The sequence below is a fragment of the Pinus tabuliformis genome, chromosome J (genome assembly GCF_031772625.1).
Source record: "Pinus tabuliformis cultivar Carrire ecotype Pingquan chromosome J, CPIR1, whole genome shotgun sequence".
NCBI classification, from domain to species: domain Eukaryota; kingdom Viridiplantae; phylum Streptophyta; class Pinopsida; order Pinales; family Pinaceae; genus Pinus; species Pinus tabuliformis.
In genome coordinates, this window is record NC_142295.1 from 213,330,842 (window position 1) to 214,484,274 (window position 1,153,433).

General features: G+C 39.6%; 3 protein-coding genes and 1 pseudogene across 3 annotated transcripts; 1 reads left to right on the top strand and 3 right to left on the bottom strand.

Moving 5' to 3' along the window:
- Positions 1 to 139,759: 139,759 nt before the first annotated feature.
- On the bottom strand, positions 139,760 to 686,937 carry LOC149226455 (uncharacterized). The gene is made up of 16 exons (XM_089377496.1): positions 686,289 to 686,937; positions 651,773 to 651,948; positions 578,515 to 578,680; positions 578,235 to 578,287; positions 526,145 to 526,288; positions 480,078 to 480,182; positions 478,449 to 478,574; positions 409,683 to 409,880; positions 393,538 to 393,644; positions 392,990 to 393,152; positions 392,681 to 392,746; positions 359,324 to 359,417; positions 280,276 to 280,388; positions 279,834 to 279,910; positions 227,859 to 228,012; positions 139,760 to 140,656 (listed from the first exon to the last, which is right to left on the bottom strand). Exons 1-16 carry the CDS (start codon positions 686,623 to 686,625, stop codon positions 140,222 to 140,224), a joined length of 2,514 nt encoding a protein of 837 aa, XP_089233622.1. The 5' UTR covers positions 686,626 to 686,937; the 3' UTR covers positions 139,760 to 140,221.
- A 194,160-nt stretch (positions 686,938 to 881,097) lies between these two features.
- LOC149226456 (YTH domain-containing protein ECT4-like) lies at positions 881,098 to 925,640 on the bottom strand. Its single transcript, XM_089377497.1, has 9 exons — positions 925,035 to 925,640; positions 923,036 to 923,094; positions 884,134 to 884,644; positions 883,971 to 884,047; positions 883,230 to 883,778; positions 882,500 to 883,060; positions 882,137 to 882,349; positions 881,737 to 881,889; positions 881,098 to 881,651 (listed from the first exon to the last, which is right to left on the bottom strand). Exons 1-9 carry the CDS (start codon positions 925,099 to 925,101, stop codon positions 881,553 to 881,555), a joined length of 2,289 nt encoding a protein of 762 aa, XP_089233623.1. The 5' UTR covers positions 925,102 to 925,640; the 3' UTR covers positions 881,098 to 881,552.
- Positions 925,641 to 1,011,427: 85,787 nt separating this feature from the next.
- Positions 1,011,428 to 1,011,981, bottom strand: LOC149226457 (polypyrimidine tract-binding protein homolog 3 pseudogene; annotated as a pseudogene).
- Positions 1,011,982 to 1,012,790: 809 nt separating this feature from the next.
- Positions 1,012,791 to 1,013,246, top strand: LOC149226458 (uncharacterized). Its single transcript, XM_089380204.1, has one exon. The coding sequence runs from the start codon at positions 1,012,791 to 1,012,793 to the stop codon at positions 1,013,244 to 1,013,246; it is 456 nt and encodes a 151-aa protein (XP_089236330.1).
- The last annotated feature ends 140,187 nt before the right edge of the window (positions 1,013,247 to 1,153,433 follow it).

A 1,153,433-nucleotide genomic window follows, 5' to 3' on the forward strand; every position in this document is an offset into this window, starting at 1 on the left:
CCCAAGTGGCTATGGGGCACAATCAATGGTCTCATAGGTCTCCAAATAAATCAAACATGTCGATGCTCCATCAATAAGGGCTAGAATTATGACATATGCCCTCCAATGTCTCTTCGGATTAGAAAAAAAGCTTATATGGGCCCTGGATCAACTGCTAAGAATCATGTGCAAGAATGTGGCTGACTAGGCAATGTGATCCAAGTGCATCATCGCCTCTGCATAACTGGGGCACGAGAAAGAAATATGTGGTGCTAAAGAAGCCCATGGTGTGATAGTAAATTCTATGCTATAGTGAAGGCCCATGGTTCTCAACGCTCACCCTACAAGTGCCATTATGGCCATCTAGAGGGCTTAGACCCCGTATAGGGAGACCAAGTCCAAAAGGAGACCCACTTGAAATTCTATATAATCCAATGTGTCTCCTCACTTTGCAGTACAACAATCCATTAGTGAAATTGAGTAAATAAGGTTGCTAACCAGGGGAAAAGGTGGGCACTTCATAGTGCCATGCCCTTCCAAATGGGTTTTAGAGGATACACGTGTTTCCTTGTTCAACGCGAGAGGTTAATAAAGGACCATATTAGGTGGTTTCAGCCTCTAAGGGAGTAAAAAGTTCATGGTACATCTATCAAATGGCAGATTTCATGTGAAATGACGGTGGAACAGAGTGGGGCAACAGGGAAGGATCTAAACCACATGCCATGACACAAGGGTAGCAATAACAAGGAAAACCCACACATTAGGTATATGGATGTAGGAGGGAGAAATTGTGGTACTTGAGTTACCCCAACATTTATTTTCCCACCCTTATTCTTATTCCTTTTACCTTTTATTGATTTTTTTTCTTTTAACTGCTCAGGGCTTCAGGGTATAAGAGCATGATATGTATGATAAAGAAATGATTACCCCCTAAAGGTTGGGTTGTTCATCGCCCACCAGGGGTTGGGAAAATCATGGGTTCCTTAATGATGAGGGGGCACATATATGGGGCCCTAGGAACCAAGGTGATGACTGTAATGATAAGGGGTAGAGCTCATGTTTGGCTTTTTCCCATGCGGTAAATTCTTATGTCTCAGCCATCTTTTGCATCTTGTGGTACATTTCCTGTTGGAAGTGGCCAAATTATGCTTTTAAATTTATTTTTAGCTACATCAACCTCTAGGGCATTGTTCCAGGCCCGAACTAAAGTGTGGACAAGGGGAGGGGAAGGATAACACCTTGTGGACCCAATGAAAAACTATAGGCATGGATGGGAAAAGTGTGAAAAAGGGGTTATAATGTGCAAAGGGGAGTGAGATATATTGTGTTGGGAAGCAGGACCACATAACCAAAATTAAAGTTTCCGATGTAGTTCCATTCCTAAATCTAGTAGATAATAAAGGAGATCCCATGAGACTAGGATACAAGGTTAACCACCAAGTTGGGACAAGGGAACAAGAGTACAATCCACGCCCATTCTTTCTTCCGAGTCCCCCCACTAATCCATGTCCTATTGTGCTTAGGAAAAACAAGCATAAACATGCATTTACATAATGAAAATTCATACCTTTAGGGTTGGAAGGCCCACCTTCAAACATATGATCATAAGGGATGGGCGAGGGCACATAATGGTTGGATTAGGTGGAAGAGAATGGTGGCACATCGAACTATTTGGTGGCCACAAGGGGTTGCTGATTGCCGGTTGAAGACAAATATAGGAGAAATTTTCTCCTATAAGGGTCATCTACTGGTGGTGGGTAACAACTAGCTCCAATTGAGAGATGAGATTTCAGTAGAGTGCATAAACCATGTACTCGAACGGGGAGGTCATGAGAACACCAAAAATATCTTGGGATCGCAAATCTGTTACCTGCACATCAGGGATTAAGCAAACAGGGTAGCATGTTCTTAAAACATTCTTTGATCGCCCATGCTTTTGTTAGTTCGTAAATCAATAGGAAATAAAATTTAATTCTAAATGCATTTAATCTAGCATGATAACATAATATGGCATTAGTTCTAATGCAAAAATCAACATACAATGCATCCTACTCTAACATGCATATTAATCATAGACCCAATATAACCAACATATCATCTAGTCAATATGAGGATACCTGCCTCTATGCTTACCCATGCATTAAATCCAAAAGCAAAGATGAGAAGAATTATATGTAGGATTATGAAGGTGAGAGGTGGGAAAATAAGAGGTCCAAACATCGTAGAAATACATAATTCATGAAGATAAGGACACCGACTTGTATAAACATATCCTCTCTTACAAACACAGAATGAATGATTGAATAATCAATGTCATGAATTCCTATCAAGACCTTTTCTAGTGATGTCATGCTTTATAGGTATGGCAAGGTCATGACGGGGAGGAAAAGGGGGGGGATGACTACAACAAGATGGTTTCTTCATGTGATGGTCATAATGAAAAGGGGCAACAATTGTGTGCTCATCATCTTGAAAGTATGGTTAGGAAGAATTGACATATCTAGTGAACTTATTTTCCTCAAGACCATTCTCAAAAGGGGAAAAATGTTCATCATTATAAGTGGTAGTGCAAGAAAGGTTGAGGAAAGGGTCCACATGTGACTCAACTGCATTCCGAGGATCATGAAGAAAGACAAGTATCCTATTGATATCATCATTATCGTTGTCGTACACAGGGTCCTTATCAAAATGATGTCCATGAACTTCCCATTTCCCCTCTTCAATATGTAAGTAATCATTTATATCAAAGCCCAAATGGATAACAAGATTATTTTTCCCAAGATCTTCATGATGGTAAATGAAGGCTTCCTCTTAAATATCTAATGATTGGCATGCTTGAAAATGTTTAAGAAATCCATCAAAGAATGATTCAACATATGAGATGCTCCGAGGTTTGCAATTGTGTAGCCATGAATTATGACCTTGGAGGGATTTCATGAATAACAATATGAGGACATCTTGGTGAACCACTTCATTAGGGAACTTTTGAGGTCTAAAATGGGCCTCCTAAGGATATTATAAAATAATAGTCGAAATAATAAAATAAGATTAGATTACATCATCAATTTTTTTAGGGAGAAAGAAAAAACTATTTTTTCAACTTGTATTTTCAACTTATCTCCCAATGGGTTTACTCAAATTTCGAGTGGAAACACTCGTTGGATGCAGAATTTGATTCCTCATCCAAAGAGTACCCATGTTTCATACTTTCGATAGACCCCGCTACATGAAAAATGAGAAATAGAAGAAAAACGTGATTGCAAACATGTTGTTTCATGTATTTCTCATTTTTCATGTAGTAGGGCCCACCGAAACTATGAAACATGGGTAATCCTTGGATGAGGAATTAAAGTTTCATCCAATGAATACTCCCGCTTGAAATTTGAGTAAAAACTTAGGGAGATAAGTTGTTATGAAACCAGCTCAAGAAAAGATAGAAAAGAAAGATCAATGCCTTAGAATTCAGCCTCTTCGAGGGGGCAACCTCCTTTACATTACATAAATGAACAATTCTTGGATGATACAAATGACAAAACCTCCTTTCTATATATAGGAGTCTAAGGAGTCACAATATAATCTAGCCGACCTAACAATAATAATATAAAGCCACAAAAATAACAATAGAGGGATTCTATGGGGCACAGAAATAACAATATGGGGGTAATAGGGGCACAACAATATAAATAAGGGTTATAACTACAATAGTAATGGGGTAATCACTAGTATTATAGGGACCCAACATGCCCCTCTCCTTCAAAAAAGTGTTGTCCTCAACGCTTGAGCAGTTCTGGATACTTCTGCATAAAATTCTCATCCTCCCATGTGGAATCTTCAGCGGATAAGTTCTTCCACTTGATAAGATACTCTGAAATTGATCGATTTCGTAGCTGTCGAGTTCTTGTTTCTGTGACTGCTTCCGGTTCCAATATAATTTTTCCTTCCTCGTCAAGTTCTGGCAATATTGTTTGAACTGGGAGCTTGTCGCCTATAACCTTCTTTAAACATGAAACATGGAAAACTGGGTGCAATCGAGAAGCTGCAGGAAGCTCCAATTTGTATGCCATAGTACCAATCTTTTCCAACACCTTGTACGGATCATAATACTTTGGTGATAATTTATTATCCTTCTTAGCTTGCTTTAGGGACATTTGCTTATATGGTTGTAGCCGTAGGAATACCCAATCACCTACATCAAAACTTCTTTCACTGCGATGTTGATCTGCTTGTTGTTTCATTCTATTTTGTGCCAACACGAGGTTATCCTTTAAGAGTTGGAGGACTTGTTGTTGATGTTCGATGTGATGTTCCACTGCATGAACCTTAGAATTTTCTCTTAAATATGATGTGATTGATGGTGGTTGGTACCCATAAAGTGCCATAAATGAGGTCATTTTTGTTTCTGTATGGAAGGAAGTGTTATACCACCATTCAGCCAGAGGTAACCATTTGACCCATTGTGTCTGTTTATCAGATACAAAGCAACAGAGATATCCTTCCAAACATTTGTTTACTATCTCAGTTTGCCCATCAGATTGAGGATGATAAGATGAGCTATGAGCTAACTGAGTACCAAGACAAGAAAATAATTCTGTCCAAAAATTTCCAGTGAAAATGGGATCTCTGTCACTTACAATAATCTTTGGGTTTCCATGTAGCTTTTGAATTGTTTCCATAAATGCAGTAGAAACTGTACTGGCTTTAAATGGATGTGATAATGCACAAAAGTGTGCATACTTGGTAAGTCTGTCAACTACCACCATGATGACACTCTTTCCCTCAGACTTGGGTAAACCTGTGATAAAATCCATTGAAACCTCCTCCCAACGTTGGCTTGGAATGGATAAAGGTTGTAATAGACCGGTGTCTTAATTGTTTCAACTTTATTTTGTTGGCAAACCAAACATTCTGCCACAAACTTTTGAATATCTGATTTAAGGCCATCCCAAAAAAATTCCTTCTTAACCCTGTGGTAAGTTTTTAAAAATCCTGAGTGCCTTCCTAAGGGAGAAGTGTGCAATTCCATAAGAATCTTTTGTTTTAGCTGGGAATTCTTACAGAGGTATAAGCGATCTTTGTACCATAACGAATCATTTTTCCAGCTAAATGTATCAAAAGTACTGGAATCTTGTTGTAGCTTTCGAATAAGTGCCCACACTTCTTCGTCATTCTTCCATTCCTCCTTTGCTTCGTTTATCCAATCTGGTTGGATAATAGAAATGGCACACAACAATGCTTCCATATCCTCATCCTTTCTTGAGAGTGCATCTGCCACCACATTTTGCTTCCCTTTTTTGTAGATGATTTCAAAGTCATAACCCAACATCTTTGTGACCCACTTTTGTTGCTCTTCAGAGGATAATCTTTGTTCTAAAAAGTATTTAAGGCTATCATGATCCATTTTTACCTTGAAGTGTCTTCCCATTAGGTAGGGTCGCCATTTCTTAAGTGCATGGAGTATTGCCAACATTTCCTTCTCATAAATAGCTTTGCTTAAAAACTTTCCCTTGATTGGACGACTTTCAAAAGCAATGGGTCTTTCATCTTGCATTAGAACAACACCAATTCCATTTCCTGAAGCATCACATTCCACAATAAAGGTTTTTGTGAAGTCTGGTGTAGCTAAGACCGGTGCTTGGCACATTGCCTCTTTAAGATGTTCAAAGGCCTTTGTTGCTTCTGGAGTCCATGAAAATGAATCTTTCTTCAATAATGTTGTTAGAGGTGCTGCTATTCTCCCATAATTCTTAACGAACTTGCGATAATACCCTGTCAACCCAAGAAATCCTCGCAGATGCTTTATGGATGTGGGGATTTTCCATTCCTTAATGGCTTTAATTTTGCTAGGGTCTACCTTAACTCCTTCATGAGATACAATATGACCCAAATATTCCACCTCCTGGACTCCAAAGAAACATTTGGATCTTTTTGCATATAATTGTTTCTCCTCCAATAGTTGTAGCACCTTGTCAACATGTTCAACATGATCCTTCCAAGACTTGCTGTAGATTAGTATATCATCAAAAAATACTAACACAAATTTTCTAAGGAATGGTTTGAAAATTGAATTCATCAAACCTTGAAATGTTGAAGGTGCATTGGTAAGGCCAAAAGGCATGACCAAAAATTCATAATGACCCTCATGAGTTCTAAATGCCGTTTTCGGAATGTCTTCAATCTTCATTCTGATTTGATGATATCCCGAACGAAGATCCAACTTGGTGAAGTAAATTGATCCATGCAATTCATCCAGTAATTCATCAATGATAGGAATGGGGAACTTATCTTTAATAGTGAGCTTGTTGAGCTCCCTATAATCTGGACACATGCGCCATGATCCATCCTTCTTGTGCACCAATACTACTGGAGCTGAGAAAGAACTTTGACTCGGTTGAATTATACCAGCCTCTAGCATTTCTGCAACCATACGTTCAATTTCACTTTTTTGGACATATGGATATCTGTACGGCCTGATGTTTGGAGGAACACTTCCTGGAATCAGATGAATAGCATGATCATGATCACGCATAGGTGGGAGACCTTTGGGAGTCTCAAATACCTTGGAATGATTGTCCAGGACTTTTTGGAGATCTGGAGAAATAGATGATTCCAATGTGGAAACATCTAGCGAACATAATTGTGCAATTACACCTCTTTGCTCCTTTTTTAGAAGCTTTGTCATGCCATTAGAGCTGATTATCTTTCTTGGTTTCCCTGCAATACCCCTTAATTCAACTTCCTTTCCTTCCACAGAAAATTTCATGAAAAGTTCTTGAAAATTAAAAGCTATTGTACCCAAGGATTGTAGCCATTGGACTCCTAGTACAACATCAACACCTCCCATTGGAATGGAAAGCATTGGGCTAGTCAATACATATTCTCCCATGGATAGCTTGATATTATGGCACTTTCCAGAACAATTTATTGTTCCTCCATTTGCAATCATCACTTGACACTCTGGTGCTGGATATAGGAAGCAATTCAATTCTTTTGCTACCCTACAATGAATAAAATTGTGGGTGCTTCCTGAATCAATCAACACTATTACCTTTTTCTTCTTGATTTGTCCTTCTATCTTGATGGTTTGAGGAGTGGTAATTCCCGCCAATGCATTACAAGATATGGTTGGATTTATTTGTTCTTCATCTAGGCTTTGTTCCTGGAATATATCTTCTTCTTTTGACCTTTCTTGCTCCTTTTCTTCTTCCTCTTCACAATCTATGTAGAATAATTTCTTCTCAGCACACTTATGACCTTTTGTGTATTTGCTATCACAATTGTAACAAAGCCCTTTTGCTCTTTTTTCTTCCAATTGTTGTGGTGTCAACCTTGTAGGTTGTGGAAGACTATGGGCAACAACACTTCCGTCTTTATAGTTGTGAATGGTATGCTTCCTAGTTGCCATAATTTTGCTTTCCATTTTTCTTGCTAACCTGAATGCCTTCTCTAATGAATCAGGTTCCCAAAGGCGCACATCATGTTGGATATTATCCTTTAAAGACCCTATGAACACATCAATCCTATGCTCCTGGAATATCTTTTACCCTTATGTTCAATTTTTGGAACTCCTCAATGTGCTCCATTATTGAACCCTTTTGTTTGAGACTTATCAATTGGCTAAAAAAAGTGTTGCTTTTTGTATCCTCATAATGTGCTATCAATTCTTCCGTAAAAATTGCCCAAGTGATAAATTGTTTACGAGAACAAAGCCATTGATACCATACAAACTGATTTGGTTCCAAATATAAAGTTGCCATACGTACCTTTTGTGTGTTTTGCACATTATTGAGATCGAAGAATTGCTCCATCTGTAATATCCATGTGGCGGGATCCTTGCCATCAAACTTCCTCATATCGATTTTTGGAATATGGTGGGTCTTCGATCCAACATTAGAGTCTATGGAATCATGATTAACATTTCTTTTGTTCACATCATGAGTTTCCTTTACAACCTTTTCACCATTAGTAAGTATTTCTTGTAGAAAATTTGTCAAATCTGTCTTCAAATTTGCCATCTCTGTCTTCAAATCTGTCCTCAAATCTGTCTTCAGATCATCCATCTTAGCTTCATGCCCTTTATCTTAGATTCCACGCCATTTATCTTAGATTCCACACCCATTTATCTTAGCATCTGTTAGCTTTTGTGAGCGTGACATTTGTTGCACTTGTTCTTGTAATTTTGATATATCATGTAGCATTTCTTCCTCTTCTTCATGAGTCATGCTAGAGCTTTCAGGTTCCTTACTAGGTGTTTGCATTTTCTTTCCTCGGGGCATCAGTTACCGATAATAATGCTTTACTATGCCCTTTGAATTCCTTCAAACCAAGCTTATGCAAAAATTAAAAAAAAAACTACACACCTTTTTTTTACTTTGTAGAAGCCTGATATTGAATCTGATGTATCTCTGTAATTTCGAATCATCCAGTTCTGAAATTGTGACCTGTAGTAGCCTCGTATGTCCTCTTTCTAATGCCACTAGTCTGATCCAAATTGGATTCTCCAAGAAAGAGTTATGCACAATCTCCCGCAGTGACCTGATTATAGACTATTTCAGTAGAGCGAACTTGTATGAAGTGCCACGTGTCACTGCTTCAACCTTTGACTCTGAAAAATATATAAAAGAAAACTGCAGTCCGTCCTCTTTCTGTAACTTCTTACAAAATTTCAGTCCGATGATCAGAAAGAAGGTTATGACGATTTTCCCCAGGTCACCTATTTTGAGTGTAATTCAGGAGTCTGCAAAAAGACCAACTTCCTCAGATCATATCTCCGAAAATATCGCGCGAAAAGCTCTGAAATTCCGACCCAAGGTTCAGCGCGATTTCTTCTCAAATGGGTTTTTTTTGTGACTTCTGAAACATCACAGAAAAAAATTTATAGCGAAAATGCCACGATGACCTGTTTGGAGCAGCGAAACCCTAGAATCCAAAGCTCTGATACCAAATGTTATGAAACCAACTCAAGAAAAGATAGAAAAGAAAGATCAACTCCTTAGAATTCAGCCTCTTCGAGGGGGCAACCTCCTTTACATTACATAAAATGAACAATTCTTGGGTGATACAAATGACAAAACCTCCTTTCTATATATAGGAGTCTAAGGAGTCACAATATAATCCAGCCGACCTAACAATAATAATATAAAGCCACAAAAATAACAATAGAGGGATTCTATGGGGCACAGAAATAACAATATGGGGGTAATAGGGGCACAACAATATAAATAAGGGTTATAACTACAATAGTAATGGGGTAATCACTAGTATTATAGGGACCCAACATAAGTTGAAAATACGAGTTGAAAAAGTAGTTTTATTATTTTATTATTGTTTAATATTTTTACTCTTTTACTCCAAAAATGGTGAATCGTCCCCCATGGTTGACATCATCATTTTGAATCCTGTTGGTTCTTATAAAGTTAATTTTGGTTGTACATTTTTCGTAGGAGGCCCATTTTAGACCTCAAAATTCCCCTAATGGAACCTTTGAGGTATACGCAACAAACCTTGCTACATGATTAATTGCAGAAAGTGGATCACCATCGAACTTGGGCATCCCACGTATGATATTCCAGGTGACATGATTAGGATTCCTAGGGATGGAAGTAATGTAAAAATCAAAGAATTCATTGAAATAAGACTTCCTATTAGGTTTACACATATCAATTATGAAGGGGTCACCAGGGTGAAATTAGAGATGCCTAGAGAGATGCTTGCTTCACCCTACACGCATTTGACCTTAAATTTCAATGAAGAAATAGGGTTTCGTTCTTCCAATGGAGTCACTAAAAGGATACATCAATGATGTCGTAAGGGACTAAGACAAACGTCTTATGTCCCTAACAATGACGCCAAAAATGTTGTTGCAAAAATTAGTAGGCCTAGTTTGTAGGCTAAAGTTGGAAGGCACAACAACAATTTGGGACAAAGGCCCACTGTCACCACAACTTATGTCCCCTTCTCTTCTCAATTTTCACTGACGGGAGGAGTCCAAATATACCTCACTTGTTATTAATATGTATATGATAGGGTTCAAAGTGAGGCAAGGATGGCTCATTCAATGGAAAGGTTCAATTAAAGTGTGAGCTTTGGGAGAAGCTAGTAAGACTTTCCATGAAAAACCCTTGAAAGAAATGCTATATGAGACCTCAGGTTGAGAAATTTGGCAAGGTAAAAGTTCATCCAAGGTCAAGATAGTTAAGAGAAGTTTTTTCATATGATATAATTCAATAAGTAGTTACGTAGAAACCTTTAAGAAATCCCTAAGATGAAGGATTAACTTCTAGGGTTCCCACTTGGTGTGATAGCTAGGACATCAATTTATTTGAAATTCCACCATCAGGATTCGTTCAAAACTGGAGGATGCCTAGAGAAGACATGAATGAATAAATTTGTCTGGATAGAATCCCAAAATTCTTCCTCCCTAAAATTTCTCACCAATCCCTAGAAAACCTCCAAAGGGATGAATAAAAGAGAAAGAAAAGAGGTGAAAAGAATTATGTTTCGTTGTGTTAATGTGATCACCAAGGATCTAGGACTAGTGCCTAGCTATTGGGAAGATTGGAGTCAAAATGATCAGGATTCGGGATCTTCACTCTTCAAGGAGGCCTAAAAAAGCAACTTCACTAACCTTAAGGATGCAACTATATGACAAATTTAGCTTTTTATACTTTGATGGAAATTGTTATGGAGTTTCGAGGATGCAAAGAAAATAATCCTCTAGGAACATTAATTCATTCTTTGTCCAATGAGTATCACATGCAAAAATCTCCAATAGTTTTAATGATTCCACTAATTCACATTAATTAGGACACATTATTTCACCATAAGAAAATGATTCCATGCATTAGTCAGCCATTAAAACAGAAATATAGCATTATATTGTACTTACAAGACAAAGAAGAGTATATCCATCCAAAATCTCACCAACAAGAAGCTCCAAGAGAGATAACAATTTTTTTCCACACATCAAAATGCATTTATTCATCCAAATCATTCCACAATTGCAGGTTTGAATTCTTTAGAGAGAGATATCCCAAATCCAAGTGATGATGATTTACAAAATGAGGTGTTCCTTCTATTTATATGAGCCTCTCATAAGTTCGAATAGTTTAATTAGCTTAATGAAGTCCCTAAAAACGTTTTAATGTGCAAAATAATAACCTTATTGGTGACAAGCCCACCAAATAGCTCAAAAATATAAAATAAGTCTTCCTGATGAGGTTGAAATGATAAAATAAAGGTACAAAGGGCCATTGGAAGGCCAAGATAAGTCCTCCAAGTGCCATGATGAAGAGGAGGGTTCTTCAAATGATGACCAAGGGGGCGGCCCCTTGGTTTTCAATAAAAACATTTGTGGTCCTCCCAAGTGGTTGTGGGGCACAATCAATGGCCTCATGGGTCTCCAACTGGATCAAACATGTTGATGCTCCATCAATAAGGGTTATAATGATGACATATGCCCTCCAATGTCTCTTTGAATGAGACAAACCCCCATATGTGCCTTGGATAAATTTCCAAGTGTCATGTTCAAGTATGTGGACGACTTGGCAATGTGGTCTTAGTGCATCATCATATTTGTATAACTAGAGCACAAGCAAGAAATATGTGGTGTTGAAGAAGCCCATGGCATGAAAATCAATGCTCTATTGTAGTGGAGGCCCATGGCTCCGTCAAAGGTTCTAAACGTCTGCCTCAACATTCCGAGAATACCACTCGGTTGGGGCCTTAGAGAAGATCCTTTTCTGTTTGGAATGGTGGCTCCGATTGGGATTATGGGACCCATTTCCCTTTAAATAAAATTATAAGAAATGAATTGAGTAAAAGTATAAAGCTATGATATAGTTAAAATTGAAAATAAAGATTAGTTAAACTTAATATCTATCCCAAGAAAGTTATCTGTATATGTGATTTAAAAAGATTTCATAAGAAACATGAAAATATGGATTATCGTGTGATTATGAGGTTAAAACAAAGAACGACAACTAATTTAATTAAATTAGCTAATAAATTCGTCATATATATGAGATCTCATTGTTTAAACATATAACATTTAATTCCAATCAAACATATCAGTAGTGAAGATGTATGATTGCCATAACACATATATGATAAACAAAATTAGACTTCCATTCAACTCTTAAACAAAGAAATAATAAACAGATAATAGTACCCGATAAATTGTTACTCTACTCATGAGAAAAATGGTGTTGATTAAGCTACGTATTAAGAAAAACTGAAGTTACAATAGTGCAAGATTGAGTCTTCTTTCAAAAATTCAAAACCCTTTCTCATTACAAATTGAGGGGATTTATAGTTTCAAAATAAAATACAAATATAGAAAATAAAGTAACAACTTGAAGCGGTTAACAAACGAAGATAAAATAAACCAACAAAGACATATTTAGAATTTTTTGTAACAAATCATCTAGGCCTGTGAAGAAGATTGTTCTCCCATTTGCTGTTGTAGCTCATAAATATCTATCATATTATTTAATTCGGGTGGAGATTTCATTTGAATCCACATCTAACTTATAAATATTGTGTACCTTAATGATGACAACATGTGAATGGTGGTATTGGATAGACAACTAAGAATCAACCACTGGCTGTGTGGTTTGAATAAAAAATGCTAATGGATTTCCAAGTCAATTTTATATAGTTGATCTATTATTTCGGCTCGCCTTTTGGAGGACTCCTGCCAGATTTTAGTGAGTGGTTTAATATCTGACAATGCTCCCTCGGGGAAATTTGATATGAGATTTGCTTGGAATAATTTATCACTAATTGTCTTAATGAGATTATTAGAAATATCTCTTGCATTGAACATTGTTGCCTCTGCATGTTTAAGACAAATCTCCCATTCTCTAAAGACTATTTCCTTGTGTGACTCTTCAATTTTGGGGAGATTAGTTAATCTTCCATCAGTGCTATCCTACCACGTAAGGAAACCTGCAAATTTTTCTTCAATATCATCAAAATAAGTTCTAATATCTGATAACTGATCAACTAGGGAACTGGCTATATGGCACAAATCATGAATAATGGCCAACGTTTGACAAAATAAAACTTGTTGTTGAGCAAGGAGAGTATTTAACTCTCTTGCTTCCTTCTTGAACTCTGTCAATTCAGGATTAACACTTAGTTGTTCAATCCTGTTATGCAATTCATGTATTTTAATGTCTTGGGCCTACAAATCAGTGTCATATTGAACTTTGAGGGCATCAAAACTGTTTTGGAGTTCAGTAATTCTTCCTTGCCATTGATCGACATGTTTTTTTTTCGATCTCAAAAATCTATTCCAAATGCACAATTTCGTCTTCCTTTTCTTTCGACAACGGCTGCACTCCTATGGATTTATCCATGGTTGCTGAAGCATAGGCTCTCATGAATTGAGCGAGCCTTCCCAGCTCCTCTGTAGGAGTGAACAAAGAGCCTTTCCATACTACTTAAAAGAAGCATTTATAGGAACTAAAGCCTGGGACCGATCAATTTTCCTTTTCTTACTCTCTCTTTTGACAACATCTTTACGCTGAGGGCTATAAAATATATCAAGTGGAGGAATTTCTTCAACCCTTAATACAACCTCAGATATTGGGGAGGTTAGTATAAGTTCAATGTCTTCAGCCCCTAAAGGATTTTCATAGGCCTTTGCTGTGATCAGAGTTTGTTCCATGCTTTTAGAAGTATTTGGGACCTTCTCTTGTAAGGGAGTATTCAAAACTTGTGGTTCATTGGCCTTTAAAACCTGGTTATATTGTTCCCATATTTCCTCAAGCTTGGTATTAGGAAAAATACCTTTAGCCCAAGAAGAGGAGGAAGCACTTGTTTCTTTTGATTGAGGCACATCAATAGTTTGTGTGGAACCAACAACTATAACATCATCTTGAACCGTGCTTTCTTGAGGAAGCTTTAATGAATCCATAGGCAAATTAGCTAGCATTGCGGCTCTATATTGGGTGAATTGAATCATCTCTTGTGGGATCAACTATTCTGATGCCTGTCTCCTAACCATTGAATAAGTATAAGCTTTTTCAAATAGATCATCGAACTTGTCTGGTTCATGAGTAAACTTCTTGATGCTTGATTGTGCGGTAACCTTTTTGACAGTTTGATGGGGGTCATACTGTCTATTAGGAATGGTGGGGAAATTGAACTCTAGGATAACATTAATTTCAATGTCTGCATGCTTGAAATTATCCAAAGCATATATACTGCATTGAAGAGGAAAAATAGGCCACATTTTCTTATTAGAATCCTTTAAGACTTTTGAAATACCATTTCCTATGGTTTGGTATGCTATTTCTCAAGAAAGAAGCTTGTCAGGGACATATAGAGGCAAGACATGGGGGTTAGAAAGACTACCAAAGACTCAAACATAGGTAAATAACTCCTCACCGAACCAATTTCCAACCCGGAGCAAGTCAGTTTCAACTTCTGGGGAAATCCTAGGAGTTCTCTTATAAAAAATGATTTGGTAAATAGGTAGCATTACTCCATGACAAATTTTATAAAATGAGGCTGATACTTCGAGTCCCAAAGAATATCTTGATATATGTGTATAGGGGTCGAGTCTTCTAAGGTCCACTTCCACCCAATAGAGGTGAAGTCCATAGTGAAACACAAAGAATCCATTACGTAGGCACTCATGTAAAAGGGCACAATTATATTTTATGAAACCTTATGCTTACTCCTAAAATTCAGGATATGAGTGTAGGTTATCTGATAGTATATTTCCCCAATCAAAGATATAACCTTCTGAAGCTCCATCAATCAGTGGTGTCCATTGATCAGAAAACTTCTGTGTATTAGAGTAAGCAAAGAGTCTACACATCATAGCGACTATTTGGAAATAGGGACCAACAAGAGAGTCAACTGCATACATACAATTTTCCTCTCGCTTATGCTTGTTAGGATCTCTTCTCCATGCCCTAATAGGAGCTAACACATGGTATTGTTTACTCATGAATTTCTCCACAAACTATTTGTTATATTTACATTGAGGCTTTAGCAAATGGTACATTGTGCTCAAATCATTTTTGGTGAATGATCCAATGAATGTATGCTTCTGTGTCATGAACTTCCTTTTTGCAATGCTAAAGTTTTCAACAACCCATAGAACCATGTCCCTATAAGGAAGGATTTTGGACTGGGCCGCAATTTTATGCAAGAATGAATTGGCCACATCACTGTAAGTAGTATTAGAGACTGGGGTAGAATATTCGGCTGTAATTGTTCTTTGTGTGACCCTGGGTCCTTCATCCTCAAATAGTTTATAGATATATTCCCAAGAGGCACTTCCAACATATAGAGAACTGACTGTGTCAGAAAATAGTCTTGGTGTATCAGCGTTTTCAGTTGGATGAGTAGCATATTGTTGTTGAGCAACATGTTTCTTCTTTGCTTTTTTTGCTTTAGACATTTCTTCGGAGTTACGCTGGTCGGGATTAGCCTATAATGGAAAACACAAGTCTGAGCGATAACTTTTTCAGATGAAAGACTTAGCGCAAATAACGAATTTTACACAACAATATTCGTCTTTAAGAGCAAATTATGATAGAATCGAATTGCAATGAATGAGGATGTTTATAATCTCGAAAACTATAAATTCACCACTTTCAAATATTAAATGCCAAAACGTGAATTCATGTGGGTTTTCCCACATCAGCATATCGGAAGAAAAATATCGGAGGAACGAATTGGAGATGCATTAGAAAGTTACGATATTGGTAACTTTCGATAAAGGATATTTGAAGAAGTAACGGCTATAAGCAGAGGCGGGAAGTGATATTAGGATTTCTATATCAAAGGTGGCATATCAGAAGTTTAAAGAACAAGCCCTCGATATGAAAGTCTCGATAATAGATGTAAACGGGAATATCGAAGGTCTCGCATTATTAGATGAATATCAAAGGTGTTAGATATCGGAGGAGGAAGGTATCAGAGCTGGGAGATATTGGAAGTGATGAGTATCGTAAGTGGCACACTTAGAAAGTTACAATATTGCGAAGGGCTGATATGTCAAGTGGAAACTATGGGGCTGACGACTCTTATAATATTCATTTAAAAAGGGGGTGTGTGACTTATGTTAACCTTTTAGCAAAAATCCTTTTAATGAATAAACTAATCATGAGGAAAGCTTTATCAGGGAATGAATTTATCATAAGTTTCTTAAAAGGAAATTTACGATATAATAAGAGTCTAATGAAAACCTTTTGATAATGCATTGATTTTGTGAAAAGAGGGCCTATCGATATTTTGATTTATCGTAACATTATAATGGTTGAGCCTCCGATAAATGAGTTTCGATGAGGGAAACTTTCAAGCCTAAAAGATTTTACAACAAACTTTAAAATGTCCTATCTTTATCAAAAAGTAAAGTTTTTTTATTAAAATAAAAGAAGGGTCCCCATTATTTATTAATAACTAAAATAAAAATAAATGGGGGGTTGTTGAATACTACAACAATTGGCGACATACTGGGTGAAACAATTATCTCTGTTAAAATAAATGAAATTTTAATAACTAAGGAAAAATACTTAGAAATATGTAAATATTTGAAATTTAGATTGATTAAGATTACTCTGAATAAAAACAAATCATTATTTTGTAAATTTTCAAAACTTGTTATTGATAAAAATCTTGATTATCTTTGTCAGTAATTTAATCAATTGTAAAGATAAAATAGAGAACTATAGAAGCTTAGCGTTAAGATAGACTTATTTTTCACTGGTAGAGCCACTTCCCCCAGTAGGTGTCCATAGCCTTGACAGGGTTACGTTTTAACCAAATAATACAAGTATCCCATCCACTTATATTAATATTTTAGAGGTATTAATTTTATTTTAAACTTTTTCTTTTAGCTGCTTGAAAGCCATTGTCCTAGTTTGGTAGCCAATGGCAATGCCATTCACATGTTATAATGATACTGAACACGCTGGCTTGTGATGAGACCTATTCTCTTATAGTTATGTAGCCATAAGACATTATCCTGTCTTGGTGACCAGTCATGATAATGTCAACATCATTAGTTTCCCATGATCATGGTAAGTTGGCTCATGATGAGACCTCTTATCTTTCAAGTTTTTAAATATTTTTGAATTACACTCTAAAAAATGTAAAATTAGTGGATGGGGAGGTAAAATTACTCCTTAAGAGTTGTGGATGACAATTAAAGTCAAAAGATGCTAAAACTTCAAAATAGTCTTTATTTTTTAAAAGAAACTGTCCATGACTAATCAAAGGACAACAAGATCTTATAATGTTTCAAGTCATGAAATATTTACAAATTAATGGATATAAATATTTCAGAGATTATAATAGATGCAATACTAAACTTCAATGTTATAGTTTCTTTCTAATAACTTCTTCTTTAATTAATAAAACTTCATATTAATGATGAGAGACCCCAATATGAAGTCAACAGAGTATTACCCAACACCACTAAGCTAAAGACACCGATATGTACATATGATTATTTACATATTTATAGCAGGATAAGTATTTTCAAGAAAAATATTTTTTCAAAACTAGCCCATTAATGGGAAGAGCATCCCTCTTTCCCTATAAATCTTGAAGGATAAAGGTTGATGGGCCTAGTTTCTCAATGATATGAAATGGGCCGAGCCACAACTTTTGAAATTTTGTGTGTTTACCTTTTTCTTCATGGGCCTTATCCCATTTCAGAACTAAGTCACCAATTTCAAAAATTTTATCACTTATTGAACTTGCATCAAATGAAGACTTGACCAATTGTTGATGGTGAGCATGAGTTTGTTTGGATTTATCTCTTTCTTCCTCTAACTTTAGAATTTGAAACATTCTCAATTGTAAAGCAGAGCAAGGTTGTTCCTCTATATTTTTCACTAGGGTCAGTGAAGGAAGAGCTAGATTAGGAGGCAAGATTATTTGTTTTCCATGCACTACGTGATAGGAAGATATTCCTAGAGAGGTTTTATGAGTAATTCTGTCAGCCCATAGGGCAAAGAATAGAGTTTTATGCCAATTCTTTAGATTTTGGTCAACAGTTCGCTTAATGATCATTATGAGGTTTTTATTGGTGGATTCTACTAAGCCATTTCCACGAGGATAGTAGTTTGCAGAATATTTGAGTTTAAAATATATCTTGAGTGCAAATTCAGTAATGAAATTTCCAGAAAAGGATGCATTGTCAAACATATGGGAAAAAGGAAGGCCAAACCTGGTGATTTTAAATTGATCAATAAAATTGATTATAGTTTCAGAATTGACGACCATCAAGTGTATGGCTTCCACCCACTTGATGAAATAGTCCGTAACAATAAAAATGTACTTATGCTATTTAGAAGAGTGAGGAATGATGTCACCTATAATATCCGGTCCCCATTGCTCAAAGCGTTGCTCAATGTTAACTGGATACAAAGGCAAGGCTGGTTTCTTTTCCCCCCCTGAAGTAGTTTGGCAGACTTTGCATTTTCTGACATAAGCATGAGCATCTTTGAATAGATTCGGCCAATAGTAATGAACATGTAGGATCTTATGAGCAGTAGTGTCCCCGCTATAATGTCCACTAGCTGATCCATCATGTAGTTCCTGCAACAATTTTTCTGCTTCAAGTTTCTCTAGGCATCTTAGTAAAACATGTTAAATTTTCTTAGGGTGACATTGTTCTTTGCTATGATAGTTGCATTTCATCATTAATACATTAATTTCACCCCATATCATCATTGCATTATTTAGATCTACGCCATTATACATCAGCATATGTAATTACATAGAAATAAACAACATCACCAACATCATCAATGCAGCGAAACATAAAAGGAACAGTAGAATAAAGCATGCACACATATAGAGACACGAGGATTGGTCCAAGACCAGGGAAAAACCCATTATGGGGAAAACCCTTGCAAATCTTCTTCTTCTTAGATCATCATCAAATGATGCAGCAAGAGAGAGAATAATGATCCATAACTTTGTCTATGCAAAAAAATAATAATGATATCCATGAAACATATCTAATCATGCTAGGAATCAAAACCTCATACTAATGACTGTAATGTGCTGTCACAAACTGATGTCAATTGTTGTATACTTTTGTCACTGTGCTGAACACTGTTGAGTACTTTTGTCACTGTCTATGAGCACAATACATATGTTTGCAGCGGAAACTAACAAATCAGATCTACAGATCTGTAGATATTTAATATAGTAGAGAGAAACCAAGATCTACCAGATCACTGAGGTCAACTAAAGCCAGGATGTCAAACCCTAGATCTGAACTCTAGTGGCTCTCATCAAAACTATCTGTGTGCGATCGAAACTTCTTGGTCGCTTTATTGGTCACTGTATGCGAGCGACTGTGAAAGTAGGGTCACTCTCAGGAAGTATTTATGCGTGCGATTGTGGAACAATGCAGATAAAACCTAGAGTCACTCCCTTACTATTGTCGTGCAAGCGACTGAGATGTCCTAGTCACTCTTAGGACTACTCTGTGTGAGAGACCGAGGATCGATACCTCCATTTATGTCTTTGAAGCCATAGTCTCTCCCATAAGCCTCTGTGCCAACGTCCAAGGGTCTATAGTTTCTCTCATAGGCTTATGTGCCAGCGTCCAGGGACCAGAATGCCATGTTCTGTGCCAACGACTGAGATCTAAAAGACCCTAACCTAGAGTGAACCTTTCGACTATGATTTCAGACCCTTGAGCGAACCAAGACAAAAGAGAAGAGAAGACATGTCCAAATTATCTTGAGGTCTCTTCTATTTATATGTTTTCTTGAGGGTTCACTTGGGGTTAAGGCTGACCCAAGTAGTTACTCATGTGGTTAGAGATGATCCATTCCATGATACATGTATGAATAAAATAATACATAACTCAACTTCTTCTTAACCAAATAGGGTTATCTTTAGGTCAATTTTGGTCCTCTCGAAAAGAGGAATCTAATGCAATCATTATCCTAATCATTTGAGCTGACCAAGGTGGAATTTTACTACAGTTGCAAAAATTAACACTCCCTCTCAATTAGGGAGAATTCCACTTGTCAATATTTGTCCATCGACAATATGTCATTCTGGAATCTTCAAGTGTCATCATGTATCATCATGTATCATCATGGATCATATATGTCATGTAGTCATCGAGCCATGTCTATCTCAAGTGTCTCATCATCACAAATCATCATTGTACATCTTGGTCTATCCTTTGTGTATTCCTACTTATCTCGTGATTGTTCCTGCTCATATGCTGAACATTCTCGGATCTAGAAGAAGAAGAATTTGATATCGGAGGGGATGTCAAGCTACCACCCTCTATCCATCAGAATGCTATATGGAATCTTTTCCTGCGGGCTACTATCCGAATCATCATCAATCATCATCGGAGATCATATCATTAGGGAACACATCTCAACCTGGAATCAAAACGGGGAGAAATAGCTTCCACCCATGCCGAGCAATAGGATAAATCATCACATTGGGCAGTAGACCCTTGACCTTGGATCACACAAGGGATTGCACCCTCGACCCTAGAATTTCAACGGGGAGATTTAACCTCATCTCGAAATTTCATTGGGGAGATTTACCCTCAACCCTGAATCTTATTTCCTACCGATCTTCCCAACAATGGCTCTCAATAGTCATGTGATAGAACACCTGCATCATAATTTCCGTGGGTTGTACACTTCCAAGTACACCCTCAACTTGTTGGCCAAATGAGGAGTAATATTCCCAACAAGCCCTGCTTGTGGGTATGATGCCAACTCAGGTATACTCTACAAAGACCAGATAGGGGAGTAAAACCCTCAACCCTATGGCTAATAAATAGGGGAGTGCCCTATTGTCCAAGGTTCCCTCAACTCTAGGAGCCCTTATCCCTCAATTCCTCACCCTGGGAGCTCAAATAGGGGGAAAGAGTTGGTTCAGTGTCCTCGACCAGCGCTGCCCCTCATCTAGAGGGGATGCTCTTTGAAAACCAAGAACATTCTCTTTGATAATTCCTTTGTGAGAATATCTGCAATCTACTTGTCTCAATAGCAGTTGTTTCCTGTTCATACAAAACAACAAATTAAATATCATGTTAGATCATATATAGTCATATAAATCACAAAAGGATACCATAATCATCCTCCCTCTCAAGGAGGTGCCAACCACAAGCTTGATCTTGTTTCTAACAGTTGCACTGACTCAATAAATGAGAGTATCTCGATCCCAACTATAAATATATATGTATATATGTGATTCTCTGTCATCACAATGTATCCATGTCATATCCAGATCATGCTCAAACAACTCTCTAAGGAGCTTCTGTATCCTGCCTCACAGTTAGCCATGCTATCAACATCATGATCAACCTCAGTCATGCTATGGAACTCTCATCCAAGATATTATGGCATATCTTATATTAAAGCAACATCCAAATGTGCTTATCAACAACAATCTCAAATATCAACAATACATCTATGCAGACACATATCATAGGAGAGATATCTCATTCATAAAATAGAACACCTCATGCATATATTTCAAAGCATGCTCGGTGACAACTCTATGTGAGTGAAGAAACTCACTCATGAGTTCACTAAGGTTTTATGCACATCATACACATACAAATGGATGTTCAAAATGAAACATCAATGCTTAAAACAACTATTGGATGTCATGTCAATTTCAACAACATCTTGAACTACAAATCAAAGTATTCGAGGATTGGCATTTTCATTATTCAAAAACATTTTGCAATATGGAATTGCTTCAGAAATCGGTTCATCATGCCATGATACATCATTTCGGGCTTCACAAGCCATCTCCCTCTGGTTTAGATCATCAGAGGCTCATCACCTATCACAAGTAGATCATCATGATATAAAACCAAAACCATAATCAATATCAAAGCCATACCTTGGGAATCATCATCCTGACTTCATCAGATAACTGTCAGATTTAGACATGTCAGGATCGGGGAGATTGCTTCACGAAAATCTCTCTATAGGCACAATGCCTTGCTAGGCTAGCATAATCAACCTTATATAAATCATTGTTGTACCATCACATCAACAAAGTCAGCTCATCAGAGTTTAGAAGCCAAATTACGACCATAATAAAAGTCATCAATATCACATTATCAATTCTTTCAACTAGGAGACAGGTGGAGCTCATATCAAATCATGATTTTATCATGCCAACAAGTTGTCATCAACCATGCATTATCAATCCAAACTTGATTAAGTAATTCTCATAATCATAATACCAATCATTTCTGTCAATGGGTGCAAATGCATACACCAAGGATTAGTCATGCAAGTTCCACTTTCATGTTGAATCACAACTATCATTATTTCAACCACTATGCTAAGAATAAGGAGGCCAATCTCCTAATACCCACATAAGTCATCATACCCACATAGTATCAATATCATGGCAAATTAACAATTGTCAAATAAGATCACTAGACATCAGGTCAAGTCCAAATTGCTATCGTAGAGAGATCTATAGTCAAAGCACATCTCAATCATCAATTCAAAGTTATTGTCAAGCATCATGACAAAACACTTTTCATATGTACCAGTCATGCCAAATTATGCCAACCTCTTGTAGCATAAATATAGTGACATATCTATATGTATGTCCTAGTCACCTGTAAACACAAGTTTAGTTTGCATGTTCATGTTATGGAAAATATTCAAGATTTTCTTGCTAGTAGATCTTGTTGTTATCTGCAATACATCTATGGTACTGACATCTTCCATGTGACCATCTGATTTCATGCACAATACTTCATTATATGATCAACAATTTAACTCAACAATTTCAGAAACTAGTTAACAGTGGCAGAATATGTTAGAGACACTTTGATTCAGAATTCAAACAACTTCAGAAAGCTTCAGATGATGGTCAACAACAGTCAAACATCTAGTCGCTCCCTTCAAGTTAGCATGAGAGTGACTTTGGCTGCCTGGACGTTGTCTAAGCCTTAGCATGCGTGCGTCCAGGGATGTAATCTCCTAGATTTGTGACTGCGTCCAGAGAAAAAACCCTAATTTATGTAAGGGCTTCATATCTAAGACTCTGCTGCAGATCAATACTGTAAGATGCACATAAATCATACTTCAGCAACATAGAATACAAATAGTAATAACGATAAGAATCTCGAGAAGAGATTGTCCCTCTGACTTGGGATCTACATCATTCATCTTCATTCATGTAAGTAACCTGTCTCTAGTAGAGTCATGTAACAATAGATCTGTTAAATCATAAATATATGACTATCAACATCATGACATCAATCTTTTATCAAAGGTTAGACTCAAAGTAGCAGATAGATGCAGCATCATATCTCAAAGATTATGAACACAATAACATTTTTTGTCAAGTCATTCCATCAAGTTACTATATCTAGTTTAACCATATGCCATCAATATAAGACCACAAGCAGTAAGAGGTATAAAATATCAATCTTACACTTATACCTCTCACATCAAGATTATCAAGCTCTTCATGAAGACTGAGATTAAATTAGGTCATTCAATAAAGCATTATCAAAACAACAAGAGTCTCAATCACTCTTTCCATATGCTTTCATCATGTTTATCGCAAGCATTACCAATAGAATCATGTATAGGATTCAATGAACTATCCTTCTATATGAAATCCATCATGACAAGTATAAAGAGTATCATTATAATGACAAGTATCAAGAGTATCATTTTCTAGAGCCAAGGTTTTAGCCTTCTCTATAGGATCAAGATATCCGTCACATAGATCATAGATGTTAGCCAAACATAAGAAGTATCAATGTATCAACATTCGATAGCCTCATAGAATTCAAAAAGGTCAAAATGTTCAACACCAAATGCATAATTTCATCATAGGAAACATATATCCATGTCACTTTCATATGCATGTATGAGCCATTAAAGAAAGAGGCATTCTCGTCATACCTTAGGGCTTACCGAGCCAATTGCTGAAACACAACATACCATGCATACGTTGTGGTATTCAAATACCTTAGCACCTACTTATTAGACATAAGCCGCTTCAAGAACTTTGTCATCTTTTCATCAAGTACCTTTTTCTCTTTTTCCAGATCTACATATCAATATGATCCTCAAGTAGTATCTACTCATCACATGTCATCAAGGAGATTAGAAACATCCATATACTCAAATACATATGCAGGAAGTACAAGCAATAAATATAATCATCAGATTTATAAGTCTAACAAGTAAGAAGCATCATAAGTCAAGAAATACTTATCTTCAATGAGAGGTGATCCTCTCCCTCTTGAACCAATCTTCAAGAGCCATCAATGTCAATGGTCCATATAACAATGTTGCCTCAGGGCTTCACCAAATCTCCCATGAGTGCTTGAGCATCTTTACATAGATTGTGCTAGAGTTTCATACTTCAAATCTCAAGTCTTTGCCATAAACTAGAGTTTTCTCTCCAACCCTAATCCATCAAACCCTAATCATCAATATGCCTAGGGTTTTCTTCAAACCCTAGAATTATTTTAGGTCTCCACCATCCTCTTCATGCTTCCATAAAATGTGGCATCATCAAGGTGATAACCATGACTTTTATTCAGCCCAGCTCTAATCCCATGTTAAATTTTCTTAGGGCGACATTGTTCTTTGCTATGATAGTTGCATTTCATCATTAATACATTAAGTTCACCCCATATCATCATTGCATTATTCATATCTACACCATTATACATCATCATATGCAATTACATACAAAGAAACAACATCACAAACATCATCAATGTAGCAGAACATAAAAGGAACAGTAGAAGAAAGCATGCATGCACACATATAGAGACACGAGGATTGGTCCAAGACCAAGGCAAAACCCACTATGAGGAAAACCCTTGCAGATATTCTTCTTCTTAGATCGTCATCAAATGATGCAGCGAGAGACAGTACTATGATCCATAAATTTGTCTATGCAGCAAAAAAATAATGATATCCATGAAACATATCTAATCATGCTAGGAATCAAAACCCTCATACTGATGACTGTAATGTGTTGTCACGAAATGATGTTAATTGTTGTATATTGATGTCACTGTGCCGAACACTGTTGTCACTATCTATGAGCCTAATACATATGTTTGCAGCAGAAACTAACAAATTAGATCCACATATCTGTACATCCGTATAACAGTAGGGAGAAACCACGATCTACCAGATCACTGAAGTCAATTGAAGCCAAGATGTCAAACCCTAGATCTGAATTTTGGTCACTCTCACCAAAACTATTTGTGTGCGATCGAAACTTCTTGGTCACTATATGTGAGTGACTGTGAATGTAAGGTTGCTCTCAAGAAGTCTTTATGCGTGCCACTGTGGCACAATGCAGCTAAAACCCAAAGTCGCTCCCTTATTGTTGTTGTGCGAGCGACCAAGATGTCCTGGTCGCTCTCAGGACCACTCTGTGTGAGCGACCAGGGACCAATACCTCTAGATCTGTCTCTGAAGCCATAGTCACTCCCATAAGCCTCTATGCCAGCATCCAAGGGTCTATAGTCGCTCTCATAGGCTTATGTGCTAGGGACTAGAATGACTTGTTCTGTGCCAATGACTGAGATCCAGACGACCCTAACCCAGAGTGAACCTTTCTGCTATGATTTCGGACCCTTAAGCGAAATCCTTCCATTGAACCTGTGTGAACCAAGAAAAAAGAGAAGAGAAGATATGTCCAAATGATCTTGAGGTATCTTATTTTTATAGGTTTCCAGAGGGTTCACTTGGGGTTAATATTGAGCTAAGCAGTTACTCATGTGGTTAGAGCCGACCCATTCCATCAAACATGTATGAATAAAATAATTCATAACTCAACTTCCACTTAACCAAATTGGGTGATCGTTAGGTCGATTTTGGTCCTCTCGAAAAGATGAGTCTAATGAAATCATTATCTTGATAATTTGAGCTATCTAAGGTGGAATTTGACTACAGTTGCAAAAATTAAAAAAACATAATGATAATTTCTTCTAAACAAGATATCATTGACAAGTTGATACTGATTAGATTGTTTTTTGTAAATCAAGATTCTATTCATTCTTCCCAAAAAGAGTACATCAGTAGTAGAGCATAGGTAGTCTCAACCCAACCAGGTTCGTTGACTACCACTATCATCTTATGAAAAATAAACAGAGAAACATCAAGAGACATAGTCCGCAACTTGAGAGGCCATAAGTGCTACTAAACAAACAAAACAAGTAAAACACATGTAACTATGATAGTCATTAGAGGTAATGGAGGCTGGGTTTTCCGGCATTGTTCTTGGAGGAGGAGGAGAACTGAAGGAGCATTGAATGTTCTCTTCGAAATGGGCCATCCAAGCCTCCAACTTTTCTACTTTCTTGGATAACATGTTCTGGCCCCGCCAGACCATCACTACACACTCTCGGACATGACACTAAAAATAGTGCATTTGATTCAAAGTAGCCATCAACTCAGCGTGTTCCTCCTGCCTCACCTGCTCTGAGGTTTCCAGGCGTTCAAGAACTCATTGAATCAAATCCCGACAATGCTCAACACAACAGGTCTGCTACTGCCCACGTCCCACATGACGAGCCATCCCCTGTCTCCCCGAACCGCTGTGACGAGCTGACCCACCACGTTGTTGACCCTGTAGTGTGCAAACCCACATCCAGTTATCAAGCCACCCCAACTACTACCACCACAAAATTTAGAACCCACCTGACCAGAGCGACTCACCTTACCACCACCTCGACCACTAAGGACTGCCTTACCCGAGCGACCACCTCTGTTACCTCCTCGCCTGGAGCTATTGGGATGGGACGCCAATTCCAACGGTGAGAGACTCTCACCACCCACAAAGTTGCCTGAATTAGGCTTAATTTGGGACGAGGAGTGGGCCAAATGGGGAATTGGACACATGATGATCATCCCAACACCACAGGGATGAACAAAGGCTGACCAACGATGAGCTTTCCAAAACATAACTATCACTAAGGAAAAACACACCACCCCCATAGGTGTGACCACCGCCAGTCAATCCAGAATGAATGTAGAGGACCACAATTTTACCACAACCACGTGCAATTCACCGTCCCACTCCCTGAGAAGAACCCACATAGACCAGACCACCCAGAAACTAGTGTATCTACTCCACAAACACTGCCAAGCCTGAAAAGACCCCGAGAAAGGATCATTAGAGGCTACTTATCCAATTCCACTATAGCATGAAGGAGATAACACCATACCCCATCAGGACCAAAACAACACCACCAAAATCAAACAACCAGGTCTTTTCTTGTGCGCAAAAACCTTAAATCAAGAACCAAACTGGAAATTGACAAGAATGCACACCCGTAAGCGGAGAAGGGGGCATTGACGGCTCAGACGCCACCTCTCCCAAATAGGGTGCCCGCAGAAACAACCACTTCCTTACTCATAACTCACATTACCAATTCCATACCAAAACGAAACTTTGAATGTATGATAGCATACCGCGCCACCCTCCATAAATTTCCAATGGATGCCACCTCCTGCGAAATCCAAGACGGAATGAAATCTCACACAAGGTTAAATATACACTCCCATACACAAGGTGCATGGAGAGGATGTGGAGGCTGGTCCTCACACCCGTGCGATGCACCCCTCATGAATGCCCACACGTTCCTTCAAGAACAATATCCACTGGGTTCATCACTCCCATTGGGGAGATATTGATTATCTTTAAGCCTCAAAGCTCCTTTTATTTTGTAATTGAGTTCTACTAGAGCATAACCATTTTTCAAATAAAAAATTAAGTCATTATATTGAGATTCAGTGTCAACAGAACATACCTCTGAAATTTGCACGTTATTAATTGAACCTTCATCAGCTGAAGTGTCAAAAGCTCTAGTTATTAATCTATAAAACCTTGACTTCTTACTATTTTAGCTGGCTTTATCTCTAGGTCTTATTCTTGTAGGGAAGTAACCTAATTAACCCTCTTTTCCCCTAATTCTTTCTAGATAAGCAATTGTTTTACCACAGGGAAAGGTACAATTACTTTCATATGTGCTTTTAGGAGGAAAGGTCTAAAATGATTTATTGACTTAAAAACTGCAAAAGATTCTTTTCCACTTCTGAATAGTTTAGCTCAGCTCATAGATTGGAAATAGAGAAGGAAGTGGGAGCTTCAACTTGTTATTCATTGGATTGGGTCAACATTGCTGCGTAGGAATGTTTAGAAGAAAATGTGTATAAAACAAATACTTTAGAAAAATCGGGTGTTGATAATGAAGGAGAATCTATGATGGCTTGCTTTATCGATTCGAAATTCTTTCTTTTAGTTTGTCCCCATTTGTAGGCCGATTATCATGGTCTGTAAGGGCAAGACAATTTGTGAAAGATTCGATACAAATCATTTGACAAAATTTATCTATCTAAGAAGATTGCATGGACTTTTTGTTGTGAGGCAAGGGGATTTCCAATATTGCCTTAATTCTTTCAGGGTCTATGCAATTTTCCTCCTTGAAAATAATAAATCCTAGAAGATTACCTTCACTAAGAGAAAATAATGACTTCTTAGGGTTCAAGGAGATTCCAAATTTTCTGCACCTTTCAAAGATTTGTTTTAAGTCATGAAGATGATTACTCTTATTTTTTGAATAAATTGTAATGTCATCTAAGTATATAACAACTGATTTATTGATCAAACCTTTGAAGGAAATATCCATGGCTCTCTGGAATGTAGCTCCAACATTAATCAATCCAAAAGGCATCTTCTGATAAGCATATGTTCCCCATTTGGTTTTGAATGTGGTTTTTAGTCTATCTTCAGGATGGACAAGGATCTAATTATAACCTGAAAAACCATCTAAGAAAGACATCAGTTCAGAACCTGCAAAAAATTGAAAAATTTGTTCCATCGGAGGCAAAGGAAAGTTATCTTTTTCACATGCTTTATTTAAATTCCTAAAATCTATGCAAATTCAAATGTCTCCATTCTTTTTCCTAATTGGAACAAGTTTCAAAACCCACTTCGAATGTTTGATCGGGAAGATGATTTTGGATTTTAGTAGCTTATTTAACTCAGTCTTAATTTGAGCTTCTAGATTTGGGTGAATCTTCCTAAGTTTTTGTTGAATTGGTTTTACATATGGCAACATAGGTATGGTGTGTTGAATGATAGATATGTCATAGGTTTTAAGATCATCATAACTCCAAGCAAATAGAACCTTGTATATTTTCAACATATGTATGAAAGAAGATATTTCATCTGGTGTAAGTCTAAGGCATAAATTGATGTTTCGAGGTTTATGATCAGACCCTAGGTTAACCAATTCGAATCTTAAAGTAGAGCTTTGAAGTTTGCAATTGGTAACCTTTTTAAATCTATCTTTCAAATCATATAAGTCTTCCAATTTCACTATGGGCTTTGGCAAATAATTCTCTTCAGAAGACTTGTTTAGCTTCATATCATGTTCATATTCATCAATGATTTGATCAGAGTAAGACCCTTTGGAAGTTAAAAACTAAGGATGTCATTGTCATCATTAAATACACGTTAGTTGGTTATGTTATCTGGAATGGAGGGACGAAAAATTAACTCAATTGAAAATCTATCAGGACTAAAATCTTTAGGTGGAATGAGCTTTGAAAGACCAACACGAACATTCTGTAATCTTGGGATCAGAGCTATATTGAATGCAGTGAAATGAGAAGTTAGATCTTGGATCAAATATTGATAATGTTTGAGGTGATTAGAAACACAATGGATGTTGTTTCTGACTTGCTTTATGACAATCTCTGAATCACCAAAAACTTTAAGATACTTGACATCAAGACTAATGGCCTTCTGCAAGCCTTGTACCAACACTTCATATTCAACAATATTGTTAGTACAATCAAATTCCAATCTGCATGCAAGCATGGTATTTTCTCCATCAACGTTTACTAGGATGAAATCAACACCTGCACCATCATTAGATTTTGACTCATCGAAGTAAAGAGTCCAAAACAAATTGTCACACTTATTTACAAGATTTTCTACAATATTGATACATTTGGATGAATCTGTTTGAGAAATTTTTTCTATTTGAGATGAAAGAGAATCAAATGAAAATGGAGAGTTATGAGCTGGGAAATTGCCAAAGAAATATTCAAGAGAATAATTTCCAAGAATGTTGTTTGTAAATACTATTGGTTCATTCTCCTCATCTAAATCAGTCACAAAGTACTTCATATGATTTTCCCTATCAACACAAATTTGATTAGGTTTTCTGTTGTAGGGGAGACAAAGATGTGACCAATCAGTTGCAAAGTAACCATGCAGTTTCTCAGACGAGTCCCTGCTTAAAATAAGGCCATAGAATTCAGGGATGTCTGCGACCAAAATATCAATTATTTGACACAATTTCGGATTTGAAGACAGTCTAATCAATATAACATTCATCCATCCTAAGACTTTGACTTTTGTCTGGTCTAATTGAACAATCTGAAAAACAGATTTCTAAGGTGAAATATTCAATTTTAAACAAACTGAGTAAGGCATGGTATTGGATGATGCACCAGAATCTACTAAACAATACTGAACATTTTTATTAAAAGTTTCAAAAGTCAAGAGAAAAGGAGGAGTGTGAGAATTTGATCTATCTCCAATCAAAATAGCATTGGAAGAATCAATCTTATCTGTAGTGACATTTGGAGGTTTTCCTTTTCCTTTTGAGGCTTTCATAGTAACAACATTAGAAGGTAATGCAAATTTAGGGACTGCATTTAATTCATTGAGTAAAAATTTCTACTGTTGCTTTAATTTGCTGACCTCATATAAGGAAATGTTAGCTTTGATCTTCTTCATGTCTTCTACAATATTATATTCAATGCTATAAAAAACAATCAAAGTTTTAGATGATGAAGGAGATTTGGAAGTAGTTGGAGTAGAATCAGAAGATGGAGTAGAAGGCTTTTTTATCATACCTTTGTCCTTAGGAGGAGTGGGAAACTTTTGAGTTTTATTTGATGAAGTAGTATCAAATGGTCCCTTACTTCTAGTACTTACTAACAAAGCTTCTTCTTCTTCTTCTGAAGTGGTCAAGATGAAGTCATATAAACAATGATCTTCAACTATCTCCTCTTCTTGTGTTCCATCAATAGATAGAGATGTTTCTTCTTCTTCATCATCTTCATCAGATTCAACATTTGATATATTAGCAGGAGGTTGTGATGGCTGATTCCTTCTAAAAGGCTTTGAAGATTCCACAACTTGTTTCTTAATTTCAACCATTTCATTGGACATTGTTTTCAAAACCTTCTATAATCCTTCCAAATCATAAGGGTCTTTAGGAGCCTTTTTCTTGGATTCCTCTTTAAAAGTCACTTTCTTGGTCTACTTTCTTTCTTCAATGGCATATTTCTTGTCAAGAGATAGAACTCTCTTTTCGATAGATAAAGATTCTTTCATGTTGTCAAGTAATATTGTTTTATTAGCTCTATCTACGAACATAACAATATTTGAAGGAAGAGCACTAATGTACCATTCAATCTATACATCAATACCAGGTTTGGAAGTGTCTGGGATTTTATTTAGCAATTTGTTAAATCTTGAGTTAAAATCCTTGATTTTCTCATTTGGATTGGTTTTGAGGTTTGACAAATCATTAATTAAAGTAGCTGTTGTTTGGTCATCCCCAAATTTTAACAAAAAATGTTCTTCAAACATATCCAAATTTGTTATTGATCCAACAAGAAGGGAGAAATACCAAGACCCTGCAGATCCTTCAAATGTGTAAGGAAAAATTCTGCAAACACAATCCTCTTTTGTGACTCCATTGAGATTGATAGTCAAGATGAAATTGTGAAGGTGTTCCTCTACAGGGAAACTGTCATTGGGATTAAACTTGGGTAGCCATATCTCTGGATGTTTGGGAAGAGTATGTAATGGTGGTGTCATGTGAACTGCCCCTGGGTTGTTCCATGGTCTACTTGCCATTCTAGGAGTACTAGGAACATAGGATGTTGTAGATGATGTCGACGTTGCAGGAGATTGAACAGTTGAAGAGGTTGTCCCTGTAGCGCTACTGATTACAATAGCACCAGTTGATTGTGATTGAGGAATGTGAATGTAAAGAATCAAAGGATAATAAGAAGAAGATAAAGGTGTATGAGAAGAAGTGGGATCGATAGAAGAGTATGAGATTGAAAGGATGATGTAATCCCAATAGCTGAAGACTGAGTTTCTGGAGTACTTTTATTTTTCCGATGAGTGGGTAATGGAAATTCAAAAGGTTTGACTTCAAGTTTATCACTCTGAGATCTATTTAACACACCAAAACACTGTAGGGATGAAGTAATACTTCCTTCAGATAAATCAGAATGAGTAGGTTTTTCTCTAGAAATTGAAATTCCTTCCAATCTTCGAATCAAAGTTTGAACTTCAAGGGACTCTACAGGTGATTCTACAAAAGATTGACCAACTGAGTTTGGAAGTGTGCTAGGAGATTTAGTGGTTGTTTCAACAACATGAGATCTAGGATTAGGGGATTTGGAATGGGATCTTGAAGTTGGTGGTGACTTCGAGGGAGACTGACTCTTAGAATGACTTTTTGATTTGGGATTAGACCTTGTTTCCATTCCTAGTTTGATGACCCTCCTAATGCCAAAAATGTTGAAGGCTCGAAATGTCTGCCTCAAAATTGGGGGAAAACCACCTAGTCAAGACCTTAGAAAAGATCTTTTTCCATTTGGAATGGTGGCTCCGACTAGGATTATGGGACCAATTTCCCTTTAAATAAAATTATAAGAAATGAATTGAGTACAAGTATAAAGCTTTGATATAGTTAAAACTAAAAATAAAGATTACTTAAACTTAATATCTATCTTGGAAAAGCTATCTGTATATGTGATTTAAAAATATTTCATAAGCAACATCACAATATAGATTATCGTGTGATTATGATGTTAAAACAAAGAACACTAACTAACTTAGTTAAATAGCTAATTAAATTAGCTGATAAATTCGTCACATATATGATATCTCACTTTTTAAAAATATAACATATAATTCCAATCAAACAAGATGTATGATTGCCATAACACATATATGATAAACAAAATTAGACTTCCATTCAACTCTTAAACAAAGAAATAATAAACAGATAATAGTACCCGATAAATTGTTACTCTGCTCATGAGAAAAATGGCATTGGTTCAGCTATGTATTAAGAAAAACTGAAGTTACAGTAGTGCAAGCTTGAGTCTTCTTTCAAAAATTCAAAACCCTTTCTCATTACAAATGGAGGGGATTTATAGTTTCAAAATAAAATACAAATATAGAAAATAAAGTAACAACTTGAAGCGGTTTTAACAAACGAAGCTAAAATAAACCAAAAGAGACATATTTAGAATTTGTTGTAACAAATCATCTAGGCTTGTGAAGAGGACTGTTCTCCCATTCGTTGTTGTAGCTCACAGATATATATAATATTCTTTAAATTAGGTGGAGATTTCGATTGAATCCACATATGGCTGATAAATATTACATCCCTTAATGCTGGCAACATTTGAGTGGTGGTATTGGATAGGCACCTAAGCATCAACCACTCGCCGTGTCGTTTGACTAAAAACTACCAATGGACTTCCAAATCAATTTTAGATTGCTAATCTATTATTCCATCTCACATTTTGGATGACTCCTACCACATTTTAGTGAGCGGTTTAATATTTGGCAATGCTCCCTCGGGGCAATTTGATATGAGATTTGCTTGGAATAAGTTATCACTATTTGTCTTAATGAGATTATTAGGAATATATCTTGCATTGAACACTACTGCCTCTACAGGTTTAAGATAAATCTCTCATTCTCTAAAGACTATTTCCTTGTGTGACTCTTCAATTATGGGAAGATTAGCTAATTTTCCATCAGAGTTGTCATGCCACGTAAGGAAACCTACAATTTTTTCTTCAATATCATCAAAATAAGTTCTAATATCTGATATTTGATCAACTAGGGAACTAACTGTATGGCACAAATAATGAATACTGGCCATCATTCAACAAAGTAAAACTTGTTGTTGAGCAAGGAGAGTGTTCAACTCTCTTGATTCCTTCTTGAACTCTATCAATTCAGGATTAACACTTAGTTGTTCAATCCTATTATGCAATTCCTGTATTCTAATGTCTTGGGCCTGCAAATCAATGTCATATTGAACTTTGAGAGCATCAAAATTGTTCTAGAGTTCAGTAATTTGTCCTTGCCATTGATAAAAAATCTTTTGTTTTTCGATCTCAACACTCTGTTCCAAATGCACAATTTTTTCTTCCTTTCCTTTCAACAACTGTTGCACTTATGTGGCTTTATCCATGGTTGCTGGAGCATAGGCTCCCGTGAATTGAGTGAGCCTTCCCAACTCCTCTGTATGAGTGGACAAAGAGCCTTTCCATACTACTTCAAAAGAAGCATTTCTAGGAACTAAAGCCTGTGATTGATCAATTTTCCTTTTCTTCCTCTCTCTTTTGACAACAACTTTATGCTGAGGAATGTAAAATATATCAAGTGGAGGAATTTCTTCAACCCTTAATACAACCTCAGATGTTGGGAAGGCCAATATAATTTCAATGTCTTCAGCTCCTAAAGGCTTGTCAGAGGCCTTTGCTGTGATCGGGGTATGTTCCATGCTTTTAGAAGTATCTAGGACCTTCTCTTGTAAGGGAGTCTTTAAAACTTGTGGTTCATTAGCCTTCAAAACCAGGTTATATTGTTCCCATATTTCCTCAAGCTTGGTATTAGGCAAAAGACCTTCAGCCTGAGAAGAGGAGGAAGCACCTATTTCTTTTGATTGAGGCACATCAATAGTCTGTGTGGAACCAACAACTATAACATCATCCTGAACTGTGCTTTCTTGAAGAAGATTTAATGAATCCATAGGCAAATTTGCTAGCCTTACGACCCTATATTAGGTGAATTGAATCATCTCTTGTGGAGTCAACTGTTCTATTGCTTGTCTCATAACCATTGAATAAGTAGAATCCTTTTCAAATAGATCATCAAACTTGTCTGATTCATGAGTAAACTACCTGATGCTTGATTGTGCAGTAACCTTTTTAACAGTTTAATGGGGGTTATACTGTTTATTAGGAATTGTTAAATTGGAAACTAGGGCCAAACTCCATGTGGGTCGGCTTATTTATGACAACTGATATTTTTATTGGATCCCTCTCGTTGAGAGGTGTAGGATTGATCCAAAGTGTTAGAGTTGGTCTAGTAGCCCTCCATCAGCGATCAAAACTCTTTGCATTTGCATAAGTAGGTGTCTCATCAGTGTCATTTCATTGCATTCCATTAGGCATGCCATAACCCTGATGGAGGAGCTGGTGTCTTTATTCCCCTCTTGGCACTACTGGATCAAGTTGTTTCAGTCTATAAATTCTTTCAAGGTTCCTTGTCTTGTCAAAGTCCTAGGTCTAGGGTTTAGGTCCAATTTGTCTTTGAGGTTATGTCTTTAAAGGTCAATAAACGCCCAACAGGCTAGAGGGATGACTATCAAAGTTTTTCTTCAAAGATTTCTTCAAAGATTTCATCTTGTACAGTTAATTTTAAACCTTGGATTTAAAAACCTTGTTTTTAAAGACAAGGTCTTTTTCCTCATTTCTGTAAAAAATTGTAAAAATTCAAAAGTTTTCAAAAGACAGCATGCAGCCTTGGTCCCCTTTACCAAGATTCCTCAGAAGCTATCCCTACAAAAATTTTCAAGACAAAGCATCAGTTCAAACAATTTCAGGACAAAAGGAAACCATAAAGTCAGCAGCATTTAAATTTTGAAAAAGTGTCAAGTTAAAAACATTAGAAAGAGGGTTTGAGGAGAAATTAATTTAAATCAAGCCTATAAAGCCCTTCTCTCCTTCTATTTGAGCATCATTTGCCTCAAAGCAATAGTGAAGAGCGATTTGGGCGATTTGGAGAGAAATTGAGCAAAATTTGCAAGCAGAGCCTGCGCGCGACCTGTCAACACTTGCGCGCGACCTGTTGGGCTAGCGCGACCTATCAGGGGGGTTCATCCAGTTAAAAAAATACACTGGCGCGACCTGTTGAGCACGCGCGACCTATCAGCACCTGCGCGCGACTTGTTGGGAATTCATCTACAAAAATCGCCAGTAAACTCCCAAACGACCCCAAAATTCTTCAAGATTGTAGGTAGGCCTCTGATCATCAAAGTATTTTACTTGATAAAGAAAAACGAGCATGGGAAAGGTGTTTTAATGCCATCAAATTGAAATGAGAGGTTCATGTATATTTGCTTTAAAAATGTCAAAATGCTTGTAGAACTATGGTTTGTTTTGTTGTTTCAAGGTCATCCTTGTCACCCCACTTTTTCCCCACTTCTCTTTACTACCTCCTATATCATTTCTACCTAATCTCCCTACCAAAATATCAAAATCCCCTAAAACCCTACCCCTATTCCTAAAAATCAAGAATCAAACCCTAACCCTACTTCCCATAACATCCTTGCAAATGAAATTGTATGATGATATGTATGTCATGATTCTTCCCCTTAACTCCCTATTTCCCTATTTCATATATTTTTCCCAATTTCCCTTCAAAGTCTCCCTTCCCTACCATTTCCCTTGTGCTATTTGTCCCCTTGAAACAGCATTACAAACAGGGAAAAACAGCAGGTCATTTGAGCAAAAGCAGTAGTACATTTCAGCCACTTTGCTCCTGAAACCATGTCAGAAACCGAAACCGACTATGAGCAAAGTGATGACCATGAGTCAACACCAAAAATTGAGATACAAAGGAGGCCTCACAGGGGTGGTAAGAGTGGTCACCATAAGAGAGAGGAGCCCACCTCTTTGACCGATTTGCAGGCTTGTCCACTTGCGGTCACATGTTTCCGCTACCTCTCATGTTATGAATTTTGCGAGAGGATTTCTCAAATTCAACATCATAGGGAATTGGCTCGCTTATTTGTTTTGCATTTGCATAATGGGCATGTAAATCTTGCAGGGGTGGATTTTATATTGTCATCTGAAAGTATTGCTCAAGCAACAGGAATACCAAATGTGGGAGAAGAGTGGAACAAACGCAAAGTGTTGGACAGATTTCAGTATGAGCCCTTCGTTAAACCTGCCTACATGAGGTCCATAACTGGTATGTTTCCTTTCAGATTTTTGAGGGATGAGTATGCTCCCATGATGAGCTCATCATGCTCTATTTCACCTGTGCGGGCAGGTTTGCATATTTGTATTCGTACCATATTCGCTTGTTGATGCATTTCACACGGGTACGAATGATGAACATACCATGGTTCATGTGCCGGGATATTGAGAGGATGGTGCCCTTGGTGCAGAGAAGGAGCCCAGCACAGCAACACAGGAGCATTTATCATTATGGTTTGATCCAGCTTGTGGTCATGCATCAGTTGGCTCAGCAGGGTATCCCATGGGAGGATTTTATCTCTCGGGATTTTTTCACAGCATCAGCATCATCTCCCCCTGAGGTTGTTCATGAGGAGGGAGGGCCTTCACAGCAGCATGATAGTCCTGAGACCAGACATGTCAGCTCTCCTCCATTGGTCACTTATCAGAGAGGCCACAGAGCCTTATTTGCATCAGCTAGGCGAGTATTATCTCCACATCAGGTGGAAGGGGTCTCGCCTTCTTCATCAGCACCACGAGTGTTATCTCCACACCAGGTGGAAGGGGCCTCGTCGCCGACAACAGCACAGGTATCAGAGAGGGGCAAACAGCCCAGGATTGATGAGGGTCCATCAGGTGTTCCAGACATAGAGATTGTTGACCTTGATATCAGTTCTCCTAGCCTAGAGTCAAAAGAGATCATTCAACACCTAAGAGCTGAAAATGATTCATTGCAGCGAAGATTGGAAGGAGCACAATGGACGATCACATATTTAGAGCAGCGCAACAAGCAGTTGGAGGATGAGCACACTCTTGATGAGTTGCGGAGGATTCATGAGGACCGCAACTTGGCTCGAAAGAGACCCGGTGATTTGGTACCCATTGAGCGAGAGGCTATGCTTCTCTGGGTCAATGCTCATTTGGAGAGGCTGCTGGCTAAGGCCAACAAAGATAAGGACCTGCTCCGAAATATGAAAAACCACTATTGGTCCCGAATGCACGTATGCAAGGCGAAAATGAAGGTGATTCAAGGGCGGTTGGCCAAGGCACTAAAACGACGAAAAAGGCCTGATCCCCTTCAAATCTTGGCTGAGGCTTCCTTGAAGGAGCATGATATTAAATGACCTCACTACAACACAAATTTCAAAAAATTTTGAGCATTTTTGGTCACTTATGAATTTTTGGGCAAAAAACAGGTTTTTCTCCTTGATAGGTCGCGCGCCGCACGCGACCTATTCGATGGGCAACTTCATTTCGGGAAAACTCAACATTTCTGGATTTTTCATGCAAAGATACACCTTCTCAGAAATTACCAAGAGATTTCATCAAGTTTTGAGCCTCCAGAAGGTCAAAAAACATGCAAAAATTGACTTTCTGCCACCTTTTTGACAAACAGGGAGCAGTCTTGGGAGATTGCAATTTTGGAGGGGCAAATGGCCACCAAATTCAGAAATTCCAGTTGGGTTGGAAAGTAGACATCCAGACCTTTCCAAAAAGCCCACTTTTGCCTCATTTGGACACCTGGAAGTGCCTCAAACGGAGCTCCAAAGAAGCACAACCTATCAGGATTAGGGCGCGACCTATCAGGCAATTTTCATAATTTTTCACCTACAGCTCAGGAATTCGCCCAACTTTGGCCAGTTTTGACTTGGGATGGGATTTTTCACCCTCTTTGATGTAATTAATGTATTTTCATGTTGATATGACACTTATTTACCTATTCTAGAAGATTCATTCATGAAATAGCAAACATTTAATGAATGAATTGGTTTCCTAGCTTATAGAGGCAAGTTGTTTTGATTGCCTAGATTTTAGTGCTCAGTTTAGAATTGGTTGAAACAGCTCCTAGAAGGATGAGCTCGACCCCTAGAGGCAAGGAAAGATGTTAGATTTCCTATATTATGTACTTTCTTGGTCATTTTCATGTTTGGACTCTTGAGGGAGAAAGCTCTATTGTATTATTCATTGTATCTCTGCAATTTTGGCAAAGGAAGAAAGACCAGGGTTTTGCAGTCCTTTTTGGGATTCCTATGGTTACATGTATTGATGGTGTGCTTCTCTTTGTACTTGTAAGTGTGTTATGTGAAATCATCCTCTTTCTTTTTCTTCTGAAATTAGGCAAATGAAGTGTTAAAGTAGAATTCATGATTTCCATGCTCTGCTTTTAAATTTGCTTAATATCAATGTTTTCATCTGTTTAAGGAGAACTCAAGGTGACTGCTTGCTCTCCTTAGCTCCTCACCGATAATTCATACCCATTCACTTAATTTAAAGGCATCAATACAGTCTCCTACCTTGCCCCAAAGAACCCCCTGCAAAAATTGTGTCCAATCCCCGCACCCAAAATTGCCTTTCCCCGATTTTCCACCAAAATCCAAAAAATCCCAAATCAAACCTTTTTATCAGTTTATTAGCCTAAAATCAGTGTTCTTTATTGGTTATCTCTACCCGTTGAAGATCTTTGCCGAGATAGACCGGAGAGAGCCCTCTCCTGCCCCGTAGGGCTAGCTACGAGGCTAAGTGGTTTGATGTTGCCTTGAAGTTTGCCTTTCTCAGCCTGAGGTGAAATTTCAAGTGCTAACATATTGGCGACCATACTGGGGAGAAAAACTTGTCTGTTGATTGATGTGTTTGCTTCATAAGTCTTAGACGGAGCCTGAAGTTACGCCAGGTAGCCTTCGAAACGCTTTTGCTTTGCATAAGCGGAAGTAGATAAACACTGCTTCAGTCAATCTCCGTGAGCTTGTGAATACAGCACTTCAATTGCATTTTACCCCAGTTCATTTGTAAACTCTGAACTTTTGGATGATTAGTTAAGAGTTTTCACAAGCTGATTGGTTATTTGTTCCTTGATTTCCAAACTGGCTTCCAATTCTGGTCGTATATTCAAATTTCATTTATGTCCAACTATTTTTGAGTATCTTGAAGACATTGATTTTGACGAGAGTTTTGAGTTGTCCTTGTTCAAAACTAAATCTGAAAGTGCACTTGATTCTCTAGTTCCTAACCCTGATTTCGCAGCTGCTCTTGAAATTGAGAGACACAATAAATTGGTTGACAATTTCATCCTAAGATCTCTTCAGTCAGATATTCACGCTACCAATCTTGCCGAGTTCGTTGAAACTATATCTGGTCATATTGGATCTACTATCACGGCGCATGAGCAGTCCAATCCTCCTTTTATTTCTGTTTCTCCCATAATCACTTATCCCGCATCTACAATTGGTTCGCCTTCTACATCCCATACCACTTCTCCTCCTCATACACCTCATACTACAGCTACACCTACTCCACCTGCTACTCCTAGACCCAATCTACCTAAAGAAATGGCTGCCCGATTTGCTCCTCTTGCTCTTCCCCAAAATCTGCATGATATGCCAGCCGATTATCAGAGTAAAATTCCCATGTTTGATGGCACTCCACAAAGTATCTCTGCTCAACAACATATTGACAAAATGACGACTTTCTTTGATCTATATGAGATAGATGAAGAGGATGTAACTATGCATTTGTTTGCACAAACATTTGATGGCGAAGTAAGAAAATGGTTCAGAGGTTTGACAGCTAGAAGCATTCCCACCTTGGAAGCACTTCAGAGCCAGTTTCTAGATCGATGGGAAATCAGAAAGGATCCACTTCAGATCAATGTTGAGTACAACAATCTCAAACGTAATCATGGTGAGTCGGTCCAAGACTACATTATCAGGTTTAACACAGTTTACAATGCTATTCCAGATGATTTGAGGCCATCTAGAAAATCAGCACTTCTCAAATTCCCGGATGGTTTTGATCCGGAGATGGCTTATTCATTGCGAGATAGAGATCCGCCTACCTTGGAGGATATGCAGAAAATTGTTGTTAGTGTTGAAGCGAATTTGAATGATAAAAGAGCAAGGATGAAGGCAGAAAAGCGAGTCACAATCAAAGAGGAAGCTTCTACATCCGATCAGCTTCTTCGCAAGGTAGTAACGATGCTCGAAAATACTCATCTCAACAAGCCGGAACCGCAGATGCGTAATCCTAATTTCCGAGGTGCACAACAGCCACAATATAGAATCAAGCAGCGTGAAACAAAGGCACAAGAGGCAGCAGTTCAGCAGCAAATTAAACCTCCTTTTCAGCAGAATTTTGTTAGCCAAGAATCAGAGGATGAAGGTGATACGGTGGGAGAGGAAAACCACTTCTTCACTCCTGATGATCTGCCTACTTATGTTACAGAAGAAGAAGAGTTGGTAAGTCACTCCATCATCCCTCAGGATGAACACTATATCTTGTCAAATGATGCAGCACTTGAAGAAGAATCGGAAGAGTATCAAAGAGGGTACTTAAATGCTTTATCCGCTCAGCAGAGACAATTAAGAAACCGAGCTGTTCCCATAAATCCCATTCAGAAAAGGAAAGATACTTTAGCAAAGAATGATTCGGCTCCCCCACACACAAAAGGAAAAGACATAATTGATCCTTCAACAAGTCAATCATCATCAGCAAGCAAGATAGATCAGCCATCAAGCACACCGAAAGATAAAATTGACAAAAGAGAGGTTCCGGCTAAAGAAGGTGAGAAGATTTCAGTTTTTCAGTTTGGAGAATGAAATTTCAAAGTTGAAAGTGTCCATTCCTTTGACGGAAATCATGAAGAACAACACTTACCGCAGCCAAATTTCTAAGATGCTGAATTTTGATCCAATGCTAGACACGGTGAATGTAGAAGATGATCAGCCAGAATTGATTTTTGGGCCTGCTTTAAATGGTGAGTCTCCCGAAAGTGATGTTCCTCCATTCTATATCAGTCTACGATTGCATGAATATGTTTTACATAATGCCATGTTTGACTTGGGAGCTTCACATAATTTGATGCCGAAAGCAATTATGGAAAAGCTGGGACTAGACATCACAAGGAAATATCATGATTTGTATTCATTTGATTCCAGCTGGGTAAAATGTATTGGTTTGATCAAGGACTTGGTGGTGAGTTTAGATCAAATCCTAGCAAAGAATGTTTTGATGGATGTGGTGGTGGCGGATATTCCTGCGCGATTCGGGATGTTACTTTCTAGATCTTGGGGAGCGAAGCTCAAAGGTACACTTCAGCTCGATTTTTCTTATGCTACAATCCTGGTTTTTGGTCAGATGAGGAAGTTATATAGGGAGCAAAAGATGAAATACATGATCACTAGTAAAGAAAAGCCAGTTAATCATCCTGTAAATTATGTACATAAAGATTTAGAGTCATTTGTTTTGTTTGCGGAGAATTTTAATGAGATAGATAGTCAGTTAGTTCAAGCAGAAGATATACCAGACATTTCAGAAAATTTTAGAGAAATTTTGAGAAAGGAAAGTGAAGAAAGGTCCGCTGTCATGAAGCCAACAGCTGAGATCAATGGGCAGCAAACAGAAAATGCAGAGACATCACATTTTCAGCATTTAGAGGATGATGAGGATGGTCTTTGGACCATGGATTTTGATGGTGCTGTGGGCAGCGATGGTGCTGGTATAGGTGTGTGGATTCGAAGCCCATTTTCTGTCCGAAACAAAGTCCCAAGCAAGGTACGAGTATGCTCTTACAAATTGGCATTTGATTGTTCAAACAATGAGGCGGAATATGAGGCTCTCATTGCTGGTCTGAAGATCCTTCGGAAGTTGAAGGCAAAGAAGATAGCAGTATATGGCGACTCCGAGTTGGTTATAAAGCAAGTGAAAGGTGAGTTTCAAGCCAAGCATCCTCGTATGCGAGCATATCGAAATGCTGTCCTAGATATCTTAAAGCTGTTTTCTGAACATACTTTGACATGTGTGCCCCATATCCAAAATGGTGTTGCGGATGCATTGGCTAAGGCAGCAAGTAATCTAAAAATCCCCATGAATTCCAGCAATAAGTTTGAGATTTATGTGAAGCACCGTCCTACAGTCCCAGACAATCAAAGATGTTGGCAAGTTTTCCAAGATGATGAAGAAATCAAGGATTTTCTGCAAGTTGAAGGTGAGTTCAAAGACATTTCCATAGATACAGAACCTGAGGAAGTAAATCAAATGGATGTATTGCAGCTTAAGGATAATTTCATTCCTAAAGGATTAATTCCTTTGGAGGAGCTGTTTGATCAAGATGACGTGGCTCGCAAACCAACCTTGAGGCCAACGGAAGAAGGTGTCGAAGGAGTGAATCTTGGAACAGCTGAAAATCCAAAGATGGTGAAACTATCGAAAGCATTGTCGCCCAAGGTAAAGAAAGAATATATCAGATTGTTGTCTTCGTTTTCTAATGTTTTTGCATGGGATTATTCAGATTTGAAAACTTATGACACAAGTATCATTCAGCATACCATTCCCATAAAGCCAAATCAAAAGCCTTTCCGACAAAAGTTGAGAAGAATTAATCCTAAGCTGCTGCCATTGATTGAGAAGGAAGTCAACAGGTTGTACAAATCTGGAATTATAGTGCCAATCAGATTTTCCGACTGGATTTCCAACTTGGTGCCCGTGAGAAAGAAGACCGGTGAGATCCGCTTGTGTATAGACTTCAGAAATCTCAATAAGGTGTCGCTAAAGGACAATTATCCGCTGCCCAAGATGGATCATATATTGCAGCGGGTAGTTGGCGCATCAAGGATGTCTCTACTTGATGGTTATTCCGGGTACAATCAGATTTTGGTGCATGAGGATGACCGCGACAAGACTGCATTCACTACTCCATGGGGAACATTTCATTATGCTAAGATGCCATTTGGATTGAAGAACGCAGATGCTACCTTTCAGCGGGCGATGGACATGGCCTTTGCTAATGAAAAGGATGTCTTTTTGGTCGTTTATCTTGATGATTTAACTGTGTTTTCTAAATCTGATGAAGAGCATTTGTATCATTTGACAGTGGTGTTTGAAAAGTGTAGAAAATATGGTATCTCATTGAATCCGAAGAAGAGCCTTTTCGCCATGAGTGAAGGCAAGTTGTTGGGCCACATCATTTCCAAAGATGGCATTCGTATAGATCCTGCACGCGTGGAAGCAATTCAGCAATTAGAGCAACCCCGAAACAAGAAGGAGATTCAGTCCTTTAATGGCAAGTTGAATTTTCTGCGTAGCTTCATCCCGAATCTTGCCGAACACCTCAGAGAAATCACTAACATGCTCAAAAAGGACAGCCAGCTCAAGTGGACCGAAGAGGCGGTAAAATCTTTCAATTTGGTAAAATTAATTTTATCTTCAGCCCCAACTCTAATCAGCCCGGATTACACACAAGATTTTATTTTATTTTCATTTGCTTCTGAGCATACATTGGCAGCTGTGCTCATGCAAAAACGAGATGGAGTTGAGAAGACCATAGCTTTTTTCAGTCGTATTATAAGGGATGGAGCACTGACGTATAATATCATTGAAAAACAAGCATTGGTGCTGGTAAAAGCTTTGAAAGATTTCCGTGTGTACATATTGAATTCTCATATTTTGGCATATGTTCCTAATGCGGCTGTTAAAGATGTTTTGGTACAAGCGGAGCCGGAAGGAAAACGGGGTAAGTGGATTGCTGCACTGTTGGAGTATGATGTGGAAATCAAGCCTACTAAGCTGATCAAGGGCCAAGGTCTCGCTAAATTGATGGCTGAAACAAATCTCCATGTCCTAGACATTAATTTGATTGCTGCCTTGTCCGACGAAGATGAAGAAAATTCAGCGCTACAGGTCTCCGATATCTTTGTTTCCTCTCCTTGGTATGCTGATATTGTATATGTGCTTCAAAACTTGTCTTCACCTCCCGGAATGCCTCGAAACAAAGCAAGGACATTGAAGTTAAAGGCTGCCAAATTCTGCATCATCAAATCTGCACTATATTGGAAAGACCCCGGTGGCATATTGCTGAATTGTTTGGTCGAGGAAGAAGCTAAGAGAGCTGTTGAGGATTTCCACAAAGGTGACTGCGGGGGCCACTTGTTTTGGAAGACTACGGCAAACAAGATCCTAAGGGCAAGTTTCTATTAGCCTTCATTGTTTTCAGATGTATATAAAGCAGTCAAAAGTTGTCATGAATGTCAAATTTTTCAAGGAAAGCAGAAATTACAGCCTTTGCCTCTCAAGCCCATTGAAGTCAGCACACCATTTCAGCAGTGGGGCTTGGACTTCATCGGCGAAATTCATCCAGCATCTTCTGGACAACATCGATGGATATTGATAGCCACCGATTACTTCACAAAATGGATTGAATCCATTCCCACCCGGCAGGCCACGGACTTGGTAATTATTTCTTTCCTTGAAAATAACATATTGTCACGTTTCGGCTGTCCACATAAGTTGATTACAGATAATGCAGCAGCGTTTAAATCGAAGAAGATGATTGATTTTTGCTACAAATATAATATCAGTTTGGGGCATTCGTCTGCCTATCATCCGCAAGGAAATGGGCTGGCAGAATCTTCAAATAAATCCTTGGTAAACATCATAAAGAAATTGCTGGAAATCAACAAAAAGAGCTGGCACAAAAAGTTAGTAAATGCATTATGGGCTGATCGTGTAAGTCAGAAAAGGTCAATTGGGATGTCACCTTTTGAACTGGTTTACGGGACAGATGCACTGTTTCCTACTTCACTTAGTATTCCGGTAACAAAGTTGCTTCAAGAAATTGGTGGTGAGGAAGATTCAATGCAAAGGCGGATTAGTCAAATGGTTCATTTACAGCAGACACGGGAGGACGTTCTTCAGAATACTCTCAAGTTGCAAGAGCACATAAAGAAAATCTATGACAGAAAAGCAAAGCTGGACAACTTTCAGATAGATGATGTTGTTTTGAGGTGGGATGCCCGAAATGAAGACAAAGGGAAACATGGAAAGTTTGATAACTTATGGAAAGGTCCTTATAAAATTGTAGCATACCGTGGTCCAAATGCCTTTCTTCTCAAAGAAATGAATGGTGATGATTGTCTCGGAGGGTCGGTCAATGGCCGGCTGCTCAAAAGGTATCATGTTTGAGCATTTTCTGCTCTAGTCATTATCATTGTAATTACCATTTTGCTTTCATTCTGCTGCAAGTGTGAACTGATCTTTCATCTTTAGTCTGGGGCCCGCGGTGAAGGCTATAATTCTGGAGATGGAGATTAGTTGGTGTGAGGTTTTATGTTGTTTTTATCAGTCCATTTTTTGTCCAAAAGTTGAGTTAGTTTGGGTCAAAGTTAGTCCAATTTTCAGTCAGTTGTTAAAGTCAATAAAGCTGTCCCGTTTTGGGTCACATATGTAAATAATGACTCCATTGCCCAATGATCGAAAGGCACTGGTCTGCTCTCCCAGAGGTCTAAGGTTCTTGGTACCTCCAAGGAGCTACCATCCCCATTGGAGCCAATGTTAGAGTCGGTCTAGTAGCCCTCCATCAGCGATCAAAACTCTTTGCATTTGCATAAGTAGGTGTCTCATCAGTGTCATTTCATTGCATTCCATTAGGCATGCCATAACCCTGATGGAGGAGCTGGTGTCTTTATTCCCCTCTTGGCACTGCTGGATCAAGTTGTTTCAGTCTATAAATTCTTTCAAGGTTCCTTGTCTTGTCAAAGTCCTAGGTCTAGGGTTTAGGTCCAATTTGTCTTTGAGGTTATGTCTTTAAAGGTCAATAAACGCACAGCAGGCCAGAGGGATGACTATCAAATTTTTTCTTCAAAGATTTCTTCAAAGATTTCATCTTGTATAGTTAATTTTAAACCTTGGATTTAAAAACCTTGTTTTTAAAGACACGGTCTTTTTCCTCATTTCTGTAAAAAATTGTAAAAATTCAAAAGTTTTCAAAAGACAGCATGCAGCCCTGGTCCCCTTTGCCAAGATTCCTCAGAAGCTATCCCTACAAAAATTTTCAAGACAAAGCATCAGTTCAAACAATTTCAGGACAAAAGGAAACCATAAAGTCAGCAGCATTTAAATTTTGAAAAAGTGTCAAGTTAAAAACATTAGAAAGAGGGTTTGAGGAGAAATTAATTTAAATCAAGCCTATAAAGCCCTTCTCACCTTCTATTTGAGCATCATTTGCCTCAAAGCAATAGTGAAGAGCGATTTGGGCGATTTGGAGAGAAATTGAGCAAAATTTGCAAGCAGAGCCCGCGCGCGACCTGTCAACACTTGCGCGCGACCTGTTGGGCCAGCGCGACCTATCAGGGGGGCTCATCCAGTTAAAAAAATACACTGGCACGACCTGTTGAGCGCGCGCGACCTATCAGCACCTGCGCGCGACCTGTTGGGAATTCATCTACAAAAATCGCCAGTAAACTCCCAAACGACCCCAAAATTCTTCAAGATTGCAGTTAGGCCTCTGATCATCAAAGTATTTTACTTGATAAAGAAAAAGGAGCATGGGAAAGGTGTTTTAATGCCATCAAATTGAAATGAGAGGTTCATGTATATTTTCTTTAAAAATGTCAAAATGCTTGTAGAACTATGGTTTGTTTTGTTGTTTCAAGGTCATCCTTGTCACCCCACTTTTTCCCCACTTCTCTTTACTACCTCCTATATCATTTCTACCTAATCTCCCTACCAAAATATCAAAAGCCCCTAAAACCCTACCCCTATTCCTAAAAATCAAGAATCAAACCCTAACCCTACTTCCCATAACATCCTTGCAAATGAAATTGTATGATGATATGTATGTCATGATTCTTCCCCTTAACTCCCTATTTCCCTATTTCATATATTTTTCCCAATTTCCCTTCAAAGTCTCCCTTCCCTAACATTTCCCTTGTGCTATTTGTCCCCTTGAAACAACATTACAAACAGGGAAAAACAGCAGGTCATTTGAGCAAAAGCAGCAGTACATTTCAGCCACTTTGCTCCTGAAACCATGTCAGAAACCGAAACCGACTATGAGCAAAGTGATGACCATGAGTCAACACCAGAAATTGAGATACAAAGGAGGCCTCACAGGGGTGGTAAGAGTGGTAACCATAAGAGAGAGGAGCCCACCTCTTTGAATGATTTGCAGGCTTGTCCACTTGCGGTCACATGTTTCCGCTACCTCTCATGTTATGAATTTTGCGAGAGGATTTCTCAAATTCAACATCATAGGGAATTGGCTCGCTTGTTTGTTTTGCATTTGCATAATGGGCATGTAAATCTTGCAGGGGTGGATTTTATATTGTCATCTGAAAGTATTGCTCAAGCAACAGGAATACCAAATGTGGGAGAAGAGTGGAACAAACGCAAAGTGTTGGACAGATTTCAGTATGAGCCCTTCGTTAAACCTGCCTACATGAGGTCCATAACTGGTATGTTTCCTTTCAGATTTTTGAGGGATGAGTATGCTCCCATGATGAGGCTCATCATGCTCTATTTCACCTGTGAGGGCAGGTTTGCATATTTGTATTCGTACCATATTCGCTTGTTGATGCATTTCACACGGGTACGAATGATGAACATACCATGGTTCATGTGCCGGGATATTGAGAGGACAGTGCCCTTGGTGCAGAGAAGGAGCCCAGCACAGCAACACAGGAGCATTTATCATTATGGTTTGATCCAGCTTGTGGTCATGCATCAGTTGGCTCAGCAGGGTATCCCATGGGAGGATTTTATCTCTCGGGATTTTTTCACAGCATCAGCATCATCTCCCCCTGAGGTTGTTCATGAGGAGGGAGGGCCTTCACAGCAGCATGATAGTCCTGAGACCAGACATGTCAGCTCTCCTCCATTGGTCACTTATCAGAGAGGCCACAGAGCCTTATTTGCATGAGCTAGGTGAGTATTATCTCCACACCAGGTGGAATGGGCCTCGTCGCCGACAGCAGCACAGGTATCAGAGAGGGGCAAACAACCCAGGATTGATGAGGGGCCATCAGGTGTTCCAGACATAGAGATTGTTGACCTTGATATCAGTTCTCCTAGCCTAGAGTCAAAAGAGATCATTGAGCACCTAAGAGCTCAAAATGATTCATTGCAGTGAAGATTGGAAGGAGCACAATGGATGATCACATATTTAGAGCAGCGCAACAAGCAGTTGGAGGATGAGCACACTCTTGATGAGTTGCGGAGGATTCATGAAGACCGCAACTTGGCTCGAAAGAGACCCGGTGATTTGGTACCCGTTGAGTGAGAGGCTATGCTTCTCCGGGTCAATGCTCATTTGGAGAGGCTGCTGGCTAAGGCCAACAAAGATAAGGACCTGCTTCGAAATATGAAAAACCACTATTGGGCCCGAATGCACGTATGCAAGGCGAAAATGAAGGTGATTCAAGGGCGGTTGGCCAAGGCACTAAAATGACGAAAAAGGCCTGATCCCCTTCAAATCTTGGCTGAGGCTTCCTTGAAGGAGCATGATATTAAATGACCTCACTACAGCACAAATTTCAAAAAAATTTGAGCATTTTTGGTCACTTATGAATTTTTGGGCAAAAAACAGGTTTTTCTCCTTGATAGGTCGCGCGCCGCGCGCGACCTATTCCATGGGCAACTTCATTTTGGGAAAACTCAACATTTCTGGATTTTTCATGCAAAGATACACCTGCTCAGCAATTACCAAGAGATTTCATCAAGTTTTGAGCCTCCAGAAGGTCAAAAAACATGCAAAAATTGACTTTCTGCCACCTTTTTGACAAACAGGGAGCAGTCTTGGGAGATTGCAATTTTGGAGGGGCAAATGGCCACCAAATTCCGAAATTCCAATTGGGTTGGAAAGTAGACATCCAGACCTTTCCAACAAGCCCACTTTTGCCTCATTTGGACACCTGGAAGTGCCTCAAACGGAGCTCCAAAGAAGCGCGACCTATCAGGATTAGGGCGCGACCTATTAGGCAATTTTCATAATTTTTCACCTACAGCTCAGGAATTCGCCCAGCTTTGGCCAGTTTTGACTTGGGATGGGATTTTTCACCCTCTTTGATGTAATTAATGTATTTTCATGTTGATATGACACTTATTTAACTATTCTAGAAGATTCATTCATGAAATAGCAAACATTTAATGAATGAATTGGTTTCCTAGCTTATAGAGGCAAGTTGTTTTGACTGCCTAGATTTTAGTGCTCAGTTTAGAATTGGTTGAAACAGCTCCTAGAAGGATGAGCTCGACCCCTAGAGGCAAGGAAAGATGTTAGATTGCCTATATTATGTACTTTCTTGGTCATTTTCATGTTTGGACTCTTGAGGGAGAAAGCTCTATTGTATTATTCATTGTATCTCTGCAATTTTGGCAAAGGAAGAAAGACCAGGGTTTTGCAGTCCTTTTTGGGATTCCTGTGGTTACATGTATTGATGGTGTGCTTCTCTTTGTACTTGTAAGTGTGTTATGTGAAATCATCCTCTTTCTTTTTCTTCTGAAATTAGGCAAATGAAGTGTTAAAGTAGAATTCATGATTTCCATGCTCTGCTTTTAAATTTGCTTAATATCAATGTTTTCATATGTTTAAGGAGAACTCAAGGTGATTGCTTGCTCTCCTTAGCTCCTCACCGGTCATTCCTACTCATTCACTTAATTTAAAGGCATCAATACAGTCTCCTACCTTGCCCCAAAGAACCGCCTGCAAAAACTGTGTCCAATCCCCGCACCCAAAATTGCCTTTCCCCGATTTTCCACCAAAATCCAAAAAATCCAAAATCAAACCTTTTTATCAGTTTATTAGCCTAAAATCAGTGTTCTTTATTGGTTATCTCTGCCCGTTGAAGATCTTTGCCGAGATAGACCGGAGAGAGCCCTCTCCTGCCCCGTAGGGCTAGCTACGAGGCTAAGTGGTTTGATGTTGCCTTGAAGTTTGCCTTTCTCAGCCTGAGGTGAAATTTCAAGCGCTAACACAAAGATCATCCGATTCCGATAAGTATTTATGGAGATATGAATTTATTTCATTTATGTAATTATTATCAAGCTGACCAACTCTTATGTAGGCTCTAGAAGCCCCACCGACGTGTCTATTCAACCTCTACATTTCTAGTATAAACAAGAGAGGATTTGGAGTCATTAGAGATATCCCTCTTCATGTGTGATCTCCTCTCCACGTCTTGGGTTTTTGGAGAGAGACACCATGGGTGATACACTGGTCTTCAAAGTCACACATGCAAACCTATATATTGGCATACATTGTTCATAGTGGATATGCTGGTTTCATGCTGTCATGAGAGATATTCATGCGTCAATGATCATGCTATCCATAGTCAATGTTCACACTTATACGCAGCCCTAGCTTATATGTTGTAGTGGAGCCCAGCCGCAGTAAGGAAAGGAATAAACGCAGTCTCTATTGACAATGAAGACACATACGCAGGTCATAAAGATCCGCAGGCAAAGGAAGACAGGGATATTATACGCTGGAGATTATATATAGTTCTCACGCTGGAGATACGCTGGAGATTATATATAGTTCTCACGCTGGAAGTTACGCTGGAGATTATATATAGTTCTCACGCTGGAGATACGCTGGAGATTATATATATAGTTCTCACGCTGTCCATGATGGATTACACGTTGTACATGATGAGGTTATACGATGTCATAACGCAGTTATGGAAATTCAATGATGTCATGTATACACAGGGAAATTCAACGCTATCATGTATACAGTAATAACGCAGTCATGGAAATGTGTATGCAGGGAATACGTTGTTATGTATACGCAGACATTAACATAGGTTATGTATGTGCAGAGCATCATGGCATACGCAGACATTAACATATACGTTGTTATGTATATGCCGAGCATCATGGTATACGCCGACATTGACATATACGCTGTTATGTATATGTAGAGCATCATGAGCATCATGGTATACGCACAGCATGGATACTATACGCGCAGACATAAACACAATCCGTTGTCAAAGGTAAATGATATTTGCATCATGGATAGCACAATGTTGCATGAACCATGGACAACATCATGATGAATGTAGGCATGGGCAGCATGAAGCTTGATATAATGCATAGGCAGCATGGGCAGCATGAAGCTTGATATGATGCATAGGCAGCATGAAGCTTGATATGATGCATGGGTAGCATGAAGCATGATGAGATCATGTGTAGCATGGGCAGCATGAAGCATGATGATGGATAAGATCATGGACATGGGCAGCATGAAGCATGATGAGATCATGTGTAGCATGGGCAGCATGAAGCATGATGATGGATAAGATCATGGACACAGGCAGCATGATGATAATCATGATTAGTATAGCATGGTGCAGTGTGTAGTGGTGCAACTATAAGACCAAATGCAACACGATGATAGGTGAAGGAGTCACCTTGAGAATCAGTTGAAGCAGAATGTCTTCAACTGATCTCATCGTTATACGAAATGATCTATGCTAGATCTAGATAAGTCAAAGTGTTGACTTCTGTTGTAAATGTACTATCTCTCTCTCTCTCTCTCTCTCTCTGCTGAACTTTGAAGAACATAAAAGAAGAATTGATCAAGGGTTTCCCCACACATTGTGGGGTTTGTCCCTGGCTTGTGCCACATCTTGTGTCCTCTTGTCTTGGCTTGTCTTCTGCGTTTTATATTTATGTTCTATCTGCAGTTTATCGTAATGTTGATGTGATTGCTCACTGTGAAAATTTAAATAAATTGCTCTAGCATAGAACATACCTAAAATTAACATGGTATCAGAGCTGAGGTGAAGACAATGCCCAAGCAAGAGTGAAAAAGCAATCACCAAAGGTAGTTGGGACAAGACAGAAGGATCGATGGGTTCCTCATAATTCACCTAGGGTGAAGTCGAAGTAGAGAATGTTATCAGAATGGCACAGTGGAAGTTTCTGATGACCCATCTAAAGATCACTTCATTAGGAAGTTCAGATCTAAGGGTGGAAGGAAACGCAGATGCCTTGTTCGGCCGTTATGCAAAGGAGTGTTTGAATGGCAGAGACACATCGCTTGATGAAGATAACAATGATTCTTGGGACATCTTCCATAATCAAAGGAATGAATGGTAATGTAGGTCATCAAGGAAATGGTCGACTCTTCCATGAAAGCAAGAAACCCCTGAATCTCTTTTATGTCACTGATCGCAAGAAGAACCTGATGTCCATCTCGAAAATGGAAGTCAAAGGTTACAAGGTGGCACTTATTGATGGAAAGGTACGTGTTTGAAAATAGATCTTTTAAAGATGTTTTTGAGTTCAGGGTTGTATCAAGTTGTAGGAAGTCCACTAGGGACCATGTCCATTGACTTAGCGCCGGAGGTCTGTGAGTCAGATGGTGACTAGGATGCCTGAATTCAAAAAGAAGCATGAAGGTACATGTCTGAAATGTGCCGAAGGAAAATATTATAAGGGGACCATTCCCCTCATACAACATGTTCACAGGTTTGGAACAACCTGATGAGTTTGAGAATCATGATCAAGGAATCTCATGAATACAGGTGGAAGAAAGCCCTCTATGGCTTGAAGAAAAACACCTCGGGCATAGTATGAGAGGATTGATAGCTGTCTAATGTAGCTGAGATTAACTAGGAGTGAAACCAATCCAAACCATTACTCGAAGGTTGTGGATGATAAACCTCTCGTACTGGCACCTATGTCCGACAGGTGCAGACCCTCTCATTTATAGGAGACAGAGGGAGTTGGATTCTAAATGTGGGAAGATAAGCTGCAAGCTTGTGACTGCCTCAAGGATCTTGACTTTCAGAATTTATATGGTAATGATGTCGGACCAGATTTGGGAAATGCCTCTGAGTTTCATAAACTCATTCGCGTTGATGTTCTTGGAGAACCTCCGTCCGGACATCTGTGTTGCAGTTAGCATGGTGAGCTCATATTTGGTTGAGCCTCACTAGATTGGTGCCAAGAATCTTCTAAGATATCTTCAGGGCACAATCTCTCATGAATTGAGACACACTGCCAGAAATATGAAACCACATGATTATTCGAATGATGAGTGGGCAGGCAGTATGGAGGATCACTAGAGCACTTCTCAGTGCTGTTTCTCTTTGGAATCTGCCTCGATAGCCTGGATGAGCAAGAAGCAGAAGTTGGTGACTCTGAGCACCACCAAGGCAGAATACATTGCTGATAGTATGGCCTTCTGTGAGGTAGTCTGGTTGCTGAAGCTCTTCAGTGAGCTGTTTGTACACATGATGAATACCACTGTGATTCTCTGTGACAACCAGAGATGGGATTCGATTATTGAGGAATCTCGTATTTGACAATGCTCCAGTAGATAGACATCAAATACTACCTTATTTGGGATATGGCAAGTCGATGATCAAGGAGGCTCCATCAAAATGAGATGATGTACAGGACAGAGCCCTGAGGAAAGATCAAATTTGTGATTTTCCCAAAAGACTTGGAGTCATCGAGAGACCTTTGAAGAAGGGTCCTACATGTTGCATACATTGAGCTCTAGGAGCTCTGGGGGGCTTGCAGTTCTACTGGAGCAACATACGACCACAGGGTGACTCACCCTCCCCTAGTGGTGCGCACTGGAACAAGATGATTCGCTCTCTTGTGGGACAAGATGATTTGCTCTCTTGTGGAATAGGATGATTCGTTCTCCTGTGTAGCAGGATGATTAGTTCTCTTGTGAGGCCTGGATTGATGTATTCTCCATGGCAGCCTAAATTGATGTGTTCTCCATGGCGATTGTAGCAGGATTGATGTGTTCTCCTGTGAGGACAGGATTGATTAAGTTCTCCTGTCGAGGTATCCTACCCATGCAGTCTGGGACTCATGGGAAGTACCTCTCATCTGATCAATGAGTAGGGAAATGAAGTTAGGGACCATAGTAGTACCGATGGACGCATTGTTGTATCTACCGTACTCCCTACGCTAGGATGACCTCCATTGATCTGGGATCAATGATACTAGTTTGGGACCAGTGGTAGGAGTTGTACATACTATGACATTGACTTTGGGTCGGCTGAGACTGGTCTGGGACCAGTGGTACATACTCCGAGACTGACTTCGTGTCAGTGCAGGACTGGTCTGGGACCAGTGAGAGTCGTACATACTATGACGCTGACTTCGGGTCGGTTGAGACTGGTCTGGGACTAGTAGTACACTCTCTGAGCCTGTGATACTGGTCTGGGACCAGTGGTAGGAGTTGTACATGCTATGACACTGACTTTGGGTCGACTGAGATTGGTCTGGGACCAATGGTACATACTCCGAGACTGAATTCATGTCAGTGCAGTACTGGTCTAGGACCAGTGAGAGTGGTACATTCTATGATGCTGACTTCGGGTCCGCTGAGACTGGTCTGGGACCAATGGTACACTCTCTGAAACTGTGATACTGGTCTGGGACCAGTAGTAGGAGTGGTACCTACTATGACGCTGACTTTGGGTCGGTTGAGACTAGTCTGGGACCAGTGGTACGCACTCTGAGTCTGACTTTAGGTCAGTGGAGAATGGTATGAGACATTCTCGATCAATTCTTCTTCTTCATAGTTTAGCAGAGCAGAGCCAACAGCGCAGAGCAGAGCTAGCAGAGCCAACAGAGCTGAGTAGAGCCAGCAGAGCTGAGCAGAGCAGAGCTAGCAGAGCCAACAGAGCTGAGCAGAGCAGATCTAGCAGATCCAGCAGAGCTGAGCAGAGCAGAGCTAGCAGAGCCAGTAGAGCCAGTAGAGCTGAGCAGAGCTGAGTAGAGCTAGCAGAGCCGAGCAGAGCTAGCAGAGCCAGCAGCACAGAGTAGAGCTAGTAGAGCCAGCAGAGTTGAGTAGAGCAGAGCTAGCAGAGCCAACAGAGCTGAGCAGAGCCAGCAGAGCTGAGCAGAGTAGAGTAGAGCCAGCAGAGTTGAGCAGAGTTGGACAGAACAGTGCAGGGCATTGATGGCAGAGATAGTACTGTCGGACTTATGGATCAATGGATGGAGTTATCCCTAGTTGAGAGGGAGTGTTAAATTGGAAACTAGGGCCAAACTCCATGTGGGTCGGCTTATTTATGGCAGCTGATATTTTTATTGGATCCCTCTCATTGAGAGGTGTAGGATTGATCCAAAGATCATCCGATTCTGATAAGTATTTATGGAGATATGAATTTATTTTGTTTATGTAATTATTATCAAGCCGACCAGCTCTTATGTAGGCTCTAGAAGCCCCACCGACGTGTCTATTCAACCTCTACATTTCTAGTATAAATAAGAGAGGATTTGGAGTCATTAGAGATATCCCTCTTCATGTGTGATCTCCTCTCCACGTCTTGGGTTTTTGGAGAGAGACACCATGGGTGATACGCTGGTCTTCAAAGTGCTGCCCTAGCTGTTGTGCGTTGCCCTAGTTGCAAAGATCTGGCCACAGTAAAGGAGGCCTCATATGCAGCCAAAGGAAAGGCCCTAAATTACAGTCACGCATGCAAACCTATATGTTGGCATACATTGTTCATAGTGGATACGCTGGTTTCATGCTGTCATGAGAGATATTCACGCGTCAATGATCATGCTATCCATAGTCAATGTTCACACTTATACGCAGCCCTAGCTTATACGCTGTAGTGGAGCCTAGCCGCAGTAAGGAAAGGAATAAACGCAGTCTCTGCTGACAATGAAGACACATACGCAGGTCATAAAGATCCGCAGGCAAAGGAAGACAGGGATATTATACGCTGGGGATTATATATAGTTCTCACGCTAGAGATACGCTGGAGATTATATAGTTCTCACGCTCGAAGTTACGCTGGAGATTATATATAGTTCTCACGCTGGAGATACGCTGGAGATTATATATATAGTTCTCACACTGTCCACGATGGATTACACGTTGTACATGATGAGGTTATACGATGTCATAACGCAGTTATGGAAATTCAATGATGTCATGTATACACAGGGAAATTCAACGCTATCATGTATACAGTAATAACACAGTCATGGAAATGTGTATGCAGGGAATACGTTGTTATGTATACGCAGATGTTACACAGTAATTTGTCACCATTGGTCACCGTCCCTGTTACCCCTTTCCTGTACTTTGGAGGACTCATTCCGGGACCTGTGAGCAGTGACATAACCTAAAAACACTTGCATTATGTTCCCCTAAGTATGTACTTCATGTTCCCTGAAGACACCTCCTGCAAAATATCCCTGAAAAGTGCCCTTTTTCCATTAGCGCGGGTCCACAATGTACTACCCGCGCCAATCAATGAGATCCTCAAAAGAGGGTGCGACCATTGGCGCTCTGTCTTAGAACAACACCCGCGCCAACCAAGTTTGGTAAATATTTTTGACAAACGCGCGCCTAGATGTTTTTTCCCTTCAAGTCATGAAGTCTTTTGAGGATAAAGCTCATCTTCTAGATGTCGAGAGTCATCATCTATCCTTGACATCTATCCACAACGGCTTTTTGGAGATAATGCCAATCCATAATGGGTGTCCTGATGCATTGTATCTTCCTCCCCTTCTCCATCTATAAAATTATGTCCTCATGCATTTGACAAGCTAGTTTTTGAGTAATGCTAGTTGTGATAATGCTTGTCTTGAGTGATAATAAGAGTCTTGAAGCATAGGGAGGTCATGCTGCCGGAAGTCTGAGAGAGAGAAGGTCTATTGCAAGACATACATAGCTGCTCGCCCAGCCAGAGGAGAGGTTCAACGTCAGAACCTTGGTTGTATCTTTCTCTGTTGATTATTCATTAATAAACGACTATCATTATGGTTCCGATCTTACTGTTCATTATGATAATGTTTGATCTATTTCCTTTCTTACTGATATATAGTTGTATTTTAGTGGATTTTATGCTTGTATTCGCTTCGTTCTTTGCATGTGCAGGTATCCGTTCTTGGAGATCGTGAGGATTGTGACCTGCTGAAGCAAGGGAACGGGAGTATCAACTCTTCTACGACATTAGCGTTGGACTCCAGGTTGGTTCTCATAATCCACTTTCAATCTGCAACTAGGAACTTGCATGATAGCGTTAATTGATTGTTACTAGACCCATTTTGGGCTAGTGGGATCGCCTCTGTCCGCAGAGGGGATTTACCTCTCCAACAATTTGGCAACTCCACAGGGGAGGAGCTATTTGTTGTTTGATTCATAAACCTTGGACGGAGTCTGAAGCACGGCCAGGCAGCCTTCGAAACGCTATTGCTTTGCATTAGCGAAGTAGATCAACGCCACTTCAGTCAATCTCCGGTTTGGTTTACGAACCGAACAGCTTAGAGTTTGTCTTGTGTTTTGGTTTTCTCTTGCTTGCCTGTGCAAATGAGCTTTCTGGGTCAGTTTTAAAGTTGTTTCTTGCTGTTTGATCTGTCTGAATACTGTCAACCAGACCCTGGATTGCTTGATTTATTTTTTGGGCCAGCAAACTTTATTGGCGCGTTTTTCTCTCTGACAGTCGCGCCAGTTGGCGCATGTTGCACAAAAGCAACTCGCGCTAATTCCTTGATAGCGCAAGTTACAGGTTGACAGTCGCGCCAGTCCTGTGAACTGTGCCAGTTTGTTTGTTGGAAGCTTTTTAAACTCATATTTCTGTCTTTTTACATCATTTTCAGCTACTAGAGTGTATCAGAACTCTGTTTGACTGGTTTTTTACCTTTATCCTTCGGGTGTTTGCCTATTTCCATCGATTTTATATCGCAGCCCTAGAGCATCTAGTGGCTTTGTATGTCGAGCCTTCCGTGGGAGTTTTCGGTGCTTTGATTGTCCAGTCAAATTTTTGGTTGTTTTCTACACTTGTCTAGTGGTTGCCAAAACTTATTATTCTGTGCTTCGAGCAATTCACCTCTAGCTCGTTTGGATTTTGCTTGACTTCGTTTGAGCTTAGATCACATGGTTCATTGAGGTCTTTGTGATTTCCCTTGTTTTGACAGTTTATCTTGGTGTTTCAGACTTGGTTCTATTTGCATTGAGTGAAATTTGCCTGTTTACACTTGTTAATATCTCTCGAGATTTGTTTAAGTGCATTATGCCATTTTAAAGAAAAAAAAACAAATGATCTTTTTGCATTATATTAGTTAGCATTTATTGTTATTGGCAATTAGTCGCTTTTAAAAAGAAAAGAAAAAAAGTTTCATTTCTTGTTATTAGCTGCATTAGGATCTTTGTTGATTGTTTAGTGATCATTTTGTTTGTTTGAAAATCTCAACTCTCCTGTAGTTAGCCTTCATTGAACGGAATGATATATTTTGGCATGTAGTTTGCATTTAGGAAGTTTTGAGAGATCACATACGGTAAGACCTAAAAACTGAGACCTAATTGAAGATCAACTGTAAAATAAACAAAATGAATCTAACAACGCATTGGAACCTAACGCATACATTCTAGAGGTCTAGGCTAGAGAAGTGTTCCGGCGTCGTTAAACCTAGTCACTGTTGCTTCACATTACGGTTGGGTGATTCCTCCTCTTGTGACTCGATAGTGGTCTAGCACGGACTGAGCTCCCACGTACCGTCGCGTATATAAGGGAGACCCCACTAGGTTATCATCCTTTATCCACAGGAAGCCTTGTTTGCTGCCTTACAAGCCGTAATGCACTGAACACAACATTCGGGAAGATTGACTGCCGTACGGGAAGTCCTTGGTTTTCATCTGATTGCTAAGGTGTATAAGAAGTTTTACGGATTGTTTGGTAAACCCCTTGCCTAGAGTCTCCAGAGTAGTCACTTTTGATCCTTTTTGGACTCCTTAAAAGAAAAGGTGCCAGTGAGCGTCTTGTCACTTCGTGCTCATTAAACATTCGAAGGAGACTAGAGTCATCTTTTGTCCTTTTCTCGACTCTTAAAACATGAAAAGGTCAAGTTGTGTCTTTGCGTCTTAAAATTTATTCGGCCATGATACACATTTACCCGGTTAGATTTTGTTTGCGTTAGTTTGAGTAGGGTTTTGTCTCGTTAGATTCCCTAGGATTTTGTGAAATTTCATCCTGGCGGAATTACCAATTTCGTCTTCTTCCGAGATAACGGTTGTAAGTGAAATTCTTCCTGTTGTTCCGAGTATACAACCGATTAGTTCTCGTGCTCCAGGCGACGAGACTTACGAGTTTCATTGGAACCCTATTTGGGAACCTTCTGAGGACGGTGTCCCTTTTTGGGACTACACTTCTCCTCGTGTTTCAGTCCCACCTTTTTCCTCCGACATGGAGAATGTTTCCCCTACTTCGACTGAAGAATCCGTTGCGACGAGTGGTGAAATTCCTACCACAACGGAACCTACATTTGTTAGTAGCACTCCTACTACTGGGAACCTACCTCCAGGCTATAAATCGTTAAGGGATACTATACCTTCTGGAACTCCTTTCACGGGTTCTATTTGGTCGCAACTCGCTTTTCCCACCACGGAGCCTTTTACTCCACAAAGTCGCAGTACACCTGTTACCTCAATCACAACCACTCCAACGGTATGTGTAGCTTCTTCGACTCCTATTTTTGGTCGACCTTCGGCTTCTTTATTTGGAGTCTTTGATCCTACGTCAAACGTCCCAGCAGAGGGGCCATATGATTGATATTTTCCATCTCAACCGGTGGTTGAGGTTTCGATTCCATTGTCAATTGAATGGGGTTCCACCTCTTTTCATGGTGGCCAAGTATCGTCTGCGCAGTCTCCAAGACCACCTCATCAAGACCAACAAGGGCAATCCTTCCAGGGAAACCCTTTTGCTTCTGGTGGTCCGTTTTTCCCCTCTTATGTTCAACCTTCTGGTAACTCAAGTCAATCTTCTGTTCAACAAGCCCAACCTGGTATCCAGCAAGGTTATCCTACTAGACAAATTGGTCAATCATACGTTAACCCAAACCAACCCAATGTCTAGTATGGTCCAATATCTGGACAAGCTACTCAACCACATGGTCAGCCCACCGTCCAATATAGTCAACCTTCTGGGCAATTTGGTCAGCCTCAAATCCAATCAGGCCAACCAACTGCCCAGCCCACTCAGCCATCTGGTCCGTTAGGACAACCTTCAGCTGTACAACTCCACTCCCAGCAGGTACAACCTTCTGGGCAGGTAGGCCAACCTCAATCTCAACAAGGTTATCCTTCCGGCCAGATAGCCCAACCTACAGGACATCCTTCTGGCACTGCTCAACCTGGTTTTTTGCCCCAGGCTGGACCCCAGACCCCATCCGGTCTTCAAATGCAAGCTGGAGTTCAATCTCAACCAGTCTATCAAACTCAGCCTGTTTCTCAAACCCAGTTTGGAGTCCAGCCACCATATGGTTACCAGCAACCTCAAGGGCAACCTTTATTTGCCCCATATCAAAATTATCAACAACTGTAGGCGAATCCTTATCAGAATTATCCTCAACCATATGGTGCTCCTGTAGGACCATTTGGTAATCCATGGAACACTGGGGGGCAGAACCCAAATCCCTACGAACAAAACCCTATGGGGCCAAATCCTTCCGGACTAGGCCCTTGGGGGCAACTGCCAGTTGGTTGGAACTGGTGCTCCATCCCACCAGCAGCCCCAGATGTCCTTTAATCCTCAATTACCTTTCTTAGCAACTTTAGAATTACTGGATGTGTCCAAGTTGACCAATGATCCTATTCTCCATAATCCGTATTGGCCTCCGGTTCCAACGAAAATTCCCGGTGACTGTCCAAAGTTTGATGGTAAAGCTAATGAAGATCCACAAGCTCATGTCATGACTTATCACCTGTGGTGTTCATCCAATTCATGGCTTGATGATTCAATTCGGCTTCGCCTTTTTCAAAGGACTCTCACTGGCTCTGCAACTAAGTGGTATATTGAGCTCAATCGCGGATCCTTTCAGGATTTCAATTCCTTGGCTATGGCATTTCTCACTCATTTTCAGTTACCCATTCGATATGAAACGGGTACACACCTCCTCACATCCTTAAGACAGACAACGGCTACGCATATCTCTGATCATATCCATGAATGGAGACGGCGTAGACGTATGATCAAATTTTGGATTCCCGACCAACTTCTTACTGATTGGTTTACGACTTCGTTCGTTCCTCCAATAGCTCGGGACATTGCCATGGGGGCGTGTGTCACTGAAGAGCAAGCTATCGCGCGCGCTCAGTACCTTGACTTGGTTTATTCTCAGTCAGGTACACTGTATGATTATCTGCCTGACGCCCCGAGGCCAGGAACATCCAAAGCCCCGCCAACACCAACTGTTGACGGTATTATTGGTTCCGTTAATTCATCCTCGAAGAAAAATTCCGCGAACCCTGGGAAGCAAAAATCAACTGCTTCGAATGAATAGACTTCTCAGGTAACACCCACTTTGAATATTACTTCCGAGGTCAATGCCATCCAGTCTACCACGGCAGACAAAGCCTCGAAAGGAAAGAAGAAAGGGAAAGCGAAAAATAAGCCAGATCAACCTAAATAGGACTCCCCTAAACCTCCGCCCGAGGACGGTGCCAAGCGCAAACCCAAGTATCCTTGTCTTATCTGTGATGAAGATCACTATACCAAAGACTGCCCTAGGCGGTCCGAAGTTAGTCGTTTGTTGAAAGGCGCTCCCGGGACTCCTGCAGTACTCAAAGAACCCTTTCCCTCACAACAAACTCAAAAAACCCAAATGGTGGCTGACCCTTCTCAGCCTCCCTCTTCCTTTGGTTCTCAAGTGTTTATGGCTGGAACGATACCTGTCAATATCAGTACTCGAACAAAAGATTATCCGTCATCTGTCGGGAAAGAGCCTGAGGTCCCCTCTAGTGCTCCTCCGTTCAGTTCAGGCCCACTCCACATCGAGAGACCTACTACTGAGACGCCTCTTCGACCCCCTCCAAAAGGAGTACTCCGGAAATCTTCTTACAACCCAAACGCCCGTGCTGCACAGCACTACAATATCGTTGAGGACTTAGCTCAGACTCCATCAGCTATGTCTGCTTTAGAAGTTCTCCAGAGCTGCCCTTCTCAGAGGAAGTCCTTGCTATCCGCTATTGGTGGCATCGACCCGGCCGACTCGGACTTAATTACTTTTGACTTAGAACGCCATACGCAGAGACTGCCTCCCCAAATCGCATTCCTCATACAGGTTATTATTGATTCCAAAACGATTCATCGTACAGTCATTGATGAAGGTGCTTCTACTTGCATCATGTCTGTTGCCTGTTGGAAAGCTATTGGATCTCCAACGTTGAGCCAGTCTCCCACAACCTTGGAAGCCTTTGATGGAAGAGCATCCCATCCTTATGGTATACTCCAACGTTTGCCCATCTCTTTGGAAGGGAAGACGGTCGAAATGGAAGTTGAAGTTGTTGATGCTACTCTTACCTACAACCTCCTTCTCGGACGTAGCTGGATATACGCAATGAAAGCTGTAGCTTCATCTTTGTTTCGTATCATTCGTTTCCCTCATCAAGGGAAGATTGTTACCGTAGACCAGCTATCGTTCTTCGCTTCCTCTTCTGAAGGCAACATCCCTTTTGTGGAGCATACCTCGAAGTTATCTGAAAGTTTGGGAGCCGGACTTTTCAAAGATCCCGCCCTTATGGGTGTTTTTCCGCTCCCACCCCCTAACGTCACTTCTGTTAATATGATTACTACTTGTTCTGATCTGTGGATCATTCCTCCCACCGACCAAGTAGATTCTTGGGGCGACCAGATGCCGTTGAGTCCTGCCGAGCTCAACTATGTCGAAATCATTGCTGCATCGGCTCCCTCTTCTGAACTTGCTCCTTCGAGCAAGGTTCTCTACTCGTTCGCTCCATCCTCAGGGCTTGTAGATGCGACTTCTTCGGATCCTTTAAACGAAACTTTCCCTTCCGATGAAGCCATTATCGAGACTATGTCTCTCGAGGAACCTCCTTGGCATGATTCTCACCATCGTTCCTCGTTTCTCCCTGCCCCTCAGGATATGCTGACTTGCCTTGAGCGGTTTGCTCCTTGTCTCCCATTTCAAATCCTTCAAACACCTATCCAAGTTTATCAAGTGTCCTCTGAAGGAAATATGGCGAACATTACGCAAACCCAGCCCATCGACATCTCTGTAAAACCAGGGATTGTCGAACATCTTCACATTGGAGTCACTTGTACTCCGGAGGAGATTCAACTTTATTCCAATCTTTTTCGCGAATTTCGTGACGTCTTTGCATGGTCCTATGAAGAAATGCCCGGCATTGATCCTAGCATAGTGGTGCATGAGATAATCACGTACCCAGGTGCTAAGCCTGTTCGTCAACGTTTACGCCCTGTACATCCCCGAAAGGCTGCAGCTATTAAGGCTGAAGTCGAGAAGCTTCTTAAAGCTGGTTTTATTTATCCTATCCCACTCACAGATTGGGTTTCCAATATCGTACCTGTGAATAAAAAACAGGGTACAATCCGTGTTTGTGTCGATTATCGTGATATAAATCGAGCCTGTCCTAAAGATAATTTCCCCACACCATTCATTGATCAAATTATTGACGAGTGTGCTGGAAGTGAAATGTACTCTTTCATGGACGGTTTTTCTGGATATAACCAGATCAATATTGCTCCCGCTGATCAACACAAGACCGCCTTTATCTGTCCATGGGGCACTTTTGCCTATAAGAAGCTCCCTTTCGGTCTTAAAAATGCCAGTGCCACCTTCCAACGTGCGATGTCCTATGCGTTTCATGACATTCGACACATTGTACAGCCATACCTGGATGATCTTCCAGCTCATTCAGCCAAACGTCAGGACCACCCTACTCACCTTCGCGAGATCTTTCTTCGCTGTCGATACTACCGAATCCGACTTAATCCTCACAAATGTGTCTTCTGCGTTGAATCCGGCCGACTCCTCGGGTTTGTCGTCTCCCGAGAGGGCATCCGTTTGGATCCCCTTAAAGTCGAAGCTATCGTGAATCTTCCTCCCCCTGCTTCTTTACAGCAATTGCAGAGCTTGCAGGGTAAAGCAAATTTTCTACGACGTTTCGTTCCAAACTATGCCGAGGTGGCCAAAGGTTTTACACGATTACTAAAGCGCGATGTCCCTTTTCATTGGGATACCATTGCTCAGGAATCTTTTGAGCGTCTCAAGGGTCTCCTTGTTTCTGCTCCATTGCTCCGGCCTCCGAACTATTATCGTGACTACACTCTGTATTTGGCTGCCGCCGACACCACTATCGGCATGGTTCTTGTTCAAACTGATGATGATGACACTGAGCATGTTATCTATTATCTCAGCCGCAACCTTTTAGATACGGAAACTCGATATGCCTATGTTGAGAAGTTGGCTTTAGCCGTCGTTTGTGCTGTCCAACGCTTCCGTCACTACATTCTGCTGCGCACCACCACCGTGATTTCTGATTGCAACCCCATGACATATATTTTGTCACGCCAGTTGCTGGGGGGCAAGTACTCAAAGTGGATTGTTATCCTCCAAGAGTTCGACTTGGAATTTACCACTGCCAAGTCCAAGAAATCCCTTGTATTTGCTAAGTTAATTTGCTCTTTGCCATCTTCTTCCCCGACCTCTCACGTAGAGGATCAAATTCCGGATGAGACTTTATTTCTTATCAGCACCCTCGATTCCTGGTATGGAGATATCATTATATATCTGCAAATGTCCTCCTTTCGCCCTGGCATGTCCAAAGACGCTCGGCGAAGGATTCGTCATCAGTCTCAACCATACCGTATCATTGGGGATACACTATATCACCTCGGCGCTGACTCTGTTCTCCGCCGTTGTTTAACTCTCGAAGAAGTTGAGCGTGTCTTGAATGACTATCACTCTGGTGCCTGTGGTGGTCACATGTCTGGATATGCTACTGCCCAAAAAATCCTCCGTGCTGGCTACTTTTGTCCCTCTATCTTTAAGGATTGCATTCTTGTCATCCGCTCTTGTCATGAGTGCCAGATATACCAGCAGAAGATGCGAGCGCCTCCTGCTCCATTGCACCTTGTTGTCACCGTTGGCCCTTTTGCAAAATGGGGCATTGATTATATGACCTGTAACCCTCACTCGGCCGGGGGCATGGGTTTATTATTGTTGCCGTCGATTACTTTACTAAATGGGCCGAGGCGATGCCTACATTAACTGAAGACGGTCACACAGTGGCGCAATTTTTATTCAACCATGTTATCTCGCGGTTCGGCGTCCCTCAAGCCATCGTCACTGATCACGGGAAGCATTTCCGTAATCACATGATGGCGGAACTAACAACCCAGCTAGGCTTACAACACGACAGTTCGACTCCATACTACCCTCAGTCCAATGGCCAAGTTGAAGCTATCAATAAGATTTTGGTTACAGTGCTTCAACGTACCGTTGGCATACATAAGTCTAACTGGCATTTGATGTTGTTCCCTGCCTTGTGGGCCTACCGAACCTCCGTGAAGGATGCCACTGGTTTCACTTCATTTCAACTAGTTTATGGACTAGAGGCTACCCTTCCAATCGAATGTGAAATCCCTTCATTAAAATTGGCTGTCGAGCTACTTCCCAACACCACTCCGTTAGAAGAATGCCTTCTTTACTTGGAACGGCTAGATGAGACTCGTCGCCTGGCCTCTTTGGCCATTGAAACACAAAAGAAGCGAGTCAAGACTCACTTCGATCAGACCGTACGTCCACGTTCTTTTGTTGAGGGAGATTTAGTCCTACTCTACGATCAGGCAAAAGATAAGCTAGGAGAAGGAAAGCTCGAGTCTATGTGGCTAGGCCCTTACATTGTCAAGAAAGTTTTGCAAAAAGGGGCCTACGAGCTAATTGATTATGAAGGGAACCCTCTTGGGAAGCCCCGAAACGGGCTGTATTTGAAAAAGTACTATGCATGATGCTGGTACATTTTATTTTGTACATACATGTACTCTAGCAAGTGTGTTGTGTGTCAGTTTTAAAGACGTAGCTGCCACTTATTGTGTCTTTCGCTTCTTGTGCAGATGTCTGATACACCTTATGTTGGTTTCGCTGATGGTGCCTGCCGCAGTACTCGCAACTTGTCCTCTGCGGCGTGGGTGATCTATGATCCTCATGGCGAGCCGATAGATTTGCAAGGTGTGTGTTTGGGTCGTACCACTAACAATGTCGCTGAATATTGTGCTGTAATCGAGCTACTTGCTGAAGCAATTAATCTCGGCATTCGTGCATTGGTAGTGAACCTGGACTCTCAACTTGTCGTCCACCAGCTCAACGGACAATATTCCGTCAGAGACCATCGTATTCTAAGGTTGTATTTACGTGTGAGATTGTTAGAAAGGAATTTTGATTTTATCACATATCAGCATATTCCACGACAATTAAACACATTATCTGATGCATTGGCTAATCATGTATTAGATAGACATTTGCGTAATCTGTAACCAAAACATTATACAAGCAAGCACATGAAAGCACAATAATAAACCATAAGCATATGTATATATATACGTGTGTATCATAATGTTCGCGCTGTGCGCGTTACATAATCCAAAAAATAATACATGTCCAAATCTCCTATGGCCGCAGACAACATGTCTCTCAAAAATATACAAAAATGAAACCTAGGCGTCTAATCACGGTGATGCTCATGATAGCATGTCACCGCTCGCACCAAGCGTCTCAGTAGACGGTGGACGCGAGTCAGTACTCCCACTGTGTGCCTTTGGTACGCGAAGGGCACATCCGCCAATCTGGTATAGTCTGGAATCCCTCGAGTGAGTCCCTCAAGGTTCTGTACTAGCTCTTCACCCACACCACCCTCTACCTGAGGGTCGGCTGCGGGTTGTACCCTCCGTGCTATGTGAGACAGGCCAGCCGGTTGCTCTGTACCAACATCTGCATACATATATATAGCTATTGTCAGAGACATACATGTATTACAAAAATAATTAAATACGTAAAAAACATCAAAAACACAAAAAGTTCTTACCAAGCTCCTCATCCCAGTTTTCTCCCGCAGGCAATGGGAGATCTGGATCTCCAGTAAAATCGGTGCCCGCATAGGGCCAGTCCTCTATAACGATCATCTGGTGACGGAGCCATATGAAGAACTCGGGCCTCCAGGCCATCTGCTGGCCCCCTCCTCCTCTGGGCATGAGTGCTGCCCATCGAGTCAACCTCGGTTCCCGTGGCACTGGATCTGCCACTATCCCTCCCTGAATCCGAAAAATCGGCAGTCGCTCCAAGAAGAAGGATACCACAATGGATCCATACCCAAACTGTTTGTTGCCCCCGCGCTTACACTTCGTAAGCTGCCTCTTGATGTTTGTAGTCACTGCTGTGGCCCAGTCAAACAGAGTAGGGTTGAGACACTCGGTTGCCAGCAGTAAATGATTCTTGCTGGCCTCATGGGGCGCCTGTACCCCAGCCGTCCGTGTGATAGTGAATAGTATCACTCGTAGCACTAGGTCTGGAACTGTGACAATATCTACCTTGGCACTGTTTGATCCAAACTGTGCCCCAGGGCAAACCCGTTCCATCACCTCCCCCATCTTTTCCCCGGAAGGCCTACTTCCGGTCAAGATGGGTCGTGCACCTCTCCGCGATAATCCAGTGATAAAATAGACATCGGAAACATCCAGCTCCAATGTCTGATCTTTCAGGCGGAATACCTGATCCTCTGTGTCCCAAGCATCCACGATGAATCGTAGTAGCTCAGGTTGTGCACGCAAATAGGAGGTGAGGAAAAACTTCTTTAAGCCGCAGTCCCTCAAAGCATCCATGCAGGCTTCATCCTCTAATGCCATGGCATCTATGGCATCATGCTCTCTTTCTCTCCATTCTACAACCATTTTGATGAATCCCTGCAACCACAAAGTTGAAAACACCATCATTAGATCATTGGTGAAACCATAATTAAAAGAAAATTGCAAAATCAATGGTGAAATCCATGGGAAAATTAGGTCACGCGGTTGGCGCGACTGTTTTCAAAACAGTCGCGCCAATGTCGCGCCCCCTTTTGGAAAATAATACCATTGGCGCGATCCCGAGCGGGAAACCCGCGCCAATGGCGCAACCCTAAATTTTGCAAATCCCCTTGCATGGGATCCATCTGTGGATGAAAAACTGAAAAAATGGAATGAAAATGAAGCTAAGGACAAGACCTCTTACTTGCTCCTGACGGCAGCTCGATTGCTCTCCTGGATTGATCGCAATCAACGGTTGAAGTTCGCACCCAAAACCCTCCAATGGTAAACTCACAAGGTAAAAAGTGAAAAGTAAATTTGTTTTTTACCATTTCACTATTTTATAGCATTTTTGACCTAAAAATACATTAAAAATATTATTTTTTGGGGTATTTTTGAATATATTTGTGTCAAAATGGGTTTTACGCTGTTTTTGGTATGATGACAGGGATTGGTGCAACTCAAGCAACGAAACGAGCTCCTTTTTCTACTTTTTCAAGCTCGGTAAAACATGTGAAAAGGTTACTTTAAGGTCCGCTTTCAGCTCTTTTCTGACCATTTAAAGACGAAAAGATTGCCGAGTTACTCCTCTTGACTCGTTAAACGTTAATAAGGGGCGGTCGTTTTAAGTTCTTTTTGTCAACCGTTAAAACATAAAAAGATTACCGGGTTTTTGTCGTTTCAGACTCGTTAATGGTTACGAAACGACGTGGTTTTGATCGCTTTTTTTACTTTTTCAGGTCGAAATCACTATTTATGAAAAGTACTCCTTGATCGTAATGGTCGGGCGGTTCTTTCGAGCATTGTTTTATACTTTTTCGGGCTCGAGAGACACAACTTTACGAAAAAGGACACCCTTGGAGTTTCCTTTTCTGCTGTCTTTTCAAACTCTCTAAACATGAAAAGACGCCGAGTTCTTCCTTTGTCAGACTCGTTAAAACCTGATGACATCGGATTCTGTCGAAATGACGCACCACAAGCATATGCTATCCCCATCAAGCTTGTTAAAAATAATTGGGGTACTCGCCAGAAATGGCGGGGAAAAATGGAACCATAATTATTGTCGTGTCAGCAGTATGTCGCTCTTGAACATGGCACTTCTCTGCTTTCGTGTCTGGGTGGGGATATCTCATCTCATTTTTCACTTGCCTCCGTGGATTTGGGTAATCCTGTTTGACCTCTCATCTGCTCATTGCCTTGTTACCATGACCTCTGATCCATTGATGTCAAATACTGCCAATTCCACTATCATGCCGCCGATATGTTCAAGAGAAGTTGACCTCTGCAAAGAAACAACCTCCCCCTGATAGCTCACATAATCTTGATTCACAACATTATCTCTCTGTCTTGTGTCGATGATGTGGGAAACATTATGGCCCACCTTCGATCAAGGTCACTTCCTGTCGACTTCAGCTCATTATCCAGGAAGCTGATCTAGAGACTCCCTTCAGGTGCCTTGGAGCCTGCATGCCTTAATGGCAGGTTCTTCGTGTTCGACGTGAGGTTTTCATCATTGGCCTCTGATCGAATGATTCTACGGGTGTTCGACACCAGATCACTAATTCGCATGCCGTAGATTGTACCTATAGTACCTTGAGGGCCATTGTCATTATTGGTGGTACCTCTCGCGTCTGTTAACAGTTCTCATTATTGACTGGTAATCAGACGATGTTCATGCATGTTCGACTTCAGCTCATATATTCGCATGCTTGAACTTGTACTTTTGTTCGGGTCGAGATGGAGCGCAAGACCCTAGATTTTGTCTGTTGTAATCCAGGCGTAATTCTTGTTACATGACTCATTCACTGGATGGCTACGACCATACCTGAGTCAATTCATTGATCCTAACCAGATGGCTGCGCCCATACTATGGATCTAGATTACTATGTACTCTCTTATGGATGGCTGCGACCATACCACATATATCATGTACTTGAGCTATCAGTTGTATCTCTCGATGCAGATTCTCGGCGGCAGCTACATGTGTTCTTGTAAAGCATTTCACCCCTCTCTCTCTCTCGGGCCTCATGCTTTAGGGGGCATCTGTTACACAGTAATTTGTCACCATTGGTCACCGTCCCTGTTACCCCTTTCCCGTACTTTGGAGGACTCATTCCGGGACCTGTGAGCAGTGACATAACCTAAAAACACTTGCATTATGTTCCCCTAAGTATGTACTTCATGTTCCCTGAAGACACCTCCTACAAAATATCCCTGAAAAGTGCCCTTTTTCCATTAGCGCGGGTCCACAATGTACTACCCGCGCCAATCAATGAGATCCTCAAAAGTGGGTGCGACCATTGGCGCTCTGTCTTAGAACAACACCCGCGCCAACCAAGTTTGGTAAAGATTTTTGACAAACGCGCGCCCAGATGTTTCTTCCCTTCAAGTCATGAAGTCTTTTGAGGATAAAGCTCATCTTCTAGATGTCGAGAGTCATCATCTATCCTTGACATCTATCCACAACGGCTTTTTGGAGATAATGCCAATCCATAATGGGTGTCCTAATGCATTGTATCTTCCTCCCCTTCTCCATCTATAAAAGTCTGTCCTCATGCATTTGACCAGCTAGTTTTTGAGTAATGCTAGTTGTGATAATGCTTGCCTTGAGTGATAATAAGAGTCTTGAAGCATAGGGAGGTCATGCTGCCGGAAGTCTGAGAGAGAGAAGGTCTATTGCAAGACATACATAGCTGCTCGCCCAGTCAGAGGAGAGGTTCAACGTCAGAACCTTGGTTGTATCTTTCTCTGTTGATTATTCATTAATAAATGACTATCATTATGGTTCCGATCTTACTGTTCATTATGATAATGTTTGATCTATTTCCTTTCTGACTGATATATAGTTGTATTTTAGTGGATTTTATGCTTGTATTAGCTTCGTTCTTTGCATGTGCAGGTATCCGTTCGTGGAGATCGTGAGGATTGTGACCTGCCGAAGCAAGGGAACGGGAGTATCAACTCTTCTACGACATTAACGTTGGACTCCAGGTTGGTTCTCATAATCCACTTTCAATCTGCAACTAGGAACTTGCATGATAGCGTTAATTGATTGTTGCTAGACCCATTTTGGGCTAGTGGGATCGCCTCTGTCCGCAGAGGGGATTTACCTCTCCAACAACAGACATTAACATAGGTTATGTATGTGCAGAGCATCATGGCATACGCAGACATTAACATATATGTTGTTATGTATATGCCGAGCATCATGGTATACGCCGACATTGACATATACGCTGTTATGTATATGTAGAGCATCATGAGCGTCATGGTATACGCACAACATGGATACTATACGCGCAGACATAAACACAATCCGTTGTCAAAGGTAAATGATATTTGCATCATGGATAGCACAATGTTGCATGAACCATGGACAACATCATGATGAATGTAGGCATGGGCAGCATGAAGCTTGATATGATGCATAGGCAGCATGGGCAGCATGAAGCTTGATATGATGCATAGGCAGCATGGGTAGCATGAAGCTTGATATGATGCATGGGCAGCATGAAGCATGATGATGGATAAGATCATGGACATGGGCAACATGATGATAATCATGATTAGTATAGCATGGTGCAGTGTGCAGTGGTGCAACTATAAGACCAAATGCAACACAATGATAGGTGAAGGAGTCACCTTGAGAATTAGTTGAAGCAGAATGTCTTCAACTGATCTCATCGTTATACGAAATGATTTATGCTAGATCTAGATAAGTCAAAGTGTTGACTTTTGTTGTAAATGTACTATCTCTCTCTCTCTCTCTCTCTGCTGAACTTTGAAGAACATAAAAGAAGAATTGATCAAGGGTTTCCCCACACATTGTGGGGTTTGTCCCTGGCTTGCGCCACATCTTGTGTCCTCTTGTCTTGGCTTGTCTTCTGCGTTTTATATTTATGTTCTATCTGCAGTTTATCGTAATGTTGATGTGATTGCTCACTGTGAAAATTTAAATAAATTGCTCTAGCATAGAACATACCTAAAATTAACAGGAATGGTGGGGAAATTGAACTCTAGGATAGCATTAATTTCAACGGTTGCATGCTTGAAATTATCCAAAGCATATATACCGCACTGAAGAGGAAAAACATACCACATTTTCTTATTAGACTCCTTTAAGACTTTTGAAATACCATTCCCTATGGTCTGGTATGCTATTTCTCGGGAAAGAAGCTTGTCAGGGACATATAGAGGCAAGACATGGGGGTTAGCAAGACTACCAAAGACTTAGAAATAGGTAAATAACTCCTCACCGAACTAGTTTCCAACCCGGAGGAAGTTAGTTTCGTCAACTGGGAAATCCTAAGAGTTCTCTTATCAAAAATGATTTGGTAAATAGGCAACATTACTCCATGACAGATTTTATAAAAATGAGGCTGATACTTTGAGTCCCAAAGAATATCATGATATATGTGGATAGGGGTCGGGTCTTCTAAGGTCCACTTCCACCCCATAGAGGTGAAGTCCATAGTGAAACACAGGGCGTTGGCATTATGATACATATGTTGTACTTGATGGCAACCCACTCATCTCAGATAATAAATTATAGTGTAGAGAAAATTTAACGCACTTATATGCAGAGAAAAGTTTATTTCATGTAGAGAAAAGTTCACGCACTTTTATGCTGAGAAAAGTTTATTTCATGTAGAGAAAAGTTCACGCACTTTTATGTTGGAGAACTTACCTTTGGTCCATGGTAGTTAGTCCTTGGTATTTGAACCTATGGTTTTGGACCATGGTACGCACTTTCATGCAAGGAAAAGCGTGTATATGTTGGAGAACTTACCTTTGGTCCATGGTAGTTAGTCCTTGGTATTTGAACCTATGGTTTTGGACCATGGCACCTCGTCAAAAGTGTTGATCTCACGCAATTTCATGGTTGGTTCATGGTATTAGTCCGACAGTTTTTGATCCTATGGTTTTGGCCCGTGGTATTGCATCCAAAAGTGTTGATCTCACATACTTTCATGGTTGGTTCATGGTATTAGTCCAACAGTTTTTTTGATCCTATGGTTTTGGCCCGTAGTATTGTGAAAGGCCTAAGACTATAAAAGAGGAAGGAGATCATTTGGCAAAGCATCTTCTGAATTATCGAATATCTGATAAAGTGCTAGATCTGGAATATTGTGATTGGGTTTTGGTGCAGATCTGGATCTGAATGACGAAGGAACCTAAGTGTAAGGAGAAGGATAAGTTCTATTGATGGGTCAAAATCTTAAGGCTGGAATAGTGGTATCTCTATATGATTTTGATTTGTGATATGTGGCATACGCTTGATCTATAAATCTAATAATCTGGGTCTGAATTATTGATGCATGTTTTATTTTACACATGTTATGATCTGGGTATGTCTGATGTAACAACTGCAAAGTTATAAGGAAATATTTGCAGATCTGTATGCGGGTTGGCTTTGGTGAAATAAGAGATTGATGATGCAAGTGTAGTTGATGGGTTTTTGATGTTCTTGGATCCAGTTTGAAAATTTATGAAAAGTGGTCCTTGAAAGAAAAGAAGTAGGGGGTTGTATCTCCCTTCCAGGAGAGACTGGAAAACGAGAGAGAGTTGTAGCTCTCTGCAGGTTGCAGCCTGCGTACTGGTAAAGGACTGCACCAGTACAAAACCATTGTAAAAGGAGTTTCTAATTTGAAAGAAGATAGAGACATATTGCAGCAGGTGGTTTTCACCCACATTGGGTTTCCACCTTACATCTTGTGTTCTTTGGTGTGACTATCTGTTTTCTTTGTTCATGCTCATTATTTTATGGTACTGACATGAAAAAATAATTCAAAGAATAAATAAGGAAGATTTATTAAAAGAACTTGATAATACTGATTCACCCCCCCTCTCAGTATTATTTCCAACATTCCATTATGTAGGCACTCATGTAAAAGGAAGGAATTATATTTTTTGAAAACTTACACTTACTCCTAAAATTAAGGAGATGAGTAACTATGTTATCTGACAATATATTTACCCAATCAAAGATATAACCTTCTAAAGCTCCATCAATCAGTGGTGTCTATTGATCAGAAAAATTATGTGTATTAGAGTAAGCAAAGAGTCTACACATCATAGCGGCTATTTGGCAATAGGGACTAGCAAGAGAGTCAACTGCATACATACCCTTTTATTCTTGCTTATGCTTGTTAGGATCTCTTCTCCATGCCCTAATAGGCTCTGATGCATGGTCGTGTTCACTCATGAATTTCTCCACAAACTGTTTGTTATATTTGCACTGAGGCTTTGGAAAATGGTACATTGCACTCAAATCATTGCCGGTGAATGATCCAATGACTGTATGCTTCTATGTCATGAAATTCCTTTTTGCAATGCTCAAGTTGTCAACGACCCATCAAACCATGTTCGTATAAGGAAGGATTTTGGGCTGGGCTGCAATCCTATGCAAGAATGAATTGGCCACATCATTGTAAGTAGTATTGGAGACTAGGGTAGAATCCTCAGCTGTAATTGTTCTTTGTGTGACCCTGGGTCCTTCATCCTCAAATAGTTTATAGATAGATTCCCAAGAGGCACTTCCAAAATCTAGAGAACAAATTGCGTCAGAAAATAATTCGGGCATATCGGCATTTTCAGTTGGAGAAGCAGCAGATTACTGCTGAGTAGCAAGTTTCTTCTTTTCTTTTGCTACTTTAGACATTTCTTCAAAGTAACGCTGGTTATGATTAGCTTGTAATGGAAAACACAGTCCGAGCAATAACTTTTTCAGATGAAAGGCTTAACACAAATAACGAATTTTACACAACAATCTCCGTCTTTAAGAGCGAATTATGATAGAATCGAATTGCAATGAATGAGGATGTTTATAATCTCGAAAACTATAAATTCACCACTTTAAAATATTAAATGCTAAAATGTGAATTCACATGGGTTTGCCCACATCAGCATATCGGAAGAAAAATATGGGAGGAACTAAATAGAGATGCATTAAAAAGTTACAATATTGGTAACTTCTGATAAGGGATATTTGAAGAAGTAACAACTATAAGTAGAGGTGGGAAGTGATATTGGGATTTCTATATCGGAGGTGGCATATTGGAAGTTTAAAGAACAAGCCCCCGATTTGAAAGTCTCAATAATAGCTGTAGACGAGAATATCAGAGGTCTTGTGGTATGAGACGAATATCAGATATGTTAGATATCAGAGGATGAAGGTGTTAGTGTCAGTATCTTCATCCCTCCGTCAGAGATCAAATTCTCTTGTTGCATTGCATATTAGGTGTCTCGCTCAGTCAGCTGCATTCCATTAGGAGCATGGATCATCTGACGGTAGTGGCTTGTTGTACATTTTCCCTCATGTCCTTTACCTGCTGGCCCATTTCCATTCATCAAGATCATCTGCAGTCACTTTTTGTCTTTAAATTTGCAAGAGTCATTTCTAGGGTTTCAGTTTCATTAGGTCTAGGGTTTCATCAAAAATCTCTTCAAAATGTCAAATAATGATCAGCAGGTGCATGAGGAGGTTGAATAAAGTTCCAGTACCAATTTCATAATCACTTGCTCAGAAATGTATTTTTCCTCAAAACCCTATTTTGAGGAAAAACAGAGTATTTTAGGTTTTTATTGTATAAATTGGTGTAATTTCTGTTCTCTCATATGTAAAAAACTTTAGTGGCAACCCTGTTCACCTTGCCAAGCTTCAGCTGCTCCATCCCCTACAAGGCAAACAAAAAATCAAGTCATTCAGTTCATCAAAGGCACAAATAAAGTAAACTGCCCAAAAAACAGAGTTGAAAAAGTAAGTCACAATGCAAACATTACAAAAGTGGGTTTTATGAATGAAAAATCAAAATATCTTGTATATAAATCATTTTTCATGATTCAAAAAGCTCATTTGCATTCAAAGAAGAAATATTGAGCAAGAGAAGGCCGTGTTGAACAAAGGGAGAAAAATTGCAGCAAAACTGTGCAAGTTTGTGGGCGCGGTGCATTGGGTGAGAGGTGCGGCGCATAGAGAAGGCGCAGTGCATTGGGCCGCCTCCACAGTGTAAAAAATACATTGGCGCGATGCATATAAAGGGTGCGACGCGTTGGGTTTGTGGCGTGGCGCATAGAGCTGCAAGCCCTATTTCACCATAAACTCCCTCAAATTTCCAAAATTGCTCAATCCTATGGTGTGCAAGTAAGTCTAGAGTTCTTCCCTTGCTAGTGAAAGAGTTTTTCTTATAATTTATGGTGGTTTAGTGTGTAAAATATCAAACCCTACCTCTTTGCAATTTTTATCAAAAACAATTGCCTGGGGTTTGTATTTATGTTTTTGCTACAAAGTCTATTTCATCACTCCCTTACTCTTTGACTCCATTTATTTTTCAGTTTCATCCACTCATTCCCTAATCCCTATACTCCTAAAATCATTCACCCCTATCCCCAATTTCCATTTTCCCAAATCCTAACTACAACATCCCCAAACCCTAATTGTTGTCCCTAAGCTTACATACTATTCCCTAAACCCGCTATTTACCAAAAAACTTGTCATAATATTCTCCAAACCCCTCATACCCTCTCCCTCCACAGTCCCTCATACATTCTTACCCTTGGTGGCAGAAAACTAAAAACACCATAAATCTCTTCATACTCATCAAGAAAACTCACACATTAGCAAACATGGAATCTGATCCTTCATATGACAGAGATGAAGAGACACATAGTGACTCTCCTACAGAAATGCATGCACCAAGGAGACCTCACAAGGGTGGCAAACATATATGAGAGGAGCCTACTTCACTTGCCGAGCTGCAGGCCTGCACTCTTGCTATCACGTGCTTCCAACACCAATACTGTTATCAGTTCTGTGAGATGGTTGCTAGAGTCCAGTACCATCATGAGTTGGCCAGGTTGTTTGTGCTTCATCTACATAATGGCCAAGCCACTCTTGTTGGTGTGACATTCACCTTCACACCGAAATCTATTTCTCTAGCAACTAGCATTCCTAATGTCAGAGAGCAGTGGAATAAAAAGCAGCAAATTGGCAAGGAACATTATGAACCATACATCAATCCCGGTTATTTGAGACATCTCAGTAGAGTTTTTCCTTTCCAGTATCTGAAAGACTCATATGCTCCCTTGATGAAAGTCATAATTAAGTATTTCAGTTGTGAGGGCCGGTTTTCTTGCCTGTATTCCTATCATATCAAATTGTTGATACACTTTATCAAGGTGAGAATGATGAATCTCCCCTACTTCATGTGCCGAAATATTGAGAAGATGACCACCCTAGTGCAAAAGAAAACTTCTCAGCAGTAGTATAATAGTATATATCATTTCGCACTCATCAAAATTGTGGTCATGCATCAGCTTAGTTTGTAGGACATTTCATGGGAGGATTTCATTTCTCATGAGTTCTTCACGGCTCCTCCGGTACCTCTAGAAGATTTTCATGAGACATGTGGACTTTCACATCAACAGGAGGGTCATGAGACACAAACCGCTAGTGTGCCGGTGTTTGTCACCTATCAAAAGGGCACTAGAGGGTTGTTTGCAGTAGCAAAGCGAGTATTATCTCCACCCGAGGTGGAAGGGGTCTCGCTTCCTTCATTAGCACAACAGGTTCAGGACAAGGGCAAGAGGCCATTACATGATGAGGGGCCTTCAAGTGAGCAGGAGACCGATTTCATTCTCATTCAGGATGATGACACTGATTTGGGCCCACAAAGCTCAAAGCTCAAGGAGGTCATCCAAGAGCAATAGGCGGACATCAATGCTTTGTCCCTCAACTTAGAAAGAGCTAAGTGGATAATAAAGTACCTGGAGCAAAGAAACAAGCAGCTAGAGGATTAGCAAACCATTATGGAGTTGCAAAACATACGAGAAAACCGCCAAGCTGCCAAAAGGAGGAAGGTGAAGCTCACATCACTTGAACAAGAAATCAATGTTGATCATGAGTCTTGGCTTGAGAGAGCTAATATCCACTTGGAAAAGTTATTAGAGAAGGCCAACAGGGAGAAAACAATGTTGAGGCATATGGCCTATCATTACATGGCGAGAAATAAAAGTTACAAGGCAAGAATCAGAAGCTTGAAAGCAAAGTTGAAGAGGGCATCGAGGAGGAGAAAGGAGCAAGATAGAATTTAGATATTGGCTGAGGCTTCCTTGGCCCAACACAGCACTTGATGGAGAACAATCAGCCCAAATTTCAAAAAATTTGGGACACTTTTTGCATTTTTGAAATTTTTGGGCCAAAATACAGGTTTTTCTGCCCAATGCGCCGCGCCACCTTGTGCTCGCTTTTGATGGAGGCCTCCAAATGAGAAAACTTAGCATTTTTGGATTTGTCATGAAGAAATATGCATGCTCACCAATGGCCAAGAAATTTTGACAAGTTTTGAGCCCCCAAAAGGGTCAAAAACACCCCAAAAATGACCTTTCTGCCCCTATTTGGACACACAGGAAGTAGTGTTGGGAAAACTCAATTTTGGAGGGGCAAATGGAGGAAAAATTAAAAAATTCCACTTGTTCTGGAAAGTAGACAGGCATACCTTTCCAACAAGCACACTTGGAGCATATTTGGACACCAGGAAGGCCTCCAAAAGTGGCTACAAATAGGCGCTACACATAGGGAAATCAACGCGGCGCATTGGGGAAATTTTGCTCAGTTTGACCAAGAATACTCTGTTTTTTGCCTAAGTTTTAAACAGTTTGAATTTTCTCCTTCTTAATGTCAAACTTATGGTTTAATTTAATGTAAATTGATGGATCTTGATGTAATTATGTCAAATTTTCACTCATGGAGGTAGATTCATCTATCAAAAAGTAGCTTGCAACTGAATGAATCAATTCCCTAGTTTCTAGAGGCAAGCTGTTCCACTGCCTAATTTTTAGTTCTCAGTTTAGAATTAGTTGGAACAGATCCTAAAATTATGAGCTCGACCCCTAGAGGTTAGGATGAGTTATTGTTTGCCTATATCTTGTGATTTTTCAGTCATTAGCATGGTTGGAATTTTGGGAAAGCTTGGAGCTTCATTGTATACTCATCTCAACAGTTTTGGCTAAGGAATAGACCAGGGTTTGCAGCACTTTATGGGATTCATGTGGCATCTTGCTTTGGTATTGTGTTTCTTCCTGTAAATTGTAAGTTTATATGTGCTTATGTATGTCATTATCTTTCTTGCTTCTTCTTAACTAAAACAAACAAGGATAAAGGTAGAATCTAATGAAATTGCAGTGCTCTACCTAGGGTTTGCTTAGTTATTGATGTTTTCAGTTGTTTGAAGAGGATCCCTGAGGTTTTTTTGCCCTCTTCAACTCCTCACATATCTAAATCTCTCCATTTCATTCAATTTGAAGTGCCAAATCAGTTGCCTACCTTGCCCCATAGAGATCTTTGCAAAACTGAGCCTTATTTCCCAGACCCAAATCTGCCTTTCCATTTGAGCCAACAAAACATCATTATATTCAATCAAACTCTTTTGCAAACATGCTTAGCCTAAGATCAATATTCACATCAATCATCTCAAGCCCTCATTGATCATATTTTGTTGAGATTGACAAGGAGAGAACCCTCTCCCAACCTGGTAGGGCTAGCTACTAGGTTAAGCGTGGTATGATGTTACCCTAGATCCTACCTTTCTCAGCCTGAGGTAGATTTAGGCACTAACATAGTGGCAACCATAATGGGGAAAAAAGCTTGTTGTTTGCTTTATAAACCACAGACGGAGCCTGAAGTTACCCAGGTAGCCTTCGAAACGCTCTTGCTTTGCATTAGCAAAAGTAGATGAATGCTACTTCAGTCAATCTCTAGTCTAGTTTATGAACTGAACATCTGGTTTCGTCAGTAAAATGTAATCAAGTTCAGATCTGATTGTTGATGGTGGACAACGATCAGACACTGCAAGGTTGAAATCATTCACCTGGCGACTTCAGTGTCGAAAATTCCAAGGTTCAGACTTTTTATGGTGACTCTACTCTTCAAAAAACAGTAGCCTGAAGAATTTCTTGGTGAATTCATTGTTATCAAAATGGTTTCGTTGGATCGAAGGTATGCTCCCATGAGCCGAGATCACATTCCAGGTTTTCCAAATAAAATTCCGAAGGTAAATTGGCAAAGGAATTTTCCTATGTTTAAAGATGATGATAGGAATGATGCTGCTTTACATTTGGTTAGATTTCACATACATATTTGCAAGTTGAAGGTTGATATTCCTAAAGATTGCTTGATGAAGATATTCACGGCCACTCTGGAAGGTGAAGCCCGATCTTGGTATGAAAGTTTTTCGCCTGCTTGTATTTACTGTTTAAAGGATTTTCATGCCATGTTCTTTGCAAGGTATAAAGAATCTTATCCATCATTAAATTTAGTTCAGAACTGTTGCAAACATGTTTATAGTTTTATAGAAAGTCTTGAGAAAGTGTATGAAGATGATGATTTCATGGATGATGAGATTATGGAAGCCCTGTATGAAAATCCATTTCAGCAGCATAAAAAGGATACTTATCAAGATGCTCAGGAAAATTTGCAGCAGGATCAAGATCTTAGTACAATGGAAAATGATGAAAGAGAAGGTTTTATTTCAGATCTGTCCATAGAAGAAAACAGTATGCAGGAAAGTCAAGTTTCAATCTCAGATTGTGATAAAATCAGGTTGGCTATTTCAGATCTAGATTCAGATCGTGACGATGAAGACTACCTTGTTCTAAATCCCGTGAAGGAGAGCTCTACTGTTGAGATGAATGAAAAAGACAAAGTTATTGATCCAAGTGTTCTCATTTCATTAGAACAAAGCCTTCATGAGGAGGTAATCCAGTCATTTTATGAAAAACAAGATGAGCTCTTTGTTCAAGTAAGTGAAAAATCTTCTTTCAATAACTCAATGGTAAATGATAATTTGATTGCCATGTCATATGAAGATGATCTACAATGTTTTCAAAATTCAAAAGATCAGGGAATTGAGGACTGTCAGTCAAGTTTTTCATGTTTTGAAATGTTATTTCAAGAAGATAATGATCGCTTGAGCAAACGAAAACAAAAAGTATTATCTCCTCTATCTGAAGATGAGATAGATCAATTTCTGAAAGGTCAAGTTACAGCCCAAGCTAATGCATGTCTGTAGTGTGCACATGGTCGAGAAGGTGTTGGTGAAACTTCTTCCTCTTTCGAAAATGATGACAGTCTTGAAATTATATTTATAGATCAGCAAACAGATAATATTTCATTTCATGAAGATGATAAGGTTGTCATGTTTGATAATCTTGAAGATTGTTTTATGTTTAAGAATGACCTAGACCATGAAATTGAGGAATGTGAGCCTGAGAGACACAGTGTGCCAGAATTCGAGTCAGAGTTTCTCATGGTCAAGGAATTTACAACTAACACTTAGATGGCAGAAGCTTATACCTCTCTGTGCCTTCCTATCACTAAGCAACCAGTTGTTCTTTCAGATCAGAATGAAGGGAGTACTTGTATTTTTGTTACTGGATCTTAAGACAAGCTAGTGCTTCAGGATTTTCAAGATCCCTTCGGCATTCTTTTGCAAGCATTAGAGAAGATGAATGTTTCCTAGTTCATTAGCGCAAGCCTTGGTTTCAGTTGTTATTGTGAGTTTCCTACATGTACATCGCTCTACCCGCTCGGCGAAAGTGAGAGCAGAATTTCAGTGAGTAGCCATCTGTTGGATTGGTTACATTGGAAGGCCCACTTTAAATGATTGTACATATTTTATCAGTAGGCAGGTGGTTGTCATCATGATTTGAAGCCCTCAAATCTTGATGGTCTATTGCCATTAAAAAGCTTTGTAAGTACTTATTTCAGTTTAGTAAGTCTTGAGTCATTTTTTGTTTTAGTCAATTTCAAGATAGTTGCAAAGTCAGTGTGTACTGTCGTCATTCATTCAGTTTTGGGCCCGAGGTGAAGGCTATAAAACTTAGGTTTGATTTCAGTTTTGGTTTGGTTTGTTTGAGTCAGGTCTTTCGGTCAATTTCAGTCTTGAAATTGAGTCAGTTTTGAGTCAGATTTTAGTCTTGAAATTGAGTCAAGAGTCTGGTTTTGGTTTATCGAATTTATTGACTCCATAGCCCAATGGACGAAGGAACTACCTACTTTCCCAGAGATCTGTAGTTCTTGGCACCTCCAAGGAGCTACCATCCCCATTGGAGCCAATGTTAGTGTCGGTATCTTCATCCCTTCGTTAGAGATCAAATTCTCTTGTTGCATTGCATATTAGGTGTCTCGCTCAGTCAGCTGCATTCCATTAGGAGCATGGATCATCTGACGGTAGTGGCTTGTTGTACATTTTCCCTCATGTCCTTTACCTACTGGCCCATTTCCATTCATCAAGATCATCTGCAGTCACTTTTTGTCTTTAAATTTGCAAGAGTCATTTCTAGGGTTTCAGTTTCATTAGGTCTAGGGTTTCATCAAAAATCTCTTCAAAATGTCAAATAACGATCAACAGGCGCATGAGGAGGTTGAACAAAGTTCCAGTACCAATTTCATAATCACTTGCTCAGAAATGTATTTTTCCTCAAAACCCTATTTTGAGGAAAAACAGAGTATTTTAGGTTTTTATTGTATAAATTGGTGTAATTTCAGTTCTCTCATATGTAAAAAACTTCAGTGGCAACCCTGGTCACCTTGCCAAGCTTCAGCTACTCCATCCCCTGCAAGGCAAACAAAAAATCAAGTCATTCAGTTCATCAAAGGCACAAATAAAGTAAACTGCCCAAAAAACAGAGTTGAAAAAGTAAGTCACAATGCAAACATTACAAAAGTGGGTTTTATGAATGAAAAATCAAAAGCTCTTGTATATAAATCATTTTTCATGATTCAAAAAGCTCATTTGCATTCAAAGAAGAAAGATTGAGCAAGAGAAGGCCGTGTTGAACAAAGGGAGCAAAATTGCAGCAAAACTGTGCAAGTTCGTGGGCACGGCACATTGGGTGAGAGGCGCGGTGCATTGGGCCGCCCTCCACAATGTAAAAAATACACTGGTGCGGTGCATATAAAGGGTGCGATGTGTTGGGTTTGTGGTGTGGCGCATAGAGCTGCAAGCTCGATTTCACCATAAACTCCCTCAAATTTCCAAAATTGCTCAATCCTATGGTGTGCAAGTGAGTCTAGAGTTCTTCCCTTGCTAGTGAAAGAGTTTTTCTTATAATTTATGGTGGTTTAGTGTGTAAAATATCAAACCCTACCTCTTTTCAATTTTACTCAAAAACAATTGCCTGGGGTTTGTATTTATGTTTTTGCTACAAAGTCTATTTCATCACTCCCTTACTCTTTGACTCCTCCGTTTATTTTTCAGTTTCATCCACTCATTCCCTAATTCCTATATTCCTAAAATCATTCACCCCTATCCCCAATTTCCATTTTCCCAAATGCTAACTACAACATCCCCAAACCCTAATTTTTTCCCCTAAGCTTACATACTATTCCCTAAACCCCTTATTTCCCAAAAAACTTGTCATAATATTCCCCAAACCCCTCATACCCTCTCCCTCCACAGTCCCTCATACATTCTTACCCTTGGTGGCAGAAAACTAAAAACACCATAAATCTCTTCATACTCATCAAGAAAACTCACACATTAGCAAACATGGAATCTGATCCTTCATATGACCGAGATGAAGAGACACACAGTGACTCTCCTACAGAAATGCATGCACCAAGGAGACCTCACAAGGGTGGCAAACATATATGAGAGGAGCCTACTTCACTTGCCGAGCTGCAGGCCTGCTCTCATGCTATCACGTGCTTCCAACACCATCCTGTTATCAGTTCTGTGAGATGGTTGCTAGAGTCCAGTACCATCATGAGTTGGCCAGGTTGTTTGTGCTTCATCTACATAATGGCCAAGCCACTCTAGCTTGTGTGACATTCACCTTGACAACAGGATCTATTTCTCTAGCAACCAACATTCCTAATGTCGGAGAGCATTGGAATAAAAGGCAGCAAATTGACAGGGAACATTATGAACCATACATCAAGCCCGATTATTTGAGACATCTCAGCAGATTTTTTCCTTTCCAGTATCTGAAAGACTCATATGCTCCCTTGATGAAAGTCATAATTAAGTATTTTAGTTGTGAGGGCCGGTTTTCTTGCCTGTATGCCTATCATATTAGATTGTTGATGCACTTTACTAGGGTGAGAATGATGAATCTCCCCTACTTCATGTGCAAAAATATTGAGAAGATGACCACCCTAGTGCAAAAGAAAACTCCTCAGCAGTAGTATAACAGTATATATCATTTTGCACTCATCAAAATTGTGGTCATGCATCAGCTTGGTTTGCAGGACATTTCATGGGAGGATTTCATTTCTCATGAGTTCTTCACGGCTCCTCAGGTACCTCCAGAAGCTTTTCATGAGACAGGTGGACCTTCACATCAGTAGGAGGGTCATGAGACACAAACCGCTAGTGTGCCGGTGTTTGTCACCTATCAAAAGGGCACTAGAGGGTTGTTTGCAGTAGCAAAGCGAGTATTATCTCCACCCGGGGTGGAAGGGGTCTTGCTTCCTTCATCAGCACAATAGGTTTAGGACAAGGGCAAGAGGCCATTACATGATGAGGGGCCTTCAAGTGAGCAGGAGACCGATTTCATTCTCATTCAGGATGATGACACTGATTTGGGCCCACAAAGCTCAAAGCTCAAGGAGGTCATCCAAGAGCAACAGGCGGACATCAATGCTTTGTCCCTCAACTTAGAAAGAGATAAGTGGATAATAAAGTACTTGGAGCAAAGAAACAAGTAGCTACAGGATCAGCAAACCATTATGGAGTTGCAAAACATACGAGAAAACCGCCAAGCTGCCAAAAGGAGGAAGGTGAAGCTCACATCACTTGAACAAGAAATCAATGCTGATCATGAGTCTTGGCTTGAGAGAGCTAATATCCACTTGGAAAAGTTGTTAGAGAAGGCCAACAGGGAGAAAACAATGTTGAGGCATATGGCCTATCATTACATGGCGAGAAATAAAAGTTACAAGGCAAGAATCAGAAGCTTGAAAGCAAAGTTGAAGAGGGCATCGAGGAGGCGAAAGGAGCAAGATAGACTTCAGATATTGGCTGAGGCTTCCTTGGCCCAACACAGCACTTGATGGAGAACACTCAGCCCAAATTTCAAAAAATTTGGGACACTTTTTGCATTTTTGAAATTTTTGGGCCAAAACACAGGTTTTTCTGCCCAATGCGCCGCGCCACCTGGCGCTCGCTTTTGATGGAGGCCTCCAAATGAGGAAAACTCAGCATTTTTGGATTTTTCATGAAGAAATATGCATGCTCACCAATGGCCAAGAAATTTTGACAAGTTTTGAGCCCCCAAAAGGGTCAAAAACACCCAAAAATGACCTTTCTGCCTCTATTTGGACACACAGGAAGCAGTGTTGGGAAAACTCAGTTTTGGAGGGGCAAATGGAGGCCAAATTCAAAAATTCCACTTGTTTTAGAAAGTAGACAGGTAGAACTTTCCAACAAGCACACTTGGAGAAGATTTGGACACCGAGTAGGCCTCTAAAAGTGGCTGCAAACAGGCACTACACATAGGGAAATCAACGCGGCGCATTGGGGAAATTTTGCTCAGTTTGACCAAGAATACTCTGTTTTTCGCCTAAGTTTTAAACAGTTTGACTTTTTTCATTCTTAATGTCAAACTTATGATGTAATTTAATGTAAATTAATGGATCTTGATGTAGTTATGTCAAATTTTCACTCATGGAGGTAGATTCATCTATCAAAAAGTAGCTTGCAACTGAATGAATCAGTTCCCTAGTTTTTAGAGGCAAGTTGTTCCATTGCCTAATTTTTAGTTCTCAGTTTAGAATTAGTTGGAACAGATCCTAAACTTATGAGCTCGACCCCTAGAGGCTAGGATGAGTTATTGTTTGCCTATATCTTGCGATTTTTCAGTCATTAGCATAGTTGAACTTTTGGAAAATCTTGGAGCTTCATTGTATACTCATCTCAGCAGTTTTGGCTAAGGAATAGACCAGGGTTTGCAGCACTTTATGGGATTCATGTGGCATCTTGCTTTGGTATTGTGTTTCCCCCTGTAAATTGTAATTTTATATGTGTTTATGTATGCCATTATCTCTCGTGCTTCTTTTTAACTAAAACAAACAAGGATAAAGGTAGAATCCAATGAAATTGCAATGCTCTACCTAGGGTTTGTTTAGTTATTGATGTTTTCAGCTGTTTGAAGAGGATCCCTGAGGTTTTCTTGCCCTCTTCAACTCCTCACCTATCTAAATCTCTCCATTTCATTCAATTTGAAGTGCCAAATTAGCTGCCTACCTTGCCCCATAGTGATCTCTACAAAACTGAGCCTTATTTCCCAGACCCAAATCTTCCTTTCCATTTGAGCCAACAAAACATCATTATATTCAATCAAGCTCTTTTGCACACATACCTAGCCTAAGATCAGTATTCACATCAGTCATCGCAAGCCTTCATTGATCATATTTTGCTGAGATTGACGAGGAGAGAGCCCTCTCCCAACCTGGTAGGGCTAGCTACCAGGTTAAGCGTGGTATGATGTTACCCTCGATCCTACCTTTCTCAGCGTGAGGTAGATTTAGGCACTAACAGAAGGTATCAGAGTTCGTAGATATCTAAGGTGCTAAGTATCGTAAGTGGCACACTTAGGAAGTTATGATATTGCGAAGCGCAGATATGCCAAGTGGTAACTGTGGGGCTGACGACTCTTATAATATTCATTTAAAAAGGGGCGCGTGACTTATGTTAACCTTTTAGTAAAAAATCATTTTAATGAATAAACTAATTGTCAGGAAAGTTTTATCGGGGAATGTTAGGTCCCTATAATACTAGTGATTAGTCCATTACTATTGTAGTTATATCCCTTATTAATATTGTTGTGCCCCTATTGTCCCCATATTGTTATTACTGTGCCCCATAGAATCCCTCTATTGTTATTTTTATGCCTTTATGTTATTATTGTTAGGTCAGCTGGGTTATATTGTGACTCCTTAGACTCCTATATATAGAAAGGAGGTTGCCTCTCTCGAAGAGGCTGAATTCTAAGGCATTGATCTATCTTTTCTATCTTTTTGTGAGCTGGTTTCATAACATTTGGTATCAGAGCTCTGGATTCTAGGGTTTTGTTGCTCCAAATAGGTCATCGTGGAATTTTCACTATAACTTTTTTTTCTGCGATGTTTCAGAAGCGAAAAAAAAACCCATTTGAGACGAAATCGCATTGAACCTTGGTTCCGAATTTCAGAGCTTTTCACGCTTCATTTATGGAGATATGATTTGAGGAAGTTGGTCTTTTTGCAGACTCCTGAATTACATTCCAAACAAGTGACCTGGGGAAAATCATCCTAACTTTCTCTCTGAGCATCTGATTGAAGTTTCATAAGAAGGTAAAGAAAGAGAATGGACTGTAGTTTCTTGTATATATTTTTCAGAGCCAAAGGTCGAAACATGGACACGTGGCATGTCATACAAGTTCACTCTATTGAACTAGTCTATAATCAGGTCACTGTGGGAGATTTGGCATAACTCTTCCTTGGAGAATCCAATTTGGATCAGACTAGTGGCATTAGAAAGAGGAAACAGTGGGCTAATGTAGGTCACAATTTCAGAACTGGATGATCCGAAATTACAAAGATACATCAGAGGCAATATCGAGCTCCTACAAAGTGAAAAATTGTGTTTAGATTTTTTAAAATTTTTGCTTAAGCTTGGTTTGAAAAATTATTTTGAAGGAATTCAAAGGGCATAGTAGAGCATTATTATCGGTAACTGATGCCCTGAAGAAAGAAAATGCAAACACCTAGTAAGCAACCTGAAAGCTCTAGCATGACTCATGAAGACGAGAAAGAAATGCTACATGATATATCAAAATTACAAGACCAAATGCAACAAATGTCACTCTCACAAAAGCTAATAGAAGCTAAGATAAATGGTGTGGAATCTAAGATAAGGGCGTGGAAGCTAAGATGAATGGCGTGGAAGCTAAGATGGATGATTTGAAGATAGATTTGAAGACAGATTTGAAGAGAGACATGGCAGACTTGAAGACAGACATGGCCGATTTGAAGACAAATTTGACAAATTTTCTACAATAAATACTTACAAATGGTGAAAGGGTGTTAAAGGAAACTCATGATGCAAACAAAAGAAATGTTAATCATGATTTCATAGACTCTAATGTTGGTTCGAAGACCCACCATATTCCAAAAATCGATATGATGAAGTTTGATGGCAAGGATCTCGCAACATGGATATTACAGATGGAGCAATTTTTCGATCTCAATAATGTACAAAACACACAAAATCTATGTATTGCAACTTTATATTTGGAACCAAATCAGTTTGTATGGTATCAATGGCTTTGCTCTCGTAAACAAATTATCACTTGGGCAATTTTTATAGAACAATTGACAGCACATTATGAGGATACAAAAAGCAACACTTTTTTTAGCCAATTGATAAGTCTCAAACAAAAGGGTTCAATAATGGAGCACATTGAAGAGTTCCAAAAATTGAACATAAGGGTAAAAAATATTCCAGAAGAGCATAGGATTGATGTGTTCATAGGGACTTTAAAGGATAATATCCAACATGATGTTTTCCTTTAGGAACCTGATTCATTAGAGAAGACATTCAGGTTAGCAAGAAAAATGGAAAGAAAAATTATGGAAACCAGGAAGCATACCACTCACAACTATAAAGATGGAAGTGTTGTTGGCCCTAGTCTTCCACAACCTATAAGGTTGACACCACAAAAATTGGAAGAAAAAAGAGCAAAAGGGCTTTGTTACAATTGTGATAGCAAATACACTAAAGGTCATAAGTGTGCTGAGAAGAAATTATTCTACATAGATTGTGAAAAGGAAGAAGAAAAGGAGAAAGAAAGGTCAAAAGAAGAGGATATACTTCAGGAACAAAGCCTAGATAAAGAAGAAATGAATCCGACGATATCTTGTAATGCATTGGCGGGAATTACCACTCAAACCATCAAGATAGAAAGAAAAATAAAAAAGAGAAAGGTAATAGTGTTGATTGATTCAGGAAGTACCCACAATCTTATTCATTGTAAGGTAGCAAAAGAATTACTTCCTATATCCAGCACCAGAGTGTCAAGTGATGGTTGCAAATGGAGGAACAATAAATTGTTCTGGAAAGTGCCATAATGTCAAGCTATCCATGGGAGAATATGTATTGACTAGCCCAATGCTTTCCATTCCAATGGAAGGTGCTGATGTTGTATTAGGAGTCAAATGGCTACAATCCTTGGGTACAATAGCTTTTAATTTTCATGAAATTTTCTGTGGAAGGAAAGGAAGTTGAATTAAGGGGTATTGCAGGGAAACAAGGAAAGATAATCAGCTCTAATGGTATGACAAAGCTTGTAAAAAAGGAACAAAGAGGTGTAATTGCACAATTATGTTCGCTAGATGTTTCCACATCGAAATCATCTATTTCTTTAGATCTCTAAAAAGTCTTGGACAATCATTCCAAGGTATTTGAGACTCCCAAAGGTCTCCCACCTATTCGTGATCATGATCATGCTATTCATCTTATTCCAGGAAGTGTTCCTCCAAACATCAAACTGTACAGATATCCCTATGCCCAAAAGAGTGAAATTGAACATATGGTTGCAAAAATGCTAGAGGCTGGTATAATTAAACCTAGTCAAAGTTCTTTCTCTGCTCCAGTAGTATTGGTGCACAAGAAGGATGGATCATGGCGCATGTGTCCAGATTATAGGGAGTTCAACAAGCTCACTATTAAAGATAAGTTTCCCATTCCTGTCATTGATGAATTGCATGGATCAATTTATTTCACCAAGTTGGATCTTCGTTCATGATATCATCAAATCAGAATGAAGACTGAAGACATTCCGAAAACAACATTTAGAACTCATGAGGGTCATTATGAATTTTTGGTCATGCCTTTTGGCCTTACCAATGCACCTTCTACATTTCAAGGTTTGATGAATTCCATTTTCAAACCCTTCCTTAGTAAATTTGTGTTAGTATTTTTTGATGATATACTGATCTACAACAAGTCTTGGAAGGATCATGTTGAACATGTTGACAAGGTGCTACAACTATTGGAGGATAAACAATTATATGCAAAAAGATCCAAATGTTTCTTTGGAGTACAAGAGGTGGAATATCTGGGTCATATTGTATCTCATGAAGGAGTTAAATTAGACCCTAGCAAAATTAAAGCCATTAAGGAATGGAAAATCCCCACATCCATAAAGCATCTGCGAGGATTTCTCGAGTTGATAAGGTATTATCACAAGTTTGTTAAAAATTATGGGAGAATAGCAGCACCTCTAACAACATTATTGAAGAAAGATGCATTTTCATGGACTCCAGAAGCAACAAAGGCCTTCGAACATCTTAAAGAGGCAATGTGCCAAGCACCGACCTTAGCTACACCGGACTTCAAAAAAACCTTTATTGTGGAATGTGATGCTTCAGGAAATGGAATTGGTGCTATTTTAATGCAAGATGAAAGACCCATTGCTTTTGAAAGTCGTCCAATCAAGGGAAAGTTTTTACACAAAGCCATTTATGAGAAGGAAATGTTGACAATACTACATGCACTTAAGAAATGGTGACCCTACTTAATGGGAAGACACTTCAAGGTAGAAACGGATCATGATAGCCTTAAATACTTTTTAGAAGAAAGATTATCCTCTGAAGAGCAACAAAAGTGGGTCACAAAGATGTTGGGTTATGACTTTGAAATCATCTACAAAAAAGGGAAGCAAAATGTGGTGGCAAATACACTCTCAAGAAAGGATGAGGATGTGGAAGCATTGTTGTGCGCCATTTCTATTATCTAACCAGATTGGATAAATGAAGCAAGGCAGGAATGGAAGAATGATGAAGAAGTGTGGGCACTTATTTAAAAGTTACAACAAGATTCCAGTACATCTGATACATTTAGTTGGCGAAATGATTCGTTATGGTACAAAGATCGCTTATACCTCTGTAAGAATTCCCAACTCAAACAAAATATTCTTATGGAATTGCACACTTCTCCCTTAGGAGGGCACTCAAGATTTTTAAAAACTTACCACAGGGTTAAGAAGAATTTTTTTTGGGATGGCCTTAAATCAGATATTCAAAAGTTTGTGGCAGAATGTTTGGTTTGCCAACAAAATAAAGTTGAAACAATTAATACCTCGAGTCTATTACAACCTTTATCCATTCCAAGCCAATCTTGGGAGCAGGTTTCAATGGATTTTATCACAGGTTTACCCAAGTCTGAGGGAAAGAGTGTCATCATGGTGGTAGTTGACAGACTTACCAAGTATGCACACTTTTGTGCATTATCACATCCATTTAAAGCCAGTACAGTTTCTACTGCATTTATGGAAACAATTCAAAAGCTACATGGAAACCCAAAGATTATTGTAAGTGACAGAGATCCCATTTTCATTGGAAATTTTTGGACAGAATTATTTTCTTGTCTTGGTACTCAGTTAGCTCATAACTCATTTTATCATCCTCAATCTGATGGACAAACTAAGATAGTAAACAAATGTTTGGAAGGATATCTTCATTGCTTTGTATCTGATAAACAAACACAATGGGTTAAATGGTTGCCTCTGGCTGAATGGTGGTATAACACTTCCTTCCATACAGCAACAAAAATGACCCCATTTATGGCACTTTATGGATATCAGCCATTATCCATCACATCATATTTAAGAGAAAATTCTAAGGTTCAAGTAGTGGAACATCACATCGAGCATCAACAACAAGTCCTCCAACTCTTAAAGGATAACCTCGTGTTGGTGCAGAATAGAATGGAACAACAAGCAAATCAACATCGCAGCGAAAGAAGTTTTCATGTAGGTGATTGGGTATTCCTACGGCTACAACCATATAAACAAATGTACCTCGAGCAAGCTAAGAAGGATAATAAATTATCACCAAAGTATCACGGTCCATACAAGTTGTTGCAAAATATTGGTACTATGGCATACAAATTGGAGCTTCCTGCAGCTTCTCGAGTGCACCTGGTTTTCCACGTTTCATGTTTAAAGAAGGTTATATGCGACAAGCTCCTAGTTCAAACAATATTGCCAGAACTTGACAAGGAAGGAAAAATTATATTGGAACCGGAAATAGTCACAGAAACAAGAACTCGATAGCTATGAAATCGATCAATTTCGGAGTATCTCATCAAGTGAAAGAACTTATCTACTGAAGATTCCACATGGGAGGATGAGAATTTTATACAAAAGCATCTAGAATTACTCAAGCATTGAGGACAACACTTTTTTGAAAGAGAGAGGCATGTTAGGTCCCTATAATACTAGTGATTACCCCATTACTATTGTAGTTATATCTCTTATTAATATTGTTGTGCCCCTATTGTCCCCATATTGTTATTACTGTGCCCCATAGAATCCCTCTATTGTTATTTTTGTGCCTTTATATTATTATTGTTAGGTTGGCTGGGTTATATTGTGACTCCTTAGACTCCTATATATAGAAAAGAGGTTTTGTCATTTGAATCATCAAAGAATCATTCATTTGTGTAATGTAAAGGAGGTTGCCCCCTTGAAGAGGCTGAATTCTAAGGTGTTGATCTATCTTTTCTATCTTTTTGTGAGCTAGTTTCATAACAGGGAATGATTTTATCGTATATTTCTTAAAAAGAAATAATAAGAGTCCGATAAAAACCTTCCGATAATGCATCAATTTTGTGAAAAGAGGGCCTATTGATTTTGATTTACCATAACATTATAAGGGTTGAGCCTCCGATAAATGAGTTTTGATGAGGGAAACTTTCAAGCCTAAGAGATTTTACAACAAACTTAAAAATGTCCTATTTTTATTAAAAATTAAAGAGTTTTATTAAAATAAAAGAAGTGTCCCCATTATTTATTAATAACAAAAATAAAAATAAATGGGGGGTTGTTGAATACTACAACATGCTCTCAACGCTCACTCTACAAGTGCCATTATGGCCCTATGGAGGGCTTAGACCCTATATAGGGAGACCAATTCCAAAATGAGACCCACTTGAAATCCTGTATAATCCAATGCATCTCCTCACCTTCTAGTACAACAATCCATTAATGTAATTGAGTAAATAAGCTTGCTAACTAGGGTCAAAGGTGGACACTTCATAGTGGCATGCCCTTCCAAATGGGATTTAGAGAATACATGTGTTTCCTTGCTCAACAAGAGAGGTTAATAAAGGACCCTATTAGGTGGTTTCATCTTCCAAGGGAGTAATAGGTTCATGGTACATTCGTCAAGTCGTAGGTGTCATGTCAAATGATGGTGGAACAAAGTGGGGCAACAAGGAAGGCTCCAAGCCATATGACATGGCACAAGGGTATCCATAACAAGGGAAGCCCAAATATTGGGTATATGGATGTAGGAGGGAGATATTGTGGTACATGAGTTACCCAGACCTTTGTTTTTACACCCTTATTCATATGTCTTTCGCCTTTTATTGATTTTTACTTCTTTTAACTGCTCGGAGCTCTAGGGGATGAGAGCATGATGTGTGTGATAAAGTAGTGGTTACCCCCTAAAGGTTGGGAAATTCATTTCCCACCAAGGGTGGGAAAATCATGGGTTCCTTAATGATGCAGGGGGCACACATAAGGGCCCTATGAACCACGGTGATGGCCGTAATGATAAGGGGTAGAACTCATGTTTGACTTTTGCCCATGCAGTAAATTCTTATATCCTGACCATATTTTGCATTTGTGGTACATTTCCTATTGTAAGTGGCCAACTTATGTTTTTAACTTTCTTTTTAACTGCACCAACCTCCGAGGCATCATTCTAGGTCCGACCCAAAGTGTTGACAAGGGGAGGGGAAGACTAACACCTTGTGGACCCAATGGAAAAATGTGGGCCCGAATGAGAAAAGTCTGAAAAAGGAGCTATAATGTGCGGAGGGGAGTGAGATATATGGTGTCGAGAAGTGGGACCACACAACTAAAATTAGGGTTTCCCATGTGGTGCCATTCCTAAATCTAGTAGCTAATAAAGGAGATCCCAAACAAGGTTAACCACCAAGTTGAGACAAGGGAACAAGAGTACAACCCAAGCCCATTTTTTTCGCCCAATCGCCCCACTAATCCATGTCCAAATGTGCCCGATAAAAGCAAACATAAACACCCTATTACATAACAAAAAGTCATACCTTCAGGGTTGGAAGGCCCGCTTTCAAACATACGATCATAAAAAATCGACGAGGGCAAATAATGGCTGGCTCAAGTGGTGGAGAATGGTGGTACATCGAGCTATCGCGTGGTTGCAAGGGGATGCTGGCTACGGGTTGAAACAAATATAGGATAAATTTTCTTCAATAGGGGTCACCCACTAGTGGTGGGTAACAAACCCATTTTTCATTGAGACTTTTTGCTATCATTTTATGTTGAAAATGACAACAAGAAATGCTAAAAATAGAAGTGCTAAAAATGGCACTGCTATAAATAGCAGTTTGGGTACCAGTGCTGGATTGAGCAATACGGAATGAAAAATGAAAGTGCTAAAAATAGCATTCTATTTTTAGCAGTTCAAGATGGATTCCTATTTTAGTCAGTCCCTGGACTAAAAATAGGAAGTAAAATTCGAATTTGAACTTAACAGTTGTTTGAAAATAAATTAATTAATTCACCATGAGTTAATTAGTTGTGAAAAATCAAACATGAAGTCTATGTGGGGACATGCAATAGTTTCTCTATTAATTGAGGAATTTATCCATCAGTTAAAGAGATAAGGATGAGTTCTAATTTGAGTAGTAATTAGTTGGCTCAGTTAACTGATTCAAGTCCCGTTATAATTGATTTAAACAGTTTGTTTAAATTAAGTTCAGTTAGTTAATGCATGCTTGCATATAACTTTTGTTCTTCAGATAACTGAATATTCTCTCATGAATAACTCATGCACGTCAGTTCAGACAGAGACCCAGTTGAGATCAAAGAAGGGATAGTGTACTATCATTTGAATGAATATTTTTCCTATAAAGGAAGTTCATCCATGATGAGGATTTATCTCCTTCAGGGCTGCGTAGTTGGATCAGAGGTTAGTGAGTGTGTGAAGAGGCCAATTCACACAAGTGGCTGCACTTGACCCCAATCAAAATTGCGCAAAGAAATAGGAGGCTTAGAGGGCATACCAGAGGTTAGATAGAGGCCTTTGACTGTTTATGAGTAGCAGAGGTATTGCAAAGAGAGCAGGATAGCTTTTGAGTTGATTCTTTTTGTAATACTGGTTATATTTCCACTTGTATGATAATACAGAGATGGGGTTTTAAGCTGGTGCTTTCCCCTGGATATTTCTTCTGTGTCATGTGTGATTGCTTCTCATTCTCAGTTATATCTGTTCTTGGTTGATACTACTCATATGTGATTAGGCTTCCACAAAGTTTATGGTAGAAGTAGATCTTGTATTGTGTTTTAGTATATTGCATAATCTGTTAATCTACAATGGGAATTTCTTCATGGTATCAGAGCACATGTGATCAAGGAAGAACAATATACAAGAAGGGAGAAGTTGAAGTTTGTGATTCTTGAATATAGAAATCGAGTTCTTATCACATCTCTATTTCACCTATGGCGTTCTATGGTTTGAGACTCGAATATGCCCTTGATGGCAGTTCAAATTATATAGCCTGGAAGGATCGCATGGAAGTAGTACTAGAGGATAACGGTCTAAAGGACTTCATTGATCAAGAAGTCCTCAAGCCAACTGGTGCTGTTGAATTGGCTGAATGGAAGAAATGTGTGGCTAGAGCAAGGAGAATCCTTCTGGAGGGAGTTTGATATCACATAGTCTCGAGTCTCCATGGGAAGGAGACATTGTTTTCAATGTGGAAAACATTGAAAGATCTATATCAGAATAGCAGTGATTAGAGGAAGTTGGCACTGAAAGACAAGCTTCGAAAAATCAAGTGTGAAAAGGGCGACATGATCTCTATGTATTTGAATAAGCTCACCACATGCAGGGATGAGATTGGAAGTGTAGGGATCGCGATAGCTGATGATGACATGGTGAGTCTTGCACTCCTCGATCTTTCTAAGAGCTGGCATAGCTACTAGGACTCGGTTAATGGAAGAGAGTAACTGCCAGATTGGGAATGACTTTGGTTGGATTTGATGCAGGAGGAGATAAGAAGAAGCACCAGAGATGGTTCTTCATCCATGGAGGATGAAGAAAACTATGCCTTAGGGAGTAAGGCGAAGAAGGGGAAGGAGAAGGTTTCTCATTACGAATCTAGTTCTTCCCATGGTGGGAAGAAGCTTGACAAATCGAAAGTGCGATGCTCATTGTCATGAGGTGGGCCATTTTGCTACAAATTGTCCACAGAGGAAATCCAAGAAGGGATCCGTGGAAGGATAAGAAGGTGAGGCATTTGCTTCACAGTTCGAGTTGGATTTCACACTCTTCGCATGCATGGTTTCATCCATGATGGGAAGTGATTGGTTTCTTGACAGTGGAGCTTCTTTCCACATGACCGGCGACAAGAGTTTGTTCAGTACATTGGAGGAGAAAGATCTCCAGATACTCATAGTGATGGGTAATGATGAAAAGTATAGTGTCTCAGGTGTAGGCACGGTTGTTTTTCAGGGGGAGCATGGAGCTCGCCTTACCTTGACCGATGTCAAGTATGTACCAGGACTGAAGAGAAACTTGGTGTTGATCGCAATGCTAGAAGACAAAGGCTATGATGTAGTCTTCAGTAAGGAAAAGGTTTTCCTCAGAAACATCATCACTAGACAGGTGAAGCAGATCGGTTCACGGGTCAAGAACCTGTATGCACTTGAGGTTCAAGGTGCATGCAAAGCCTTGAGAAGCAAGGCAACTAATGGAGAGTTGGTGGTTGAGAGGGAGAGTACATTACCTCTCAACATGCAGTGCTAGAAGAAGTCTTAGATGACTGTGGAGGAGCCACGATTGGTGCAGCAACTTCAGGAGGTTGTGGAGTAGCCACAACTAGAGAAGCCAAGAGGAGATCGAGTAGAGATATATACTCATGCAGAGACCTCTAGTAGGTGAAACTTTGAGCTAGGTGGGCAGAGGGATCACATGCAGCCATACCTCCAGGTAGGAGGTGGGGCGATGTGGAGTGATCGTCCCAAAGAGGAGGGACAGGATCCTTGAGGTACCCAACCTCTTTGATTCGACTTTGCTACAGGAGCCTCGATGAGGAGTAGCAGGACTGACTGATTGGGTAGAGACAGATGCAGATGGAGTAGCAGAGAGAGCTACAGTGCAGGAGTCCCAGGACTGTGTAGAGCTAGGAGGCTGCAACGATGCGAGAGGCACATGAGTGTTGCACCAGTGCAGGATGGCACAGAGAGGTGTGCAATGGTGCAAGATGCATGGAGTGTTGCAGCAGCTCAGAGGTCAGAGAGGGAGCACTTGTCAACAACAAGTAGAGCTTCAACATCAGAGTATGTTTCTAGCCCAACAGAGAGGTCAGTGGGGAGTTTTTTTTGTTCCGAGAGTTGCTGGAGCAACCACACTTGGTAGAAGTGTTGCATGCAGAACATTACAAAGGTACATGATCAGGTTCAAGGTTGAAGCTTTTCTTGTTGAGAGAGAGTGTTGAAAATGGCAACAATAAATGCTAAAAATAGAAGTGCTAAAAATAGCACTGCTATAAATAACAGTTTGGGTACCAGTGCTGGATTGAGCAACAAGGAATGAAAAATGGAAGTGCTAAAAATAACATTCTATTTTTAGCAGTTTAGGATGGATTCCTATTTTAGTCAGTCCCTGGACTAAAAATAGGAAGTAAAATTCAAATTTGAACTTAACAGCTGTTTGAAAATAAATTAATTAATTCACCATGAGTTAATTAGTTGTGAAAAATCAAACATGAAGTCTATGTGGGGACATGCAACAATTTCTCTATTAATTGAGGAATTTATCCATCAGTTAAAGAGATAAGGATGAGTTCTAATTTGAGTAGTAATTAGTTGGCTCAGTTAACTGAGTCAAGTCCAGTTATAATTGATTTAAACAATTTGTTTAAATTAAGTAAGTTTAGTTAGTTAATATATGCTTGCATATCACTGTGTTCTTCAGATAACTGAATATTCTCTCATGAATAACTCATGCATGTCAGTTCAGACAGAGACCCAGTTGAGATCAGAGAAGGGACAGTGTACTATCAGTTGGATGAATGTTTTTCCTATAAAGGAAGCTCATTCGTGATGAGGATTTATCTCCTTCAGGACTACGTAGTTGGATCAGATGTTTGTGAGTGTGTGAAGAGGCCAATTCACACAAGTGGCTGCACTGGACCCCAATCAAAATTGGCAAAGAAATAGGAGGCTTGGAGGGCAGACCAGAGGTTAGATAGAGGCCTTTGATTGTCTAGGAGCAGCAAAGGTATTCGAGAGAAAGCAAGATAACTTTTGAGCTGATTCTTTTTGTAATACTGGTTATATTTCCACTTGTATGATAATACATAGATGGAGTTTTAGGCTGCTGCTTTCCCCTGCATATTTCTTCTGTGTTATGTGTGATTGCTTCTCATTCTCAGTTATATCTGTTCTTGGTTGATACTGTTCATATGTGATTAAGCTTCCGCAAAGTTTATGGTAGAAGTAGATCTTGTATTGTGTTTTAGTATACTGCATAATCTGTTGATCTACAGTGGAAATTTCTACATTTTAAACAAAATAATAATTTGCCTCTCTCAATAAAATATTGTTTTGCCGTCATTCTCCAATAAAATAATAATTTTCTTTCATTCTCCAATAAAATATTATTTTGCTGCCATTTTCCATTAAAATAATATTTTTCCTCCCTTTCTTCAATAAAATATTATGTTGCTGCCATTCCATTAAAATAACAATTTCTCCCTTCTCTAACAAAATAATATTTCCCTTTTTAGATACTTCCAATTTTTTTCAAAACTCCTAAATGATTTTTGCAAGCACAAAAATTGAGAACATCACATTCAACGTCTTCCGAATTGAAGGATTTTAATGTTTTAGATAAATCTTCTAAATGTGAAGAATTCTTCACCATAACTTCTCCATTCTTAAATGGTAGTAAAATAAATTATTTCTTCTTTTTCTTGTCATATAAAATTGACCAAGAACAATACTACTTACATAATTTTTGCAACAAAATGTATATCATGAATAAAAACAGAGTAACAAGGTTCTGTTTTGAAAATCATAAAACCTTATGCATGTATTATTGTCATAATGTATATACAATCCATTTCCCCTTGAGAACTCTTGTGCTTGTTGAGTCAACCTATGTGGTTTGAATTGAGCCAACATATATCTAATCTCTTTGAGAAATCTATCTTGGACAAAGGCAAAAATGAAGTGGCATCTTATGTCTCCATAAAATTGGACATCATAATTGTTCTGGTTCTGTTTAAGAATTCATGTTATTAAACATATTGTACTTGACTATCACTATCATCAAATAGACCATCATGAAAAATCTTTGAGTTTTCAAATAATTAGCTAATGAAAATAAATCTCATTAGAGATTACTTCAGTTCAGTTGAAAATTGTCTCCTTTCTGAAAGGAAGATACGATATATATAGGGTTTACCTCAGTATGTGAAATGTTGAATTGTTGATTTGGGGTAGCAACGGATGTGATCTAGCCATGAAATTTGGTGGAGAGGTTGGGGCATATGAGATCTCCAATATCCAAAAAGGGTTTGGGTAGATTCTAAATTGACCAGGAGATATTAAAATAATTAATATTTTTAATGGAGTCTCTAAGTCTAAACTTAGGGAAAATAAAATATTAATGTGTATTAATATGAATTTGTGTTAGAGTGGTCCAAAATACATGGATCAAGCCATATCCAATCTTAGCCATTGATTAGGGACTTAATCTTGGTCGTTGAGATGTCAATAAGAAAAGTATAAGAGAAGGCTTTAGGGTCACTTGTAGATAACACCAGAGTGATCAGTGATTCTATTCTCTAGAGCGGGGTTTGCTAAGAGAGATAGAATCAATGATCAGGAGAGCAGCTGAGGGGCATTGAGTACAGAGAAACAAAGAAGGCAGAGATTGTGCTAGGAGAGCAGCACGGAAACCAAGGAGAGTGACGCAGAGCCAGCAAGGGCTCATGCAGGGCCACGCAGAGGTAGCGAAGTGCTGCGTAGAGCACCAGAGAGGCCAACGTGTCTGATGCAGAGGCCCAGGAAGTTGACGTAGGGCCTCTTGGCGCTAACATAGGCCAAGAAAGGCTGATGTAGGACCAACGTGAGACAGAGAGGGACTGACGTAGTTCAGATTGGGCAGACGCTGGGGTTGCAGAGCAGTTTTGTGCTAAGGAGCTACTGGAAGGATTTTCCGGGTTTCAGCCGAGAGATTTCTCTCAAACTGTGAGGTATAGCTGCTAAGGAAATTTTCTGTTGAGTAGGCCAATTTCGGCACCCAAATTGTACTCTGATATTGCTTAATAAGAAAACCCTCAGATAGCTGCACCGGTTTTCCCGCATTGGGTTTTTCCGGGGACATTTGTCCAAAAATAATGGTGTCATGTGGTGTGTTTGTTCTTGTTTCTTTTAGTTGATGATTTGTAATATGTTGAGCATGCACTGGTGCTTATTTTCAGTATTTACTTTGTAAATAATTTGTTAAAGAAAAATTAACAAGTAGGTAGGAATAAATAAGAAAAAGTGCATGAAGGGTTTCTAAATTAAGTAAACTTAGAAACTTCAACATGGTATCAGAGGGTGATTGCAGATCACAGGAGGACTAAGAGACATCAGCCGAGTGGAGCAATAGCAGCAGAAATCAGCTGTCCCGAGGTAACATAAGATGTTTCTAGCAACACAGAAGCCAAGGAAGTGTGACGCAGAGCCAACCAGAGCCACACAGAAGAAGTCGAGAACAACATAGAGCCTCAGGGAGGCCAGCGTTGTTGATGCAGAGGACCAGAGGGCTGACGCAGACCAATCCAGGGTGACGCAGAGCCAGCATGAGGCAGATAAGGGTTGACGAGTTCACAAAAAGGTAGTTGCTGGGGTCTAGAAGGCTGCAAGGATATTGCAGAGTGGAGCTGGTGAGGTACTGTAGTCAGAACAATACCTGATAGAGCAGGGCCAGAGGAGTTGTTACCGAGGGTTTCTAGCCGAGGAACCTGGATTAGCAGTGCAGTTGCACAAGACGATCAGAGTAGGGGGCATCTCATCAAGCGACAGAAGGATTTCCAGGAGGGAAATCAAGACTCAAAGGGAGTCTAGAAGAGAACTTCCAGATGGGAAGTAGAGACTCAGAGGAGTCGAATAGAGAACTTCGAGGAGGGAAGTAGAGGAGCGTCATGGCACTTCATGGGATAAGAGACCAGGATAGACTAGACAAAGCATCAAACTTTGTAGTCTGGAAGGCCATAATCTTATTAGTGCTTGACAGGAATCGTGTCAAGAACTTCACCTTGAAGGTTATATGTTAAAATTGGCAACTAGGGCCAAAATCCATGTGGATCACCTTATTTATGGCTTTTGATATTTTCCCTAGATTCCTCTCATCGATAGGTGTAGGATTGATCTAAAGATCATCCGATTCCGATAAGTATTTATGGAGATATGAATTTATTTTGATTATGGACAAATTGTCAAGGTCGGCCAACAAACTTATGTAGGCTCAGAAGCCCAACAATCACGTCTATTCATCCTCAACGTTTGCATATATATACAAGGAGAATTCTCCTCATTTGGACAATTTAGTTCACTCATCTTCTCTCTTCCTCTCCTACGCTTAAAAGAAGCCTCTCTCTCTCTCTCACACATGTGGCTGAAAGGAAGACGTCCTAGGGCAAGGAAGACGCAGAAAGAAGGATGCTAGGGCAACATGTCATCTCTTTGATCAGCGTTGACCAAGAGTTGACCTTGCAGAAGTGTGGATTGGGTGTGGTTTCCTCTCCTAGGTAGGCCGCAATTTTTGGCATCAAAACTGAGGTGATTTGACCTCTGGTTTGACCGGTGTTGATTGCCCTAATTTAGGGCTGTAGTTGACTTCAGAAATATGTAAATTGACTGTACTTTTGGGGCTGTTCAAGGGTTGTTTCTTCAGGCTGTTCAAGGACAAGTTGACCAAGCATTTTAGAGGCCAATTTCAGCTAGTTTGACCAAGTTTGACTTTGCTGATCTAGGGTTTGCTACTGCTGATATATAATTATAGAATTCAGATTTTTTACTATTTCTCTCTACTCAACTATTGAAGATAAAAGAATATTTGATCAAAGGGTTTCCCCGCATTGGGGTTTGTCGCTGGCTAGCCGCCACATCTTGTGTCTCTTGTCTTGGCTTGTTTTCTGTTGATCATTTAATGTTCTATCTGCACTTTACTTAATGTATATGTGATTACTAATTTGTGGCTAATAAGAAGAAAAATAAGTAAACTGTTCTAGGCATAGAACATACCATAATTAAACACGTTATCGAAGCTGAGGTGAAGACAAAGCCCAAGTAAGAGCAAGAGCAAGAGCAATCACTGAAGAGAAGGTTGGCAAGGCTATCTTAAAGAAATCATGGGGTCCTTAATGCACTTCCCTGCTGAAGACAAACTCTGTGAGAAGTCTGACTATCACGGATGGAAGATGTCTATCGACCTAACATTAGAAGAGCAGGAAGTGTTGGACCATGTGAGAGGCAGGATTGTTGCGCCTCCATCAAATGCAACTGCTGCTGCTAGGAACAAATGGACCAAGGGAGAATTCAAAGCAAGGAAGATCATCCAGAACTCTATCGACAAGCACTTGGTCGCCTATGTTTCCAAGCTGAACACCTCCAAGGAAATCTACGATAGACTAGTGAGTTTATTTAAAGTTAATGATGCAAATCAAGCCTTGTTTCTTAGAAATAAGCTGAAGGAAATTAAGAAGGGCAAAGATGAGAGTATGCAAGCATATTTCTTAAGGATCACTGAGATCAAGAACAATCTCCTATCTATTGGGGAAGTAATTCCTGACAGGGAAATGACACTCGCAACTCTTGGAGGACTGCCATCTGAATGGTATATATTCAAGACTACCTTTCTCAACAATAATGTAATTTCTAGATTTGAGGAATTAATGGCTAGATGCATTCAAGAATAAACAAGGATGGAAGAGCAAGAAATTCCCATACTTAAAGGTCATCCCTCTGCCTTTTCTTCTCATACTAAAAGAAGAAATAATTCCGAGGCTAAATTCAAAGGAGAGGCTGGACCAAAGGGTGGAAGAAAAGGACGATGTTATAATTGCAATAAAACGGGTCACTATGCAAGGGAGTGCCCTGATAAAAGGGACTCACACTAGGACGATGGTCAAAATCCCTCTCAAGGAAATCAAAGGAATGGCAGGTCAAATGGCAGAGGTAAAAGAAGTGCCGAAAATCAAGGAAAAGGACAACCATTCAAGAAGGTAAGAAATTCCAGGTATGAATCTAACACTGTTAACAATAAGCAAGATGAATATTATATACCAGCAGCTCTATCTACTACTGCTCCTCCAGACTCGTTGGGAAATTGGCTTATTGATAGTGGTGCCTCAAGGCACTTCATTGGTTACAAAGAAGCTCTCTATAATGTGATAGAGAAGGAAACCAACTTGGAAATTGTTCTTGGAGATAATTCAAAATATCTTGTGAAAGGCGTAGGAAATGTCACTCTTCAATTGAATCACGGTAATACCATCCACTTACAAGATGTATTATATGTACCTGATCTCAAAAAGAACCTAGTGTCCATTTCGGCAATGGAAAACAAAGGCTACAAGGTGGCTTTTAGCGATGGAAAGGTACGTGTATGGAAAAAGAACTTTAAAGATGCTTTTACTCTTGGGTTTCGAGTTGATTCATTATATCAGGTCGGAGGAAGTCCGCTGGGTGTCATGTCTTGTGACACATCTCTTCAATCCGAACTATGGCATCGTAGGTTTGCTCACCTTCATTATAAAGGTCTACCCGATGTAAGAAAAATGGTGATTGGGATGCCCAAGTTCAGATTAGAGCAAGAAGGTGTATGTCTAGGATGTGCCAAAGGAAAGCTCAAAAGGGGACCATTCCCCTCAAACCAAAGCAAGACCTCCGATATATTGCAGTTGGTTCACTTAGACATATTCAGTATGATGCCTGTGAACTCCTTGGGAGTATATTTATATTACCTCACTTTTACAGCTTGGATATACTTCTTGAAAAAGAAGGATGAAATGTTCTCCTGGTTTCGACACTTCAAAGCCTTGATAGAGAATCAAACCGAAAAGAAGATCAAGACCTTAAGGACATATAATGGGACTGAATATGAATCCAATGAGTTTCATGACTTTTGCAAAGAGGCTGGCATTAAGAGGGAGACTACTACACCATATACTCCTGAGTAGAATGGTGTGGCGAAAAGGAAGAATCGTAGAATTGTGGAAGTTGTTTGTGCTATGCTCCATGATCAAAGACTTCTGAAGTTTCTATGGGCTGAAGCTACAAATACCACCGTATATGTACAAAACCGATGCCCTCATCAAGCATTGGGTTCCAAGACTCCCAAAGAAATGTTCACCGGTAAGAAACTTGACGTATCTCATTTTAGAATTTTTGGAAGCCCTATATATTTTCATGTGCCTAAAGAGAAAAGGAATAAATTGGGTGCATTTGGAAAGAAAGGAATCTTCGTGGGCTATAGCGAAAATACTAAGGGCTATAGAATCTATGTAGCTGGTCAAAGGGAAGTCGAGATTAGTCATGATGTCACCTTTGACGAAGATATGGCTCTTAGCAAAGTAGACAATCTTCCTACTTTAAGGGGATCTAAAGAAGCTGACACCGGGGAACCGAAGGAAAAGGAAGATGAGACGATGCCCGATGTGGAAGAACCTATGGATCCTATTGATCCTCCTCCGCAAGAGCTTTTCTCTTCTAGGAAGAGGCCTTCATGGCTTAGGCGGGTACTTGATGATGCTAAAGGACACATTGCACCCAGAGGAACCTTTCGTGAAAGTAAGAAGCTGAACAGGTATCAGGGATCCCTGATCATCATGAGCACGATCATCCAAAATGAGCCTTCGTCATTCACAGATGCTATCAAGCATCAAGTATGGAAGGATGCTATGACCGAGGAATATGAGTCCATTATGAAAAACGATGTTTGGGATGTGGTCCCCAGACCCCAGGACAAAGCAGTTGTCACTTCAAAATGGCTTTACAAGATAAAGCATGCAGTTGATGGAAGTACGGAAAAGTATAAGGCTCGTTTTGTTGCTCGTGGCTTCTCCCAGAAGGAAGGTATAGACTATGACGAGATATTTGCACCTGTTGCCCGATATACCACCATCTGCTTGATCATAGCCCTTGCTACTTCGCAAGGATGGAACCTACATCAGATGGATGTCAAGATTGTGTTCTTACATGGTTCGATCAAAGAGGAGGTCTATGTGGAGCAACCCGAAGGATTTGAGATTTATGATCGAGAATCTCATGTGTACAGGTTGAAGAAGGCCCTTTATGGGCTAAAGCAAGCACCCTGAGCATGGTATGAGAGGATCGATAGCTACTTGATGAAGCTGGGATTCACTAGGAGTGAAGCCAACCCTAACCTTTACTTTAATGTTATAGATGACAAGCCTCTCATACTGGTGCTATATGTTGATGACCTCTTTCTAACAGGTGCAGACCCTCTCATTCACGAATGTAAGAGGGAGCTGGCTTCTAAGTTCGAGATGAAAGACCTAGGACTTTTGCACTATTTCCTAGGACTGGAAGTCTAGCAGAAACCAGGGGAGATTTTCCTATCTCAAGGAAAATATGTGGTGAAGATATTGGAGAGATTCGGCATAGTGGACTGCAAGCCCATAACTACCGCGATGGAGCTTGACTTCAAAAAGTTAAGCGGTAGTGTTTCCGAACCTGTTTTACGAAATGATACCAAGTATCGTCAACTTGTCGGAGCATTAATGTTCTTGGTGAACTCCCGTCCGGATATATGCTTTGAAGTCAACACATTGAGTCAACATATGGTTGAGCCTCACCACGCACATTGGATTGGTGCCAAGAATCTGTTGAGATATCTTCGTGGCATAATCACTTATGGGTTGAGATACACTACCAAAGATGTGAGACTACTTCGGTATACTGATGTTGATTAGGTAAGTAGTGTGGTGGACCGAAAGAGCACTTCCGGGTGCTGTTTCTCTTTGGGATCTGCCTCGATATCCTAGATGAGCAGGAAGCAGAAGTTGGTGGCTTTGAGCACCGCCAAGGCAGAGTACATTGCTGCTAGCATGGCCTCCTGTGAGGCAGTCTAGTTGCGAAAGCTCTTCAGTGAGCTATTTGGATTTACATTGGATACCACTGTAATTCATGTGACAACCAGAGGGAGATCCATTTATTAGAGAATCCCGTATTTCATGATCGCTCCAAGCATATCAATATCAGGTACCACTATATTCGAGATATGGTGCAGCGAGGAGCAATAAGGCTCCAACATATTGGTACAGATGAACATGTCGCCGTCATTTTGATAAAGCCCCTAGGAAAGGTCAAATTCCTAACTTTCTGAGAATGACTTGGTGTCGTTCAAAGACCCTCTTATCAGGGTCGATTATGATGTATTGAGCTCTGGGAGCTCCAGGGGGGCGCGAGGTACTTCTTGGAGAGACATGTGACCACATCGCGACTCAGCATCCCTTGGTGGTGCACTATGTACAAGGTAAAGGTTCAACCTTCCCCTGTGAGACCTCGTGGTGACTATGGAATAGGATGATTAGTTCTCCTGTGGGCCAGGATGATTCGTTCTCCGTGGCGACTGTGGAACATGATGATTAGTTCTCTGTGGCATCCATTGGAGAGGATGATTCGTTCTCCTGTGGACAGGATGATTAGTTCTCCTGTCGAGGCATCCTATCCATGTAGTCTGGGACTCATGGGAAGTACCTCTCATTTGATCAATGAGCAGGGAAATGAGGATAGGGACCATAGTAGTACTATCGATGGATGCATCGTTGTACCTACTGTACTCCCTATGCTAGGATGACCTCCATTGATCTAGGATCATTGATACTGATCTGTGATCAGTGAGAGTGGTTCACACTCTGAGACTGACTTCGGGTCAGTGGAGGATGGTATGATACATCCTCGATCATTTCTTCTTCTTCATAGTTCGAGCAGTGCAGAGCAAAGTAAAGTAGAGCAGAGCAAAGCAAAGCAAAGTAGAGCAAAGCAGAGTGGGGTCAACCTGTACAGGATAGTGCATTTGATGGATGGATAGCAGCAACGACCTGACGGATTGCAAATGAAGTTCTCCCTAGTTGAGAGGGACTGTTAAAATTGGAAACTAGGGCCAAACTCCATGTGGATCACCTTATTTATGGCTTCTGATGTTTTTCCTAGATTCCTCTCATCGAAAGGTGTAGAATTGATCTAAATATAATCTGATTCCGATAAGTATTTATGGAGACATGAATTTATTTTGATTATGGACAAATTGTCAAGGTCGGCCAGCAAGATTATGTAGGCTCAGAAGCCCAACAGTCACATCCATTCATCCTCAACGTTTGCATATAAATACAAGGAGCATTCTCCTCATTTGGACAATTCAATTCACTCATCTTCTCTCTCTCTCTCTCCTACGCATAAAAGGAGCCTCTCTCTCTCTCTCACGCATGTGGCTGAAAGGAAGACGTCCTAGGGCAAGGAAGACGTAGAAAGAAGGACGCTAGGGCAGCAGGTCATCTCTTTGATCAGCGTTGACCAAGCGCTGACCTTGTAGAAGTGCGGATTGGGTGTGGTTTCCTCTCCTAGGCAGGCCACAATTTTTGGCACGAAAACCGAGGTGATTTGACCTCTAGTTTAGGGTTGCAGTTGACTTTAGAAATCTGCAAATTGACTGTACATTTGGGGCTGTTCAAGGGCTGTTTCTTCAGGCTGCTCGAGAACAAGTTGATCAGAAATTGACCAAGCATTTTAGAGGTCAATTTCAACTGGTTTGACCAAGTTTGACTTTGCTGATCTAGGGTTTGTTGCCACTGATATAAATTTACAGAATTCAGATTTTGTACTATTTCTCTTTGCTGAACTATTGAAGATAAAAGAAGATTTGATCAAAGGGTTTCCCCGCATTGGGGTTTGTCCCAGGCTAGCCGCCACATCTTATGTCTCTTGTCTTGGCTTGTTTTTTGTTGATCATTTAATGGTCTATCTGCACTTTACTTAATGTACATGTGATTGTTAATCTGTGGCTAATAAGAAAAAAAATAAGTAAACTTCTCTAAGCATAGAACATACCATAATTAAACATTATAGCTATCCCAGTCGACCCAAATGATAACGACAAGTACAAGGAGGCGATGGCAAGGGCCAAGTGCATTATCCTTGACGGGGTCAAGGATCATGTGATACCACATATAGCCGAGAAGAAAACGATAGTTGAGATGTGGGAGGCTCTCAAGAACCTGTACCATCATACTTCTGTGCAAATAAGAATGCTACTCGAGAACTAGATGAGGTCGTATCAGATGAAGAAGGGTCAATCGATTGAATCCTTCCTCGAAGGACTGAATGCTATAGGAGCGACACCAGATCAAGAGCTTATGGTGAGGACAACCTTGAATGCTGTCTCAGAAGAGTGGGAAGTGTTTGTCCAAAGCATCCTGGGGAGAGGCACTCTCCTACCTTGGGACGAGATATGGGCAGCTCTTTGCCAAGAAGAGATCAGACGGCAGTCAAAGACAGGTAGCAGCAGCAAAGGGATCAAAGTCAAGCAGGAGGAGGAGGATGTGGCCCTAGCATTTGAGGGAAAGCAGGATAAGCGGAAGAAGAAAGATATTTCCAAGATCAAGTGCTTCCACTCTGGGGAGATGGGTCATTATGCGACCCAGTGCCTAAGGAAGAAGAGTAAGGGAGAGTCTTCCGAGACTAAGGCAACACCAGCATGGGCATAGAAGGAAGCTTTGATAGACGATGACTGTGCCATGAATGCACACGCACCATTTGAGTGGAAGTGGGGAGACATCGAGCTATAGTCAGGTGGACTACAGGCGATGACGGGCAGGATCCTTGAGGTACCCAGCCTCTTGGATTAGACCTTGCTACGGGAGCCCCAACGAGGAGTAGCAGGACTTGTTAAGTGGGTAGAGACGGATGCGGATGGAGCGACAGAGAGAGCTACAGTACAGGAGTCCTGAGAAAGCACAGAGCTAGCAGGCTGCAACGGTGCGAGAGGCATAGTAGTGTTGCACCAGTGCAGGAAGGCACAACGAGGTGTGCAATAGTGCGAGATGCAAGGAGTTGTTGTAGCAGCGCAGAGGTCAGAGAGAGGGAGCACTTGTCAGCGACAAAGGGAGCTTCAGCATCAATGGATGTTTCTAGCCCAACAGGGAGGTCAGTTGGGAGATCAGTTACTTACTTCTCAGTAACTGAGTTGCAATGCAGCAGTGGACAGCACGATGCAACATGATGAGAGGAGGTGCAGTGCAGATGCAATGCTGGGAGGAAGGACCATCAACAACATGAATACAGAGGGAGTTGTCATAGAGATGCAGCAGTGGCACTAACAGTGGCAGAACCATGGGTAGCAGTACAAGATGCAGCAGTGCAGAGGATGTTGGGCAAAAAGGCCTAGCATCGGCACAGGTACCGATGCCGGATGATCAGAGTAATACTCAGTGAGGAGTATTGCTAGAGCACCTTCCTTGCTAAGAGGGAGTGTTGATTTGGGGTAGCATCAGATGTGCTCTAGCCATGAAATTTGGTGAAGAGGTTGGGGCACATGAGATCTCCAATACCCAGAAAGGGTTTGGGCAAATTCTAAACAGATTAGGAGATATTAAAATAATTAATATTTTTAATGGAGTCCCTAAATCTAAACTTAGGGAAAATGAAATATTAATGTGTATTAATATGAATCTCTGTTAGAGTGATCCAAAAGACATGGATCAAGCTATATCTAATCTTAGCAGTTGATTATGGATTTAATCTCGGCCATTGAGATGTCAACAGGAAATGTATAAGAGGAGGCTTGAGGGTCACTTGGAGAGAACACCAGAGTGATCAGTCACTCTATTCTCTAAAGCTGGGTTTGCTAAAAGAGATAGAATCAGTGATTGGGAGAGAAACTGAGGGGCATTCAGTACAGAGAAACAGAGGAGGCAGAGATTGTGCTGGGAGAGCAACGCAACATCCAAGGAGAGTGACGCAGAGCCAGCAAGGGCTCACGCAGGGCCACATAGAGGTAGCCAAGTGCTGCGTAGAGCACCAGAGAGGCCAACGTATCTGATGCAGAGGCCCAGGAAGCTAACGCAAGGCCTCCTAGGGCTGACGCAGGCCAAGAAAGGTTGACGCAAGGCTAACGTGAGATAAAGAGGGGCTGACGTAGTCTAGATTGGGCAGACGCTGGGGTTGCAAAGCAGTTTTGTGTTGAGGTGATCCAGATTTAAATAGGGACGCAGCAAATTACATAAATAACCATAAATACAGAGATGTAGCGGAAATAATACTTCATTTCATTAGTGTAAAATACTGAAATATGCTTACAAACAGAAATGGAACTAAACTAGCTAGGGTGATGGTAGCTTATCTCTGAGAAGATGGTGGCTACATGCCTCTGAACTGTCTTACAATGAGGCTCGAAGGCCTATTTATAGTTGAGAAACAATGGAAAACCCTAAACATCCAAAAACCTAACCCTAGAAGATGAAATGCCAAAGTATGGGCCCCGTTTGGGTAAATTGGCACATCAACTTTCTGGGGTCGTAACTTTGGCATACGATCTCCGTTTGACGCACACAATATCTCGTTAGAAATATCTATTCGAGAACTACAACTTTGGGAAGAGAAATATAGGTCCATTAACCCCTGGTGCTCCCAATTTTCCAAAAAAAAATGTTGTTTAGTGCCTCAAAACAGCTTCGGAAGTTCAGGACCCTAAAAACGGCTAAACATAGTAAACTGTGATACAATTAAGGAAACTGAAAAACTAAAAGAAACAGCTATGGGGGTCCAAGTAGGATAGGTGGGTGGCCACTAACATCCACCTGTATCATTCCTCCCCCCTTAGGAAGCAATGGTCCCCATTGTGTTGAGTTCCTCCCTCTGCTAAGCTGGGTCCCTAGTGAGCTGTTTTGCAATCTCTGACGTGTCCAGTAATGGTGGGAAGCATGGTCAAGGGTGTTCCATATTGAACACTTGGTGCAGGAAAAGGAATGAGGGAATGTTGTGCTCCAAAGCATTATTTCCCACAACCTTGTTAATGGTGTAAGGACCATGTCGGAGTGGTCTGGGCTTCTGATGGGTTCTTGTAAGGCGTTCTTTTTGTAGATGCAACCAGACTTTGTCGCCCACCTAAAACTTGTGTGGTACCCCCGTGGGTGAGGAGAAGCTGTTCCTATGTTCTTTCATGACTGTATCCCTCTTCTGTCGCTGCTGCGTGGAGGAACCCTACGCGGGGGTCATGGATGTGGCGACGATCTTCCCCTTACTTTGAGAGAAAACTAGACAGAAAATGAATTTCCTAATCTGGGAGATGAGCTCGCTGCCTTTCATAGCAGTGATCAAAGAGGTGGCGGTAAGTGGGGCTACCTCCGGTATCCTGGATAATGAATTACACAAAGAAATAATGACAACGTGAGGCCTTGACTCATACACAACATGTCGCCTCCACAAGTATGGTTGGCTTGATAATACATCACAAACATCCAGAGGTGCAACATCACACAATACCTCGTCTGTGAAGGGTTTGATGTTGTAGGGAAGGCGACACTGCTAGCAGACTCAGAGATCTTGTCCTTGGTGAAGCCACCTGATACTGTACAACTGTGGGTGTGGTGTAGTCGGTAAGCCCAACCGCTTCATGACCTCTGCTGAAATGAGGTTCTTTTGTTAAATTGGCAACTAGGTCCAAACTCCATGTGGGTCAGCTTATTTATGGTAGCTGATATTTTTGTTGGATCACTCTCGTCGAGAGGTGTAGGATTAATCTAAAGATAATTTGATTCCGATAAGTATTTATGGAGATATGAATTTATTTTGATTATGGATTTATTATCTAGCTGACCAACAACTTATGTGGGCTCAAGAAACCCAAACGTCATGTCTATTCAACCTATACGTTTTGGTATAAACAGAAGAGGATTTGAAATCATTTGGACACTCTTTATGTGATCTCTTCTCCACGTCTGGGTTTTTGGAGAAGGAGAAAATACTAAGAGTATTTGCTATGATGCCCTAGTCGCAGTAGCATAATGATCTAGATCTAAACACTGCTATGGAAGAAACCCTAGAAGCTGTCACTAAATACGCAGCAACAGGAAGGCTCAAGATCTCATAACGCAGTCCAAGAAGAAACCTACGTTGCCTTACAGATCTGGCAGCGTAGAACAACAGGCAGCGTGTAATCTGGGCAGCCATGGCATTATGGTGAAATGCAGTTATGGTGAACGCTGTGGCATTATGGTGAAACACAGTCCTGGCAATGTCTAGATTGAAGCAGTAGTCAACGTGATGAAAATGCCGCAGATAGCATAGGCCTGTTCATGGTGAGACCTATATGCTGTGCATGGAATCATATGTATGCAAATGTTGTTCATATATTAAATGTTGTTCATGTTATATATCCAATGTTGTTCATGTTATATATCAAACGTTGTTCATGTTATATATCTATAAGCTGTTCACGTTCATTTATACACAGTGATATGAATATGGAACCACGTTATATGAAACCATGTATATATACGCAATATGGAACCACGCTATACGCAGTCCATACAACACACAACACTACCACGCAATCCATACAATGCATTATGTATATACGCTGGAAATATATACGATGAATATATATGATGGGCATTCATATAATATACTACGCAGTCATACACAATCATGGGATCATACGCGGTATGGAACATAGTCATCTAGACACAGTGATATATACGCTTCATTGTGTCAGGTATATATAATCTGCTTCAGTCATAACTGCTGTTCAACATGGTTATGAAGAATGCTGAGATAGTGATAAGAAAATAATGGGACTGCGTGGAGGATAGCCTAGCTGCTTTGCTAGGCTGCAAGCCATAGCAAGCAGCTAAGGTTGATATACAGAAGGATAGTAAGGGCATCATGATGATATGAGCATTGGACAACAGAATGATGTAAGAGATCATGGGTAGTGTGGACAACATGATGATAATCATGATTAGTACAACATGGCACCATATGCAGTGGTGCAGCAAATGGACGAGATGTAGCACGATGATAGGTGAAGGAGTCACCTTGGAGAATCAGTTGAAGCAGAATGTCTTCAATTGATCTCATCATTATACAAAATGATCTATGCTAGATCTAGATAATTCAAAGTGTTGACTTTTGTTGTAAATGTACTATCTCTCTCTCTCTTTCTTTGCTGAACTTTGAAGAACATAAAAGAAGAATTGATCAAGGGTTTCCCCACACATTGTGGGGTTTGTCCTTGGCTAGCGCCACATCTTGTGTCCTCTTGTCTTGGCTTGTCTTTTGCGATTTATATTCATGTTCTATCTGGAGTTTACTTTATGCTGATGTGATTGCTAATATGAAAAAGAAATTAAATAAATTGCTCTAGCATAGAACATACCTAAAATTAACATGGTATCAGAGCTGAGGTGAAGACAATTTCCAAACAAGAGTGAAAGAGCAATCACCAAAGACACTTGGGACAAGACAGAAGGATCAATGAGTTCCTTATAATTCACATAGGGTGAAGACGAAGCAGAGCATATTAATAGAATGGCGCAACAGAACTTCTGATGGCCTACCTAAAGATCACTTCATTGGGAAGTTTAGATCTAAGGGTGGAAGGAAAGGCAGATGTATTGGTTATAAGTTCGGCCCTTATGCGAAGGAGTGTCTGAATGGAAGAGATGTAGGTCATCAAGGACACTGTCGACTCTTCAAGGAAGCAAGGAACCCCAAGAATGGAAGTCGAAGGTTTTAAGGTGGCATTTGTCGATGGAAAGGTACGTGTTTGAAAATAGAATTTTCAAAGATGCTTTTGAGATCAGGGTTGTATTAAGTTATAGGAAGTTCACTGGGGACCATGTCCATTGACACATAGCACTGGAGGTCTGTGAGTCAGATAGTGACAGGGAAGCTTGAATTCAAAAGGAGCATGAAGGTACATGTCTGAGATGTACCGAAGGAAAATCTTATAAGGGGACCATCCCCCTCATGCCACAGGTCCATAGGTTTGGAACAACCCGAGGAGTTTGATTCATGATCAGGAATCTCATGCATGCAGGTGATAGAAATCCCTCTATGGCTTGAAGAAAGACACCCTGGGCATAGTATGAGAGGATCAGCAGCTGTCTGATGAAGCTGAGATTCACTAGGAGTGAAATCGATCCAAACCATCCGAAGGTTGTGGATAAAAAACCTCTCGTACCGGCACCTATGTATGATAGGTGCAGACCCTCTCATTTGTAGAAGACAGAGGGAGTTGGATTCCGAATGTGGAAAGATAAATTGCAAGCCTGTGACTACCTCGAGGATCTTAACTTTCAAGAAGTTATATGGTAGTAATGTCGGACTAGGTTTGGGAAATGCCTCTAAGTTTCATAAAATCATTCGCATTGATGTTCTTGAAGAACCTCCATTTGGACATATGCGCTACAATTAGCATGGTGAGCTCATATTTGGTTGAGCCTCAGATGTCTTCAAGGCATAATCTCGCATGGATTAAGATACACTGCCGGAAATATGAAACTGCATGATTATTCGAATGTTGTCTGGGCAGGCAGTGTGGAGGATCACTGGAGCACTTCTTAGTGCTGTTTCTCTTTGGATTCTGCTTCAATATCATGGATGAGTAGGAAGCAGAAGTCGGTTGTCATAAGCACCGCCGAGATCGGATACATATCTACGAGTATGATCTCATATGAAGTTGCCTGGTTGGGGAAGCTCTTCAGTGAGCTGTTTGTACACATGATGAATACCACTGTGATTCTCTGTAACAACCAGAGGTGGGATTCGATTATTGAGGAATCTCGTATTCGATGATTTCTCCAACAGATAGACATTAGATACTACCTTATCTGGGATATGGTAAGTCAATGAGCAAGGAGGCTCCATTGCATTAAGATGATGTACAGGTCGATACACTTTGTCAAAGACCCGAGGAAAGATCAAATCTGTGGTTTTCCCAAATGACTTGGAGTTGTCAAGAAACCCTTGTACAAGGGTCCTGCATGTTGCATACATTGAGCTCTAGGAGCTCTGGGGCCTTGCGGTTCTTATTGGAGCAACATACGACCACAGGGTGACTCACCCTCTCCTTGGTGGTGCACACTGGAACAAGATGATTCACTCTCTTATGGGACAAGATGATTCGCTCTCTTGTGGAACAAGATGATTCGCTCTCCTATGTAGCAGGATGATTAGTTCTCCTGTGAGGTCTGGATGATGTGTTCTCCATGACAAATGTAGCAGGATGATTAGTTCTCCTGTGAGGCCTGGATGATGTGTTCTCCATGGCGATTGTAGCAGGATGATTAGTTCTCCTATGAAGATGGGATTGATTAAGTTCTCCTGTCGAGGCATCCTACCCATGCAGTTTGGGACTCATGGGAAGTACCACTCATCTGATCAATGAGCAGGGAAATGAGGATAGGGACCATAGTAGTACCGATGGACGCATCGCTGTATCTACCGTACTCCCTATGTTAGGATGATCTTCATTGATCTGGGATCAATGATACTGGTTTGGGACCAGTGGTAAGAGTTGTACCCCCTATGACACTGACTTCGAGTCAGTTGAGGACTGGTCTGGGATTAGTGGTACACACTCTGAGACTGACTTTGAGTCAGTGGATTGGTTGGGGACCAGTGGTAGGAGTTGTACCTACTATGACGCTGACTTTGGGTCGTTTGAGACTAGTCTAGGACCAGTGGTACATACTCTGAGATTGACTACGTGTCAGTGCAGGATTGGTTTGGGACCAGGGATAGTGGTATGTACTATGACGCTGGCTTCGGGTCGGTTGAGATTGGTCTGGGACCAGTGGTACACTCTCTTATACTACGGTATTGGTCTGTGACCAGTGGTAGGAGTGGTACCCACTATGATGCTGACTTTGGGTCGGTTGACACTGGTCTCAGACCAGTGGTACGCACTCTGAGATTGACTTCGAGTCAGTGGAGAATGGTATGAGACATTCTCAATAAATTCTTCTTCTTCATAATTCAGCAGAGCTAAGTTGAGCAGAGCCAACAGAGCTGAGCTGAGCAGAGCAGAGCCATCAGAGCTGAGCAGAGCAGAGCCAGAGACAACAAAGTTGAGCAGAGCCAGTAGAGTTGAGTAGAACAGAGCCAGCATAGCTGAGATGAGCAGAGCAGAGTAGAGCCAACAGAGCTGAGCTGAGCAGAGCAGAGCCAGCAGAGCTGAGCAGAGTATAGCAGAGCTAGCAGAGCCAGCAGAGCTGAGCAGAGCTGGGCAGAGCAGTGCAGGGCATTGATGGCAGAGATAATACAATCGGACTTATGGATCAATGGATGGAGTTCTCCCTAGTTGAGAGGGAGTGTTAAATTGGCAACTAGGGGCAAACTCCATGTGGGTCAACTTTTTTATGGCAGCTGATATTTTTATTGGATCCCTCTCGTCGAGAGGTGTATGATTGATCTAAAGATCATTCGATTCCAATAAGTATTTATGGAGATATGAATTTATTTTGATTATGGATTTATTATCTAGCCGACCAGCAACTTATGTAGGCTCAAGAAGCAAACGTCATGTCTATTCAACCTATACGTTTTGGAATAAATCTAAGTCACCTGACACAAGGATTCGGGATTTGTAGGATTTGGGATTCGTAGTATCGGATTCGGACACGTTGACCCCCCGGAACAGGACACGTAGGATTCGTTATATATTATTTTATATATATATATATATATATATATATATATATATATATATTAAAAATTAGATATTTCTTACACAAATTTTAATTAATGATACAAATTTATTGATTTCAAACATAGATCTTCATCTATAGCATGCATACTATAGACAAAATTCAAATACATGTCAGTGGTCACATAAATCATGATTCATAATTCATAACTGAAAGACAACTTACAACTACAAGATAGTAAGATAAACACACTGACAACTGTAGTTTTCTCATTAAGTCATCAAATCAAAATGTGTTACATAGGTAGTGTTGGTGCAATGCCAATGGCAAATAGAAATAGAAAATATAAAACAACTACAGGTATACAAGCCTCAAGGCATAAATCCTCATCATTAGCATTAGAATCAACATCAATGTCCTCATCATCATGGTCCCCACTGCTCTCCTCTGCATCCTCCTCCTCCCTTGTATCCATAGTCACCTCTGCATCTGCTGCTGTGGAGGATGACCCCTCTAGGTCATCAAATCTAACAGGATCTAGCACTGGATCATTGAGATCCATGTTGGCCAATGCCAACTCAACATTGGTGTCTAGACCCATATCATCAGGAAAGACATCCCACATCTTTGTCTTTCTTCTCAACCACTCTTCCCTCTGCCTATAAATAAGACGAAGGTTGGTGTGCACATACACCATTGTCTCTGCCCTGGACTGCTCAAGCCTGCTCTTCTTCACACTATACAAATTCCCATATGTGCTCCAATTCCTCTCGCAACAAGAGGATGAAGTCACCTGAGAGAGGAGCCTCATGGCTAACTGTGGAAGAGGAGGGCTTGTTGCCCCATGATTTGCCCACCAAGAATAGGGCTTCTTAGTCCCCTTGTCTCTAATCACATCATAACCTTCAAATCGACCACTGCTAGTGGAAAACTCTGCAAAGGCATCCTCCACCTCATTAAGCAATGAAATATCCTAAAAAATCCGCCTGAATGCCTCTTTCCTCCCTTGTGATATTTCACCATCCATGTGAGGAGGGAATCTGCGGGAAGGTCCACCATTTAGCCACTCATGGCTGTAGTATTTTGGATTCAATGAGTGAGCCAAACAATGTAAAGGTGTACAATTCTTGTCCCATCTGCTGACAAGAATATTCTGTATAGTATCACAAAAGGCCTCTGGTGATGTCTCATACTCGGGGCACTCACTCTGTAGAATAATGCTCCTCACAGACTCAATCATGGAATCCCATCCCTCATAAACCTCTCCTAGGATGGGTTTGTCTGTATCTGCAAATCGAAGCAAAGAAATGATAGGGTCCATGATCCGAATAATTAGATCTACCCTCTCCCACCACGCATCATCTAGCACTGTGTCCTTCACTCTTTTAGAGGCTACTTGATCTGTCTTTCTCCAAAAAGACCAAAACTTAGAAATAACCATGGACCCAAGAGCGGTCTTGACCACCCTCAACCTCTTCAACATCATGAATGAAGAGGAAAACCGTGTATCAGCAATATTCAACAATGATAGATTGGTGTACTCCTTGTAGATAGTGAGGGCATTTGTATGATTTTGCCCAAAGTTACGGATATGTCTTGCATCCTCAATAATGCTTCCAATCCAAAGCACATCAGAAGCAATGGATTTCAGTGCTAAGTTCAATGAATGAACAATGCAAGGTGTCCAAAACACTTGTGGATATTTAGCTTCCACAATCATGCCAGCATCCTTGCAAACGGGTGCATTATCTATAATGATTTTCACACAAGAATCAACACCTACATCTTCAATAACTTTAATAAATAACTCACCAATAAATTGTGCATCCTTGTATTCTCCAAGTGTATCCACTGCGTTCATGAAAACTGGACCAGTCAAGGAAGAAACCATGAAGTTGATGATTGGGTGTCGTGCTATATTTTTCCATCCATCAGGAACAATGCTAACCCCAGATGCTGGCCATGATGCTACAATAGGCTCAAGCATTTTTTGCACCTCTTTTTTTGCCTTCGTCAACAATGTGGTTCTCAGCTTCTCTGACCCAGGAGGAACATACCTTGTTGGAGCCCCTTGAGTTAGAGCTCGACACATCTCAATAAATAGAGGTGAGCGTGCAACATTAAATGATATGAAGTTTTGATAGAAGAAGAAGGCAATGGTGAGATCAAGCTCTTCCCGTCTCTCTTTTTGGAAAATCTTGTCCATTGGACCAAGTGTAATTGCTCTTCTTTTTGCTGCTTGTCCCCCACTAGAGGTAGAACTCTTAAATGGAAATTTGGTGGTGGCTTTCCTCAAAAATGGAAGGGGGTCTTCATTCTTGCGTTTTCTTGATTTTGAAGCCACATTTTCCATACCAACAGTGGACTCCTTTTCCAATTCTTTTCTCTTTTGTAAAGAAACAGCTTTACAAGCTCCAATCCCACAACCTTGTAAAGCCAACAAATGTGCTTTCACACAGAAATATGTGCTTTTGAAAGAAATGTGACAAAAGGTGCATCTCCATTGCACATTGCCTCCTCCCATCCTCTCTTGTGACATATTTCCACAATGGATATTTATCAATGTTGTCTCTAGGTCCTCCTCTTCCATCAACATTACTTGTATTAGACTCCGATGATATTGGGGGAGGAGGGGCATCTCCAATGGAGACATTCTTTCCTTTCCTTTTCCCCCTAAATTCTGCCTTTGATTGAGCCATGAATACTGTAAAAGAAATGAACAAAACATGCACAAATTTGTAAACAAAAAATCATATACAAACTGCTGTAATAGAATAAGAAATGCAAAAAAATGGAGCTGAAATGCACTTACCTGGTGCTTGAATCTCCTTGCCGAATGCTCTACTCCCTTAGCTCCTTGTTCCAAACCCTTCTCTCCTTGCAAACAGCTCAAACAATGCAGAAGAAATGATAAACAACGTGATTGAAATGAAGAAATGCGGCCTTTTTTAACCCGCGGGACATGCTTTTCTGGGATACGAATCTTGGAAATCGGGACATGGTGGAAAAATCAGGATTCGTTTAGGATTCGACAAATCCAATTTTAGGATTCGAATTTTGGCCGAATCGTACCGGACATGCAGGATTCCGGTTCGTCAGGGTATATGGACGAATCCGGTTACTTAGGGATAAATAGAAGAGGATTTGAAGTCATTTGGACACTCTTTATGTGATCTCTTCTCCACGTTTGGGTTTTTGGAGAAGGAGAAAATGTTAAGAGTATTTGTTATGATGCCCTAACCGCAGTAGCATAATGATCTAGATCTAAATATTGTTATGGAAGAAACCCTAAAAGCTGTCACTAAATACGAGCAATAGGAAGGCTCAAGATCTCATAACGCAGTCCAAGAAGAAACCTACGTTGCCTTACAGATTTGGAAGTGTAGAACAACAGGTAGCGTGTAATCTGGGCAGCGATGGAATTATGGTGAAACGCAGTTATGGTGAACGTTGTGGCATTATGGTGAAACACAGTCCTGGCAATGTCTAGATTGAAGCAGCAGTCAACGTGATGAAAATGCCGCAGATAGCGTAGGCCTGTTCATGGTGAGACCTATACGCTGTGCATGGAATCATATGTATGCAAACGTTGTTCATATATTAAATGTTGTTCATGTTATATATCCAACGTTGTTCATGTTATATATCAAACGCTGTTCATGTTATATATCTATAAGCTATTCACGTTCATTTATACACAGTGATATGAGTATGGAACCACGTTATATGAAACCACGTATATGTACGCAATATGGGACCATGCTATACACAGTCCATACAACGCACAGCACTACCACACAATCCATACAACACATTATGTATATACGCTGGAAATATATACGCAGTCATACACAATCATGGGATCATACGCAGTATGGAACACAGTCATATATACGCTTCATTGTGTCAGGTATATATAATATGCTTCAGTCATAACCGCTGTTCAACATGGTTATGAACAACGCTGAGACAGTGATAAGCAAATAATGGGACTGCGTGGAGGATAGCCTAGTTGCTTTGCTAGGCTGCAAGCCATAGCAAGCAGCTAAGGCTGATATATAGAAGGATAGTAAGGGCAGCATGATGATATGAGCATTGGACAACAGAATGATGTAAGAGATCATGGGTAGCGTGGACAACATGATGATAATCATGATTAGTACAGCATGGTGCCATATGCAGTGGTGCAACAAATGGACGAGATGCAGCATGATGATAGGTGAAGGAGTCACCTTGGAGAATCAGTTGAAGCATAATGTCTTCAACTGATCTCATTGTTATACGAAATGATCTATGCTAGATCTAGATAAGTCAAAGTGTTGACTTCTATTGTAAATGTACTATCTCTCTCTCTCTTTCTCTGCTAAACTTTGAAGAACATAAAAGAAGAATTGATCAAGGGTTTCCCCAAACATTGTGGGGTTTGTCCCTGGCTAGCGCCAAATTTTGTGTCCTCTTGTCTTGGCTTGTCTTCTGCGATTTATATTCATGTTTTATCTGCAGTTTAATTTATGCTGATGTGATTGTTAATATGAAAAAGAAATTAAATAAATTGCTCTAGCATAGAACATACCTAAAATTAGCATCTTTTGGCTCCCACTATCAACAATGAATTGCAACGGTGAACCCTTCACCCACATCTGTGAGTGGAAAATATGCTCCCCCTCCTCTGGATCTTCGGGCTCATTCTTGTGGATCTTGGTGGTGGCAACAGTGGCGCTAGGATCCGCATCAATGATTTGCTTCCTTTTGCCATTCCTCTTGTCGGGTTTTGACTCAGGGTCGAAACATGTGTTGATTTGGGGTAGCATCAGATGTGTTCTAGCCACGAAATTTGGTGGAGGTTGGGGTACATAATATCTCCAATACCCAGAAAGGGTTTGGGCAGATTCTAAACAGATCAGGAGATATTAAAATAATCAATATTTTTAATGGAGTCCCTAAGTATAAACTTAGGGAAAATAAAATATTAATGTGTATTAATATGAATTTGTGTTAGAATGGTCCAAAAAGACATGGATCAAGCCAGATCTAATCTTAGCCGTTGATTAGGGACTTAATATCGACTGTTGAGATGTCAACAGAAAAAGTATAAGAGGAGGCTTGAGGGGCACTTAGAGAACACATTGAGGGAGACCAGTCAGTTCAATTTCTGGAGTAGGGTTTGCTGAGAAATTGAACCAGCGGTCTAGAGAGCAGTCAGGAAGCAGCAAGTACGGAACAGAGATATGGCAGATCAACGCAGAAGAAGCAGACACAGAGCCAAAGGAAGCCACACAGAGGCAACAGAGACTGCAGAGAGCCAGAAGGGCCTGCGTCATCCACGCAGAGGCTGCAGGAGTGACGTAGAAGCCCAAAGAGGCTGCGTAGAGCCTCAGTAGGCTGATGTAGAGGGTTTCAGGCTGACGCAGAGGGTTTCAGGCAGTAGCAGAGGTCAGCAGGGCCTACGCTGGGTTTAGAAAATTGTTGGTAGTTTGTCTATCTATGGGTAAGCCAGTTTAGCACCCTGTTGTACAAGAAAATTGCTGAATAATAAAATCATCCCTTGGTGCACCGGTTTTCCCTCATTGGATTTTTCCGAGGACATTAGTCCAAAATAACTGTGTCAATGTGTGTATATGTTTGTTTCTGTATTACGGTGTGATATCTACAACAATATTTATTTTAATGTTTGTTGAAGTAATTTCATGAATAACTTATGATATAAGTAGGAAAAGTAAATCAGTAGCTGTAGTGATAGAATTATCACATGGTATCAGAGGAAGTAATCAGAGACAAAAAGGGAAAATCAGTTATGGGTTGAGACCACGATGTAGAGGCATCCGCCTCAGGGGACTCACACATATTTTCAGAAGATTGCACAAGAGAGAGAGATTTCAATTTCTCTATGTTAGCTTCCAGGTTGGAAGAAGAAGTGGCGTGCATGACTAGCGCTGCATCATCAGAAGTATGGTATATAGATAGTGGATCCTCATGGCATATGACAAGAATCAGGGAGTGTTTCTCAGAATATTGAGAAGAGAAGATGAACTTTCAGATCACCATGGGGAACAAGGCAAAGTGTACTCCAGTAGGAAAGGGTACCATAGTCTTTCAGACAGAATTGGGAGAGCAGTTCCGTGCCACAAATGTGCTGCATGTGCCAGGAATGGGGATGAACTTACTTTCCGTATCACAACTACAAGGCAAGGACTATGACGTCTACTTCATCAAGGAAAAGGTATACGTCAAACACCCGAGCTGGAAAAAGAAAGTGTAGATTGAGATCAAGAGGAATCGGTTGTACAAATTATAACTAGAATCTCCAATGGCACTAATAGGCAGTCATGGGGACAAAGACTTGAACAAAATATGGCATAGAAGGATGGGTCACTTGCACAATGGAGCTTTGAGAATTATCAGGAGCACTATAACAGGAGTTCCAGATCTGAGTACAGAACGAGATGATGTATGCAGGGGATGTGCTCTAGGAAGGTATGCCAAGGCGGAATTTCCTAGGAGCAACCATAGGGCCAAGAGTGTACTAGGATTGATACACAGATATTTGCGGACCTATGTCCGTCAAGGCTCTTAGCGGTACCGAGTATTTCCTTACCTTCATTGATGACCACTCGAGGAAAACTTGGATCTATTTTCTGAAAACCAAGGATGAAGTTTTCTGTCGATTCAAGGAGTTCAAGGCTCTAGTGGAGAATATAACAGGTAAGAAAATAAAAGACTTGTGCTCAGATAATGGTGGAGAATATGTCGATAAGGACTTCCCTGATTATTGCATTAAGGAGGGCATAAAAAGAGAGTGGACAACTCCCTACAATCTGGAGCAGAATGGGGTGGAAGAAAGGAAAAACAAGACTATTGTAGAAGCAGCTAGGGCCTTGTTGTATGATCGGGATATGCCAAAATTCCTGTGGGCAAAAGCATGCAACACAACTGTCTACGTTCAGAACAAGACTCCTCATCGGGCATTGGGCACGATTACTCCAGAGAAAGTCTTCACTAGGAAGACACCTGAAGTCAGTCATTTCAGGATATTTGGGAGTTTGGCATATTGTCGCATACCTGAAGAAAAGAGGAAGAAGCTGGATCAGACTGCAAAAAAGGGGTATCTGGCAGGATATAGCAAGAACGCTAAGGCATACAGAATCTATCTTCTAGGGAGCAGGAAGGTAGTAGTAGGATGAGATGTAAAGTTCATGGAGGACAGAGCTTTCAGAAGATCTCGCGAAATGCCTTCCAAGGAGTAGTCGAAAGAGGATTCGTTGGTCATGCCTCCTCAACCAACGGAACTGAAGAATCCTTCCTTAGATCAGGAAGATTCTCAGGATGAGGAAGAGAAGCGAACAAAATCACTGTTGACAGAGGAAGAACCAGCAGGGAAATTCGTCAGATTTTGCGTGATGCAAAGAAATTCATTGGAGAGCCAAGGAACAGTAAAAGGGAGTGAAAACAACCAAACATGTATCAGGCGTTAGTAGCTTAGGGTGGAGAGCCTGCCACCTTCAAGGAGGCAACTCAGCGTCAGGTTTGGCTAGATGCAATGGTGGAGGAGTATAACTCCATAATGGTAAACGATGTCTGGGAGGTGGTGTCAAGGCCTCAAGACAAATCTGTGGTAGGTTCAAGATGGATCTACAAGATCAAATATGCTGTGGATGGCAGTATGAAAAATACAAGGCCAGGTTTGTGGCTAAGGGGTATGCTCAAAAGGAAGGGATTGACTATGAGGAAACCTTCGCTCCAGTAGTCAGGTATACATCTATTAGGATCATGATATCTCTTGCAGCTCAGATGGGATGGGAGATCCATCAGATGGATGACAAAAGAACATTCCTAAATGGGGTAATAGAAGAAGAAGTATACATTGAACAACCAGAGGGCTTTGAAACTCATGAGAAGAAGTCTCATGTATGCAGAGTGAAGAAAGCCTAGTATGGGTTGAAACAGGCACCAAGAGCATGGTATGGTCGAATAGATGGCTACTTGCAGAAGATGGGGTTTGTCAACAGTGACGCAGATCCGAATCTCTACTATCTGGTCGTAGAGAGCGAGCCACTTATCTTAGTATTATATGCGGATGATCTCTTCCTGACAGGAGCATCCAAACTCATTGAAGACTGCAAGAAGAATCTAGCCACATAGTTCGATATGAAGGATCTAGGACGAATGCACTATTTCCTAGGGTTGGAAGTTTGGCAGCAGAAAGGAGAAATCTTCCTTGGGCAAGGAAGGTATGCTACAGAAATCCTGAAAAGGTTCGGGATGGGAGACTGTAGACCTATGGCTACGCCAATGATCACCAACTAGAAGAAGATTGATGCATCAAAAGACAAGGATGTCGATCCCACCCTATACTGACAACTCATAGAGTCCCTGATGTATCTAGTCAATACCAGGCCAGATATTTGCTACATTGTCAACACCCTCAATCAGTTCATGGTGGAACCAAAGAGGGCTCATTGGGCAGCAAGCAACCACGTTCTCAGGTATTTACAGGGAACAATTGATTATGGGCTCTTGTACAACAAGGGGAAGGAAATCAGGTTGAGTGGATTTACTGATGCAGATTGGGCAGGAAGTTTAGTGGATCGAAAAGGTACCTCTGGGTACTGTTTCAACATTAGATTAGGAATAACCTCCTGGTGTAGTAAGAAAAATAAGTCCGTGGCTCTGAGCTTGTCTGAGGTAGAATATATGGCAGCAAGCACAGCGTCGTGTGAGTCCATATGGCTCAAAAAATTGCTGGTAAACCTATTCAGAAGAAATATGGAGGCGACCAAGATCATGTGTGATAATCAGAGTTGCATCAAACTCTCTGAGAATCCAGTATTTCATGATAGGTCAAAGCATATTGATATCCGGTGTCACTTTGTCAAAGATTGTGTCCAATGAGGAGCTGTACAGTTGAGCTACACTCCTACAGGGGAACAAGTGGCAGATATCCTCACCAAGGCCCTTGGAAAGTCAAAATTTGACTACTTCAAGGAAAATATTGTTGAAAATAATACTGAGAGGGGGGGGGGGGGGTGAATCAGTATTATTAAATCAATAAAACTTTTTCATTTCCATACTTAGATACATATACGCTACTTCAGTTAATGGAACCTGCGTGTATACACAACTGTGTCTAATGCAACTAGCGTATATCCAGAATACTTATGATTCAGTTAATCCATTAAATGTTGACCTTTAGTTAGTGCATCAGAACTTCATTAACCATATGAACAGTAAGCAGGTGCAGTAAAACAGAACAGATCATCACACACAAGAAGCACACATGAACACCATGATATAAGGTGGAAACCCAATGTGGGTGAAAACCACCTGCTGCAAGTCATCTCTATCTTCCTTTGATAAGAAACTTCATTTTACAATATTTCTGTACTGGTGCAGTCTTATACCAGTACATAGGCTTCTACCTGCAGAAGGCTACAACCTTCTCTCGTTCTCCAGACTCTCCTGGATGGGAGCTACAACCCCCTTAGCTCTTGCACTAGCTGATCCATTTACTAGTACGTAGGTGCCTGCCTACTGAATGCTCCAATCTTCACTTGTTCTCTAGCTGCTACTGGAAGGGAGCTACCACCCCCTTTGCTCTTGTACTAGCTGATGTACTAGTACGTAGGCGCCAGCCTACAATCTCCTTTCATCCTCCAGGGACCACATTTCATACATTTTCAGACTGGATACTCCTGAAGCACAACACTATAATCTGAAGGCCACGTTTCATCCAATTTTCATACTGGATCCATCAATATCATTGAAGCACAAAACAATCAATACTAGCATCATGAATTTCTGAATCACTGAAACATTGAAACCCTGTCAACAACACAATCACCAGATCACAGAGCAGAACACTGAACTCTGCAACAATATTCAGAACCAACTGTATCATCAAAATCATGCATCAGAGTGCATATGCTAGTTGGAAGTGCTGAACTAGCGTGTATACGCAACTTCACCAAGGTGAACCAGCGTATATGTCATCAATTACTTATGTATAACTTGATGCACTTCCTGACTTCAGACATATTACATATACAAGGATAATATGTGTGTTAGCACCCAGATCTAGTCCATCAGATCACATAAATATGAGTCATTATGATCCTGATCCAATATTAGTTCTCATCCATTAATACTGAAGCTAAACACAGTCAATCAAATAGGATATGCATAATACTGACACCATTAAACTGTCATCAGAACTCATCAACAACCAGAACCACCTGTAACTTCAGACATCATAGCTCAAATGGTATACGCTACTACAATGAACCAAACCCGCATACATACGCGCTTACACCAAAGCCAACCCGCGTACAGATCTATAAATATTCAATCATGACTTGCAGCGATTTCAAACTTAAGTTATACCCAGTTCAGATCATTACATGCGTCAGTATACAGATCTAGAATAAACATAATCAATCATATAGAGATAGTTCATTTCAAACCATTTGATCTCGATCTATCCTTAGATCTTGTTCTCCATCAACCGGTGAGATCCCTCCTTAGCTCAAATCAAGCAATGCATCATCAACCCATAACCTGCATACTGGATCTCATCATTCATCAAATATTCAAGACTTTTTCAATGCCCTTGCCTAATGATCTTCTTCTCCTTTTATAGTCTTAGGACTTGCTCAATACCATGGTCCAAAACCATAACAAACCAATACCCTGGTCCCAATACTTGGGATCAACACATCTGACGAGATACTATGGTCCAAAACCATAGGTTCAAATACCAAGGACTAACTACCATGGACCAAAACTCAATGTACGCGCCTTCTCTTGCATGAAAGTGCGTGTATACGCATACGCGTCTTTTCAACGACTAACCCGCGTGTATACGCGGCTAGGTCACAATGAACCTGCGTATATATATTTTCTTCATTCTTTGTAATCTGATCATCAACTCTTTGCTACTGACCTGCTGCACTATTATCTGACATCTGTGTGAGTTTCCATCAAGGACAACACTTGAGCCATAATGCCAACAATCTCCCCCTTTGGACTTGATGGCAAAGCTAACTTGTCATACTAAGGACTTGTCATTTGATTCCTTTGAGTTGTCCTGCATCCCATGTATTATGTCACATCTGATATCTCTTCTGTAGATTCATCTGATTGTATATAAGTGAGATGTTCTTCTATGAGTGGGTTGCCATCAAGTACAACACATGCATCATAATGCCAACAATCTCCCCCTTTGGACTTGATGGCAACAACACCAACTCACTCTCCCCCTTTGACATCAAGGGCAAAGGGCGGACCAAGATATTCTCTTTCCTTGATAAACATTTTGCTGTCCATACTCCCCCTGAGTATCTGCTGAAATCTCTGAATGAGCTCCCCCTTTGTATATGCCAAGGTGTACTAATCTATCCATGCTCCCTTTGAGTACATGCTGAAGTCTTTGCTCTGCTGAAATGTGATGTTCATGCTCCCCCTGACTATAAGCAAGGTCTGCAAAAAGATGTTCTATAGGAAAGAACATGACTCTATCATAAAAGACCTTCCTATCACCAAAGACTCATACATACATCCATATCCCATCCTAGTGGGGATATACCAATATTAATTCATCCACCCAACCAAGTGGGGATACATCAAAAGTTTACACATGATAAAACAAAAACATTACATCATCCATCCTAGGCATAGTGGGGAAACCAACATAGGCCGTTACATGACCTTGATAATAAAAGAAATACATGATTGAAATATTTCATCATTACATCATGTTACCAGAAGAGATTTCATCAAGTGACTACAATAGATAGAGACACATTATTACATCATGAGTCTTGATATGACCTTTATATGAGACCAAACATCTAGATAAGACTATGATAGTCATTAGCAACCATCATACACAATTTATGATCTCTCCATAAGCATCTGTCAACAGCATCTAGACCAGCAATCATGTTCTCCCTCTGTACCTGTGCCAGATGGTTTTTGTCAGGCCCATATCAGACTCTTCTCATTCTGAGATTGGCCCACTGATTTCCTTCAAATTAAAATATACGCGACTGTATCCACAGAAACAAGCGTATATACGCGGATACTCCTTATGAAACTCGCGTACAACTATTTCCAAATCAGCAACCTGTAAATGTCTTACGACAAGGTATGTCCGCATATAGATATCAACTCATCATCATAAAATCATTCACATTATATCATATGCGTAAAACACCATAGCCATCTTATCAACACAATCATCCATGTATCATCACTTGGGAATATCTGCATCAATCAACATATGTAAGTATCATCCTATCAACATAGAGGTAAGAACTCATCATCATCATGTCTCCAACAATGCAACTTTGAGTAATCATTCATGTATCCAGCACTATGTATCTTGAGCTCAAGATATTTTGTCAATATCATCAACATCAACATCAACATCAACAATCTTCATCCACATGAGCACCAAGAACTATAGGAATCCTGCATCATAACTATATTAGATGATCTTTATGCACATGATGTCAGCAGCATATGAGAGACTCATCATCAAGTAATGAAGTTGTGTATTCAAGCTTTGTACTTTTCCTTATCCTTATGAAGATCACCATGTAAGCATCATATATGCACCATCTGAGAATCAATCCACAAATTTGATCTAAACATCAACTATGTAACCCCAAAAATCATTTGAGATTTTATCATGGACAACTCATAACCACATCATAGCAAGATATATCATTTAGCCATATAAGCATCATCACCAAGGACTATTAACCATAATGCCAACAATGCATTATTAAAGGCATATGCTCCCCCTCAACCTGTGCCATCTGCTTACTGTTAGATCTGATCATGCATATCTCAGCAATAAGTATCAAGACATCATCATCATCAAGTTAGGATCAAAACACTTCTAGACATCTTATAAGTAACAAGACATTTCCACACATCCTCAAAAGACTGTAACTATTTAACCAATAGAGCATATAATGGACTGAGTCATATTAGACCCTTTTTCTGAGCATGTCCCCACTGCTTTTCCTCAGACTGACATATACGCGACTTTGCAGTGTCTAACTCGCGTATATACGTGACTTCACTTTATGAAACTTGCATATGAGATTTAGGACACTGAAGTTTTACACTTTCAGCTCCCCTTGAGTCTGTTATGTCTGTGCTGTGCTGTGTCTGAGTATATTGTGCTGTGCCACATCTTTCTGACTGTACTTCCTTCTTCTTCCATATCTTCAAGTGTGATGATGTTTTCTCCTTTTGGTGTGGTGCCCGAACCTTCTTCCTGCATTCCTTTGCTATATGTCCAAGCTTGTTACATGCATAACATCTCATATGTTTCATATTCCTCCTGTAGCAATCAACAGCTTTGTGACCAAACATATTGCAAGAAAAACAATATCCCTGAAAGTACCTGGAATGTGATGATCTTTCTGTGTGATGATCTTGAACCATTCTTCTTCTACATCTAGCTGCAACATGTCCAAGATTATGACATACATAACATTCAACATTATGCATTGGAGGAGTAAAAGATTTCCTTTGAAGAATTTCTTTCCTTGGCTGTTGATGGGTTTTCTTCTCATCTCTTCGTTGTGCATTTCAGATTTCTCATTAGAGTTTCTTGCCTCTCCTTGTGAGCTAGATTCACTTTCAGTGGATTCATAAAAACCAAGACTAGTTTTGATAGCAGGAGACCTTTGACTACTAAGAATATCATCCAAGATCTTAGTACTATCTTGAAATCGTAAGAGCTTATCCTTTTCTTCTAATTTATCATTTAGAATATTTACCTCAACTTGAAGATGCTCTTCCTTTTCACGATAGTGCTTCTTCATGTCTTTTTCAGCTTTCCTTCCTTCTTCCAACTGATGCGTTAATTCAAGAACTTCGTTTTCTTGTTTTTCAAGAGCTTGGAGTAGATCTTTATTCTGCTTCTTTGATTCTTCAAGATCTTCCTTTAGCGAGCGGATCGTAGCTTCAAGTCTTTCATAATAACTGGATCTATCTCTGAGTTTTTTGATGATTGTGTTCCTTTCATTGACTTCGTTTCTTAATGATGTCACTTCATCCTACAACTTTTGACATTGATCTTCCTTGTTCTTGAATAACTTCCTTACCTTGTTTCCTTCCTCTAGTTGAGCTTTTAGTTTGGTATCTTCTTCTTTGAAAGCACATTCCTCTGTGTTCAATAGATCTTGCTGATCTCTGATTTTGACTGTAAGCCTTTTAATTCTGTCTCTATTTGATATCTTTCTTGCTCACCCATAAGTGCAAATTCAGTTGTTTCGCTATCACATTCGTCATCTTTAAGAGGATAAATAGATGTATCACCAAAGGATAACAAATTCATACCTGATAGATCTTGTTCATCTTCATTCTGAAGTGATTCTGAATCTGATGTGCACCTTCCACATATTCCCCAATCAATACACCCACTGTCATAGATCTTCTGAGATGTCTTCTTCTTCTTAGGTGCTTTCTTCTTAAGCTTCTTTCCCATAGTTCCACGGATCTCCTTCAAGCGATCAAGTTTCTACCAAAGGACCTGCTCTGGTTCCAATTGTTGAAAATAATACTGAGAGAGGGGGGGTTGAATCAGTATTATCAAATCAATAAAACTTTTTCATTTCCATACTTAGATACATATACTCTACTTCAGTTAATGGAACCCGTGTGTATACGCAACTGTGTCTAATGCAACTAGCGTATATCCAGAATACTTATTATTCAGTTAATCCATTAAATGTTGACCTTTAGTTAGTGGATCGGAACTTCATTAACCATATGAACAGTAAGCAGGTGCAGTAAAACAGAACAGATCATCACACACAAGAAGCACACATGAACACCATGATATAAGGTGGAAACCCAATGTGGGTAAAAACCACCTGCTGCAAGTCATCTCTATCTTCCTTTGATAAGAAACTTCATTTTACAATATTTCTGTATTGGTGCAGTCTTATACCAGTGCACAGGCTTCTACCTACAAAAGGCTACAACCTTCTCTCGTTCTCCAGACTCTCCTGGATGGGAGCTATAAGCCCCTTAGCTCTTGCACTAGCTGATCCATTTACTAGTACGTAGGTGCCTGCCTACTGAATGCTCCAATCTTCACTTGTTCTCTAGCTGCTATTGGAAGGGAGCTACAACCCCCTTTGCTATTGTACTAGCTGATGTACTAGTACATAGGCGCCGGCCTACAATCTCCTTTCATCTTCCAGGGACCACATTTCATACATTTTCAGAATGGATATTCCTGAAGCACAACACTATAATCTGAAGGCCACGTTTCATCCAATTTTCATACTGGACCCATCAATATCATTGAAGCACAAAACAATCAATACTAGCATCATCAATTTCTGAATCACTGAAACACTGAAACCCTGTCAACAACACAGTCACCAGAACACAGAGCAGAACACTGAACTCTGCAACAATATTCAAAACCAACTGTATCATCAAAATCATGCATCAGAGTGCATACGCTACTTGGAAGTGCTGAACCAGCGTGTATACGCAACTTCACCAAGGTGAACCAGCGTATATGTCATCAATTACTTACGTATAACTTGATGCACTTCCCGACTTATTACATATTACATATACAAGGATAATATGTGTGTTAGCACCCAGATCTAGTCCATCAGATCACATAAATATGAGTCATTATGATCTTGATCCAATATTAGTTCTCATCCATCAATACTGAAGCTAAACACAGTCAATCAAACAGCATATGCAGAACACTGACACCATTAAACTGTCATCAGAACTCATCAACAACCAGAACCACCTGTAACTTCAGACATCATAGCTCAAATGGTATACGCTACTACAATGAACCAAACCCGCGTACATACGCGCTTACACCAAAGCCAACCCGCGTACAGATCTATAAATATTCAATCATGACTTGCAGCGATTTCAAACTTAAGTTATACCCAGTTCAGATCATTACATGTGTCAGTATACAGATCTAGAATAAACATAATCAATCATATAGAGATAGTTCATTTCAAACCATTTGATCCCGATCTATCCTTAGATCTTGTTCTCCATCAACCGGTGAGATCCCTCCTTAGCTCAGATCAAGCAATGCATCATCAACCCATAACCTGCATACTGGATCTCATCATTCATCAGATATTCAAGACTTTTTCAATGCCCTTGCCTAATGATCTTCTTCTCCTTTTATAGTCTTAGGCCTTGCTCAATACCATGGTCCAAAACCATAACAAACCAATACCATGGACCCAATACTTGGGATCAACACATCTGACAAGATACTATGGTCCAAAACCATAGGTTCAAATACCAAGGACTAACTACCATGGACCAAAACTCAATGTACGCGCCTTCTCTTGCATGAAAGTGTGTGTATACACATACGCGTCTTTTCAATGACTAATCTGTGTGTATACGCGGCTAGGTCACAATGAACCTGCGTATATATATTTTCTTCATTCTTTGTAATTTGATCATCAACTCTTTGCTACTGACCTGCTGCACTATTATCTGACATCTGTGTGAGTTGCCATCAAGGACAACACTTGAGCCATAATTCCTACAAAGATGGGGATGGTAAAGAACCCCTTTCAGAAGTAGTGTGTTAGCAGCATGAACGAAGAGGGAGTTGTAGTGTAGATGTAGTGTTGGGAGAAAGGGCCAACAATAACACAAATGCAGAGGGAGTTGCAGTGTTGGGAGAAAGGACCAACAACAACATGGATGCGGAGAGAGTTGTACAGATGCAACAGTGGCAGTGGCAGAATCATGGGCAATAGTACATGAAGCAACAATGTAGAGGATGTTGGGTAGGAAGGCTTAGCATCAGCACAGGTACCGATGCCGGATGATCAGAGTAATACTCAGTGAGGAGTATTGCTAGAGCACAGTCCTCGCTAAGAAGGAGTGTTGATTTGGGGTAGCATCGGATGTGCTCTAGCCACGAAATTTGGTGGAGAGGTTGGGGCACATAAGATATCCAATACCCAGAAAGGGATTGGGTAGATTCTAAACAAATCCGGAGATATTAAAATAATTAATATTTTTAATGTGTATTAATATGAATTTGTGTTAGAATGGTCCATAAAGACATGGATCAGGCCAGATCTAATCTTAGCTGTTGATTAAGGACTTAATCTTGGTCATTGAGATGTCAACAGAAAAAATATAAGAGGAGGCTTGAGGGGCACTTGGAGAACACATTGAGGGAGACCAGTCAGTTCAATTTCTAGAGTAGGGTTCGCTGAGAAATTGAACCAGTGGTCTAGAGAACAGTCAGGAAGTAGCAAGTACGGAACAGAGAGACGACAGATCAAGGCAGAAGAAGCAGATGCAAAGCCAGAGGAAGGCACGCAGAGGCAATAGAGACTGCGTAGAGAGCCAGAAGGGCCTGCGTCATCCATGCAGAGGCTGCAGGAGTGATGTAGAAACCCAGAGAGGCTGCGCAGAGCCTCAGTAGGCTGACGCAAAGGGTTTCAGGATGACACAGAGGGTTTCAGGTTGACGCAAAGGGTTTCATGTAGTAACAAAGGTCAGTAGGGCCTACGCCGGGTTTAGAAAATTGCTGGTAGTTTGTCTATCTGTGGGTAAGCTAGTTTGGCACCTTGTTGTACAAGAAAATTGTTGAATAACAAAAACCTCCCTTGGTGCACTAGTTTTCCCACATTGGGTTTTTCCGGGGACATTAGTCCAAAATAATTGTGTCAATGTGTGCATATGTTTGTTTTTGTATTATGATGTGATATCTGTAGCATTATTTATTTTAATGTTTGTTGAAGTAATTTCATGAATAACTTATGATATAAGTAGGAAAAGTAATTCAGTTGCTGCATTGATAAAATTCTCACAACATGCATCTGATTCGGAAGCCTTCAACTCGGCCACTAGTGACTGCTTGGTCTGATACTCACTATCATTGTGAGTGGGGTTCTTATGGAACTCACACCACTTTCTTGTGTACTTTGACTTCGTGGTGTTGTTCTTTTCTTGCGGCTTCGACGGGTTGTCTTGGGTCACCTCGCCTTGGCTTTGTCATTTGTTCTTTGGATTCGCAGATCCAAAGTCTCGCTTCTTTTGTTTAAACTTCTGCTTGATTTTGACAACATATTGGTATGCCGTGCCGAGCGAGGAGATGTCCAAGAACTCCATCTCTTCTTGGATGTACCTATGTAGGCAGTCGCAGTATTTGAGTACCAATTGTAGCTCAGAATCCTTGATACCCAACTGTGTGCGAAGGGTATGAAAAATGTTTGTGAACTCCGGCACATCTTGGTCCCTTCCCTACCGCAACATGGTCCACTTTATGTATTTGTCCTCATAGCTTTTGATAGGGTAGTACTACTCCTTGATGGCATCCTGGAATGAATTCCAAGTGGGTGCGACTGAAAATAGTGAGCCCGTACTTTCATCCTTCTACTTGCAGTAGGTTTCCCACCAGTCCTTGACGTGGGGGGATGCTTTGAGAAGAGCGAAAATAATCTTTTCCCGACTGGAAAAATCATGAACAGAAAAATAACCCTCTAACAGATTTAACCATTTATCTACAACATCCACGTCTATCTGACCCTCGAACATGGTGATTTCAAAATTAACTTGTACCTTAAATGGTGTGGCGTTTCCAGAGTAGCTGTTGGAAGCCGATGCGTCACCTCTAGGTAGCTGTTGAAGGATCTGGGCAAAGCTGTCCATCATCATGTTCCTTTATCGCTCGAGGGCCTCTTCGAGTAAGATTTTGATAGGATCTCCTGCCCCTTCGTCTTTCTTTTCATCCGCCATGGGAGGCCGTCGGGGATTTACGAGGCTGGTCTTGCAAAGGTTCGACCAGTTCAAACCCTAACTCTTTATATCTCGACCTCGTTGGGGACATGCAAAGAAAGACAGAAAAAGAGCATACTGCTTTGATACTACTGATTCAGATTTAAACAGGGACGCAGCAAATCACAGAAATAACCATAAATACAGAGATGCAGCAGAAATAATACTTCATTTCATCACTGTAAAATACTGAAATATGCTTACAAACAAAAATAGAACTAAACTAGCTAGGGCGATGGTAGCTTATCTCTAAGAAGAGATGTGGCGGCTACATGCCTCTGAATTGTGTTACAATGAGGCTCGAAGGCCTATTTATTGTTAAGAAACAATAGAAAACCCTAAACATCCAAAAACCTAACCATAGAAGATGAAACGCCAAATCGTGGGCTCTGTTTGGGTAAATTGGTACATCAACTTCCCAGGGTTGTAACTTTGGCATACAATCTCCGTTTGATGTGCACAATATCTCGTTAGAAAGATCTATCCGAGAAATACAACTTTGGAAAGAGCAACATCAGTCCATAGACCCATGTTGCTACCAGTTTTCCCAAAAAACGTCGTTTAGGGCCTCAAAACAGCTCCAGAAGTTCAAGACCCGAAAAACTGCTAAAAATAGTAAACTGTGCTACAATTAAGGAAATTGAAAAATTGAAAGAGACAGTTGTGGGGGTCCAAGTAGGATAGGTGGGTGGCCACTAACATTTGCCTGGATCATGAGGAGCTGCTGGAAGGATTTTCCGGGGTTTCAGCCAGGAGATCTCTCAAACTGTGAGGTATAGCTGCTAAGGAAATTCTTTGTTGGGTAGGCCAGTTTTGGCACCCAGATTGTACTCTGATATTACTTAATAAGAAAACCCTCAAATAGCTGCACCGGTTTTCCCGCATTGGGTTTTTCTGGGGACATTGGTCAAAAAATAATGGTGTCATGTGGTGTGTTTGTTCTTGTTTCTTTTAGTTGTTGATCTGTAATATGTTGAGCATGCACTGGTGTTTGTTTTTAGTATTTACTTTGTAAATAACTTGTTAAAGAAAAATTAACAAGTAGGTAGGAATAAATAAGAAAAAGTGCATAAAGGGTTTCTAAATCAAGTAAAGTTAGAAACTTCAACATGAATCACATCCCATAATATAGGAAAACAACTAAGAAAAATAACTAAAGGGCTCTATTACCATTGATAAGTCAGTAAACAAAAGGTTGGTTGGCATATGCATTGATTGAACCATGAATTCTTGAAGAACATTCACTTCACCACCCTGAGAACTAAGGAAAGCATCAACCTTAAGTAGCTTAAGTTTACTGTTAAGGTCTAGTAGCTTCAACATCTTCTGGAAAGATTTCAGAGTTACAAGGACTGAATTCTTTCCTTGCAAAGAAACTTTGATAATCTTGGTTTTGGAATTAAATCAACAAGTGCACCAAGAAACAAGTTCTTTAAAATCAAAGATCATAGGAACACATCCAACATTAGCAAGGCTTGTAGTCCCAATTCTACTATTGAGCTTTTGCTTTGGCATTAAATTCAAATACCACGCTTATGTCATTGACCAATGAAATTTTTTATATTGTCAAGCGAGTGAATTGGTTGTATCCCCACAAAATGACTCCTTTCTTTTACTCACTATATTGCTTTATTATTCCAAGGCACCTTGATATACATGATAGATCAAGTGTTGTTTTATGGAGCTCTTAGTTATTTAAAAGATTGACTTATAGGTAAGATTTACTAATACATCCCTTCGTCATGTAGTGCCTTCATTGGAACATGCGAGAATCACAATAAGGGGTTAATAACCCATGACACATATTTCATGGAGTAATGAAAGATCTGATTTGCATAATGCCATATTGCCACCTTTATACCTTGAAGATCATGCTTTCGTAAATGAGCTTTGTATTATCCTCCAACGGAGAAAAATGAATATTTTCATGATTCTCACTAAGTATGGCTTGTAAGCAAAGAGACCACTTTCATAGGTTATATGATATATTGGTGTGGAACTTTGTATGTGTAGAGAAATATGATGTGCAAAAGAATGGTTGTGCTGGGAATGGGATGTGCAAAGATATGGTTGTGTGGAGTCTTCCGCACACTTGTGAAAACAGATAACTATATGAATAATGTGGATTGGTTGTGAGTGGGGCGGAAAGTGTGTGGAGTGCAAAGCTCTTGTTCAGGGTGAAAAGTTTTGCACAAAGCTTTGGAAATATAACTATGGGATTTCAAAAGAGAAACGAGAAGCATAAATGACGAGTAGGGAATGATGACGATTTAAATCAAGGTAATACATGAAAAGGGGTCAACACTTCTCTTTTATGTTCATTTATTGCTCTACTTAGGCCTTCAACTACTAGTAAAAAAAGAAATCATGACACGGAGACACGCTGTCATCACCCCTTTAAAGGAGTTAAAACCCTGGTTGCATGACCATCAATTAACATTGCAAATGACATTGATTACAATCCTTTATCCTATTTACCATATATAGAATCATTCCCATATGAATTAACATTAATTTTAGATACAACCAACTCACCCTACCATATGCCTTAGATATAGCCACCTTTAGAACCATGGAAAGCATCATTAGTATTTTTATTGCATGAATAACTTATTGAGCTACCTACATTACATCATGTATATGGCTTTCATGTTAAAATCCAAATTGTTTTGGAAATGGAGTCAAAGAAGACTTTGTTTTATTTGTGTGCTATAATTTTGGAAATTATTTTGCAAATTGCTCTACGTAAGGATATCGGCCTAAAGTTCTGAAATTTTTTAGGGCTATCCTTCGTTGCGATGAGGGTAATGAAGCTAGAGGAGATCGATCCTAGAACCTTTTGCAAAGACCTTGATTCTTCCATAGATCCTCCTTTATTAAATCCTCATGTCCTAAATAAAGCTCCACTGTCCACCCATTAGGCCCCAAGCCTTTTTATTTTTGAAAGGATTCTGACACTTAAGCTTCCTCTAGTTACTATTGTTGTTATGCCTTGATTCTATATGAAACTAAGAAAGTCGGAAGTCATTTCAATTATTTCTTCTATATTTTCCCTAGGAGGAGGCTGGGCATATAAAAAATAAGAGATTAGCTTGGCAAACCAATGGTAGTCAAGACGTTTGTTTGGTTATTGTCCTTTCTATGAATACATTCAACGTGTTAATCCAAGTATCACTCTTTGCTAGAGGCTGTTATTAATAATTAAGAAGGCAAACAAAGACATAGCGTCTCCCATTTTGTTTCCAATGTTAATCCAAAGTGGTAGAGATAGACTAGTTCCCTGAAGAACTAAGTTACATAATCCATAAATTTAGAAAATCAATAATGCATCAATGGCATTTTCTTTTGGACCTTAAATCAATTATGTCATAGCTCATCTCCGATATCTCAAGAGTCTCCCTTGAAATCAAGGACTAGTTACAAGTTTTAGGTAAAAGAAACCACATATTATACACTTGTTTTGGTTCAACCAAATAATCCACACAAGCTAATCCATAATTAAAATATTTTCGTCTTTTCTAAACAATTTTGCAACCATTTTTCCACACATATATTTGATGTTTCCCATGCACTTATAAAATAAAGCATCGCAAAAACCTGTCGTTTTACAAAATAATCTTGTCAAGCTCCAATCCTCTTACCTGTAATAATAGTTGTTATTTTCTGTCTGCTTGCCTCTGTCCAAAAGCATGTATCAAATAATGCTATTTGGTACAGAGAACTGAGAGATGTAGGAGATGTCTTTTGACACTGTATCAAAAGGTTTTACAATGGGAAGACTTATCAATAATATTCCCAATTTCAACACTATATTATGTTCACGTATCATGCAAAAGATCCATTCTTCAGATATAGCCCGCATACCAAAGGCATCAAATCCTAAGATATGCCCTTCTCCAGATATCATTATTGGTCTTTGTATGACTGGCAATGGAATCAATGTCGTGTTCGCACAATTCGCCGTGATGTATAATTTTTGCTAATGGCATTGAAAAGCAGGGTGCATCGTTACTTTTTAAGCCACACTTATATAAGAAAACCTTCTTTGTTTCACAACTAAAATGGGTTGTACATAAAACTTGCAGAATTCTACAAGCAACTGGTGAGAAGCTAATGCTGCAGCACAGAAGAATATTGAACTGAAGGTCCAACAGACTCTAAACATCAAGAAAGGAGTTCTTGTTAACCTTTTAAGTGCTGTGTAAAAAACTATCTTAACTCGGCGATCTCTCCATAAGTCTTCGTAGATTTGTAAGGACTTAGCTTCAGTGCCCTCCATCCTGTTTGTTTGACCGGTGTTTTCAGCAGTTTGGTGTAAGGAGGTATCTTTCTGTTCCCTGAGAATTTTTGTGCCCCATTCATACAGTACATCTCTGAAGCTGCTTACAAGATGCCTGTGAAATGTAGTGGCATCTCTGGAGACAAAAGTGCATGCCAACGATGAAGTATCCTGCAAATCAAAGGTGGTATGAGTTCTCTGTGAAATAAGCTAAAATTCTATATCCAATGGCAGAAGTTCTGTTCTGCAATTTTTTTGGCTAGTAGATTAAAATGATCATTAGTAATATTGTGCATAAACCCAATGTTTCTGTGTTACTGTTCATTGTTTGTATAATAAAAAGAAAACTCCTGTATTTAATATTGTATTCAATTTGTTAAAGTGCACTACAATATGATGATATGTACAAACTAAATGTATAAAAAAATTGACTCTAGACTTTTTTTTTACGGATATATTTTGTCATATTATTCTTGTTGTCCATAATTTTGTCGACAGTCCAAGGAAGCAGTGTGCAAGCAAGCTGATTTTTTTTTTTTCAAAGATCAAAGTCATCAGTCAGCATGAATATGTCATTGTAAACCCAATTTCTGCAAGTTTTTATTGTAAATGAGGCTAGTATGACCATTTAATTATGTAACAATACCTAGGTAAGACTCTGATTTTGGCAAAATATTTTATCCTAAGAAGTTTTTTAACCTCCCCAAATTATGTGTGTTTGTGAACACACACAGTCGGTAGAGTTTTTCTTCTAGCTTATATCCCAAAGCTAGGGTGGAATTAGTTGACAAGGTCTTAAGTGAGTCCTATTGTTTATCGAGTTTGATGTAAAAGTTTTTTAGGAATAATTTTAGTGCATGGTCTTTCGCAATCAGAAACCATGGCTAAATTATTTTATTATAAGCACACTTGGCTTCATACTAGATCATATTGTGTTGCCGAATTGGGTAAATTATTGAGAGTCTATGTCTAAAGGTGTTTCCCCTTCTAGGGGTTGATTTTTTAATTATTTGATGTAAAAATATTTTGGTGCATGGTCTCTCGCAATCAGAAACCATGGCTAAAATATTTTAGGGTGGAAAAAATTATTAATCCCCTCTATAGTCAATTAATTGATTTTTCTGGCTAAATTAAATAAAAAATTTTAAGCCAGAAAATTAATTAATTTTGAGTTAAAATAATTATAGGGAAATTAATCTCTCCAAGTGGAAAATAATCTAAAATTTGAAAGGTAAAAAAGAAGTCAAATTCTGGAGGTTTTCCACCAAGGGGAAAATGGATATTTTAAGAAAATTTAAGCCCTTGGACTTTGGTGGTTAAGTCAAAGTCAATTTTTTGAGGAAATTAATCCAAAATATTAATTTTTGGATTAATAAAACATGGTTTTTAAGAGAAATTCGAATTTTCCCTCAAAAAAAAAAATTCGACAGTGGAGATTAAAATATGATCAAGTTATTTTCGACGGTCGAGTTAATTGGACGAGGATCAAACCAACTAGCCATTATTTTCCACTTGTACGGGTGGGTTTTCTCTATACAAACAAGCTATTGAGCTTTTATTTCCCATCTTTGGATGAGATAATTTTGTAAAGCATGTACTAAGCTACTACTTTGCTGGAAACATTTTTCTCATAATAGAAAGACTTTGGGGTTCAATTCATGGTGTTCTTTTATCTGCTGATTTGTGGTATGTGTTGGCTATGTGTTTATCCTATATTCAATATTGTGCTGAATATTTTTTCACTGTCATTTCATTTGTCGGGGATAAGAATATTTTATTGGTACAAGCTATCTTAAGTGATCTGATTCACTATATGAATTAAGAGTTTATCTTGAGAATTTATAGAGATTTAAAGGTATGCTAGCCCTTGGGCTCCAAGTTCACAGACTGTGGGGAAGAGCCGACCTTGTTTGGGCCCTAAGCTTTCATTGTGGTGAATTATTTTGCAGAAGTGTTTTGGCTGGTCTATTTTTTGAAATTATTTATCCATGCAATTTGTCTAAAAAAAATTCAAAAAGTTTATTTGATCTTGGGCTACAAAGAATTTATTCGCTAATGAGAGCTGAATATTTTAATTTGTAAATATTGTAAGAATTTGTAAATTATTTTCTAACCCTTGTTTTATTTTGTAGCAGTTGGGGTTTTGAATTTTTTGTATATATTTGGGGTTTTGGAATTCTTTCATTCATTTTTGCAGGTGGATCCTCAAGCCTCAAAGGAAATCGAATTATTTTGTGGAGGATCAAGCCCTAAGGCTAGGTTTTGAAGGGTTTCCCTCCAAGTGGGTCGTCCAGCCTAATTGAGCATTTTCGCTGGGGTTTTGAGGCTGATCTAGGCCTAGGAAGGCAAGATATAGCCTCTGGCCTCCCTCCAAGCACAATGTCCAGCAAGGAAAGGAAGATGCTGGCCCTAAGGAAGCAAATTTTGGCATTTTTGTGGTAAATTTTTGTGATTGCAGGATTCTGAAATTTTTTAAGGCCTCTAAAGGCCTAGCTGTCCCCTCTTCTAGCCTCTCTTGGCCTATCGTTGCCCTTCCTTGGCCTTTCTAGCCTCATCATTGGCCTTGTTCTAGCCCTAGCCTCCATTTCTTTGCCCTCATTCAGCCATTCTTCAGTCGTTGAGTTAGTTTGCGTTGGCATTTTGTCTCTAACATCTTGTTTTGCAGCGATTTTGGAGCTAACTTAGTGGTTGCAGGTAGTCAAGTTCATTGGAAATCTAGTCACTCATCTACAAGGCCATTAGGCCCATTGGTTTTCCCTCTAATCCCTCCTTGTCATCACTGTTTATATTTAAAATTCTGAAGCATTTTATGACAAAAATGTATTATTCAGGGCCTAAAACCACTTAAAATAGTCTTAAATTCATTAACAATTCACTTGAGGCATTGAAAATCAATCTCATGGTTAAAATAATTAGATATGAGTGAAATTTGAAGGACTGTTGGGTAATTCCAAAATCTGATATGTTTGCTACAACCATCTAAAATCACCTACAACAGTGATAAATGTTAGCCTCTCTCACAAAACAATAATAAATCCAAAAATAAATAAATAAATTAAATATTCCAAGTTAGGAATTTGTGCCTAACTCTTGGGTTGTTCCTCTAAGATAGGAGTTAGTTTAGGTAACTCCTATATTGGTGTGTGTCTGGTGAGAAATTATCTCAACCAAAGGAGAAATTATCTCAACCAAAAGTGTCTAAGATAGCACGCACTATCTTGAGAACACTATCTCTCATCTATTTATTTGTAACACTATATTCAATTTTTTTAATGAATGAAAATGAGAGAAAATACCCGAAGAAGCCATGAGGCTGAAGCCTTTTTCCACCCATATTTTGTGTCTGGTTTTTATGTGTGTTTTTCTGTAATCTCTTTGAGTTAATTTCATTTTCAATATGTGGTATCAGAGTGCACGGTTCACTCTTTGGGATTAAGAGAGTGAGAAGCTTTATTTGCAGTTGTGTTGTTGATTGTAAGGAAGTGAATACCTGTACGTGTTCAAAACAATGAACCCAACGCAATGAAGGGAATGAAGATGTTCATTACTTTCTCGTGCGAGGGAATTGAGAATAGTAGGAGTTTGTGGATGATAATGCGCGGAGAATGATTTATTTTTTGAATGGACAAAGGAGACTGCAAATTGAATTAAGTGCACGGACTCCAAGGTTGTTGCAGATCAACAATTTGATCCTTTAATTGATTGTTGTCATTGGAGATTTTCCAATTTTTGTTTTCTGAAGAGGAGGTCGAAGCTGCTGACACTCAATTGCACCTTCGGTAGCTGTATTTGACTGCAATAAACTATTGGTTAATTCCATTGAAGCATGGTTTTTGGTATACATTAGAATCTAGTAGTTGATTTTCCGAATGCAATAAACTATTGGCCATTTTTTTTCTAATGTAGAGTGAGCATTTGTTTCTCGTGAGGCCAGCATATGAATAAGTGTGAAGTTCTTATGGATCTGCATAATTGATGCCCAGATTGTGTAATCTTGGGCAAGCATTGGAGTGATGCTCAAGAATGTTGGTAGTGCGACCAGCATAAGCAATTTTGGAGCAAACACGGCCTCATAATGAACTTGCAGAAGTGGTGAAGTGCATTTGATGTTTCTTTAAGCGTGGAGACCAGTGTTGTGGAGTTGCGTAAGAGAATTTGCGTTGAGAACATTTGTTGTTGTCAGCCTGTGCATGGGACATCATTGAGGGACCTGAAGAAAAGTCTAAGAATTATGAGCGTGGGTAAAGGAGCAATTGTGTTGCAGCCTCCGTTGCTTAGTGGAGCTGCTGTTGTCGGTGTTGGAGCACCATTTTTATGATTTTGCTGCATATGAAATAGATCTGGAATGGTGTGGTTGTGAGTGGGTAAACCAAAAGCAAGGAGCAGAACGACTGGACTGGTCGGATCTAAAATTAGAGGCTTTGGACGCATAAATAACTGTCAATTCTGGCACATGTATCATTTAAATGCATGGCATATCCTTTGCCTTACAGTAACTTTTAATTTTCCCATTGAGGTTCATCATATGTGCGTGTTCAGTTGCATTATTTTATTTGAAGTTTCAGATCCGATTGAAGGACGCTGAAAATTGTGAGGCAGCCAGAATCGAGGCCGAGTCAAGTCGAGGCGCTGGGTAATGCAAATCAGTTGCATTCTTTTCCAGCTAAGCTATACACTTCGTAATATCGTTGTGTTCGTCCCCATTTCTGTCTCAGCAAAGGAAGGGAGGAGGAGGAGCGCAAGTTTTGGGTTTTGGTGCGATTAAATTTTTTCAAGTGGTATCGAATTTTTGAATGCATATTATTTTTTCAAATGAACGTGAATTCAGTTTATTAAAAGAAAACATTAAATTTAACAGTGGCATAATAATTAACTTGCAAGCATATTTCATCATTGATAAATATTTGGCATTGGTTGGGCTTGCATTGTTTGGCATATCTTGTCATTTCTTGAAGGCTGTCATAAAAATCAGAGGTCTGATATACGCTGCATAAGGTCCGATATAACATAGCAGGGGTGTCAAAAGTGGTTGACAACCATCTCTTTTCATTTAGCATTTGTTCTTTGCATCCTTGTGCATCTTGAATAAGTGTTTTCTAGTGAAATTTGGTGTTTTCCTTATTGATGCAATCATTGGTCTCTTGGCTGCTCCATCTTGCATTTCATTGCATTTTTGCATCTCTTACATTAGCATATCATTGTTTGCATTTACATAAGTTCTCTAAAAGGATAATTGATTTGGCAATTGTTTGATAAGATTAGCCTAAAGAATCATATTGTGGATTAATGCTCTCTTTTTCTCATTGATAGCTAGCATTGTTGTATCTCTACTTGTCATTGCTATCACATTGCTAAGGAAGTAGATAATTGGATAACAAGTACATTGCTTCTTGTGGATTTACTAACTCATTGTGTTTTGCAAGTGAACTTCACATATCTCAATTTATAATCTTGCAAATCAATTCACTCTTGAAATCACTTGTCTAGTCATAATTATGATAAGAGAAATCTTGAAGTAATCTAATTGTGTTCATAAGAAATTCACCTTTTCTCTTTTGCATCTAATTAGCACATTTGCATTCTATTACAACCGAAGTAATTTTGAGAATTTTCTAACTGTGTTTAAAGATCATCATCTAATTGGCATTGTTGAAAGAAACATTGGATTTATGGTCATTTCATGAGCAATTGTCTATTGAGATCTTAACAACATTTTTTGGCGCTATCTATCTGTTTCATTGAACACTTTCTTTTGGTGAAGATTGGCCTTCTACATTGTTAAGTACTTCATTGTTCTAAATTGAATATCATTGTAATTTGTCTCTTCGTACTTAAAAGTTAAGATAACCACTCATATTTTGCACTTGCATTCTAGGAGTAGCCTTGCACTAATTAAAATTTACCTTCAAGCATAAGCTTGGTTGATAGAAAGATAGGACCACCTTTCTCACCCAGCTTGTGAAGCCTAGACCCTCTTTTCTAGTTAACATGGTGACCTTGTAGTCGTCAGAGCCACAATTTCTACAATGCTGGAGGCATTAGATGGTTAGAATTCTAGGGGAGGTATTGTTAATATAGCCTTTGCTATCTTCCCCTGGGTTTTTCTCTCACAACATACACTAGAGACTAGCTTCAACATAGTTGAGAGAAATGATTAATCCAATTAGGCCTCTAATTTAAAATAAACCAAAATCTTGCATTTCAGTTAGTTTTAGGTGTTGCATTTCATATAGGATAGTGAAGCATCCTAAATAAGTAGCTTTTCATCTGGTGGCTTGGTAGATAATTCACTTTAAGAGAGTAATTTGACTCCATTAAGACATTGGTCTTTCAAAGTAATCAAATCAAATCATTAAACTTGCTAAATTAAATAAGTTGCTAGGCCATTCAGTTGTGTCTCCTGGACTTGTCAGTTACCAATAGGTCTTTTGTCTTCACATCTCATAGGGACTACCCCCAATAGCCTAATGTCGGGAGACAACTAAAATGGAGGGGGGGGACCAGAGTAATAGTCCCTGTCCTGATTGTTGTCGCATATTGCCTGTACAATTTGAGTGATAACAAGTCCCTTTTTTGAATGTACCATGTATGACTCTACACTGATAGATAGTACACTTTGTAAAATCCCCGCAATATTCCATTTTAGGTATAAAATATCTTTCATTCAAGACAAATGAATACATAGGTCCTGTTGTCGCGCGGATTGACACGACAACCCTCAGACCGGGGGCTTGTCACTCTGATCCCCGATCTCTCCGTTTAAGTCTGTCTCCCGCGGCTAAGGGGGGTAGACCCTATGAGATAATGAAGACCAACTGCCAAACAGTTGGTTGGGAGACACAAGACACGATATGATAAGCACTAGATGGACTTGATTAATTTGGCAGACCAGTGCCTTAAGAGATTGTTATTTAAACGATTACTTGTTAGATGATATAGAAACATAAACCGTGAACAGCAATCATTTGTCATCAGCTAAATCACAATGCTCTTAGAATGACCAAGACAATATCTAGCAATTGAGTATTTTGAAGAGATGAATGCTTTATAAAGTTTAAACCACCACGAGAATCATAAATCATTAACCGGATATCATATTCGCGCCCAGACTTGAAAATTTAAATCTCAGCATAAAAGATATAACACGATAATTCCCGAGAAGAACTGGATCTGGCAAAAGGAAAATTTTCCAAATTTTTTTTTTTTTTTGATTTTTGATTTTCAGGACAAATTTAGACAAAAAAAAAAAAAAAAAAAAAAAAAAAAAAAAAAAAAAACTAAATGCAAAAATCTATTCTAATTTTATTTTATTTATATAAAAAATGAAAACTATATAAAAATGAAACTAAAGTCTAAAATTGAAATAACCCTAAAAATGAAATTTAAACTACATACATATAATAATAAAAGTTTATTTCTAAATGAAAATCTAAACGTATATCAAAAATAAAACTAAAAAGGGGAACTCTTAAATCTAATTTAAATCCTAAATGAATGCTATACTAAAACGCATAATCATTAAAATCTATACTAATAAAAGCTAAATAACCAAAAGATAAAAGAAATTCGATTTTTTAAAATTTATTTTCTATTAAATTCGAAACCTAAGGAAAACGACAATGAAAAGAATTTAACTTGATGATCAACGCAGTGTCATTCAGAAAATCAGAAAAACGATTTACGTTACCGCCTGTGTAATCTCACCAGAAATTTGACGGCGAACCAATGGAAATCCCGAGGGTTTTTCGACGGCCAGAAGGGGTACACACGATCTCTTGGACGGATTTTGTGCTTCTGCAACAACGTTTAGAAAGACAGGCTCACGCGGGATTTGCAACTGTTGCCTGTGCTGAACACAATCTACAGATTTACTGTGCGTAAGACATATGGTTCCTTCCACGTTTCTGAGAGATGATTTGCAGTAATCTCGTCCTCCGTCCCAAAAAAAACGAGTTGTTTCCCACGTATATTTATTCTCTGTGTTCCCGTCTGCGTTGAATGAAGAATGTGTATCAATGAAGTTTTGCTGAAGGCCCTTGCTTGTCTGACTAAACGGAGGTTTCGGCACGCTTCTTTTACGCAAGGTGCTTAGCTGAATCAGAGACAGGAGTATTGGCGTGTGATAGTCATTCTCGGTTGCCCCAGAAGTAAGCCGGTATCTGCAACAGGAATTCTGGCTGAGACAAGCACTTTTGGATACAGCACTGAGTAGCGTGATCAAACAGATCTGCAAAATAAATTTGTCCCTGTGGCAGATTTAAATACTGAGGAATGGTCAGAAGATTTATCAAACCCTTGAAATTCTCAAAGTAAATCATGCACTCTGTATCCTGCTGAAGCAAAAGAAAAGGCAAACCCCTGAATTATGTATGAACAAGAAATTTGAAACCCCCAAAATGCCTAATTTACAAATTTTGGCCCCTTAACAGCCAGATTCAGCAATAAGCACAGAAATATTTTAAAGAATAAAAACTTTAGATTTTCACTGTGGAGAACTTCAGAAAATCTCTCATGCAAATCAGAAAAATAAACTGAATGATAGACCCAAGATCAAATCCAACTGGGCTCAGCAGAAAATGCTTGCGGGAGTTGGTTGGTTCAGTCGAGAACTTCCCCTAACGCCCGGCAATCTTCTTCAGTAAAAGTTTTCCTGCACAACTCACTTCAACCATCAATAAAGAGGGCAAAAATGCTGCTAGATCTCAAAAAGTGATGGAGATACCTGCCATTACTTCAGAAACCGTAACACCACTCAAACCCTAGCAAGTGAACAAGATACCTATACTCACACTACTCTACAATAAGCTATTATTAATGGCTGAAAATAAAATATGCAGAAAAATAAACAATCTCACAGCATTTCAAGAGAGTAACACCAGCACGATATGGACCCCAAAGTCTTCTTTTATTAACCAGAAACAGATTTACAAGAGAGCTTCTTCAGTACCAGACTCACAGATCCTATCTGATCTCAACTGACCCCTAGCACCCTATTTAAAGGAAAAGATCCCAACGGCTAGTTCGAGTGATCCATGTTGAAATGATCTCGACCGTCGATGGAGATCAAGACATCTCTTAATCTCATCCGTCAAATTATTAAAAAATAATATTTTGCATGCATTCACTTAAAAAATTATTATTTTATTATTTTAGGGTTTTTGCTCTATTTTATGATTTTTTATTATTTTATTATTATTTTTTTAATTTTTTAATTTTTTTAATTTTTTAATTTTTATTATTTTATTATTTTATTATTTTATTAAATGGATCATCGAACTAAGCCTTCAGAAACATCACCTAGGACCTAGGACTTAGGACTCATGAGGGGATTTAAAACATTTTTCAACCCTCAAGACACATTACATCATGACTTTTACAATTTACATCTTAAGGGGACAAACCCACTTAACATAGACCCTCATAAACCACCCAGTTTCTGCGACACAACTATAATCTAGCAGATTAACACACTAGGATTCTCCTAAAATTCGAATGACAAAATCAATCTCGGCTTTGGGGTCAGGCTGAAGGAAAACTCTGCTGATCGTAGATCGGTGAGACGAAAAAGCTTCCGGGATGTAGATTATCATTAGAAAGTTAGGTCCACCTAGGCAATTTTACATACATGACTCTGATCTGCTAAGATTATTTACAATTCATACATGCAGACTGGGTTTACAATTAAAATGATCAAGCTGTTGATGACTGCAGGCTGGCACGGACACGTCGTTCAGGTGCTACCCCTTTCTGCCAAGAGAAAGGGAGTGTACTGCATGGGTAGTTGACCGGTAGAGGTCAACAGGTCCTATCTTCTTAGCAAAAGAAAATACAACCAAGACAGAATTATTTGTAGCATTCATACAGATTGGTCAATTAGAAAATGATGAAAATAATTTATATGATTTTATTAAGAATAAAACATGTGCTATGTGCATACATAGCCTCAGTGTATCTTCAATAACATTTATATCCATTAGAGACATCTGCATATTTATATAATAATCTGACTTTGTCACATGATATTTCTGGCTAACCTAAGTTAGATAAGATGAGATGATTTTATTAATGTCCACAAATGAACACAAAAGTAGGTCAATGGGATTAGGAAGCACAATTGGCTATCCTTTGATTTCATGAACCAATCTTGCTAATCTATGGAGTCTACCCATGACATCCAAGATTTGATCTTTTTATTTTGTTCGTTAGGTAAGTGTTAATTTTAGATAACAATGGTATGTTGTATGCTTAGCACAATTTACTTCAATGTTCTTTTAGCAGCCCAATGGCAATTTCCAATTATTTCCAGTAGAAATCACGTTAACTTAATCACATTGATAGTAGATGCAGATAGAACATAAAACATATGCAGAAAACAAGCCAAGACAAGAGGAAACCAGATTTGGTAGATGCCAGGGAAAAATCCCAATATGGGGAAAACCCTTTGATCAAATCTTCTGGTTATTATTCAATAGTTCAACAGAAAGAGAGTACAAAAATCAAATTAACTTGCCCAATACACAGTCAAATAAGCCCTGTCAAATTCTGCAGTTAAATGCAGTGAAATCATCCCTAACCAGAAAGTCAACATTGGTCAAAGTAGCAATAAAATGTCCTCAAAACAACTCGGTCTTCTCCAGTGAAACTCGGCTTGATCAGAAGGTCAAAATGACCCCAAAACAGTCCAGTCAAACTTGGTCAAAGGAGAGAGAAAACTGTTGTAATTTTCAGCGGTCAACCTGCAATTTGGTCTACAGTCAAAGTGCTAAGATAACCTCGGTTTATGTGCCAAACGCTATGGCTTGCTGAGAAATATTTCCCCAAAAGATTGAAGTCAAATGATGCCTAGAAGGTCTCGATCAATGCTGGTCAACAACCTAAAATTTCTGCAACTTCAACTTTGTGATTTAGCCAAGAGATTCTCAGTTTTTGTGCCCAGCTCGCTGTACAACCTGCAAAAATCAAACTTTTCCACCCAAAATCAAAGTCAAACTTGGTCAAGAACACCTTGGTCAACGCTGGTCAAACTGTCCGTGAATTCTGAAATTTTTGGGCTACAATCTGTCCCAAAAAACTCGTCCTCCAACAACACGTGCGAGACAGAGAGAAGCTGTCCAATAGTTGTATGACCCAATCAAAAGAAGAAAGAAAAGAACGTGTGAGTGAATGATGTCCGAATGACAAGAGAGGTCACTCCTATTTATACAATTTGTTGAGGGTGAAAGGACACATCCATTGGGCTTCTTGAGCCTACATTAAGTTGAGGCCGACCTTAACAATTTGTGCATGAGAGAGAATAAATTGAAATTTCCACTTCTGCTTGTCCAAATGAGATGATTTTTATATTAAATTTGGACCTCTCGAAAAGAGGAAACCAATGCAATAATCATCTCCATCATATGAGCTGTCCCAATGTGGAATTTGGTCCTAGTTTCCAATTTTAACACTCCCTCTCAACTAGGGAGAACTCCACTTGCCAATTCGTCTGTCATCATCATGTACCATCTTTGTCATCACTGCTCTGCTCTGCTTTGTTGAACCATGAAGTAATAATGAAAAAGTGATCGAGAGTGAGCCACAAGACCTTACCACTCTCTACTGACAAAAGTCAGTCCATGATCCCAGATCAAGTTGTTGAACACCACACATCCTAGTCATAGGGAGTACGGTAGTACATGACGTGTCTATTGGTAGTGCTATGGTCCCTAACCACTTTTCCCAACTCATTGGCCAGATGAGACGTACTTCCCATGAGTCTCAGACGCCATGGGTAGGATGTATGCTGGGGCATCGACAGGAGAAGGTGAACCACTCATCCTGCTCATATGCCATAGGAGAAGGTGAACCACTCATCCTATGCATATGTCAATCGTAGGGGAAGATGAACCACTCACCCTACACACATGTCAACCATCATGGGGTATCATAAGGGAAGGTGAACCACTCACCTTGTACATAGCGCACCACTTAAGGGAAGGTGAACCATTCACCCTATGGTCGCTCATAGCTCCAAGAAGTACCCCAAGCCCTTTGGAGCTCCTAGAGCTCAGTGTCCAACTCATACAGTGCCCTCATAGGAGGGTCTTTGCACAACTCCAAGTCTCTCTCGGAAGGTTAAGAACTTGACCTTCTCCAATGTTAGAAAATTAGAAAGGCAGTAAATATTTTCTTGATCTTGATAATTACTTGTGATGTTTCTTATTATTATGATTCTTTATATCTTCTTTCTTTAGTTCATCAAACAATTACAAAAACAACAACACATAAAACAATAGACACTAGATGTAGGCACATGCTAGGGCAAACCCCCCTCGAGGGGAAAACCTAGTCAAGATAATTCTTCCTTTCAATAGTTTTCTTTGAGACTCTTCACCCTAGACCAAGACCAAGCCTTCTCTCCACACCAAGTCAACCTCCCAGAATTTCGACCTCTTCCCAACAACTTTGACTATGCAACAACTTACGGCAACTGGAAGCTTCTAGAAACAGTGAAACTTGGAAGACTTCGATCTCCCAATCTAGGGCACGAAATAGAGAAAGAGAGACACCAAAATTTTGGTTTTCCTTGTCTCCTTAGACTTCCCCAAACTCACATTCACTTCGGCTTCCCGGCAACAAACTTCGCACCTTTTCCCAGCTACAAGAGAAGTTCGTACTTTTGCCCAACAACAAGAGATTTTCACACTTCTTCTCAACGACAAGAGAATTCAAACTTGATGAGAGAATGATGCTCCAAATGAATTCAATGACCTTCCTTTTATAGCCTTCTTGTGGGGTCGAATAGGGTCCTTAGGCCAACTTGATATTCTCTTAGGCCGACATGGTGTGGAGGTTACATAATTCATATTTGACTCAATACTTAACCTTTTTACATGATTCAAAAGTCCAAGAAGGGTCACTTTAAATGTACAATAACTCTATAGACTCAGAATAGATCCTACAAGTCCACAATGGGGATTTTGATCTAAAACATGGTGATCCAAGCATGAAACCCATGCTTTAATAAGTCACAATAATAATAATAAAAATTCTTTTCTTTATTCTTTTGACAAGTACATTATTGAAGACCGAACATAGTTACATTTTCCAACAACCAAGGGCTTCGTGAGAATGTTTGTGACCTGCTCATCCGTTCTAATGTGTTGGAGACTTATTGCTCCGTGTTGTACCATATCCCGAATAAAGTGGTACTTGATATCAATGTTGATTTTTTGTAACATCGGATGTGCTCTAGCCATGAAAATTGGTGGAGAGACTAAAGCACATGAGATCTCCAAGACCCAGAAATCGTTTTGAGAAATTCCACCCGGATGAGGAGTTATTAAAATAATTAATATTTTTAATGGGTTCCTAAGTCTAAACTTGGGAAAATAAAAATATTAATGGGCATTAATAAAGATAAGGGTGAGAAGCTTTTAAGAGACGGGATCAAGTCTGTTTTAATCTTAGCTGTTGTTTAGAGATTTAATCTCGGCTGTTGATTCATTAACTGGAAAAGTATAAGAGAAGACCTAAGGATCATTTGGAGACACACCGGCAGATACTCAGTATCTCAAGGAAAACCAATTCTCAAGAGAAGGAGATCGATTTCAGAGGGAGAGTTGCAAGGTGGAGGAAGAGGAGGGCATCAACAATAGGCTGTGTCTGAGGAGGAGGTGACGTAGGGACAGTGAGAGACAGCGCAAAGAGAGACGCAGTCCAGAGGAGAGACGTAGCCCTCATGCTGAGCCACGCAGAGTGACACAAATGTAACACAAGGGTGGGAGAAGGGTCTCCAAAGTGTCAGAAAATTGCAAAGGGAAGTCTCAGGTGTTTTCTTTCAGTTTCTCTGTAGAATCATTCCTTGTAAAAACGATTGCTATTGAAGATTAATAAAACCCTCATTTGCTGCACCGGTTTTCCCGCATTGGGTTTTTCTTGGGACAACTGTCCAAAAACCACTGTGTTGATGTGATTGGTTCTTGTGCATGTACTTTTCTCTTAGTAATTATGTGATAACTGCAGAAAATTTATTTTAATATTTGCTGAAGGGATTTCATAAATAACTTATTGTGAAAAATTAGTAGGTAACATAAATCAGTTGCTGTAGTAGAATTTCAATTGAATTTTTCACATGGTATCAGAGCAGAGATCCAGCAACAGGAGAGAAAAATCGACTATGGGTCAAGAGCATGATGCAGAGGCATCAACTCAAAGGGACTCGCAGAGATTTCCAGAAGAATGCACAAGGGACATGCATCACAATTTTCTATGTTAGCTTCCAAATTGGAAGAAGAAGTTGCTTGCCTAGCAAGCTCTGCCTCCTCGGAGGTTTGGTACATAGGTAGTGGAGCTTCCTGGCATATGACAAGAATTTGAGAATGTTTCTCAGATTATCAGGAAGAAAGAATGAATTTTCAAATCACCATGGGAAATAAGGCAAAGAGTACCCCAGTAGGAAGAGGTACTATAGTCTTTCAAACTGAATCAGGAGAGCGGCTTCGGGCAACCAATGTGTTGCATGTGCTAGGATTGGGGATGAACTTACTCTCCGTATTTCAACTTCAAAACAAGGACTATGGCGTTTTCTTCATTAAGGAGAAAGTATATGTCAAACACTTGAGTTGGAAAAGGAAGGCCCAGATTGGAATCAGAAGTAACAGTTGTACAAATTACAACTAGAATCACCAATGGCATTCATAGGTAGCAATGGAAACAAAGACTTGAATGACCTATGGCACAGGAGGATGGAAAACTTACACCATGGGGCTCTAAGAATTCTCAGGAAAACAGTAATAGGAGTTCCATAACTAAGTATCGAACGAGATGATGTATGCAGAGGGTGCGCTCGAGGCAGGTATGCCAAAGCAGTGTTTTCCAGAAGTAACAATAGAGCTAAGAGTGTGCTAGGATTGATACACTCAGACATATGTGGACCGATGTCCACAAAAAATCTTAGTGCTTCGTCACCTTCATTGATGACCATTCCAGAAAGACTTGGATCTACTTTCTGAAAACCAAGGATGAGGTTTTTGGTCGATTCAAAGAGTTCAAGGCTCTAGTGGAGAATATGACAGGAAAGAAGATAAAAGTGTTGCGCTCAAACAATGGTGGAGAGTATGTTGACAAGGACTTCACCGATTTTTACACTAAGGAAGGCATCAGAAGGGAGTGGACAACTCCCTACAATCTGGAGCAGAATGGGGTAGTAGAAAGAAAAAACATGACTATTGTGGAAGCAGCTAGGGCAATGTTGTATGATTAGGATATGCCCAAATTCTTGTGGGCAAAACCATGCAACACGACAATTTATGTACAGAATAGGACTCCACACAGGACATTGGGCAAAATCACTCCGGAAAGGGTCTTCATCGGGAAGACACCTAAAGTCAGTCATTTCAGGATATTTGGGAGTTTAGTGTATTGCTGTATACCCGAGGAAAAGAGAAAGAAATTAGATCAAACTGCTGAGAAAGGATATCTTGTGGGATATAGCGAGAATGCTAAGGCATATCGAATCTATCTTCTAGGGAGTAGGAAGGTAGTAGTTCGGTGGGATGTAAAGTTCATGGAGGATAGAGCATTCAGGAAATCCTGAGAAATGCCTTCTGAGGAGCAGTCGAAAGACGAGTTGTTCTTCCAACCACTTCGACTAGCAGAAACTAGTACCCGAAATTCTCCTGAAGACAAAGCTTCAGAATGGGATGAATCTCAGGAAGAGGAAAAGCTGATAGATGTGCCCACTACTAGTGGAAGAACGAGTTGGGAACTCCGACAAATTTTAAGGGATGTAGAGGACTTCATTGGTGCACCCAAGAATAATAAAAGGGAGCGAAGACAACCATATAGATACCAGGCCTTAGTAGCTCAAGTTAGGGAACCTTCTAGTTTTCAGGAGGCCGTTCAGCATCAAGTATGGGTAAGATGCTATGGTGGAGGAGTACAATTCTATAATTGTTAATGATGTCTGGGAAGTGGTACATAGGCCTCAGGACAGGTCAGTGGTAGGTTCAAGATGGATCTACAGAGTCAAATATGCTGTAGACGGCAGTGTGGAGAAATACAAAGCTAGGTTTGTGGCTAAGGGGTATGCTCAGAAGGAAGGAATAGACTACGAAGAAACCTTTGCCCTAGTAGCCAGGTATACTTCTATTAGAACCGTGATATCTATTGTAGCATAGTTGGGGTTGGAGATTCATTAGATGGATGTCAAGACGACATTCTTGAACGGGGTAATAGAAGAGGAAGTATACATTGAACAATCAGAGGGCTTTGAGACACATGAGAAGAAATCTCATGTATGCAGATTAAAGAAAGTCTTGTATGGGCTTAAACAGGCACCAAGAGCATGGTACGGTTGAATTGATGGCTACTTGCAGAAGATGGGGTTTGTCAAGAGTGCCGCAGACCCTAATATCTACTATCTTGTCATAGAGAATGAGCCTCTAATCCTAGTGTTGTATGTGGATGATATCTTCCTGACAGGATCATCCAGGCTCATCAAAGACTGTAAGAAGAACCTAGCCACAAAATTCGACATGAAGAATTTGGGACAGATGCAATATTTCCTGGGGTTGGATGTTTGGCAGTAGAAGGGTGAGATCTTCCTTGGACAAGTGAGATATGCTACAAAGATCTTGAAGAGATTCAGAATGCAAGACTGTAGTCCTATGGCTACTCCAATGATCACCAACTAGAAGAAGATTCTTGCATTAGAAGACAAAGACATTGATCCCACCTTGTACAGGCAGCTTGTAGGGTGCCTAATGTATCTGGTCAATACCAGGCCAGACATTTGTTACGCTGTCAACACCCTCAGTCAGTTCATGGTGGAACCCAAGAGTGTGCATTGGGCAGCAGCCAAACAGGTTCTTATGTATATACAAGGAACAGTCGAGCATGGAATATTGTACACCCAAGGCAATGACATTAGGTTGAGTGGGTTCACTGACGCAGATTGGGCTGGAAGTTCAGTAGATCGGAAAAGTACAATTGGGTACTATTTCAACATTGGATCAGGAATGACCTCCTGGTGTAGCAGGAAACATAAATCCGTGGCTCTGAGCTCATTTGAAGCAGAATATATGGCAGCTAGCACAGCTTTGTGCGAAGCCATATGGCTTAGGAAACTGCTTGTGAATCTATTCAGGAGAAGGATGGAAGCGACCGGGATCTTGTGTGATAATCAAAGTTGCATCAAGCTCTCTGAGAATCCAGTATTTCATGATCAGTCGAAGCACATTGATATTAGGTGTCACTTTGTCAGAGACTGTGTCCAACAAAGAGCAGTACAGTTGAGGTACACTCCTATAGCAGAATAGGTAGTAGGCATCCTCACCAAGGCTCTAGGAAGAACAAAGTTTGTTTATTTCAAAGAGAAGATGGGGATGGTGAAGAATCCATTTCAGTAGAAGAAATGGATAAGTGTTGGGAGTTGCAGTGCAGCAACCATTAATGGCAGGGCTATGGGCAGCATGTTGAGAGAGAGCTACAATACAGATGTGGCAGTGGCAGTGGTAGTGTCATGGGCAACAGTACAGGAAGTAGCAGTGCAAGGAATGTGAGGCAACATGCCAAACATCACCACAGGTACCGATGTGGAAGGTCAGTGTGATGATTCTATCGTGAAGCATTAATAGAGCACATTTCTTGCTAAGAGGGAGTGTTGATTTTTGGTAGCATCAGATGTGCTCTAGCCATGAAAATTGGTGGAGAGGCTAAGGCACATGAGATCTCCAAGACCTAGAAATCGTTTTGAGAAATTCCACCCAGATGAGGAGTTATTAAAATAATTAATATTTTTAATGGGTTCTTAAGTCTAAACTTAGGAAAATAAAAATATTAATGGGCATTAATAAAGATAAGGGTGAGAAGCTTCTAATAGATGAGGATCAAGTCTATTTTAATCTTAGCCGTTGGGCGTTGATTCATCAACAGGAAAAGTATAAGAGAAGACTTGAGGATCATTTGGAGACACACCAACAGATACTCAGTATCTCAAGGAAAATCGATTCTCAAGAGAAGGAGATCGATTTCAGAGGGAGAGTTGCAGCGTGGAGGAAGAGGAGGGCACCAACAGCAGGTTGTGTCTAAGGAGGAGGTGACGCAGGTACAATGAGAGACAACGCAGAGAGAGACGTGTTGACATAGATTGTCATTGACGTCAATATGGCAATATTCGAGGAGCCAGAGGAAGCAAACAGAGCTATCGGAGCAATGAAGGAAGCAAACAGAGCTATTAGAGAGCATATATGGATGCATTTACACTATCGGGAGCTATCGGAGGAGCAACGAGCAAAACAGAGCTATCGCAGGGCAAAACTCACATATATATGCATTTACACTATCGGAGGCAGAAGACTTGGTTGTATTGCAAATACACTATCGGAGGCGGAAATCATATGTGTATTGGAAATTAGTATAGGCGGAAGTTTTAACGCTATCGGGTCCATAGACCCATACAACATCACCCGTGTATTTACTTGTTGATCGCCGAATGCCATTTACACAGAGAAATCACGCTAAACACTTAGTGGATTCGGGAAAGCGGACTTGAAATTTTATGCACGGGAGTGTTGAGTCTTATCGGGTCCGGCACATATTATCGCATTGCTATAAGTGAGTGGTCTACGTTAAGGTCTAGATTTGAACCTTTGCGATTTGCGATCGCTAACATATATCGCATCGGCATTTCGGGAGCAGGAGTTATAAAGTGTTAAGCGGCCCATTGCAATCGCTAATAGCAATTAGCGATATCGCATTGGACTTCCGCCAAGGGCAAGCGCCGATTGCGATGAATGTTGCGGATCCGACGCAACATTACAATTGATTTAATGTTATATCGCATCCGCAGGAGGATCGGCTGTCAGCCATCGACGATGCTATGGGCTCGATGTATAAAGGACCCCCGGAAGCCTTGATTGCCAATTGCGATATATGTAGCGGACTCGATACAGTATAGATGCGGGTGTAATAATTCTTGAAGTCTGCCCTTTAACGTTTTCGCTTGTTTTTTCTCATATTTCCTGTGTATTTGAATATTTGCCTTGCGCGGGGTTTGGAGGGAAAAATACATTAAGGAATGCTTCCAATATTTCAGGAGGCTAAACTAAAGGTGATTGCGATTGCGATTGGGACATGACATGTCCGTTAAATAATGTCGTCTCTGTGTATGCCTTTTATCATGAAAAAAACGGGGCTCTGTTTTAATACACAGCGACCGAAAAGCCAGGAAGCTGAATGGAAAGTCAGCGCAGAAGAAACCGAAGAGCCAAATCAATGGAGAAGAGGGAAGTCAAAAGGACAAGCCAGCGCAGAGGAAGCTGAAGCAAGTGTGGAAGAAGCTGAAGAGCCAGTGGAAAGTGAAAAACGAACAGTCAGAGGCATTAGGAATACATAAAAACAGAAAAAATAAGGAGAGATGTGTTGTTATTGTGAATAATCAGTGTGAGAGGCAGCGGAAGCAGGAGAGGCAGGAGAGGCAGGAGAACAAGAGTGAAGGAGAAGCTCAGTAGAGAAGAGAACTACAACAAAACAGTCTATACTAGGTTTGGGTTGGAGCCCACGAGGTTGGAGCCTCAGAACTGAAAGCACTGGAATCTTTGGGAGTTGGTGCTCCTAAGTGCAGAACTATTGCCTTGGAAGAACAAAGTTGGTGCTCTAGAGGTTGGAGCCTCACAAAATTCCAAGTTGGTGCTTGGCTACTTATTGCAACTAGTTATATACTAACTAACCGAATTCGTTGAAAACCCCTGGTGAATTCGAATCCCGCGAATCGGATATGATTCGCTGGGAATTCAAATCCGAGAACAGGATTCAACGTGTCCGTACAGGATTCGTACGAATCCCGTACGGGCACATCGAATCTCGATTTTGGGATTCGTATCCCAAAAAAAATGACCTCCGCGGCTTTAAAACACGATGTTCCTTTATTCATTCACGATTTTTCTCAGTTCATTTTGCATTGTTTGAGCTGTGGGCAAGGAGCTAAGGGTTTGGAGCAAGGAGCTAAGGGAGTAGAGCGTTCGGCAAGGAGATTCAAGCACCACGTAAGTGCATTTCAACTCCATTTTTTTGCATTTCTTATTCTATTACAGCAGTTTGTATATGACTTTTGTTTACAAATTTGTGCATGTTTTGTTCATTTTTTCTTACAGTATTCATGGCTCAATCAAAGGCAGCGGTTAGGGGGCAAAGGAAGGGGAAGAATGTCTCCATTGGAGATGCCCCTCCTCCTCCAATATCATCAGAGTCTGCTGCAAGTAATGTTGAGGAAAGAGGAGGACCTAAAGACAACATTGAGAAATATCCCTTGTGGAAATATGTCACAAGAGAGGATGGGACAAGCACCAAGGGGAAGGGAGGAGGCAATGTGCAATGGAGATGCAACTTTTGTCACATTGCTTTCAAAAGCACATATTTATGTGTGAAAGGCCATTTGTTGGCTTTACCAGGTTGTGGAATTGGAGCTTGTAAAGCTGTTCCTTTACAAAAGAGGAAAGAAATAGACAAGGAGTCCAATGTTGGTATGGAAAATGTGGCTGAAAAATCAAGAAAAACCAAGAATGAAGACCCCCTTCCATTTTTGAGGAAAGGCACCACCAAATTTCCATTTGAGAGTTTTACTTCTGTTGAGGGACAAGCAGCAAAAAGAAGAGCAATTGCACTTGGTCCAATGGGCAAGATTTTCCAAAAAGAGAGACGGGAAGAGCTTGATCTCACCATTGCCTTCTTCTTCTATCGAAACTTCATATCATTTAATGTTGCACGCTCACCTCTATTTATTGAGATGTGTCGAACTCTAACTCAAGGGGCTCCATCAAGGTATGTGCTTCCTGGGTCAGAGAAGTTGAGAACCACATTGTTGACAAAGGCAAAAAAGGAGGTGCAAAAAATGCTTGAGCCTATTGTAGCATCATGGCCAACATCTGGGGTTAGCATTGTTTCTGATGGATGGACAGATCCAGCACAACACCCAATCATCAACTTCATGGTGTCTTCCTTGAATGGTCCAGTTTTCTTGAAAGCAGTGGATACACTTGGAGAATACAAGGATGCACAATTTATTGGTGAGTTATTTATTAAAGTTATTGAAGATGTAGGTGTTGATTTTTGTGTGCAAATCATTACAGATAATGCACCTGTTTGCAAGGCTATTGGCATGATTGTGGAAGCTAAATATTCACAAGTGTTTTGGACACCTTGCATTGTCCATTCATTGAACTTAGCACTAAAATCCATTGCTTCTGATGTGCTTTGGATTGGTAACATTATTGAGGGTGCACGACATATTTGTAACTTTGTGCAAAATCATACAAATTCCCTCACTATCTACAAGGAGTACACCAATCTATCATTGTTGAAGATTGTTGATACACGGTTTGCCTCTTTATTCATGATGTTGAAGAGGTTGAGGGAGGTCAAGACCACTCTTGGGTCCATGGTTATTTCTGAGTTTTGGTCTTTTTGGAGAAAGATAGATCAGGTAGCCTCTAAAAGAGTGAAGGACACAGTGCTAGATGATGTGTTAGGATATTCCGGCACATAGGAAATAGTTAAGTATAACTTGGTCTAGTGTAGAGTTAGGTAAAGTGTGTCTCTCTACTATGTACTTTTGTAACTTACAATCCGACGATCATGATATGTAGTGATCCGACGGTTCATTCTCTCCTCGGTATTACCGACACTTGATCCGTGGCTTAACACCCGATTGGTCCATGATCTCTATTTAAAGAGCATGGAGGGTCATTTGCAGGTTAACTGTTCATGAGAGAAGCTTATGTAAAATTTCATTCTTTTATTAATAAATTGCCTGAAATGGCTGCGTTGGCTCAGGCCGTGGACTGTTTCCCTCTTTGAGGGTTTTAACCACGTCAAAATACTGGTGTATTGATCTGTGATCTGTTTGTGAGCGGTGTCCTTTGGTGTTCTGTCTGAGGAACTTACCCTGTAAATCCCTACATGGTATCAGAGCTATTGAGGGCCGTGTCCATTGGTGATCCAAACCTGAAGCCGGTAGAACTGCATCCGACTGTCGTTTCCTAGATCTACTGTTTCTGACTACTTTCAGGCCGAGAGGACTGCTCTATTGTGTTAGGAGCATCTGTTCCAGTGAGGAACCCCTTTCGTTTCATGCGAAAAGGTTTCCGGTAGCCCTAGCTACGTCATTTTTAAGATCTGGAGGTATACAGTGTTTATTTGCAGTTACAGTTATTTTCTCTCTGATTATTTCGATTTATTTAGCTTTTTTTAATTACCGAATCTATACCTTTCATTTCTATGTATGCTCTTTGCCCCGCGACTCTGTGCGATCTGGGCAAATCAGAAACAGAAAGGAAGGATTTTTCTCATGTGTATGCTCTTTTCCACTGCGCCTTAGTGTGATCTCGGAAAATCAGAAACATAGAGGAAAATAATTAGTTTTCGGCGAAAGCTAACTTAGAGCCGTAAGGTTTGTTTTTTTGTATGTCCATGTTGGGTTTTGTGTTTTTTTGTTTTGTAGGGAAAAAAGAGCTTTCTCAAAGTAAGCACGCAGCCCAAAGCTTCAGCGACTAAAAAAAAAAAAAAACCCCCCTTCCTCTTTTCCAAAAATTACTAAATTTTTAGTTTAGCTCACCTGGTCCAAAGCTACTTTATGAGAGTAGAGGTCTTGAGTTCAAGTCTTCTTTTTGTTGAGCTAATTAGATTAAGTTTGGAAAGGGGGCTGATTTTTTTTTATAACATTATCATTCATTTCCGCACATTCCCGCACTTCGTCGGCATCTTCATCAAATTTTCTTCAAAAAGCCATAACTTCTTCATCCGGAAGCCGTTTTCAGAGCCGTTTTTTTGAACCAGCCTAATTTTTCGAGATCTTTCCATTGGAACACTTAGTTTCAGCATCTCTAACATTAGTTTCTGTTAAAATGGAAAGTCCATGTCAAGTTATTCTTGATAGCACCAACTACTTCCAATGGTGGTCCTACATTGTGGATTTACTTAGAAGTAAAGGTCTCTATAGAATAGCCTCAGGCCAAGAAACCAAACCGAAAGATGAAGATAAGGCAGCTAAATGGGAAAATAGGCAAGATCAAGCACGAGGGTTGATAGGGATGTCTATTTCTCCAGATCTTAGATTCCATATTGCAGAACTTGATACTCCTGATGAAGCAATGAAACAGATTACTAAAGTTTTTGGAATTAAAAATGAACTTAAAGCCCATCAACTTGAAAATGAGTTGCTTACATTGGACCCCAATAATTTTTCTTGCACTGAAGATTTTTTGTCCAAGTTCAAGACCCTTAGACTTCTCTTGGAAGGTGTTAAAGTTAAGAAAGAAGATAGTAACCTTATCTATTCCATTCTTACTAAGTTGGGACCAGCGTACTCTGTGTTTGTTTCCACCTTCCATTCTACAAGAGAAGCCTTCATTTCTCAAGGACAAGCCTACAAGTCCCCTTCCTTTGATTCCTTTTGTGATTCTTTAATAAGAGAACAAGAAAAACTCTTACACCTTGGTCTTCTTAATCTTCGAAACTCTTCTAAGAAAGTGTTAGCTGCCCAGCAACAACCAAATTCAAAGAATCCTAAGAAGTTGTATCCTAAAAGGAATGGTCCTAAACCAAACAAGGGTCCTAAGCACTTTCAGCCTCAAAATGAAAAATCATTTCAACAAAATGATAAGACAAATAAAAACAAAGGGAAGAAGACTGATAACATTGCAACTTTTGTAATCGAGATGGCCACTTAGAATCCAAATGCTTTAAGAAGATGGAAGTTTTGGAAGCAGCAATGAAGAAGCATAACATCCATTTGGAGCACTCTTCAACTTCAACTTCATCTTCAGGAATAGCACTTTCGGCATGTGGTTGTCAAGCATCTCGGTCTGGCTATGCACTAAATGTATCTTCTTCTTCTCATTCTCATGAGTGGCTCATTGATTCTGGAGCTTCTTATCACATGGCCAAAAACAAAGCCATGTTTTCTTCTTTAAATCATTGTAACACCAAAAATATATATGTTGGTGATGATAGATCTCTTAGTGTTGTAGGGACTGGAATTGTTCATATAGACAATGGTGAATTTAATGATGTATTATGTGTTCCAACCTTATCCTGCAACCTTCTATCTGTATATTAGATAACTCATTCAAGTGAAGGTAAAATCGTTGAATTTTCACCTCACGATGTTGTAATTAAGGACCTAAGAGATCCTAGATAGATTTTAGCTACTGGCATTCCTGATGATTCTACAAGGTTGTATAAGTTTCACAACTTTGGGTCATCAAATCTTCCCTCGGTATTTGTTGGTCATAACGATGAAGTGAGCAAACTTTGGCATGAGCGATTTGGTCACTTAAACTATCGCTCACTTCAGAATCTATGTAAAGAAAATATGGTGACAGGTCTTCCAATGGTATCTTGCAGAGATGGTGTTTGTTCCGGATGTGTACTCGGAAAACATCATCGGGATAGTTTTGAAAAACGTGCCTCTTGGCACGCCTCAGCCCCTTTACAGCTTGTGCATAGTGATTTATGTGGTCCACTTCCAGTTGTTTCATTCTCTGGCTACAAGTATTTCTTAACTTTCATTGATGATTTCTCCAGACGCACTTGGGTATACTTCTTAAAACTCAAGAGTGAAGTATTTAACATGTTCTTGGCCTTTAAAGCCTTTGTTGAAAAACAATCTGGACATCAAATTCTTAAGCTAAGATCTGATAATGGCGGAGAATATGTTAACAACAAATTCATCAACTTTTGCACTGAGAATGGAATTCAAATGCAACATACTGTTCATATACTCTACAACAAAATGGTGTAGCTGAAAAGAAGAATCGCACCTTAAAGAAAATGGCTAATTGTATGCTTCAATCTAAAGGACTTTGTCTTAATTTTTGGGCAGAAGCAATTAACTGTGCAAATTACATAATAAATCGCACTCCTTCTAAGGTTTTAAAGAATATCACTCCAGAAGAAGCATGGAGCTCAATTAAACCAGATGTAAGTCACTTTCGTGTTTTTGGAAGTGAAGCATGGGCCCATATTCCAGATGAGAAACATAAAGCTTTAGAACTTAAGAGTGAAAAATGTATTTTTGTTGGATATTCTAAAGATGTCAAAGGATATAGACTTATTCCACTTAAGTCCAAGAATATTATCATTAGAAGAGATGTAAAGTTTGCTGAAAATACATCGGCCTACAAGCCTAGTTTGGCGGATGTGCCACCTCTCCCTACCTCTTCTACTTTTGAAAATATTTCTTCTTCAGATGATGAAAGCGAGGATGAAAATCCTCCCCCACCTTCTCGGGATCCTCCTTCAGCTCCTCAGCTTCCAAAATGGGTCCGTGCTACTCGGGATGCAGCAGGTGATCTTGTCGGTGATCCTACAGATCAGCAATGTACACGTTCTCAGCTCGATAGAGCCTCTTCTTTACTGGCTCAAGCTTCAATGAATTATGATCCTGACACCTTTGCAGAAGCTTCAGGCCATCCAGATTGGGAAGCAGCTACAAATGAAGAATATCATTCATTATTGGCAAATGATACATGGGATCTTGTTCCTCTACCAAAGGGACAAAAACTTGTTAGATGCAAATGGGTTTACGGAACCAAGTATGGACCAGATGGGAAAGTTGATAAACATAAAGCTCGTCTTGTTGCTAAGGGTTTTTCACAAGTTGAAGGCATTGACTATACTGAAACCTTCTGCCCTGTTGCCAAAATGAACTCTATCCGCCTTGTTCTTTCCCTTGCTGCCTCCTTCAAATGGGAAGTCCATCAGATGGATGTTAAATCTGCCTTCTTGCATGGGGACTTGCATGAAGAAATCTATATGGAACAACCTATTGGCTTTATACAAACAGACTCCAGCCTTGTATGTCGGCTTAAGAAATCCCTTTATGGTCTCAAGCAAGCTCCTCGGGCTTGGTATGCCAAAATGGATAGCTTTCTTTTAGAATCTGGGTTTTCTAGGTGTCATTCTGACAATACTGTCTACATCAAGAAAGTGGGCAAGACTCTTATCATTCTTGTTCTTTATGTTGATGATCTTATCCTCACTGGTAGTGATCCCAACCTTATAAACCATGTGAAGTCTAGCCTTAAAAGGAAGTTTGAAATGACAGACTTAGGACACTTACATTATTTTCTTGGTCTTCAAGTCTTGCAATCCACGGAAGGTATTTCCCTTTCCCAGTCCAAGTATGCCTGTGATATTCTACGCCATTTTCACATGGAAGACTGTAAGCCAGCCCCTTCTCCCTTTCAGTCTGGAGTCAAACTTTCAGTCACTTGTACTTCTCCTGAAGTTGATGCTACCTTATACCGTCAACTTGTAGGAAAACTTTTGTATCTAACCCATACTCGTCCTGACCTTTCCTTTGTTGTTGGCCTTGTTGCTCGGTTTATGCAAAACCCACATGAAAGTCATTGGAAAGCAGCTAAAAGAATACTTCGTTATGTTCGAGGTATAGTTCATTTTGGGATTCATTACAGTGCCGAAGCAGCTCCTCTATTGGTTGGTTTCATTGATTCCGATTGGGCTGGTGACCCTGATGATTGGAAGTCTACCGCAGGTTATGTGTTCACTCTTGGTTCAGGACCTATTACATGGGCTTGCAAGAAACAAGGTGCCATTTCTCTTTCTTCAGCAGAAGCAGAGTATCGTGGTGCCATAGAAGCTAGTGAGGAAGCCTTGTGGCTTCGTCAGATCCTGTTAGAGTTTGGCTTTCAGCAGCAACATCCGACTACACTTTGGTGTGATAATCAAAGTGCCATTCAACTATGCAAAGATCCAGTCCAACATCAGCGTAGCAAACACATTGAAATGCACATGCACTTCATCAGAAAGCTCATTCACGACCATGTTCTTGAAGTGCAATATTGTTCAACCGATGATCAAGTTGCAGACATCTTCACAAAGGCCCTCACAGAGGCGAAGTTTACTAAACTTCGATTTATGGTTGGAGTTCAGGAAGTTGTCACTCAGGGGGGATAGGCTCTAGTGCCTCCTTCCTTCTCCTATTGTGTCATATTTGTAAATCCTTCAATCCTATCCCAAGTTGTTCTTAAGGGGGGATGTTAGGATATTCCGACACATAGGAAATAGTTGAGTATAACTTGGACTAGTGTAGAGTTAGGTAAAGTGTGTTTCTTTACTATGTACTTTTGTAACTTACAATCCAACGGTCACGATATGTAGTGATCTGATGGTTCATTCTCTCCTCGGCATTACCGACACTTAATCTGTGGCTTAACACCCGATTGGTCCATGATCTCTATTTAAAGAGCATGGAGGGTCATTTGCAGGTTAACTGTTCATGAGAGAAGCTTATGTAAAATTTCATTCTTTTATTAATAAATTCCCTGAAGTGGCCGCGTTGGCTCAGGCCGTGGACTGTTTCCCTCTTTGAGGGTTTTAACCACGTCAAAATACTGGTGTATTGATCTGTGATCTGTTTGTGAGCGGTGTCCTTTGGTGTTCTGTCTGAGGAACTTACCCTGTAAATTCCTACATGATGCTTGGTGGGAGAGGGTAGATCTAATTATTCGGATCATGGACCCTATCATTTCTTTGCTTCGATTTGCAAATACAGACAAACCCATCCTAGGAGAGGTTTATGAAGGATGGGATTCCATGATTGAGTCTGTGAGGAGCATTATTCTACAGAGTGAGTGCCCCGAGTATGAGACATCACCAGAGGCCTTCTGTGATACTATACAGGATATTCTTGTCAACAGATGGGACAAGAATTGTACACCTTTACATTGTTTGGCTCACTCATTGAACCCAAAATACTACAGCCATGAGTCGCTGAATGGTGGACCTTCCCGTAGATTCCCTCCTCACATGGATGGTGAAATCTCACAGGGGAGGAAAGATGCATTTAGGCGGGTTTTTCAGGATAGAGCATTGCTTGATGAGGTGGAGGATGCCTTTGCAGAGTTTTCCATTGGCATTGGTCGATTTGTAGGATATGATGTGATTAGCGATAGGGGGGCTAAGAAGCCCTATTCTTGGTGGGCAAATCATGGGGCAACAAGCCCTCCTCTTCAGCAGTTAGCCATGAGGCTCCTCTCTCAGGCGACTTCATCCTCTTGTTGCGAGAGGAATTGGAGCACATATGGGAATTTGTATAGTGTGAAGAAGCGTAGGCTTGAGCAATCCAGGGCAGAGACAATGGTGTATGTGCACACCAACCTTCGTCTTATTTACAGGCAGAGGGAAGAGTGGTTGAGGGGAAAGACAAAGATGTGGGTATGGACAGCAGTGTTGAGTTGGCATTGGCCAACATGGATCTCAATGATCCAGTGCTAGAGCCTGTTAGATTTGATGACATAGAGGGGTCATCCTCCACAGCAGCAGATGCAGAGACGACTATGGATACAGGGGAGGAGGAGGATGCAGAGGAGAGCAATGGTGACCATAATGATGAGGACATTGATGCTAATTCTCATGATGACTCTGAGGATTGATGATTACCTATTGCCTTGACTCTTGAGGCTTGTATACCTGTAGTTGTTTTATATTTTCTATTTCTATTTGCCATTGGCATTGCACCAGCACTACCTATGTAACACATTTTGATTTGATAACTTAATGAGAAAACCACAGTTGTCAGTGTCTTTATCTACTATCTTGTAGTTGTGTAAGTTGTCTTTCATTTATGAATTATGAATCATGATTTATGTGACCACTGACATGTATTTGAATTTTGTATGTACTATGCATGCTATAGATGAAGATCTATGTTTGAAATCAATGAATTTGTATCATTAATTAGAATTTGTGTAAGAAATATCTAATTTTTGATATATATATCTATATATATATATTTAATAAAATAATATATAACGAATCCTACGTGTCCTGTTCCACGGGGTCAACGTGTCCGAATCCAACACTCGAATCCCCGAATCCTACGAATCCCGAATCCCCATGTCAGGTGACTTAGGTTATACATTGTATTTATTTCATTGCACTGTTTGTGTTAATAAAAGCATTTATTTAAGCTATCCATTTCTGTGTTCCATATATATATCTATATATTTTTGGTGATAAAAGGAACAATTAAAAAGAAATACTGATTCACCCCCCTCTCAGTATTTCCAGCAATTGGTATCAGAGCGGGCTTCTTCATATTAGCCTAACACCTTGAAGAAGGATTCGTAGTCATGATGAGAAATCACAAAGCGTCAAGAAAACCTCCTCTATTTGACGACACTAACTTTGGTTTCTGGAAAAAGAGAATGACCTACTACTTAATGTCCCTTGGACCTAAAGTCTGGCATTTCGTTCTAGATGAGTACCAAATTCCTACCACTCTTCCAATAGATCAAGATGAGAGGAAAGCCTACATTGAAAATGCAAAAGCCTTGAACTCCATCACTAGTGGAATCACTGATTTCGAGTTTACAAAAGTCATGAATTGTAACTCTGCCAAAGAAATGTGGGATAAGCTAGTTGGCTTATATGATGGAGACTCAAAAGCCAAGAAGGCATAGCTTCAAACTTATAGAAGGCAATTTGAAATTTTGAAGATGGAAGATGAAGAAGATATTTCATCATACTTCCTCTGAGTAGCTGAAGTGGTCAATTCTCTTAAAGGATTGGATGAAAAAATTGAAGAAAGTACCGTTGTTCAAAAGGTCTTAAGATCTCTTCCAGACAGAATTGACTCCAAAATAAGAGCCATAGAAGAAGCAAAGGATCTAGATGCTCTCAAAATGGATGAACTCCACGGAATCCTCACTGCCTATGAGATGAGAAAAGGTGGCTCGAGCTCCAAAGATGCAGCATTCAAGGCCTCAAAATCAAAGAAGGGGAAAGAAAGGAATGACTGTAGCAATGACTCCGATGTGGAATCCGAATTGGCTCAATTTGTACGAAAGCTGAAGAAAGGATCTAAGCTAAAAGGTAAGTACCCTCTTATCTGTTTCAAATGTGGAAAAATAGGGCATTATGCTGCAAAATGTCCTCATAAACATGATAGTGATGATGAAGGAAATTCAAAAAGAAGGGTATACAAAAAGAAAGGGACTAATAAGAACTTCTTCTCTAAGCAAGATGAGTTTGATGAGGATGAATTTGTAGTCATCAAAAGGAAATCAGATGAGGAAAGTGACCATGATGAAAGCCAAGAAACATTATTCATGGCATTCACAAATGAAGATGACTCAAGACTAGAAGGAAATGTAGATGAACTATTAATAAGTGCCATTGAAGAAAATGAGAAATTACGAAATAAAATCATTTCTCTCAAGGTAGAAAACGAGGAAACAAGAAGAAGAGAAGATCTCTTGGAAACAAAGCTAAAAGAAAAAGAAGAGACTTGCGAAGAACTTGAAGCAGAAATAGTATCTCTGAGGAAGGAATTGGAGCAAGTTAAAAAGGGTTGGAAAAGCTCTCAAATCCTTGAGACTATCCTGAAAAGTCAAAAACCTCAACATGACAAGTCTGGAATAGGTTTTAAAGGAGAATCATCAAGCACTAAGAATAGTGTGAAAAGCTATGCCGATGCACTTTCCAACAACCCAAAAGAAGAAAAAGTATGTCATCAAAGGCGCATCCCAAATCCAAAGAATGAAGAGAGAATAACACCAGAGAAGAATGTGGATTCGAATCATGGATACTACAGCAAATACAAACCAATATTCCATCAAAGGCCCATCTCAAATCCAAAGAATGAAGCGGGAGTAATTCCAAGGAAATTGACTCAAACCGTGGCTACTACAACAGGTACAAAACTATCTTTCATGGACATTGTTTTCATTGTAAAAACTTTGGTCATCAAGCCAGACATTGCATGGCTCGCAAGAGTGAAACACCAAAGCTAAAGGATCAAATAATCAAACCATATGGCCCCAAAAGGAAGGGACAAATCAAAACCTTCAATTCATTGATCCCTTGACCAAATTTGCTCTGATTTGCTCATTATGCTACAATAATGGACACTATGAACAAAACTGCCCTCTCAAAAAGAGGAAAAGCAAGTAGTGAGAATCCCAACATGGATAAATGTGCCCTGGCTCTATATGCTCAAAATAATGAAAATCATTGGTTTGTGGATAGTGGGTGCTCTAGACACATGACAGGGGACAAAAGGAAGTTTGTCTCATTAAGCAAAAAGGAAGGAAATGTATCCTTTGGAAGTGGATCTGGCAGAATTGCAAGAAAATGAATTGTTACTCTCATCAATGGAAAAGGAAAATCTCAAGATGCTCTGCTAGTAGACAGGCTCAAACAAAACCTCTTGAGTGTCAGCCAAATTTGTGATCAAGGACATAATGTTGTCTTTAGCACCAAAGGCTGTGAAACAAGGAACTCTTCCTCAGGGGAACTTGTGGCAAAAGGGGTTAGAACACCAGACAACATTTACATTCTAAACAAGATTCAAGAAAATAAATGCTACCTGAGTCAGACAGATGAAAGTTGGTTGTGGCACAAGCGACTTGGACATACAAGCTTTGAAAATCTGATCAATATCGCAAGATTAAAGCTGTACAAGACATTCCAAGGCTATTCAAACCAAATCAAGGAGTATGTGGTCCTTGTCAACATGGAAAGCAAACCAAAACCAGCCACAAGATCAAGGAGCTCTCTAGATCAAAGCCCTTGGAGATCATCCATGCTGATTTATGTAGACCAACTAGAAATCAGGCACTCCAAGGAGAAAGGTACTTTGTTTTATTTGTTGATGACTATACTAGAATGATGTGGATATATTTTATAAAATATAAATCTGAAACATTTGATTGTTTTAAGAATCTAAAAGCACTGGTAGAAAATGAAGAGGACTCAAAAATTAAGCGCCTCAGAACAGATAGAGGGGGAGAATTCACATCAAAAGAGTTTAATGAGTTCTGTAACATACATGGAATTAAAAGAGAATTCTCTACTGCCAGAACACCCCAGCAAAATGGGGTAGTTGAAAGAAGAAACCAGACAGTTCAAGAAATGGCAAGAACAATGTTATTAGCAGCAGACTTGCAGCCAAAATTCTGGAGAGAAGCAGTCGGGACCGCTGTCTATACATTGAACGAACTCAATCAAGACCAAATTGTGAAAAAACTCCTTATGAATTATGGAAAGGAAGACTTGCTTCAGTAAAGTACTTCAAGATCTTTGGAAGCAAGTGTTTCATAAAAATCAATGATGGCTCACCAGGGAAGTTTGATTCTCGGGTTGATGAAGGGATATTCCTTGGGTACTCTACACGGAGCAAAGCCTACAAGTGCTACAATTTTCGACTAAAGAAAATAGTGGAAAGCATTGATGTAAAGATAGATGAAGACCTTCCAGAAAAAGAAATTGAAGAACATGAAGATGATCTTCTCATTGAAGAAGAAGAACCTAAAGAAGAAGCAATAGATTAGGAAGAAGAAGAGGAAAAAGAACCACCTCATACCCCCTCAAAGATGAAGTTTCTCCAGAAATATCATCCAGAAGAGCAAATTATTGGCAATAGAGATGAAGGGATGCAAACCCGAAGAAGGATAATAATTACACCAAAGAGAAACGTTATTGCTCTCCTATCCATGATAGAACCAGAAACATTTGCACAAGCAAGGACCCTCATTGGGTAAAAGCCATGGAAGAAGAAATGTCCCAAATTGAGAATAACGAGACATGGGAGTTGGTACCTTGTCCAAAGGACAAAAACATAATAGGAACCAAGTGGGTATTCAAAAATAAAATGAATGAAGAAGGACAAGTTATCAGAAACAAGGCAAGGCTTGTCTGCAAAGGCTATTCACAAATTGAAGGAATTGACTTTGAAGAGACATTTGCACTAGTAGCTCGTACGGAAGCTATCAGGATGTTCTTGGCATTTTCTTTCTCAAAATGATTCAAAATCTATCAAATGGACGTAAAATCAGCATTTCTGAATGGGGAACTTAAGGAAGAAGTCTACATGGAGCAACCAGAAGGGTTTGATCTAACAGAAGGAAAAGACTTAGTCTGTAAGTTGAAAAAAGAATTATATGGGTTGAAACAAGCTCCCAGAGCTTGGTATGCAAGATTGGATCACTATCTACAACAACAAGGCTTCAAGAAGGGAGTGGCAGAAAGTAATTTCTACATAAAGACGAATGAAGGTAAGCAATTAGTCACACTTGTTTATGTTGATGATCTGATTTTTGCTGCAATAACGATGAAATGAGCCAGGAATTTTCTGAAAACATGTCAAGAGAATTCGAGATGTCAATGATAGGAGAGTTATCTCACTTCCTTGGACTACAAGTATCTCAAACCAGAGCAGGATTGTTTATATCTCAAGCCAAATATCTTAAAGACATGCTTAAATGATATGGAATGGAAGACTGTGCACCCATGAGCACACCTATGACCACAAATTGCAAATTGAGCAAAGATGATGACTCCCCTCCAGCAAATGCAACTCATTACAGGTCAATAATTGGAGCCCTTATGTACTTAATTGTTACAAGACCCGACATAATGCAGGCAGTAAGAATGGTGGGAAGATTTCAATCTGCTCCTAAACAATCCCATTTGTTAGCTGTAAAAAGAATTCTCAAATATCTGAAAGGAACTCCTGATTTCGGTCTTTGGTACCTTAAGAGCTCAACACTGACTGTAACTGCATACACCGATGTTGATTGGGCTGGAAGTTTAGATGATCGGAAAAGTACTAGTGGAAATGAATTCTTCCTAGGAGACTATTTAGTATCTTGGATCACCAAAAAATAGACATCCATATCATTATCCATAGCCGAAGCCAAGTATATAGCTGCAACAGACTGTTGTACTCAAATACTATGGATGAAGGAAGCTCTAAAAGATGTCAACATAGGTACAGATCAACCAATTACCATCTATTGTGATAACACAAGTGCTATCAGTCTCAGCAAAAATCCAGTGATGCACTCAAAGACCAAACATATACCAATCAAGTATCATTTCCTTCATGAACAAGTAGCTGAACAAAACATCATTTTGGAATATATCAATACTAAGGAGCATCTTAGTTGATATCTTCACAAAATCTCTTTCTCGAGAAGCATTTGAACATCTTCGTCAAAAGATGGGGGTTCTCTCTTTAGCATCACTCAAGTTCATTTATAAAGATGTTGCAGGACAAGGGGAGCAGCTCTACAGGGGGAGCAGTTCGACAGGGGGAGTCCACATGCATTCCTTTGCCATTGATGTCAAAGGGGGAGAGCAGAAGAATATTGCCATCAATAACAAAGGGGGAGATTGTTGACATAGATTGTCATTGATGTCAATATGGCAATATTCGAGGAGCCAGAGGAAGCAAACAGAGCTATCGGAGCAATGGAGGAAGCAAACAGAGCTATCGGAGCAACGGAGGAAGCAACCATAGCTATCAGAGCAATGGACGAAGCAAACAGAGCTATTAGAGAGCATATATGGATGCATTTACACTATCGGGAGCTATCGGAGGAGCAAAGAGCAAACAGAGCTATCGCAGGCCAAAACTCACATATATATGCATTTACACTATCAGAGGCGGAAGAGTTGGTTGTATTGCAAATACACTATCGGAGATGGAAATCATAGGTGTAATGGAAATTAGTATAGGCGGAAGTTTTAACGCTGTCGGGTCCGTAGAACCCATATAGCATCACCCCTGTGTATTTACTTGTTGATTGCCGAATGCCATTTACACAAAGAAATCACACTAAACACTTAGCGGATTCGGGAAAGTGGACTTGAAAGTTTATGCACGGGAGTGTTGAGTCTTATCGAGTCTGGCACATATTATCGCATCACTATAAGTGAGTGGTCTACGTTAAGGTCTAGCCCTGAACCTTTGCGATTTGCGATTACAGACATATATCGCATCGGCATTTCGGGAGCAGGAGTTATAAAGTGTTAAGCGGCCCATTGCAATCGCCAATAGCGATTAGCGATATCGCATCAGACTTCTGCCAAGGGCAAGCGCCGATTGCGATGAATGTTGCGGACCTGACGCAACATTACAATTGATTTAATGTTATATCGCATCCGCAGGAGGATTGGCCGTCGGCCATCAGCGATGCCATGGGCTCGATGTATAAAGGACCCCGGAAGCCTTGATTGGCGATTGCGATATATGTAGCGGACCCGATACAGTATAGATGCGGGTGTAATAATTCTTGAAGTCCGCCCTTTAATGCTTTCGCCTGTTTTTTCTCATATTTCTTGTGTATTTGAATATTTGCCTTGCGCAGGGTTTGGAGGCAAAAATACATTAAGGAATGCTTCTGATAGCTCAGTAGGCTAAACTAAAGGCGATTGCTATTGCGATTGGGACGTGGCATGTCTGTTAAACAATGTCGTCTCCATGTATGCTTGTTATCATGAAAAAAACGGGGCTCTGTTTTAATACACAGCAACTGAAAAGCCAGGACGCTGAATGGAAAGGCAGCGCAAAAGAAACCGAAAAGCCAAATCAATGGAGAAGAGGGAAGCCAAAAGGACAAGCCAGCGCAGCAGAAGCTGAAGCAAGCGTGGAAGAAGCCGAAGAGCCAGTGGAAAGTGAAAAACGAACAGTCAGAGGCATCAGGAATACATAAAAACAAAAAAAACAAGGAGATATGTGGTGTTATTGTGAATAATCAGTGTGAGAGGCAGCAGAAGCAACAGAGGCAGCTGAGGCAAGAGAGGCAGGAGAAGCAGGAGAACAGGAGTGAAGGAGAAGCTCAACAAAACAGTCTATACCAGGTTTGGGTTGGAGCTCACGAGGTTGGAGCCTCAGAACTGAAAGGACTGGAATTTTTGGGAGTTGGTGCTCCTAAGTGCATAACTATTGCCTTGGAAGAACAAAGTTGGTGCTTTGGGGGTTGGAGCCTCACAAAAGTCCAAGTTGGTGCTTGGCAACTTGTTGCAACCAGTTATATATATTGTACTTATTTCATTGCACTGTTTGTGTTAATAAAAGCATTTATTTCAGCTATCCATTTCTGTGTTCCATATATCTATATATATATATATATATATATATAGATTTGGTAATAAAAAGAACAATTAAAAAGAAATACTGGTTCACCCCTCCTCTCAGTATTTCCAACAAGACGCAGTCCAGAGGAGAGACGTAGCTCTCATGCAGGCTGACGCAGAGGGACATAGAGCCATGCAAAGGTGACATAGGAGTGGGAGAAGGGTCTTCAAAGTGTCAGAAAATTGCAAAGGGAAGTCTCAGGTGTTTTCTTTCAGTTTCTCTGCGAAATCATTCCTTGTAAAAGCGATTGCTGCTTAAGATTAATAAAACCCTCATCTGTTGCACCAGTTTTCCAGCATTGGGTTTTTCCGGGGACAATTGTCCAAAAACAACCGTGTTGATGTGATTGGTTCTTGTGCATGTATTTTTCTCTGTGTAATTATGTGATAAATGTAGTAGAATTTATTTTAATATTTGCTAGAGGGATTTTGTAAATAACTTATTGTGGAGAATAAATAGGTAAAATAAATCAGTGGCTACAGTGGAATCTCAGTTTCGAAATTTTCACAATCAATGTGCTTGGAGCGGTTGTGGAACACGCAATTCTCTGAAAGGCGAATCCCACTCTGGTTGTTGTAGAAGATCACGGTGTTATCCATCATGTGCTCAAATAGCTCATTGAAGAACTTCCTCAACCAAACAACTTCACAACAGGCCATACTCGCAATAATGTATTCGGCCTCGACGGTGCTTAAAGCAACCGATTTCTGCTTCTTGCTCATCCAAGATATTGAAGTAAACCCCAAAAATAAGCAATACTCAGACGTACTCTTACGATCCACCACACTGCCAACCCAGTTAGCATCTGTATATCCATGTAGCCTCAAATTCCCGACAATGTATCTCAGTTCATAATGGATTGTGCCCCGATGATATCTCAAGAGATTCTTAGCAGCAATCCAATGAATGTGATGAGGCTCAACCATAAATTGACTGAACGTGTTCATAAGAAGCATATGTTAGGATGAGAGTTTACCAAGAACATCAGGGCCCCCACAAGTTGTTGATAATCGGAAGGCTTCGCTAATTCGGGCCAAGCAACACTTCTACATAGCTTCTTGAAGTTGAGTTCCATCGGAGTAGACACAGACTTGCAATCCACCATCCCATATCTCTAAAGCAACTTCACTATGTACTTTGCTTGAGAAAGGAAAATCTCATCTGGCTTTTGCTAGACCTCCACCCTAGGAAGTAGTGCATCAGTCCTGGGTCCTTCATCTCGAATTCGGAAGCCAACTTCCTCTTGCATTGGTGAATGAGAGGTTCATCACCTGTCAGAAAGAGATCATCCACATAAAGGACCAGAATGAGAGGCTTACCCCTTTTAACCTTGAAGTATAGGTTCGGGTCAGCTCCGATCCTTGTAAATCCTAGCTTCATAAGAAAGTTATCAATCCTTTCATACCAAGCCCTAAGGGCTTGCTTCAACCCATAGAGGGATTTTGGTTCATCTGACAAATATTCATACAACTTTCCGACATCATCATCATTGTACTTCCTAGGGATAGGAAGATCTCGGACTTTCCCAAGTGCAGAATCTTCATCGAAAGTGACACCATGACTTATTTCAACTTCTCTTTGACCAGGCACATAGATTCTATATGCCTTCGAAGTTTCACTATAACCCACAAACGTTCCTTTCTTCCCAGAAGCATCCAACTTATTTCTTTTTTCTTTCGGCATATGAAAATATATGGGACAACCAAAAATTCTAAAATGAGAAATATCAGGTTTCTTACCGGTGAAAACTTCTTTGGGTGTCTTGAAGTCCAATGCTTGATGCGGGCATCTATTTTGAACATACACAACGGTGTTGGCAGCTTTTCCCCATAAGAAATTTGGTAGTCCTCGGTCATGAAGCATGGCACAGGTGGCTTCTGTAATAGTTCGATTCTTCCTTTCGGCAACACCATTTTGCTCAAGAGTATATGCAGTAGTGGTCTCCCTATTAATGGCAGCTTCTTTACAATAGTCATTGAAATCATTTGACTCATATTCGGTTCCATTATCGGTCCTTAATATTTTGATCTTCTTCCCTGTTTGATTCTCGACCAAGGCTTTGAAAGAATGGAACCATTTGAACACTTCATCCTTCTTCTTTAAGAAATAAATCCATGTTTTGCGAGAGAAGTCATCCACAAAAATTGCATAGTACAAATATCCTCCCAAAGATATTACGGGCAACATATCTGATAGATTAGAATGGATCAATTGAAGAATATCGGTAGTTTGACTTCCTCTTGAGGGGAATTGTCCCCTTGTATGTTTTGCAGCTGCACAACCCTGGCAAAATCCTTCATGATCTAAGTTGAATTTAGGCATACCTGTGACCATCTTCCTTACATTAGGTAAGGTTTTGTAATAAAAGTGAGAAAATCTTCGGTGCCATAATTCGGATTGAAGAGAAGTATCGCCAGTCATAGCTCCCAAAGGACTTCCTCCAACTTGATAGAGACCTTTAACCCTAAATCCAAGTGTAAATGCATCTTTCGGGTGCCTTTGCCAAACATGAACCTTTCCATCAACAAATGTCACCTTGAAACCATTATCCTCCATCGTACAAATAGAGACCAGGTTCTTTTATACAACACTTCTTGTAAATGAAGGGTTTGACCTTGATTTAAGTGAAGAGTAATAGTCCCAATTCCTTTCATGGGATAAGTGGTATTATCCCCAAGCATAATCTCCATATTAGTCTTCTTTTCAATCAAGTTTGAGAGGGCCTCTTTGTACTCAGTGAAGTGCCTTGAGGCACCACTATGAATCAACCAATGATCTAATGTATCACGAGGAGAGGTGGTGGTGAGGGAAGAAATAAGATAAAATTCTTTTTGCTTTTCTACAACATCAACTTCTTCATGCCTGGAGTTTCTCGACTTCTTGAGAGGACTACCATTTCCATATCAAACAGTGGGAGCATTCCTCTTTCCTTTGTTGTTGAATCTATTGTTCCTTTGATTTCCATTGCCTTTGAAGTTGTTGTTATTGTTGTCATCATCTCTTGGAGTATCCTTCTTGTGAGGACACCCTCTAGAAAAGTGGGCAAACCTGTTGCAATTGAAGCATCTTCCTTTTTTTCCTTCTTTGAATCCTTGCTTGAATCCTTGATCTTGTCTTCTTAGACCAACATTGTTCTTTCTTTTAGCATGACCGAAGAAAGCGGTAGGATTATTTCCATTTGAGGGCTTGTCTCTTTCCATCATCCTTATTTCTTCTTGAGTGCATCTAGCCAATAATTCATCAAATCTCGAAATCCTATCATTATTAAGAATATTGGTGTCAAACACATCCCAAGCTCGGGGTGTGAAAATTTCATCTATTGCAATAATTGAAAAATATTCTTCTAAATATCAAATAAATTATGCAGTTTATTTGCCAAGGCAAATATCAAATAAGTTCACTACTGCAATTTTCACAATAAATTACTGCGGAAAATAAAATGTTGGAAATAGAGAAATTCTAGCACACACACAGAAAATATGAACACAATTATTTTTGGACAATTGTCCCCAGAAAAACCCAATGTGGGAAAATCGGTGCAGCAGATGAAGGTTTTCTTATTAATTTTCAGCAACAAATCTGAGTACAAGAATTCTGGCAATCTAGACAAAGAAAAATTTATAAGAAATTTCTCACTCTCCACAACAACTTCCTAACCAAGAGATGGACCCTCTGCCCATACGTTGGTGCCTCTACGTCACTCTCTACGCAGTGCTCTTGTGGAATACGCTCTCCCTCACGCCGCCTCTTCCTGCATTAAGAAATCTACCTTCTGTACTCTTGCTGCTACCTTCTCTCCCACCTGCTACCCACCCTTTGCCTCTATCTCCTTTGCTGAATCACAACCATTGAGAAAATCGATCGGCCTAGGCAACTGAGAAATTGCACTAGTGTGTTCTCCATCTACCCATCGACTTCTTCTTATATCTTCTGTTGGAGCACCAACGACCAAAATTAAAACATAATCGATGTCCCAGATTATTTTCCTGTCGATCCATGTGAGTTTCTAGAACATTCACACCATGACTTAATTAATTATGATTAATTAGTCATATTCTCTAAGTTTAGACTTAGTAAATATTTAAGAAACGACTCATAATCTAATTAAGTTGTCTCTAGTTGGAATTTCCATAAACGATTTCTGGGTTTTGGAGATCTCATGTATTCTAGCCTCTCAACAAAATTTTGTGGCGATAACACATCCGATGCTACAAAAACTAACACTCCATCTTAGCGAGGAATGTGTTCTAGTGCTGCTGCCCCCTGTAGCAGCACCCTGTCTCTACATCATCTCCTATCACGCTGCTGATGCTGGTTGTTGTTGGCCACCAACTACTGCATAACTTTGATATATGTTGCATATGTGCTACTGCTGACCTTGTTGAATTGCTGCCAACACTGCATCTGCACTACAACTCCCTCTCATCTGTTGTTGCTACTGCAACTGTAACATCTACAACTGAGAACCATTTGAGGTCCCCGGTATCTACTATTGAAACGGGTTCTCCACCATAGCCATCTGCTCCCTAAACTGGATGAACTTAGCTCTCCCTAGAGCCTTCGTGTGTATGTCTGCTACTTGATCTCTTGTGGGAACACACTGCAACTAGACTGCCCCACACTGTAAACAGTCTCTAATGAAATGACATGTGATATCTATGTGCTTCGACCTATCATGAAACCCTAGACTCTTAGAGAGTTTTATGCAACTCTGATTATCACAGTAGACACTGGTTGCTCCCATCCTCTGCCTGAATAGGCTCACGGGCAGCTTCCTAAGCTAAATAGCTTCGCACGTAGCTGTGTTGGCTGCCATATATTTTGCTTATGTTGAGCTCAGTGCTACTGACTTCTACTTCCCACTACACCAAGAAACCATCCCTGATCCAACGTTGAAGCAATACCAGAGGTACTTTTCCTGTCCACTGAATTGCCTGCCCAATCTGCATTTGTGAATCCACATAATGTGACATCATCTCCTTGAGTATATTTCAACCCATACCCAATTGTGCCGCGCACATACCTTAGAATGTGTCTTGCTGCTGCCCAATGTACCCTTTTCGGCTCAACCATGAACTGACTAAGGGTATTAACAGTGAAACAAATGTTTGGCTTAGTGTTGACCACATACATGAGATACCCAATGAGCTGTCTATACAAAGTGGGGTTGACTTCCTTGTCCCCTGATGCATCTATCTTCTTCCAATTGGTGATCATGGGCGTAGTCATGGGCCAACAATCCTACATCCTGAACCTCTTCAGAATATCTATAGCATATCTCTCTTGCCCAAGGAAGATTTCCCCATTCTTCTGCCAAACTTCCATCCTTAGAAAATAGTGCATCAACCCCATATCCTTCATGTCGAATTTTGCTGCAAGGTTCCTCTTGCGGTCTTTTATGAGCCCTGGTGACCCTGTCAAAAAGAGATCATCTACATACAAAACTAGAAAGAGTGGCTTGTCCTCTACCATCAAATAGTAGAGGTTGGGATTTGCATCACTCTTGATGAATCCCAACTGTTGCAAGTAACTGTCAATCCACCCATACCATGCCCTAGGTGCCTGCTTGAGCCCATATAGGGCTTTCTTCAACTTGCACACATGAGTGCACTTCTCATGAGTTTTGAAGCCTTCAGGTTGTTCTATATACACCTCTTCTTTTATCACCCCGTTCAAGAATGTTGTCTTGACGTCCATCTGGTGAATCTCCCATCCCATCTGAGCTGCTAGGGATATAACATATCTGATAGAAGCATATCTGGTGACTGGGGTGGAGGTCTCCTCGTAGTCTATTCCTTTTTTCTGTGCATACCCCTTTGCCACGAACCTAGCCTTGTACTTCTCTACACTGCCATTTGCAGCATACTTGATCTTGTAGATCCATTTGGAACCTACAACTGATCTATTTTCCGGCCTCGACACTACCTCCCAAACATCATTTGTCATGATAGAACTATACTCTTCTACCATGGCATCCACCCACACCTGATGTTGTGCGACTTCTTGAAAGTTGGAGGGTTTTGCAACCTGAGCTACCAAGGCTTGATATCTATCAGGTTGTCTGCGTTGTCTCTTGTCCGTCCTAGAAGTTCTGATAAACTCCTCTGCATCTCTCAATGTCTGACGAACTTCCCTGTTGGCTCTACCACTGGTGGTGGGAGGTTCAATCAGTTCCTCCTCCTGTTCCTGCTGCTCCGTTTGCTGAGAACTCCCCGGATCTCCTACCCTTGAGGAAATACTGGTACTAGTCACTGTACTTGATCCCTGTGACTGTCCTCCTGCTGGTCCCACTAGTTGTCCCTGTTGTTGGACTAACAGAACTTCTACTGATTGATTTTGATCACCTACAGGCATCTCTCGAGATCTCCTAAAAACTCTGTCCTCCATGAACTTTACATCTCGTCTCACTACAATCTTCCTACTACTAGGAATGTAGATCTTGTATGCCTTTGAGGTCTCGCTATAACCGATGAGGAACCCCTTCTTTGTAGTCTGATCCAATTTACTACGCTTTTTCGTTTGGCATGTGGCAGTGAGATGCACTCCCAAAAATCCTCAAGTGACTTACTTCAGGCTTCTTTCCTGTGAAGACTTCCTCTGGCGTTTTCTTCCTCAATGCTCTATGAGGAGTTTTGTTATGAATGTACACTGCTTTGTTACATGACTCTGCCCATAGAAATCTGGGAAGTTCCTTATCATATTGTTACCACTCAAACTAGCAGGGGACCTAGAAGGGGTTCCTAAGAGGGCAATTTCTAGGTTAAGGGCAACGACGGAGGCTTAGCCCACTGTCACCACAGCTAAGTCTCTCTTCTCTTTACGGACTTTCACCGATGGGAGGAGTCCCAGTAGCGTAGGGATCACTTGTAAAGTATATGTTAATGGATAAGTGGAAAGTGACCCTAAAAACCCTTTCCCAAGGATGGAGTGAAGAATGGGACTTGCTTGCTCTTTAAGCAAGGGACTTTGTCCTCCAACGGTAAGGGGTGAGGATTGGAGGGTTGAGGGAGAAGGAATAGGCTTATAGACGAGTTTCTCAATCTCTATGATCCTTGGGAAACTTGAATTCCCAAATGATCCTTGACAAACAATCTTTATTGAGAAGTGGGACCACACGAGGCCAAGTGGACCCAGTCCAGGTTCGGGGATGGAATGTAGCAACCAATGATGTTCCTATCCTATACAAGGTGAAAGGAAAGGATCAAACAAGAATATTTACTTCAAAAGGTTGAATTAATCCTAATGAGGTCTAGCCTTGGGGATGCCTAGGCAAAATTTCATCTTAGAGCTAGGGCTTGGGATTCCTGGAGATTCCACCGTTAGAATTGCCTCAAATTTGGAGGAGAGGGAGGGGACACACCAGTGCAGTAGCCTATAGGCAATCGAAGTTTTTCCTTGGGTCAATTCCTGAGAAATTGATGCCCTAGGTGACCTTTAAGGGCTAGAACTCGGAAAAAGTGGTAAAAGGTGAAGGAAATGACCACCCATTTTAGGGATCAATGCCTATTTCACTTGGGGATATGGAGTCAAAGATGATGATGAGTAAGAACTTGGTCTCTTGATCAAGGAGTCCCAAAAAGTCAACTTCATCCAATGTTGAGAGAAAGAAAAGAAAAGTGACCTTCAAGCATTTATGGTTCAAAGCAAATGTGCAAGCTTATTGAGACAAATAATCTCTAGGACATTTCATTCATATAACATTGGCCCATACATTAAATTAGCTAAAACATGCTCAATTCCACATTTCAATTATGTAGCAACTAGCCCTAATTTTAGCAGTATGCAACAAGAATAACAACGTTAAAATTTACTTACAACGTTATAGAGTATATCCAACCAGCATTTCGTTTGCAAGACAAAGCTCCAAGATAAGAAAACTAGCTCAAATTCATACATCGAAATTCATCCACCTCCAAAAATATCCTCCAAAGAAAAAATGCGAAGTTCTATATGATTAGAGAGATCCCAAGTCAAGTGATGATCCAAATGAATGTATCTAAGATCAATATATAGCCTCCTAAGGAGTTCGGATTAGCCTATGGGCCTATATTAGCCCCTAATGATAAAATAATGTGCAAATAAAACCCCTATTGGTGACAAGCCCACCATAATAGCTCACAAATGTAAAAATAAGGCTGGAAGGGGCCAAATAATAATATGTACATGTCGTGGTTCTCCAAAAAGCCTAATAATGTCCTGAAGTGCCATATTGAGGAATAAATTCCTCGAAATATGATGGACAAGGGGGTGGTCCCTTGTTCTCCAAATAGTAGACCTGTGGTGCTCCTAATGGGTTTGAGGGCACATAAATGACCCCACGGGTCTCCATATGAATCGAAGATGCATGTAGATCCTCTGTAAGGGTTCAAGTGGTGGAATGAATGTTGCCATGACATTGTACAAGTCTTGGGACACCTGCCAAGGGTGTGAGGCTCCTGTGGGGGCCTGCTGGGCATAATGTACCATATCACCATCATCCCAAAAGTGGACCAGTAGTAGTCTCTAAGCAACGATGAAGATCCGTGGAGTGATGTCTGCTGCTATGGAAGCCAATGGCTTTCTATACACACCCTATATGTGCCAATGTAGACCTCTGGGGGTTAGGATCCCGTATAGGGAGACCAAACCCAAATGGAAACCACCTATAATCCTGCATAAGGTCCAATGCGTCCCCTAGGCTTCTAGTACAATCAATCATTAAAATAATAGAGTAAATGAGTTTACAAATCGTGGATAAAAACTGGGCACTGCATATTGGCATGCCCTTCCGTAGTGGGCTTTGGCATGTACTAGTGTCTCCAAGCTCCAAAGGGGGTTAACCAAGTACCTTATTAGGTGGTTTCAACCCTTAAAGGGGATAGTATGTCCAAGGTACATCCCTCTAATGGGGGTGGCAAGTGACAAATAAGTGGAATGGAGTAGGGAATGAGAAGGGCAATCCTGGGCCACATATTGGTGCAAGGGTTAGCTAGATAAGGGGAAGCCCACACCTGGGTATGCAATGTGTATGAGGGATCAATAGTGGTACATGAGGTGCCCCGGCCTTGATTTTTCCACTCTCCTTTATATGCCTTTTGCCTTTTATGAATTTTCTTCAATTAACTATTTGGGGCTCAAAGGAAAAGAGCATGATGTGTAAGATATAGCAACAATTACCTCCTTTAAAGTAGGGCAGTTCATTGCCCTCTAGGGGTTGGGACAATCATGGGTTCCTAAATGATAAAGGAGGCTCATCTAGGGCCTATGGAACTAGGGTGATGACCATGGATTGGGGTAGAGCTCATGTATTGACTTTTGCCCACGTGCTAATTATTTTGTCCCAACCATCTTTTGCATTTTCTGGTACAATTTCATGTAAATGTGGCCAATTATGCCTTTTTCTTTTGTTTTAACTGCTTCAACCTCTGGGGCATCATTCCAGGCCTGACCCAAGGTGGGGGAAGGGGATAGGGAGGTTGGCCCTATGTGGACCCATGTAACGACCTATCTATAAAATAAATATAAAATAAATTATATTAATCAATTAATAAAATAATAAAATTAAATTAATGATGAAGTATTTTAATATAAGCCTAAACCTTCATATTAAAATCAAACAAAAGAATATTTAATAAAAAATCAATATACCTTTTAAAAGAAATATATATGACGTAACATGGGAAGGGTGTCACGAGGAGATGAAGCGGTGGGTAGTTGGAGGAAGGACGACCACCGCCAAGAAACAATTTATAAACCAGAGAGAACAGTTTTGGGGGGGGCATCGGGAAGAAGAAGAAAGAACGAAGGGGATATTGAAGAGGTACAAAACTTTAGAAACTTGAGTTACCAACAGAAGGAGAGCAGTTGTCCTAAGGTTTCTGGGCACGGGGGAACAATCTGCTTCAACTAAGAAGCTTACTGGATTGAGTAGCGAGGTTCTGCTCAGTTTGGCTAGGGGGTTTCAGTCTTTTGGTAAACGGGAGCGAACTAGAGAAGTTCTGAAACACCTTCATCTGCAGCAGACCAAGTAAGTACTTATCATCGAATCAATCAATTAGTTATACTAAGTTTTGTATAAATTTAGAACAATTTTTTTTTTAAAGGTTTCATACTCTGATCAGGATAGATAGCTCTATAAAACTCCTTTACAATATTTACAGTTTAGTCAATCTTTATAGTTTCAGAAATGGTTCTTTAAATTAGTTCAGTCCTTACAACCCAAGTGGGAGAAATGATAAATGGGGCATAGTGAGTGGAAAGGGAGTACTATATGTGGATAAGGGAGAGGGACCACACACCCAAAGTCGAGGTTTCTCTAGTACCACCCTAAAACCAAATGGTCAATAAAGGAGATACTGTGGGACTAAGATCCAAGGGTAACATCCAAAAAAAATAGAGGGGACAAGAGCACAAACTAAGTCCACCATTTCCGCCAAATCCCCCCATCAATCCATACACAAAAGTATCCATGATAAGTAAGCCCAATACTCAATTACCAAATGACAAGACATACCTTTAGATTCGAGAGGCCCACCTTCAAACATACGATCAATACAGGTGGGTGAGAGACCACATGTCTGGCTCAAGTGGTAGAGAAATGGCACAATGGGCTAGTAGGAGGCTACAAGGGGTTGCTACTTGCTGGCTGAGGCTCATCATGGAGAAAAATTTCTCTTGGGGATATCACCCACGAAGTGGTGGATAACATCTAGCTCTAATTGTGACGCGATCCCTCAAAGAAGTGGACGAAGCTGCTCAAATGGGAGGTCACGAGAACTCCAACAATATCTTCATCACCGTAGACCTATTATCTGCACATGTCAAAGATCAAAACCACAGGCAACATGTTTTTCACGGTGTCTTATGATCATGTTAGCCCATAAACCAACAAGGAATAAAATATGCAATTTTTTTACCTAAATGCAATCTAATCTTATCATGAGGAACATCATATGCAGATAGTTCTAATGCAAAAATCATCATGCAATGCATCCTACCCTAACATGCATGTGATTATGCTAATGCTAAGTGTAATCAGAAAGCCAATGCAACCAAGATATCATCGTATCAATATACATATGCCTGCCAGTATGACTACTTACGTAGCAAATCCCAAAGCGAATGCAAATCCAAACACATGGAGGATGTTGTGGGCGGGAGGTGCGAAAATATGATGCCCACACAGGGATGATTATGTGAGAAGAGGTGAGAAAAGGATGTAATCTAGTCCGTGAAATCTTCTCTTGCAACCTAAATATAGAAATGTCAAAAACCAAGCTAATAAACTTTTGATGGATGGCAACCTTTGGTATATCACTTCCACCATTGTCCTTATTATTTATGTCATGGCTTATGGCCTTCGTTGGGTTATGATCAGTGGGAAAGGGAGGCTGATGAGATGGAGAAACATAAGTAGGTTGCACATGATGATTACACTGGAGAGGGGGGACTATGGAGTGATCAAAATTCTGAAGGTGCGTCCAAGGAGGAAACATATAATCAATCAATGAAGGGCTTCTCCTTGACACTATATTCGGGAGGGGGGAAGGGCTCACAGTTACTTGCGATCATACTTGATGAAGACTCAAGATGATGAATAATAGGAAAAGAGGAGAAAGAAGTGTTGTATTCAACGGGTTATACTTTCCCAAAGTCATAATCTAAAGGCTCAAGTGATTTGAACATAGAATCATACTTAGGAGAAGTGGGATCCTTATCAATTTCCTTGGTATCAAAGATTGGGTCTCTCCTACAAGGAAAATTGATTACTTCTAAATGCCCCTCTAAAGGAAAATGAAGATTGTCCTTCCCAAGGGTATCAATGGGTATTTCATCATAAATAGCTCCTAAGGGGAAGGGAAGACCAATCTCATCCTCATCCTCCTTGTCAGTGTTGTAAATGGGAGCACCATCAAATTGAGGACCAACAATTTCCCATTTCTCCTTTTCAATGTGGAAATAATCTTCAATGTCATCTTTCAAGGGGGTAATGGGATCATCTCTCTCAAGGTTTTGAAAAGAGGATTCATCAGGAGTAATATCCTTGAGCAAGGTAGGGTTGGTCTCAATTTCACTTTCCATAAATTTATCCCTCCCAGCACATGTGTCCTCAAAGTCATCATTTTCATCATGTGGACCCTGTGAAAATTTCTAAATAGAAATCCAATTGCAGTGATTAATATTATTTCTTCTACTTATTAACTTAGAAATAGGTTATTCATAGTGTTCTACAACAAATATCAAAATAAATTCTACTGCAACGTTCACAATTAAAATACTGCGGAAAGTGAATGCAAAGAAAAGTACTAGCACAAGTATAACCATGATGGCATAGTTATTTTTGGACAATTTTCGCGGAAAGACCTAATGTGGGAAAATGGGTGCAGTAGATGAGGGTTTCTTTATTATTCTTCAACAAAAATCTCATGTACAAGATACAACCAACAAAATAGAAGAGGATTCTCTATGAGAAATTTTACAGACAATTCTCGACGAGTTTCTGATCCTAGAGAGGACCTGCTGTCCCCTCTGTGTCTCACTGCGTCAACGCCTGCGTGAGAACTGCGCAGTCCCAACGTCACACTGCCTCTGAGTTGTCCCTCCTCTGCGTCACAGCCTTTGCGTTGTCCTCCCTCTGGTCTGTGTCTTTTGCTCCTGACTGATGTTGATACCCTCTCTCTCTCATTCTCACTTGCAACTCTCCCTCTGCTTTGATTTTCTCTTACCGAACTTTGACCAGTAATAAAATCAATCTTACTCGGGTAATTGAGCATCTGCCTCTGGTGTGTTATCCAAATGCCCCTCGATGTCCTTCTTATAATCTTCCAGTTGAGAACCAACGACCCAGATTAGATTCTAATCAATGGCTCAGATAATTTGGAATCAATCTTTGTCTTCTTCTAGAAGTTACACCAACAGTTTAGATTCCATTAATTATTTTAATTTCCTAAGTTTAGACTTAGGGTTTCATTAAAAATAATTAATTATTTTAATAAAATTGTCTCTGGGTGGAATTTTCCAAAGATTTTTGGGTATTGTGGAATACAAATGACTAAGTCTCCCTACAAAATTTGAGACTTAGAGCACATCTGATGCTACCAGAAATCAACACTCCATCTTAGCAAGGAATGTGCTCTAGCAATGTGACCTATCGAAGCATCACCCTGTTCTATAAATTCTCCCTCTGCTACTCACGTCTAACATCACTGCCCACCAACTACTGCACAAATGTTGCATCTATACTGCTCTTGACCCTGCCACTGCCAACACTACATCTGTACTGCAACTCTCTCTCATTCCCTACCATTGTAACTGAGAAATTACCTGTTTCTACTACTCAAATGGATTCTCTACCATACCCATCTGCTCTCTGAATTGAATGATCTTAGCTCTTCCTAGAGCCTTTGTGAGTATGATTGCTACCTGACCTCCTGTGGGGACATATTGCAGCAATACTACCCCACGTTGAACACAGTCTCTAATAAAGTGACATCTGATATCAATGTGTTTCGACCGATCATGAAATACTGGATTCTCAGAGAGTTTGATGATTATCGCAGTAAATCTTGGTCGCTTCCATCCTTTTTCTGAACAAACTCACAAGCAGTTTTCTAAGCCATATAGCTTCGCACGTAGCTGTGCTAGCTGCCATATATTCAACTTCTGCTGAGCTCAGAGCTACCAACTTCTGCTTCCTATTGCACCAAGAGATCATTCCTGATCCAACACTGAAGCAGTACCCAGAGGTACTTTTCCGGTCTACTGAACTACCTGCCCAATCTACATCTGTGAATCCATTCAATCTGACGTCATCCCCTTGGGAGTATTTCAACCCATATCCAATTGTTCCATGCACATACCTCAGAATGTGCCTAGCTGCTGCCCAATGCACCCTTTTCAGTTCCACCATGAACTAACTAAGGGTGTTGACAGCGAAGCAAATGTCTAGCCTAGTGTTGACCAGATACATGAGCGACCCAATGAGCTGTCTGTACAAGGTGGGGTCCACCTCCTTGTCTCCTGATGCATCTATTTTCTTCTAGTTGGTGATCATGGGAGTAGCCATGGGTCGACAATCTTACATTCTAGATCTCTTCAGAATTTCTGTAGCATATCTTCCTTTCTCAAGGAAGATCTCCCCATGCTTCTGCCAAACTTCCAACCCTAGAAAATAATGCATCAACCCCATATTCTTCATGTCGAATTCTGCTTCATGATTCTTCTTGCAGTCCTCTATGAGTCTAGATGATCCTGTTAAAAACAAGTCATCCACATATAATACCAGAATAAGTGGCTCATTCTCTACCATTAAATAGTAGAGATTGGGATTAGCATCACTCTTGACAAATCCCAACTGCTACAAGTAACTAACAATCCGACCATACCATGCTCTGGGTGCCTACTTGAGCCCATACTAGCCTTTTTTTAATCTGCACACATGAGTTCTCTTTTCATGCGTTTCAGAGCCTTCAGGTTGTTCTATATATACCTCTTCTTCTATCACCCCGTTCAAAAATGTTGCCTTGACATCCATTTGGTGAATCTCCCATCCCATTTAAGCTGCTAGGGATATAACGGATCTGATAGAGGTATATCAGGCAATAGGCGCAAAGGTCTCTTCATAGTCTATGCGTACCCTTTTGCCACGAACCTAGCCTTGTACTTCTCTATACTGCCATCTACAACATACTTGATCTTATAGATCCACCTTGATCCTACAACTGATCTATCCTCTAGTCTTGGTACTACTTCCCAGACATCATTCATCATGATGAACTATACTCTTCTACCATGGCATCAATCCAAACTTGGTGTTGAACGACTTGTTGAAAGCTAGAGGGTTCTTCAAATTGTGCTACCAAAGCCTGGTATCTTTTAGGTTGTCTACACTGCCTCTTCTTGGTTCTAGAAGCTCCAACAACCTCCTCTGCGTCCCTCAATGTCTTCTGTACTTCCTTGTTGGTTCTACCACTAGTGGTGGGAGGCTCAATCAACTCCTCCTCCTGATCCTGTCGTTCCATCTGCTGAGAACTATCTGGATTTCCTTCTTCTGAGGAAATGCTGGTACTGGTCACTGTACTCGATCCAGGTGTTTGTCCTCCTGCCTGTCCTCCTTACTGCCCCTGTTGCTACTGGACTAATGGAACATCTACTAACTGACCTTCTGCTGGCATCTCTCAAGATTTCCTGAAAGCTCTATCCTCCATGAACTTCGCATCTCATCTCACTACAATCTTCCTGCTGCTAGGAATGTAGATTTTGTATGCCTTTGAGGTCTTTCTATGGTGCCTCTCGCTACTGGAGTACACTTTGTTTTGTTTCCCATAGTAATCTAGAAGTCCATTTGTTCTTCTTGATAGCTTGAGAAATATTCTCGTACTCCAATCATATGGGCTGAAGACCCGTTACAATGTACCAAACATCTGTTGATGCTGAACTTGCTAAGCATGTGAATTGTTCTTCTAATCTGGAAGATAAATTGGAAACATGTTGAGTTTCCCTCTTTGTGCTATTTTTCTAACGATCTCTGACACTACCCTGCCCCAACAACTACTGCAGGAAAAAATGTGTCTTCTCTTGAAGACTACTCTGCACTGCTACCTTCATCATTGGCAAACTTCAAATTTTGAAATCTTCCTCTTTGTCGACTCTCTCAGAGAGAGATTTTCTCATGAGAATTTTGCCCTCCTAGGCTGGACTGCGCAATTCTTCTGGGATTCGATTTTCTACCTATGCAGTAGTTTCAAACATCCTCCTTTTTAACGTTGGCTCTTCTAGTCTGCACTCTTACTTAACCTTACTCTAAAACCATGTGAAAATTTCTAAATAGAAATCCAACTGCAGTAATTAATATTATTTCTTCTACTTATTAACTCAGAAATTGTTAGGATATTTCGACACATAGGAAATAGTTAAGTACAACTTGGTCTAGTATAGAGTTAGGTATAGAGTTAGGTAAAGTGTGTTTCTTTACCTTGTACATTTTGTAACTTACAATCCGACGGTCACGATATGTAGTGATCCGACGGTTCATTCTCTCCTCAGTATTACTGACACTTAATCCGTGGCTTGACACCCGATTGGTCCATGATTTCTATTTAAAGTGCATGGAGGGTCATTTGTAGGGTAATCTGTCTATGAGGGAAGCTTATGTAAATTTTCATTATTTTATTAATAAATTGCCTGAAGTGGCCGTGTTGGCTCAGGCCGTGGGCTGTTTCCCTCTTTGAGGGTTTTAACCACGTCAAAAATACTGGTGTATTGATCTGCGATCTGGTTGTGAGCGGTGTCCTTTGGTGTTCTGTCTGAGGAACTTACCCTGTAAATTCCTACATGGTATCAGAGCTATTTGAGGCCCGCGTCCGTTGGTGATCCAAATCTGAAGCTGGTAGAACTGCATCCGACTGCCGTTTCCTAGATCTACTGTTTCTGACTGCTTTCGGGCCGAGAGGATTGCTCTGTTGTGTTGGGAGCATCTGTTCCAGTGAGGAACCCCTTTCGTTTCACGCGAAAAGGTTTCCGGTAGCCCTAGCTGCGTCATTTTTAAGATCTGGAGGGAAAAAGAGCTTTCTCAAAGCAAGCACGCAACCCAAAACACCCCCCCCCTCTTTCTCTCTCTCTCAAATTTTTTGTATAGCTCAATTGGTTCAAAGCCATTTTAAGAGAGTAGAGGTCTTGGGTTCAAATCTCCATTTTTTTGGGGGCGGATTTTTCATTTCCGCACATTCCCGCACTTTGTCGGCGACTTCATCAACTTTTTTTTCAAAAAGCCATAACTTCTTCATCCGGAAGCCGTTTTTTTTAAACCAACCTAATTTTTCGAGATCTATCCATTGGAACACTTAATTTCAACATCTTTAGCTTCAGTTTCCGTTGAAATGGAAAGTCAATACCAAGTTACCCTTGACAGCACCAACTACTTCCAATGGTTGTCCTACATTGAGGATTTACTTAGAAGTAAAGGTCTCTACAGAATAGCCTCAGGCCAAGAAAAGAAACCGAAGGATGAAGATAAGGCTGCTAAATGGGAAAATAGGCAAGATCAAGCACGTGGATTGATAGGGATGTCTATTTCTCCAGATCTTAGATTCCATATTGCAGAACTTGATACTCCTGATGAAGCAATGAAACAAATCAATAAAGTTTTTGGGATTAAAAATGAACTTAGAGCCCATCAACTTGAAAATGAGTTGCTTACATTGGACCCTAATAATTTTTCTTGCATTGAAGATTTCTTGTCCAAGTTCAAGACCCTTAGATATCTCTTGGAAGGTGTTAAGGTTAAGAAAGAAGATAGTAACCTTATCTATTCCATTCTTACTAAGTTGGGACCAGCCTACTCTGTGTTTGTTTCCACCTTCCATTCTACAAGAGAAGCCTTCATTTTTTAAGGAACAGACTACAAGTCCCCTTCCTTTGACTCTTTTTGTGATTCTTTAATAAGAGAACAAGAAAAACTCTTACACCTTGGTCTTCTTAATCTTGGAAACTCTTCCAAGAAAGCGTTAGCCGCCCAGCAGCTACCAAATTCAAAAAATCCTAAGAAATCATATCCTAAAAAGAATGGTCCTAAACCAAACAAGGGTCCCAGCCTCAAAATGAAAAATCATTTCAACAAAATGATAAGACAAATAAAAACAAATGGAAGAAGACTGATAGACATTGCAACTTTTGTAATCGAGATGGCCACTTAGAATCCAAATGCTTTAAGAAGATGGAAGCCTTGGAAGCAGCAATGAAGAAACATAACATCCATGTGGAGCATTCTTCAACTTCAACTTCATCTTCAGGAATGGCACTTTCTGCATGTGTTTGTCAATCATCTCGGTCTAGTTATGCATTAAATGTATCTTCTTCTTCTCATTCTCATGAGTGGCTCATTGATTCTAGAGCTTCTTATCACATGGCCAAAAACAAAGCCATGTTTTCTTCTTTAAATGATTGTAACACCAAAAATATATATGTTGGTGATGATAGATCTCTTAGTGTTGTAGGGACTGGAACAGTTCATCTAGACAATGGTCAGTTTAATGATGTATTATGTGTTCCAACCTTATCCTGCAACCTCCTATCTGTATATCAGATAACTCATTCAGGTGAAGGTAAAATCGTTGAATTTTCACCTCATGATGTTGTAATCAAGGACCTAAGAGATCCTAAACAGATTTTAGCTACTGGCATTGCTGATGATTCTACAAAGTTTTATAAGTTTCACAACTTTGGGTCATCAAATCTTCCCTTAGTATTTGTTGCTCATAACGATGAAGTGAGCAAACTTTGGCATGAGCGATTTGGTCACTTAAACTATCGCTCCCTTCAGCATCTATGTAAAGAAAATATGGTGACAGGTCTTCCTATGGTATCTTGCAGAGATGGTGTTTGTTCCGGATGTGTACTCGGAAAACATCATCGGGACAGTTTTGAAAAGCGTGCCTCTTGGCACGCCTCAGCCCCTTTACAGCTTGTGCATAGTGATTTATGTGGTCCACTTCCAGTTGTTTCATTCTTTGGCTGCTTGTATTTCTTAACTTTCATTGATGATTTCTCCAGACGCACTTGGGTATACTTCTTAAAACTCAAGAGTGAAGTATTTAACACATTTTTGGCCTTCAAGGCCTTTGTTGAAAAACAATCTGGACATCAAATTCTTAAGCTAAGATCTGATAATGGTGGAGAATATGTTAAAAACACATTCATCAACTTTTGCACTGAGAATGGAATTCAAATGCAACATACTGTTCCATATACTCCACAACAAAATGGTGTAGCTGAAAGGAAGAATCGCACCTTAAAGGAAATGGCTAAGTGTATGCTACAATCTAAAGGACTTGGTCTTAGTTTTTGGGCAGAAGCAATTAACTGTGCAAATTACATAATAAATCGCACTCCTACTAAGGCTTTAAAGAATATCACTCCAGAAGAAGCATGGAGCTCAATCAAACCAGATGTAAGTCACTTCCGTGTTTTTGGAAGTGAAGCGTGGGCCCATATTCCAGATGAAAAGCATAAAGCTTTAGAACCTAAGAGTGAAAAATGTACTTTTGTTGGATATTCTGAAGATGTCAAAGGCTATAGACTTATTCCATTTAAGTCCAAAAATGTTATCATTAGAAGAGATGTAAAATTTGATGAAAATATATCGGCCTGCGAGCCTAGTCCGGCGGATGTGCCACCTCTCCCTATCTCTTCTACTTTTGAAAACATTTCTTCTTCAGATGATGAAAGTGAGGATGACAATCCTCCCCCACCATCTCAGGATCCTCCTTCAGCTCCTCAGCTTCCAAAATGGGTTCGTGCTACTCGAGATGCAGCAGGTGATCTTGCCGGTGATCCTACAGATCAGCGACGCACACGTTCTCAGTTTGACAGAGCCTCTTCTTTACTGGCTCAAGCTCCAGTAAATTATGATCCTGACACCTTTGCAGAAGCTTCAGGCCATCCAGATTGGGAAGCAGCTATGAATGAAGAATATCATTCATTATTGACAAATGATACATGGGATCTTGTTCCTCTACCAAAGGGACGAAAAATTGTTAGATGCAAATGGGTTTACAGAACCAAGTATGGACCAGATGGGAAAGTTGGTAAACATAAAGCTCGTCTTGTTGCTAAAGGTTTTTCACAGGTTGAAGGCATTGACTACACTGAAACCTTCTCCCCTGTTGCCAAAATGAACTCTATCCGCCTTGTTCTTTCCCTTGCTGCCTCGTTCAAATGGGAAGTCCATCAGATGGATGTTAAATCTGCCTTCTTGCATGGGGACTTGCATAAAGAATTCTACATGGAACAACCCATTGGCTTCATAAAAACAGACTCCAGCCTTGTATGTCGGCTTAAGAAATCCCTTTATGGTCTCAAGCAAGCTCCTCGAGCTTGGTATGCCAAAATGGATAGCTTTCTTTTAGAATCTGGCTTTTCTAGGTGTCATTCTGACAATACTGTCTACACCAAGAAAGTGGGCAAGTCTCTTATCATTCTTGTTCTTTATGTTGATGATCTTATCCTTACCGGTAGTGATCCCAACCTTATAAACCATGTGAAGTCTAGCCTTAAAAGGAAGTTTGAAATGACAGACTTAGGACACTTACATTATTTTCTCGGTCTTCAAGTCTTGCAATCCAAGGAAGGTATTTCCCTTTCCCAATCCAAGTATGCCTGTGATATTCTACACCATTTTCACATGGAAGACTGTAAGCCAGCCCCTTCTCCCTTTCAGTCTGGAGTCAAACTTTCAGTCACTTGTACTTCTCCTGAAGTTGATGCTACCTTATACCGTCAACTTGTAGGAAAACTTTTATATCTAACCCATACTCGTCCTGACCTTTCCTTTGCCGTTGGCCTTGTTGCTTGGTTTATGCAAAACCCACGTGAAAGTCATTGGAAAGCAGCTAAAAGAATACTTCCTTATGTTCGAGGTACAGTTTAGTTTGGGATCCATTACAGTGCCGAAGCAGCTCCTCTATTGGTTGGTTTCACTGATTCTGATTGGGCTGGTGACCCTGATGATCGGAAGTCTACTGCCGGTTATGTGTTCACTCTTGGTTCAGGACCTATTACATGGGCTTGCAAGAAACAAGGTGCCATTTCTCTTTCTTCAGCAGAAGCAGAATATCGTGGTGCCGTAGAAGCTAGTAAGGAAGCCTTGTGGCTTCGTCAGATCCTGTCAGAGTTTGGCTTTCAGCAGCAGCATCCGACTACACTTTGGTGTGATAATCAAAGTGCCATTCAGCTATGCAAAGATCCAGTCCAACATCAGCGCAACAAACACATTGAACTGCACATGCACTTCATCAGAAAGCTCATTCATGACCATGTTCTTGAAGTGCAATATTGTTCAACAGATGATCAAGTTGCAGACATCTTTACAAAGGCTCTCACAGAGGCGAAGTTCACTAAACTTCGAATTATGGTTGGAGTTCAGGAAGTTGTCACTAAGGGGGGATAGGCTCTAGTGCCTCCTTCCTTCTCCTATTGTGTCATATTTGTAAATCCTTCAATCCTATCCCAAGTTGTTCTTAAGGGGGGATGTTAGGATATTCCGACACATAGGAAATAGTTAAGTACAACTTGGTCTAGTATAGAGTTAGGTATAGAATTAGGTAAAGTGTGTTTCTTTACCTTGTACATTTTGTAACTTACAATCCGACGGTCACGATATGTAGTGATCCGACGGTTCATTCTCTCCTCCGTATTATCGACACTTAATCCGTGGCTTGACACCCGATTGGTCCATGATTTCTATTTAAAGCGCATGGAGGGTCATTTGTAGGGTAATCCGTCTATGAGAGAAGCTTATGTAAATTTTCATTCTTTTATTAATAAATTGCCTGAAGTGGCCGCGTTGGCTTAGGCCATGGACTGTTTCCATCTTTGAGGGTTTTAACCACGTCAAAAATACTGGTGTATTGATCTGCGATCTGGTTGTGAGCGGTGTCCTTTGGTGTTATGTCTGAGGAACTTACCCTGTAAATTCCTACAAAAATAAGTTATTCACGGTGTTTCTACAACAAATATCATAATAAATTCTACTACAGCCTTCACAATTAAAACACTGCGGAAAGTGAATGAAAAGAAAAATACTAACATAAGTATAACCACGATGACACAATTATTTTTGGACAATTGTCTTTGAAAAAACCCAATGTGGGAAAACGGTGCAGCAGATGAGGGTTTCTTTATTATTCTTCAGCAAAAATCTCATGTACAAGATACAATCAGCAAAATAGAAGAGGATTCTCTGTGAGAAATTTTACAGACACATCTTGAGGAGTTTCTAATCCCAGAGAGGACCTGTTGCCCCCTCTGTGTCTCACTGCATCAGCCCCTGCGTGAGAATTGCGCAGTCCCAACGTCACACTGCCTCTGTGTTGTCTCTCCTCTATGTCACAGCCTCTGCAATGTCCTCCCTCTGCTCCACATCTTCTGTTCCTGACCTCCAGACTGATGTTGATACCCTCTCTCTCTCCTTGTCACCTGCAACTCTCCCTTTGCTTCGATTTTCTCTTGCCGAACTTCGACCAATGATAAAATCGATCTTACTCGGGTAACTGAGTATCTGCCTCTGGTGTGTTTTCCAAATGCCCCTTGATGTCCTTATAATCTTCCAATTGAGAACCAACGACCCAGATTAGATTCTAATCAATGGCTCAGATCATTTGATCTCGATCTTCGTCTTCTTCTAGAAGTTACACCCACAATTTAGATTAATACCCATTAATTATTTTAATTTCCTAAATTTAGACTTAGGGTCCCATTAAAAATAATTAATTATTTTAATAAAACTGTCTCCAGGTGGAATTTCCCAAAACAATTTATGGGTATTGTGGAATACATATGACTAAGCCTCCCTGCAAAATTTCAGACTTAGAGCACATCCAATGCTACCAGAAATCAATAGACCCAAGGAGGACTCGTCTTCTTATCATTACCTAGATTCTTAATGTCTTGATGATGCTCGACAAATGCTTCCTCTTTTATGCTTAATGAAGGCGGTACTTGAAAATGTCTAAGAAAGCCATCAATGAACTCTTCAAAAGATGAAATGTTCCTAGGTTCATGATCATAAGGAAAACTTGGTGGACCAACTTCTCCCTTGATGTATGTGCATTAAATCTTTCTATGTGGTCAATTGCAGAGAGTGGATCACCATCAAACACAGGCATCCTTCCCGTGACATGATAAGGATGTCCAGGGACGCTAGCAATGTCCAAAGCAGGAAATTTACGAAAGAATGACAACTTATTTGAGCTATACATGAAACATCTGTAGGAGTCGCCAAGGTGAAATTAAAGATGCCTATAAAAATGCTTGCTTCACCCTACAAGCATTGACCTTAAAATTCAATGAAGAACTAAGGCTTCATTCTTCCAATGGTGTCGCCAATAATGATATGTCAATATGTCATATGGGGAACAAACACACGTTTTGTGTCCCTGGCAACGGTGCCAGAAATGTTACCAATCAAACCAGCAGGGGACCTAAAAGGGGTTCCTAAGAGGGCAACGATGGAGGCTTAGCCCACTGTCACCACAACTAAGTCTCCCTGCTCTTTACGGACTTTCACCGATGGGAGGAGTCCCAGTAGTGTAGGGATCACTTGTAAAGTATATGTCAATGGATAGGTGGAAAGTGACCCTGGAAACCCTTTCCCAAGGATGGGGTGAAGAATGGGACTTGCTTGCTCTTTATGCAAGGGACTTGGTCCTCCGGGGGTAAGGGGTGAGGATTGGAGGGCTGAGGGAGAAGGAATAGGCTTATAGACAAGTTTCGCAATACCTATGATCCTTGGGAAACTTGGATTCCCAAATGGTCCTTGACAAACAATCTTTATTGAGAAGTGTGACCACACGGGGCCAAGTGGACCCAATCCAGGTTCAGAGATGGAATGTAGCAACCAATGATGTTCCTATCCTGGACAAGGTGAAAGAAAAGGACCAAACAAGAATATTTATTTCAGAAAGTTGAATTGATCATGCTGAGGTCCAACCTTGGGGATGCCTAGGCAAAATTTGATCCTAGAGCTAGGGCTTGGGATTCCTGGAGATTCCACCGTTAGAATTGCCTCAAATTTGGAGTACAAGGAGGCGACCCACCAACAAAGTAGCCTGTAGGAGATCAAAGTTTTTCCTTGGGTCAATTCTTGGGAAATTGATGCCCTAGGTGACCTTTAAGGGATAGACCTCGGAAAAAATGGTAAAAGGTGAAAAAGGTAAAGGAAATGACCACACTTTTTAGGGATCAGTTCCTAATTCACTTGGGGATATGGAGTCAAGAACGATGATAAGTAAGAACTTGGTCTCTTGATCAAGGAGGCCTGGAAAGTCAACATCATCCAATGTTGAGAGAAAGAAAAGAAAAGTGACCTTCAAGCATTTATACTTCAAAGCAAATGATGCAAGCTTTATCGAGACAAATATCTCTAGGACATTTCATTCATATAACATTGGCCCATAGATTAAATTAGCTAAAACATGCTCAATTCAACATTTCAATTATGCAACAACTAGCCCTAACTTTAGCAGTATGCAACAAAAGGAATAACAACGATAAAATTTACTTACAACGTTATAGAGTATATGAAACCAACATTTCATTTGCAAGACAAAGCTCCAAGACAAGAAAAATAACCCAAATCCATACATCAAAATTCATCCACCTCCAGAAATATCTTCCAAGGAAAAAATGCTAAGTTCTCTATGATAAGAGAGATCCCAAGTCAAGTGATGATCCAAATGAATGTATCTAACAACAATTTATAGCCTCCTAAGGAGTTCGAATTAGCCTATGGGCGTACATTAGCCCCTAATGATAAAATAATGTGTAAATAAAACCCCTATTGGTGACAAGCCCACCAAACTAGTTCACAAGTGTACAAATAAGCGGCAAGCCTAAGGGGCCAAATAATAATATGTACATGCCATGGGGCCCTCCAAAGGCTTAATAATGTCTTGAAGTGCCATACTAAGGAATAAATTCCTCGGAATATGATGGACAAGGGGGTGGCTGCTTGTTCTCGAAGTAGTAGACCTGTGGTGCTCCTAGTGGGTATGAGGGCACATAAATGAGCCCATGGGTCTCCATATGAATTGGAGATGCCTGTAAATCCTTTACAAGGGTTCGAGGCATGGAATGAATGTTGCCATGACATTGTACAAGTCTTGGGACACCTGCCAAGGGTGTGGGGCTCCTGTGGGGGCCTGCTGGGCATAATGTACCAAGCACATAACCATCATCCCAAAAGTGCATCGCTGGTAGTCTCTGAGCATTGATGAAAATCCATGGAGTGTTGTCTGCTATTGTGGAGGACAATGGATTTCTATGCACACCCTATATGTGCCAATATAGAACCTTGGGGGTTAGGATCCTGTATAGGAGACCAAACCTATTGAAATTTCTAAGTCTGACACATCAAAAACCCTACTGCATTATTTAGTTTATTATCTCCTACTTGTTCTTTCCATTAACAAGTTATTTATTAATATAAATACCGAAATAAACACAAATGCAACCTTCACACATATACAGATCAACAATTGAAATAACTGAGACAACACAAGGCCCACCGTTATTTTTGGACAACTGTCCCCAAAAAAACCTAATGCGGGAAAATCGGTGCAGTAGATATGAGGGTTTTATTATTATGCACTATTCTGAATACAACTAGGGTGCTAGAAATGGCTCACCCTTCAGAGATTTTCCTTGGCAGAAGTACCTCTCTTTGGAGACAGATATTCTAGCTGATCAGCAACCGAATGATGAGCCCCACAGTGACTTCAACTGTTCCTCAGTTGGACAACGAAAGTTGCTCCACGCTTCTCTCTGGAACTGCGTCACGCTATATGGCTCTGTGTCTACCTCTTAGCGCTCAGTCTGCCCCACAAAAATACCACAACGCAACTCTTTCTGCCCAGTGTCATCTCTGCTAGCCTCTGCGTCTGCCTGCGTTAGCTTCTCAGCCTCCTGCGTCCTCAACGCTGGCCCTCGAAGCCTATGCATCAACTCTGGTTGCCTCTGCGTTAGCCCAGGCTAACTCTGCACTGTCTCTTCGACACTCTCTCTGCCTCTCTGCTATGTATTCTTGGCCTTCTGCCGAATTGCCCCTCGCTGCAACAGATCACTAACTCGATTTCTCAGCAAACCCTACCCCAGAAAATCGATTTCACTGATCAATTTTGTGTATCTCCAACTGACCCTCAAGCCTCCTCTTATACCTTTCCTGTTAACGATTCAACAACCGAGATTAAGTCCCTAATCAACAGCCGAGATTAAGTCCCTAATCAACGGCTGAGATTAGATTTGGCTTGATCCTTGTCATTTAGAACTTTCTCACCCATTTTATATTAACACATTAATATTTTAATTTTCCTAAGTTTAGACTTAGGAACCCCATTACAAATATTAATTACTTTCCATCTGGGAGGAATTTCCCCAAACGATTTTTGGGTCTTGGTGATCTCATGTGCCTTAACCTCTCCACCAATTTTCATGGCTAGAGCACATCCGATGCTACCGAAAATCAACACTCCCTCTTAGCGAGGAATGTGCTCTAGTAATGTTTCACCATGGAAACATCACACTGATCATCTGCACCGATACCTGTGTTGATGCTGGGCCTGCTGCCCTACATCCATAACATTGTTGCTTCCTGTACTGCTGCCCATGACACTGCCACTGCCATTGCTACATCTGCATTGCAACTCGCTCTCAATATGTTTCCCATGTTGCCCCTAGCACTGCCACTACTAACTGTTGCACTAGAACTCAGTTACCGAGTAGATAACTGACTTCCCCAAAGTATTGACATCCGAGTCAGTCTGCAAGCATCATGATGCTGAAGTTGCTTCTGCTACCACTGCGTTGCTGCAAACACCTTTGTGCCTCCACTGCGCTGCCTCAGATTTCTACACTCAAGCACTACCTTGTTGCTCCACCCAACACTATCATCATGTTACTGTCGTTAAGGGCTCCCATAGCCGGATGTGATCCAAGAGTTTGGGCACCTCAAGGATCCTGCTGCTAGTATGTAGTCCTCCTGACTACAACTCGATGTCTCCCCACCTCTTCTCTAGAGGTGCATGAGCACTCATGGCATAGTCGTCATCAGTCTCGACCTCTTTCTCTACCTTAGCTGGAGCTGCCTTTGAATCGGAAGCCTCTCCCTTGTTTTTCTTCCTGGGACACTGGGATGCATAATGTCCCAGCTCCCCACAATGGAAGCACTTAACCTTGGAGATGTCCTTCTTCTTCCTCTTCCCTTGTTGTCCCGCAGATGCTAGAGCCGCATCCTCCTCCTCTTTCTTGACTCGAGCTCCCTTACCACTACTCCCCGCCTTGGTCATCCTCCTAATCTCCACATTTCTTCCCAACCGGGAAGAGTAGCCCTACCCAAAATACTTTGGAAAAATGTCTTCCACTCCTTGGAGACTGCATTCAAGGCAGTCCTGACCATAAACTCTGGATCTGGTGTAGACCCCACGAAAGTAAGCTGGTCGCGAATCCCCTGCAACCTAAGAAGGAATAGATCTATCTACTCTCCCTTATGCATCTGATATGACTGCAATTGATTCTCCAATAGCATCTTCCACTGCACGGAAGTGCCCTGATACAAGGTCGTCAAAGTGTCCCACATCTCCTTTGCTGTGTTCTTCTCAACAATATGTGGTATGACATGATCTTTGACCCCATCAAGGATCATGCACTTCGCCCTCACCATTGCATCCTCATACTTCTCGTTCTCAGCTGGGTCAGCTAGGATAACCATGGTTTTCAAGACAAAGTCCTTGATGCGATGTCAATCTAGGACTGCTAGGATCCTGGCCTTCCAGATGACAAAGTTGAAAGCCCTGTCCAACCTGTCATGATCCCTCAGTCTGTTCACTGCCATTTCAGCTCCTCTTCTGGACTCCCTCTAAGTCTCGACTGCCCTCCTAGAAATCTCCCTCTAAGTCCTGATTTCCCTCTTGGAAATCCTCTGGCCAGCTGTAAAACTACTCCTCTCCAATCCACCTTGCAACTGCAACTCGGATTTGGATTCCTTGGCTAGAAATCCGTCGAGGTAGTGATTCCCTCTACCTTGGTTCTGTCTCCTTAGATACTGTTTTATATCAACAACAACAATGCCCCACCAGGTCCTCAAATCACAATCTAACCATAGCTCCCCAAGCCCCGGAAACTGAAGAAACTGAGCCTTTTAGGCTCTGCACAATCCTGGCAAAGGCTAAATCTGCTCCTCTTGGCCACAGTGTCGATCCTCTTAGGTGAGAAAGATGACCGAGCACTGCGTAGGTCTGATCTACCCCTCTGCCTCTGCGCTGACCCTCCTCCTGGCTCGAAATGCTGATGCAGGCTCTACGTCACTTCTTCTCTAGATACTTCTACTCTGGAACAACGTTGTCTCTTGGGACAACTGCTACTGCTGCAAATTTCAGATTTCTATTGGTGCCTTTAGTCCTCCTGTGATCTGCAATGCTCTGATACCATGTGGAAATTTCTAAGTCTGACACATTAGAAATCCCTACTGCATTATCTGGTTTATTATCTCCTACTTGTTCTTTCCATTAACAAGTTATTTATTAATATAAATACCGAAATAAACACAAATGAAACCTTCACACATATACAGATCAACAACTGAAATAACTGAGACAACACAAGGGACACCATTATTTTTGGACAATCGTCCCCGGAAAAACCCAATGTGGGAAAACCAGTGCAACAGATATGAGGGTTTTATTATTATGCAGTTTTCTGAATACAACTAGGGTGCTAGAAATGGCTCACCCTTTAGAGATTTTCCTTGGCAGAAGTACCTCTCTTTGGAGACATATTCCGACTGATCAACAACCGGATGATGAGCCCCATAGTGACTTCGACTGTTCCTTAGTTCGACAGCAAAAGCTACTCCAAGCTTCTCTCTGGAACTGCGTCACCCTATATGGCTTTGCATTTGCCTCTCAGCTCTCAGTTTGCCCCACGAAAACACCACAGTGCAACTCTTTCTGCCCAACATCAGCTCTGCTAGCCTCTGCGTCTGCCTGCATCAGCTTCTCGGCCTCCTACGTCCTCAGCGCTGGTTGTCCAAGCCTCCGCATCAGCTCTGCCTGCCTCTGCGTTGTCTCTCCACCACTCTCTTTGCCTCTTTGCTATGTATTCTCGACCTTCTGCCAAACTACCCCTCACTGCAACAGATCACTAACTTGATTTCTCAACAAGCCCTACCCCAGAAAAGCAAATTGATTGATCAATTTTGTGTATCTCCAACAGACCCTCAAGCCTCCTCTTATACTTTTCCTATTGACAATTCAACAGCCGAGATTAAGTCCCTAATCAACGACTAAGATTAGATTTGGCTTGATCCTTGTCATTTAGAACTTTTTCACCCGTTTTATATTAATACACATTAATATTTTAATTTTCTTAAGTTTAGACTTAGGAACCCCATTAAAAATATTAATTATTTTAATATCTCTCCATTCGGGTGGCATATCCGCAAACGATTTCTAGGTCTTGGAGATCTCATGTGCCTTAGCCTCTCCACCAATTTCCATGGCTAGAGCACATACGATGCTACCAAAAATCAACAAAACCCAAATGGAAACCACCTGTAATCCTGCATAAGATCCAATGCATCCCCTAGGCTTCTAGTACAAACAATCATTAATATAATCGGGTAAATGAGTTTACAAATCATGCATAACCAAGTGGGCACTTCATAATGGCATGCCCTTCTGCAGTGAGCTTTGACATGTGCTAGTGTCTCCAAGCTCCAAAAGGGGTTAACCAAGTACCTTATTAGGTGGTTTCAGCCCTTAAAGGGGATAGTATGTCCAAGGTACATCCCTCTAATGGGGGTGGTAAGCGATAAATAAGTGGAATGGAGTAGGGAATGAGAAGGGCAATCCTGGACGACATATTGGGGCATAAGGGTAGCTAGATAAGGGGAAGCCAACCCCTGCGTATGCAATGTGTAGGAGGGAGCAATCGTGGTACATGAGTGCCCCGACCTTTATTTTTCCACCCTTCTTTATATGCATTTTTCCTTTTATAAATTTTCTTTAATTAATTGCTCGAGGCTCAAAGGACAAGAGCATGATGTGTAAGATATAATAGTGACTACCCCCTTTGAGGTAGGGCGATTCATTGCCCTCTAGGGGTTGGGACAATCATGGGTTCCTAAATGATAAAGGAGGCTCCATCTAGGGCCTATGGAACTAGAGTGATGACCATGGATTGGGGTAGAACTCATGTATTGGGTTTTGCCCACGTGTTAATTATTTTGTCCTGGCCATCTTTTGCATTTTGTGGTACAATTTGCTGTTCAATGTGGCCAATTATGCTTTTTTCTTTTGTTTTAACTGCTTCAACCTTCAGGACATCATTCCAAGCCTAACCCAAGGTGGGGGCAAGGGAATAGGGAAGCTGGCCCTATGTGGACCTAGGTGAGAGAAATGATGAATGGGGTATAATGAGTGGAAACAGAGTAATATATGCGAATAAAGGAGCAGGACCACGCACCCAAAGTCGAGGTTTCCCAAGTAGTACCACCCTAGAACCAAATGGTCAATAAAGGAGATCCCACGAGACTAAGATCCAAGGGTAACATCCAAAAGAGATCAAGGGGAGAAGAGCACAAACTAAGCCCACACTTTCCCCCAAATCCCCCCCATCAATCCATACGCAGAAGTATCCATGATAAGTAAGCCCAATACTCAATTACCAAATGACAAGACATACCTTTAGATCTGGGAGGCCCACCTTCAAACATACCATCAATACAGGTGGGTGAAGGACCACATGGTTGGCTCAGGTGGTAGAGAAATGGCACAATGAGCTAGGAGGCTGCAAGGGGCTGTTGGTTGAGGCTCATCATGGAGAAAAAATTCTCTTGGGGATATTACACACGAAGTGGTGGGTAACACATACAACATAGCCTTTGCAGCCCCAATTGTTGTTCTGTTTTTCCTCTTCGCTACTCCATTCTGTTGAGGGTTATATGGAGTTTTCCATTCTCTTTTGATGTCTTCCTTCATGCAGAAATCTATGAAATCTTTATCAATGTATTCTCCACCATTATCTGAGCGAAGCACCTTGATATTCTTCCTAGTCGCGTTCTTTACGAGTGCCTTAAACTCTTTGAGCCAATCAAAGACCTCATACTTGGTCTTTAAGAAATAGATCCAGGGCTTTCTGGAATGATCATTAATAAAGGTGACAAAGTATTCTCCACCACTAAGAGCTCTAGTGGACATAGGGCCACAAATATCTGAGTGTATCAATCCTAACACGCCATTTGCTTTTCTGTCACTTCTTGGGAATGCTGCCTTCGTGTACTTTCCAAATACGCGTCCTCTGCATATATCATCATGCTCCGTATTGAGAACTAGAACTCCTGTTACAGTTTCTCTGAGCATTTTGAGTGCTCCATGGTGTAAATGTCCCATCCTCTTGTTCCACAATTCGTTCAACTCCTTTCCACTACTACTGTCACTGCCTATTAATGCCATTGAAGAATTGAGCTGCAACCTGTATAACTTGTTGCTTCGAGCTCTAATTTGTTTCACCTTCTTCCAACTTGAGTGTTTGACTATAATATTCCTAATTAGCCATGGCTAATTGGAATATTCGATTTTGTTCAATTTTTTCCTTCTATAGTTATTTGTAAATAAAAAAAGAAAGTGAAGAAGGGGGACATAAATCACTTTTAGAATAAAAAGTCACTTCCTAGTAGCATAACGTTGTGACTTAAAGGGGGAGCCAAGGGGGACGCAGAAATGGAGCCCACGCAGACACATAGAGGAACTGCGCAGGAAGGAAAAACACGTGGCAAGAGGGGAATCACGCAAGAGGAGGTGAGCCTTGGGATTGAGAGAGGCAAGGGCTATAAAAGAGAGAGGAACCCCCTCATTTAGATCATTCAGTTATGAGCATTTGTGATAGTCATTTCGATTTAGAGCACGCTGGCTGTTTAGCTAGTCTGCAGCGCTGTTTAGTGCATTAAGTGTCTCCGTTCAGAGATCTCACCCTTAGCCCCAGGGGACTTCGAGTGCCTGCTCGGGCAAGGTATTTCCATTGGCATTTCAGTAGTAGATACATCAACATTTCAGCAGCAGTTTTATCAGCATTTTGGAGGACTGCGCAGCACTGAGAGAGGGACATAGTTCTGGAGGACTGCGCAGCATTGAGAGAGGGATGCAGTTCTGGTTTGAGGGTTTGCAGTAGGATTTGTGCTGAGAGGTAGAGCAGGGGATTAGCCCTTGCATCTGGAGAGTTTTTGGCAGGGGTTTCAGGCATATTTCTAGAGGGTTTCATTCAGTGGCAGCGCAAAGCACTGAGAGACTGCGCAGAACCCCAAGGGGGTGATTTTCGGGGGTCGGCCATTCCAAAAACGCTTTCTGGGCTTTTCTGGGTTTCTTGAGTAGAGCCCGATTCCAGAGTTTCAGCCATTTCCGAGGAGGGGAGCAGCCCCAAATCCTCATTTGATTTCTAGCAGCAGCAGCAACACAACAATTCTCCAGCAGCTGGGACGCAGTTCAGAGAGGGGCCATTCCTTTGCTATTCTGAGTGTATTTCTTCACTTGCCTTGTGCAAGTCGAGGTGCCATCTTCTTGATCACCTCCTGTACTCATTCTATTACTCAGTATAATAAAATGGCTTAGCATTCTCTCTGCATTTCTTGAGTATCTGCTTATGGTTTTATTGTTATACGTTGCATCATTATTATTTGTATCTCTTTGAGCATTCTTGGCTATTATACCACTTGGGTGTTTCTCTTATACTCTTAGACAGAGTCTGGAAAGGGCCAGGTAGCCTCCAGATCTCGTCCTCTTTTTAGAGGCGACATATCTGGTAAATGCCCTCCCAGTCCATCTCTAGTTGGAGTTTGCTTGAGTTTGGGGTATATTCCTGATAAGGGATATTACAGTGGTATCAGAGCATAGATCTGGCTCAGCCTGTGGAGCTAGCAATCTATGACACCGGGGAAAAAACCCTATATCTGTTATAGAGGTCGGAGATACAGAGACTCTAGGCGTAGGTTGCTGAACACTTACGGAGAGGGAGACTGTGTTTTGGTAGTGTATGCAGAGTAGACGGAGTCTATGGTGGACGCAGAGAAGGAGGCTCCAATGGCAGATGATGACGGGATGAGATTTGTGGATATGCTCCTCAAATCAGTGCAGGATCTGTCGAGGTAGATTGAGGTGATGGGGCAGAGATTCATGGTAGTAGAGGCCAGACAGCGTGAGAGCCCACAGGATTTCCAGGTTGGTGAGGGATCGGGCGCATCCCACCATTTGCCAGAGCAGCGTGATACTGCGCAGTAGGTGGCCTCATATGCCCCTACACGCTCTACCATGCCCACTTTCTTAGGAGCAGACACGGGGGCCGTAGCCCAGCTGGAGGCAAAGCCCGAACATATGGGCGATTATTTTGCAGAGTACAAGGCCTATGGGCAGGAGTTTAGGGAAGCCCTCTCATTCAGAGATTTTGTTCAGCTCTAGCAGGATAGCAGACCCCGCGACCATCACAGAGGGTACCGACATTACCATGATGGTGACACCCACTGTGTAGCGAGTAGATTCCACTTGCCTACGTTTGATAGTTCATCAAACAGTTCGGCAAAGTCTTGGGTGGAGAAGCTGGACATTTATTTCCAGCTTAACCAGATGTTGGAGACAGAGGCCATCAAGGTGGCAACATTGCATTTGGATGGTGAGGCCCAGGATTGGTGGTTTCATGGGATGGTTACACTTGGGCACTCTACAGTGACGACATATGCTAAGTTTACCAGGAGATTGATGGAGCGATTTGACTGGAGGGATCCAGAGCAGCATTTTGTTGACTTGACGAGGCTCAAACAGACAGGGAGCCCAGAGACCTACATTGCATATTTCTTGAGGGTCTCCGTGATGGCGCCAGACCTATCCATGGCGCGGAGGGTCTATATGTATGTTGAGGGGTTAGCAGAGCCACTTCGGGGTCTAGTTCGATCCACTAGACCAGCCACGCTCCAGGATGCTATCAGCAGGACTCGGGACTTACAGGATGTCTTACCCAGGAGCCGGACACCTTACCCCCAGAGACAGACTTTCCAGTCTAAGGGAAAGGATGTGAAGATTCCACCTCCAAAGGGGAATCCAGGACGAGTACAGCTTGATGATGATGCCAGGAGGGCGCTGAAGAAGAAGCGGTTGTGCTTCACATGTCAGGAGCCGTGGGCACCGAGACATAGATGTGTTGCTGGCAAAGCACATTTTATTGAGGTTTTCTCTGAGAGCAGTGGAGAAGAGGATGACGAGGATGATGGGGAGGTAGGTGATAGCCATGCTGTATAGGGACCTTTACCACCTCCACCACCAGTAACAGGAGGTGCATCATTTTCGCCCACCGGAGGGGCCCTTGCAGCATTGCGAGGAGTTCCCAAGTATCTAACGCTACGCGTACGAGGGATAGTACATGGCCAGCAGGTATCAGTTTTGGTTGACAGTGGGGCGACCCACAACTTCATCGATGCACAGATGGTTGAGTGGAGAGGTATACAGACAGAGAGCTTCGATGGGTTTTCAGTTTTTGTCCCAAGAGATCAAACCATGACGTGTGCTCGTTATGTTCTAGAGCTTTCAGTGACGATGGGCACCTACACTTTGACTGACCACTTTTTCGTGGTCAATATTCCGGACACCAACATGATATTGGGTGTTCAATGGCTTATCACTCTAGGGAAGGTCACGACAGATTGGAAGACCCTAAAGATGGAGTGGGATGATGAGAAGACAGGGAGGCATGAGAAGATACGGGGACAGCACACATATCCGCCTCAGACTGTTTCGACTCATCGGATGGAGGCAGTCTTTCGAAAGGGAGACATAGAGTGGGCAGTGGAGCTACGTGCATCAGAGGTAGGGTCTACAGGGCAGACGGTACATCCAGAGATATAGTCTATCCTTGATCGGTATGCCATAGTGTTTGGGGAGATTCCACCAGGGCAGCCACCAGATCGGGGGTTTGAGCACACCATCGAGCTTGAGCAGGGCATATAGGCAGTGATCACCACCCCCTATAGGCACCCCAAGGCCTATCGAGATGAGATTGAGAGGGCTATCCAGGAGTTGTTGGCTCTTGGGCACATTCGACCGAGCACGAGTCCTTTTGCTTCTTCTGTGGTGTTGGTGAAGAAGAAGGATGGTACGTTGAGGATGTGCATTGACTACAAGGCCCTGAACAAAAAGACCTTGAAGAATAGATACCCCATACCCAGGATTGATGAGTTGATGGACGAGTTGAGAGGGGCACGTTTCTTTTCAAAGATTGATTTGAGATTGGGGTACCATCAGATTTGCGTGAGGGAGCAGGACATTCCCAAAACCACCTTCAGGTGTCACTATGGGCACTTTGAGTTCTTGGTGATGCCTTTTGGGCTAACCAACGCCCCAGCTACATTTCAGTCCTGCATGAATCACATCTTCCGTAGTCACTTGAGAAAGTTTGTGTTGGTATTCTTCAATGATATTCTCATTTACAGCAGGACTTGGGAGGAGCATCTCCAGCACATTGAGACAGTATTGCGTATCTTACAGGAGCTGCAGTTCTATGCCAAACTCTCCAAGTGTGAGTTTGGGTTGACGAAGATGTTATATCTGGGACACATCATAGGGGTGGACGGAGTGAGGGTCCACGAGGAGAAGATCAGAGCCATCAGAGAATGGCTGGAGCCGAGAAACGTGACGGAACTTCGACGATTCATTGGCATTTGTACTTACTATCGAAAGTTCGTCAAAGGTTTCTCACAGCTTGCTGCACCCTGACAGATTTGACGAGGAAGGGGGCATTTAGTTGGTCGGACACAGCGCAACGAGCCTTTGACAGGCTCAAGGAGGTTATGAGCAGCTGCCCAGTGCTTGCATTGCCAGATTTTACATAGCCATTTGTTTTGGAGTGTGATGTGTCAGGAGAGGGGATCGGCGCAGTATTGATGCAGGGAGGTCACCCTATAGCCTTTGAGAGCCGGAAGCGCCTTTTGCACGAGAGGTTGTATTCTATATACGACAAGGAGATGCTGGCCATCATGTATGCACTGGCTAAGTACCGGCAGTATTTGGTGGGTAACAGGTTCAGGGTGAATACTGATCACAACAACCTTAAGTTCTTTTTGGAGCAGAAGTAGCTACAGGAGAGGCAACAGAAGTGGATCAGTGAGATCCAAGCATATGACTTTGACATTGAGTATGTTAAGGGTAAGAACAACATGGTAGCAAATGGCCTTTCTCGTAGACCAGCCACGTTGTCTCTTATGAGCTTGGATACAGACTGGAGGGCTCGACTCTTAGTAGAGTACTCTAAGGACAGGTTTGCATGTGAGGTTCTGGATGGGTAGGTGGCAGGTGGCAGATGACAGGTACAGGGTGGTCGATGAGATCATCTATTACAGGGACCGGATCTTCTTGACTGAGGGGTCTCAGCTCAAGAAGAAGATACTCCAGGCATCACATGATTCACCTTTGGCAAGACATCAGGGGTTTACCAAAACCTATAGGGCCATTAGAGAGAGGTTCTCATGGAAGGGCCTCAAGGAGGACATACTCCAGCACATCCGGGAGTGCCATGTTTTCCAGAGGAACAAGGAAGAGATGAGCCATCCCGCGGGTTTATTGCAGCCTCTTCCCATTCCGGAGGGGAAATGGGAGAGTATTTCGATGGACTTCATCACAGGATTGCCCATGGTACAGGGCAAGGATTGTATCTTTGTCGTCGTTGATCGACTGACAAAGTACGCACATTTTTTTGCCATATCTGCACACTATACAGCAGCACAGGTGGCCGAGCTGTTCTTCAGGGAGATCTTCAGGCTACATGGTCTTCCTAAGACTATCGTCAGTGATAGGGACAACCGTTTCATGGGCGGGTTTTGGCAGGAGCTTTTCCGGTTGGTGGGGACAGAGTTGACACCGAGTACCAGTTATCACCCACAGACAGATGGGCAGACAGAGATAGTTAACAAGTGGTTGGAGGGCTACTTGCGTAACTATGTCAGCGGGTAGCAGCGAGCATGGCTGAAGTGGCTGCATCTGGGGGAATACTACTACAATACTTCACATCACATGTCCATTGGTATGTCACCATTCTATGCCTTGTATGGGTATCATCCTTTATCTTTTGTCGACATGATGTTTGGTGATAGCAGGGCTTCTAGAGCCAAGATTTGGATCCAAGAGAGTCAGGGTATCCTCTGAGCTCTCAAGGATAACATGGCTACAGCGTAGAATCAACAGAAGCTGTATGCCGACAGGGGTCAGGTGGAGAGACAATTCGAGGTAGGGGACATGGTCTACTTACAATTACAGCCATACCGACAGTCGTCACTGAAGCAGAAGGGGGTTGAGAAGCTCAAGCCCCGCTTTTATGGGCCATACAGGGTGATACGTAGGATTGGACAGGTTGCATATGAGTTGGAGCTGCCCCACGGCAACAAGATTCATAACATTTTTCATGTATCATGTCTAAAAAAGGCATTGGGGTAGCAGGTGACGGTGACAGATGAGCTACCACCCATGGATGATGAGGGGCATTTGGTATTGCAGCCAGAGGTTATCATTGATACTAGGGAGAGGCAGCTGCGGAGCAGGACAGTCCGGGAATTCTTGGTGAGGTGGAAGAATTTGCCGGATGAGGATGCCACTTGGGAGAGTGAGAAGATCTTACAGCATCCATCACTTCAGTTGCTTGAGGACAAGCAACATTTTGCCAGGGGAGACTGTAATATTCCTAATTAGCTCTGGCTAATTGGAATATTTGATTTTGTTCAATTTTTTCCTTCTATAGTTATTTGTAAATAAAAAAAAAAAGTGAGGAAGGGGGACATAACTCACTTTTAGAATAAAAAGTCACTTCCTAGTAGCATAACGTTGTGACTTAAAGGGGGAGCCAAGGGGGCCAAAAGGGGATGCAGAAATGGAGCCCACGCAGACACATGGAGGAACTGCGCAGGAAGGGAAAAACACATGGCAAGAGGGGAATCACGCAGGACGAGGTGAGCCTTGGGATTGAGAGAGGCAAGGGCTATAAAAGAGAGAGGAACCCCCTCATTTGGATCATTCAGTTATGAGCATTTGTGATAGTCATTTTGACTTAGAGCACGCTGGCTGTTTAGCTAGTCTACAACACTGTTTAGTGCATTGAGTGTCTCCGTTCGGAGATCTCACCCTTAGCCCCGGGGGACTTCGAGTGCCTGCTCAGGCAAGGTACTTCCATTGACATTTTAGCAGTAGATACATCAACATTTCAACAGCAGTTTATCAGCATTTTGGAGGACTGCGCAGCATTGAGAGAGGGATGCAATTCTGGAGGACTGCGTAGCACTGAGAGAGGGACGTAGTTCTGGTTTGAGGGTTTGCAGTCGAATTTGTGCTGAGAGGTAGAGCAGGGGATCAGCCCTTGCATCTAGAGAGTTTTTGGCAGGGGTTTCAAGCATATTTCTGGAGGGTTTCATTCAGTGGCAGCACAGAGCACTGAGAGACTGCGCAGAACCCCAAGGGGGTGATTTTTGGGGGTCGGCCATTCCAGAAATGTTTTCTGGGCTTTGCTGGGTTTCTTGAGTAGAGCCCGATTCCAGAGTTTCAGCCATTTCCGAGGAGGGGAGCAGCCCCAAATCCTCATTTGATTTCTAGCAGCAGCAACTGCACAGCAGTTCTCCAGCAGCTGGGACGCAGTTCAGAGAGAGGCCATTCCTTTGCTATTCTGAGTGTATTTCTTCACTTGCCTTGTGCAAGTCGAGGTGCCATTTTCCTGATCACCTCCTGCACTCATTCTATTACTCAGTATAATAAAATGGCTTAGCATTCTCTCTACATTTCTTGAGTATCTGCTTATGGTTTTATTGTCATACGTTGCATCATTATCATTTGTATCTCTTTGAGCATTCTTGGCTATTATACCACTTGGGTGTTTCTCTTATACTCTTAGACAGAGTCTGGAAAGGGCAAGGTAGCCTCCAGACCTTGTCCTCTTTTCAGAGGCGACATATCTAGTAAATGCCCTCCCAGCCTATCTCTGGTCGGAGTTTGCTTGAGTTTGGGGTATATTCCTGAAAAAGGATATTACATTGACATACACTTCCTTCCCTACGAAGTGTACATCATACCCCTTGTCCTACAATTGGGACAGTGAAATTAGGTTCATACCCAATCCAGGCACATGCAATACATTAGTAGCACTGGTGCTCACTCTTGACTCCCTCTAAAACTCTATGGTGCCTCTCCCTACAGGAGTACATTTAGTTTTGTTGCCCATAGTGATATGGAAGTCCATCTACTCTTCTTGATAGCTAGAGAAATATTCTCCAACTCCTGTCATATGAGCTAAAGCTCCACTATCTATATACCATACACCGGGTGAAGTTGATCCTGATATGCAAGAAAATTCATCCTCCAACCTGGAAGATAAATTTGAATCGTCTTGATTGTTAATTCTATCCATAATTTTATGTGCTATTTCTCTTTCCCCCTGACATTGAATCTGCAAAGCAAACTGCTGCAAAAATTACTGCGTTTGGCTAGAGATCTATGTTGTAAAAAGTATGGGGCTTCTCCCTCTGACCCTAGACTCTCTTGATCTGGAGAAATCAAGTTTTTCTCTCTCTCTCTCTCTCAGAAAAACTGATTTTCCTCGAGAATTATGACTCCCTAGCCAAGAGACTACGCTGGTCTCTGGGGATTCGAATTGCTGCTCATGCTGAGCAGTGAACCTCTTCCTTTCTCTGCTACTGAGCTCTCTGGCTGATCATATCTGCTCTGATACCATGTGAAAATTTCATCTATTGCAATAATTGAAAAATATTCTTCTAATTGTCAAATAAAATAATGCAATTTATTTGCTACAACAAATATCGAATATGTTTACTACTGTAATTTTCACAATAAATTACTGAGGAAATAAAACGTTGGAAATAGAGAAATTCTAGCGCACACAAATAATATTTACCCAGTTATTTTTGGACAATTGCCCTCGGAAAAACCCAATCTGGGAAAAATGGTGCAGCAGATGAGGGTTTTCTTATTAATTTTCAGCAGCAAATCTGAGTACAAGAATTCTGGCAATCTAGACAGAGAAAGATATTAAGAGAAATTTTATAAGAAATTTCTCACTCTCCATATCAACTTCCTGACCAAGAGATGGACCCTCTGCCCATACGCTGGTGCCTCTACTTCACTTTTTGCATAGTGCTCTCGTGGAATATGCTCACCCTCAAGCTGCCTCTTCCTAAATTCAGAAATCTGCCTTCCGAACACCTACTACTACCCTCTCTCTCACCTACTATTCACCCTCTGGCTCTATCTCCTCTGCTGAATTTTCACATGGTATTGGAGCACAATTCATAAGTCGGAGAGCTCAGAGTAGAAAGGGAGAAGGAGGGTCAAATTTCTACGTAGGCAGCAATTCGAAACCCCAGTGGTAGCGTATTTCCTTGGCCAGGAGGGTTAGTTTTTCGTGGAAATTTTACTTCTCTGAGTGAGTCGACAGAGAATAAAATTTTCTAGATCGAAGAGTACTAGAAGCAAAGGGAGTAGCAACAATTTCCTTGCAGAACAGATCTTCAGCTAGGACACAGATTTTGCAAGCAATTTGCTAGTGAAAATAGTGTCAGGAGAAAGGAAGAGCACACACTGAGGGAATTCTTTCCTCAGAGGATTGACAAGAAGTTCGAATTTTCTTAGCACAGAAGTAGTAGTTGTGTGTAGAGTTTCTCACTCCAGAAGGAAGTGCAAATAGCTAGGCAATAGCTTAGCAGAGGAGAAGAGGAGGAATTCGACATTTTCAGAAAGATAGCATCAGCTAAGTTGGGAGATCAAGATCGGTTGGACAAAGCCTCCAACTACGTGATCTGGAAGGCTAGAATTCCCTACTTTCTAGATGAGCATGATCTCAAAACTTATATCGATAGTGTGGTAGTTGTACCCACAGATGTAGATCCGCTTAAGAAATACAAAAAGGAGATGGCGAAAGCTAAGAGGTTGATTCTTGATGGGGTTCAAGATCACGTGGTATTTCACATAGCTAACAAAGATATTGCTCGACAGATGTGGCAAGCACTAGCTACGTTGTACGAAGGTCTTCTGAGCAGTGGAAGATGTATGTTGAGGAGAAGCTGAGATGCACGAAGATGCAAAAAGGGGAGCGTATATACCCCTTCCTTAATAGGCTTCAGGATGTCCAAGATCATCTGTCTTCAGTAGGATCAGCACCCCAGCTTATAGAGTCTGTACGATTAGCTCTGAACAACATTTATGAAGAATGGCAAGTTTTCATCCAGAGCATCCTCGGCAGAGAAAAACTGCCAGATTGAGAACATGTGTGAGTTGCTCTGCAGCAGTAGGAGATGGGGCAGGTTTGGTGAAGAGCACCATGAGTGGTGGTAGCAGAAGTAGTGGGACAAAGCAAGTAAAGGAGGAGGAAGATGTGGCCCTCGCATCTCAGGGGCAGCATGAACAGCACAGGAGGAAGAAGGACGTTTCAAAGATCAAGTGCTTCAGATGTGGTGAGATTGGTCTCTACAACACTCAATGTCCTCTCAGAAACAAGTACAAGGAGGAGAAGCAGGATCAGCAAGCTGCATCTGCAGAGATCGACAGGCTGTCATCTAGACTAGAAGAAGAGTTTTCCATGATCACCAAGTTACCTCCATGGGTGAGGTGGGGTGATTTGGAGTTGTAGCCCCAAAGAGCTACAGGATGGGCAAGATTCTTGAGGTCCACCTCATGAATCAATACCTTGCTACGGGAGTCCAAAACAAGCAGCAGCAGGATGAATCAATGGTAGTTGATGCAGTTAGATGCCAGAGTGACAGAGTTGTAGCTAGTAGCAGGTCAGAGATTGAGTATTGCAGTGCAGAGTTGGCAGCAATTGAGATGGCACAGAGCAGAGTCAGCAGCAGCGCAGAGGCTTCAGTGACAGCGCAGAGTCTAGCAGCAGTCAAGACTCAGGTGACAGATGCATCATATTGACCATAGTTGGTTTAGTATTTTGGATACTTTTCTGTTGCAGTTGTTGTAGTTGCAACAACAGCAATTAGAGAGGGTTGCAATGCAGATGCAGTGTTGGCAGCAGTTCAACAGGGCCAACAACAGCAAGAATGCAACAATTAGAGTTGCGTAGTAATTGATGGGCAACAGAGCTAGACATCAGTAGCACAACAGGAGATGGTGTAGAGACAAAGTGATGCTTCAGTGGGTTGCAACACTAGAACACATTCCTCGCTAAGAAGGAGTGTTGATTTCTGTAGCATTGGATGTGCTCTAGCCTTGAAACTTTGTAGAGAAGCTAAGACACATGCATTCTCCAAGACCCAAAAATCGTTTGGGAAAATTCCACCTAGAGATGGTTTAATTAAAATAATTAATCATTTTTAATGTATTCCTAACTCTAAACTTAGGAAATGTTATTAATTAAATGGTATTAATTAAATCTGGTGGTTAATCTTACCCATTGATTATGTTTTATCTTGTGTGTTGGTGCTCCAATCGTTGATTTGGGGTAGCATTGGATGTTCTTTAGCCATGAAAATTGGTGGAGAGGCTAAAGCACATGAGATCTCCAAGACCCAGAAATGGTTTGGGCAGATTCTAACTAGTTTGGGAGATATTAAAATAATTAATATTTTTAATGGAGTTCCTAAGTCTAAACTTAGGAAAAATAAAATATTAATGGGTATTAATATAAAACTGGGTTAGAATGGTCCAAAAGTCATGGATCAAGCCAAATCTAATCTTAGCCATTGATTAGAGATTTAATCTCGGTCGTTGATGGACCAACGAGAAAAGTATAAGAGGAGGCTTAAGGGTCAGTTGGAGAACACACCAAGAGAGATCAAGAATTCGATTTTCTGGGGCAGGGTTTGTTGAGGAAATCGAGTGAGTGATCTGAGTTGCAACTGAGGGGTAGTGAATACATAGCAGAGAGGTAGAGTTGGTACCAGAGAGGCAACGCAGAGCCCAGTGAGGTTGATGTAGAAGCAGCTGGAGGCTAACCGCCACGCAGAGGCAGCCAGGAGCTACGTAGTGCCAAAGAGGCCAGCGTGTGAGACATAGAGGGTCTAGGGGCTGATGTAGAAGCTCCAGAAGCTGACGTAGAGGTTAGTAGAGCTGACGCATGGCCTAGAGGCAGCGCTGGAGGATTTCGTGGGACAGACTGGGAGATGGTGAACTAGATAGGGTGAAACAGTCCCTATGAGAGTGACACAGAGCAATAGAAGCTGCAAGTGTTGTTGTGGGATCATTCATCTAGTGATTATTTAGTTGGAATCAGTGTAGTGAAGCTCATCCAAAGCCCGGATCAGTGTCAGATCTCTAGTGACAGTGTGAGATAATTTCTCACTACCTATTTGCCAGTTTATTCTCTGTATCGAATAGTGAGTTTGGGCATCCAATGATTTGTACTCAGATTACTACTGCATAATAACCAAACCCTTAGCTGCTGCACCAATTTTCCCAAGTTGGGTTTTTCTGGGGACATTTGTCCAAAAGCAACAGTGTACTTGTGTGTGTGTTTGTTTCTCTCCTGTGTAGTATTTTGTTTCCGCAATATTTTATGTTTTGAAGGTTGCAGTAGATTTTATTTCGATGTTTACTGTGTAACACTGTAAATAAATTGATTCAAAAATTAGCAAGTAGGAGAAATTTAATCAGTTGCTACAGTAGGATTCGAGGTCACCGAATTTTCACAATAACTCATGACAGTGAGATTGTATGACATGTACACAACAATGACCTTGTGAGAAATAGTGACAACAACGAGTGATAGAAGTAGCAACTGAGGCAGTTGTGAGTGATAACAATAGTGCAACATAGGCAACAATAGACAGTGACAGGTAGTGGATAGTAGTGGAGCAGTGACCACAGTGGCAGCAATGTGTAGTAGTGCAATAAAGGTAGCAGTAGAAGAGGCAGTGGTAGACAATAGCAACAGTGGACAACAATGGTAGCAGCAGTGGCAAGTAGCAACAACAATGGTGGACAATAGTGGCAGTGAAGGGCAGCAACAGATGCTGCAACCAGGAATTTGTGGGAGCGCCCCCCTGTCGAATCCGCTCCTGAAGCATGCTCTAAGCGGGAGCGACACCGAGAGTGCACTCCCACAAAAACAAATTCACTCCCTAGCTTTCTTCGCAAATTATTTTTTGCAAAGACGTTCCAATTGCAAATTTTTTTCAAAGAAACAAGAATTTTTGAGTGGGGTAGCCTAATATTCAAGCCTATGGCCCTAGTGTTGATATGCAATTCATGGTAATGTCAAATTCTTAAAGTAAAAGTGACACTCTCCTTTATCTTTCATTTTCATCCTTTTACTTAGATTTTTAACTTTACCATGAAATGACTCGGGATGTTTGAGAATGGTTCCGACCTCATCGGATTTCTTATGGAGAAAGTAGAATTTTAGATCTCACTCAAAATCGAACAAACTTATCAATTTTTCAAGATTTTAGGATTGGGGAGATTGCAATGTTTCCATTGGATTTTGTCATGTACTAGGGTATGAAACTCATATTTAATCAAGAGCACTAAGCCCTCTATGTACCTGGATGTTAGTGACATTGGTTGTTGAACTCCTCTATCATGGCCCTACTAAAAATGTACCCATTACTCAAACAAAATCTTGACTTGACATGCTACGTTTTTCCTATCTTATGTTAATGCCTAGAGGGTGATATTAATGACATATATCCCAAGATAGGGAATGATTTTGATGATATGTAAGTATTTGATGTAGCATGATTTTTTTGGACGCTAGAGGCCATCTAGAGCCTATTTGTTGATGTATTTTCGATTCAAAGATGGATTTCACTAGATGTTATTTTGATTATGTGCACCCTTACATGCTATATAAAATGAGAATTTGTAATTTGTGGACCTGTGGTTGATGAAGATTATAACTACAAGATGAATGATGTTATATTGTTCAATCAATGTTATTATGTTTTTTATCACTAATTCATTGTTCTACATGCTTTTGTTGACATATATGCATCAAAATATATAAAAATATATATTATATAAAATTCGCTCCCAAAATTGCTCCTGACCAGGGAGCTTTTGAAAATGTCGCTCCCTGCTCCCGCTCTCACTTCCTGCTTTCACTCTTGCTCCCAAACAACCTTGGCTGCAACTTGATTAGGAGTTGAATGTAGTTGGGTGCCCAAACTCATTCAGAGAGCATTTGCTTCCTTCCAGCCTTGCTAGTAAAACCCTTGGGGAGTCTTGTACTTCCTTCCAGTTCAACTGGTCAATTTGTATGTAAACCATACATAACCAAAGATTTTTTGAGCAAATCTCTTGTTTATTGATGTGGTGATGTTTCATGTTTGTTTGATGCTCTAAATGTTTTAAAAGGATAAATTGTGAAAAGGAAGGGAAATATTGATTCAACACCCTCTCAATATTTCCAACATTGGCTTTGCTAGGAGTTAGCTTAGATGGAGGAGTTGAGAATTGAGTGATAGCTACTCAACTCGAGACTTGGCCCCAAGGTCACACCAAGTGGATTAAAGATTTATTCCATGTTAGCCCATGTGTCAATTAGGTGGCAACAAATTCTTTGCAGTGGTAATTAAGTTCAAATTTGAATTGTTGAAGCAATTCTGAAGATCCAGTAAAGAGCTATTTTTCAGAGTAGATTAAAGAGGTAGCAGAAGAGATCTTGTGAATGATCAAATTGGATTTGAGATCAAGAAGTCACTATAAGGAAGAATTAGAGAAGGTGCTTGTGTATCTAGTCTGCAAATGTGATGAAACAAAGATCTCGGAGGCAAAGTTGATTGGATCAGCAGATCCAAGGGAGATTAGTGTCTCCTCCAAGTTGTTGCTTGCAAACTCAGGGGTATTGGTGTCTCCAACAGTTTGGTACCTGCAAACTAGTGGGAATTGGTGTCTCCAGCGGGTTGTTGCCTACAAAGAAAGGATTGGTCTCTCCTTTATGTTGGTGCCTACAAAGATTGATGTAATTGAAGTTGGTGCTTGCAAATACATCTACTCAAGGAAGTTTTATGGTTTTCTCCCATATGAATTTCCACGTATATCCTGTGTTCAATGTTTGAGAGTGGTTTCAACCTCATTGGATTTCATATGGAGAAAGTAGACTTTTGGATCTCACTCAAATCCCAACAAACTTATCAGTTTTTCAAGATTTCAGGATTGAGGGGATTGCAATGTTTCCATTGAATTTTGTCATGTACTAGGGTATGAAACTCGTATTTAATCAAGAGCACTAAGCCCTCTATGTACCTTGATGTTAGCGACATTGGTTGTTGAACTCCTCTATCATGGCCCTACTAAAAATGTACCCATTACTCAAACAAAATCTTGACTTGACATGCTACGTTTTTTCTATCTTATGTTAATGCTTAGAGGGTGATATTAATGACCAATATCCCAAGATAGGGAATGATTTTGATGATATGTAAGTATTTGTTGTAGCATGATTTTTTTGGATGCTAGAGGCCATCTAGAGCCTATCTGTTGATGTATTTTCAGTTCAAAGATGGATTGCACTAGATGTTATTTTGATTATGGGCACCCTTACATGCTATATAAAATGAGAATTTGTAATTTGTGGACCTATGGTTGATGAATATTATAACTACAAGATGAATGATGTTATATGGTTAAATCCATGTTTTTTATCACTAATTCATTGTTCTACATGCTTTTCTTGACACTTATGCATCAATATATATATATATATATATATATATATATATATATATATATAAAATTCGCTCCCAAAATCGCTCCTGACCTGGGAACTTTTGAAAATGTCGCTCCCTGCTCCCGCTCCCTCTTCCCGCTTTCACTCCCGCTCCCATACAGCCTTGGCTACAACTTGATGAGGAGTTGATTGTAGTTGGGTGCCCAAACTCATTTAGAGAGCATTTGCTTCCTTCTAGCCTTGCTGGTAAAACCCTTGGGGCAATTCAAGTGGTAAATTTGTATGCAAACCATACATAGCCAAAGATTGTTGAGCAAATCTCTCATGTACTGATGTGGTGATGTTTCATGTTTGTTTGATGCTCTAAATGATTTAAAAGGATAAATTGTGAAAAATAAGGGAAATACTGATTCACTCGCCTCTCAGTATTTCCAACATTGGTTTCGCTAGGAGTTAGCCTAGATGGAGGAGTTGACAATTGAGTGATAGCTACTCAACTCGAGACTTGCACCCAAGGCCACACTAGGTGGATTAAATATTTATTCCATGTTAGCCCATATGTGGATTACGTGGAACCAAAGTCTTTGCAGTGGTAATTAAGTGCATATTTGAATTGTTGAAGCAATTCTGACTAGCCAATAAATAACTTTTTCTCAGAGTAGATTAAAGAGGTAGCAGAAGAGATCTTGTGAACGATCAAATTGGATCTGAGATGAAGAAGTCAGTATAAGGAAGAATTAGAGAAGGTCCCTGTGGATCTAGTATGCAAATGTGATGAAACAAAGATCTCAAAGGCAAAGTTGATTGGATCAATAGATCCAAGAGAGATTAGTGTCTCCCGCAAGCTGGTGTTTGCAAACTCACGGGGATTGTTGTCTCCAACATATTGGTGCCTGCAAACTAGTGGGAATTGGTGTCTCTAGCAGGTTGTTGCCTGCATAGAAAGGATTGGTCTCTCCTTTAGGTTGGTGCCTATAAACATTGATGTAATTGAAGTTGGTGCTTACAAATACATCTATTCAAGGAAGTTTTGTGGTTTTCTCCAATGTTTTAAAATTCGGCCGATTCGAAACGGAAATGGCCGAGTTGATCCGTTTCATTGCAAAAAAAATTGACTCGGTTGAAAAAACGGTACGGGAGGCTGAGTCATGGCTAACTCGGCCGAGTTATTGCATGACTCGACCCGAGTTAGCCATGACTCGGCCAACTCGGCTGTTTCCGCAATAACTCGGTCGAGTCATTACCTGCGGCCCGTAACCCCAATAAAACTGCGATTTGTCATATTTTTTTTTTAAATTTTCAAGTGTTTGCTGATTGGTGGGGACTCCAATGTGTTTTATGAATTAGTTAAATGCTATTTGGGGTCCATTTCCCCCTCCCAAACCCTATTTAACACACTCAAATGCTCTCATTCTCTCACAGCCATCTCATGCATTTGAGTGAGAACTTCATTGAGAGTTAGTGAGCAGTTCTTGAGTTTGTTTTTGGAGCAGCAGTGAGGAGTCTTGGGCAAGCATTGTAGCTGGAGTGAGGAGCTTCTTGGGCAGCCATTTGGAGCAGCATTGAGGAGTTGATTCTTGGAGCAAGCTTGAGGAGGCAGTTTGTGCCTAGAGGTATTTTTTTTCACTTCTACAAATCTGTTTTTGCTTATTAAATTTTAGGTGCATATCTAGAAAGCCTAGAGAGTGTTTTTTGTGAAAGAAATGAACATTGAATCAATGTTTTTTTTTTCATTTTCAGATTGTTTGCTTTCATTTCCTAGTCAAAAAATGGCACCTAGAGCGAGAGATCCTGCTTGGGCATATGTTGAAATGGTTGATAGTGAAATGCATTGCAAATTTTACCATAGGAAAATTAAGGAAGGTCTTGGGGTCATTAATTGGCTGAAACGACACTTGGCAAGGATTAGAGGCCAAATTACTCCATGTGCCTCACCAGAAATTGGGGAGATTAGGAAGCAATTATTAGCCAGCTTTGAGAAGTTTAAAGAAGATGAGACTAGGCAAAGAGAGTTAGAGGTTGAAATTGGGAGGAAGAGGGAGATACAAAAAATGATGGCTACCAACCCCCATTATGATTTTGAGGGTTCTTCCTCTATCCCTCATACTGATGCATCCAACCCTTTCTGATATGTTCCTCCCTCTTTTGGTTCTGTTCAAGATAATGGAAAGGGTAGAATGAAAAGAGGTGATATGACTATCAAAAGTTATTTCACTCCCTCCTCTCCATCAGATGCACATGGTCCTCAAGCTAGTAAAAGTCAAATGCAGCCCACTTTAGATGACCGTTGGAAGAAAGAATTGAGGGAGACTGCTTGTGACTCTGTGAGTACATAGCTAGATGGTGGTATGATGCTGATATCCCCTTCAATGCTTCCCGTTCACCATATTATGAGCCTATGTTTGATGCCATACATGCTGCTGGAAAAGGCTTCAAAGGCCCTACTATGCATGAGCTAAGGGGGTATCGTTTGCAGAAAGAAATTGACTCCATTAATGAGTATTTGAAAGATTTCAAGGACTCATGGGCAAGAACAGGATGTACCATCATGTCAGATGGATGGACTGATCAAAGAAACCATACCATCATAAACATTCTTATCTTCTGCCCACAGGGAACCATGTTTTTAAAATCAGTTGATGCATCTGTTAAGGTAAAATATGGGCAATTGTTGTTTTAGCTATTGGATCAGGTTGTTGAGTAGCTGGGGGTGGCTAATGTTATTCAAGTCATCACAGATAATGCCTCTAACTATGTTCTTGCTAGTAAATTGTTAGAGGAAAAACACAAGACCATCTTCTGGACCCCATGTGCTGCACATTGCATAGACCTCATGCTTGAGGATATTGGAAAAATAGATTGGTCAAAAACACTGTAGATCATGCCAAAAGCATAACAAAATTTATCTACAATCATTCATTGATTTTGAGCCTCATGAGGAAACACACACGGGGCAAGGGTATTATTAGGCCTGCCATCACTAGATTTGCTACTCATTTTTTGACATTGCAATCTATGCTTTCCCAACATAGAAACTTGCAAAAGATGTTTTCCAGTGATGAATGGAATCAAAGCAATTGGTCTAACAAACCGGAAGGCAAAGAATTGAAAAAGAAAGTCTATGAAGAAATTTTGTGGAGAAAGGCAGTAGAGATTGTGAAGCTTGTTGAGCCACCAGTTAAGGTGTTGCGGTTGGTGGATGGGGAAAGGTTGGCTATGGGATTCATTTATGAGGCTATGGATCAAGCAAAGGAGCAAATAAAGATGGCATACAAGGATAGAGTGGCAAAGTATGGGCCCATTTGGGCAATCATTGATGAAAGATGGAACAATCAACTCCATCGCCCTATACATGCAGCTGGGTATTTTTTGAACCCATGGTATCATTATAAAGCTAAGGAGTCAGGAGCTTTGAGGGGGGAGGTAAGAGATGGACTGATTGATTGCATTGATCGCATGATCCCATTGGAGTCTGATCAGCTGGAGATACACCGACAGGTACAAACCTTCAGCAATGCCTCGGGTACCTTTGGGAAGAACCTAGCAAAGATTGCAAGAGAAGCAGATGAGCCAAGTAAACAAAAATTTCAATTTTCAAATTCTTAATAGTTTTACTTTTTTTTAAAGTTTTTTAAATTGTTTATAATTTGAGAGTTGGATATAATTTGTAATTTTGTTGAGCTAACTCATTACACTCCTATGTTTTTTGCAGCACAATGGTGGGAGGCCTTTGGTGGCCATTGTCCTGAATTGCAGAAGTTTGCAATTCGTATTTTGAGTCAAACTTGCAGTGCTACTGGGTGTGAGCGCAATTGGTCTGTCTTTGAGAGGATTCACACAAAGAGGAGAAACCGTTTGGATCAAAAACGGTTAAATGATCTAGTCTATGTCTAATACAACCTCTAGCTCATACGAAACCAATTGCTGAACAAAAGACCTGATTCAGATCCCATTGTGTTGGAAGACATTGATCCAACATCAGATTGGGTAGTGGAGAGTCATCTAGCAGAGTTTGATCCTAATGAGGATCTTGATTTAGATTTAGATATCGAGGCATCAGTTGAACATGCTATTCAGTTGAATGCAGATCCCGATCCACCAACCTCAGTCTCACAACCAGCAAGGACTCCAGTTGCAGGCGCTTCCTTTGCTCAGCCATGACAGAAGCACAGCCGCATATCTACTCTATCTCAGCTTGCATCTGCTGCAGTTGCACAGCCTGCTAGTGGTACCACTTCTACAGTGGCAGTTGGAGATGATGATGGTGATGAGGAGCCATGGGGCCCCCTGTCTGACTCTGATGATGATCCAGAGATTGATCGACATGATCTTGGCTCCTCTGGCAGTAGCTACTAGCCAGTAGTACTAGAGTCTGGTCACAGTTTACTTTTGTTGTAGAGGCCATTTCTAGCCTCCTTGGTTATGTGTCTTTTGTTTTGACTCTTGAGTCTTTGATCATGTATGACAGTTGACTATGTATTGCCATTGGATAGTGCACTGGGTGCCATTTTGATATAATGGATTGGTTCTTGAGCCTACTTTGATCATATCTTGTCTTCCATCTATATTATAGTGCTGTGTGTTTGGAAACATGAATGAAAAGCTTTAAAATTATGTTTAAAATCTTTAAAATTATGTTTTTTTATAGAAAAATAAATATTTAATGTATTTTTACAACGACCGAGTCATTGAAATCGAGCCAGCCGAGTCGATACCGAGTTGGAGTTGGAGTCGGAGTTTTAAAACATTGGTTTTCTCCCATATGGGTTTCCACGTATATCCCGTGTTCAATGTTTGCGCATATTGACTAAAGAATAGTTGTGTTTAATAATCCTTTAAATTGCCAAAAAATGTATTATACTGATTCACACCCCCCTCTCAATATAATCTTAATTCCAACACTTCTATGCGCATTCTCCATGTCCCATTCTTCTTTAGAACAAGCACAATTGCTGATCCACTTGGCAAAGAGTTAGGGCAGATGTGCCCCTTATCCAACAACTCTTAAATTTACTTCTTTGTGTTCATTCTCAAGTAATGAGGTTCTGTACTTTGAAAGATCTTTTATACCCAAATTTATCTTACATAGCCAAAAGGTAAAAATAGAATAATGAGTCTATGTATTTGTTGTTATGCTACTGCTATGATCAACAACACAGATTAGTTTATCATTGCAATATTCTATATCACTTGAAAGAATGAATATTTCTGATAAATCCTTGGATGTGAAGATAAACAAACATGCATGAGAATGCATCTGGAGAAAAGAGAAATATTGCATACCGCAGTTACTAACAGCCTTCGTAGAACAGCACCATCTTTGGCTGACAAACGCTTTATAACTGTATTTGCCAGATCAGCATTTAAACCATTTGCATTTTTAGCTGAATCAGTTATAGCATGGTCTCCATGCCCACTCGTTAGAGCAGCCCTTTTCCTGTAACAAAAATATAAATAAATAATAGTAGAGTGTTAAAAGCTTCTTCCTTTGCCAATCTAGCTAGGATGATCATATACATCTAAAAAAAATTGCATGCACTAGACTGACCCAAAGATTCTGATTACAATGCTTATCAGATATATTCCCATGTAGGTCTATGAAAGTAAAGAAGTGATACAAACGGTAAACGGAAAACCCTCCTTTGTATGGCATGAAAGTGGAGAAGATAGATCGGCAATCAGGAAAATTAAAACCCTTTCTCAAAAGCAATAGATATATTAATTCATCTTGAGAAACATGGGTAAACATTTCAATGTGGCAGAAAAGAAAAACATTTTTAAAAACATGAAAACAACTTAATTCTCAAGTTAATTATGCTCGTGTGTTGCACAATAACATAGATTTGTAACATGAGTGATGGTTTACTAGAGTTCTCATAATAGTGTAAACACTCCTCTCATTCATTGGTCAAGAAGGTTAAGGGTTAGGATCTTTGGGTTTATTTAATCTAATATTACTATTATGATGATGATGTAATGTACTATAATCAATGTTACCAGACTCGGAATCGGCAATAAATCGGCGAGGCAAAAGAGCAAAGAGTTTTAATCGGATCGAGAAAAAATCGGGAAAAAATCGGCAAAAAATCGTTGAATTCATTAAATAAAAATATACACATATATTGAATTAAAAAAACCATTTTTCATTAATATTGGGTAAAGGCATCTCCAAAAAATGCATAATATCAATAGATGTCCAAAATATCATGAATAAATAAGTATCTCATATATGTTATGAGTCCAAACATGATCCAAAGCACTGAGTCTTGAGTCCTTAGAAGCATATGCTTCTAAAAGTTTACAAAAAACTGCATACTAATCAGAAAAAAATCAGCAACTAAGAGTCTAAGACTCTTAAGAGTGAGAACTAGAAGCGATTCCTTCCACTCCTTCGCTTGCTTGACTCTCAAAGTTCTCCAAGTCATGAAGGCTTAAAAGAGGAGGCTCATCTAATTGAACCCAGTCTGCCGCATTTGTAGCTTGCAAATCTATCTCTTCAAGGTCGATTGGTGAATGATCCATACCTGTCATTATCATGAGACATTGAAATGTGAATTAAAGTTTCACTTTGAAGTTTGAAGTTTGAACTTTAAAGTACCTTGGAAGTGGGTCCCTTGTCCCACAAGCAAGGAGTCTCATACACCAATGACTTGGCCCTCACCGTAAAATTGGATAATAATAATAATAATAATTAGTAGGTGCAAAATATGTATATTTATTAATTGGAATAAGTTATATATTTGGTATTTGGTGAATATTGGTTATTTTACGTATTTAAATTTTTTAAATTAATGAAAATTTTAAATTAAAATTAATAAAATAATTATTAATTTAAAATTATATAGTTACGTTATGTTTATAAAAGGAAAAACATATGATAACTGTTAAAAAATCTTTTATATATATATATATATATATATATATATATTAAAGCTTAAAACTTTTAAACAGATTCTTAAAATTTAAAACAAATTTAATTTAGAAGTTTTATGAATTTATTTTCTTAAAAATTCTCCATTTATGTTTTTTTATAAAAAAATTATATTTTATAAATTTATAATAAATTAATAAATTATTATTATTTAAATTAATAATATATTAAATAAATATTGTTTTTAATTAATGATATTAAAAAATTATATTATTAATATAGTTATATAGATTAAATGGTTCATAAAATTTTATAACCATGAAAATATTTATGTGCCATTTAATTTATAATTCATATAATACTCATAAGTTTTAAAACTAAAAAACCATAACAATTATAAACGATTATTAAATATTTTTAATTATTATATTCGGACTATCTATACAAGTTTATTTTTTAATTGCATTGTTTCGGTCCGTTACACTTGTTGCCTCATCGTTTTCAATAAAAGGAATTGCCTATACCCAAAAAACCCAAAAAGGAATTGCCTATACCCATCGTTGGTGCAGACCTGCGGCTGTCCTATAGTGGTAGATCTGAAGTCCGGCCTGACTTTGAAATTTTTTATTAAAATGTCCACAAACTAACCCAGAAGCAAATGAATTCGGCCAGCCTTTCTGTTCTACAGTTCGATCTTGCAAGGAAAAATTTTACCCATACAAACATTGCAGAAATTTCCTCAAAGCCTGCGGCTGCCCTTTTGGAAAATCTCGTCCCTACCTGAGAAGAGAGATACCTAAACCCAAAAATGACTCGGAAAAAAACGCAGAGTTCTCTTGCTATCCCGATTTGACTCGGAAGATTTGGTTCGGATCGTTTCGTGGACGAGCAGAGTGGGAATCGCGATTAATCGGAAAAATCGCCGATTCCTGTTTCACTGACTATAATTGTACAATGTTGAACGATTATAATCCTTGGGTTAATTTAATCTATTATTGTTATGTTTATCATGTAATGTATTATAATTTTATAATGTTGATGTATATATATTCCATAGCAAACACCTTTCCATGTCCAAACATGGAATTAGTATGATGAGTTGATAGTGGGACAAATAGATAGAGGGTGAACTAACAAATTTGTTGTCATTGATACCAAGACCTCTTAGAGGTAATGCGACACTTCTCTTGTTGGTTAATAAGAGTGGAAGGAAGGATGTAACTGATTTGGTAGATCTAGAGGAACAATGCAAAGTTCGTCATCTAAGATGAACTGTTTCTCTAAGAAACAAAGTCTAGCATCTCTAATTAGGGTAGTGTAACATGGTAGAGAGGGATCCCCTTGAAACTTTGTAAAGACAATGAAATCTCCTTCAGATCTCGTGATATAGTGGGCAATGAAAAAATAATATCCTACTCATCTTCAACATCCTATAAACGATAAAATCTACAAACCTTGTCTCCTCGACAGACGTGGTGATATGTCTTGATTTTTAGTTGGTGAGAGTACACTCTCAATTGCCCAAGGGGGATTTGAGGGCTGTGCAACTAGCACTAGAAATGGGAACCCGGAGGAACAATAAGATTGTTGATAATCTACAAGAAATGTTGTGCATAAAAGCCTAACATGGGGCTAAGAGGTTGAGAGGGAGAGACTTATTACCACAAAATCTAGCAAGCCTTGGAGAGGGAAACCCTACAAGACAAGAGCTAGACTAAGTGGTAACAATGGGGTAGAGGCCCAATGTCACCTTAGCCAAAACCCCTACGCTTTACGGACTTTCATCGATGGGAGGAGTCCTAGTAGGAAGGAGATCACTTAGAATAGATAGGCTAGGTATAGGGCATGAAGTGTGTGAAAATTTCAAATGTGAAATCCTATTGCAACAACTGGTATTATTTCTTCTAATTGTTAATTAAATTAACAGTTTATTGCTACGACAACAACGAAATAAACACACCGCAACCTTCACAAATAAAACTGTAGAAAATAATAGTGCTAGTAACCGAGAAGTAATCTAGCACACACACATAAAAATTGACACACTTACTTTTGTACTGAAGTCCCTGGCAAAACCCAACTTGGGAAAACCAGTGCAGCAGCTGAGGGTTTTTATTATTATGCAGCAGTGAAATTCTAAGTACAATCTGGATGCCTGAAAACTGGCAATCCACAGCAATAAAATCTGGCCAAAATGATCAAAGGGAATTTCCCTTCCTATACAAGCAACCTCGACACAACTTTGCCTCAGAAAACTAGTCCTCTTGGACCCTCTGCACAGGCTTTTGCGCAATGTTTGCGCAGACCTTTAGACATCTAGCCTAAAACTGCCTCTGATCAAGTCGTTATTCCTGTCTCTGCTGAGGAAAATGATTATCTAGCCTTTTGGAAGACTTCCCAGACCTCTAGAAGCTGAATCAATTTTTCGCACAACGAAATTGAATTGCCCTCTGAAGCTAACTGCGCAATCCTTTGCGTTACATCACTAGGAATAACTCGACCTCTTGCTGCTGCCTCTCCAGATCTGGAAAAATTCCTACAGATCACTGTCCTTGCCCCTCTCTATCTCTGCATCCCTACTGAAGCTCGAACTCTTCTAACACTGCTAGCTCTCTGAGAAAATCAAACTCTCTAAGGAAATCGAACTTTCTGTGGTTCTCACAAATGTGTTCTTCTACCCATCAACCTCTTCTTATAATCCTCTGTTGGACCTCCAATGACCAATTTTAAAACTTAATCAAGGGCCCAGATTATTTCCTAGTCGATCTGTGTGAGTTTCCATATGATTCACACCTTATCTCAATTAATTCTGATTAATTAACCCCTTTTCCTAAGTTTAGACATAGGAAATAATTAAAAATAGGCTAATAATCTAATTGAGACACTTCTAGGTGGAATTTCCAGAAACAATTTCTGGGTTATGGAGAACTCATGTGTTTTAGCCTCTCCATAAAGTTTTGAGACTAGAACACCTCCGATGTTACAAAAACTAACACTCCCTCTTAGCGAGGAAGGTGTTCTCTTTAGTGTTGCACATTCTATAACAACACCCTATCTCTGTACCACCTTCTATCACGTTGTTGATGTTTGGCTATTGCCCACCAATGACTGCGCAACTCTGATGCTGCATCTATGTTGTTGTTGACACTGATGTACTGTTTGCCAACTCCATATCTACACTGCAGCTCCCTCTCATCTGTTGTGGTTGCAACTGCAACAAATGCAACTAAGAAACATCCAAAATACTGAATCATGTGTATCTGTTGCATCTGCCTCTTAAGTCCTGACTATTAATAGCTACTGCACTGTCTACTGAAGAATCTGTTGGACATTGGATAAAACAACGCTCCCTGTGTGTTTCATGACATGGACTAACCGCCTCTCATGGATCCTTATCTCTGGCGATGTGATCATTGACTAACGCCTACGGGTTTCGGTCTAACGACAATCGCGACTCCCAACAAGTGGTATCAGAGCATAGGTCACGAGTTCAATACACACCCGACTTGCATTGGGGGGTAGATTGTTGGGCATTGGATAAAACGACGCTCCTGTGTGTTTCGTGACATGGAATAACTACCTCTTGTAGATGCTTATCTCTGGCAACGTGATTGTTGACTAACACCTGCGGGTTTTGGTCTAATGACAATTGTGATTCCCAACAGAATTTGCACTGTTGTTGACTTTGCACTGCTGCCAACACTGCACTACGCTCCTCAGTACCTGACTGCTACTAGCCTGCACTATCACTCTGGATCTGGCTGCATCACTGACACTAATCCATCCTGCTACTAAATATTGCGGGCCCCTATAGCAATGTATGTTGATTTTTGTAAGCATCGGATGTGTTCAAGCCATGAAAATTGGTGGAGAGGCTAAGGCACATGAGATCTCCAAGACTCAGAATCATTTGGAGAAATTCCACCCGGATGAAGAGATATTAAAATAATTAATATTTTTAATGGAGTTCCTAAGTCTAAACTTGGGAAAATTAAAATATTAATGTGTATTAATATAAAATTGGTGAAAAAGTTCTAAGAGACGAGGATCAAGCCAGATCTAATCTTACCTGTTGATTAGGGATTTAATCTCGGCCATTGAATCGTCAACAGGAAAAATATAAGAGGAGGCTTGAGGGTCAGTTGGAAACACACCAAGAGAGATCAAGAATTTGATTTTCTGGGGCTGGGTTTGCTAAGGAAATCGAGTTAGAGATCAGTTGCAGTGAGGGGCAGTTTAGTAAGGGATTTCGATCCAAGGCTGAAGAATACATATCAAAGAGCCAGCAAAGGGCCAAAAGAGGTAGCACAAAACCTAGGAGAGCTAACGCAAAGGATAAGGAGGCCAGCATAGAGGATGCAGAAGCCGTAGAGGCTAACGTAGAGGACGCAAAAAGCCACAGAGGTTGACACAAACAGCGCAGACCGCTGTAGAGGCTGACGTTGGGCTGAGGAGGCTGCACTGAGGAGGTTTTGTGGGGCAGACTGAGAGCAGATCAGCTGGGAGAGGGTGAAGCAGTTCCAGAGGAGTGCTTGGAGCAGCGTTCGTTGTGCAGCACAAGGAAAAGTCAGAGTCATTGTGGGATTGATCATCCGGTTGTTGATTTGCCGGAATATCTGTCTCGAGAGAGAGATACTACTGCTAAGGATATTCTTTGAAGGGTGAGCCATTTCTGGCGCCCTACTTGTATTCAAAAATCTGCTTAATAATAAAACCCTCATATATGTTGCACCGGTTTACCTGCATTGGGTTTTTCTGGGGACAATTGTCCAAAAATAACAGTGACCCTTGTGTTGTCTCAGTTTATTTCAGTTATTGATTTTTATATTTGTGAAGGCTACTATTGTGTTTACTTCGATGTTTTTGTTATTAAATAACTTGTTAATGTAAAGAACAAGTAGGAGATAGTAAACCAAAAATTGCAATAAGAGTCCCTGATGTGTTAGATTCAGAAATTTTTACAATGTAATGATCCATGAGGAGGACACCTCAAGGATCCTACCCATGTCTCCACTGCTTTGGGACTACAACTCTAGATCGCCCCACCTCTCTCCTCAAGGTATATATGCAAACATCGCGGAATCTTCCTCTAGCCTGGAGGACAACTTCTCTATCTCAACAGACGCTGTCACCAAGTGTTGCTTCTCTTGCTTGTCCTTCTTCCTGAGAGGACATTGAGTACTGTAGTGACCAAGCTCACCACATCTGAAGCATTTGACCTTTGACAGGTCCTCATTTTTCTTCTTCTGGTTTCCCTATCCCTGACTGGGACCCTTAGATGTTAGGGGCACATTTTTCTCTTCCTTCTAACTCTTCGTGGCCTTCATGCTGCTACCGTTGTGTGCAAATTTCTGAATCTAACATATCAGAAACCCCTACTGCAATATCTAGTTCTATCTCCTACTTGTTCTTTACATTAACAAGTTATTTAAATACATAAATATCGAAGTAAACACAAATGCAGCCTTCACAAATATATAGATCATGCACTAAAGTAAACAAAAACAATAACACAAGGGACACTGTTATTTTTGGACAATCGTTGCCGGAAAAAACCCAACTCGGTAAAACCGGTGCAGCATATAGAGGGTTTTATTATTTAGCAAATTTCTGAATACAACTAGGGTGCCATAAATGGCCCACCCTTCAGAGAATATCCTTGGCAGCAGTACCTTTATCCGGAGATAGATATTCCGGCTTGTTGTCGCGCGGATTGACACGACAACGCTCAGACCGGGGGCTGTCACTCTGATCCCCGATCCCTCCGTTTAAGCCTGTCTCCCGCGGCTAAGGGGGGTAGTCCCTGTGATATGATGAAGGCCAACTGCCAAACGGTTGGGCTAGGAGACGAGATGCACTAAAATGATTTTATTAATTTGGTAGACCAGTGCCTTATGAGATTGGTGCTTAAATGATTACTCGCTAAATGATATAAGAACATGAACCATAAACAACAATCATTTATCATCAAACAATGAGAACAATGCTTTAAATATCCAGTAAAACCACAAAGTTCCTCAAATAACGATATCCAGCAACTAAAAGAAATAAATGCTTTAATCAATCACACAGTTATTGACCGGATACCATATGCAGCTAACCCTTAAGATGTGCAGACTTTCTTAAATCTCAGCATGAAAATATAGTATAATGATTTCCCGAGAAAGGCAGCTGACACTTGTAAAGGGAAAATTTCCAAAATATTAAAAAAAAAAAAAAAAAAAAAAAAAAAAATGAAATTTAAAAAATTAATCTAAAACTCAAAAAATAAAACTAAGCCTAAAATCCTTTTTATTTTTTATATTTTTTTTTTATTTTCATAACAAAATTTAAAACTATGTTAAAATTGAAATAAAACCAAACTTAAACTAAAAATAAACAAATTAAAATCTAAAAAATAAAATCAAGTTAAATTCTAAAATCAAACAAAGCCTAAACAATGAAATGCCCTTTTTTATTCGATTTTTTATGAATTTTAATGCAACTATTTAAAAAGAATTAAAATCTAAATATTTAAATCTAAAAAGAACTAACATAAAATCTATGGAACGAAACTGTACAAAACCTATTAAATAAATTAAAACCTAAATAAAATCTATGCTAACCTACGACTATGCTGACGGAAATATATCAAACGTATATATAACAAAAATAAGAAAAACCTAATCTAACTGCCGACGCGTTTAAATTAGAGCTCACCCTAACCTGAATAAGCAACGTAGAACCGCAATACGTATTGCGTAACCAAGGCAAAACGAAGATCGACTTACCTGTTGCCGGCGTGAATGAAGTTCGATGCCTAGCTGAAATCGCTTTTCGTCGGTGTGAAGGGAGATTGGGCAGAATTCGCTCGTCAACCAAGAAAAATTTCAGCGGTGATTACAGGCCTACGAAGCTTTTACAGCGGCCATCATACGCTATGACCCCGTTTTTTGCTGCCCTGATGCCAAACGTAGATAACTATACCAGAACTGTGACAGTATATAAGTGGACAGAGAAACTTTCAAACAGATCAAACGTAACCCTTTTCTATTTTGCTTTACGTTGTGGGTGCATACGAATGGCCATTACAGTCAGACAAGCGACAGATTCAACAAATAGACTCGAAACTGGAAATGCTAATGGCGGCGGCAGAAACGATTTAAAGAATACCTGGAGATGATGATACGCAGAGATTACCTGGTCACTGAAGATTGAAGTGCAACCTCACCTGATGACAGATATCCTGTGTCTTTTAAATGTTTGCAAATGTTAAATCAGACTGCTTGATCTCTATTCTGGAACAGCGTTTCCTCCGAAGCTTAGTTAAAACCCTTTAACTGGACTATGTTCCTTTCAGTGCACGGTTTGTGGGACTCAATCCCTCAACAGCCAGCCCAGCAGATGGGCAGACAATCAACACAGTACCAGAGAAAACCCTTTTCCCGATTTTGTCTTAGTAATCCTGCAGGAAAAGAAATCTGGCAGATATACACAAAATTTTGCAATACACCCTTCAAAATTTGCCCAAAATCACAAAAATTTATAGCTCTGGCACAGCCAAATTTAACAATAATTGTAGTGATATTTTCGAAATATTGGAACTTAAATTTTGATGTGAACAGACTGAAGAAAATCTCTCATGTAAAACAAGAAAGAAATTTTAAATGATTAACCCAGGGCAAAATCAGCTGGGCTCTGCAAAGAAGAGCCTGTGGGAGTCGGCTGGTTCAGCCTAGAACTTCCCCAAACGCCCACCAATATTTTTTACTAAAAATTTTTCCTGCATATCTCAAACAACCATCAGCAAAGAGAGCAAGAATGCTGCTAGATCTCAGGAAATAATGGAGATACCTGCCATTATTTCAGAAACCCTAGCAACACTCAAACCCTAGCAAGTGAACAAGATACTTGTGCTCACAATACTCTAAAAACAAGCTATTATTAATGGCTGAAAACTGAAATATGCAGAAAATTAAAGATCTCACAGCAATTCCAGAGAGTAACACCAGCAAGATTTGGACCCCAAAGTCTTCTTTTATTAACTAGAAATCAGATTACAAGAGAGAGCTTTTTCAGTACAGACTCACAGATCGAATCCAAAAACTGTGAAATGACCCCCTAAGACCCTATATAAAGGAAATGATCCCAACGGCTAGTTTGAGTGATCCATGTTGAAGTGATCTCGACCGTCGATGAGGATCAAGACATCTCTTAATCTCATCCGTCGATTTTATTAAAAAATGATATTTTGCATGCATTCACAAAAAATATTATTATTTTATTATTTAGGGTTTTTGCTTTATTTTATGAACTTTTTATTATTTTTTATTTATTTCATTTTTTAATTTTTTAATTTTTATTTATTTTATTATTTTAGTATTTTATTTATTTTCTTAAATGGATCATTCGAACTAAGCCGTTGGAAACATCACCTAGGACCTAGGACTTAGGACTCATGAGGGGACTAAAACATTTTTCAACCCTCAAGACACATTACATCATGACTTTTACAATTTACATCTTAAGGGGACAAACCCACTTTAACATAGACCCTCATAAACCACCCAGTTCTGCGACACAACTATAATCTAGCAGATTAACACGCTAGGATTCTCCTAAAGTTCTAATAACAAAATGCATCCCGGCTTTGGGGTCAGGTTGAAGGAAAACTCTGCCGATCGTAGATCGGTGAGACGAAAAACCTCCCGGGACGCAGATCATCATTAGAAAGTTAGGTCCACCTAGGCAATTTTACATACATGACTCTGATCTGCTTAGATTATTTACAATTCATACATGCAGACTGGGTTTACAATTAAAATGATCAAGCTGTTGATGACTGTAGGCTGGCACAGACACGTCGTTCAGGTGCTACCCCTTTCTGCCAAGAGAAAGGGGGTGTACTGCATGGGTAGTTGACTGGTAGTGGTCAACATCTGGCTCTACTTGGGGACACGTTGCTGCACTGTAGGAATGTGAGAATCCAGAATCTGCATCCATACAACACACAAATAAAAATAAGTAGCGTCCATTCCAAAATCATCATATACATTAATTACAGGAAAGATAAAAGCTCTTCATTTATTGACTAACTAATAACATGAAAAGTAAATCTAATCCTAAAAACAGAAATGAAATGCTGAAAAGACAAGGAGTAGGGATAGAAATACAATACAGAAGATGCCCCATGGCATCAGATATCATCTCTGAAGAATAGCTTGAGCATTTGGCCGTTCACTGGTAGATCAAGTGGTTCGCCATCCAATCTGCTCAAGTAGAATGAGTTTGGCCCGGCTATATCTCTAATGATGTATGGTCCCAGCCACAAACTATCAAACTTCTTATGTTTTCCCGGCTTTTCATTTTTGCGATCCCAAAGTAAAACCATATCTCCAACCTGCAAAGATCTAGATCGAGAGCATTTATCAAAGCTTTTCTTAATATTAGATTGATTTTTACATATAGCCTCAAAAGCTGTCCGACGAGCCTCATCTAATTCCACAATCTGATCTATCCTATTCTGAACAACATCTTTATTAGTGGAAAAATTTTGGAGAAGCTGATAGGCTGGCAGTTTTAGGTGCACAGGTAAGGTAACATCCAAGTCATAAACTAATTCAAAGGGAGATTTACCAGTAGACTTCTTCTTAGTAATTCTGTCTGCCCACAAAGCATACTTGATTTTGCTGTCCCAAGACTTCTTGTTATCTCCTACTATCTTCTTGATAAGCAGTAGTCTATAACGCGACTTTTTGAAAGCCTTTCCGGCGGATTTTTCCGGTCGAAATCCGGCAGGAATTATTGGAATCGCAAGTTTGATAGCTAGTTTTTGCACAATGAAAGCCTCCCAGGGGTTTTTCAGGGTGCTGAATCCAAATATTCAGTTAAAAAACCATTTTAACTGCAATAAATCAAGATTTGACCTCAATTCTTCTGCCGGATTCCGTCACCGGAATCTTCAAAAAGTCGCATTATAGACAACTCCTCTTGATAATGGTTATGAGATTTTTATTACTTGATTCAGCCAAACCATTACCCTGAGGATAGTAATTCGACGAATGAGATAAGACAATGCCATATTTGAAACAAAAAGATGTAAACTCTGAAGAACTAAAAGCCTTGGCATTGTCCGTAGTGATCTTAGCGGGGACACCAAATCTAGTAATGATGTTATTCTCAATGAAATCCATAATCACCTTTTCAGTGGCATTCTTAGTAGGAATGGCTTCGACCCATTTAGTGAAATAATCTGTAGCAGTCAAAATCCATGAGTAGCCATTGCTAGAATTTTCATGGTCCATGGAACTTCCTTATGAAGTCCAGACCCCAATGCTGAAAAGGTGCCTCCACAATAACAGGTTGTAGAGGAAGGGCAGCAAGCTTCTGCTTCCCAGTGAACAGCTGACAGGCTTGACACGTTCTAACATACTTGTGCACATCAGAAAAAATCGAAGGCCAATAATAGCCAGCTCTCAGGATTTTGTGGGCGGTAGTTCTAGCGGCATAATGACCACCACAAAATCCTGAATGAAATTCGGAGATTAATCTTTTGGACTCAACATCGTCAACACACCTAAGCACTATGCCCTCGGGATTTCTCCATCCAAGGCCATCCTTCATAAGGCAATACTTAGTGGCCTTTAGTCTAAGAGCCCTTCTCTTATGAGCGACTAAATGGTTAGGACATGCAAGATTTGTCAAGTAGTAAACTATGTCCTTATACCATTCATGCTCTGCTAATCTTCTCAATTCTGGTGAAGATAGATCGTCAAGGCAAAACAAACCAAGAGTCTTTTCATTACTTTCTGTTAACATTTGAGCTAAACCTTGGCCTTTGATCAGCTTGGTGGGTCTAATTTCTAAATCATACTCCTATATCTTAGTAACCCACCTAGCACGAGTCCCTAAGCAATCAGTTTGAGTTAATATGTCCTTAACAGCAGAATGTGGGACGAAAGCAATGATCTTAGAATAACCCACATAAGTTTTAAAATGCTTGAGAGACTTGACCAGGGCATAGGCCTGCTTTTCCATGGTATTGTACTTCAACTCAGAGTTTTGAAGTGCTCTACTCATGAAAGCAATAGGCTGCTCGTGACCATCTCGATTCTTTTGAAGCAAGACACCGGCAATGGTATCTTCAGAAGCGAAAGAAAAAATCATGAAATTCTTGGAGTAATTAGGACTAACCAGGACAGGAGCTTTTGCAATAGCGGACTTGATTTCTTGGAAAGCCTTTTTGCCCTCTTCTTGCCAGACAAATTTTGCATCTTTCTTCAGAAGATTTTGAATGGGCTTAGCTATTTCTGCATAATTTGGGATGAATCTTCTAATAAAATTTATCTTTCCAAGGAAAGACTGAAGGGATTTAAGATTATGCGGGAGAGGAATCTTTTGAATTGCTTCAACTCGTTCGGGATCGATCTTGATTCCTTCCTTAGAAATGATATGACCGAGTAATTTCCCTTCTGTTACCCCAAAAACAGACTTAGCCGGATTCAAAGAAATTCCATATTCTCTACATCTATCGAAAACTTGCCTAAGATGATCTATATGACTGATACCATCTTTAGAGAAAACAGTAAGATCATCTTGATAGATTTCGATAATTTTCCCGATTAACCCTTTGAAGGCATAATCCATGGCCCTCTGGAAAGTAGCCCCAGCATTTGTTAACCCAAATGGCATTCTGATGTATTCAAAAGTACCCCATGGTGTTGTAAATGTGGTCTTGTGTCGATCTTCCTTTTTAACCCAAACTTGATTATACCCAGAAAAGCCATCTAGCAATGACATCATTCCAGACCCAGTTACTCTTTGCAACAAAGTTTCCATGTTTGGCAAAGGGTAATTATCCTTTTTGCATGCTAGATTAAGGTTTCTAAAATCGACACAAAGTCTTATTGTACCGTTCTTTTTCCTAACAATCACCAAATTCGAACACCATGTCGAATGCCTAGTTTGAGCGATGATCCCTGCTGAAAGCATCTTTGCAAGTTCTTTCTGGACCAAGGGGGCTAATTTCGAATTAATTTGCCTAAGTTTCTGCCGAAAGGGTTTAGCATTCTCGTCCTTTAAGGGAATAGTATGCTCCATAACATCTTCCCTATAGCCTTTTAATTCATCATAGGAAAAAGCTAAAACATCTCTATATTCATGAAGTAAATCAGTTAACTTTTTCCTTTCCTCCAAACTAGTACCTTTACCAATTTTAACTATTTTCGGATTTTCAGAAGTACCAATGTTGATTTCGAGGTACTCGCCTGGGTCCATCTTGTTTTCTTCTCTAAGCTTCGTGGCATCATGCCGATCAAAATGTTGCTCTAAGGCAACCACATTTCTAGGAGTAGGATTTATGATATGTTCATGATTTAAAGATCCATCCTCCTGAGAAATTATCCGAAAATCTTCAAACTCATCCAAACTATTGAGAAAACGAATGACTTGCTTTTCGTCGTTAAAAACTTGCCAATGCTCCGAGTTATCTGGGACAGATGGTCTAAATATTACTTCCATTTTGATTTTATCGTTAATTAACTCATCAGATAACTGGAAAGTTGTGGCAGCTACAGCAAGTTCATCCGCCAAACTATTTTGTTCTCGAGGGATTGCTTCAAGGTTAAGGGCATCGAAATGCTCCATAGTATCCCACACTGCGTTTCGATAATTTCTTAATCTTTGATTTCTACATGTGAATTTGTTCTTAAGCTGCATGACAACCAGATCGGAATCCCCCTTGATGCTAAGTAATTTAATCCTCAAAGCCTTGGCCAATTCAAGTCCCAATAATATAGCTTCGTACTCAGCAACATTGTTGGTTGCTTCGAATTCTAAACGATAGGCAAACTTGAAAATATGACCAAGGGGAGATTTAAGCACTATTCCAGCACCCTTACCATGACTAGAGGATGCACCATCGAAGTACATATACCAGACTTCATCTTTAAGATTTTTAATCTTATCATCGGGAGGAATTATGAAATTGGACATGATAGAGTAGTTCCCGATGTCAGATTGTTCTCTAATTATTTCGTTATGAGGCTTCTTAGGATCTTCAACATGAAATTTCCTCTCGGGCTCTCTATTTAGTCTAACGAAACCATCACCGCTAGGAGAAGGAATCATAGCATATGACCAATTCATCTGAATGCTTCCTCCTAGATCAGAGGCCCACTTTCTAGATAATAGCATACCCCAAGCATCAGGTACATCAACAACAACGATATCCATAACAACCATGATGTCTGGGTAAACTGAAAGATGAACTTGTAAATCTTTGATTAAACCATGTACTTCGATTTTCTTAGAATCCATGGCACATATATTATAGTAGGGTCTAGAAACTCTTAAGTTAAGTTGTTCCATGACCCTTTTAGTCATAACGCAAGCAGATGCGCCTGAATCCAACATGCAGTTATTCAATTTATACCCATTGACCAATAAGGTGATAAAGAAGGGTTGATGATCTTTGTTATCAGCATCTACGCTTTGCAGATAAATAGGAGCATCATGATAGTCAACCTCGCGAATCTTCTGCTGAGAAGTGTTGACTTGAGGACCCTGAATTGCTTTTAGTAACTTGTCTCTTTGGGAAGGGATCTTAGCGATCTCAGATACAGGAACCCAGATTTTAGCATTATTAAACCAACTTCCCAAATCGACATCTATTCCAGAGTTTATGCCAGGGCTTAAAGTTCGAGGGGGAATTTGATTCCCGCTCTGATCTTTATCCCTTCTTTGGTATGTCAAACCCTTATCTCTAGCAATTTCTAAAATTTTCTCAGGAGAGGGTTTCTCACCATATAACCTAGCCAAAATGTCATCTTCATTTTCAAGGTTATTAATACTAAAAGCAGATGAAGGATTCATAACATCATAGCTCCTTTCCTTAACCTCTATCCAATCATTCATGGGCAAAGGAAACTTGCTCCCTACTACGTTTATTTGCTCACCTGTCCCAAACATTCCATTATCCAAGAGTCTTCTGATAATGGGACAAGAGGACTCTTCGTGAAAAGCATCGCAAGCACGACAGTAAGGAGGAGCATTATCTACCAGATTAGTAAGCGGATTAGGGGGTCTCTGCTCACTAGATTGACCCCTTCTTTGCCAATTATTATTTCTGTTATTATTATTTCGAGGTTGAAAATTTTGCGATTGCGTTCTTTCCATTTGAATCAATCTATTCTGCAAAGTGTTTATCTCCTTATTATGATTAATTTCCATAGTTTCAATTTTTTGAAGCAATTTAAGAACAAGCTCACTTTCTGGCTCTTGGACTGCTTTTCCCTTAGGTTCCTTTAGTTTCGTAGCAGCCCTATCAAAACCTGGGATTTCAGACTTCCCAGAAGCTGCCTTGTCCTTTTCAAGTTCTATAGCTAAGGCTTGGCAATCTCTATAATCGTTAAGTTTAGCACGCCTTAACTCATAAGATGGTTCAGGACTAAAGGCATCAATGTAAAAGTCTTGGAGAGTTTTATCTGTAGGTTTATAGTCTTGAGGTAATTCTCTAATAATACCATTAAACCTTCTATTAAATTCTTCAACAGTTTCATCCTCTCTCTTTTTCATTAGAGTAAGAGCTTTTACAAGATGTCTTCCCTCTCTCTTATCTCCATATTTTTCTCTAAATGAATTAATGATTGATTGTAAAGAGTCAAATGAATTTGGAGGTTTTTCTGTAAACCAGTCATAAGCATCACCTCCTAGAGTCAAGATAAAAAGAGTCATCCTGACATCTTCATGATCAAAATCAGGAGATCTAGCATACTTAGCCATCCATATGTTGAAATCTCGCAAATGGGAATTAACAGTAATGGCATTATCTCCTTGAAAACTAGGCAATTTGTCTATCCCAACAGATGGAATATTATTGGGGTATCCAGGAATGTTAGAAAAATCACAAGGGGCATACAGACTCATGGTGCTGCGCCTAACTTGACCTTTAAAGAGCAAATGAATATCGGAAAGGGCTTCTTGTCCAAGATTTGCAAGGAGTGTACGAGAAGCGAGTTTGTGTGATCGCACCCTGTAAACCTTTTCAGGATCAGGAGTGGGGTTGCACAGACTGCTTGGATGTCTTCTAGTGTACACTCTTGCAGATAATATAGGAAGTGGAGTCGCCACTTGAACAAGAAGTTAAACACAGAAAAGCTTGAAATGTAAGAACCAAGGACAGAAAAACTCTATCCCCGGCAATGGCGCCAAAAAATGTTGTCGCGCGGATTGACACGACAACGCTCAGACCGGGGGCTGTCACTCTAATCCCCAATCCCTCCGTTTAAGCCTGTCTCCCGCGGCTAAGGGGGGTAGTCCCTGTGATATGATGAAGGCCAACTGCCAAACAGTTGGGCTGGGAGACGAGATGCACTAAAATGATTTTATTAATTTGGTAGACCAGTGCCTTATGAGATTGGTGCTTAAATGATTACTTGCTAGATGATATAAGAACATGAACCATAAACAGCAATCATTTATCATCAAATAATGAGAACAATGCTTTAAATATCCAGTAAAACCACAAAGTTCCTCAAATAACGATATCCAGCAACTAAAAGAAATAAATGCTTTAATCAATCACACAGTTATTGACCAGATACCATATGCAGCTAACCCTTAAGATGTGCAGACTTTCTTAAATCTCAGCATGAAAATATAGTATAATGATTTCCCGAGAAAGGCAGCTGACACTTGTAAAGAGAAAATTTCCAAATTTAAAAAAAAAAAAAAAAAAAAAAAAAAAAAATGAAATTTAAAAATTAATCTAAAACTCAAAAAATAAAACTAAGCCTAAAATCCTTTTTATTTTTTATATATATTTTTTTTATTTTCATAACAAAATTTAAAACTATGTTAAAATTGAAACAAAACCAAACTTAAACTAAAAATAAACAAATTAAAATCTAAAAAATAAAATCAAGTTAAATTCTAAAATCAAACAAAGCCTAAACAATGAAATGCCCTTTTTTATTCGATTTTTTATGAATTTTAATGCAACTATTTAAAAAGAATTAAAATCTAAATATTTAAATCTAAAAAGAACTAACATAAAATCTATGGAACGAAACTGTACAAAACCTATTAAATAAATTAAAACCTAAATAAAATCTATGCTAACCTACGACTATGCTGACGGAAATATATCAAACGCATATATAACAAAAATAAGAAAAACCTAATCTAACTGCCGATGCGTTTAAATTAGAACTCACCCTAACCTGAATAAGCAACGCAGAACCAAGTGCGTATTGCGTAACCAAGGCAAAACGAGGATAGACTTACCTGTTGCCGGCGTGAATGAAGCTCGATGCCCAGCTGAAATCGCTTTTCGTCGGTGTGAAGGGAGACTGGGCAGAATTCGCTCGTCAACCAAGAAAAATTTCAGCGGTGATTACAGGCCTACGAAGATTTTACAGCGGCCATCATACGCTATGACCTCGTTGTTTGCTGCCCTGATGCCAAACGTAGATAACTGTACCGGAACTATGACAAGATATAAATGGACAGAGAAACTTTTAAACAGATCAAACGTAACCCTTTTTCTATTTTGCTTTACGTTCTGGGTGCATACGAATGGCTATTACAGTCAGACAAGCGACAGATTCAACAAATAGACTCGAAACTGGAAATGCTAATGGCGGCGGCAGAAATGATTTAAAGAATACCTGGAGATGATGATACGCAGAGATTACCTGGTCACTGAAGATTGAACTGCAACCTCACCTGATGACAGATATCCTGTGTCTTTTAAATGTTTGCAAATGTTAAATCAGACTGCTTGATCTCTATTCTGGAACAGCGTTTCCTCCGAAGCTTAGTTAAAACCCTTTAACTGGACTATGTTCCTTTCAGTGCACGGTTTGTGGGACTCAATCCCTCAACAGCCAGCCCAGCAGATGGGCAGACAATCAACACAGTACCAGAGAAAACCCTTTTCCCGATTTTGTCTTAGTAATCCTGCAGGAAAAGAAATCTGGCAGATATACACAAAATTTTGCAATACACCCTTCAAAATTTGCCCAAAATCACAAAAATTTATAGCTCTGGCACAGCCAAATTTAACAATAATTGCAGTGATATTTTCGAAATATTGGAACTTAAATTTTGATGTGAACAGACTGAAGAAAATCTCTCATGTAAAACAGGAAAGAAATTTTAAATGATTAACCCAGGGCAAAATCAGCTGGGCTTTGCAAAGAAGAGCTTGTGGGAGTCGGCTGGTTCAGCCTAGAACTTCCCCAAACGCCCACCAATATTCTTTACTAAAATTTTTTCCTGCACATCTCAAGCAACCATCAGCAAAGAGAGCAAGAATGCTGCTAGATCTCAGGAAATAATGGAGATACCTGCCATTATTTCAAAAACCCTAGCAACACTCAAACCCTGGCAAGTGAACAAGATACCTGTGCTCACAATACTCTAAAAACAAGCTATTATTAATGGCTGAAAACTGAAATATGCAGAAAATTAAAGATCTCACAGCAATTCCAGAGAGTAACACCAGCAAGATTTGGACCCCAAAGTCTTCTTTTATTAACCAGAAATTAGATTACAAGAGAGAGCTTTTTCAGTACAGACTCACAGATCGAATCCAAAAACTGTGAAATGACCCCTAAGACCCTATATAAAGGAAATGATCCCAACGGCTAGTTTGAGTGATCCATGTTCAAGTGATCTCGACCGTCGATGAGGATCAAGACATCTCTTAATCTCATCCGTCGATTTTATTAAAAAATGATATTTTGCATGCATTCACAAAAAATATTATTATTTTATTATTTAGGGTTTTTGCTTTATTTTATGAACTTTTTATTATTTTTTATTTATTTCATTTTTTAATTTTTTAATTTTTTTAATTTTTATTTATTTTATTATTTTAGTATTTTATTTATTTTCTTAAATGGATCATTCGAACTAAGCCGTTGGAAACATCACCTAGGACCTAGGACCTAGGACTCATGAGGGGACTAAAACATTTTTCAACCCTCAAGACACATTACATCATTACTTTTACAATTTACATCTTAAGGGGACAAACCCACTTTAACATAGACCCTCATAAACCACCCAGTTCTGCGACACAACTATAATCTAGCAGATTAACACGCTAGGATTCTCCTAAAGTTCTAATAACAAAATGCATCCCGGCTTTGGGGTCAGGTTGAAGGAAAACTCTGCCGATCGTAGATCGGTGAGACGAAAAACCTCCCGGGACGCAGATCATCATTAGAAAGTTAGGTCCACCTAGGCAATTTTACATACATGACTCTGATCTGCTTAGATTATTTACAATTCATACATGCAGACTGGGTTTACAATTAAAATGATCAAGCTGTTGATGACTGTAGGCTGGCACGGACACGTCGTTCAGGTGCTACCCCTTTCTGCCAAGAGAAAGGGGGTGTACTGCATGGGTAGTTGACTGGTAGTGGTCAACATGGCTAATTAGCAACTAGATGAACAATCCCACAGTGACTCTCGCTGTTCCTCTTGTCTTGGCTTGTCTTCTACTGCTTATGTTTATGTTCTATCTGCACTTTACTATCATGCTGATGTGATTGCTTATCTGAATATTGTCATTGGGCTAATATGAAAAATTGAAGTAAATTGCTCTAAGCATAGAACATACCAAAATTTAACAAAAACTCAAGCGATGAGAGATATCCCCATAATTGCAAAACTTGAAAAGGCTATTTGTGCACCATGCCAACATGGAAAGCAAACAAGGACCAACTTCAAAACAAAGGAATGCTTGTCATCAAAGCCTCTAGAAATCATTCATGCAGATCTGTGTGGGCCAACTAGAACTGCAACTCTACAAGGAGAAAGGTACTTTATATTACTTATAGATGATTATACTAGAATAATGTGGGTATTTTTCATAAGATTTAAGTCAAAGCCACTAGAATGTTTTAAAACCTTCAAAGCAGTAGTTGAAAATGAAAGTGAGTCAAAGATGAAATGTTTAAGGACAGATAGAGGTAGAGAATATACCTCAAGGGAATTTAATGAGTTTTGTGAAAAACATGGAATCAAGAGGTAACTATCGGTTGCTAGGACTCCACAACAAAAAGGAGCGGTTGAAAGAAAGAATAGATCCATACAAGAGACTGCAAGAACAATGGTATTAGAAGCTGATTTACAACCTAAATTTTGGAGAGAAGTAGTTGGGGCTGCAATATATACTATGAACTTGGCACAACTTTGGGCGAATAGTGATAAAAATCCATATGAATTATGGAAAGGAAGACCTACTTCAATGAAATATTGCAAAATATTTGGAAGCAAGTATTTTAAGAAGATCAGTGATGATTCACTAGGCAAGTTCGATTATTGGGTTGACAAAGGAATGTTTCTTGGATACTCTACAAGAAGCAAGGCCTACAAATGCTATAACAGTTGGTTGTGAAAGGTATTTGAAAGTATTGATGTAAAGATTGATGAGGCTTTTCTTGAAAAAGAAATTGAAATCAATGAAGAAGATCCTATCCTTGGAGATCCAAAAGAAGATGTTGCAAAAGAAGAAAAGGAGTCGGAAAATCAAAAGGAACCATCTCAAACTCCATCAAAGGTAAAGTTTGTTCAAAAACATCATCCAAAAGATCAAATTATTGGTGATGTAGATGATGGAATACAAACTTGAAGAAATATGAAAAATACACCAAAAAGGAATGATATTGCCTTACTATCCACAATAGAACTAGAAAATTTCACTCAAGCAAGGATCCTCACTGGATAAAAGCAATGGAAGAAGAGATGTATCAAATTGAAAAGAATGGAACATGGGAGCTAGTACCTCGTCCAAAAGATAAGAATGTCATAGGAACCAAGTGGGTATATAAGAACAAAATGAATGAAGATATACAAATCATCAAAAATAAAGCAAAGTTGGTGTGCAAGGGGTACTCTCAAATTGAAGGAATTGATAGAAACATCCGCCCCTCTTGCCCAGATGGAAGATATAAAGATGTTTTTAGCATTTGCTTGTTTTAAAGGCTTCAAAGTTTATCAAATGGACGCAAAATCAACATTTCTAAATGGTAAACTAAAGTAAGAAGTATACCTAGAACAACCAAAAGGGTTTGCCTTAACAGAAGGAAAAGATTTTGTTCGCAAATTGAATAAGGCCCTATATGGATTAAAGCAAGCTCCAAGAGCATGGTACGCTAAACTTGATCACTATATTCAACAAGGATTCAAGAAAGGAGTTGTCGGAAGCAATCTTTAGATGAAGATGGACAAAGACAATCTGCTAATTGCACTAGTATATGTAGATGATCTGATCTTTGGGAGCGATAATGATGAAATGAGTCACAAATTTGCCCAAATCATGTCAAAAGAATTTAAAATGCCGATGATTGGTGCGATGTCTTACTTTCTTAAACTTCAAGTAACTCAAACCAAAGGAGGTATGTTCATATCACAAGCAAAATATCTTAGGGATATGCTTAAGCGATTTGGGATGGAAGAATGTGCTATTGTGAGGACACCTATGACTATAGGTTGCAAGCTAAGTACGGATAATGAATCTGCTATGGTGGATGGTACTATTTATAAATCAATGATTGGAGGTCTTTTATAGCTGATAACTTCATGACTAGACATAATGCAGGCAATAGGAATGGTGGCAAGATTCCAATTAGCCCCTAAGGAATCTCATGTTCTAGCTGTAAAGAGAATACTCAGATACCTAAAAGGATCTCTTGATTTTGGACTATGGCACCCTAAGAGCACAAATCTTACCTTGATAGCATATGCTGATGCAGATTGAGCAGGAAGCGTTGATGATCAAAAAAGTACTAGCGGGAATGCATTTTTGTTGGGAGATTGTCTTGAATCTTGGCTTAGCAAGAAACAATCATCCATCTCTCTCCACAACTGAAGTCGAATATATAGCAGCAACAGATTGTTGTACACAAATTCTATGGATGAAGGAAGCCTTGAAGGATGTCAACATAGAAACAAATCAGCCTATCACCATCTACTGTGACAATACCAATGCAATCAACCTCTCAAAGAATCCAGTCATGCATTCAAAGACAAAACATATCCCAATCAAGTATCACTTCCTCCGAGAACAAGTTGCAGAGCAGAACATCAAAATGGAGTATGTCAACACTAAGGAGCAAATTGCAGATATCTTCACAAAACCCTACCTCGAGAAGCATTTGAACATCTTCATCAAAATATGGGGGTCATCTCTCTTGCATCCCATTAAAGCATCCCTTTGCTATTGATTGTTGATTTGGGGTAGCATCGGATGTGCTCTAGCCTTGAAACTTGGTGGAGAGGCTAAGGCACACAAGAACTCCAATACCCAGAAATGGTTTGGGCAGATTCTAAACAGTTTCAGAGATATTAAAATAATTAATATTTTTAATGGAGTCCCTAAGTCTAAACTTAGGGAAAATAAAATATTAATGTGTATTAATATAAAACTGTGTTAGAATGGTCCAAAAGTCATGGATCAAGTGAGAATTAATCTTAGCCGTTGATTAGGGACTTAATCTCGGCTGTTGATTTGTCAACGAGAAAAGTATAAAAGGAGGCTTGAGGGTCACTTGGAGAACACACCGAGTTGATCAAGAATTTGATTTTCTGGGGCAGGGTTTGCTGAGAAAATCGAAGGAGTGATCAAAGTTGTAGCTGAGGGGCAGTGAATATAGACGCAGAGAGGCAAAGATAGTACCAAGAGGATCAGCGCAGAAGCTAGGAGAGAGGGATGCAAAGCCAGCTAGAGGATCACGCAGAGCCAGTCAGGGCCCACGCAGAGGTAGCCAGGAGTTACGTAGTGACTCAGAGAGCCAACGTGGGTGACACAGAGGCTCTAAGGGCTGACGCAGTGCCTCTAGAGGCTGACACAAGGCGAGCTAGGGTGACGCTGGGCAGACATTGGGCCAGAAAGGGCTGACGCTGGGGTTTTCGTGGGGCAGATTGGAACTAGGAGCTGTCAGAGTGTTTATCCGAGGTTTCAGCTGGAACATCTGTCTTCGACTGAGAGGTACTACTGCCGAGATTATTCTATGTTGGGTGAGCCATTTTGGCACACAGATTGTATTCTGAAACTGCTTAATAATTAAAACCCTCAGATAGCTGCACCGGTTTTCCCGCATTGGGTTTTTCCGGGGACATTGGTCCAAAAACAACGGTGTCACTTGTGTGCTTGTTTTGTTTCCTTCAGTTGATGATCTATAATGTGTTGAGCATGTACTTGCATTTATTTTCAGTATTTACATGGTAAATAACTTGTTAATTAATTAGAACAAGTAGGCAAAAATAAATCAGAAAAGTACATGAAGGGTTTCTAACAGTTAGACTTAGAAATTCCAACATGGTATCAAAGCGTGGTTGCAAATCACAGGAGAATTGAGGACATCAGGCGAGTAGATTACTGGTGTCGGGATTGCGCAGAGCCTAGACGCTCTAACCTTTAGTTTGTTGGGGCTTAGGAGGCTGTGGGTAAGTTGCAGAGTGAAGCTGGTGGGGTACTGTAGTCAGAACAGTACCTTATAGGGCAAGATCAAGGAGGAGGGAGTTGCTACCGAGGATTTCTAGCCAAAAAATCCGAATCAGTGGTGTAGCTGCACTAACTATCGAAGTGGGGGCATCTCGACATTGGCAGAAGGGTATCCAGGAGGGAAATCGAGACTCAAAGGTAGTCACACCAAGAACTTCCAGGAGGGAAGTAGAGGAGTAGCGAGATGGTAGTGAACGGGGTAAGAGGCCAGGACAGACTGGACGGAGCCTCAAACTTCATAGTCTGGAAGGCTAGAATCTTGTCTGTTCTAGACAGGAATCATGTCAATCAATTCATCTTGAGGACGATAGCAATCCCAATTGGCTCCACTGAGAACGACAAGTACAAGGAGACAATGGCGAGGGCCAAAAGCATCATCCTTGACGGGGTCAAGGACCATGTAGTACCACATATTACCGAAATGGACACGGCAAATGAGATGTGGGAGGCCCTAAAGAAATTGTACTAGCACACTTCTGTGTAGAGAAGGATGCTACTTGAAAATCAGTTGTAGTCATACCAAACGCAGAAAGGGGGATGGATCGACACTTTCCTTGGTCGATTGAAGGAGATTCGAGATCAGTTGACTTCCATAGGGGCCACACCAGATCAAGAATTGATGATGAAAACAACCCTGAACGCAGTCTCTAAAGACTAGGAGGTGTTTGTCCAGAGCATACTGGGCAGGGCAACCCTTCCAGATTGGGAGGAAATGTGGGCAGCTCATCGCCAAGAAGAGATCAGAAGGCTAAGCAAGGTGGGAAGCAACGACAAGGGATCAAAATCAAGAAGGAGGAAGAGGAGGACGCTGCCCTAGCATCTGAGGGAAAGCAGGAGAAATGGAAGAAGAAGGACCTCTCCAAGGTCAAATGCTTCAACTGTGGGGAACTGGGTCACTATGCAAGCCAGTGTGCAAGGAAGAAGAGCAAAGGAGAGGCTTCCGAGACCAAGGTTGCGCTAGCAAGGGCAGAGAAGGAAGTGGAGACAGATGATGACTGTGCCATGAGTGCTCATACGCCACTTGAGAGGAAGTGGGGAACATTGAGCTGTAGTCAGACAGACTACAAGCGATGAGGAGCAAGATCCTCGAGGTACCCAACCTTTTGGATTATACCTTGCTACAGGAGCCTCGAAGAGGAGTAGTAGTACTAGCGGATGTCAGTACAGACGAATGCAGATGGAGCGTCAGAGGGAGCTACAGTGCAGGATTCCTAGGATAGTGTGAGGCAGCAATGCGAGATGCATAGAGTTGTTGCAGCAGCGCAGAGGTCAGAGAGGGAGCACTTGTTAGCGACAGAGGGAGTTTCAGCATTGAGGGTGTCTCTAGCCTGACAAAGATGTCAGAGTTGGGAGATCAGTTACTTACTTCTCAGTAACTGAGTTGCAGTGCAATAGTTAACAGTGGCAGTGCTATGGGCAGCACGATTCAGCATGAAGAGAGGGATTGCAGTGCAGATGCAGCAGTGGCAGTGACAGAGCCATGGGTAGCAGCACAGATGTAGAGGGAGTTGTTGTACAGATGCAACAGTGGCAGTGGCAGGGCCATGGGTAGCAGTACATGATGCAGCAGCTTCAGAGGATGTTGGGCAGCAGGCCTAGCATCAGCATAAGGACCGATGTCGGATGATCAGGGTGATGCTCAATTAGGAGTATTACTAGAGCACAATCCTCGCTAAGAGGGAGTGTTGATTTGGGGTAGCATCAGATGTGCTCTAGCCTCAAAACATGGTGGAGAGGCTAAGGCACACGAGATCTCCAATACCCAGAAATAGTTTGGGCAGATTCTAAATAGTTTCAGAGATATTAAAATAATTAATATTTTTAATGGAGTCCCTAAGTCTAAACTTAGGGAAAATAAAATATTAATGTGTATTAATATAAAACTGTGTTAGAATGGTCTAAACGTCATGGATCACGCCAGAATTAATCTTAGCCGTTGATTAGGGACTTAATCTCGATTGTTGATTTGTCAACGAGAAAAGTATTAAAGAAGGCTTGAGGGTCACTTGGAGGACACACCGAGTTGATCAAGAATTCAATTTCTTGGGGCAGGGTTTGCTGAGGAAATCGAAGGAGTGATCAGAGTTCAAACTGAGGGGTAGTGAATACAGAAGCAGATAGGCATAGATAGTACCGAGAGGATCAGCGCATAAGCTAGGAGAGAGAGACGCAGAGCCAGCTAGAGGATCACGCAGAGCCAGTCAGGGCCCACGCAAAGGCAACCAGGAGCTACGCAATGCCTCATAGAGCCAGCGTGGGTAACACAGAGGCTCTAAGCCTTAAGGGCTGATGCAGTGCCTCCAGAGGCTGACGCAGGGCGAGCTAGGGTGACTTTGGGCAGATGCTGGCCAGAAAGGGTTGACGCAGTCCCTAGAGGCTGACACTAGGGTTTTCGTGGGGAAGATTAGAACTGGGAGTTGTCGGAGTGTTTATCCGGGGTTTCAGCTGGAACATCTGTCTCCGATTGAGAGGTACTACTACCGAGATTATTCTCAGTTGGGTGAGCCGGTTTTGGCACCCAGATTGTATTCTGAAACTGCTTAATAATTAAAACCCTCAGATAGCTACACCGGTTTTCCCGCATTGGCTTTTTCCAGGGACATTGGTCCAAAAACAATGGTGTCACTTGTGTGTTTGTTTTGTTTCGTTCAGTTGATGATCTGTAATGTGTTGAACATGTACTTATATTTATTTTCAGTATTTACATGGTAAATAACTTGTTAATTAATTAGAACAAGTAGGCAGAAATAAATCAGAAAAGTACATGAAGGGTTTCTAACAGTTAGACTTAGAAATTCCAACATTGATGTCAAAGGGGGAAATATGACAGGGAGAGTAGCATGATGACAGGGGGAGTAGCATATGACGAGATTGTTGCCATCAATAACAACAAAGGGGGAGATTGTTGGAATAATTCTTGTTATTGATGTCAAAGGAGACACCATCTCAAGAAGAAAATCACATAAGCTTGTAGAGGACTTCAAGCCCTTTCCAAAGAGTATTTACTCGCCTCCTAAATCCTCCTCGTTGGAGAGATATTCAATTTACAAGTTAGAGAATCATGTTTTTGAAGTCGGCCTACATGAGCCTACATGAACACAAGGCTACCCTCTCAAAAAGTTGTGTCTATTCTGTTAGCACTTGAAATTTCACCTCAGGCTGAAAAGGTAAATCTCAAAGCTACATCAAACCATTCAGCCTCGTAGCTAGCCCTACGGGGCAGGAGAAGGCTCTCTCCGGTCAATCTCGGTAAATTTTTCAATAGGAAGAGATGACCAATCAAGGTAACACTGATATTAGGCTAGTAAACTGATTTGAAGGTTGATTTGGGGGTTTTTTGGGGTTTTTGGTGGCAAATTGAGGAGCTGCAATTTAGGGTGCGGGGATTGGACACAGTTTCTGCAGAGGGGTCTTTGGGGCAAGGTAGGAACCTGTATTGATGTCTTTAGCTGAAGTGGATGATTAGGAAGAAAGTAAAGAAGGCTAAAGAGAGCAAACAATGGATTTGAATTCTCTTTAGACAGCAGAAAACATAGAAATTAAACAAATTTAAAAGTAGAGCATGGCAAGCATGAATTCTGACTTTATCACTTCATTTGTTTAATATGCAGCAGTATAGAAAGGAAATGAATCACATAACAAAGCTTACAATAACATGAAGAAACACACCATCAACACATGAGTCCACAAGAATCCCAAAGATGACTGCAAAACCCTGGTCTTCCTTAGCCAAAAATTGCAGAGATACAGTGAAAATATACAATGATAGCTTCTCCCTCAAGAGTCCAACCATGAAAATGAGCAAGAAAGTACATAATATAGATGATCTAACCTCTTTCCCTGCCTCCATGGGTCGAGCTCACTATCCTAGGAGCTGTTTGAACAACTTCTAAACTAAGCACTACAAAATAGGCAGTCAAAACAACTTGCCTCTATAAACTTGGAAACCAGTTCATACAGTCAATTTTTACCCTTTACATGAGAGAAACTTCTAGAAGAGTTAAACAAGAGTAAAAGTATCCAAAAAGTGTCATAATTACAGTCAAGAGGACCACCATCGACCTCAGAAAGTCAAACTGGAGCTAAACTGCAATTTTTGAGCTGAACTGGTCAAATCTGGCAAAGTTCCCTCAACGGGACGCGCACATCTTCCTCAACGGGTCGCGCACTTTGGAGCCCTGTTTGGAGGCCTTCTCGGTGTCAGAATGAGGTGCAGGATAGCTCGTTGGAAAGGTCTCTGAGTCTACTTTCCAACCCAACCGGAATTTTTGGATTTGGAGGTCATTTGCCCAGTCAAAAGTCAATTCTCCCAAGACTACTTCTGCAGCTCAAAAAAGGGGCAGAAAGTCAAAATTTGGCTGTATTTTGACCTTTTGGAGGCCCAAAACTCCATGAAAACTCAAGTCCATCCATAGGTACGTGTAACTTTGCATGACAAATCCAAAAATGTTGAGTTTTTGCAAAACGGAGCTACGATGACAAAGGGTCTCACCGGGGGTGAGACCCGTTGAGAAGCCAAAACCTGTAAATTTCCCAAAAATACCAAAATTACCCAAAATTCTCCAAAATTTTTGGGATTTGTGCTGTAGATGATGCTAGTGAGTGCCATGATCTTTGAGGGATGCCTCAGCCAAGATACGGAGTGGATTGGCTTCTTTCTCCGTTTTTGAACCTTGACCAACTGTACTGGAAACATGAGATTGCCATAGGATAAGCTTGTAAATCTGTCAAAGAGGTGGGCTCCTCTCTCTTATGATGTCCACCCTTACCACCCTTACGAGGCCTCCTCTGTTCCTCAACCTCTGTAGATGATGAACGGTCATCACTTTGCTCATAAGTTTCGGTTTCTGACATGGTTTTGGAGCAAATTGGACAAACTGAATTGCTGTCTCTGCCTGCAAAAAGTGCTGAAATCTATGCTGTTTCAAGGGGAACCAAACATGAGGGAAATGTTAGGGGAGGGAACTTCTTAACAAGGAATGGGAATATATGAAAATAACAGGGAATTTCAAGGGAAATTTTACAAATGATCATGCTTATAGGAACATGTATTTGAATTTAGGAAATCATTTGCAAAGATGTTTGTATATGGGACAAAAAACATGTGTGATAGTAAACATGGGAGGAGCATACATGTATCAATAGGGACATAGGGAAACCATACACCAAATTTACTTATAGGAGTTCATGTGTATCATAAGGCAAATTTTTTGATAAGGAGTACATGTACATTGTTTTAACATAGAGGGAAGGTTTTCATGTACAAGGGGATGTCAAGGGCATGTAGGGGTTATGTACATGACTTTAGATATACAGCAACATTTATTTTCACATGACTCTTTTCTTTATTTGTAAATGTATCTTTTCTTTTTGCTTTTATTTTTGCATGTGTATGGTAGAGGGAATTAGGGTTTTGTGTGCTTGTGAGAGGGGTAGAGTTTATTGTTTAGGGATGGGGAAAAAGTCTACATTTTATGTACAAATAATATGGGATAGAGATGAAAGCATGACTGTGAATGAAAGGGAAAAAGAGGGAAAGGACCAAATGGGACAAAATCACTTGAAACAGTCACAAAACCCTAGCATTTTACAAACATTAACAAGCAGCCATTTATGTCCTTTCATTCGCATAATGTGAGGTTAAAATCATAGCATACAACCTTATTTTCATCATCAACCTCCAAAACAATGAGTAAAGACCCTACCTCGAGCAATGTAGATGATTTGAAGAGAAATTAGGGAATTTCTTTGAGTTTTACAGGCCAGCGGCTCAACGGGTCGCGCAGGCCTCCCAACGGGTCGCGCACCGCCCAACGGGTCGCGCCCGTAGTAAATTTGCACTGCGGGAAGGGTCTGGACGGGTCGCGCACCGCCCAACGGGTCGCGCACCTCCTTAAACGGGTCACGCACCTCCAAACTGCCCGAAATCACTGTAATTTCGCCCTTTCTCCAATCACTCTCTCACAACTTCTCTTGCAAGCTTTGAAATGCACAATGAGAGTGAAAGGAGGGAATATGACCTTTTATAATCTTCATTTGAAAAAATTTCATCAATAAACCCACTTTATAAAGTCTATTTTGACACTTTTTTAAAACACTGATTTTTGGTTTCCTTTATCCCGAAGTTGACTTTTTGAGTGCTTTGACTTGATTCTTTTTGCAGGTAGATCATCTGAAGGACTGTGGCAAGGGGACCAGGGTTGTTGCTGCCTTTTTGAAGACTTTTTGGAAATTTATTCTTTTTACAAAATTTATCATGACCTTGGCTTTAAAAACAGAGTTTTTAAATCCAAGTTTAAAAATGAACTGTATATGATGAAAATATCAAAGGAACATGTTTACCATCCTCCCTCTGGCTTGTTGGGGACTCAAGGATTTTCAGAGACATGACCTTGCAGAGACAAATGACCAAAACCCTAGACCTAGGACTTTTGACCTTAAGACAAAACAAGACAAGCTTGAAAAGCTCAAAAACTGATATGACCTGATCCAGCAAAGCCAAGATGGGTATAAATAGACCAGCTCTTCCATCAGGATTATGGCATGCCTAACGGGATGCAAACTTTGACACTGATGAGACACCTACTAATGCAAATGCAAAGAGCTTTGATCACTAATGGAGGGCTTTCAAGACCGACACTAACATTGGCTCCAATGGGGATGGTAGCTCCTTGGAGGTACCAAGAACCTCAGACCTCTGGGAGAGCAGACCAGTGCTTTCAACCATTGGGCGATGGAGTCATTATTTACACATGTGACCCAAAACTTTGACACATTTATTGAATGAAAACTTGACTGAAAACTGACTGAAACTTAACTGAAGCTTGACTCAAACCGACTCGATGGCAAACTGAAATAACTTGACAAAACTCACTCAACAGACCAAACACAAATGACTCATGACCGACTTAAAACAAAACTTTACAAAGCTTTTGGAAAAACGGCAGCAGTCCATCAAGATTTGGAATCATGATGACAACCACCTGCATACTAATGAAATATGTACAATCATGTATAATGAGCTTTCCAATGTAACCAATCCAGCAGATGGCTACATACCAAATTTCTGCTCTTGCTTATCTCGAGCAGGCGAAACGATGAACCTGTAGGCAACTCAAAATAATCACTGAAACCAAAGCTTATGATAATGAACCAGGCAACATTTATCTTTTCTAATGCTTGCAGAAGAATGCCAAAGGGATCTTGATAATCCTGAAGCACTACCTTGTTTGGAGATCCAGCTGCAAAAATATAAGTACTCGCTTCATTCTGATCTGAAAGAACAGTGGGTTGCTGATTGATAGGAAGGCACAAAGAAGTATAAGCTTCTGCCATATGAGTGTTCGCTGTAAATTCCTTGACCGTGAGAAATTTTGACATATTGTCTCTCTCAAGCTTATATTCCTCAATTTCATGGTCTAGGTCATTCTTAAACAGAAAACAATCCTCAAGATCATCAAACATGACAGCCTCATCATCTTCATGAAAGAAAATATTATCTGTTTGCTGATCTATAAAACTAATTACAACACTGTCATCATTTTCAAAAGAGGAAGAAGTTTCACCAACACTTTCGTGACCATGTGCACACTGCCGATTTGCTTTAGCTTGGGTTGTAGCATGACCTTTCAAAAGCTGATCTATCTCCTCTTCAGACAAAGGAGATAAGACTTTCTGTTTCCCTTTGCTCAAACAAGTCTTGTCTTCTTGAAATAACATTTCAAAACATGAAAAATCTGAATGACAGTCCTGATCTTCTGAAACTTGGAAACATTGTTGATCATCTTCATATGACATGGCAATCAAACTATCCAAATTATGATTGAAAGAAGAGCTTTCACTTACTTGAACAAAGATCTCATCTTGATGTTCATGAGCTGGCTGAATTACCTCCTCATGCAGGCTCTGTTCTGATGGCATAAGGACATTTGGATCAAGAACTTTGTCCATGATCTCAACAACAAAACTCTCCTTTTCAGGATTCGGCACAAGGTATGCTTGGTCACCATGATCTGAATTTTGATCTGAAATAGCTGAGTTGACTGCATTACATTCTAAAATTGAATCTTGGCTATCTTGCACGCTGTCTTCTTCTGTAGGCAGATCTGAAACAAGCTCTTCTCTTTCATCAATTACAGCCATATGGAAATCTTCAGCCTGCTGATCTTGACAAGTATCCTCTAAGATTTCTATGTGCTGCTGAAACGGCTTTTCATACAGGGCTTCCATGATCTCTTCATCCATGAAATTATCATCTTCATAAAACTTCTCAAGGCTTTCAATAAAACTATAGGCATGCTTGCAACAGTCTTGAACTAAATTCAATGATGGATAAGAGTCCTTATATCATTCAATGAACATAGCTTGAAAATCCTTTAAACAGTAAATACAAGCAGGCGGCAAACTTTCATACCATGATTGGGCTTTACCTTCCAGAGTGGCCAAGAATATCTTCATCAAGCAATCTTCAGGAAAATCGACCTTGAATTTGCGAATATGCATGTGAAATCTAACTAGATGTAAAGCAGCATCCTTCTTACCATCATCGTCAAATATAGGTAGATTCCTTGACCAATCTACTTTCGGAATTTTATTTGGAAAACCTGGAATGTGATCTCGGCTCAAGGGAGCATATCTTCTTGCAATCCGATCCATCTTGAAAAGCTCAAAGCTACTGATCTCTCTGCAGTGAAGTCACCATGAAGCATTGATCTCTGGATTTTTCAGTGAAGGAGTCGCCAGTGAATGATTTCAGCCTTTCAAGTGTCTGATCGTTGTTCACCATCAACAATCAGATCTGAACTTGATACATGTACTGGGGTAAAGTGCAATCGAAGTGGCCGTATTCACAAGCTCACGGAGATTGACTGAAGCAGCGTTTATCTACTTGCGCTGATGCAAAGCAAGAGCGCTTTCGAAGGCTACCTGGCGTAACTTCAGGCTCCGTCTAAGACTTATGAAACAAACACATCAACCCACAAACAAGTTTGTTCTCCCCAGTATGGTCGCCAGTATGTTAGCACTTGAAATTTCACCTCAGGCTGAAAAGGTAAATCTCAAAGCTACATCAAACCATTCAGCCTCGTAGCTAGCCCTACGGGGCAGGAGAAGGCTCTCTCCGGTCAATCTCGGTAAATTTTTCAATAGGAAGAGATGACCAATCAAGGTAACACTGATATTAGGCTAGTAAACTGATTTGAAGGTTGATTTGGGGGTTTTTTGGGGTTTTTGGTGGCAAATTGAGGAGCTGCAATTTAGGGTGCGGGGATTGGACACAGTTTCTGCAGGGGGGTCTTTGGGGCAAGGTAGGAACCTGTATTGATGTCTTTAGCTGAAGTGGATGATTAGGAAGAAAGAAAAGAAGGCTAAAGAGAGCAAACAATGGATTTGAATTCTCTTTAGACAGCAGAAAACATAGAAATTAAACAAATTTAAAAGTAGAGCATGGCAAGCATGAATTCTGACTTTATCACTTCATTTGTTTAATATGCAGCAGTATAGAAAGGAAATGAATCACATAACAAAGCTTACAATAACATGAAGAAACACACCATCAACACATGAGTCCACAAGAATCCCAAAGATGACTGCAAAACCCTGGTCTTCCTTAGCAAAAAATTGCAGAGATACAGTGAAATTATACAATGATAGCTTCTCCCTCAAGAGTCCAACCATGAAAATGAGCAAGAAAGTACATAATATAGATGATCTAACCTCTTTCCCTGCCTCCATGGGTCGAGCTCACTATCCTAGGAGCTGTTTGAACAACTTCTAAACTAAGCACTACAAAATAGGCAGTCAAAACAACTTGCCTCTATAAACTTGGAAACCAGTTCATACAGTCAATTTTTACCCTTTACATGAGAGAAACTTCTAGAAGAGTTAAACAAGAGTAAAAGTATCCAAAAAGTGTCATAATTACAGTCAAGAGGACCACCATCGACCTCAGAAAGTCAAACTGGAGCTAAACTGCAATTTTTGAGCTGAACTGGTCAAATCTGGCAAAGTTCCCTCAACAGGTCGCGCACATCTTCCTCAACGGGTCGCGCACTTTGGAGCCCTGTTTAGAGGCCTTCCCGGTGTCAGAATGAGGTGCAGGATAGCTCGTTGGAAAGGTCTCTGAGTCTACTTTCCAACCCAACCGGAATTTTTGGATTTGGAGGTCATTTGCCCAGTCAAAAGTCAATTCTCCCAAGACTACTTCTGCAGCTCAAAAAAGGGGCTGAAAGTCAAAATTTGGCTGTATTTTGACCTTTTGGAGGCCCAAAACTCCATGAAAACTCAAGTCCATCCATAGGTATGTGTAACTTTGCATGACAAATCCAAAAATGTTGAGTTTTTGCAAAACGGAGCTACGATGACAAAGGGTCTCACCGGAGGTGAGACCCGTTGAGAAGCCAAAACCTGTAAATTTCCCAAAAATACCAAAATTACCCAAAATTCTCCAAAATTTTTGGGATTTGTGCTGTAGATGATGCTAGTGAGTGCCATGATCTTTGAGGGATGCCTCAGCCAAGATACGGAGTGGATTGGCTTCTTTCTCCGTTTTTGAACCTTGACCAACTGTACTGGAAACATGAGATTGCCATAGGATAAGCTTGTAAATCTGTCAAAGAGGTGGGTTCCTCTCTCTTATGATGTCCACCCTTACCACCCTTACGAGGCCTCCTCTGTTCCTCAACCTCTGTAGATGATGAACGGTCATCACTTTGCTCATAAGTTTCGGTTTCTGACATGGTTTTGGAGCAAAGTGGACAAACTGAACTGTTGTCTCTGCCTGCAAAAAGTGCTGAAATCTATGCTGTTTCAAGGGGAACCAAACATGAGGGAAATGTTAGGGGAGGGAACTTCTTAACAAGGAATGGGAATATATGAAAATAACAGGGAATTTCAAGGGAAATTTTACAAATGATCATGCTTATAGGAACATGTATTTGAATTTAGGAAATCATTTGCAAAGATGTTTGTATATGGGACAAAAAACATGTGTGATAGTAAACATGGGAGGAGCATACATGTATCAATAGGGACATAGGGAAACCATACACCAAATTTATTTATAGGAGTTCATGTGTATCATAAGGCAAATTTTTTGATAAGGAGTACATGTACATTGTTTTAACATAGAGGGAAGGTTTTCATGTACAAGGGGATGTCAAGGGCATGTAGGGGTTATGTACATGGCTTTAGATATACAGCAACATTTATTTTCACATGACTCTTTTCTTTATTTGCAAATGTATCTTTTCTCTTTGCTTTTATTTTTGCATGTGTATGGTAGAGGGAATTAGGGTTTTGTGTGCTTGTGAGAGGGGTAGAGTTTATAGTTTAGGGATGGGGAAAAAGTCTACATTTTATGTACAAATAATATGGGACAGAGATGAAAGCATGACTGTGAATGAAAGGGAAAAAGAGGGAAAGGACCAAATGGGACAAAATCACTTGAAACAGTCACAAAACCCTAGCATTTTACAAACATTAACAAGCAGCCATTTATGTCCTTTCATTCGCATAATGTGAGGTTAAAATCATAGCATACAACCTTATTTTCATCATCAACCTCCAAAATAATGAGTAAAGACCCTACCTCGAGCAATGTAGATGATTTGAAGAGAAATTAGGGAATTTCTTTGAGTTTTACAGGCCAGCGGCTCAACGGGTCGCGCAGGCCTCCCAACGGGTCGCGCACCGCCCAACGGGTCGCGCCCGTAGTAAATTTGCACTGCGGGAAGGGTCTGGACGGGTCGCGCACCGCCCAACGGGTCGCGCACCTCCTTGAACGGGTCGCGCACCTCCAAACTGCCCGAAATCACTGTAATTTCGCCCTTTCTCCAATCACTCTCTCACAACTTCTCTTGCAAGCTTTGAAATGCACAATGAGAGTGAAAGGAGGGAATATGACCTTTTATAATCTTCATTTGAAAAAATTTCATCAATAAACCCACTTTATAAAGTCTATTTTGACACTTTTTTAAAACACTGATTTTTGGTTTCCTTTATCCCGAAGTTGACTTTTTGAGTGCTTTGACTTGATTCTTTTTGCAGGTAGATCATCTGAAGGACTGTGGCAAGGGGACCAGGGTTGTTGCTGCCTTTTTGAAGACTTTTTGGAAATTTATTCTTTTTACAAAATTTATCATGACCTTGGCTTTAAAAACAGAGTTTTTAAATCCAAGTTTAAAAATGAACTGTATATGATGAAAATATCAAAGGAACATGTTTACCATCCTCCCTCTGGCTTGCTGGGGACTCAAGGATTTTCAGAGACATGACCTTGCAGAGACAAATGACCAAAACCCTAGACCTAGGACTTTTGACCTTAAGACAAAACAAGACAAGCTTGAAAAGCTCAAAAACTGATATGACCTGATCCAGCAAAGCCAAGAGGGGTATAAATAGACCAGCTCCTCCATCAGGGTTATGGCATGCCTAACGGGATGCAAACTTTGACACTGATGAGACACCTACTAATGCAAATGCAAAGAACTTTGATCACTGATGGAGGGCTTTCAAGACCGACACTAACATATTCAACCATGAACAAATTAGTATAAGTATGACCTTGTTCAACCTCATTTGAACATCCAACTCAACCAAGGCAAGGAACACAAAAGTTTGATCTGAAACAAGAATAGAAAAGGTTCACAACTCATAAGCAAAAGAGCAAATTAAGGAAGCAAGACGAGGGTTTCTCATTGGGTTTTCTAGTCATACTTTTTTGGGTTTTTTGTGGGTTCTTGGATTATCATTAGAGTAGAATTTCCACCCGTTTGGAGCATACCTCTATGTGCATTGGAGCAGACTTTTGGCCCTCCCGAGGAATGATTTCAGATCTGTGACAAAGAGTTTCGGCCCTATGGGAGGTGTTGACTACTACTTGTCAACTACCCATAGCAATGCACCTCCTTTTTTCGCAAAAGGGATAACGCTTGATCGACATGTCCGCGCCATTCGACTATCATCATCAACCTGATCGTGTTGTTTTGTAAACCCAGTCTGCATGTGTAAATTGTAAATAATCTTAGCAGATCTGTGTCATGTATGTATTTGCCTAGGTAAACCTAATCTTCTAGTGATAATCTACGTTCCGAAAGGTTTTTTGTCTCACCGATCCATGATTGGCAGAGTTTTCCTTCAGCCTAACCCCAAAGTCGGAATGGATTTTGTCATTAGAATCTTAGGGGAATCCTAGTGCGCTTCGAGTCTATGTAAAAGTAATTTGGAAATAAATCTAAGTTCTAACTATTCGGTTAGGTTATTACAAATTGCTTGATCTGCTAGATTATATTTATGTCGCAAGACTGGGTGGTCTATGAGGGTCTATGTCAAATGGGTTTTCCCCTTGAGATGTAAAATTGCAAAAGTCATGATGTAAAGTCTTGAGGGTTAGAAAATGTTTTAATCCCCTCATAAGTCCTAGGTCCTACGTGTTTTTTCTCAAAGGCTAAGTTCAAGGGTCCAATAAAAATAATAAAAGATATAAATCATAATAAAAATTTAAAAATAACTAAAAAATTAAAAATTAAATAAAATAAAATTCAAAAATAAATAAATAAAAATTTAAAAAATAAAATAAAATAATAAAATAATAATAAGTCAAAGTTTTGAGAAAATAAATGCAAAATTTTAATTTTTTAGTATAATAAAATGCATTTAAAATTTCGACAGATGAGATTAAAAGAGATTTTGATCCTCATCGATGATCGAGATCACTTTGACATGGATCACTTGAACTAGCCGTTGGGAAATTTTCCTTTAAATAGGGTGTCAGGGGTCATTTGAGATCATTGGATCTGAGAGTCGTGTGCTAAAGAAAGCTCTTTTGTAGTCACTTTTCATGTGCAATAAAGAAAGACTTTGGGGTTGAAATCTTGCTGGTGTTACTCTTCTGGAAATGCTGTAAGATGTTTTATTTTTCTGCATAAATTTATTTTCAGCCATTGATGATAGCTTAATGAAGAGTGATTTTAAACACAGGTATCTTGTTTAGTTGCTAGGGTTTGAATGGTAGTTAAATTTCTAAATATGATGGCGGGTATCTCCATTAGATCTGGATTTTAGTATCGTTTTCTCCCTCTTTGTTAATGGTTGAATTAAAGTGTACAGGAAATCTTTTCTTTTTTTTGAGATTATCGGGCGTTTGGGGAAGTTCTCGGCTAAACCAGCCAACTCCCGGATTGCATTTTCTGAAGAGCCCAGCTAGTTTTGACCCCAGGTTTATCATTTGAAATTTTCTGGTGAATGCATGAAGGGTTTTCTGAAGCACCTCATCTTAAATTCAAAATCTTTAAAAAATATTTTTGTGGCATACTAACAAATCTGGCTATTTAGAGCCTTTAAGTTGTGAATATTGTAACTATTTAGCTAGTTTTTGGGTTTCCTTTTAGGTTTAATCCTTGCATATATTATTTCTGGGTGTTTTGTTTTTGCCATTGCAGGTTGCAGGTCTGGGGAAAATTTTTTGTTTGAAAACAGATCTAGGCCCTGGAGGGTAAGATCTGGCCTCAAAACTAGTTTTTGCAGGTGCATTGTTTTGCAGTCCAGGGTTTCAGATCTTGTCCAAACCTAGAGAAATTTTTTGGGGTTTACTAATAAATCCTGAAGCAGAATATAACATCTTAATCTAGAAATTCCAAGGTTTTATTTGGCAGCGATTTTCCATTTTGTTTACGGTCCAGCAGAATTATTTTCATAATTCATTAAGGGTTTTGTTGTTGTCATACTTCTTCTCTCACCTGCATTCAAAATTTATTTTCCCCATCCACGCTTCATACGCTGCTTGTGGTTTTCATCTCTGTGGCCTTCTTCACTGAGCCCCTCATGCTACCTATCTGCATGTGCATCGAACCTCATACCCCTCGCTCGAGCTCCTTACGCCTTCTATCCGCTATCCAGGTTTCTGCATCTCTTTTCGACTTTATCTCTCCTCCATGCAGTCAATACTCAATCCCTCTCTGTGTATTCATTCCAACACCCTCGTCCTCCAGCCAGCTAGTAGCTCCTTCAATTTGCATCCAATTTGCCATCACGCTGCCTAGCTGCTCGTTTTCCCCTCAACCATCCTTTCATCAAAGCTGCCAGCAGATACATACAACTCTGCGTTTTCTTCTTCCTCACCCATCAGCTCTCCCTCCATCGATTTGCTGCTCTCCCATTCCTTGCCGTTCAACCCTCAAGCAGATCCTCATTCTCACGTAGCCCCTTCACCCTTCACGCTGCCACTTCCAGCGCCACGCTGCCCACGCCTTCACCTGCAAATCATTGTTCAGCCTTCTCCATATGCTGTTGCTCCTTGCTGTTGCCGTCCAACCTGCAATCAAACCCTACGCAGCCTCCATAACCATCCACATGCTGCTCGAGCTCCCTTCTTCAAACCTGCAAACACAAAATGTAGACAAGATTTCGATTTTTTTTTATGCGTGGGTGAAGCTTAGGGTTAATATGATTAGAACGTATTTGAGTATTTGATTTCTAAGTTAGCGTTTTCTCTTTTTGTTTGTTTAGATTAGATTTTAATTTTATTTAAGTTAGGTTTTAGAATTAGATACTTTTAAGTTTAGTTTTGTTTTACTTTTGATTTTAAAATAAATCATAAAAATAAAAAATAAAAAAAATAGAAAAATCGATTTTTATCTTTTGATATAGTTAATATAATTAGTTTTTTTTTTAGAATTAGATTTTTTTATTTTAGTTTTAGATTTCATTTTATTTGTATATATTTATTGTTTATTTTAAGTTTCATTTAGTTTAGAATTAGACATTGTTTTTTAGGTTTAGTTTTGTTTTATTCAAAAAATAACTCAAAAAAATATAAAAAATATTAAAAAGGCCATAAAAAAAGTTCTTTTTAGGTTTTAGATTAGACCTTAGTTTAGATTAGATTTTAATTCTATTTAGGACTTTAATTCTGTTCTATTTTGATTTTAAACTTAGAATTTAAAAAATCAAAAATTAAATATATATATATATATATATCATCCTAAAAAGCATAAAAAATTTAATCCTTAGGCTTTTATTAGGAATTTTGTTTTTATTGTATAGTTTAGATTTTTGTTTATTTCACTTTAGCAAATATATATATATATATATATATATATATATAAAATAATAATAATAATAATAATAATTTTAAAAAAATAAAAAAATTCTGAAAAAAAAGACTAATTAAAAATTGGAAATTCCTTTTAAAGTCTTTTTTCTGTTGTGGTATAGTTAAATGTGCTTAAATGTTTATATCTGGAGATTAACTATTTGAATCTGGTTAGCATTTAAAATTTCGTGGTTTCTTGAAGTATTTGATCTTTTGAAATTTATTTGCTAGAACATTGCGCATCTATTGAATATCTTGCGTCTGGTGAGATTAATTATTGCTTGATTATATAATGCTCGTCACATATTGGAAATTTTGTAAATATGTTCAAGCAATCATTAAATTACTTCATAAGCAGCAGCAGCTAATTAATTACATGATTTTCATTGACTCCATAAGGCACTAGTCTTAAGCATTTAAAGATCTAATCAACTTCTAAAATCGATCAAGTGCTTGTTTCCTCTTGCTGTGTCTCCCAACCCAACTGGTTCCCAGTTGGTCTTCCTTTTTTTCCATAGGGTCTACCCCCCTTAGCCTACTTCAGGGAGACGGCTTAAACGGAGAAATCGGGGATCAGGGCGACAGCCCCCGATCTGAGCGTCGTCGCGCTGCTTAGACAATCTGTGCGACAACATTTCTTGGCGCTGTTGCCAGGGACATTTTATTCTCGGTGTTTCAACGACATTTCATCTTCATTCTTCTTTCTCATCTGGAATTTGGAATCTTTTCATTTGAGCCGGCAAGGCCAACATTCTTTGGCGTCATTTGATCTTCTCATTGCCTTATCTTTCGTCATATCATCATAGCTTCAACTCCTACTCTTCAGTTTGTTTTTTGTTTGGGTGGCGGCTCCATTTCTTTTATTTTTCCCAGGCAAGAAGCCTCCGTCATATCTGCTTGTTTGTTGCTTTTTGGATCCTAGAATTAGATTCATTGTTCAAGTGACGACTCCACTTCTTTCATCTCTTGATTATCTTGAACCAGGATCTCTCTCTATCATCCATTTGGTCCCTCGTCATGGATTATTCGTTTAACCCATGTCATTTTGCTGATGTTCTCCATGATGTTCCGGAAGTGGCCATTTCTAAATTACCTTTGTTCTCAAATGGTGATTCAGTCGCTGTTAAAAAGCATCTAGGCAGGTTTACTCGTATAATGATCATGTATTGTAGATCTCCTCAATATAATCATGAAGATGTCAAAATGCATCTATTTGTCCTTTCTTTAGAGGATGATGCTTTGAATTGGTTTAATAATTGTCCTAAAGATTCTTTCACTTCTTTACAAGACATTGTCAATGCTTTCAAAGATAGATATGGTTATCAAGATACCTCGCCTTGTGCCCCTAAAATTGTGCAACAGAATGAAAGTAATCTTATGAAAGTTCCAGCTGTCGATTATTCATATCAGAATGTGCCATCCACCTGTATCATTGCAGATCAAATCCAGGATAGTGGAAAGCAGGGACAAATTGTGGAATCAATGAAAAGGAAAATCAAAAGTAAATTATAGAAGAACTAATGCGGTTGGTAAAGAATATGGAGATCAATCAAACTAATTACGCCAATGATATGAGAACTTTATGCACCCACCTAGAAAAACGTGAAAAGGAGATGGAAAGCATGAAAATTAAACACTCTAATCACGTAACCGACATGCAAAGACAGCATGCTAAGGAAATTGAGACCATGAAAGCTAATCATGACAGGGAAATTAATTTTATGCAAAGCAAGTTATCAGGCTTAGAGGAAAATATGAAGATCATGGAACTCAATCATTCAAATCAGGCGACTGCCATGAAAGCAAGTTATTAGGAGGAAATAAGTGTTATTCAGAACAAGTTGTCAACTGTGGATGATGAAATGACTATGATGACATTTGATCATAATAATCAGTTGGCTACCATGCAAGCAAATCATAGGAAAGAAATAAACTTTATACAACATTGCTGGATGACCATAAAAGCAAAGGACAACAAAGTAATAAAAGATATGGAAGACAGTCAAATATGTCTTCAGAATAAGTCACTGACCATGGAAGAAGACCATGCCAGGGAAATCAGTGCTATGAAGGTTGAACACTCTAGTCAGATGGATGCCATTAAAATACAGGTTCAAAAATTTCAAAAGCGGTCAGAGGATGAAAGAAACCAGGGAACGTCAATAGATCAGAAGCCTCATTATCTGCTGCAACAAGCTCCATCTTATTATGAGGTCCTTTGTTCCATTGAAAAGTGGATAAATGAAAGTGACCTGGATAAAAGGGAAATTAATAATCAGGTTGATGCTCACACGGTTAATCCACCAGTCATAGAAGATCAAGTTACAACTCATGACACTTGTGAGACTGATCCATCATCCTTGACAGAGCAAAAGCAGAATGAAGAAAGACATTTCACGCATATCTTACATACTTCATCTGAGAGCTTTGAAGCAGAAAGTTCCACATCATCAGTGATACAACCTGCCACAAAGAAAAAACGCAAAAGAAAGAGAACGAGAAGAAGATTTGATGCATTAGACGACCGCGAGCAACTTGATTTTCGAATAGGAAAAAGTCCTACCATATGCAGAATTGGACATGGCACATCCAAGAAGCAGCCAATAGATTTGCCTGAAAGTAGGCAAATGCTCAGTATACACTATATTGAACACATCTGATGCCATGGGGCATCCTTTGTATTTCTAACCCTACTCCTTGTTTTTTCAGCATTTTCATTTCTGTTTTAGGATTAGATTTACTTTTCATGTTACTAGATAGTTAATAAATGAAGAGCTTATATCTTTCCTGTGCTTAATGTTATATGATGATTTTTGGATGGACGCTACTTATGTTTTGTTGTGTGTTGCGTGGATGCAGATTCTGGATTCTCACATTCCTACAATGCAGCAACGTGTCCCCAAGTAGAGCCAGATGTTGACCACTACGTGTCAACTACCCATAGCAGTACACCCCCTTTTTTCACAAAAGGGATAGCGCTTGATCGACGTGTCCGTGCCATTCGACTATCATCATCAGCCTAATCGTGTTGTTTTGTAAACCCAATCTGCATGTGTAAATTGTAAATAATCTTAGCAGATCTGTGTCATGTATGTATTTTCCTAGGTAAACCTAATATTCTAGTGATGATCTACGTTCTTGAAGGTTTTTTGTCACACCGATCCATGATCGGCAGAGTTTTCCTTCAGCCTAACCCCAAAGCCGAAATGGATTTTGTCATTAGAATCTTAGGGGAATCCTAGTGCGCTTCGAGTCTATGTAAAAGTAATTTGGAATAAATTATAACTATTCGGTTAGATTATTACAAATTGCTTGATCTGCTAGATTATATTTGTGTCGCAAGAATGGGTGGTCTATAAGGGTCTATGTCAAATGGGTTTTCCCCTTGAAATGTAAAATTGCAAAAGTCATGATGTAAAGTGTCTTGAGGGTTAGAAAATGTTTTAATCTGCTCATAAGTCCTAGGTCCTAGGTGTTTTTTCCCAAAGGCTAAGTTCGAGGGTCCAATAAATATAATAAAAGATATAAATAATAATAAAAATTTAAAAATAACTAAAAGATAAAAAATAAAATAAAATAAATAAATAAATAAAAATTTAAAAAATAAAATAAAATAATAATAAGTCAAAGTTTTGAGAAAATAAATGCAAAATTTTAATTTTTTAATATATTAAAATGCATTTAAAATTTCGACGGATGAGATTAAAAGAGATTTTGATCCTCATCGACGGTCGAGATCACTTTGACATGGATCACTCGAACTAGCCGTCGGGAAATTTTCCTTTAAATAGGGTGTCAAGGGTCATTTGAGATCATTGGATCTGAGAGTTGTGTGCTAAAGAAAGCTCTTTTGTAGTCATTTTTCATGTGCAATAAAGAAAGACGTTGGGGTTGAAATCTTGTTGGTGTTACTCTTCTGGAAACGCTGTAAGATGTTTTATTTTTCTGCATAAATTTATTTTCAGCCATTGATGATAGCTTAATGAAAAGTGATGTTAAACACAAGTATCTTGTTTAGTCGCTAGGGTTTGAATGGTAGTTAAATTTCTGAATATGATGGCAGGTATCTCCATTAGATCTGGATTTTAGTATCGTTTTCTCCCTCTTTGTTAATGGTTGAATTACGCTGTGCAGGAAATCTTTTCTTTTTATTGAGATTACTGGGCGTTTGGGGAAGTTCTCGGCTGAACCAGCCAACTCCCGGAATGCATTTTCTGAAGAGCCCAGCGAGTTTTGACCCCAGGCTTATCATTTGAAATTTTCTGGTGAATGCATGAAGGGTTTTCTGAAGCACCTCATCTTAAATTCAAAATCTTTAAAAAATATTTTTGTGGCAAACTGATAGATCTGGCTATTTAGAGCCTTTAAGCTGTGAATATTGTAACTATTTAGCTGGTTTTTGGGTTTCCTTTTAGGTTTAATCCTTGCATATATTATTTATGGGTGTTCTTTTTTTGCCATTGCAGATTGCAGGTCTGAGGAAATTTTTTTGTTTGAAACCAGATCTAGGCCCTGGAGGGTAAGATCTGGCCTCAAAACTAGCTTTTGCAGGTGCATCGTTTTGCAGTCCAGGGTTTCAGATCTTGTCTAAATCTGGAGAAATTTTTTGGGGTTTACTAATAAATCCTGAAGCAGAATATAACATTTTAATTTGGAAATTCCAAGGTTTTATTTGGCAGCAATTTTCCATTTTGTTTACGGTCCAGCAGAATTATTTTCAAAATTCATTAAGGGTTTTACTGCTGTCATACTTCTTCTCTCACCTGCATTCAAAATTTCTTTTCCCCATCCACGCTTCATACGCTGCTTGTGGCTGTCGTCTCTGCAGGCTTCTTCACTAAGCCCCTCACGCTACCTATCTACGTGTGCATCGAACCTCATACCCCTCGCTCGAGCTCCTTACACCTTCTATCTGCCATCTAGGTTTCTACATATCTTTTCGACTTTATCTCTCCTCCACGCAGTCAATACTCAATCCCTCTCTGCGTATTCATTCCAGCACCCTCGTCCTCTAGCCAGCTAGCAGCTCCTTCAATTTGCGTCCAATCTGCCATCACGCTGCCCAGCTACTCGTTTTTCCCTCAACCGTCCTTTCATCAAAGCTGCCAGCAAATCCATACAACTCTGTGTTTTCTTCTTCCTCACCCATCAACTTTCCCTCCATCGATTTGCTACTCTCCCATTCCTCGCCGTCCAACCTGCAAGCAGATCCTCATTCTCATGCAGCCCCTTCACCCTTCACGTTGCCACTTCCAGCTCCATGCTGCCCACGCCTTCACCTGCAAATCGTTGTTCAGCCTCCTCCATATGTTGTTGCTCCTTGCTGCCGCCGTCCAACCTGCAATCAAACCCTACGCAACCTCCATAACCATCCACATGCTGCTCGAGCTCCCTTCTTCAAACCTGCAAACACCAATCGCAGACAAGATTTCGATTTCTTTTTATGCGTGGGTGAAGCTTAGGGTTAATATGATTAGAACATATTAGAGTATTTGATTTTGAAGTTAGCGTTTTCTCTTTTTGTTTGTTTAGATTAGATTTTAATTTTATTTAAGTTAGGTTTTAGAATTAGATACTTTTAAGTTTAGTTTTGTTTTACTTTTGATTTTAAAATAAATCATAAAAATCATAAAAATACAAAATAAAATAAAATAAAATAAAAATTTTGATTTTTATCCTTTGATATAGTTAATATAATTAGTTTTTTTTTTAGAATTAGAATTTTTTTTTTAGTTTTAGATTTCATTTTATTTGTATATATTTATTGCTTAATTTAAGTTTCATTTAGTTTAGAATTAGACATTTTTTTTTAGGTTTAGTTTTTTTTTTTTTTTTTATTTAAAAAATAACTCAAAAAAAATATAAAAAAGGCCATAAAAAAAGTTCCTTTTAGGTTTTAGACTAGACCTTAGTTTAGATTAGATTTTAATTCTATTTAGGACTTTAATTCTATTCTATTTTGATTTTGAACTTAGAATTTAAAAAATCAAAAATTAAATATATATATATATATATATATATATCTAATAAAATATAAAATATAAATCATCCTAAAAAGCATAAAAAATTTAATCCTTAGGCTTTTATTAGGAATTTTGTTTTTATTGTATAGTTTAGATTTTTGTTATCATTTAGATTTAGATTTTTGTTTATTTCACTTTAGCAAAAATCTCATAAAAAATAAAACTATAAAAAAAATATATTTAAAAATTAAAAAATTCTGAAAAAAGACTAATTAAAATTTCGAAATTCCTTTTAAAGTCTTTTTTTTCTGTTGTGGTATAGTTAAATGTGCTTAAATGTTTATATCTGGAGATTAACTATTTAAATCTGGTTAGCATTTAAAATTCTGTAGTTTCTTGAAGTATTTGGTCTTTTGAAATTTATTTGCTAGAAAATTGCGCATCTATTGAATATCTTGCATCTAGTGAGATTAATTATTGCTTGATTATATAATGCTCATCACATATTGGAAATTTTGTAAATATGTTCAAGCAATCATTAAATTACTTCATAAGCAACAGCAGCTAATTAATTACTTGATTTTCATTGACTCCATAGGGCACTGGTCTTAAGCATTTAAGGATCTAATCAATTCTAAAATCGATCAAGTGCTTGTTTCCTCCTGCTATGTCTCCCAACCCAATTGGTTCCCAGTTGGTCTTCCTTTTTTTCCATAGGGTCTACCCCTCTTAGCCTGCTTCAAGGAGACGGCTTAAACGGAGAGATCGGGGATCAGGGTGACAGCCCCTGGTCTGAGCGTCGTCGCGTTGCTTAGACAATCTATGCGACAACAGAAGGTCTATAGAAGACCTCTATAATTTCGACCTTGTGGAGACCTGTGATAAGGGGTTTCGACCCTATGGAAGGTTTGTAGCAGACCTCTATAATTTCAGCCCTGTAGAGACCTATGACAAAGAGTCTCATCCCTAGGAAACTTGTCACAGACTTGGACATTCGGATTTGTGAAAGATTCTAAATTTTGATATCTAGGAACAACCTTCTTCGAGCATGCTTTGAAGTTGTTGACCCTTGTGCATACTTGTTGGAGCAGCTTCTAGAAGAATTTTTGTGTAGACCTTGAAGCCTCTTTATAGTAGTGTTGAAGCCATCATTGGAGTAGTTGTTGAAGAGTTTCTTTTGCAAACTTAAAGACAAAATTGGAGCAGACTTGTTGATCCTTGTTGAAATAGCCTTATTGAAGATTTGTTGAGCTGATATAGGTCTCATGTTGGAGCAGACATCCTTGCCTATACTTGGAGCATTATTGAAGACATCCTTCAAGCATTGAAGACATTTTGAAGCATTTTTGAAGTAAGTATTTTTGTAAAGTTTTGGTTTGACCAAGTTGGAGCTTGGAGTTGTTGAGAAGATTGGAGTCCTCATTTTTTACTAAGTTGGAGCTTGGAGTTGTTGAGAGGATTGGAGTCCTCATTCTGACCAACACTGACCAACAAATAGGATCTTGGATTTGTTCAAGGTTGGAGCATTGAAAAAGTCATGGATCTTTTTGTACAAGTTAGAGCCTGAGATTGTTGTAAAAGAGGATTGGAGCCCTCACTATTTTTTATCAATAAAATTATTTGTGTTCTATCTCGTGTTCTAGTTTATTTTGTGATAAAATTCTTAACTGTCATAATATAACAATTGAAAGAAATAGTGATTCTGCCCCCCCTCTCAAAATTTCCAACAGATATGCCACATTTATCCGCCATTTGCATTAGTCATAAACTTCTCACCATCCAACATCCTCTTGAAGTTGGGTCACCACTCAAGAGATACTTTAACCATTTTGCAATCATGTGCTTTTACTTAATGTTTTGCGCATTTTAACATAGCAAAGGGTTAATCTAGATGATTGACTAATCTTGACTATAATATTGTTCTCTCACCTTACCAGAGTGGTTAGTCTTTGGCCCTAGTCCAACGTGATTTGTTAGAAAATGTAACTATGTTCGGTCTTCAATAATGTACTTGAGTCATTATGTAATGTACTTGTCAAAAGAATAAAGAAAATATTTTTTATTATTGTAACAATGACTTATTAAAGCATGGGTTTTATGCTTGGGCAATCATTATATTAGTCAAAATCCCCATTGTGGACTCCTAGGATTAATATTGAGTTTATAGAGGCATTGTATATTCGAAGAGACCCTTCTTGGGCTTTTGAATCATGTAAAAAGATCTTGTATCAAGTCAAATATGAATTATGTGTCTTCCACATCATGTCGGCCTAAGGACCCCCATTCAACCCACTAGAAGCCCATATATTGAAGGAGGTCGAAGTCATTTGCATCACTCTCTCTCTCAAGCAAGTTCGATATCTCAAGAAGAGTTCGAGAAGTGCAAAGTCTATTGTTGGGAGGACGAAAGAAGTGTGAGTTTGGGAGGGTCTCTAGAGAAGAAGAAAATCGAGCTTTTGGTGCCTCTCTCTCTCTGCTTTGTGGTCTAGGTTGGGAGATCGAAGTTTCCTAAGATTTCGTTGTTGTCGAAAGCTACATGTTGTTGGAAACTGTTGCTTAGTCAGAGTTATTGGAAGGGGTCGAAGATCTTGGAGGCTAACATGGTGTGGAGGGAAAGTCTGGTCTTGGTCTAGAGTAAAGATTCTCAAAGAATACTATTTAAAGGAAGATTTATCTTGACTAGGTTTTCCCCTCGAGGGGGGTTTTTCCCTGGCATGTGCCTATACCTTGTGTCTCTTGTTTTGCAATCTTCATATATGTATAATTGCTTGATGAAAGATAAGCTAATAAATAAGTAAAAGGAGCCAACACACTCACAAATAATTATCAAGAAAGGAGAATCAAACCCTAATATAATATCCTTGATTTTCCAATAGGATTAAGGCCTTAGGGTTATAGAGGGGGTTACTAAATGGACTGAAGTAGCGTGCCATAACCATTCCATACTTAACAACCTTCTTCATTCCCTTGATTTCACATCCATCCTTTGGGTTCACAGTCATTAGTTCATTGAGATTGGAACCCTTACATCCACATCTTTGAGTTAGGGTTGAAAAACTCTGCCCTAGAGGTTGATGTGGCTAAAAGAAAAGTAAAAGCATCAAATGGCCACAATAAAAGAAAAGGAAAAGTTAAAGTGCGAAAGATGGCCAAGACATTGATTAGCGCGTGGGCAAAAGCCTAGGATGAGCTCTACCCCCATCATTAACCATCACCTAGTTCCTAAGCAACTGATGCTCCATCACATAATAAAGGAACCCTTGCATGTCCATGTTGTTGCAAAATCTAGCAGGCCTTGGAGAGGGCCACCCTACAAAGTTAAAACAAGGAAAAGTGACAGCAATGGGGTGATAGCCCACTGTCACCATAGCCAAAACCCCTTGCTCTTTATGGATTTTCACCAATGGGAGGAGTCCCAATATGTGAGAAGGTCACCTAATGGATATTCTAAGGTTAGGGTACAAGGTGACACAATAAGGCTTTCTACAAGAAAGGCACAATTTAGGCTCAAGGCTCCAATAGGAGGCAATTCACTTTCTTTATAGAGACCTATAAGATGAGGCACTATACCTAGGGCTCGATTGGTAAGTTGAGTGTTGGGATGACCAAAGGTTAAGGCAAGGAGAAAGGGTTTCCAACAAATTAACAATGCTTATCAACAAGATCAAGGCACATGAAACCCTCAAACAAGCCCCTAAATTGAAGCAAGACTAGCCTAGGGTTTACCTTAGGGCAAACAACTAAGGCAAAGAAATTTATGGACAAGATTGAAGTGGATGCCCACCAAAGAAAGAGATTTTGTGGCAAATACCTTCCTCTTGATGTGTAGGCTCTTCAATGTCAAAAATATTCCTTGCCCGGGGTTTGATATTCTAGGTAAGTACACATAAACCCTTGCCCTTTTTTTTTCTTCCCTTTCTTTTTCTTCTTGGCATCAATTTATCATTGTTTTAAGTGAACAATAAATTTCCAGCTTGCTGGAAACTAAAATTTTGCATCAAATAAGATCTGGATTTTTTATCCCTTGTGGATTTAACCCCTTTTAGTGAGTAACATTTTCATATTTCAATATCTTTCAAATTACTCATTTATTCTTAGTGTTGGGCTATTTTATTGACATTCATTCATTGCCCAATCATTTTCATCCCTTAGATCTAACTTTAAAAAGAGTATTTATAGGCTAGTGGGTGACTCCAAAAAGGGTTTAGCTTGCTACTTTATGTGTTTTCTTTGCCGTTTTTCAGGTCTAAAGTTGCAGGACATAAAAAAAATTATTCATTTTCAGCCATTTACCAAGGTCTACAACAAGGCATTCATCTCAAACTTGGTAAGGGCTCCTAACACTCATTCTGTGCCATTTCAAGGCATATTTTCCATAACGAGAGTGATATTTTCTTGCTGGTCTGCATTTTCTACAATCCAATGTTCATCTTCATAACAACAAGATCTTTAAAATTAGCTCCTTGACTCCATCACCCTAGAAGTATTACAAGGCACTAATATACCAACATGTGGTGGAGGGTATTTACTATTTCCTAAAGACTGCAGACTTGTGCCTAGGTAACAACGGGCACTTGTCTTGCGTGCTGCCACCTTAGTGTCATGTGAAGACTTTAATGAGACCTACTAGTTTGGGGGGTAAAAAGACCAACATATACACTTGTGGTCAATTACTTCTACACAAACATGAACTTCAATATGCAAGGGTAAGACAATAAATGCAAGTTCTTGGGCTATACCATGGACTTGCCCTCTTTATGAATAGACACAAATATTTACACATTATATAACATGATTTTGAAACATTTTGAACTAGGATGAACACAGAGTATAGCCTTTCAAGTAGTTTCAACCAATGTTCCACAAAGTTTCCAGGATCGAGGAGCATGGGAGCAGGGAGACACACACAGGGATGTGTGGGAGAACCCCTAAATTTTGGGGAAATATAAGGGGGATGTCAGGGTTCCTAGCATAGGGTTACCCATCTGTAAACTTATTATCAAAATAAAAAAGAATAATGATAAAAATCCCAATAATAATAATTCATCACATGGAAATTCATCATTGTGTAATCCAATGGAAATGATGCAATCCTACCACTCTTAACATCTTGAAAACTGTTAAATTTGCTGAATTTTGAATGGAATATAAAATTCTACTTTCTCCAGAGGAAGTTTGATGAGGTTGCAACCACTATCAAACATCCTAAAACAATTAATGACAATGTTAAAAATTCAAGTAAAAATTGACAGTCTTTTATCTTGTCTGTCCTTTTACTTTAAGAATTTAATATCACCATTAATTACCAAGGTCAGAAGCTCCTCAAAGCTCTATATCCTATCTTTGTTTTGTCTAAAAGGGTTGTAGGACAAACAAATTGGGGGCAGTGAAGTGCCTAGGCATCCCCATTTTGAGGTGGGGTGGGAGGTACCTAGATGCTCCTCTTTTGGGGAAACACATTTATGTTTTCATTTTTACATTTATAGTGTATGCATGCTTCCTCGAAAGAATTTGTGAACATGGACATTTTCCTGAGTTTCTTCGAAAAAGGGGTGTGTGGAAACATCCCCCCCACAGCATGGAAAACGTGAGGGCTGCAGCCCCCACCATGGGAAACATGTCACTGTGCAATGCTTACTTCAAATAAGCATGCCAATGAAGAAAGGAAGTGATAATATAAGTTGATGACTACTTACTCTAGGCTGTCAAATGTGAAACCTAATGCTGGATATTTAATGTTGTTAAGAAGAATGGAAAATTCTACATTTCTAGAAGGTTTAACATGGAAACAAAAAAGAACTATGCACAAATATTATAACTGTAGCTATAGACTTACTTAACATGTTGCTCTCCTAGCTTTATAAACAAAGCAAGCCTAGACCACTGGAATTCCTTCCTTTCATTAAATACCAGCTGCAGTCAGTCACAAGAACAAAAGCTTAGTTAAATGAACATAATTAGCAAATGTCAAATATGTCTTAGGTGCATGTCATACTAGTGAACACTCGTTCAATGATTTTATAATGCCTGTCAATAATATGTAAACACATTAAATCTTAAAACAACGTATGCCATTCAGAGAATGCACATAATTATAGGAAGACCGTAAACAGAGCTAATGTAATGACTCCAAAATTTGTTTTGTCAAAATTTTCAGACATGACTGTCAACTCATAAAATGGTGCTTTCTCCAACTTCCAAAGTGAGTGCCAGTAAAATATGATACAACATCAAAGTAATAAAAAGAGACAACCCAGTCGAGGTGTGCAAGAACATACTGAGTGAAGTATCTTCCTCATAGGAGTTGAATTATCAATAAGGAGTCTGCGCACAACATACGGATAGGCTGCTTGAAATGTTTTGAAATTGGGATCTACTGTTAGTGCCAAACCTGTGGAACAACCAGCAAAATAGGAATGTTAGTGCCAAAAGATATCCATATTAGGTAATTTGAGTAATTTAACATACTCTTCCGGTGGCAATTACAAGAATAGATAACATATTTCGAAGAATCAAATCTTGCACATTACTAGAAAATCGGATGCTACCATGGACCTCATAATATTTCCATGAATAACATTAACCATACCAACTCAAAGTAACATTGACAATACATCAATAGATTATACTGATGAAAGAAAGTGGTTTCTTATTTCAGCACAAAGATCTACTAGGGATTTGAGATATAATATCTCAGAGGAAGCATGCATACATTGAACACGAGTTCATAGTTCACAAAACGGGACATGAAAGATATAACGTCATGAACAAATAGAACTCTGAAACGTCGTTAACCATAGTTTCTTTTGTGTTTTCTGAAAGTTAGAAATATTGATTTTTAACATGACCAGTTTCTTGAAAAATAATTTGTAAAGGTTAATTGGCCTGCAACTCATGATCAACAAAAACTCAAATATTGTCTCCGCATAGAGACACAAGCTATACAGAAGCATGTAAAATATACTCTAAATTTCTGTAACTTTTAGATAGTAGGACTGTTTGTATTATGCCCTAGAGGCAACAACTAGGTTACTGGAAAGATTTATACTTCTTTGATGCTGCAATTGATGACTTATGAAGGTGATTATGGACAATGATATACCCCTAGGATATTTATTCACTATATGTATTATTCCAAATTGAAAATTTACAGCAAATAACAGAAACATGTACAAGGAACAACAACCATAAACAGATACTGCACAAGCATATCAAAACACCTGGAAAATAAAGTAGAACCACTGAGCCATTTTATTAATCTTGAGAATGATGAGTACAAAGAGTAAGGAAAATGGAACTTGGGCCTGCTACTGCAAGCTATGCAAAACCCAAGTGAGACAACTCTGATCTGTAGGAAATACTGGTCCAAACTGGTACTACACACTACCAAGGAAATTATTGTTGTTGCTGTTAAAATGGGACTGAAGGATCTGCTCTGAAGAATGCCTGGATCACCCTGAAATTTCAGCCACGGGCTCCACTCCTCATACTCAAAAATACCCAGAAAGGGTTTGGCCCAACTCCAAACCAAAATTGAACTGACAAAGTGATGTAAATTTCCCAGCTAATCAACAATATGTCTTGCTATAAGAATGAGGATTTCGGGCACGAATATCACCTGCAAAATTCTATAAAATTAGTCAGAGACTCCTCTCAATAAACCCACAAAAACCTAGAAAGGGTTTGGATTGAATCCGCCAACCCCTGGTGACCCCCAACAAGTGTGAATTGCCCAATATGCCCAGAAAACTCCCCATAGATTTGATACTACTGAATTATGCCCAAATCTACCACAGGAAATTTCTTTCAACTCCGACTAAATTCACCACCTAAGAAATACCTCCTATCTCCAGCCCTTATCTCTCCCATCTCCACTTCTTTAAACCCATGCACAACACTTGGTCAAATAGCGTCTATGCCCCGGCCAAAAAATAGAAAAATCGACCCAAGTAATAGCCTCCAATATAGCTCGGCGAATTGTTGTCCAAACTCCAGTCTAACAATAAGAAAATTCCTTACAAAAGCTTGGAGCCTCAAACCTATGGGTGCTCCCATAATGTGCCCCACAAAAATACCTTTGTGCTCAAGAAATGTGCACTGTTGAATAAACTCTTGCAATGATGTCCAATGGAAGCTTTGAATTGAGCTCCCCAAATTGTCTCACTAGGGAGACTCGAAATTCTCTGAAATAAGGGTGGAATTCTTGCTCGGAAATTTCGTGCGCTGAAAAACACGGGTTGTCTTGTTCTAAGCAACTCAAAAGCACTGTTGATAATATCGGCGATATATCGGCGATATTCGAAAATATCGCGATATTTTCGGCAAAACGATATATCGCCGAGAAAATATCGCGATATTTTCTGTTTTGAAAATATCGCGATATTTTCTGTTTTGAAAATATCACGATATTTTCAAAATATCGGCAAATATCGGAAACTATCGGCAAAATATCGCGATATTTTGAAAATATCGGCAAAATATCGGCTATATTTAAAAATCTGAAAAAAATATTTTTTATGCTTGCCGATATTTGCCGATATTTTGCCGATATTTTAGCCGATATTGCCGATAAGATATTTTCTGGACCCTCGCCGATATTTTGCCGATACCGATATTTTCAACACTGCTCAAAAGAACTAGTGTTAAATTGTCAAATAATCAAAAGATACCAAATGGAGGCCTCCAATCTCTATTTATAATTGCTAGCCCTCTCCCTTGGTGGTCAAGGGTGGAATTCTTGCTCGGAAATCCCCTGTGTTGAACAACATGGGTTGTCTTGGCTAAGCACCTCAAGAGAACTAGTGTTAAATTGTCAAATAATCAAAAGATACCAAATGGATGCCTCCAATCTCTATTTATAGTTACCAGCCCTCTCCCTTGGTGGTCCCCACCTTCCACTAAATAAATATTACTTTGTTTTCATTCTTCATTAAAATAATAATTTCCAGTTTTCTCCCACAAAATAATATTTTCTCCTTTTTATTTAATATCACCAAAAATTGGCAAAACTCCTTAGTGAATTTTGCACTCACAAAAATTGGGAACATTACAGTCCTTCCCCCAAAAAAATTGCTTGTCCTCAAGCCATGTACCTTATTAAGTGGTTTCAGCCCTTAAAGGGAATAGTATGTCCAAGGTATATCCCTCTAATGGGGATGGCAAGTGACAAATTAGTGGAATGGAATAGGGAATGAGAGGAGCAATTTTGGGCCACATAGTAGGGCATAGGGGTAGCTAGATAAGGGGAAGCCCCCGCCTGGGTATGTAATGTATAGGAGGGAGTAATCGTGGTACATGAGGTGCCCCGGCCTTGATTTTTCCACCCTTCTTCATATACCTTTTGTCTTTTATTAATTTTCTTTAATTAACTTCTCGGGGCTCAAAGCACAAGAGCATGATTTGTAAGATATAGCAGTGATTACCCCCTTTTAGGTAGGGCAGTTCATTGCCTTCTAGCAATTGGGACAATCATGGGTTCCTGAATTATAAAGTGAGGCTCATCTAGGACCTATGGAACTAGGGTGATGGCCAATGATTGGGGTAGAGCTCATGTAATGGTTTTTTCCCAAGTGCTAATTATTTTTGTCCCGACCATTTTTTGCATTTTGTGGTACAATTTCCTATTAAATGTGGCCAATTATGCTTTTTCTTCTTCTTTTTATTGCTTCAACCTCTGGGGCATCATTCTAGACCTGACCCAAGGTGGGCACGCAAGCGAATAGGGAGGCTAGCCCTACGTGGACCCAGGTGAGAGAAATGATGAATGGGGTCTAGTGAGTGCAAAGGGAGTAATATATGCGGGTAAAGGAGCAGGACCACGCACCCAAAGTCGGGGTTTCTCAAGTAGTACCACCCTAGAACCAAATGGTCAATAAAAGAGATCCCACAGGATTAAGACCCAAGGGTAACAACCAAAAGAGATCAAGGAGACAAGAGTACAAACTAAGCCCACTCTTTTCGCCAAATCCCCCCATCAATCCATACCCAGAAGTATCCATGATAAGTAAACCCAATATTCAATTAACAAATGACAAGACATACCTTTAGCTTCAGGAGGCCCACCTTCAAACATACAATCAATACAGGTGGGTGAGGGACCACATGGCTGGCTCAGGTGGCAAAGAAATGGCACAACGAGTTAGTAGGAGGCATCAAGGGGTTGTTGGTTGTTGGCGGAGGCTCATCATGGAGAAAATATTTTTCCAGGGGGTATCACCCACAAAGTGGTGGGTAATAGTATGCATCAGCCTGCAACCTACCAGTATCGCCACCTCCACTGTCGCATTGTCGTACCCTCTAATGCATGGGCCTCACCTCCAAATCCTCCCTAAGAGACATGAGAGGCTAATCCCCCTATGTACAAGTGGCGATGCTACCATTGTGCTGCTCCTCAGTGACCACTAAGTCCCAACTAACTGCGGAGAGTCCTTGGCCCCAAACAAGGCACTATCTGGTGACCTGCCAATGCCACCTCCTCCGAAAAACTCTTTCCAGAGTATAGATCATCTTGTGATCCCATGTACAACCTGTTGTCGCACAGATTGTCACGACAACGCTCAAACCGGGGGCTGTCACCCTGATCCCTAATCTCTCCGTTTAAGCCTATCTCTCGCGGCTAAGGGGGGTAGACCCTATGGGAAAATGGATGACCAACTAAGGACCAGTTGGGTTGGGAGACATGAGGGGGAACAAGCACTTAATTGATTTTACTAAGTTAATAGACCAGTGCCTTATAGAGTTAATGACTGAATGATTATTTACCAAATGCTTGCAGAAATATGAGCTCATTAACAATCAAATAACTCAAACAAAAGTTAACCTTTTGCCAAATGCGAGTTAATCGATAAATGCTCAATGGCTCAACAATACTCTAGCAAATAAAATTCGAAAAATTAAGTGCTTTAAATAATCACGTAATTTTAAATGCTAACCAGAGATCACATTCATATAGCTAATCTTTAAATGATCATTCAAGCATATTTAACCACATGAAAATGATAAACATTAATCCCACATCAAAATTTTAGCCTCAGCAGGAAAGATATATTGCAATCATGACAAATCCCTGAGCCAAGACTGGATCTGGCAAAGAATTTCCAAAAATATTTTTATATTTTCAAATAAAATGAGACTAAGCTAACTAAAGTCTAAATGAAACTTTGAATCTAAAATTCGAATAAAATAAAAATCTAATCTAAGTTAAAAGAAAACTTTATTATTGTTATTTTTTATTATTATTATTTTTTTTAAATGATATTTTTTTTAAATTAAAAATTTAAACAAAACTAAATAAATTAAAATCTAATCTAAAAGAAAATAAACTCTTTATTGATAATTTTATATTTTTTATGATTTTAAAATTTTAAATTCAAAATGAAACAAAACTTAAAAAGAAAAAAAGAAAAAAAGAAAAAAAAAAATCTGGCCTAAAACTAACCTAATCTATAGAAACTAAAGGAACCTCATTTTTTATGTTTTTTATTATATTTTTTATTTTTTGGATTTATTTTAAATTCAAAATAAAAATGGAACAAAACTAAAACCGAAGTTAAATAAGTTCAAAATTAAATAATAGATAAAGAAAAGGTCTAACACCTAACCACTTATGAATTTTTTTATATTTTTTAATTTTTTATGATTTTAAAATTTTTTTAATTTAAAATGAAACTAAACTTAAAATCTTAAATAAAATCTAATCTAAAAAAAAAAACCTAGCAAAACTAAAAAGGAACCTTTTATCTTTTATGAAATTTTATGATTTTTTATTTATTTTAATTTATTTTATGAGATTTTTTATTTTTTTTTAATTCTAAATTTAAACAAAATTAAAACTAAATTTAGAAAAGTCTAAATCCTAAAAACCTAAACCAGAATCTAAATTATAAGAACCTTTTTTATTTTATTATTTTTCTCTGATTTAAAAAAGGAACTAAGCAAAAATAAAACTTGAAGATTATTAAAACTAAAGTAAACTAATGAAAGCAAAATATGATCTAAAAAAAAAGAAAAGAAAAGACTTTTAGTGATTTACTTTTTTACGTGAAGCTTAAGCCTGGAGATATATATACATATAGAACCTAAAATACAATGAAATCATAATGCATCTAAAACTTAGGCTATGCAGAATGAAAATCGAATTTTTTTTATTATTATTTTTTTAATTTTTATAAAGTTAAAATGAAATAAACTAAATTCAAATTAATCTAAGATCTAAAACTAACCAAAGCAAATAGAAAAAAGAACAAAGAAAATAAACTCACACTAACTTACCCATCCGCATATGATAGAAAATCGATTTTTGAGTTTTTTCTGTTTTTGTTTTGCTGTTGCGTGTGCAGACCTGAGCGTATGACAGCAGCGGAATGGAGGAACGCAGGACAGCGGAGAAATATATGCAGGATTGATTTATGCTCGATGGTTGAGGTAATGACTGCGCGCGGGAGGGACAAAGAATGGCAAGCGTAATACAATAGATGCAATTGCATGTGAAGGAGCTGAGTGATGGGAACAAGAGGGCAGAAGAATGGGGCCGCGGGGATATGGACAGCGCAGAGAAAAGCAAATGAGCAGGCAGAGGTGGACGATAGAGGAACGCTGGACAATGAGGAGTGAGTCAATGAGTGTAGAGAGAACACAAAAAAAAAAATCGGCTGAAGAACGGATGTGTGGACAGGTGGCTTGATGAGAGGCTTTCGAAACTGATAATAAGTCGTAGAAGTGAATGGCTAATGCAAGGAAGACCCAGACAGGCTAGCATGAGAGATGCCTAAGGGTCCTAAAAAGAAAAATATTGATTTTGCAACGAACCCAAATTCCAGGCAGCAGATTAAGGGCAATCAGACAAATGATAGCCAGGATATAGATTTGTCTAATTCTTTTGCTTCAAATTCATCGATCAAACCCTTATAAAATTCTCTAGATTTTTCAAACCCTTTAAGGCAGAAACATACACCTGCAGAAAAGTGAATTTTTGAGAGAAATATTCTTGCTAGAGCTGATCCTGAGGCCAGATCTTACCCTCCAGGGCCTAGATCTAGCTTCAGACAAATTGTTTTTTTCCAATCTGCAACCTGCAATAACAAAAACAAAACACCAAGTAAAATGTGCAAGAAACAAAAACTAAAAACCCTAAAACCAGTTAAAAATCTACAATATTTACAGGTTAAGGGCTCTAAATAGCCAGATTTGTTAATATGCCACAGAAGTATTTTCAGAATTTTAAATTTAATGTAAAGTGCTTCAGAAAACCCTGCATGCATTCATAAGAAATTTCAGATGATAAGCCCGGGATTAAAACTGGCTGGGCTCTTTCAGAAAACACAATCTAGGAGTTGGCTGGTTCAGCCGAGAACTTCCCCTAATGCCCGGTAAACTCAAAACTAAGATTTCCTGCACAGCTTAAAATCAACCATTAACATAGAGGGAGAAAACAATAGTAAAATCCAGATCAAATGGAGATACCTGCCATTATATTTCAGAACCTAAACTATCATTCAAACCCCAAAGATCAGACAAGATACCTGTGCCTAAATCAATCTTCATCAAGCTATTATCGATGACTGAAAATAAAACTATGCAGAAAAATAAAACAATCTTACAGTATTTCCAGAAGAGTAACACCAGCAAGATTTTTAACCCCAAAGTCTTTCTTTATTGCACAAAAAATGACTACAAGAGAGCTTTCTTCAGCACCAGACTCTCAAATCCAATCTGATCTCAAATGACCCCTAGCACCCTATTTAAAGGAAAAATTCTCAACGGCTAGTTCGAGTGATCCATGTCAAAATGATCTCGACCATCGATGAGGATCAAGATATCTCTTAATCTCATCCGTCGAATTTTTAATGCATAAAAAAATTGAAATTCTGCATTTATTTACTCAAAAATATTATTATTTTATTATTTTTAAGTTTTTATTTTATTTTATTATTTTATTATTTATTTTATTTTATTTTTTTTATTTATTATTATTATTATTATTTTTATTATTTTTATTTTTTATTTTTTATATCTTTATATATATATTCTTTTTATTGTTTTTTATCTTTTCAATTTTTTAATTTTTAATTTATTTTTAAATGGATCCTCGAACTTAGCCTTTGGAAAAATCACCTAGGATCTAGGATTTAGGACTTATGAGGGGATTAAAACATTTTCTAACCCTCAAGACACTTTACATCATGACTTTTACAACTTCACATCTCAAGGGGGAAACCCATTTGACATAGACCCTCATAAACCACCCAGTTCTGCGACACAACTATAATCTAGCAGATTAACACACTAGGATTCCTCTAAGATTCTAATGACAAAATTCATTCCGGCTTTGGGGTTAGGCTGAAGGAAAACTCTGCCGATCATGGATCGGTGAGACAAAAAACCTTCCGGAACGTAGATTATCACTAGAAAATTAGGTCCACCTAGGCAATTTACATACATGACTTATATCTGCTAAGATTATTTACAATTCACACATGCAGATTGGGTTTACAACATAATATGATCAAGTCGACGATGACTGTCGAATGGCATGGACATGTCAATCAAGCGTTATCCCTTTTGCGAATAAAAGGGGGTGTACTTGCTATGGGAAGTTGACACGTAGTGGTCAACATCTGGCTCTACTTGGGGACACGTTGCTGCACTGTAGGAATGTGAGAATCGAGAATCTGCATCCACACAACACACAACAAAAATAAGTAGTGTCCATTCAAAAATCATCATATAACAATAAGCTCTTCATTTATTAACTATCTAGAAAAGTAAATCTAATCCTAAAACAAAAATGAAAATGCTGAAAAAACAAAGAGTAGGGTTAGAAATACAGAGTATGCCCCATGGCATCAGATGTGTTCAATATAGTGTATACTGAGCATTTGCCTGCTTTCAGGCAAATCTGTCAGCTGCTTGTCGGATGTGCCATGTCCAATTCTGCATATGGTAGGACTCTTTCCTATCCAAAAATCAAGCTGCTCCCGGCCGTCTGATGCATCAAATCTTCTTCTCATTTTCTTCCTCTTGCGCCTTTTCTTCCTGGCAGGTTGTATCACTGATGACGTGGAACTTTCTGCTTCAAAGCTCTTAGATGAAGTATGTAAGATATGTGTGACATGTCTTTCTTCATTCTGCATCTGCCCTGTCAAGGATGATGGATCAATCTCACAGGTGCCATGAGTTATAACTTGATCTTCAATGGCTGGTGGATTAACCATGTGAGCATCAACCTGATTATTAATTTCCCTTTTATCCAGGTCACCTTCAATTATCCACTTTTCAATGGAACAAAGGACCTCATAGTATGATGGAGCTTGCTGTAACAGATAAGGCGGCTCCTGATCTATTGACATTCCCTCGTTTCTTTCATCCTCTGACCATTGTTGAATTTTCTGAACCTGTATTTTAATGGCATCTATCTGACTAGAGTGTTCAACCTTCATAGCACTAATTTCCCTGGCATGGTTTTCTTCCATATCTTTTATTACTTTATCATTCTTTTCCTTTATGGTCATCAAGCAATACTACATAGAGTTTATCTCTTCCTCATGATTTGCTTGCATGGCAACCAACTGATTATTATGATCGAACGTCATCATAGTCATTTCTTCATCCATAGTTAATAACTTGTTTTGCATAGAATTAATTTCCCTATCATGATTAGCTTTCATGGTCGTCATATTTTCCTCTAAGCCTGATAACTTGCTTTGCATAAAACTAATTTCTGTGTCATGATTAGTCTTTATGGCCTCAATTTCCTTAGCATGCTGATTTTGCATTATTTCCATCTCCCTATTACGTTTGTCCAGGTGGATGCATAAAGTTCTCACATCATTGGCGTAATTAGTTTGATTTATCTCCATATTTTTTACCAACAACATTAGTTCTTGTATAATTTGCCTTTGATCTTCCTTTTCATTGTCATTTGTCCCTGCGTTTCCACTATCATGGATTTGATCTGCAATGGTGCAGGTGGATGGCACATTCTGATATGAAGAATTGTCTTGGAATCTTTCACCGACAGCTGAACTTTTCATAAGATTACTTTCATTTTTTTGCACAATTTTAGGGGCACAAGACAAGCTATCTGGATTACCATATCTATCTTTAAAAGCATTGGCAATGTTTTGTAAAGAAGTGAAAGAATCCTCAGGACAATTGTTAAACCAATTCAAAGCATCACCCTCTAAAGAAAAGACAAAAAGACACATTTTGACATCTTCATGATTATACTGAGGGGGTCTACAATATATGATCATTATACGAGTAAACAAGCCTAGATGTCTTTCAACAGCAACTGAGTCACCACTTGAGAACAAAGGTAATTTAGAAATGGCCACTTCCAGAATATCATGGGGATCATCCGTAAAATGACATGGTTTAAACGAATAATCCATGATGAATAATGAGGGACCAATTGGATGATAGAAAGAGATCTCTGCTCAAGAAAATTAATAAATGAAAGAAGTGGAGTCGCCACTTGAACAATGAATCTAATTCTAGGATCCAAAAGAAACCAACAAGCAAATATGAGGGAGGCTTCTTGTCTAGGAAAAAATAAATGAGAAGAAATGGAGTCGCCACCCAAACAAGAAACGAACTAAAGAGAAGATGTTGATATGACGAAAGATAAGGTGATGAAAAAGATACAAATGATCCCAAAAATGTTGAATCTGCCAGCGCAAACGCGAGATGAGAAAGATGAAAGAATGATGAGAAATGAGAATATGAATGTCGTTGAAGCACCGAGAACAAAATATCCCCGGCAACGGCGCCAAAAAATGTTGTCGCACAGATTGTCACGACAACGCTCAGACCGGGGGCTGTCACCCTGATCCCCGATCTCTCCGTTTAAGCCCATCTCCCGCGGCCAAGGGGGTAGACCCTATGGGAAAATGGATGACCAACTAAGGACCAGTTGGGTTGGGAGACACGAGGGGGAACAAGCACTTAATTGATTTTACTAAGTTAATAGACCAGTGCCTTATAGAGTTAATGACTGAATGATTATTTACCAAATGCTTGCAGAAATATGAGCTCATTAACAATCAAATAACTCAAACAAAAGTTAACCTTTTGCCAAATGCGAGATAATCGATAAATGCTCAATGGCTCAACAATACTTTAGCAAATAAAATTCGAAAAATTAAGTGCTTTAAATAACCACGTAATTTTAAATGCTAACCAGAGATCACATTCATATAGCTAATCTTTAAATGATCATTCAAGCATATTTAACCACATGAAAATGATAAACATTAATCCCACATCAAAATTTTAGCCTCAGCAGGAAAGATATATTGCAATCATGACAAATCCCTGAGCCAAGACTGGAACTGGCAAAGAATTTCCAAAATATTTTTATATTTTCAAATAAAATGAGACTAAGCTAACTAAAGTCTAAATGAAACTTTAGATCTAAAATTCGAATAAAATAAAAATCTAATCTAAGTTAAAAGAAAACTTTATTATTATTTTTTTTATTTTTTATTTTTTAAATGATATTTTTTTTTAAATCAAAAATTTAAACAAAACTAAATAAATTAAAATCTAATCTAAAAGAAAATAAACTCTTTATTGATCATTTTTATCTTTTTTATGATTTTAAAATTTTAAATTCAAATGAAACAAAACTGAAAACAAAAAAAACAAAAATAAAATCTAGTCTAAAACTAACCTAATCTATAGAAACTAAAGGAACCTTTTTTTATGTTATTATATTTTTTATTTTTTGAATTTATTTTAAATTCAAAATAAAAAATGGAACAAAGCTAAAACCTACGTTAAATAAGCTCAAAATTAAATAATAGATAAAGAAAAGGTCTAACACCTAACCACTTATGAGTTTTTTTATATTTTTTTATGATTTTAAATTTTTTTTAATTTAAAATGAAACTAAACTTAAAATCTTAAATAAAATCTAATCTAAAAAAAAAATAGCAAAACTAAAAAAGGAACCTTTTATCTTTTATGAAATTTTATGATTTTTTTTATTTATTTTACTTTTTTTTTATGAGATTTTTGATTTTTTTTATAATTCTAACTTTAAACAAAATTAAAACTAAATTTAGAAAAGTCTAAATCCTAAAAGCCTAAACCAGAATCTAAATTATAAGAACCTTTTTTATTTTATTATCTTTTTTCTGATTTAAAATAAAACAAAAAAAGGAACTAAGCAAAAATAAAACTTGAAGATTATTAAAACTAAAGTAAACTAATGAAAGCAAAATGTGATCTAAAAAAAAGAAAAGAAAAGACTTCTAGTGATTTCCTTTTTTACGTGAAGCTTAAGCCTGGAGATATATATACATATAGAACCTAAAATACAATGAAATCATAATGCGTCTAAAACTTAGGCTATGCAGAATGAAAATCGAATTTTTTTTTTATTATTATTTTTTTTATTTTTATAAAGTTAAAATGAAATAAACTAAATTCAAATTAATCTAAGATCTAAAACTAACCAAAGCAAATAGAAAAAAGAACAAAGAAAATAAACTCACGCTAACTTACCCATCCGCATATGATAGAAAATCGATTTTTTTGAGTTTTTTGTGTTTTTGTTTTGTTGTTGCGTGTGCAGACCTGTGCGTATGACAGCAGCGGAATGGAGGAACGCAAGACAGCGGAGAAATATACGCAGGATTGATTTATGCTCGATGGTTGAGGTAATGACTATGCGTGGGAGGGACAAAGAATGGCAAGTGTAATACAATAGATGTGATTGCATGTGAAGGAGCTGAGTGATGGGAACAAGAGGGCGGAAGAATGGTGCCGCAGGGATATGGACAGCGCAGAGAAAGCAAATAAGCAGGCAGAGGTGGACGATAGAGGGAAAGGCTGGACAATGAGGAGTGAGTCAATGAGTGTAGAGAGAACACAAAAAAAAAAAAAATCGACTGAAGAACGGATGTGTGGACAGGCGGCTTGATGAGAGGCTTTCGAAACTGATAATAAGCCGTAGAAGTGAATGGCTACTACAAGGAAGACCCAGACAGGCCAGCGTGAGAGATGCCTGAGGGTCCTAAAAATAAAAATATTGATTTTGCAACGAACCCAAATTTCAGGCAGCAGATTAAGGGCAATCAGACAAATGATAGCCAAGATATAGATTTGTCTAATTCTTCTGCTTCAAATTCATTGATCAAACCCTTATAAAATTCTCCAGATTTTTCAAACCCTTTAAGGCAGAAACATACACCTGCAGAAAAGTTATTTTTTGAGAGAAATACTCTTGCTAGAGCTGATCTTGAGGCCAGATCTTACCCTCCAGGGCCTAGATCTGGCTTCGGACAAATTGTTTTCTTCCGATCTGCAACTTGCAATAACAAAAACAAAACACCAAGAAGTAAAATGTGCAAGAAACAAAACCTAAAAACCCTAAAACCAGCTAAAAATCTACAATATTTATAGGTTAAGGGCTCTAAATAGCCATATTTGTTAATATGCCACAGAAGTATTTTCAGAATTTTAAATTTAATGTAAAGTGCTTCAGAAAACCCTACATGCATTCATAAGAAATTTCAAATGATAAGCCCGGGATTAAAACTGGCTGGGCTCTTTCAGAAAACACAATCCAAGAGTTGGCTGGTTCAGCCGAGAACTTCCCCTAGCGCCCGGTAAACTCAAAACTAAGATTTCCTGCACAGCTTAAAATCAACCATTAACATAGAGGGAGAAAACAATAGTGAAATCCAGATCAAATGGAGAGACATTCCATTATATTTTAAAACCTAAACTATCATTCAAACTCTAGAGATCAAACAAGATCCTGTGCCTAAATCAATCTTCATCAAACTATTATCGATGACTGAAAATAAAACTATGCAGAAAAATAAAACAATCTTACAGTATTTCCAAAAGAGTAACACCAGCGAGATTTTTAACCCCAAAGTCTTTCTTTATTGCACAAAAAATGACTACAAGAGAGCTTTGTTCAGCACCAGATTCTCAGATCCAATCTGATCTCAAATGACCCCTAGCACCCTATTTAAAGGAAAAATTCCCAACGGCTAGTTTGAGTGATCCATGTCAAAATGATCTCGACTGTCAATGAGGATCAAGATATCTCTTAATCTCATCCGTCGAATTTTTAGTGCATAAAAAAATTGAAATTCTGCATTTATTTACTCAAAAATATTATTATTTTATTATTTTTAAGTTTTTATTTTATTTTATTATTTTTTATTTATTTTATTTTATTTTTATTTATTTATTTATTATTATTATTATTATTTTTATTATTTTTTTATATCTTTTATATATATATATATTCTTTTTTATTGTTTTTTATCTTTTCAATTTTTTAATTTTTTAATTTTTAATTTATTTTTAAATGGATCCTCGAACTTAGCCTTTGGAAAAATCACCTAGGACCTAGGACTTAGGACTTATGAGGGGATTAAAACATTTTCTAACCCTCAAGACACTTTACATCATGACTTTTACAATTTTACATCTCAAGGGGAAAACCCATTTGACATAGACCCTCATAAACCACCCAGTTCTGCGACACAACTATAATCTAGCAGATTAACACACTAGGATTCCTCTAAGATTCTAATGACAAAATTCATTCCGGCTTTGGGGTTAGGCTGAAGGAAAACTCTGCCGATCATGGATCGGTGAGACAAAAAACCTTCTGGAACGTAGATTATCACTAGAAAATTAGGTCCACCTAGGCAATTTACATACATGACTTATATCTGCTAAGATTATTTACAATTCACACATGCAGATTGGGTTTACAACATAATATGATCAAATCAACGATGACTGTCGAATGGCACAGACATGTCAATCAAGCGCTATCCCTTTTGCGAAGAAAAGGGGGTGTACTTGCTATGGGAAGTTGACACGTAGTGATCAACACAACCATCATACCACAACGAGCTAGGGAGTCTGTACATAAATTCACTAGCCACTGATGTTGACTAAAACTCCTCTAGTGAATGTGTGCGCTTTATCACTAGGTCAACTACACCACTAATGTCGTAGTCAACCAACATATTTGGTAAATGATAGGTAGTCCCACCTGGGTCCCAATGCCAACCTAGGCCTCCAGTATCCCCAATGCCTAAATGTGCTTGTTGACCCTCATTCTGGTCTATGATCAACTCCATATGTCTAACCCACCCCACCGGGTACCAATTTAGAATCTCTTGCCATCCAACCCCAAGGGAAGGATCGAAAGCACAAACTCCCATACACAGTGCTAGAGCCCCATCCTATGAATATTGTGTTGGAAAATCAGAAAGGCGGAATGATTTTCTTTATGTTGATAATTACTTGTGATATTCTTATGTTTGTCTATTTCTTTACTTCATTAAGCAATTACCAAAACAATAACATGAAGATCACAAACACCAGATGTAGGCGGAAAGCCAGGGCAAAACCCCTATCTAACGGAAAACCCATTCAATAACATTTCCTTTAATAGTTTCACAAGATGATTCAAGGCTCCTTGACCAAGGCACAGACTTCCTCCAATCACCAAGTCAACCCTTCCTTTCTTCTTTAGATGATAACCTTCCAGCAACAACTTCAACCTAGCACTTCGACTTGCAGCAGTAAAATTTTGACTTCCTCAACAACTGAACTTTGACCCAGTAGTAACCTTGACCTAGATGTAACTTCGACCCAATAGTAATTTCGACCCAGCAGAATCTAGAATTTCGACCCAGTAAATAGCCCAGTAAATCCACACTTGTGAGAGAGAGACAACTCAAAAAACTTTGATTTTCCTTTTCCAACAAATCTCCTCCTCCTTCTACAACTTTGCACTTTTTCTGCTTCTTCTTCCTGGATATCGAACTTTTGTGAGAGTGTGCTCAAATGAATCGAATTGCTTGTATATATACCCTTTTCTAGAGTTCGAATTACCTTCACATAGGCCAACTTGATCAAGTAAGGGCCAACTTGGTGTGGAGGTGACAAATGACTTATTTTCCTCAATATTAATTATTTTTACATGATTCAAAAGCCCAAGAAGGGTCTCTTTAAATGGACAATGACTCTAATGACTCAACACAAAACCTAGAAGTCCTCAGTGGGGACTTTGACCTAAAACATGATGACCCAAGCATGAAACCCATTCTTTAATTAGTCATAATAATAATAACAAAAAAAAAATATTTTTCTTTCGTTTGATAAATACATTTCATTATGACTCAAATACAATTATGAAGACTGAACCTAGTTACATTCTTCAACACTCCCTCTTAACTAGGGAGGTATTCATACATACAAGTACATGGAAGATCTCAAAACACATGAACCATGAAGAGTTTAGGCACTCACAGTGCCACAGACTAGATTCCTGACTAGGGCAATCTATCCGGTTGGGACTAAGATGGACTAAAGCTTTCAACCTCTCTAGGTACCATTAGGCTTACTTACTAACCATCAACCCAGGGAACTAAGTGCATAATACAAGGTCAGAGTTTTATGACCAATGCCACCCTCCCTACTTCGGGAACTAGACATCAACACACAGGCCGGCCAAATGTCCTCCCAGGCATACACCATGCCTCAACACATCAAACCTCTCCTGATCAAAAGGATGAGTAACATCAAGCACACTTTCAAAACTTCAAGAGATTTGTCTATGCAAACCCCAATCAGTAACAATGTTTCAAATACATAAGTAAACACAAACCTTTGGGGTCTTCCATATGTTGCCTTACACTTTATCACAATAGGACTTAGATAAAAGATTCCTCAATCATACAGCTTCCTTTCCTACATCATATGCAACAACATATTCTACAACCTGACCTTGCTTTCCTACTTTCAGCAACACCTCAATATACATTCTCCAATTTCTTCTTCAAGGTACTCATCATGACTATAATATGCCTTCCCTCTCAACTGGGGAGATATCCTTCATTCTTTTATCTAGGCTCCCTCTTAAATTAGGGAGATAAACTTCTTTCTATGACATCGGAGAATCTTTCATGGCTCCCATCCTTCTTATCAAAGTCATCTTGATCACCATCATTCATATAACTTCCTTTATCATGCTTATCAACCAAATCAACTTTAGTAACGAATATCTTCAGCGTCTTGAAGATTATGTATCTGCACAACTTAGATAGCAAGTACAATCAAAACACATATATAGAAGCATGGAGTTAACTATATCAGAATAATGGAAGCATTATACTTTAGACATCAAATACCTAAACTTACTTAGGCTCATAATAAGAGACACATACTTTTAAACTTCAACTTCTTGCTCGGGTTAGGTTATAACCCCTAGATCATATCAGTAACTCAATCAAGATATCAGTCTCATTATTTCTAGGGCCTCAATATTTCTTCCAAAGATATGACATACTCTACTATACTATATTTCAAACCTTAGAAACAATCCAAACAAGTATAGTTCTATAATGCATCCAACAACTTTAGAATTCATAAGTTAGACTTTTACTAGGATTTAATGCAAACCCTAGATTCCATACATGAGACACTAAGCCTTTAGATGTCAACAAATAAAACCAAGTAAAACACAATCTAAGGTTTCAACAATATGACCAGCTTCGACTAGGATTTGTTGTAAACCCTAGATTTTATCATCATAATGGAAACACTATCACCATATCCTAAAATATCAAGCTTTGACTAGGGCTTAGTTACAAACCCTAGAACTTATCATCAAATAGGTTAGCACATATACATATCTAGGATAATCATGCATAAGCATACCACAACATATATTGGACAAACCTAAGACACAAATATCAATACATTTAAAGTCAGACATATAATGATATTGATTAGGCTAGGGTTTTGATCAGACGGACAAACATACACCTAGGGTTTCATTTGCTAGGATCTTATCCTTGATACATAAGGATTTTACTCATAAACCCTAATTTACCAAAACCTCAAGGTCTAGGAATGCACGACCTTAAAGGAGTATGGTTTCCATAATAATACTATTCCAAAAACGACATTACCATCAAAACCCCAAACATCAAAAGAATAGTATTTTCTAGATTTCATCAATAACCCTAACTAGACTAGGGTTTTCACATTATCATTGACATACCCTTAGGTGAGAGTTTTATAGAGAACCTTTTAGGGTTCCATAGACATGATGATTTTAATGAGAGTAGATTGAATCTAGTGATTAATCACCCAAACAAGAATCTTTATGATTCAAAGGTCCTAGACATAACACTTGTTAGTAATCTAAAGCAGGTTTAAATGAATATACCTTGAAGAGAACAAAACTTATGATCTAAAACATACCTTTTGAGTTGTTTTCTAGACAAACTTTATAGGACATCAATTCCAATGCTTTGTCTTGTGAGATCTTCTCAATAGTCCTTGAGCATATCAGCAAGCTTTTCCTAAACAAGGAAAATATAAAAAGAAATGATATTAGCATCTAATACAAACACATTTAGATAAGAAAAGGAAAACCAAATATAAAAGATAATACAAGGAATAAGATACTTATCTTTGGAGAAATGGTGAGGGATCCCTCTTAATACAATTTCAAGGGATACCTATAACTTTAACATAACAATTCAAGAATATTTTTCCAAAGCATGTTAAACCTATAAGTACTAAAAATCAAAATACAAAACAATTCAAAAACTTTAGAGTGGAAGGATAGAGTCTCTAAGAGTCCCTAGAAAATAAATCTTTGACTTTGAATTCTTCCTTCTTGTTCTTCTTTGGTGGTCCTTCATCGGAAACATTTGCTTGATCCCTATTTCTCTTTCTATTCCTCGGATTCTCAGGACAATCGCTTCTATAGTGACCCATCTTGTGACAATTGTAACATTCAATTTTGGATAGGTCTATCTTCCTTTTAGCCTCCAGGCCCTTTAGACTTCTTGAAGGTTCCTTTGTTCTTGTGATGAGTGGAATAGGCATTTGAAACTTTCTCCTCATCATTCTCTCTATTGCTCACTAATGAAATTAGGACTTCTTCTTGACTACATGCATTCCATAATTGTTCGAATGTAGGAGTTTCCTTCCAACTATTGAGACCTGATGAAAAGGAACTCCAAGATGTTAGTCATCCTAGAAGTGTAGTGATTACAAACTCCTTTTCAGGTACTATCTCATCGATTGCTTGGAGTTCATCTTTGATTCTAGCTATTCTTACAAAGAAGGATGCCACATTGTGTTCCTTTGTCATATTTATTGTTCTCAGTTCATTTTTAAGACTTGCTATTTGACCAAGATTCTTGATTATGAATAATTTGGATAATGCCTCATACATCTCTTGAGCAGAATCTATGTTGGATATATATGGGATGAGGTTATCCTTTATTCCATCCACCATTAGTGTCATGGCCAATATCTTTGTTTCTCTAAACTTTTCCTTTTCTGCATCACTTGACTCATTTGTAGGCTTCTTTATTTTTCCTTTGACTAAATCCAAGACTTTATTCTTCTCGAGGATGAGATCTATCCTCTTTTTCCATGCCCTGTAATTGGATGCTCCTTCTAATTTGTTTTCTCCCTTCATTGAGTTAGACATTGTTCTTGAAGATGGTAGGCTTGACTTCTTATATGATCCTTTTCCTTGATGACCCTTTATTCAAACTTCTTAAAACTCCTTATTCTCCTACATGTAGAAAGATTTTCTTTATGTTGATAATTACTTGTGATATTCTTATGTTCTTATTAACTTTCTTATGTTCTTCTTTACTTTAGTTCATCAAGCAATTACCAAAACAATAACACGAAGATCACAGACACCAGATGTAGGCGGATAGCCAGGGCAAAACCCCTATCTAGGGGAAAACCTAGTCAACAACTCTTCCTTTCATAGTTTCACGAGACGATCCAAGATTCCTTGACCAAGACACAAGCTTCCTCCAATCACCAAGTTAGCCCTTCCTTTCTTCTTTAGATCATAACCTTCCAGCAAAAACTTCAACCTAGCACTTTGATCTTGCAGCAATAGATTCGACTTCCCCAGCAACTGAACATCGACCTAGCAATAACCTTGACCCAGCAGTAACTTCGACCCAGAAGAATCCATAATTTCGACCTTCCCAGTAGCAGAATTTTGACCTAGTAAATAGCCCAGTAAATCCACATGTGTGAGAGAGAGACAACCCAGAAAACATCAACTTTCCTTTTCTAGCAAATCTCCCCCTTTTGCAACTTCACACATTTTCCGCTTCTTCTTCTTGGATATTGAACTTGTGTAAGAGTGCGCTCCAAAGGAATCAAAATGCTTGTATATATACCATTTTCTGGAGTTCGAATTACCTTCATCTAGGCCGACTTGATCAAGTAAGGGCCAACTTGGTGTGGAGGTGACAAATGACTTATTTTACTCTATTAATTCTTTTTACATGATTCAAAAGCCCAAGAAGGGTCTCTTTAAATGGACAGTGACTCTGATGACTCAAGACAAAACCTAGAAGTACTCAATGGGGGCTTTGACCTAAAACATGATGACCCAAGCATGAAACCCATGCTTTAATAAGTCATAATAATAATAACAAAAAAAAAAAAATTCGTTCTTTTGATAAATACATTTCATTATGACTCAAATACAATTATGAAGATCGAACCTAGTTATATTCTTCAACATGTTGTCGCTTGCGTAGCTCATGTCGTCTCATCTCACTGATTTGGTCGTCACATAAAATCTGTTTAGGTGACGTGGCCTCTCTCTCACCAACGTGTAGAGGTAACCTACTAGTGCTACAAGTCACATCTATGTATGTTTGAGGAGGGTTGTATTGATGCTCCAATGTGCACTATAGTTCTACCATTAGGGAATCCAACCATTCCCCAACATGAGTCAGTTTGGTCGTTGACTCGACACAAACCACTCTCATGCCCTCCAGCTCCTCGTTCTACTGCAGAATGGCCTCTCGCACTTTCGTGGCCTTCCTTTTCAATGCTAGAACGTCAGTCACGAACTGATGAAACTGTTGTGGGCGGCCATTATCTAATACCATTGTATCTCCTGGCACCTCATCAATGGTGGATAACTTAGTGTCTCTTAGCAACTCATCAATGGTGGATACATCTGTGTCTCCTGGCACCCCATCAATGGATTACCCTATGAGTGGTATGCTCTACTCTCTCCCCCTAGGTGTTAGTCGGAGCTATCAAAGGAATCTCCAACAAGGGTGAATCCTGCATCACTCTAAGTATATCTACGTGTTCCTCACAACCCTGCGTGCCCTTAGCCTCATGCTCAACCTCCTTCTCAGGCCCCTGATACCTAAACCCGGGCCTCCACCAGCAAAAGTGCCTCCTACTCTCACCCTCTAACTGTCCTTGTCCTGCCTGCTCCTTTTGAGGAGACTGTTAATTTTTCTTAGGGCTATATTATTCTTTGCTTTGATAATTTCATTTCAACATTTGCATATTAATTTCACCCCATAGGATCATGTCATTATTCAGATTTACAACATTATTTAGCAACATATGCAATTATATAGAGAGAACAACATCATCATCAATGCAGCAGAACATAAAGGAACAATCGAAGAAAAGCATTCACACAGAGAGACACCAGGATTGGTCAGAGACCAGGGAAAAAGCCAATACGGGGGAAACCTTTTAAAATTCTTTTTCTTATTAGATTGTCATTGAATGATTCAATAAAGAGAGAGTACAATGACCCATAGTTTTCATCATAAACCTATCCAGCAAAATCAATTTGTCAATATCCATGAGATGAACCCAACCATGCCAATAATTGAAAACCCAAATTCAAAAACATGTGATCAACTGTTACTGATTAAGGTCAGCTCCCAAACTCTGCAGTCAACTAGCGAAATCTTCAGTCAACTTCAACTGAAAAATTCAACCTTTACGTCCCAGTCGCAAGGAAGATGTGTCATGCATGTGGCTGAAAGGCTTCAATCGAAATTTCTCCATGACATCCCTGCGACTGCAATCGAAATTTCTCCATGACATGCCTATGGCTGAGACGCAAAACCCTAAAAACAGAGATGTGAGCTTCACACCCTGCAATTTCGAACCTGTGCCAACCAATGTTTGCGAACTTGCCTAAAACGTATGTGAGCCAAGCCAAAGAAGAGAATAGAATAATGTCTCATGATCATGTCCAAATGAGGTTGAGGTCACTTTTATTTATAGCCTTCCAATGGTGTCCAATTTCCTTTAGGGCCGCCCTGATCAAATATGCACATGTGAGCTTTAATTCAAAAATACACTTTCCCTTCTCCAAATTGAGCACTTCAATAGGCAAAAGTTGTCTTCTAGAAAAGAGGAATCTCATCCCATGGTTGGAATTTGTCACTGAGCTGTCAACTTAACACTCTGTCTCAGCTAGTGAGAAATTCCAACTACATCATCTAATCATCGCAAGTATCCTGTCATCAAATCATATCCAATCTCAAGTATCTCATCAACAAATGTCGTCACTATTCATCTCGGTTTATCTCTGCTTCTTCATGCTTATCTCTTGATTGTCTCTACTCATATGTTGAACATTCTCGAATCTAAAAGAAGAACTTGATATCGGAGGGGAGCTTAAGCTACCACCCTCTATTTAACGGGAAGCCACTGCTACCACCCAGAATTACTAGGTGCGGGGAGCCCAATGCTACAACCCAGGAAACATCAGCGGTGAGACAAAACTACGACCCGCATCAACATCGGAGAGCCTAGCTCAATCTGTAACAACATCAGGGAACACATCTCAACCCAAAATCACATCAAGGAGCACATCTCAACCCAGAATCCCATGGGCGAGTAAAACATCTTCTACCCCATATCGAGCAATAGGGGATATTGGGGAGCACATCTCAACCCATCCTATTGCCCAATGATCTTCCCAACAATGACCCTCAATAGTCATATGGTAGAAAACTTGCATCATAATCCGAGCTTGGGTGAGATACCCGACTTACCAAAGGTAAGGATCACACACCCCCAAGCCTCCTCAACCCGTTGGCCAAACGAGGAGGGACAATCCTAACAAGCCCATCTTATGGGTATGATGCCAACTGGGGTATACTCTCCATAGACCAAGATAGGGGTAGATACCTGACTTGTCAAAACAAACAAGGATCACACACACCCTATGGGTGACAATAGGGGAGATACCCAACCCACTGCAAAAGTAGGGATCACGCACACCTATTGTCCAGAGTTCCCTCAACCCTAGTAGCCCTCCATCTCAATTCCTCACCCTGGGAGCTTAGACAGGGGGGAAGAGTTGGCTCAGTGTTCTCGATCAGTCCTGAACTCTGTAGATTAGAAACATATCATTGCGCTCATATCATCATGTCGCAAATAGCAACAGTCTCCTGTTCATGCAGGACATCAAATCAAATATTATATTAGAACAAAAATATATATCACAAAATGATACCTTATTCATCCTCCCTCTCACGGAGGCAACAACCACAAGTCTAAGCTTGTCTCGTACAGCAGCGCTGTCTCAATATATGAAGAGATCTCAGTGTCAGCTATATACGGGTTTCTCTGCCAATCTGATCCCACTCAACATTACGGCAATGTCTCCCTGTCATATCTAGAACCTCCTCAAACAACTCTCAAAGAACTTCTTCAACCTGTCTACAACTAGCCATGCCAACATCATAGTACTCAACCTCGGTCGTACTTAAAGCTACAAACTTCTCATCCAAAAATATCATGGCAGATCTCATATTAAGGCAGCACCCAGATGTGGTCATCTCATCAATAACAATCCAAACAACATCAATATATCTATGCAGTCACATATCACAGGAAGAATGCCTTAGGCCAAAATTCGATCATTCCATGCAAAAATGAAGTGTGCTCGGCGACATCTCAATGTGTATGAAGAGGCTCAATCATGAATTCACTCAAGTTGATCTATGCAAGACATATATATACGGACAGGTGTTCACACAAAACATCAATGCTTCAATCGACTGTTGGTTGCCAAGGCAGGTTCAACAATATCTCTTCATAACTTCTTGAAATTCAATCGGAGTGTCCAAGGATTTGCATTTCCACTTTTCAAAAACTCTTCAATAGCTTCACAATATAGATTTTCTTTTCCAAACTTCAAAAAGTGATTCATCATGCCATGATTCATTATTTCGAGCTTCAGAAGCCAACTCCCTCTTACTTTGATCATCAGAGGCTCATTACCTGTCAAGAGTAGATCATCAACATATAAAAGTAAAATCAAAGTCATACCTTGGACCCCTTTTGAATTAGATGTTGGGATCAACACATCGTCCTAGCTTCACCAAATAACTGTCAATGCGGACATACCAGGCTTGGAGAGGTTGCTTCATAGAATGGTTTTTGCGAACATAACACTTGACCAAACCAATATTGTGCAATCAAACCAACCAAGTCATCTTATCAAGCCTTAGATGACAGATCAAAACTAATATCAAAATCATAAAAGTTTCTGCCAATATCACTGTAATAAACTCTTTGGACCAGGTGATAGGTAGAGCTCATATCCAAATACCAAGTCATGACTTCATCTATTGTCATGTCAATAAATTTAAGCAATATCAAATTCCATTAGGCCATTCACATAATCATAATATGAATTATTTCTGTCACTAGATGTGAATGCATATACCAAGGATAAGTCACAATTGTTTATACTTCAACCAATGTGCCAAAGCCAATGAAATCAATACAAAATCAATTTCAACATCAATCATTGAAAGTCACTATGCCCACATAGCACTGTCATCAAGGCAAATCATCAGTCATCAAATATCAAATCACATCCAAAACTCTAACTTGTTATCACTGTGAATTCAAACAATCCATAAGCCAAAACATGTCTATGAAATATCAAGCATCACGTCAAATTTCTAAGGCATCATCAATTATCCAAGCCAACTAAGTTAAATCAATAAGCAAAATCTTGTCAAAACCTTGCAATTGTTATAAAATATTATCATTTACTAACTTCAATGATCAAATCAAAATAACCTACTAATATGCATATTCCGGTCCCCTGCAAACACAAGTTTAGTCAACATGTTTACCTTCTCTATAGTATGTCAAACATTCAAACTTCCCCGCTCATAGGACATTCTAAAGTCATCTCCATATCTATAGGACTGTCATACTTCTGGTGTATTCCTGATTTTATGCATAAAGCTTCAATTTTGTGACCTATTGTTGATTTTTGTAGCATAGGATCAGTTCTAGCCACAAAATTTGGTGGAGAGGGTAGAACACATGTATTCTCCAAAACCCAAAAATCGTTTCTGGAAATGCCACCGAGAGACGACTTAATTAAAATAATTAATCCTTTTTTAATGGTGCCTAAGTCTAAACTTAGGAAAACTGATTAATTAAAGGATATTAATTAAGTCATGGTGAAATCTTCTAGAAGAAGACATGGATTGAATTCTAGTTAATCTTAGCCATCGATTATGTTTTAATCTTGGTTGTTGAAGCCTCAACGAGAGATAATAAGAAGAAATTTGATGGGGGTTGGAGAACACACTTAAGAGCAAGGAATTTGATATTACTAGGAAATCGAACTCCAGAGTAGCAGTTGTGTGTTGTCGGAGCTCATTCAGTAGTTTCGACGCAGTGAGAGAGGGGCAAGGATAGTAAGGCCGGAAGGAAGTTTTTCCAGTCCGGTGAGTGCATAGCAGAGAGATAGTGTACTCCACAGAGAGGCTGATCAAGTGTAGAGAGGCAACGCAGAGATTCAGAGGGAGATCTGTATTTTGCTAAGGAGAAGTCGGATTCAGTGGCAGGAACCGTAGTGGGAGCCCGGAGGCCAGAAGATCGAGTTTCCAGAGCAACAGTTGATCAGTAGAGTGAGAGAGATGCTGGTTAAGCAAGGCTAACGTAGATTTGCGTAGTGTGACGCAGAGGCAACGCAGAGACAACAAGGAGCAGCCCATCTTGAGCTAAGGTCAGTGTCGGATCAACGATGGAAGTGAGATTTTTCTCACTAGACTTCTGTCAGTCATTTTCTCTGTATGGAAAGCTAGATTTGAGGTTCCATAGATTTGTACTCAAATTTACTACTGCATAATAATAAAACCCTCAGCTGCTGCACCGATTTTCCCAAGTTGGGTTTTTCCGAGGACATTGGTCCAAAACTAACTACTTACTTGTCTGTGTGTGCGCATCTATTCTTCGAGTATTATTTTCCTTACGCAGTATTGTATTTTTGAAGGTTGTAGTGTATTAGTTTTGATATTTACCGTAGGATGCAGTAAATATTTTGTTCAATTTGTTTAAAAAATAGAAGAAACTTAATCAGTTGTCGCAGCAAGATTCCGGGTTTCCGAATTTTCGCATGGTATTAGGGCCACGTTGTAAGCCGGAGAGTGCAGTGCAGAAGGAAGGAGTAGTTCGAATCTCTGTAGCCGCAGTTGTTTGAAACCCTCTAAGGTAGTGCAGTCCCTTGGGCCAAGAGGGTCAGTTTTTCAGGAAATTTATTTTTCTGAGAGAGTCGACAAAGAAACTAAATTTTCCAGATCGAAGATTGACAGAGGCAGAGGGAGTAGCAACAGTTTGCTAGTGAAAAATAGTGTCAAGAGGGAGGAAGAGCACACACTGAGGGAATTCTTTCCTCAGGGGACTTCTAGCCCAAAAGTTCGAATTTTCCTAGCAGAGCAAAAGTGGTTGTGTGCAGAGTTTCTCACTCCAGAAGGGAGTGTGAATAGTTGGGCAATAGCTGCACAGAGGAGAACAAGAGGAATTCGACATTTCTGAGAGATGGCATCAATAGGGTTGAGAGATCAACATCAGTTGGAGGGAGCCTCCAACTATGTGATCTGGAAGGCTAGAATTTTCTACCTTCTAGATGAACATGATCTCAAGACTTACATCGATAGTGTGGTAGATGTACCCGCAGATGCAAATCCACTTAAGAAGTACAAGAAGGAGATGGCAAAAGAAAAGAGGTTGATTCTCGATGGGGTTCGAGATCATGTGGTATCTCACATAGCTAGCAAATATACCACCCGAGAGTTGTGGGAGGCACTTGCTACATTGTACAAAGGATCTTCTAAGCAACTGAAGATGTATCTTGAGGAGAAGTTGAGATGCACGAGGATGCAGAAAGGGGAGTGTATAGACCCCTTCCTTACTAGGCTTCAGGATGTCCGGGACAAGCTGTTTTCAGTAGGGTCAGCACCCTAACCTACAAAATTGGTGCAATTAGCTCTAAATAGTGTCTCCAAAGAATGGAAAGTTTTCGTCCAGAGTATAATGGGCAAAGAAAAACTACTAGATTGGGATCGTATGTGGGTTGATCTACAGTAGGAGGAGATGAGGCAAGATTTGGTGAAGAGCACCATCAGTGGTAGCAGCGATAATGGGATGAAGCAAGCAAAGGAAGAGGAAGATGTGGCCCTCGCATCAAGGGCAACAGGAGCAGCGCAAGAGGAAGACGGGCGTTTCCAAGGTCAAGTGCTTCAGGTGTGGTGAGCTTGGCCATTACAAAATTCAATGTCCTCTCAAAAAGAAGGACAAAGAGGAGAAGCCAGATCAGTAGGCTGCATCCGCAGATATCAACAGGCTATCTTCTAGATTGGAGGAAGAGTTTGCCATGATCACTGAGATACCTCCAAGGGTGAGGTGGGGTGATTTGGCTTTGTAGCCCCAGAGAGCTACAGGATGGGTTGGATTCTTGAAAAGGTCCACCTTATGAATCAATACCTTGCTACGAGATCCCATAGCATGCAGTAGCAGGATGGACCAGTGGCAGTTGGTCTAGTCAGGTGCTAGAGTGACAGATGCAATAACTAGTAGCGATTAAATACTGAGCAGCGCATAACAGAGTCGGCAGTAGTGCAGTTGGCACGATGCAAAGTCAGCAGCAGCGCAAAGGCCTCAGTGACAATGCAGAGTCTAGCAGTAGTCAGGACTCGAGTGACAGATGCATCATACTAACCACAGTTGATTCAGTAATTTTAGATGCTTTTTTGTTGCAGTTGTTGCAGTTGCAGCAGTAGCAGATGGAGAATGGAGTTGCAGTGCAGATGCAGTGTTGGCAACAGTTCAGCAGGGCCAGTAGCAGCACGGATGAAATGTTTATCAAAGTTGCACAGCAATTAGTGGGAAGAAGCAGCCAAACATCAGCAGCATAACAAGAGGTGGTGCAAAGACAGAGTGTTGCTTCACTAGGTCGCAGCGCTAGAACACATTCCTCACTAAGAGGGAGTGTTGACTTTTTTAGCATCAGATGTGTTCTAGCCACGAAATTTGGTGGTGAGGCTAGAATACATGTATTCTCCAAAACCCAGAAATCATTTCTCGAAATTCCACCTAGAGATGACTTAATTAAAATAATTAATCTTTTTTTAATGGTGCCTAAGTCTAAACTTAGGAAAACTAATTAATTAAAGGATATTAATTAAATCATGGTGAAATCTTCTAGAAAAAGACATGGATCGAGTTCTAGTTAATCTTAGCCATCAATTATGTTTTAATTGTGGCCATTGAAGCCTCAAAAAGATATTATAAGAAGAAATTCGACGGGGGTTGGAGAACACACTTGAGAGCAACGAAATCGATATTACTGGGAAATCGGGCTCCAATGTAGCAATTGTGTGTTGCCGAAGGTTATTCAGTAGTTTCGAAGCAATGAGAGAGGGGCAAGGATAGTAAGGCTGGAAGGAAGTTTTTCTAGTCCGATGAGTGCATAGCAGAGAGACAGCGTACTCCACAGAGAGATTGACGTGGTGCAGAGAGGTAGCGCAGAGCTTTAGAGGGAGATTCGTATTTTGTTCATAAGTCATGATTCAGTTGCAGGGGCCGCAGTGGGGGCCCGAAGGCCAAAAGATCGAGTTTCCAGAGTAGCAACTGATCAACAGAGTGAGAGAGTCATTGGTCCAAGCAAGGCTGACACAGATCTGCGTAGTGTGACATAGAGGCAATAAGTTGCAGCTCATCTTGAGCTAAGGTTAGTGTCGAACCACTGGTGGAAGTGTGTTAAAATTGGCAACCAGGGCAAAACTTCATGTGGGTCATCTTATTCATGGCTAATAATATTTTTATTAGATTCCTCTCGTCGAGAGGTGTAGGATTGATATAAAGATCATCCAATTCCGATTAGTATTCATGGAGATATGAATTTATTTTGATTTTGGAATTATTATCAAGCCGACCTACAACTCATGTAGGCTCAGAAGCCCAACAGTCGCATCTATTCACCCACCAACGTTGTGTATAAATATAAGAGGACTTTTCCTCATTTGGACTCACTCATCTCATCACATCTCTCTCTCTCTACTGCGCAGATATGAGTCTCTTCTCTACTGCGCTGAAATGGGTCTCTCTCTCTCACACATGTGAAGCTGGAAACTGCTGAAACTGAAGCTGCAACTGCAGAAGTAAAGATTGACTTGTGTGGCCTAGAAGATCTCCTCTTTGGAACTGCGCTGTAGGTTCATCTGAACCTCCTTTGAAAGCCGCAACTTTTGGTGGTGGAATGAATTCAATCCGACTAACGGTTTGCAAGATATCGACTGCCCTAGTTTGAAGACGGAAACTGCTGAAACTGAAGCTGCAACTGCAGAAGTAAAGATTGACTTGCGTGGCCTAGAAAATCTCCTCATCTGAACTACGCTGTAGGTTCATCTGAACCTCCTCTGGAAGCCGAAACTTTTGGTGGTGGAATGAAGTCAATCCGACGGTCGGTTTGTGAGATATGCTCTGCCCTAGTTTGATAATGAAGCTGCTAATGCTGATGCTACTGATCTAGGGTTTGCTACTGCTGATATGAATCAGATTTATTGTACTATTTCTCTCTGCTGAATTATTGAAGATAAAAGAAGATTTGATCATAGGGTTTCCCCACACATTGTGGGGTTTGTCCCTGGCTAGCCGCCACATCTTGTGTCTCTTGTCTTGGCTTGTTTTTTGTCGATCGTTTAATGTTCTATCTGCACTTTACTTTATGTACATGTGACTGCTAATCGGTGGAATATAATAAGAAAAAGAAGTAAACTGTTATAAGCATAGAACATACCATAACTTAACATGGTATCAGAGCTGAGGTGAAGACAAAGCCCGAGCAAGAACAAGAGCAATCATCGAAGAGAATATTGGCAAGGCTATCCTAAAAGAACTATGGGGTCCTCAACACTCTTTCCTGCTGAAAGCTGACTATCACGGATGGAAGATGTCTATCGATCTAACCCTTGAGAATTAAGGAGTGTTGGATCATGTGAGAGGCAATATTGTTGAGCCTCCATCAAATGCATCCGCTGTTGCCTGGAACAAATGAAAAATGGAGAAGTCAAAACGATAGAAGATCATCCGGGACTCTATCGACAAGCACTTAGTGGCCTACATCTCTGAACTGGACACCTCCAAGGAAATCTACGATAGACTGGTGAGTTTATTTAAAGTTAATGATGCAAATCAAGTTTTGTTTCTTAGAAATAAGCTGAGGGAAATCAAGAAGGGTAAAGATGAAAGTATGCAAGCATACTTCTTAAGAATCACCGAGATCAAGAACGATCTCCTATCTATTGGGGAAACTATCACTGACAGAGAAATGGCACTCACAACTCTTGGAGGATTGCCATTTTAATGGTATGTGTTCAGGACTACTCTTTTGAACTATAATGTAATTCCTGGTTTCGAGGAATTAAAGGCTGGATTTAAGGGTGGAAGAAAATGACGATGTTACATTTGCGATAAAGCAAGTCACTATGTATGAGATCATGAGCATCATGATGAATGAGATCATGGACATAAAGGGCAACATGAGATCATGGACATATAGAATAGCATGATGATGATGCACACTAGTTTGAGCAGCATTATGATGGATAAAATCATGGACATGGGCAGCATGATGATAATCATGATTAGAGAAGCATGGTACAGTATGCAGTGGTGCAACTCGAAATCCCTCTGATGTCAATCAAAGGAATGACAAATTCAACAGCAACGGTAAGAGGAGAGTTGGGAATCAAGGAAGAGGACAAGCATTCAAGAAGGCTAGAAATTCTAGGATGTATTAAATGCACCTGACCTCAAAAGGAACCTAGTGTCCATCTCGGCAATGGAAGACAAAGGCTACAAGGTAACCTTCAGCGATGGCAAGGTATGTATATGGAAAAATAATGTTAAAGATGCCTTTACTCTTGGGTTTAGTGTTGATTCATTATATCAGGTCGATGGAAGTCCGCTAGGTGTCATGTCTTGTGACACAACTATTTAGTCCGAACTTTGGCATCGGAGGTTTGCCCACCTTCATTACAAAGCTCTACCCGATGTAAGACAGATGGTAACAGGGATGCCCGAATTCTGAGTAGAGAAAGAAGGTGTATGTCCAGGATGTGTCGAAGGAAAGCTCAAAAGGGGACCATTCCCCTCAAGCCAAAGCAAGACCTCCGATATATTACAATTGGTTCACTCGGACATACCTGAGGTTGGCATTAAGAGGGAGACTACTACACCACATACTCCTGAGCAGAATGGTGTGGTGAGAAGGAAGAATCGCACGATGATGGAAGCTGTCCGGGCCATGCTACATGATCAAAGACTTCCGAAGTTTCTATGGGCTGAAGCTGCAAACACTGCTGTATATGTACAGAATCGATGCCCTCATCAAGCATTGGGTTCCAAGACTCCTGAAGAAAAATTCACCGGTAAGAAACCTGATGTTTCTCATTTTAAAATTTTTGGAAGCCTTGTATACTTTCATGTGCCGAAAGAGAAAGGAAATAAATTGGGAGCATCTAGAAAGAAGGGAATTTTCGTCGGCTATGGTGAAAATACTAAAGGCTATAGAATCTATGTAGCCGGTCAAAGGGAAGTCATAATTAGTCATGATGTCACCTTTGACGAAGATATGGCTCTCAGCAAGGTGATCAATCTTCCGACTTTGAGGAGCTCTCAAGAAGCCGACACCAGGGAACCGAAAGAAAAGGATGATGAATCAATGCCTGATGTAGAAGAACCCATGGATCTGATTGATCCTCCTCCATATGAGCCTTCCTCTTCTAGGAAGAGGCCTTCATGGCTTAAGGGGTTACTTGATGATGCTGAAGGACATGCTGCACCCCGAGGAACCTTTCGTGAAAGTAAGAAACCCATAGGTATCAAGGATACCTGACCATCATGAGCACGATCATACAAAATGAGCCTTCGTCATTCTCAGATGTCGTCAAGCATCAAGTATGGAAGGATGCTATGACCGAAGAATATGAGTCTATCATAAAGAATGATGTTTGGGAAGTAGTTCCCAGACCCCAGGACAAGACTGTTGTTACTTCCAAATGGCTTTACAAGATAAAGCATGCAGCAGATGGAAGCACAGAAAAGTATAAGGCTCGTTTTGTTGCTCGAGGTTTCTCCCAAAAGGAAGGTATAGACTATGATGAGATATTTGCACCTGTTGCCAGATATACGACCATCCGCTCGATCATAGCCCTTGCCGCTTCACAAGGATGGAACCTACATCAGATGGATGTCAAGACTGCGTTCTTGCATGGCTCGATCAAAGAAGAGGTCTACGTGGAGCAACCCGAAGGATTTGAGATTTATGATCGAAAATCTCATGTATGCAGGTTGAAGAAAGCTCTCTATGGGCTGAAGCAAGCACCCCGAGCATGGTATGAGAGGACCGATAGCTACTTGATGAAGCTGGGATTCACTAGGAGTGAAGCTGATCCTAACCTTTACTTTAAGGTTGAAGATGACAAGCCTCTCATACTGGTGTTGTATGTGGATGACCTCCTTCTAACAAGTGCAAACCCTCTCATTCACAAATGTAAGAGGGAGATGGCTTCTGAATTTGAAATGAAGGACCAAGGACTTGAAGCGTGGCAGAAGCCAAGGGAAATTTTCCTATCTCAAGGAAAATATGTGGTAAATATATTGGAAATATTCGGTATAATGGACTGCAAGCCTGTGACTACCTCGAGGATCTTAACTTTTAGAAGTTATATGGTAGTGATGTCGGACCAGACTTGGGAAATGCCTCTGAGTTTCAAAAACTCATTCGCATTGATGTTCTTGGTGAACCTCCGTCCGAACATATGTTTTGCAGTTAGCATTGTGAGCTCATATTTGGTTGAGCCTCACTGGATTGGTGCCAAGAATCTGCTGAGATATCTTCGTGGCACTATCACTTATGGGTTAAGATACATTGCCAGAGATGTGAGACTATTTGGATACACAGATGCTGACTGGGCAGGCAATGTGGAGGACCGTAAGAGCACTTCCGAGTGTTGTTTCACCTTGGGATCTGCTTCGATATCCTGGATGAGCAGGAAACAAAAGTCGGTGGCTTTGAGCACCACCGAAGCAGGATATATTGTTGCTAGCATAACCTCGTGTGAGGCAGTCTAGTTGCGAAAGCTGTTTGGATTTACATTGGATACCATTGTGATTCTCTGTAACAACCAGAGGTGGGATTCAATTATTGAGGAATCCCGTATTCGTCAATTGCTCTAGCAGATAGACATCATCTGGGATATGGTAAGTCGATGAGCAAGGAAGCTCCATCACATTAAGATGATGTACAGGTTGATACACCTTGTCAAAGCCCCGAGGAAAGATCTAATCTGTGATTTTACCAAACGACTTGGAGTCGGCAAGAAACCCTTGTACAAGGGTCCTGCATGTTGCATACATTGAGCTTTGGGAGCTCTGAGGGCTTGCGGTTCCTACTGGAGCAACATATGACCACAGGGTGACTCACCCTCCCCTAGTGGTGCACGCTGGAACAAGATGATTCGCTCTCTTGTGGGACAAGATGATTCGCTCTCTTGTGGAACAGGATAATTCGCTCTCCTGTGTAGCAGGATTGATGTGTTCTCCTGTGAGGCCTGGATTGATGTGTTCTCCATGGCAGCCTGGATTGATGTGTTCTCCATGGCAATTGTAGCAGGATTGATGTGTTCTCCTGTGAGGACAGGATTGATTAGTTCTCCTGTCGAGGAATCCTACCCATGCAGTCTGGGACTCATGGGAAGTACCTCTCATCTGATCAATGAGCAGGGAAATGAAGTTAGGGACCATAGTAGTACCGATGGACGCATCGTTGTAACTACTGTACTCCCTACACTAGGATGACCTCCATTGATCTAGGATCAATGATACTGGTCTGGGACCAGTGGTAGGAGTTGTACCATACTATGACGCTGACTTCGGGTCGGTTGAGACTGGTCTGGGATCAGTGGTACATACTCTGAGTCTGACTTTGAGTCAGTGGAGGATGATATTGGTCTGGGACCATTGGAGTTGTACTCACTATGACGCTGACTTTGGGTTGGTTGAGACTGGTCTGGGACCAGTGGTACATACTCTGAGACTGACTTTGAGTCAGTATGATACATCCTCGATCATTTCTTCTTCTTCATAATTCGGACAAAAGTAGAGTAGAACAGAACAATGCAAGAGTAGAGCAGAACAGAACAAAACAGTACAGATCAGTGCAGGGCAGAACAAGACAAAGCAGAACAGGCAAAATAGAGCAGAGCAGGGCAAGGGTCAGGCTGTACAAGGCAGTGCATTTGATGGATGAATAGTAACGACTGATAGACAGATTGCAGATAAAGTTCTCCATGGTTGAGAGGGAGTGTTAAAATTGGCAACCAGGGCAAAACTTCATGTGGGTCATCTTATTCATGGCTAATAATATTTTTATTAGATTCCTCTCGTCGAGAGGTGTAGGATTGATATAAAGATCATCCAATTCCGATAAGTATTCATGGAGATATGAATTTATTTTGATTATGGAATTATTATCAAGCCGACCTACAACTCATGTAGGCTCAGAAGCCCAACAGTCGCATCTATTCACCCACCAACGTTGTGTATAAATATAAGAGGACTTTTCCTCATTTGGACTCACTCATCTCATCACATCTCTCTCTCTCTACTACGCAGATATGAATCTCTTCTCTACTGCGCTGAAATGGGTCTCTCTCTCTCACACATGTGAAGCCGGAAACTACTGAAACTGAAGCTGCAACTGCAGAAGTAAAGATTGACTTGCGTGGCCTAGAAGATCTCCTCTTTGGAACTGCGCTGTAGGTTCATCTGAACCTCCTTTGAAAGCTGCAACTTTTGGTGGTGGAATGAAGTCAATCCGACGAACGGTTTGTAAGATATCAACTGCCCTAGTTTGAAGACGGAAACCGCTGACACTGAAGCTGCAACTACAGAAGTAAAGATTGACTTGCGTGGCCTAGAAGATCTCCTCATCTGAACTGCGCTGTAGGTTCATCTGAACCTCCTCTGGAAGCCGAAACTTTTGGTGGTGGAATGAAGTCAATCCGACGGTCGGTTTGTGAGATATGGTCTGCCCTAGTTTGATAATGAAGCCGCTAACGCTGATGCTACTGATCTAGGGTTTGCTACTGCTGATATGAATCAGATTTATTGTACTATTTCTCTCTGTTGAATTATTGAAGATAAAAGAAGATTTGATCAAAGGGTTTCCCCACACATTGTGGGGTTTGTCCCTGGCTAGCCGCCACATCTTGTGTCTCTTGTCTTGGCTTGTTTTCTGTCGATCGTTTAATGTTCTATCTGCACTTTACTTTATGTACATGTGATTGCTAATCGGTGGAATATAATAGGAAAAAGAAGTAAATTGTTATAAGCATAGAACATACCATAACTTAACAAAGTGAGATTTTTGTCACTAGCCTTTTGTCAGTCATTTTCTTTGTATGGAAAGCTAGATTTGAGATTCCATAGATTTGTACTCAGATTTACTACTGCATAATAATAAAACCCTCAGTTGCTGCACCAGTTTTCCCAAGTTGGGTTTTTCTGGGACATTGGTCCAAAAATAATTGTGTACTTGTGTGTGTGTGCATCTATTCTTCCAACATTATTTTTCTTCCGCGGTATTGTATTTGTGAAGGCTGCAGTGTATTAGTTTTGATATTTACCATAGGATGTAGTAAATAATTTGTACAGTTTATTTAACAAATAGAAGAAACTTAATCAGTTGTTGCAATAAGATTCGGGGTTTCCGAATTTTCACACCTATAAGCATAGCTGCACCCATAGGCTTTCTTTCGTGCGGTTGAGAGGCTACAACCGCACTCTTAAGCTTTCTTTCGTGCGGTTGGGAGGCTACAACTGAACTCTTAAGCTTGCTTCCGAGCTTAGACTAAGGGAAACCCTCTCTTCTTACACCAGAACTTGCTGCAGACAAACAATGTCAGATATTTGTCTATTTATGTCCAGAAAACTTATTTCAACAGCAAAGAATCCATATATTTAATTCAAATGATAATAGGTGAAGAGATCTTATGAGGACTCTCCCTCTTAATGAGCAACCACTTTAGACTTCATCATTATCAACCTGTCTATCATAATACTATCATGCATCAACAAAACTGTTAGATCATGAAATCAAACTATATCAAGTTCCAAAACATATATCCATCATGGCCATAACATGTTAGCACCAACTATTTCATCATGACATCAAACTTTCATCAAAGATCATGAACACAATATCACTTACATAGCTTTATCAAGTCAAGGTATCCAGATTTACTATATTGTCAAAATTACTAAGCCAAGGTCAACAAGGGGATCTTGAGCAACAATCTTATTGTTACACTTCTATGAACATGGTTATAACATGGTTATCATGCTTGTCACAAGCATTAACAATAGTATCAAGTCATCATATCAAAAACAATGTATCTAGCTTGCTTCACAAAATCTAGAAATTCATCATGTAAGATACTTTGCCAAGTATATCAAAAATCAATGTTTATAAGTAGCTTTACCATGACTTAATAGAATGTAAGATACTTGTTCAATACCAAGTGCACCATCTCATCATAAGTACCATCAATCAAACCTACTTTCATATGCAATATGAGTCATTCATCATACCTTAGGGCTTACCTTGTCATCCAATATTTGCAGCTTAAACATAACATTGAAACAATACATCATATATACCTTGTAGTATTTCGATACCCGTGTGTAGTGACATTGGCAGCATGGAACACTTTGTCAACCTTTCATCAAGTGCCTCCTTCTCTTCCTGCACTAGCCATGATTCTCAAGAAGTATCCACTTATCTCATATCATCAAGGAGTTAGAAGTATCCAAGTACTCAAATATACATGCAAGAAGTATAATCAATGATCTAAACAAAAGTAAAGACATAAAGGAGTAACATAAATCGAGAAAGTACTTATCTTCAATGAGAGGTGATCATCTCCCTCTTGAACCAACATTCAAGAGACATGACTATCCATCATCCATATAACATTGTTGCCTTCAATATATTCATCAACTTCATCAATAACCAAGGCCTAATTGAGACTATCCCATCTAGGGCTTCATCAAATCTGTCACAAGTGCTTGAACATCTTTACATTGATCATGCTAGGGTTTCTAGATTGCATATCTCAAATCTTTGTCATAAACCAGGGTTTCTTCCAACCCCTAACCTCATAATATCCATCAAACCCTAATGCACAAATAGCCTAGGGTTACCTTCAAACCTTAACATTCTTTTAGGTCTCCACCATATTCTCTTGCTTCCATTAATGGTGTCTTCATAGGGGTGATCTTCAATGACTTTTCTTCAGCCCAACTTGATCCCATGTTAATTTTTCTTAGGGCTATATTGTTCTTTTCTTTGATAATTGCATTTCAACATTTGCATATTAAATTCACCCCATAAGATCATGTCATTATTCAGATTTACAACATTATTCAACAACATACGCAATTATATAGAAATAACATCATCATAAATGCAGCGGAACATAAAGGAACAATAGAAGAAAAACATTCACACATAAAGACACCAGGATTGGTCAGAGACCAAGTCAAAACCCACTAAGGGGAAAACCCTTTCGAATTCTTCTTCTTCATAGACTATCAATGAATGATTTAGCAAAGAGACAGTACAATGATCCATAATTTTCATCATAAACCTATCTAGCAAAATCAACTAGTCAATATCCATGAGGTGAACCCAACCATGCAGTCAATTGGCGAAATAAATTAAACGTTTAGATTCTAGTCACAGGGAAGATGTGTTGAGTGTTGACTTTTGGTAGCATCGAATGTGCTCTAGCCATGAAAATTGGTGGAGAGGCTAAGGCACATGAGATCTCCAAGACCCAGAAATAGTTTTGAGAAATTCCACCCGGATGAGAAGTTATTAAAATAATTAATATTTTTAATGGGATCCTAAGTCTAAACTTAGGAAAATAAAAATATTAATGGGCATTAATAAAGATAAGGGTGAGAAGCTTTTAAGAGACGAGGATCAAGTCGGTTTAATCTTAGTCGTTGATTAGAGACTTAATCTCGGTCGTTGATTCATCAACAAGAAAAGTATAAGAGAAGACTTAAGGATCATTTGGAGACACACCGGTAGATACTCAGTATCTCAATGAAAATCAATTCTCAAAAGAAGGAGATCGATTTCAGAGGGAGAGTTGCAGGGTGGAGGAAGAAGAGGGCATCAGCAGCAAGCTATGTCTGAGGAGGAGGTGACGCAGGGACAGTGAGAGACAGTGCATAGCGAGACGCAGTCCAGAGGAGAGACGGAGCCCTCACAAGGCTGACAGAGAGGGATGCAGAGCCACTCAGATCCACGTTGAGCCACGCAGAGTGACGCAGAGGAGACACAGGAGTGGGAGAAGGGTCTCCAAAGTGTTAGAGAATTGCAAGGGAAAGTGTCAAGTGTTTTCTTTCAGTTTCTCTGTAAAATCATTCCTTGTAAAAGCAATTGCTGCTGAAGATTAATAAAATCCTCATCTATTGCACCGGTTTTCCCGCATTGAGTTTTTCCAGGGACAATTGTCCAAAAACAACTGCGTTGATGTGATTGGTTCTTGTGCATGTATTTTTCTGTGTAATTGTGTGATAGCTACAGTAGAATTTATTTTAATATTTGTTGAAGGGATTTCATAAATAACTTATTATGAAGAATAAGTAGGTAAAATAAATAAGTTGCTGCAGTAGAATTTTAGTTTAGAAATTTTCACATGGTATCAGAGCAGAGATCCGGCAACAGGAGAGAAAAATCGACTATGGGCCAAGAGCATGATGCAGAGGCATCAACTCAAAGGGACTCGCGCAGATTTCCAGAAGAATGCACAAGGGACATGAATCATGATTTTTCTATGTTAACTTCCAAATTGAAAGAAGAAGTCGCTTGCCTAGCAAGCTCTGCCTCCTCAAAGGTTTGGTACATAGACAGTGGAGCTTCCTGGCATATGACAGGAATTCAAGAATGTTTTTCAAATTATCAAGAAGAAAGAATAAATTTTCAGATCACCATTGGAAATAAGGCAAAGTGTACCCCAGTAGGAATAGGTAATGTAGTCTTTCAAACTGAAGCAGGAGAGCGGCTTTAGGCAACCAATGTGTTGTATCTGCCAAGGTTGAGGATGGGCTTACTCTTTGTATCTCAACTTCAAAACAAGGGCTATGACGTTTTCTTCATTAAGGAGAAAGTATATGTCAAACACCTGAGTTGGAAAAGGAAGGCCCAGATTGGAATCAAAAGTAACAATAGTACAGATTACAGCTAGAATCACCAATGGCACTGATAGGCAGCAATGGAGACAAAGACTTGAATGAACTATGGCATAGGAGGATGGGACACTTACACCATGGGGTTCCAAGAATTCTCAGGAAAACAATATCAAGAGTTCCAAAACTAAGTACCGAACAAGATGATGAATGCAAAGGGTGCGCTCTGGGCAAGTATGCCGAAGCAGTGTTTTCGAGAAGTAACAATAGTGCTAAAGGTGTGCTAGGATTGATGCACTGAGACATCTGTGGACTGATGTCCACAAAAGCTCTTAGTTGGGTGTGCTAGGATTGATACACTGAGACATCTGCGTACCGATGTCCACAAAAGCTCTTAGTGGTGTCGAATACTTCGTCACCTTCATCGATGACCATTCCAGAAAGACTTGGATCTACTTTCTGAAAACTAAGGATGAGGTTTTTGGTCGATTCAAAGAGTTCAAGAGTCTAGTGGAGAATCTGACAGGAAAGAAGATAAGAGTGTTGCACTCAGATAATGGTGGAGAGTATGTTGACAAGGACTTCACTGATTTTTACGCTAAGGAAGGCATCAAAAGAGAGTGGACAGCTCCCTACAATCCAGAGTAGAATGGGCTAGCAGAAAGGAAAAAAAGGACTATTGTGGAAGCAGCTAGGGCAATGTTGTATGATCAGGATATGCCCAAAACCCTGTGGGCAGAAGCATGCAGCATGGCAGTTTATGTATAGAACAGGACTCCACACAAGGCATTGGGCAAAATCACTCTGGAAAGGGTCTTCACCAGGAAGACCCCTGAAGTTAGTCATTTCAGGAGTTTAGTGTATTGTCGTATACCCGAGGAAAAGAGAAAGAAATTAGATCAAACTGTTTAGAAAGGATATCTTGTGGCATATAGAGAGAATGCTAAGGCATATCGAATCTATCTTCCAGGGAGTAGGAAGGTAGTAGTTCGGCGGGATGTAAAGTTCATGGAGGACAGAGCTTTCAAGAAATCCCAAGAAATGCCTTCCGAGGAGCAGTCGAAAGACGAGCAGTTGGACCAACCACTTTGACTAGCAGAAGCTAGTACCAGAAATTTTCTTGAAGACAAAGCTTCAGAATAGGAGGAATCTCAAGAAGAGGAAGAGTTGATAGATGTGCCCACTACCAATGGAAGACCGAATCGGGAACTCTGACAGATTCTACAAGATGCAGAGGACTTCATTGGTGCACGCAGGAATAATAAAAGGGAGCAAAGACAGCCAGACAGATACCAAGCCTTAGTAGCTCAGGTTGGGGAACCTTCTAGTTTTCAGGAGACCATTCAGCATCAAGTATGGGTAGAGATGCTATGGTGGAGGAGTACAGCTCTATAATGGTCAATGATGTCTGGGAAGTGATACCTAGGCCTTAGGACAAGTCAGTGGTAGGTTCGAGATGGATCTACAAGGCCAAATATATTGCAAACAACAGTGTGGAGAAATACATACAAAGCCAGGTTTGTGGCTAAGGGGTATGCTCAGAAGGAAGGGATAGACTACGAAGAAACTTTCGCCCCAGTAGCCAGGTATACTTCTATTAGAACCGTGATATCTCTTGCAGCACAGATGGGGTGGGAGATTTATTAGATGGATGTCAAGACGGCATTCTTGAACAGGGTAATAGAAGAGGAAGTATACATTAAACAACCAAAGGGTTTTGAGACACATGAGAAGAAATCTCATGTATGCAGATTAAAGAAAGCCCTGTATGGGATTAAACAGGCACCTAGAGCATGGTACGGTCGAATTGATGGCTACTTGCAGAAGATGGGGTTCATGAAGAGTGACGCAAACCCTAATCTCTACTATCTTGTCGTAGAGAATGAGCCTCTAAGCCTAGTGTTATATGTGGATGATCTTTTCCTGACAAGATCATCCAAGCTCATCAAAGACTGCAAGAAGAACCTAGCCACAAAATTCGACATGAAGGATTTGGGACAAATGCATTATTTCCTGGGGCTGGAAGTTTGGCAGCAGAAGGGTGGATCTTCCTTGGACAAGGGAGATACGCTACAGAAATCTTGAAGAGATACAGGATGCAGGACTGAAGACCTACGGCTACTCCAATGATCACCAACTGGAAGAAGATTTATGCATCAAAAGATAAAGACGTTGATCCCACCTTGTATAGGCAGTTTATAGGGTCCCTGATGTATCTAGTCAATACCAGGCCAGACATTCATTACGTTTTCAACACCCTCAGTCAGTTCATGGTGGAACCCAAGAGGGCGCAATGGGCAACAGCCAAACATGTTCTCAAGTATATACAAGGAATAGTCAAGCATGGACTACTGTATACCCAAGGCAATGACATTAGGTTGGTTGGTTCACTGACGCAAATTAGGCTGGAATTTCAGTAGATCGGAAAAGTACAACTAGGTACTATTTCGACATTGGATCAGGAATGACCTCCTGGCATAGTAGGAAATAGAAACCCGTGGCTCTGAGCTCAGTTGAAGCAGAATATATGGCAGCTAGCAAAGCTTCATGCGAAGCCATATGGCTTAGGAAACTGCTTGTGAATCTATTCAGGAGAAGGATGGAAGCGACCAGGATCTTCTGTGATAATTAGAGTTGCATCAAGCTCTCTGAGAATCTAGTATTTCATGATCAGTCGAAGCACATTGATATTAAGTGTCACTTTGTCAAACACTGTGTCCAACGAGGAGCAGTACAGTTGAGGTACACTCCTACAGGAGAACAAGTAGCAGACATCCTCACCAAGGCTCTAGAAAGAACAAAGTTTGTTTATTTTAGAGAAAAGATGGGGATGGTGAAGAATCCATTTCAATAGCAGAAATGGATGAGTGTTGGGAGTTGCAGTGCAATAGTTAACACTAGTAGAGCTATGGGCAGCATGATGGAGCATGTTGAGAGGGAGCTGCAGTACAGATGTCGCAGTGGCAGTCGCAGTGTCATGGGCAGCAGTATAGGAAGCAACAGTGCAAGGGATGTGAGGCAAATGGCCAAGCATCAGCACAAGTACTGATACGAAAGATCAGTGTGACGTTTCTATGGTGAAGCATTACTAGAGCACATTCCTCGCTAAGATTGAGTGTTGATTTTTTGTAGAATCGGATGTGCTCTAGCCATGCAAAATGGTGGAGAGGCTAAGACACATGAGATCTCCAAGACCCAGAAATCATTTTGAGAAATTTCACCTCGATGAGAAGTTATTAAAATAATTAATATTTTTAATGGGTTCCTAAGTCTAAACTTAGGAAAATAAAAATATTAATGGGCATTAATAAAGATAAGGGTGAGAAGCTTCTAAGATATGAGGATCAAGTATGTTTTAATCTTAACCATTGATTAGAGACTTAATCTCGGTAGTTGATACATCAACAAGAAAAGTATAAGAGAAGACTTGAGGATCATTTAGAGACACACCGCAGATACTCAATATCTCAAGGAAAATCGATTCTCAAGAGAAGGAGATCGATTTCAGAGGGAGAGTTGCAAGGTGGAGGAAGAAGAGGGCATTAGCAGCAGGTTGTTTCTGAGGAGGTGATGCAGGGATAGTGAGAGGCAGTGCAGAGAGACACGCAGTCCAGAGGAGAAACGTAGCCCTCATGTAGGCTAACGCAAAGCCATGCTGACCCATGCAGAGTGATGCAGAGGTGACGTAGTTATGGGAAAAGGGTCTCCAAAGTGTCAGAAAATTGCAAGGGAAAGTCTCAGGTGTTTTCTTTCAGATTCTGTGTAAAATCATTCTTTGTAAAAGCGATTGTTGCTGAAGATTAATAAAACCCTCATCTATTGCACTGGTTTTCCCACATTGGGTTTTTCCGGGGACAATTGTCCAGAAACAACTATATTGATGTGATTGGTTCTTGTGCATGTATTTTTCTCTGTGTAATTGTGTGATAACTGTAGTAGAATTTATTTTAATATTTGCTGAAGGGATTTCGTAAATAACTTATTGTGAAGAATAAGTAGGTAAAATAAATCAGTTAATGCAGTAGAATTTCAGTTTAGAAAATTTCACATCAAGCATGCGACTGAAAGGCATCGGTCCAAATTTCGCCATGACATGCTTGCAGCTGAGACTTAAAACCCTAAAAACAGAGATGCGAGCTTTGGACCCTACAAGTTCGAACCTGTGCCAACCAATCTTCACGAACCTGCCTCAGATCTGTGCAAGCCAAACCAAAGAAGAGAATAGAAGAATGTCTCATGATCTTATCCAAATCGGGTTGAGGTCACTTGTATTTATAACCTTCCAAGGGTGTCTGATTTGCTTTAGTGTCGACCTGATTAAATATGCACATGTGGGCTTTAATTCAAAAACATGCTTTCCCTTGTCCAAATTGAGCACTTCAATAGTCAAAATTGGTCCTCTCGAAAAGAGGAATCTCATCCCATGGTTGGAATTTCTCACTGCACTGCCAACTTAATAGAGATATGGTTCCCTAATTCTATCAACTTTCCCCACATGGTGTAGATGGCTACACCCCCATGACCTGCACACCTCTAATGTGTCTGCTGTAAGGATAAGATGGATATGGTTCATCACCTTCCTCAACTAGGCCAACTTCTCATTGTTCCAATGGATCCCACCCTATAATTCTTGCATACTCAATCTTCTTTGAGCCATGGGTTCTCTATGGTTTCACCCATAACTATGCATACATGCCCAAATCTTCCATGATCTTTTTGGCTACCCCACAGCTAGCCAAGATCATGCTCTAATACCACTGTAACATTCCAAATTGAAAATTTGCAACAAATAACATAAACATGTACAAGGAACAACAACCATAAATAGATACCGCACATGCATATCAAAACACCAAAAAAATAAAGCAGAACAACTGAGCCATTTTATTAATCTCGAGAATGATGAGTACAATGAGTAAGGAAAATGGAACTTGGGCTTGCTATTGTAAGCTATGCAAAACCCAGGTGAGACAACTCTGATCTGGAGTAAATACTGGCCCAAACTATTATTGCACACTACACAGAAAATTACTATTGTTGCTTCTAGAATGGGACTGAAGATTTTGCTCTAAAATATGACTCGAACACCCTAAAATTGCAGCGACGGGCTCCACTCCTCATACCCAAAAATACCTAGAAAGGGTTTGGCCCAACTCCAAGCCAAAACTGAACCCACAAAGTGATGCAAATTTACCAGCTAATCAACAATACGCCCTCCTATAAGAATGAGGATTTCAGGCCTAAATATCACCTGGAAAATTCTGTAAAATTAGCTAGAGGCTCCTCTCAATAAACCCACAAAAGCATAGAAAGGGTTTGGGCTAAATCCACCGACCCTCGGCGACCCCTAACAAGTGTAAATTGCCCAATCTGTGGCCAGAAAACGCCCCACAAATTTGATATTATTGAATTATGCCCAAATCTACCACGAGAGATTTCTCCCAGCTCTGGCTAAATTCTCCACAAAGAAATACCTACTATGTCCAGCCCTTATCTATCCCAGCTCCACTTCTTTAAGCTCATGCACAACTCTTGGTCAAATAGCTTATATGCCCTTGCCAAAAGAAAGAAAAATCGACCCAAGTAATAGCCTCCAATCTAGCCCAATGAATTGTTGTCCAAACTCCAGTCTAACAATAAGAAAATTCCCTGCAAAAGCCCAGAGCATCTAACCCACGGTTGCTCCCACAATGTGCTCCACAAAAATACCTCTACGCTCAAGAAATGTGCACTAGTGAGTAAACTCCTGCAATGATGTCCAATGGAAGCTCTGAATTTAGCTCCCCAAATTACCTCACTAGGGAGAAACTCGAATTTCTCTGAAATGAGGGTGGAATTCACATTCGGAAATTCCTTGTACTGAACAACACGGGTTGTCTTGGTTAAGCAACTTAAGAGAACTAGTGTTAAATTGTCAAATAATCAAAAGATACCAAATGGAGGCCTCCAAGCTCTATTTATAATCGTTGGCTCTCTCCCTTGGTGCTCCCCACCTTCTACTAATAAAATATTACTTTGTCGTCATTCTTCATTAAAATAATAGTTTCCACTTCTCTCCCATAAAATAATATTTTCTCCTTTTTATTTAATATCACCAAAAATTGCCAGAAGTCCTTAATGTATTTTGCACGCACAAAAATTGGGAACATTGCACTATACTTTGCATAAAACATATGAAAAAGCCCTCACAAAGACAAGATCAACAAATTTGCATATCATTAATGCAGCTTCATGAGCGAAAATTTTCCATACACAATACAAGTGAAATACATAACAAATAAACCATGAAAAAGACACAAGTATAGGAAAAATCTTCCAATCATCAATAGGCAAAATTTTGAAGCTCCAAGATTAAAGACAAGCTCTTTCCAAACATCGAAATGCATCAAGATTCCAATTTGTCCATCAATAAGGCTAGTGAAATTCTCAAGAAGAGATACAAGTCCAAATCTAAGTGACAATCAAATGAAATGATCATCACATCAATATATATCCTCCCTAAGGGGTTCAATTTGCCTAATAAGGCCTAATAATGCCCCAACTAATAAAATAATGTGCCAAAATAGCATTTCTTAGTGTCAAGCCCACCAATATAGCTCCATAATACCAAAGAAGTCTCCCAAGAGGGAAAAGCAATAGATACAATAGGTCAAAGGGACATTGAAGAGGCTTAGTGCAGTCCAATTTCTGACAAGATGAGTGAATGAGCTCCAAATATAGTGATAAAGGGGTTGGCTCCTTGATATCTAAGCAAACGAGCTATGGTACCCCCAAGTGGTTGCTATGGGGGCACAAAACATCCTCATGGGTCTCCAAATGGATCGAAAAAGTCTATATCCCATCTGTAAGGGTTGGGAGAAGGATGCAAGCCCTCCCATTGTCTCTCATGGTGAGACACATCCTCATCTGGGCCCTGGATCAGCAACTAAGTGTGTGGTGCATTAGTGGGGTCAGCTGGGCAAGGTGCTCTAGGTGCATCATCAATGTCCAATAGGTGGAACACGAGCAAAGAATAAGAGGAATTGAAGGATACCATGAAGTGGCAATCAACCTTTGCTATGGTGGAGACCCGTGGCTCTCAACACTCACCCTACAAATGCCAATACGACCTGTTGTCGCACAGAGTGTCTAAGCACCGCGACAACGCTCAGACCAGGGGCTGTCACCCTGATCCCTGATCTCTCCGTTTAAGTTGTCTCCCTATAGCAAGCTAAGGGGGGTAGACCCTATGGGATAAAAGAGAACTAGCTGTGAATCAGTCGGTTCGGGAGACACAGCAAAGCAATCAAATACTTGATTAAGGCTTAGCGAGACTTAGAATTTGATTAAATTTTAAATGATTACAACTAGTGTCTTATGGAGTCAATGATCCAAGGTAATCAATTAGTTGCTGCTGCTTATGAAATAATTAATGATTGATTGAAAAATTTGCAAAATATCTAAATGTGACGAGCATTATATAATTCAAGCAATAACGAAAGATTTTGCTATAGAAGCACAATGTCTTAGCAATTAAATTTCAAGAGATGCAAATGCTTTAAATAACCATAAAATTTAAATGTTAATGCTAACAAGTTTTGATCTCAGAACTAAAAGATGTATGCTTGAAGAACCAAATCCAGGAAAATTTCACTACCTTCAATAGTTAATTTTCAAATATAAGACCTCGAGCACATTTTACTATGACAAATACCACAAAAATTCTCTTTTAGATTTTAGCCTTTACACAAGAAAGAAAAATTTAAATTTGACAACTTGATTATTCCTTTAAGTGAATTTCTTTTAAATGTGCTAAGCTAAAAAAAAATTAATATTTTTTTTTTATTTTTTTTATTTAATTTTAAAATCAAAAAATAAATCAAAACTAAACTTAAATATATCTAATTCTAAGACCAAAACCTAAGCTAAATTCATAAACCTAAAAAAATAAAACTTAACTAAAAAGAAAACAAAAATGAAAATCGATATGAGAAATATTTCTATCTTAGTCCTAATCATAAAATGGACCAACACCTAGTCAAATGAAAATCGAATAAATAAATAAAATAAATCTAAACCTAAACTATGCGAAGTAACATAAAAATGGAAATCGAATTGTTGCTTGTACTTAATGTATGCAGGTGAGAGAGCAGAGACGGCGGCAGAAAAAATCGAGCAAGGCAGAGGTTTGCTAGGCGGAGGGTCGACGGGAGGAGGAAGAGTGATAGGTAATGGAAGGGCTACGGGGGGGATGGTTGGATAGAAGAGTTGCGTGGGAGAGCAACGCGCTGGGAGAGGTATGAGGCTAGACGCGCAGGGAAGGAGGCAACGCACAGGGAGAATGGTGGTGACGTCTGCATGAAGGTTCAAGGCTGTAGCTACGAGCTTGTATAAAATAGTGAAGAGCGGATTGAACAGTTCTACGCTACAAATCGAGGAGCGGAAGGACTGCAACAGAAGATTTGACAGAATGGAGGATCATAAATTCTTTGCAGGTTTGCAGTGATAGATGGTAGGAAATATCGGCACCTCACATGGAGAAATCGACAGCAGATAGGAAGGGTCTTACGCAAATTTTGTAAAGAAAATCGAATCATTCAGCAAGGAGCCACGTAAGGAGGAGCAGCAATGAGGGTTTTAAAGAGATGCGTGAGAGGGATTGAAAACAGCAAGGAGGGTTAGAAGGTTTTCACGCAGGAGGCTGAGCGAGTGAGGTGTGGAGAGAATGGTGAGACAGCAATCCCACAACCTGCTTAAAAATTTCGAAAATTTTCCTGTAACACAATGAAACCCCAGGCAACAGCAGACAGATAGCCTGAACAAACCCTCGAATTTCTTTAGAAACCCCCGCAAGAGCTGATCTTGAGACCAGATCTTACCCTCTAGGACCTAGATCTGGCTTCAAACAAGCATTTTTCCTCAGATCTGCAACCTGTAATGGCAAAACAAAATGCCCAGAAACAATATATGCAAGGATGAAACTAAAAACCCCCAAAACTAGCTAAATAATTACAATATCCACAAGTTAAAGGCTTTAAGCAGCCAGATCTGTCATTATGCCACATATATATTTTTTAAAATTTTAAATTTAAGATGAGGTGCTTCAGAAAACCCTTCATGCATCCACAACAGAAGTTCTAATGATAAGCCCGGGATCAAAACCAGCTGGGCTCTTCAGAAAATGCTATTCGGGAGTTGGCTGGTCCAACTGAAAACTTCCCCGAACGCCCGATGACCTTAAAATCAAGAATTTCCTGCACAACTTAATTCAACCATTAACATAGAGAGAGAAAATGTAATATTCCTAACCCAGAATATTCCTCAAACCCCAGCGAAAACTCCAACCAAATATGTGCAAATGATATAATAACCCAGAAGTGATAAAATAACAGTGGAACGGCATATAATAATGTAAACCGGAAATATAAGCAGATACACAAGGAATGCAGCGATAAATGCTAAGCCATTTTATTATACTGAGCAATAAAATGAGTACAAGAGGTGATTAGACAGACGACACCTCGACTTGCACAAGGCAAGTGAAGAAATACTCTCAGAATGACAAGAATGGCCTCTCTACATGGATGTTGTTGTTGTACTGCTACTGCTGCGAGAAAACAACTGATGATTTGGGGCTGCTCCCCTCCTCGGAAAAAGCTGAAACTCTGGATTCGGGCTCTACTCAAGAAACCCAGAAAAAATCAGAAAACTTTCCTGGAATGGTAGACCCCCGAAAAACACCCTCTTGGGGTTCTGTGCAGTTTCTCAATCCCTACGCTCCCACTGAAGAAAATCCCTCTAAACTCCGCCTGAAACACTGCCTGAAACCCTGCCAAAAATCCTCTAATGAGACAAGCGCTCGACCCCTGCTCAATCTCCCAGCACAACACCTGCAAAACTCCAATCCAGCACTACAACTAAAAACAACTGCGTCCCTCTCCAAGTGTTGTGCAGTCCTCCAAAATGTTGACGAAACTGCTGCTGAAATGCTGATAAAACTACTGCTGAAATACCGATGGAAATACCTTGCCTGAGCAGGCACTCGAAGTCCCCCTCTGATACCAGAGCAGCCCCAAATCATCATTTGTTTTCTAGCAGCAACAACAACACAGTAGCAACATCCACGCAGAGACGCCATTCTTGTCATTCTGAGAGTATTTCTTCACTTTCCTTGTGCAATTCGAGGTGCCATCTGTCTAATCACCTCTTGTACACATTTTATTGCTCAGTATAATAAAATGGCTTAGCATTTCTCGTTGCATTCCTTGTGTATCTGTTTATATTTCCGGTTTACATTATTATATGTTGTTCCACTGTTATTTTATCACTTCTGGGTTATTATATCATTTGCACATATTTGGTTGGAGTTTTTGCTGGGGTTTGAGGAATATTCTGGGTTAGGAATATTACAGTGGTATCAGAGCATAGATCTAGCTCAGCCTGTGGAGCTAACAATCTATGACACCAGGGGAAAAACCCTACATTTGTTACAGAGGTAGGAGGTACAGAGACACTGGACATAGGTTGGAGAATACCTACGGGGAGGGAGACTATGTTCCTGTGGTGGACGCAGAACAGGTGGAGCCTGTGGTAGACGCAGAATAGAGAGAGCCAGTAGTGGACGCAGAACAGATGGCCGACGAGGACGGGAAGAGATTTGCGAATATGCTCCTCAAATCAGTGCAGGATTTGTCGAGGCAAATTGAGGTGATGGGACAGAGATTCACAGCAGTAGAGGCCAGACAGCGTGAGAGGCCACGAGTTTTTTAGATTGGTGAGGGATCAGGTGCATCCCATCACTTGCCAGAGCAGCGTGATACTACGCAACAAGTGGCCTCACATGCCCCTACACGCTCTACCATGCCCACTTTTTTAAGAGCAGGACACATAGGTGATTATTTTGCAGAGTACCAGGCCTATGGGCAAGAGTTCAGGGAAGCCCTCTCATTCCAGCAGGATAGTAGACCCCGTGACCATCACAAAGGGTACCGACATTATCATGATGGTGACACCCATCGTGCAGCGAGTAGATTCCACTTGCCTACGTATGATGGCTCATCAAATAGTTCGACAAGGTCTTGGGTGGAGAAGCTGGACATTTATTTCCAGCTTAACCAGATGTCGAAGACAGAGGCCATCAAAGTGGCGACATTGCATTTGGATGGTGAGGCCCAGGATTGGCGGTTTCATGGGATGGCTACACTAGGACACTCCATGGTGACGACATATGCTGAGTTCACTAGGAGATTGATGGAGCGATTTGATCGGAGGAATCTAGAGTAGCATTTTGTTGAGCTGACAAGGCTCAAACAGACAGTGAGCCCAGAGACCTACATTGCAAATTTCTTGAGGGTCTCAGTGATGGTGCGAGATCTATCCACGGCATGGAGGATCTATATGTATGTTGAGGGGTTAGCAGAGCCACTTCGGGGTCTACTCAGATCCGCTAGACCGACCACCCTTCAGGATGCTATTAGCAGGACTCGGGACCTACAGTATGTCTTACCCAAGACCCGGACACCTTACCCCCAGAGACAGACTTTCCAGTCTAAGGGGAAGGATGTGAGGATTCCACCTCCAAAGGGGAATCCAAGACGAGTGCAGATTGACTATGATGTCAAGAGGGAGCTGAAGAAGAAGCAGTTGTGCTTCACATGTCAGGAGCCATGGGCACCAGGACATAGATGTGCTGCTGGCAAGGCACATTTCACTGAGGTTTTCTCCGAAAGCAGTGGAGAAGAGGATGACGAGGATGGTGTGGAGGCAGGAGATAGCCATAATGGACAGGGACCTTTGCCACCTCCACCGCCAGCAGCAGGTGGTGCATCTTTTGCACCCACCGGAGGGGCCCTTGCCGCATTGCGAGGAGTTCCCAAGTATCTAACGCTACGTGTACGAGGGATGGTACGTGGCCAGTGAGTGTCAGTTTTGGTTGACAGTGGGGTGACCCACAACTTCATCGATGCACAGATGGTTGAGCGGAGAGGCATACAGACAGAGAGCTTCAATGGGTTTTCAATCTTGTTCCTAGGAGATCAGACCATGATGTGTGCTCGATATGTTGCAGAGCTTTCAGTGACGATGGGCACCTACACATTGACTGACCACTTTTTCGTGGTCGATATTCTGGACACCAACATGATACTGGGTGTTCAATGGCTCATCACTCTGGGGAAGGTCACAACGAATTGGAAGACCCTAGAGATGGAGTGGGATGATAAGAAGACAGGGAGGCATGAGAAGATACGGGGACAACATACGTATCAGCCTCAGACTGTTTCGGCTCATCGGATGGAGGCTGTCTTTCGGAAGGGAGACATAGAGTGGGCAGTAGAGCTGCATGCATCGGAGGCAAGGACTACAAGGTAGACAGTGCACCCGGAGATACAGTCCATCCTTGACCAGTATGCCATAGTATTTGGGGAGATTCCGCTAGGCCAACCACCGGACCGGGGTTTTCAGCACACTATTGAGCTTGAGCAGGGCATACAGCGAGTGATTACTACCCCCTATAGGCATCCCAAGGCCTATTGGGACAAGATAGAGCGGGCCATTCAGGAGTTGTTGGCTCTTGGGCACATCCGACCGAGCACGAGTCCTTTTGCTTCTTTTATGGTGTTGGTGAAGAAGAAGGACGGTACATTGAGGATGTGCATTGACTACAAGGCCCTGAACAAGAGGACACTGAAGACAGGTACCCCATACCCAGGATCGATGAGTTGATGGATGAGTTGAGAGGAGCATGGTTCTTCTCAAAGATTGACTTGAGATTAGGGTACCATCAGATTCGCGTGAGGGAGCAGGACATTCCCAAGACCGCCTTCAGATGTCACTATGGGCACTTTGAGTTTTTGGTGATGCCCTTCGGGCTAACCAACGCCCCAACTACATTTCAGTCTTGCATGAATCACATCTTCCGTAGTCACTTGAGGAAGTTTGTGTTGGTGTTCTTTGATGATATACTCATTTACAGTAGGACGTGGGAGGAGCATCTCCAACATATTGAGACAGTATTACGCATCTTGGAGGAGCAGCAGTTCTATGCCAAGCTCTCCAAATGTGAGTTCGGGTTGACAGAGATGTTATACTTGGGACACATCATTGGAGTGGACGGAGTGAGGGTCCACGAGGAGAAGATTAGGGCCATCAGAGATTAGCCGAAGCCGAGAAACGTGATGGAACTTCGAGGATTCATTGGCATTTGTACTTACTACCGGAAGTTCGTCAAAGATTTCTCACAACTTGCTGCACCCCTGACAGATTTGACGAGGAAGGGGGCATTCAGTTGGTCGGATACAACGCAGCGAGCCTTTGACAGGCTCAAGGAGGTTATGAGCAGTTGCCCAGTGCTTGCATTGCCAGATTTTACGCAACCATTTTTTTTGGAGTGTGATGCATCGGAAGAGGGGATTGGCGCAGTATTGATGTAGGGAGGTCACCCAATAGCCTTTGAGAGCCGGAAGTTCCTTCCACACAAGACGTTGTATTCTATATACGATAAGGAGATGTTGGCCATCATGCATGCATTGGCTAAGTACCGGCAGTATTTGGTGGGGAACAAGTTCAGGGTGAGGACTGATCACAACAGCCTCAAGTTCTTTTTGGAGTAGAAGCAGTTGCAGGAGAGGCAACAGAAGTGGATCAGTAAGATCCAAGCATATGACTTTGACATTGAGTATGTCAAGGGTAAGAACAACGTGGTAGCGGATGCCCTTTCAAGTAGATCAGCCACGTTGTCTCTTATGAGCTTGGATACAGACTGGAGGGCTCGACTCTTAGTAGAGTACTCCAAGGACAGGTTTGCATGTGAGATTCTGGACGGGCAGGTGGCAGATGACAGGTTCAGGGTGATCGACGAGATCATCTATTACAGGGATCGGATCTTCTTGACTGAGGGGTCTCAGCTCAAGCAGAAGATACTCCAGGCATCACATGATTCACCATTGGCAGGCCATCAAGGGTTTACCAAAACCTACAGGGCCATTAAAGAGAGGTTCTCCGGAAGGGCCTCAAGGAGGACGTACTCCGACATATCAGGGGGTGCGATTTTTGCCAGCGGAACAAGGGAGAAATGAGCCATCCCTCGGGTTTATTGCAGCCGGAGGCTATCATTGATACCAGGGAGAGGCAGCTGCGGAGCAGGACGGTCCAGGAATTCTTGGTGAGGTGGAAAAATTTGCCGGATGAGGATGCCACTTGGGAGAATGAGAAGATCTTACAGCATCCATCACTTCAGTTGCTTGAGGACAAGCAACATTTTGCCGGGGGAGACTGTAATATTCCTAATTAGCCCCAGCTAATTGAAATATTCGATTTTGCCAAATTTTGCCTTCTACAGTTGTTTTGTAAAAAAAAAGTGAGAAAGAGGGACATAACTCACTTTTAGAATAAAAGTCACTTCCTAGTAGCACAACGTTGTGACTTAAAGGGAGAGCCAAGGGGGCCAAAAGGGGGACGCAGAAATGGAGCCCACGCAGACACATGGAGGGACTGCGCAGGAGGGGAGGAACACGTGGCAAAAGGGGAATCATGCAGGAGAAGGTGAGCATTGGGATTGAGAGAGGCAGAAGCTATAAAAGAGAGAGGAGCCCCCTCATTTTGATCATTCAGTTATGTGCATTTTGAGCTAGTCGTTTCGACTTCTGAGCACGCTGGCTGTTTAGCTAATCTGCAGCATTATTTAGTGCATCGAGTGTCTCCGTTCGGAGATCTCACCCTTAGCCCTTGGGGACTTCGAGTGCCTACTCGGGTAAGGTATTTCCATCGGTATTTCAGCAGTAGTTTTATCAACATTTCAGCAGCAGTTTCGTCAGCATTTTGGAGGACTGCGCAGCACTTGGAGAGCGACGCAGTTCTTTTTAGTTGTAGTGCTGGATTGGGGTTTTGCAGGTGGAGTTATGCTGGGAGATTGAGCAGGGGTCCAGCGCTTGTCTCATTGGAGGATTTTTGGCAGGGTTTCAGGCAATGTTTCAGGCGGAGTTTAGAGGGATTTTCTTCAGTGGCAGCACAGGGCATTGAGAAACTGCGCAGAACCCCAAGAGGGTGTTTTTCGGGGGTCGGCCATTCTAGGAAAGCTTTCTGGGTTTTTCTGGGTTTCTTGAGTAGAGCCCAAATCCATAGTTTCAACCTTTTCTGAGGATTGGAGCAGCCCCATCCATAGTTTCAACCTTTTCTGAGGATTGGAGCAGCCCAAATCATCATTTATTTTCTAGCAGCAATAGCAGCACAGCAGCAACATCCATGCAGAGAGGCCATTCTTGTCATTCTGAATGTTTCTTCACTTGCCTTGTACAAGTCGAAGTGCCATCTGTCTAATCACCTCTTGTACTCATTTTATTGCTCAGTATAATAAAATGGCTTAGCATTTCTCGCTGCATTCCTTATGTATTTGCTTATATTTTCGGTTTACATTATTATATGTTGTTCCACTGTTATTTTATCACTTCTGGGTTATTATATCATTTGCACTTTGGTTGGAGTTTTTGCTGGGGTTTGAGGAATATTCTGGCTTAGAAATATTACAGCAAACGACAATAAAATTCATATCTAATGGAGATACCTGACATTATATTCAAAATTTAAACTACCATTCAAACCCCAGTGACCAAACAAGATACCTATGTTTAAATCACTCTTCATAAAGCTATCATCAATGGCTGAAATTAAATCTATGCCTGAAAATAAAACATCTTACAGCATTTTCACGAAGAATAACACCGGCAGAAATTAACCCCAAAGTCTTTCTTTATTGCACATGAAAAACGATTACAAGAGAGCTTTCCTTAGCACACGACTCAAAAATCGAATCATCTCAACTGACAACTAACCTCCTATTTAAAGAAAAATTTTCCAACAGCTAGTTCGAGTGATCCTTGTCAAAGTGATCTCAACCGTTGATGAGGATCAAAATTTCTTTTAATCTCAATGTCGAAAAATTAAAATATTGAGGAAATTCGAAATTATCAATTAAATGCAATTTAATTAATTCAAAAATTAAATTTTTGAATTAATTTTTAATTTTTGAATTAATTTCCTCAAAATTTTGACTGACTTAATCCTAGGGACCAAGGGCATAAAATTTTAGCAAAATAATCAATGAACCTTAAGTCCCTGAATCATTTAAAATTTACTTGTTTTAAAGGACCCTCGAATTTAGCCTTTGGAAAATTTAAAATTACCTAGGACCTACGACTTATGAGGGGATAAATTATTTTTCTAACCCTCAAGACATTTTACATCATGATTTTTACTTTTTTACATCTCAAAGGGGAAAACCCATTTGATATAGACTCTCATAGACCACCCAATTCTGCGACACAAACATAATCTAGCAGATCAAGCAATTTGTAATAAAATAACTTAACCAAATAGTTAGGATTATTCCCAAATCACTTTTAGCTAGACTCGATCTAACACACTATGACTCCCTAACATTCTGGTGACAAAATCCATTCCAACTTTGGGGTAAGGATGAAGAAAAACTCTACCGATCATGGATCGGTGAGACAAAAAACCTTCCAGAATGTAGATCATCACCAGAAAATTAGGTTTACCTAGGCAATTACATACACGACACGGATCTGCTAAGATTCTTTACAATTTACACATGCAGACTGGGTTTACAATATAACATGATCAGGCTGATGATGATAGTCGAACGGCATTGACGCATTGATCAAGCGCTATCCCTTTTCCGAAAAAGGGGGGTGCACTGCTATGGGTCGTTGACACGTAGTGGTCAACATCTGGCTCTACTTAGGGACACGTTGTTGCACTATAGGAATGTGAGAATCCAGAATCTACATCCACGCAACACACAACAAAACATAAGTAGCGTCCATCCAAAAATCATCATATAACATTAAGCACAAGAAAGATATAAGCTCTTCATTTATTAACTATCTAGTAACATAAAAAGTAAATCTAATCCTAAAACAGAGATGAAATGCTGAAATGACAAGGTGTAGGGTTAAAAATACAGAGGATGCCCCATGGCATCATATGCGTTCAATATAGTGTATACTGAGCATTTGCCTGCTTTCAGGCAAATCTGTCAGTTGTTTCTCGGATGTGCCATGTCCAATTCTGCATAAGGTAGGACTTTTTCCTATCCGAAAATCAAGCTGCTTACGGCTATCTGATGCATCAAATCGCTTTCTCGTTCTCTTTCTCTTGTGTTTTTTCTTTGTGGAACATTCTGCTTCAAAACTCTCAGATGAAGTATGTAAGATATGCGTGACATGTCTTTCTTCATCTTGCATCTGATCTTTATCGTTTTCAATTTTATCCGGGTCACCTTCAATTAACCACTTTTCAATGGAACAAATGACCTCCTTATAATAAGATGGAGCTTGTTGCAGCAAGTAAGAAGGCTTCTGATCTATTGACGTCTCCTTGTTTCTTTCATCCTCTAACTGCTATTGAAATTCCTACACCTGTATTGTAATGGCATCCATCTAGCTAGAGTGTTTTCGTAGCACTGACTTCCTTGGCATGGTCTTCCTCCATGCTCAATAACTTATTCTGAAGACATATTTGACTAGCTTCCATATCTTTTATTACTTTTTCGTTCTTTGCCTTTGTGGTCATCAAGCAATGTTGCATAGAGTTGATCTCTTTCTTATGATTTGCTTGCATGGTAGCCAACTGATTATTATAATCGAATGTCATGATAGTCATTTCTTCATCCATAGTTAACAACTTGTTTTACATCGAATTAATTTCCTTATCATAATTAGCTTTCATGGTTTCCATCTCCTTATCTCACTTTTCCAGGTGGGTGTACAAAGTTCTCATATCATTGACATAACGGTTACAAATTTTTCTTGATTAATCTCCATATTTTTTTACTAGCTACATTAGTTCCTCTATAATTTGCTTATGATTTTCCATTTCATTGTCGACACTGATTTGACAATTGTCCCTGCTTTTCCACTATTATGGATTTGATCTGCAACGGTACAGGTGGATGGCACATTCTGATATGGAGAATTGTCTTGAAATCTTTCATCCACAATTGAATCCTTCACAAAATCACTTTCATTCTGTTGCATAATTTTAGGGGCACAAGGCGGGCTATCTTGATAACCATATCTATCTTTAAAAGCATGAACGATGTCTTGTAAAGAAGTGAAAGAATCTTCAGGACAATTATTGAACCAATTCAAAGCATCACCCTTTAAGGAAAAGACAAATAGACGCATTTTGACATCTTCATGATCATACTGAGGAGAACTACAATATATGAGCATTATACGAGAAAACAGGCACAGATGCTTTCTAACAGCGACTGAATCACCACCCGAGAACAAAGACAATTTATGAATGGCCACTTCCGGAATATCCTGGAGAACATTAGTAAAATGACACGGGGTAAACGAATAATCCATGATGAATAATGAGGGACCAAATGGATGATAGAGAGAGACCTCTGCTCAAGAAAATCAAGAGATGAAAGAAATGGAGTCGCCACTTGAACATGAATCTAACTCTAGGATCCAAACAACCGGATATAAGGGAGGTCTTCTTGTCTGAGAAAAATAAATGAAAAGAAATGGAGTCGCCACCCAAACAAGAAACGAACCGAGACGTCCAGGTGCTAATTAACGAGATTTACGAAAGATAATGCGATGAAAAGATCAAATGATGCTAGGAAAAGTTGGCCGCTTGACAGGCAAATGAATGGCGGAAAAGATGAGATGTGCTAAAAAATGTTGACTAAGCCGGCTCAAATGAAAAGATGAGAGAGAAGAATGAAGATGAAATGTCGTTGAAACACTGAGAATAAAATATCCCCGACAACGGCACCAAAAAATATTGACTTTGCTGGCTTGAACGAGAGATGAGAAAGATGAAAGATCAATGATGAATGTCGAATAAACCAAGGACAGAAAAAACTCTATCCCCAACAACAACATCAGAAAATATTTTCGCACAAAGTGTCTAGGAACCGCGACAATGCTCAGACAGGGGGCTGTCACTCGGATCCTCGATCTCTCCATTTAAGTCGTCTCCCAATAGCAGGCTAAGGGGGGTAGACCCTATGGGATAAAAGAGAACCAGCGGTGAATCAGCCGGTTCGGGAGACATAACGAAGCAATCGAATACTTGATTAAGGCTTAGCAAGACTTAGAATTCGATTAAATTTTAATGATTACAACCAGTGCCTTATGGAGTCAATGATCCAAGGTAATCAATTAGTTGTTGCTGCTTATGAAATAATTAATGATTGCTTGAAAAATTTGCAAAATATCTAATATGTAACGAGCATTATATAATTCAAGCAATAACGAAAGATTTTCTATAGAAGCACAATGTCTTAGCAATTAAATTTCAAGAGATGCAAATGCTTTAAATAACCATAAAATTTAAATGCTAACCAGTTTTGATCCCAGAACTAAAAGATGTATGCTTAAAGAACCAAATCCAGGAAAATTTCACCACCTTCAATAGTTAATTTTCAAATATAAGAGCTCAGGCACATTTAACTATGACGAATACCACAAATATTCTCTTTTAGATTTTAGCCTTAACACAAGAAAAAAAATTTAAATTTGACAGCTTAATCATTCCTTTAAGTGAATTTCTTTTAAATTTGCTAAGCTAAAAAAATTATTTATTTATTTATTGATCTTTTATTTTTATTTTTTTTAAATCAAAAAATAAAACTAAACTAAACTTAAATATATCTAATTCTAAGACCAAAACCTAAGCTAAATTCATAAACCTAAAAAAAAAAACTTAACTAAAAAGAAAACAAAAATGAAATTTGATATGAGAAATATTTCTATCTTAGTCCTAATCATATAATGGACCAACGCCTAGTCAAATGAAAATCGAATAAATAAATAAATAAATAAATAATCTAAACCTAAACTATGCGAAGTAACATAAAAAGGGAAATCGAGTTGCTACTTGTGCTTAATGTATGCAGGTGAGAGAGCAGAGACGGCGGCAAAATATCAAGCAAGGCAGAGGTTTGCTGGGCGAAGGGTCGACGGGAGGAGGAAGAGTGATAGGTAATGGAAGGGCTACGGGGGGGATCGTTGGATAGAAGAGTTGTGTGGGAGAGCAACGCGCTTGGAGAGCTATGAGGTTGGACGCCCAGGGAAGGAGGCAACGCACAGGGACAATGGCGGTGACATCTGCGTGAAGGTTCAAGGCTGTAGCTACGAGCTTGTAGAAAACAGTGAAGAGCGGATTGAAGAGCTCTACGCTGCAAGTCGAGGAGCAGAAGGAATGCAACGGAAGATTTGACAGAATGGAGGAGCGTAAATTCTTTGCAGGTTTGCAGTGATAGACGGCAGGAAAGATCGGCACCTCACATGGAGAAATCGACAACAGATAGGAAGGGTCTTACGCAAATTTTGTAAAGTAAATCGAATCAGTCAGGAAGGAGCCACGTAAGGAAGAGCAGCAGTGAGGGTTTTAAAGAGATGAGTAAAAGGAATTGAAAACAACGAGGAGGGTTAGAAGGTTTTCACGTAGGAGGCTGAGCAAGTGAGGTGTGGAGAGAATGGTGAGACAGCAATCCCACAACCTGCTTAAAGAATTTCGAAAATTTTCCTGTAACACAATGGAACCCCAGTCAACAGCAGACAGATAGCCTGAACAAACCCGCGAATTTCTTTAGAAATCCCGCAAGAGCTGATCTTGAGGCCAGATCTTACCCTCCAGGGCCTAGATCTGGCTTCAAACAAGAATTTTTCCTCAGATCTGCAACCTGTAATGGCAAAACAAAATGCCCAGAAACAATATATGCAAGGAGGAAACTAAAAACCCCAAAAACTAGCTAAATAATTACAATATTCACAAGTTAAAGGCTCTAAGCAGCCAGATCTGTCATTATGCCACATATATATTTTTTTAAATTTTAAATTTAAGATGAGGTGCTTCAAAAAACCCTTCATGCATCCACAATAGAAGTTTTAATGATAAGCCCGGGATCAAAACCAGCTGTTTAGAAAATTCTATTCGGGAGTTGGCTGGTCCAACTGAAAACTTCCCCGAACACCCGATGATCTTAAAATCAAGAATTTCCTGCACAACTTAATTCAACCATTAACATAGAGAGAGAAAACGACAATAAAATTCAGATCTAATGGAGATACCTGCCATTATATTCAGAATTTAAACTACCATTCAAACCCCAGTGACCAAACAAGATACCTGTGTTTAAATCACTCTTCATAAAGCTATCATCAATGGCTGAAATTAAATCTATGCATGAAAATAAAACATCTTACAGCATTTCCACGAAGAGTAACACCAGCAGAAATTAACCCCAAAGTCTTTCTTTATTGCACATGAAAAACGATTACAAGAGAGCTTTCCTTAGCACACGACTCAAAAATCGAATCATCTCAACTGACAACTGACCTCCTATTTAAATAAAAAATTTCTAATGGCTAGTTCGAGTGATCCTTGTCAAAGTGATCTCGACCGTTGATGAGGATCAAAACTTCTTTTAATCTCATCCGTCGAAAAATTAAAATATTGAGGAAATTCGAAATTATCAATTAAATGCATTTTAATTAATTCAAAATTTTAATTTTTGAATTAATTTCCTCAAAATTTTTACTTTGACTTAACCCCAGGGACCAAGGGCATAAAATTTTAGCAAAATAATTGATTAACCTTAGTCCCTAGACCATTTAAATTTTTTTTTTTTTAAAGGACCCTCGAATTTAGCCTTTGGAAAACTTAAAATTACCTAGGACCTAGGACTTATGAGGAGATAAATTATTTTTCTAACCCTCAAGACATTTTACATCATGATTTTTACTTTTTTACATCTCAAGGGGGAAAACCCATTTGATATAGACCCTCATAGACTACCCAGTTTTGCGACACAAACATAATCTAGCAGATCAAGCAATTTGTAATAAAATAACTTAACCAAATAGTTAGGATTATTCCGAAATCACTTTTACATAGACTCGATCTAACACACTGACTCCCTAACATTCTGGTGACAAAATCCATTCCAGCTTTCGGGTAAGGATGAAGCAAAACTCTGTCGTTCATGGATCAGTGAGACAAAAAACCTTCCAGAATGTAGATCATCACCAGAAAATTAGGTTTACCTAGGCAATTACATACATGACACGGATCTGCTAAGATTCTTTAAATTTTACACATGCAGACTGGGTTTACAATATAACATGATCAGGCTGATGATGATAGTCGAACGGCACTGACACATTGATCAAGCACTATCCCTTTTGCGAGAAAAAGGGGGTGTACTGCTATGGGTCGTTAACACGTAGTGATCAACACAACCCCATGAAGGGCTTGGACCCCGTATAAGGAGACCAAACCCCAAATGAAGACCCACCTGCAATCCTGTATAAGATCCAATACGTCCCCTCACTTTCCAGTACAACCAAACATTAGTGCAATTGAGTAAATGATCTTACAAATCATAGAACCAAGTGGACACTTCAAACTGGCATGCCCTTCCATAATGGGCTTTAGAACGTACAAATGTCTCCAAGTTCAAGAAGAAGGTTAACCAAGGACCCTATTAGGTGATTTCAACCTCTGAGGGGGTGACATGTCCATGGCACATCCACCAAATGGTATATAGTATATGAAATAATGATGGAATGGAGTGGGGCATTAAATGAAAACTCCAAGCCACATGGCATAGTACAAGGGTAACTAAAATAAGGGGAGCCCACACTTGGCTATATGAATGTAGAAGGAAGAAATCATGGTACATAAGTTACCCTAGCCTTTTTTTTCCACCCTTCTTCATATGTTTTTTGCCTTTTATTGAATTTTCTTCTATAATTGCTCGGGACTCCAAGGGATTAGAGCATGATATGTAAGATATAGCATTGAATACCCCTTTAAGATGGGGCAATTCATTACCCACCAGGGGTTGGGACAATCATGGGTTCCTTAATAATGTAAGGAGCCAGTATGAGAGGCCCTAGGGACCAGGGTGATGGCCATGATGATAGGGGTAGAGCTCATGTTTGGCTTTTGACCACGTGCTAAATTTGTATGTCCCAGCCATTTTTTGCGTTTTATGGTACATAACCTGTTGGTAGTGGCCAAATTATGCTTTTAACTTTCTTTTTAGTTGCATCAACCTCTAGGGCATCGTTCCAGACCCTACCTAAAGTGTAGACAAGGGGAGGGGGAGGCTAACTCCTTGTGGACCCAATGGACAAATGTGGACCCAGATGGGAAATATTGTGAAAAGGGTTATAATGAGCAGAAAGGAGTGATGTATATGGTGTCAGAAAGCGGGACCATGCAACCAAAATCGAGGTTTCCCATGTAGTGCCACCCCTAAAGCCAGTAGCTAATAAAAGAAATCCCATAGGACTAGGACATAAGGTTAACAATCAAAAGGAATAGAGGAGACAAGAGTACAAATCAAGCCCACTCATTCCATCGAATCCCCCCACTAACCCATGCCCCAAAGTGTCCATGATAAGTAAACAAAAGTACCCAACTACATAATGAAAGCCATACCTTTAGGGTTGGAAGGCCCACCTTCAAACATACGATCATAATAGATGGACGAGGGGCATAATGTCTGGCTCAGGTGGCGGAGATGATGGCACACCAAGCTATCTGGTGGCTGCAAGGGTTTGTTGGCTGTCGACTAACGACCATCTAGGAGAAAAAAATTTCCCCTATGAATATCACCCACAAATGGTAGGTAACAGGCCTTGGGAGTTACAAGTTGGCCTAAAGGAGGAATTAGACCCCTTGGAAAGGCTATAAATAGAAGCTGATTCGACCTCATTTGACACTCACTCATACACAAGTTTAATTTCTCAAGAACAAGTTCGATCTAAAGCTAGAAGAAGCAAGAAAGGAAGAGTGAAGTTCTAGAAGGCAAGAAGAATCCAAGAAGAAGAAGGAAAGTTTGTTTTTGGGCTCCATCTCTGACGTGTGAAATCTATGGTTTTGCAGCTTCTAAGAAGGTCGAAATTGCAGGTCTGAATTGCAGGACATCAAGTTACTAGAAGAGAAAATACTCTAATTTGACTTTGGAACCTTGGAAAGTATTATCTTGCTCAAGGAAGGATCTTTTGAAGAATTGTACAAGAGTTTCTACAGCAGCTACAGGGTCAAAGTCGGGGATCGAAGTTGCAGTTAGAAGCTGGTTGATACAGGATTGAGCCATGTTGATATGATCCTATTGGAAAGGTTTCTTGAAGGGATGACTTGGTACTTGGAGGAAGGTCTTGGTCTAGGGTTTGGGTCTTGATTGTCTCATTTGAAGCAGATTCCATATGAGAAGAGACTTTTCTAGGTTTTCCCCTTGGAGGGGTTTTTCCCTAGCTTGGAGCCAAATTTCTATGTCCATTATTTTTACTAATTGTTCTTGATAGTTGTTTGATGAAAAGGGACTAATAAAGAAAACACAAAAAGATAAATAAAGTTCACAAGCAATTATTAAGGTTCAAGAAAATCTCAATTAATAGTTGCCATATTGCATTTTCCAACAACCCATACCCAGAATCCGCAACCTATTGAAGAAACTCAGTGCAAAATCATTTATTTTTTTGCTTGGGATCCTCAATAACCTCAGTTTTCTCCTCTTTCTCCCCTATACGATTGTTTTGTTCCTCCTTAGCTCTCTTGCCCTCTATTTGCAAAATGAAATGAAAAAACCAAGTCAAAACCTTTAACAAGTCATTGTTTCATGGGTGGACCATTTTTTTGGCAATTATAACGATTTAATCGTGATTTTTCCGTTTTGAAAAAATCACAGATTTTAATGACCGATAAAATCGCCACCACGATAAAATCATGATTCATCGATAAAATCATGATTGAACAACAATGTATATATATATATATATATAGAGAGAGAGAGAGAGACACACACACACACACACACACACGTCTTCAACTAAAAACTATTCCTTTTGCTTCTCTTCCACCCTTATAACTCCTTTCTATACTTTATAAAAAATTTATAATAATATTTTTTTTCCTTTCCTCTTAATTTCCTCTTTATTACTTAATTAGATTTTGAAAGGTTTTTTTATTTAACTTAAATTTAAAATTTCCCCTTTTATAACTGTGAACTCTCTTTTTTTTAATTACCTTTTATTGTAAAGATCTAACTTTTTTAAAGATTAAATATATTATTAAAAGTACAATTGTTTTTCCTTGAACTGTTTTCCAAATTCGATCTGTACAAATATGATGGTACAAACAAATATAATGATTAACCCCTTAAATGGTCATTGTTCCTTGCATGCCAATAAAAATGAAAATGTGATTTCCTTTGGTACAACAACAAATGAGAGAGAGAGAGAGAGACACACACACACACACGCGCGCGCCTTCAACTGAAAACTATTCCTTTTGCTTCTCTTCCACCCTTATAACTCCTTTCTATACTTTATAAAAAAATTATAATAATATTTTTTTTCCTTTCCTCTTAATTTCCTCTTTATTACTTAATTAGATTTTCAAAGGTTTTTTTATTTAACTTAAATTTAAAATTTCCCCTTTTATAACTGTGAACTCTCTTTTTTTTTAAATTACCTTTTATTGTAAAGATCTAGCTTTTTTAAAGATTAAATATATTATTAAAAGTACAATTGTTTTTCCTCGAACTGTTTTCCAAATTCGATCTGTACAAATATGATGGTACAAACAGATATAATGATTAACCCCTTAAATGGTCATTGTTCCTTGCGTGCCTATAAAAATGAAAATGTGATTTCCTTTGGTACAACAACAAATAAGTAAATAAAATGAAATGATATATTAACGTCCACTAGACTAAAAATTGTCTATGGGACCATTGTTAAGTTTTGGCAGCATCGGATGTGCTCTAAGCCTCAAAATTTGCAGGGAGGCTAGAACACATGTATTCCACAATACCCAGAAAGCGTTTTGGGGAATTCCACATGGAAGCAGTTTTATTAAAATAATTAATTATTTTTAATGGGTGCATGTTAAAATTAGCAACTAAGTCCAAACTCGATGTGGGTCATCTCATTCATGGCAGCTGATATTTTTATTGGATCCCTCTCATCGAGAGGTGTAGGATTGATCTAAAGATCATCTAATTCCGATAAGTATTTATGAAGTTATGAATTTATTTATGTTATAAGACAAATTGTCAAGTCGGCCAACAACTTGTGTAGCCTCAAAAGCCCAATAGTCGTCTCTATTCATCATCTACATTTTAGTATAAATATAGAGGACTTGAAATCATTTGTAAGACACATCCTCTTCATGTGTGGACTCCTCCTCTCCACGTCTTTGGGTTTTGGTGAAGGAGAGACAATGAAGATACGCTAGCCCAAAGTATGATGCCCTAGCCACAGTTCAGATGTGCCCTAGCCGCAGTCAAGGGAGCTCCTATACACATTCAACGTGATGCCCTTATCTACTGTCAAGTGGTGCCCTAATCCATGGTCCAAGGAGACTCTAATTAGTTGTTAACGAGAGGCCTAATCTATGCTGTCTAGGAGCTTCTATAATGCAGCCAGGAAAGGTTTTAACGCAGTCAAAGAAAGCCATAAAAGACTAACAGCAGGTCTAGAAGAGACCTTAACCGCAACATCAAGAGACCTAATTGGCAGCCACCATTCACACTCTTATTAGCTGTCATACGCAGCTCTATTAGCCGCAGAAGAAGAGGCCCTAATCAGCAGCATATAAAGACCTCAGACGCAGAAAGAAGAGTGGACTTATGCCACAACAAACGGTAGTATCTCAAGGTTAAAGTCACATACCTGTAGCTGACAGCGTGGACTGTTCTGGGCATGATCAAGCTATTCTTGAACTTGGTATGCTGGGCAGAAGAATCCGCAATAAGAAAGAGCTAGAGGCTATTGTGTAAGGGCTGATTGGATCACTGTTTCAAGGGACCCATGTTACAGTCAACTGCTGGGCTAGGCCACAGGCCATAGCCAGCAGTTGGAGGCCTTTGAGGAGCTGCATTCTGGAAGTTAGCAGCCCTATAAGGTAGAGTATGGTTGGATGGTCTGTTTGAAGGATTACATATGGCAACATAATGAAGCAACAGAAATATAGTGCAGCATAATGATGCATGATGATATGAACATGGGCAGCATGATGATAAATGAGATCATGGGCAGCATAATATATCATGGGCAGCATCATGATGAATGAGATCATGAGCATGGGCAGCATGATGATAAATAAGATCATGAGCATGGGTAGCATGATGATAAATGAGATCATGGGCAGCATCATGATGAATGAGATCATGAGCATGAGCAGCATAATGATGCATGATGATATGAGCATGGGCAACATGATGATGAATGAGATCATGAGCATGGGCAGCATAATATCATGGGTAGCATCATGATGAATGAGATCATGAGCATGAGCAGCATAATGATGCATGATGATATGAGCATGGGCAGCTTATTGATGAATAAGACCATGGAAGATGCAACATGATGAGCAACATGAAGATGAGAGCAGCTCAGTCATCAAGGTTCAACACATGTGACAGTACAGCAAGATGTCACACGATAATGTGCAGCAAATGAATGAGAGGCAGCACTATGATAGGTGAAGGAGTCACCTTAGAGAATTAGTTGAAGCAATATGTCTTCAACTGATCTCTGCAGATATCAAAAGTCAAAGTGTTGACTTCTATTGTAAATGTACTATCTCTCTCACTTTCTCTGCTGAACTTTGAAGAACATAAAAGAAGAAATGATCAAGGGTTTCTCCACATTGTGGGGTTTGTCCCTGGCTTGCACCACATCTTGTGTCCTCTTGTCTTGGCTTGTCTTCTGCAATTTATATTTATGTTTTATCTGTAGTTTACTTTATGCTGATGTGATTGCTAATCTGGAAAAGAAATTGAAATAAATTGCTCTAGCATAGAACATACCTAAAATTAACATGGTATTGGAGTTGAGGTGAAGACAATGCCCAAGCAAGAGTGAAAGAGAAATCACCAAAGACAGTTGGGACAGGACAAAAGGATCAATGGGTTCCTCATCCCTCTTCTAATTCACCAAGGGTGAAGTCAAAGCAAAGAATATTATCAGAATGGCGCAGCGGAAGTTTCTAATGGCCTACCTAAAGATCACTTCATTGGGAAGTTCGGATCTAAGGGTGGAAGGAAAGGCGGATGCCTTGGTTGCAATAAGTTCGGCCATTATGCGAAGGAGTGTCCAAATGGAAGGGACACATCACTTGATAAAGATAACAATCATTCCAGGGATGGAATGATAGGTAATGCAGGTCATCAAGGAAATGGCCGACTCTTCAAAGGAAGCAAGGAACCCCAGGTATGAAGAATCTAATGTTGTTTCTGATAAGATAAAGTAGCATTATCTTGTATTGGCCCGCTCCTTCAGATTCTTTGGGAATCCGGCTTATTGATTGTAGTGCTTCAAGGCACTTCATCAGATAGTAGGGTGCACTCTCTAATTTGGTAGAGATAGAAACAATCGTGGGATTATACTTGGAGCCGATGCCACCTATCCCGGAAAGGGTGTAGGGAATGTTACCCCTCAATTGGATGAGGGTAACTTGATTCATTTACAGAATCTCTTTTATGTACCTGATTGCAAGAAGAACCTGGTTTCCATTTCAGCAATGGAAGTCGAAGGTTACAGGGTGGCACTCATCGATGGGCAGGTCCACAGGTGTGGAACAACCCGAGGGGTTTGAGATTGATAATCAGGAATCTCACGTATGCAGGTGGAAGAAAGCCCTCTATGGCTTGAAGCAAAACACCCCGGGCGTAGTATGAGAGGATCAATAGTTGTCTGATGAAGCTGAGATTTACTAGGAGTGAAACCGATCCAAACCACCCAAAGGTTGTGGATAATAGACCTCTCATACCAGCACCTTATGAGGACGACCTATTTCTAACAGGTGCAGACCCTCTCATTTGCAGAAGTAAGAGGGAGTTGGATTCCGGATGTGGAATAATAAATTGCAAGCCTGTGACTACCTCGGGAATCTTAACTTTTAGAAGTTATATGGCAGTGATGTTGGACCAGATTTGGGAAATGCCTCTAAGTTTCATAAACTCATTCGCATTGATGTTCTTGGTAAACTTCCGTCTGGACATATGTATTACAGCTAGCATGATGAGCTCATATTTGGTTGAGCCTCACTAGATTGGTGCCAAGAATCTTCTGAGATATCTTCGAGGCACAATCTCTCATGGATTGAGATACATTGCTGAAAATATGAAACCACATGATTATTTGAATGTTGAGTGGGCAAGCAGTGTGGAGGATCACTAGAGCACTTCTCAGTGCTCATTCTCCTTGGCATCTGCTTCGATATCCTGGATGAACAGAACGCAGAAGTCGGTGGCTTTGAGCACCGCTGAGGCAGAGTATATTGTTGCTAGCATGGCCACCTATGAGGTCTGGATGATGTGTTCTCCATGACAATTATGTAGCATGATTAGTTCTCCTGAGAGGCCTGGATGATATGTTCTCCATGGCGATTTTGGAATAGGATGATCGCTCTCCTGTGGGCCAGGATGATTAGTTCTCTGTGGCATCCACTGGACAGGATGATTCGCTCTCCTGCGGACAGGGTGATTAGTTCCCCTGTCGAGGCATCCTACCCATGTAGTCTGGGACTCATGGGAAGTACCTCTCATCTGATCAATGAGCAAGGAAATGAGGATAGGGACCATAGGAGTACCGATGGATGCATCACTGTATCTACCATACTCCCTATCCTAGGATGACCTTCATTGATCTGGGATCAATGATACTGGTCTGGGACCAGTTGTAGGAGTTGTACCCACTATGACGCTGACTTTGGGTCAGTTGAGATTGGTCTGGGACCAGTGGTACATACTCTGAGACTGACTTCGGGTTAGTGGAGGACTGGTCTGGGACCAGTGAGAGTGGTACATACTATGACGCTGACTTCAGGTCAGTTGAGACTGGTCTGGGACCAGTGGTACACTCTCTGACACTGATAATACTGGTCTGGGACCAGTAGTAGGAGTGGTACCCACTATGACACTAACTTTGGGTCGGTTGACACTGGTTTGGGACCAGTGGTACACACTCTGAGACTGACTTCGGGTCAGTGAAGAATGGTATGAGACATTCTCGATCAATTCTTCTTCTTCATGGTTCAATAGAGCAGAGCCAGCAGAGCTGAGCAAAGCCAGCAGAGCTAAGCAGAGCAGACCAGAGCCAGTAAAAGCTGAGCTGAGCAGAACCAGCAGAGCTAACCAGAGCTGACTAGAGCTTACCAGAGCTAGTAGAGCTGAGCAGAGCAGTGCAGGGCACTGATGGCAGAGATAGTACAATCGAACATATGGATCAGTGGATGGAGTTCTCCCTAGTTGAGAGGGAGTGTTAAAATTGGCAACTAGGGCCAAACTCCATGTGGGTCATCTCATTCATGGCGGCTGATATTTTTATTGGATCCCTCTTATCGAGAGGTGTAGGATTGATCTAAAGATCATCCGATTTTGATAAGTATTTATGAAGTTATGAATTTATTTATGTTATAAGACAAATTGTCAAGTCGGCCAGCAACTTGTGTAGGCTCAGAAGCCCAATAGTCGTGTCTATTCATCATCTACATTTTAGTATGAATATAGAGGACTTGAAATCATTTGTAAGACACGTCCTCTTCATGTGTGGTCTCTTCCTCTCCACGTCTTTGGGTTTTGGTGAAGGAGAGACACAATGAAAATATGCTGGCCCAGAATATGATGCCCTAGCCGCAGTTCAAATGTGCCCTAGCTGCAGTCAAGGGAGCTCCCATACACAGTCAACGTGATGCCCTTATCTGCTGTCAAGTGGTGCCCTAATCCGTGGTCCAACGAGACTCTAATTAGTTGTTAAGGAGAGGCCTAATCTACGCTATCTAGGAGCTTCTATAACGCAGCCAAGAAAGGTTTTAACGCAGTCAAAGGAAGCCATAAAAGACTCTAAACGCAGGTCTAGAAGAGACCTTACTCGTAGCATCAAGAGAGCTAATTGGCAGCCACCATTCACACTCTTGTTAGCTGTCATACACAGCTCTATTAGCCGCAGAAGAAGAGGTCCTAATCCGCAGCATATAAAGACCTCAGACACAGAAAGAAGAGTGAGCTTATGCCACAGCAAACGGTAGTATCTCAGGGTTAAAGTCACATACCTGTAGCTGACAGCGTGGACTATTTTGGACATGATCAAGCTATTCTTGAACTCAGTATGTTGGGCAGAAGAATCCGCAATAAGAAAGAGCTAGAGGCTATTGTGTAAGGGCTGATTGGATCATTGTTTCAAGGGACCCATGTTACAGTCAACTGCTGGGCTAGGCCACAAGCCATAGCTAGCAGTTGGAGGCTTTTTAGGAGCTGCGTTCTGGAAGTTAGTAGCCCTATAAGGTAGAGTATGGTTGGATGGTCTATTTGAAGGATTACATATGGCAACATAATGAAGCAACAGAAATATAGTGCAGCATGATATGAGCTTGGGCAGCATGATGATATGAGCATGGGCAGCATGATGATAAATGAGATCATGGGCAACATCATGATGAATGAGATCATGAGCATGGACAGCATGATGATAAATGAGATCATGGGCAGCATCATGATGAATGAGATCATGAACATGAGCAGCATAATGATGAATGATGATATGAGCATGGGCAACACGAGGATGAATGAGATCATGAGCATGGGCAACATAATATCATGGGCAGCATCATGATGAATAAGATCATGAGCATGAGCAGCATAATGATGCATGATGATATGAGCATGGGTAGCTTGATGATGAATAAGACCATAGAAGATGCAACATGATGAGCAGCATGAAGATGAGAGCAGCTCAGTCATCAAGGTTCAACACATGTGACAGTACAGCAAGATGTCACACGGTAATGTGCAGCAAATGAATGAGAGACAGCACTATGATAGGTGAAGGAGTCACCTTAGAGAATCAGTTTAAGCAATATGCCTTCAACTGATCTCTGCAGATATCAAAAGTCAAAGTGTTGACTTCTATTGTAAATGTAATATCTCTCTCACTTTCTCTGCTGAACTTTGAAGAACATAAAAGAAGAATTGATCAAGGGTTTCCCCACATTGTGGGGTTTGTCCCTAGCTTGCGCTACATCTTGTGTCCTCTTGTCTTGGCTTGTCTTCTGCGATTTATATTTATGTTCTATCTACAGTTTACTTTATGCTAATGTGATTGCTAATCTGGAAAAGAAATTGAAATAAATTGCTCTAGCATAGAACATACCTAAAATTAACAGTGCCTAAGTCTAAACTTAGGAATTAAAATAATTAAAGGGTATTAATCAAACTTAGGGTGAAACTTCTAGAAGAAGACGGAGATCGAGTCCAAATGATTTGAGCCATTGATTAGAATACAATCTGGGTCGTTGATTACTCAACTGAAGGATTATAAGGAGGACTTCGATGGGCATTTGGAAGACACATTGGAGAGAGAGCAAGAGATCGAATTTCTCAGAGAAAGCAAGGCGTTAGTGGCTAGAGAGAACATTGAAGTGATTTCTTGTAGTGAGGGGTAGGGATAGTTCCGGTTGGAGAGTTTCTTGATCTGGGAATACATCATAGAGGAGGCAGAGAAAGATCTAGAAGAAGCAGCACAGAGGCCACGCTGGGCAGCGTAGGGCCACGTAGAGGCAGCGCAAACCTTCAGAGGGAGTCTAAAAATCAGCCGGGAAGTCGAGTTCCAGAGCCAGAAGTCGAGGTGTGAGTCCGGCGAGCCAGAGGAATGAAGCTCCAGACCGCAGGACATCCGAGAAGAGGTGACACAGATCCCCAAAGAGATTGATGTAGAACTGTGTAGGCTAACACAGTAGTTGCACAGAGCCAGCGTGGGGGCAGCCATCCATGGCCTGGATCAATGTCGGATCGCCAGTGATAATGTGAGGTATTTCTCACTAATCTTCTGCCAGTCAGATTCTTTGATTTGGATAGCCAGTAAGGCATCCAAATACTGCATTCAAAAAACAACTGCTTAATAATACAAACCCTTAGTTGTTGCACCGTTTTCCCGCATTGGGATTTTCCGGTGACGTTTGTTCAAAAATAACGGTGTCATGTGTTGTGTATTTCTTTCTTGCTCGGTTTCTTGTTTCCGCGTATTAATTTAATTAGTGGAGGCTACAGCGTATTGGTTTCGATATTTACCATAGAACACAGTAAATAATTTGTTCAGTAATTTAACAAATAGAAGAAGCTTAATCAGTTGTTGCAGTAGAAATTTGGGTCTTCCAAATTTTCACATGGTATCAAAGTTGCAGGTGAAGCAAGAGAGAAGAGTCAGAAGAGCCCAACGCTAAAGAGGAAGGAAGTCGAAATGCTACGTAGGCAGCAAATTGAATCTGCAGAGGGATTGCACAGTCCAGGCAAGGAGGGCAAAATTTTCGTGGGAAAATCTCCCTAAGTGAGTCGACAGAGAGAAAGATTTCCAGATCGAAGTTTGCCAGTGTCAGAGGGAGCAACGCAGAAGCATCAGCGCAGAGCAGTGTTCTAGTGAGACGCAGTTTTCTATAGCAGTTGTTGGGGCAGAAAAGCGTCAGAAGGAAGAAGGAAGAAGGAGACATTGTTGAGGGAATTTCTTCCTCGAAGAATTCCTAGCCAAGGAATTCGATTTGTCTATTGCTAAACAGCAGCAGAGAGGAGCAAATCTACTAACTCCAACAGGGAGTGCGTAGGTTAGCCTTGTACTGCGCGGAGGAGAGAGGAGGCAATTCGACATTTCGTTGGCAGAGACGGTAGCTAGTGGGTTATGAGATCAGGATTGGTTGGAAGGTGCATCCAACTATGTGATCTGGAAGGCAAGGATCTCATGCCTTCTGGACGAGCACAATCTCAAAACTATTGGAATTTCTAAGTCTAACTATTAGAAATCCTTCATGTACTTTCTGATTTATTTCTGCCTACTTGTTTTGTTTAATTAACAAGTTATTTACCATGTAAATACTGAAAATAAATACAAGTACATGCTCAACACATTACAGATCATCAACTGAAGGAAAAAGAAGCACACAAGTGACACTGTTGCTTTTGGACTGATGACCCCGGAAAAACCAAATGCAGGAAAACCGGTGCAGCTATCTGAGGGTTTTATTATTAAGAAGTTTTAGAATACAATCTGGGTCCCAAACTCGCTCACCCAACAGATAATGATCTCAGTAGTAGTACCTCTTAGTCAGAGACAGATATTTTGGCTAAAAACCCGAATGAACAATCCCACAGCTCCCAGCTCTAATCTGCCCCACGAAAATCCTAGTGTCTACCTCTAGGGACAGCGTCAACCCTTCCTGGCCCAGCGTCAACCCAATAACCCCTGCGTCAACCTCTGGAGGCACTGCGTCAACCTCTAGAGCCTATGCGTCATCCACGCTGGTTCTCTCAGGCACTGTGGAACTCCTAGCTACCTCTGCGTGGGCCTTAGCTGGCTCTGCGTCCCTCTCTCCTAGCTTCTGCGCTGATTCTCTTGCTACCCTCTCTGCCTCTCTGCTTTTGTATTCACTGCCCCTCAGCTGCAACTCTAATCACTCTTTCAACTTCCTCAGCAAACCCTTCCCTAGAAAATAGAAATCTTGATCAACTCGTTGTGTTCTCCAAGTGACCCTCAAGCCTCCTCTTATACTTTTCGCGTTGACAATTCAACGGCCAAGATTAAGTCCCTAATCAACGGATAAGATTAACTTTGGCTTGATCCATGACTTTTGGACCCTTCTAACACAGTTTAATATTAATTCACATTAATATTTTATTTTCCCTAAGTTTAGACTTGGGGACTCCATTCAAAATATTAATTATTTTAATATCTCCCAAACTGTTTAGAATTTGCCAAAACCATTTTTGGGTATTGGAGATCCCATGTGCTTTAGCCTCTCCACCAATTTTCATGGCTACAGCACATCTGATGCTGCCCCAAATCAACAAAAACCTATGTCGACAGTGTGGTAGTTGTACCCGTGGATCTAGTTCCGCTCAAAAAGTACAAGGCTGAAATGGTAAAGGCCGAGCGATTGATCCTCGATGAAGTGAGACATCACATACTGTCACATTTCCAGCAAGGATACTACCCGACAGATGTGGAAAGCATTGGCTACACTATATGAAGGATCTTCCAAGCAGCGGAAGATGTAGTTGGAGCAGAAGATGAGATCCACGCAGATGCAGAAGGGGGAACGCATTGATCCATTCCTAACGAAGCTTCGGAAAATCTGAGACTCGTTGGCAGCTATGGTGTCAACAACTCAACCTACCGAGATGGTGAGGCTAGCCCTGAATTCAGTCTCAGAAGAATGGCAAGTGTTTGTCCAAACTATCCTAGGCAGAGAGAGATTGTCGAATTGGGAAGGAATGTGGGCCGCTCTTCAGCAGGAAGAGATGAGGAGAGACTTAGTCAAGTTCAAACTTGATAGCAGCAGCAACAGTGGGACGAAGCCAAAGGAGGAGGAAGAGAATGTAGCCCTTGCATTAAAGGGGCAGCAGGAGCAGCGGAGAGAAAAGACAAACGTCTCGAAGATCAAGTGCTTCTAGTGTGGTGAATTTGCTCACTACGCTACACAGTGTCCTCTCAAGAAGAAGGACAAGGATGAGAAGCGTGATCCGAAGGCTGCATCCGCAAAGATCAAGGACGAGGAGTTTGCCATGATTGCCCAGATACCTCCAAGGAAGAGGTGGGGTGATATAGAACTGTAGTTTGAAAGAACTACAGATGAGCAAGATCCTTGAGGTGTCCACCTCTTGGATCAAAACCTTGCTACAGGAGCCCAGATCAGAAGTAGCAGGATGGACCAGTGTCAGTTAGTGCAGAGGAATGCCAGAGTGACAGTTGCAGTACCTAGGAGCACCAGAAACTGAGTAGCGCAAAGCAGAGTTGGCAGCAATGCAGTTGGCACAGTGTAGAGTCAACAACAACACAGAGGCTTCTGAGGGTCAGCGCAAAGACTTGCAGTAGTCAGAACTCCAACAACAAATGCATCATGCTTAACACCTGTTCAATAATTTTGGATGCAGTGATGGCAGTGGTAGTGCTAGCAACAGCACAAACGCAGAACTTCTAAGGGTTGCAGTACAGATGCAGTGTTGGGAGTGGTAGGGTCAGCAACAGTACAGATGCAGCACTTGCATAGTAGTTGGTGGGCAACGATGTCAGATATCAATAGCGCGGAGGGAGATGTTTCAGAGTCAGAGTGATGCTTCAACAGGTTGCATTACTAGAGCACATTCCTCACTAAAAGGTAGTGTTGATTTTTGGTAGCACCTGATGTGCTCTAAGCCTCAAAATTTGCAGGGAGGTTAGGACACATTTATTCCATAATACCCAGAAATCGTTATGGCAAATTCCACATGGAGACAGTATTATTAAAATAATTAATTATTTTTAATAGGTGCCTAAGTCTAAACTTAGGAAATTAAAATAATTAAAGGGTATTAATCAAACTAAGGGTGAAACTTCTAGAAGAAGACAGAGATCGAGTCCAAATGATCTGAGCCATTGATAAGAATATAATTTGGGTCATTGATTACTCAACTGGAGGATTATAAGAAGGACTTCAATGGGCATTTGGAAGACACATTGGAGAGAGATCAAGAGATTGAATTTCTCAGAGAGGGCAGCGCAGCAGTTGCTAGAGAGAAGATCGAAGTGATTTCTTGCAGTGACGAGCAGGGATAGTTCCGATTGGAGAGTTTCCTAATCCAGGAATACATCGTAGAGGAGGCAGAGATAGATCTAGAAGAAGCAGCACAGAGGCCATGTTGGGCAGTGTAGGGCCACGCAAAGGCAGCGCAGAGCTTCAGAGGGAGTCTAAAATTCAGCTGGGAAGTCGAGTTCCAGAGCCAAAAGTCGGGGTGTGAGACCGGAGAGCGAGAGGAACGAAGCTCCAGACAGCAGGAGATCCGGGAAGAGGTGACACAGATCCCTAGAGAGGTTGACAAAGAACTGCATAGGCTGATGCAATAGCTGCACAGAGCCAGCGTGGGGCCAGCCATCCAGGGCCTGGATCAGTGTTGGATCGCCAGTGATAGTGTGAGGTATTTCTCACTAATCTTCTACGAGTCAAATTCTTTGCATTGGATAGCCAGTAAGGCATCCAAATATTGTATTCAGAAAGCTACTGCTTAATAATAGAAACCCTCAACTGCTGCACCAGTTTTCCTGCATTGGGTTTTTCCAGGGACATTTGTCCAAAAATAATGGTGTCATGTGTTGTGTATTTCTTTCTTTCTCAGTTTCTTGTTTTCACATATTAATTTAATTAGTGGAGGCTACAATGTATTGGTTTCGATATTTACCGTAGAACACAGTAAATAATTTGTTTAGTAATTTAACAAATAGAAGCTTAATCAATTGCTGGAGTAGAAATTTGGGTCTTTCAAATTTTCACAACCATAGTTTTCCTACTTTTCGCATTTTGCAATTTAGTCCTTTTCTTATTCAAATTGATGATGAGCTAGCAGAACCTTCCAACAATACCTCACTAAAAAGACAATGCCAAGAAATCGATGCTAACATATTCCCATAACTTTCTCTAATGTCTTTGAATGCATCACATTCCAAAATGAAATGTTTTTTCGATTGCACTGCCCAGACGTGCAAAATATACACACTCGTTCTTCCCAAGCTTCTTTAGGCCTTTTCCACCATCCTGTTTCACACCGAATTTGATGCGAGTTGGTTCTTAATTGAGCAATAAGAACCTTTTCCCTCCACGGAATGCTAGCTCCAATGAACTCTTTTTGTTTTAGATCACACGTAGAGTTGAATTCCTCAATGTAGTACTTCTTCTTTCTACCCAACTCTTTTCCCCTTATCCGTTTACGAAACTTCTCCATAACAAAATTATTTAGCTCCTTGTTATTTGTGGGATAGATATTGAGGTAGATATTCTATTTTTGCATCCATGTGTGGTTTTGTCTCGTCCATGTTTTCATTCTTTCACTCATGTCTTCATTGAAGATAACATTAGGCCATCTATCTACTCCCATTTGCTCAATTCTTTTTAGATATCTTATAAATCGTACCATAGCAATTGCTTCGAAGGGAGTTGCCCCTGTTTCACTCAACATTATCTCATAAGGTACTGAACTTTTTATTTTGAACTTGCTCATGATCAAGAGTTTTAGGATTTTCTCAATTTGTTTCCATTTTGAGACGGGGGTGCGGCTAGCCCACAATTCACACCCATATAGCATCACTAGACAAACTAAGAGTCCAAAAAGTTATTTAAAGGTTTTCCAATCCCATAACTCTACCTCTCTACATCTGTTTTGAAGAGCATATAATGCTTTCCACCCTCCTAAAAGTCTCTTCTTTCTACAGTCCTCCCAATTAAGTTTGTTGTTGAAATCAATCCCAAGGTACTTGTACTCATTTACTTCTTCAAGAATGTTGCTTTTAAAGAAGAACGTATGTTGGCTCTGCTTCCTTTTATTAGAGAAAATCATTATTTGGTCTTTCTAGTATTGACTTGCATCCCCACTACTCTACAAAAATGCTCAAGGGTATATAGGTGCGTCTGCAATCCAAGGGCCGATTTAGAAATCAAAACAAGATCATCAGCATATAAAATAAGCTTTATCACAAACTCCCCCAACCGAAAACCATCTCCACCTTGTATAACATCTAAAAATGACACAGGTATGTGCAGTGGTGGTGTGGTATGACAACAACTGGCATATGGAGACTGCTTGCAAATAGTACACAAAGAAGCACGGGTGGGTACAACGCGCAATGGAAAAAAAACAGTTGATCATACAAACGGTACGATTGCAATTGGACAGAGCACATGGAGTTCTTGTATAAACAATAAACAATTAAATAACTTTGATTGTATGTTGTATGATGGACATGTCTCCCATTTCGTACGGAAAATTGTTGAATTGCTTGAATCGTATGGTTATAAGAGGCAGACCATACAAATTGATTTAAAAATGATTGTACAAAAATGTATTGTAGAGTGGTGGTTGGGATTTGTATAGGCGACTACAATTGGGATTTATATGATTTTTGGTACGCTATGAGAATGTGTTGCTACCTAAACCTTTTTTTTAATATTTAATGATAGGTTATTAAGTCGAACTCCCTACTAGTATGGATTGGAAGGGGACATCACAGAGAGTGGCTAAAAGCCTATATGGCCAATGATGGCCAAGGTCAAGAACAAGGCTCTAATACCATATGCGACAAACGAAGTTCGCTTACATGCAAATTATTCGTAATATAGGGAATATGAAGTTATCGATAAGGATAAATTAGTTATATAAGTTGAGTAAAAACTATATGATCGATTGTACAGTGAGGGCCCTATATATATATATATATATATATATATATATAGGAAGGATGCCCTTTCATAAATAGTCATGCCCCTTGAGACATGACTATTACTTATTAATTATATTAATTAATTATTTAATATAATGAACATAATTAGCTATACTTATTAATTATTATTATTATTATTTTTATTTATTTATTGATATATGTATGTTCATAACACTACCCCAAGCAAATGACTGCTAGAGAACAACCTCAGCTCCTGGCCCAATCTCATGCAGGCCTGTAATGTTTGCCTTCCATACTTCAAATATGAATATGGGTGGTGATGGGTTTTCTGCAGCACAACTTGAAAAAAGATTTTGTCATTAACAATATATCACTGCTCGAATAAACATGAAAACATATAAAGTACAAACACTAGATTTCTCTCCCCTTGATTCTCTTCTTTCATGCATAAGGAACAAGTCCTTAACAACACATAAATGGAAAAATAGCGTCAAAATTACAAAACAATGTAAACGAAGAGAGACTTGTAACCAAATTAGTAAAAGAAAATAATCTGATCCACTAAAAAGAATAGAAATATTTGGAAATCCTTTTTTTGCTTATAATTACTAGTGTCTAGTTAAACATGAATAGCTACTTGTAATCCATGAAAAGAAAAATAATACCAAGAATCCATTCCAAGGAATTGATGTCTAAACCACCTTACCTTCTAAAGAAGCCACAGAACGCAACACCAAAGTAAAGTATGGAGGCATCTTAAATTGGTAGTTCAGGGCTACTGACCAGATTTTTCCAAGAACCTACATATATAAGATTGCCAATCACCAACATTCAAATTAAAATCAATAGTGTCGAACTGATACACCAGAAGTTAGTAGCTTTTGTGTGTCTAAATCATGTGTCTTCCACTACAAATCAAAACGGCATCAATATCTTAGAGAGAGGATGATACTATTCATTTAACTGTTTTATGAACCTTCTATTATAGCAGTAACATCAAGACCTTAGAATGTTATGAGTCCAAATTTATTTCCTGCAACATATAGCAAAGTCACATGTTTTATACATAATCTAAGCTTCAACTATGACACTTTAAACTAGTAGCCTTTCTGCATCTAGATTAGTGGAAAACTCGACCACATAATTACTGATTTTAAAGTGCACAGAGAATCTCCATTCCTCGCCAACTCCTACATAGAATTTCGTCTACCATAGTATAATAAAGCTAGAGAAGGTATAAAACCTGCTACTGAAGGCGTAATACATTTAGAGTAGAAAATTGAAGCTATACTTAAGTTGGACATATCTTTCACGTGGAGATGCATATTTTACATTATGTTCTTTCAACAAAAAGATAAAATAGGCAATACGGTAAAACAATGTCTACAAAATTTTAAAAGATAAGTGTCTCAACAGAGAATGGGATAAATATCTATGTGCTACATAAAGAATAAGTAGGAAATACATAACTATATGCAAGAGATAAGTTGATAAATATCAAAAAAGTAATTATAAGTTAAGAACAAAGCATAAATAAATTAATAATATTAAAGAGACATAATCTTCCATGGAAAGGTATCAAGGCACCACTTTAAGAATATCTATATGGGGCCCCTTATTGTAAATAGATATCATTATTCGTCTTCTTATATATATTTTTATCATTTCTCATAAATTGAGTAGATCAGCAAAAGTTAGTTTTACACTCCATCAGTATTAGAGGAAGAAGACCACGGCCACCCAACAGCATTTGACATTCGAAAGATTAATAGGGGAGAGTTCCTAAAGTCTACATACGATAAGCAAATGCTTCCAATTATACATGCATTAGCAAAAAGGTGTCAATTTCTTCTAGGAAGCAAGTTCTTGATAAATACAAATCCCAAAAATCGGCTTTTTCCAGGGACAATTGTCCAAAAATAATTCTCAATTTGGGTGTGTGTGCTAGCATATTTCTAAGTTTCCAGCATTTATTTTCCGTAGTATTTTTATGGTGAAAAATTGCATTGTGATTTATTTGTTATTTGCCGTAGCAAATAAAATACATAATTAATTTACAGTTAGAGGAATAAATTTCCAGTTGCTCCAATTAGACTTGAAACTTTCACATTTCAAACCCACTTTGAGGCCCCACATGATGACTTACATGAAAAATTAGGGGCCATCCCCTAATTCATCTTTATTGGAGCCCTCTCTCTCATCATGGCACTTAGAGGACTCAACATGGCCCTCCAACGACCCTACATCATCATGACGTCATCAACTCGGCTTGCATATGGATGGCTAATTCATAACTTGTGATAACTACTTGGTCAGCTTGTGACCAAGACTTGTTTTTAGCACATTATTTTATAATTTTGGGGGCTCATTAGGCTAATTTGATTTAGAGAGACTCATATAAATAGAAGTGAGTCTCATTTGTGAGAACTCATCATCATCACTTGGATTCTTCTCTTGTAAAAGAACTCGCACTTTTTCTTTGGAAGCTATTGGAGTATCTTGGATGCACTATGATATTTGGAGCTGATTTTTTATCTTGTCTTGGAACTACTTCTTGAATATGGATGGATATATTGCATGATTATCTTGTAAGTTCTTTTGTTGATGAAATCTTTCTCTTGAAAAGGTCTAATGTATGTAATTGTTGAAACTAATGTAATGTTATTGTGACCTAATTTTGTTTAAGAATTTTTTTGGAAGCTATTTGGTTGGCTCTTGCATATGTTACTCATTATATAACATGCAATGAATGTTCGTAATGATGAAATGTTATTTTTCTTCATGAAACTCCATATTCTAATAGTAGGTAATCGTTGAAGGTTGGTAGCTAGGGCATCAACTTTTGACCCCCTTCATGTTGATTTTGGGTAGCATCGGATGTGTTCTAGCCTTGAAATTTATAGGAGAGGCTAAGGCACATGAAATCTCCAAGACCCAGAAATCATTTTAAGAAATTCCACACGGATGAGGAGTTATTAAAATAATTAATATTTTTAATGAGTTCCTAAGTCTTAACTTGGGAAAATAAAAATATTAATGAGTATTAATAAAGATAAGGGTGAGAAGCTTCTAAGAGACGAGGATCAAGTTAGTTTTAATCTTAGCCATTGATTAGAGACTTAATCTCAGTCGTTGATTAATCAATAGAAAAAGTATAAGAGAAGACTTGAGGATCATTTGGAGACACACCAGTAGATACTCAGTATCTCAAAGAAAATCGATTCTCAAGAGTGTTGGCATTATGGCACAGGGTTGGAGCTATGGCACAGGTGTTGTCCTTGATGGCAACTCTCTTTGGTAATAGATCTCAGTTCAGGCCTTTAGAATGAAGGAAAAGGCATATACGCAGGTTCATCTAGACGAAGACGCGTATACACGCGGGTTAGACGTTTCAAAGGCGCGTATGCTTATACACGCACTTTCATGCAAGGAAAAGCGCGTATATGTTGGAGAACTTACCCTTGGTCCGTGGTAGTTAGTCCTTGGTATTGGAACCTATGGTTTTGGACCATGGTACCTCGTCAGAAGTGTTGATCCCAAGTATTCCGTGGTATTGGTTTATTATGGTTTTGGACCATGGTATTGTGGAAGGCCTAAAACTATAAAAGAGGAAGGAGATCATGGCAAAGGATCATCTGAATTATGATCATCTGAATTATTATTGAATATCTGATAAAGTGCGAGATCTGAAATATTGGTGATTAGCGTTGTGGAGCAGATCTGGATCTGAATGAAGGAGGAACCTTAGCACAAAGAAGGATAAGTTCTATTGATGGGTCATAATCTCTTGGCTTGAATGATAATATCTTTGCATGATTTTGATCTGTTATATATGGCGCATGCGTGATCTATAAATCTGATAATCTGGGTTAATCAGTGCCTGAATATTTGAAAGAGTGAATTATCTTTTGTAGATCTGTACACAAGTTCAGTTCAGCTAAGGCGCGTATATACGCAGGTTCAGTGAAGGAAAACAGCGTATATGCAGGTTGTTCCATACTCAGAAGCGTATGCACGCAGGTTTCAGGCTATTAAAGTAGCGTATATATTTTGAGTTGTGATCTTGCTGCTTCTGTTTATTGCTGTAGTGTTCTGGGTTCAGATTTGATGTGTGGTTGTTGTTACTGTGATCTGGGTACAGTGGTCAGAGAAGTGTTTATTTTGATTCAGTTTTTGATTGGTGAGAAGGTGATTGGTTAATGCAGAAATTCTTGATGTTTGATTGATGTTACTTGTGGATCCAATCTAAAAATTTATGAAACGTGGTCCCTGAAAGAAAGAGAAGGTTGTAGCCTTCTGTAGGCCAGCACCTACGTACTAGTATCTTGGCTAGTGCAAGAAATAAGGGGGTTGTAGCTCCCTTCCAGGAGAAGCTAGAAAACGAGAGAGGGTTGTAGCTCTCTGCAAGTTGCAGCCTGCGTACTAGTAAAGGACTGCACCAGTACAATTGTAAAAAGAAGTTTCTAATTAAAGAGAAGATAGAGACAAATTGCAGTAGGTGGTTTTTACCCACATTGGGTTTCCACCTTATATCTTGTGTTCTTGTGTATGATTGTCTTCTGCTCTGTTTTTACTGTTCCTGGTTACTGGTTAATTGATTCTAATACACAGATTAACAATCAACATCTGACAGATAAAGTAAATTATAAGTTTGCATTGTATACGCGGTTTTATTTCGACATAGTTGCGTATATACACGGGCTTAATTAGTTGAAATAGCGTATATCATCTGAATTTAAAAAGGGGAATATTTGACTTGATAATACTGATTCACCCCCCCTCTTAGTATTATTTCCAACAATTGGTATCAGAGCAGGTCCTTCAGAAGAAGCTTGATCGCTTGAAGGAAGATCGTTCATCATGAGCAACTACGAGAGGGAAGCATCAATCAGGCCACCGATTTTTGATGGGACAAACTTCGTTTATTGGAAGGTAAGAATTACTGCCCATCTTCAATCTCTTGGTACAGAAGTCTGGGATATCATAGATACAGGGTATACTTTTCCATCAGCAACTCCTACAGATCCGGCTGAGAAGAAGAAATATGAAACAAATGCAAAGGCGGTCAATACTTTATTAGGATGCCTATCTCAATCAGAATTTGTCAAGGTAATGCAGTTTAAATCCGCAAAAGAGATATGGGACAAGATTGTTCTGAGCTATGAAGGAGATGATCAGGTAAAACGAGCAAAACTTCAAACCCTCAGGATTCAGTATGAAAATCTCAGGATGTATAATGATGAAAGTGTGGCTAACTATTTTCTTCGTGTAGATGAGATTGTTAATTGTATGAAAATTTTGGGTGAAGAAATAAAAGAGGCTGTTGTGGTTGAAAAAGTTCTAAGATCTTTGTCCCCTAGGTTTGAATCTAAAGTTTCTACAATAGAAGAAAAAGAGAATCTACAAAGCCTTAAAATGTCACAGCTGCACGGAATTCTAACTGCTTATGAAATGAGGAAAGGAGGTCCATCAGACAAGAGAGAAGTTGTCTTCAAGGCTTCAGGCAAAGGACAGTACTATGAGTCAGGACACGTGTCAGAAGAAGAAGAAGAATCAAATTTTGTCAGAAATCTTCAATGGGGTATTGGACGGTTCAAAGGTAAGTTACCTTTCAAATGCTTTGCTTGTGGAAGAGTCGGTCACTATGCTGCCAAATGTCCTCACAAGGATAAGATTGACAAAGGGAAGGAACCTGTTAGATGGAACAAGAAACAGAATGCAACTAAGAAAAGTTACTACACTCATGAAGACAGTGATGGCCTATCAAATAGTGACGAAGATGAACGAGGTAATGATTATAAACTTTTAATGGCCTTTGAAGATGATGATTACATGGACGTTATAGATGTAGATGGTTTTTATTAAGAGATTTCTCGACTCAAAATATGTTTAGAAGAAAAAGATATGATCATTGATACTCTGCAATTCCAAGTTCCAACTTAAATGAAAAAGAAAAATCTCTTGAGAAGTTAGAATGTGAAATTGTTGGCCTTAGAAAAAAAATTGAGAAAACAAAGGCTCTTAATCTTAAATTTGTTAAAGGATCTGAAACTCTGGATGAGATTATCAAAGTACAGCGTTCTCCACTAATCAAGACAGGTCTGGGTTATAATGGAGAAACATCTCAAGCATCCACCTCAAGGAGTTATCTTGAAGCAGCAAGGAGGAATGAGCAAAAGCCCAATGGAGATCACCAAGTAAAGCAGGGACGAATTACATCAAGAACAAACAAAGACTACCAGGTAAACCAGGGGCAATCCATCTTAAGGGTGAACAAAAGCTACAACCAACCACAGGTAAAAACTTCTCAATTTGCTTCAAGAATGGATGACAATAGAAATTACAAACATTTGGCTGGTAGATTTGATAATCGCAGAAGTTTCCTCAATGGCCAATGTTTCTCTTGCCATAACTTTGGTCACAAAGCAGCTCAATGTGTTGCTTATAAGACAATCATGATTAGAGAAGCTCAAAAACAAAGAAGTATGACTGGTATTACGAAAAGGACCTATAACAACTTTTCGGCCCTTGGAAAATGAAATTGAATGTTCTATTTGTAATAACTTCGGTCATGAAGATTCTAAATGCAGGAGCAGGTTTCGACAGACAAAGGAACAAGCCTCAAGCACCAGAACATGGAGAATAAAGGAACCAAAAACAGAAAGATGTAGGATAGCTTTTTATGCAGAAGGACAAGAAAATCTATGGTATATCGACAGCGGATGTTCGAAGCATATGACAGGTGATAAAGAAAAATTTGAATCATATACTGCTTTAGAAAAGGGAAAGAAAGTTTCTTTTGGAAATGATACCCCTGCAGCCATAAAAGGAAAAGGCACTGCTCGGTTGAAAGAAAAGGTCAAAGCTGGAAATGTTTTGTATGTTGATGGCTTGAAGCATAATCTACTAAGTGTCAGTCAGATGTGCAATCAAGGAACAGAGGTAATATTTCGATCAAATGGATGTAGTGTTCGTGATCTTGATACAGGAAAAACAGTGATCAAAGGCAGAAGAACTCCAAATAACCTATACATATTTGAAGAAGGACAACAACAATGCTATTTGAGCAAGGATGATGAACATTGGTTATGGCACCGGAGGTTGGGGCATCTAAGCTTTTCACAAATAAGGAAAGCATGCAAATACCAGGCAGTTTGTGGTCTTCCAGATATCAAAATTCCAGACAACACCATATGCAAATCATGTCAGTTTGGTAAGCAAATCAAAACTAACTTCCCTGAGAAGGAAGGATCAGCCAGCAGGCCTCTTGAACTAGTCCATATAGATGTATGTGGTCCATGTAGGACAAGGTCACCTCGAGAAGAAGAATACTTTATATTATTCATTGACGACTTCTCCAGGATGGTTTGGTTGGGACTTATGAAACACAAGGACGAAGCATTCGAAAAATTCAAATCTTTCAAAGCCTTGGCTGAAAACGAATCAGATCACAAAATTAAGTGCCTCAGGTCCGACAGGGGTGGGGAGTTTACCTCAAAAGATTTTTTCGATTTTTGTGAAGAACATGGAATAAAAAGGGAATTCTCTACAGCTAGGACTCCTCAGCAAAATGGAGTGGTGGAAAGGATGAACAGAACGGTCCAACAAATGGCTCGTGCTATGCTTGATGAGTCTGGGACTCCCGCAACCTTCTGGGGTGAAGCTGCATTTGCTGCAGTTGTTATTCTCAACAAAACAAATGTCCGAGTGAACAACACTCAAACTCCTCATGAGCTCTGGTATGGTGAGACTCCTTCGGTAAAACATTTCAAAATTTTTGGGAGCAAATGCTATATTAAGAATACTGATGAACAGCTTGGCAAACTTGAACCTAGAGCAGATGAAGGCATTCTCCTTGGTTATTCTCCCCACAGCAAAGCATATAAGTGTTACAATAAAAGACTTGGAAGAATTGTTGACAGCATTGATGTAGTGGTTGATGAAAAAGGATACATCCCTAGGCAAGTAAATCATGAAAATATCGAAGAGGATGAAGACTACTCTCCAAATCAGACAGATGATGAAGAAGAACCTCAAGAGGCACCTGAGGAGCAAATAAGGATAGAAGAGAAGACTCCATCCAGGTACGTTCAGAAGAATCATCCAGAATCTCAGATTTTGGGGCAGAAAGAAGCAGGTGTACAAACAAGAAGAACAATTGCAGAAGCCTCAAGCTATTTGGCATTGCTCTCCTCCACTGAACCACAAAATGTAAGAGAGGCATGCAAAGATGAATGTTGGGTCAAGGCAATGGATGAAGAACTTGAACAGATCGAAAAGAACAACACTTGGGAGTTGGTTCCTAGACCAAAAGATAAGAATGTCATAGGGACAAAATGGATCTTCAAAAATAAGTTGAATGAAAATGGGGAAGTAATTAGAAACAAGGCCAGACTTGTGTGTAATGGGTATGCTCAACAAGAAGGAATAGACTTTGAAAAAAATTTTGCTCCCGTTGCTAGACTTGAGGCCATCCAAATGTTCCTTGTTCTCTCAAGCTTTCAGAAGTTCAAAGTTTTTCAAATGGACGTGAAATCAGCCTTTCTGAATGGGGACTTAGAAGAAGAAGTGTACATTGAGCAACCAGATGGTTTTATCCTTGGGAATGATCCAAATCTTGTATGTAGACTAAAAAAGGCTCTCTATGGTCTTAAACAGGCTCCAAGGGCTTGGTACTACCATTTGAACAAATATCTTCATCAACAAGGTTTTTCAAAGGGATCAGCAGATAGCAATCTTTACATAAAAATTGAAAATGACAAATTGCTAATACTTGTTGTGTATGTAGATGATATTATCTTTGGCAGCAATGAAGAAGCTATGAGTCAAAGCTTTGCCTTGGTGATGCAGAAAGAATTCGAAATGTATTTGCTTGGAGAACTGACATATTTTCTTGGTTTGCAAATCCAACAAAATGAAGGCGGTATCTTCTTATCTCAAACCAAGTATCTCAAGCAAATTTTAAAGAAATATGGCATGGATGATGCAAAACCAGTATGTACCCCCATGGTCACAGGATGCAGCCTCAGTGCAAATGATGAATCAACAGCAGTGCATCAACCAACCTACAACTCTATGATTGGAAGTCTACTTTATTTGACAGGTACCCGACCAGACATCATGCATGCAGTGGGAATAGTTGGAAGATTTCAGGCAAATCCAAAGGAAACTCATCTTCAGGCAGTTAAGAGAATCTTCAAGTACCTTCAAGGAACTCAAAACTATGGCTTATGGTATCCTAGAGATACAGATCTCACACTTCATGCTTACACAGATGCAGATTGGGCCGGAAGCGTGGATGACAGGAAGAGCACAAGTGGTGGTGCATTCTTTATGGGTTCCAGATTAGTATCTTGGTTCAGCAAGAAACAGAGTTCGATTGCTTTATCTACAGCTGAAGCGGAATATGTGGCTACTGCATCTTGCTGCACTCAACTTCTTTGGATGATGCAGACCTTGCAGGATTTTCAAATCACTTGTACACCACCTATCTCCATCTTATGTGATAATACAAGTGCAATCAGCATTTCAAAGAACCCAGTCATGCATTCAAAGACCAAGCACATACCGATCAAGTATCACTTTCTCCGAGAACAAGTGTTGGAACAAAAGGTCAAATTGGAGTATGTTCCTTCTAAGGAACAAGTTGCTGATATTCTCACCAAACCACTGCCCAGGGAGACATTTGAATACCTCAGACAGAAGCTGGGAGTAGTTGATGCATCATCTTGCTGTTAAATCGTGTCTGTTTCAGAGAAAAATGGGTGTACGCGAGTTGAATGAGGAAGATCCGCGTACATACGCTGATTTATGCAGGTGCAGTCGCGTATATGGAGTTCTGAAGAAAATCAGCAAGGACAGACTCTGGTTGAAGAGAGTCTGATATGGGTCTGACAGAGACCATCTGGCACAGGTTCAGGGGGAGCAGATAATCTTCTAATAATGCATTGTTGGCATTATCTTAGAAGCTTTTGGTTCTAGTTCACAACTGTTGTTGGTTTTAGGTGGAACAGAGGCAGAGGGAGAACAGAAGGAAATCTTGGTTGCTGATCTGAATAATGATGGACAGATGCTGCTGCTATCAGTTATTTGTGACTTTCATAAGTCTTGTTCTAGATAATTCGTCTCTATGTCATGTATCTCTTTTTGTGGTATCTCTTTTATGGTGTCAAGGTCATGTAACGACCTATCTTGGTTTCCCCACTATGCCTGGGATGAACATGTAATGAACTTGGTTGTCATATGTAATTTTCTGATGTATCCCCACTTGGTTGGGTGATGGATGTATGTATTGAGTCTTTTGGTGATAGGAAGGTCTTTTATAATGTATAAGTCATGGTTCTTCTTGAAGAACATCTTTTGCAGATCTTGTCAGGGGGAGCATGGTCAACACAGCAGGGCAGAAATTTCAGCATGTACTCAGGGGGAGCACAACCCTTTGCCCTTGATGACAAAGGGGGAGAATGACTTGAGGATTTTGGGTTGCCATCAAGTCCAAAGGGGGAGATTGTTGGCATTATGGCACAGGGTTGGAGCTATGGCACAGGTGTTGTCCTTGATGGCAACTCTCTTTGGTAACAGATCTCAGTTCAGGCCTTCAGAATGAAGGAAAAAGCATATACGCAGGTTCATCTAAACGAAGATGCGTATACACGCGGGTTAGACGTTTCAAAGGTGCGTATGCGTATACACGCACTTTCATGCAAGGAAAAGCACGTATATGTTGGAGAACTTACCCTTGGTCCGTGGTAGTTAGTCCTTGGTATTAGAACCTATGGTTTTGGACCATGGTACCTCGTCAGAAGTGTTGATCCCAAGCATTGGGTCCGTGGTATTGGTTTATTATGGTTTTGGACCATGGTATTGTGGAAGGCCTACTACTATAAAAGAGGAAGGAGATCATGTGGCAAAGGATCATCTGAATTATTATTGAATATCTGATAAAGTGCGAGATCTGAAATATTGGTGATTAGCGTTGTGGAGCAGATCTGGATCTGAATGAAGGAGGAACCTTAACACAAAGAAGGATAAGTTCTATTGATGGGTCATAATCTCTTGGCTTGAATGATAATATCTTTGCATGATTTTGATCTGTTATATATGGCGCATGCGTGATCTATAAATCTGATAATCTGGGTTAATTAGTGCCTGAATATTTGAAAGAGTGAATTATCTTTTGTAGATCTGTACGCAGGTTCAGTTCAGCTAAGGCGCGTATATACGCAGGTTCAGTGAAGGAAAACAGCGTATATGCAGGTTGTTCCATACTCAGAAGTGTATGCACGCAGGTTTCAGGCTATTAAAGTAGCGTATATATTTTGAGTTGTGATCTTGCTGCTTCTGTTTATTGCTGTAGTGTTCTGGGTTCAGATTTGGTGTGTGGTTGTTGTTACTGTGATCTGGGTACAGTTGTCAGAGAAGTGTTTATTTTGATTCAGTTTTTGATTGGTGAGAAAGTGATTGGTTAATGCAGAAATTCTTGATGTTTGATTGATGTTACTTGTGGATCCAGTCTGAAATTTATGAAACGTGGTCCCTGAAAGAAAGAGAAGGTTGTAGCCTTTTGTAGGCCAGCACCTACGTACTAGTATCTTGGCTAGTGCAAGAGCTAAGGGGGTTGTAGCTCCCTTCCAAGAGAAGCTAGAAAACGAGAGAGGGTTGTAGCTCTCTGCAGGTTGCAGCCTGCGTACTGGTAAAGGACTGCACCAGTACAATTGTAAAAAGAAGTTTCTAATTAAAGAGAAGATAGAGACGAATTGCAGCAGGTGGTTTTCACCCACATTGGGTTTCCACTTTATATCTTGTGTTCTTGTGTATGATTGTCTTCTGCTCTATTTTTACTGTTCCTGGTTACTGGTTAATTGATTTTGATACACAGAGTAACAATCAACATCTGACAGATAAAGTAAATTATAAGTTTGCATTGTATACGCGGTTTTATTTCGACATAGTTGCGTATATACGCAGGCTTAATTAGTTGAAGTAGCGTATATCATCTGAATTTAAAAAGGGGAATATTTGACTTGATAATACTGATTCACCCCCCCTCTCAGTATTATTTCCAACAAAGAGAGGAGATCGATTTCAAAGGGAGAGTTGCAGGGTGGAGGAAGAGGGCATCAGCAACAGGCTGTGTTTGAGAAGGAGGTGATGCAGAGACCATGAGAGAGCGGAGAGAGAGACGCCGTCCAGAGGAGAGATGTAGCCCTCACGCAAGCTGACGCAGAGGGATGCAGAGTTGCTCTTAGCCACGCAAAGTGACGCAAAGGTGACGCAGGAGTGGGAGAAAGGTCTCCAGATTGTTAGAAAGTTGCAAAGGGAAAGTCTCAAGTGTTTTCTTTAAGTTTCTCTATAAAATCATTCTTTGTAAAAGCAATTGTTGTTGATTAATAAAACCCTCATCTGCTGCACCGGTTTTCCCGCATTGGGTTTTTCCGGGGACAATTGTCCAAAAACAACTGTGTTGATGTGATTGGTTCTTGTGTATGTATTTTTTCTTTGTGTAATTATGTGATAACTGCAGTAGAATTTATTTTAATATTTGTGATTTCGTAAATTAATTATTGAGAAGAATAAGTAGGTGAAATAAATTAGTTGTTGCAGCTGAATTTCAGTTTAGAAATTTTCACACTTCAGATTAGATATCACTATAATATCCGAGATATGGTGCAGAGAGGAGTTGTATGACTCCATCACATTTCAACTGAAGAGCAGATAACATACATTCTTACCAAGCATTCGCTGAAAGGGAAGTTCTTGGTCTTTAGAGAGCAGCTTGGACTAGTGGATGTGACTCTCCCAGGAAAGGGTCATGGCTAATCGAGAACACTGAGCTATGCTTTTCCCCCTATTTGAGCTCCCAGAGTGGGAATGGACTCGGAGAGCTCCTGGGGTTGAGAAAACTCTTGGACAATAAGATAGACTGTGATCATTTCCTCCCATGGTAAGTGGTATCCTACTTATTGTCACTGTAGGGTGTGTGTTATCCTTGTCGATTTATGGCAAGTCGGGTATCCTATATTAGTTTTTGTAGCATCATATGGTGTTCTAGTCTCAAAACTTTGTGGAGAGACTAAAACGCAAGTGTCCTCCAAAACCTAAAAATCGTTTCTGGAAATTCCACCTAGAGATGACTCAATTAAATTAATTGACCATAATATTTAAAAAAAATCCTAAGCCTAACTTAGGAAAAATGGTTAATTAAAAACAATTAATCAAGAAAGGTGAGAACTCTCTAGAAACTCACATGGATCGACTTGGATATGATCTCAACCATCGATTAAGTTTTAATCATAGCCATTGGAGTCCCAACTGGAGATTATAAGAAGAGGTCAATGGGTAGATGGAGAACACACTAGTCCAAATCATAGTTTTTAAAACCGGAACCGGTGACCGGACCGGTCCACCTAATGAACCGGTTTACCGACCGGAACCGGTCTAACCGGGACTGGTTTGGTCTAAACGAACCGGTTTTAGAAAAATACATTAAATAATTATTTTTTAATGAAAAAAACTATTTTTAAGATTTAAAACCATGATTCCAAGCCAATAGAGACAAAATATGCAAATATTGCTCATTGATATACCATGTAAAGCCTTAAAGGTGAATATATCAAAATGGCACCGAGTGCAATACATATCATCGACAAAATACATAAGCAATGAGGCTCTAAATGGCCACTAGAGTGCAAAAATAAAGCCTACAAACTATGGGGCCAGTGGCCTACTACAAGACTTCAGTCTAGACTCTACATATATGATAATAGTAATACTATAATAGTGATCAACATTATCACTTGAAGTTGAAACTTCTCATGAGTCTCAGTCATCATGATCAAACTCAGTTGGTTGAGTCTCGACTCCCAAACTGTGTAGCCACAAACTTCTCTATTGGTTCAGTGACTTGAGTCTCAAACTTCTGAAGGTATTCTGCCCTAATATGCCCTATTATTTCATTTGGTGCTCCACATGGCTTTACATGGCCTCCTATCCCAGCCAAGTGTTGCTTGAACCTGTTAATACCCCCTCCTTGAATGGATTTTTGGCAATATTTGCAGATCATTTTTCCATCAATCATATCACAATGAGCCCATGCAGTATCTTCGGCTTTTGGAGGCATGATGACTCCCTGGATAGTAGATCATAGAAGTGAGAAGTTTATAACACAAAAAAAAAATTCATGGACAGCAAACTCAAATGAGGAATTATCAAGTGCAAATCCTTACCTGGAAATGCAAACTAGCTCCCTTAGCCTCCTCTTGAAGATGGCAACTCCACTAACAGCTACACACTATCTCCAAAATAGCTCCAACTCCAACTCCAAGATGACTACTTCAGCAAAAACTCCACACTCTCCAAGCTCACAAACAAACTCACAAACACTCACAAACACTCCAAATCAGTTGTGTGAGACAAATGAGAGTGAGAGGGGTCTCTTATAGCTTGGAGAGGGTGTTTTTGGAGGGAAAATACCTTTACCTCCCCCCCAAAACCCCTAAACCACAAACCAGCCACGCCTTTTTCCAACATTCGATGGGCATGCCATAAACCGGCCGGTTTAGGACGGAACCGGCCGGTTTGATACAAATCGGCCGGTTCCGTCCTAAACCGGCCGGTTTTTACCGGTTAGGTCAAAAAATCGGGCAAGTGATGGGTTAAACCGGGTTTTTAGGCCGGTTCCGACCGGCCAGCTAGCTAACCGGCCGGTTTGACCAGTTACCGGTTTTTCAAAACGGTTTTTAAAACTATGGTCCAAATACTCTGTGATCTGGGCAGTTCAATTTTCCAATGCAAGTGATTCTATAAGAGAAATCAAGCCAATAGACAGAGCAGCAAGTGGCAAAGGGGCAACATAGCAGTATTCCGAAGGAGTTTCCAATTCCAAAGAGTCAGAAAGAGGAGGCCAAAATTTATCTCCAGGAGGCAGTGTAGGGTTTGCGCAAAGCCTCAAGTGAGCAATTCAATTTAGCTGAGGAGAAGCTCGTTTTCAATTCCAAACACCGGGAAGATTTTCCAAAGTACCGAAGAGATAGTTTCCCAGTCAACAGTAGGCAGGACAACTTGATTTGCATGAGTTCCAGGTTGAAAGTGAGAAGGCCTGCACTAGGGTGATGCAGGGCCTGTGTAGAGTAGGGTGGACGGCTTACTTTTCAAAGGCAATCAAGTGTCGGGATTGTTCGGAGAGAGGGTAAAATCCCTCTACATATTTTTGCCAGTATTTTTCTTGGAGAGAATCATCAATTTGGCGACTTTTTTATTGTACTTAGAAATTTTGTTGCTGCATAATAATCAAAACCCTCACTGTTGCACCAATTTTCCCACACTGGGTTTTTCTGGGGACTTTTGTCCAAAAATAATAGTGTCACAAATTTTGTGTGTGTGCTAGCGTTTCTCAGTTTCCGACATTTTTACTTCCGCAACATTTATTTTATTTTGTGATGAAATTGCAGTGTGACTATTCGATATTAATCAGTAAATTAATAAACTGAATAATCAGTTAGGAAAATTAATTTCAGTTGTTTCATTTCAAGGAATTTTAACATCCTCCTTTAACATCAAGTCTAGGCCCTGACAGAGTATACCCCAGCATCCATCCTACCCACAAGTTGGGCTTGTTGGGATTGCCATTCTTTTGGCCAATGGGTGAGGAGAGACTTGGGTGTGTGTGATCTTTACCACTGATAAGTTTGGTATCCTCCCCAAGTTAAAGGATGCAAGTGTTCTACCACTTGATTCTTGAGGATCAAGTTGGGAAGATCAGTGGACAATCGGATACACAGTGATCCTTACCTCTCATGGTAAGTAGTATCCTGCCTATTGTCATTAGATATTGAGTAGCAGATTGATCTCCCTTACGATGATACTTCTTTAGATGTAGAGTTTTCAACAGATGAGCAAAGACGAGATATGATATGATACAACGATGATGATGACGAGACATCTGAGATGATACATATGATGCAGTTGGAAATTCCTCCCTAGCTGAGAGGGAGTGTTGAAAATTGGAAGTTGAGGGAGCAATTCTCTCCTTGGAGAAGCCCTACATACCCCTCTAGCCCTTGGAAAATTTATTTTTTCTCATGGGAAAATATTATTTTTAATGCTTGTCCATGTTGTTGAAATTTCTAAGTTTACTTAATTTAGAAACCATTCATGCACTTTTTCTGATTTATTCCTACCTACTTGTTAATTTTTCTTTAACAAGTTATTTACAAAGTAAATACTGAAAATAAACACCAGTGCATGCTCAACATATTACAGATCAGCAACTAAAAGAAACAAGAACAAACACACCACATGACACTATTATTTTTGTACCAATGTCCCCGGAAAAACCCAATGCGGGAAAACCGGTGCAGCTATCTGAGGGTTTTCTTATTAAGCAATATCAGAGTACAATCTGGGTGTCATAACTGGCCTACCCAATAGAGAATTTCCTTAGTAGCTATACCTCACAGTTTGAGAGAAATCTCCTGGCTGAAACCCCAAAAAACCCTTCTGGCAGCTCCTCAGCACAAAACTGCTCCTGCAACCCCAGCGTCTGCCCAATCTAAACTGCGTCAGCCCCTCTCTATCGCACGTTGGCCCTGCGTCAGCATTTCTTGGCCTACGTCAGCTCCAGGAGGCCCTGCGTCAGCTCTGGGAGCCTCTGCGTCAGCTACACTGGCCCCTCTGGTGCTTTGTGCAGCACTTGGCTGCCTTTGTGTGGCCCTGCGTGAGCCCTTGCTGGCTCTGCGTCACCCTCCTTGGCTATTGCGCTACTCTCCCGGCACAATCTTTGCCTTCTCTGTACTTAATGCCCCTCAGCTACTCTCACGATCACTGATTCTATCTCTCTTAGCAAACCCCGCTCTAGAGAATAGAATGATTGATCATCTGGTGTAATCTCCAAGTGACCCTCAAGCCTCCTCTTATACTTTTCCTATTGACGATTCAACGGCCGAGATTAAGTCCCTAATCAATGGCTAAGATTAGATCTGGCTTGATCTATGTCTTTTGGACCACTCTAACATAGATTCATATTAATACACATTAATATTTTATTTTCCCTAAGTTTAAACTTAGGGACTCCATTAAAAATATTAATTATTTTAATATCTCCTGATTTGTTAGAATTTGCCCAAACCCTTTTTGGGTATTGGAGATCTCACGTGCCCCAAACTCTCCACCAAATTTCATGGCTAGAGCACATCCAATGCTACCCCAAATCAACATGTCACATCAAAATGTACAAGTCAACTTGGAAGAGGAGATTCGTCCACCAAAGCCACATATAAAAAAAGTAACTTGACATCACTTGGAGGCATCACATGACACATCATTTCTTCTTTGATTGGTTCGATCTAGTCTGAAATTGCAAGGTCCGAGTTCACTTGACTGAAGATGACTTAAATGGATTGCCATTCATAGGGAGAATTTCTCTATAAGATCTTTACTTCAATTACCATTTGCATTATATGTATATTCTTTACTATTGAAGTATGATTTATGGGCATGAATAGACAAATATCTGACATTGTTGATCTACAACAAAGTTCTGATCTAAGGAGAGAGAGTTTTCCCTTTCTCTAAGCCTCAGTCGCACAGAAGTAGGGTTACAAGTGCGACAGTAGCCTCTCAACTGCACGAAAGTAAGGTCAAGGGTGTGATTGTAGTCTCCCAAGAGGAAGCCCTATGGGTGCAACTATGCCCGTTGGTCACAAAATGAAGTTTTGTGCATGAAATCAAAAGTAAACCTGAAGGATGTTAGTTCTGTAGACATGAAACGGACAACAGAAAGTTCTATGAGCAAGGAAGTTTGAATAATATGAATATATAGACTGAACTTGTGTTTGCAAGTGACCAAGATATGCATATAGATATTTCAATATGATTGAAGTTTGTGCTGCAAAAGTTTGACATCATTTGGTTGATTGATCTAGATGACCAGTGATTGGAGTTTTGACATGACGCTTGATAATGACATAGAACTTTGACTTGATGTTGAGATATGTTTCGGACTATAGATCTCTCTATGATAACAAATTTGGGATTTGACCTAATGACTAATGATTTGATTTGACGACTGATGATTTGCCTTGATGAGAATGATATATGAACTTCCAATTACTAATATTGGTATTCGATAATGATTTTGTATTGGCCTCTGTGTTCTTAGCACAATAGTGAAGTATTGACAGTTTTAATTCAGTATGAAGTAGTCCCTCGATAAATGGATGGAACCTACATGACTTATCCTTGGTGTATGCATTTGCATCTAGTGACTTATATTATGACCAAGAGGATGACTTGATGAAGTTTGGTTTGATATTGCTTATGACAATTTGTTGGCATGACTTGATACTTGATATGAGCTCTACCTATCACTTGGTCTGTAATATTCCTAATTAGCCATGGCTAATTGGAATATTCGATTTTGTTCAATTTTTGCCTTCTATAGTTATTTGTAAATAAAAAATGTGAGGAAGGGGGACATAACTCACTTTTAGAATAAAAAGTCACTTCCTAGTAGCACAACGTTGTGACTTATAGGGGAGCCAAGGGGGCCAAAGGGGGACGCAGAAATGGAGCCCATGCAGACACATGGAGGAACTGCGCAGGAGGGAAATGAACACGTGGCAAGAGGGGAATCACGCAAGAGGAGGTGAGCCTTGGGATTGAGAGAGGCAAGGGCTATAAAAGAGAGAGGAACCCCCTCATTTGGATCATTCTGTTATGAGCATTTGTGATAGTCATTTCGACTTAGAGCACATTGGCTGTTTAGCTAGTCTGCAGCACTGTTTAGTGCATTGAGTGTCTCTGTTCGGAGATCTCACCCTTAGCCCCGGGGGACTTCGAGTGCCTGCTCGGGCAAGGTATTCCCATTGGCATTTCAGCAGTAGTTTCATCAGCCTTTTTGCAGCAGTAGTGGCAGCGTTTTGGAGGACTGCGCAGCACTGAGAGGAGGACGCAGTTCTTTCTGGCAGGAGTCTGGGTTGAGGATTTGCAGGAGGTTTTGTGCTGAGAGGTAGAGCAGGGGATCAGCCCTTGCATATTGGGGAGTTTTGGCAGGGGTTTCAGGCAAGTTTCTAGAGTATCTCATTCAGTGGTAGCGCAGAGCAGTGAGGAACTGCGCAAAACCCCAAGGGGGTGATTTTCGGGGGTCGGCCATTCCACGAGAGCTTTCTGGGTTTTTCTGGGTTTCTCGAGGAGAGTCCGATTCCAGAGTTTCGGCTTTTTCTGAGGAGGGGAGCAGCCCCAAATCATCGTTTGATTTCTAGCAGCACAACAGTTTCCCAGTAGCTTGGACGCAGATCAGAGAAGGGCCATTCCTTTGCTATTCTAAGCATATTTCTTCACTTGCCTTGTGCAAGTAGAGGTGCCATCTTCTTTATCACCTCCTGTATTCATTTTATTACTCAGTATAATAAAATGGCTTAGCATTCTCTCTGCATTTCTTGTGTATCTGCTTATGGTTTATTTGATATATATCGTATCACTGTTATTTGTATCTCTTTGAGCATTCTCGGCTATTATCCCACTTGTGTGTTTTTATTATACTCTTAGACAGAGTCTGGAAAGGGCCAGGTAGCCTCTGGATCTCGTCCTCTTTTTAGAGGCGACATATCTGGTAAATGCCCTCCCAGTCCATCTCTGGTTGGAGTTTGCTTGTGTTTGGGGTATATTCCTGATAAGGGATATTACAATGGTATCAAAGCATAGATCTGGCTCAACATGTGGAGCTAGCAATCTATGACACGAGGGGAAATACCCTATATCTGTTACAGAGGTCGGAGGTACAGAGACAATGGGCGTAGGTTGGAGAACACCTACGGAGAGGGAGACTGTGTTCCAGTGGTGGATGCAGAGCAGAAGGAGCCTGTGGTACATGCAGAACAGAGGGAGCCTGTGGTGGATGCAAAACGGGAGGCTCCGATGGCAGATGATGACGGGAAGAGATTTGCGGATATGCTCCTAAAATCAGTGCAGGATCTGTCGAGACAGATTGACGTGATGGGGCAGAGATTCACAGCAGTAGAGGCCAGACAGCGTGAGAGCCCACGGGTTTTCCAGGTTGGTGAGGGATCGGGTGCAATCCACCATTTTCCAGAGCAGCGTGAGACTGCGCAGCAGGTGGCCTCACATGCCCCTACACGCTCAACCATGCCCACTTTCTCATGAGCAGACAGGCGGTCATAGCCCAGCAGGAGGCAGAGCGCGGACATATGGGCGATTATTTTGTAGAGTACCAGGCCTATGGGCAGGAGTTCAGGGAAGCCCTCTCGTGTAGAGATTTTGTTAAGCTCCAGCGGGATAGTAGACCCCGCGACCATCACAGAGGATACCTTACCATGATGGTGACACCCACCGTGCAGCGAGTAGATTCCACTTGCCTACGTTTGATGGTTCATCAAACAGTTCGGCAAAATCCTGGGTGGAGAAGCTGGACATTTATTTCCAGCTTAACTAGATGTCGGAGACAGAGGCCAGGATTGGTGGTTTCATGGGATGGTTACACGCGGGCACTCTACAGTGACGACATATGCTCAGTTTACCAGGAGATTGATGGAGCGATTTGACCGGAGGGATCCAGAGCAGCATTTTGTTGAGCTGACGAGGCTCAAACAGACAGGGAGCCCAGAGACCTACATTGCAGATTTCTTGAGGGTCTCCGTGATGGTGCCAGACCTATCCATGGCGCGGAGGGTCTATATGTATGTTGAGGGGTTAGCAGAGCCACTTCGGGGTCTAGTCCGATCCACTAGACCAGCCACACTCCAGGACGCTATCAACAAGACCCGGGACTTACAGGATGTCTTACCCAAGACCCAGACACCTTACCCCCAGAGACAGACTTTCCAGTCTAAGGGGAAGGACGTGAGGATTCCACCTCCAAAGGGGAATCCAGGACGAGTACAGCTTGATGATGATGCCAGGAGGGAGCTGAAGAAGAAGCAGTTATGCTTCACATGTCAGGAGCCGTGGGCACCGGGACATAGATGTGTTGTTGGTAAAGCACATTTTATTGAGGTCTTCTCTGAGAGCAGTGGAGAAGAGGATGACGAGGATGATGGGGAGGCCGGAGATAGCCATGCCATACAGGGACCTTTACCACCTCCACCACCAGCGGCAGGAGGTGCATCATTTGCACCCACCGGAGAAGCCCTTGCAACATTGCGACGAGTTCCCAAGTATCTGACGCTACACATACGAGGGACAGTACACGGCCAGCAAGTATCAGTTTTGGTTGACAGTGGGGCAACCCACAACTTCATCGATGCACAGATGGTTGAGCGGAGAGGTATACAGACAGAGAGCTTTGATGGGTTTTCAGTCTTGGTCCCAGGAGATCAGACCATGACGTGTGCTCATTATGTTCCATAGCTTTCAGTAACGATGGGCATCTACACATTGACTGACCACTTTTTCATGGTCGATATTTCGACCACCAACATGATATTGGGTGTTCAATGGCTTATCACTCTAGGGAAGGTCACGACGGATTGGAAGACCCTAGAGATGTAGTGGGATGATGAGAAGACAAGGAGGTATGATAAGATACGGAGACAGCACACATATCTGCCTCAGACTGTTTCGGCTCATCGGATGGAGGCAGTCTTCCAGAAGGGAGACATAGAGTGGGCAGTGGAGCTGCATGCATCAGAGGCAGGGACTACAGGGCAGTCCGTACATCCAAAGATACAGTCCATCCTTGATCGGTATGCCATAGTGTTTGGGGAGATTCCACCAGGATAGCCATCGGATCAGGGGATTGAGCACACCATCGAGCTAGAGAAGGGCATACAGGCAGTGATCACCACCCCCTATAGGCACCCCAAGGCCTATCAGGATGAGATTGAGAGGGCTATCTAGGAGTTGCTGGCTCTTGGGCACATTTGACCGAGTACGAGTCCTTTTGCTTCTTCTGTGGTGTTGGTGAAGAAGAAGGACGGTACGCTAAGGATGTGCATTGACTACAGGGCCCTGAACAAGAAGACCCTGAAGAACAGGTACCCCATACCCAGGATCGATGAGTTGATGGACGAGTTGAGAGGGGCACGTTTCTTCTCAAAGATTGATTTGAGATCAGGGTACCATCATATTCGCATGAGGGAGCAGGACATTCCCAAGACCGCCTTCAGGTGTCACTATGCGCACTTTGAGTTCTTGGTGATGCCTTTTGGGTTAACCAACGCCCCAGCTACATTTCATTGCTGCATGAATCACATCTTCCGTAGTCACTTGAGGAAGTTTGTGTTGGTATTCTTCGATGATATTCTCATTTACAGCAGGACTTGGGAGGAGCATCTCCAACACATTGAGACAGTATTGCGTATCTTACAAGAGCAGCGGTTCTATGCCAAACTCTCTAAGTGTGAGTTTGGGTTGATGGAGATGTTATATCTGGGACGCATCATAGGGGTGGACGGAGTGAGAGTCCACGAGGAGAAGGTCAGGGCCATCAGAGAACGGCCGGAGCCAAGAAACGTGAGGGAACTTCAAGGATTCATTGGAATTTGTACGTACTACCGGAAGTTCGTCAAAGGTTTCTCACAGCTTGTTCCACCCCTGATAGACTTGACGAGGAAGGGGGCATTCAGTTGGTCGGATACAGCGCAGCGAGCCTTTGACAGGCTCAAGGAGGTTATGAGCAGCTGCCCAGTGCTTGCATTGCCAGATTTTACGCAGCCATTTGTTTTGGAGTGTGATGCGTCGGGAGAGGGGATCGACGCAGTGTTGATGCAAGGAAGTCAACCTATAGCCTTTGAAAGCTGAAAGCTCCTTCCACACGAGAGGTTGTATTCCATATACGACAAGGGATGCTGGCCATCATGCATGCATTGGCTAAGAATCGGCAGTATTTGGTGGGCAACAGGTTCAGGGTGAGGACTGATCACAACAGCCTCAAGTTCTTCTTGGAGCAGAAGCAGTTACAGGAGAGGCAGCAGAAGTGGATCAGTAAGATCCAAGCATATGAATTTGACATTGAATATGCCAAGGTAAGGACAACGTGGTAGCAGATGCCCTTTCACGTAGACCAGCCGCGTTGCCTCTTATGAGCTTGGATACAAACTGGAGTGCTCGACTCTTAGTAGAGTACTCCAAGGACAGGTTTGCATGTGAGATTCTGGACGGGCAGGTGGCAGATGACAGGTATAGGGTGATCGATGAGATCATCTATTACAGGGATCGAATCTTCTTGACTGAGGGGTCTCAGCTCAAGAAGAAGATACTCCAGGCATCACATGACTCACCATTGGCAGGCCATCAGGGGTTTACCAAAACCTATAGGGCCATTAGAGAGAGGTTCTCATGGAAGGGCCTCAAGGAGGACATACTCCAGCATATCAAGGAGTGCGATGTTTGCCACAGGAACAAGGGGGAGACGAGCCATCCCGCAAGATTATTATAGCCTCTTCCCATTCCGGAGGGGAAATGAGAGAGTATTTCGATGGACTTCATCACAGGGTTGCCCATGGTACAGGGCAAGGATTGTATCTTTGTCATCGTTGATCGGCTGACGAAGTACACACATTTCTTTGCCATATCCGCACATTATACAACAGCACAGGTGGTCGAGCTGTTCTTCAGGGAGATCTTCAGGCTACATGGTCTTCCTAAGGCCATCATCAGTGATAGGGACAACCGTTTTATGGGCGGGTTTTGGCAGGAGCTTTTCCGATTGGTGGGGACAGAGTTAACACCAAGTACCAGTTATCACCCACAGACGGATGGGCAGACAGAGATAGTTAACAAGCAGCTGGAGGGCTACTTGCATAACTATGTCAGCGGGAAATAGTGAGCATGGCTGAAGTGGCTGCATCTAGGGAGTACTGCTACAATACTTCACATCACATGTCCATTGGTATGTCACCATTCCATGCCTCGTATGGGTACCTTCCTTTATCTTTTGTTGACGTGATGTTTGGTGATAGCAGGGCTCCTAGAGCCAAGATTTGGATCCAAGAGAGTCAGTTTATCCTCCGAGCTCTCAAGGATATCATGGCTACAGCGCAGAATCAGCAGAAGTTGTATGCCGACAGGGGTTGAGTGGAGAGACAGTTCGAGGTAGGAGACATGGTCTACCTACGATTACAGCCATACCGACAGTCGTCACTGAAGCAGAAGGGGGCTAAGAAGCTCAAGCCCCGCTTTTATGGGCCATACAGGGTGATACGCAGGATCGGACAGGTTGCATATGAGTTGGAGTTCCCCCAAGGCAGTAAGATTCATAACATTTTTCATGTATCATGCCTGAAAAAGGCATTGGGGTAGGAGGTGACAGTGACAGATGAGCTACCACCCATGGATGATGAGGAGCATTTGGTATTGCAGCAGGAGGCTATCATTGATACTAGGGAGAGGCAGCTGCGGAGCAGGATGGTCCGGGAATTCTTGGTGAGGTGGAAGAATTTGTCGGATGAGGATGCCCCTTGGGAAAATGAGAAGATCTTACAGCATCCATCACTTCAGTTGCTTGAGGACAAGCAAAATTTTGCCGAGGGAGACTGTAATATTCCTAATTAGCCATGGCTAATTGGAATATTCGATTTTGTTCAATTTTTGCCTTCTATAGTTATTTGTAAATAAAAAAAGTGAGGAAGGGGGACATAACTCACTTTTAGAATAAAAAGTCACTTCCTAGTAGCACAACGTTGTGACTTAAAGGGGAGCCAAGGGGGCCAAAGGGGGACGCAGAAATGGAGCCCACGTAGACACATGGAGGAACTGCGCAGGAGGGAAAAGAACACGTGGCAAGAGGGGAATCACGCAGGAGGAGGTGAGCCTTGGGATTGAGAGAGGCAAGGGCTATAAAAGAGAGAGGAACCCCCTCATTTGGATCATTCTGTTATGAGCATTTGTGATAGTCATTTCGACTTAGAGCACGCTGGCTATTTAGCTAGTCTGCAGCACTGTTTAGTGCATTGAGTGTCTCCGTTCGGAGATCTCACCCTTAGCCCCAGGGACTTCGAGAGCCTGCTCGGGCAAGGTATTCCCATTGGCTTTTCAGCAGTAGTTTCATCAGCCTTTTTGCAGCAGTAATGGCAGCGTTTTGGAGGATTGCGCAACACTGAGAGGACGTAGTTCTTTCTGGCAAGAGTTTGGGTTGAGGATTTGCAGGAGGTTTTGTGCTGAGAGGTAGAGCAGGGGATCAGCCCTTGCATATTGGGGAGTTTTGGCAGGGGTTTCAGGCAGGTTTCTGGAGTATCTCATTCAGTGGCAGCACAAAGCAGTGAGGAACTACGCAGAACCCCAAGGGGGTGATTTTCGGGGGTCGGCCATTCCACGAGAGCTTTCTGGGTTTTTCTGGGTTTCTCGAGTAGAGTCCGATTCCAGAGTTTCAGCTTTTTCTGAGGAGGGGAGCAGCCCCAAATCCTCGTTTGATTTCTAGCAGCAACAGCAGCACAGCAGTTTCCCAGCAGCTTGGACGCAGATCAGAGAAGGGCCATTCCTTTGCTATTCTGAGTGTATTTCTTCACTTGCCTTGTGCAAGTAGAGGTGCCATCTTCCTGATCACCTCCTGTACTCATTTTATTACTTAGTATAATAAAATGGCTTAGCATTCTCTCTGCATTTCTTGTGTATCTGCTTATGGTTTATTTGATATATATCGTATCACTGTTATTTGTATCTCTTTGAGCATTCTCGGCTATTATACCACTTGTGTGTTTTTATTATACTCTTAGACAGACTCTGGAAAGGACCAGGTAGCCTCCGGATCTCGTCCTCTTTTTAGAGGCAACATATCTGGTAAATGCCCTCTCAGTCCATCTCTGGTTGGAGTTTGCTTGTGTTTGGGGTATATTCCTGATAAGGGATATTACATGGTCTAAAGAATTTGAAACAAATGATACTGATAAGTTTGATATTAGTTTTGATCTGACAGTAATGATTCATATAAGGCTAAGCATATTGCTTTAGTAAAGTGTTAAGTTTGCAGAAAGCTTTGTGTAAAGCAAGCTTCCCAATCCAGATATGTCCGCATTGATAGTTATTTGGTGAAGCCAAAAAAATGCATTGACCCAAACCCCTACTTCAAAAGTGTTCCAAGGTATGATTTTGATATTGAATTTGGTTTTATATGTTGATGGTTTACTCTTTACAGGAAATGAGCCTTTGATGATCGAAGTAAGAGGGAGATGGCTTCTGAAGCTCGAAATAACGAATCATGGCATGACGAATCGATTTTTGAAATTGGGAAAAGAAAATCTATATTGTGAAGCTATAGAAGAGGTATTAGAAAGTGGAAATGCAAATCCTTGGACACTCTGATTGAATTTCAAGAACTCGGCAACCAACAGTTGATTGAAGCATTGATGTTCTATTTTGAACACATGTCCGTATATATATAATATGTGCATAGAACCTAGGTCGATTCATGATTGAGCCGCTTCATACACATAAAGTTGCCAGCGAGCACCCTTCGAGATACTTGCATGGGACGATCTATTTTTGATCTGAGATATGTGACTACCTAGATGTACTGATGATGATTAGGATTGTTATTGAAGAGATGAGCACATTTGGATGCTGCCTTAGTATGAGATTTGACATGAATCATGATATATTGGATGAGAGGTATGTAGCACGACTGAGCTTGAGTATGATGTTGCTAGCATGGCTAGCTGTGAGGCACGATGAAGAAGTATCTCAAGAGTATGCTTCAATTTGGGATTTATTATGATATATTGGATGAGAAAGAAGCAGAGGTCGATCACACTCAGCACTGCGGAAGCAGAGTACATTGCAACCAATGAGGATTGTACCGAAGCAATAAGGCTTCGGAAGTTGTTCGTTGGATTGTTCGACCAAGAGTTGGAATCGACGGTGATATAGTGCGATAATCAAAGTGGTGTGAAGCTTTTAAAGAATTTTGTGTTCCATAATAGGTTGAAGTATATTGAGATCAAGTACCACTCAATGTTTTTAAAACTGGAACCGGTGACTGAACCGGTCCATCTAATGAACCGGTTTACCGACTGGAACCGATCAAACCGGGACTGGTTAGATCTAAATGAACCAGTTTTAGAAAAATAAATTAAATAATTAATTTTTAATGAAACAAAACTATTTTTAAGATTTAAAACCATGATTCCAAGCCAATAGAGACAAAATATCCAAAGTTTGCTCATTTATACATGTAAAGGTGAATATATCAAAATGGCACCGAGTGCAATACATATCATCGACAAAATAGTAAAATACACAAGCAATGAGGCTCTAAATGGCCTATAAAGTCCAAAAAAAATGTTGCGAGCTATGAGGCCATTGGCCTACTACAAGTCTACAGTGTACACATGATCAATCATCAAGTTCATCACCACTACTAGACATAGGATCATCATTAGGAGCTACATAGACATCATCTGGTTCAGAGTTTGAGGATGCCTTAGCCTGATCTGCAACTTGTGATGTGGCGCATCGCTATTGATCTGTCTTATGTGTCTTGTTGTGTGAGTTGAATCTTTCAGTGGTTACGATGTTTGCAACATGTTGCTTTCAATTACAACTTATCATGATAAGCCCTTTTCCTTGTTGCAATTTACTTGATATTGAAGTTCTACTTTCTTGTGAGGTTGAGATTTTTTGAAAGTTTAAGTAGCTTGCAAAATGCAACATTTGCAAATTCTTTTCCTTTTGCTCCCTATCATAAGGATTGGAGTTTTCAATCTCTCATTTACAAGTGATCTAATTTACATTATTGAAAGTTCCAAACTTGTTTCCTTTGCTTTGTGGCTCTTATGGTCTTATTGCACCTTTATTGATACCCAAAGGTACATCATTGTGCAACATGTTGTGGTAACTTTGTGCCATAGGTTGATACAAAAAATCAAAAGATAGAGGCAATTGATCAAATGACATAGGCTTGAAAGGTTCAAAGTATAGGAGATTTTCACCTTGTCGTAAGTATTAAAAAGTTAAAAGCTTCGATGATGCATGCCATATTACAAAGATGGAAGGTTGCCAAAAATTAGTGAATGTCACTGGGACTAGCAAGTTCTAAGTTTAAGTGACATGAAAAGTGTCACAATGAGAGTAACGTTCGAGGAGGTGTGTCAAAGCTTGAAAACTTCAACAAAAGACTTGAGGTGAAGATAAAAGAGGGACTAGTAGATGGAAAATTAAAGCTTAGCAACACTCCACAAATTTCATAATTCATAAGCTCAATGTCAAAAAGGCTTTAAACAACACAAGCTAAAGATCTAATGTGAAACAAGGAGCTTGTAGGTAAAATGTAGTTGTTTCAAGATGTAGGTGGACTTTAAGTGGCAATGGACGTTGATTCCAACTCAAGCTTGTTTCATTTGAGTCACAACCTCTACTAGCTGCACATCTTGAAGCTTAAAAAAATTCAGGAAGGGTATACAAGTTTTTCTTATCCTTTTGTACCAAAGGCACAACTTGGGGTAGTTGTTACTAGCTCAACAATTGCCCAGTGTTATATTTGGGAGAGGCACTTAGATTTAGATCTCATATCCATTGTCCCGACACTTCTTTTGGGCACTACTTAGAGGATTACATCTTTCTTCTCGATGATCCCAATGCATAGAGGCACAAAGAGGTGGATAGAGTGTAATGCCATTTCGATGCTCAAATTTGTCAAACATTAGGGGTGAGGACAACCCTTGGCAATGAGGCCTAGAAGGGGTGGTTGTACGTGATCTGGAGACAACTTACACATAACCAATAGGTGGCCACCTTTCACTAGCTTTTGGTAGAGGTCAACACTTCTAGATAGAGAGATATCCTCTAGGTTGAATCTAGTTTCTTTAGTTAGATTTCCATAGTGAGATTCTTTCCTTTGACCATGGATGGTAAGAGAGCTTCACATTTGACCTTGACCCTCTCTCCCCTTTATCTGACAATTTGACCTTGACATTCACATAAACATTATATAGTAACCAGTTGGTTTAGGACAGAACTAGCCGGTTTGACTACAAATCGGCCGGTTTCGTCCTAAACCGACCAGTTAGGACCGGTTATGGCTAAAAATTGGCCAAAGCACCTTCCTGATTGGGTTTGTCAGCCGATTCCAACCGGTGGCCTTGCTGACCGGCCAGTTTGACCGGTTACTAGTTAGGACCGATCGGTTTTAAAAACACCGATACCACTACATCCATGACATGGTACAAAGGAGAGCAATAAGGCTCGAGTACATCTCCACTGATGAGAAGATAACTGATGTTCTGACAGAGCCATTGTCAAGGGACAACTTTGTGTATTTCAGAGACAACTTGGGGCTTGTGGAGAACACCGCTCTTGTTGAGAGGGACTGCTAATATGTCTGCAGCACGAATGGACATTCTCCTGAAAGGGAGAATACCCAGAGGGCTCAATAAGCAGTGTTGAGTGAGTGTCTCTTGGAGGAGGACCCTAATCACACATCGGAAATGGTGCAATGAGGTCTTGGACCCTGATCACACACCAAGCATGGTGGAGTGAGGTCCTTCAACATCTGGACCCTGATCACACACCGAAAGGGTGGAGTGAGGTCCTGGACCCTGATCACACACCGGATAGGGTGGAGTGAGGTCTTGTTCAACATCTAGACCCGATCACCAACCAGGTAGGGGTTGAGTGAGGTCTTCGCCCAGAATGCTCACTAAGAAGGGTAAGTGAGTGCTTGCTAGTTGAGGGTCTCAACATTTTTGGCCTAGGTAGTGGCCATGGGGTTCGAGGACCGATCACTCTGAAGGGGTGAGTCCTGATATGCTGATGACATTGCCATGGGCTTAGTACCACCCTGAATATGGCCACTAGCAGATGTTGATAATAGATGATGATGCTGGTAATAATGGATAACCTTTTTCTTTAGAGAAATTTGTTCAATTTGAGAACATCTATGACGGTGATTATGAATACCTCCCTAGTTAAGAGGGAGTGTTGAATTTGTAACTATGGTCGAACTTCATAATGTACTTTTGGCCACTTGATGTAATTATATTTATCATTGTAAAGCATATTTATAAATGCTTGAGTCAAAGGAAAATTTATTTTGAGTCAAAGTCCCATTGCAACCTTTAAAAGATGTAAATTTGAATTTTTAAAATGAAATTATTGGCTCCAAAAAGTGACAAGTTGGCTTCCCTCCAAGTCAAGTCGACCCTGCCAAGAGAAGCGCCCATTCACCCTAGACATTCTACTACATAAACGCAACTCAAGCTCCTCATTTGGGAAATTTGCATTCCTCTCTCAAGACTGTTTTTGGGCAAGTGAGCAAAGGGCAAGAATGAAAAAGACGAACAAAGAAGAAGGCCAAATTTTCTCTCTCCTCTTTCTCTCTAGCAAATCACACGTGTCAAGGAATCTCTCTCTCTCTCTATGATTCATAGTTTCTGGGGCAACTGTTGCAAGGGCCCGAAATTTTCTAGATTACTAAGAAAACTGTTGCAAGGGGCCAAAATTTTATGGGTTATTGGGTCAATTGTTGCAGGGCTGAAATTCTGGGCAACTAATTATTTTAGGAGGGCCGAAATTCTAGAAGTGCAAGATCAAGAGCAAAGTGCAGGATCAGTTTGGGTGACTTGACTTGGAGGAGAAGACCAGGTTTGACCATAGGTCTAGGTGTGTCTCTCATTGAACAAGAAGAATTTCTCTATTGAAAAGTTTGTTGGGTTTTCCCCATAGTGGGTTTTCCCAGGGTCAATCATCTCTCTTTTGTTCATCGTGATCTGTATTGTTCTATTGTTCTTTATTGTTGAATTTTTTAAGTATAATTGTTAAATGATATATGGAATAAGTTAAAAGAAGATCTACATCAAAAGCAATTATCAGAGTTTCATAAATACTGTGCTAACCCTAAGTGCACTAGAAAATCAACATTTCAAAGTCTCTTAAGTGCCTCTTTGAATCAGTAGAGGCACTTCCATGAAAGAGTGGCAGCCACTTGTCAGTTTTAGGCATGGGATGAGGACACCATAGTATCCCTTTTAGATCAAGAGGAAACGCAGTGTCCTTCATCCAAGTCTTTATGGTCGCAGCCATGTTGAGTTTGCCAAGGACATAAACCTCAAGGAAAGTTTATGTTTGTCTTTGATATGTGACGACTAGATCAGGTTCCTCATGCTTCATGATTATGGAGTTACCAGATGAGTAGTTATATCATAGGCTTGGGATACTTTCATCAAAATTTGTTGAAGCATAAACTTCGAATTACAAGGAGGTTGACTCAACTCCTCCCAAGCAAAGACACCAAAGATGTTGCCACAAAATCTAGTAGGCCTGGTGCAAAGCCTCATCGGGCAAGGGGCCAGACCTTATGAAAATAATGAAGAAGGTTTTCCACTATCACCATAACAACCTTCCTCCTGCTCTTTAGTGGGATTTAAACCACAAGGAAGACTTCCCTAAGTCACCTACAAGGATCTTCTAATACTAGGGCTCAAGATGAATATTTTTTGAAGGTTGAAAGATGGTTAGAGTGCTTCGCAAGGACAAAGATGAGCTAGGTTTTCTATCGTAAGGTTCAAGCACTCTAAGGTTAGACCACTACATGGGTTGTTATAAGTTAGGATTTGGATGATATTCAATAATATGGCATTCAATGTCATATAGCAGCCATAGAAAAGGCCTTAGAATGATCTTCAAGAAGAATGAGACAAGGCCTTCAAATAGAGGTTAGTGTTAGACTAGGGTAAATTTCTTTAAGGTTGTTAGATATGCTTAAACAACAAGAATAAACGCTGACATCAACCCTTCTAGGGTATGTTAGGCTGTCTACTATGATAGATTTTGCTTCTAGAAAAGTTATAGAGGCTAATCCTAAACTATGAGCCACCCACATACAATAAAACAACACTTTCTGCATAAACCAGACCTAAAACCCTAGCAGTTGCCCTAGACGTATAGGAGAGAGAAAAAGAATTTAGTCGTGGAATAATTGAAACCCTACTTTGAACACTAACGCATGAAAAATACCAATGGGAAGATAGAGCATTGAAGATCAAGAGAAGTCTTAAATTTTTATGAATTTTTCCATATTTATAAGACTCACGAAGTTTGGTTAGACTTTCTAGGTCAAATCATACTTGCTAGTCTAATTGAAACATTACGCCTGTGAGTACTCATGGGTTAAACCAGTGTAGCATGACTCTTATAAGACCTACGAGTAGCCACGAGTCTTGACGGGTTTTATAGTGAGACGGGTCACTCGCATAAAACCTCTGGTTTCTACCAATACCTGCCAAAACCCGCATAAAACTCGTCTACCTGCATTGAACCCATGAAAATCTCCATATGACCCGCATAAGACCCGTGGAGACCCTCAAAAATTGATTTTTTATTTTTTTTAATTTTTTTGGAGATCATGTGGAGGGAAAAGGAAAATGGAGGGAAAATTTTGTCAAGTCTTATACGGGTCGTTCCCAAGTCTTATACGGGTCGCTGAGTCAATAGCCAGATGAGTCTTATACGACTACGAGTCATGCAACATTGGGTTAAACATCAAACTATTTTTCCAAGTAAGGCATTGAAGATAAACATAATCTTCAATTTTTATGACTTCAACCATAGTTATGAGACTCATTAGGTTTGGCCTAAACTCTCCATGTCAAATCTTGCTTGCCAACCAAATCGATCCATTACACTCATGAGTGCTTCCAGGTTAGACTAGGACTTGACAAGTAAGAACAAGTGGTTCCCACTTGGAGGTCACTACATCTCCATAAGCTATGTAGCCAACAGTTGTATAGAAGGAATACCTTGTCCCACAAACAAAGTGTCTCATATGTCAATTTAGCGTTTGGCTAGGTTGTAACCTTAAATTAGAATATTATTATAACAACACATAAGTTGCTCTTTCATCAATCATCAAATTCATTTTATGCTTAGCAACCTGCTGTAAATAGAGTTTTCCATCTGTGTGGAGTAGACAATGACACCCACCAACTAAAAGTCTAGAAAGGGAAAAATATGGCGAGTTTTAATCCTTTGTTTTCTAGAATGATTCTCAATCAAAGTACAACAAGTGACTTGCCCATTATGGGCAAGCTATGGTAAATGACTTACTTGATGTAGGAGGGTGAGGTATGGTAAGGGACTCGCCTGATAAAGGAGGGTGAGGTATGATAAGGAACTCGATTGACAAAGCAGGACAAGGTACAGTAAGCGACTTTCCTAACACAAGAGGGTGGCGCAATAAGCTACTCTGCCAATAAAGGAGGATCAGGTATGGTAAGTAACTCACTCATTCAACAAAAAATTTGTTTAAAAACCATAAAATCAGTGTTGTAGAAATGTTTCCAAAGCATTATAATTCTGAATGGTTCCAACCTCAAAAGTGAAAGCACACCATCCCCTTCAAAAGTTTCACTAATTTGGTTTACATTTTTATAATTAGAATTTAGTAGGTACAATGTGAACAAATGAACAAGCATTCCTGCATAATTGTAAACAACATGAGAAGAGTAGAACAAGACAACTAAATGCAATCTAAATCAACTGTTGTCAACAAAAAATTTATTCAATATGTTGAGATTGGTCAAAAGGTATTGACCAGGCAGCTAACAAACTAATCCTCATGACACTAGACCCAAAACCTTAAAATTTATTTCTTCAAATGCAAATCAAAATGAAGCAAGCTGCATTGCATTGCTTTCTTTTATTGAACATCAAGCACCAAAATTATCATGTATTGTGTTTTGTACATTATGAACATTTCCACCAATCATATTTACCATTGTACATTCAGATCCACTACATGAAACATAACATGTCCTTTGTGTAATAGCATGGACATAGTTCAAAGGGAATAGAATAGGGCTAGCCTGAAATTGTTTTCACAACTCCGAGTTCAGATAGTTTAAATAATGTCACCAGTTTGAATATGATAAAGCTATCTAAATGACTGGAATAGCATAGCCATACTTCAAAATATGTAGAATAGGATTCGGCCGAAGTTGTTTTCAAAATTCTGACTTTGGATATTTAAGAATGCCACCAGTTAGAATAATACAGAAATATCTTACTAGTATGGGTTCAACATCAAGGGCTCGAGAAAATACATAAATATACCACCACAAACCGTCATTTGAAAATAAGAATAGTAATATTTACTAAATAATTTCAATGTTTCAGAAATTACCTTACTGAACTTTATGTCAGGAATGCCATCCTTCATTGTTGCATCGCCTAAAGCAACTTGCAATTCCTAATACCAGGACAAATGCATGAGAAATTGGCATGCTTGAATGTTACTTGGTCAGAGAACAATACACTAATTTATCAATAATGATGGATCTTAAATAGTTTTACCCTCAAAGACAACAAAATGTACATTTGCAAATGAATTAATCTCACTGTGGCAGGAAAAGAAAGGGATTTAAGCATCCGCTATTTGAGAGGATTCTTTTTTAATATAGCTTGCACCCTGTATAGTGTGTAAAAAGAATACCATTTGCACTTGTCTGAGATCAGTTTCTGGTCTTATAATATCCATGTCAACCAAATCGATTACAAGAGAAGGCCAATCAGCATTAGCAATATGTACTATAGATGAAAGCATGGCAAGCTTATGTTTCTTCTCCATTCGACAAAGCAAACCAAAATCAAGGAACCTGCAGATGCATTAAACGTTAACTCAACCTCTAGACTCCAGATATTCCAACAGAAAGAGAAATATTTGACAATTACAAATGATAGTTCTGGACCTTTGACCAAAGAATATGTGCAGGAGATAAAAATCAAAAATAAGTTGATTTCCTCTTATTAAATGAGCACACTATTTTGGACGGGAATAAAGAAATATTATTGTACAAAAGTTATAACCAAAACCAAGTAATGGTACTGATAATTCACAATGATTAAGACTATTATAAACTTATTTCACATAAAATATAACAAGAACCAAAACAATTTGAATTTATCAACAGATTATTCGCCAATGCTTGAATGAAGAATCCACCTGGCATTGAACTAGAAAATATATATTGTCACCATTACCCTATCTGGCCTGTTGATGTGTAAACAAGATTCCCAGGATGTGGATCGGCATGTAGCAATCCTGTATCCAAGAGTTGGACTAAAAATGCTTCTACTCCCCTGTTAACCTTGAGCATATAACAACAAACCCATAGAGACAATTCTCATCAGATAGAGGAATATACGCTAATTAATCAAATAGATAGCAAATATTTCAATCAGGAAATACAGGTGTCCATTGACAAATAAAAAAAGATTACACTTTTAAGCTCATCCTCTTGTGAATAGTTCTAGGGAAATTTTCTGAGGCAAATTTTGCAATATGTATATACAATTTCTTCCTTCCAACATAAACCATAATCCCAAATGATATTTAGTTTACTTGGACCAATTCAAATTCAAATTCCACCTCCTGGCCATAATAAACGTATTGTAGATACCACAAACTATAGTCTAGAGGGGAAATAATATGTTCATTAAAGAATAATAACTGATATCGATTGTCTAAAAGAAAATAAATAAAAAGGAAATGGAAGGAAATATATTAGTGTACACAAACAACCATGATAGGTCACGGGGACTTGAAATACAAGTAATATTAGCATAGTAGCAAGTGCCTAGGGTTGTCAGTTAAAGGTCCTTGTGGAAGCTACTTCGCAAGTTGGCTGTCAGTTGTGGTTTTCCACCTCATTCTACCCTCAAACTGATTGACAGATTGATCCATTCAACGAGGCCTTAGTCAATGCTCTCTGCATCTATGATTAGCACAAGAAAAAGTGGAACAACTATTCAATTAATTCAAATTGCAGCGGGCATTGAGCATCCCCATTTTAGGTTTGTGAGGGCTTCCAGCCTCATGCCACTTATGAACTTCCAATCTCTCTTCCTTTACCAACAACATCCCACTAGCAGAAGATGTTGATTTTTGGTAGCATTAGATGTGTTGTAGGCTTGTAGCCATGAAAATTGGTGGAGGGGCCAAGGCACATGAGATCTCCAGGACCCCAAAATCGTTTGGATAAATTCCACCCGGATGAAGAGATATTAAAATAATTAATATTTTTAATGGGGTGCCTAAGTCTAAACTTAGGAAAAATAAAATATTAATGTCTATTAATATAATATGGATGAGAAAGTTCTAAATAACGAGGATCAAGCTAGATCTAATCTTAGTCGTTGATTAGGGACTTAATCTCGGCTGTTGAAAGGTCAACAGGAAAAATATAAGAGGAGGCTTGAGGGTCAGTTGGAGATACACCAAGTTGATCAGTCAATTCGATTTTCTAGGGCAGGGTTTGCTGAGAAATCGATTTAGTGATCTGTTGCAGTGAGGGGCAGTTTAGCAGAAGGCCAAGAATACATATCAGAGAGGCAGAGAGAGTGCCGGAGAGACAGTGCAGAGGCAGCCTGGGTTAACGCAGAGGCAGCCAGAGTTGATGCAGACCCTTGGAGGGCCAGCACTGAGGACGCAGAAGGCTGAGAAGCTGGCACAAGGAGACGCAGAGGCTAGCAGAGCTGAAGCTGGGCAGAAAGAGCTATGTTGTGGTGTTTTTGAGGGGCACATTAAGAGCTGAGAGGCAAACACAAAGCCATAGAGGGTGACGCAGTCCTTGGAGGGTCAAAGATCATGTCATACCACATATCACTGAGAAGAACACAGCAAAGGAGATGTGGGACACCCTGACCTCCTTATACCAGGGATCTTCCGTGCAGAGGAAGATGTTATTGGAGAACCAGCTGAGGGCATATCAAATTAATAAGGGAGAGTAAATAGATCCATTCCTTCTCAGGTTGCAAGAGATTCGCGACAAGCTCACTTCCATGGGGTCTACACCGGATCCAAAGTTCATGGTCAGGACTGCCCTGAATGCAATCTCCGAGGAGTGGGAGACATTTGTCCAAAGTATTTTGGGCAAGGCTACTCTTCCCGGTTGGGAGGAGATGTGGGCAGCTCTTTGACAGGAAGAGCTCAGGAGATTGACCAAGGCAAGGAGTAGTGGTAAGGGAGTCAGAGTCAAGAAGGAGGAGGAGGAGGATGCAGCTCTCGCATCTGCGAGACAGCAGGGGCTACAAAAGAGGAAGAAGAAGGACATCTCCACGGTTAAGTGCTTCCATTGTGGGGAGCTGAGACATTATGCATCCTAGTGTACCAGGAAAAAAAGCAAGAGAGAGGCTTCTGACTCAAAGGAAGTTTCAGCAAAGGCAGAGCAGGTTGTCGAGACTGATGATGATTGTGCCATGAGTGCTCATGCACCTCTAGAGAAGAGGTAGGGAGACATCAAGTTGTAGTCAGGAGAACTACATGCTAGGGGCAAGATCCTTGACATGCCCAAACTCTTGGATCACATCCAGCTACGGGAGCCCTTAACATGGTAGCATGCTGACAGGTACTGGGTGGAGCAAAGTGCGATGGAGCAGCAAGGCAGGTCTTGAGTGCAAAAATCTGAAGCAGTGCAGTGGAGGTTGCAGTAATGTGAGAGGCACAGAGGTGTTTGCAGCAGCGCAGTGGTAGCAAAGGGTGCACAGGATAACAGTAGAGGTAGCTTCAGCAACACGAGGCTTCCAGACTGACAAAGATGTCCGAGTTTGGGTGAGATCAGTTACTTATTTCTCGGTAACTGAGTTGTAGTGTAGCAGTTAGCAGTGGCAATGTTATGGGCAGCATGGGCAACATGTTGAGAGGGAGCTGTAGTACAAATGTAGAAGTGGCAGTGGTAGTGTCATGGGCAGTAGTACAAGAAGTAGCAGTGCAAGGGATGTGAGGCAGCAAGCCAAGCATCAACACAGGTATCGATGCGGAAGATCAGTGTGATGTATCTATTACAAAGCATTACTAGAGAACATTCTTCGCTAAGAGGGAATATTGATTTTTGGTAGCATCAAATGTGCTCTAGCCATGAAAATTGGTGGAGAGGCTAAGGCACATGAGATCTCCAAGACCTAGAAATCGTTTGGAGAAAATCCACCCGGATGAAGAGATATTAAAATAATTAATATTTTTAATGGGGTTCCTAAGTCTAAACTTTGAAAAATTTAAATATTAATGTGTATTAATATAATATGGGTGAGAAAGTTCTAAACAACGAGGATCAAGCCAAATCTAATCTTAGCCGTTGATTAGAGACTTAATCTCAGTCGTTGAAATGTCAACAGTAAAAGTAGAAGAGGAGGCTTGAGGGTCAGTTGAAGATACACCAAGTTGATCAGTCAATTCGATTTTCTGGGGCAGGGTTTGCTGAGAAATCGAGTTAGTGATCTGTTGCAGCGAGGGGCAGTTCAGGAGAAGGCCGAGAATACATAGCTGAGAGGCAAAGATAGTGCCGGAGAGACAGCGCAGAGGTAGCCTAGGCTGACGCAGAGGTAGCCTAGGCTGACGCAGAGGTAGCCAAAGCTAACGCAGAGGCTTGGAGGGCGAGTGTTGAGGACACAAGAGGATGAGAAGCTGACGTAGGAAGACACAGAGGTTAACAGAGCTGACACTGGGCAAAAAGAGCTACATTGTGGTGTTTTCGTGGGGTAGACTAAGAGCTGAGACGCTGATGCAAAGCCATAGAGGGTGACGCGGTCCCTGGAGGGTGACGTAGTTCCAGAGAGAAGCTTGGAGCGGCTTTCGCTGTCTAGCTGAGGAATAGTCGAAGTCACTGTGGGGCTCATCATCTGGTTGCTAATTAGCCGGGATATCTCTCACCAAAGAGAGGTACTACTGTTGAGGGCATTCTCTGTTGGGTGATCTATTTATGCCGCCCTAGTTGTATTCAGAAAACTGCATAATAATAAAACCCTCATCTGCTGCACTAGTTTTCCCGCATTGGGTTTTTCCGGGGACGATTGTCCAAAAATAACAGTGTCCCTTGTGTTGTCTCAGTTTATTTCAGTTGTTGATCTGTATATTTGTTAAGGCTACTATTGTGTTTATTTCGATGTTCAAACTTCATATGATTAAATAATTTGTTAATGTAAAGAACAAGTAGGAGATAATAAACCAGAAATAGCAATAGGGATTTATGATGTGTTAGATTCAGAAATTTCCACAGAAGAAGCAAGACAAGGCTTCTTTTGAGCTGAACTTGCCCAGGATTTGTGCTAGAGCACATCATACACTCCAACAACCCAAGCCAAGTATAAATCTTTTCATAGTTGGCATTGTTGTCGCTTGAATTAGCAAGCTTAACAAGGTCCAGAGAAGGTGCTAAACATAAGAATATAGGAGATGTAGCCACTGTCACCTTAGCGCATTCTCTTCTCACTTTTGGCTAACTCCTAGAATACAACCAGGGGTAACCCTACACAACACAACTTCACCAAAGACGTAAGAGAGACCAGTACCTATAAACACTTGAATGATGAAGGTTAAGAGTTAAATGAAACAAACAACATGATCTAATATAAGATACTCTATTGCAGAAAATACATACCAGCAAGAAAAAAACTCAAATATGTATAGATTCCACAGTGAAAATTGCACTAAATTTGAGGCACATACAAATTATGAAAGCAAGTGTCTTCAAGGGAGGAAATTCCATTGACTTTTAGAGCAATTTTAAGAGAGAACTTGTACCATCAACCAGTCCAACAAATTTTGTCCTCAACTAGATGACCATCCATGGTTCTTCCAGAACAAGTAACCCGTCGTCCATCAGTTCTTGAGCATGATTCAAATCATTAAAATGTGTATCTAAGATGTATTCTGCCTTAACAAGGATTTCAAGAGATTTGCTTCAGATATGAAAGCCAAGCTTCTAGCAAATGACTACCTTAACTTTAGGAAAGAACTTCCAAGATCAGTTTACCATACTTCTTTGTCATAATGCAAAAACAACTTTTGCGTACTTGACAGAGGTCATGCAAGATGGCATTCGAGATTTAGGTCTCTACAACTTCAAGGCAGGTTGTATATCAAAGGACCTACCTTACTAATTTCGAGTCATATTGATCTTCAAGAAGTTTGAATGTCCATTTCCCTTCCAAGGCTTATTGAGACATCAAGATGACTTTTAAGTTGCTCAGCACTGGATCTAGATTTCTTGGCAAGAAATCTTCTGGGGAACTGATTCCCTCTACTTTGCTTCCGCCCCACTAGGTATTGTTCTGCATCAACAAAATTAGCACCCCACCAACAACTCCAAATGAAATTTGTGTTGCACCTCTAGCCACAGCTACCGGAAAAATGAGACTCAACAGTCTCTGCGCTAGCCCAGTAATCACTGCGCTGCCCTCTGCAGCAACAACGTCACCCAATCAGGTTGACATAGGCTTTGTGTGAGCCTCCCTTGGTGACTGTGTCACCCCTCCTTTGCTCTCTCAGCCAAAAAACGGTGTTGTCTCTCAAGACAATTGTCTTCACACAGATTTTCCTTTGTCCTTTCGTCCACTGCTTCGGTCCTCCTTGATCTACAATTGCTCTGATACCATGTGAAAATTTCTGAATCTAACAAACCAGAAATCCTACTGCAGTAAACTGATTTGCATTACCTACTTGTGTTCTTCATTTTAACAAGTTATTTTCAAAAATATTCAGAAAATATTAATGCAAATACACTGCAGCCTACACCAATATACAGATCAAGTACTGAAAAATAAATGAGACAATCACACAAAGGACACTTTTTTTTGGTCTAAACGTCCCCGAAAAAAACCTGTGTGGGAAAATCGGTGCAACAAATATGAGGGTTTTATTATTAAGTAGATTTTTTAATACAACTAGGGTTCCAAATCTGACTCACCCAACAAAGAATAAACCCGACAGAAGTACCTCTATCCGGAGACAGATATTTTGGCCAATCCAGTAACTAGACGAACAAACCCCACAGGTGATTGCGTTGTCCCCAGTGTTGTGCAGCAATCGCTGCTCCCAGCTCTGCGTTGGAACTACGTCACCTCCTCTAGGAGCTACGTCACCCTCCCAATGAGCCTTCCTGGCTCAAAAATCAATCTCTTGAACTAATGCCTGATCTGCCTCATAGAAACCCCAACGCTACATCTAAGTGATTGCGTCAGCTCCTCTAGCCTCTGCGTCACCCTTCTGGAGTTGCACTGTCTCTCCCTGGTGTTGTGCTGCCTCTCTTCTATGTATTCTCAACCTTGGATGAAAGTTCCACTGCCAAACTGCCCCTCTCTACACTAGAAGCTCACTCCAAAATTCTCAGCAAACCACGCTCCAGAATTTCGATCTAGCTCAAGTGTTGTGTTGATTTGCGGTAGCATCGGATGTGCTCTAGCCATGAAATTTGGTGGAGAGGCTAAGGCACATGAGATCTCTAATACCCAGAAAGGGTTTGGGCAGATTCTAAACAATTTGGGAGATATTAAAATAATTAATATTTTTAATGGAGTCCCTAAGTCTAAACATAGGGAAATTAAAATATTAATGTGAATTAATATAAAATTGTGTTAGAATGTGTTAAAATTGGCAACTAGGGCCAAACTCCATGTGGGTCATCTTATTTATGGCAGCTGATATTTTTCTTGGATCCCTCTCGTCGAGAGGTGTAGGATTGATATAAAGATCATCCGATTCCAATAAGTATTCATGGAGATATGAATTTATTTGTGTTATGGGACAATTCGTCAAGGTCGGCCAGCAACCAAATTGCCCCCTCTCATCCTCAATGTAGCACTATAAATAAAGGAGACTCTCAAGTCATTTTACACACCTCTTGTGATCTCTTCCTCTCCACTTGTCTTTGGGTTTTGATGGGAGGATAGATCTCAAGATGATACACTACCCTAGAAGAAGCCCTAGACCCTAACGTTGTCATGGAGGAGACACAATTTCTCATACGTTGTCAAGGAGAAGCCCTAGACGTGGAGCTGTAAAGGTTTTCTAAGGAGACCTACGCTACCCTAAACTACAGCCCATAAAGCCAGCCTTAATGCTAATATGGAGAAGCCACTTGATGCCCTAATACGTTGTCTAATACGCAACAAGAAGAGACACTTAAACGCAGTCATGAACACAGCTAAATGGAGATCCACAAAAGCCCTAACTGCAGTCCTAGAACACAGCTCTAACGCTGCCCTAAAATGCGGTCATGGTCACAGCAAGGATTGGGCAAACATATTATGCCCTAGCCGCAGCAAAAGAGACAGCGTGAGGACAGCGTGGAGGGCCTAATTAGAGGTCGAGTTGTTGTGGGGATGCGGGTTGGTTTGAGGACTGTTTGAGGGTGAAAACAGGCCCAAGAACAGGGCTGTCTCAAAGGAACAAGGAGCTGGAGATTAGGCCGACTAAGGAGGCTCCTTGCAGGCCTACCTTGAAGGCAATTCAAGAGCACCAAGACGCTAGAGTAAAGACAGTTAGGGCACTTCTATTTCAGCTATAGAGAGAGGCTACTACTGTGTGGGAAAGAAGGCTGCGTAGGCACTGTGTGTAGGGTTGTTAGGCCAAGTATCTACAGGAGCCTAATCAAGGTTGTTTGGACAGCAATCAAGGTAAGGAGATCTGTTTTTGGGCGAGTTGTAGATGACAGATGAACTGTGGTAGGTAGCAGGTCAATCCGTTAGGACTATTGCAGCGATCCTAACTCAAACCACTTACATTGGCATTGCTAAGTGCTAGGCCGCAGGCCATAGCACCATAGCAAGCAACCTTGGTATCTTAGGATGAACGTTGTGATGCATAGAACAGCAATTTTGTGAGACTCAGTGAAGCTGCAACATGAAGGACAGCTGCAACCTTGGTGACACATAGGGACGGCTACAAGCATGAAGAATCATGGACAGCAGCAGCATGGTAAAGCATGGACAGCAGCAAGTACAATGGGATAGCAATAAGCATGGTGCAGCAGTGGCACTATGTACAGCAGTGCTAAACACTGGGACAGCAACAGCATGAGGTCCAGCATTATGATGATGGGTGCAGCATGGTGCAGCACGGTGAGGTGCAGCATGATGATGAGATGCAACACTATGATAGGTGAAGCAGTCACCTTGGAGAATCAGTTGAAGCAGCATGTCTTCAACTGATCTCATGTATCATCATCCTAGGAGATGATCTATGCTCTTATCTACATAAGTCAAAGTGTTGACTTCTGCTATAAATGTACTATCTCTATCTCTCTCTCTCTCTCTCTGCTGAACTATTGAAGATCATATAAGAAGAATTGACGAAGGGTTTCTCCACATTGGAGTTTGTCCCTGGCTAGCGCCACATCTTGTGTTCTCTTGTCTTGGCTTGTCTTCTGCAATTTATATTTATGTTCTATCTGCAGTTTACTTTAACGCTGATATGATTGCTAATCTGGAGAAGATATTAAGCTAACTGTGAAAATTGAAATAAATTGCTCTAGCATAGAACATACCTAAACTTAACATGGTATCGAAGCTAAGGTGAAGACAATGCCCAAGCCAGAGTGACAGAGCAATCACCAAAGACAATTGGGAAAGGACAAAAGGATCAATGGATTCCTCATCCCTCTTCAAATTCACCAAGGGTGAAATCGAAGTAGAGAACATTATCAGAATGGCGCTGAGGAAGCTTATGATGGCCTACCTAAAGATCACTTCATTGGAAAGTCCGGATCTAAGGTGGAGAGAAAGACAGATGACCTGTTCAGCCATTATGCGAAGGAGTGTCCGAATGGCAAGGACAAATCACTTGATGATGATAACAATCATTCCAAGGACATCTTCAATGATTAGAGGAATGACAGGTAATGCAAGTCATCAAGAAAATGGTCGACTCTTCAGAGAAAGCAAGGAACCCCAGGTATGAAGAATCAAACGTTGTTTCTGATAAGATAAAGAAGTGTTATCTTGTATTGGCCCTCTCCTTCAAATTCTTTGGGAATCTGGCTTATTGATTATAGTGCTTCAAGGCACTCCATCAAATAGAAGGGTGCTCTCTCTCTAATTTGGTAGAGATGGAAACATTCGTGGGATTATACTTGGAGCCGATGACACCTATCCCGAAAAGGGTGTTACCCCTCAATTGAATGAGGGTAACTCAATTCATTCACAGAATCTCTTTTATGTACCTGATCGCAAGAAGAACTTGGTGTCCATTTCGGCAATGAAAGTCAAAGGTTTGAGGGTGGCATTCATCGATGGAAAGGTACGTGTTTGAAAATAGAATTTTCAAAAGACGCTTTTTCTCATGGGTTCAAGGTTGGCAATTTGTATCAAGTTGCAGGATGGTCCATTGGGGATCATGTCAATTAACATATCTCATTTATAACACCGGAGGTCTACTTATGGGGCCCTACCCGATGTGAGTCAGATGGTGACAGGGATGCCTAAATTCAAGAAGAGCATGAAGGTACATGTCTGAGATGTACGGAAGGAAAATCCTACAAGGGGACCATTCCCCTCATGTAGCAGGTCCACAAGTTTGGAACAACCCGAGGAGTTTGAGATTCATGATCGGGAATCTCATGTATACATGTGGAAGAAAGCCCTCTGTGGCTTGAAGAAAAACACCCCGGGCATAGTATGAGAGGATTGATAGTTGTCAAATGAAGTTGAGATTCACTAAGAGTGAAGCTAATCCAAACCATTGTTTGAAGGTTGTGGATGACAGACCTCTCATACCGGCACCTTCTAAGAACAATCTATTTCTGATAGGTGTTGACCCTCTCACTTGTAGAAGTAAGAGGGAGTTGGATTCCGGATGTGGAATGGTAAACTGAAAGCCCATGACTACCTTCAGGATCTTAACTTTCAGAAGTTATATGGTGATGATGCCGGACCAGATTTTGGAAATGCCTCTGAGTTTCATAAACTCATTTGCATCAATGTTCTTGGTGAACTTTCGTCCGGATATATGTTTTGCAGTTAGCATGGTGAGCTCATATTTGGTTGAGCCTCACTGGATTGGTGCCAGGAATCTTCTGAGATATCTTTGAGGCACAATCTCTCATGGATTGAGATACACTGCCGGGAATATGAAGCTACATGATTATTCGAATGCTGACTGGGCAGGCAGTGTGGAGGATCACTAGAGCACTTCTTAGTGTTGGTTCTCTTTGGATTCTGCTTCAATATCATGGCTAAGCAAGAAGCAAAAGACGGTTGCCTTGAGCACCGCTAAGACCGAATACATAGCTATGAGTATGACCTCGTTTGAAGCTGGTTGGTTGTGGAAGCTCTTCAGTGAGTTGTTTGTACACATGATGAATACCACTGTGATTCTCTGTGACAACCAGGGGGGGATTCGATTGTTGAGGAATCCCGTATTCGATGATTGCTCCAGCAGATAGACATCAGATACTACCTTATCTGGGATATGGTAAGTCGATGAGCGAGAAGGCTCCAACATATCGGTACAAATGAGCAGGTCGCCGACATTTTTTACGAAGCCGCTGGGAAAGGTCAAATTCTTGACTTTCCTAGAACGACTTGGTGTCGTTCAAAGACCCTCTTATGAGGGGCATGTATGATGCACACATTGAGCTCTGGGAGCTCTAGGGAGCGCAGGGTACTTCTTGGAGCGACATACGACCACAGGGCGACTCACCTAGTGGTGCGCTATGTACAGGGTGACAGGTTCAATCTTCCCCTGTGATACCTGTGGCGACTGTGGAACAAGATGATTAGTTCTCCTGTGGGCCGGGATGATTAGCTCTCCCGTGGCAGCTGTGAAACAGGATGATAAGTTCTCTTGTGGGTTGGGATGATTAGTTCTCCCATGGCGACTGTGGGACAGGATGATTCGTTCTCCTATGGACAAGATGATTAGTTCTCCTGTCGAGGCATCCTACCCATGCAGTCTGGGACTCATGGGAAGTACCTCTCATCTGATCAATGAGCAGGGAAATGGGATTAGGGACCATAGTAGCACTATCAATGGACGCATCATTGTATCTACCGTACTCCCTATGCTAGGATGACCTCCATTGATCTGGGATCAATGAAACTAATATGGGATCAGTCTGAGTGGTTTGAGACACTCTCTTGTGATACTGATCTGGGATCAATAAAACTGACTTCGGGTCAGTAAGAGTGATATGACACACTCTCATATAGACTGACTTCGGGTCAGTAGAAAATGGCATGAGACATTCTCGATCAATTCTTCTTCTTCATGGTTCAGCAGAGCAGAGAAAAGCAGAGCAGTGCAGGGCACTGATGGCAAAGATAGTACAGTCAGACAGATGGATCAGCGGATGGAGTTCTCCCTAGTTGAGGGGGAGTGTTAAAATTGGCAACTAGGGCCAAAATCCATGTGGGTCATCTTATTTATGGCAGCTAATATTTTTCTTTGGATCCCTCTCGTCGAGAGGTGTAGGATTGATCTAAAGATCATCTGATTCCAATAAGTATTCATGGAGATATGAATTTATTTGTGTTATGGGACAATTCATCAAGGTCGACCAGCAACCAAATTGCCCCCTCTCATCCTCAATGTAGCACTATAAATAAAGGTGACTCTCAAGTCATTTTACACACCTCTTGTGATCTCTTCCTCTCCACTTGTCTTTGGGTTTTGGTGGGAGGAGAGATCTCAAGATGATACACTGCCCTAGAAGAAGCCCTAGACCCTAACGTTGTCATGGAGGAGACACAGTTTCTCATACGTTGTCAAGGAGAAGCCCTAGACGTGGAGCTGTAAAGGTTTTCTAAGGAGACCTACGTTGCCCTAAACTAAAGCCCATAAAGCCAGCCTTAACGCTGATATGGAGAAGCCACTTGATGCCCTAATACGCTCTCTAATATGCAGCAAGAAGAGACACTTAAGCGCAGTCATGAGCACAACTAAATGGAGATCCACAAAAGCCCTAACCACAGTCTTACAACATAGCTCTAACGCTGCCCTAAAATGCGGTCATGGTCACAGCATGGATTGGGAAAACATATTATGCCCTAGCCGTAGCAAAAGTGACAGCGTGAGGACAGCGTGGAGGACCTAATTAGAGGTCGAGTTGCTGTGGGGATGCGGGTTGGTTTGAGCGCTGTTTGAGGGTGCAAACAGGCCCAAGAACAGGGTTGTCTCAAAGGAACAAGGTGCTGGAGATTAGGCCGATTAAGTAGGCTCCTCGCAGGCCTACCTTGAGGGTAATTGAAGAGCACCGACATGTTGGAGTAAAGACAGTTAGGGCACTTCTATTTGAGCTGTAGAGAGAGGCTACTACTGCGTGGGAAAGGAGGTTGCGTAGGAGCTGTGTGTAGGGCTGTTAGGCCAAGTATCTATAGAAGCCTAATCAAGGTTGTTTGGACAGCAATCAAGGTAAGGAGATTTGTTTTTGGGCGAGCTGTAGATGACAGATGAACTGTGGTAGGTAGCGGGTCAATCCGTTAGGACTATTGCAGCGATCCTAACTCAAACCACTTACATTAGCATTGCTAAGTGCTAGGCCGCAAGCCATAGCACCATAGCAAGCAACCTTGGTATCTTAGGATGAACGTTGTGATGCATAGTACAGTAGTTCTGTGAGACTCAGTGAAGGTGCAGCATGAAGGACAGCTGCAAGCTTGGTGACACATAGGGATAGCTACAAGCATGAAGAATCATGGACAGCAGCAGCATGGTAAAGCACGGACAGCAGCAAGTACAATGGGACAGCAGCAGCATGATGACGAGATGCAGCACTATGATAGGTGAAGCAGTCACCTTGGAGAATCAGTTGAAGCAGCGTGTCTTCAACTGATCTCATGTATCATCATCCTAGGAGATGATCTATGCTCTTATCTAGATAAGTCAAAGTGTTGACTTCTACTGTAAATGTACTATCTCTATCTCTCTCTCTCTACTGAACTATTGAAGATCATATAAGAAGAATTGACGACGGGTTCCCCACATTGGGGTTTGTCCCTGGCTAGCACCACATCTTGTGTCCTCTTGTCTTGGCTTGTCTTCTGCAATTTATATTTATGTTCTATTTGCAGTTTACTTTAATGCTGATGTGATTGCTAATCTGGAAAAACTATTAAGCTAACTGTGAAAATTGAAATAAATTGCTCTAGCATAGAACATACCTAAACTTAATAGAATGGTCCAAAAGTCATGGATCAAGCCAGATCTAATCTTAGTTGTTGATTAGGGATTTAATCTTGGCCGTTGATCTGTCAACGAGAAAAGTATAAGAGGAGGCTTGAGGGTCACTTGAAGAATACACCAAGAGATCAAGATTTCGACTTTCTGGGGCTGGGTTTGCTGAGAAGGTTGAGAGAGTGATCTGGAGTTGCAGCTGAGGGGCAGTGAATACAGAAGCAGAGAGGTAGAGATAGTACCGGGAGGATCAGTGCAGCAACCGAGAATACAAAAGCAGAGAGGCAGAGATAGTGTCAGGAGGATCAGCGCAGCAGCCAAGAAGATGACGCAGAGGGCAGAAGCCGGAACTGCCGGGAACAATCGGGAACTGCCGAGGACTGTCGGGAACTGTCGGAACTGTCGGGAAAGCTAACGTAGAGGGCAGAAGCCAGCACTGCTGGGAATAGCCGGAACTGTTGGGAACTGCTGGAACTACCGGGAAAGATGATGCAAAGCGCAGAAGCCAGAACTGCCAGTAAAGATGATGCAGAGGGCAGAATTCGGAACTGCTGGGAACATCCAGAACTGTCGAGAAAGCTGACACAAAGGGCAGAAGCAAGAACTGCCAGGAACAATTGGAATTGCCAGGAATTGCCGGAACTGCCGGGAAAGCTGACGTCGAGGGCAGAAGAGGCTGACACAGTCCCTAGAGGCTGACGTTGGGGTTTTTCGTGGGGAAGATTGGAGCTGAGGAGCTGCCAGAGTGTTTATCCAGGGTTTCAGCGAGAGCATCTATCTCCATAGGAGAGGTACTATTACCGAGATTTTTCTCTGTTGGGTGAGCCGGATTTGGCACCCAGATTGTATTATGAAACTGCTTAATAAATCAAACCCTCAGATAGCTACACTGGTTTTCCCACATTGGGTTTTTCTGGGGACATTAGTCCAAAAATAACAGTGTCATTTGTGTGCTTGTTTCTGTTTCCTTCAGTTGATGATCTGTAATGTGTTGAGCATGTACTTGTGTTTATTTTCAGTATTTACATGGTAAATAACTTGTTAATTAATCAGAACAAGTAGGAAGGAATAAATCAGAAAGTACATGGAGGGTTTCTAACTGTTAGACTTAGAAATTTCAACATGTTGCTCTCGCTGTGTGTGTTCTCCAACTAACCCCAAGCCTTCCTTTATACTTTTCCTATTGAGAAATCAACGATCGTGATCTAATCTCTAATCAAAGGCTAAGATTAAATTAGACTTGATCCTCGTCACTTAGAAGCTTCTCACCTATATTTACATTAATTCACTTTAATTATTTTAATTTCCTAAGTTTTAACTTAGGCACCATTAAAAATAATTAATTATTTGAATAACATGCACTCTGGGTGGAATTTCTCCCAACGATTTCTGGGTCTTGGAGATCCCATGTGTTCTAACCCCTCCACAAAAGCTAGAGCACATCCGATCCTACCCAAAAATCAACAAATATTGCAGAGGTTTAATATGCAGGAATGTATGTCAGTAAAGGTTCCTATTCCTATAGTTGTAAAGTTATTTGCATATCAATGTCCAAAGACACTAGAAGATGAAGAGGACATATCCTATGTTTTATATGCTAGTGTAGTTGTTAGTTTGATGTATGCAATGGTCTATACTAGATTGGACATTGCACATGCAACGAAAGTATTCAGCAGATGTATGTCAAAACCAAGGGAGCATTGTGTAGCAGTATAGAGGGATTTTAGCTATTTGCGTGACATTACTAGGTATGGATTATGCTACCAAGGAAGACTAGGATTGGACAAAGCGTTGGATATACATGGATTTGTTGATGTGGACTGGGCTGGAGATATAGATCATAGCAAATGTACAAACGGATGTGTTTAACTTATTTGGAGGAACAATAAGTTGGATGAGCAAGATAAAGTCTATAGTGGCACTCTCAACTACATAAGTTGAACACATGACAACCACTCATGCACACAAGGAAGCAATATGGTTACAAAGATTAGGTTCAGGAATTGAGTTAGTACAAGAAGCAGTAAGGATAGATTGTGACAGTCAGAGTGTAATCTTCCTGCAAAGAACCCGTCTTATCATTCTAAAACAAATCTTATTGATGTTCAGTATCGCTTTGTGAGAAACATGGTTGAAGGAAGAAGGTGTTGCTCGTGAAGGTGAAGACGCTGAAAAATGTTGTAGATTCACTAATAAAGTCTGTGAACACCAAGAAGTTTTCTTGGTACAGAGAAACAATGAACATTGGTGCCCTAGATTCGGCCCCCTATATGCAAAGAAAATAACAAGTGAGATAATGTTAGGTGTGTGCTATATTCTTTGCATGACTAGCTCCACACGTGATTCACATGCAGTTTTCGACACATGGTTTTTTATTTTAGTGGTTTTGTGGTGCATGGTCATTCAATCCATGGTTTGTAATTTTGGTTAAGGAACTATAGTTGTACTCTAATCTAAGATTAATGGATTGATGGTTTATGGATGCCACTAGATATACATATTTTATTGTGACATTGTAAAGATCTAATATATACTAAAAAATCTGTCTGGTTTTCCCTGTTTGTACTTCATGGGTAAAATCTGTGTTAAATGTGTGTATGTATGCCATTGCATCTTTTCTGTTTTCATTAAGAATCTGTTTGTAGAAATTAAATTTATGTTGTTAAAACCAACAATATTTAGTTAATGACATCCTTCCTAAGGGTCATATGATTGACTATCCAGTTTTCCTTCTAATTTAATGATTGAAAAATATTTCCTTTGCATTTAGACAGTAAAGCTTATCTGTTTTTTGGTATTCGATTTCCTTGTATTACCTTTTTTAGAATGGTTATTTGGCTCTTGCAACACTGGTATACGTTTGTCCAGCTAACAAGAATCTATCGTACATGAACATTCATTCTTTACAAATACACATTATTAAATCAGGAGTTTCTCATGAGATATTAACTAGCTAGAACATACATTTAGTTTATTTTGTCATTCAGCCTTGTTCTCCTGTTTCAAAAAATCTTCAAATCCGAACCTTCGATGGAGAAAAGACATTCATATGTATAAAGACCAGATATTTTTAGGCTATAATCTATGCTTTACCTTCAAATCAATGCATATATTACACCAGGAGTTTCATACAGAAGCTTCTTCACAGCTTTATGTGAAAACGTACACAACAAGACAAAGCAAAATAATGTACCAACCAACATTAATGAAAATCTAGGGCCTAAGAATCAGACATACAAACCAGACTCAAAAGTCGATTCCTTGCCTCCAACCGCTGCTGGTCTGAGTAAATGTGGCCACCTGGATTCAATCCCTTCGATATGAAAAGTAATTCTTTTGGTTTATCACCAGTTATCCATTCCATTGTTAGTACTTTCCTTCCAGTCAGGTGCATAAATGCTTTTGGCACTGAAACATAAGGCAAATTTGAAAGTGATGCCTGCCAAAATAGACAGAAAAGTTTCATAATATTAATCAAACGCAGACTTTTGACCAAAGCTACGAGAGTTAGAAAGTGAAAACACAAGATTCAGTTTCTTTTGCCACAAGAAGCCATAACAGGAGCGAAAAAGAAAATATAATGCAGGAAAGCAAAAAAAAATAAAAAATAAAAAAGAATGCACACATAATTTGCATCTTTCTTACTAATGCACATATAACTTGCATATGTCTTGTATCCATGTTAGCTACAGTTTAATCCCTTCAAAAAACCAAGGTATATACTAAATAACCTGGTAAAGTATTATATTGATGAACTGTTTATGTGCTCCAGTCTCATACAAATTGTTATAGTACAAAAGTAGACATCCCAGATTGGGTAATTCCCCTGATTTGTATATCTAGAGTAACATTAGCAGAAGTTCAGAAAAAAATAGCAGAATAACGATAAGAATATTCATCTGTGTCCCTGGGCCCAAGTATTGAAAGCTGGAAATCTTATATGGCAAAAAATGCATTTCCAGAAATCGGATTAGCTCTATAACAGTTTCTAAAAATAACTGTTTTTGGTTCTAATTTTATTTTCTTTTATTGTATTTTTTAATGTAAGGAAAAAAATGTTGGAAACTGCTGGCAATTTCTGTCAGTTTCCAGAAATAGTTGGGAAACAGCACAAAATGTTTATGGAAACTGTTGAAAACCTCTCGACAGTTTTGAGCTTCCCGTAACAGTTTTGGGGATCTGGAAATATTTTGGAAATTAGAAACATGTTTCCATCCTTGTACTCAGAAATCGTAGATATAGATAATTACATACGATAAAATAGCATTATTAATGTCCACGAACAATCGCAAATATAGGTTAACGGGACCCCAAAAAAATTGACTGGTGATCCACTGTGGGTTTACGGAAGCAACTCATTGTCGCTGAAACATAAACCCAAATAAACTAAACAAATGAATATGAGAAATAGCCAAAGGCCTAAGCATATTATACAACATGATAAAGGGCAACTAATCTTCATTAGATGATGAAGCCCCCTATTACTGCAAAATCTAGCACCCTAGTGCAAAGTCTCACTTAGCAATCTAGATTGAGACCAAAAATGGGAGAGTTACGACATCTACTTGAGCAACTTCTCCCGTCATTTTTGTGGTTGGATACAATGCCCACAAGGGAGGCTTCCCCAAAACATCTTGGGGATTAGGTAACACAAATGGACTTACACTAAATTCACCCTAAGGGTTCTACCACAAGATTTAGCCAAATACAAGCATGCAATGATTGGAATTTCATGTGATTTAAGGCATAATTTCAAGAGAGCAAGTTCAAAGGATCCTATGGCTAAATCTAGAGGGTTTAGTATGACCTAAAGAGACCTAAATAGGTTCCCAAACTAATGCAATCACAAAATTACACTTTGCTATTATAAACAAGTGCTTCAATCAGCAATTTAAAGCATGCAAATATTTCATGACAGCAATGAGGAAAGCGCCCCAGAATCTATGATAAACAAGTGTAAAATTAGGGCTGATTAATGAGTAAACAAAATAATGAATTACAACACTTTTAAGTGGGCGAAATATACATACAACAACAAAATGAACCCTGTTACCCACCAAAAGTGGGTTACCCCATATGGAAATATTTTCTCTTACCATCTCTTCCAGCCAGCAGCCCCTAACAGCCACTAGTAGCCAATGATGATGTGCCATTCATATCTCCGCCACCTGCATTAGTCATATGTTTCCTCGCTCATTTAGCAAGAGTGCACGTTGGAAGGCGGGATGCCTACCAAAAGGTACTTTATCCATTTTGCAATCGAGTGCTTATGCTTATTTGTACTTTGGGCATTTGGTATGGATTATGGGGTAACCTAGAAGGAAAAAGGGCTTTGACCATCACCTTGGTCCCCCACCTTAAATGGGTAGGTTAATATTTCATCCTAGTCAAGTGGGACCTCCCCCAATGACCGAATGGGTATAGGAGGGTCACTACTTGGGAAACCCCGATTGAGATAGTGTTGTCCCATCTCTCCCTATTCCATATGTTAGGGCAAGTATTTTGGTAACTCCACGAATTGAAATCTCTATTAAGAATAACATTAATATATACACATAGAGGAGTGACTACTGGGATTCACATTCCAAGATCTCTTCAACTTCTTATTTTATATTTAAATATTTACAAGATATTTGCCCAATCCCAGATGATTAGGAGTCGCCATCCCCCCCTTTAATCTGAAGGGGTGTTTGTAAGTCCAAGCATCATTCTAAATCTTTCAAACTTTTCGCTTCCAAGCGCTTTGGACAAGATGTATGAAATCTTCTCATTTGTGGAACAATGGCATATGTGAATAGTCTTGGCTTCAACATGATGTCGAATCAAATGATACTTTGTATTGATATGCTTGGTTCGATCATGGAACTTTGGATTCTTGGCCAATTTTTTTGCAGATCTATTGTCAATTAAAAGAGGAGTAGAATCCACTTGTTTCTCCTGCGAATCTTCAAGAATTTTCCCCAGTGGCACAAGTTCCTTTGTTGCCTCTACAACTGCCACATATTCTGCCTCTATTGTTGGAATCTGTGGAATTTGTTGAATCTGATTTATACTTGTTCATGAAGACCCACTTGCAGCCAATCAACTTGCTTCCAAATGGAGGGTCCACCAGCGTCCAAGTTCCATTCTTTTAAGAGAACAATGCTCTTTCTGCACTGCTTGTTTCCATTCACCATAAGAAGCAGCTTCTTTAAAGGAAGTTGGCTCGAAACTAGTAGACAAATTTAATTCACAATCATAAGAAACATCCATGTCAATAGTTGAATCAGAATCATCTACATCACCTCCATTATGTCTAGTAGAACTTCTCGTTCCTGTCTTTCCAACCTCATCAAGATGAAAACTTTCAAGTGTGTTAGTGACCATTTTGGAGGACCTTTTTGAGATGGCCCAGGTTGTTCTGTTGACTGAGATGGGGCTAAATCAAGATTTAGTCTTCCAATTCTCTCAATCACATCACTCAAAGTGTCTTCTTGATCAGAAGTGGTTGGAGCTTCATGATGGGGAGAGAGTGCTTCAAAAGGAGATTCCACAAATTAATCCAGGATAGGGACCCCCCCTTCAAGATATGGAATTTCATTATCAAATTCCTGAAAAGATTTTGCATACCCAAATCTGTCCAAGCGATCAAGTTGTTGCTCAACAACATTGTCAATCTTGGAAGATTCAAGAAAAATCACATCTCTAGACAATATAAACTTCTTATTTAGTTCATCATAGAGACAATATGCTTTGGAGGTATCCAAGTGCCCCAAGTAGATACACATTTGACTCCTTGCACCAAGTTTGTTTCTTTGTTCCTTAGGATTCAATGCATAATAGGTGGAACCAAAAACCTTGATATGTCTTACCGAAAGAATGTGGCCATACCACATTTCATAAAGAGTCTTGTTTTTGAGAGCATGAGATGGACATCTGTTTTTTAATATAAACTATTAGCTTATGGTCGCATCGGACAGGTGTTATACTCTCAGATGATGCTGAGAGGCTAAGGAATGTGAAAATTCCACAACAAGAATCCCTACTGTAGCAAACTGACGTTACTTCTCCTACTTGTTAATCCATACAAGTTATTTATTGTGTTCTACGATAAATATCGAAATAAATACTACTGCAACCTTCACATAATTAAATTATAAGTGGAAACACGATACTGAGAAAGAAAGAAAATACAACACAATGGACATCATTATTTTTGGACAAATGTCCCCGAAAAACCCAATGCGGGAAAATCAGTGCAGCAGTTCTGAGGGTTTTCTATAATTAAGCAGTAGTTCTGAATACATATGTTGGTTGCCCTCTCGGTGAACCAGTGACAGAGAAATACAATGGCAGAAAGCCTGAGTGAGTTTTACATCACTTCACCCTGCAGAGTCTGGCTAATCCGGCAGCAAAACAGGTTGTCCCCGGCTATAACTGCGTTGCCCCTTCGAAGTAACTGTGTGGGCCTGCGTGGAGCTCTATGAGGCTCTGGGTCAGCTCTTCTGCCCATTGCGTTAGCTTTGTCGACTGTTCTCGTAGTTCCCGATAGTTCTGGCTCTCTGGCTGGAAGGCAGTCTTCTCCCTCTGCGGTGGCCCTCTGCGTCAAGGCCGTGTGGACCTAGACTGGCCCAACGTCAGCTCTCCTGGCTACTGCGCTGCCTCCACAAGCTTCTCTTCACTTCTCTGTCTGTATTCCCAAACTATCCCTGCCACTCAGCTACAAGATCTCCCCAATCGATTTTCCTCCTAAGAACATCTCACGTCAGAAAATCGATTTCTTCAATCTCTCTGTGCGTCTATCTAAATGAACCCCAAGCCTCCTTCTTATACTTTTCTCGTTGAGGCTTCAACGACCAAGATTAACTCTCTAATCAACGACTAAGATTAAAACTTGAATTGATCTGCTTTTTAGAACATTCTCGCCCATATTTTGATTAATATCCATTAATACTTTAATTTTCCTAAGTTTAGACTTAGGAACCCCATTAAAAATATTAATTATTTTAAAAAAATACAAACCGGGTGGAAATTCACCAAACGATTTTTGGATTCTTTAGAACTCATGTGCCTTAGCCTCTCTGCCAATTTTCATGGCTAGAGCACATTTGATGCTACCAAAAACTAACACTCCCTCTTAGCGAGGAATGTGCTCTAGCAACAAGTCCAACTACATGTTGCTTTCTCTTAAGCCTCTCCTTTCTACATTGTTGCTGCTACCAACACTATGTTGTTGTTGCTACTATATTGTTGCCCATGACACTACCACTGCCATTGTTGCATCTGTACTACAGCTCCCTCTGCATCTATTGCTAACACTGCCACTGCTAGCTCTGCACTACATCATTTTCCAATTGTTGTTGCTCAACAACGGAAAAGCATCCGAAATTTTTGAACTAATTGTGTCCAGTATAATACTACGTGAATGTTGGAATCTGACTACTACTAGTCTCTGACCCTCTGAATCTTCTGCATTACTGCTGACTTCTGCACTACTGCCAACCTTGCTCTGTGCTAATCAGTCTCTGGTCTCAGCTACAGCATCTATCTCTCCAACCAACCCACTGCATCATCTGACACTAAGTACATCTCGCTACTGTTGAATCTTGGGCTCCCGTAGCAAGGAATTGATCCAAGAGGTCGGTTCCTCAAGGATCCTGCCCACATGTAGTCCTCCCGACTACAGCTCAATATCGCCCCATTTCCCTCCTGGGGATGTGTGGGCACTCATGGAAAACTCATCTTCGTCAATTTTTGTTGGAGCAAACTTAGGATCATCTTTCTCATCCTTATCATTTTGCTTCAAAGGACACTGGGATGCAAAGTGGCCCAACTCACCACATTGGAAACATTTTACCTTCGAAATGTCTGCCTTCCGCTTCTACTTTTGTTGTCCCTTTGATGCTAGAGTTGCGTTCTCCTCCTCCTCGTTGGTCTTCATGCCACTCCCATTGTCGCCATTGAAGTTGACCTTAACTAGGTCCCTCCTTATTTCTTCCTGTTGAAGAGCTGCCCACATCTCCTCCCATGAAGGTAGACTTTCCCTGCCCAATATACTTTGGACGACGACTTGCCATTCATCCAAGACTCCATTCAAGGTCGTCCTTACCATCACGGTAGACTAAGGAGTAGACCCCACTACAGCAAGCTGGTCTCTAGTGTCCTGAAGACGTTAAAGATAGGAGTTAACCCCTTCTCCCTTCTGCATTAATGTCCGCTGCAACTTTTGTTCTAAGTACATCTTTCGTTGTTTGGAAGAACCTTCATACAGTGAAGACAAAGCTTCCCACATTTCTCGAGCTGTATCTTTGCCCTGCAAGTGTGAGACCACATGATCTCGAACTCCATCGAGTATGAACCTCTTCGCCTTCCCCTGCTCGGCCTTGTACTTCTTCTGATCATTATCGACGGGAACAACCACAATACTCTTGACGTATGTTTTAAGTGCATCTCATCTAGAAGGAAAGACATTCTAGCCTTCTAGATGACGTAGTTGGATTCACCGTCCAACCTGTCCTAATCCCTCAAGCCACTGGTTGCCATATCTGCCAAAAAGTGTCGAAAAGCCCCCCTCTACTTCTCATTGCTACTACTCAGCCAATGAGAAAACTAACTTCTCGGCGGGAAGTCTATTGAGGAAAAGTTCCCTCAAGGTGCTTCTCTTCTCTCTTCTGACGTTTTTCAGCCCAGCAAATGACCTGCTGAAAATCTGCGTCCCACCAGCTCTCTCACACCGAGGCTTCAACGCTGCTCCCTCTACCCTGTCAAAAATTTCAACTTGAAGTCCTTCTCTCCGTCAACTCACTCAAAGAGAGACTGCCTTGAAAATCTGCCCTCCCGGCTTGGAACTGTGTCAACCTTCTGGGTTTTCGAACTGCTGCCTCCAGCAGCTTTTTCGAACACCCTTCTTCTACTCAGCGCTGGATCTACCAGCTCTTCTCTTCTTGCTTCACCTGTACCTCTGATACCATGTGAAAATTCCACAACAAGAATCCCTACTACAGCAAACTGATGTTACTTTTCCTACTTGTTAATCCATACAAGTTATATATTGTGTTCTATGGTAAATATCGAAGTAAATACTACTGTAGCCTTCACTTAATTAAATTATAAGCGGAAACAAGATTCTAAGAAAGAAATAAAATACAACATAATGGACATCGTTATTTTTGGACAACTGTCCCCAAAAAAACCCAACGCGAAAAACTAGTGTAGCAGTTCTGAGGGATTTCTATTATTAAGCAGTGGTTTCGAATACAAATGTTGGTTTCCCTCCCAGCAAACTAGTGACAGAGAAATACAATGGCAAAAAACCTAAGTGAATTTTACGTCACTTCACCCTGTAGATTCCAGCTGATCTAGTAGCAAAACTGCCTGTCCTCGACTACAACTGTGTTTCCCCTTCGCAATAACTGCGTGGAGCTCTCTGAGGCTCTGCGTCAGCTCTTTTGCCCACTGCATCAGCTTTCCCGGCTATTTCGACAGTTCCGACTCTCTGCATGGAAGGCAACTTTCTCCCTCTGTGTTGGGCCTTCTAGCCCTACTTCAAGGCTACATGGGCCAAAATTGGCTCAACGTCAGCTCTCTTGGCTACTGCGTTGCCTCCACAAGCTTCTCTCCGCCTCTCTATTTGTGTTCCTGAACTATCCCTGCCCCTTTGCTACAAGATCTCCCTAATCGATTTTCCTCCTGCGAACTTTTCACCTCAGAAAATCAATTTCTTTAATCTCTCCATGTGTCTTTCTAAATAAACCCCAAGCCTCCTTCTTATACTTTTCTCATTGAGACTTCAACGGCTGAGATTAAGTCTCTAATCAACGGCTAAGATTAAAACTTGACTTGATCGGCTTTCTAGAACATTATCACCCATATTTCGATTAATACCCATTAATACTTTAATTTTCCTAAGTTTAGACTTAAGAACCCCATTAAAAATATTAATTATTTTAATAAAATACAATCCAGGTGGAATTTCTCCAAATGATTTCTGGGTTCTTTAGAACTCATGTGCCTTAGCCTCTCCACCAATTTTCATGGCTAGAACACATCTAATGCTACCAAAAACTAACAAGGAACAGATCTCCAAAACCTAGAAAAGCTTTCATGAGATAAGCTTGGGAAACACCTTAATTAAATTAATTTACCATAATAAAATTATTGTAAATTAAAGTTAATTAATTAAGGATCTTCGAGATTGCTATAGAGACTTCTATTGGTGAAGTCTAATTGGTCCTAGTCATTGATGGAGATTTAACCATTGTCGTCGAAGACTCAATAAGAGATTATAAGAGCAGCTCGAAGGGATGGAGAGAGACACGTCGAGCCTCAATTGCATTGAGGAAGATCGAGCTACCTAGTTCGCAGATTTTGTGAGGGCGCAATTTGAGCCGGAGGGAGAGCATTGGAGAGAGTGGGCAACAGATAATTTGGGAGGAGGTTTTCGGAGAGCTTCCCAATGATTTTCCAGTGCCGGAGAGGTAGGAAAAGGGAGGCTGAATACATCTCTGCAAAGGAGGTTGTACAAGCAATGCAAATTGCCAAAAACCCCAGTGCGAGTTGCCAGAAGAGCCACAAATCAACAGCTAGAGGTCAGATCTAGTTTCGGAAGGCAAAGTGAGCAGTTTCTAGTGGCAAAGGTAGGTAGGATGACTCAGCTAGAGCCAGTTTCCAGGCAGTGCGAGTTATTCAGAGCCAACAATGCAAGTTCCAAGTTGCAATGCAAGTAACTAGTGTGGGGTGCGAGCAGGCGAAGGGAGGCCGAGTTGATTAGCAAAGGAGATCTTTGATCTCCAAATTATTTTTTTAGTATATTTGACGGAGGATTGGCAGTTAGGCATCCGTATCGTAATATTTCTCAAATTGTTGCATAATAAAATAAACCCTCATCTATTCCACAAGTATTCCCTTCGGGGTTTTTCCAGGATGTTTAGTCTAAAATAACGGTGTCAATTTTATTGTGCGCATGGGCATCTATTTCTCAGTTCCTTATTTAACTTACGCAATGTAATTTTATTGTGAAGAATGCATCAATGATTTATTCATTATTTGTCATAAACAACTAAACTGCTAACCAATTAGAAGAATAAACTCCAAATGGTTCATTTAAGGAAATTTCACATTGTATTAGAGCATTATTGATCAAATCATAGGCTCAGAAGTGAGGGAACCATTTTCGTGCAGTTTCAGAGGTAGATCTAAAGCACCAGTCTCCATATCTACGCAAGCCAATCACGCAGTGCGAATTGCTGGGATAGAAAATCAATTTCCAGAACCAGAGAGCAGGAAAAGTTTGATTTGCTTAGTAGCAGTTCTAGTAGGCAGTAGATTTGTCGGAGAGGAGTTCAGGTGAGCAGATCAGTTGTTTTGCAGAGTAGATCTGGGTGCAGAGGTTTGCAGCAAGGGTTTGTAGTTGTAGATTTGCGCAGGGCAGGAAGAGAAAGGCACACGGAGAGGGAATTTCTAGAATTTTTAAGAGGGTTTCCAGTTTCTAGGAGGAGATTTGTAATTTCTAGTAGCAGAAGGCCCTAGCATAGACTTGTAAGTTCAGCCAGTGCGTGCTTTAAGAGCAACAGTACGTGTGCCAGAATCCGGAGGACTTCCAGAAGGTAGAGCGAGTTGCCCAAAGAGGAGCAACATGCAATGTGCGTGCCGGAGAAGGATTTTTGGATGCAGGTGAGAGCACATCTACACATTCTAAAGTGTTAATTTTATGTATGTTCTATGCTAGAGCAATTTATTTAAATTTTCACAGTTAGCAATCACATCAGCATTAAAGTAAACTGCAGATAGAACATAAATATAAATCGCAGAAAACAAGCCAAGACAAGAGGACACAGGATGTGGCACTAGCCAAGGACAAACCCCACAATGTGGGGAAACCCTTGATCAATTCTTCTTTTATGTTCTTCAAAGTTCAGCAGAGAAAGTGAGAGAGATAGTATATTTACAATACAAGTCAACACTTTGACTTTTGATATCTGCAGAGAACAGTTGAAGACATATTGCTTCAACTGATTCTCTAAGGTGACTCCTTCACCTATCATGGTGCTGCATCTCATCCATTTGTTGCACATAACCGTGTGACACCAAGCTCTACTGTCACATGTGTTGAACCATGATGACTGAGTTGCTCTCATCTTCATGCTGCTCATCATGCTGCATCTTCCATGGTCTTATTCATCATCGAGCTGCCCATACTCATGATCTCATTCATCATCCATTCTTGTCATGCCCACGGTGCTGCATCTTTCATCATCATGCTGCTTCATTCATCATCATTCATTACTGCTTTGATGAGAGGATTATACACCATGACTGTTCCTAGAGGCTGAGATGATCTTAGTACCTTCAGATCATAATTGCACCTTACTGTACTGTAAGATTATGATCCTGTCTCTTACCTTTTATGAGAATGACATTCTTTGCAGAAGTGATTACTATCGCTGCATATTGGTGCATCATTTAATGCTTTAAGTCACAGCTGTACAGGATGTATGTCACTGTGATCTATATACCGAGATCTTCTTTTCAACGTTTCATAGCACATCAAGACTGTTCTTAGATGTTCCCAGATTACATATCATGTACAGCATATATAGTTTTCATGATCTGCGTATAAAGTCCTTTATGATCTGCGTATGTGTCATCATGTACAGCATACATAAGTCTCCATGATCTGCTTATAAATGTCATCAATGATCTGCGTATAAATTCCTTTATGATCTGCGTATGTGTCATCATGTACAGCATACATAAGTCTCCATGATCTACTTATAAATGTCATTAATGATCTGTGTATAAAGTCCTTTATGAACAACGTATAAAGACCTTAATGAACAGCATATAAAGACCTTAATGAACAACATATAAAGAAGTCTCCATGATCTGTACATAAGTGTCTTTATGACCTGCGGCTAGGGCATGTTTGTACTGCTTCTTACATGTCTCTATAAGTGCGTTTTACATGTCAGCTTTGACTGCATTTGAGTGTCACCATTGACTACGTATGAGTCTTCATGACCTGCGTAGAATCTCCATGATCTGCGTATAAGTATCGTTATGTACAGCGTATATGAGTCTCCCTGATCTGTGTATTAGTGTCATCAATGACCAACGTTTTAAGCCTCTCCTTGTCAACGAATTAGGGCATCACTAGTAGGCCAGCGTATAACCCTTGGTGTCTCTCTCCTGCACGAAAAACCCAAGACGTGGAGAGGAGGAGGTCACACCAAGAATAGTTATCCAAATGACTTCAAGTCCTTACCAATTTATACTAAAATGTAGATGATGAAAAGGCATGACTATTGGGTTTCTGAGCCTACTCAAGTTACTAGTCGGCTTGATAATAATTTCATAATCAAAATAAATTCATATCTCCATAAATACTTATCGGAACCGGATGATCTTTAGATCAATCCTACACCTCTCGATGAGAGGGATCCAATAAAAATATCAGCTGCCATAAATAAACTGACCCACATGGATTTTGGCCCTAGTTGCCAATTTTAACATAAAGGGAGTGCAAGTAGCAAAAGGAAGGATGAAAAGGAAGGAGAAGGATATTTCCAACGCTACTCTCTAGTTTATTTGAGTTTCGTAGAGATGGCAATATGATATTGCTAGAATATGTTGTGCAAGTTAGCCAAAATGCAGATATGGGCAGAAGATCAATTTCCGGTTGCCCGAGACAAGTGTGGGAAGGAGTGTGAGTTGTCTAGTGAAAGTTGCAAAGTGAAGAAGGGTTCCAACCATGGACAATACTCGAAAGGAGATATAGCCGCACTAGACTCAAGAGAAGGAGTATGAGACTCCATTGTGTCAGATGGGCAGGATTCGTGGAAGGAGCAGCAAGGAGATCTAAATCTAGCCATGGAGGGCTTTATCAATAGATCAAATCCAATTGTTGTATATTCTTCACATAGATCAGTACCTTAGATACAAGAGCCCAAAGTATTAAGTAGCAGGAGATCAGTGTAGCAGGATGTCGTCAAATAGACAGTAGAAGAGCTAGTTGCAGTCAATACTCCAAAGACAATTGCAAAACTAGGTGCCATGACACAGCCAATGAGAATTGGCTAGTTGCAGAAACCAAGGCGCAGTTCCATAAAGAGAGGTTTCCAGTTTTCTGGAGGACAAACGGAGGTCAAGTTAATTCCAGCAGATGACGTCGCGGGAGGCAGTGCGAATTGGTCAGTTGCAGAAAGCAAGGCACAGTTCTAGCCAGAGACAGTCAGTTGGTTCGTGGTTCAAGGCTACAAATCGTGTATCAATGTCGAGAAGCAATCTTGTGCGAAGAGCGAGTAGCTTCAATGAGAAACATGAGGCAGAGTTACTACTGAAAAAGTATTCCAAGATTGAAGTTCCTGCACTAGAACTATACAGTCTTGTTCAGCATGCAGGAAGGAGTGCGAGTTATAAAGGAGAGGCTTTGTTGGAAGGAAAAGAGATTTCCCAATTCTGCTTGAGAGGAAGATCAAATGAGATCAAACTCACTATTGCAGTAGTTGCAGTGGTTGAGCAGTGCCAACAACAATGTGAGGTAGATCAACGTATGCATAGTAGCATGATGGACAATGTTTTCCAAACAGACTTTTTCACAGTGATTTCCAATGGCAGGGAGAAATCAGCGTGAGATGTGAAGAAAGGAGGTATAATAGACGCCAAGCATCAACAGCGTGGTCAATCCAACTACAGGATGTCGAGTATGATGGAGAGAACACCTTCCTCGCTAAGAAAGATTGTTAGTTTATGGTAGCATCATACAAGTGTTCTAGTCTCAGTTGATGCTAAGAGGCTAAGGAACACTAAATCTCCAAAACCCAAAAAAGGTCTCGCGAAATAAGCTTGTGAAACACCTTAATTAAATTAATTTTCCATAACTAAATTATTTCCTAAGTCTAACTTAAGAAAAATGGTAAATTAAAGTGAATTAATTAAGGATGTTTGAGATTGCTCTAGAGACTTCTATTGATGAAGTCTAATTGATCATGATTCATAGCCATTAATGGAGATTAATCATGGTTGTTGAAGACTCAACGAGCGATTATAAGAGCAGCTCGAAGAGATGGAGAGAGACACATCGAGCATCACTTGCGTTGAGGCAAATTGAGCCACCCAGTTCGTCGATTCAGTGAGAATGCAGTTTGAGCCAGAGGGAGAGCATCGGAGAAAGGGAGCAGCAAATAATTTGGGAGGAGGCTTCTGAAAACTCTCCCGGTGATTTTCGAGTATCAGAGAGGCAGGAAAAGGGAGGCTGAATTCATTTGCAAAGGAGGTCGTACAAGCAGTGCGAATTGCCAGAAACCCCAGTGTGAATAGTCAGAAGAGACACAAATAAGCAATTAGTGGTCAGATCTAGTTCCAGAAGGCAAAGCCAATGGTTTCTAGTGACAGCCAGTTTCTAAGAAGTGTGAGTTCCAGGTTGCAGTGCAAGTAGCCGGTGTGGGGTTCAAGCAGGACAGAGTAGGTCAAGTTGATTAGCAAAGGAGATCTTTGATCTCCATATTATTTTGCCAATATATTTGTCGGAGGATTGCTAGTTGGGCATCCAGATTGTAATATTTCTCAAGTTGTTACATAATAACATAAACCCTCATCTACTGCATTGGTTTTCCCTTCGGGGTTTTTCTAGAGATGTTTAGTCCAAAATAATAGTGTCATTTTTATTGTGTGTGTGCATCTATTTCTTAGTTCCTTATTTTACTTCTACAATGTATTTTTATTATGATGAATGCATTAGTAATTTATTCATTATTTGTTGTAAACAAATAAACTGCTAAGCAATTAGAAGAAGAAACTCTAGTTGGTGTGTTTAAGGAAATTTCACATAGAACTGCATCAGCGTAGAACATAAGCTTAGCATTCTTGAAAAACATCATTGAATGAACAATATTTAAGATTGTCTTGTTCATTCTTTCAACTACACCATTCTATTGAGGATTATAAGGCATTGTTATTTGATGTTAAATCCCATGCTAGTGAAGATAGTTTTAAAATTCATATGAAATATATTATTTTCCATTATCAATGCGAATAGAGCCTGTTGACCACTACGTGTCAACGATCCATAGCAGTGCCCCCTTTTTTTCGCAAAAGGGATAGCGCCTAATCGATGTGTTCTTGCCATCCAGCTATCATCATGAACCTGAGGATCATCTTATAATGTAAACCCAGTCTGCATCTGTACAATGTAAATAATCTCAGCAGATCCGTGTCATGTATGTAATCATCTAAGTAAACCTAATTTTCTGGTGACGATCTACATTCTAGGAGGTTTTTTGTCTCACCAATCCATTCTCGGATAGTCGGCAGAGTTTTCCTTCAGCCTTACCCCAAAGCTGGAATGGATATTGTCACTGGGATCTTAGAGGAGTCCTAGTGTCCTAGATCGAGTCTATGCAAAAGTGATTTGAGAATAATCCTAACTATTCGTTTAGGTTATTTTATTACAAATTGCTTGATCTGCTAGATTATATTTGTGTCGCAGAACTGGGTAGTCTGTGAGGGTCTTTTGCAAATGGGTTTTTCCCCTTGAGATGTAAAAAATGTAAAAATCATGATGTAAAGTGTCTTGAGGGTTAGAAAAATAATTTATTCCCTCAGGTTAATTAATTAAATTTTCTGGTCAAAATTAATTAAAATCATAAGCCAGAAATTTGATTAATTCTAGGTCCTACGTAAATTTAAATTCTCCGAAGGCAAAATTCGTTGGTCGTTAAAAATTAAATTTTAGGACGTCAAGAGACTAAGGTAAATTAATTATTTTGCTAAATTTTAAGCCTTTGGTCCCTGGGGTTAAGTTAAAGTCAAAATATTGAGGAAATTAATTCAAGATTTTAATTTTTGAATTAAGTAAAATGCATTTAATTGAAAAATTTGAATTTCCTCAATAATTTAAAATTTCGACGGCTGAGATTAAAAGAAATTTTAATCCTCATCAACAGTCGAGATTGCTTTGACAAGGATCACTCGAACTAGCCGTTGGAAGATTTATCTTTAAATAGGAGGTCATTTGTCAGTCAATTCATCCGATCTTTTGATCGTGTACTAAGCGAAAAGCTCTCTTGTAATATTTTTATGAGCAATAAAGAAAGACTTTGGGGTTAACTTATGTTGGTGTTACTCTTCGTGGAAATACCGTAAGATGTGTCATTTTCATGCATAGATTTCTTTTTAGCCATTGATGATAGTTTTCTCAAGAGTGATTTGAATACAAGTATCTTGCTCAATCGCTGGGGTTTGAATGATAATTTAAGTTTTGAATATAATAACATGTATCTCTATTTATCTGAATTTTATTATCGTTTTCTCGCTCTATGTTGATGGTTAAATTGAGTTTTGCAGGAAATCCTTGATTATTAGATCATCAGGCGTTCGGGGAAGTTCTCGGCTGAACCAGCCAACTCCCGATCCGTGTTTTTTGAAGAGCCCAGCTTAAATTTGATCCCGAGCTTATCATAAGATATTTTTTATGGGTGATGCATGAAGGGTTTTGAGCTCAGTACCTCCTTTAAAATTCAAAAAAAAAAAAAAATCTATGCTAAATCGTTAGATTTGGCTGTTGAGAGCCTCAGATCATTAGATTTGGATGCGGAGTCGGATTTACACTCCCAAGATCTGATAGATCTGCCATTTATGTACATAGAACTGTAATTTTCTTCAGTTTTCTAACTTGGGTTTTTTGGGTTTTAGTTTTTTGGGTCATTGTATATATCGTTTGGGTGTTTCTTGTTGTCCTGCAACTACAGATCTGAAGAAGAAAACTGTGTAGAGTCCAGATCTAGGCCCTGGAGGGTAAGATCTAGATCTCTGAGTTCATCAACATCATTTTGCAGGGATTTTATTCAAAATAATTTTCCAGTCCAGGGTTTTAAATTCTTTTCTTTAATTTGGAAATAATTTCACCAGGTTTTACTCCTAAATCTGAAGCATTAAAACACATTAATGTGAAATTCATTTTATGGGGTTTATCTTAAGTTTCTGGATGCAGTTCTTTTGCTGCCTAGGGTTTTCTGGAAAAATTTCGAATTTTTTTTTATCTGGATTGTAATTTCTTTTAGGATCTGAAAAATTTTGGGTTTCTACTTGAGTTCTTTTCTCTGTCTATCCTATACGCTGCCCTCAAACCCAGAAAAAAGGAAACCCGCAATCCATACACAGCCTTCTATCCCCACAGCTCTCCTCTCTACGCTCAAGCAGCTCCCATGCTGCTCTTCGAAACCCCTCCGCTTTTGTCGACCTGCTCCATTCCTCGCTCTGATCTGCGTCTAGCTTTCTCACGTTGCTGCCCTCTCCCATTCCTTACCTTCCATTCTGCCATTCCGCAACCTGACCCTCCAGCAAGGCCGCAATCCTTTTGTTGCCTCTCTTCCATTCCCTTGCTTTCCGTCTACTGCCCGTCAAGCAACCTGCTCTCTGCGTGAGCCCACTGCCTTCATCGTAGTCCACTCTCTCCCGTTGTTCTGTCCGCAGTCACACTCTTCTCCACGCATTGCTATCTTCCGCAGCTACCTAAACCCTCAGTTTCTGCCTTCGAGCTACGCTACAAAACCAATGATGCTACTTAAACTGAGAGATTGGGGATCACGGTGACAGCCCCTGATCTGAGCCGTTGTCACCTAGACATTCTGTGCAACAACATTTTTGGCACCGCTGCCGGGGATAGAGTTTTTCTGTCCTTGGTTTCTCGACATCATTTTAATCATCTCATATTTTCCGCCATTCATTAGCCAGTCAAGCGACACAACATTTCCTGGCGTCATTTGATCTTTTCATCACCCTATCTTTCATCATCTCATTAATCGTTTCATTTGCACCTTTAGCACCTGGACATTTCGGTTCGTTTCTTGTTTGGGTGGCGACTCCACTTCTTCCATTTATTATTTCTCAGACAAGAAGCCCTCCCTTATATCCGGTTGTTTGTTGCCTTTTGGATCCTAGAGTTAGATTCATGTTCAAGTGGCAACTCCACTGGTTTCATTTTTTACAAGAATTTCTACTAGAATTTCTTGATTTTCTTGAGTAGGGGTCTCTCTCTATCATCCATTTGGTCTCTCATTATTCCTTCAAGCAAGTCATCATGGATGATTCGTTTACCCCGTGTCATTTTACTGATTTTCTCCATGATATTCCAGAAGTGGCCATTCATAAATTGTCTTTGTTCTCGGGTGGTGATTCAGTCGCTATTAGAAAGCATCTATGCAGGTTTACTCATACAATGCTCATATATTGTAGTTCTCCCCATTATGATCATGAAGATGTCAAAATGCGTCTATTTTCCTTTTCTTTATAGGGTGATGCTTTGAATTGGTTTAATAATTGTCCTGAAGATTCTTTCGCTTCTTTACAAGACATCGCCAATGCTTTTAAAGATAGATATGGTTATCAAGGTAGCTCACCTTGTGCCCCTAAAATTATGCAACAGAATGAAAGTGATCTTATGAAGGATCGAGTGGTTGATGAAAGATTTCAAGTCAATCCTCCATATCAGAATGTGCCATCCACTTGTATCGTTGCAGATCAAATCCATGAGAGTGGAAAACAGGGACAAGTTGTCAAATTAGTGTCAACAATGAAAGGGAAAATGATAAGCAAATTATAGAAGAACTAAAGCAGTTGGTTAAAGACATGCAGTTCAAATTAATGCGGCTAGTAAAAAAATATGGAGCTTAATCAAGAAAAAATTGTAATTGATTACGTCAAGGATATGAAAAATTTATACACCCACCTGGAAAAACGTGATAAGGAGATGGAAATCATGAAAATTAAGCACTCTAATCACGTAATCGATATGCAGAGTCAACATGCTAAGGAAATGGGAACCATTAAAGCTAATCATGACAGGGAAATTAATTCTATGCAAAACAAGTTATTAGCCCTAGAGGAAAATATGACGATCATGGAATTCAATCATTCAAATCAAGTGACTTCCATGGAAACAAGTTATCAGGAAGAAATAAGTTCGATTCAGAACAAGTTGTCAACTATGGATGAAGAAATGACCATCATGAGATTCGATTATAATAATCAGCATGGAAATCATAAGAAAGAAATAAACTATATGCAAAATTGTTTCATGGGCATGAAAGCAAAGAATGATAAAATTATAATCAGCATGGAAATCATAAGAAAGAAATAAACTATATGCAAAATTGTTTCATGGGCATGAAAGCAAAGAATGATAAAATTATATAGGACATGGAAGTTGGTCAAATATCTTTACATAATACATTATTGGCCATAGAAGAAAAATAGGTACCATGTGTCATATATACAGATGGAATACGTATCATCGAGAATAGATTAAAATAATGGAAGTTAATCATTCTAATCAGATGTCCATTATTCAGAATCAAATAAAGGCTATGAAAGCTAATCATGTCACTCTGCAAGAAAGATTCATGAAAACTGAACTCAACCAACCAAAGTTAATAGTAAGACATGCCAGAGAAATAGGTTCATTACATAAAAGGCTGGAAGAGAGGAAATCACAGGTCCCGTCTTGTTGTGAATATCTCGAGAAAGAGGCTAACTCCATTAACGAATATTTAACTAAGAATGACATGATCGAAGAAGAAATAAAAAAGGGTCAAGTTATAACTCATGATCCCTGTGCGACTGATCCATCATTCTTTACAGAGCAGATGCTGAATGAAGAAAGACATGTCATGCATATCTTACATACTTCATCTGAGAGTTTTGAAGCAGAATGTTCCACGTCATCAATGATACAGCCTGCCACAAAAAAAAAACGCAAGAGAAAGAGAATGAGAAAGCGATTTGATGCATCAGATGGTCGCGAACAACGTGATTTTCAGATAGGAAAAAGTCCTACCATATGCAGAATTGGACATGGAACATCCGAGAAACAGCGGATAGATTTTCCTGAAAGCAGGCAAATGGTCAGTATGCACTATATTGAACACATCTTATGCCATGGGGCATCTTTGTATTGTATTTCTAATGTTATGCCCTGTTATTTCAGTATTTCATTTTGTACTTAGATTTGTGATTTTCATGTTGTTAGACTAGTTAATAAATGAGGAGCTTATATCTTTCTTGTGCTTAACATTATATGATGATTTTTGGATAAACGTTACTTATGTTATGTTGTATGTTGTGTGGATGTAGATTCTGGATTCTCACATTCCTCCAATGCAGCAACGTGTCCCCAAGTAGAGCCAAATGTTTACCACTACGTGTCAACGACCCATAGCAGAACCCCCCTTTTTTTCGCAAAAATGATAGCGCCTAATCGATGTGTTCCTACCATCCAACCATCATCATTAGCCTAAGAATCATCTTATAATGTAAACCTAGTCTGCATGTGTATAATGTAAATAATCTCAGCAAATGCGTGTCGTGTATGTAATCACCTAGGTAAACCTATTTTTCTGGTGACGATCTACATTCTGGGACGTTTTTTATCTCACCGATCCATTCTCGGATGGTCGACAGAGTTTTCCTTCAGCCTTACCCCAAAGCCGGAATGGATTTTGTCATCGGGATCTTAAGGGAGCCCTGGTGTTATAGATCGAGTCTATGTAAAAGTGATTTGGGAATAATCCTAACTATTTGGTTAAGTTATTTTATTACAAAGTTTGATTTGCTAGATTATATTTGTGTCGCAGAACTGGGTAGTCTGTGAGGATTTTTTGCAAATGCGTTTTTCTCCTTGAGATGTAAAAAATGTAAAAATCATGATGTAAAGTGTCTTGAGGGAGAAAAATAATTTATCCCTTCATAGGTTAATTAATTAAATTTTCTCGCCAAAATTAATTAAAATCCTAAGCCAAAAATTTGATTAATTCTAGGTCCTAAGTAAATTTAAATTCTCCGAAGGCAAAATTCATTGGTCCTTAAAAAAAAAAATTAAGAGGTCTAGGGACTAAGGTAAATTAATTATTTTGCTAAATTTTAAGCCTTTGGTCCCTGGGGTTAAGTCAAAGTCAAAATTTTGAGAAAATTAATTCAAAATTTAATTTTTTGAATTAAGTAAAATGCATTTAATTGAAAATTTTGAATTCCCTCAATAATTTAAAATTTCAACGGATAAGATTAAAATAAATTTTAATCCTCATCAACGGTCGAGATTGCTTTGACAAGGATTACTCGAACTAGCCGTTGGAGGATTTATCTTTAAATAGGAGGTCATTTGTCAGTCAGTTCATCCGATCTTTTGATCGTGTACTAAGCGAAAAGCTCTCTTGTAATATTTTTATGAGCAATAAAAAAAGACTTTGGGGTTAATTTTTGTTGGTGTTACTCTTCGTGAAAATACTGTAAGATGTGTCATTTTCATGCATAGATTTCTTTTTAGCCATTGATGATAGCTTTCTGAAGAGTGATTTGAGTACAGGTATCTTGCTCAGACACTGGAGTTTGAATGATAATTTAAGTTTTGAATATAACAGCAAGTATCTTTATTTATCTGAATTTTATTATCGTTTTCTCGCTCTATGTTGATGGTTAAATTGAGTTTTGTAGGAAATCCTTGATTATTAGATCAACGGGCGTTCGGGGAAGTTCTCGGATGAACCAGCCAACTCCCGATCCATGTTTTTTGAAGAGCCTGGCTTAAATTTGAACCCGGGCTTATCATAAGATATTTTTTATGGGTGATGCATGAAGGGTTTTGAGCTCAGTACCTCCTTTAAAATACAAAAAAAAAAAAAAAAAAAATTGTGCTAAATCTCTCTGTTGAAAGCTTCAGATCATCAGATCTAGGAGCGGAGTCGGATTCACACTCCCTAGATCTGATAGATCTGCCATTTATGTACATAGATCTAAAATTTTTTTTAGTTTTCTGACTTGGGTTTTCTGGGTTTTAGTTTTTTGGGTCATTGTATATATCGTTTGGGTGTTTCTTATTGTCCTGCAACTACAGATCTGAAGAAGAAAACTGCGTAGAGTCCATATCTAAGCCCTGGAGGGTAAGATCTAGATCTCTGGGGTTCATCAACATCATTTTGCAGGGATTTTATTCAAAAGAATTTTGCAATCCAGGGTTTTAAATTCTTTTCTTTAATCTGGAAATAATTTCATCGGGTTTTACTCATAAATCTGAAGCATTAAAACACATTAGTGTGAAATTCGTTTTCTTGGGTTTATCTTAAGTTTCTGGATGCAGTTCTTTTGCTGCCTAGGGTTTTCTGGAAAAATTTCAAAATTTTTTTATCTGGGTTTTAAATTTTTTTAGGATCTGAAAAATTTTGGGTTTCTACTTAAGTTGTTTTCTCTGTCTATCCTGTACGCTGCCCTCAAACCCAGAAAAAAGAAAACCTGCAGTCCATATGCAACCTTCTATCCTCGCAACTCTCCTCTCCATGCTCAAGCAGCTCCCACGCTGCTCTTCGAAACCCCCCCTCCGTTGTCGTCGACCTGCTCCATTCCTCGCTCTGATCTGCGTCCACCTTTCTCACGTTGTTGCCCTCTCCCATTCCTTTCCTTCCATTCTTCCATTCCGCAGCCTGACCCTCCAGCAAAGCCGCAATCCTTTCGTTGCCTCTCTTCCATTCCCCTGCTTTCCATCTGCTGCCCGTCAAGCAACTTGCTCTCTGCGTGAGCCCACTGCCTTCATCGCAGTCTGCTCTCTCGTTGCTCCGTCTGCAGTCACGCTCTTCTCCACGCATTTCTATCTTCCACAGTTGCCTAAACCCTCAGTTTTTGCCTTCAAGCTGCACTACAAACCCAATCACGCTGCTCCATCCTCCCCATCAACACACAGCGTCCTGCAAACCCTCATGCAGTCTCACTTTCATCTGCTGCCTTCTGCTCTTCGACTGGTCTCCTTCCTTCGAACCTGCAAGCAAAACACGTGATTTCACAAGACGTTCGACTTTTTTTTGTTTTGTGTTTGTATTTTAATGTTTATGCCAGCTTAGGGTTAGGCTTCATGTAAATAAAACTTAAGTCACATTCATTAAAATTTTAAAAAATTTCGATTCCATTTAGTTTTATTTTATTCAATTTTAATTTGATTTCCTTTTCTGATTTTTATTTTTTATTTTTTTACTTTTTGATTTTAAATTTCATTTCATTTCACCATTCGATTTTTTGTTTAGGCTTTTGCTTTTCGACTTTTTTCTTTTATTAATGATTTGACTTTGCTTTTGATTGTTGATTTTTATTTTCATTTAAATCCTAAAAATTCTAAAACTTAAAAATTAAAAATCTAAAAATTAAAAAATTCTAAAATTCTATAACTTAAAAAATAATCTAATAAATTTAAAAAAGAATCTTAAAAATCCTAAAAATTCTAAAACTTAAAAATTTAAAAATTTAAAAATCTAAAAAATTTAAAAATTTAAAATTCTTAAAATCTTAAAAAAAAAATCCAATATATTTAAAAAATTCATAAAAAAATTCTGAAAATTTTAAAATTTGTAATTAAGAATTTGAAATAAATTAAGGGGTTTCCGCTTAGATATTAAAATTTTTAATATGGCCTATGGCCCATTAAAATTTTCGATTTCGATTTTTTTTAACCCATTGATTTGTTTTACTTCATTGATGTTTTCGCCTAAGGAATAATTAAAAATTAAATTTGAAGTTCCTTAGTGTTATTAAATGCATGTTTTTCTATGGTCGAGGTGCAATAATTGTTTTAAATCATACTCACTGTTTGAAAAGGTTAATTAAATCTAGATTTGGGCAGTTAAGCATAATCATTTAAATTCTAGGATCGAATCTGGTTAGCATTTAAATTTCATGGTATTTGAATCTCTTGAAATTTGATTGCTAGAACATTGTGCATCTATTGAATATCTTGCATCTATTAAAATCCTTTGTCATTGTTTGAATTATTTAATGCTCATTACATGTTAGACATTTGGCAAATATTTTCAAGCATTTTTTAAAGATTTTTGTCGTGGAGTTACAATTGATTTTGCATCTTTGTCTCCTAAGCTAATCATATTTGTGAAAATATGTTGACATTGATATCGAATTGCAAAGTTGTTTTTGTTCTCTAAGCTAAATTGTATCAAGAAAATTTGAAATAAGCTGATGTTTTAATTATAATATCTTCAAGAATTTATTTTCCAAGTCTTCATCTAAAAAAAACGAGCATTTAATTTTGGTGATTGAAGGCTTTTGCGACACAAGTGTTTTCCCATCCTCGAGTCTAACTTCATCTCATCTTTTGGTGCATTTGCATATACGTTAACTTTGCATAGATAAAATTTACTTCCAAGCATAAGCTTGGTCGATAGACAGATAGATCTCCACCCATCTTTTCTTGAGAACCCTGTGTTAATAGTACTTAAAACGGTGACCTTGCAGTCAGAGCCACAGTTCTCTGCAACGCCGGAGGCACTGGGTATGTTAGAAGTTCAAGAGAGGTATCGTTAATCGCACCTTAGTGTGTTTCTCCTGATCTTCTCTCTGCCAATTACTACGAAATCAGGCTCAACACAGAAAGGGTTAAATGATTCACAATCTAAGTAGGCATTTAACTAAAATTAACCAAGATTCTTGCATCTCACATTAGTTTTAGGCTCTGCATTTCATATAAGATAGTCATTCATCTAAGTAGCAATTGCTAATCGATTACTTGGTCTTCATTTCCCTAGCAAGATCATTGACTTCATAAGGCACTGGTATCAATCGTTTAATATCTAATCAAATCCTAAGTCTTGCTAAATCTTAATCAAGTACTTGATTGCCTCACTGTGTCTCCTGAAACTGGTTGGTTCCTAACTAGTTCTTCATTCCATTTTTCCATAGGGTCTACCCCCCTTAGCCTGTTGTAGGGAGATAGCTTAAACGGAGAGATCGGGGATCAGGGTGACAATCCCCAATCTGAGTCGTTGTCGTGGTGCCTAAACATTCTGTGCGACAACAAAGCCAATATGAGATTGTGTATCATTTTCAACCCATGCATGAAAGTTTTTTAAAGTTTCAAAAGCTTCAGATTTGTTCTTCAACAAATATACCCAACACATTCTAGTGAAGTCATCAATAAAAGTCATCATGTATTTATTTCAATTTGCAAAAGGAATAGACATAGGGCCATACAAGTCATAATGAATCAGTTTAAACATTCTACATGCTCCGAAAAGAGAATCATGAAATGGTTGTTGGCTATGTTTTCCAATGATACAAGCATTACATTGCTTTAGTTTCCTAGGAATGGTTAGCAAACCAATAACACCATTTCTCTTTAATAAATGAAAATTGTCATAGTTCAGATGTCCAAATCTAGCATGCCATAAGAGACTAAATGGCAATGTACCTCCATTATACTAAGAACTGTATACATAGTTATGTGCACAAGCAAAGGTTCCTTGAAGCTTCAAGGGATTTTCTTCTTCTATACCTGTCATGACAAGTGAGTTGTCTGATGCATTTCCAACCTCAAGTTTTCCATCAAACATGTGAATCGAGTGTCCCTGCTAGCGGATGTGAACCAAGGACAGCAAGTTTCTCCACAACTCTGGGAGGTAGAGAACATTATGCAAAAGAAAGTCAAGGAGTCCACGCAGTTTGAGCCTGATGGTGCCAAGTCCGAATACCTTGAGTTTTGACTTGTCTCCGATTTAGACTGCTCCATCTACATTGCCTCTGAAATCTTCAAAAAAATCTTTCCAAAAGGTCATATGGCAGGTTGCACCTATGTCAAGCAACCATGCATCTTTCCACGAAGCAAATGAAGTATTAAACAAGTCTTCAGTTACTCCAATATTGCAATGTGCAACAATATAATGAGCAGATTCAGGTGCTTTACCTTTCCCTAGATCTAGTATTTTACCTTTCTCTTCATTTATTTCTTTCTTGATTCTGTCCCAAGAGAGCTTGCATGTGGATGCATCATGTCCATTTTTGTTGCAGTGTATACAATGAAGATCAGGTCTTCCTCCTTGGTAATGTTTACCCCCCTGCCTCTATTATTCTTCTTTCCACGTCCTCTTCAGCCACCTCTTCCTCTAGAAGAATCTTGTGTCAGATTCTCCTCTTTATGTGTAAGGCACACAACTTCTTCAGAAGATTGAGCAGTTTTCTTCCTCATCCCAAAAGCTTTCTCTCTTTCTGTAAACTTCTCCACAAGAAAGTCAAAAGTAATCTCTTTAAGTTGGCCACTTGCTTGTAATGATTCAAGATAGTGAGAATATGTGGGATACAGTGCCTTGGCAAAAGTTGTAAGAGGAACATCCATTTTAACATCGGTGGCTTCTAAAACATGCATAATAGCTCTGATTTCAAAGGCCAGGGCAAGGGGATCTATTAATTTTCCACTGTTCTATGTTTTTACAATTGCTTTAACACAATACTTTTCTTCAATTAGCAATCTTTCAAAACAATTTAATCTTTCAATGATCAATAGCAATTGCAGATAGAATAGTAAATGCGATAGACAATAGAAGATAATCAAGCGCAATAAGGGACATAAGGATTTGGTCAAAGACCAGGGAAAAACCCACAACGGGGAAAACCCTTACAAATTCTTCTTCTTAATAGATTGTCATAAAATGTTCAGCAAAGAGAGAGTACAATGTTCCAATTCACCAATCAAAAGACTATCCAGCAAAGCCAACCAACACAATATCAAGAGATGATCCCAACAGACAGATCTTATCCAAATCAAAATTTCCAAGACTGTTGTCAATGATCAAATCTAAGGGCAATAGTCAAAATATCTTAGGTCACAGTTGCAGGAAGCTAGTAACCATCAATGCGGTTGTAGCTCTCCAACCACAGGGATCACCTTGTCAAGCAAGCGGTTGTAGCAGAAAATTCCCTGTTCCAACCCTACAGCCCCAAACCAATTTCTTCTTTTCGCACGTGCGAGCTCAGATCCTGCAATTTTGAACCTGTACGAACCAATTTCAAAAATCAATTTCAATCCTGTATGAACCAATCAAAGAAGAGAGAAAAGGAGATGCTTGACGATGATCAAATCAGGTTGACTTTTCTTGTATTTATATGCTTCCAAGGGTGCCGGATTTTTCTTTAAAGTCGACTTGTACTTTTGTGCACGTGAGTTTTCACCTTAAAAATACATTTTTCCTTAACTGAATTAAATTCTTCCAGGGGCTAGGATGGGTCTTTCTTGATGAGGAAGGTTGTCCAAAGGAGGCAATTTGTCCTTGAACTTAAATTAAAACTCCCTCTCAACTATGGAGAAATTACCGATTGCAACATATATCCCATCTCAAATATCTAGTCATCACCAAATCGAATGTTGTCACTGCTCATCTCTATTGAACACTCTTGAATCTAAAAGAAGAATAATTTGACATTGTAGGGGAACTCAAGCTACCACCCTCTATCTATTGGCGAGCCTTTGCTACCACCCGCTATCCAAGGACAAAAGGTAGGATATGACTTACCATGGAAGGTAAGGATCACAACTATCCTATTCTCTATTGATCTTCCCATCAGTTCTCTAAAGAGTCAAGTGCTAGAACACTTGCATCCATTACCCTTGGAGGAGATACACACTTACCATGAATGGTAAGGATCACACACAACCCAAGGCACTTGGGACAGATAAACACTTACCCAGCAAGGTAAGGATCAGACATGCCCAAGTCATCTCTCAACGCATTGGCCAAATGAAGAGAAACAATCCAAACAAGCCCAACTTGTGGGTAGGATGCATACTAGGGTATACTGGGCAGCGGGAGATACACACTTACCATGAGGTAAGGATCAGACACACTTATCATCCACAAATTCTCTCAACCCTAGGAGCTCAGACAAGGGGAAAGAGCATAGCTCAGTGTCCTCGATCAGTCGGGACCCTTACCCGGGAGGGTCACATCTATCAGTCCAACCTACTCTATGAAGACCAAGAACTTCCCTTTCGGCAAAGCCTTGTTAGGAATCTTTGTTATCTGCTCATTGGTCAAAATGCGATGGAGTCTCACAGCTCCTCTTTGCACCATGTCTCGAATGTAGTGATACTTGATCTCAATATGCTTGCACTTATCATGAAATACGGCATTCTCTTCCAATCGGATCCCACTCTTGTTATCGCAATATATGACTGTCATGTCCAAGACCCAACTCAAATAGCTCTCCAAAGAGCTTCCTCGACCAAACTGCCTCGCAACTAGCCATGCCGACAGCAATTTACTCTGCCTTGCTCATGCCTAAAGCCATGGACTTATGTTTCTTGTTCATCCATGATATCATCGCAAACCCCAAACTAAAGCAACACCCTGAAGTGATTTTCCTGTCAATAACATTCCAACTCAGTCAGCATCTGCGTAAACATGAAGTTGTACATTACGAGCAAAATATCTCAGAACAAGGTTAAGCACCCCATGCAAATATCTCAATATGGGTTTGGCAGCAACCCAATGTGCATGAAGGCACGCAATCATGAATTGACTCAAAATGTTCACTACAAAGCATATATCTGGACAGGTGTTCAAAATAGATCAAGGGCTTACTACAAGTCAAGAATAGATCGTTAACATATAAAACCAAAATCAAAACCATACCTTGGACCACTTTGAAGTAGAGGTTCAAATCGACACTGCTCCTTGTGAATCCAAACTTCACCAGGTAACTGTCAATATGGGCATGCCAGGCTCTGGGAGCTTGCTTCAAACCATATAATGCAAACATGATTCTTCTTGTCCTTCACTTCAAATCCCTGAGGTTGCTAACCATATACTTCTTCCTGTATGTCATGAAGAAAGGTCGTCTTTACATCCATCTAGTGAATTGTCCATCCTTTACTAGCAGCAAGGGCAACAATTGATCTAATAGTGGTGTTGCAGGCAACAAGAGCAAATATATCGTCATAGTTTTCTCCCTCTTTCTAGGAGAAACCTCGAGCCACGAACCTTGCTTTGTACTTCTCAATTCTTCCATCAGCTCCATGCTTCATCTTATATAGCCATTTTGAAGATAGACTTTCCCTTAGGTCTTGGCACAACATCACATACATCATTTTTCATAATTGATCCATATTCTTCGGCCATAATATCCTTCCAAACCTATTCTTTCACAACATCTTCAAAAGTGGGAGGTTCGGCTTGGATCATAGTCCAAATAGCTACAACGTATTCCTGATATTGGCACGACTTCTTACTTTATCTAAAGGTCCTTTTGGCAGGAACATATCTCTCAGCATCCTGTAGTGTATCACGAAGCTATAATGGTCTCTTCCTAGCAGGGGGATCACTTGAAGGAGGATCCAAGGGGTCCATAGGTTCCATGGGATCATCAACTATGTCCTTCTCACATTCCGGCACAGAAGGACCTTCTAGTATGTCATCATCATCTTTCTTCTCAATCGAAGGAGGCGGAGGAAGGTCCCTTGCTTTTCCAAGGGCAGCATCTTCATCAAAAGTTACATCCCTGCTAAACTCGATCTTCCTTTGACCAGATATGTATATTCTAAATGCTTTAGAATTTTCATAGTATCCAACAAATGTACCTTTCTTTTTGGTGGCTTCCAATTTGTTCCTCTTATCCTTCGACACATGAAAGTATACGGGGCAACCAAATATCCTGAGATGTCCGATGTCGGGCTTCACACCTGTGAATACTTCTTTGGGAGTCTTGTTATCCAAAGCTTGAGGAGGAATCATGTTTTGTACATAGACCGTTGTATTTGTAGCTTCTTCCCAGAGGAACTTAGGCAACTTTTGATCATGGAGCATGGCTCGAGCAGCTTCTGCGATAGACCTATTCTTTCTTTCAGCCACTCCATTTTGCTCGGGATTGTAAGGTACAATGGTTCCCTTTTTCATACCTTCCTTCTTGCAAAAGTCAACGAACTCATTTGAAATGCACTCTCTACCATTGTCGGACCGGAAGACTTTGATTTTCTTCCCTATTTGATTTTCTATCAATGCTTTAAAGTTCTTGAACATATCGAAAGCCTCATCCTCATGCTTCAAATAATATATCCATGTCTTCCTAGAGAAGTCATCAATGAAGATTATGTAGTAGAGATGTCCACCAAAAGAGTGCACAGGGATAGGTCCACATAGGTCAGAATGAATAGGTTGAAGAATATCATCAACCTTGTTCCTGCTAGAGGGGAATGGTCCCCTTGTCTTGTTTCCACTGTCACACCCTAAACATACTCCATCATGACTAGCTTGAACATGAGACATCCCAGAGACTAACTTCTTCAATTTCAATAGGGCTTCATAATGTAGATGTGCCAATCTTCGATGCCATAGCTCACTTTGATGATTAGTGTCGTGGACCATTTCTAGTAGAGGTCTTCCATTGACTCTATAGAGTCCTTCAACTCTAGATCCCAAGGTAAAAGCATCCCTCATGCGAGATTCCATAGGCCATGCGAGGACTTTTCTTTTGATGAAAGCTACGCTCATACCCTTGTCTTCCAAAGCAGAAATAGATAACAAGTTCTTCCTTAAACCTAGAACGTACATCACATCAAGAAGAAGAACAGATTCACCCAAGTCCAAATCAAATTTGACAGATCCATAACCCTTCACAGGATGAGTAGAGTTGTCTCCTAGAACGATTTTCAAACTTGTCTCCCTCTGAACCAGGTTAGAGAGGACTTCCTTGTAATCAAGGAAATGTCCAAAAGCCCCACTATCTAGCAACCATCATACGAATCTAGAGGGAAGGAACTAAAAAGAACAAAAATAAGAATGTATCCAGATTGGCTAGCAGCTGCATTATTTTCATACCTAGAGTTTCTTGATCTCTTTTGAGGATGATGGCCTTCTTCATAGTCATTCAGAGTATCTCTTCTCCTTCTATCATTCGTTCTTCTTCTATCATCTCCTCTTCTTCTATCATCGCTTCTCCTATCATTGTACCTATTGTTGTAGCCTCGGTTGGATTTTGGAGCATCTCTCTTTCTTGGACAGTCTCAAGCATAGTGACCATACTTGTGGCAATTGAAGCATTCGAAGCATTCAACTTGAGGCCTATCTTTTGTAAACCTTCTCTTGGAATCCTTGGATTCAGGAGAAAACTTTTTCGGATTGGATGGTCTCCCTCTACCTCTCTTCTTCTTGTCTTGAGTAACAAATGCAAAGGGCTCTCCTTCTTCATGCTTTTGAATCCTTCCTCTGGCAATCATCCTGGCCTCTTCTTGAGTGCATTTACCAATGAGCTCATCAAATGATGGAAGAAAATTATTGTTTCTTAAAGTAGTAATGAAGGTTTCCCAAATAGGACGAAGATCTTGAAGAGTCACCTCCTTTGTTCACCAGCAGATTGCAATTGATCCCTTAGGCGGGATACTCTCATAATATAGGATTGTATAGATTCACCCTTGTTCATCTTCATCTCTTTGAGTTGATTTTTCAAGGAGAGTATGTGATTCAAGTTGTTGACTTCATACATCCCGACCAGCTTGTCATAAATATCCTTAGACTTCTTCAAGCTACCAACATAAACAAGTAAATGATCTTGCAAACCATCAATGATAATTTTCTTGGCTTTGAGCTCACCTTTCTTGTACTTGGATTTGACAACAACAGAAGCATTTGACGAAGGCTCGGGTACCTTTCCTTGCACATATTCCAAAACATCATTGTCATCTAATATAACTTCCAAGCAACAAAGTTACATGAATCACCAAGCTTCTCATTATCCTTAAAGTAAGAGGTAGACATCTTGATCAAATCAAATAGGCTCCTTCAGCTTCTTTCAAGAATGATTGCTCTTATCTCTTGTCTCCTTGGGCTTGTCTTCACCTTCCTAATGATACCATGTTAATTTTCCATTGTTCTATGTTGATACAATCACTTTAGCCCAATACTTTTCTTCAAATAGCAATCTTTCAAAACAATTTAATCTTCTAATGATCAATAACAATCGTAGATAGAACAGTAAATGCAATAAACAATAGAAGACAATCAAGAGCAATAAGAGACGCAAGGATTTGGTCAAGACCGCGGAAAAACCCTTTAAAATTCTTTTCTTATTAGATTGTCATAAAATGTTCAGCAAAGAGAGAGTACAATGTTCCAATTCGCCAATCAAAAGACTATCGAGCAAAGACAACCAAACAATTATTATCAAGAGACGAGCCCAATAGAAAGATCTGATCCAAATTAGAGTTTCAAAGCCTGTGGTCAACGATAAATAGTCAAAATATCTTAGGTCATAGAAGCACAGAGCTAGTAACCCCCAGTGTCTTCGTAGCTCTCTAGCCGCAGGGAGCACCCTGTCAAGCAAGCGGTTGTAGCCGAAAATTCCTTGTTCCAACCCTGCCGCCCCAAATCAATTTCTTCTTTTCACACACGCGAGCTCGGACCCTGCAATTTTGGACCTATATGAACCAATTTCATGAATCAATTTCAGACATGTACGAACCAATCAAAGAAGAGAGGGAAGAAAATGCTTGATGATTATCAAATGAGTTTGACTTGTCTTGTATTTATATTTTTCTAAAGGTGCCCAATTTTTCTTTAAAGTCGACCTGTACTTTTGTGCATATGTGGGTTTCCACCTTACAAAATCATTTTTCCTTAACCAAATTAAATTCTTCCAATGGCTAGGGAGGGGTCTTTCTTGATGAGGAAAGTTGTCCAAAGGAGGAACAAAGATGAGAAGCACAATCTGAAGGTTGCACCCGCGAAGATCGAGGAGGAGTTCGCCATGACAGCCAAGATACCTCCAGGAGGGAGGTGGGATGATTTGGAGTTGTAGTTCGAAAGAGCTACAGATGGGCAAGATCCTTGAGGAGCCCACCTCTCGGATCAATTCCTTGCTACGGGAGCCCAGATCAGGAGTAGCAGGATGGACGAAGTGTCAAATGGTGTAGAGGAGTGTTGGAGCGACAGATGCAATGGCTAGGACGCTAAGTCTGAGCAACGTAGAGCATAGTTGCAGCAGTGCAGGGAGGCACAGTGTAGTAGCAACAGCAACAGCACGGTGGCATTAGAGGGATAGCATGGGACTAGCAACAGTCAGATCTTTGGCATCGAGATGTATCTATGTTGAACACTTGTTCAGTAATTTGGGATGTTTTTCCATTGTCGATGCAGTAGCAGCAGTAGTTTGCAGTGCAGGGGCAGTTGGCAGTGGTAGTGTCAGCAGCAACATGGATGCAGAAATTCAGAGGGAGTTGTAGTATGGATGCAATGTTGACAGTGGCAGTGTTGGCAATAGTACAGTTGCTGCAGCAGCACAGTAGATCGTGGACAGCATGTCAGACATCAGCGGCGCAGAGGACGATGCTATGAAGTTAGTGTGATGCTTCAGTGAGAGGCATTGCTAGAGCACATTCCTAACTAAGAGGGAGTGTTAATTTCTGGTAGCACCAAATGTGCTCTAAGTCTCAAATTTTGCAGGGATAATTGGGCACATGTATTCCAAAGAACCCAGAAAGTGTTTTGGGAAATTCCACCTGGAGACAGTTTTATTAAAATAATTAATTATTTTTAATGGGGCCCTAAGTCTAAACTTAGGAAATTAAAATAATTAATGGGTATTAATCTAATTGTGGGTATAACTTCTAGAAGAAGATGAGGATCAAGCAAAAATGATCTTAGCCATTGATTAACTTCTAATCTGGGCCATTGAATGTCAACAAGGAGATTATTTAAGGAGGCTTGAGGGTCATTTGGAAAACACACACACATAGATCAACAAGATCGAATTTCTCAGAGAGGGCAGCGTAGAAATTGCGAGAAGAGTGATCGAAGAGATCTCTTGCAGTGAGGGGCAGAGATAGTATCCAGAAGAAGGAATTTTTCTTGGGTCGTAGAGTACAAGGCAGAGAGGGCAAAATGACGTCAAGAGAGAGGCCAACGCTGGCCCATGCAAAGCTGACACAGTGGCAGCATAGGCCTTAGAAGGAGATTGAATTCCTGACGAGGAAATCGATTTTTAGAAGCCGTGAATCGGGGTGTGAGACCAGGACGCAGAGATTCGGATTTTCCAACCAGCAGAGGGTCCGGAGAAGAAGCACCATGATACCCAGCAAGGTGATGCAGGGACTGCGTGGGGCTTACGCAGTTTTGCGCAAAGGCTCCAGTTCAACATGATCAGACTCGGATTCTCCCATTGACAGGGTGAAAGCATTTCACCATTCGTTTTGTCCAGTTTCTCTTTGTATAGGACTGCTAGTTGAGCATCCACGAAATTGTACTCATATTTACTACTGCATAATAATAAAACCCTCAAATCTACTACACCGGTTTTCTCGCATTGGGTTTTTCCGGGGACATTTGTCGAAAAATAATAGTTTTATTGTGTTGTATTTTCCTTCTTGTTCAGTCTCTTGTTTCCGCATATAAATTAATTAAGTGAACGCTGCAGTGTATGTATTTCAATATTTGTCGTAGGAAACTGTGAATAACTTGTTCATGTTAATCTAACAAGTAGGAGAAATATCACCAGTTCTGGCAATAGGGATTCCAGTTTAGGAACAAGGGGTTGGCCCCTTGAAATAACTTGTGGTGCTCCAAATGACATGTGGGGGCACACAAGTGTCCTCATGGGTCTCCAAACAAATCAAAGATGCTTGTAGGTTGCCCTCAAGGGTTAGGATGATAATGTAGGAGATGCCACATCATCGTAGTAGTCCTGGATCATCTGCCAAGTGTATGGTGTAGATCTGGGGCCAGTTGCGCATGATGGATCAAGGGCATCCTCCTCGTCCAATAAGTGAACCACGAGCAATCTCTGAATGGACGTGAGGATCCATTAAGTGCAATCTATTGTTGTGGAGGCCCATGGCTCTCAACGCTCACCCTATATGTGCCAATGTAGCCCTCTGGAGGATTAGGATCCCGTATAGGGAGACCAAACCCCAAATGGAAACCATCTACAATCCTACATAAGATCCAATGCGTCCCCTAGGCTTCCAGTACAACAAGTCATTAGAGAAATCAAGCAAATAAGCTAACCTAATCATGGAGCACAGGTGGGGACTTCAATGGTCTGCCCTTCCATAATGGGCTTCAGGATGTGCCAATGTCTCCTAAAGTCCCAATGGGGTTAACCAAGTACCCTATTAGGTGGTTTCTTCTTCTAAACGGGATATTATAGTCAAGGTACATCCGTCAAAGGTGGTGGTATGTGGCAAATAGGTGAATGACTTAGGGAATGAAAGGGGGAAACCCTATGTCACATGCTGGGGCACAAGGGTAGCTAATAAGAGGGAAGCCCACACTTGGGTTTATAAGGTGTAGGAGGGAGAAATCGTGGTACATGAGGTGCCCTGGCCTTGATTTTTCCACCCTTCTTTATATGCCTTTTGCCATTTTATGATTTTCTTTGATTAACTACTCGGGGCTCAAGGGGTTAGAGCATCATGTATAAGATGTAGCAGTGAATTTGTTAAAATTGGCAACTAGGGCCAAACTCCATGTGGATCACCTTATTTATGGCTTCTGATATTTTTCCTAGATTCCTCTCATCGAGAGGTGTAGGATTGATCTAAAGATCATCCGATTCCGATAAGTATTTATGGATATATGAATTTATTTTGATTATGGACAACTTGTCAAGGTCGGCCAGCAAACATATGTAGGCTCAGAAGCCCAACAGTCACGTCTATTCACCCTCAACGTTTGCATATAAATACAAGGAGCCTCTTCCTCATTTGAACAATTCATTCACCTCTCTCTCTCTCCTACACATAAAAGGAGACTCTCTCTCTCACACGTGTGGCTGAAAGGAAGACGTCCTAGTGCAAGGAAGACACAGAAAGGAGGACGCTACGGCAGCAAGTCATCTCTTTGACCAGCGTTGACCAAGCGTTGACCATCCAGAAGTGTGGATTGGGTGTGGTTACCTCTCCTATGCAGGCCGCAATTTTTAGCACAAAAACTGAGGTGATCTGACCTCTGGTTTGACCAGTATTGACTGCCCTAGTTTAGGGCTGCAAGTTGACTTTAGAAATCTACAAATTGACTATACTTTTGGGGCTGTTCAGGGGTTGTTTCTTTAGGTTGTTCGAGGACAAGTTGACCAGAAATTGACCAAGCATTTTACAGGTCAATTTCAACTAGTTTGACTTTGTTGATCTAGGGTTTGCCGCTGCTGATATAAAATTACAGAATTCAGATTTTGTACTATTTCTCTCTGCTGAACTATTGAAGATAAAAAAAAGATTTGATCAAAGGGTTTCCCCGCATTGGGGTTTGTCCCTGGCTAGCCGCCACATCTTGTGTCTCTTGTCTTGGCTTGTTTTCTGTTGATCATTTAATGTTCTATCTGCATTTTACTTAATGTATATGTGATTGCTACTCTGTGGGTAATAAGAAGAAAAATAAGTAAATTGCTCTAACCATAGAACATACAACAATTTAACATGGTATCAGAGCTGAGGTGAAGACAAAGCCCAGAGCAATAGCAAAAGCAATCACCGAAGAAAAGGTTGGCAAGGCTATCCTAAAGAAATCAAGGGGGTCCTCAACACACTTCCTTGCTGGAGACAAACTCCGTGAGAAGTCTGACTATCACAGATGGAAAATGTCTCTCGATCTAACATTAGAAGAACAGGAAGTGTTGGACCATGTGAGAGGCAAAATTGTTGAGCCTCCATGCTGCTAGGAACAAATGGACCAAGGGAGAAGTCAAAGCAAGGAAGATCATCTGGGACTCTATAGACAAGTGCTTGGTGGCCTATGTTTCCGAGCTGAACACCTCCAAGGAAATCTACGATAGACTGGTGAGTTTATTTAAAGTTAAAGATGCAAATCAAGTCTTGTTTCTTAGAAATAAGCTGAAGGAAATTAAGAAGGGCAAAGATGAGAGTATGCAAGCATATTTCTTAAGGATCACTGCGATCAAGAACGATCTCCTATCTATTGGGGAAGTAATTCTCAACAGGGAAATGACACTCACAACTCTTAGAGGACTACCATCTGAATGGTATATATTCAGGACTACTCTTCTCAACAATAACATAATTCCTGGATTTGAGGAATTAATGGCCAGATGCATTCAAGAAGAAACAAGGATCGAAGAGTAAGAAATGTCCATACTTAAAGGTCATCCCTCTGCTTTTTCTTCTCATACTAAAAGAAGAAACAATTTCGAGGCTAAATTCAAAGGAAAGTTTGGACCAAAGGGTGGAAGAAAAGGACGATGTTACAATTGCAATAAAACGGGTCACTATGAAAGGGAGTGCCCTGATAAAAGGGACTCACACCAGGACGATGATCAAAATCCCTCTCAAGGCAATCAAAGGAATTGCAGGTCAAATGGCAGAGGTAAAAGAAGTGTCAGAAATCAAGGAAGAGGACAACCTTTCAAGAAGGCAAGAAATTCCAGGTATGAATCTAACATTGTTAACAATAAGCAAGATGAATATTATCTACCAGCAGCTCTATCTACTACTGCTCCCCGGATTCGCTGGGAAATTGGCTTATTGATAGTGGTGCCTCAAGGCACTTCACTGGTTACAAAGAAGCTCTCTATAATCTGATAGAGAAGGAAACCAACCTGGAAATTGTTCTTGGAGATAATTCAAAATATCCTGTGAAAGGTGTAGGAAATGTCACTCTTCAATTGAATCAGGGTAATACCATCCACTTACAAGATGTATTATATGTACCTGATCTCAAAAAGAACCTGGTGTCCATTTCGGCAATGGAAGACAAAGGCTACAAGGTGGCCTTCAGCGATGGCAAGGTACATACATGGAAAAAAAACTTTAAAGATGCTTTTACTCTTGGGTTTCGAGTTGATTCATTATATCAAGTTGGAGAAGGTCCACTGGGTGTCATGTCTTGTGACACATCTCTTCAGTCCGAACTATGGCATCGAAGGTTTGCTCACCTTCATTATAAAGCTCTACCCAATGTAAGAAAAATGGTGACCGGGATGCCCGAGTTCAGATTAGAGCAAGAAGGTGTATGTCCAGGATGTGCCGAAGGAAAGCTCAAAAGGGGACCATTCCCCTCAAGCCAAAGCAAGACCTCTGATATATTGCAGTTGGTTCACTCAGACATATCCGATATGATGCTTGTGAACTCCTTGGGAGGATATTTATATTAACTCACTTTTATAGATGATTATTCTCGCAAGACTTGGATATACTTCTTGAAAAAGAAGGATGAAGTGTTCTCCTGGTTTTGGCACTTCAAAGCCTTGATCAAGAATCAAACTGAAAAGAAGATCAAGACCTTAAAGACTGATAATGGGACTGAAGATGAATCCAATGAGTTTCATGACTTTTTCAAAGAAGCTGGCATTAAGACGGAGACTACTACATCATATACTCCTGAGTAGAATGGTGTGGCGGAAAGGAAGAATCGTACAATTGTGGAATTCGTCCGTGCTGTGCTCCATGATCAAAGACTTCCAAAGTTTCTATGGGCCGAAGCTGCAAATACCGTTGTATATGTACAAAACTGATGCCCTCATCAAGCGTTGGGTTCCAAGACTCCCGAAGAAATGTTCATTGGTAAGAAACCTGACGTATCTCATTTTAGAATTTTTGGAAGCCCTGTATATTTTCATGTGCCTAAAGAGAAAAGGAATAAATTGGGTGCATCTGAAAAGAAAGGAATCTTCGTGGGCTATAGCAAAAATACTAAGGGCTATAGAATCTATGTAGCTGATCAAAGGGAAGTTGAGATTAGTCATGATGTCACCTTTGACGAAGATATGGCTCTTAGCAAAGTAGACAATCTTCCTACTTTAAGGGGATCTAAAGAAGCTGACACCAAGGAACCGAAGGAAAAGGAAGATGAGAGGATGCCCAATGTGGAAGAAAATATGGATCCTATTGATCCTCCTCCACAAGAGCCTTCCTCTTCTAGGAAGAGGCCTTCATGGCTTAGGGGGACACTTGATGATGTTGAAGGACATATTGCACCCAGAGGAACCTTCCGTGAAAGTAAGAAGCCGAACAGGTATCAGGGATACCTGACCATCATGAGCATGATCATTCAAAATGAGCCTTCGTCATTCACAGATGTTGTCAAGCATCAAGTATGGAAGGATGCTATGACCGAGGAATATGAGTCCATTATGAAAAACGATGTTTGGGATGTGATCCCCAGACCCCAGGACAAAGCAGTTGTCACTTCAAAATGGCTTTACAAGATAAAGCATGCAGTTGATGGAAGTGCAGAAAAGTATAAGGCTCGTTTTGTCGCTTGTAGCTTCTCCCAGAAGGAAGGTATAGACTATGACGATATATTTGCACCTGTTGCCCGATATACCACCATCCGCTCGATCATTTCCCTTGTTGCTTCGCAAGGATGGAACCTACATCAGATGGATGTCAAGACTGCGTTCTTACATGTTTCAATCAAAGAGGAGGTCTATGTGGAGCAACCCAAAGGATTTGAGATTTATGATCGAGAATCTCATGTGTGCACGTTGAAGAAGGCCCTCTATGGGCTAAAGCAAGCACTCCGAGCATGGTATGAGAGGATCGATAGCTACTTGATGAAGCTGGGATTTACTAGGAGTGAAGCCAACCCTAACCTTACTTTAAGGTTATAGATGACAAACCTCTCATACTGGTGCTATATGTTGATGACCTCTTTCTAACAGGTGCAAACCCTCTCATTCATGAATGTAAGAGGGAGCTGGCCTTCTGAGTTCAAGATGAAAGACCTAGGACTTATGCACTATTTCCTAGGACTAGAAGTCTGGCAAAAAGCAAGGGAGATTTTCCTATCTCAAGGAAAATATGTGGTGAAGATATTGGAGAGACTCGGCATGGTAGACTGCAAGCCCGTAACTACCCCGATGGAGCTTGACTTCAACAAGTTAAGAGGTAGTGCTACCGAACCTGTTTTACGAAATGCTACCGAGTATCGTCAGCTCGTCGGAGCATTAATGTTCTTGGTGAACTCCCGTCCGGATATATGCTTTGCAGTCAACACATGGTTGAGCCAAACCACTCACATTGGATTGGTGCCAAGAATCTGTTGAGATATCTTCGTGGCACAATCACTCATGGGTTGAGACTACTTGGGTATACTGATGTTGATTGGGCAGGCAGTGTGGTGGACCGAAAGAGCACTTTCGAGTGTTGTTTCTCTTTGGGATCTGCCTCGATATCCTGGATGAGCAGGAAGCAGAAGTCGGTGGCTTTGAGCACCACCGAGGCAGAGTACATTGCTGCTAGCATGGCCTCCTGTGAGGCAGTCTGGTTGCGAAAGCTCTTCAGTGAGTTGTTTGGATTTACATTGGATACCACTGTGATCCTGTGTGACAACCAGAGCAGGATCCGTTTATCAGAGAATCCTGTATTTCATGATCGCTCCAAGCATATCGATATCAGGTACCACTATATTCGAGATATGGTGCAGCGAGGAGCAATAAGGCTCCAACATATCGGTACAGATGAACAGGTCGCCAACATTTTGACAAAGCCCCTAGGAAAGGTCAAATTCCTGACTTTCCGAGAACGATTTGGTGTCGTTCAAAGACCCTCTTTAGAGGGTCAAGTATGATGTATTGAGCTCTAGGAGCTCCAGGGGGGCACGGGTACTTCTTGGAGCGACATGTGACCACAGGGCGACTCACCATCCCCTAGTGGTGCATTATGTACAGGGTAAAGTTTCAACTTTCCCCTGTGACACCCCGTGGCGACTGTGGAACAGGATGATTAGTTCTCCTGTAGGCCAGGATGATTAGTTCTCCGTGGCATCCACTGGACAGGATGATTCGTTCTCCTGTGGACAGGATGATTAGTTCTCCTGTCGAGGCATCCTACCCATGCAGTCTGGGACTCATGGGAAATACCTCTCATCTGATCAATGAGCAGGGAAATGAGGATAGGGACCATAGTAGTACTATCGATGGACGCATCGCTATATCTACCGTACTCCCTATGCTAGGATGACCTCCATTGATCTTGGATCAATGATACTGATCTGGGATCAGTGAGAGTGGTTCACACTCTGAGACTGACTTCGAGTCAGTGGAGGATGGTATGATACATCCTCGATCATTTCTTCTTCTTCATAGTTCGAGTAGAGCAGAACAAAGTAGGGTCAAGCTATACAAGACAGTGCATTTGATGGATGGATAGAAGCGACAGTCTGACAAATTGCAGATTAAGTTCTCCCTAGTTGAGAGGGAGTGTTAAAATTGGCAACTAGGGCCAAACTCCATGTGGATCACCTTATTTATGGCTTCTGATATTTTTCCTAAATTCCTCTCATCGAGAGGCGTAGGATTGATCTAAATATCATCCAATTTCAATAAATATTTATGGAGATATGAATTTATTTTGATTATGGACAAATTGTCAAGGTCGGCTAGCAAACTTATGTAGGCTCAGAAGCCCAACAGTCACGTCTATTCACCCTCAACGTTTGCATATAAATACAAGGAGCCTCCTCCTCATTTGAACAATTCATTCACTCATCTTCTCTCTCTCTCTCCTACACATAAAAGGAGCCTCTCTCTCTCTCACACTAGTGGTTGAAAGCAAGACGTCCTATGGCAAGGAAGACGCAGAAAGGAGGACGCTAGGGCAGCAGGTCATCTTTTTGACCAACGTTGACCAAGCGCTGACCATCCAGAAGTGTGGATTGGGTGTGGTTGCCTCTCCTAGGCAGGCCGCAATTTTTGGCACGTAAACCGTGGTGATCTGACCTCTGGTTTGACCAGTATTGACTGCCCTAGTTTAGGGCTGCAAGTTGACTTCATAAATCTACAAATTGACTATACGTTTGGGGCTGTTCAAGGGTTGTTTATTTAGGCTGTTCGAGGACAAGTTGACCGAAAATTGACCAAGCATTTTAGAAGTCAATTTCAACTAGTTTGACCAAGTTTGACTTTGCTGATCTAGGGTTTGCTGCTGCTGATATAAAATTACAGTATTCAGATTTGGTACTATTTCTCTCTGTTGAACTATTGAAGATAAAAGAAGATTTGATCAAAGGGTTCCCCTGCATTGGGGTTTGTCCTTGGCTAGCCGCCACATCTTGTGTTTCTTGTCTCGGCTGGCTTTCTGTTGATCATTTAATGTTCTACCTGCATTTTACTTGATGTAATGTGATTGCTAATCTGTGGGTAATAAGAAGAAAAATAAGTAAACTGCTCTAAGCATAGAACATACCATAATTTAACAGAATTTCCCCCTTTAAGATGCGGGGGTTCATTGCCCACCAGGGGTTGGGACAATCACGAGTTCCTATATGATGAGGAAGGCTCATAGAAACTGCTGGAACTAGGGTGATGGCCATGATGATGGGGTAGAGCTCATGTATTGGCTTTTGCCCACGTGCTAAATGTTTTTGTCCATGCCATCTTTTGCATTTTGTCGTACTTTTCCTGTTGAATGTGGCCATATATGCTTTTGCCTTTCTTTTGAGCTACATCAAACTCTCGGCTTCATTCCAAGCCATGACCCAAGGTGTGGGAAAGGGGAAGGGGTGCGCTGACCCTATGTGGACCCGATGGAGGAATGTTGACCCAAGTCGGAGAAATGATGGATGGGGTAATAATGAGTGGAAAGGGGGTGATATAAGCGGATAAGGAAGCGGGACCACACAACCAAAATCGGGGTTTTCCATGAAATACCATCCTTGAAACCAAGTGGTCAGTAAAAGAGATCCCATGGGGCTAGAATCCAAGGTTAAGTCCTAAAAGGGGTCTAGGGTACAAAAGCATAGACCAAGTCCATTCATTCCACCATATCCCCCCATTAATCCATGCCCAGAAGTGTCTATGATTAGCAAACTACAAAACTCAATTTCAAAATGACAAGGCATACCTTTAGCTTTGGGAGGCCCACCTTCAAACATACATTCATGGCAGATGGACGAGGAACCACATGGCTAGCTCGGGTGGCGGAGAAATGGCACAATGAGCTAGTTGATGGCTGCAAGGGGCTACTGGCTACCGACTAAGCACCATCTTGGAGAAAAATTTTCTCCTAGGGATATTACCCACAATATGGTGGGTAACAGGCAGCAGTACAGCAGTGTTGAAGAAAGTGTAACTCAGTGTTGATAATATCGGTATCGGGAAAATATCGGCGAGGGTCCAGAAAATATCTTATCGGCAATATCAGCGAAAATATCGGCAAAATATCGGCAAATATCGGCAAGCATAAAAAATGCATAATATATTCATTTTTTTTCAGATTTTAAACATATAAAGCAATAACAACATGAAATAAACACATTGGCACATAAATATGAAGAAAACACTAATATATATGATGTCAAATAGAAATGATACATCAAAGGCGATACCAAATCCTACTGATCCCTAATAATTGTCCATTCAAGGACTCAAATGTGGAGAACCAATACAAAATAACATCACATATATAAAAGTATCTCATCATCATGAGTTATATGTAGCATAACAAATAAAAATAGCAACTATCTATCTGAAATCACTGCCCTCTCCCCCTTTTATGGGAAAACATGATGGGTTGTTTGCCAGGCTTGCCCCTAGTAATAGGAGGCCCTGACCCTGCCTCTGCACCTAATGTCAAATAATGAGTGCTAGGTATGGGGCTATGCTCTCCTATATCTATAGCAGATGGTGTTGATGCCGATGCTCCCGTAGTGTCCTCCTCCTCCTCCTACTCCTCTGAGTGCTGTTGCTCCTCTGACTCCGAGTCCTCCTCTTGCTGCCCCTGCTCTAATGGATCAACTGCCACTGGCTCTAACCATGAAGGTGACTCCTCCAAGAGGGGCTCCTCAGACTCCACCCTCCATGGAGACAATACATCAATATTTTCTAAGCTAAGTCACATGACACGAGGACACGAGACACGGAGGACACGTAAATACGAGTATTCAATACGAAACACAACGACCTGGAAACAAGACACGGGGGACACATTTTATATATATATATATATATATATATACCGAAATATAGTTTTTTATCCATATTAAATTGCAGGTTGCAGCCTATCTAATCAAATTAAAATATAATTACTTCTCAAAGTTCATAGTTCACTTTAAAAAATAAATAGAATCAAAATTTACTATTTAGAAATTAGAATGTGATATGCTTGGTCTTGATTCTTGAATATTCAATGTTCATTGTTCATGTACAACTTACAAGCACATAAGAAAATAACTAAAGTCTAATCCTATTGATTTCCTCTACCCCTCTTGCGAGAAAATGCCACAGCTTTCCCTTTCCCTCTAGATGTAGATGTTGGTGTTGGTGGAGTTGGCAGTGGAGTTTGCTATGCTCTAGAAGCTGAAGAACTAGAAGTAGGAGCTACAGGAGGTAGACCACGTCCTCTACTGGTGGCAGGGGTAGCCTAGGCAAGTGGTGTCACTTGGAAACATTACAAACTCCCAATCCTGAAATCCTAAAAAATTGACAAGTCTGCTGCATTTTGAATGAAATCTAAAATTCTACTTTCCCCATATGAAATCCAATGAGGCCGGAACCACTCTCAAACATCCTGAGTCATTTCATGGTAATGTTAAAAATTTAAGTAAAAGGATGAAAATGAAGATTAAGGAGAATGTCACTTTTACTTTAAGAATTTAACATTACCATGAATACCATATCAATACTAGGGCCTAGAACGCTCAAACCCTCCTTGGTAGAAACCACATAGCTCTCCCCTTCCTTCTCCAGCAACAAAAAGTGAAAATGATATGGAAAAAACCAAAATCGGATTTTTATAGGCCATGCGGAAAAAATTTACAGTCACTGGGCGATATTTTCGATTATCGCGCGATATTTTCGGAAATATCGGCGATATTTCGGAAATATCGCGATATGAAATATCGCCGAAAATATCGCGATATTTTGTCGGCGATATTTCGGCTCGCCGAAAATATCGCGATATTTCCGAATATCGCCGATATTTCGGCGATATTATCAACACTGGTGTAACTAGTTCAAAATTTACAAATATTTGTACTTGTCAAGAAAAATAAATATTATTTTTTGTGAATTATAAGAATGAGTTTCTTGCTCATTTCTTAGGAAATTCAAACAGTCAATGTCATGCTCTTCTTGAGCTTATATATAATGTAAATGAGTCTTCCTAGTGTCTAGATCAAAGCCGTCCAAGACAAGCACCATCCCCTTGAAGAAGGCAGCAAGCAAAATGAATTAATAAGAATAGTCATGTCGGCCTGCAAATAAGTTAACAAGTACAGTCATGTCGGCTCAATAAAAGACAACCATTCACACTGTCATGTCGACTCAAATGCATAGGCTAACCACTATATATATGCAGCTAGGGTCTTTCCAAAAGTACAGGAGGAGAACTCGCATTCCTCTAAAGTTTCGGATGGAAGTTACAATTAGGGCTTCGTATGTCACGGGAACAAAACTCGGATTAATCTAAGATTTTTGGAAGATTGTCACAAGTGTTTTCGTATGGAATCCGCATTACAGGAGTTAAGATGCCTTTGCTATTTTCGGTGACAATTACAGTGGGATATACAAGTCTCATAACCTCGACTTCTTTATAGTGATCATAGTCTCGGCATAGATGCGAAGATGGAGGTCTCGATGCAGAACACACTATCTCAGCAAACAATAATCTTCACATTTTTTTACGTACTCAACACAGTCTTATTGCATAACAAGCATAGTTACATTCAAGTCATAAGTATGGTGATAAGGATCTCGATGATCCCACAGAGACACACTTTGTCTCATATTCTGGACGCAGTCATAATCTCGGCACAATGTTTAATGAAGATATAATGACGAAGTCATAATCATAATAAAAGATCTCGGTGCAGCTTCAGTATATAGAGTTCGTTGGTACAATAATGATCTCTGTAAATGGACAATGACTATCTCAGTGAATGCACAGTAATGATCTCGATGATGGTGCGACTATGATGATCTCAATGATGACATCAGTGAAGTAGCAATGACGATGATGATCTTAGCAGTGTCAAAGAAGAGGATTGGTGTCTTGGTTTTGGAGTGGCATCATAGGTCAAGGGTCATGGTCTTGGTGTTCGTCAATTGAATCTCCATAAGAAGAATTTCGCATGGGTTTTCCTCTCCAAGAGGGAGAGGTTTTGGCCCTGGGAGAAAGCCAAACATCTTGTGTTCTCGTCTCTTTGTTTTGGTAGCAGTTTGATGAAGCAAACACTCACACTAATAATAAGAAGAAGATCAAGCTAAGATAAATTGCAAAAGCACTTCACAAATTGTTATCAAGTCTAGAAGAATCACATTAATCCCATTTGCCCTAGATTCTTCAACAAGTAGCAACACAGATGCAGCGTATATCAAAGTTGTGCAATGGTTGGTGGGAAGTAGCAGCCAGACATCAGCAGCTTGACAGGAGATGATACAAAGACAAGGTGCATAAGAGCACTAAAACACATTCCTCACTAAGAGGGAGTCTTCGTTTTTCTAGCATCGGATGTGTTCTAACCACGAATATTTGTGGAGAGGCTAAAATATAGGAGATCTCCAAAACCCGAAATTGTTTCTGAAAATTCCACCTAGAAAAGACTTAATTAGATAATTAGCCACAATTTAAATATTTACTAAGTCTAAACTTAGGGAATATGGCTAATTAATCAGAATTTATTAAGTCATGGTGTGAATGTTCTAGAAACTCACACGGATCGACTTCAAGCTTAACCTAGCCATCGATTAAGATCTAATCTTGGCCATTCGAGTCCCAACAGATGATTATAAGAAGAAGTCGATGGGCACTTGGAGAAAACGCTTCATTAGTTTGATTTTTGAGCAGATCAATTTCCAGAGTAGCAGCAGTTAGTTGCCGAAGAGAGAGCCAATGAGATCAAAGTAGTGAGTGAGGGGCAGAGACACTGATCCGGAGGAAAGATTTTCCAAATTCGAAGAGGCAGCAGCAAGTGAGCCAAATTATCCCAGAGAGGCAGCACTGAGGGGCAACGCAGTTGCTTCAGTCAGGCAGTTCAATTTGGAGAGAAGATAAATCGTTCTCAGTTCCAGAGGCCGTGAAAGAGTCACAGAGAGACAAAGAGACGATTTTCTCAGCTTCCAGAGGCAGAATGACATCATCAAAGCTCAATCTGAAGTAATCCATCCAGCCAACTACACAGAGCAGCGCAGAGGTTGACGCAGAGCTCTAGGAGGCTGAGTATTGATAGGGAAAGTCAAGCCAGAGATTGCTTGTGGGAGAAGGGTAATTCCCTTCAGTATTTTGCTCATATTTTCTTGTTGTTTCGATTTCCAGTTGGGCTTCCATAGATGTACTCAAATTTCACTGCTACATAATAAATAAAACCCTCACTGCTGCACTGGTTTTCCCAAGTTGGGTTTTTCGAGGGACATTGGTCCAAAAATAATTGTGTTATTTTACGTGTGTGCTAGCATTTCTTCCACCGTTTATTCTCCCGCAGTTTTATTTGTGTAGGTTGCAAGTGTGAGTTATTCAGTATTTGTTGTAGGAAACAATAAATAAATTGTTAAATTTAATTAACAATTAAGAGAATAATTTCCAGTTGTTGCAATAGGATTCGGGATTCCGAATTTTCACATGGTATCAGAGCATAGATGATCAGCCAAAGAGATCAATAATGAAGGAAGGAGGAGTTTCATTGTTCAGTGTGGGCAACAGATCGAAACCCTAGAGCCAACGCAGTCACTTTGCCAAGAGGACGAGTTTCTTGAGGAGATTCAATTTTTTTGAAGTGAGGGACAAAAAAATTCAATCTCTCCAGATCGAGGGATTCCAGAGGAAGAGGGAGCAGCCCAGAATTTTCGCAGAGATCTCTAGCTGGACACAGTAATTTTGCAGCAGTTTGCTACAACAGAGCTAGCGTCGGGTGGAAGAAGAGCACACATTGAGGGAAAAATTTCTTCAGGGAACTTCTCGTCTCAAGAAGTTCAATTTCCCTTCTTGTGTTAAATTTTTTTATTGTTCTATGCTATATCAGTTACTTTAGCCCAGTTTATCTTTTCATTAACAATGAATCCAATTATTAGCAGTATAATCAATCATAAACGTAACTGACGAAAGAACAATATATGCAGTGATAGAGAAGACAACAAGACAATCATAAGAGGCAACAGATTGGTCCAAGACGAGGGAAAAACCCCACAAGGGGGAAACCCTTTCAAATCTTCTTCTTTAATAGATCGTCATAAAAAGATTTCAGCAATGAGTACAATAAGCCCAATACATATGATTTGCAGCGGATAATAATAAATTTGATCTACAGATCCGTTATAACAGTAGAGAGAAACCTAGATCTACCAGATCACTGAAGTCAACTAAATCCAAGAAGTCAAATCCTAGATCTAAACTTTGGTCGCCCTCATCACGACTCACTATGTTCGACTGACACTCCTTGGTCGCTCTCGATCACTATATGCAAGCAACTGTGACTGCAGGGTCATTCTCATAGGTCTAGATGCGAGCGACTATGGCACTGAAAAGCTAAAACCCAAAGTTGCTCCCTTACCGTTGTTATGTGAGTGACTGAGATGGCAGGGTCGCTCCCAAGGCTACCCTATCTGAGTGATTGGCGACCGGAACTTTCCGATCTGCCTCTGAACCCAAAGCTCTCACTGAACTGTCTCCGAGCGACCAGAGAGCCAGAGTAGCTCTCTTGCCTACTCTTTTCTTGCGACTGGGGACGAAAAAATTATGTTCTGTGTCAGCGACTGAGATCTAGAAAACCCTAACCCAGAGCGAACCTTTCGCCTGTAATTTCGGACCCTGTGCAAACTCCTTCTGACGAACCTGTGCGAGCCAAAACAAAATAGAAGAATAGAAACATGTCTTGATCAAGTGTGTTGAAATGAACTTGAGGTCGCTTCCTTTTATAGGCTTTCTTGAGGGTTTACTTGGGGTTGAGATTGACCCAAGCAGTTACCCAAGTGGTTAGGGCCGACCTACTCCATAATGAATGAATGAATAAAATAATTCAAAACTTAACTTCCGCTTAACCAAATTAGGTGATCTTTGGGTCGATTTTGGTCCTCTCGAAAAGAGGAATTTAATGCAAGCATCATCTTGGTCATTTGAGTTGTTTAATGTGGAATTTGACCCTAGTTGCAAAAATTAACACTCCCTCTCAACTAGGAAGAATTCCACCTGCCAATATCTGTCAGTTGATCTTCGCATTATCCTGAAATGATTTGACTCTCTGCTCAACTCTATCTGTTGAAACTTTCTCGAATCTAGAAGAAGAAGAATCGAGGAGCAATAGCTTCCACCCATACCAAGCAATAGGATTATATATCATACAAGGGAGCACATCTCCAACCCAATCCTATTGCCTACCGATCTTCCCAACAATGACCCTTAGTAGTCATGTGGTAGAACACCTACATCATAATCGACTTGGGTTGTACACCCCAAGTACACTCTCAACTCGTTGGCCAAAACAAGGAGCGGTATTCCCATCAAGTTGGCTTGCTTGAGGGTATGATGCCAACTAGGGTATACTCTACAAAGACCAAGAGGGGAGCAGCATTCTCCAACCCTATGAAGATAGGGGAGCAACATTCTTCTACCTTAGGTAACATATAGGGTAGCACCCTATTGTCCAGAGTTCCCTCAACCCCAGGAGCCCTCTATCTCAATTCCTCACCCTAGGAGCTCAAGCAGGGTGGGAAGAGTATGCTCAGTGTCCTCGATCAACTTTGCCCCTTATCCAGACGGGCTACTGTTAGTTTTTGGTACCATCAGAAGTGCTCTAGCCTTGAAAATTGGTGGAGAGGCTAAGGCACATGACTTCTAGAGAACCCAGAGACCGTTTGGTGAAATTCCACTCTAATTGTATTTTATTAAAATAATTAATATTTTTAATGGAGTTCCTAAGCATAAACTTAAGGAAATAAAATATTAATGGGATTAATCAAAATATGGGTGAGAATGATCTAGAAGGCGGATCAAATCATGTTTTAATCTTCGTCATTGATTAGAGACTTAATCTCGGTCATCGAAGACTCAATAGGAAAAGTATAAAATGGAGGCTTGGGGTTCATTTGGAAATACACACAGAGAGATTGTGGAAATCGATTTTCTGAGGTGAGAAGTTCTCAAGAGAAAAATCAATTGGGGAGATCTTGCAGCTGAGGGGCAAAGAGAATCCGGGAAAAGGACTTTACGGAGAATACCGACAGAGAGGCGAAGAGAGCTTGCAGAGAGGCAACGCAGTAGCCGAGAGAGCTAATGTTGGTCCAGTATGGGCCCACGCATTCGTGATGCACAGCCAGAAGGGCCAGGGCAGAGCTAAAAAGTTGTCTGCATGCAAAATCCAGAACTGTCGGGAACTGTCAGGAACTGTCGGAACTGCGAGGAGAGCTGACGCAAAGGGCAGAGAAGGTGACGCAAGGCTGACATAGAAGCCTACGCAGGGCCAACGCAAAAATAGTCAGGGTTAGCCAGTCTTGTGCCGAATCAGCCGAAATTCTGCTAGGTGAAGTGAGGTAAAACTCACTTAGATTTTACGCAAGTATTTTCTCTGTAAAGGATTGCAAGATGAGCATTCGAGATTTGAATTCATATATTTCTCCTGCATAATAATAAACCCTCAGAATTGTTGCACCAGTGTTCCCGCATTGAATTTTTCCAGGGACTATTGTATCCAAAAATAAGTGTGTCCAATGCATCTTGTTCTTTGCTCTGTTTTCTGTTTCATGAGATCAGATATTTAATTAGTGTAGGCTGCAGAAGTAATTTTTTTCAGTATTTAGAAGAATAACTTGATGAATGTAATTTAAAAATCAAGTAGGCGAAGTAGATTCAGATTTGCTGCAATAGGGGTTCCTTCGAGTCTAGGAATTTTCACATCCATCAGTCCAAGTTGTTCTCTGAAAATCGAGAACTTTCTCTTTGGTAATGCCTTGGTGAGAGTATTTGCAAAATGTTCATCTATCAATATGTGATGGAGCTTGATGTTGGAATTTCTAAGCCTAATTGTTAGAAATTCCAACATCAAGCTCCATGCATGGAGCTTGATGTTGGAATCCTGCATTATAGCTCCCTCTATCGCTCCATCCGCATCCGTCTCTACTAACATCCGCTTGTATTGCTACTCCGCTTCGGGGTTCCCGTAGCAACGTCTAATCCAAAAGGTTGGGTACCTCGAAGATCCTGCCCCTCATCGCCTGTAGTCCTTCTGACTACAGCTCGATGTCTCCCCACTTCCACTCAAGTGGTGTGTGTGTGCACTCATGGCACAATCATTGTCTGTCTCCACTTGTTTCTCTACCCTTGCTGGCGCAGCCTTGGTCTCGAAGGCCTCTCCCTTGCTCTTCCTCCTTGGACACTGAGTCGCATATTGATCCAATGCCCCACAGTGGAAGCATTTGACCTTAGAGAGGTCCTTCTTCTTTTGTTTCTCCTGCTTTCCCTCAAATGTTAGGGCAGCATCCACCTCCTCCTCCTTCTTGATTCTGATCCCCTTGCCACTGCTTCCCGCCTTGCTCAGCCTTCTAATCTCTTCTTAGCGAACAACGACCCACATTTCCTCCCAATCTAGAAGGGTCGCCCTACCCAGTATGCTCTGGACAAACACCTGCCAGTCTTTTGAGACTGCATTCAAGGTTGTTCTCACCATCAATTCTTGATCCGGCGTTGCCCCTATGGAATTCAATTGATCTTGGATCTCCTTCAATCGACCGAGGAAGGGGTCAATCTGTTCTCCCTTCTGCATCTAGTATGATTGCAGCTAATTTTCTAGTAACATCCTTCTCTGCACAGAATATGCTGGTACAATTTCTTTAGGGCCTCCCACATCTCATTTGTCGTTTCCTTTTCGGCAATATGTGGTACTACATGGTCCTTGACCCTGTCAAGGATGATGCTCTTAGCCCTCGCCATTGCCTCCTCGTACTTGTCGCTATCAGCTAGGTCAACTCGGATAGCTATCGTCCTCAAGGAGAAGTGCTTGACTCGATTCTTGTCTAGAATGGATAGGATTTTGGCCTTCCAGACTATGAAGTTTGAGGCTCCGTCCAGTCTGTCCTAGTCTCTTACCCCGTTCATTGCCATCTTGCTGCTCCTCTACTTCCCTCCTGGATGTTCTCGGTGTGACTCCCTCTGAGCATCGATTTCCCTCCTGGAAACCCTTCTACCAATATCAAGATGCCCCCACTCTGATCCTTAGTGCCGCTGCACCACTGATCCGGATTTCTTGGCTAGAAACCCTCGGTAGCAACTCCCTCCTCCTCGGTCTTGCCCTATTAGGTACTGTTCTGACTACAGCACCCCACCAGCTCCACTCTACAACTTGCCCACAGCCTCCTAACCCCAACAAACTAAAGGTTAGAGCTCCTAGGTTCTGCGCAGTCCCGGCACCAACAAATCAACCTCCTCAGCCAACTGCATCAGCCCTCCTGGCCTCTGCGTGAGCCTTTCTTTGCCTCCCTCAATCTCTGTGCTGCCTCTTCCTGCCTCAATCTTGATGACGCAGGCACTGCGTCACCCCTTCCTTGTTGCTACTCTGCTAGGAACAGCTTCTGTCACTCGGGGCTACAGTTTCTGTTGCCACTGCTCTGCTCGGTTGATGTCCTCAGTTCTCCTGTCATCTGCAACCACGTTCTAATACCATGTTGGAATTTGTAAGCCTAACTGTTAGAAACCCTTCATGTACTTTACTAATTTATTCCTACCTACTTGTTCAGATCTAAGAGTAGAAGGAAAGGCGGATGCCTTGGTTGCAATAAGTTCGACCATTATGCGAAGGAGTGTCCGAAGGTAATGCAAGTCATCAAGGAAATGGTCGACTCTTCAAAGAAAACAAAAAACCCCGAATCACTTTTATGTACCTGATCGCAAGAAGAACCTGGTGTCCATCTCGCAAATGGAAGTCAAAGGTTTTAGGGTGGCGCTCATCGATGGAAAGGTACGTGTTTGGAAATAGAATTTTCAAGATGTTTTTGAGTTGAGGGTTGTATCAAATTGCAGGAAGTCCACTGGGGACCATGTCCATTGTCACGTAGCACCGAAGGTCTGTGAGTCAGATGGTGACAGGGATGCCTGAATTCAACAAGAGCATGAAAATACATGTCTGAGATGTACCGAAGGAAAATCTTACAAGGGGACCATTCCCCTCATGTAGTAGGTCCACAGGTCTGGAACAACCCAAGGGGTCTAAGATTGATAATCAGGAATATCGCATATGCAGGTGGAAGAAAGCCCTATATGGCTTGAAGCAAAACACCCCGAGCATAGTATGAGAGGATCGATAGCTGTCTGATAAAGCTGAGATTCACTGGGAGAGAAACGGAACCAAACCATCCAAAGGTTGTGGATGATAGACCTCTCATACCAGCACCTTATGAGGACGACCTACTTCTAACAGGTGCAGACCCTCTCATTTGCAGAACTAAGAGGGAGTTGGATTCCGGATGTGGAATGGTGAACTGTAAGCCTGTGACTACCTCGAGGATCTTAACTTTCAGAAGTTATATGGTAGTGATGTCAGACCAGATTTGAGAAATGCCTCTGAATCTCATAAACTCATTTGCATTGATGTTCTTAGTGAACTTCCGTCTGGACATATGTTTTGCAGTTAGCATGGTGAGCTCATATTTGGTTGAACCTCACTGGATTGGTGCCAAGAATCTTCTGAGATGTCTTCGGGGCACAATCTCTCATGGATTGAGATACACTGCCGGAAATATGAAACTGCATGATTATTCGAATGTTGATTGGGCAGGCAATGTGGAGGATCACTAGAGCACTTCTTAGTGTTGTTTCTCTTTGGATTCTACTTTGATATCATGGATGAGCAGGAAGCAGAAGTCGGTTGTTATAAGCACCGCTGAGACCGGATACATATCTACGAGTATGATCTCGTATGAAGTTGCCTAGTTGGGGAAGCTCTTCAAGTGAGCTGTTTGTACCACTATGATTCTCTGTGACAACCAGAGGTGGGATTCGATTATTGAGGAATCTCGTATTCGACGATTGCTCCAGCAAATACACATCAGATACTACCTTATCTGGGATATGGTAAGACTATGAGCAAGGAAGCTCCATCGCTATGAGATGATGTACAGGTCGCTACACTTTGTCCAAGCCCCGAGGGAAAGATCAAATCTGTGATTTTTCCGAATGACTTAGAGTCGTCAAGAGACCTTTGCACAAGGGTCCTGCATGTTGTATACATTGAACTCTGGGAGCTCTGGGGGCTTGTGTTTCTTACTGGAGCAACATATGACCACAGGGTGACTCACCCTCCCTTGGTGGTGCGCACTGGGACAAGATGATTCGCTCTCCTATGGACATGATGATTCTCTCTCCTATGGGCAAGATGATTCGCTCTCCTATGGACAAGATGATTCCCTCTCCTGTGGGATAGGATCAATGTTGCACGAAGCGGAAGCGCGAAGCGCGGAGCGCGGAAGCGTCATTTTCCAAAAATCTAGGAAGTGAAGCGTCCGCGGAAGCGTCTGCTATATATATATATATATTTTTATATTTTTTTGCATTTATACTCAAAACAAACATCCCAAATACCAAATTAATTGTAGAAGACATGAAAACATGCATATTTTTGCATAAATCAAGATAGATATGGCATCCATGATTCCATTGTAGTTACTAGTATGTACAACAATCATCTATATTCTAGCTATTACAAACATACATCAAATTTTTAAGCATATTATAAAACATAAAACATTTAAGCATATTATAAAACATAAAACATAGAGCATATTATGATTTATCTAGCAAGTGAGCAACTGTCAACATTTGTCATGTCCAAAATTCAAATAATAATGTTTACAAAATATGTCACTTGGTCACCGCCAAGCCAAAAAGGTTCAAAATTCAAATTCACAAGTCTACAAGTCTAATGAGTAATCTATGACAAAAAGTAGTAGATTGTGAATATATCTACTAATCTCTCCTCCTTCCACCACGAATAGAACGTGATGGCGGGCCTCCACGTGGTGGCAATGAAGAAGATGGTGCCTGTGGAAGTCGTGGAACTGGAACTGATGAAGAAGAACCCCCTGCTGTTGGTGTTGAACCATGGAACCTAGGAACCAAGGGACCAGATGGGGGTGGTGGAATATCAACACGGTCATCATCATCCTAGAATCGCTCAAAAAATTCATGCAAAAAAAAAAACACTAGTTAACAAAAAAATTAAAAACATGAATTAGAGAAATGCTTTATAAGGGAAAATTGGAAAATTCATACCACAATGGACATACCTGGATAAGAGCATCCTCTAATTGCTCTAGTCGCAACACTCCATCCTCCAAATTGGGCTCCTCTGGATTCTTGTCCCAAATCAACAAGTCTTTATTAGACTTTGCATCTTCACAGTAATGGGACAACAATCGCAAGTTGTAATGAACATAAACCAAGCTCTCTGCCCGGTCTAAACTCAACCTGTTCCTTTTAACACTGTGGATGAAAGAATAAGAGCTCCAACACCTCTCTGCAGAAGAAGTGTTTACCACCTGTGATAGCACCCGCAATGCCAAACTCTGTAGAAGTGGAGTACCCCCTCCATGCATGTTCCACCACTCAAGAGCAGAAAAATGCTCTCGATCTTGAATTGCATGCATGCTCCCAAATGGACCAGTGTTGAGCGTATAGTTGCTCACCTGTCTCCGTACCAATGCAGCCTCCTCATCATCAGGGATTAATCTACTCAATGCAGCCATATATTTTTCGTGAACCTCTCTATCTTGGTGTGGTTTTTTCCTGCTTCCCCCCCCCAGGTGCTGGTTTTGAAAGCCATGATGGATGATAGTATTTAGGTGTCAAAACATATGCTAATGCATGCAATGGAATATTTAGCATTTCCCATCGGTTTTGCACCTCTACACGAATATAATTGTACAAGGTGGTATCTCTAGGCTCAACAATGTCTTTAATCTGCCCCAACATGCTATCCATTTGCTCATACACCTCCCCAATTACTGGTCGATCTGAATCTGCAAACTTGATCATGTAATAAATTGGTTTGGTGAATTGCAAAACATATTTAACCTGTGACCAAAAGTAAGTGTCAAGAACAGTGTCCTTGACTACATTAGCACCATCTGTGTCATTGTTAATTTCATCCCATGAATCAGCACACACTAGATTAGTTAAAGCTTGTCTCACCCTCACTAGCCGCCTAAAGGTGAGGTAATAACTAGCAAATCTTGTCTTTGCAATTTTAAGCAATTGCAACTTGGAGTAAGTGCCATAGAAGTAGTTTACCCTTGTATGCCCTGTGATGAATTTAATGAGCTGCTTCCCTTTCCTGTAAACATCAGCAATCCACCCACAATCTTTGTGTTTCACAATATCATGCATCAAAAGGTTCAATGTGTGAACCAGGCACCCAGACCAAAAGATGTGTGGATGAGTACGCTCAATAATTTTTCCTGTTGCCTTACAATTTGCTGCATTATCTGTGATCACTTGAACCACATTATTCGGACCAACATCTTTGATTGATTTCAATAGGAGATCTGCAATGTTTTGTGCAGTTGCACTGATGGAGGAGGAGTCATGACATGCAATAAATACTGCACCACTAGAAGAAACACCAAGAACATTTATCAAATGTTGGTTTCTAATATTTGTCCACCCATCTGATATAATGGATACCCCATAATCCACCCACTCATGTGTAAAACGTGTCAAAGCTCTTTGAACCTTAGATTTTTCTCTTTCTAATAACACTGTTCTAGCTTTCTCATAGTTGGGGGCCTTGTATCCTTTTGGGGCTTCATTGATGGCCTTTACCATTTCATGCCAATAGGGAGAGCGAAGCACATTGAATGGTACACCGCAAGCACAAAGAAAACGGACTATCTTTCCATCCACATCATCCCTCCCAGCAACATTAAGGAAATCCCCTATTGTTTTTCTACCTCCAGAGGTTGCAGAAGTACCATGAGGAGATGGGAAACTACCAAATTTAGAGGTTGCACTTGATTCAGAATGAGTTTTTTGTTTCTTGTTTTTTTGTTGTGCAGCCATCTCTATTTGGATGTATTTTCTTCTTTGTTCAGTTGAAATGTTTGGGCAAATTTGTACCCCCACAGAACCCTTTTTTTCATCACTGTCCAGCACCCCACAAAGATGCCTCCTCAGACGGGTATATGAACCCGTATATGGTTTTCCTCCATGACAACCATGAGGGCACACAAATTTGTAAGATCCACCACCCTTTCCCCCATCAAGTTTGGTCACATAGTTCCACAAGGGATTTGATGTACCTTTCCCATCTTGTGCTTCAGTGTCCCCTTCAAGTTCATCCCCTTCCTCTTCAAACCCTTCCTCCTCATCATACATTGGGTCACTACTATTAGGACCAAGTTCATCCCCTTCCTCTTCCCCTCTATTCCTCACCCTTGCCATCATTAAAACCAAGAGTGGAATGATACATAGAAGCCAAAAGAACACCATCTTGGAATATGGATATAGGTGGTGGACAACCTGTAAATAAAGGAGCAAGTAGAAACAATGGGAAAGAGTAGGAGAGGGAGGAGAAAAATACAATTTTTTTTTCAAAAAAACAAGGGAGTTTGGGCTTTGAACTTACCTCTTTAGCTCTTGTAGATGAAGTCCTCCAAGCTCTTGCTCCAAGCTCCTCCTCCTTCTCCTAGCTCCTCCTTCTTCACTCCTCCAAGCTCTCCTCTCTTCTCCTCTCCTTTCCTCTCTTCTCTTCTCCTCTCCTCTCTTCTCTTCTCTTCTCCAACTCTCATAAACTCAAAGTGAGAAAATGAGAAGAGAATGGGGGCTTTATTCTTTTCTAAAGTCACCCTAAACTCACCCTAAACTCACCCTAACCCACCCCCTCATGCTTAGTTAAGTTAAATTTTAAAAGAAATTAAAAAAAAATTATGTTTATTTTGCTGCCCCGCGGGTTGCGCCCGGGTTGCGTGCGGGTTGCGCCCGGGTGGCGTGCGGGTGGCGTGCGCTTCCGGGCAGGTTGCGTGGCGCAACCTCTTGCCCGAATCGCCTTCCGAAGCGCGATTCCGAGGGCAACGCAACCTAAATGGCAGGAATCGTTTTTAAAAATAGGAATCGCGCCACCTAAAATTCGGAATCGCGCTTCGCCTGGAGATTCCGGAACGATTCCGTACGGGTCGCGATTCCGGCTTAGGATCCGGGGGGGGGGGGGGCGCGATTCCTGCAACTCTGGATAGGATGATTCACTCTCCTGTGTAGCAGGATGATTAATTCTCCTGTGAGGTCTGGATGATGTGTTCTCCATGACGATTGTGTAGCAGTATGATTAATTCTCCTGTGTGGTCTGGATGATGTGTTCTCCATGACGATTGTGTGGCAGGATGATTAATTCTACTGTGAGGTCTGGATGATGTGTTCTCCATGATGACTGTGTAGCAGGATGATTAGTTCTCCTGTGAGGTCTGGATGATGTGTTCTCCATGACGATTGTGTAGCAGGATGATTAGTTCTCCTGTGAGGCCTGGATGATGTGTTCTCCATGGCGATTGTGTAGCAGGATGATTAGTTCTCCTGTGAGGACAGGATTGATTAAGTTCTCCTGTCAAGGCATCCTACCCATGTAGTCTGGGACTCATGGGAAGTACCTCTCATCTGATCAATGAGCAGGGAAATGAGGATAGGGACCATAGTAGTACCGATGGACGCATCGATGTATCTACCGTACTCCCTATGCTAGGATGACCTTCATTGATCTGGGATCAATGACAATGGTCTGGGACCAGTGGTAGGAGTTGTACCCACTATGACACTGACTTCAGGTCGGTTGAGGACTGGTCTAGGACCAGTGGTACATACTCTGAGACTGACTTCGAGTCAGTAGAGTACTGGTCTGGGACCAGTGGTAGGAGTTGTACCTACTATGACACTGACTTCGGGTCGGTTGAGGACTAGTTTGGGACCAGTGGTACACACTCTGAGACTGACTTCGGGTCAGTGGAGAATGGTATGACACATTCTCGATCAATTCTTCTTCTTCATGGTTCAGCAGAGCTAAGTTGAGCAGAGTAGAGCCAGCAGAGCTGAGCAGAGAAGAGCTGAGCAAAGCAGAGCAGAGCTAGCAGAACTAAGCAGAGCTAAGCAAAGCAATGCAGGGCACTGATAGCACAGATAGTACAGTTGGACATATGGATCAGTGGATGGAGTTCTCCCTAGTTGAGAGGGAGTGTTAAAATTGGAAACTAGGGCCAAACTCCATGTGGGTCATATTATTTATGGCAGCTGATATTTTTATTGGATCCCTCTCATTGAGAGGTGTAGGATTGATCTAAAGATCATCCGATTCCGATAAGTATTTATGAAGTTATGAATTTATTTATGTTATGGACAAATTGTTAAGTCGGCCAGCAACTTATGTAGGCTCAAAAGCCCAACAGTCATGTCTATTCAACCTCTACGTTTTAGTATAAATAGAAGAGGACTTCAAGTCATTTCTACACACACTTGGATCTCTTCCTCTCTCTACTTGTCTTTGGGTTTTAGTAGGAGGAGAGATCCTAAGGAAAAGCTGGAAAAGTCGGAAAAGCTGGAACTGCCGAAAAAGCCGAAACTGCTAAAACTGCCAGAAAAGCCGAAAAAGCCGGAACTGCAGGAAAAGCCAGAAAAGCCGAAACTACCGAAAAAGCCGGAATTGCCGAAAAATCCGGAAAAGAGGGAAAAGCCAGAAATACTGGAAAAGCCGAAAAAGCCGGAAAAGCCAGAACTGCCGGAAAAGCCAGAAACGCCAGAAAAGCCGGAAATACCGAAAAAGCCAAAAAAGCCGGAAAAGTCGAAACTGTCGGAACTTCCAGAAAAGCTGGAACTACCGGGAACTGCTGAAACAGCCAGAGCATCTGCCTCCGAAGGAAGGCAGCATGATGTATGAGATCATGGGCAGCATAATAAGCAGCATGATGATATGAGCATGGGCAGCGTAATGATGCATGATGATATGAGCATGGGCAGCATAATGATGAATGAGATCATGAGCATGGGCAGCTTGATGATGAATAAGACCATGGAAGATGCAGCATGATGAGCAGCATGAAGATGAGAGCAGCTCAGTCATCAAGGTTCAACACATGTGACAGTACAGCAAGGTGTCACACGGTAATGTGCAACAAATAGACGAGATGCAGCACTATGATAGGTGAACGAGTCACCTTAGAGAATCAATTGAAGCAATATGTCTTCAACTGATCTCATGCCGATATCAAAAGTCAAAGTGATTGACTTCTATTATAAATGTACTCTCCCTCACTTTCTCTGCTGAACTTTGAAGAACATAAAAGAAGAATTGATCAAGGGTTTCCCCACATTGGGGTTTGTCCCTGGCTAGCGCCACATCTTGTGTCCTCTTGTCTTGGCTTGTCTTTTGCGATTTATATTTATGTTCTATCTGCAGTTTACTTTATGCTGATGTGATTTGGAAAAGAAATTGAAATAAATTGCTCTAGCATAGAACATACCTAAAATTAACATAGTCATCTCAAGATATTCGGAAGCGTGGCTTATTGTCATATTCCAGACAAGAAGCGCAGTAAATTGGATCAGACTATAGAAAAAGGGTATCTCGTAGGATACAGTGAGATCTCAATGGCATACAGAATCTACATTCCTAGCAGCAGGAAGATTGTAGTGAGACGGGATGCAAAGTTCATCGAGGATAAAGCTTTCAGGAAATCTCGTGAGATGCCTCCAGAAGATCAGTAAGGAGATGTTCCATTAGTCCAGGAGCAGTAGGGGGAGCAAGGAGGACATGCAGGAGGACAGACCCCTGGACCGAGTATAATGACCAGTACCAGTATCTCCTCGGAAGGAGGAAATGCAGATAGTTCTTAGCAGATGGAACGACAAGACAGAGTGATGCTTCAGCAGGTTGCATTGCTAGAGCACATTCCTCGCTAAGAGGGAGTGTTGATTTCGAGTAGCATCGGATGTGCTCTAAGTCTCTAAATTTGCAAGGAGGCTTAGACACATGCATTATCCAATACCCAGAAATCGTTTTGGGAAATTCCACCTAGAGATAGTTTTATTAAAATAATTAATTATTTTTAATGGGACCCTAAGTCAAAACTTAGGAAATTAAAATAATTAATGGGTATTAATCTAAATTGTGGGTGAAACTTCTAAGAAAAGACAGAGATCAATTCAATATGATCATAGCCATTGATTAGAATCTAATCTGGGCTGTTGAGTGATCAAAGAGAGGATTATAAGAGGAGGCTTGATGTGCACTTGGAGAACACACCAGAGGCTACAAAGGTTAGAGCTTTGCTTCTATGAGAGGGAGCTTGCCTCACAAACCCTTTTGAAGATGATGACAATATTCTTCGATCTAGTCTTCTTTTGTCTTAGAAAATACTTCTACTTCTACTTCTTGGATGATGGTTGAGGGGCAGGTATAGCATCCGCGGAGAGAGAGATTTTCTCAGTCGGAGAATCTTCAGCAGAGAGAGAAAGAGAGAGATCCAGTAGCCCAGACGCAGGGGCTGACATAGGGCCACAAAGGGCCATGCAAAGGCAGCGCAGGGGGTGAGAGAGAGTCTGAGATTTTGCTGGGGAGAGTCAGTTTCAGAAGCCAAGAGCCAGGGTGTGAGACCGGGAGGCTGAGAGCAGAGACTCTAGGAAGCAAATCGATCAACACACTGGGTGACGCAGTGCCTAGAGAGGTTGGCGGAGGGGCTACGTAAGGACTGCGCAAAGGCAGCATAGGGCCTGTTAGAGGCACTTCATTCAGTATCTGAATCAGCCAGGATTTTCTCAATGATTGTGTGAGGTAATCTCACAAATCTTTCTGCCAGTATTTCTCTCTTTGTAACTCAGAGATGTACTCAGAATTTGCTACTGCTTAATAATAATAAACCTTCAGAACTGTTGCACCGGTTTTCCTGCATTGGGTTTTTCCAGGGACATTTGTCCAAAAACAATGGTGTCTATTGTGTTGTATTTTCTTTCTTGCTTAGTCTCTTGTTTCCGCATAATATTTAATTAAGTGAAGGCTGCAGTGTATGTATTACGATATTTGTCGTAGGAAACTGCAAGTAATTTCTTTAAAGGAATTTAACAAATAGGAGTAATATCATCAGTTGTCGCAGTAGAGGTTCTGATTGAGGAATTTTCACATGGTATCAGAATTGCAAGTGAAGCAAGAAGTGCACAACCGGTGGATCCGGCGCTGAGCAAAAGAGGGAGTACGAAAAATCTACAAGAGGCAGCAGTTCGAAACCACAAAGGGTTTGCGCAGTCCAAGCCGGGAGGGAAAATTTTCAAGGCAGTCACTCTCTGAGTGAGTCGAGGAGAGGACTTTCAGTTCGAATTTTTTCTCGGGCAAAGGGAGTAGCATTGAAGCCTCAGCGTGAGGAGAACTGGTGGCACACAGATTTTTTTGCAGGCAGTTTGTTGGGTGGAAGACTGTTAGAAGAAAGAGGAGAAGAACAGTTGAGGGAATTTCTTCCTCAGGAATTCGAATTCTCTAGAGCTGAGCAGCAGAGGGCAGCAGTTTTACTAGATCCAGCAGGAAGTGCATAAGCTTGTCCAGCAGCAGCACAGAAGAGAGAGGAGACTTTCAACATTTTTGGCAGATAAGGCAACCAGTGGCTTGAGGGATCAGGACAGGTTGGATGGAGCATGCAACTACGTCATCTGGAATGTTAGAATGTCATTCCTTCTAGATGAGCATGCCCTCAAGACATACGTCGACAACGTGGTGGCTGAACCAACAGATCTAGATTTGCTGAAGAAGTACAAAGCAGAGATGGCGAAGGCCAAGAAGATGATCGTGGATGGAGTCAAGGATCTTGTGGTGTGTCACGTTGCTAGTAGAGGGACTGCTAAGGAGATGTGGGATGCCTTGGCCAGGTTATATGAGGGATCTTCCGAGTAGCGAAAGATGTACTTGGAGAAGCAGCTGAGATCTGCTCAGAAGCAGAAGGCAGAGCGTGTGGATTTATTCCTCATGACGCTGAAGGAAACCCGTGATGAGTAGTCTGTTGTGGGGCATACACCTCAGGATTCAGAGTTGGTTAGACTGGCCCTCAATTCTGTCTCAGATGAGTAGCAAGTCTTTGTCTAGAGTATCCTGGGTAGAGAAGCATTATCGAATTGGGATGAGATGTGGGTAGCTCTAAAACAAGAGGAGCTGAGGAGAGACTTAGTCAAGCTCAAACTTGACGGAAGCAGCAGCAGCAGTGGGTCGAAGCCCAAGGAAGAGGAGGATAATGCAGCCCTTGCATCGAAGGGACAGCAAGAGTATCAAAGACGTAACAAGGACGTCTCGAAGATCAAGTGTTTCAAGTGTGATGAGATGGGTCACTACGCTACTCAGTGTCCTCTCAAGAAGAAGGACAAGGATGAGAAACACGATCTGAAGGTTGCCCTGCGAAGATCGAACAGGAGTTCACCATGACAGCCGAGATACCTCCAGGAGGGAGGTGGGCTGATTTGGAGTTGTAGTTTGAAAAAGCTACATATGGGAAGGATCGTTGACGAGTCCACCTCTTGGATCAATACCTTGCTACAGGAGCCTAGATCAGGAGTAGCGGGGTGGACTAGTGTCGATTGGTGCCAAGGAGTGTCAAGAAGACAGTTACAGTAGCTAGGAGCACCAAAGACTGAACAACGCAGAGCAGAGTTGGCAGCAGTGCAGATGGCACAGCGCAGAGGTCAGCAGCAACGTAGTATATTCAAAGGGTCAGTGCAAAGACTAGCAGCAGTCGGGCTACAACATTCACGTGGTATCATACTGAACACAGTTAGTTCAATAATTTTGGATGTTTTTATGTTGCTAATGGAGTAGCAGCAACAATTTGTAATGCAGTGGTAGTTGGCAGTGGCAGTGCTAATAGCAGCACAAATGCAGCACTTGAGAGGAAGTTGTAGTACGGATGCAGTGTTGGGAGTGGCAGTGTCAGCAACAGTACAGTGACATCAGCAACGCAGTAGTTGGTGGAAAGCATGTCAGACATCAGCAGCGCAAAGGACGATGCCTTAGAGTCAAAGCAATATGCAACAGCAGTATATTGCTAGAGCACATTCCTCGCTAAGAGGGAGTGTTGATTTGGGGTAGCATCGAATGTGCTCTATGTTGAAGAAAATGTAACTAGGTTCGGTTTCCATGACATTGTAATTATGATTTTTGTAAAACAAGAAAATAAATTTATTATTCCTTGCTGCATGGGTTTCATGAGCAAGAGGTTTTATAGATGGCTCCCATTGAGAGCCTTAGGATTTATATTTAAGGTCAGAGTCAAAGTCATGAATAAGGAGCTCTTCATGCGCCTATGTAAAATGTATACAAGCCTAGAGTAGCCCTCCAAGACCAAGCACAATCCTCCAAAACAAGCACAAAGAAGTTTGCAAGAAAAACGATAAGGAGAACATCATGTCGAACATCATAACTTAGCCTTTTTACAAAAATCGCATTATAGTAGAGGTTGTACCCACAGGGATGTCCCACATGCCAAGTGACGGCTTTAATCCCACAATCGCAACTTCACGAGAATCCCGTAATCGCAACATTCAATATCACCGATATTCACATATCACCGCGTAGCAGATGTGATATTTAATAAACTAGATATCATTTTTGGGATTCAACTGCGTTAAGTAAGTCATTCAAACGTATGACCATTTCCATGAGAGGTAGTCGTAACTGACTAATTTCTCATGATTTTTGAATAGTTCACTTAGCACTCATTGCATCGGGTGATGCTCACAGGGGTGAAGAAGTGGGATTGAAGCTAGTGAAATGTGGAGAACGAATCACATAGCATCAATCATCACTTCCGGGGCTTGCACCCGGTAACCAGGACTTCCCAGGAGGTCACCCATCCCAGAACTCCTCTGGCTCAAGCGCGCTTAACTGTGGAGTTTTTCCCACAATCAAGCCCACTTAGCTTGCTACCCCATTTGCAAAACCTTAGCAAGTATTGTGCCTCATGAACCATTCAAGTAGAGATCCCTTGACTCTTTTTGAATTTAAGTATGGGGGATTTACGCAGTGCATTATATTAGATATCATTTTTGGGATTCAACTGCGTTAAGTAAGTCATTCAAACGTCTGACCATTTCCATGAGAGGTAGTCGTAACTGACTAATTTCTCATGATTTTTGAATAGTTCACTTAGCACTCATTGCATCGGGTGATGCTCACAGGGGTGAAGAAGTGGGATTGAAACTAGTGAAATGTGGAGAACGAATCACATAGCATCAATCATCACTTCCGGGGCTTGCACCCAGTAACCAGGACTTCCCAGGAGGTCACCCATCCCAGAACTCCTCTGGCTCAAGCGCGCTTAACTGTGGAGTTTTTCCCACAATCAAGCCCACTTAGCTTGCTACCCCATTTGCAAAACCTTAGCAAGTATTGTGCCTCATGAACCATTCAAGTAGAGATCCCTTGACTCTTTTTGAATTTAAGTATGGGGGATTTACGCAGTGCATTATATTAGATATCATTTTTGGGATTCAACTGCGTTAAGTAAGTCATTCAAACGTATGACCATTTCCATGAGAGGTAGTCGTAACTGACTAATTTCTCATGATTTTTGAATAGTTCACTTAGCACTCATTAACCTGGGAAGTCCTGGTTACCGGGTGCAAGCCCCGGAAGTGATGATTGATGCAATGAGTGCTAAGTGCTAAGTGAACTATTCAAAAATCATGAGAAATTAGTCAGTTACGACTACCTCTCATGGAAATGGTCATACGTTTGAATGACTTACTTAACGCAGTTGAATCCCAAAAATGATATCTAATATAATGCACTGCGTAAATCCCCCATACTTAAATTCAAAAAGATTCAAGGGATCTCTACTTGAATGGTTCATGAGGCACAATACTTGCTAAGGTTTTGCAAATGGGGTAGCAAGCTAAGTGGGCTTGATTGTGGGAAAAACTCCACAGTTAAGCGCGCTTGAGCCAGAGGAGTTCTGGGATGGGTGACCTCCTGGGAAGTCCTGGTTACCGGGTGCAAGCCCCGGAAGTGATGATTGATGCTATGTGATTCGTTCTCCACATTTCACTAGTTTCAATCCCACTTCTTCACCCCTGTGAGCATCACCCGATGCAATGAGTGCTAAGTGAACTATTCAAAAATCATGAGAAATTAGTCAGTTACGACTACCTCTCATGGAAATGGTCATACGTTTGAATGACTTACTTAACGCAGTTGAATCCCAAAAATGATATCTAATATAATGCACTGCGTAAATCCCCCATACTTAAATTCAAAAAGAGTCAAGGGATCTCTACTTGAATGGTTCATGAGGCACAATACTTGCTAAGGTTTTGCAAATGGGGTAGCAAGCTAAGTGGGCTTGATTGTGGGAAAAACTCCACAGTTAAGCGCGCTTGAGCCAGAGGAGTTCTGGGATGGGTGACCTCCTGGGAAGTCCTGGTTACCGGGTGCAAGCCCCGGAAGTGATGATTGATGCTATGTGATTCGTTCTCCACATTTCACTAGTTTCAATCCCACTTCTTCACCCCTGTGAGCATCACCCGATGCAATGAGTGCTAAGTGAACTATTCAAAAATCATGAGAAATTAGTCAGTTACGACTACCTCTCATGGAAATGGTCATACGTTTGAATGACTTACTTAACGCAGTTGAATCCCAAAAATGATATCTAATATAATGCACTGCGTAAATCCCCCATACTTAAATTTAATAAACTATTTTTAATATGTCTGTCGGGTCCACAACTCTATCGCAATCGGTCGTTTGACATCCCTTTGAACTTTGTGATTACTGCGAAGGCGATATTTAATTAAGTCATGCTATAATGATGCAGCGGGTCCACAATGTTATCGCAATAGGCGGTTCGGGGGTTTATCGCAATCGGCGGTTTGGCTGTGTCAACCCTTAAGACTCGTGATATGACTCCCGATGAGGCGGACGCGATATAACATAACAATGTATTCATAACATGTTTCGGGTCCGCAGTGATATCGCAATCGCAGATTTTGGTGTGTCATACCTTTAAGACTTTGCGATACCTTCCGATGTGGCGGACGCGATATTTCATTAAGGAGTATTGTAATAGTCCAGTGGGTCCGCAATGCACATATCGCAATCGGGGGTTTTGAGCGGTGGCAAGGCTTTTAAAGTTCGTGATGCAACAGATGCGATATATTCCAAACAACAGTTAATAAATCTGTCGGGCGCACAGCTTCAAATCGTAATCGTAGGTTTTGTGCAGTGGCATATAATAAAGTTGCCGATAAAGTGCTGATATAAAGTCGTCGATGTGTTTTGTGGTCTTTACTGTTAACTCCTCTGTTATGGCTCCTCTTCCGATAGCTCTACTCCTCCGACGTAATGTTCCTCTTTGTTCTTCCGATAGCACTTACCCTTGGGCATATGCGATAACCTGCTTTGTCTTGGCTTGTCGCTCCTGTGGCTTCTCTTCACTCCTATGACTTTTGATAGCTCTTCTTTGATGGCTTCCGATAAATTTCCTCCTTGGGTCTACTACTTTTATTATGTTTGTATATATGTATTTAATCCACTTGGATCTTCCATCTCATCATTTATCAAACATTCATCACTATGAGCATTATGATCAATGGGCATCAATAGGCAACATCATGTATCAAAGAATTTGCCATCACAAACACTGTTATATTGACATCAATGACAACCTTGATGTCAACCTAGATTAACGAGAGTAAAACCTAGATTAACGAGAGTAAAAAATCTCTCCTATGAGTAAGATAGTATCCCTCGCAAAAGGGTCCTATCATAAGCTCCTAGATCTTGTGTTATAAGATATGACAATGATAATAAGATGCATCATGGCATCATGGAAGCATTAGAAGCAAGAGCTCGTGACATCACCATGGGAATCATGAAGGACAAAAGGGACAAAATCCATGGCAATCAAACATGAAGGATATAGCTCTTGGGAATCTCATTAAGCATTGAAGGAAAGACAGATGTCATCCAGGACAAGGCTCATCATACATCAAGGCAAAAAAGGAAACATCTGCCAGCTGGGGATATGCAAGATCCTCAAGGTTCTCTGATAGAATCCTCATTAGAGGGTTCACTAATCGAGAGAGTGTTAAATTTTAGGTATGTTCTATGCTAGAGCAATTTATTTAAATTTTCACAGTTAGCAATCACATCAGTATTAAAGTAAACTGCAGATAGAACATAAATATAAATTGCAGAAGACAAGAGGACACAGGATGTGGCACTAGCCAGGGACAAACCCCACAATGTGGGGAAACCCTTGATCAATTCTTCTTTTATGTTCTTCAAAGTTCAGCAGAGAAAGTGAGAGAGATAGTACATTGCAGACTTTGACTTTTGATATCTGCAGAGATCAGTTGAAGACATATTGCTTCAATTGATTCTCTAAGGTGACTCCTTCACCTATCTTAGTGCTGCATCCCGTCCCTTTGCTACACCTTACAGTGTAGCACCATCATGCTGCATCATGTTGTCTCATTCATCATCATGCTGCTCTTTACCAACATGCCTATGATGCTGCATCTTACATCATCATGATCCGAGACTGTTCATCCTTTGTTGTTCATGTGATAGGGTTTCTACAGATATGCTACCTACAGCTGTTCATTGCTGCTACAGGTATGCCACCAATCTATCACTGCTGTACTACTGCATCACTGATATTTTCAGTACTGCTACCATCATTGATAACATTATTGCTACACCATGACTGTCCCTTGAAATTACCACGGAGGCAATCTCTACATCTTCAACAAGATCATGATCTTACAAGAACTAGATCATGCCTTTGTCACAGATCATTCTTGACAGAGCTTCTTCTATTATGCTGAGAATGTAATTATCATTGTCGTTACTACAGCAGCACTGACATTGCTTGAAACCTTCGACATTGCTTCTCATTGTGCCCAGACTTCCAACGCTGAGACTGAGGTTGTATCTTAATGTATGATCTGCGGCTTAACCACAATTATGACTGCGGCTTCTTCCACTAAGTCACTGTTGTAATGACTGCGGTTCTGACTGCAGTTCTCCCATCCTTGACTGCATGAACAGGTGTCTTCATTAACTATGTTAGAGGACTGCGTTTAGATGACTGCATGGAAAGTGTATTCATGACAGTGTATCTCCATGCTATGCGTATATATATGGCCAGCGTATCTCCATGCTATGCGTATATATATGGCCAGCGTATCTCCATGTTATGCGTATATATATGGCTAGCGTATCTCCATGATATGCGTATATATATGGCTATGTATGAAGTGTTTCCATGAACGTGTATGACCCTCGAGACTGTTGCAGAGGTACCAAACAACAAATCAGTTCAATCACACCCAGAGCATCAAAGGGTTTAGTACCATACAGTTCCCGAACAAGGGCCCGCCGACCCGACGGGTCCCTCCCTAACCCCAGTGAAGCAGCTGAAGACTTATCCAAAGCTTCTTTCCTTTCGCCTTGAATGTTAGGGGTATCTCTCACTCCTGCATCCCCCCCAAGATCATGTAGCCAGACTCATCATTGGATCTCAAGGACTCTGATAGCGAGCCAGCGCCACTGCGACCCCCTTCTCCATCAGCTATCAGAATCTGTCACTCTTGACATCATCAACCTCCAGTCTTGGATTTATTCACTTAGCCTTCTACATGATCCGGTTATATACATGTTTATGAGGCGTTTCTATTATTGTATCCTTTATTACTTCATTTTATCCTAGATTTAGATTTGGCATTTTCTAGGAGTTGTGTTTGCACTCCCACATTGTACTTGTACTGGTTGTATCCTTCTGTCTCATTGACCTATTGATTGTATTTTGTTCGACATTAGTAAGATTATCTTAGCTTATCATTTGTTTTTCTAGCATTCTTGTTGGGCCTTCTTTTTCAATGGCATGAATGTATAGAACGTTAACTCTCAATCCTTACACTTTCCCTGCACTTACTTGCACCTTAGTTGTCCAACTTCCCTTCTGTCTTCCAGCCAAAATGTCATTCCTGAAAAATTTTATGCAGACTTTATTTTAAATTTCAAGCTGGTAGATAGACATGGAGTTGATGTCATACTTCAAATTGTGGCAAGGTTTCAAATTTTACATAATGCATTAATATTAGAAACAAAGAATACCATCAAAAGAACTTAAAAAATAAGGCTACATCAGTCACACCAGTCAACCAAATATCTGCACTAAAATGGGACAAAAGCTGTGAGAAATAGTGAGAATATCAAGAGATGAAAGCAATCAGATAATGTGATCTGAAACAGCACAAATGAACTTTGGTAATAAATCTCTGAGCTAAAAATTCATTCTATATTGAGCATAAAACGATAACAGATCTAGGCTTTCAATAATTCCTTACTTGAAATTCAGATGCCCGTTCAGCTTCACATGTGTAGTCAAGCTCCCCAAACAAACCATGTCCTATTTCATCAACATAGAGGCGAAGGTCACTTTTTCTTCCTGCCAACTTTCCCAATATTCCTAACTGCAAATGACAACATCAAGATCTAATCAGTTCAGCTCACAACTATGATTTTGACCTGAACATTTATAAAATCTTTATTTTCTATGCATATAGCCTACATGCATGGTGCCACATCGCCAATGCTGATATAATTGTCACAACACAACTCATATTGGTAGAACATCGTTTGTTGTTTTAATCATCTTGAATTGAATGCTAACATTTCAACAAGAGAATTCCTTTATCTCTTCACTGGGAGGAGGAAGAGCTGTGTTAATAGCCTTATTGATGTGCATTGTGCTTTTCATATAATGTGATGTTAAACATAGCAATATAATTAAATCTGTAGTTTTGTAAGATGCTGTTACATTTTTAGGAATGTTGGTATAGTTTTATGTAATGTTAGTCAGTAATACAAGTTTCTTGTAGGGTAACTGGAAGGTTTTGTATTGTAATCAAGGAACATATACTTCATAGAAGGAAGGTAATGCATGTATTGATTGGGAGATTGGGTAAGACTCGAGGCCCTTTGTGGGCAGATCTATTCTTTGAGCATGCTGTGGTGCTGCAAGAAAAGTTAGTTCTGCTAGTAACAAGGTATTTGTCTCAGTTATCGTCTCAATATTAATGTTATCTGGTTGAAGTGCATGTTTCCTTTTGCTGGTTACTTTTTGCCTCAGGTTCAATCACATGTTCATATGCTGTTGCAAATTTCTTAGTTTCCTGTTTTACACCATGGTATCAGAGCCAAGAGTTTTGGTTCTCGGAGATGCAAGGTATTTCATCTTGGGAGAGATGAGAGATGAGGACATTCCTTACATACTTTCCATACATTTAGGCAGCATGAGGTAGAAGACAAGTTCAGTCATTGAGTTTTGTGAATAACTCCAAATGAACAACATGGGATCAGTAGAGATGTTATTATCAACTCAGAAGATGGCCCATCATTACAAATGTTTGGAGGACTTATATTAAAAATGGTCCATTGGCCATCTTCGCCCACTAATGGAAATCAATATTTAGATTAAAAATTAAATACTGAATGGTGCAAACCAAAAACTTAATGCTGATGCTTTAATTATATGATCTTATACTAGAATTCTTGCAAAAATGCCATCCTTATTGTGGATTAAATTATCAAATTACATTCAGTGCAAACCATTTCACCAGGAAAAGCATAAACTTGAATTGAAAATGAACATGAGTTAAATAAAATTCTAGAGCTTTAGTACTCATCCAAGTTAGACCAACTTGAAGGATGGACATATCATGTGCAAATATAATGTTTATCATAGACCATAGGGCCTGACTTGATTAACAAATGACAACGAAAACATAAATATCAATTATCGTGTCTTAATTCTCTAATTTACTCCTCAAAGGATTTTTTGCAAAAGAGATCACATTTATGCAGGACTTGGCTACACTCACGCAAACCAATCTGTTAACCAGACCAGCTAGCACTTCAATACTAAAGAGAAAATAAATTTGTAAATTCTAAATCTTATAATATATCCAACTTACACCAAGTCGAAGAAGGTAGATATCGCGTGCAACACAATACAATGCATTGGGGCGCTGAACTTTAACTGCAACATCCTGGCCTTCTATAGTACGCCCTCGATATACCTGCAAGGCTAGAAAGTAACAACATAATCGTGAAATTCAAAAATGGGCATGACAATAATATTAAACCTAAATAAATATTTGTGTACTGATGAAGGCTTGAGGATGCTCTGCAGACATATAATGCACCCAATCATGAACCATGGCTTTGTCTCACGCTTTTAAAGGCCACTAAAGCATAGCATTTCCACCCTACTTTAATACAGTTGCAATTATTATGGGCGTTCCATGCACCCATGTCACAATATACACTGTACACTAGTGCCCTTATTTACTAGGGCCTTCATAGTGAAACATTTAAGAAACTCTAAACAGATTCTAAAAAAATCCTTCGTTAGATAAAGCTGCAACCGATAACAGTTTAATTCAGAATCCTAGCTAGCATAGATAATGTAGCTAACATAGATAACATAGATAGTCTGCACTTCTAAAGAAGGAGATTTGCGATGAATGATGATGATTAAGTGGGTGAGAATATGTTCTATTTATGAGGGTAACAAGTCTCACTTCACTAATTTTACAAGCAAAAGCCTTAAAAGAAGTTTACTTGAGTGTTCAACTAGGTCAAAGATCACAAGCCGACCTTGAGATAGCTCTAAAACATAATAAGATACCAAAAACAACTTACGAGTGTGTGAAAAAGTGATCTCCACCATGACGCCATCCTCCAAAATGGTCAATAATGTATAAAGCAAGTGAAGCAATGGTTTAAAAGTGCTCCTCACTCAAAGAAAACCTCAAACTGCAAGTGTACATCTCCAAAAGGCACCTCCTCCACCATGACGCCATCCAAAAGAGGCCTGCGTCACCCTTCCAAGGCATGTAGGGCTAACTTGGAACCATGTAGGGCAAGCATTTGTTAGTTTCTATAGCACTGGATGTGTTCTAGCCACAAAATTTGGTGGAGAGGCTAGAATACAAGAGATCTCCAAAACCTAGAAATCGTTTCTAGAAATTCCACCTAGAAATGATTTAATTAGATTATTAACAAATTTTTAAATGTTTCCTAAGTCTAAACTTAGGAAAACCGGTTAATTAATCAAAATTCATTTAAGTCAATGTGAGAATTCTCTAGAAACTCACACGGATCGATCCAGAAATGATCTGAGCCATCGATTAAGATTTAATCTTGGTCGTTGGAGTCCCAACAGGAAGATATAAGAAGGGATCGATGTGGTGATGGAGAATACACCAAAATCACTTGGAGAATCCGATTTTCTAGAGTAGCAGTAGTCAATTGCCAGAGAGTTCGAGCATCTGTGAGAAAGAAGAGACAGTGAGGGGCAGGGACAGTGGGGATGGAGGAAGATTTCCAGATCCAATGAGTGCATTTGAAGAGATATAGAAGAGCCACGTTGAGGCTAACGCACGAACTGCACAGTAGCCTCTAAAGGCAGTTCTATTTGTAGATTCGGGATTCGGGAAGTCGTTTCAGTATTCCGGTGGTAGAAGAATTTTGCAGAGGCTTGGAGAAGCATTTCTAGAGTCAGTGGAAAACAGAAGAAGCAAATCATATTGAGATCCAGGTTGTATGAATTAGAGCCTACGCAGAGCCCATGTAGAGGGCGACGCAGGGCAATTTGTAGAGGGGGTTTCAGAGGTCAGTCTTCAGATTTGCCTATGGGGTGAGGAAAAATCCTCACTAGATTTTTGCCAGTATTTTCTCTGCAGGATAACCAGATTTCAACATCCAAATTATTGTACTCAGAATTTCTCACTTTTACTTGATAATAAAACTCTTATCTGTAGCACCGGTTTTCCCAAGTTGGGTTTTTCCGAGGACAATTGTCCAAAAATAACGGTGTCATTTTTATTGTGTGTGTGCTAGTATTTCCTCAATTTCCAGCGCTATTTTTCTGCAGTTTTATTTGTGAAGGTCGCAGTGTGATTTATTCAATATTTGTCGTAGGAAATAAAATGTTAAAATTAAATTAACAATTAGGCGAATAATTTCCAATTACTGCAATAGGATTTCAGTCTTGAAATTTTCACACGGTATCAAAGCGTGAGTGATCAACCGGGAAGCTCAGAAGCAGAGGAAAGAATTTCGTTGCTCAGAGGGAGCAGCAAGTCGAAATTCTTCAAAGTAGCGCAGTGCTCAAGTAGGCAGGTCGAATTGTTGGGGCAAAAAATTCAATTTTCAGTTCAAAGGTTGCAGAAAAGTCAAATTGCCCGGGATTGTGATTCCAACAGTCAAAGGGAGCAGTTGCAACTTAGATTTTCGCTGAGCAGATTCCTTGGTTGGATGCAGAGGGTTTTGCAACAGCAGAATTAGCGTTGGGTGGAAGAGAAAACTACACACAGAGGGAAAACTTTACTCAGGGGATCTCGAGTTTTATAGATCTAATTTTTCTAGTTGCAGATTGGCAGTAATTGTGAGCAAATCTTCTCACTCTAGAAGGGAGTGCGGGTAGCAGACTCAACAGCCGAGCAATGGGAAAGAGGGAGATTTTCGAGTTTATTTTCTATGGTTTTGAGTTTCCAGATTTTGCAGCTCCACAGGGATGACTGTACGAAATTTCCAGAGGAGGTCGTACAAGTTAGCCAAAATGTAGATCTAGGCAGCAATTCGACTTCCAGTTGTCGGAAACAAGTGTCAGAGGAAGTGCGAGTTGTCTAGTGCAAGTTGCAAAGAAAGGAAGGGTTCCAACCAAGGACTAGGCTTGAAAGGAGATAGTGGGGCACCAAATCCAGGAGGAGTATAAGACTCCAATGTGCCAGATGGGCAGGGTCCAGCGTAGTTGCAACAAGGAGATCCATTATATCGGTTCCAAATTGTTGCAGCAGTACCATCACCTTTGCTATAGGAGCCCACATTATCATAGTAGTAGGTTCAGTGTCAGCAGACGCAGCCAGTCATTCAGATGATGGTTGCAAATCTAGTTGCAGTCAGTACATGTGAAACAGTTGCAAAGCGAGATGCAGTGACACAGACAGTGTGAGTTGCCCAATTGCAATATGTAGGTGCAGTTCCAACCAGAATATTCCTTGTGCATAGCTATGTAGTCTAGTTTCCAATGCAGGAGGACCGTGCAAGTTGACATAACAAAGCAGAGAGATTTCCCATTGGGAGATCGTGACTCAAAGGAGTCTAGTTTCAAAGCGAGCAGCCCTATGGAAGCTAGTACTTTGGCGTCTAGGGAGATCATACTCTGTTAAGTTATGGTATGTTCTATGCTTATAACGGTTTACTTCTTTTTCTTATTATATTCCACCGATTAGCAATCACATGTACATAAAGTAAAGTGCAGATAGAACATTAAACGATCGACTGAAAACAAGCCAAGACAAGAGACACAAGATGTGGTGGCTAGCCAGGGACAAACCCCACATGTGTGGGGAAACCCTTTGATCAAATCTTCTTTATCTTCAATAATTCAACAGAGAGAAATAGTACAATAAATCTGATTCATATCAGCAGTAGCAAACCCTAGATCAGTAGCATCAGCATTAGTGGCTTCATTATCAAACTAGGGCAGACCATATCTCACAAACCGACAGTCGGATTGACTTCATTCCACCACCAAAAGTTTCGGCTTTCAAAGGAGGTTCAGATGAACCTACAGCGCAGTTCCAAAGAGGAGATCTTCTAGGCCACACAAGTCAATCTTTACTTCTGCAGTTGCAGCTTCAAATTCAACAGCTTCCGGCTTCACATGTGTGAGAGAGAGAGACCCATTTCAGCGCAGTAGAGAAGAGACTCATATCTGCGCAGTAGAGAGAGAGAGATGTGATGAGATGAGTGAGTCCAAATGAGGAAAAGTCCTCTTATATTTATACACAACGTTGGTGGGTGAATAGATGCGACTGTTGGGCTTCTGAGCCTACATGAGTTGTAGGTCGGCTTGATAATAATTCCATAATCAAAACAAATTCATATCTTCATGAATACTTATCGGAATTGGATGATCTTTATATCAATCCTACACCTCTCGACGAGAGGAATCTAATAAAAATATTATTAGCCATGAATAAGATGACCCACATGAAGTTTTGCCCTGGTTGCCAATTTTAACACTCCCTCTCAACCATGGAGAGCTTCATCTGCAATCTGTCTATCGGTCGTTACTATTCATCCATCAAATGCACTGCCTTGTACAGCCTGACCCTTGCCCTGCTCTGCTCTATTTTGCCTGTTCTGCTTTGTCTTGTTCTGCCCTGCACTGAACTGTACTGTTTTGTTTTGTTCTGCTCTGCTCTTGCATTGTTCTGTTCTACTCTGCTTTTGTCCGAATTATGAAGAAGAAGAAATGATCGAGGATGTATCATACTGACTCAAAGTCAGTCTTAGAGTATGTACCACTAGTCCCAGACCAGTCTCAACCAACCCAAAGTCAGCGTCATAGTGAGTACAACTCCAATGGTCCCAGACCAATATCATCCTCCACTGACTCAAAGTCAGTCTCAGAGTATGTACCACTGATCCCAGACCAGTCTCAACCGACCCGAAGTCAGCGTCATAGTATGGTACAACTGCTACTACTGGTCCCAGACCAGTATCATTGATCCCAGATCAATGGAGGTCATCCTAGCGTAGGGAGTACGGTAGTTACAACGATGCATCCATCGGTACTGCTATGGTCCCTGACTTCATTTCCCTGCTCATTGATCAAATGAGAGGTACTTCCCATGAGTCCCAGACTGCATGGGTAGGATGCTTCGACAGGAGAACTAATCAATCCTGTCCTCACAGGAGAACACATCAATCCTGCTACAATCGCCATGGAGAACACATCAATCCAGGCCGCCATGGAGAACACATCAATCCAGGCCTCATAGGAGAACACATCAATCCTGCTACAATCGCCATGGAGAACACATCAATCCAGGCCTCACAGGAGAACTAATCATCCTGCTACACAGGAGAGCGAATCATCCTGTTCCACAAGAGAGCGAATCATCTTGTTCCAGTGCGCACCACCAGGGGAGGGTGAGTCACCCTGTGGTCGTATGTTGCTCCAGTAAGAACCACAAGCCCTCAGAGCTCCCAGAGCTCAATGTATGCAACATGCAGGACCCTTGTACAAGGGTTTCTTGATGACTCCAAGTCGTTTGGGAAAATCACAAATTAGATATTTCCTCAGGGCTTTGACAAGGTGTATCAACCTGTACATCATCTTAATGCGATGGAGCCTCCTTGCTCATCAACTTACCATATCCCAGATGATGTCTATCTGCTGGAGCAATCGACGAATACGGGATTCCTCAATAATCGAATCCCACCTCTGGTTGTTATAGAGAATCACAATGGTATCCAATGTAAATCCAAACAGCTCACTGAAGAGCTTTCGCAACCAGACTGCCTCACAGGAGGTCATGCTAGCAACAGTATATCCTGCTTCAGCGGTGCTCAAAGTCACCGACTTCTACTTCCTGCTCATCCAGGATATCGAAGCAGATCCCAAGGTGAAACAGCACTCGGAAGTGCTCTTACGGTCCACCACATTGCCTGCCCAATCAGCATCAGTATATCCAAGTAGTCTCACATCTTCGACAGTGTATCTTAACCCATTGTGCCACGAAGATATCTCAGAAGATTCTTGGCATCAATCCAATGAGGCTCAACCAAATATGAGCTCACAATGCTAACTGCAAAACATATGTTCGGATGGAGGTTCACCAAGAACATCAATGCGAATGAGTTTATGAAACTCAGAGGCATTTCCCAAATCTGGTCCGACATCACTACCATATAACTTTTAAAAGTTAAGATCCTCGAGGTAGTCACAGGCTTGCAGTCCATCATACCAAATCTTTCCAATATCTTTACCACATATTTTCCTTGAGATAGGAAAATTTCCCTTGGCTTCTGCCACACTTCAAGTCCTTGGTCTTTCATTTCAAATTCAGAAGCCATCTCCCTCTTACATTTGTGAATGAGAGGGTTTGCACCTGTAGAAAGAGGTCATCCACATGCAACACCAGTATGATAGGCTTTTCATCTTCAACCTTAAAGTAAAGGTTAGGATCGGCTTCACTCCTAGTGAATCCCAACTTCATCAAGTAGCTATCGATCCTCTCATACCATGCTCGGGGTGCTTGCTTCAGCCCATAGAGAGCCTTCTTCAACCTGCATACATGAGATTTTCAATCATAAATCTCAAATCCTTCGGGTTGCTCCACGTAGACCTCTTCTTTGATCGAGCCATGCAAGAATGCAGTCTTGACATCCATCTGATGTAGGTTCCATCCTTGTGAAGCGGCAAGGGCTATGATCGAGCGGATGGTCGTATATCTGGCAACAGGTGCAAATATCTCATCATAGTCTATACCTTCCTTTTGGGAGAAACCTCGAGCAACAAAACGAGCCTTATACTTTTCCGTGCTTCCATCTGCTGCATGCTTTATCTTGTAAAGCCATTTGGAAGTAACAACAGTCTTGTCCTGGGGTCTGGGAACTACTTCCCAAACATCATTCTTTATGATAGACTCATATTCTTTGGTCATAGCATCCTTCCATACTTGATGCTTGACGGCATCTGAGAATGACGAAGGCTCATTTTGTATGATTGTGCTAATGATGGTCAGGTATCCTTGATACCTATTAGGTTTCTTACTTTCACGAAAGGTTCCTCGGGGTGCAGCATGTCCTTCAGCATCATCAAGTAACCCCTTAAGCCATGAAGGCCTCTTCCTAGAAGAGAAAGGCTCATATGGACGAGGATCAATCGGATCCATGGGTTCTTCTACATCAGGCATTGATTCATCATCTTTTTCTTTCGGTTCCCTGGTGTCAGCTTCTTGAGAGCTCCTCAAAGTCGGAAGATTGATCACCTTGCTGAGAGCCATATCTTCGTCAAAGGTGACATCATGACTAATTATGACTTCCCTTTGACCGGCTACATAGATTCTATAGCCTTTAGTATTTTCACCATAGCCCACGAAAATTCCCTTCTTTCCAGATGCTCCCAATTTATTTCTTTTCTCTTTCGGCACATGAAAGTATACAGGGCTTCCAAAAATTTTAAAATGAGAAACATCGGGTTTCTTACTGGTGAATTTTTCTTCAGGAGTCTTGGAACCCAATTCTTGATGAGGGCATCAATTTTGTACATATACGGCGGTGATTGTAGTTTCAGCCCATAGAAACTTCAGAAGTCTTTGATCATGTAGCATGGCCCGGACAGCTTCCATCATCGTGCAGTTCTTCTTTCCCACCACACCATTCTGCTCAAAAGTATGTGGTGTAGTAGTCTCCCTCTTAATGCCAACCTTAGGTATGCCTGAGTGAACCAACAGTAATATATCGGAGGTCTTGCTTTGGCTTGAGGGGAATGGTTCCCTTTTGAGATTTCCTTTGGCACATCCCGGACATACACCTTCTTTCTCTACTTGGAATTCGGGCATCCCTGTTACCATCTGTCTTACATCGGGTAGAGCTTTGTAATGAATGTGCGAAAACCTCCGATGCCAAAGTTCGGACTAAAGAGTTGTGTCACAAGACATGACACCTAGCGGACTTCCATCGACCTGATATAATGAATCAACACTAAACCCAAGAGTAAAGGAATCTTTATCATTATTTTCCCATATACATACCTTGCCATTACTGAAGGTTACCTTGTAGCCTCTATCTTCCATTGCCAAGATGGACACTAGGTTCCTTTTGAGGTCAGGTGCATTTAATACATCCTGGACTTTCTAGCCTTCCTGAATAGTTGTCCTCTTCCTCGATCTCCAGCTCTCCTCTTACCTTTGCTGTTGAATTTGTCATTCCTTTGATTTGCCATCAGAGGGATTTTGATCATCATCCCGGTGTGAGTCCTTTCTTCTCTTTGCATGAGAAGAAAACGCAGAGGAGGACCTTTAGGCATGGGCATTTCTTGCACTTCTTCCCTTGTTTCTTCTTGAATGCATCTAGCCATTAATTCCTCGAAACCAGGAATTACATTATAGTTCAGAAGAGTAGTCTTGAACACGTACCATTCGGATGGTAATCCTCCAAGAGTTGTGAGTGCCATTTCTCTGTCAGTAATAGTTTCCCCAATAGATAGGAGATCGTTCTTGATCTCTGTGATTCTTAAGAAGTATGCTTGCATACTTTCATCCTTACTCTTCTTGATTTACCTCAGCTTATTTCTAAGAAACAAAACTTGATTTGCATCATTAACTTTAAATAAACTCACCAGTCTATTGTAGATTTCCTTGGAGGTGTCCAATTCAGAGATGTAGGACACCAAGTGCTTGTCGATAGAGTCCCGGATGATCTTCTATTTTGACTTCTCCATTTTTCCATTTGTTCCAGATAGCAGCGGATGCATTTGATGGAGGCTCAACAATATTGCCTCTTACATGGTCCAGCACTCCTTGATCTTCAAGGGTTAGATCGATAGACATCTTCCATCCGTGATAGTCAGCTTTCTCACGGAGCTTGTCTTCGGCAGGAAAGAGTGTTGAGGACCCCATAGTTCTTTTAGGATAGCCTTTCCAATCTTCTCTTCGATGATTGCTCTTGCTCTTGCTCGGGCTTTGTCTTCACCTCAGCTCTGATACCATGTTAAGTTATGGTATGTTCTATGCTTATAACAGTTTACTTCTTTTTCTTATTATATTCCACCGATTAGCAATCACATGTACATAAAGTAAAGTGCAGATAGAACATTAAATGATCGACAGAAAACAAGCCAAGACAAGAGACACAAGATGTGGCGGCTAGCCAGGGACAAACCCCACAATGTGTGGGGAAACCCTTTGATCAAATCTTCTTTTATCTTCAATAATTCAGCAGAGAGAAATAGTACAATAAATCTGATTCATATCAGCAGTAGCAAACCCTAGATCAGTAGCATCAGCATTAGCGACTTCATTATCAAACTAGGGCAGACCATATCTCACAAACCGACAGTCGGATTGACTTCATTCCACCACCAAAAGTTTCGGCTTTCAAAGGAGGTTCAGATGAACCTACAGCGCAGTTCCAAAGAGGAGATCTTCTAGGCCACGCAAGTCAATCTTTACTTCTGCAGTTGCAGCTTCAAATTCAACAGCTTCCGGCTTCACATGTGTGAGAGAGAGAGACCCATTTCAGCGCAGTAGAGAAGAGACTCATATCTGCGCAGTAGAGAGAGAGAGATGTGATGAGATGAGTGAGTCCAAATGAGGAAAAGTCCTCTTATATTTATACACAACGTTGCTGGGTGAATAGATGCGACTGTTGGGCTTCTGAGCCTACATGAGTTGTAGGTCGGCTTGATAATAATTCCATAATCAAAATAAATTCATATCTTCATGAATACTTATCGTAATTGGATGATCTTTATATCAATCCTACACTTCTCAACGAGAGGAATCTAATAAAAATATTATTAGCCATGAATAAGATGACCCACATGAAGTTTTGCCCTGGTTGCCAATTTTAACATACTCATTATTGTAGTAGTTAGCAACAGTATGAGTAGATCAGAGTTTGTTATGTTCGCAGATCTACCTCCAGGACTGAGGTGGGCTGACTTGGAGTTGTAGCCCTAGAGAGCTATAGAGATCGAGCAAGGTCCTTGAGGAGTCCACCTCATGGATCATTACCTAGCTATGGGGGCCCATAGTATTTAATTTAGTAGCACGATGGATCAGTGTCAATTGATGCAGTTAGTATTGTTGACCACTGGAATGGCACCTGAAGATTTCTCGAACACTATATGCCCAAGGATGTACCAAATGTTGCTTGTACCATCAGAGATCATCATATAACCAGATTTTTTCAACTCTACTTCTTATGTTTTTTTGTTGTACTCAAATTCCACAAGCCCTATGAGCACAATGTAAAATTGATACCAGTATGAGGAGTCGAGTCATGTAACAGGCCTGGGTGGCCTGGGATCTTGTCATAAAGTGAGTTTACTCTGGAAGGTTTTTTTCACTTGGTTAATTATCATTTTCCTCCAAGAATTTAATAATTAATTGAATTTTTTCCTCCAAGCATAACCCTAGAGTTGGAGTACGACTTAAAAGCAAGGCCTTGGGTGAGTCTTAGTGTCTAGAGTCATTGTATATTACCATACTAGATCACTTGTAAAATTTCGTGGAATTTTATTAGGTCTAGGAGGTCATTTTTTAATTATTAAAATTTCCCGCATGGCAAAAATTGGAAGAAAATTTATATATGAAATATAATAAATGATGTCTAGAGAAGTTGTATGGGGTATGAGTAATAAAAATTACACTTCTCGCCCTCAAATTTCTACTATAACACACTTTGAGGGGTTAAAAATGTGTTCTACACCCTCAAAACCCACTTTTCCTAAGTTTAGTAGGAAATCTAGCAATAAATTAAACCAGAAAAAAAAATGGAGAGAAATAAATTGCTCCATGTAACAAAATGACATGGAAATGACTTGGAAATTATCTCAAGTCAAAGGAGTGAGTCAAAAGACAAGTTGGAGGATGATTTTGCACCTTGCATCATAAATACATGGCCCACTCAAGGAAATTGAATTTCTTGACATAAATGTAGCAACTTTTGACTGGGAAATTCGAATTTGTTGTTGATTTGGAATAGCATCGGATGTGCTCTAGCCATGAAAATTGGTGGAGAGGCTAAAGCACATGAGATCTCCAAGAACCAGAAACGGTTTGGGCAGATTCTAAACGGTTTGGGAGATATTAAAATAATTAATATTTTAATGGAGTTCTTAAGTCTAAACTTAGAAAAAATAAAATATTAAAGGGTATTAATATAAAACTGGGTTAGAATGTTCCAAAACTCATGGATCAAGCCAAATCTAAACTTAGCCATTGATTAGAGATTTAATCTCGGTCGTTGATGGACCAACAAGAAAAGTATAAGAGAAGGCTTGAGGGTCAGTTGGAGGACACACCAAGAGAGATCAAGAATTTGATTTTCTGGGGCAAGGTTTGCTAAGGAAATCGAGTGAGTGATCTGAGTTGCCGCTAAGGGGCAATGAATACATAGCAGAGACGCAGAGTTGGTACCAAAGAGGCAGCACAAAGTCCAATGAGGTTGACGTAGGGGCAGTTGGAGGCTACGTAGAGGCAGTTGGAGGCTATGCAGAGCCAGAGAGGCCAACGTGTGAGATGCAGAGGGTCTAGGGGCTGACGCAGAGGCTCCAGAAGCTGACGCAAAGGCTAGCAGAGCTGACACGAGGCCTAGAGGCAGCGCTGGAGAATTTTGTGGGACAGACTGGGAGCTTGTGAGCTAGATAGGGTGACGCACTCCCTATCAGAGTGACGTAGAGCAGCAGAAGTTGCAAGTGTTGTTGTGGGATCGTTCATCCGATGATTAATCAACCGGAATATCTGCCTCCGAGGAGAGGTACTACTGCCGAGGGCATTCTCTGTTGGGTGATCCATAGCACCCTAGTTGTATTTTGAAAACTGCATAATAATAAAACCCTCTAAATAGTTGCACTGATTTTCCCGCATTGGGTTTTTCCGGGGACATTCGTCCAAAAATAACGGTGTCACTTGTATGCTTGTTTACTTTCAGTTGATGATTTGTAGATGTTGATACTGTACTTGTATTTATTTTCAATATTTACATAGTAAATAACTTGCTAAGTAATTGAACAAGTAGGAACCAATAAATCAGATAGTACAGGAAGAATTTCTAACGGGATATTTGTGGAGTTAATACACATTTGGGAAGATTTGGGTTATATTTCACAGAGATTTTTATGGAAAATTATCTTCACATTGTTTCTCACCCATATACACTTGTCATTTCATCATGGAATTAGATTTTGCTTGAAGGAGAATATTTGACAAAGATTTTTTATGGGAAATTATCCCCACATTGTTTCTCATCATGGAATTCTATTTTGCTTGAGGGATTCTTGATGCCACTTGGGAAATTCGAATTTGCATGAAGGTGCTTTGGGATTGTCACCCATTTGCTTGGGAATTGTCACCATTTGACTTGGGATTGGCTCTCAAGCTTTTCTATAATAAGAGCTTTGTGTTCTCACTTATGTATCCATTGTTTACTAGCTATTGTGCTTGCGGAAACGTTGCAACTTTGTATAATTTTCAAGAATATAAATAAAAAGACTTTGGGGGTCCTTCATGGGTGTTCTTCTTTTGGAGCATGGTGTATTGTGAGCTATTGGTATAATCTTTTATATGTTGATTTGGGGTAGCATCAGATGTGCTCTAGCCACGAAAATTGGTGGAGGGGCTAAAACACACGAGATTTTCAATACCCAAAAATGGTTTGGGCAGAGTCTAACTAGTTTGGAAGATATTAAAATAATTAATATTTTTTATGGTGTCACTAAATCTAAACTTAGGGAAAATAAAATATTAATGTGAATTAATATAAAACTAAGTTAGGATGGTCCAAAAGTCATGGATCAAGCCAGATCTAATCTTAACCGTTTATTAGGGACTTAATCTTGGCCGTTGATATGTCAATGAGAAAAGTATAACAGAAGGCTTGAGGGTCACTTGGAGAACACACCGAGTTGATCAAGAATTCGATTTTCTGGGGCAGGGCTTGCTAAGGAAATCAAAGGAGTGTTCAGAGTTGCAGCTGAGGGGCAATGAATACAGAAGCAGAGAGGCAGAGAGGGTACCAGGAGCATCAGCGCAGACATCAGGAGAGACGCAGGCAGAGCTAGCTAGAGGTCACGCAGAGCCAGTCAGGGCCCACGTAGAGGCAGCCAGGAGTTGTGCAGTGCCAGAGAGATTCGGCGTGGGTGACACAGAGGCTCTAGAGGCTAACGCTGTGCGAGTTGGGGTGACGCTGAGCCAGAGAGGCTGACGCAGTCCCTAGAGGCAGACGCTAGAGATTTCGCGGGGCAGATTGGAGCTGAGAGTTGTGGGATTGTTCATCCGGGGTTTTAGCTGGAATATCTGTCTACCACTGAGAGGTACTACTATCGAGATCATTCTCTGTTGGGTAAGCCGGTTTGGCACCCAAATTGTATTCTGAAACTGCTTAATAATAAAACCCTCAGATAGTTGCACCTGTTTTCTCGCATTGGGTTTCTCCGAGGACATTAGTCCAAAAACAACAGTGTCACTTGTGTGCTTGTTTTTCCTTCAGTTGAAGATCTGTAATGTGTTGAGCATGTACTTGTATTTATTTTCAGTATTTACGTGGTAAATAACTTGTTCGTTAAACAGAACAAGTAGGCAGAAATAAATCAGAGAGTACATGACGGATTTCTAACAGTTAGACTTAGAAATTCCAACATGGTATCGGAGCATGGTTACAAATCACAGGAGAACTGAGGGCATCAGCCTAGTAGAGCAGCAGCAGCAGAAACAACTGTCCCCAGTGACAGAAGATGTTCCTAGCAGAGAAGCAGCAAGGAAGGGGTGACGCAGTGCCTGCATCATCAAGTTTGAGCCGAGAGGAGGATCAACGTTGTGCTAGAAGGGAGCAGACCTGACCTACGCAGTGCCCGATCATCTTTCTCAGTCAGGAAGGATTGACCCCCGTGGCCAAGGGGTGTGGATTTTGCTGGTGCTGGGATTGCGTAGAGCCTAGAAGCTCTAACCTTCAATTTGCTGACGCATAGGAGGTCGTGGGTAAGTTGCGGAGTGAAGTTGGTGGGGTACTGTAGTCAGAACAGTACCTAACAGGGCAAGACCAAGGAGGAGGGAGTTGTTGCTGAGGATTTCTAGCCAAGAAATCCAAATCAGTGGTGCAGCTGCACTAACGATCGGAGTGGGGGCATCTCGACATTGGCAGAGAGGTTTCCAGGAGGGAAATCGAGGTTCAGAGGGAGTCACACCGAGAACTTCCAGGAGGGAAGTAGAGGAGTAGTGAAATGGCAGTGAATGGGGTAAGAGACCAGGACAGACGGGACTGAACCTCAAACTTCGTAGTCTGCAAGGCCAGAATCTTGTCTGTTCTAGACAGAAATCATCTCAAGCACTTCGCCTTGAAGACGATAGCGATCCCACTTGACTCAATTGAGAACGATAAGTACGAGGAGGCAATGGCAAGGGCCAAGAGCATCATCCTTGACAGGGTCAAGGACCATGTAGTACCACATATTGCCGAAAAGGACACGGCAAATGTGATGTGGGAGGCCCTGACAAAATTGTATCAACATACTTCCGTGCAGAGGAAGATGCTCCTAGAAAATCAGTTGTGGTCATACCAGATGCAGAAGGGAAAACAGATCGACACCTTCCTCAGTCGATTAAAGGAGATCCGGGATCAATTGACTTCCATAGGGGCCACGCCGGATCAAGAATTGATAGTGAGGACAGCCCTGAATGCAGTCTCAAAAGACTAGGAGGTGTTTGTCCAGAGCATACTGGGCAAGTCGACCCTTCTAGATTAGGAGGAACTGTGGGCGGCTCTTTGTCAAGAAGAAATGAGAAGGCTAACCAAGGCGGGAAGCAGCGGCAAGGGGGTCAGAATCAAGAAGGAGGAAGAGGAGGATGTTGACCTAGCATCTGAGGGAAAGCAAGGGAAACGAAAGAAGGACCTCTCCAAGGTCAAATGCTTCCACTATGGGGAACTGGGTCACTATGCGAACCCGTGTCCGAGGAAGAAGAGCAAGGGAGAGACTTCCGAGACCAAGGTTGCGCCAACAAGGGCGAAGAAAGAAGTGGAGACAGATGATGACTGTGCCACGAGTGCTCATGCACCTTGTGAGAGGAAGTGGGGAGACATCGAGTTGTAGTCAGACGGACTACAGGTGATAAGGGGCAGGATCCTCGAGGTACCCAACCTCTTGGATTATACCTTGCTACAGGAGCCCTGAAGAGGAGTAGCAGGACTGACGGATGTCAAAGTTGGGAGATCAGTTACTTACTTCTCAGTAACTAAGTTGCAGTGCAGCAGTTAGTAGTGGTAGTGCTATGGGTAGCATGATGAGAGGGGTGGCAGCACAGATGCAACAGTGGCAGTGTCAAGGCCATGGGTAGCAACACAAATGCAGAGGGAGCTGCCGTATAGATGCAGCAGTGGCAGTGGCAGGGCCATGGGTAGTAGTACATGATGCAGCAATGTAGATGATGGGCAGCAGGCCTAGCATCAGCACAGAGACCGATGTTGGATGATCAGAGTGATGCTTAGTAAGGAGTATTACTAGAGCACAATCCTCACTAAAAGGGAGTGTTGATTTCGGGTAACATCGGATGTGCTCTAGCCACGAAAATTGGTGAAGAGGCTAAAGCACATGAGATCTCCAATAACTAGAAATGGTTTGGGCAGAATCTAACCAGTTTGGAAGATATTAAAATAATTAATATTTTTAATGGAGTCCCTAAGTCTAAACTTAAGGAAAATAAAATATTAATGTGAATTAATATAAAACTGAGTTAAAATGGTCTAAATGTCATGGATCAAGCCAGATCTAATCTTAGTCATTGATTAGGGACTTAATCTCGGCCATTGATTTGTTAACAAGAAAAGTATAAGAAAAGGCTTGAGGGTCACTTGGAGAACACACCGAGTTGATCAAGAATTCGATTTTCTGGGGCAGGGCTTGCTGAGGAAATCTGAGTGATCAGAGTTGCAGCTGAGTGTAATATCCTTTATCAAATATATCTCTCAACACAAGCAAACTCCAACCAAAGAAATAACAGTAATGCAACATACAATAATGTATACATGGAATATAAGCAGATACTCAAGAAATGCAAAGAGAAATGCTAAGCCATTTTATTATACTGAGTAATGGAAAGAGTACAAGAGGTGATCAGACAGGAAGCACCTCAACCTGCACAAGGCAAGTGAAGAAATACACTCAGAATGGTAAGGAAATGGCCTCTCTCTGAACTGCATCCAAACTGCCAGAGAACTGTTGTGCTGCTGCTACTGCTGGAATCAAATGAGGATTTGGGGCTGTTCCCCTCCTCAAAAAATGCGGAAACTCTGGAATTAGCCTCTGCTCAATAAACCCAGAAAAGCCCAGAAAACTTTTCTAAAATAGCTGACCCCCGAAAATCACCCCTTTGGAGATCTACGCAATCCCTCAAGGCTCTGCTTTGCTCCTGAAGAGAATCCTCCAAAACTCTATCCGAAACTCTGCCAAAATCCTCCAATATGCAAGGGCTAATCCCTTGCTCAAATCCTCCACAAAATCCCAATCCGGAACTCCTACCCAAAGTAACTGCGTCCTCCCCTCTCAAGACTGTGCAATCATCAGATTGCTCAGCTCCTCCTCAACTCCATAAATCGCTCCTCCTGCAAAATACTGCTGAAACTACCTTGCCCGAGCAGGCACTCGAAGTCCCTCGGGGCTAAGGGTGAAATCTTCGAATGGAGACACTTGATGCACTAAACAGTGTTGTAGACAGGCTAAACAGCCAGCATGCTCTAAGTTGAAGTGACTAGCTCAAATGCAACATAATCCCCTCATCAAAATGAGGAGGCTCCTCTCTCCTTTATAACGTTGGCCTTTCTCAAAACCCTAAGGCCACCTCCTCCAACGTAGCTTCTCTCTTGCCATGTGTTCCTTCTCATCTGCACAATCCCTCCAAGTGTCTACGTGGGCCCCTTCTCTACGAGGTCCTTAGGCCCCCTTGGCTCCCCTTTTAAGTTAAAACGTTGTGCTACTAGGGAGTGACTTATTCATAAAGTGAGTTATGTCCCCCTTTCCTCACTTTTTTTATTTATTAATAACTATAGAAGGCAAAATTGAGCAAAATCGAATATTTCAATTAGCCAGGCTAATTAGGAATATTACACTGAGGGGCAATGAATACAGAAGCAGAGAAGCAGAGAGAGTGCCAAGAGCATTAGCGCAGAAGCCGTGAGAGAGGGACGCAAAGCCAGCGAGAGGTCACGCAGAGCCAGTCAGGGCCCACGCAGAGGCAGCCAGGAGCTGCGCAGTGCCAGAGAGAGCCAGTGTGGGTGACGCAGAGGCTCTAGAGGCTGACGCAGTGCATCCAGAGACTCACGCAGGGTGAGTTGGGGTGACGCTGGGCCAGAGAGGCTGACACAGTCCCTAGAGGCAGACGCTGGAGATTTCGTGGGGCAGATTGGATCTGAGAGTTGTGGGATTGTTCATCCAGGGTTTTAGCCGGAATATCTCTCTGACTGAGAGGTACTACTGTCGAGATCATTCTCTGTTGGGTGCGTCGGTTTGGCACCCAAATTGTATTCTGAAACTGCTCAATAATAAACCCTCAGATAGCTGCACTGGTTTTCCCGCATTGGGTTTTTCTGGAGACATTAGTCCAAAAACAACGATGTCACTTGTGTGCTTGTTTTTCCTTCATTTAATGATCTGTAATGTGTTGAGCTTGTACTTGTATTTGTTTTCAGTATTTACATGGTAAATAACATGTTAATTAAATAGAACAAGTAGGCAAAAATAAATCAAAAAGTACATGAAGGATTTCTAAGAGTTAGACTTAGAAATTCCAACAATATATACTTTGAGTTATTTCATTTTCCATATATTCTTGTAAACTTGCTAGTGCAAAGTTATCCTGTGTTAGCATTTGATTTGAATGTAAGCTCTAGATATTGGAAGTTCTAGTTTATTTTCAAATAAATTTTTAGAAGTTTCAATTCATTGTTTGTTTATCTAAATCTATATCGACTAAAGTGTGACTTGAGTATTGGAGAAGAATTCTTTTTTTTTAATCAAGCGTGACGGGAAGTCTAAGGGAGACCAACCCACTTTTAAAGCACCTTCAAGGGAACTCTCATTTGTTATTTGGATTTCCATAGTTTATCTTATGAAAAAAGTGTCTTGCAAGGATTCGTTTATACATAGTTTGTATGCATGCAATCAATTTAAAAAATGTAAATCTTTTAAATAGTGCTTCATTGATTCATATTAGCTATTTGAGAGTTTCTCCAAGCTAAACCAAGTGATGGGGTTCAATCTCATCACTTGATTTAGTTTCTTGTATATTATTTATATTTTATTTAGTTGTTTTCATATTCTCTCTACACTAATTTGTTTCTTGATCTTGCAGCCCGTAAGTAGAGTGTTGGTGATAAGAGCATCAAGGAAGGATCACGGAAACTCTAACAATTTCTTGTAGGACCTCTCAAACCCTTTCAAAGTCGAATTTTTGAGGAGGTCGTGGGCATGTGAGGAGGATTAGCCGCTTGTCTTGTGAGTTCTTTGGAGGCCAAGCCTTGGGGCATCAAGAAACACTTAACATCTTCAATCTTGAGAGTTTTTTCATTGTACTTACTTCATTTTCTGAATTTGACTTTCAAGGAGATCTAGAGCTTGAGAAGTCTTATACATTGTAAAGATTCATCTTGAAGTTTTACTTGAGACCTCTTGGAAGGTTCCTCATCTTGTAACATCTAATAAAAGTTTAGTTTTTCTTGTGTGAGTTTAGGTTTTCACCAAAGGCATCATTTTCTTCTTTTTTCAAAAGGAGAAACATGTGGGTGGTTTGATCTTCCACTTGTTTTCTTAATTTTCATCTTGCATACCTTAAAATTAACACAACCTCACTTTCACAATCCAATTTTTTGAATTTGTTTTTGCTACTTATTTCCATTTTATGGTTTGCCACTTCAAGTTTTGTTTTAAAGTACAATTTTGAATTTTACTTTTGGAGCAATTTATTTATTTTATGCAAGGCATCTCATTTCAGGTAGCAAAGTAGATTTAGTGAGTTTAACAATTTGCTTCATGTTAGCCTCACAATAGGCTCATTGTAGCAAAGTAGATTTAGTGAGTTTAACAATTTGCTTCGATCTTGAGAGTTTTCTCATTGTACTTACTTCAATTTCTAAATTTGACTTTCAAGAAGGAGATCTAGAGCTTGAGAAGTCTTATACATTGTAAAGATTATTTTTGACGTTTTACTTGAGACCTCTTGGAAGGTTCCTCATCTTGTAACATCTAATAAAAGTTTAGTTTTTCTTGTGGGAGCTTGGGTTTTCATCCAAGGCATCATTTTCTCATTTTTTCAAAATGAGGAACATGTGGGTGGTTTGATTTTGCACTTGTTTTCTTAATTTTCATCTTGCATGCCTTAAAATTAACACAACCTCACTTTCACAATCTAATTTTCTGAATTTGTTTTTGCTACTTATTTCCATTTTATGCTTTGTCACTTCAAGTTTTGCTTTAAAGTACAATTTTGAATTTTACTTTTGGAGCAATTTATTTATTTTATGCAAAGCATCTCATTTCAAGTAGCAAAGTTGATTTAGTTAGTTTAACATTTTGCTTCATGTTGGCCTCACAATAGGCTCACTGTTTACGTGTTCATTAATTTTAAGTTATTTGCTCATTTTGCAAGCATATAAATTTCAAGCTTCATTGTTTTAGTTTGTTATTGGTTTATCATTTGTCAAAGCAATTACTTTCAACTTACAATCTTATATGTTTATGAAGCTTATGTATCTTGCATTACTTTGAGCGAGTATCCAAGTTATCTTGTTGAGCATATTTACTTGAAGCATTTCCAATTTTTACAAAGCACTTGTAATCTTACTTGCATAGCATATTAGGCATTTTAATTTAGTTGCATTTTTTAATTAATTTACCTCCTCCAAGCATAAGCTTGGTGGAAGACATTTCTTAGGAACCCCTTTATTTCATCAACTTGAAGGACATAGACTCTCTTATGTGGTTAACACGATGACCTTGCAGTCGTCTGAGCCACAGTCTCTGCAACAACAGAAACAGATGTGTTGGGTAATCCAAGGAATGTAATGTTAATATAATTGTTGTGTTGGGTGTGGAGCCTGATTATCTTCTATATTCAAAGGTATCGCCACATAGGACCCCAGTTCGAAATGGGGGCGGCAACGCCGCCTGTAAAATATTCGCTGCAGGGGGGGTCCAGGGGGAGGCGGCTACGACCTTTGGGAGCCGTTTCGGGGGCAGCGCCCCCGAAGCTAAAAACAGTTGTAAAATTGCCTTGTAAAAGTATAGTAATTTCTAGTCAATTTGGGCCGTTCATTAGGCGGATGATCTGACGGTAGAACTTATGTTTAGTTTAGGGTTTTTTGCCCTAGAAGGCAACGCCTCTCTTTGTATGAGGGTATTGTATTTGAGACTGTGTGATAGATGTGTATTCTGTGAGCGATAAACAAAGAGGTGAGACTGTGAGAGAAAACAGAGGATATTACAGCGGATTTGTTGTAGGTTGTGTCTCTTCATTTTGTTGGATAATAGAAAAGAAGGACTGGCTGTTCGGGGTGGACGTAGCCCAAACTGGGTGAACCACGTATATCTGTGTCTCTCTTGTTTTGTGTGTTTTCTGTGTTTATATTTCTGCAATATTTTATGTGTTCCATTGCTCCATAATATATAATTTTCTAAAAACTGGTATCAAAGTCGAAGGTCTATTTGGCTGATAAACTCGCAGGAAAGAAGGGTTCCTGGTTCGAGCGGGAGCAATGGCGGAAGATGGTAAGTTTAGGGTCGAGAAATTTAACGGCAAAAACTTCTCGCTGTGGAAGATGCAGAAGGAAGATTATCTGTATCAGAAAGACCTATACCTACCATTGGGCGGAAAATCAAATATGCCGACGGGTATGACAGACGAAGAATGGAACCTTCTCGATAGAAAGGCACTCGGAACAATACGGTTGTGCCTTGCTGCGTCAGTCGCCTTCAACATTTTGAAGGAAACCACGACAGAGGGTTTGATTCAGACGCTGTCGAAACTATATGAAAAACGCTCGGCCTCAAACAAGGTATTTCTTATGAAACGGTTATTTAATATGAAGATGTTGGAAGGTGGATCTGTTGCAGCCCATTTAAATGATTTTAATACAGTCACAAGTCAGTTAAGTTCTGTAGGGGTAAACTTTGATGATGAAGTTAGAGCTCTGTTATTCTTGTGCTCATTACCAGAAAGTTGGAATGGTTTGGTAATGGCCATTAGTAACTCCGTTTCTGGATCTAGTACTTTAAAGTTTGATGATGTTGTCGGTGCTATCCTTAGCGAGGAAATACAACGGAAAAGCTCCAGTGAGACATCGGGAAATGCTTTGAGTGCAGAGTCTAGAGGAAGAAAAATGGAAAGAGGAAAGAGCTCAGGATATCGCAGCAAATCAAGGAAAGGCAGATCCAAGTCCAGATCGGGGATAGTGTGCTGGAAATGTGGAAAGAAAGGACACCTAAAGAAAGACTGTAGATCTCAGAAGGGAAAAGAAGGAGATGCACAGCAAGAAAACAATCATGAAGCAAATGTGACAGGTGAGGTGTTACTAGATGCTTTGATTCTTTCTTTCGAAAATATTATTGATTCCTGGGTGGTAGATTCAGGGGCTTCATTCCATGCCACACCTGATAAGAAATACTTTCATGACTATGTTCAAGGAGATTTTGGACAAGTTCGTCTGGGTGATGATAAACCCTGTAAAATCGTTGGAATGGGTAAGGTTCTTGTAAAACAGCAGAATGGAAACCAATGGCTATTAAAGGAGGTAAGGCATGTTCCAGATCTAAAGAAAAATCTGATTTCAACAGGGCAGTTAGGCGGTGAAGGTTGTGTGACAACTTTCACAGATAAAGCTTGGAAGGTCACCAAAGGAGCCCTGGTAATAGCAAAAGGCGAAAAGGTTGGTACATTGTATTTATGCAATGGTATTTCTAACTCTGTTAATGCTTTAACTTCCAAAGGAGCAGATGCAGCATTATGGCATCATAGGCTCGGACACATGAGTGAAAAGGGGATGAAGATTCTTCACTCAAGGAATTTGTTGCCAGGTTTGAAGAATGTTGATTTGGATTTCTATGAGAATTGCATTTATGGAAAACAGAAGAGAGTCAGATTTCTCAGAGTTGGGAAAGAAAAGAAGAATGAAAAATTAGAGCTTGTGCATACAGATGTATGGGGACCTGCTCAGGTATCATCTCTCGGTGGCTCTCGTTATTATGCTACTTTTATTGATGATGCAACTAGAAAAACTTGGATTTATTGTATTAAGAATAAATCTGATGTATTTGATACTTTCAAGAAATGGAAAGCTTTGGTTGAGATTGAGACAGGAAAGAAATTGAAGTGTCTTAGATCAGGCAATGGAGGTGAATATTGCAGCAAAGAGTTTGATAGGTACTGTTCAGAGCATGGAATTCGCAGAGAGAAGACAGTTCCAAGAACACCACAAGAAAATGGTGTGTCAGAAAGGATGAACAGAACAATCATGGAGCGTGCAAGGTGCATGAGATTGCATGCAGGATTGCCTTTACAGTTTTGGGCAGATGCTGTAGATACTGTTGTTTATCTAATAAACAAAGGGCCTTCAAGTTCCTTGGATGGTGGTGTTCCAGAGGAAGCATAGACAGGTAAAAAGGTAAACTACTCTATTTTAAAGCCTTTTGGTTGTGAGGCCTTTGTCCATATTGATAAAGAAAATAGAACAAAGCTTGAGGCAAAGTCAAAGAAATGTACCTTTATTGGATATGATGTTAATGATTTTGGTTATTGCTTATATGATTACGAAAATCACAAAATCATTAGGAGCAGAGATGTAATATTCAATGAAAAGGTCTTGTATAAGAATCAGTTGCAGGAAAAGAAATAGAAAAAGGAAAACAAGGAATACGCAGTTCTTGACGAAATCACTGAAAAAGTAAAGGTGCCTGAAAATAATAATAATCAACAACCACAACAACAGCAACCACCACAACAACAAGAGGCACCCCAAACACTTAAAAGTGGTGTTAGAAGATCTACCAGGATAAGTAGACCCCCTGAACGATACTCTCCTTCATTATATTATTTATTGTTGACTGATTCCGGTGAACCCGAATGTTATGAAGAAGCAATGCAGGTTGACAGCAGGAAGAAGTGGGAGGTAGCCATGGAAGAAGAGATGGACTCCTTAATGCATAACCATACTTGGGATTTAGTCAGGTTGCCTGTAGGAAAAACTACATTGAAGAATAAATGGGTTTACAGGCTGAAGGAAGAAGATGGAGGAAAAAACAGAGGTATAAAGCTAGACTTGTGGTGAAGGGTTTGCACAGAAGAAAGGTATTGATTTTGATGAAATATTTTCTGCTGTTGTTAAAATGACTTCAATCAGAACTATTTTAAGTCTTGTAGCAACTGAAGATTTGCATCTTGAGCAATTAGATGTAAAGACAGTCTTTCTCCATGGGGATTTGGAGGAAGAGATATATATGCAGCAGCCACAAGGATATGAGGTGAAAGGGAAGGGGAAACTAGTGTGCAGGTTGAAGAAGAGCTTGTATGGCTTAAAACAGGTTCCAAGGCAGTGGTATCTAAAATTTGACAAGTTTATGTCTGAACAAGGTTATACTAGATGTCACTCTGATCATTGTGTTTATTTGAAAAAGCAAAATGATGGCAGCTATATTATATTGTTATTGTACGTAGATGACATGCTTATCTAACATGCAGGAAATAAATGTGCTCAAAAGAAAATTGACAAATTCATTTGCAATGAAGGATTTGGGAGCTGCAAAACAAATCCTTGGTATGAGAATAACTAGAGACAGGAAAAATCATAAATTAACATTGTCTCAGAATGAGTACATACAAAAGGTGTTGAAAAGATTTAACATGCACAATGCAAAACCAGTTAGTACACCTTTTGCTAGCCATTTCAAACTTAGCAAGGAAATGTGCCCAAAGACCCAAGAAGACATGGATTATATGTCTAAAGTTCCATATGCATCAGCAGTTGGAAGCTTAATGTATGCAATGGTCTGCACAAGGCCTGATATTGCACATGCAATGGGAGTTGTAAGCAGGTACATGAACAATCTAGGAAAGGAACATTGGATGGCAGTGAAATGGATTCTCAGATATTTGAAAGGTACCACAAATCAAGCATTATGCTTTGGTGGTTCAAACATCTCCCTACAAGGATATGTTGATGCAGATATGGCAGGTGACAGAGATAACAGGAGGAGCACTACAGGATATGTATTTACTGTTGGAGGAACAGCTGTCAGTTGGGTTTCAAAAATCCAAAGTGTTGTTGCACTTTCAACAACAGAAGCAGAGTATGTTGCTGCTACAGAGGCTAGTAAAGAAATGATTTGGTTACAAAGGTTTATGGGTGAATTGGGTAAGGAGCATGATATGGGCACGTTATACAGTGATAGCCAGAGTGCCATTCATCTTGCAAAGAACTCAGCATTTCATTCCAGGACTAAACACATACAGCTCAAGTACCATTTCATACGATCAGTGTTGGAAGATGGAGAGTTGACGCTGGAAAAGATACACACTAGCCAGAATCCTGCAGATATGCTAACAAAAGTTGTAACCAGGGAGAAACTAAGAATATGCTCAGTTTCAGTTGGTCTTCAAGGATGGCGATGAAGATGAGAAACAGCCAGGTCCAAAGAGGAGTCATTGTCCAGCAAATGGAGCAGCGATGGAGTTGCTACAATCAGTCTCCAAGTGGGAGATTGTTGGGTGTGGAGCCTGATTATCTTCTATATTCAAAGGTATCGCCACATAGGACCCCAGTTCGAAATGGGGGCGGCAACGCCGCCCATAAAATATTCATTGCAGGGGGGGTCCAAGGGGGGCGGCTGCGACCTTTGGGAGCCCCCCCTTGGCGGGGGTTGCCCCCGAAGCTAAAAACAACTGTAAAATTGCCTTGTAAAAGTATAGTAATTTCTAGTCAATCTGGGCCGTTCATTAGGCGGATGATCTGACGATAGAACTTATGTTTAGTTTAGGGTTTTTTGCCCTAGAAGGCAACCCCTCTCTTTGTATGAGGGTATTGTATTTGAGGCTGTGTGATAGATGTGTATTCTGTGAGCGAGAAACAGAGGTGAGACTGTGAGAGAAAACAGAGGATATTACAGCGGATTTGCTGTAGGTTGTGTCTCTTCATTTTGCTGGATAATAGAAAGGAAGGATTGGTTGTTCGGGGTGGACGTAGCCCAAACTGGGTGAACCACGTATATCTGTGTCTCTCTTGTTTTGTGCGTTTTCTGTGTTTATATTTCTGCAATATTTTATGTGTTCCATTGCTCCGTAATATATAATTTTCTAACATGTTGTTGTCCTTCTCTTGGACCCCTTCCACAGCTTACATAAGAGACTTGTTTCAAAATAGTCGGAAGAAAGGTCACATCTAGACTAGGCATTTAGATTAAAAGTAACCAAAATATTTGCATCAAACTTTAGTTTATGTGCATTTCATGCTAATACATTTTTACTATTTTACTTGAAAATTATCCATTTACTTGTTAGGTTTTGAATTGAATACTTCATTTAGCCAAGTATCATCTCATTTATTTATTTTTGCAAGTAAAGTTCTAACGTGTTCCCTTTTCAAGGCATTTCCATATTGCTTCCTTGCATGCTTTGAATCTATCCATGATCATATATTTTAAAAATATTTCTTGAAAGCATATTTTATATCTTGCATTGGTATCATATCTTGCTAACATCTTTTGTTTGATTGACAGGATTGCTAGTGTTTCAATATGAAGCACATTCATTTTTTTTTGAGCAAGTATTATTTATTCTTAAAGCATTATTTGAGGCACTAGTTTTATATATGCTTATCATTATATCATGTGTTGATGGTTATTGAAGTTCATTTTATTTCATATTGCTCACATTATATTTTCTTATAATCTTAAAAGTAATCCATTTCACTCTAACATTTTCTACAAACCTTCTAAGATAGGTTTCCTTTAGGGACCACCCCCCTTAGCTAACCTAGGAGAGAGCTTAAACGGAGAGAATTGGGAATAGGTGACAACCCCATCTCTTTAATTTGCCACCAACCACATCTTGTCAGGTTAAGGGCTTTTTTCACTAACTGTTAGGTGTGCGCGGCAGGTGGCAACAACAAGTACCAGAGTGACAGTTGCAGACAAGTAACAGTCAGATGTTGAAGAGCGCAGTGAAGTGTTGACAGCAGAGCAGGGGGCTCATTGAAGAGTTAGCAACGGCGCAGATTCTTCAGTCACAATGCAGATGCTAGTTGCAGTCAAGACTCAGGATACAAATGCATCATATTGAACACAGATGATTCATTGTTTTGGATGCTTCTCAGTTGCAGTTGCAGCAGCAATAGATGAGAGGGAGTTGCAGTGCAGATGCAGTGTTGGTAGCAGTATAGCAGTGTCAGCAGCAGCACAGATGTAGCATTAGAGTTGCACAGTGATTGGTGGGTAGTATGGCCAGACATCAGCAGTGTGACAGGAGGTAATACACAGATAGGGTGTTGTGACAGGATGTGCAGCACTAGAGAGAAGACAATCCTCGCTATGAGGGAGTGTTAGTTTTTGTAACATCAGATGTGTTCTAGCCACGAAATTTCGTGGAAAGGCTAGAATACATGAGATCTCCAAAACCCAGAATAATTTCTAGAAATTCCACTTAGAAATGACTTAATTAGATTACTAACCAATTTTTTAATGTTTCCTAAGTCTAAACTTAGGAAAACTAGTTAATTAATCAGAATTAATAAAATCAAAGTGCGAATTCTCTAGAAACTCGCATGGATCGATCCAGAAATGATCTGGGCCATTGATTATGATTTAATCCTAGTTGTTGGAGTCCCAATAGGAAGATATAAGAAGGGATCGATGTGGCGATAGAGAATACACCAGAATCACTTGGAGAATTCGATTTTCCAGAGTAGCAGCAGAGACAGTGAGGGGCAGGGCCAGTGGGGCTAAAGGAATATTTCCAAATCCAATGAGTGCATTTGCAGAGAGGAAAAAAAGACACAGTGAGGTTGATGCAGGGACTGCGCAGTATCCTCTAAAGGCAATTAGATTTGCAGGTTCAGGTAGTCGTTTTAGAATTCTAGTGGTAGAAGAATTTTGCAAAGGTTGAGAGAAGCATTTCCAGAGTCAATGGCAAACAAAAGAAGCAGCTTAGATTGAGATCCAAGTTGTACGAATTAGAGCCCACGCAGAGGGTGACACAGGGCAATTCGAAGAGGGTTTCAAAGGTCAATCTTTGGAGCCGGATTTGTCTATGGCGTGAGGAAAAATCCGCACTAGATATTTGCCACTATTTTCTCTGCGGGATAGCCAGATTTCAGCATCCAAATTATTGTACTCAAAATTTTTCACTGCTGCTTAATAATAAAACCCTCATTTGCTACACCGGTTTTCCCAAGTTGGGTTTTTCTAGGGACAATTGTCCAAAAATAACAGTGCCATTTTTATTATGTTTGTGCTAGTATTTTCTCAGTTTCCAGTGTTGTTTTTCCGCAGTTTTATTTGTGAAGGTTGCAATGTGATTTATTAAATATTTGTCGTAGCAAATAAATTGTTAAAATTAAATTAACAATTAGTAGAAGAATTTCTAGTTGCTATAATAAAATTTCAGTCTTGAAATTTTGACAGCATTGGCATCAAGGAAAGATGTGCTAGCCCTCTCAAGTCATCTCAGTGACAACCATCCTCACATGGGCTCAAGAACAAGGCATTGTCCATCAAACGGGGTCAAGGTCAGCCTGAGGGAGTCTTGGATCCATCGAAGCACATAATCAAATGGTCCAATGCCTAAGTATTCAACCTTATTGTTTCAGCATCTGGAGGTACATCCAGAGGTGTAGAAGCATGTTGAAGCTACTCGAGGCCCAATTCTCATATCTAGAGGGGCAATGTTGTGGCCACAAGGTCATATCTGCTCTTTGAACGGGACAAAGTACCCCCTGGAAGGTGTTGGAGAGGAGTCAAGCTATCCTTTGTTAAAAAATGTGTAACTAGGTTCGGTCTTTATAAGTATGAAATGTATTCTTGTAAATTATAAAATGAAAAATAATAATTATTGGAGCATGGGTTTCATACTCAAGTTCTTTTATTTTATAGGTCAAGCACCCATTGAGTGCTTCTAGGGTTTGTCCTAGGTCCAAGAGTCATTGTCATATATTGAAGACCCCATTGGGCACATTGTATCTTGTAAAGAAAAATTAAAGTGTCAAAATGCTCTCCAAGGTAAAGTCGGCCTAGAAGCTATCAAGTCGGACTAAGTGAAGAGCCACGTCTACCCCTTGAAGAGGCCTATATAAAGAGAGGAACTCATCCTCCAAAAGACTCACTCACTCATCTCTTATTCTATGTGAAGAAGGGGTCGAAGGAGAGGACGAAGAAGAGGTCGAAGGAAGTCAAAGTGTTTGGGATAGTTCTCTCTCCCACGTAGAAGACGAAGCTAGGGTTTTTGCGCAAGGGTCATCTCTGGTTCGATCTTGGAAGGAAGAGAAGAAAGAAGTCAAGCGAAGGTCACTTAGGGTATCTCTCTAGCCCTAAGTCTTAAGGAACAGCAAGCGAAGGGAAGAGGAAGGCTTTAAGAAGATCGAAGTTCTCTAGTGTGGCAGCGGCAGGAGTCGGGGAGACAAAATTTTGGATCTGCAGTAGGAGGTCAAAGTTCTGGCAGCAGGAGGTCAAGTTAGTGGTTGATCTTGATCTTGGAGTGTATTTGTCTGAGTCACAAGATCTTGGTATTCGTCAATTAAAGGGTCTATAAGAAGAGAAAAGATTTAAGGGTTTTCCCCTCAAGAGGAGGGGTTTTGACCCTGGCTTGGCCCTCTGGCAGCATCGATGGAATGGAACATCCACCAAATGGATGTCAAGACTGCTTTTTTGAATGGCACAATAGATGAAGAAATCCATATAGAGAACCCTTGGATTCGAAGTTAAAGATAGGAAAGAATATGTTTGCAGATTGAAGAAATCATCACATGGCCTCAAGCAAGCACCAAGGGCATGGTATGCTAGAATGGATGCATACCTACAAAGAATAGGCTTAACAGAAAGTTTTGATGATCTGAACCTTTATATCAAGGTTGTAGATGGAGAACCTCCAATCATTCTTCTATATGTAGATGATCTTCTCTTGACAGGTGTAGAAGGTTGAATTGAAAAATGTACGAAGCAACTAGCAGCAGAATTTGACAGGAAGGATCTTGGGTTGATGCATTACTATTTGGGACTAGAAGTCTAGCAAGGACCTGATGAAGTTTATTTGGGTCAAGGAAAGTATGTGATCAAGACGCTGAATAATGGACTGCAAACCTATGACCACTCCGATGATCACAAACTTGAAGACACTAAGGAGTTCTTAATCAAGCCCTGTAGATCCTTCCAAGTATAGACAACTTATTGGCTCACTGATGTACTTGGTGAATACTCGACCAGACATATGCTTTGCAGTAAATGTTCTCAGTCAATTCCAAGTGGTGTCGAAGCATGATCATTGGATAGCAGTGAAACATATTGTTAAGAATTGGCAACTAGGGCCAAACTCCACATGGGTCATCTTATTTATGACAGCGTATATTTTTCTTGGATTCCTCTCTCCGAGAGGTTTAGGATTGATCTAAAGATCATCTAATTTTGACATGTACAATGAAGATATGATTTTATTTATATTATGGACAACTTTTCAAGGTCGGCCAACAAGCAAAATAGGGATTCAAACCCCCAACTCATCCTCAACGTTGCATATAAAAGGAGACCTCAAGTCATTTTCACCTTCATGGGAGGAGATGTGAGTGGCTCTTCAATAGGAGGAGTTAATGAGGGACCTAGTGAAGGTCAACCTCAGTGGCAGTAGTGGGGCTTAGACAAAGACAAAGGAGGAGGAGGAGAACGCGGCTCTGGCATCGAAGGGATAGCAGAAGCCGAAGCGAAAGGACATTTCGAAGGTGAAATGTTTCAGTTGTGGCGAGTTGGGCCACTATGCATCCCAGTGTCCTTTGAAGAAAAGGGACAAGGATGAGAAACATGATCCCAAGGCTGCTTCAACAAAGATTGACGAGGATGAGTTTGCCATGAGTGCCCACGCATCTCCAAAAAGGAGATGGGGCAATATTGAATTGTAGTCGGGAGGACTACATGTGGGCAGGATCCTTGACGAGTCCACCTCTTGGATCAATTCCTTGCTACGAGAGCCCAAGATTCAGCAGTAGCGAGACGGACTTAGTGTCAGATGATGCAGTGGAGTGTTTGGAGGACAGATGCAGTAGTTGGGGACCAGAAACTAATTAGCGTAGAGCAAGGTTGGCAGTCGTGCAGTTGGCACAGTGTAGGAGTCAGCGACAGAGCAGAAGATTCAGAGGGACAGAATCAGCAGCAGTCAGATTCCAACATTCATTGTATTATGTTGAACACAGTTAAGCTCAGCTAATTTTGGATGTTTTTCGGTTGCTTCTCTCAGCAACTCAGTTGCAATACGGATGCAGTGTTAGCAGTGGTAGTGCTAGCAGCATAGCAGATGTAGCGGTTGAGAGGGAGCTTTAGTACAGATGCAGCAATGGCAGTGGCAGTGTTATTGGAAGCAGTACAGTAGCAGCAGCAGCACAGTGTTGGTGGCAACAACAGTGCAAAAAGGAGGTGCTTCAGAAGCAGAGCAGCATGCAGTTGGACATTGTTGCTAGAGCACTTTTCTCGCTAAGAGGGAGTGTTAGTTTTTGGTACCATCGGAAGTGCTCTAGCCTTGAAAATTGGTGGAGAGGCTAAGCCACATGAGTTCTAAAGTACCCAGAAACTGTTTGGTGAAATTCAACCCGGATTGTATTTTATTAAAATAATTAATATTTTTAATGGAGTTCCTAAGTCTAAACTTAGGGAAATTAAAATATTAATGGGTATTAATCAAAATATGGGTGAGAATGATCTAGAAGGCGGATCAAGTCATGTTTTAATCTTAGTCGTTGATTAGAGACTTAAACTCAGTCATTGAAGACTCAACACGAAAAGTATAAAATGGAGGCTTCGAGTTCATTTGGAAAAATACACAGTGACAAAGAATTGATCTAGAGTTCGATTTCTAGGGCTACGAAGCTGAGAAATTCAAACTAAGTGATCATTCAGCAACAGAGGGGCAGTGAGAATCTGGAAGGTGGACTTTTTTCTAGGGCTACGAAGCTGAGAAATTCAAACTAAGTGATCATTCAGCAACAGAGGGGCAGTGAGAATTTGGAAGGTGGACTTTCCGAAGAATACTGACAGAGAGGCGGAGAGAGCTTGCAAAAAGGCAGCACAATCGCTGGGAGAGTTGACAATAGGCCAGTCTGGGCCCACACAGCCTTAACGCAGAGCCAGAAGGCCTGCGCAAAGCAGAAAAGCTACCTGGCATACAGAATCCAGAACTGTCGAGAACAGTCGGAACTACTGGGAACTGCCAAAACAACCGAGAATCTGAGATAGCTGACGCAGAGGGCAGAAGAGGTGACGCAGAGCCTAAAAGGCTGACGCAGAGCTAGTGCAAAATCAGTCGGTGTTTGCCAGTCTTGTGCCGGATCAGCCGGAATTCTATCGGGTGAAGTGAGGTAAAATTCACTCAGATTTTCCGCCAGTATTTTCTCTGTAAAGGATTGCTAGATGAGCATCTTAGATTTGTATTCAGATATTTCCCCTGCATAATAATAAACCCTCAAAACCGCTACACTGGTTTTCCCGCATTGGGTTTTTTCGGGGACTATTATGTCCAAAAATAAGTGTCCTATGTATCTTGTTCTTTGCTCTGATTTCTGTTTCATGAGATCAAATATTTAATTAGTGTAGGCTGCAGAAGTAATTTGCTTCATTATTCAAAAGAATAACGTGGTTAATGTATATTAAAAATCTAGTAGGTGAAGTAGATTCAGATTTTCTGCAGTAGGGGTTCCTTCGAGTCTAGGAATTTTCACACCAAAATGGGTAACCCCATAGGAGAAAACTCTTTCTACTATTCTGGATAGCTAGCCAAACAACAACTCTACACATTTGCTTGATGACGATGATATGCCAGCTCGTCCACCATCTACACCAGTCATTGCACCTCTCACAATCCAGCGTTCTGCTTGACTGACGGTGGATTTACACTCAACATGTACTTTAATCATTTGAAATTAGGTGCTTCTACTTAACGTTTTGGGCATTTAGTGAAGATAAAGGGGTGATCTGGATGATTAACCAATCTTGACTATAAATTAGTTCTCTCACCTTATCATGGGGGTTAATTATTAGCCCTAGTCCAACGAGACCTCCCCTAAGGCCTTAGGGTTACAGGAGGTGCACTACTTGGGAGAGTTGGATTAACGTAGCATGTTCGTTGTACCCTTACCATACTTAACATTTTCCATCTCACATTATTAGCCCTTGAAACCATCTTCATTCTTCAGGTTTAACTTTCATTAGTTCATTGGTACAAAGAATCACAATTCCAAAACAACTTGTAGACAATCTCAACATGCGAAAACAAGAAGATCAATTAGAGACTCTAACCAACAAATAATATCATGAAAATATCAACCAATGATGGATCAAATCTTTTACCATGTGGCAATTTTGCAAAAAGCTTCAAAGATCCTACCATCTCATTTCCTCAACTCCAAGGCACTATTGAAATTGTATCAATAAAGTACAAAGCTTAGCAAATAAGAATGCACATTGGAGAGCAATCAACATCAACACCTATTTGTCATGCTTTGAGGACAAAGCATAGGGGGGCTTGTAATATACCTCACTCTATATTGCCTTTATTTAATAACAATAATACTAGAACATTAGTGTCATAATGACATAAGTCACTAACATAAATTATTATAGTTCAGTAATGGAATTAATCACTGTTGAGAAATCTAAAGGGCAGAGATTGGAGTGATTTCTCTTTCTTTGATAACTGCTTGTGATGTCTTTTGACAAATCTTACTTATTAGCTTTACTTGTTATTATTATGTTTGTGTATCATCAAACAACTAGCAAAAACAAGAAGAACAAGAACACAGAATATAGGTTGCAAGCTAGGGCCAAAGCCTCTCCACTTGAGAGGAAAACCCACAAATCTCTTCTCTTCTTTATAGATTCTTCAATTGACGAATTCCAAGACCTTTAGACCAAGACCAATACCCTCTAAGACCAAGTCCAACCTTTCCGGATGATGTGCTTTCCTTGTCCAAGTCAAACCCAGTCAAATCTCTTCTAGTAGCACAACTTCGACCTCCAACTGCAAAATTTTGGCCTCCACTGCAGACCTGAAATTTTCAGCCCTCCTATAGTTGTTGTTGCCACACGTGTGAGCTTCTTTTAGACTCTCAAAACTTCCTTAGACCTTCGTTTGGCTTTCTCTGACTTCAGGAGCTTGAGGATGGCTTCTTGTGACCTTCACTTGACCTTCTTGCCTTCTCTTCTTCAAGATCAAACATGTAGAGTAAAACCCTAAATCTGTTGCAGAAGCCCTAGCCTTCCTTCGCACGTGTGAGAGAGAAATAGCCCAAAACCAAGTATTCTTCTTCATCTTCCTTTGTCGGTGCCTTCTTCCTCTTCTTCCTTCGCTTGAATGAGTGAGAGATGAATGTGCTCCAAGGAGGTCGAGTTTCCTCCTTTATATACGCTTCTCAAAGGTGGACGTGGCTCCTCAAATTAGGATGACTTGCCAGCTTCCAGACTAACTTGATCTTGGAGGGTATTTTGACATTTTTAAGGACAAAAAAAAAATTCTTTATAAATTACAATGTGCCCGAAGGGGTCTTTGGCTTATGACAATGACTCTTTTGACTTCTTGAACTAGGACAAACCCTAGAAGCACTCAATGGGTGCTTGACCTATAAAATAAAAGACCTTGAGCATGAAACCCATGCTCCAAAAATAATAATAATAATTTTCTTTCATTTTACAATTTACAAGAATCAAAAGTACATTTCATATTCATGAAGACCGAACCTAGGTACACATTTTTCAACAATCACCCACTTTCAAAAGAGGCATGAATTATCATCTCTCCTACATATTTATACATGCCATTATCATTGTATCAATTAACTATTAATTCATTAATTAAATATGAATATGCTTTCCATATATGTTGTTGGTGCTTTGTGTTGCTTAAAACCATGCCCTATGTGCGAGGAAAGTAATGAACCCTCTGGGTCCATTACATACCCTCTGCGTGTAACATCAAAAATGTCAAGTCATTATCCCCAAGTAGGTTGGTGTAAAGGACCACGAAAGGTCCTATTGCTATGTGGGATGAGGGTGCCAAAAAGGACCATGGAAGGTTCTATCGCTGTGAGAGGTGAGGTGATGGTGCTAGAGGATCTAAGCGGTCATTACCAATGCAAAGGACCCAAGACAAGCAGCACACACATGAAATAAGACCATGGACCAAGAGGCAGACCCATTAGTGTTTGTAGCATCGGATGTGTTCTAGCCACGAAATTTGGTGGAGAGGCTAGAATGCATGAGATTCTAAAACCCAAAAATTGCTTTTGGAAATTCCACCTATAAGTGTCTCAATTAGATTATTATCTGTTTTTAAAATATTTCTTAAGTCTAAATTTAGGAAATATGGTTAATTAATCAGTATTAATTGAGACATGGTGAGAATAATCTAGAAACTCACACAAATCGACTCCAATATGACCCTAGCCCTTGATTAAGTTTTAATCTTGGTCGTTAGTGCTCCAACAGTGGATTATAGCAGGAAGTCAATGAGCACTTGGAGAATACACACCAAAGAAGATAGAGCCAGAGGGTGGGTAGCAGGGGGTAATGGAGGCCAGCAGCATTTCAAGAGGAAGTGTTCTAGTTCCAGGAGAATCATTAAGAGGAAGGACGAAATTCCCAAAGGAACTGAGCAAGCACTGCGCCGGGGTTGACGTAGAAGGATTTGCGTGAGGCTAGGAAGGCAATTTCGAGGGTAGAAAATAGTTGTGGGTCAGAGAAATTTTCCACAATAATTTTCCACTATTTTTCCTCAAACTAACTTGCCAGCAGGGCATCTAAAATATTGTACTCAAAATTGTTGTTGAAAAATAAAAATAAAACCCTCACTGCTGCACCAGTTTTCCCAAGTTGGGTTTTTCTGGGGACAATTGTCCAAAAATAAATGTGTTAAAATTCTTGTGTGTGTGCTAGAATTTCTAAGTTTTTAGTATTTTATTTTCCATAGTATTTTTATGGTGAAAGTTGCAATTGTGATTTTATTCATTGTTTGTCATAGCCAATAAACTGCATAATTAAATTCACAGTTAGAAGAATAATTTTCAGTTGTTGCAATAGATGAAAGTTTCACATGGTATCAGAGCCAAGTTTAACGGATTGGTAGCTCAGATCGAAGAAGCAGGAATTTCATTGTTCAAAGGGAGATGCAATAGAAAATTCGCAGAGGCTGCATAGATTACCTAGCCAGGCAGTATGAATTGCTTGGGAAATTTGATTTTTTCAGTTGCAAGTGGCAAAAAAAGATTGAATTCCTGATATTAGTGATTCCAGCGGGTTGAGGGAGCAGCAACAGAGTTATTTTCAAGAGCAAATTACTAATTTGTGGCACAGAAGGTTTTGCAACAGTAGCAGAATCAATGTCCCGGGAAGAGGAATAGCACACAATATGACCATGGATTGATTTGATATTCAGGGAGCTTCAGAGTTGTCTTCCAGGTTGGAGGATGAATTTGCTTGCTTATCAAGCTCAACTTCACTGGGTGTCTGGTATATAGATAGTGGATCGTTAGCTCACATGACAGGGGTTAGAGAATATTTCTCTAGCTACAAGGAGGAGCAGATGGACTTCCAGATTACGATGGGAAACAGAACAAAGTGTACTCCAATAGGGAGAGGTACCATCAATTTTCAGAGAGAGTCAGGAGAAAGCACCAGCGCTACAAATGTACTGCATGTGCCAGGCTTGGGTATGAACCTGATTTCAGTATCCTAGTTACAGGATAAGGGATAAGGGATACGATATCCACTTCGTAGGGAAGAAAGTGTTTGTCAAACACTCTAGCTAGAAGCAGGTAAGATATATTGGAGTTCGAAGCAACAGATTGTATAGGTTGCAACTCGACTCTCCAATGGCACTGATAGGCAATAACAATAGCAGTGGGAAGGAACTGAATTAGTTATGGCATAGGAGAATGGGACATCTACACCATCAAGCACTCAATATGCTCAAGGAAACAGTAACAAGGGTTCCAGAAACTGGCACAGAACATGATGATGTGTGTAGAGGATGCATACTTGGGAAATATGCTAAGGCAACATTCCCAAGAAGTGACAATAGAGCAGATGGCGTGTTAGGACTTATACACTCAGATATTTGTGGCCCGATGTCCACTAGAGCTCTCAGTGGTGCTGAATACTTCGTCACCTTTATTGATGACCATTTCAGGAAAACCTAGATCTACTTCTTGAAGACCAAAGATGAGGTATTTGATCGTTTCAAAGAGTTTAAGGCTCTCGTGGAGAATACGATAGGGAAAAAGATCAAGGTGCTTCGCTTACATAATGGTGGAGAATATATTGATAAAGACTTAATATTTTTGCGCGAAGGAAGGCATCAAAGGAGAATGGAAAACTCCATATAATCCACAGCAGAATGGGGTAGCGGAGCAGAAAAACAGAACCATAGTTGGGGCTGCAAAAGCGATGTTGTATGACTAGGATTTGCCCAAGTTTTTATGGGAAGAGGCATGTAACACGGCAGTGTATATTCAGAACAAGACTCCTCATGGAGCATTAGGTAAGAAAATGCCAAAAGGTGTCTTCACAGGGAAGAAGCCAGAAGTTAGTCACTTCAGGATCTTTAGCAGCACTGCTTATTGACACGTGCCAGATGAAAAGCGTACCAAATTAGATCAGACTGCAGAGAAGGGGTTTCTCGTTGGGTATAGTGAAACCTCAAAGGCATACAGGATCTACATTCCTAGCAGTAGGAAGATTGTGGTGAGACGAGATGTGAAGTTTATGGAGGACCGAGCTTTTAGGAGATCTCATGAGATGCATGTAGGTGATCAAAATCAGTCAGCAGAAGCTCCTTTGGTCCAGTAGTAGGGGCAACAGCAAGGGCAGCCAATGGGACCGGCAGTAGGACAGTCACAAGGATCGAGTACAGTGACTAGCACTAGTGTTTGCTCAGGTGCAGGAGATTCGGGGAGTTCACAGCAGACGGAGCAACAGAGGCAGCATGAGGAGGAGTTGGTTGAGCCTCCCACCACTAATGGTCAAGCCAACAGAGAGGTTCGTCAGACATTGAGAAATGCAAAGGAGTTTACTGGAACTCCTAGGACGAACTAAAGACGATGTAGACAGCCTGACAGGTACCAATCATTGCTGGCTCAAGTTGCAGAACCTTCCAACTTTCAAGGGGCCGCACAGCGTCAGGTGTGGGTAGATGCCATGGTAGAAGAATATAGATCTATCATGATGAATGATGTTTGGGAGGTGGTGCCAAGGCCTAAAGACTGGTCAGTATGGAAAAGTACAAGGCTAGGTTTGTGGCAAACGGGTATGCACAGAAAGAAGGGATAGATTATGAGGAGACCTTCACCCCAGTTGCTAGGTACACCTTTATTTGGTCAGTTATATCCCTAGCAGCTCAGATGTGATGGCAAATTCACCTGATGGATGTTAGGACAACATTCTTGAACGGGGTGATAGAGAGGGAGGTGTACATAGAACAACCAGAGCACTTCGAGACACATGAGAGGCACACTCATGTGTGCAGACAAAAGAAATCTCTATACGGACTCAAGTAGGCTCCCAGGCATGGTATGGACGAACTGACAGCTACTTGCAGCAGATGGGATTCGTCAAGAGTGACGCAGATCCCAACCTTTACTATTTGATGGTAGAGGGTGAGCCACTCATCCTAGTATTGTATGTGGATGATCTCTTCTTGACAGGATCATCAGGGCTCATAAAAGACTGCAAGAGGAACCTGGCAACAAAGTTTGATATGAAGGATTTGGGGTTGATGCACTATTTCCTAGGATTGGAAGTGTGGCAGAAGGATGGGGAGATCTTCCTTGGGCAGGGAAGATATGCTACAGATATTTTGAAGAGGTTCAGAATGCAAGATTGTAGACCCATGTCTACGCCCATGATCACCAACTGGAAGAAGATAGATGCATCAGATGACAAGGATGTCGACCCCACCTTGTATAGACAGCTTATTGGGTCTCTCATGTATTTGGTCAACACTAGGCTAGATATTTGCTTCGCAGTCAATACCCTCAGTCAGTTTATGGTAGAGCCGAAGAGGGTACATTGTGCAGCAGCGAGGCATATTCTAAGGTATGTGTGTGGCACAGACGAGTATGGGTTGAGATATACTTGAGGGGATAACGTCAGACTATGGGGGTTCACAGATGCAGATTGGGCAAGTAGTTCAGTAGACATGAAAAGTACCTCCGGGTACTGCTTCAACATTGGATCAGGGATGGTTTCATGGTGCAGCAGGAAGCAAAAGTCAGTAGCACTAAGCTCTGGAGAAGTAGAGTACATGGCAGCAAGCACAGCAACATGCGAAGCTATATGCCTTCAGAAGCTGCTAGTAAGCTTGTTCAAGCAGAAGATCGAGGCGACCAGAGCCTACTGTGTGATTATTAGAGTTGCATTAAGCTCTTTGAGAATCCAGTGTTTCATGACAGGTTTATTACTGCTTAAACTACTAGGGGGTCCTAGAGGGACACTTGCTAGGTCAAGAGCAACAATGAAGCAAAAGCCCACTGGCACCACAACTAAAGCTTCCTACTCTTTACAGACTTTCACGGATGGGAGGACACCTGATATATAGAGAATCACTTATGAAGGATAGATCAACTAAGATGGATGTGAAGTGATCTCGGGGACCCTTTCCTAGGGGAGACTCAAGAATGGGACTTGCTTGCTTCTTAAGCAAGGTACAAAGTTTTCTAGCAAAAGGGGATGAGGATTTAAGGGCTAGATTTAAGGAGTGTGAATTGTAAAGGAGGTTCACAATCCCTAAAATCCTTACCGAACTTGGTTTCCCAAGTGATTTTTGAAGAATTAACTTTGATGAGGTATGGGATCACACATGCCCAAATGGACCCGGGTTAGGTCAAGAGGAGGGAGTTTAGCAACCAATGATGAGCTTGACCTAAACAAGGAGAACAAGGGGATTGAAGAAACGATTCACTTAAAGGTGCAGAATGATTCCAATGAGGAACTAGCCTAGGGAAACTTAGGGCAAAAACCAATCTTGAGGCTAGGGCCTGGGATATCCCACAACCCCACTGTCGGAATTTCCTCAAATTTGGAGGAGGCCTAGGAGACACACCAACGCAGTAGAGGCCAAAAGATCGGAGTTTTTCTATGGGTGGTTCGTCGGGAAAATGATGCCCTAGGAGTCCTAATGTGGCTAGACCTAGAATAAAGGAGAGGTGAAGAAAAATGATTCTTTAAGTGATCACCTTATGGTAGACCAGTGCCTAATCCTTTGGGGAGATTGGAGTCAAGAAGAATATGAGAATGGACTTCGTTTCTAAGTCAACGAGGCTTCAAGGACAACTTCACTTGTCATTAGGGCAAAGGAGAGTGACCTTAAAGCTTTTACACTTCGTTTTGCAAGGTAAGATGGCTTGTCAATATAAATTCAACAATAGATTATCCGTAGAAAAATTCGTTCAACCTACATGTCCCATACATAAAGAGATGCTATATAGAAACATAATTCCACAATTTCGCAGTAAATGCATGCAACAATGAGCCTAGTATAGCGAAAATTTCATCATCAATGCATGTGACAAAGTAAAAGAAGAAATAACATTAAATTTGTATTTACATGTAAGCGAATATATCCAACCATCAATAAACTTGCCAATAAAGAAGCTCCAAGATAAGAAAAGATAATCCAAACATCAAAATTCATCCATGCTACAAAATTTCGTCCACCAAGAAGGAATAGCGAAAATCTTTAAGAGATACAAGTCCAAACCAAGTGATGATGAGAAATGAACTCTCATCATTTGTATTTATATATTGCTAATGAGTTGACAAGAAAAGATAATCCAAACATCAAAATTCATCCATGCTCCAAAATTTCGTCCACCAAGAAGGAATAGCGAAATCTGTAAGAGATACAAGTCCAAACCAAGTAATGATGAGAAATGAACTCTCATCATTTGTATTTATACATTCTTATGAGTTCAATTTAGCTACTTGGCCCTACATTAGCCCCTAAAATAAAAATAATGTGCAAATAACTAACTTTTGGTGGCAAGCCCAACAAACTAGCTCATAAACAAAATAACAAACCTCTGAAAAGGTCAAATGATCAATAATACATGTCGTTGGGCAATCTAAGAAGCCTCATGAAATCCATAAGTCCCATAGTGATGAATAGGATGTCCAAAAGTAATGGACAAAGAGTTGGCCCCTTGTTCTCCACATAATAAACTTGTGGTGCTCCCAATGGGTGTGAGGGCACACAAGTGACTTCATGAGTCTCCAAGTAAGGCGAAGATGCTTGTAGACCATTTGTAAGGGCTTAGATGATGGTGTAAATGATGCCACATCAGTATACAAGTCCCGGGTAATCTGCCAAGTGCACAGTTCAACTGTGGGGCCGCCTGGGCAAAGGTGAACCAGGTGCATCTTCCTCATCCAATAGGTGAATCTCGAGCAATCTCTTAACATCTCTAGGGATCCATGGAGTGTTGTCTACTACTATGGAGGCCCATGGCTCTCAACACACACCCTACATGTGCCAATGTATCCCTTTGGAGGGTTAGGACCTCGTATAGGGAGACCAAACCCAAAATGTTGACCACCTACAATCCTGCATAAGGTCCAATGCCTCCCCTGGCCTTCCAATACAAGAAGTCATCAATGAAATCGAGTAAAAGAGCTTACAAACCATGGGCAACAGGTGGGTACTTCATAATGGCATGCCCTTCCATAGTGCACTTTGGCATGTGCTAATGTCTCCAAGCTCCAAATGGGGTTAACCAAGTATCCTATTAGGTGGCTTCTACTTGTAAAGGGGATAGTATGTCCAAGGTACATCCTCTAAAGGGTGGTGGCATGTGATAAAGAGATGAATGGAGTAGGAGTTGAAAAGGGGCAGCCCTAGGCCACATGCTGGGGTACAAGGGTAGCTAATAAAAGGGAAGCCCACACTTGGGTATATAATGTATAAGAGGGAGCAATAGTGGTATATGAGGTGCCTCGGCCTTGATTTTTCCATCCTTCTTTATATGTCCTTTGTCTTTTATGATTTTTCTTTAATTGACTACTTGGGGCTCAAGGGATAATAGCATGATGCATGAGATATAGCAGTGGATAGTTCCTTTAAGGTAGGACAGTTCATTGCCCACCAGAAGTTGGGACAATCATGGGTTCCTGAATGATAAAGGAGGCCCATCTAGGGCCTCTAGGAACCAAGGTGATGGCCATGATGATGGGGTAGAGCTCATGTATTGGCTTATGCTCACGTGCTAAATGTGTTTGTCCCTGTCATCGTTTGCATTTTGTGGTACATTTCCTGTTGAATGTGGCCAATTATGATTTTACTTTTCTTTTTAGCTGCATCAACCTCCGGGGATCATTCTAGGCCTGAACCAAGGTGTGGGCAAGGGGAAGGGGAAGGCTAACCCTAGTGGAGGAATGTGGACCCAGGTGGGAGAAATGATGAATGGGGTTATAATGAGTGGAAGGGGAGTAATATATGTGGATGAAGGAGCGGAACCACGCAACCAAAATCAAGGTTTCCCATGTAGTACCAACCCTAAAGCCCAAGGGTCAGTAAAAGAAATCCCACGGGACTAGGGTCCAAGGTTAACATGCAAAAGAGGTCTAGGGGACGAGAGCACAGACCTAGCTCACTCTTTCTGCTGAATCCCCCATTAATCCATGCCCAAAAATGTCCATGATAAGCAAACTACAACACTAAATTACCAAATGACAAGGCATACCTTTAGGTTCGGGAAGTCCACCTTTAAACATACAATCATAACAGATGGGTGAGGGACCACATGGTTGGCTCAAATGGCGGAAAAATGCCACAACGAGCTAGTTGGTGGTTGCAAGGGGATGTTGGTTGTCGGTTTAGGACCATATTGGTAAACAAAACAAAACAAAAAATCTCCTAAGGATAACAACAACAAAATGGTGGGTAACAAGGTCGAAACACATAGCTATTTTGTGTCATTTCATCAGAGATTGTGTACAACGTAGGGCGGTCCAACTACAGTATGTTCCCACAGAAGAGCAAGATGTAGATATACTCACAAAAAAACTAGGGAGAGCTAAGTTCGTCTATTTCAAAGAACATATAGGTATGGTGAAGAACCCGTTTCAGTAGCAAGTACAGAGTATTTTGGATGCTTTTCAGTTGCAGTTGTTGCAGTTGCAGCAGCAACAAATGAGAGGGAGTTGCAGTGCAAATGCAGAGTTGGCAGCAGTACAGTAGTGTCAACAACAACACAGATGCAGCACCAGAGTTGCGCAGTAGTTGGTGGGCAGCAGCAGCCAACACATCAACAGCATGACAGGAGATGATACAGAGACAGAGTGTTGTGGCAAGTTCTGCAGCAGTAGAACACATTCCTCGCTAAGATGGAGTGTTAGTTTTTGTAGCATTAGATGTGTTCTAACCACGAAATTTGGTGGAGAGGCTAGAATACATGAGATCTCCAAAACCCATAAATCGTTTCTGGAAATTCCACCTAGAAGTGTCTCAATTAGATTATTAGCCGTTTTTTAAATATTTCCAAAGTCTGAACTTAGGGATTATGGTTAATTAATTAGTATTAATTGAAATATGGTGAGAATAGTATAGAAACTCACACGGATAGACTCCAAGATGGTCCTAGCCCTTGATTAAGATTTAATCTTGGTCGTTGGTGCTCCAACAATGGATTATAAGAGGAAGTCAATGGGCACTTGGAGAATACACACCAGAGAAGATATTTAGTTGCCCAAGCAGTTTGATTTTCTCAGTAGCAGAGACTCAGTAGAGAAGATAAGCCAGAGGGTGAGTAGCAAGTGATAGAGGAGGTCAGCAACATTTCAGAAGGAAGTGTTCTAGTTCTAGGAGAAGCAGTAAGAGGAAGGTCGAAATTCCCAGAGGAATTGTGCAAGCACTACACAGGGGTTGACGCAAAAGGATTTGCGTGAGGTTAGGAAGGCAATTTCGGGGGAAGAAAATAGTTGTGGGGTCAAAGAAAATTTCCACAATAACTTTTCCCGTATTTTTCCTTAGATTAGATTGCCCTCAAAGCACCTAAAATATTGTATTCAAAATTGCAAATGAAGAATAATAATAAAACTCACTATTGCACCAGTTGTCCCAAGTTGGGTTTTCTGGGGAAAATTGTCCAAAAATAACTGTGTTAAAATTCTTGTGTGTGCTAGAATTTCTCAATTTTCAGTATTTTATTTTCCGTAGTATTTTTATGGTGAAAATTGCAGTTGTGATTTTATTCATTGTTTGTTGTAGCAAATACATTGCATAATTAAATTTACAGTTAGAAGAATAATTTTCAATTGCTGCAATAGATGAAACTTTCACAAACCCATTGACTAAAGTGGTTGTCGAAAAATGAAGGGATCATCCAGAACAATGAAAACTTGATGCTCATTTATGGCTCAAGCCCCCAAGAACAAAAGCCCCTTCATGAGGATGACACGCAAAGGTCAAGGGTGGCTTGCGTCTTGAAGAAAAAGGACCTACAAACACTAAAACATGGAGCATTATGAGTCAAATGACACCAAAAATGAACCACGCCAAAAATGCAAAAATGTTATGTGAAAACCAGGATCTCGTTAGAAAATAAACTAAACCAAAATGTGTGTCCCCAATTTTGATTTACTATATGAGGAGGCCACAAGGAGACTATGCGCACCAATGGAGAGAGAAGCGCAACTTTGGAAAGCAAGGTGGGGGCCACCTAGGAGGTAAGCCACACCAAGCGGAGGAAATCGAACTCCTAGTAGAATGTGGGGGCCACTAATGGAGGAAAACTGGGCCTCAAAAAAGTGGGGACGAGTTAGTGCATTGTGGGGGCCACCAAAAGGAGGCAAAGGGCCCATGGCTATATAAGGCAACAAGGAGGCATTTCTCCTCATCTTTTGACCATTACACTTAACAATTCATCTTCTCTTAAAGTTATTTAGCACAAGGGTTTCAAGCGAAACCCAAGCTAGTTTCGGAGCGACTTTGAGTGCCTCCCTAGCTATAGAATTTGTAGAGTCTACTTCAAAACTTCAAAGGAGCTTAATTGCTAGTCATTGAGACAGGGGTGTGCATTTTCTAGGCGCAAATGAGCAGCAAAGGAGGCCATTCGCAAGGCCTGGAGATGGGAGTTGGGGAGCAGCAAATTTTCGAGCTTATTCACCCTCCAGAGAAGGGAAAAATTCCATAGAGAAATTGCAAGAGGTTGGGCAGCTTTGGGAGTGCAGTAGCAGCACAAGTTTTTGGCTCTATGTGTAGGTGACTATGCAGTGCCTACGTAGGCATAGGAGCAGGAGGAGTGAGGGGGGTTGGAGCTAAAGAATTTTGGGCCCCATGAGGGAAATTAGCAATGGATTTTGAAGGAAACTTCAAGAGAAATTGGGAGCAGCCATAGAGGTGAGTCCTCTTCTAGGGGTACGCATTAGTAGCCAGTTTGGGCCACTCGCACTTGTCAGGGTTGATTTTCACTACCCGAACCAGTCCAAACTATTCTTGGGTTTTTGTGGGTTTGGTGAGAGGAGTCCGCGGTTAATTTTGCAAAAAAAAACTGTGTAACATTTCAGGTAGAAATCCTTAATCCATGCCCAGAAGTGTCCATGATAAGCAAACTACAATACTCAATTTCCAAACAACAAGGCATACCTTTAGGTTCGGGAAGCCCACCTTCAAACATATGATCATGGCAGATGGGTGAGGGACCACATGGATGGCTCAGTTGGCGGAGAAAAGGCATAATGAGCTAGCTGGTGGTTGCAAGGGGTTGCTAGCTGCCAGCGGAGGACCATCTCAGAGGAAAAATTTCTCCAAGGGATATCACCCACAAAATGGTGGGTAACAGGCCACTCGCACTTGTAGGGGTCGATTTTAACTACTCGGAACCAATCCAAATACTTTTGGCTTTTTGTGGGTTTGGTGAGAGGAGTTCGGGGTTAATTTTGCAGAATTTTCTGGGCAGTATTTCAAGCAAAATTCCTTGTTCCATCAGTCAACCAGTAGCAGTTTATTTCTAGGCAGTGTGCATTCCTTGTTCCGGGCAATTTACCATCTGGATCAGAGGCTTCTCATCTAGGTTTTGCTCAGTTTGCTTGGCAAGCCCAGGTTTTATCATTTCAGCTTATTTTATGTACCCAATTTCCAGTTAATAATAAAATGGCTCATAATACTTTGCTAGTGTCTACTGAGTACTGATCTGTGATTGTGTTTTTATTTATTTTGTTGTTCCTTGTTCATTGTTTTTTTTTGAATCCACTGTCATTTTCCATTAGGAATATTACACAAAACTTTAGCAAACAATGTTTTTTAACACCTTTTAACAATGGACGACCACAACCAATTAGAGGAAAATCTTTTAATTTCAAGCAAACAGAGGCTTCCCAAATGCAACAAAAGCTAAAACACCGTTGAAGCAAGTGCTCCAAAAGTAATGGAATAGTTCAATTTACCTTCAAATGTACGGATTTGGCTGAAACATAACAAAAAGCTTGGATCATCAAGTGCTAGTAACAAGAATTCTGCCATATGATTTCAGATTTCAGAGAATGAATCCAAAGCTCTTCACACAAAGAAGTAAGGAGCCAGCTCAATAGTGTAAATAAGAAACAGATCTTAAAAATTAATCAAAATATCATTGCAATCTACCTTGATGTCAAGCGAAACATGAATTTACCTTACAAGTTCTCTAATACCATGTTATAAATCATAGTGGGCAAATCACAGGGTTAAACACCAGAGCATATATGTCACAAAGATCAAATATCAAGACACCAAGATTTATGTGGTAAACCATAAAACCCTCAAAGAGGTAAACATCTACAGAGAAATAGAAAGATGTATTACTGCCGAAAAAAAGCTTACATCCAATGCATCACTATCTACATCTCTTAGTCATGGACAATTGACCCTCCATGATCTTTAAACAAAGATCATGGACCAATGATATAAAAGGACCTAGATCAAGTATTGATATAATTGGGAATAGAAAGACCGTTGAATTGCCTATACATGAGATAAAACAGAGATGGTTCAATCGCTAAAGTAAAAAACACGCATGACTAGCAAATTAGAGAAAGTTGGTCTTATGCAACCCTTTAATGTCTAATATCACAATACAATATATTTATATGCTGCTCGAAGCACCAACTACTTTTTTGAATTTCAACGAAGAAACACGATCTTCAATAGTTTTATCATAATGCACATGAATTTGATTCATTTAATTCATAGAATCGTCACTCAGAAAGCAGGTTTACCTGTCCAAAAGAAGCTGCTGCTACAGGTTCCTCAGAAAGTGAACTAAATACTTCATTTGCTGAGCAATGCAATTCTTCCTCAATAATCTGCATAGCTTCTGACTTTGGAAAAGGAGGCAATTGATCCTGCAACTCTGATAGGGCCTGAAATGGAAATGCCCATACAAAGTATATCAAACCAGCACTCAAAACTAAGGTGCATAAAGAACATTTGCTGAAATAAAATTCAAAACCTGATGGAAAATGAATGCCTCAGTACACTTGCAATATGTGTGGATGTCCCTATTGATGACATGAAAAAATGAAAATAAAGATTTCTTCAATCTTCCTGACAACGTATCATGCCTCAAAGATGCCACACTCGATAACATAAATAAAAGACTACACCAAGAGTTAGCAATATTTAGAACATTATCGAGTTCTAGTGGTAATTGAAGTAGAAGACAAAGAAGCCTGCTAGAAATTTATGTATAAAACAAATACGCAAGGAAACCAAAAAGTATATCTGAAATAATAAATTTTATGAGCAAACTGGATACATCCACATAAGACATTAATATACAAGCGAAATACAGAAACTATACTACTAGATAGAAAGAGAGCTCATACAAAACATAAGAAAATTTGTTTTTTTTGTTTCGAGTGAAGTGTCTCTTCATTCCCCTAAAGTGAGAACAAGACAAATGACATCCTCTATCTCATTCATTCCGACATATGTGGTCTAATGCCCGTGCATTCTATTGGTGGCCATCTCTACTACATCACCTCCATTGATGACTTCTCAAGAAAGACGTGGATATATTATTTGAAGCACAAGAATGAAGCCTTTGAAATGTTCAAGGAGTTCAAGCTTTGATGAAAAATATAACAAGGAAGAAAATCAAAATATCCAGGTCTGACAATGGTGGAGAATACATATCAAAGGAGTTCATTGATTTTTTGCAAAAAGTAAGGTATCAAGAAAGAGACAATTGTGCCCTATACTGCCGAACAAAATGGAGTGGTTGAAAGAAAGAACAGGTCCATTATAGAAGTTGCACGTGCCATGCTCCATGATCAAAAGTTGCCGAAGTTCCTTTGGGGAGAAGCAACAAATGCTGCTGTATACGTTCAAAATAGGATGCCTCATCAAGCATTGGACAACAAGACCCCCGAAGAAGTATTAACAAGTGTCAAGCCCAATGTTCTCCATCTTTGTATCTTTGGCTGCCCTGTATACTTTCATGTGTTTAAGGACAAACAAACAAGCTGGAAGCCACGGGAAGAAAAGGTACCTTTGTTGGATCTTGTGAAAATTCTAAAGCTTTTAGAATATATATTCCTGATCAAAGGAAAGTTGAGATTAGCAAGGATGTAACATTTGATGAAGATGTTGCCCTTAAGAAAGCAAGGGACCTTCCTCCGCCTCTTCCCCCTGAGAAGAAGAATGATGATATGGATATTTTAAATGGTCCTTCCATGCCTAAATCCGAGACCGACATTGTCTATGATCCCATGGAACCTATGGATCCCTTAGATCTTCCTCCATGTAATCTTCCTGCCAAGAAGGGGCCACTTTGGCTCCGTGACACATTACAGGGTGATGAGAGACGAGTTCCCATTCGAAGATCATTTAGAGAAAGGAAGAAGCCATGCAGATACCAGGGATATGTCGCAGCCATGAGCACTATGATACAACCCGAACCTCCCACTTTTGAAGAAGTCGTGAAAGAATAAATTTGAAAGGATGTTGTCGTTGAAGAATATGAATCAATCATGAAAAATGATGTATGGGATGTTGTGTGGAGACCAAAGGGGAAATTCGTGGTGACTTCAAAGTGGCTATTCAAGATTAAACATGGAGTTCATGGTAGCATTGAGAAATATAAAGCAAGGTTTGTGGCCCGAGGATTCTCCAAGAAAGAGGGAAAAGATTATGACGATATATTTGCACCTGTGGCTCAATATACAACCATTCGTTCAATATTTTCCCTTGCCGCAAGTCACAGATGGACGTAAAGACGACATTCCTCCATGGCATGCTGCAGGAAGAAGTGTATGTTGAGCAACCACAAGGATTTGAAGTAGAGGATCGAAAGACACATGTTTGCAAGTTGAAGAAGGCATTGTATGGTTTGAAGCAAGCCCCCAAAGCATGGTATGCCCGCATAGATAGTTATTTGGTGAACTTGGGATTCACAAGAAGCAATGTCGATCACAACCTCTACTTCATGATAGTCCAAGGTATGCTATTGATTTTGGTTTTATATGTTGACAATATATTCTTAACAGGTAGTGAGCCCCTGATGATCAAGTGTAAGAGGCAACTAGCCTCTGAATTCGTGATGAAGGACCTTGCACTCATGCACTACTTTCTAGGCCTTGAGGTATGGCAAAGGCCCCGTGAGATTTTCCTTTCATAAGAAAAATATGCTGTGAAGTTGTTGGAGAGATTTGGAATGAAAGAATGCAAGTCCCTACCCACTTCGATGGAAATGAATTTCAAAAAGTTCTATGGAGAAGCTGCAGGACCCGATTTGGCAAATCCATCGAGTATAGACAATTGATTGGGGCTCTGATGTTCCTAGTGAACACCTGTTCGGACATATGCTTTGCAGTGAATACGTTGGGTAAATTCATAACCAAGCCTCTCCATGCACATTGGATCGCTACCAAACACATTTTTAGATATTAGCATGGGACGATTGTGAAAATTTGGAGATCCAAATTTCTACTACAACAACTGATTACATTTCTTCTATTTGTTAAATAACTGAGAAAATTATTTACTGTGTTCTACTGTAAATATCGAAACCAATACACTGTAGCCTTCACTAATTAAATTATATGCGAAAACAAGAACTAAGCAAGAAGAAATACACAACATACAAGTGACACGGTTTTTTTTGGACAAATATCCCCGGAAAACCCAATGCGGGAAAACTGTTAAAATTGGCAACTAGGGCCAAACTCCACATGGGTCATCGTATTTATGACAGATGATATTTTTCATGGATTCCTCTCTCCGAGAGGTGTAGGATTGATCTAAAGATCATCGATTCTAACATGTACAAATGAAGTTATGAATTTACTATGATTATGGTCAAATTGTCAAGGTCAGCGAGCGAACTTATGTAGGCTCAGAAGCCCAACAATCACGTCTATTCATCCTCAACGTTGCATATAAATATTAGGTGACTTAGCCTCATTTGGACACACTCATCTTCACACTTCTCTCTCTCTCCCCTCATTGATTGGGTACAAATTTTTGGGCCTCTTGCTCTCCACACGTTCAAAATTTCAGGGGGCCGAAATTTTAGGGGGCGAAATTTCAGCAAAGCGAAATTTCAAGAGGCCGAAATTTAAGGAGAGCGAAATTTCAGGAGGCCGAAATTTCAGGAAACCAAATTTCTGGACAATTTGACCAAGCATTAACCAGCATGCGTTGACCTCCTTTGATTGCATTTTTGTGAGGGCTATCTCTGTTTGGGCAGGCCGCATTTTTGGGCACAGAAATCGAGGTTAAACATTGATTTTGACCAGCGTTGATTGCAGCTAGGGCTGACCGCAGGTGGGTTGTTTGTCCAGATTTTGACTAGGCTATTTTTGGGCTGTTTTGAGGGCTGATTCATCTTGTTGTTTAGAGGCCGAAGTTGACCAATTAGTTGAGGATCAAATTTTCCCTGTTGACAGCATTGACTTTTCTGGTTAAGGCTTTTTGCTACTGTCATAAATTATCAGATTTGTAAATTGTACTATCTCCCTCTGTTGAACTATTGAAGACTATAAGAAGAATTGATCAAGGGTTTCCCCACATTGGTGTTTGTCCCTAGCTGGTGCCACATCTTGTGTCCTCTTGTCTTGGTTTTTCTTCTACTGTTTATGTTTATGTTCTATCTGCATTTTACTATCATGTTACTGTGATTGCTAAACTAGGTATTGATATTGGGTTAATTAAGAAATTGAAGTAAATTGCTATAAAGCATAGAACATACCATTGTTGCATAAAATTAATAAAAACCAATGCAACAGCTAAGGGTTTTTATTATTATGCAGTAGTTTTCTGAATACAATTCTTTGGATGCCCAAACTGGCAATCCTATACAGAGATCTAACTGGGAAAAAGGTAGTGAAATGATCTCAACCTGTCACTGGAAGATCAGGCACTAGTCTGTGCTGGAGATGAGCCTTTGTGCTGCCTTTGGGCAATACTACGTCACACCCACATAATCACTATGTCACTGTTGTTGGGACTGCACTGCACCTCCTATTGATCCTCTGTTGGCTGGAAACTTTGGCCCTCTAACATCTTGGTCTCACACCCTAGCTTTGGCACTAGATCCAACTGTTCCTCAGCAGAATTTCAATCTCCCTCTAAAGCTCTGCGTTGCCACAGCGTGGTTCTACATCAGCTTCTCTGGACGTCTTTTTTCCCTCTCTGCCTTGTACTCTCTGAATCAGGAAAACTTCCTCCGAAAACTATCCCTGCCCCTCACTGCAAGAAATCACTTCTCCGACTACTATTGCGCTACTCTCTTGAGAAAATCGATCTTGGATCTCTCACTGGATGTGTCTTCCAAATGCACATTCAACCTCTTCATATAATCTTCTCGTTGAGTAACCAACGGCCCAAATTAGATTCTAATCAATGGCTCAGATCATTTTGGTTTAATCCTTGTCTTCTTCTAGAAGTTTCACCCTTAATTTAATTAATACCCTTTAATTATTTTAATTTCCTAAGTTTAGACTTAAGCATCCATTAAAAATAATTAATTATTTTAATAAAACCTTCTCTGGGTGGAATTTCCCAAAACGATTTCTAGGTATTCTGGAATACATGTGTCCTAGCCACCCTGCAAATTTTGAGGCTTAGAGCACATTCGATGCTAACAGAAATCAACAACAATCACACTTGGTCTGAGATATTTTGTCGGAGATGTTCAACTTCATGGATACATCGATGTTGACTGGGCAGGAAACGTTGTCGACAAGAAGAGTACATTTGGATATTATTTTAGCCTTCGATCTACCATGATATCTTGGATGAGCATGAAACAAAAGTATGTAGTATTGAGTACTGCCAAGGCAGAGTACATCATCACTAGCATGGCTAGCTGCAAAGCAGTTTGGTTGAGGAAGCTCTTTGGAGAGCGATTTGAGCAAGTCCTAAACACTATAGTGATATATTGTGACAATAAGAGTGGGATATGTTTGGCAGAGAATCCTGTATTTCATGACAAGTCCAAACACATAAAGAACTGATATCATTTCATTCAAGACATGATGCAGAGTGGAGCCGTTAGAATTCATCATATATTGACAGATGAGCAAATTGCAGATACTCTCATCAAGGCTTTACCAAAAGGGAAGCTTTTGGTCTTCAAAGAGCAGCTTGGACCGACAGATGTGACCCCTCCTAATAAGGGGCATCACTGATCGAGGACACTGAGCCAGTTCTTCCCCCCTATTTGAGCTCCCAGGGTGTGGAATTGAGATGGAGGGTTCCTGGGATTGAGGGATCTCCGAACAATAGGGTACCACCCCTATCTATTACACATAGGGTTGGAGATGTTGCTTCCCTATCTTGGTCTTTGCAGAGTATACCCCAATTCGCATCATACCCACAAGTCGGGCTTGTTGGGATTGTCCCTCCTCGTCTAGCCAACGGGTTGAGGAGGCTTGGGGGCATGTGATCCTTACCTTTTGGTAAGTCAGGTATCTTGCCCAAGCTCGGATTATGATGCAGGTGTTCTACCACATGACCCTTGAAGGTCATTGACGGGAAGATTGGTAGGCAATAGGATGGGTTGAGATGTGCTCCCTTATATCACCTATTGCTCGATATGGGGTCAAAGATGTTTAGCTCCCCCATGATATTTCGGGTTGAGATGTTCTCTCTGATGAATATTCATGTTGAGATGTGCTCCCTGATATTGTTTCGGATTGAGATGTGCTCTCTGACAATGTAGAGGGTGGTAGCTTTAGCTCCCCAATGATTCTTCTTCTTTAGATTCGAGAATGTTTCAGTAGATAGAGTTGAGCAAAGATGGGACATGATATGACAACAGGATACACATGGCATGATGGAGTTGGAATTTCTCCCTAGCTAAGAGGGAGTGTAAATTTGGCAGCTCAATGACAAATTCCAACCATGGGAATAAATTCCTCTTTTCGAGAGGACCAATTTTGACTATTGAAGCACTCAATTTGGATAAGGGAAAGTGTACTTATGAAGAAAAGCCCACATATGCAAATTTGGACAAGTTGACCCTAACAGGAAATTGGTCACCCTTGGAAGCCTATAAATACAACTGACCTCAAGCTCATTTGGACATCATCAAGCATCTTCTTCTTCTCTTCTTCATTGATTGGTTCGTACAAATCTAAAGCTGAGTCGAAGAAAAAAGTTTGCAAAGGTCTGAAATCACAAGGTTCGAAGCTGGCACGTGTTTCTAGGGTTTTGGGTTACAGTCATTGGCTTGAAAAAGGAAATCTTTGGTTGCAGTCATTGGCTTGCAAGCTCAAAGGAGCGACTAGAAGCTCTCAGTCGCTCACATACCTCCTCCTCCCTACAACTGGAAAGTAGAGCTAAAACTTGATAGTTGACCGCAGACAAGAAAAGTTGTCTATGATCTATATTGATGCTAGAAACATATTTTTGAACATTGTTGGGATAATTTTGTTGGATGATATTGTATTGGGTTCATTGTACTCTTTGTTGAACATTTTATGAGAATGTAATAAAAGAAGAATTTCAAAGGGTTTTCCCCCTTGTGGGGTTTTTCCCTGGTCTTTGACCAAATCTGGTGTCTTTTGTTGATGTGTTGATTCTCTCCTTTTTCATTTGCATTTATTGATTTATCTTCAATTACTGTTGATAATTGGAAAGATTAATTGGTATTGAAAAGATTGCTAATTGAAGTATCAAATTGGGCTAAAGTAAATGATACAGCATAGAACAATCTGAAAATTAACCACTTGGTCTATACTAGATCATATTGTGTCACAGAATTGGGTAATTATTTTGAGGGTCTATAATGAAAGTGTATTCCCCCTTTGAGGTTTGAATTATTTGTAATATCTGATGTAATTAGTGCGTGGTCCCTCATATTTAGACACTACGGGCCAAAGTATTTGAGGGTGGAAAAAATATTAATCCCCTCTTGTGTGAATTAATTAATTTTTCTGGGTAAATTAAAATTAAATCCTAAACCAGAAAATTAATTAATTTAGAATCAAAATTAATTGTAGAGAAATTAAATTTTCTCCAAGTGGAAAATAATCAAAAAATTCATGGGTCAAAGAAAAGTCAAATTTTGGAGGCCCCCCACCAACGGAAAAATTGAGCCCTTGGGCCTTGGTGGTTAAGTCAGAGTCAAATTTTTGAGGAAATTAATCCAAAATATTAATTTTTGGATTAATAAAAAATGGGTTTCAAGTAAAATTCGAAATTTTCCCCAAAATATAAATATTTTTTACAGCAAAGATTAAAAGATGATCAAATTATTACCACCGTCGAGATTATTTTGACAGGGATCAAGCCAACTAGACAGTATTTTCCACTTGGAATATTTCTCTATAAATAGAAGTCATTTTGCTTCTCAAATCAATCTGATCTTGGGCTATCTCTGGATGATGTAAAATTTGTAATGCCGGTATTGAGCCATTGCTCTGTTGGGAATGTTTTAATATCATAATAGAAAGATTTTGGTGTTCATTTCATGGTGTTCTTTTTCCATTGATCTGTGGTACGTGCTTGTTATGTGTTAATCCTATATTGTGCTACATGTAGTTTTTAACCCTATACAGAAGTTACTTGCAAATGAATTCTTAAAAGCTGAAAATATAAAAGGCGAGAACATAAAACAAATATACACAAAGATTTTCCCTTGGATCCCAAAACTGGGACTACCAAATTGATTTTTCAATATGTTCCTTTCAATGTTACAATACATATATATACATGTCGAAGCATTCATAAACCCCAATCCATTAACCCTGGATTAGAATATAATCGTAGTTCCCTTGATCGGATCTACAAAATCCCATGGGCATAAAATCATCATGCCTAACACCATGTGCAAAACCCATGCACAAAACCATGGGTAGGTCTGCCCACCATCTTTGGGTCTACCCACCTCCTTAGGTCCGCATATATATAGGAAGAAAAAAAATCTTGGGGCGCTACCCTAGACCCCGTGCAGGGGGGCTACCAGCCCCCATGACCCCCTTGTGCATGCGATTAGTCGTGCAAAGAATATAACACACACCCAACATTCTCCCACTTGTTTTCTTTTCCACACAGGGGGTCACAGGAGAAATTAGTCATTGTCCAGCCTTGTAACGCCCATTGTTTCTCTACACCAAGAAAACTTCTCAGTGTTCACAGACTTCATCAATGCATCTGCAACATTTTTCAAAGTGTCCACTTTTACCAGCAACATCTTTTTGTCCTCAACCACATCCCTTACAAAGTGATACTGAACATCAATGTGCTTCGTCTTTGAATGATAAACAGGGTTCTTTGCCAAAAAAATTGCACTTTGGCTATCACAGTCTATCCTTATAGCTCGTTGTGCTAACCCCATACTCGAACACAATCTCTGCAATCAAACAGCGTCTTTGCTTGCATAAGTGGTTGCCATGTATTCTACCTCTGTACTTGAAAGTTCCACTACAGGCTCTCTCTTGTTCATCCAACTTACTGCTCCTCCAAATAGGCTAAACACATACCCACTTGTAGATCTTCTCTGATCCAAATCTCCAACCCAGTCTCCATCAACAAAGCCACAGATGTCCAAAACTCTGCCCAATCTTGGTCTTCCTTGGTAAGTATAGACCATAATCACTGGTGCCACACAAATACCTGAAAACCCACTTCACTGTGTCCAATGCTCCTTCCCTGGTTTTAACATAAATCTGCTCAATACTCCCACTGCATGTGCAATGTCTAGTCTAGTACAGACCATTGCATACATCAAGCTACCGACTGCACTTGCATACGGAACACGGAACATGTCCTCTTTCTCTTCTTGTGTCTTGGGACACAGTTCAACAGATAACTTTACACCTACATGAATAGGAACCTTCATTGGTCTACCATCCTGCATATTAAACCTCTGCAGTATTGTCTCGACATACTTCCTCTGGTTTAACAAGAGCTTCCTCTTTGTCCGATCTCATTTAATTTCCATGCCCAAAATATAGTTTGCAACACCAAGATATTTCATGTCAAATTTGGAGGACAATTGGGTCTTCAAATCCCAGATTATTTCTTTGTCATTTCCAATCAACAACATATCATCCACATACAAAACCAAATAAATAACACGTCACCAATTAATTTAAAATACACACAGTGATCTTCTTTGCTTGTAGTGAAGCCAATCCCCCGTATATATGTATCAAATTTCTGATACGACATCCTTGGTGACTGTTTTAATCCATACAGAGACTTTTTTAACCTACATACCAGTTCTTTCTTACCCTTCACCGCAAAGCCTTCAGGCTGCTTCATGTAGATCTCTTCTTTCAGATCCCCGTGAAGAAATGTTGTCTTCACATCCATCTGTTCTACCTCAAAATCAAAAGCAGCAGCAATAGATAAAAGTAATCTAATAGAAGCTAACTTGGCAACAAAATAAAAAATATCACCAAAATCAATTCCTGACACCTAGGAATAACCTTTTGCTACCAACCGAGCTTTGTATTTCTCCACCTCAATGTTGCATGAAGCGAGGATGAAGTGGGGACGTTTTTTGGAAGCGGAGACGCGGAAGCGTCATTTTTCAAAAATCTAGGAAGCGAAGCGTCTGCGAAAGCGTTTGCTATATATATATATATATATATATTATATTTTTTGCATTTATACTCAAAACAAACATCCCACATACCAAATTAGTTGTAGAAGAGATGAAAACATGCATATTTTTGCATAAATCAAGATAGATATAACATCCATTGTACATTAATGATTAATTATTCGAACATCAACCATTTAGATGCATCAACCATCTAGAATCTAGATTCTTCTCCTCTTGTCTAGCCTTTGCCTCTACCTCGATCGTCTAGGGATATTAGTCAACATTGCCCAATTTTGATCAAACTACCTAATTCAAGACTTAAAATATGGTAGAAAAAGCTTAACATGCTTGATCGATGATTTTGACTTGATTGAAAGGTAATTTTTTGCTAAGGGTGTGCCGCGTGACAAAGGAGTTCAACAATTAACACCACCAACACTGGGGTACATATAGGGCTTCGTGCTCTTGATTAAATGCTAATCGCATACCTTCATACTTGATATAATCTAATGAAATGCCACAATCCCATTGATCCTGAATTCCTGAAAACTGTTAAGTCTACTGAATTTTGAATAGGATATGAAATTCTATTTTCTCCATATGAAGTCCAGTGAGGCTAGAACCTCTCAAACATCCTGAGTCATTTTATGGTAATGTTAAAAATTTAAGTAAAAGGATGAAAATGAAAAATAAAGGAGAATGTCACTTTTACTTTAAGAATTTAACATTACCATGAGGGAGCATCTGCTATATATATATATATATATATATATATATTTGCCTTCATTCCTCACCCTAACCCAAGGTGGACCCACCCCAACAAGCAAAATCACCTAAAATTAAAAAAAAAACGATTTTCTAAACAGCGCGGTGCTTTTTCGGAAGCGTACGCTTCACCCTCCGAAGCGCCACACTTCATACTGTCGAAGCGTCGTACGAAGCGCCCTTCAGAGATTCGGATGCGCACTTCGGAGGAAAGCTTCTGAAATTTCCAAGAAGTGTACAAAACAGGCGGAAGCGTGCTTCCGAATTTTGGAAGCGAGCTTCCAGGGACGCATCCGCACAGGACGCACTTCAGGCCTTGGAACTGGGGGGCGCTTCCTGCAACATTGCTCCACCTTGCTTTTGCATTCATCTTCTTCTAAAACATCCATTTGCTTCCAATGGGTTTCCTCCCAGTGGGCAACTCCACCAGATCCCAAGCCTTATTTTTGTCCAAAGATGTCATTTCATCAACCATGGCCTCTTTCTAGAGTTTGTCATCCTCTGAATCTACTGCATCCCTGACAGTTTCGGGATCATCATCAGTAATAGATAAAGCAAAATTGAACAGAAAGCAGATGGACTATACCTTTTTGGTTTCCTTCTCTCTCTTTGATCTTCTCAAAGCTGGAGTTTGTGGCTCTTTATCTTCTAATTCTTGTTCTGTTGTAGAGTCTGATTCTTCCTCCTTTAGCTCAAACTCTATCTTCTCATGTTCTTTTGGTAGGACTTCATGTTTAATAACATCTTTCACCTCTCTAAACACCACATTTTGGTTGTACACAACCTGCCTTATTTCTGGGTTCCAAAGCTTATAACCTTTTAAACCATCCTTATACCCAATAAAGCTACACCTTTTAGATTTACTATCCAACTTGATTCTTTTCTCCTTTGGAACATGTACATATGCATCACAGCCAAATACCCTCAGATGTGAAAGAGAGGGCTTTTTACCAATCCATAGCTCATGTGGAGTCTTATCCTCCAATGTTGATGAAGGTGATCTGTTAACCAGGCAACTTGCATTCCCCACTACCTCTACCTGGAATTCGTGTCCTAACCCGGCACCACTGAGCATGCTTCTTGCATTTTCCATCAATGTCCTGTTCATTCTTTCTAAAACTCCATTTTGTTGAGGTGTGTATGAAGTAGTCTTTTATTGTGCTATACCAAACTTCTTATAGAACTCTTCAAATTCCTTCTTGCAAAACTCTCCACCATTATCTATCCTCAACACCTTGATCCTCTTCTCTGTCTAATTTTCCACCAAAGCCTTAAATTCCTTAAACTTGTCAAAGACTTCAGATTTCTTCCTGAGCAAATATATCCATGTATTCCTTGAGAAGTCACTATAAAAGAGACATAGTACACAGAGTTACCCAGTGATGGAACCGACACAGGTCCAAACACATCACTGTGCACAAGCTCTAATATCCCTTTCGCGCTCTTACCACCAGAGGGGAAACTCACCTGATTATGCTTCCCATATACACAATGTTCACAGGAATCGAAATCCAGAGAGCAATTAGACATACCTTCTACAATACCATTACCATGTAGTATTCGAAAGCCCTTCTCTCCAATATGTTCAAGTCTGTGATGCCATAACATGGTCTTTTCTCCAAAGACCACTAGGATTTCTGCTCCACTTTCAAAAACCCAAAAGCTTGTACAAAGTTCCAATCTGAACTGCTCGCATCAATACCATTGCTCCCTGAACCATCTTGCAGGTATCTTTCTCGAACATTGTTTTTATACCTACATCATCCATCTTGCTTACAGAAATCAGATTTCTGGCCAATGCAGAAATATGCAGAACACCAAAAAGTGTTCTAATCCTACCACCTTGCAACTTCAGCATGACTTCTCCGCATCCGATGATTTTGGCCTACCTATCATCTCTTATGAAGACATCACCACCATCATATTTCTCATACTCGCAGAAACACTCCCTATAGGGAGTGAAGTGAAAGGATGCACCTGAGTCAATCAATCGTGCCTCATGATCTACACATGTGTACTTGAAGAAGAAGCCAACTACACATCCGCACCTTCATCGGAGGTGGTTTTCACCTTTGTAGAAGGAGCAACATCAGATCCCTTTCTTTTCTCAGGAGATTTCGATCTACAGTCATTTTTGTAGTGCCCTTCCTTTCCGCATTTCCAACATACCTTTACAGGTTTTCCTGGAGATTTAGATCTCCGTCTAGATTTAGATCTACCACTTCAGGACTTATTTTTGTTTATGTTCTGGGACCACCCTCGTACAGACAAGGCATCTCCATTCTGACTCTTCATGTTTTTGTTGTTTTGGGGTAGCATCAGATTTGCTCTAGCCACAAAATTTGGTGGAGAGGTTGGGGCACATGAGATCTCCAATACCTGGAAAGGGATTAGGCAGATTCTAAACAAATGAGGAGATATTAAAATAATTAATATTTTTAAAGGAGTTCCTAAGTCTAAACTTAGGGAAAATAAAATGTTAATGTATACTAATATGAAACTGTGTTAGAGTGGTCCAAAAGACATGGATCAAGCAAGATCTAATCTTAGCCGTTGATTAGGGACTTGATCCCGGCCGTTGACATGTCAACGAGAAAAGTATAAGAGGAGACTTGAGGGTCAGTTGGAGAGGACACCAGATGATCAGTCATTTTATTCTCTAGAGCGAGGTTTGCTAAGAGAGATAGAATCAGTGATCGGGAGAGCAACTGAGGGCATTGAGTACAGAGAAACAGAGAAGGCAGAGATTGTGTCGGAAGAGCAACGCAGCAGCCAAGGAGAGTGACACAAAGCCAGCAAGGGCTCACGCAGGGCCACACAGAGGCAGCCAAGTGCTGCGCAGAGCACTAGAGGGGCCAGTGCAGCTGACGCAGAGGCTCCCTTAGCTGACACTAGGCCTCTTGGGGCTGACGCAGGCCAAGAAAGGCAGATGCAGGGCCAACGTGGGACAGAGAGGGCTGACGCAGTCCAGATTGGGCAGACGCTGGGTTGCAGGAGCAGTTTTGTGCTGAGGAATTGCCGGAAGGATTTTCCAGGGTTTCAGCCAAGAGATTTCTCTCAAACAGTGAGGTATAGCTGCTAAGGAAATTCTCTGTTGGGTAGGCCAGTTCCGATACCCAGATTGTACTATGATATTGCTTAATAAAAAAAACCCTCATATAACTGCATCGGTTTTCTCGCATTGGGCTTTTCCGGGGACAATGGTCCAAAAATAATGGTGTCATGTGGTGTGTTTGTTCTTGTTTCTTTTAGTTGCTAATCTGTAATATGTTGAGCATGCATTGGTGTTTATTTTCAATATTTACTTTGTAAATAACTTGTTAAAGAAAAATAACAAGTAGGTAGGAATAAATCAGAAAAAATGCATGAAGGGTTTCTAAACTAAGTAAACTTAGAAACTTCAACAGTTTTTCTGTCTCATCTCCTCCGACAGCAAGGATGAGACTATTTCATCAAACTTTAAGGTAGTTGTATTGCTACCTATTGCAACAACCAAACTATCCCACGAATTTGGTAGAGAACACAATAAACTGATGCGCTTATCTTCGTTTGAAATTTTTATATCAACAGATAACAACTGGCTTATCACAATATTAAAGGCGTTCAGATGCTTTGTCACCGAGTTTCCATCCTTCATCCTCAGGTTATACAGCTTTTTCCGCAGGAACAATTTTTTCACCAGACTTAGATTGGTACAAAGTCCCTAACTTGACCCACAAATCTTTCGTCGTAGCTTCCCCTGATACATAAAACAATATTGAATCTGAGACACACAACTGTATTGTGCTCTTTGCCTTCCGATCCAACTTTTCCCAATCTTCTACTGACATTGCCATTGGTTGAGTACCCGGATTTACCACGATCCATTAATCTTTATCCACCAGCATATCCTCCATCTTGAGCTTCCACAACTCAAAACTCTAACCATTAAATTTCTCGATCTCTATCTTTCCATTGTTCGTCATCTTTCACCACAAGAATCGATCCCGCAAATCTCCCACTGAACAAGGCCTACCACAGGCCTTAGCAAAACCCCTCAGCAGCAAAGGCGTCCTCTTGAAGTCGAAACAGTGTAGTTTTTAACCCTGTACAGAAATTACCTACAAATGAATTCTTAAAAACGGAAAATATACAATGGCAAGGACATAAAACAAATATACACAGAGGTTTTCCCCTGGATCTCAAAACCGGGACTACCAGATTAATTTTCATTATGTTCCTTTCAATGTTACGATACATATATATACATGTCGAAACATTCATAAACCATAATCCATTAACCCTGGATTAGAACATAATCATAGTTCCCTTGCCAAGATCTATAAAATACCATGGGTAGAAAACCATCATACCCAAAACCATGTGAAAAACCCATGCATAAAACCATGGGTAGGTCTGCCCACCATCTTTGGGTTTGCCCCCCATCCTTGGGTCTGCATATATATAGGAAAAAAAAATCTCGATGGCCTACCCCAGATGGGCTTGAAGGGTTTCTCTCACCCAAGTGAGACGTCTAGCCCTTTGAAGGAAATCGTTGGGGTTTTGTGGCAGATCTAGGCCTAGGAAGGGAAGATCTAGCTTCCGGCTACCTTTCAAGCTCAACGCTCAAGCAAAAGAGGAAGCCGCTAACTCTTATAAGAGAATTCATGGCAACTTTCTGGCAATTTTTTGAAAATCAGAGTCAAAATTTAATTTCGTAGCAGTTCAAAATTTTCTTTTGGGGCCTCCTAAGCCTAGCGTAGCCCTCATATGCCCTTCTCGTGGCCTTTTCTTCCTCCCTTGGTGAGCCACTTACCTATCTTGCCCTCCATAACCTTGTCGTGCCCCCTTTACCCCTGTCGCAAGCCTTAAAGGGTTACTTCTCCTAACCGCAGGCCTTCCCAAGGCCTTAACCTTCTCCACTAGCCCTCTTCTCTTGCTTCGTTGGCCTCATCCTCCCTCTACGATCCTTCTTCTTCCCTCTGTGAGCTCCTAGCCCTCTGTCGCAAGCCATACGGCCTCTCTTTTCCCTCTCAGCAGCCTCCTAGCCCTTGACGGTAGGCCTATTGGCCTCTTTCCTAGTTGTTGTAGTCCTATTAGGCCTTGAACCCAAGCCACTACCCTCCTTTAGGCCTAGTGTTGGCCTATAGCCCTCATCTTTGCCTTCTTCCATCCCTCATTGCCTCATTTCAGTCATCATTTGGATTATCATTAAATTTTTGAGCTAATAATTGTGGTTGCAAGAGGTCAACTCATTGGAGGAGTTTTGGGCAAGCAAGCTAGTCATTTTCAAGGCATAAAGGCCTATTGGCTTGCCTCAAACCCTCATTTTCATCTTTGTTTTACTAACAATCTCTGATCATTTGCTTACATTGGTATAAAACTCACCTAAGTGGCATAAATCTAACTAATAAGTCACCTAAATACATTAACAAGTCATTGCATCAATTGGGTAATCATTGTTTAGCATATTTCATAAAAAAAAAAAAATGATTGTCACGTTGATTGGAAAGCATCATAAAGTCTGATCATACGTAATACTTATTGGTTTTTGTAGCATCGGATGTGTTCTAGCCACGAAATTTGGTGGAGAGGCTAGAATACATGAGATCTCCAAAACCAAGAAATTGTTTTTGGAAATTCCACCTAGAAGTGTCTCAATTAGATTATTAACCAATTTTTAAATATTCCCTAAGCCTAAACTTAGGGAATATGATTAATTAATCAGTGTTAATTGAGATAAGGCGAGAATGATCTAGAAACTCACACGAATTGATCCAAAGATGATCCTAGCCATCGATTATGTTTTAATCTTGGTCGTTGGTGCTCCAACAGTGGATTATAAGAGGAGGTCGATGTGGTGATGGAAAAGACACTTGAGCAATTTGATTTCTTGGCAGATCGATTTCCTAGGTAGCAGTAATCAGTTGTCGAAAAGAGCCAGAGATCGAAGCATTGAGTGAGGGGCAGGGATAGTGATCCGGAGGAGGATTTCCAGATCCGAAGAGGCAGCAGCAAGAGGGTCAAGTTATCCCATTGAGGCAGCGCAAAGCACTGCGCATTTGCTTCAGAGAAGGTAGTTCGATTTGCTAGAGAGAAAATCATTCTCAGTTCTAGAAGTCGAGCAGAGGTTCCAAAAGGCCGAAGAGACGATTTCTTCAACAGCTGGAGGCAGAACGACTTCATCAGAGACTAGTTGGAGGCTTGACGTCAAGCAGACTGCGCAGAACAGCGCAAAGGCTGATGCAAAAGATCAAAGGGCTGAGTTACTGAAGGCAAGTTGTGTCGGGATTGCTGGTGGAGGAAAGGTAAATTCCCTTCAATAATTTTGCCCAAAATTTCTTGTTGTGGATTGCCAGTTTCAAGTATCTAGATTGTACTCAGATTTTCACTGCTACATAATAATAAAAACCCTCATTGCTGCACCGATTTTCCCAAGTTGGGTTTTTTCGGGGACATTTGTCCAAAAATAATTGTCTCATATTTTATGTGTGTGTGTTAGCATTTCTAGTGTCCAGCACATTATTTTTCCGCAGTATTTTATTTATGAAGGTTGCAATATGTTTATTTTGATATTTGTCGTAGGCTCGTAGCAAATAAATTGTTAAATTAATTAACAATTAGAAGAAATAATACCAGTTGCTGCAATAGGATTCCAATTTGGAATTTTCACCATTGTGACACTGGAAAAGGATCCTAAACTCAAATAAGCATTTATCTCTTGGTTTCCTTTGCATCACTGTTTACAATCTTGTGTCAGCGAAGTAGTTTAAGAGGGATGCTTTCTAATTCTTTCCTTTGTTGCCTCATTTGCATTTTGCATGCATTTTCCTTTTGCACTCATAAGTATTTTATTTATTGCATTCTAAGTGCTCTCATTTAATTCAAGAAGTATTGGATTTAATTTGGCATATCTAGCTTACTATTATAATAGAATTTTAGCATAGGTTGCATAAAGGTTCCTTAATATTGGTCAATGCTCTATTGATAAGCATAACACATTGTGAAAAGGATTGTTTACATTGGTAACGTTGGATTGTTAAAGAAGTTGATAAATTGCTTATATTGCTTCCTAATAAGAACACTAACACATTGCTTTCTTGTGAGTTTCATAATCTAAGAGGTCATAATTTCACACTAAATAACTCACTCATGAAAGCACTTCACAAATCATTTTCAAAAGTTGAATATAGTTCTGAATGGTTGATATTGCTTAAGTTGGTAATTAAAAGGGATATTGGACTTGGGCATATTAATATTTGAATTGGAAATCTAATTGTTCTACGTAAAATTGGCATTGTGATAATTTGTTGTCAAAAATTCGAGTCACTAATTGTATTTAAAGAACACTAATCATCTAAATTGTCAATCTCTTGAGCAATTGTTTATAGGTACCCTTTTTATTCTTGTATGGTCTCTAAAGAACCTTGACTAATTGTTCCAAGTAATATCGTGGATAAGTGCTCTAATTTTTCTTATTCGTCATTATTGTTATGGAATTTATTGTTCATGGTTGATCTATTGTGATAATCTAATTCTATCTTTGACATATTGGTGAATTGTTATAAAGAGCATTAATCTTGTCTTTTATTTAGTACTTGAGCAATTATCTCTTGGTTACATTGGATATATCTTTTGGGCACTATTGAATTTAAGCACTTTCTCTTGTGGTTGAGATTATCATTTATTTATTATTAAGTACTTTGCTGTCATAGCTTAAGATCAATTGTAACTAAGTACTTAAGGAACATTAAGTAATCTCATCTTAAGAGCACTCATCATCTTGCATTTACATCCAAGGCCTAGTCCTACATTAATTAATTATCCTCCAAGCATAAGCTTGGTTGATAGAAAGATAGGGCCACCCTTCTTCTTGTAGCTTGTGAAGGATAGACCCTCTCTAGTGGTTAACACGGTGACCTTGTAGTCATCAGAGCCACAACCTCTGCAGCGCCGAAGGCACCAGGTAGTTAAATTTCAAAGGGAGGTATCGTTAACCAAGCCATTTCTTGCTTCGCCTTTACTTCTCGCTACAACTTAAATTAGAGACTAGCCTCAAAACAGCGAAGGATTAAGGTATACACCTAACTAGGCATTTAATTAAAATAAACCAAGACTTTGCATCTCATCTAGGTTGTAGGACTTGCATAACATATAGGTTAGCAAGGCATCTCCAAGCAGCAATTGTTCATCCAGTGATTTGGCGTATAATTGATATAAAGCAAGTATTTGATTCCATAAGGCACTAGTCTCGAATGATAATCTAATCTAATCTCTAAAACTTGCTAAATCAACCAAGTGGCTAGGCCATTCAGTTGTGTCTCCCGGATTTGTTGGTTGCCAACAGATCTCGAATTCTCATATTCCATAGGGACTATCCCCCATAGCATGTTGTTGGGAGAACTCTAAAACGGAGAGGGCAAGTATCAGAGTGACAACCCCTACCCTAAGTCGCTGTCACACATTGCCTCTACAACTTGAGCGACAACATTTTCGGCGTTGTTTCCAGGGTTAGGTTTATCTTTTTCTCGACACTTCAACGACATCTTCTTTATCTCTACATCTCTTCATCATCCTATCCTTAATTCTCTCACCAATCCTTTCATCATTTTTCTATCTGCACTTTTAGCAACTAGACGTTTTGGTTAGTTTCCTGTTTGGGTGGCGAGTCCATTGATTCATCCATTCACAAGAGCTTATACTAGAAGAAATCCTACTAGCTTGGTTAACCCCGCTCCTGATCTTGAAAAGGCTTCAAGAGCTCGATTAAACAAATTACATTCTAGCAAGCACTTAATCTTTATCAGACAGGAAGCCCTCTCTGAAATCCACTTGCTTTTCCCTGATCCCATCAGTCAAGACCTCATGGATTTCTAAAGGCCTTGCAACTTCACCAACATTCAGGGATACCCTCACAACCTTCCAGATGTCGATATAGACAAGATTCCACTTTTTCAAGGGAATAATGCGATCAATGCTGATGCTCACATCAAGAAGTTCACATCCTTCATATTAAGACATGCTCATGCAGCTCAATACAATCATGAGGATGTTAGAATGAAGCTCTTTGTCCTTTCTTTAGAAGATGATGCCTTGCAATGGTTTTTGGATAAGCCAGATGCTACTTTTGATTCTTTGCAAGCTATCCTCAATGCATTCAAATTTCAAAGATAAATATGGGGACAAAAGAGAAGGAAAATATTTATTCAAGAAATTTAACTCTATTAAAGAATTAACACAAATGATTAAGGAAATGAGAAATGAGTGCCATGCAGTCTAGGCTGATTCAGATGGAACGAAATCAAGCTCAGAATATGCAACCAAGAAATAATAATAATAATAATAATAGAGGTAACAATAATCCATGGCCCCCCGGATGCGGGTGACATATGAGACGGGACAGGAGTGGGCGGCTGGACACATGCCGCCCCTCAGCCATCACGTGGCACCCACTGTGAATATCTGGAAAGGTCAAGGGAGGTTTAAGGCGAGGGGACCTGGAGCAGTTAATGCCCGGAGAGCGCATTCGATCCAGCGTCAGGCAACAGTAATGGCGGATAGGACCCCGAGCAGGGTAGGTGAGGAAGCTGAGAATAAAACAGGGTTTGAGCAGGGAATGTTGGCAGTTATGCAGTTGGCTGGCCTTTCTGTCGCTGTTGAGATCCCTTCTCAGGTGGACGGGTTCATCACGCGGTCGGCTCTGGTTTCAGAAAGCCTGGTTCATCTTGTGGTTTGTTGGATTTCTCATCCCTCAATGGTGAGACCTCGACAGCATATGCTTAGCCGTCGAGGCTCGTCTAGAGGAGGGGGCTCACGCAGGCCTGAAGGGGACCGTGCTGGTCATTGTTGCCACTGCAATCTTGCCAGAACCATTGGAGCCACCCCCTTACATTCCAGTCAATTCTTGGATGCAGGGGCTTCAGGCTCGACCACCCTGCCAGCCTTTGGTTCCACCATCTTCAATTTTACCAGCTCGACAAACAACCCAAGGATTAGCGTGCATGTTTCTGTTCTGTTTATTGAGAATGATCCAGAGGATGACGACCCCATGAATGTTCAGGAGCAAAGGATGCAAGTAAATGCAGAGGAAGCAGAGCAGGCTCCGGAAGCTGATATGGAGCAGGAAGCAAAGGTTCCGGCTACCGACCCGGAAATTGCCAAGCATGCTCAGAATGTTCCAAAGGCGGGCATCGGGGAAGAGGCAGCGACCTCTCCAACTGACGCTGAGCCGGACTACTATGGGTGGTGCCCAATTGTGGAAGAGCAACCGGACGAATGATGGCGCTCGCGCTCAAGGTTTGCCTGGTCGCTCAAGTTGCAGTTATAGTCTTTGGCGTTTTCAGTTTTGTTATCTATGACATGTAATTTTTGTTAATGATATGGGCAAGAGCAGACTCCCCTGCGTGGGAGGTAATGGTTGGCACCTCCTTTTTTTGGGTCCGTTGCCCCTGCGAGGGCCTACGTCTATGGTCAGCGACAGTCAGTCTCAGTCTCGGTCTCAGTTGGGAGCCCCTGCGAGGGCGAAAGTATGTTTTGGTGTCTGATGCATTATCGGCTCATGGGTGTAATGCCCAGAGCCTGTCTCAAACTGGTATTGCCATGATGTATTTACGAACTCTGTATATATTTTAATAGATTAGTTTTTTCACCGAGAAAAAAAAAAACAATAATCCATGGCCAAAAAAGAATCCTCCTAATGACCAGAGACCTCCCACTCTGCTAGAGTCTGCCAATGTTGTTGATCAACCTATCCCATTTTGCAAACCTTGTGAAAGTTTCATTAGGAAAATTCATGTGCTCTTGCTAGAAAACTCCTAGAGGAAAGAACCAGTGAGCAGGTAAATAATGTTAATAAGGAAGGTCATTGCACACACATGATCCCTCCATCTTTCACCATCAATAACTTTAGTGATGAAAAGGGCCCTATCACACATATGTATGGTGAAACTCTGTCTCATGATCAGATTCTGGAAATTGCTAGACGTAAAGGTTATACATATCAAAAGAAGGGCAAGGAGCCAAATCAAAATACACAGGTTGCATCCAAGAGATATATATCAGGATTGAAAATCGATTGGGTTGCATGGATAAACAATATTAAGATGCTTGTCCCAATGCTTGAACTTCTAAAGATTCTTTCTCAAAGGGCAGCATTCTTCAAAGCTTTAAGCATGGCTCAACATGATAAGGTTGATACACATCCAAAGGACGAAGAGATTAATTTAAAGGATCTAAATTGTTACATGATCAATGAAGATAATCAGCCTTTCTTCCTTACTTTAGAAGTTAACGACAGCCTTCTTCATAATTTCATGTTGGATTCAAGGGCTTCAACCAATGTCATGACTAAGAAGGTTATGGACCAGTTAAATCAAAGAATCTCAAGGCCTTATCACAACATTTGCTCTATGGACTAGAAGAAAATTGAAGTCCTTGGTGTGGTTAAAGACTTACAAGTTGCCTTGGCTAACTATCCATACAAAATCATCACCATGAACATAGCAATTATTGATGTGTCATATGTATGGGGAATGCTTCTCGCAAAAAAGTTTGCCACTGACTTAGGTGCATGTACTCAAATGGACTTATCATACGCTACTATTCTTGCAACAGCAGGTGGTATGGTCAGGTTATACAGAGAAGTTGAAAGAAGATACCATGTTGAAAATCCAAAGAGGCCAGATGATGATCAGGAGATCGAGCCACAGGGTCATCCTTCAGAACATAATGCAATTGCGACCAAATTCTTCCAGCCTGTATATCATTTCTCTTCATCTCATCTTCCGAGCAATAAAAGAAGACAAATTGAATTTGACAAAGGTGTGCAACACAGTGATGAACATTTGCATCAACCAAAAAGGGTCAAGATTCAACAAGGGACATCTGACAAACAACCGATTGACTTACTCGGAAGCAAACAAGTGGTCTAGATTGTGCCACAGGGATAACATTTTATGCCATTGGGCATTCTTTGCATTGTATTTCTAACCCTGCACTCTTAGTTAGGGTTTTATTTATGTCATTAGTTAGTTTTCTTTCCTGCATTTAATTTTATGTCTTTCCATTTTAAATGTGTTAGAGTAGATTTTATTATTCCAACAGATGTTATATATATACATAATGATTTGGATTTTGAATGGATATCTATTTGATGGACTTTTGTTTTCTTGGACACAGGATTCTGGATTCTCACATTCCTTCGACGAAGCAACGTGTCCCCAAGTAGAGTGAGATGTTGACCACATTTTTTTCAATAGTCCAAGGAAGCAAGATCCAAAGACTTGAAGGAATTTTTCAAAATTCAGATTCATCAACCAACACATTGTATCATTGTAAACCTCATTTCTGCAAATTATAATTTAAATGATGTTAATATGACCGTTTAATTTTGTAACAACACCTAGGTAAGCCTTTGATTTTGGCAACGAATTTCATCTTAGGAGATTTTTTAACCTCAGCGAATTATGTGTGTTTCTAAACACAAATAATCGGCAGAGTTTTTACTCCAGCTTAAACCCCAAAGCTAGGATGGCATTCATTGACAAGGTCTTAGGTGAGTCCTAGTGTTATATCATGTCTTTGTAAAAGTGTTTTGGGAATAATTTAAGCTATTTGGCTAAATTATTTTATTACAGATCACTTGGTCTATACTAGATCACATTGTATCATGGAATTGAGTAATTATTTTGAGGGTCTATAATGAAAGTGTATTCCCCTTTTGAAGGTTGAATTATTTGTAATATATGATGTAAAAAATATTTTAGTGCATGGTCCTGTTGACCACTGGAGTGGCACCTGATGATTATATGAAGACTCCATGCCCAAAGATGGTCAGAAGGACACTTGTACCATCAAATATCGTCAGTCAACAGAGTTTTTTAACTCTACTTCTATTTTCTCGTCATCTTTCTTGTACCCAAATTCCACACCCTACGGGGAATTGTAATAAGTGATACTAGTAATGATGAGTTTTGAGTCTGTAACATGCCTAGGATGTTGGGACTCAATCAGCAAACGAGTACACCTTGGAGTGTTTTTTTTATCTAGTTAATTATCCCTTCTTTTTCAAAGGCGAATAATTTTTTGGGTTTTTTCACTCACATTTTACCCCAAAGCCAGGGTGACGGTTTGAAGATTGAGCCCCTGACAGATCTTAGTGTCTAAAGTCGATGTATATTACCATACTAGATCACACAAAAAATTTCGTGGAATTTGGTTAGGTCTAGGTAGTGATTATTTAATTTTTTAGATTTCTCGTAGGTCAAAAATTGCAAATAAAATTGTATTTAAATTGTAATAAGTGTAGTCTAGAGAAGTTGTATGGGGCATGAGTAATCAAAATTACACCTCACCCTCAACTTTCTAATATAACACACTTTGAGGGGTTAATAATGTGTTTTGGACCCTCAAAACCCACTTTTCCTAAGTTTAGTGGGAAATCTGGCAATTAATTAAACCAAAAATTAAATAGATGGAGAAAAATAAATATCCACACATGCTAAATGTTGTAGAAATGAGGTGAAAAATTATGGGGGAGTTAAAGTGAAGTCCCAAGGTGATGTGGACTTTTAAAATCAAGGAAAGAACATGTGCTCAAATAAAATTGAATTTCTAGCATTAAATGAAAAAGCTGCTTGGAAATTCGAATTTGTGAAGTTAATGCGCATTTGGGAGGATTTGGGAGAATATTTGGTGGAGATTTTTGTGGGAAATTGTCCTAGATGGGTTACCACCCATATACACTTGTCATTCTACGATAAAATTCGAATTTAGCACATAAGGGAAGAAGAAAATGATGTCCACTTGCCAGAATTCAATTTTTACACTTGGCATTGGAGCTCCATTCAACAAATTCGAATTTCTCTTTGGGATTGTCACCTCATGCCACTTTTTTAATCACTTCTCCATTGGGATTGGCTCCAATGTCATTTTTCATTGTCATTCTTCATTGGGATTTGCTCCCAACTCTCTATATAATAGAGCCATGGGCTCCTACATTGTATAATATTGTTACTAGCTATTGTGCTTGTGGAAGCACTGCTACCTTGTACATTTTCAGAAATATCAACAAAGACTTTGGAGTTTCATTCATGAGGTGTTCATCATTTTCGAGTGTGATGAATTGTTGAGCATTGGTATAATTCTTTTTACTCATGCTTTGATCTAATTTGCTTCCATATGCTCTTGTAGATTTGTTAATGTAGAGCTATCTTGCATTGACATTTGATTTAGAAGTCTGCTCTAGGTATAGAATGCTCTAGTTGATTTTAAATAAATCTCTAGAGTTTCTTATCATTGTTTATTACTAAATCTTTATGGAACTAATTCTTGATTGAAGTTGTGTAAAGGGAACATCTTGTTGGGATTATAGAATCAAGCGTGAGGGGAAGTCTTTGGAGAGACCAACCCACTCTTGATACATTCTTAAAGGAGCTCTCATTTGTTCTTTGAACTTTCATAGTCTTATCTTACAAAGTGGTTTTGCAGGGATTTCGGCACATAGCTTGTACACAAGCCAAAAGCTTCTAAATTTAAATCTCTTTTAAAAAAATATTGTACTTCATTTCTTTCATTTGCTATCTAAAAGCTTGAAGATGGCTAAGCAAAGACGAGAGTTTACTCTCACTCTTTAGCTTAGCCTTTTGTAAATTATAATTGTACATATACATTTTATCTTGCTGATTTTTCCATTAATACTTGATCCAAAATGGATTCAGCATAGCCTCCATATCAAAAGTCTTCAAATACAGGGGAAAGTGGAACCATGATGAAGTGCTCGTGAATACGAAGCCAATGGTGCAAACAGCATGAAAATCCGAGTTCGGATACGGAAATTGGAGCCAATTAAAGATTTAGGCCAAAAAGTCAATGCCTACGTCACCAGGACAGGTGGCAACCCGGGAAAGAGTCACAAGTTCTTGATGATGTCAGCATAGAAGGTGATGTGGCAATGTGCGATTAGTTCATACCGCAGGCGATGGGGATTAGCGATCAAGAGCGGGGATCAACGATGCAAGCAGGTTATCCTGGAAAACAGACGCGATAAAGTTATGCAAAAGAAGCTAAACTCCTTTGAGTTCCAACAAGGAAGCGGTAAATGGTTTATCGCGTGCCTTCAAGGCAGGAAGCGGTTTTCTACCAAGAGCACGCGATTCCACTCAGCGCTCAACACGTAGCATCCCGAAAACCACTTTCTTGCGTGCCTTTGGAGAATTAGCAGACATGCTAGTTGGGGCACGAGACAGCGCGACAACCGTCGGATCCCACAGGACAGATCAACGACGCAGGTTGTCCGGATTAGTTGATGAGCGAGACGCAAGAGCTGTCAGATTGGTTCTTCTCGAGATCAGCACCGGGGAAAGGCCGGACGGTCGGGGTCCACCCCACGCCCCCCAGTCCTTTGGTTAATACTCTATTTTTAATGTGACGTATTATTCCTTGATTAGCACAGTTTGTAACTGAACGTGTTATATAAAAACCATAACACAAAAAAGTTGACAGGGAAGTGTATTATGAACCATTCCAGGGGGTTTGGAGGTCAGAGTGACCAAGTACGGTCGAGTGTATACTCGTTTCGATTCGAGGAACCGAGCTGAACATAGCGGTGAGATCCATTTTCATGTTGAGACTCTGTTTTGAGCTCACACCAGGAGACGTAACCAGGAAGTCTGGTGAACTCCTTTATCAATTTTGGTTGTGTTGATGTGTTTTGATTGTGTTTTATAATTGTTTAAGTGTTTGTGTTATTCGCAATCTTTTCGATCCATTACACTAAGTAACATACGCAACTTCACACATAGTCTGTAATACCTTTTTCAATTTCGGATCAAGTGGTATCAGAGCTTAAGGTTTTTAAGGTTTGACAAGTTTGTGTGGAGATTTGAATGCTAACTAGGTTAAGGCTCAGACAAGGTGAAGGAGAACTTGTTGAAGCGAATCTAGAGATTGGAAGGGTCTTTCCACAAAGGATGGCAGATGAAGCTTCACTTGGGTTATAATCCCAGTTCTTGGATAGTTTCATGACAATATGTGCCATGGTGGAAGAAATGTATCATGAGTTTAAAAAGGGTAAAAGTGAAGGCACTGCATCACCTAGACCAGAAAAAGGAGCAAAGGAACCTTTTCCTTTTGTCCCTCCAGACAAAGATGATAAGGAAGATAAAGGAAAAGGAGGAATGTCTCCTCCACCATCTCCTCCATCATCACCATAATCGTCATCATCATCGTCGTCTTCTCAAAAAACTAGTTCTTCTAAGAAGAAGAAAAAGAAAACCTCTTTGATCAAATTAGATGTAAAATTTGATTTGCCAATTTATGATGGAGAACTTAATGCAAAAAAGCTTGATAATTGGATAAGGCAAATTGATGTATATTGCAGGGTGCAGAAAGTTGATTCAAAAAGAAAGAAGATCCAACTAGCTAGCCTTTGACTTGGAGGAACTGCACTTGTGTGGTGGGAAGACAAGACACAAGCAGATCTTCAAAAGCATAGTAAAATCATTTCAACTTGGAATGAATTTGTTTCTGCCATTAAAAAGCAATTTTATCCTTTGGCTTATATGCAGCAAGCAATGATGAGTTGGCAAACACTACGTCAATTGAAGGGTCAAAGTGTTCAGAGTTATACTTAGGAATTTCATAAGAGAGCTTTAACATTAGGCATATCATTGGACTCACCAGAGACATTGTTAAAATACATAGGTGGTCTTCATAGTTATTTGAGGCATACTATGCTTATGTTTAATCCCACTAGCTTAGATGATGTATCAGTCCACGCAACTCATCTAGAGGCTAGAGGTAAAAATGTAAACCCAGATGTTGGGAAATCATCCAAATCTATTGAAAACAAGAATAAACGAAAGAAGAAACTGAAATGGAAGGAGAGGAAAACAAACACTGTGAAGAAGGATAAACCTTCATGCACTCATTGTAATAAGGAAGGACACGATGAGGCACACCGCTAGTCTTTGCATCCAGAATTGAAACCTAAGAAATTCGGGGGTAAAGAGCGAAAGAATGTTGCTGCTATTCAAAAGAACTTGGGATCAGACTCAGGTGATGAAACAACAGTTACAACTACAGGTATTAAAGGTAACGATTCTAAAGCATCTACAAGTCATTCTTCACATTCTGTTGATAATGAAAGTAATGAGAGGAAAAGGAATGAGCTATTTCATATTAGAGTCATTTCCAAGCACACTAAAATTGATACTTTATTTGATAGTGGGTCACAAGTTAATTTGATTTCTGAAACAATTGTAAGGAAGTTGGATCTAGAAACAAAACCTCATAAAAAGCCATATCCATTAAGTTGGGTGTGTAATAAAACAAAGCAACAAGTTACGAAATAATGTAAACTTCGTTTTCCTATTGGGTCAACATTTGTAGATGAGGTTGAGTTAGACATAGTCCCATTGGACATATGTGGAATTGTATTAGGAAGTCCATACTTGTACGATAGAAAAGCTATCTTCTATCGAGCTGAAAACAAGTATCAACTAACTAAGGATGGAATTGAATATATTGTAAGGGCTCATAAACTCAAAGATAACTTCTCTCTCATAAATTCAAGACAGATCAGTGTTGCGGGGGAGCGCCCCCCCTCGATCCCGCACCCAATCCGCGTTCCGGGCGGGAGCGACTCAGGAGCGGGTCGAGAGCGCATTCCCTAGAAAAAATTTCGCTCCCTGCCTTTTCGGGAGCGTTTTGTCTTTTTTGCAATTTTTTTTTTGTAGTAATGTTCGAAATGCAATTTTTTTTAAAGAAACAAATAATTTTTGAGTGGGGCAGCGTAATGATCAAGTCTAGGCCCTAGTATTGATATGCTATTCATGGTAATGTTAAATTCTTAAAGTAAAAGTGACATTCTCCTTAAACTTCATTTTCATCCTTTTACTTAAATTTTTAACATTTCCATGAAATGACTTAAGATGTTTGAGAGTGGTTCCGGCCTCATTGGATTTCATATGGAGAAAGTAGAATTTTAGATTTCATTCAAAATCCAGCAGACTTATCAGTTTTTTAGGATTTCAGGATTGGGGGATTGCAATGTTTCCATTGAATTTTGTCATGTATTAGGGTATGGAACTCGTATTTAATCAAGAGCACCAATCCCTCTATGTACCTTGATGTTAGTGACATTGGTTGTCGAACTCCTCTATCATGACCCTCCTAAAAATGTATGCATCACTCAAAGAAAATATTGACTTGACATAGTATGCTTTTTCTATCTTATGTTAATGCTTAGAGGGTGATATTAATGACAAAAATCCCTATACAGATACAGCGGTAATGACAAAGATACCTCTAGATATTAATGCTTAGAGGGTGATATTAATGACAAAGATCCTGATTTTCCAACAAGACTAAAAAATTAGACATTTCTCGTGGTGGCAAGAGGCCCAAGCATAAGAAATAGATAACAGATTTACTTCTCTTTTCTAGTTTCTAGTAGCTTTTATAACTATTGACCCTTTCATATTTATTATGATATTTTTTTAAACAATATATGACAATTTAAGTTTGAAGTTGGCAATTATAACTCATTAGTAATGAATTATGAATATGAAGCTTCATGAAAGTTGAAAGTTGTTTCATTTCATTTCATTTTATAACATTTCATTTCATGTTATATATTATTTGTTGTAATGGTTACACTTAGCTTACAAGTACAACTTCGGTGATCAATGATGATAAATGTTATATATTGAATTTTGAAAGCTTGAAACTTTTGATATTTTTTTAAACAATATATGACAATTTAAGTTTGAAGTTGGCAATTATAACTCGTTAGTAATGAATTATGAATATGAAGCTTCATGAAAGTTGAAAGTTGTTTCATTTCATTTCATTTTATAACATTTCATTTCATGTTATATATTATTTGTTGTAATAGTTACACTTAGCTTACAAGTACAACTTTGGTGATCAATGATGATAAATGTTATATATTGAATTTTGAAAGCTTGAAACTTTAAGATTGATGAATCATGACACTCAATATGTTGTATGTTACTATGTTACTAACTTGTGGACGTGGTTGATGAAGATTATAACTTCTAGATGATTGTTGTTATATGGTTCAATCTATGTTTTTTTATGTTTTTTATATCTAATTCATTATTCTACATGTTTTTGTTGACATATATGTATCAAAATATAAAAAATATATATATTATATAAAAAACACTCCGAGATTCGCTCCCAAACCGAGAGCTTCTGAAAATGTCGCTCCCGCTCCCAAGTAACACTAAGACAGATGAAAAGAATTGTAAATTCAAGTAAGCAATTTTTACTAATGATTGTAAAAGAAAAGGATCTTGATGAATCCGATGCATTCCAAGGCTATAATCCTAAACAGAAAGCAGATTTAGTTAAAGTTGTTTCCGATTATGATATTCTGTTTCAAAAGCCTAAAGGGCTTCCACCCAAGCGAGAGATAGCACATGAAATTTATTTGCAGCAAGATGCTCCACTACCTAACATTGGAATGTACAGGTTATCAGTTCTAGAGAATGCAGAGATAAAGAAGCAGGTACAGGAGTTGCTCGATAAATGGTTTATTAGTCCAAGCACATCACCGTGCGGATCACCTATTGTGCTGGTGCGAAAGAAAGACGGATCGTGGAAAATGTGCATTGATTTTAGAGCACTAAATAAAATCACAATAAAGAATTGTTATCCTCTTCCTCGTACTGATGATTTATTAGATCATTTAAAAGATGCAGTTTACTTTTCTAAATTAGACTTGCGAAGCGGCTACCATTGGATCAGAGTTGCAGAATAGGATGTATGGGAAACTGCTTTCAAGACGAAGCAAGGACTTTATGAATGGTTGGTTATGCCTTTTGGATTAACTAACGCTCCTGCTACGTTTATGCGAGTCATGAATGATGTATTTAGACCATTTATTGACGATTTTGTAATAGTTTATTTAGATGATATTCTTGTTTTTAGTAAAACATGGCATGAACATGTAAAGCATGTAAAGCAGATTTTAGATGTTTTAAAAAGAGAAAATCTCTATGTGAAACTGTCAAAATGTGAATTTGGCAGGACATCTTTGAATTATTTGGGTTATATTGTAGGGGGTGGAATTGAAGATAGATCCCTCTAAGGTTGAAGTCATTGTAAACTGGCCTAAACCCAAATCTGCTACAAAAGTTAGAAGTTTCTTAAGGGCAGCGCAATATTGGAGAAAGTTTATTGCTAACTTTTCGTTGATTGCAGCTCCTTTACATGCTTTGACAAGTGTGAAACAGTTGTTTCAATGGGGAGGCAAACAGCAGAAAGCCTTCGACACCTTAAAAGAAAGGATCAGTACAGCACCAGTACTAGCACTCCTAGATCTTCAGCATCCATTTGAGATCGAGACAGATGCAAGTGACTATGCCATGGGGGCAGTGTTGATGCAGCACAGAAAGCCTATATGCTTTCATTCTAAGACATTTACATTTGCAGTAGTTAACTATCCTACATATGATAAAGAATTGTACGCATTAGTTCAAAGTGTTAAAAAGTGGAAGCATTACATAGTGGGTAAAGAAACAATCATACACACAGATCAACCATTTCAATATTTACACTCACAAACTAAATTGCAACAATCAAGACATTACAGTCGATGGGTTTTCTACAACAATTTCATCTTGTTATCAGATATAAGAAGGGCATACATAATAAGGTTGCAGACATGTTATCAAAAGAAATTATAAATGCATCCACAATACTTAAGCATAATTCAGTAATTCATGAAATTCACATTGAACAATATGCTCAAGACACAGATTTTAAGGATGTATATGCAACTTTAAGTCATGGAAAGCAGGTAGAAAAATTAGATTACTACATTAAGGACAAACTCTTATATCATTTGGGAAAGTTATGCATTCCACAAACTAAAAGAGTTAACATAATTCTAGAAGCACATACTTCTCCATATCAGGTCATTTTGGTGTAAGTAAAACAGTTGCACAATTGCAAAGGTTTTGTTATTGGCCACGAATGAATGACACGGTTTCTAAATATATCAAAGGATGTACTATGTGTGCTACAAGCAAGCCAAGTAATAAAAAATTAGGCTTGTATACTCCACTTCCAATTCCTTCTCGTCCTTGGGAAAATGTTTCCATGGATTTTGTTGGGGGATTGCCAAAGTCTAGAAAGGGTCATGATTATTTGTATGTAGTTGTGGATAGGTTCAGTAAGATGTGTATTTTGATACCATGTAATAAACAGGTCACAGCTGAACAAGCTGCAAAGTTGTTCTTTCAAAATGTATGGGTTCATTTTGGGTTACCCACTTCTATTGTGTCTGATCGAGATTCTCGATTTGTTGGGAAATTTTGGTCAAGTCTATGGGAGTTAATGGACACAAAGTTAAAAAAGAGCACAACATTTCATCCACAAACAGATGGTCAAACAGAAGTGGTTAACAGGACAGTGATACAGTTGCTTCGAGGATATTGCAGCAAGCATCCCAAACTTTGGAGTGAGCATTTGTGTTATGTGCAGCATGCTTACAACCGTGCAAAACATTCTTCTACTCAGAGATCTTCTTTTGAGACTTGTTTTGGTTTTATACCAAAGTCTCCCTTGGATTTTGTCTTTGGTAAAGACATAGCAGTTGATGGACACAGTGATGTGGACAAAGCAATCAAGTTCATTGAACAAATCCAGGAAATTCACCAAGCAGTACATGAACAGCTGGAAAGAAGCCAAGCAAAGTATAAGGCACGACATGACAAGCATCGAGTTGAGCATAGTTTTCAAGTTGGTGACCAAGTCTGGTTGTACATCAGCGAAGAAAGACTGCAAGGGGAAGGTAAAAATTTGAACCCAATTAGATATGGTCCTTTCAAAATACTTGATAAAATTGGTGAAAATGCTTTCCGCCTAGATCTACGAGCTTATATGCAAATCTATTCAGTCGATAATGTTGAAAACTTGAGGTTGTATGAACCTTCATTGATTGAAGATCCCGAAGAGCAAGGTCAGATACCTTCCATTGAGGATTTGTTGCCTGAGTATCTCAATGAATTACAAGAGGACACAGTTCTTGACAGGAGAACAAGGACTTCGTGACAAGGGAACGTTGAGTACCTTCGAGTTGGACTCAAAGGTACAAATCCAAGTAAATCACGATGGATAGAGATTGGAAAAGTGAAGGAACTTTATCCTCACTCGATAGCTAAAACCAACTTTTGGTGGACCAAAAGCTTCCAGTGGGGAGGACTGATCCAAAATGGATTCAGCATAGCCTCCAGATCAAAAGTCTTCAAATACAGGTGAAAGTGGAATCATGATGAAGTACTCGTGAATACAAAGCCAATGGTACAAACAACATGCAAATCCGAGTTCAGATACGGAAATTGGAGCCAATTAAAGATTTAGGCCAAAAAGTCAATGCCTACGTCAGCAGGACGGGTGGCAACCCAAGAAAGAGTCATGGGTTCTTAATGATGTCAGCGCAGAAGGTGATGTGGCAGTCTGCGATTGGTTCATACCACAGGCGATGGGGATCAGCGATCAAGAGCGGAGATTGTCTGATCAAAGGAGATCGACACATATCGCGTTGAAACATGCAAGCAGGTTATCCTGGAAAACGGACGCGATAAAGTTATGCAAAAGAAGCTAAAGTCCTTTGAGTTCCAACAGGGAAGCGGTAAATGGTTTATCGCATGCCTTCAAGGCAGAAAGCGGTTTTCTACCAAGAGCACATGATTCCACTCAGCGCTCGACACGTAGCATCCCGAAAACCACTTTCTTTCATGCCTTCGGAGAATTAGCAGACGTGCTAGTTGGGGCGCGAGAGCGCGCGACAGCCGTCGGATCCCACAGGACAGATCAACGGCGCAGGTCATCTGGATTAGTTGATGAGCGGGACGCGATAGCCGTCAAATTGGTTGTTCTCGAGATCAGTGTCGGGGAAAGGCCGGACGATCGGGGTCCACCCCACGCCTGCTGGTCCTTTGGTTAATACACTATTTTTAATGTAACGTATTATTCCTTGATTAGCACAATTTGTAATCGAACATGTTATATAAACACCATAACACAGAAAAGTTGACAGGGAAGTGTATTGTGAACCGTTCCAGAGGGTCTAGAGGTCAGAGTGACCAAGTACGGTCGAGTGTATACTCGTTTTGACTCAAGGATTCGAGCTGAACACAGCAGTGAGATCCATTTTCATGTTGAGACTCTGTTTTTGAGCTCACACCTGTAACAAACATTTGAAGACATAATATAAAGGTCAACACTGGAAGCTAAAGGATCAGAAGATGTAGCCAGGAAGTCTGGTGAACTCCTTTATCAATTTTGGTTGTGTTGATGTGTTTTGATTGTGTTTTATAATTGTTTAAGTGTCTGTGTTATTCGCAATATTTTCAATCCGTTGCACTAAGTAACATAGACAACTTCACACATAGTTTGTAATACTTTTTTCAATTTCGGATCAATACTTAACTTATTTTGCAGCCATTGTTTGGATTGTTTGCTAACTCTTGTGTGGCAGATTTTGAAGAGCAATTTCCCGCAACATCTAACAAGTGTTTGCAGGACCTTTGGCAAGTGTTGGGGGTTCGATTTCCAAGGATGTCGTGAGCCCTTTTGAGGTTTATTTTGGCCAAGTCGAGTTCACTAAAGGGCTGCCCATTTTCCTCTTTAAGCCGTGGGCATTTGGAGGAAACTCACACCTTGTTTCCCTTGCAAAAGTTTTGTGAGATCTTGTCACTACTTTCTCAAGAAAGGAATTCTAGTGTCCAAGTTTCAAGCAATTATTGTGAGGACTCTCCTTGAAGTATAGTTGAGAACTTTGAAGGCCCTCTTCTCATTGTAATATTAATAAAAGATCTAACTTTCTTGTGGGAGTTTGGGATTTCTCCCATGGTATCCTATCTCCCCATTTAGAGGGAGGCTCCTCTTGGGTGAATTAACATTTGCATGGTTTAAGCTTTCATACTTCATTCACTTGCATGCTTTAATTGGGAATTAACACAACCTCACTATCACATTTCATTAAGTTAAAAGTTTGTTACAATTTCATTTGAGCTTTGCATTTTCTTTCTCATTGTTGCTTGGAGCTACAAGCCTACACTTTACTTTGGGCAATTCATCCTTTACATGCAAACATTTTATATTCTTAACAAACTTTGATTCGTTTCCATTTACCTTGGTAAATTGTTTCATGAGCACTTGAATACATGCTTCAATTTTATGCCACATTGTTATCTTGAATATTGGAGCAATTTCTTGTCATTGTCTATTTGAAACAAATTTTACTTTCAAGCAAATTACTTGTATCATTTTAATTCATTGATGAAACACATGCAACACTTGTCAGCTAATTTTATTCCTCCAATTGAAGTTATAATTGCAACTTATGTTGAACACTATTTCATTTTCAAGCATTGCAAATCAATCTTTTTGAAGCATTTGCATGTATCATTATTTTAATTTGGGGAATTAACACAATTTGCATTTCATCTAAGCATTTTAGTGTAGGAAGGCCCCTAGCCTCATTAAAATTTTACCTCCAACATAAGTTGGTTGAAGTAGACATCTTAGGGATCCTCTACTCCTCTATTGACTCCTCACTGTGAGATCCATATCATTGGGCGAGGGTGAGGTCTAAGGATTGAAGAGTTAAATTGTAATCTTGTCGTAAAGCCAATTAATAAAATTAACCAAGAGCACTTTCCATTACATTTACTTTACATGTCTCTTGATGGTTTGAGTTTTCATATGCAAAGTGTATTCCAAAAGCAAGTATTATAATCATTTCAAACAAGTGTTTTCTTTTCATGTTTCAAGTCTAATTGCATATTGATGTCTTGGTTTAACACTTCCTTTCTTTTACATTTCCAAGTTAATTACTATTTTTTGGGTTTTGGCAAGAAATGTTTCACATGTTTTGAATTATAAAGTTGATTATCTCAAAAGAATTTTGTATCTTACATATCTTGTGCTAACCATTCTTATTTACATTTCAGCGTTACTTTGTTTTCTCTTTTGAGAACATTTCATTTTACTTTGAACAAATATATCTTTAAATTATCGAGCAAATTCCTTATAAAGCACTGGTTTTATGGTTTTTAATCATATTAATGATTGGCATTGTCATTTCAAGTTGCTCACTTCATATTTGCCCATAAATTCTTAAAAGTAATCCATTTTCACAATAACACTCTCCTAGAAACTCACATCTTTTAACTTAACTTTTCATTAGGGACCACCCCACTTAGCTAACCTAGCAAATAGCTCAAACGGAGAGAGTCGGGATTAGTGTGACAGCCTGTTCTCTGAGTTCCCTACCAACAACCACACCTTGTGGGGTTGAAGGCTTTTCTCACTGACTTATAGGTAGGTGTAGGCGGCAGGGTCAACAGATCCCTCATATTTAAACACCATGGCTAATGTATTTGAAGGTGGAAAAAATATTAATCCCCTCTTGTGTCAATTAATTAATTTTTCTGGCTAAATTAGAAATAAATCCTAAGCCAAAAAATTAATTAATTTAGAGTCAAAAATAATTATAAAGAAATTAAATTTTCTCCAAGTAGAAAATAATCAAAATATTTGTGGGTCAAAGAAAAGTCAAATTTGGAAGTCCTCAACCAATGGAAAAATGGATATTTTAAGAAAAATTGAGCCTTTGGACCTTGACGGTTAAGTCAAAGTCAATTTTTTGAGGAAATTAATCCAAAATATTAATTTTTGGATTAATAAAAAATGGGTTTTAAGTGAAATTTGAAATTTTCCTCAAAATAAAAATATTTTCGACGACAAAAATTAAAAGATGGTCAAATTATTATCAATGGGCGAGATTATTTTGATGGGGATCAAGCCAAAGCCGTTATTTTCCACTTGGAGGATTTCTCTATAAATAGAAGCCATTTTGCTTCTCAAGTCATTCTAATCTTGAACTATCTCTAGATGATGTAAAATTTGTAATGCTGGTATTAAGTCATTGCTCTGCTAGGAACGCTTTAACATCATAATAGAAAGACTTTAGGGTTTAGTTCATGGTGTTCTTGTTCCATTGATCTAAGGTACGTGTTAGTTATGTGCTAATCCTATATTGTGCTATACTGTTATATGAATTGTTATTTCATTTGTCAGTGATAAGACATTCTATTGGTAAAAATTAACTTTTATCTTAGGTGATCTGATTCACCATATGATCTAATGATTCCATTTGAGAAAAATTATAGAGATCTGCAGGTACACTGGCCCTTGGGCTCGATGTTCATAAATGTGGGAAAGAGCCGACTATGTTTGGGCTCTAGCAATTTTTATATGGTATTCTAACTTTGCAAAAGTGTGTGTGGTCAATATTCTAACTTTTCGAAAGATACATTCATCCATTGCCATTATTCATAGTTTATTTCTCAAAATTTAATAAAATTGTACATTTGTAAATAATTTTTGTAAAATAATTTTGCAAATTATTTCTAATCCTTGTTTGCAGCAGTTGGGGTTTTGGGTTTATTTTAAATTTTGTATATATATATATTGGGGTTTTGGGAAATTTCATTTCATTATTGGCCTTTAGAGGGCCCTACGACGTGCATACATCATTATTTGACCCCTTGTGAGGCTTGTTTTTACGTTATGTGCAAGTATGGTGGGCTTGTCACCATTGGGCATTATTATTTGCACACTATTTTATCTTTAGGGCCCCATAGGCTAATTCGAACTAATTAAGAAGTTATATATTGATGTTAGATACATTCATCTGTATCATCACTTGACTTGGGATCTCTCCAATCATAGAGAATTTTCGCACTTTTTCCTTGGAGGATATTTTTGGAGATGGATGAATTTTGATGTATAGATTTGGGTTATTTCTCTTAACTTGGAGCTTTATTGAGCAAACAAAATGTTGGTTGGATATATTCTATAATGTTGTAAGTAAATTTTGATGTTATTATTCTTGTCGCTGCATACTGCTAAAATGAGGGCTAGTTTTTGCATTATCAAAATGTGGAATTGAGCATGTTTTAGCTAATTTAATGTGTGGGCCAATGTTATATGAATGAAATGTCTTAGAGATTTATTTATATCGAGAAGCTTGCATTATTTGCTTTGCAGTATATATGATTGAAGGTCACTTTTCTTTTTCTTTCTCTCAACATTGGATGAAGTTGACTTTATGGACCTCCTTGATCAAGAAACCAAGTTCTTACTCATCTTTATCCTTGACTACATATCCCCAAGTGAACTAAGCATTGATCCCTCAAAAATGGTGAACATTTCAACCCTCTTTTAAACATTTTCCCCTTTTTCCCCAAGTCTAGCCCCATTAGGTCACCTAGGGCATCAATTTCCCAAGAATTGACCCAAGGAAAAAATTCGATCTCCTATAGGCTACTACGTTGGTGGTCCCCTCCCTCTCCTCCAAATTTGAGGCAATTCTGACGATGGAATCTCTGGGAATCTCAAGCCTAGCTCCAAGAACAAATTGTGCCTAGGCATCCCAAGGCTAGAACTCAATAGGATCAATTCAACCTTTTGAAGAAAGTATTCTTGTTTGGTCCTTTCCCCTCACCTTGTCCAGGATAGGAATGTAGGAATTTACAGGGTAAGTTCCTCAGACAGAACACCAAAGGAAACTGCTCACAAACAGATCACAGATCAATACACCAGTACTTTTGACGTGGTTAAAATCCTCAAAGAGGGAAACAGTCCACGGCCTGAGCCAACGCGGCCACTTCAGGCAATTTATTAATAAAAGAATGAAAATTTACATAAGCTTCTCTCATGGACGGTTAACCTACAAATGACCCTCCATGCTCTTTAAATAGAGATCATGGACCAATCGGGTATTAAGCCACGGATCAAGTGTCGGTAATACCGAGGAGAGAATGAACTGTCGGATCACTACATATCGTGACTGTCGGATTGTAAGTTACAAAATGTACATAGTAAAGAAACACACTTTACCTAACTCTATACTAGACCAAGTTATACTTAACTATTTCCTATGTGTCGGAATATCCTAACATCCCCCCTTAAGAACAACTTGGGATAGGATTGAAGGATTTACAAATATGACACAATAGGAGAAGGAAGGAGGCACTAGAGCCTATCCCCCCTTAGTGACAACTTCCTCAACTCCAACCATAAATCGAAGTTTAGTGAACTTCGCCTCTGTGAGAGCCTTTGTAAAGATGTCTGCAACTTGATCATCTGTTGAACAATATTGCACTTCAAGAACATGGTCGTGGATGAGCTTTTTGATGAAGTGCATGTGCAGTTCAATGTGTTTGCTGCGCTGATGTTGGACTGGATCTTTGCATAGTTGAATGGCACTTTGATTATCACACCAAAGTGTAGTCGGATGTTGCTACTGAAAGCCAAACTCTGACAGGATCTGACGAAGCCACAAGGCTTCCTTACTAGCTTCTACAGCACCACGATACTCTGCTTCTGCTGAAGAAAGAGAAATGGCACCTTGTTTCTTGCAAGCCCATGTAATAGGTCCTGAACCAAGAGTGAACACATAACCTCCAGTAGACTTCCGATCATCAGGGTCACCAGCCCAATCGGAATCAGTGAAACCAACCAATAGAGGAGTTGCTTCGGCACTGTAATGAATCCCAAACTGAACTGTACCTCGAACATAAAGAAGTATTCTTTCAGCTGCTTTCCAATGACTTTCATGTGGGTTTTGCATAAACCGAGCAACAAGGCCAACGGCAAAGGAAAGGTCAGGACGAGTATGGGTTAGATACAAAAGTTTTCCTACAAGTTGACGGTATAAGGTAGCATCAACTTCAGGAGAAGTACAAGTGACTGAAAGCTTGACTCCAGACTGAAAGGGAGAAGGGGCTAGCTTACAGTCTTCCATGTGAAAATGGCATAGAATATCACATGCATACTTGGACTGGGAAAGGGAAATACCTTCCTTGGGTTGCAAGACTTGATGACCAAGAAAATAATGTAAGTGTCCTAAGTCTGTCATTTCAAACTTCTTTTTAAGGTTGGACTTCACATGGTTGATAAGGTTGGGATCACTACCAGTGAGGATAAGATCATCAACATAAAGAACAAGAATGATAAGAGACTTGCCCACTTTTTTGGTGTAGACAGTATTGTCAGAATGACACCTAGAAAAGCCATTTTCTAAAAGAAAGTTATCCATTTTGGCATACCAAGCTCGAGGAGCTTGCTTGAGACCATAGAGGGATTTCTTAAGCCGACATACAAGGCTGGAGTCTGTTTGTATAAAGCCAATAGGTTGTTCCATATAGATTTCTTCATGCAAGTCCCCATGCAAAGAAGGCAGATTTAACATCCATCTGATGGACTTCCCATTTGAAAGAGGCAGCAAGGGAAAGAACAAGGCAGATAGAGTTCATTTTGGCAACAGGGGAGAAGGTTTCAGTGTAGTCGATGCCTTCAACTTGTGAAAAACCCTTAGCAACAAGACGAGCTTTATGTTTATCAACTTTCCCATCTGGTCCATACTTGGTTTTGTAAACCCATTTGCATCTAACAAGTTTTCGTCCCTTTGGTAGAGGAACAAGATCCCATGTATCATTTGCCAATAATGAATGATATTCTTCATTCATAGCTGCTTCCCAATCTGGATGGCCTGAAGCTTCTGCAAAGGTGTCAGGATCATAATTCACTGAAGCTTGAGCCAGTAAAGAAGAGGCTCTATCAAACTGAGAACGTGTACGTCGCTGATCTGTAGGATCACCGGCAAGATCACCTGCTGCATCCCGAGTAGCACGGACCCATTTTGGAAGCTGAGGAGCTGAAGGAAGATCCTGAGAAGGTGGGGGAGGATTTTCATCCTCGCTTTCATCATCTGAAGAAGAAATATTGTCAAAAGTAGAAGAGATAGGGAGAGGTAGCACATCCGCCGAACTAGGCTCGCAGGCCGATATATTTTCAGCAAACTTTACATCTCTTCTAATGATAACATTTTTGGACTTAAGTGGAATAAGTCTATATCCTTTGACATCTTCAGAATATCCAACAAAAATACATTTTTCACTCTTAGGTTAAAGCTTTATGTTTCTCATCTGGAATATGGGCCCATGCTTCACTTCCAAAAACACGAAAGTGACTTACATCTGGTTTGATTGAGCTCCATGCTTCTTCTGGAGTGATATTCTTTAAAACCTTAGTAGGAGTGCGATTTATTATGTAATTTGCACAGTTAATTGCTTCTACCCAATAATTAAGACTAAGTCCTTTAGGTTGAATCATAAAATTAGCCATTTCCTTTAAGGTGCGATTCTTCCTTTCAGCTACACCATTTTGTTGTGGAGTATATGGAACAGTATGTTGCATTTGAATTCCATTCTCAGTGCAAAAGTTGATGAATTTGTTGTTAACATATTCTCCGCCATTATCAGATCTTAGCTTAAGAATTTGATGTCCAGATTATTTTTCAACAAAGGCCTTAAAGGCCAAGAACATGTTAAATACTTCACTCTTGAGTTTTAAGAAGTATACCCAAGTGCGTCTAGAGAAATCATCAATGAAAGTGAAGAAATACTTGTAGCTAGAGAATGAAACAACTGGAAGTGGACCACATAAATCACTATGCACGAGTTGTAAAGGGGCTGAGGCGTGCCAAGAGGCATGTTTTTCAAAACTGTCCCGATGATGTTTTCCGAGTACACATCCGGAACAAACACCATCTCTGCAAGATACAATTGGAAGACCTGTCACCATATTTTCTTTACATAGATTCTGAAGAGAGCGATAGTTTAAGTGACCAAATCGCTCATGCCAAAGTTTGCTCACTTCATCATTATGAGCAACAAATATCGAGGGAAGATTTGATGACCCAAAGTTGTGAAACTTATACAACCTTGTAGAATCATCAGCAATGCCAGTAGCTAAAATCTGTCTAGGATCTCTTAGGTCCTTAATTACAATATCGTGAGGTGAAAATTCAACGATTTTACCTTCACCTGAATGAATTATCTGATATACAGATAGAAGGTTGCAGGATAAGGTTGGAACACATAATACATCATTAAACTGACCATTGTCTATATGAACAGTTCCAGTCCCTACAACACTAAGAGATCTATCATCACCAACATATATATTTTTGGTGTTACAATGATTTAAAGAAGAAAACATGGCTTTGTTTTTGGCCATGTGATAAGAAGCTCCATAATCAATGAGCCACTCATGAGAATGAGAAGAAGAAGATACATTTAGTGCATAGCCAGACCGAGATGCTTGACAACCACATGTAGAAAGTGCCATTCCTGAAGATGAAGTTGAAGTTGAAGAGTGCTCCAAATGGATGTTATGCTTCTTCATTGCTACTTCCAAGGCTTCCATCTTCTTAAAGCATTTGGATTCTAAGTGGCCATCTCGATTGCAAAAGTTGCAATGTCTATCAGTCTTCTTCCCTTTGTTTTTATTTGTCTTATCATTTTGTTGAAATGATTTTTCATTTTGAGGCTGAAATTGCTTAGGACCCTTGTTTGGTTTAGGACCATTCCTTTTAGGATACAACTTCTTAGGATTCTTTGGATTGGTTGCTGCTAAGCGGCTAACGCTTTCTTAGAAGAGTTTCCAAGATTAAGAAGACCAAGGTGTAAGAGTTTTTCTTGTTCTCTTATTAAAGAATCACAAAAAGAATCAAAGGAAGGGGACTTGTAGTCTTGTCCTTGAGAAATGAAGGCTTCTCTTGTAGAATGGAAGGTGGAAACAAACACAGAGTAGGCTGGTCCCAACTTAGTAAGAATGGAATAGATAAGGTTACTATCTTCTTTCTTAACCTTAACACCTTCCAAGAGAAGTCTAAGGGTCTTGAACTTGGACAAAAAATCTTCAATGCAAGAAAAATTATTGGGGTCCAATGTAAGCAACTCATTTTCAAGTTGATGGGCTCTAAGTTCATTTTTGATTCCAAAAACTTTAGTAATCTGTTTCAATGCTTCATCAGGAGTATCAAGTTCTGCAATATGGAATCTAAGATCTGGAGAAATAGACATCCCTATCAACCCACGTGCTTGATCTTGCCTATTTTCCCATTTAGCTGCCTTATCTTCATCTTTCGGTTTGGTTTCTTGGCCTGTGGCCATTCTATAGAGACCTTTACTTCTAAGTAAATCCACAATGTAGGACCACCATTGGAAGTAGTTGGTGCTGTCAAGAATAACTTGGCATGGACTTTCCATTTTAACAGAAACTGAAGCTATAGATGATGAAACTAAGTGTTCCAATGGAAAGATCTCGAAAAATTAGGCTGTTTCAAAAAAACGGTTCTGAAAATGGCTTCCGAATGAAGAAGTTATGGCTTTTTGAAGAAAATTTGATGAAGTCGCCGACGAAGTGCGGAAATGAAAAATCCGCCCCCACAAAAAAGAGACTTGAACTCAAGACCTCTACTCTCATAAATTAGCTTTGAACCAAGTGAGCTATACAAAAAGTTTGAGAGAGAGAGAGAGGGGGGTTGAAGCTTTGGGTTGCGTGCTTGCTTTGAGAAAGCTCTTTTTCCCTACAAAACAAAAAACACAAAACCCAACACGGACATACAAAAAAAAACGAACCTTACGGCTCGAAGTTAGCTTTAGCCGAAAACTAAATATTTTCCTCAATGTTTCTGATTTTCCGAGATCACACTAAGGCGCAGCGGAAAAGAGCATACGCATGAGAAAAATCCTTTCTTTTTGTTTCTGATTTGCCCAGATTGCACAGAGTCGCGGGGCAAAGAGCATACACAGAAATGAAAGGTTCAGATCCGGTAATAAAAAAAAGCTAAATAAACCAAAACCGAAATAAAATAACTGTAAACGGCAAATAAACACTGTATACCTCTAGATCTTAAAAATGACGCAGCTACGGCTACCAGAAACCTTTTCGCGTGAAACGAAAGGGGTTCCTCACTGGAACAGATGCTCCCAACACAATAGAGCAATCCTCTCGGCCCGAAAGCAGTCAGAAATAGTAGATCTAGGGAACAGTAGTCGGATGCAGTTCTACCGACTTCAGATTTGGATCACCAACGGACGCGGCCCTCAAATAGCTTTGATACCATGTAGGAATTTACAGGGTAAGTTCCTCAGACAGAACACCAAAGGACACCGCTCACAAACAGATCACAGATCAATACACCAGTACTTTTGACGTGGTTAAAACCCTCAAAGAGGGAAACAGTCCACGGCCTGAGCCAACGCGGCCACTTTAGGCAATTTATTAATAAAAGAATGAAAATTTACATAAGCTTCTCTCATGGACGGTTAACCTACAAATGACCCTCCATGCTCTTTAAATAGAGATCATGGACCAATCGGGTGTTAAGCCACGGATAAAGTGTCGGTAATACCAAGGAGAGAATGAACCGTCGGATCACTACATATCGTGACCGTCGGATTGTAAGTTACAAAATGTACATAGTAAAGAAACACACTTTACCTAACTCTATACTAGACCAAGTTATACTTAACTATTTCCTATGTGTCGGAATACCCTAACAAGGAACATCATTGGTTGCTACATTCCATCCCCAAACCTGGGCTGGGTCCACTTGCCCTGTGTGGTCCCACTTCTCAATAAAGACTATTTGTCAAGGACCATTTGGGAATCCAACTTTCCCAAGGATTATAGGGATTGAGAAACTTGTTATAAGCCTACCCTTTCTCCATCAACCTTCCAATCCTCACCCCTTATCCCTGGTGGACTAAGTCCCTTGCTTCAAGAGCAAGCAAGCTCCATTCTTCACTCCATCCTTGGGAAAGGGATTTCAAGGTCACTTCTCACCTATGAAACAAGATTCGCTCAAACTACCTGACGTGTTCAAATCCCGCGAATCGGAGACATTTCGTTGGAGATTCGAATCCCAAAATGGGACATGTCATGTCCTAACGGGACACGATCGAATCCCGGTCGTGTCCCGTTAGGACACAACGTGTCTCGATTTTGGGATTCGAATCCCAAAAAAGAGAAACCCGCGGGCATAAAAAAGTGTTGTTCTTTCACTCATTTACCATTTCTCTCATTCAGTTTTGCAAACATTGAGTTGTGGGCAAGGAGTTAAGGATTTGGAGCAAGGAGCTAAGGGTGTGGAGCAAGGAGCTAAGGGTGTGGAGCATTCGGCAAGGAGATTCAAGCACCAGGTAAGTGCATTTCATCTCTATTTTTTTTCATTTCTATTACAGCAGTTTGTATATGAATTTTTTTTACAAACTCGTGCATGTTTTGTTTTTTTTTTTTTTTTTTACAGTGATCATGGCTCAATCAAGGGCAGCAGTTAGGGGGCAAAGGAAGGGGAAGAATGTCTCCATTGGAGATGCCCCTCCTACCCCAATATCATAAGAGTCTGCTGCAAGTAGTGTTGAGGGAAGACTTCCTCCTAAAGACAACATTGAGAAATATCCCTTCTGGAAATATGTCACAAGAAAGGATGGGACAAGCACCAAGGGGAAGGGAGGAGGCAATGTGCAATGGAGATGCAACTTTTGCCACATTTCTTTCAAAAGCACATATTACCATGTGAAATGCCGTTTGTTGGCTTTACCAGGTTGTGGAATTGGAGCTTGTAAAGTTGTTCCTTTACAAAAGAGTAAAGAAATGGAAAAGGAGTTCACTGTTGGTATGGCAAATGTGGTTACAAAATCAAGAAAAACCAAGAATGAAGACCCCCTTCCATTTTTGAGGAAAGACACCATCAAATTTCCATTTGAGAGTTCTATTGGGGGACAAGCAGCGAAAAGAAGAGCAATTTCACTTGGTCCAATCAACAAGATTTTTCAAAAAGAGAAACGGGAAGATCTTGATCTCACCATTGCCTTCTTTTTCTATCAAAACTTCATATCATTTAATGTTGCACGCTCTCCTCTATTTATTGAGATGTGTCGATCTCTAACTCATGGGTCTCCATCATGGTATGTGCCTTCTAGTTCAGAGAAGCTTAGAACTAGATTGTTGACGAAGGCAAAAAAGAAAGGTGCAAAAAATGCTTGAGCCTATTAAAGCATCATGGCCAACATCTGGGGTTAACATTGTTTCTGATGGATGGACAGATCCAGCACGACACCCAATCATCAACTTCATGGTGTCTACCTTGAATGGTCCAATTTTCTTGAAAGCAGTGGATACACTTGGAGAATACAAGGATGCACAATTTATGGTTGAGTTATTTATTAAAGTTATTGAAGATGTAGGTGTTGATTCTTGTGTGCAAATCATTACAGATAATGCAACTGTTTGCAAGGCTGCTGGCATGATTGTGGACGCTAAATATCCACAAGTGTTTTGGACACCTTGCATTGTCCATTCATTGAACTTAGCACTGAAATCCATTGCTTCTGATGTGCTTTAGATTGGTAACATTATTGAGGATGCACGACATATCCGTAACTTAGTGCAAAATCATACAAAGGCCCTCACTATCTACAAGGAGTACAGCAATCTATCATTGTTGAAGATTGTTGATACACGGTTTGCCTCTTCATTCATCATGTTGAAGAAGTTGAGAGAGGTCAAGACCGGTCTTGAGGCCATGGTTATTTCTAAGTTTTGGTCTTTTTGGAGAAAGACGGATCAAGTAGCCTCTAAAAGAGTGAAGGACACAGTGCTAGATGATGCTTGGTGGGAGAGGGTAGATCTAATTATTCAGATCATGGACCCTATCATTTCTTTCCTTCGATTTGCAGATACAGACAAACCCATCCTAGGAGAGGTTTATGAGGGATGGGATTCCATGATTGAGTCCGTGAGGAGCATTATTCTACAGAGTGAGTGCCCCGAGTATGAGAGACATCACCAAAGGCCTTCTGTGGTACTATACAGGATATTCTTGTTAGCAGATGGGACAAGAATTGCACACCTTTACATTGTTTGGCTCACTCATTGAACCCAGAATACTATAGCCATGAGTGGCTAAATGGTGGACCTTCCCACACATCCCCTCCTCACATGGATGGTGAAATCTCACAAGGCAGGAAAGATGCATTCAGGCGGGTTTTCCAGGATAGAGCATCCCTTGATGAGGTGGAGGATGCCTTTGCGGAGTTTTCCACTGGCACTAGCCGATTTGCAAGATATGATGTGATTAGAGACAGGGGTGCTAAGAAGCCCTATTCTTGGTGGGCAAATCATGGGCCAACAAGCCCTCCTCTTCAACAGTTAGCCATGAGGCTCCTCTCTCAGGTGACTTCATCCTCTTGTTGCGAGAGGAATTGGAGCACATATGGGAATTTGTATAGTGTGAAGAAGAGCAGGCTTGAGCAGTCCAGGGCAGAGACAATGGTGTATGTGCACACCAACCTTCGTCTTATTTACAGGCAAAGGGAAGAGTGGTTGAGGGGAAAGACAAAGATGTGGGATGTCTTTCCTGATGATATGGGTCTGGACAGCAATGTTGAGTTGGCATTGGCCAACATGGATCTCAATGATCCAGTGCTAGAGCTTGTTAGATTTGATGACGGTGATATTTTAGAGGGGTCATCCTCCACACCAGCAAATGTAGAGGCGACTATGGATACAAGGGAGGAGGAGGATGCAGAGGAAAGCAGTGGTGACCATGATCATCAGGACATTGATGTTGATTCTGATGATGACTATGAGGATTGATAACTCATGAGTCATGGGATACCTATTGCCTTGAGGCTTGTATACCTGTAGTTGTTTTATATTTTCTACTTCTATTTTCCATTGGCATTGCACTACCTATGTAACACATTTTGATTTGATGACTTAATGAGAAAACTACAGTGGTCAGTGTCTTTATCTTACTATCTTGTAAGTTGTCTTTCATTTATGAATCATGATTTATGTGACATGTATTTGAATTTTGTATGTACTATGTATGCTATAATGTTACTAACTTACTTTGTAAGCAGTAAAACTAACATCTAGATGAAGTTCTATGTTTGAAATCAATGAATCTGTATCATTAATGAGAATTTGTTTAAGAAATATCTAATTTTTGATATATATATATATATATATATATACATAACGAATCCTACGTGTCCTGTTCCGGGGCGTCAACGTTTCCGAATCCGACTCTCGAATCCCCATATCCTACGAATCCCAAATCCCCGTGTTAGGTGACTTAGCTTCTCACGTATCCATTGACATATACTTTATCAACGAATCCCTACACTACCGAGACTCTTCCCATCAGTGAAAGTCCGTAAAGAGCAGGGAAACTTAGCTATGGTGATAGTGGGCTAAGCCTCCACAGTTTCCCTTGACCTAGCAGTTTCCCTGCTAGGAACGTCTTTACATCCCCTATTGGTTTGAGTGGTAACGGGCTCCATCCTTGAGAGGCAGCAAGAGCTATAAATGAACGGATAGAGGTATATCAGGCAACTGGAGCAAATATCTCATTGAGGGCTTAGAACCCAAGGGCTTAGAACCCAAGTATGGGGTTTTGGAACCCATCGAGATTTGGGGCAAAACGATGATGGATTTACCACATGTGATGAATGAGGGTGATAGTGCTCGAGGATAAGATTCCAACGCATCGAGAATCGTCTAAATCTGAGTTGTCGTTAGAGAGATATGAATTTTTGAAGTTGACTAGGTAATTATTGGTTGTCAAGTAGGCCGACGTGAGAGCCAATGGATGTGTCACTTCAAATGTGACGTTGAGCCTTCATATGTGTATAAATATGAAGTGATATGGAATCATTTGAAACATCCATCAAGGGCAATACATCCTCTGAAATTTCGGTGAAGAAGGAGACTTAAAGACAGTGTGGAGAAGCCCTAGGAGCAGTGTGAGGATTTCAAGTTTGTTGTAGGTGACAGCGTGGGAATCTAGGGTTGTTTGGGTTGTTGTTTGGGTGTTTTTCTTGGGTGCAACGCAAGGCTGAAAGAGAGCTTGAGAAACTCGGCATATCTTCCTTTGATTGGGCCGCAGATAGGAGACATTCCAGCATGAAAGTGTGGAGGGTTACTACTATTTGGACGTAGGAATAGAAGCAAACCAGCGAGGAGTTAAGGGACTGTTTGGGCATCCTTTTGTGACTGCATGGGGTTGTTTTCTTCTTGTAGGAGGGACGAGTTAGAGGAGCTAAGGAACAGGTTTGTTGGGGTATCGTTGGAGGACAAGGAACAAGGTTTATGCTGCTTGGAAGCTACAGGAAGACTGTGTGTTAGGCCATAGGCCATAACACCATAGTCAATGATTGCGTAGGGGTGTTTGAGGGCTTATATATGCCCAGATCAATAGCATAACCAAGGAGTTGTCCTGCGAGGTAATATCACAGAGATTAAAGGTTGTTTTGATGACTGTTGGAGGATTGTTACAGTAGTGTTTGGTGCCCTAACCAGTCATCATGATGACAACAGCAAAAAAAAACTTGTTGCAGCAGTTGAACTTGTGTTGGGTCATAGTTTGGTGACTAGAATTGGATCAGATGTTTGTGCAGCCTATTGGTGCCATGTAGATGACATTCCATGGTAGTGAAATGTCATCTTAGAAGCAGAAATCGACAGTGACGAGATTGGGTGTCATAGGATTGTTGGAGGGCAATGTGTTGGCTACCCAAAGTAGCCCAAGAGAAACAAACAAGAAGGACGTTGTTGGTGCGATATTGGGTGAAGTATTGCAGCCAAAGTGCAACACTTTGATGGACGAAAATTGTTGCTAGCGTAGCAGATTGGAGCTCAGGAATTGGGCCTACCCAGAGAGCAGTTGATGAGCCCATGTTCATTGCAGCAGATGTGACTTGCAGCAGTGATAGGAGACAGCCCTCTTGGAGTCTTGAAGTGTAGATGCCTTGATGGACTAAGGCACTACTAGTGAGCAATATGGAAGCGAAGGACCGACAGGACGAGATACGACATAGAAGTTGCAGCAAAGATTGTCATTGTATCTTGTAAACCATAGACTGTTGTATTACTCAGTTTGTTTAATATAACGAAGATTGGGATTGTACATATTGTACAATTTTGTTTAAAACTGTGTATATTGTGCATATGTGATTTATTGTTTTATATTTCTGCTGTGCAAAGTAGTTTATGGTTGAGATTCTTGGTTTGGTAGTGTCAGGGATTTTAAGACTCTAACCTAGACCCAAGGTCGTGGAAATTCAACAGTGAACATCTGGATGGGATATGTACCTTGGGAGGTAGTGTGGTGTCTCACATAAAGCCTCCCAACATTATGCTCTAATATAAATAGAGCTTGTCAAGGCCTTACTATGTTGACAATGTTGGTTATGATGTTGATGCTTAAACGTGGCTTACCAATCCGACACTTCTTATGAGAACTCTTTAGTTTGAGAATATCCATGTACCGGTTGTACAATTATGAATACCTCCCTACTTTCAGTCTTCATAATTGGCATTGTACTCATGACATTATGTATATCTTATGTTATAAGCAAAAGAAGAAAGAAAAATAATTATTATTTTCAAACATGGGTTTCATGCTTCTTTTGATTGGTCATCTAGGTTAAGCAGGTTGTTCATTCTTCTAAGGTCTGTCATGTCATAAAAATAAATGTCACGATTCAAGAGAGTCAATATCATTTGTATAAGCTCCCGATCGGGATGAGGAAGAGGGTAGGTAAGAACGACAGGAGTAATCATTGCAAAGGGAGGGTGGCCGGATGTGACAACAAGAAAGAGGCAGCCCTTCGAACAAAATCAATGAGTATTCGGACAGCTCAAGTTTCAAGAAACCGAAGTGGAGGTGGTGGAGCGCAAATGAGTAGCAGGAGTGGCGGCGATAGTGACAGAGCAAGGGAGGTAATGAAAAACCATTATATGAAGACGGTGGTGGGTAAAGGTAAGCTCATTCTGAACGGGGAGAAGGAGGAGCTGATCGGGCCACAGCCAGGAGAAACCATCAGGGTGGTCTGCATCTTCGGGTGAGGGCAGGAAAAGGGATGGCGCGACCGGGTCGGGGAAGAGGCCGTGGAGGCCGGGGCCGCCCAAGGCAGGGGAACCCGGGTGGCAGGTCAGCAGAAGCAGTAGATAACCAACGTAGAGGCAGAAGATCGACCCTGTCAGCGGTCCAGGAAGCGGCTCGTGCCTACCAGGAAGGCACAGATGAAGATATTCGAAGGATCATCCAAAATATGGAATCCAGCGTTTTAGAGGAATAGTCTGCTTCAGAGACAGAAGAATGGGCAGAAATGGTGATCGATCCAGGGAACACAAGAGGAAGGCTGACCCTGTACAGACAGTCTTTGCACATTTACTGGGTCCTAAAACGCCTTCTGGCAAAAGCTCTAGAACAGGTTGCAAAGGAAATGGCGGAAATCGCCAATGGGGTGCCAAACTTGCAGAAGGAAATGAAGAATTTCCAAGTCATCATGATCAACCAGAATAATAAGCTGGAAGAGATGTCTCAATTACTGTCAAGGATGGCAGGAAGCGGCCCTAGCCAGGAAGAACATATGAATATTCCTATGGATACGGACCAGCACATGGGAACCAGAAAGGAATGAGCTTCTTGTGGATTTGTTAGAGTTGTTTTGAATCCTTCCTTTTTACAGTTGCATGCGAACTAGTAGTTTAATAAGTAGTTTTTGTTGTATAGTGCACATAGCTAATATGGAAAGACTTGTAAAGTTTTGTTTTTGGAACGCGTATAGCAAATTAAGGTGGCCAACAGACCTGGTTTCCCTTCGGGGCAGGTTGAGGCCACCAGAACGATATACCTGGTTTCCTTGACAAGTATAAATAGAAAAGAATGGCACCACTTTTACTTACAAAAAAAAATATCATTTGTATAAGACCCATTTGGACAAGCTGTAACATGAAGAATAATTTAGTTTTGTGTCTAGAAAGTTAAAAATACCTCCAAGCACAAGTCGGCCTAGAGAGGCCTAATTTGACCTCATGAGAAGCATATATATAAGGAGACTTCGATTCATTTGGTGGCACACTTTTGCAGTTCGATTTCTTGAAGAAGGAGCGCAAATAAGCAAGAATGGCGAAGAAAGAAGTCAAGGTTAAGGGAGGAAGAAAGCGAAGTCCTAAGAGAAAGATATTTGTGCTAGAAAAGCTCACACGTGTGAAATTTCAGAATTACAGGGAGGCCAAAGTTACAGGTCTGTTGCAGGAGGCCAAGATTCTGATGCAGGGGTGCAAGATTCTGATGCAGGGGGCCAAAATCTGAGTTTGAAGCAGATTGGAAAGGCCTGACTTAAGTTGACTTTGACTCGTTGAAGAAGGAATCTTTGGAGGGCTGTCTTGGTGCTTGGAGGAGGTTTGACTTTGGTCTTTGAGTCTTGATTTTCTCATTTGATCAGATTCTATAAGAAGAGAAGATATTATTTTGGGTGTTCCCCTTGGAGGGGTTTTTCCCTGGCTTGGATCCTATATTTTGTGTCCTGTCTTTTATGATCTTTATGGTTTATGCTCTTGATAATTATTTGATGAAGAGAATTTAAATTATTAATAAAGAACACAAAGAATCTAACTAAAGTTCACAAGTAATTATTAAGGATATGGAGAATTGTTTGATTAGCTACCCTACTAGATTCTCCAACAATATGCACACCAAAAACAAATTGCTTCTGCTACAGAGAATTTCAATAGTTGTGTTTCTCAAATAAATTACAAAACATAGCTAATTAAAGGACGGATTCCTGTCCAACATAAAGTGAATAACATACCTTACAAATTTCCTGACCTATTAAATCTGGCCTTGTAGAAATAGACTGGCCAACTGCATTAACAGGTCAGTTATGAAGTTTTAGTTATATTATTATAGATCCTAGAGCTTCAAAGATAATATATGAAAATCATCAAGTAATGGCATATTATTGTGAAAAAATGAGATAATTTTAAATGTCAGTTAAAAAAAAGAGGTTTGAAATAACAGTGTGCATTCCAAAAGACAAACATTTATTCTACAGTATGTGTTTTTGAAAGAGGAAAAGGAAAATTACCCACCTTTTACAAAAGTTGGACCAAGATTTAGCATTGTTTCTTTAAGAATTTCTCCCATGACGTCCTCGGACTCAATTTCAGTGGTTTTCTTTCTCAAGCTATATCTATTTGATTTAACAGCGTTGTCAAATTTGGTTTTCATAACCACAGATGCAAATGCCACAGACACCTTTAAAAGACAGCAAAAGGTTAGCTACCATATTGAATTGAATTTTGCATACCTTAACATGTAGACTGTGAACTGCCAATTTAGACAAAAAATAAAAATTCTTACAAAGTACAAGCTAGCTAAAGACATAATACCTAGAGTATTACTACTTTCCCTTGATATTATTTTAAAAACAAATCATTTGTCTGCATTTCTCTTTTCAATTGCCAAATCATGGTCATGGGAAACAAGTTTGTTTAATACAAAGACTACGATTAATCTCAAGGCATATTACACAAAAATCATTATGTTGTAAAATAACACACATATATACGTTGCCCAATATTCATATAGTGCTCAGTTTAAAAATTGTGATGACCATAATACAATAATAGTAGATATTGTGGTCCAAGCATCTATCTCTTGTAAACTTTCTGATGAAATCAAAAAAGGGCTACTTAATGAAAAATAATTATTTAAGTTGCACATCAACACATACATAAAATATTTGCAGTGAGAGGAAAGAGAGATCATTCAAACATGTTTGAAAGTCAATACATAGAGATGTCTTCGGAGAGGGACAATATCGCTTACAACCACCTATTACTTATTTATGACATAACTTAGCCTAAGTAACACTTTATGCCTTAATCTTATTCATGGCATGTAACTTTATAAGTTTATTATACTTAAGTCACTTCATTATATAACACCAATGTTAACTACATTACAATATGTCACAAGGGGTTTGTCAAGTTGTTAAAAGAGTGATGTTAATGACCCCACTATGGTTCAAGTCCCCTAAAAAGTGACATGTTGCACGGTTCACCCACATGGGTCAAAGCAGCCATGCAAGGTATTATTGCACAAATTAGCAGCATTGGGAAGGTTCAACCAATACTGCTACACAATAAGCACTATTAGGAGTATGTCCAATGTCACCTCAATGTATTCCTCTCGCTTAAGGCCAACTCCACTAAATGCCACAGTCGGTATCTCTACACAGCAACTCAACAAAGAAATGATAGATCATTGCCTAAAGGAAATATATGGAAGAGGTAGGAATTAGTTAAATGACCAAAGTCTCATCTGATTTATGATGTAACAACAAATTAATATTGCAGCTCAGTGATAAGAAAATACTCAATATGCTAAGAAAATGAGCTTGAAAGTTGAAACACCACAAATTGAGTATAGTAGCCTCTTACCACAATAAAAAAATAAAATAGAGTTGTTACACCTGTTTTATATGGCTATAATAAGACAAAATGTTTGTTGTTCATACCCATAACTTTAATATTTCTTATGAGTGCAGCAGGCCAACATCCATAGGGCCACTTCAGGGGCCTAAAATAGTCCTTAGTGAACCCGAAACTCAAAGGACTTTATTGGAAATGTTAGTACTATCAAAGAGTTTTCCAATGAGCACATGAACACTAATCTTGGATAAATAGTATGAAAGATATTAAATATGCAATACAACTACCCAAAAATAAGCCCACCATTGAGGGTTGAAAATTGACCTGGCCAAAAACAATGATCAAATCTGCAAACCTTTTTGGAAAGCCAATATATGACCTAATAGTAACAATTAGTCAAAGAAAAACCTCTTTAGATCAATTTCAGTAGATACAAAAGATTTTATCTTGGTTTTCATGTATCCCAAGCAATGTTGCAGGAAGCGTCCCCCCTGATTCCAAGGCCCGAAGCGCATCCCGTGCAGATGCATCCAGAAAGCGTCCCCGGAAGCACACTTCCACCTGTTTTGGACGCTTCCTGGAAATTTCAGAAGCTTTCCTCCAAAGCACACTTCGTACGGCGCTTCGGCAGTACAAAGCGTGGCACTTCGGAGGGCAAAGCGTACGCTTCCGTACGATTCCGAAAAAGTGTCGTGCTGTTTAGAAAATCTTTTTTTTTATTTTAGGTGAGTTTGCTTGTAGGGGGTGGGTCCACCTTGGGTTAGGGTGAGGAATGAAGGCAAAAAAAAATATAAAAAAATATAAATATAGCAGATGGTCCCTCATGGTAATATTAAATTCTTAAAGTAAAAGTGACATTCTCCTTTATTTTTCATTTTCATCCTTTTACTTAAATTTTTAACACTACCTTGAAATGACTCAGGATGTTTGAGAGTGGTTCCAGCCTCATTGGACTTCATATGGAGAAAATAGAATTTCTTATCCTATTCAAAATTCAGCAGACTTAACAATTTTCAGGAATTCACGATCAATGGGATTGTGGCATTTCATTAGATTATATCAAGTATGAAGGTATGCGATTAGCATTTAATCAAGAGCACGAAGCCCTATATGTACCCTAGTGTTGGTGGTGTTAATTGTTGAACTCCTTTGTCGCGCGGCACGCCCTTAGCAAAAAATTACCTTTCAATCAAGTCAAAATCATCGATCAAGCATGTTAAGCTTTTTCTACCATATTTTAAGTCTTGAATTAGGTAGTTTGATCAAAATTGGGCAATGTTGACTAATATCCCTAGACAATCGAGGTAGAGGCAAAGGCTAGACAAGAGGAGAAGAATCTAGATTCTAGATGGTTGATGCATCTAAATGGTTGATGCTCGAATAATTAATCATTAATGTACAATGGATGTTATATCTATCTTGATTTATGCAAAAATATGCATGTTTTCATGTCTTCTACAACTAATTTGGTATTTGGGATGTTTGTTTTGAGTATAAATGCAAAAAAATAAAAAAAAAATAAAATATATATATATATATATAGCAGACGCTTCACTTCCTAGATTTTTGGAAAATGACGCTTCTGCGTCCCCACTTCCAAAAAACATCCCCTCTTCGTCCCCAGTTCGTGCAACATTAATCCCAAGGCAAGGGTTTGCCTCCAATCACTTCCAATTGTTGTGGATTATTTCCAAAACCTGTAATTAGCTTCAAAATACTTGGAAATGTAATAAGTAAAACAATATAAGGAAAATTAAAGGGAGACATACAACCTTAGGTCTTAGCACTTTCCAAAATTGCAAATTTTGTGGTGATTTTAGTATTTACCAATGATATAAAATTACAATCAATAAATGCAATGTACCCTGTAGGTTGTAACAATTGTGTATATATGTTAATGTGTTTTTTAGATGTACCTTTCAGTGTAGGTTGTAACAATTGTGTATATATGTCAATGTGTTTTTCAGATGTACCTTTCAGTGTAGGCTGTAACAACAAATAGATGTGTAAATATGTGTTTTTTAGCCTGCCATATGTGTTTAAACCTTAATTGAATTTTACTTTCCACACACACACACACACACTTATATATATTCAAATTTATATATGTTGAATTTTGTTGTCGCCCAATTTGTAGTTTGTACAAAAGAATGCGACAACGCTTAGGGCGGGGGTTGTCACTCTGATCTCAGCACTCGCCATTTAAGTTGTCTCCTAATTACAGACTAAGGGGGGCAGTCCCTGTGAATGAAGAGATAAACTACTTGTTGGAAACCAACAAGTAAAGGAGACAATTGAATGGCCAAGCAACTTGGTTAAAATTAATACGCAAGTATGATTATTAAACACCACTTGATATTTATTGACAATGATTTGGCAGGTGGAGTTCTTCCTAGTTGAGAGGGAGCGTTAAATTTCGCAACTAAGGCCAAACTCCACCTTGGACAGCTCATATGATGAAGCTGATATTTTTATTGATTTCCTCTTTCCGAGAGGTGTGGGATTGATCTAAAGATCATCTCATTCTAACATGTACAAATGGAATTATGAATTTATTTTGTTTATGGACAAATTGTCAAGGTCGGCCAGCAAACTAATGTAGGCTCAGAAGCACAAAAGACATGTCTTTTCATCCTCAACGTTGCATATAAATAGAAGGTGCATCTACCCCATTTGGACATCATTCATCACTCACATATCTCTCTCTCTCCTCATCTGATTGGGTGTATGGATTTCTAGGCAACCTCTGTCCTCCACATGTGCGAAGGACAAGTCTGTTATTTTCTGTTTTATGCATTGACCGAATTGCAGAAGGGTTGACCAGCGTTGACTGGGCAGCAGTTGACCTTGTTTGACTGCGATTTTCTTGGAGAAAATTTTGTTTGGGCAGGCCGCATTTCTAGGCATAGAAATCGAGGTATTTTGAGCTCTTTGACCAGCGTTGACCGTAGGTTTGACTCTATGTTGACTGAGTTTGACTAATATTTTCAAGACTGTTTTGGGTTGATTCAGACCATCCTTGGAGGCCGAATTGACTTTGTTTGACCGAGCTGATTTGGAGGTGTAATTCTGCCAAGTTGACCAACATTGACTTTTCGGTTAGGGCATCGTGTTGACTGCAGTTTGACTGGAGAGATTTGACTGTGATTGGGAAAGTGAATTTTGTATATTGTACTCTCTCTGCTGAAATTTTGAAGAATAATAAGAAAACTTGATCAAAGGGTTTCCCCACATTGGGGTTTTTCCCTGGCATCTGCCAAATATTGTGTCCTCTTGTCTTCGCTTGTCTTCTGCTTTTTATTTATGTTCTATCTGCATTTACTGTCATGTTAATGTGATTGATAATCTGGATATTGATATTGGGCTAATAAGAAAAATTGAAGTAAATTGCTCTTAAGCATAGAACATACCATTGTTATCTAAAATTAACATAATCACAATGCCCTTAGATCTAGCTCTCTTGATTATCTTCTCCTTCCTCCTTTCGGTTCTTCTTACGCATTGAGATCATTTCCTTTCTAAGTATAATATGATAGCAACAAACTGTTGACACACTTGAGATGGCACTATATTACTATCTTGACACCAAACTTTCCTTTCTGCAGCATTAGCAAGATGGCTTCTATACATCATCTAGCCGAAAGTATAGAGAGACATATCAGAACTTCTTTCACTGTGGACATCCGAGCTTTACCCTAACAAACCCTCATTATCACTTTTGTTTAGTTCGAATTGTATACTATGATATGACATCTGAAACTATCCATCAACACAGAGCACAAAGATCCAAACTGTTGTGTGACTAGGAGTCCAAATTCATCACTGTCCTCTCCAAGATGATGTAATCTTCAAGTTTAAAGCACTTCGAGCTACCTTGCGTTGTATATAACTTGATGAGGGTCTTTGTGGTCTTTTGATGATGACTATAGGATCCAAAACTTTTGCTATCGTACTCTGCCTCTTCGATCTAGGGTTTGATTCTTCAATGTAGATCTTGATCTTTTGCTTTGATAACCTTCGACTTCCTTTGATGCCTTTCTTGAAACTCGATCCTTGAGTGTTTCTTTGAATAGATGCCCTTCTTTTGACTTCAACACCTTAGCTCTAATACCATGTTGAGAAATCTAGGGTATTAGCATTAGGTGATTTCTCTTCGCTTAGTGATTGTTTATGAATGCTTTTTACTTGTTTAGATTAGGATCTTCATGTTAGATTATTAATGTTCTTCTTCATCAAAGCGTAACCAATGCATGAACATAAATAGACAAGAGATGCAGCATGTAGGTTATGACCCAGGGCCAAAACCTCACTCTTGAGAGGAAAACCCGCACAAATTCTTCTTATAGAGATTCCAATTGACGAATACCAAGACCAAGACCCTTGACCTATTAGCCACTCCAAGACCAAGACACTGATTCTCTTGACTGTCTTTTCTTCTTCTTGATTCTTCCTTCGCTTCGACCTTCTTTGCATCAAGACATTGTCTTCACATCACTATCTTATCAAGACCTTCTCATCACTGTCTTCAAGATCTTCTTCTCGCTGTCATGTCCTTCATAGCACCGAAATGTATGACTGTGATGCACTACGAACTGTCTCATCTTCTTCATTGCCACTGAAATACGAACTGTAGAGGGATCTGAATTCCCTAGTCACCCAAACTCTGCCTCTGTATCTTAGACCGAGTTTTGTTCTCACATCTGAATCACAAAGATGTCTGACTTCTGTTCACTGTTCATCATCACCGAAAACTTCAGAGGTATGTGAAGTCTGCACTGGAGATCCGAACCTTCTCTCTGTTTTTACCCATCCGAAAATTACAAAGAGAGATGCGAAATTTCTTGATTGTGGAATAGGCCGAGGTGGGTATATATAGTGGTTTGTCCGACCTATTCAGCCGACATGTACTTATGAAGAGATGTGTCTTTATATAAGTTGAGCCAGCATGATTTTCTTATGCATATTTAGGCCGACATCAAGAGGAGTATTGGTGCTTGTCATTGGAAGGCTTTCTAGACATATTATAGACTCAAATACATTCTTATATCCCCAAGAAGGGTTTTTCATACACGACATAGACTCTTTGACTTTTAATGACCAATCCTAGGGCTCTCAATGGGAGCCATCTAAAATAAAATCACTTGCTGATGAAACCCATGAAGCAAGGATTACAATAATAATTTTATTTTCTTCATTACATCATTTACAAAAGTCACAAATACATGTCATTATGAATACCGAACCTAGTTACACTTTTCAACATGCAGAGCAGTGTCGGGACCTAGTGAAGGATGGCGACAGACGATGGAGGGGAAACGATCAGTGTTTGGCACAGTGGCGTGGATTGGTCGGGGAATGAAAGACGAGAATGAGAATCGGCAATATAAGGTTGAGCTGGAGGTTGTTCTTGTTCAGTTGCGGCTCCAGCTCCAATTCCAATGTTGCTTTCCCTTCAAATTCTGGTTCTACTTCCCCTTCCAATTCCAACGCTTCTATGTCAGGTAAAGATGACGTTGGTTCCTTCAGATTCTAGTTCTGCTTCCCCTTCCAATTCCAACGCTTCTATGTCAGGTAAAGATGACGCTGGTTCTGATGTTGCTATTGCTTTGATCTTAATTTTGCGTTTCAAAATTTTCCATGAGTCGACTTTCTCTAGTTCCACCAGCAAGCGTTGGTCCATCTCCAGTTTCTCAAGATTAGGGAGTCGCTGTAATCCTGAGAGGCCACTATTCAGTTGGTTGCAATTTCTGATTATCAGTTGCTTTAACTTGGGCAATGCTTTATCTTCTATGGATGGAAAGGATTTCAAACCCTTAAAATTTTCTGTTTCGAGTTTTTTCAGTCGAGAAAATGCATTAGGTTGTCCCAATTCCCGTGGAATCTCTTCACAGCTTTCATTGTTTGACAAGCGTAGCATTTTCAGGTTAGGAATATTTTGGAGGGCTTTAAAATGATTTGCCCCAATGCTGTCATCTCCATCCAACACCAGCACCCTGAGTTTTCGAAGCTGAGAAATCCAATCACGTTCAGGTTCAGGTGACAGCAACCTACATCTACGTAACCAAAGGATTTCAAGATTTTCCATGTATTTCAGACACATGCCCTTTGGAATACTGCAGCACTAATCAGATGCAGATGAAGGAACATATTCCAAGGAGAGCGTCCTCATCTTTGTCAGGTCCCACCATATTTTTAACTCGGGGAAATATGTTGATATTGATTCCTGGTTAAATGCTAATGATAAGTGTTGCAGGGCAGTCAAATTTTTGACATCCGTGAGTTGAAATGCATTGCCTGTGTTTTTCCTTTTCACTGCAAAGTCTCCCAACTTCAACGTCCTTAAAGAGCGGAGTTCTGATATCCCAGCAGGCAACCACTCCAACCTTTTGCACCCCTTGGCATTGATATGTAGCATATTTTTATGGTCACATATCCCTGAATGCAACATTTCTAGATTCTCGCACTGACTAACATCCAGAAACTAGAGGTTTCGGAGACCACTCAAGGATCTAGGAAGCTTTTGTATCTTTGTTTTGGACAAATTCAGGAACTTTAAGCTCTTTAAATCCCCAATAGATTTGGGTAATGACCCGATGGCAGTTTCACTTAAATCTAAGACAACCAGATATCTCAACTTGTTAAAAAAGGATTCAGAAATTGATGTGATACCTTCATTCTTCCGCAGCAATAAAGTGCGTAGCCTTGGACATTGGATGGTCATGTCTTCACTGATTGTGCTCGACATCTTGTTCTGCATCAATGAAATCTTGTGTGCACGCCGGTAAGGAGAGACAATAGGAAAGAGCCCCCCAGTTTGCATAGACCTTCGTGAAGAAAAATCACAGAGTGGGAGGTTGTTGTATGTGTCCTTGCTTGCTTCTAATTTTTTATGATTTCATCATTACTGCCATACTCAGCATCCTTGGAATTTAAGTTTTCATTTAACCTTCTTGATTCTGCATCAAAAATTACTGGATCATCATCTTGATCTACATAATCCTCATCTACATCATCTTCATTTGGATCTTCATCTTGATCAACATAATCTTCATTGACATCATTTTCATATTCATCATTATCTATTGCATCTTCATTCTCATTATTATCATTCTGATCAAAATCTTCTTCCCTTGCTTCACTTTGTTTCGTTTCTCCATCACTATCATCTTCCTTATTATCAATTTCCTTTAGACGTGCTTTAACTTCTGCATATGATTTTTCCCATTGCTAATGTTTTTCTTGAATTTTACTAAATTTCTCAATGAATTCACGACATAAACGTAACGGCATATTGTGCGGTGAACAATGTTCAAGGACTCGCATGGTTATATTGTGCGGCGGATAATGTTCAAAGTCTTGCATGGCTCTGATACCACTGAAGCAACAAAACTTATAGCTTGTTGACTTTAATGTAAAAATACATAAGAGGTATTTGCAATAATAATTTATTATATAAAAAAATTTACAAGGATGTAAAATGTTACAATGAGGACCCACATATATACTAGGCAAGTGTTCCTTCACGATTGGGCATGTCTTTTAGACATGCCTATTCACTTAACTAATGAGTTCTTAACATAATCGTTACTTGATTATTTAGTGTTTACATTTATTTATATTTATTTAATTTTATATAATTTATATTCGTAACAGAGACCTAATTGGTTAAAGTCAACACTACTTGATGCAGAAGGTCATGGAGCAACTCAAGGCACATTTAGGGAAAGCAAAAAGCCCAAACGATATTCTGGTTATGTAGCCTGTTGTACACACTTTGTCAAACTTCCAAGGAAGCGGAAGTGCAAAACATTTTCAACAAGATAAGGTCATCTATCAACAGCCTACATGTCATTGTAAAGCCATTCTGCAAGTTATATAATGTAAATGATCTTAGTAAGACCTTGAGTATATGTAACAACCTAGGTAAGCCTATAATTTTGATGACGAATTTCATCCTAAGAGGTTTTTTAGCCTCGTCAATTACCTGTGTTTCTAGACACAACTAATCACAAGAGTTTTTTCCCTCGAGCTTAAAGCCCAAAGCTAAGGTGAAATTTATTATCGAAATCTTAGGTGAGTTCTAGTGTTTTTAGCCAAGTCTGATGTAAAAGTGATTTGGGAATAATTTAAACTAGTTAGCTTAATTATTTTATTACAAATCACTTGGTCTACTAGATCATATTGTGTCGCAAATGGGTTGTGTGTCTTGATGGTCTAGGCCAAATGTGTATCCCCCCTTAAAGGTTGTAAATGTAAAATCTTATGTATTAGAGTGTGGAAAAATAATTAAATCCCCTCGTGTAAATCATTTAATTTTTCTGGCAAAATAAAATTAAATCCTAAGCCATAAAATTAATTAATAGAGTCAAAATTAAATTGTTTTAGGAAAACTAATTCTCCAAGTGGAAAAATTCGTGGGTCCTAAAGGAATCAATTTTTAAATGTCTTTCGCCGAGGGAATATTGTATATTTCAAGAAAATTTGGACCTTTGGGCCTTGGTGGTTAAGTCAAAGTCAATTTTTTGAGGAAATTAGCTCAAAATAATTAAATTTGAGCTATAATAAAAATGGAATTAAATGATAAATTCTAAAATTTCTCAAAAATAAAAAATAAAAATCAAGGGTCAAGATTAAAAGATCTTGAAGTGTTTATCAATGGCCAAGATTATTTTGACAAGGATCAAAGAAACTAGCCATTATTTTTCCACTTGGAGGATAAATCTATAAATTAGAGTCATTTGAGTCTCTAGCATCTTGATCTCTGGCTAGAAAATTGTTGTTGAAGCAACTTTGTAACTATTGTCCCACTGGGAACTATTTTTTCAATCATAATAAAGACTTTGGGGTGCAATTCAAGGTGTTCTTGCTTATTGATTTGTGGTATGTGCTAACTACGAGCATCTCTATGTTGTGTTGAATATTGGTAAGATTTTTTTTCATTAGATGGAGATAAAACCATACTATTGATAGTTTTGGGCTAATCTTAGGTGGTTTGATTCCCCATGTGATCTAACAAATTATTTTTGAGATAAATTCATAGTGCTTGCAAGTACTTCAGTCCTTGGCCTTCAAATTCACAAACTTGGGCAAAAATCACTATTGTTTGGATTCCAAATATTTATATGGTGGATTAAATCTTCGCTAAAGCTATAATATACATTGGGGTTTCTAAAGTATTTTTAGTCATTCTTCAAAGGAAAAACTCACAAAAAATAAATTTCTCAAAAATTTTAAAATTTTCAAAATCCTTGTATATTTGTAAATCTTGTGAATAATTTTGTAGATATAATTTGTAAATTATTTTTTCTAACTTGGGTTTTGGGGTTTTAAGTATTTTTGTATATATTTAGGGTTTGGGTGTTGTATTTTCATTTTTGCAAGTTGGATCAAGGGATCAAGTTGAAGAAGAGCTAGATCTAGGCCCTTGAGGGTAAAATCTAGTCTTTTGAAATTTTTTGCAGGGCTATTCATTGAATATTTTGTAGCAAAATTCAGATCTAGAGGAGAAAAAAATCGAGACAAGGGTTTTCCTTTTTAGCCCTCCCAAGACCAGATCTGGCCCCTCCAAGGCCAACGTCAGCCTCTCTCCTCCCTGCATCACCTTCTAACCCCTGCGTCCAAGCTTTAAGCCTCTCTGAGGCTGGCCATGAGGCCTAGAGGCCTCAACCTCCTCCCTTCTCCCTTATGCAAAGGGTTTAAGCCCTTTTTAGGGCTAGTCGTGGCCTTTTTTGGCCTCGGCCTCCCTCTGGAAGGTTAGACGACAACCCTAGAGGGCTTTTCGTGGTTTTTTAGCCCCTCAAACCCTCAGCATCCTCCTTGTTGAGCCTCCTTTGCCCCAGCGTCAAGCCCTTGGGCCTCTTCCTCCTCTAGCATTGACCTTTTCTAGCCTTCTCTTGCCATTTCAGCCCCCTATCTATCATTCTGGCCTCCTTATTGTGAAAATTTGGATGCCCAAATTCCTATTTCAGCAACTAATTACGTTTCTCCTATTTGTTAATTACTGAACCAAATTATTTATTGTTTCCTACAGTAAACACTGAAACGAATACACTGCAGCCTTCACCATTTAAATAAAATGCGGAAATAAGAAACTGAACAAGGAAGAAATACAACACACATCTACATAGTTATTTTTGGACAAATGTCCCCGGAAAAAACCAATGTGGGAAAACTAGTGCAGCAATTGAGGGTTTGTATTATTAAGCAGTAGTAATTTCTGAATACAATCTTTGGATGCCTTCCCGACAATCCAGTTACAAAGAATATCACTAACAGAGAGATAAGTGAGGTTACCTCACACTATCATTGGAAATCCTAGTTGATCCAGCCACTGAATGAACTGCCCCTGGCTACCTCTGCGCAGTCACTGCGTCAGCCCAGCGCCACACCCTCTGAGGATGGCATCACCCCTTCAGATGATAGATTTGCTGTCCAGGAACTTTGATTTGCACCTCCTGGTCTCACACCCCGGCTTCCGGCTTCTACAATCGATTCCTTCAACAAATTTTCGGATTCCCTCTTGACTTTTACGTTGCCTCTGCGTGTCTCTGCGTCAGCCTCTCTGGCCCTCACTGCCTCTATTGGATCTCCCTTTGCCTTCTCTGCTGAGTATTCTCTGACCGGGAAAGAGTTCCCTTCGGATACTATCCCTACCCCTCACTGCAAAAGATCATTATCGAAAATCTATCTAACAATTGCTCTGCTTCAGAAAATTGAATTTCTGATCTCCCCTTTATGTGTGTTCTCCAAGTGCCCATCAATGTCCTTATAGTTCTCCAGTTGAGAACCAATGTCCCAAATTAGACTCTAAACAATGGCTTAGATCATTTGGACTCGATCTCCATCTTATTCTAAAAGTTTCACCCATAGTTTAGATTAATACCCATTAATTATTTTAATTTCCTAAGTTTAGACTTAGGGTCCCATTAAAAATAATTAATTATTTTAATAAAACTGTCTCCGAGTGGAATTTCCCAAAACGATTTCTGGGTATTGGAGAATGCATGTGTCTAAGCCTCCCTGCGAATTTTGAGACTTAGAGCACATCCGATGCTACCAGAAATCAACACCTATCCCCCAACGTTGGCCTTCCTTGGCCTAGCATTGCCCTTTCCTTGGCCTCTTTTGCCATAATCTATCCTAAAACTTTCATCTAAATTTTTTAAGACTAATTCTTTTGTGGTTTTGCAGCTGTAGGGTCTCCAAAATTCCGATTTTCAAGTGGCATCTTCATCTAAAAATTTTGGGCCACTTGGGCAAGTGCTTCTACAAAGCTTGAGGCCTAGGGTTTGACCTCTAAACCCTAGTTTTATCTCTTTTTTATTACAACAGTTAAATCAACAACAATTAAGCTCTAAAATCACATGCTACATGGTCAAAATTGTTTAAAATTGTAAAATTTTCATTTTCATGAATTTTGGCCACTTGGGCACCCTAGATATAGCCTAGATCTATTTTTATGCTTGCTGGAATTTACTGCATAACTGAAAATTTCAGATCTGAAATTTCTGAAGCATACACTTAAAAAGGGTCAAAAACTCAAAATTTTCAATTACAGTGAAATTTTCCTATTTTTTTGTTGTTCTAGGCATTGATTGTAGCTTCATTAGCTTGTTGATCTGTTAGTTATTCATTGCTGTAATAAATAGATCAGATCTAAAACTTTCTGAATCATACCCTCTAAAAGCCCTAAAATTTGATTTTTTCAAGTTTGTAAAATTTTTACTATTTTTGGGCATTTTGGGCATTGTCTTTGGCATTGCTAGCTTGTTGGTCTGTCATTTATTTATTGCTGAAATAAATATATCAGATCTGGAATATCTCTGAAAATACATCTTAAAGAGGCTAGTACATCTGATTTTTCAAGTTTGTCAAGTTATTTGGTGGTTGGGTTAATTTTTGTGACATTGAGCAAACATAAGCATTGATAAATTGATATTTACTTACTGCTGCTATAACTTGTTTAACTGTTATCCTAGCAGTCACTTGTTACTCATAAAAAGATCATTGAAACATAAAGTGCCTAACTAAGTCACATGACACGAGACATGGAGGACACGTAAATACGAGTATTCAATACGAAACGCAGCAACCCGGAAACAGGACACGAGGGACACGTTTTATATATATATATATATACCGAAATATAGTTTTTGATCCATATTAAATTGCAGGCTGCAGCTTATCTAATCAAATTAAAATATAATTACTTCAAAGTTCATAGTTCATTTTAAAAAAATAAATAGAATCAGAATTTACTATTTAGAAATTAGAATGTGATATGCTTGGTCTTGATTCTTGAATATTCAATGTTCATTGAGGAAGATTTGATGAATCTAGGAGAACTGGGAAGATGACTGCCGCCTTCAATGCCACTTTTATAGCCCGAATCTTAAATCTGATGATACACAAGTACACAAGTAGAAATTTGTTTTACTCGAATTATAGGTGAGAAAGTCAAGAAGTTTGCATTTTATGATATTATAATCATACATTACTCGCAAAATAAAATTACCATAGAAGTTCCCAAATCTTAAAAGATGACAAGATGGGCAACTACTTGAATTCACACTTCATACACGCTGCAAGCATTAGGAAAGAATTCTTCTTCTGTCCATTCTAAGATGTATTTTGTTTTACGACCGAGCAATTACAAAGTTATAATTACAAACCACATTTATGAATTGCCCATCTCGAAGAATAGTCTGATAGACTGACACAAGTTTTCGAAGTGCATTTCTTTAAGGCTTAAATGTCTTTTAGTGATAGCACATTCAATCCATTAGAAATAATAATCATTCACATTCACCAAAAAGATAGAGAAATAACTGAACCATCTAGAGTGATATCAAGCTACCTAAAAGAAAACCTGCGTGAGAGCCAGCGTCGCTTCTAAAGCAGCGAACACAATTTTTGTAAGCAAACACGTCACGATGAATATACAACGACGGACCACGGTTTACCTGAACGCTACAGCCTGCCAAGTTGTTAAACCTCACACACACTACAACCAAACAGCTCCACAAGTCCACGGAGATGACTCGGTCCACACTCGGCTCCACACGACGAATATACAGCGACGGCTGAGGAAAACAGCTGAGGAAAATAGAAAAAAAACTTGGAAAAAATAATTGTGTGGGCTTTAAACTAGTGATTTCGTGGGTTACGTATTCAACCAGAGAAAAAACGTTAGGGCAACGTATTCTAGACACCGAATACTCGTTTTCCAGGAGTAGGACACAACTAAAACGCCCATATCGTTTTACGTTTTATGGGACACAATAAAAAACGTTTTCGACACGTTTTAGGGCCGTTTTCGTGTCCGACGCGTTAAATACGGGACACGGGACCTTGGAGGACGTGTCCTGTGACTTAGGTGCCTAAGTATCTTCATATTTTGTTACTTGTTCCTAGCATTAATATTGTGAAAGTGGCTAACATTGTGTTGTTCACATCTAATAAGCTCACTCACATATAAGCACTTGATATCATAATTGTCTTCGCAGCAAGTCTCCTAGTCATATTGGTATCTTGCTGATGTGATTCAATTTGGGCTTTGAATTTTCCATTAAGATAATTTGGTTCATCTAAAGTATTGGATTTTTTTGAGAAGATTTTTTGGCGTAAATCACATTCGAATGCATTTGTCGAACATTAGCATCTTATAGTTTTGTAAAGTTTGCACTTGTACTTTTTTACCATTTATCTTGTTAAGATCGTTATCTCAATAATTGTTAAGTACTCTTTGTTTTAAGAAAATTCACAGTAAGTACTTAAGTATCTTAAACAATCCTAACTCAAGATAATTTCACTCATCATCGTTGTATAAGCATCCTAGATCTAGTTTTCATTAAAACTTACCTCCTAGCATAAGCTAGGTTGATAGAAATCGAGGGCAACCCTTCTCACCTAGCTTGAAGGGCTTGGCAACTCCTCGGTGGTTAACAGAATGACCGCGCAGTCGTCAAAGCCACAGTCTCCGCAGCACCGGAGGCATCAGGTGATAGGAGCACAACAGAAGGCATCGTTAATCAGGTCCTAGCCTGCTTCCTGTTGGCCTCCTTCCCACAACCTACCGTGGAGCCCAACTTCCAAATAGTTAAGAAAAGGCCATACTTAGGTTAGGCGTATAATTAAAATCAACCAAGATAACTACACCTCAAATAGGTCTTATGACTTGCATGTCATATAGTTTATTTAATCATTCAAGCAACGGGTGTCCATCCGGTCACTTGGCTTTTTTAATTTATCATAAGCAAGAATTGTGACTCCATTAAGGCACTGGTCTCATACTTAAAATCTAATTTAATCATTAATCTTGCTAAATTTAACCAAGTAACTAGGCCACTCATCCATGTCTCCCAAACAAGTTGGTTTCCAACTTGTTTTCCTTCACCTCATTCCATAGGGACTACCCCCCATAGCCTGTTGTTGGGAGACAGCTAGAACAGAGTGGGTGGGGATCAGAGTGACAGCCCCCGCCCATAGCAGTTGTCGCAGTGCCTATACAATCCGAACGACAACATTTTTGGCGTCGTTGTCGAGGACAGATTTTTCTATCCTTGGTCCTCACGACATCCTCTTTTATCATATCATCTTGTGATCCTTCATTCTTCATTCATTGTCCCATCAACGCCACACCTTTTGGCACCTTTCTCTCATCATTTTTCATTTTCTCATCACCTTATCATTTTTCCTCTCACTAATCCTCTCATCTTGTTCATTCTCACATTTAGCACTTGGACATTTAGGTTGGTTTCCTGTTTGGGTGGCGACTCCACTTATTCATCCATTCACAAGGACATACTCTAGAAGGAATCCTGGTAGTCTGGTTAACCTTGCTCCCAATCCTGAAAAGGTCTAAGAGCTCGGTTAAACAAGTTACATTCTAGAGATCGTTTAAATTTTCTTGGACAGGAAGCCCTCCTTGACCTCCATTTTCTTTTTATCAATCATCCTATAAATCTTGACATCATGGGTGACTTTTACAGGCCTTGCAACTTCACCAACATTCAGGGGTATCCACATGACTTGCCAAATGAATCTACCATGAGCAAGCTACCGCTCTTCCAAGGGAATAATGCCATCAATGTCGAAGCACATATAAAGAAATTCAATAGCTTCATCCACAGATTTGCTCATGCTACTGATTATAATCATGAAGATGTTTGAATGAAGTTATTTGTGCTTTCTCTAGAAGATGATGCTCTGGACTGGTTTCAAGATAGGGTTGATAATGCTTTTGATTCTTTGAAGACTCTCCTTGATGCTTTCAGAGATAAATATGGGGACAAAAGAGAAGGAAAATATTTGGTTAAAGAATTCAACACTATTAAGAAAAAAGAAAATGAAACGGTGGAAGAATTCAACCAAAGATTCAATAAGCTTCTAAGGGATATGACTCAGGATTACAAGCCTCCTGACAAGACTATTCTAGAACAATACCTTGAAGCTTATCCCGTGGAAACCCAATATGAAATCAGACATGCTCATCCCAATACTCTAGCAATTGCCCAAAGCACGGCTGAGGAATTGGAAAAAGATAAGAAAGCCTCTAGGAAATCAGAAATCCCTGGTTATGAAAGAGTCCAACTTAAGTCTAAGGGAAAAGAAGTTAAAGAGGAAGAATTTGAAACTATCAAGGAATTAACCCGATTGGTAAGAGAAATGAAGATTGAACATGCCAAACAAATAAATGAAATTCACAATCAATTAATACAGATAGAAAGAATGTGAATGCAGATTGTGCCACCCAAGAATAACAACAATAACAAGAGTAATAGTAATAATTCATGGCCAAGAAGGAATCCCCCGAGTGATCAGAGGCCCCCTACACCACTTGAGTCTGCCAACATGGTTGATGAGGTTGTCCCTTTCTGCAAACCTTGTGAGAGTTTCCATGAAGAAAGTACGTGTGCATTTGCTAGAAGAATCTTGGAAGAAAGTAAGAATCAACAGAATAACAAAGCAAATCAAGAAGACTCTAAGGAAGGCCGATGTGCAGACATGATTTCTTCATCCTTCGCCATTAATACTTTCGATGAAGAAAAGGACCCCATTACTCAGGCATATGGTGAAAAACCATCGCAGGAACAAATTTTAGAGCTTGCCAAAAGTAAAGGTTACACTTATCAAAGAAAAGGTAAAGGCCAAAGTCAAGATAAGCAAGTTCCTTCTGAAAGATATAAACCTGCTTTAAAAGTAGATTGGGCAGCATGGATAAATAACATCAAGATGTCGGTTCCAGTACTTGAACTGTTAAAAATTCCTTCTCAAAGGGCATCTTTCTTCAAGGCTTTGGGTATGCTTCAACAGAAAGATGATGGAAATAATCATCAGGACGAAGAAATTAAGTTAAAGGACATTAATTGTTATATGACTAATGAAAATCATCAGCCATTCTTTCTTACTTTGGACATAAATGACAGATTACTTCACAATTGCATGCTAGATTCTGGTGGATCTAAGAATGTTATGAAGAAGGTGAGAGCCAATTAGAGCACAATTATCTTGAAATGAGATTGCTAACAGTGATCTTCAAGGATAAAGGACACTAATGAAATGTAAGAGAAGCACTCTCCAATGATTCCTCTTTACCATTTTAAAAAATAAACAAGCTTCATAAAGCCAATCACTTCAACACTTTACCATTAACTTAGATAGAGAGAGATAATGTTCCCAAGACTTAGAGATGAGTTCTTATGACTGTTAAGACTTTGCAATATGTTTCCTTACCACTGTTACTTTATATATCAGACTTTTATATGCTCATATCAGACCTTACAAAAATTATATCAGACCTCAAGAAACACTTAGAATGTCATCAATAGAAAAGCATAAATGTTGTTTGGCTTATGAAATATCTTAGATGTAATTTAGGGTTTTTAAGAGGTGATCAAATTGAGCTTTTATACCACTGTTAAGAGCTACGTCATGGTCTGATTATGAAAACAGAGAGGAGAAGAAGGGAAAAGAGGCAAACCCTTAGGCCTAGAGGCCTTGTTGAATGGCTAGATGGACTTCCAATGTGCACTTGAACCCCTCCAAACACCTGCAACACCAATTTTAGTTTGATAGAAACCACCAAATGGTAGATCATCCCTCTTATGACTGTGGCTAGGGCTTCCAGGGCTAATTGATGGACTAGTGAGATTTCAAGCCCCTCAAATCCTTCCTCAAACCAATGGTAGGTCTGCAAAATAAAGTGTTAGCTTGAAATACAATAGATCAATGACAAAAATGATATGAAAATAAACTTCTTACCCTAAGCCTGAAAACACAAGAAAATAGTGCCAAAATCAATTGCAAAGCCAAATATGAGCCAGTAAGGGACTGCGCTAATGGGATTAGGACCAAATGAGGTTTGTGTTAGGCTTTGAGAGGGAGAAAAGGCCTGCAGCCTAGGGCTAGAATCCCTCTAAGGCCTACAGCTAAGAGGAACAACCCTCTAAAGGTCTGCGGCTAAGGGAAACAAACCCTATTAGGGTTGCGGCCACAAGGAAAAGCCCTCAAAAAGGTTGCAGATAGAGGAAGAAGCCTCGAAAGGCCTACGGCCAGCCTTCGAGAGGCTCCAAACTCACATGGCACCCATGCAAAACAAGATTAGCCCAAAAGTTTGATGAAAAATCACTTCCAGAAACCCTCCAAGGGTCGTGGCCTTCCTTTAATGGCTGAACGTTGAGCAAATAAGGCTTGGGAAGGTTAGATCTAGACCTCTAGACCTTGGATCACGCCTCCTTTCATGACCGGCTTGCTCACTTGGTCTAGACTAGTGTTCCACAAGGTTGTGTCCCCACACCTGGGGATCGAGTTTCCTAGCTCCCCCGTGCTCTGGGGACTTGGGGACGAGAGGGGGCCGTTTCCCCACGCTCCTGAAAAACCAGGTACGCAAGGAAACTTGTCAGGGGCCGTTTCCTCCATTTTTGGGGTCATTTCTGCAAAAGGGGGTCATCTAGGGTCGTAAGGGGTCGTTGGGGGTCGTTTCCATTAACCAATTTCGAATTTTTTTTAATGATTTTTTTTAAATTAATTTTAAATTTTTTTTAATTGTTTTGACTATTTCCAGACTCAAGGGTTTTATTTTTTCACTGTTGAAGACGGACGCCCATCACTCTAACTTTCTAACATCGCCATCGTTGTTGCCAGATGTCGACGCCATCGAAACGTGGACGCAAGACGCTTGACGCCATCGTTGCTGGACCTGGATGTTAGACATCGTTGAAACCTCCATCTCTACTGCACTCTGGCTACTTTATGCTTCGAAGGTCATAGGTCCAAATCATGCCAGCATAACAATATAATGACTGAATTTCGAGTTCCTATTTAAATGTGCTTGTGACACCTTAACTATACAACAGAGTTTGATTTTCCTTACCAGCGCTTCTACAATTGCAACAATGGTCAAAGCAAACCACTTGTTTCTGAAACATAAAAGCACATGACAAAACTTCATAATGAAGACAAATGTAAAGTAGAAAGCGTTTTTGGATGTCTATTGAGACAAGAACTTTTAATCAGTCAAAAAATTCTGGTGTTGTGCTACAACATTAAAGACACATGCTGGCACAAAATATGGAACACAGGCAGTTAGATTATTTTCATTTTATTTCCCTGATGTATGTGAATATGTACATCAATGAATTTTGGTCGATATTTTATTCGACCAATTGGAAGATTCATTCGTTAGAAGGCCAAATTCAACATCCCGGGAGCAACTCAAAGAATGGGAACAGAGGTTGACCTTCTCAACTAGAAAGAAGAACATCTACAAATATTACAACTCAAATTGCCTTCTCCATCATTCCTACAAAACTGTCGAGACTCAAGTAGAAGAACTTCGGATAACCTGTCTGCTAGTCACTGCAACTTCAAAGTCATTGAAGCATTATTACCAAAATAAGATTGAGCATTTACCACCATTTTATTGAGATCATGTCCAAAAGCCTCTACACTACGATAATAATAGTTCTACAACCTCCTTGTGATGATGTCGAGTGACAGTGGAAGAGGAATCCTGCCATGTAAACAGTTTTTTAGTATATTTCTAAACAGCAAGAAAATATAATTGTTTGAATGTACAAGATGGAAATTCAATGTGGAAAATGTGATTTACAGTCCGTTATGCAGCTTCTCATCGATTTATATTTTATATGATTCATGGATTTATATTTTATATTATAAGTTTTTAAGACCCCGACGTCCCCCCATGTTTCCTAAAAATTGGTGGGGAGCTTTTGCATAGGCAGCTCTTGCATATCCCCGCTCCCTCACCTCCTCATCCAGGAAACTTGGTGGAACATTGGTCTAGACAGCTCCTCTAGAGGCCTAATAACCTTGAAACCCTAGCCATTTAGGCTAGGTGAGGCTAGAGCTCTCCAAAGAATCAATTTCACTTTAATTGCCTGAGCTAGCACCTGCATAAATGAAAAATAGAAAACCCAAATATCCAATATAAATATAAATAATAATAATAATAATAAAATTGAAATAAACCCCCAAACTCACAATGTTATACAAAGGTTAGTATTAAAATACAAGGGTTAGAGAAAAAAAATATTTATAAATACTTACAATATTTACAAAAAAGAAAATGCTCTTATTAGCATATTAAATCCTTTATAGCACAAGTAAATAGATGAGAGAATTTTAATTAATTTTAAAATTTGGCAAAACCATCCTGCATCAAATATTCATTAGATCAAGACTTGAAGCCAAACGAAGTACAATCCCCTCACAATTTGTGAACTGTTGATTTATGGTAGCAATGGATGTGCTCTAAGCCTTAAAATTTGCAGGGAGGCTAGGAAACATGTATTCCACAATACCCATAAATCATTTTGGGAAATTCTACCCGGAGACAATTCTATTAAAATAATTAATTATTTTTAATGGGTGACAGTCTAAACTTATGAAATTAAAATAATTGAAGGGTATTAATTAAACTAAGGGTGAAACTTCTAGAAGAAGACGAGGATCAAGTCAATAAGATTCGAGCCATTGATTAGAATCTAATTTGGGTTGTCGATTACTCAAGTGGAGGATTATAAGAAGGACTTCGATTTCATTTGGAAAACACACCAGGTAGATACTCAGTTACCCAAGTAAGATCGATTTTCTCACTAGTCGAAGTTCGGCAAGAGGAAATCAAATCAGAGGGGGAGTTGCAAGTGAGAAGGAGAGAGGGCATCAGCATCAGTCGGGAATGCAGGATCAGAAAGAAGACGCATAGCAGAGGAGGTACAGCACAGAGGTTGTGACGTTGGGACTACGCAATCCCTACGCATAACCTAACGCAGTGAGACATGAAGGGGGCAGCAGGTTCACTCTGGAGTCAAAATCTCGCTAAGAAGAGTGAGAATATTGTTTGTAAAAATTCTCACAGAAATTCCTCTTCTATTCTGTTGGTTGTATCTTGTACATGAGATTTTTGTTGAAGATCAATAAAGAAACCCTCATCTGCCGCACCGGTTTTGCCACATTGGGTTTTTCCGGGGACAATTGTCCAATAATAATTGTGTCATTATGATTATACTTGTGCTAGTATTTTATCTTGCATTTACTTTCTGCAGTATTTTAATTGTGAAGGCTGCAGTAGAATTTCTTTCAATATTTGTTGTAGAAACACCATGAATAACCTGTTTCTAAATTAATAAGTAGAAGAAATATATCAATCACTGCAGTTGCATTTCTATTTAGAAATTTTCACATGGTATCAGAGGTGAGTTAAGCAGGAGTGCAGATTGGAAGAGCCAACGTTGAAGATGAGGGAATTTGAAATCACTGCATAGGCAGAAAATTGAATCCCCAAAACAATTGTGCAATCCAGACTAGGAGGGCAAAGTTTTCATAGGAAAATCTCTCTCTGAGAGAGTCGACAAAGAGGAAGATTTCCAAATTGAAGCTTTCCAATGACAGAGGCAGCAGTGCAAAAGCTTCAACACAAAGCAGTCTTCAGGTGAAGACGCAGTTTTTCTACAGCAGTTGTTGGGGCAGGAAACCATCAGAAATCGATAGGAAAAATAGCACAAAGAAGGATGGAAATCAAGATGTCTCTAAATTATCTTCTAGATTGGAAGAAGAATTTGCATGCTTGTCAAGTTCAGCGTCAGCAGATATTCGGTATATTGATAGCGAGGCTTCAGCCCATATGACTAGACTACGAGAATATATCTCGAGCTATCAAGAAGAGAAAATGGACTTCCATATTACTATGGGAAACAGAATGAAGTGTACTCCAGTAGGGAGAGGCACCATAGCATTTTAGATGGAAGCAAGAACCAGCATCCGAGCCACTAATGTTCTACATGTGCCCAGGTTAGAAATGAATCTGATTTCAGTGTCCCAGTTATAGGACAAGGGATACGATGTATACTTCATTGGAACAGGTACCAGGCCTTGGTAGCACAAGTTGAAGAACCCTCCAACTTTCAAGAAGTCATACAACACCAAGTTTGGGTGGATGTCATGGTAGAAGAGTATAGTTTTATCGTGACAAATGATGTCTAGGAAGTGGTACCTAAACCAGAGGATAGATCAGTTGTAGGATCAAGGTGGATCTACAAGATCAAGTATGCTGCAGATGGCAGTATAGAAAAGTACAAGGCTAGGTTCGTGGCAAAGGGGTACGCACAAAAAGAAGGAATAGACTATGAGGAGACCTTCGCCCTAGTAGCCAAATATACCTCTATCAGATCTATTATATCCCTAGCAGCTCAAATGGGATGGGAGATTCACCAAATGGTGTTGAAGTTTCTAAGTTTACTTAGTTTAGAAACCCTTCATGCACTTTTTCTAATTTATTCCTACCTACTTGTTATTTTTCTTTAACAAGTTATTTACAAAGTAAATACTGAAAATAAACATCAGTGCATGCTCAACATATTACAGATCAGCAACTAAAAGAAACAAGAACAAACACACCACATGACACCATTATTTTTGGACCAATGTCCCCAAAAAAACCCAATGCAGGAAAACCGGTGCAGCTATCTGAGGGTTTTCTTATTAAGCAATATCATAGTACAATCTGGGTGCCAAAACTGGCCTACCCAACAGAGAATTTCCTTAGCAGCTATACCTCATAGTTTGAGAGAAATCTCCTGGCTGAAACCCCAGAAAATCCTTCCGGCAGCTCCTCAGCACAAAATTGCTCTGCAACCCCAGCGTCTGCCCAATCTAGACTGCGTCAGCCCCTCTCTGTCTCACGCTGGCCTGCGTCAGCCCAAGGAGGCCGTGCGTCAGCTTCCTGGGCCTCTGCATCAAACACGTTGGCCTCTCTAGTGCTCTGTGCAACACTTGGCTGCCTCTGCGTGGCCCTGCGTGAGCCCTTGCTGGCTCTGCATCACTCTCCTTGGCTGCTGCACTGCTCTCCCGGCACAATCTTTGCCTTCTCTGTTTCTCCGTACTCAATGCCCCTCCATTGCTCTCCCGATCACTGATTCTATCTCTCTTAGCAAACCCCGCTCTAGAGAATAGAATGACTGATCACTCTGATGTACTCTCCAAGTGACCCTCAAGCCTCCTCTTATACTTTTCCTGTTGACATCTCCACAGCCGAAATTAAGTCCCTAATCAACGGCTAAGATTGGATCTGGCTTGATCCATGTCTTTTGGACCACTCTAACACAGATTCATATTAATACACATTAATATTTTATTTTCCCTAAATTTAGACTAAACTTAGGGACTTCATTAAAAATATTAATTATTTTAATATCTCCTGATCTGTTTAGAATCTGCCCAAACCATTTCTGGGTATTGGAGATCTCATGTGCCCCAACCTCTCCACCATATTTCGTGGCTAGAGCACATCTAATGCTACCCCAAATCAACACTCCCTCTTAGCGAGGACTATGCTCTAGCAATACTCACTGAGTATTACTCTGATCATCTGACATCGGTACCTGTGCTAATGCTAGGCCTTCCTGCCCAAAACCCTCTGCACTGTTGCATCCTGTACTACTGCCCATGGTTCTGTGACTGCCACTGTTGCATCTGTACGACATCTCCCTCTGCATCCGTGCTGCTACTGGTCCTTCCTCCCAGCACTGCATCTACACTACACCTCCTCTCATCATGTTGCATCGTGCTGCCCACTGCTGCACTGCAACTCAGTTACTGAGAAGTAAGTAACTGATCTCCCAACTGACCTCCCTGTTGGGCTAGAAACACCCACTGATGTTGAAGCTCCCTTTGCCGCTGACAAGTGCTCCCTCTCTCTAACCTCTGCGTTGCTGCAACAACTCCCTGCATCTCGCACCATTGCACACCTCGTTGTGCCTTCTTGCACTGGTGCAACACTCCTGTGCCTCTCGCACTGCTGCAGCCTGCTAGCTCTGCGTTGTCTCGGGACTCCTGCACTGTAACTCTCTCTGCCGCTCCATCTGCATCCGTCTCTACCCACTTAGTCAGTCCTGCTACTCCTCGTCGGGGCTCCCGTAGCAAGGTCTAATCCAAGAGGCTGGGTACCTCGAGGATCCTACCCCTCATCGCATGTAGTTTGCCTAACTACAACTCGATGTCTCCCCACTTCCGCTCAAGTGGTGCGTGTGCACTCATGGCACAATCATTGTCTGTCAAAACTTCCTTCTTTGCCCGCGTTGGCACTGCCTTAGTCTCGAAAGACTCTCCCTTACTTTTCTTCCTTAGGCACTGGGTCGCATAATGACCCATCTCCCCACAGTGGAAGCACTTGATCTTGGAGAGATCTTTCTTCTTCCGCTTCTCCTGCTTTCCCTCAGATGCTAGGACCACATCATCCTCCTCCTGCTTGACCTTGATCCCTTTGTTGTTGCTACCTATCTTTGACTGTCGTCTAATCTCTTCTTGGCGAAGAGCTGCCCACATCTCGTCCCAAGGTGGGAGAGTCCCTCTGCCCAGGATACTCTGGACAAACACTTCCCAATCTTCTAAGACAGCATTCAGGGCTATCCTCACCATAAGTTCCTGATCCGGTGTCACTCCTATAGCAGTCAACTAGGCTCGGATCTCATTCAGTCCTCCAAGGAAGGTGTCAATCGATTGACCCTTCTTCATCTGATACAACCTCATCTGGTTCTCGAGCAACATTCTTCTCTGCACAGAAGTATGCTGGTACAGGTTCTTGAGAGCCTCCCACATCTCAACTGTCATTTCCTTCTCGGCTATATGTGGTACCACATGATCCTTGACCCCATCAAGGATAATTCACTTGGCCCTCGCCACCGCCTCTTCGTACTTGTCGTTATCATTGGGGTCGACTGGGATAGCTATAACCTTCAAGGCAAAGTTCTTGACACGATTCCTGTCAAGCACTGATAAGATTCTGGCCTTCCAGACTACGAAGTTCAATGCTCCGTCCAGTCTATCCTGGTCTCTTACCCCGTGTAGTGCCATGACGCTCCTCTACTTCTCGTCTAGAAGTTCTCTATTTGACTCCTCTAAGTCTCTACTTCCCGTCTGGAAATTCTCTTCTGGACTCCCTCTGAGTCCTAATTTCCCTCCTGGAAATCCTTCTGCCGCTTGTCGAGATGCCCACTACTCTGATCGTCTTGTGCCATTGCACTACTGATCCAGGTTCCTCGGCTAGAAACCCTCGGTAACAACTCCTCTGGCCCTGCTCTGTCAGGTATTGTTCTAACTACAATACCTCACCATCTCCACTGCAATATTTCTGCAGCCTTCTAGACTCCAGCAACTGCCTCTTTGTGAACTGCGTCAGCCCCTCTCTGCCTCACGCTGGCTCTGCGTCACCCCAGATGGGTCTGCGTCAACCCTGGGATGCCCTGCGTCAGCCCTCTGGCCCTCTGCGTCAGCAACGCTGGCCTCTCTGAGGCTCTGCGCAGCTCCCGACTTCTTCTGCGTGGCTCTGGCTAGCTTTGCGTCACACTTATTGGCTTTTGCGCTGCTAGAAACAGCTTTTGTCACCTCAGCACAGCGGTTTCCTGCTGCTATTGCTCCGCTCGGCAAATGTCTTTTCGTCCTCCTGTGATCTGCAATCACGCTCTAATACCATGTTGAAGTTTCTAAGTTTACTTAGTTTAGAAACCCTTCATGCACATTTTCTGATTTATTCCTACCTAATTGTTATTTTTCTTTAACAAGTTATTTACAAAGTAAATGCTGAAAATAAACACTAGTGCATGCTCAACATATTACAAATCAGCAACTAAAAGAAACAAGAACAAACACAACACATGACACCATTATTTTTGGACCAATGTCCCTAGAAAAGCCCAATGCGGGGAAACCGATTGCGCTATCTGAGGGTTTTCTTAATAAGCAATATTAGAGTACAATCTAGGTGCCGAAACTGGCCTATCCAACGGAGAATTTCCTTAGCAGCTATACCTCACAGTTTGAGAGAAATCTTCTGGCTGAAACCCCAGAAAATCCTTTCGGCAGCTCCTCAGCACAAAACTGCTCTGCAACCCCAGCGTCTGCCCAATCTGAACTGTCAGCCCCTCTGTCTCACGCTGGCCCTGCATTAGCCTTTCTTGGCCTACGTCAGCCCCAGGAGGCCCTGCGTCAGCTTCCTGGGCCTCTGTGTCAGACACGTTGGCATCTCTGGTGCTCTGCGCAACACTTGGCTGCCTCTGCGTGGCCCTGCGTGAGCCCTTGCTGGCTCTGCGTCACTCTCCTTAGTTGTTGCGCTGCTCTCCCGACACAATCTCTACCTTCTCTGTTTCTCTGTACTCAATGCCCCTCAGTTGCTCTCCCGGTCACTGATTCTATCTCTCTTAGCAAACCCAGCTCTAGAGAATAGAATGACTGATCACTCTGGTGTATTCTCCAAGTGACCCTCAAGCCTCCTCTTATACTTTTCCTGTTGACATCACAACGGCCGAGATTAAGTACCTACTCAACGGCTAAGATTAGATCTAGCTTGATCCATGTCATTTGGACCACTCTAACACAGATTCATATTAATATAGATTAATATTTTGTTTTCCCTAAGTTTAGACTTAGGGACTTCATTAAAAATATTAATTATTTTAATATCTCCTGATCTGTTTAGAATCTGCCTAAACCCTTTCTGGGTATTGGAGATCTCATGTGCCCCAACCTCTCCACCAAATTTTGTGGCTAGAGCACGTCCGATGCTACCCCAAATCAACAGATGGATGTCAAGATAGCATTTTTGAACGGGGTGATAGAAGAAGAGGTGTATATAGAATAGTCCAAAGGCTTCAAAACTCATGAAAAAAGAACTCATGTATGCAGGTTAAAGAAAGCCTTGTATGGGCTCAACCAGACACCTAGAGCATGGTATGGTCGGATTGATAGTTACTTGTAGCAGTTGGGATTCATCAAGAGTGATGCTGATCCCAATCTCTACTATATAATGGTGGAGAATGAACCACTTATTCTGGTATTATATGTGGATGACTTGTTTCTAACAGGGTCATCTAGGCTCATAAAGGACTGCAAGAAGAATCTTGAAGCAGAATTCGACATGAAGGATATGGGGTTGATGCATTATTTTCTAGGGTTGGAAGTTTGGCAAAAGAATGGGGAGATCTTCCTTGGGCAAGGAAGATATGCTACAGAGATTCTGAAGAGATTTAGAATGCAGGATTGTCGACCCATGGCTACGCCCATGATCACCAACTGGAAGAAAATAGATGCATTAGGAGACAAGGAGGTGGACCCCACCTTGAACAGAAAGCTCATTGGATCGCTCATGTATTTAGTCAACACTAGGGCAGACATTTCTTTCACAGTCAACACCCTTGGTCAGTTCATGGTGGAACCGAAAAGGGTGCATTAGGCAGCAGCTAGGCACATTCTTATATATGTGCATGGAGCAATCGGATATGGGTTGAAATACACCCGAGGAGATGACATTAGATTGAATGGATTCACAAATGCAGATTGGGCAAGTAGTTCAGTAGACTGGAAGAGTACCTCTGGGTATTGCTTCGCAATTGGATCAGGAATGGTCTCTTGGTGCAGCAGGAAGCAGAAGTCGGTAGCTTTGAGCTTAGCAGAAGCAAAATATATGGCAGCCAGCACAGCTACGTGCGAAGCTATATGGCTTAGAAAACTACTTGTGAGTTTGTTCAGGAAGAGGATGGGAGCGACCAGTATTTTCTGCGATAATCAGAGTTGTATTAAACTCCTTCAGAATATAGTATTTCATGATCGGTTGAAACACATTGATATCAGATGTCACTTTATCAGAGACTGTGTTCAGCGTGGGGTAGTACAGTTGCAATATGTCTCCACAGAAAATCAGGTAGCAGGCGTACTCACAAAAGCTCCGGGAAGAACCAAGTTCATCCAATTTAGGGAGCAGATGGGTATGGTAGAGAATCCATTTCGGTATCAGAAACAAGTGGTTTCTTAGTTGCAGTGGCAGGAAATGAGAGGGAGTCGTAGTACAGATGCAGTGTTGGCAGTGGCAGGGCCAACAACAATACAGATGTAGCATTTGTGCACTAGTTGATGGACAGTGGTGTCAGACATCAGCAGCACATAGGAAGATGTCACAGAATCAAAGTGATGCTTCAGTAAGTTCCATTACTAGAGCACATTCCTCGCTAAAAGGGAGTGTTTATTTATGGTAGCATCGGATGTGCTCGAAGCCTCAAAATTTGCAAGGAGGCTAGGACACTTGTATTCCACAATACCAAAAAATCGTTTTAGGAAATTCCACCCGGAGACAGTTTTATTAAAATAATTAATTATTTTTAATGGGTGTCTTAGTCTAAACTTAGGAAATTAAAATAATTAAAGGGTATTAATTAAACTAAGGGTGAAACTTCTAGAAGAAGACAAGGATCAAGTCAATATGATCTGAGCCATTGATTAGAATCTAATCTAGGCCATTGATTACTCAACTAGAGGATTATAAGAAGGACTTCGATGGGCATTTGGAAAACACACCAGGCAAATACTCAGTTACCCAAGTAAGATCGATTTTCTCACTAGTCGAAGTTCGGCAAGAGGAAATCGAACCAGAGGGAGAGTTGCAAGTGAGAAGGAGAGAGGGCATCAGCATCAGCTGGGACGATTTCCCAACCTAGCCAATATAGATTTGAAGCTGAGTCATTCTCTGTTGGAGGACGATTTCCCTTACCGTTTCAGAGGTTTGGATTTATTATACCAAATTATCTATATATTTTTTGGAGGTCAAAATTCCACAATTCTATGGCAATCTGAGTCTATTTTATAATCATTTATGAAGGTCGATCATAATAGGTTGTTGAGAAAATTGGTGCATGGAGGAATTGAGTGTTGAGTAAACCTACGTGAGTGAAAAACTTTATGATTGCAGCTATTGATACGCTAAGCATAGTTTCGTAATGGGAAAATATCTCGCCTTGACTTTTGAGAGTAAAGAGGTTATCGAATGCAGGAGTAAAAGACGTCGTCATGAAAGATTGCAATCTAATATAAGGAAATCATGGAATGAACAAGCGACCCATTCAATCGTTGAGGAGAAAGACAACATCCCTTATTGTGACTGAGGAGTGAAATAAACCCGTTGCCTAAGGGCCAATTGAACAAGCTAACATTGAGGAGGTAATGAGTTGGGCTCAAAATTATGGATAGTGTAACATGGGTGGATTGAATGTAAGCAACCTTGTTTGTGTTGAAAAGTGTAACTAGGTTCAGTCTTTATAATGACATGTAATTGTGATTTTTGTAAGGAAGAAAAATAAAATTATTATTGTAATGCTTGCTTCATGGGTTTCATGAGCAACAGATTTTATTTTTAGATGGCTCCCATTGTGAGCCTTTAGGATTTGTCAAAAAGAGTCAATACCATGTATGAAGAACCCTTCTTGGGCATGTTACAAATGTATTTAAGTCTATAGCATGCTCTAGCCACGAAAATTGGTGGAGAGGCTAAGGCATATGAGATCTCCAATACCCAGAAAGGGTTTGGGCAGATTTTAAACAGTTTGGTAGATATTAAAATAATTAATATTTTTAATGGAACTTAAGGAAATTAAAATATTAATGTGAATTAATATAAAACTGCGTTAGAATGGTCCAAAAGTCATGGATCAAGCCAAATCTAATCTTAGTCGTTGATTAGGGACTTAATCTCGGTCGTTAATTTGTCAATGAGAAAAGTATAAGAGGAGGATTGAAGGTCACTTGGAGAACACACCATTAGATCAAGATTTCAACTTTCTGGGGCTGGGTTTGCTGAAAAAGTTGAGAGAGTGATCTAGAGTTGCAGCTGAGGGTGTTAAAATTGGCAACCAGGGCAAAACTTCATGTGGGTCATCTTATTCATGGCTGATAATATTTTTATTAGATTCCTCTCGTCGAGAGGTGTAGGATTGATATAAAGATCATCCAATTCCGATAAGTATTCATGGAGATATGAATTTATTTTGATTATGGAATTATTATCAAGCCGACCTACAACTCATGTAGGCTCAGAAGCCCAACAGTCGCATCTATTCACCCACCAACGTTGTGTATAAATATAAGAGGACTTTTCCTCATTTAGACTCACTCATCTCATCACATCTCTCTCTCTCTACTGCGCAGATATGAGTCTCTTCTCTACTGCGCTGAAATGGGTCTCTCTCTCTCACACCTAGTTTGAAGCCGGAAACTGCTGAAACTGAAGCTGCAACTGCAGAAGTAAAGATTGACTTACGTGGCCTAGAAGATCTCCTCTTTCGAACTACGCTGTAGGTTCATCTGAACCTCCTCTAAAAGCCGCAACTTTTGGTGGTGGAATGAAGTCAATCCGACGAACGGTTTGCAAGATATCGACTGCCCTAGTTTGAAGCCGGAAACCGCTGAAACTGAAGTTGCAACTGCAGAAGCAAAGATTGACTTGCGTGGCCTAGAAGATCTCCTCATCTGAACTGCGTTGTAGGTTCATCTAAACCTCCTCTGGAAGCCGAAACTTTTGGTGGTGGAATGAAGTCAATCCGACTGTCGGTTTGTGAGATATGGTCTGCCCTAGTTTGATAATGAAGCCGCTAATGCTGATGCTACTGATCTAGGGTTTGCTACTGCTGATATGAATCAGATTTATTGTACTATTTCTCTCTGCTGAATTATTGAAGATAAAAGAAGATTTGATCAAAGGGTTTCCCCACACATTGTGGTGTTTGTCCCTGGCTAGCCGCCACATCTTGTGTCTCTTGTCTTGGCTTGTTTTCTGTCGATCGTTTAATGTTCTATCTGCACTTTACTTTATGTACATGTGATTGCTAATCGGTGGAATATAATAAGAAAAAGAAGTAAACTGTTATAAGCATAGAACATACCATAACTTAACATGGTATCATAGCTGAGGTGAAGACAAAGCCCAAGCAAGAGCAAGAGCAATCATTGAAGAGAAGATTGGCAAGGCTATCCTAAAAGAACTATGGGGTCCTCAACACTCTTTCCTGCCGAAGACAAGCTCCGTGAGAAAGCTGACTATCACAGATGGAAGATGTCTATCGATCTAACCCTTGAAGATCAAGGAGTGCTGGACCATGTAAGAGGCAATATTGTTGAACCTTCATCAAATGCATCTGTTGCTGCCTGGAACAAATGGAAAAATGGAGAAGTCAAAACAAAGAAGATCATCCGGGACTCTATCGACAAGCGCTTGGTGGCCTACATCTCTGATCTAGACACCTCCAAGGAAATCTACGACAGACTAGTGAGTTTATTTAAAGTTAATGATGCAAATCAAGTTTTGTTTCTTAGAAATAAGTTGAGGGAAATCAAGAAGGGTAAAGATGAAAGTATGCAAGCATACTTCTTAAGAATCACCGAGATCAAGAACGATCTCCTATCTATTGGGGAAACCATTACTGATAGAGAAATGGCACTCACAACTCTCGGAGGATTACCATCCGAATGGTATGTGTTCAGGACTACTCTTCTGAACTATAATGTAATTCCTGGTTTCGAGGAATTAATGGCTAGATGCATTCAAGAAGAAACAAGGGAAGAAGTGCAAGAAATGCCCATGCCTAAAGGTCCTCCTGCAAAGAAAAGAAATAATTCCGGGACTAAATCAAAAGGAAAGGTTGGACCTAAGGCTAGAAGAAAAAGACGATGTTACATTTGCGATAAAGCAAGTCACTATGTATGAGATCATGAGCATCATGAGGCATGAAATCATGGACATGGGTAGCATGATGATAATCATGATTAGAGAAGCATGGTATAGTATACAGTGGTGCAACTCGAAATCCCTCTGATGGCAATCAAAGGAATGACAAATTCAACAGCAAAGGTAAGAGGAGAGCTGGGAATCAAGGAAGAGGACAAGCATTCAAGAAGGCTAGAAATTCTAGGATGTATTAAATGCACCTGACCTCAAAAGGAACCTAGTGTCCATCTTGGCAATGGCAGACAGAGGCTACAAGGTAACCTTCAGCAATGGCAAGGTATGTATATGGAAAAATAATGTTAAAGATGCCTTTACTCTTGGGTTTAGTGTTGATTCATTATATCAAGTCGATGGAAGTCCGCTAGGTGTCATGTCTTGTGACACAACTCTTTAGTCCGAAATTTGGCATCGGAGGTTTTCCCACCTTCATTACAAAGCTCTACTCGATGTAAGACAGATGGTAACAGGGATGCCCGAATTCCAAGTAGAGAAAGAAGGTGTATGTCTGGGATGTGCCAAAGGAAATCTCAAAAGGGGACCATTATCCTCAAGCCAAAGCAAGACCTCCGATATATTACAATTGGTTTACTCAGGCATACCTGAGGTTGGCATTAAGAGGGAGACTACTACACCACATACTCCTGAGCAGAATGGTGTGGTGGGAAGGAAGAACCACACGATGATGGAAGCTGTCCGGGCCATGCTACATGATCAAAGACTTCCAAAGTTTCTATGGGCTGAAACTACAATCACCGCCGTATATGTACAAAATTGATGCCCTCATCAAGCATTGGGTTCCTAAACTCTTGAAGAAATGTTCACCACCGGTCAAAGGGAAGTCGTGATTAGTCATGATGTCACCTTTGACAAAGATATGGCTCTCAGCAAGGTGGACAATCTACTGAATTTGAGTAGCTCTCTAGAAGCCGACACCAGGGAACCGAAAGAAAAGGATGATGAATCAATGCCTGATGTAGAAGAACCCATGGATCCGATTGATCCTCCTCCATATGAGCCTTCCTCTTCTAGGAAGAGGCCTTCATGGCTTAAGGGGTTACTTGATGATGCTGAAGGACATGCTGCACCCTGAGGAACCTTTCGTGAAAGTAAGAAACCTAATAGGTATCAAGGATACCTGACCATCATGAGCACGATCATACAAAATGAACCTTCATCATTCTCAGATGTCATCAAGCATTAACTATGGAAGGATGCCATGACCATAGAATATGAGTCTATTATGGAGAATGATGTTTGGAAAGTAGTTCCCGGACCCCAGGACAAGACTGTTGTTACTTCCAAATGGCTTTACAAGATAAAGCATGCAGCAGATGGAAGCACGGAAAAGTATAAGGCTCGTTTTGTTGCTCGAGGTTTCTCCCAAAAGGGAGGTATAGACTATGATGAGATATTTGCACCTGTTGCCAGATATACGATCATCCGCTTGATCATAGCCCTTGCCGCTTCACAAGGATGGAACCTACATCAGATGGATGTCAAGACTGCATTCTTGCATGGCTCGATCAAAGAAGAGGTCTACGTGGAGCAACCCGAAGGATTTGAGATTTATGATCGAAAATCTCATGTATGCAGGTTGAAGAAAGCTCTCTATGGGCTTAAGCAAGCACCCCGAGCATGGTATGAGAGGATCGATAGCTACTTGATGAAGCTGGGATTCACTAGGAGTGAAGCCGATCCTAACCTTTACTTTAAGGTTGAAGATGACAAGCCTCTCATACTGGTATTGTATGTGGATGACCTCTTTCTAACAGGTGCAAACCCTCTCATTCACAAATGTTAGAGGGAGATGGCTTTTGAATTTGAAATGAAGGACCAAGGACTTGAAGTGTGGTAGAAGCCAAGGGAAATTTTCCTATCTCAAGGAAAATATGTGGTAAATATATTGGAAAGATTCGGTATGATGGACTGCAAGCCTGTGACTACCTCGAGGATATTAACTTTTAGAAGTTATATGGTAGCGATGTCGGACCAGACTTGGGAAATGCCTCTGAGTTTCAAAAACTCATTCGCATTGATGTTCTTGGTGAACCTCCGTCCGAACATATGTTTTGCAGTTAGCATTGTGAGCTCATATTTGGTTGAGCCTCACTGGATTGATGCCAAGAATCTTCTGAGATGTCTTTAGGACACAATCTCTCATGGATTAAGATACACTGCCAGAGATGTGAGACTACTTGGATATACTGATGTTGATTGGGCAGGCAGTGTGGTGAACCGTAAGAGCACTTTCGGGTACTGTTTCACCTTGGGATCTTCTTCGATATCCTAGATGAGCAGGAAGCAGAAGTCGGTAGCTTTGAGCACTGCCGAAGTAGGATATATTGTTGCTAGCATAACCTCATGTGAGGCAGTCTGGTTGCGAAAGCTCTTCAGCGAGCTGTTTGGATTTACATTGGATACCACTGTGATTCTCTGTAACAACCAGAGGTGGGGTTCGATTATTGAGGAATCCCGTATTCGTCAATTGCTCTAGCAGATAGACATCATCTGGGATATGGTAAGTTGATGAGCAAGGAAGCTCCATCACATTAAGATGATGTACAGGTTGATACACCTTGTCAAAGCCCCGAGGAAAGATCTAATCTGTGATTTTCCAAAACGACTTGGAGTCGGTAAGAAACCCTTGTACAAGGGTCCTGCATGTTGCATACATTGAGCTCTGGGAGCTCTGAGGGCTTGCGGTTATTACTGGAGCAACATACGACCACAGGGTGACTCACCCTCCCCTGGTGGTGCACACTGGAACAAGATGATTCGCTCTCTTGTGGGACAAGATGATTCGCTCTCTTGTGGAACAGGATGATTCGCTCTCTTGTGTAGCAGGATGATTAGTTCTCCTGTGAGGCCTGGATTGATGTGTTCTCCATGGCGATTGTAGCAGGATTGATGTGTTCTCCTGTGAGGCCTGGATTGATGTGTTCTCCATGGCAATTGTAGCAGGATTGATGTGTTCTCCTGTGAGGACAGGATTGATTAGTTCTCCTGTCGAGGCATCCTACCCATGCAGTCTGGGACTCATGGGAAGTACCTCTCATCTGATCAATGAGCAGGGAAATGAAGTTAGGGACCATAGTAGTACTGATGGACGCATCGTTGTAACTACCATACTTCCTACGCTAGGATGACCTCCATTGATCTGGGATCAATGATACTGGTCTGGGACCAGTGGTAGGAGTTGTACCATACTATGACGTTGACTTTGGGTTGGTTGAGACTGGTCTGGGACCAGTGGTACATACTCTGAGACTGACTTTGAGTCAGTAGAGGATGATATTGGTCTGGGACCATTGGAGTTGTACTCACTATGACGCTGACTTTGGGTTGGTTGAGACTGGTCTGGGACCAGTGGTACATACTCTGAGACTGACTTTGAGTCAGTATGATACATCCTCGATCATTTCTTCTTCTTCGTAATTCGGACAAAAGCATAGTAGAACAGAACAATGCAAGAGCAGAGCAGAACAGAACAAAACAGTACAGATCAGTGCAGGGTAGAACAAGACAAAGCATATCAGGCAAAATAGAGCAGAGCAGGGCAAGGGTCAGGCTGTACAAGGCAGTGCATTTGATGGATGAATAGTAACGACCGATAGACAGATTGCAGATGAAGTTCTCCATGTTTGAGAGGGAGTGTTAAAATTGGCAACTAGGGCAAAACTTCATGTGGGTCATCTTATTCATGGCTGATAATATTTTTATTAGATTCCTCTCGTCGAGAGGTGTAGGATTGATATAAAGATCATCCAATTCCGATAAGTATTCATGGAGATATGAATTTATTTTGATTATGGAATTATTATCAAGCCGACCTACAACTCATGTAGGCTCAGAAGCCCAACAGTTGCATCTATTCACCCACCAACGTTGTGTATAAATATAAGAGGACTTTTCCTCATTTAGACTCACTCATCTCATCACATCTCTCTCTCTCTACTGCGCAGATATGAGTCTCTTCTCTACTGCGCTGAAATGGGTCTCTCTCTCTCACACCTAGTTTGAAGCCGAAAACTGCTGAAACTGAAGCTGCAACTGCAGAAGTAAAGATTGACTTGCATGGCCTAGAAGATCTCCTCTTTCGAACTGCGCTGTAGGTTCATCTGAACCTCCTCTGAAAGCTGCAACTTTTGGTGGTGGAATGAAGTCAATCCGACGAACGGTTTGCAAGATATCGACTGCACTAGTTTGAAGCCGAAAACTGCTGAAACTGAAGCTGCAACTGCAGAAGCAAAGATTGACTTGCGTGGCCTAGAAGACCTCCTCATCTGAACTGCGTTGTAGGTTCATCTGAACCTCCTCTGGAAGCCGAAACTTTTGGTGGTGGAATGAAGTCAATCCGACTGTCGGTTTGTGAGATATGGTCTGCCCTAGTTTGATAATGAAGCCGCTAATGCTGATGCTACTGATCTAGGGTTTGCTACTGCTGATATGAATCAGATTTATTGTACTATTTCTCTCTGCTGAATTATTGAAGATAAAAGAAGATTTGATCAAAGGGTTTCCCCACACATTGTGGGGTTTGTCCCTGGCTAGCCGCCACATCTTGTGTCTCTTGTCTTGGCTTGTTTTCTGTCGATCGTTTAATGTTCTATCTGCACTTTACTTTATGTACATGTGATTGCTAATCGGTGGAATATAATAAGAAAAATAAGTAAACTGTTATAAGCATAGAACATACCATAACTTAACAGAGGGGCAATGAATACAGAAGCAGAGAGACAGAGATAGTGCCGGGAGGATCAGTGGAACAACCGTGAAAGCTGACGTAGAGGGCAGAAGTCGAAACTGCCGAGAACTGCGGGGAAAGCTAACGTAGAGGGCTAAGGGAACTGTCAGGAACAACTGGAACTGTCGGGAACAGCCGGAACTGTCGGGAAGTGCCGGAACTGTCAGGAAAGCTGACACAGAGGGAAGAAGCAGGAACTGTCGGGAACAACGAGAACTGTTGGGAACTGCGGGGAAAGCTAACACAAAGGGCTGAAGACGCTGACGCTAGGGTTTTTCGTGGGGCAGATTGGAGCTGAGGAGTTACCAGAGTTTTTATCCGGGGTTTCAGCCGGAGCATCTGTCTCTGAAGGAGAGGTACTACTGCCGAGATTTTTCTCTGTTGGGTGAGCCGAATTTTGCACCCAGATTGTATTCTGAAACTACTTAATAAATCAAACCCTCAGATAGCTGCACCGGTTTTCCAGCATTGGGTTTTCCCGCATTGGGTTTTCCCGGCGACATTAGTCCAAAAATAATGGTGACATTTGTGTGCTTGTTTTTGTTTCCTTCATTTGATGATCTATAATGTGTTGAGCATGTACTTGTGTTTATTTTCAGTAGTTACGTAGTAAATAACTTGTTAATTAATCAGAACAAGTAGGAAGGAATAAATCAGAAAGTACATGGAGGGTTTCTAACTGTTAGACTTAGAAACTTCAACATGGTATCAGAGCGTTGTTGCAGATCACAGGAGAACTGAGGACATCAGCGAGCAGAGCAGCAGCAGCAAAAAACAGTTGTCCCGAGTGACAGAAGTTTTTCCTATTAACAAAACAAGGAAGGGGTGACGCAGTGCCTGCGTCATCAAGTTCGGGCCAAGAAGAGGCTAAGGGAGGCAAAGACAGGGTCACGCAGAGCCACACAAAGGCCAGAAGGGCTTACGCAGTTGGCTTAGGGAGCTAGTTTGCCGGTGTTGGGATTGCGCAGAGCCTAGGAGCTTTCACCTTCAGTTTTGTTGGGGTTTAGGAGGCTGTGGGTAAGTTTCAGAGTGGAGCTGGTGGGTTACTATAGTCAGAAAAGTACCTAACAGGGCAAGGCCAAGGTAGAGGGAGTTGTTGTCAAGGTGGATTTCTAGCCAAGGAATCCAGATCAGTGTTGCAGTTGCATAAACGATTGGAGAGGGGCATCTCAACATTGGCAGAAGAGTTTCCAGGAGGGAAATCGAGGCTCAAAGGAGTCATACCGAGACTTCCAAGAGGGAAGTAGAGGAGCAACGAAATGGCACTACACGGAGTAAGAGACCAGGACAGACTGGACAGAGCCTCAAACTTCGTAGTCTGGAAGGCCAGAATCTTATCCGTACTAGACAGGAATCGTGTCAAGCACTTCGCCTTGAGGACGATAGCTATCCCAGTTGACCCGGCTGATAATGACAGGTACGAGGATGCAATGGCAAGGGCTAAGAGTATCATCCTTGACGGGGTCAAGGATCATATAGTACCACATATTGCCGAGAAGAACACGGCACAAGAGATGTGGGAGGCCCTAACCAAGTTGTATCAGCATACTTCTGTGCAGAGGAAGATGCTACTAGAAAATCAGTTGCGATCATACCAGATGCAGAAGGGAGAACAAATCAACCCATTCCTCAGTCGATTGAAGGAGATCCGGGATCAGCTGACTTCCATAGGGGCAATGCCGGATCCAGAATTGATGGTGAGAACAACCCTGAACGCAGTCTCAGAAGACTGGGAGGTGTTTGTCCAGAGCATACTGGGCAGGGAGACCCTTCCAAATTGGGAGGAAATGTGGGTTGCTCTTCGCCAAGAAGAGATCAGAAGGTTGAGCAAGGCAAGAAGCAGCAGCAAGGGGATCAAAATCAAGAAGGAGGAGGAGGATGTTGCCCTAGCATCTGAGGAAAAGCAGGAAACACGGAAGAAGAAGAACCTCTCCAAGGTCAAATGCTTCCATTGTGGGGAGTTGGGTCATTATGCGACCAAGTGTCCAAGGAAGAAGAGTAAGGGAGAGACCTCCGAGACCAAAGCAGCGCCAGCAAGGGCAGAGAAGGAAGTGGAGACAGACAATGATTGTGCCATGAGTGTTTATGTGCCACTTCAGAAGAAGTGGGGAGACATCGAGCTATAGTCATACGGACCACAGGCGATGAGGGGCAATATCCTTGAGATACCAAACCTCTTGGATTATACCTTGTTGCGGGAGCCCCGAAAAGGGGTATAAGGACTGGCAGATGTCGGTAGAGACGGATGTGGATGAAGCGGCAGAGAGTCCTATAATGCAAGAGTCCCGGGATAGCACGAGGCTTGCAGGCTGCAACAGTGCGAGAGGCACGGGAGTGTTGCACTAGTGCAGGATGGCACAGAGAGGTGTGCAACAGTGCGAGATGCATGGAGTTGTTGCAGCAACGCAAAGGTCAGAGAGGGGGCATGTTAGTTTTCGATATGTTCTATGCTAGAGCAATTTATTTAAATTTTCATAGTTAGCTCAATATCTTTTCAAGATTAGCAATCACGTCAGCGTTAAAGTAAACTACAAATAGAACATAAATATAAATGTCAGAAGACAAGCCAAGACAAGAGGACACAAGATGTGGCGCCAACCAGGGACAAACCCCAATGTGGTGAAACCCTTGATCAGTTCTTTTTTTATGTTCTTCAAAGTTCAACAGAGAGAGAGATAGTACATTTACAATAGAAGTCAACATTTTGACTTTTGATATTTGCATGAGATCAGTTGAAGACATATTGCTTCAACTGATTCTCCAAGGTGACTGCTTCACCTATCGTAGTGTTGCATTTCGTCCATTTGTTGCACCTTACTGTGTAGCACCATGTTGTACCATCACAGTGCTGGACCTAGATGACTGAGCTGCTCTCATCTACTCTCATCATCATGCTGCTCTTTACTAACATGCCCATTATGCTGCATCTTCCTTCATCATGCAGCCCTATTCATCATCATGTTGCTTCTTACTTAACATGCCCATTATGCTGCATCATTCATCATCATGTTGTCTCATTCATCATCATCATATATATATATGATCATGATCTATAATTACTGTGATTGCAATTAAGTCAGGATCAAGACTACGATCCTTGTCACTGTTCTTCGAAACATGTTGAGACTGCCTTATTCTAGATCTGAATACTGTGATGATACGTATGCCAAGGATCTCTTCATTCGAACCCTTATCTCATCATCGAGTTATAGCAAGACTGTAATATATATAGAGGAGATAACATTTGGCATAATATTCATTGATCCGAGAGAATAGGTCTTTCTCTGTTGTCCAATGACAAGTCTGCTACAGGACTGCCACTGAAATCAAGACTGCTCCTTGTCATACCAAGATTGCCATGCCGAGAATGGATAGGCTTTAGTTCTACGGTTCCTTAACCCATCCAAGGAGACAACTGAACTCACTACGGCTCCATGACCTTGACTGCGACTCCACTTGACTGTGGCTTCACTTGACTGCGGCTTCATGCCTTGACTGCGGCTTCATGCCTGGGCCCAATACATAGATTACTGTTGCGTCCTCATCCTACTTCCGAAATCTGAACATGACTGCACCTAATACCCTAGCCGAGGTGCAGTCAGACCTTAATACGAACCTGCTCCTCCATGCGAGATTTCAAAGAGAGAAATATGCGCGTTCTGTGCTTCTTTGACTGCGTGAACATGTTTCCTTTGACTACGTGAACTGGTCTCTGCGTTTAGGGAAACAGGTTTCTGCGTGAACATGTTTCCTTCACCTTCTCTGCATTTAAGAGTCTTCAAGAACTACGTATAAGAAGTCTCCATGACTGTGTATGGATGTCTCCATGACCTGCGTATAAGTGTCTCCATGAACTGCGTATGGATGTCTCCATGACCTGCGTATATGAGTCTTCATAACTGCATATAGAGTCTTCATTGACTGCGTGTAAATAAGTCTTCATGACTGCGTTGGAAATAAGCCTTCATGATTGCGTTGGATCAGCTAGGGCATCATACTAGGCCAGCGTATACTCTTTAGTGTCTCTCCTTCACCAAAAACCCAAAGACGTGGAGAGGAGGAGATCACATGAAGAGTGTGTCAAAATGACTTCAAGTCCTCTTCTATTTATACTAAAACATAGATGATGAATAGACATGTCTATTGGGCTTCTGAGCCTACTCAAGTTGCTGGCCGACTTGACAATTTGTTTTATAACATAAATAAATTCATAACTTCATAAATACTTATCGGAATCGGATGATCTTTAGATCAATCCTACACCTCTCAATGAGAGGGATCCAATAAAAATATCAGCTACCATAAATAAGATGACCCACATGGAGTTTGGCCCTAGTTGCCAATTTTAACAGGGCACTTGTCAATGACAAAGGGAGCTTCAGCATCAGGAGTGTTTCTAACCTAACAGAGATGTCAGAGTTGAGAGATCAGTTACTTACTTCTCAGTAACTGAGTTGCAGAGCAGCAGTTAGCAGTGGTAGTGCTATGGGCAGCATGATGAGAGGGGTTGCAGTGACAGTGGAAGGGCCATGGGCAGCATCACGGACGCAAAGGGAGTTGTAGTACGGATGCAGCAGTGGCAGTGGCAGGGCCATGGGTAGCAGTATAGGATGCAGCAGTGCAAAGGATGGGCAGCAGGCCTAGCATCAGCACAGGGACCGATGCCGGCTGATCAGAGTGATTCTCAGTGAGGAGTATTACTAGAACATAGTCCTCACTAAGAGGGAGTGTTGATTTGGGGTAGCATCGAATGTGCTCTAGCCACAAAAATTGGTGGAGAGGCTAAGGCACATGAGATCTTCAATACCCAGAAAGGGTTTGGGCAGATTCTAAATAGTTTGGGAGATATTAAAATAAATAATATTTTTAATGGAGTCCCTAAGTCTAAACTTAGGGAAATTAAAATATTAATGTGAATTAATATAAAACTCTATTAGAATGGTCCAAAAGTCATGGATCAAGCCAAATCTAATCTTAGACGTTGATTAGGGACTTAATCTCAGCTGTTGATTTGTCAACGAGAAAAGCATAAGAGGAGGGTTGAGGGTCACTTAGAGAACACACCAAGAGATCAAGATTTCGACTTTCTGGGTTGGGTTTGCTAAGAAAGTTGAGAGAGTGATCTAAAGTTACAGCTGAGGGGCAGTGAATATAGAAGCAGAGAGGCAGAGATAGTGCCGGGAGGATCAGCGGAACAGTCGGGAAAGATGACGCAGAGGGCAAAAGTCGGAACTGCCAGGAACAGTCGACACTGCTGGGAACTGCCAGAACTGCCGGGAAAGCTGACGCAGAGGGCAGAGGGCTGAACTGTCGAGAAAGCTGACGCAGAGCGCAGAGGGCTGAACTGCCGGGAACAGCCGGAACTGCCAGGAAAGCTGACGTAGAGGGCAGAAGACGGAACTGTCGGGAACAGCCAGAACTGCCGAGAACAGCCGGAACTGCCGGAAAAACTAACACAAAGGGCAGAAGAGGCTGACGCAATCCCTAGAGACTGACACTGGGGTTTTTCATGGGGCAAATTGGAGCTAAGGAGTTGTCGGAGTGTTTATTCGAGGTTTCAGCCGGAGCATCTATCTCCGAAGGAGAGGTACTACTGTTGAGATTTTTCTCTGTTGGGTGAGCCAGATTTGGAACCCAGATTGTATTCTCAAACTGCTTAATAAATCAACCCTCAGATAGTTGCACCAGTTTTCCCGCATTGGGTTTTTTCGGGGACATTAGTCCAAAAATAACGGTGTCATTTGTGTGCTTGTTTCTGTTTCCTTCAGTTGATGATCTGTAATGTGTTGAGCATGTACTTGTGTTTATTTTCAGTATTTACATATTAAATAACTTGTTAATTAATCAGAACAAGTAGGAAGGAATAAATCAGAAAGTATATGAAGGGTCTCTAATTGTTAGACTTAGAAACTTCAACACGCTATTGTTTTCAAGGCGAAGTCCTTGATGTGATATCTGTCTAGAATGGACAAGACCCTGGCCTTCCAGAACACGAAGTTGGATGCTCCATCCAACCTATCTTCATCTCTCAATCCATTCACGGCCATTATGCTTCTCTTCTTTCGACTCCTCCGAGTCTCTCTACTTCCCTCCTGGAAGTCCTCTGTTCGACTCCTGCTGAGTCTCTCAACTTCCATCTGGAAGTTCTCGATTCAACTCCCTCTGAGTCTCGATTTCCCTTCTGGAAATCCCTCCTCCTTGGTCTTGCCCTGTTAGGTATTGTTCTGACCACAGTACCCCACCAGCTTTGCTCCGCAAATTACCCGCAGCCTCCTATACCCCAGCAACTGAAGGATTGAGCCACTTGGCTCTGCGCAATCCCGGCACCGGCAAATCAGCTCCCCTTCTCAACTGCGTTAGCCCTTCTGGCCTCTGCATGAGCCTGATTCTGCCTCCTTTAGCCTCTGTGTTGCCTTTCTCTAGCCCAAAATGATGACTCAGTCTCTCTGCGTCACTCCTTCCTCTGTCGCCTTCTGCACAGATCAGCGTTGTCACTCAAGACAGCTGAATCTGTTGCCACTGCTCTGCTAGCTGATGCCTTCAATTATCCTGTGATCTGAGACCACGCTCCGATACCATGTTGGAATTTCTAAGTTTAACCCGTTAGAAATTCTTCCTGTACTATCTAGTTTATTTCTTCCTACTTGTTTAATTACTTAACAAGTTATTTACCATGTAAATACTGAAAATAAGCACAAGTATAGTATCAACATCTATAGATCATCAACTGAAAGAAAACAAGCACACAAGTGACACCGTTATTTTTGGACCAATGTCCCTGGAAAAACCCAATGCGGGAAAACCGATGCAGCTATTCAAAGGGTTTTATTATTATGCAATTTTCATTATACAACTAAGGTGCCAGAAATGCCCACCCAACAGAGAATGCCCTCAGCAGTAGTACCTCTCCTCGGAGACAGATATTCTGGCTGATTAATCACCGAATGAACAATCCCACAGCAACAATTGCAGCTTCCACTGCTCTGCGTCACTCTGATAGGGACTATGTCACCCTTCCCGGCTCACCAGCACCCAGTCTGCCCCACGAAACTCCTCCCAACGTTGCCTCTTGGCCCTGTATCAGCTTTGCTAGCCTCTGCGCAGCTACTGAAGCCTCTCCTTCAGCCCTTAGACCCTCTACGTCACCCACGCTAGCCTCTCCTGGCTCTGCGCAACTCCCAGCTACCTCTGCGTAGCAGCCAGCTACCTCTCCGGGCTCTGCGTTGTCTTTCTAGTACTAACTCTGCCTCTCTGCTATGTATTCACTGCCCCTCACTACTGATCACTGATTCGATTTCTCTTAGCAAACCCCGCTCTAGAAAATCAAATGATTGATCACTCTAGTGTGTTCTCCAACTGACCCTCAAGCCTTCTCTTATACTTTTCTCGTTGATCCATCAACGGTCGAGATTAAATCTCTAATCAACAGCTAAGATTAGATTTGGCTTGATCCATGACTTTTGGAACCTTCTAACCCAATTTTATATTAATATCCATTAATATTTTATTTTTCTTAAGTTTATACTTAGGAACTCCATTAAAAATATTAATTATTTTAATATCTCCCAAACCAGTTAGAATCTGCCCAAACCATTTCTGGGTCTTGGAGATCTCATGTGCTTTAGCCTCTCCACCAATTTTCATGGCTAGAGCACATCCGATGCTACCCCAAATCAACACATGGGATAGTTAGTTAGTTGATAGTGGGGCCACTCATCACTTCTCTGGTTATAAGGAAGTTCTCTCTAATTTGGTGGAGAGGGAGTCAAATTTGAAAATCATTCTTGGAGACAACTCCACTCATCTCGTTAAAGGTTTTGTGTCCGTCAAATTTCATTTGAATTCGGGAGAATCCATTTTGCTCCATGATGTGATGTATGTGCCAGGGTTAAGGAAGAATTTGGTATCAATATCTGCTTTGGGAGACAAAGGGATGACGGTTGCCTTCATCAGGGGAAGGTTCGTACTTGGCCTATTGGATCATCTATGAGAGATGCATTCACATTGGGATCAAGATATGAAGGACTCTACAGGGTTACCAGAAGACCACTTCTAGCATTGGTCCATGATACTAATCATCTAAGCAAACTATGGCACTGAAGATTGGCCCATCTACATTATGATGCTCTTCCGAAATTGGAGACATTGGCCTTAGGGATTCCCAAGGTTCAGGCCCATCATCATGGAGTATGTCCCGGTTGTGCTGGTGGAAAAAAGACAAGGGTACCATTCCCCTCTAGCGAGAACAAGTCAAATGACATCCTCCATCTCATTCATTCTGATGTATGTGGTTTGATGCCCGTACATTCTATTAGTGGCCATCTCTACTATATTACCTTCATTGATGACCTCTCAAGGAAGACATGGATATATTACTTGAAGCACAAGGATGAAGCCTTCGAAATGTTCAAGGAGTTCAAAGCTTTGATCGAAAATCAAACAGGGAAGAAAATCAAAATATTCAGGTCCGACAATGGTGGAGAGTACACATCAAAGGAGTTCATTGATTTTTGCAAGAAGGAAGGTATCAAGAAATAAACAATTGTGCCCTATACTCCCGAACAAAATGGAGTGGTTGAAAGAAAGAACAAGTCCATTATATAAGTTGTTGCTCATGCCATGCTCCATGATCAAAAGTTGTTGAAGTTCCTTTGGGGAGAAGCAACAAATGTCACCGTATATGTTCAAAATAGGGTACCTCATCAAGCATTGGATAACAAGACCCCCGAAGAAGTGTTCACAGGTGTCAAGCCCGATGTTGGTCATCTCTATATCTTTCGCTGCCCCGTATACTTTCATGTGCCGAAGGACAAAAGGAACAAGTTGGAAGCCTCGGGAAGAAAATGTACGTTTGTTGGATATTGTGAAAATTCTAAAGCATTCGGAATATATATTCTTGGTCAAAGGAGGGTTGAAATTAGCAGGGATGTTACATTCGATGAAGATGTCGCCTTTGGAAAAGCAAGGGACCTTCCTCTGCCTCCTCTTGAGGAGAACAATGATAAGGATATTTTGCATGTCCTTTCGTGCCCGAATCTGAGATAGATATTGTTGATGATCCCATGGAGCCCATGGATCCCTTAGATCCTCCTCCATGTGATCCTCCCGCCAGGAAGAGGCCACTTTGGCTTCGTGATACTTTACAGGATGACGAGAGACGTGTTCTCGTTCAAAGATCATTTAGAGAAAGGAAGAAGCCATGCAGGTATGAGGGATATGTTGCAGCCATGAGCACTATGATTCAAGCCGAACCTCCCACATTCGAAGAAGTCGTAAAGGAACAAGTTTGGAAAGATGCTATGGCCAAAGAATATGAATCAATTATGAAGAATGACGTATGGGATGTTGTGCCAAGACCAAAAGGGAAATCCGTGGTGACTTCTAAGTGGCTATTCAAGATCAAGCATGGAGTTGATGGTAGCATTGAGAAATACAAGGCAAGGTTCATGGCTTGAGGATTCTCCCAAAAAGAGGGAGAAGATTATGATGATATATTTGCACCTGTGGCTCGATATACAACCATTCGTTCAATAGTTTCCCTTGTTGTAAGTCAAGGATGGACCCTTCATCAGATGGATGTGAAGACTGCATTCCTCCATGACATGTTACAAGAAGAAGTGTACGTTGAGAAGCCACAGGGATTTGGAGGATTGAAAGACACATGTTTGCAGGTTGAAGAAGGCATTGTATGGTTTGAAGCAAGCCCCCAGAGCATGGTATGCCCGCATAGACAGTTATTTGGTGAACTTGAGATTCACAAGAAGCAATGTCAATCACAACCTCTACTTTACAATAGTCCAAGGTATGCTATTGATTTTGGTTTTATATGTTGACGATATATTCTTAACAGGTAGTGAACCCCTGATGATCAAGTGTAAGAGGGAACTAGCCTCTGAATTCGTGATGAAGGACCTTGCACTCATGCACTACTTTCTAGGCCTTTAGGTATGGCAAAGGCTCGGAGAGATTTTCCTTTCACAAGGAAAATATGTTGTGAAGCTGTTGGAAAGATTTGGAATGACAAAATGCAAGTCCCTACCTGCACCTATGGAAATGAACTTCAAGAAGTTATGTGGAGAGGTTGCAGGACCCAATTTAGCAAATCCATCTAAGTATAAATAGTTGATTAGGGCTCTGATGTTCCTAATGAACACCCATTCGAACATATGCTATGCAGTGAACACATGAAGTCAATTTATGACCAAACCTCTCCATGCACACTAGATTGTTACCAAACACATTTTGAGATATTTGCATGGGACGATCACAGTTGGTCTTAGATATTCTACCACGAATGTTCGACTTCATGGATACACCGATGTTGACTAGGCAGGAAATGTTATCGATAGGAAGAGTACGTCTGGATGTTATTTTAGTCTTGGATCTGCCATGATATCTTGGATGAGCAGGAAGCAAAATTCCGTAGCATTGAGTACCGTCGAGGCAAAATATATTGCCGCTAGCATGGCTAGCTGCGAAGCAGTTTGGTTGAGGAAGCTCTTTGGAGAGTTATTTGAGCAGGTTCTAAACACTACAGTGATATATTGCGACAATAAGAGTGGGATCTGTCTAGCAGAGAATCCCATATTTCATGACAAGTCCAAGCACATAGAGATTCGATATCACTTCATTCGAGACATGGTGCAGAGAGGAGTCGTTAGACTCCATCACATATCGACAAATGAGTAGATTGCAGATATTCTCACCAAGGATTTATCGAAAGGGAAGTTCTTGGTCTTCATAGAGCAGCTTGGACTGATGGATGTGACCCCTCTTGATAAGGGGCATCGTTGGTTGAGGACACTGAGCTAGCTCTTCCCCTTTATTTGAGCTCCTAGGGTGTGGAATTGAGATAGAGGCTCTTGGGGTTGACGGATCTCTGGACAATAAGGTATCACCCCTATCTATTACCCATAGTGTTGGAGTAGTAGCTCCCCTATCTCGGTCTTTGCAGAGTATACCCCAGTTGGCATCATAACCACAAGTTGGGCTTGCTGGAATTGTCCTTCCCCATCTTGCCAATGGGTTGAGGCTTGGGGTCATGTGATCCTTACCTTTTGGTAAGTCGGGTATCTAACCCAAGCTCGGATTATGATGCATGTGTTCTACCACATGACTCTTGAGGGTCATTTTTGGGAAGATCGGTAGGAAATGGGATGGGTTGAGTAGTAGCTCCCTTATATCACCTATCGCTCGATATGGGGTCTGAGATATTTAGCTCCCCCATGAGATTCTAGGTTGAGATGTACTCCCTGATGTGGTTCAGATTGAGATATGCTCACTGATGAGATAGAGGGTGGTAGCTTTTGCTCCCCGATGATTCTTCTTCTTTAGATTCGAGAATGTTTCAGTAGATAGATTTGAGCAGAGATGGGACATATGATGACAGCATGACATGTTGATCGTGTGAAAATTTGGAAGCCCAAATTTCTACTGCAGCAACTGATTAAGTTCCTTCTATTTGTTAATTACTGAACAAATTATTTACTGCTTCCTACAGCAAATACCGAAACTAATACATTGCAGCCTTCACCAATTAAAATTATATGCAGAAACAAGAAACTGAGCAAGAAAGAAATACACAACACATTACACTGTTATTTTTGGACAAATGTCCCCGGAAAAACCCAATGCGGGAAAATCGGTGCAGCAGCTGAGGGTTTGTATTATTAAGCAGTAGTTTTCTGAATACAATCTTTGGATGCCTTGTTGGCTATCCAATACAGAGAATATGACTGATAGAGAGATGAGTGAGATATACCTCACACTATCACTGGTGATCCTGACTGATCCAGCCACAGAATGGCTAGTCCCTTGTTGCCTTTGCGCAACCTCTGCACAATCACTGCGTAGGCCCTACGTCACAGCTTCTAGGGACTGTGTCACTCCTTCTGCTGATCAATTTGCCTCTGAGACTTCGACTTTTGCCCTCCCGGTCTCACACCCTGGCTTCTGGCTCCAGAACTCGACTTCTCCAGCAAAATACGGATCTTCTCTCATGCTCTGTGCTGCTTCTATGTCAACCTACACTACCCAACATAGCCTCTACGCTACCTCTTCTTGATCTCTCTCTGCCTTCTCTGCGATGTATTCCTGGATCAAGAAACTCTCCAACCAGAACTATCCCTACCCGTCACTGCAAGAAATCACTTCAATCTTCTTCCAAGCAACTACTCCACTGCCCTCTCTGAGAAATTCAATTTCTTGATCTCTCTCTTATGTGTTTTCCAAATGCCCATCGAAGTCCTTATAATCCCTCCAGTTGAGTAATCAACGACCCAGATTAGATTCTAATCAATGGCTCAGATCATTTGGACTCGATCTTCGTCTTCTTTTAGGAGCTTCACCCTCAGTTTGATTAATACCCTTTAATTAATTTAATTTCCTAAGTTTAGACTTAGGCACCAATTAAAATAATTAATTATTTTAATAAAACTCTCTCTAGCTAGAATTTCCCAAAACGATTTCTAGGTATTATGGAATACATGTGTCCAAGCCTCCCTGCAAATTTTGAGGCTTAGAGCACATCCGATGCTACCAGAAATCAACACTCCCTCTTAGCAAGGAATGTGCTCTAGTAATGCAACCTGTTGAAGCATCACCCTTCTCTGTAACATCTCCCTCTGTGTTGTTGATGTCTAACATCGCTGCCCACCAACTACTGCGCAAATGTTGCATCTGTACTATTGTTGACCCTGCCACTACCAACATTGCATTTGTACTGCAACCCTCATAAGTTCTGCATCTGTGCTGCTACTAACACTGCCACTGCCAACACTGCATCTGCACTGCAACCTTCTCCAACTGTTGCTGCTACTACATCAGCAACAGAAAAGCATCCAAAATTACTGAACAGGTGTTCAGCATGATGCATCTGTTGTTGGAGTTCTGATTGTTGCTAGTCTCTGCGCTGACCCTCTGAAGCCTCTGCGCTACTACTGACTCTGCATTGTGTCAATTGCACTATTGTCAACTCTGCTTTGCGTTGCTTAGTCTCTGGTACTCCTAGCCAGTACAATTGTCACTCTGACACTCATCTGCACCAACTGACATTGTTCCATCCTGCTACTTCTGATCTGGGCTCCCGTAGCAAGGTATTGATCCAAGAGGTGGACTCCTCAAGGATCCTACCCATCTGCAGTTCTTTCGAACTACAGTTCTAGATCACCCCACCTCTCCCCTAGAGGTATCTGGGCAACCATGGCAAACTCTACTAGCAAACTCTACCTCCTCGATCTTTGCGGATGCAGCCTTCGGATGATGCTTCTTGTCTCTGTCCTTCTTCTTGAGAGGACAATGTGTAGCGTAGTGACCAAGTTCACCACACCGGAAGCACTTGATCTTGAAACATATTTCTTTTTCTTTCGTTGCTCCTGCTACCCCTTCGATGCAAGGGTTGCATTTTCTTCCTCCTCCTTTAGCTTTATCCCATTGTTGTTGTTGTTGTTGCTACTACTATCAAGTTTGCACTTGACTAAGTCTCTCTTCATCTCTTCCTGCTAAAGAGCGGCCCACATTCCTTCCCAATCTGATAATCTCTCTCTGCCCAGGATACTGTGGACAAACATTTGTCATTCTTCTGAAACAGAATTCAAGGCCAACCTCACCATCTCGGTAGGTTGAGGTGTTGATCCCACAGCTGCCAATGAGTCTCAGATCTCCTGAAGCTTTGTTAGGAACGGAGCAATGTGTTCCCCCTTCTGCATCTGTGTGGATCTCATCTTCTGCTCCAAGTACATCTTCCACCGCTCGGAAGATCCTTCGTATAACGTGGCCAATGCTTCCCACATCTATTGGGCAGTATCCTTGCCGACAATGTGGCACATTGCGTGATCTCTCACTCCGTCAAGGATCAATCGTTTGCCCTTTGCCATCTCACTCTTGTACTACTTCAGCGGATCTGGATCTGCAAGTACGGCTACCACATTGCCGACATAGGTTTTGAGATCGTGCTCATCCAGAAGGCATGAGATCCTTGCCTTCCAGATCACATAGTTGGATGCACCCCCCAACCAATCCTGATCTCGCAACCCATTAGTTGCCATCTCTGCCAACGAAATATTGAACTGCATCCTCTCTCCTTCGAGTTGTTGCTAGGCTGGCCTACGCACTCCCTGCTGGAGTTAGTAGATCTGCTACTCCCTGTTGTTGCTCAGCAAATGAGAATTCGAACATCTTGGCTGGAAGTCCACTAAGGAAGAATTCCCTCAACAGTGTCTCTCTTCTTCCTTCTGAAGTTTTTCTGCCCTAGCAACTGCCGCAGAAAAACGTGTCACACCAGAAACCTCCTCTTCGTTGAAGCTTCTGTGCTACTCCCACTGACACTGGCAAACTTCAATCTGGAAGTATTACCTCTGTCGACTCACTCAAAGAGAGACCTTCCTCAAAAATTTTGCCCTCCTGGCCTGGACTCCCTCTAGGGATTCGATTTGCTGCCTAGGCAACACTTCGACTTCCCTCCTCCTCTTCAACACTGGGTTCTTCTGGCTCTACTCTCTTGCTTCACCTACAGCTCTGATATCATGTGAAAATTTAGAAGCCCAAATTTCTACTGCAACAACTGATTAAGTTCCTTCTATTTGTTAATTACTAAACAAATTATTTACTGCTTCCTACAGCAAATACCGAAACTAATACACTGCAGCCTTCACCAATTAAAATTATATGCAGAAACAAGAAACTGAGCAAGAAAGAAATACACAACACATTACACCGTTATTTTTGGACAAATGTCCCCGGAAAAACCCAATGCGGGAAAACCGGTGCAGCAGCTGAGGGTTTGTATTATTAAGCAGTAGTTTTTTTAATACAATCTTTGGATGCCTTACTGGCTATCCAATACAAAGAATATGATTGACAGAGAGATGAGTGAGATATACCTCACACTATCACTGGTGATCCTGACTAATCCAGCCACAGAATGGCTAGTCCCTTGCTGCCTCTGCGCAATCACTGCGTAGGCCCTGCGTCACAGCTTCTGGGGACTGCATCACTCCTTCTGCTGATCGATTTGCCTCTGAGACTTCGACTTCTACCCTCCCGGTCTCACACCTTGGCTTCTGGCTTCAGAACTCGACTTCTCCAGCAAAATACAGATCTCCTCTTAGGCTCTGCGCTACTTTTGCGTCAGCCTACGCTGCCCAGCGTTGCCTCTTATGGATCTCTCTCTGTCTCCTCTACGATGTATTCCCGTATCAAGAAAATCTCCAACCAGAATTATCCCTGCCCCTCACTGCAAAAAATCAATTTGATCTTCTCTCTAGCAACTGTTGCGCTGCCCTCTCTGAGAAATTCGATCTCTTGATCTCTCTCTGATGTGTTTTCCAAATGCCCATCGAAGTCCTTATAATCCTCGAGTTGAGTAATCAACGATCCAAATTAGAATCTAATCAATGGATCGGATTGGATCATTTGGACTTGATCTTCGTCTTCTTCTAGAAGTTTCACCCTCAGTTTGATTAATACCCTTTAACTATTTTAATTTCCTAAGTTTAGACTTAGGCACCCATTAAAATAATTAATTATTTTAATAAAACCGTCTCCTGGTGGAATTTCCCAAAACGATTTATGGGTATTATGGAATACATGTGTCCAAACCTCCCTGCAAATTTTGAGGCTTAAAGCATATCTGATGCTACCAGAAATGAACAGATCGATGGACAGATATTGACAGGTGGAATTCTCCCTAGTTGAGAGGAACTATTAAAAATATGCAACTACGATTAAATTCCACTTTGGACAGTTCATTTGATGGAGATGACAATGGCATTGAATTCTTCTTTTCGAGAGGACCAAAATCGACCTAAAGATCACTCAAATTGGATAAGGGAAAGTGTACTTATGAAGGAAAGCCCACATATGCACATTTGATCAAGGTCAGCCCTAAAGCAAATTGGTCACCCTTGGAAGCCTATAAATACAAGTGACCTCAAGCTCATTTGGACATCACCAAGAATCTTCTTCTTCTCTTCTTCATTGATTGGCTCGCACAGGTCTGAGGTAGGGACGACAATAGAAGTTCACAAAGGTCCAAAATTATAGGGTCTGAGGCTCGCATCTGTTTTAGGGATTTTGGATTACAGTCGCAGGGACGTCACAGGGCAAATTTGACCACAGTCGTTGGCTTGCAAGGATCAAGGGTGCAACTGGAAGCGTCCAGTCGCTCACATAGCTCATCTTGCATGCAACCGAGAAGTTTGACTCAAATTTGACCAAAGACCGAAGTTAACCGTAGTTGACCCCAGAATGGAAAAGTTGTCTTTGATATATTCTAATGCTAGAAACTTATTTCCGAATGTTGTTGGGTTGTTTTGCTAATAATATTGTATTGTGCTAATTGTACTCTCCATTGAACATTTTATGATAATCTAATAGAAGAAGAATTTCAAAGCATTTTCCCCCTAGTGGGGGTTTTCCCTAGTGTTTGACCAAACCTAGTGTCTCTTGTTGATGTGTTGGTTGTCTACTTTGTCATTGTATTTATTGTTCTATCTTCAATTGTTGTTGATGAATGGAAAGGCTAATTGTAATTGGAAAGATTGCTAATTGAAGTACTGAATTGGACTAAAGTAATTGATACAACATAGAACAATTTGAAAATTTAACAGTGGAAGAGGATGAGTAGCCATCTTTTTGACCAAACATTGAAGAAGAGCAGACAAATGCACAGGTCGTTGGAAAAAATACAGTACTTTCAGGCAGTGGCCCTCTCCAGGAGTACATAGATAGGGCTTGTAGCAAGGTTTTCCCACTTTTCTCCATTAGAGAAAGAGGGGTAGGGCTTCCTAGACGGATTTTATTGATTGACCAGGCAGAGTTGCGTGATTTGGGCACGTTGCAGCGTAGTGGACTTGCTCCATATACAAGTGCCTATGCATCCAATCCTTCCCATGGGATGGTTTGGCAAGAGTTCACGAGTTGGTAATGTTGTTGCTCAAATTGTACACCAGAATGCGACAACACCCAAGGCAGGGGTTTTCACTCTGATCCCCGCCTTCTTCATTCTAGCTATCTCCTAGGCAAGCTAAGGGGGATAGTCCCTAAAGGAAAAGAGGATGAGGAACTTGTTGAGGATCAACAAGCTTAGGAGATACAGATGAATATCTTGGTGACTTGAATTTTAATTATAAGACAAGCGAAATTATTTGAGCATAATCCAATTAGATTAGATCAGATTCTTAAGATATGTTAAGTGAAGGACCAGTGCCTTAAACGCCCAAATAAGATTACACATTTGCATAACAAGGATTGATATATCAAGTCACTAGATAAACAAATGTTGCAAAGAGAAAATAGCACCAATGACAAGAGAGATAGATAATTGCAAGGACAATAAATGATGAGCAAATGAGAGATGCTTCAATGAGATTATGCAAAGTGCTCCAATAAGAACAATATGGAACCACTTGTAACCAAGACCAAGATATTACAAGATGTCAATGAATGAAACATTTTGATGTAATAATAATAGCAATACTTATCAAATACTAAAATGTGCTTATTAGGATTTCTCTCACTTATTAGGTATGGCAATTAGAACAAGAGGAATCTTAGATGAGATAGTTAGCAGTGAGGTGATATGCAATAAGAATGCAATGCAATCTCTAAGCAAGATGATCAAAAGATGAGTACAAGAGCAATACTGCAACTTTGCAAGTGAAATAAAGGTGTTCACAGTTTAATAATAAACCCACAATAGATGAAGATTGAATGCAACATCTGAGATGTGATAATGACAGTGCAAAGATCAATGCTTCAAACAACAAGATCAAGATCCACTTAGAGCACAAAGGACAAGCTTATGACAATAAGAGCATGAAGCATGAAAATGATACTCAATGAACCATTAAATGCCAAGACTGGATTACCATGTCTGGAACATTTTCAACTTGCCTTTAAACTATGATTTTCACTTATATGATATAACGAATAAGAGCAAGTGAAACTTTGAATTACAAACGTTGCAAGGCAAATGAGAGTACTAACAGTGATTGAAAAATACGATTAGGAAAGCAGTAAGATAAAAGCTTAGTATCTAACTTGATAAAATATGATTATCAATTTGCTATACAATGCAAATAAAATTCCTCAAGAAAATCAATGATCAATTTTAACGATAGAAAGAATGCTCTAGACCATATAAGAACCACTATCAAAGTGAGATGTGCCTACTGTAGCTTACAGACAAGTATGTTTCCAGATTAGTCCATAAAACTGTGAAAATTTATTAATCTAATAAACCAGAAATCCTACTGCAGTAAACTGATTTGCATTACCTACTTGTGTTCTTCATTTTAACAAGTTATTTTCAGAAATATTCAAAAAATATTAATGCAAATACACTGTAGCCTACACCAATATACAGATCAAGTACTGAAAAATAAATGAGACAATCACACAAAGGACACACTTATTTTTGGACTAAACGTCCCCGGAAAAACCCAATGTGGGAAAACCGATGCAGCAGATATGAGGGTTTTATTATTAAGCAGATTTCTGAATACAACTAGGGTGCCAAATCCGGCTCACCCAACAGAGAATAAACCTGGCAGAAGTACCTCTATCCAAAGATAGATATTTTGGCGAATCCAGCAACTGGATGAACAAACCCCACAGGTGACTGCGTTGTCCCCAGTGTTGTGCAGCGATGGCTGCTCCCAGCTCTGCGCTAGAACTGCGTCACCTCCTCTAGGAGCTGCATCACCCTCCCAGTGAGCCTTCCTAGCTCAGAAATCAATCTGCTGAACTGATGCTTGATCTACCTCACAAAAACCCCAACGTTGCCTCTAAGTGACTGCATCAGCTCCTCTAGCCTATGTGTCACCCTTCTGGATTTGCGTTCTCTCCCTAGTGTTGTGTTGGCTCTCTGTTATGTATTTTCGGCCTTGGAAGAAAGTCCCACTGGCGAACTGCCCCTCTCTGCACTAGAAGCTCACTCCGAAATTCTCAGTGAACCACGCCCCAAAATTTCGATCTAGCTCAAGTGTTGCTCTCATTATGTGTCCTCCAACTGACCCCAAGCCTTCCTTTATACTTTTCTTGTTGAGAAATCAACCGCTGTGATCTAATCTCTAATCAAAGGCTAAGATTAAATTAGACTTGATCCTCGTCTCTTACAAGCTTCTCACCCATATTTTCATTAATACCCATGAATATTTTAATTTTCCTAAGTTTAGACTTAGGAACCCCATTAAAAATATTAATTATTTTAATAAAATACAATCCGAGTGGAATTTCTGCAAACGATTTATGGGTCTTGGAGATCTCATGTGTTCTAGCCCCTCCACAAAATTTCAGAGCTAGAGCACATCCGATGCTACCCAAAAATCAACACTCCCTCTTAGCGAGGAATGTGCTCTAGCAATACTTCCCAGCAGAAGTATCACACTAATCCACGACATCGGTCCTCTGCGTTGTTGATGCTCGGTCTGCTGCCCTTCATCCACTGCGCTATTGCAATCTGTATTGTTGCCCATGACACTACCACTATCACTGTTGCATCTGTACTGCAACGCCCTCTCAATATGCTGCATCGTGCTGCGCATAGCACTGCCACTGCTAACTGTTGCACTGCAACTCAGTGGTTGAGAAGTAAGCAACTGAAAAGCAACCCAAAAGTTGACATGCTGGTAAGTCTGGATGCCCCTTGACGTTGAAGCTACCTCTGCTACTAATATGTGTTGACCCTCTGATGCTACTACGCTGCTATTGTATCTGCTCTGTGCCTTCCGCACTGCTATAACACTCCACTGCGCTGCTTCAGACTTTGGCACTCTAGCTCTACCACTATTGCTCCATCATCCCTTGTACCAACTGACTTTCGTCATTTTGCTACTGTCATTAAGGGCTCCCGTAGCTGTATGTGATCCAAGAGTTTGAGCACCTCAAGGATCCTACCCTTACTGTAGTTCTTTCGAACTACAGCTCTAAATCACCCCACCTCCTTCCTGGAGATGTGGCTACCATCTCTGCCAAATAAATGTCGAACTGGTTCTCTTCTCCCTCTTTTGTTGCTGCCCCAGCAAAACTCGGATCTGGATTTATTTGGCACTAGAAATCCTCTAAGTAACAAGCTCCCTCTGAATTTCGATTTCCTTCACAGAAATCCTTCTGCCAACCACTGCAAGCTGCCCCTCCCTGATCTCTCTTTGCTACTGCTCAACACTGGATCTAGATTTCTTGGCAAGAAATCTTCCGAGGCACTGATTACCTCTACTTTGCTTTTGCCCCACTAGGTATTGTTCTGCACCCACAGAATAAGCACCCCACCAGCAACTCCAGATGAAGTATGCGCTACACCTCTAGCCACGGCAACCGGAAAAACGAGACGCAACAGTCTTTGCGCTGGCCCAGTAACCACTGCGCTGCCCTTTGCAGCAACAATGTCACCCAATCAGGCTAACGCAGGCTCTGCGTGAACCTCCCTTGGTGACTGCGTCACCCCTCCTTTGCTCTCTTCGCCTGAAACTGTGTTGCCTCTCGGGACAGTTGTCTTCACGCATAGATTTTTTCTCTGTCCTTTCACTGATGGCTTCAGTCCTTCTTGGTCTGCAATCGCTCTGATACCACGTGAAAATTTCTGAATCTAATAAACCATAAATCCTACTGCAGTAAACTGATTTGCATTACCTACTTGTGTTCTTCATTTTAACAAGTTATTTTCATAAATATTCAGAAAATATTAATGCAAATACACTACAGCCTCCACCAATATACAGATCGAGTACTGAAAAATAAATGAGACAATCACACAAAGGACACACTTATTTTTGGACTAAACGTCCCTGGAAAAACCCAGTGTGGGAAAACTGGTGTAGCAGATATGAGGGTTTTATTATTAAGCAAATTTCTGAATACAACTAGGGTGCCAAATCCGGCTCATCCAACAGAGAATAAACCCGGCAGAAGTACCTCTATCCGGAGACATATTTTGGCGAATCCAGCAACTGGATGAACAAACCCCACAAGTGACTGCGTTGTCCCCAGAGCTGTGCAGCGATGACTGCTCCCAGCTCTACGTTGGAACTGCGTCACCCTCCCAATGAGCCTTCCTGGCTTAGAAATCGATCTGCTGAACTGATGCCCGATCTGCCTCACAAAAACCCCAGCGCTGCCTCTAAGTGACTGCGTCAGCTCCTCTAGCCTCTGTATCACCCTTCTAGATTTGCGATGTCTCTCCCTGGTGTTGTGTTGCCTCTCTACTATGTATTTTCAGCCTTGGAAGAAAGTCCCACTACCGAACTGCCCCTCTCTGCACTAGAAGCTCACTCCGAAATTCTCAACAAACCACACCCGAGAATTTCGATCTAGCTCAAGTGTTGTTCTCATTATTTGTCCTCCAACTAACCCCAAGCCTTCCTTTATACTTTTCCTATTGAGAAATCAACAGTCGTGATCTAATCTCTAATCAACGGCTAAGATTAAATTAGACTTGATCCTCGTCTTAGAAGCTTCTCACCCATATTTTCATTAATACCCATGAATATTTTAATTTTCCTAAGTTTAGACTTAGGAACCCCATTAAAAATATTAATTATTTTAATAAAATACAATCCGGGTGGAATTTCTCCAAACGATTTTTGGGTCTTGGAGATCTCATGTGTTCTAGCCCCTCCACAAAATTTCAAAGCTAGAGCACATCCGATGCTACCCAAAAATCAACAAAAACCACCAACAATCAAGATCAATAATTGATCAACAATTTTAATGTTAGAAGAAACGAAAAAATGCCATTGTTGGTTTACTGGAGAAAGAGATCAAATCTCTACAATTTCACATCATACCTCTTATTAGGCACTGCAACATGAAATTTCAGATGGATGAAACATACTCTCAAATAATGGAATAATATCCACTAAAGCCTGTCACCTCAAAATTTCTCACAACTCAACACAAGTCTTGCAAACACAATTAGTTAGTCTCAAAACCAAACTTGATCATTGGATCAGACCTTAAATGGCATGCGACCAACCCTAATAGGCCCCTTGATGTTTGCAGCCAGCCTAGATTGTGGCCTTAAGCCTAGCAGCTAGGGATATAAGGCCTTAGATGGCGTAGTAATGGGAGATCAGCCTTTGGAAACCCTCCTTTGAATGGATTATGACACTGCAAAACCAAAGATTAGCTACAGAAAAACACAATACTTTCAAGCCCTAAGAAATCACCAAATCATCGCTGCCAATCTGATGGGGAAGAATCACTTAGAAAATCCTTCAACAAATGGAGCAATATCCCTACAAAACCCTCAAATGTCAGTCTTCAAAAAAAAATGAGTGAGGAATCAGACCTAGAAGACCTAGCGGCTAAGGAAAAATTGGCCAAATCGGCCTGTGAGTAGGCTTAATGTGGCAAGAAAAGACAGTAGCCAAGCCTCCTAGTCTTGAAACCCTTGCGGTTGCCCTATTAGCCCTAGATGAGGTTGCAATCTAGACTTTTTCGGCCTCAGGAAATTCTTTCACTAGCCTACAATCACAAATTTGTTAAATTGATGCTAAATGAAATTATTTATAGCCCACCAAAAAAGTTTACAAATTCAGAATGGTAGGTCCTTGGCAAAATCGTGAATTCACAATGAAACTAGCCCTAATAGGGCTTGCAAGTCGTGACCTTCAAATCTGGCTGAGCGTTGAGCAAGAGAAGGCTAGGGTTGATGGATCAAGGCCCTAGAAGCTCACTAACTGCTTCTAGCCCCTGCAGCCTTGAGAGGAAGGCAAAAAATGGCTAGCAACTGCCTTGATGGGTAGAATTTTAGCCCTCAAACCCTAATCGAGGGATTGGCCCTCCAAAAACAATCTTATTTTAATATTGATAGGCCAAAAACAATGTTAGATTTGAAACACCTATTTCTCCAGTTTGGATCTGCAAAACGCAGATTAGAAAAACCCAATATATACCAAAAATTAAAGAAAATTATATATAAGGTTTAGTATTAGATATATACAAATGTATTTGTAAAATATACAACAAAAAATAATTACAAGGGTTATGGGGAACAATTTACAAAATATATTTTCAATAATCACTGATAAAATTACAAGCTCTAATTAGCAAATAAATTTGTTTATAGCCCAAGTAGATTTTTGAAAGTAAGAAAGAGAAATGTTTTTAATTTTAATGTATTGGCCAAAACCCTGCACCCAAAAATCATTAGATAAGCTCAGAGTCCAAACAAGTTGTGGTCACCTCAAAGTCCATATACTTGGGCAATTCCCAAGGGATGAATACTTGAAGATATATACACAAAAGATAGATTATTAGTTCCAGAGAGGTTTGATTCACACAAGAAAACTAGAGATCTAGAGATACCTACTAGATCTATTAGGTTCAATGTCTTTACTCTAGCCCAATACCTAAAGCAAGATACATGTGTTAATAGATAATCCAACCACTAGCTATGGAACAATAATACTCAATAATATACCAACAGAGCATAAAAAATTATTCAGAACATACCATGAATCATCAAGAGAGAAACACCTCGAATTGAAACCCCAATGACCTTTTTTTTTAAATATTCCAACAAAGCCTAGCTAAGTACATCGAATGATTTTCTGATGAGTACATGGTACAATGATGAGCTCAATAGCTTCCTTATATAGACAATGAGAGGATCAAAACCCTCCAAGTGGAAAATAAGGGCTAGTTTCCTTTATCCTTGTCTTAATCCTTGCCAAAATAATCCGATCCGTCAATCTAGAGGAGAAATTCGAATTTTCTAGTAAACCCTTTTTTCTCTTGGTCCAAAAATAATATTTTGAACTTTCAACCTCAAAAAATTCCCTTTGACTTAACCACCATGGTCCAAAGGGTAAATTTTTGTTAAAAAGTGATTTTTCCCTTGATGGATGACCCCAGAAAATTAACTTTTTTTGGACCCATGAATTTTTGAGGGATATTTTATAATTTTCCACTTGGAGAGAATCTAATTTATCTCAAGTTAATATTTTGACACAATTTAATTAATTTTCTAGCTAATTATTTTCTTTTATTTTTGCCAAAAAAATTAATTAAAAGACTCTAGAGGGGAATTACACATTTTCCACCCTCAAAGTGGGTCTAAAAAATATTTTGGTAATGGTGTTCTAATTATGAGGAACCATTCACCAAAAATATTTCCTAGACACATTTTTTACATCAATATTTTACAATATTCAACCCTTAGAAGGGGAAATTTACAAAAGACATTGACCCCTTAAGGCTCAACCAAATTTTGCGACTCAAGACACATGATCTAGTATGATAAAAACACATCGACTCGGCAACACTAGAACTCGCCTAAGACCTTATCAATGGGTTCCACCCTAGTTTCGCGGGTATATCTAGGAGAAAAACTCTGCCAATTATTCATGTTTACAAACACTAATAATTTGGTGAGGTTAAAAAACTCCCTAGAGTGAAACCCTTTGAGGAGAATCATAGGCTTACCTAGGCATTGTTACATGGCTTAATAATCATATAGAATCATGTTTACCAATACACAGCAGAATTTGGGATTACAATGATGAATTGGAAGCTTCATAATGATAATGACTTTGACAAAATTATCCCTCTAACAAGTATTCTGCTTCTTGGAACAATTGACACATGTGGTCAACAGGTGCCTTATTGATTGGGTGTCATTCTTAGTCTTAGGCATAGTACAATAGGGAACCTTAGATACTACATGTTCCAATTGGAAATTGAATGTGGACCAATAGCATCGACTTCATGGGATTTACCTTGGTCTATGCCAAGGATTGGACTAGAGAGAAGTTATGAGTTGTTATTTGATTGATGAGGCAACACCTTTAGCAAGAGACAAAACAGATTTAGAGCCATGGGATATGGGAAAAAATGATTGGCCATGGTGGCATTGGGATCTAGCAGATCTATTGGTAGTAGGGTGCGCCAAAGATTTGTTTGGGATCCAGGTATTATGGGATCCATGAATGATTGTGTTGACACCTAATCTTCATGATTGGGAATTTTATGTAAATAATAAAATTGGGAAGGTGAACAGTCATCGGGAGATGAACTGAACAATCACTCCCTTTTGTATATAACAATGAGTTACCTATGGAATAATACACCAATCAATTTTTCTGCCTTTGGAGAGTTACTGCCTGGCCTGACATGGTATCAGAGCCAGTTCTAAAAATAGTTGTAAGTCCCTTATCTCTGCCACTACCTCTGTCCTGAAATGCTCTGCCCCCATTGCATTGCATTCACCTGATTACTCTGTCCTGAGCGCTGCTCTGTCCTGAGAGCTGCTCTGCCTCCAGCTATCAATTGAGAGCTACATTGAGCGTCCACCGTGTTGCATTCTACGTGAAGGTGTTTGACCAGTACGCATTGTGATGGGCGTATGTATACCTTGAAGTGAAAACAGTGAACGGAGATTTGGAATGATGTATGCCTTGAAGTGAAAACAGTGAACGGAGATACCATTGCGCAGTGCATTAAAGCTGCACTACTGTCGCTCTGAATGCCAGCTCTTTTTTTCATGGGAATGTAATCTATTCCTTCTGATATGTTAGATTCGGCCACAAAACACTGTATGCTAAGGTCCAGAATACACAGCGTCTCATAAAATTTGCATAAACTCCTGCAGATGGGTAACAAACATATGTTTTTGTAGGATTCAAGCAGGGATAGCTTTTTTAACGGCAAGTTTTATCAGTTTTTTTTGCACTGCATTCCGTTTTTCGAATTTCGTTGTCACCAAATTTGAACATTAACATGAAGACGAATGGAGCCGAGAAAGAGCACTACTGTGCGTTTGCATTAACGCTTGAATATTAATGCGCAGTCGTATTAACGTTTGAGTGCAGACGGGCAAGTGGTATTATCGTTTTGATGTGTGAATGTGTTTGCATTAGTAACCCTTTTGAATTAACGCTGCCTGACATAGTATATGCCTTGGACGCTGTTCGCCTGGGTGTTTGTATAGGCCTGACATAGTATATGCCTTGGACGCTGTTCATTAAAGCTGCCTGACATAGTATATGCCTTGGACGTTGTTCGCCTGGGTGTTTGTATCAACGGTGTTTGTATAAGCTCCTGTGTGTCTGCCACCCGTCGCCATGGAAAAATTTGAAGAAAATGTAAGTAGCAGCATAAACGTCTAGAATAGAATAGAATAGCCGCCATGAAGAGAAACTCATTCGTGCTGACAGTGGAATGAAACTCCAGAATTTGTTTTTCTGTGTATAATTTTTATGAATTGAACCAGCTTACTTCTCAACGGTGATTCTATCATGGGCATTGACATTTTCCATAGGCGGTGAACAGCGCTTTGGTTCTAGTTGGAAACGTCTGGCTATTTATAATATAGCTAATAACATTGACCTTCTTGGTGGATCATGAATTTATCTGATGTAAGTAGCATTGAGGCTTTAATATGATCCCGTGGTGCCCTTTTTTAGCTTTTGTTTATGATTGGGTTTTGTAAATGTGGTACTGTTAAGGATTTAAACACATCATATTATATTGTAAGCAGAGAGGGAGGTTGTCTCATGAATAGATCATGACTGCATTAAAATAGCCTGTACATATGGAATATGGTGGATATATTATATGAGGATCCTTGAAGGGATTTGAAGAAACAGTACATAAAGAATTTGAAATCAGCAGAGTTGCCCTTTTGAGTACAACTTCATTGTATATCAACAGGAAGTTTTTTTATCAGCAAAAGTTTTTTTTATTAGCAGAAGTATTTTTTTTTTACAGAATGCATTCAATCATCTCTATGGTAGGAATAGTTCTCACTGGCAAGGAGAACTATCCTGAATGGTCCCGGATGATAAAACACACCCTCATCTTCAATGAGTTGTGGAAAGGAGTGTGTGTCGGAGAAGGAGACAATGACCCATTGCAGCCTACATCAGACAAAGAGCTCGTCATTTGGGAAAACAAGAACAACAAAGCCTATGCATTAATCGCAGCATCTGTAAATGAAGAAGTAAGTCGCCATATTTCATCATATTCAACTGCCTTTGAAGCTTTACAAAAGCTGAAAGAACTCTATGACTCACATTCTGCACTTGAAGTTGTTCAGCGCATGATTAAACTCTTCACTCTTCAATTGAAAAATAACGATCCTCTTGCTCTTGCATCTGAAGTAAAGTCTATAATGCATGATATTAAATCCACTAAGGTTGAGCTGGATATCCCTCTTATTGCTTTTCTCAAGGCACTCTATCCTACCTACTCCAATTATCTTGAGTCTTTACAAGCAAATGGAAATCTTAAAGATATAACCTTTGACTCTCTTGTGAAAAAGTTTGCTGAAAGAGAAAAAGCCTTTGGAAAGAAGACAGCTCCTAAATCTTCTGAAGAGACTGTGTGCCTTGCTCATAAAGAAAAGCATCCTACTCAAGATTCTACAAGAGGAAGAGGTGGACAAAGAGGAAGAGGAAGATACTTCAGAGGCAGGGGGGCAGACATTCTCAAGGAGAAAAGGCAGATCTGCATTGCATTCGCTGCAAACGAAATGGATCACATGATGCTTCTACATGCAAGCTACCATGGGACAAAATTGAGCAGAAAAGAAACCAGCAGAAAGGTAAAACTGATGATACAGACAAAGGTAAAGCACCTGAATCCGCTCACTATATTGAGGCACAATGTAACATTGGAGTAAATGAAGATTTGTTTAATGCTTCACTTGCTTCTTCGAAAAATGATTGGTTGCTTGATTCAGGAGCAACCTGTCATATGACTCCTAGGAAAGATTTTTTTGAAGATTTCACTGACAATGTTGATGGAGCAGTATACTTTGCAGATCAGTCAAAAATCAAGCCATCAGGGCTTGGCACAATCAGGCTTAAACTGCCTGGTCTTCCAGACTTTCTTCTGAATCATGTTCTATATCTCCCATAGCTCAAGAGAAACTTGTTGTCCTTGGTTCACATCCGCCAGCAAGGTCACTCCATTCATATGTTTGATGGCAAGCTTGAGGTAAGAAAAGCATCTGACCACTCACTTGTCATGAGGGGAATAGAAGAAGAAAGACTTCTCAAACTGCAAGGAACCTCTGCTCATGCACAACATTTCTCATATATTTCTCGTCATGAAGAAGGTACACTTCCATCAAGTTTATTATGGCATGCTAGATTTGGACATTTAAACTATTACAGTCTCCGCTTATTGAAGAAAAATGGTGTTGCTGGTTTGCCTACAATTCCTAGGAAACATAAGCAATGTGATGCTTGCATTCTAGGAAAGCATAGCAAACAGTCTTTTCATGATTCACATTCAAGAGCACATAGGAAGCTTGAACTCATTCATTCAGATTTATGTGGTCCAATGCCTGTTCCTTCTGCAAATGGAAATAAATATATCATAACATTTATTGATGATTACACCAGAATGTGTTGGGTTTATTTATTGAAGAACAAATCTGATGCTTTTCAAACATTCAAGAATTTTCATAAATGGATTGAAAATGATGCACAATCTCATATTGGGTCTATTCGCACTGATAATGGAAAAGAATATACATCAAATGAATTTGAACACTATCTTCGCCAACATGGGATCAAACATCAAACAACTATGCCTTATAATCCCCAACAGAATGGTGTAGCTGAAAGAATGAATAGAACAATCTTGAATATGGTACGATCCATGCTTTTCTTCAAAAATGTAAAGATAATGTTTTGGGCTGATGTTGTTCTATGTGCTGCATATATAAAGAATAGATGTCCATCTAATGCTATAAGAAACAAGACTCCTTATGAATTGTGGTATGGACATGTTCCTTCGGTAAAACATCTCAGGATCTTTGGTTCCACCTGTTATGCTTTGATACCAAAGGTACATAGAAACAAACTTGGTGCTAGAAGTCGTAAGTGTATCTTCCTGGGGTATTCAAACACCTCTAAAGCATACCGCCTCTATGATGAAGTAAATAAAAAGTTTGTTGTATCTAGAGATGTCATTTTTCTTGAATCATCCAAATCTGACAATGTTGTTGAGCGGCAACTTGATCGCTTGGATAGATTCACAAAAACGAAATCATTTCAAGAATTTGATAATCAGATTCCACATCTTGAAGGGGGGATTCCTATACTAGATCAACATGTGGAATCTTCTTCTGAAGAACAATCTCCCCTGCATGAAACTCCAACAACGGATGATGTTTTAAGTGATGTAATTGATAGAATTGGGAGACTCAATCTTGATCCAGTCCCAACTCAATCAACAGAGTAGCCTGGACCATCTCAGAAAGGTCCCCCAAAGTGGCTGACAAAGACACTTGAAAGTGTTCATGCTGATGAAATTGGAAAAACAGGAACCAGAAATTCAAACCGACAAAATGGAGGTGATGTAGATGACTCTAATTAACCTGTTGATATGGATGTTACTTATGATTGTGAATTGAACTTGTCTACAGATATTGAACCAACTTCCTTCAAAGAAGCTACTTCTCATGATGAATGGAAAGAAGCGATGCAAAAGGAGTATGATGCTCTCATAAAGAATGGCACTTGGAAGCTGGTTGATCCTCCATTTGGAACCAAACCAATTGGCTGCAAGTGGGTCTACAAGAACAAGTACAAAGCTGATGGCTCACTTGACAAGCACAAAGCTAGGCTTGTGGCAAAAGGTTTTGCACAGAAGGAAGGGGTCGATTATGAGGAAACTTTTGCCCCCACAGCAAAATGGGCCACCATCCGAACACTCTTTGCACTAGCAGCTCAGAACGGTTGGAAAGTCCATCAAATGGATGTAAAAACTGCCTTCTTGAATGGAGATCTAAAAGAGAATGTTTTTATGTCCCAGCCTGAAGGATTTGCTGTGAAAGGACATGAACATAAAGTATGCAAACTTGTGAAATCCTTGTATGGCCTCAAACAAGCACCGCGAGCCTGGTATGAAAAACTAACTGAGCATCTTCTGAAACTCAACTTCAATCATTTTGATCTTGATGATGCAACTTTATTTGTCAAGAAAGTTGGCAAAACAGTTGTGTATCTTGTGGTATATGTAGATGATCTTTTAATGACAAGGAACAACGAAAGCTACCTTGCATCCATAAAGAAGGAATTGGGGAAAAGTTTTGAAATGACTGATTTGGGCTATGTTCATTACTATCTTGGCATTGAAGTAACCCAACATCCAAAATCCATATTTCTTTCTCAAAAGAAATACATTGGAGATTTGTTAAACAGATTTGGCATGACAGAGTGCAATCCTCTTTCTACTCCAATGGAACAAAACTTAAAACTCACATCTATTGAAGGAAAGGAATTTGAGGATGCAACAAAGTATAGACAGCTTGTAGGAAGTCTCATCTACCTCACTACACCAGACATTTCATTTACTGTTGGAATCCTCTCCAGGTTCATGCAAAACCCTTGTGAGGGACATTGGTCTGCTGCAAAAAGAGTTCTAAGGTACTTGAAGGGAACTCAAGACCTTGGAATCAAGTATACACAGGTGGACGACTTCAGCTTGATTGGATACTCTGATTCAGACTTCGATGGAGACAAAGAAACTGGGGTATCTACCTCAGGATATGCTATGAGTCTTGGATCAGGAGCTGTCTCCTGGAGATCACACAAACAATCAGTTCCAGCAGATTCCACAACAGAAGCAGAATACGTGGCAGCAGCTGAAGCAACGAAAGAAATTGTGTGGCTCAGGAAAATTCTTGAAGATTTGCAGGTAAAACAAGTACAATCAACTCCACTCATGATTGATAACACCTCTGCAATAAAACTGGCCAAGAACCCAAAGTTCCATGATCGAACAAAGCATATCAATACTAAATATCATCTGATTCGACATCATGTTGAGGCCAAAACAATCCATCTCCGTCATTGTTCCACAAATGAGCAAATTGCAGACATCTTCACCAAAGCACTTGGAAGGAAAAGCTTGAACGATTCAGAATGATGCTTGGACTCACCAACATCCCTTCAGATTAAGGGGGGGAATGTTGACACCTAATCTTCATGATTGGGAATTTTATGTAAATAAATAAATTGGGAAGGTGAACAGTCATCGGGAGATGAACTAAACAATCACTCCCTATTGTATATAACAATGAGTTACCTATGGAATAATACACCAATCAGTTTTTCTGCCTTTGGAGAGTTACTGCCTGGCCTGACAGATTGGATGAGGCAGAGGCATGTGACACAATGGTTTGTATAGGATCCTGGTATCGATATACACTTGCCTCTGCAACGATCAGATACGGATTTCTTGAGGGCAAGCAATCTTGGGGCAAGAGGACTTGTAATGTCCCCATTTTCAATTTCCTCTGTAGTATAGTCATAATGAATTTCCAAGGTATGTGATGGCCAAGTCACAGGAGCAGGATTACATCAACAAGGGTTTTGAGGGATTTTTATGGGATCTAACAGCATTCGCTTGGCATATTCATCATCAGGAGTAGTTCCACACAGCTTGTTTTTAGTTTCGTTGCTTTCTAATAATACCTGTAAAATTGGGTTATTATTGAGTATAACTTAATTAATTACGCTTAAAGTGGCATTCCAGGAGGAATAATATTTGACGAAACACCTTAGTGTAATAGCTCATTGGAACTGAAACGAGAAGATCTACAAGATGAGATGTTGAGAAGCGACTTCTAGTGGCCAAAGAAAATATGGTGGGTTATTTACCATTTTCCCAGATTAAAAGTGACTTTAATTAGTCACTTAATTAAAAAGGGAACCCAGAACTGATACCCGCTGGCCACGTACTGTCCCTCGTACGCATAGCATCAGATACTTGGGAACTCCTCGCAATGCTGCAAGGGCCCTCCGGTGGGTGCAAAAGATGCACCTCCTGCTGCTGGTGGTGGAGGTGGTGAAGGTCCCTGTATGGCATGGCTATCTCCTGCCTCCCCATCATCCTCGTCATCCTCTCCTCCACTGCTCACAGAGAAGACCTCAATAAAATGTGCTTTACCAGCAGCACATCTATGTCCCGGTGCCCACGGCTCCCGACATGTGAAGCACAACCGCTTCTTCTTCAGCTCCCTCTTGGCATCATCGTCAAGCTGTACTCGTCCTGGATTCCCCTTTGGAGGTGGAATCCTCACGTCCTTCCCCTTAGACTGGAAAGTTTGTCTTTAGGGGTAAGGTGTCCAAGTCCAGGGTAAGACATCCTGTAAGTCCTGGGTCCTACTGATAGCGTCATGGAGTGTGGCTGGTCTAGTGGATCGGACTAGACCCCGAAGTGGCTCTGCTAACCCCTCAACATACATATAGACCCTCCGTGTCGTGGATAGGTCTGGCACCATCACAGAAACCCTCAAGAAATCTGCAATGTAGTTCTTTGAGCTCCCTGTCTGTTTGAGCCTTGTCAGCTCAACAAAATGCTGCTCTGGATCCCTCCAGTCAAATCGCTCCATCAATCTCCTGGTAAACTCAGCATATGTCGTCACTGTAGAGTGCCCGAGTGTAACCATCCCATGAAACCACCAATCCTGGGCCTCACCATCCAAATGCAATGTTGCCACCTTGATGGCCTCTGTCTCCGACATCTAGTTAAGCTGGAAGTAAATGTCCAGCTTCTCCACCCAAGACTTTTCCGAACTGTTTGATGAACCATCAAACGTAGGCAAATGGAATCTACTCGCTGCACGGTGGGTGTCACCATCATGGTAATGCCGATACCCTCTGTGATGGTCGCGGGGTCTACTATCCCGCTGGAGCTGAACAAAATCTCTGAATGAGAGGGCGTCCCTGAACTCCTGCCCATAGGCCTAGTACTCTGCAAAATAATCGCCCATATGTCCGGGCTCTGCCTCCTGCTGGGCTACGGCCCCCATGTCTACTGCCAAGAAAGTGGGCATGGTAGAGCGTGTAGGGGCATGTGAGGCCACCTGCTACGCAGTATCACGCTGCTCTAGCAAATGGTGGGATGCGCCCGATCCCTCACCAACCTGAAAAACCCGTGGACTCTCACGCTGTCTAGCCTCTACTGCCGTGAATCTCTGCCCCATCACCTCAATCTGTCTCGACAGATCCTGCACTGATTTGAGGAGCATATCCGCAAATCTCTTCCCGTCATCATCCGCCATCGGAGCCCCTTGCTCTGCGTCCACCACAGGCTCCCTCTGCTCTGCGTCTACTACAGGCTCCTCCTGTTCTGCGTCTACTACCAGAACACAGTCTCCCTCTCTGTAAGTGTTCTCTAACCTACGCTTAGAGTCCCTGTATCTCCATCCTATGTAACAGATATAGTGTTTTTCCCCCGGTGTCATAGATTACTAGCTCCACAGGCTGAGCCAGATCTATGCTCTGATACCATTGTAATATCCCTTATCAAGAATATACCTCAAACACAAGCAAACTCCAACCAGAGATGGACTGGGAGGGCATTTACCAGAGATGTCACCTCTAAAAAGAGGATGAGATCCGGAGGCTACCTGGCCCTTTCCAGACTCTGTCTAAGAGTATAATAGAAACACACAAATGGTATAATAGCCGAGAATGCTCAAGAGATACAAATAACAATGATACGATATATATCAAATAAACCATAAGCAGATACACAAGAAATGCAGAGAGAATGCTAAGCCATTTTATTATACTGAGTAATGAAATGAGTACAAGAAGTGATCAGGAAGATGGCACCTCTACTTGCACTAGGCAAGTGAATAAATACACTCAAAATAGCGAAAGAATGGCCCCTTTGATCTGTGTCCAAGCTGATGGGAAACTGCTATGTTGCGGCTGCTACTAGAAATCAAATGAAGATTTGGGACTCCTCCCCTCCTCAAAAAAGGCTGAAACTCTGGAATCGGACTCTACTCAAGAAACCCAGAAAGCTCTCGTGGAATGGCCGACCCCCGAAAATCACCCCCTTGGGGTTCTGCGCAGTTCCTCACTGCTCTGCGCTACCACTGAATGAGATGCTCCAGAAACCTGCCTAAAACCCCTGCCAAAACTCCCCAATATGCAAGGGCTGATCCCCTGCTCTATCTCTCAGCACCAAAGCTCCTGCAAACCCTCAACCCAGAACTGCGTCCCTCTCATAATATTGCGCAGTCCTTCAGAACTGTGTCCCTTTCCTAGTGTTGCGCAGTCCTCCAAAACGCTGCCACTACTGCTGCAAAAAGGCTGATGAAACTACTGCTGAAATGCCAATGGGAATACCTTGCCCGAGCAGGCACTCGAAGTCCCTCGGGGCTAAGGGTGAGATCTCCGAACGGAGACACTCAATGCACTAAACAGTGCTGCAGACTAGCTAAACAACCAGCGTGCTCCAAGTCGAAATGACTATCACAAATGCTCATAACAAAATGATCAAAATGAGGGGGCTCCTCTCTCATTTATAGCCTTTGCCTCTCTCAATCCCAAGGCTCACCTCCTCCTGCGTGATTCCCCTCTTGCCATGTGTGTCTTCCCTCCTGCGCAGTCCCTCCATGTGTCTGCATGGGCTCCATTTCTGCGTCCCCCTTTGGCCCCCTTGGCTCCCCTTTAAGTCACAACGTTGTGCTACTAGGAAGTGACTTTTTATTCTAAAAGTGAGTTATATCCTCCTTCCTCACTTTTTTATTTACAAATAACTATAGAAGGCAAAATTTGGACAAAATCGAATATTCCAATTAGCCATGGCTAATTAGGAATATTACAGAAAACAAAGTACAACAATTCATTGAGAGGGAAATATCAAAATCTTCAGATGTGGAAATTCAAGTTGAAAAAAAGGAAACAAATACAAATCCCATTAACCTCACATCAATCAAATCCAAATCCCATTGAAGTAAAGTCATACTCAAATGTTGCAGTTTGAACGACAGAAAATCCAAGAGAAGATCCAGTAATTAAACCAGTGACAACAATACACAAAGAAGATCATATGCCAAAAATAAGTAAAATGCTACAAGTACATTATAAGAGAATCATAACACAAGAACTCCTTATCAACACACAAATCATAAGAGCAGACATCTCAAGCAGTCAGGGAATCCATATCAATCAAGACAAAAACCATTGATTTATGTTCTGATTCCTGAAGAATATCGATGTCAACACAATTAAGCCTGATGATAACAATTCTTCTTTGGAAGCTTATAAGTGCAAAGTTCCACAAAAGATTGATTTGGGATCGATAGATCATTTCACAATGCGACAATTATATACCAAAATTAGAAGTTCATATCGTCTGGTATCATCAAAGATGATAATTCCAAGAATTGGGAAAGATGTGAAGACATTACAAGGCAGAAAAAGATATCAGGGCTTTCATCAATATGCTTTGAGGACAAAGAGTTTCTAAAGGGTAAGGCAACGTTATGAACATAATTATGTATAAGATAATATAAATAATAATGATTAACAGGTATAACTTATTGTGGAAGGGCATGTCCCAAAAGACATGACTCCTTATGAGAGGGCACTTCCTCCTAGCTGTATATAGAGTCCCTCCTTGTATTCAACCATATCATTCATTCATACACTTTATATATACATTATTACTCCTATAAATGGATTCTTTTACTATATTCCAAGTATTATGGATTATTTAACTATGTATGCACAATCTCTGTTCGTCACAGTATCTCTTGGTGGGATGCGCAGGAGACACCTTGGAAGACTGCTTTTGACTGCTTGCAATGACACATAAATAAAATCGTACAATTACTTACCTACAATCTGTTTAAGACAAAATAGATACTAAGCAGAAAAAATGAATCAAATGAAGAGTTCAAAACCAACCAAACTGACAAGCAGTAACATAGAAACTAGTTCAGACCTGGTTTTTATAGAAGCGACAACTTGCAAACTTTAACGACCGTTAAAAGATGGGTAAATTTATAGTGATACATGAGAGAGTAGAGAAAAAAGAAATCGCAAATTGGGAAAGAGGCAGGGTCAAAAAGATATTGAACAGGGGGGGAAGGCCAGAAAGGTTCTCCAGTTAGCATACAGACAAGAAAAGATATAAAGATTCATTCCGGGCTTCTGATGCACATTCAGCAGTTTGACCTGCTATTGTTTCAAATTTTTGAAGAATAAACAAATATTAAAGTTGAAGATATCATTATAGTTCCCATGCAAGCAGAAGTTACATTTGACATGCCAAAAACAAGATTGAAGTAAATAAATAGATCAATATTTATAATTTTGCATCTAACTACAATGATTAATAATGAAGGGTACCTCAAGTATCCGGAACACTAGGACATGGGGTCTGCAGTTGAAATAACTTGCTATCTGATCTGGGTCATAGGACTCCTGCAGTGGAATGCGCCAAACTTTGAACAAACCTCTTATATAAGTGGCATATTCGTTCAATGATTTTATGTCGGCTGCAAGCAAGTCTGTACCTGACAGTTCTGTAAAGAAAGATAGCAATGGATAATTCACACTTTAGAAATGGCATTATCTCTCCTTTTGGCACAGGAAAGAATGTATAGAACTAGATAAGAAAGAAAAATATCAACTCAATTTAGAAAAAAATCTGGCAAAGCTGCTGATATATTTACATCCTTGGCAGGTAGCACATCAGATAAGATTTTCTTATGTGAGATACTGGAAGCCAGCAAAGGTCAAAGCCCAAAGAAACCTAAAAGAGCATAACGTCAATTACTAAAGGGCTGGAGGTTTTTTCAACAGAACCTGTCAAGGAACTCCAGGTATGTATGGTGCAGGGGAGATTCGTTTTTTAGTAGAAAAACATTTTATTTCCCTGAAATATGCTGTAGAGCAGGGAACAAATAATAGAGACAAATTTTGTGATATATGGATTCTCATGAAATCTTCTGCAGATAGAGGAATTGACAAGTTATAAGTTCTGGAAAATTCCAAATTGCCAATTGATTGGGCAAATAGTAAATGTCAGATTCAGTATTTGGTTCTTACTCCAATCTGAACAGGCTTTTGGAGGTAATGAGAAAGTTTTCTGAAATTACTCTCTCACTTTATTTGACAATCCAAAACTCAAGCTGACTATCTCACTAAAGATGCCATTTCCTTGCAGGAAGGGGCACTTTCTGAACAGGTCATAGGAGATGAACTCGTTTCAGAATCTGCTCAGTCTTTATATTGACTTGCTGAATACTCCAGTTTATGATAGGCTTACTGGTCTAGGGATCAGGAAGATCGGCATATTGACTGAAAAGGCATTTTTGATCTACATATTTTTGAAGCTATGAAGCACTAATGGAGGCTTTATAATGCCTGGGATGACTGTAATAAGGATTGGACATCTCTGAAACTTTATCGTTCCTTCTTTGGGCCAAAAAGGCCCAAAAATGTATATTTGATTTCAATCTTTGAAATATCAAATATAAAGGTTTTTTCCCCTCGGGCAAAAAAGTTTCTAGCATTGTATCAAATTGCGCAGTATCAAATAATACATAAACAAAGCTGATTGGAAACATAAATACAGGTTCCTGAAATTTTCTAGCAAATACAACATTACATCACTATGCCCTATAATAAAAAGAATTATCAAGGTAAATCAGGAAAGTGAGCAGTTTAAAAACTGTGATGTGAGAGACTTGTCTTAATCGACGAATTTAGTTTTGAATTCAGTAGTCTGTAGTGTAACTTAAATCTGAAGATGCAACCACACATAGCCTATGTTGCATTAATTTTTGGGACGGGAGAATGGCAAGGACTGGTGTAGGCATCCTCAGGACAGAGAGAGCACAACCCCAAGGTTTTCAGGGGACAGCAGGTTGTGTACGGCAATTATATATATATTGTTATCCTCCATACCTAGTTTCAATTACTGCAAGTGACATGTTGAGCTCTTAACGAATATATTGTTGTAATGGCCTCAAGCCCTATGTTGACAAAGCTTCGAGCTTCTGCAGAATCCAGTTTACTCTAGGTACCATCCTTGGAATGAGAGGAAGTGCCCAAACAGTTTCCCTGAGATATGTTATTCATGAAAAAAATAAATATTAAAAATTTGGAATTCACCATAAACATTTGTAGCTGCTTATAAGCATAATAATATATGTTATATAGTATTATACACAGCCCTTACACTTTGCAGTTCTAAAAAAGCTTCGGCAATTGAGAAAAGGGCCAAGTGACAATCCATTATTGGCCCTTCGACATGAGCAAAAGCCAGTTTAGCCTTAGAGAACTTAAGTGCAATTATTTTCAATTAGCATTGAGGTCCATGAAGGGTCTATGAGGCAAATGACTCTCACTATAGCAGTTTTTCTTCCTCACATTTCTTGCTAATGATGATTATGTTAAATGGCTTTCCCTTCTAAACAGGTTCTGCAAATTTGTACAGTTGTACTAAAAAGTAAAACCACTACAAAGCACTTTGGGATATACATGCATGCATTTATAAAGAGAGTAGATTCATATTCCCAATTAAAAAGGTGACTGAATATGAGTTTATTCAAACATTTAGCATCCAATCCAAGTCACTGCTATCTGATTGTTTTCACAATGCTTGTGGTTGGGATGGTGGAAGAACTGAACTTGAATAACTCCTGGACACCCATGTACAATATGTAAAATATGAGAAATCCCCAAAATGACAAGAACAAGAGCAATAACCACAAGGGTCAGCCCATTGAGATGTTGCAGCACCTGGTTTTTTGACAGAGACTTTGCGTGTAATGTTGTTGCTGAAAAAATAATAGTTAAATCACCAAAAACCAAATTCAAAACCCATGAGACAAAACTCATGGTTTCAGCTGCAACATGTACAGATTCAGATTTATATCCAGTATAATACAAAAAAATGTATGGGAGCCCCCAGCGGTGCGGCTTGTTGGCCAGCGAACGTACTCCTAAGGCATTCATGCCACTGTGAAGGTCACATATTCAAACCTTGACTTACCCGTGCATCGTTCTTGGGGGCAGTGTGGTTGCACCTGGAGGTTATAGTGGCAGCCGTCGGGGATCGACCCTGTGTCACATGAATATGAGAGCCAATGCGTTACCGATTCCGCCAATCATTAAAAAAACAACAACAGAAGGATGGGAAAAAATATCATTGTCCAGTCATCAATGTCCATTGTCAAAACTAAATATTCATGCCCAAAATGTCCCCAAAATCTGCCTGGAACATCCCTGAAATCTGCTTGGAATATCACGGGAATGGTCAGCAAGTCCCCAAGTCCCCAACAGTTAGGGCACATTTCTTTGGGTTCCCTCAATCTCTAAAATGGTGGGTGCAGATTTTTTCTGTTTTTCTTTTTTCTAGGGGGGGAATGGTGTGGTTGGGGGTGGGGGATGGGTCCCTGTGCAACATAACACATAAGATATTGAATAATGAGCAAGAAATCTGTCAATACTTATTTATAAAAATACCCTTAAGGTAGGGCAATGCCTAACAAGATCCTTTTTACATAAGAATCAACTCCCATTCACTTGCCTCTTCAAGGGGGCAACCTCCCAATGAGATAAGCTCTCCAATAAAATAATATTATCATACCTGCTCAATAAGGACTCCATCCTTATCTATAGATACCAGAGGCTAACTACCTAGTGAGCCTTCTTTAACGAACCAGATTACATGCATTAATGCTAACTACCTAATGGGGCCTTGTTTAATAATAACTAACATTGTAGAACTAGTCCACATTATATTAAATGGCCACCATATTTATCCCACTCTTATATCTAGTGTGATTGTAGGCCCCTATTACACCTCTAGGAAGGATCACCAACAATCCATCCATGAGTCTTAGCACCTTGTGAAGCATTTGCACTAAGTTGTTAGATTATGTGATAACATTTTGGCGTTGTTACCTACTAAGCCTAAACTACATGAGTCAACTGCATGTCTGATTCATCTCTGAATGTCGCTTGACAACTCCATCACGTGCCAAGCTGCAAAAGGATCCATCTGTCCTTTGCTTGCAATCAGCATCCATTGTCCACTGACAAAATATAGAGAACGCCCACTCGCTGATGACATTGAAAAACAACTCACTGTTGCTTTTGCTGTGTTTGAAAACTGCTCACTGCTGACTTTGTTGTCGATCGCCCACTGGCGAATTTGTTGATGCTCACTCGCTGATGAAAATGCCCACTGGCTGCTTCGTTGATGTTGTCGAGACTTTCAGTCTGACAAACCACTGAAAATTTCATTGACATTTTCCCCCCTTTGTCAGCTGAAAGGAGAGACAATCTTCTTCAAATTATTTCTGAACACCCCCCCTTCAGGTGTAGGAGTGTACTCCCTCGTTCAACTGCACAAGAGTACCATCTTCATTTTTACTGTTGGCTGCAATATGTGTGAGTGAATTCGATTGTAAAACTTATACAATCTTCTCACTATGGATGACCATTCCCAGGGATCAATCCATGCATAATCAATCTTTAATCTGGTTGATTGTTGTTGTTTGCTACATTGTGTTGATGAATGATTTGACTTGCCACAATGGTGACAAGGATGGAGATCAAAACACTGATCTTCCAGATGACCGGTTCTTTGACAATGAAGGCATTTTGGTTTGACTGCAACTTCAGTTTGCATGTACTTCTGTTTGTCTACAACTGTCTCATGGCTTGTTGATGTTATTGGATCAAGAAATCCTGCACTGATGAACTTGATCGGCTTAGAATAATCAGGGATATGCAAGTTGTTTTCATCTTTGTCATATCCTAATCCTTGTCGATTTTTGTTACTTTGAAGTTCTTCCCATGGCTTGATGATTGGTTTGGAAGAAAGTTGAACTGGATCAAGGACCACTTCGACACTTGAAGTTGGTTGGATCAATGACTTGGAATCAACATCTTTATCTTCATCTATACGGATGAAAGACTTGGAAACATCACTCTTTTGTTGCAACTCATCTCTTTGTAGTTGCGACTCCACTTGAAGAAACTCAATCATTTCATGTGCATGTTGAAGATGCACTTGAATATCAAAAAGAGTTGATTTGTTGATTTGCACCATGTCTTCAACAGTTGAGAGGATCAAATTGTTAAGAATCTTTAATAACTGAATGCTTTTCGCCATGTGAACTTGTTGGAACTCACGCTTGCTTGCTTTTAATACTTGCTGGATTTTTAGAACTCGCTCGCTTGATGCTTGCTTCAACCAGTTTCAGGCTCACTTGATGTTGTGAAACTTGCACTTTCTTGAACTCACACTCTTGATTGATCAAAAGAAGGGTGTCGAACACTGTCGAAAATGCACCCAAGAGAAATGCTTACAATGATTTGAATGACTCAGTTAAAAACAATGGATTCACTGGGTTTAATTGATTCCCTATCAATTCAAAGCTCGGGTGTCGGTTTCAACCGAGAATGCACCCTTACAATTCAACTCAATTTGTCTTTGATTACAATCCAACTTACAAATTATGATTTGCAAGTTATAGTTTTGTATTGAGCTTATTAAAAAAAATGGTGCAAGTGAAATTTCCAAAAAATTGTTGTTGAATGGCTGCAAAAATTGTTGATGTAGAAATGTCTTTGACAACTTGATTATGTATTGTTGCTTCTTGATTGCCTGTAGTTTGCTTGATTACATAAGCTTGAATGAAATTGATTATGTGCATGCAATTCGCTAATTTGTTGTGTGTACCATATTAGAAAGATACCACAGGAAGGTTAGTGTCAAAACTAGACACAAAACAAAAACAATATCAAGAATCATGCGCCATCACAAACATACACATGGTGTACCTAAGATCCCCTTATTCAATTTCGGGTGGATCTAGGACACAATCACCACCAAAAAGATATGTTTTTATTTAAATATGGGAGTACATCAACCTTCACCTTCTCAAGCAATGAGAATGCCAAGCTAACAAATTCTTGAAGCAACTTGTCTTCAAAAATAAAAGGAACTTTTCAAACCACGAGTTACAACCTTATCACTCCAAAGATTTATAAGTCATACCTTATCGCTCCAAAGTTCAAAATACTTTCACCTTATCTCTCCAAAACTTATCACTCCATTACATAAAGAATTAGAAATACTCCTTATGTCTCCTTAAAATTCCATAAGGACTTTATAAACACTCTTTAAAAATGCCTTTACATACTTCCCATTAAAATAATTATTAAAACTTTATGAAATCACTTGAATTCACGTTTTTGGAAATGCACTTTTTCCCACACAAAACCTTTAAAATATTACTCCACTAAGAGTGCTTTAAAAAAGTTGACTTTGGCGATTTGATCTACGTGCAGGAGAAAGCTCGAATCATTTGAGGAGGGCACTGGAGGTTCTTTATGCAATAGGTGTCTTAGATGAAGACGGCAAGTTGACATCTCCAACTGGGTTTCAAGTTGCTGAAGTTCTCTGGAGCCTATGATTTCAAAGATGCTGCTCTCATCAAGCTCAATGGGCTGTTGTGAGGAAGTTCTTATTATTGCAGCAGTTTTATCAGTTCAGTCTAGCAAGGGAATTGAAAAGGCATTGGATAAAGTGAAGGACCGCTTTGCTGCTGCAGAGGGAGACCATATAACGCATCTCAATGTATATGAGGGCTTTTTACAGTCAAATTAGTCTTCTCAATGGTGCCACAAAAACTTAATAAACAATCGGGCTATGAAAAAGGTCGTAGAAATCAGAAAATCAACTCAGGAAATTGATTCACAGGCTATGTGTAAAGATAAATTCATGTGGAAGAAACACACAGGTAATCAGGAAGGCGGTTACTTCAGGATTCTTTATACATGCATGCCGATTAGAGATCTCAAGTGAAGCAGGAAAATATCGAACTATTAGAGGTGGTCAAGAAGTTTTTATTCATCCATCTTCAGTACTTTTCAGAGTAAATCCAAAGTGGTAAAAAGCAACATCAAACAAATGCTGAAGAATCATTACCAAGTAGAGAACCGGCAATAATATCAGTGGAAGGCAGGGCACAGGACGTGCAGATTTATTATCTTGAAAATGTTGTTCCAAATTACTTGCATGCTGCAGTATCAACTGTGTCATCAATTCATCATCAGGAACCTTATGGTGACATTTTGGCGATCGCCGGCAAAGTCAGAAAAATATGCAATCTCGGAAGGATATGAGAAAAATGCTAGTAACATAACAACTTCCAAATCATGTGATAAAGGGGGGCCCTGGTGGTGCACTACCGATCCATCAAAAGGAAAACCCGCAGACGAAAAGAATGCAGTGCCTCCAAACCCAGATCCAAACTGACGGGCAAATTCAAATTGCAGCAAAAAATTGCAACATGCCATACCAGTTTCTGCGAGCACTAAATCAAAGCAGAAAGAAGCGATGAAAAACACCGCCACGCCACTGCCATCGTCGCTAGTTCACAAGTTATTACTCACCCAGGTAGCAGAGTCTTGCAGACTTCACACACACCGATAAAAAATTTGCAGATCGCATTATGGCATCCATCTGAGATCAAAATCAAAAGTCATATTTGGCTCAATTTAGCTCCATAGTTGGTGGTGTTCCCGCAGGTCGCAATCTTGGCTACCCAAAAAGTGATTCTTACAGCAGACATCGCTCTTGCTCTATGCAACATCTATGCAATGCTCTTTAATCATCCTCCAGCGTCAATTTGGACCCATGATTCTTCTTACAGCCAAGCACTTCACCATAGAGATCGACTCATTAATTAAACACAACCTTTAATTAAACACAACCTAGTAATTTCTTTAGTCTCAGGACCCTTAGCTCTGATACCAATTGAAGTAAACTAACAAACTAAATAATACACATTCACTCATAAAATAAATATCAGAAATATAGAAAAACCAGACATGGTGGAAAAGGCATGAGAGACTTTCCTGTAGTCTCTCATTCTCATGAATTTCATTATTAAAATAATGTTTATGATACATATAAATACATGAAGAAGTTGTCTCAAGATAGTACGTCTATCTTGGACACTATGGTTGAGAAAATATCTTAACAACACACTAATCTAGGAGCCTAACTAGTTGGAGAGAATCTCTCAACCAACTAAATCTACACTGACTCCTAACCATGAGGAACAAACTCAATCTAGAAAGGTAGGATTAAATCCTAGCTTTCATGATTTTAATTAATTTAATTATTTGGACCTAGAATTGTTTTTAATGTGAGAGTGAGGCTAACATACCTAGCGGGAAATGAAGACTCCATGGCTCAATGGACAAGGCACCAGACAAATTTTTTCAATTGTAGAAGTCCAGCAGGGCAATTTTGCCCCCTCTTTCCTCTTTCTTCCTCTCTCTTCCCTCTTCTTCTATCTTCTTTCTCTATGCAAATTTTGTACCCCCATGAGGAAGTTCTAAAAAATGTCACTAGCATGATGAACTTATGTAAAAGGCTTAGACCCTTGGGACTTGGTTAATAAGAAAGTTGCTCCAAAGTGTTTTTTTTCACCTAATTAATTAATTTCTTTATTTAGTGATATATATTTAATTGAGTTTTTCCACTCACATCCTCCAAAGTTGGAGTGCATAATAATAACTGGGCTTTGAGTGTGTTTTGTAAGTCTAGGGTTTGTTACCGCTCAAACTAGCAGGGCTCCTAAAAGGGGATCCTTGAAGGGCTACCACTAGGTCAAGGGCAACAATGGAGCAATAGCCCATTGTCACCTCGGTTAAGGCTCCCTACTCTTTACGGAGTTTCACAGATGGGAGGAGACCCATTATAATAAGGATCACAAAATTGAATGGATCAGTGATAGGATGAGAAGTGATCCTAAAAGCCTATTCACAAGGGAGGCTCAGATATAAGGCTTTGTTGATTTGAGATAGCATCGGATGTGCTCTAGCCATGAAAATTGGTGGAGAGACTAAAGAGCATGAGATCTCCAAGACCCAAAAATCGTTTTGAAAAATTCCATCCCGATGAAAAGTTATTAAAATAGTTAATATTTTTAATGAGATCCTAAGTCTAAACATAGGAAAATAAAAATATTAATGGGTATTAATAAAGATAAGGATGACAAGCTTCTAAGAGACGAAGATCAAGTCTATTTTAATCTTAGTCGTTGATTTGGGACTTAATCTCGGCCGTTGATTCATCAACAAGAAAAGTATAAGAGAAGGCTTGAGGGTCAGTTGGAGATATACTGAGGGAGACCAGTGAATTCGATTTCTGGAGCGGGGTTTGCTGAGAAATTCGAACTAGAGGTCTGGATTGCAGCAAGAGGTAGAGAGTACGGAGCTGAGAGGCAGGGACAGTGCCAGAGGATCAGTGCAGAGGTCAGAAAGGCAAAAGCAAAGCCACTCAAGGAGACGCGGAGGCAGCAGCATTGCACCGTCACTGGAGGGCATGCGTGGGTGACGCAGAGAGACCCAGTGCTGACGCAGAGAGGCAAAGTGTTGACGCAGAGGGTCTGGGAGCTGCGCAAAGGCTAGTTGGTCTAACACTAAGCCTAGGAGAGGTGCTGGAGAATTTATCTTAGTTGGGTGAGCCAGGTTGGCACCCAGTGTACTCAAAAAAGCTGTCTAATAATAAAATCCTCCTCTGTTGCACTGGTTTTGCTGCATTGGGTTTTTCCGAGGACAATTTTCCAAAAATATCTGTGTTGATGTGTTTGATTCTTGTGCATGTATTTGTTTCTGTATTATGGTGTGATATCTACAGTAGAATTTTTTTTAATATTTACAGAAGGGTTTTTGTAAATAACTTATTGGAAAATAAATAGGTAAAACAAATCAATTGTTGCAGCAAGTAATCAGAGACAGGAAGGGAAAATCAATTATGGGTCAAGACCATGATGTAGAGGCATCTACATCAAGAGACTCGCACAGATTTTCAGAAAATTGCACAAGAGACAGTAATTTCGATTTCTCTATGTTGGCTTCTAGATTGGAAGAAGAAGTTGCTTGTGTGACAAGCTCTACATCATCAGAGGTATGGTATATAGACAGTGGAGCCTCCTGGCATATGACGAGAATCCAGGAATGTTTCTCAGATTATCAGGAGGAAAGGATGAATTTTCAGATCACCATGGGGAATAAGGCAAAGTGTACTCCAGTAGGGAAGGGTACCATAGTTTTTCAAACAGAAACGGGAGAGCAATTTCGTGCTACCAATGTACTGCATGTACCAGGACTGGGGATGAACTTACTTTTTGTATCGCAACTTCAAGGCAAGGGCTATGACATTTTCTTCATCAAGGAGAAAGTATATGTCAAACACCCGAGCTGGAAAAAGAAAGTGCAGATCGGGATCAGAAGTAACAGGTTGTACAGATTACAACTAGAATCACCAATGGCACTGATAGGCAATAATGGAGACAAGGATTTGAACGAACTATGGCACAGAAGAATGGGACATTTGCACCATGAGGCTCTAAGAATTCTCAGGAAAACTGTAACAAGAGTACCGGATCTTAGTACAGAACGAGGTGATGTATGCAAAGGATGTGCTCTGGGCAAGTATGCCAAAACGGCATTCCCTAGGAGTAAAAAGAGGGCCAAGAGTGTACTAGGATTGATACACTCAGATATTTGTGGACCTTTGTCCACTAAAGCTCTTAGTAGTGTCGAAATCTTTGTCACCTTCATTGATGACCACTCAAGGAAAACTTGGATTTATTTTCTGAAAACCAAGGACGAGGTTTTCTGTCGATTCAAAGTGTTCAAGGCTCTGGTGGAGAACCTAACAGGAAAGAAAATAAAAGGTTTGCGCTCAGATAATGGTGGAGAGTATGTCGATAAGGACTTCACTGATTTTTGCGCTAAGGAGCGCATCAGAAGAGAGTGGACAGCTCCTTACAATCCATAGCAGAATGGAGTAGAAAAAAGAAGGAACGGGATTATCGTGGAAGCAGTTAAGGCCATGATGTATGATCAGGATATGCCAAAATTCCTGTGGGCAGAAGCATGCAACACAACAGTTTATGTATAGAACAGAACTCCTCATAGGGCATTGGGCAAGATTACTCCAGAGAAAGTCTTCACCGAAAAGACTCCTGAAGTCAGTCATTTCAGGATATTTGGGAGCCTAGCATATTGTCGTATACCCGAGGAGAAAAGGAAGAAGTTAGATCAAACTGCAGAGAAAGGATATCTAGTGGGATATAGCGAGAACGTTAAGGCAAATAGAATCTATCTTCCAGGGAGCAGGAAGGTAATAGTTCGACGAGATGTGAAGTTCATGGAAGATAGGGCCTTCAGAAAATCTCGAGAAATGCCTTCCAAGGAGCAGTGAAAATATGAGTCGTTGGTCAAACCACTTCAACCAACGGAAGACAAGAATTCTTCCTCGGAATAGGAAGAATCACAAGAGGAAGAGGAGGAGCTAACAGAAGCACCTGCTACCAAAGAAAGAACGAGCAGGGAACTTCGTCAGATTCTGCAGATGTGGAGGATTTCATCGGTGCACCAAGAAATAATAAAAGGGACCGAAAACAGCCAGATAGATATCAAGCATTAGTAGCTCAGGATGGATGCGATGGTAGAGGAATACAACTCTATAATGGTGAACGATGTCTGGGAGGTAGTGTTGAGGCCTCAAGACAGATCGGTGGTAGGTTCGAGATGGATCTACAAGATTAAATACGCTGCAAACGGCAGTGTGGAAAAATACAAAGCTAGGTTTGTGGCTAAGGGGTATGCTCAGATGGAAGGAATTGACTACAAAGAGACCTTCACCCCAATAGCCAGGTATACATCTATTAGAACCGTGATATCTCTTGTAGCACAGATGGGATGAGAGATTCATAAGATGGATGTCAAAACAGCATTCCTGAACGGAGTGATAGAAGAAGAGGTATACATTGAACAGTCAGAAGGCTTTGAGACACATGAGAAGAAGTCTCATGTATGCAGATTGAAGAAAGCCTTATATGGGCTGAAGCAGGCACCTAAAGCATAGTATGGTCGAGTTGATGGCTACTTGCAGAAGATGGGATTTGTCAAGAGTGACGCAGATCCAAATCTCTACTATCTGGTTGTAGAGAATGAGCCTCTAATCCTAGTATTATATGTGGATGATCTCTTCCTGACAGGATCATCCAGGCTCATCGGGGACTGCAAGAAGAATCTAGCCACAGAATTCGACATGAAGGATTTGGGACAGATGCATTATTTCCTGGGGTTGGAAGTTTGGCAGCAAAAGGGGGAGATCTTCCTTGGACAAGGGAGATATGCTATAGAAATTCTGAAGAGATTCAGGATGCAGGATTGTAGACCCATGGCTACTCCAATGATCACCAACTGGAAGAAAATTGATGCATCAGAAGACAAAGATGTTGATCCCACCTTATACAGGCAGCTCATAGGGTCCCTAATGTATCTGGTCAATACCAAGCCAGAAATTTGTTACACTGTCAACACCCTCAGTCAGTTCATGGTGGAACCGAAGAGGGCGCACTGGGCAGCAGCCAAACATGTTCTCAGATATATACAGGGAACAGTCGATTATGGACTCTTGTACACCAAGAGTAAGGATATCAAATTGAGTGGATTTACTGATGCAGATTAGGCTAGAAGTTCAATGGATCGGAAAAGTACCTTTGGGTACTGTTTCAACATTGGATCAAGAATGACCTCTTGGTGCAGTAGGAAACAGAAATCCGTAGCTTTGAGCTCAGCTGAAGCAGAATATATGGTCACAAGCACAGCGTCGTGCGAAGCCATATGGCTTAGAAAACTGCTTGTGAACCTATTCAAAAGAAAGATGGAGGCAACCAGGATCATGTGTGATAATCAGAGTTGCATCAAGCTCTCTGAGAATCCAGTATTTCACGATCGGTCAAAGCACATTGATATTCGATGTCACTTTGTTAGACACTATGTCCAACGAGGAGTTGTACAGTTGAGCTACACTCCTACAGGAGAACAGGTGGCAGACATCCTCACCAAGGCCCTTGGAAGAACAAAGTTTGATTATTTCAGGGAGAAGATGGGGATGATAAAGAATCCATTTCAGTAGCAGAAATCATTGTTTTAAAAAACGGTCGTTTTGATACCGAAACGGCCGAGTTGATCCGAGCCGATACCCTCAGCCATGACTCGGCCTTTGAAACGGTACGTTTGGCCGAGTCAGCCATGACTCGGCCGAGTCAGAGTCATGGCTGACTCGGCCAACTCGTCCGTTTCTGTTATGACTCGGCCGAGTCACAAAAAGCCAGCCCAGAACACGTTAAACAGCAATTTAATATTTTTTTAATGGATTTTTAAGGTGATTTCTGATTGGTTGGACTCCAAGGTGTTATATGAATTTGCTAAATGTCATTTGGGGTCCATTCCCCCTCCCAAACCCTATTTAACACACTGAAATGCTCTCTACTATTGATATGCTATTCAAATTTCATGGTAATGTTAAATTCTTAAAGTAAAAGTGACATTCTCCTTAATCTTCATTTTCATCCTTTTACTTAAATTTTTAACATTACCATGAAATGACTCAGGATGTTTGAGAGTGGTTTCGGCCTCATTGGATTTCATATGGAGAAAGTAGAATTTTAGATTTCATTCAAAATCCAGCAGACTTATCAGTTTTTCAGGATTTCAAGATTGGAGGATTGCAATGTTTCCATTGAATTTTGTCATGTATTAGGGTATGGAACTCTTATTTAATCAAGAGCACCAATCCCTCTATGTACCTTGATGTTAGTGACATTGGTTGTCGAACTCCTCTGGGATTCGCTCCCAAACCAGGAGCTTCTGAAAATGTCGCTCCCGCTCCCATTTTCGCTCCTGCTCCCAAGTAACACAAAGAAGAGAAACCGTTTGGATCAAAAACGGTTAAATGATCTAGTTTATGTCCAATACAACCTCCGGCTCAGACGAAACCATTTGTTGAACAAAAGACCTGATTCAGATCCCATTGTGTTGGAAGACATTGATCCAACATGAGATTGGGTAGTGGAGAGTCGTCCAGCAGAGTTTGATCTTGATGAGGATCTTGATTTAGATTTAGATATCGAGACATCAATTGAACTTGAACATGTTGTTCAGTTGAATGCAGATCCCAATCCACCATCCTCAGTCTCACAGCCAACAAGGACTCCAGTTGTAGGTGTGTTTAGAAACATGAATGAAAATCTCTAAAATTATGTTTAAAATCTTTAAAATTATGTTTTTTTTATAAAAAAAATAAATATTTAATGTATTTTTTACAACGACCGAGTCATTGAAATCGAGCCGGCCGAGTCATTACCGTTTCGGAGTCGGAGTCGGAGTCGATCCTCGGCCGAGTCGGAGTCGGAGTCGGAGTCTTAAAACATTGGCAGAAATGGGTGATGTTGCAATGCAGTAGCAGTTAGCAGTAGCACGATGCAGCATGATGAGAAGGGGTTGCAGTGCGGATGCAGTGTTGGGAAGAAGGACTAGCAGCAGCACGGATGTAGAGGGAGCTGCAGTACAGATGCAGCAGTGGCAGTGGTAGAGACATGGGCAGCAGTACAAGATGCAGCAGTGCAGAGGATGTTGGGCGAGTAGGCCTAGCATTAGCGCAGGTACCGGTGCCGTATAATCGGAGTGATGGTCAGTGTGGAGTATTACTAGAACACATTCCTCGCTAAGAGGGAGTGTTGATTTGGGGCAGCATCAGATGTGCTCTAGCCATGAAAATTGGTGGAGAGACTAAAGAGCATGAGATCTCCAAGACCAAGAAATCGTTTTGGAAAATTCCATCCAGATGAAAAGTTATTAAAATAATAAATATTTTTAATGAGGTCCTACGTCTAAACTTAGGAAAATAAAAATATTATTGGGTATTAATAAAGATAAGGATGAGAAGCTTCTAAGAGACGAAGATCAAGTCTATTTTAATCTTAGTTGTTGATTAGGGACTTAATCTCAGTCGTTGATTCATCAACAGGAAAAGTATAAGAGAAGGCTCGAGGGTCAGTTGGACATACACTGAGGGAGACCAGTCAGTTCAATTTCTGGAGCGGGGTTTGCTGAGAAATTCAAACTAGAGGTCTGGATTGCAACAAAAGGTAGTGAGTACGGAGCTGAGAGGCAGGGACAATGCCAGAGGATCAGTGCAGAGGTCAGAAAGGCAGAAGCAAAGCCACTCAGGGAGACGCAGAGGCAGCAGGACTGCGCAGTCACTGGAGGGCCTGCGTGGGTGACGCAGAGAGGCCCAGTGCTGACATAGAGAGGCAAAGTGCTGACGCAGAGGGTCTAGGAGCTGCGCAGAGGCTAGCTGGTTTGACGCTAAGCCTAGGAGAGGTGCCGGAGAATTTATCTCAGTGGGGTGAGCCAATTTGGCACCCAGTGTACTCAGAAAAGTTGTTTAATAATAAAATCCTCCTCTGTTGCACCGGTTTTCCCGCATTGGGTTTTTCTGGGGACAATTGTCCAAAAGTATTTGTGTTGATGTGTTTGATTCTTGTGCATGTATTTGTTTTTGTATTGTGGTGTGATATCTATAGCAGAATTTATTTTAATATTTACTAAAGGGTTTTCGTAAATAACTTATTGGAAAATAAGTAGGTAAAAAAAATCAGTTGTTGCAGTGATAGACTTTTCATAGCTTGCATTGAAAGCAAGATGAAAGGCTCTCTAGGAAGGGCTTAAGGGAATTCTAGGAGCTAGGGTTTGAGTATATGACTTGTCAAGAAGATTCTTAGCTCCTAAAATCCTTGTAAGAAACTTGGCTTCCAAGTGGTCTTTGTAAAATTGGCTTCAATAAGTTGTGGGACCACACAGGACCAAGCGGACCCGAGGTTAGGTCAAGGGAATGGGGTTGAGCAACCAATGATGTGTTTGACCTAATCAAGGAGGAGAAGGGGATCAAGGGAGGAATTTTCAATGAAAGGTAATGCAATGATCCTAGTGAGGTTTCTAGCCAAGGGAAACCTAGGGAAAGGAACGGTCCCCGAGCTAGGGCTTGCAATATCTTGAGATCCCACCATCGGATTTGCTTGAAATTTGGAGGACCTCTAGAGCAAACTCCAACGCAGTTGTGGACCAAAAATCGAAGTATTTGGATGGCTAGATTGTGAGATAGTTGATGCCCTAGGTGACCTAGAGGATCAGACCTAGAGAAGAGGAGAGGGGAGAAGGAAAATAGGTTTAAACTTTAAGGTGATCACCTTTGGGTGGACCAGTGCCTAATCCTTTGGGGAGATTGGAGTCAAGTAGAATTATGACTATGAACCTTTGAATTTCCCAGGTAAAGGAGCCTCAAAGACAACTTCGTTTGGCACTAGGGCAACAGCAAACGCAGCTTCAAAGACTATACTTCGTTTTGCAAGATATATGGCTTATCGAGATGAATTTCAGTAATGAAACATCCCTAGGAACATTCATCATACATGGCCCATACATGAAGCATTCACTATCTAGAAACAAAATTTCCACAACTTCGCATAAGAGATGCAACAAATAAGCCCTAGTATAGTGAAATCCCAGCAACAATGTATGTGACAAAATTAGAAAGAAAGAATAGCATCAAAATGTACTTACATGTATAAGAATATATCCAACCATCCAAAAATTTGTCATCAAGAAGCTCCAAGGCATATGAAAATTATCCAAACATCAAAATTCATTCCATGCTCCAAAATTCGTCCTCTAAGAAGGATAGTGAAAATCTCTAAAGAGATACAAGTTCCAAATCCAAGTGATGATGCTAAAATAAATTTTCATCACTTCTATTTATACACTTCTAATGAATTCAATTTATCTGCTTGGGCCTACGTTAGCCCCTAGAATAAAATAATGTGCAAAATAACTAACTTTTGGTGACAAGCCCACCAAACTAGCTCAAAAACAAAATAATAAGCCTCTCAAGAGGTCGAATGATCAACAATACATGTCATTCGGTCTTCTAAGAAGCCTGATGAAGTCCATAAGTGCCACAATGATGAATAGAACTCCCAAAAGTAGTGGACAAGGGGTTGGCCCCTTGTTCTCCAAATAATAAACCTGTGGTGATCCCAATGGGTGTGAGGCCATACAAGTGACCTCATGGGCCTCCAAGTAAGTTGAAAATGCCTGTAGACCATCTGTAAGAGCTCAGATGATAGTGTAAGTGATGCCACATCAGCATACAAGTCCTGGGTCATCTGCTAAGTGTATCGTACAACTATGGGGCTAGTTGGGCATAGTGAACCAAGTGCATCTTCCTCGTCCAATAGATGAATCTCGAGCAATCTTTGAACATCTCTAGGGATCCATGGAGTGTTGTCTACTACTGTGGAGATCCATGGCTCTCAACACACAACCTACATGTGTTAATGTAGCCCTCAAAAGGGTTAGGACGCCGTATAGGGAGACCAAACCCAAAATGGAGACCATCCGTAATCCTGCATAAGATCCAATGCGTCCCCTAGCCTTCCAGGACAACAAGTCATCAAAGGAAATCGAATTAAAGAGTTTACAAACCATGGACAATAGGTGCGCATTTCACAATGGCATGCCCTTCCATAGTGGCCTTTGGCATGTGGTAATGTCTCCAAGCTCCAAATGGGTATAACCAAGTATCCTATTAGGTGGTTTCTACCTTTAAAGGGGATAGTATGTCCAATGTACATCCTTCAAAGGGTGGTGGCATGTGATAAAGAGATGAATGGAGTAGGGAATGAAAAGGGACAGCTCTAGGCCACATGTTGGGGTACTAGGGTAGCTAGCAAAAGGGAAGCCCGCACTTGGGTATGTAATGTATAGGAGGGAGCAATCGTGGTACATGAGGTGCCCTGACCTTGATTTTTCCACCCTTCTTTATATGTATTTTGCCTTTTATGATTTTTCTTTGATTAATTGCTCGGGGCTCAATGGATAAGAGCATGATGTGTAAGGTATAGCAGTGGATATCCCCCTTAAGGTAGGATGGTTCATTGCCCACCAGGGGTTGGGACAATCATGAGTCCCCGAATGATAAAGGAGGCTCATCTAAGACATATAGGAACCAGGGTGATGGCCATGATAATGGGGTAGAGCTCATGTATAGACTTTTGCCCACGTGCTAAATGTGTTTGCCCCGGCCATCTTTTGCATTTTGTGGTACATTTTCTTGTTGAATGTGGCCAATTATGCTTTTACTTTTCTTTTTCGCTGCATCAACCTCTGGGGCATCATTCCAGGCCCGACACAAGGTGTGCGCAAGGGGAAGGGGAAGGCTAACCCTATGTGGACCTAGTGGAGGAATGTGTACCCAGGTGGGAGGAATGATGAATGGAGTTATAATGAGCGGAAAATGAGTGATATATGTGGATGAGGGAGCAAGATCACGCAACCAAAATCAAGGTTTCCCATGAAGTACCATCCCTAAAGCCCAAAGGTCAGTAAAAGAGATCCCATGGGACTGGGGTCCAAGGTTAACATCCAAAAGAGATCTAGGGTTCAAGAGCACAGACCTAGCCCACTCTTTCCGCCGAATCCCCCCATTAATCCATGCCCAAAAGTTTCCGTGATAAGTAAACTAGAATACTCAATTACCAAATGACAAGGCATACCTTCAGGTTTGGGAGGTCCACCTTCAAACATACGACCATGACAAATGGGTGAGGGACCACATGGTTGGCTCAGGTGGCAGAGAAATGGCACAACGAGCTAGTTGGTAGTTGCAAGGGGTTGCTGGCTTCCGGTTGAGGACCATCTTCTAGAAAAAAAATCTAGGGATATCACCCACAAAATGGTGGGTAACATTTGGCTCCAACTAAAACGTGATGTATCAAACAATGGGCGAAGCTACACGAACAGGAGGTCACGAGAACACCAACAATCGCTTGCTACACCACAGACCCATTACTTGCATATAGATGAAAAACATGGGACAGCATGCTTTTGCGGCGTCTCATGATCGCGCATGCTTGGATTAGACCCATAAAATCAACTCATAAAAATAAACTTTCAAATGTAGTTTTAAATCTAAATGCAGTTAATCTATCATGAGAAATATCATATGACATTAGTTCTAATGCAAAAATCAATATGCAATGCATCCTACCCTAACATGCATATGGTACAAAACTAATACTAAGTGTAATCATAAAGCCAGTGCAACCAACATATCATCAAATCAATATAAATATGCCATCCTATATGATTACTCATGTAGCAAATGCCAAAGCAAATGTGGACAGAATCATATGGATGATAAGGCCGATGGGAGGTAGGAAAATAGAATGCCCACACATGGATGATCATGTGAGAAGAGGTAAGAAAAGGATGTAATCTAGTCCATGAGATCCTCTCTTCTAACCAAAATATAGAGATGTCAATGATTAGGCCCATAAACTCTTGATGGATGGAAACCTCAGGCATATGATGGTCCTTATTATTTATGTCATATTTTATGGCTTCTACAGGATTATGATTAGTAGGAACAGGAGACTGATGAGATGGAGAAACACAAGTAGGTTGCCTATGATGATCACACTGGAAAGGGGAGGTTATAGATTGATCATGATCCTAAGTGGGGGCCCAAGGAGATAAAGAATATTCAATGAGGGGTTCTTCCTTGACACTATACTCAGAAAGGGGAAAGGGATCAAGATCACTTGAGATCATATTAGAACGAGCGCGGGTATCACTCTCCAAATGATGAATAAGGAAAGAAGGCAAAGGGGAAGGTGGAGTGTTATATCCAATAGGTTTCTCTTCCCCAAAATAATAATCTAAAGGCTCAGATGATTTGAATATAGAATCATAAGGAGGAGCCTTATCAATTCCTTAGTATCATAGATTGGGCCTTTCCTAACAGGAAAATTGATAACTTCCAACTACCCCTCCTTATGCAAGGGAAAATAAAATTTCTCTTTCCCAAGGGCATGAATGGATATGTCATCATAAATAATACCCGAGATAAAGGGAGGACCAATTTCAGCCTCATCCTCCTTGCTGGTGTCGTAAATGGAAGCACAATCAAATTGAGGACAAACGATTTCCCATTTCTCCTTTTCAATATCGAAGTAATCTCCAATATCATCTTCTAAGGGGCAAATGGGATCACCTTCCTCAAGGTTCTCAAAAGGAGAGTCATCATGAGTAATATCCTCGAGAAAAGTAAGGCTAGTCTCAACTTCATCCTTCCCAACACGTGTTCTTAAAATCATCTTTTTCGTCATGTGGACCCGAGGAGGACTCATCTTCTTACTCATTACTTAGAATCTCAATGTCTTGATGATGGTCAATGAAGGTTTCCTCTTGGATGCTTAATGCGGAGCATACTTGAAAATGTCTAAGAAAGTCACCAATGAACTCCTCAATAGATGAAATACTCTTAGGTTCATGATCATGCACCATGAGTTATGACCACCAAGTGATCCCATGAACAACAACATAAGGACATCTTGGTGAACAACCTCCTCTCTTGAAGCATGTGCATTAAATCTTTCTACATGGTCAATTGCAGAGAGTGGATCACCATCAAACACGGGCACCCCACGTACCATCCTTCCCATGACATGATTAGGATGCCCAAGGATGCTAGCAATGTCCAAAGCGGGAAATTTATCAAAGAAAGACAACCTATTTGAGATATACATGAAAAATATGTAGGAGTCGCCAAGGTGAATTTAAAGATGCCTAGAAAAATGCTTGCTTCACCCTACAAGCATCGACCTTAAAGTTCAATGAAGAACTAGGGCTTCATTCTTCCAATGGAGTCGCCAATAATGTTATGTCAATATGTCGTATGGGGAACAAAACACACATTTCGTGTCCCCGACAACGGCGCCAAAATGTTACCGCTCAAACTAGCAAGGGTCCTAAAAGGGGATCCTTGAAGGGCTACCGCAACAATGGAGCAATAGCCCACTGACACCTCGGCTAAGGCTCCCTACTCTTTACGGATTTTCACCAATGGGAGGAGACCCGTTATAATAAGGATCACAAAATTGAATGGATCAATGATAGCGTGAAAGGTGATCCTAAAAGCCTATTCACAAGGGAAGCTCAGATATAAGGCTTGCTTGCATTGAAAGCAAGATGAAAGGCTCTCTAGGAAGGGCTTAAGGGAATTCTAGGAGATAGGGTTTGAGTATATGACTTGTCAAGAAGATTCTTAGCTCCTAAAATCCTTGTAAGAAACTTGGCTTCCAAGCGGTCTTTGTAAAATTGGCTTCAATAAGTTGTAGGGACCACAGGGGACCAAGCGTGTTGAAGAAAGTGTAACTAGGTTCAGTCTTCATGACACTGTGATTATGATTTTTGTAAAACAAGAAAATGAATTTATTATTATTCCTTGTTGCATGGGTTTCATGAGCAAGAGGTTTATTTATTAGTAGCTCCCATTGAAAGCCTTAGGATGTCAAAGAGTCAATGTCATGCTCTTCTTGAGCCTATGTGTAATGTATACAAGTCTATAGAAATGTCTAGAAGCCCTCCAAAGACAAGCACAATCCTCTTGAAGAAGGCACCAAGCTAAACGATGTATAACACTGTCATGTCGGCTTGCATCAATGGACACACCTCTTCACACTGTCATGTCGGCTCAATATGGAGGACGAATTACTATATACCTAACTAGGGTCTGCGCAAAACAAAGATACAAAACTCGAATTTGCCTGAAATTTTCGGATGTCTGTCACAGGATAATTTTCAGATGGGTACAGAGGTCTGCACTCCGCACTACAGGAGGACACAACTTCGGAGGTCTCTGAAACTTCATAGGCACAGTTACAGCCTCGGTGTAAACACAATCACTAACACTGTCTCGGCATACTCTGTAAGCACAGCTACAATCTCGACATACTAGTGATGAAGAAGATCTAGGTGGTATCTCTGTAACAGTCTCAGCATAATTATGATGGGAAGCATTTCAGTGATCCAACAATGACATAATCTGTCTCAGCTTGCATTCTGAATGCAGTCATGATCTCAGGATAGCAGCAGTCATGATCTCAGTCATGATCGTGATAAAGATGTAGCTTCAAGATCTTGATCTTAATCTTGGTGCAACTGTCATTTTATATAGACATATCTAAGTATAAATATCTCACTGTTTTGGTGAAGATCTCAGTGAGAAAGAAGTTGTGATCTCAGCGAAGGAGCAGCAAAGATCTCAGTAAAGGAGCAGTAATAATATCAGTGAAGATGCAACAATGATGGAGCTGGAATGACCTCTGTGGTGCATTAGTAATGACCTCCGTGTAGCTGCAATGATGATGATAAATTCAACAGTGACAAAGAAGAGGATTGGTGTCTTGGTCATGGAGTGGCTTAATTAGGTCAAGGGTCATGGTCTTGATATTCGTCAATTGGAATCTTCATAAGAAGTATTTTAAGTGGGTTTTCCTCTCCAAGAGGGAGAGGTTTTGGCCCTGGCAGAAAGCCAACATCTTGTGTTCTTGTCTCTTGTATTTTGGTAACTGTTTGATGAAGTAAGAAATACACACACTAATGATATCAAGAAAAGATTGTGCTAATAAGCAAAAGTTAAAATACCTCACAAATAGTTATCATGCTAAGAAGAATCACATTAACTCTAATTGCCCTAGATTCTTCAACATGGTGTCAGAGCTAAGGTGCTAAAGTCAAAGGAAGGGCAGCAAAAAGAGACGTTCAAGGATCAGCTTCAAGAAGGGGCATCAAAGCAAGTTGAAGGGCTTTGTCAAATTGAAGAATTGGTCTACAACAGCAAGGGTTTTTATCTATGCAATCAAGGAGACAGTTTACAACAACAAGAGCTTTCATGTCCATAGTCATCATCAAAAGGCCACCAAGACTCTCATCAAGATGTCTACAAAGCAATGAATCTCAAAGGACCTCAAAATCGAAGATCACATCATCTTGAAAAAGGTTGAAACCCTAGAAGCAGTCATGATCTACACTACAAAAGAAGGCAAAATATATTGAAGGCAATAAGGCATGGTCATCTTCAAGAAAGAATCATCTCCTTGCCCTAGAAGAAGATCGTTTGAGGAAGTAGCAAATGATCCTTTGTGCCCTAGCCGCAGCAAGAGAAAGAAGGAACAGCAAGTGTTTATGGGTTGTTTCAGGAGTCGTTTTTGAGGACATAATTGCTAATGGGAGGGTTGAGGCCCTGTTCTTGTAGGCCGCAGCCAAGGCAGGGACAGCGAGGCAGTTTGGAGGCTTGCTGGAGGGTGGATAGTCCTCCTAAGAGGCTGTCGCAGGCCTAGCTAGGGTCCTGTAGGGTGCCGCAACTGTCTTAGGGAGGCAAGTCTATGTATTGGGCTTGAAACTGCCTAAAGGAGCAGCGTGAAGGGCAACCTACTATTGGAGGACAACCGCAGCAATAAGAAGCAATTCTGGGCTAGTTTGTTGGGTAGTTAGGGACTGTGGTCAATTCCCTAACCAGTCCCAGAATTGCAGCATTGTAGCAAGTCAGAACAACAGTGTTTGGTATGTGTTGGGTCACAGTTTGTTGACCAGAATTGGATCAGATTTGTTGGTGACTATTGGAGCCAAGTAGAAGACATATTGTGGGGTGCAATTATCCTCTTAGGTGCAGATCCAACAGTGGTAGATTGGGAGTCATAGAGCTGGTGGAGGGCAGCGTGATTGACCACCCAAAGGAGCCCTTGACAAGCTATCTTGAAGGACAAAGAGCAATTGAAGGTTGGGTGAAGGACGGTGCCAAAGTGCAGCACTTTGATGGATGAAAGTTGTTGCTAGCCTGGCAGATTGGAGCTCGGGTATTGGCCAACCCAGAGGAGCAGATTGGATCAACCCAAGTACACCATGCAGAAGGACATGCAGCAGTGTTAGAGGGCAGCCCTCCTGAAGTCTCAATGTGTAGTGGCCTTGATGGACTAAGGCACTACTAGTGAGCAGAACGGGTGCAACGGACCGACAAGACAAGATATGACAAGAAGTGTTGCAGCCAAGTTTGTCATTGTATCTTGTAACCATAGACTGTTGTATTTATCAGTTTGGATTAATATAACGAAGATTGGTGATTGTACATTATTGTACAATTTTGTTTAAAACTGTGTATATTGTGCATGTATGATTTACTAATTTAGAATTTTCCGCTATGAAAAGTAGTTTATGGTTGAGACTCTTGGTTTGGTAGCATCAATGATTTAAGACTCCAACCTAGACCCAAGGTCACGGAATTTCAACACAATCCACTTTACCAGCCCATGGTTGATGTTATTGCTATTGTTGGCCCGGGGTACAATGCCCCTTCCTATGATGACTTGAGAGGGCATATTCTTCAAAAGGAGAAGGTTGATTGCACTACAAGATTGGAGGAGTTCAAGGCATCATAGGCACAGAACGAATGCTCTATGATGTCAGATGGTTGGACTGATCAAAAAGGTAGAACCCTTATTAACTTCTTGGTTAATTGTCCCAAGGGGACAATGTTTATGAAATTTGTTGATGCATTTACACATATCAAAGATGCACGATTATTATGTGATTTGTTGGATGTGTTCATTCAGAAGGTAGGTTCACAACATGTTGTCTAGCTCATAACGGATAATGTTGCAAATTATGTTGCTGCAACACGATGCTTATGGAGAGGAATCCTGACTTATTTTGGACACCTTGTGCTACACGCTGCATTGACTTGATGTTGGAGGACATAGGAAAAATTCCTTTTGTCAAGGATATTGCCATGGAATCCACCCCTGATTGGCTAGAGGAGGTAGTGGAGGGGGTAGCAGCTGCAGGGGAGGAGGAGGAGGAGGACGTAACACCACCTACCATGGTCACCAGTAGAAGACGTGGTCTACCTCCTCCTGCTCCTAGTTCTTCAGCTTCTAGAGGACATCAAAGTCCAATGCCAAAACCAGGACCTTCATCTAGAGGGGCAGAGGAAACCGTTAGTTACTTAGTGGCTTATTTCATTGTATATGACTCATGATATGAGATACATTGTTATATTTTCTATTGATATTTTGAGGCGAAGTCAGGACTCAGGGTTCATGACATGATTCATTATTGTGTGTGATGTAGCACTAGACATGTTAAACATCTTATATATTAGTTCTCTTTCCATATTTATGTGTCGATGCATTTATTTTATATTGTGGGTGCTTTTAGATACTAAAAAAATTGAAAAAATATGATTTTTTTGTATATTTTTAGTGTTGCTGATTTTTTACCAATTTTTACCAATTTTTACGATTTTTCCTTTTTATGGACCCTTGCCGATCTAATCCTAATCACGATTATCGCAACATTGCCTTGAAATAGAGTGTCATATCATTATCTTACGCCTGAATGCGAGTAATGATCTTGTTGACAGTAGTGATGGTAGAAACCTTTGCTAGTGCCCTTTGTTGAAAATTGTAACTAGGTTCGGTCTTCATAATGACCTAATTGTAATCATGACATTCTATATTCTTTATAAAGAAAGAAAAAGAAAGAAAGAGAAATTATATTTTTATTTTGGAGTATGGATTTCATACTCAAGTTTGAGTCAAAAAGCATGTTCTTTGTGCTTTTAGGTTTTCTAGGTCTTTCTAGGATAAAGAATATTATTGGTCATGTGTCATAGTCCCATTTGGACTCTTTGTAATAAAGAAAGATATTTATTTTATCAAGAAAAAACCATTTTGTATCCCAAGACCAAGTCGGCCCAAGAGCAAGATCAAGTTGGCCTAAAGGAGGGCTATTCGACCCCTCAAGGAGGCTATAAATACAAGGAGCTCGACCTCATTTGAGACACTCATCTAAGATAAGTTCGATCTACAGTAGCGAAGAAGAAGAAGAGCTAGAAGGACAAGGAAAGAAAGGAAGAATCGAAATTTCATAGGCTCTCTTTCTCTCCACACGTGCGAACTTAGGGTTTCTATGAAGCTGCAATTGCAGGAGGCTGAAATTGCAAGGCCAAAATCCTGAGGAGCAATTGTTGGGCCGAAATTTTGAGCCAAAGTTGCAGTAGGTTGAAGTTTGGACGCTGCCTTGGAGAAGATCTTGTTGGGGGCTAACTTGGTGCTTGGTAGGGTTGTTGGCTTTGGTCTTTGGGTCTTGGAAGTCTCTTTGTAAGCAGATTCTAAAGAAGAAGAGAAGCATTTTCCAGGTTTTCCCCTTGGAGGGGTTTTGCCCTAGCTTGGAGCCTATATCTTGTGTACTTTGTCTTGTTGTGATCTTCATTGTTTTGGTAATTGCTTAATGAACAAAGAACTAATAAAGTAATAAAAGGCCAACACATATCACAAGTAATTATCAAGTTAAGGAAAATCATCTATAATACATAAGTCTCTTGATTTTCCAACATGGAATTAAAGCTAAGGTGCAAGAAGGAGACTGAAGATCACATCTTAGTTGGCACTATGGCAAGGGTTATAAGGAAGGGTTTCAAGTTTCTTGGGAATCTCGCTACATCTATCAAGGATTACATATTGAAGATCATCTCCAAGATTGCGAAGGAAGTAATAGATGGAAGTTTGTTCTCCACTTTATCCAACACTTTCAAGGACGAGAATGTATGGGTTATTGACAGTGGTGCCTCCAAACATATGACGGGAGAATGCAATCAACTTCAAACCCTATCTAAGGGAAACTCATCTCATTCAATCGAACTTGGAGACAAGAAGAGTTATCCAGTGAAAGGGATTGGATCTACTTCATTGGAGCTTGAGTTTGGTGGACGTGTTCACCTCAACAATATTCTATATGTTCCAAGTTTGAGGAAAAACTTACTTTATATTTCTAGTCTAGAGGATAAGGGTGATAGAGTTGCTTTTGTTGATGGCAAGGTTTTGGTTTGGGGTAAAGGCTCGAGTATTGATGATGCTAGCGTGATTGCAATTCGTGAGGGACATCATATAGACCTTTTACACTTCTATCTCATGCTCTAGTCCACTTGGATGTGAGTCCTTCTGAACTATGGCATAGAAGGTATCGACACCTTCATTATAAGATTTTGCCATCTCTAAATCAAATGGTCAATGGCATCCCTGAATTAAAGGAAGAACATGAAGGGACCTGTAAGGGATGTGCTATAGGCAAGAACATGAAGAAGCCATTTGACAGAAGTGATACCAAATCTAAGGAAGTTTTAGATCTCATACATTCAGATATATGTGGACATATGGCAGAGTTGTTACCAAATCTAAGGAAGTTTTAGATCTCATACATTCAGATGTATGTGGACCTATGGCAGTTAAGTCTCTTGGTGGACATCAGTATTATGTAACCTTCATTGATGATTTCTCAAGGAAGACTTGGTTATACCTTCTCAAGAACAAGGACAAGGTATTCGAAAAGTTTCAAGAGTTCAAGAATGAAGTGGAGAACCTAACCGAGAGAAAGATCAAGACTCTAAGGTCAGACAATGGTGGAGAATACACCTCCAAAGAGTTGATAGCTTTCTGCAAGGAAGCAGGGATCAAGAGGGAGCTTATCGTTCCTTATAATCCTGAATAGAATGGTGTGGCTAAAAGGAAGAATAGAACTATTGAAGAATGTGTCAAGGCCATGCTACATGATCAAGATATCCCTCAATTCCTATGGGGAGAGACATGTATGACCAAGGTTACTTGGGAGCAGGAGCGACATTTTTAGAAGCTCCTGGTTTGGGAGCATTTCCAGGAGCGTTTTTTATATAATATATATTTTTTTATATTTTTTATATTTTGATGCGTATATGTCAACAAAAACATGTAGAATGGTGAATTAGATATAAAAAAACATAGATTGAACCATATAACAACAATCATCTAGAAGTTATAATCATCATCAACCACGTCCACAAGTTAGTAACATACAACATATTCAGTCTTGTGATTCATCAATCTTAAAGTTTCAAGCTTTCAAAATTCAATATATAACATTTATCATAATTGATCACCAAAGTTGTGCTTGTAAGCTAAGTGTAACCTTTACAACAAAGAATATCTAACATGAAATGAAATGAAATGAAACAACTTTCAACTTTCACGAAGCATCATATTCATAATTCATTACCAATGAGTTATAATTGCCAACTTCAAACTTCAAACATAAATTGTCATATATTGTTTATAAAAAATATCATAATAAATATGAAAGAGTCAATAGTTATTAAAACTACTAGAAACTAGAAAAGACAAGTAAATCTATTATCTACAGCTTCCTCTTGCCACGAGAAATTTCTAATTTTTGAGCAGGTTGTGGTGGTCTTCTAGGAATCTCCTCCCGCACAATCCCATGACCAGAACCAGAAGGCACATGCCCTCCATGTGAGGATGTACATGGAGGCGACGGCAGCAAAGGAATAAGACTTGGAACTCGAGCACTAGCACTGCTACTGGATGGTGGGGGTGGCATGGCTTCATCTTCATCTCTCATAAGTTCTACTTCCAGTTCTTCAAGATGTATAGTGCCATCCTCCAAATTAGCGTCCTCTAGGTGGTTGTCCCAAATTATATATGTTGGATCCACATAAGCTCGATCACAATAATAACTCAACAACCTCAAGTTGTAGTGCACATAAACAAAGCTTTCTGCCCGGTTTTCATTAAGTCTATTTCTTCTCACATTATGTATGACATTGTAGGTGCTCCAACACCTCTCTGCAGAAGAAGTATTTACAACCTGTGAGAGAACCTTTTTTGCCAATTTTGGCAAAAGTCCCATGCCGCCATATGCTTCCCACCATGTGAGAGCATCAAATCTGTCTCTATCTTCCATTGCATGCAAAGAACCAAACAAACTAGTGCAATTGAAGTATCTGCCTAATTCAGGACAAAGATTAGCACATTCCTCCCTGTCAAGTATCAACTTGTCTAATGCTTGCAAATAACCTGTAGATACCTCTTGATCTGTATGGGGTTTGACCCTAACCCGACCCCCAGGTGCAGGTTGGCCCAACCAAGATGGAGAGTAGTATTTTGGCGTAAGGATATACGCCAAGGCATGTAGTGGAACATTAAGTTTATTCCACCTTGTACACACACAATTGTGAATCAATGGATACAAGTTGGGATCATGTTTCTTGACAATATCTTTTATTTGCCCCAACATGGTATCCATCTGCTCATACACCTCCCCAACCACTCGTTTATCTATATCTGCAAAACGAATCATGTGATAAATGGGCTTGGTGAATTCCAATACTTGCCTCACACGTGCCCAAAACTAACCATCAAGAGCGGTCTCCTCCACCTGTTCAAAACCTTGCTTGTCAGCTGCATTTGTAGCCCTTTCCTTTAATACCTACCAGTGTGGACTTGATACCATGCTAGCCAATGACTCTCTTACCTTCAAAAGGCGCCTGAAGGTGAGGTAATAGCTAGCAAATCTAGTCTTCACAATCTTCAACAACTCCAATCTTGAGTGACTGCGGAAAAGCCCATGGGTATTGCTATGATTTGTAATAAATTTTATCATTTGTTTGCCTCTCTTGTACAAATCACCAATCCATTTGTATTGTTGGTTTTTGTTCTTAATAATATCATGCATCAAAAGGTTCATTGTGTGAACCAACACCCAGACCAAAATATGTTGAGGTATTTATCCTCAATAATTGCTCCCGCTACCTTACAATTAGCAGCATTATCAGTGATGACTTGGATGACATTGTATGGCCCAATACGTTCAATTGTTTCAAGTAATGGTTCTGCAATGTTGATGTCGGTCTTGAACTTCTCTGAGTAATCATATGCTGAAAGAAAGATGGCACCACTAACAGACACAGAAAGAAAACTTATCAATGGCTTGCCTTTTACATTTGTCCATCCATCAGATACAATGGACACCCCATGCTCAATCCAAGAATTTGTCATTTTACTCAAAGAATGTGATATTTTTGTTTTTCGTGATCAAGTCCAACGGTTCTAACCTTGTCATACCCAGGGCTCTTGTATCCTTTAGGGGCATCATTTATGGCAGAAACCATTTCATGCCAATAAGGTGAGCGAAGAACATTGAATGGTATCCCACATGCATAGAGAAACTGGTAAACTTTTGAACCACATCATTCCTACAGCCTTCATCAAGGAAATCTGATATGGTTCTACACCTTAAAGAGATGTTTGGTGACTCTGTGCCTCGATATCCACTGCCATGGGAGGATGATGAAGGAGTTCTTTGAGTTTGTGCATGTTGATGTGATTGTGAGCTTGGTTCAAAGAAACCCTTTGATTTTTTAGATTTGTATTGGGCTTCCTCCTCTTCCCTTATGTATTTGGCTCTATCTGTTGCTGACACACTTGCACAAGTTTTGATTCCTATTTTTTTATCTTCATCCCATGGCCTTTTCCCACAAAGGTGCCTTCTAGCACGGGTGTATGAACCTATGTAAGTTTTGTTGCAATGGGGGCAGTCAAATTTAGTAGTTCCACCCCCTTTCCCTGCTTCAAGCCTAGAAACATATTTCCACAATGGGGTTTGGTCTTGTTTAGTTTTTTGGGCTGAATCATGTTCACTCTCTTCCTCCTCACCAAGGTACTCCTCTTCGGGTTTTCATCAAATCCACTATAACCCACTTCTTCATCCTCTTCTTCATGATCAACCCTCCTTCTTCTACTCTCCAACACCATAATAACCAAAAAAGGAACCAAGAAGAAGAAAATGCCAAGCCATATAACCATGATGTTTGAAATTTGAAGTTTTGAATCTACAAAAAAATGGAGGAATGGGAATGGGAAATAGAGAAAAAAATTATTTATTTATTTAGCAATGAACATACAAAAAAAAAAAAAAAATGCTAGATTAGAGTGTAGATCCTACCTCTTTGGCCTTCAATCCCAAGCTCCAATCTCCCCTTGCAAGCTCCTCAAGCTCCTCCAAGCTCCTCTCTCCAAGCTTCAAACTCTCTCTTGCTCCAAACTCTCTTGCTCCTCTTGCTCTCAATGGATGAAGTGAATAATGGGAGGGGAGAGGGTCTATTTATTTTCCCCCTCCCCTTTCCCTCCCTTTCCTCTCTCCTCTCCCCTTTTCCCTCCCTCCTCTCTCCTCTCTGCCGTCGGCGTCGCCCTCCCTCTCGGTTGTGCGACCTTTTTTTTTTCCGTCAGCCAGGAGCATTTTTCAAAGAAGGAACGCTCGGGAGTGATCACTCCCCAAGCACTCCCCCTCTAAAAAAACACTCCCAAAGCGAACGGGAGCAGTCAAGGAGCGAATGCTCCCGACCGCTCCCTAAAACGCTCTGGCCAAAACCAGGGAGCGTAAATCGCTCCCACGCACTCCCGAAATCGCTCCCACGTGCTCCTGAAATCGCTCCCACACGCTCTCGAGTCGCTCCCGCTCGAAGCACGAATTAGGAGCGGGGACGGGGGGGGCGCTCCCTCACAACCCTGTGTATGACACATGTTTACTTACAGAACCGAAGTCCTCACAGGATCCTCAACGACATGACTCCAGAAAAAGCATTTACAAGAAAGAAGCCATGTGTGGATCACCTTCGAATATCTGGATGTCCTGTATATATTCATAAACCCAAGGACAAGAGAAAGAAGTTGGATCCTACCAGTGTAAAGGGCATCTTTGTTGGGTAGAGCGCTTCATCAAAGGCGTATAGAATCTATATTAAGGAGGATCATTAAATTGAAGTAAGCAAGCATGTCATCTTTGATGAGAGTATAGCTTACAAGAAATCAAAGGATGTTTCGGTTGACTCTTATGAAGAAGAGATACCTATCTTTAAGGATATCTCAAGGGACAATGATGGTCAAAATCCAACATCTGCTCAAGAAGATGTTGAAGGTCCTAGTGAGCCTATACAACAAGTGATTATTCCATAAAATCAAGATTTGAAAAATGCCTACTTGGATGAGAACCACTCTACAAGAAGCAGAAGGACATATGGCATCAGGGAACTTCAGGGAAAGTAAAATTCCAAAGAAGTATTCTAGGTATGCTGCATATATGACAAAGCTTATTGAAGCAGAACCTTCCTCCTATGAAGATGCAGCTAAACATCAAGAGTGGAGGAATGCAATGTAGGAAGAATACTAGTCCATAATGAAGAATGATGTCTAGGAGATTGTCCCTAGGCCAAGTGACAAATCTATAGTCACTTCAAAATGGATTTACAAGATAAAGCACATTGCAGATGGGAGCATTGATAAATACAAAGAAAGGTTTGTAGCAAGAGGCTTCTCACAAAAAGAAGGGATTGATTATGAGGAAACCTTTGCTCCCACAACTAGATATACAACAATAAGATCGCTTGTTTCATTGGCTGCTACTATGGGATGGAACATCCATCAAATGGATGTCAAGATAGCTTTCCTGAATGGGACCATTGATGAGGAGGTTTACATTGAGCAACCTCAAGGATTTGAAATAAATCAAAAGGAGACTTGTGTCTACAAGTTGAAGAAAGCTCTATATGGTTTAAAGCAAGCACCTAGAGCTCAGCATGCAAGAATGGATCCATACTGATTGAGACTTGGCTTTACCAAGAGTACTGCAGATCCTAACCTATATATCAAGGTGGTCCAGGGTGAACCAGTTATCATACTCTTGAATGTGGATGATCTACTAGTCATAGGTGTAGAGCATTGGATTAAGGAATGCAAGAAGCAGTTAGCAGCCGAGTTCGATATGAATGATCTTGGGATTATGCATTATTACTTGGGACTAGAAGTATGGCAGAAGCCAGGTGAGATATATCTTGGTCAAGGTAAATATGTGATCAAGATACTTTAGAAGTTTGGCATGATGGATAGCAAGCCTATGATGACTCTTATGATTACCAATTTAAAGAAGTTGAGGAGTTTAGAGTCTAGTCCAGTGGATCCTACTTGCTACAGACAGTTGATTAGGTCCTTAATGTATCTGGTAAATACGAAAATGGACATTTGTTTTGCAGTGAATGTCCTCAATCAATTTCAGATGGAGCCAAAACATGATCATTGGATTGCAGCCAAGCATATCCTAAGATATTTGTGTGGAACCATACATCACTGCCTCTGGTATACTGGTAATGAAATCCAACTCATGGGATATACAGATTCAGATTGGGGTGGCAGTGAGATAGACGAAAGAAGCACAACAAGTGGATGCTTCAGCTTAGGATCTTCCATGGTCTCATGGATGAGCAAAAAGAAGGATACCGTTGCTTTGAGTAGTCCTGAAGTTGAATATGTTGCTGCAAGTGAAGTATGTCAAGAAGCAGTTTGGCTCAGGAAGTTATTATCAGACTTGTTTGAAGGACCGCTTAGCCCTACACGATACATTGTGATAATGAAATTTGCATAAGATTAATGGAAGACCTGGTGTTTCATGCTAGGACAAAGCATATAAATAATAAGTACCACTATGTCAGAAGCTTGGTATGAGATGGGGTCATGGAGCTACACTATCTACCTACATATGAACAGGTAGCAGACATACTGACTAAAGCATTACCAAACAAGAAGCTTGAGTACCTGAGAGGTAAGCTTGGTTTGGTGGACATCTCCTCCCTAATTGAGAGGGAGTGATGTCGGATAGTTCTTGTCTTTATGGGTCATGCACTAGATCAGTACTAACAGCCATAAGTCCTAGTGAAGAACATAAAGAAAGAATGGAGTCTGGAGGATTGGATAAGCATCTTAGATTGGGACTTCTTATGGATTGTAGAATCCAGGAAAATAAGTTGTTGACCGATACTCTTTGAGGATGAGGTAGGGCATCCAAGATAAGAGTAGTTGAAGAGGATTGATATTCTTTGAGAATTCAGGTTTGAAAATCCAAGATAAGGTGCATCTTGGACCCATGTTGATAAAATTGCCAATTTTTCGGCGATGTGCCGACGAATAGCAAATTTTTTGGCCGGAAAAAATAGCGATTTATTTCTTTAGCGATTTTTCTCGGTTTTTCCCAATTTTGAAAAAATGAATATATAATGTATTTTTAATGTTTGCTGATTTTTTTGCCGATTTTTCCAAGATGATGTTTTCTAGACCCTTGTCGATTTTTTGCCAATGCCAATTTTTTCAACACTATCTAGGACGAGATATCCTAGAAATGATTATCAAAACATTGCCTCTCAAGAAGGCAAGGCAGTTGTATCCCTTGTTGAGTCAAGGTTAGAGGGCACCCTAGTTAGATTGAAGAGCATACTAGTCCTGTAGATCAATCAGTTATTGCTAACATTGCCGGGCATTTGGGTGCTTCTTTGCCAGCAGGTCGCCAATTAAAATCTCCCTAGGTTAGGGGAACTAGTCTACACTGACAGGTTTACTAGCACAAATGTGGGAACTATCCCTTGGGTTTCCCCATGAGGTTCTTCTTCCAAGAAAAACAATATCATCCCAGATTATTTGGGACCTTCCCCAACAAATACACACGTTTAAAATTGTACTGATTTATTTCAATTTTCTCAATGCCTTCAAGAGCTAGTTACCATCAGATGATAGCTTTGAGGATAAAACCATTTAAAGTTTTACTGATTTATATCATTTTTCTCCATAAACCCTTTATAGTTTTATTGATTATTTCAACTTTGTTGATGTCCTGGAAGACTAGATACCAGCAGATGATAAAGTTTTACTTATTTATATCAATTTTCTCAATGAATAACTTTTCCTGTTCAGTTGTGGGCTAACTTCAACTTGTAAATACCAAATAAAACCAATAGGTTTCTAATTCAACGGTGAAGGTAATGGCTTGTCAAGCTATCTAGCAGAGTTCAATTTCCTAGAGATACGAATAATCAGTTTAGACCAGGTTCAAGTCTTGTGTAATTTTGCCAGAAAACTAACCAACGGTTTGACCTGCCCTCACTCGTGAATGAAGATGGACCATCAAATACACGCCGCCTGTGTTGCCTGATGTATTCGGGCCAATTGTAATGATTCTGGAGTTTAAAAGAAGCAATTATTTTTAAAACTCAAAAAAATGCCATTGTAATCCAACTCATGAGAAAAGCAATCAGTATAAAACAGTATGCCTTTTCGGTTTCTTCAAAGCAAGTCTGTAAGAGCTAAAACTTCCTTTATTGCCCCTTGACCCATTCTACATAAAATGAGAATTGAACAAACCCCACGCACACAGCTCCAAAGGAATCAAAGCAAAACCTCGAGGACTGGCTCAGTACCTGGGTAATGGGGTTTAGGCCATGGAAAAGGAGAAGACTCCGCAGCTGCAGATGGATCTTCCAAAGTCCTGAACATAATCACATCTTCGGCCTTCTTAGCTAGTCCTGGAAAGCCGACATCCTTGGCCCAGTAAATCCCTTTCTGTATAAATTCCTTGTCCTTCTGTAAAATCTTCCAAAATGATGTCCTTGGCTGCTTTTTGGTTTTGCCCACAGAGGGGAAACTGATTGAGGGAAAAATGCTTTGTTTTCCGTTTGCGTGTGCTAAAACCGGATTGTGGGCTGATAAAGTGTTGCAGAGCAATCCGAAACTACCCCCTGACGACATTGTGTGCATTTGGGTATGATGCCTGCTACTATTGAGGTATCGTGGTGTAGAGAGAGATCATCTCCAGAGTTGGGGGTGGTGGAATGGAGTTGGGTTTGTGGACAGTTTTACAGAGGAGTTGGAATTTTGCACCTGGAAAATGGGAACTGCATTGGTTTTAAAAGAACATCTGGTGGATTTTGTGTTTGTGGTAGGGACGAGTCATCAAATTGTAAACGTGTGGCTGCTGAGGCTGCTGAGGCATTTAAAGGCTTTCTTGTCTTATGTCCTGTAGCCTGATACTGAGGCTGTCGATAACTGCCTCATGTTTGTTGAACTTTGAGTAGGAGTTTTCTAACATATTTAGACATTTGGTGTGTAGGTAGAAGGAAAACTAGCTTAAAATATTAATCCGACAGGGTGGAGAGATTTGACAACACTGGAAATAACCATGTAATTTTATTCTGTAAATAAACTAGTGTGTTTTTTTAAAATAAAATATTTGCAAAAAAATTATATAAATTTTCATAAGTAAAATTTGTATATATGGAAAAATTATTTAAATTAAAATTGATATTTTTTTCCAAATACTTATCTAAAATAAAATAATTTTTGTGATTATTATGTAACATAGTTTCTGTTATGTAGATTGAAAGGGAGTTATGTAGATTGAAAGGGAGTCAGAGTAATTTAGATTTTTTTAAATATTGATAAAATAGTAATTTCAGATCTTGATTGAGCACTCTGTTTATATGTTCTTTATACTTTTACTACATTGAATCTATCTATCTATCCTATAATTTGTATTTCTTGTGTTTTAATTGCACTGAATTTATCTATCTTATAATGTGTATGTTTGTTATTTAAAATTTACTATTTTATTATTTGTATGTTTGTTAGTCTAATAGATAGTTTGAAAATTTTACGTAGTTTATTGTGATTTTGGAATAAAGTAAACTAAAAATTTATACCACGATTGCAATTCTTATAATATTATATTTATAAAAATGTTTACATGAATATTTTTTATTTGAATATATATGTATTATAATAATTTTATTTATTTGTTTGTTTAAATTAGTTGGTGTGTGTGGTGTTTAATTTTTCAAGTGTTTTGTATTTAAATTTGTATAGGGAAGGATTAAGGATGAAAACTTGTTATGGAGATAAAAATTGCTTTATAAAGTTTTTAAGTTTGATCTAGCCTAGCATAATCTTGATGGCAGCGTTTTTTACTTGGACAGATGGTTCTTCCATCTAATGTTAAAAGTGACTTCAACCTAAACTCATTCAAAAATTAAAAATAAATAAAATAGAAATTCTATTTATTTAAATAATATTATTTTCCTTTTTTTATTTTAAAGAAAAATTAATATAAGAGCATTATTTTGCCCAAAAAAATCATCAAAAGTAGTTTATCACTGGACCCTTGTATTACACAAACATCTCAAACCCTCGTTGGGAGCAGTAAGTGTTAAGAGCAATGAGCCTTGGGAGCAGTGAATGTTGAGAGCATTGAGCAGCAAGAGCTGTGGGCAATGAGAGCAGCCAAACAAGAGCATTGAGAATAGCAATTGTGTTGAGAGCAGTGAGCAGTGTCAACCGAGTTTTCTATTTTGGAGCAAGGGAAGCAAACAAGCAAACAGACAGAAGCAGAGACAGGAACAAGACATCAAACAGCTAGTGGGACCAAAGAACCCTCAAAGGGACCCAGTCTTTGTAGGGGAGGTTTTCTCCTCTTTCTTTTCCCTTTCTTATGATTTAAGTTGTGTTTATCTCATTTAAACTGGCACAAATTAATTGTGATCAATATAAAACTAAAGCAAAACACAATAAAACAAATATGATGGTTAATCTGGAGGACCCAAAGGAAAGGTTGCCACTGTTGAGAGAGGAGTCCAACATAGAGGAGACACAAATACCACTCCTTAACATAGCAGGAAACAAATTTGCAAACTATTCGATTACTATGGAGGGGGTAGGGTACAGCGGTGGTTTGCAATCTCAAGTGAAGAGTTCACTGTCATTACTAAACCTTGTGCATCAAGTAGGTGGGAGCTCTTATTGGAAACCCCACCTTCAACTTGTTAATGGACCTTCATTTCCTCACCCTACCATAGATTCAACGGGATCATGGGCTTCTTCTATGGCAAATTTTCTTCAGAAGGGCACCTACAACGCAGACGAGAGATTGGTTTTTGTAAATGCAAAACATTATAAGGGGATTTTTAAGGCCTAGGCAGATCCGGAAACTAAGGCATACACTTAAGAAAAAAATTGCAATGATCCTGCCGAAAGTAAACAGCGTATCTAGCAAGGCCTCTCAAACCAGTGTAGGGCAAAGAGAAGCGAGTAAGGGTCTCAAATCAAGTATGAACAGAACAAAGGGTTTTGTAGCAAACAAAGAAGATAAAAAAACAAATAAGCATGACAACAAAGGCGTATATAGTCCCACATCAACACCATTAATGTGGTCATCAGGACTATATGTGGAAGAGCTCATGAGCATGAAAAGGAGACTCGAAATTTTAGAAGCGAAAAGGTGGTATGAAGGCAACAAAGTAAATGAAATTGTGAAGTTCAAGGGCAGATTAGAGAGGGAAAACAAAGCTTTTAAGGAACAAATCACAAACATGCAGGGTAAAATTGAAAAAGGGCAGCAAGAAGTGGCTGCCTTGAAACAAGAATTGGAGCATATAAGGTAACCAACCTTGAGAAGTCAGAATTGATAAAAGAAGAGGACACAACACAAATAAAGGAGATTCAATTAGCATTGGTCGAACTGGAAACTAAAGAAAATCAACTAAAAGATTGGATAAAAGAGGCTAAAAGATTGTCGCAAGTTGTAAGGGGGTCATCAAACAATAAAAAAGGAATCATTGAGAAGCAAATCAAAATTCAAATAAAAGAAGAACAAGACAAGCAAGGTAAGGCTACAAATATCATTATCAAAGGGTTGAGGGACTACAAGGAAAATGAAAGGACCGACATCTTAGCAAGGGACTTCCTTAAAGATCAATTGAAGTGGATAGGGTGTATTCATCAAACCAGCAGGATTAGAAAGGAGGTCGAAGGGTGAAGAGATAAACATGTAAGAGTTATCTTGAGGAATATAGAAGATAAGAATATGAGCCTTATAAATAGAGGATTACTTCGAGGCACATGCATCTACTTAGATGAGGACTTAACTCTTGCTCGACAAGATCAACAAAGAAAGGAGTGGAAAAAAGTGAAAGCAACAAGAAATGAGGGGAAATGGGCATGGTTTAAGAACAAGAAAGCTCAAATCAGTGATTGGTTCCCAAATAAGAAATAGGAAATAGGGGCCCCACTGGACTGCTTACAAGTAGTAAGTTGGAATTGCAGAGGTTATCCATGGAGAAGAGGTTTGCGGTTGGGGCCCATAGCAGAGGGGAAGGATATTATCATTCTTGTAGAAACACATGAACATGATGGATGCAAGGTTCCAGATTTTGAGGGTTACAAGAAGATTTCAGTTTGGAACAAAGGAAATGAGACAAGTAAAGGACACGGGGGAGTCACAGTGCTAATAAATGAAAAATGGGGTGGAATTGTAAAGGTAGAAAAAGAGGATCTAAATAAACAATACATTATACATTTGGCTACAAATAACAGAGAAGGAGATTACTTTTAGGTTGGCGGCTTGTTACTTTGCCCCCAAAAAACTCAAAGAGCTATAACAGAAGAAATTTAGACAATGAAGACTCATATGCCTCATTAAAGAGAGATATATATTTATTCGGACCTCTTGGGGAAATATTGTTAATAGGTGATCTTAACGCAAGGATAGTGAACAATTGATCCCTTCAGTTGAGCAATGAAGAAAGAGGAGAAAACAATCCCCTATGGTTGGAAGAGGGGGGTAGTCAACCTTAGGAAAGGGATTCGAAAGATGAAAATGGGGGTGTGATGCACTTTGGGGCAGAATTATTAGGGCTCTGTAGTTTGTTTGGCATGGTTATTTGCAATGGAATGAGAAGGTGGCTAGATTCATGAGGTATCACATGCAAAACTTACAATGGTCAAAGTGTGGTAGATTATTTAATATGCTCTCAAAGTTTCACCTCTAGACTACTGAAGTTCGATATTGGGGACTATCCTATCGAAATAAAATCTGACCATGCCCCTCTATTTGTTAAGATGGATTTTTCCCATAGTAGGCCACACAATAGACAAACTCTTGGAATACAAAAGAAATCTCTCTACAAAGGAAAAATCCTCATAAATCAGGAAAACAGGGAAAGGTTTAGTGTTTCTCTTAAGCAACAATTTCAGACTATAGAGCATGGAGTGGCATATAAGACAACCAATGAGGCGGGTTGTCATGTTCATTGCAGTTTGTTGATCCCAGCAATTCATAGGGCCTTAAATGCATGCAAAAGGTCTCGCCCCAAGAAGGGAATTGCAAGTACTTTTCCAACAAATCCATGATATTATGAAGAATGCAAGGCAGCTAGGAGGCCTCTAAAAAAAAGAAAGTGGAGCAAAGAAAACAAGAAGAAATATGAAAAATGAGTATAATAAAATATATATGTGTGTAAATGGAAGAAGAAAAGAGTTAATCTCTCTTGGAAAGCACAACCCCAAGGGATTTTGGAAAGAGCTACAACAAAGGAGAAATTAGACGGAAAACAATATTACAGGTGCCCAATGGTTGGAGTATGTGAGGCTCCTTTATGAGCGGGGGTACAAGAAAGATACTCCCCCAACAGTGAACACTTCAGTGGAACTATTCATAGAGGATGATATCAAGCAGGGAATAAAGAATTTAGAAAGCGATAAAGCAAAGGACATATACGGGCTTAAAGTTGAATTCCTAAAATGGGGAGTTGAGCTCCTTGCTCCTCATTTAAAAGGAATTTTCAATGAGATCATCGAGGATGACTTTACAGGAGAGTGGATTACTAGTGTGGTTATTCCTCTCTTTAAGAGTGGAGATATCAATAACCCCTCTAACTACCGCACTATTATGGGCAACCCCCTCATGGGCAAGCTTTTTGGGAGCATGATAAAGCGAAGAATCAATAGTTGGGTAGAAAGTAAGGGAAAAAGGGCAAAAGGACAAGCAAGCTTTAGACCCAGACACTTTACCATTGACCATTATGTCACCCTTAGACATTGATAGAGAGAGTTTGGGACAAGTAAGGTGAAACAACTTATTGTTGTTTTATGGACTTCAAGAAAGCCTTGACATGGTGCTTAGAGACAAACTATGGAACAGGATGGAAGAGTAGGGTATCCCAGATGAGTACAGTGCAACGATTCATAGACTTTATGAGAAGGTTAGAGCTAAAATTAGAACAAGAGAAGGAATGTCTGAATGTTTTGGTAGCAATATTGGTGTTAAACAAGGGTGTCCTTTATCCCCCACTTTATTCGGTTCATATATTGATAAGTTGGAAGCTTGGTTAAGCAAAACGGATGGAGAAGGGGTTCATCTAGTAAGCGATGTGGTAAAGTTGCTTCTTTACGCAGATGATCTTATCCTAATCTCAAAAAAAATGCATGGATTGAGAGAACACTTAAAGGCCTTAGAACACTTTAGTCGAGAGGTTGGGACACAAGTGAACACTAACAAGATCAAAATCATGATTTTCTCTTTAAGTAGAAAAGATAAACGAAACACTTTTTTCCGAAGGTAGTCCTTTGGAGATAGTCAAGGAATACAAATATCTTGGGATTGAATTCCACTAAAAGCTCAACTAGGAGACTTGTAGGATGAAAAGAATTCAGGGAGGATGGAGAGCCTTAGACTTACTCCAAAATAGGTGTAGAGAAGCTTAACTTTTGGATTGGAAAACCAAGAAAACCCTTTTTGTTTTGTTGGTTACGTTGATTGTTCTCTACGATTGTGAAGTCTGGGGAAGTAGCATGTCAACTTGCAACTGGAGGCAGATAGAAAGAATACAAAAACAACTAATTACTAGCAATCTCAAAGTTAAAGCCACAATCCCATACGAAATCCTTTTAGCTGAAGCTTTTCCATTGGATGCAATAGTGATAACCAAGTTAATAAGCTACTTAAATAAGACTAGACACATGGATAATCTGATCCAGGTGGATATTGGTGGCCACCTGCCAAGTCCACCTGGACCCCCACCATTGTCTTTCTCAGCATTTTCAGTTTCCTTAATTGTAGCACAACTTACTATTTTTAGCAGTTTTTTGGGTACTGAACTTCCGGAGCCGTTTTGAGGCCCTAAACGACGTTTTTTGGGGAATCCGGGGGCAACACGAGTCCATGGAATGGACTGGTGTTGCCTATTCCAACAATGATAGTGCTCGGATAGATCTTTCTAATGAGCTATTGTACGCGTCAAACGGAGATCATATGCCAAAGTTACGACCCCGGGAAGTTGATGTACCAACTTACCCCCAAACGGGGCCCACAGTTTGGCGTTTCATCTCCTAGGGTTAGGTTTTGGAATGTTAAGGGTTTTTCCATTGTTTCTCAACAATAAATAGGCCTTCGAGCCTCATTGTAACACAGTTCAGAGGCATGTAGCCATCACATCTCTTCTCAGAGATAAGCTACCATCGCCCTAGCTAGTTCATTTCCATTTCTGTTTGTAAGCATATTTCAGTATTTTCCATTAATGAAACGAAGTATTATTTCCGCTGCATCTTTGTGTATATGGTTATCTCTGTAATTTGTTGCGTTCCTGTTTAAATCCGGATCAGTGGTATCAGAGCGGTCTGCTTTTTCTCTGTTTTTCTTTGCATGTCCCCAACAAGGTCGGGATATAAGGAGTTAGGGCTTGAACTGGTTGAACCTTTGCAAGACCAGCCTCGCAAATCCCGATGGCCTCCCATGGCGGACGAGAAGAAAGACGAGGGGGCAGGAGATCCCATCAAAATCTTGCTCGAAGAAGCGCTCGAGCGACAACGGAACGCGATGATGGACAGCTTTGCGCAGATCCTTCAGCGGCTACCCAGAAGCGATGCATCGGCTTCCAGCAGCTCCTCTGGAAACGCCACACCCTTTAAGGTACAAGTTAATTTTGAAATCCCCATATTCGAGGGTCAGATAGACGCCGATGCCGTAGATAAATGGTTAAATCTGCTAGAGGGTTATTTTTCTGTTCATGAATTTTCGAGTCGGGAAAAGATTGTTTTTGCTCTTCTCAAAGCAGCCACCCACGTCAAGGACTGGTGGGAAACCTACTGCGAGCAGAAGGATGAAAGTACTGGCTCACTATTTTCAGCCGCACCCACCTGGGATTCGTTCCGGGATGCCATCAAGGAGCAGTACTACCCTGTCGGAAGCTATGAGGATGAATACATAAAGTGGACCACGCTGCGACAGGGAAGGGACCAAGACGTGCCGGAGTTCACCAATCTTTTCCATACCCTTCGCACAAAGTTGGGTATCAAGGATTCAGAGCAACATTTGATACTCAAATACTGTGGCTGCCTGCACAAGTACATCCAGGAAGAAATACAGTTCCTAAACATCCCCTCGCTCGGTGCAACATACCGGTATGCCGTCAAGGTCGAGCAGAAGTTTAAACAAAAGAAGCGAGACTTTGGATCTGCAAATCCAAAGCAGGGGAAAGGTGCCCCTAAACCACAGAACAAAGGACAAAGCCAAGGCGGGACAGCCCAAGACAACCAGTCGAAGCTGCAAGCAAAGAGCAACGCCGTGAAGCCGAGAAAGGACACTGGAAAATGGTGCGAGTTCCATAAGAGCTCCACTCACAACACAAGTGAGTGTCGGGCCAAGCAGTCACTGGTGGCTGAGCTAAAGGTTTCAGAATCAGATGCATGTTCCAACTCTGAGTCAGAACCTGATAAGGGGTATGAAAAAGGGAAGCAGATCATTGATGCGGATCCCAGCACCACTGTTGCTACCGCAAAGATCCAGAAAAATGAACCCGAAGATCCAGAGGAGGAGGAGCGTCTCTTCCACTCCCAGATGTGGGTAAAGGGCTCCCCGATACAGTTCATTGTTGATAGCGGGAGTCAAAAGAACCTCATTTCGGCAGAGGTCGTGAAGCGGTTGGGCTTACCGACCACAGCACATCCACAACCATACACCATTGGGTGGCTTCACCAAGGGCGAGATCTCCGCGTGAGCCAGCAGTGTCGCCTTCCATACAACATCAAGCCCTTCACGGATGAGGTATTGTGTGACATTGCTCCCCTTGAAGTTTGTGATGTATTACTAGGACAACCATACTTGTGGAAGCGACATGCTGTGTATGAATCAAGGCCCCGTGCTGTTATTATTACATTGGGAAATAAGTTGTTCAGGATACCAGAGGTAGCACCACCTGCCGCCATCTCTTTGATTACTGCAAAACAATGCAGTAAGATCATTTCCAAAACCAGGAAATTTGTTTTCCTGATGATACGCCCTCAAGGGAAGAAGAAGACAGTGGTCGCAGCTTTCTAGGTCTTGCCAACTTCTACCGCAGGTTTGTGTTGGGATTTTCTCATATTTCTTGGCCCTTGAGTCAAGTCACCAAGGGCGGGGCGAAAGCAAAATTATTTTGGTCTGAATCTCAACAGAAGGCATTCAGGGAGTTGAAGGATCGCCTCTGCACGACACCAGTGCTCGCGTTACCAGATTTACAACAACCATTTGAGGTCGAGACAGATGCCTCTGACTATGCTATTGGGGCAGTCCTTACTCAACATGGACATCCAGTGGCATATCACAGTGAAACACTTTCAGACACAGTCCGGAAGTACCCCACTTATGATAAAGAGATGTATTCCATTGTACAGGCCTGCCGACAATGGAAGCATTACATTTTGGGGAAGGAAACGGTCATCCACACAGACCACCGACCTCTGCAGTTCATACAGACCCAAGGGAAATTGCAGAATGATCGCCATCAGAAGTGGTCTACATACCTGCAACAGTTTCACTTGAATATCAAGTATAAAAAGGGCAGCACCAATAATGTTGCAGATTGCCTCAGTCGACCACCGATCATGGCGCTAACCACCGTGCTCAACTCTTGCGGGCACGAGACTTCTGATTGGCCACTTCTCTACAAAAGCGACCCAGAATTCGGCCACACATACCAGACACTCTTGGAGGGTCGGCAGGTTGCAGATTTTCACCTCCAGGATGCCCTATTATGCCACCTCGGTCACCTTTGTGTTCCTTCAAGCGAGCGTGCCAAGATGATTTGGGAAGCACACTACAGTCGGGCTGCTGGGCATTTCGGGGTCGAGAAAACAGTGGCAGTACTGCAAAACTATTTCTATTGGCTGAATCTTCGACAGGATGTTGGGAAGTACATCCGATCATGTACTGCCTGTGCCATTGCCAAACCGACCATTAAGAAGCAAGGCCTCTATACCCCGTTGCCTACCCCTAGTCGACCTTGGGAATCCATCTCCATGGATTACATGTCAGGCCTTCCTTCCACTAAGCATGGAAATGACTGTGTTTTTGTGGTCGTCGACAGGTTCTCAAAGATGGCCATTATGATGGCCTGCAAGAAGAATATCACAGCAGAAGCCACTGCTAAACTTTTCTTTGAACGAGTGTGGGTGCACTTTGGGATCCCACAGTCTATCATCTCAGATTGGGACAATCGGTTTCTCAGCACCTTTTGGTCCAGTCTCTGGTCAATGCTAGACACCAAACTCACGAAGTCCACAGCCTTCCATCCTCAAACTGATGGCCAGACAGAGGTTGTCAATAGGATGATTGTGCACATTCTGCGCATGTATAACTCAAAGCATCCACGCACATGGGACGAGAGCCTCCCCTACATTCAGCACAGCTACAACCGAGCTCTTCACAGCTCCACTGGCCATAGCCCTTTTCAGGTGGGTTTGGGATTCCAGCCACTATGCCCCATTGATGTGGCCATGCCACTTGCAGCTACTCACATGAATTCAGCTCATGTCCAGTCCGAAACAGATAAGGCCACCAGCTTCATTGAGCGCATCCAACATATTCGCCAGCAGGTCCATGACATTCTTGAGAAATCAAATGCCAAGTACAAGCAGCGACATGATCAACATCGGGTGCCACACAAGTTTCAGGTGGGCGACAAAGTCTGGTTGCATTTGCAAAAGGAACGCCTTACTGGAGCCTATCGGAAATTGAGACCACTCCGATATGGTCCTTACACCATTACTAAGGCTATGGGAGACAATGCATTTGAGCTCAGCATTCCCCCATTCCTTGGCCCGCACCCAGTATTCAATGTGGACCGCCTTCGGCCATACTTTCCACCATTGCTAGACACATCCGACATTGCAGAACAGCTCAAACCCACAGAATTAAATCCAGATTGCATGGAACAAGCTGCAACTGATCGGATCATGGACACACAGATCAAGAACACTTGCCAACAGAATATCCAACTGTATCGAGTTGTCAAAGCGGGCCAACTCCTTCAGCAGGGCAAGTGGCTCACTAGGGAACAAGTTCAGCAGAAGTTTCCTCATCTCATGGAGGAGCTCAACGCAATGGGGACCATTGCTTCCTAAGGGGGGAGGAATGATCCAAGTGGATATTGGTGGCCACCTGCCAAGTCCACCTGGACCCCCACCATTATCTTTCTCAGCATTTTCAGTTTCCTTAATTGTAGCACAACTTACTATTTTTAGCAGTTTTTTGGGTCCTGAACTTCCGGAGCCGTTTTGAGGCCCTAAACGACGTTTTTTGGGGAATCCGGGGGCAACACGAGTCCATGGAATGGACTGGTATAGTGCTCGGATAGATCTTTCTAATGAGCTATTGTACGCGTCAAACGGAGATCATATGCCAAAGTTACGACCCCGGGAAGTTGATGTACCAACTTACCCCCAAACGGGGCCCACAGTTTGGCGTTTCATCTCCTAGGGTTAGGTTTTGGAATGTTAAGGGTTTTTCCATTGTTTCTCAACAATAAATAGGCCTTCGAGCCTCATTGTAACACAGTTCAGAGGCATGTAGCCATCACATCTCTTCTCAGAGATAAGCTACCATCGCCCTAGCTAGTTCATTTCCATTTCTGTTTGTAAGCATATTTCAGTATTTTCCATTAATGAAACGAAGTATTATTTCCGCTGCATCTTTGTGTATATGGTTATCTCTGTAATTTGTTGCGTTCCTGTTTAAATCCGGATCATAATCAGTGTTGGCCCAATATAGTTATAGAAGAGGGATTAGATCGTAGGAATAAAACTTGGATGAAGCAAAACAAAAAGCGGTTGAGTAAGTGGAATATCAAGCTGCGTGAATTCCCTAGCACCAACAAAGAGAAAAAAAAAAAAAATTGTGATGGAAAAATTTAGGACTCCCATGTGGACCAATCACAATGGACATAAAAAAACATTTGACATCAAAGATTTCAATCCAACTTGTGGCCATGGTGAGAAAACATATTTAGGAGTAGTTATTAAAGGAAAAACAATGGTGCTAGTGGCACGGTTGAGGACATAGTCACATCACCTTAGATGTGAGATTGGTAGATGGAAGATCTCCAAGGAAGTTTGGAAGAGAGAACTTGCATTTTTTGCTATAAGGGTGTGGTGGAGACAGAATGACACTTTGTCATGGAGTGTGCAACATATAAGGATATTTGCATTCAATATGAAAACAATCTAAAGGTTGACAACATGCACCATCTATTTGACAAAGATAAGATCAATCATATTTCTACGCTTCTAGTCAAGATTCATAGCAGAAGATTTGACATTGAAAGGAATATGAAAATGAGTTAAGGTTGTTATTCTCTGGGTCCCTTAGGCTGCTCAGCCTCGTGGACGTCACTAAAACCACTCATTCATTAATTCATAGAGTTTCTTCTATCATCGTCGCTAAAACCTCGTCATGTATGTGTATTTCAAGTTTTACATCAAACTAAAGAGTTAAAAGCACGAATCAATTAGGACATAGCAGGCGAAAGGTGAGTCCATTTTTCATGGTTCATTTTAAACCAAGTATGATAAATATAGTTCATAATTAAAAAAAAAAAAAAAAAAAATAAATAAATAAATAAATAAATAAAATAAAATAAATAAATTTAATAATAAACAAATGATATTTTAAATTTTCATAAATGTTTATTAAATGAAATAATATTTTTGGGTTTGGAGTATGTTTTAAAATTGTTTTTGGTTGGTTAAGAGTTTTTTTTCTCGAACATGTTAACAACCCAAGACCTAGAGACATATGGGAAGAGTGAAAGCTTGCTACCTTACAGACAATTAGCTGGTAATTCCAAGTGGCGTGGTTTCTTTAAATAACAATGATGAATCAGTCAGCATTCATAGATAGGAGTCAGTAATCACTCTCCTCATTGTTGATTTGAAAACTGAATTATGATAAATTTACTATGGCAGCGTCTAACTTATAGACCAAATATCATTTTTCACCAGAATTCACCAAAATCAGACAATACAATTTCAAGATTTTTTGTTGTTTAAAATACATTTTTGAATGCATAAATGGATTCAACACCCTAAAAAACCTTAGGGCACTCAATTCACACAGATTAAACAATTTAAACTCAAGTTTTTAAAAACTTCTGTCAGATTTGGATTAAAATTAACCATAAAAAATGTTGTGAAAAAAGCCACTTCATCTATAAATTAGACTAAGCCAATTTACTATTGTTAAAACAAAAAACAAAAAAATCAAACAAACTTTATATATAAATATAAATTTGGAAAAATATATAACATAAAATTAATGCAGTTAAATTTTGAAACATACCTCTTATAATATAAACTTAAAATAATTAAAAGGCATAGCATGATCCTGATTTGGTTGTTGGTATACATTTTAACTCTTATTTGACTCTGTGGGTCTTATCGCTCCTTTCTAATAATAAAATTACAATTACAATTTTAAATATAAATATAAATTTCTAATTTATATTCATTTAAAAAATTTAAAAAAATTTACACGTATTATTTTTACATATATTAAGATATAGTTATCATAATATTTAATATTGTTAAATTTATATTTTTTATATAAAAATGCATATTAACGGTTTCTTTTTTCATAAATAAAGGTATTGAATCCTAATATGCTTATGGGTGATCGCATGGTGCATATGGAGGTTGTTACTCTTCGACAAAATCTTTCTCTAGGCAACCTTACTCAACAAGCACCTGCAAATTTGTCTCAATCTTGACATTGCATATGTTGTTGATAATGGTTATTTTTATTTGACGCTGGACAATTCATGTAATAACATGTCCTTGCTACTAGTATGTTTTGCTATTGTTATGTCATGGGATGTTATGCTTAGTTTTTGTATTTGGATTAACTATGGTGATGTACTTCCTGTTATAAGGATTGTCGAACTTGTTATTTGTTGCCTTTGGTCTAGTTTCCTACTAGGCAGGCCAAGACAAGACAAGTTTTTGATACCCTATATGCATTGTACTATTTTCAATATTAATATAGAACCTTGAGCTTACAAAAAACTTGAACCGTAATATATGAATCACAATAGAATCTCATCATATGAATCCCCAACTTGTGGATACGATGGATGATGTGTCTGTTCCAGGCAAGGGGGAAGCCAGAGCAAAACAATAGGTTAAAATGATTGGCAAGATAGGACTCAAGGGGCTTATTTCCATGCTTTAGGAATTTCGAATGAAGGCCTTCTTCGTCAACAACTCTGCTAGAGTTCAAAGCTCTGGCTCACTAGTGTAAAGCCATGGGTAAGCCATTTTAAAATCTTTGGTTGTCCATTTTATATCCATGTACCTACAAAAAGAAGGACAAAGTTGGAGCCCTCCATGTAATGTACCCACTTTTTGCATTACCTTGTGATGGAACTAGGAGAGATTTTCAGAGCTTATGTCAGTCAGGTCACATGAGTTGGATTGCATTATTGATGAGTTCAGAGGGTTTTGAGGAGTTTTGCAGGGTCCAACTGGGATCACTTGTCATTTTTCATTATCATGACCGATTCCGCATAGTTCAATCTTGCTTTTGTTGCATTCCAATGATTCCCATAAAATGAAGTTATTAGCATGCATATTTTAATTAATTACGCTTATGGTCTTATTTTAGGTTGATTACTTGGAGAAACACCTTAGTGTAATATCTCGTTGGAATCAGGACAAAAAGATCTACAAGACGGGATGATGAAAAGGGGTTTTGGGAGGCAAGTGTGATCATGGTGGTAGTTTAAGCATTTTGTAAAGATAGAAGTGACTTAATTAATAATAAAACAAATTACTTATTAAATAAAAGGAGAAAAACATTTTTTATCTAATGGATAAGCAAAAGAAACTAGAAGGAAAGGAGGAAAATACACCAAGTGGCTTAATAATAAAATAATAAAAGGGTACTTCTAGAAGATTGGACAAGATCGGGCACAAGCTTATAAAAGGAAAAGAAGAACATCTCTCATTTCTTGTGATTAGTTTGGAGCTCAGATGAGTTTCTTGTCGAGGGTTTCAAGCAAGACTCTCAAACTAGTTTTGGTAGACATCATTGCCACCCTAGCCGGTGAAACCAATTTTTATGGACATCAGTCCCACCCTAATCGGCATTAGAAAAATCACTCATATTTTTCGTTTGATTTTATTGCAGGTGACTTTCTAATTGATCCCAAGTGTTGAAGGAAAATATAATTGTCAAAGTTATTTTGTTTTTAAGTGATTAAAGGTTGTTTCTCCAGGTGCCAAAGATTATTATTTTGTTTGGGGTTTGAATTTCTATTTGTGGATATCAATGTATTAATCCAGAAGATGAGTTGTTGTCAAATAACTATTGCTAAGAGGGTTGAATTGCCTCTCTATGTAGAGGTCAATTTACCCCATCTAAGATAGTCTTGTGCTCAAAAATTAAGGCCAAGAGCATAAATTGGATGAGGTTAAATTTTGGGTTTATAATCAATATCTGAAGGGTGAAATTTCGAGTGCAAGAGGATTAATTTCTTCTTCAACGAAGGTTGTATTCAGTACTAATTTTTAGAGGGCCGAGAGCCTCCATTGTTACAATCTAAGAGTAAAATTCTTGAGGGTCAAGAGCCTCTTAATCACAGGTTAAGGGCATCATATCTTAGAGGCTAAGTATTAAGCATCATATTTATTGAAGATATGTTACAGGAGTCTTGATCAATATTTTGCTTGTATTATTTGGAGGTAGATCTGAAGATTGTCGTTTCCTAGAATCATTGCCAACTCAATAGATCAACCCATTATGCTCCAGGAGGCCAAGTTCTCTTTAGTTCTAGCTCCAAAATTGGAGGACATTGTTAGCTAATCCTTTGAGATTGTTATTGTACAATATATAATTAGTTTTACATTTTGTTTTTACAGTTAATAAGTTACCAAGAAACAATTGTCTCGTACCTAGATTGCACATGTATAAATAAGTAATTTTAACATTAATACGATGCTCTTGCATTGTGATCTTTCATTATGGAGTTTATTTGGGCTTGTACAATGGTATCAGAGCCCCGGTTGAGTTGTTTCTAAACTTCATGAGTTATACGTGAAGGCAGAGATGAGAAAGTTGAGATGGTGTTGAAGCTTTTGTGAATTTTTTGATGAGAATGTGTTGTTGAGGAGGTGACCAAGAGATAACCGAGATATTGGTTGAATTATGATTTGATCACTGTATAGAAGGTTGAGTGGATGTTTTTTGTGGAAAAGGTTGCAATCTGGATGTGATAAATTTCCCTGTTTGCAGTTGGTTGAATATTTGAAATCTGAAAGGGTCATTGCTTGGAATTTTCGCTGAAAGGATTTCACTGGAAGGATATTCGACTATTGTTGAAATAAATAAAGGTATGGGGCTGCTTGTTGCTCATAGCCTGCCTGATGTGTGGAGTTTTTTTTTTAATAAGCATCAAAGTATTTTATTTTAAGTTGAATCTCCTTGGTTGGTGTTGGGTGTGGTTTTTTACCTATTTTCTGCACATTCTTTCCCCAGTTTTGACCCTTCTGTCCTCCAGGCCTATGACTTTACATTATCAATTTCCATGTTTTCTCACCTTTATAACCTATTCTGTTGTCATTTTACTTTGCCGTATTTTACTGAGTAATACAATTCTTTATTCCTTTTTGTGGTTAACTGGGAGAGTATTGAAGAAGTATTCTGGGAAGCTCTTCTTCTTTTCAGGTGATGGCTCGCGAGAACAAAGCTATGAAGCAGACATGCAGCACATATTAATTATAGAGAAGGGTAAAAAAATTCGCTGTTACACATTGGATGTTGTTACAGGTTGCTGTGACACATCAGATGTTGTTACAGTCTTTTGTTACATATTGGATTCTGTTACAGGTTGATATTACACATCGGATGTTGTTACACTACGCGTTGATACAAGAATCCGTTGTTACACCAAAAGTGTTGTCGCCAGCGATGCCATGACATCCCGAACCATTATTCACTCGATGTTGTTGCACCGAAGCTGGAAAATGTGGGTACTATTCCACATAACAGCTGTCGACAGTAGGGATTGTTTATTTTGGAAGCAACAGACCCAAGCAGTTGCAATCCTAACTACTGTATATTTGTATTTAGAAATAGGTTGTAACTACTTTTATTTTTTATCAGCATGAGAATCATGAGATTCTCATGACTGATCTGTTTCTAATTTCAGGATGTAATAACTATAAAGGAACTCAATTTTTCATGTACAAGGACACGACATATAGAAAAGTATTGTTACTCTACTTCTGTAATTCTGAGTTTATTTTTAATATTAATCAGCACAGTGATGTTGTTACTACTCTTCAGCTGATTCGTTAATTACTTTTGTGTTACTCTTGTGCCCTACTGAGGAGGAAGGGCCCTCCTCTTTGGCAGGGATTGCAGTGATAGAGGTAGTGTACATTCTAGTTTAGCTAATTGATTTATGGTTTCTCATTGTTGCTATACAAATCGTGGATTACATTCGTTGTTGTTTCCATTTATATTATGTTGTTACACTAAGTTAATCAACAGAATGGTAGTAACCAGCTGGAGTAGATATTAGTTCCTGTGTGGCGTGCCTTTACTTTGATAGTTGCGAAGTGTGATTAATTATGTAGAGTGTTTTTGTGTCTACATGAATGGTTTGATTCAGTGATTTGGTTCAGCAACACATTTTTGTTTTCTACATTTTCTTATTCTTGGTTGTGGTGTATCAGCACAGACAGTGCAAACTCCATTGAAATAGCAAGACCTACCCTGGGTTGAAAATTAAATGTTGTAGTCTCAGTCAATTAGGATTGATTAAAACAACACTACATTTTGGCGCCATTTCCAGGGATGGCAGTTAACGATACAGTCAGCCAAGTTGTTTGTTTGATGTAGAGTGTTCCTAGTCCACATTTGCTGGGTGGTAAGACGAGAGATAAGAACTTGTGCATCGCTCTAACATACATGGGCGGGCTCACCATTGTGATCACTAGGGAACTTAGGGCATGTTGGTGTTTTTTTAGCGTGTTTTCAACTCTTCAGTCGTTGGATAGTAAGACGAGAGGTAAGAACCTACACATCGCTCTAACATACGTGGGCAGGCTCACCATTGTCGAAGACTGAAGCACTTAGGGCATGAGTTAATACATATAGGGTCCAAGTGTGCAACTGTAGAAATTATAGAGATACCAAAGCTACCCCCACTCTAATTAGTCACAGGAAAAACGGGTTGTAAAGAGGAAAGGAAGAGTGTAGATTTGGGAAGGAAAACAGTCATCGAGGAACTAAACTCTAAGGCGGAAAAAGAACAATCCATCTCTCAAAGGGATGCAAGGAAAACAGGGCCGCAGAAAGCTATTACTCCCATAGCAAAAGTAGAAACCTTTTATTCCTCTATCTCAGGACCATATCATTCTAAAGCTAGAACCCATACCCCCAAGACCAAGAATCTGATTCAAGGGCAGGAGGGGGAAGCTAGTAGCCAGAATGTGAGGACCGAGGGACAAGGGGAAACTGAGGGGGAACATTGAACACCTGTTGGTTTATCAATACCCAGATACAGGCAGTGCGGTAAAACAACCAGCCCCAAGAACATTTGAGCCACTAATGACATCTACGAGACCATCACAAGAACAGTTTGAAGGATCTCTGCTACAGCAAGGGTTAGAAGGACTAGTCATGGGGGACAAAAATGACAACAATGCTAAAACAAATGCTACTATCACCACCTTTGAGTTCCCAATCGGGGATATCAGAGGTGAAGCTCCTATGAAAAATATTCCTCTATCATCATTCTAGGGGATGACTGTGGAAGATCCAAACAACTTTTTATTTGAGTTCGATGTCTTATGTAGAAGTATGATTATACCTCAGATGCACATGAATTAAAATTATTTCCTACTACTTTAAAAGGGGTAGCCTTGAGATGGTTCATGGGATTGGGTTTCGCTTCTATTCGAACATGGAATGACATGAAGGAGACATTCTTATCAAATTGCCAAGACTATTGCAGAACCAGGGACTTAAGGGAGGAGATCTTTAGAATGACACATAAGGAGGATGAAAGCCTGGAAGATTATGTGGAGAGGTTCCACTATAATCTGCAGAGGTCTAAACATAGTGATCTAGACCAAGAGATCTTGAAGACTATATTTATCAGAGGAATGAGGGATGGATGCCTTGATACCTTGAACCTATTAGGGAATGAGGATATATCGCAAGAACTATTTGCTGAAATTGTAAAGCTGTGTCGAAGATGCTCTAGAGGATCGTCTAAGGGGAGGAGCGTAGTTCGATATGCCTCTGCCCGGATACAAAAATATGCAGGAGGGGGATTAACCAGAGTAGAAATCAGCAATTTGTTTGAAAATTTCAAGATTGATATCCTCAATACTCTCTCTGCCCAAATAACGATAGCGCAGATCAAGAAGACACAAGCAGAAGCTGACACACCTCTGGCTATGTTCTATCCAAATTGCCAGAAGAAACATTCTTTGAGGGAATGTGAATTGAATAACATCAGCTTGTGCAATATTTGTGAGCTGGAAAATTTGATAGGGCAATGTCCGGAGCGTCTTGGACTGAAGGTAGTACTCAGAGAGTCAAGCGAGGAAGTGCAGTCCTCTTATTTCATCGCACCAAGGAGACCTTGGCAACCACGACCTCCAGGTATGTCTCAAGATTTTTCCTCTTTCAATTCGTGGAACAATGCATATAATACTCAGCAATATCCGTGGAAATATCACACTCCTCCTTCAGCACATTTTCCTTCACCCTGGAAGCAATGGTATCCATCTCCCTCTGTCCAATATCCTCAACCTCAACCATATCCTTGGAACCAGAATTGGAGAGGAAATGCCCATAATTCAGCTCTGCCTAGATTACCCATGCAATAATTGTTGCAGTTACCTCCTTTCCAAACTCCTGCTCCTCCACCACCTGTGCGACCACAACTACCTGTGCAACCTAACCCAAACCAGAACAATAAAGCAGCTCAGGGCATAGAGGCTTCGACAACTTTCCAAACCTACCTTATTACGCCCGTGGGACTTAATGAAATACAATTGTGATCGGGTAAGGTAATTAAACCAAGTCACTCCCCTGTCATTACGGAGGAGGAATGTGAATCATTCGGAAGAGATGTTGGAGGTTCTGAGATGGCTACTACACCTACAACAACCGATATAGAGGAAGTTGTTACATCAGTAATAGCCAACTTGCGAAGGATTGTTACTGCTGTAACAACCAATTCGGGAAAGGCTGATACACTTGTAACAGCTGATTCGACTGTCATAACTTAGGACCCTCCATATCCTTAGAGATTCGCTGAACTTGGGATGACTTCACAACCCGAATGCGATTTCCTTCGGGAGTTACAAAATTTGCATGTATGAATTCCTCTGCTACAAGCCCTTAAGGAAGTACCTGTTTATGCTAAAAAAATGAGAGATTTGTGCATCAAGAAACCTAGGAAGAAGCCTAAAGACCCTGCCACCATACACGTGATGGGTAAATTATATGAATTAATGTCTGCTCAGCCTCTCCTAACTAAGTATAATGATACAGTAAATCCTACGGTCACTTTCTACATTAACGATCAGCCCATAGCCAACACATTGATCGATCTTGAGGCTGCCATTAATGTAATGACAAAGGACCTCTTTACCGCTCTCGGGCTATAGGGACTTAGACATACTCCTACTGTACTTGAATTGGCGGACAGGTCCCGTGTCAAACCCAAGGGGGTGTTGGAGGATATTGTGATTACAATAGCTTCCTGGAGGTATCTGGCTGACTTTCTTATCTTGCAGCCCAAATCCAATTTGGGGGGACATCCTTTGATCCTAGGGAGACCTTGGCTGGCCATTGCAGATGCATTTATAAGCTGCAGATCGGGATCTATGGTGATCTCGGATGACTAGGCAACAAAGAACCTTAGCCTTTACCCCGCAAAACCAAATATGGATGTATATAACCCTTGGTGGGATGAGTTTGAGCCTGATTCAAATCTTTCCCTGCCACTCCTCACTCTTGGGAAAGCCCAATATTTCAAGGATGAGACATAAGATGATTTCATCAATGGTTTTACTAGTAACTCACTTTTTGTCGCTTCTGCTGAGAATGTGAATGAGGAAGAAGAGGTGGAAGATATAGATTTTAAACAAACGAGAACGATTTTGAATATTGACAGCAGTCCAATTGAGATAGAATCTAGAAAGTTTTTGAATATTAACCCCAACTTGACTGCTCAGCAAAACCAACTGTTGTTACAACTGTTATAGAAATACAAAAAGGCATTGCGTGGGATTATACGGATATGAAAGGGATCCACCCTAACCTATGCACTCACCGTATTTATTTGAAGGATGGCTGCAAACAAGTCAGGCAACCGCAGCGTCGCATGAACCCTGCACTAAAGGAAGTGGTGAAGGAAGAATTACAAAAACTCCTGAGTGCCAATTTTATTTATCCAATATCTAACAGTCAGTGGGTGTCATCACTTGTCATCGTTCCTAAAAAGAATGGCAAGTGGAGAGTTTGTGTTGATTACAGAGAACTCAATAAGGCCACTTAGAAGGACCACTTTCCCTTACCATTTATAGATCAGGTCCTTGATACCCTCTCTGGAAAGAAGTTCTTTTCATTTTTGGACGGATTTAGTGGCTACAATCAGATACAGATTGCCTCGGAGGATCAGGATAAAACAACCTTTACTTGCCCTTGGGGAACCTATGCATACATAATACTTCCTTTTGGACTTTGTAATGCGCCATCAACCTTTCGAAGGGCAATACTGGGAATATTTTCTGATCTGTTGAATGACTGCTTGGAAATATTCATGGATGGTTTTACACCCTATGGAGATGCTTTTGAAACAACATTAGTCAATCTGGAAAAAGTGTTGGAACATTGTGTACAGACTAATGTTGCTTTGAGCACTGAAAAATGTCACATGATGATGATTGAAGGGATCGTGCTTAGACACTACATTTATGCTGAAGGAATCAAGGTAGACCCTGCAAAAATAGAGGTAATATTGAAAATCCCAACCCCCAAAACCAAAAAGAGGTACAAAGTTTTTGGGGGCATGCAGGGTATTACAGGAGATTTATAGAAAAAAATTCAAAAATTGCATCGCCATTATTTTCCTTGCTCATTAAGGATGTTAATTTTTTGTGGACATGGAAGTGTGAGCAGGCCTTTTTAAAGCTGAAATGTTGTGTATCAGCGGTTCTGGTCTTGCGAGGACCTAATTGGGAACTGTCGTTTCACATAGCTACAGATGCGTCTGATATTGCTATAGGTGTTGTTCTGGACCAATTGGAGGCTAAGAAACCTTATGCTATTTATTACATAAGAAAAAATCTAACCTCGACTGAGCTCAACTACATTGTGACTGAGAAGGAGTTCTTAGCAGTTGTGCATGCCTCAATAAATTTTGACATTATATCACCAGGTATCAAGTATTTGTGCACACTGACCATTCTGCCATTCGTTTTTTACTGAATAAGTCAATTACCAATGGTAGGATTACACGCTATTACAAGAATTTGATTTCACTATTGTCGATAAACCTGGAAAAGATAATGTAGTAGCTGACTTTCTTTCTAGGTTAACTATTGATGACAATTGCATTCCTACTGAGGATTCTTTCCCAGATGAATATCTTTTTTCTATTTCTACTTACTCACCTTGGTATGCAGATATAACCAATTATCTTGTTGCAGGGAAGTTTCCATAGTATTTGTCCTCCAAGGAGAAAAGAAAGATCATACAACAAAGTGCTACATATACATGGATAGATGGGAACCTCTATCACATTGGACCAGATTTCCAGATCAGACATTGTGTTAGAGAAGATGAGGTCTTTGACATCCTTAAAGTTTGTCACGAAGAACCTTGTGGAGGGCAGTTCGCAGACAAACGGACAGGATACAAAGTCCTTTCAACAGGGTGTTATTAGCCAACAATATTTTAGGATGCCAAGAAGTTTGTGAAGGGATGTGATAGTTGTCAAAGGATGGGCCAACCATTGCAATCAAATTAGATACCGTTACAACCCCAAATCGTCTTAGAACCTTTTGATAAGTGGGATCTAGATTTTGTGGAACCAATTAATCCCTCATTCAGACATAAATCTTACATCTTGGTCTGCACTGACTATGTCACAAAATGGGTTGAGGCAAAGGCACTAACCAAAGCCATGGAGCAGGTTGTCTCAGACTTTTTGTTTGAAGACATCTTTGTCTGGTTTGGCATACCTAGGGAGATAGTCACAGACGGAGGGCCCCAGTTCATATCTCATAAGATCCAGGAGTGGTTGAAAAATATAAAATCCATCATAGAAACACCTTGTCATCCACAAGCAAATGTCCAAGTGGAAAGCACTAGCAAAGTCATTGAGGGGATCCTTAATAAGATTGTGGCCAATCACCGAAGAAATTGGGCTGATAAACTTTGAGAAGTGTTGTGGGCATACAGGACTACATGGAGGAGTACCACTAGATTCTCACCATATGAACTTATGTATGGTAAAAACCCTTTATTCCCCATTGAATTTGAAATCAAGACACTAAGAACAACGTTGCAGGTCAACTTGGATTTGGCTACAACACAAAAGCAGAGATTGAATCAACTCAATGCATTGGAGGAGAAATGGTTAGCTGCTATCCAGTAAACATAGATTATCTAGCAGCAGAGAGCTAAGTGGCATGATAGATTCATCAAGAAAAATAAGTTCCAAAAAGGAGATTGGGCTCTCTTATACGACTCAAGATTTAAAGACTTCAAGGGTAAGCTCTGCACCAGATGGCTAGGTCCCTATGAGGTAGATGCAGTCTTTGACAATGGGATTGTAAATTTGGTGACCATTGATAGTGCGAGGACACCATTGCTTGCAAATGGGCACTGTCTTCGGTTATATCACAAACCTGCTTCAAGGGATTCATTTGTCAACATTGTCACAAATTTGGATCTATAGATTACAGGAATAGGGGAAAGCCCCCCTGTGATACAAAAATTCTAATTTTTCCAATAAGTGTAATAGCTAAAAATCAATTATGGTTGGAAGCTGTTACACCTTCAAACTACTAAAATAATAATAATAATAATAATAATAACAATCTGGCTGTGAGGAGAATAATCATCACCGTACAAAAGTGCCAAATGATAACTAAAACATTCAAGCCTTCATATATAAATAACTGAACATAAATATCAGGCCGAAAAAATATGGAAAAATGGCGGATCCGTGCGTTCTCCCCTCTGCTATTCCGCTTTCCGGAGCTGCGATTCACCCCTCAAAGAAGCTGCCCTGGCACTTCGTTCAGCCGACCAAGAGAACTAATGGCGGAAAGCATAGCAAGGTGGACGCGGGACATGCGAATGGTGGTGAAATCGCAGGCTGCCTTGGACGCAGCAGCCGAAAGGAGACGCCGGGCATCGAGCCACCCCTGAACGCTCTGCAACGCAACCGTGGCTTTGCCCGGAGGGAGGCCATGAGTAACAGGAACTCGAAGCTCCCTGAGCCTATCAATGTCCTTGTGGGTGAGCGTCTGAGCCTCCACAACCGCATCCAAACCCTAAGTAGGGCCGGAAAGCTCGAGGATGCCACGCTCGGCGTCAAGCACAGTCTTTGCTTCAGATCTGACAAAAACCAGCCAGATCCGGTCACCCAGAAGGCAGAACAACCCACGCTCGGGCCAGATCCAGAGACCGTTACACATCCTGGCCAAGATTTTGCAGGTCTGCTCCCCCGGATGGGAAATGGCAATGGCAGATCTGCGCTAGGAAGCTCAAAGCCCTCACTTGACTCCTTTCAGATCCAAATCTCTCAGCCTACAGGCAGAACCATCATGCAATGGGTTAGCCCTTCAGATCTGGTGCAGGAACTCAAACTGATTCTAGAGCGCCGAATGGGGATCCCTTCAAGCTTTCAGCGTCTCCTCTTTCAAGGTAAACAACTTGAAGACCCTTTTCCCCTCTCTGCTTATAGTATTTCCAGGAACAGCTCTGTGGTGGTAACCCTCCGTTTGAGAGGAGGTGCAGTGGGACAGTCTTCCTCTTCTCGGCCTTTCTCATACAAAGATGTTGTTCACTCTGAGATCCCCAAACCCCCGGAAGTCCTTAAATCTAAGGCCTTCTTGGTTGACAAGATTGAAGAAGTACCCTCTATTGAACTCATTCATGAAGATCTGGCTTCCCAGCTTCAAGAATTTGCAGAAAGAGCCATCATTTGCAGATTCAACGGATTATGGCCGTGATCTCAGGATCTCTATGCATGGGTACATGCAAACTGGACACATCATTGTAAGATCTTTTTTTGTTCGAAAGGTTATTTCATTGTTTTATTTGACAACAGTAAGCACTATGAAAAGGTCTTAGCAGAAGGCCCTTGGTTCATGGGAACTGCAGGACTATTCCTGACTCCTTGGTTCCCAGATTTTGATCCAGCTACTGCAGTCATTACTAAGACACCTGTATGGATCCGGCTTCCCAACTTACCTGCCCACCTATGGAGTACTCGTGTCTTCAGAGCCATAGGAGACACCTTGGGCAGCTTCATTCATGGTGATTTATGGCGGGAAGCCAAAGGTCTCTACTCATATGCAAGAGTATGTGTGGAATTAGATCTGAGCAAAGGACTTCCAGAACAAATCAATCTCAAGATTAACGACTTCGTCTGGACCCAGACACTGGATTACGAGAATACTGCTTTTCGGTGCCGCCATTGCCACCAATCTGGGCATTTGCAGAATACATGCCCATCTCGCCCAGCAAAAAAGAACAAGGCCAACGACTCCAAGCCCAAGGCTAAACGATGGGCTCCTTGTTCTCCTCCTCCTGTCGTGAATTCTGATTCCTCCAGCTCTGAAGATGAAGATAGTGATGAAGAATTGAATCAGCCGCCTCATTTCGTGGCCCCTCCCACAGATGGTCTGGCGCCTTCCACTGACTCAGCCATTGCTCAGAAACGTGTCCACTTGTCCTCCTCCTCTGATTCAGAAAAGGAGGGCTCTCCGGGGGAGGACCCCAATCTTCAAGTTGTTATTGCTCATCCACCCCAAAATGGTTGGGTTGAAGTCAAAAAAAGGAAAGGGAAAAAGCTTCGTGTTGATTCCTCTACCCTTTCAGGGTAGGAATCACTGCTTCTTTAGGTTACCAGTGACTTGTTGTAGCTCCTTGCTTGCTTAATTCCTTCTCCGGAACCGAGGTTGATAGTCTTATCATTTCCGGTTGCCGGTTTTCTGCCTCTCTGGAAGGTATCCTCTTGTACAATATTTTTTCTTAATAGAATTAGTCTTAATCGAGAAAAAAAAAACAATCTGGCTGTGAAAACATTTTCCGGGCACAGGCAGATATTTTTTGTAGCAGTTGAAAACCACCTCGTGGCAGTTGTTACACACTCTATAATAGCATATGTTATTTCAAAGCATACCTTATGATAAGTGTTATTACATGATCATTTCTTCTTTCTTTTCTAGTAGAAATCAAAATAATATATATATTAGTCGTCTTGGTTGTTACCCCTGTAACGGCCGACAACTGTTAAAAAAATGAATGAGATATTTTATTTGAAATAAATAACAGGCATCACCGTGATCCTCGTCATCAGAATTAAATTCGCGCATCTCGCTGCCGAAGCTTGGTTTGTGCGTCGCGCCACCCATGACTTCTCCCCACGTCACCCAGGTACGTCATCAAAAGGTAATATTGAATTCACTTTATTTGGTAATTATGGCAACTTAACATGATTTTTTACGGCCGTGGGCGGCTGTCACATTTAAGCTGGGGGGAGAAAATCATATTGCGACATGACCTCGCATGATTTTTGATTATTCAAAAAATCCTGCAATTAAGGCATGATGACCTGGTAGTTATTGTTACTTAATTCCGATTATACCAAAAAGGGGAAGTGTGCCTTCGATGAGACCTCCCATGATTTACCATTAATAAGGCAAATTTACCGTGCAATATGAATCATGAGTTCAAAATCCTCACCTGCGTCACCCTACCACCCTACCATTTACCCCCGCTGGAAGCACTGAATCCCCATTTAGAGTGCTCGGAGAAGTGGAAGATAATAGTGCAGGCTTAAACAACTAGGTTGTGTGTCGACGACCCTGAAACGTCAAGAGGAAGGGAGAAGGAGGTGAAACAACACTGAATTTGCATAAGTAATGGGTGGAGCAGCAATATGACATGATCTAGGGTCCACAAAAGCCTTGGAGGATTCCCTTGAAGCATGCCATATTTTCAAGGACGCAGGCTGGTTCGAATTCTTCCGCAGGTTGGAGGGATCAGATGGTGGTGTTGCCATGGAATTTGCAAAGAATTTGGAGAGAAACCAGATAGAGGTCAGAGGGTTAAATCTGGAGGTCACATAAGAGGTGATTGCTATAGTGATAGGATTACCAGTGGAAGGAAAGAGGTGGTTCAACAGGAAGGTCAATGAATCTTCCCTAAAAGGAGATTTCCTCCAAGAAAAAGAGTCGTTGGTAAAGAAAGGAAGGGGAATTGATAGATTGTCACTCCCCTAGCCATGGGCTGATGTTTCCCTCTACCTCATCAAGTACATTATTTGTGAGGGAAGGGCAACAATTGTGTTCAATTACCCATTTCCATTGCTAAACCACCTCCGACATCAGCAGTTGGTCAATCTTCCTTACTTCTTGCTGGGAAACATTAGGTATATGGCCGTGGCTGTTAAAACAGTTGCGCATCCAGAAATGTGTTTCACCAACCATGGCCTTATCAAGCTCATTGTGTTGGATGCCTTGAGCTGCCAGGGCATGAATTGGGAAGAATTCATGAGGAAGAAGGCTAAGACCACTCACAGGAGGCAAATCAGGACGACTGAGGAGGCTCCGACGATGACAAAGGAGCAACCCCAACCCTCGATAGTAAGGGTTGGTAAGAAGCCAATTGAAAAACCAATTGGTGACAGGCGACCGAAGGAGAGGATAAGGGTTAGTGGGCACCCAAAGTCGCCATCCATGTCAAGGAAGAACAAATAAGTAGCAGAGCAGAAGGACGAGGAGCAGGCTCATCCAGAGGAACCTTCTTCACTTGGTAAGAGCGAAACCCAATCCTGGCTGTTAAGAATTGAAAATTTAGAAATAAGAAAATAGAGAGTTAAGGGAACATCTAACAGAGGGAAAGGCAGAGCCAAGAGCTCCAAGGCTAGATACTTTGGCTGAGGCGTGGACAGGGCCAAAAAGGGAGATGTTTCAGGCACTGTGTGCGTAACTTGTGCTGAGAAGCTAGTGGTAGTAGGATTTAGACTCCATGTAGCAGACACCACCTCGAGGGAGACACAAACTAAAATATGGGAAGCTGATACACAATAACCTATTGAGGACGTTGCTATTACACAAGAACCAGCAACTGAGATGGCACAATCCACAGAAAGTAATCGGGTAATGGCTACACAGGAGCCCTTGGCTGAAACTGATGTCACCAGAACCAGCAGTGGAGGAGGAAGTCAGCCAAGGGAAGGAAGGAGAAGCTAACATCCATGAGCCTGCGGTTGACATTGCTGTTACACAAGAACCAACAGTGGAGGTAGAAGCCTACCTGGGAAAAATGATATACAAAAGTCTATGGATAACACTGCTATTACACAAGAACTAGCAATGGAAATGGAAACTGACCAGGAAGATAAGGAAACTATGACAAAATCCACTGACAAAGCTGTTGTTACATAAGAACCAGCAGTCAAAGTGGAACAGTTTCACCCTCAGGAGGTTGTTACACCTTCAATTGATAGTGCATGTGGGAGAACACTGGGTCCTGATGAAGGATGGTGTTTTGAGAAGATGTTATTATTACCAAAACAACAAAAATGGAAGCAACAGATGCTCTCTCTACAAGAGGGGGTGATCTCACTCCAAGCTCACAAGAAGATGATGGATTCCCTTAGAGAGAAATGGCTAAAGGAAGAATGGGAAAGAGAGTGGGAAGCATAGAGGCACAAGGAAGCTATAAAGAAGAAGGATGAACAGTTGTATCAGCTGAATTGACAGGTCTCAGACCTGATGAATGATAAGACTAAGCTCCGTGACCTTGCCCTAAACCTGCTAGCATGTAGGCGACCATCCCCGTCATATCTAGTGTTCCTCTGGGAACATTATTATTTATTTCAATTAAAAGTGGTTTTTGAGAATAGGTCCTATTTGGGTTCTTCAACCCGTACTTTTCTGGAGATTTTTCGCTCCTGCGACTTTGATGACCAGAGCTTGTTGTGTGAGCTGTTTTTACATAATATCATGTGTGAATATGTTAGCACGAAGATGGTAGCGAGTGTCTTCTCCTATATGGGAGATTTGCAGTTGCGGGACTTCCTTTCATTTATGTGGAATCAGATTGAGTGGCATCTGGCCATGAAATCAATAGAAGCTAACGAGGAGAGGACATCATTGTGGGTCAGAGTCGAACCAAGGGTGGTTTACGCACTCAGGCGTGAGTTTAAGCTATTCCTGAGCACTCTAGGAATCAGAGAACAGTCGACCGACTATAGGAAAAGGATTGTGAGGATCTGCCTCAACCTGTATGCCAATATGAAAAGCCGAGCGCTAGCAGGATGTCTTAAGCGCACTGAGGCCTATAGTATTGAGTTACAAGAAGGGGATCCTTTTGAGTACAAGAACTTTTTGGCTGTTGTTACATGGGTGCCTGAGTATGCTCTGATTGTGTAGACATTGGGTGCGTTCTGGATTGGCCTCAGATTCAAATTTCCATTGATTTGGTTGCCAGTAGAGGAGTATCAGCCGGACTGCCACCTATGTGACTATTGTTAGCCCTAAGATGCAGTGCTGACTTTGTGAAGGTTGAAGGAAAGGTTCGGTTTGCTCTGTTGTCCTTAAAAGGGTCCCACATGGGCCATTTTTCCTCTTCTTCCCTTAACCTGCTCCCACTTTACCTTTCTTCTTTCCTAACTTAACCTTCGCACCTTGAAAAATTCCCCTTTGGCCTTAGCCCCAAGTGCAATAGCCCAAAATCCCCATAAAGCCTCACCCATATGCCTTACACGCCTATAGCACGTTCCCTGAAGACATCTCGTACCTTCATCGCATCTCCGACGTTGATCTTTCCTGGCCAATCCAAAGGTCCACATTTTGTCCGATACGCCAACTTGCTCGACAGCTCTCGGCTGTTAGATCACCCCCGCCAGATCTAACGGCTATTGTCCATATCGGGTAGATAACAAGCGCGATAAGTACCCGCCCGATGAGGGCGGTTTTTCTTTTTCCCCGCCGCTACGTGTCATCTCATGAATGGCATCGGGCGAGTTCTGACACTTACTGCTTACCGCCCAATGCCCGTGCGATAAAAACCATTACCACTTAAATCAAACCACTCCACGCGTTATCGCCCGCACATCTCCACCCCCCCGATAACCATCCGATCTGCTCGCTTGGAGATCTAACGGACTGGACATGTTCCGCTCCCACCATGACTGCTAGCCTCCAAAAAATGATCTCCACCATACATATCCCTTGATCCGACGACCATCATTCACAATCACTCCCGATCGTCCATCCGCCCATGAACTCCGTACCCCACCTCCTGTCCGTTACACGAAGAAGAAGATGGCTGACTCTGTCAGTCTAGTGACAATCTGACCATGAAACTGAATTAAAAGAAGAGCATGGCCGGGGAAGAAAAAGACACAGCACGACTCAAAAACCGAATTAAGCAGTCATGGAGCTCCACTGCCATGTTCAATTCGACCACCTGAAGGACAACACGGTACCATAACTGAGCAGGTTTTCGTAGTGAAGAAAGCAACTACATTCAAAGATGCTATCAGATAGTTAATGGTAGTTGGTGGTCAATTAAGACCCCTCCATCCCTAAACGACTAAGAGCCATTGTAATGATAGATTATAATTAGCTAGGAGAAAGATGTAATCAGGGTTGGCAATTGCGTTTTGGTTCAACTTCTGGAGACTGTAGATATTCTGTAACTTGCAACGTCTCATCTTCATTTTCAGTAATGCAAGCTTCTTTTGCTATTAATTGCTCAATGCCCATTTCCTTTCTGTTCTAAACTTGTACCTGGAATGTTTTATTCATGATATCTTCTATGCCTAATGCTAGATATCTTTCATCTTATCTTTGTATTAGCAAATTGGATGTGTTGTTGAGTAGGTCACCCAGGTTTCTTCTGTATCTAACGCCAGATAACTATCATCTTATCTCTGTGTTGATAGATTAGATTTGCAAGTTTCTTTGCTAGTTGCAGCTGGCCATCATATATTCTATATGCATCTTCTGGTGTGGTTAGTATTCTTCATTCATTCACTTAATCTGCAAATTGTTGAGCATTGGTGGTCTAAAGCCTTGTAGTCTGAGGGTGTTCATGCATGTTTGGAGTGAAAAAAGAGTAGAAGTGGTTATCTGGCTTGAACCAAACCATCACCCGTCCCAATAAGTTCCTACAACCATATTGAAAATTATATGTTACCAGGCATCTCCGAGCTACGACCTAGGAGAGTTTCATGGAACCCCAACAACTATGAAGAGGAATCTTGGCCACGACAGTTGATGGCCATTCAAGGGTACAGATCTACGGGTGAAGACACTGCTGGTGCCTACAATTTCACAGACTTGCATTGAGGGTACAATAAGAGGCGCTGAGATTTTGCATGCGGACATGCAGTTGCTTCAGTTGGGGGGAGTTGTTGGGTGTGGTTTTTCACCTATTTTCTACACATTCTTTCCCCAGTTTTGACCCTTTTGTCCTCTAGGCCTATGACTTTACATGATCAATTTCCTTGTTTTCTCGCCTTTATAACCTATTCTATTGTCATGTTACTTTGCCATATTTTACGGAGTAATATGATGCTTTATTAATTTTTGTGGCTAACTCGGGGAGTGTTGAAGAATTATTTTGGGAAGCTCTTCTTCTTTTCAGGTGATGGCTCGCGAGAACAAAGCTATGAAGCAGATAGGCAGCGTGGATTAACTACAGAGAAGGGTAGAACAATTCGTTGTTACACATTGGATGTTGTTACAGTCTGCTGTTACATATTGGATGTTGTTACAGGTTGTTGTTACACATCAGATGTTGTTACAAGATGTTGCTGCACTACGCGTTGATACAAGAATCCGTTGTTATGCCAAAAGTGTTGTCGTCCGCGATGCCATGACATCCTGAACCGTTATTCACTCAATGCTATTGCGCCGAAGCTGGCAAATGTGGGTACTATTCCACATAACATCCGTCGGTAGTAGGGATTGTTTATTTTGGAAACAACAGACCCAAGCGGTTGCAATCCTAACTACTGTATATTTGTATTTAGAAATAGGTTGTAACTACTTTTATTTTTTATCAGCATGAGAATCATGAGATTCTTACGATTGATTTGTTTCTAATTTTGGGATGTAATGACTATAAAGGAACTCGATTTTTCATGTATAAGGACACGACATATAGAAAAGTATTGTTACTCTTCTTCTGTAATTCTGAGTTTATTTTTAATATTAATAAACACAGTGATGTTGTTATTTCTCTTCAACTGATTCATTAATTACTTTTTGCATTGCTCTTGCGCCCTGCTGAGGAGGAAGGGCCCTCCTATTTGGCAGGGATCACAGTGATAGAGGTAGTGTACATTCTAGTTTAGCTAATTGATTTATGGTTTCTCACTGTTGCTATACAAATTGTGGATTACATTCGCTGTTGTTTCCATTTATATTATGTTGTTACACTAATTTAATCAACAGAATGGTAGTAACCAGCTGGAGTAGATATTAGTTCCTATGTGGCGCGCCATTACTTTGATAGTTGTGAAGTGTGATTAATTATATAGAGTGTTTTTTTTGTCTACATGAATGGTTTGATTCAACAATTTGGTTCAGCGACACATTTTACTGTTTTCTGCATTTCCTTATTCTTGGTTGTGGTGTATCGGCACAGATAGTGCAAACTCCATTGAAACAACAAGACCTACCCTGGGTTGACAATTAAATGTTGCAGTCTCGGTTAATTAGGATTGATTAAAACAACACTACAGTTGGTACATTGGAAGAACAACATTTGACCTAACTTCCTTATATAAGAAAGGGCTTGTTTTTATTGTTGCCTCTGTAAACTTCATTTGGTCAGACATGAAAATTATGCCAAATTGCAATTTGGAATGGTGAATTTTTTTACTGTGGTTAAAAACATTAAAAAACAAAACGCAGAAGAAGAATAATCATTTTTTATCGTCTGTGAAATTTGAAGTTTAAAGCATGAAGAGTTTTATTTAAGTTTTTTATTAAAATTTTTCATAAAGTTTTTTTTTTTTTTTTTTTTTTTTTTTTTTTTTTTTAAATAGAAAGGAATTCTTGAAGTGAAAGGAGTGCGAATAAACGTGAAGGGGAAATTGATTTTGATCATAAAGTTTTTCAAAAAGGAATTCTTGAAGTTTTTAGCCATCAAGTGTTTTTCATAGGAGGAAATAACAAGATTTGAACCTAGTTCTCAACTAAGTTATTTTTGAAGCCTATCATCAAACCACAACAATTGCTTGTTTAGATAAAAGGATAAAGGGACTTATTTTTTACTTAAAGGGTATTGCACATACTTCAAAACTTGAAATGGATTTGAAGAATTTATTTGGCTTAAAAAACAATTATGACTTCAATAGTCTCCATAGTTGGAGTTATTCTTAATGGAAAGGAAAATGATCAAGAGTGGTTTAGAAAGCTTAAAAGTGCCCTTGTTTTTAACGATTTGTGGGAAGTTTGTGAAGGCAAGAAGGATAGTGACAGAAAATAAATTGCACGGAGCCACCTGATAATGAGAAACGATGTGGAATTTGGGAGAAAAAGGACAATAAGGCATATGCATTAATAACTGCATCAGTGACAAAAGAGGTAATTCGGTATATTGTTTCTTGTGATACTGCATTCAAATCTTTAAAGAAGTTGAAAGAACTATATGATTTGCACTCAGAACTTGAAATTATTTAGTTCTTGTTGAATTTGTTCAATTTGGAGATGAAATATAACGATCCATTGAAGAGTGCTTCTGAAATAAAAGTCATTTTTCATGATATAAAAGCCACTGGAATTGAAGTAGATTTACAACTTATAGATTTTATAAAAGTCCTTCACCATGTCTATTCACACTATTTGGAATCTCTCTAAGCTAGTGGGCAGTTAAAAGACATTACATTTGATAAACTTGTAAACAAAATAGCTGAGAGAGAAAAGGCCTTTGGGAAGAAAGAGGCCCCATCTAACTCTAATGTAGAAACTTTGTGCCTTGCACAAAAGGATCAAAAGTCTCATGTTGAAACTTCTAGAGGTGATAAAAGTAGTAGAGGTCATGGTAGAAGAAATTATAGAGGCAAGGAGGGGGACAATCAGGGAGATAGACAACAAAGAAATTTTAATGATAAACCAACTATCAAATGTTTTAGATGTGGTAAAATTGGTCATACTATTGCTAACTGTAAAATCCCTTGGGAGAAAGTCAGTGAAAGGAGAGAACAGTGGAATGAAAAGAAAGATCAACCACCACCAGATAAGGGAAAATCATCAGAGTCTGCACATTACATTGTTTCTCACTATAATTTTAATATTAATGATGTTTTCAACACTGCATTTTCTTCATGGTGAGATAGTTGGATTTTGGATTCAGGAGCCACTTTTCATATGACATTTAGGTGAGATTTTTTTGAAACTTTCAGTGATGATATTGGTGGTTTTATTTACTTTGTTGGCAAGTCTCAAATTAAACCACCTGACATTGGGTCTATTCGTTTGAAGATATTGAATCTTGCAAATTATGTTCTACATGATGTACTTTATATTCCACAGTTTCAACAAAATTTGAGGTCTCTTATCCATATTCGCCAGTAGGGGCATTCTATTCATATATTTGATGACATCATCGAGATAAGAAGAGCATATGATCATGCAGTTATTATTACCGGTGTGGAAGAAGGTACACATTTAAAGTTAAATGGTACTTCATCTACTAATTCTCGTGAAAGTTCTACTTTTTCGGCGCAGCAAAGTGATATCCTTTCTCCTAACTTGTTGTGGCTTGATCGATTTGGTCACATCAATTATAGCAACATCAAAATTATGAAAAAGCAAGGTATTAAAGGTCTTCCTATAGTTCCAAGAAAGATTACACCTTGTGATGCTTGTATTTTGGGAAAACATTGTAAACAACCTTTTCATAGTTCTTCTTTCAGATCTTCATGAAAATTAGGTCTCATACATTCATATTTATTTGGACTTATGCTTGTTGCAACTGAAAATGGAAATAAATATGTGTTGACATTTATTGATGATTACTCGAGAATGTGTTGGGTATATTTGTTGAAAGATAAGTCACAAGTGTTTGAAGTTTTTAAAACTTTTCATTTGATGATTAAAAATGAAACTCAACAGAATATAGGCATTCTCAGAACTGATAACAGTGTCGAGTATACTTATGGAATCAAACATCAAACTACTATACCTTATAATCCACAACAGAATGTCATTGCAGAATGTATGAATAAAACTTTGCTTAATATGATTAGATCTATGATGTTCTTTAAGAATGTGAAGTTAATGTTTTGGGGAGAAGCAATTCTTTGTGCAACTTATATTAGAAATTGTTGTCCTTCTTCTGTTATTAACAACATAACTCCTTATGAACTTTGGTATGATCGACTCCCAACTATTCAACATTTCAGATTTTTTGGATCAAAATGTTATGCTTTGATTCCTAAGCAACAACGAAATAAATTAGGAGCAAGAAGTCAAAAATGTATATTTTTGGGTTATTCTAATACTTCCAAAGCATACATGTTGTATGATGAAGAAAATAAGAAGTTCATTCTTTCCAGAGATGTTATTTTCCTTGAATCAGATAAAGATAATTCCACTGTTGATAGGAAACTGGCTCATTTGGAGGAATTTTCATCTAGGAAGTTTTATTTTGACTTTGATTATGATGTTCCACACACTAAAGGGGGTTTCCCATTTTGGATCAATCTGTGTTTTTCCATATTTGACTCATGAGGATGTTTCTACTGAAGAAAACTTGGAGGATAATGTTGTTTCTACAGGGTCAGAAAGTGTTCCTCAAGAACCTATACTTCATGATGAAAAACCATCACAACCACTTCAATGACCTTTACAAAGATCTACACATGCTCGAAAAGTTGCAAGCAATTATGATGATTTTGAAACATGAAACTTTTCTAAAGGTGATTCAGGTAATGTTTCTCATGACTGTGAATTCAATCATTGTACAATTAGAGAACCTAGTTGTTTTGAAGAATCTGCTAATTGTGATGAATGGAAGGATGCAATGAAAAAGGAATATGATGCACTTATTAAGAATGGAACTTGGAGGTTAGTGGATCCTCCTGCAGGCGTCAAACCCATTGGTTGCAAATGGGTGTATAAGATCAAATACAAAGTAGATGGTTCACTTGATAAATACAAGGCAAGGCTTGTAGCAAAAGGCTACGCTCAGAAGGAAGGTGTTGACTACACAGAGACATTTTCTCCTACAACAAAATGGGGCACGATTAGAACTTTGTTTTCTCTTGCAGCTCAGAATAACTGGAATATACACCATATGGATGTTAAAACAACCTTTTTGAATGGCATTTTTGAAGGAGGATGTTTATATGTTTCAGCCCAAAGGTTTTGCTGTTAAAGGCAATGAGCAAAAGGCATGTAAGTTTGTTAAGGCTTTGTATGGATTGAAACAAGCATCTCATGCATGGTATGAAAATCTAACTGAACACCTTCTCAAGTTGAATGATAAGTTATTTGATCTGGATGATTTGGAAAGTCGGTTGTATATTTGGTTGCATATGTAGATGATTTGATGATCACAAGAAACAATGATGACTATACAACGCACGTTAAAAGAGAATTATTGAAAGTTTTTGACATAACAAATTTGGGTTTATTACATAATTATTTAGGGATTGTAGTTGATCAGAAACCCAAATACATTTTCATTTCAGAAAAAAGCATATTGGACAACTATTGGACAGGTCTAGGATGCAGGATTGTAATCTTATCTCTAGTCCTATGGAGCATAATTTGAAGCTTACTTCCACTGAAGGAAGTATATTTGAAGATCCAACAAAGTACATACAACTTGTTGTAAGTTTCAATTTTCTAACTACTACTCGACCTGACATAGCTTTTGTTGTAGGGATACTTTCCAGGTTCATGCATCAACCATGTGAAGCTCATTGGAATGCAACAAAGCGAGTGCTCAAGTATTTGAAAGGCACTCGAACATATGGCATCAAATATTCCAAAGTTGTATATTTCCATCTCATTGGTTATTCAGATTTTTATTTTGATGGAGACAAGGAGAATGGAGTCTCTACTTCTGGCTATTTGATGAGTCTTAGATCAACATCTATCAGTTGGAGATCATGCAAGCAATCTGTTCCTACTGATTCTGCCACCAAATCTGAATATGTTGCAACAACTCAAGTTACAAAATAAATCATTTGGCTTAGCAAAATACTTGAAGATTTGCAGGAGAACAAAAGGCTTCAACTCCACTACTCGTTGACAACTATTTTTCATTTCAGTTGGCCAAGAATCCCAAGTTTCATGATCGAAGCAAGCATATTAACACCAAATATCACTTTATTCGACATTATGTAGAGGTTAAAGTTATTCATCTGACACATTGTCCTACTTCAGAGTAGATCACAAACATATTTACAAAGCCACTAAGACGTGAAAAGTTTGAAAAGTTTAGAACATTACTGAGCATGTCAGATGTCCCTTCAGATTAAGGGGGGAATGTTAACTAATCCTTCGGGATTGTTGCTGTAGAATATGTAATTAGTTTTACATTTTGTTTTGATAGTTAATAATTTACCAAGACACAACTGTCTCATACCTAGATTGCACATGTATGAATAAGTAATTTTATCATTAATACGATGCTCTTTCATTGTTGAGTTTATTTGGGCTTGTACATACAAGTGACTTATCCCATTGGCGGGTCGGATACCTCAAGTGGTCAAGTTTATATATCATACCATAAGGGTTAGATTTTCATATTAGCACAAGATATTATATCTCTCAAACGACCAAGTTGCTTCAGATCTGAGGGTCTTCCTGATTGTGTTCATCTTTAGCACTGGGAGGTCAAAGTTTATTGCCAATTGTGACCCTAATTTCATCATCATTAGGTTGAGTTTACTTGTTTGAATGGGTCGATTTCTCTCTCTCCCTGAAGCCAAGTTGAGTTTTTGTTCAAAGGAAATTTTTTATGGGTGATACAAATTAGACTTGGAGGGCAAGATAGTGTTGTTGTCATTTATGAAGAAATCCATTCTATTGTTGGAGTATTTCTGAGTTTATCCCTATGGAAAGCAGAGACCCCATGTTCCTCATTAATCTTGCAATGTAACAATGTGGCAATGTGTCTTTATTTAGCCTACAAATTGTTTGAAGAAAATTATTACACACCAACTATTTGTAAAAAGTTGTCAAAGGGAAAGTTTGAAATTTGCGAAGAAATATTTGTGCATTTTAGCTTTGGTACATTACACTCCAATAGGAAGGGTTTATTTATGGGTAACAATGAGACTTTAAAGGCCTACATCGTCTATATTGTAAAGTAGAGGAAGATAGTAGTAAGAAAGGATGTAAAGTTTGAGGAGTCTTTGCATCAATGGAATCACATGAGGCCATTCTAGTGTTTGAGAATGAATAACAAGAAGCCTTGAAGGTTGAGCCATGGTCACCAAAAACACAACAATTCTAGTTCAAGACAACAACCTTCATGTGAGGACGAGGATACCCCTTCTAATTTTGTCAGGGAAACCTTAATGGTTAACACAAACATTGATGGATTCTTAGGAGTATGTTGAGGCTCCTAAGAGCACATTTAGGGAGAGAAAACCTTAAAGAAAGCTTCCTACTTACATGGCATTGATTAGTGGCATCATTGATTTTGGGCCTTTCAAATTCAGGAGGTAGAAAACCAATTGATATGTTAGGATGCCATGGTGGAGGACTACACCTCCATCATGAAGAATGACGCTTCAGACATATTGCCAAGATTGGATGGGAAATCAGTTGTGAGTTCTAGGTGGCTCTACAAGATCCCGCTTGCTATAGATGGAGACATTGAGAAGTTCAAAGTGAGATTTGTAAAAGGATGGCTCTCTCAGAAAGAGGGAGTGGACTACGAGGAGAGTTTTTCTCTAGTCACCAGGTACGCTTCCATTAGATCAAGTATATGTATAGTTTCAATCATGGGATGGAGGATACATTGGATGAATGTAAAGACAACTTTCCTTAATTGGATCATTGAGAAATAAGTGTAAATAGAGAAATCTTAAGGCTTTAATGTAAACGAGAAGGAGTCCTACATTTGCAAGCTTAAAAAAATCTTGCATGGACTCAAGTAGGCACTAAGAGCACAATATTCTAGGATCAATAAATATTTGTTGTGTATGTGCTTCACCAAAAGTGAAGAAAATCCTAACTTATAGTATATATTTTTTCGAAGTGATATGCTTATTTTGGTTCCATATGTAAGCTTATTTCTAACAAGTGAAGAGAAGCTCGTTGCAGGGTACAAAGTAAATATGACAATTGAGTTCGAGATGAAATACATTGGCATGATACATTACTTCTTAGGCTTGGGTGTTTTGTAGAAACCTAAGGAGATATTCATTAGGCATGGCAAGTATGTAGTTGAGATCATAAGGATATTTTGAATGGATGACTACAAACCTATGGCCACACCCATGACCACCAATTTGAGGAAGGCAACAACTTTAAATTTAGAGTTAGCGGATTCTATGTTATATAGGTGTCTAAAAGGTTCGTTGATATATTTGGTCAACAATGGTCCAAATATATGTTTTGTAGTGAACATTTTGAATCAATTAATGGTGCAGTCAATGCAAAAGCATTAGTAGTAGAAAAACATGTGGTTGAGTATTTAAAGGGCACAATGGAGTATGGTCTGTGATATCTCGAAGGTGGTGACATGAAGTTATGGGGGCATACAAACTCATATTTGGTAGGCAATGCAACAAATAATAACACCTCGGGGTGTCGCTTTAGTTTTGTATTAAAAAATGATATCCTAGTTCAATAGGAAGAAGAGTTCCATGGCACTTAACTGAGCAGAGGTAGAGTATATGGAAACTAGAATAGTAAGTTGTGAGATCATTTGGCTTAGCAAACTACGTACAGGTTTATCTGAATAATAGTTGGATCCCACATTGATTTACTATGATAATAAGAGTTGTATCAAACTCTTTAAGAATCCAATATTTCATGACTGACCCAAGAACATTAAGATCATATATCTCTTCATACAAGACATGATTAAGAAGGGAGCATTGAAGCTTTTGTATATATCCACATATCAATAGGTTGCTAATTTTTTGGAGTGTCAAGAAATATAGCTTGAGCGGGAGCTTCTTACACAAATTAGGTGTGAACATGTCAGAAATGGTTCAAGACAAGTTCTAATGACTACTTACTAGAAACAAGAAAAAATAGCATCTTGTAATTTCACTTAAATAATGAAAAAATAAAGTTAAATTTCCTATGTTCTCCTATTTTTATAAATCTAAATGAAATATTCTAGAAATTATAAAATATTAGTGTTAGATTTGATCTTAATCTTGGCCATGCACCTTATTGTTGAGATAAGGAGGTTTTAAGGATTAAGGTGATTAATTGCAAAGATTTGAGAAATTAATTGTTAGGATTGAAGAGAAAAGCATAAATAGGACAAGATTGGAGAAGTTGTATACACACATCTATGATTAGTTGCAAAGATTTGAGAAATTCATTATCAGGATTGAAGAGATTAGTTACTAGATTGAAGAGAAAAGCATAAATAGGACAACATTGGAGAAGTTGTATACGTACATCTTGTACACTGATAACACTCAAGAGATCAAAGAGAGATCAATTGAGAAAATTCAAAGCATGTGAGAGGAGCCAAGGTTAGGAAACAAGCTAAAGGATATATTTGTATGGTCATATGTATACAGTCAAACAAAGTTATACAACAGTTTAGGCAAGTAGATTTTCGATTGTTCAACAAACAGATTTATCCCAATAAGCACAAGTTTGATTTTTTGTGTATATTGTGCAAGTGTTAGTTTGACAACTTGTATAGGTTTCCTTGTAAACTTGGAATATTTAAATGAAAAGTCAATTTGAAGGAGTAACTATTTGTGTATCATATTTATGTTTTCAATGCTCATTTTCTATCTATATGTGATTGTTGCGTGCCCATAAATATTTATTTATGTGGTTAAATAATTTAAAATGTGATTTATTTAATTAAGAGAAACATAAGATCATAGTAAAAAAACTTATTAATACTTCACTCAAATTCAAATATGTTCTTCGATGGACAACAGATTTTTGTATTTTAATATTGATTAGAAAAAATATTCTTTTATTAAAACAAAATATATTTGTTTATGCTTAAAAAATAATTTTGCACATAAACTTAATATTTTTTCTATAATACTAAAATAAACTAAAATATCAAAACCATGAATAATCATTATTGCGAAATAAACAAAACCTTCCAAAGTTCTCAATTTAATTTCTTTAAAGATTCCCCTCGAAAGTTAACCATTTTTTTATAAATTCAATTATGTTATTGAACATTTTGGTGACAATTATCCAAAGTAGCCATTGCTAAATTTATGCATGTTTTAAATAAATAAAAACAATACAAAGATTAAAAATACATTAATTACATCATTCTTTTATATAAAAAATACGAAAGTTAAAAAAAAAATCCTTGAAAAAAAATCCTTGAATATTCATATTGATTGCATTTTCCAATTCGAAAACAAAAATCATTAAAATTAATAACATATAATTTTAATAATTTATAATTCAACAAAAATCATTAAAATTAATAACACATAATTTTAATAATTTATAATTCACATGAACCCTTAGGGGTGTAGGTTGTTAGTTTATGTAGCCGATACATGTGCTCTAGTCTCACACTGTGTCTATGAGGTTAAGGAACACATTTTATCTAATACCTAGAAAATGTTTTGCAAGAAAAGGCCTTGATTAGAATTAATTAGTCAGTTAATTAATTTTCCTAAGCCTAACTTAGGGAAATGGCTTAATTAATCAATATTAATTGGGTAAATTGATTTTCCTTTATAGACTTCCGGAAAAGTCATGAGAAGGGGTCAAGATGATCTTAGCCGTTGATTGAGATTAGATCATGGTCGTTGATTCATTACTGAGAGATGATAAGAGGAAATCAATGAGCATTTGGAGAACATGCGTAGACACAAATTTGCAATGATAGCAAGGGCGTTGTTGTAACATGCATTTTTGTTGCTTGTAGTATTCATTTTTCATTCAAGAACTTGAAAATATTTCAAAAAAAGATAAAATCAAGAGGAAGAAGAGATAATGACATAGCGGAATTGCTAAAGGAACAAGTATAAAAGAATCGGTCCCAGTATACCCATGCGATCAAGTTAAATCATAATATAAATGGTTATACAGAGCCATAACTGATATATATATATATACTATGTTGTAAAGCCCAAGAATAATAATGAAGTGAGAATTCGCAGAAATCAAGCTTAGAGAGAGTTGAGCAGCGGGAAAATGAAAGGCCAAAACCTTGAAGAAAACCCCGGAACCACAAAATACTGAAGAAATGGCACAAAGTCAAAGTGAGTGGATAGATGAAGAATGAATGCATAGGAACTGTTGGATCTTGGAGATCAATGGATGAGGTCGAAGGAAATGAATGATCCAAACTAAATCATGTAGATTTGAATCAAGGAATGAACGACGGAGATTAACCAGAAGCGCTGGTGGAAGAGAAATCAGAACGAGCATTGCCGCGGTCGCTGGTCAAAGATCTACGGTCATCGGGCGCAAACAAGTCTAGGCGTTAACCAAGACGAAGGGCGGATTTAAAGCTATAAGCGGGATTTCGGGCGGATGCAAAATGGTAAATGGTATTTAGAGGAAAGCGTCCGATTCCATTCAATGGTTGACACGTATCAACTAGAGGAGAGAGAAAAACCGCTCATTTCGGGCGGGTAACTCTCGTGCAAGTAGTCCACCTGAAATTGATATTAGCTGTCGAATCCTAGGGTTGAAATCTACGGTGGAGAATGGGCTCGATATATATATGTGTGTGTGTGTGGGTGTGTGTTAGGGATGCGATTAAATCGCAATCACAAAATGCAGCGACACTTATATGAAATCACTGCGTCCATTATATCGCATATCGTTAAGTTTTGTATTGATATATCATTTGAAAGGGCCAATTGCGATTTGTGATACAAAGTCAATGGAGCATTGAACAGGCTGATCCGATGGATTTATGCAACCGATTTAATTCTTTTTGAGTTTCGTGATAAACCAAATATTAGCATTAATTTCGTTATATAAAGGGAAAATTAGTGTTAAAACCAAATCCGAAGAAAATGCAGTTGGGCATGTTTTCTTTGTATTTTGGCCAATCAAAACACCCGATATATACATAAGCCCATTTTTCGCACAAGTCAATGTCTAACGTAGTTAATTACTGTTAAAGCAGATTAAGAATTATTAAAGCATCCACATAGGAACTCAAGAGCTGATTAACAGAGCTGAAAAGCCAACAATTATCCTCATCTTCTAGTTCAGTTATTTCTTGTTATTGTATATTCTTTGAGGTGTCTTTTACCCTCTATAAAATTCTGTAATAATTTTTACTTCAGATAGTTAGAGAAGCAGTTAAGTAGTTTAATAGTTTCGGAGATCAGTAACTATTCCCAATGTATGAAAGAGGAAAAACTACAAAGAAAAGGGTTGTTGTTGGAATTTTGGAGAACCCAGAGACTAGGCCATTGTATTCCTGATATAACTGTTGATTTATGAAAGAATCAAAAGTTTCCATGAATTGTTGGGTATAATTTTGTAACTTCTCTGTCATGTGTCATCTTATATTTTCTTCTTTCAAGTACAGTAATGAAGTTGCAAGTCTTTATTTGCTTATGTAGATAAAGTTAAAATTCCTTAAAATAACGCTCTTATACTTGAAGTTTTCACCTTCCTTTAAAAGTTATAGATAATAGATTCTCTGCAAGGCAACATATTATCTTTAACTTCTCCAAGGGTCACAGATAGTAGTTTCTGTGCTAAGCAACATATTGTCTATGATTCAATTCTCATTTTCATAATTCTTCTAAGTTAAAGATAGTAGTTTCTGTGAAAGATTGGCATATTATCTTTAACTTTTCCAAGTGTCACAAATAATATATTCTGTGTAAAGCAACATATTGTCTCTGACTTCTTCCTTCTTAATTTATCATTTATATTCAACAAGTAAATGGCATTCTGAGATTTTTAGGTCACATATGTATTAATAGTTAAAAACTAAGTTTTCCAGGTCCTTCATTTGATAACACACCATATAATCAAGTGACAGTAATTACAATCATTAATGTCTTAAGCACAATTTCTACATAGCCAGGAAATTGGTTTCTTAAGGTACAACATTAATTGGCGCCGTTGTCGGGGAGAGAAGACAAGAACACTTTTCCCTAGGTTTTTCAATATTTTTCTCTAGTTGTTCAGTGAGGAGGAAATATTTGGCTGTTTTGAATCAAAGAAATAACTCTGGCTTTAAGGAGACCCCATACAAGATCAGACACTTCACAACAGAAGGTTCAAGCTCTTTCAGATCCTGAAAAGCTAGTTTCTAGGAGGGCTGGAAAGTCTAAGATCCCAATTACACCCATCCCTACATTGTCTGCATCAGGCAGTAACTTATTCGAACATTCATCTGATAAAGAGTCATCTTTATCATCATCTTCATTTCACGAACCTAACTATTAAGAGAAATCTTTAGAGTCCGTTACTTTTCATTTACCTGCTATAATTATTCAACTTGAACCAATATCAACATTACCACCTCTGCACACTCCATTTACTTCTAATTCAGGTTATGCTTTTGTTGGTAATCAAGGTTCAATAAACATGGCAGTACCTGCATTTTTGATGAATAGGTATGCACCTCTTCAATTGCCACAACCGTTAAGTCAAATGCCATAGGAATACCTCAAGATTATTCCTCGTTTTACAGGGGAAGAGGAACAAACTACAGAGAATCATGTGTCAGTATTTTGCAATTTTGTAGAAAACAAAAAAGTTGAACATGTAAATGTTGTTCTAAGACTTTTTGTTCAGTCCTTGGATGGAGAAGCAAGGAGATGGTTTAAAGGACTTCCCAATAATTCTATTTCTTCTTAGGAAGAGATGGAACGTTTATTCATTCAGAAATGGGGAGAAAAAAAAGACCATGGGTATTCATTAACAAAGTTTAATGCCATAAAGAAGAAGTCTGATGAAACTGTGGTCGACTTTGTCAGAAGATTTAACAAATTGTATAATAGTCTCCCAGTGGAGATTAAGCCTCCCCCTGCTGGTGCAAAAATAACTTTTGTAGGGGCCTTTGAATCAAATTTTTGATTCACATTAAGGGAAAGAAGATCTCCAACCCTTGATAAAATCCAAACAGTTGCATTAGAGATAGAAGCAAATCTGGTGGCTACAGGAAAAGCAGCAGAGACATAGCCTATCCAAGACAAGGGAAAGGCAAATATGGAATCCTCTCAAAGTTAAGAATTGGAGGATATGTGTAATGTAATTAAAACTTTGTCAGATAAGTTAAATAAATTAGAGTTAGAAAATAAGAATTTTCAGAAGCAAACACAGTATAATAAGAACTTTAATCCCCAATACAGAAGACAACCTTTGCAAATCTTGCAGAAGGAAAGAAAAGATCAAAATCAGATTCAAGCACCATTATATATAGAAGCAGATCCTGGTGAAGAACAGGAGCAACCTGAAGATAAAATTTCTACATTAGATGCAGTAGATGAAGATGAACTTGGTATTGAAGAAGAAGAGTATGAATATGATGAAACATATGCCATTCATGATGAAAATAAAATTGATGAATATTGGAAGCAATTCTCTGATTTTATGCAGGCTGAACTACATAAGAAATATGACTTGAGATCGAGGAAAAGATCAAGAAATTAAGAAAATGAAAGTGAGCAACAAGTTTCAACTTCCTCACCAAAGGTGACTCCATAAGAATCTTAGCCTGCAAAACAAGTGAATAAAGGAAAGCAACAACATAATGCAAATGGCAAGACACAAATACTTCAAGGTGAGTCTTCTAAAGATCAAGTTGAAAAAATTCCTTTGGAGAAACTTGTTTCAATTCGTCAAGTAATTCCAGTCATGAAAAAAGGTGAAGAGGAGAACGAAAGGACTACTAGATAGGGTCACTTGTTTGGTCTTACTAAGGAGTTGGAAAAGGTAAGAATTCAGGTTCCTCTTACAGAATTGACAAGAATACCTATTTATCAAAAGGAGATTGTTGAGTTTGTTAATTTGAAAGAAAATGAGATTATAAATGACACTGTAAATCTGCAGGAAGACAAACTAGTAGTGGTTTTTGGTCCACATGTTGAGGAAATAGACTCTTTAATACCGCCTTTTTATATTTCTTTATTGGTCCATGATTTCCTCTTACATAATTGTATGTTTGATTTGGGAGCTTCACACAATCTTATGCCTTTGTCAGTAATGAAGCAACTAAATCTACAAGTTACCAAGCCCTATAGGTACTTGTATTCTTTTGATTTGAACAAAGTCAAGTTTCTTGGGGTCATTAAGGATCTGGCAGTGTCGCTAGCTCAAATTCTAGCTAGAAGCTTGGTCATGGATGTAGTAGTAGTAGATATTCCTGCTAGATTTGGAATGCTTCTATCTAGGTCTTGGGGGGCTAAATTAGGTGGTGTTTTGAAGCTAGATTTTACGTATGTTGTTATACCAAATTTTGGTAGGGAAGAGAGGAGATTGTACAGGGAAACTAGATTTGTAAAAACAATTACAAAAAATGGAGCAGGTAATTCACTTGTATATAGCCAAGAGAAGGATGACTTTGCTTGTTTCATGCTGCATGATAATGTAGAGCTGGCTAAAGATAATCAGAAGCAGCTTGCTTTAGCCAATGTAATTACAAAGCTGCAAACTAAAGAAGTGTGGAAATGTTTCTTTGATGGAGCTTATTCCAAGGAAGGAACAGGTGCTGGTTTTCTTCTAATTGCACCTGGAGGTAATATGTTCCCTTTTTCCTTTAAATTAGAGTTTGAGGCAACAAACAATGTGGCAGAATATGAGTCCTTGATTATTGCTTTACAAACAACTAAACAGATGGGAGTTAAGTCAATTTTTGCTTTTGGAGATTCAGAGCTAATTATTAAGCAAATAAAAGATCACTGCCAAACAAAGCACCCTAGGCTTAGGGCATACATAAATGAGGTATGGGATTTGATTGAGAACTTTTTTGAAGATTTTAACATTCAATTCATTCCAAGAGATGAGAATAGATTAGCAGATTCACTGGTTGTGGCTGCTAGTACTTTCAAGCCTCCTATTAATCCAAGACTAAGATATGAGATAGAGATGAGACACAAATCCTCTATTCCAGATAATGTTAAGAATTGGCAAGTTTTTGAGGATGATCAACAGTTTAAGGAGTTTTTGACTATGGTTGAAGAGTTTCAGGGCACAGAAATTGATTAGGATGAAGAAGAAACAACAAAAGTTGCAGAAGTCAATGGTTTAAAAGATTCAATAGCTAATCAGAAAATCTTTTAATTGAACTATAATATTATGCCAAAGGGACTTGTTCCCCTTGAAAGACTTTTTAATCCCAATGATGTGGATGTTGACTTATGGAAAATTTCACGGGAGGAACACATTCAGGATCACAACCTTGGAACTCAGGAGAATCCCAGGTTAGTGAAATTATTCAGTGGAGTTCCACCTAAGTTTCAAGAAAGATATATTAAACTTTTTAAGAATTACGTTGATGTCTTCGCATGGTCTTATGAAGATCTCAAAACCTATGATGTAAATATTATTCAACATAAGATTCCCTTGCAGGAGGGAACTGAAACCTACAAACAGAAGCTTAGAAAGATAAGTCCTCTGCTTTTACCATCAATTGAAAAGGAGGTCAAGAAGTTGCTTGATGCCAAAATAATAGTTCCACTTAGGTATTCTGATTGGGCAGCTAATTTAGTGCCTGTGAGAAAGAAAAATGGAGAAATAAGGTTATGTGTGGATTTCAGAAATCTCAACAGGGCTTCTTTGAAAGATAACTATCCATTGTCTAAAATGGATCATGTGCTGCAAAAGGTAACGAGATCTTTTAGAATGTCAATGCTAGATGGATTTTCTAGTTATAACCAGGTGGTTGTGGATAAGGAGGATCGGAAGAAAATGATGTTCACAACTCCATGGGGAACCTTTATGTATGCTAGAATGCCTTTCGAATTGATGGATGCAGGTGCTACATTTGAAAGGGCTATGGATATTGCTTTTGTTGGAGATTAGTTTGTAGTAATATATTTGGATGATATTACTGTTTTCTCAAAGTCTGATGAAGAACATTTGGACCATTTGAAAAAGACTTTTGATAAATGTAGAAGATTTGGACTTTCCTTAAATCCCAAGAAATCCATTTTTGCTCTGGAAGAAGGAAAACTATTGGGGCACATTGTTTCCAGAGATGGAGTGAAGATAGATCCGGCTAGAGTACAAGCTGTGCAAAAAATACCATTGCCTAGGAGTAAAAGGGATATTCAAAAGTTTCTGAGAAAGATAAACTTCCTGAGAAGATTTGTATCCAACTATGCAAAAATTGTAAAAGAAATTACTAATATGCTAAAGAAGGAGAATGAAGTGAATTGGACCAAAGAAGCTAGAGAATCATTTCCAGGATTAGAGAGGCATTACAGGCAGCTCCAGTCTTAATCAGCCCTAATTACCGAAAGCCTTTCCAAGTTTTTTCATTCGCATCATCAAGTTCAATAGTTGTTGTCTTACTACAGAAGAATGATGAAGAGAAAGAGCAGCCAGTTGCATTCTTCAGTAAGATTATTAGGGATTCTGAGCTGAAATATAATATTCTTGAGAAAGAGGTGTATGCTTTGGTAAAAGCCCTGAAAGCTTTTAGAACTTATGTGTTGCAGTCACAAATCATTGCTTATGTGCCAAATGCTACAGTGAAAGATGTATTACTACAGGGAGATGTAGAAGGCAGAAGAGGAAAATGGATAGCCAAGATCCAAGAATATGTTTTGGACATAAAACCCACAAAGTTGGTGAAAGGACAAGGATTGGCAAAAATGTTGACATAATCAAACTTTCAGGCATTGGGAATCAACTTGCTGGCTCATGTGGATGAAAAAACAGCTTAAGAAAGTGAAGGAAAGCAAGATCCAGGTATGAAGATCAGGTATAAATTTTTGTGTTCAGAATGGTATAAGCATATAATTCATTATTTGTGTTTTCATTTTGTTGTGGCCAGCAACAACCCCCCTTCTTATTTGATGTTATTACTAATACTAAATAAGTGGGGACCCTTAGTCAAAAATTTAAAAATTAATTAGTGCTTGTATTTCCTTTTTAATAAAACTTACCATCATAAACTTAGGAAAATACCCTTGAAAAATCTAAAAAAGTTTAAGTTGCATGATAAGGTAAGACAAAATCTTTCCTTAAGAAAAATCGCATCACAAAAAGGATAACAAGATACCTCCTTGCAAGCCGAATTCTAAGATTGCAAGATCGCGATGTGAGACTACATATTAAAATATATATATATATATATATATATATATATATATATATATATATATATATATATATATATATATATATGTATGTATATGTATGTATATACATACATATATATACATACATACATATATATATATATATATATATATATGTATGTATGTATATATATGTATGTATATACATACATATACATACATATATATATATATACATATATATACATATATATACATACATATATATATACATACATACATATATATATATACATACATACATATATATACATATATATGTACATACATATATATATATATATATATATATATACATATATATGTACATACATATATATATATATATATATACACACATACATACATATATATATACATACATACATACATACATATACATATATATATACATATATATATATATATATATATATATATATATATATATATATATATATATATATATATATATATATATATATTGCATTGCATGCATCAAAGACCGCTTACGCTGAAAAATCTTAAATCACCGATATGCGATGGCATATATCGTAAAATCTCATTTCGCAGAAAACACTTTAACAAAAAATTGTCATATGCCACGCTCCTGTGATATTGCGATATTGCAACTTTGTGACAAAAGCGGCAAAGCGATATTACCGGTAAAGCGATAGAACGATATTGCAATATTGCGACACAACGATCTGCGATATTGCGAAGCAAATTGCAAAATCGCTTCGTCGCAAATCTTTAGGGCTCATTATTCGAGAAAACTGTTTCCATAAACCAAGACCTGGTTATGCGCGTTAATGCTAATTAATGAGTTAGTTGCTAGTTGTTAATGAAATATGGTTTTGTGCTTATCGAAAAGCCAGTTCACGTAAGGTGGTATATTTTATATGTCTTCAGCATTTAAAGCTTTCCCGTCACCTTTCCTTATCATTACTCTCACCTTACTTGTAAACTGCAGGAATGAAGAACAAAGAATTATACAAAGCAGTATACAGGATATTATGGGGAAGAAAGGCAAAGCTTCCGAGCTCTGATGACAAAGAAATGACGCCCCTATATACAGACACTGCCTGTAACAGAGACGTTGGTATTACTACTTGGGAAGGCATGTATAATCTACTTGAAGAAGAGAATCCCAAGGTGATGGAGGTTACGGCTACTGCAGGTTCACAAGGGTCTTCTGAGGCATCAGTTGCAGATTTAGCTTGTTCGTTTTTGCACCGGATAGCGGCGAGGCCCAAAATTCTCCCATACACAGACATGGTTAAATGGGTACTGGACAACGCTGACATAAAAAATAGACAATTTAAAACTCAGGGTCAAGGACTTATCGGCTCATTCACTTCACAAGATTTGAAGCTGATGTATCATTTACCAGAGCCACAGGCGACTTATAACAAACAGTTCATAGAGAAATTTTCCAAAGAGAATGAAGACCTAGCAGAATCCACCAAAGATTGGTCAAGGAGAGACGAACCGCTGAAAAGAGATAAACATGGTATGTATAGTACTGGTTCTCTCACTTCCCCATATTGCTTTGCTGCTGCTATGCTCTGTAGACTTTTCGGGAAGCCAGACATTAACAAATTCTCATCTGAATGGCTACCATTATTGGATGCTGCCGTTAATGCTACTGTCATAGATTGGGCTAAAATATTGTCTGACAATTTAGCTGCTACTATTTTAAATTACCGGTCTAAAAGAACTGCTTCCTAGAGAATTTATCCCCCTTTCTACTTATCAGCATATGTAATGGATGCAATTTGCTATGTTTCCAAGTTTCCTTTGATGGGATGGAAATGGACGACTCAAGACCCCTTACCCATTCATGTTTATCACAAAGAATTGTGGGATTCTAAGTTCACTCCATTCTTCTACAAGATTTGTCATGGAATCATGTTGCCCCTGTACAAAATGTTGTATGATAAAGATGCTCCAAGATGTTCTCCTGAAGCAGAGGTAGACATACTCCCTGTCGTGAGATGGTTCGGAGAAGAACTGTTTACATATGTCAGGGTATTCGGAAGTGCCGCTTCCCCTCACATCTTACCTTTGTATGTCCCTGATAAACTCATGGCACGAGAAATTGCTTATCAAACCTGCAGAGAAGGAGGTTTGACTAAAGATTTGAAGGACAAAAAGAAGGCTATTTGGCCACAATTTCCTGTAGCCTGTGGGGCCTTTTCACTATTTGATGTAGGCCATGCATTCAAGGAAGTAAACAACATAACGTGTCTACAATTATTCAAGTTTCTAGGAAGACCGTTCGACCCTCATGATATTGCTAAGAATTTCACTGTCGCAGTCAAAATAAAGGTGTTTTCTAAAGAAGAAGATCTTTTTGATGACATGTTCCTGGTAGAGTCGGTCCTTACAACCCTCCGTCAGAGATCTTTTCGCTTTTGCATATCATTCTTAGGTGTCTCGCTCGTTCCACTTCGTTGCATTTCGCTAGGGGCATGCCATTGACTGACGAGGGGGTCTGGTTGTCTTGTGTTTCCTCATGCTTGTACCTGCAGGGTTAGTCAAAATTCCTCAAAAATCACCGAAGTACATGATCATTGCATTCATCGTCATAAATGATTAGTTTCGTTAAAAAAGAGTCTTTAGTCCTAGAGTCTAGGGTTTTCAGTCCTTTGCATACATGTAATAAAAGCCTGCAGGCCATGAGGTTGGTTTCAAAAGATTCTCGTTTCACATTTTTTCTCAGAAAGCCTTTGAAGACATTTTTAGTCCAAAACTCTGTTTTGGAACTAGAAATTGTCAAACTTCATTTTTTGTAATAATTGTATTTGTTTCATCACAAGAAGTTTCAGAGCAAGCCTCTGATCTTTTCCGAAGCCAAATGCCGGATTCCTGCAAAAACAACCAAGTGTCGTCAGTTCAGGACTCAGAAATATAATAAAAAGCCAAAGAACAAATTTTATATTAAGTGATCAAAATGACAAAGTGCCAAACATTAGAAAAGTGGGTCATGAAGTAAATTTAAAATCAAATTTGATTTTATGAGATATTTTGCAACCCATATAAAGTATTGAAGACAATTCATTCCCACCAATTCTCAAAGCAGAGGTCAAAGGCGCTGATTACAAGAGCGAAAATGGAGCTGGAGTTGCGTGCTACCCATACAGGAGGCACGCTACCCATATAAGGGGCGCTACGCATATAGCTTCCCCTGCCTTTGCAAAATAACACAGGTGCTACGCATATGGTGCGCGCTACGCGTTGGGTAGGCACGCTACGCATACAGTCACAGAGCCAAAAAATTTCTGCTATTGCGTCTGGATCCATGCCAAATCGACTCCAACAGCTTGCAAGTAGGTTTTTAATGGCTGCTTAGTAAATTTTGAAAATGATTGTAGTGTGTTTAAAGTGGGGAAATTAATGTGTTGGGTGTAGAGAGGTGAAACCCTATGCTCATAGCAGATTCATTCCTTAGGGTTTTAAAAACATGTTGGTGGCTTTGTGAAGATTTTCCCAACTTGTATGGTTGATATATGTACCTACGCATCTATTGTCAAAGTGTCACTGCCCTCACGCTTTCAGTTTATCATTTTACCACTGCTGTCATTGCCATTGTATTACCACTGTCATTTCCATTGTTTTATTATGGTCATTATCACGTTGTTTTCCCATTCTCCATTGATAAAATACAGTCCCATACTCATTTTCCCCTTTGACAAATTTTAGCCAGCATTACAAAGGCTGCACATTACACTTTTTGCTCATTTGTCAAAATTCCCTTGTGATCAAAGTAGTGACTGTTTTATGCCAATCTACTTAAACAAAGCTATTACCATTGTGGCTTGTTTCCTATGATGCTTTGGTACATATGTAATATGTTTGGGTTTTGAGCATACATTGAACTTTTGATTTCACCACACCTATATCAACATACATATTGCAGACATCTTGTTTTTAAAGCCATGTCAGACACAGATTCAGTTTATGAGCAGGAGTATGACAGTGATTCCACAGCAGAGGGTAATGTGCCATGGAGGTCTCACAGAGGTGGCAAAGGTGGTAGGCATCTCAGGGAAGAGCCTACTTCTTTGGTTCAATTGCATGCTTGCCTGCTTGCAATGGATTGTTTTCGCTATCAATCATGCTACCACTATTGTGAGTTAATTTCACAAATCCAACATCATCGTGAACTAGCTCGTTTGTTTGTTCTACATTTACATGATGGCCGTGTAAACCTCGCCGGAGTAGATTTCATTCTGTCACCAGAAACTATTGCACAGGCCACTGGGATACCAAATATTGGAGAAAAATGGAACAAATGTCAGCAGTTAGAGAAATTCTACTTAAGCCCATCTCAACCGAAAAGCCTTTTCAGCAATGGGGTTTAGACTTCATTGGTGAAATCCATCCATCATCCTCTGGCCAGCATAAGTGGATTCTAACAGCCACAGATTACTTTACCAAGTGGATTGAAGCCATCCCATGTAGGCAAGCCAATGACTCCACCATTATCCAATTCCTTGAAACCAACATTCTGTCCAGATTCGGCTGCCCTGAAAAGATCATTACAGACAACGCTGCTGCCTTCAAATCCAAGAAAATGATCAGTTTTTGCCACAAATTCCACATTACCTTAGGTCACTCCACAGCCTATTACCCTCAAGGTAATGGCTTGGCCGAATCATCCAACAAGAGTCTGATTAACATCATTAAGAAAGTGCTGGAGGAAAACAAGAAGAACTGGCACAAAAAGCTTGTAAATGCCCTATGGGCAGACAGATTGTCAACCAAGAGATCCATTGGAATGAGCCCATATGAGCTAGTATATGGCATGGAGGCTAGATTTCCTTCATCTTTGGGCATTCCTATCATCAAGCTGCTGCAAGAGATTCAAGCTGAGCCTAATGATATCCAAAGAAGAATCAATCAAACCATCCATCTACAGCAAACAAGGGAGCAAGTGTATAATAGAAGTCAGATTTTGCAAGAGAAGCTGAAGAAAATATTTGATAGAAGAACCAAGGCCGAAGATTTTCTCATCGGCAACAAAGTTTTAAGATGGGATTCGAGAAGAGAGGACAAAGGAAAGCACGACAAATTCGACTCCCTGTGGAAAGGCCCCTTTATTATTTCAGCTGTGCAAGGCAATAATACATATTTTTTGAAAAGTTTGGATGGCACAGAAGCTGAAGAAGGCCCTGTCCCTGGCCGAATGCTTAAACACTATCAGGAGCCCTTTTGATGTACATAATGCATCTGTATATTATTTTTGTAAATTATTATTTGTATTTTCAGCATGTCTATTTATAGCAGTCCGATAAGGGAATAATGCAACAAATTTTGATGGAAGGATCAAAGCAAATGCACCATTTGATCTCTGTTTTGAATTGATTTCAAAAAGAAGTGCTCTGGAAGATTTGAATATGTTTACAAGCACCCAAAAGGCAAGAAGCAGAGCTGTAATTTTTCTGTAATTCAGCTCAAAAGGATATTGCATATCAACGTACAAGAATTCAGTCAAAAGCATCAAAGAAGAAGGAAGTTTTCAGATTACAACAATAATTGAAGACCAAGGCATTCTGACCTGTTGTTCTTGGCTTTTCACCTGGAAAAGCCATCCCCAAGTGGAGCCACTGTTAGCCTCCTATTGCAATAGGTGTTCATATTTCATGATTGACTGTTTTACATGCCAAATATGTCATCTTTTCATGCTGCAAAGTTCCATATTTCCATCAAATTCCATTTTTTAAGAATTATACCATTTTTGAAGAATTTCACAGTTAAGGGAAGGCCAAACAACTTAATCTTGGCTTCCCTAGGTTTAAATTTCTTGTTTTAGAATATAGAGAATAAATATCTGTCCAAACTGTTTAATCTTGGCAGATTTGTAGATAGGTAGAGAATCTTGGGTGCTCAACAGCTTAATCTGAGCCCCGAAGGATATAAGGGTCAATTTAGATAGGAGGATAGCCAAAAGAAAAGTTGAAAAGCTGGGTTTGCTAGTTCAAGTGCACCCAAACCAAAAAGAAGAGAAAATGCTAGGTAAGTAGGCTGGGTAAGTAGTTTTGTGGTTGCAGAATCAAGCTATGTGATCCATTTCATGTTTTCAAGTGTTATATCTATTCAGATCACAAGTATGAGGCAGTTTTCCATTTTGGTCAGCTCAAGCGAGGCATGTCTAACTTCCCCTTCTTCCTCTTCCCTAAATTACTCAATAATTCCCCTAAAGAGGTCAAGATCTGCTTGACATCTCTTAATTTCATCATTTCTCATATTATTTGCCTAAGTAAAGGTCTACTTTGCTTAGGAGTACTCTTATTCACTCTATGAGTCATTTTCCCCTTTAATAGCCTAAGATCTCTAAACTTAGCGCTTTCTGATCAACATTCATATTAACCTCTAACTCTAATATGTAAATCCCTTCTCATTTTCCCCTTCCCCTATAAAAGTATGTATAAAATCCCCCTATTTACATATCCCCTCCCCTGGTTGAAACATAACCATAAATATGCTTTGGAATTACTAAGTTTGCCTGAAACTTAGTAAGAACCCTCAGTTTTGCTTCATAAACCTTCTTCTAATGCATTTGGACTCCTTCCTATGCATAAAATCCCTCCTCCGATCTATAAAACCCTCCATTAGCCATGTTTTAACCTTTTCAAGGCTTAAAACCCTTCTCAAAACACATGAAATCCCTCTTTTAGGCTATCGGACCCCTTCCGAGGCCTCAACAATCCCTCATTTTGCTTAAAAAACCCTTCTCTGAATCAGTATAAACCCCTTCGATCTCATATTTCCTTCCCCCGATCGCAATAACTCTTTGCTGATGCTCTGACTTATTGGGAGCCGTTGGATTGGGCCCCCAGATAAACGGCCCAGATCAATTTGGCGATCACCTATGTGTGAACCCGCCGATAGCGAAACAACGATTTAATCGCAACTGTCCATCGTCCCCGCTCATCCAACGGCTCTGATCAATTCGGCGGTCGCCCATTTCGATGATCGCATATATGTAAACCCTCCGCCCCGACGATTGCCGAAATGCCGAGTTAATCGCAGCCGCCCATTCTGGGCCTGCAGATCAACGGCCCATGTTTAATCGCATCATTCCCATGTATTGCTTTGACTGGATGGAGCCGAAATATTATAAAGTGCAGTTTTGAAGGGAGATCGGGTCCGCTTATCATTTTTATTAAAATCCGCCGATTTGGGTTCGCCGACGGGCCGGACCCGATTTCAACAAAGAAGGAGCCTATAAGCATTTCGGGTCCGCGACATTTCAAAGGTTTTGTGTTTTGGATCCGCCAATCCGCCGATCACCGATTTAGCGCTAGCCGTTGGATCTACCTTCGTGCGATCCAACGGCCCAGATTCAATTTCCGCTATAGTGTCGCTCCCGCTCCATTTTTTTTTATCAATTTTCTTGTGTAAAGTCATTTTTTGCTTTATATGAAGAAAAAGGCATTTCTCCATGGTTTATGGTCGGCGCTTGCGCGCGCTCCATTTTCAAAGGGAAATATGGCCATTCCTCAGCTATTTTTGATCGCTTCAGCCCAGATTTGCTCCGGACAGCGAGCACGGCCTCAGTACAGTCCTGTTTTCACAAAATCTCCGCCATTTGTACAACATTTCTTCATTTTTGATAGAGTTTTGATCGGCCAGCGCCGAAACTCCTTCAAAGCCCGCAGAAAGCCACAGAAAGCGCAGCAGCAGTCAAATCTTACCATAAAGTGGTGGGCAAGGGCGATTTTTCAGCATTAAAGTGTATCAGTGGAAGGAAAGAGCCCCGATTCAGGTCAAAGAGTATCAGAGTAGCGGCAAAGAGTATCAGTTAAATATTTTTCAGTGAAAGATTTTAATTTCAAAGCAGATGAGCAATAAAGAAGACCCCAACAAGTCAAAGAGTATCAGTGTAGCAGTAAAAGCCATTAAAAGCTTATCAGATCGAGATTAATGAGAATCAATGCCACCTGAGAGGAGCGCTTCAAGTTCCAAAGCACAGTTATTGCAGAATGAACAGCACAGAGCTCAAAGGACACCTCAAAGCCTCATTTTTGATGCAGCTGCCTCCAGCGCAGCTGAGATAGATATTTCTTGCATTTATTTCAGTACAAATTAGGTTAAGACAGTTATTTCATGAGATCTGTCTCAGATCTGTTGTTTATAGATATTTTGCCTGAATAAACCACCCTGAGTATTGTTTAAAGGGTTGGTTGGTTGATAATCCTCTTTTTGGACTTGCGCTATATACTTCGAGAGATTTAATGAACATAGATTGCTGGAATGTTGGCTTATGGATTGTCTCTTTGTGGATTTGATGGCTAAAGATTTGATTGCAGAATTCTAATGATTTCTTCATGGAACAATAAATCTTTCTCCCTTGTTTTCTGTTTCTATGTATGCTATATCATCTATATGTCATGATCTAAATTGCAGGAAGAAAGAATAGTACAGATGTTGCTTATTTGTATTCTGTTCTCAATTCCTATTATTTCTCCATGTTTTCCTCTAAATTAGTCCTAAATATGAATACTTCTTTGCTCATATTTACACTAGTTCTTTCATATATGACTGTTATTTAGGAATCATTGATTGCTCCTATATAATTTTCACTCGCCTTCCCTCTGTTAGCATAATGAAAGCTGCTTAGCTATCTTTCATTCCCTGACATCCATTTCATCCTTATTCCAGCTTTGATATTGTTCCTTGTTTAAACTATTATGCTCTGTAGTTCATCTTGTGACCAAGAAAACGCACCAACATCCTTAATCCTTGACTCCATGCCCAATGGTCTAAACTTCTCCCACTATGCATCCCAACTCTGCTTGAAAACATCCTCCTTCCCACCAAAATAAAAAAAAAACCCATGTACACCATAACTAGCCTAAAATCAACCCAAAACAAAGCTAAATTTTAAAGAGAGAGCCCTCTCTGATTGCAGGTAGGCTAGGACCTGCAATCCAAAGATTGGTTTGTGGTTACCTCGGCCGTATCCCTTAAGGAGCCAAGGGACAACCTGAGTGATAACATGGTGGATGAACTAATTCATACGAGTGAATAGATAAAATTACATGGACTATTTATAAATAATAAACAGTAAAAGAGCACACATCTCTAGATGATGTCAAAATAAGATTTTATGATGAACTTCATGATAGATTTGTTTATATTGTACCAACCTTACTACACAAGTTCCTAATTAATAAGGGTGTTGGTCATATTGTTGAACCAAGACCTCCTCTAAGAACTCCAATCAATTCTGTTGGATGAAAAGACAAGATGAGTGGGAACAATTTTTGAACATTGATTGCAAGTATAATAAAAAATCATGGAAATGTTTTATGTAGAAATGAACATGGCCAACAGTGTTTCCATCATTGACCAAAAGTAAGAATGGGTTCGATGAAGAGGGTAACTGTTTGTGATATGCCTAAAATGGAGTAAAATCCCTAGATGGCCTATATAGAGGAATACATCACATTAATGCCAATAAAATGGAGGATATGGCCGAAAGACAAAGGGAATATGCATTGGATGAGGAAATAAATAAAAGGACTGCAAGGAGAATCTAGTTTTGTAAATCAACAAACGACTTGTAAAATGTTGAATGGGACAAAATAAATAAGAGATGAGATGAGGTATGTGATGTTGCAAGACTCATTGATCCAACAAAATGATTCCTTAGAATCAAGTTGTCACTAGAGTGTGTACCGATTGAGTTCGGTATTGACCAACTTAATGTGGTAGGGGAAGCATCCCTGATGGTTTCTAACTTAGGCAATGAACTATAATTAGTAAAGGCTAGCATTGAAACCCTTAAATTAGTAGAGAATAGTAAAAACATGGATGTAAACGAGTTGAGACCTGCATTGTGTAGATATCCAAACTCAACACAAACAAGTCTTAAAGTTAGAAATGTCTTATGATATTGCTTGCAAGTAGACTTCAAACTTTCTTTGGAGTGACATTGACTAGATGACCAACGAAAAGTCATTAACAAGATTTGGATTGAAATGTTAGGTCCCTTGATACCAGCTATAATACTTAAATACCAAATGTTATGGATAGTATATTCTGAAACCAAGATCTCAAACCACTGGTTGAGTTGATCGAGCTTTAAACTAGACTTTATGACTCAATTACCAAAACCTTTAGCAGAGAGCAATAAACCATAAATAAACAATGAAAAATACATAAATATATGAACAGAACATAAATATTTTGCCGTGAGAAACCTTAATCAGGAAAATCATCAAAACTTTGAGCTTGACCACTTTTTATATTATTCACCAATTATTTAGCTTAACCACAATGAGCATTGACCTTAGTCCACACCTAATATTCATATGCTCATTACATCACTTGATCTCAATCAATCAATTCATCTCATCATATTCTTACAACCTTACATATTCATCTATTTATAGGCATGTTCTTATATAAGAAACCATAATTTGTAGCACTTGAATCAATTACAATAGTTTGAATCCCATTGGCTAAGTTATTAGGAATCTTAGGATTCATAATTGTTTCTCACATAGTTTTATTGTAGTTGACCACCTCTTGACCATCAATCTAGCACCAAGTTTTTTCAACCATGCATGCCCATAAATACAATTGATTTTGGATATTCCTGTAGTGCCCACTCTAGTTTCCTGACCCTAATATGACATTATCTTAGATACTTTATTCTTTGAGGACCTCAGGTTGAGGATCTGGACACATGATATTCCTGTAGTGCCCACTCTAGTTTCCTGACCCTAATATGACATTATCTTAGATACTTTATTCTTTGAGGACCTCAGGTTGAGGATCTGGACACATGACTCTATTAGTAGTGATTGTGATATTAGTGGTTGTGATTTTTATGTATGTTCTCCATTGAAATTATGATGATGATAGTATTAATGGTTAGGTATGTTCTCTATTGGTATTATGATGATTGTAACATTAATGGTTATGCACATTCTCTATTGATATTATGATGAGTGTGGCATAAATGGTTATGTCTATTCTCTATTGAATTTATGATGATGATAGCACTAAAGGATGTGTATGTTCCCTATTGATATCATGATGATGATAGCTTTGATGGATAGGTATGTTTTCTACTGAGGTTATGATGTTGATAGCTTTGATGGATACGTAAGTTTCCATTGATGTTATGATGATGATATCCATGATGGATGTGTCGCCTATGTTACCTACGTCCATTAGTTCTAGTTCACAATGAACAATGATGCGAATGACTAGGTGATGGCGATGATGTTATTATCACAGTGGCTAACACTGAGAAACTTTGTTACTGATGATTATTGAGTATGGCAGGAGACCACCAGAGGCACTCGCATATGACGAGTTGACGACCCCTGGTTTGATGAAAATTTATATTATTTTATCTTTGAAATTCTAAGTCAATTCGGAAACCTACTATATATGTTTATCTATATTATGATGATATGTTAGTGGTTGCAGGCACAGATTAGTTTCTTGGCCGAATGACTCACATATGGGTGATGGGGTTGTACAAGTGGATGGAACCACATGGGAGGGGTGGAACACTGTCCCTAATCTCACCCACTAGCACTCCCACCGTGACTTGGGTTGGAAAGGTTGAAAACACCTTCGCCTTGAAGATCACGATGTCAAGAGGGCAGGTCCCAAAGTTGGGTCGCTCATGACGATTTTACCGGGGGGCGCGCATCAAGGTGGATTCCTTGATCCCCGACACCATTAGTCTCACTATAGCAGGCAACATAAGAGATGATAGCGGTCTATGACATTGCACCTATACTTTCCCCTCGTAGTCATTGAATGCTTGAAGGGCAAGTGGTGTGGCACCCTTGGAACTTCAAGGGAATTTCTTGAAAGGCACGACCAACTTGGCACCCTTAGCATCACAAATAAACTATTAGGTGTGGCACCCTTGGAACTTCAAGGGAAGTTCTTGAAGGGCACGACCAAACTTGGCACCCATGAAATCATTATAAATAAATAAATTAATAAATTTAATCAAGAAATGAAAACTAGGTAAATTTACATCAAGGGTAAATGATGTTAGAAACCGAACTAATTAAATCAAAAATTAAACTTGGGTTAAGAGGATCATAGGAAGAAATAAAATAGGTTACCTTAAAAACTCTACCCTTCCCATGTTGGAAAATAGTAGGTAGATTATGTAGTTTAATTAGGTAAAAGGGGAAAGAGGGACATAATTGTAAGGATAAATATTAATCCTAAAATAGTTAAACCTAATTAAGAGAAGATGATGGTGAATTAAAATAAGATTAATAAATTAAATTTTAGAGAAATGTAGAGAACCTCCATGTGGCAACAACCAACATAAGAATATCCATCTAAGAGATAACTTGAGTTAAATTGGGGAGTAGATAGGGGATCAAATCTTGACTCATTAATTGACTTTAGTAATGAACACAAATTAAGGAGTAAAAAGGGGGATCAAGAGGCAACTAGGAGAAGAAATAAGAATCTTGTTAAGGTGAGGAAAATATTAGTTTTAAACTAAAATTTAAGTAAATAACTTTGGAGACCCTTGATGAGAGAGTGACACATGGGTGGGTGAATAATCAAACTATTGAATTAAAAAAAAAAAAATTAATTATGCATGGCATGCCAAGTGTCACCTATGAGGACTCCTATAAAAGAAGGGACAAGCCATGGGAGAGGGGACTTTTTGGGAACCCTATTGTGGGATGGATGAGACTATGTCAGAGCAGTGATTACGAAACTATAGTGAGTTTGGTGAGGTAGAGGATTTTAGAGAGGGGATTCTTGAGCCAAGGAGTGCTCTCCTCTATCAGCTATTGCATTCCTCCATTGTACAACCCCATTGCAGCTCAGGGGTCCGCGGGGAAGAAGAGTACCTAAGGAGTAGGCTGGGAGGTTAACCAGTGGGTCAACACATTAAGATCAAGTACATCGTCATTCACTCTTGGAGGTGACTAACAACAAGGGAAAACAAGTAACGACAATCAAGTGGAGTCTCGTCTTCTGGTGAATGGTACATATGTGTTGCAATATCATTTTGTATGAGTTCTTTATGGCCTTAATTAAATATATGTAAATTTTATGATATGTTCAATGAAATGAAATTCAAGGATGTGTTAGACAGTGCTGAATAAATTGGAATCCCAATGTTTTTCTCTTCTGGTTATATTTTATTGTGATCAAAAACAAAAAAAAAAATGTAGTATAGAACTGGTCCTTATATTTTATAGTATAGTATAGTATAGTGTAAGGACCAGTTCTATACTACATTTTTTTTTTTTTTTATCACAATAAACTATAACCAGAAGAGAAAAACATTAGGAATTCCAATTTATTCAGCATTGTCTAACACATCCCTGAATTTCATTTCACTAGACATATCATAAAATTTACATATATTTAATTAAGGCCATAAAGAACTCATACAAAATCATATTGCAACACATATGAACCGTTCACCAGAAGATGAGACTCCACTTGATTGTCGTTACTTGTCTTCCCTTGTTTTCGGTCACCTCCGAGAGTGAATGACGATATACTTGATCTGAATGCGTTGACCCACTGGTTAACCTCCCAACCTACTCCTTTGGTACTCTTCTTCCCCGCGGACCCCCGTGCTACAATGGGGTTGTACAATGGAGGAATGAAATAGCTGGTAGAGGAGAGCGCTCCTTGGCTCAAGAGTCCCCTCTCTAAAATCCTCTACCTCACCAAACTCACTATAGTTTCGTAATCACTGCTCTGATATAGTCTCATCCATCCCACAATAGGGTTCCCAAAAAGTCCCCTCTCCCATGGCTTGCCCCTTCTTTTATAGGAGTCCTCATAGGTGACACTTGGCATGTCATGCATAATTAATTTTTTTATTTTTTATAATTCAATAGTTTGATTATTCACCCACCCATGTGTCACTCTCTCGTCAAGGGTCTCCAAAATTATTTACTTAAATTTTAATTTAAAACTAATATTTTCCTCACCTCAACAAAATTCTTATTTCTTCTCCTAGTTGCCTCTTGATCCCCCTTTTTACTCCTTAATTTGTGTTCATTACTAAAGTCAATTAATGAGTCAAGATTTGATCCCCTATCTACTCCCTAATTTAACTCAAGTTATCTCTTAGATGGATATTCTTATGTTGGTTGTTGCCACTTGGAGGTTCTCTACATTTCTCTAAAATTTAATTTATTAATCTTATTTTAATTCACCATCCTCTTCTCTTAAATAGGTTTAACTATTTTATGATTAATCTTTATCCTTACAATTATGTCCCTCTTTCCTCTTTTACCTAATTAAACTACATAATCTACCTACTATTTTCCAACATGGGAAGGGTAGAGTTTTTAAGGTAACCAATTTTATTTCTTCCTATGATCCTCTTAACCTAAGTTTTATTTTTGATTTAATTAGCTCGGTTTCTAACATAATTTACCCTTGATGTAAATTTACCTAGTTTTCATTTCTTGATTATATTTACTAATTTATTTATTTTTAATGATTCCAAGGGTGCCAAGTTTGGTCGTGCCCTTCAAGAACTTCCCTTGAAGTTCCAAGGGTGCCATGCCTAATAGTTTATTTGTGATGCCAAGGGTGCCAAGTTGGTCGTGCCTTTCAAGAAATTCCCTTGAAGTTCCAAGGGTGCCACACCACTTGCCCTTCAAGAATTCAATGACTATGAGGGGAAATTATAGGTGCAATGTCATAGACCGCTATCGTCTCTTATGTTGCCTGCGATAGTGAGACTAATGATGCCAGGGATCAAAGAATTCACCTTGATGCGCGCCCCCCGGTAAAATCGTCATGAGTGACCCAACTTCGAGACCTGCCCTCATGACATCATGATCTTCAAGGCGAAGGTGTTTTCAACCTTTCCAGCCCAAGTCATGACCGGAGTGCTAGTGGGTGAGATTAGGGACACCGTCCCACCCCTCCCATGTGGTTCCATCCACTTGTACAACCCCATCACCCATATGTGAGTCATTCGGCCAAGCAACTAATCTGTGCCTGCAACCACTAACATATCATTAGAATATAGATAAACATATATAGCAGGTTTCCTAATTGACTTAGAATTTCAAAGATAAAATAATATAAATTTTCATCAAACCAGGGGTCGTCAACTCGTCATATGCAAGTGCCTCTAGTGGTTTCCTACTGTACTCAACAATCATCAGTAACAAGGTTTCTCAGTGTTAGCTATTGTCATAATAACATCATCGCCATCACCTAGTCATTCACATCATTGTTCATTGTGAACCAAAACTAATGCAAGTAGGTAACATAGGGGACACATCCATCATGGATATCATCATCATAACATCAATGGAAACATACATATCCATCAAAGCTATCAACATTGTAACCTCAGTAGAAAACATACCTATCCATCAAAGCAATCATCATCATGATATCAATAGGGAGCATACATATCCTTTAGTGCTATCATCATCATAAATTCAATAGAGAAAACATAACCATTTATGCCAGACTCATCATAATATCAATAGAGAATGTGCATAACCATTAATGTTACAATCATCATAATACCAATAGAGAACATACCTAACCATTAATACTATCATCATCATAATGTCATTGGAGAATATACATAAACATCACAACCACTAATATCACAATCACTACTAATAGAGTCATGTGTCTGGATCCTCAACCTGAGGTCCTCAAAGAATAAAGTATCTAAGATAATGTCATATCTGGGTCAGGAAACTAGAGTTGGCACTACATACACACCCTATTAACAATGGACCTCATCCCAAAGTCCTTAGAACATAAAGGAAAATACGATGACACATATCCTAGGAACCCTTCCTGAAACTCTTGCTAACCTTCTGGTAACAGGTATCTCTGATTTTTAAATTAAGCAAATTTTCACTAATGAATTAAAATCAATCAACAAAATCGTTTTCATCTTTTGGATTAAGTAATTTTCTCAACAAATTTATTTATTTATTATTATTATTATTGTTGTTTTTACCTAATTAGTTCTATTAGGCCCTCATGAAACATTGTCATAAAATCTAATGCTTCTCCTTTTCATTCCCTTAACCTCTTGAATATTCAAGAATGTCTTTCTAGTATAGTTCCTTCGAACATGAGCTTGAGATGTAATGTCCAACAATTGTCCTTGTTATGATCATCCTTCATACTATGTTCATAATGCAAGTCCTTTTTTTTCATCAAAAGTTTGCTCCCCATTTTCTTCATTCTTGTTGGCCATTTTCTCAAGGAAATTAATAGTAGGTACGCAATCCCTCCAATCTAAGCTTACATTGTTCGACGTCATAGTTATCTACCATTTTAGTTTGACTTGGAATCTAAATATGGGTTATTCCAAGAAATAATGACTCTTTAGTAAGTGAATATCCAAATTGATTTACTTTCTAGTGGGCAGGTTCGAATTTCCCAAGGTATCTATACCATGGATTCCATTATAAACTAAAGGACTATATCTAGTGAACCTTGCAACCCACAATTATTTATGTATTAAGAAACAACACAACAAGAAGCAGGACAATCACAATCAATATTCATCTCATGGTACAATTAATATATGATGCATTCAACCAAGTAAAGTCATTCACACACTGTACTCCTGTAGCTTCCAATTATAGTAGTTCATTTCAAACTACGTCTACATGTCCCTATAAGTGACAATGTCGGGGACAATATGTAACAAAAAGTGATTTGTATGATCATCATTGCATATGTTAAAGTTCAATGTCATAGATGTTGCAATAATATTGTCGTAGAAGAAAAGAGCATACAAATTATTTCAACGAGTCTTTGAGATTTTTTTTTCTCTTCCCCTTTTTTATTTTATTTTATTTTATTAAGTTGTTCATATGTTTTATATTTTCAAAGCCTTAAATTCTAAGTTATCCCTTATGATAATTCTGCAGTATTTTCCATAATATCTCAATAAGTGTCATTTTGGACCCTTATCAGTGTATTCCCTAAAATGATATTTATAGTATTGCATTTAGGCCATAGGCAGAAAAAAAAAAATCGAAAGAGGTGGACAATTTAGAAGAATAATTTCAAATGGTGAACTTAATCTCATGAGTTTGCAAAAATATGAATGATTTTGATGTCAAAAGTGTTAAAACTTAAAACATCTTTAGTAGCAGTTGTAAATAAATAAATAACTAGATACCGTACAAATCAAGTGACTGTGCGTCAAGATGTAGTGTTTAAGGAATAGTTACTATGAGTTCAGCCAACCAAGAAACTCTTTGAAACATCACCACATTAATTTATTATAGATAATATCCTTGTTACACCAACTAGTAAGCGATGATGTTAGTGTCTCAACTAGTTAGAGATGATGTGACACGTGACCTAACAATTGAAGGATCTAATCATGCAGTGGATAATATATCGAGCATTGAATTGAGAAATAAACAAGAATACTCTAAATAAGGAACTCATGCCAATCAAACGAAAAGCATACTTCCCAATCCAAGGAAGTTGTCTTCTATTTGCAAAGGTGGGAAATTTTGTTTTAGCTACATAAAGACTATCGAGATTAATCAAATTGATTATAACACCTACCACGCCTCACTTATAAAGAAAGAGATAGTGACATCCCTGCTATCACTTAAGTTCATCTCCAAAGAAAGATCCCAACCTTTTTCAAAGAAAACCCAAGGTTACTATTAAATTATCACAACTTATGACTAGTAACCACTCCACTTCACTCACTTATGCATAAATAATTAAATAAATTGTCAAATTATCATAGCAACCTATTGAAAATATTATATTCAAATTATAATATATATTTATATCAATAATTATATTTATGAAAACTATAATTTAATTCAAATTATTATTAAAAATTTCAAAACAAATTAATTTAATAATATTTTAAAACACACTCATAACTTTTCATGTACCCATGTAAAAACATCCTTTTGCAATCAATATTTAATTATTGACTTCTCTTTAATACATACCAATATATAAAAATTCTATACAATTGATGTAAATATTAAATTTAACCAAGATATTACTACATAAAACATAATTTTCATATGTCAATTATTATAATGTGACACTTGTAACTCGTTATTAATTTTTTATAGAGAATGGCTTGATTAGTGTTAGAGCATTAAAAAGGCTTCACATCCAACCACTCATTCGATTTCAAAGCATAAACCAAGAAAATTAACAACCACTCATTCGATTTCAAAGGCTAAACCAAGAAAAATAATGTATGACGAAGTCAAGATTAAGTTTTTGGTATTATACGATGAAAAAGACAACTTATCGAAATGAGATGGAACTAGTTTCATTAGTCAAACTTATTTGTATGTTTTATTTTACTGTTATTATTTTCTGGTGATTGTTAATCATTAAATTATTATAAATATATTAAGCACTCAGACGTCCTTAGCTATCATAAAATATGTGCATTAACCAGTTCATTTTAAGGATGAGTGCAGGTGTGATTTCAGGGCTGAGAGAGGTTTTTGGAAGGATCTATTTCTCTTTAACTAAATTTTACATCACTTTGCAGAGGATCAAAGCCATTTTTGCCACATTAGATTGTTGAAGAAATTTGCTATTTTTCTCTCTGGCCTAGGGCCAAGAGTGCTTCTTTACAGTGTCTGGTCGTTTGCATAATCTGTGAGGGCTACAGGCTTTGAGACTCCATAAAATAATTCCCCTAAGAATTTAATAAAACTAAAGCTAAAATTTGATCAAATTTTGGAGTTGACCGTAAGTGTTCCTAGACACACACTACACAGAGAGAAGAAGAAAACCAGATATGGGATGTGCTATATTAAATTTCAATGCAAAATGTATAAAAATGCCTGTTGCTTTGGAAGATAAAAATAAAAATAAAAAAATTGCCTCTGTCTTCAAACAGCACACAGAGAAAAAGTTGGACAAACACTTGGTCTCAAAATACCATATTCCAAATTAAATCAGAAGAAAGCAAAGATGGGATCAAGGATATGGGTTATTATAAATTTGTTCTAATGTCTTTAGTGGGTAGTTACAGAAATGCCCAAATCTTCATAATGCAGCCAACACCCAGTTTCAAATCCTCCATGGCACCGTAAGGAAGCACACAACCTCGAAATAGAGCTGGAAACCTAGGAAAAACGTTGTGGGCTCTTGGCATTTCATTTCAAACCAAATTAAAAAAAAAAGGGTCCTATTCATTCCAATGGTCTACTGCAGTCTTGATCAGGTTGTTTTCTCATTGGTTGGGTTGAAGAATTGGACTATTCCCCTGATCCGTATGCAGGTCCCTCTCATCTGCAAATTCTCCCTCTTCTTCCCTTACCAGAGGTCTGGGTATCGAATCTTTAGTCTCCATGTGATTTCCTTCCTCAGAGGTCTGGGGTCGAATCTCCAATCTCGTCCCACCTCATTTGCATAACACCACACAATGGCACGATGGAAACGTCTGGGAAAATTAGCAGTCTCAGAGATTCAAACATGAAAACATAACAATTGCAATTCCAGAAATATGACACAACAACCCAATCCCAAATTCAACCCTGTGAACAAATCTTCAGACTGGAGATTACATTACTCGAGCTTCAGATCTTTGGCGTGGCTTCCGATGGTAGAAGAGTGTCATGAGGACAGAATGGGCCTCAATTCACGTGAAATGGCTGGGAAACATGGGAAGCCACCGACAGATTTGGTTGAGCAGTTGACTTCAGTTGAAGTGAAGTGTGTTTCTACTTTAAAGCCCTCTTGTTTATGTGAGTATCCAGCCAAGTACACACAGATCTGTTTGAGATCAGAGCCAGCTACACTCAGCCTTCACGCTGGTAATTTTCTAGAACACACGCAGGAACTGATATTCTCATGTTTTTTTTTTGGATTGTGGGTTCATGGGATAGTGTTGATTTAGTGGCAGTTCATAGCATTCATTACATTTGTTTGCTAGTAGTTTTAAAGAGTAAATTGTGGGATATGTTTCCCTTCATTTCCATGCAAATATATGCTTGTGTCGCTTATACTCATACGCTGGGCTGAACAGAAATATACACTGCCACATTTCATATTTACCCAAATGGTTATGTTTGTTCTCTATTGAATTTATGATGATGTGTTGTGGCCACCAACAACCCCCCTCCTTATTTAGTATTAGCAATAACACTATGTAAGTGGGGACCCTTAGTCAAAAAATTAAAAAAATCAATTAGTGCTCATATATGTCACTCCTTAAGAAATATTGCATCATGCAAAGAATGATAGGGCATTTTCTTATGAGTCAAAATGATAAAATGCGAGATTGCAACGCGAACTCCATCGCATCGGATGCATTAATAAACACTCACGTTAGAAAACCTTAAAAATCGCCGAAATGCAATATCGCATATCGCATCTCGCAAAATTGCATGGAAGACACATAATGATTAAACGATTAAGCGATCTGCGATCTTGCGATACTGCCATCCGCGATCTTGTGATAGCGCGATCAAGAAACCTTGCGATAGCACAACACGAAAAAATTGCAGTAATGCGATACAACGAAAAGCGATACTGCGATGCAAATCGCAGAAACATTCCATCGCAGATTTTCCTGGCTCAATATTCAAGAAAAAGTTTTTCCATGAACCAAGAATTGGATATGCGCTTTAATGATAATTAATGAGTTATATGCCAGTTGTTAATAAAATATGGTTTTGTGTTGTTCGAAGAGCTAGTTCACGTCAGATGGCATGTTTTTTCATATTTGTAGCATTTAAAGCTTTCCTGTCGTTATTTATTATCATTACTCTCTCCTCACTTGTGAACTGCAGGAACGAAAAACAAAAGTTACACAAAGCAATGTGCAGGAAGCTATCAGGAAAAAGGGTAGAGCTCCAATGTTCAAAGACAGAGAAAAGATGCCCTCATAAACATATACCGCATGTGACAGAGCCACAGATTCACAAAATGCTGCTTAGCCATCCATTACAGGTCTTTCATATACAGCCATGGTTAAATGAGTATTGAACGATGCTGATATCATCAGGCAGTTTAATGCTCAGGGTCAAGAGCTCACGAGGTCATTATTTTTACAAATTTTGAAGCTTTATACCCGATAAAGATGAAGAGGCGCAAAAGGCAAAAAATGCATCAGAGAAACCCGGATCAAAGAACGGAGGTAGTTTCTGATGTGCGATTAGCGCCTAGCGCTAATCGTGCATCGCTGAGAAAATTGCTCGAGAAGGAAAGCCTCTAACTGCTCAGTCACCTGTAAGCCAGAAAAATGCAAGAAAGCAATGGTAAAAAACAAACTGGAAATAGAAAGCTAAAGAAAAGGAAGAAGCAATTCAAAGGGTTAACCAAGTTGAATTGAGATTATTACTGGGCATACGCAGTAAAGCCACATAGTCAGAGGATGACTCTCGAGTATATCATCGATTTTGCTGAGAAGATGGTGCCAGCTCTTACCAATTCTGTTTGCTTAGCTCAACCAAAAGCGGAAGACAGTCAACAAACTCTACTCAGGCAAACACTGAATGCTTGCAACGTTAAGGAGCAAATGCAGAAATAGTTAGATATTAGATTTAATTTTTAGAAATAGTTTTGTTTTATTTTTGCTTAGAAAAAGGGCGGTCATTTAAACCTATCTTGAATCTGTGTAATTAAGTTATTTAGTTAGTAGTATTTAAACCCTTCTCATGCATTTAGAGAAGGTTCCAAAAATTTATCAAAAACTTGTCCTCAGAACATGCACTTTTGCACCCTCAGAGGAGGTTTTGGTGAATGAATGGAACAGGATTTGTTGATGTTTGCATTTGATATCTGCTACTGATGTTGCACTTCTGTACTCTTAGTGAATGTTAGATCAAAGAGAGATAAATCATTGTCGCTTGAAGCTCATGAGTTGGACTAGTCATAAATGGTACTTTTATCTCTTGACCATTTCTGCTTATGTGTTAAAGTGATATACATTTTTTAGTTGTTTATGTATTATTGCATGAATGCCTGAGTTATCATTTGGCACTTTTGTACGGTGATAACTATTTATTTATGCTTAATGTATCAATAGTTCATTATGCAATATGTTTTTCACAACTGTTTCATCTAATTTTTTATGCGAAGTGGTTCAACCTTATTGATTTCTTTTCTCATAATAGCTGAATGATATTTATTACCAGTTGTTATTTGAAATCTTTCTAGATCGCATAATAGAAGAATTACATCCTGGGTTAGTATAGACTTAGATGTTGCTGCTTATTAGATTATAATAGCATAGCATTAGATTAAAGTTAGAATTAGAATATCTCAATTAGGAACTGTTAGATCAGGAACATCAAATTCTACACACACACACTCATAGATTAGGAAACTGGTCCCATATCCCCAGTCGGACCCGCTATACCAGACGGATAAGGAGCTGCCAACCAAGGTCCGGACCGGGCGGGTATCCCCCTTGTTGTAGACCCGATTTCCGGGGCTTCAACATGATGATAGCACTAAAGGATATGTATGCTCCCTATTGATATCATGATGATGATAGCTTTGATGGATAGGTATGTTTTCTACTGAGGTTACGATGTTGATAGCTTTGATGGATATGTATGTTTCCATTGATGTTATGATGATGATATCCATGATGGATGTGTCCCCTATGTTACCTACTTGCATTAGTTCTGGTTCACAATGAACAATGATGCAAATGACTAGGTGATGGTGATGATGTTATTATGACAATGGCTAACACTGATAAACCTTGTTACTGATGATTATTGAGTATGGCAGGAAACCACCAGAGGCACTCGCATATGACGAGTTGACGACCCTTGGTTTGATGAAAATTTATATTATTTTATCTTTGAAATTCTAAGTCAATTTTGAAACCTGTTATATATGTTTATCTATATTCTGATGATATGTTAGTGGTTGCAGGCACAGATTAGTTGTTTGGCCGAATGACTCACATATGGGTGATGGGGTTGTACAAGTGGATGGAACCACATGCAAGGGGTGGGACAGTGTCCCTGATCTCACCCACTAGCACTCCTGCCGTGACTTGGGCTGGAAAGGTTGAAAACACCTTTGCCTTGAAGATCACGATGTCATGAGGGCAGGTCCCAAAGTTGGGTCACTCATGAGGATTTTACTGGGGGGCGCGCATCAAGGTGGATTCCTTGATCCCCGACACCATTAGTCTCATTATAGCAGGAAACATAAGAGGCAATAACGGTCTATGACGTTGCACCTATACTTTTCCCTCGTAGTCACTGAATGCTTGAAGGGCAAGTGGTGTGGCACCCTTGGAACTTCAAGGGAATTTCTTGAAAGGAACGACCAACTTGGCACCCTTGGCATCACAAATAAATTATTAGGCATGGCACCCTTGGAACTTCAAGGGAAGTTCTTGAAGAGCACGACCAAACTTGGCACCCTTGGAATCATTAAAAATAAATAAATTAATAAATATAATCAAGAAATGAAAACTAGGTAAATTTACATCAAGGGTAAATGATGTTAGAAACCGAGCTAATTAAATCAAAAATAAAACTTGGGTTAAGAGGATCATAGGAAGAAATAAAATAGGTTACCTTAAAAACTCTACCCTTCCCATGTTGGAAAATAGTAGGTAGAATATGTAGTTTAATTAGGTAAAAGGGGAAGAGGAACATAATTATAAGGATAAAGACTAATCCTAAAATAGGTAAACCTAATTAAGAGAAGAGGATGGTGAATTCAAATAAGATTAACAAATTAAATTTTAGAGAAATGTAGAGAACCTCCATGTGGCAACAACCAACATAAGAATATCCATCTAAGAGATAACTTGAGTTAAATTAGGGAGTAGGTAGGGGATCAAATCTTGACTCATTAATTGACTTTAGTAATGAACACAAATTAAGGAGTAAAAAGGGGGATCAAGAGGCAACTACGAGAAGAAATAAGAATCTCGTTGAGGTGAGGAAAATATTAGTTTTAAATTGAAATTTAAGTAAATAATTTTGTAGACCCTTGATGAGAGAGTGACACATGGGTGGGTGAATAATCAAACTATTGAATTATAAAAAAAAAAATTAATTATGCATGACATGCCAAGTCTCACCTATGAGGACTCCTATAAAAGAAGGGGCAAGCCATGGGGGAGGGGACTTTTTGGGAACCCTATTGTGGGATGGATGAGACTATGTCAAGCAGTGATTACGAAACTATAGTGAGTTTGGTGAGGTAGAGGATTTTAGAGAGGGGACTCTTGAGCCAAGGAGTGCTCTCCTCTATCAGCTATTGCATTCCTCCCTTGTACAAACCCATTGCAGCTCAGGGGTCCGCAGGGAAGAAGAGTACCCAAGGAGTAGGCTGGGAGGTTAACCGGTGGGTCAACACATTCATATCAAGTACGTCGTCATTCACTCTCAGATGTGATCGATAATAAGGGAAGACAAGTAACGACAATCAAGTGGAGTCTCATCTTCTAATGAACGATACATATGTTTGCAATATTATTTTGTATGAGTTATTTATGGCCTTAATTAAATATATGTAAATTTTATGATATGTTCAATGAAATGAAATTCAGGGATGTGTTAGACAGTGCTGAATAAATTGGAATTCTCAATGTTTTTCTCTTCTGGATATATTTTATTGTGATAATATATATATATATATATATATATAGTATAGAACTGGTCCTTACAATTCCATTGACTATCAACTTTTTTTAGTTGCTATATTGACCTTTAATTGTGATCCCTATCCCAACTTCACCATCAACCATCAAATAAACTTGACAATCTCATCAATTCTTCTCCTAGTTGATTAAACTAGAATAATTTGTATGAGTTCATCTTAGTAAATCCACCTGGACCAACTATTCCACTGATTCCACTCCAATTGACCATGTTTCCTCTGAAAAGAATATAACACCTATCAATTAGGGTCATCTTGGGTTGTTGGGAGGAATGAATGGAATCCTCCCCACCTAGGTTCAATTCCCACAAGTGACATGAAAAATGTTATAGTATTGACAATATACATATATTCTTCATATGGAATATACAATGTTGGACTTGTGAAAATAATAATAATAATAATAAATAAATAATTGTATAGGCCCAAAGGGGTAGCTCAATTGGTGATTGTCATTGTGAAAATTTCTATGAAATTTCTATTGCAACAACTGGAATTAATTGTTCTAACTGTAAATTAGTTTTGTGGTTTATTGCTATGACAACAACGAATTAATCACACAACTATAAAATACTTTGGAAAATAAAAGCCCTGGAAACTGAGAAATGTTAGCACACACACATAAAAATGTCACCCGTATTCTAGACAAAATTCCCCAGAAAAAAACCCAATTATGCAACAAAAATTATGTGTAAAATAAAATGTCACCAAACTGCCTGTTCTGCCCAAGAGAAATATCGACAAAAATATATTGAGCTATTTTACCCTCTCTCTGAACAATCCCGACACCTAAATGCCTCTGAAAAGCAAGTCATCCACCTTCTTTGTGCAAGCCCTGCATCACCCTAGTGCAGGCCCTCACATGATTGGCTTGGAACTACTACTAATCTAGTCATCCGACCTACTTCTCACTGGGAAAATGCTTCTTCGGCTCTCTAAAAATCTTCCCAACCTATTGAACTAAAAATGTCTTCCCCTTAATCTAAATTGGACTGCTTTGTTGAAGCAACTATGCAGTCCCTGTGCTGCTTCCTAGAATTTCTGACTCTCCAGAACTAGAAAACTTCCTATGGATCACTACTGACTTCTCATGCCACCTGCTACTCGCATCTTGGCTCAATATCCACTATTGAATCACTTTTTCACTTAGGGGTTCAAACTGTCTGGGTAACTGAGTATCTACAATGGTGTGTTCTCATTTACACATCGACCTCTTCTTATAATCTCTAGTTGGGACTCCAACGATAATCATTAAAACTTAATCAATGGTTGAGATCATCTCCAAGTCAATCTGTGTGAGTTTCTAGATAATTCACACCTTTCTCAATTAATTCCTATTAATTAACCACTTCTCCTAAGTTAAATTTAGGAAATTTTTAGTTATGGTAAATTAATTTAATTTAGCCATCTCTAGGTGGAATTTCCATAAACAATTTCTGGATTTTGGAGAACTCTTATGTTTTAGCCTCTACACAAAATATCGAGACTACAACACCATCTGATGCTACAAACACTAACACTCCCTCTTAACATGGAAGGTATTATCTCCAACTATTGTTGCACAATTGTCACTACACCTTGTCTTTGCAATATCTTCCAACCACATTGTTGATCTGAAAATTGTGGCTGCCTGCAACTGTCCACATACCACTGCACTAACTTTGATTCATTTTCCACTGAATATAGTTGAACCAAACTACTACATTTGTGTTGCTCCTAACATTTCATTGTACATCATGTACTGATGCCAACTCTACATCTACACTGCAACTCCCTCTTAAATTGTTTGTTGTTACTGCAACTATTGCAACTGAGAAGCATCCAAAATACTAGCCATTGCACTTTCCACCGAGAAATCTGAGTTTTTGACTTTGCTACCGAGCCTCCTACTTTGTTGTCAACATTTCTCTGAGCTCCTCAGCATTTGAATACCTCTAGTATTCAAATGTCACTCTAGAACTAAATGCATCAACTGACACTAATCCTCCTGCTACTGAATATTGTGGGACCCTTGTAACACCCTCCTCCCACATCTACCCAAGAAATCGGCCAGTCAGGGTAAATATGCGATGAGAGGCCACTATGATATGATTTGACCTCCTAGGTGACGTTAAGGAAATGGAATCGACAGAACATCACACACTATCATCCAACATCATCAACAAAACCCTCAAAATACAAGTCATCCACTCAAACAGATTGTCCTTGGGTCCTACTATTTTTTTAGGTCCATGGGCCATAATCACTCTCATGCTATGGGAAAGGGAGAGACCAGCAACCTAAATTCGCTCTCACAAGCCTACCTGCCAGTGACTGTGGACCAAAATTGTCAGTGATGTGCCAGTGACCCCAAGATTTAACCCACTTTTTCAGGCTCAGAGCCTAGGACACTGTCTAGAACTAATCCATCTCTTCAAAGCATTAAAGTGACATGGAAATGAAAGTACTAAAGCAAATACTTGTTCAAGTCCTTGACTAGATCCCTACTAGCCATGATAGGCATTTCGTCAAACATATCATCAACATGTAACCTATAGGTGTAAACAACAGAATTAAGGGTAGGGATCTCATACTTATTTGAGAATCGCTATGAACCATTGTTCCCTCATGCCATTTGTTGCATTATCATCTATTAGGTCATAGACACATTATCCATTCACACACAAGTAAAAACATGTTGAAAATCATACATAATTGTTGTCATAAAATGTGCACATAACCAAATAATAGGAACATAAATATAATAAACATGGCAACCATCAAATCCATAAATACATCAGTACCTTTACACATGGAAATCAAGGGAAAGGATTTCTCATCAATGAATGCAATGAATCAACCAGAGATGGGACTACCACATTGCATCCAACCGTAGAATGGCTAAGCCAAATCTCTCTTCAGTCATTCACCCTCGTGCCATATTCCAAGCATGAACGTAGGATCTCATAGAACACATCAATAAAAACTCATCCAAGGCTTCTAGAGGCCATCCACCTCAACCCATCAAATAGTGATTCCACCTCATGGGTGGACATCACAAAACCATCATCATATTGTTCTCTATCCAGCCTTCCAAGGCTCCAGAGAATTTGTCGAACCAAGGCTCCAAGACTAGTAACTCAACCCACAACTTTTACCGGGCTCTAGAGTGTTTGTCCAACCAAGGCTCCAGGACTAGTAACTCAACACATCAAGGGCTCCAGAGTTTTTTTCGAACCAAGGCTCCATGACTAGTAACTCAACCCGAGCTGGTACAGGGCTCCAGAGCGACCAAGGCTTCAGGACTAGTAACTCAACCCAAGCTAAGGAAACATGAGAACCAACCAAAAACAAGCAATGAAAGTAAACCCACAATATGGCTATCCAGGAAATGGCAAGGCTATGCAATCCACTGTCGATACAGGAAATCCTCCATGCCAATGAAAAATCACAACCAAGAAACCACACGCATATGCCATGCATGCCAAAACTAGTGAAGAAATCATACATGAAACTTGGTACCTACAAGAAAATATGATGTAGTTGTTGATTTCGATGCCTTCTTGCACTTTCTTGGTCTTCCCTTACCTTCTTGCTCCAAGAATCCAAGTATGCCACACCCTCCAAGAGTGTTCCAAGAAAACTCTAATTCTCCAAGAGTATGAGAGAGAATAATGAGAGAGAACTCCAACACTGAACTGGCCAAGTCTTGCCCACTAATCCTCATAAGCCTTTTTATTAATGAGGCCTCTATTTTCTTCATTTTCCATTGTTTTCCTTCAATTTCCTCCTCACATGAAACTTGTGACCTTTCACCTTCTTTTTCTCCTAATTTCCATTATTTTCATAAATAAATGCCAATTAATGCCTCATGCCTTTCCAAAGCCTTAGCCATTGCTTTTGCCAATTTCCTTAGCCATAAACAACCAAATGAACACCCATTAGGATGTCCTGCCCACCATTTAGCTTGGAAAATGTGTCCCATCACCATGGCCTTATATATATTTTTACATCAATTTTTACCAGCCTGTTATAGAACCCTCCCCCTTGGGGGATACCATCCTCTATGTTCAATGACACCTATAACCAAAAAATACTGCTGAAAATAAAACATACTTCCCATGGAGATTTATAACACAGCTCGTCGAAGTATTTACAATGACCACTGCTAAAACATGACAATCATATCGTTTACTAGAGCTTTATAACATAACTCATTATGGTATTTACAATAACCACATATACACATACACATTTGCTTTGACCAACAAATAACCATATTGTCTATGGAGCTTTATAAACTAGCTCGATACAACATTTACAATGATATACACATATATACTTATGCACATTTGCTCAACCAAAAAATAAAAGTATACGATGCATGTATCTACAACAAGGGAATCCACAGGCTTACACCTCCACCCCCAAATTCATACCAGGATTCACCTCCTTCCCAATAAGTCTAGAATCCACTGCAAATTCAAATTTGCATCCAATCTCCAATGCTACAATCCAGTGCCACTTGTACTCTCAGTGAACAGTTACCAGATCATTGTTCTAGGGCGCACTCCCAATGTGCATTTGATTCCATCTGGAAATGCTAATGACCAAAACAAATCCATCCCTGACCTTCCCTTCTCTGCTACACAGTCCCTCGGGAAATCCGGTAAATCCATTCGGTACATTCACTTACCTTCCAAGTTCCACTGGCACCCCCATCTCAGGCAGTCCATCCCTTGGAAAGGCTTCCTCGCATTTGAATATACAAAAACCAAGGCATATCCTCCCTCAATACCATCATACTGGTCATAGCATGCTCAGGCAATCAATGGACACAATTGGGTACTAGTGTTCGACAATGGCCCTATTCCTGAAGTGCTTTACCAACATACTGCTGCATATTCCAAATTTTATCACTGTTGTTGTTGATTCTTGTAGTTGATTTTAACCACCCAACCAAGAATTTTCGTGCTTCTTGTACCAAGCACATAACTTTCATTAGATTCAAAATAAATTGAAATAACTTCAAATCATACCTCATTGGTAACTCATTAATAAGCTACATTTGCAATCTTGTTTCCTTCCTGTCACGACAAGTCAAACTAGCATCATGTATAAAAACATCACATCGGGTTAGCCCAAAACATAACCATCATAGATCAAAATCATAAATCACATGTAACCATCATAAACCAGAATCATAGATCACATATAATCATCATAGACCAGAATCATAAATCATATGTATAGTAAAACTGAAATACAATACCGATACTTATCCTTCATCGATCCTTACTTCTTCCTTTGTTCTTTTGTACACACACTGGATCAGATGCCCACCCAGTTCCTTCTCCTCCACCAGGTGCACATACGCATAGTGTGCATCACACACATACAACCACACATGCCATACAACACCATGAAATGCATGCACCTATACCTAACATATAACACATACACCTACACCCAGTGTACATACGTATACATGCACAATGTACATCAGAATACATTCATCCTCACACAACATGCGACACCAAAAAATGCATACACATACACAAGGTATACAACACAACATAATACATACGCCTACATCTGGTGTACAACACAATACATGCACCTACATTTGATGTACAACATAACACAAATACGTGTCTAGAGTGAAAAACAATGAATGCATGTGTCACGATACCATGACTACACAATGCACATACGTAGTACTGCATGCTCGCAACACATCATGTACGACATGCAGTTAATCCCACATGTACACTAGTACCACATGTACCAAGCACCACCTGCACAACATGTGCATATCATCACATGTACATGACACCACCTGCACAACGTCTACACAACGCCATATGTACATTGCACCACTATACAATGTGTACACAATACCAGATGTACACAGTACACATGCATGGCATGTACGCGAAACCACATGTACACAGCAGCACATGCAAGACATGTACACAGCACCACCTACGCATAGTGCCACTTGTACAACATGTACACAACACCACATGCACACATCACCACTTGTACAATCATGCACACCACACCATATGTAATAGCACCACATGTACAACAAGAATGCAACACCACTTGTACATAGCATTGCATTTCCAACATGTACATAACATCATCTGTACATATCACTACATATTTAACATGTACATAACACCATCTATACCCAGCACTGAATATGAAACATTCATACAACATTATATGTACTACACTATGTACATAACATTACATAGTCAACATGTACACACACTAAATATACACCACACCGCATGCACACAACATCACAACTGCAACAAGTACAACTTTTATGACATATGCACAACAATTGTACCACAAATCCAAAACCAGATTGACTCTTTACCAAGCAACCTTGCTTCTAGTGTCTTATCCATGCTTGTCCCAGCATGTCGCATACCACACTGCTTTCACTTTGTTGATGTATCCCTTGGTATAACATGTCCATAACATAAGCATAGGCATAATACAAGCATACAATATAAATTCATATTCACATGATATTGACCTCATATGTTTGTCATGACTACTCTTCCCACTTGATTCCTCATAGACCAGGAACTTCTTCATGTCATTTTCGTGCATAAGCAATCATTCCTCCACAAGAATGATTCTCGATGACCGTGTCAGATAATGACATAGATACATGTACACATACATACATCATAAAATAATAGTGATCTCGTCAGTCAATGTTATACATACATACATATGTACATATAAAAATTATCATAAAATAATCATGATTCATGATCACCCTATTAGACATGAAATACATACACACCTACATGTATACATATATAAACATCAACATAATCATGATCACAACAAAATTTCCAGATAACATAAGGTCTAGTTTAAGATAACTTCCTTATTATATCATGCACAACATTAAGAATAGTTGTTCCCAACATAGCCAAGGCAGCTAATGCCTCAGATCCATTTACTTTACCTTTTATGGTTACCTTTCTTATGACTATACTACCATTGTCCATTTACACCCATGGACTACACCAATTTACCCTATTGTCAAATTTTTACCTTCCGTTGCGCTTACTCATGCACCGAGCTTCATTCGGGTCTTACATCATCTGTTAGGTACCACATAGCTCTCCCTGAGCTCCATTAACTTTCCTCTTTCCCAACCAATTTCCAAGACTCACAAATAAAAGGCGAGAATAAGAAGAAAACAAGAGAAAACCATGAAAACCACTAACAACACGACTCTACAAACAAAATGGCATGATCATGCACTCGACATAGAAAAATCGCAAATCAAGCTCAACAAATCACAAAAGGCCAAAATCACAAGACTAGTAATAAACACCATGACTCAATCCCATGGTTCCCAAGGAAACTCAACCGAGCCTCCTTCAAGGTTTCATGGCAACTTCTCTTTCCATGCAACTCCCTACATCATAACGCCATCAACACATAGTTGTCAGTGCATAAATAAACATAACAATACACTGGTTCCCTTACCTTGTTGTGCCAATCACGTTGCTTTCAATTGAACACATCCACGCCATCTCTTAAGGGATTTCAATCCTTTAACAAATCCACATGTGACTAAAGACTAGTTAATATACCTGTCAAGCACATTTTCAAAAATCTAGCACATATTTGCATAATGTCAAATAAAATCAAGGTTAAGAAGACTCCCTGTATGCAAAGCACTCGTTTGTTTGGAATTAGGGTTTCCAAACATAGCCAAAGGAATTCTTACCCATTTTCTTTCTTTTACCTTTACCCTGATGCAACTAAGTCTTACTATATATTGTCACGTCACCCAACTGTTAGTTATATAAACACATCAATTATTACCTCATCACGCTAATACCAAGCATGTTTCCTGCAACTTCTCACACATGTCAACCACATGTTCCAAATATCAAGACAATCATATCTATCAATTTGAAATCAACTTTTACAAGCAATAATGTCATAATCCATAGTCAACTCATAGTCATTAGACATAATGCCACAACTATCACCTACTACACTCAAGTACATATGAACTGTCTCAACACATATGTGTTAGTAAAACCATCTTAAAGCAAGATCATTGGAACGCATACTCATATTATGAAATTCATCAAACATTCAACCAAATTGAAAACATACCATGTTAAATAAATAGGGAATAAACATTCAAACACCAAATACACATCATAATCAAACAACCAAGCACCAAATATATGACATAAGAAAACTCATACCTTAATGTATATCAGTGGAGGCTATCTTGTCTACACAATAAAGCTAGGTTAGCATGATACAACTTCAAAACATATCAACTGAAACATAAATCATGATGGCCATAACAGTAACTAACTAACATGTTCACGTCATAAGCTCATAAGCATTTGCCATTCTTTCATAACAATAACATATCTACTATCAATATAGATTAGTACGTCACCATATCACAAATATGTCGGCTCATACCTAAATATTGTAACCATAGCCATCTGCACAGGTCAAACCAGGTTAACACAATACATATAACATCAATATCTTCAATACAACCATCACGCATATGACCAATCCAAATTACAACATCAAGATCTCAATGAAATAACCCTAATTATCAAGTTAATAGTATACAACAAAAATAAGATATATACCATGCTCATCAACAACATATAACCTAATCATCAAGCTATCTAACATAAGACACCATTAGCAATGCATACAACCATATATTACTACCATCCTTGACTATCTGACACGTGCATATAACTACACTGATCAACTAAAATCTATCATGAATGTAACCATAACATCAAAAGACATGTACATAAACCTAATGCATATAAATATCCTTAACTTACATACTTGCATGCCAAACATACCATACCTATATGGCGGTCTACTCTTACCCCAAAGTCTAATACTGCAACCTCACTTTGATAGTCTGCCTCTCTTGCTCTATCTTAGCCAACACATTAGCATCATAAAAACCAATAACATCATGATGACCTAAATTGTTATACCATAACTTCACAAGACATGTTTGACCTACTATTCATGAATAACTATAACCAAGACTATGCATGCATAACAACTACATATAGACATATAACACTTGAGTGAACAACCATATACACACCATTCCAGCTAGAGTACAGTAATCAATGCATGACCATATCAACTACACAAACCATGACCTCATGCATGGAAACAACAACCACCTCACGTGCATTTGATAACATGTGAACATTGACGTGCATAAAAATGCATAATCAACCATACACACATGAAGACATACTCCACGACCACACCTTTAACCTTCACATGGTGACATCACTACAACCATGATCAACACCATCCGAATGCAACAAGCACATGTACTACATGCATAAGGAACACATATGCAACCAACATGAAATCATGATCAACACACAGCCCAAGGAGACCACAACTTGGCTCTGATACCACTTTGTAACACCCTCCTCCCACATCTACCCAAGCAATCAGCCAACCAGGGTAAACATGTGATGAGAGGCCACTATGATATGATTCGACCTCCTATGTGACCTTAAGGAAATGGAATCCATGGAACATCACGCACAGTCATCCAACATCATCAACATGACCTTCAGAAGACAAATCATCCACTCAGACAACTTGTCACTTGGTCCTACTATTATTTTAGGTCTCTTGGGCCATAATCTCTCTCATGCTATGGGAAAGGGAGCGACCAGAAACCTAAAGTCACTCTCATAGGCCTACTTGCCAACAACTGTGAACCAAAACTGTCAGTGTTGTGCCAGTGACCCCAGGATTTAAGCCACTTTTTCAGGCTCAAAGCCCAGGACATTGCCTATAACTGATCCATATCTTCAAATCAGTAAAGTAACATGGAAATGAAAGAACTAAAGCAAATACTTGTTCAATACCTTGATTGGATCCCTACTAGCCATGACAGGCATTTCGTGAAACATATCATCAACATGTAACCTACAGGTGTAAACAACAGAATTAAGAGTAGGGATATCATACTTATCTGATAATCATTATGAACCATTGTTCCCTCATGCCATTTGTTGCATTATCATCTATTAGGTCATAGACACATTATCCATTCACATACAAGTAAAAACATGTTGAAAGCCATACATAATTGTTGTCATAAAATGTGAATATAACAGCATAATAGGAACAGAAATATAATAAACATGACAACCATAAAATCCACAAATACATCAGTACCTTTACACTTGGAAATCAAGGGAAAAGATTTCTCATTAATGAATGCAATGAACCAACCGAAGATGGGACTACCATGTTTCACCCGGCTGTGGAATGGTTGAGACAAATCTCTCTTCATTCATATACCCCAGTGCCATATTCCAAGCATCAACGTGGTATCTCATAGAACACATCAATAAAAACTCGTCCATGGCTTCGAGAGGATATCCACCTCAACCCATCAAACAATGATTCCACCTCATGGCCAGACATTACAAAGCCATCATTAGATTGGTCTCTATCCAAGCCTTCCAGGGCTCCAGAGCATTTGGCCAACCAAGGCTCCATGACTAGAAACTCAACCCAAAATTTTTACCAGGCTCTAGATATTTTGTCCAACCAAGGCTCCAGGACTAGTAACTCAACCCAATTTGGTATAGGGCTCCAGAGTGTTTTTCCAACTAAGGCTCCAAGACTAGTAACTCAACCCAAGCTAAGGAAACATGATAACCAACCAAAAACAAGCAATGAAAGTAAACCCACAATCACCATGGCTATCCAGGAAATGGAAAGGCTAGGAAAACCACTGTTAATTCAAGCAATCCTCCATGCCAATGACAGATCACAACCAAGAAACCACATGCATATGCCATGCATACCAAAACTAGTGAAGAAATCATACATGCAACTCGGTACCTATAAGAAAATATGATGTAATTGTTGATGTTGATGCCTTCTTGCACTTTTCTGCTCTTCCCTTGCCTTCTTGCTCCAAGAATCCAAGTATGCCACACCCTCAAAGAGTGCTCCAAGAAAACTCTAAGTCTCTAAGAGTATGAGAGAGAATAATGTGAGAGAGCTCCAACACTAAACTGACCAAGTCTTGCTCACTGATCCTCAGAAGCCTTTTTATTAATGAGGCCTCTATTTTCTTCATTTTCCATTATTTTTCTTCAATTTCCTCCTCACATGCAACTTGTGGCCTTTCACCTTCCTTTTCTCCTCATTTCCATTATTTTCATAAATAAATTCCAATTAATCCCTCATGCCTTTCCAAATCCTTAACCATTACCTTTTCCAATTTCCTTAGCCATAAAAAACCAAATGAACACCCATTAGGATGTCATGCCCACCATTCAACTTGGAATATGTGTCCCATCACAGTGGCCTTATATATATTTTTACATGGGTTTTTACCAGGGTTGTTACACCCCTGTATCAAGGTAATGATCCATGAGGAACCACCATGTAATTCTTACCTTAATGGATATTTCCCAAATCTACGCAACTATGGGACTATAGCTCCATATCGCCACACCTCACCCCTGAAGTTATAGATGAAAACATAGAAAAATATTCCTCCAACCTAGAGTAAAAATTGTTTAGCTCTGCAAATGTTGCTGCTTGATCACACTTCTCCTATTTTTCCTTCTTCCTATGAGAACATTGGGTACTGTAGTGGCCAAACTCGCCACACTTGAATAACTTGATCTTAGATAGATCCTTTTTCTTCTTCTTATCCCCTTGTGAACCATGTCCCTTACTTTTACCCTTTGATGCAAGGGCCACATTATCTTCCTCCTTCACACCTTTTGATACCTTTCTACTACTGCCGCTAATGGAGTCTTCATTGGTGCTCACCTCATCTCCTCCTGCTGCAAGTCTGACCACATCCTGTCCCACCTCGGTAATGTATCTCATCCTAGAATTCCTTAGATGAGTATTTCTAAATCTATGGAGCCATTGTTCATGGCCAAACACACAATGTCTATATCTTGAGGTGTTTCTCCTACAACTACAAGTTGATCTTGTATTTCCTGAATTTTGGTGAGAAAGGGATCAATGTCTTCACCCTTATGCATCCTAATGTTCCACAACTTTTCCTTCAGAAACATCTTCTGCTACTTGAAAATATTTTGATATAACCCTGCGAGAACATCCCACATCTCTTTGGAAATGTTCTTGCTAACTATGTGTGAGACTATATGACATCGAAAATCATCCACTTTTCCTTGGCCATTTCCTTTCTAAAGTTATTTAGTTTTTGTCGATCAAAAGGTTTTGCCACAATGTTCTCTACATAGGTCTTCAAAACATGCTCATCAAGGATAAAGGACATATTGGCCTTCCAAATGACATAGTTGGAGGCACCATCCAATCTGTCTTGATCTCTAATCTTGATTGTGGTAATCTCTGCAAAAAAACTCAAAACTAAAATCTCCTCTTGTTTTCTTGCTCGTCTGCCTGTTCTGAAACTTTCAATCCCTTATGGAATGCACAAAACTTCTCTATTGTAGGTTTTAACCCTGTACAAAAATTACCTACAAATGAATTCTTAAAAACAAAAAATATACAATAGTGAGAAACACAAAAAAAAATACACAGAGATTTTCCCATGGATCCCAAAATCGGGACTACCAGATTGATTTTTCATTATATTCCTTTCAATGTTACAACACATATATATACATGCCGAAGCATTCATAAACCCCAATCCATTAACCCTGGATTAGAACATAATTGTAGTTCCCTTGACTGGGTCTACAAAATACCATGGGAAGAAAACCATCATGCCCAAAACCATGTGTGAAACCCATGCACAAAACCATAGGTAGGTTCACCCACTTAATATACGATCCAAAGGCACATGAGGCTAGTCGTGGAAATAATATAACACACACACAACATTTGTCTCCCTCGCTCTTCCTCCAGTGACTTTCTGGAACCACTTGGTTAGCCTTTATGAATGTCCTTCTCCATAAAACTGGCACACAAACTGTAAACCCAACAAATCCAACTCGCTATTCCAAAAAACTCTACAACCTTCTACAATTGGAAAATTGTGGGTCTCCTCCATAAAACTAGAATTGGAAGCCCTCTAGGAAAATCTAGAGAATCCTCCGTTTGTGTGTGCAATTTCTCTTCCACCCGGTGTTGATTCTACTCTAGAAAATTGCTACAAAACCATATGTTCCCAAACGAGAAATCTGCTCAGCAAAAATACTAATTTGTTACTACTCCCTTTTCCCATTGGAATCACTATTCTAGACAAATCGAACTTTCTTGTAACTACAACTAGAAAATCAAACCCTTGCCCACCAATTCGCACTGCCTGGCTAGGTACTACGGAACCCTAGAAAATTTGTCCTATTGATCCCTCTAAAAAATGAATTTTCCTTTCTCCACCTCTGATCTTCCCATCTACCAAACTCACTTTGATACCATGTGGAAAATTCTACTAAATTTCTATTGCAACAACTATAATTACTTCTTGTAATTGTGAATTAATTAATATTCATTTTATTGCTACGACAACAACGAATTAATCACACTACAATATTCATAAATAGAATACTGTGGAAAATAAAAGCGCTAGAAACCGAGAAATGCTAGCACACACATAAAAATGACACTATTATTTTGGACAAAAGTCCCTAGAAAAAACAAATGTGGGAAAATCGGTTGCAGTAGATGAGGGTTTATATTATTATGCAACATAGATTATGAGTACATTAAAATATCGCCAAACTAGAAATTCTACCCAAGAGAAATACTGAAAAAAATATACTGAGTGATTTTACCCTCTCTCCAAATAATCTCGACACCTGACTTCCTCTAAAAAGAAAGTCATCCAACTGCTCTATGTAGAACCTATGTCACACTGGCGCAAACCCTCACATGCTTGGCCTATAACTGCTGCTAATCTAGTCCTCCTTCCTACTGTTGACTGAGAAAATGCTTCTCTGACCCTATGGAAAATATTCCTGGCCTCTAGAACTAAGAACATCTTCCCCTTCAGTGAAATCAAACTTCTCTGTTGAAGCAACTGTGCAATCCCTACACTGCTTCCTGGAGAAAATTATGACCTCCTCTTTCTGACTCTCTGGAACTGTAAAAATTACTCTGGATAACTCTTGACCTCTCCTTCCACCTACTGCTCACCTCCTGGCTTGATCTCCATTGTTGAACCACTCCTGTACTTAGGAATTCGAACTTCCTAGGCAACTAAGTATCTACAATGGTGTTTTCTCCATCTACCCATCAATCTCTTCTATAATCTCCAATTGGGACTCCAACAGACATGAAAAAAACTTAATCGATGGTTGAGATAATCTCCAAGTCGATCCATGTTAGTTTCTAGATAATTCACACTTTTCTCAATTAATTCCTATTAACTAACCACTTTTCCTAAGTTAGACTAGGAAATTTTTAATTATAGCCAATTAATTTAATTAAGCCATCTCTAGATGGAATTTCCAAAAATGATTTCTAGGTTTTGGATAACTCCTATGTTTTATCCTCTCCATAAAATCTTGATACTATAACGCTATTCGATGCTACACAAACTAACAATCATGATATGAAGTATTATGTAAACAATGAGATTCAAGGTTCAAATTCTTGTGGGTCAAACCAACAAAAAAATTAATATAACATCTCAATTTTCTCCCACTTGTTGTATCTTTGTAGGAATAGGATATATTGTGCTTTAGTGAACAAAGGAGACAATGCACATTTCCTCTCTACACCAACAAAACTTCATGACACTCATAGAATTTGTGAAAACCTTTGCAATTTTTTTCAATGTGTCTACCTTCTCAAGCAACACTTTCTTGTTTTCCACCATCTACCTAATCAAATGGCATTGTACATCAATGTGATTTATCTTGGAGTAAGTAAGTCAAATTATTTTCCATGAATATTTCACTCTAGTTGTCACAACCTGTCCTTATCACTTTATATTCAAACCCAATATTTGAACATGACAACCTCTGCAACTAAATCGCTTCCTTGCTTGCATGGGTGTCTGACATGTATTCAATATTTTTTGTTGATAATGCCACGATCGATTGTCATTGCTCATCCATCTAATATATTTTCCAAATAATTTGAACACAAACCCGCTACTTGACCTTCTTTGATCCAAATTTCAACCCGATTAACATCAACAAAACCACATCTATTTTCTTCCCTATCGATTCCAAGCATCCCTTGGTAGCAGATCACATCATCAATTGTGCCATGCAAGTAGCTGAACACTTTTTTGTTAGTTGTTAGTTTTCTTTTCCAAGTTTCATCATGTATTTTCTCGCTACTCCCATTGCATTAACAATGTCCAGTCGAGTGCATGCCATTGCATACATTACACTACCAACAACGCTAGCTTAGGGAACATGTGCCATGTCCTATATTTCTTCCTATTTCATTGGACATTGTTAAGTAGTTAGTCTTACCTCTACATGAATAGATACCTTCACTTGTTTGCACCCCTACATGTTGAATCATTTCAAGGTTGTTTCAATGTAATTCTTCTAATTTACCCTGCTTTTTCTAACTACTCAATCTCTATTAGTTTCCATTCACAGAATGAATTTGGAGGCCTTAACTACATCTTCATCTACCTGGTTTCACCCATACTGTTTTCAACTAGCAATATGTCTTCGACGTACAACACTACATATATGAAATGTTTGCCTTCTGACTTGGACTATACACAATTATGTTAGGTCTCTATAATAGTAGTGATGCTCCCACTACTATTGTAGTTGTATCCCTTATTAATATTGTTGTGCCCCTATTGTCCCCATATTCTTATTACTGTGCCCCATAGAATCCCTCTATTGTTATTTTTGTGCCTTTATATTATTATTGTTAGGTCGGCTTGGTTATATTGTGACCCCTTAGGCTCCTATATATAGAAAGGAGGTTTTGTCATTTGTATCATCCAAGAATTGTTCATTCGTGTAATGTTAAGGAGGTTGCCCCCTCGAAGAGGCTGAATTCTAAGGCGTTCAACTATCTTTTCTATCTTTTTGTGAGTTGGTTTCATAACATTTGGTATCAGAGCTTTGGATTCTAGGGTTTCGTTGCTCCAAATAGGTCATCGTGGCATTTTCGCTATAACTTTTTTTCTGCGACGTTTCAGAAGCGAAACAAAAAACCCATTTGAGACGAAATCACGCTGAACCTCGGATCTGAATTTCATAGCTTTTCGCACTATATTTGCGGAGATATTATCTGAGAAAGTTGGCCTTTTTGCAGACTCCTGAATTACATTCCAAATAGGTGACCTTTGGAAAATAGTCATAACTTTTGTTTCAAGCAACAAACTGAAATTTCGTAAGAAGTCACAAAAAGAGGACAGACTGTAGTTTCTTGTGTATATTTTTCAGATACTAAGGTCAGAACAGTGACACGTGGCACTTCATACAAGTTCGCACTTCTGGAAAGGTCTATAATGAGGTCGTCTTGGGAGAATCTAAATTCGATCAGACTGGTGGCATTGGAAAGAGGACACAGAAGACTACTACAGGTCGCAATTTCAAAACTGTATGATCTGAAATTACAGAGATACATCAGATTCAATATCGAGCTCCTACAAAGTGAAAAAAGGTGTGTAGTTTTTTTTTTTTAATTTTTGCATAAGCTTGGTTTGAAAAATTAGTTTGAAGGATTTCAAAGGGCATATTAAAGCATTATTATCGATAATTGATGCCCCGAAGAAAGAAAATGCAAACACCTAATAAGCAACCTGAAATTCCTAGCATGACTCATGAAGAAGAGGAAGAAATGCAACATGATATATCAAAATTACGAGACCAAGTGCAACAAGTGTCACTTGCACAAAATGTAACAAAATCTAAGATGGATGGTTTAAAGAAAGATGTAGAAGCTAAGATGGATGGTTTAAAGAAAGGCATAGAAGCTAAGATGGATTGTTTAAAGAAAGGCGTAGAAGCTAAGATGGATGGCATGGAAGCTAAGATGAATGGCATGGACGCTAAAATGGATGGCATGGATGATAAGATGGAAGAATTGAAGATAAATTTGAATAAGTTGCTACAAGAAATGGTCACTAATGGTGAAAGGGTAGTAAACGAAACTCGTGATGAGAACAAAAGAAATGTTAATAATGATTTCATAGACTCTAATGTTGGATCTAAGACCCACCATATTCCAAAAATCGATATGAGGAAGTTTGATGGGAAGGATCCCGCAACATGGATACTACAGATGGAGCAATTTTTCAATCTCAATAATCTGAAAAACACACAAATGGTACGTATTGTAACGTTATATTTGGACCAAATCAGTTTGTATGGTATCAATGGCTTTGCTCTCGTAGACAAATTATCACTTGGGCAATTTTTACGGAAGAAATGACAGCACATTATGAGGATACAAAAAGCAACAATTTTTTTAGCCAATTGATATGTCTCAAACAAAAGGGTTCAATGATGGAGCACATTGAGGAGTTCCAAAAATTGAACATAAGGGTAAAAAATATTCCAGAGGAGCATAAGATTGATGTGTTCATAGCGACTTTAAAGGATAATATCCAACATGATGTTCGCCTTTGAGAACCTGATTCATTAGAGAAGGAATTCAAGTTAGCAAGAAAAATGGAAAGCAAAATTATGGCAACCAGGAAGTCTACCACTCACAACTATAAAAATGGAAGTGTTTTTTCCCCTAGCATTCCACAACCTATAAGGTTGACACCAAAACAATTGGAAGAAAAAAGAGAAAAAGAGATTTGTTACAGTTGTGATAGAAAATACACTAAAGGTCATAAGTGTCTTGAGAAGAAATTATTCTACATAGATTGTGAAGAGGAAGAAGAAAAGGAACAAGAAAGGCCAAAAGAAGAGGATATACTCCAGGAACAAAGCCTAGATAAAAAAGAAATGAATCCGACCATATCTTGTAATGCATTGGCTGGAATTACCACTCCTGAAACCACCAAGATAGAAGGACGTATCAAGAAGAAAAAGGTAATAGTGTTGATTGATTCAGGAAGTACCCAAAATTTTATTCATAGTAAGATGGCAAACGAATTTAATTGCTTCCTATATCCAGCACCAGAGTGTCAAGTGATGGTTGCAAATGGAGGAACGATAAATTGCTTTGGAAAGTGCCATAATATCAAGCTATCCATGGGAGAATATGTATTGAATAGCCCAATGCTTTCCATTCCAATGGGAGGTGTTGATGTTGTACTAAGAGTCCAAAGGCTACAATCCTTGGGTACAATAGCTCTTAACTTTCAAGAACTTTTCATGAAATTTTATGTCGAAGGAAAGGAAGTTGAATTAAGGGGTATTACAGGGAAATCAGGAAAGATAATAAGCTCTAATGGTATGACAAAGCTTCTAAAAAAGGAACAACGAGGTGTAATTGCACAATTATGTTCGCTAGATGTTTCCACATCAAAATCATCTATTTCTCCAGATCTCCAAAAAGTCTTCGACAATCATTCCAAGGTATTTGAGACTCCCAAAGGTCTCCCAAGTATTTTTGATCATGATCATGCTATTCATTTGATTCCAGGAAGTGTTCCTCCAAACATCAAGCCGTACAGATACCCCTATGCCCAAAAGAGTGAAATTGAATGTATGGTTGCAGAAATGCTTGAGGCTAGTATAATTCAACTTAGCCAAAGTTCTTTCTCTGCTCCAGTAGTATTGGTGCACAAGAAGGATGGATCATGGCGCATGTGTCCAGGTTATAGGGAGCTCAACAAGCTCACTATTAAAGATAAGTTTCCCATTCCTATCATTGATGAATTATTGGATGAATTGCATGGATCAATTTACTTCACGAAGTTAGATCTTCATTCAAGATATCATCAAATCAGAATGAAGACTCAAGACATTTTGAAAACAACATTTAGAACTCATGAGGGTCACTATGAGTTTTTGGTCATGCCTTTTGGCCTTACCAATGCACCTTCTACATTTCAAGGTTTGGTGAATTCCATTTTCAAACCCTTCCTTAGAAAATTTGTGTTAGTATTTTTTGATGATATACTAATCTACAACAAGTCTTGGAAGGATCATGTTGAACACATTGACAGGGTGCTACAACTATTGGAGGAGAAATAATTATATGCCAAAAGATCCAAATGTTTCTTTGGAGTACAATAGGTGGAATATCTGGGTCATATTGTATCTCATGAAGGAGTTAAGGTATACCATAGCACAATTGAAGACATTAAGGAATGGGAAATCCCCACATCCATAAAGAATTTGCGAGGATTCCTCAGGTTGACAGGGTATTATCGCAAGTTTGTTAAGAATTATGGGAAAATAACAACACCTTTAACAACATTGTTGAAGAAAGATGCATTTTCATGGACTCCAGAAGAAACAAAGGCCTTCGAACATCTTAAAGAGGCGATGTGCCAAGCACTGGTCTTAGCTACACCAGACTTCACAAAAACCTTTATTGTGGAATGTGATGCTTCCAGAAATGGAAATGGTGTTGTTTTAATGCAATATGAAAGACCCATTGCTTTCGAGAGTCGTCCAATCAAGGGAAAGTATTTACACAAAGCTATTTATGAGAAGGAAATGTTGGCAATACTACATGCACTTAAGAAATGGCGACCCTACCTAATGGGAAGACACTTCAAGGTAAAAACGGATCATGATAGCCTTAAATACTTTTTAGAACAAAGATTATCCTCTGAAGAACAACAAAAATGGGTCACAAAGATGTTGGGTTATGACTTTGAAATCATATACAAAAAAGGGAAGCAAAATGTTGTGGTAGATGCACTCTCAAGAAAGGATGAGGATGTGGAAGCATTGTTGTGCGCCAATTCTATTATCCAACCAGATTGGATAAACGAAGAAAGGGAGGAATGGAAGAATGAAGAAGAAGTATGGGAACTTATTCGAAAGTTACAAAAATATTCCAGTACATCTGATACATTTAGCTGGAAAAATGATTCGTTATGGTACAAATATCGCTTATGTCTCTGTAGGAATTCCCAACTCAAACAAAAGATTATTCTGGATTTGCACGCTTCTCCCTTAGGAGGGCACTCAGAATTTTTAAAAACTTACCACAGGGTTAAAAAGGAATTTTTTTGGGATGGCCTTAAATCCGATATTCAAAAGTTTGTGGCGGAATGTTTGGTATGCCAAAAAAATAAATCTGAAACAATTAAGACACCAGGTCTATTACAACCTTTATCCATTCCAAGCCAACGCTGGGAGGAGGTTTCAATGGATTTTATCACAGGTTTACCTAAGTTTGAGGGAAAGAGTGTCATATTGGTGGTATTTGACATACTTACCAAGTATGCACACTTTTGTGCATTATCACATCCATTTAAAGCCAGTACAGTTTCTACGACATTAATGGAAACAATTCAAAAGCTACATGGAAACCAAAAGATTATTGTAAGTGACAGAGATCCCATTTTTACTGTAAATTTTTGGATAGAATTATTTTCTTGTCTTGGTACTTAGTTAGCTCATATCTCATCTTATCATCCTCAATCTGATGGGAAAATTGAGATAGTAAACAAATGTTTGGAAGGATATCTTCATTGCTTTGTATCTGATAAACAAACACAATGGGTCAAATGGTTGCCTCTTGCTGAATGGTGGTATAACACTTCCTTCCATACTGCAACAAAAATGACCCCATTTATGGCACTTTATGGATATCAGCCACCATCCATCACATCATATTTAAGAGAAAATTCTAAGGTTCAAGCAGTGGAACATCACATTGAGCATCAACAACAAGTTCTCCAACTCTTAAAGGATAACCTCGTGTTGGCGCAGAATAGAACGAAACAACAGGTAGATCAACATCGCAGCGAAAGAAGTTTTGATGTAGGTGACTAGGTATTCCTACGGCTACAACCATATAAACAAATGTCCCTCAAGCAAGCTAAGAAGGATAGTAAATTGTCACCAAAGTATTATGGTCCGTACAAGGTGTTGTAAAAGATTGGTACTATGGCATACAAATTGGAGGTTCCTACAGCTTCTTGAGTGCACCAAGTTTCCATGTTTAATGTTTAAAGAAGGTTATAGGTGACAAGCTCCCAGTTCAAACAATATTGCCAGAACTTGATGAGGAAGGAAAAATTATATTAGAACCGGAAGCAGTCATAGAAACAAGAACTTGACAGCTACAAAATCGATCCATTTCAGAGTATCTCATCAAGTGGAAGAACTTATCTGCTAAAGATTCCACATGGGAGGATGAGAATTTTATATAGAAGCATCCAAAACTACTCAAGCGTTGAGGACAACACTTTTTTGAAGGAGAGGGGCATGTTAGGTCCCTATAATACTAGTGATGCCCCCATTACTATTGTAGTTGTATCCCTTATTAATATTGTTGTGCCCCTATTGTCCCCATATTGTTATTATTGTGCCCCATAGAATCCCTCTATTGTTTTTTTTGTGCCTTTATATTATTATTGTTAGGTCGGCTTGGTTATATTGTGACCCCTTACACTCCTATATATAGAAAGGAGGTTTTGTCATTTGTATCATCCAAGAATTGTTCATTTGTGTAATGTAAAGGAGGTTGCCCCCTCGAAGAGGCTGAATTCTAAGGCGTTCAACTATCTTTTCTATCTTTTTGTGAGCTGGTTTCATAACAAATTATGATATTTTCTTCTCACAACTCCCAAGTCTTAGATGTATGTGTTGAACTTTTGGTACCACATTGTGGGTGATTACTTCAGACCATAAGGGGGCTTCTTTAGCTTGTATACCAACTTCTCCTTACCCTTTACTAAAAATCCTTCAGGTTCTTTCATGTATATTTCTTCTTCCAGGTCCCCCTATAGAAATGTTATCTTCACATCCGTTCTCTATTTAAATATCAAATGCTACAGCCAGAGACATTAGTAATCTAATAATGCTTAATTTTGCAATAGAGAGAAAATATCACCAAAGTTGATTCCTTAAACTTGTCATAACCTTTCACTACCAATCAATCCTTGTACTTCTCAAATTATCCTGCTACATTCAACTTCTTCTTGAACACCCACTTGCAACTAACAAGTTTCCTTCCATTAGATAGTTCAACCAAATCCCGTGTCTCATTCTTGTGTATTGATTCCATTTCTTCTGCCATGGCCTCCTTAACCGACCTATGATCATCATAATAGAAAATAAAATAAAATTTGAATTGAAAACAAATGGATTCTACCTTTCATCTTGATTCCTTACTTGACTAGACCTTATTAAGACCAAAGTTTATCATTTCACTTCTTCATATGATTCAGTTGAGTCATATGAATCATGTTTCTCATTCTTAAAGACAAAACACCAAATTTTGTGGTTACTTCTCCTTTGGAGCATATTCAATATTATAAGTACGCATAACTTCCTTGAATATTACATCTTGATATAAAAAATCTTCCTTGTCATTGGATCATGTATCTTAGATCCTCTCTTACCATGCTTACAACTAATGAAAATACACTTGATTGCATTTCTATCCATCTTATTCCTCTTGTCCTTAAGAACATGGACAAAATCCTCATAACCAAAATTTATGAGATGTGTGAGTGATGGCCTTTTACCTAACCATAGTTCATGTGGAGTCTTATCGACCAGAGCTAATGAAATATATATATTTACTAGATAACATGAAATGTTAATTTCCTCTACCTAGAATTTGTGTACCAACCCCACACCATTGAGTGGTGGAGTCTTGTTTACTAGCACTAACGAAGGAGATCTATCTACCAAATAACATGCAATGTTGATTAGCTCTACCCAAAATTCTTGTGCCAACCCCACAACATTAAACATGTTACTTTCCATTTCAGTCAATTTCCTTTACATCCTTTTAATAACTCCATTAAACTGAGGTGAGTATGCAGTAGTCGTTTTGCATACTATATCATGCTACTTGTATAATTGTTCAAAAACTTTACCACAAAATTCACTTCCATCATCAATTCTCATGAGCATTGTTATCATCCTATCTATCTGGTTTTTCATAAGAGATTTAAACTCTTCGAATTTGATGAAAACCTCATATTTCTTCCTCAGGAAATACAACTGTCATCCTAGAGAAATCATCAATGAAATAGAAATAATATAGAGATCCTCCTGGTGATGGAATGGGTACAGTCCAACACATCACTGTTTATTGATTCCATAATCCCTTTGCCTTTGTAGCACAAGATGGAAATCTCACAACGTGCACAAAAATCTATTTTCATAGAGAAATTGTGAAAACCTTCAACATACCTTTGCTTTTCATAGCTTAAAGATCCTTTTTTCCAATGTGTCCCATCCTTTGGTTCCATAGCATGGTTTCATCGACTAGATAAAGCGATGACATGTTAGTCTTAAGAATTAATACAGTACTACATCCACTTAGGTTGACATGGCCTAAAAACTTATATGGGTTCCAATCCAAACTCCTCTCATCAATACCATCACTCCATGAATCATCTTGCATGAATCCTTCTCAAATATAGTGTGTACACTTGCATCACATATTTTGTTGATATATCTTAGGCTTCTTGTCAAATTTAGAATATGAAGCACACATGACAATGTTCTACTTCTTCCATTTTTTAGCATCTGTCGAACTTAACCTTGTTCCAAAATATCGGTTGTTGAGTAGTCCCCCAAGTAGACATCACCTCCTTCATATTATTCATATTCACAGAACCATTCCTTATGAGGTGTCATATGATAGGATTCTATTGATTCAATCAACCATGCCTCATGATTTGATTAGGTACTTGTCAAAGATAAGTACATGTCCCATCCTTCATCCAACAAAGTGTTGCCGTCAATGGATGATTAGCATCGGATCCCTTGTTTTTCTCATGAACCTTTGGCTTATATTATCTTTTATATATCCCATATTTAGCACATTTTCAACATCTTTTCATCAACTAACCTAGTTCTTTAGATCTTCCCTTCAACTTAGATATCCCTTTGGATAATTTATCTTTACCATTATCAACTTGTTGACTTCTCACCAACAAGGCATATTTGATTTTTTCTTCATGTTCTTCCACCTCATATCTAAATAGAGATCATTAGAGGAATTTTGAGGTATAAAATGGGCCTCCTAAGAAAAATGTACAACCAAAATAAACTTTATAAGAACCAATAGGATTCAAGATGATGATGTCAACCATGGGGGATGATTCACCATTTTTGGAGTAAAAAAAAAAACCACTTTTTCAACTCATATTTTCAACTTATCTCCTTAGGTTTTTACTCAAATTTCGAGCGGGAGTACTTGTTGGATGCAACATTTAGTTCCTCGTCCGAGGAGTACCCATGTTGCATACTTTCAATGGACCCTGCTACATGAAAAATGAGAAATACATGAAAAAACGTCATTGCAATCACGTTTTTCATGTATTTCTCATTTTTAGTGTATCAAGGTCCATCAAAAGTATGAAACATGGGTACTCCTTGGATGAGGAATCAAATTCTGCATCCAACAAATGTTTCCACTTGAAATTTGAGTAAAGCCATAAGTAGATAAGTTGAAAATACGGGTTGAAAAAATAGCTTTTTTTATTTTTTCCCTCTAAAATTTGATGATGTAATCTAGTCTTATTTTATTATTTCCACTATTATTTTATAATTTCCTTAGGAGGCCCATTTTTTACCTCAAAACCCCCTAATGTGTAACTACATCGTCAACCATTAGTGTGGTCATATTACTCCCAACTACCACAACTAAGTTATCATATGAAAATGGAAAAGAACACAACGGGTTGATACATTCTCCTCCTTAGGAATTCTGATATCCACAAAAAATAATTGATTTATCATAGTAATGAATGCATCAAGTGTTATGTGACTAAGTTACTGTCTTTTATCCTCAAAAGATATGACTTATTCTAGAGAAACAACTTGTTTACTAGGTATTTTGACTAGTACCATTCCTCCAACTTTTCCCATAATTTCTTTGCAGTGTCTTCACTTGAGACATTTAAAAATAATGAACCTATAATATAAATTTGAATAATTCTCATTTCTTTTCTTTCGAGTTTATATAAATCCTCCTTTACCTTCTATTAAAATGTGTTTTGGGATGCACAATGATCCATTGTTCTCAATCTACAAGGATATATTTCATTTTAAGCTTCCATGTATCCTTGGCCATTAAACTTCTCAACTCCAATTCTCTTATTTTTAAACATTCTTCTTTACAGGAAACACTATTTTAAAACTCCTCTCACACTAGGCTTATTTTAGATATATTCGTGATTTAAGATCTAGGTCTGAGATCACCAAATACTTAGCAACAAAGGCACCCCCCTGAACCCATAATCATTATTATACCACTTGTTTGGACCCATGATACTAGATATAATTCTATAATACCAAACATTGTGGCTAGCATACTCTGAAACGAAGATTTGAAGCCACTTTTTGAGTTATTTGAGCTTTAAACCAGACTCCTCAATTAACTAAACCTTTATATAAATAAATAATGGCCAACACCTAAAATATTATATGCATGGTACAATGAGAAGGCTAATATTCATTTTCTAAGACCTTAGGAATCTCGGGAATCGTATTTTTTTCTAACACAATTCAATTTTAGTTGATCACCTCTTAGCCATCAATCGATTAGCACATCCTCGACTCCAATTGGTTTTGATTATTCATTAACTATCAACTTTTGTTGGTTGCTTTGTTAACCTTTTATTGTGATCCCAATCCCAACTTTACTATTAACCATCAACTCAACTTGATAACTTATCAATCCTTCTCCTAGTGTGATCAACCTCAACTAAGTTGTTTGAGTTTCATCCTAGTCAATATACCTCATTCAACTAGTTGACTAACTACACTCTAGTCGACTATGTTTCCTAAACAAAGAATATAACACTTCAACATGAAATACCGTAGTCTAAAGGAAATTAGGTAATTAATGAAAGTAATACAAATGTACTCCACCATATTAAGGATCTCATCACTGAAACCCCCCTTGTCGTATCTAATAATTGAAGAAGAAAACACAGCTTCAAATAACAGTCGTGACAAAGATACCCGGTTGTAATTAGGTAGCCTTGTTGAATATATAGGTCTAGCTTATGATAGGGAAGAAGTACCTCATCTAGTAAAAATAACATAAATTGGAAAAATTACTAATAAATTCTCAACGACACTAATCAAACAAGTAGCGTAGGTAAACCTAACAATAAAACCCTAGCTGAAGTTGAAACACTCCTTTACAAACAAAATGATGCACCATCAGTTACCCTTGTACAAAGGGGATGAGGACCCCAAGGGGCATCAATTCACATGTGAAAAGTTTTAGAATGGCATGGACATCATGTATGAGACAAAACAAATGGCATAGTTTTCCAAGGCCCTAAGAAAAGGATCCCTCATATGGTTCATGAACATTACATGAAGAGATTGTTTGTGCACTATTTATATGAATGAACAACACACAAAAAACTATTACAAATACCATGACCTTAACAACAGAGAATCCAACATTAGGAGGTCAAAATCAAATAATTTTGTAAATATTTCAAATCTGATACTAACCACACCATGAAGGATTTCCCTAACAACTTAAACACAAAGCCAAAATGGTGTGTCATCTTCAAAGAAGTAACCAACAACACAACAAATTGCCAACATAATGGTCAAAACTATCCAACTATCACATATTTATCATACTTAGGCTATAAAATAGATCCAAGTTCAAGGAGTTAGCAAAGGTGATTATCAAGGACAAGGATGAAATTATCAAGTTAGAGGAGGTGGTTATAGATGTGGATACCATGGTAGCAAGGATGAAGATTACATGGTCAAGGAAGAACCACATTATTTCAATATATGTCTAAGGGAAGGCCATCTAAGCCCAAATTGTCCCATGAAGGACAACATTGATTTAAAATTTTGTAATCTATGTAGAGTTGGAAATCATTCACTCAAAGATTACCAAATTACAGTGGAGAAATTAAGAAACATAAGAACTAAAATATCCTACAAAGTGTGCCTAAACATGAAGTCCTAAATTCCAAGAACCTAAATGTCATAATCAAATCTAGAGCGAGACAAGAAGACAATGCACCGAGAGTACCTTAGATTAAGCTCATAAAGAAATAAATTATCACCATAATTCACAAAAGGAAAGATAGACCTTAAAAGAAGTGGTCAACTTTTTTGACCATGAAGAAGACAAATAAAAGTAACAATAATGTTGACAAATATGTTACTAGGAAGGGGTGAAGGATGAAATCATGGACAAATAAAAGAATAATAGATAGCCATTCGATTTCTAGAACCATGAAACCTCCTTAAAGAGTGTAAAAAGGAACAAAAAAATTGTAAAAACCTAGGTAAACTCAGAGAAGAAAATCTCCAAGCGGATTATGACCCAAAGGTTGAAGATCTCATGATTCCCCACATGGTGGTTGACTTTGATTCATAAGTTAATACTCTTCCCAAGGAAACATGGATTGTGATGGGAAATCTTGAAGTGATTAGATCTAATAATTTAATCAAACGCATCGATCAATGATTTCTTTAACCCATCAACATGTTAAGAAGCACAAAACATATTATCATAGTGATACCGACATTGGTCTATTTTGAAGTAATTAATTTGGTCAAAGGTATCCCCACCTATTTAGAATTAGTTAGGCAACCATGGGGAAGGACAATGAAACTGACCATTTCACTTAAAAGGGATAAAATAAACCTCAAAGGAAATGGGAAGAATATTATCATACCCTTTGATCTCAGGGAAGGCAAGTCAATGATGAAGCCTTGCGAAGAAGAGATTAATTCTAGAAAACTATACCAAGTTATGAAAGAAATAGATATAATTTTAATCCTAACTTAAGAGGAGATTTATTACATGGTTCACTCTAATTAATCAATTAAAATTTGGATATATAACTCTATGAATGATAGCTTGAAAATTACAAGTCCAATCGAAGAGAAAGTTAATCAATTCAATCCATCCCTAAAAATAAATTTCGCTTTTGGTTTTCTATTAAGATTGTTCTTGCAAGATATGAAATGAAAATAAAACAAATTCCAATATTTATCCCCAAAAACATAAAGTTGACCTAACCCTTTGTTATGATTCAAAAAGTGAGATTCATTGTCAATCCATGTCCTTGAGGTGTCTATAATGGTTGGAGAAAAAGGTTGACCCCAAAGTCTAGTATAGTCATTTGTGGGATAGGCAATAAGGTTGTGGGATATACACACACCCCAAATATAAACTTGGACCATTGCAACTACTTACTTCTTTGAACATTTCAATGGAAAGAAAATGTCAATCAAAACTAATATACTTAAGTTTACGTTGGGGTTTGACCCTCTCACCCACATTGAATATTGTGAGAAGGAATATAGAAGAATTGTATATGAAGACAAAAAAGTATGGCCTCATATGTTCATTAATACATTGACAACTTGTCTTATAAGCGGTATAAAATTGGCAAGGCATATGGTGGAACATTCACTTGGGAAGAGCTTAAAGAAATTTTACTGAAGATTTTGTATTCATACTAGTAAGTCAATATAACATGTTTAACCATTATGACTATAGTTTTTTTTTTAAACATTGACTTTGCAAATATAGAAACAATGGATGGAAATTAAGCTTGGATGAGAGATAAAACCCATCAACCAATATAACCAACTATCAATTGCATGATAATCATAGCTCAATAACATAAACCATAGTCATTACACAATGTACATAATGCATGCCACCAAAATTATCAGCATATGTGAAAACAATTCAACAACTCACCTAAAATTTCTATAAAAACAACCAACATGCACAATGAAACCTCTATAGAAATAGAAATCCAACAACGTAAGGACAAAGAGGAATTTATCCCTATCACAATTTTTGAAACCATCTTATATTGAGTGAGGGAAGTCATGGAGGGCCTCTACCCCGCCAATGACTAAAGTCACCATGCTATTCAATTTGGAAGAATCGATCCCCTCTATTAGGAATAAAAAATCCTCCACAATGTTCTCTTTAAATGAATAAGATTTTGGATAAGAAACAAGCATTGGGATTAAATCCTTGTTGGAAATGCACAACAAGCAGTGTCTACAAAAGCACTAGTCTAACTTCACAAATTCAACTAGTGTTGACAACAAATGGAGGCTTCAAACGATCGCCCTTCGAAAGAAATGAAAATGAAATGCCCTCAACGAGGTCCAATTTGATTGAAGGTAACTCTCTTGCCTAAGTCTATAATGTACCTTTTTCTGAACATTGGGAAAGGAAAGTGGCTCATTAGATTGGGTTACAAATTACAATTAATTATAGGCTAGGATAATTAATTAATGAAAAACAACTAAAGAAAAAGAAAGAGTATAAGTCACTTTAAAAATAAAATAAAAAAGGCCCATGGTATTTGAATGACCTATGGTATTATGATAATCCATGACTATTAAAGGAGATGATATCTCACTCCTTAGGAATACATTTGGGATCATGGTTTTGTTTTTCAGTTGAGATCTTGGAGATTATATGGATAAGAACTCACATTATGTAGAGGGTTAGTTTCAGTGGTCAGTGGTCCACCCTAGTTGATCTACTGAGGAGGGGTTTCGATATTGAGACATGTACCTTGGCCACTCAAAGAGGAGGGATCAAATTAGATTCCACATTCGAATTTAGCAAGATCAAAATTTTGAAACATTGGTTGAAAGCCACTCAAAGAGGAGGGATCAAATTAGATTCCTCATTCAAATTTAGCAAGGTCAAAATTTTGAAACATTGGTTGAAAGGTTGAAGCAGCTCATAATTGCAAATAGGGAAATCCCACCCGAGAAGACTTCACCAACTTATCTATTTGTCAGGTTCTATGAATTTTAATGCAATTTCCCTCTTAAGAATAAATAAATAAACAGTTATAGTTTTCATGGAATTTGTCCACAAATTTTGCAATTATTGTTTTAAATCCGTCAAATTCTTCACAAGAATTATTATACACTTTTGTTGAAGAAATTTCATAGAATAATTTCTTGAAATTAAAATAAATTTAAAAATGAATATTATAGTGATATCAAATTTGGTTTTCCTACCACTCTGAGGATCTAGTAGTGCAAGGATTATCATTGACTTCTGTAGCAAGAAAATTTCATGCAAGTTGAAACCCTAGCCAAATATTATTTGCAGGTCAATCTCATGGCTAAGGAATCAATTCAAAAAGGTACATTTCTTAATCTATTATGCAGATTGCAAGGGCCAAGATTAATTTGGTTGAGGTTGGAATAATCTAATTAGAGAGGTTGAGCACCCTAATTTCATTGAGACTGTTGGGGCCGATTTCTACAGTTCACAGACTAAAATCGAGGATTATTTACCAGGCCATTTCAGAGATAAAATAGGGCCAATTTTTGTTGAATTCATGGGCCAAATTCAAGGGCTCCTTACCAGGCCAATTTTGGAGATAAAATAGGTCTATTTTTTTGTTGAATTCATGGGCGAAATTTGTGGGCCTCCTTACTAGGCCAATTTTTGAGATGAAATAGGGCTGGATTTTCTTGAATTCAAGGGCCAAATTCCAAGGTTCCTTACTAGACCAATTTCTAAGGTAAAATAGGGCTTAATTTTGTTGAATTCGTGGGCCAAATTTTAGGGTTCCTTACTAGGCCAATTTCTGAGATAAAATAGGGCCGAATTTTATTGATTTGTATGCAAAATTCGAGGGTTTCTTTTTTCAGCACGAAAAAAAAAGCTATATTTCTATTATAAAATCATATTGAGGAGAATTTGTACATCAAAAGGAAGATGGAGATCACATGTTATAGCTAAATTATGGAATTCAAGCCAAAAAATATGGGATGATCAAAAAATGCCGAAACAATAGGTCTACTTCAGATTGGTCATAATGTTCAGCATCAATATAGGCAAAATATGAGGCAACTATGAGACAAAAGGCAGGATATAGAATATAGAGGAAAGTCATCCAAAATGGAAATTCTAAATTGTAGGGTCCAGATACATACCAAATTGATGACCATCAGAAAGGAGATTTAAGTAACCGGCATGTGAAATTCCTAAATATGGAAGGATTTATTGTCCATTGTGATGCGCATCATCCATACTTCGTGATGAGAAGAGAGATCTTTCTTTGATAGAGCATCCATTACTGTGTTTTTTCCCCTGTCAATATGGCCAATCGAGTAATCCTGCCTGCAGTTCTATGTTGTATCAATTCTGTTCAGCCATCCCGATAAGTTGATATTTTTTTATGACATGTTTTGACCGAACATGATCAATAATCATCTTAGAATCCGTTAGCACCTAAATCTGCCTTAGGCTGAAGGAAGGAAAAATTCAGGGTAACCACAAACTATGCTCAGTCTGGTAGTTAGCCCTACCAGAACAGGAGAGGGTTCTCTTCGAGTCACACTCAGCGAATAAGTAAACGGAATGGTCTGAGATGACTAATAGTGAAATATTGATCTTAGGCCAGTAAGTAAATATGGATACAAGAAGCAATTTTTTATGAATGACTGAGTTTCTGGGATGGTATGGGACCAACGAACAGTAATGAGCAGAGAATTTAATACAAAGGCACAGATTACTTCATGAGGCAAGATAAGCGGAAAGTCTAGCAATTTAGTTTGAAATAAGGCGGAATGGAGGAATTGATTAGGAGGGTGAAAAGGGCATAAGTACATGAATCCTTTTCAACAGAAGAATAACACTGAACATGAAATTTTCCCACAGGTAGAGAAATAAAAATGAATTCTACCTTATCTAACTTAGAAAATTTCACTGGAAATGAATATGAAATGAACTGTGAAACATTACAAAATGCATATGAAACATAAGAGACACATTTGATACACTCACAACCACATGAATCTCATGAAACAGAGCCGCTGCCTTTCATTAATCCTCTGTCAAAATATACAATGAAGAACTGAGTTTCTCTCCCACAGTCTCCCAGAAATTACAAGCCAACCTTTTGCAAATGGTTTGCATACAATAAATAGACTATGCCATGAGGAAATAGAATGACCAAGAGTTGGGGAGTTTTTCAAATCATTACAAAGTGGAAGTGGAAAGCCAACCACTAGTTACAGGTGCAGTGTTAAAAAAATGACAAATGGCTTGGGTGAATGCTCACCTTCCTTTGCCACTTGGATAGAAGCCAACCTTTAGTGGAAATACTTTAAATTTTGCCTTAGGTGCCAAAAAAAGTGTAGTGTAGATGAGCGGGCCCACTTGGAGAAAGTCGCGAATCGAAATGTCGCGAAACGGAGGTGAATTTGGCCCTTTTCTCTATATGCGCCGCGCCAATTTGGAGGCTATTTTGAGGCACCTGTAGGAGTCCAAAATGTGCCCAAGTGTTCTTTTTGGAAATCCTGGCCTGTCTACTTTCCAACCCAAGTGGAATTTCTGAATTTGGTGCTCATTTGCCCCTCCAAATCTTCATTCTCCCAAGACTGCTTCCTGTGTGTCAAAATAGGGGCAGAGAGGTCATTTTTTGAGTGTTTTTTACCTCCTGGAGACTCAAATCATGCCCAAATTTCTTGTCCAAGCACCAGTAGTCGTGATTTTTCATGTTGAATCCAAAAATGCAAACCATTTTTGATTTGGAGCTCCCAATCCTAAGCGCCGCGCCAGTGGTGCGGCACACAGGGAGAAAAACCCTGTTTTGTGCCCAAAAATTTGTCATGTGACCAAAATTGCCCCAAATTTTTTGAAATTTGGGCTAGAGGTTCTCTATGAAGTGCTATGCTGGGCAATAGAGGCTTCAGCCAATATCTGAAGTTGATCGAGCCCCCTTTTCCTCTTTTACTTCTTGATTGCCTTCTTCAATTTCGCTTTCAAATTCCTGATTCGGGCCTTGCACACTTTGTTTCGAGCCATGTAGTGGAAAGCCATGTGTCTCAGCAATGCATGGTCCTTGTCAGCCTTATCTAGCAGCCTCTCTAAGTGCATGTTAACTCTCTCTAGGTTGGCCTCCCGATCCTCATTAATCTCTTGCTCTAATGATGTGATCTCAACTCTTCTCCTTTTTGCAGCTTGGCGATGCTCACAAATGTTTTGTAGCTCCATGATCGCTTACTGATCCTCAAGTTGTTTGGTCCTCTGCTCTAGATATTTCATGTTCCACTGAGCCCTCTCCAAGTAAAGGGATAAGGCTTCGATCTCTGGTTGCTGCTCCTGGATGATCTCTCTAATCTGTGCACTTGGCGGATCTGTATATGTATCATCATCATGAAGGAGAACGAATTCAGTCTCTCATTCGCCTGATGGCTCACCTAAAGGTCCCTCATACTGCATTAGCTCCTTGCCTTTGTCCTGTTCCTGTGATGCTGATGGAGGAAGCGAGGCCCCTTCCACCCCGGGTGGAGATAAGTCTCGCTTTGCCGCTGCAAACAAACGTCTGGTGCCTTTCTGATATGTGATGAAAACAGACACACCAACAGTCTCATGGCGCTCATACCGACGACAAGGTTCACCCTCATGCTTAACCTCTGATAATACCTGTGAAGTGTTGAAGAGGTCACGGGAGATGAAATCATCCCAAGTAATTCCCTGCAATCCCAGCTGATGAACCACCAAAATCTTAATAAGAGCAAAGTGATAAACACTGTTAAGTTGCTACTGAAGGGTCTTGTGCTGCATGAAGGTGTTCATCCTCTCTATGTTCCTGCAAATGAAATATGGGATGTTCATCATCCGTACCCTAGTAAAGTGCATGAGCAACCTGATGTGATAGGCATATAGACGAGAGAACCTCCCCTCACAGCTGAAGTACTTCATGAGTGGATCATATTCATCTTTCAAATATCGGAATGGAAAGACTCTTGTGAGGCGCCTCAAGAAACTGGCCTTAATGTAAGGCTCATAATGCTGCTGATCAACCTTCTGTTTCTTGTGCCATGGTTCTCCAACATTTGCTATGCCGGTTGCTAATGAGACAGTTTCAGGTGTCATTGTGAAGGTAATACCAACCAAGATAGAGTGATCTCCATGTAGGTGAAGCACACAAATACGGGCCAACTCATGATGAACTCGAACATTAGCCACCCTTTGACAAAATTCAAAACATGATAGATGCTGGAAGCATGACATGGCAAGAGGGCAGGCCTGCAATTCAGTGAGGGTGGTTGGCTCATCCCTAACATGTTTGCCACTCTTGTGATGTCTCCTGGGAGCCTGTTCTTCCGAGGATGAATCACTTTGTGTCTCCATCTCATACTCTGATGAATGCTCAGATGCCATGACTGCTGTGTGTACTGTACTTGGGCTGCCCTTTGATGATGGTGTGAAACTAGGTGTTGTTGTGATATCTGCCACCAAGGGGAACAATGAAAAAAAAGGGAGTATTAGGAGGGGAATAATATGATGGGAATAGGGTTTATGGGGAGAGGTTTTGTTTAGGGATATATAGGAGGGTTTGGGGATTTGATAGGGTAGGGTTTTGGGGTTTTGATAAGGTAGGGTTTTGGGGTTTATATTGACCAAAGAGTGGAGGGATAAGGAATATGGGTTTGGTAATATTTTAGGGTAGGGAGAATAGGAAAAAATGGGATAGGGGGGATAGGGAAAAATGGTAAGAAAGGGAAAATGAGGGGTGATAACGGAACCTTGGCATCAACACCACAATTATGCAACCCTAGAAACAATGGCTTTTGGTGTTTTCTTGTGGTTGGTTTTATGAGTTTTGTTGCAATTAAACATAGCCATGAACCACCATAACATTCACAAAATTTTATGAGCAAGCCATGATATAGAGCCTACTTGTTGATTTGAGGGGTTTCACAGGCAACTTGAGGCAATTTGGCACGGTTTCGGGCCTTTGTGGGTGTGCGCCGCGCGCCAAACCCAGTGCGACGCGCCCGTAGAAATTTTGCACTATGGGGTGGCTCTTTGTGCGCCACGCCCGTAGAAATTTTGCACTGTGGGGTGGCTCTTTGTGCGCCGCGCTCTGTGTGTGCGCCGCGCCCCTCTATGTGTGCGCCGCACTCTGGAAAACGACTCCCACTCACTCTTAAACACGCACTTTGCTCTCCTAATCACTTTGCAACGTTTCTCTATGACCTTGATTTTCACAATGACCTTGTTTGCTTGTGGAAACCTCTATTTAAAGGCTTTGAAGTCATGGGTTTAATTTTTTCTTCTCCAAAAACCCACTTTGCTAATGTTTCATTTTGGCTTTTTTCACTGACTTAAAGCAACACTTGAATTTCTCTTTTCCCTTTGAAATTTTAGGTCAAATGATGAAGTTTTCGGCACTCTTTGCAGGGATTGCATGACAGGGAATTTGGCCATAGAAACCATGACTACACCTGAAGAAATCAACTAACGACTTTTTTGAAAATTTTATCACAAATGACACTGTTTGACTTTTCTTCAAAACAGAGTTTTGAAGAACAGTCGAAATTTGTCCACATGACGATGAAACTCTCTGAATCATAACTTTGTAAGGGCCTCACTCTGGCCTGCATGGCTTTATTGGACATGGTTGAAGACCAAATTGATTAATCCCTAGACCTAATTATCGAAAATGACTTTTGTCCATTAAAGGACCAGACCTTGACTGTCATGGACTTTAGTGATCATTGACAAAAGACCTAAGCCAGCAGGAGCCAGACATGAGGGGAATGACTAGCATGACCTTTTCCGTCAAATTATGGAATGCTCCTAGCGGAATGCAGCTGAGTGAATGGAGCAGGACTCCTAAAAATGAAATGCATAAAGAGTTTTGATCTCTGATGGAGGACTGACCAGACTGACTCTAACATTCGCTTCAATGGGGGATGGTAGCTCCTTGGACGTGCCAAGAACAACAGATCTCTGGAAGAGCTAGACAGTGCCTTCATCCATTGGGTTATGGAATCATTTTTTCGACAAACAGCAAAGGACTCTCACTCATTTATGAAACTAAAATGACTGAAAAATTGACTCAAACTTGAAATTGAAATGACTTGAAGACTAACTTGACAAACTCAAACCAAACTGAAATAAAAATGGTATTTACAATGAAAGTGGAAGCGACGTTAATAACTCAGAAATGGTACCGCTTAAGCAGCCAACCATTGATCGGCCCTCCTAGACAATCTTCCCCGTTCATTTCCTTCATAAGAAAGGCATTCTGACCCCGATATGCTACAATCTTGAAAGGACCTTTCCAAAGATTCTCGAACTTACCGTGCTTACCTTTTTCCTCATTCCTTGCATCCCACTTCAGCACCACATCATCCAACTGAAATTTATCCGCCTTTGATTTTCTGTCATAAATTTTCTTGATCTTCTCCTGCAATTTGGATGTGTTCTTGAAAACTTCTTCTCTAGTCTGCTGCAAGTGGATCATTTGATTCAACCTTCTCTGCATGGGATCTTCTTCACTGCTGGCCTCCTAAAGAAGTTTGACTACCGGGGAAGTGAGAGAGGTAGGAAATACTGTATCAACTCCATAAACAAGCTCAAACTGTGACGTACAAATGGATTTCTTCTGGCTGACCCGATCTGCCGAAAGTGCATTGACCAACCTCTTATGCCAACTCTTCTTATTTATTTCCAGCAGCTTCTTGATGATGTTGACCAATGATTTGTTCGAAGACTCCGCCAATCCATTGCCTTGCGGATGATAGGCAGTTGAGTGACCCAAAATGATGTGATATTTATGACAAAACTCTACCATCCTTTTTGATTTGAAAGCTGCTGCGTTATCAGTGATTAACTTATTCGGGCAACCAAAGCGAGACAAGATGTTATTTTCAAGGAATGGAATGATTACCTCATCAGTAGCTTGTCTGGTGGGAATTGCCTCGATCCATTTCGTGAAATAATCTGTCACTGTGAGGATCCATCTATACTGACCGGAAGAAGTGGGATGAATTTCACCAATGAAATCCAATCCCCATTTCTAGAAAGGAGCACTCACCTCAATAGGCTTAAGTGGCAAAGGCTGTAACTTCTGATTTCCTTCGAAAATCTGACACTTATGACAACGCTTGACCATCTTATATACATCAGCGAACAATGTCGGCCAATAGTACCCTGCTCTCAGAATTTTATTTGCTATTGAGTTCAAAAAAAGGTGACCACCACAGTCTCCTTGGTGGCAGTCCTCCATGACCTTCTTTGCTTCCTTTTCCACCAAGAAATTTAACAGCCACCGGGATTTTTCCAATACAGTGCGGAATTAAGAATGAAAAACTTGGTAGCTTTCAACTTGAGTGTTCTCGCTTTGTTTCTAATCATGCCGGGCGGTGGTGACAAATTTTTAAGCACATATATGATATCTGAATACTACGGAGAGAGAGAAAACATTTCAGATACCTGAATTGATGATGCTTCCTCATTCTCATCGGACATAGCAGTGATCAGATTCATGTCCAAGGTGTGCAAGTTTGATTCGGCCATTAACTTTGCCAATCCCTGTCCTTTAACCGGCTTTGTGGGCTTTATTTCCACATCATATTCCAGCAAGGATGCAATCCATTTGCCTCGTCTTCCTTCAGGATCAGTTTGCACTAAAACATCTTTGACAACAACGTTAGGAACATAGGCAAAAATATGAGAATGTAGAATATATACCCGGAAATCCTTCAATGCCTTCACAAGTGCAAGGGCTTGCTTCTTAATGATTTTGTATTCTAAGGCTGCATCTCTTATAGCTCTGCTGAAGAATGCAAAGGGTCTTTCATGATCATCTCTTTTCTGCAATAACATAGCTGCCATAGTGTGCTCCAAAGCAAATGAAAACAATATGAAATCCTAAGTGTAGTCCGGGCTGGATAGAACGAGAGCTGAAGAAAGAGCCAATTTGACTAAATTGAAAGATTTTACAGCCTCCTCCGTCCACTTCACTTGGCTGTCCTTCTTAAGCATGTTTGTCATCTCTCGTAGGTGCTCAGCAAGATTAGGTACAAAGCGGCATAGAAAATTCATTTTACAATTGAAAGATTGTATCTCTTTCTTATTCCGGGGCAGATCGATTTGCTGAATTGCTTGCACACGTGCTGGGTCGATACGAATGCCATCTTTTGAGATAATGTGCCCGAGTAGTTTGCCTTCCTCTATGGCAAACAAGCTCTTTTTCGGATTCAGCGACAAGCCATATTTTCTGCACTTTTGAAAGACAGTTTGTAGATGGTACATGTGCTCTTCATCAGATTTGGAAAACACCGTCAAATCATCCAGGTACACAACCAAAAATACATCCTTCTCATTTGCAAAATCGAAGTCCATTGCACGCTGAAATGTGGCACCCGCATTCTTTAAACCGAAAGGCATTTTAGCGTAATGAAAGGTTCCCCATGGAGTGGTGAACGCTGTCTTGTCTCGGTCATCTTCATGGACAGAAACTTGGTTATATCCGGAATAACCATCAAGTAGTGACATATGAGATGCTCCCACTACTCGCTGAAGTATATGGTCCATTTTGGGAAGTGGATAATTATCTTTCAACGAAACTTTATTGAGATTTCTAAAATCAATGCATAAGCGAATCTCACCTGTCTTCTTTCGTATGGGCACCAAATTAGAGATCCAATCTAAAAATCTGATGGGAACAATGATCCCTGATTTGTACAACCTGTTTATCTCCTTTTCAATAGATGGCAACAACTTTGGATTTAACCTTCTCAACTTCTGTCTGAATGGTTTTTGATTGGGCTTGATGGGTATAGTGTGTTGAATTATATTGGTATCATATGTCTTTAAGTTAGAATAGTCCCAAGCAAACACATCTGCAAATGAAGACAACAAACTGATATATTTGTCCTTGATCTTTGGTGGTAATGCTTTAGACAGTTTTACCAATTTAGGATTAGCAGCTGTTCCGACATTGACCTCTTCCACACCCTTCTCTGTTGGCTGCAATAATGGTTTGCGGGCTACATCATCTTGATCGAAGAGTTCTTCTAAAGGTATCAAGCCTTTAGGAATAACGTTATTCTTTAGCTGCAACATGTCCATTTGATTGATCTGCACATCATCTGTACCATTACCTTTACCATCGTCATTTTCTACATCAATTGAGGTTTCTTTGAACTTACGTTTGTTTTGCAAAAAATCATCAATCTCCTCATCATCTTGGAAAACTTGCCAATATCTCTGATTGTCTGGGACAGTCGGACGATGCTTCACATGGATTTCGAATTTATTACTAGAGTTCATTGGGATCTTCAAACTACTTGCTACCTTAGCAAGAGCATCAGCAATACTATTTTGTATACGAGGCACACATGTCAAGGTGTATTCTGAAAACAATTTTAGGATGTCTAGGACTGCATTACGGTAAGCCCGCATCTGAGGATGCTTTGCTTGATATTCGCCTCTGACCTGCTTAATCACCAATTCGGAGTCGCCATATACTGAAATCCTCTTAGCATTCAACTTTCTTAGAATCTTTAGGCCAGCAATCAGAGCTTCATACTCAGCTTCATTGTTTGAACAATCAAAAGCCAACTTGTAAGAGCATACCCGCACGTTACTAGGCACTTTGTTCGGGGCGGAGAAAGGACTGTGTACCCAAATTCCAATTCCAGCGCCATCATTTCCCACTACTCCATTGAATTCCATGGTCCACAAACCTTCTTCCTCCTCTTGCAAGTGTTGAAAATCTGTTTGCTGTGCTTGGTCTGCTTGCTGTCCATTACTTTCAGCTGATCGCTCAACGGTGCTCTGCTATTCTTGTCCTTCTTTCTTTAAAACTCCTCTGAAATTTTCTGTTATTTCCGGAATATCATCTGCTTCTACTAATTGACTATCGATATCATTGAAACTATCAGAATACAAAACAAAAGACTCTAAATCTGTATGTACATAATTAATCGGATGATTTATTGGTTTCTCCTTGCTTGTGATCATGTATTTCATTTTTTGTTCCCGATACAATTTTCTCATTTGGCCAAACACCGGAATCGTTGCATAGGAGAAATCTAGCTGTAGTGTCCCTTTCAATTTCGCTAGCCAAGACCTGGAAAGAAGCATGCCAAACCTGGGAGGAATATCTACTACAAAAACATCCATCAAAACATTCTTCATTGGGAGCTGATCCAGACTCACAACCAAGTCTTTGATGAGTCCTATACATCTTACTCTACTGGAATCAAACGAATAGAGATCATGGTATTGTCGGGTGATTTCCAGACCAAGCTTATCCATGATAGCCTTGGACATGAGATTGTGAGAAGCTCCGGAATCGAACATGGCATTATGTAACACAAAATCATGCAACCTTAAACTGATATAAAAGGGTGGCACATCACTATCAGGAGACTCGCCATTCGATGTTGGCCCAAAAATCAATTCAGGTTGATCGTCTTCGACATTCACCATGTCGGAAATTGGGTCCAAATTCAACATTTTAGATACTTGCCCTCTATAACTGCTATTCCTCATTATTTTAGTCAAGGGGATGGATAACTTTAATTTAGAAATATCATTCTCTAAATTAAAAGCGTGAATCTTTTCTACCTCTTTGACTAGGATTTATTTCTTTTCCTTTTCTTTTGATGCAACTTGTTGATGTGATTGTTCTGCTGATGGTGATTTGCTGCTCTCCGGACCAACTGCATCCTTTCCTTTCCTTTGTGTAACTGATGAATCATTCTTTGATGCCTCAACATCCTTCCTTTTCTGAATTGGTTTGACCGAAACATCTCTGTTTCTAAGTGAATATTGCTGCTGCTGGGCGGACAGAGCATTCATATAGCCTCTTTGGTACTCATCTAATTCTTCCTCCAAGACGGTGTCAAGAACACCAAAGGACACCGCTCACAACCAGATCGCAGATCAATACACCAGTATTTTTGACGTGGTTAAAACCCTCAAAGAGGGAAACAGTCCACGGCCTGAGCCAACACGGCCACTTCAGGCAATTTATTAATAAAAGAATGAAAATTTACATAAGCTTCTCTCATAGACGGATTACCCTTCAAATGACCCTCCATGCGCTTTAAATAGAAATCATGGACCAATCGGGTGTCAAGCCACGGATCAAGTGTCGGTAATACCGAGGAGAAAATGAACCGTCGGATCACTACATATCGTGACCGTCGGATCGTAAGTTACAAAATGTACAAGGTAAAGAAACAAACTTTACCTAACTCTATACTAGACCAAGTTGTACTTAACTATTTCCTATGTGTCAGAATATCCTAACATCCCCCCTTAAGAACAACTTGGGATAGGATTGAAGGATTTACAAATATGACACAATAGGAGAAGGAAGGAGGCACTAGAGCCTATCCCCCCTTAGTGACAACTTCCTGAACTCCAACCATAAATCGAAGTTTAGTGAACTTCGCCTCTTTGAGAGCCTTTGTAAAGATGTCTGCAACTTGATCATCTATTGAACAATATTGCACTTCAAGAACATGGTCATGGATGAGCTTTCCGATGAAGTGCATGTGCAGTTAAATGTGTTTGCTGCACTGATGTTGGACTGGATCTTTGCATAGTTGAATGGCACTTTGATTATCACACCAAAGTGTAGTCAGATGCTGCTGCTAAAAGCCAAACTCTGACAGGATCTGACGAAGCCACAAGGCTTCCTTACTAGCTTCTATGGCACCACGATACTCTGCTTCTGCTGATGAAAGAGAAATGGCACCTTGTTTCTTGCAAGCCCATGTAATAGGTCCTGAACCAATAGTGAACACATAACCGACAGTAGATTTCCGATCATCAGGGTCACCAGCCCAATTAGAATCAGTGAAACCAACCAATAGAGGAGCTGCTTCGGCACTGTAATGAATCCCAAACTGAACTGTACCTCGAACATAACGAAGTATTCTTTTAGCTGCTTTCCAATGACTTTCACGTGGGTTTTGCATAAACTGAGCAACAAGGCCAACGACAAAGGAAAGGTCAGGTCGAGTATGGGTTAGATACAGAATTTTTCCTACAAGTTGACGGTATAAGGTAGCATCAACTTCAGGAGAAGTACAAGTGACTGAAAGTTTGACTCCAGACTGGAAGGGAGAAGGGGCTGGCTTACAGTCTTCCATGTGAAAATGGCGTAGAATATCACAGGCATACTTGGACTGGGAAAGGGAAATACCCTCCTTGGATTGCAAGACTTGAAGACTGAGAAAATAATGTAAGTTTCCTAAGTCTGTCATTTCAAATTTCTTTTTAAGGCTGGACTTCACATGGTTTATAAGGTTGGGATCACTACCGGTAAGGATAAGATCATCAACATAAAGAACAAGAATGATAAGAGACTTGCCCACTTTCTTGGTGTAGACAGTATTGTCAGAATGACACCTAGAAAAGCCAGATTCTAAAGGAAAGCTATCCATTTTGGCATACCAAGCTCGAGGAGCTTGCTTGAGACCATAAAGGGATTTCTTAAGCCGACATACAAGGCTGGAGTCTGTTTTTATGAAGCCAATGGGTTGTTCCATGTAGATTTCTTCATGCAAGTCCCCATGCAAGAAGGCAGATTTAACATCCATCTGATGGACTTCCCATTTGAACGAGGCAGCAAGGGAAAGAACAAGGCGGATAAAGTTCATTTTGGCAACAGGGGAGAAGGTTTCAGTGTAGTCAATGCCTTCAACCTGTGAAAAACCTTTAGCAACAAGACGAGCTTTATGTTTATCAACTTTCCCATATGGTCCATACTTGGTTCTGTAAACCCATTTGCATCTAACAAGTTTTCGTCCCTTTGGTAGAGGAACAAGATCCCATGTATCATTTGCCAATAATGAATGATATTCTTCATTCATAGCTGCTTCCCAATCTGGATGGCTTGAAGCTTCTGCAAAGGTGTCAGGATCATAATTTACTGGAGCTTGAGCCAGTAAAGAAGAGGCTCTGTCAAACTGAGAACGTGTGCGTCGCTGATCTGTAGGATCACCGACAAGATCACCTGCTGCATCTCGAGTAGCACGAACCCATTTTGGAAGCTGAGGAGCTGAAGGAGGATCCTGAGATGGTGGGGGAGGATTGTCATCCTCACTTTCATCATCTGAAGAAGAAATGTTTTCAAAAGTAGAAGAGATAGGGAGAGGTGGCAAATCCGCCGGACTAGGCTCGCAGGCCGATATATTTTCATCAAATTTTACATCTCTTCTAATGATAACATTTTTGGACTTAAATGGAATAAGTCTATAGCCTTTGACATCTTCAGAATATCCAACAAAAGTACATTTTTCACTCTTAGGTTCTAAAGCTTTATGCTTTTCATCTGGAATATGGGCCCACGCTTCACTTCCAAAAACACGAAAGTGACTTACATCTGGTTTGATTGAGCTCCATGCTTCTTCTGGAGTTATATTCTTTAAAACCTTAGTAGGAGTGTGATTTATTATGTGATTTGCACAGTTAATTGCTTCTGCCCAAAAACTAAGACCAAGTCCTTTAGATTGTAGCATACAATTAGCCATTTCCTTTAAGGTGCGATTCTTCCTTTCAGCTACACCATTTTTTTGTGGAGTATATGGAACAGTATGTTGCATTTGAATTCCATTCTCAGTGCAAAAGTTGATGAATGTGTTTTTAACATATTCTCTGCCATTATCAGATCTTAGCTTAAGAATTTGATGTCCAGATTGTTTTTCAACAAAGGCCTTGAAGGCCAAAAATGTGTTAAATACTTCACTCTTGAGTTTTAAGAAGTATACCCAAGTGCGTCTGGAGAAATCATCAATGAAAGTTAAGAAATAATTGTAGCTAGAGAATGAAACAACTGGAAGTGGACCACATAAATCACTATGCACAAGCTGTAAAGGGGCTGAGGCATGCCAAGAGGCACGTTTTTCAAAACTGTCCCGATGATGTTTTCCGAGTACACATCCGGAACAAACACCATCTTTGCAAGATACCATAGGAAGACCTGTCACCATATTTTCTTTACATAGATGCTGAAGGGAGCGATACTTTAAGTGACCAAATCGCTCATGCCAAAGTTTGCTCACTTCATTGTTATGAGCAACAAATACTGAGGGAAGATTTGATGACCCAAAGTTGTGAAACTTATACAACCTTGTAGAATCATCAGCAATGCCAGTAGCTAAAATCTGTTTAGGATCTCGTAGGTCCTTGATTACAACATCATGAGGTGAAAATTCAACGATTTTACCTTCACCTGAATGAGTTATTAGATATACAGATAGAAGGTTGCAAGATAAGGTTGGAACACATAATACATCATTAAACTGACCATTGTCTAGATGAACAGTTCCAGTCCCTACAACACTAAGAGATCTATCATCACCAACATATATATTTTTGGTGTTACAATCATTTAAAGAAGAAAACATGGCTTTGTTTTTGGCCATGTGATAAGAAGCTCTAGAATCAATGAGCCACTCATGAGAATGAGAAGAAGAAGATACATTTAGTGCATAGACAGACCGAGATGCTTGACAACCACATGCAGAAAGTGCCATTCCTGAAGATGAAGTTGAAGTTGAAGATTTCTCCAAATGGATGTTATGTTTCTTCATCGCTGCTTCCAAGGCTTCCATCTTCTTAAAGCATTTGGATTCTAAGTGGCCATCTCGATTACAAAAGTTGCAATGTCTATCAATCTTCTTCCATTTGTTTTTATTTGTCTTATCATTTTGTTGAAATGATTTTTCATTTTGAGGCTGAGATTTCTTAGGACCCTTGTTTGGTTTAGGACCATTCTTTTTAGGATATGACTTCTTAGGATTCTTTGAATTTGGTTGCTGCTGGGCGGCTAACGCTTTCTTGGAAGAGTTTCCAAGATTAAGAAGACCAAGGTGTAAGAGTTTTTCTTGTTCTCTTATTAAAGAATCACAAAAAGAGTCAAAGGAAGGGGACTTGTAGTCTGTTCCTTGAGAAATGAAGGCTTCTCTTGTAGAATGGAAGGTGGAAACAAACACAGAGTAGGCTGGTCCCAACTTAGTAAGAATGGAATAGATAAGGTTACTATCTTCTTTCTTAACCTTAACACCTTCCAAGAGATATCTAAGGGTCTTGAACTTGGACAAGAAATCTTCAATGCAAGAAAAATTATTAGGGTCCAATGTAAGCAACTCATTTTCAAGTTGATGGGCTCTAAGTTCATTTTTAATCCCAAAAACTTTATTGATTGTTTCATTGCTTCATCAGGAGTATCAAGTTCTGCAATATGGAATCTAAGATCTGGAGAAATAGACATCCCTATCAATCCACGTGCTTGATCTTGCCTATTTTCTAATTTAGCAGCCTTATCTTCATCCTTTGGTTTCTTTACTTGGCCCGAGGCTATTCTGAAGAGACCTTTACTTCTAAGTAAATCCTCAATGTAGGACAACCATTGGAAGTAGTTGGTGTTGTCAAGGGTAACTTGGTATTGCCTTTCCATTTCAATGGAAACTGAAGCTAAAGATGCTGAAACTAAGTGTTCCAATGGATAGATCTCGAAAAATTAGGAGAGAGAGAGAGCTTTGGATTGTGTGCTTGCTTTGAGAAAGCTCTTTTTCCCGAGAGAGAGAGAGAGAGAGAGAGAGAGTTGATGCTTTGGATTGCGTGCTTGCTTTGAGAAATCTCTTTTTCCCTACAAAACAAAAAACACAAAACCCAACACGGACATGCAAAGAAAACGAACCTTACGGCTCGAAGTTAGCTTTAGCCCGAAAAACTAAATATTTTCAAAAATGAACCTTGCGGCTCAAAGTTAGCTTTAGCTGGAAACTAAATATTTTCCTCAATGTTTCTGATTTTCCGAGATCACACTAAGGCGCAGCAGAAAAGAGCATACGCATGAGAAAAATCCTTCCTTTCTGTTTCTGATTTGCCTAGATCGCACAGAGTCGCAGGGCAAAGAGCATACGCAAAAATGAAAGGTATAAATCTGGTAATAAAAAAGGCTAAATAAACCAAAACCGAAATAAACAGAGAGAAAATAACTGTAAACTGCAAATAAACACTGTATACCTCCAGATCTTGAAAATGACACAACTAGGGCTACCAGAAACCTTTTCGCATGAAACGAAAGGGGTTCCTCACTGGAACAGATGCTCCCAACACAACAGAGCAGTCCTCTCCGCCCGAAAGCAGTCAGAAACAGTAGATCTAGGAAACGGCAGTCGGATGCAGTTCTACCGGCTTCAGATTTGGATCACCAACGGACGCGGCCCTAAAATAGCTCTGATACCATGTAGGAATTTACAGGGTAAGTTCCTCAGACAGAACACCAAAGGACACTGCTCACAACCAGATCACATATCAATACACCAGTATTTTTGACGTGGTTAAAACCCTCAAAGAGGGAAACAGTCCACGGCCTGAGCCAACGCGGCCACTTCAGGCAATTTATTAATAAAATAATGAAAATTTACATAAGCTTCTCTCATAGACGGATTACCCTACAAATGACCCTCCATGCGCTTTAAATAGAAATCATGGACCAATCGGGTGTCAAGCCACGGATCAAGTGTCGGTAATACCGAGGAGAGAATGAACCGTCGGATCACTACATATTGTGACCGTCAGATTGTAAGTTACAAAATGTACAAGGTAAAGAAACACACTTTACCTAACTCTATACTAGACCAAGTTGTACTTAACTATTTCCTATGTGTCGGAATATCCTAACAATTTGCTAGAATAAAATCTACATCTTTGTGTACAGCTGAACTTTCTACATACTCCTCATCCTCAGTGAGATAAATAGGCAAATCATCAGGAGTAAAGAGGTGGTTTTCTTCACCTATTATATTCCCATCCTCATCTGACTCCAGTCCATGCACAAAATTTTGCTGCAAAGGTGTTTGTATTGGCTGTTGTGCCGTCTGCTCTTGGGCTCGCTGATCTCTCTGTCTTATTCTATATTATGGTTGTTGCTGACCACGAAATTTAGGATTTCTAACTTGTGGCTCCGGTTTGTCAAGTTTCACCCTTTCAAGCATCTGCTCTACCTTCCAGAGTAATTGATCTACCGAGGAAGACTCTTCTTTTACGGTGACCTTCTTCTATGCCTTTGCTCTAGCTCTCTTGGTCAGCAGATTCGCTTCAACGCTGACCACTATCTTCTGCATGTCTTCCATTGTGCCCGGTTCTCTCTCTCTTAATTGATAAGCCATGTCAGCATCAAAACCATCTAGGAACTTCACCATGGCTAATCCCACAGGTGGCCTTAGATGATCTGGAATTTCGTTATAAACTTAATTGAATCTAACGCAATAGTCTTGGACCAACTCACCAGCGTTTCGTTTGATTTTCTCATATTCAACCGGAATTTGAAGAGGATTATTTTTCACTTCCCAAGGTAGCGATACGTGCCGCCGGCAAACCTCTGAACCGTTTCCTCACTTCACCTGCAAATGTCTGTACAAAGAGTCTCATTGCCACATTCTCCACATCGATCTCATGAAGTTCATAGAAATCTTCCATTCTGTCCAAATGTTGCTGAGCAGTAATGCTGTTAGGAGTGCCATAAAAAAACGGGATTTTTCTTTGATAATCTGCGGGCATATCATCTAGAACTTGAGGCAGAACAAGGGTACAAAATGGGCAGCCATCACTCTTGGTGGATTTGGCCTTGGAGGTGTTGGAGGAGTGTGCACAGTTTATAAGGGGCTAGCAATTGGAGTTTGAAGCTGAGCTATAATGTAATTATCAATTGACTGGTTAGCCATTTCCGTCTCCATGTCTACAAGAAATTATGGATTGGGGACAGTATAGTCAACAGCCCTTTCAGATTTGGTCTCGAATAATGATATTTCAAACTGCTCATCAAACTCAAGCTCTTCAAGATACTAAAAAATGTGAGGACATGAATGTGATTTGAACACGGGAGATATAATGCTCTCTTGACGAAGGAGTCTTGGAATCAAGTTGGGGTTTCCGTAAATATGAGGAGGATCCAGATCTGGATTGGCTCTAGTATATCATCTCGAAGCCAGCGTGCTATTTTCGAAAAAATTAGAAGGACATGAACAACTTACTCAGCCTATCAAATCCTAAACTTATCATTCGAAAGCTTAGAATTATCAAGAAGTAAGGGGATTAATTTCATCCCCAGCAGAGTCGCCACTATGTTAGCACCTAAATCTGCCTTAGGCTGAAGGAAGGCAAAATTCAGGGTAACCACAAACCACGCTCAGTCTGGTAGCTAGCCCTACCAGAACAGGAGAGGGCTCTCTCCGAGTCACGCTCAGCGAATAAGTAAACATAATGGTCTGAGATGACTAACAGTGAAATATTGATCTTAGGCTAGTAAGTAAATATGGATACAAGAAGCAATTTTTTATGAATGACTGAGTTTCTGGGATGGTATGGGACCAACGGACAGCAATGAGAGGAAAGTCTAGCAATTTAGTTTGAAATAGTGCGGAATGGAGGAATTTCTTAGGAGGGTGAAAAGGGCATAAGTACATGAATCCTTTTCAACAGAAGAAGAACACTGAACATGAAATTTTCCCACAGGCAGAGCAATAAAAATGAATTCTACCTTATCTAACTTAGAAAATTTCACTGGAAATGAATATGAAATGAACTGTGAAACATTACGAAATGCATATGAAACATAAGAGACACATTTTCTACACTCACAACCACATGAATCTCATGAAACAGAGCCACTGCCTTTCAGGAATCCTCTGTCAAAATATACAATGAAGAATTGAGTTTCTCTCCCATAGTCTCCCAGAAATTACAAGCCAACCTTTTGCAAATGGTTTTCATACAATAAATAGACTATGCCATGAGGAAATAGAACGACCAAGTGTTGGGGAGTTTTTCGAATCATTACAAAGTGGAAGTGGAAAGCCAACCATTAGTTACAGGTGCAGCGTTACAAAAATGACAAATGGCTTGGGTGACTACTCGCCTTCCTTTGCCACTTGGATAGAAGCCAACCTTTAGTGGAAATACTTTAAATTTTGCCTTAGGTGCTGAAAAAAGTGTAGTGTAGATGAGCGGGCCCACTTGGAGAAAGTCGCGAATCAAAATGTCGCGAAACGGAGGTGAATTTGGCCCTTTTCTCTATATACGCCGTGCCACTTTGGAGGCTGTTTTGAGGAACCTTAAGGAGTCCAAAATGTGCCCAAGTGTTCTTGTTGGAAATCCTGGCCTGTCTACTTTCCAACCCAAGTGGAATTTCTGAATTTGGTGCTCATTTTCCCCTCCAAATATTCATTCTCCCAAGACTGCTTCCTGTGTGTCAAAATAGGGGCAGAGAGGTCATTTTTTGAGTGTTTTTGACCTCCTGGAGACTCAAATCATGCCCAAATTTCTTGTCCAAGCACCAGTAGTCGTGATTTTACATGCTGAATTCAAAAATGTAAACCATTTGTGATTTGGAGCTCCCAATCCTAAGCACCGCGCCAGTGGCGCGGCGCACAGGAAGAAAAACACTGTTTTGTGCCCAAAAATTTGTCATGTGACCAAAATTGCCCAAATTTTTTTGAAATTTGGGCTGGAGGTTCTCTATGAAGTGCTATTCTAGGCCACAGAGGCTTCAGCCAATATCTGAAGTCGATCGAGCTCCCTTTGCCTCTTTTTCTTCTTGATTGCCTTCCTCAATTTCGCCTTCAAATTCCTGATTCGGGCCTTGCACACTTTGTTTCGAGCCATGTAGTGGAAAGCCATGTGTCTCAACAATGCATGGTCCTTGTCAGCCTTGTCCAATAGCCTCTCTAAGTTCATGTTAACTCTCTCGAGGTTGGCCTCCCGATCCTCATTAATCTCTTGCTCCAATGACGTGAGCTCAACTCTTCTCCTTTGTGCAGCTTGGCAATGCTCACGAATGTTTTGTAGCTCCATGATCGCTTGCTGATGCTCAAGCTGTTTGTTCCTTTGCTCTAGATATTTCATGTTCCACTTAGCCCTCTCCAAGTCAAGGGATAAGGCTTCGATCTCTGATTGTTGCTCCTGGATGATCTCTCTAAGCTGTGCACTTGGCGGATTTGTATATGTATCATCATCATGAAGGAGAACTAATTCGGTCTCTTGTTCGCCTGAAGGTCCCTCATACTGCATTGGCTCCTTGCCTTTGTCCTGTTCCTATGATGCTGATGGAGGAAGCGAGGCCCCTTCCACCCCGGGTGGAGATAACACTCGCTTTGCCACTGCAAACAAACGTCTGGTTCCTTTCTGATATGTGATGAAAACCGGCACACTAGCAGTCTCATGGTGCTCATACCGACGAGAAGGTTCACCCTCATGCTTAACCTCTGATAATACCTGTGAAGTGTTGAAGAGGTCACGGGAGATGAAATCATCCCAAGTAATGCCCTGCAATCCCAGCTGATGAACCACCAAAATCTTAATAAGAGAAAAGTGATAAACACTGTTAAGTTGCTGCTGAGGGGTCTTGTGCTGCATGAAGGTGTTCATCCTCTCTATGTTCCTGCAAATGAAATATGGGATGTTCATCATCCGTACCCTGGTAAAGTGCATGAGCAACCTGATGTGATAGGCATATAGACGAGAGAACCTCCCCTCACAGCTGAAGTACTTCATGATCAACTTCATGAGTGGAGCATATTCATCTTTCAAATATTGGAATGGAAAGACCCTTGCGAGCCACCTCAAGAAGCTGGCCTTAATGTAAGGCTCATAATGTTGCCGATCAACCTTCTCTTTCTTGTGCCATGGTTCTCCAACATTTGCTATGCCGGTTGCTAATGAGACAGTTTCAGGTGTAAGTGTGAAGGTGACACCGGCCAAGATAGAGTGATCTCCATGTAGGTGAAGCACAAAAAGATGGGCCAACTCATGATGAACTCAAACATTAGCCACCCTTTGACAAAATTCAAAACATGATAGATGCTTGAAGCATGACATGGCAAGAGGGCAGGCCTGCAATTCAGTGAGGGTGGTTGGCTCATCCCTAACATGTTTGCCACTCTTGTGATGTCTCCTGGGAGCCTATTCTTCCGAGGATGAATCACTTTTTATCTCCATCTCATACTCTGATGAATGCTCAGATGCCATGACTGCTGTGTGTACTGTACTTGGGCTGCCCTTTGATGATGGTGTGAAACTAGGTGTTGTTGTGATATCTGCCACCAAGGGGAACAATGAAAAAAAAGGGATTATTAGGAGGGGAATAATATTATGGGAATAGGGGTTATGGGGAGAGGTTTTGTTTAGGGATATATAGGAGGGTTTGGGGATTTGATAGGGTAGGGTTTTGGGGTTTTGATAAGGTAGGGTTTTGGGGTTTATATTGACCAAAGAGTGGAGGGATAAGGAATAGGGGTTTGGTAATATTTTAGGGTAGGGAGAATAGGAAAAAATGGGATAGAGGGGATAGGGAAAAATGGTAAGAAAGGGAAAATGAGGGGTGATAACGGAACCTTGGCATCAACACCACAATTATGCAACCCTAGCAGCAATGGCTTTTGGTGTTTTCTTGTGGTTGGTTTTATGAGTTTTGTTGCAATTAAACATAGCCATGAACCACCATAACATTCACAAAATTTGATGAGCAAGCCATGATATAGAGCCTACCTGTTGATTTGAGGGGTTTCACAGGCAACTTGAGGCAATTTGGCACAGTTTCGGGCCTTTGTGGGTGTGCGTCACGCGCCAAACCCAGTGCGCCGCGCCCGTAGAAATTTTGCACTGTGGGGTGGCTTTGTGTGCGCTGCGCTCTGTGTGTGCACCGCGTTCTGTGTGTGCGTCGCACTCTGGAAAACAACTCCCACTCACTCTTAAACATGCACTTTGGTCTCCTAATCACTTTGCAATGTTTCTCTATGACCTTGATTTGCACAATGACCTTGTTTGCTTGTGGAAACCTCTATTTAAAGGCTTTGAAGTCATGGGTTTAATTTTTTCTTCTCCAAAAACCCACTTTGCTAATGTTTCATTTTGGATTTTTTCACTGACTTAAAGCAACACTTGAATTTCTCTTTTCCCTTTGGAATTTTAGGTCAAATGATGAAGTTTTTGGCACTCTTTGCAAGGATTGCATGACAGGGCATTTGGACACTGAAACCATGACTACACCTGAAGAAATCAACTGACAACTTTTTTGAAAATTTTATCACAAATGACACTGTTTGACTTTTCTTCAAAACGGAGTTTTGAAGAACAATCGAAATTTGTCCACATGACGGTGAAATTCTCTGAATCATAACTTTGTAAGGGCCTCACTCTGGCCTGCATGGCTTTATTAGACATGGTTGAAGACCAAATTGATTAATCCCTAGACCTAGTTATCGAAAATGACTTTTGTCCATTAAAGGACCAGACCTTGACTGTCATGGACTTTAGTGATCATTGACAAAAGACCTAAGCCAGCAGGAGCCAGACATGAGGGGAATGACTAGCATGACCTTTTCCATCAGATTATGGCATTCTCCTAGCGGAATGCAGCTGAGTGAATGGAGCGGGAATCCTAAAAATGAAATGCATAAAGAGTTTTGATCTCTGACGGAGGACTGACCAGACCAACTCTAACAGAATCCCCGAAAATTTTCAACTCTTGTATGTATTTCAAACTGTTGCTCATCTGAAGGGATGATATAAACTCCACATGCACAAATTCTCTGTTGTGCCGCCCCATCAAAAAAGGCATGCAGAAACCCCGAAGGATCCATTGATAGAGCCTTCCTCCCACTTCTGAACCAGGAATGTTTTGGCAGACATAGGGCATTGTGCATATGGAGGATAGATTCAAAAACTGAAAAATGAATTTCCATTTTTGAATTGAAAATAATTGCATTCCACCATTTCCAAATGGCCCATATGGCCAGCAATGGAATGGGTCGCCAGTCAATATTCATGTCGCTCCACCATCCAAAAGCATAAAAAATAGAGGGAAAAGAGATTCTGTTGAGGCTGGAATGTGCTGCCAAAAGCTGCCATATCAACTATGATTGTGAACAGAGAATGAACAAATGAATATTATTCTCAGTGTTGGCTCTACAAAGGGGACATATGGTCGGCCCACACCAATTTCTCTTCTAGATATTTTCCCAAGTAAGGTTCCTGTTATGAAATACCAACCAAGCAAATAAAATGATCTTAAGGGGGCATCCAGTTTTCCATAATGTGATTGGGAAGATGAGATTCATCTGTTTGGATTCAAAAAGAATGAGAAGTTGGTATATGTGCCTAACATATACAGTAGATCTGCTGCCAAGCCCCTTCCATATTAAGAAATCCTCATCTGCAGATTGAAAGATATCTCTATCTCACATAGTCGATATGATCAAGTTATATTGTAGTCCCAATGCATCCCAAAGTCCCAAATCATCAGCTGATTTCCATATAGGAATGGCACCCTCCCATCTGCAAATTGCCTTATCCCAAAAAAATATACCGCTACTGTGCAAAGCCCCAATCAACTGTGGAGAAAATTGGATCCTTCCTTCCCCTCCTGCAATGTCATCCAAACCTATAATTATTTTATTCCCGGACTAAAATTTCCAAATCATGTTTTTTAGGAAGAAGCGCTCTATTTTCCTGAAAATTCTCCATAAAGCAGAGCCCCATGGGGATCCAATGGTACCCAACCTGTACCAGAAAGAAATATCTTTATTATCCATATAGTTAGATCTTATGGCATTGCTCCAAAGAGAGTCCCCCATTACAGCTTTCCACATGGATTTACAAAGGAGTGCCTTTCGGAACAAATTTAAGTCCAAAATGCCCCAGCCCCCCATCTTTTTTGGGCGGGCCAGCATCTCAAGCTTTGTTAAATGATATTTTTTCTGATCTTTGTGACCTCCCCAAATGAAGTTAGCAGTCATTCTGTTGAGTCTGCTGATAATGGATGAAGGAATGAGGAAGAGATGTGCCCAGTATACCATAATTTGAACCAGCACAGCCTTTGTCAATATCACGCGACCACTAATGGACAGGCATTTGTATTCCCATCCAGCAATTTTCTTGTAAAATCGATCAGAAATCGAAAACCAATTAGCAGCGGAATATCCAACAGATTTCAAGTTGTAGCCAAGGTATTTCAACCCTTGCTTGATAGGATAAACTTTAATATTGAAGAGTTGAGAAAGAAAAGAAATAAGATCCCCATGAATATTCTCAACATGAAAAGACGATCTGCCTTCATTTACACACATCCATGTAGCATTTTGAAACCTTCTCAAAATTCTGTGTAAGCATATCCATGATGCCTTGCAAAGCATAGCCAAAAATAGGATGTCGTCTACAAAAAAACTATGGGATATGAAAATGCCTCTGAAAATAGGGAGAGGGTTGCATCTATTTTGTTGAATCGCTCTTTTTATATGAAGACTCAAAGAGTCCATGACGAGAATAAAAAGAATAGGTGACAAGGAGCAACCTTGCCGCAAGCCCCTAGTAGCCATGAAAAAAGGAGTTGGGATACCATTTATAAGAACAACAAAATTAACATCAACCACACATGCCATGATCCAGTTGACACAATGGCCATCAAGACCAATCTTAATAAGGAGGCATCTTAAGAAGCCCCAATCTACACAATCATATGCTTTTTTAAGGTCAATTTTTAAAAATGCAGCCTTGGTCTTGTAGAAAATTTTGAATAATATAACACTTATTCACAGATATTATCTCGATTATACACTATTTGTGGAATGCATGCATAATACATAACCTCCTCTACGTTGATCATCAATTTGCGGAATCAAACACAATCGCATGCGCACATTGAAACATCAATCACACATATCAACACAGTATGTAAATGGGGAAATCATACAGCTGAAAACCCCCAAATATATGTATATTATAATGATAGATAACATGTAACAATACATAGTACAATACTCCTCACAAGTACTCAGTACTATCTCCACCTGCTACACACAAACTAGCTCAGATCTGAATCAAGTCACAGGTTCAAATCTCCTCTGCTGTCTGCCTGCCTCTACTGTGCAAACCAAGATGAGAATGGGAATGATCCAAGCTCGTTTTCCTTGGCTTGTACTATGCAATCCTCATTGGCAATCTCCATCATTGATTGTGCAAATCTCATGCACAGCTATAGTCACAACTGATAGTAGTCTCCACCTCTAACACCTGTCTCCACTGAACTGTCCATGCACTGAGTTAACTAATGTATTCTTTAGTTGATTTATCAGTTAATAATTAGTGAATTAATTAATAATTAATTCACATCACTCATCACTAGTGTACTCTGCAGTTAGACTAAATACAACTAGTTCAACTAAGTCAAACTGAACACAACTCCATCAACTCCACCAAACTCAATCACTTGAGTTCTAACTGAAGTCCATCATGCAATAGCTCAACTAACCCATAAGAAAAGTGTATTTCCTTCTCGCAGTTGCATGTGCCACATTCGTAGCTCAAACTGAAGTGCTCCAAGAGGATAAGATAATTTTTATAGTCTAAATATTGTTAAGAGCTAATAATATTCGACTGTTCTATTTTTAGACTGGCAGTCTAAAAATAGACTCCGCCCATATGTCTAAAAATAGAAGTCCATCTATTTTTACCAACATGACCAATCATCCACAAATAGCATCCTGCAACTCATAGGCCATGATCCATATGTAAAAAAATTAGACATAGTCTAAAAATAGACTTTGCGTCAAAAATAGCCTGCGGGCCCACTTAGTGAAGGCGACTTCTTTTCACTAAGCTCCATCATCTTGTTGCATTTTCAACACTCCCTCTCAACAAGATATGGATTATCTACAACCCCTATCCTACCTCGGTGGTATTCGAATTTGCTCCTGGTGAGCGCCTTCGTCAAGATATCAGCATCCTGATCCTCCGTTGGAATGTATGAAAGTAACATGATTCTTCACTGCACACAATCTCTGATATGATGGTACCTGATGTCAATGTGCTTGGATCTATCATGAAATACTTGATTAGCTGAGATTTTAATGCAACTCTGGTTATCACAATAAATCACAGTAGGCTCCAAGTGTGACCCGAACAACACGATTAGGATCTTCCTAATCCATATAGCCTCGCATGCAGCCAAACTTGCTGCAATATACTCGGCCTCTGCTGAACTGAGTGCCACAGATCTCTGCTTCCTGTTGTACCAAGAAACTGTTGTTGACCCGATACTGAAGATCCCTCCAGATGTGCTCTTTCTATCCGTTGGGCTCCCTACCCAATTTGCATCCGTGAAGCCACATAACTTCACCTCATCCTCCTGTCTGTACCACAATCCATATCTCGATGTGCCTCTGAGATAACGCAATACATGCTTGCCTGCCTTCCAGAAGAGCTTGGTTGGCTTAACCATAGCTTGTGAAAGCTGGTTAACAGCATAGCATATATTGGGTCGTGTATTGACCAGATACATAAGCAACCCAACCAACTGTTGATAAACAGTGGCATCCACTACCTTCGCTGAAGTAGCATCCTCCTTCCTCCAACCTCCAGGAAGAGGAGTATCAACAGGATTGCAGCCATGCATGTTGAACTTCTCTAGTATTTCTCGTGCATACTTACCCTGAGAAACAAATAGTCCATCACTGCGCTGCCAAATTTCCAATCCTAGGAAATAATGAAGGAGGCCCAATTCCTTCATCTCAAACTCTCTAGCAAGATCCTCCTTGCATGAAAGTATCAACAACTCATCACCTGTCAAAATCAAATCATCTACATAAAGTACAATGGTAAGCAACTTACCCTCCACCACAATCTGGTATAGGTTAGGATCTGCCTAACTCTTGGAGAATCCAAGTTCGGTGAAATAACTGTCTATCCGTGTGTACCAAGCACGAGGTGCTTGTTTCAACCCATACAACGCTCTCTTGAGCCTGCACACATGCGAATCACTGCTGAAGATCTCGAAACCTTCAGGCTACTCTATGTACACCTCCTCCTCAATGACTCCGTTGAGGAACACAGTCTTCACATCCATCTAATGAATGTGCCACCCCATCTGCATTGAGAGAGCAAGAATCGTCCGTATGAAAGAATACCTTGTGACAAGTGCAAAGGTCTCCTCATAATCGATCCCCTCTATTTGTGAGAAGCCTCGAGCAACAAATCTTGCCTTGTACTTCTCCACACTCCTGTCAGCTGCCTGCTTCACTTTGTAGATCCATCTCGAACCCACCACTGATTTCCCCTCCGGTCTTGGGACAATCTCCCATGCACTGTTTCTGACAATCAAATCATACTCTTCCACCATGGCATCTACCCATGCGGGATCCTCCACAGCTTCCTCGAAAGAGGATGGCTCAGTCACGACACATTTGCTCACAAGAGCCATGTATCCAGTGTACCGATCAGGTGACTGTCTCTGTCTGCGTTGTCCTGTAGGTGGTCCTACAACCTTCTCTGCATCTTGAGCCAGTCGCTCAGCTTCTGTAGTGCGCTTTCGCCCTCTGATGGTTGGCGCTGCATGAGTGGTCTCTTCCACTCCATGAACTTCATCTTGCGGCTGATCCACGTCTTGAAGCTCATCCTTAGGAACTACTAGCTCCTCATCTACATGCAAGTGTGGCTCCCTCCCAAGCGAACACTTCATGGCTTTCTCCTCCTGAAATTTGATATCCCGTCGCACAACAGTCTTGCGACTGTCTGGCAAAAACACATGATAGTTGTGGGGCGTATCAGTGTACCCCACAAATATCCCAACCTTTGCGGTAGGCTCTAGCTTCTTCCTGGCATCCTTCGTCACATGCATGTAAGCAGGAGAACCAAAAATCCTCAAATGGGAAATATCAGGCCTCTTACCAGAATAAGCCTCCTCGGGTGTACTCATGCCAAGTATCTTGGGAGGACAACGGTTCTACACATATACTGCAGTATTGCATGCTTCCACCCACAAGTGAAGGGGTAGGCCCTGATCATGCAACATCGCTCGTGTGGCACCCACGATCATTCTGTTCTTCCGCTCAACAGCCCTATTCTACTGTGGGTTATGGGGAGCTATGAGCTCTCTTCGAATCCCTTCTGCGCTGCAGAAGTCCTTGAACTCACCAGAGATTAATTCACCACCATTTTCGCTCCTAAGAGCTATCACCTTCTTCCCCGATTCCTTCTCAACCAGTGCTTTGAACTCACAGAACTTTGAGTATGTCTCGCTCTTCTTCTGCATGAAGAAGATCCAGCACTTTCGAGAGAAATCATCAACAAAGATCACATAGTACTTGTGCTTTGCTGTCGAAGCTATTGAGAAAGGTCCACACACGTCTGTGTGAATTCTCTCAAGGATCGTCGTGGCGCGACTATCCTTCTCGTGAAAGGTGGCTTTCACAAATTTTCCCAAAGTACACCCCTTGCACTGATCTGACTACGCAAGAGTGCCTTTAGGAAGCCCAGTAGAAATCTGCTGCATTATCTTCAAGGCTCCATGGTGAAGGTGGCCCAATCTCCTATGCCACAGCTTGCCATCTTCCCGGCTCACCAATCCTTCTGCCTTGCATGCCATTGTTGCGCAACCATCTACATGCAATTGATAAAGGTTCTTGACTCGAACCCCTATCTTCTGGGTTTCTCCAATTGTCTTACTGCACAGGAAATCCTTTCCCTCGCTGAAAACAACATCATATCCCTTGTCTTCTAACATCACCACAGAGATAAGATTCTTCATCAATCCTGGAACATGCATCACTTCCTTCAATACGAAGGGTTTACCAGACTCCCTCTCAAAGTAAATGGTACCGATACCGGTCGCACTGTATCTACCATCATCGCCCATCTCGATGTGCACTCCAAGATCTTTCTCATCCAGATCAAAAAACAAATCTCGATCTCCTGTCATGTGAAAAGACACACCAATATCCAAGAACCATACCAATCCCATTGCACTTGATACCAAGCATGCGATCAGCGAAAATCCAGCTCAAACTGCGAGGCTAAGGCCTCTCCCGCTGCAGATCCAGTAGCTTGCTTATTTTTCTTCTTCTGCGGACAATTTGTGGCATAATGTCCGTGCTGGTGACAGTGAAAGAACTTCACCTTGGACATGTCCAGCTTCTTGCCTTTCGCACCAGAATGAGAAGCTTTCTTGTTCTTCTCCTTCTTTGCTTTGGTAGCCAAAGCACAATTTTCTTCATCAAATGCCTTTGATGAAGATCCGTCCTTGGTATTCCACCTGATCTCCTCTTGCACAAGATCCGACCAAAGTCTCTCCCATCCTAGCAATTTCTCCCGACCATTGACAAATTGTTGTCTGCCTGCCTCTACTGTGCAAACCAAGATGAGAATGGGAATGATCCAAGCTCGTTTTCCTTGGCTTGTCCTACGCAATCCTCATTGGCAATCTCCATCATTGATTGTGCAAATCTCATGCACAGCTATAGTCACAACTGATAGTAGTCTCCACCTCTAACACCTGTCTCCACTGAACTGTCCATGCACTGAGTTAACTGATGTATTCTTTAGTTGATTTATGAGTTAATAATTAGTGAATTAATTAATAGTTAATTCACATCACTCAACACTAGTGTATTCTACAGTTAGACTAAATACAACTAGTTCAACTAAATCAAACTGAACACAACTCCATAAACTCCTCAATCAACTCCACCAAACTCAATCACTTGAGTTCTAACTGAAGTCCATCATGCAATAGCTCAACTAACCCATAAGAAAAGCGTATTTCCTTATGGAAGTTGCATGCGCCACATCCGTAGCTCGAACTGAAGTGCTCCAAGAGGATAAGATAATGTTTATAGTCTAAATATTGTTAAGAGCTAATAATATTTGATTGTTCTATTTTTAGACTGGCAGTCTAAAAATAGACTCCACCCATATGTCTAAAAATAGAAGTCCATCTATTTTTACCAACATGACCAATCATCCACAAATAGCATCCTGCAACTCATAGACCATGATCCATATGTCTAAAAATAGACATAGTCTAAAAATAGACTTTGCGCCAAATAGCCTGCGGGCCCACTTAGTGAAGGTGACTTCTTTTCACTAAGCTCCATCATCTTGTTGCATTTTCAACAGGTCTTTCTGTAATGCATGGAATGAAGGCATTCTTATGTGAGAGCCACTGCCTCCAAAATGTTGCGGTCTTTTAGGAATCCATGTTGTTCGGGGGTCAAGTGAATAGATAATATATTACTTAGCCGAACAGCAATAATCTTAGAGATGATCTTATAAAGAACATTGCACAAGGAAATGGGCTAGAAGTCCATAAATGAGATGGGTTCCTTCTTTTTTGGAATTAATGCTATATATGTGGAGGAAATTTGACGACTAATAATTCCATGAGTCCTGGATTCCTCAACCATATTTAGGAGATCCATTTTAAATAAGTCAAAAAAATGAATGAAGAAATCAATAGACCACCCGTCCGGGCCAGGACACTTATCTTTTTGAAAAGATTTCATAATAGCCAATAACTCCTCCTCTGTGACTGCAGAATAAAGGAAACTATTTAGATTTGCATCAAACATGGAAGGATACGGATCTATACCCCAAAATATGTCCTCAATATCAGAGCCCACGTTCCTACTATATCCCTGTCTGAAAAATTTAACAGCTTCTTGTGAGATCTGCTCTTGAGACGAAAAAGTAATGCCATCCTCATTCTTAATATTCCAAATAGAATTAACTTCCCGACACTTATTAGCAAATCTACGGAAAAACTTTATATTTTTATCACCCTCCTTGAGCCATATAGTTCAGCTTTTAAGGCGCCATGAAGCTTCTTCCTCTGATAATATTTTTTGCTTTCTTTTTTCCAATTCCCTAATTTGTGAGCGAATGGCCAGCAGAATATTGGGAGCATTAAAGTGCCCAGATAATTTTTCCAAATTCTTAAAAATGTCCAGCAGAGTCGGTCTATTGGAAATTGATTTTTCCCGTTGCCACTTTTTGACCCCCTTCCGAAAATCAGACAGCCGGTCCAAGAATGGTCGGGGAATATCATGAATCGACAGAGATGGGGGATGCCATGATTCATGAATAAATTTTTTGAAATGGACATCTTCAAGCCATGTGTGATTAAATTTGAAGGGATAACCATATCTATGACCAGATTGGTTCCAATGAATGGAAATGGGCCTATGATCTGAAATGAAGGAAGGAATGATCTTTACCGATGGAGTTCCAAATCTATCGATCAATCTATCATGCAAGATAAATCTATCGAGTCTCTTAGCAAGGAAAGCCGCATTCATTCTCCCATTGTCCCATGTGGGACCAAAATTAATTGGGTGAACATCAACAAAGTTTTGTTGAATGATGGCATCACGAATGAGGCACCCCACATGGTCGATTTTCCTGTCATTTCCCCATATTTCATCGTTGCATAGAGCACAATTAAGATCCCCACCAATCAATAGGGAATTTAATTCTAGATATTCTGAATATAGAAATAGTTCCCAGAAAGGAGATCGATCCTTGTATAGAGAATATAAATTTAATATATGAACGGGCCCCGGAGAACCACGAAAGTGGGCAAGAAGAAGGATGCCTATAAAAAAGTGGAAAGCCACCGCTTTGATCCATTTCGGATCCCATAAGACAGCCAGGCCCCCAGATAAACCAACCGCATTTGTGGCAGCCATATGCCATGTGGGGAACATACACCTAAAGTATGAAATTGATTCAAGACTATCATGCATAGTCTCTTGGATAAGGAGCATCTTTGAGTTTGAAGGCAGAAATAGATCTTTTAGGGCCAGAAATTTTGGGCCTGCCCCAAGACCCCTGATGTTCATCGAAAGAATACTAATCATCTTTGAACCTCCCCAGGCCTACTTGCTCTAAGGGGCTCCATATCATAGAAATCTTCACTAGCAATTTCAGTGATAGGAATGTCAACTAGGTAAAGGTCCCGAATAGACACATCCTGCCTACCTCTCCTTCCCCTGAAGTGCCTACTTCCCCGATTTTGTTTACACCTGACAGTGATATTACCAGCCGAATTTGGGCTAATAATAGGGGAAGGGGAATGGGTCGGTTTATGGATAGTCAATGGCTGTAATTTCAAGGATTCACGCTTGAGAATGAGATCCAAGTCACAATCAAAGGAATTATTGGGCGATAATTTGAGTGAATTTAGAGGGGTGATCGATATATAGGGGGCTTTTCCTTTGGGATCATTCCTAGGAAGATGAGAAGGAGGAGAAGGGATCCTATGGGGAGGGGAATTATGGGAATGGGGAGATTGGGGAGATGAGGAAATATATTGAATGTGAGATGAAGAGGGAAAAACCCGAGAGGGTTTGGGAATAGAGGGAAGAGGAGGAATTGCAGAGTCTGGATCCAGCTTAGGTGGAGAGGGAATAACAGATAATATCGTCTATCGAGCAGGAGGGTCAATATATGACTCGACCGGGGTACGATGGATGGAGGAGGATCTAGGTTGGCTTCCAAGCTCTGTAGAAGGACTATGATGGTGAACAGGATCCACGGAAAAAGAGCGCGGGCGAGGCCGAGATACAGACCGATCCTGAGAATTTCCCCTAGGCGATGATAGTTTTTCCGAAGGGAAATCAACACCAAAAAATAACTTTGAATGATTATAGCAATTCCGATTATCGACTTCAATCATTGTTGTCGAATCTGGAATCTTTTCAGATTGGTTCTTCACCTTATATCTACCACCATGATGGTGAGGACATTGAGGAAAGAGATGGCCAGTTTTGTGACATGCAGAGCATCTAAACGGGACACCCCAATAATCCAGACGCTGCTGAATATTTGACATATCCCACGATAGATCAATGAGTTCGGGGAAGCCGCCTCTATAATCCTTTTCAATAAGGATCCATGTGACCCGCTTGTCCTTGGCCCCAATGCATTTAGGGTCAACATAAATGAAACGGCCAATAGCATTACCAATTTTCGCCAAGGATTCCTTAGTCCAAAGTTCTATTGGCGGGCCTGGCAACTTTAGCCAGATATAGTTGTTTTGAGGAGTGCATCTGAGGGGGTTGAAACCAATAAACCATCTGTGTAAAGCTAGAAAACTCCTGTCTCGAACCCATGGTTTGGCAAGGATAATATCTAAATCGTGAATCCAAAGAAAATGAAAACTATACCAATTGTTCATGAGACGAAAAATGGTCGAGATATATCCCAGGAGGGGAGACCAATTTGCAGCAATCTAGGATCGAAGTTGTGTGTCCTCCATCGTCGGAAAATACCAACGACCAACAAGAGCCCTCTTTTGTAAACTAGAAATTATGTCAGATAATAAAGGCCCATCCAGGTTGATAGCTTCGGGAGTAGGAGAAGTTTTAACAGAGCGCGTATACTTACGCCACGAAGGGATATCTTGACCGGCACCACTTTGAACCTATTCGGGTAGAGAATTGGTAATGATCTCATCAGCCGGAGTGGATTTCCAATCGGATTTGTGAGTTTATATATCAAATGAAATCTCCGCAGCCATGGTGGCTCGTACCATAGTCGACACAGCAGATGCGTCAGATAAAGAATCCATTTGTGGAGATAGACACAACGCCCCAGGAGACAGATGAAGTAAATCCGAAAAGATAGGGAAAAGGACAAGGAACTCCCAAAATTTAATGAAAAGACGGTAAATTAAAGAAACCAAACAAACTGGTCAAACCTGAGATAAGGGGCAATATTACTTGATGGTACGACATTTAGGGGCCTGGGAAAGAAGAAGGAATGACAGTCTACGGACCCATACGAAAATGGATACGGAATCTCAGGAAACTCCCCATTTTGACAAGAAGAATGAAGGATGGTAAATGCGATATGAGACGAAAGAGAGAGACATCAAATATGGCGGCACTCATTGAATGAGAAGGGAGAAAAAATCTAACCTATACGTCATGGCCAACTTTCATGCCGGAAAGGTGTTCAAATTAAAATTATGGTGCCAGAAAAACCAGAAATCCTCTAGGAAATGAAGGAAGACTTCATGGGGAAATATACGAGCATACAACGCAACAACAACAGAATTCACAGATACACCACCATGGGCCAATCTTAATTCAAATGTCAGAGCAGGGTTTGGATATAACAAAATATCTCTTAAGGTTAATAGTGGAAACCAAAAACCAACTAAAGAAATCAGACCAAAACATGAGAGGCCAAGTTGTAGGATAATGAACCACCAGTTGAGAAAAAATTATAGGATTTCTAAGAAAGTAGTAATAAAGAGAAACCCAGCATGACAGTTGTAGCAGGTCCTAGAACTACTACCATGCGATGAAGATGTATACCATATAAACATATCATAGCACCTGAATTATATAAAAAATTTGCTTCTAAAAATTTATGTGAAAACAGAAATAGCCAACGAGTTCATTCTGAGTACTAACCTCATTCACCAAGCATCCTCCGAGGGAAGAGCATCGTGCTAGCACCGGTAGACCAACAGCAGATCATGAAACAGAAACTGAAAGTGATAGAGAAAATTGAACTGTCGAATGAGATTGAAATTCCAGGTTAAGGAAATGAACAGAGGGAGGATTTTTTGGCCAGAAGGAAAGGTTCAGATAATATGAGATGTCTACTTCCCAAGTGTGGAATGGGTCCTGTAGATGGTCTCCCGCATGCAGGGGCGCATAGGGAAGAAAAGACGGAAAACAAAACCTCGCACAGTATCAAGGATAGGAATATAAAGAGGATGGATAGCCTGAAATCTAGACACGTCTATGAACAGGAGGAAAAACGATAGTTTCATGCAATAACCAGTGAAGTAAGCATAGGGCAGGTGGAAAAGAGCATGATACATGTCGCTTAACTAGGATGCGAAGAAAGCAGATACCACCTTAACACATACTGATAGTAGCCAATACAAGCCTATTCAGGAAGATGTTTTGACGAATGAGAAGCGAGAATTCCTATCCCTGGTTGGTCCCCATCGCGGCGCTCTCCCACTCAGCTCCAAATTTATGAGATAATTGTGAAAAGTTCATGGAAAAAGTTTGAAAGCCAAATTCATTTGGAAAACAAGGGGGATGAATATGGGGATTAAATCACAATTTTGGGCCCCAATTCAATAATCGAAACCCTCAACAAAAGGGTGTATTGGTGGCAAGTAATTTCTTAAAACATTGACAGGTTCCCTTTTTCAATTCCATGTAAACAATTCCTCTGAAGAATTCCTTTGATGAAGCAACACAATAGTTGCTGTGTAATTTGTGAGTTTGCATTTGAATAATTGTTGGTGATTTTTCGTTGTATAAATTTTGGTGTTTTCCTTCAAGAAAATTTTGTGTCACAAAATTTCTATAGCAAACACTTGAATTTTTGTGGTGTTTTTTGAGCAAAAATTTATGCCATATAATTTCCAAAACAAACCCTTGATTTTTTGGAGTGATTTTTTAATGGTTGTTAGCATATTTAGTAGTACTAGAAAGGGGAAACCATAGCATCCCTTGAAATTACCAAAGAGGAATTTGAAAATTTACAAATTCATTGGCTCATGGATGATAGATGGAAACAGACCTTAGAAGACCTCACAAACGCCATAAATAACTTGGTGAAAAGGCCACATCAACTCAACATTACATCTTTGGGTAGTGACATTCTGGTGGAGCAAAGAACAAGTAAAATTACCAAACCCTTATCCAAAGGGGTCCATATTACTCTTTAGCAAAAGCATATGAGAAATATACAAAAAGAAGAGGAAGTAGGAAATTGGCTATTTGTACATGGATCAAGTTTGAAGTTTATGAAGGCATGGGATGTCCTCTCTAAGTTGGAGGAGTTAGACATGTGCTTGTCCAAAGTAGCTCAATCTAATTGGAGAATATTAAGTTGGGAAGTGAAGTCATGAATACTTGGCTTGATCCAGCACAGGTTTATGGAACATCCTTGTAAGGAGGTAAGACTAACAGTTGCTTCTTGCTTCTGTAATATCATAAGGATGACTGCTCATGTTCCCCCCTACAACGATGACATTCTAAGAGGGGTGTTACAACTTATTGTGGAGACCTTCCAAGGTTTTCATGATATCAAGGACCTTACCTTTGATAGGAAACTCAAGAACTTCGATATGCTAGCCAAAACTATAATGTGTGCCATTATAATCGATCTAGATTGTAGTAATTTGATTTTCCAATTATCCCATTGTTTCTTCACCAACATCAGAGAATATCATTCGGGCATTGTAAAATATAGCATGCAAAATATTTTGTCTTTAATTTTACTTGATGATGATGTCATTTGTAAGTAGTTGTAATCTAAAGTGTTGACTTTTTGAAGGAAACTGTGGGTTTGTTTCACTTGTTGCTCATGAACTCTTAGGAAGATTGATTAAGATCAACCTTAAATGGTTCAAAAGGAAAATAACTGAAATAGACCTAAATTCAATGGGGTTGCAAGTCACACATTATGCCAACAAAGGTAAGAAACAAAAGAGAAGTAATCAAAATTGTCCATAATAGTATGAAGGGAGTGAAGCTAGTCACTAGCGAGGAATTGGTAAAGGAAAATATTTTTTGCAGTCAAAGGGTGCTAAGGAAAGAAGAATAGGTGAAACCATGGAGTGTGGGGTCAATGCCATACCCCAAGAAGAAAACATGTTAGTTGATGAGGAACTGGTAGAAGAAGAAAGAGTTGGTGAAGCATAGTCCTAATCATCTACACAAAAGGATGATGGAAGTAATGACACCCAAGATTAAATGGGTGAGCTAAATGGGTGCGAAGAAGATGTGGATTTGTAGGAGGCCTCTCAAAAATAAAGGAAAAAACTAAAGAGGCTAAAGGGCACAATATTGAAGAAGGACAGCGAGCTTGAATAATGGGATCGGGAATGCAAGGTCAGTTGTTAAGATTTTCAATATTAAGGAGTAGTTAAAACAACCGAGGGGAAAAAAAAAAAAACATGTTCTTAAGGGTTTCTTAACGAGAGAAAGAGGTGAGATGTACAACAACCTCTTCAGAGGTACATAATAAATGCTTGAAACACATGGAGTTCACAAATGTAGGGGAGTAAAAATGTGAGTAATGAGAAACCTTGCACATTATTTCCCAACCCACATAAGGTGAAGGTGATGGATGGATGGTACAAGGAAGTGGGAATCCAATCTTGCAGTTTGTTAGAGCAATATGGTAAGTATATCGAGATGCAAACTTAGAAGACAGAACTATGGTGTAGTGGAATCTCACTTATAATTTGAGTAGCACAATGTCAACATGGTGGTTTGTTTTAGGGATTGGTTGTGATTGGTAGGAGAGGCACTCTCTAGGAATTCACAAACTCCAGAGACGTTATGGTGGCAATTGACATCTACTATGACAAAGAAACCCTAGCAATTCGATTGGAGGAAGATTATGAGTTGGTACCCTGTCAAATGGGAAACTTATGGGAGACTATTTCTAGCTAGGGTTACAACACAGTTTGAGTGTTTGGAAATTGGAGATGCTAGATTCTCTATTTGGAAATAGGATCTAGGAATTGGCCCTAGCATAGACATTTTGGATTCCATCGTGACAAGGATTCTTCATATTCATTTGGGATCTTGGTATCGAGGTTAGAATTGTTTGGGGTAAAGCAATTACAAGAAAGGATGATTGTAATGTCCCTTTTTCAGACATTGGAAAAGGAAAGTATCTCATTATCCTAGGATACAAACTAAAATTAATTATGTGTTATAGGATAATTAATTAATCATAAGTGACTAAAGAAAAAGAAATATTATAAATCACTTTAATAAAAGAATAAAAATGCCCATGGTATTCGGATGACCCATGGTATTATGATAGTCCATGACTGTTAAAGGAGATGAAATCTCACTCCTTAAGCATGCATTTGGAAACATTGTTTTATTGTTGTTAAGTTGAGTTGTCGGAGCTTGTCTATGTGAGAGCCCACATTATGTAGAGGGTTAGTTGCGGTGATCAGTGGTCCACCCTAGCTAATCTAGTGAGGTGGGTGTTTGTATTGACATATATACCCTAGTCACTCAAACAGGTGGGATCAAATTAGATTCATCATTACTGCTTAGCAATATCGATATTTTGGAACATTGGTTGAAAGGTTGAAATAGTGCATAATTGCAGAATGGGGAATCTAGCCAGAGAAGATTTTTTTGGCTTATCTATTTATCAGGTTCTATGAATTTTAATTTGATTTCCCTCTTAATAATAAATAAATTAATAAATAGTTAGAGTTTTTAAATGGAATTTGTCTACAAACTTTGCAATTATTGATTTTAAATCAGTCAAATTCTCAACCAAAATTATTATGTGATTTTATTGAATAAATTTCATAGAATAATTTCTGGAAAATTAAAATAAATTTAGAAAGGAATATTATAAAGTTAATGTTGTGCAAAATACATTGAAGGGTGAAGTCATGGGTTAAGACCCACATAAGTTTTAGTACACAAGTAAAAAGAGTAATAATTGGGTAGCACTTACCACCAAAATTCAGAAAAAACACTTATATGTATTAGTCTCGTGGAGATATTCCATTGTTTACAATTTATGTAGCTCACTCGACCAATGATGAACTTACCCTCAATTTGAGAAAGAAACCATCTCTCCTATGGCTTTACTTTTTATAGAATGCAACATAGTCAAACAAGTAGCATGCACCACCAACAACCCTATCGAGACATGGGGTATAAGCTTTTCAACCAATCAGATCAATCAACCAACCAAATCTACTAACAATTCTAGATCCACAAGTGCCATTGTTAAAATCAATTTTAACAAATTTAGTTCCAACACCACCAACAAATGGTCCAACAAAACATTTTTAACACATTTATAGTAAATTTTGGAATTTTCAAAATTTTTGTAATTTTGTGTAGCTCCAAATTCCCTCTTCTTTGGGATGAAGAACAAATTAAGAGTGGGAGAGATGTTGGAGAGCTAGTTGGCTAAGCCAAGTATACAACCATTGTAACTTTTTAGTCGACTATGAAGAGAAGTCGGCTAAGTCAAGTCAATAATTTGTTGGATCAAGTCAACCTATCTAGGTAATTAAGAACAATTATAACTACTTTCCAACTAAATCAATGCGTAAATAGATGTGATCATAGATGTAACAAGAGTGGAAAGTGGTGCTTTATATAATAATAATAAAAGGCTACCTATTGCTAGTTCCAATGTTATTTATCTCCTATATCTCCCTCTATCTATGCTTGCTTGTATATTACTATAGATTGATTTGTATGTTATATTATGCATGTGCAATACTAGTAACTTCTTTGTGTAATCACTTATATTAGAACACCCATAATCCCCAATTGAAACTCTCAACTACCTCAATTGTTTTTCAATCCAACCCCTTCTTACCAAAAATCATCTCAATTTCAAGCAAATAGATTGAACCAACATTTTTAGTTTACAGCAATTGTCGATTCAAGGTTTCATGGCCATGGCCATGCCCACTAGTTCATGACAAAATGATGGGCAAAGAAAATAAACGCTTAACCCTTTCCCACCAAAAGCCTCTCAATTTCTAGTGAGTTAGATTGAACCATCACTATTGATTCATAGCTATCGTGAATTCAGGCTTTCATGGCCATGGCCATGTCCAATACTTCATGAACAATAACGGGCAACGAAAATGAAAGGCCAACCCTTTCCCACCAAAAACCTTTCAATTTAAAAAGAAATAGATTGAACCACCATTGTTAATTCACACCCACTACTTGTTTAAGGTTTCAAGGCCATGGCTATGCCCACTAGTTCATTAGAAAAATGACAAGTAAGGTAAATGAATATCTTTGCATTATCTTGTGATTGTTTTATTATGTCATTTTTGTGGTTTTTTTTATATGTTTTTTTTAATAATATAGCGTAGATACACTATATGCCATATAATTATAACTATAATATATAGTACATAAAACTCATAAATAACTCGCATGTATAAGTTATATTAATTATATAATATAGTTATTACTAAATATAGCATATTTAATTATGTTCATTGTAATTATAATGTGTAAATAAATTTTGCAGGTTTATATACTCATGTTATTTGTTATGAAACCAGCTCAAGAAAAAGATAGAAAAGATAGATCAACGCCTTAGAATTCAGCCTCTTCGAGGGGGCAACCTCCTTTACATTACATAAATGAACAATTCTTGGATGATTCAAATGACAAAACCTCATTTCTATATATAGGAGTATAAGGAGTCACAATATAACCCAGCCGACCTAACAATAATAATATAAAGCCACAAAAATAACAATAGAGGGATTATATGGGGCACAGTAATAACAATATGGGGATAATAGGGGCACAAAAATATTAATAAGGGGTAGAACTACAATAGTAATGGGGTAATCACTAGTATTATAGGGACCCAACATGCCCCTCTCCTTCAAAAAAGTGTTGTCCTCAACGCTTGAGAAGTTCTGGATGCTTCTGTATAAAATTCTCATCCTCCCATGTGGAATCTTCAGCGGATAAGTTCTTCCACTTGATAAGATACTCAGAAATTGATCGATTTCGTAGCTGTCGAGTTCTTGTTTCTGTGACTGCTTCCGGTTCCAATATAATTTTTCCTTCCTCGTCAAGTTCTGGCAATATTGTTTGAACTGGGAGCTTGTCGCCTATAACCTTCTTTAAACATGAAACATGGAAAACTGGGTGCAATCGAGAAGCTGCAGGAAGCTCCAATTTGTATGCCATAGTACCAATCTTTTACAACACCTTGTATGGACCATAATACTTTGGTGATAATTTATTATCCTTCTTAGCTTGCTTGAGGGACATTTGCTTATATGGTTGTAGCCGTAGGAATACCCAATCACCTACATCAAAACTTCTTTCGCTACGATGTTGATCTGCCTGTTGTTTCATTCTATTATGTGCCAACACGAGGTTATCCTTTAAGAGTTGGAGGACTTGTTGTTGATGTTCGATGTGATGTTCCACTGCTTGAACCTTAGAATTTTCTCTTAAATATGATGTGATGGATGGTGGCTGATACCCATAAAGTGCCATAAATGGGGTCATTTTTGTTGTTGTATGGAAGGAAGTGTTATACCACCATTCAGCCAGAGGCAACCATTTGACCCATTGTGTTTGTTTATCAGATACAAAGCAACGAAGATATCCTTCCAAACATTTGTTTACTATCTCAGTTTGCCCATCAGATTGAGGATGATAAGATGAGCTATGAGCTAACTGAGTACCAAGACAAGAAAATAATTCTGTCCAAAAATTTCCAGTGAAAATGGGATCTCTGTCACTTACAATAATCTTTGGGTTTCCATGTAGCTTTTGAATTGTTTCCATAAATGCAGTAGAAACTGTACTGGCTTTAAATGGATGTGATAATGCACAAAAGTGTGCATACTTGGTAAGTCTGTCAACTACCACCATGATGACACTCTTTCCCTCAGACTTGGGTAAACCTGTGATAAAATCCATTGAAACCTCCTCCCAACGTTGGCTTGGAATGGATAAAGGTTGTAATAGACCCGGTGTCTTAATTGTTTCAACTTTATTTTGTTGGCAAACCAAACATTCCGCCACAAACTTTTGAATATCTGATTTAAGGCCATCCCAAAAAATTCCTTCTTAACCCTGTGGTAAGTTTTTAAAAATCCTGAGTGCCCTCCTAAGGGAGAAGTGTGCAATTCCATAAGAATCTTTTGTTTTAGCTGGGAATTCTTACAGAGGTATAAGCGATCTTTGTACCATAACGAATCATTTTGCCAGCTAAATGTATCAGACATACTGGAATCTTGTTGTAACTTTCGAATAAGTGCCCACACTTCTTCGTCATTCTTCCATTCCTCCCTTGCTTCGTTTATCCAATCTGGTTGGATAATAGAAATGGCGCACAACAATGCTTCCACATCCTCATCCTTTCTTGAGAGTGCATCTGCCACCACATTTTGCTTCCCTTTTTTGTAGATGATTTCAAAGTCATAACCCAACATCTTTGTGACCCACTTTTGTTGCTCTTCAGAGGATAATCTTTGTTCTAAAAAGTATTTAAGGCTATCATGATCCGTTTTTACCTTGAAGTGTCTTCCCATTAGGTAGGGTCGCCATTTCTTAAGTGCATGGAGTATTGCCAACATTTCCTTCTCATAAATAGCTTTGTGTAAAAACTTTCCCTTGATTGGACGACTTTCAAAAGCAATGGGTCTTTCATCTTGCATTAAAACAGCACCAATTCCATTTCCTGAAGCATCACATTCCACAATAAAGGTTTTTGTGAAGTCTGGTGTAGCTAAGACCGGTGCTTGGCACATTGCCTCTTTAAGATGTTCGAAGGCCTTTGTTGCTTCTGGAGTCCATGAAAATGCATCTTTCTTCAATAATGTTGTTAGAGGTGCTGCTATTCTCCCATAATTCTTAACAAACTTGCGATAATACCCTGTCAACCCGAGAAATCCTCGCAGATGCTTTATGGATGTGGGAATTTTCCATTCCTTAATGGCTTTAATTTTGCTAGGGTCTACCTTAACTCCTTCATGAGATACAATATGACCCAGATATTCCACCTCTTGTACTCCAAAGAAACATTTGGATCTTTTTGCATATAATTGTTTCTCCTCCAATAGTTGTAGCACCTTGTCAACATGTTCAACATGATCCTTCCAAGACTTGCTGTAGATTAGTATATCATCAAAAAATACTAACACAAATTTTCTAAGGAATGGTTTGAAAATTGAATTCATCAAACCTTGAAATGTTGAAGGTGCATTGGTAAGGCCAAAAGGCATGACCAAAAATTCATAATGACCCTCATGAGTTCTAAATGTTGTTTTCGGAATGTCTTCAATCTTCATTCTGATTTGATGATATCCTGAACGAAGATCCAACTTGGTGAAGTAAATTGATCCATGCAATTCATCCAGTAATTCATCAATGACAGGAATGGGAAACTTATCTTTAATAGTGAGCTTGTTGAGCTCCCTATAATCCGGACACATGCGCCATGATCCATCCTTCTTGTGCACCAATACTACTGGAGCAGAGAAAGAACTTTGACTTGGTTGAATTATACCAGCCTCTAGCATTTCTGCAACCATACGTTCAATTTCACTCTTTTGGCATAGGGATATCTGTACGGCCTGATGTTTGGAGGAACACTTCCTGGAATCAGATGAATAGCATGATCATGATCACGAATAGGTGGGAGACCTTTGGGAGTCTCAAATACCTTGGAATGATTGTCCAAGACTTTTTGGAGATCTGGAGAAATAGATGATTCCAATGTGGAAACATCTAGCGAACATAATTGTGCAATTACACCTCTTTGTTCCTTTTTTAGAAGCTTTGTCATACCGTTAGAGCTGATTATCTTTCCCGGTTTCCCTGCAATACCCCTTAATTCAACTTCCTTTCCTTCCACAGAAAATTTCATGAAAAGTTCTTGAAAATTAAAAGCTATTGTACCCAAGGATTGTAGCCATTGGACTCCTAGTACAACATCAGCACCTCCCATTGGAATGGAAAGCATTGGGCTAGTCAATACATATTCTCCCATGGATAGCTTGATATTATGGCACTTTCCAGAGCAATTTATTGTTCCTCCATTTGCAACCATCACTTGACACTCTGGTGCTGGATATAGAAGCAATTCAATTCTTTTGCTACTTTACAATGAATAAAATTGTGGGTACTTCCTGAATCAATCAACACTATTACCTTTTTCTTCTTGATTTGTCCTTCTATCTTGATGGTTTGAGGAGTGGTAATTCCCGCCAATGCATTACAAGATATGGTCGGATTCATTTCTTCTTTATCTAGGCTTTGTTCCTGGAGTATATCCTCTTCTTTTGACCTTTCTTGCTCCTTTTCTTCTTCCTCTTCACAATCTATGTAGAATAATTTCTTCTCAGCACACTTATGACCTTTAGTGTATTTGCTATCACAACTGTAACAAAGCCCTTTTGCTCTTTTTTCTTCCAATTGTTGTGGTGTCAACCTTATAGGTTGTGGAAGACTAGCGGCAACAACACTTCCGTCTTTATAGTTGTGAGTGGTATGCTTCCTGGTTGCCATAATTTTGCTTTCCATTTTTCTTGCTAACCTGAATGCCTTCTCTAATGAATCAGGTTCCCAAAGGCGAACATCATGTTGGATATTATCCTTTAAAGACCCTATGAACACATCAATCCTATGCTCCTCTGGAATATCTTTTACCCTTATGTTCAATTTTTGGAACTCCTCAATGTGCTCCATTATTGAACCCTTTTGTTTGAGACTTATCAATTGGCTAAAAAAAGTGTTGCTTTTTGTATCCTCATAATGTGCTATCAATTCTTCCGTAAAAATTGCCCAAGTGATAAATTGTTTACGAGAGCAAAGCCATTGATACCATACAAACTGATTTGGTTCCAAATATAAAGTTGCAATACGTACCTTTTGTGTGTTTTGCACATTATTGAGATCGAAAATTGCTCCATCTGTAATATCCATGTTGCGGGATCCTTGCCATCAAACTTCCTCATATCGATTTTTGGAATATGGTGGGTCTTTTATCCAACATTAGAGTCTATGGAATCATGATTAACATTTCTTTTGTTCTCATCATGAGTTTCCTTTACTACCCTTTCACCTTTAGTGACCCTTTCTTGTAGCAACTTATTCATATTTATCTTGAATTCTTCCATGTCTGTCTTCAAATCTATCTTCAAATCATCCATCTTAGCTTCCACGTAATTCATCTTAGCTTCTACACCTTTCTTTAAACAATCCATCTTAGCTTCTACGCCTTTCTTTAAACCATCCATCTTAGATTTTGTTCCTTTTTGTGCAAGGGACAGTTGTTGCACTTGGTCTTGTAATTTTGATATATCATGTTGCATTTCTTCCTCTTCTTCATGAGTCATGCTAGAGCTTTCAGGTTCCTTACTAGGTGTTTGCATTTTCTTTCCTCGGGGCATCATTTACCGATAATAATGCTCTACTATGCCCTTTGAATTCCTTCAAAATAAATTTTCAAACCAAGCTTAAGCAAAAATTTAAGAAAATCTACACACCTTTTTTCACTTTGTAGGAGCTCGATATTGCCTCTGATGTATCTCTGTACTTTCCAATCATCTAGATCTAAATTTGTGACCTGAAGTATCCCTCTGTGTCCTCTTTCCAATGCCACAAGTCTGACCCAAATTGGATTCTCCAAGGAAGAGTTATGCGAAATCTCCCACAGTGACTTGATTATAGACTAGTTCAGTAGAGCGAACTTGTACGACGTGCCACGAGTCACAGTTTCGACCTTTGGATCTGAAAAATGCATACAAGAAACTACAGTCCGTCCTCTTTCTGTACCTTCTTACAAAATTTCACTCTGATCCCCAGAGAGAAAGTTATGACGATTTTCCCCAGGTCACCTGTTTGGAATGTAATTCAGGAGTCTGCAAAAAGACCAACTTCCTCAGATCATATCTCCACAAATATAGTGCAAACAGATCTGAAATTCGGACCCAAGGTTCAGCGCGATTTCTTCTCAAATGGGTTTTTTTTGCAACTTCTGAAACGTCGCAGAAAAAAAAGTTATAGCGAAAATGCCACGATGACCTGTTTGGAGCAGCGAAACCCTAGAATCCAAAGCTCTGATACCAAATGTTATGAAACCAGCTCAAGAAAAAGATAGAAAAGATAGATCAACGCCTTAGAATTCAGCCTCTTTGAGGGGGCAACCTCCTTTACATTACATAAATGAACAATTCTTGGATGATTCAAATGACAAAACCTCCTTTCTAATATAGGAGCGTAAGGAGTCACAATATAACCCAGCCGACCTAACAATAATAATATAAAGCCACAAAAATAACAATAGAGGGATTCTATGGGGCACAGTACTAACAATATGGGGATAATAGGGGCACAAAAATATTAATAAGGGGTAGAACTACAATAGTAATGGGGTAATCACTAGTATTATAGGGACCCAACATTATTAATCCATATACTTAGTACATATAAAATGTCTACCTACTTACCTAAGACAAAATCAATGAGATAAACCAATACTTGGTCCTTTGCAACTAGATATAGAAGTAGATTTGGAAGTGGTGCAACTAACTTAGGGGGATATATTCATTTTGAGCATTACATTGTTGAGAATTAATGTAAATAGCAATAGATATATATTGTTCACCACATAATATTACAAATAAATATATATTGTTGAGTCGAGTGTTATCCATGAATGTGCAAAATATATGGATATGATAATATTACTGAGAATATAAGTAATTACTATAATCCAACACAATAATATATAATTAACACATATACATTTGAGAAACAATACAAGTTTTTGGCCATGGTAATGCATTGGCATTAAACTAAATAGCAAAATTTGGGCTAGGATTAAGTTACGATTCAATATGACGTAAATAATATTTATACTCATCTACATGTTATTGGTTGTAGTGTTGTGAAGCATATTTGGCAAATCAATAGATATTGTATAAATGAATTTGACATGAAAAATCTTAATCATGACCATGAAAAAGCAAGCTAAAATGACTACAATGTTCAAATTCAATTACATGTAAGTAATAAATACTACTAATTTATATTTACATAGTCGGTATCTAGTTGTATATGTTTATTTATGACTATATTAGTGTTTAATGTTTGTCACTTATAGCTACATCACTAAAAATTGCTCAAATTTGTTACTGTTTAGCTTTAAAAAATGTAATAACTAATTTTTTTTAGTTGTATAGTCATAAATTTGTCATTATGTACTAGTGTGTGAATGTGAGTTACACACACACACAAGTATGTAAGTATGTACACACATACGTACACATGTATAACCCATGGGATGATCTTTAGCTAGTGTTAATCCTGTGATACACACACACGTACACATGTATGTATGTATGTACACACATATGCGCCACGAGATCACCTTGAGCTAGTGTCGAGCATGTGGTTTCTCTTAGATAGAACATACTAAATAGTATTGTGACTTATACATTTACAAATGGATGCAATTCCAACCTATGTCCTTCAAATTTTAAAGTTGGTGGGCTAAGTGGTTGAGTGTCGTAGTCTTAATGCATGAGGTATTAGGGTTAATTGCACAAGATGGTTTCCCTTGTTTCCTTGGATATCACTAGATGATCTGTAGTGGGTCAACTGCCATAGTCAATGTTGTAGTTAGTCCTTCCAGATCTAAAAATTCTATAGAATGTGTGTGAAATGTGGTATGATACTAAATTTCAAGCACTTTATGTTAATCGATATATTAACAACTTGAAAGGGGAGAAATCTCTTTATTTTCTAACATATGCCAAGTTCATTTGCAAACACCCACATACCTCTATTTGTTTTTTCTTCTGAGGAAAAAAATTGTAATTTTATTTATTTTGATAAACATAATTACATTTTGCATATAAACAACTAAATGTGTATTCAACAAGATCTGCCCAAATCTAAACAATGGAAAATACATATATAAAATTGTCCAGCAAAAAATACATAAATACATGACCACAAGGGTTTAAAGGAGTCCAGAAAAATATGGACAATAAATACCCACAGTCTATAAAAAACGAGAAATAACAGTCTAAAAAGGCTCCAAATATGTTATGAAAAATTTGATAACAAAGATTATAATAAAAAGACATGTAGAAATCCAAGTAACTAATGCTAAGAATTTTTATCGTCCATATAAGGTTTGTAATAAAAGCTGAAATGTTCATCATTTAAGACTTCTTCAATGTGCCATAAGCCCTGATCTAGCTGAATACCTTCCTTATAAATCCTACCTACTTCCATTTTTATGTCCTTGTGAATATGAGTGCATGAAAAATATGAATAAGTAAGCTTGATTCCTTATGAATTCTCCAGAATATGAACAAGATGAATATTGCAACATTGTTGTATCTGATTAACCTAGCTAATTACCAATAGATAGTCACCAAACACTTGATGTTGATTACATCCCTTCTCTCTAGAAAATGCCAACAAAGAGCGACATGATAATAGTTCAGCCAAATTGTTTGTTACCTTCCCTTACCCTATATATATTTTGAAGTTGTGATGTTCAGAGAGATGTTTATGAAACTACATCCACATAGGTGTCCATCCCCCTGTTCAACACCTTCAAAGTAGTCAAATGAGCGTGATTTATCAACCTCTTATGGAGTTACATTTTTGAACTAAATGGGAGCTATGGATTGAGGGAAAATGATAGAATAGCCAACACTTCTGCTGCCACCTGGTCCAAAATGAAAGACTTATTTTGGAAATTTTATTTATTCCATGCTAGACAAACACCCCAAGAAATGAGAAAAGACACATTCTTATAGAGTTTTGTATTCTTATTTTGTAACCATAAGTGCCACCGCTCCTCAAACGATGGCCCTTGCCATACACAGTCTTGTTCAATGATCAAGCAACACCTATACCAAACTTGGAAAAAGAAAGGGCATTCAGTAAAAATATGTACAATGGACTCACTATTTGATTTACGTAAAGGGCACCATCCAAGGCCTATTGCGTGTTGTTTCTGCAAATTTTCCAAGTAGGGACATTTTTAGCCACATAAAAAGGCGAGACTTTGTTGGACTCTTTACCTTCTTTACACCTTTCCACTGCCACTTCCCCTCTCCATCCTCAGTCGCCACACTCAAATGAAGATACCCCAAATTTGAAGTCTATATGCCCATTGGAGAGTAAGCCCAAACCAAGTCATCCTCAGCCTAAGTAATTCTGAAGTGACTAGTAACTAGGGCATCCAAGAAACCCCTCCATGTTTCATGATATTCATGAGCAATCAGTAAATCTTCCACCAAAAGCCACCCATGATGCCAAATAGTATTGTGGGTTGGATTGTTAATGTGGGCAAGCTGAGAGATACCCCCGTCTCTGAGTAGGCCAATAAGGTCTTGAGGCAGACGATGACTTAAACCACAACTAGGTCAAGGATCCTATACCAAACTCACTTTCAACCCATTTCCAACCTTCTAGGTCATCCCTGTAGAAATAAGATCAAGATAATTTATCATTTCATGCAAAATGACAGATATATTGGAACATGACTTTTCACTCAGCCTAATCCAGTCTTCTAATGAATAGGGGTGTACATACTTCTGAAAAACAATTGGGGACCATAGACTGGGGGTGGAGAAAATCCTCCACCCACACTTTGTTGCAAGAGCCTTTGAGAACATTAAAAAATAATAATAATAATAATTATTATTATTATAAATAAATTAATTAAAATCAATTAATTAATTAAAAATAATAATAATAAATAAATAATTAGACCTAAACTACCAAGTAATTTAGGCAGAGTGATATGATTCCACTTTACCCAAGGGAGGACAAAAACATCATGTTCTCCATCCCACAGAAATTTGAAGGATGTCTACCTAAATTTTTACAAAATTCCCCAAATGGAATCCAAGTCGCAGACATCCAGAACACAGGAACAAATTCGAGCACCAATTTCACCAGAACCAACCTCCCTGCTCTTGAAAACCACCTGCAACACCATCCTTTTAATCTTTTCTCAATTTTAATGATAAACCACATCCAATATTCCTTCTTGTAGTAGTTTGGTTTCAAATGAAATCCCAGATATTTTAATCCCTATTCCATCTCTACCATTTGATACAGAAAACCTGCCCTGAGATTATGAAGTTCAAAATCTTCTAGATTTTGAGCGATATAGAAGACTTTCATAAATTTACAACCATCCCAGTAGCTTCTCAAACATAGAAATAATCTCAACTAAATTGGCCACATCTCAAACAAAGTCGTTACAAAAAATTATAATGTCATCTACACATAATAAATGTGTAATGGAAAGAGAATTTCAGATAACTACACCTTGAAAACCTCCAACGTTTAGCATCCTTAATCAAACAACTGAGACATTTAGCAACTAATAGAAACAATAATGGGGATAGGTGGAAGCCTTACTTCATGCATCTCTGCACATGGAGAAAAGGGAGAGGCAAATCCATCAATTAATATAGCAAAAGAGACCAATCTTATACATCTCATAACCCAATTGATAAAGTCAATACAAAAACCCATGTGAGTCAAAAGTAACCTAAGATACATCTAGCTAAAACAATCATATGCTTTGGAGAGATCAATTGTTATGATAACACCTTTCCGTGAAGGCCTTCCTATGCCACCCCAATGACTTCATGGATCTATATGCCTTCTAGAAACTCAAATTTCTCTTTTGATATAGCTCTTGACAAAATAGGCTTAAGTCTTCTTGCAAGGATCTTGGAGATGACCTTGTAGACACATTACATAAATAAATATGATGAAAGTCTTCAAAGGAGGAAGGCTTATCATCTTTAGGGATAAGGGTTATGAAGGTAGTGTTGAAATTTATGAAGACTCTACCTTCCCTTCTAGATTCGTTTACCACTTCTAGCATATCCTTACCATAACTATCAAAAAAATCCTCAAAAAACTCAATCCCCCACCCATCAGGCTCTGGAATTTTATCTTTCTAAAAGTTGGCCAAAACATAGTTTAGCTCCTCTTCAAAGACCTCTTCCACCAACTTCTTATTATCTTCATCTTCCACAAATATGGGAAATAGTTGTTCCACCCATATTACTTTGACTATATTATCCTTTGTAGGATCCTTAAATAGATTCTGAAAATGGTCTCCTTCTAACGAGGAAATTCCCTCAAAATTTGATACATCCCTACCATCCACGTCCTTTAAATTCCATATCGTATCACCCATCTTCCTTCCCTTTGCATAAGCTTGGAATAATTTTGTATTCTTGTCCCCTCCTTCAGGCCAAAGGGGTCTGCATTTCAATCTCCAAGATGCCTCCCACACCTCAAGGGTGGCATTTCTCGTGATTCCAGACGAACTAGAGCCTCCTTAGATTCTATATCAAGAATCCCCCATCACTAGAATTAGAAAATGCAAGAATCTCCTTCTTACTATCCACAAGTACCTCCTCTTATTTATTTTGTTTGATATTCTCCCAATCCATGGCCTTACTCTTAACCCACTTTCAGTTTTATTCAAATTGTTGAGTAATTAAATGACCATTTTATGGATCATAGGGGATCCAACCATCTATGATCAAGTTGAAAAATTCTTCCTCTTTTATCCATGAAGAGTTTAATTTAAAGGGGTCACCACGCTTGGGACCATGATCTTTAATCTCCAACAGAATAGGAGAGTGGTTAGGTTCATCCCCTGAACCAACCCATTGACGAAGGATGTTGAAATTCTCCACCGAAGCACCAACAACCAGAAATATGTCAATCCTCTTTCCTATTCACTCCTCCCTTGTATGGTGATTCCTCCATGTGGGCTTAAGATATACATGCTCTATGTCCAACAAATTTGTAGCCTCTATTTTTCTTAAAAAAAATCCGAAAGACTGTCAATTCTGGCTCTAGGCCCCTAGACTCAGCAGTTCCCATGGAGAAATTTAGACCCCCCTCGAGAATCAAATTTTCAACGTCCAGTACCTTTAAACCAAAAAATTGTTCTAGGAATCTAATCTTCCTGCACAAGGACCATAAAGGTTTATACAAGTAAAGTGAGCCCCCAAATCCAAGGAAAAAACATCAATCCCCAAACCATAGCATATGCTCCATACATTTTGTACAATAATTTTGCAAGCTAGACATCGAACAATGATTCCCCCATAATGGCCACGAGTGTCCAAGGAAATTAACTTCCATCCTCCAAACAGAGATTTCAACAAAGTTGAAACAACTTCACCAGTTCCCAAGGTTTCTTGGAGGAAAACGATATATGGATTCTCTAACCTCACCAAACTCTTTAACACGAGTTTTTGGAGGAATTTGCCAAACCTCTATAGTTGAAGGATAAAATTTTCATTATTAGACCACTCATTGGGAAATCATAGCTCTAAGTGCCCCAATGATTGATAATTGTCTACCAGTGGCCATATCCTCTCTAGCATTTTCTTTAGCTTTGGATAGGGTTGGTTTCCTCCCATGAGATTTGGATCCAAGGAGGAGAGGGCAATTTGACCAAGACCACCAAATCGTCCATAAACAAAAGGAAAGATTTTCCAACATCTTATATTATATAGTATCTCTCCACGAACATGCTAGTTGATGTAGCTTGGACAAGTTTTCTAGTCTCAAGTGGTGTCTATGAGGCCAGGAACACAAGTGGATTAATCATCTCCAAGCCCAGTTTATTTCTCTAAGTGAAAATGTCTTAATTAGATTTATTAACTAGTTTTAATTATTTTCCTCAGTTAAACTTAGGGAAATGGGTTAATTAATCAGTATTAATTGAGACAAATCGATTTCTCTCTAGTGACTTCTAGAGAAGTGACTTGATGGGGTCAAGATGATCTTAGCCATCGATCGTGATTAGACCATGGTCGTTGATTCGTCAGCGAGAGATTATAAGAGGAAATTGATGGGGGTCTTCGAGACACAATTCGAGTAAGGGGCACAGTGATATCGTGGAAGACACCAGCAACATGGTTCAACAATGATTGAGATCAATTATTTGGAGATAATTTCTTCATAGTGATTTCTAGTTTCTTAGTGAAAGAGGGAGATCAAATTATATTGCAGAGGTTGAATTCCTCCAAGTGGTGCGACATAGAGAGGTTGATTTACAGTGAGGGGCCAAATTTACCAGAGAGATCAATTTATAGAGGAGAAGCCAATTTTTCCAGTAAAAATCAATTTTCCAGTGAGGGGCCAAAATTACCAAAGAGATCAATTTACAGAGGATAAGCCAAGTTTTCCAGTAGAAATTGGTTTTCCAGTGGAGGTCGAGTTCATCTCCAAGGTTGCACGTGTGGTTCGAATTAGGGTCATACAAAAGGGTCGAAATGATTATGAGAGGTTGAATAGCGCCTAGGAGGTTGAAGCAGCGTACAAAAAATAATAATAATAATAATAATTCTAGAGCTTTTCCATTTTACGACTAGATGTTTATGTATTATTTCAATTATAGATTTGTTGAAGATTAATAAAACCATCATATGCAAAACTGGTTTTCCCCACTCTAGGGTTTTTCCAGGGACAATTTGTCCAAAAATATTGGTGTCCATTTTATGCGTGATGTTTACTCAGTTCCTATGATTTATTATTTGGTGAAATTTGTAGTTGTGTTTTTACTTGTTATTTGTAGTGAATTAATTTGTTGGGACAAAAAATCTAAAATATAGGACAATAATTACCATATTAACTGCAATAGGATTTTCACATGGTATCAAAACCAATATGAGGGTAGAAGAAACTCAGTATAGGGTATAGGAAGAGAAAACCGAGATTTTATAAAACCCAGATCGACTTCTTTAGATGAATTTTGGGTTTGTTCATTTTCTGAGGGTTATAAAAGTTGGCTTCAACTAGATTAAGAGATTAGGATTGATTGGATAATGCATCTAACTTTGGTTTCTAGAAATCCAAGGTTTTATTGTCATTGGAAGAGAATGGTCTGAGGGAATATGCGAGGAGTGTTGTAGTTGTGTTGGCAATGCAACACAACTTCTTTCATACAAGAAGGAAGATTCCAAGGTGAGGCGGATAATTCTAGATGGGTTCAAGGATCATATTGTTCACCATATCGTAGACTTCGAAACAACCAAGAATATGTGGGATTCCATCCTAAACTTTTTTCTAGAATTCTATCATTAACAATAAGTTGATTCTCAGAGAGAAACTGAGAAATGCTAGATTAACAAGGGCAAAGGCGTATTTAGTTACCTCACTAGAGTTTGACTTGTCAAGAATGAGTTAGAACTTTTCGGAGAGAAATTAGAATGTGACGAGCTCATGAGAATGGCCTTGAACAGTTTCTCAAAGCAATGGGATGTATTTGTTCAAACAATTAATGGACGAGATACTCTAAGATCGTTTATGGAGTGATTTCACTAAGCACGGGCTTAGGTTGAGTATTGTTAGTGGTAGTAGCAGTAAGACCCAAAAATGTGAGGAAGAACTAGAAAACGTAGATCTAGCGGGAAAAGGTAAAGCAAAAAAGGGTTCCAATAAAGGTCCTAACCACAAAGGACAAAAGAAGAAGAAGTGCCTTTCAAAGCTCAAGTGCTACGACTGTCACGAGTTTGGCCACTATGTTAACAATTTCCCACAAAGAAAGAAAGGTGATAAGAAGGGAAAGAAGTAGACGGAGGTTTCAACAAGTGCATATGAGTTTTCGATCAGAATGGAAAAAGAGTTTGTTCGTATACCTTTCCTGACTAGCCTGGGCTCACAAGGTGTTTGTTATATAGGAAGTGGGGTGTCATTTCATATGACAAAAGTTAGGGAGTACTTCTCCAGCTATAAGGAGGAGGACATCATATTCCAAATTGAGATGGGGAACAAGTCCAAGTGCAACCCAGTTGGGAGGGAGACTGTTCTATTTCAGAGGGAGTCTGGAAAGTTTATTCCCGCCCATGATATGTTGCATGTGCTAGGAATGGGGATGAACTTGATTTCCATTTCTGTACTATTGTATGTAGAAGGTTTTGATAAAACTCCAGGAGTGGAAGACACCCATAGTTATTGGAATCAGGATTGGAGGAATTTACATGTTGTACTTGGATACTCCAAAGGCACTAGTGAGTAGCAGTGATCTCAAAGATTGGGCAGGGATATGACATATGAGGATGGGCCATATTTATCATGGAGCACTTATATTTATCCGAGAGATAGTGATATCTATTCTTAAGGTGAGCACGGAGCACAATGATGTGTGCAAAGGATGTGTGTTGAGGAAATCCACTAAGGTGACTTTTCTAAGGAGTGACACTAGATCCAAAGTTGTTATTGACTTAGTTAATTTTGATATATGTGGTCTAATGTATACTCAGTCTCTCAGAGGGTGGGAATATTTTGTAACCTTTATTGATGACTACTCTAGGAATACCTGGATATACTTCTTGAAGACCAAGGATAAGGTCTTCAGTCGCTTCCAAGAATTCAAATCTCTTGTGGATAATTTGACAGGTAGGAAGTTGAAGGTTCTTTAGTTAGATAGCGGAGATGAGTACACGGGGAAAGCTTTCAAGACATTTTGTACCAAGTAGGGGATCAAGAGAGAGTGGACAGTTCCTTACAACCCACAGTAGAATGGGGTTTCTGAGAGGAATAATCATTCCATATCAGAGGCAGTGAGGGCCATGTTGTATGACCAAGATATGCCATGATACTTATGGGAAGAGGCATGGAATACATCTATATATATTTCGAACAGGGTCCCACATAAGGCATTGGGAAATATGACATCAGAGGAAGAATTTACTAGGAAGAAACCAAATGTTAGCCACTTTAGGATATTTGGTAGCATATCTTATTGTCACATTCCATGTGATACATGTTCCAAGTTGGATATATTGCAGTGAAGGGGTACTTTTTTTAGTACAATGATACTTCTAAGGCATATCATATATTTATTCTAGGGACTAGGAGGATTATTGTCAGGAGATATGTATGATTCATGAAGAACAAGGCATATCAAAGGTCCAAATATTTTCCAGTAGTAGCTGATCAAAGTGAGAAGCCATCAAAAGCTCCAAGGGTAGAACAACAGGTTTAGGGACAAGACAGTACGAGTACAGTTACCAATACGAGCATAGGCTTAGGTGCAGGTGTTCCTAAGAGTTCGCAAAGTATGGAGCAGCAGATGTAGTAGATATGAGAGATGCATCAGGAAGATGTGGAAGTCTAGATTCCACCATCTATAGTTGGCAGGAGGAATTGATAGCTTTAGTAGATAGCTAGGGATTCTTAGGAGTTTTGTGGGGACTCCTAGGACGGGCGAGAGAGAGTGGAGACAACCGGACAAGTACACTGGCTACCTGGAATTAGGGAGTCAAATTGTGGATAGCGAGCCTTCAATTTATCAAGAGGTCGCACAGAAACAAGTGTGGTGAGATGTTATGGTTGAGGAGTACACCTTGATCATGCCGAACAATGTTTGGGAGGTGGTGCCAAGACTGACAAATAGGATGGTGTTTGGATCACACTAGATCTATAAAATGTGCAACAAGAAATGTTAAATTTAGAATGTGCTAAAAATAGACCTGCTAAAAATAGCATGTCTAAAAATAGCAGTTTGGCCAGTGAGGTCATTGGCCACATTGGATGAGAGGTGAAACTGCTAAAAATAGAAAGTTCTAAAAATAGCATTTCTAGGTCCCTTCCTATTTATAGCAGTCCTTAGTCTATCTATAAGAAGTAAAAACGAATTTGGTCTTAAGAGCAGTTTAAAATATTAATTAATTAATCTCTATGAGTTAATTAATTATGGAAAATTAAACTTGAAGTCTTTGTGAGATCATGCAATTATTTTCTCCCTTGATTTAGGAATTTATCCCTTGATTAAAGGAGATAAGGTTCAGTTCTATAATGAGAGAATCAGTTGACTTAGTTTTACTTAGTCAAGTCTAGTTAGATTATTTTAACAAGCTGTTAAAAAAATGAAATATAGTTTGTTAATGCTTGCATGCATGTGACAACTATTATTTCAGATAACTGAGCATTCCCTCATGGATAACTGATGCATGTCAGTTCAGACAGAGACCTAGTTGAGATCAAATGAGGGACAGTGTACTATCAGATGCTTGGATATTTCTAGTAAGTATTCCTTGCATGGAGAAGGATCTATTATAGGAGATTGGAGGACTTGTGGCCTATATATTGAGGCCTAGGTATTCCATGATTTGTATCTTCTCATTGAAGATCATCAGGATCTTCTAATTACAGAGAGAGCAGAATAGCTTGAGAGCTAATTCTTTTTGTATTGTGAAGAGGATTTCCACTTGATTGATAATACATGGTTGGAGTTTTATGCTGGTGATTTCCCCTGAATAAATCTTGTGTTATGTGTGAATATTTCTCTTGATCATTTATGCATGTTTCTACTTGATGTTGCTCAGGAATTCGATTATGCTTCCGCTTAATTTTTTGTAGAAGTAGAACAAGTATTATGCTTTAGGACATTACATATATTGGTTTGTTCTACAGGTGAAATTTCTAAATGGTATCGGAGCACATGTGATCAAGCAAGAAAAGTATACTAGCAAGAGAAATTCGAAGTTTATTATTCGGGATATAGATCTCAAGTTCTTATCACATCTATTTCATCGATGGTGTTCTATGGTTTGAGGCTTGAGTATGCCCTTGATGGCAGCTCAAACTATATAACTTGGAAGGATCGCATGGAGGCAGTTTTGGAAGATAATGGCCTTAAGGATTTCATTGATCAAGAAATTCCTAAGCCTAATGATAACACTGAGCAGATGGAATGGAGGAAATGTGTCGCTAGAGCTAGGAGAATTCTCTTGGAGGGAGTGTGAGGTCACATTGTCTTGAGCCTCCATGGGAAGGAGACTCTGCATGCAATGTGGAAAACATTGAAAGATTTATATCAAAATAGCAGTGATCAGAGGAAGCTGACACTGAAGGACAAACTTCGAAAGATCAAGTGTGAAAGGGATGAGACGATCTCTATGTATCTGACCAAGCTCATCACATGCAGGGATGAGATTGCAAGTGTAGGGGTCATGACACCAGATGAGGATATGGTGAGTCTAACACTCCGTGGCCTTCCTAAGAGCTAGCATAGCTACCAGAACTCAGTGAATGGAAGGGAGACACTGCCAGATTGGGAACAACTATGGTCGGATTTGATGCAGGAGGAGATCAGACGGAGCACCAGAGACAGTTCTTCATTCATGCATGCTGAGGAGAATTGTGCCTTAGCGAGTAAGGCGAAGAAGGGGAAGGAGAAGGTTTCTCTTTCCGAATCTAGTTCTTCCAATGATGGGAAGAAGGTTGACAAATCGAAAGTGCGATGTTTTCGTTGTCATGAGGAAGGCCATTATGCTGCAAATTTCCAACAGAGGAAATCCAAGAAGGGATCGGGGGAAGGATCTGAAGGTGAGGCACTTGCTTCACAGTTTGAGTTGGATTTCACACTCTTCACATGCATGGTTTCATCCATGGTGGGAAGTGGTTAGTTTCTTGACAGTGGAGCTTCTTCCCACATGACCGGTGACAAGAGTTTGTTCAATACTTTGGAGGAGAAAGATCTCCAGATACTCATAGTGATGGGTAATGATGAGAAGTATAGTGTCTCAGGAGTAGGCACGGTTAATTTTTAGAGGCAGCATGGATCTCACATTACCTTGACCGATGTCAAGTATGTACCAGGACTGAAGAGAAACTTGGTGTTGATCGCGATGCTGGAAGACAAAGGCTATGATGTAGTCTTCAGTAAGGGAAAGGTTTTCCTTGGACACATCATCACTAGACAGGTGAAGCAGATTGGTTCACAGGTCAAGAACCTGTATGTTCTTGAGGTTCAAGATGCATGCAAAGCCTTGAGCAGCAAGGCAACTGATGGAGACTTGGTGGTTGAGAGGGACGGTATATTACCTCTCAACATGCAGAGCCAGAAGAAGTCTCAGACGATTGTGAAGGAGCCACGATTGGTGCAGCAGCTTCAGGAGGTTGTGGAGCAACCACAACATGGAAAGCTGAGTGGAGATCGAGTAGAGACATCTACTCATGTAGAGACCTCCAGTAGGGGAAACTTCAAGCCAGGTGGGCTGAGGGATCACATGCAACCATACCTCCAGGTAGGAGGTGGGGCGATATAGAGTGATCGTCCCAAGGAGGAGGGGCAGGATCCTTGAGGTACCCAACCTCTTGGATGAGACCTTGCTACAAGAACCCCGATGTGGAGTGGCAAGAACTGACTGATTAGGTAGAGACAGATGCAGATGGAGTGACAGAGAGAGCGACAGTGCAGGGAATCCCAGGACATTGCATAGCTAGTAGGCTGCAACAATGCAAGAGGCACAAGTGTTTTGCACAGTGCTAGGTGGCACAGAGAGGTGTGCAATGGTGCAAGATGCATGGAGATGTTACAGTAGTGCAGATGTCAAAGAGGTAGCACTTGTCAGCAACAGGTAGAGCTTCAGCATCAGAGTATGTTCCTAGCCCAACAGAGTGGTCAGTTGGGAGTGTTTTTGTTCCAAGTTTTGTTGGAGCAAGTGGACAGGGTAGATGTGTTGCATGAAGAACATTCCAGAGTTACAGGATCAGGTTTGAGAGGAAGCCTTTCTTGTTGAGAGGGAGTGTTGAAAAATGTGCAACAAGAAATGTTAAATTTAGAATGTGCTAAAAATAGCATGTCTAAAAATATCATGTCTAAAAGTAGCAGTTTGGCTAGCGAGGTCATTGGCCACATTGGGTGAGAGTTGAAACTACTAAAAATAGAAAGTTCTAAAAATAGCATTTATGGGTCCCTTCCTATTTATAGCAGTCCCTAGTCTATCTATAAGAAGTAAAAACGAATTTAGTCTTAACAACAATTTAAAATATTAATTAATTAATCTTTATGAGTTAATTAATTATGGAAAATTAAACTTGAAGTCTTTGTGAGATCATGCAATTATTTTCTCCCTTGATTTAAGAATTTATCCCTTGATTAAAGGAGATAAGGTTCAGTTCTATAATGAGAGAATCAGTTGAATTAGTTTTACTTAGTCAAGTCTAGTTAGATTATTTTAACAAGTTGTTAAAATAATGAAATATAGTTTGTTAATGCTTGCATGCATGTGACAACTATTATTTCAGATAATTGAGCATTCCCTCATGGATAATTGATGCATGTCAGTTCAGATAGAGACCCAGTTGAGATCAGATGAGGGATAGTGTACTATCAGATGCTTGGATATTTCTAGTAAGTATTCCTTGCATGGAAAAGGATCTATTATAGGAGATTGGAGGACTTGTGGCCTATATATTGAGGCCTAGGTAGTCCATGATTTTTATCTTCTGATTGAAGATCATTAGATCTTCTGATTACAGAGAGAGCAGAATAGCATGAGAGCTAATTCTTTTTCCATGATTTTTATCTTCTGATTGAAGATCATTATGATCTTCTGATTACAGAGAGAGCAGAATAGCATGAGAGCTAATTATTTTTGTATTGTGAAGATGATTTCCACTTGATTGATAATACATGGTTGAGGTTTTATGCTGGTGCTTTCCCCTAGATATATCTTGTGTTATGTGTGATTATTTCTCTTGATCAGTTATGCATGTTTCTACTTGATGTTGCTCTTGAATTCGATTATGCTTCCGCTTAATGTTTCGTAGAAGTAGAACAAGTATTATGCTTTAGGACATTGCATATATCGGTTTGTTCTACAGGTGAAATTTCTACAAGGAGTTTTGTGGGGTCTCCTAGGACAAGCGAGAGAGAGTGGAGACAACCGGACAAGTACACTGCCTACATGGAATTAGTGAGTCAAATTGCGGATAGTGAGCCTTCAATTTATCAAGAGGTCGCACAACAGCAAGTGTGGTGAGATGTTATGGTTGAGGAGTACACCTCGATCATGCAGAACGATGTTTGGGAGGTGGTGCCAAGACCGACAAATATGATGGTGTTTGGATCACGCTAGATCTATAAGATCAAGCACGATGCAGATGGTAGCATCTGAAAATACAAGGCAAGTTTTGTGGCCAAGAGATTCTCTCACAAGGAGCAAATAGACTATGAGGAGACATTCACTCATGTGTCCAAGTATACTTCTAATAGGTTCATGATCTCAATAATAGCACATATGGGATGAAAGATCCATCAAATGGATGTCAATGTAGCATTCCTCAATGGCGATTTGGATAAGGAAGGGTACATTGAATAACCAGAGGGATTTGTAGCACATAGCAGTGGGATCCACGTGTGAAAATTGAAGAGAGCTTTGTATGGGCTCAAGCGGGATCCTAGGGTGTGGTATGAGCGCATAAACAGATACTTACAGGGGATGGGCTTTATGAAGAGGGAGGTGAATGCAAACCTATACTCCTTGATGGTTGGGGGTGAGGTACTCATTCTTGTCCTATATGTAGATGACTTGTTCTTGACAAGTTCATTGGGGCTTATAGGGGGAATGCAAGAGGGATCTTGCAGCAGAGTTCGAGATGAAAGACTTGGGGTTGATGCACTACTTTCTAGGCATGGAGGTGTGTCCTATATATGGGGATATTTTCCTTGGACAAGGGAAATACTACATCGAGACTCTAAAAATGTTCGGGATGGAAGATTGTATACCCGTCTACACCCATGATAACAAATTAGAGGAAGGTAGATACATCTAAGGATAAGGATGTGCACCACACATTATAAAGGCATTTGATTGGCTCTCTTATGTATTTGGTCAATGCTAAGCTAGATAAATCTTTCATGATTAAGTCTCTTAGCCAATTCATGGTTGAACCGAAGAGGGTGCACTAAATAGCAGCAGAGCATGTGTTGTGATATTTGTGAGGTACAATCAAGTATGGAATTAGATATGCTTGAGACAATGGTATCAGGTTGATAGGATATATTGATGTAGACTGGGAATCAAGTACAACGGATAGAATGAGTGCTTCAGGGTGTTGTCTCAGCGTGCGATCAAAAGTTGTCTCTTAGTACAACAGGAAGAAGAAGTTTGTGGCACTGAGCTCTGTGAAAGCAGAGTAAATATAAACTAGCATGGCAACATGCGAAGCCATCCAGCATTAGAAGTTGTCAGTATCCTTGTTTGGTCATAAGATAGAGAAATTTTGACAATCAAAGTTACATCAGGCTCTCTGAGAATCCAGTGTTTCATGATAGGTCTAAGCACATAGGCATCAGGGATTGTATATGGCGCGGGTAAATTCAACTACAGTATATACCTACAAATCAAAAAGTAGTGGACATTCTAATGAAGACCTTAGGGAAGGCGAAGCTCATATTCTTCAAAGATAATTTTAGTGTTGTGAAAAATACCTTCCTCACTAAGAGAGAGTGTTAGTTTATGTAGCTAGGACAAGTGTTCTAGTCTCAAGTGGTGTCTATGAGGCTAAGAACACAAGTGGATTAATTATATCCGGCCCCAGTTTATTTTTATAATTGAAAATGTCTTAATTAGATTTATTAACAAGTTTTAATTATTTTCCTAACTTAGGGAAATGGGTTAATTAACTAGTGTTAATTGAGAAAAGTCAATTTCTCTCTAGTGACTTCTAGAAAAGTGACTTGATGGGGTCAAGATGATCTTATCCATTGATTGTGAATAGATTATGGTCATTGATTCATTAACCATATATTATAAGAGGAAATAGATGGGGCTCTTGGAGACACAATTTGAATGAGCAAGGGCACAGTGATAGCATGGAAGACACCAGCATTAGCATTCAGTAGTGATTGAGATCAATTTGCCGGATAAAATTTCTTCACTGTGATTTCCATTTTTTCAGTGACAGAGGGAGATCAAATAATTCTACAGAGGCCAGATTTCTATAGGTGGTGCGAATTGATAGAGAGAGGTACATTTTCTAGTGAGAGGATGAATTTTCCAAAGAGATCAATTTGCAGAGGAGAAGCTGATTTTTCCAATAGAAATCGATTTTCTAGTGGAGGTCGAATTATTCTTCCAAGTGGTGTGAGTTCCCAATGGAGGTTGAGTTCATATCCAGGGCCACACATGTGGATCGATTAAGTAGTGATTGAGATCAATTTGTTGAAGAGAATTTATTCATAGTGATTTCTAATTTCTTAGCGACAGAGAGAGATCGAATTATTCTGCAGAGGCCAAACTTATCCAGGGTATGAAAATTGACATAGAGAAGTTGATTTTCCAGTGAGAGGCCAAATTTTCCAGAGAGATTGATTTGCAGAGGAGAAGTTGATATTTCTAGTAGAAATTGTTTTTCTAGTGGAGGCCGAATTTTCCAAAGAGATTGATTTGCAGAGGAGAAGTCAAGATTTCTAGTAGAAATTGATTTTCTAGTGGAGGTTGAATTATTCTGCCAGGTGGTGCGAGTTCCTAGTGGAGGTCGAGTTCATCTAGGGCCACACATGTGGATCAATTCAAGGTCGTATAGGAGGGCCATATTGATTCTAAGAGGTCAAATAGATTCCAGGAGGTTGAAGCAGCTTGTAGAAGTGAAAGAAATAATTTGTTAAAGCTTTGCCATTTTACGACAAGTGGTTTATGTATTATTTTAATTACATATTTGCTGAAGATTTATAAAAGCCTCATATGTAGAACTGGTTTCCCCCACTCTAGGGTTTTTCTAGGGACGATTTTTCCAAAAATGTTGGTGTCCATTTATGTGTGATGTTTTCTAAGTTCCTACGATTTATTATTTGGTAGAATTTGTAATTTTGTTTTTATTTGTTATTTACAGTAAATTAATTTGTTGGGATAAATAATCTAAAAGATAGAAGAATAATTACTAGATTAACTGCAATAAAATTTTCACAGAATAATTAGAAAAAGTAGAGGATTTCGAAGAGGGAATAGACATCAATAGGGAGGGGACTAGACAATTCACTTGAAAATAATGGCCACTAAATATAGGATGCATAGCTTCCTACCCAAAACCCATAGAAGGAAAACCGCAACCATTTCCCAAAACCAAGAAGGAATTTGTAAGTATATTAATAGAAGGAAGAGATGAAATAGAACTTGGATAAGGGGAGGTCGTAGTAGTCATATCTCTAGATGTATGAGGAGAGCACTACTATCGACAACCTCCTCACGAGAGTGAGTCCTCGCATCCATCTGGCACGACCTAGTTCAATCAACCACCATATTTTCGCCCTCCACTGGGCTTCCAACTCCATCCTTCGAACACAATCTCAAATCTGATAAGGGACCAACCTTTTTTTTTCCTGACCTCTCCTCACACCGAACCTTTCTTAAAGGGAAAAGTACAATGACTTGCAATGTGGCCATGCTTGTGACATTGTTTGCAGCGAAACGATATACCTTCATATTCAAGCACTTGAAGTTGCTCAAACCCCTACTAATGTTTATTTTTTTATACATCTTGTTGCGCAAGTCCAAAGATACTATAATTGTTGACATTGGCATATCCCCTGTTTGCCTAAAGGAGTAACCTGCTTAAAGAAAAGTCACATTGTTATTGTCGAGGTCTTTGAAACTATTAGCATTCCACATGTGGGCCAGGAGTCCGGGAAATTGAACCTAGATGGGGACTACATCAAGCCTCTCGTGGCTAGCATCAAATAGTGAAATCCAAAATTTAAAAATGATCAACATAGAATCAATGGAACAAACATAGTTTGCTATGAGGGTAGCCTCCTCATGCATACTGAAGAATTACAGTATCCATCCCTTAGCCAACATAAAAAATTTCAGGAGGGATTGAACCTTTGGGAAGATTTCCACCATAATCCACTCCTAAAGGGTTCCTAGCTTTTTATCCCTTGCCCTTCCAACCAAGGACTTAGTTTCCATGGATTATACTTGTTCCATTTCAACATCGTCACCAAAACTCATCTTGTATGGAGCAGGTATTTTTTTCACTTTTTAAAACCCTATTCTTTCTTGGATTTTATTTTGAGCCTGACAAGCCCTTCACTGGTGAATGCAATGCTTCCTCCCCTCCCCCTTCCTTATCCTATTCTCCCCCATTTAGAAACCCTAATCCCTAGATATATCCATCCCTAGCCACCATGAATGAGTTCAAAAAGTTTCTTGTGGTCGGTTAGAACTCTTCCACCATTTATTCAGTAAATGAAATTTTTCCCAATTCCATTGCGTGCACGCCCCCTACCACTGTTGAGAAAGATAAATACCCTTCACCCCACGAATATTACAAAGGGTTGACAATCCTTGCTTCCTAAAAATATCCCAATGAAACTTCTAGTACATAAAATCCAAACCCAACAAGGAATGAAGTTTCCAAAATATTAATACCCATTGATGTTGCTTTAGCTGAAACAAATCCATTTACCAACAGAGGGGTAAAAACATGAGTTGCCAGATTTACAGAGGGAGAAACACCCAAGAAACTTACCCCATTATCTCTAGCCACTTGGCCTGAAAGCGGGATCCCCTCTAAAGAAAACCCTCATGTAGTTACCATTACCTCAGTCGAGTAACCACCTACCATGAATGAGAAATCCCTGAACCACTTGAATTCCTCATCAAAAACAAATATTTTCATGTGACTAGAACTCACTGAGAAATTTTTCAACTCTAATTATGCCATATTGTTAAACCCCTTACCATAAAGACAGAAACACCTACAGTGCCTAGACAACCAACCTCCATCCAAACCCTTATCAAACTCTAAACCTCCTCTTGAAACCTCCAAAAATCTCCCCTAATGCAAATACATTTGTCACAAATCTTTTGTTGCCTCCATCACCTTCACACACCTCAATTTGTTCCATGGCCCTTGTCACTTTTTAAGAAATGGTGAGATCTTTCTATAATATCAATATTAAGAAAGAGATTAGATGAGGCTTTTGCTCTTTTATATACATTGTAGTGTTGATTATATAACATACAAATTTCACATTTTATTACCCACATACACCTACCCACTAGAGGTGTTAAATTTTGGCCTACTTCTATGATGTTTCCATGTGTAACTCATCAAGTAATGACATTAATATCTCTCTACCATCCTTTTATATTGAACCACCTTCCTTGAGTTCCCTTACCTTACTTTAGGTATGCAACTTCTTAAGGATGTGTAGTGCTTAGTTGGAGTATCTTATTGCTTTCCTCCTCCTTCTATTGGTCTTTAATCACTTGCTTAATTATGTTACACCCTGGGGGGGCACTCACTTGGGGCACTTGCCAACTATTTGGGTTTTATTTGGGGCTTCAACTCCCTTATTTATCCCATTTGTTAAGATGTCTATTTTTGAGTCCTCAATGACCCAAATCCATTTTAAGCCACTTGTTTATGGGTTTGATTGATGAAACCCTTCTTCAAATTTTGGCACAAGTAAACTATGAGTTTTCAATCCATACCACAAGTGTATGTCGTGGCTCACCAAACAAGGGGCATGTTTTAGGGAAAATACATATAGCATAGGTCATGAAATTCAGTTGTGTTTTCATAACTAGTGGTTTGCAATCATAACTCATGTATGGCTTTTTCATTCAAGTTCTTCATTCCAACAACTAACATGACATTCACATACTATGCCCTTAGGTTGTTGATTTGTCAATTTCTATTTCTCCATTCCTCTTGGTAAAATGTCTTCGACCCCTCTTCCATGCTATTTGGTTGCTTACATATGTCATATTCATATCCTCAACAAGGATATCTTGTTGTTAGTTTGGTTCCAACATTGAAGGTGTTTGTGTGTGGTCTTAGAGCGTATGCATTGGCTGAGTCCCCTCCAACACCATGGATAATTCAACCATACTACCTTAAAGTAGGTTCTAAAGAAGCTAGGGTGAGGGAGGTATCAACCCTTCTAAAACCACTTTGGTCACCATTCAGTACTTCATTGCTACAATATTTTGTGTGGAAGGTATAATGTTGTATTTTGTATATTAGAGACCACGTACAAGTCTGGTTTGCGGGAGGATTGAGTTGCATGTGTAGGTTTGTTAGGGAGATGGAACACTCTTTTGGAAATCTATCACAACTCTCATGTTCATCCTAAGTAACTTCAACATGTGAAACTACATTCTTCCAAGTGACTTCTTTCCATTTCTCCCTACTTTCTGTTCCAACACTTAGTTGATTCACTCACCAAAGGAGATTGCAAAAAAGTCCTAAGTTATCTCGATTCCCTTTATTAATTTGGAATTACCACCTATCTGTTGTGAACCCTAATAAAAATACATTAATTAATATACAACAATAAATAGTAGTAAATCCAATAACCTTTTTCCTATCTATTTCCTCATTCTCCAAAGGTTTTCCAATTTTGGCCTAAAATTGAGTGGTAGCTCCACTCCCTCCTTCCTTGTGTTAGTGCAGTGCTTCACTCAAATTGTTCACCAAACTACTTGAGCTAAGATCCTTTGACATCTATATTTAATATTGATAATAAGTTAATGTTGAAAATTGGCAACAAGAAATTGCTAAAAATAGCAGTTTGGGCATCAGTTCTGGATTGGGCAACAGGGAATGAAAAATGGAAGTGTTAGTTTGGGCATCAGTGCTGGATTGGGTAACAGGGAATGAAAAATGGAAGCGCTAAAAATAAAAGTTCTATTTTTAGTAATGTAGTGTGGATTCCTATTTTAGTCCATCCCTGGACTAGAAATAGGAAGTAAAATTCGAATTTGGTCTTACCAGCAGTTTGAATATTAATTAATTAATTCAGTTTGAGTTAATTAGTTAAGGAAAATCAAACTTGAAGTCTTTGTGAGAACATGCAATAATTTCTCCATTGATTGGGGAATGTGTCCTTGATTTGCTCCACTGATTGAGGAATTAAGGATGAGTTCTATATTGAGAGGATCAGTTGACTTAGTTTAACTTAGTCAAGTTCAGTTAGATTAATTTAACAAGTTGTTAAATTAATGAGATTCAGTTTGTTGATGCTTGCATGCATGTGACAACTGGTATTTTCAGATAACTAAGTATTCACTCATGGATAACTGATGCATGGCAATTCAGACAGAGACCCAGTTGAGATCAGATGAGGGACAGTGTACTATCAGTTGCTAGGATATTCCTTGTGAATATTCCTTGCATGCAGGAGGAATATTAGTCCTCAAGGATTGCGTAGTTGGACCTGAGGTTGACAGTAGGTATGACTGGGGCCAATTCACACATGTTATGTAATTGGACTTGATGAGCCCCAATTTTTGGTAACAATTTCGGCTCATTTGGCCTACTTACCTTGCTCAACCCTTCATCTTTTATCACTTATGCATCATTTCTTAGTATATTCGTGTTATTTGTAGGAAGAAGGGCAGGCATTATTCCTATGTGACTAATACATGATGATTTCAGGTTTTTTGACATTAAATGGAGCAAAGACCACGCAGATGGAGACAAGGAGACAGCCAAGGTGGCATTGCGGGTTTATAGGGAGGTTGTCCACAGTCTTGAATGACCTTCCTCGTGATCTCCACCCCAACTCCGAGCTCCAACAGCTATCCCCACCGAGCTAGAAGGCAGCCAACGGATTCTACAGGAACAGCAGTTTACTTTTAGTTGGACAGCCAAGCTCCACTAATTGAGGAAGCCAGCTTGGTCCTCATCATGCATAAATATTGAGGCCGTAGCCTTTGATAGGAGCTTTTTGAACTTTTGAACTATTGTTGCAATTTCTGAGTACGAGCTACAGCTCGGTGTTTTTGCCCTTTGTAAGCCAGTTTTGGCATGTTGTTAGACTCATGATTATGATCTTTTAATAAAAGGCAAGCAGATTTGGATTCAATTCTGAGTTCTTAAGGGAGCTATAGCTCTCAGGTTAGGGCCCAACCTGAGAGCAATAGACCTCCTTTTCTTTGTATTGTTACTTGTCTTTCCTTTCAGCACTTCATTTCTTTGCTTTGACATGCATTTGGAAAACACAGTCTGCTGATTCACTTTCTTTGATGTGATTAAGTAGGATTAGTTTATGGTTAAAGTGCTTTTAGCAGCTTAGATTAGAGTAGGAGGATTATAATTCATCAGAGCTCCAAGAAAAGGTTGATAGTGCACTCACTGCCATCTCTGTTTAGAGATTGGGGGTGTAGACCGTACCAACCACCAAAAAAAAACGTAGTCTTATATGTTCATGCAAGCTACAACACAATCATTTCAGTCGTAGAACCGTCCATGCATTCTGATCTTGAGAATTACTTCTTTGTTCCAACACCATGCATGATTTCTCTCTAAACTTTACATTGCTGTTCGTTGGTTTAATAACACAGTTAGAATAGGTTGATGAATTCTCGGTTTTGTGCAAGACATAGGTGATTTGTTTCATTTACACTGCGCAGCACCATTCTATTATCTTCTTCTTCTTCTCAACCATGCCCAAGTCGCCTACTCATCCTCTTTTCAGCTCGTTTGCCTTCCAACCCTTCTACTTTTCACGTAGCTCCATCTTTTTGACTTTTCATTGCTTCCACCCTTCTATCCACCAACCAACTTTATGCACTCTCTCTCCATCTCATCTCTCTGCCCCTGAGCCATCACAAGCTCCCTTTTCATCCTACCTATCCACCCATACAGCTCCTTCACTCCTCCATCACCCAAAACTCCAACTGCAGAACATCCTGTAGAAGTTAGCAGACTTCCTGTAGAAATCCCGAGCTTCCTGTAGGATCCCCTGCAGACATCCTGTAGAAGCCTGCAAACACGGTTGCCAAGCACCTGAACGTTGTGGACTTCTGTGGAATGATGTTAGGGATCCCCTGGAACCTCTCCTAGCCCTCCTGACCTTTTCCAAGCCTTCCTTCCCTTCGAACTACCCCTGCACAGTCAAGACCCAGTAAGAAACACAATCATAATAACTCCAACCACTTAAGCAAAAAAATATAAAAACATGTTCTCCTCAATGGAAGTAGTTTAAATTCATGCATCTCATATCACTAGAAGTAATGGCATCATTGTTAGAAGTTGCATTCCCATCATTGCATTGTAAGGATTAAGTTAGTCAGATTAGGGTTTACTAGGGTTTCCATGTTTGGTTGACTTTCAGTTCATTCTTGCAAAGTAGGTTAATTTCCTTTGAGATAGCCTTCGTTCATCATTTAGAAAGCTTCTTCTGAGAACATATAGAAGTTGGCTTGAGCCCTAGCGAACTTGTGCCAGCTGACCAAGTGACAGCTGCGACAAGAGCTAGTACTTGTGCATACAGCACCGTCGCTTCCAAGTTTGTTACGAACTACCGGGTTGATAAAATTAGAGAAGGAAGCTCCAGGAGTTGTAGCATTATTGCCACAATACTGGAGCCCACCATCTTTTTGGCGCCGTTGCCGGGGAAGCGTCAGAGTATTAGTAATTGTTGCTTTTCTTCTATTTTCTTACTCTCGCCTTCTGCCAAGTAGTTTATTTCATTTCCATTCTGCAAAAGTAGCATAGACATTTCCTGCTTTCATAGATTAGCATTTCAATTCCGCAATTTCAATTTTGCAAGCATAGATTAGCCTCTCAATTCTGCAAGCGTAGACTAGCATTTCCATTCCTGCAATTTCATTTGAGCAAAGTAGATTAGTTCTTTCCTGCTTTCATTTCAATTCTGCATTTTCATTTCAGCAAAATAGATAGTTGTAGATCAATCTGTTTCAGTTTTGCAGGTACCAGAAAAAGCAAAAGCAATCAAAAAAGTCTTTCCATTTCATGCCTCGTAGGAATCGAGATAAAACAGGCAAATTCTTACCCAACACCCCCACCACATCACTGAGTCACCCTTCTCTCTTCTTCGGTGACAGTGATCCAGAAGAACCTATAGGTGAACCTCCTGAGATATACGAAGATCCTATAGCAGAAGAAGAATTAGAGACCATCCCATCTGAGGCTATAGCTGACAATAGAGGAGAAGATGAGAGAATAGAAGGTGCCTTCCCCATCCGAGAAACCAATGGAGACATGAAAATGAAAAACATTAGCCCCTCTGCTCTGCCTCACTTCCATGGACTGACTACTGAAGACCCTGATACCTTCCTTGTTGAGTTTGCTGTCCTTTGTAGAACCTATGACTATACTGAAGATGAGCAGAAGCTGAAACTCTTCCCTTCAACTCTTAAGGATGCAGCATTACGCTGGTTCATGGGCTTACCTGGGAATAGTATCACCACTTGGGCTCAGATGCAGCAAGCTTTCAATACCAAGTACCAGGACTACTGTAGGTCCAAGGAAACCAAGGGAGAGATCTTTCGGATGACCATGGGAAATGATGAGTCCTTAGAGGATTATGAGGAGAGGTTCCAACTTAGATATAAGCGGGCCAGGTGCACACTTGACCCGGAATCCCTCAAGTTGGTCCTGCTCCGAGGAGTCCCTGAAGACCTCTTAGATACCCTTCACATGTTAGCTGGGGGAGATATTTACCAACTGCCTTATGAGGACATCAAGACTGTGTTTAGAAACCACTCTAGGGCAGCCCGGAAACGAGGTAGAGGAAACCTTCTCTCAGCTGGTATTCCTTTCTCCAAGCATGAGTTTGCAAATCAATTAGAAGATCTTAAGAGTGAGGTGAGACAGACCATTGCCATGCAACTTGACACCTTCAGGATCCAGCAGAAGAAGGAAGAAGCTAAGAGGGCCTTGGCTATCTTCTGCCCTAGATGTACGAGGAGACACCCTAAGAACGAATGCCCATTACATTCGGTTGAAGTGTGTTTCGTTTGTGAGGAGGACCATCCCACAAATCAATGTCCAACCTTACCTGGGCTTAAATCCATGTACCAAGGGACAGAAGCTCCCACTGAACCTCTCTATTTCCTCAACCAAAGGAGGCCACAAGGACCTAGACCTTACCAGCAGGGGATGCAAGGGGCACCCCAAGCTTATTACAGCCCCAACCAATCGACTCCTATGCCTTCCTGGGGTCCCCCTGCTCATCCTTCCTGGTCTATGCCTCCTCCATGGTCTTACCCACCTCAATACCCTACTCAACCCACTACTCATTCATATCACTCACATGCCCAGCCTCAGCCTCAGTGGAATGCACCTCAGTCGGGGTGGAGGCCCCAGTACAACACTCCTCCCGCCATTTTGCCTCCACCACCAGTTCAACCTCAACCATTACCTCCTGCCCCTCCAAGGCAACCTCAAATACCTGCTCAACTGAACCCGAACCCCAACAATAAACAGGCCCAGCAGGTATACACTGGGGAAACATCATGCCCTACCTATGCTGTGGAGATCCAGGAGATCAATCTTCGATCTGGAAAGACTCTTCCGGATCGCCAACCTCCTCCCCCAGAGGATGAGGAAGATAAACAGGAAAGTGAACCAAAGGCTATTCCACCCTTTTCTGAGAGACTAACAGCCACCACACAACCCAACCCAGAGGAGGATGAGCTTCTGGGAGAGCTCAAGCAGTTGTGTGTGAAAATACCACTTCTCCAAGCCATCAAGGATGTGCCAATATACAACAAACTGGTTAAGGAAAAGTGTTTCAAACACCCAGGCAGGCGAAAGAGAGATGCTTCAACCATCAATGTCCTAGGACAACTGTCTGACCTTATGTTAGGACAAGTCATCTGCCCAAAGTATCTAGATCCTGGGAGTCCTGTAGTAGATGTCCACATCAATGGCACCATCATACCTCACACCTTTTTCATGCTTCAGTTGCACCTAGGCAAGGTCATTTCCCTCTCCTAGGGTTTTGAAGGCAATTTCACTTGGATGGTCAAATTACCGGCAAAACTTGTTTCCTGATGTTCATACACCTTCCCCTATCCTTAAAGTACCTTATCAAACACTTCCCATCCCTTACATCCGCCAAATTCCTCATTTTTGCACAAACCCTAGTTTCTAGCTACAACATGGCAATTTTCTAGGTTTGGCCTGTGTTTTGTCCTTTTCGACCCCTTCCCCTCACTCAATCTCTGAGATTCCACTTTCCCCTGCTTCCTAACATCCCTCCCCACTCCCAAAAATTTCCCCAAGAATTTAGAAGCCCTCTATCCCCTTCATTTCGCTCCATTTCGACAAAATCCCTTGTTTCACACATCGGGACAAGTTTCACTCAAAAGCTGTTTCTGAGCAATCAAAGATGAATTTTGCAAAACTGAGAGAGGTTTTTGTCCAAAACATGCCAAGGAAGAAAAACCTCTTTCACTTTTTTACACAGGTGTCATGGTTTGAGAGAAATGTCAAAAATACCGGCGAGAACGAAGGTGCTCCAAGGACGGTTGGCCAAAGCACAAAAACAAAGGAAAACGCCCGATCCACTCCAAATTTTGGCCAAAGCCTCTTTGACTGAGCATGGTACTTGATTGGGAACTCCCAGCCCAAATTTCAAGAAATTTGGAGAAAATTTTGTCATTTGTGAATTTTTTGGTAAAATTACAGGTTTTTCCCAAGAACTGGTCTCACCCCGGGTGAGACCAGTTTGGAGGACTGCTCGGAATTTTGAAAACTTGGCATTTTTGGAAAGGGCATGCAAAAAGAAAAATTACCAATGCTTGGGAGAAGTCTGGTTTTGAGTTTTGAGCCTCCAAAAGCTCAAAATACATCAAAAAAATGACTTTCTGCCCACTTTTTGAGTTGCAGAAAGTGACCTTGGGAGAATCAACTTTTGAGGGGTCAAATCAACTCCAAATCCAGAAATTCCACTTGGGATGGAAATTAGACAGACCAAGCTTTCCAATGAGCCATTTTGCACCTGATTTGGATCAGTGGAACCCACTCAAAAACAGCTGCAAAGGGGCGCGACCAGAACTTCCAGATTTGCCAGAATTCACATTTTTGGTCAAAAAACACTGTTTTGACTATGGTTGACCATTTTTACTTGTAGATGATGGATGAATGTAATATTTTCATGGCACTTTGATAGGTTTTATCTTTCTTTACTCTTCTAGAAGCTTCTTTGATGTAAATAGTGAATAATTAATGCATGGATGAGTTAGCTAAGTAATAGAGGCAAGTTGTTGGGCTGCCTATTTTCTAGTTCTTAGTTTAGAATTAGTTCAAACTGCTCCTAGGAAGCTGAGCTCGACCCCTAGAGGTGGGGAAAGGAGTTAGATGGTCTAGGAGGTCTATATTATGCTCTCTCCTTCTCATTTTGATGGTTGGACTCTTGTGGAATGAAGCTTTATTGTATATTGTGCATCTATTTCTGCAATTTGAGGCAAGGAAAGCCAGGGTTTTACAGTCATCTTTGAGGATTCTTGTGGATTGATGTGTTGATGGTGTGTTCTCTACATGTTCTTGTAAGTTTGTTTATGTATTTCATATCTCTCTTGTGCTTCTAAATTGGACAGATGAAGTGGTAAAGTTGAATTCATGTTTTAGCATGCTCAGCTTTTTAGTTTGTTCAATTTTAATGTTTTCTACTGTCTAGAGAGGATTCAAATTGTGTGTTTGCCCTCTTTAGCTCCTCCTCTATCATCTCTGATCATCCATCATCAGATTAAAGCATCAGCACTCGCTTCCTACCTTGCCCCTTAGATCCCCCTGTGAAAACTGTGCTCAATCCCCGCACTTTGAATTGCACTTCCACCAATTGCCACCAAAAACCCCAAAAATCATTAAATCAACCCCCTTATCAATTTACTAGCCTAAAATCTTTATTATTAATTGGTCAGCCTAATCATATTGAAAGATCTATCGAATCTGACCCGAGAGAGCCTTCTCATACCTCGTAGGGCTAGCTACGAGGTGAAATGGTTTGATGTAGCCTTGAGAGTTTGTCTATCTCAGCCTAGGTGAATTCCAAGCGCTAACACAACCCAAGGCAAAGCTTACTAGATATCCTCTTATTTTGGGAAGGCCTTGGTTAGCCACTGCAGATGCCTACATAAGTTGTCGTGCAGGAAACATGACCATCAAAAATGGTCCTATGTCCAAGCAGCTAATCCTATACCCTCCTGCCCAACCCTCCTTAGAGCATGACTTACCACTTTGGTTGGAGGAAGGAGAAGAGGATGAGGTGTACTCAGCACCTTTGTGCACCCTAGATACCACTAGAAGAGACCCCCAAACCGAGGATGACTTGATCGAGACCTTGATCCAGAATCCACCTTCCAGTGCACTACCCTTAGAGAAATTGGTGGAGGATGCCCAAGCCAGCACCTTAGTGGACCTTTGTACAACCAACCCTGTCACTCCCAGAGTCAAAAATGTGGAGTTCGGCCCTGAGAGAACGTTAAAGATCAGCTCCTCCCTATCTCCTTCCCAGGAAAGGGAGTTGTGTAGCCTGTTGGCCAGTCACCTAGATGCTTTTGCTTGGAGCTATAAGGAGATGAAAGGAGTCCATCCTTCGGTCTGTACCCATCATATATACATCAAAGAGGATTGTAAACCGGTTAGGCAACCTCAGAGGAGAATGAATCCAGCCCTTAAGGACATTGTCAAGGAAGAATTGCAAAAACTGCTGGACGCCGGATTCATTTACCCCATCTCAGATAGTGAATGGGTGTCCCCTCTGGTGTTGGTTCCCAAGAAAAATGGGAAATGGAGAATCTGTGTGGACTACCGAGAACTGAACAAAGCTACCAAGAAAGACCATTTCCCTCTACCTTTCATAGATCAAGTGTTGGATGCACTGGCAGGAAAGAAGTTCTTCTCTTTCCTGGACGGGTTTAGCGGGTACAACCAGATCTAAATCAGCCCAGAAGACCAAGATAAGACCACCTTCACTTGTCCTTGGGGTACCTTTGCCTACCGAGTTCTTCCCTTTGGGCTATGCAATGCTCCTGCTACCTTCCAGAGAGCTGTCTTGAGCATCTTCTCGGAGCTGGTCCATGATGCGGTGGAAATCTATATGGATGACTTCACCCCTTATGGGTCCAACTTCCAGGAAGCATTGTCTAATCTGGGAAAGGTCCTAACCAAATGTGTTGAGATGAACCTGTCCCTTAGTCCTGAAAAATGTGAATTCCTGATGACTGAAGGGACCGTGCTAGGCCATACCATTTCTTGCCAAGGGTTACAAGTGGATCCTAACAAAATTGCTCTCATCAAGAAGGTTCCACCTCCCCAAAAGGTAAGGGATGTTCGGAGTTTCTTAGGATTAGCAGGGTATTACAGGAGATTCATTAAAGACTTCAGCAAGCTAGCCTCGCCATTGTTTGGCCTATTGGCAAAAGACGTGGAGTTTAAATGGACTGACGATTGTCAGAGGGCTTTGAATGAATTAAAGGACAAGTTGGTGTCAGCCCCAATCTTGAGAGGTCCAAACTGGGCCCTACCTTTCCACATCCACACTGATGCCTCGAACAAAGCCATAGGGGCAGCTTTAGGACAAGTTGAACAAAAACTTCCATATGCCATTTACTTTGTTAGCAAAAACTTGTCCAAAGCTGAACTGAATTACACTGTAACCGAGAAAGAATTCTTGGCTGTGGTCCATGCACTGAACAAGTTCCGACATTATATTACTGGATATCAAACCTTTGTACATACAGACCATGCTGCAATTAGATATTTAATGAATAAACCAGATGTGAATGCTCGTATTATTAGATGGTTACTTTTGTTGCAGCAGTTTGATTTGACCATTGTTGACAAACCAGGTAAAGAAAATGTTGTTGCTGACTTTTTATCTAGATTGGATTTGTCTGCAGATGAGGATGGAACAGTGGATGACCAGATGCCCGATGAACATCTGTTTGCTATCTCAGCACTCTCTCCATGGTTTGTTGATATAGCAAACTACCTGGTTTCAGCACAGTTCCCTCCGCACCTATCTTCAAGAGAGAAGAGCAGAATCATCAGAAAAAGTGCCTCATTTACTTGGATCGGGGGCAATATGTTCAAGCTTGGCCCTGATCAGATCTTAAGGCGTTGTGTAAGGGAGGAGGAAGTCTTTGATATCCTCCTCACTTGTCATGATGGGCCTTGTGGAGGACATTTTGCAGCGAAGAGGACTGCCTTCAAAATCCTGCAGGCAGGCTACTATTGGCCCACACTTCATCAAGATGTCAGAAGATATATCAGCCAGTGTGACCAATGCCAAAGAATGGGGAAACCGACTCAAAGGGATGAGAAGGTGGCCGAGTTCTTAAGGGAAAACATCTTCTACAAGTTTGGCTACCCAAGGGAGCTGGTCACCCATCAAGGGAGCCAGTTCACATCCAACCTGGTTGAAGACTTACTAGCTCATCACAAGATCAAGCATAGGACTTCCACCCCCTATCACCCTCAAGCAAATGGGCAGGTGGAAGTCACCAATAGAGCATTGGAAGGGATCTTGACTAAGGTGGTGAGCAGCAGCAGAAAGGACTGGGCAGATCGCCTGGTCGAGGCCACATGGGCTTACAACACCACCTAGAAGACCACAACCGGCTTCACACCTTATGAGCTGGTCTATGGGAAGAAAGCTTTGTTGTCCATTGAATTTGAATACAACACTTTAAGGATGGCAGCTCAGCTGGACCTAGATCTCAGCCATGCACAACAAGAAAGGTTACTGCAGCTAAATGGACTGGACGAGCACCGAATGCAGGCCCTCCTTCACTCGGAAGTGGTTCAACTTCAGAGAAAGGTGTGGCATGACCAACACCTCAATGACAAGCAATTCCAGCCAGGAGATTTGGCACTGTTGTATGACTCCAGATACAAAGATTTCAAGGGGAAGCTGAGAACCAGATGGTTGGGACCATATGCAGTGGAAAAATGCCATGACAATGGATCTGTTCTTATTCGGACCATTGATGAGGAAGCCATCCCCATGCTTGTCAATGGGCATCGATTGAAGATCTACAGGAAACCTCTCTCAAGACAAGAGTTCATCAAAACTATGGAGAAATCGGTGTTGGTCATAGAGAAGGGTTCTGCCTCTACTTTGGGCATACCCTGAAAGATCTAAAAAAAAAATAATAATAATAATAATAATAAATAATAAAGATCCTTGGGTGAAAACCTTTCTGAGGCGCCCAAGGCAGGTGGTAGGGGTGAAAACCTCATTGAGGCGCCCCTATTGTCTTTCAAAAAAAGAGAGATTGGAAAAAGATCCTTGAGTGAAAACCTCTCTGAGGCACTTAAGGCAGATGGCAAGGGTGAAAACCTCATTGAGGCGCCCCTGTTATCTTTCAAAAAAAAAAAAAAAAAAACAATAAGAGAAAAGACAAGGACAGCAAATTCATAATGTGAAATTGCATGCAGGTTGCAGGTGTTCTATGGAGGAGAGGAAGCCTCTCAACTCAAAACCAAGGATCCTTATCATGCTGTCAGGAGACCTCACCAGCACCTCCTCCAAGAATACTCATTTTCTCCAAGGTATGTGCACAATTTTATCACGGCTTGAGTCTTCTACAGGAAGATGCAGACTTTCTACAGGAAGGTGCAGGCTTTCTACAGGAAACGTAAACTTTCTACGGGAAGCTCTGCATTTCTACAGGAAACTTCCTGTAGAAGTTCGGGACGGCCCAGAATTCATTTTATGAGGAGATCTAACGACCAAGGATCGGTTTGGATGCATGCAAGCTACTGTTATCACCCTTGCACACTGTTGTCACCTCGTTCTACCATCCTTGTCGACATGCAATGAAGTCACCTGCACCATCAAAGCAGATCGTTGAGTTATCAAGAAAAAGCAATTTTTAAGATGGAAAAAAGCGCTGAGATGTCATACCATATCCATCCCAGCCATCCATGAGCTCTGGGAGCGGGATCGTGAGGCCATTGCCTTCGTCGTGCAGCATGCACCCGAGGAGGATAAACTGTTACAAGACATCCTGCAGGAGTCCTGTAACAGTTAAGCCCGCTAGAGTGTACACCATTCACAGCGCTGGCCATACGCAATGAAAACGCGGGCGCATGCAGCCAAAGCATCAAATCCATCGTCGGCAGCCTGTAAACATGAACCTCCGGGCCTGTGCAAATTCACCAGCAGCAGATAGATCCACTCATCATCGTCCAGGAACCGAAAAATCGTGTTGCGGCCGCACAGGTAAGTGTCTCGACCCTTTCTTCCGTCAGATTGCATGAATTTTACTTTGAAATTGTTTGCAAAGTGTGAAGTGAATGGGTTGAGCAGTTGTATGGTCATTTGACTGGCCACGTCGACCAGTTAATGGTCTAGTCGGATGTTTGGGTGGCGGCCATGGCAAAAGGAACGGGCAGTACACACGTGAGAGCAATCCCGTCGGGAAAAACGAGTTTAACAGAAGAGACGGCGGCGGATCTGCGGGGAATGATGCGGCAGCAAGGGAACTCGCAGGCAAATGATGGGATGACGTCGTCCAACAGTCCGGCAGGGACAGCTCACCCCCGCGCCACGGATTCCGCCGATTCAAATCTAGTCGGCTAGATTGCCACCCCATGCATTTATCATTCACCGTTTGAAACTCGAGTGATCATCCGGATCCCTCTGCAGTTCGATACTCCGAGCCTTTGGCCATCAGAACGCCTGTGAAGCAACACCAAGAGCGCAGACCCACTGCAGTATTTCCCAGAAATCACGCGCTGCTCCTACAGGAAAGCTGTTTCTACAGGAAGGCGGGTTCCTCACGTCAAAAGGTGGCGGATCAAGAAGGTAAACCTGAACTCTCCATGCAATTGGTTTTTGAAGGTGGCAGAATCGTCGTCTACAGTCTGGTCGTAGGAAATTGTTGCAATTGTTGTCTGCCATGCATAAACTGTCGTCCTACAGGATGTCAGTGTAATTAAGCGGTGTTAAGGTCCTCGGAGATAAGCTTTGTGGATTATATGCATGATAGGAGCGTAATTCTACGCTCTGCCTCAGTAGGCCAAATTTCTTCCGCATTCGCCACCTCTAGCTAAAGCAACATTTTTTACCATGCCGGGTGGGTTCATCAGAAGAGAACCCATTGATTCAACAAAGTTAAGAGAAAATCCGGAGGTGGTGGAGCTCTTCACACGAGTGCAATGGATATCCTTCTGTGACAAATTGCAGGGCTATGACGACGAAGTGGCAGAAGAGTTTTTGCAAGCTCTGAGGCCGAAATCCAAAACATTGGCCACCGTGAACTTCAGGGGTCTAAGCCTTAAACTCACCCCGCAATATATCAGTCGAATTACTGAGCTTCCAATGGGATTGCCATGGGATAAGGAAGAAAGGAAATTGAGCCAATAGGCTAAGAAAGAATTCTTTCCACCAGAGGAGGAATTCTCGGAGGACAAAAATGGGGTGCGTAGAACCAGTTTACTGCCACCATGGAATGAAGTTAGCCTGCAGATTATGAAGTATATCACCTGCGAAGGCCGTTTTAGCATTGTGTACGGGTATCACTTTCGGTTGCTCACTGAATTGAGGCACCAGATAGACCTTCCTGTAGAAAACAAACTGAGCATCCCCTATTTCCTGCTACAGTCTCTAATTGAGTGTGCAACCAAGCTGAAAGAAGGCATACCAGACCAGGTAGCCCACCATGGACTGATCAAACTCCTCGTGGAGGATGCGCTCCACACATACAAGGTTCCTCTCTCATGGGAAGCCTTCAGAAATTTGACAAGGGATGGAGACATAAGGATGTTGACTGAAGAAAGCGGTTCCTCCAGCAGTGAGGAGAAGGAGTCAGTGGCCGCAGGAAAGAAAGAAACAGGCCAGAAGACCCCGACCACAGTGCAGAAGAAAGAGCAAAAGAAGAAGCACGAGAAAAAGGATGCCGAAGAGAAAGATGACACACCCATCTTGACAGCAAGAGAGCAAAGGTTGCAAGGCAGAGTGGACAAGGCTGAGAAGGTCCACATCAGCAAGAGTGCCTCGACAGCGACCGCAACCAAGTCAAAAAGCAAAACTCATGCAGCAAAGCAAACCAAGGCGGTGACACCTGTGTCTACAGGAAAACCGAAACTGGCTTCTACAGGAAGCCCGAAATTAACTGAAAAAGGGTCTTCTACAGGAAGCCCGAAATTGACTAAAACAGGGTCTTCTACAGGAAGCCCTGAAAAAGTGAAACCCAAGGAGAAGAAGGCTGACATTCTAGCAAGGGAGGCAGCAGCTGTGCTGGCCGCCCTCAGCACACCACCTAAGCCAAAGGAGAAGAGAAAGAGGGAGACCCCTCTATACTTTAAAGCTCGAAGAAGTGTCAGAATAAAGACGGGCAAGCCACAGCCTCTGTCCAGCAACCAAATCACTGCAGGGGATGCCCCTGCTTCACCCAGTGAGAGGTCCCCCTCGAAGATATCGGTCACCTATGAGAGGGGGAGCCCAAAAACAACTACTTGGAAAGGAAGGTTAGACCAATCGGCTTCGAAAGCCCGGCTCAAGGTCAAGGAAACAGAGAAGAGGGAAGGAGCGGCACCCTCATCACCACCAAGGGCAGAACAGGCAGAACCACCAAGAGTAGGAAAGAAAGAGCATATTCCGGAGCCTAGTTCTAGGCCAAGGACAAGGAGCTGGAGCAAAATTGCTCAAGGATGAGCAAATATTTTAGCTGGGGGGTGATGATGAGCCCCAATTTTTGGTAACAATTTGGGCTCATTTTGCCTACTTACCTTGCTCAACCCTTCATCTTTTATCACTTATGCATCATTTCTTAGTATATTCGTGTTATTTGTAGGAAGAAGGGCAGGCATTATTCCTATGTGACTAATACATGATGATTTCAGGTTTTTTGACATTAAATGGAGCAAAGACCACGCAGATGGAGACAAGGAGACAGCCAAGGTGGCATTGCGGGTTTATAGGGAGGTTGTCCACAGTCTTGAATGACCTTCCTCGTGATCTCCACCCCAACTCCGAGCTCCAACAGCTATCCCCATCGTGCTAGAAGGCAGCCAACGGATTCTACAGGAACAGCAGATTACTTTTAGTTTGACAGCCAAGCTCCACTAATTGAGGAAGCCAGCTTGGTCCTCATCATGCATAAATATTGAGGCCGTAGCCTTTGATAGGAGCTTTTTGAACTTTTGAACTATTGTTGCAATTTCTGAGTATGAGCTACAGCTCGGTGTTTTTGCCCTTTGTAAGCCAGTTTTGGCATGTTGTTAGACTCATGATTATGATCTTTTAATAAAAGGCAAGCAGATTTGGATTCAATTCTGAGTTCTTAAGGGAGCTATAGCTCTCAGGTTAGGGCCCAACCTGAGAGCAATAGACCTCCTTTTCTTTGTATTGTTACTTGTCTTTCCTTTCAGCACTTCATTTCTTTGCTTTGACATGCATTTGGAAAACACAGTCTGCTGATTCACTTTCTTTGATGTGATTAAGTAGGATTAGTTTATGGTTAAAGTGCTTTTAGCAGCTTAGATTAGAGTAGGAGGATTATAATTCATCAGAGCTCCAAGAAAAGGTTGATAGTGCACTCACTGCCATCTCTGTTTAGAGATTGGGGGTGTAGACCGTACCAACCACCAAAAAAAAACGCAGTCTTATATGTTCATGCAAGCTGCAACACAATCATTTCAATCATAGAACCGTCCATGCATTCTGATCTTGAGCATTACTTCTTTGTTCCAACACCATGCACGATTTCTCTCTAAACTTTACATTGCTGTTCGTTGGTTTAATAACACAGTTAGAATAGGTTGATGAATTCTCGGTTTTGTGCAAGACATAGGTGATTTGTTTCATTTACACTGCGCAACACCATTCTATTATCTTCTTCTTCTTCTCAACCGTGCCCAAGTCGCCTACTCATCCTCTTTCCAACTCGTTTGCCTTCCAACCCTTCTACTTTTTACGTAGCTCCATCTTTTTGACTTTTCATTGCTTCCACCCTTCTATCCACCAACCAACTTTATGCACTCTCTCTCCATCTCATCTCTCTGCCCCTGAGCCATCACAAGATCCCTTTTCATCCTACCTATCCACCCATACAGCTCCTTCACTCCTCCATCGCCCAAAACTCCAACTGCAGAACATCCTGTAGAAGTTAGCAGACTTCCTGTAGAAATCCCGAGCTTCCTGTAGGATCCCCTGCAGACATCCTGTAGAAGCCTGCAAACACGATTGCCAAGCACCTGAACGTTGTGGACTTCTGTGGAATGATGTTAGGGATCCCCTGGAACCTGTCCTAGCCCTCCTGACCTTTTCCAAGCCTTCCTTCCCTTCGAACTACCCCTGCACAATCAAGACCCAGTAAGAAACACAATCATAATAACTCCAACCACTTAAGCAAAAAAATATAAAAACATGTTCTCCTCAATGGAAGTAGTTTAAATTCATGCATCTCATATCACTAGAAGTAATGGCATCATTGTTAGAAGTTGCATTCCCATCATTGCATTGTAAGGATTAAGTTAGTCAGATTAGGGTTTACTAGGGTTTCCATGTTTGGTTGACTTTCAGTTCATTCTTGCAAAGTAGGTTAATTTCCTTTGAGATAGCCTTCGTTCATCATTTAGAAAGCTTCTTCTGAGAACATATAGAAGTTGGCTTGAGCCCTAGCGGACTTGTGCCAGCTGACCAAGTGACAGCTGCGACAAGAGCTAGTACTTGTGCATACAGCACCGTCGCTTCCAAGTTTGTTACGAACTACCGGGTTGATAAAATTAGAGAAGGAAGCTCCAGGAGTTGTAGCATTATTGCCACAATACTGGAGCCCACCAGGACCCCAATCAAAATTGCGCAAAGAAATAGGGGCTTGGAGGACTTGTGGCCTATATATTGAGGCCTAGGTAGTCTATGAGCTACATCATCAGAGTACAAAGAGAGCAAGATAGCTTTTGAGCTGATTCTTTTTGTATGTTGTTGAGGATTTCCACTTGATTGATAATACAAAGATGGGGTTTTAGGCTGGTGCTTTTCCTAGATAAATTCTTCTGTGTTATGTGTGATTGATTCCTTTTTATCAGTTATATGTGTTCATGGTTGATTAAGCTTCCGCAAAGTTTATGGTAGATGTAGATATAGTATTATGCTTTAGTACATTGCATATATCAGTTTGATCTGTAGGTGAAATTTCTACATGATATCAGTGAGCTAGCTTATTTGTAGAGAAAATTCTACAGTTAACATAAAGAAATTATTGTTCGGTCTTAATACATAGTGAAAATCATCGTTTTCAACAAAATTTATATGTGAAAAAATAACAACTTAATAAAATTGTTATAAACAATTATTATTTATTTTTAAATGTGCATTTTTACATAGAAAAACTCAAAAAGATGTATATCACTATGGGAGTAACACAGTTACTAATCAAACGAGAAAATTACCTAGTAACCATTCTTTTGAGGTAGCAAAAAATCACTCGATTTTGAAAAATGGTGATTCAGAATACACCCATTTTTTTTAGCATATTTTTGGCACTTTAAATTTTTTTATGTATCGAGTATGTACCATTTTTTTTAAATGTTAGTGATTTTCATGTTGATTTTGAAAAGTGTTGATGGAGCATCAACACATATTTTAGAGGGCTTATTTTTGATACTTCAAATTTTTGTATGTATCAAGTATGAACAAAAAAAAAATTTGTTAGTGATTTTCATTTTGATTTTGAAAAGTGTTGATGAGCATCAACCCTTTTGTTTAGAGGGCTTATTTTTTACACTTCAAAATTTCTAATGTATTAAGTGTGGATAATTTTTTTTAAATGTTGGTGATTTTCATGCTGGTAAAAAAAAAAAAAAAACATAACAAAAAAAAAATCAAATTAAAAAAAAAAACAAAAATAAACAAAACAAAACAAAAATAAAAAACAAAAAACAAAAAAAACCCATAAAAATGCAACAAAAAACAACGAAAATTAGCCTGTAAAAATTATATATATATATATATATATATATCAAAAAATAAATAAATAAATGAATATTTTCCAGATAAAAATAAAAATAAAAATAAATAAAAATAAAAATAAAAAAAATAATATATAATAATAATAATAATAAATAAATAATTACCAAAAAATAATAATAATAATAATAATATATATATATATATATATAATCATCACCCTTCCACCTCACCCAACCCACACCTCCCCGCTCACCCCACTCCTCGCCCCATCCCAACCCACTCCTCCCCGCTCACCTGACCCAAATCCACCCTCTCCCACCTGAATCCAACCACCCTCACCGCCACCCCACCTGGCTCACCACACCCATTCCTTCCTCCCCAGCCAACTCACCCCTCCGTCCCACACCTCTCTGCCCACCTCTCTTCACCCCTCCTTCCTCGCCCACCCCGTGGCCTAATAGGCCCCTCGCCACGACGGGGGTTGGTTGGGTTGCGGGGAGGGAAGGCGAGGTGAGCAAGGTGGGAGGAGTGGGCGGCGAGGGGTGTGGTGAGAGAGCGAGGCAGGTGGTCCATGATTTTATTTTTTTTTTTTTTAATTCTTTTTTCTAATTTTTTATTTTATTTTCTTAATTCTATTTTATTTTTTCATTTTTTATTTTATATATATGTGTGTGGGGGGGATCGCTAAATATTTTATATTTTTTTATTATAAGGTTTTTTTTAACTTAAAAAAATAAATAAATAAATTTATTTAGATTTTATTTTTTATTTCTTTTTCATTTACTTTTCCCCTAAATTATATTTTTTTAAATATTTTCTTTTTTTATTTATTTTTTATTTTTACAAGTTAATTTTGGTTTTTTTTCTTTCTTTCTTTCTTTTTTTTTTTTCTTTTTTATATATTTTCTTATATTTGATTTATTTTTTGTCATGAATCAACCCCTTGCCACCCTGGTCGGCAGCCCTCAGGGTGGGTGAGAATATTTGAATTTTTTTAACTTTTTTTTTTATTTTTTTTATTTTAATGTTTTATTTTATTTTGTAACTTTTTTAACTTTTCTAATTTTTTATTTTATTTTATTTTTATTTGGTTTTTATTTTATTTTATTTTTTAACTTAAAAAAATGTGTTTTTTATTTTTTCGTTAATCTTCAACTATTTTTTTCTTAAATTGTGTCTATTTTTGAAATATTTTCCCTTCTTTATTTATTTTTATTTTATTTTGTTTTTGTGTGTTTTTTATTTTTATTTTTTATTTTTGTTTAAATTTTAAAATTTTACAAGTTAATTTTGACTTTTTTTATATTTTATAGTTTTTTTGTCCTTTGTATATATTTTTATATTTGATTTTTTTGTCATGTTTTTTATGTTTTATTATTTTTTATTATTTTATTATTTTTTGTGTTTTTTTATTGTTTTTATTTTTTTCAATATTTTTTTTGTGCTTTTTTTCCAATATTTGAATTTTTGTTTTCTTTTGTAATTTTCATTTTTATTTTTTTTTTTATTTTTTTGCAGTGTCCGTGTCAATGCTCGTCTAGCAACCTGATCCCATTATGTGCAATTTGATAGTTGATTTTAAATTTTTCATTATAATGAATCGGGTCTGCCCCTACAATATGTCAGTTTCATGGTTGGCCTTTAAGTTTTCATTCATTACAGTGGGTCGAGTTCACCTACACTATGTGTCAATTTGATGGTTGATTTTTAAAAGAAATTTGCAACGTATCAAGTTGTCTTATGCTAAAATCTTAATATCCTTATACATTTAGCATTTTTAAAAAAAATAACACTTAGTATAATAACTTTCATTCAAGGGTTCATTTTTAAAGTTTTTTTAGTCATAAAATTTTTTCCATAATGTCATGCTTGAAATATTTTGATAACTTAAGATTGTTTTGTAGTCATAACTTTGGTTTTAATTCCATAGTTCAAAATTTGTCAAGATTTTAATATTTTCCGAAGTCGTGATATTTTATCTTTAATGCTATGGTTGAAAATAGTTAAGTATTTTTTCTTAGCACCGTGCCTTAAAATTGTTGGAATTTTAAGGTTTTTCAAATACATGATATTTTAAATTTAATGTCATGCCTCAAAATCATTGGAATTTTAAGGTTTTTCAAAGATGTGATATTTTATCTTTAATGTTATGCTTGAAAATCGTTGGAAATTTAAAAATTTTCAAAGTAATGATATTTTCTTTTTAACGTCATTATTAAAAAAACAAAAAAATGCATTATTCCAACATCAACACTTTTCGTTTTCAGGGTGTTTTTGCAAACACAAAAAAATGGTTTTTACTGTTATTTTTTTAAATGTTGAAAATGTACCCCCAAAAAAAATTTGTTATTCCAGTATCAACAATTTTCGTTTTCAGCGTGTTTTTTCATGTTTTTTTGAGGTTTTTGGGCTAGAGTACCCATTTGATCAGTAACTATGTTGAGTATGTAATATCAATCAATGTCATTGTTAATATTAATTGACACGTTTGTTCATATAAAATGATATCACAAGCATTCATGACATTTGCATAACTTAGCGCTTTATTTTAGTGACATATAAATATTATTTATTAGGTTGAATGATTTTATTTTATTTTGATCATTGGATAGTCTAAAATGTTGTGGCAATGAAAAGTTAAAATTGTCATTGTGTAGTTATCATATTTTAACATTAAAGCTTAAAAGAAGAATATTTTCATAATATCAATGTTTAGATGGAGAATCAACTAGGAATTTCTTATTGCATATTTGTCATAGTCAAATCCATTTATGATATGAAATTGAAGTCAAATCAACATGTTAATTTATAATATTTTAAAATATGATTGTTTATCCTAATAAACATGTGTCAATCCATTGTATCACCTTCATTCCCAACTTAATATTGGACTAGTTTTCTTGGAAAAAATTGTATATTCGATCTAGGAACATTTTCATTGAACTTTAATTATTTTTTCAATAATCAAACATGCAGTGAGTTTGATCATGGTAAAACCACGAAATCTTAACCATGGTTCATTGACATAGTAGGATCCAACTTCATAATCAAGAAGCCAATTTTTAACCTATTTTTTTAATTAGATAAGTAATATTATGAATTTGATAGAAAATTTAGTTGCTTAAATAGGAAAATCTAACTATCAACTTTTTTAACCACATTTTTCATTAATAATATTACTTTTTGAATAGGTGAAAATAAAATTATATTTTATAACATATATACAAGTCGTATATATACATATGAGGGGGGAACAAATCCATATGGATTAAATAATGAAGTATTTAAACATATGCATAAGAAGCCATAATTGTTCAAGGGTGGACACAATGAATATTTATATATGCAATTCTCATAAAGCAAATAAAAGTAAGCGATTGTGTTACAATTTTAGGTTTCCTTTCCATGTTAAATGTTTTGTCCTAAGACGTTATGGTCAAATTCTCAAGGAGTATCTAGCAAATAAATAAATAAATGCTAAAAAAAACACATCAAATCTCTAAAATTTTCAAATTTTACTTTGTAAATGAACAAAAGTATTATTTACAATTTAGCTTGCAAACACCTCAAACCAAACCTATGAGCCAAAGGGAAGGGGTAAAGACAAAAAATAAATAATTAAAATAGCTCCACAATCAAGAACATCCTACACTACGATTATGTTACCAACATGAACAAATTACCCCATAGCATATGTATTTGGATCACATGAATGGGTATCCATGGTATCCCTATCAAATAAACACAAATCCACCATAGGTTTCCATCATTAATCATTGATGCAAATATGAATGGATGGTTAAGACACAACCTTAAAATTTATTTCAACCATAATGCTCCTTGTGTATAGAGGCAACTAACACAGAAACACCACACCCACAAAATGGAAAGTCTTGGTTTTAAAAATCATAATAAATAATATTTAGAAGATATCATGGCAAAGGTGGACATAGCAAGCCACACCCACAAAATGGAAAGTTTGGGCTTTAAAAATCATAATAAATAATATTTAGAAGATATCATGGCAAAGGCGGACATAGCAAACCTCAAATAGTGTAAGTTTTACGCCTTCCTTTTCAAAAAAAATGCATGTTTTATTTTCCATTGCATATGAAAAGCAAGAGAGGCTTGAAACCTCTATCCCATGCAATAGTGATAATCCAAAAAACGATTTTCTTTACTAACACATTTGATCAACTAAAATTTGATTAAAACAAAATGTTGTACCTCTAGATAAGCTCTCTTTATAAAATACCATTAGATGTTTTAAATGATTGTGCAATTGTCTTTTAAGATTGTTATACCTAATTCGAGATCTCTCAACACTTGAGCATTCTGAAAATGAGTTATCATGTCCAATTAAGGGGCATATATAAAAGAATTATAGGTTGTTTCCTTCAAAGTGACATAAAAAACTAGTGCCCCACTTGTTATACCTATATGAAATATTATAGGTGGAAGCATTATTTCATTTTTTTGGAAGAATAGATAAAGTGTTGATTGGAAGTTGTTTCACAACTTAATATAGCATATTATAACTACTATGATATTGTTGTCAACCTCTTGTTAGTTAAATCCCTAATAAAAGGACCTCTGTGGAGTTCAAGCATTTAAGAACCTAAATTAGTTATTGGAGGTAATACATTGTGTTTGAAGGTCTCACTTGATTAGATCTACGAAGTGTTAACAACAAACTTCAATATTTGCCAAGAAATACCAAAATCCTTGGGTGAAAACAAATAAAGCCAAACAAATATGATTAATGGGAAACTCTTCATGTTGATGAGCTATAGTGAGTCGAAAAAAATAATAAAGATGGCTACCATCTATTACCCACACTCTTTGGTTGATATGTTGCACTTCATGTGTGTGCTAATGACAAACACTTGAAATGTTTCAATATTGACAAAAGAAAATGATTTTAAAAAAGAAGAATATTCAATTACATATTTGCAAGAATATAGTAAATGAAATTATTATACTCTTTAAATAAGCATTATTCAATAAAATATCAACTTTAATTGTTTTTACTAGTAATTGGATGTGCACAATGATATTTTAATATTGTAAGTTATATATTCATGTTTTAAAATTATATTAGATTCTTATCCTTCTTCCTTGTGACTTACAAAAATTACATAAATGTGAAATTGCATTTTCTACATGCAGATATAATACCCAATGATTTTTTCATTTTTAAGCTTTTTAATAAAATAAATCATCAAGTAATATACATAATCTCTTTAGTGCTTTAAAATTTGTATATACATGCCAACCTTGTCCCAATATGCCTTAATAAGGTGAAGTTGAGATTTTTTAGTGACAGTGTAAAACACAATATGCTCACAAATAGTATCAATATGGACCTAACCATCTATGTTCATTATTTAGGCTGAACTTGTCCTTCACCCTTGTCCTCAATATTGTAAAATCCAACTCTGCAACTTTAATGCAAACTCTTCCAACTCTCCACTTGCAACAAAGTCACTATAAATATGACGTGTTGTTCATCCTAGTTATTCATCCCAAATCCTCATCAGCAAGAGAATATCAAAGACAACTTTTAAGACCAAATGAAATTTTGAATAAATACAAAGGCAAAACATGCCATTTAACTTTTTAATTTATTAATATTCCTATAGACATTAGAGTTCTAATTACAAGGTCCCCCTTTATTTTCTTATATGTAACTTTGATAGAATTGAATGTCATAGTTCTTTCATCATTATTAGGATTGTATTTTAGCTTTGACTTTGGATATTCTATGAAACATTCATATTACACCCACATATTTATAGGATGTAAAATATGATTTCGTATCTAAATTAAACTTGGCACAATAATATTGCACTGAATTTGTATATGTTTAGATGTAAAATACATTCCTTTACACACTTGCATTCAAAAAAAAATATTTCAATTTCTTTTGTTTGAATTATCTGACTTAAATAGAATCAATATTTCGTTTTAGAATCCTGTTAAAAGTTTCTAATTCTAAATGTAGATGACATAATACCTAAAACACTTCAAGAACCAAAATTAAGAGCAATAAATCTAGGTTTTTGCCATTCAGATCTCATTCACCTATTTGTACAATAATTCTTGGTGAAAGCCAACTTATTCACATTTATAGGTTCTGCCTCAATATATAAACTTTATGATGTTGGAGGATATGTTTATGTCAGAGTATGGCATACATTTCATAAAATAAGCGCCACTCTTTTCTCTTTGTTATCTTCTTATGCAAACCTATAACTAATGTACCTTCATCTCTTCTGCTCCATCAACTATGATCTGTTTCTTCTGTCACACTAGTCTCAATCCAGCCGTCAGACATTGACGTTACATGTCATGGTTATTACTGATGCTACCCACCATGGTTATGGTTGTTGGAAAAAAATTGCACAATGGTAGCTTGCAATAGGTTGCTTTTTCATATATTTCCCAACTTTTTTCACAGCATGCTTAGTTAACTCTATCTACATAGCTTTACTCCGTGTTATATGACCCTACATCTATTCCATCTTCTCTCGAAAATGCTCTTGTTTCCCTTCAGCGTTAATGTGCCCTTCCTTTTCAGTTGTTCCGCTTTACTCCGTGTTATATGACCCTACATCTATTCCATCTTCTCTTGAAAATGCTCTTGTTTCCCTTCAGCGTTAATGTGCCCTTCCTTTTCAGTTGTTCAGTATTAGTCATTCTACTTTGAATTGAAGCCAATGGAATAGAAGCGTATGATATTTGCAATCATACTTCAGCATACCATAGGAGGTCACGGTTAGAGGCACAGGACCGAGACAAAATTCATCCAATAACCACATTGATGTATAGAGGTTCAAATTAAGTCTGTAACAAATGGCACATTGATATAGCTATCTTCTTGTATAGGACAACATGGCTCGATGACCTCAATCATATATACGACTTGTTAAAAAATCCTATATGCTTGACGTTATCATGTTTGCGTCGGACTCTCTTCATATATTAACAATTAAACTTAAAGAGCTCAAAATCATCAGTGGATTGGATGCTATAGTTTTTATGTAAACATTGAAGATTTAGCATTATGCTTTTGTACATATATCTGTGATTTTATTGTTCGAAACACATCCCTGATCCACAGAATCATTAAATTCAAATATTATGGAATCTGAAAGACAAGAACATAATCATGTTATCAATGCACATGGCACAAGACTACGAAGACTTGCTTGAAGAAGATCACTTCAAATTTACACCTTGTTTTATATCAAGGTACCATAATCTTGAGATACATGTGACCCTCAAAACATGTTAATGATTTTATATAGATTGCAAGATAATCTAGACAATGGTTTCTGCACCCCCATCTTGTGCATCAGACAGATCACTTCCTCAAGGATCCCTGTCATACACATGAACTTGTTAAACTGGATTCCCTCTTAAGCTTGAACATAGCTTAAGCAAAAATATTCAGATGAACCCTGAAACATCAAATACATTTTGCAAGTTCATCCCTTCTCCAGCCACTGTCAACCTCTGGAATCAAAATTGAAGAATACTGTACACTCAAATCATCAAGAAAATCATGACCTAGATACAAGGCAGGCAATTGGTTGTCGCTGTGGATTTTGTCAAGCTTGGTAAATAATATTTCTTTTGTCTACCAACCTCTCCTCCTTTGAACTCCATCCCCAAATCCTATTCTGGACGGTGCATTGAACTAGACTGTGGTGGATCACTCTTAGAGTCAGCTTTAATGTTCAAATCAGAAAAATGTTCCATCCTGAGATTCTCGACCTATATTTTACAGAAACACCAAACATGAGAGACATGTATATGTGTGATCACTCAAAAGGAGAATGCAGATGTCTACATCACAAACCTGACGAATATGAGGTTGTGCTTTCTGTCTAGCCCGTTTTTCTTGTAGTGCCCTTTGGCGGCTCTCATAAAGATTAAAACCCTCAACAATGGAAGACCTTGCAGGATAATTCTTGAAAATATCCAGCATTTCAAGGCCTTCCTGAAGATTGATCTGCCAGAAAAAATATGCATGTAAGTGGAAACCAAATAATATTTCTAAAATGTACGAATATAGATTTATGACACTAGTATTTATGAAGTTTCATACTCAAGCCAAAAAGTTGTTAGATTGAAAATATGACAAATGCATTTATCATTCATCCAGTTGTAAAATGTTTCTTAGCGTCCAGATTTGCCATATTGTTAATTCTAAGTCAAGGAGAATGTTCATAGTAAGCCAAAAGTGCGAGATTATTTACATCCTGTGCATCCCTGCTATTTGTAACGGGCTTATTGTCGTTGTTTTCAAGTATAATGTGGCGTAGCTGAGAGTTAGGAATATCTTTTATGATATGCCATCTGACTGAAAAACTCCCAGTCCATTTATCCTGCTGCCAGAAATCCATACTTTTGCTGAAATCCACGGGTCCTACCATTTCTGCCACACCACAAAATCGTCCACTTCCATTCACCTGAAACATTTGCAAGAAAAGGCTTGCCCATAGTTATAAAAAATGTGAAATGTGCATACTACACAATAGAGAAATAATAATAGGGTTCATTGACAGAAAATCCTAGTACACAAGGAAAAATACTAAACAGTCAACTCAAAGGAAACTTACTGAGAAGAAAAGGAATATTGGACAACCTCCAGGATTGTCACCAGCTCTCAACTGTGCATCCTCAAATGCTAGATTCAACTTCTGGTTGCCATTAGGTGTGCTTGCCCACACACTGTACTTTATGCTTTTGTGAATATCATCTTCACTATAGGATTTGATAACAAAGAACTTTGCATCATCATACTTGGTAATAAAATCCAAACGATTGTAACTTTCACCATCACCAAAGACTCTAAGAACTTCATTAACTCTGTCTGAAAACACACTTTGTCCCTCAGCCTGACCACTAGATATCACTCGCTGACTTGCCGGCCTTATTGTTGGATGTTGCATTGGATCATTTGGGCCACCATGGATCGTTTGCCCATTGTCAAAGTAGTCATTATTTCCAACCCACTGTTTATGGTCTACCATCAAACCTGAGTTGCTGCCTCCTGTTTCTACTTGATAGGAAGTTAGACCATCATTTATTCTCAATTGTGAAGCAGGCGAAGGAATAACAAAAGGAACACCACCCGGAGGTTGTAAATTGGCTGTGATATGGGGTAGATAAACTGCTTGCTGAAGTGAAACAAAACAAAACAATACCAAGACAAATTTCAACAACCCAGTCAGCAAAATCAACTCCATTATCTAATTTAGATATGGATTAGCATTAAAAAGAGAGTGATTTAAGAAAATCATATAATTTGACCTCTGAGATTTATGGAGACAATGTATCATAGAATACCTGTGGAGGTGGCAATCCAATAGCTGGGAAATTTTGACCAATTGTTGAATGGATCCCAGATGAAATACCATTGCTTTGAGGGTCCCCTATATTTCTTGGATCCATCCATTGTGCCATAGCTGGTCTCATACTATCATAATGAATGGCAGCATCCACCGGAACAGAATTGTTTAAAGCAGTAGGCATAAAGCCTCTGACATAAGAACCATTCGGAGGCATTAAATAAGAATTAAAACCAGGTCTGCTACCAAAGAAATTGTTGTTTCCAAACTGAATGCTATTGACATAGGATCCATGTATTCCCAAATCTTCTAGCACTGGCATAATTGCCTCTGTTGGAGGAACCTCTGAAGGAAATGGCCAATATTGGCTCTCTGGATAAGGTACTTGTTGATAAATAGAGCCTGGATGTTGAAATTGATGACCATAAAAAATATTATCTGTGTTAAATGTTGGAATCGACGTCCATCCAGGGCTGTAAAAGGTCTGGGGAGGATAACCGCCATCGATTGATGGATAAAACAAAGGAGAAACCTCATGTTGAAAAACCTGCAAGGAAATTATAAAACCATAAAAACTTCAGAATTTACATCAGGTATTAAAGTGTTATTCATATCTTTAAAATCATCTACCATTAAGATGACATAACTCTATTAAATTGAAAGTGTGAAAGCTTTGATAGATGCTGCTTCTGCAGAAATTATCTGTAATTAACAACCAAAGCCAAGAACTGATTCTTACTGGTAAATGATATCCAATGTCATTTACAAATGCAGAATGCTGATATCCATCAGTCTCTGGTACATATGGACTATTTCCTGCAAAATTCAGGTACAAATTATATCAGTAGCAAGGCGGCAGATTGCATCCATACTCATTTTAAATTTTAAAGAAGGTACCTTACCTCCATAGAAATATACTTGTGGAGCAGGAAGACCATTCGGAGCAATATACGCAGAAGAGGCAACTCCAATGCCTGCAGTACTAGACAGATGTTGTGAAGTCGACCGCAATCCAGCACCTGCAGTACTTGCCAAATGTTGTGAAGCTGATGACAAGTCAGTGCCTGCAGTATTCTCCACGTGTTGTGAAGCTGATGGCAATCCAGTTCCTGCAGTATTTGCCAGATGTGAAGTTGATGGCAATCCAGTGCCTGCATTACTTGCCGGATCTTGTGAAGCTGATGGCAATCCAGTGCCTGCATTACTTGCCAGATTTTGTGAAGATGATGGCAATCCATTGCTTGCGGTACTTGCCAGATGTTGTGAAGTTGACGGCAATCCAGTGCCTTCAGTACTCACCTGATGTGAAGTTGATGGCAATTCAGAAATCATTCTTTCTGTATCTCCTTCATTAAACCTTGACTCTTTATCTCCTTCACCAGGGCTCGAAAGGTTATGCAATGTTCTTCCGTCCTGATTTAAAGATGCATAATTCATATAAATTACCATAGAAGATAGAAATTTCTACATAAGTCGATAAACCATGGATTATTACAATCCCTAGAAAATTATCTCACTTGTGAGAAAATAAACTTGCTAAAGATCAAATTCAAAACATTGACGTTGGATATCCATAAAATGTATGAGTTAAAAAACAAGCAATAATTATCTTAGTGAGTTTATATAGTGTTAGTGTTCTGTGATGTACCAACCTCTTCCACAAATGAGGAGAAGTGAATAACAATAAATGAGAAGTGAATAAGAATAGACTGAGGAAGCATAGTACTTCAAATATTTGCAAATTTTAATATTATCTCTCTAGCCTCACCAAAAAAGCAATAGAAAAATACTCACAGTGCGACCTCAGGAATTTGGATGTCTCTAAGTCAGTGATGATAATATCACCGAGATATCGGCAATTTCTCAGAAATATCGCAATATTTTCGGTGAGCCGATATTTCCAAGAAATCGCTGATATCTCGGCAAAAAATCGTGCAACGATATAAAATATCGCTGGACCGACTAAGCTGCGGCTAGAAAAGGGAAATTTGTCTTTTTTTTTCCTCGTTTTAGTTTGAGTGTTGGAGAAGGAAGGAGAAGAGTTTTGTGGTGGTTGTCAAGGAGGGATTGAGGATCAAACAGCCATTATCACCACCAACTAAGAATTTTTTGTGGATCAAAGATTGAAAAATAGTGAAACTGTTGGGCATGGAATCCCCCCAAGGCATGTTTTGGGGCTTAAAGCCCAAGTTTTGATTGAATCTTGTTGTAAAAGCTCCGCGAATTGTGGGAGCAGGACACGAAAGTATAGTAGAGTCACAGGGTTGTCCACCCTAGTTTTTGTAATATAATGTCGGCTGGATAGACCTACCCATGGTCCGCGAGCGAGGCTCTAAGTGTAGAAAAGGCAATATAAAGAGGAACTAATAGATAGATGAGAAGTGTCAGTGATTGAGTCGAAGTGTTAAGTGTGTTTGTGGGTCGTAGAGTAGGAGAAGGCTCTGCAGCTGAGTGTGCAGAGGCCTAGTAGTTCACAGCTGAGTGCGCAGGGCGAGTCGAGTCTGTAACCATTGGAGAATCATAAAGAGAAGTTTTGCTATAATTTTGTGTATCTTTTCCTAGTTTAATGCATGATTGGATATAATTTGCAAGTATACTGTTTATTTACTGCGCGAACCTGTATGAATGTTTTGTATTGTTAAGTATAACTTAAGACATTTAAGTAGGTGAAGGTGCTTAATTAATACTGGAAGATAAATAAGATCTCGGGTAATAGCGCAGAGCGCGGCACAACCCCTGGTTAGGGTTGCGCGAAGGCAGGGTATCAGGCCGCGAGGAACGAAAGGTGCGCGAAGCCACCTACGCGCAAGAACAAACAAAGGACCAATCGAACCTCTCAGACATCTCAAGGGTGTGGAAACCTGGTTCTAGCACCCTCCCATACTACTTCGGGTGAGACCTCAGTCCGCGCTTCGTGGACTATTGCCGAAAGGGCTAGTAATACAGGGATTTGTTTGGCTAATTAACTCCGAACCTGGGTCAGGCCTCAACAAGCCAACAGAGACAAACTTCATTTCTTCCATTAACATGTATGTTCTTAAAAATCCCTATGTTAATTTTTTTTCATAAATTTAGGGTTATTCTTGCTTGCCTCTTTGCCTACCAACATTTTGCTTCTTTCTTTTCCATTTGCTATGATTTTCATGCCCATGAGCCAATGCAAGGGTTTTCTCCATATTTGGACAGCAAACTCCATTTCTTTTTTTAACTTTCAAATGCACCCTCTTATTGCCATTTTTCATTGAATTCACATTGCAAATAATGTAGCAAAAAAAATATTTTTTTAAATGAGGTGGTTATTACTTGTTATTTTTTGTGTATGGGTGTTTAAACTTTAATCATTAATTCAATTTTTTGTTTTTTTGGTGCCCTAGGTTTGAATTAACTCACTACAAATATGCCAAAAGCCTTGAACCCATTTTGGGAGTATGGGGAACCTGATGGTGGGACAAATCGAGAATATCTATCATGCAAATTGTGTGGGACCAGGATGACAGGAGGGGTTACGCGATTGAAATACCATCTGGCTAGACTCCCTGGACATGATGTTGGGCTTTGTACAGTTTCTAGTGCAGAGCTTATACAAAAAGCCCTTGAAGCAATTGACGAAAAAGACAGAAAGAAACAAGGTTGAACGTGAAAGTAGATCTTTCGGGGTATCTTCTTCTAATTTTGAGGTTGAGGTTAGTGGGAGGGGCTCCACGACGTCACCTGCTACTGCTAGTGCTAACGTTACTGAGAGTGCGAGGTCATCATTTTTTGTTCCACAAACAGGACATGGAGCACAACCTTCCATAAAATCAATTGTTGAAAAAAGGGAGAAGCAAGAAGCAAATAGAGTTATGGAAAGGTGTTTTTTCTGAAGCGACTTACCTCTCAGCATCACCAAAACCAATCCATTTTGGCAACCAATGTGTGATGTTATTGTTGTTGTGGGCTCAAGGTACAAAAGTGCTACATATGAAGAGTTGCGAGGGGCAATTCTTCAAGCAGAAAAGCAAGACATCAACTCTAGATTAGCACAGTTGAAACAGACATGGAAGTGTCTTGATGCATGGTGATGTCTGATGGTTCAACAGATAGGAAGGGTAGGACCCTTCTAAATTTCTTGGTACATTGTCCTAAAAGTACCATCTTTATTAAATCAGTGGATGCATCAGCACATATAAAATATGCAGCAATGATATGTGAGTTGTTAGATGGGTTCGTCTGGGAGATTGGTGTGCAGAATGTGGTGCAAGTCATAACAGGCAATGCAGCTAATTATGTGTTTGCTAGCAGGATGCTTATGGAGAGGCACCGCACATTGTTCTGAACTCCATGTGCAGCACATTGTATCGATTTACAACTTGAGGATATGGGGAAACTTTATTTCATCAAGGAGGTGATTGATATGGCTAGGAGCGTCCCCAAGTTTATTTATAACCATGCTTTTGTTCTTAGTCTCATGAGGAGATACACTAGAAACAAGGAGTTGCGACGTCCTGCAATCACACATTTTGCCACCAACTTTATTACTCTTCAGTCTTTGCTTTGATGTCATTATGAGTTAAAGCAAATGTTTGTTTCTGATGAGTGGCGTGATTGTAGATACAGTAAGAGACAGGACGAGAGAGCCATTGCAAAAATGGTGTACACTGACACATTTTGGCAAGGAGTAGAAGAAGTGTGCTCAGTTAGTGAACCTATAGTAAAGGTTATGAGATTGATAGATGGGGATAAGCCTGCAATGGCTTATTTGTACGAGGCCATGGATAGGGCCAAGGGAGCCATTTGTTCTTATTATGTAAACAAGGGTTTTGTTGGGCTTGATAGACATATGATGTTATGAGATGTGATTGATAGTCGGTGGACAAGGATGCTTCATCGACTCATTCATGCAGCAACACTCTTCCTCAACCCCGCATTTTCATACAAATGCACCTTTGATTTTGATGGCGATGTGATGGAAGGGCTCCATTCCTGTATTCAGATGATGGTACCTGATCCTGAGCATCGTAGCAAAATCAATCGCGAGATACAGTTTTATCAGGATTGTGTTGGCCTATTTGGCTTTGATGATGCTATTAGGGAAAGGACCCTCTTCATGCCACGTAAGTGACAAGTCATCACTCATTAGAATTTTCAATTTAGAATTTACTTATTTATAATTCTAGATTTTTAAAATTCAATTATGTAACTTTTATTTGAAAGTTTAATTATGTTTTAAGTTTTTGACTTTTTTATTTCTTTATTTTGTTGTAGATATTTGGTGGCGAAGCTATGGTGCAAGGGCACCAAATTTGTTGAAATTAGCCATAAGAATCCTGAGTCTAACATGTAGCTCTTCAGGGTGTGAACGCAATTGGAATGTATTTGAGAAAATACATTCAAAAAAGCGCAACAAATATAACTTTGAGCTTCAGCGTTCAGTTGAGAGATTACATTTATTGTAATTTTTAATTTTTAATTAATGAACCTCCAGTGTCAAGAGTCAAGAGTCATTAGTTTTATTGACACTCTTATAGGTTGGAGTTCTCACGCCTCAATGATTTAGTGTATGTGCACTACAATATCCAACTTCGAGTGAAGCAAATAGAAGCACCAATGGATCCAAATGCCATTTCCTTGGACAATATTGATATATTGTCTCAGTGGAGGGTGGAGTCTAAGGTGTCCATCTTAGAGGAGTCACCTTTATGGTTAGAGCCAAAGGATCCATTAGAATAGGGGTAGCAAGAAGAGGAGGACTCAGTGGAGGAGCAACACGAGGAGGAAGAGCAGGAGGAAGAGGAGGAGGAGACTATGGAAGCATCAGCACCATCTACTATAAATATAGGAGAGCACGGCTCCATACCTAGCACTCATTATTTGACAATAGGTGTAGGGGCAAGTTCTTCCACTGCTAGGGGCAGGCCTGGAAAACAACCCATCATGTTTTCCCATAAAAAGGGGAGAGGGCACTGATTTCAGATAGATAGTTGCTAGTTTTATTTGTTTTGCTACATATAACTCATGATGATGATATACTTTATATATGTGATGTTATTTTGTACTGGTTCTCCACATTTGAATCCTTGATTGGAACTATTATCAGGGATCAGCAGGTTTTGGTATCGCCTTGGATGTATCATTTTTATTTTACATCATATATATCAGTGCTTTCTTCATATTTATGTGTCAATGTGTTTATTTCATGTTGTTATTGCTTTATATGTTTAAAAGTTTGAAAAAAAATGAATATATAATGCTTGCCGATATTGTTGGTAAGATGTTTTTTGGACCCTCACCGATATTTTTTCGATACCGATATTTTCAACACTGCTCTAAAGTCAACAAAAATTTCAATTCAGCTTCTCAAGAAAAAAACTTGAAACCAGGGAATCACAAGAAATGCCTGGAAAAAAAATGCCCCAAGTATTTAATCTTGGCTTGTATTTAGGTAACATTACTTTGTCAATTGGTTTTATCTTGGGCAGTTGGGAGGAATGATTGTTATCCTCCCCGCCCATGTTCAATTCCCAAAAGTGACATGTTGAACTCATAATGAGTATATTGCTGTAATGGCTTTGAGCCTTGTTGACTGACCTTGTACCCTGAAGAATCTAGGGTTTACCCTAGGCACCATCCTCAAAATGAGGGGAAGTACTTCGGAATTTTTCAACATTGTTGTAACCTAAAACTCCATAAAATCCTAATATGGAATCTAGAATTATTCTTTAATCCTAGTATTGTACAGGTGACAGGAATCAGTTTGACTGAGCTTCAAGACTTCAAACGACAGCAGTGTTTCCAGGGTTGGTGCCCCCTGCTATAAGGGACATCAGCAACAGGAATGCATCTCGCATCCCTGGTTCAGGACCAGGGACAACTGTGCGGCACCATCTGTACCCTGGGTGCAGGACAACCTCCCATAGTCATCCCAGCAACCTGCATCCTCCAGAACTCATCCAAGGACCTCCTCACAGGGGCACCCCGCTGAGAAATCAATAATTTACTTTTTCTTACAAACTTTTTCTCCATAACATAATCTCTTATGAAATAACTAGTGAAGTATGCCTCATCTTATTAGATACTTCTGTGAAACACTTTTTTTCCTGGTATTAGTTTTTGAAGAGAAAGAAAGGGTTTGGGCCATATTTGTCATTTTATATTTGCTTCCTTTATAGCACTCACTATTCAATGATATCAGAAATCATAATTCTTTTACGTTCAATTTACACATTTAAATTTTCTTGGTTCCATTTTTTATATTTTTACATATTATATAATCATGTGTGACATGTGATGCAACTCCACACTCCAACGATCCTGGATTTCTGAAATGGTGTCTCCACGCCTGCAGCCACACCCATAAACCCTAGCAACCTTTAACCACAGTTACTAAAATCAGAGATAAAGTACCGAACTTGTGCAAGGCAGATTTAAAAGTTCCAACATTCAGAGATTCGCCGGGAATAGGAGTTTCAAAACTTACATGAATACATAGTCTGACTTTAGAGCATGTTATAACATTTTTGACATGCCAAACAGATAACATAGAATCTACATGTCATTTTTTTCAAAATTTAAATATACATTAACTAGATATAAAGTGGACAACAATTGCTAAAATGTGAAACATCATAGGCAGTTAGGCCCACCATAACTGTTCAGTTTCCTCGGGTACCATTTGAAGGTTTGGCTCCACCACAGGATCAAGTCAGAAGACAAATCATCAAAACCCAAGCAGGTTCCCTGTGTCCAATTTGAACTGGATCAAGATTCAACAGTCCATAGGGATGGAACCAGTGTCCCAGTTTCCCTGCTTAAATTCAGTTACTGTGAATAATCTACCTTTCTCAACAACAGTCAAATTTATCACAGGATGACCCATTGTTTAATATTATAAATCAGTTTAGCACTGAAGTCGACTGGAATAGGTTACTCTACCCCGAGGTTAACTCCAAATGCAAACAGAAGTGTAGCAGTGCTAGGAGTGTTAGTCAATTAATCATCATTGTTGAAGTATATTGGCTACGTATTTTTGGCCGGCATCAGCAAATGTTTGGAAGAATGGTTTCAACTTTCTTCTATGGGTTTTCAAATGAACTTTGCAATTAGAATAAACATTTGATTTTGTGATGCTTCAGATGTCATCCAGAAACAATTCAGCCTACTAGAAAAGTGGCAGGTGCTGGCTGGAGATCATGTTATAAAATTTTTGACATGCCAAACAGATAATATAGATCTACATGTCATTTTTTTCAAAATTTAAAATATACATTAACCAGATATAAAGTCGACAACAATTGCTAAATTGTGAAACATCATAGGCAGTTAGGCCCACCATAACTATTCAGATTCCTCGGGTTCCATTTGAAGGTTTGGCTCCACCACAGGATCAAGTCAGAAGACAAATCATCAAAACCCAAGCAGGTTCCCTGTGTCCAATTTGAACTGGATCAAGATTCAACAGTCCAAAGGGATGGAACCAGTGTCCCAGTTTCCCTGCTTAAATTCAGTTACTGTGAATAATCTACCTTTCTCAACAACAGTCAAATTTATCTCAGGATGACCCATTGTTTAATATTATAAATCAGTTTAGCACTTAAGTCGACTGGAATAGGTTACTCTACCCCTAGGTTAACTCCAAATGCAAACAGAAGTGTAGCAGTGCTAGGAGTGCTAGTCAATTAAGAATCATTGTTGAAGTATATTGGCTACGTATTTTTGGCCAGCATCAGCAAATGTTTGGAAGAATGGTTTCTTCTATGGGTTTTCAAATGAACTTTGCAATTAGAATAAACATTTGATTTTGTGATGCTTCAGATGTCATCCAGAAACAATTCAGCCTACTAGAAAAGTGACAGGTGCTGGCTGGAAAGCAATTCTTATTAGTGTAAGTCAGAGAAGGAAACTCGGCAGCTACAATTGAATGGGAGCAGATTGTGACTTTGTCAAATATTCAATACTGATGAAACTTCAACCTTGAACACAATGAGATGAAGTCTACATTGGGGTTAATATATTCTATTTTTATCATGTACTTGATATATTTGTGGAGTTATTCCAAATATGTACTATCCTCAGTTTGAGTGGAACCAGGCAATAGATTATGCTTTGAGATATCTCTCCAGTGAACATCTATACTAACCCTAAATCTATCAAGCACCAAGAGGGTTCAAACTGAGGCACAAACCTCATGATGCTTTAAAGATTGAGGTTCAGATTGATATACTCCACTCTATTATATTATTATTATTACAGAGCTTTTGAAAAAAATGATTTTACATATTTCATTATTATTATTTTGCATTTTTATGTTATGGATATGCTAGAATAATTAATTATTTCATAGTACATGTAAATAAACTAATATAAGTGAGGTTGCTGGGTTATAAGAACCTCACATGTAGAATATATTTAGTTTATTCTATTGAACATCTTAAGGGAGTTTTAAGATTGTAAGCCATAGGAACTAAGTTAAGGAAACTATTCTGTGTAAATTTGCATATGCTCTAATGAACAAATCAAGCAGCCAATTGCAAATTTATGCTAGATTTGGTATCAGAGCAGGCTCTTGGTAAGGACAAAAAGGATACGCAAAAGCTGCTAGATTTCTCATCTAGCTTCAAGTAGCACCATGATGAATTGTTAAATCCTATGAGATTTCAGCATAGTGTTGCTGTGTTGTGTGTGGGAAGTTTGTACCCAACAACTCTCCCAATCATCGTTGAAACACTCCTTGAAAAAGATTTCAGCTGAGACAAAAATATTAAATGGGAGAAGAAAAACAGTGCATTGAATTGATCTCTGGTTCATACAGAGTCCAGCCTGCATCCAATGGAAGAGTCTATTGAAAACAGTGTGCTGGTTAAAGCCAAGTGGTGGCATTTTCGGATGTGATGCATGCTCCTTTGTAAATTGTCTCCTCAACAATTCTCAATTTGTGTTGATAGCGTTTGTCCCATGTCAAGACTGCATTCCCTCCACCGTAGAACAGTGCATGAGGCATTCATTTATGTGAGAGACATCATAACTCTCTCAAGAAACAGCACATGATGAAAGGTCAACTCTTTTTCTGTGTTTGATAAGTAGACTCTTTTCTTTGTTTGATAAGTTCAGTTTTTATGTTACATATGAACATATAAAAACAATAAACTAAAAAATCACTTCGAAAGAGGCAAAAATTGTTTGATGGCATGAATGATAGTGGCAAATGTATATTATGTTTTGAGGTTCAATAATGCATGTAATCTTTTGATCAAAAAAGGAGCTTGGAGATCTTTTTCCAAGAGATAGAAAAGTTTGAAAGAGGGAAGAGCATAGACTTGTTTGTGTTATAAAGCAAATCAGTGTAAAGATAATGTAAAAAAGATAATTGCAAGTTCGTACATTGTAACACATCATGGCTGCAAGTGCACCAAAGCTTTTTCTGCCTGACTAACAGCTTCTCTGTCGAAACAACTAATCAATGTGGAAAACAAAGGTGAAAACTCATCTTGAGTTTGAAAATTTATGCAGGAGTTGTCGATGGCACATTACCACCAGGCGACTGATGTTGATTAACAATTAAAATTTAACAAGGTTAATAAGAAAGCCAAGTTGATTATCATGGTGTCAAATGAGGTCCAGCCTCATATTTGTGACTCAACCACTACCATAAATGCCTGGAAGAAACTCGGCACTCTCTGAGGCAAAGAATCAAAATCAGATAACGCACCTACAAAGTCACTTACATTGCAAATTCTGCTAATAAGGAAGGAGAAACAAATATTCAGGTTGACAACATGCAAGATAGTGAAGGCAAGGAAAGACAAAATAGGGCAGCAAACATAATTATTAAAGGGGTGAAAGACTATGGGAAAAATGAATGTACTCTTGACCTTGCAAGAGACTTCTTGAAAGACAAGTTGCTATGGCAAAGGCAAATATGCCAAGCATGGAGGGTGGGTAAGTTTAACGGCGAGAGATCCAGGCCCATAAAAGTCATTATGCCTAGCTTGCGTGATAAATATATCATTCTAAGCAAGAAACATCTCTTGAAGGGTTCTCGTTTTTTCCTAGAAGAAGATTTAACTGTAAAACAACATGAGGAAAGAATGGAGGAAATTTTAAAGGTTAGGGTAGCAAGAGATGAAGGCAAGAGAGCATGGATTTATAAAGGCAAAGTTGTGATAGCGCAATTTGGACCTCCTTCCAAAACAAAGCAGCAAGATGGTAATAAAGAAGAGGCAACAAACTCTTCAACAAGAAATCAGAAAGCAAGGTCAGTATGGGAAAGCAGGGACAAAAACTCAAATGTGAGTCTCGCATGTCAAAATAAATAGCAATCAAGTCATACCCAGGCTTCCTTAAGATTAGTTTGTTGGAACTGCAGAAGTTACCCATGGAGACGAGGACCTAGGTTAGGGCCTATTGCAGAAGATAGAGACATAATTTGCCTCGTAGAAACACATGAGCATGAAGGGTGCAAAACACCTCTGTTTGAAGGTTACTGGAAGATGGCAATGTGGAACAAGGCAACAGGGAATGGCAAAGGGCACGGCGGTATCATGGTTTTAGTAAGGAAGCAAGAAGGTCATCTCATTCAGTTAGAAAAAGAAGACTTAAATAAGCAATTCATTTGGTTTAAAATATCAAAAAATGGAAACCACATCAGAATTGCAGCATGCTATTTTGCGTCGCAGGTTTCAAAAATCTACAAAGGTAGAGGGCTTGACCACAAAGATCCATTTGCAGCCTTAAAAGCGGATATTGCAACATATTCACAGCTAGGTGAAGTCCTTATAGTGGGTGATTTCAATGCTAGGACTGCAAGTGAGCAAGCTAGCATTCTTTGTTGTAAAGATGATTGTGACCCTATTTGGCTTACAAAAGAAAGTAATCATCAATGGGAAAGAATTTCAGAGGACAAGAGCTGCAATCTCTTTGGTGAACAATTGCTTACTCTATGTGGGGCCTTTGATTTAGTCATTTGTAATGGCTTGACTAGATGGGCAAAGTCCAATAATTTCACTTGCAATACTTACAATGGAGCAAGTGTGGTAGATTATGTAATTTGCTCGCATGGTTTGTGTGAGAAAATGGAGGAAGTTTTGATTGGAGATCAACTGTGGGACTTGAAATCAGATCACAAGCCAATTTATTTATGTTTCTCTTGGATTGGAAAGAAACAATTAGAGTAAAAAATTCAACATGTCCAACAAAATCTCCCACAGGGCAGGATTCTTTTGACCCCAAAAAACTGTAATACCTTTAAAATGACACTAGAGAGGCACTTTGAGAAGGAGAAAATTGCAATTCATGAATTAACACATTTAATTCAATGCGCACTTGCAAAGTGCAAAAGAGCAAAAATTAAGAAGTCTGAAACAAATTGTTTTCCGGTTAATGCTTGGTTTGACGAGGAATGCAAAAAGGCAAGGAGAATAGAATGTGGAAAGAGTCAAACAAGGATAACATAAAGCTCAAAGCTTACAAGCAGTTATTAAGTAAGAAAAAGACCGATTTCATTGTTTCAAGGAGGGCAGAACTAATCTTCCTTCGGAAAAATAATCCCAAATTATTTTGGAAGGAGCTCCAGCCAAAAAGGATACAAATTGGAAATAATATTACAGCTTCTAAATGGTTTGATTATGCAAGACAACTTTATGAGCAAGTTCCCAAGGTTGACCCTCCCCCCTTGGTCAACACTGATATTGAACTCTTCACGGTACAAGAGGTAGAGATGGGTATCAAGAAGTTGGGTGTTGGAAAAGCAAAAGACTTAGCTGAACTCCAAGCAGAATATCTAAAGTGGTGCCCAAAGATCTTGCACCTCACATTACAAAAATCTACAACAACATCATACAACAAGGGCTCCCCACAAATTGGACAACTAGTCTGGCAATACTCTTTTCAAGAGCGGTGACGTCAATAATCCCTCCAATTATAGGACCATCATGATAAACCCTTTGTTTGCAAAGCTATTTGGAAGCATGCTATAAAACAAAATTAGCAAGTGGGCAGAAGAAAGAGATAAGCGTGCTAAAGGGCAAGCAGGTTTTAGACCTAAACATTCCATAGTTGATCATTGTATAACGTTAAGGCACATCATTGAAAAAGTTTGGGAAAAAAAAGGAAGAAGTCTTTTGTTGCTTTGTTGATTTCAAAAAAGCGTTTGACTCAGTTCCTAGGGATAAGCTTTGCCACAGAATGGAGGAACTTGGGGTTCCTAAACATTTGAGAGCAGTTGTGCATAGGCTGTCTGACAAGGTGAAAGTCAAAATTAGAACTTCAGCAGGCATTTCTGAAAGTTTTAGAAGTGATATCGAGGTCAAGCAAGGTTTCCCACTGTCTCCTACCCTTTTTGGTTTATATATCGACAAGCTTGAGGAGTGGTTAAATTCGCAAGGGGGTGATGGTATCTATTTGGGCAAGTTTGTTATAAGGCTTCTTTTGCATGCAGATGACCTTATTCTGATTGCTAAATCGGCTCTTGAATTGCAAGAGCACTTACTATCCCTTGGGCATTTTTGTAGAAGTGTGGGGATGCAAGTCAATATCAACAAAACAAAAGCAGTGGTCTTCTCTAAGAAAAGAAAACATAACCAGCATAAGTTCTACTTTGAAGGCAACATTCTAGAAGAAGTTGCGGATTACAAATACCTTGGAATTGACTTCAACAAAAATCTAAGTTGGAATGGTTGTAGAAAGAAAAGAACTTTGGGGGGTTGGAAAGCATTTTATGCTTTTCAAAATAGGTGTAGAGAGGCAGAGTTATGGGATTGGAAAACCACTCAAACTCTTTTTGGGCTTCTAGTGATTCCGGTGATTCTCTATGGTTGTGAACTATGGGCCAGCAGTACATCCGACATGCAGTGGAGACAAATTGAGAAAATTCAGAAGTGTTTGATTACAAACAAATTTAAGATTAAAAGTGCAATTCCTTATGATATCTTGTTAAGTGAAACAGGGACTACTCCTATTGAAGCAATTGCTATGGTGCGAGTCATAAGGTATTTAAAAAAAATTGAGCAAATGGAAGAGGGTAGATGACCTAAGGTTGTTTTTAATGATAGATTGTGCAAGAGCAAAAGAACTTGGATGCAACAAAATAACAATTGGTTTAGTAAATGGGGTATTTGCTTGAACGCGTGTTCCATAAACAACAAAGAGATAAAAGCTTTTGTTATGGAAAAGTTCCACAAGCGTACTTGGGATAAGGAGCCACGAAGAAAGAAAAATTACTATATTGAAGTGTTTAATCCCACTCATAGTCATCAACCAAAAGCATACATAGAGGCCAATATCTCTTGGGGAGCCAAAATTCTCATTGCTCAATTAAGGACTAATTCTCATCAACTCTGTTATGAAACAGGGCGCTGGAAAAGGCCAAAGGAAGTGTGGGAGGAATGAGTATGCATTTTTTGTTCTTCCAGAAAAGTGGAAACAGAAAAAAAAAAAAAAACATTTCATTTTAGAATGTGAGGCCTTCAAATACAGCAGGGAAAGTTATGCAGATATGTTGGCCACTAGATCTTGGGATAATCTATTTAGCGAAGGGTTTGTCAAGAAGCTGGGAGAATTTATTTTGAAGCTTCATAGAAAAAGGGCTGAATACATCAAGCAGATAATGAAGCAATCTATCCCATAGGCTATCTTAAGCCTTGTGGACGTTAAAATAATTCTTTCTTCTTCTTCTTTCTTGCCTGAAATTGAATACTGGTGAGAGGATTGATACTTTTCTCCAATAAGTCGCTGAAAATCAAAAGCCCACTTTTGAGCAATTGGTCAAACATGTTGCAACAAGAAGAGTATGCATGGTGAAGACAAAACAGAGGAAGATCATGCATTAGCAGTCCATCAAAAGGGGAAGAAGCCTATGAGACCTTCAAATCATCCTCCTAAATAGGCAACACAGCAGAAACAGCATGACCACAACCCTCTTCCCAAACGATGTTTCATCTGTCGCAAAATTGACAATGAGCTCACGTATTGTTGGAACTTGGTATAATGCATTCACTAATGGCTCATCCAACAACATGAAGCCAACATCGCACCAATCACCACAAGGACCAAAGCAGAGTCCACAAGTCACTTGCAGTTGAAAGAAGAAACCTTCAAAACAATAGTGTGGCAATATTGTTGCTGAAGACAACAATCCTTCTGACAAAGATTACATTTAAGCTACCTAGACAAGTAAGGACATTCCCCTTCTAAATTGTCTAGTACGCTGGCACTAGGGAAATCACTTGCAGTTGGAAGAAGAAGCCTTCAGAATAACAGTAGCGTGGCAATATTGTTGCTGAAGACAACTATCCTTCCGATAAAGGTTATGTTTATACTACATAGACTAGTGAGGACATTCCTCCTCTGAATTGTCTAGTATGTCAGCTCTAGAGAAACCAGCATATGACAAAAAGACAATATTGGTTCACTGATCTAGATCTTACACCTGACAGAAGCAAAGTGTCTTTGGGTCATGATTCATCCTATCATATATAAGGTACGAGGGATATTTACTTACCACTTGATAACCATGCATGTAAAATCACTTAAGTTCTTTATGTAACAAGAACAACAAAGAATATGTTGTCCATGAGCCAATTGATCTACCACAGCCTTATGGTTCAATTTGATCAACAAAATGGTCAAAATATGTCTCATTTGAGACATGTCTCAATGCTTGAAAATTGTTGCAAGAGCCTTAGAAATAGGAAAAATATACGAGCTTGACAATGAAAACTAGGCTCTAGTTGTCATAAATACACTCTACAACTCACTTAACATATGAGGTATGAACACCTTAATATTGGGTGCTTGATTACACTTTACAGGCATAATACGGTGAGAGGTCTTCCCTCACTGAAGAAAAGAAATGATCTATGTTCTAGTTGTTTAGCTAGAAACAAACATAGATCTCTATTCAACACAAATACGTTGGATTTGGTGCACATCGATCTATGCAAACCCAAGAGACCTAGTGTAATGCGTCAATGGATTCCAACATTTTCATCTTCCTGTTGATGATTAGTCACAATAAACGTAGGACTAACCACAAAATATCAAGATTTTCAAATCTTCTAAGAATTCAAAGCCCGTGCAAAGCGACAATCCAATTCCCACATTCATGGCCTCTACCAAATCAAGGGAGGATATACACTAGCAACAAGTTCTTTGAATTTCTGAAGGCACATGGCATTTGCCAATAGCTTAACTAATCCTTATACACCACAACAAAATGGCATTACTGCCTAAGAGGTAGAATTGTACCCTTCTGGAAATGGTGCATGACATGACTAAAGATCACTCATATTGCACAAAAGCAAGTTACGCAATAGTTTACTTCTTGAAATGTGCACCCACCAAATTACTTGAAAGTATCACACCACATGAAGCATGGAATGGGTATAAGCCTTCTCTCTCACATTTTCATGTATTTGGTTGGAAAGCTCATATGCATGTTCCAAAGAAGAGGAAAAGCTAGACACAAAGTTAGCTTTCTACATGATCCAGTTATATAGATGTTTATGAGGTTTTCCTGTTATTGTATCCTTTTTACTTCCTTTTATCCTAGATTTAGCTTTAGCATTTTCTAGGAGTTGTGCTTGCACTCCCAAATTGTACTCGTAATGGTTGTATCCTTCAGTCGCATTGACCTATTTATGGTCATTCGTTGGGCATTAATAAAATCATCCTGAATATATATTTCACCCTCCACATAGTCACCTACCAGAGGCATTGATCCTAGAAACATTTTTGATGATGATGAAGGCATTGAGGATGGTGATGATCAACAAAGTCATCCAACTACACAATCCACAAGTATTGCTCAATGTATGCCCAAGCACTATACCAATACTATTCAAAATGCAAAATTGGATGAAGTTCCAAACACTTCCACTTCAAGACCACAACCTCATAGCATGGCTCATGAAGAAGTGAATTTGTCTCTTCTAAGCATCCACAAGTATTGCTCAACGTATGTATAAGTGGTATACCAATATTATTCAAGACGCAAAATTGAATGAAGTCCCAAACAATTCCACTTTAGGACCACATACTCATAGCATGACTTGGGCAAAGGTGCATTTGTCCCTTCTAAGCAACCACAAGTATTGCTAAAAATATGCCCAAGTGGTATACCATTACTATTCAAGATACAAAATTGGATGGAGTCCCAAGACTTCCACTTCAAAACCACATACTAATAGCATGGCTCATGAAGAGGTGAATTTGTGCCTTCTAAGCATAGTTTCTGAACCCTTTGAGCCCTCAACAATTCATGGATCTCAAGAATCAAAACCTTGGAAAGAAGCCAGAACAATACATGGTAGCTGATTGATCTTCCAATTCGAAAGAAACCTATTTGGTTGCAACTTGCAAGTGGATCTTTAAGACCAAGTACAAATCAGATGGCTTCATTAACAAGTACAAGGCAAGACTTGTAGAAATGCATAGAAGGAAGGCATTAACTATGAGGAGACTTTTGCTCCTATAGCCAAAGAAAAAACAATGCAGATCATCTTTGCTATGGCTACAGAGTTTCGTTGGAAAGTTCATCAGATGGATGTAAAAAGTACATTTTTGAACAGAGATCTATAAGAGGAAATTTGCATGGCCCAACCAGAGGGTTTTGTTTACACCTAGTCAAGATCGATTTATCACCCTTTGCCTCCTCGGCTAGCCTCAACCTCTACCTCAATCCTCCAGAAACATCAATAAACACGATCCAATTCCGATAAAATGGCCTAACCCAAGCCTTAAATATTGTAGAAAAAGTTTAACATCACTAATCAATGATTTTGGCTTGAGTGAAGGCTACATTTTTGTTAAGGTCGTAACGAAGCAGTTAAACAATCAATGCCACTAACACTGAGGTACTTAAAGGGCTTCATGCTCTTGATTAAAATCCATTCCATACCTTTATACATGATAGAATCGAATAAAAATGATGCAATCCTGCCAATCTCAAAATCTTTGAAAACTTTTAAGTCTATTGAATTTGAACGGAATGTGAAATTCTAATTTCTCTAGATGAAGTCCATTGAGGTTGGAACCACCCTCAAACATCTTGAAATAATTAATATTAATGTCAACAATTTTAGTAGAAGGATAGGAAAAGAAAGATAAACAAAATGTCAACTTTACTTGCTAGCATTTTGGGTCAAATCTAGTTAAAAAAACAAGTCAAACTGAGTCAAGACTCCAAATAGGTAGATTTAGTGTTAGAAATGCACTATACAAACACCGGTACCGCCTGGAAACACATTTCCAGCCATATGAAACACACTTCTCACATGTTAGACACATTCATATAGCTGAAAATGCATTTTAAGGTCGTATTGTTGAGCTTTGTAGCTCGGGAGGTACTTCTAGTCTTGTGGCTTGACTAGGACTTTGATTTGCCTCGTTAGGAGCTTGCATGCGCCATGCAGAGTGTGCAAGTGAGTCACACACATGCAAATGTGTTGCATGTAAGGCGAGCTAAATTTATGACTTGTACTTGAGTTAAAGTGGAGAAAGCTAAAGATAGGATAGTTAACTAAAGTAATGTCACTTATCTTCAGTTAACTTGACGAGCTAATTTTGGCCATCAATCTTAGCTTAGGAAAGTTATAAATTGACCCTCAAGTGAGGTGCTAGGACACAACATCAGCACAAGATTGAGACAAGATTCTCATTGACCACGTACTGGGTCCGAGAGAGTGCAAAGAGGCTAGTGATCAGTGATGTAGTCTGTATTTTCTCAGTTGGGCCATTATCCCTAATACAGGAGCCCAAGTAAGTTATGTGATTAATTTATTAAAGAAGAACTGTTGATTGGGCACAAATATGTTTATGTGTGTAATTCAGATCAAGTATTATTTTTTTGCTTCCATTATATTTTTATGAGTTAGGAATCTAGCGTTTATTCATTTCGCTTGTTAATTGTTGGGAAACAAATATCGAGTGTCGGGTTCTGAAAGTCTAACATGGTATCAGAGCCAAAACACTGAATCAATCTCGGAATTACAAGTCAAGGTTCATATCAGATCGTTAAAGCCAAGTTGGTTGGGATCATACAAACAGGAACTTTTTTTAAGGTGCCGAGAGTTTTTTTATTGGGGTCGAGAGAAGTTCTTTTTACGGGCAATTTTTTTTTGAGTCGTAAAAAAATTACTATTCAAAAAAAATAAGTGGAAATAAAAAGGGGGCCCAATTTTTTGTATAAAAAAAATAAAATTTAATAAAACCAAGGGGCCCATGGGTGGGAAACCAGTGGGGCCAACCAGTCGTCAAGGTAGTCGGTAGCTAGCCAACCAAACGACACAATCACAGCACACACAACGAGAGTTGAGACAAAACAAGCAGTTGCGTAGGGTTTGGAGGCGAGGACATACTAGTGAACAGGGCGCAAAGACCAACAGGCAGAGGCCGAGCACGTTTTGTTAGAGGACTATCGAGCGAGTAGCAATCATGAAATTCGTCGCCAGAACCAGACAAAGTTGTCGCCTTCCGAGTGTGTGGGTTGTAGTGAGGAGTGGTCGCGAACGAGCAAGCGGCACCCGATAGAGGACAAGAACCAATCGCCTACAATTTGAGCCAAAGATTGCATAGAAGATGAATCGACTACAGGTAGTCGGCGCACTAGAAATTGGTTTCGGCAATGATCAACGAGCATACATCGAGCGTAGGTGGTATCAGCAGAGGCCGCGAGCCATTCAGGTTCGTGTGTGGACCGACGCAAGTAAAGAAGTCGTGTTGGTCGAGTCACAGTGAGTGTGGCAGGACTGCAACAACAGGCACGTCGAATCATAAGGCTGTGAGCAACAGCAGTAGAGCCACTCGTATGCACAACACGTTGGTAAAAAAAAGTTGGTGTTGGTAGTAGGGATCAATCATAGATTCAAATGAGAAGCAGGCTACAACTCTAGACGTGATTTTTGGTCAGAGAGCAAGAAGGCTCCAGGCAACCTCAAGAATTGTGCAGGAAGCTTTGGGCAGCGTGCAAAAAGTGAAAAGTTGATTGTAGGTCAATTTGATAGGGATGGCTATTGGGCTACATTACGAGGAAAGGTTGGACAGAGCAGGAAATTTTAGCCTGTGGAAGGAGCGAATTGTTTTGTTATTTGATGAGCAAAATTGTGGGACATCATGGAAAATATTGTCCTAATTCCTGCAAATTCTACTCAGCTAGTTGCGTTTAATAAGATAAGTGTGAAGGTCGAGAGTATAATACTAGACTTCATTAGAGACCATGTTATACCTCATGTGACGGGGAAGAAGTATGACTATGAGATGTGGGCATCCTTAACCAAGTTGTACCAGAGTACAAACCAAAACAAGAAGATGGTGTTAAAGGAGAAACTAAGAAACACCAAGATGTCTAAAACTGACACAGTTGCATCATACCTAACCAGGATCACTCAGATTAGAGATGATTTGGCAGCAGTGGGGGAAATTATTGATAGTGAAGAGTTGGTCAGATCAGCCTTGAGTGGCTTTCCTCCGAAGTGGGATGCCTTTATTGATGGGATTGTCACACGAGAGAATCTACCCAGTTGGATAAATTGTGGGATGACTTTGTACAAGAGGAAACAAGGAGATGTTCCAAAATTGCAGGCCAAAATGATGAAAAGGATGATGAGGAGAATTTTGCTCTTGTTGGAAAGGGCAAAGGTAAATTAAAGGGAGGCGAGGGATCTACTTCCGTGAAGGACATGAGCAAAGTGAAGTGCTTTGCATGTCACAATACTGGTCACTATACGACACAGTGTCCACACAAGGAGGAGGAGGAGGATTAGGTGGCTATATCAACATCAACTGAGATTAATGACTTTACAAAGAAATTCGAGAAGGAATTTTCTCTAATTGTCCGTGTTTATGACAGTAGTATTGTTGTGTATGAGGCCAGTGGATTATGGCTAGTGGACAGTAGAGCGTCCAATCACATGCGTTGATGAAGTCAGTGTTATGCGGTATTTCATAGACAAACTCAAACTACCATGTGAGTTGTGGAGCTAGCACCATGCATGCAGTGAAGGGGGTTGGATGTGTCAAATTCTAGCTAGAGTCAAGAGGATTTCTGGAAGTGACAGGGATGTTGTTTGTTCCAAGGTTGATGGTACACGTGCTCTCAGTATTAGCCTTCGAGGATGTTGGATATAGAGTTTCGTTCCAAGATGGACAGGTGCTTCCATATTCAGAGGGAGAGACCTTGGATGCAGTTGAAGTGCTTAGCATCAGATAGGGGCAACCATACAGGTTGTTGGGACAACCTGTGGGTATATCTGAAGGATCTTGGATATAGGATCAGTGTCAATTGCCAAGAGGGAGCAAGTGGCGAGGAAGAGTGATTCCTCAGGTACACTCAGTTGATATGATATGACATTGATGGATGCTCACAAGCAGGATCCTAAGAGCATGGCTGGATGTCACAGGTTCTCAACTCAGGTTTCAGATCAAGTAGCAAGACAGGCTTTAGTGTCAGAGGGAATAGCTACAAATACTGAGATGGGCTTGGAGACAAATTCAAGTGGAGTTTCTTCAACAAGTACCTCCCTCGCTAAGAGGAAGTGTTGAGCTTTGTAGCTTGGAAGGTACTTCTCGTCTTGTGTGTTGATTAGAAGGACCTTGATTTGCCTTGTTAGCAGTTTGAATGCGAGAGTATGCAAGTGAGTTCCACGCATTCGAATGTGTTGCATGTTGGGCAAGCTAAATTTATGACTTGTACTTGAGTTAAAGCAGAGAAAGCTAAGGATGATATAGTTAACTAATATCTTCAGTTAACTTGACGAGCTAATTTTGGTTGCCAATCTTAGCTTAGGAATGTTATAAATTGAGCCTAAAGTGAGGTGCTAGGACACAACATCAGCACAAGATTGAGAGAGGCTTCTCAGTGAGCGTGTGTTAGGTCCGAGAGAGTGCAAAGAGACTGGTGATTAGTTTTGTAGTCTGCATTTTCTCAGTTGGGCCATTATCCCTGGTATGGGTGCCCAAGTAATTTATGTGATTAATTTATCAGTGAAGAACTATTGATTAGGCAAAAATTTGTTTGCGTGTGTGATTCAGATCAAGTATTAGTCTTTTTGCTTCCACTATATTTTTATGAGTTAGGAATCCAGTCATGTATTCGTTTCGCTTATTAATTTATGGGAACCGAATACCAGGTGTTGGGTTCTTAAAGTCTAATACATACCACGTGTTTCCCCACAGAAATGATCTTGGTACAACCATGTACTAGACATTTCATACAACTTAGCATCACCATCTCATTCATATTGGGTTGTAAAGCACAACAAGCTTCCCAGCTTATAATGCTTAGTTTAATGTCATGCATTAGATATTCATGGATTATATGGGCATAGTTCGCTCTACTATATCAACTAGAATAAGAGGAATGTTATATTTTATCATGTTCGATGCATGTAGTCCACTCTATATTGAAATACTAGTCCTAGAGACCTTTCAATCAAACCATAAACTAAAACAATGGAGACTAAGAGGCATAAGGAAGAGATTGTGTTCCCTGAGGAAGTAAGTTTATTGTATACCTATGCCATGCATATCCACGGTTATTACCAGAAGGAATTTAGTATGTACCAATGTTAGCCGCAAGATCTAGCAAAGCAAAAGAAGTTTTGAGATTTTGTTTTCCAACTTTGTATGGTTTTCGGTTTGCAGGTCTATTTACCATGTACTGAAACTTTAACAATATAAAATATATATACTTTACACTTAAATGGCCATAACAAATTAAAATCCTTATTACAAGCTTTATAGGATTTGAATAAACACAAAAATTAAAACAAGAATCTTCCCTAGATAAGATAATATAAGCAATGTTCCACCAAGTTTCGGGTACGAGGAGGGGAGGGAGCGGGGATACGCAGGAGTGGTCTATGCAAAAGCTCCCCACCAATTTTTAGGAAACGAGGGCGGACGTCGAGGTCTTAAAAACTTATAAATATAAAATATAAATCGATAAATCATATAACTAAAACAAATTTAAAACGAAAAGCATGATCATTGATCACATTATCATATAACTTATAATCATACATCATACATGTAATTTTGTAACTATACAGTGTAACTACTAGTCTACTAACTTACTAACAATGCACAATGAAAATAAATTATAAAATTATAAATGTTTAAAGTTTTAAACTTTAAACTTTAAACCATATTGATGTTCCACTTCCAACTATGAACATTGAATATTGAATGATATAAAAGTCAAGTTTGATACATGAGCGGCAACGTTCCGTTCGACGAAGGAGCAGACATAAGGCTGCTTGGCAATGGCAGCAGTGTTCAGTTCAACGAAGGAGCAAGCAGAAAATAAAATGTGAAATTAACATAATGTAAACCCTTCACAGTCGGTCAACAAATATTAAAAATTATGATTTTTTTGTTCCATAAAAACAAATTGCGAATTTTTTCTAGGGAAATGACCCCTCAAGACCCCTTTCACCTAGGAAATGACCCCAAAAATGGAGGAAACAACCCCTTTCAAGTTTCCTCGCATACCTTGTTTTCTGGGAGCATGGGGAAACGTCCCCCTCTCGTCCCCAAGTCCCCAGAGCGCGAGGGAGCTAGGAAACTCGACCCCCAGGTGGGGGGACGCGACCCCATGGAACACTGAATATAAGCCCTGCCTGAAGGGGTTGGATCCAATTGTGAAAAGTGAGGAGTTTTCCATCATTGGCCAAGGTTCAATTCTCATGAGGGTTGCTTACCTTGGAAGCTATGGGGACACCTTGAAGTAGTAGTCGAACATGTGGTTGCACCCAAGGAGATTATATTAATGATCTTGTGACCTATGCACACATAAGTGGATCAAAGCCCACCCTCTTGTCGTTTTAAAATAGTCAAATCCCACTAGCGCAACTAGATTTTGGGGGTTTCGTTATGCAAGGTGGTCAATATTCAAAACTCACAATAGTTGGTATATAGTAGCAGTAGGTGTGGCCCGGGCTAGGTGTTATCCCCGAGTGATTTTCATGGCTTAGATGCCTTTCGGTCATAGTTTCTTAGACAACAAGCTAGTCACACAAGTCACAGACACTACCAAAAAAACAAGCTTAGAGGGTTAGCCCAATCAGTGGAACCATCCACCCAAGGCACGTTGCCAACAGGGAGGCCAAAGGTCTCAAGTTCAAATCTGGTTGAGTCCCTAGGGATTAGAACAACTAATGTGGCTAACGGTTGAACCGCCCTCAATCTGAATATTCCAAGGAAGAAGGGGGATCCTGCAAAGATTTCCTTGGAGTTTTAAAGAAATGATAAAAATGACATCAGATAATTGCATTGACGCCCAAGAAAAGATACGAGATAATTTTATTAATCTCCAAGAAATGAAAACAAAAGCAGATTAATGGGACTCAAGAATATATCCAGCATAAGTACAACTATCACATGACATAAGTAGAATCTAGATTCAAGGCATTCAATAATAAGTGATCATCAAACTTTTCCCAAAAAAATCGTAGTTATGGTTTATAATGGTATTGCAGGGTCTCAAGCTCCTTGTTTTGCAGGTTTGATTCTTGCATGAAATATTGAATACAATGGAAATTTATTTTGCTTGAGATTTGAATGTATGTATGTATAGATATACAAAAAATAATTGTTAGTAATTACTTATTGAAGGCCATATGTCTTCTTTAATCTCGATTCTTAAGCACATGACCCTATCCTTTCTTTTGTATATATGCAACTCTCATAGTTAGACAAGGACATTGTGCTTATAATTTGGTATATGTTTATACCATATACAGTATTGCAACCATAAATGTGTTTACTATACACTTACAGGCATTTATCAAATAAAAGCACACAAGAATGCAGTAAGTAAAATATGAAAAGCAGGACAGAAACACGTGAGAAAAGGGTGTGATTGATGGCAATAATCTGTGATTAATACAGATGATTTTGTGACAGATAATTTCCTAAGCACTCCAGCTCAAGCTTCACAAATTCTGGAACTTCCTTCAGGCTGTCGATGTCAATGGAAGCAATATTATCTGTTCATTAATTTTATGAGATTGAAAATCTCAAAAATCACACCATAGAGCCATGGACAATGCACTTATGTTATGAAAAGCCAACTAGGAAGTCATCCAATAATGTTAGAAATTAATGTCCATTTTAGAAAAGGTAAAATTTAGGAATTAGATGAGTAAATCTAGTGCACACAATCTTTACCATCACAACGTCATGAAAAACCATGGATAACACAAAAAGATTATAAAATTCAAGGTGCAAAGTTGAATTATGATAGCAATTTATGCCCATTTGAGGAGAATGTAAAAATTTAGGAATTAGTTGAGTAAATATAGTACATGCAATCTTTACGAAACAAAACTTACACAGTTTGCATGAATGGTAACTAGTTAGGATAAAGTTTTCTATACGTACACGCGTTAGAGATGCAAAAGATATATCAGTGCCGGCTTATGCTGATCTTACTGCACCCATAATCTCAATAAGGTAGAGTTGACTTGTACATTATTCTCCTTTGTACATACTGTTTTTTGTAATATAAAAAGTATTTCCTTGAAATAGCAAAAGATATTCTACACATACAAACTAGTTCAAAGCACATGCATTAATATTAGAAAATATTGGACTGTATTAGAAAATAATAGAAAAGCTTATGATAAGCAACACACATACGTTCCTTATCTTTAGAAAACTATTTAGCACTCAGTTATTTTCAGTGCTCCTCCTGTGAGAAAATATTTTTGATCAGTGAATTTATTTTAGGCTAAAACCAAAAGATTTATCTTTATCTTTAATCTAACTCAGCCATGTGGAAAAGTGTAACTAGGTTCGGTCTTCATAATTATCATTGTACTTATGTATTTTATGTAAAAAGCAAAAAAAAAATATTATTATAATTAGTTAAGCATGTACTTCATGCTTCTAGGATTTATTGAGTCAAAAAGTCAAAGTCCTATTTGGACTTCTTGTAAAGAAAAAAGGAAAAAGAACTTTCAAAATTGTAATTTGGATCAATTCACCTCAATAAGCCAAGTTGGCCCTCCTGGATGACAAGTCAGCTCCCTAAAAAGATGTCTTTTGGCATGTGAGAACAACTATATACTGGCACCTGTTCTCATTCATTTTGGCAAGCAAGTTTGTTGATGTTCTGTGGCAAGTTTGAAAGGATAATAAGCGAGTTTTCTGTGGTATGAAATCTGAAAAGATGTGAATTTTCTGGGGCTTAGCTTCTGCAATTGATGCAAGTCTCTTGAGGCTATACTTCTGAAGTAGATGCGAGGGACTGTCGCTATATTTCTGTGAAGTAACACGAGCTAAGATGAAAATCTGTTGACTGAAGTTTGGAGGGCTTGGCTTGGCTTCTTGGAGGTTGAATTCTTGCATCAGTCTTGGATCTTGGATTTCTCACTTTGATCTGATTCTATAAGAAGAGGAGACTTTATGGGTTTCCCCCTTGTGGGGTTTTTGCCTTGGCTTGGAGCCTATATCTTGTGTCGATTGTTCTCTGTGATCTTCATATTTTTGTATTTTGGTAATTGCTTGATGAAAAGAAGAATAAAAATAATAATAAGCCAACAGTAATTTCACAAGTAATTATCAAATAAGAGAAATCATCACTTTTACCTATCTATCAATTTCTCAACAAGCCACAATTTTGTATTATAAATATGTACCATTGGGTAGTACAGAGACAATGAATTCAGTTTTGGGAAGCCCGTATGTCACTGCTCATAGTCAAGTTGTCTTAATGTTCTGAATATTATGCAGGTTAAAATATTCAGAATATTCATACAGCTCAGATGTTGTATAAACCTCATCACCAAATATTCTCTAGTTGCAACTAGCCTCCAAGGCTATCTAATAGATTACACAGGCAACCCAACATCCTCGTGATTTTAAGCACTGCTTGAATCTCTTGGGTTGCATGATTCTATTGGGCTAACTTATTCTACATAACAATTAGAACTCTTTAATAACCACCATGTCTTCAATTCTTTAGGTTCTAAGAAAGAGAGACTATTTTTTTATCCAAGGACCTGTAATTTAGTAACTAAGTGTAATATTATGGAATTAAGTACAATCACTATTGCTTGGAGCTCCACTGTTGCTTGAACTAAAGTGGAAGGTACAGGAAAGAGTAAAACATTCAGAAACTCAGTTAAGCAAATAGGACTAATTTATAATCGGGTAGCTAGCTGGGCAGTACTCCGTTCAAGTTACCGAGGCAGTAGACAATTAATAAGGAGGGTTACACAGATCGATTTAGCCAGTCCATTATTTAGGTGCTGCTGACCCCGCCTCACCCAACTTGCACTCTCCGGGCATCACCACCCATCCTGATGGGCACAACCTACTACATGAGCCTGTCTTCAGGTTGAGACGGGAGAAACTAAGCTAGCTATACCAACCCTTAGGCTTTACTTTAATAATGGTTGAATTGGGGGTTTGAGGCATCAAACCCAAATCCCCGGCATTCCAGCCAACAAACCAGAGAGAAGTTCTTCCATATAAGCTGTAGTTTGTAGAGTTGCAGTAGGTTATATTTCATTAATTAAAAGATCGATTTAAATGTTAAAGCTGTAATAAGAACATGGACAAGTCAAATGAAAGAATAGAAGGCTTGTAAGGAAACATTCTTTTGCTTGAAAAAAAAGACAGATGAATTAAGAAGATATATGTATTCATTCAATTAGAAAATGGAGGTAGTTTTGAAAACCATAATGAAAACCTAGCAACCTGCAAGCTGGTTCAAGGGGTCCACAAAATAAAACCCTGTTACATCATTTGTCACAACAATCATCTAACACAATATGCAATATCATCAAATAGATATATAAAAGTGACATAGATATGCCCAAGTTCAGCGAGGTAAATGATATTATTAAGTTCAACGAAGCAAATGATATATAATCAGTAAACTGAGTTGATAAAATAGGACGTTATTTCAACATTCACCTATCATAAAATGAAGAAAAACATATTGAATATTGCCTCTCTGCATATATAAGGACCTGTATGTGATTAGTACTTATGATGATTATCATGATCCTGAGGTATTTCAGTCAATTGGCAAACATTTATAAATTATATAAACTTCTATAATAAAAAAATTAGGACTCAGAAGAAGACTCATTCACAAAACTTGGCTTTCAACGGATGATGTTGTTGAAAGCATACACAAGAATGGGAGATCCTAACAGCAAGGGTTAAAGATATCCCGATAAGAAGCCTTCAAGAGTCATATATGTTGCAAATTGGCAGCTAAGGGGTGAATTTCTTTGAACAAAATCCCATTTCTGACAATTCTAGAGTGACTAAAAATAGAAAGTCATGTCTATCATTTTAAGTGTGACTTTCCAAAAATAGTAAATCACCTTGCTTCCATTGGTAATCAAGTATAGATGATGGAAAATCACTTAACTTATCCTTAATCAATCTTAATTGTTCAATTTTTACTTAATCATCAATATTATCATTAATATTAATATTATTATCCTTATGATACTATAATATTATTATCAAAATGGAAACACATATCACCTTTCTTACTTGGCACTCAATCATGCAACTTCACACCTCTCTCTCTTCTTGATGGCACTCGTACCTCTCTCTCTCACTTAATGTTGCATTACCCTATCTCTTTCTTAATGGATTCGTTGCACTCCTCTTACACTCATGCGCATTAAAGACTTGTCATAAAAGATTCCTTTTACGCACCCTTCAGTGCATATGTTACACTATTTTTCCTACAAGGCATGCGTACCCCTCCTTTATGGCATGAGTTACAAAGCATTAGTACCCCGTCTCCCTAAATTGGCATATGTAACTCTCCCTCAAGGCATGCGAGTTGCTCCTCCTTTATGATTCGAACTCCTTGCTCCTATATCTATGTGCCTTTCATCCTCTCTTCTTACTCACTTGTGCATTGTGAAAGGAGAATTGAACTTGTGGAAAAGAGAGTTGGAGAGACTAGAAAATGATTGAGAGAGAGAGAGACTTGAAGAGTAAGAGAAGAACTTGGTGAGCCAAAGTGATTCAGTGTTTGCATCAGTTGCTTCTATCAGAGATCTTCTTGCTGCAGCTATTTCAGATTTAGGTGAACTTACTCATTCTCTTGATATCTCATTGTATTTTGTTTCTCTGTTGAACAATTGACTTTTAATAGAAGAAGAATCTGGTTTGGTTTTCCCATTGTGAATTTTACCCTGGTCATTGGACCTAAATTCACTGTGTCTCATTGTGTTCTTGGTTGTCTTCTATTATGCATATGGTTTATATGGTTTATGTTCTATCTACAATTGCTTAACTGATATTGCAGCGAAAAGAAGTTTCATAATAAGTAATTGTTTCAGCATAGAACATCAAGTTTCAGCAATATATTATTGGCTTAAAACCCAATATTAAGATGAATTGTAATTGATCAACATTTCCAAAATTCAAGTAGCTTTCAAAAAAAGAATAACAGAACTTTTAAGTCCAAAATTTATGGTTTTTTTGGCCCTTTTCTTAATGCTTCTCCCAGTAAATATGTTCTCCCTCATCAGAAAAATTTGAAGTCCACTATTCATACGGTATACCAATGTGGAAAAAGTCGAAGTCGGGATTAAATAGGCAAGGGTCCAGAAATTGAAAAAGTCGTTAAAGTCGGGAGTTATTTGAAAAAGTCGGCAAAAATTAAATATATATATATATATATATATATATTCATTTTTAAAAAAGTCACGACTTTTTCAATAAAATCCCGACTTTTTCAATAAAATCCCAATTTTTTCAAAAAAAAAAATTAAAAATCATTAAATAAACTACCTCTTTCACGATTTTTTGGAAAAAGTCCCGATTTAATCCCGACTTTTTCAGCTGGGAAAAATTGGCAAAAAATCAGCCGATTTAATCGGCCAGCCAAAAAAATCGTGTTTTAGGGATTTAATCCCAATTTTTTCCCTGCTTTTTTCACACTCATACCCCTAAGCCTGCCAAACAAGGTTACAAGTATTACAATAAATATGAACTTGGACATCTTTGCAAATCACATAAATTACACTGTTGTGAGGTAAAAACTGACTAGCATTTTAGTCAAGATAAAAGTGTTATTGACAAGTCCCAAAACATGACAAAGCACCCCTTCAAACATCAAGTTGTGTCTTAACACCATATCATGATGAAGACGCTCTAAAAAATCGTTATATTGCTAAAAAATTGAGTGCTAACTGTATCATTGACCCCGTGGCAAGCATAATCCCATCAATCTGAAGAAGGCCCAAGATTGAATTTTGAACTTATTCGTTTTCCCAGTACAAGAATTTCAAGTTTTCATTGAAAACGGAAGTAGTATCCTGTTCCAGGGGTGTCACTAGAACTTCTTGACAATGGGAAGTTTTAAAATGGCATTGTCATTTCAATAAAATCCCGACTTTTTCAATAAAATCCCAATTTTTTCAAAAAAAAAAATTAAAAATCATTAAATAAACTACCTCTTTCACGATTTTTTGGAAAAAGTCCCGATTTAATCCCGACTTTTTCAGCTGGGAAAAATTGGCAAAAAATCAGCCGATTTAATCGGCCAGCCAAAAAAATCGTGTTTTAGGGATTTAATCCCAATTTTTTCCCTGCTTTTTTCACACTCATACCCCTAAGCCTGCCAAACAAGGTTACAAGTATTACAATAAATATGAACTTGGACATCTTTGCAAATCACATAAATTACACTGTTGTGAGGTAAAAACTGACTAGCATTTTAGTCAAGATAAAAGTGTTATTGACAAGTCCCAAAACATGACAAAGCACCCCTTCAAACATCAAGTTGTGTCTTAACACCATATCATGATGAAGACGCTCTAAAAAATCGTTATATTGCTAAAAAATTGAGTGCTAACTGTATCATTGACCCCGGTGGCAAGCATAATCCCATCAATCTGAAGAAGGCCCAAGATTGAATTTTGAACTTATTCGTTTTCCCAGTACAAGAATTTCAAGTTTTCATTGAAAACGGAAGTAGTATCCTGTTCCAGGGGTGTCACTAGAACTTCTTGACAATGGGAAGTTTTAAAATGGCATTGTCATTTTCCACGGTACCTGTTGGTGGAGCTGACATTATATTATGAGCTCAAGACTCTTGGTACTTTCAACATAAATTTGATGCCAAATTCCTACTCTTCAGGCAGACGATCACATATATTTTGATTCTGAATATATGTAACCCTATCCTTCTGTTTGTACATTGGGTAACTCATATTTTGTAATGGGTAACTCTCATAGCTGCACGTGGGCATTTCACTTGATATACACAAACAAATTACCAATTCAGTGATTATTCAATATTTTTCATGTCTGAAACACTTAAAAGATCATGGTTGGAGAATAAATGCATGATAAACAAAAGAAAAACAGGGTGAGATTTCAAAAGGAAATGTTTTATACGAGTATAGTATGTGCCACTAGAAAGAGAAGGAACAGTCAACATAGGACCACTCAAGTAATTCTGAAACAGAATGTGAGTTCCTTTGTTAGGTTCAAACTTCAAGACAAATCCTTTGCAAGTCCAATGAAAGAGAAAAAGCCCCCCTGCAAGCAGCTTGATGTCTTTCCCCAGAAAGGCTAGTGGTGGCATCAGAGTTCCTGGCAATGGTGCAAAAACCTCAAAAACGTAAAATAATGAGGTGCTCCTTGTATCAAGGGGATTTTCATATAGGTTTGAATCTTGATACACTTAATGTGCCTTGGAGTCCTCACAATAACCTAAAACATGGTTGGGATCCTTGGAAATGAAGTTGTCTAGTTAGGCAAATAACTGGGACTGTCATTCATCCATGTTCACTGCTCCCGGATTTTTGCTGGCAACCATGTAGTGGTTGCCAATGGGCCTAGAATGGGCATATTCCACCTTCTCATGAAACCCTAGGAATAATAAGCCAAAACCCCAATGTTATACCAAGATTCCAGTACATGTGAATGCATACCCAGTAAGACTAGAGAAACCCTGCCCCTGCGCCGGAACCCCAGCACCAAGAGCATCACATGGGACATCTATACATTTTTATATCTAATGACTCAATATCATTGTATTTCTCATGTCATAACCAAAACTCAAAAGTAAACTATAAAATAGGTCATTAGATATTGCAGACTGAAATTTCTCAACCGTAAATATGGAATTCTCAATTGTACTAAATGAAATGGTACTCAATCTTGAGAAATCGCCTCTCCAGCAAGTTGCAGGTGGATTTGTCTGTAAAATGAACAAAAGAATGCTGCTGTAACAGTTTCCAAAACACAGTTTCTGTGGTAAATTGCAAAAAACCTCTGTCGTGACAAAATATTGGCCACAAGAATGCCTTTCCAATGCTTTCAGTGTTGAATCCAATGAAACACACTGAAATCCACTGCTGTTATGGGATTTCAGCTACCAAACCAATGGTGGGAAAACCAAAATTAGGTTTTTAGATTCTATCTATATCGCCCCCAAAGTAAACCTTTGTACCCTACATTCCCATGTTTCGGGGACTTGGGGGCCCTTCAGAAACATCCCGAAACTGCAGGGCAGGGGACTTCATCAGGGACTTGCAGACTTGATAGCCCTCTCCAAGACATTGTTGGCAGATTTCAGGGATTTTCTGGACAGATTTTAGGAATGTTTAGGGTATATATCATCAATTTTGACAATCACGGACATTGATGATGGGGCAGTATGATCATTTTTCCCATCCAATATTTTTGTATTGCACTGAATCTAAATCTAATGTACAAGTTGCAACTCAAAACATGGGTTTTGTATGATGGTTTTCAATTTGGGTTTTTGGTGGTTTAAATATTGTATTTTCAGCAACAACATTACAAGCAAAAACTTCATGTCAAGATACATCATTTCAAAAGGCTGATCCTTGTGGTTATTGCTCTTGTTTTTCTTATTTTTCATGTCATCTCAGCTCTTACATATTGTAAATGGGTTTCCCAAGGTCATTCAAGTCCACTGCTTCCACCATCCTAAACTTAAACATTGTGTAAACAATCAAATAGTGGTGACTTGGGTTGGGTACTAAATGTTTGAATAAATTCCAATTCAATCACCTTCTTAATCTGAAATATGAATCACTTTACAGAACCAGTGTGCTTTATAGTTGTTTTCAACACAGCTATATAAGTCTGCAAAACCTATTGAGAAGGGAATGATTTTTTATGTTTTAACATAATCATCATTAACAGGAAATATGAGGAAGAACTGCTATAGAGACAATTCTGTCTCATAAACCCTTCATGGACCATATTGCAAATTGAAAATATTACACTTAAGTTTCTTAAAGCTCAACTGCATTTTGCTCATGTCTAGTTACCAATAAGGGAATGTCACTCTGCCCTTTTTAAATTACTCAAGCTTTTTCAGAATTGGCAAGTGTAAGAGCTGTGTATGGTACAGCTTATTATGCTGACAAGCTTGAACCAACTACAAATGTTTATGGTGATTCAGAATTCACCATAAACATTTGTAGTCTGTTCAAGCTTGTAAGCATAATAAGCTATACTATATATATATATATATATATAAAGTAGTCCCCAACCCGCTGTTCCCTGAAAAATTTGGTGGTGCACTCTAGCTGTCCCAGGGACATGTCCACATCCGCACTGTTCGCCTGTCCTGAAAACCAGTGCAACATAGGTTTTTATATTTTTTTCCCATCAAAAGGTCATGCAACAGTTGGGTACTCGTGTGTCCCTTGACAACACAACGTACTCTGCACATACACCAATTGCAAGGGACACAGATTTCTGGGACTAGGACATACCAACTGGTGTATCCAATGTACCGGGCCACATGTGAGATGTGCATTGGTTCTGCGGTATGTAGTACCCATTGTAAACAGATACCTACAGGTTGTGTTAAAGATTCAAATACCACTGGAACACTGGAAAAACATAGACAATGGACCCCTGACAATGAACATGCATTTGTTGGGAAGTCATGCAGGATGCAAATTGTTCTATGTCACACCTGAAAATGGCTTCCTCAAGAAAAATATACAATGTTCAACCCACAACTATGATTTCAAACACACTGACAAAACGTTTCTTGTCACATTTATGTCACATCTCTAATACCTAGGAGAAATGGCTGCTAGTGACAAATTTTGTATAAGAAAACTGCATGCATGATTTAAATTTTAAAGTCACTGTTTCAAGCACCATAATGGCATCAGTACTTATTACATGTAAATTTGAAAAACTGACATTACGAAGAATTGATCCTTATTCCAAGAACAAATCTTGAAACTAATAAAACAAGGAATGCTGAAAAACTATGGAAATGCCAACTGCAATTAATAGAAGGACAAACACAATCTCCAGGGAGCATCCCAGAAAAGAAAGCGAAACAAAACAATCCTATAAAGCCCAGATTTTATCTCTGTTTAAAGTCATATAGTCACCCTTCAATCAAGGGAAAAGTCAAAGGAACAGCTTCATGCTCAGTAATTGGTGGGCTGTGGGCATGCAAAAACACGAACGAGTAGCGGAAGCTGACCATAAATTGGAGTCGCCAAAAACTTTTGAAGGCTACATTATTCCATGTTCCCAACTGAAAATCATAGGGGGTTTACAAATTACATACCAATATAGATATGCCACGATATAACAATAGTGATACCTTAACAAAAGCACGTTTCTTACATTAATAGCTGCTAAATCTTAGACTAGTAGACTAGATGGTGGATGCTCAAATTGTACAGCCCATCTCACATTGTGCTCAAAAGAAAAAAAATCTAGTTGGCATGTTACTTCTCTGCTCATGCCTCACACTCTCTTTTTCTACTAATAGGCAAGGTTAAGGGATGAAACGCCTAAGAAATTCCCTGTAGACACAACTTGGACATTTTACATAATCTATGAACCAAGGTTGCACGAAACGGGGAAACGGGTACGAGTTTCCGAAACGGGAACCGATACGAAACACGACCTCCCCAAATTTTGGAAACGGGGAAATGCGAATATATGAATATATATATATATTAGGACATTTAAGAAATATGTGCAATCATAAAGCATATATGATACATTCTAATTTATTACATTATGATAAAATTGACAATTGTCAATGCATAAACTATAAGTCTCTAAATTTACATCACATTTACTCATGAATGATCACATAATGAAAATAGAAATATCCAAAATCAGCCACGAGAAATTTCTAATTTCTTGTCTCATACTTGATTAGGAGTCTCCTCCTACATAGTCGAACGACCTTAGTGCTCTTGATTAAATACAAGTTTCATACCCTAGTACCCTACATGCTCTTGATTATTGGGAGTCTCCCCTGCATAGAGGGTTTGGTTCTCTTGATTAAATACAAGTTCCATACCCTAGTACATGATAAAATCCAATGGAAACATTGCAATTCCCCCAATCCTAAAATCCTGAAAAAACAGATAAGTCTGCTCAATTTTGAGTGAGATTTAAAATTCTACTTTCTCCATATGAAATCCAATGAGGGTGAAACCACTTTCAAACATCCAGAGTCATTTCATGGTAATGTTAAAAAATCAAGTAAAAAGATGAAAATGAAAAATAAAGGAGAATATCACTTTTACTAAGGATGAAAATGAAAAATAAAGGAGAAAATGAAAAATAAAGGAGAATATCACTTTTACTAAGGATGAAAATGAAAAATACAGGAGAAAATGAAAAATACAGAAGAAAATGAAAAATAAAGGGGAATATCACTTTTACTAAGGATGAATATGAAAAATAAAGGAGAATATCACTTTTACTTTAAGAATTTAACATTACCACGAACTGCATATGCCTCAAACTTCCTGATGAACTGCATATCAACACTAGGGCAAAAGTTCACTTTTATAACTTTAGACAGGCATCTAGAAGCAACTAGAAGTCATTAGGAAAACCTAATAATAAATTAGAAAACAAATAAATTTAAAAAAAAAACAAGAAATACATTATTAAAGAAATAAAAACAAGCAAGCAAAAAAAAAAATACAAGTGAAAACGTGCGTCGTACGGCCGTGAAACACGTTTCTGGTCGTACTGGCCACGTTTCCGCATCAAGAAACGTGCCAGTACGGCCAGAAACACGTTTCACGGCCGTACCACACACGTTTCAGGGTTTCGTTTCCGTTTCTGTACGGAAACGGCCTCCTACCCTGCGTTTGCTGCAACTTAGCTATGAACCCATTGTACAACTTGATCATTAACAAAGAATGAAAATTGTAAGAGAATCACAGTTGCACTTATAGTAGGCCATGCCCCCTATCACAAGGAAGGGTTCTTCCGTACAAAGAATGGAGAGATAGCAGACAACTTATATGTGATAGCTTAGCTTCTTGGCATTCTCCTTCTGCAAAAAGGTGACATAATTAAATACCTGAGTGTTCATATGGGCTTCCAACCAATTCAAGTTCAGGACAAACTTCAGTTCTAGATAAAATATGGTGATCCATGGAAAGTTGGCCCATTGGATGTCTACATCTTGTGAGGGTGGTGACGTTAATATCCACCTTCAATCAGATGCCAAATTACTTCCATCCATTCTTGAGGGCCTTACCACTATTGGAAAAAAAGATTAGTTGACACCTATCCATTCAGACATCTCGTGATGTTCTCTTTAAGCTGCTGGTTACACCATTAAACCAATAAACTAGTGACATAATCAAATACTTGGGTGTTCATATGGGCTTCCAACCAATTCAAGTTCAGGGCCAACTTCAATTCTAGATAAAATCTGGTGATCCATGTAAAGTTGGCCTGTTGGATGTCTAAATCTTGTGAACGCAGTGATGTTAATATCCACCTTCAATCAGATGCCAAATTAACTCTGTCCATTCTTGAGGGCCCTAATACTGTTGGGAAAAAAGATTAGTTGAGACCTATCCATTCAGACATCTCGTGATGTTCTCTTCAATATGGAATAACCTAATCCACAGGATGTGCATGCACCCTTCTGTTAGGCTGGGAATTAGAGATCCATGGTGATTTCAGAAATCAAGGGCAGAAAAGGGTTGTGGGACTTAGCCTCTGAAGATCATCTGTGGAAGCAGGGTGTCTTGTCTAAATATATAAATAATTGTCCTTTCAAGATCCTTTATTTCTTAAATCTCCCTAAGGACTGGTCAGTGTCTTTGGAGGCTAATGTGGTCTGTATGGACAAAACTAGGGCATTCTCCTTCTGCAAAAAGGTGACAATCAAAATACTTGGGTGTTCATGTAGGCTTCCAATCAATTCAGGTTTAGGACCGGATTCAATTCTAGATAAAATATGGCTGTCGATGGAGAGTTGGCCTGCAAGAATTCTAAATCTTGTGAGGGAAGTGACGCTAATATCCATCTTGAATCAGATGACCAATTACGTCCATCCATTCTTGAGGCCCCTAAAACTGTTGGGAGATTACAGAAAAACAAAAAACCAAGAAACAATAAACAATAAACAAAAAATCAAAAACAAGAACAAAAACAAACAAAAACAAAACAAAACAAGAGAACAAAAAAAAACATTAGTTGAGACATCCATTCAGACTTCTTGTGACACTTCTCTTCAATCTAGTGGTTGCAACTTGCACCATTAAACCAATAAGCTAATCCACAGTATGTGCATGCACCCATCCAGTCAGCTGAGCAGGCAATTAGAGATCCAAGGTGATATCAGAACTCAAGGGCAGAAAAAAGGTTGAGTGACTTAGCTTCTGCTTATCATTTGTGGGATTAGGGCATCTTGTCCATATATTTGAATAAATGTCCATTCAAGATCCTTTCTTTCTTAAATCTCTCCAAGGACTGGTCAGTGTCTTTGGAGGTTAACATGGTCTGCATGGACAAAAATAGTTCCAGAAATTTTCATTAACCAAGTGATGAAGTTAACACTTAGAAGAATAAATGGAGAGACCCAGGTTGCATGCCCCTGGAACAGGAACCAGGTATTCAGCAGCTTAGTTTAAGAGATAATAGGCTGGATAGATCCCTGTTTACTGAACTACTTGGCTGTGGGAATAATTGAAGAAGATATCTTCAGACAAAAAGCCAATCTTCTTTCAGCTCTCTTGAGAGCTTCCCCTTTCCCAAGAGAAAGAAAGAATTATTGTGCATAAGACTTGTAGCCTTGTACTCATAAGGGCTTCCATAAAGATCTTTCTGAGGACATATATAGCAACATAGCAGTTCAAGACCAAAGACTTGACGTCCAGCAGGAATGACCACTGTACAAACATGTCACACCAACGGAGAATGTTATACACTAGCACTTTGCCTATAGGACCTTTGTTTGCTCTAAAGTTGTTGAGCATTGGAATAATTCAACAATAAGAACCTATTAAGTTTCCCAAATCTGTGGTCATAATGATGGTTAAGTTCCTCGCATCTTCTAGAAGTGTACTTGGGTAAAGACGGAAACTGGCTGGGGATGTTTGACTTGGACTCTTGGTTTCATAAAGAACTTCAAGCAGTCTAGCACATTGAGAGTATCCTCTGCAGGCATCTGTAGTGGAAGATGAAAGGCCAGTTTGGCAGCTATAATCAGCCTATATGAATTGCTCAAATTTCAGTCGAAGCAGTCTAGCACATTGAGAGTATCCTCTGCAGGCATCTGTAGTGGAAGATGAAAGGCCAGTTTGGCAGCTATAATCAGCCTATATGAATTGCTCAAATTTCAGTCAAAGTGCTCCTCTATTCGATCTACAGGATTAGAAATCTAGCCTTTTTTTGAGCAGAGGGTAACTCGCACAGATAAAACTTGGGAACAAACAAGAGCTTAGCTAGCTGCCAGAATCAAGGTAGGTTCCTTGGCCTCAAGAGACCCTTCTCAGAGCTTCCCCATGGAACACCTGCCTATATTCCTTCAGACTTTCTCAAGGAATGCCCTCTATCTGGTTTGTTCAGGGGTTAGTGTTCTCTATTGCAATTGCTGATTTAGTTCACTGTTGAGTTTTGTTATTTTTCAGTTTCCAAGCAAGGTTATGTCCTGTCAGTCTTATTTTGGCATAAACTGTGTTAAGGCATTCAAATGACATGCAGAAGAGATAATATTGTGACTTAAGTCATTAATTTGTATCAGACTTCGTTTACTAAATTTCCCTCACAATGGAAGTGGGCATCTAATACATATAGTGTGTCAGTTATATTCGAACTATAATGGTTGAGCAAGGCTATGTCCTGTCAGTCTTATTTTGGCATAAACTGTGTTAAGGCATTCAAATGACATACTTAACAGATATATTATGACTAAAGTCATTAATTTGTATCAGACCTTGTTTACTAAATGTCCCTCACAACGGAAGTGGGCATCTAATAAATACAGAATGTCAGTTATATTTGAACTATCATGGTTGAAAATCAAGTTCTAAAAATTACTTCTAAAAGTTGTTTCTATCAAGTATATATCAAAATATTCAACAACTCATACGTCCCACGTGTTTTAAAAGTGCAAACTACAATTAAGTTCATACGAAGGTAATCAACTACTCCTACAATCTTTCCTTAGAGGAGATTACATGTGTCTTTTACGGTTTTGTGGGCTTTGTCTTCTTAAAAAAAATTAAGTATTTTCATCCAGTTTGGCCTCACCAAGAAAGCACTATACAATTTCATTAATATTCCACGGCAAATAATTTGCGGACTTATCTTTTTCCAAAAGCCAAGCCCAGTTAAAGAAAAACCAAGATACGGCTGAAACTTGGACAAAGCTTGTGAGATTCAGGATACTGGCTAGAATATATTAACTGACAGAAACATCTTTCAAATGTCTGAGAAATTAGAATGCAAAACTTTGGAGAAGGAATGCAGCCAATAATTCATAAAATTCAATGTCTCATAGAACAAAGAAATACTCAAGTATGGGTTCTAAAAGAAAAACAACCACCTAACATATATATATACCTGTGTCATTAAATTGGAACTCGAAGCTATCTCCAGGGCTTCCACCTTCTCGCATATTTCTAAGTCTCAGTTAAAGAAATACAAAATTAACCAAATAACAGTATAAGTGCTTGCATATAAGAAAATCTAAGTGATATTTAGTTTGGAACAAATTGCAATCCAAATTGTCTGCAATTGCATTGGGCATTGGAGCACATTATGACAATTTATTTTTGAATCGACCTGCATCGCCAATTTAATTGGCTAGCGTTTTATGTCTTCTGGCTAAAGCTTGCGGTAACTGCTGTCCAGCCCTCATTTTGCAAAATGCACATATTCTGTATCTTGATAGAAATTTGAAGCATTTTATCAATATAAAAAAAGAGACAAACAGTGAAAAACCCCTAACAATATATATTGCTGGAAATGTTGCTCCTGAGACCATTGCAAAACTTATAAGTACCTTGAGCAAAAATTCACTTACAATTTCTAGGAAACATTTTGGAAGCAACCAAAACCAATTCTAGGATGAAAAGATCAGTTCAATGGGATTTTGATGGCTTTCTGCTAAGGCCTTTTACCCACTGCCACCACCCTCACTGCCACCAATCATGCCTATTCCAGCATTGCCCTCTCCCCATCCTATACCCTCTGACCTCTTCATCTTGTCTAGCTTTCCTCCCTTTCTTGCCTCCCTGGACTTGTAAGTTCTGATTGATTTTAAGCTATGGGAAACCCTGATCTAAGGAATGAAATCATGTGTAATTTGTTTTCGTTGACTAACAGCCATAATCCCCGTCTAAACAAGCATGATCTTTGAAGATGCGAGATACATATATTTTCATCACATATATGAAATGCATATGAAAGAAAATGGTATGAGAGATAACAAAGCCAGAGAGATTTGTTCTTACGTTTTATTCTCAATGTTATAGATCAAATTACATTCACATCATAATTGACTATGTTTCGTGGTCCCATTTCTTCATGGTGAGTTCCCATTGTGTAAAGTTGGCAACATGCTACTTTCTTGACAGCAGTCGAGGCAACTGGCAAAATCCATGCCTGCCCTTACTTACCAATTTCAATTTCATTGGAGTTGTCATTGTTGTAACACATGCTTATGCATCACCCATGAGCCATATTCACCGGAATACTTAATGCAGAATTGAAACAGACCCCTATTGCCTGTCACTGTCCCCAGGATTGATGTGAGAACCTACCACATTCCTCCAGTACAGACATCACTCAACAGCTTTACGTATTAAGACGAATCCTTTGGTTTTGAGGTTACTTACTGGTGCCGTGTGGTTGTTCCTTAGTGAACATACTACTATGTTCGAAATAGCACAGTCCGCACCTCAAGGTTTCAAGCTATGGGTTTGCATAATTGTGTTCCGATATTTTATATGCATTTCCGAGTTTCACAACCTCAGGCCGCACGTTACGTGCAGGTATAGATGGGTCCATAATCAATGCACCGTCTAGATTCAATGTACCGTTACACACAGAGAGAAAGGCAGAGCTGATGGATCACCGCCACCGGGACTACAGAATGCACCTCGCTTCTCTTGGTGCAACTACTTAAGTCAATCTCAGCAAACCTGAATTTCACAATAGTTGCAACAGTATTCTGAGACTGAAACTTTGACCCGCCTATGGAAACACACAAACCTGCCGAATTACACCCATAAGCCCTAAAAAGCTCCTTTCCTAAAAAAAAATTACTCATGAAATCCCATGTCAATTCCCATTAAGATAGAAGAAATACAAATACAAATACATTGAAAATTAAAGATGTTTGTTTCCGGCCAAGAGAAGGTCAAACTCATATTTCAAGCTATCTCACACTATAATCACGCAATTTACAATGCAAGCAGAAGAAACCCAAGTTCTAATGCATGCGCAATGCTATTTTTGTGTGCCAAAATTTGAGTCGCATTCCTTGATTTCACCACAATATGCTGAACTCTACATTAGCATAATAAAATTTTAAAATCAAAAAACAAAAGTGGGATACGGTTTACGCTGTCCATGTTCGATGGTGATGCCATCTTTTTCACTTCCTCAGCACTGCATGTTCCCATCAGCTGGATAAATTATGCAGACCCACCAGTCTCCAGTTCGAAACCCAGGAGGTAATGAGGAGGAGCAGAACTTAAGAGCCCTTCAAAGCCTATGAATAAATAAGTGTATATTTATAAATATATCTACCCTGCTATTTCGGAGAGCTGACAATATCAGAGACTTGCAAAATCCCAAATTTAGAGAACCCAATTCGCACATTGGAAGCCAGCCCTAGGACGATCAATGGAAGAAGATGAAGAGATGGGTACTCAAATTTCAGGATCCGCGGACATGGGTTTGGCCTAAAATTCTTGTTCTTGTAATTTGTAGGGTGGCATTGGATTGCAAAGAGTGGAACTGTGGAGGATCTAAGCGCAAACTAATCGCTAGAGGGCTGCCCCAATGATATGAGGGCATCTGTCCTACACCTAAGAATTAAGTTTGCATCTGTGCGCACAAAACAAAACGCTGAAAAGCCCCGATCCCAGTTGACCATTTAAAGATTTAAGCCAAGCATGGGAGCGAGAAAACAATCTGTGGATGAGGAAATAAATAAATTCAATACTATGGAGATGCTGGAATTTTATCATTCAACCTACCAATATATTATACAATATTTTTAGAGTTATTTTTAATCTACTTCTATGCTTAGAATAAGTCAATTTGTATTTTTAGCTTATTTCCACTGCAAGGTATTCTTGATCTAATCCACTCAAAACCGTATACTTTAAGAATATGGATGGAAAAAAATCCTAAAACTTAAATTTAGGTTATTTATACATTTTGAAAGGTTTTTTTTCAGAAAGAAAATCATGATATTATATTGAGGATATATATACAAGATATTCAGATAGTTCTGTATGAGATTGAAAACTCATGAATACTACCGATAAGCAACATAGCACATCATGTAAAACAGATTACCATCATGTTGTATGTTCATATGATCAAATCCCAAAATCAGAAAGGGCAAAAACCATTGCATCATTCAGCTGATTGGAAGATAAAGAGCAGAGATGGAAGAGAGAACATATTTGGCAGAGATAGAAGAATCCTCAAAAAATTTTAGGTTCCTCCACTTCCAAAGAGACCATAAGGTGATGGGAAGAATAGGCCGAAGAGTGTTTTGTCGTCCCCACCAGGCAAACGCTGCATCAACAGAGATGAAGTTAAGATGCTGAAAAGAAAAAAACTGTGCAAGTTTGATAAAAATGCGTTTCAATACCTTTAGCAATGTCTACAAATTTTGATTCTTAAATTTACGTGGAATAATTAAATTAAGATGGAATTTTAGTATTGAGAATTTTTCGAGAAATCACATTGAAGATTTTGGTAGACTCGTTTCGAACTACATTTTCACGATATGATGAAGAAATAGATCTAGGAAAAAGGTTAAATAGGAAGACAGGTCAACCTTGCAGCTAGAAGATAACAACAATATTTGACTGGAGAGGTAAAGGGGAATGTTTAATAATATTTAGATAAATTTTATTAATTTATTTTTGTTTAGTTTATAAAATATAAATATATATATTTTTATTTATCAACTTAATAATGGCTATATTAGGTGAGGGTTTTAATTTATGAATAAAAATAATAACTCATTATATTTTTAATGTATTATATTCATTAAATTATAATATATTAGTAAATTGTATATTTAAATTAATATCGATATATATATATAATTATAAGATGGAATTTATTATTTAGAATTTTATTTGAAATAAGTTTTTTTTAAATATATATTGAAAAATTATATATTATATATAAATATATAATTGATTTGAGAATAAGGTTATGATTAATGGTTTATAAAGTTTATTGATGATTATGATGATTAACGTCTACTAAGACCAATGTGGTCTATCGGACCTCAAGAAAAGAGAGTCTAATTGTTATCCTTCAAAATCTTGTTTATGTGATCAAGGAGTAAGGAAAGAAGCATTTCAAGATCGCTATAGTTGGGTTGGCTTAATAAGTCAAGAAGATTGGAGGTGTGGCTAATGATATGGAATTGAGAGCGGAGGTGGGCGAGAGTCGGGTAGTCTAAAAGGAAGTGTTTTTCATCTTCCACCTTCTTAGTATCACAAATCTCACAAATTTTATGGTCCCAGGGAGTCTTGGGAGTAGACCACCTCCTGGTCTCACTCCGAAGCTCATGAAAGTTAGTTCTAATTCTAGCAATGTTCATTTTCTTCTTAGTGCTAGTCAACATAGAGAGATAATTCTGGCTATCAAGGGTGGGGTTGATCACCTCCTTATAGTACCTTAGCTTCCTTTTACCCTCTAGCTCCTTAGCATCCCACATCTTGTCCTTAAAACTGGAGGTAATAGTATCTTTGATATTGTCCTTGCTTCCCATGATGATCTCCTCCTTAATCCCCCAAAGGTTGAGCCAAGACTGAGCATCTTGATGCCACTCATGCTTGAGGCGCAAATTGGGGTTTTTACTAAAGTTTGAAGCAATTTTTGGGAGCCTCTTGGATTCCATATTGTGAAGCTTCTTCTTATACATCAGATATATAAACATAGCCACACTTTCAATGGGGGACAGACCAACTTCGATCAAGAGGATAGGATAGGGAGTATTTCCCTTGATCTTGAGGTTATATGTTATGAATTGCTTTTGGATCATCTCAATCTTTCTCCACGACTCCCTAGATATAATGCATCCCCAAACTTCACATTTGTATAAGATAACGGGGGTGACAAGAGTCTCAAAGAGGAACCTTTTTTTACTCCAAATGTAAAGATCAGCGAACTTACAATTGTTTTCAAGTTCATAATAAGCTTTCCAACCTCCAATAATTATTTTCTCAATGTTATAATTCCATTTGAGCTGATGAGGAAAGCCAATACCCAAATATTTATAAGAAGAAACCTTCTCAAGGCAATGGTTATCATAGATGAAACTACCATGGGTGATCCTTTTGGATTTAATGATCATGACTTTAGTCTTGTCGATATTAACTGCCATACCCATCTTGGAGCAGTAGACATGAAGAGTCTTAAGCTGCTTGTCTAGGTCATCATGGCTCCTTGCAAGAAGAACGATATCATCAACATAAAGGAGAAGAGTAATGATAATACCAGCGAGCTCGGTGCCTTTGCAGCCCATAGTTTCCAAACACTCCTCTAGTTTATCGATGTAAATACCAAAAAGGGTAGGGGAAAAGGGACAACCTTGCTTAATCTCGATATTACATTTAATATCTTTATACCACCCTTCATTGGTCTTAAGCTTGGCAATGATAGTCTCGTAGAGGCGGATCACAACAATCCTTAGTTCAGGAGGAACCATGATCTCTTCAAGCCTCTCCCAAAGCTTATCTTGGGGGACAATGTCGAAAGCTTTTCTAAAGTCCACAAAACAACAGAAGAGATTAGTTTTACTATTGTGACATTCCTCTGCAATGATCCTAAGGGTGACAAGGTGGTTGATGGTCGAGTGATGTCTCCTAAAACCAGCTTGCCCTTTAGCTCTTTTACCCTAGTTCTCAAGCCAAAGGTTAAGTTTTTTTTCCATAATGAGCTCATAAATCTTGGCTAGGATGTGGCTAATCATAATGGTCCTGCATGTAGTTAGAGGGAGCACTTTTGTCCCCATTTTTTAAGATAGGCACAATAAGGCTTTGCGTCCAAAGCTTAGGGAAGCCATGCTTTACAACGAAATTAAGAAGCTTGTGGAGATGAGGAATGAGGATAGATTTTCCCATTTTAAAGATCTCAACTTGGTAATCTTCAATAGCTTTTGCTTTACCATTAGCGAGCTTATTAATCCCAAACTCAATGTCTTCCAGAGAAAAAATATCATCCTTAATAAGAGTGTTTAAGATGGTGCCCATGGTGTCCAAAGATTCATACAACTTTTTAAGATAGTTGTCTCAATTTTCTAGGGGGATAGAATGATTATCTTTAGTTTTATGAACAAGCACATTCCGCCAAAATTTTATGGGTGCAACTTTAGAAAGGTGGAGAAGATGCTCTTGTCTCTTATTAATATATGACCTCTTCTTCCTCTTAATGAGAGCTTTGTATATACTTATATTATAGAGCTTAATGCTTTCATTAGGGCCATCTCTGATTGCTTTCCTGACAATTTTACCGTCTTTGTCATACCAAGGATTGGAAGTTCTATTGTTTTTCTTATACAAAGTCTTATTAGAGAATTTGCTAATGGTGGTGGAAAGGGTAGTAGTAAAATGGTAATAGATTTGATCAAAGTTGTTATTATAAGTCAAGGAGCCTAAATCCCTTTCCAAATGCCTTAAGAAAAGGTCGAAATTACTTCTATCGAAGTGAATGTGACTTTTGCTTTCGTTGTTCACATGCATGTGGGTGGTATGCATAGCAAGATTAATGGATAAAGACTAAGGTCTGTGATCAGAGTTAGGCCCGTACCCGTTAAGAAGCTCAAAGTTTGTAATATGGTTGAGGACATAGATGTCAAAAATCGCATAATCCATGATGCTACTACCCAACCCATGGAAACAGGTCATTTGGCCAGAGAGAGGCCATTTATTAATCCCATTACAATGATTAAGTCCTGGGAACTACAAAGTTTGAGGAGCTCAGTGCCGAATAAGTTCTCGATTATGTCTTCATATTTTCTCTTGAATCTATTAGCTAAGTTACCATCCTCATCAAGCCATAAGGGGTTGGGGTTAGAGTTGTTACTTAACATAATAGCTTGGTTAGTAGCAATTTGAGCATTAAAGTCCCCAAGCAAAAGGATATTGCCTTCATTCCTTAGGTTGTAGATGTCTTTTTCTAAGGTATTGAAAGGACAATTCTTATCCAGGTTGTTTTTCTTATAGGATGTAGAGTTGATAGGGGCGAAATAGAAGATTGCAAGAAAGATCCTATTGGTTGTAGAATCAGAGATCTCGATCCAAATGTATTGATTGAAGGGGTCAGTTTTATGAAGTTGGATGTGAGAGGAAACAATGTTCCTAATATAATAGGCTATACCACCAAAACCTCTCTGGAGGATTTCTTATTCCAGGCAGACCAAAGAGTGAACTCGTCAAGGTGAGGGACCCTAGTTTCGGCATGCTCCCAAGTTTCATCTAAAAGAATAAGATCAATATCACTCGAGATCCAACTTAACATAAGACCTTTACACCATGGAAATCCACAACAATTATCAAAAGAAATTAAGATATAATTTTGATTTTTAGATAAAATAGATCTACATTGGTGTTTGTGTTTTTTTCTTCCCATCAATAAGATTATGTCATTCTCCTACGTATTAAGTATTCAAAGTGAGAAAATTAATCCACTATGAATGTCTTACAATCATAATATATTCTAAAGATAAAGTGATTTTATGGCTCGTGATCTTCTCAACACTAATGGCTATATTGATCATTGGCTTAACACCTAATTGGTTTATGCGCTTATTTAAAAAACATGGAGGGTCATATTGGTTGTGAGAAACTATTATGTACAAAATTTTCTTTTATATTAATATCATGTCTCAAGTGGTCACATTGGTTGGGGTCATACATTATTTCCCTTCTTGAGGATTTTAACCACATAAAAACATTGATGCACTAATTGTTGATCTAGTTGTGTGGGTAGTTGCTTATGGTGTTCAACCTATGTGGAAAGATCGTGTCTTTAGTAATTGCTTATAGTGTTCAACTTATATGGAAATACCATGTCTTGTTGAACAGTAACAAAACCCATATGAAGACTTGCTCCCAATGTTGATCAAAGATCCTAAATCTATGTTACCAAAAAAAAAATTATTGTTTGCGTGTATTTATAAACTAAGTAGTATATTTCATTACATATAGAGCAATGTCTTTAGTTGGAAACATGTTTCATTTAACTCAAAAAAAGTTTCCTTATGCCCAAAATATGACATTTTTTTTTTTTGTTAAATATAAAGGTATAAAGTCTAATCACACATTTAAAAAAAAACAAGTTAATATGTTGATTTTACTATTAGTATTCTCATTTTGTTACTCTTTCAATTTGCACATGCTCTTTGTTATGCACTTTATATGATTTTAGCAACTAAGACACAGAGTAGAAAATATTTTATTTTATATGTATGTTCTTTGTACTATGTTTTATGCAAGTTCAACAAATTAAAAACAAAGAGAAAACTTGCATTTTCCATAAACAAAATTTAATTCTGATTTTTGTTAATTTAAAAAAAAAAATGAAATCTCGTCTAATTTATGTTTACAACTGTGCTAAAAAAAATTCTGCAAAAACTATGAATTTTTTTAAGTAAAACACACTTTGAAACACATGGAAGAAAAAAGAGTGTGTGTGTGTGTGTTTTCTTCCTTACTAATATTCATTATATATTCTGCATTTGCATTAACTCATTTGGTTATAAATTATTCTATAAGGAATCTTAAATTCAAGGCTATATTTTTATTAAATTATTTTTTGAAAAAGATAATGCAATATTAACTTTTCAAATAACTTTAATATAAACTCATTTTGCTTAAAATATAAGAGTGAATTATTTAAAGTAATTATTTTTAAGTTATTTTTTAGATGCAACTTTAGTTTATAAAATAATTTATTGTAGAAATAATTCTCACTTATTTTATAAAAGTGAGTCTTTTTATAAATATTTATTTGTAAAAGTGAGCTTCTATGCAACGCTGGGGATCCAACAATTTCATTATGCATTCTTCATCACATGGGCCAACATCTACTTCTCATGTGGCACTTTGGTTACCTTTTATGTCTTTTCCTAAAAATGGCAAATGACAACTTTGATGTTTAAAATCTATTTTTGAATGTTAGTTTTTTTAAAGTATATATTTTTTCAAAAAAAAATCCATCCAACACTCAATTTCACTTTTTTTTTCTTAGAAAAATTAATTAATTAATTAATTAAAAATTAAATAAAAAATTATATATATAAAGAGAGAGAGAGAGAGTTTTTCTTATATGCTGAGCACTACAAAATCATGGGGCTTAACCCTTCGCAAATACTTCATTGTCAAAATGAAATAACATAAGAAGACTAAGTCACTCAAGTATTCTCCCTCACTTGATTCATTTCCAAAATATATACCTAGAAGCCTTGTGTCTAAGAAATAGATTAAAAAAAGGTGAGACATGATGAGTTGAATATCAAGTGCACACAAAAAAAAGAGAGTATGAAGCATAAGGGATACTGCAAAATAGAGTTATGGGAGCTTGGCCTTGAGCCAATTATAACCTTCATGAAATAATTTGTTAATGGAGCATTTCACTGGATTCTCGTGAATGCTTCAATTACAAATATACTTTTAAGGTTATCAAATTTTCTAAATTTGATGCAATACTATCTTCAATATGAGATGACTATGCCTCTCTTTGAAGTGAACAATGTGCTCATCCTTCAATTACAAAATTAAATGATGTATTCCCCCTTTGAACTATTGAAATATTCAATCCCTTTCTTAAAAAAAATCCAAAGTAAAACAACCTTCACTTAATCTTGTGTTGTATTTTTAGAGCATTAAGATAATTATTGTTTGGGAGAAAGAACATTAAAATAACGATACTAGCATTTAATTGCCTTCTATTTAAAAAAAGTGCACTATGTTATGTTCATTAACCAAATATGAAAGCATTTAACTTGTAAACATGACATGCTTTAACTAGAAAATAGTTTTTTGGTTGTTATCTTGGTAGTTTGCATTAAAGAATTCTATCTTAACAACTAACCATGCACTAAAGCCAAAAAAATTACCTTAATCTCAAGGTTTTTAGTGCTAGAAACATGTCTAAAATGCTCTTGAAGTCCTTAAAAACCAATGATTATATGCAATGAACAACCTAATCTATAAACCAAATGTTTATTTCAAATATCTAGTGTATGGATATGTGGGAGCCTTAGCCTCACTACAACAACAAGCGTAGTTTTTACAATTAGAGATAGACTTGACGATAGGAAAGATCATGCGATAGAAAATTCGCTGAGAGAACAATCACTCTAGGCATATCGACATATCTTCAAGGAAGAAAGCATTGAGTGTTATCTAGAGAGAAATCTCAATTTCCAATTTTGCAAGGGATCATGTTTCCTTGAAGAGTATTTTGGCTAATGCTATCTGTAGAATATGCCAGAAGGTTTAGGAAAAAGCATGTTGGAATCATATAGTGAATACTTTTAATAGTGTATCATTTCTAATCTATGGTATGTTAGCTTGTTGATGCAGATTGTTATGATTTTTCTCCAAACCGTAAAGTGTTGGTGCAAAGCTTTAATGAGGAAGAATGTTAGTGAAGATTGATGATGGTTGATTTGATTAGATAGTTTGATTTAGGTAGATAAAAAAAAATTGTGAAGAGGCTTAGCGTCGCCAAATGCCATCAAAGCTTGATTTCATGCTAAACTTGGGCTTTTTTGGACAATCACAATAACACACAGAGACATTGTAGCATTCCTAGCAAATAACACTAAATCCAAAACTAGATCCTTGTCAATTTTTTGTGGCTTAATTAAAAAAAATACCATATTGATAAGTATTTGGCGAATTTTACAATGAAGTTAATTTCAAATATAAAAACACATTTCCTTTCAGACTCGACAAAAGTTTTATAGATATACAACAAACCTATGAGATTTAGAATTTCAAGTTGCAATTTTACAATAATAATATTTGATTTTCATAAATATAGCTAATCTAAAGGAAACCTAGACTAGATTGAAAATGGATTGTAGATTTAGAAAAAAAGTACTATAAATAATGACCTTTTAAATCAATATTTCACGATTGAAAACCATTTTCCGGATTATAAATAACAAAAGAGATACCTTATTTGAGGAATCTAAGTGTTGACTGTGCTGGATCCGCTAACATCAGGGGATCTCCCCGGTATAAAGTCCCAACTAGACCTCACACAGATAAAACTTGGGAACAAACAAGTTAAGCCAAAGCTCAAGGATAAAAAAGAATTAATGTAATAGATTGCATGAGGGCATGCAATAGCTTCAGTTGGGGGGTATGTTGGGTCTTGAAATTGTCATTCACTTCCATTACATTTTCACTTATGTTTCCATATTGTCACTTTCACTCCACATTTATTTCATTACATCTACCTCCATTTCATTACATTTACCTTACCATTATCATTATTGGGTCACATTTATGTTTTTCCAAACTTTATTAATTCTTGGCATTTTAAAATGAATTTATATTTAAAAATTAGAAAATAATGTGCATATGCTTTTACCTAACAAGTGGGATAAGATTGTTGACATGTGTAGGTCAAAAGGAAGCTTCTAAAAGACCCTTATGTGGCCTCCTGAGGCTAAATTCGAATTTGAGTGGAGAAGATCAAGGGATCATAAGGATATGTGTCTCATTTCCTATTTGTATTGAAACTCTAAGAAGACATGTGTCTTATCATTTCCTATTTTGATTGTAACTCTAGAGATATAGGGAGAGATTCATGGACTCTCATTAATGAGATAGCTTCTCATCTTTTTGTATAAATAGGGGAAGTTTTCTCCTATCAATGGGGGGTAAAAGGAGGAAAAGAAGAGAAAGAATTATAGAATGTTTTGTAACAAGGCTTGAGGCTTGAGATGGAATGTGTCACGCCCCTACACCTGCGGTAGTCTTCCAACCGCTTATATCGAGGTTCGGCACCACCGAACACTTTCTTTTCACCAATACTAATGTTCATGGACTACGCCTAATTCATTTTTCCTTACTTAGTTTGTGTTTCACAACCAAGTAATATTATGTTTATCCTTTATACTAATGAACACCCATACTTATTCATTATCATCATCAATTATAAAAGAGAACAACAATTGCACAGTATAAAGGGAGGGGCAACTCCCTGAACAATGAGTCTGCCCAACAATATATTATAATCAATCTTCCTTCAATAATACAAGTATACTTGGCAAGATCCAAGTCTATACTTAGTCACTTTTACAACACAGGCAAAACAACCTTTACAACACTTGTGCACACCTTGCATGGTGGGAGGGTGCTCACCTGAGACACCAAGACCCCTCCTCAAGCCTTACACAAATCTGCACCTTAATCGACCTTCGGGCACACCTTGCCCAATCTTCGCCTTTCACAAAGTGCGTGCCAATTTCTGCGCACAAGATCACCCTTAAGCGCATGAGTTATGCGCTCATCCTTGCCTCTAAAGTGCACTCTTAACTCTGCAACCTTTTCTGCGAAGTCCTTGATCGAAAGTTGTTGTTTCAAATGTGCTCCAACGCAACACATATATATCCTCCATGGCATGTGGGTGGGCTGCCCAGCCGACCGCCCTGTTAGACTCCGTCTTGCCAATTTGCTGTCAAAGTCAAATTATCAAAGTTCATTTCTCGTTATGTATATTCCTGTTTGATGTCTAGGTCAGCAAGGAAAGTCGAGAAATACCAAGACAGCACACGAGACCAAGCATAGTGGGACCCATCGTCGAGCGAAGACAAGGAGGAGAGTACAGTACACTACGCATCGATGATATATGGAAAGAGTACAGTACACTACGCATCGATGATATATGGAAAGAGTACAGTACACTACGCATAAAGGGCAACACATAAAAATGCATCATTTTCTCCACAATGCCAAATGAAATATCCTCCATGGGGACATCAAGAAATCTAGCAATACTAAATGTAGAAAATGAAATTGGTCAAAGGCTGGTAAATATAATTCGAAAGTCGAGCATGTCACTTCACTAATTTTATGAAGAAGAGATCCGTGTAGGTTTCCATAGGGTCAACTCCGGGTGTATCATTGATTGTTTTCATCTTGTCAATTTATATGCTCATTGCCATAGATCACACCCAACAAGTATCAAATTGTGCGCCCATGCCAAGCAGAGAACGTACAAGGGGTTTCTATCAATAATGACAATGAAGAATAGCGACCCTATCATGAGTTCGTTTCCGTCTGCAGCCAAAGAATCAGATCCCTTAATTAGTTGTCAGATCTAGTTTTCCAGGCATTCAATCACTCAACAGAAGTTAATCTCCAGAATATATGGCAGGAAATAAGATTTCCAGTTTCAAATACATTGAGCTAAGCTTTTGAAAGAAAAGAAAAAAAATGATTGGTAAACAATGAGGTGGCATTCCAAAAACTTCATCGAAGAAACAATTCCAAATTTGCTTCAACGGCTTCAGAACTCTTCTGATTCAAGACTGTGTTACTTTAAGTTTGTTATTTATTTTTAATTTTTTTTCATGAAAATTAATAACGGTTTGGAGCTCATTTATGTTCATATTCAGAGGGTGATTGTGGAGGTCTGAAGAAGGCTACCAATGGTCCATGTGGATAATAACATCAGGTTTGTGTTCCTGGATTTGTTGCTGGCACACCTTTCACCATCTCTGACATCTTGGCCTCCACTCAAAAAAGTTATGAAGGAAAGTATTATTATCTAAAACCATTCTATTAAAGATGGATGAAGTTCTTGCAAGGGATTCTTAAAAAACAAGAGCTTCATTAACAATTTGGGTTGAAACCTTTCATTTGTCAATGTCTCCAATAAATCAATTTTATTTATTCAAGGATTATTGTTGGCAAATAGACTCCAACAGATATTGAGGTCAACAGTTGATCTCCATTTATTATTTGAGATACTAATAAAAAGAAAAAGGCATGCATTGAATATGTTACAAGGAGATGGCAGTGATAATAGATAAATTGTCCTTTAGCTTATGTGGATGTCATAAATGGCACTAGTGGGCATCTTGAGACTGATCATTCCAGAATCAGAAAATTGATGTCAAAATTGGCCCTTATTGCTGAGTACGATACTGTGGTGGGATTTGTGTCAAACTGCAGCTTACTTTGTTCAGAAAAAGGAAAAGATTTCCACATGGTTTTCTATGGTGTATGCTCAAGAAGATAAAGCTCTATGGCTGTAGTATTTAGTAGATGCATTCTGTGATGGATTGAGGTTTCTTAAAGTTACCTTCCTTTTCGGATTTATATGAGATGGAGATGGAGAAAGTTTGTAACAAATGAACTTATACAGCCTCTTTGCAGGAACATTGAAATCAATCTTCGTCTACATATGTACTCTGTTCATCTGAAATTCAATCCTACAAAGACAGACTTGCGTAATTTATGCTGGCATTTACAGGTGAAACCATGGAGAATCTCATCCAAGTATATCTATATAAAATACTGTGTTGAGCTCTATTTGAACGCCTTCTACAATCATGCAAACCATGGCTCTTCATTACTCGAGGACATATTTCAAAATGAGACACTCAGCCTCTCTCAACTAGGTTATCTTCTTGCTATTATAGGAGATTGTGTTCATAAATAAAGGTAGCAGTTTGATATTCGAAGGAGGAATAGAATCGGCAATTCAAAAAAAAATCAATTCCAAATTTGGTGCATAAGGTCAGCAGGGTAGCAAATGATAGGTGGCAAAAAATAAACTTTCCAGAAATTTGGGGGCAGTTGTAATTTCCAGAATGTGCAAAGTGGCAGAGAACAAGATCTGATTGCCTATGTTTATATTCAGTAATGGGATTGATACCTGTAAATGCCACCTCTTCATCAGTTATCAACAAATTCGAGTAGAAGAAGGAGCACTATTCTATCTTCAGAAGCGCTGATTGTTTTTTTTAGTTTTATTTATTAATAACGATAAAACAAATCCCTTGTCTTGAGGTCGATTTGTTTCCCCCTAGCAGAGTTTATTTAATGTATTGAAAAAACATTTGTTAGAGTTAGAGGGGAGAGAATTCTGAGCGCTGGTGGAGAAAAACAGAGCTTCTATTGTACAGTTTTGACAGAGATTTTAATAAAAAATGCAGCTCTGACCCCTGAGATTCCTGTGGTATGAAATTTAACATTTGTGTCATCCTTTGTTTCACATGTAGCCGGTTATGTGTTCATTTCATTTCATGATCGTTTCCAATTGAACAAATGAAGTGTTAAGGTAGAATTCATAATTTGTATGCTCTACCTTTAAGTTTGTTCATATTTAAATGTTTTCTTCTGTTTGACAAGGATTCATCTTCTATGCCCTTGTCAACTCCTCAGCAGTCTTGCCATTCCATTTAATCTCAATTTGATGTTAAAATTTCCTGCCTACCTTGCCTCAGGAGATAATCTGTGTTTTTTATTATATTTCTCTGTTTCAAGCTGTTTTTGCCCATGCAGCCCAGAAAAACCCCATCATTTTATTAAAAACCCCTTTTTTATCAATTTACTAGCCTAAAATCAGTTTCTTTAAAAGTCATCTCAGCCCCTTTGAAGACCTCTTGCCGAGATAGACCCGGAGAGAGCCTTCTCCTGTCCTCGTAGGGCTAGCTACGAGGCTGAGCTTGGTTTGATGTTGCCTTGAGTTTCGCTTTCTTCAGCCTGAGGCAAATTCGAGCGCTAACATATTGGCGACCATACTGGGGAGAACATTCGACTTGTTGATTGTCTTGTCCCAGTAAATGAAATCAAGTTACAGATCTGATGCTGATGGTGGACAGCAATCAGACACATATGCAGGCTGAAGCATTCACCTGGCGACTCCAACTCGATCCAAGCATTCCAGTGCTTGCTGATCCATTCATGCAATGGTAGGGTATGTGGCAAACCCTGCACTTTGTGAAGCTGTAAAAGAGCCTAGAAATCAGTTAGCAGATTCTGAAATTAATGAAGAATTTTTTAGTGCCTTGCTTCATTGGTTGAAATCTCCAAAGTTCCCTTTTGAAACTAAAACTAGATTTTGTGAGTTAGTTGTTGAAAGAGTTGAGAAGGAGATTCAATGTTTAGATGAGCAGATCCAATCATATGATTTCCAAGACCCTAAAAAGTTCTTAGAAATCCTTCCTCCTTCGAAACAAGAAATAATAGAATTGCCTACAGATGTTTGCATTGACAGTGTGCAGCTGGAGGTATGTATTGCAGAGTTGGGGCAGCCGACAGAATCTGGCTTTGCGATCCAATTGCGATGTACATGGAAATGTTTTTCAGTTTGATTCATAGATCAGGCTGTATTCTACGTGACCAGGCTCATTACGTGCATGAAGGGCTGCCAGCAATTACATCTGTGTCCTGGTGGAAGCATTTTCAACCGGCATCATTCTCAGGTTTACTTGAATGGTTGATCTGGCATTTCAGTATTACCTGATCTATTGTTTTTACAACAGAGTAGGGTAGTTTTGTAAAATAATAAGCAGCCAAAAGGCAGCATTTCATTCTGAGTTTCATTCACAGTTGTAGTGTGAAGTTTGCTGAGCAAGTTTTTCATCTCAGTCAAGTTTCAGTCCATATATATGTCAAAGTCTGTGTTGGTTGTTGGAATAATAGACTCCATTGCCCATTGGACGGAGGCACTGTCTGCTCTCCCAAAGTTCTGCGGTTCTTGGCACCTCCAAAAAGCGACAGCTGCCATCCCCATTGGAGCCAATGTTAGACTCTGTCTTGCCAATTTTCTGTCAAAGTCAAATTATCAAAGTTCATTTCTCGTTATGTATATTCCTGTTTGATGTCTAGGTCAGCAAGGAAAGTCGAGAAATACCAAGACAACACACGAGACCAAGCATAGTGGGACCCATCGTCGAGCGAAGACAAGGAGGAGAGTACAGTACACTACGCATCGATGATATATGGAAAGAGTACAGTACACTACGCATAAAGGGCAACACATAAAAATGCATCATTTTCTCCACAATGCCAAATGAAATATCCTCCATGGGGACATCAAGAAATCTAGCAATACTAACTGTAGAAAATGAAATTGGTCAAAGGCTGGTAAATATAATTCGAAAGTCGAGCATGTCACTTCACTAATTTTATGAAGAAGAGATCCGTGCAGGTTTCCATAGGGTCAACTCCGGGTGTATCATTGATTGTTTTCATCTTGTCAATTTATATGCTCATTGCCATAGATCACGCCCAACAAGTATCAAATTGTGCGCCCATGCCAAGCAGAGAACGTACAAGGGGTTTCTATCAATAATGACAATGAAGAATAGCGACCCTATCATGAGTTCGTTTCCGTCTGCAGCCAAAGAATCAGATCCCTTAATTAGTTGTCAGATCTAGTTTTCCAGGCATTCAATCAGTCAACAGAAGTTCATCTCCAAAATATATGGCAGGAAATAAGATTTCCAGTTTCAAATACATTGAGCTCAGCTTTTGAAAGAAAAGAAAAGAAATGATTGGTAAACAATGAGGTGGCATTCCAAAAACTTCATCGAAGAAACAATTCCAAATTTGCTTCAACGGCTTCAGAACTCTTCTGATTCAAGACTGTGTTACTTTAAGTTTGTTATTTATTTTTAATTTTTTTTCATGAAAATTAATAACGGTTTGGAGCTCATTTATGTTCATATTCAGAGGGTGATTGTGGAGGTCTGAAGAAGGCTACCAGTGGTCCATGTGGATAATAACATCAGGTTTGTGTTCCTGGATTTGTTGCTGGCACACCTTTCACCATCTCTGACATCTTGGCCTCCACTCAAAAAAGTTATGAAGGAAAGTACTATTATCTAAAACCATTCTGTTAAAGATGGATGAAGTTCTTGCAAGGGATTCTTAAAAAACAAGAGCTTCATTAACAATTTGGGTTGAAACCTTTCATTTGTCAATGTCTCCAATAAATCAATTTTATTTATTCAAGGATTATTGTTGGCAAATAGACTCCAACAGATACTGAGGTCAACAGTTGATCTCCATTTATTATTTGAGATACTAATAAAAAGAAAAAGGCATGCATTGAATATATTACAAGGAGATGGCGGTGATAATAGATAAATTGTCCTTTAGCTTATGTGGATGTCATAAATGGCACTAGTGGGCATCTTGAGACTGATCATTCCAGAATCAGAAAATTGACGTCAAAATTGGCCCTTATTGCTGAGTACAATACTATGGTGGGATTTGTGTCAAACTGCAGCTTCCTTTGTTCAGAAAAAGGAAAAGATTTCCACATGGTTTTCTATGGTGTATGCTCAAGAAGATAAAGCTCTATGGCTGTAGTATTTAGTAGATGCATTCTGTGATGGATTGAGGTTTCTTAAAGTTAGCTTCCTTTTCGGATTTATATGAGATGGAGATGGTGAAAGTTTGTAACAAATGAACTTATACAGCCTCTTTGCAGGAACATTGAAATCAATCTTCGTCTACATATGTACTCTGTTCATCTGAAATTTAATCCTACAAAGACAGACTTGCGTAATTTATGCTGGCATTTACAGGTGAAACCATGGAGAATCTCATCCAAGTATATCTATATAAAATACTGTGTTGAGCTCTATTTGAACGCCTTCTACAATCATGCAAACCATGGCTCTTCATTACTCGAGGACATATTTCAAAATGAGACACTCAGCCTCTCTCAACTAGGTTGTCTTCTTGCTATTATAGGAGATTGTTTTCATAAAAAAAGGTAGCAGTTTGATATTCGAAGGAGGAATAGAATCGGCAATTCAAAAAAAAATCAATTCCAAATTTGGTGCATAAGGTCAGCAGGGTAGCAAATGATAGGTGGCAAAAAATAAACTTTCCAGAAATTTGGGGGCAGTTGTAATTTCTAGAATGTGCAAAGTGGCAGAGAACAAGATCCGATTGCCTATGTTTATATTCAGTAATGGGATTGACACCTGTAAATGCCACCTCTTAATCAGTTATCAACAAATTCGAGTAGAAGAAGGAGCGCTATTCTATCTTCAGAAGCGCTGATTGTTTTTTTTAGTTTTATTTATTAATAACGATAAAACAAATCCCTTGTCTTGAGGTCGATTTGTTTACCCCTGGCAGAGTTTATTTAATGTATTGAAAAAACATTTGTTAGAGTTAGAGGGGAGAGAATTCTGAGCGCTGGTGGAGAAAAACAGAGCTTCTATCGTACAGTTTTGACAGAGATTTTAATAAAAAATGCAGCTCTGACCCCTGAGATTCCTGTGGTATGAAATTTAACATTTGTGTCATCCTTTATTTCACATGTAGCCGATTATGTGTTCATTTCATTTCATGATCGTTTCCAATTGAACAAATGAAGTGTTAAGTTAGAATTCATAATTTGTATGCTCTGCCTTTAAGTTTGTTCATATTTAAATGTTTTCTTCTGTTTGACAAGGATTCATCTTCTATGCCCTTGTCAACTCCTCAGCAGTCTTGCCATTCCATTTAATCTTAATTTGATGTTAAAATTTCCTGCCTACCTTGCCTCAGGAGATAATCTGTGTTTTTGATTATATTTATCTGTTTCAAGCTGTTTTCGCCCATGCAGCCCAGAAAAACCCCATCATTTTATTAAAAACCCCTTTTTTATCAATTTACTAGCCTAAAATCAGTTTCTTTAAAAGTCATCTTAGCCCCTTTGAAGACCTCTTGCCGAGATAGACCCGGAGAGAGCCCTCTCCTGTCCTCGTAGGGCTAGCTACGAGGCTGAGCTTGGTTTGATGTTGCCTTGAGTTTCGCTTTCTTCAGCCTGAGGCAAATTCGAGCACTAACATATTGGCGACCATACTGGGGAGAACATTCGACTTGTTGATTGTCTTGTCCCAGTACATGAAATCAAGTTACAGATCTGATGCTGATGGTGGACAACAATCAGACACATATGCAGGCTGAAGCATTCACCTGGCGACTCCAACTCGATCCAGGCATTCCAGTGCTTGCTGATCCATTCATGCAATGGTAGGGTATGTGGCAAACCCTACACTTTGTGAAGCTGTAAAAGAGGCTAGAAATCAGTTAGCAGATTCTGAAATTAATGAAGAATTTTTCAGTGCCTTGCTTCATTGGTTGAAATCTCCAAAGTTCCCTTTTGAAACTAAAACTAGATTTTGTGAGTTAGTTGTTGAAAGAGTTGAGAAGGAGATTCAATGTTTAGATGAGCAGATCCAATCATATGATTTCCAAGACACTAAAAAGTTCTCGGAAATCCTTCCTCCTTCGAAACAAGAAATAATAGAATTGCCTACAGATGTTTTCATTGACAGTGTGCAGCTGGAGGTATGTATTGCAGAGTTGGGGCAGCTGACAGAGTTTGGCTTTCGCGATCCAATTGCGATGTACATGGAAATGTTTTTCAGTTTGATTCATAGATCAGGCTATATTCTACGTGACCAGGCTCATTACGTGCATGAAGGGCTGCCAGCAATTACATCTGTGTCCTGGTGGAAGCATTTTCAACCGGCATCATTCTCAGGTTTACTTGAATGGTTGATCTGGCATTTCAGTATTACCTGATCTATTGTCTTTACAACAGGGTAGGGTAGTTTTGTAAATAAATAAGCAGCCAAAAGGCAACATTTCATTATGAGTTTCATTTACAGTTGTAGTGTGAAGTTTGCTGAGCAAGCTTTTCATCTCAGTCAAGTTTCAGTCCATATATATGTCAAAGTCTGTGTTGGTTGTTGGAATAATAGACTCCATTGCCCATTGGACGGAGGCACTGTCTGCTCTCCCAAAGTTCTGCGGTTCTTGGCACCTCCAAAAAGCGGCAGCTGCCATCCCCATTGGAGCCAATGTTAGACTCCGTCTTGCCAATTTGCTGTCAAAGTCAAATTATCAAAGTTAATTTCTCGTTATGTATATTCCTGTTTGATGTCTAGGTCAGCAAGGAAAGTCGAGAAATACCAAGACAGCACACGAGACCAAGCACAGTGGGACCCATCGTCGAGCGAAGACAAGGAGGAGAGTACAGTACACTACGCATCGATGATATATGGAAAGAGTACAGTACACTACGCATAAAGGGCAACACATAAAAAAACATCATTTTCTCCACAATGCCAAATGAAATATCCTCCATGGGGACATCAAGAAATCTAGCAATACTAACTGTAGAAAATGAAATTGGTCAAAGGCTGGTAAATATAATTCGAAAGTCGAGCATGTCACTTCACTAATTTTATGAAGAAGAGATCTGTGTAGGTTTCCATAGGGTCAACTCCGGGTGTATCATTGATTGTTTTCATCTTGTCAATTTATATGCTCATTGCCATAGATCACGCCCAACAAGTATCAAATTGTGCGCCCATGCCAAGCAGAGAACGTGCAAGGGGTTTCTATCAATAATGACAATGAAGAATAGCGACCCTATCATGAGTTCGTTTCCGTCTGCAGCCAAAGAATCAGATCCCTTAATTAGTTGTCAGATCTAGTTTTCCAGGCATTCAATCACTCAACAGAAGTTCATCTCCAGAATATATGGCAGAAAATAAGATTTCCAGTTTCAAATACATTGAGCTCAGCTTTTGAAAGAAAAGAAAAAAAATGATTGGTAAACAATGAGGTGGCATTCCAAAAACTTCATCGAAGAAACAATTCCAAATTTGCTTCAACGGCTTCAGAACTCTTCTGATTCAAGACTGTGTTACTTTAAGTTTGTTATTTATTTTTAATTTTTTTTCATGAAAATTAATAACGATTTGGAGCTCATTTATGTTCATATTCAGAGGGTGATTGTGGAGGTCTGAAGAAGGCTACCAGTGGTCCATGTGGATAATAACATCAGGTTTGTGTTCCTGGATTTGTTGCTGGCACACCTTTCACCATCTCTGACATCTTGGCCTCCACTCAAAAAAGTTATGAAGGAAAGTACTATTATCTAAAACCATTCTGTTAAAGATGGATGAAGTTCTTGCAAGGGATTCTTAAAAAACAAGAGCTTCATTAACAATTTGGGTTGAAACCTTTCATTTGTCAATGTCTCCAATAAATCAATTTTATTTATTCAAGGATTATTGTTGGCAAATAGACTCCAACAGATACTGAGGTCAACAGTTGATCTCCATTTATTATTTGAGATACTAATAAAAAGAAAAAGGCATGCATTGAATATGTTACAAGGAGATGGCAGTGATAATAGATAAATTGTCCTTTAGCTTATGTGGATGTCATAAATGGCACTAGTGGGCATCTTGAGACTGATCATTCCAGAATCAGAAAATTGACGTCAAAATTGGCCCTTATTGCTGAGTACAATACTATGGTGGGATTTGTGTCAAACTGCAGCTTCCTTTGTTCAGAAAAAGGAAAAGATTTCCACATGGTTTTCTATCGTGTATGCTCAAGAAGATAAAGCTCTATGGCTGTAGTATTTAGTAGATGCATTCTGTGATGGATTGAGGTTTCTTAAAGTTAGCTTCCTTTTCGGATTTATATGAGATGGAGATGGTGAAAGTTTTTAACAAATGAACTTATACAGCCTCTTTGCAGGAACATTGAAATCAATCTTCGTCTACATATGTACTCTGTTCATCTGAAATTTAATCCTACAAAGACAGACTTGCGTAATTTATGCTAGCATTTACAAGTGAAACCATGGAGAATCTCATCCAAGTATATCTATATAAAATACTGTGTTGAGCTCTATTTGAACGCCTTCTACAATCATGCAAACCATGGCTCTTCATTACTCGAGGACATATTTCAAAATGAGACACTCAGCCTCTCTCAACTAGGTTATCTTCTTGCTATTATAGGAGATTGTGTTCATAAAAAAAGGTAGCAGTTTGATATTCGAAGGAGGAATAGAATCGGCAATTCAAAAAAAAATCAATTCCAAATTTGGTGCATAAGGTCAGCAGGGTAGCAAATGATAGGTGGCAAAAAATAAACTTTCCAGAAATTTGGGGGCAGTTGTAATTTCTAGAATGTGCAAAGTGGCAGAGAACAAGATCCGATTGCCTATGTTTATATTCAGTAATGGGATTGACACCTGTAAATGCCACCTCTTCATCAGTTATCAACAAATTCGAGTAGAAGAAGGAGCGCTATTCTATCTTCAGAAGCGCTGATTGTTTTTTTTAGTTTTATTTATTAATAACGATAAAACAAATCCCTTGTCTTGAGGTCGATTTGTTTCCCCCTGGCAGAGTTTATTTAATGTATTGAAAAAACATTTGTTAGAGTTAGAGGGGAGAGAATTCTGAGCGCTGGTGGAGAAAAACAGAGCTTCTATTGTACAGTTTTGACAGAGATTTTAATAAAAAATGCAGCTCTGACCCCTGAGATTCCTGTGGTATGAAATTTAACATTTGTGTCATCCTTTGTTTCACATGTAGCCGATTATGTGTTCATTTCATTTCATGATCGTTTCCAATTGAACAAATGAAGTGTTAAGTTAGAATTCATAATTTGTATGCTCTGCCTTTAAGTTTGTTCATATTTAAATGTTTTCTTCTGTTTGACAAGGATTCATCTTCTATGCCCTTGTCAACTCCTCAGCAGTCTTGCCATTCCATTTAATCTCAATTTGATGTTAAAATTTCCTGCCTACCTTGCCTCAGGAGATAATTTGTGTTTTTGATTATATTTATCTGTTTCAAGCTGTTTTTGCCCATGCAGCCCAGAAAAACCCCATCATTTTATTAAAAACCCCTTTTTTTATCAATTTACTAGCCTAAAATCAGTTTCTTTAAAAGTCATCTCAGCCCCTTTGAAGACCTCTTGCCGAGATAGACCCGGAGAGAGCCCTCTCCTGTCCTCGTAGGGCTAGCTACGAGGCTGAGCTTGGTTTGATGTTGCCTTGAGTTTCGCTTTCTTCAGCCTGAGGCAAATTCGAGCGCTAACATATTGGCGACCATACTGGGGAGAACATTCGACTTGTTGATTGTCTTGTCCCAGTACATGAAATCAAGTTACAGATCTGATGCTGATGGTGGACAACAATCAGACACATATGCAGGCTGAAGCATTCACCTGGCGACTCCAACTCGATCCAGACATTCCAGTGCTTGCTGATCCATTCATGCAATGGTAGGGTATGTGGCAAACCCTGCACTTTGTGAAGCTGTAAAAGAGGTTAGAAATCAGTTAGCAGATTCTGAAATTAATGAAGAATTTTTCAGTGCCTTGCTTCATTGGTTGAAATCTCCAAAGTTCCCTTTTGAAACTAAAACTAGATTTTGTGAGTTAGTTGTTGAAAGAGTTGAGAAGGAGATTCAATGTTTAGATGAGCAGATCCAATCATATGATTTCCAAGACCCTAAAAAGTTCTTGGAAATCCTTCCTCCTTCGAAACAAGAAATAATAGAATTGCCTACAGATGTTTGCATTGACAGTGTGCAGCTGGAGGTATGTATTGCAGAGTTGGGGCAGCCGACAGAGTCTGGCTTTCGCGATCCAATTGCGATGTACATGGAAATGTTTTTCAGTTTGATTGATAGATCAGGCTGTATTCTACGTGACCAGGCTCATTACGTGCATGAAGGGCTGCCAGCAATTACATCTGTGTCCTGGTGGAAGCATTTTCAACCGGCATCATTCTCAGGTTTACTTGAATGGTTGATCTGGCATTTCAGTATTACCTGATCTATTGTTTTTACAACAGAGTAGGGTAGTTTTGTAAATAAATAAGCAGCCAAAAGGCAGCATTTCATTCTGAGTTTCATTTACAGTTGTAGTGTGAAGTTTGCTGAGCAAGTTTTTCATCTCAGTCAAGTTTCAGTCCATATATATGTCAAAGTCTGTGTTGGTTGTTGGAATAATAGACTCCATTGCCCATTGGACGGAGGCACTGTCTGCTCTCCCAAAGTTCTGCGGTTCTTGGCACCTCCAAAAAGCGGCAGCTGCCATCCCCATTGGAGCCAATGTTAGACTCCGTCTTGCCAATTTGCTGTCAAAGTCAAATTATCAAAGTTCATTTCTCGTTATGTATATTCCTGTTTGATGTCTAGGTCAGCAAGGAAAGTCGAGAAATACCAAGACAGCACACGAGACCAAGCATAGTGGGACCCATCGTCGAGCGAAGACAAGGAGGAGAGTACAGTACACTACGCATCGATGATATATGGAAAGAGTACAGTACACTACGCATAAAGGGCAACACATAAAAAAACATCATTTTCTCCACAATGCCAAATGAAATATCCTCCATGGGGACATCAAGAAATCTAGCAATACTAACTGTAGAAAATGAAATTGGTCAAAGGCTGGTAAATATAATTCGAAAGTCGAGCATGTCACTTCACTAATTTTATGAAGAAGAGATCCGTGCAGGTTTCCATAGGGTCAACTCCGGGTGTATCATTGATTGTTTTCATCTTGTCAATTTATATGCTCATTGCCATAGATCACGCCCAACAAGTATCAAATTGTGCGCCCATGCCAAGCAGAGAACGTACAAGGGGTTTCTATCAATAATGACAATGAAGAATAGCGACCCTATCATGAGTTCGTTTCCGTCTGCAGCCAAAGAATCAGATCCCTTAATTAGTTGTCAGATCTAGTTTTCCAGGCATTCAATCAGTCAACAGAAGTTCATCTCCAGAATATATGGCAGGAAATAAGATTTCCAGTTTCAAATACATTGAGCTCAGCTTTTGAAAGAAAAGAAAAAAAATGATTGGTAAACAATGAGGTGGCATTCCAAAAACTTCATCGAAGAAACAATTCCAAATTTGCTTCAACGGCTTCAGAACTCTTCTGATTCAAGACTGTGTTACTTTAAGTTTGTTATTTATTTTTAATTTTTTTTCATGAAAATTAATAACGGTTTGGAGCTCATTTATGTTCATATTCAGAGGGTGATTGTGGAGGTCTGAAGAAGGCTACCAGTGGTCCATGTGGATAATAACATCAGGTTTGTGTTCCTGGATTTGTTGCTGGCACACCTTTCACCATCTCTGACATCTTGGCCTCCACTCAAAAAAGTTATGAAGGAAAGTACTATTATCTAAAACCATTCTGTTAAAGATGGATGAAGTTCTTGCAAGGGATTCTTAAAAAACAAGAGCTTCATTAACAATTTGGGTTGAAACCTTTCATTTGTCAATGTCTCCAATAAATCAATTTTATTTATTCAAGGATTATTGTTGGCAAATAGACTCCAACAGATACTGAGGTCAACAGTTGATCTCCATTTATTATTTGAGATACTAATAAAAAGAAAAAGGCATGCATTGAATATGTTACAAGGAGATGGCAGTGATAATAGATAAATTGTCCTTTAGCTTATGTGGATGTCATAAATGGCACTAGTGGGCATCTTGAGACTGATCATTCCAGAATCAGAAAATTGATGTCAAAATTGGCCCTTATTGCTGAGTACGATACTATGGTGGGATTTGTGTCAAACTGCAGCTTCCTTTGTTCAGAAAAAGGAAAAGATTTCCACATGGTTTTCTATGGTGTATGCTCAAGAAGATAAAGCTCTATGGCTGTAGTATTTAGTAGATGCATTCTGTGATGGATTGAGGTTTCTTAAAGTTAGCTTCCTTTTCGGATTTATATGAGATGGAGATGGAGAAAGTTTGTAACAAATGAACTTATACAGCCTCTTTGCAGGAACATTGAAATCAATCTTCGTCTACATATGTACTCTGTTCATCTGAAATTCAATCCTACAAAGACAGACTTGCGTAATTTATGCTGGCATTTACAGGTGAAACCATGGAGAATCTCATCCAAGTATATCTATATAAAATACTGTGTTGAGCTCTATTTGAACGCCTTCTACAATCATGCAAACCATGGCTCTTCATTACTCGAGGACATATTTCAAAATGAGACACTCAGCCTCTCTCAACTAGGTTATCTTCTTGCTATTATAGGAGATTGTGTTCATAAATAAAGGTAGCAGTTTGATATTCGAAGGAGGAATAGAATCGGCAATTCAAAAAAAAAATCAATTCCAAATTTGGTGCATAAGGTCAGCAGGGTAGCAAATGATAGGTGGCAAAAAATAAACTTTCCAGAAATTTGGGGGCAGTTGTAATTTCCAGAATGTGCAAAGTGGTAGAGAACAAGATCTGATTGCCTATGTTTATATTCAATAATGGGATTGACACCTGTAAATGCCACCTCTTCATCAGTTATCAACAAATTCGAGTAGAAGAAGGAGCGCTATTCTATCTTCAGAAGCGCTGATTGTTTTTTTTAGTTTTATTTATTAATAACGATAAAACAAATCCCTTGTCTTGAGGTCGATTTGTTTCCCCCTAGCAGAGTTTATTTAATGTATTGAAAAAACATTTGTTAGAGTTAGAGGGGAGAGAATTCTGAGCGCTGGTGGAGAAAAACAGAGCTTCTATTGTACAATTTTGACAGAGATTTTAATAAAAAATGCAGCTCTGACCCCTGAGATTCCTGTGGTATGAAATTTAACATTTGTGTCATCCTTTGTTTCACATGTAGCCGGTTATGTGTTCATTTCATTTCATGATCGTTTCCAATTGAACAAATGAAGTGTTAAGGTAGAATTCATAATTTGTATGCTCTGCCTTTAAGTTTGTTCATATTTAAATGTTTTCTTCTGTTTGACAAGGATTCATCTTCTATGCCCTTGTCAACTCCTCAGCAGTCTTGCCATTCCATTTAATCTCAATTTGATGTTAAAATTTCCTGCCTACCTTGCCTCAGGAGATAATCTGTGTTTTTGATTATATTTCTCTGTTTCAAGCTGTTTTTGCCCATGCAGCCCAGAAAAACCCCATCATTTTATTAAAAACCCCTTTTTTATCAATTTACTAGCCTAAAATCAGTTTCTTTAAAAGTCATCTCAGCCCCTTTGAAGACCTCTTGCCGAGATAGACCCGGAGAGAGCCCTCTCCTGTCCTCGTAGGGCTAGCTACGAGGCTGAGCTTGGTTTGATGTTGCCTTGAGTTTCGCTTTCTTCAGCCTGAGGCAAATTCGAGCGCTAACATATTGGCGACCATACTGGGGAGAACATTCGACTTGTTGATTGTCTTGTCCCAGTACATGAAATCAAGTTATAGATCTGATGCTGATGGTGGACAACAATCAGACACATATGCAGGCTGAAGCATTCACCTGGTGACTCCAACTCGATCCAGGCATTCCAGTGCTTGCTCATCCATTCATGCAATGGTAGGGTATGTGGCAAACCCTGCACTTTGTGAAGCTGTAAAAGAGGCTAGAAATCAGTTAGCAGATTCTGAAATTAATGAAGAATTTTTTAGTGCCTTGCTTCATTGGTTGAAATCTCCAAAGTTCCCTTTTGAAACTAAAACTATATTTTGTGAGTTAGTTGTTGAAAGAGTTGAGAAGGAGATTCAATGTTTATATGAGAATATCCAATCATATGATTTCCAAGACCCTAAAAAGTTCTTGGAAATCCTTCCTCCTTCGAAACAAGAAATAATAGAATTGCCTACAGATGTTTGCATTGACAGTGTGCAGCTGGAGGTATGTATTGCAGAGTTGGGGCAGCCGACAGAGTCTGGCTTTCGCGATCCAATTGCGATGTACATGGAAATGTTTTTCAGTTTGATTGATAGATCAGGCTGTATTCTACGTGACCAGGCTCATTACGTGCATGAAGGGCTGCCAGCAATTACATCTGTGTCCTGGTGGAAGCATTTTCAACCGGCATCATTCTCAGGTTTACTTGAATGGTTGATCTGGCATTTCAGTATTACCTGATCTATTGTTTTTACAACAGAGTAGGGTAGTTTTGTAAATAAATAAGCAGCCAAAAGGCAGCATTTCATTCTGAGTTTCATTTACAGTTGTAGTGTGAAGTTTGCCGAGAAAGTTTTTCATCTCAGTCAAGTTTCAGTCCATATATATGTCAAAGTCTGTGTTGGTTGTTGGAATAATAGACTCCATTGCCCATTGGACGGAGGCACTGTCTGCTCTCCCAAAGTTCTGCGGTTCTTGGCACCTCCAAAAAGCGGCAACTACCATCCCCATTCGAGCCAATGTTAGACTCCGTCTTGCCAATTTGCTGTCAAAGTCAAATTATCAAAGTTCATTTCTCGTTATGTATATTCCTGTTTGATGTCTAGGTCAGCAAGGAAAGTCGAGAAATACTAAGACAGCACACGAGACCAAGCATAGTGGGACCCATCGTCGAGCGAAGACAAGGAGGAGAGTACAGTACACTACGCATCGATGATATATGGAAAGAGTACAGTACACTACGCATAAAGGGCAACACATAAAAATGCATCATTTTCTCCACAATGCCAAATGAAATATCCTCCATGGGGACATCAAGAAATCTAGCAATACTAACTGTAGAAAATGAAATTGGTCAAAGGCTGGTAAATATAATTCAAAAGTCGAGCATGTCACTTCACTAATTTTATGAAGAAGAGATCTGTGCAAGTTTCCATAGGGTCAACTTCGGGTGTATCATTGATTGTTTTCATCTTGTCAATTTATATGCTCATTGCCATAGATCACGCCCAACAAGTATCAAATTGTGCGCCCATGCCAAGCAGAGAACGTACAAGGGGTTTCTATCAACAATGACAATGAAGAATAGCGACCCTATCATGAGTTCGTTTCCGTCTGCAGCCAAAGAATCAGATCCCTTAATTAGTTGTCAGATCTAGTTTTCCAGGCATTCAATCAGTCAACAGAAGTTCATCTCCAGAATATATGGCAGGAAATAAGGTTTCCAGTTTCAAATACATTGAGCTCAGCTTTTGAAAGAAAAGAAAGAAAATGATTGGTAAACAATGAGGTGGCATTCCAAAAACTTCATCGAAGAAACAATTCCAAATTTGCTTCAACGGCTTCAGAACTCTTCTGATTCAAGACTGTGTTACTTTAAGTTTGTTATTTATTTTTAATTTTTTTTCATGAAAATTAATAACGGTTTGGAGCTCATTTATGTTCATATTCAGAGGGTGATTGTGGAGGTCTGAAGAAGCCTACCAGTGGTCCATGTGGATAATAACATCAGGTTTGTGTTCCTGGATTTGTTGCTGGCACACCTTTCGCCATCTCTGACATCTTGGCCTCCAGTCAAAAAAGTTATGAAGGAAAGTACTATTATCTAAAACCATTCTGTTAAAGATGGATGAAGTTCTTGCAAGGGATTCTTAAAAAACAAGAGCTTCATTAACAATTTGGGTTGAAACCTTTCATTTGTCAATGTCTCCAATAAATCAATTTTATTTATTCAAGGATTATTGTTGGCAAATAGACTCCAACAGATACTGAGGTCAACAGTTGATCTCCATTTATTATTTGAGATACTAATAAAAAGAAAAAGGCATGCATTGAATATGTTACAAGGAGATGGCAGTGATAATAGATAAATTGTCCTTTAGCTTATGTGGATGTCATAAATGGCACTAGTGGGCATCTTGAGACTGATCATTCCAGAATCAGAAAATTGACGTCAAAATTGGCCCTTATTGCTGAGTACGATACTATGGTGGGATTTGTGTCAAACTGCAGCTTCCTTTGTTCAGAAAAAGGAAAAGATTTCCACATGGTTTTCTATGGTGTATGCTCAAGAAGATAAAGCTCTATGTTTGTACTATTTAGTAGATGCATTCTGTGATGGATTGAGGTTTCTTAAAGTTAGCTTGCTTTTCGCATTTATATGAGATGGAGAAAGTTTGTAACAAATGAACTTATACAGCCTCTTTGCAGGAACATTGAAATCAATCTTCGTCTACATATGTACTCTGTTCATTTGAAATTCAATCCTACAAAGACAGACTTGCGTAATTTATGCTGGCATTTACAGGTGAAACCATGGAGAATCTCATCCAAGTATATCTATATAAAATACTGTGTTGAGCTCTATTTGAACGCCTTCTACAATCATGCAAACCATGGCTCTTCATTACTCGAGGACATATTTCAAAATGAGACACTCAGCCTCTCTCAACTAGGTTATCTTCTTGCTATTATAGGAGATTGTGTTCATAAATAAAGGTAGCAGTTTGATATTCGAAGGAGGAATAGAATCGGCAATTAAAAAAAAAATCAATTCCAAATTTGGTGCAGAAGGTCAGCAGGGTAGCAAATGATAGGTGGCAAAAAATAAACTTTCCAGAAATTTGGGGGCAGTTGTAATTTCCAGAATGTGCAAAGTGGCAGAGAACAAGATCCGATTGCCTATGTTTATATTCAGTAATGGGATTGACACCTGTAAATGCCACCTCTTCATCAGTTATCAACAAATTCGAGTAGAAGAAGGAGCGATATTCTATCTTCAAAAGCGCTGATTGTTTTTTTTAGTTTTATTTATTAATAACGATAAAACAAATCCCTTGTCTTGAGGTCGATTTGTTTCCCCCCAGCAGAGTTTATTTAATGTATTGAAAAAACATTTGTTAGAGTTAGAGGGGAGAGAATTCTGAGCGCTGGTGGAGAAAAACAGAGCTTCTATCGTACAGTTTTGACAGAGATTTTAATAAAAAATGCAGCTCTGACCCCTGAGATTCCTGTGGTATGAAATTTAACATTTGTGTCATCCTTTGTTTCACATGTAGCCGATTATGTGTTCATTTCATTTCATGATCGTTTCCAATTGAACAAATGAAGTGTTAAGGTAGAATTCATAATTTGTATGCTCTGCCTTTAAGTTTGATCATATTTAAATGTTTTCTTCTGTTTGACAAGGATTCATCTTCTATGCCCTTGTCAACTCCTCAGCAGTCTTGCCATTCCATTTAATCTCAATTTGATGTTAAAATTTCCTGCCTACCTTGCCTGAGGAGATAATTTGTGTTTTTGATTATATTTCTCTATTTCAAGCTGTTTTTGCCCATGCAGCCCAGAAAATCCCCATCATTTTATTAAAAACCCCTTTTTTATCAATTTACTAGCCTAAAATCAGTTTCTTTAAAAGTCATCTCAGCCCCTTTGAAGACCTCTTGCCGAGATAGACCCGGAGAGAGCCCTCTCCTGTCCTCGTAGGGCTAGCTACGAGGCTGAGCTTGGTTTGATGTTGCCTTGAGTTTCGCTTTCTTCCACGTGAGGCAAATTCAAGCGTTAACACGCCCCACAATGCCATACACACCCCTTTTGGACGCCATGTTAAGTCGGCCTTGCCCTTTATTGTATGTCGGCCATACTCCATCGCATAGCGCTCCAATCGTGGGTATAATCCAACGCCCGTCGCATTTGTCACTTGCGCGCAAGTTCGTCGCACTCAACTCGCAGAATCGTCGCATCTCCGTGTGCTTTCACCCGTGCGCGCCCGCCGTGTGCGCTCGCCCGCGCGCCCTCCGTGTGCGCTCGCCGCGCGCGCCTGTGCACTCGCCCGCGTGCCGTCGTGTGCGCTCACCCGCGCGCCCACTGTGTGTACTCACCCGCGCCCGGTCGAGTCATCAACCCAAGGAACTTACATCCTCCTCCACCTGAAATCATTGTCGTCCTCGACAACATACCATCCTGGTAGCCATCCACCAAGATCATCATTATCCATGATGTCAACTCCTCCACATAAGGCAAACATCCCTACAACATATGTAGAACTCCATCTCCATCATGTCTCCACCTTAGTGACCAACTGCCACCAAGCTCACCATACCAAGGTATACACCTCATCGGTATGTCCTCCATCAGATGTCATCTCGATCCATGATCATCGACCCTTCTGCCACAATCTCCACTGCAACATCTCGTGTCGACCCCATCATGTGTCCCCATGTGAACCTCTGTCATGATACTCCAACATAATGCTAACATATCTCTGCACACTTCGCGACCCCATATCTGAACTAGTTGGGTAGCTAATCCAACTGTCACGCTCAAACCATGAGAGTGAACATCCTCATGTCATCATCAGTTGTTCCTCAAAACATCCTGCCACATTCTTGACTCATCAAGAATCTATCTCCATAAGTGCAATCCATGCTCAGGTCCATGGAAACTCCATCCATCTCATCTGCAACATGTCGTGATGCTTGATGCCAAGCCATCCCTGCACCATCAGTCATACCTGCTCAACATGTTTAGGGACTCACTGCCATGAGCAGCTAACAATGAGCCCCATCTTCTCATTCATCTAAGAAGATGTAGAGGGAGTAGAGCTTGAAGGCTATCCCTCACTAATTAACTCGATCCATCTATCAGGACCCTTAATCTCCATCCTTTGTAGATAAGCAACCCGATCTTCCTTCTAGACATCCGGCCTCACATATACCTCCTCATCATCATCATCATCCTCAACCAACTCTAGCCTTCTTGATAAGTCCAAGATGCTATCTGAAAGTGACCTGATGACCAATGACTGCTCGGTAAGCTTTGCCTCAACAGTAGACAACCACTTACTCATGTCTCCCATTCTCTTCTCATCCTCCATTTGCATCACCCCCAATTTACAATCAGGTCTTGTCACACCAATGGTTAGCACACCAATGGGTACATCTTCCCTTCCATCATAAATGTAGAGCTTCTTCAAATGTGGAACAATCATAGCATCAAATTGTTTCATGAATTCCATCCCCAATACAGCCTCATAGTCATCAATCCGCACTATAGTGAAGTCAACCTTCCCTGTCCATTCACCAAGTGTAGTGTCCACCTTCTCAGCTATAGCAAGAATCTCAATAGGAGGAGAATTCACTGTCTTCATTTGTGCCTTTGCTGGTACAAATTTCAGCCCAATTCTTCTCGTAGTATCTTCACCCATGAAGTTGTGAGAAGCCCCACTATCCACCATAGTGAGTACATCAGCACCTCCAACCTTCATTCGAACATACTCCAATCTGTTCATCTCAGGATCCCTCCTAGAGACCACCTCCGTAGTAGCAGAAGCACCAAGTATCTGCATCATCCCCATAGAAGCACCTTCATTCTTTGCATCAGATTGTGCAATAGCAGCCACCTTTGGTCTAGAAGGACAATTCTTCACTGTGTGTGGCCCAGCACATATCCAACACTTCAAGGCTTTCTTCGTCTTCGAACTATCATCTGATTTCAAAGCATCATCCTTCTTCTTATCTTTCAGTTTATCGGACTTCTTCTTCTTATCATTAGAAGTCTCATCATAATGCTCCACCAACCTGTCAACAACAGCAAAAGCTTCCTCAAGTGTCCTAATCTTCTGCCTCTTCACTTCATTGCGTGCCCAAGGCTTCAACCCAATAATGAAGTTGAACACCTTGTCCCTCTCTGCCATGTCAGGAAGTTCCAGAGCTGCACTTGCAAACTCTCGCTGATATGCTTGTAGGCTCCCGGTCTTCTTTATGTACTTAATCTTCGTCCTTGCTTCCCATGTCTCATCCTGAGGACTGAAATGGGTTTGCAAAGCCTTCTTCATATCATCCCACGAAGTGATGTCATCAGCACTGCCATTAGCAATCTGGTCCATCCTCCTTCGCCACCACATCTTAGCATCCTTTGTTAAGAACTGAGCAGCTACCTTGACTTTTGTCTCATCATCAGATAGACCCAACCGTTCCAAGTATTGCTCCATGTCCAATAGAAAGTCGCCAAGAGTCTTTGCATTCCTTGTGCCATCATAAGATTTCGGTTCCTTGACTTTCACATGAGGCACTCCTCCACCTGAGTTATGCCTCACGACCTTCTTCAACACCGCGATCTCATCCTTGGCTTCGTCAAGAGATTTCTTCAAGTTCACGATCTCTGCAAGACCCTGATCTCTTGCTTCTTCAACCTCCTTGACCCTTATTTCAAGTTGTGTACACATAAGATAAGTGTACTCATGCTGTGTCAACAGTTCATCAAACTCTTCCTTCATCTTTGAGTTGGCCTCTTGTTCCCTAGCGAACAAGTCCATCTTCTTATCCCAGGAAGTTTCCATAACCTTCATCCTTAATAGCATCTGTTCCATAAGTGCTAAAGTAGCATCTTTTCCATGACTAGACCCAGCCTGAGATTCAGCTGCCATCTCTAACAGCTTCTTCTTCTTTTGCAATCTAGTTTCGACCATCCAACAACTTCACCAAGTCACCTGCAACCTGAACCAACCCTTGTTCCACTTGTGTGAAACGGCTTCCTTCACCTGCAAGTACCCTTTCCACTGTCACGAGCAACCCTGCTCACCGGCTTCAAACTGAAGCTCTGATACCACCTTCACTTCGGTGAAGGTGTGTAGCAGCTTCCACCTTCAATACCCTGAATCAACTGCTCTGATACCACCTGTCACGCCCCTACACCTGCGGTAGTCTTCCAACCGCTTATAGCGAGGTGCGGCACCACCGAACACTTTCTTTTCACCAATACTAATGTTCATGGACTACGCCTAATTCACTTTTCCTTACTTAGTTTGTGTTTCGCAACCAAGTAATATTATGTTTATCCTTTATACTAATGAACACCCATACTCATTCATTATCATCAGCAATTATAAAAGAGAACAACAATTGCACAGTATAAAGGGAGGGGCAACTCCCTGAACAATGAGTCTGCCCAACAATATATTATAATCAATCTTCCTTCAATAATACAAGTATACTTGGCAAGATCCAAGTCTATACTTAGTCACTTTTACAACACAGGCAAAACAGCCTTTACAACACTTGTGCACACCTTGCATGGTGGGAGGGTGCTCACCCGAGACACCAAGACCCCCTCCTCAAGCCTTACACAAATCTGCACCTTAATCGACCTCCGGGCACACCTTGCCCAACCTTCGCCTTTCACAAAGTGCATGCCAATTTCTGCGCACAAGATCACCCTTAAGCGCATGAGTTATGCGCTCATCCTTGCCTCTAAAGCGCACTCTTAACTCTGCACCTTTCTGCGAAGTCCTTGATCGAAAGTTGTTGTTTCAAATGTGCTCCAACGCAATACATATATACACTCCATGGCATGTGGGTGGGCTGCCCAGCCGACCGCCCCACAATGCCATACACACCCCTTTTGGACACCATGTTAAGTTGGCCTTGCCCTTTATTGTATGTCGGCCATACTCCATCGCATAATGCTCCAATCGTGGGTATAATCCAACGCCCGTCGCATTTGTCACTTGTCGCAAGTTCGTCGCATATCCGTTTGTTTCGTCGCACTCAACTCGCAGAATCGTCGCATCTCCGTGTGCGTTCGCCCGTGCGCGCCCGCCGTGTGCATTCACCCACGCACACGCCATGTGCGTTCACCCACGCACCTGCCGTGTGTGCTCGCCCGCGCGCCCGCCGTGTGCGCTCACTCGCGCCCGGTCGAGTCATCAACCTGAGGACCTTACAGAATGGGATGTAAAGTGAAGAGTTATTGATGTAATGAGATTAGGAGTGTAGATTTCCATTGTGTAAAGTTGTGAGTTTATCAATAATGAAGTTTCTTTTCTATTATTGAATTTTAGAATGTGAGTTTTGCGAGTTGGAATACTATTGGACAATGGAAGGGCCCCCATCAACCATGTGCATCCCTTTGTAAATTTGTAAGATTAATTAGTTTGTTTTACTTTAATTCATGCAAATAGTTCAACTTTCCATTGCAAATGTTATTTTATTTTTCAAATGTAGATTTACCTCACTATGTAATTTTATGTTTCCTAAGAGCATCTCAAGAAAGTAGTGTTTTATCTATTTTCTAAAATTGGATTTCTTGAAGCATTAAAGCATACAATGACTTAGTTTTCTTTCACATGTCTTTACAATGCTTTCTTAGATTCAACTTTACATTCACTATTTAACCCTATGTTTTCCAAAGAGCTTCTCAAGAAGGTAGCATTCAACTATTTTCCAATATTGGTTGCTTGAGGCATTAAGAATAAACAGTGATTTAGTTTATTTCCTTATGCTTTTGTCATGCTTTTTAGATTAAGCTTTCATCTATTGTGTAATCTCATGATCAACAAGTCCAAGAAGGTAGTTCTTCCAATTTGGGTTGCCTAAGAGGCATTAGATCACATAGTAGCTGCAAGTTTTCCTTTCCATGCTTTTATTATGCTTTCTTATATCACATCTAATGTATACTCAATTGCTTAAGTCATTTCAAGAAGATGATTTCGACATCTTCCTATATTGAATGTTCACAATAGTATTTGAGCATGCAACAAATCGTAGTTGTTTTTATATTGCTTGCTTTCATTTCATAGAATAGGATTAGTTTTATTTTTTATCAAGAGTTTTCAAGGATAGGATAGGAAGTGATTTCATTTTCATCTTATCAATGAATACAATTGTATCTAGAATAATGCTCTGCTTTTCATAAACACAGTGCTGGCCTAGATTAGACTAACCACTTAAGTTTTTGATTTGATTTTATGCAAATTAAATTAGTTGAAGTACATTTCATTTTTTTCCTTCTTAGAAATTAGTTTTTATATTAAACATCCATTAGACTTAGTTGATCATTGACACTTAACATCCATTAAAATCATTAGGCATAAAAGGCAAAACCCTCAAAACAATACAAAAACATACTCAATGAAGTAAGAAACAAGGTTAACTAAGCACATACTATGCACCACACTTCATCAGTTTACTAACCCTGGTCGATAATTTATGTTAGCAATTTAAGACATTAAATTGACTGAACTTTTTGGCGCTATTGCCGGAGAAGTGTAATTAGGAGACCTTATTTCTTACATCTAAAAAAAAAAAATTAATAATTTGTTGAGTATGCTCTCCTCCCGCATTTTGTGTGATCTCGAGGATCAAAAAAATAATTTTTATGATAAAAAAAAAAACCCCCCTGCTCAGGGTGACGAAGTGGAGGAGTACGGGCATAGGGACAGATCAGGAGAGAGGATGGCCATGACAGCTACCTATTGTCCTCAAGCTGGAATAGATGGACATGGTGGCGTCCTGCATGACCGCAGGAACATCAAGGGAGCGAAGTGGCATGATTATGAGGAGCGAGGTTGGCAAGAATGGCGGCGGTAGCAGGATGGGACGTAGGGTAGGTGGGAAGGGATACATGAGGGTGGTAAGATTAGGGAGAGAGCATAGAACGCAGAAAAGGGAAGACGGGAGCAGGGTAGCGCAAGCGTTGGGGACTTATGTGGCCGAACATAACTCCGGGTATGTTTCTTCTCGCTTACCTCTTGCATTTCTCTCTGAGAAGAATAGTATGTTGAAGGAGGGGGGTAAGCTTGGGTACGCTGGGAAGGGGCTGAGATAGGGTAGGCCTGAGGACAGAGATGAGAGGCAGAGAGATAGCCCTGATCAGCTGATTAATAGCAGCCAGAGCATAGGCATGCTCGGGGAGTGTAATCTCAGTATAAAGGGTCGGCCCTGGGAAACTAAGGACGAGAATTTTAGGAAGGATTGGACGGTAGACGGCTCGGCCGCCTCCCTTAGTCCAGGATGGGAGAGAGCCATGACTCTCCAGAGAGACGGGGAGGGCTTGAATAGGGTGGGGATGCTTAGAAAAAAGGAAACTTTGGAAGACAGGAAGTATGAAGATCTTCAAAAGCTAATGTTTTATGTTGATAATTGTAAGCAGGAGTCTGAAAACGAAGAGATGGCTCGCCTAGGCAGAGGCAGGGGCCGCGGGGGTAGAGGGCGCCAGAGCCAGTCAGTTAGAAAATAACCTACCACTTCGGAGACTGCAGAGCTGAGAAGAGGTAGGAAATCCATTAAGGTGGCGGTCAAGGAGGCAGCTCGAGCATACAAAGAAGGAACAGATGCTGACATTCGCCAGTTGATCCAGGAGATGGAGGACAGCATCATGGAAGAAGACTCTGAGCCGGAAATGGAAGAATGGGGGGACATAGTCCCCGACCCAGGGCATACCAGGGGCAGGATGACGCTATTTCAACAAACCTTGCACATATACTGGGTCATGAAGCACTTGTTGGCCAGAGCTCTGGAACAGGTGGCGGGGGAGATGGCGGAAATAGCCCAAGGCATGCCCAACCTCAAAAAGGACATGAAGAATCTGCAAATTATGATGTTTATGCAGGATAGTAAGCTGGATGAGATCCAACAGCGAATGATGAAGCTGTCTCTGGCGCCGGGTGACTCTGCTGCTGCACCGGCTATCGTGGATTCTGAAAAAGATGATAGAAAGGAATAGTATTTTATCTTCCAGTTTTTACTGGTCTTTTTAGCGGATAGCTTTTACTTTTCTATCTTTATATGTTAGGTCGGACCTTAAACAGTGTATCTAGATGTGAAGTGTATTTAGCTTGGGTTGAAAGACTTGTTAAATTTTGCTACTGGATGGCTTATAACAGACTAAGGTGGCCAATAGACTTGGTTTCCCATGTGGGCAAGTTGAGGCCACCAAGATTTTGTATATGGAACAACTTGCTTCTATAAATAGAAAAAGAAGGAACTACCGTAGCTTACAAAAAATAAAAATAAAAATTTATAAATTGTTTTGTTTAATGAAATATATATGTATCTTTTTAAATTTTTGAAAATATAACATATATAATTTCATTAATTAAAAAAAAATATTAAAAGAAAAATGAATGGCCCATGACAAGGAAGCCCACGCATATGCGTGAAGCCAGCCTTTGGCTTGGCCTTACACATATGTGCAGGCCTCCAATCCACAAAAAGACCCATGCACTGCAAAAAAAAAAGGGGAACCTTCTCTTTTCCATATTCGATCTTCCTCAAGCAACAGTTATTAGAAATCGATTTTAAAAAGTTGCAGATGCAGACAATGAAGGTGTATTAGATGAAGAAACTGCTGATGAAGAGAAGATTGCAGATTCCATTGCATGTAATTGGAATAACGGTGTGTTGTGCTTGTCAACAACCCCCCCCATTTATTAACGTTAGTAATAAAATATTACTTTAATAAGTGGGGACCCTTTCATAAAATATATATATACCCAAAAAATCAATCCTAGCATATAGGTATTTCTTCTATTTTTAGAATAAATCAAGATATCTAAAAAAACCTATAAAACCATTAAAATGCTACTTTTTTCATATTTAGCATGAAATGCATCACAAACGACACATTTCTAACCCACCATGATCTACAATGAAACAATAGAAAAAGCAAATATATATTCGAAAAATGGTCATAATGTTAGAAAGTCCTTAAAGCTTATTTAAAAAGCTAAAGTCTTGCATCACAACATCATTGTTTATAAAAGACTTCTCTTAAGAGGCTACCCCGAAGGATTCTGATATGTGAAATTGCAATGGTATAATAGCCTTCTCGCATCGCATTTCAGTCATACAGCACAAGGCTCAACCTATTATATGACGATATTGCGAAATGTGATCTCAACCTGGACCCACCTCTTAATCTTTCCACGAACACATGCGGAGGTCCATTATTCGTTAAAAAGAAGCCCGAAAAGTGATGGCACTTGTTTCTCGCATCTCGCATTTCGCACAAACTCAAAAAGTGGTATGTTAAAAGAAAACGAATTATGCGATATAGCGATCTGCAATATTGCTTTGCAAATCTCAAAATCGCTATTATTGCAGTTTAATGTCTCACCACCCTAGGAGATTGTTTCCTGAATTACGATGTGAATATTTATGGACATTCAAATTAAAAGATAAAGGATCATTAGTGGGAATTTATGAAGAATTAATTGCATTTGTGTGTGAAAGGTCATTTAGCATGATTTGATATCTTCTTACGTGATTTCAAATAAAACACCTTTGTCACCTTTACTGGTTTTCTTCATCAATTCATTCCTATGTTCAATATCATTTTTATCCGATAAACTGTTCCTCTTGAAACTTTCTGGAAAAAGCCACAGACCAGGACACCGAAAGTAATGGTGAAGAAAGGGAAAGCAATCGCCTTTGAGAAGTTAAAAATGACTCCTCTGTTCATGGATACTACATGTAATAAGGAAGCAGGGACATTTACATGGGAGGCTATGTAACAGTTACTGGAGGAAGAACAACCAAGGATTCTTGAGACAACGATTACAGTTGATGGGCGTGATTCCTTTGATGCTTCCATAACTGAGCTTGCGTGCTCGTTTCTGCACCGAATATCCGCACGACCAAAAATAATCCCTTGTACCAACATGGTTAAGTGGATCATTGATGACTTTGATATATCTCATGGAGAATTCAAGATAGGAGGCCAAGAAGTTATAAGATCTTTCACTCCAGATAACCTAAGGCTTATGTACCACCTACCGGAGCCACATGTTACCTACAACAGGCAATTTGTTGAGAAATTCGTCAAATAAAATGAGGACCCGGTGGACTGCACAAAGAATTGGTCAAATAATGATGAAAGAATCAAGAAAGACAAAAACGGTATGTACGCCACTGCATCTGTTTGTTCCCCTTTCTATTTTGCTGTGGCTATGCTATGTAGACTATTTGGCAAACCCGACAGTAACAAATTCTCCTCAGAATGGTTGCCCTTAATAGATGCAGCCGTTAATGCAACAATAATAGATTGGGCACAAATCCTGTCTGATAATTTAGCTAAAGCAATTATAGAGTATAGAAGGAAAATAAGTATTGCTTCGAGGGTTTACCCTCCGTTTTTCATGAGTGCTTATGTAATGGACGCTATTTGTTTTGGTTCTAAATTCCCTCTTATGGGATGGAAGTGGACTATTCAAGATCCACTTCCTATTCACATCCACCACAAAGACATGTGGGAATCCAATTTTGAACCACATTTTTTCAAGATTTGTCACGGGGTTATGCTTCCTATCCATAAATGAATTTATAACTGAGATGCCCCCAAATTCTCCCAAGAAGTCAAGGTAGACATCTTCCCAGTAGCCCAACGGTTCAGGGAAGAGACATTTACATATCAGAGTATTTGGTAGCATCGCCTCTCCCCATGTTCTCCCTCTCTATGTCCCAGATAAAATGGCTAAAGAGATAGCCTATTAGACATGCAGTGAAGGAGGGATGAGCAAAATATTGAAGGAATCAAAGAAGGCCATTTGGCCTCAGTTTCCTATGTCATGTGGAGTGTTCACATTACATGACCTTGGACATACATTCAAGGAAGTAGATAATATGTTGTCTCTGCGATTATCTATTTTCCTTGGAAGACAATACAACCCATTCGGTATTGTCAAGGATTTTACCACTATGGTCAAAATAAAAATATTCAGCAATGAGAAGGACCCATTTGATGATGTTTTCTTACAAAAGAATACCTTCAAAAAAGTGAAGCATATGGCACAGATACTTTTTGATCAAGAGGGTCTTAAAGCATTTTATAGCTACAGAGAAAACAGATTATCAAAGGTCCCATTGGACCAATTGTTAATTGAACCAATGAGGGAGCCCACTCCCAGTGTAATAATAGATGGTGACTCTAAGGAAAAATCTAATACTAATTCTGGAGAGGAATCCTGAGAGAAATCTACCAAGGGATCTGAGAAGTCATCAGAAAATAGGAAAAGCAGGAGCATGGAATCAATCAAGGATACAACCCAGTCTGTAGTGAAGACAGATGAACAAACTTCGACCATCAAGCAGACTGAAACCCATACTCCCTCTATACAACTAATAAAGCCTTGGGTAATTAATTTTGAAAAGGAGTGGGATAATTTCAACAAAAAACTCAACACAGAGGAACAATCACTGGAGACGCAAATGACACATCAGGAAACAACTCCATAAATTATAACAGGGGGAACTGTGAATACTCAAGAAATAGAAAACATACCTGTTACCCCCACCTCTTAAATTGTTTTGAGAATAGAAGAAATTCCCCCTCTTGATGTATTTTACAGCCACAGCACAAGGCCATTGTTAAGAGACAGAGAAAGAAAAGAAAATTGGAATCCACAACTGCTACCACTCCAAACAATGAGTCGATGGATGTCCTCTAGAAAGACTCATCCACCGACCCATCGACCAACCTCACCAGGCTCTCGCAGTTCGCAGGTGCATACACTATGACAACCATTGATAAAGAAAAAGAGGTACAACTGTTGCTTAAAGAAAAATAAGACAAAATTTTGTCATTGAACAGCAGTTACCGCAAGCCAAAACCAACCAACAAGCATAAATACAATTGGCTAAGCTACAACAGGAGTTCCAACAAATGCAAATAGAACATCAAGGTAGCTTGGCAGGTAAGGAGGCACAAATATAGAGCATAACAGATCTGCATAAGGACGACCCAAAGCTTGATCAGTTTGTCACCGAAACACTCGACCTTAACTCCCAGCTCACACACCAAAAAGAATTTCTATGCCAAAAAATCTCGCAGTGGAACTCTCACTGTGAAACAAGCGACAAATTAACAAGCCAAGTTGTGGAAATGCGACTTGAATATGATGAAATTCTTAAAAAGGTTTCAGATTTCATAACTTGGCAAAATTCTGAAAATGGGAGAAGAGTCGACATGCCCAAACTAGATGAATCACATAAGGAGATCTTATTTGCAAGTTGGGATTCTCGGCTCAAAGAGGCAGAACAGGCAACAGAGGATGCAGCAGTGGCGGCAAACAACGTCATTGAAAGTGTAAATGAAAATTTTCATAATGCTAATATTGTGGCAGAGAACACCCCTGGTTTCCTTCCTGGTAAAACCGCACAGCCAGTGGATGACCCTAAGATGCCTAATTGTTTCTACCAAGAACATGGTGCCAACGCTCATCAATGTCATGTTTACAGGACAACTGAAAGCCGAAGTCGGCCAACCTACACTCCTCAAAACCATACTAGATATTTGCGATCTGAAAGATTGAATGTAGGATTAGTCATTATGCACATCTCTATTTCTGTTTTATTTTGCTTAAATTGAGGCAAGTCGTTTAAACCTCCTCAACTTTTTTTGTAAGAATCTATTTTTAGTTTCATAAGTTAGTATTTAAACCCATCTCATGCATTTAGAGAAGGGTCCAAAAAATTTATCAGAAACATTCTTCAGAACATGCACTTTTGTCCCTTTGAGGAAGTTCTGGTGAAATTAATGGAACACGATTTATTTTCTACTTGAATTTGAAATCTTCTACTGAAATTGCATTTCTATACTCTTAGATGATGTTGGATGATTTGAAAGTAGATTAATATTGCTGGAGCACATGAGTAAAATGTATTATAAATGGTAGTTTTATCTCTTAATTCATTTTACTTATGCATCAAGCAATAAGTTATCTTCAAGTTATTTATGTATGAAAGTTTGAAATTTTGATTGCCATCATTGCACTATTGTATGATGATGACTTATAGTTTATGCTAAATACATGAATGCTTTTTATGCATATATCTCTCATATCGTTTCGGCTAACTTTTTATACGAAACAATCATTGTTAAACGGATTCACTTCTTATCGTAATTGAATGATCTTTATTATCAGTTACTTTCAGACATCATTTTAGATCGCATATATCATGTTACTCCCGGGATAGTTATAGTTAGATAAATATTTTTGATTAGAACAAATTGCACATGATTATTAGTTAAATTATATTAGTTTGAGGATAAGTATTACTTCAAAATCTCAAAACATCATCTCGTTGGCATGAACATAAAAGTAGATTGGGAAACTAGTCCCACCATCCCCAATTGGAGCCACTATTCCAAACGGAAAAAAGAGTTGTCCCAAGGTCTGGACCAAGTGATTATCCCCCTTGTTGAGGCAACGATTTTCGAGCCTTCAACATATTTGGTGCCAGAAGGAGGGCAATGACTATGAATGGCAAGTAAATCTAAATCTTCATGCCATTCTAAGAGTAAAACTCCCTCACCATCACCTCCAACTTCTCGTTCGCATTTCAAATCTCCTAGTCCCAAGCGAGAAGTTGAAAACAACAATACAAAGCCCACTTTTGAAATCCTAAACAAGCCAGGCAGTTCTTTTTCTGAACCCCCTGAAGAACAATCTTTGATCCACAAATTGCAGGGCATTTCAATATCTCGAGAAGAATCTGAGTTATCCCAAGGTAGTTTCACTTCTCAATATACCCCATCGCAACTGCTAACTAGAGCACATAGTGAAAAACTTGGAATCCCACCATTTGAATTCCCTCTACCAAGTCGTAAAAGGCTAAAAAGACACCATAAAAATCTCAGAGCGAGGTTCTTTCATCATCATCATCCATTCCATCCATATCATTGCAAGGTCACGCACCCGCTTCCCAACTCCAGATCGTGATTCACACAAGTACAGGAGCTGCACCTTCCTCTACCCAATCACCTTCAACCACTGTGTCACCCTCTTCTACTAATATCCCAACAATGGCACAAAGTCAACCAAGGCCATGGACCAACCCAGGAGTTGTTAGAATGGCTGGACCTTTGTCCCAATTGCCAACACATCTAGAAAAATGGTTACCTAAATTTAACCGTGATAATGGCCTGTTAGTTGAAGAACATATAAATAATTTCATGTTGTCCATTAATTTTAATGGAGTAGTAGAAGAAGACGCGGTTGTAAGGTTATTCCCATATACTCTACAAGGAGCAGCAGGATCATGGTACTTTTCCTTACCATTAGGCTCTATTAATAGCTGAGATGCTTTTCAAGAGCAATTTTTAACTAAATTTGGAGATGATAGGTCTACAACAACTTTGATAAATGACCTCTCCAATTTGAAAGTCGAACCAAAAGAACCCATTAAGGACTTCAACTCTCGTTTCAATAAGTTATTGAATAAAATACCTACGGCGTCCAAGCCTAGTGATGAGGTCCAAAATGAATGGTACATTTCTGCTCTACCTTCAAACACAGCCATCTTCGTTGATAGAGCTGCCAAACCAACGCTAGTAGAAAATATGAAAGAAGCAATAGCTATTGAAAGACGTATCTTGGTTGTAGAAAAGAAAAACACATTAGAGGAAAGAAAATCCAAGAAAGTAACCTTTAGAGACGATTCTAGGAAAAAACCACCAAAGGATCCTTTTGATCTAGAAGGGTTACAAAAAGTCCTCAAGACCATGTCTAACGAAATGGTTGACATAAAAAAACAAGTAGTAGAATCTTCTTCCAAGAACCTTTTAGACCATATAAAAGGAATGCCCAACCGATCCTAAACCTCCAAATGCTATATTGAATGCTAAATTGGATGGAGATGAGGAAGTAGCCTCAAATGAAGAACAAACAAACAATGAAGAAATAGTGGAATTACAAGGAATGTGGGATTTTATCCTTCCAAATGAGGAAGACCAAGAAGCACTACTTGTTGCCACTAGAAGCAGAAATTGGCTTGATCCACCTTAATCAAGTTCAAAACAGAAAACTTCAATGCTGCTTCCCAAAGATAAATTCGTAGGTAAGAAATCTTCACCGAAATCTACTCAAACAAACACTACCCAATCAGATTCTTCACCTTCATCCAAAACTCTGATAATTCCTGATGAAATGGAATACAATATTATTGAGGATATGAATTAAACTAAGGAAAACATCACCTTTCATGAGCTTAGTAAATTAAAACATCAACAAAAGCTACTTTTGAAAGAACTCAAAGCAGTTCCCACTACCCCGCTTCTTGCCGCAGTAATATCACAGGCCGCTCAGGAAATGGGAAGACCCCCTAGTATTTCTGCAAACAAAATTGATCCAATCGACATCGCTCTAATTGGTGGAAGATCTAAATCTCATACTCCACCATTTCTCCTTACTTTTGAAGTCTTTAATAAAACTTGCACAACTGTTTAGTTGATTCTGAAGCTTCAACTAACATTTTGCCTAGAACAATCTGCACTAAGTTAAACGTCCAACCTCAAAAATATACAGTACAAATAGTACAATTAGATCGGTCTCAAGTTGAAGTTGTCGGAGAACTTAATCAAGTAACCATTAGACTTTCATCAAACCCAAAAGTTTGTCAAGTCATTGATATACTTGTAGCTGATATTCCTGAATTCTATGGCTTAATCCTTAGTAGAGATTGGTCAAAAAATCTCCATGGTTACTTCGCAACCGACTAGTCTCACATGTGGCTTCCCTATAACAGCAAGCCAAATCAGATAAGGGTTGATCGAGAGAAACATAAAAAATATATAGTGATAGAACTGGAAGGAGAAAATGAGCCGGTAGCATATAGCAATAATATAATTGGAAACTATTATGTTGAGTCATTCCTAGGGAATTTCAATGCTCATAATTCACCTTTCTTAGAAAACTTTGTTGTATCTCAAATCGAAAATTATTCCCAAACAAACACCTCTAAATGTGTGAATTTTGAAAAATATACTTGTACATGAATATTTATTTTGGAAATTATTTTTTGATGGATCTAAATCCAATGATGGAGCAGGGGCAGGATGCATATTAGTTAGCCCAGAAGGGGAAAAGACTATGCTAGCATGTAGACTTGAATTTGATTGCACAAACAACATTGTTGAATATGAAGCGTTGGTTCAAGGTTTGTACAAAGCAATTGGTCTTAATATCAAATACCTCCAAGTGTTTGGAGATTCCGAAATTGTCGTTAGACAAGTAAGAAATACTATACACTGTCTGTCAGGACATTTGAAACACTATCAATCGTTAGTCCAAGACCTGACCTCACATTTTATAGCGTTTAATATTTCCTCTATCCCAAGACTCCAAAATGCTAGCGCCAATCTCCTAGCTAATGTAGCTTCCAAGCTTATTCCACTAGAAGATTACAACCCAGATTGATTCTCCATTGAATTAATTTTTAGGCCGTCTATTCCTGATAATATCACCAACTAGAGAGTCTTTAACAACGATCCCGATATCGTAAGCTTCCTCACTTCAGAAGGCTCTTATGATGACCAGATAGTTGATGAAGACCAGCATGACAACCAACTGAAGCAAGAAACCAACAACAACGCTATACCAAAATCTGTAGTTAAATTGGAAGATTTATATGATCTCAAAGATAGATTCAAACGATCTACTAATTCAAAACTTTAGAGTTCAACTCTGAGGTATGAATTGATCAATCTTGGAACTGACACGAAACCATAAAACATCAATCTAGGTCTTGGACTCACATCAGAAGAAAAATCAGCTTTTATATGTCAGTTGAAATAATGTAAGAATGTCTTTGCTTGGAATTACGATGATCTTAAAAGCTATGACACTTCTATTATTCAACATACTATTCCTATGACCTCTGATGAAAAACCTATTCAGCAGAAATTAAGGAAAACTAATCCTAATTTAGAAAGCCAGATTAAATCTGAGTTAACGAAACTACTAAAAGCCAAAATTATTTTTCCTGTCAAGCATTCCAGGCGGGTCTCCAATCTCATCCCAGTCAGAAAGAAAAACAGTGATATTTGGATTTGTATAGACTTTCGCAATCTCAATAAAGCTTACCAAAAGGACAATTTTCCGTTGCCTCTTATGGAACATATATTACAATCATTGCAGGCTCAGAACTAATGTCCTTTCTAGATGGTTTCTCAGGTTATAATCAAATCTTAGTCCATCCAGATGATCAACTGAAAACTACATTCATAACAAAATGGGGCACTTACACCTGTCAAAAGATGTCGTTTGGACTAATTAATGTTGGTGCCACTTTCCAAAGAGCCATGGACATTGCCTTCAAGGATTTAGTAAGCAAGTCAGTGGTAATCTACTTAGATGATATAATTGTATATTACAAAAAACGTAATAATCATCTGAGATATCTAAAACAAATCTTTGAATGTTGTCAAAAGTATGGGATTTCCCTTAACCCCAAGAAGTCTTTCTTTTTTTTCGCGTTAAGTGAAGGAAAACTCCTTGGATTTATTGTGTCCAAAACAGGGATTCATATTGACCCAGACAGGTGTCTAGTTAATTTAACGTCTTAAATTGCTCTACATAAATTATCAATCCAGGTATCATAAACTGATGAAGTGTGGTGCACCATATGTGCTTAGTTAACCTTTTTCTTACTTCGTTGTTTTATAGATTTTATTTTGTTTTGGGGTTTTGTTTTTGTTGGTTTCCTAAAGTGTCTAATGCAAATGGAAATCCTATTCTAAGGTCTTAAGAATACTTTTAAAGGACAAGTATGGATGTACATTTCAAGACAAAGTCTATGTCCCTAATGGTAACTTCCAAAACTTAGCACTTCAAAAGATCTTAAAACATGTTATTGATGGAATTAGTACTTAAACAAAAATGTAAATATGCAGCTACTTCAATCAAAATAGAATGCAACAACCAAACAATGAGCTAGTGACTATGAAACCCAGTATCCTTGCTGCTGTATAAAAATAAAACTGAACTTAAAGCAATTCAAAAACTGTAAACAAAGTAAACTAAATCATATTACATCAACTCATATTTTGACCCCTCACCAGTTGACTCGCTTTGGCTATAGGAGGTAATCATAAACAAATTGAGCAATCTGATATTTAATTTGCATAAAATGAAACTAATATTAAACTACACATTTATACTTCAATCTCTCACCATTCGACTCGCTCTGGCTATAGGAGGTAACTGAAAATGACATGAGCAATTCAATAACTAACTTGCAAAAAAATAAACTAATATCAAACTACGCATTCATACTTCAATCCCTCACCATTTGAGTCGCTCTGGCTATGGGAGGTAACTGAAAATGATATGAGCAATTCAATAACTAACTTGCAGAAAAATAAACTAATATCAAACTACGCATTCATACTTCAATCCCTCACCATTTGAGTCGCTCTGGCTATAGGAGGTAACTGAAAATGACACGAGCAGTCTAATATCTATCTTGCATAAAAGTAAATGAACAAAACAAAACTGAAAGAAATAAATAGTGCTGGAATTAGAACTAAGAAAATAAATTAGCAGAAGGACAAGATAATTCCATCATGTCATTAGTCATTAAAAAGCTATGTGCATTACTAATCTACAATCAATCGGTTGAAAACACTTGCATGAATTAAAATTGCATGAATGAAAAATCTAATCTATCAAACTTGAAAGCAATCAAATGACATAATGAAATCAAAGCAAAATTTACAAAATGAAATCTACTCTACCTTACATTCTAATATGCTCCATGACATCTACTTCACATCTCCTTCCATGTTGAGAACATCAAAGCTTTATTCAAATTCTTCAAAATTACAAAGTACAACAAAGTTCTCCAAAGCTTTCAAAAGCCATCAAGGAAGAACTACAAACTCCAAGCTAAAGAACTCACAAGCTAAAAGACTAATAAGCTAACAAATGAAGGAGAGAGATCTCCTATTTATACAAAAAGATGAGAAGCCATCTCATTAATGAGAGTCCATGAATTTCTCCCTCTACCTCTAGAGTCCTAATCAAAATAGGAACTGATAAGACACATGTCTTTTTAGAGTTACAATACAATTAGGAGATGTGACACATATCCTCATGATCCCATGATTCTTTCCACTCAAATTCGAATTTGGTCTTAGAGTGCCACATAAGGGTCTTCTAGAAGCCTCCTTTCAACCTACACATGTCAACAATCTCAACCCATTTGTTAGGTATAAGCATATGCACATTATTTTCTATTTTTTAACCACAAATTCACTTAAAAGGCTTAGAATTAATAAAGATTGGAAAAACATAAATGTGGCCCAATGATAATGAAAGTGGGATGAATGTGGTGACATAGTAGTGAAATGGAGGTGAAATGGAGGTGATATAATGGACATAATAGTGAAAGTGTAATGGAAATGAATGACATTTTCAAGACTCAACAACAGGATTAAGGAAATTTCTGAAATACCTTTACCCCATAACAAAAAATCGATGCAATCTTTCCTTAGTCAAATAAATTTTGTCAAACGATTTGTCCCTGACTTTTCAAGAATTGTATTACCCTTCAAGCCATGATAAAGAAAAATTATCTATTTAAATGGGGTTATTTGGAACATGAAGCTTTTAACTTGATAAAACAAGCAATCATAAACGGTTCGTCTTTAGCAATGCCTAATTTTTCCAATCATTTCACTTTGTACACTTTCACTTCTAAGAAATCATATGCAGCCATATTGACACAAGTAAATCAAGACAAAGTCGAATCCCCAATTTCTTTCTTTAGCTCAAATTTATAGGAAGCTGAATTGAATCACTCAGATGTTGAAAAACAAGCTTACACTATTTTCAAATCAGTAAAACACTTCAGACCTTTTCTTCTCAAAACCCACACCAAGGTGATAGTACCATTCCCAGTAGTAAGAAATCTTCTAGTACAAAGGTATGTGGGTGAGAAAGAGCAAAATTACTGCTCTGCAAGAATATGACATTGAAATCAAACCAACAAACATTGTGAACGGTCAAGGTTTTTGCAGAATGTTGGCAGAAGCATCGAATATGTCAGAATCACAGCATTCAGGGGACGAGGTACAAATCTATGAGGTAAGCCTTAATGACACTGAATCAACATATGTTGGTATAATATTCTTTATAAAAAATGGATATGCACCTCCACATTTGAATTACACAAAGAAAAGAGCCTTGAGGTTGAAAGCTAAACAATATCAAATTGTCAACAATGTGTTGTTTAGAATGAATTATGATTCTATTTTGCTTAGATGTCTTGAGAAATCTGAAGCAGAGAAAGTATTGCAGGAACTTCATGATGGACTGGCAGGCGGACACTTTGGAGGAGATGCTATAGCACATAAAATCCTATGTGCAGGCTATTACTAGCCAACCCTATTCAAAGATGCACAAAATTATGTAAAGAAATGTAAGATATGTCAGACAATTGCTAGAAGACAGAAGAAACCAGCATTACCGTTACAACCAGTTAACATTGATCAGCCATTTGAACAGTGGGGATGGACATAATAGGTGAGATTGTTCCTCATTCTTCTAAGCAACATAAATATATCCTTACAGCCATTGATTACTTCATCAAATGGGTAGAATAAATTCCACTCAAGGTAGCCAACTCTGAGAACATTATTGAATTTATAGATTAATTTATCATCACCATGTTTGGTTTACCTTCTGCCTTAATGTTTAATAATGCATCTTACTTTTCAGGCAATGCTATGACAGAGTTTGCTCTTAAAAGAGGCTTTAAACTTAAATATTCTGCTAATTATTATCCACAAGGAAATGTGTTAGCGGAATCCTCAAATAAGAACTTTATCAGGATTATTAAATGAATTGTTGATTAAAGTCAAAAGAACTGGCACAAATATTTAGTGTTTCCTTTAGGGCGCATCGAATAACTCAGAAAACCTCCATCGGCACTTCTCCTTTTAATTTGGCTTATGGGAAAGAAGTTGTCTTACCAACAAACATAGCTATTCCCTCATTTGCCTTAGTTCAATTCATCGAAGAAACTCCTTCCTCATCTATGCAACTTAGACAATTACAAATCCTTAAAATTTAAGAGGAACGGGAAAAGGCTAGAATTACCCATGCACATCATCAACAGTTAGTCAAAGCGTCCTTTGATTCAAATTTTGTATCTTCAAAAAATTTCCAACTTGGAGACTTAGTGTTAAAATGGGATAAAGCCCACGAAGAGAAAGGCAAGCATACTAAGTTCCAACGAATGTGACTTGGCCCATTCCAGATTGTCGAGTTAATAGGCCCATCAACTTTTCTGTTACAAGATTTAGCAAGTAAGAGAGAACCTCTACCTGTTAATGGGTAAGTCCTAAAGAAATATTTTCCATAGAAGATGATCTCTTCTGATCACTATATAGTATACTCTTTAGTTAATTTTCTTTTGAAATAATAATACAAGTTGAAAACATTTACGTTTGGTTTTACTAAAGGATAGTTTCTCTTTTTAATTTTGTTTTTCGCTTGTATAAGTAGAAATGGTTATGAAAATTAATCTTCATTCATGAAATAAATAGTTGAGTGCTACAACTCCAAAACTGCCTGTTTTTCTGCTAAATTATCCGATCTTTGATAAAACTTAGCTTCAGAAAGAAATTTTCTTTACATCAGTTAGGAAAAGTATCACTAACAAAGCAAAGTTTCTCTGCGGAAAAGCATCTTTAAACTCTACGATTGTCGTCCAGAAACTCTTAAGGAGCCAATGATTCCCCCCACTTGAGTAGCTTTCAATTTTAGAGTGTAATTAAAAGATATACTTTAAACTTAAAGGATAAGAGGTCTCATCAAGAGCGACTTAACATGATCATAAGATTATAACTAACTGACATTACCAATACTGAATATGAAAACATGGTAATAGCTTGAGATTGATCAATCAAAAGACAAGGGGTCTCATCAAGACTCAGCTTGTTCAGTTACAAATCAAGTGAATGGCACTGTCAATTTTTTCCACCAAACCAAGACATTATCCTTTAAGAAATAAAAAAAGAATGAATTACTTCAATAAAATAAAGAAAGCATCAAGTATACAGAAGAATTTAACTTTAAAATTGCATTCTTACTTAAGTGGGATACTGAAGCATTGCTAGGTAACATGTAACCCTGTCGAGGCTATGAACGCTTGCTGGCAGCAGAGGCTCTACCTACGACAAATGAGTATACCAAAACTAATATAATGAGATTATTTTTCTTTTATCTTTATAACCAGGTAATGACTGATGTAGGTAAAATGACTATCTGTGAGAAAAGGGCAATCAAATGAAAGATAGTTAGAGCAGATGTTGTTTATTGATAAACGAGCAGTACTACTTACCTTGTATTCCATGCAATTTAGTTTTATTTTCAAAACTATCTTTATTTTATAAGTTTTGGAAATTTCAAAAACCTCTCAAAGATAACTAGTTCTTCCAAGTGAATTGCCAATTGTTGTGCTTGTGAACAGCCTCCCCATTTATTAACGTTAGTAGTAAAATATTACTTTAATAAATGGGGACCCTTTCAAAAAAATATATATATACCCAAAAAATCAATCATAGCATGTAGGTATTTCTTTTATTTTTAGAATAAATCAAGATATCAAACAAAACCTATAAAACCATTAAAATGCTACTTTTTCATATTTAGCATGAAATGCATCACAAACGATACCTTTCTAACCCACCACGATCTACGATGAAACAATAAAAAAAGCAAATCTATATTCGAAAAATGGTCATAATGTTAGAAAGTCCTTAAAAGCTTCTTTAAAAAGCTAAAGTCTCGCATTGCAACATCGTTGTTTATAAAAGACTTCTCTTAAGAGGCTACCCCTAAAGATTGCAATCTGCGAAATTGCGATGGTATAATAGCCTTCTTGCATCACATTTTAGTCATACAACACAAGCCTCAACCTATTATATGCCGATATTGCGAAATGCGATCTCAACCTGGACCCACCTCTTAATCTTTCCACCAACACATGCAGAGGTCCATTATTCGTTAAAAAGAAGCCCGACAAGTGATGACGCTTGTTTCTCGCATCTCACATTTCACACAAACTCAAAAAGTGGTAAGTTAAACGAAAACGAATTATGTGATATAACGATCTGCAATATTGCTTTGCAAATCGCAAAATCGCTACTATCGCAATTCAAAGGCTCACCACCCTAGGAGATTATTTCCCGAATTACGATGTGAATATTTATGGACATTCAAGTTAAAAGATAACAGATCATTAGTGGGCATTTATGAAGAATTAATTGCATTTGTGTGAAAGGTCATTTAGCATGATTTGATATCTTCTTACATGATTTCAAATAAAACACCTTTATCACCTTTACTAGTTTTCTTCATCGATTCATTCCTACGTTCAGTATCATTTTTATCTGATAAACCGTTCCTCCTGAAACTTTCAGGAAAAAGTTGCCGACCAGGACGCCGAAAGCAATGGTGAAGAAAGGGAAAGCAGTCGTCTCTAAGAAGTCAAAAATGACTCCTCTTGATCATAAAATGGGGCACTAAAGGCTTCTTGTCAGCTCACAAGAACCTCTCCCACTTCCAAAGCTTAAATATTTCCCAGATCTTATGATTAACCAATTGCGGAATTAAAATGCTTGAAATTAGGTGTATGCTTGTGTTTGTATTTAACTGTTTATTTGTTTTAAAACTTACATGTAGCATATAACAGTGAAACAGTGCAGCAAATAAACATCATACACATAGCAAGAAGATGATGTAAACAAACCATAAGACAGCAAGCTTAATATGGAGTTCACCCTGATATCTTGGGCTACGTCTCCTTGAGCTCTAATCAACTCGACTAGTCTCTCTGGGATTATGGTAATCTTTCTTTTACAAGTTCCACACTCAACTCCATTGGTTTACACTGAACCTATGGGTTTAGAATACCATCTTACCCCTGGCTGTCCTCACTCTACAGACAGAACTAGGCTTCTCTGGACTTGACTCCTTCAGTTATTGCTCTGAGCTTCTTGAGCTTCTGGCTTTTCTGACTCCCTCAGAATTCTCTTGACTGTCTCTAGAACTGCTTCTTGTATCTTCAGCACACTCTGGACATCAGCGACAGCTTGATCATTTCGACCTCTTTACTGTTTTGCACTTCATTACAGCGCATGGCTCTTAGAAGTATGTTGTGAGCTCTCTGGCTTTGGCTCTAGCTCTAGCTCTCACGAACTTCTGGGTTCGCTTGACCTCCAAGAGACCCTCTGTTAATTCTGCTCTCCGTGTTATCTCTCGGCCTTTGCGCGCATTCTCCGCCAGCCTTAGATTTTGTGCTCTTTGTGTATTTGTAACACATCGGTTACAGCCCTCCATCATGGAAAACCTGATTGTTTCACCACAAGAATCCGTTTACAATGGAAAGGAACCGTCGGCGTGGGAAACCCGATCATTTTGCCTTCCTCTGGCCGAAATAGCCAAATAACGGAAATACACAGGAAAATGCACACAAAACACATCATGGGCCTTTAGCCCGGACTTCAAATAATACAGAATCACATCTATAAATCCATCGGGTCCGCCATTCTGTTGCAAAATGCAATCGCATAGGCGTATGGCCAAAAAACCCAATACACGGGAAATACACAGAAATCCCGTAAATACGGAATTCAAAAGTTATGAAATCACGCTTATAATCCCCATCGGGTCCACCTTTGGTCACCATATCGCAATCGCATTGTCGCATGGTCAAAACCCAAATACACAGGAAATACAAAGAAAACCCAAAATTCTGGATTTCAAATATTATGAAATCGCGTCCATAATTCTTATCGGGTCCACCTTTTATCGGCATATCACAAGTCGCAATCGCAATGTGCATTGGCCCTGGGATCGGTTGTTCGCCGATATCCGATCACCGATATCACCGATCGGCCCATCGGAACATCGACATATCGCAATATTGCTTATCAACGGTCGCATGGTCACGGGTCTTGGTCCTTCAACCTTCCTGATTAGCGATCGTCGATTCAATCACAACCATTGATCTGTCTTTTAATCCGACGGTTCACACTGAACCCGAAACGGCAAACAGTCCGCTTAATCTCCGCCATTGATCTTGCGATCTCCAATCCAACGGTTGGTAGCATTTTCGGGTGGCCTACTTGTGCGGAGATTACCCGTTCGAAAAAGCGGTTTTCTTTGTACTGCGTCGTGCCACGTGTCAGCCAATGTATGGAATCAGGAAGAGCCTGTCCAATATCGCTTACTGCTTGAAGCCTGCCCAAAATACCATTTACTACCTTCCTTTCAGAACTCAAAAGGTTCACTTGTTTTATTCATAGATCAGTCAAGTCTGCTGAAAGCCTTTGCGCTTGTTTTAAGTCCTCTCTTAATTTATTGCGAGGCAATAAAGGAATGCGATGCGATGAACTCTAAGGGATTTTATGTTTAAAAACACATTTTCCCTTAAGTCCCATTTATAAGAAATTACCTCCTTTTCAAAGGACAATGGCAATCTTCTTTCTACGATAACTTCTTCATTTGAAGTCCATTTTAGCCAATTCAAATTGCATTAGATTCAGATTGACAAGATATATGCAATGGGAATATTTCCAAGAACATCCTTTGACTTTCATTTTCCTCTGTGAGGAATATTTATAGACTTAGAAGTCTATTCTAGAACCATTTTGGATCACACCTTCCCACTAAAAGGAACTTTTGGTCTTCAAAAGACTGATACACTGATCTGAACTGTAAATGAGAGTAACATCACCCTCTTCTGTCAGCCTCCATACACTTGCCTTGCATAGTGCCTCTGAACCAAAGCCTTTGACTACTCTCCTTCTTGGATGTGTTGGTCCTCATGGGAAGAACTGTTTTCCTCCTTGACTTCATGCAGAACTCCTGTTGAGAAGGTTACAGAAGGTAGTTTGAACTTCTCTTCTTTTATCATTGATCCAAGGTGGCTCAAACTAATGTGAAGTTACATCTACTCCAAAAAATTTTCATTTGTACTTGTTTGACATAATGTCAACAGCAACAGGATCATAGACAACAACTGGATGGCCTAAACTCCTGCTTCAACAAAAGAAACAGATTTCACATCATGTGAACACCTCCATGTCTTTACATCTGCATACAAATGATGGATTAGATAACAAGCCCACAAAACATGCCTTTAAAACAAATGACCCTTCAAGTCAAGCATGTCTTTACATCTTTTTCTACATGCTTTTCCAAAGATGAAACACTACATCATTATCTCCATCTTGGAGACCAAATTGACTTTTCTCAAGTCAATATTGCATTACATGCATGTTTACAATGAAGTAATCAACCCTTCAAGTTAATCACACATACATGTTCAAATACAAGGAAATCATCAACATCCTTGTGTTCATGCATATTAAGCTTATGCATGCATTTCTTCCTTCAACTTTCGCTTAAGTACACTGTACTTTCGAAGCTTAAATGAATATAATGTTGCAGCAATAAAGTGAGTCTCCTACTCAACTTTTCCATTCACCTTCTTGGTAAAATCCTGCAACTAGCATCTCATTAACAAAGAAATTCAAATAGATGCATCAATAGACATGCAATCTTAATTGGATAAGAACTCTAACTATTTCTTACCAATCCATTTCAAAGGTGATACCTTTCTCTGCACATCAACATCAACATGTGAATCATCCTTAAACACATCATTCATGGAATCTTTCTTTCCATTTCTACCATTTTCTCTTTCCACCTTCTTCAAGTTTCGTGGAAGCATTGTTGGATTCAAAGTCCAACACTTTTTAGCGATGTGTCCTTGCTTATGGCAGTAAGTGAAACACATGTGCATCCTCTTCACAACATGATTTGCCTTGTCCAATGAAACTTTGGCTTCTTGCTTCCTTTCCTTCAAAAATTTCCTGTATGTGGCCATTCTCTTCCAACATCTAGAAACATTGTGGTTACCTGCAATTCTTTTCCCATACTTATATGGAAATTTACCATGCTGAACATAATCAAAAGAAGTATGATTAGAACTAGATTAATACCTTTCTCTTTCACCTTTATTTCCTTCATGCGGAGGTGAACTGAATGAAGAAGTAGCTCCCTTTGGAACATCATCAACCTCTTCAAGGCTGTCAGAGTTTCCACAACTCTATGGTTCAAGTGTATGCTGATATACATCTTCTTTCTACAAGGTATGCTTCACACCATTGCATTCCCCAAGAATACAATCTTCACAATCTTGAGGTAGAAGACCTGAAATGAAACTCCTTCTTGGAACTGTTTCAATTGTCTTCATGGCAGCTTTGGAACTTTCTCCATAAGACTGTCCATAGCCAAGACCAAAATACTTAGTTCTTTCCTCAACCATTATTGGCTCAATAATACCTTGTGCATGTTTGCTCAAGCCTTTTCCTTCATAGCCCATCTTGGACATTAACTTGGAACCTATGCCTCTGGTATGTTTTTCAAAAGAACCAATATAAGCATCCTTAGAGGAATTTGAAGACAAAATGGAATTGTTTACCTCTTCTTCAAGCTGATACTTGGCTAAGGCTTCTTTGGAAACAAAGAGTTGTGTCTCCAACTCATGCATCCTTTTCAGGTTCATATTTGCAATATGAAGTTGCCTCTCCATTTCTTGCAATTTGTTAGAAAGCAACTGCTTCTCTTCCTCCACGGAATTCAACTGCTCTCTAAGTATGCTGCTCTTCCTTCCATCCTCATACATTTCTCTCACCTTGTCCATCATGATGAACAAGTCTTGCTTCATGTCTTCATCAAAGAATCTTGTGAAGAAAGAAGATTTTGAGGACTCACTTGTAGAAGTTGTCATTATGCCAATGAACAAAAGAACTTCAAACAAGATTAATAAAGAACTTATTCAACAACCTTTTGCAACAAACCTCTTGTGCTTCAAGGATTGCTTTGAGGTCCTTTGAGATAAGAAGAATGCCTTCAACCATTCTTCCTTTTTGTCCTCTCCTGGACTGAGCTATCAATAGCTTTCCCTTCACCTCTGTAAACTCAAACAATAGTCAGTCTGCAAACAAGTATACAGTCAACCTCTGACTGTTTAAATGCCTTTCAGACAAGCAATCTTTGCTCTGTCAATCAAGCATTCTGATATGATACCACTTGCTCTGGTATAACCAGCTTTGATATCACCTTCCTGAAGGCGGGGTTAATCAATCTCATGCTCTAATACCACCTGATCTGAAAACGGGGCACTAAAGGCTCCTTGTCAGCTTATAAGAACCTCTCCCACTTCCAAAGCTTAAATATTTCCCAGATCTTATGATTAACCAATTGCGGAATTAAAAATACTTGAAAATAGGTGTATGCTTGTGTTTGTCTTTAACTTCTTATTTGCTTTAAAATTGATATGTAGCATATAACAGTGAAATAATGCAACAAACGAACATCATACACATAGCAACAAGATGCAGCAAGTAAACAAACCATAAGACAACAAGCTTAATATGGAGTTCACCCTGATATCTTGGGCTACGTCTCCTTGAGCTCTAATCAACTCGATTAGGCTCTCTAGGATTATGGTAATCTTTCTTTTACAAGTTCCACACTCAATCCATTGATTTACACTAAACCTATGGGTATATAATACCATCTTACCCCTGGCTTTCCTCACTCTGCAGACAGATCTAGGCTTCTCTGGACTTGACTCCTTTAGTTAGGGCTCTGAGCTTCTTGAGCTTTTGGCTTCTCTGACTCCCTCAAAATTCTCTTAACTGTCTTTGGAACTCCTTCTGTCTTTAGCACACTCTAGACACCAGCAACAACTTGATCATTTCGACCTCTTTGTTGTTTTGCACTTCATTACAACCCATGGCTCTTAGCTGTTGTGAACTCTCTGGCTCTGGCTCTCACGAGCTTTTGGGTTCGCTCAACCTCCAAGCGAACCTCTGTCAATTCTTCTCTCCGTGTTATCTCTCGGCCTTTGCGCGCATTCTCATCCAACCTCAACATTTGCGCTCTCTGTGTATTTGTAACACATCGGTTACAACCCTCCATCATGGAAACCCCGACTATTTCAACACAAGAATTCGTTTACAATGGGAAGGAACCGTCGGAGTGGGAAACCCGATCGTTTTGCCTTCGTCTGGCTGAAATAAACAAATAACAGAAATACACAGGAAAATGCATGCAAAACACATCATGGGCCTTTAGCCCTGACTTCAAATAAATATGGAATCACATCTATAAACCCATTGGGTCCGCCATTCTATCGCAAATTTCAATCGCATAGGCGTATGGCCAAAAACCAAATACATGGGAAATACACAGAAATCCCGTAAATCTGGACTTCAAAAATTATGAAATCGTGCTTATAACCCCCATCGGGTCCACTTTTGGTCGCCATATCACAATCGCATTGTCGCATGGTCAAAACCCAAATCCACGGGAAATACAAAGAAAACCCAAAATTCTGGATTTCAAATATTATGAAATTGCGTCCATAATTCTTATCGAGTCTGCCTTTTATCAGCATATCGCAAGTCGCAATCGCAATGTGCATTGGCCTTGGTATCGAAGGTTCGCCGATCAGCCCATCACAACATCGGCATATCGCAATATCGCTTATCGATGGTCGCATGGTCACGGGTCTTAGACCTTCAACCTTCTCGATTAGTGATCGCCGATTCAATCACAACCGTTGATCTGTCTTTTAATCCGACGGTTCACACTAAACTTGAAATGAAAAACAGCTCGCTTAATCTCCGTCGTTGATCCTGCAATCTCCAATCCAACGGTTGGCAGCATTTTCGGGTGGCCTACTTGCGCAGAGATTACCCGCCCGAAAAAGTGGTTTTCTCTCTCCTGCACCGTGCCACGTGTCAACCACTGTATGGAATTGGGCGGAGCCCATCTAATGCCGCTTACTGCTTGAAGCCTACTCGAAATACCATTTACTGCCTTCCTTTCAGAACTCAAAAGGTTCGCTTGTTTTATTCATAAATCCATCGGGTCTGCTGAAAGCCTTTACGCCTGTTTTAAGTCCTCTCTTAGTTTATTGTGATGCGATAAAGGAATGTGATGCGATGAACTCTAAGGGATTTTATGTTTAAAAACACATTTTCCCTTAAGTCCCATTTATAAGAAATTGTCTCATTTTCAAAGGACAATGGCAAACTTCTTTCTGCAATAACTTCTTCATCCGAAGTCCCATTTTAGCCCATTCAAATTGCATTAGATTCGATTGACAAGATCTATGCAATGGGATTATTTCAAAGAGCATCCTTTGACTTTCATTTTCCTATGTGAGGAATATTTATAGACTTAGAAGTCTATTCTAGATTCATTTTGGATCACCTCTATTCATGGATACTACATGTAATAAGGAAGCAGGGACGTTTACATGGGAGGCTATGTATTAGTTACTGGAGGAAGAACAACCAAGGATTCTTGAGACAACGATTACAGTTGATGGGCGCAATTCCTCTGATGCTTCCATAACTGAGCTTGTGTGCTCATTTTTGCACTGAATAGCCGCACGACCAAAAATAATCCCCTATATCGACATGGTTAAGTGGATCATCGACGATGCTGATATATCTCACATAGAATTCAAAACAGGAGGCCAGGAAGTTATAAGATCTTTCACTCCAGATAACCTAAGGCTTATGTACCTCCTACTGGAACCACAGGTTACCTACAATAGGCGATTTGTTGAGAAATTTGTCAAATAAAATGAGGACCCTGCGGACTGCACAAAGAATTGGTCAAATAATGATGAAAGAATCAAGAAAGACAAAAACGGTATGTACGCCACCGCATCTGTTTGCTCCCCTTTATGTTTTGTTGCGGCTATGCTATGTAGACTATCTGGCAAACCCGACAGTAAAAAATTCTCCTTAGAATGGTTGCCCTTAATAGATGCAGCCATTAATGCAACAATAATAGATTGGGTACAAATCTTGTCTGATAATTTAGGTAAAGCAATTATAGAGTATAGAAGGAAAATAAGTATTGCTTCGAGGGTTTATCCTCCGTTTTTCATGAGTGCTTATGTAATGGACGCTATTTCTTTTGGTTCTAAATTCCATCTTATGGGATGGAAGTGGACTATTCCAGATCCACTTCCTATTCACATCCACCACAAAGACATGTGGAAATCCAATTTTGAACCAAATTTTTTCAAGATTTTTCATGGGGTTATGCTTCCTATCCATAAACGAATTTAAAACTGAGATGCCCCGAGATTCTCCCAAGAAGCCGAGGTAGACATCCTCCCAGTAGCCCGATGGTTCGGGGAAGAGACATTTACATATATTAGAGTATTTGGCAGCATCGCCTCTCCCCATGTTCTCCCTTTCTATGTCCCAGATAAATTAATGGCTAGAGAGATAACCTATCAGACATGCAGTGAAGGAGGGATGAGAAAAACATTGAAGGAGTCAAAGAAGGCCATTTGGCCTCAATTTCTTGTGTCATGTGGAGTGTTCGCATTACATGACCTTGGGCATGCGTTCAAGGAAGTAGATAATATGTTATCTCTACGATTACCTAAGTTCCCCGTAAGACAATACGACCCATTCGGTATTGTCAAGGATTTTACCACCATGGTCAAAATAAAAATATTCAACAATGAGGAGGACCCATTTGATGATGTTTTCTTACAGAGGAATACCTTCAAATAAGTGAAGCATATGGCATATATACTTTTTTATCAAGATGGTCTTCAAGCATTTTATAGCTACAGAGAAAAGAGATTATCAAAGGTCCCATTGGACCAATTGTTAATTGAACCAATAAGGGAGCCCACTGTCAGTGTAAGCATAGATGGTGATTCTAAGGAAAAATCTAAAACTAATTCTGGAGAGGAATCCCGAGAGAAATCTGTCAATGGATCTGAGAAGTCATTAGAAAATAGGAAAATCAGGAGCAGGGAATCAATCAAGGATACAACCCAGTCTGCAGCAAAGATAGATGAACAGACTTCGACCATCAAGTAGAATAAAACCCATACTCCCTATATACAACTAATAAAACATCATGTAATTAATTTGGAAGAGGAGTGGGATAATTTCAACAAAAAACTCAACATAGAGGAACAAGCACTAGAGACGCAAATGACACATCAGGAAACAAATCCGGAAATTATAATAGGGGGAACTGTGAATACTCAAGAAATAGAACACATTTTTGTTACCCCCACCTCTTAGATTGTTTTGAAAATAGAAGAAATTCCCCCTCTTGATGTATTTTATAGCCCACGACACAAGGTCGTTTTTAAGAGACAGAGAAAGGAAAGAAAATTGGAATCCACAACTTCTACCACTCTAGACAATGAGCCGATGGATGTCCTCTGGAAAGACTCATCCACCGACCCGTCGGCCAACCTCACTAGGCTCTCGCAATTCGCAGGTGCATACGCTATGGCAACCATTGACAAAGCAATAGAGGTAAAACTGTTGCTTAAAGAAAAATAAGACAAAATTTTGTCACTTGAACAGCAGTTACAGCAAGCCAAAACCAACCAACAAGCAGAAATACAATTGGCTAAGCTACAACAGGAGTTCCAACAAATGCAAATAGAACATCAAAGCAACTTCGCAGGTAAGGAGGCACATATACAGAGCATAATAGATCTGCATAAGGACGACCCAAATATTGATCAGTTTTTCATCGAAGCACTCGGCCTTAACTCCCAGCTCACACACCAAAAAGAATTGCTATGCCAAAAAATCTCGCAGTGGAACTCTCACTGCGAAACAAGCAACAAAATAACAAGCCAAGTTGTGGAAATGCGACTTGAATATGATGAAATTCTTAAGAAGGTTTCAGATTTCATAACTTGGCAAAATTCTGAAAATGGGAGATGAGCCGACATGCCCAAACTGGATGAATCCCATAAGGAAATCTTATTTGCAAGTTGGGATTCTCGGCTCAAAGAGGCAGAACAGGCAACAGAGGATGTGGCAACAGCGACAAACAACGTCATTGAAAGTGAATTAAAATTTGCGTAATGCTAATCTTGTGGCAGAGGCCACCCCTGGTTTCCTTCCAAATGCAAAACAACTTGAATTACAGTGGAAACAGGTAGCAGAAGAAAGAGCAGAAGCAATTAGGCAAGTGACTAGGTTAAACTGGGAGGCATATTGGCAATATCTAGTAAAACCGCACAGCCAGTGGATGACCCTAAGATGCCTAATTGTTTCTACCGAGAAAATGGTGCCAGCGCTCATCAATGCCGTGTTTACAGGACAACTGAAAGCCGAAGTCGACCAACCTACACTCCTCAAGACCATACTAGATATTTGCGATATGAAAGATCGAATGCAAGATTAGTCATTATGCACATCTCTATTTCTGTTTTATTTGCTTAAATTGAGGCAGGTCGTTTAAACCTCCTCAAATTTTTTTGTAATAATATATTTTTAGTTTCATAAGTTAGTATTTAAACCCGTATCATGCATTTAGAGAAGGGTCCAAAAATTTTATGACAAACATTCTTTAGAACATACACTTTTACCCATTTGAGGAAGTTCTGGTGAAATTAATGGAACAAGATTTATTTTCTACTTGAATTTGACATCTTCTACTGAAATTGCACTTATGTACTCTTAGATGATGTTGGATGATTTGAAAGTAGATTAATATTGCTGGAGCACATGAGTAAAACGTATTATAAATGGTACTTTTATCTCTTAATTCTTTTTACTTATGCATCAAGCAATAAATTATCTTCAAGTTATTTATGTATGAAAGTTTGAATTTTTGATTGCCATTATTGCACTATTGTATGATGATGACTTATAGTTTATGCTAAATACATGAACGATTTTTATGCGATATATCTCTCGTGTCGTTTCGACTAACTTTTTATACGAAACTATCATTGTTAAACGGATTCACTTTTTATCGTAATTGAATGATGTTTATTATCAATTGTTTTGAGACATCATTTTATATCGCATATATCATGTTACTCCCGGGATAGTTATAGTTAGATAAATATTTTTGATTAGGACAAACTACACATGACTATTAGTTAAATTAGATTAGTTTGAGGACAAGTATTACTCCAAAAACTCAAAACATCATCATGTTAGCATGAACATAAAAATAGATTGGGAAACTGGTCCCATCATCCCTAGTCGGAGCCACTATTCCAAACGGAAAAGGAGCTGTCCCAAGGTCTGGACCGGGTGGTTATCACCCTTGTTGAAGCAACGATTTTCGAGCCTTCAACAGGGTGATCAATTTGAACTTCTTTGTGAGAGACAAGGCACTATACATCAAAACCTATAAATAAAAAAATCAAACCACAACAATTTTAGTTTGTTGCAGAAGTAATTGCCAAAAAATGAAATTGCCAAAAATGTGTAACTGTTAAAATTACATGATTTTAAAACGCATTTTCTGAACAAACCGAGCCGAATTAGAAAAAACTGAAACATGGTTTTTTCGAGAACAAGGCGAAATAGGTAACCGAGAAATGGTTTTCTAAATTTCACAACCATTTGGGAGAAATTCAGGGTTCTTTAGAGCTCTGTTTTGCACGTTGCGTGAGGAAAAAACGATTTGTTTTGAATTGTTTTAACATGGCAAGTTGAAAGCAGAAAAATCCAAGTGAATAACAAACTTTGCTCCACATGGCATGTGGTCTAAGAGTCCAATTTGATTTAATAAATTTTATTTTAGAAGAATCCAAGTGAATAACAAACTCTGCTCCACATGGCATGAGGTCTAAGAGTCCGATTTGATTTTAGACACGTGTCTCATTCCCTATGTGTCTCATGATTAAAATAAATAAATAAATATAAAAAAAATCATTTTCTTTAATAATAATTTCTTTTTGATAAAGAAAATTAAAAACAAATTAATTAAAATAATAATAATATTTATTTTTTTTTGCAATGATGCAATCAATTTTTTGAAGCAATTTATAAAAATGAAAAATACTTGGAAAATTTGATTGAAATATTCGTTTTTTTATACAAGTACTTTTTCATATTTTTGTCGCTTCAAATATTTTTGACAACATGTTATTTTTGCAACACAGATGACTATTCAATAATGGCTTGCAGAACAATTGGAAAAATATTTAGACGATTTCTGAACATTTGGCATTATTATTGTTGCTGTGTATTTTTCTATAAATTTTTAACTTGCAGGGCATAACAAATATTTGTGATGCCTGTTGAAAAGTGTGCAACAAGAAATGCTTGTTGAGAATGCAACAAGATGATGGAGCTTAGTGGAAAGGAGTTGCCTTCACTAAGTGGGCCCGCATGCAAATTATGGTGCAAAGTATATTTTTGGATCACAGCAGGAGTGATCACAACAAGAGTGATCACAGCAGGAGTGATCAGAGTCTATTTTTAGACTGCTAGTCAAAAATAGAAAAGTCAAATATTATTGTCTCACAATAATATTTAGACTATAAACTTTATCTTATCCACTTGGAGCACTTCAGTTTGAGCTACAGATGTGGCACATGCAGCTGTCAGAAGGAAATACGCTTTCTTTATGAGTTAGTTGAGCTATTGCATGCAGGACATCGGTTAGAACTTATGTGGTTGAGTTCTGTGGAGTTGGATGAGCAGTTAATGGAGCTTTGTTCAGTTTGATTTAGTTGAACTAGTTGTATTTAGTCTAACTGATCAATAGACTAAGTGATGAGTTGTGTGAATTAGTTATTAATTAATTCACTAATTATTAACTCATAATGCAACTGAAGAATACATCAGTTAACTCAGTGCATGTGCAGTTCAGTGGAGACAGGTGTTAGAGGTTGAGATTGCTATCAGTTGTGCATGAGATTGTGCACATGCATGGGATTGAGTTATGCCAATGATCTCTGCGTAGTGTGGGCCAATGCCAAGTGAAATATAGCTTGTGCTCACGTGATTTACAGTGTGCGTGACTTTCGCAACGTAAAAACGAGTTTGGATTAGCGATTCTCATTCATTCTCAGCAGGTATTGTGCAGTGGAGGCAGGCAAGCAGCGGAGGAGATTTGGAGATCAGATCTAAGCTGTATTGTGTGTAACAGGTGAAGATAGTACTGAGTACTTGTGAAGAGTATTGTACTATGTAATGTTACATGTTCTCAATCATTATAATATACAGATAGTGTGGGGTTTTCAGCTGTATGCTTTCCCCGGGTTACATACTGTGTTAATGTGCACATGCGATTGATGTTTCAATGTTTTTGATGCTGCTAAATTGATGATCAACATAGAGGAGCTTATGTATTGTGCATGTATTCCGCAATAGTGCATGATCAGGATAATCTCTATTGAATAAGTGTTTATTATTCAAAATTTCTACATGGTATCGGAGTTTTTGATCATCAGATCTACTATTCAGAAAGTGTTTACATTTTATTTCTTCAGGCAGAGTCTATAATCGAGCCAGGTAGCTTCTGGATTCATCCTTCCTTTGGAAGGTGAGATATCCAGTAAAAGCCCATACAGTTGATCTCTGTACGAGAAATACTTTATTCTCACGAATTTTAGATCAGAAGCGGTTGAGTTTTTTTTAGCTGGTGGAATTCGAATTTGCAGCAGTGTTTTTTTGGTGTCAAAGTTGAAATGTCTTTCAACGGATTGCGATTGGAGTATGCCCTTGAGGGCAGCTCGAATTATATTGCATGGAAAGACAAGATGGAGGCGTTGTTAGATGATAATGGGTTGAAGGAGTTCATAGATGCGGATGTCCCAAAACCTACTGATGCTGCTCAAGTCGGGAATTGGCAAAAGAAGACAACAAAGTGTCGAAGGATTCTGTTCGAGGGCGTGAGGGATCACATTGTGTCCAACTTCCATGGAAAGGCTTCTCCATATTTGATGTGGAAAACATTGACAAAATTATTCCAAAGCAAGAGCGACTAAAGGAAGTTGGCGCTCAAGGATAAACTCAAAAACGTTAGGTGTGAGAATAGAGACAGTATGCCCCAGTATCTCACGAAGTTCACCCAATGTCGGGATGAGCTAGGAAGTGTGGGGGTAACTGTTGAGGATGAGGATATGGTGAGTCTAGCACTCCTTGGCCTTCCTAAAAGTTGGCATAGCTACCAGGACTCGGTGAATGGAAGGGAGAAATTGCCAGGATGGGAGAGACTTTGGTCGGATCTTGTGCAAGAGGAGATTAGATGGCGCACCAGAGACAATTCTTCATCTATGCATGATGAGGAGAACTGTGCCTTAGCGAGTAAGGCAAAGAAGGGGAAGGGGAAGGTTTCTCTTTTTGAATCCAGTTCTTCCAATGATGGGAAGAAGGTTGACAAGTCGAAGGTGAGATGCTTTCGTTGTCGTGAGTTGGGCCATTATGCTACTAATTGCCCAAAGAAGAAGTCCAAGAAGGGATCTGGGGAAGGATTTGAAGGTGAGGCAGCCTCACTTGCTTCACAATTTGAGTTGGACTTCACACTCTTCGCATGCATGGTTTCATCCATGGTGGGAAGTGGTTGGTTTCTTGACAGTGGAGCTTCTTTCCACATGACCAGTGACAAAATTTTGTTCAGTACTTTGGAGGAGAAAGATCTCCAGATACTCATAGGGATCGGTAATGATGAGAAGTATAGTGTCTCAGGTGTAAGCACGGTTATTTTTCAGAGGGAGCATGGAGCTCGCCTTACCTTGACCGATGTCAAGTATGTAACAGGACTGAAGAGAAACTTGGTGTCAATCGCGATGCTGGAAGACAAAGGCTATGATGTAGTCTTCAGTAAGGGAAAGGTTTTCCTTAGACACATCATCACTAGACAGGTGAAGCAGATTGGTTCACGGGTCAAGAACCTGTATGCTCTTGAGGTTCAAGATGCATGCAAAGCCTTGAGCAGCAAGGCAACTGATGGAGACTTCGTGGTTGAGAGGGAGCGTATATTACCTCTCAACATGCAGAGCCAGAAGAAGTCTCAGACGATTGTGGAGGAGCCACGATTGGTTCAACAGCTTCAGGAGGTTGTGGAGCAGCCACAACAAGGGAAGCTGAGAGGAGATTGAGTAGAGACATCTACTCATGCAGAGACCTCGAGTAGAGGGAAACTTCGAGCCAGGTGGGCTGAGGGATCGCATGCAGCCATACCTCCAGGTAGGAGGTGGGGTGATGTGGATTGATCGTCCCAATGAGGAGGGGCAGGATCCTTAAGGTACCCAACCTCTTGGATGAGACCTTGCTACGGGAGCCCCGATGTGTAGTAGCAGGAACTGACTGATTGGGTAGAGACAGATGCAGATGGAGCGGCAGAGAGAGCGACAGTGTAGGGAATCCCAGGACAACACATAACATGCAGGCTGCAGCAATGTGAGAGGCACAAGTGTTTTGCACAGTGTTAGGTGGCACAGAGAGGTGTGCAATGGTGCAAGATGCATGGAGATGTTGCAGTAGCGCAGATGTCAGAGAGGGAGCACTTGTCAGCAGCAGGTAGAGCTTCAATATCAGAGTATGTTCCTAGCCCAACAGAGTGGTCAATTGGGAGTGTTTTTGTTCCAAGTGTTGTTGGAGCAAAGTAGAATGGACAGATGTGTTGCATGCAGAACATTCCAGAGTTACAAGATCGGGTTTGAGAGGAAGCCTTTTTTGTTGAGAGGGAGTGTTGAAAAGTGTGCAACAAGACATGCTTGTTGAGAATGCAACAAGATGATGGAGCTTAGTGGAAAGGAGTCGCCTTCACTAAGTGGGCTTGCAGGCAAATTATGGCGCAAAGTCTATTTTTGGATCACAGCAGGAGTGATCACAGCAAGAGCGATCACAACAGGAGTGATCACAGTAGAAGTGATCAGAGTCTATCTTTAGATTGCTAGTCAAAAATAGAAAAGTCAAATATTATTGTCTCATAATAATATTTAGACTATAAACTTTATCTTATCCTCTTGGAGCACTTCAGTTTGAGCTACAGATGTGGCACATGCTGTCAGAAGGAAATACACTTTCTTTATGAGTCAGTTGAGCTATTGCATGCAGGACATCAGTTAGAACTCATGTGGTTGAGTTATGTGGAGTTGGATGAGAAGTTAATGGAGTTGTGTTCAGTTTGATTTAGTTGAACTAGTTGTATTTAGTCTAACTGATCAATAGACTAAGTGATGAGTTGTGTGAATTAGTTATTAATTAATTCACTAATTATTAACTCATAATGCAACTGAAGAATACATCAGTTAACTCAGTGCATGTACAATTCAGTGGAGATAGGTGTTAGAGGTTGAGATTGCTATCAGTTGTGCATGAGATCGTGCACATGCATCGGATTGTGTTATGCCAATGATCTCTACGTAGTGTGGGCCAATACCAAGTGAAATATAGCTTGTGCTCACGTGATTTACAGTCTGGGTGACTTTCACAAGGTAAAAACGAGTTTGGATCAGCCATTCTCATTCATTCTCAGCAGGTATTGTGCAGTGGAGGCAGGCAAGCAGCGGAGGAGATTCGGAGATCAGATCTGAGCTGTATTGTGTGTAACAGGTGGAGATAGTACTGAGTACTTGTGAGGAGTATTGTACTATGTAATGTTACATGTTCTCAATCATTATAATATACAGTTAGTGTGGGGTTTTCAACTGTATGCTTTCCTCGGGTTACATACTGTGTTAATGTGCGCATGCAATTGATGTTTCATTGTTTTTGATGCTGCTAAATTGATGATCAACGTAGAGGAGCTTATGTATTGTGCATGTATTTCGCAATAGTGCATGATCAGGGTAATCTCTGTTGAATAAGTGTTTATTATTCAAAATTTCTACAATGCCAATCGTTTTACTGAGCACAATGCATGAAGTCATCCGAAAAAAGGGAGTTGATTTATTGTTCATGGTTATTTCTTAAAAATGGATTATTATCAATATCATGAATTGGACCGAATATAACATTTTTGATTTTCCTTAATCTGTTTCATTTGACATTCAATTTTTTCGTAAGAATCAGAAAGAAAATAGCTATTTCTTTTTTAACACACTTATGTTCTTTATGTCAAGTTTTTTTGCAGGTTTAGGATGATTGAATTATCAACAAGGAGATTAAATTGTGACGACAATTGGTCTTCAAAAGACCAATCTCATGAGAAACATAAGAACAAGTCCATGTCCATATTCATCAAAACCATTACTCTTTCTCCCTTTTGAATTATAAAACCAACCAAGCAATTTAAAGCAAGCCACAGTGATTTTTTTCGGCAAGAATCAGTTGTTCATTTTCCTTCATTCACATACACTTTTTGTCTACTCCACAAATAAAAGCAAGAAGCTTATTTTCATGCTTATTGCCCATTGTCATCTTCCATTTTCATTTTCCTTTTCCTATCCTTTTCATTTCGCAATTAAACCCTGCTTCAATGCAAATTATTGAGTCCATAGTCCTTTGAGTCTAAAATCCTTGCAAAAACACCTTGAGGCTTGCATGCCTTAATGGCAAGTCCTCATGCCGACGAACAATGGGAATACATCAATGTCCCTTGTTCATCGGATCTTTTAGGTACTCGACAACAACAAAATTATTCGTACTTAGCAAGATGTGTTTGGGCATCTTGACTCTCATTGTCATCAATGGTGAGAGTTCTCGTGTTGACTAGTGGCATCCATTAATGGCCGCTAAGTCAACGATTTCCTTCTATGTGTGACATCAGAACATCTATTCACATAGCAAGAATTGTGCCAATGAGTTTTGAAGACATGAAGACTATCATTTTCAACATTTTGGAGCAAATGTAGAACACATGCAATTGCGGAATCAGATGACAGCTACAGAATCAAATAACAGCTGCGGAATCAGATGGCAACAGCAGAATCAACACTATTCCGCAGCAGATTCAACAATTTTTAATAAAAACAATAAAAATTCATCTCGACTCTTTTCTCCATGACTTGTCCAACCACTTAAAGAAGATTATGATCAAAATTTTGCAGCCACCACACATGCAGCTCATCCATTTCCAAAGGGTATGTTAAGGTATGTCATTTTCTAACTTTTTACCACAAAATTCCTTGAAAAGTTAGAATAATAATTTTTGGAGAAAAAAAAAAAACATTTCTCTTCCTCATCTCATAAAATTGCCAATATCATTAGTTGGGGGGGGGATACAATCATATTCATATTTTGCCATATTCATATCACATTCAAAAGCCCACATACTTTCAAAATATATTAACTATTACATTATTGCTATGAGCATACAAAGGCTTTTCAAAAGTACTGAAAAGATAATTGGATACAAACATAATCATGGTTGTCACACAAAAACCAACTATGATGCAATCCAATAAAGATATACTTTGCAACAATAATCAAATTATCATTATGTAAAGTTCAAAGATAAAAAATGAATGCAACAACAAAATATGGTTGTAACACAATAATCAACCATGTTGCAATTCAACTAAAAGACTTTGCAGAAGTATGAAGTTATCAAATGATATTATGCAAAGTTAAGCCAAAGTTCAAGGATAAAAAAGAATTAATGTAATAGATTGCATGAGGACATGCAATAGCTTCAGTTGGGGGTATGTTGGGTCTTGAAATTGTCATTCACTTGCATTACATTTTCACTTATATTTTCATATTGTCACCTTCATTCCACCTCTATTTCATTACATTTAACTCCATTTCATTACATTTACCTTACCATTATCATTATTGGGTCACATTTATGTTTTTCCAAACTTTATTAATTCTTAGCATTTTTAAATGAATTTATGGTTAAAAATTAGAAAATAAAGTGCATATTCTTATACCTAACAAGTGGGATGAGATTGTTGACATGTGTAGGTCAAAAGGAAGCTTTTAAAATACCCTTATGTGGCTTCTTAAGGCCAAATTCGAATTTGAATGGAGAATATCATGGGATCATAAGAATATGTGTCTCATTTCCTATTTGTATTGAAACTCTAAGAAGGCACGTGTCTTATCATTTCCTCTTTTGATTATAACTTTAGAGATATAGGGAGAGATTCATGGACTCTCATTAATGAGATAGCTTCTCATCTTTTTGTATAAATAGGGGAAGTTTTATCTTATCAACGGGGTAAAGGGAGAAAAAGAAGAGAAAAAATTATAGAATGTTTTGTAACAATGCTTGAAATGGAATGGGATGTAAAGTGAAGAGCTATTGATGTAATGAGATTAGGACTGTAGATTTCCATTGTGTAAAGTTGTGAGTTTATCAAAAAAGAAGGTTTTTTTCTATTATTGAATTTTAGAATGTGAGTTTTGTGAGTTGGAATGCTATTGGACAATGGAAGGCCCCCCATCAACCATGTGCATCCCTTTGTAAATTTGTAAGATTAATTAGTTTATTTTAGTTTGATTCATGAAAATAATTTATTTTTTTGATGAAGAAAGAGTCGGTCCTTCTATTTGATTATATCATTAAAACAAATTACATAAAATACAACCACCCAAAAGAGATGTGGGCCAAAAAGTTAACGAGCCACACAAAGCCTTGGGAGCCGAGCCAAAGGCCCACAATCCAGGCCAAGGGCCCACAAAACATTACATCGTGACCTCCATGATTCACTCATTTGCCAAGACCGTGCGATCCGCTTCTAGAGATCTGGTGGTCGAGGATCTATTTCGGACAATGAACATGCAAACACTTTAAGTCTTGAATCAGATCCGATACGGAAATAGAGACTGCCATATAAGGATTTCGGGTCCACCTGGGGGGATAACCCTTGGGCATGTAATCCGCCCGAAATCCACTGATTCCATTCTTACCGATTAACTTGCATGGTAGTTAAAAACACACCTGGACCTGAAATCTAATACAGTCACTGTTTAAATTCATTTTGGGTCCGTTTGACTTAGTAACTACCTTGCTATTTTGCATGCAAAATTCCTAGGATTGCTTCAAATTTGCCAATTTGCCAGCATGTTAACCAGGCTCCCGGCATAGCTAATTCAAAGGCGATCTTAGTTAATTTCCTTTTCATAAAAAGACTTGTCTTGTATGTTGACTTCCGCCTGAGAACATTGGGTTCCCTGTACTGTATATTCCCGCCCGAAGACCGGATACCCTGTCCGCATCTTTCCAAGCACTTCTTCATCACATAGATCAAAATTCCTTTGTTTCCATTAGTCAACATCCTTCTAGTTTCCCTTGCTTTGATAGAACTCCCTGTCCGCGTTCGCCTGTCTGAGACACTCTTCCCTCAATCTACCTTGGGGGGTCTCTATCCAGTCATATATTTTATTGCTCTTAGCATAGAGTACGCCTTCATTAGCTAATATGTCCGCTCATTTGTTGCTTGTTCAGTGAACATGATTAAAACTAAGGGTTCTCATGTTCTACAGATGGGATTGAATTCGCTGATAAACTTGCAGAAGCCGGCAATGTCTTGAGACTTTATCTGGAGCTGAGCCATAGCAAATTTTCTTGACCGAATTAATAATCAATTTGGAATCAGCTTCAATTATGGTATTATGTAGATTAGAGTCCCTCAGGATTTCAAGGCATTGCTCAAGGGCCATGAGCTCTGCCATATTGTTAGTGGCTGTGAGGACCATAACTCTCCAGACTATATACATTTTTTATTTTTTTTTGAAAACATCAATGACAACCAGAAAAGAAACGCATTGAAATTCAAATTTATTTAGCACACACATTCCTGCCACTCATTTCAGGAAACATACCATAACATTTTCATACCTTTAACTGAGATCAATAGTAATAAAATACATATGTACCGTTCACCAGAAAGCGAGACTCCGCTTGCTCTGTTGTTGTTGGTGTTCCCTTGTAGCTGGTCACCTCCGCGAGTGAATGATGACGCACTTGATCCGAATGCGACTCACCAGTTGACCTCCCAACCTACTCCTTGGGTACTCTTCTTCCCCGCGGACCCCCGAGCTGCAATGGGGTTGTACAATGGAGACAATCACTAGCTAGTAGAGGAGAGCACACCTTGGCTCAAGAGTCCCCTCTCTAAATCCTCTACCTCACCAAACTCACTATAGCTTCGTAATCACTACTCTCACAACATCTCATCCATCCAACAATAGGGTTCCCCAAAAAGTCCTTTCTCCCATGGCTTGCCCCTTCTTTTATAGGAGTCCTCATAGGTGACACTTGTCATGTCATGCATAATTAATTATTTTTTTTATAATTCAATAGCTTGATTATTCACCCACCCATGTGTCATTCTCACATCAAGGGTCTCCCAAAATTATTTACTTAAATTTTTATTTAAAACTAATATTTTCCTCACCTCAACAAGATTCCTATTTCTTCTCCTAGTTGTCTCTTTATTTCCCCCTTTTATTCCTTAATTTGTGTTCATTACTTGAAGTCAATTAATGAGTCAAGATTTTATCCCCAATCTACTCCCTAGTTTAACTCAGGTTATCTCCTAGATGGATATTCTTATGTTGGTTGTTGACACATGGAGCTTCTCTACATTTCTCTAAATTTAATTTATTATTCTCATTTTAATTCACCTTCCCCTTTTCTTAATTAGGTTTAAATTAGTTTAGGATTAATCTTTATCCTTACTATTATGTTTGTCTTTCCCCTTTTTCCTAATTAAACCACATAATCTTCCTAGTATTTTCCAAAATGGGAAGGGTAGAGTTTTTAAGGTACTTTATTTTAATTTTTCCTATGATCCTCCTTATTCCAAGTTTTATTTTTGATTTAATTACATTGGTTTCTAATCATCATTTACCCTTGATGTAAATTTACCTAGTTTTCATTCCTTGCTTATATTTATTTATCATTATTTATTTTTAATGATTCCAAGGATGCCAAGTTTGGTTGTGCCCTTCAAGAACTTCCCTAGAAGTTCCAAGGGTGCCACACCTAATAGCTTATTTGTGATGTCAAGGGTGCCAGCTTGGTTGTGCCCTTCAAGAACTTCCCTAGAAGTTCCAAGGGTGCCACACCTAATAGTTTATTTGTGATGCCAAGGGTGCCAAGTTGGTCGTGCCCTTCAAGAAATTCCCCTGAAGTTCCAAGGGTGCCACACCACTTGCCCTTCAAGCATCCAGTGATTACAAGGGGAAAGTATAGTGCAACGTCATAGACCACTGTCATCTCTTATGTTGCCTGCTATAGTGAGACTAATGGTGCCGGGGATCAAGGAATCCGCCTTGATGTGTGCCCCCCGGTAAAGTCCTCATGAGCGAACCAACTTTGGAACCTGCCCTCATGGCATTGTGATCTTCAAGGCGAAGGTGTTTCAACCCTTCCAGCCCAAGTCACGGCGGGAGTGCTAGTGGGTGAGATCAGGGACTCTGTCCCACCCCTCCCATGTAGTTCCATCCACTTGTAACCCCATCACCCATATGTGAGTCATTCGGTCAAGGAACTAATCGGTGCCTGCAACCATTAATATATCATCAGAATATACTTTAACATATATGGCAGATTCCAAGATCGACTTAGACTTTCAAAGATAAAGTAATATAAATTTTCATCAAACCAGGTGTCATCGACATGTCATATGCGAGTGCCTCTGATGGTTTCCTGCCATACTCAATAATCATCAGTAACACGGTTTCTCAATGTTAGTCAATTATCATAATAGCATCATTAACAATTCCTGGTCATTCACATCATTGTCCATTGTAAGTCTGAACTAAAGGAAGTAGGTAACATAGGGGACACATCCCTCATCATAATTTCAAATAGAGACCAACTTAACTATTAATATTGCAATCATCATCAGATCGTCGATAGTTTTTTCAGCGCGCGCGGAGCTGGAGCGAGGGTTTGGAGAATCGCAGTAGCAGCAGCTTCGCCTTGGCCTGGGCTGCGAGGCCTGTTTTGGGGCCTGGCCTCCGCCATGGCCCATTCTGATCCATCATCTGGGGATGCAGAGAAAGCTTTCTCTGATTTGGTAAAATCTCTGCCCCCTGTCCGTCCGAAGCCAGCAACATCCAAATTTGTTAAGAAACTTGATACACTCCAAGAAGTTCAGTTACCTCCTTCTCTTCCACGAATGGCAGCTTTATCTCTAGCAGAAAAAGGGCTCATTGGGCAGTTCAGAGGCTTATGGCCCTCACCAAAGACAGTCCAGAGATGGGTGGAAAGGAACTGGTCTGATAAAACTCAAGGAAAGATTTCGATTCGATTCTGCGGCAAAGGTTATTATACCTTCCATTTTGAAACCAAAGCAGAAAAGGATCTGATATTTAGAAACGGGCCCTATTTTATGGACTCTCGAGGGTTATATCTGAACAAATGGACCCCTGATTTCGACCCTGAACTCGATATTCCGAATGCGGTTCCGGTTTGGGTCCGTCTTCCCCATCTCCCCCTGCACTGCTGGGGAGATGACTCGGTAAAAGCAATAGGGAATGCAGTCGGCAAGTACATCGACAGAAGCGAGCCTAAAGATAACATGCAAGCTTGTGCAAGGATTTGCGTAGAAGTGGACCTTGGGAAAGGCCTACCAGAAGCCATCAAGCTGAAGGTGGATGACTGGAGCTACATACAGCAGCTGGACTACGAGCAAATTCCATTTAAATGTAAGGTATGTCATGAATACGGCCATTTTGCCAATAGATGCTCTAAAAATACTAATCTTGACTCTGAAGATCAAGGAGATCAGTGGGAAACTGTGAAAAAAAAGAAAGCAGCACCTCAGGCAAAACAAGATCCACCTCCTGAACAACTGGGACCCTCCTCTCCTCGCCCCACCTCTCCATCTTTTAACCCCCCTGGACCTTCCCTTGACTCTTCCTTCCCCTCCTCTTCCAACCCTTTCCTTATTTTATCCTCTGATGATCCTCAGACTGATCAGCCATCTTCGAATCTGATTGAGCCCCCCTTGATTTCTTCGACCCCCTCTCAGCCCGTCATTGATCCTCCCCCCCTCAGAACCACCAGAAGTTCCTCCAAAGACTTTGGCTCCTCCGGTGATATCCACAAGAAACCTGGACCAGGCAGAAAGTCAGCCAAGCAGCATCGGGAAGAAAGCACGCAAAAGGACATAGCCCTAGGGATCCAAACTCCTATGGAATCTTTCATTACAGGTTCACAAGAGAAAGATACAGCAGGTAAAGAACATGAGAGGCGAGCACCTCCTCGCTCGAACGCCTCATGATGAAGCTTTTATCTTGGAACAGCAGGGGTATGGGGCACCCCTCCAAATCAGCTGCCCTACGAGATCTTCTTCAAACAGAAAGACCTGAAATTGTTCTGATACAGGAAACCAAGCAAAGTCAGAGCGAAATGCAAATAATTATAGAAGCCCAAAAAAATTTCTCAGGGGCCAGTAGCAACTCCAGAGGAGCCTCTGGAGGAATCACAACCATGTGGAATAAGCAGTACTGGGACTGCAAATCCTTTGTCCTCAATCAAAACTGGGTTAGGACCAACCTTATCAACAAGGAAGAGAGTTGTGACTTAATCATTTATAATGTCTATATCCCCAACCATTACCGGGAAAAGGAACAATGTTGGAAGGATTTGAAGGAAGAAATAGACAAGGAGCAGAACCCAAATGTTATTCTTGCTGGAGACTTCAATTTAATTCTTCATGCGAATGAGAAAAGGGGGGGCACCTTCACCCCCGACCCCTCCAGAAGACAGCTGGAAATGATAATGGCTGAACATGAACTGATGGATATCATTCCAAAAAATAGGAAATATACTTGGAACAACAGAAGATTGGGGCCAGGCAACATTATGGAAAGGTTGGACAGAATACTGGTCAATGTTTCCCTTCTCTCCTCCTTTGCCGCAGGCCACACCAAAATTCTCAGTGCCACAGCCTCAGATCACTTCCCCATTCTCTTAACGCTGGACTCCCACGCTCATTTGGGACCAATTCCGTTCAGGTACAATCCCTTGTGGAGAGACAGCGCTGAGGCCGAGGCTATCATAGAAGAAACTTGGAAGCAACACGTTGAAGGTTCCCCAAATCATATTTGGGAAACAAAACTTCGAAACATAAGGAAGGCACTCAAGGATTGGGCAAAAGCCAGCTATCAAGAGCCAGAAAAAATAAGGAAAAAACTACAGCAGGATTTGGAAGAGATCCACAAACAAATAGAGGACCATGGATTCACTCATCAGCTGAAAAGTAAGGAATGGGAGGTTCAGGGACAGCTAATTCAAATAAAGAGAGCGGAAGAGATCAAATGGAGGATCAAGTCAAGAGAATTATGGTTAAAGGAAGGTGATAAAAATACGGCATACTTTCATAAGCAGGCCACAGCAAAGAAAACAAGGAACAATGTTACCACTATTACTGATAGTCAAGGCAGCCAGCATAATGACCAAGAATCTATAAAAAGAGCTGCCTTCCTCCATTACAATTGTCTCCTCACAGAAAATCAAGGAGACGCTGACTATTCGGCCTTCCTTAAGCATCTTCCGGAAAAAATCTCTGTTGAGGAGAATGACAGGTTAAACAGTGAAATTACAGAGGAGGAGATCAGAAAAGCCATCTGGACTTTACAACCAGACAAGTCCCCAGGTCCAGACGGTTTCCCAATAAATTTTTACAGGGACCATTGGCATTTGATAAAAAAAGATCTTGTTAAAATGATGAAAGGAATCCAAAGGAAAAAGAAAATGGGGGGCTTCACAAATTCAACTTTTCTCGCCCTCATTCCTAAGGAAAACCGCCCCACTTCTTTCTCCAGATTTAGACCTATTTCTTTGTGTAACACTTCTTACAAGATCTTTGCAAAAATTATAGCAGCCAGGCTCCAGCCACTTCTCCCTTCCCTTATATCTGAAAATCAAGGAGGCTTCATGTCCAACAGGCAAATTCATGATACCATCACCTTGGTTCAAGAAGCTATCCACTCCAGCACATCTAGGCAGGAGAAAGGCTTCGTTCTTAAGCTAGATTTAGCCAACGCATTCGATCGAGTAAGACACTCCTTCTTGTTCGCTGTCTTGAGGAAAATGGGATTTAATTCTGCCTTCATCAGCACCATTGCCGCTTGTATCTCTGGCCCCTGGATCTCGCCTCTCATAAACGGCCGCCCTTGCGATGCTTTTCAATCCTCAAGAGGGCTAAGGCAAGGTTGCCCTCTTTCCCCCTATCTTTTCATCTTGATGGCTGAATCCTTTAGCAGCACCCTTGAACACAACAGAAGAGTTGGCCTCATCTCTGGTATCAAGTTTGGAAACGGAGTGAAAAATATCAATCACTCTCAATTTGCTGACGACACTCTGCTTATTGGTGGGGCATCCACTACTATAGCAAGGCGCTTCAAAATCCTCCTCGATCAATTTATGGCGTGCTCAGGAGGAGAAGTCAACTTCCAAAAAAGTTGCATCTATGGATGGAACATCTCCAATCAAACAGCCCACAGTATTGCTAACATCTTTGGAGTTGCCTTCAAAGCAACCTGGGACCACTTTACCTACCTTGGGATGCCGGTCACCATGGGCTCTCTAAAAGCCACCACCTGGAATGAAATAATAGACAAAGTCAAAAGGAAGGTTCAGCAATGGGGAACTCAATGGCTTAACCCAGCTGGCAGATTAATTTTGCTCAAATCAGGTATCTCCTCCTTACCTTTATACCGATTCACTCTTTATCAAGCTCCTGCTTCTTTTCACTATAAGCTGGAAACCGCCCTCCGCAATTTTTTATGGCAAGGAGGGAAAAAAGAAAAAAATAGATTCAATTTGGTCAATTGGAAAAGCGTAATACAATCTCCAGATAGAGGTGGGTTGGGAATCAGAGCTCCTAAAATTCTAAATCTCGCATTTGGGATTAAAATGGCTTGGAGGCTAATTAATGAACCAAAAGCCTGGTGGAAACAGGTCATTGAATGCAAATATCTCTCTGACAATAGACAAAGACTCCTTGAAACTGATATTCCCAATAGAGATACTACCAAAATCTGGCACCTCTGTAAGAAAGCAATCCCCACTCTCATTCAAAACACCTCAAAGATTCCGGGGGAAGGGAGCAGTATAAATTATGCCACTGATAAAATTATGGGTTTCCAACCTCTAAATACTGTTGAAGAAGCCATTCCCTTCATCCTTTATCTTAACAGCAAAGGCATTCAGAGGCTGGACCAAATTTCAAAATGGGATGCTGATACTGGAGCTTGGACTAGCTGGGACTTTCCAGTTATTCCCCCACACTTGGAATCAAGCTATCAAGCCCTCCATAAAAATCTTCAGAACAGAGCCCCCATTAAAAAAGGAGCAGCAGATGGGTTTAGATGGGACCCCACGGGCTCAAGCTATACCATCAAATCTGGCTATCAATTCATTTGCAACAACACTTACCAGACTCCCGCCTGGAATCAATGGAGAACAATATGGAAATCTGAGGCCATCCCCAAGGTCAAATTCTTCATCTGGTTGCTGTTAAAGGGCAGAATCCTCACTTCGGAAAACCTAAGAAAGAGAGGGATACATGGACCTTCAATCTGCCCTAATTGTTGCTCTGAGGAGGAAACAATCCACCATCTATTCCTTGATTGCATCTTCGCGAAGAAATGCTGGACCATCATGTCCAACTTGGGCAATATAACATGGCAACCTCAGCAAAACATTGCAGAGACAATCCAAGATTGGAGAAGGAATTGCCCTTGGAAAGATAAAAGGAGCAAGATAGTCAAAAGAACTTGGGATATCATACCTCACAACCTTCTTTGGAAAATCTGGCTCACAAGAAACAAGAAAATCTTTCAAAACAAAGAGGGCAATGTTTGGAAGACATGCAACAATGCTCACCTCTTGGCGCAGGAGACGATGGCAGCCAAATACTCAGGAACAATTAAAGCAACAGACTATTCAGTTGAGGAGAGGCTCATGATCAAGCATATTCTAGGTCGTTCAGGTCATCAACAGAGTATTCAGAGAACTGACAGACAACATCAACACCAGACCAGGGATTGGGAAATTAGACTACCAACCCAGGATTACAAGAGGTGGATCCAGAGTAACAACTGCCCAATTTTATACTTTGATGGCGCCTCAAAGTCCAACCCAGGACCAGCAGGCGCAGGAGGTGTTATCATTGATGAATTAGGAGAAGAAATCTGCAACTACGAATGGAGGTTGGGGGAAAAAACAAATAATAATGCAGAGGCTCTAGCACTGTATCAAGGGTTGTTGCAATTAAAAAGCATGGGGATTAGAAAAGCTCTTGTTTTAGGAGACTCCTCCATAGTCATTGGCCTCATGAACCATCACCGGATATCTCCAAACAGTAATCTTCAGCAACATATCCAACGCATCAATCTCCTCACCAAACACTTTGAAAAAATCAGATTCTGCCATATCCTTCGCACGCTCAATGGGGAAGCGGATAAACATGCGAATAACGCAGTTGGACATCCGGAAGGTGCATTGAGGCACAATCACAAAGATTTTTTCCAGCCTCTGCCATGAAGCAGGCCGACCCTGACATTGCCCAGGCACGCAGATCCAGCAAGCGTGTGACGGGCATGGTTACAACAGTCCCAGGACACTTGACAGAGAGTATGAAGCGCATAAACAGTCTCATTCAGGCCTTGATTCAAATAATAACTGACATCCCGAGAAAAAACAATCACCTCAGCGAAGGACGGAAGAACGCTTGCACTGCTCCAGCAAATCGACTTAGAGATTTAGGAAAATATCTTAATAATACAGAGGATCCGACTTCTGCAATGCATTCAGGCCATGGTTGGTTCCGTTCCATAAATACGGGCAGAGGAAAGCAAAGACTTGTCATACATTGCTATGAGCAAGAGCAGCTTCGCTGGAATGAAGAAGGCGCACTTGTCCAGAGTCGAAGACGAAATCAATCTCTGGTATCGCCATTCCTTGCTTTGATTATCTCTTCTCTATTCTTTATCGTGGTGCTTTTCAGGAATAGTTTCAGTGGGAAGGCGAGAACTACTGCTCCATTCCTTCATCAATCTCTGTTTTATTTACTTCACCTCTGCTGGCCGTCCTCCATCTTTCAAACTTGCCCCTTTAGTACGCCCCTCTCTGGTTCATTCTCTCTAATCTCCAGTATTTCCCCTTCAAGTTTGCGCGCTATCATCCAGCCTCTCTTTTATTTCCCTTCTCTCACTCAGAAAGTGAGAGCTGTTAGCACGACCCCCTTTTGTTTATTCTCCCTAACCTTCAGAACTCCTCCTTCAACCCTGCGCATCATCATCCGGCCCTTCTTATTCTTCTCCCGCAGCAAAGAGGAGTTAGCAGCCCACCACAGTGAAATCGGCCCTCAGAGAATCCAAGCCCAAGTAGTGATGGAACGTCCTGAGCAATGCTTTCATTGCCGCGATCTTCAGGCCGAATTTGAAGAGGTCAGAGCTCAACAAAGGATATTGGAAGATCAAGTTCGGAACATGGAAGCTAGGCACGCTGAACAGATCCGGAGCCTGGAAGCCAAATTTGATGAGCAGTTCAGAATTTTACACAGCAAATACCCCACAGAAATGAACCTGTTTCTCCACCGAGTTCATACACTTCATGAGCAGTTCAACGGACTCAGCAATAGATGCATTCACGCTGAGGAATCGCTGGCAATCTTAAGGGAAATCATGGAAGCAAAGCAGAAAGATAAATCAACATCCTCAAGTGCAAAGCCAATGGAAGCAGACCAGAACCCAGAGGATTCCACAGCGAGAAAGATCAGTCGTATTGACATTGATTAACTATGTGCTGCAAATGCAAGTTTTGGTGCCACCAGTATGTCCGAATTTATAGTAGCAATAGATGTTTTTTAGCTAGAAGTTATAGAAATCAATTCAAGGACAGGAACCTCAGGTTTTCTCCTTGGATTTGTAATGCTCTCGAAGCAATCTATGTATGGCTTCATGCCTTATTCCCTTTTTCAATCAATATATAACAGCCGATCTTGTCAAAAAAAAAATATTGCAATCATCAGAATACTGATCGATAAGATACATAACCATTCATGCTACCATAATATCAATGGGAAGCATTCATAAACATCACAACCATGAATATCTCAATCGCTAATAATAGTGTCATGGGTCCAGATCCTCAATCTGAGGTCCTCGAAGAATAGAGTGTCTAAGATAATGTCTTATCTGGGTCAGGAAAATAGAGTGGGCACTACATACACCCCCTCTTAACAATGGACTTCGTCCTGAAGTCCTTAGAACATACAGGAGGGACGACGACACATAATTTTAGGAACCCTTCCTGAAACTCTTGCCAACCTTCTGGTGGGCAGGTTAAAATTTTCCCAAGGTATCTATAACACGAATTCCGTTATAACTGAAGGACTCTATCTAGGGAACATTGCAACCCAATTTTTGTATAAATGTACAAAACATGCATTATAGATATTATTAAAATTAATAGTTACAGGAAGCGTCATTCATCAACTTTTCCAACAAAATCATCATAATCAAAATCACAACTATTTAAAGCAACAATTAATAACACCCACCTTCCTTCAAATGACAAATTGACTAATTTAGGAGAAATCTCTCTAGTTTTATTCCTTCAATCGTGCAATTGAGATAGCAATAATTTTGTATTAACTCAAATTCATAGGGGATGCCTACGCCTTTTCCATAGGAGGAACTACCCACCTTAAGCTTGGACTTCAATATTTGTAATGGTCAATAATAATTGTGTTAATTATTGTTTGATATTTTCACCTATGACGTAATCCACCTTTGTTTACCATGTTCTAAACCTTCAATTTTGTTAGGAACTACAATTAGTACTTTGGAAATAACATATGCCACTGCTTGCTAGGGGGACATAACAATGCCTACTACCCTTCTTAGAGACTTGATTTACCTTCATGATTCATGTTCTGAAAGTTCAATGTTGTACAACTACCATTTGCACTTTAAAATAAGTGCATACCACCCCTTTCTAGTGGGTACCTAAGGGTACACACTATCTAGAGATAAAAAGATGCTAACTACATAGAACGTAATCATCACTTGCAACGAATGAGTAGTCCAAACCTTCATCCCTTCAAACCCAGCTACCCTACTTCCTTTCGCTAGGGTAAGCGAGTGAGGCTATCTGGGGCCTATCTTCATTTAATCCTACTTAACCTAATGATATGTAATACAAGGCTTGCACCAATCATTTAAAAAAAATCAGAATTCATCCATAATTGAATCCTCAAAGATAAAATAGATATCTAGACCAATGTGCATCTCAATAGAAGTTTAAATTTTGAGACAGCATGCGAGAAGAAGAGAGCAGACTAGAATAAAGTTGCATTCCTTACCCAAAATATATAAGATATTTCTAATCAGAAATTGAATATATTAGGAATGTAACCTACTTAACAGAACTTCAGATAGAATGGGTGGTCAGAGAATTCAGTCAGATCAGTAAGTTTACCTGGCATAAATGCAGGGCTGTGTCATCAGGAGCTTCTATTGTTAAACGAAGATCCCTTGAACAACCAAATCTGCAGTATTTCCTTTTGTTCATGGTGTATTTATTCCACATTTGGAACCTTGAACCATAACCATGTATCACTTTATTTATCCTCATTCAATAAAGTTAAACATACTACTCAGTACATACCAACAAAATATTTCATAAACATAACTTTTGCGTAGCCTTTCCATGTAACATCACTTCTTGTGTTTGGTTAGTCACTGAAAGCAGATCAAAAATATTGATCATCGTTTTTTTTTTTTTTCACCTCTAAGTGGAATTTTTTTATTTTTATTTTTTGCATGGGAGTCTTTGTAATTTTCCAAAAGCTAGTTCCAGGGCTCATTATCATCAGGAAAACTGATATATATTTATTATTACTTCAAAAACAGCACCCATCACACAAAAGAAAATATGTACTAGAAGATGAATATTATAGGGCAACAACTGCTCATAGAAGATTTAAAATCTGTCCAGCAAGTTTAAAATTCAATCTGCAACATTCCACCTGATTTATAGGGCCATTGCATCCGACATTCAGCCTAGATATAACTCAGGTATCACCACATATTAATGACTCTGTAAAATTTAAATACAAAGCTAAAAGCCATTAACGAAATTTCCTATAAACACTATTTAATGAGGCACCATTTAAAGAAGACTATTACTCAATATTTATCGAGAAGACTATTTTTGAATGGCAGCTAAAACATGTTCTGATTGATTAATCCAGGCTATCTTTCAATAGGTTCTCTATTTATCAATATCTAGCATTTAATAAAATTGTGGAAAGAGGAGATAGTTCTCACATACCAAAGCTAAAGAAACTACAAGAGTAATACCTTCAATCAAAAGAAACTTTACAGTTTATTGTATCATATTGGAGGGAAAGGCTAAAGAGAATACTTGGAGATTTTGTCAACACAGACCACAGACATCAACACTGAAATAAGAACAGAAGCAATACTTAGATAAAATCATCAATATACATCAAATATAAAAATGCCTTACAAACTCTGGTTCTCACAATTCCTGCAAAGGGATAAAAGCTAAAGAAAACACACAGACAATAATGAGGCCATCTAGCTTCCTCTTGCAGCAGAATATCTGAAATGAAATGACAAGTCTTGATCTCTACATACAGTCTTCCAAAAAGCAAGACAAGTGTTGTATCTCCTCCCCATATAATGTGAGAAAAATAAGTGTCAAAAACCTTGCACAAAAACGAGCTGTGATTTTCAGTAAAAGAGAGAAGATGAGATAATTGAAATTCTATTAGTGTTCACGAGAAACCAAAATAGTGCAATGAGAATAGTCTTTTAAAAAGCAAGACAAGTGCTATATCTTCTCCCCTTATAATGTGAGAAAAGTAAAAGTCAAAAAACTTGCACAAAAACTACCTCTGATTTTCAGTAAAAGAGAGAAGATGAGATAAAGTGACCAAAAGAGATCAATGGGATTAAAAAGTACAAACAATTCACAATCATAATGTAGCAGTACCAAGGCAACTCCTAAGTGCCAAAAATAAACAAATGCAAATGAAAATGAAGTAGAAAGTAGGAAGGTGTAAAGCAAGAGAATAAACCATAGCAAAGAGAAAAGAACCACTCAGCACTAGAGGTAGAAATAAGACGTAGAGATGGAAGAACAGCTATTGATGTCATCATCGATAGTTGTGAATGCCCCAATGCACAAAAGCTCTCCTCGCATCCGAGATCAAAGAGAAAGATGTAATATCGGAAGCTTGATCTGGACTAGAAAGCACTCTCATACTGGAATAAACTGGAATAAGTACTTCTCTATGGCTTCATGTAAGTGGGTCATCTGCAAGATGGCCCACTCATTCAAGGCCTGTTAATTCGCACAAATGCCTTGAAGTGAGCAATGATTAAAATGGTTACTGTATAATGTTGACAAGTATTTAACATATAAAATAAGCCCACTGAGCAATAAGCTAATAAACTCTCATCAACATGTCCCTTTCCCCATAAGAATAGAATAACTTGAAAGTTGAAAAGGTTTTAGTTTGGCCAATTCAGTTTTTGAAAGAAGGAAGAAAAATAGGTCCAGCAGTGTAAAAAACTCGTGACATATTTTCATGGGACACAACATCGACAGAAAATAAGCATTCCAAGGAAAACAGGAAAAGGACAAGAGGGAAATACCACTGGAAACAAACATTTTAACTAACATGAGAAACAAAATCCAATCATCCAAAGTACTACCTCTTCTTCAAATTTGGAACAGTACCCATTGGTAAACTTATTCCAGATTTTGTATTTTAAATACCACACTATAGCGATAACAGATATTCTGCTCTTGTATTCCCTTCCCTCATATCATGTTATAAATATTTGAGCTTCTGCAATGTCAACACTGTGGTTCGCTATGATTTTTTTTAATGAAGTAAACAAGCATACAAAACAGCACGAAATTCATAACCCTTACATGTCTATAGATTGAGCTTGCTAGGTTAGACAGAAAATTTGAATCACTTGTAACTTACACATTAGAACAGTACTATTGAATGAATCGATGTAGAATGTCAGGCCCCACTTGCATACAACCTTGTCCATTCTTTTGCTTCAAATAACTCCCGAAACAAATATTCACAATTGCACAACTTCAACAAGCTCCCATTGGCCTCTCTTCTTCCTCTGCCCTTCAACCACAAGGGTACATACTGAAAAGGGAACATTAAAATTTAAGCGTAAATATCAACAAGGTTATAAGTTGCGCCATCCAGCCTGCAAATCAATCAGAATCTGTAGCCTTACAATGAAGCACAAAATCAGCAGCTCCATGAAAAACCCAGCAATGCACAGAAAAAGTAAATATTGTGTGAGAAGCTACAACTAGATTTTCATATTGATGATCAGTTGGTGAGATTTGAGGATACACTCGTTAGTTGCCTGTGTTCCAGTGCAGCATGGCTTGGGAAGTCTACCCCAGCAGCAGGGCCCCAGTTATTGAAATCCTGCTAATCCCAGTCACTGGATGATTCTCCATATTGCCTTCAAATGCTGAGCAAATGCACATCTAAAAAGTATCCAACGCAAACCTAAGCATGCCTACAGAGAAAGCACGCCTAGCATACCAACATTTGTTAAATGACACTCAATGTCAAAACAGCTTAATATTGTATTGTGATGCAAAGATTGACAACCTGAAATAGAAATTCCTTATCCATATCTAACAGCAAACACAAAATGTTCTATCTGACCACCAGTTCTAAAGGGAAAACTAAAAAGATCAGATGCACCAACTTATAAATTCAAAACCGTAACACTCCAGAAAATTAAGATTGTGCATAAAGGCATTCTCTGGAAAAGCATAGCAACAGTACATTCCTATGGTACTATACCAAGCACACCTGCTGAAGCACCTTACAGCAGTCAGTCGACTAATAGACAATTTCATAGTCAACTAACTGCACGCAACAAAATGAAAAACAGAAGGTGATTCAAGACATGAAAATAGAAAAAAAGAGATTCAAAATAGCCATGTAAACTCCTCACACAAAAATTGACAGACAGAATACATAGAGTGACTCCTCGGAATGACAACGCTGTTAAAAGGTGGTACATTCTCACGATGACTGAATAGATTGAAGCTGAGGAAATGATATTCTTATAGTCAACCCATCAATAGTTGTTGCATGTTTGCTAACAAGAGCTTCTGTAGACTGCTCTTCTTTTTCAAAAAGAACCAGTGCCTGCTTCTTACCATTAATCTCAAAGAGCTTGCTATTAACTACATTACCATGTGGTTCCAAGTGGGAAATTATTTCATCTTCTGTCACTTCAGGAGGGAGGCTGGAAATGTGAATCATCTTCGTTGGGGCACAACAATATCGGTAATTCTTTACCATGTTACGGTTAAAACGATTCAGCTTGGAAGTGGAGTAATCACGAGTATCTGGAGCAGAAGTTATCTGTGGATGCTTGGAATAGTTTACTTCCATTCGTTTGTCAAACAGCATAGCCCCCTTCAAGTAATGAACAGCCAGCTCGGCTCTTGCATTTCAAACAGCAATTTTGAAGCTATCCCCGCCCTTTTTGCCAAACAAAAGCTCAACCAGAATAAGTATCCTTGTTCCGAACTACATTTGCTCTTCTTAGTTTTCTCGGCACCAAATCTCTGTCATCTACTCTACCAGCCTTGCAGAGAGCAGAAATGAATGTGGTGCAGGTGGAATTGCTTGGGACATCCCTTCCTTTAATCCCTTTGTCAATAATGTCCTGTATTTCATCCAATTTCCCAGCTTTGTGCAAAGTTTTCACAAGGGTGAACTATGTTCGTTTCCAAGGGTAAATCCCGATGCTATCTCGTTTTTAGCACATCACAGACTTTCAATAAGTTCAGTTTTAATGAGATATCTGTAGCAGTGGTCGGTTTTAATGAGAAATGCCGTAACATGGAAAAATATTAGTCATTGAAAATGTATAAGCTAAGCTTTTACATCAATGATCCTTAGATCTGTAATGTTATGTTATTTAAATTACATTATTGCTGTTACTTTTTCCCCTCACTTCGTGGAAGCTAAATATATCATTTTATTTTGGAATTGAATAATAGGGCGCCCAATCATAGTGGATTTCTCTCCTGTTACTGATTTTCGTGAAGCAACATGTAGACAATATGAAGAGAATACTTGTAATCGTGGCGGGTACTGCAACTTCATGCACTTGAAGAAAATAAGTCGGTATGTATTTATATCTTGCTTGGCCCGCATTGCTGACCATATTGCAAATGAAAAATGAAACTGTAAGTCAATATATATATCTGTGAATCAGAGAATGAATATTGACCTTGCAATCTTTGAGCTATAAACTGGATCTGCCAGTGCGGGAGCAGCGAGTAAAATATGGCATCGATGTTGTATGATAAACAAGCAAACGAGTATTCGGAGCACAGGCCGACTTACCCTGCTTCTTGGTTTTCTATGTTGGCCTCTCTCACTGCCAACCACCAACTGGCTTGGGATGTGGGTGCCGACAATGGTCAGGCTTCTATTTCTATTGCAGAGCATTACGATCGTGTGATCGCCATAGATATAAGCAAAAATCAGCTGGAACTCGCGCACAAACATCCCAAAGTGAATTATGCTGTCACTCCGTCCGTCATGACGGATGAAGAGCTGTTTTCGATTGTGGGCAAGGAGGGATCGGTGGATCTGGTGACGGTAGCCCAAGAAGTTCACTGGTTCGACCTCGACACCTTTTACTCTCAAGTTAAACGCCTCCTGCGGAAACCAGGGGGTGTGATAGCCGTGTGGACTTATTTGGGTCATACCATCAATCCTGCTGTTGATGCAGTATGAAAAGATGTGGGGGAACCAACCGGACCTTACTGGGACTCCAGAGCTGAGTATGTGGCACAAGGATATCGAACGCTACCCTTCCCCTTCGAAGCTGTGCTAGATAATGGGCGGGGAAGCGAGGGTAATCCCATGGAAATGGAGATGGAATACAGGTGTCGTTGGAAAGATTGTTGGGATTTTTTCAAATCTGCGTCTGTTGTGGTCACCTCGAGAGAGAAGGGCGCTGACATCCTGAATGAAAAGGTATGCTCAAGGTATTTATATCTTGCTCATGTGGAATCTGTATTCATCTTTGTTATTTTTTTTTTTTTTTTTTTTTTTTTTTTAATTGTTTTCGGCGGTTTGTTAATATTCTGTATTTTAATGCTCTATTCAATTGTAAATAATGCTAGAGAATTGCGACGGAGGTTATTTGGGAGATACAAGAGGTAATTTTAGTTTATATTGTTAGAATTTTATTCCTGAAAGCTTGTAACAACTTCATGATTATGTTTTTCTATATTTTTTTTTCATTTTGATTAAAAAAGTGTTAGCATTTTGGGAACTCGAAAAATTATATTTTTTTTGTGTAAATCCTGATACTGATTATTTAAATTCCCGCCAGACGAAATTGCAAGCGATAAACGAAAGAGGAGGTCGGAGGTTGTCACATTAGTTAGAGATTTTCATCCTATTATTTAACAAAACTAGCCATACATGCATGGGCCCATAGGCCTCAAGGGCTCAACATAGCTCTGATACCAAGTGTGAGGACCATAACTCTCCAGACTATATACATTTTTTTTATTTTTTTGAAAACAACAATGACAACCAGAAAAGAAACGCATTGAAATTCAAATTTATTTAGCACACACATTCCTGCCACTCATTTCAGGGAACATACCATAACATTTTCATACCTTTAATTGAGATCAATAGTAATAAAATACATATGTACCGTTCACCAGAAAGCGAGACTCCGCTTGTTCTGTTGTTGCTGGTGTTCCCTTGTAGCTGGTCACCTTCGCGAGTGAATGATGATGCACTTGATCCGAATGCGAAGACTCACCGGTTGACCTCCCAGCCTACTCCTTGGGTACTCTTCTTCCCCGCGGACCCCCGAGCTGCAATGGGGTTGTACAATGGAGACAATCACTAGCTAGTAGAGGAGAGCAAACCTTGGCTCAAGAGTCCCCTCTCTAAATCCTCTACCTCACCAAACTCACTATAGCTTCGTAATCACTGCTCTCACAACATCTCATCCATCCAACAATAGGGTTCCCCAAAAAGTCCTTTCTCCCATGGCTTGCCCCTTCTTTTATAGGAGTCCTCATAGGTGACACTTGTCATGTCATGCATAATTAATTATTTTTTTTATAATTCAATAGCTTGATTATTCACCCACCCATGTGTCATTCTCACATCAAGGGTCTCCCAAAATTATTTACTTAAATTTTTATTTAAAACTAATATTTTCCTCACCTCAACAAGATTCCTATTTCTTCTCCTAGTTGTCTCTTTATTTCCCCCTTTTATTCCTTAATTTGTGTTCATTACTTGAAGTCAATTAATGAGTCAAGATTTTATCCCCAATCTACTCCCTAGTTTAACTCAGGTTGTCTCCTAGATGGATATTCTTATGTTGGTTGTTGACACATGGAGCTTCTCTACATTTCTCTAAATTTAATTTATTATTCTCATTTTAATTCACCTTCCCCTTTTCTTAATTAGGTTTAAATTAGTTTAGGATTAATCTTTATCCTTACTATTATGTTTGTCTTTCCCCTTTTTCCTAATTAAACCACATAATCTTCCTAGTATTTTCCAAAATGGGGAGGGTAGAGTTTTTAAGGTACTTTATTTTAATTTTTCCTATGATCCTCCTTATTCCAAGTTTTATTTTTGATTTAATTACATTGGTTTCTAATCATCATTTACCCTTGATGTAAATTTACCTAGTTTTCATTCCTTGCTTATATTTATTTATTATTATTTATTTTTAATGATTCCAAGGATGCCAAGTTTGGTTGTGCCCTTCAAGAACTTCCCTAGAAGTTCCAAGGGTGCCACACCTAATAGCTTATTTGTGATGTCAAGGGTGCCAGCTTGGTTGTGCCCTTCAAGAACTTCCCTAGAAGTTCCAAGGGTGCCACACCTAATAGTTTATTTGTGATGCCAAGGGTGCCAAGTTGGTCGTGCCCTTCAAGAAATTCCCCTAAAGTTCCAAGGGTGCCACACCACTTGCCCTTCAAGCATCCAGTGATTACAAGGGGAAAGTATAGTGCAACGTCATAGACCACTGTCATCTCTTATGTTGCCTGCTATAGTGAGACTAATGGTGCCGGGGATCAAGGAATCCGCCTTGATGCGCGCCCCCCGGTAAAGTCCTCATGAGCGAACCAACTTTGGAACCTGCCCTCATGGCATCGTGATCTTCAAGGCGAAGGTGTTTCAACCCTTCCAGCCCAAGTCACGGCGGGAGTGCTAGTGGGTGAGATCAGGGACTCTGTCCCACCCCTCCCATGTAGTTCCATCCACTTGTACAACCCCATCACCCATATGTGAGTCATTCGGTCAAGCAACTAATCGGTGCCTGCAACCATTAATATATCATCAGAATATACTTTAACATATATGGCAGATTCCAAGATCGACTTAGACTTTCAAAGATAAAGTAATATAAATTTTCATCAAACCAGGTGTCATCGACATGTCATATGCGAGTGCCTCTGATGGTTTCCTGCCATACTCAATAATCATCAGTAACACGGTTTCTCAATGTTAGTCAATTATCATAATAGCATCATTAACAATTCCTAGTCATTCACATCATTGTCCATTGTAAGTCTGAACTAAAGGAAGTAGGTAACATAGGGGACACATCCCTCATCATAATTTCAAATAGAGACCAACTTAACTATTAATATTGCAATCATCAGAATACTGATCGATAAGATACATAACCATTCATGCTACCATAATATCAATGGGAAGCATTCATAAACATCACAACCATGAATATCTCAATCGCTAATAATAGTGTCATTGGTCCAGATCCTCAATCCGAGGTCCTCGAAGAATAGAGTGTCTAAGATAATGTCGTATCCGGGTCAGGAAACTAGAGTGGGCACTACAGTGGCTTTCCCCAAATGATTATGAAAGATGGTTTTTATGAACCCCTTTTCATCTCTTATTACTCAGCCATACCCGGGTTTCCTTTTGAGGCCCCATATATATTGAATTTCATAAAACCCTGAGGGGGAGGTTGCCAAAAATCCTTATCAGTTAATATATGACTTACATTCATGCTTTTACCCTATGGGACAAGCCGCTGAAGACCCAAATGTAGTAGCAACTGCACATTCGTATCTTTTGGTTGGTCCTCAGGGGGGAACCTTTCCTGCTCTTAAATATTTTGTTGTTGCATTCTTTCTAGACATCCCAGTTTAGAAAGCTTGGCACTAAAGCCCAATCTTTGTTGATTATTTCATTATCAGAGAAATTTTTTCTCCACTTCTCCAAATTACTGGTGATGCTGCCCATGTCCCTGTCTGTTTGTCTGAATATCGAGGCTACCCAGTTCCACAAGGTGGCTGTGAATGGGCAGAAGTTGAGTAGGTGATCCATAGTTTCTTCTTGTAATTCACGTAGCTCGCAATGAGATGGACCGAATACCCCTCTTTTCCTAAGGTTTTCCCAGGTTAGAATTTTTTTATCCTGCACTAACCACGTGAACAGTTTGATTTTCATCCAGCTTTGGTTCTGCCATAGGTCCTTCCATACCCAATCAGTGTTTGGAAAGTCAATCCCAAGGGCGATGCGCTTGGCCTCTTTGAGGTTAAAGTTTCCTTCATTGTTTTTGCCCCATCTCAGCTAGTTTGAATCTGCTGATGTCAGAATCTTTCTCTGTTCCAAGATGGTTGTTAAAGCTTTTGCCTATGCCTTCAACGGGGAGTCATCGTTGTATACCAGGTTCTTCCATATTCTCCATTTTCCCTCGCCTCTTTCCTGAGCCCAGAAGTCATTTACCCTGAGTAACCCTTTGTCGTCAGTATCTTTCTTGAGATTTGCGAATTCTTCTCTTAACAGTTTAGGTTCCTGTTGCCAACTATCTTCCCAAAACCAAGCAAGGTTTCCATCTCTTATTTCCTAGAAACTATGTTTCTGAACAATTGCTCTATTCTCCCAAGCTTTGTTCCAAATGTGGGAGCCTTTGATGAGCCCAGACATTCTAATGTGATCTCTTTCTTGCCAATTGTTTGCATATTTTTGTTTCCAAATTTTGGCCCAAGGTGAAGCCGAATCTTTTAGCCATCTCCACCATAGTTTTGCCCCCAAAACTTTGTTAAGAATTTCAGGGTCATCAAGTCCTAAACCTCCATGAGTCTTAGGTTTACAGATCTTTTCCCAGGTGACCAACGCCCATTTTTTTTTCCTTCCCCTTTGTCCCAAATAAAATCTCTTTAGATTTTTCTGTAATGTTCCATAACTCCTTTAGGAGCTGGAAGGGCTGAAAACATAAAGATGGGGACAGTTTGTCGGACAACTTTTGTAAGCACTAGTCGTCCTGCTAAATTCAAAGACCTATTTGTCCATTTCCGAATTTTGTCCTGGAGCTTATTGGTCATAGGCTCCCAAACTGCCTTGCTCAGAGGTTTGTCTGTTAGAGGTACTCCCAAATATTTGGAGGGTAGCATATCTCTTTGAAATCCTAGAATTCTAGATATGTTTCTCTGAATAGCAATGTCAGTATTAAAAAAGAAAATCTTTGATTTGGTAAGGCTTACCTCTGTACCCGCAGCCATTGCAAAGTCATTCAGGATTTGTTTGTAGGCTAGAGCTTCCTTGACCGTGGGTGTACCCTGCAACATGGTATCGTCCACAAATTACTAATGGGTCAAAGCATCTCCATTCGTGGTGAGTTTGAGACCCTGGATTTGGCCTTCTGCTTTGGCAAATTTGATAGCATTGCCAAGCCCTTCCATCATGAGAATAAAGAGGAAGGGTGAGAGTGGATTTCCTTATATAAGACCTCTTGAAAGTTTAAAGGTTGTGGATGGTGAACCATTTAGCAGGATTGAAAAGCTGGAGGTAGTTACCAGGGCCATTAACCATCTTATCTAGTTATGGTCGAAGCCATAAGCTATTAGAACTTCTTTGATGTAAGCCCAACTCAGCTTATCATAAGCCTTTTATAGGTCAAGTTGTATAATCATTCCTGCCTGCCTGTTGCTCTTAAGTGAGTGAACCACCTCGTGAGCTTGAAAGATATTGTTGAGAATTTGCCTGCCTTCCACATATCCAATTTGCTCCTAAGACACGAGAGTTGGAAGAAGGGGCTTAAGCTTGTTGGCAATTATTTTGGGAATAATTTTGTACACCACATTTCGTAATGCTATTGGTCAAAATCTGTCTGGTGTCATAGCATTATCCTGTTTTGGAATCAAGGATATGAAAGAGGTATTGAGCGCCTTCAAAATAGTTTTGTTTTTCCTGGAGTCTTCCACCACATCAATGATACCGTGCTTGACTATTCCCCAACATGCTTTAAAGAAGTCAACATTGAAACCATCCAAACCTAGCACTTTTCCTTTTTGCATCTCTTTGATGACTCCGTTGACCTCCTCTTCATTCACAGGTCTATTTAGATTATAATTGTCTTCTCTTGTCACAAGCTTAGGAATGTGCTTTATAAATTCATTGATGAATTGTGATCTGTCTAAGAGAGGTTCCTCAGCTATGCCTTGGAAATGTTGAACCAGAGCAACTTCTATTTCTTTGTGGGTATTGAGTTGATTTCCTTGAGAATCTTTGATTTTTGAAACCCTGTTACGAGACCTGCGATCCATGGTGGATTTGTGCAAAAACTGTGTATTCCTTTCTCCTTCTTTTAACCATTGTACCCTTGATTTCTGTTTCCATTATATCTCCTCTTGCTTGCATAATCCTTCCCATTCTTGTTGATGATGGTCATCTTGTTCCTTTCTCTCCTCGTTGAAGCCATCTGTGATGAGGATCTGGTTAATTTCATGTAGCTTCCGTTCAACTACTTTTTTGGCTTCAAAAATGTTGCCAAACTCATTCTTATTCCAATCTTTAAGCCTAAGTTTGATGTGTTTCAATCTTTTATGCAAGAGGAACATTTTAGTGCCCTGAACTTGCATATCCTATGCCCACCATTTTTCAATATTGCTGATAAAGTCAGGATGGGTAAGCCAAATGTTTTCAAACTTGAAAGGTTTGTTTCTTGGAGTTCCTATAAAGGACGCTTCAAGTTGAACAGGCCAGTGATCCGATCCACCAAAAGGGAGTATCATAGTTGACAAGCCTAGACGTGTAAGGATAAGGTCCTCCGAGATAATAAATCTGTCCAGTTTTGAGGCCACTTGAGACTCTCCTCCCCTTTTATTATTCCAGGTGAAGATACCATTACTTGTCTCTGTATCTACTAGCCTCATGTTGTTTATGAAATTCTGAAATGCTATGGAATCTCTGCCTAGTGATCTGGTTCCACCTATTTTTTCCGATAGGGACCTGATCATGTTAAGTCCCCTCCCAGAATCCAGGGGACACCCAATGTTTGTTTCTTAATTCCTCCAGTAGGTAAGAAGCCCATGTTTATCTTCAGGCTTTTGTGGACCATAAACATTTGTGATCAAATAAACTTCCTTGTCCCCCAAAGGTTGGATGACCACTGATAGATAGTTCCTGGATGCTTCAGCATCTAGGATTCCTAGTTTCTGAGGGTTCCAAAGTGTGAGAATTCCTCCTGTTGTTTTATCCACTTTAACTTCTAGATATTCATATTTAATCAGCCATTTGCTGTGTATTTCTCTTATTTTTTCTAAAGAACATTTTGTTTCTTGGATAAATATCATATCTAGTTTTTCTACTTTCATTCTATTGCTGATATTTCTTTGTTTCCTTTTGCTTCCCAGACCCCTAATATTCCATGTTGTAAGCTTCATTAAGAAAGGTTTGTAAAGGAGTAACTAGTTAGGTCTTTCATCTTACCTGAGTTGATCATGAGTTTTCCACATTCAATCAGCAACTCATTCTGTTTTTTTCTTCCTCTCTTCCTTCCTAGGTTCTTGGGAGCCCGTCCCCTGTTGCCTCCATAGTTTTAATCCCTCCATTATCATGACTATCATAGTTTCTTTTTCCTCATAGCCTTTTTTTTGGTTTTTTCTCCCTCATTTTCCTCTGCCCCCCACCTTGGTAAAGCTTTTAGTCTCTTTACCTGAGGTTGCTTTGGTACTACCCTCCATTCTGCTTAAAGGGCAGTCTCTAAAGAGGTGGACGTGTTCATGACATTTGTGACATTTGAAGGGTGCATGCTCATAGTCCACCGCTTGTACCCATTCTTCATCATAAACTTCTAGAATTATTTCATCTGGCAAAGCCCCCGAAGGTCCATTTCCACACATATTATGGCAAAGGAGGTATATTTTCCTCACAGAGTGGCTTCTGATATTTTTTTAAAAATGCCCTAGTTTATTACCTATGGCTTTTAATGATTCTGGCAGCCAGTAATCTAGAGATAGGGAATATAGTCTTACCCACACCGGCACCAACGTAAATGTTTCTCACTCTGAAAAAAAGTTCATACCAATGGCCTCATGTAGAGGCCTGCAACCGCATAGAAGTAAGGCCCTCCTTCAAACACCCTATCTTTATCCACTAGGTTCATAAACACAATTGTGAAGAAACCCTTGGATCCAAGGTGTAGATCTGTTTCTCCCTTAGGTTTCCAATTATTCTTTATCCAAGCGTGAAGTGCCTTCTCCATTGGCCAAAACCCCATGAATTTACATATCACTGCATAAGTTGCCATGTGCTCCCTGTGCGCTTGTAGCCAGGATCACTTAACACTACTCGGGGTGTGATGGATGCCTTAGGTTTACATGGTCCTGTCCTACTGCTAGGTTCAGTCTTCTGACTGTCTCCTCCTGTGCACTTATCTCTTCTAACTTCCTCCTACGTTTTTTCCTGCCTTTGTGCTCTGCAGTTATCCTGTTTTCCTCTGTCTGTACCCCCGGTTTTTGTTTCCATGGGTTTCTTGAAGCGGTTTGATACAACATGACTACAGGAGGGAGTGGAGCTCCCCCCTTCTCGCCCCTCCATGGTGCCCAACTCTGAAATCCTGCTGCAAACCCTAGTTCCGGGCATTTTCAGAGCTCTGTCGCTTCCCTCATCGTGTACATTCGATCCATGCAAATAGTTTAGCTTTCCATTTCAAATGTTATTTTATTTTTCAAATGTAGATTTGCCTCACTGTGTAATTTTATGTTTCCTAAGAGCATCTAAGGAAAGTAGTGTTTTATCTATTTTCTAAAATTGGATTGCTTGAAGCATTAAAGCATACAATGACTTAGTTTTCTTTCACATGTCTTTACAATGCTTTCTTAGATTCAGCTTTACATTCAATGTTAACCCTTTGTTTTCCAAAGAGCTTCTCAAGAAGGTAGCATTCAACTATTTTCCAATATTGGTTGCTTGAGGCATTAAGGATAAACATCAATTTAGTTTCTTTCCTTATGCTTTTGTCATGCTTTTTAGATTAAGCTTTCATCTATTGTGTAATCTCATGATCAACAAGTCCAAGAAGGTAGTTCTTCCAATTTGGGTTGCTTAAGAGGCATTAGATCACATAGTAGCTGCAAGTTTTCCTTTCCATGCTTTTATTATGCTTTCTTATATCACATCTAATGTATACTCAATCGCTTAAGTCATTTCAAGAAGATGATTTCAACATCTTCCTATATTGAATGTTCACAATAGTATTTGAGCATGCAGTAGATCATAGTTGTTTTTATATTGCTTGCTTTCATTTCATAGAATAGGATTAGTTTTATTTTTGATCGAGAGTTTTCAAAGATAGGATAGGAAGTTATTTCATTTTCATCTTATCAATTAATACAATTGTATCTAGAATAATGCTCTGCTTTTCATAGACACAGTGTCGGCCTAGATTAGACTAACCATTCAAGTTTTTGATTTGATTTTATTCAAATTAAATTAGTTGAAGTACATTTCCTTTTTTTCCTTCTTAGAAATTAGTTTTTATATTAAACATCCATTAGACTTAGTTGATTATTGACACTTAACATCCATTAAAATCATTAGGCATAAAAGTCAAAACCCTCAAAACAATACAAAAACATACTCAACGAAGTAAGAAACAAGGTTAACTAAGCACATATTGTGCACCGCACTTCATCAGTTTATTAAGCTTTTTAAGACATTAAATTGACTGAACAGTAGAGAAAAGGTGAGAGTGAGTCTCAAGTCGTATGGGAGGAAGCCCCAACTTTGTTAGAAACACACAACACAATAGGACATGCGCAACTTCTGGAGGATCAATCCACATGGATGCGGCAGTCACAACACACAAGGGAAGATAGCATGTACAACACTCAATGGGTTAATCTGTGCGAGTGCGACAATCGTTATAACAAGTTTACATGAAAGGTTATGTCTATTATCCAGGGAGGTAAATAACACGGGAAAGACAACGTTAACAACATATACAACACATTTTCATTAATATATGTATTAGAACAATTGAATGAATTCAAATGTTAAACACAGGTTAAAGCAACATGTATTACAAGTGTTCAAGATTAATCTTACAAACAGTTACAACACATGTGTGAAAACGTGTTGGCCTGTTAGCAGGCTTCTGAATTAAGCAAAAGTTCCAAGACACATCAGTACACCATTACATCACTAAACTTGATGGTGGGGAGTTAGAGCCATTGCTCACTCCTCAAATAAAAGATTACAGACTCTCAAGGCTATGTGGGAGGAGCCAAGGTGAAAAGTCCTTTGGATGCACAAATGAGGGGGTATTTATAGCCAAGGGAAAAACTTGCCCTTGTGACTCTTTGACTTCCCTCATGATTGTTTGACTCATGAATTTTAAACTTTACATGACTCTTCAGATTACAAGTGGGTCTCTTGGACATCCACATTTCATTACATTGATTTACAACATTATGGCCCATAGTAGTGATGTGACCGACAGGACTCATGAAATGATTCGACATGACAGTGCTCATACGTTCATGTTGTTGTTGGTGTACATGTTGAGTTGCAGTGCTGCTAAGTGATGTATGTCCTCCTGGTGTATCACAACTTCACCTCCACATGGCAAGGTGTGCGGAGTCATCGATGGTCATTGGGTTCGCTTGATGTTGCTTGTGTGCGTTGCTCCTCACTTGTACTTTGGTCTGCTTGGCATGTCTATTCATTCGCAAAAATATATCCTTGCATGTTCGTTCATTCGTTCGTCTGCAAACACATCCTTGCATGGTTGTCTATTCGCGAACACATCTCCTTGCATGCATCACTTGTTCATCCATTCGCGAACACATCTCCTCGCATGCATTGTTTGTTCGCCCATTTGCGAACACATCTCCTCGCATGCATCGTTTGTTCGCTCGTTTGTGAACACATCTCCTCGCATGCATCATTAGTTCATCCATATGCGAACACATCTTTTTGCATGTACTCTCCTTGTTCATCCCATCTATCGTTGCGTCATGTTTATTCATGTACTTGTATTTGCAACTGCTCATGATGAGATGACATAAAATCCATAAACCTCTTAGTGTACCATGATGCATGGTCATTCGCTTTCGGATGCAGGTGACCGGGAGAGAGCACAAGGCTGCAAAACTACACGAGGAAAGTTTCAAGCTAAGATGCAATCTCTGGGCACTATTGGTGAAAGTTGCGTAGAGATCACTCAGGACTGAGATGGACAATCCAGATCAGCAGTGACTGTTCGCGGGGTCTGGCTTGGATGGAGAGAAGATCTGCACAATTTTTGGAGGGAAGTAGTTCTAGTAGCAGAGGGCCTTGACATAAAAAACTGCGCAATTCCTGGAGGGAGCTAGCTGTGGGCTTCAGGAGGCTTGGCAGCAAAAACTGTGCAATTCCTGGAGGGACATGGAAGTAGGTTGTAGGGTTGCTCGAGACAAAAAAATGCGCAATTACTAGGAGGTTGACCTGCTGAACACCTCTGCGAAGTTTCTAAGCTGAGCATGATACTGGGAAGCTGAGGGGCTTTCTCATGAAATTTCCATAGTTTTCTGGGTGAGTAGCCAGTCGGTTGTCCTGGTGGCTAGCTAAAAAAACTGCGCAATTTTTGGAGGGAGACAGGGACTGGCACTATGTGTTTGTTCGGTTTGTCTATGCAATTTTCTCAGTTAGCGGAGTGAGAAAGGTCTGCATCTTCTGCGCAATTTTTGAGGGGACTGAATCCTGTGGTGACTGCCCAGTCAAACTCTCTAATTGACAAGCAAGAGGGTTGGTTGATTTGCTTGCGGGCGATGAAAATTGAGATGGCTTGCTAAATAACTTCTGCATTGTTATGGATGATAGTTGTCTGGTCGATTTCAGGATTTCACAATGTAGGATGCCTGGGAGACAGCCTCAAGCTCTATGCAATTCTGGGCAGTAGTACATGTTCATTGAGGGTTGAAACTGCACAATGCAGCTCAGCGAAGGTCCAGTTGTTGGAGGGTGATCAGGTCGTCAAAATTTCAGCAAAATTAGTAAGTGTGTGAGCGATTGAACTTGTGCATACACGACCTTGTGAACACACACTCAACATGACTTGACGACAATAAACCTCAAACCATCAAGACAACATATACTTAGTGTGACTAACCGACGGTGCGAGCAACAAGCGTGACACTTATGATAGATCGTTGAACGACTGCGACGAAGCTTGCGCAACAGTGCATAAAACATTGTGTGCGAGAATGATAGATGTTTACATAGTGAACAAAACTCAAACACAACCTTCAACATCACCATAACAAGGTCGCAAGCATGACATAACAATCAACATGCGGAAGATGACAATTGGTCGAACAAGTGAAAACGAAGCAAGACATGTAGAAGAAACACATAAGATGACTTTTCGTTTTGTGCACATGCATGTTACTGTGAATAGGATGATATGACAATGAAAAGAAGTCCTGCAAACTCAACTAAGAGATGTACTTTGGAAGATGTTCTTTACTTACCATACTTACTCTCAAGATGATCATGCATCCGACGAAGTTTGCATGTGGTCCTGGTCTTTTCCATTACTCGGTTCCTTGGTCCTTCTCCTCAACTCCTTGGAAGCGATTTCAGCATGTCACCTTTTCCTGTAGTCACTGAGAGGTAGATCTGCATAATTTCAGTGGACAATGCTTGTTGCCGGAATGAGGCCCCGAGAGGCCCATCTGTGCAGTTTCTACATGCAAGACCGACAAGACAACTTGGAAAACATTCATATTTCCTTGGCTGAACCATGCAATCCTCATTGGCATTACTCAATCCCACTGATTGTGCAAGATCTCATGCACAACTATAATCACAACTGATAGCAATCTCAACCTCTAACACCTGTCTCCATTGAATTGTACATGCACTGAGTTAACTGATGTATTCTTTAGTTGCTTTATGAGTTAATAATTAGTGAATTAATTAATAATTAATTCACACAACTCATCACTAGTGTATTCTTTAGTTAGACAAAAATACAACTAGTTCAACCAAGTCAAACTAAACACAACTCCATCAACTCCTCAATCAACTCCACCAAACTCAACCACATGAGTTCTAACTGAAGTCCTGCATGCAATAGCTCAACTAACTCATAAGAAAAGCGTATTTCCTTCTGACAACTGCATGTGCCACATCTGTAGCTCAAACTGAAGTGCTCCAAGAGGATAAGATAATGTTTATAGTCCAAATATTATTAAGAGCTAATAATATTCGACTGTTCTATTTTTAGCATGGCAGTCTAAAAATAGACTTTGCGCTAAAAATAGCCTACGGGCCCACTTAGTGAAGGCGACTCCTTTCCACTAAGCTCCATCATCTTGTTGCATTTTCAACAAAAAATAGACAACTTATGCCTTTCAAGTGTGCTTGCTGTGAATGATTTCTCCAATGCGCAAGATGGGGTCATGTGATTCCTGTGGAGGAAGCGAAATCCGTGTGTTGGATTGATTTTCAATGCATATAGATGAGTGATGAGGAACCTCGGATGTTTCGCAAATTTTCTGATCATAAGTGGAACTAACCTCAAGACAGCGAGGGCCTGACATAATCATCAACTCAGGTTGAAGTGCCTCGACAGCCTGGGGGGTTTCCACTTCATCAGATCAATCATCAGAGACCAGTGTCTTAGACATATTGACAACGAGTGAATCAACATCGTGATCAAATGAAGAAGTACAGAGATCACAACAACCACTATCAGAAAATCTAGGATGTTTGTCGGCATCCTCATAATTTAATGAATCATACAGAGGGGTAGCTGAGAATCAAGAATGTTCACCCTTTGCGTTTCCAGAAAAATCATATGAAATATCAAGTGGATTTTTAATGAAGAATTTGTCCCCTCTGCTGTCAAATGATGTACTGACATCCAATGTGTTCTGCAAATGATCGGAAATAGATGCATCAGTGGATAGATTAACACAAGGACAATCAGAGATAAGGAAATCACCAACGATTTCAGGAAAAAGTGGAGGAGGCGCGAACAGAAGAAGGTCACCCTTCATAGTGGGTTCATGCTCAGATGCTCAGTCATACTCTTTGTGAATGACAACGCAATTTGGTTGTGCAACATCAACTCCATTGATGGATTGGTCTTGTTCATAATAGGTGTAGAGTCCGTAATAGAAGAACACAAGACAGTGCAATCCGGAGGATCAGCAGAATGCGGAGACAGAGGTTGAGGTAACAAGTGTGTATGAAAACCCATGGGCTTCCAACAAAATATGCACAGATATTGAGAGTAGTGAGGGTGAGAGGACGTGACAATTGAATAGATGTGTGTGCATGTTCTCCCACATCACTCTGTGATGGTGGCATTGTTTGATGAGGGGAAGGCAGATAGTCACTTGTGACAGTCACTGTGTCCGCTTGTGATTGCGCAACTCCATCACCAAAGTATGTCAAGCGGGGTTTTAACTTCAACTTCATCTTGGGATAGAGTGATTTGGTAAGGCAATATTCAAATCTGTCCACTAGACATTAGAATTTCATCTGACTTTTCAGAGCTTCAAACATGAATAGACAAAAGCACTTCGAAAAATCCATAGGCAATTCATGTGGGGCCTTCTGTTGTTTCAACAATTTTTTATAAAGTTCTTCATGATCAAAATGGTGAAAAATAGATTCAATTAGATCACTGAACTGCTTGAATGTGTGCATGGAGTTATGAGGCAGTATGCTACACCATCGGAATGGGTGATCGCGAAGTGTGTGTGAGCAGCGAACAAACCCTTTTTTCATTAAAACATTCCACGTTCTCCATGAGCACATGGAAGTCATCTAAATGCTCAGGCCAGGCCACTTCACCTTCACCATCATACGTGATTTGTGACAAGTCATCCTAGAACTCCCTCTCGACGTGAAAGATATTGCCTTTGGATAGACATTTCGGAGGGTGAACTGTAGCAAACTCCATGACAGATGTGCAAAGATTCAACACAGATTGTGAGGACTCAGCTTGTCATCTAGCCCTCCTTCTACCTCCAAAATGTTGAGGGTGCTAGACCTGCCAGCATCAGGGGATCTCCCCGATATGAAGTCCCAACTAGACCTCACACTGTTTGGTGTAGGAGTCCCATCCGATACGATGGCCTGGTTGCCATTATCTTAAAGATATGTCTTATCTCTTGCTTGTTAGCACGTAAGAGTGATCTGCTTTATCTTCGAACAGTGAAGTTCGTGTGCCTGGTGCGTGCTAGTGTTACTTGTGACAAGGTTCTTTCACAATAGAGAGAAGGTGGGAGTGAGTCTCAAGTCGGATGGGAGGAAGCCTCAACTTTGTTAGAAACACACAACACAACAGGACATGCGCAACTTCCGGAGGAGAAATCCACATAGATGCGGAAGTCACAACCCACAAGGGAAGATAGCACGTATAACACCCAACGGGTTAATCGCGTGAGTGTGACAGTTGTTATAACAAGTTTACATGAAGGGTTATGTCTGATGTCCATGGAGGTAAACAACACGGGAAGGAAATGTTAACAACTTCTACAACACATTTTCATTAATATATGTATTAGAACGGTTGAATGAATTCAAGTGTTAAACATAGGTTAAAGCAACATATATTCCAAGTGTTTAAGATTAACCTTACAAACAGTTAAAATACATGTGTGAAAATGTGTTGGCCTATTAGTAGGTTTCTGAATTAAGCGAAAGTTCCAAGACACATCGGTACACCATTACATCACTAATCCTGATGGTGGGGCATTATAGCCACTGCTTGCTCCTCAAAGAAAAGATTAGAAACTCTCAAGTCTACGTGGGAGGAGCCAAGGTGAAAAGGCCTTTGCATGTACAAATGAGGGGGTATTTATAACCAAGGGAAAAAGTGTCCCTTGTGACTGTTCGAATTCCCTCATGACTTTTCAACTTTACATGACTCTTCAGATTACAAGTGGGTCCCTTGGACTTCCGTGTTTCATTACATTAATTTACAATATTATGGCCAACAATAGTGAAGTGGCCGACACGACTCATGACACGACTAGACATGACAGTGCTTGTACGTTCATGTTGCAGTTGGTGTACATGTCGAGCTGTAGTGCTGCTAAGTGATGGATTTCCTCCTCGTGTATCACAGCTTCACCTCTGCATGGCAAGGTGTGAGGAGTTCTCGATGGTCATTGGGTTCACTTGATGTTGCATGTGCATGTTTCTCCTTGCTTGTACTTTGGCATGTCCGTCTGTTCACGAAAATATCTCCTCGTATGTTCGTTCGTTCATCCATCTGTGAACACATCCTTGCATGGTCGTTTGTTGATGAACACATCTCCTCACATGCATCACTTGTTCGTCTGTTTGCGGACACATCTCCTCGCATGCATCATTTGTTTGTTTGTTCGTAAACACATCTCCTTGCATGCATTGTTCGTTCATTCATTTATGAACACGTTATTTTGCATGTACTCTCCTTGTTCATCCCTTATGTCGATGTGTCATGTTTATTCATGTACCTGTATTTGCAGTCACTCATGACGAGACGACATCAAATGCATAAACCTCCTAGTCTACCAAGATGCATGGTCGTTCGCTTTCATATGCAGGTGACCGGGAGAGAGGACAACGTTGCGAAATTACGCGAGGCAAGTTTCCAGCTGGGATGCGAGCTCCGGGAACTACTGGTGAAAATTGTGCAGAGGTCACTCGGGACTGAGATGGACAATCCAGATCAATGGTGACTGTCCGTGGGATCTGGCTCGCCTGGAGGGCAGATCTATGCAATATCTAGAGGGAATCAGTTTGGGCAGCAGAGGGCCTTTGCAACAAAAACTGCATAATTCCTGGAGGGAGCTAGCTATGGGCTTCAGGAGGCTTGGCAGCAAAAACTGCGCAATTCCTGGAGGGAGCTGACAACGTGTTGCGGGGTTGCTGGAGATAAAAAATTCACAGTTGTTGGGAGGCTGACCTCCTGAACACCTCTGTATAGTTTCTGAGTTGAGCGGGATGCTGGGCAATTGAGGGGCTTGCTCATGAAATCTGCACAGTTTTTTGGGTGAGCAGCCGGTCAGCTATTTGGGTGGCTGACTGGAAAAACTGCGTAATTTCTAGAGGGAGACAAGGATGGGCAATGGGTGTTTGTCCAGCCTATCTGTGCAATTTTCTCAGTCAGTGGAGCGGGCAAGGTCTGTAGCTTCTAAACAATTTTTTAGGGGAGCGAGTCCCGGGGTGACTGCCCAGTTAAACTCTTTGGTTACCAGCAGGAGAGTTAGTTGATTTTCTTGCAGGCGACACAGATTGAGATGGTTTGCTGAGGAACTTCTGCGTTGTTCTAGATGACAGTCAGTCTGGTCGATTTTAGGATTGCGCGGGGTAGGCTACTTGGGAGACAGCCTTAAGCTCTGCACAATTCTGGGTAGCAGTACATGTTCACTAAGGGATGAAATTGCACAATGCAGCTCAACGAAGGTTCGACTATTGGAGGGTGATTTGGTTGTGAGCAGTTGAATTTGTGCATACATGACCTTACGAACACACACTTAACATGACTAGATGACAATAAACCTCAAACCATAAAGACAACATATACTCATTGTGATTGATCGATGGTGCGAGAGACAAGAGCGAAACTTACGATAGATCGTTGAACGACCGTGATGACACTTGCGCGACAGTGCATACAACATCGTGTGTGAGTGCGATAGATGTTTACATAGCGAACATAACTCAAACACAACCTTCAACATCACTAGAATGAGGTCGCAAGCATGACATAACAATCAACATGCGGAAGACGATTGTTAGTCGAACAAGTAAAAAAGAAGCAAGACATGTAGAAGAAACACATAAGATGAATTTTCGTGTTTGCGCACATGCATGTTACTGTGGACATGATGATATGACAATGACAAGCAGTCTTGCAAACTCAAATAAGAGGTGTACTTCGGAAGATTTTCTTTACTTATCATACTTACCCTCAAGATAATCATGCATCCAACGGAGTTTGCATGCAGTCCTGATCTTTTCGATTACTCAGTTCCTTGGTCCTTCTCCTCAACTCCTTTGAAGCAATTTCAACATGTCACCTTTTCTTGTAGTCACTGAGAGGTAGATCTGCGCAATTTCAGTAGACAATGGTTGTTGGAGGAATGAGGCCCCGGGAGGACCGTCTGCGTAGTTTTTGCATGCAAGACCGACAAGACAACTTGGACAACATTGTGTAGTTTTGAGGCTCAAAGCACTGTTGTGGGACAGGGGTCCCGAGAGGACAGCTCTGCGCAATTTCTGAGTGTAGTGTAGCTAGAATGCTCTGCGCATTTCTGGAGAGCAGTGCTGGTTGGGGCCTCTACGGGCTGTGGGGTTCCAACAGGCAAGGGAGGTTGGTGTCTTTGCGCACTGCAGGGTTTCAGCAGGCAAGGGAGGAAGCTTGATGGTTGCAGAAACAAATCATATAGTGTCAGGAAGCTGGATGAGGCTAGGTTGCTTGGGAAAATGGCCAAGTGTGAGATCATTTAAACATATGCAAACATTGATAGGACTCGACTATGATCGCACACAGACATTTACTGACACAACGTAGATCATCCATAATACATAAGACATACTTTGCTTGATGCAACGACCTTCGTGATGTGAGGGCACGAGGTGAGTGTGAAACATGTTTATGTGATGATAACCACTCATATGCATACAATTCCCTTGAAGCAAGACAACATCCCCTTTGCATGACAAACCACAACCCATGTGCCCGAATATGACACATGTTGCATGAAGATCAAAACGCGAAAAAATCTTAAGATCAAGGAGGGGAGCTTGAAATCATTAGCTTACCAATCAAGCGCCCAAGGATAATCGATCTTCGGATCCGAGGTAGGCTCTGAAATTTGCATGTGAGCCAAAAATTTGGAGGGTAGTTGTAGCCGCTACAACACTAAGCTTGATATATGAAGTGTTTCTCTTTAATGGATCATTATCATGTCTTCTCATCACCGCAACTTTGTGATCATGATGGTTATAATAGCATTTACTATTCACCAAGTATCCTCAAACACAATTTCATTAATTAAAGGAAAGGGGGGGGGGATTACATAATAGGAGAGAAGCACATTGTATCTATAACTTCTACAACCTTATACAAATTGGCATATGTCCTTAATCAATAATGCAAGAGTATAACTAGGATATGGTTAGGATAATCTATCTTATAAATTTTTTATTCTTAGGCACTTGTATAGATTTATTTTAAGAAAACAAACTTTAAGATCACGAGGTTAACATAAAGGGACAATATCTAGATCTTACAATTGAAAAGTATTCATAATTAATTAAATATATTGAAGTTCCAAAAAAAATTAAATTATTTCAACATGATGGTTGTAAAAGATTGCTAACTTTTCATGCCCATCCTCATAAAATGAAAAAACACATAAATGGTCAACTATTGTTAACCATAATTAAATGACACATCCACAATATAAGTGTTGAAATAAAACATCTAAATATCACCTTTTTTTTTCCATCACACCAATTATTTTTCTTGCTTTTAATGATATTAACATTGTTGTTCTCAACAAGATATTTTGATCTTGGATTGTATCCTATTATAAACCTCAAATCCCTATCTAACACACCTAAGTGAAAAAAGAATCCATTTGTGTTGTTTTGGGAAAACACAATGCTCCTTTTCATCCCACATTCTTTTAGAGTTGATACATATTAGCCGACTATCATAATCTTCTTTTACTTCGATTAAAGGTATCCAACCATTTGCACTTAAAAATGGAAAATTAGAGAGATGAAAAGTCTAGTTTTATCATGTCTTGCATCATTCCATCATTACTTAATTTTTTCGTCTATTACGTTTTGATCACGATGCCTATCAAAACTAGATTGATTAAACTCATCCTCCTATTCATAGTCGATTATGACATGTCCATAATCGACATCCTTAGTGTGAAAATGATTGACATATGGCCACATAGATGGGAATAGATGCACATATGAAAATGTAAACAAAGGATGGTATCATATGTCTAATAATGCGAGCATTATAAAAATCCAAACTAATGATAATGTCATATACATAATTAAAACATGCATTGTGAAGTGAACAATGTACATTGAGAGATTATTGTAGAGGTGTTGCACCCAATCCCTATGTTTAGTGCATCCACTTCACTGCGTGGGTAGTGACTAGATGTGTTATATTCTCTACAATCTAGTTGGCCACCCAATTATTGGGATAAATTACTGACATTTTTTCTTTTAAATTACAAAATAAGGCATGTTTCTATCATTAAATAATCCAAATTAATTCTTGTCACTATCCCATTTCCTTCTCTTCCCTGTTGTGTATGTGTTATGTTCTTTCCATAACTAGGTGCAAGCCCCAAGGATGTGAGGCAAACCCAAGGATGGGAGGCGGACTTAAGGGTGGTGGGTGTACCTACCCGTGGTTTTGCCCATGGTTTTGGGCATGATGGTTTTTCCCATGGTATTTTGTAGATCCGATCAAGGGAACTACGATTATTTTGTAATACAAGGTTAATGGATTGAGGTTTATGCATGCTTTGACATGTATATAATGTATTGTAACAATGAAAGAAATATAATGAAAAATCAATTTGGTTTTCCCAGTTTTGGGTTATAGGAGAAAAATATTTTTGTATATTTTTATGTTCTCGCCATTGTATATTTTTCTATTTTTAAGAAGTCTTTTGTGGGTAATTTCTGTATAGGGTTAAAACCTAAATTTGTTATTAGAGTTGTTTCATTTTTAAGGGGATGCCTTTACAGCTAAGGGGTTTGTTGCTTCGGCCTGTGGTAGACCCTGTTACAATGAGATACCGCGAGATCAATTTTTGCGATGAAACGAGATGGCGAATAGTGGAACGATAGAGATCAAGAAATTCAATGGATAGAGTTTTGAGTTGTGGAAGCTCAAGATGGAGGATATGTTGATGGATCAAGATCAATGGATTGTTGTAGATCTAGGTACGCCAACAAAATAAAATTCGACATAACACTGGGCGAAGTTAGATCGGAAGGAAAAGAGCACAATGCAATTGTGTTTCTCAGATTCAGTATTGTTTAATGTATCCGTGGAAGCTATTATTTATGTGCTCAAAAATCATTAAGGGAAATGTTCAAATATCATTGTAGTTTTGACAACTTGTTATATTAAGAAGGTTAGTATTGTGATAGATATTTTAAAATTGTGATATGAATTGGGTATGCATAGGGAACTCTTGAGGTTGGTTATTCTAGTACTAACCTTATAAGGCGTGTTTCTACCATTAGCCAAATATATCCTTCTTTTATTGTAGTGGGCTTTACACATTGAACCAAGACCGATGGCCCACACTCGAGTTAGCTAGGACCACGCTTTGTAAGATCCCCAACCCACATATGTGGGCTAGGAAAGCAAGGATAGAAAATCCATAAAGGAAGGAAAGATGACAAGAATTCAAAACATAAAGGGGAAGGATCCGGTGATCGGTCGGGTAGTATGATTGGTTAGATGATCGGATCCCAACAATTTAACCTTCTTAGGATCTTAAAAGATGAAAAATTATTTCATACCATGGTGTTTTGGGAATTTTCCATTGCCTAGTTTCACGGTGTAGCATTGTTGGGCTATTTTAATGTCACAATAAAAACCCCTCACAAGGTAATACGGGATGTAAACTCATGAGCTATAAACACAATATGTGTAGGAAACATAAGATAAAATATCTATTTCTTAATAAAACAAAACAATTATATTCTAATATGATTCGAAAGAATAACTCAAACTCGTGTCTAGTGCTAAATACATGAAGCAAATTGTAAAAGAAAATTGAAACTAAATGTGCACAAATTTAAGATCCTTCTAGCCAGTATTTTATCTCAGATCCCCTAGCTTGGCTCGAGAATACAATATTTCATTGCTTTAGGGAAATGTTCATGTACTTATTTGCAAGTTGGATTTGAAAAATAAGAGATTCTAGTTATAGTCCTTAGCTTTGTGAAGCCAGATACTGAAATTAAATGTTGAGCATTATCAAAAGTCTGGATAATGGAATGAGATTAAAGTTATCTCTAAATATCTACTAGTTTTTATGATCGATTAGTGGTCCTAATACAAACCTTTATATACCAAGCTCAAAGTAAAGAACATAAACAAAGTATACATCACAATCCACAAATATACCAATCTTTGTTTGTATACTAAACTAGAATCAACATATATTATAGGGAAACTGTGTAAAGATGGTTTAAACTTAAACTATTATAGTAAGAGTCATGATATCTATGCATAACATTAGTCAATCTTAGATGTATCCATTAGCAGGACTCAAGTTTGTATATGCAAACATAAACCTTATAGAAGTTGAAACCGAACGTATATGTTGATCGGTCAAACTTACAAACTGTAAGGCAAGGGGATCAAATTAGTCCTTAGAATGCATATCATCTTCTAACGGATTAAGTTTAAAGAATGAATATCATTTATAAACTCAGTAAGAAATTGTATCACACCAAAGTTACCTATCACAAAGTGTAACATAGTGTGTTCTCTTGGATCTTAGTATTATATAATGTTAAATCAGAGAGAAAGGGCGGTCAGATTAGGGTGGAAAAGAATGAGATTATCGATCTTGATATTTCAAGTCAATTCTTTTGATTTATGGAGTATATAATTTACCTAGTTTTGGAATATAAATGAAGTCCTGAAGCGAATAGAGAGTGATATATTATTTTTAGGGAAAAAGCGATAAATAGGTAAGGAAATAGTATGGAAAGAAGGTAGTTGGAGATGTCAATGTTGGGCACCAACAATAATTCAAGAGTTTGTTCTTATTTTAGCAATCTTTATTTTCTTCTTTGCATTAACCAAAACTAAGAAATACTTTTAATATTCTAGGTTGGGCTTGACCACTTCCTTGTAGTATTTTCATTTTCTTTTACCCTCTAAAACTCTACCACACCATAGGTTCTCCTTAAACCTAAATGTAATGATATTTTGCAGATTGATAGCTTCTTGTTTTCCCCAATGATTCAACCAAGTTGAGAGTTGGGTACTTCTACTCCTTCTATTCATGAACATTCAAGGTTCATGATTCATAGCTCACTACTCTCCATTCCCGTAACAATCTCAGGTTAAAATTTCATGTAATAAAGTTAATAAAGGAAAAAAAAGACCAAGGTCACGGGACACTTATTCTAAGCTAAATGTTGGGCAAAACTTCCTAGTGGATGCTCATTTTGTTTAACATGGCTAAGGGGAAATTAGAAAATGCAATGGAAAAGTATTTGGAAAGGCAAAGAGGCATTGATTAGCATTTTATTTCTGAAAATAAAGGAAATTACGAAAAAAGGAAGGTGAAGAGTCATAGGTTGCAGAGGAGGAAAATGAAAAAAAATAATGGAAATTGAAGAAAATAGAGGCCTCATGATAAAAAGGCTTATGAAGATTAGTACACAACTTTTGTCAATTCAGTGTTGGAGCTCTCTCTCTATTCTCTCTCTTTCTCATACTCTTGCACACTTAGAGCATTCTTGGAGCACTCTAGCATTGAGGAAAGAAAGGCAAAGGAAGGTCAAGAAGGCAAAGAGAAGCAAAGATCAAGCAAGGAAGAGTTGGATCGAGCGGCTGCAACGGGATTACTTGTAGGTATCGAGTTGCATGTATTATTTCCTCGCTATTTTTGGGATGCATGGTACATGCATGTGTGTTTTTAATTTTCTTGTTGTCATTGGCATGGATTTTTCTAGGTGTGATAGTTGTTTCCAACCTTTCCTTTCCATTTCTAGATAACCATGGTGTGATGGGTTTTCTCTTACTTGGTTGAGCTATATTGCCAGATGGTTTCGAAATTGAGTGGGGTGGTCTCAGGAGGAAACAAAAGGCCCAGGAATCCCTGGAATGGTGAAGGTGGGATTGCGATAAAGCCTCATTGTGTACTCCCTCATTGGGCCTAGGAATCCTCAACCGATGAATGGCAGGATATATGGTAAAACCTAGAGGGTGGAGACATAAAAAAATTCCTCATGATTTAGATGGAGAGATCTGGAGGCATCCATGCTTGTATAGGCCTAATGATCCCTGGATCAGTATCTGGTGGGATTGTGATAAAGCCTAGTAGTGTATGTTTCTTATTTGGGCGTAAAAATCCCTTGGCAGGATTGTGATAAAGTTTGGTTGTATAGATGAGGGCTTGGGCCTACGAATCCCTTGGTGGATTGCGGTAAATCCTGAGGAAGCTCTGGTTGTTTTGTTGTAAGTCCCACATTCATGCTTGGATAATAACATGGGGGTGATTGGCTGAAAGAAAGATTTTGTTCAGCCCAATCTATGGTCAGGTGGTACATGGAAGTCCTGACCTAGTTGCATTTTGCATATGTTAATAAGAGCCCTTTTCCGCTTGTGTATTATGTGTAAATGTGTTTGCTATTATGTGGTTATAATGGTTGTTCTGTCATTGTTGATCTATTGGTTATAAGTATGGTTTATGACAGACTTAAGTTATGGCTCTCATCTTTTTTTGTTTTGTAAATTAAATGTTAATGAATGTATGACCTAATAGATGATACAACAACCATTATGAGAGGGTATCAGTCCTTCTTAGCGAATCTCAGATAAGTATGAGGTCCCTGTGTTCAGATATGTTGTTATGACCTGTAAATTACATGTTCATGATGTGTTTGACGAAATGTATGTCATGGTTAGGCCTTGTTAGACAGGTCCTTGTTCAAGTTTTGCATTAGAGACCTTGTCATATTGTTATTTATCATTTCTGAGAGTTTCATGAAGTTTTTGAGTAGAGACCCGAGTCCTAGCCCTGAAAAAGTGGCTCATAATTCAAGGTCACTGGCACATAACTACCTAGAAAAGGCCACAGTCGCATGGATGCCTTGATGTGGGAGCGACTGGAGGGCTACATTCATTTGGAAGGCTTGTCATGGGAGTGACTTTGGGTCTAGTTCAGTCAAGAAGCAAGAAATCTCAGGGTATGGACACCCGGAGGGGTTGGTTGGCTCCTGAAGGTTTTATAGCTTCTAAGGAAGGTCAGTTTGGTTTTGGCATGTCAATTCGACTTCCCTAAATGTACATGGGGAGTAGAACCATATCATAGTAACTCTTCAACACATGTTTACTTCGATGGACCAGTTAGCTTGGGTAAATGTGAGAGGAGGGTGTTACAATTCTTGCATGAGTACCCCTTTAATGTCTTTCGTGCCAACATTATGCATACCAGGAAGTCTTTATTGAAGTTAAGAAGTATCAACATAGGTGTTGATATGAGAAATGTTTCAAACTCCTAATATCTTTCCTCACATAGGTTTGTCAAGCTCCTAAGATCTTAATTCCATTCCCTTGTAACTTTGATAAAAAAAATTGCAATCTTTGAAAAGACTTCAACAAACCTTCGATTATATTGAGCTAATCCCACAACACCCCTTGCTTTTGTTATATTTTTTAGGGTTTACTAAGTAGATATAAATTCTTCCTTCTTGGAGTCTGCCTTCAATGCTTCCTTAGAAATCATATGTTTAAGAGACTAGATTTGCTTGAATATTGTTGCATTATTCAACAGATAATAATGATTGCACACTTGGAAGGTCCCATCCCTTAACAAACAACATGTGATGTGCTTAAGGTGAGGCACTTGGGTCCATGAAGCCCTTATACAACAATTCCTATAGTTGCATCTTAAGCTCACGTAGGTCATTGGTCCTAGATTTGTAAGGTGAATTAGATATTGAAGTGGACCCTAGTACTTAGTATATTTTATAATTCATCTTGTGGGTCAATGGACACCCTAGTAATTCATCCGGGAAAGCATATATGATTCCTCGATTATGGTATTTTATTCTTCCTCCATGCTTGTTGTTTTTTTGGGCCTTAGGTGGTAGAGTTGTAATGGAGCTTTATTGATCATACTTCTATCTCCAAGTCTTGTGGCGACTAATCCTTTGATTGAGTCTTCAACTTAATTTCTTTATTTGTTGAACCTATGGTCCACATAAGTTAGTCCTTTTTATCAGTTATCTTGGGATCTTTAGCATGAAGATTTTGACCCTATCCCTAATATTATCCCTAAGTCCTCTAATAAACCTTCCAACTTAGAACTACTCACGGAGTCCATGGGTATATTTGTCTAATTCCATAAACTTGCACCCATATTCCTCCTTTGTCGCATTTCCCTACTCCATTGAGTAATACTCATCCACTTCATGTGGTTGTACATCTTTCTTTGGTACTTCTTCTCAAGACATGACTTGAACTGGTCCCAATCTAGGTGCTCCTCACCCACCTTTTCCTTCTTCTTGATATAGTCCCCCCAAATGTATATATCATAGGTGAGTTGATAATTAGAGATCTTGATATTTTTACAAGGGATTGAAATGATATAGCAACATAGGCCTCTCGATGTTTACCAACCAAGCTTCAACTTCATTTTTCACCTTCATATTCCCACTAAAGGTGGGAGACTTATATTTTTATTTAATTACCCAATTTCTAGCACTTAATGGACTCTTTTTCCATGGGATCCTCATTTGCCAACAATATTTTCCCTTGATTTTAAATCTTGGATCCTCGGGATTCCATCATCCCTTTGTTTTTCAAAGTTAAGAGGATTGTTCATCCAATTGGATGCTCAATGTCTATACTTCTTGAGCAATTTCTTCATGACTCTAGTGATCATTGAGAAGAACATGACTTCAAACTCTCCCTACTCATACTTCAGGTTTGAGAGTTGGAGGTGTCCATTTGCAATATTCTTATAGCAACAACAAGAGGGTTTAGTGGTTATTAATAATGGATTAGTACCTTGGGTGTAAGTGTGAGGATAAATTCTACCATATTATACCTAGGATCTTCAATAGATAGGGATGCATCATCATTGAAAAAGAGTACATGGATAAACCCTTTATGTACAAATTAGGCCTATGGGGGTTCCTTTACATCATAACTACAAATGATAAGTAAAACTACTCCTCGACACAAACATACATAGATAATGCACTTCTGTACATTTTGTCCTAGATGCCTATTATAATCCATTGAATTGCACTTTGGTGATAGGTTATCTAAGTATTCAAAAGCTTCCCTTAGAAACTTATACCTACATAATTTAAATCCAAATTTCTTATCAGTCAACCAAACATGGTGGAAGTTATGTTCTTGAACGTAGATGATCAACCATAGGAACTCAAGGATTAGACTAAGAACACTAATATGGTAATAACATCTAAAGTCCAAATGGAGAGGAACATTAAGATATTGCCAACTTCAATTCAATGATGAGCAAAGAGCCAAGGGAAATTATATTTCCATGGGAAATCAAGCATCAATTTTTCATACAGTTCAATTGCAAAGCATTGAAAGATCGGATCTCAAACCATGTTGTCATTATAGCCGTGACCACTTGCCACCACCCTTAGACTACCTCGGGTTGTGAGAGGTGTTACTTAGCTTGATTTACATATATATAATATTTCACAAAATTTCATAAACACATAACTATGTATTCATGAACACATAATATCACATTAAAGATGAATATAACCATGGAAAACATGTGTTGAACAAACATCAAGTTCTTGGATACATAGAATAATAATATTATAATCATGAGCACCACAGTGACCCTCATTTATCATGCATTCATTTATGATTATAAACCCATAAAGCATTGCATGATTCACATATATTGATCAGAATCAACACAATCTAGAAGACAATATACACAAGTAATCTACACTTAAATGTGCATTTAAATATGGATGGAAATTGAAGGAGGGAATTAAACTTTCCACCCAGCCATAGGCCAGTTGCAAAATTGTTTCTGCAACTAATCACCATTGAACTAGATCCAAAGTCTAAGGGGATGCTTATTTAGGGAACTTCACATCCAAGGCTTAAATACATGATTGAGAGAAGGATTCCATCGTCTGGGTGGTTTCACAACCCCAAGGGAAGCACCAAAACAAATAAAATGTTCTTTATTTAAAACACAGGGCTTCACCCAAGATTTAAATGACCATTGCTCAACTCTGGGACGATGAACCTACTATATTGGTGTTTCCTCAATTGTTCTTTCTTAGCATCACTACGATGATATTTAGTCCATTGAATAGGGGTTTTAATTTCTCTTAGCAGGCACCACAAGGGTTAGATTTCCATTTCAAGTGGTTCCTCAGCCAACAACAAGAACCAAGTAGTTCAAGCATCTTGAGCTTCCCTCTAACCATTCGAGCTTAGCCTTGACCATCTAGTAGCCTTAATACTAGAGATATGAGGAATCACATGCCATGATTTTGAACATTGGCTCTCATATATTCCATTATAACTCAGTTTTTCAACTTAGCTCTTACATCACCTTGATCTCTCCTTTCATAAATATCCCTTACATGCACTCTATTTTATCGCTTCTCAAATATCCCTAGGTCGTGCGTTATCTTGCATTTTGTTTTCTTCTTGAGGTAACCATTTTGTTTTCTCTATCCTTGAGGAGAGAAGATGGATGGGCATAATCCCCCTCCCATGTTACCCCATTTAATCTTCTTCAATTCCTGATAGTGCTGGCTGGTCACCAGTTAGGTTGAAATTAAGGAAACACAATATGGTTGTATGACCAGTTCTTGGCATGCCACAAGCAACCGATAGACATGCCAGAGGCACCCCAACATGTACACTATGTCTCTCTAAGCACACAATAAGCATTCAACAAGCCTCCCCTCGAGTCTTTGGATATGTTTTTCCATCCCTTCATCTAGTCAAAAATTTATTTCCACACACACACACAAATATAATTACACAATTGGGTTTACATACATAGGGTGTTATAGAAAAAGGGATGTTACAATAGGATCTTAAGTTGAGCCTAAAAAATATTTCTAATCACCTTGTTGTATGTAGCATTGTAAAAAAGAGTCCATGAACACATATGTTGTTAACCACTGAGCCACTATGTACCCTTGAAACCTCAATTGCTCAGATAACTAGTTGTGCAACCTTATATGATAGTTTCTAATGTTGTGAGATTACGGACATCTACCATTATTGAATATGTAGTCCTTGTCTTGATTAACATCTCCACCATCCTATCTAAATTTACCTCAACCTCGAGAAGGTTATAAATGCATTATAGTTTTCCATCATTTAGATGACGATGACATTCATACTACAAACAATGGTGTTTTGATTGAGTTGGAAGTTTCCAACACCATTATAACAACAAGCTCCCTTCCTTTAGTAAATGATACCATCACTTTGGAAAACCCTTTATCATTTATAATCAAGCCATGCTTACTCCTTGTATAGTAAATTTTGATCAATTCAAGTGTCAATGGTGGTGAGTTGTAACAACCCTGCTTCCAAGGAGGTTTCTACCCACCTGAGCATATTTTTTTCTTCTTCTAATGATTCAACTAACTCAATGCCAAACCAACGATTTTTATAAACATTATTGTTGAATAAAACCATCTCGACTACAACAAAGCAATTCCACTAACAAGAACTATGATGTTTAATATTAAGTATTTATAGCCCTTTTATGTCAACGAAGATTAGTCAATATGATCCGAATTTAAACAGGAACACAATAAAATACAGAGATAACCATAAAGACAAATATGCAGCGGAAATAATGCTTCATTTCATTACTGTAAAATACTGAAATATGCTTACAAATAGAAATGGAAATAACCCAGCTAGGGCGATGGTAGCTTATCTCTGAGAAGAGACGTGTTGGCTACATGCCTCTGAACTGTTCTCCAAAAACTGTCTTACAATGAGGCTCGAGGGCCTATTTATTGTTGAGAAACAATGGAAAACCCTTCACATTCCAAAACCTAACCCTAGAAGATGAAACGCCAAATTGTGGGCCCCGTTTTTGGGTAAGTTGGTACATCAACTTCCCGGGGTCGCGAATTGGTCGTACTATCTCCGTTTGACGCGCATGATAGCCCGTTGGAAAGATCTCTCCGAGGAATACGACGAAAAAGACAATTTTTAGTTAGAAAAATTGTTGGCGGTGGATTTCCCAAAAAACGTCGTTTAGGGCCTCAAAACGGCTCCGGAAGTTTAGGACCCGAAAAACTGCTAAAAATATTAAACTGTGCTATAATTAAGGAAACAGAAAAACTGAAAGAGACAGTTGTGGGGGTCCAAATGGGATAGGTGGGTGGCCACCAACATCCACCTGGATGACAATAATCCAAACCAACACTCTACAAATAGATTGTTAACCAATATGTGGAAGTTGAACTTAAGCATTATTTTTTCATGAAACTAATGTAGTTGTCTAAATCAAATATTACCCCTTGAGAAAGGCTCAATTTCAATGAGGTTAGAGGTAGGAATACATAACACTCAACATAAAATAACCCAAATACCACACATCTAACTAATCAATCAAAGGGTGGAGGAGAGATTCTTGGAATTGTAGCATCCTCAAAACCTCTCAAGTTAGGTTGTGTAAGGAAGTTACTACCATTCATGCCCTTGATGAATACCCTTGTTTAGGAAAGTATCCTACATGATAGTGGTTTTCCATTGCAAGAATTTTATTACTACCCTAGCCCTTGATGAACAATGTTAGTTATGTTGAAAAGTGTAACTAGGTTCGGTCTTCGTAATTATCATTGTACTTGTATCATTATGTATTTGATGTAAAATGTAGAAAGACGAAAAACAAGAATTATTATTTTTATTTTATTTCATTAGATAAACATGTTCTTCATGCTTTTAAGATTTATTGAGCCAAAAGAAAAAAATATTATAAGTTAAAGAGTTAGTCCCATTTGGACTACTTGTTAGAAAAAGGGAGAAATAATATTTTTCCTCCACGTGGACAAGTCGGCCTACCCAAGGGATGTGACCCTTCGCATAAGCGAACAACTATATATTAGCACCTATTCTCCTTCATTTGGAAGGAAGTTTGTTCAAATTCTGCAACAAGATATGTGAGTTTCTTGTGGCAAGATGTGTGAATTTTCTATGGTATAAGGATCTGAAAAAGGTATGAGTTTCTCTGTGGAATAGGGTTTGAAAAGGATGTGAATCTTTCTGTGGCAAAATATCTGAAAATATGCGAATTTTTTAGGCCAAATTTTTGTGAAGTTGTGCGAGTTATTGAGACTATCTTTGTGATGACATGTGAGCTAAGGAAGAACTATAATATATGTGAAGTATGACGCATAGAAGAATTGAAATGATTGAAATATGAAAGCTACAAGAAGGATGAGTATCCTTGTGGATCGAGGCATCTAAAGGATAGGCTTGTGACAAACTATTTGACCGTTTTGATCATAAAGTATGACAGAGAATGAAGGGTTGAATTGGATATTGTGGATGGTTTTTGACTTTGTTTTTGGGTCTTGGATGTCCCACTTTGATTTGATTCTATAAGAAGAGTTTTTTATTTTTTTCCCTTTGTTGGGTTTTGGCCTTGGCTTGGAGAGCCTACATATTATGTTCTTTGTTTCTTGTAATCTTCATGATTTTTATTTTGGTAATTGCTTGATGAAAGAAGAGAACATAATAATATTAATAAATAAGCCAACAAATTCACAAGTATTTAATTAATGGAAAGACCTGTGAGCAATTTTGAAACCGACGTTTCGGACTAGCTAGGTGAGTCCATCATCAGGGTAATGAGATCTGCATTTTGAGAAGAGAAAGTCAAGAAAATGAGAACCTATTAATAGAAGGATGGATAGATAACTTTGGTTTGGAGAGGTCGGCTTGATTTTCATCAATTTATTAATAAATGGATTAAATATTAATTTTTTTTAAATATATATATATATATATATATATATATATATATTATTTTTTTTTTTATTTTTTTTTTTAATTTAAAACTATATTAAAAATAAAATTTTCCTAAATTAATTTGACCTAAATTAAAAATAAAATTAATTTAAACTAAATTTAAAATAAAATCAATTTAATTAATTAATTAAATTAATTAAATTAATTTTAAATTTAGTTTAATTAATAAATTTAAAACTATATTAATTAATTAATTTTTAAATTTAGTTTATTTAATAAATTTAAAACTATTTTAAAAATAAAATTAATTCACCTAAATTAATTTGGCCTAAATTAAAAATAAAATTGATTTAAACTAAATTCACAAGTAATTACCATGTCAGAGAAATCAACTCTAATACCTAAGCATATTGATTTCTCAACAAGTTACATAAGTATCATTCTTGGTAGTGGTGTCCTAGGGACCCAAAAAAATAATAGACATAATGAACAATATTAACCTTGGTTAGGTAAGTACAATCCTAGCCTCATTTATCCACTTAGACTAGGCTTAAAGTAGCTGTCAATCTACTTCCACAACAGGCCATGAGCCACAAATCATATATCCTCCTCAAGGTAGAACTCTCAGTCATCCTCTTCCGCCCACTAGTCCTCTCACACAAAGTTGCACTCTCTTTTATAATCTCCCATGGGTATGACAACCCTTCCTAAAAATGCCTCTTAGCCTTCTCATTACCTATTAAATTATTCTTGGGCGAAATTTGGATTAGGGCTAGAATTAAAAACATCAAAAGGTGGTTAAAATGTGAATTGTAGTTTTTTTTTGTTCTTTAAGGATTCTTGCTTCAGATAACTTTAGAAAGATTGTTTTTATTTTTTTTCCAAGACTCCATAGGTTCTAGGATTAAGTGGCCACCCTCGTTGAGCATGAGCCCCTTTAACTTGAATGTGATTCTTGACCCCTTTATCAATATCTTGACATGTAACAAGTTAGCCTTCTCAAATAACACCAATACAAATGGAAGACATGAGTCATCATTTAAATGCATCGTAGTAGGTGGTGCACAAATACATATATATCATCATCATTAAGGTGAGTATCGATATCATTTATATGAAATAATTACTCACCACCTGCCATTAGAAAGGTGTTCATAGAATCATTAAGCAACCACATATGTTTCATTTTTTAGGAGTAATGAGTCCAAAACACCATCTCCCAAAAAACATCATAGGTTGTATAATAACTCACAACTAACCAAAACTAGGTTTAGTAGAACAACCATATACTAGGGTGGTTACACAATGACCTCAACAAAGGAAAATACATAGAATGGGAATGTTTTGTTTCCTCTTTTTAAGACTCTAAGGATGAAAAAATTGATGAAGAGGTGTAGGATAAGGCTTCAAGCTAGTTTAATCCTCTCGACATTATGCAAGTTGTTGTGTCCATGCAACCAATTCTCATAAATATTTTGAAAATTGCTACACCATCACCTCTACTAGACTACGATACTATTACTACTTCACTCATTTTCTTGGAATCCTAAGTACGACTAGAATATTCTTAGAGTTTGCCAGCAAAAATTCAATCTTACATAATGGGGGGAATCATTGAGGTTGGGAAGTTAATAAGTTTAGAGGATCAAGAAGTTCATATTTCTATGGAGTACTTTGCTTAGAGTGCCCAATCACTTGCTCACCTAAATCCCATGTTGCTTTGCATTCACAAACCTCTACTTATGTGAATATTCACCAAGTTTTCTCGCACTATTCATTATGAACATTTTGAATACAAGTAAAGAGATTGTTCACTAATAGAAAAAAGTGGGGTGGGATAACTATGAACCTTAACAACACAATCAAATAGCTCCAAGTTTAGTTGGATGATGAATTGAGGTAACATGATATCCTTAATCATGATAAGGATAACTTGTTAGATGAACTTGAAGTAGTCAAACAACACTTCACATAAATGTGCTCCATGGTGTATTTCAAATATCCAAAGATTGAAGATATGGGTGATAATGAGAAACCTTCTACTTTTATTGAGAATCTCCATAATTCTCTAAGTGGCTTAAAGAGCAAAAGGAAGTCGTGCAATTCTAGTTAGATCTAGAAACACATTATGGTAGCTTCAAGACTCAAGAATTAATGAGGTAGGTGGATCCCCTGGCCACTCAAATGGAGCACTTTAAGGTACAACTCCAAGTTGTAATAGAATAGGCGAAGGTCATCCACTTCATTGTCCAAAACTAGTTAAAAATTGTCAAGATCATATACCAACTTACAAATGACTTCCAAGTTAAGATGTAATAGTTGTAGTAGAAATATAATCTGATGACTAATCCTGTGTACCGAGTTGAACTCTAGGGAGAAATCCATAAATGAAATGAATAACTCAAATTTCTGTTATAGTTTCCTCTAGAGGCACAAACATAGATTAAATAATGTTGGATGGTTGCACCGAAATTCTATCATACATTGTAAATGCCAAATGTCATTATTGAGCTTCATCGTGTCGCATTGGAGAAAATGGAAACAACCCAATTGGATCAACACTAAGCACAAGGCATTGTAGCTAGGGTGCACCTCCTTTTGTCTAAGTGACAACTTAAAATACAAGCCTCTAAGTAGTGTAAGTCATGGGCACTATAGATGGTTCTAGAATTTCCACCTTCTAAAGGAAAATAAAAGGGCACAAGTTGCAATGTCAAGAAGAAATGGGAGGTAATTTGGAATTGATTTGAAAGCTAGTCAATAGGTGTGGTCAGGGTTTATTGGGTGATTTGTTTTAAGTAAGAACACATTGGTGCCTTGTGAGTATGTGGCACTTGGTTAGTAGGTGGGAATAATGAGTGATGGCCCATAATTTGGGGGAATTCAATGCCAAATTACATATAAATTCCATGGAAAAGGTATTGGAGGATTGGAGGATAGGTCTTTATGGAAGTGATTTGAGTTTTAAGGAAGGGGAATAATGGATGAATGACTGTAGCTGGTGCATGACATGTTCGAGCACATAATGGAGAGTAATTCCCATCTCTTGAACATCCAACCATAGAAAGATGTTTGAATTAATTTTCCCAAGGGTGACAATGATAATATGTAAAGATCAAGGTTAACATCACATTGATATTAGTGTTAATTGTTTAGCTCACGATAGTTATTCCTCCATTTGATAATTTATGGGTAATGTATGAGCATGGTTACGTAGATTAGGAGATTAGATTAAAATAAAATAATATCAAGTGTGATGATCGATAAAACACATATGGTCCATCTTTTCTATGTTAACAATTTTGCATTATCTTAAATTTCAATAATAGGCCTTGGACAATAGTGTCCTTGTAATAAGGGTCTGATATCATTGGTGACATGATACAACATTATAATTACTAGACACCTATGTCAATGATGGTTTGCATTTCAAGCTTGTTGTTGGTTGGTTGACATCAAGTAAAGCATTAGGTAATGACGTGAACAATCCCCGTGTAAGGTGGTTTGGGAGGGGGGTCCTTGTCATCATGGTTTAAGTCCCAAGCACCCATGCCAAAATTGTTAATAAGGAGGTTGGGGTCCTATCCATTGTTTAACTCTAATAGAGGGAACTTATCATTATTAGCCCAAGGGGGAGGTGGTCAACTAAGGCGTTCCTTGCTTTGACATTCACTACATTCTCAAACAAGATGACTAACTCTAGGTGCGGGTAATGACACAAAACCATGAGGAGATTAAGCACATGGTGGGACATGACTCATTATGCTAGAAGTCATTCCTATTGTTCAAAAAGGCTATAAATATGCCTTATCTAAAGCTTGACCTTGTTGTCTTGCATCCTGTTTAGTCAATTTAATGTTCTTAAATTGCTTACATAAATTATCGATCAAATTTGGTAAACTTGTGAAGTGCAGGTGCACTATATATGTTAGAAGCCTTTTTGAGTTTATTAAAATGATGATTGTGTTTGTTTTAAGGATTTTCTTTATTCTTATATTCCTAATGAAATTGATGATTTACAATTAAATTCCTATAGTCAACTCTGAAAAGAAAATTAAAACAAGCTATCATGATCCTATTTAACTGACTATCATTAGTTTCAAAAGAACTTCTATGCAATTTAATAGAAAAGGAAAACTACTTTGTAAATTCTACAAAAAACTTCTTTAAGATAAATTGCATTTTTTAAAAGAAACTAAAAAGAAAGTTATTCTAAAATCTGTGAACTAACTAATGTTCTAGAAAGACAATTATTTATGCTCTAAAAGAGAATTACTCTTATTCTAGAATGAATTTATAAAGCATCCTATGTTAAGATCTCTACACTGAAATTAACAATTCAACTTTGAAATAATCAAGCAAAAACATAACGAATGCAATCTAACAGATGTATTTTCTATGAAAAGAAGAAGAGTATATACATGGTTCTATTTTAGAAAGCATATAAATGATTGAATTTGGTAGACAAGAAAAGAAAGAATGTAAACAAATGACTACAGAGAAACTGAAGCTACGATAAAGAAATTCTTGAAATAATGAAAACGAAATGACTAAGCTAAACATAAAAGATTGAACCTCAACTATGTCAAAACAACAATTTTTAAAATTTTAATTCAAAGGCTAATTGCGCATGAGGCTAACGAAAATACTTCTTCAATTAAAGAGAACAAAGTTATAAAACTTCAAACAGTCATTCAAAGATCACATACACGCCTCCTTGCTTTCTGTTTACAGAGTTATATATATAGAATTTGTGCTCAACATATTAAGACTTTTATGCCTTATAAATCTTAAAGCAATCCTAGTTTGAATTTTAATCTATAACAGAGTAATAACATTTCTCTACGATTTTCTATTTGGAAAGAAAATCAGAGAGTCGTGATTTATCCCAACTCTCGTTGCTCCGCTTATCCATGTATTGACCCGCTTCTTTGACTGTGCCACTGGGCGATTTCCTTGATGATTTGGCTCGAGAAAATAGGAGGAGACCCATGAGGAGATCAATCCCCATCTGTCCATGTGCTTCTTTGCTTGTCTGACGTACTAGAATTCGAGAAACTTGCATGGAGATAGCCGTGAAATCATGAAACAATTGCAAAATCGTATTAATTATGTAGCTTATTGCAATATTTTAACTTTATAATATGGCACATTAATAAATATGAAAAATAAGACATCTGAGTACCTTACCATGTCAAAATCTATAGTTTACTGCTTATTTGAGTTGATAGCGATGATGAAAAGTGGAAAAATGGATGAAAAGAGTAACATACTTTGGGAAATTTCAAATGGACGTTGGGAAATTTCAAAGCAGTAACATACTTGGTAAACTTGCATCAATGCTTAATGTTTTTAACATTTTTAAACTCATGGGAATGCACTGAACTAAGAGGAGATTGCCCATGTGGATGGACATGACTCATACTGCTAGAAGTCAATCCCTAGTGTCCCAAAAGGCTACACAGATGCATTAACTCAAGCTCCACTTTCCTACCTTGCATCTAGATATGAAAATGGAGGTTGGGATATCTAACAACACCATTGTACTCGATAAACTTGCAATAATGCTTAACGTTTCTTACCCCAAAATAATTTTATTTTTTTCTAGATGGAAAACAAAATTTATATCTCACTTATTGTAACTTTAAAACTTTAAATATGGATAATGCATGATAAATCATCTTTGTTTCAAGATTGTTATCCATACGAGATTATTCACAACCAACAACATTTCACCATTACAAGTGGAGTATAATCTAACCTAATAATTAATAAAATACGTTTCATCCATACAAATTATAAATTTAAATGTAAAATTAAACAAAATACATATACGCTTCTATGATCCATATTATAAAGTAACTATAAATCTACAAGTTTCTAAGTATCTATTGTAGTTATACTTTTATAAACTAAATAATAACCCATCTTTTTAATTACAATTCTTTCTTACCCATTTTTTGATTAAAATTCTTCATTAAATATTACAAAATTTTCGTGCAAAATTATAATTCCATTTCATTAATAGAATATAAAAGAAATTATAATTCCACTAAACATTTGAGGTTTAATGGTTTATTCCATTTTAAACATCCAAACTTTACTTTCTCTCAAAAATAAGATCCTTAAAATAAATATATTGTTGCAATAACACATGAAATACGTAAAATATTGTTAAATAATGGTGAAAGGGTAACACATTGTATGCACGTTTGAAGCCATTTTGGTGATAGAATGCATACATTTGGGACACCATGGTTTAATATTTCAATCAAGAAAACAAAAAACAAAATTAAAACACACAAATGTGATATAAATTATTGGAATCTTTGATGTATAATTACCCGCCAAGAGCTGGGAGCAAGGAAGCCTCACCCTTTGATGCATCTCGCTCCCATGCTTTTCGATTCTTGTATGTAAGTATTTCAAGCACTCGTGAACTAGCGGACGTTGTGTCTTGAGAATTTTTAGTAGGGTTTGAAGATATAAAATAAGGAGGAAAAGAGTGCTTTGGAGATACAGTCCATAGAAATTTACAGATAGTTTAGAAGATAAAATTTGGCAGTTCCTTTATAACTATTTTGAAGATCACAATGGGGGATTTTCTTACTTCTTCCCATCGAGAGCACTGGATGTTCACTGCCGCGGATATTGTACGTTCTTCCCCTTTCTCCTCCCTCTCGCAGTTTCCTAATTTCAGTCGATTATTTTCATCGCTGCTTTTAATCATAGAAAACAACAAAGTTGCATAAAATTGTCCAATTTCTGTTTTATTTACAGTGGATTTTGTTTAACTCAATACATTGATGGCATGCATTTTTAAATTAAAAACCACCAAAAAATGCTCTGGAGTCCAAATGCACCTTACCTCAATCATGAAATGTTTAATGCATCTTACTTCAATTAGAGAGAAAGTGTGAACTTACAATATCCATTTTAGGTTTCTTCGACAAAGAGGCTGTGAATATGATATCTATTTCACTTAAAACGCCTATAAATCACTTAACTACAATCCACTGTTGTGTGCGTTGATGCATCCATCAATTAGAGCACAAACATGAGGTTATCATTAGAGATACATAAACCCGGGTGGAGTCAATATCAGCACCACACTTTTTCACCGACCAAAAAAAAAAAAAAAAAACTTTATTTCATAGTATAATATCTAAGTATCTGCAGTATATAGCTATGTCCAATTAGTGAATTCGAGTAAAGTACTGTAATTGTACTCTAATGAGATTTTTGTTGTTGTTTAAATGTCAATTAGCTAACTGAAGATCAATATCATACTCATTATGTATATTTTGGTCTTTCGAAAGTATATGAAGTATCGACAACAAAGAAAAAGGGGACAAGGAGAGTTATGTTAGGGTTTGTTTTAGGTGAACAATGAAATTTTTTAATAACACAATGGAAGATAATTTTATGGAGATAGCTATATTGTTAGGATATGCTTTACATTTAGGTTTGATATCTCCTTGTTGATTTTGGTGACCATCAACTATAGTTTGAACTTTTTAGGTTGAAGAGGTGATTAGTCACTAGTGAATTATGCTAGGGAAAGATATGGAAGAGTGAATTATGCCCTTGTATAGAAATTCCTACAATTGCATCTTAAGCTCACGTAGGTCATTGGTCCTAGATTTCTAAGGTGAATTAGATATTGAATTTTCCCCTAGTACTTAGTATATTTTATAATTCATCTTGTGGGTCAATGGCCACCCTAGTAATTCATCTGGGAAAGCATATATGATTCCTCGATTATGGTAATTTATTCTTCCTCCATGCTTGTTGTTTTTTGGGTCTTAGGTGGTAGTGTTGGATTACTTCTTCAACAGACGAGACTACCACTCCTGTGGATGTACCTTTTGCTTCCTCTGCGAAGAGGGAAGGTTGTGTATTCCTGGGATCAGTCCAACAACTTTGGAAAACTGACGAGTGATGGGACAGACTAAGCGAAGTTGATGATATGAGATTTCTTGTTCGGGTCTGGGAGGTGAGGAGTAACCAGCTTTAGAGTTGTGCATGGGAGAGAGGGAGTTCATGTTACTGCCTTGACCAAATGATAGATACGTGGGGTTGAGTGGACATTCAACCATAAACAATTGGCGGCCCTCCTTCTAGCGCCAAAAATGTTGACAGTGCTAGACCCACCAATATTCAAGGGATCTCCCCGGCATGAAATCCCAACTAGACCTCACACTGTTTGGGTAGGAGTCCCATCCAGTACGATGGCCTGGTTTCCATTATCATTGAGATTTGCCTTAGCTTTTGTTGTTAAGCACATGAGAGTGTTATGTTTGTAACTTCAAGAAAGTGAGGTGAATGTGCCTGTAGTGACAAACCTAGGGTGCTAGATTAGGCTATATTTATTATCGACCAGGATAAGTAAACTTCGAGGCATGCGTCTAAAATCTATAGACATAAAGGATTCCTAACTAAGTTTTCATTGTGGTAGGTTACAATACTTCTTTACGGAAGGTTAAGATATGCTCCCTATCACCTTGACACCCAGGTCACTCAACTCATTTAACTGTCCTAAAGACACTGTGTATTACTAAACTGAGATTTTGGTCCCCTTACAAGGACACTGTGCATAAAAACTCTGTCTAGTGAACACTCAACATTTAACACTCATCGTTCATGAAAGATTAAAATCATACTGAAATCAAAAGCATATTAAAATTCAAATGCATGGAAAACAAGGTCTATGAGGATGCTTTAAAAATATAACGAAGGATCAGACCTCTTACGAGATACAGTTCAATGATCTTAACGATAAATCCCTTAAGCTATCATCATAAACATCATTCATAAGGATTGCTAATTAAATCAACGAAATCATAAGCATAACTCTAATGATTGTGCTTGCTATTCAATATTCAAAAGTTGCTAATGAAATGAAAATGACAGTATACCCGTCCACGCAGGGCCCGTCCGCGTTTCAATGGTATACTGGAATGCGTGCAAGCAACTGAGGTATTTAACGCATGAACAAGGTTATATTGAAACCGTGACTGTAATCGAGTTCTGATATTAAGTTTTTAAGAGTATACAGAAGCTCTGTTCTCCAAATGATATACAGAGATCAAACAATAACCATGTAACTGTGTCTACATCCGTGTTTTTAAAAACAACTAATACACAGTTTACATTTGGATTGAATGTACATTCACTATGCAGCTGTTGCCGCTTTTACTATGGAATGATTTTTGGGTCATTTCCATTCAAAACCGATTTCCAAAAAGAAACAAAACGAAACCGGTTTGGAAACCTATGGCTGTTGTTGCGTTTGCCACCAAAAGGTTGGGGCTTTGACCAGCGTTGACCACATAACAAGGAGTGTTGGATTCACTGTAGGATCGATGTTTCTCCATGCTTGTACATTCTAGTTTTCGTTCCTATCCCTTGTTTTAGCTTACCTGTCATGCCACGTGTCAGATGATGAAGCATTTACAGGATGTTGTAACTTCATGTAACCTTTTTATTAAAAACTCTTAATTTCTAACATAAAAACTCATAAACTAACTTTAAGGCAAACTAACAACTATAATACTGTTAACTAATCAATTTCAAGGAATATAAGGGATCTATGGAGGGAAAAGGTAGACAAATGATGTGTTTCAAGAGGAAAAAGAAGGTCATGGAATGGTAGCAACATCTCCCCCGAGCTTAATGAATTAGCATGTCCTCATGCTAATCCTAATGTGCTGCCTCTAAACTCTGTCCCTGCCTGCACCTCTGCGGCTTTCAACAATGCATCCATGTTCTTCTTTGCCTGGGCATCTTTCTTACTGTGGAGCTCATGCTTTAAACTCTTGTACTTCTCCTTGAGGGCTTTCTTTTGGTTATACCATTTGGTTGCCCACTTGCAAATGTCAGTTTCTTCAGCTTCGAGTTCCTTGATCTGCTCCCTTAACTTCTCATTTTTCTGTTGAGTCTCTTTACTCTGTGCTCTTAGCATCTCATTCTCTTTCTTGATGACTTTTTCTAGCATGTTGGCCTCCATCAGTTCTTCCTTTAACTTTTCAATTTGCTTTTCTAGCTTTCTTTGTTTCTTAATGGCGGGTGGTGACTCTTTTTCTTGCCTATTGTTGCTCTCAACCTCCATCTCAGCTTCTGGTCCAGGTTGTGAGTGAGCACTACTCTCAATATCCATTGGTGCAGGTGCATTAGATTCTGGTTGGTCTTCTTGTAGCTGAGTCTTTTGTGCCCTCCTGGATCTTCTTGTATAGGTAGTAAAAATTTTATCTTGCTCTGCTTTTTGGGCATCCTCTTTTCTCATTTTCCTCGTCCTCACATTACTAATGGGTGGAGGTACATTGCTTGATTTGTGCGCAGGAAACTCTTCATCAATGTCATGCATAAACCCTGAATGCTCTTGCTGTTCTTGCTCATCCTCTTCATCCTTGATTTGGTTGGCAGCCAAGAACTCCTTCCACGTTCTTCCTCTTCTCTGTAATTCAGACTCAATAAGAATTTTAATTAGCCCGAAATGATATAATCTCTTGTCCTCGTTACCTTTTTGCTTTTGGATGGTTTTCAACATTTTGGTTAGGCTTTGCTAGAGGAAGTATGGTAAGCCAATAGTGCACTGCCTTTTCAAATGTAACAGTAGTTTGATGTGGTATAAGTAAACGATGATGTAGCGGCCCTCACAAGTTACAAATTTTTGGATGATATACACCATCTCGTCCCATGGATGCATAAGCCAACTCCTAGAGACACCTTTCTTCCAGTTAATGGATGAGACCCTTGATCTGGACATGAATTGGGTCCATGATTTCTCTTTGAACTATTTTGTCTTGAAGTATTTCTCCCCTTCTGGGTTGATCCCTAAGGACTATGCTATGGTGTCTTCTGAAACCCTGAATGAAAAATTACCTATCAAGGCTTTCTCCCCATTGAATGTAAAGGAAAATTGTTTAGTGACTTCCTCATTGTTTCCATGAAACTTCTCCAAGAAGGGTAGCCATTGTTTTTCTTTTAGAATTGCAATGCAATCATTGTGGTATTGGGAACTCTCGAATGTGCTTGGTTCTACCCTATTAGTCATTTCGATAGAGAAATTTTGCTCTAACCCTCCTCGTTTATGCCTATGAATTCAACAAAGGTATCTTGGTTTGTTACCTTTGTCTTCCGCTCCACACTGCTGACCTGGTGGCGCCCTTTGTTCTTTGAAACTAGCCCCTTCAGTGACTTAAGCGATGCCCAGATGACTGTCTTGTAATTATGGTGGAGGTCGAAACTTGTAAACCCAGATGACTGTGTTTTCCTTTTTGTAGCGCTGGCTACTCTCAGTCTTTGCTGTTGAAATCACAGAAGTCGAATTGCTAATATATAACACTGAGAATGAAATGAATTTTTTTTTTAATAACCGACCTGACTCAATTCATAGCATAGTCATATTTTATGACAAAGGAGTGGTTGTACCGGGTCGTATAAATACCATCATGAGAACGCTGGAGGGATAAATGGAGTACTGGAGCATGATATCAGATGGTCGTTTGCATCTTTCGACTTCGTCGGGTGGTTATGTCATAATTCGGCCGATTCAAACATAAGGAACAAATCGTATAACATTTGGCTTTCTAACAATTCACCACATGTCCCCCATTGATTGGTACCTGGCCGAATAGAGATGTTGGACCGGCAGTAGGGTTTGGTTGACTTAATAACAAAGGTTGGAAGGGTGATATAGGAGGGGATTGAGAAATCGTATGGAGAGTATGGGGATTTTAAAAATCGTATAAATATGGGATAGGCTAGAGTGTTGGGAGATGATAGGGATTAGGAATATGAGAATATGATAAGGGGTGATAGGTATGCAGGTGTTTTTGAAATTGATCGTAGCAGTCATAGTCATCACATTTAACATTAAAAATTAATCTAAGAATTTAAATGTTAAAAATAAGGAATACATTACACTTTTATTGGTTGATCAATCGTTGAATTGGCATGCTAGGTAGGACTAGTCTTTCTTGACTAATCTTTGTTGTTCATGACAGGTCCCTCTGAGATAAACTTGAATGCAACAGGTCCCTCTGAGATCTGGAAAATGTTTATGCAACTTCTTTGAAATATGGAAAAGAACTATATGTGTGTAGGTTCCTTGATCTTTGGTGTTGGATGAAGCCTAGGTGACAAGCAACCTTTGAATCTCTGTTGAAACTTGATGAAGCTTTGCTGAAGTAACTTGAGATAACAGTCTCTTAACAGGTCCCTTTTATGTATGTTGAACAGGTCCCACTATTGTTGGTGCTGGTAACATGGTCTTCTGGACAGAACAGGTCGCACTGCATAGTGTTTTTAAACAGGTCCCTCTGATTATAACAAAGACAAAAACAACTTCTTTATTGAAATTTGGAGTGCTGAAACAAACTCTTTGGAAATTTACAGTGAGGAGATGAGATAAGAAATCTTTGAGAATTTACAATGAGGAGATAAGATAAGAAAAACAAAATGCTCATGCTTCTCCCCCATTAAAGCGTTGACTTGTCCTCAAGTCATTATTCAATTGATTAATCAAACAAGAAACAAAAAGAAAAGGAATTCTTACCAGCCAACGAATTGGTTTTCAAGTAAGAATTCTGGGTTAGAGTGTGCCAGAGTCTGGTTTTCACATCTAACCCATTTTTTTTATTTTTATTTTTATTTTTATTTTTACTCTTTTTTTTCTTTTTCTTTTTTTAATTTCTTTTGAATTTCTAAATTGAAATGAAATGAATTAAGGCAAAGATACTACAACTGAAGGCTGCAATATCTCAACCTCTCTCTGTTGAGATACAGTTTGAAGAAAATTTTGCTTGCTGATGGGCTTATTGTAAAGTTTCAAGCGATGACCATTGATAGTAAAGGAGTGGTCTTCTCCATCAATAGTGATGAGCTTGACTGATCCATTGTCATAGACTTGAATGATTTCGTATGGGCCCATCCAATGTGTAGTAAACTTGGCTTTATGATCTCTGAATTTAGAATCAAAGAGTAAAGCCCAGTCTCCTTCCTTGAACTGCTTCTTCTTGATATGTGCATCATGCCACTGCTTCCTTTGTTTTTGCATGAGGATTGTTGTTTCCTCTGCTTGCTGCCTCATTTCATCCAGCTGGTTCAACTGCTGAATTCTTTCTTGTTGTGCTTTATTCAGATCAATTTCCAAATCTGCAGCCATCTTAAAAGTATGTATTTGAAACTCAATAGGAAGCATTACCTCTTTGCCATACACCAACTGATATGGTGTAAATCCTGTAGTATTCTTCCACGTGATTCTATAAGCCCAGAGTGCATCTTTGAGCTTCTCTTCCCAATTCTTTCTGTTGATTGCCACCGTCTTAGTGATAATGCCTTCCAAAGTTTTATTTGTGGATTCCACCTGGCCATTGTCCTGTGGATGGTAAGGTGTACTTCTTCTGTGCTTGATTTGATATTTTTCTGTGATGTCCTTAACTAACTTTGAAGTAAACTGAGTACCTTGATCAGTCACTATCTCCCTTGGTACTCCATACCTTACAAAAATCTCTTCAAAAAGGAAGTTTACCACTGTTTGTTCAGTTGCTCTAACTAGTGCTTTTGCTTCAACTCATTTTGTTACGTAATCGGTACATACTAAAATGTACTTCTTACCATTGGAAGTTGGATTAATGGGTCCTATGAAATCTAGAGCCCATTTTTCAAATGGCTCTAGATGCACTTGTGGCTGAAGTGGCATCTCATCTGTAGCTGTTGGCCTGCCCATTCTTTGGCAGCTATCACAACTCTTCACGTACTTCTTGGAATCCTTAAAAATGGATGGCCAGTAGTATCCAAGACTAAGAATCTTGAATGTTGTTCGCTTAGTTGCAAAATGCCCACCACACGGTTCATCATGGCAAGATTTTAAAATATCAATTATCTCATCATTTCTTACACATCGTCTAATAATCATATCATAACCAGTGTAAAATAAATCGCCATAGCCCACGGGACTTTGGATTGACGATGAATGGGTGCACTGTTAAGGCACTCCTTGCGATAGGTCACCGGTTCAAATCTCCGTGGGTACTTAGGTTAGTCTTAAACTAGAAAAAAAAAAAAAAAAAAAAATCGCCATTAATCCATGAGTATCGAGCACTTTGTTTGACTAGCCTTTTCTTTTCCTTTGGAGTAAAGGATGGAGGTGTTCTTCCTGTAGACAAATAATTGGCCAAGTCAGCATACCAAGGATTCACTATTGAAATTGCAAATAGATTTTCATCTGGAAAAGAATCTTCAACCGGAACAACCTCACCTTGATTTTGCAGTCTAGAAAGAAAATCTGCCACCTGATTCTCCTTACCTGGTCTATCTAACACTGTGATGTTAAATTCCTGTAACAATAATAACCATCTGGTAACTCTGCCACTAGTTACTGGTTTGTTCATTAAATGCCTAATGGCAGAATGGTCAGTATGTACAAAAACTTCATAACCAGTTATATAATGTCGGAATTTATTCACAGCATATATGATGGCAAGCATTTCTTTTTCTGTGACTGTGTAGTTTAATTCTGCAGGTGTTAGATTTTTGCTAATGAAATAGATGGCATAATGACAAGATTCCTCTTTTTGGCCTAATGAGGCACCTACTACAATTTCAAATGCATCTGTAAAGATTTGAAATGGTAGGTTCCAGTTAGGTCCTTTCAAGACTGGTGTGGTTGACAACTTCTTTTTGAGTGTTTCAAATGCTTGCTGGCAATTCTCATTCCAGTTGAAAAGTACATCTTTGGCTAGAAGCTTGAACAAAGGTGAAGCTATTTTACTAAAATGTTCAATAAACCTTCTGTAATAGCTTGCATACCCAAGGAAACTTCTTACCTCTTTTTGAGTCTTCGGAATTGGCAAATTGACAATGATCTGGATTTTTGATGGATCAACTTTAATGCCTTGAAAAGAAATATAGTGGCCTAATACTATCCCCTCGTTTAACATCATAAAGCACTTTTCATTGCTCAGGGACAGATTAGCTTCAATACATCTCTTCAAAACTTTTTCAAGATTTATTAATGCATGCTCAAATGAATCACCATACACTGAAAAATCATCCATGTAAACTTCAACGCAATCATGAACTAAATCAGCAAAAATAGCTAACACAGCTCTCTAAAATGTAGCTGGATCATTACAAAGTCCAAATGGCAAAACATTATAAGCATAAGTGCCTCAGGGACAAGTAAAAGTGGTTTTGTCCTGGTCCTCTAAGGCTATTCTGATCTGGTTGTAGCCACTGAAACTATCAAGAAAAGAGAATGATGATTTCCCAGCTAATGTGTCTAGCACTTGGTCGATAAATGGTAGTGGGAAATAATCTCTGAGCGTTGCTTTGTTCAATTGTCTGTAATCGACACAAATCCGCCACTTACCATTTTTCTTGGGCACTACTACCAATGGGGATACCCACTGACTGTCAGAGATAGGATAGATAAAATTAACTTTCAACAATTTTTGTAATTCCTCTCTAACAATATCCTGGAGAATGGGGTTCATTCGTCTCTGCGGTTGCCTCACTGGTTTGATAGTAGTATCAGTATAAATATGGTGAGTACATGTTTCAGGGTGAATCCCATGCATATCGGTGTAGTCCCAAGCAAATGCTTTCTGGTATTTTCTCAATAGTTGAATCAATTTCTCTTGTTGAGATGAGTCTAGGTGAGTGCCAATATTCAGAGTTTTTCCTGGACTAATCTCTATGGTATAAGTCTGTATGTTTGTGATGGATTGAATGGGAAAAATATCGTGGAATGTTGTTTGCAAAGATTGAATGGTGCATGTTTCCTGAAAATTTTGGGCTAAAAGTTCATCTGCAGCATGATATTGGTCATTTCTCAAATTTTCGGAAATATCAGGTTGAGAAAGGAACAATTCTACCAAATCATCATTATTATGTTCTTGAAAATCATAGATTTTGTTAATGCTAAAAACAGATTGTACTTCTTCTTTGTCATTGTATTTATCGTCAAGCCATAAATTGTGTGCTATTGCTGGTGATTGTGCTGTTGGGTAAAGAGTGAGTTGTTTTCTTTCAGTTCCTCGTGAAATGATCATATTACTCGACCGACATCCTATGAATGCATCAACAGTTGCTAACCATGGTCTACCAAGGATGATAGGGTGCCCTCCTAAATTGGATTTGGGTCGAAGAACTAAAAATTCCACTGGATACTCCCAAGAGTCCAGTGAAATGATTATGTCCTCCAAAATCCCTTCAGGAATCACTTTAGACCTATCAGCAAGTTCTAGAACAATTGTTGTGTGTTGCAAATTTGTGAGCTGGAGTGTTTTCATTGTTTCAAGAGTCATGACATTTATTGCGGCCCCAAGATCTATTAAGGTGTTTGGAATATGTATGTTGCTAATGATTGTAGTGACTTTGGGAATACCAGGATCAACATACTTTTCCATTGAGATGGTATTTGTCATAAGGCCAGCTAAATGTCCAATAACATGAATGGTTTTTGGATCAACCCTTTTCCTAGTGGGCTTCTTAAGGCACAGTTCTTTGATTGCTTTAGTATATATGGGAATGTCTTTTATGGCTTGTAGTAGCGAAATTTTTATATAGACATTTTTGAGCTCGTGTAAAACATCAAACTGTGGTATAGACGTTGGAAGTTTTGTTTGGACCAATCGGTCTGGAAAAGGTGGTGGATGCAATAGTTGCATTTGTTTATTTTTGGTGTCATCGTTTTGTTTTCTTTGATTTGCAGTTTCATTTTTATTTTCTTCGTTTTCTTCTTGTTTATCAGCGGTTGGAGATTCTTTGTGAGTACCTTACCAGACCTCAAATTGATATTTTGCAAGGGTAATGTGGGATATGAGGTCCCCTCATCGACTTTGTAGGCTGGCCTCTTTGCTTTGTTATTTGGATTCGGTACAGGTTGAGCAGGGATTTGAGTAGGTCTGGGAGGTTGTGAGTTAGATGGAAGTTGCAATTGTGGTGGATTTATTGGTGGAGGAGTAGGCAATGCTTGTTGAGTTGGTTGAGGTTGATGTGGGTAAACAACTTGCTGCAGAGGATATTGCTGATATGATTGAGGATATGGCGAGTATGGCTGATGATATTTTTGTTGATATGGCTGTGAGTATTGTTGGTATGATTGAGGATATGAATGATATTGTTGAGAGTATTGTTGAGATGGTCTCCATTGTTGTTGGGGGTAATTTTGGTACTACCATGGAATGGGCACATTCCATGAATTCTGAGCATACATCTGATCATGTACAGGAAATTGCAAATTATGATTTGGGAACATACCTTGAAGTGTTGGTTTTGGCTGCCATGGTCTCTTTGCGCCCATGTAATACACATTTTCCATATCTGCATTAGCTGCCACATTACAATTCTGCAAAACCTTGACTTTAGAACAGTGAAATATATCATGATTTTCAGTACAAAAGGCATAGACTTGAATGTTTTCTAATGGGCAGTCTTTTAAGGTATGTTTCTTCCGGCATTTTGGGAAAAATATAGCCATCATCTGATCTTCCTATTCTTGTCTCTTCTTAGCTTTTAGAGTGTCAATTTGGGTTCCTAAGGTACTTAACAGATCTGTTTTGAATTCCTCTAATAGGTTCCCTATTTCAGCCCTTGTGACACTTGCTGAAGCAGATTTTGTGGCTTTGGATGATATGGTTCTTTTTCCAATTTTGGCTTTGCTCCTAGAATATTTTTCACATAACTAAGCAATTTCTTCAAAAGGTAAAGTGGAAATATCACCTTTGCCCATCAAGTTAAGATCATCTAAGTATTCCTCTCAAATGCCTTTCAAGAATATTGTTCGAATCAAATCAAGAGGCATGGTTCGGTGTCTGGATTTTTGTAAATTGTAAACAAACCGTTCTAGGTATTCCTCTAGATTTTCATCCTCTTGTTGGTTCATCCTAAAGATATCATCTTTGTAATCTTTTGATCTACAATAAGGTTGATATTTCTTTAGGAATATTCTTCTCATGCCATCCCAATCAGTTATCGCATGTTCACCAAGCCCCATGAACCATCTTAATGCTGATGCTTTTAATGTTGCTGGGAAGAGTCTAAGCCTATGGGCATCATCTGTGTAACCATATGTTTGAAATACAATGTCAAACTCAAACAAGAATGAATCTGGGTCTTCTGAAGCCATGCCATAAAAATTTGGTAGCACAGATGGAGGTATGTTTTTCATTTTTATTTCATCATCTTCTTGTGGTTCTTGAATAGGAAATTTAAAGGTTGACTCTTCCTCGTCTCTTCGACCTTGATTTGGTATTGATCCATCTCCTTCCTCAGCCATTTTGATAGGTTCCTCTGTTCCTTGTTCAATGTCACTTGTTTCAAAGAGAAGATTAAAGAAAGATTGTTGAGTCACTGTGCTACTTTCTCCTTGTATAGAGGATCCAGGGAAATGTTTCTTCTGTGATTTGTGTGCTAATAGAATTTGCCTCTCGATGAGTGTGAGTCTCTGCCCTGATTTTTGTTTATCCTCTAATTCTCGTATGGTGACCTCCTCAGCTGGTGTTGTGTGTTCAATGTTTCCTAAAGGGTCTGCTCCTGATGGTAAGTTAGTTTTTGGATGGGGGGTTTTTGTGAATCTACCTTTATTATCTCTAGATCTAGGCATAAGTAAACATGACTTCTAAATCTATGTTTTTGTTTGTTTTTGTTTATTAAAAATTTCGAAATCCTCTAACTACGCCTCCCCGGCAATGGCGCCAAAATGTAGTGACAAACCTAGGGTGCTAGATTAGGCTATATTTATTATCGACCAGGATAAGTAAACTTCGAGGCATGCGTCTAAAATCTATAGACATAAAGGATTCCTAACTAAGTGTTCATTGTGGTAGGTTACAATACTTCTTTACAGAAGGTTAAGATATGCTCCCTATCACCTTGATACTCAGGTCACTCAACTCATTTAACTGTCCTAAAGACACTGTGTATTACTAAACTGAGATTTTGGTCCCCTTACAAGGACACTGTGCATAAAAACCCTGTCTAGTGAACACTCAGCATTTAACACTCATCGTTCATGAAAGATTAAAAGCATACTGAAATCAAAAGCATATTAAAATTCAAATGCATGGAAAACAAGGTCTATGAGGATGCTTTAAAAATATAACGAAGGATCAGACCTCTTACGAGATACAGTTCAATGATCTTAACGATAAATCCTTAAGCTATCATCATAAACATCATTAATAAGGATTGCTAATTAAATCAACGAAATCATAAGCATAACTCTAATGACTGTGCTTGCTATTCAATATTCAAAAGTTGCTAATGAAATGAAAATGATAGTATACCCGTCCACGCAGGGCCCGTCCGTGTTTCAACAGTATACTAGAATGCGTGCAAGCAACTGAGGTATTTAACGCATGAACAAGGTTATATTGAAACCGTGACTGTAATCGAGTTCTGATATTAAGTTTTTAAGAGTATACAAAAGCTCTGTTCTCCAAATGATATACAGAGATCAAACAATAACCATGTAACTGTGTCTACATCCGTGTTTTTAAAAACAACTAATACACCGTTTACATTTGGATTGAATGTACATTCACTATGCAGCTGTTGCCGCTTTTACTATGGAATGATTTTTGGGTCATTTCCATTCAAAACCGATTTCCAAAAAGAAACAAAACGAAACCGGTTTGGAAACTTATGGTTGTTGCTACGTTTGTCACCAAAAGGCTGGGGCTTTGACCAGCGTTGACCGCATAACAAGGAGTGTTGGATTCACTGTAGGATCGATGTTTCTCCATGCTTGTACATTCTAGTTTTCGTTCCTATCCCTTGTTTTAACTTACCTGTCATGCCACGTGTCAGATGATGAAGCATTTACAGGATGTTGTAGCTTCCTGTAACCTTTTTATTAAAAACTCTTAATTTCTAACATAAAAACTCATAAACTAACTTTACTGCAAACTAACAACTATAATACTATTAACTAATCAATTTCAAGGAATATAAGGGATCTACGATGGAGGGAAAAGGTAGACAAATGATGTGTTTCAAGAGGAAAAAGAAGGTCATGGAATGGTACCAACAGTGCCTAGTGACTGATGTCGACAAATGGAAAACAACTCATACACACAAAGACAAACCTTCAAAATTGTCACAACAAACTCGCAAGAATGACATAACGATTAACATGCTAAAAGACTATCGGTGATTGATGAAGCGAAGAGGGTGTGAAAACTCGACATGAGCTCATGGGATGAGCCCGAGTGTTTGCAACCATCAAGGAGAAAAAACAAAAAAAACTCTGAAATTTGAATGCAAGCCAAAATTTTGGAGAGCGTTACAGCCACTACAACACATTGAAAAGTAATTTGTTTAATCCTATTAAAATATGTATTAATTCTATGTTTTTTTTTTTTTTTTTTTAACAAAGTCGTCTACTTGTGTATTATAAAACAGCAGTTCAGAAATCTAGTACAAAGAAGGGAAGGTTTCGAGAGCTGAGGTTCAAAATTGGGTGCGCAGACCCATAGTCCTCAAAGCTTCTCTTGATTAAACATAAAACTAAAAGCCAACGGCTATATTGCCTGACGAACGAGCCTCCTAGCCAACTAAATTTGCAATGCATAGGTGTTATGGAGAGTGCTGTGTGACCGAGTCATCCGGGAGGTGTTCCCTCCTGCTTACTCTAGTTGAGGCTTCAGCCTGCTGACTTTCGGTGAGGGAACGAAGATGGTCTATGGCAGCTTCCATATGAATGCAGCGATCCTTTAAATCTTCGATCTCTTTCTTCCTTTTCTCTAGCTTTTTGCGTTTGGAGTTTCTGTCGGCGTGGTAATCCTCAGTCAGCTCCTTCACTTGCTTGTTCAGGGCATTGATCATGACAACATGTGCTTTGCACATGTGACACTCCCTGTTGTTGAAGATATTGCTCATGGGGTTTCTAGGCTGGGGCTGATTGGCAGGCTGATTGTGCTGCTCAGCCATCTTGTTTGGAACAGATTCGACAGTGCCTCGAGAAGTATCAGGATTTATGGAAGGCGAAAGGCTGTTGCTGCCGGGCTGCTTGATCGGATCAATATGAGACTGAAGGCTCCGATGCTGTGTGTGGGCGCAGCTGAGGACATAAACCAGATTATTAGAAGTAGTAATATCACAGAAATAAGGAGAGTTGGTTACCCTGAACAGAAGAATGTCGACTGAATCCCAGAACAGATAGGGCGTCTTCGAACGATGCTTGATGTTAGAGAGAGCAGTGCCGACCGAGAGGAGCTCGGTGGATCCTTTAACCCCGATACTGGTTTTGCAGTCTTGAAAGAGGCCTTTTAACCGCTGACCCCGCCTCCAGAGAGCTTTTCGCCTCTGTCTCAGGTTGCAATGTTTTGTGGAAGCGCTGAGAGGCTTGCTGTGATTTATAGGAGCGAAGCGGGCTTGCTCACGTTTGTAATGGGGGGTGGTGAATCTGATCTTGGCTATCATGAGATCCTTTGAGTTGATTTTTGCCCGTCCTTGAGGTCTGAAGCCAGCATGGGCGTGATCACGTCCTCTGATTTTATCTGAGTTGTGCAATGATGACTTCCTGCCTTTTCCTGCATTCCTCGATTCCGGAGGCCAATACATTGTCCTATTTCCCCTAATTCGGCAGTCGAGAAGGATATGGATTGTAGAGGATCGAGTTTGAGCAGGCCAGCAGTATTGAAGCGGATGCCTGAGGTGACTAGTAATCTGGTGCAAGAGGATAGCATGTTGACTAAGGAATGTCTTTGTCATAGAACTCATTGTTTTCTTTAACCTTACCCGTGGGTCTTCCCGTGGCCTTGTTGGCCAGCCCGTCCGCTGCCGAATTGAAGCTTCTTAGGACGTGTTTGTAGGTCACTTTGCTAATGCCCCTGGTTTGATCCATTATTCTTTCTTTGATTCTGTTTAATGCAATTTGGTTGAAGTCTTTCCCAGTATTCATGGCTGCTATGAGAATTGCAGAGTCCCCTAACACTAAGAGATCATGAATGCTCAGCTTCAGGGCAATGGAGGTCCCCAATAGAAGGCTGTATGCTTCAGCCTTATTGTTCGACATGGTACCCAAACTCCACTCATAGGTGACGATTGTTTTCCCCTGAGGATCTCTTATTATTCCCCCTGCTCCAGCTTTGCCTGGGTTGTTTTTTGAGGCCCCGTCAAAGTGGAGCGTGAACCTCTTTTGCTTTTGAATCCAACTATTGACTTCCTCCTTAGTCCCTCTGAGTTTCCATTCCTTCTGCCCAGTTCCTTTTATTGGTTTGCTTTTCGTTTTTAGCTTGTAGTTGAATCTTCGGACCCATTCCTTCGCCCTCTCATCTGTGTAGTCCGGGTCAGCATGATGGATCCCATTAGATTCAATGGTCTCTGTTATGAGCGCAGTTGTTTTAGCCAGAATGCTTGTGACACTAGGTTTTTTGTCTTTGAAAATACTTTCGTTCCTGGCTAACCATAATTGCCAGCAGAGGTTTGAAGGGATGCTGGTCCATAATCTCTTGGCGAGGGTCATGTTCTTGCTCGCATAAGGGAAGAGTTTCCCCCATCCTTTCTGAAGTAGAGAGACCTGATTGGGTAGATCTCCTATATCTAGAGGGCTAGTTATGAGTTTCCAGCAGGACGATGCTACTGAACACTCAATGAAGAGATGATTGATGTTTTCTTCCGCCTTCCTACACATAAAACAAATTGAAGGACCCTGAATACCCTTTTTCCTAAGATTTTCCACTGTTAGGATTTTACCATGTAGCAAGGTCCAATTAAAAAGTTTGATCTTCGGAAGACTTTCAATTTTCCAGGCTGCCTTGTAGGATTGCCAATTGTTGGGTGCTGTTAGGTTTTGTAGCGCCTTGTAACCTTCCTTGACTGTGTAATTGCCTCCAGTTGGATCCCAAGCATAACTGTCATCTCTCATTCTGCTTGAAGGGGCTGCCCCTGCAAGAGATAGCTTAAGATCGGTCCATAGGTCGTCTAATTCTTCAGGAAGGTGCATATTTTTCCAACCTTTTCAGCTGTTATGATCCCAAATTGAGATGTCGAAGAGGGTTTTAAGGTTGGCTTCAAACATCCACAGCTGCAGCGGCCTCAGATTAATGGACTTTTCCTTGGCTTCCGAACCCATTATTCTATCCCTCCATATACTGATATGTTTCCCATTACCTGGGACTTTAGAGATATGGGACTTGAGGAGAGGCAAGGTTTTTTTGATCAATTTCCAAACAAGGGTACATTTCCTTTCTGTGATTACATCAGAGAGGATGTTGCTATTGCTCCCACTCAGATATTTCTTTTTGAGAACCTCTGCCCACCAGGATCCCTTCTCTTTTAAGATTCTCCAGGTTAGTTTAAAGCCCATTGCCAAATTTGCCAGCCTGGGAACTCTAATTCCTAGTCCACCATTTTCTATGGGGAGGATGACCTTTTCCCATTTTACTAGACTGAATTTTTTCGTATCTTGCTTTCCTCCCTTCCAGAGGAAGCTTCTTAGGATCAGCTCCATATGCTTGTGAATGCTTGATGGGGCGAGGGTAATGGCAAATTGGTAGATAGGGAGGGCTGAAAGGATTGCTTTGATAAGGATTGTTCTGCCCGCCAGATTAAGCCAATGCATCCCCCAACCCTGAAGTTTCCCTCTCAGCTTCTCAATTAGCTTGACCCAAACTTCGCTTTTGATTGTCTCTTTGGCCAGAGGCAGTCCTAAATACATAAAGTGGGACCAGCTTGATTGAGCTAGGATTTCCATAATTATAGAGATCCTTTGGGTTATGTATCTAGGAACATTCCAGGTATATATCATGCATTTGTTGTTGTTTAATTTGCCCCCCGAGGCTTGGAGGAAGAGGTCCAGAATGGCTTTGAATCTCCTGGCCATGAGGCTTGAAGCACCGCCTATTAGAAGGGTGTCATCTGCAAATAAGGAGTGACTGATCCCTTTGGCTCCTCGAATGATGTCCACTCCTGTTATTTCTTTTAACCTTCGCTTGTTTTCCAAGTGCAAACTTAATGTCTCTGCCATGATGATATAGAGGAAAGGGGAAAGAGGACAGCCTTGCCTCAAGCCTCTTGTGCTCTTGAAGGCTCTGCATGGCCTACCATTGATTAAAGGAGCTGTCCAATTTTTGGAAACACATTCCATAACCCTGCTGATGAAATGCTCTGATACCCCGAAGTTTGAAAGCACAGTCCTCAGAAATGTGTGGTTTACCCTGTCAAAGGCGTTCGCCATATCCAGCTTAATTATCATACCCTTCTCATTTCTAGCAACACTGCTGTATATCGCCTCCTGAACCAGAATTACATTATCTGTTATGTGTCTCTTGGGGAGAAATCCTCCTTGGTTGTCCGAGATGAGTGAGGGAAGGATTTTTTTCAGCCTATGTGCCAGAATCTTTGAGATGATTTTGAATGAGACATTGCATAATGAAATAGGTCTGAACTTGTCAAAGGATTGAGGGTTGGGCTCTTTTGGAATTAGAGCAAGATGCGAAGATTTGATACTGCTGCCCATTTTACTTTTTGAGTGGAAATTTCTCACCATTCTAATGAAGTCTTTCTTGATGATATCCCAGTGTGTTTTGTAGAAGCTCACCGTGAAGCCATCCGGCCCGGGTGCTTTATCAAGAGGCATGCTATTGATTGACCACTCAACCTCCTCTATTGAGATTTCTTTGTCCAGTTCACAGTTTTGGGCTTCTGTGACCTTCCTCTCAATGATGTTGGCGAAATCTGTGTTTTCCTGATAGAGGGGATCAGCTGTGAGCAAAGATTGAAAGTGATTTGAGGCAACTTCCTTGATTTCCTCTTTATCCGTTAGCTCTTTCCCTTCAAACATTATCCTTTCAATGTTATTTCCAGCTCTCCTTACTTTGAGACAATTATGGAAGAACGAGGTGTTTTTATCCCCAGAATTGAGCCAGAGACATCTTGACTTTTGTCTTAGCTCTTCCTCTTCTTTACGATGTTGATTGTACAGTGCTTTATACATCTCCCCTTCTTTCCTTTGGTCTTCTTCCGTTTCTTGGACTGCCTCTTTTTCTTGATTCCATTTCTCCAGTTTCATTTGCAGTTCGTTTTTTGCCTTCCTTTCCTCCTTCACATGATTCCTCGCCCAATTTTTTATGGCTACCCTTAGCAATTTGATCTTCGTTTCCCAAACGAAGTGCGGGGAGCCTGTTATCTCTGTCCTCCAGATTTCTTTTATCATGGCTTTGAAGTCCTCGCCGGCGTCCCAGACTTTGTTGTATTTGAATGGCAGCGGACCCAAATCTTCGTCTTTGTCTAGATACAGCGCCACGGGTTTGTGATCAGAAATGAGTCCCTGGATGATTGTGCTGCGAATCCTCGGAAAGTTGGCAGCTGCTCGCTCCTGAACGAGGATTCTATCAAGTCTTTCTTTGATATTGTTCCTGCCTGTCCTTTTATTTGACCATGTATAACGGCCATTTTGGGGAGGAATGTCTATGAACTTGTGAGTTTGTATGATATCCTCCAGTTTTTCTCTATATGGGTCAATGTAAAACTTCCCTCCTAGCTTCTCCTCTGCATTCCTTATTAAATTCAGGTCTCCTCCTAGGAAGATATTCCTCCCTTGGGTAGTCTCAATATCTGCTGTCAAAGATTCCCAACAGGTGGCTTTGTCTCTGAAGTGTGGTGGAGCATACACGTTATAGATTGTGTATTCCTCCTTCAGATCTGTGCTCTGCATATCAATTCTAATCCACCATCTGTTTTGTTTGTTGTTTATGAGGTTCCAGTTACTTTTATTCCATATTACTCCTATACCTCCTGAGGCTCCTATTGCGCTCGTGGCTATTCCTTCATACTTTCTATTTCTTATCAAGCTGTTTTGGAATTCTTGGTCACTGATTTTGGTCTCCTGGAGTAGGAGGAAGTCTGGTTGTTCTGCTTTAATAAGGTCTCGGACTGCATTTGCTTTCAGGGAGGAGCCCATCCCCCTACAGTTCCAAGAGACCAAAATCATCATTTACCTGGTTTATTGTGGATCCCGCTTTTCTCCTTCATCTTCTCGCCACTTCCCTTGTTCCTGTCCAAGTATGTGTCTATTGGTTGCTGAGTCCCTGTAGTCATTTCTTTAGCTGCATTCTCATCTCTTATTTCCTTGTTTGATTTTCTTCCTACTTTTCTTGGTGGATCCGTGGCTGCTATGATTTCCTTTGTTTTATTTCTCGTTAGGATCCTTTCAACTGTTTGAGGTGGGGAGGCCTGGAGGGGAGAAGAGGGGGAGGTTCTGGGGCCCTTGGGGGATGGAGGGGGGGATGTGGGTTCCTCTGGAGCTAGGGATTCAAAGAGATTGGAGGATGTGGGGATGGGGTGGCCCGGCTTGAAGGATGAGTGGAGAGGGTTGGAGTTTCAGAGGAGGGTACTGCTGATTCAGGGGGAGGGTTTGACTTCTTCTTTTTCCTGACTATTTCCCATGCTTCCTCAGGGGTTTCATTATTGCTATTATCATTTGATCTAGATTTAGTGCACCTATTAGCAAAATGACCGTACTCGTGACATACCTTACATTTGAAGGGGAGCTGCTCATAGTCCACCTGTTGAATGTGCATCCACTGATCCACTTTGAGTTTGATTGCCTCTGGTAAGCCTTTGCCCAAGTCTACCTCTACACAAATCCTTGCGCATGCATGCATATTCTCCTTTGGCTCCGATCTGTCCACGTATTTCCCTATTGCGTTTCCGATGGCCCGGACGGATTCATCAGCCCAACAGTGAAGCGGAAGATGCGGGAGGCGAACCCAGACAGGGACTGCATTTGGAACGTCCATTTCTGGGTCGAAGTCAGGGGTCCAGCGGTTGAGATAAAGGCCTCTGGTGTCCATGAAATATGGTCCATTCCTGAAGATGAGGTTACGATCCTCCACCGTTTCAAAAAGGAAGGTAAAGAAGCCCCTTCCACAAAACCTTATTGTGATTTTCCCCTGTACCATAGCATTCCAATTTCTTTCAACCCAGCGCTGAACCGTTCGAGGGGAAGGCCATAACCCCGTGAACTGGCCAACCAGGCCGCGTTCCGCCAGGGCCACAGCAGATCTCCTTGGAAGAGCTGGGGGAAGAGGGACTTCCGGGATTTCATCAAGCTTCTTGACAAACTTTGAGGCTGAAGGCCGAATCCTTTCCGAGTTATTCTCTGGGATAAGAGATGCAAAAGCTTTCTCCAGTTCAGCCTGTTCTAGAGAGGGAGGATCCATCGAGCCACACAGGGGCACTCGACGACAGGCGAGAAAAAAGGAGGAGGAGAGGGCAGGAGGCCCTGAGAAAAGGTAAGCAGCAGGAGGCTGCCAACAGCTGCAGAGCTGCCAAGCGCGATCGGGAGGACCGGGCAGGAGGCCCGAAAGGGAGGGGGGCAGGAGGGCTCAGGCGGAGGGGGCCCGCAGCAGGCTGCTGCAGCCCGGCAGCAGAGCTGCCAAGCTCGGGCAAGGGAGGGAGTCAGGGCCGCGTCCTGGAGCGGGAGATCGCCATCGAGCCCCGAAATTTGGCCATTCTATGTTTTATTATATCACAAAATTTTATATATTTTATTATATAAAAAATAACTAAATTATATACCATATAATTAATAAAAAATAACAACGCCTGCCTTTGGGATGGGCAATTTTGTAGTACTTCAAGAGTCGACATAGCGGATGGCGATTGAGCCAAATCTTCCAATAATAATGTTATGTAATATTATATTATTATTGTGTGTGCAAATATAAATTTGTTAGTATTATTTTAATTCTCATATTGTAACTTGATACTAATTCAATTTAGTGGGATAGCCGCATTATTGATATTCCTTACAAAGTAATCTTTAACTTAGTGTGATATATCATAGGGATAGTGTGACATGGCATGTGTTTTTATTATTTTAATATATTTATTATAAAAATTATTTTAAATTATAAAAATATTATTATTTAATTATAAAAATATTATTATTTATTATTTTTGAGTTCTGCTTAGCAACCTGTATACTATTAATTTATATATAAGGTTAGATTTTAAGCCTCTGTGGAAGATTTTTGTAGTGTCAAGATCTGGATTATCCACAGTTTCTAGTTTATTGTGCCAACGTTTCAAACCCCAAAGGGGGTCCATCATGAGGACAAATTAGATAGAATATGAGTGAAAGATTATTGAGAGAAGAGAACCTTGCGATGTGGATATAAATAAACAAGAACTCTAATTTTATAAAGCCGACACATGATTCTTTATTTTTATTTATTATATTATCTTATTTATTATTTTTTCCTTTATATTTTTTTTATATAATAATTTTACTTATTTATAAAAGTTTTATAAAAACTTTAATTAATCATTTAATTATTCATTATTAGTTTAGATTTAATTATTTAATCATGAACAAATAAATAAATTTATTTTATTTTATTAATTTTGAAGTTCATTTTATATATAAGGTCTTTCAGCGAGATACATGTGAAATATTCACTACTCATAATTACTCATTCACTTATTACGTTAAGCAATTTTGCAACCATTGAGCACTAATCATTTGATTGCAAATTATAAATGTTTACAATAAGTTATGAATAACCCACAATTTACAATTTCGAGGAAATATACTTATAAAAAAAATGGTGAAGAATTGAATATTTTATTTGTATTGGTTGATATAAAAGAATATGAAGAAAATATCCATTTTCTTCCTTCACCATGCACATGAAATCGGTTGAAAAATAAACTAAATGTAAAAAATAGAATAGAACTATAATCTTGCTCGAAGATTGTGATACTTTTTATATGAAGTTTTATTTTCGTGAAGATTGTGATATTTTTTATATTAAGTTTTATTTTTTTAAATTTATATATATATATACACTTCATGAAATTAAGATTATAAAAATTATTAAGTGATATATAGATATATGTTAAAACATATGTTATATTTTTTATTTATAAAAATTATTAAGTGATATATATAGATATATGTTAAAACATATATTATATTTTTTATTTTATTTTTTAAGTTTCTTTGGGAAAAAATTATATTCATTTTTTTTTGTTAAATTATAGAAAAATAGCTAATAAAAATATAACTTAAATTATAAACAATGTTTTCTGAATTTTATGGGATTAAGATTATGAAAATTTATGCTTTCAATTTTAATAAATATTTCGATATAAATATTTATTTATTCGTTCATATATTTATATATATATTTTCCATATAAATAATTATTATGTTAATTTCAAGTTAAATAAATTTCATTTTCTTTTCAATTTCTCCTTTTTCCATTTTTTTTTTGCAATTTTTATGTGTTTTTTCAATTTCCATATTAAAACATACAAATCATTTTATATTTTTCTTGGTTTTAAATGTTAGGATTTTTGTTTTAAGTATCAAGGCATGTGAATTTAATTTCTATTGAGAAATTATTGTTTTATATTTTTGTTTATCTCTGCGGTTGCGTTCTTCCGGCATATTATCTCTGTGGCTGCGTGACTTTAACAAACATCGGCATAAGATTATCTCTGCGGCTGCAGCCGCGATTCTCAGATCTGGGTTATTTTTTTATATTTTTTATAATCTGCGAAAATAGATCTGTGAGCAAGTCTTCCTTTACGTGGACATCTCTGGATCGAGTGGTTCATGAAGCGAAAGTCAGTGATTTATTTTTTCTTGCTGGGTTCTAGATCTAATCTTCTGCGACTAGATCTAGATCTAGATCTAATCTTCTTTGCGACTGGGTTCTAGATCTAATCTTCTGCGGCTAGATATAGATCTAATCTTTTACCTTATTTCTCTGCGGCTAGGTCTCGGCTTTCTACGGGCAAATATGGCTTCCAGCTTTGCGAAAATAGTTGTTGGCTCAGTTCAGTCCGCTTCTGGAGGGCAAGCTCTTGCCCATATCGTCAGTGAAGCCCTAGCTCCCACTGTCCAGATGGTCCAGGCCTCACTCAATGAGACTTTGAAGTTTTCCAAAAATGCCCTAATCTTCCAGTTCAATGGCTTTTGGCCACGGCTGACAGCTCTCCACAATTGGATCTCGGAGGTATGGAAGCTTGTCATTTCTGATGAAATTAATATCTACCCCTGTGCTAGGGGTTTTTTTATAGTAGATTTCGAAAATCTTGAAAGCAGACAGTGTATTCTAGATTCCGACCCTTGGTTTTGGGAAAACTCAAGCCTATTCATGAAGCCATGGAACCCATCATTCGATCCCTCAACATCAGTCATAACCTCAGCACCAGTTTGGGTGAGATTGCCAAGCCTACCCTTGCATCTCTGGAATCTCTCCTCGCTAAAAGCCATTGGAAACGCAATTGGGAAATTTTACTGCAGGTGCCCAAAAACAAAGGAATATGCCAGAACCACCTATGCACGCATCTGTGTGGAAATGGACTTCAGCACTGAATTCCCAGTTGAAATAAACCTAACAAGTAAAGACTATGTGTGGAACCAGAAACTCGATTATGAAAGTGTCCTCTTCAGATGTCGATCCTGCTTTAAGACGGGCCATCTAGCCAAAAATTGCCCAAAAGCCTCCCAGAAAACTTCTGCTAGAAAAAACCACCATAGATCTACATGGTGGGAAGGAGCACAAAAAGAACACTACACTGTCATCAAAGAAGAATACTCTAAAGAAAACTCTAAATCACAAGAAAGAAACAACTCTCAAGACAAGCAGGGAGAAGACCTTGCCCAGCAACAAAAAAGTGAACTTGACAACCCCTCAAGCATCAACAGTTATGAGGATTCGGATACCGTACAAAATAAATCTTCATTTAATAGCAAAGCAGATCTCCTAGACTAAACTTCTTCTCCATCTATCTTCAAGAGGACAAACACAATATATCACGAAGCTAAGACACCAATGTCCCAAGAACGAGAAGAGATGAAGGAGATGCAAGATACAAGAAGTTGGAAGATCGTAGAGAAAAAAAGAAAGCTACAACATCAATCTAGCCAAGAAAGACGAGAAGCCAGACAATTAAAAACTAAGAAAATTATAGGTCCGATAGACCAATGTGGTCTCAGTGGACGTTAACCACTATCATCATCATATATATATAGGTTTTATAAGTAAATAATTATTGGGTTGATAATCTTCCCAAAAAGTCTTTCTCTTATTTCTATTTTTATTCTATTTTTATCCTTTTTGTCCTAATCCTCATTGTCAGATCCATTGTTAGATGATGGGCGAATACCTTATTACCTTATTTGCTACAGGAGGAGGGTCGTGTTTCGTGCAACACGAGGAGGACGAGGAGAGCACGACGAGGACGAGGAGGGCCAAGAGGAGGATTCCTTCTTGACAACTTTGCTCTGCATCTAAATCTTGCAGCCCTTGCTGTAGAAATTTTGAATAATATGACACATATTCAACAGAGATTATCCTGATCATACAATTTAAGCGGAACATGTATAATACATAATCTCCTCTACGTTGATCATCAAATTACAGAAGTAGAAACATCCACAGGCACACATAGAAGCATCAATCAAACTCATAAACACAGTATGTATCCCGGGGAAAGCATCTCGCTAAAAACCCCACACTATCTGTATATTATATTTATTGAATCATGTAACAATACAAAGCATAATACTTCTCACAAGTATCTCCACCTGTTACACACAATATAGCTCAGATTTGATCTCCAAATCTCTCCCGCTGCTTGCCTGCCTCCACTGCTCAAACCTGCTCGAGAACTGATGAGAATAGCTTCCCAAACTCGATTTTACACTGCAAAATAGTCACCCACACTATGTTGGACGTGAGCAACAGCTATAATATCATGAAGATACGTGAGCAAACTCATTGGCATACTCAATCCTTTGATTGTGCAAATCATCATGCACAACTATAGTCACAACTGATAGCAATCTGATCCTCTAACACCTGTCCCTGCTGAACTGAACATGCACTGACATGCAACTGAGTTAACTGATGTATTCTATAGTTGCATTATGAGTTAATAACTTGTGAATTAATTAATAACTAATTCACCCAACTCATCTTTAGTCTATTGATCAGTTAGACTAAATACAACCAGTTTAACAAAGCTAAACTGAACACAACTCCATCAACTGTACCTCCAGTTCACTAAACTCAACTCACTTGAGTTCTAACTGAAGTCATGCATGCAACAACTCAACTGACTCATAAGAAAAACGAATTTCCTTCTGACAGCTGCATGTGCCACTTCCGTAGCTCAAACTGAAGTGCTCCAAGAGAATAAGATTAAGTTTATAGTCCAAATATTATTGTGAGATAATAATATTTGACTTTTCTATTTTTGACTTTGATCACTCACACTGTGATCACTCACACTGTAATCACTCACACTGTGATCACTCACACTTTCATCAAAAATAGAAGTCCATCTATTTTTCCCAACTTGATCAATCATCCATAGACATGATCCATATGTCTAAAAATAGACATAGTCTAAAAATAGACTTGCGCCAAAAATAGCCTGCGGGCCCACTTAGTGAAGGCGACTCTTTTCACTAAGCTCCATCATCTTGTTGCACTCTCAACAAGCATTTCTTGTTGCACACTTTTCAACACTCCCTCTCAACAAGAAAGGCTTCCTCTCAAACCCGATCCTGTAACTCTGGAATGTTCTCCATGCAACACATTTGGCCGGTCCACTTGCTCTGTCATCAAAGTCTCTGACTGCTATTGCCTCTGTCAACTGAAACTCTGCATCTCTATGCTCTTCAGTATCTGACTGCTCTAGCCTCTGTCACTTTGATCTCTGACTGCATCCGTGCTGCTGCTGGTTCTATCTCCCAGCATTGCATCCGCACTGCACCTCCCAACTGACCTCCCTGTTGGGATAGAAACATCCTCTGATGCTGAAGCTCTACCTGCTGCTGACAAGTGCTCCCTCTCTGACATCTGCGCTACTGCAACATCTCCATGCATCTCGCACCATTGCACACCTCTCTGTGCCACCTAGCACTGTGCAAAACACTTGTGCCTCTCGCATTGCTACAGCCTGCTAGCTATGCGTTGTCCTGGGATTCCCTGCACTGTCGCTCTCTCTGCCGCTCCATCTGCATCTGTCTCTACCCAATCAGTCAGTTCCTGCTACTACACATCGGGGCTCCCGTAGCAAGGTCTCATCCAAGAGGTTGGGTACCTCAAGGATCTTGCCCCTCCTCCTTGGGACAATCAATCCACATCACCCCACCTCCTACCTGGAGGTATGGCTGCATGTGATCCCTCAGCCCACCTGGCTTGAAGTTTCCCCCTAATGGAGGTCTCTGGATGAGTAGATGTCTCTACTCGATCTCCTCTCAGCTTCCCTTGTTGTGGCTGCTCCACAACCTCCTGAAGCTGCTGCACCAATCGTGGCTCCTCCACAATCGTCTGAGACTTCTTCTGGCTCTGCATGTTGAGAGGTAATATACGCTCCCTCTCAACCACCAAGTCTCCATAAGTTGCCTTGCTGCTCAAGGCTTTGCATGCATCTTGAACCTCAAGAGCATACAAGTTCTTGACCCGTGAACCAATCTACTTCACCTGTCTAGTGATGATGTGTCTAAGGAAAACCTTTCCCTTAGTAAAGACCACATCATATCCTCTGTCTTCCAACATCGCGATCGACACCAAGTTTCTCTTCAGTCCTGGTACATACTTGACATCGGTCAAGGTAAGGCGAGCTCCATGCTCCCTCTGAAAAATAACCGTGCCTACACCTGAGACACTATACTTCTCATCATTACCCATCCCTATGAGTATCTGGAGATCTTTCTCCTCCAAAGTACTGAACAAACTTTTGTCACCGGTCATGTGGAAAGAAGCTCCACTGTCAAGAAACCAACCACTTCCCATCATGGATGAAACCATGCATGCGAAGAGTGTGAAGTCCAACTCAAACTGTGAAGCAAGTGAGGCTGCCTCACCTTCAGATCCTTCCCCGGATCCCTTCTTGGACTTCTTCTTTGGGCAATTAGTAGCATAATGACCCAACTCATGACAACGAAAGCATCTCACCTTCGCCTTGTCAACCTTCTTCCCATAATTGGAAGAACTGGATTCGGAAAGAGAAACCTTCCCCTTCCCCTTCCTCACCTTACTCGCTAAGGCACAGTTCTCCTCATCCTGCATGGATGAAGAACCGTCTCTGGTGCTCCGCCTGATCTCCTCCTGCACAAGATCCGACCAAAGTCTCTCCCATCCTGGCAATTTCTCCCGTCCATTCACTGAGTCCTGGTAGCTATGCCAACTCTTAGGAAGGTCAAGGAGTGCTAGATTCACCATCCTCATCCTCAACAGTAACCCCCACACTTCCCAGCTCATCTCGACACTGAGTGAACCTCGTGAGATACTGGGGCATACTATCTCCATTCTCGAACTGAATGTTTCTGAGTTTTATCTCTTGCTTTGGAATTAAATTCGAATTCCACCAGCACAAAACTCAACCGCTTCCGATCTAGAATTCGTGAGAACAAAATATTTCTCGTACAGAGATCGACTGTATGGGCATTCACCGGATATCTCACCTTCCAAAAGAAGGATGAATCCAGAGGCTACCTGGCCCGATTACAGACTCTGCCTGAAGAAATAAAATGTAAACACTTCCTGAATAATAGACCCGATGATCAATCCTCGCTTGATGTCCTGTAAAAATCTCTTCTACAAATCAAGCAGCTCCGATACCATGTAGAAATTTTTTCTACAATTATCTAGCTCTGATACCATGTAGAAATTTTGAATAATATGACACATATTCAACAGAGATTATCCTGATCATACAATTTAAGCGGAACATGTATAATACATAATCTCCTCTACGTTGATCATCAAATTACAGAAGCAGAAACATCCACAGGCACACATAGAAGCATCAATCAAACTCATAAACACAGTATGTATCCCGGGGAAAGCATCTCGCTAAAAACCCCACACTATCTGTATATTATATTGATTGAATCATGTAACAATACAAAGCATAATACTTCTCACAAGTATCTCCACCTGTTACACACAATACAGCTCAGATTTGATCTCCAAATCTCTCCCGCTGCTTGCTTGCCTCCACTGCTCAAACCTGCTCGAGAACTGATGAGAATAGCTTCCCAAACTCGATTTTACACTGCAAAATAGTCACCCACACTATGTTGGACGTGAGCAACAGCTATAATATCATGAAGATACGTGAGCAAACTCATTGGCATACTCAATCCTTTGATTGTGCAAATCATCATGCACAACTATAGTCACAACTGATAGCAATCTGATCCTCTAACACCTGTCCCTGCTGAACTGAACATGCACTGACATGCAACTGAGTTAACTGATGTATTCTATAGTTGCATTATGAGTTAATAACTTGTGAATTAATTAATAACTAATTCACCCAACTCATCTTTAGTCTATTGATCAGTTAGACTAAATACAACCAGTTTAACAAAGCTAAACTGAACACAACTCCATCAACTGTACCTCCAGTCCACTAAACTCAACTCACTTGAGTTCTAACTGAAGTCATGCATGCAACAACTCAACTGACTCATAAGAAAAACGAATTTCCTTCTGACAGCTGCATGTGCCACTTCTGTAGCTCAAACTGAAGTGCTCCAAGAGAATAAGATTAAGTTTATAGTCCAAATATTATTGTGAGATAATAATATTTGACTTTTCTATTTTTGACTTTGATCACTCACACTGTGATCACTCACACTGTAATCACTCACACTGTGATCACTCACACTTTCATCAAAAATAGAAGTCCATCTATTTTTCCCAACTTGATCAATCATCCATAGACATGATCCATATGTCTAAAAATAGACATAGTCTAAAAATAGACTTGCGCCAAAAATAGCCTGCGGGCCCACTTAGTGAAGGCGACTCTTTTCACTAAGCTCCATCATCTTGTTGTACTCTCAACAAGCATTTCTTGTTGCACACTTTTCAACACTTGCATCATAACCGATTATGTCTGGTAGTTATTAGTTATTAGGTTATGGTATACATTCTTCTGGGTTACTGCTCATCCCTCATCTCATATCAGCCTTGCATCATAACCGATTATGTATAGTAGTTATTAGTTATTAGGTTATGGTATGCATTCTTCTGGGTTACTGCTCATCCCTCATCTCATATCAGTATCTAAGATTCACAACCTTTTGCAGATTTGCAACTTTCACATACGGCCTTTGGCAGATGTTCCGCCTCTTTAGATCGTGAGTGTTTCACTCTACTCCAAGGTTTGGCCCTTTATTAAATGACTGTCGATTTAAGGGTTTCAGTATTGAGTTGCTTTGTATTAATTTTGACCTTCTAAGTCTCGCAACTCTTCCTTTGGTCACATCGACCCGAAGGATTTTGCGACAGCCCATGCCAGAAAGGAGTGTTTAAGAGATTTCACTTATCACTATGAAATAAGTTATTCTCAACATATATACTAGATTTTGTAAAGTTACGCACAGTAAAATGTATTCCCTTTAACTTTACTATGAGAAATTCTCTACAGTTATTTTTTTTTTTTGAAATTGCTCAGTTTTTTTTGGTTACATTCGACAAGCATGTAAAAGGCTCACAATATTTTACTCAAGGTTGTATACATGTGGGTTTTTCCTCATGATTGGTGATTCTTTCTATATGAGCAGAAATTGAAACTTAATGATATTGTTTATTCTTTATTTCAAAAGAGATTTGTTGCATATATCATGTATTCTATCATTTTGCAAAATTACAAAATACACTACTATTTTGAGAATTTGTAGACTCGCTTTATTTCAAAAGAGATTTGTTGCATATATCATGTATTCTATCATTTTGTAAAATTACAAAATACACTACTATTTGAGTATTTATAGACTCGTGACATGAGTTAGCAGTTGTTGACCCATTCTAGATGTATTCTATCATTTTGTAAAATTACAAAATACACTACTATTTTGAGAACTTGTAGACTCGCGACATATATCATGTATTCTATCATTTTGTAAAATTACAAAATACACTACTATTTTGAGAACTTGTAGACTCACTTTATTTCAAAAGAGATTTGCTGCATATATCATGTATTCTATCATTCTGTAGAATTACAAAATACACTACTATTTTGAGAACTTGTAGACTCGCGACATGAGTTAGCAGTTGTTGACCCATTGTAGATGTATTCTATCATTTTGTAAAATTACAAAATACACTACTATTTTGAGAACTTGTAGACTCGCGACATGCAGTTGTTGACCCATTGTAGATGTATTCTATCATTTTGTAAAATTACAAAATACACTACTATTTTGAGAACTTGTAGACTCGTGACATGAGTTAGTAGTTGTTGACCCATTGTAGATGTATTCTATCATTTTGTAAAATTACAAAATACACTATTATTTTGAGAACTTGTAGACTCGCTACATGAGTTAGTAGTTGTTGACCCATTGTAGAAATATTAGTTACTTGGTCAGAGTCCCCAGTACAGTTAGTCAGTCAAAATGTAAATTCCCATCAAAATGTAAATTCTCAATCATCCTGAAACATAACATATGATAAAAAAGAAACTAAAAAATATTGCCGAAAATGTTGACTTCTTTCTTCTATGCTATTGTTTCTTAGGCCATTGCCTTACGACATTTAGTTTACAACATGTGGTGCAAATACTAGTTATTTTATTTTTTGCAATGTGTTTCCACATTTGAAAATGGCGACGTTGTATGATAAAAAAGAAACTAAAAAATATTGCCGAAAATGTTGACTTCTTTCTTCTATGCTATTGTTTCTTAGGCCATTGCCTTACGACATTTAGTTTACAACATGTGGTGCAAATACTAGTTATTTTATTTTTTGCAATGTGTTTCCACATTTGAAAATGTTGTTGTTGTTGTTGTTTTTTTTTTTTGGAAATAAAAAATATATTTACGTTTAACCATACTTAATTCAAAAATTATATAAATAATAAAATATTATAATGTATTTTTTATCAACATATTATTAAAAACGTTTTTGGGCAAATATGAAGTTTTATTGCACAATTCTCATGATGCAAGAATAACGGATTCCCTCAAGCAAATGGATGATGCAATCCTACGCATAATTTCTGCAGCCACATGATGTTATATATTCTTTTTATCTTTCATGTTTCTAGAGAAAAGTTAGGGAAAGATATGGAAGAGTGAATTATGCCCTTGTATAGCAATTCCTACAATTGCATCTTAAGCTCACGTAGGTCATTGGTCCTAGATTTCTAAGGTGAATTAGATATTGAAGTTGCCCCTAGTACTTAGTCTATTTTATAATTCATCTTGTGGGTCAGTGGCCACCCTCGTAATTCATTTGGGAAAGCATATATGATTCCTTGGTTATGGTATTTTATTCTTCCTCCATGCTTGTTGTTTTTTTGGGCCTTAGGTGGTAGTGTTGGGATGGAGTTTTATTGATCATACTTCTATCTCCAAGTCTTATGGCGATTAATCCTTTGATTGAGTCTTAAACTTAATTTCTTTCTTTGTTGAACCTAAGTTTCACATAATTTAGTCCTTTTTATCACTTATCTTGGGATCTTTAGCATGAAGCTTTTGAACCTATCTCTAATATTATCCCTAAGAACTCCAATAAACCTTCCAACTTAGATCTACTCACAGAGTCCATGGGTATATTTGTCTAACTCCATAAACTTGCACCCATATTCCTCCTTTGTCGCATTTCCCTACTCCATTGAGTAATACTCATCCACTTCATGTGGTTGTACATCTTTCTTTAGTACTTCTTCTCACGACATGACTTGAACTCGTCCCAATCTAGGTGCTCCTCACCCACCTTTTCCTTCTTCTTGATATAGTCTCCCCAAATGGATGTATCATAGGTGAGTTGGTAATTAGAGATCTTGGTATTTTTCCAAGGAATTAAAATGATATAGCAGCATAGGCCTCTCGATGTTTACCAACCAAGCTTCAACTTCATTTTTCCACTTCATATTTCCACTAAAGTTGGGAGACTTCTATGTTTAATTAATTACCCAATTTATAGCACTTAATGGACTCTTTTCCATGGGATACTCCTTTGCCAACAATCTTTTCCCTTGATTTTCAATCTTGGATCCTAAGGATTCCATCATCCCTTTGTTTTTCAAAGGTAAGAGGACTATTCATCAATTGGATGCTCAATGTCTATACTTCTTGAGCAATTTATTCATGACTCTAGTGATCATCGAGAAGAACATGAATTCAAACTGTCTCCCTACTCATACTTCAGGTTTGAGAGTTGGAGGTGTCCATTTGCAATATTCTTATAGCAACAACAACAGGGTTTAGTGGTTATTAATAATGGATTAGTACATTGGGTGTAAGTGTGAGGATAAATTCTACCATATTATACCTAGGATCTTCAATAGATAGGGATGCATCATCATTGAAAAAGAGTACATGGATAAACCCTTTATGTACTAATTAGGCCTATGGGGGTTCCTTTACATGATAAATACAAATGATAAGTAAAACTACTCCTTGCCACAAACATGCATACATAATGCACTCGTATACATTTTGTCCTAGATGCCCCTTATAACTCATTGAATTGCACTTTGGTGATAGGTGATCTAAGTATGCAAAAGCTTCCCTTAGAAACTTATACTTACATAATTAAAATCCAACTTGCTTATCAGCCAACCGAACATGGTGGAAGTTATATTCTTGAAGGTAGATGATTAGCCATAGGAACTCAAGGATTAGACTAAGAACACTAATATGGTAATAACATCTAAAGTCCAAATGGAGAGGAAGATTCAGATATTGCCAACTTCAAGTCAATGATGAGCAAAGAGCCAAGGGTAATTCTATTTCCATGGGAAATCAAGCATCAATTTCTCATACTGTTCAATTGCAATAGGCCTTGAAAGATCGGATCTCAAACCATGTTGTCATTATAGGCGTGACCACTTGCCACCCCCCTTAGACTACCTCGGGTTGTGAGAGGTGTTACTTGCTAACTTAACCCGACCTCCAAGGTTTTTTATGAATAAGGGGTTAGTAAAACCCTTATTTTTGCAAGTTTGCAGAATTCACTCTGATGCCACTGCCATGTTAAACTAATCGAGAGATTTCTAGCGATGTCACACTTGCTTTGATCTGAGCCCCCAGTCAGAAGTTATACTTAATTAAAGTTTGGGTGTATTAATAGAGGAAAATGTCATTTAAATTACCACATCAAGTCCACATAGTCTTAACAAGTCAACTTAGTGGGCCCTATAGTTAGGCCCATGTTACACCACCACAATCTTGTTACCGCAACATTTAACGTCAAACAAGATGCGAGTAGCGGTGGGCGGTGAGCAATAAGGCAACCTTGCGATTCCACCTTGGAAATCTGACATGATTGCTTAACCTTGATAGTGCACTCTTATAGGATGCACCGTGCCATGAATTTGGCGACAAGCGGTGAGAGGTGGGCTATAAGGTAGGTTCCGCCCTCAGGGTTACCTCTACACCCTACCATTAGATCTCTCGCCCACATAAAATGAGTCTAAACTTCGCCGCCTACTGGATACAACAACATAAACATATAATACAAAATACGTGTATGAGGTAATGTCTACGAGCAATATGACGACCAACTCACTTCCACTGGCAACTTGAAGTCCTAAGGTGTACATTGGTTGAGGTCCTATTGCCTAGACAATCGAATCACACCATGTGAATATGATTTGAAAGTGGTGTGGTCCAAACAAGGTTTGAAGCTACAAATACTTAGTTTTGATGGAACATCCAATACATGAATAGGTTGATTTACATATATATAATATTTCACAAAATTTCATAAACATGGTATACATAAACACATAACTATGTATTCATGAACACGTAATATCACATTAAACGTTAATATAACCATGGAAAACACAGTTGAACGAACATCAAGTTCTTGAATACATAGAATAATAATATTATAATCATGAGCACCACAGTGACCCTCATTTCTCATGCATTCATTTACAATTATAAACTCATAAATCATTGCATGATTCACATATATTGATCAGAATCAACACAATCCAGAAGACAATATACACAAGTAATATAAACTTAAATGTGCATTTAAAGATGGATGGAAATTGAAGGAGGGAATTCAACTCTCCACCCAACCATAGGCTAGTTGCACAATTGTTTTTACAACTAACCACCCTTGAGCTAGATCCAAAGTCTAAGGGGATGCTTGTTTAGGGAAATTCACATCCAAGGCTTAAATACATGATTGAGAGTAGGATTCCATCGTTTGGGTTGTTTCACAGTCCCAATGGAAGCACCACAACAAATCAATTGTTCTTTGGTTATAACACAGGGCTTCACCCAAGATTCAAATGACCATTGCTCAACTCTGGGAGGACGAACCTACTATAAAGGTGTTTCCTCAATTGTTCTTTCTTAGCAAGCACTACAGGGATATTTAGTCCATTGAATAGGGGTTTTAATAGCTCTTAGCAAGCACCACAGTGGTTGGATTTCCCTTTCAAGTGGTTCATTAGCCAACAATAGCACCAAGTAGTTTTGGCATCCCGAGCTTCCCTCTAACCATTCAGGCTTAGCCTTGACCATCTAGTGGCCTTAATACTAGAGATATGAGGAATCACATGCCAAGATTTTGAACATTGGCTCTCATATATTCCATTCCAACTCAGTTGTTCGACTTAGCTCTTACATCACCTTGACCTCTCCTTCCATAAAGCTCCCTTTCATGCACTCTATTTTATCCCTTCTCAAATATCCCTAGGTCGTTCCTTATATTGTATTTTGTATTCTTCTTGAGGTAACCATTATGTTTTCTCTATCCCCGAGGAGAGAAAATGGATGGGCATAATCCCCCTCCCATGTTACCCCATTCAATCTTCTTTAATGCCTAATAGTGTTGGCTGGTCACCAGTTAGGTTGAAAATAAGGAAACACAATATGGTTATATGACCTGCTCTTGGCATGCCACAACAACCAATACACATGCCAGAGGCACCCCAACATGTACACTATGACCTTCCAATCACACAATAAGCACTCAACAAGCCTCCCCTCAGGTCTTTGGACCTGTTTTTCCATCCCTTCAGCTAATGTACAATTTATTTCCACACACACACACACACACACACATATAATTACACAGTTGGGTTTGCATACATAGAGTGTTATAAAAAAAGGGATGTTACAATAGGATCTTAAGATGTGCCCAAAAAATATTGTTAATCACCTTGTTGTATGTAGCATTGTTAAAAAGAGTCCATGAAAACATCTGCCATTAACCATTGAGCCAGTATGTACCCCTGAAACCTCAATTACTTAGCTAACTAGTTGTGCAACCTTATATGATAGTTTCTAATGTTGTGAGATTAAGGACATCTACCATTATTGAATATGTAGTCCTTGTCTTGATTGGCATCTCCACCATCCTATCTAAATTTACCTCAACCTCGAGAAGGTTATAAATGCATTATACTTTTCCATCATTTAGATGATGATGACATTCCTACTACAAACAATGGTGTTTTGATTGAGTTGGAAGTTTCCAATGTCATTATAACAACAATCTCTCTTCCAAGATGTGGAAGTTGAACTTAAGCATTAATTTTTCACGAAACTAATGTAGTTTTCTAAATCAAATATTACCCCTTGAGAAAGGCTCCATTTCAATGAGGTTAGAGGTAGCAATACATAACACTCAACATATTTCCCACTCAACTTAAAATAACCCAAAGACCAAACTTCTAATTAATCAACCAAAGGGCGGAGGAGAGATTCATGGAGTTGTAGCATTCCTAAAACCTCTCAAGTTAGGGTGTGTAAGGAAGTTACTACCATTCATGCCCTTGTTGAATACTTTTATTTAGGAAAGTATCCTACATGATAGTGGTACTCCATTGCAAGAATCTTATTACCACCCTAGCCCTTGATGAACAATGTTAGTTATGTTGAAAACTGTAACTAGGTTCGGTCTTCGTAATTATCATTGTACTTGTATCATTATGTATTTGATGTAAAAATTAGAAAGACGAAAAAGAATAATTTTTATTTTTATTTTATTTCATTAGATAAGCATGTTCTTCATGCTTCTAAGATTTATTGAGCCAAAAGAAAAAAATATTATAAGTTAAAGAGTTAGTCCCACTTGGACTTCTTGTTAGAAAAAGGGAAAAATAATATTTTTCCTCCACATGGACAAGTCGGCCTACCCAAGGCAAGTGACCCTTCACATAAGCGAACAACTATATATTAGCACCTATTCTCCTTCATTTGGAAGGAAATTCGTTCAAAGTCTGCAACAAGATATGTGAGTTTCCTCTGGCAAGATGTGTGAATTTTCTATGGTATAAGGATCTCTGTAAGGAGTCAGGGGTTATCTTTGTAATTTGTTGCGTTCCTGTTTAAATCCAAGTCATTCGGGATTGGCCCACATGGAAATACAATCTTTTAGATCTTGGGGGCCTCCTCCCAAGGTCCAAGTCATTCGGGATATCAGCGGGGTGAGCTGTTCTGCAATGTCGGATGTGTCTAGCAATGGTGGAAAGTATGGCCGAAGGCGGTCCACATTGAACACTGGGTGCAGGCCAAGGAATGGGGGAATGCTGAGCTCAAATGCATTGTCTCCCATAGCCTTAGTAATGGTGTAAGGACCATATCGGAGTGGTCTCAATTTCCGATAGGCTCCAGTAAGGCGTTCCTTTTGCAAATGCAACCAGACTTTGTCGCCCACCTGAAACTTGTGTGGCACCCGATGTTGATCAAGTCGCTACTTGTACTTGGCATTTGATTTCTCAAGAATGTCATGGACCTGCTGGCGAATATGTTGGATGCGCTCAATGAAGCTGGTGGCCTTATCTGTTTCGGACTGGACATGAGCTGAATTCATGTGAGTAGCTGCAAGTGGCATGGCCACATCAATGGGGCATAGTGGCTGGAATCCCAAACCCACCTGAAAAGGGCTATGACCAGTGGAGCTGTGAAGAGCTCGGTTGTAGCTGTGCTGAACATAGGGGAGGCTCTCGTCCCATGTGCGTGGATGCTTTGAGTTATACATGCACAGAATGTGCACAATCATCCTATTGACAACCTCTGTCTGGCCATCAGTTTTAGGATGGAAGGTTGTGGACTTCGTGAGTTTGGTGTCCAGCATTGACCAGAGACTGGACCAAAATGTGCTGAGAAACCGACTGTCCCGATCTGAGATGATAGACTGTGGGATCCCAAAGTGCACCCACACTCGTTCAAAGAAGAGTTTAGCAGTGGCTTCTGTTGTGATATTCTTCTTGTAGGCCACCATAATGGGCATCTTCGAGAACCTGTCGACGACCACAAAAACACAGTCATTTCCATGCTTAGTGGAAGGAAGGCCTGACATGTAATCCATGGAGATGGATTCCCAAGGTCGACTAGGGGTAGGCAACGGGGTGTAGAGGCCTTGCTTCTTAATGGTTGGTTTGGCAATGGCACAGGCAGTACATGATCGGATGTACTTCCCAACATCCTGTCGAAGATTCGGCCAATAGAAATAATTTTGCAGTACTGCCACTGTTTTCTCGACCCCGAAATGCCCAGCAGCCCGACTGTAGTGTGCTTCCCAAATCATCTTGGCACGCTCGCTTGTTACTTATAGTATTTTTCAGTTACAATACCACGGGTCAATTCCATGGGTGAATGAATACCATGGGTGGATTTTACAATACCACGGGCAGATGCCATTTACAATACCATGGGTAAATTCCATGGGTGAATGAATACCATGGGTGGATTTTACAATACCACGGGCAGATGCCATTTACAATACCATGGGTAAATTCCATGGGTGGATGAATAATATGGGTGGATGAGTACCATGGGTTGATGCCATTTTCCATTCGGATCATTCCTCCCTCCTTAAGAAGCAATGGTCCCCATTGCGTAAAGTTCCCTCCTGCAAAGTCTTTGTTGAATATGAAGATCCACTGAAGATAAGGGTTTTACGTGGTTAACCCAAAACCCTGATAAATGAAGATCCGAGGATAGAGATTCCCTGTAATGCTTGTGACCAACTGTGATTCTGACAGTGTGTGGCCTAGCAAATGGACTTCGATGAAGTGTGGGTTTGTGGATGACCCACAACCGTGATGTTGGTTGCTGATGAAGTTGCAGGTGCCTACATAGCCTGGGGTGGGAGGGCACATCTCCAAATAACCCAAGCCGATTGCTGCTATGTTGAAACTGATGAATGTGAAGCAGGTGCCTACTAAAGTGGGGTGGGAGGGCACGTCTCCAATGGAAACCCACTCTTAATGCTGCTCCAGAATTAAAATGGACATAACTCGGCCAATATAACTCAGAATATTTATTATAACCTGTTTTTGGAAGCAGAAGGACCATTTTGCATCTTCCCATGTGATGGAAATCCTTATCTGGGCACTCTGAGATCTCAAATTTGTGCTGCAACAGTTCCGCCGTCACAAAAATTCTGATAAAATAGCTGATTTTAAATCAGCGATATCTCCCACATCCGGACTCCGATTTGACCCATTTTTTTTTTGAAATTGGGTGATTTTTCGAGAGGAATCCAGATCTGGTATTTGATTTTGTAAATTTTGTACCAAATGTTTCAGATCTGATCTGCAAAGTCGCCGCCCAAAAAAATCCTGCAAAAAAATGAGAAAAGAAAAAATCTTCCTGCTTGACCCAAGAAAGTGCTCTGCTGAGTTAGGAGCAACATTTGATACTCAAATACCGTGGCTGCCTGCACAAGTACATCCAGGAAGAAATACAATTCCTAAACATCCCCTCGCTCGGCGCAGCATACCGATATGCCGTCAAGGTCGAGTAAAAGTTTAAGCAAAAGAAGCGAGACTTTGGATCTGCGAATCCAAAGCAGGGGAAAGGTGCCCCTAAACCACAGAACAAAGGACAGAGCCAAGGCGGGACAGCCCAAGACAACCAGCCGAAGCTGCAAGCAAAGAACAACGCCGCGAAGCCGAGAAAGGACACTGGAAAATGGTGTGAGTTCCATAAGAGCTCCACTCACAACACAAGTGAGTGTCGGGCCAAGCAGTCACTGGTGGTTGAGCTAAAGGTTTCATAATCAGATGCATGTTCCGACTATGAGTCAGAACCCGATAAGGGGTATGAAAAAGGGAAGCAGATCATTGATGCGGATCCCAGCGCCACTGTTGCTACCGCAAAGATCCAGAAAAATGAACCCGAAGATCCAGAGGAGGAGGAGCGTCTCTTCCACTCCCAGATGTGGGTAAAGGGCTCCCCGATACAGTTCATTGTTGATAGCGGGAGTCAAAAGAACCTCATTTCGGCAGAGGTCGTGAAGCGGTTGGGCTTACCGACCACAGCACATCCACAACCATACACCATTGGGTGGCTTCACCAAGGGCGAGATCTTCGCGTGAGCCAGCAGTGTCGCCTTCCATACAACATCAAGCCCTTCACGAACGAGGTATTGTGTGACATTGCTCCCCTTGAAGTTTGTGATGTATTACTAGGACAACCATACTTGTGGAAGCGACATGCTGTGTATGAATCAAGGCCTCGTGTTGTTATTATTACATTGGGAAATAAGTTGTTCAGGATACCAGAGGTAGCACCACCTGTCGCCATCTCTTTGATTACTGCAAAACAATGCAGTAAGATAATTTCCAAAACCAGGAAATTTGTTTTCCTGATGATACGCCCACAAGGGAAGAAGAAGACAGTGGCCGCGGCCTCCAAACAGGGTCCCTCTGCACGACAACTACAGATGGACAAGATTGTGGAGGAGTACGAAGACATCTTCACCTCCCCGGCAGGGGTTCCTCTGCACTGTCAAGTCAAGCACTCCATCGACCTGACCCCAGGTGCGCCGCTACCCAATGGACCAATTTATCGACGCTCCGTTCTGGAGAACAATGAAATCAAGAGGCAGATTCAGGAGCTCCTGCAGAAAGGTCACATCCGTCCGAGTCCATCGCCCTGTGGGAGCCCGATCGTGTTGGTACAAAAGAAGGATGGGACGTGGAGACTCTGTACTAACTATCGCGCGCTGAACAAGATCACTGTCCGTAATAGGTACCCGATCCCGCGGATTGATGACCTCCTAGACCAACTAAAGGGGGCGAAATATTTCAGCAAGATCGATCTGAAGTCAGGATATCACCAGGTACCAATCGAACCCTCAGATGTGTGGAAGACTGCCTTCAAATCCAAGGAGGGCCTCTTCGAATGGTTGGTCATGCCTTTCGGATTGACGAATGCTCCTGCAACCTTTATGAGGCTAATGGATGACATCTTGCGGCCATTCACCAACTCCTTTGTAGTAGTATACTTGGATGACATTCTGATCTTCAGCCAGAGTTGGGAAGAGCACCTCCACCACATCCGACAGGTTCTCCAAACACTGCGGCAACACAAGATATGTGCCAATTTTGAGAAATGCACTTTTGGCATGACCGAGGTTCAGTATCTGGGATACATCATTGATGAACAGGGGGTGCATGTCGATCCAGCCAAGGTCCAAGTCATTCGGGATTGGCCCTCTCCAACCACTCTAACAGAGCTCCGCAGCTTTCTAGGTCTTGCCAACTTCTACCGCAGGTTTGTGCTGGGGTTTTCTCATATTTCTTGGCCCTTGAGTCAAGTCACCATGGGAGGGGCGAAAGCAAAATTCTTTTGGTCTGAAACTCAACAGAAGGCATTCAGGGAGTTGAAGGATCGCCTCTGCACGGCACCAGTGCTCGCGTTACCAGATTTACAACAACCATTTGAGGTCGAGACAGATGCCTCTGACTATGCTATTGGGGCAGTCCTTACTCAACATGGACATCCAGTGGCATATCACAGTGAAACACTTTCAGACACAGTCCGGAAGTACCCCACTTATGATAAAGAGATGTATTCCATTGTACAGGCCTGCCGACAATGGAAGCATTACATTTTGGGGAAGGAAACGGTCATCCACACAGACCACCGACCCCTGCAGTTCATACAGACCCAAGGGAAATTACAGAATGATCGCCATCAGAAGTGGTCTACATACCTGCAACAGTTTCACTTGAATATCAAGTATAAAAAGGGCAGCACCAATAATGTTGCCGATTGCCTCAGTCGACCACCGATCATGGCGCTGACCACGGTGCTCAACTCTTGTGGGCACGAGACTTCTGATTGGCCCCTTCTCTACAAAAGCGACTCAGAATTCGGCCACACATACCAGACACTCTTGGAGGGTCGGCATGTTGCAGATTTTCACCTCCAGGATGCCCTATTATGCCACCTCAGTCACCTTTGTGTTCCTTCAAGCGAGCGTGCCAAGATGATTTGGGAAGCACACTACAGTCGGGCTGCTGGGCATTTCGGGGTCGAGAAAATAGTGGCAGTACTGCAAAATTATTTCTATTGGCCGAATCTTCGACAGGATGTTGGGAAGTACATCCGATCATGTACTGCCTGTGCCATTGCCAAACCAACCATTAAGAAGCAAGGCCTCTACACCCCGTTGCCTACCCCTAGTCGACCTTGGGAATCCATCTCCATGGATTACATGTCAGGCCTTCCTTCCACTAAGCATGGAAATGACTGTGTTTTTGTGGTCGTCGATAGGTTCTCGAAGATGGCCATTATGGTGGCCTGCAAGAAGAATATCACAGTAGAAGCCACTGCTAAACTCTTCTTTGAACGAGTGTGGGTGCACTTTGGGATCCCACAGTCTATCATCTCAGATCGGGACAGTCGGTTTCTCAGCACATTTTGGTCCAGTCTCTGGTCAATGCTGGACACCAAACTCACGAAGTCCACAGCCTTCCATCCTCAAACTGATGGCCAGACAGAGGTTGTCAATAGGATGATTGTGCACATTCTGCGCATGTATAACTCAAAGCATCCACGCACATGGGACGAGAGCCTCCCCTATGTTCAGCACAGCTACAACCGAGCTCTTCACAGCTCCACTGGCCATAGCCCTTTTCAGGTGGGTTTGGGATTCCAGCCACTATGCCCCATTGATGTGGCCATGCCACTTGCAGCTACTCACATGAATTCAGCTCATGTCCAGTCCGAAACAAATAAGGCCACCAGCTTCATTGAGCGCATCCAACATATTCACCAGCAGGTCCATGACATTCTTGAGAAATCAAATGCCAAGTACAAGCAGCGACATGATCAACATCGGGTGCCACACAAGTTTCAGGTGGGCGACAAAGTCTGGTTGCATTTGCAAAAGGAACGCCTTACTGGAGCCTATCGGAAATTGAGACCACTCCGATATGGTCCTTACACCATTACTAAGGCTATGGGAGACAATGCATTTGAGCTCAGCATTCCCCCATTCCTTGGCCTGCACCCAGTGTTCAATGTGGACCGCCTTCGGCCATACTTTCCACCATTTCTAGACACATCCGACATTGCAAAACAGCTCAAACCCACAGAATTAAATCCAGATTGCATGGAACAAGCTGCAACTGATCGAATCATGGACACACAGATCAAGCACACTCGCCAACAGAATATCCAACTGTATCAAGTTGTCAAAGCAGGCCAACTCCTTCAGCAGGGCAAGTGGCTCACCAGGGAACAAGTTCAGCAGAAGTTTCTGCATCTCATGGAGGAGCTCAACGCAATGGAGACCATTGCTTCCTAAGGGGGGAGGAATGATCCAGGTGGATATTGGTGGCCACCTGCCAAGTCCACCTGGACCCCCACCATTGTGTTTCTCAGCATTTTCAGTTTCCTTAATTGTAGCACAACTTACTATTTTTAGCAGTTTTTCGGGTCCTGAACTTCCGGAGCCGTTTTGAGGCCCTAAACGACGTTTTTTGGGGAATCCGGGGGCAACAATGTTGCCCGTTCCAACAATGATAGTGCTCGGATAGATCTTTCTAATGAGCTATTGTACGCGTCAAACGGAGATCATATGCCAAAGTTACGACCCCGGGAAGTTGATGTACCAACTTACCCCAAACGGGGCCCACAGTTTGGCGTTTCATCTCCTAGGGTTAGGTTTTGGAATGTTAAGGGTTTTCCATTGTTTCTCAACAATAAATAGGCCTTCGAGCCTCATTGTAACACAGTTCAGAGGCATGTAGCCATCACATCTCTTCTCAGAGATAAGCTACCATCGCCCTAGCTGGTTTATTTCCACTTCTGGTTGTAAGCATATCTCAGTATTTTCCATTAATGAAATGAAGTATTATTTCCGAGCATTATCATTGTTGGAACGGGCAACATTGGTCTATTCTATGGACCCATGTTGCCCCCGGATTCCCCAAAAAACGTCGTTTAGGGCCTCAAAACGGCTCCGGAAGTTCAGGACCCGAAAAACTGCTAAAAATAGTAAGTTGTGCTACAATTAAGGAAACTGAAAATGCTGAGAAAGACAATGGTGGGGGTCCTGGTGGACTTGGCAGGTGGCCACCAATATCCACCTGGATCACAAGTCGGCCTACCCAAGGCAAGTGACCCTTCGCATAAGCGAACAACTATATATTAGCACCTATTCTCCTTCATTTGGAAGGAAATTCGTTCAAATTCTGCAACAAGATATGTGAGTTTCCTCTGGCAAGATGTGTGAATTTTCTATGGTATAAGGATCTGAAAAAGGAGCGAGTTTCTCTGTGGAATAGGGCCTAAAAAGGATGTGAATCTTTCTGTGGCAAAAGATATGAAAATATGCGAATTTTTGAGGCCAAATTTTTGTGAAGTTGTGCGAGTTATTGAGACTATCTTTGTGATGACATGTGAGCTAAGGAAGAACCATAATATATGTGAAGTATGACCCATAGAAGAATTGAAATGATTGTAATATGAAAGCTACAAGAAGGATGAGTATCCTTGTGGACCAAGGCATCTAAAGGACAAGCTTGTGACAAACTACTTGATTGTTTTGATGATAAAGTATGACAGAGAATGAAGGGTTGATTTGGATATTGTGGATGGTTTTTGACTTTGTTTTTGGGTCTTGGATGTCTCACTTTGATTTGATTCTATAAGAAGAGTTTTTTTTTGTTCGTTTTCCCCCGTGTTGGGTTTTGGCCTTGGCTTGGAGAGCCTACATCTTATGTTCTTTGTTTCTTGTCATCTTCATGTTTTTATATTTTGGTAATTGCTTGATGAAAGAAGAGAACATAATAATATGAATAAATAAGCCAACTAATTCACAAGTAATTATCATGTCAGAGAAATCAACTCTAATACCTAAGCATATTGATTTCTCAACAAGTTACATAAGTACCATTCTTGGTAGTGGTGTCCTAGGGACCCAAAAAAATAATAGACATAATGAACATTATTACCCTTGGTTAGGTAAGTACAATCCTAGCCTCATTTATCCACTTATACTAGGCTTAAAGTAGCTATCAATATACTTCCACAATAGGCCATGAGCTACAAATCATATATCCTCCTCAAGGTAGAACTCTCAGTCATCCTCTTCCGCCCACTGGTCCTCTCACACAAAGTCGCACTCTCTTTTCTAATCTCCCATGGGTATAACAACCCTTCCTAAAGATGTCTCTTAGCCTTCTCATTACTTATTAAAATATTTTTGGGTAAAATTTGGATTAGGGCTAGAATTAAAAGCATCGAAAGGTGGTTAAAATGTGAATTGTAGTTTTTTTTTTTGTTCTTTAAGGATTCTTGCTTCAAATAACTTTAGCAAGTTTTTTTTTTTTTTTTGTTCCAAGACTCCATAGGTTCTAGGATTAGGTGGCCACCCTCGTTGAGCATGTGCCCCTTTAACTTGAATGTGATTCTTGGTCCCTTCATCAATATCTTGACATGTAACAAGTTAGCCTTCTCGAATAACACCAAGACAAATGGAAGACATGAGTCATCATTCAAATGCATCGTAGTAGGAGGTGCACGAATACATATATATCATCATCATTAAGGTGAATATCGATATCATTTATATGAAACAATTACTCACCACATGCCATTGAAAAGGTGTTCATAGAATCATTAAGCAACCACATATGTTTCATTTTTTAGGAGTAATAAGTCCAAAACACCATCTCCCAAAAAACATCATAGGTTGTATAATAACTCACAACTAACCAAAACTAGGTTTAGTAGAACAACCATATACTAGGGTGGTTACACATTGACCTCGACAAAAGAAAATACATAGAATGGAAATGTTTTCTTTCCTCTTCTTAAGACTCTAAGGATGAAAAAATGGATGAAGAGGTGTAGGATAAGGCTTCAAGCTAGTTTAATCCTATTGACATTATGCAAGTTATTGTGTCCATGCAACCAATTCTCATAAATATTTTGAAAATTGCTACACCATCAACTCTAATAGACTACGATACTATTACTACTTCACTCCCTGTCTTGGAATCCTATGTACGACTAGAAGATTCTTAGAGTTTGCCAGCAAAAATTCATTCTTAAATAATGGGGGGCATCATTGAGGTTGGGAAGTTAGTAAGTTTAGAGGATCAAGAAGTTCATAGTTTTATGGAGTACTTTGCTTAGAGTTCCCAATCACTTGCTTACCTAAATCCCATGTTGCTTTGCATTCACAAACCTCTACTTATGTGAATATTCACCAAGTTTTCTCGCACTATTCATTATGAACATTTTGAATACAAGTAAAGAGATTGTTCACTAATAGAAAAAAGTGGGGTGGGATAACTACGAACCTTAACAACACAATCAAATAGGGCCAAGTTTAGTTGGATGATGCATTGAGGGAACACGATATCCTTAATCATGATAAAGATAACTTGTTAGATGAACTTGAAGTAGATAACTTGTTAGATGAACTTGAAGTAGATAACTTGTTAGATGAACTTGAAGTAATCAAACAACACTTCACATAAATGTGCTCCATGGTTTATTTCAAATATCCAAAGCTTGAAGATATGGGTGATAATGAGAAACCTTCTACTTTTATCGAGAAGCTCCATAATTCTCTAAGTGGCTTAAAGAGCAAAAGGAAGTCTTGCAATTCTAGTTAGATCTAGAAACACATTATGGTAGCTTCAAGACTCAAGAATTAATGAGGTAGGTTGATCCCTTGGCCACTCAAATGCAGCACTTTAAGGTACAACTCCAAGTTGTAATAGAATAGGCCAAGGTCATCCACTTCACTTCCCAAAACTAGTTAAAAATTGTCAAGATCATATACCAACTTGCAAAATGACTTCCAAGTTAAGATGTAATAGTTGCAGTAGAAATATAATCTCAAGACTAATTTTGTGTACCCAGTTGAACTCTAGGGAGAAATCCATAAATGAAATGAATAACTCAAATTTCTATTATAGGTTCCTCTAGAGGCACAAACATAGATTAAATAATGTTGGATGGTTGCACCGGATTTCTATCATACATTGTAAATGCCAAATGTCATTGTTGAGCTTCATCGTGTCGCATTGGAGAAAATGGGAACAACCCAACTGGATCAACACTAAGCACAAGGCATTGTAGCTAGGGTGAACCTACTTTTGTCTAAGTGACAACTTAAAATACAAGCCTTTAAGTAGTGTAAGTCATGGGCACTATAGATGGTTCTAGAATTTCCACCTTTTAAAGGAAAATAAGACGGGATGAGTTTCAATGTCAAGAAGAAATGGGAGGCAATTTGGAATTGATTTGAAGGCTAGTCAATAGGTGTGGCCAGGGTTTATTGGCTGATTTGTTTTAAGTAAGAACACATTGGTGCCTTGTCAGTATGAGGCACTTGGTTAGTAAGTGGGAATAATAAGCGATGCCCCCTAATTTGGGGGAATTCAATGCCAAATTAGATATAAATTCCATGGAAAAGGTTTTGGAGGAGTGGATGATAGGTCTTGATGGAAGTGATTTGAGTTTTAAGGAAGGGGAATAATGGATGAATGACTGTATCTTGTGCATGAAATGTTGGAGCACATAATGGAGAGTAATGCTTATCTCTCGAACGTCCAACCATAGAAATATGTTTGAATTAATTTCCCCAAGGGTGACAATGATAATATGTAAAGATCAAGGTTAACATCACGTTGATATTAGTGTTAATTGTTTAGATCACGATAGTTATTGCTCCATTTGTTAATTTACGGGTAATGTATGAGCATGGTTATGTAGATTAGGAGATTAGATTAAAATAAAATAATATCAAGTGTGATGATCGATAAAACACATATGATCCACCTTTTCTATGTTAGCAATTTTGCATTATCTTAAGTTTCAATAATAGGCCTTGGACAATATTGTCCTTGTAACAAGGGTCTGATATCATTGATGACATGATACAACATTATAATTACTGGACACCGATGTCAATTATGGTTTGCATTTCAAGCTTGTTGTTGGTTGGTTTCCATCAAGTAAGGCATTAGGCAATGATGTGAACAATCCCCCTGTAAGGTGGTTTGGGAGGGGGGTCCTTGTCATCATGGTTTAAGTCCCAAACACTAATGCCAAAATTGTTAATAAGTAGGTTTGGGTCCCATCCATTATTTAACTCCAATAGAGGGAACTTATCATTATTAGCCCAAGGGGGAGGTGGTCAACTAAGGTGTTCCTTGCTTTGACATTCACTACATTCTCAAACAAGATGAGTAACTCTAGGTACGGGTAACGACACAAAACCATGAGGAGATTAAGCACATGGAGAGACATGACTCATAATGTTAGGAGTCATTCCCTAGTGTTCCAAAAGGCTATAAATATGCCTTATCTGAAGCTTGACCTTGTTGTCTTTCATCCTGTTTAGTCAATTTAATGTTCTTAAATTGCTTACATAAATTATCGACCGGAGTTGGTAAACTTGTGAAGTGCAGGTGCACTATATATGCTAGAAGCCTTTTTGAGTTTATTAAATTGATGATTGTGTTTGTTTTAAGGATTTTCTTTATTCTTATATTCCTAATGAAATTGATGATTTACAATTAAATTCCTACAATTGACTATGAAAAGAAAATTGAAACAAGTTATCATGATCCTATTTAGCTCACTATTGTTAGTTTCAAAAGAACTACTATGCAATTTAATAGAAAAGGAAAACAAATTTGCAAATTCCATGAAAAAACTTCTTTAAGATAAATTGTATTTTTTAAAAGAAACTAAAAAAAGTTATTCTAAAATCTGTGAATAAACTACTTATGTTCTAGAAAGACAATTATTTATGCTCTAAAAGAGAATTACTTTTATTCTAGAATGAATTTATAAAGCATCCTATGTTAAGATCTCTACACTGAAATTAACAATTCAACTTTGAAATAATCAAGCAAAAACAGAAAGAATGCAATCTAACAGATGTATTTGCTATGAAAAGGAGAAGAGTATATACATGGTTCTATTTTAAAAAGCATATAAATGATTGAATTTGGTAGACAACAAAAGAAAGATTTTAAACAAATGACTACAAAGAAACTGAAGCTACATTAAAGAAATTATGGAAATAATGAAAATGAAATGACTGAGCTAAACGTAAAATATTGAACCTCAACTGTCTGCAGGGGACCTCCACAAAACTACAGGTTTTAAAACATTAATTCAACATCTAACTACACATGAGGTTGACGAAAATACTTCTTCAATTAAAGAGAACAAAATTATAAAACTTCAAACAGTCATTCAAAGATCATCTACACGCCTTTTTGCTTTCTGTTTATAGAGTTATATATATATAGAATTTGTGCTCAACATATTAAGACTTTTATGCCTTATAAATCTTAAAACAATCCTAGTTTGAATTTTAATCTATAACAGAGTAATAACATTTCTATACAATTTGCTATTTGGAAAGCAAATTAGAGAGTCGTGATTTATCCCAACTCTCACTGCCCCGCTTATCCACATATTGACCCACTTCTTTGACTGTGCCACTCGGCGATTTCCTTGATGATTTGGCTTGGGAAAATAGGAGGAGATCCACGAGGAGATCAATCCCCTTCTCCCCATGTGCTTCTTTGGTTGTCTGAAGTACTGGAATTCAACAAACCATGGAGATAGTTCTCAAATCATGAAACAACTGCAAAATCGTATTAATTATGTAGCTTATTGCAATCTTTTAACTTAATAATAAGGCATATTAATAAATATGAAAAATAAGACATCTAAGTACCTTACCATGTCAAAATATATAGTTTACTGCTTATTTGAGTTGATAACGATGATGAAAAGTGGAAAAATGGATGAAAAGAGTGTCAAAAACAAAACAGTGATGAGACTCGACACATCTGAATCCACAAACGGAGGTTGGGAAATCTCAAAGCAGTAACATTCTTGGTAAACTTGCATCAATGCTTAATGTTTTTAACATTTTTATACTCATGGGAATGCACTAAACTAAGAGGAGATTGCTCATGTGGATGGACATGACTCATACTATTAGAAGTCAATCCCCAGTGCCCCAAAAGGCTACAAAGATGCATTAACTCAAGCTCCACTTTCCTACCTTGCATCTTGATATGCAAATGGAGGTTGGGATATCTGACAACACCATTGTACTCGATAATATCTAAGCTTCTGAAGTATATAACTATGTCCAATTAGTGAATTCGGGTAAAGTACTATAATTGTACTCTCTAATGAGATTTTTGTTGTTGTTTAAATGTCACTAAAGTGCATTTTAGCTAACTAAAGATCAATATCATACTCATTATGTATATTTTGGTCTTTAGAAAGTATATGAAGTATTGACAACAAAGAAAAAAGGGGCAAGGAGAGTTATGTTGGGGTTTGTTTTAGGTGAACAATGAAAATTTTTAATAACACGATGGAAAATAATTTTATGAAAGGAGCTATATTGTTAGGATATGCTTTACATTTAGGTTTGATATCTCCTTGTTGATTTTGGTGACCATCAACTATAGTTTGAACTTTTTAGGTTGAAGAGGTGATTATGTTGGCATTATGATGCATGTGTTGTACTTGATGGCAACCCACTCATAGAAGAACATCTCACTTAGTTATAACTAGATGAATCTTCAAGAAGAGATATCAGATGTGACTGAATGCCTGGGGTGCAGAACAACTCAAAGGAATCAGATGATAGTTCTACGTGTGACAAGTTAGCTTTGCCATCAAGTCCAAAGGGGGAGATTGTTGGCATTATGAGACAAGTGTTTTCCTCGATGGAAAATCACTTAGATGATAAATTATAGTGCAGCAAAGTTATTTTCAAGTTCACGCACTTTCATGTAGAGAAAAGTTTCTTTCATGTAGAGAAAAGTTCACGCACTTTCATGCAGAGAAAAGTTTCTTTCATGTAGAGAAAAGTTCATGCACTTTCATGCAGAGAAAAGTTTCTTTCATACAAAGAAAAGTTTCTTTCATGTAGAGAAAAGTTCACGCACTTTCATGCAGAGAAAAGTTTATTTCATATAGAGAAAAGTTCACGCACTTTCATGCAGAGAAAAGTTCCTTTCATGAAGAGAAAAGTTCACGCACTTTCATGGTTGGCTCATGGTATTAGTCCGATAGTTTTTGATCCTATGGTTTTGGTCCGTGGTATTGCATCCAAAAGTGTTGATCTCACGCACTTTCATGGTTGGTTCATGGTATTAGTCCGACAGTTTTTGATCCTATGGTTTTGGTCCGTGGTATTGCATCCAAAAGTGTTGATCCCAAGTATTGGGTCCATGGTATTGTGTTATTATGGTTTTGGACCGTGGTATTGTGAAAGGCCTAAGATTATAAAAGAGGAAGGAGATCATTTGGCAAAGCATCATCTGAATTATTGAATATCTGATAAAGTGCTAGATTTGGAATACTGTGATTGGGTTATGGTGCAGATCTGGATCTGAGCTAAAGAGGGATCTCACCGGTTGATGGAGAACAAGATCTAAGGATAGATCGGGATCAAATGGTTTGAAATGAACTATCTGTATATATTTGATTATGCTTATTCTAGATCTGTATACTGACGCTTGTAATGATTTGAACTGGTATAACTTAAGTTTGAAATCGCTGCAAGTCATGTTTGAATATTTATAGATCTGTACGCAGGTTGGCTTTGGTGTAAGCGTGTATGTATGCAGGTTTGGTTCATTGTAGTAGTGTATACAATTTGAGCTATAATATTTGAAGTCACAGGTGGTTCTGGTTGTTGATGGGTTCTGATGACAGTTTAAAGGTGTTAGTATTCTGCACATCCTATTTGGTTGATTGTGTTTAGCTTCAGTATTGATGGATGAGAACTAATATTGGATCAGGATCATAATGACTCATATTTATGTGATCTGATGGACTAGATCTGGGTGCTAACACATATATTATCCTTGTATATGTATTGATCTAGTGTTTGGGTCATTCAGAAGATTGATTGATTATGTGCTTCAATGATATTAATGGGTCCAGTATGAAAATTGGATGAAACGTGGCCTTTCAGATTATGTGTTGTGCTTCAGGTGTATCCAGTCTGAAAATGTATGAAACGTGTTACCTGGAGGAGAGAAGATTGTAGGCCGGTGCCTACGTACTAGTATATTAGCTAGTACAAGATCTAAGGGGGTGCTAGCTCCCTTCCAGTAGCAGTTGAAAACTTTGGAGCATTGTAGTAGGTAGCAGCTTGCGTACTAGTAAATGGATCGGCTAGTACAAGAACTATGGGGGTTGTAGCTCCCTTCCAGGAGAGACTGGAGAACGAGAGAGGGTTGTAGATCTCTGCAGGTAGAAGCCTGCGTACTGGTATAAGACTGCACCAGTACAGAAATATTGTAAAAGGATTTTCTTATTAAGAAGAAGATTGAGATGACTTGTAGCAGGTGGTTTTCTCCCACATTGGGTTTCCACCTTATATCATGGTGTTCATGTTTGTGGCTTATGTGTGATGATCTGTTCTATTTTACTGCATCTGTTTACTGTTAATATGGTTGATAATGTTCTAATGCACTCATTAAGGATCAACTAACTGAATCATAAGAAGTTGTGGAAGTAGCATATATGAATCTGAATATGGAAATGAAAAAGTTTTATTGATGTGATAATACTGATTCACCCCCCCCCCCTCTCAGTATTATTTCCAACAGATTAGTCACTAGTGAATTATGCTAGGGAAAGATATGGAAGAGTGAATTATACCCTTGTATAGCAATTCCTATAATTGCTTCTTGAGCTCACATAGTCATTGGTCCTAGATTTGTAAGGTGAATTAGATATTGAAGTGGCCCCTAGTACTTAGTCTATTTTATAATTCATCTTGTGTGTCAATGGCCACCCTAGTAATTCATCTAGGAAAGCATATATGATTCATCGATTATGGTATTTTCTCCTTCCTCCATGCTTGTTATTTTTTTGGGCCTTAGGTGGTAGTGTTGGATTACTTCTTCAACGAACGAGACTACCACTCCTGCGGGTGTAGTCTTTTGCTTCCTCTACGAAGAGGGAAGGTTGTGTATTCTTGGGATCAGTCCAATAACTTTGGAAAATTGATGGGTGATGGGACAGACTGAGAAAAGTTGATGATATGAGATTTCTTGTTCGGGTCTGGGAGGTGAGGAGTAACCAGCTTTAGAGTTGTGCGTGGGAGAGAGGGAGTTCATGTTACTGCCTTGACCAGATGATAAATACGTGGGGTTGAGAGGACATTCGACCATAAACAATTGGCGTCCCTCCTTCTAGCGCCAGAAATGTTGACAGTGCTGGACCCACCAATACTCAGGGGATCTCCCCAGCATGAAGTCCCAACTAGACTTCACACCGGTTGGTGTAGGAGTCTCATCCGGTACGATGGCCTGGTTACCATTAGCATAGATATTTTCCTTAGCTTTTGTTGTTCAGCACATGAGAGTGTTATGTTTGTAACTTCAAGAAAGTGAGGTGAATGTGCCTGGTGACTGATGTCGACAGAGGGAAAACAACTCATACACACAAAGACAAACCTTCAAAATTGTTAGAACAAACTCGCAAACATGACATAGCAATTAACATGTCAAAAGACGATCAGTGATTGATCAAGTGAAGAGGGTGTGAAAACTCAACAAGAGCTCATGAGATGAGCTCAAGTGTTTGTGACCATCAAGGAAAAAACCAAGAAGAGCTTTGAAATTTGAAAGCAAGCCAAAATTTTGGAGGGTATAATCCTATTAAAATATATGTTAATTTTATATTTTATTATATCACAAAATTTTATATATTTTATTATATAAAAAATAACTAAATTATATACTATATAATTAATAAATAATACCAGCATAGTATAATAAAAATGATAAAATATAATATAAACATAACATTATACCAATATAAATAATAATATTTATAAATAATTTTTGGATGAGAAAAAAATATAATTTTATTTATAAAAACAAAACTATAATGAAATAAATGTTGTATGTATTTAATATAACATATTTATATATGACTAACCGATTAATATAATAATGTTATGTATGCAAATATAAATTTGTTAGTATTATTTTTAATTCTCATATTATAACTTGATACTAATTCAGTTTAGTGGGATAGCCGCATTATTGTTATTCCTTACAGAGTAATCTTTAACTTAATGTGATATATCATAGGGATAGTGTGACATGGCATGTGTTTTTATTATTTTAATATTTTTATTATAAAAATTATTTTAAATTATAAAAGAAGAAGAAGAAGCAGCTAAACTCTCAGGTTATTAGAGAAGAGCTTGAAGTTGTGTTGAAGTGCTTTCATAAGGATAAGAGCCCGGGTCCTGATGGGTGGCCGGTTGAATTCTTCAGTTCCTTTTTAGATTTAATTGGAGATGATCTCATCCAGACCATTGAAGAAAGCCGAAAGTCTGGAAGAATTTTGGAGGCCTTCAACTCGACTTTCCTGACCCTTATACCAAAATCTGATAACCCTTCCTCTTTTGAAGATTACAGACCCATATCCCTCTGCAATAGCATTTACAAAATCATATTCAAAGCAATAGCCCTCCGTATTAAACCCTTTCTCTCCCGAATGATATCGAAGGAACAATTTTCCTTTCTCAGCCATCGCCAAATCCATGAAGCAATTGGTACTGCTCAGGAAGCTCTTCACTCGATTAAGAAGCTCCATAAAAAGTCTGTCATCCTAAAAATTGATCTTTCCAAAGCCTTTGATTGTACCTATTGGTCATACCTCAAGATAACTCTCACTCATATTGGCTTCCCCTTTGCTTTCATCAATTGGATCATGGGTTGTCTTGCTTCAGTCTCCTTTAGTATTCTCATCAATGGAGCGGCTTCGGGTTTCTTTCATGAGGAACAAGGCCTTAGGCAGGGATGTCCTCTCTCCTCGTTGCTCTTTCTCCTCATCATGGAAGGCTTCAGCAGACTGATAACAAAAGGCAAAGAGGAAGGCTCTTTCGCTGGAGTCAGTCTCTCGGATATGTCCTTTATAACCCATCTTTTATTTGTTGAATATGTTTTGATTTTTTTAAATGGATCTTTTAAAGACTCATATGCTTCCAAGGCTATTCTAGATCCTTTTTGTATAGCTACAGGCATGCAGCCAAATATTGCAAAATCAACTATTATCATATTTTCTTGCTAGCTGAATGAAGCAAGATTAGTTAGCCAATTTTTTGAATATAAGCGTCAAGATCTGGATGATGGTCTTAAATATTTGGGTTTTAGATTGAAACCAAATGGTTATCGCATAGCAGATTGGACTTGGCTTATAGCCAAGATTGAAAGCAGAATCAATATTTGGCAACAGAGATGGCTTTCTAGAGAAGGTAGGTTAACTCTCCTCAAGTTGATCCTACAAGCTATTCCGGTTTACTGGATGTCGCTGACCTGGATTCCCAAAGGCATTTTAAAAAGAATTCAATAATTATGTTGTCGCTTCCTTTGGCGCAGACAAATTCGAGGGAGAACTTTTGCTTGGGTCCGTTGGGACAGCATTGACAAACCCAAAAAACTGGGGGGTTGGGGCATAAAAAATTTGCATTTATTTGCCGAGGCTTTGGCTACAAAACTGGGCTGGAAACTTATTAATTCCAGAAGTCTTTGGCAGGAAATCACTTATCATAAGTACATATATCCGCTCTCAATTCTAGAATGGATCCGTAGACCTTCAGTTCCTACGACTGGATCCTCCATAATTTGGAAAGCATTATCTCAGTCTATCTCTTTGATCAAGCGTGGTTTGGCTTGGAAAGTTGGCAATGGAGTTCAAGTGAGGATTGGTTTGGATGCGTGGAGTGGATGTGGGAATGGCCATATTCTCCCCCGTCCTCTTTGCAATTTCCTTCAAGACTCAGGCATCACCCACTTATCACATATAGCAGATGATATTCAGGACAGGTGGCAAAACCAGACCTGGAAGGAAAACAAACGCTCAACATTCCGGCACTTTGGGTCGATGATTGGCAGATATTCATAGCCTCATTAGAGGAGGCCAATGTGCATATAAACGAAAATCAAGATGTCCTTATATGGGCATTGGATCCCCAAGGCAGATACTCCCTTAAATCAGGTTATGCTTATACAATGGCAGCCAAACACACGGGTGATTTCTCTTGGTGGTGGAGTCATATCTGGAAATTAGAGGTCCCTCCCAAATCTAGGCTTTTCATGTGGTGCATTTTAACAGACAAGGTTTCCACTGAACTAATGTTGAGGTGTCTTGCAAACTGCAGGCCTTCTAGATGATGTTTGTGTAGGATGCAGGAGGAAGATACTTCTCATCTCTTCTTTGCCTATTATGTCTCGAAAGCCTTCTGGCAAAGGATCCTCACTTCACTAAATCTACATATTGATTGGCTGGGACGAGATATTGAAGAGGCTTGGCAAATATGGTGGATAAAAGCCAACTCTCAGAAAACTAGATGCCTTCCACTGCTAATTTGCTGGGGAATCTAGCTTAACAGGAACAAATCCATTTTCAAGAATGCCAAAATAGATTGGGACTCCTCCAGTATTTCGCTGTTGGCTTTATACAATTCGCTCTCGGAGGACCAGGACATCTGACCCCCTCAGATCATTACCCAGGAATCCATAGACATAAACTCCCCCTGGGGTTATTTTGACGGCTCAGCACAAGCTGAAGGCTGTGGTGGAGGGGCGGTGCTGCATATGGATAATATAGTGTCTTATAGAATCAAGGTCGGCCTTGGCAGAGGCACCAACAACTATGCTGAATTGAGCAGTCTAAAATACCTTCTCCTTTTTGCAAAAGAACAAAATTGCCAACAACTTCAGATATTCGGAGACTCACAGCTCATAATTAACTGGACAAATGAAGTTAATCATTGTCACTTGCACACACTTAGAGATATTATGACTGATATCCTTTCTCTAAAGTCCCAATTTGATTCATTTGCATGCTCACATATATATAGGGAAAGGAATGAGATCGCTGATCATTTATCCAAAGAGGCAGCGCAGCTGAACAAAGGTCAATGGCAGATACAGGAATACAGGGGCGACAGTTTCTACAGTTACTATCATCGTCCTTTTATGGACATGATTGGTTCCTATTAGAATGATCGCTAGATCATTCAACAACTTTTCTTTTACTTTCTCCTTCTATGTATATAACTTACCAGTTTTCAGTATATTTTTGGACAAAACTCATATTCTCATAAACTTACTAGACTTCTCAGAAGTTTATTATCAGTAAGCATCATAATAGTTTTTGTAAAGTTTATAATAGCTCTAAACAGTACTCCCTTTTTGCTGACATCAGTTCATATCTGCAGTATCATACAACATGTAATTTATCTTTTTAATGAAAATTACGCTTTTTCCGAGGAAAAAAGATATATTAATGATATTTATGAGTAAAAGAATATATAAACTAGAAGTATTGTTCATGAACCACTGGATTTAGGAGTATTATTTTTTCTTTCTACTTATAGTTTAATTTAAGATAAATTTAGAATTGTTTTACAAGATTATCTATCTCAATGAAAAACTAAACACGATCATTGGTGTTGTATCAAAAATAAATTTTGATTTACCTATAAGACAATTCTTAATGAAAACATTATTAATATAATTGCTATTAAGCAACGATATTTTTTTGATTAAATAATTATTATAATAAATCTTTATCCCAATATCTTTGATTTTCTTGAAAAGCAAGTATAATTTGTTATATGGAGAACGATATTGGATACTATAACTCTACTACAAAATCTGTAACTATCTTTGGGGCCAACACAATTATAAAATATATGTTTTTTATTCATAGATTGTATACGAAAATTATATATTTATTTTATTTTTTGCAATGTGTTTCCACATTTGAAAATGGTGACGTTGTTTTTTTAACGGAAATAAAAATATATTTACGTTTAATCATACTTAATTCAAAAATTATATAAATAATAAAATCTTATAGCTCAAGTGGCAATGGCCGTGGAAATGAAGTCTCACCGAACCGGAAGTCTTAGGTTCAAATCTTGGGCTACCCTTCCCCTGTAGTGGGGTGTGTAATGGACATGAAAATCAGAGAGTCCTACCAAGCTTACAAAAAAAAAAATCTTATAATGTATTTTTTTATCAACATATCATTAAAAATGCTTTTGGGCAAATATGAAGTTTTGTTGCACAATTCTCATGATGCAGAAATAACGGATTGCCTCAAGCAAACGAATGATGCAATCTTACGCATAATTTCTGCAGCAACATGACATTATATATATTTTTTATCTTTCATGTTTCTCGAGAAAAGTTAGGGAAATATATGGAAGAGTGAATTATGCCCTTGTATAGCAATTCCTACAATTGCATCTTAAGCTCACGTAGGTCATTGGTCCTAGATTTGTAAGGTGAATTAGATATTGAAGTGGCCCCTAGTACTTAGTCTATTTTATAATTCATCTAGTGGGTCAATGACCACCCTAGTAATTCATATGGGAAATCATATATGATTCCTCGATTATGGTATTTTATTCTTCCTCCATGCTTGTTGTTTTTTTGGGCCTTAGGTGGTAGTGTTGGGATGGAGTTTTATTGATCATACTTCTATCTCCAAGTCTTGTGGCGACTAATCCTTTGATTGAGTCTTCAACTTAATTTCTTTTTTGTTGAACCTATGGTCCACATAACTTAGTCCTTTTTATCACTTATCTTGGGATCTTTAGCATGAAGCTTTTGACCCTATCTCTAATATTATCCCTAAGTCCTCCAATAAACCTTCCAACTTAGAACTACTCACAGAGTCCATGGGTATATTTGTCTAATTCCATAAACTTGCACCCATATTCCTCCTTTGTCGCATTTCCCTACTCCATTGAGTAATACTCATCCACTTCATGTGGTTGTACATCTTTATTTGGTACTTCTTCTCAGGCATGACTTGAACTGGTCCCAATCTAGGTGCTCCTCATCCACCCTTTCCTTCTTCTTGATATGGTCCCCCCAGATGTATGTATCGTAGGTGAGTTGGTAATTAGAGATCTTGGTATTTTTCCAAGGGATTAAAATGATATAGCAACATAGGCCTCTCGATGTTTACCAACCAAGATTCAACTTCATTTTCCCCCTTCATATTCCCACTAAAGGTGGGAGACTTATATTTTTAATTAATTACCCAATTTCTAGCAATTAATGGACTCTTTTTCCATGGGATCCTCCTTTGCCAAAATCTTTTCCCTTGATTTTCAATCTCGAATCCTCAGGTTTCCATCATCCCTTTGTTTTTCAAAGGTAAGAGGATTGATGCTCAATGTCTATACTTCTTGAGAAATTTCTTCATGAGTCTAGTGATCATTGAGAAGAACATGAATTCAAACTGTCTCCCTACTCATACTTCAGGTTTAAGAGTTGGAGGTGTCCATTTGCAATATGCTTATAGCAACAACAAGAGGGTTTAGTGGTTATTAATAATGGATTAGTACCTTGGGTGCAAGTGAGGATAAATTCTACCATATTATACCTAGGATCTTCAATAGATAGGGATACATCATCATTGAAAAAGAGTACATGCATAAACCCTTTATGTACTAATTAGGCCTATGGGGTTTCCTTTACATGATAACTACAAATGATAAGTAAAACTACTCCTTACCACAAACATACATACATAATGCACTCCTGTACATTTTGTCCTAGATGCCTCTTATAACTCATTGAATTACACTTTGGTGATAGGTGATCTAAGTATGCAAAAGCTTCCCTTAGAAACTTATATCTACATAATTGAAATCCAACTTGCTTATCAGTCAACCAAACATGGTGGAAGTTATGTCTTGAGGGTAGATGATCAACCAAAGTCTAGAGAGGAAGGTTGGCTGAAAACCTAGTGAAAAAATACGCGCGAAGCTGGGGTTTGCAGAGGAAAATCAATGTTGGGCACCATGGAGGGGCGAGATGGGGGGAGCTCGGCTCCCACCTACAGGCAGGCAATCTCCAATCGTTTCAAGAAACCACTGGAAGCGAAAATGGGAGTTCAGCTTAAGGGAAACAGGAGAACAGAAACGCACAGGGGTAGGATGATAAGCAAGAAGAATTCAGAAAATAGAAGCGAATAGAGGGAGACAGTAAGAAAGTTGTGCAAAGAAGTAGGGCAGGACCATGTAAACCTAGGGCGACCATCACACCTCGAGTGGTGTTAAGCGATCCAACGCTACAGGCGCATAGGGAGCACATGGAAAATTATGCAGTGATATGTAAATTCATGGGGTTGTGGCCTACATAGAAAGCTTTAAATGCATGGATAAAGAATCATTGGAAACCTAAGGGAGACACAGATCTGGACCTTGGATCCAAGGGTTTCTTCACAGCCGTTTTTACAAACATAGAGGATAAAGACAGGGTGTTTGAAGGAGGGTCGTACTTCTATGCTACTGCAGGCCTCTATATGCGGCCATGGATGATGAATTTTGTCCTAGAACGAAAGACATTTACTTCGGTTCCAGTATGGGTAAGACTCTATTCCCTACCTCTGGATTATTGGCAGCCATAATCATTAAAAGCCATAGGCAATAAACTAGGGCATTTTTTGAAAATATCAGAGGCCACATTGCGAGGAAAATACACCTCCTTTGCACGTATATGCGTAGAAATGGACCTTTTGGGAGCTCTACCGGATGAGATAATTCTAGAGGTCTATGATGAAGAATGGGTGCAAGTGGTGGACTACGAGCATGTCCCTTTCCAATGCCCCAAATGCGATGAACACGGGCACCTCTTCAGAGATTTCCCTTTAAACAAAATCGAGAGCAGTATTAAAGCCACCTTAGGGAAAGAAATGGAAAGTTTCACCAAAATGGGAGGTAGAGGTAGAGGAGGGAGAAAGAACCAGAAGAAATACAATGAGGAAAAGCAGCTTAGTCAGAATAGGTTCAAGATTTTAGAAGAGGAAGAGGGGCACGATAGAGAGAACCAGGAATTGGAGGAGAGCCATGTCGAAAAGGAAAAGGAGGACAGCATGGAGAATAGACCTTAAAACAACCAACACAAGGAGGACCTGTCAAGCACTATGGAACTTGACAGGGACCAAGAGATGACCCCAAGCGAAGTGGGAACGGAGGATCATGATCTGCAAGATATTCTTGAAAAGGAACATTTCGATCTGGAAAAGTTCCTGGAGCAGGGACAAACCAAAGGAGTGGATTCATTACCTCAAGAGGAGTTTAAAAGAGTGCAACAACTATTCCTCTGGAGAACTCAGACAAAAGGTGCGGGGGTCAAAAGAAATTATGACAGTGAGGACAACGGAGGGGTTAAAACGATGGAAGCAACAATGGGACAAGCTCCCAAGAACCCAGGTAGGAAAAGAGGAAGGAAAAGACAAAATGAATTGTCGATAGAGTGTAGGAAACTCATGATCAACTCAGGTAAGATGAAAGACCGAACTAGATATTCATTTACAAATCTTTCTTAATGAATCTTACATCATGGAATATTAGAGGTCTAGGAAGCAAAAGGAAACAAAGAAATCTCAGCAATAGAATGAAAGAGGAAAAACCGGACATGATATTTATCCAGGAAACAAAGTGTTGAATAGACAAAATAAGAGAAATACACAGCAAATGGCTGATTAAATATGATTATCTAGAAGTTAAAGCAGATAAAACAACAAGAGGAATTCTCACACTTTGAAACCCTCAGAAAATAGGAATCCTAGATGTTGAAGCATCCAGGAACTATCTATCAGTGGTAATCCAACCTTTGGGGGACAAGGAAGTTTATTTAATCACAAATGTTTATGGTCCACAAAAGCCTAAAGACAAACTCAGGCTTCTTACCTCACTGGAGGAATTAAGAGAAAGACATTCGGGTATCCCCTGGATTCTGGGAGGGGACTTTAACATGATCAGATCCCTATCGGAAAAAAAAAGGTGGAACCAGATCACTTGTCAGAGATTCCATAGCATTTCAGAATTTCATAAACAACATGAGGCTAGTAGATACAGAGATAAGCAATGGTATCTTCACCTGGAATAATAAAAGGGGAGGAGAGTCTCAAGTGGCCTCCAAACTAGACAGATTCATTATCTCGGAGGACCTCATCCTTACAGGCCTTGACTTGTCAACTATGATACTCCCTTTGGTGGTTCGGATCACTGGCCTATTCAACTTGAAGCGTCCTTTATAGGAACTCCAAAAAACAGACCTTTTCGGTTTGAAAAATTTTGGCTTACCCATCCTAACCTCATTAGCAATATTGAAAAATTGGTGGACAAAGGATATGCAAGTTCAGGGCACTAAAATGTTCCTTCTGCAGCAGATATTGAAACACATCAAACTCAGGCTTAAATATTGGAATAAGAATGAGTTTGGAAACATCTTTGAAGCCAAAAAAGTAGTTGAGCAGAAGCTACAGGAAATTAATCAGATCCTCATTACAAATGGCTTCAACGAGGAGAGAAAGGAACAAGCTGACTATCATCAATAGGAATGGGAAGGATTATGCAAGCAAGAGGAGATATTCTGGCAACAAAAATCAAGGGTACAATGGTTAAAAGAAGGAGAAAGGAATACAAGATTTTTTCATAAATCTACCATGGATCACAGGTCTCATAACAGGATCTCAAAAATCAAAGATGCTCAAGGAAACCAACTCAATACCCACAAAGAAATAGAAGCTGCTTTGGTTCAGCATTTCCAAGGAATAGCAAAGGAACCTCTCATAGATAGATCACAATTCATCAATGACTTTACAAAGCATATTCCTTAGTTGGTGACAATAGAAGACAATTATAATCTAAACAAGCCAGTGAATGAACAGGAGGTTAGCGAAGTCATCAAAGAGATGCAAAATGGGAAAGCGCCATGTCTGGAAGGTTTCAATGTTGAATTCTTTAAAGCATGCTGGGACATAGTCAAGCACGATATCCTCGATGTGGTGGAGGACTCAAGGAAAAAAAAAATTGTTTTGAAGGCGCTCAACACCTATTTCATATCCTTGATTCCAAAGCAGGATAATGCTATAACACCAGATAGATTTAGGCCAATAGCATTATGCAATGTGGTGTACAAAATCATCTCCAAAATAATTGCAAACAGGCTTAAGCCCCTTTTCCAACTCTCGTGTTTGAGGAAAAAAACTGATATGTGGAAGGCAGGCAAATTCTCAACAACATCATTCAAGCTCACGAGGTGGTTCACTCATTGAAGAGCAATAGGCATGCAGGAATGATTATACAACTTGATCTAGAGAAGGTTTATGATAAACTAAGTTGGGCATACATCAGGGAAGTTCTAATAGCATATGGCTTTGATCATAACTGGATAGGATGGGTAATGGCCCTGGTAACCACATCCAATTTTTCAATCCTGGTAAATGGTTCACCGTCCAAAACTTTTAAACCTTCAAGAGGGATCAGACAAGGAGACCCACTCTCACCCTTCCTCTTTATTCTCATGATGGAGGGGCTAGGTAAAGCTATCAAATCTGCCAAAGCAGAAGGCAAAATCCAAGGTCTCAAACTCACCCTGAATGGAGATGCTTTGACCCATCAACAATTTGTGGACAATACCATGCTGTAGGGTATACCCACAGTTAAGGAAGCTTTAGTCTACAAGCAAATCCTGAGTGACTTTGCAAAGGCTGTGGGTATAGAGGTAAGCCTTACCAAATCAAAGATATTCTTTTTTAATATTGACATTGCTATTGATAGAAATATATCTAGAATTCTTGGCTTTCAAATAGATATGCTACGCTCCAAATATTTGGGAGTACCACTAACAGACAAACCTCTGAGCAAAGCAATTTGGGAGCCTATTATTAATAAAATCCAAGACAAAATCCGGAAGTGGACAAACAGGTCTTTGAATTTAGCAGGAAGACTAGTGCTCACAAAAGCTATCCTCCAAATGGTCCCCATCTTTATGTTTTTAGCCCTTCCAGCGCTTAAAGGAGTTATGCAACAATTCAGAAATATCCAAAGAGATTTTCTTTGGGGCAAAGGGGAAGAGAAAAAAAATGGGCTTTGGTAGCCTCGGAATATATCTATAAATCTAAAACACATGGAGGCTTGGGACTTCATGACCCTGAAACACTAAACAAAGTTTTGGGGGCAAAACAATGGTGGAGATGACTAAAAGAATCAGCTTCCCCTTGGGCCAAAATTTGGAAACAGAAATATGCAAACAATTGGAAATAAAGGGATCATATTAGAATGTCAGGGATCATCAAAGGCTCCCACATTTGCAATAAAGCCTGGAATAATAGAGCAATTGTTCAAAAACACAGTTTCTGGGAAATCAGAGATGGAAATTTTGCTTGGTTTTGGGAAGATAATTGGCAACAAGAACCTAAAATGTTAAGAGAAGAATTTGTCAGTCTCAAGAACGATATTGACAACAAAGGGTTACTCAGGGTAAATGACTTTTGGGATCAAGATAGAAGCAAGGGAAAATAGAGAATATGGAAGAACCTAGTGTACAGTGATGAATCCCCGTTGAAGGTACAGACAGAAGCTTTAATAGCCATCTTGGACAAGAGAAAGATTCTAACATCAGCATCTTCAGGCCAACTGAGATGGCGCAAAAACAATGAAGGCAACTTTAACCTCAAAGAAGCCAAATGTATGTCCCTTGGGTTTGATTTTCCAAACCCTGATAGGGTATGGAAGGACCTATGGCAGAACCAAAGCTGGATGAAAATCAAACTCTTCACATGGTTAGTGCAACAACAAAAAAATTTTGACTTGGGAAAACCTGAGGAAAGGAGGAGTATCCAGTCCATCTAGATGCCAGCTATGTGAACTACAAGAAGAAACTATGGATCACCTACTCACCCTCTGCCCTTTCACATCCACCTTGTGGAATTAGGTAGCTTCAATATTCAAACAAATAGACAGGGACATGGGCAACATTACCAGTACTCTGAAGAACTAGAGGAAAAATTTCTCAGATAATGAAATAATCAACACAGCTTGGGCTTTAGTTCCAGGCTTTCTAATCTGGGATGTCTGGAAAGATGTTAGGCCCCTATACTACTAGTGTAACCCCTTATTGTTATTAGTACAACCCACTTATTATATTGATGTACCCATGTAGTGCCCATATTGTTACTATTGTGCCCCATAGAAGCCCACTATTGTTATTATTGTAACCTTACGTTATTATTGTTATGTTGGCTCTGATTATGTTATGACCCCTTAGACTCCTATATATAGAAAGGAGGTCTTTTCATTTGTATCATCCAAGAATTGTTCATTTATGTAATGTAAAGGAGGTTGCCCCCTCGAAGAGGCTGAATTCTAAGGCGTTGATCTATCTCTTCTATCTTTTCATGAGCTGGTTTCATAACATTTGGTATCAGAGCTTTGGATTCTAGGGTTTCGCTGCTCCAAACAGGTCATCGTGGAATTTTCGCTATAACTTTTCTTCTGCGACGTTTCAGAAGTTGCAAAAAAAACCCATTTGAGAAGAAATCACGCTGAACCTCGGATCCGAATTTTAGAGCTTTTCACGCTATATTTTCGGAGATATGATCTGAGGAAGTTTGTCTTTTTGCAGACTCTTGAATTACATTCCAAACAAGTGACCTGGGGAAAATCATCATAACTTTCTCTCTGGGGATCGGATTGAAATTTCATAAGAAGGTACAAAAAGAGGATGGATTTTAGTTTCTTGTATGCATTTTTCAAATCCAAAGGTCGAAATAGTGACTCGTGGCACGTCGTACAAGTTCGCTCTACTGAACTGGTCTATAATCAAGTCACTGTGGGAGATTTTGCATAACTCTTCTTTGGAGAATCCAATTTGGGTCAGACTTGTGGAATTGGAAAGGGAACAAAGAGGGCTACCACAGGTCGCAATTTCAGAACTTAAAGATCCAAAAGTACAAAGTTACAGTCGTTTCAAGATCAAGCTCCTAAAATCAAGAAAAAGCAAGATGAAGAAGTTTGATGGCAAGGATCCGGTAAATTGGATACTTCAGATGGAGCAATATTTTGATCTACATGGTGTACCACTATTACAAAAGGTATGTATTGCATCATCATATTTAGAATTAGATCAATTTTTATGGTATGAAGGGCTTTGTTCTCGTAAACAACTTGTTACGTGGTCAATTTTCACGGAGGAAATGATAGCACATTATTAGGATACAAAGAGCAACACCACAACAATTGGAAAGAGTAAAAGGGCTTTGTGACATAGTGGAAAGAAAAATTATGGAAACCAGGAAGCCTACCCCTCACAACTATAAAGATGGAAGTGTTGTTTCTCCTAGCCTTCCACAACCTACAAGGGTTACACCACAACAATTGGAAGAAAAAAGAGAAAAAGGGCTTTGTTACAATTGTGATAGCAAATGCACTAAAGGTCATAAGTGTGCTGAGAAGAAATTATTTTACATAGAATATGAAGAGGAGGAAGAAAAGGATCAAGAAACATCAAAAGAAGAAGATATACGCCAGCACCCCACCCCAGAGAAAGAAGAAATGAATCAGACCATATCTTGTAAAGCATTGGCAAGAATTACCACTCCTCAAACTCTCAAGATAGAAGGACATATCAAGAAGAAAAAGGTGCAAGAAGTGAAAGATCACATCAAGAAAGAAGAAATGAATCCAACCATATCTTGTAATTCATTGGTCGAAATTACCACTCCTCAAACTATCAAGATAGAAGGACATATCAAGAATAAAAATGTTCAAGAAGTGAAAGATCACATTGAGCATCAAGAAATGAATCTGATCATATCTTGTAAAGGATTGGAAGAAATTACCACTCCTCAAACTCTAGAGATAGAAGGACATATCAAGAAGAAAAAGGTTCAAGCAGTGAAATATCACATCGAGCATCAACAACAAGTTCTCCAAATTTTAAAGGATAACGCCACTTCGGTGCAAAATCAAATGAAACAACAGGTATATCAACATCGTAGTGAAAAATGTTTTGATGTAGGTGATTGGGTATTTTTACTGCTACATCTCAATCAAGCTATTTATGAGAAGGAAATGTTGGCAATACTACATGCACTTAAAATAGCGACCTTACCGAATGGGAAGACTCTTCAAGGATGAGGATGTGGAAGCATTGTTTTGTGCTATTTCTATTATCCAACTAGATTGGGTAAACGAAGCAAGGGATGAATGGAAGAAGGACGAAGAAATATGGCCACTTATTCAAAAGTTGCAAAAGATCCCAATTCAAACAATATTGCCAGAAATTGAAGAGGAAGGAAAAATCATAGTGGAACCTGGAGCCGTCACAGAAACAAGAACCAGACAGCTACGAAATCGATCAATTTCAGAGTATCTCATCAATTGGAAGAACTTACCCACTGAAGATTCCACATGGGAGGACAAGAATTTTATACAGAAGCATTAAGAACTACTCAAGCATTGAGGACAACGCTTTTTGAAGGAGAGGGGCATGTTAGGCCATTATACTACTATTGTAACCCCTTTTTGTTATTAGTACAACCCACTTATTATATTGATGTACCCATGTAGTGCCCATATTGTTACTATTGTGCCCCATAGAAGCCCACTATTGTTATTATTGTACCCTTACATTATTATTGTTATGTCGGCTCTGATTATGTTATTACCCCTTAGACTCCTATATATAGAAAGGAGGTCTTTTCATTTGTATCATCCAAGAATTGTTCATTTATGTAATGTAAAGGAGGTTGCCCCTCGAAGAGGTTGAATTCTAAGGCGTTGATCTATCTCTTCTATCTTTTCTTGAGCTGGTTTCATAACAAAAGAACACAACAACAGAATATTCAAAACCACGAAAAGTTCCTCCCAAAGCATCATGGCTCAGATAATAAGACAGCTCAATGAGATAGTAGGAACCCTCATAAAAACCCCCCTGAGAACCAACCTAGAGATTTGGATGTGTAGATACTACTGCTTTTAGGTCTACAGGGGCTTTTCCCCCAGGGCAAAAACAAGAATGTAAGTCATATAACAGTGGATAAGGATTTCTGACAACCTCCCCCTTAGGGTTTCATGAAATGCAATATAGATGGAGCCTCAAAAGGAAACCCTGGCATGGTTGGCTATGGAGGAGTCATAAGAGATGAAAAGGGTTTCATAAAAACTATCTTTCATAGTCATTTGGGGAAAGCCACTAATAACATGGCAGAGCTCATGGCCTTTGAGCAATGCTAAGAAATCTTGAGGGACTCAAATCTACATAATACCATAATTGAAGCTGATTTCGAATTGATTATTAATTCGATCAAGAAAATTAGTTATGGCTCAGCTCCAGACAAAGTTTCGAGACATTGGCAGCTTCTGCAAGTCTATCAATGTATTCAATCCCACTTGCAGAACATGAGGACCCTTAGTTTTATACATGTACGTCGAACAACAAACAAATTAGCGGATATCTTGGCTAATGAAGGCGTACTTTGTTCTAAGAGCGATAAAAAATATGACTGGACAGAGATCCCCCAGGGAAGATTGAGGGAAGAATGTCTTAGACAAGCGACTTAAGATAGGGAGTTCTATTAGAGCAGAGGAAATAGGCAGGATGAAGAATAATTGCTACACGGTGAGACAGTTCACGAAAATAAGCGAACACGATGTCAGGTACCTAGCCAATATCTATCTTTGGTCTTCAGGCAGGAAAGTGCACCCAGTAATCTACAAACCCATGGTTCTCAGGCCGGATACAATATACAGGACTAATATTCATATGAAACTGAAATATACTAAATATGGCCTCTCAATTAGCAATGTCGAGAGCGTCGTAACGTGTTGGCAGATAGACGACATAGAAGCTATCCTATGAATTTCGTGGGGCAAACAACAAGGCAGTTAACAGGCCAAACGGACCTGAAATTCACATTAGTGGTGACTTTATCAGGCTTCGGGTCCACAAGGGTTGTTAAATCCCGAGCTAGTTTCTCAACAAGGCTGGGATCGCATACATCAGGGGGATTTCGGGCAGATAACATGCTTGAGGGTTATCCTCCTTGGCGGACCCGAAATCCTTTAGATCACTGACTTATTAGGCTTATTGGGTCCGATTCAAAGTTTAATGGGTGTGCAGTTAAGCTCTCCGAAATAGCTTCCTGATCGTTAGATCTTAGGAGGCAGATCGTATGGTTTTGGTGAGGGCTGAATTTATGGAGGTCTCATTGTTTTGTTTCGTGGGCCCTCGGCCTGGATTGTGGACCTTTGGCTCATTTACCAGGGCTTAGTGTGGCTTGAAAAATCTATGGACCACAATGCCTTCGGGTTTTATGTATATTATGTAACTTGTTTTTTAAAGTTGAATAGAAGGACCCACTCTCATTTTATCAAAAAAAAAAAAAGGTAGATGCTCAACCATAGGAACTCAAGGATTAGACTAAGAACACTAATATGGTAATAACATCTAAAGTCCAAATGGATAGGAAGATTAAGATATTGCCAACTTCAAGTCAATGATGAGCAAAGAGCCAAGGGTAATTCTATTTCCAAGGGAAATCAAGCATCAATTTCTCATACAGTTCAATTGAATTAAGCCTTGGAAGATCAGATCTCAAACCATGTTGTCATTATAAGCGTGACCACTTGTCACCTCCCCTAGACTACCTCGGGTTGTGAGAGGTGTTACTTGCTAACTTCACCTGACCTCCAAGGTTTGTTATGAAGAAGGGGTTAGTAAAAACCTTATTTTTGCAAGTTTGCATAATTCACTCTTGATGCCATTGCCATGTTCAACTAGTCGAGAGATTTCTAGCGATATCACACTTGCTTTGATCTGAGCCCCGAGTCAAAAGTTATACTTAATTAAAGTTTAGGTGTATTAATAGAGGAAAATATCATTGAACTTACTACATCAAGCCCACATAGTCTTAACAAGTCAACTTAGTGGGCCATATAGTTAGGCCCACATTACACCACCACAATCTTGTTACCGCAACATTTAACGACAAACAAGATGCGAGTAGCAGTGGGCGGTGAGCGATAAGGCAACCTTGTGGTTCCACATTGGAAAACTGATATGATTGTTTAACCTCGATAGTGCACTCTTATAGGATGCACCGTGCCATGAATTTGGTGACAAGCAGTGAGCGGTGGGCTATAAGGTAGGTTCCGCCCTCAAGCTTACCTCTAGAACCTGCAATTAGATCTCTCACCCACATAAAATGAGTCTAAACTTCACCACCTGCTGGATACAACAACAAAACATATAATATAAAAGACATGTATGAGGTAATGTCTACGAGCAATATGACGACCAACTCACTTCCACTGGCAACTTGAAGTCCTAAGGTGTACATTGGTTGAGGTCCTAGTGCCTAGACAACCGAATCACTCCTCGTGAATATGTTTTGATAGTGGGGCAGTCCAAACAAGGTCTGAAGCTACAGATACTTAGTTTAGATGGAATAACCAATACATGAATAAGTTGATTTACATATATATAATATTTCAGAAAATGTCATAAACATGGTATTCATAAACTCATAACTATGTATTCATTAACACATAATTGTTGAAAATAGCAACAAGAAATGCTAAAAATAACACTGCTATAAATAGCAGTTTGGGTAACAGTGCTGGATTGAGCAACAGGAAATGAAAAATGGAAGTGATAAAAATAGCATTTCTATTTTTAGCAGTTCAGGATGGATTCCTATTTTAGTCGGTAGTTGGACTAAAAATAGGAAATGAAATTCGAATTTGAACTTAAGAGTTGTTTGAAAATAAATAAATTAATTCACCATGAGTTAATTAGTTGTGAAAAATCAAACATGAAGTCTATGTGAGGACATGCAACAATTTCTCTAATAATTGAGGAATTTATCCATCAGTTAAAAAGATAAGGATGAGTTCTTATTTGAGTAGTAATTAGTTGGCTCAGTTAACTGAGTCAAGTCCAGTTAGATTGATTGAAACAGTTTGTTTAAATTAATGTGAGTTCAGTTAGTTAATGCATGCTTGCATATAATTGTTGCACTTCAGATAACTGAAGATTCTCTCATGAATAACTCATGCATGTCAGTTTAGACAGAGACCCAGTTGAGCTCAAAGAAGGGATAGTGTACTATCAGTTAGATGAATCTTTTCCTATAAAGGGAGCTCATCCATGGAGAAGGATTTATCTCCTTCAAGATTGCGTAGTTGGATCAGAAGTTAGTGAGTGTGTGAAGAGGCCAATTCACACAAGTGGCTGCACTGGACCCCAATAAGAATTGCGCAAAGAAATAGGAGGCTTGGAGGGCAGACCAGAGATTAGATAGAGGCCCTTGACTGTCTATGAGAAACAAAGGTATTGCAGAGAGAGCAGGATAGTTTTTGAGTTGATTCCTTCTGGAATACTAGCTATATTTCCACTTGTATGATAATACAGAGTTGGGGTTTTAGGCTGAGGCTTTCCCCGGGTTATATCTTCTGTGTTATGTGTGATTGATTCCTTCTTATCAGTTATATGTGTTCTTATTGATGTTACTCATGTTCGATTAAGCTTCCACTAAATTGTTTGTAGAAGTAGACCAAGTGTTTTGCTTTAGTATATTGCATTACCAGGTGATCTACAGGTGGGAATTTCTACATGGTATCGGAGCAAAGGTGATCAAAGGAGAGAACAATATACTAAGAGGAGATTTCAAAGTTTTGAGTTTTGGACCGAGAGTTTGCAGAGCAGATCTAAAAATATATGTACAACATTTTCATAAACAAATATCATATTTTGATTCCTTGCGGAAAAATACCCAAGTTCAAAAAAAAATTGGTTGAATCGGAGTTCGGATGAGGGAGATATTACTGATTTAAAATCAACTCTTTTTCCAGAAAATTTCGTGACGATGGGAAAGTGGAAACAGATTGGTGTGCTAGCCAAGAACCTGTATGCACTTGAGGTACAGGATGCATGCAAAGCCTTGAGGAACAAGGCAAAGGTTAGATACTTAGTGGTTGAGATGGAGAGTAAATTACCTCTCAACATGCAGCGCCAGAAGAAGTCTCAGACAATTGTGGAGGAGCCACGATTGGTGAAGCAACTTCAGGAGGTTGTGGAGCAGCCACAACTAGAGAAGCTGAGAGGAGATCAAGTAGAGACATCTACTCATACAAAGACCTCCAGCAGGGGGAAACTTCGAGCCAGGTGGGCAGAGGGATCACATGCAGCCATACCTCCAGGTAGGAGGTGGGGCGATGTGGAGTGATCGTCCCAAGGAGAAGGGGCAAGATCCTTGAGGTACCCAACCTCTTTTATTTGACTTTGCTACAGGAGCCTCGATGAGGAGTAGCAGGACTGACTGATTGGGTAGAGATAGATGCGGATGGAGTGGCACAAAGAGCTACAGTGTAGGAGTCCCAGCACTCTGTAGAGCTAGCATGCTGCAAGAATGCGAGAGGCACAGGAGTGTTGCACCAGTGTAGGATGGCACAGAGAGGTGTGCAACGGTGCGAGAGGCACAGGAGTGTTGCACCAGTGCCAGATGGCATAGAGAGGTGTGCAACGGTGCAAGATGCATGGAGTGTTGCAGCAACTCAGAGGTCAGAGAGGGAGGACTTGTCAGCAACAGGTAGAGCTTCAACATCAGAGTATGCTTCTAGCCCAATAGAGAGGTTAGTGGGGAGTTTTTTGTTCCGAGAGTTGCTGGAGCAACCACAATTGGGAGAAGTGTTGCATGCAGAACATTCCAAAGGTACAGGATCAGGTTTGAGTTGAATGCCTTTCTTGTTGATAGGGAGTGTTGAAAATAGCAATAAAAAATGCTAAAAATAGAAGTGCTAAAAATATCACTGCTATAAATAGCAGTTTGGGTATCAGTGCTGGATTGAGCAACATGGAATGAAAAATGGAAGTGCTAAAAATAGCATTGCTATTTTTAGTAGTTCAGGATGGATTCCTATTTTAGTCAGTCCCTGGACTAAAAATAGGAAGTAAAATTCGAATTTGAACTTAACAGTTGTTTGAAAATAAATTAATTAATTCACCATGAGTTAATTAGTTGTGCAAAATCAAACATGAAGTCTATGTGAGAACATGCAACAGTTTCTCTATTAATTGAGGAATTTATCCATCAGTTAAAGAGATAAGGATGAGTTCTAATTTGAGTAGTAATTAGTTGGCTCAATTAACTGAGTCAATTCCAGCTAGATTGATTTAAACAGTTTGTTTAAATTAATCTCAGTTCAGTTAGTTAATGTATGCTTGCATATAACTGTTGCACTTCAAATAACTGAAGATTCTCTTATGAATAATTCATGCATGTCAGTTTAGACAGAGACCCAGTTGAGATCAAAGAATGGATAGTGTACTATCAATTGGATGAATTTTTTCCTATAAAGGAAGCTCATCCATGGAGAAGGATTTATCTCCTTCAGGATTGCGCAGTTGGATCAGAGGTTAGTGAGTGTGTGAAGAGGCCAATTCACACAAGTGGCTGCACTGGAACCCAATCATAATTGCACAAGGAAATAGGAGGCTTGGAGGGTAGACCAGAGGTTAGATAGAGGCCTTTGACTGTCTATGAGCAGCAGAGGTATTGCAGAAAGAGCATGATAGCTTTTGAGCTGATTCTTTTTGTAATACTAGCTATATTTCCACTTGTATGATAATACAGAGTTGGGGTTTTAGGCTGAGGCTTTCCCCGGGTTATATCTTCTGTGTTATGTGTGATTGATTCCTTCTTATCAGTTATATGTGTTCTTATTCATGTTGCTCATGTTCGATTAAGCTTCCGCTAAATTGTTTGTGGAATTAGATCAAGTGTTTTGCTTTAGTATATTGCATTACCAGGTGATCTACAGGTGGGAATTTCTACATGGTATCAGAGCAAAGGTGATCAAAGGAAAGAACAGTATACTGAGAGGAGATTTCAAAGTTTTAAGTTTTGGGCCTAGAGTTTGTAGAGCATATCTGAAAATTTCTGTACAAAATTTTCAGAAACAAATAACAGATTTGGATTCCTTGTGGAAAAAGACCCAAATTCAAAAAAAAAAATCGGGTGAATCGGAGTTCGGATGAGGGAGATATCACTGATTTAAAATCAGCTCTTTTTCTAGAAAATTTCATGACGGCGGGAAAGTGGAAACAGATTGGTGTGCTAGCCAAAAACCTATATGCACTTGAGGTACAAGATGCATGCAAAGCCTTGAGGAGCAAGGAAAAGGTTAGATACTTGGTGTTTGATAGGAAGAGTAAATTACCTCTCAAAATGCAGCGCCAGAAGAAGTCTCAAACAATTGTGGAGGAGCCATGATTGGTGAAGTAACTTCAAGAGGTTGTGGAGCAGCCACAACTAGAGAAGTTGAGAGGAGATCAAGTAGAGACATCTACTCATGCAGAGACCTCCAGTAGGGGGAAACTTAAAGCCAAGTGGGCAGAGGGATCACATGTAGCCATACCTCCAGGTAGGAGGTGGGGTGATGTGGAGTGATCGTCCTAAGGAGGAGGGGCAGGATCCTTGAGGTACCCAACCTATTTGATTCGACTTTGCTACAGGAGCCTCGATGAGGAGTAGCAAGACTGACTGATTGGGTAGAGACAGATGTGGATGGAGCGACAGAGAGAGCTACAGTGCAGGAGTCCTAGAACTGTGTAGAGCTAGCATGCTGCAACAATGCAAGAGGCACAGGAGTGTTGCACCAGTGTAGGATGGCATAGAGAGGTGTGCAATGGTGCGAGATGCATGGAGTGTTGTAGCAGCTCAGAGGTCAAAGAGGGAGCACTTGTCAGCAGCAAGTAGAGCTTCAGCATCAGAGTATGTTTCTAGCCCAACAGAGAGGTCAGTGGGGAGTTTTTTGTTCTAAGAGTTGTTGGAGCAACCACACTTGGGATAAGTGTTGCATGCAGAACATTCCATAGGTACATGATCGGGTTCGAGTTGAATGCCTTTCTTGTTGAGAGGGAGTGTTGAAAATAGCAATAAGAAATGCTAAAAATTGAAGTGCTAAAAATAGCACTACTATAAATAGCAGTTTGGGTATCACTGCTGGATTGAGCAACACGGAATGAAAAATGGAAGTGCTAAAAATAGCAATGATGAAAAATGGAAGTGCTAAAAATAGCGTTGCTATTTTTAGCAGTTCATGATGGATTCCTATTTTACTCAGTCCCTAGACTAAAAATAAGAAGTAAAATTCGAATTTCAACTTAACAGTTGTTTAAAAATACATTAATTAATTCTCCATGAGTTAATTAGTTGTGAAAAATCAAACATGAAGTCTACGTGGGGACATGCAATAGTTTCTCTATTAATTGAGGAATTTATCCACCAGTTAAAGAGATAAGAATGAGTTCTAATTTGAGAAGTAATTAGTTGGCTCAGTTAACTGAGTCAAGTCTAGTTAGATCGATTTAAACAGTTTGTTTAAATTAATGTGAGTTCAATTAGTTAATGCATGTTTGCATATAACTACTGCACTTCAGATAACTGAAGGTTCTCTCACGAATAACTCATGCATGTCAGTTCAAACAGAGACCCAGTTGACATCAAAGAAGGCACAGTGTACTATCAGTTGGATGATTTTTTTCCTATAAAGGAAGCTCATCCATGGAGAAGAATTTATCTCCTTCAAGATTGCGTTGTTGGATCAGAGGTTTGTGAGTGTGTGTAGAGGCCAATTCACACAAGTGGTTGCACTGGACCCCAATCATAATTGCGCAAAGAAATAGGAGGCTTGGAGGGCAGACCAGAGGTTAGATAAAGGCCTTTGACTGTCTATGAGCAGCAAAGGTGTTGCAGAGAGAGCAGGATAGCTTTTGAGCTCATTCTTTTTGTAATACTGGCTATATTTCCACTTGTATGATAATACAGAGTTGGGGTTTTAGGCTGAGGCTTTCCCCAGGTTATATCTTCTATGTTATGTGTGATTGATTCCTTCTTATCAGTTATATGTGTTCTTATTAATGTTGCTCATGTTCGATTAATCTTCCGCTAAATTGTTTGTAGAAGTAGATCAAGTGTTTTTCTTTAGTATATTGCATTACCAGGTGATCTACAGGTGGGAATTTCTACATGGTATCGGAGCAAAGGTGATCAAAGGAGAGAACAATATACTGAGAGGAGATTTCAAAGTTTTGAGTTTTGGGACGAGAGTTTGCAGAGCAGATCTGAAAATTTATGTACAATATTTTCATAAACAAATAGCAGATTTGGATTCCTTGCGGAAAAAGGCCCAAATTCAAAAAAAATCGGCTGAATCGGAGTTTGGTTGAGGGAGATATTGCTGATTTAAAATCAACGCTTTTTCCAGAAAATTTTGTGATGGCGGGAAAGTGGAAACAGATTGGTGTGCTAGCTAAGAACCTGTATGCGCTTAAGGTACAAGATGCATGCAAAGCCTTGAGGAGCAAGGAAAAGGTTAGATACTTGGTGGTTGAGAGGGAGAGTAATTTACCTCTCAACATGCAGCGCTAGAAGAAGTCTCAGACAATTGTGGAGGAGCCACGATTGGTGAAGCAACTTCAGGAGGTTGTCGAGCAGCCACAACTAGAGAAGTTGAGAGGAGATCGAGTAGAGACATCTACTCATGCAGAGACCTCCAGTAGGGGAAACTTCAAGCCAGGTGGGCAGAGGGATCTACATGACTTTGCTATAGGAGCCACGATGAGGAGTAGCATGACTGACTGATTGGGTAGAGACAGATGTGGATGGAGCGGCAGAGAGAGCTACAGTGCAGGAGTCCCAGGATTGTGTAGAGCTAGCATGCTGCAACAATGCGAGAGGCACAGGAGTGTTGCACAAGTGCTGGATGGCATAGAGAGGTGTGCAACAGTGTGAGATGCATGGAGTGTTGCAGCAGCTCAGAGGTCAGAGAGGCAGCAATTTTTAGTAGCAAGTAGAGCTTCAGCATCAGAGTATGTTTCTAGCCCAACATAAAGGTCAGTGGGGAGTTTTTTTGTTCCGAGAGTTGCTAGAGCTACCACACTTGGGAGAAGTGTTGCATGCATAACATTCCAAAGATACATGATCGGGTTCGAGTTGAATGCCTTTCTTGTTGAGAGGGAGTGTTAAAAATAGCAATAAGAAATGCTAAAAATAGAAGTGCTAAAAATAGCACTGCTATAAATAGTAGTTTGGATATCAGTGCTTGATTGAGCAACAGGGAATGAAAAATGGAAGTGCTAAAAATAACATTACTATTTTTAGCAGTTCATGATGGATTCCTATTTTAGTCAGTCCCCAGACTAAAAATAGGAAGTAAAATTCGAATTTGAACTTAACAATTGTTTGTAAATAAATTAATTAATTCACCTTGAGTTAATTAGTTGTGAAAAATCAAACATGAAGTCTATGTGAGGACATGCAACAGTTTCTCTATTAATTGAGGAATTTATCCATCAGTTAAAGATATAAGGATGAGTTCTAATTTGAGTAGTAATTAGTTGGCTAAGTTAACTGAGTCAAGTCCAGTTAGATTGATTTAAACAGTTTGTTTAAATTAATGTGAGTTCAGTTAGTTAATGCATGCTTGCATATAACTGCTGCACTTCAGATAACTGAAGATTCTCTCATGAATAACTCATGCATGTCAGTTCATACAGAGACCCAACTGAGATCAAAGAAGGGACAATGTACTATCAGTTGGATGATTTTTTTCCTATAAAGGGAGCTCATCCATGGAGAAGGATTTATCTCCTTCAGGATTATGCAGTTGGATCAGAGGTTAGTGAGTGTGTGAAGAGGCCAATTCACACAAGTGGCTGCACTGGACCCCAATCATAATTGCACAAAGAAATAGGAGGCTTGGAGGGCAGACCAGAGGTTAGATAGAGGCCTTTGACTGTCTATGAGCAGCAAAGGTATTGTGGAGGGAGCAGGATAGCTTTTGAGCTCATTCTTTTTGTAATACTGGCTATATTTCCACTTGTATGATAATACAGAGTTGGGGTTTTAGGCTGAGGCTTTCCCCGGGTTATATATTATGTGTTATGTGTGATTGATTCCTTCTTATCAGTTATATGTGTTCTTATTGATGTTGCTCATGTTTGATTAAGCTTCCACTAAATTGTTTGTAGAAGTAGATAAAGTGTATTGCTTTAGTATATTGCATTACCAGGTGATCTACAAGTGGGAATTTCTACAATAATATCACATTAAACATGAATATAACCATCGAAAACACAGTTGAACAAACATCAAGTTCTTGAATACATAGAATAATAATATTATAATCATGAAGACCACAGTGACACCTACATATGCAAATGCAAAGAGTTTTGATCGCTGATGGAGGGCTCAAGACCGACTCTAACATTAGCTCCAATGGGGATGGTAGCTCCTTGGAGGTGCCAAGAACCTCAGACCTCTGGGAGAGCAGACCAGTGCTTTCAACCATTGGGCGATGGAGTCATTATTTCCACCTTTGACACAAAACTTTGACACATTTATTGAATGAAAACTTGACTGAAAGCTGACTGAAACTTAACTGGAACTTGACTCAAACCCACTCGATGGCAAACTGAAATAACTTGAAAAACTCACTCAACAGACCAAACACAAATGACTCATGACTGACTTAACTAAAACAAGAACTTACAAAGCTTATTGAAGGGCAACAGTCCATCAAGATTTGAAATCATGATGACAACCACCTGTGTTTCTTACAAGACAATATACATCAAACTATATCAAAATGCCAATGCAACCAATCAAGCAGATGCCTTCTTGATTGATTCTCTCAATCAGATCTCTTGATCAACGATAGATACTGGTAACTGGGCATCCAAAAACATAGCTGACCATGATCTCCTTCATCACTGAACACTGCAATAATCACTTTCACTGCTGACTGTAACAAATCTGCCATTGGATCGTGAAAAACATGAAGATTTTCCACTGCCACCTCCTGCTGAAAGAACAAGGTGTCCTTTGCTTCAAATTCTGATCTGCCTTCATCATGTGCTTCGGTAAAAGTCTGCTCATAAGCTTCAAAAACCTCTGAACAAATGGATGGGCAGATCTCTTCTTGGAAAAGCATTTCAGCACATGAAACATATGAAGAATCTGAAAGGTAATCCTGTATGCTATGATCTTCTGTAGTCTGACAATATGGTAGGTCATCTTCATATGATATCACAACCAAATCATCAAGTTCCTTATTACATTCTTCAATATTATCAAGCACAATATTATCATTTAGATCGTTTGCCACAAATTCACTCAAAGAAACTTTTTCACTTGCTTGAGCAAAGATCTCACCTTGCTGTTCATGAGATGACTGAATGACCTCCTTAAGAAGACTCGGTTCTAATGACAGACTAGTAGCACGACTGAGAACATTTGAATCCATACCGCTGTCTATGATCTCAACAACAAAATTCTCCTTTTCAGGATTCAGCACAAGGTATTCTTGGTCATCATAATCTAAATGTTGTTCTGAAGTAGCTGTCTTAACATTATCACATTCTGCAATCTGGTCTTCTTCTGTGGGCAAATCTGAAACAAGCTCTTCTCTTTCATCAATTACAGCCATATGACCATCTTCAACCTACTGATCTTGATTCTGCTGCAAAATATCCTGATCATTTTAATGAGTATCCACTAGGTTCTCTTCATGTTGCTGAAATGGATTCTCATACAGAGCCTCCATGATCTCAACATCCATAAAATTATCATCTTCATAATATTTCTCAAGGCTTTCAATAAAACTATAAGCATGCTTGCAACAGTCATGAACCAAATTTAATGGTGGATAAGAGTCCTTATATCGTTCAATGAACACAGCATGAAAATCCTTTAAACAGTAAATACAAGCAGGCGGCAAACTTTCATACCATGATTGGGCTTCACCTTCCAGAGTGGCCAGGAATATCTTCATCAAGAAATCTTTAGGAAAATCCACCTTCAACTTGCGAATATGCATATGAAATCGAACTAGATGTAAAGTAGCATCCTTCTTACCATCATCATTAAATGTAGACAAATACCTTGACCAATCTACCTTCGGAATTTTATTTGGAAAACCAGGGATGTGATCTCGGCTCAGGGGAGCGTATCTTCTTGCAATCTGATCCATCTTGAAAAGCTCAAAGCTACTGATCTCTCTGCAGTGAAGTCACCATGAAGCATTGATCTCTGGAGTTTTCAGTGAAGGAGTCGCCAGTGAATGATTTCAGCCTTGTCAGTGTCTGATCGTTGTCCACTATCAACAATCAGATCTGAACTTGATACATGTACTGGGGTAAAATGCAATCGAAGTGTTGTTTTCACAAGCTCACGGAGATTGACTGAAGCAGCGTTTATCTACTTCCGCTTATGCAAAGCAAAAGCGTTTCGAAGGCTACCTGGCGTAACTTCAGGCTCCGTCTAAGACTTATGAATCAAACACATCAATCCACAAACAAGTTTGTTCTCCCCAGTATGGTCGCCAATATGTTAGCGCTTGAAATTTCACCTCAGGCTGAGAAAGGTAAACCTCAAGGCAACATCAAACCATTTAGCCTTGTAGCTAGCCCTACGGGGCAGGAGAAGGCTCTCTCCGGTCTATCTCGGTAAGATCTTCAATAAATGAGATGACCAATAGGGTAACACTGATTTTAGGCTAGTAAACTGATCAGAAGGATTGATTTGGGGTTTTTTGGGTTTTTGGTGGCAAATTGAGGATAGGGCAATTTTGGGTGCGGGGATTGGACACAGTTTCTGCAGGGGGTTCTTTGGGGCGAGGTAGGAGACAATATTGATGCCTTTGATTGAGGTGGATGATCAGGAATGACAGGTGAGGAGCTAAAGAGAGCAAACAATAACTTTGAATTCTCTTTAGACAGTAGAAAACATTGAAATTAAACAAACTTAAAAGCAGAGCATGGCAGGCATGAATTCTTAATTTAACACTTCATTTGTTTAATGTGCAGAAGGAAAAGAAGGAAATGATTCACATAACACACTTACAAATACATAGAGAAACACACCATCAACACATGAGTCCACAAGAATCCCAAAGAGGACTGCAAAACCCTGGTCTTCCTTAGCCAAAAATTGCAGAGATACAGTGAATAATACAATGATAGCTTCTCCCTCAAGAGTCCAACCATGAAAATGAGCAAGAAAGTACATAATATAGATGATCTAACCTCTTTCCCTGCCTCCATGGGTCGAGCTCACTATCCTAGGAGCTGTTTCAACTACTTCTAAACTAAGCGCTACAAACTAGGCAGTCAAAACAACTTGCCTCTATAAGCTAGGAAACCAATTCATTCATTTAATATTTACCCTCTTCATGAATGAATCTTCTAGAAGTGTTACATAAGAGTAAAAGTGTCTTTAAAGTACAATAATTACATCAAATAGAATCATAATTCACCCCAAAAAGTCAAACTGAGTCAAACTGCGCTTTTTTAAGCTGTACAGTGCATTTTGGAAAAATCTGCCTAACGGGTCGCGCGCCACTGCCTGACGGGTCGCGCGCATTTGGGACCACTTTTGGGGCACTTCCAGGTGTTCAAATTGATCAAGAGTAGGCTTGTTGGAAATTTCTATGAGTCTACTTTCCAACCCAATTGGAATTTCTGAATTTGGATGTCATTTGCCCCTCCAAAATTGCAATCTCCCAAGACTGCTCTCTGTGTCTCAAAAATGTGGCAGAGAGTCAAATTTCGCTTGTTTTTTGACTTTTTGGAGGCCCAAAACTTCACAAAATCTCTTGTCCATTAATGAGCATGTGTAACTTTGCATAACAAATCTGGAAATGCTGAGTTTTTGCAAAATGGAGTTGCCAAAATGAAGGGTTGCGCGGGGGGTGAGACCCATTAATGGAGAAAACCTGTAAATTGCTTGAAAAAACCAAAATTTACCCAAAATGCTCAAAATTTCTTGGAATTTGTGCTGTGGCTAGGCTATTTAGTGCCTTGATCCTTGAGTGAAGCCTCAGCCAAGATACGGAGGGGATTGGGCCTCTTTCTCCGTTTTAGTGCCTCGGTCAACCGCCTTTGAAACATTTTCATCTTTGCCTTGCACACATGCATTCTTGCCCAGTAATGGTTCTTCATGTTCCTCAGCAATTTCTTCTCTTGGTTGGCCTTAGCCAACAGCCTCTCCAAGTGTGCATTTACCCGGATGAGCATGGACTCTCGGTCAGCGGGTAATGGATCACCGGGTCTTCTTCGGTTCAAGATTCGGTCACTACGAATCCTCCACAGCTCATCAAGTGCTTTCTCATCCTCCAACTGTTTTTTGTGCTGCTCCAGGTATGTGATGGTCCATTGTGCCCCCTCTAATCTCCTCTGCAAGGCATCATTTTCAGCTCTGAGGTGCTGAATGATCTCCTTTGCCTCTCGGCTAGGAGAACTGGCCTCAAGATCAACAAGCTCAATATCTGGGACTCCTGATGGCCCCTCATCAATCATGGGCTGTTTGCCCCTCCCTGGTACCTGTGCTAGTGAAGAAAACGAGGCCCCTTCCACTTGATGTGGAGATAACACTCGCTGAGCTGATGAAGAAGGCGAGACCCCTTCCACCTGCTATGGAGATAGTACTCGCCGAGCTGCTGCAAATAAGGCCCTCGGGCCTTTCTGATAGGTAACCAGAGGTGAGGAGCTGACATGTCTAGTGACAGGGATGTCATGCTGCTGTGATGGTCCTCCCTCCTCATGAACAACCTCAGGATGTGGCGAGGGTGGTGCTGTGAAAAACTCATGAGAGATGAACTCCTCCCATGAGATACCCTGCTGAGCCAACTGATGCAATACTACAAGCTGAATCAAACCATAATGGTACAGGCTCCTAAACTGTTGTGCCAGGCTCTTCCTCTGCAACATGGGCACCATCCTCTGAATGTTCTGATAGAAGAAAACAGGGATGTTCATCATCCTCACTCGGGTGAAGTGCATCAAGAGGCGAATATGGTATGAATATACCTGTGAAAATCTGCCCTCACAGGTAAAATAGTGCATGATGAGCCTCATCATGGGATCATACTCGCTCCTGAGAAACCTGAATGGAAACACACCTGCCAAATGTCTCATGAATGGTGGTCGGACAAAAGGCTCAAAGTGAACACTATCCAGCACCTTGCGCTTATTCCACACCTCCCCAACATTACGTATCCCTGTGGCATGTGAGATCACCTCGGGTGTCAATGTAAAGTTCACCCCTGCAAGGTTGACATGTCCATCATGCAAGTGTAAAACAAATAGGCGAGCCAACTCTCTGTGGTGCTGAATCCGAGAGATCCTCTCACAAAACTCATAGCAAGACATATACTGAAAACATGTGACTGCCATAGGACAAGCCTGTAACTCTGCTAAAGAGGTGGGCTCCTCTCGCTTATGATGTCCACCTTTACCACCCTTATGAGGCCTCCTCTATACCTCAATCTCTGAAGCTGATGACTGGTCATCACTTTGCTCATAGGTTTCGGTTTCTGACATTGTTTAAAGAGCAAAGTGGACAAACTGTGTTGCTGTTTCTGCCTGTAAAAAGCTGATTTATATGCTGTTTCAAGGGGACAAGGAACATGAGGGAAATGTTAGGGGAGGGACATTTTTACAAGGAAAATGGGAAAACATGTATACAACAGGGAATTTAGGGGAAAACACTGCAAATATCACTGCATATGCATCATTAAATACAAGTGTTTACATGGGTATTATGAGGGGTAGGGTTAGGGCTTGATTTTTTATTTTTTAGGGAAAAAGGGGTAGGGTTTATTTCTTTACAAATTTAAAAGGGAAATTTACATGGAAATACAAGGAAAATGAAATGGGAATAAGGAAAAATGATTACAAGGGAAAAAACAATTGAAACAACAACAAACCCTAGCAAATTTTTACAAATTTAACATACAGCCATATGGAGCTTTTCTCTTGCACATTTGATCATTAAAAACACATTCATGATGTCCTTCAAACATAACCAACAACCATTTCCAAGTTTGGAGAACCTACCTCAAGCAATTTGATGATTTGGAGGGTGCTTGAACAAATTTGGAAAGAGTTTGGAAGGGAGGTCGCTGACGGGTCGCGCGCCTCACGGGTCGCGCCCGTTATGAAAACACACTGCAAGTTGAGCTCTGACGGGTCGCGCGCCTTCCCAACTCACAAACTTCACTCAAACTCTCTTGCAATCAGTTGCTCTATCATTTGGATGCACAATGGAGCTTGATGGAGGGAAATAGAGCCTTTATAGCCTTGCTTTGAATAAATTTCATGTCACAACCCACTTTCTAATGTTTTTCCATGACACTTTTTAAACTTTGAATGCTGTTGTCTTTTTGGTTTCCTTTTGTCCTGAAATTGATTGATTTGATGCTTTTCTTTGATAATTTTTGCAGGGATAGCATCTGAGGGATCTTGGCAAGGGAGCCAGGGTTACATGCTGTCCTTTGAAGCCTTGTGAATTTTTACCATTTTTTACAAAATTTCGAGAAATGACCTTGGCTTTAAAAACAGAGTTTTTAAATCCAAGGTGAAAATAACTGTACAAGATAAAAAACTTCGAAGAAACATCTTTACAAACATCCCTCTGGCTTGCTGAACACTTATTGACCTTCAGACACATGACCTTGTAAACATACTTGACCAAAACCCTAAACCTAGAAAATTGACCTCAAGACAAGACAAGACAAGCTTGAAAGAGCTTAATGACTGAAATGACCTGATCTAGCAATGCCAAGAGGGGTATAAACACACCAGCTCCTCCATCAGGGTTATGGCATGCCTAATGGGATGCAAAAATTAACACTGATGAGACACCTACATATGCAAATGCAAAGAGTTTTGATCGCTGATGGAGGGCTCAAGACCGACTCTAACATTGGCTCCAATGGGGATGGTAGCTCCTTGGAGGTGCCAAGAACCTCAGACCTCTGGGAGAGCAGACCAGTGCTTTCAACCATTGGGCGATGGAGTCATTATTTCCACCTTTGACACAAAACTTTGACACATTTATTGAATGAAAACTTGACTGAAAGCTGACTGAAACTTAACTGGAACTTGACTCAAACTGACTCGATGGCAAACTGAAATAACTTGAAAAACTCACTCAACAGACCAAACACAAATGACTCATGACTGACTTAACTAAAACAAGAACTTACAAAGCTTATTGAAGGGCAGCAGTCCATCAAGATTTGAAATCATGATGACAACCACCTGTGTTTCTTACAAGACAATATACATCAAACTATATCAAAATGCCAATGCAACCAATCAAGCAGGTGCCTTCTTGATTGATTCTCCCAATCAGATCTCGTGATCAACGATAGATACTGGTAACTGGGCATCCAAAAACATAGCTGACCATGATCTCCTTCATCACTGAACACTGCAATAATCACTTTCACTGCTTACTGTAACAAATCTGCCATTGGATCGTGAAAAACATGAAGATTTGCCACTGCCACCTCCTGCTGAAAGAACAAGGTGTCCTTTGCTTCAAATTCTGATCTGCCTTCATCATGTGCTTCGGTAAAAGTATGATCATAAGCTTCAAAAAACTCTGAACAAATGGATGGGCAGATCTCTTCTTGGAAAAGCATTTCAGCACATGAAACATATGAAGAATCTGAAAGGTAATCCTGTATGCTATGATCTTCTGTAGTCTGACAATATGGTAGGTCATCTTCATATGATATCACAACCAAATCATCAAGTTCCTTATTACATTCTTCAATATTATCAAGCACAATATTATCATTTAGATCGTTTGCCACAAATTCACTCAAAGAAACTTTTTCACTTGCTTGAGCAAAGATCTCACCTTGCTGTTCATGAGCTGACTGAATGACCTCCTTAAGAAGACTCGGTTCTAATGACAGACTGGTAGCACGACTGAGAACATTTGAATCCATAACGCTGTCTATGATCTCAACAACAAAATTCTCCTTTTCAGGATTCAGCACAAGGTATTCTTGGTCATCATAATCTAAATGTTGTTCTGAAGTAGCTGTCCTAACATTATCACATTCTGCAATCTGGTCTTCTTCTGTGGGCAAATCTGAAACAAGCTCTTCTCTTTCATCAATTACAGCCATATGACCATCTTCAACCTGCTGATCTTGATTCTGCTGCAAAATATCCTGATCATTTTGATGGGTATCCACTAGGTTCTCTTCATGTTGCTGAAATGGATTCTCATACAGAGCCTCCATGATCTCAACATCCATAAAATTATCATCTTCATAATATTTCTCAAGGCTTTCAATAAAACTATAAGCATGCTTGCAACAATCATGAACCAAATTTAATGATGGATAAGAGTCCTTATATTGTTCAATGAACACAGCATGAAAATCCTTTAAACAGTAAATACAAGCAGGCGGCAAACTTTCATACCATGATTGGGCTTCACCTTCCAGAGTGGCCAGGAATATCTTCATCAAGCAATCTTTAGGAAAATCCACCTTCAACTTGCGAATATGCATATGAAATTGAACTAGATGTAAAGCAGCATCCTTCTTACCATCATCATTAAATGTAGGCAAATTCCTTGACCAATCTACCTTCGGAATTTTATTTGGAAAACCAGGGATGTGATCTCGGCTCAGGGGAGCATATCTTCTTGCAATCCGATCCATCTTGAAAAGCTCAAAGCTACTGATCTCTCTGCAGTGAAGTCACCATGAAGCATTGATCTCTGGAGTTTTCAGTGAAGGAGTCGCCAGTGAATGATTTCAGCCTTGTCAGTGTCTGATCGTTGTCCACTATCAACAATCAGATCTGAAATTGATACATGTACTGGGGTAAAATGCAATCGAAGTGTTGTTTTCACAAGCTCACGAAGATTGACTGAAGCAGCGTTTATCTACTTCTGCTTATGCAAAGCAAAAGCGTTTCGAAGGCTACCTGGCGTAACTTCAGGCTCCGTCTAAGACTTACGAATCAAACACATCAATCCACAAACAAGTTTGTTCTCCCCAATATGGTCGCCAATATGTTAGCGCTTGAAATTTCACCTCAGGCTGAGAAAGGTAAACCTCAAGGCAACATCAAACCATTTAGCCTTGTAGCTAGCCCTACGAGGCAGGAGAAGGCTCTCTCTGGTCTATCTCGGTAAGATCTTCAATAAATGAGATGACCAATAGGGTAACACTGATTTTAGGCTAGTAAACTGATCACAAGGATTGATTTGGGGTTTTTTGGGTTTTTGGTGGCAAATTGAGGATAGGGCAATTTTGGGTGCGGGGATTGGACACAGTTTCTGCAGGGGGTTCTTTGGGGCGAGGTAGGAGACAGTATTGATGCCTTTGATTGAGGTGGATGATCAGGAATGACAGGTGAGGAGCTAAAGAGAGCAAACAATAACTTTGAATTCTCTTTAGACAGTAGAAAACATTGAAATTAAACAAACTTAAAAGCAGAGCATGGCAAGCATGAATTCTTACTTTAACACTTCATTTGTTTAATGTGCAGAAGGAAAAGAAGGAAATGATTCACATAACACACTTACAAATACATAGAGAAACACACCATCAACACATGAGTCCACAAGAATCCCAAAGAGGACTGCAAAACCCTGGTCTTCCTTAGCCAAAAATTGCAGAGATACAGTGAATAATACAATGATAGCTTCTCCCTCAAGAGTCCAACCATGAAAATGAGCAAGAAAGTACATAATATAGATGATCTAACCTCTTTCCCTACCTCCATGGGTCGAGCTCACTATCCTAGGAGCTGTTTCAACTACTTCTAAACTAAGCACTACAAACTAGGCAGTCAAAACAACTTGCCTCTATAAGCTAGGAAACCAATTCATTCATTTAATATTTACCCTCTTCATGAATGAATCTTCTAGAAGTGTTACATAAGAGTAAAAGTGTCTTTAAAGTACAATAATTACATCAAATAGAATCATAATTCACCCCAAAAAGTCAAACTGAGTCAAACTGCACTTTTCTGAGCTGTACAGTGCATTTTGGAAAAATCTGCCTGACGGGTCGCGCGGCCCTGCCTGATGGGTCGCGCGCCTTTGGGACCACTTTTGGAGCACTTCCAGGTGTCCAAATTGAGCAAGAGTAGGATTGTTGGAAAGTTATGTGAGTCTACTTTCCAACCCAACTAGAATTTCTGAATTTGGAGGTCAATTGCCCCTCCAAAATTGCAATCTCCCAAGACTGCTTTCTGTGTCTCAAAAATGTGGCAGAAAGTCAAATTTCGCTTGTTTTTTGACTTTTTGGAGGCCCAAAACTTCACAAAATCTCTTGTCCATCAATGAGCATGTGTAACTTTGCATAACAAATCTAGAAATGCTGAGTTTTTGCAAAATGGAGTTGCCAAAATGAAGGGTCGCGCGGGGGGTGAGACCCGTTAATGGAGAAAACCTGTAAATTGCCTGAAAAAACCAAAATTTACCCAAAATGCTCAAAATTTCTTGGGATTTGTGTTGTGGCTAGGCTATTTAGTGCCTTGATCCTTGAGTGAAGCCTCAGCCAAGATACGGAGGGTATTGGGCCTCTTTCTCCGTTTTAGTGCCTCGGTCAACCGCCTTTGAAACATTTTCATCTTTGCCTTGCACACATGCATTCTTGCCCAGTAATGGTTCTTCATGTTCCTCAGCAATTTCTTCTCTTGGTTGGCCTTAGCCAACAGCCTCTCCAAGTGTGCATTTACCCGAATGAGCATGGACTCTCGGTCAGCGGGCAATGGATCACCGGGTCTTCTTCGGTTCAAGATTCGGTCACTACGAATCCTCCACAGCTCATCAAGTGCTTTCTCATCCTCCAACTGTTTGTTGCGCTGCTCCAGGTATGTGATGGTCCATTGTGCCCCCTCTAATCTCCTCTGCAAGGCATCATTTTCAGCTCTGAGGTGCTGAACGATCTCCTTTGCCTCTCGGCTAGGAGAACTGGCCTCAAGATCAACAAGCTCAATATCTGGGACTCCTGATGGCCCCTCATCAATCATGGGCTGTTTGCCCCTCCCTGGTACCTGTGCTGGTGAAGAAAGTGAGGCCCCTTCCACCTGATGTGGAGATAACACTCGCTGAGCCGATGAAGAAGGCGAGACCCCTTCCACCTGCTGTGGAGATAGTACTCGCCGAGCTGCTGCAAATAAGGCCCTCGGGCCTTTCTGATAGGTAACCATAGGTGACGAGCTGACATGTCTAGTGACAGGGATGTCATGCTGCTGTGATGGTCCTCCCTCCTCATGAACAACCTCAGGATGTGGCGAGGGTGGTGCTGTGAAAAACTCATGAGAGATGAACTCCTCCCATGAGATACCCTGCTGAGCCAACTGATGCAATACTACAAGCTGAATCAAACCATAATGGTACAGGCTCCTAAACTGCTGTGCCGGGCTCTTCCTCTGCAACATGGGCACCATCCTCTGAATGTTCTGATAGAAGAAAACAGGGATGTTCATCATCCTCACTCGGGTGAAGTGCATCAAGAGGCGAATATGGTATGAATATACCTGTGAAAATCTGCCCTCACAGGTAAAATAGTGCATGATGAGCCTCATCATGGGATCATACTCGCTCCTGAGAAACCTGAATGGAAACACACCTGCCAAATGTCTCATGAATGGTGGCTGGACAAAAGGCTCAAAGTGAACACTATCCAGCACCTTGCGCTTATTCCACACCTCCCCAACATTAGGTATCCCTGTGGCATGTGAGATCACCTCGGGTGTCAATGTAAAGTTCACCCCTGCAAGGTTGACATGTCCATCATGCAAGTGTAAAACAAATAGGTGAGCCAACTCTCTGTGGTGCTGAATCCGAGAGATCCTCTCACAAAACTCATAGCAAGACATATACTGAAAACATGTGACTGCCATAGGACAAGCCTGTAACTCTGCTAAAGAGGTGAGCTCCTCTCGCTTATGATGTCCACCTTTACCACCCTTATGAGGCCTCCTTTGTACCTCAATCTCTGAAGCTGATGACTGGTCATCACTTTGCTCATAGGTTTCGGTTTCTGACATTGTTTAAAGAGCAAAGTGGACAAACTGTGCTGCTGTTTCTGCCTGTAAAAAGCTGATTTATATGTTGTTTCAAGGGGACAAGGAACATGAGGGAAATGTTAGGGGAGGGACATTTTTACAAGGAAAATGGGAAAACATGTATACAACAGGGAATTTAGGGGAAAACACTGCAAATATCACTGCATATGCATCATTAAATACAAGTGTTTACATGGGTATTATGAGGGGTAGGGTTAGGGCTTGATTTTTTATTTTTTAGGGAAAAGGGGTAGGGTTTATTTTCTTTACAAATTTAAAAGGGAAATTTACATGGAAATACAAGGAAAATGAAATGGGAATAAGGAAAAATGATTACAAGGGAAAAAACCATTGAAACAGCAACAAACCCTAGCAAATTTTTACAAATTTAACATACAGCCATATGGAGCTTTTCTCTTGCACATTTGATCATTAAAAACACATTCATGATGTCCTTCAAACATAACCAGCAACCATTTCCAAGTTTGGAGAACCTACCTCAAGCAATTTGATGATTTGGAGGGTGCTTGAACAAATTTGGAAAGAGTTTGGAAGGGAGGTCGCTGACAGGTCGCGCGCCTCACGGGTCGCGTCCGTTATGAAAACACACTGCAAGTTGAGCTCTGACGGGTCACGCGCACCTGACGGGTCACGCGCCTTCCCAACTCACAAACTTCACTCAAACTCTCTTGCAATCAGTTGCTCTATCATTTGGATACACAATGGAGCTTGATGGAGGGAAATAGAGCCTTTATAGCCTTGCTTTGAATAAATTTCATGTCACAACCACTTTCTAATGTTTTTCCATGACATTTTTTAAACTTTGAATGATGTTGTCTTTTTGGTTTCCTTTTGTCCTGAAATTGATTGATTTGATGCTTTTCTTTGATAATTTTTGCAGGGATAGCATCTGAGGGATCTTGGCAAGGGAGCCAGGGTTACATGCTGTCCTTTGAAGCCTTGTGAATTTTTACCATTTTTTACAAAATTTCGAGAAATGACCTTGGCTTTAAAAACAGAGTTTTTAAATCCAAGGTGAAAATAACTGTACAAGATAAAAAACTTCGAAGAAACATCTTTACAAACATCCCTCTGGCTTGCTGAACACTTATTGACCTTCAGACACATGACCTTGTAAACATACTTGACCAAAACCCTAAACCTAGGAAATTGACCTCAAGACAAGACAAGACAAGCTTGAAAGAGCTTAATGACTGAAATGACCTGATCCAGCAATGCCAAGAGGGGTATAAACACACCAGCTCCTCCATCAGGGTTATGGCATGCCTAATGGGATGCAAAAATTAACACTGATGAGACACCTACATATGCAAATGCAAAGAGTTTTGATCGCTGATGGAGGGCTCAAGACCGACTCTAACAGGTTCCTCTAAAGGCACAAATATAGATTAAATAATGTTGGATGGCTGCACCGGAATTCTATCATGCATTGTAAATGCCAAATGTCATTGTTGAGCTTCACCGTGTCGCATTGGAGAAAATGGGAACAACCCAACTGGATCAACACTAAGCACGAGGAATTGTAGCTAGGGTGCACCTCCTTTTGTCTAAGTGACAACTTAAAATACAAGTCTTTAAGTAGTGTAAGTCATGGGCACTATAGATGGTTCTAGAATTGCCACCTTTTAAAGAAAAATAAGAGGGCACAAGCTACAATGTCAATAAGAAATGGGAGGCATTTTGGAATTGATTTGAAGGCTAGTCAATAGGTGTGGTCAGGGTTTATTGGGTGATTTGTTTTAAGTAAGAACACGTTAGTTCCTTGTCAGTATGTGTCACTTGGTTAGTAGGTGGGAATAATAAGCGATGGCCCCTAATTTGGGGGAATTAAATGCCAAATTACATATAAATTCCATGGAAAAGGTATTGGAGGAGTGGTTGATAGGTATTGATGGAAGTAATTTGAGTTTTAAGGAAGGGGTATAATGGATGAATGATTGTAGTTGGTGCATGACATGTTGGAGCACATAATGCAGAGTAATGCCCATCTCTCAAACGTCCAACCATAGAAATATGTTTGAATTCATTTCCCCAAGGGTGACAATGATAATATGTAAAGATTAAGGTTAACATCATGTTGATATTAGTGTTAATTGTTTAGCTCACGATAGTTATTGCTCCATTTGTTAATTTACGGGTAAGGTATGAGCATGGTTATGTAGATTAGGAGATTAGGTTAAAATAAAATAATATCAAGTGTGATGATCGATAAAACACATATGGTCCACATTTTCTATGTTAGCAATTTTGCATTATCTTAAGTTTCAATAATAGGCCTTGGACAATAGTGTCCTTGTAACAAGCGTCTAATATCGTTGACGACATGATACAACATTATAATTACTGGACACCTATGTCAATCATGGTTTGCATTTCAAGCTTGTTGTTGGTTGGTTGCCATCAAGTAAAGCATTAGGTAATGACGTGAACAATCCCCATGTAAGGTGGTTTGGGAGGGGGGTCCTTGTCATCATGGTTTAAGACCCAAGCACCAATGCCAAAATTGTTAATAAGGAGTTTGGGGTCCCATCCATTTTTTAACTCCAATAGAGGGAACTTATCATTATTAGCCCAAGGGGGAGGTGGTCAACTAAGGTGATCCTTGCTTTGACATTCACTGCATTCTCAAACAAGATGACTAACTCTAGGTGCAGGTAACGACACAAAACCATGAGGAGATTAAGCACATGGAGGGACATGACTCGTAATGCTAGGAGTCATTCCCTAGTGTTCCAAAAGGCTATAAAGATGCCTTATCTGAAGCTTGACCTTGTTGTCTTGCATCGTGTGTAATCAATTTAATGTTCTTAAATTTCTTACATAAATTATCGACCGGAGTTGGTAATGCTAGAAGCATTTTTGAGATTATTAAAATGATGATTGTGTTTGTTTTAAGGATTTTTTTTATTCTTATATTCCTAAATGAAATTGATGATTTACAATTAAAGTCCTACAATCAACTCTGAAAAGAAAATTAAAACAAGTTATCATGATCCTATTTAACTTACTGTCGTTAGTTTCAAAAGAACTACTATGCAATTTAATAGAAAAGGAAAACTACTTCGTAAATTATATGAAAAACTTCTTTAAGATAAATTGTATTTTTGAAAAGAAACTAGAAAGAAAGTTATTCTAAAATCTGTGAATAAACTACTTATGTTCTAGAAAGACAATTATTTATGCTCTAAAAGAGAATTACTCTTATTCTAGAATGAATTTATAAAGCATCCTATGTTAAGATCACTAGACTGCAATTAACAATTCAACTTTGAAATAATAAAGCAAAAACAGAAGGAATGCAATCTAACAGATGTATTTGCAATGAAAAAAAGAAGAGTATATACATGGTTCTTTTATTTTTTTTTTTTCTGAATAAGGCTAATTCTATTATAATACAAAAAGGTCAAAAATTACATAGGAGTTACAAAAGGGCCATGGCTCAGTAATCCTGCCCAGAAATTGTTCATTTACCCAGTTTGCATCTTCCAAAATTGAACACCGTCAAAATTGAATTATTGTATTATGTTGTATCTACTGCCTCTAAGACTTGAAACCATGACTCTAAACGGTGCATAACAGGGACCCGTAGACATACAGACATATAAACCCAAACGACCGACACATAGACAGACAGACCCATGCTGTCGAACTGATACATAGACACAGAAAACAAAGACAAAATATAGCTCTTACGGCCTAGGTTGCCGAGAGCAAACTTCTTGTCTTGCTCATTCATCATCCGTGGTGTAGGGCGCTTCCTCAATTTGGCACCCAAAATGTAGAGAGTCATCAGAATCAGAGAGAGGGATCATCACGCTGGAAGGCCTTCCCTGAACAGGCGCGCTTGGACCTGCAAGAGCTGGTGGACAAGCTATGGGGGAGCTTTCCCTGTCAGGCTCGCTTGGACCTGCAAGAGCTGAAGGACCGGCTAAGGGGGAGCTTTCCCGGACAGGGCGTTGCAGGTCGATAATAGGCCCTGTCCCATGAACAGGAGGAGGAAAATCTAGCGTGGCTTCTGCCGGTTCTCTAAGAATATCACAATGCTCAACCGTTACAGAGATAATAAAAGTGGAATTAGCGAGAGCGCAGGGAACCCGATACCTGACCATAGGATGCTCGTCATGCCCACAATCCATTCTTCGTTCGCTTTCCATTCCTCTGCCGCGCCCAGCTCTATTGCCATGGAAATGTTGCGGCTCAGAAGTAACTTCGACGGAGGAGGAAGGAGAAGTGGGGGCAGGCCGCTGGATGGTGGCCCGTCCGCGAGAGCCTCCGCGCCTACTGCACATTCTCTGTCGCTCACCCCGCATTTCTGAATTCCGAAAATGAACTCGCGTGCCGGAACCTGGTGAGGAGGACTTAATCGGGACGAGGGTAGCCAAATTGAGCTCACGACGCCGATTTCTCTGGCGTATGGCAGTCCCTGAGTAGGCTGCAGAGCATGGATGCTCTTGTTCCCTTCCCCACTCTGCCGAGTGATGCACCAGTGAAGCAGCAGTATGCCAGACGAATGCAGTGGTATGCACAAATGCCAGAGGAGTTCCGGGTATATTAATCTCCATCGCGCAGTTAACCAGGCAGTGCAGTATGGACGACATGACCAGCATTAATGCCGGCATTAGTTCTACAGCATGCGAGCCTCCTTTATCTACCGCGGGGTACTGCATGTCACTAATGGGCTGACACCTGCCCATGTGACACCCCATCTGTCCGCTACGCTTATTAGACACCCGCATCCGGGATACATGGTTCTATTTTAGAAAGCATATAAATTATTGAATTTGGTAGACAACAAAAGAAAGTCTGTAAACAAATGACTACAAAGAAACTGAAGCTACGATAATGAAATTTTGGAAATAATGAAAACGAAATGACTGAGCTATACGTAAAAGATTGAACCTCAACTGTCTGCAGGGGACATCCAGAAAACAACAGGTTTTAAAACTTTAATTCAACAGCTAATTGCGCATGAGGTTGACGAAAATACTTCTTCAATTAAAGAGAACAAAGTTATAAAACTTCAAACAGTCATTCAAAGACCACATACATGCCTCCTTGCTTTATGTTTATAGAGTTATATATAGAGAATTTGTGCTCAACATATTGAGACTTTTATGCCTTATAAATCTTAAGACAATCCTAGTTTGAATTTTAATCTATAACAGAGTAATAACATTTCTCTACAATTTGCTATTTGGAAAGCAACTCGGAGAGTCGTGATTTATCCCAACTCTCGTTGCTCCGCTTATCCACGTATTGACCCGCTTCTTTGACTATGCCACTCGGCGATTTCCTTGATAATTTGGCTCTAGAAAATAGGAGGAGATCAATCCCCATCTACCCATGTGCTTCTTTGCTTGTCTGACGTACTGGAATTCGGCAAACCGTGGAGATAGCTGCGAAATCATGAAACAACTACAAAATCGTATTAATTATGTAGCTTATTGCAATATTTTAACTTTATAATAAGGCACATTAATAAATATGAAAAATAAGACATTTGAGTACCTTACCATGTCAAATCTATAGTTTACTGCTTATTTGAGTTGATAACAATGATGAAAAGAGTGTCAAAAACAAAACAATCATGAGACTCTACACATCTGAATTCACAAATGGAGGTTGGGAAATCTAAAAGCAATAACATACTTGGTAAACTTTCATCAATGCTTAATGTTTTTGACATTTTTAAACTCACGGGAATGCACTGAACTAAGAGGAGATTGCCCATGTGGATGGACATGACTCATACTGCTAGAAGTCAATCCCTAATGCCCAAAAAGGCTACAAAGATGCATTAACTCAAGCTCCACCTTCCTACCTTGCATCTAGATATGCAAATGGAGGTTGGGATATCTGACAACACCATTGTACTTGATAAACTTGCAATAATGCTTAACGTTTCTAACCCCAAGAGCATTTTATTTTTTTCTAGATGGAAAACAAAATTTATATCTCACTTATTGTAACTTTAAAACTTTAAATATGGATAATGCATGATAAATCATCTTTGTTTCAAAATTGTTATACATATGAGATTATCCACAACCAACACCATTACAAGTGGAGTATAATCTAACCTAATAATTAATAAAATATGTTTCATCCATAAAAATTATAGATTTAAATGTAAAGTTAAACAAAATACATATAGGCTTCTATGATCCATATTATAAAGTAACTATAAATCTACGAGTTTCTAACTAACTAGTGTAGTTCTACTTTTATAAGCTAAATAATAACCCATCTTTTTTATTACAATTCTTTCTTACCCATTTTTTTAATTAAAATTCTTCATTAAATATTACAAAATTTTGGTGCAAATTTATACCATTTCCTCAATAGAATATAAAAGAAATTATATTCCATTTTAAACGTCCAAACTTTACTTTCTCCGAAAAAAAAGATCATTAAAAAAATAAAATTCCCAATAACACACGAAATACATAAAATATTGTTAAATAATGGTGAAATGTTAACACATTGTATTCAAGTTTGAAGCCATTTTGGTGATAGAATGCATTCAATTTCGGACACCATGGTTTAATATTTCAAAAAAAACACACACACACAAATATGATATAAATTGTTGGAATTTTTAATGTACAATTACCAGCCAAGAGTCGAGAGCAAGGAAGCCTCACCCTCTGATGCATCTCGCTCCCATGCTCTTCGATTCTTTTACGTAAGTATTTCAAACACTCGTTAATCGGTGGACGTTGTGTCTTGAGAATTTTCAGTAGGGTTTGAAGATATAAAATAAGAAGGAAAAGAGCGCTTTGAAGATACATTCCATAGAAATTTACGGATAGTCTAGCAGATAAAATGAGTTCCTTTATAACTATTTTTAAGATATTTTCGATTCGTCAAAATCGGAGGATCCATCGCGATTGCAGGAAGGAATAGCGTCCAAGCCGAGGACGGCAAACAGTATCGAGATGGCAGGCTTTCGATGGGGCATGTCTATCGCAGTACCGAGGTGAAGAACGGATTTTCGAGCCATCCGCAGGGGATGGAAAGTTGTTGTGATACCTTCAGAGTAAATGGCGTGAATCTGAAGCCAAGAAAGGGTGTAAAGTCCCAGGCGAAAAGAGGCCTACTTCCCGAGCTCCGAAAAAGGGAGGAAGAGGAGGAATCTGGGCAACGAGAGTCGGGTGTGAGATCTCCCAACTTTCTTCCCTCACGGATCTGGGCCAGGTTAACAGATCTCGGGGCGCCCTATTTTCTCGGATGTACAAGATGGGAAGAAGCAGCGATCGCCGCATATGACCTCACCAGGACCCCCCACGTGCCATTACTTGCGCAGTACCTTGTCTACGGAGGAGGGGAGGGTTTACATAATGGGCCAAATGTCACAACACCCATAGCCATTACAGAAGGGGCTAAGGCAAGCCTTTTATAACAATGCGCAGGAATGCTAGCTTCTCAGAGATACAAGAGAGGGGAAATCAGGGTTTGCGACGCTGTCAGCGGTGGATTGGCAGACCTATATTACGGATCTGCTACCTCTGCCCCTGGGAGAATGCTACAAGGAGCCGGGGTGTTCATTTCTACTGTGGGAAGGCATAAAAACCCCAGATCCGCCATTGATCAATCAGATCGGGCTCTCAACAGACAGATCTACCAAGATCTAGTAGGTCTGATACCCCAGATGGAAAATCATCGTTGTAGATGAATAACAAGCCTGCAAAAAACCCAGATCTGGGGGCAAATCAGGATACCTCATTGCCCTGGCACCTGGGCCAAATTCGCAGAAGAACACCGTCTGAAAGGCGACGACCTGGGGCTTGGAGATGAGACAACCCAGGGAATAGATCGGCGGCAACCTCAGACGGGCAAAAATCCCGGAGAGGCAGACTTCACACAGCTCCTCTTAAAAGCACCGGAAGGTAGAAGTTACTGCGTGAGGTTAAGGAGGGGCAGCAGTATCCTGGAACTACGGAATAAAATTCAGAACCTTCTCGGCATCCCTGAACAAGGGCAAAATCTGATCTACAAGGGGCGCAGTTTACAGGACCACTACATCCTCCAAGAATACAGTATAACCACAGATTCAACCATCATCATTAACCTTCATTTGCGAAGAGGATGCTATCGAACCAGCTCAAAGAATACAAGCTCCAAGAACACAGGCTCCTTCAAAGATGCGGTGAAGGGTAAAGGGAAAGCGCAAGTCAATAACCCTGTTCTTCTTGGGCCCTACATAGTCAAACAAAAACTTGAGAATCCTACACTCACCATCTAAATGCCTGAGGTAAATGAATTATACTCAGATCTATTTTCTCATTCTGTTATCTGTAGATTCAATGGTTACTGGCCCAAATAAGGTGATCTGCACCACTGGATCCATAACACCTAGACACCAAACTATGAAATCTACTGGAACTCATCCTTAATAAGGGGCCATGGTTCTGGGGCAATGCAGGGCTCTACATTACTCCATGGTTTCCAGATTTCGATGCCAACACGATGGTGGTATCAAAGATACCAGTCTGGGTCATGTTGCATAACCTCCCACTACACTTCTGGCATCACAAGGTCTTAATAGCCATAGGGAACACCCTGGGGAAATTCCTAACGATTGATGATGACAGACTGACAAAGGGAATTTTTACCTTCGCCAGAATATGTGTCGAAGTAGATCTCAGCCAGGGACTACCAGAAAGCATCATACTGAATTTCAACAACACACAGTGGCTACAATCACTGGATTACGAAAACACAGCTTTCCGATGTCGAGGATGTTTACAAACAGGCCACCTTCTCAGTGCTTGCCCACAGGCAAGGAACACCCCCAATCAGAAAAAGCAGCAACAAAGGAAGCCTAAAGGATGGCAAAACACAGTACCATTGGATGAAGAAGAAGATGTACCAGATACCACAGATTACAAAACAGAAAAGGATGAACAAGGAAACCAACCCAACACGCAAAGGAAAGAGGAAGCTCCCAGCAACCCTCTGCAAAAACAAGACCTCCAAATAATAGGAATTGAAACATCCAGCAACAAAAGAACTCATGGATCTGAAGAATCGGAGTCCGACAAGGAATCTCCCATTACAATAACAGAAAATCAGCTCACCTTAGTAACTACCACCCCCAACTCTGGGGGATGGCGTAAGGTGGAGAAAAAGAAAGGGAGAAGAGTATAGTTTTCACTTCATTTTTTTATTCTTTTGGTTTCTGCAAAAACTGGATCATTATCATTGCATATGGTTCTGCATCTACAAAATGTAATTTTATCTTATGAACAAAATTACGACTTTTTCTACGGGAAAAAAACTTTTTTGAAGATCATAATGGGGGATTTTCTTACTTCTTCCCATCGAGAACGCTAGATGTTCACTGCTGCAGATATTGTATGTTCTTCCCCTTTCTCCTCCCTCTCGTAATTTCCTAATTTTAGTAGATTATTTTCATCGCTGCTTTTAATCATAGGAAACAACAAAGTTCCATAAAAAAGTCCAATTTTTGTTTTATCTACATTGCATTTTGTTTAACTCAATACAATGATGGCATGCATTTTTAAATTAAAAACCACCAAAGAATTATCTGGAGTCCAAGTGCACCTTACCTCAATCATGAAGTGTATAATGCATCTTACTTCAATGAGAGAGAAAGTGAGAACTTACAATATACATTTTAGGTTTCTTCGACAAAGAGGTTATGAATATGATATCTATTTCACTAAAAATGCCTATGAATCACCTGGCTACAATCCACTGTTGTGTGCGATGATGCATCCATCAAATAGAGCACAAACGCGAGGTTATCATTGGAGACACATAAACCTGGGTGGAGTCAATTCCAGCGCCACACTTTTTCACCAACCCCAAAAACAAAACAAAAACAAAACTTTATTTCATAGTATAATATCTAAGCATCTGCGATATATAGCTATGTCCAATTAGTGAATTCAGGTAAAGTACTGTAATTGTACTCTCTAATGAGATTTTTGTTGTTGTTTAAATGTCACTCAAGTGCATTTTAGCTAACTAGAGATAAATATCATACTCATTATGTATATGTTGGTCTTTAGAAAGTATGTGAAGTATTGACAACAAATAAAAAAGGGGCAAGGAGAGCTATGTTAGGTTTGTTTTAGGGAACAATGAAATTTTTGAATAACACAATGGAAAACAATTTTATGAAAGGAAATATATTGTTAGGATATGCTTTACATTTATGTTTGATATCTCCTTGTTGATTTTAGTGACCATCAACTATGGTTTGAAATTTTTAAGTTGAAGAGGTGATTAGTCACTTGTTTCTTTGTAAACACTACCAATTTTAAGTGAATTCAAGGTTTCTTTCTTATGTCTTGTTTTGATTTCTTCTTTGATGTTTTTTGGTTTTTGTTTTTGTTTTGTTTTGTTGTTTTTTTATTTGTTGTTGTTGTTTTTTTTGCAACTATTTATTGAGAGATACCAAGAACCTTTTGGGGAATCTGTTGAGGGAGAACTAAACAGAGGAAATTTAGTAAAGTTTAAGCAAAAGCTCAAGGGAGGGGCAATGACGTTAATGCAAAATTTATGTAATTGTTGATGGCAATACAATCATGCTAGGGTAGAGACCAATATCATTTAGAAACTATTTACATTTGAGTCGTACATGGGAAGAATATGTATTTCCAGTGGTATAATTGTCTCGTGCTAATTGCTAAATAGAAAAGTAGTCTCAAAAGTCAAGCATAAGAAAAGGAACAATATTCAAAGAATGGTGTGCTCAGTGTTTGACAGTAACGAACAAAAGTGACTACTAGATTTTGGATTAATCTAGAGTGAATAATCTTTTAAATAAAGTTCCATTGTGTTCCTCAAAATAGACAATGTACATCGTTACCTCTAGTCCATTTAGCCCATGCAATTCGAGGGTATTTAATAGTGGGCTTATGGGAGGATATATAGTATGTGGGGCCATCGAATGCTTATTAAGGTCATTATGTTAGAGGACTATTTGTCTTAAGCAAACAAAATCAAATTTGTTGCATTCGTGTGCAGAGGGACATGCTTAAATATTTAGATCTCTATTTCCAATTACAATTAGGTGAGAACCATATAAATCAGTGAAGGTGATACGACTATGCGGATTTACCCTTGATGACAATGGTGGTTTGAGAATTAGGCTCAATTTACCCTTTGGAAATGTTGCTACACTATGAGGGGCATATTTATGCCATCAGAATGACCATTTGTTATAGTTGGTCTCATCCGCACCTAAGTTGGGGGTATTGAACTCGGATCTCTGCATGAATGTAATCTTTGTCACCTTGTTGCTTGTTGCTATACAACCTCCTATGGGCTCAATTTATATATCTTCAAGTCTTCGGAGATTATATGAAGTAAATGTTTTGCTTGCATGTGCCATTTCAAGTGCAAATGTCTTTGTCTTATTTTTATGCACAATTAAAGAAGAAGGCTTATTTTATTCACAATGACTTCCTTCAACATTTTTTGTAAAAAATTATGCCCTAATCATCAAACATGAGTGTATCAATAATAAAGAAGTATAGTTCACTATATTCATACTTAGTAGGGAAATATCTTTTGTTTGTTTGTTTGTTTGTTTGTTAGGTAATGTGAGTCCTGAGATAATTGGCACACCTAACATGTGGCTTGAGTAATTGCGACCTAGGGGCATCTAAGCTGTAAAAATCACTCGAGGGTCATGCATGGCTTATGCTGCACCAACCCTTAGCATGGCTAGACTTTTGCCCACGGAGTTTCAAACCAGTGACCTTTTCACCATAGAGTGCCTTAACAGAACACCCTATCACCATCTATTCTATGCCCCATGGGCATGTTAGAGTCGGTCTTGAGCCCTCCATCAGCGATCAAAACTCTTTGCATTTGCATATGTAGGTGTCTCATCAGTGTCAATTCTTGCATCCCATTAGGCATGCCATAACCCTAATGGAGGAGCTGGTGTGTTTGTACCCCTCTTGGCATTGCTGGATTAGGTCATTTCAGTCATTAAGCTCTTTCAAGCTTGTCTTCTCTTGTCTTGAGGTCAATTTCCTAGGTCTAGGGTTTTGGTCAAGTATGTTTACAAAGTCATGTGTCTGAAGGTCAATAAGTGTTCAGCAAGCCAGAGGGATGATTGTAAAGATGTTTCTTCGAAATTTTTTATCTTGTACTGTTAATTTTCACCTTGGATTTAAAAACTCTGTTTTTAAAGCCAAGGTCATTTTTCAAATTTTTGTAAAAAGTGATGAAATTTCAAAAGACTTCAGCGGACAGTATGCAACCCTGGTCCCCTTGCCAAGATCCCTCAGATGATCTTCCTGCAAAAAGAATCAAGTCAAAGCACTAAATGAGTCAATTTCAGGACAAAGGAAACCCAAAAAGTCAGTTTTATAAAGTGTCAAAGAGAAACATTAGAAAGTGGGTTTGAGCATGAAATTTATTCAAATGGAACTTATAAAGACCCAATCTCCCTCCTTTTACTCTCATTGTGCATCCAAGACACTTGCAAGAGAGATTGGGCGAACATCCAAGCGATTGGAGTGAAGACTGGTTGAAATTAGGAGCAGGACAGGTGCGCGACCCGTCAGGCCAGGCGCGCGACCCGTCAGGTGCGCGCGACCCATCAGAGCTCAACCTGCAGTGCATTTTCATAACGGGCGCGACCTGTCAGAGGCGCGCGACCCGTCAGAGACCTCCCTTTCAAACTCTTTCCAAATTTGTTCAAGCACCCTCCAAATCATCAAATTGCTTGAGCATATAAATCAACTTTTTACAGGCAGAAACAGCAGCACAATTTGTCCACTTTGCTCTTTAAACAATGTCAGAAACCGAAACCTATGAGCAAAGTGATGACCAGTCATCAGCTTCAGAGATTGAGGTACAGAGGAGGCCTCATAAGGGTGGAAAGGGTGGACATCATAAGCGACAGGAGCCCACCTCTTTAGCAGAGTTACAGGCTTGTCCTATGGCAGTCACATGTTTCCAGT

Bases quoted from the DNA above. Each gene is read 5' to 3' on its own strand.
- LOC149226455 (XM_089377496.1), bottom strand. From the start codon at position 686,625: ATGCACACAATGTCGTCAGGGGGTAGTTTCGGATTGCTCTGCAACACT. The intron at 393,645-409,682 runs GTTTGTATGTCT...TATATGCTCAAG, and splicing joins GGAATCGACTTTTGAGTCTG to GTTAACAGGGGAGTAGAAGC. The intron at 393,153-393,537 runs GTAATGGTGACA...ATGCATCTGCAG, and splicing joins ACATCAACAGGCCAGATAGG to GTTCCTTGATTTTGGTTTGC.
- LOC149226456 (XM_089377497.1), bottom strand. From the start codon at position 925,101: ATGGGAACATGCAGTGCTGAGGAAGTGAAAAAGATGGCATCACCATCG. The intron at 923,095-925,034 runs GTATCCCACTTT...ACTGAGACTTAG, and splicing joins GAACATGGACAGCGTAAACC to AAATATGCGAGAAGGTGGAA. The intron at 883,779-883,970 runs GTAAGAATCAGT...ATTTCCTTGCAG, and splicing joins ACATTGGATATCATTTACCA to GTTTTTCAACATGAGGTTTC.
- LOC149226458 (XM_089380204.1), top strand. From the start codon at position 1,012,791: ATGGCATCGATGTTGTATGATAAACAAGCAAACGAGTATTCGGAGCAC.